The sequence below is a fragment of the Vicugna pacos genome, chromosome X (assembly GCF_048564905.1).
Source record: "Vicugna pacos chromosome X, VicPac4, whole genome shotgun sequence".
Classification (NCBI taxonomy): domain Eukaryota; kingdom Metazoa; phylum Chordata; class Mammalia; order Artiodactyla; family Camelidae; genus Vicugna; species Vicugna pacos.
The window spans coordinates 96,666,639-97,722,175 of NC_133023.1; the positions used below are offsets into that span (position 1 = coordinate 96,666,639).

The window sequence follows — 1,055,537 nt, forward strand, 5'->3', positions numbered from 1 at the left end:
GGTCAATCTGCTGCCTCTTAGATCAATCTGCTGGTCTTATCACTCACTGACTGTGCCTGTGGGAAGGATGAAACTGAGAGAAAGAAAGGCTTGGGTTATGCCAATGGTTATATTTATATGAGGCCACTGAAGAAAATGACCCAGCTTTTCTATTTAAGATTCTATTTTTATTGAAGGGAAATTAGATTCCTTGTCTTGAACTATATGCAGAAGGTTAATTCCTTCAATAAACATTTATTGAGTGCCTGCTGTGTGCCAAGCACTATGGTAGATAATGTGGTATATGTAAAGATGGATAAGCCGCTATCAACATCTTCAGGAAGCTTACTGTCTAATGGGAAAGGGGATATTAAATTACAGTATAAAAAAATAAATACCGTGTTGAGGAACATACAGGGTTTTATGAGATATCAGGAAAGATTTTCTGGAGGACAAGTTTTCAGAGAGGTAAGGAGAAAGTTGGAAGAGTTCTCCAAACAGAGGGAATAGAATATGCAAAGTTCAGCATTGAGATAAGGCATGACATATTTGAAGAAGAAATGTGGATAGCCCAGTGTGGCTAGAAGATAGAGTTAGGTGAGAAGCTGGAAAGATTAGCCAGAGGCCAGGCTGTGACAGGGAGCTGTATACATTTCATTAACACATTACTCTGGTTTTCCAATTATATGTCGTAGGAATTTGGGGACATTTTGAAGTTGAATGAGGTCAATAAAAAAATACCCCTCTACTACATCCGGAATCAGAACCAAGTGACGGAGAAAATACAAGTCAGACAAGCAGAGATAAAACTATCAATTTTATGTTTGAGAGCAAGGCTTTACATCTGCTAGTCAAGTAGACTTGTTAACACTGCACCCCTATTTTGAACTTACTCCCCCAACCCCACGCCATTGGTTTCTCCTATAGCAGCTCAGCCTCTATAAACTTTACAGCATTGAGGACCAGAGAATGCACGCTTCCTGAAGGCAAACTGTCTCCCAAACAAAGAGCCCAGGAGCTACAGGACACAAGTTGTTGGAAGTCCTGTGATAAACAGCCACAACCACGATAACCTGGAAGATCCTGGAACTTCTAAAAGGAAGAAAGCAAGGGGGATAAAGTTTCACTGCAAAGGAACAGTAATCAAACTGGCATCAGACTGTTGACCAGCAATCAGTGCCTCTGCATCTACTGCTCAACATTGAGCATCACAAACACTGGACGGTGAATGTATCATTAGTGAACATCCAGTTAACACGGTCCTGTTCTGATCACTGTTTCCCAGACTCTTTATATTCTTCCTTCTTAAGGCGCTAGCTCATTTTGCTGGATCCCACAACTAACAACTTTTTAAGGAAGGATGAGTGAGGGAATATTTGGGCCCTTGCGTATTTGAAAAGATCTTTATTCTGTCCTCAAACATGATTGGTAATTTATGAAAAGAATTCTACAACGAAAATTATTTTCCCTTAGAATTTTGAAGGTGTTGCATCATTGCATCTTCCAGCATCTAGCTTCCTTTCTCTGTAATTTTCCAGTGGTTTTTTGAAACTCCAAATAGTCAAATACTGTAACTCTTGGATTAATTTTCTACATCTCTTATTTCTCTCAGATGTTTGTTTTTTGGTCTACTTGTTCTAACTTGTGTGAAATTGCCACAGCTTTTTCTTCTATTGTTTTCTAAGAGTTTTTTTAAGGTCTTTGATTGTTCTTGCTTTTCCTGGGCCTTCTCTTTCATGCTGCTGACTGCCCTCAAATAGCTAGTTGTTGCTGGCCCTTCATATTTTAAGATTTAGTAATATAAAAGGTGACCAGAAGTTTTGCATATGCAAGAAGCTTGTTAACTCAGATTTTGCTTTAAGGAGAGAAGACTATTTCACAAAGTGACTCACCGAAGCCACATCATTTTGGAGGTGCTAATTGCTACACTAGCTGCCCTAGCCCCCTCAATATACATCATTTGACATCTTTAGGCAAGACCCTTATCACTTTGTTCACTTGTTTGTTTCTCGGAGTGATAAATTCCTGGTGATTGGTGGTGGAGATTTAATAAGCTTCAGTTTTTTGAAGTCACATTTCTCTTTACTGACTTATTAGTGCTAAAAGCATCTCTCAGTGATTCTACAACGTCCTCCACAGCTGTGGACTACAACTTTCTCTGTCTCACTCATCAGTCACTACTCTCCCATCCACTCTAGAACATCTAGAAATTGGTTGAAATCTCTTTTTGCTAATGGCTTCCTCTAGTTATCTTTATGATTCTGGACTAAATGGGACCTCAGGAGGAAGGGGTAGAAAATGTGTGTTCTTCATACAACTTAATAACAAAACAAACAAACAAACAAAAAAACCTTGAACAATCTGATTAAAAAGTAGGCAGAGGACTTGAATAGATTTTTTTTCCAAAGAAGACATACAGATGGCCAACATGTACAGGAAAAAGTACTCAACATCACTAACCATCAAGGAAAATGCAAATCAAAACCACAATGAGATGTCATCTCACACCTTAGAATAAAGGACAAATTAGAAATATGGTATTAACAGATACAAACTGCTATACCTAAAATATATAAGTGGGAAGAATTTACTGTATAGCACAGGGAATTATATTCAATATCTTTTAATAACCTATAATAGAATATAATCTGCAAAAAATAACTTAATCACTAAGCTGTACACTTGAAACTAATGCCGTATTGTAAATTGATTATACTTCAATTGAAAGGAACAACAGAGAGAGGCTGTGGAGAAAAGGGAACACTGGAGCACTCACTGCTGGTGAGATTGTAAATTGGTGCAACCCTTATGGAAAATAGTATGGAGATTCCTCACAAAATTAAAAATACAAATATATGATCCAGCAATCCCACTGAGTATATTTCCAAAGGAGATGAAATCACGATCTCAAAGAGATATCTGCACCCCTATGTTCATTACAGCACTATTTACAATAGCTAAGATGTGGAAACACCCTAAATGTTCATCGACAGACAAAACATATTGAGTGAAAAGGCAAGTTTCAGAAGAATATATATGCATATTTTCATTTCTATCAAGGTCACGAACAAGTTAAACTAGATCAAATTTTAAGAGATACATACTTAAGTGATAAACTGTAAGAAACACAAGAGAGTTTTTTCTTAATTCAGAAAGGCAGATCTTCTGTGGGGAGATGAACGTGGACACCGTGGAGGAGAACACTGGTGACACCTATTGTATTGATAACTTTCTCAGTAGTTTAAACTGCATCTGTCAGTGTTCAGACTCTTTGTGTAGATGACTGAGTTCATAATTTTAAAATGTAAAGGGATGAATTTATTACTTTATTTAGCAAATATTTAGTAAATACCTGCCCTATGCTAGGTGCTGGGAATACGGTAGTGAACAAAAGGACAAAAATCCCTGTTCTTCTGGTGCTCACATTCTAGTGGAGGAAGATAAACAATACGTAAGATTAATCAGTAAAATCACTTGTATTTTAGAGAGTGATAAATGCTAAGGATGGAGGATGGGTGGCAGGGAAACCCTCACCAAAGAGTGGGGGAGGGGTAGAAGCTGAGGTCTGAGAAGTGATGAAGGTCAGATCACGTAAGGCCTTAGAGTGTGGACTTTGTCCTTGACTCTAAGTGAGAGGGAAGCTCTCACTTTGGAGGATGTCAAGCAGACGAGTGGCTATGATCTGACGTATTTTAACAGGATTGTGATTAATTAATGCCACTTCATTTGCATAACATAAAGCGGTTACCGTAATTGTTCCCATGAGGATTAAAAAATAAAGTGTTAAATACAACAAAGCCAACTGGACCAGAAGTTACCTCAGTTGCTTTCTGAGATTTTCTCTGATGGCTTTCCAGTTGAGATAAGCCTAATACAGCTTTCACTTTTTTATTTTTCAGTAATAAAAATTTAACATTATAAAACTAACTTAACTAACTAAATAAATACAACAAGGCCAAAGCCCTAAAACCCAGTGACTATTATTACTTTTGAAAGTTTTTGAGCATAATGGTAATATAAGAGGAATAAGAAAATGTTTAAGAAAGACAGATTGGCATGGGGGCCAGAGTCAAGGGTACCAGTCTGGCAGCCATTGTAATAGTCCAGGTGTGAGACGGCGATCAGGGGTACAGCACGGCTTCAGGCATTTGCTGTTTGAGACTATATTCATGTTTGCATCAGATTTCGCAAGCCCCCTTTCCTGTAAAGCTCTCCTTTCACCTCAGAATAACTCCAAGAAGAAATGACTGTCGGGACTGCAGGTAGGAGCTACATACTGTCATGTACGGATCAAAGCTTCTAAAGTGACATGATCTGACACGCCACACAGCTATTCATTACTCAGAGCCTGAGAATTCTTTCTATCGCTGAAACACTGAAAAAGAACATACCTGAAATGTATGACCCAAACAAAGATGTCCTTGCAGAGAAGCTTGAAAAATAAGTGAAAAAAAGTTGTCTGCTCAGATGTTAGTCATCCAGCCTTATCGCTTTCATAGGCCCATGGACGGAGGGGATCCCCAAGCAGATACTGAGATTTACATGCTGAACTCCTTGTTTACTTCCACTTTAGAAGATACGAATATGTGTGATTTTTCATGTGAGAAATTTGGGGAAAATAAACATGAAAATGAAAAGATTAGAAATATGAGTTCACAGAACAGAATTCATATTAACAAGCTTATACTTTGCTATGCAAATTGCTATACCAATCGACCCTGTTTATTTTCCTTTAGAAAGTTTTATAACCGATATCATTAGACATAGACAACACAGTGATTTAGCATTTTCAAAGGCAAGTCTGATTCAGATAAATGATAAGATTCAAGGAAATGACATATGGGAAATATCAAATATGCAGAGGGAAATTTAAAGTCATTTTCATTGACTTGTTTTCTGCATATCGAAACTCAGGTACTGGGTTCAGAAAGCACGGGAGAAGATACTGATATTAATTTGACACTGAGATGTGAGGGCAAAGTAAATATAAATTAGACATCTATTCATGCCACAGGAAATTGCTACTGACATAAAGAGACTTTTGTCTCTGAGCCATTGGTTAAAATCAGACTGGTTCTGCTCAGTGCTGTCACAGGACCCTCTAGAACACTGGCCACATTCTTGTACAAGAATTTGAATGCACTTAATATTCTTTAGAACATGTGAGCCAGAATCTTGGCTTTATAGTCTTTGTTACACACAGGTTTGTATTGGGTGGGTGTCTGCGTGTATGTGTGTGTGAGATGCAGGGGGGTGAAAAAAAAAACCGAGTGTTCTACTTTTTATTTGGGGTATGGATTGACTGAGCTGAATGTGTTTCAATACAGACCGACATTTTTTCAAAAAAGAATAATTCACTTAGATGTGAGTCAGTCACAAACAGACAACACTTCAGTATATAGAAATAATAAAAGAGCTGGGGAAAATGGACTCATATTGAGTCTATGCAAGGACCAGTCCTCGTCCTTAAGGGAGACTTTCCCCAGAGACCAGAAGCCATGCTTCTCCCAGTGTTAGGAAAATGTCAGGGGAAATTCAGCAATAGGACAATCTTAGTAAATGAGTGAGCAATGAAGTAAAGGAAGCCTGACACTGAACGCTCCTGAGCCTTAAGAGTGCTTAAATTGACCAAGAATTGCCTGAGGGAGTAGGTCAAGGCCACCTACATCAAGTAGGTTAAAAAAAATTACCATTCCTTTTTCGTATTTATTTTGGTTCTTGAGTTGGCTACTTGATTATATTAAATACATAGCACCATGCTGAGCATTTTGTTTGTTCATGCTACAAATATTTATTGAGCAACTATTACGTGGCAGCTACTTTGCTTGGTGCAGGTGTGAAGTGATGAACAACATAGATATTGTCCCTGTACTCATCAATTTAACAGTCTAGGAGGACAGACAAATATTAAGCAAATTAATCTATAAATCTATGAATGAATGTATACATACACATTGAGATAAGTGCTCTATGGGAAAAAATTGCGTGCAATAATGAAAAATTATGGTTGATTGTGTTAGGGAAGGCTTCTCAGAGAAAGTGACTCATTTCATTTAAAACTCAAGTAACTATAAGTGAAAGGTGTTGTTATCTCTATTTTACAAACAAAAAGAAAATTTATAGTGAGTAAGGAAAGTGCCAGCAGGTGACACAGCTAGTCATTGGAAGAAACAGAATCACACCAGGTCTGCCTGATCCTATCCCGCAGTCTGAACTCCTAGCCCACCCTGAGCACCGGGCTGAGGAGCTGGTGTCTGAGTGTCTCTGAGCCGCTTGTTCAGGTTCTTGTGTGCTGTCAGCTGTCCATGCCACCTACCCAGCAGCACTGCCTTCCCTCTGACAATGAGTAAGGCACGTGGAACGGTCCCACGTAACAAAGACATAACAAGACCTAACCATCGGGCAGTACTCATGGATTCACGGTAGGATGCATTATAACAGCATTTGATTGGTGTGAAGTAGCCACTTTATATTTTGGGTTAAACTGCTTTTTTTCCCACATAAATCTGTTTTTAAATTGAAGTTCAGTTATCACTGTATACCTGCGGAACTCTTTTCCACCTTTTCCAGAAAATTGGTTAAAAATAGTGTCAGGCGAGGCAACTTAAAGAACTGTTCTTGTTAATAAGGCACCTAGCTGTGTATAGATCAAGTATTTGATCCAAATACTAAGAGAACCACCAAGTAAAATCAAATGACAGAGAAAAAATTAATAGAAGGACAAGAGCAAAAATGAATAAACTGACACCAAAATCATAGAGAATATTAACAAAAGCAAAAGCTGATTCTTTGGAGAGAAAAAAAGATAGACAAACAGCCAGCAAGAGCTAGTGTCAGGTTCAGGAAATATTTCTCTATATTCTTCTCTATACAATCCTAGGCTAATTTCATTTCTCCCACTACAAGCCAAAGATAGGAGCACTGTTATTTCACACAACACCGTGGCTTTTCCGTGTGTACTGTAGCACTACTCTTTTCTTTCCTCTGCAGTTTCCTAATACAGTTTGTTAGTGCTGGTTACCTCGTTACTCTGGACCCTGACCTCGGGGCTGAGAAGCCATCTCGGCCAGGTGGAATGGTGGGACCCTATGTGAGCTGAGACCCCATTGTCCCATCTGCATTCACTTACAAAACAGTTTCAAAGGTAAAATTATCAACAATTTCAAGATTGCAACCCAACAGGTTCCACTCACAAGTGTGGGGCCCTTCTGAGCACAGGGCCCTGTGTGACTGCCCTGATAATATCCTCATGTGATCTGGTGGATCAAATGATTGTTCATTACACCGAGCCTTTTGCCAGTTAAGCTCTTCCAGCTTTAATAAGCAGACATACAGAACATGATTCCAGCAGATGGTACATTCTTGAGGCTATACCAGTAGAATAACCCTTCCAACTAGAGTCTACTTGTTTCACTTTTTTAAATGGAGTCAAGGAGCAATCAAATCAATCAACAGATACTGGAGCTCCCACTGTGCTGTGGAGGAAATCAGCGAACTTAGAGAAGCTTCCTGTCCTCTAAGAGCTCACTATCTAGTTGGAGAGGCAGAAACAATGGATGATTAATAGATGTATATCTAACTTATTTTTCTTAATAGCTGTATAATTTCTCATAACATGCCACTATTTATTCAAGTATTCCCCTACTGATGGGCAATCATATTGTTGCCAGTTATAGGTTGGCTTTTTTTTTTCCTGACAGTTAGCTTTTGCTGTGTTACTAACCACTCTCCCAATTTAGTGGCTTAAACAGCAATCATTTACTAGTTCGTATGATTTTATGGATTGGCTGGGAAGTGTTTCTCATCTGGGTCAACTCAGCTGATCTCTGCCAGGCTCACTCCTATTTCTGTGATATACTGGCACATTAACAGAAGGTTGGATGTCCATGATGGCCTCAATCATATTGCTGACAGTTGGCAAGCTGTTGGCCATAGTGACATGACTGACAGGTGCACATGTCTCTTGTCACGAGCTTTCTGGCTAGGTTAATTCACATGGCAATCTTAATCTTCCAAGAAAGCAAACGATCTGGCTCTAATGCACAGGCACTTTTGAAGCCTCAAGTTGGACCATATTGGCTAATGTCCTATTGGCCAAACAAGTCACATGATCAACCCAGATTAAAGGAATAGAGAAATAGAATCTACCTCTAAATGGAAGAAAGATTTGATCACTTTGACAATATATCACATTAGGTTTTTTGATGCTTAATAATATACTACAATAAATATATCTATATAAGCATGGTGGTTTTAATTTCTGTCCGATAGATTTCCAAAAATGGAATCATTGGGCTAAAGGGTATGTGAATTTTTAGCTTTAATAGGTATTACAGAATTGTTTCCAGAAAGACTAGTAATTTATGTTTGAATGGCAATTTATCTGTGTTCTTTTTTCTACCTCCTCACCAGGAAAGGATGTTATCATTATTACATGCTTTTGACAATAAAATGAGTGAAAACCAGGATCTCACTGTTGTTTAATTTGTTTTATCTCGGTGTAGTAACTTAAGGTGTAGTAACCTTCAGAATAAGTTATATTTGGTGAGAGGTGATGTATTAAGACGACTGAGGACAAATAAGGAGAAATACTCAAGTGATTTAGACACAGTACCTGCTGCTAGTTTAGTTGTTAAGTTATGCATCTAAGTCCAACATTTGGACTTTTTGCGAAATGCCACAACAGAAGTACAGATAAGAGTACATGTAAAAGAAGCACTGAGGGAGTTTTGTCTGACCGAGGAGATCGGGAAAAAAGTTTCTGAATGAGGTGATATATGACGTGTCATTTCTGGAATCATGGGCATATTTTATCACATGTTTTGCATATCTGTCTTATCTTCATAGCTCCATTTTGCTTAGGTTATTAAAGTCAGGAACGAGAGAATATAATATATGCCAGGGGGTGGTTGAACAAAGTTAAACATAATAAAAACTGCACCAGAAAAAAAGTACACATAGATGACAAAGATGATTAGTTGTTTCAGTCATATGGAAACTAGTCTTTTGGGGATTGATCCTTGAAAAAATAACTCTGTCATTTCTTTTTTTTTTTTTTTTACACCAACAACTGAGTTCTTTCTGGTGTAGATGGTGGGGTAATCATTTGTTTATGAGTTTTCTCTCATCCTCAACTTTGTGGTTGAGTTGTTGATGCTAAGTTTTGTTATAGGCACAGAGCACCAAACTGTCCAAAGTCTAGCTTTGTTAAATTCATAATCCTGGATGGCTAGTGAAATAATGGAAAAGTTAAAAGCTGAATATCAAGAATACATTGAAGACCTCCATGTCTGAGCATAAGCTCATATGTTTTCAAAGTTGATAATGAGCCAGTGGACATTTGGAATTTCTTCCTGTATATCTTGGGGTTAAATTCTTTGTCTAGCCAAATTCTTTTATTATTTATTAATATTCAAAACCCCTAAAACACTTAATGCTTAGCTTATACATTTTCATGTTAAAAACTACATTAAGCCTCTTCATTGTCATATCAACTAAAAATCATTCAATCTCTGCAGAGATAATTGTCATAAGATAAAGGAATGAAAGGAATGAAAGGCAATAGCTTATCTCCATTCTTCTAGGAAAGGAAATTGAATATAACATTTTAACCTTAAAAAAAAAAGACACATAGAGCAAAAGCTTATAAAGAAGTCAATGATAGCTTTGGATAGTGGTGATCTGTTGACCAAACCAACCAATGGAACATTCACCAGCATTTTGTCTCCCTCCATTTTTACTAATTGATTAAACTATAAAAGCTTAAAATCACCAGAGTCCTCTGAGCTCTGAGAAACAAGACGATTGCTGTCTAAAGTCAGAAATGTTTGGCTAAAACTTGAGTAAAGAGAAAATCCAATCCACAAGTACATCCCAAGCACTTACATTACAATGAAGGGAGTACAAAAAACAGATACACAGCTGTTTTCTCTTGTTACTCCCAGTCTAGTTTGGGAGACAAGATATATATATATATATATATATATATATATATATATATATATATATATATATATATATACACACACACACACAGGGGATCATGATTAACAATAGCACATGGTAAATAAGTAGTGAATATGTGAAATGGACAATATATAGGGAAATGGAAAAAGCTAGAGCCCTAGGTTCCAATCCTGTAATTCCCCAAATAGCTAATTGACACTGAATAAGTCACTTCAGCTCTCTGGTCATCAGTGTACTTACCTGTAAAAGAAGGTATTGGTGCTCAAATCTGGTTACACATTAGAATCACCTGGAACATAAATTTTTTTAAATCCCAAAGCCTCTGTCCCAGAGATTCTGTTTAATTGTTCAGAGGTAGGTCCTGGATATTGGTATTTTGAAATGTCTCCCCAAGTTATTCTAATATGTGGCTGATGCTGAGAACCACTAGACCAGATGATCTTTGAGATCTAATCACCCATCAAAATTATACTAATTTAGCCTTTCTCATTACTCCTGGATGAAGATGACCTCTTTGTCTTCTGGACATTCATGGGAGTTCTGTGATTGGGCCATTTGATCAGACAAGATCTCACTCAGATTTGATTGGCCCAAATTTCAATTATTGTACTTTTCACGTTTAAAAATTCCATTTTTATTTTTTAACTTTATCTACTAAAATTCTTTCTCTCTTCACTCTTTAAGGCCATGCTTTACTTTAATTCTTTAAACATATCTTCATTTGGCTCTTTGAACATTTTTAAAGTGGCTGCTTTAAAATCTTTATCTGTTGCATGTGGAGTCTGGACCATCAGGGGGTCAGTTTCTATAGACATTTTTTTCCTTGACTATGAGTCACATTTTCCTATTACTTTGCATGTCTACTAATTTTTTAAAATTCTGTTCTGGATATTGTTGATGACACATTTAAACATTTTAGATTCCTTTATCTTCCTCTGGAGAATATTATCTTTTAAATTACTGACCCGTCATCTTAAACTTGTGTTAGCTTAAGTTTAGGCTTTGATAGTTAAGATGTATGGACACTCCACAGTGTTTTTCAAGCTCCTCTTACTTGGTGGATCTCAACTTCCAAACTTTGTATCCCCTGCAAATGTTGTCAGAGTTTGGTTTTAGTCTTTGTTAGAGTAGATCTAGAGTCAGTCATGGGGTAATTCTCAGTCTTAGGGCAAAGACTTTGTGGTGTCTCGCCTGAGGATGTTACTGAAAATTTAATGAGGACTTCTTTATACAGGCATGCCTCATTCTACTGCACGTCATAGATACTGCGTTTTTTACAAATTGAAGACTTGTGGCAACCCTGCATTGTCAGATGATGGTTAGCATTTTTTAGCAACAAAATATTTTAAATTGAGGTATGTACATTGTTTTTTAGACATAATGCTATTGCACATTTAATAGGCTATAGTGTAAATATAACTTTTATATGCATTGGGAAACAAAAACTTCGTGTGACTTGCTTTATTGTGATATTCCTTTCATTGTGCTGGTCTAGAACCAAACCTGTAGTGTCTTTGAGGAATGCTTCTACTCTGGCTAGGTCAGTGTTTCCCATTGCCAACTGCCCTCTAGTATCTCTGTTCCCTTCTCAACCTCATAGCAACTGCTCCCTAGTAAGCATCGTGCACACTCAATTAGCACTTGCACAAGTCAGTCAAGAACTCATAGGGTACTCATGGCTCAGACTCCTGGGCACTCTCCTTCTGTGCAGCTCTTTTCTCTTCAGTGCCCTGCCCCACAGATTGCAGCCATTTCAGCTTTCTTGAACTCTCATCTCCTCCTTCTCAGTTCAGTGGGACCACTATGCTTTGCTTGGATTCCAGTCCTCTGGACCGTGTTTGGGAAATTGTCCTTGGACAGACAGCCATCTGTTACTGAAACTCTGAAAACTATTGCAATATATATTTTATCCAGTATGGTTGCTTATGGTGGAGAGGCTAATCTGGTACCAGTTACTCCATCATGGTTGGAAACCATATTCATTTTTATTCAAGTTCTTTCCTACTGGTGGTTGCTTGTGATCACCATGCCTCTGGCCAGAGACATGGGGTATAATTCTGGATCTTTAAGTGGTCATATTTAATATACTTATTATCACTTTATATAATTACATTTACAAAGCCAGAATTAGTGAGTTGATCATAAGGAGACAGTGTTAGTTATACTAAATGTAGCATCATGAAAGCTCCATTATTTGTGCTGCTGTTTAATACTTCATCAATTAGCAATTATTTTTAAGATTGATTACCTGTTACTTTTATGCCTCTCATTTCCCTTCACATCAATGACCTTTATAGTTTTTCATACAAATAATATTTTTTGAACCTTTACTATGTAACACACACACACACACACATTATACTGTGTACAGTAGATATGAAGATTAAATGCAGTCCTTCAAGAAAATTACTCTCTAGTGAGGGAGGCAGACAAGTACATAGATTATTAACATAATGCTTAAGTTGTTGTAATATTTAGTTTAATATCTGGAAATTGACAAATAGGGAAGTGTTGATACCTTTCTCAATGATCTGTTATAAATGATCCATTAATTGATTATTTCTTGATCTCCCATTTTTCCATCAGCACATGCTCAAACTTGTGCATCATTGAAAAGTCTTCCTGGGTTTTTGTTTACCATCTACAAAGTTATTCCCCTTAATTCTTGTTACACTGAGTAACACCATATAAGTGTTTACAGATATAACATTTTAGACACAAATATAAATTAAGTTTTAAATAGGTGTTTTGATCAAACCTTATGAATATGAAATCACATTAGCAGGAAAAACAAAATAGAATTTTATTGCTTCTTTTTCTATGTTGCAAAAATAATAAAACCACTCTTCAATATACTGTACTTTTTCTGATTAATTCACAGTTGAGGATACTATAGTTGGCTTCTCCAAATGTATGGTGAGACAGAGGGATTAAGAGGAAGCACATAAAACACCTAGTCTCTCTTTATTGAAAGGCTAAGGGTTGGGAATAGTTCTATTTGATGGGTTAAGTACTGACCTATAAAAGTGGAGAAAATAGGCCAGGGAAGAAGGGGTAAGCCTGGTGGAAAGAAGTTGAAGTGTGGTTGCTATAGAGTTATAAAACTCCTAGCCCTGATCAAAGAGAGGAAAGCCAAAGGGGTTCTTTCATGTGCTAGAATAGGAAGTTTCAGAACATTCTTATGAAAAATAAGCAATGATCTTGCTTAACTGCTAACTGGGTTTCCTGGAGACTTTTTCTGTCCTTTTATTCCAACATCAGCAGTTTAATCAGGTTTATGAAGAGACAGAAGAGCTTGTTAAAACTCCTTCTTTGACTTTTCTTCCCCCCCCCCTTTCTTGCACACTGTTCAAAATCAACCAATAAATGAAAAACCTACATGGTAATGTCTCAGCTCTTTAATGTGAAGGGAAATGGGAGGCATACTGAATAACAAATAAGTAACCAATGTTAAAAATAACTGCTAATTGATGAAGTGCAAGTGATGGCCCTTTCATGGTGCTATATTTAGTAGGAGTGAGAGTCATCCATAAAAACTTCATTTAGAGAAGATGGGAAAAATGAGCTTTAGAAGAGCAAAAAGTTGGTTTTCAAAAATGAAGAGGAAATGAATGCAGAATATCCAGATGCTTAGGAAGATGGTAAGACTGTCATCTCAGCGATAATCTATTAGTTTCTCGTTTCCCTGAATTTTTATCTTAGAGCATCCAGGTTCTTAATACATTGAACATAAAAGTTGCAGTAGATCAGTAGCAAATATTTAGCATCAGCGAAAATAAAAATGACTGATTGTTTCTTGGTCTGTCTTTATGGCATGGAGTAAGAGAAGAAGGAAGAAAATGAATGTCTTCTCGATTCTGATTTCTAAATTTCAAAGCAAACAACAAGACTAGTACATATGTTTGTGGACAGAAATGCAAACATTTTTAGAACTACCATGAGTGACTCCTTAATCAAAAGGTCAAAATAGACTTTTTAGATGTACATTTCTGTATGTCCTTTTTTAAACATTTTTTATTGATTTATAATCATTTTGCAATGTTGTGTCAAATTCCAGTGTTCAGCACAATTTTTCAGTCATACATGGACATATACACACTCATTGTCACATTTTTTTCTCTGTGAGCTACCATAAGATTTTGTGTATATTTCCCTGTGCTATTCAATATCATCTTGTATGGCCTTTTAAGATTGATTCTGTGTGAAAATTTATGATCTGTGGAGTCAAACTACTTGAGTTCACATTGCATCTCTCCCATTTACTAATTTAATCTCTGTGCCTCAGTTTATTTTTTTTAATGGGCAGGGAATAATATCTTTCTTTCTGTGTTATAAGGACTTAATGAAATTATGTATGTAAAGTGCCTAAGAGAAGTTTTAGTGTAAAAGTAGGTGGTCAATAAGTGGAAGTTATGTTATTCACCAAAATTGAAACTCCATGAGGGTATAAACTATGCATTATTTGTAACTGTATCCCCAATACTTCTGTAAGTGCCAAGCACATAATAAACACACAATAAATGTTAAATGAACCCCAATCCCCCACTGCATAAAATCACACGGAAATTGGTCATATCAAGGGTGCTGTTGGCTGCTGTTAGTGAATTCTCATTGAAAGCAATCGATGTATTAACAACAGAGCTCCATGTAGGAAAAGGTTACTCTGGCTCAGCTCCTATATTAGTAATGCAGGTGCCTGAACTACAAAACTGGAGCCCTAGAGGGCAGAGAGACAGCAACTGGCCCTCTGACAGTATACTAGCTGGAATAAATGAAGGGCATATGGTTTGAGTTTCAACCTTCGGGTGTTTCTTCTTTAAATTATTTAATCTTGTTAGTAATAACTAAGAATGTCTCTAATAGGTGGTATGTCTCTGGAACTGTTATTCCTGGATAAAATGATTTAAACTATGTTGGTTTAAGACTACTGGATATAGCAGAAATATTCACTGAAAGCATTTAATTTATTCTTTTTCTTCAATTGAAGTGTTAGCATGTTCAATTGTTCCTCATTGATATGATTAATCATTGAATTGATTAATATGTTGAGATTACTCTAGCCCCTTGTACATTTTAATCCCTTTTTAGTTGAAATCATTCTTCTTGAAGAATATAAACATAAATGAAAATTTCATAATTTATCGGTGGTCAAAGAAACAACAGATGAAGGAAGAAAGGGCAAGTATAAGCTGATAGTAAATTCTAATTATATAAAACTGTAATGAAGACCTCATGTGAATGCGAGCATTGATAATCAGCAACCCTTAAACGTGTGCGTCATATCGGCAAGGACCTCTGGTCTATGTAATGAGAGTCAGCCAGCTTTGAGCCTTTAAAGATTACCATGGTGATAATACTTGGGTTTTATCTGCATTTATGGCATTCTCACCAGAGTTAGGAAAGGATTCCCTTTTTCAGTATGCTTTCAAACCCAGTGACAAAATTAATGTTTTAGTCTTTCCATTATATAGGCTTATCTGTAACTTATTAATAAAATGTGTAGTTAGCTTTCCAATTATAAAATTAACTTCACTTAATTGGGAGGCTGTGTATCAGAATGGACAGAAAGACAGGTGTTGGAGTCAGGAAGACCCAGAATCAGAATTCATACTTGTCATATATGACCTTCAACAAATTCCTTTGTCTTTTCTGTACCTCAGTTTCTTCATCGGTAAAATAAGAAGGAATAATACCCAGATAATACGAGTTTAAAGTGTTATGTTAAGTGTTAAATCCTCTTTTTCATCCATCCTAAACCTATTATGTAAAATTAAGAGACAGAGAGAACTGAAGGTTGCATATATTTTTGAGTTTATATATGCAAAATTTGAGATTTTTTTGTTGATTTCTAGTCAGTACAATTAATTACATTTCACTGCATACATGGGACTTTTCCAAAATAGTAGAGAAAATACTAAGCATTGTCACTGCACTTCAGGAGAAAAGTAACACACTTACTATAAAAAATATTTGCCAAAATGATGAAATGTTCTTTTTGATTGCAATATAAGTAATATACTCAAGTAGATTTCAGCGAGTAGAAAACCTAGCTGTGTCACTTGCTTTAAAGAACTGTAGCAATCTTATTTTAGATTAGAAGTTGGTTGCTAAGACTTTATCCTGCCTTTCAAAACTGCCATCTATGTGTAAGGGAAATGGGAATGCCTAAGCTCATTTAGATAGGCACACAGATGCCTGTCAATCAGTGACCCAAGTCTTCCCTCAAAACCAGGGCAATTGGAGAAACTGACCTCTTTCATTTTAGGCTATATTAAGAACCAAAAGCAAATATGGAACTATTAAATGTACAATTGAGTTTGGGCCAAACTGGGGGGGGGAAAAGGCAAAAACTGAAGGTTAAAAAAAAAAACAACCAGAAAAGTGCTATCCCCTTATAAAAGCAAGACTAATGCAAATAACCAATATATGTAAAGAATTCAGTGGGTTTTATTCATAGTGTTGTGCAGCCATCATCATTATCTAGTTTTAGAGCATTTTTATCACCCCAAGGAGAAATCCTGTACTCATTAAGTTGTCAATCCCCATTCTTCCTTTCCACTCTCAGTCCTTGAAAACCACTAACCTACTTTCTGTTTCTATAAATTTGCCTATTCTAAACATTTCATTAAAGTGGGACCATACAATATATGGCCTTTTGTATCTGGCTTATTTCATTTAGCATGATATTTTCTATGTTGATCTATGTTGAAACATACATCAGAATATATTTTATTTTATCGCCTAACAATATTTAATTGTATAGATATACCAAGTTTTATTTATCATTCATCATGTGATGGACATCTGGCTTATTTCCACTTTTAGGCTTTTATGAATAGTGTTGCTATGAGCATTCATATACAAGTTTTTGTGTGTACATATGTTTTCATTACACTTGGATATATACATAGGAGTAGAATTCCTGGGTCACATGATTCCCATGTTTCACCTTTTGAGAAACTTGTCACTGTTTTCCAAAGCAACTGCACCATTTTATATTCCCATGAGCGGTGCTTGAGGCTTTCAATTTCTCCACATCCCTGCCAACACTTGTTATTATTTGTCTTTTTGATTATAGATATCCTGATGGGTATGATGTGGTATCTCATTGTGGTTCTGATTTGCATTTCCCTGATGAATAATGAGATTAAACATCTTTTCATGTGCTTATTGGACATTTGTGTATCTTCTCTAAAGAAATGTTTATTAAGACCCTTTGACCAATTTTTGACCAGTTTTTAATATTTGTCATTATATAAGTTATAAGAATTCTTATATTCTGAAAATAAATCTCTTATCAGATGGATGATTTGCAAACGCTTACCCCATTCTGTGGATGATTTTTCACTCTCTTGATGATATCCCTTGACTCCCAATTTAAAAATTTTTGGTGAAGTCCAATTTATCTATTTTTTGTCTTGTTGCCTTGCTTATGTCATATCTAAGACATGCTTATGTCATGTCTAAGAAACTATTGCCTGATCCAAGAACATATGATTTATTCCTATGTTTTCTTCTAAGAGTTGTGTAGTTTTAGCTGTTACATTTACATTGTTGATCCATTTTCAGTTCATTTTTATATATAGTGTAAGGTAGATGTTCAACTACATTCCTTTGCATGTGGGTATCCAGTTGTCCCAGCAACATTTGTTGAGAAGACTATTATTTTCCCATTAAATGATCTTGGCACCATTGTCAAAATTCAGTTGTCCATAGATGTATTATGGGTTTATTTTTAGATGCTCAGTTCTGTTCCATTGACTTAGATGTCTACCTTGAGGCCAATAGTACACTATCTTGATGTATGTGGCTTTGTAGTAAGCTTTTCCAGATCGTTTTGCCAATTCTGGGTCCTTTACATTTCCATATAAATTTTAAGATCAACTTGTTAATCTCTGCAAAAGAAAAAAAGCAGCTGAGATTTTTATAGGGATTGCATTGAATCTGTAGATAAATTTGGGGATCACTGCCATCTTAACAATATTAAGTCCTTCAATTCTGAGATATTTTTCCATTTATTAGCTCTTCTTTATTTCAACATAACAATTTTTAATAACTTAATTTTGTAGAAAGATACTTTTAATAGGGTGATCTTTGGCAGTCATCCATCTCCTGTCAAGCTGTGATGCTTCTTTCTGGCATCCATATTGTCTTATGCTTTTGGTATTTTCTTAGAACATATAATAGACTTAATATTCAAATGGACTTGAGTTTAATGCCATCTCTATCACTTAAGAACTGTGTGATTATAGGAAAATCAAATCACCTTCTGTGCCCCAATATCCTCTTTTTTAAAATGGAGAAAACGCTTGCTTCAGGATTACTGTAAAGAGTCAGTAAGTATTGGAAAATGTCTGCATCCTTCTGGCACATGGCGCTCATTTGATAAATGCTACTCTCCTTTAGACCCCTTACTGACATACAGAATAAATCTTTCCTTAAGATGAGTACTAATGGATAATGGGAAAACCAATCACTGCTACTGTGCTACCCTTGTAGGCAGTAGATATAACTTTCTTAAAATAATAGTCTTCTCAAGAATCATTTGGGGCAGATTTTAGGACATGTGCCTTTCAAATCATACACTACGGACCACTCCCCCAGAACTGTATTAAGCATTTACTACACACATAATTTTGTTAGGAATTACAGACATGCATGAGGTATAAATGACTCTGCCTAAAGATACTGACATTTGAGGTAGGGAGACAGGAAATAAAAAGTAAATATAGCTGTCGTGAGGATCATACCTGTCAGTATCTTCTCAAGGGAATTATCCAAAGTAAGTGGTATGTGGCTTCAAAGGAAGAAATGATCAAATAGAGACTGGACACATCTACACGGCTTTGAGTAAATAAGGCAAACTTTGCCTTGGAGTTGGGTAGCCTTAGACAGGAAGAGTAACAGGGAGGAAAGAAAGGCATGAGTGAAAAAAAGTTTGTGTGATTTTTCAGGCCCCACCACAGGCAATTACAAAGCTTTAGCTGGCTTCGAGGGGTAAAGCTGCCTCCCTACACGAGGCTTGGTGCACAGTCACAGTGCTGCAGGGGAGCTATGCTCAAGGACTCAGATCACTCTGGCCAGTCGCCCTGTTCACATATTTGCATCCCTAGCTCCTGTGCCTTCCTTCCTAGGTCTCGTCGTCTGAGGCGTTGCACAGAAGTCCTCTTCAGGGGCCTTTGCCCAGGCCTCATCAGCAGAGGCTGGGAAAACCTTAAACACACTTCCCTACTCAAAGTACCCAGTACTTTTCCACTCTGAGCTCTTACCCCACCCCTCCCCCAACCACCTCAGGGTCTGTAAAAATTTCAGAGCCCTTTGTTTCCCTCAATAGTGAGGTGAACCTCACATCTTCACCGATCACCTGACCCTCTGGTGTGTGGTTCCATGGAGGAAAATGGAACAGGGAAGTCAGCACGTGCTTCAGTATTAGCCTCTTGCTTATTCTATCACAGAGAATGAGTAATGGCTTAACTCTTCATTTGGGCCCACAGTTTAATGGGCTCCTCCAACACCTGACAGCTCAGCATTCTCTCCAAGCTCAGTCGAGCTCTAATGGATAAGAGCAACTGTCCCCGACGAAATATACAAAAGAGAACATTTCTTGGAAGAATATGAGATAGCTTAGAAAAATCAAAAGAAAGTCCAAGGAACCAAACTTCAGAAAGGACAGAGGGCAGAGAATCCTAGGGTGTGAAATGTAATTAACAACATTTCAGGGATCACTTTCTGGAGGAATCAGGCCCAATTCTTGTGATTAGTACTCATATAACTTCATTCTGAGAGAAAATTCCAGACAGAGGGAGTTTGGCCCAATTAGAGCCACATTCCCACTTTGGGTACCTTGTTTGATGGTCTACCAAGCTTGTATCCAATAGGGGTTGGGCTGTTCCCAAGAGAAAATTTGATACGAGAAGAGGATGACTGGATATTGGTAGGGGAAAAAAAGACATGTATATTGTAGGGAGGTATTTGAAGGAACAGTAAGGATTCCAGGACCAGAATAGAATAGAAGGAGATAACTAGAAACCTCAGAGGCATATTGTGGACAATTTTAACAAGTCAGACTAAGGAGTTTACTCTTTATCCTGTAGCCTCAGGGTGCCGTTTAAAATATTTTATCAGTGAAGCAACATGATAAACGTAATCATCTAGAACATCACTCTGGTAACATGAGAATGAATTGAGAAGGAAAAGAGAGGTTACCATAAGAGCATAGGCATGAATCATTAGCTCCTGAAGGGGGATGAATGGAAAGAAATCCCTAGTCATTGCAAAGGTAGATTTTAGTAATTAACTGGTTGGATGAGAGTTGGGAGAGTGAAGATGAAGCCTGACCAAAAGATATCTTAGGGAGTGAGGAAGAACACCTTGTCTTAAGTGAGAAGAGAACCTCCATTTCTCCATCCATCCACGGCTCAGCTGTGTGAGTACCTGATAGACCCCTTCCTCGTTTTTCCACTATCCCAGGGAGCACTAGCTGTTAGTAGAGTTTGGATGTTTGTAATGCCTTTTATAATTCCTGCCTGTCACAGTAGAGTCAACTTCCCACTAACCCTTCTCCCCCAAGCCTGGAACTCTCTAGAAGTGCCAAGAGGCACTTATGATTCATTGATTTAGTGCTTCCTAAAGTACAAAGGAGAGGGAGGTCTAGCAATATTGGTTCAGCTACATTATCTTCTTTAAGGGGAAAATTTTTAAGACTCAAAACATTCCTCTGAGTGGGTCAGGCTGACCGGTACAAAGTTATCTTTTGAACCCTGAGGTATTTTGAAAGAACATTTTAAAAAAACATGCTAGTAAAATCTGAACATCAGTTTGGCCTTTATTTGGCTTTATTTATTGCAAGAAGAGGAAAACTCATGTCCAGAATCTCAAATCTGCCTCAGTATTCTTTAGCTGAGCCCCTGAGATCAGATAATCACAAACAGAACTTTCAGAACTAGCCTCTACTGTCCATCAATCCATCCATCTCACTGAGGCAGAGGCACAGCAGTTGTCCTTTTGAGCCACTGCTTTTATCTTCAAACCTCACAAATTCTGGCTAAAAAAAAGGCCAGCAAAACACACTCAGTTTCACGGAATACTAATTATACGTGTATTTACCATTAAGTTGTCTGTCTTTGAGGGGGCAGTTAAGTCACTAGATTTTTTTTTCAATTTTAATTATTTCTTCCCATAAATATTTTTTCTTAAACCTCTGGCACTTGCTACATTATGTCTGCTAGTGAATATTCACAGATAATGAAAATGAATTAGCAAATGGAAAACAGGTACTAACAGAAAAAAAAGCTAACAAAAATCTTACCCACCCTCTATCAAATGAGGGTAACTTTAAAGTATTTGGTAAATGTTTCAAGTTCATTTTTTCAGGCAAGTTTTTCCTCAGCATTTACATTTACGATAACTCTCAGTTTGGAACCCTTTTGAGAACTTTCATCTTAGTCAGTGTTTTATCTTCTGCTGAAACGCCACCCTGAAATAAAAGAGTATCTTGTCCCAAATATTAGCAGTTGGAATCTGATGAACTAATTTGAAGGGTAGAAATGACATTTCAGTTAAACTAAGTTTCTGCATCTCTTTTTTTAATTTATCTACCCCTATCCCCAGAACTTGAGTTCCAATTAACCAAGCCTATACAAAGTGCCCGGCACTTTGCTGGTTGATGGGGATAGAACCGCAGATAGAACATGGCCCTTATACTTAAGACCCCCATGGTCTACTGGGAAATTCAGAAATTGAAGCAAATGATTCTAATACAATGCAGAGTGATACCTGTGATAACAGAGATATGTCCCACACACTACAGATACCAAAGAGAGAAGGTACAAAGCTACTGAGGCAGAGAGTAAAGAGGGGCTTTCCCAAGGAGGGGATATTTACTTAGGGTGTTGAAATATGATTATGAGTTTTTCAGACAAAGCAAAATGAGTAAAGGCAAGGTGAAAAGAGTGAAAACTGATATGAAGGTAAGATGACTGGTACAGCCAAATATATGGGGCAAAATAAAAAATTCAAAAAAGCCCACTGATTTACAGCTTAATCATATGAGCACAATGAATATTTAGAGACTGTATGATATAAAAAGAACAATCAGAATAAGCTATTATGTCTTCCTGAATCTCATTTAAAACCTAATTAGATCTGGTGGGAAGCTGGCAGAGTCCCGTCTGGGTGGAAGGAGATAGATCTGTCACCATAGGGAAAAAAATTAACAAAAAGTCAGCTTATTTCTCTACAAGCCCAGCATTTATCTTTAAACTTCATTTTGCAATGCTAGAGGAGTAAACACGTGTTACAAGAGATATTTTGGTTTATAAAGTGATTTTTAAATGTGTTTTCATCTGCTCCATACAACCACCCAGTGAGATATGGACAAATAGAACTTGTATTATTATCCATCTTACCCATATAGAAACTAAGCTCAGAGAAGTAAAATACTTGTTCAAAGTCACAAAGCCATGTCAGTTTGCAGAGCCAGAACCCAAATCCAGATCTTCCGATACTAAATTATTTGTTCTCTACTATGCTGCATCCTTTATTGACCAAAATCTGCAACCCATATACAGAGCACATTATGCCATGAACTTATAATTGTACTTAAATTGTTCTCTAGTAATCTTCAATTATATCTATTAATTAAAATGAATTAATTCACTTCTCCACAGTAAACCTATTTATAATTCTAGCCACCCTGAGAGACATGTAGGCATGAGATAGCTTTTTTTCAGAAATCCTTACAGTGGAAAGCTCTGTATTCTTTTGCACCTTGCTTATTGTCCTGGGAGGCTGACTTATGTAGACTTACATCAATAAGCTCCCTTGCCTTTGATTTCTCGTTGGGTTTGGCCAGTGGGAGACAACGGCAGGTGAGAGGAAAAAGTGAAACTGAGATTTGGTATGTATTCCCTACCTTCCTTCCTGCTGGCAGACATTCCATGTTTTACAAATTGAAGGTCTGTGGCAACCCTGTGTCCAGCAGGTCTCTCAGAGCCATTTGCTCACTTTGTGTCTCTGGGTCACATTTTCATAATTCTCAGAATATTTCAAACTTTTTGTTATTATTGTATTTGTTATGATGATCTATGATGTTATTAATTTAATTGTTTTGGGGGCACCATGAACCACACCAATACAAATTCTGTGTGTGCTCTGACTACTCCATCTAACAGCCAGTCCCCCATCTGTCTCCCTCTCCTCTGGCCTCCCTATTCCCTCAGACAACAACAATATTGAAATTAGGACAATTAATCATCCTACAGTGGCCTCTAAGCATTCAAGGCAAAGGAAGAATTACATGTCTCTCACTTTAAAACAAAACCTAGAAATGATGAAGCTTAGTGAGGAGGGCATGTCAAAAGTCGAGATGGGCCAAAAGCTAGGCTTCTTGCATCAAACTGTTAGCCAAGTTGTGAATACAAAGGGAAAACTCTTGAAGGGAATTAAAAGTGCTACTCCAGTGAGCATATGAATGATAAGAGAGTGAAAAAGCATTATTGCTGATATGGAGAAAATTTGAGTCATCTGGATAGAAGATCAAACCAGCCACAACATTCTCTTAAGCCACAACCTAATCCGGAGCAAGACTTCAACTCTCTTCGATTCTATGAAGGCTGAGAGGTGAGGAAGCTGTAGAAGAAAAATTTGAAGCTACCAGAGGTTGGTTTATGAGGTTTAAGGAAAGAAGCCGTCTCCATTACATAAAAGTACCAGTGCTGATGCAGAAGCTGCAGCAAGTTCTCCAGAAGATCCAGCTCAGAGAATTAATGAAGGTGGCTACACTAAACAACAGATTTTCAATGTAGACAAAGCAGCCTTCTATTGGAAGAAGATGCCATCTAGGACTTTCACAGCTAGAGAGGAGAAGTCTGTGTCTGGCTTCAAAGTTTTAAAACACAGGCTGACTCTCTTGTTTGGAGCTAATGCAGCTAGTAACTTCCATTTGAAGCCAGTGCTCACTTACCATCCTGAAAATCCTAGGGCCTTTCAGAATTATGCTAAATGGACTCTGCTCTGTATATGGAACAACAAAACCTGGATGACAACACATCTGTTTACAACATGGTTTACTGAATATTTTAAGCCCACTGTTGAGACCTACTGCTCAGAAAAAAAAAAGTTTCCTTTCAAAATATTACTGCTGATTGACAATACACCTGGTCACCCAAGAGCTCTGATGGAGATGGACAATGAGATGAATGTTGTTTTCATGCCTGCTAACACAACATCCATTCTGCAGCTCATGGATCGAGGAGTAATTTCAATTTTCAAGTCATGATTCAGAAATACATTTCATAAGGCTTTAACTTAGTGATTCCTCTGGTGGATCTGGCAAAGTACAGAAAATCTACTTAACTTGAAAGGATTCACCACTCTAGATGCCATTAAGAACACTCGTGATTCACAAGAAAAAGTCAAAATATCAACATTCATGGGAATTTGGGAGAAGTTAATTCCAAACCTTATGGGTGACTTTGAGGAGTTTAAGACTTGCAGTGGAGGAAGTAACTGCAGATTGTGGTGGAAATAGCAAGAGAACTAGAATTATAAGTGGAGACTGAAGGTGTGACTGACTGAACTGCTGCAATCTCATGATAAAACGGGTGAGGAGTTTTATCTTACAGATGAGCAAAGACAGTGCCTTCTTGAGATAGAACCACTCCTAGTGAAGATGCTGTGAAGATTGTTGAAATGACAACAAAGGATTTAGAATATTACATCAACTTAGTTGATAAAGCAGCAGCAAGTTTTGAAAGGATTGACTGATTTTAAAAGAAGTTCTACTGTGGGTAAAATGTTGTCAAAACAGTGGTGCATAGTGCAGAGAAATAGTTTGTGAAAGGAAGAGTCAATGGATGCAGCAAACTTTGTTGTTGTCTTATTTTAAGAAATTTCCACAGCCACCCCAGCCTTCAGCAACCACCACCCTGATCAGTCAGCAGTCATCAACATCAAGGCATAAACCTTCCACCAGCAAAACGATTACAACTTGCTGAGGGCTCAGATGATGGTTAGCCTTTTTTTGCAATAAAGTGTTTTTTAATTAAGGTATGTACACTGGGTTTTTTTAAACATAATGCTATTGCTACAGCACAGTGTAAACGTAACTTTTATACGCCCTGGTAAACCAAAGGATTCATGAGTCACATTATTGCAATATTTGCTTTATTGCAGTGGTCTGGAATCAAACCCACAATATCTCTGAGGTATTTCTGTATCCTTTCTGGGTACCAATAATCATTCTCTCCTTTGCCCCTTCAAGCCTAGGGTTGCTAGCAGCTCTTGTTTTATCTCTGGAGTACCTCACAATTCCTTGTTGCTTTTCCTAAACCCTACTCACACTTTTGTAGATGATCCCTGTGTTAATTTCTTCTCAAATAATCCATGATGAATGTGCCATCTGTTTTCTGCTTGGGCCCTGGCTGATAAAATCCCTGACTTTTCTTTTCGTTTCCTTGTATCCATTCCTGATAATCTTCTCATACAAGCTCCTGGTTTTCTAATAACCAGGGATTCACTGAGGCATTCTCATTCTCACTGTCCCCACCCCACCCCCACCAAATCCCCATGTTCCAGTGCTAGATCTTAGTCATGGAATCATTCATATGAAGATCTCTGTCAGATGTGTTGATGTGTTTAGTGGTTACGAGCATAACCTTTTAGTACCTAAAGAGCTATGGAGTTGTTGGTGTTTAAAATGTAACTGCACTAGAGTCATGGCAAGACTCAGGATGTAGTTCACAAATATGGCATATATATATATATATATATATATATATAACTATATATATATATATATATAGTTCACCCATCTCAGCTGGGTATAGATGTGATAATTTTTTTTCAGCTTTAAGTGCTTGATAATGCATTATCAAGCTAGACTTGGTCCAAGCTAGACTCTTTAATTATGATGACCATGAATCCTAGAAACTGTTTTTATATATTTTGGAGATCAAACCTTTGTCGGTTTCACTTGCAAAAATTTTCTCCCATTCCATAGGTTTTCTTCTTGTTTTACTTCTGGTTTCCTTTGCCATGCAGAAGCTTGTAAGTTTCATTAGGTCCCATTTGTTTATTCTTGCTTTTATTTCTTCTAGGAGAAAAATTTTGAAATGTATGTCAGATAATGTTTTGCCTATGTTTTCCTCTAGGAGGTTTATTGTATCTTGTCTTATGTTTAAGTCTTTAATCCATTTTGAGTTGATTTTTGTATATGGTGTAAGGGTGTGTTCTAGCTTCATTGTTTCACATGCTGCTGTCCAGTTTTCCCAACACCATTTGCTGAAGAGACTGTCTTTATTCCATTGTATATTCTTGCCTCCTTTGTCGAAGATGAGTTGACCAAAAGTTTGTGGGTTCATTTCTGGGCTCTCTATTCTGTTCCATTGGTCTATATGTCTGTTTTGGTACCAATACCATGCTGTCTTGATGACTGTAGCTCTATAGTATTGTCTGAAGTCTGGGAGAGTTATTCCTCCAGCCTCTTTCTTTCTCTTCAGTAATGCTTTAGCAATTCTAGGTCTTTGATGGTTCCATATAAATTTTATTATGATTTGTTCTAGTTCTGTGAAATATCTCCAAAATATATAAGCAGCTCATATGACTCAATAAGAAAAAAATAAACAACCCAATCCAAAAATGGGCAGAAGACCTAAACAAGCAATTCTCCAAGGAAGACATACAAATGATCAAAAAGCACATGAAAAAATGTTCAATATCACTAATTATCAGAGAAATGCAAATCAAAACTACAATGAGGTATCACCTCACACCAGTCAGAATGGCCGTCATTCAAAAATCCACAAATGACAAATGCTGGAGAGGCTGTGGAGAAAGGGGAACCCTCCTACACTGCTGGTGGGAATGCAGTTTGGTGCAGCCACTATGGAAAACAGTGTGGAGATTCCTCAAAAGACTAGGAATAGACTTACCATATGACCCAGGAATCCCACTCCTGGGCTTGTACCCAGAAGGAAATCTACTTCAGGATGACACCTGCACCCCAATGTTCATAGCAGCACTATTTACAATAGCCAATACATGGAAACAACCTAAATGTCCATCAACAGGTGACTGGATAAAGAAGAGGTGGTATATTTATACAATGGAATACTACTCAGCCATAAAAACTGACAACATAACGCCATTTGCAGCAACATGGATGCTCCTAGAGAATGTCATTCTAAGTGAAGTAAGCCAGAAAGAGAAAGAAAAATACCATATGAGATCGCTCATATGTGGAATCTAAAGACTCATGGACAGAGAATACAGACTTGTGGTTACCAGGGGGGTAGAGGGTGGGAAGGGATAGACTGGGATTTCAAAATTGTAGAATAGATAAACAAGATTACACTGTATAGCACAGGGAAATATACACAAAATGTTATGATAAATCACAGAGGAAAAAAAAGTGACAATGAGTGTGTATATGTCCATGAATGACTGAAAAATTGTGCTGAACACTGGAATTTGACACAACACTGTAAAATGATTATGAATCAATAAAAAATGTAAAAAAAAAAAGAATCTGTTTTTGTCACTTGGACACAGTGCCCATCTCAACACCATTTCTTTTCTTGAAAGAAAGAAAAGTAAGAAAACCAACAATGGATTCTTATGCAAAGAATATTTACTAATGGGAAGAGAGCAACTATTTCAAGTACAAATGTTGCCATGGACTCTAACATAAATTGGCTATGACTACATTTTTTCCCCTACATTTAAAATGGGAACCCTTTGACTATGGATTACTGTGTTGCAGGTTAGCACTTGCAGCTCAGGTAAAGAGTCTACAAAGATCAGAGAGCTACTGGGAACAATTATCCATGTGTCAGAGCAAAGCCTGCAGATGTACATGCCCATGGAATAGCTCAAATGGGAATGAGCCTTTGAATAATGAGATTCTTCAGAGCTGTCTTAACACTGAGTAGTATATCTGAAGTCCTACTGCAAAATACTATAATATAGTGAAAGTTCGAGCAAATATGTCCACAATGCATGTTTAGTGTTAGGAAACTACTTCAGTTCTTTTTGATGGATTTACTGATCGGCTCCATGAAACAAACTCTCAGCTGATTCACATAACTCTTGAGTTTTGCTGTTATTGTCCACTAAATTGACACATTTGACCAAATTACTAGGTGCTGAGGTTTTATTAAGAGAGTAAGTTCTGACAAACTCTAGTGGATGGATGAAAGCAATGCCATTAGCTTTGTAATGAACATCCACAAATGATCACCAGAAACAGAGCATCTAATGTGGGCTGGCAAAGAGACTCCTAAACCATCATCCAACCTGATTTTTTAAAAATAGCACAACAATGCAAACAATTTGGTGATAACTTCTAAAATTGTACTTGAAGTAGCGCAACTTCCAAGAACAGAAATAGAGAATTTGTTGCCAGGATGTAAAAAATAAGTCCCAGTTTTACTCTTGGTCTGGAACATCTCATTATCATCATCAAAAGGAATTTTTGGTTCTGATATCTTACATATTTACTATCATTAAAATATAGCCAGAGGATCGCAGTTCCTGACGTTTACATTTATCTAATTTATTGTCCACAGGCTTTGAATTGCTTATTTAATTTAAATTAATGGGCCATGTTTAAATCAAAGAAAGCTAAACTAATTAAGGCAGAATAGTCTAATCTGGCACTTTAAACTCTAAGATTTATTGCAGACATTCAAGATTTGAATTTGATTGCATTTATTGAATCAAGCCAGGAAGCTATTTGACTCTAATGTTTGGGCTAGGTTAATCTGTAATGAAGTCCAACCTAAAATTAAAGGTGGGAGTTCAATTTAGTTCAACATCTGAGAACTGTATGCCATACAGGTGCTGGGTATTGGGGTGGAGTGGGGAGAGATGGCTAAGCCTCATACCCTATCTTCAAGGAGCCCACAGTTTATTGAGAGGACTCCAAGGAAAGAGGTAATATCACAAAGGATGAATTTTCCTATCTTTTCTCAGACTGAAGCCCACCCTTCTGAAGATGATATAACTTCCAGAGGTATGTTCAGCTCAAAAAAATTTTCCTTAGCAGTTACTACTATGTGTCAGAAACTGGTACCAGTGCTAGTGATGGGGAATACATAGATGAATTTTTTTTGGTAGTTGAGCTGCACATGGAGGAAACAGAAAAGAAACAAATGTTTACAATAGAGTAGGATGAGAAAGATTCATGAACTGTGTGGCGAAGCACAATTTGTTCTGGAAAAATTAGGGGTTATGAGATGTTGCCAACTAATACATTCAATAAACATTTAGTAAGTACCCACTATGGGCCAGGCCATGGGAATAAAAAGGTGAATAAGCCATGATTCCTTCCCTGGAGGAGCTCATGAGTCAGTGGAGCCGCATTGCAAAGTTCTAAAAATACCTGCATCGGATGAGTTATTTTAACAAAAACAACAACAAATTTAAATCCTTAACCTTCTGAAAGACATATAACTGGCTTAAGGTTAAAAAATATAGAAAACTCTGTGGACAAAATAGTGAACAATGTACATTTAAAGACTCAGAACTGTCCATTAGTTGAAGGCTAATAAACATTTTATTTTACTGAGTTGTATTGTGTTTAAAAATAATTTAAAAGCTAAAGTTTAAAAATGACTCACAATGCAATTATAATTTCCATAAATTAAATTACATTAAGTTGCTTCCAATATTTTCCTTGCATTAAATTCCAATTTATGACACTAGATTGTTTATATAATATTAAAATCACTGGTTGAAAAGTATAAGACTTGGTCAACTAGTTTCCATCTAGTTTATGATAAATGATTTAAATGTAACAACAAGAATTTTCTATAAATACAACAATGTTCAAACACTGATTCACAAAATTGTTGCCTTAGTGTGTTTCTGTACAGTCAGAATTTGTTGAATTGGTTCGGTACAGAACTTTTTTGCAGTTCACTTGAATTTGCACAGGACATATTCAAGTTCCAAAATTCACAAATATTAAGACTGTAAATAATTTTCCCCTTAAAACTTCTGTTTAATGGCTAAGAATAATGAATTTTGGAGAATTTTTCTGCATGTATCACCAACAGTTGATTTTCTTGGGGAGGCTATTTTTGCCCACATAAGTTGTCATCACTTAGAATGATGTGAGGTTGACTAGAGAACAATCATGCCACTTACAAAGGAAGTGCTTGCCAGGCCACTGGCCTCACCTGCCATCTAAGTGAACTCTGAAGGTTGCTAGCAGAGTGGAAGAGAGACAAATTATTATACCATCAACCTTAAGGGTCATTTGAAATTATTTTAAACTTTCAATATGAAATCTAAGAATGCTGTGCTATAGTATATTAAAAACCACATCCTTATATTTTTAGCATACATACCTGGCATTATCTCTAACTCTTTCCAAGCAATACAAAGATCTTAGAATAACTCCAATCACCTCTCCTACCTTGCATGTTTTTGTTTTCTAGTATTATAGTCCCACCTTCTTTTTTGATCACATCACTCCAAAATTAGTCATTAATATAATTATTTGTACCAAAGTTAGTCATTAACATGATTAGTCATGATTTGTAGTTAGCAGACTTGTTCTGTAAAGATGAGGTAGTAAACATTTTTAGTTTTGCAGGCCATACAGTCCCTGTCACAACTATTTAATTCTGCTGTTGTATGAGCGTGGCCACAGACAATAGGTAAATGAATGAGAGTAACTGTTTCAATAAAACTCTGTGTATGAAAATAGGCAGTGGGTTGTATTTGGCCCACAGACTAAATCCTGGTTTCTACAGTCAAGTCTTGGTTCAGCTTTACCTTCACAGCCCCGCTTCCCTTTTTACCTTTTGCATCCTCCTCTTTGTAGATTCAATTTCTTTCTTTCTGAGATGAATCCTTTTGTACATCTTTCAGAAAAGATCTCTAAAGTGTAACCACTCTTTGACAGTGAGGAATTCCTAAAGCCCTTCAGTCTGGAGCTCCTAATCATGAAGGATTTCCAGTGATTTTAGGCTTTATGTAGAAAAATTCCAAGTTCTGATTATTTTCTTCAAAAGGTCCTACTCTACTACAAAATTGTATCTGCCTTATATTTAGAGCTATTTAATCATGACATAAATACGCACAAGTACTGAAAAAGAATGTGAGAGAAAAAAATAGTTGATTTGAAAGAACGGTAGAGTTGGTAGGTTTTTCTATTTTATTTGTAGTTATGTTTTTTCAATAATTTTTTAGGTTTTTATCTCAACTGATTCAACTTTCTTTTTCCTAGAGAAAAAAAAGATATTTTTCGCTTTCAAGTAAATTGGTATAATGGCAATATCTAAACAGAATGACATTGATTCTCCGATAGTTGCCAATAGCAGCCGCCTAACCCAAGATCATACTCCCTCCCTGAGGGCAGCCCTCAACCAAGGACTGGTGCACACAGACGTCAAAGTGCTTGGCCCCTCTACCTTACCTTGAAGCAACTTTGAAGGGCCACCTTAGCTCCAGAGCTCCCCAAGGGATCAGCTGAAACCTCTGTTTCAATTGTGCTGCAGCCTAGCTTTCCCCTCTGACCAGTCCTTCGTTTATTCCTGGCTCTCGGATGTTGCCAGCAGCACTCCCCAGTAAACTTCCAGCCTGAAAGTCTCCATCCCAGAATCTGTTTTCTAAGGACCATGACCTAAGACACACCCCATGTGGCCTGTCATCCTCCAGCAGGACTTCTTGCGCTCACTCAACGAAGGTGGTTCCCAAGACCATAAAAGTAAACTGTAAACTCTTGCAAGGAATGGGCTCAGAACTTGCACAGTTTCTATTCTGTCATGTTATTTTGGTCAAACACATCAGTTATTAAAATAAGTTTGAATGGGTCAAATAACCTTAATAGCAGTGATAATGATGATGACAATGCCTTTTCAATGCTTAGTTTGTGCCAAGCACTATTTTAAGCACTATACGTATAATCATTTCTTTATACCATAACTTTATGAGATAGGTACTGTTGTTACCCTTTTTTCACAGCTGAATAAAGAGTAGAGTTTCATCAAATATTTCCCCAAACAAGCTAAATCTACCACATGGTATCTGTGAAATCCCTTGATCCTAAAATGGAGATGGATGACACAGTTCTGTGATGAACGGAACAGTCATTCCAATTAGCTGATTTCACTTTGGTGCTTTATTTTTCAAATTTATTTTGTATTAAAGTATAGTCCATTTACAATGTTGTGTTAATGTCTGGTGTACAGCATAGTGATTCAGTTAAACATATATATTGCTTTTCATATTCTTTTTTTTTTTAACTGGAGTATAGTCAGTTACAATGTGTCAATTTCTGGTGTACAGCACAATGCCCCAGTCATGCATATGCATACATATTCATTTTCATTTCTTTGTAAACGCCATTACAAGGTATCACTTGGGGGCCTTAAATCACTGAACAATGCTGATGCTAGTGAGAAGTTTCATTAATCTGAGAATTTTATCAAATAACTGAGACTTGGGCGAAGCAGAGCCATTCTGGACTTTTTGGGACTCTTCAAATATCATGGCTTTCAGTTCACTTGTGCTCATGGATCTTTACCATATTTTATTCACTCAAGGATTCCTATGCCAAAAGAATTTCAGTTGAAAGATTAGTCTGGTGCAGTCAACCCCACTGTTGTGCATCAGAGCAGACAGTTTAAGCATCAATCCAGCTCATATTTGAAGAGAGGTGGATTTAGTTACTGATTCCATGTATTTATGCTGTCTGCCTTTTATTTTAATGATTGCTTTTCTCCAACCTCCCTTGATAATCAGAAACTCTTTATTTTTGGCTACCCAAGTACTACGGAGGCAGCATGGATTTAGCACAGAACTTTATACAGCTAAGAACTAACTAACCATCCCCTCATTCCTCTAACAACCATTTTTAAGGGAATGTGAAAGCAATGCTATTGTACCATTTTCACCCCACTGATTGGCAGGATGGATGTCTGATCTGCCTGGCTGGGTGGGGTATTTACTTTCTCCCTCTCAACTTGGCACAGACTTGACAAAGAGGCAGCTTTGGTCATGGGAATGCAAGTTGCTACCCTCTCATAGTAAAATTTCCAAACAAGCTTCTAGAGAATAAAAAGAACAGCTTAAATATCTTACAACTACAGCATATGCATCTTCACCATTGTGACGTTATAAGTTCCCTAACGTTGTCTTTGTGGATTCTTGACCTGAAGCTCTAACACCTCCTTGTCACTTTTCCTGTAGCTAGAACACAACAGATGTGATTCATGATATTAACACATGTACCTTTTCCCTTAATAAAATAAAATCTCCAAAGTCATTTTCCAAAGTAGGACACTGTTTAGTTGTGTCTTTTCAGAATTGGTCCGCAATGCGTTATCAGAACATTTTGGCTGAGAAGGGAGGATGTGATCTACTTTCTCTAAAATGTAGTCATTGACTTAAAAAAATCATAACCATGCCCCTGGGACAGTTAGTTAAATCATTCATGAAAAGTGACTGAGCAGCAATCAAGTTTGAAAGGCTCCCCAATGAACAACAGCTAGCCAAATAAGAATATTAATTTTGATTTTATTGTATTTATCACTTGTTGAGTGTATTAAATTAATAGACCTCAGTGTTAGGCTTCTTGACCTCAGTATTATTGATATCACTCCTGGAGTAAGATTTTCACCCAGGGAAATTATTTTGATTAATTTCTCAGTAGACTAAGGAAAGATTCTATCTCATTTCCAACTCATAAAATTCCTATTTCATTCATTTCTGTTGGCAGTGGAAAAGAGAATTCTCAGAAATTGCCAGGCCACTCATGCCCTATTTTTATTTATATTTCAGTTTGTCTACTTCTTTGAGTAAATAGTACCATAACCTTGACCACAGAATCTCTGGAGTTCTGACTACTCTCCATAGGTCACTGGGGATTGTGTGCACCTGATTTAGGGAAAGTCCCACCTCACTAAGTATAACGGCCAAACCTCTCAAAATGAGAGAACACCAACATTTTCATTCATATAGTAATGTGTTAAAAATGCTTTCAACAAATAATTTGCTATAGCTGAGTTTTGAGTGTGTAGAACTCCCTGGTTTTTCAGCTGGGTCTCTATTGTTTTTGCCTTGTATGACTGAGATGTCAAATAAGAGGCAGAGAAATGATTTTTTTACTTGCACCAAATAAGAGCAAATAAAGGCCTTATTGCAGTTTGTTTTTTTTTTCTTAAGTCTTCCTAATTCCACAGAAGACATCCTGTTCCCAGAGAATTAAAATCAAATCATCAGTTAATTGTATCTATATACACAGATATTTTTTTCAATGTTCATATCCCTTTGAAATTGTCTTCCCTTTAGCTCTTAATTTCTTATTAAGCGTGGTTTTGGTACAAGCCTGAAATCATCATTAAATTGCCGCAGATGGTTCTGCCTTGATCACATTTTTCCTCAGTCAGTCTTCGGCTTGATGTAGCTAGGGGCTAGCTTTCTGCTTTGATTTTCCTGAGATTTTGAAAACTAGAAATGCAAATGTTATTTTACACTATAAACTGGACTAAATTTCTTTCCTCCTCATAATTCCTTGGAGAATCTTTGTTAATATTGGTTTAAGTTGTTTGGCTATTTCTAACCATGTAACATGTGGATTATTTCCATAAAATGTGTTTGATCTGATTTCATCTTCAGAATCAACTGAAAGCATTTATCAAAATCATTAAAATAAATTTGCTTTTTATTCATTCATCTGCCTAGATGTTGTAGACAGATGTGTTTTAGGATCAACATTTCAAGCCACTTCCCCTAGTTTTCCACTTTTCTATGCCACTGCAAACCCAAGTTCCAAGAGTCCCTAGTAAGTAATAGGCAAATGTCAAAAAGAAAAATGATTTGCAGGTGCTAATGATGATGTTTGTAACCAGTTTTCCCAAGTCCATGTGCAAAATTTTGTCTTGCATGCCAGATAGATAGTGGAATTTCCCTCCAAATGTCTGTAGACAAAGAGCCACCTCTTAATTCAAGCTGTGAGTTCTTTAATGATGGAGACCTCATTTACCTTGATTATGGACCTTCAAGAGCCAGCCTAGTACTGTGGGCTCTGAGAAGATTCTTGGTGAATTATAGTCTGATTACCTGAAAATCACAGGCTGTGAAGAGACTGTTAATTAGGAATTAAATTATAGAATTGATTAAATGTTTTATGCATTCTATGAAATTAAATTTAATCTAAGAGATATACTAGAGCCCCTTTAAAAAGGATCAACACTATAGAAACCATAATTGGAGGTAAACATGAATGCAAACAGTAAAGAAAAATAAAAGGCAGTATTAGATCATTGTTTGAACCCTCCACCTCCACCCCCGACATGCACATGCCTAACATGTGCCCCTCCTTCTTTCTCCTTTCTCATTATCTGAAGAAGAGTTAAATTAGAGAAAGGGAAATCATATGGGAGGTGATGCTGTGCTTATCTTTCTTGTTCACTTAATATGCTTGTTACTCTTGTTCACTTCTGGTTTACCTTGTTCCTTATAAGTATTTGTATTTGTATATATGAAAAGTAAAGAGTAGTAACAACATAGAAATCAATTATAGCTTAAAAGAACATAACTAACTCAATTCCTATTACTGTGACCCCAAACAATTGCAGAAAGTGTGAGTCTTGTTAATGTCCAAGTTGAATCTCCTTCTGAATATCCAAGTATTGATGATGTTAAAATAAAGGAGGTAGTTTACAGTAGTTAACTTTAATTTCCTCATCTCTTTAGCAATCCATGTGAAGCAAGAAGTGGTGTCAAATGACAATGCCATGTTTTGGTTCCCTCTCTTTCTACAGGTCACCTCCAAGTTAGGATTGGCAGAAACTACCTTTAGTGGCTTTCCACAGTCTGATGCCCCAAATGTATGTGTTCCTTTGTACCCCTCTGCTATAGCCCTAGTGAAATATTTTATTGATTTTGTAGGAGTATAGATTGTTAGCAATAGACCATTTTCATTTTAAAAGTGAGGAAACCAAGGCTCAGGGAGGTAAAGTGACATGCCTAATATAACCCAGCTAGTTGGTTACACCCAATGCAAATACAATTATGCCATAATCCAGGACTTGGAAGGGCTGTTATACATTACTTTTAAATGTGGTTATATTCTTCCAGAAGAACTAATGGGGAATTGATGAAATGAGAATTTTATTAAGATGAAGGATGGAGGTAAACCCATGAAGGATCAAGTTGATAATTTTCTTCATTTTGTGTGTGTGTCATAGGCCTGTGTGGAATGACACAGTATCATAAGATAAAGGATGTTTAGGTTATAATTTCAGCATTGAAATATAATAAAAATAATTATACCACCATAATGATAATTCCTCTCATTTATTTTGTCCTTTTCTGTTATTGTAAAATTTATATACAGTGAATGCACAAACTTTAAGTGTAGCACTGCATTAATTTTGACAGTTACAAATACCTGTGTAATATTACATAATCAAGAAAATAGAATACTCTGCCTATTCATCCCTCTTTCCCTCCTAACTGTCAGTAACTACTGATCTTTTTACTGTCTCCATAGTTTTGTCTTTTCCAGAATGTCATATAGTTGGAATCAAATAGTAGGTACCTTTCCAGATTGGCTTCTTTTACTTGGTAGTATGCATTTAAGGTTCCTCTATGTCTTTTTGTGACATAATAGTTTATTTCTTTTTAGCACTGAGTAGTATTCCATTGTATAGATATACCACAGTTTATCCATTCTTTCTTTTTTTAACCATTTCTTTAAGGAGCAGAATATTTAAATTTTAATGCAGGACATTATTATTTTTTCTTATATAGTTAGTGCTTTTTGTATCTGGTTTAATAAATCTTCACCTTCCCCTAAGGTTGCAAATATATGCTCCTATGTCTTGTTCTAGAAAGAGTATAAATTTACATTTTGATCTATGATCAATAATAAATTTTTTAAAGTGTACAGTAATCAAGTTTCAGTTTTCCTTTACGAGTTTAGTTATTCTAACACAATATATTAGAAATATGTTATTTTCCCATTGAGTTCCTCATTGTGTTTGTCAAAGACTTCGTGTATGTGTTTAAATTAATTTCTGTATTCTCTGTTGTTTTCCATTGATCTATACGTCTATCCTTACATCAATACCATACTGCCTTGATTACCATAGCTTTATAATAAGTATTGAAATCAGATGCTATGAGTTTTCCAACTTTCTTCCTTTTCAGAATTGTTTTGTCTGTTATAGATATTTTGTATTTCCATAATAATTATATAATCAGCTTGTAAATTCTACCAAAAAAGTTTCTTAAAATGGGATTTTGAATGGATTGTACTGAATCTATATATGAATTAGGGGAGAATTAATATCTTAACAATATTTGGTCATCCAGTTCATTTACTTAAGCCTTCTTTAATTTCTCTCAGCAATATTTTATAATTTCTAGTATCAAGGGCTTTTCTTTCTTTTGTTAAATTCTGTCCTAAGTATTTTGATGCTGCTGTGAATAATTTTATTTTTAAATTTTATTTTCTAAATGTTTTCTGCTGGTATATAGGAATACAATAGATTTTTATAGATTAAACCTTGGCTTCTTCAATATTACTGAATTTACTTCTAAGTTTCAATAGTTTTCTGTATATTCCTTAGGATTTTCATGTAAACAATCATGTAATCGGTGAACAAAGTAATTTTACTAATTATTTTTCTATCAATACCTTTTATTCCTTTTTCTTCCCTTACTGCATAGACTGGGTCCTCTAGATCACTGTCAGTAGAACCTGGTGAAAGTCAATATTCTTGCCTTGTTCTTGGTCTTGGGGGGAAGAATTCTATATTTCACTGTTTAGTGTGATATTATCTATTACTGTGTAACAAACTAACACAAAACTTAGTGGCTAAAATCCACAATGATTTAATATTTCTCACAAATATGTGGATTGGCTAGGGGCTTCCTTTTCTAGTCTTTCCTGGGTTAACTCATGTGGATGCTTTAAGCACGATGTGCAGTTGGGGGCTTGACTCAACTGGGGTTCTAGAGCAACTAGGTCTTTCTTCATGAAATCTCAGGGCCTTTGTCTCCACATGGTCTCTCATCTTTCAATAATTTGGTAAGACTGCCTTACATGGCTATAAGAGCATTTCAAGCAAGCAAAAATCGAAGCTGTAAGGCCGCTTATAGCCTAGGCCCAGAAGTCACACGAGGACACTTCTGCCACATCTATTAGTCAACAGAAGCCACAGTGCCAGCCTAGATTCAAGGAGAGAGAAAATACGCACCACCACTCTTGGGGGAAGAGTAATATGTATTTAAATGAATGCGAAGAATTGTCAGTCACCAACTTTGCAGAAAAATCTATCACATTGCTGTAGGTTTTTGGGTAGATGCCATTTATCTAATAAGGAATTTCCCGTGGATTCCTAGTTTGCTGAGAATTTTTTATCATGGGAGAGTGGTGAGTTTAATCAAATGATTCTGCTACATCTATTGAAATGATCATATACTTTCTCTCGTTTATTCTGTTAATGTCCTGAATTGTATTTATTTATTTTCAAATTCTAAAGCAATTTTAATAGCTGCTATTCATTAGGAACCTACTATGTGTCAGGAACAAAAGCACTATTAACTCTTTATTTTTCCTGAAAAGTAGGCATTATTTTCCCCATCATATAGATAAGAAAACTGAGCTTCAGTGTTGAAGTTACTTGCCCAGAGTCACTCAACTGATAAATGGCAAATCCAGTACCCTAATACAGGTCAGCTGACTCCAAAATCAACATCTTTCTTCTATATTCTGGTAGTGGAGGAATTAAAAAGGAAGTGGAAATTTTCTGGAGGCCAATTTTTCTAGTTTCATAGTTTTGATACATATTTATATGTAGGTCTAACCCTTGAACTTCTTGAAAATTCTTCAATATATATGGACCTGGTGTTGCCAGCTTTAGCATTTGACAGTCCACTTTTAAAAAATCAAACACTGAAAGTCAAAATATTAAGAAAATTAGAAATGACTGAAGCTCAGAGATTTTAGCTTTCCTCTCAGACACAAGTCATATTACGGTGGCTGGGTACATCCAGAAATGTGTAAATAAAAATTACATTACAGAACATTCGACCCCAAATTCTATTGCTACTGACTCCCAAATGTGATTAGATGGGATAAGAATACCCAAAATATTGTGTTATGGTTCCATCAAACACAGCAAATGATCTTAGCTATGACAAAAATGCCAAATTATGGTGAACCCGTGACTCAAAAATTGCAGCTCCTCCTACACTGCTCTACTTAAAAATATATTCATGAAAACCGTCCTTTGTGATACAGCACTAGGAGGAATAATATTGTCTTTCGTCATAAGGAGTGAATTTAGTCATATTGAGCCATCTTGAGAAGTTATGTGTAGTCAATCTGAATTTCCCCACTGCAAAAGATACATTTTTGTAAGTCACAATACAGCAATTCTTTCTGGTATAATAGTTACAAAGCTGTCTCCATCACTGTATTGGTGTCTGTAAATAACACTCATGAATATAAGCCTTTACCATGAATCATACTTAAAAACAATACTCAGGTACCTAAAACTGAGGTTCGTGTCAACGATCTTTCACTGTGCAATAGCTATCACTCAGTTAAAATATTTCTATATATAATATCTCTTGTAGTGTTCTGAATTTATGGTTCCAAAGAAAGAAACTGGGCTAATATTAAGAAGTGACCTTATATAACACAGACATCACCAGTGGTATAATGTGAGGAAGAATGTGTTCTTCTGCCCAAAATTATTTCTGTCACACACCCCTCACTGCTTATAATTCCCCCATTTGGATTGGCAATCTCTTTTAAAATATGAATAGACTAAGAGTTAACACATTAATCCAATGATAAACCCAGGTACAATTTCTAAGATAATGCATAGTGCTCTATATTTTGTAAAGAATAACTCTACTTTGGAAATTATAGTTGGGGAATTATTTCCACCTCTTTTAACTTATCTGATCTTCATCAGAACCGTATGCCTGAGGTGGTTATAGTAGTAGTCGTAGCAGCAGCAGTACTAGTAGTGATGATAATAATGTGATTTTAATGATAACATCCTTATATAGCACATATTATGTGCCAGACAGTATTTTAAGCACTTTACATATATTTGATCATTTGATCATCCCATCAGCCTTACATGGTAGCTTCTATTTATATTACCATTTTTAAAGATAATAAAGCCAAGTCACGGAAAAGTTAAGCAAACACCTTGCTCAGAGGCACAGGACTGGTGATCAGTGAGTCAGGATTCAAATCCTGGCAGCCTGTTTCTAAGGACCTGTGCTCTTTATCACTTGCCCAAGATCATTTATTTTTCCATTTACTCAGAAAGTATTTACTGAGCGCATACTGTATACCAGGTGCTCTTCACAGCCTTGGAGATACAGCAATTAATGATCTCTCCTCAAAGGAGCTTTCATACTAGAAGAGAGAGAGAGAGACATGGTAGATAGAAAGGGAAATTTCACTTCATAACAAATTATATATGAAAAATAAAGAAGGTTGTGTGAAAGACAGCAATGGAGTGAAGCTAAATTGACTGGGGTCCAGGAAAGTCATCCTGAGGAGAAGACATTGGAGCTGAGACATGAACAAGAGAAAAGAAGCAGTCATGTGTATGATTTTATAACAGAGTTCACCAGGAAGAAAGAATAGCAATAGATCTAAAGGGGAAATGACTTTGAAAAGAGAGGAAATGAGTGTGAGTTAGAGAGCTAGAACTAGAGAATGGGGAGCAGGTATCAGAACAGGAGATGGGAAATGTCAAAGGGGCTTGTTTACATAGATGGGTTTTGGCTTTTGCTGGGTGAAATGAGAAGTCATGGAAGGCTTTTAGCAGGAGAGTGTCAGGCTCTGACTTAAATTTTAAATGCCTGTATCTGCTGCTTGGTGGAGAAAGAATTTCATAGAATTAAAAATAGAGACAGAAAGATCAGTTAGGAGAATACTGCAGGAGTTCACATGAGAAACAATGAAGGCACACTCTAGAGTGGTGCAGGGGAGATGGTGAGAGGTAAATGGATTGGGGGCATGTTGTGAACTCACAGCTAGTAAGGAGGAAACCTATATGAAAATTTAAGTTGTTCTGACTCTATATTTATGCACTTATTTATTCTCTGCCTCTACAAAGCTGGTTTCAATTCTAGCAGCAGGAAGCAAATATTTTAATTGTGGGAAGGGGTTAGAGGAGGAAAACGTGAAGGATGAAAGAGAGGCGGGTTGCCGCAGCTAGGGGCTTTAGGCAGTAGAAAGTCTCTTGATTCAAAGGAGCAGGTATTTAGTACTACATACTAGTAGAAGATCAATTTAGCCTAGAAAGTCTGATCATCATAGAATAAAGCCAGACAGACTTTATTCTCCCAATGGACACACCCCTCCCCCTCAAATTGACAAGCTTTATGGAATTCAATCAACTGGATTTAATTTTTCATTTGCTTCTTTAATAGAGAGTGATTTAGCAGAGTTCTGCCATTTTCCTTTCAAACAGGGCTGTGTATAAGCAAAGCATACGTCTCCTGTGTATCCCAGCCAGTCTACTGTGCTGCGAAAGCCTGATAAATGTTCGATCACTCTAATGACCTAAGACTTCTTCCTGGATGTCCTTAGGCTTTTCTCTGGGGTGTAAAGACTACATTATTCTGGGAAGCAGCAGCAGTAATGGTTTGGTCAATTAGTATAAGCATTAGCTGTGACTAGGTCCAAATGATGAAATTGTAGTTTTAAGCATTTTGGATGTAAAGCACTGTATATCTAAAACCTCTTTCATAGATTAAATCAAGTTACAGCCAATATTTCATCAAACTCCACTTAACAAAGCTTGCCAAGACTTAGAGGATCACTTTCTTTCAACCTTGTTTCTCTTTTGCTTCCCTTCTCTTGTCAAAACTTGTTCTGATGAATTAAAGGTTTGAAAGTCATTTGCAGAAGAATAAATGTCTAATAAGGCTTCAGGTATTTGCTCCTCCAGGGACATTCTCATTTTAACATGAAAACAAAAAAAAATCCCGAGCTAAGGAATGAATCTGGCCATCAATGAAGTGAGCAGAGCAAATAAATTAAATGCCTACTGTATTCATCAGGGTTCTCTAGAGAAACAGACCCAATAAGATGTGTACGTGTATATACACACAGAAAGAGATTTATTTTAAGGGATTGCTTGCATGATTATGGAGGCTGGCAAGTCTAAATCTGCAGTGTGGGCTGGCAGTCTGGATACGTAGGAGAGCAGATGCTGCAATTCCAGTCTGAAGGCACTCTGCTGGAAAACCCCTCTTGCTCAAGAAGGCTGGCTTTTTTGTATTAGTCAGACCTTGAAATGACTGGATGAGGCCCACCCACGTTATAGAGGGCCATTGGCTCTACCCAAAATTCATCGATTTAAATTTAATCTCATCCAAAAACATCCTCCAAGTTGACACATAAAATTAACCTTCACATTGACCTTTCATAAGAACGGTTAAAAATAATGGTTCTCCAGACAGTCCCCAATTTACGATGGTTCAACTTTACGATGGTGCGGAAGTGATATGCATTCAGTAGAAATTGTACTATGAATTTTGAATTTTGATATTTTCCTGGACTAGTGATTTGCATTAGGACTCTCTCTTGTGATGCTGGGCAGTGACAGTAAGCCATAGCTCCCAGTCAGCCAGGTGATCATGACAGTGAACCACTGACACACTTACAGCCACTCTATACCCAGACAGTCATCCTGTCTTTCACTTTCAGTACAGTGTCCAATAAGTTACATGAGATATTCAACACTTCATTATAAAATAGGCTTTGTGTTAAATCATTTGGCCCAACTGTAGGCTAATGTAAGTGTTCTGAGCACGTTTAAAGTAGGCTAGGCTAGGCTAAGCTATAGCATTCAGTATGTTAGGTGTATTAAATGCATTTTTGACTTAGGATATTTTCAACTTACCATATGTTTATCAGGACATAATCTCATCGCAAGTGAAGGAAGATCTGCATTTGTTTACTTCTTATATGATTTGCAACCCTCATTATATTTGATCCTCTTTGGTTTGGAGTTCTGTTCAAACTAAAGATCGTCACATATATATCCTCAGATTTGAAATGCTATTTTTATCTCCTATTTGTATACAGATATGATATAAGAATGATTGACCATGTCCAATTGGGCATGTATTGTATATATTGAGCCTTATTATATAGTACAGATTGTAGGAGAAATCAAAAATAAGACATAGCTTTTATTGTCACATGTAAGGCAAAGTATTAATACTCTTATTAAAAAAAGGCTAAGCATAATGAAGGGGGATTCAGAGAAGGGAAATACCATATCCCAATGAGAGAATACATCCATTCTTTCAACAAATATTTATGAAGTTCTACTGTAGATCAACCACTGTTTCACATTCTGGAAATAGAATAAGAAAAAATAAATGAACTCCCTGCCCTCATGGAATTCGGTTTCTAGCGAAGGAGACAGACACCAAACATGAGGACAAGTAGGGTGGTTTCAGATTCTCACGGTATTTAGATAGTGATAAGTGAAATTGAAAAATTAAAATGGAATAATGGGAGAGGATGTGACCAGGGTATCTATTTAAGTTAGAGCAGTCAGGCTTTTCTTTCTACAGAGTGGCATTGAGCTGACACCTGAAGAAATAGGAATTACCCATGCCTATATCTAAGGGAAAAGCATTTCGGTCAGAGGGAACAGCAAATATAAAGCTCTTGAAGATGAAATGAGTTTGGGGTGTTCAGGAAAATCTTCATGAGAGATGGCATTTTTGAAGGAACCTGAAGGAGATGAGATTTTTACAAATAAAGATTGGGGAGAAAGGAAGAAGTGCTGATTTAGAAACACAAAACTTTCAAGGAAGAGCATTAGTTATTTATTAATGTGGCCTTATATTAGAGTCAGATAAGTCCCAGTTTATTGTAGTATTTTATGTCCTAAGTGCCTTTATTTCCTTTCCATTTTGCACAAGTAATGAGCAATTAAATACATGATGAAATATCTGTTTGAGTGTTAGGCTTATCTGTTTGAAACCATGAAGAAGCTGGATGAGGTGGTCAGGCGGGGACTATCCAGAGTACATACAAAGTGATGAAAAGTACCCTGTCCTCAAAGACCTTTGCTCTCTCATTTCACAATGGGATTAATATGAATTAAATGGCCCATTTTATATGCCTCAGTAGAGGGTTGTCTATGTGCCATTCACATCAAAGTGAGAAAAACTTTGACCAGGTAATTGAATATTTTCTATGTATACCAATACAATCTCAGGCAATCAGAAGGAGACTTAAAAGTTGTCTCACTTAAGCACCTCCTGATGCTTTTGTCCCCAGTGATTGCTCACCTTATAAGTGAGCACAACTAATGATCTTTCTGAAGCATCCTCATTCCATCATTTGTCAGCTTTGATGAAATCATTGTCATTAGCACTAGTCTGATACCTATACCTCTATCAGTCAGAGTTCTTACTCTTACAGATAATAGAATCCACTCTAGCTAGCTTAAGCAAAAAGGGATTTTTTTTTTACAGGTTGCTAGATAACTTACAGAATGTCTAGAAGTGCAAGGGACTCAACCTTGGATTTTGCACAGCCAAATGGAATGTCCAACCCCACCATGGGGCTGTTCTAGCAGTTCTACTAACACCACTGCCTACCACTCAGCACCTATGATTTTGGACAACAAAGAAGAGAAACCCTACCATAGTTCCCCTAGAAAATTCTACCTCTTTATTTATAGCCACCACCTCCCTCTCCAACTTAAGAGACAAATACATATGGTTGCTGAAGCCTACATCATGTACAGACACTTAGATGCAAGAGAATCTAGGAAATGCAGTTTTGTGATTATAACATGCTTAGTACAGGAAATTATGGTAAAGAGGATTAGAAGGAGTATTGAGTGAGCCAATTTACAATATTTTTCATATTTCCTCTCTGAGTTTTCTTGAGATTAAACATCTTTAGTTCCTTTAAATGCTGGAGGATGCTAAGATTTTGAGTCTGTTCACCATCCTGGTATTTCTCTTCTGTGCATATCCCCATGTAGATCCTTCAAAATATCAAAGCAAGAACAGGGTACATTTTTCAGGTATCTCTTAACCTGTGCAAAGTGGAGCAGGCATATTGCTTATTCTAGATACTGAACATCTATTAATATAACCTCATAACGATATTGACTCATGGAACCCACTGAGTAAGACAGCAAGTCTTTTTTCACATGTCCCTCACTTTGTTAAGGCAAGTCAGCTGAAAACTGCACTACTGTACTGATAGAACTTGTTTTATACACAAAAGCAGGACATTAAAATGTGTCACTATTAAATTTCATCTTGTTAAAATCGGAATCCCAAGCCAGCAAGCTAAAGAGACGGGCAAAATCTATTTTCCATAGTAAGTCATTATCCCTACTGGCTTCGTACCTACTAATGGTTGAGTAAGCATGTCAACTATGTTCTCACTGAATTCATTAATATAAACGATTAATGTGACAAGGCATAAGATAGAGACTCATTAGAGATGTGCTAATATTGCTCTGTTAATTAAGACAAAGATAATTTAACCCAATATGTATCAATAAAATTGTCTGGTCCCAATTTATCCCTCTTACCCAGAGGATACAAGGAAAGGCTTTGTAAAATGCCACATAGAAATCCAGTCACACATTTTCACCAAATACCCTCGATGTGGCAGTCTGACAAAATTCAACATAACCCATCTCATCCCCTTGGTCCAGGACAGAGCTGCTTCTTAATTTCCCTATTTCTGACAAAGAGGCCCTTTCTCCATTCAGGCCACCCCAGGATTGAAAGTTAAACCATTTCGTATACCGCCAACTCCCTCTCCCCATGATCAATTAATCACTAAGCCAATTGTTTGTTCTTCATGATGATGCTCTGGAGCTCGTCTGTCTGCATTTTCCACTTTCACCACCCTAATGCAGGCCCTTATCACTTCAGACGTGGACGGCTGCAAAGGCTTAGCTGAGTTTCCTCGTTCTTTTATGTAGTGACAGTGTGAAGAATGCCTCCCTTTTATTCCTGTCACTCCCGTCTAAAATGCACCCACCCATCTCTTCTGTACACATTTGTTAGACATTGGTGGGGAAGTGCTGTTCTTTTTGTAAGCAACTCGAAGGTAAAGTTTATAGTATCAACGCCCCCTTCATTGTTCACACAATGGTGTGAAGAGAATTACATGCAACCTTTTAGAACCAAGAAGACCACATTGAATTTAAATTCATCTGGGTGGTCTTGTGGTAAAGTATTAGCAATTTGTCATTTGAGAATCTTTGAAATGCAGAGGATGCTCCTCCAAGCAGAAATCTATTGGCAGACAAAACGCCCTGAGTTCGATGCTTCACTTGCAGCGTTAGGCTGAGTGGTATTTGGCAGCAAAATCCATTCAGAGACCTCCAGAGACTCATTAAAACCAGATAATGCTGAAGCATAGCAAAATGGTTTCCATTTGGACCATGGTGCCAACTTAATAGATGTATGAAAAATAAAATGATTAAGTAGTTCCTTGTAAGGACTTTCTTCTAACTAGGCAGTTCTTAAAAACTGTCAATGTAGTATACTTATTAGGTCAATGTAGTTGACCTAGTTTCTTTGAACCATATGACCTAAACACAAGTGACAGGAAAGATGGCTTGATACCATACCATGTATGGACTGGAAGAGTAAAAATAAATTATATAACTTTAAAATTGAAGTATTAGTACATAAATATGCCTCATTTGTATAACATTAAAAATGATAATAGTCACTCTATGGGAGAACCGCTTAACAGATGGACACATAACTCGGTGGTTCCGAAGCCTGTATATGATATACATTTACCTCCAATCTCAAAGCAAGTAAAAATGTTTTCTAATCACTAGAGTAATTCATTGTCATGGTAGAGCATTTAGAAAATATGTAAGCCAAAAAGGAAAATGAAATTCACTTGGAATCCTACTACTCAGTTATGACTCCTGTTACCATTTGGTAAAACTATAATTTTAATACATTTTCTCAGTAGGGATCTTATTGTACATTACAGTCAAAAGAAGTACTTTCTACCATCAAAAACATTACATTTCACTTTCTTATGTCATTGCTGCTGCCTAATTAACATCCATACATCTATTCTTATCCATTTTAATTTTTTTGTTGAGTTTTATTAGTGCTCTAACAGGGAAAGTCAAGAGCATATGCAATGTCAGGATAACAGTATGATGTTTGTTTGGGCAATTTTGCCAGCTATTTTGAAGCTCCTTTTTAAAAGACCTCACTGAAGGCATAGTAACCTCCAACGAAATATGAAGCACTTTGGTAGCTGTCTCAAGTGTCAGGCCCATTGCAGAGAAGACGGAGGGTGTTAACTTCTTGGAGCCTCTAGGGTAAGGAACATTGGACATTGGGAGGGCAACTTCTCTGGGAATCAGGAGATCTGAGCTCTAACTTTGACTCTGCCACTAAGTCACCACTAACCTCATTTTCTTATCTAGATATGGAACTAGGGCATATTAGGAGAGGGAGAATATTGAAATGATCTGAAAACTCATCAAAAGCCTATTCTGATCTAGACAGAAGGTGCAGGGGCTCAATGTATTACATATTAGATGCTGAATGACTGAACAGCATAACCAGCTCAAAAAGTTTATGATGCTAAGCCGTTATAGCTATAGTATTAAGTTAACTGGAAATGTGGGGAAAGGTAAAAGAAAAGGTAAAAGAAAAAAATGGTGTCAGCCCTTCTAAAAACACCTTTCCGTGCAAAACACAACATAAAGTTCTCCTTTGCAACTATAAATATTTGTAAATAGTCATTAGATAATTCTAGGTCACTGATTTGCTGAGGTTGGAGTCCCCCAGTTGACCCCTTCCTATCATAATATTCCTTTTCTTCCCGTATTTTTAATTTTTTCCAGTCTCAGCAATGAATCAACACAGGCCCATGGTAAGCACCAAGGGAAGTTTCAAGTCAAGTAGTTCATTATGTTAAGGTTTTGAATCATGTGCCCAATTCATATTCTTATTAAAGTAGTTATCATTAATCTTTCCTGAACTACATCTGCTATTAATTTCTTTTAAAATGGAATAAAAGAACAATTTTATGTGCATTCATAATGTTTACTAATGAGACAGCCTGTTTTTGTTTTGGGGGGCTCAATTTTATTGGCTCAAGATTGGAGAATAACATTAACTATTTGCCACTTCAAGACCTCACAGCTGACAGACTAGATTATGAATGATACAAGAGACAGAGCTCTGACAAGGTCTCACAGTGATAAAGCACTGGTGCCAGAGACAGGCAAAGAAAAAAAATAAGAATCTTAAATCCCTGTCATGGAAATCTCTAAATTTTCGACACTAATCACATCCATACTTCCAGAAGAAGAGAGAGATGCTCCGCGTCCCTAGCCACCTGCCTCTTTCCCCGGCACTACTCCTGTGTTCACCTTCCTCAGACCTGATTTCTCGTTCCTTCATTCAAACTCTTTCTTGGTTTGCTTTGATCACTAAGAACACAAAGTCAGCAAGACGTCCTTGAGGGCTGGGAGAGACGAGAACACTCTGGGGAAATCAGAGATTTTGGCTGTGATGTCTATTGCCCTGCTAGTCCCCATTACTAGCCGTAGGAAACCAGGAAAAGGGGATCAGCTGTCAGATGAAGGGAGGAGCTAAAGAGAGGGAGCATCAAGTATCTTTTTTCTCTCTCAGGCATCTCTGGGGGTCTCTCTCTGAAAGATATGGTGAAATATGAGGGGAAGTGACAACACATTGTCACATATAATTTGAAGTTTGGCAGCAGGAGAACAAATGGAATGACACATAAGCCATCCTCATTGATACTTGGCTCCACATGCCTGTAGTTCCAGACACACAACCATAAGCACCAACTGAGGATTTTTAGAAAAGAAGAGGACCAAGGACTTTACATGGAAGCGGTGGCCAGTTTACCATATCTCCAGGGAAAAAGGCAGTGTGATCAGGGAGAAAGGCATTTAGAGAATCAGCCAAAAGCTCCATTTTCTTTTATTAAGTGTTCTGCTCACACCCATGCAAGCTTCTCCAAGACAGCTCTTGGCGGAGCCTTGGGAGAAATGAAAATTGAAGTCTCTGCCCAATAATAGAAAGCAAAGAGAGAACTAGGTGACTGCGAAAGCACGTCTTCAGTCTTTCTTGGTCACACATCCCCATCAGTAAAATAACAACTCCCGACAAGGCTGATGTTCCGCGAGTACATTCCTGTACAGCCCTACCTATTGTTTGCATCTGTTCTAATTGGCCAGTGACCATTTAGGCTACTATTTCTAACGGGGATTTTTGAAACAGTTTCCTCTCATGATTCTGCCTGAAATACACTGCTCCTGGATAGGAACGCCTCTTCCAGAGAGTCACTGGAGAGAGGTCTGAGGACTCCACGTGAAGGAAACTTCCTTATTTCACATTTGACAGCCCAATGCTGCCAACTATTTAAGGGCTGGCAAACTAAATAGGCCAGGGAAGACCTGGGGAAGGGGTACCTACAAGTTGAAAGGACTAACAGATACCAGCAGGTTTAGGACTTGCAGGAGGAGCCTAGAAAGCCTGCCCTCATCACCTCTGTCTTCCTATATTGCTGGTTGCATGCTGCGCATCTAGGAAACTTCAAGTAGCAGCAGAGACACTCCAGGTGGATTGCCTGAACAGCACCTATAGTAGGCGGAGCAGCTGAAGCAACAGTTGTGCAAAGTGGTTAGCAGTGGCTTCACTAAGGTTTACCAACCCCAGAATGAGACCCACATCCTACCTGGTTCCTTGAAATTTGGCAGCATTTAGTGTCTCTTGTCACATGGCTTAACTAGTTTCCTGCTGCCTCTGCAGTCCAGCTTGTAGTTACTGGGTGAGGAGGAGAGCATCAAGGAACAATGCCACACCAGTCATTCACCATTCGGTCTGAGGGCTGAATGTGAGAAAAGTAGCATTAAAAGCAAATGTTCTGATTATAAAGTTGAAGACTAAATCCATTCCTACAGGCAAGTATAGGAGGATCTTGGAGGTTCATGATTCCCGCATGTTAGCTTATAATGTAGGTGTAACCCTAGCAAGAGGCAGAGAGATGGGCTGTAAGTAACCAGACATCTTTGTTAGTTTGATATACTGTTCTCCAGCCATGAAGACCTGGTTCAAAATGTAAACAAAACTCAGTGAGATGGGTGACTTACAAAGTGGGATGTATCGTGGTATAATGAAAATTGCACAGATTTTGGAGCCAGGTAAACCAGGCGTTCAGATACCAGATCTGCCATTGAATGTATGTTCTGTGACTTCAATCAACATGGTCTCAGTTTTCTCGTTTGTCAAATGGGACTAGTAATAGCGCCTACTTACTAAGGTTTAATGGGAACTAACTAGAATACGATGTATAAGGCCCCTAGCACAGGAGTCTGGCATATAATAGGTGCTCAATAAATGGTTATTCACTTCCCCTCCATTTGACCATCATTTTTTCCTGGCTTCTTGGAGTACAAGGACTTAAGTCACAGACACAAACATGGGCCTGGGAAGGCCATTAAGTGAAGGGCAACTAAACATGACACTTCTTTTCTCCAGACATTAGGTAAAGATAAACTGTCTCTGCCTTATGGGCTCTGAAAGACTCTTCTATAATAATCTGGGGCACACAGAAGGAAGGATAAAATAATTTATTAAGCCAGACCATTTAATATGCTAGTACAAGAGGCAGGAGGGAAAATGTAACAACTTCTCATTTCCTTGGTCTGCTCTGTGCATCTTTGCTCTGAAGACTTCAGCAAGATGGCCTTGATAGGGTATGGGCTTGTCAGGGCTGAGTATGCTGTGGGAAACTCAGCAGTCCCCCAGTTTTGCCCCAAGTGCCTGATAAAGATCCTGACTCATAAAGATTTCATAATGACTGATCTGAGAAGTTGACAGATAATTGACATGCTTAGCTAAAAATCTTTATGGGCAGACTTCTTTGAGAATACAAAAGAAGAAAACCAAGGAAGAAGGATGCAAGCAGAAGTGATGCCAAGTAGGCTGCCCTACTTATCTTGCTTAAGATCAGCCACCAATTTCTCTCTCAGACAGACCTAATGGAGTAGTAGCCTAAAGCCCAGACATTACAGGGAATCTAAGTCAGAGAACAGCTGAAAGTTACAAATGCTTATCAGAGTCAAGTTGTTTCCCTAGCTAGACTCTGCAGGTATTTTAAGAAATACTTGGAAAAGGCAAGCATATTACAAATGTACCATATTTTATAGGCAAAATTGGAATTTCCTATGTTGAATTTGCTTGAAGATAAATTAGAAACCATTTCTTTATAAAAAGTCTCACATCAAGATTTCTTTCAATAGCGCATTTTAGAAGGGCTTTTTTCCATACACAAATCCTCATAAATGTATCTAAGTGATGATTATGAAGAACCAAGGAAAGCAAGCATGAACTGAACACAATTCTTTCTGTTTGTTCAAGTGTCTTCTTGTTGGTTATTTTGTGCTAACAACTAATTACAAGGAGAAAAAGCTACCCAAGGTGCTGGAAGTGTAAGTGTGGCTCCTGAATTGTCTGTTTGGAATCAGACATTGCCACAAAGTTGTTATGTGCCCCCAAATCTCTGGTAATAAGTATTATGTTCGGTAGCTGTGTACTATTATTAAATCTATTAAATTCTGATTCTAGGGACCCATGCAGTCTATGTGTGGCAGCTATAGCTTTTTTGGAGTAGAGGAGACATTATAATTTAGAAAGACAAGAAAGGATAAAATTAGTTTCCATTAAAATTAAAGGAAAGCATTAGCTGACTTCATTAAGACAAATCAGAGCCATTAGGAAATCAAATTACATGTCTAAAATCATGAAGCCCACAGACAGAGCAATAAGTATGGAATCTATCTATTTCTCTTCTAAATTTATTCAATACTATATAAAAACCTTGCCAGAAACATAATTCATTTCCTCATGCCCCTTTCCTAGTTAGAGTTATAGAACTTTATATAAAATAAGGCTAAAATTATCCTATATTGTAAGACACTTACAAGATTGTTATTCTGTGTTTACTCCTGGTGTTGTATCCTGGCCCAAAAAACTACACAATAAAAAGTAATTTCAAAATAAGCCAAGCCTTTACTTGTATCTCTTAACATTGCTACATTAGTCAGAGTTCCAGCAGGACACAGATGGCATACTCAAAGGGTGTAAGTCAGGAAGGTTCAATATAGGGCCCATTTTACAAAGGGGTAGGCAGGGTAAAAGAAACCAACAAAGATGGTAAAGTGCCTGGGGACTAAGAACAGAGGGAAGCTGCTACTGCTTAGGATTGAAGGAGCCAGGGGAGGGAAGTGGTGTTACTAGAACTCGGAGAGAGCTGTAGCCATGGGAGAAGGGCCCCTCAACTGGAACTGTGGCTCTTAGCAAGGGACTACAGCCACTGTCCAAACATAGCCAGGGTGGTGTGCGTGGGGAATCAACACCCTGTACAACTTCTCTTTCACCTCATCCTTTGATCTTATGCCTCCCATTGACTGCATCTAACCCTAGCCCCAGTTACAGACCCACGAGATGCAGTATCTAGAACCTCCAGGGGTACAAAGCAAAGCAGAGAAAGGTAGAGAATGACTCTGCAAGAACAAATGGAGAATAACCAGCACAACTGTGAACAGGGATTCATAAACCACATCAACACTTCCTTAAAATGTCCCATTTCTCACTCATCCATTTCCTTCATAAATCACAGCTCTTTTCTCCAAAATCCCTAAAAAACCCCTCCATATCTCCACTCTATATGCCACTTATTAGTGGCTTATGCTCCCGCTCTCCCTCTTTACCCTTGATTCATTCTATGTCACCAGACTCCAGGAGTGACTCTGATAAGGCAGAACTGCCTTTCCGGGAGGCAGGAAGAGACTGACACATATCACACTAGAATTCTCTTTAGCAAGCAGGAGGGAAGCACTAGAGGACTTCACTTATTAATCATTTTTATCTTTTTAGAATAAGATTTTCTAAAATTCTAACCTCAACACCCCTTCCTTACCATCAGCATCACCGCAACTATTACCACCACTAAATTGTCACTCTGCTAGAGACATACCTGCCAACCTTCAAGGTTTTCAGTGTCACGTCTTGACTCCTCTGAGAGCCAGTAACACTATGGTTTCTGCAGCCTCTTGCTGCCTTCTTTCTCCAGGAGTTAGGGTATTCTAGAAAGATGTAAGGTGGAATTACTTTATTTTTTGAAAAATTAAAGCAATATAGTAGATGCCTGCAATGAGTGGAGGTATTCATCATCTGCATGTAGTTAGGGAAACAGAAAGTCAAAGAGAGCCCTACTAAAACCACTATCGCCTCAGTGTGACCGTGTGTATGCCCAGGCTGTACCCTCGAAGGAGCAACATCAGAGGCCTCACAGTGCAGGGGAAAATAGCCTTCATTGAAGTAATTCAGCCAATTAGTAAGCAAATAATAAGCAAACAACAATAACAAGACCGGGGGTGAGAGTGGGAGCCAGTACCCAGAGTTGCTACAATATATCATCTAAAACATCCAGTTTTCAAAATACTGTATTAGATATACAAAGAAACAGGAAAAGCTGACAGGCATAAGGAGGTGGGAAGGGGGGTGGGAATCAGACAACAGAAAGCAACCTATAAGATGGAATAGATGTCATATTTAACAGACAAAGATTTCAAAGTAGTCATTAAAAGTGTGTTCAAAGAAGTAAAGGCAACTATTCTTAATGAAGTAAAGGAAGTTATGATGATAATGTGTCATCAAATATAGAATACATATATATGAAGAGGTAGAACTTATAAAAAAGCACCAAATGGAAATTCTGGTGCTGAAAGGTACAATAACTGAAATGAAATTCTCACTAGAGCAGCTAAACACTAGATTTAAACTGGCAGGAGAAAGAATTAGTAAACCTGAAGATAGATCAGAGAGAGGAAAGAAGGAAAATGAAGAAGCCTCAGGGAAATGAGGGATTCCATTAAGAACAGCAACATATGCATAATGGCAGTGACAGAAGAAGAAAAGAGAAGAAAAAGTATTTGAAGAAATAATGGCTCAAAACTTCCCAAATTTCTTGAAAACCATTCATCTACACATCCAAGAATCTCAATGAACTCCAAAGATAAAAGCAGGAACCCCAAAACAGACACATCATAGTAAAAGTGCTGCAAAACAAAGAAAAGGAGAACATCTTGAAAGCAGTGAGAAATGACTTATCACTTGTAAGGGAGCCTCAATAAGATGAATAGCTATCATCACATCAGAAACATTGGAGGCCAGAAAGCAGTATCATAACATATTAAAAATGCTCAAAGAAAAACTGTCAACCAATAATCCTATATCCAGCAAAACTATATTTTAAAAATGAAAAGGAAATAAAGGCACTCCCACAAAAAGAAAAACAGAGAATTCACTGCTAGCAGACCTGCCTTATGAGAAATATTAAAGGAAGATTTTCAGGTTGAAAGTAAGCAATCCCAGACAGTAATTCGAGTAAACACACACACACACACACACACACACACACACACACACACCAGTTAAGGTAATTATGTAATTATTAAAGTATGGATGAGTGATATCAGCAAAATTGTAGCATAGGCAGCTCCAAGCTTCCTTCTACCCCTGCCCCCAAAGAAACAAAAAAAAAAAAAACCAAGCACAACCTGTTAGAACCAACTTTGTCAGAACTCTGGAAAATAATCTGAAGTTTACAGCAACTAAGCAAATACTGAATCAAGGAAAAGGCAACCTGAAAATGGTAAGAAAGTTTTGTGGTGTTTTTACCTGCTTGGCGCAATCTCCTCCCCTGTGTGGCGGTGGTCTTGGTCTCCAAGCAGTGGCAACCTACTTTCCCAATTTGGAAGTGTGGTCCCTGATTCTGGAGGGAGCAGAGCAGACCTTACTTGAAAACTATTGTGTATGTCTGCTCTAACCCCTCTGGGGCGACCTGAAAGACTAACACAAGGAATTCATCTCTGTTTTGCTTAATTTAGCATTCAGGCTACAAAAGTGGTAGACTTTGCTCAAAAACACTGCAAGCTGGACTAACCCCTCAGACACCAGGTAGTGGGGGCAAAAAGTTGGAGTTGAAACATACAATAGACCACCTAAGGCATGGGAAAAAACCTGGGGAGAATTTCTTTGTGAAACTAGGATATTCAAAAGCAACCATGCATCCATGGTAATTTGGAAAGTAATGTGCATGCTGAAGGCAAGACTTAGGCCAAGAAAAGACCTATGAATACCCTAACCTTTCACCTTGGGCTGGTTCCAAATTTCAGTGCAGGCCTAAGTGTTGAAGGATCATCCTGGTACATAGCTAATCTGCAGTGACCGAGAGGTGTAATTTGTTTGTTAGTTTGATAGTTTGTTTTTGCTCTTGGAAGTCAAAGAAATCTCTATCAAAACACTACCTGAATATAAGCTAAAGAACAGAGATTTCAATGACCACACATGGCAAGGAATGTGCTTTGCAAAAATAATTTGGGTAGTAACTGAATAGATTACTAATTCAGCAGTCAAAAAAAAAAACCTCAGCAAACCCTGGGAAAGGGGAAGAATTTCAGAGAATCTAATATTCAAGGTTCAATTATGGAATGTGGAGACTTACCTTCAACAATGGAATGGAGAGTAAGGAGAGGAAAGTTTTTACCGTGGAAGAAATCAGGGAGGCCACACTATGGAAAAGAATGATATCTTATCACAGACTTAGGACAAATTAGCCTCCAAGATGCAAGGCCTTAATTATCCTTTGGGGAAGAAGGGCAAGGAAAAAATTATACTACTCAATATTTTCCTGATGAAGTTGCAAGAAAATAAAAGTTACTTTCTCCAGTTGGAAGCTTATTATTTCCATTAGGTTGACAAAGGTTGAAACTAGTTCAGTAGCTTTTGTTCAAGTGCATTAATAGAAATGTTGGGAATTGAGAGGTAGTTACTACCCAGTGGTGGAAATAAGAATTTTGCTTAATACCTTAGTTTACAGATGGGGAAAACAAGGCCAAGAGATAGAATATGACTTTATTACCAGTATATTAAGGATCTAGAATTTGAGCTAGGTCTTTAGGGATGTTTTGCATTCCAGCTTTTCTTTCTTTCTTTCTTTTTCTTTATTTCTTTTATTTCTTTTCCTTTTTTTTATGTTGTTGTTATACCCTACTGTCTTTCCTGGCAACAAAGGAAACAAGTTATAGGATACTGAAAATACTTCATCAATGTCTCCTTTTATATACATGGAGGGAAAAAGATACAGATATCATTAGTTGAACTTTTTTGTACATGGATCTATTAATATCTATTAGTGCCCCCTTGAGATACAGTGTTTTCAATAGAAAACATAATGTTTAACTTTTGCATTATGTGAATTGATAATGTATTGTTATATGTTCAATTTAATCCACACAACAGCCTTATGCAGTAGGTCTTATTATCCTCAGTTTTACAAAGAGTGACACAAAACCAAATACCATTTAAATAAATCCCCAAGTGGCCCAAATCACACAACTAAAAAGTGATCAAAATTCAAACCTAATTTCCTGATCAAATCCCAGGTATTTTGCCTCCTAAGCAGTACTCAAATCTGTCCCCTCTTCTCCATATCTGCTACTACTGGCCCACCTAATCCAGGCTCTTGCTGTGCCTCCCCTGCACTGCTGAAATCAGTTTTTAACTTTTCATCTCCACTGTCATCTCCCTTAAATTTAGCCTTCTTGCAACAGCCAAGTTATTATCTAAATGCAAACCTGAACATGTATTTATGATATGCAAATAAAAATGGAACAAGTTAAAAATTGGCAATATTTTTGTTCAAATGCAGTAACACATTGTTATGAGGACTTTGACCATGTAGTGCCATGTTTCTCTCTCTCTCTCTGTATGTGCCTTCAGTGGTTTTACAATCTTACTGGGGAGACAGGATTAACATTCTGAACACCAATACCACCCAAAACAGGGAGTATACAATAAAGTGCTAAACTGCTTATAATTAACAGCCAGAATGTATGATAAAAGTATCACAGGGTTTATTCTCTTGGTTTGCAAAACTGCTTTGAAAAAAATTGTTTTTTTCAAATTAAGTAATTAGTATACCTTTAAAGTATCCCTATACTTTTTTTCTTTTCATCCTTAAAACACATGCATACACTCAAATATATACAATGCTGTACAATTCCATTAAGATCTCAAGCTCACTAATGAGAATGATACCTCTGATGGAAACCATGATTGCTTTCCATTAACACTTTCACACTGAGTGGTACCATCTCTTCCTCAGCCCAAATGGCTTTTGAAGTTGCTGAAGGGAGTTTTTCCTCATCATGGAAGTGAAATGCCAAGCTTATAATAACCACTGCCTGGAGACAGGAGCTAACAATCTATTACACCAAACCCTGAGAATCAATTAAACTACCTTATTGAATCAATGAGTCAAACTTTCATCAAGTATCCTCTCTAAGGCCCTAAAGCAGAGCCATCCTTTCTTTGGATATCCACTTATCTCAGTGTTTTTCCCCTCCCTTTGAATTCTCCTATATATCTGTTCATTTCGTATTTTAGCAAAAGATACATGATATATTTATTTATTTGGTAGACCAAGGAAGTGGCTGTTAGCATAAGACCACTAAGTAAAATTTTTAGTGAAGAAGAGAATCATATGGTAAAGTTGGGAAGAGGAAGAAATAAAATACCTAAGAACTTTATTATTATAAGAATAAATTATTAAGAAATTTTTAAATACACTAAAGCATGGAGTTGAGGTGAGTTGAGATGAAGCAACTAACAATATGTTAAGGAGGTTAAAATAATACTTTGCAGCATTGTAACCTCTTTGAAATTTGAGTTCAGGTAGTAGTTACAGATAGCATTAAAAGGCCTTAATTTTTCACTTTTCTTGCTGGTCAAGGTACATTTACTTAGACTGTTCATTTAGAGTAGAGTTTTAACATAGCATTACTGTGAAAAACATTCTGTTACATGTTCATGAGCAAATTACTGCACATTTAAAAATTGAATTTTACAATATAGTAGAAATATTTTAGGCCTGAAACTTATCTTCAAATCACTGGTATTTTAAATTTGGCAATGAATATTACTTTGGTAATTACTTTTTGACTTACAGAATGATTGTATTGTAACTTAAAATACTTGTTAATATTTTAGGAAGTTGGGGTCTCCATTCCTTTGAAGGCTTATATTTAAATCCTTATTACTTATTAGAAATAAAAGCAAGAATAAACAAACGGGACCTAATGAAACTTACAAGCTTCTACACAGCAAAGGAAACCATAAGTAAAACAAAAAGACAACCTACGGAATGGGAGAAAGTTTTTGCAAATGAAACCGACAAAGACTTGATCTCCAGAATATATAAGCAGCTCATATGACTTAATAAGAAAAAAAAAAACCAACCCAATCCAAAAAATGGACTAAATGCTCCGATAAGAATACATAGAGTGGCTGAATGGATACAAAAAATAAGCAGCTCATACGGCTTAATAAGAAACAACCAAACAACCCAATCTAAAAATGGGCAAAAGACCTAAACAAGCAATTCTCCAAGGAAGACATACAGATGATGAAAAGGCACATGAAAAAATGCTCATCATCACTAATTATCAGAGAAATGCAAATCAAAACTACAATGAGGTATCACCTCACACCAGTCAGAATGGCCGTCATTCAAAAATCCACAAATGACAAATGCTGGAGAGGCTGTGGAGAAAAGGGAACCCTCCTATACTGCTGGTGGGAATGCAGTTTGGTGCAGCCACTGTGGAAAACAGTATGGAGATTCCTCAAAAGACTAGGAATAGACTTATCATATGACCCAGGAATCCCGCTCCTGGGCATATATCCAGAAGGAACCCTACTTCAGGATGACACCTGCACCCCAATGTTCATAGCAGCATTATTTACAATAGCCAAAACATGGAAACAGCCTAAATGTCCATCAACAGGTGACTGGATAAAGAAGAAGTGGTATATTTATACAATGGAATACTACTCAGCCATAAAAACCGACAACATAACACCATTTGCAGCAACATGGATGCTCCTGGAGAATGTCATTCTAAGTGAAGTAAGCCAGAAAGAGAAAGAAAAATACCATATGAGATCGCTCATATATGGAATCTAAAAAACAAACAAACAAAGCATAAATACAAAACAGAAACAGACTCATAGACATAGAATACATACTTGTGGTTGCCAAGGGGGCAGAGGGTGGGAAGGGATAGACTGGGATTTCAAAATTGTGGAGTAGATAAACAAGATTATACTGTATAGCACAGGGAAATATATACAAGATCTTTATGGTAGCTCACAGCGAAAAAAAATGTGACAATGACTATATATATGTTCATGTATAACTGAAAAATTGTGCTCTACACTGGAATTTGACACAACATTGTAAAATGATTATAAATCAATAAAAAATGTTTAAAAAATATATATCAGCTGGGACACAGTAATTCTGCTTCTAGGAATTTGAAGGAAATTATCATGTTAATTTACAAAGATTTAGGTACTAGAATGCTCATTTTAATGTTACATATGATACCAAAAATTATTCCTTTTATCTTCTTTCTGATCTCCTTTTTCCCTACATTTCTATAATGAACAGTTACTTTTGTTATAGGAGAAAAGTAATTGTTGTTTATGAGCAGAGCTAAATAAACAAGAGAGTCATGACGATTTAATGGAGAGAACACTGAGATAGTCACCAGAGATTGTGGATCCCAAAACGAGATGTGCCTCAGAATCACTCGAGTAACTCTTTTTAAAAGATCATCTTTATTGAAGAATGTGTCAGCTCTGGCTTCTAGCCTCAATTAGTTGATTACCCGTCACTCTCACGGCTGTTAACAAGCCAAGCTCGGTGATCGCCACTTCTCCCATCATCCCTGGCCTGCAGGACAGAGCCACCACTTAACTTCTTAGTGATGCTACTGCCTCTCTCATTAGTACATTCCTGAGGCCCTTGGTGAATGATGGGTCCTTTGGGTTCCTTTATGGAACATAATCCTCTGGTGGGTTTTATGGCTTCAAATGATGTAGCCCTCTCAGTACGCCTGCCTTCCTGAGCCTTTTTATCCCTTCCCCTACCATCTGCCAGGGCAACTCTGGCACTGCCATTTCATACAACATGAGATATATCTTTCTCCAGGTTTCTAAGAGACACACTAAGTGAATTTTGCACAGGGGCCTTTGCCTAGTGTTAAATTCTGTGCCTTAAGAAAACGCCCTGAGTCAATTAATTGTTGGTAATCCAATTGGAAATCCCAGCTCCCCTCTAGTAGCTTCCTCCAAATCCAATTCCAGGGAGTACTATGGCTTCTACGGGACATGCTAACAAATTCTTGCAGCTCCTTCAGGGTGTAATGTCTTTCCTTCTTATCTGACCCGCCACATCCTGAGCAAGGCCATGCCGGAATTTAACCCTAGTTATTGCCTGGCAACGAAGAGAGGAGGTGAGGCATTTCTGAGGGCTGAGGGGGACCTGTTGCCTTGCATCAGAAAAAAACTCTGCTCCTTCTTCCCTCGTGGGAGAAGTGCTACCTCTTATTCCAGAATGGTGGTCGATCTCTTGCAAGCTCTGAGGGGTTTGGCAGGATCTACAATGCCAAAATTCTCAAGGGCATTTTCTCAGCTATCCCCATCTCATGTTTTAGGGACCCTCCCTACAACAGACTTGAATTTGGATGACAATTCAAACATCTCTGGAGCTCTAGGATCCTGTCAGATCCTGAATTTATTCCTTAGCTGTGCCTGTTCTCCCACTGGAGGAGATAACAGGCCCCTCTGTAAGATACCAAGGAGACTATCTGGCTCTCACACTTGCCCTTTAAATGTTTGTAAACCACCCTTAGTTTCTCATTATCTCTCTGCAGGGCATTAGTGCAACTTAGTAACAAACAACAGCTCCTACTGGACTACATCAAAATTTGAAACTTTAACTATTCAAAAGGCATTGATAAGAAAAGTACACGAGTGTCATTCACAAAGATAGAACATATTCTGGGCTACAAGACAAAGCTTAACAAATTTATACTAGTTCATACTATACAAATCCTATTCTCTGACTATAATACAATTAAAGTAGAAATCAGAAAAAAAGAAATAATCTGGAAAATCCCAATAAGTCAAAGTGGAAATCACAAGGGAAATGAGAAAATATTCTGAGTTGAAGTATGACAAAAACACAGCATACCATAATTTGTGAGACACAGCAAAAGCAGTGCTGAGAGGAAAATTTATAACATTTAGGGCTTATACTATAAGAGAAGAAAATTTTCATATCAATGATCTAAGATTTCACCAAAAGGAACTAGCTAAGGAAGAGCAAATTTAAGAAAAGGCCAGGAGAAGGAAAAAGATAAAGAGGAGTGAGAATGAGAAACAAAAAACAGTAGAGAGAATCAATGAAATGAAAAGTAGTTTCCTTGAAGAAGTCAATAAAATTGAGAAAGTAGCGGAACTGACCCAAAAAAGACGCCAATTACAAATATAAAAAATGGAAGAGAGGAAATCACTATAGACAACAGAGATATTAAGAGCATAATAAGGAAAACTACGAACAACAGTATGGTAATAAATAAATTTTACAGCTTAGATGAAATGGACGAATTCCTCAAAAGATATCAGTTTCCAAAGCTCACTAAAGGAAATATAGATAACTTGAATAATGCTGTTATTCAAAGAAACTGAATTTGTAGTTTAAAAACTTCGAACAAAGAAAAACCCTAGTCCAGATGGTTTCTCTGGCAAATCTTAACACAAGCTTGAGAAAAGAATAATAACAATTCCTCACAAATTACTCCAAAATATATAACAAGAGGAAACCGCTTCTAACCCAATTTATGAGACTGGAATTATACTGTTGAGGAAACCAGACAAAAACATTCCAACACAAGAATATTACACAAGAATATTCCTCATAAACATAAATGTAAAAATCCTCAACAAAACACAAAAGAGACACAAAATACAAAAATAGAATTCAACAATGTATAAAAAGGATAATGCTTTATGACCAAGTGGGTTTTATCTCAGGAATACAAGGCTAGTTCACTATTCAAATCCCAATCAGAGGAATTTACTGTATCAACTGATAAAAGAAGAAAGCCATACCATTGTCTCAGTAGATGAAGAAAAAGCCGTTAACAAATTTTTTCATCTATTTATGATAAAAATTAAAAACTCCCAGAAATTTAATAGTAGAAAGGAATTTCAGAATTTCCTCAATCTGATAAAGGCTATCTCCAAAAAAATTACATTTCTTCACTGATGACCTAATTTCACTATTTCTTCAGTCCCAGGAAAATTTTAATTTTCCGTTTATACTAAACAGTGACTTTTATTCACATCCTAAGAATTTACCATAAGCTTCTGAGATATTGGGTTAATGGGGAATATCCTAACTTCACCAATGATTAAACATCACACCTAGCAGTCTAGTATTTACAATTTCTCCAGAAAAAAAAAATGTCATGTCTCAATCCATTGGTATAGACGTGGGACTACATGAGCTGGTATAGGAAACTGAGGAAGTCTAACAGCATTTTATTTATTTATTTAGATTTTTAACCAGTCCTTATGTTTTCCTATCATCTCAACTTTACCCATGCTTTCTGTGGTACTTGGGGCCTCCAATCAAAGCCTTGCTTAAGTTTGATAAAGAAAGATTAGTTCACTTATTGTCATCATTCCCCTCTGTAGCTACTTAGGCTTCAATTCTTTGTTCTCATAAGTTATTTGCCAATCTTCTATCCACTGTAGATCTTTCAAATTTTTGTTTATTTCTTTCTTGTGCTATAGTCTTCTCTCCTGTTCTCTTTGTGGTTATGGTTTATATATGTGTCTTATTTCTTTGTTATTGTTTTAATGGGATTAGGGGTAGCAGCATAGATAAACACGTTTTTATCTGCCATTTTTTATACTTTATTGTGGTATAATTTATATAACATAAAGTTTACCCACTCTAAGCATAGATTTCAATAATTTTAGTAAATTTATAGAGTGGTTCAACTGTCCCTGCGGTCTGCTTTTAGAACACTTCCATCACTCTAAAAAGTTTCTTCATCTCCATGTGTAGTCAGTGCCCACCCTCAGACCCAACCTCAGGCAACCAGTGAACTGTTTTCTGTCTCTACAGATTTATCTTTTATGGAAATTATATATAAGTAGAATCATAAAATATATAATCTTTTGCATTTGGCTTTTTTCATTTAGCATTATGATTTTGAGATTCATTCATATTGTAGACTGTATCAGTTCTCTATTTCTTTTTATTGATGAATAGTTTTGCACTATATGAATAAACCACATTTTGTTTATCCATTCACCAATTAAAAGATATTTGGATTGATTCCAGCTTATAGATGTTACCAAAAAATGTTTCTTTAAACATTCCCTCACAAGTCTTTGTGGGAACACATTTTCATATCTCTTGGATAGCTATCTAGGCATGGAATTGCTGTGTTGTGTGGTATGTTTATGGTTAGCTATCTAAGAAACTGTCAAACTGTTTTTAAAAGTGGCTGCAACATTTTACATTCCCATCAGCAATGTATGACCATTCTAATCGTGGCATTTTAGTAGTATATCATTATGATTTTTTTAAATTCAAGTATAGTTAATTTGCAATGTTGTGTCAGTTTCAGGTGTATAGCAAAGTGATTCAGTTATATATATATATATATATATATATATATATATATATGTATATCTATACCTATATATAGAGATATATCTATATATATATTAGAGAGAGAGAGAGATAAATCTTTTTCAGATTCTTTTCCATTATAGGTCATTGCAATATATTGAATATAGTTCCCTGTGCTGTACAGTAGGTCCTTGTTTACCTAATTTATACATAATAATGTGTATATGTTAATCCCAAACTCCTTATTTATCCCTCTCCCCCACCCTACTTTCCCCTTTGGTAACCATAACTTTGTTTTCTATGTCTGTGAGTTTATTTCTGTTTTGTAAATAACTTCCTTTGCATCTTTTTTTTAGATTCCACATGTAAGTGATATCATAGGATATTTGTCTTTCTCTGTCTGACTTACTTCATTTAGTATGATAATCTCTAGGTCCATTCATGTTGCTGCAAATAGCATTATTTCATTCTTTTTCTGGCTGAGTAGTATTCCATTATATAGATATACCACATCTTCTTCATTCATCTGTCAATGGACATTTAGGTTGCTTCTGTGTCTTGGCTATTGCAAGCAGTGCTGCTCTGAACATTGGGGTGCATGTATCTTTTCAATATATGCCCAGGAGTGGGATTGCTGGATCATATGGCAACTCTGTTTTTAGTTTTTTAAGGAACCTCCATACTGTTCTCTGTAGTGGCTGCACCAAACTACATTCCCACCAACAGTGTAGGAGGGTTCTTTTTTCTCCACACCCTCTCCAGCATTTATTATTTGTGGACTTTTTAATGATGGCCATTCTGACTGACGTGAGGTGATAACTCATTGTAGTTTTGATTTGCATTTCTCTGATAATTAGCAATATTAAGCACTTTTCATGTGCCTGTTGTTCATCTGTCTTCTTTGGAGAAATGTCTATTTAGGTCTTCTGTCCATTTTTGATTGGGTTTTTTTATATTAAGCTGTATGAGCTGTTTGTATATTTTGGAAATTAATCCCTTCTTGGTAAAATCATCTGCAAACATTTTGTCCCAGTCCATAGGTTGCTTTTGGTTTTGTTTGTGATGTCTTTTGCTGTGCAAAAGCTTTTAAGTTTGATTAGGTCCCCTTTGTTTATTTTTATTTTAATTTTCATTATTCTAGGAGACAGATCCAAAAAAAAATGTTGCTGTGGTTTATGTCAAAGAGTGTTCTGCCTATGTTTTCCTCTAGGAGTTTTATAGGATATGATCTTACATTTAGGTCTTTAATCCATTTTGAGTTTATTTTTGTATATGGTGTTAGAGAATGTTTTAATTTTAGTCTTTTACACGTAGCTGTCCAGTTTTCCCAGCACCATTTATTCAAGAGACTGTCTTTTCTCCATTGTATATTCTTGCCTTCTTTATCACAGATTAATTGACCATAAGTGCATGGTCTTATTTCTGAACTTTCTACCCTGTCCATTGATCTGTGTGCCTGTTTTTGTGCCAGTACCATACTCTTGATTGCTGTAGCTTTGTAGTATAATCTGAAGTCGGGGGCAGGATTCCTCCAGTTTCATTCTTCTTTCTCATAATTGTTTTGGCTATACAGGGTTTTTTGTGTTTCCATACAAATTTTAAAAGTTTTTTTGTTCTAGTTCTGTGAAAAATGCCATTGATAAGTTGAAAGGGATTGCATTGACGCTGTAGATTGCCTTGGGTAGTGTCATTTTAACAGTATTCATTCTTTCAATCCAAGAACAGTCTATCTTTAATTTGCATTTTCATAATGAATACTGATGTTGAGTATTTATTCATGTATTTATTTACCATCCATATGTCCCTTTTGGTGAAATACCTGTTTGAATTTTTGCCCATTTCTTAACTGGGTTGTCTTCTGATTATTGAGTTGTAAGAGTTCTTTCATTGTTCTCAATACCAGTTCTTTACCAGATATATGAACTGTAAATGTTTTTCTACCAGTTTGTGGATTGTCTTTTAATTTTCTTAATGTTGTCTCTTGAAACATAAAAACTTTTTATTTATATAAGTGCAATTTATCAATATTTTGTTTTATGAATCATGAATTTGGTGTCCTATTTAAGAAATTGCCTAATCCAGGGTCACAAAGATTTTCTTCTAAGAATATTATAGTTTTACTTCCTGCATTTGGTATGATATATTTTGAATTACTTTTTGTGCTTTGTGTGAAGTAGTGGAATAAATTCTTGTTCCTTTTTTTTTGCGTGTGCTATCCAATTGTCCCAGGATCATTGAAAAGACTATCTTTTCTGTATCAAAATGACTTCTCAACCCTGTCAAATATTACTTGACCATAAATGAAAAGATACTTCAAGAATTTCAGTTCTGTGCCATTAATTGATATGCCTATCTGTACACCACTACCATACTGTTTTTACTAATGTAGTCTTATGGTAACTTTTGGATTAGGAAGTGTGAGCTCTCCAGCTTTTTAAAAATATTGTTTTGGTTATTCTGGGTCCCTTGCATTGCCATATGGATTTTAGGAATAGCTTGTCATTTTCTGCAAAAAAAAAAAAAGCCAGTTGAGAATTTTACTGCAATGAGTCTATAGATCATTTTGCCACCTGATATTAAAACACAGAATCCATGAACATGAAATGTCTTTCCATTTATTTAAATCTTTAATTTCTCTCAACAATGTTTTATAGTTTCCAGGTATATAAGGCTTACACTTCTTCTGTCAAATGTGTTACTACACATTTGTTTTCTTTTTGATGTTATTGTAAATGAAATTGTTTTCTTAATTTTATTTTCAGGTTATTCATTGCCTTATAAGAAATACTCTATGACAGTTGTTCCTAATTGCATGTTAGTATGTAAAAATATGCATAAATATGATTTCCAGGACAATTTGCAACAATTCCATGTATCCTCTCTCTGAGAAATCCAAAGCCCAATGCTTAAGAATTACTTTCATATAAACATAAACAACTGGGTACATAGCAGTGTGATTTTAAAAGAGTAAATATTGCTCTCTGAATTTAGATGCAGATTTTCTGGATTTAGATTACCTTAGTGGTTTAATTCCTGACAATCAACTTTTATTAGAGAATATAGTTAGGTTTAAAAGTTATAATAGACAGGCTGAGAGATGGAAATAAATCATTCCGATTGGATGCATCTGTGTGATAGTCTATAAATCTGTTTGATCTTCACTCATGAAAACAGAGTCCTTAAGACATAATGTTAAAAAACTTTTTACATGTCTGTACACAATTTATCAACTAACTATGGCCACAATAACACTGTGGCAAACAACCGCAAGATTTCAATGGCATAAACAGTAAGTGATTTTTTAGCTTACAACACTGGGTCAACTAATCTAAGTTAGACTGTGCTGGACAGATCTACTAATCTGAACTTTGCTTGTTCATACATCTAGGGGTTGTTTTATCTATGTTGGGCTCAGCTGGGCAGCTCTTTTTATCTCAGTTGTACTTGCTCCCACATCCAGTGGTTGTTTGATAGAGTCTGGGATAGACTAGACAGTTCTGCTAACCTCAGATATGCTTGCTTGCACACCTGGGAGTTGGCTGATCTAGGCCAGGCAATGCTGTGGTAGAAACTCTGCTCCACTTTTCTCTCATCCACCTTTGGGGTTCAGTGGGTTATCCTGAGCTCACCATGTTCTTCTTTCAGCAACAGCAGAGGTCCAAGAGCAAGTAGAAACCTAAGCCTCTTGAGGCCTAGGTTTGGAACTGGCTCACTGTTACTTTCAGCTTATTCTATAGTTCAAGGCAAATCACACAGTCCTACTCAAATTTGAGTTTGGAAGGACATTGCTGCAACATAGATATATGGGAGGATGAGGAATTTGAAGCAAATAGCACAATCTATGACAAACCTTTAGAAACCACTGAATATTAAAATTCTGAAATCAATATGAATCAGTCATGATTATTCAAACTCGTATTTGAGAGTCCCACCCTTAGACCTTCTCAAAATGACCTTCAAAAATGCCCACTCAGTGTCAGAGTCAGAGACTCTGAAAATGTCTTAGTATCTGTGCCTTTGTTCAGCTTTCTACAATTTAACTAAATACACACATTTCTAGTATAGGGCTATACTGGTGTGCTGATCTATACAGTGTGCCCTGAACTACAGACACTTATCTAAATAATGCTTTGGAATATCACAACTAATATATTTAATTTGATAAGAAAAACAAATGGCTTTGTGCTTTCGAAACTGTGCTCTAAGCATTTGTTAGCCATTTGTACATTGCTCCCTCTGATTGTTATCCGCCTCTAATGGATGTATGTTTCAACACTCCCTAAGCCTCTTGTGTTGAGGAACATCTGAGTGGGATGTTCAGCAGTTGGTATATGATTCCTAGGTGGTAAGGTTTCAAATAATCACTAAATGGTAGAAAAATATCTCAGTGTATCACAAAAAGAAAAAAATATTTGATATGTAATTAGACTGTCTTTACTTAGTAAATTATATTGGAAGCAGAGGAAAATTGCATTTTGAACAAATATATCAAAAAGCTAGTATTTTACTCTAATTTGTAGTTTGACTATGGGTTTCCATTCAACTGTGACTAGGAAATTATTTCACTCAGTGAACTCTAAATATAGGAAAAAATGAAAAACAAGAATCAATTTATGTAAATTTGAAATTTCTTACAAATCTTCTTCTGTTATTAAAAAACCCAACAGTATTTCATAATCTGAAGCTCCGTAAGAAGTCATATGACACTCAGATAATACAATGTGTACAGAATGCTGTGAAACCTAAGAAAATCATAAGTTTTAGTTATAGTCAGATACATGTTTGGATAAGAACAAACAATTGGTTCAGTACAAATCCTCGATTAGTCACAAATCTGTTGATCCACTAGGGACCTGGCCATAGCTCCTTTTGAATCAATTCATTTTAACAACTGCTTATTGGGTCCTCATTCTATATAACATCCATGATAAGTGCTGTGTGTGTCATCCAAACATGGCTTTAGAAGACCCAAGTCTAAAAAGGGAGAGCGACACCTAGAGAAATACTAATGAAAGAACTAGCATTTATTGAGTGCTTACTATGTGCCAAGCATTGCTTTAAGGGCTTTATGGTAATTAGGCCATTTAATCCTCACCACACCTCTATGACAAAGGTATTGTCATTATTACCATTTTACAGATGAGGGAACAGAGGCTTAACATGGTTAATTAACTGGTGCATGGTTTCACAGCTAGTAAAAAAGGTAGAGCTTCACAGTTCTTTTGGACTCAGTAGTAATCACCATTGTCCAATAGGTGATAAGTGTTCCTACTAGAAACAAAGTCCAATAGGCTCAAAGAGAAGTGATATATTAAATATTAAGGAAGGGAGCCAAAAAGGAAGGGAAGGGAATTCTGGGCACAGGGATACATGAGCAAAGCCAAAACTCTACAGGACATGTTCAGAGAATGCCAAGAAATTCTGGCACGGCTGGTGAGTTCAGAGCGTGAAGGGTAGGGAAAATGCAGGGAAAGGAGCCTGGAATAGAAATTTGGGATGAATTGGTCCCAGGTTTTGTATGCTTCTCATAGGAAACTGGGCTTCATTTTTTAAAGCATTGGGCTGCCATAGAAGGTATTTTAGAAGAGGGGTGATGAGTTTTAAATTATGAGATCTCTACCCTTACCTAAGTGGTGCTGCCATGTGCTATTATTTAGAAAGCTGCAAGTTTCCTTTATTACAGCATTTTGGGCCCAGGGTGGATGGGTAAGAAAGTCAGCTTGAAAAGCCCAAGCTTGGGCCAATTTCAGTGCTAAATATATAATGAAAGTATCACATCAGTGCTATATTAATCTCCATATGTAGATATTTGTAAAAGCTGGGCCATTTGAAATTTATTTCTCAGATGGATAGAATTGATAGTAAACATTCAGAAATCACAGGATTCTTCTGGGAAATGTATGAGTTATACAGTGAAAGACATATACTGCCTATGTAGAGGTGACTTCTGAAATGAACTGTTTAATGAGGTGCTGAGATACCACATTAGGACTAAAAATGAACTTTTCTATTCCATTGAAGTTCTTGTTTATTTTGTTACTTCCAGAATTCCCATCCTGAATGTCTCTTAGTCTTAGCTCAATGTTTTGCACATACTGATCCCTCTACCTAGAAAATCATTCCCCTGTCTCTTTGCTTGATTCAGTCTTAATGGTCATGGAAAATTTGGCTTTGTCATCAGCACCTTCTCCAGTAAGCTACCCTAGCATGTTTTCCCTATTCCATTCTCAATTAGGTGTACATGCTGCAGGCAACCAAAGCCTCTTGTTCTCACTTCCAGCTTCTCTCATAGTCCCTCTTATACTAAATTGCAGTATTCTGTTTACTTTTTTATGTCCCAATGACATGAATGAAAGGATAGGTCCCCAACCTTTGTATCATTTTTCCATGTAACTACATATGCAATAAAAAGTATGTTGAATGTGACTTTAAATTATATTACAAAGTGATCATAATCAAAACTGTATGGTACTGGCATAAAAACAGACATAGACCAATGGAACTGAATAGAGAACCCAAAAATAATTCCATGCATTTAAGGTCAGTTGATACTCACCATAGGACAGCAGAACTGAGTTCTTTATGAATATGAATTTTAAATATAGATATAAACTTTGTTATATATAATAACATGATGAATAAGTAAAGAAATGAAATTAAAAGCTCTTTCCTATCATCAAAACATGAAGAAACAAGAGATTACATTTTCTTATGATGTGCTGAGTTGATTTACCTTATGTAATATTCTAAAAGTTTCTTGCATTAGCTATCTCCTAAGAAAGACACTATCAGCACAGCTTTCTTTCGTATTATATTAGTGTTCTCTTGAAATCCAAGCATTTCTGTTTAAGACATCCTCAAGGATGAACATGGTTTAATTACAAAGAGAGAAGCCAACAGAAATACTTTTGGCACAGAAAGTTTGCACTCTGCCAGAGTATAATTTATTCCTGGATTCACATACTTAAGAGTATATATATATATATATTCTCCTCTCAGAGCACACTGTTTACTACTTCACCATAAAGATGAAGGGAAGAAAGGTTAAATAACACAGAGAGCCCATGATTTTCACATTCAGCAGAAGAAATAAGATGAGCATTCATCCATTCATCATTCACTAAACTAACTTTTTGACTACCTACTAAATGTTACTATTATGGGTTGGATTCCCTAGGAAGCCAGTTCTGATATGGACTTCATTGTGCAGGATGTTTCATATGGAGTACCTTTGAGATAAACATCCATGAAAGGGAGAGGAAAGGAAGCAGAAGTGGGCAATGGGAGAGGTGAAGTTATGATGTGGCCCAGTGATAACTTTGTCCAACCCCACAGGGACCTCTGAAGCTATAGTTGTCCTTCAGAGATGCCCTCCCTGGGGATGGTAGATTGTCTTGGAAACACACAAACAAAAATATTTTTATTTGTTTTGTGCTTATAGTATTTAAGACATTGTTACAAACATTTCACATACAGTATCTCTTTTAATCCCCACCAGGACCTAGTGTGGTGGTACTATTAGTATATCCCCATTTAACAGAAGAAAAAAATGAATCAATGGTAAAATGACTTGCCCAAGGTCCAACGGTTAGTAGCTGATGGAGCCAGGATTCAAACCTTTTCAGTTTGACTTCAGTGTGATAAGTGCTAATATAGTAGGTGCTGTGGAAACATACACAAATAACAAGATCAACTTTGTTTGCAGAGCTCTGTCTGTTTCAAAGAGCAGGTATGTTTCTAAAATGCAACCCAATGTCACTTCTTTGTTTTAAAGCCTTCAGCAACAAGTCATTTCCTTTCAGGACAAAGCCAAATTCATCTACATGGAGTTTTCCAAAGCACTTTATGAGCTAGCCATTCTAGCTCTTTATCCTTCTTTTATTAATTGCTCATGACCTCCCTCATCCCTCTTTCCCTCATTCATCCATACCATCAGATTGAAAAACATGAAGTTTCCATACCCAAATAAGATTATGTTCTCTTAAACTTGTGACCCTTGGCAAACACAGCTCCCTCTTCCAGAAATGATTTTTACCAGAATGATCCATGATCATCCAACCAACTCCTATATGTTCTTGAAGACTCGGCTCAAGATTTACCTCCCCTCTGACATCTTCCTCAAATTTCCCAGGTAAAGTAAATCACTTCCTCTTCTTCATGCCCCACTGTAGCTTGTACATAATTTACTATGATCTTATCAAGCTGTTTTATAACTATTTATATGTATTTCTATTTCTTTTACCTGAAAACAGGGATTGTGTTTTACTTACCTTAAGATTTCCAGGCTCTCACAGTTTCTGGCACAAAGTAGGAGATTAATATATTTTTGGAATGAATGGGTGAAGAAATCTTTCTGGACTCATACCTCCACTTCATCACTACCCCCAATCAGTCACCAAGTCCTGTGGCATCTGCTTCTTTAAAAATATTCTGAATCTCTGATGTCCTCTTCATTCCTGCAAACACTGACTAGCTCAATACCTCACCATTTCCTACCTAGACTATGTCAGCAGCTTCCTAAGTGGTTTTCTTGCCTTTAATCGTGTGCCCTCCTATCCCTGCTCAGGCTCTCTTCTGCATGACTAGCAGAGTGATTTGTCTGAAACCTAAATGGGATTATACCAATCTCTTAGCTAAATCCTTTCCGTGGATCCCAATGACACATCAGATAAATTTCATATTTTACGTTGCTTATATGGTCTGCTAGTTATTTGGCCCCTGCTGATCTCTGTAGCCTCATCTCTACTTCCCTATATTCAGAGCCAAAATGATAAAAAGTGGTACTCCTTGAATGGCTACTAGTTTGGCACCCAATTAAGTCAATATTCTTTAAATACATACATCTTCAGTCATTTTTAACAGTGAGGATGGGAATAAATAAATTTTATAATAATAAAATTTTATTCTTTATGTTTAAGGTAAAGGATATATGACATTAATTTATTCCATACAATTTTTAAATTCTGACAACCTCTTTGGAGGCATAGTGAACCATTTAAAATGTAGCTCCCAGATGAAATTTATTATTCCAAATAAATAGTCCTATACTTTGCTGCTGAATGTAGGTGACTGTCCTCTCATTGGTCTTGGGTTGAGTTGTGCCACCTGTAGTTGGAAGCTGCAATTTGCAAAAACCATTCAACTATGAATATTTTTATTTCTACTTGAGGTGCTAATATTTCAGTCAAAGTGGGTCTGATTTCTGTTCTGCCAGTTATATAATAAATTGCAGATAGAAGCATGAATTGACTGGTGTCATTTACTATTTAACACTTTGATGTTTTAGCGCCTATAATAGATTAACACCCTGTGTGGCTGCCTGTCTGCCCTCCTCCTGAATCTGATTCTGCCCCGACCCACCTTACTTAACCACACCATATATCTGCAAGTCTTCAACATGCCATAGTTTCCTGAATGCACATATTTTGAGTACACTGTTTTCTCTTCCCTCCACACCCTTTACTTTCTTTCTGTCCACTAAGGTTCTTCTCAGTGCCATTGCCTCTGTGAGGCTTTCCCTAATGCCCACCCTCAGGCCACCACAGGTGGAGCTAGGGCATTCCCTCTTCTTTACTTCTATTGGGCTTTTATGTGTCTCGCAGGCTTGTTATCAAATACTGGGATAAAAAGTGAACACTATCAGAATAGATTATGCAGATGTTTGGGAGAAAAAGAGTTCAGTTCTGAACACTTTTAATCGGAGGTTTCTTTTAGGACATCCAGGTAGAGATGTCCAGTGTTCAGCTGAATATGCAAGAGTCTACAGTTCAGGTGACAGATGTTGAGAGACAGTTCTCCAGGGTTCCTCACACTTCTGTGTGTCTTGAGAGCAAAGTAATCTATGTAGAAGTTCTAGACGTAGGAGAATTTATTTAGTGTGGAATGAAGATTCCTAACAGCACAGTGGAATAGGCCAAGAAAGAAGTCAGTAGTGGAAGGATGATTTGATGCTGAGAACTAAGAGTGAGAGCAACTATACCTTGGACTTAAAAAGTAATCTGCAGTTAAGGAGCCTTGGCTGCCTAGAAAACTCCTATTCACCTTTTTATTTTCAACCTAAGGGCCACCACCACTATGAAGCCTTCCCAAATTCCCCAGAAGACTTAAGTTTCCCTTGTCTATTATATATCTATACTGTTATCTATCACTTATCACACAGTACTCTAACTGCTGGTTGATATGTTTGTCTTTTCTGCTAGGGCAAAAAATATCTTAATAAAATACAAAAAAACACACTCATTTTTCTTAAGATATATTTATCTTGAGTGAGTTTGGTGCAAAAGAAGAGAAGAGATATCTGAACTTGGGCTGATATAAGACAACAGTCAGTATCCACATCCAGTGTAATCTTACACAGGGCGGAAGTATTATCAAGTTGTGGGGTAATTTAGAGAGGCTAAATTAATTTGATTATAAAATTCCTTTTATCACAGACCACCCATTGCCATCTCTCATAACACTAGCATCAGATTAATTTGGGAGGAGTTACACTCCACCATGATAGCAAATGTCACCCACGCAGAAATCTTATCGATGTTTACAGAGGAAATGTAATCAAAACACTGAGAAAATGTAATCAAAACAGAACTTGCATGACTTTATCCACTCGTTGTCACTCATAAGTTTTATAAATAAGTAGATCAGATGGCTCGGAGCTCCTATGAGCCAGCTCACATTGTTAATTGTCAACCTATCATTCCATTACAGAGGTACCAAAATGGACTTATTCCATACAAGGGGCACTGACGTTTCACTTCTACCTGGCTTTGGATAGGAAAATATTCCTCTCTACTTTAGAAATACTACCCAAGTATAATTATACATGAACAAAAAAATCTGTCAGGGATCTCACACCAGTTTTGGGAATACCAGTGTGAATCTTCTTAAACTAATCAGACATTGTATGTAAACTCTTCAGGGAAAAATATTACACTATTCACTGTTTCAGACAGCTAAGCCATCTACTCACAATTCCTTGATAATTGTTCTATTTTAAATGACCGCTTGGTATTTAATTGGTCACCTTATTAGAGAATCCAGCCCACATTGTCTGCATGTGATTATAAAGACAAAGGTAGATGGAGATATTAACTAGTTCATGGAGACCTCTTTTTATATTTCCACAGAGATATAATTTAAAATGGTTTGCATTTTTCTCACAACCTCAAAATAAATGTAATCTGTACTAATTGTTATTTTATTATAGGCAAGTGACATTACAGTTCCATTTGCTATTTAAACTAAATGTATTCGAATAAAATTTTAATTCAGTTTGGTGTAGTGGTTAAAAGATGAACTCTAGAACCACACCATGTGGACTCCATCCCTACTAGCTACATGACATGGAACAAGTAACATCTTCTCCCTGTGCCTTAGAGTCCTCAACAACAGAATAAAGGTAATTCTAGCCCCTGCCTCACAGAATTTTAGGTGGATTTAATGAGCTGACACCTATAAAGCACTTAGAACAGTAACCAAAATATACTGATGCTATATAACTGGTAGCAGATTTATTAACTGCAAGGCTTCACTATACTTTAAAGATGCTTATGTTCCTTATGAATCTATAGGAGTCTGGCTGTTAAGAAGTGAACTAGTACCTTATCTATTCAACAGTGTACTAGAGTTCCTAGCACTGCAAACCAGAAAAAGAAACAAAAGGGGTTCAGTTTGGAAAGGAAGAAAATAGGACTGATATTAATCAAGACAAGTTTACCTACATAGAAAACCAAGAAAACAGGAAAAAATTTGGAACTAACGAGAGGGTTCGGCTACATTGCTGAAAGTGATGTCAGTACACAAAAATCCACTTAATTTCTACACACTAGCAAGAGAGTTATAAATGCAATTAAAATGTTTAAATATCATTTATGTTAGCAACAAAAATACTAGGTATCTAGAAATAAATCCAATGAAAGATGTGCCACACCATTATATACAAAATTATAAAATTTTAATTGAAAAGTATCTTTAAAACCCAAATCAATGGAAAACTGTGATCATGGGAAGACTCAGTAGGGTAAGGATATCAATTCTTACCCAATTAATCTATAAATTCAATGTAATTCCAATTAGGAGAGTAAGCTGTGGATCATATTCCCAGGGTTCAAATTCCAATGTGGCTGCTTACTATATGACCTTGGGCAAGTTACATCACCAATCTGAACCTCAGTTTTGTTGTTGGATGAATAGAGATAATGTATTGTTTTCCCCTTTAGGTTTTTGTGAAGAATAAATAAAATAATGACTATAATGTGTTTAAAATATTCCTAGCACATAGTCAGGTGCTCTAAAAATGTTACTTATCATTGTTGATGTTATGTTAAGAGCTAAGGGTCCATAAAGAAAAGAAACAAACAACCTAATAGAAAATAGGTGAGCAAATGAAAAAGAGTTTACAGAATAAGAAATGAAACTGTCCAATGTGTATTTAAAGCATTTAAAACAATCTTTCCTAATAATTGTAAAAGGCAGATTAAAACCCTAAGATACCATTTTGCCAGTCATATTGGCAAAGATTAAAATGTGTTGGCGAGAATGTAAGAGAAACGAGTGTTTTTGAACACCGTAAGAGTATAAATTGGCACAATTTTATAGGATAATATGACAGTAACTAATAAATTATGAAGTGTGCATCCATTTTTGATTGAGCAATTCCATTTATGGTGATTTTTCCTACAAAAACTGTCACTTAAGTACACTAAGATGGATGGGTGTTTACTGTCATGTTGTTTGTAATAGAAGAAACAGGAAAAATCCTAAAGATCCATATTATACAGTCAATGAAAATAAAGAGATAGACAGTATACATTAACATGGGAAAATGCCCAACATCTAACATTAAGTAAAAGAGAGCAAGGTGCAGAACAGTGAGTCCAACAAGGTAACATAATTGTAAAATTTTAATAGAAATTTTAGTATGCACATAAAATTCCTCTGGAAGAATACAGAAATTATTCACAGTGGTAAACTTTGGGGATGTGAGAGGAAAGGGAATGCATATGATTTTTATTGTCTATTTTAAGCATGTTTCAATTGTTCAAAAATATTACAAGGTGAGTGCACAATTTTTATGGTAAAATAGATTTAATTCTGCTAAGTGTTATTTAATTAACATAGTTCCCACTGTTAAGCATGGTTTCCTAGCTTGATATAGTTATGCCAAACCATTTATTTTAAATTATTTGAAGAAATACTAAAGACTTCCCCAATTCAGTAGGATAGAATGTTTCATTTTTAAACTTACCAAAACTTTGGAATGATGATTAATGAATGTTTTAGTTCTACCTTTTCAGGTGCATGTTAAAACTGATTTTATATTTCACCAGAGCCGAATGACAAAGATTTCAGTTCTCTGAATGTTTGAAAAATTTTTGTCATTTCCCTATATATCCCTTCCCAAGACAATGAAGAACCATACCTTTAGGCTTTCTTTGGTCACCCAGGAATTTCCCCATCAATGGACACTCTAGGATGGCTTGGGCATTAAAAAGCACCATCCTTGATACCTCCAGGTAGGGGTATAAGGGAACCCTGGAAGACAAAATGCTCTAATTAGGGAGCATTTATTTTTAGCACTTCCTAAAGAGCCTTCCCAAAATGACTTTCCACTTTTCCTCATCTCCCCATGTTCAATTCTGACAGCCCACATGCCAGAGAAGGTGTTTCCTCCAAGACTTTTACCATAGCCATCCATTCAATGGTTCATTCTGTTCTTTCTCTTCCACCCTTCACCATGCATGACCTACTATTTTGGATATCTTAAAACCTAAAATCCCTCCAACATAGTGGGTAATGTGACTACATTTAATATGTAAGCCTCAGTGGATATGTGAATCATCTCACTTCCTTCCTACAAATTTCCCTTTTATGCCTTGAAGACCATTCACTTCTTGGCTACTACCAGATAACTTTTCCATTCTCCCTCATTTTCACAATATCCATGTAACTCTTCTCAGTTGTCTGTTTCTAGCCTAAAATCACTGCATTCATTCCATCAAAGCTTTAGTGAATTAAACTTGCCATATCGGGTACCCTACTCTTGTTTTAAATCTGCAGGATTATGTTCAACTCAGAAAGTGTACTACCCAGGTTTAGTTTTTTTTTTTCAGTGTAGATGGAGTAGAGGCACGTATTCATATGCTGAAAATTGTTCTAGATGTTTGCATTCGGGAAACTACCATTGAAAATTGATGAACTCACCAAGAGCAGGTAGGATTTATTCAACTTTATACTGAAGGTTTTATCCAGTGCAACACAAGGGGGATAAAAGCCTCCAGATTGGAAAGGGAGATATAAAAATGTCTTTATTCAGACTCCAAGATAGTGTATGTATAATACTCTATCAAGTTTTTAAAGTGCTTCAAAAACTAATAATTGAATGTAGCAATGTTACAGTATACAAGATCTATATACAAAAGTAAATTTAATTTTTACCTACTAGCATTGGAAAACTGGAAATTGGAAACTGAAATGAGAAACAGTGCATTTTAAGGTAGCATCAGAAAATATGAAATATATAAGGACAAATCTTACAAAAGATGTAGAAAAACCATACACTAAAAACTAAAAATCATTGTAGATATAAACCAGTGAAGACTTAAATAAATGGCAATATGAGGGGAAAACACCTTATTTATAGAGAGTTTTTAGTAGATTAAATTGTGGTCCCCCAAAAGATATGTGTAAGTCCTTTTTTTTTTTTTTTGAGTCCACATATGAGCAGTGTTTTTATACAATGGAATACTACTCAGCCATAAAAACCGACAACATAACACCACTTGCAGCAACATGGATGCTCCTGGAGAATGTCATTCTAAGTGAAGTAATCCAGAAAGAGAAAGAAAAATACCATATGAGATCGCTCATGTATGGAATCTAAAAAACAAACAAACAAAGCATAAATACAAAACAGAAACAGACTCATAGACATAGAATACAAACTTGTGGTTGCTAAGGGGGTGGAAGGTGGGAAGGGATAGACTGGGATTTCAAAATTGTGGAATAGATAAACAAGATTATACTATATAGAACAGGGAAATATATACAAGATCTTATGGTAGCTCATGGAGAAAAAAATGTGACAATGAATATATATATGTTCATGTATAACTGAAAAATTGTGCTCTACATTGTGCTCTAAATTGTAAAATGGTTATAAATCAATAAAAAATGTTAAAAAATAAATAAAGAAATAAACAAAAGTTCTCACCACCAAAAAAAAATGTGTAACCATATGAGGTGACAGATATGTGTGGTAATCATTTTGAAACATATATCAAATTATTACATTGTATAACTTAACCTTACACACTGTTATGTCAAATATATCTCATTAAAGCCAGGTGGGGAAGAAGTATATCTGATATACTAAGAGATGGCGCAATTAAAGGAGGAGATGAAATGGAATCACATTAAATATTCAAAATCAGAGGAGGCAGAAAAAGAGAAGAAAAAAAGAAATGTAGCATAAACGAAACAAATAGAAAACAGTTACAAATATGGTAAGTATTAATCCAACCATATCAACAATCACTTTAAATGTGAATGACACATATACACAAGTTAAAAGACACAGTCAAATTGGTAGAGAATAATATCCAAAAATGTTTTGTCTATGAGAAACTCATTTTAAATATAAAGATTGAGATAGGCTGAAGGTAAAGAGATTGGAAAAACTATACCACAATAACAATAATCGAAAGAAAGCTGTTGTAGCTACATTAATTTCATGGAAGCAGGTTTTAGAACAAGGGAAATCATCAGGGATCCAGAGAGGCATAACATAATGGAAAATAAGTCAATTTTCCAAGAAGTTATAGAAATATTACATGCATATTCAACAAAAAACAAAGTGTCAGAATATGTGAAGCAAAGTACGATAGAGATGAGAAATAGATAAATCCACTATTATATCTGGAGACTTCAATACCACTCTGTCAGTAATTGATAGATCAAACAGGCAGAACATCAGTGGGGAAACAGGTGACATGAACAGCACCATCAATCAACGTGATCTACTTGACATTTATAAAATACTCCATCCAACAACAACAGAATACATACTACTCTCAAGTGACATAAAACATTTATCAAGATAGAACAAATTCAGAACCATTATGCATACCTTAACAAATTTAAAAGAATAGAAATTTTACAAAATTTATTCACAAACCACAATGGAATTTAACTGAAAATCAGTAACAAGAAGATAGAGTATCTCCCAAATATTTAGAAATTAAATAATAACAAGGAAATATATTCAATATCTTGTAGCAGCTCACAGTGAAAAAGAATATGAAAATGAATATATGTATATTCATGTATGACTGAAGAATTGTGCTGTACACCAGAAATTGACACAACATTGTAAATTAACTATATCTCAATAAAAAAAGAAATTATATAGTATACTTCTAAATAATTCAGAGGTCAAAGAAAAAAGCCCAAGGGGAGATTTAAAATATTTTTTTTGACCTAAATGAAAATGAAAATACAACTTTACAAAATTGTAAAGAACGCAGAGAGAAAAATAAAGTGAAAATTAATGAAACCAAAAACAGGAAAACAATAGAGAAAATCAAGGAAACCCAATGTTGGTTCTTCAGAAAGATCAATAAAATTTAAAAATTTCTAGTCAAGATAACCAAGAAAAAAGAAGACAGAATTACCAATATCAGAAATGAAATAAGAATCATCACTTCTGATCCCATGGACAGTAAAAAGATAATAAGGAAATGCATGAACACGTCTACTACAACTGGCAAAGCTGTCTTCAGGAGCGAAAAGACTTTCTCAGACAAAAAACAACTGAGGGAGCTCATCACCACTAGACCTGCCTTACAAGAAACGCTAAAGGGAGGTTCAAGTTGAAATGACATGATCACATATATAGAAAAACCTTAAAACCTCAGCAACAACAACAAGTGTTAGAAATAATAAACAAATTCAGTAAAGCTGTGCCAAGATGACAAGCTGGGGCTGCGGCCTTCCACCTTTGGTTTGATGTGAACAGACTCAGGCCCACAGAGGGAGATGGCCAACTTAGTGCCGGAAGAGATTGGTCCCCAGACCCATCCGACCCCAGCTGTCAGCCCTGGGATTCCTTAAGGCCCGACGGCCCGGATGTGGCAGACCCTGACTTCTACCAGGACAGGGGATCTATTTTCAGAGAGGTGAAGGCTTTGATCGGGGAGGAGGGGAGCGGGGGCTAGAATCAGGTCAACCGAGGGAGGAATCCCAGGCCCTACCAGGAATCAAGGGGAGGGCCCTTATGGAGGACTGGATTGTTCACCCACCCCAGACAGACGGGCCCCACAGAAATCTGGCCCTCCTCTCAGCCTGGGGAGGCCCCAGGCAGAACTGTCAAGGAACAGGAGCTACCACCTGTACCCTCTTCATTTCTGGGTTGGGCATCTTGGAGAGAAAAGCCTTGTGAAGGCAGCAGGTGCAGGCCCTGTCAAAAGAAGATATGACTACGTCGTGGAAGACTGAGGGTAACCCCCAACTCAGAAGACACAAGGAGCCCCACGGAAACCCCCACCCCACCCCTGCTGTCAGCTCTGGTGGACTCCACGCAGGCCTATCAGGCTGAGGCCCCACCTCACTCCTATCGTGGAAAGGTGAGGCTCTTGTTCTGAAGGATGAAGCCATGGGTTGGCAAAGACAGGGTGCTCACGCAGGGCCAGGCATCAAGGTGAGGCCTGAGCGGCTTTCCCAGCCCAAGTAGAGAGGACCTCGGCCCTGCTCTCGCCTCTGGGGGGTCTCCTGAGTCCTGCCTCGGGGGTCTGAGGGGCAGGTTTCCTTTAAGGGGCTGGAGCCACGTCAGGAAAGTATCCAGAGGGAGGAGACTGAGCCCCTCAGTCCTCTGATAGGACCCCTGCCATCCTCCCCAGGAGGCCCCGGGCAGGGTTCCCGTATGTTGAGTCGTGACTTCCGCCCCGGGCTCTGAGGGCCAGAGGCGTCGTTGGTTGCGGCCTGTGGAGGACGACTCCGACGGGCGTTGAGGTGAGGACTCAGAGGAAGGCCTGAGGGGCGGTCTCCTCAGCCCCCACCCTCCCCTCGCTGTCAGCCCCCGGGCGCCCCCCATCCCCCCCGGCCTGGATGGGTTCTCCACCGACTCCGTTTCCGGGGTCTGAGGGGCCGAGGCCTAGTCAGCCAGGGCGGGACTCGGGTCAGAAGAAGGAGTGTCCCCGCTCCGCCGGGTGTTAAGGTGGGACCCTCATGGCAGGCTGAGGGGGCCTCACGGTCCAGCCAGCGGGGCCCACAGACGCCCAGCCCGGCTGCCAGCCGTAGGAGGCCCATGGTTCAGTCAGGCAGAGATGCCTCAGTCCTCGCGGTCCGGGGAGATGGGGGCTGGGCCTGAGGGACGCACCCTCGGGTCTGCGGAAGGGAGGGCGAGGCCCTGTGGGCCTCTATTCCGGGAGAGAGGGATCCCCAGAGTTCATCTAGCCCTTACTGTCACCTCAGGGAGACCCCTTCCTTCCACGTCCGTCTTGGTCTCTGGGATGTAAGCTCTTGTTCTGAGAGTCTCATCTCAGACTAGCAAAGGGGTGGGGACCAGGCCTGAACGATGAGGATGCTGGGTGGGAGTTGATGGGCCCATCCACCCAAGACCAGGCAGGGCATCACAAAATCTGGCCTTCCCCCTCTCATCAGCTCTGGGGCCTGAGAGGTTCTCCCAGCCCAAGTAGAGAGGACCTCGGCCCTGCTCTCGCCTCTGGGGGTCTCCTGAGTCCTGCCTCGGGGGTCTGAGGGGCAGGTTTCCTTTAAGAGGCTCGACCCGGGTTAGGAAAGTATCCAGAGGGAGGAGACTGAGCCCCTCAGTCCTCTGATAGGACCCCTGCCATCCTCCCCGGGCAGGGTTCCCGTATGTTGAGTCGTGACTTCCGTCCCGGGCTCTGAGGGCCAGAGGCGTCGTTGGTTGCGGCCTGTGGAGGACGACTCCGACGGGCGTTGAGGTGAGGACTCAGAGGAAGGCCTGAGGGGCGGTCTCCTCAGCCCCCACCCTCCCCTCGCTGTCAGCCCCCGGGCGCCCCCCATCCCCCCCATCCCCCCCGGCCTGGATGGGTTCTCCACCGACTCCGTTTCCGGGGTCTGAGGGGCCGAGGCCTAGTCAGCCAGGGCGGGACTCGGGTCAGAAGAAGGAGTGTCCCCGCTCCGCCGGGTGTTAAGGTGGGACCCTCATGGCAGGCTGAGGGGGCCTCACGGTCCAGCCAGCGGGGCCCACAGACGCCCAGCCCGGCTGCCAGCCGTAGGAGGCCCATGGTTCAGTCAGGCAGAGATGCCTCAGTCCTCGCGGTCCGGGGAGATGGGGGCTGGGCCTGAGGGACGCACCCTCGGGTCTGCGGAAGGGAGGGCGAGGCCCTGTGGGCCTGTATTCCGGGAGAGAGGGATCCCCACAGAGTTCATCCAGCCCCACGACTCCGTCTCCGGGGTCTGAGGGGCCGGATTGTGGTTTCAGTCTGCAGACTGAGGTGCCCCTCACCTCGTATAGGGACTTAGGTAACCCCAGGGGTGAGGGCCTTGGTCTGAGGCATGTGTCCTCAGGTCAGTAGAGCCGAGGAAGCCCAGGCAGTGCTAGGGGTCAAGGTGAGGCGCACACCCTGAATGTCTACCGAGGACCCCACCCAGCCCAGAACATTGAATTCGCAGCGCCCGAGCTTGCACATGCTATCGTCTTACCTGGAATCTGCAGGCTGTGCCTGAGGTTCCACCCTGAGGAGCTTTCTCAGGTCCTCCTACTGGTTCTCAGGGGACAGATAAACTAGGAAGCCAGGAGACCCCCAGAGCATGATCTAAGGGAAGACCTGCTAAGAGGGCCTTTGTCAGAGCTGACAAGGTTGAGGTTCTCACACTCTTTCTCTCTCCCTCAGATCAGTTGGCCCCCATCACCACCTCCTGCCCACACCCCTGCCTGCCATCCCCAACACGAGTCATCATGCCTCACGGTCAGAAGAGTCAGTGTGGCAAGCTTGAAGGAGGCCCTCTGGCTGAAGAAGAGGTTCAGGGCCTGGTGGGTGCACAGGTTCCTGTAGCTGAGGAGGAGGTGGCCACCTCCTCTTCGCTGTCTCCTTTGATCCAGGGCACCCCAGAGGCTGTGCCTGATGCGGGAACCCAGAGTGTTTCCCAGAGTTCTCAGAGCACCTGCTCCTTCAATTCCGTTGAAGCCATTCCATCAAGCGCATCAGATGAGGGCTCCAGCAACCAAGAAGAGAGTCCAAGCACCTCCCAGGCTCCCGAGTTCTTGCTTGGTGATGTGCTAAACAGGAAGGTAGTTGAATTGGTGCGGTTCTTGAGTGTCAAGTATGTAACAAAGGAGCCCATCACAGAGGCAGAAATGCTGACGAGTGTCATCAAAGAGCATAAGGATGACTTCCCTCTGATCTTCAGCAAAGTCTGTGAGTGCCTGGAGATCGTCTTTGGCATTGAAGTGAAAGAAGTGGATCCCACCAGCCACACCTATGTGCTCGTCAAAATACTAGACCTCACCTATGATGGGATGCTGAGTGATGCCCGCGGCATGCCCAAGACCGGCCTCCTGGTACTTATCCTGGGGATGATCTTCTTGGAGGGCAACCGTGCCTCCGAAGAGAAAGTCTGGGACATGCTGAGTGTCATCGGGGTGCATGCTGGGCAGGAGGATTTCATCTACGGGGAGCCCAGGAAGCTGATCACCGAAGATTTGGTGAGGGAAAAGTACCTGGAATACCGGCAGGTGCCCGACAGTGATCCTCCCTGCTACGAGTTCCTGTGGGGGCCAAGGGCCTATGCTGAAACCAGCAAGATGAAAGTCCTGCAGTTTTTTGCCAAGGTCAGTGGGGCCGACTGCGCTTCCTTCCCATCCTGGTATGAGGAAGCCAGGAGAGATGACGAAGAGAGAGCCCAGTTGGCTGTAGATGATGCTGCCATGGCCAGTGCAAGTCCCAGCGTCACGTCCAGCAGCCTCTCCGGCCCTGAGTGAAGTCGGCGGAAGCTTCTCCACTCTGAAGAGAGCAATCAAGGTTCTACGTGGTGGAGGGCTGAATTGCAGATTTTATCCTTTTTTTCCCTTTTTTGATATTTTTCAAATATTCTTCCTCCTAATAGGTTTATTAGCTTTAGTGTCTAGGTTCATGAATGACACTGCTCACACTTATTACTGTTTGTCAGGTTTTAGAGTAAGAATTTTGCTGTTCTGTAAAACATACTGGGAAACCTTCCATTTCTTACTTTGTGATCTAGAACAGGATAACATGGCATTGGAATAGGAATTTCCTTAAAAACTTGCAAGAGCCCAGCAATAAAATAGATGGGGTCAAGAAATAGAAGAAAAAAATGTATAAGATGGTTATCCTAAGAATCCTGTATCCCACTTAGTCTGTTATTTTGTAAAATTAAAGATATACACCTGGGTTAAAGAATCTTAATAAAATAAAAATAAAGACTGTTTATAAAATAAATTTTAAACATTAATAAATGAGAGTTCTGGCTTACTGGCTCATTTATGCTTATAGGTGGGAGAAAAGCCTGGAATGGAAAACTGCTCTTGGCAGTTCCTCTGGGATCGTGGAGAAACAAAGTAGTTTCCACCTGGGGCAGGTGCGGAAGGCATCCTACCCTCCTGTCCCCACGCTGCTGAGCAGAGTGCACAGGCTTCAGTGTTCTGTACACACTGTCTGCAAGGATTTCCTGAGAAAATGCTGCTGTTTCTTTGAAGTGGTGCCCAGAGGCTGGCACTTTTTCCCTGGCCTGGGAGAGTCAGAGCCCATGCCCTTGAGAGGATATTTTAATTAAGTTATCTTGAGTGTAATTTGGCCAACTCTAAGCAAGGGCTAGATTTCTGGTGGGGGTGAATGAATGAAAGTCGTCGTTTGGATGGAAGAGCAGCTGGGAGGGAGGGAAGGAGTTAGTCCTTGACTGAAATTCTGGGAGCGCTGAGTTGCATTCAGCTGGGTAAGGTCTCCCCATACCCAAATTAAATAATATATCCACAAACTTGGAAGATTTAATGAGTTTTATTTACAAAGCAGTACTTTCGGCTCACTTGTGTCCTAGAGTGTTGCGTCTTCTCCGAGATGCCATGGAACACAAACACACACAATCCCAGGAGGATCAAAATCATATTAAAAATTTATTTTATTTTTTATGCTATTTATTAAAGATCCACTAAATGCCAGGCACTGTGCCATGTGCTTGATTTACATTATATACATTCCAGCAGTCCCACAAGTCAGGGCTTATTAAACCCGCTTCACCAGCGAAGAACCTAAGGCTCGTAGCACTCGGCAGTTGGCTCAGTATCACATGTCTAGTAAGTGACAGAGCTGGGCCTGGATCCCTGATCTGAATTCATCCAGGTCTAGGCTGTTCCCACTCTTCCCAGCCTGAGGCAGCCTTTTGTCTCTTAGTTCATTTCTCTCCTCAGTACTCTCATGGCAAGAAAAAGAAAGGCCCCGTGGCCAAGGTACTCAAAGCAAGCCTAAGACGGAAGGTGACGAGAATCGGGCAGGATTTGGGGGATGTCTGCAGGCTGTATTTATCTCTGGTCCTTCTACCTGAGCCCCCGGCTTCCTTGAGAGTTGACACTGCCCGGGTCCTGGCACTTTGTCCCGTCCCAGGACTTCCCTGCATTACACTCCCTTCCACTGGTCGCCCTCCATGTGCCCTCCTGTCCAACTCTGGAACCTGGCCTGCTGACAAGCTTGCCACTTCCTCTTCTCTGAAGACTGTGCCCTCCTCCCAGTGGAACAGCCCCAAATCACCCGCCTTCCCCCTGACACAGAGCATTCCTAACCCCTGCAGAGGCACCCTGGCTGTCCCGTCGCTCTTTCTGGAGCCCCAGAAACAGGAACAGCCTCTGTGAAGTAAATGTTTAGACAACTGGGAAGCCCTCCTGGCATCTTCAACGTACTTAAGTTGTTTTTCAAACTGGTGAGTAGAATCTGATTTGTACATAATCTACTGGTTCTTGGGATATAACCCTGAAGTTAGAGAGGATATTTGAAACCACACTGATACTTGCAGCAGGATTCTAATAAGATGTATTATTTGAAACAGGCTGCTGATCACATCAACAGATGAATAAGCTTACCCTGATGGTAAAACACCAAAGCTTCCCTCATAAGAGGGCGATGAGGAAGCACCATAGAAACCTCACTGTGTAAGCAGACATCTACTGGGGATGAATTTCTAAAACCCTGGAGTCCTCCTAGGAGGTGAACAATAGTTCCTCAGTGGACGTGTTATGTTGGATCAAAAAAGAAAATAATAGTTAACCATCCTTCCACTGCCTCTTGTATATATGTCTGCCCCCTGGGAAAATCCTAGTTTGCGATGTGCCTAATGACACCTGTACAAGTGTTCGGCATGTTTGGTCATGGGAGGGGTAGCTGAGACTCACAAGTTAGATTTTGACTGTGCATCACAAGGAAAGAGGAAATTCTCAGGCTACTGAGATTATAGAGGTTACTGCAAAGGGCAGTACGGAACTCCCTGCTAACATTTACAGGAGCCTTTGGAAACCAGATGCGATCCTATGTTTGAAAGCACCTGTCATATAGTGGGCACTTGAAAAAGTTGGTTTTCTCAGAAACTCCAAGAAATAGAGTTGTTGTCATAACAGATTATAATAGTTGCTTTTTATTGAGCACTTCCTCAAGTGACATGATGGCTTATGGGAGAGACTAAAGTGCTCATCCACATCTTGTCTTCCTCACCTTCCTGGGTGGCCCACCTGTAGTTTGGCAGGAGCCATTATGCCATGTCCATGCTGCTTCTGCCATTCAGCAGCAAAAATGGAGACCCCGTGTTGGGACAGCGGGGCTACAAGATGGAAGCAGCCTAGATCCCTGTGTCACATGAAAGCAGAAAGTCCCTGCCAACCCACATCAGGATTTATGAGCACAAAAAATAAACTTTCATTGTGTTAAGACATCCAAATAATCATAAGCTAGCAGCTGCTTTCACTGATCATTGCCCAGCATTTATTTCTGTTGTTACGTTTATTCAAATATTTTTAATTACAAAGGTAATTTTGCATATACTTAGTCGCCAAACATTCTGAAAATACAGACCAATCACAATTCTCCCCTTTACAAAGTATCCCCAAAATTCAACCCCCTTGTAACTACGATTAACAGTCTGATGTGTATTACTTTAAAGCTGATTCTAGGCTCTTTCATAGACACACTGTAAAATATACTGTGTTTTTTTTTTTCATGTGCGTGGGTAATGATGTTCATATTCATCTGGCCCTTGCCTTTGCCGCATAATAAAATGGAAGCAGGATCTTTCCATGAAAAGCACATATTAGATCTACCTCACTTTAGTAATTACTCCCTAGAATTCTGAAGTGTGTGTGTGTGTCATAATCAATAAAACACTTCTCCTCTTGATAAATACTAAGTTATTTCCCATTTTTACATGATTAAAGGAACTTAAATTAACATCTTTGAACATGAATTCTTGGGCAAGTGTGTGTGTTTTCTCATAAGAAAGACATTTTAATATGGAAAATTGGATTAAAGTGGAAACGGTGTGAATATTTTAAATTTTTATAAAGATTTCTGCAACTTGGTTCCAAAATGCTGTAACAGTTTATTTTCTCATGAATTAATACCTTACATGCTCAGAATCATTTTATATTATCAATCTTTCAAATTTGGAGCAAATATTATGGGTGAAAAATATTGTCTCACTATTGCTTTAATTTGTATCTCCCATTTTCTCATTAGGTTAAGCAGAAAAATAACTTAATCTTTCACCCATATAAAGCTGGATTTATGCAGTGATGTCCTGAGTAAAGGGATTCCTCTGGGCTCGATTTAAAATTCTGAAATGTCAGCAGGCCATTTCCTCTTTGAGAAGCAAGGATTCAGCCAGAATGACCAGGAGCCAGGGAAGGAAACCAGACGAGACACTCTCAGTGAGGGTCATGGAGAGCATCTGGGAAGAGCAATTGCCAGAATCCACGTAAGAAACCATGTACAAAACCAGGTCCAGAGAGTCCCAGGTAGGCTGGCGGTCAGGAGGCGGGCTGGCGGGGAATCTGGGTGGGTGGATCTGGATGCCGCACATGGATGGGCTTGGGAAATCTCGGAATCCTCATGACCAGCTGGAAGTCTCAGTGTGGTCCGAGTGGGTAGGTCAGCTGGAGGAGTGGACCGCATGCCAGCCACCACCCTCCGCCTTAGAGTCACCCCACGTCCGGAAGAGCACAGCTGCTCCCTGTACGGCTTGGGTGAGCTACATTTCTTGACACCGCTAGTGGTCCAGGGCACCCTTGCCAGTGTCCCAGGGCTGGGAGCTGTCGTGATGCTTGCTGGAGATGCTGCCCCTGTGGACAGTGGACCCCTCCCTAGAAGCTGGGGCTATGTGAGTGAGTGGGGTTGGTGACTGATGTCTGATAGTTGAGACAGGCTAGGGGGCACTGATGAAGAGTGGAAGGGAGCGTGCGGCCACAAGGAGGGGCAATCAGAGGGGCTACGCCCTGGGACAATTCACCTCAAGGACTCTGTAGCTAAAGGGCCGGGTGTGGACACGCATTGAAAAATGATCCAGGTGTTGTCCCTGGCTCAGACTGCCTCCCACGAATTCTGAGCTGTTGCGACACTAGAGGGCAGGTGTCCTGTGGCTATGACTGCTGGTCTTTGTAGCCACCAGATACTGTCTGGGGTAGAGGATTGACCTGCATTATCTTCCCAGGAAGTAAACTGGGGTATTATAAGACATCGCATCTCCTTTCCATTTTTCAGAGATCACTGTCCTTCACGGCCTGTTGTCCAATAAATTAAAAAATTGTTTCATATATTTCATCTGGATTTTTAGGTAAATCAGGCGGGAGTTCAGTTCCTATTACTCCATTGTGGCCAGAAGCAGAAGTCTTATAATCCAAATTTAAAATCTAAATTATGTAAGCATGATAAATATTCCAAAGTTTCAATCTTATTCAAATTAAAATCAGGATTGAGAGGCTGTGGGACACATTTATGTTAATAACGATATACTTACATACAACTAGGAGAATATATAACAAAATATCAACAATGCATTTCTCTGCTAGTGGATATATGAGTGAGTTCTTTTATTTTCTTATTCATGGTTTTAAAATTTTGCAACATTTTTTAAACATACGTATTAATCTTTATAATTATAAATATTTTTAAATGTGATTTTGGCTGCCAAAAATACACATCCTCTAGATGGTTTGCAAAAAATTGATCACCCTCTTGCTGGATTCTACCCAGCCTCTGGTGTGCCTCCTGCATGTTTGACTAGAAAGGAAAAAAAATGCAATCCAATTAGTAAGCTCTGTGTAGTCATCCTTACACTTTCAAAGACAATGTCACACAGATAAGAATCTATCTTCTTTTTAAAGCCCTCTTTCCAGAAAAAGTATTCACTTATATTTTTAAAGGGAAAATTATATCTACATCTAAATCATATTCTCCAGGATATGATTGGATCCAATGTTTATATGAAAGACAGTATACAGGCCATTGTGGGAGAAAGAATTATAATTATCACACTCATTACTATGAGTGTTGTTTATATGTCTCTCGTCAGAGCTCATAATAAATAAATCATGTTATTCAAAAAATATTTTGGAACTGTGACGCATGAAATGCTGTTGTTCCAGAAGGAACCCTACTTCAAAAAGATACCTGCACCCCAATGTTCACAGCAGCACTATTTACAATAGCCAAGACATGGAAGCAGCCTAAATGTCCATCAACAGATGACTGGATACAGAAGTGGTGGTATATTTATACAATGGAATACTATTCAGCCATAAAAATGACAACATAACGCCATTTGCAGCAACATGGATGTTCCTGGAGAATGTTATTCTAAGTGAAGTAAGCCAGAAAGAGAAAGAAAAATACCGTATGAGATCGCTCATATGTGGAATCCAAAAAAAAAAAAAGAACATAAATACAAAACAGAAACAGATTCATAGACATAGAATACAAACTTGTGGTGCCAAGGGGGTGGGGGGTGGGAAGGGACAGACTGGGATTTTAAAATGCAGAATAGATAAACAAGATTATACTGTATAGCACAGGGAAATACATACAAGATCTTGTGGTAGCTCACAGTGAAAAAAAATGTGACAATGAATATATGTATGTTCATGTATAACTGAAAAATTGTGCTCTACACTGGAGTCTGACACATTGTAAAATGACTATAACTCAATAAAAAATGTTAAGAAAAATTCTGTTGTTGATAAGTCACTCGGTTTGTGGTATCTTGTTATGGAAGCCTAAGCTAAGACAGTGTCCAAAGCCATTGCTTTATAATAGCCTTTAAAAAAATCCTCGGGTATTTCAGCTTCTCTGATCTTCTCAAAGGAACAGTTTTTGTTTCATTGGTGTAATTTATCATTCTTCTAATTCCAATTTCATTGATTTCCACTCTTATCTATATTAGTACTATCGTTTTTCTTGCCTTGGGTTTACTTTTCTTTTATAACTTCTCAAGGTAGGAGCTGATACTATCAAATTGAGTCTTTCCTTCCTTTCTAATATAAGCATTTAATGACATGACTCGCCCACTTAGCACTGCTTTAGCCAAGCCCCATAAGTCTGCTAAATTGTGTTTAGATTTTCATTCAGTTCAAATTTTTTTCTAATTTCCTTCAATAATTTCTTTTGAAGCATGGGTTAGTGAAAATGTATTGTTTAATTTCCAAATATCTGGGGACCTTGTTGATATTAAAAAAAAAATAAATGTTGAGGCCTTAAGGGCTGGAGGGAGGAGTTTGTACCTAATGTGTTGGGCAATGGGGAGCCACTGATGATTTCTGAGACGGATACTGACATGATCAGAGTTATGTTGGAGAAAAGACTATCTTGAGGGATAGAATGGGCTGGAGGCAAGAAGTAGAGAGGTAGCTAAGAGTCAGCTACTCATTCTGGCCCACTGCGCCACTATGCATTTATAGCTATTGAATTCCTCTGTTTCTGAAAGATCATTTCTCTAAGTATTCAGGTCACTTTGAATTTAAATCCCAATTTAAATGTACTAGCAAATTCACTAGTTAGTGTCATCTGAAAACCTAATTAGCACACATTTTAACTATTTGCATGAATGACTGGTTTAACCATTATTATGGCCAAGCCAGTTAAATTGCTCAAATTGGGCTAAAATTGTTGTTAGTGGAATAGAAATTTCCATTTAATATATGCATTTCAAACTATAAGTAATTGCTACTTAGCTACTTAGAACCTGAAATGTAATTGTCATGAGATGTAATTAGTATGAAATCAGAATCTTATAAATCTCTGTCTAAATATTCTGAATCATAAACCAAGATGTCTGGCTGCTATATATATTTCTTACGAGATTTCATGCTCTTTTAAATCAAAGCATTTATTTCAACAAATCCCTTGGGACTTATCAATACTGTGGAAGTAGAACAATTGGCACCCAGCTTGTGTGACTTAAAAGGGAAGCAAGATTAAGTCAGGCTGGGCTTATAAAACAGCATTCCATTCAGCAAAGATTCTGCAATTTTAAAGATTTATATTATTTTTTCAATACAGTTAAATATCACATATTATAGAGGTAGAAAAGTTGGGCTGTTTTCTTGAAGCTATATAAAGCAATAGGAGCAGTTGCTTGCCATGAATGGGAGAAGGGCAGAGCATTTGAAACCACACCCTGCAATTAAGAGAATCTGGTAGGGCCTTCACTCTCCCTTACTTGGCTCTTCAAAGACAATCAGCAGAGGAGAGACTCTTGAATAATGAATTGGACAGGCAACACTCATCCTGAAGTCACATAGCAGCTGTCAAAGAAGAGTACAGAATCTTGTCAAAGACACCCTTTTTGCCATTCCCTTCAATGTTGCTCTCATTAAGACTATGGTTCTTAATGTTTTGGGGTGTGGATCTCTTTCACAATCTGATTAAAGTAGGGAAAACAGGCCCTTGTGCCAAGAAAACTCCCTCACAGGTGCATAAAACTCATAATTGTGTCTATAATTTCAGAGGGACGATAGCTCCCTCCCTGTTTGGGGTTGAATTGTGTCCCCCCAAAAGGTACATTGAAGTTCTGACCTCCCCAAAACTTGTGACCTTATTTGGAAATAGCATCTATCCAGATGTAATCAAGACATTAGGGTGGGTCCTAACCCAATATGATTCGCATCCTTACAAAAGAGGGAAAACAGTATGAAGATACAGACACACAGGGAGGACACCATATGAAGACAAAGACAGACTAGAGTGATGCATCTATAACCCATGGAACACCAAAGATCGCAAGCCATCACTAGAAGCTAACACAGAGGCATGAAACAGATTCTCCCTGAGAACACTCAGAAGGAGCCAACAATGCTGACACCTTGATTTCAGACTTCTGATCTCCAGGACTGTGAGATGACCCATTTCTGTTGTTTTTAGCCATCCAGTTTGTAGCACTTTGCTTTAGCAGCCCTAGGAAACTAATACAGATTTTGGTACCAGGAAATGGGTCGCTGCAATAACAAATATCTAAAATAAAGCAGCAGCTTTGGAAGTGGGTAATGGGAAGAAGTTGGAAGAATTCCAAAGTGTTGATTTTCAAAAAGCCTAGGTTGCCTTTAAGAGAGAATGGTAAAAATGTGCACATTAAGTGAGTCCTTAGAAGGAAAGGATGAGCACATTATTAAACACTGAAGGAAAAGCAATCCACTTTATAAAGCGGCAGAAAATGTGTTTGAGATGTGTTTTGCTGTTGGGTGAAATGTAGAACTTGTAAGCTATAAACTTGGATATTTAGCTGAGAAAATTTACAAACAAAGTGTGGAAGATACAGCCTGATTTCTTCTTACTGCTTATATTAAAATGCAAGAGTAAAGACATAAATTTAGGAATGAAATTATCAAGCAAAAACAACCAGCAGGTAATGATTTGGAAAATTCTCAGTCTATCTAATATCATGATCTGGAAACAGGACCAAGGATGTGGCTGAACAACTGTTGGCTAAATGGATTAGGTACGTGTCTTATGGAGCCAGTCAACCATCTCAGCAAAAGTCAGGAGTAAGAATGTGGTTATTTCAGAAGAATCTGGGAGAAACCCCATGTCAAATGGTGTGAATTCCCTCAACATTCAGAGAAGACAGAAAAGGTTTTTGAGAAGCATAACAACCTGGCATTGCTAGCCTAGATTGAAAGAGACGGAGATGGGACAAAATGAAGGAAGAGTGACTCCAAGGGCAGAGCCATGGATGCAAAGGCCAGAGGGAACGCCGGTGCAGGGGGCGGAGTTGCCACCTCCTTGTTTCCAGAGGGCAGGGCTAAGAGGGCAGAGCATCAAGTCACAGACAATTGTTCTTAGGCCTTGGAACCTAACGAAATTTGCCCTGCTGTGTTGTGAACTTGCTTTAGACCAATGACACCTTTTTTTTTAACTTCTAATTTCTCCCTTCTGGAATAAGATGTCTGTCTTAAGCTTGTCCTAGAATTGTATCTTTGAAGCAGATGATTTCTTTTCCATGTTCCACAGATTTACAGATGGAGAAGAATTCTGCCCCAAGATGGACCATACTCAGAGTCTCATCCTTAACTTAATTAAATGGTGTATCTGATAAGATTTGAGACTTCCGTTGATTATATTTAAATGATATTTTGGACTTAAAAGTTGATGCTGGAATGGATGAAGACTTTTGGGGATATTGGGATGGGATTAATGTATTTTGTACATGGGAAGTACATGAATTTAGTTAGAGGGGTACAAAGGGAGGGTTGTTATGGGCTGAAGTGTGTCCCCCCAAAAGATATGTTGAAATTCTAATTCCTGGTACCTATGAAATTGACTTTTTTTGGAAATAGGTTCTTTTCAAATGTAATCAACTTATTATTGTGGGCTCTAATCCAACATGACTGGTGTTCTTATGAAAAAAAAAAGGAAATGATGCGAAGATACAGACACAGGAAGAGCACCACGTAACGGTGGAGTCAGAGACTGAAATGACGCATCTGCAAGCCGAGGAATGCAAAGGACTGCGGGCGGTCAGCAGAAGCTAGGAGAGAGGCAGGCATCAGACACACTCTCCCTCAGAATCCCCCTAAGGCACCAGCCCTGCTGACGCTGTGATTTCAGACTCCTCGCCTCCAGAGCTGTGAGACAACCAATCTCCACTGTTTCAAAACATCCAGTTTACCCAGTCTGGTACTTTGTTTCGGCATCCCTAGCAAACTAACACACCCACCCTCAAGTCCAAAGCCATGAAACCCAGGCTCCTTCCATTTTCAGGTACTGGTTTTCAGCAGCCAGACCTAAGCAGCAAGATGCCTTGAGTACAGTATAAAGCAAATTTTGCTGCCATTTCTATGCCTGAAACTGGAGAATATTATACTGTTTAAGAATCACTGTATAATTTAATGAGCTACTAAAGAATAGGCTTTGAAACAAGGTAGACTGGGATCAGAAGTTTCATCCCAGTGCTCAGCTTTTCCACATGACTAACCTTTGCTTACTCATTGATGAATGTGTTTACCTGTCTTCTCCATGAGCATAGAGTTGAATAGCAAATTCGCAGCTGACTCACTCTTTAATGGGTATTCAAACACATTCTTTTTCAAGTGCTAAGTAAAAGCTTATCCTTACAAAAATAAAATATAGGCAATGGGCAAATCAACTTGTACCTACTAAACTGTTAGTGTGAGTTCCTTCTTAGGTTATTAACTGGGATTCTGTCACTTTCCAATGTGCCCATAGGTCTTTGAAATATGGGAAACATGTGAGTCTCAAGATGTGCAGGTGGAAGCATAAGTAAGAAATCACATAATATGAGCCACTACATCATATTGTTTTGAGGCCAAAGAAGCTGCTGAAAATTCATGAAATAGAATAGATATCACAATGTTAAAAAAAAAAACAAAGAAAAATTTGTTTCCATTAAATTTAATTTTTCAGTCTCTAGGGGAAAATATACTATCCTATCAACTTTGAGTTTGGAGCTCTATTTTAGGAAGGGTTTTCTTCTCATTTTCTTTTGTGCAGTGGTTAAAAAAAACATTCTTCCCATCAGGTATAAAGAGAAAATACAGACATTAGTATCAGGAGAATCATTTAGTCATCAAATATTTACTAAATGTCTACTATGTATCTGTCACCGTGCTGGACAATGGCAATACAGAGACAAATAAGATAGGGTCCCTGCCCTCAAGGAATCTCACTGATAAAGAAGGACACAAAAAATAACATTAGAGTATGTGATGATAAGAGAGTTATCCGATTCATTCAGGATTGGTGGGAGGGAGTGTGGAGGATGGGTGCACTACAAGAGGTAGTAATTGAGTTGAATCTTCAAATTGGCAAGTGCATCCCAGGGAGATGTGATAGCACTGATGAAAGCAAAGGTAGGAAACAGCATGTTACGTGGGACATACTCTTACTAAAAAAGCATTTGTTGCTTATTTGAAATTCAAATTGAACTAGGGATCCTATATTTGTATTTTCTAAGCCTGGCAACTCTTTATGTGAACTGAACACATTTCTGTGTTGCTAGAATGTCGAGTACAGGTCAGGGGTTGTGAGAGACGGGACTACAAAGGTAGGCAGATCTCAGATCATGAAAAACTTGGTTTGCCAAGTCAGGCAGCTTGTACTTAAGTTTTGAGAATTGTAGTGAGCCATTGAAAAGTTTTTAGCAGAAGAGTAATAAGTCAGACTTCTCTTTTAGATGCATTATTCTGACATATGGAGCATACTTTCAATAAATAAGGGTAGGGACAGGGAAATTATGAAATAGATGAATGTTAAATGAATCCAGGAGAGATGATGAGCTTACCTAGTGTGGTGGTGGGGAGAAATGGAGATAAGGTAGAAGAAACTTTTAGGAGTAAAATCCAAAAGTTTGGGTAGTTGACCAAATGATGTGAAGAGAGAGAGAGGGAGTCTAGGATGAATCCAAAGATACTACCCTAGCGACTTGATATATGACATGGAAACTATAGGAGAAAGCGAAAGACTTTTAAGGAAGATGACAAGTTATATTTTGGGTATGCTTATTTAGCTGGTAGCGCTAGTGGACCAGTCAAATGGAAATGACCGGCAGGTATCAGACAAGTATTCTATGTTGGCAACATCGATTTGAGGATCATCAGGATAGAGTTAAAACTATAAAAGCCAGCGAATCAGTTAAGAGCACTCGTTCTTGCAGTCAGTAGAATTAAAAATCTCCCTGAAGGAAAATTGCCACTCAGTGTAGTTCTAATTTTGGCTCACTGATAGACGATAAAAAGATCAATACAATGAATACACAATCATGGCAGGACACTTATTGCAGACCATGTAGTGGAGTTTCTGTTTAACTTATTTGTGGAATTATCTCATATTTAATACAACTGGAGATATCGTGAGAAATTGCAGCTGGAAATAGGCCAACTTGTTGAAAAGGCTAACAGTCATTATTTTGGTGGAATGCATGTATCATTCTCATCACAAGTATGATTGAATGTCAAGATGATTTATCTGAGCCAATGTGAGCATTTGTAAAAGGGAATGTCTGACCTTTCATCCAGGTTAAAACTTCTACTCTATAACATTGCTTGTAGCTTTAGGTAGCAAAGGAGCTTGTTCAATTAAATGGCAACATACAGAATAATGTGGATGAAAAAGTGACATTCAAATGAAGAGCAGTATAACTTGGAGAGAGTGAACATTTATATGTTAAATAAAACTGAGCCTTTCATTGCCTATTAAGGAGCTAACGTGTGTATATCAATAATAAGCATATAGGTGGATTATTGAGAGCCTGATGTACTAGGCATCGAACTAAACAATTTACATGTTATTTTATGTAATTCTCATAGAAATCCTATGAGCTAGGTATAAGATCATTCCCATTTTATCACTGAGGAAATTTAAACTCAGAGAGGTTGCTCAACATTTACAGAGAGACAGTCATTTCCAAAATCTATATTCAGGAATTACACACATATATATATATTTCATATACACACATATATCATACATATATATGCACACAAACATATCTGTTTGTATATACATTAACACACACATATATTTATGAAAATGTATAGCCTAGTTACTTTTTATCACTTCCAAAGTAACCTTTTCTAATTTCACTGCTTGGTTCACAGTTCACATCATAAAATCTTCTTCAAAAGGAATAGTATAACATGGGCTCCTCCCTGTCTGAACAGCTATGAAATTAAATAATCAACATGTTGCTTTGCCATATGTCAATTTACCTTCCTAGATTTGAACCATAGACTGTCAGAATTGGAAACCATTTTGAGGTTTGTCAAGTCCAACGTCCATTTCTGTGTAGGAATCTCTCTTTGACATCCTTGACATTTTTTTTAAGTTTCTGCTCAAATATTTGCAGTGGCTAGGAGAAAAAAAGGTCACCAGTTCCATTGTTGTGGAGCTGTGGTAGGTCCTAAACCTATCTTCTAAAGATGTGCATGTCCATCCATGTTGTCACAAATAAATGGCAAGATTTCATCCTTTTTAATGGCTGAATAATATTTCATTGTATATATACCACATTTTCTTTATTCATTCATCCAGCAGTGGGCACTTAGGTTGTTTTCATACCTTGGCTATTGTAGATAAGCTGCAATGAACATTGGAGGGGCATAAATCTTTTTAAATTAGTGTTTTCATTCTCTTTAGATTAATACCCAGAAGTGGAATTGCTTGATCACATGGTAGTTCTTTTATTTTTTTGAGGAAATGCCATACTATTTTCCAAAGTCACTGCACCAATTTACATTCTCACCAACAGTGCAGGAAGGTTCCCTTTTCTCCACATCCTCACCAACACTCTGTCTTTTTGATAATAGCCATTCTAACAGGTATGAGGTGATATGTCATTGTGATTTTGATTTGCATTCCCTGATAATTAGTGATATTGAGCATTTCATGTAATTATTGGCTAACTGTATGTCTTCTTTGGAAAAGTGTCTATTCAGATCATTTTTTAAATATCTTTTCTTCTGACTCCTCCATAGAACTTCTTAACATTTTTGACCCCATTTTTGTTTCACTTTTGTTTTAGAGAACTAGAAATATTTTAAACATTATTTTTAGGCCTTATGTTTTCAAAGAGTTCCATGTGAGTGAAAAACCACTGACCTTTATGATGTTTGTTTGTTTGTTTTTCACTAATGCATCAGGAGGAATGCTTTACTGTTAATAGTGGGGATGGAAGGGAAGGACACATTATGATGATCTGTGCTGGTTTCAATCCTAATATAATTTATCTTTTAAACTAATCTCAGAATGAGGCAAACATACTTTCACACTGGAAAATCATAAGAGGAAAAGTAGCCTCAGAAATCTATAGGCAAAAGTAAGTTAATCCATCTTTGTAGACAAAATCTCTTACATGGCACATCTAAAAGAATACACACCAAAAAAATCAATCTATTAAAATAAATTCAGCAAAATTGCAGGATATGAGATCAATGCACAAAATTCAGTTGTAATTCCATATACTAGCAATGAACAGTCTGAAAAGTAAATCAAGAAAATTCCATTTGAAATAACATCTAAGAAAAGAAAATACCTATGAATAAATGTAACCAGAGTGGTGAAAGACTTATACACTGAAAACTACAAAATATTGCTGAAAGAAATTCAAGAAGCTTAAATAAATAAAAATATATGCCATGTTCATGGATTGGAAGACATAATATTGTTAATATTCAAATACTACCAAAATCAATCTACAGATTCAATGTGATCCTATTAAAATTTCAATGTTCTTTTTTGCAGAAATGGAAAAGCTAGAATTTATGTAAAATTGCAAGGGGTCCCAAATAGCCAATACAATGTTGGAAAAAAACAAATGTGGAAAACTCACACTTTCCGATTTCAAACTTACTACAAAGCTACAATGATCAAAACAGTGTGGTACTGGCATAAGTATAGACACACAGACCAATGGAATAGAATTGAGAATCCAGAGGTAAATCCAGACAACTATGGCCAATTGATTTTCAACAAGGGTGCCAAGACCATTCAATGGAGGAAAGAAGAGTCTCTTCAACTAATGGTGTTTGGACAATTTATATGCATATGCAAAAGAATGAATTTGGAACCCTTACCTCATAGCACATACAAAAATCAACATGAAGTGAATCAATAATCTAAATGCAAGAGTATAAAACTCTTAGAAGAAAACATAGGTGTAAATCTTCATGACCTCGGATTTGGCAACAGATTCTTAGATATCACACCAAAAGCACAAGGTACAAAAGAAAACAACAGGAAAATTGGACTTCATAAAAATTTTTAAAACTTTTGTACATCAAAAGACATTACCATGACAGGGAAAAGACAAAAGAGAAACTATTTTAAAACTACATATCTAATAAGGATCTAGTGTCCAAAATATAGAAAAATTCTTACAACTAAACAACAATAACAACAGAATCCAAACAACCCAATTAAAGATGGATAAAGAGCTTGAATAGTCATTTATCAAAAAATATATATCCAAATGACAAATAAGCACATAAAAAGATGTTTAATATCATTAGTCATTGGGGAAATACAAATCAAAACCACAATGCAATATCACTTCACACCCACTAGGATATCTATAATTTAAAAATGATACAAAATAACAAGTATTGGCAAGGATATTGAGGAACTGTTGGTTGGAATGTTAACTGGTGCAGCTGCTATGGAAAAGAGTTTGGTGGTTACTCAAGTTAAGTGTAGAATTAATATATGACCCAGCAATTCCCCTCCTACATACATATGCAAAGATTTGAAAATTTTCAAACAAAAACTTATACACAAGTGTTCTCAGCAGTACTGTTCACAATAGCTGAAAAGCGGAAACAACTCAAATGTCCATCAGTGGATAAGTGAATAAACAAATGTGGTATGTCCATTCAATGGAGTGTAATTAAGCTATAAAAAGGAATGAAGTACTGATACATGCTACAATGTGTATGAGCCTTGAAAATATTATACTGAGTGAAAGAAACCAGACACAAAATGTCACATGTTGCATGGTTCCATTTATATGAAATATCCAGAATTGGGAAATCAATAGAGACAGAAAGCAGATTGGCTTTGCCAGGGGCTGGGGAAGGGTTCAATGGGGGATGACTGCTTAATGTGTACAAGGTTTCCTTTGGGGATAATGAAAATGATTTGCAACTTGATATAGATGGTGATTGCACAGCATTGTGGATGTCCTAAATGCCACTGAAATGCATGCTTTAAAATGGTTAATTTTATGTTATGTGAATTTCACCACAATAAAAAATGAAAGGTATATAAATGCAATCATACAGCATATAACCTTTTAAAATCAGCTGGTTTCATTCAGCATAAGTCCCTTGAGATCCATCCAAGCCCTCTGCCTTCTATGTCTCCAGAGAAACTGATGAAAGGGCCAAGCACAAAGCCAGCAAGCACGCAAAGGCTTTCTCTATCTACGTTAACATTGCTCCATTCATATTGGTGCACATTTCCACCAGGTGTGACACCACTTGCCTATCCTCTTATCTAGTCCATGTCGTCCCCTCTTGTTTCTAAAGCTACAGTGAAATTCTTTGCTTCATTTAGTGAGTATCTGTATTAGTTACTATTGCTGCTGTAACAAATTGCTACAAACATAGAGGCTTAAAAGAATAGGAATTTACCTTGAAATTCTGTGAAGCAGGTCTGAAGTGGGCTTGACTTGGCTAAAATCAATGGTTGTATTCATTTTAGAGACTCCAGGGGAAAATATATCTCCTTGCCTTTTCCAGGTTTCACGGAATACTGGCATTCCTTGCCTCCTTGTCCCTTCATCAATCTTCAAAGCATCATTCCAACCTCTGCTTCCACCATCATAGCCCCTCTCTCTCTGACTCTAATTCTACTACCTTCCTTTCATAAGATTGATCACATTGGGCCCACCTGGATATCTCACCTTAATCTCCCCCTCACAGTACCTTAATTTAACCACATCTGCAAAGTCCCTTTTGCTATGTAAATTAACGTATTCACAGATTCTAGGGTTTAGAATGTGAACATATTTGATTCCGCCTACCACAGCTTTTTTTTTTTCCCTGAATTCCAGATATATTGGTTCAACAGCATTCCCTTGATTTACCAGCCTAGTTAGCCTTTCAGGGCTCATCAACCGAATCCATTAATCTAACTGCAATGCATTGGATGAATTGAGTAGAAAGTACCACAATAAACTGGATATGCCAATTATCCAGCATGTGCCTGGACACATACAAAGTGACTTCTCTAGGGTTATAACTTTTATTAAAGTACAAGCCTTGCTTACTGCTTTCCACATCCTGCCTGTTTGGGAGCAATATTTGAGATATTTTGCAGACTCAATATGCATTGATTAATGGTTCTTTCCACAACTCTTCACCAAGATACTATTTTAATGGTATGTGGTATTGATTTTCATTTTTTTCTGTAGTAAAATCAGAGTAATAATTTACACTGGTAAATAAAACAAACAGATGCTTAAATATTCACCAGAGCTATATTATGACCAGTACTTTCAGAAGCACAAGATAGCAAATGTAAACAATCCCACAAAAGCTAAGTAATTCTTCTAAATATATGCAAAATACAAATGGTATGCATATATTTCCCATACTGAAAATGTGAAGGCATGTCCAAATGAGGCATTTTTTTCCTAATCTTTACCATATTGGGTGTTCAAAGGTAAGTTTCTCACTACCAAACTAACGTTGATTCTCAATATATAAAACTAAAGGAGTGCAGACTCAAAATTCCATTATTACCAATGACAATTACTAGTTGTAAATATAAAAATTACGCAAAATCCTACCATATAGTCTGGGCCAGCTGACAACTATGAGAGTGCTGAGATGGGTGGTCCCTCAGTCTCAGATTCCAAAGGAATGTTAAGCAGTCTTCTGGACTAAAATGTAGCTCCTAGATTTGTGGCATCTGCCCATTTAATAAACATGCCTCTGTGGTTCATTGAATATGTTGACTTAATAGGGCCAAAGACAGAGACTAAGTGGGAAGTTTCCTTCAGGACATTCATGGCAGATAGACCTTCAGGTTTTGTTTGGACACTTCCTAAGTGCTTTGGGGTTTTCTAAGTTACCTCTACCCTCCCCCTTCTCTCCCTGCACTCCCAGCCCACGCTAACAGCTTTGCTGATCACGTGATTTGCATATATTTACATATGCATCTGATTGGACTGTTTTGACAGAAGGGAGTTACCGAGGATCTCTCTTTAAGCTTCAGTTTCATTCTGTGTCACTAAGTCCAAAGGACAGAAATCCCTTTTTACAGACTGTGAGTTGTTAATGTTCCTGTGATATCTTTACTGCAGTCTGTAGCAACTGGAGATTTGCATCACCTTGCCTTTTCCCTTAATGTCAAGACATATGGGGAATAATTTATCAACTCTTTTAATGAAATGGTGTACATTGATGTTTCATTGTTTCTTTGTTTTTCTTTGTTTCCATTTGCCTCTCCAAGCTGTGAGCTGAGAGATTTGAGAGCCAGACTTTGAAATGAGTCAGCTGTTTAGAGCTCAGACACTGAAAGAGGTTTCCCTAGCAACAGGAGATGTGTGGGAAAGCCTTATGCACACTATAGCTTAGGAAGCAGGATTTACTGGCTGAAGCGCAAAGCTTCCCCTCCGTCCGGGAGTTATTTTCCTTGCACAGGGATACTTGGTTTGTGTTAGCTTTAGCTAACATCCAAACATGGTAAAATTTCTTCTCAGGGTGAACTTTGCATTTTGTAGAAATAAATACTGATATTAAACACATAATGCTTCAAAAATAATCATAAAACCAATAAAGCACTATTAACTAAAGTTGCTAAGCTTTAGTCAATGGTAAATAGGAAAGGTATCTTACTGATTTCATCACAAACACATTCACTGCTACAATGAATTCAGTCTGGCAAATGTCTTGCCTCTATCCCTATCTATAAAGTGGTCATTAAATATATAGAAAATATCTGACATCTAGCAGGTTTCCTAGAAGAGATGTCATATTTCAGACAACCAATCCTTATTTGACCCTTGGCCAGCTGACTAGATTGGTTAGAAATTGACTAAGCAGACCAAGGCTTCTGGTCTGATTTAATATTCCACTCAACCCTAGGTAGTTGCATTGTGATGCAGCCATTGGGCAGAAGTGAACGAATCAGTGTATTTCCACATCCACTATTGGAGAAACAACTCTAGGGGCATTCGCTGGGAAACTCATTCCCAGGAAACTCAGCTTTCTATAATATAGAGGTCACATACTGCCTGGAGTTTGGGGAAACAATTACAAAAGGGCTTGTGATCTAAGAGATATTGCAATCGGACCATGAAAGTGACTGCAAACAAATTCTGCAATATGGACAATTTTACAAAATACTATATCTCAACTGAGAACTAAACAGCTACACGTGGGAACTTTCTAGGCCAGGGTTCTCCTCCCATAATCTCTGGAGCTATTGTGAGAACCTGGTTTATTCGGAACCATTCTTTTCTCTTTATTTCTGTTGCCGCCCTCTACACTGTTACTACTGTTCTACTGAAAGTAAGTTTTATCTCCCCTACAGAATCATTTTGTTGATTTCTAAAATGACCTCATAATTCTTAGCTAAAAACTGCCTCAAATTTGTGGTCATGAGAATTCATATATCAAATGGTCTTTTAAAAGTGAGTGTCACTAAAAGCCTTATGGGAGTGCATACAAACTGGCAGCAAAGCTTTGTAGCTTCAAAATATTCCATGATTCTAGATTTGGCTCCATATTTATAGAAAGTCAGAGCAAGAATTGCTTTAATAATCAAGTAGCCCAACCTCCTCATTTTATGGATGGTAAAACAAAGGCTTTTATTGACAGAACAGCATTTCTCCTTCAATTAAATTAAGTGAGGTTTGGAGATGGTTTAATTTGAAATACATTTTGAATTCTCTGCTAATATATATGTAACATCAAATTACATTTGGTTTACATACCTGTACTTCTTCAAAAGATCTTACATATCTGTAATGTTTTTAACAGAACTGGAAATAAAACTTAACCTTCTGCATCTAGGGGCTGTAACTTTTCTTTGACAGCTAAAATGGCCTTCCCTTTTTGTTGATGATAAAGAGAAAAATGTTGAAAATGCCTAGTATCATCCAGAATGCTTTGCAATAGTCATTAACACTAAATATAAAAGTGCCACGCTAACTCTTATTTCTGCATGAATATAACAATATTAAAGAGTCAGCAAGCTACCTCATTCAAGACAAATAGTGTCTTACGGTTGAAATGAAAAGAATTTTGTATTGGTTGTCCTTTATTAGGTAGACTCTAAATAGAAAGAATACTTATAAAACAACTTTTCAAATACGTGTACTGATTTTACTATTGTGCCTGCTTTCCAGATCAGAAGAACTGAGATAATAAAATTAACCCAAATCTTAATTACCAGTCTGTTGAGAAATTAATATGTTTTAACAAATACATGACACATAGTTTGCTCTTAGTAAATGCTTGTTGAATAAATGCATGAACAAGTGGAGTGAGTGAACATCCCCGGTTGGTTTTCACCAGTCTCTCTCATAAATTTCCTTATCTATCTTCTAACCCATCCCCCCAAGGTGGAAATATTAATGAATGCATCACATAGCCTATATATTTCCAATTTGATCTTTTTACTTGAGTCTCAGGGCTAATAGTTCTGCCTACATACTCGACATTTCTTCTTGAATTGTGAGCTCTTTTCTCCCAAACCAATTATACCCATAAACGAACTTCCTTTTCCACAGTTACCTCTTCCAATCAAATTCAGTTCTATTCCAAATAACTTTGTCCCTGTTAATAATACTTTTATTTTCTTAAGCTATTCAGGCTTAAAACTTTCAATCATCTTTGGCAATTTCCACTCACATAGTTCCTCATTCCAATTAGTTACAGGCCCTATCCATTTCCTTTCAAAATCACTGTCATTTTCACCCATATTATGTACCTTCTCTATGCCCATTTCAAAATATTTATCCCCTCACACTTGGATTACTGCAACAGCCACCTAGCCAAGCGCCTAGGTTCCAAGCTCTCCTTCTCTGCTCTCTCCTGCAGCATTTATAGTTTGTGTCTCCCAGTTCAGCACTGAATCACAGAAGTTTGCACTGGTCTTCATTGCTGTGTGTAAAGCTCATTTCCCCAATGTATTATAAACCCCTTAAAGGCATGCATAATATCTTAAACTGCTCTGTATTTCTTACAGCCCTGAGCACAGAGTGGCCACTCAAAATAAGAAAAGCATATGAGTCAAAAATAAATGGAAGGCAGAATAATAAGCAGACAAGAAGAGGAGAAAATAATCAAAGATGAAATGAAAGGGGGTTCTTTTCTACACATAAATAACCTTTCGGAGCAATATTTCCCAATCCCGTCCCACCCTGCCTCTATTCGCCTAGTGGAACGGTCACCAGGCCTCTGTTCTCTTTATCTTAGTCATCATTCTCTTGGCTGGCCTGAATAAAGATCTGAAAGGCAGGAAGCAATGGCAGAGGTGAGCTCTTAGTCTTGGCTTCAAAGTAGGACCCATTGCAGAGCTGATACCTTGGCTGGAGTATTGAATTTTGAGATGGCTGGAAAGACAATGGGGAGTGAAGCAAAGCCATATGTTGAAACCCTAATCCCAGTGTGACGGTATTTGGAGGAGAGTTCTTTGAGAGGTAATTAGGTTTAGATGAAGTCATGAGGGTGGAGCTCTCACAAATGGGAATAGTACCCATATAAGAGGCCAGAGAGCTAGCTAGCTCTCTTTCCAGCATCTGAGGATACGATGAGAAGTCAGCAATCTACAGTCTAGAAGAGAGTCCTCAGCAGAACCTGACCGCACTGGCACCCTGATGTTGAACTTCCAGTCTCCAGAAATGTGAGAAATAAATTTCTGTTGTGTGTATAAGCTACCCAGTCTATGTATGGTACTTTGTTTAGAAGCCTGAATTGACTTAGACAGATAGAAGTGGAAAGAAAACGTAGTCTATAATCAGTTGAGATTTTTGGATACAAATAACAGAAACTAACTCTGGCTAACTTAAGGGGGAAAGTTTATTGAAAGGATATTGGATAGTTCACAGAATTAACAAGAAATCTGGCAAAGTAGGTTCAAAACAGTCAAGAACCAAAGGTAACTGGCATCAAGAAATACAGCCAAAGTCACTCCACAGGAACAGCTGGTGTTGCCACCACTGCCAGAGGCCACTTGACTCTACCATCTCAATGAATAATCTCTAACTTTCTCTGTTTCTTTGCATCACTCTTCAGAATTCAAAGTCCCAGGAGGGAGCATCAATTGGTGAAAGGTTATGCTTCCACGACCAAGTGCCAGAGAAAACGAGTTAAGGAACCAGGTGACTTCCAAATCCCGGATGCAGATGTAACCGTAATTCCCACCAAGACTCACACAATGGCAGATGCTCTCAGAATAGAAGGTTGTTTAGATATTAGGCAGCTAAAAAAATGAAAACTGCATATAAGTATAATCAAGTTTACAGTCCCTATCCCAAATCCTTGGAAACAGATGTATTTCAGAATTAATGCATTTTCAGACTTAGAACAGTAATAAGATCGATATACTGCATATTAAATAACACACTGAATGGCATTTGAGAGAGGAGTCCATTATCAAACACATTTATATTTCTGAACTGAAATGTATGCTTATTAACCCTAAACTGAGATAAACAGAGACTAGAAAGAGTCTCACGTCACTTCAGGTTAAATTTTACTACCAAATTCAGATCAGATCTGATTTTTTAATAAATTTTGAAAATTTTTCTATTTTCATAGCTTTGAGGATTTGAGAGTTGCAAGAAAGAGCTGGTCAGCCTATCTGTGTTAGCACCATAAAGATTCATCAGAATTTCTGGAGAAAGGAGAATGTGATCATTCTGAAGGAATCAAGGATAACTTACTGAAGAAGGTATCGTTTAAACCCAGTCTAACATAGAAGATGGATAAAGTCTGAATGGCCCTGAATGTGAGGGAAGATATAGAAGATATTAGAAGGCACAGCATGAGGGAAAATCCCTGGATGGAAAGACAAGGAAACGTGAAGAATAGCTTAGGTCAAGTTTCAGAGTGTATGAAGGAGAACAGGATATAACCTTGAAAAGTGGAACATATCATAGAGTGCCAGATTAAGGGATTAATTTTATCCTCTAGCCAATGGGGAGCCACTGAAGGTTTTTGAGTATGGAATTATAAAATCAAAGCCATGCTTTTGGAAGTTTAATCTGGCTATATTTAAATAATCTATATAGATAAGTTTTAGCTGATATCACAGGAGGTATTCAATTTATACAGTTGAAATTCATTTTCTCTTGCTCTTGTCTCAGTAAAGATAAACAGCTGCTCCACACCACCTGGTCAATATTCCTAATACTTGTAGACCATTCCTACTCAATTGCCTGCTAAGAAGTATTGAATTGTCAGAAGGCTTGTGAGGAACTAGGTTACTGGTGTAAAATAAACCACAAACACACAATGTAATACAGAATACTGGGATTAATGGTTAATATTTAGCAACTTCTTCAGTTGTTGTTCATTTCATTTAATGATCCGGTATCAGTAACCTAAATGCTGATCAGAATAATAAGTTAATTATAATTATTCCATGTGAGGGAAATAGTTAAAGAGAAGATCAACTCCCACAAACATTTATTGAACATTTAGAAAGAGCCAGACACTATCCTAGACAATTGCTGTACGTGATACTCATGTCAGGAATGATCTATTTCTTGGCCATGTCCCAGGAAACCAATCTCTTTCCCTTCCTTTCTCATCCCCAATTTACTCTCCTTTCTTGGACAGAAAACAAAACCTCTATCTTTAGCACTACTTTGTCTTTAGGAACAGGAACTGGTAATTTTCTTCATTGCAAAGTATCTCTAGTCACAGCTACCACAGAGATCAGAGTGGCTATATATCAAAGACCATTGGCTGTCCCAGCTGGTTAGCAGCCAGAAGCACAAAAGAAATGCATTCTCAGCAATTTGTATCATATTAGGCCATTACTGCCCACTAAGTGTGAGCTATAAAAGCATCTTCCCTGCCTCCACCCTCACTACTGCATTTGGCTCAGTAGTACAGCCCTCCCTGCAAGCTGTTACCTGCAGACTCTGCCATGACACATATGGGCCGGTTATAGCTGATACTAAACTGCAGACTACTTTTGCTCTATAGGCTAGAGTATTTCCAGGATTAAGAGATTTAGGACTAAGCTCGGGTTTTGGGATTATATTATATTATTTAATATAATTAATTCAAAATATTAACTGGTCAACACAGAATCAGTTTAAAATATTAATGAGATATTTTACAAGGAATAAGTTGTTTTAAAACATTTTATTTTTCATGTGTTTCATCAATAGCATTAAACTACTATATCATCCATCCCCTTAAATTCCATAACCCCTCCCACCAGCAACTCATCGTCCAAAGTTCCTCCTCTTTAACTTGGAAAAACATTTTTGTCTCAATATTCTTGAAACGCCCCAGCTGTGTTTAAAGACTTCATATTTATCTGGCTACTGTAAGATAGTATGAGTCAAAGCAGCAGTTCTCAACTTGATTGGCCCATGGTCCATGGAATGGAAAGCATGAATACGCTTATCCCATTCCTCCCAGAAAGTTCCAGTGCACTACTCATAACTGCATCCCTTTTCTTCTCATTCAGCAAAGCAAATCGGAATATAAGGGGCTGAAAATGACCACATGTCCTCCTGGTTTTCCTTCCATCCCACTCAGTGTCCTTTGTTGGCCCTTCCTCCATAACATAACTGCAAGATAATGGAGCACTTCGGGGCTCAGTCATGGGGACATTTCTTTTCATTCCCTACCCTTTTTAAGGACTTCTCTTGATATCTAAAGATCCATTTAATATCTATATGCTGATGACTCTAAAAATGCATATTTCCAAGGCAAATCTCTCTCTTCTGACCTTCAGAAACCCATCTGTTCATTTGTCTACTTGATATTTGATTTTTCAAAGGCATTTCAAACTCAATTTTTCCTTAGAATCTTCCCCACAAGCTAGCTCCTCTTCCAATATGCCATGCCTCTGTGAATAGTTACCATGCAGTTCAGTAAGTCAGAAACCTAGGTGTCAGACCTATAATACTTCCTTCTCTCTCAACCTCTGTATCTAATCTATTCCCAAGTCTTGTCAATATCACTGGCTAAAGATTTCTTAAAGTCATCCATATTTCTCCCTTTCTGCAGCTTTTCTCCTAGCCTAAGCCATCATCCTATTTCACCTGGACTACTGTAATTGACTTTCTATACAGTATACATAGAATATAATGTTAATGCTGCCCTAAGGAGTTGCTCAACTCAGCAGTTCTCAAGCCACTGGAGAAGAGTCAAATCAGGGCATCATGGCCAGAAGTCAGTTTCTGGAATTGTGTAAGAAGAGATGTTCATCTTTAAGCGAATTACTGTGAAAGACACAGATCTGACTGTGGAACAGTCTAAGATCACAGTTGAAAGGAAAAGATTGATAGAGTCTACAGGAGGTAGGGTTCAGGAGCTGAGAAGCTTAGATTCATTTTCTGGGGAGAAGTTAGTTTGCACCTACAACTCTTATGACAAACCTGGACCTGTCTTTGAGGATGCAACATGGCCACCTTAAAAGCTCAATACTCTGAACTGGCATTTATTTTCCATAGAGCTCTGCTCTACCTTCTGGATTTATTCAGCTAAGTCTGCTAAATTCAGTTCTGTAGAAGAGGGGAAAAAATGAATGGAGAAATGTGGATGAAGACACAATAAAAAGAACAAAGAAAAGAAAGTGACACACAAAATGATCTAAAAACAATGAGAAAATGTCTCACCCTATCATAGCCTCCTCTATCCTCTTGCAAAATCACACAATCAATCTCATCATACATTTCTAATTAGACAGGAGCTTATGGTCATGATAGTATTCCTCATCTCTTACTGCTCCCCCCTCCCTTATTTCCTTCCAGCCACATTGTTTCTTTCCTATTCCTGGAGTACACTAGGTTTGCCCCAGCCTTAGTGATTTATACTTGCTGTAGCTTCTGCCTCAACCTATCTTCTCCCAGGTATTCTCATCACCTTCTCCCTCACTTCCTTCATGTCTCTGCTCAGACAATATTTTATCAAAGAAGACTTCCTTAACCTCCCCTGTCTGTACTTCGTTAACCTCCCCTGTCTGTACTTTCTTTATTGACTATTTATCCCCAGTGAGGGCGTGAGCTTCAGAAGAGTAGGCTCTTCTCTCTCTCTTTTTTTTTCCTTTTTTTTCCCTGTATTATTTAGAGTATTTTTTCTAATTGATATAATTGACATACAACATTATATTAACTTCAAGTCTACAACATAATGATTCAATATTTATATACATTGCAAAATGATCACCACAGTAAATTTAGTTAACATCCGTCACTCATGCATAGTTACAAATGTTTTTTCTTGTGATGAGAAATTTTAAGATCTACTCTCTTAGCAACTTTCAAATATACAACAGAGTATTATTAACTATAGTCACTATGCTGTAGATTACATTCACATGACTTATTTATTTTATAACTGGAAGTTTGTACCTTTTGACACCCTCACCCATTTCTCCCACCTTCCCACATATAAGTGAGATCATATGGCGATTGTCTTTCTCACTACATAATTTTAGAACACTGCCAGACTTAGGGTATTTCATATAAATATTTCTTATAACTATTTGTTATATGAAAAAAAGAATAAATAATCAAATGCAACCTAGTGATGAGATACCCAAATGAAAATTCTTCCTATTAATTACTAACAAATGCTAACAAAGAAAGTCTTACATACTTAAGCAGCATCAACGTGGTTGGATAGAATCCAGGAACTATGACAGTCTTTGCCAACACCCACTCAGCACCCCCTTTGCCCCATCCATCTGCTAAATGTTTCTATTCATGTATTTGCCTTGTGGCTTTGTTTTCAGTCCCATCTAAACTTTTTCTCGTCCAAAGGAAGAAGTATAATCTCAGTGTCTGGTACATATTTAGCCTTTTCCTGTTCAAGACTTGGTGTTCTGTCTTTTCCCAGGCATTCTGAACCGCAGCCTCATCTCCTCAGTGGTTATTCTACAGCCACGCCACTTGGGCTGCTCACCACTCTGCTGATCTGAAACAGGTTCAGATCTTGTACAGACTGAGTTAAGTATCTATCTCATACTGGGAATGTAGGGACAAGCTGAGTTGTGTGTGGGCAGCACCGCCGTGGGAGCTCGTTTTCAAGCTGCTTTTAGGAACTGTTTGAGTAGTTATGCTTACGACAGTCAGAAGCAGAAGACCGTATTCATGCTCACGAAACTCCAGAAAAAATACTAAGAACTGAGTTTTTCAGAATTTAAAAATAGAAATGTATACATATTTATACAGAATCAAAATAAAACACTAATTATTCTACTAAAATTACACTGGGCCCTTTTTCCTGTGAAGGTTTTACATGGAGCATTTTATAAATGTGGCTGAATCAGTCTAGTAGAGAAGATAACAGGAAAAGCAACTCTTTCGCAATGGTTAAGTGTCTATGGGAAGTCCATGAAATTATACTACAGTCATACTCAGAATCCTCAACTCTTAATTTCTTCAGGGTGATTTTTCCAACAGATGATACTAATTTAGGACATAAGAAATAAAAACATTTCCTGGTTTATTTTATATTTTTGTGATAGTTAAAATGTTTTCATGCCCAATCTCAGATAGAGGATGGTAGACTTAAAAGAAAATGGAAATGAGAACCAGAGTTTAGTCACAGTTCTGTTAAAGACAAATTGGTGCTCAAATTTAGGCCGGTTTCCTATTTACTCTGAACCTCAGTTTCCCCATCTGAGCAATGAGGTCATTCAGTAACAATGGTTTTTAACTGAGGGTTGAATAATACCCCCAGTTGGGACACTGGAAATGTATGGTAGTTTTTTTGGCATTTAGCAGGCAAGTGCCAGTGTGCAGTGATATTAAAAGTTCCACACTGTGCATGCCGGTCCTGAACAAGCAAGATTTCTCTCCCTCAGAATGCCAATCGTGTTCCTCTGGGGAAACACGGGACTGGATTTTTAAGATCCCTTCCAGCTCTGACATTCTATGATCCTGTGATACTTCTCTTAGATTCACTATGTTAATATGTAATCTACTAACATTTGGAACCAATAAAATCACTTTTCAAGTGATTTTCAAATGATTTTTCTTTTGGATGTAATATGAAATTTCAACTTTTCTTGCAGTTGATAAATTGTCTTGGGTAGAAATACATACTATGACAAAAATAGCATAAAGGAAGAGAAAAGGAGAAAACGGACCTATACAGTTCAAGGTTTCTATATATTCTATGAAACAATAAAATATTAACTCTCAGTGGACTGTTAAAATCTAAAGAAGTATACTGTAATCTCTAGAATAAACACTAAAATAAAAATATTAAAGAGATAGAACTACAAAGCCAAAAGATAAAATAAAAGTGGATTTCTAGAAATAAATATTCAAGTAATTCAATAGGGCTTCAGAAGGGAAGGAGGATTAGTAGTATAAATGACAAAGGAGACATCAGAAAATAAATAGTCAAATGGTAGACCTAAATCTAATGCCATCAAACTTTACAGTAAATGTAGATGGTACGTACACACTCCAATTAAAATACAGATGTTGCCAGAATGGATAAAAACCAAGACCCAAGTGTGTGCCATCGACTAGAGATACACTTTAAATGTACAGACACAAATTGTTTGAAATAATATGGATGGAAAAAAAGATACATGAAATAGTACACATAGGAAAGCAGGGGTCACAGTATCACCATCAGATAAGATAGACTTCAATTAAAGACTATTACCAGAGGTAAAGAGGGGAATTTAATAATAAAAGAGGAGGGTCAATTTGTCAGGAAGGTATAACAATAATAAATGTTTATTCACTTTAGAGCTTTGAAATAATGAACAAATTTGACGAAGTAAAAGGAAAAATTTGACACCTCCACAATCATAGTTGGAGATTTTAACAGCCTTCTTTCACTGCTTTATCTACATCTCTCAATTTATACATGCTATCATTTTATTTTTGTTGTTGTTATTATTATTCAGTTCCAAATATTTCTAATTTCTCTTCCAATTTATTCTTTCTTCTCCTGGTCATTTAGTAGTGAGTTGTTTAATTCCCAAATATTTATATCTTTTTCTAGATATGTTATTGGTATTGATTTGTAATTTAACTCCCTTGTGATTAGAGAATATACTCTGTATGATTTCAGTCCTATTAAATGCATTGGGCTTTTTATTTTGGCTTAGACATTGGCCTATCTACACTTGAAAGGAATGGATACTCTACAATTGCAAAGTACAGTGTTCTATAAATATCAACTGATACAAAGCAGTTGGTAAAAGTTGGGCAAATCTTCTATATCTTTACTAAATTTTGTCTTCTTCTTCAGTTACTGATTTTTGTTTTAGAAACTTATTACCTAATTCTCTAAATATACATGGAACCAAAAGGATCTAGAACAATGAAAGCAGTTAAAAAAAAACAACAAATTTGGAGAAATACACTACCTTATTCCAAAGATTACTGTAAATTTACATTACCCAAGACAGTACAGTACTATCATAAACATTAATGAAACAGAGTCCAGAAAAAGACTCACACTTATAAAAGTTGTTTAATTTTTGAAAAAGTCACTAAAGTAATCTAATGTTGAAAGAAATATCTTTTCAACAAATGGCTATCCATATAGAAAAACAATGAAACTCAATCCCTGCCTCACAATGTAAACAAACGTTAATTTACAATAGCCAAAACATGGAAACAGCCTAAATGTCCATCAACAGATGACCGGATAAAGAAGAGGTGGTATATTTATACAATGGAATATCATTCAGTCACAAAAGCCGACAACATAACGCCATTTGCAGCAACATGGATGCTCCTGGAGAATGTCATTCTAAGTGAAGTAAGCCAGAAAGAGAAAAAAAAATACCATATGAGATTGCTCATATGTAGAATCTAAAAAACAAAAACAAAAACAAACAAACAAACAAAAACAAAGCATAAATACAGGACAGAAATAGACTCACAGACAGAGAATACAGACTTGTGGTTACCAGGGGGGTGGAGGGTGGGAAGGGATAGACTGGGATTTCAAAATTGTAGAATAGATAAACAAGATTACACTGTATAGCACAGGGAAATATACACAGAATGTTATGGTAACTCACAGAAAAAAAAATGTGACAATGAGTGTGTATATGTCCATGAATGACTGAAAAATTGTGCTGAACACTGGAATTTGACACAACATTGTAAAATGATTATAAATCAATAAAAAACGTTTAAAAAAAATAAAAAATAAAAGCAAAAAAAAGTTAATTTGAGATAGAACATTGATGTAAATGTAAAATAATGTATACTGCATATTATAAAATGGAACACAATCTAGCAATAAAAAGGAATGAATTACTAATATGAATAAATCGCAAAAATATTATGTTGAATGAAAAAAGCTTTACACGAGCGCTTACAGTACATACCATATGATTCCACTTACATGAAGTTCTAAAACAGACAAAACTAATCTACTGTGAAAAAAATCAGAACATTGCCTCTGGTGTGGGTGTGGGTGGGATGTGAGAGGAAATGAGGCCTTACGGAAATTTCTGGAGTGATGGTAATGTTTCTATGTTTTGACAGAATTTTGGATTACATGGTGTATTCTTTTATCAACACTCATTGACTTTGTGCATTTCATTTTATGTAAATTTCACCTTAAGAAAAGAACTATAAACAAACATTTAACTCTGGCTGATGATATGCATTCTGTAGTGCTTACTGATGAAGTGAACTGATGTCTGCCACTTATTTTGAAATGTATTAAAAAAATAAGATGAAATGATTGGTGGATAGATATGTGATAAAACTGGTATTGTAAACTGTCCTAAAATCTACATAATGTGTACATTTATACTCATTGTATCAGTCTTTCAACTTTTCGTGTTGTGCTTCAAAGATTCAACTGTAAAATGTTGGTAAAAATCAAACAGGAAGAAGTAGATATGTATGTTTAAAAAGGTAAGGAATTGTCAGGCACATGCAGAATAAATAAACAAGATTATACTGTATAGCACAGGGAAATATATGCAAGATCTTGTGGTAGCTCACAACAAAAACAATGTGACAATGAATATATGTATGTTCATGTATAACTGAAAAATTGTGCTCTACACTGGAATTTGACACAACATTGTAAAATGACTATAACTCAATAAAAAATGTTAAAAAAAATAAATAAAAGTAAAGGAGATCAAATGCTTAAAAAATGGGGATGTGTAATGTGAATGGGATTTTATGTTTAATAAATTCACTGAAAATTAAGAAAAGTTAAAGAAAGCAATCTTTAAACCCAAATTTTCACATCAGTGGGTTTTTTTGAGCCCTTAAAAATTATTAGGTACTTCAGAAATCTGGAATTTAACTATGAGAAGATAGCTAAAATATTTAAATGACACTGTTATATCTTTGTATCCTATGTTTTATAGTGAATGTTTAATTTTTTCAGTATGTTCTATAAGCAAATCACAATTAATGATGACTAGATGAATAATTAAAAATGGTTTTAAATTTAAAAAATATCAAACAGGAAGAAGTAGGTATGTGTGTTTAAAATGGTAAGGAATTGTCTCCAAGTTATAGCATTGAGTGAAAAAAATCTAGGTACAGATGCTTGCATTTGTGGAAGACATATATAATAGTGTATATAGTTTCTTGTATTCTATGCATAAAATATTTTGGAAAGATAGACAAGAAAGCATTAAGGTGGTTAATTTGTGGCTACCTCAGGGAGTAGGGACTGGGATCAGAGGAAGACTTACATTTCATTATATACCATTCTACACTGTATAAAATTTTATCATGAGAATGTATTACTATCTCAAAAAAGATCTATCTAAAAGCCTAAAAATAAGGAAAATAATAAAAATTAAAATTAATCCAAACCTCTTCTTATCATCTCTATTTAATGAGCTAGCAATGAGCAAAGACTAGGACTTGGACTTGAATCCAACAAGGTCATGTCTGTGCTACTCACCTGGGCAGGCAACAATCAATTTCAGTGAGCCAGGAAGTATGGATGAAGATCAAATGTGTATGATAAATATATTTTGTTCATCTGAATGACCAAATATGTATTTCTTATAAATCATAATATACACAAATACACTAATAATTATAGAGAAATTCCATTCAATTATTAATACTTTCCTGGCACTTAAGGGTTAATCTTCATCTGTCTAGGAAAAGAGTTTATTCAAACGACTACTTCTTCAAAGATTTCAGTTTTACAAGGCTTATTCAACTACTGGAAGGTTGTAGGCATGTGTCACAACCATTGTGGCATATTCAAAATGCATATACATATCTGGTTCATATTTAATTTTACATATTTCCACATTTGGCTTTTTACAACGACAAAGGAAGGTCATGAGTAGACAGGTGAAGGCAAATACCTTCTCTCTGTTCTCATTGACCTAATGTACCATGATGTTCTGGCATCTGAGTGTTTTCAACCCTAACTGATCAGTGTTTGATTAATTCAGCAAACATTTATCGAGAATCTGCCTCTTATGTGTCAGGCACTATCATAAGCACAGGAAGAATGTGCTATGAAAGAAAGATCAGTCTTGCTTTTGTGGAGTTTACATTCTCACTGGGGAAGATAGGCAATACATAAGTCAAGATGTAAACAGTAAGATAACTTTAGATTGTGTTAACCATGGTGAAGAAAATAAAACGAGATGATGAGAATGACTTGAAGGGGGCGGCAGGGTATCTTTCTCCAGAGGGGCCTAGGAAAGCCTGCATGAGGAGGTGACATATCAGTACTATGTGGATTTGGGGGAAGACACTTCCAAAAGAAACAAACAAGTAACAAGGACTGGTTCTTAAATATTCATGTACATGAAAATCTCCCAGAGGACTGATTTAAATGACAATCTCTGAGCTTCAGCTCCACTATTCTGGTTTGGTAGACCTGAGTTGAGCCCCCAGATCTGCATTTTAGCAAACTTCATGCCCACTCCAAGGCATTTCTGATTCTGGTGGCCTGTGAACCACATTTTGAGACACATAGAAGGGCTTCCTGGGGTGTGGGATGGCTTTTCATACTGAAGCCCAAGAGCTTTGGGCTAAGAGAAAGGATCCACAGAATCTTGTAACCCTAGAGGCACACACATGGAATTGGCAGTCCAGGTAGAACCTTGTAGGTTTGTTTTTCAAGGCTGGAGAGGGGATGGCAGTAGAGAGGTCAACTAAGGTAGGGTGCTGCTGGCCACATGTCTAGTCAGACAATGTTCCAATTAGCAGAAATCAGTAAATCAGTGAAAGCTACAAGAGTTGAAGGCTGTTCCTAAGGCAGGCTGCTCTCTGCCTTGCTTTGTATTTCCTGCTGTGTGGGGGTGGCTCTGAGCTCATAGGTGTTGATTGAATACAGGACAGAAGCCTGAAGTCCTGTCTCTAAGAGAGAAAAGGGTTGAGATGCCCCATTTTTTTTTTTACCTCTCACATTGCTTGATCTCACCAGTAGAATCTCTAAATGTTGACTGAGAGAAACTTGAGTAGGGAGGAGATGCAATCTACTTTTTATTTCCAACCCAGATGATGATAATGAGCTTCACCACGTTCTAATTACTGATTTCTGCCTGGAGGAACATCTTGGCTTTTCCAATTAACAATAATTTAATATGTTATTGCTTATCCTTTGTTCTTTTTCTTTGAGCTCATCCAATTACTGCATACTGCTTTTGTTTCCTCAGTCCTAAACACTAGTTTATTATTGTTCCTTATGAGATTTTTTTTAGATCTTGTCCTAATTATAAAGAATTTCCAGTTGTATTTAAAATCATGGTTAAATGCTTCATTTAGGGGGTACGCAATAAAAGAGTAGACCAAGTATCATCTCTTTGTTACTTGGGAAATAATGCAAGTTACGAAATACTGTTTTGAAATTTTTAAACAAACCATTTTTTATCTATTTAAACTGTTATTGGGGCAAGGTATATGCAATTTAAACTAAATTGCATTTTCTTTGCAAACAATGGCTTTGAAAGCAGCCCTCTTTGTTGATTGAATAATCATTTCCAGAGCCATTCTGCACTTCCCTGCCTTTCACATAGTGTGGGACTCAAACCATCCAAGGAACACAGTAGTTTCACCATATCCCTAAAGTATTTCAGAAAGAAACCAACCATGGGCACAAAATTTCCCCAGATGCTACTTCATCTGTTTTTATTGAGTAGCAACTATCTGCTAGGCATTGTTATTAGTGTCCTTCAAACAGTGCTCGCAGTCTATACCTCATAATTAACTGTGTTACAATGTCTCACAGTTCCCAAATGTAACTGTAAACTTCTTGAAGGCAGAAAACTTATATTATGCCTTTGGCCCATAATATCAAGCAAAAAGTTAGGGTCAGATTGAGTTTCCAAAGGTAAATGAATTGATAGGTTTCAGAGCAATTTCTCCTTCAATGCCCAGCTACATTTGTGCTATATGATTCTCGCAGTATAAAATCCAATAAAATTTTAATGTAATCAGTCATCTACAACTACACTGAGATCATGCTTTGTCCCTTCTGTGGGCTCTTAGATAGGCTTATTGATGCGCTGATGGGAGGAAAAAGGAAGGGTAAATTAGACACATTTCTAACAGTTTTTCTAGGCTCTATTTAAAAATTCTACAGCCTAGTGGCCAAAAGACAATTTTCATGACCACTCTATTAACAAAACTCATCAGCTTTATTTCATTGACTTCATTTATAGAATTCCTAGTCTAATAGAAGAAATGTAACCTGTGAACCATTTATTACTAGACGAATACAGTTTTAATCAGATTGTGTACTTTGAAAAACATTATACATATTGGAATATCTCAATTACTTACCCTTCCCAAGAGATTGAGCAGTTTGCCCCACTACAATAAATCATTGCCTTGTACAAATAAATTATTAGCAATGTGTCTGTGAGCATTCTCACCCATTCAAATTTGCTAAAAAGCTCTTCAGTTGATTTGTGCTTATGTAAGAGAATGTGTTCTAAATGTTGATCTAACTTCAGCTGTGAAAATGTGGAATAGGCAGAGGGGAGTAGAATAAATATTGAACTTGAAATTGGAATAAATGGTTCTAGGCCTGACCCCATCACTTATTAGTTAACCTCAGGGAGATCATTGTACCTCTCTCACTCAGGCTTTGATTAATCCTCTATAAAATGGGGAGAATGCTGCCCACCTCTCAGGGCTGTGAGGATTTACAAGGTTTGTAAACAACAGAGCACAAAACAAATTTAAGGGATTATAGCCATACCATATAACCAAACAAATTCCTTTACCTTGAGCTGTTCTGTATGGACTGAGTATACATTTTCCTGAGAGAAATTCTAGTTTCTAAATGAACACAACCTAAAGCCCTGCTGACTAAAATGCATTCCTTGCATTGAAATACTGTCCAGCTGTCTCTAGAAATGTGCCTGTACCCCCTTTCTCTGACTTAGCTAGCTTATTTCCAACTACTGTTCTCACCAAGCAAGCAATGCTTGCTTTAAAGTCTAGTTCCTTAATGTTGATCCCACCCTACACTGATTTCTCCAACACTGAGCTCCCAGAGATCTTATGGTGGTCTATGCCATATGATTAATGCTAGATCATCCAGCAATTTTTCCCTGACCACCTCCACCAGTCTAGGGTATGGGTCCCTCCTCTGTGATCCCAGAGGTCCCTGGGCATACCTCTTTTCTAGCATCGGTCACACTTCTTGTTTTAAAGAGCATTATGCAATATACCCAACATGAAATTGAGTAAAATGATATTTTGATCATTTATTTACTCACCATGGCATCATCAATATATTGAAGCCTCCTTGGGACCCCTCCCATATTACATCCCCCTCTCTAACTCTCAGAGGTGAATACTTTTTTGAATTGACATCCATTATTCCATACAGCTCTATATCATTTAACTATACCTAGATGTAGAGCTATACATCATATGGTATTATTTAGCATGTTCTTAAAACCTTATATGGAATTATACTGGAATTATCTTTCTGTGATGTGTGCTTCTACTCAACGTTGTTTGTGAGATTCCTCCACATTGTATTAAGTATACTACAGTGTAGTCATCAATTTTTCTAATTGGTAAATTATTTTTTTCAAAAAATATTTTAAGACAATTATACTATGAACTTTCCCAAACTTGCCTTTTGCTGCATGTGTATATATTTTTCCATAGAGCATATATGTAGAAGTGAAATTGCTGAGGCATGAGGTGAGCTAAACTTTAATAAATATTGACAAATTGCCCTTGTAGAAATTTACACTCCCATCAGAATTGTATGAGATTTGCCCTTGGTCTACATACTCTCTAACACTTAGTATGGTTAGACTTTAAAATTTTGATGGTTCTTGTGCCACCCAGATCCATGCTTCATCGTTTTCTATTCTGCTATGTGATCCAGGGGGTTGAACTCTATGCAGGACAACAAAGGGTTCCCTTGTCTTTGACTTTCATTTGGTTTCACACAGGGAGCATCAGAAGGAAATTGAATGGAGGGTAGAATTTTCATTCCTTCAGTCCCCTCTCTGGAGTCACCATATCATGAGCTAGAATCAGACTTTCAAAACATCCTTTATAATTTTATTTTTTATTGAAGTGTAGTTGATTCATAATTTCAGTTTCAGACGTACAGCAAAGCCATTCAGTTATACATATATACATATATTTTCAGATTCTTTTCCATTGAAGCTTATTACAAGAAATTGAATATAGTTTCCTGTGCTATACAGCAGGTCCATGTTGTTTATTTTATATATAGTAGTGTGTATCTGTTAATCCCAAACTCCGAATTTATTTCATAACTTCTACTGGAGCAATATTTTTCTTACTAATTTTTAAAATTTCTTTACATATTATGGATACTAATCCTGCTTTCAGTTATGTGCATTGCAAATATTTTCTCCCAATGTGGGCTGTGTTTTTCTTTTTTACTTAAAACTGTATTTTTCTGTTAAATTTGTTGTAAATTACAGTGGTTCTGTCTATCAAGTTGTTCCTTTTATAGTGTATGCTTTCCTTGTCTTCTTAAAAAACTATTCATCTACTCTAAAATCATTAAGATGGTTTCCTGAAATTTCTTCTAGAAGATTAATAAATGTTTGGCTTTTCACTTTAGACTTTTAAGCCACCTAGAAAGGATTTTTGTATATAGTGAGAGATAGAAATCCACATTTACTTAATTTTCATGTAGGGAGCTAATTTTTCTAGAACAAATCATTCCCTACTATGAAACATTTCATGTTTCTGTTTCATGCTATCTTTCTCTCTGTCACTCTAGGTTTGTATATGTGCTGCCAAAGTGAGCACTCACATTTCACTTTATTATCCGGTTATTGCTGAAACAGACTCCATACCCCCTTACCGAATTGAGACTCAAGGACACAGTTTTGGATGAAGTAGAAAAGGTAGCTTTATTTCTTTGCCAGGCAAAGGAGGGCACATTGGCCAAATGCCTCTAATACTGTGAGCCTGTCAGGGAGAGAAGGCAGGGGGTTTTTTGGTAAAAGTTCAAGAATTCAAGGAGCAGAGCTAGTTTCCATAGAAGGTAAATAAATTATTACTAAGTTGTTCTTGTTTTTGCAGATGTCCCCTTCCCTTTGCTGGGTATGAAGTTCACCTCTGGCTTTGGGATTCTTCTAATAGTCTTGTGTCTAGAATAAAGGGTGCATAGGTAGGGGGTCTGTGGAAAGTTGCTCCAGAAAAAAAACTTGTGCAATTTAAAGTCAGGTTGATAGATGCATCTAGCATTTTAGACAGGCTGAGGCTTGGGACCTCTTGCTGTAGGCTGAGACCTGCACCTCCAACAACAGAAAACAAAGAAATAATAAGGGGCTAAAAATAACTACAGACATGCACAGTTGGGGACAGTTATGAACAACAAGATGCACAAAACACCCAGCTGCCCTTTCTGAGGTGTTGGGGTCAGGAGGAAGACACTAGGGTCAAAAGCAGGGCACTAGGGGCAAAAGTGGGGCACTGAGCATAATTGCTGCGTGTAGCACCATGAGGGGGTTGGGTGGATCACCCAAGCCTCTCTTCTCTCCAGCCTAACCCTGATCAGCAAGAGCATGAGAAAAACCCTTTAAACCATTATACAGTTGAGCAGTTATAAATACCATTACAGATATCAGATGGTCACCAATGATGCCAATAGGGTCCTGCTTGGTTACATGGTTATGTGAGTACCTACCTGTAATAATTTTCTATTGCTGCTGTAACAAATTACCCCAAAATTGAAGGCTTAAAACAACACAGATGTATTCTATGAACTGTATGTTCTGGAGGCCAGAAGTCTAAAATCAATTTCACTAAGCTGAAATCAAGATGTCAGCAGGGCCAATTTCCCTCTGGAGGCTCTAGGGGACAATCCATTTCCTTTTCTTCTCCAGCTTCTAGAGGCCTTCTGAATTCCTTGAATTCATTGGCCTGTGACCCCTTCCTTCATGTTTCAAAGCCTAACAACCTCAAATATGTCTCTCTCTGCTGTGGTTGTCACGTCATCTTCTCTCTTCTTTAGTAGAATCTGCCTCCTCTTTTAAGGACATTTATAATTATATTAATGGTCCATCTGGATTATCCAGGATAATCTCCCCCACTCAAGATTCTTAACTTAATCCCATCTACAAAGCTCCTGTTACCATATAAGTTAACATTCACAGGCTCCAGGGATTAGGACCTGGATATCTTTGCCCCACCCCCAATTATTCAGTCAATCACATTCTCCATTAGTCCTATGAGCTTCTCGAAGGCCTGTGCTCTTATTAGCCTTTAAATTCCTACTGCATCAAAAGTAGCAAATGTTCAGCAAACATTTTTTGAATAAACACAATTTTGTTTCATCTCCATACTATGATCGCAAATTCCTTCAAAGAAGACTTTGAATCTTTAGCTTCTTATCATACCTTCCAATGAGTCTACAATAGTATAGATTCCTAGTAAATTCAATACTCCTGAGGCAATACGGTAGAGTAGGAAAAGATCTAGAATCCAGTTCTGGTTGTATCACTTATCAACAATGAATTTTAGGGCAGTTCATTTTTAGTTCTCTGGAATTCTCTTCATTGATAAAATGAGAGGAGGAAAGAGTAAGCCTAGCTGGTGAGATGCCAAGCCCCCTGACTTCTGACTCATTCAGAGTGTTTCTCTTTTATCTGCTTTATATAACTACTCTTTTATCTGTTTTATATGAGAACATTTTATACAAATTTTTGTTTAAAAAATAAAAGGTTCTCCTCCTGTAAAAGCTTTTGAAAATTACTCTCCTCATCAAAGTTTACCATGGGGATACTGTAACTCAGGGGTACTGCTTTGCCTCCTGAATTTACTTTCCAAAACCACTGCCTTGAAACCATTGTGTTAAAAAAGGCTACTAGGATCACTTGTGTCCTTTTCTTAGGGGTTGCTAACATTCTCTTTTATCTTAACACACAAAGGCCAACTGTGTAAACTGTAAGATATATGAATATGTGATCAAAGGCATATTTCTTACAGGCAAACCAAGATCCAAATCTGCAATATAAACCCATCAAATTGCAAACCACAGCAATCATTTGGGGAAAAGGGATAGAGGAACGCCAAGGCAATCAATAAGCCAGGAAATTTACTGTATTCAGTGTGGTGGGGTACACAAAATGCTCCTTGAAAGTAAGAATGGTGTCATTCATTTTCATATACACACATTTGTATTGAATAGATTACACTGTATCTGCCCCAAAGAGACTTATACCTTAGTATTACATTGTATGAACAGCTTTAATCTATCTCCATCAGTAAGACAGCCAAGCTGATTAGATTGACTGTAGGCCGATATTTGCAGTTACTCAGATATGACTTACATTGTTTCTCTCTAAACTTCATCTCAGAGTTCCTAGAGCTCACAGCTATATATTCTATATATCAATAACATTTCTGTTAAGGGAGATCTTACCATTTTTTCATGTTTTTCCATAGCTTTTCTGAAAAATAAAATAAAATCCTGGCCTCATTTTGTTATATGAGAAAGAGTCATGTTTATGTATTCTGATCACTTATTGTCTGTGTGATCTTAAGCAGTCCCTTTCTACCCCTGTGCATCATTTTTCCCATCTGTGAAATGAGAAGATTTGCAGTAAATGATCTCTGAATTACTTTTCAGATTCAAGGCTTTATGATGTATTATTATAGAAGTAAGTGTATCATTTTAACCCACTGAATTGGTTTTCTTAGCTGTCTGCACCATTCAATAACTATTTATTTAATACTTATTAGGTGCAATAATTTCACTCAGAAAGAAAAAAAAGCAGCAGAAAAGTGTTGAATCTGTTAATGATCGATAATATTATTCATTGGCACAAATTGTGATTTCTGGATATTTTTTTAAATTGACCAAGAGTAACCATGGCAACATAGGTTAAGTTCACTATTGCCCTATGGTAAAGTGTCAAAGTCTTAACAAATTCTTCCTCTGCAGCAGTAATAGGGAAGTAAGAAACATGCCACACATTTCTGAAGCTCAATTACTTAAAATTAATGCAGTAAGCTGGGTAATTCCAATGGACTTTTCAAAAACTTTGTGACAGATCATTTAAGGGTGGAAGAGCAATCTAACTACCACTAAAAAAATTAGATTACCATTTTTCAGTGCCCCATTCCATCCAAACAACTTGAAATCAATTGCCTGGGTTCTTGAGGAATGTGGTAATCAGGAAGAGATTAATATCATAAGTTTGTGTTATAAAAGTGAAGTCTGGTAATTTTTAAATGATTAAAATCAGAAAAGAATTTATTTTTTAATTGCATCATAAATAGTATAAGAAAAGATGGATGGAAAAATTACATGATGTGTGAAAAAATGAAAAATAAACGAAGCATCATTAAAAAGAATTTTTTAACAGAAAAATTTAGAAATATCACTCCAAAAAAATCACTTAAGATGTAAATTGAAATTAGTTAGATTTGAACAGATTATTTTTCTTAATTCTATCATTATCTTATAGTGACTTTTTTTCATTAGAAGATATATCTTGGCAGTGTTTGTTAATAAGTTGAATTGCTTCCCAGAGAAAGCTATTTGAATATTTCTCATCAGTTTCTTGGTATGACATGTGAGGAGTGGAGACTTCTGAACATTTCCTACACATGTCAAGCACTGAATCCTTCCTTAACTCCTTTTAATCTGAACTCAAATTTTACAGAGAAGACTCAAGAAAATCAAAGCCATCTTTGGTAAGTTCCCCAAAGGTCCTTCCCTTCCACTTCTGAAGTCCTCTCTTTGTTCATTTACTCCCTCATTTCTTTTTGTATTTTAAAGAAAGAAACATCTCCCCATGATTTTAAGTCAAACTTGTCCCTACCACCTCTTTGATTCCATTACTCTCCTGTGGTTCTTTCCTCCAAACATACTCACCATCTCTCCTTTTCTGTATTCACCTCCTGCACTTCCCTCTCCAGCACTCATCTTTCATCTAGGCTCCAGATCAAACCTTACCAAGTCCTGGGTGAATCTAAAGAACATTTTCAGGTAAATGTTCTTTAGATTCCTTAAACTCAATGTTTTTTAAATTAAACTCACTACTACCTCATAAACTCCTATCCAATATGCTACCTCTTCTGATCTCCTCATTTTGTTTAATGGTATTACACAGTTACTCTCTATCATCTTGAACCACGTCTTATATAGGTAGTCACCAAGTCCTTTTAATCGTAAAACCGCAATATTGATGGTTAGTTTTTGTCTTTTCTGGATATATGCCCAGGAGTGGGATTGCAGGACCATGTGGTAGCTCTATTTTTAGTTTTTTAAGGAACCTCCATACTGTTTTCCATAGCAGTTGCACCAATTTACATTCCCACCAACAGTGTAGAAGGGTTCTCTTTTTTCCACACCACCAGAGCGATTTCTTAATACAAGGCCCTAATCATGCCATGCACTTGCTCAAACACCTTTACTAGATCCACAGACTAAGACCTACAGAATAAAGCCTAAACTAGTTAGCATGTTATTCCATGTCCTCAACAGCATGGACTGATCTTCTTATGAACTTTGGAAGTAGGATAGACCTACTTAATAGCTCTCTGTTCTAGAGATGATCCCAGTACATTCCTGTCTTTGCAGACCTTCCCTCTTCTATCTGCAGTCTTGTTCTCATGTCTCTATATCCAAAGTCAAGACCAATTCAACTCCTCCATGAAGACTTTTTTTTATCCTTCTGTTAGAAACCATTCTTTCCTGCTTTGGGTTCCATCCTTCACTTGTTCTTATGAGATTTTCCTTAGAGTTGTTATGTTCCTACAAATCCCGGCACAGTATAGGTGCTTACTTGGAGTGAACTGAATTAATACATAATTGATACAATACAGTGAACTATGATTATAATATCATGATGTACCATGAGAAATCAGTTTCTCTTGGTAAAAAATGATTGATTATTGATTGGTTATTTCATATGGTCTAAATTAATACTTAGCTCTTTAACTGAATTTTCTACTTTTTTTTTCTGGAAATGAATTTTTACAGTATAGATGGGTCACGATTTAGTCTGAGTGCCATGGTTCTCATAGTTAAAATAGAAAATATCACTTAGATTTTCTTATTTGTATTCCTACCGTTTCAGCAGTCTCATTTTATTACCTAGATCATGTCACCTAAATCACAACACTAAGGTCATGTATGCTCAAGGCTGACAACTAAACACAGTGCATCACTGGAAAAAGGCTGGCACAGGCACTTAATGAGAAACAGTCATTCTGGCCAAAAACATCCTGAGTCATTGGAAAAGTTTAATTTTGGTTCAGCTAGTCTGAGAAAATACTACCGCATTCTTGCTGCACTTTACAAATGAACTGAATTCAAATTCCCTTCTTTAAATTCACGATGATCTCTTCATAGGAATTACTAAAAAGTTTTCACACATGCAAACTGAATACACTTGTAACCTCTCTATAATTCCTCTGCGGAGCCCACAGAGGTAATGATTTCCTGGAAATAGGTGGCTTATCAGGATGCCAGTCAGTACTTTTGAGCTACGCCTTGCATTTCCCTAACTATCAAATATGTTCTTTAGAAGTCATAAATCACTGGAAAGGATATGGTTTTATTGTCCTATTTAAAGTGTTCTTTTTTATTCTCCTGGTCAATTAATCTCTTTAATGGTTATAATCAATTTTTAAATTTGGGGCTTTTTTGTTTTTAATTTTTGTTTTGAGGGCTGAGGGTAATTAGGTTTAGTTATTTATCTTTAATGGAGGTACTGAGGACTGAACCCAGGACCTCGTGCATGCCAAGCATGCAGTCTACCACTGAGCTATACCCTCCCCCACTATAATCCAATTTTAACTGTGTCTCAGATATTATATTTTTCTTGTGATTTTGCATAATAGCAAATTATAGGAAGGATAGAATGATTTTTTTTGGTTTTTGGTTTTTTTTAATTTATCTTATTTTTGTTATTTGGGGGGGTAATTAGGTTTATTTATTTATCTATTTGTTTTTAGAGGAGGTACTGGGGATTGAACCCAGGACCTCGTGCATGCTAGGCATGTGCTCTAGCACTTGAGCTATATCCTCCCCCCACAAAATGATTCTTTAAACTTGACTGGCTAATGTACAATTAATTCTACATAAAGGTTCAATAAATAATAATTTAGAAATATGTTAAGTTTTTTTTTTCGGTTCCAAATTTTATTTTATTTTATTTTATTTTTAACATTTTTTATTGATTTATAATCATTTTACAATGTTGTGTCAAATTCCAGTGTTCAGCACAATTTTTCAGTCATTCATGGACATATACACACTCATTGTCACATTTTTTTCTCTGTGAGTTATCATAACATTTTGTGTATATTTCCCTGTGCTATACAGTGTAATAAGTTTTAAGTCATATGTCCTTAAATAAAATCAAGCATCTATTCATTTCCCCTTTGGATTCCATAAGGAAAGAAATAGGTGCCTTGCTATCTCACATTCTGAAATCATTTCAAGGTTCAACTTGTGTATCTGAGCCAGCATGACACCCTTAAAAACTTTTCGCCCACTCATTGCCAAAGCTACTTGTACACTGAAAAGAGGCTTAGTAAATTTCCCTAAGCTCCACCTTCAACTCTCCATCATCCATTTGCTCTGGTTCTCTATTGCAGGTCCCTGTTCCACTTCTTCATCCCTGGATTCTACTCACCTGCCTCACTCTCTTGTTTAGAACCTTTGGTTGGATTGTATGTTTATCTGGCTTCAATTTTGGTTTCCCCCCCGGGATATTGTCATTCAACACGCTGTAGACCAAAGGCCAGGATTACAGCCCAGGTACAACACTGTAGGCTTCATCTTGTGCAAGAACAAAGTTCAGACTCTCCCTGATCTCATATTGATCATTCTGCAACCACAAAATCAAACCCATGTACTAAATGCCTTTGAAAGTTTTCAAAACCCAGGAATCAGGGCAAATGCCTTTTTTATAAGCACATTTTTCTGTATGTGTATGAGGGTAATTAAATTTATTTATTCATTCATTCATTCATTCATTCATTCATAAATGGAGGTACTGGGGATTGAACCCAGGACCCCGTGCATGCTAAGCACTCAGTCTACCACTGAGCTATACCCTCCCCCCACAAAGCAAATGTATTTTGATAACTATATTAAAGATGTTAAAAAAAAGAGCAAGGGGGAGAGGAGCTGATCCACAAAGTGATTTGGAGTCAGTGGATGTAAGTTTGAGTCCCTGCTCATCCACATACTAGCTGATGACATTAGACAAGTATGTAATTTCTAGGGGCTTCTACTTCTCATCTATACAATAGGATAACATCTTTCCTGCTAATTTCTCAGGGCTGTTGTAAGGACTAAACAAGATAACAGAAGCAAGAACACTTTTCAAGCAAAGGAAATCTTCCGTATTGAAACAGTAAGGACAAATAAGTAACATTTTGAAAGGAATAAAGCCCTTGACACATTGCAAAGTGGCTAAGAAAATAATTATCTATAACATAAAGGTAGCTAAGCAAATTCTGGCTTCCTGTGGCTCCTGGGGTGTCCTAGGAAAGTTAATTATTCATGCTAATTGGCTGTTGCCATTTTTTACTTACAATTTCTCCTATTACACCATCACTCTGATTCCTTACATGCAGAAATGGCTGCCTTTATATTTCATGTCTTCTTTTCAATATCAGGACTAATACAGCACAGTGACATGAATAATAGCCAATCTGCCACAGCATACGCTACACCTCATAACATGATTCATCGATGCAGTTTTGGTGGTGCAATGTTCGTTGATTTGAAGTTCTGGAGGTCTATGATTTCCCTCTATATTAACTTGGAACATGTCCTGTCAGTATTCTAAAGCACAGTGGCTTTGGACTGAAGGGATGCTCTATTTTAAGGGACAAGGACGATGTTTGGTATAGAACTACAGTCTGTAGACTAATTCAATCCTTTTCTTAGTTTTCATGCCCTTGTTTACATCAGAAATAACTGTCACACCACAATTTGCATAAATATTGGCTTCACAAAATATTCCATTGCTTTTCCTTAATTTTCTTTTTGTAAAGAACAAAGCTGAGTTAGTAGAGCTACCATCAAGAGCCTTTTAATTGAATGAGCAGTCTATAAAGTAATCAACAGTCATGCTGAGGGCAATCCCATTTACGGTTTGTCTGCTTGCTGGTAGCTTTTTAAAAAATCCCCAGCATTTCCTGGGAGATTCTTTCTTCAAGTCTATGAGATATTCTCTTTGTTCTAGGACATCAACCATTTTCATATCCCTATACCTCTAAAGTCATATATCTATAGAAGAGTCAATTTTCTATTTTTAGCCGTGCTAATGGCCAATTTTCACACAATAGAGCTACCTGACCAAACAGTGACCTGAAACAGCATGTTAAGACAGATGACATGTAGACTTGCCGTTACAATCCAAAATACTGGCTGTTAAAAGCTATATGTGGTAACAGTTAAATCTGAGCTGTTTAAAGATGGCACCCACAGCACAACTTTGGGAGAATTATTTTCAGCTCAGTTTCAGATAGGCACTGAATTTGTGCTCTAGGACAATAGAGCAAGCCCTTTTATGGGCTGAGGTTGACATTTCAACTGATTGATACATATTTCTTGAGCCTTTGCCATGGCTGTCAAAGTGACTGAATTGTTTGATTGAGTTAGAGGGCAAAAGTCAGGTTTTAAAGCACAAATTAAATTTATGAAGTGAAAAACTAAAATGAAAATGCCTGGGTGAACAAGGCTGAGATACTTTAAAAATTCCCCCAGTGTGTCTGAAGAGCAGGCTGGGGGACAGCCAGCCACAGCAAAAGGCATGGTGTGTATGGCTTCAGAAAGGGATGGGGAGATACAAACTACTGTATATAGAAAAGATAAACAACAAGGACCTCCTGTATAGCGCAGGGAGCTATATTCAATACCTTGTAATAACCTATAATGAAAAAGAATATAAAAAGGAATATATATATATATATATATATGTATAACTGAATCATTTTGCCTTACAACAGAAATTAACACAACATTGTAAATCAACTATACTTCAGTTAACAAAAAAAGAAAGAAAGGGATGGGGAGATGAGGGCAGATCGCCAGGCATTCCATTCGTTTTTTCCCCTATCCACTAGTTCTCTTAGGAGGGAACACTGAAAACCTCTATTCTCTTTGGCATGCAGGCAAATTAGTCAACTGGTAAATATGAAATGCCTACCATGTATACTATTCTCTCAGTACTGTCAGAGGGGGATACAAAGAGAAATATAATATGGGCTTCAGACTCCAGTTACTCCAGACTCTTTTTGCTTAGTTAGGGAGTGAAGATATCCATGCATAACAATCCTACACTAAAAGTTTGTGCCATGTACTAAATTAGAGGTATAGCTTATGAAGTTTATGGAAGTTTGTAGTTCTGCATCTATCTGAGCCATTTCCAACCTTCCTTCCCTGACTTCACAAGCTAGGGCAAGTTCTTTCAGTATAGGCTCTCCTAGAACCTCCACTTTCCTTCCCAGTCTTTGTTTTTGGAGTAGCTCTGTGATTATTTTATTTCTAGCCAACTCCCTGGATAACCTATAACCAACATGCAAGACTAAGCCATCTTTCTGCTCAACACTGTATCTTCCACATCTAACACATTGCTTAGTTTCCCTCTCATGTACTCACTTGAGTATATTTTCTGATATTTATTTTTAGTTAATTTAATTAGATATGATTTACATACAATAAACTAACTCCATTCAAGGTACAAGTTTTGATAGATGCACACAGCCATGCGACCACCAGCACAACCAAGATACAGACCATTTCCATCATCCCAAGAAGCTCTTGAGCCCATCTGCCAAGTCACTCCTACCTCTGATCCTGGCCCCAGGCAACATTAATGTTTTTAATCTGCTTTTTTAGAATGTCTAGAGTTTCATATACATGGAATTATACAGTGGGGACCCTTGTTTCTAGCTTCTTTCATTCAGCAAAATGACTTTGAGAATCCTTCATGATATTGTGTTGCCACAATAAGTTTTATGCATCTTCCAACAGTAGTTTCTGACAAGAAATTCTTTCCTGTTTTATTATAATGTTTTCCTCATATATTATTTCAGTCATTTTTTTTTCATGGCAAATGAACAAATATGGTCTAAGCGGTGTGTGAAATTTTGTAGTTTATTAATAAGTGAGAATCTTCAGCAGAGGCTTCAAACTTTCATCATTGTTAAAGGAATTTGGGTAAAGTATTGGAATGAGTATCATGATTTCATGCATTGGAAACTCTGGAGTTGACTTTTCTTTTTCTTCTAGCTAACTCTTGGTCACATCTAATAGATGGTCATGGTTTTTACCTTGTAATGTAGCTAAGAGCTTGTATCAGAAAAAAGAAATGTGTCAGATCTGCCAATTATTTGTCATTAATTTGTGCTTATGGTATTTGTGTTAGCCTCAAAGCTGAGTTTCTCTGAAGGAATATTTTTAAGTTACTTATCAGTTACTTGAGAATCTACAAGCTGACTTTCTGGGCTCACAGAAAGTGTAAAGTCCTCTTCCTCTCCTCAACTTTCAGCCCCACTCCATAGCTACCTACCGTTAATAGTTTCTTGTGCATCCTTCTGGAAGGTGTCCATGTGTTTACAATATATACATGTATGCCTAGACTTGTCTATTGGCGTAGATGTGATTAACTATTCACACTGTTGTGAACATTGCTTTTTCATTTAACAACATGCCTTAGATACATGTAAATAAAGAACCACATGATTCCTTTTCAGTGTTATGGAGTATTCCATGACATGAATATGCCATGATTTTTAAACCAGTCCTTTTTTGTTTTCTATTTTGATCCTTATTAGAAACACTGTAGTGGCCATATGTGTACATATCTCTTGCATAGGGTTATTTTGAGAAGCAAAATTTGCTGCATAAAAGCACATATCAGTTTCTATTATTGCAAAACAGACTGCCCTATCAAACAACAGTCATTTATTTGCTCATGATTTCACGGGTTGGCAATTTGGGCAGGGCTCAGGTGGCCGGGCTCATCTCTGCTCCGCATGATGCCCATTGGACCCACTGAGGCATTTTCAGTCTGTTGGGGGCTCCAGCACTAAGGGCTGGGATGGCTAGGCCCCTCTTTCTCATCATATGATCTCTCTCCGTATGGTGTCTCAATCTCAAAATTAGCGCAGGCTGATTCACAAGGTTGCAGCAATACAAGCAAGTGAGAACAGAATCCGAAAACTTTCTTAAGACCTAGACTCAGAGGTCACAGAATATGAATTCTGCCACATTCTACTGGTCAAAGAAAACCCATAGCATCCAAGATGAAAGGAGTAAGAAAATCAGCCACCTCTTCATAGAAGTTGTGCAAAGTTACATTGCAAAGATATTGTGTGTACAGAGACGGAACAAAACATTTAACCATCATTGTCAACAATTTTTGCCAACAACCCTCCAGGAAGAATGTGCCCATTTTCATTTGGATAAATCTTTTCAATTTGGAGAAAGTTGTGATATTCAGATCACTGTGGAATAATATTACAAGAATGATGCCAGAACACTTTGCAAAGGCAGAGTCCAGAGAGCTAATGAACAGATTAGATATAAGGTGATAGGTAAAAATGGAAGATTATTTTAATGTTCAAAACTAAGTGCCTAATGTCATTGCCCAAGTTTAGAATATTAGGCCTGGGAGATACCATAGTACTAATTTGCTCCCACCCCATCTGATGTTGAGATTCCCACCTCAGACACATTCCTAATGTGCTTGAACACCATCACTGATAGGGACATCTCTGTCTCCCAGGGTAGCCCGTACCATTTTTGAAGAGTCCTACTACATGGATCCCTCTTGAATTGAACCACACTTTGCCTCCCTGAAGCTTCAGCTCCTTAGTCCTGCTTTTAATCCGTAGTGTCCAGAGAATGACTCCTTTCCTCCTTTGCCACAGGGCCTTCAACACCTGAAGCTCACTCTGCGTTCTCCCTTAGTCTTTTCTTCTCTTGAATAAACACCCTCCAGGTCTTCTTCCATTTCCCATAGCACACAACTTCCAGAATAGTCATCCTTTCTAAAGGTAGCAGTATTTGGATATGCTCCTGTTTGTCAATCTCTCAAAACAGTGTCCAGAACAGAACACAGTACACAAGCGTGCTCTGAGTAGCATACAGCAAAGCAGAGACATTACTTTTTTTACTTGGACCTTTCATTTTGGTTAATAAAACCAAGGCTACATGAGCTTTTTTGGAAGCTACATTTTTATACTTTACTCATTTCTATTTTCAGTAAGTGAAAAACTTATGAATTTTTTTCCCAAATATGCTCCTTTCAGTACTGTGCCAGGAGATGCTTGAACAATCCTGTCCTTCCAAGCCAGGAGCCTTTTGCTCTTTTCCATGAGAAAATCTTTTATTTTAAAAAAAACAGGTTAATAAACTCTCATTCATATTCCTACAGAGCGGTACTACCAGTACATGGCCATTCTATTCCCAAAAGATAATTTATGCATTGCACGCTTTACGAGACAAGGGAATAAAACATGAGGTGTTCCACAAAAAATGCTGTATCTTGCCTTCTGTCCTGAGACAATATGTGTGTCGGCTTTTTTTGTCATTTTTAAGTATAGAGGAAGAAGCCCACTTCTCGCTGTCCCAAATGAGAAAAGAAAACTTGTGATTAGACATTATGACTATCAATCATCTTGATTGTAGGAATCAGATGTATACTTCCCTAAGATGCAATAAACAGGTGATGCCAAAAGAACTAAGTTCTCCTGAGAAGGTGAAGAGGGGTGGGGTTTATACTTTCCAGACTTTTTTTTAAAGAAAGAAACATTACAAATAGGATTGAAATCCAATTACAGGTAAAAACTAATTGTTCTTTAATATCATCTTTTGTTGAAGAACTCACTGTTTTAGTTCAAAATCTTTCACTTGTTGCCTTATGAAAATAATCACTTAATCAGTTTAGAGCCTACAAAGGAGAAGTGTTCTCTGATCTTTGACTAAGAACTCCCTGAAAATAAGAACTGGCTTTTCTCAGCATAAATATAAAATGTTATATTTATTTGTATCAGTCAGATGAAAAGTCTGGCTTGGAGAGATCTTTAAGGCTCCTGATTAAGTCATAGCAAAACATTCATTGCCCCTGCCAAATTCTTATGACAAGCAGATTTTATACATATGTTATGAATGTCCTCCTCCAAGTCATTAAAAAATTGTTGAACAGGACAAGACCAAATTTCCAGCTCTGCTGTATGACACTAGAAAGTTCCCTCCAGGATTGCAGTGAGCCATAATCAGCACCTTTTGGCTGCCGTAAATCGACCAGGGCTGAATCCACCAAGCTCTACTGGGCATCCAGCCCAGGCCTCTCTAGTTCATCCAAAAGGACATCATGAAAAACACTAATATCTGCTTTCCCAATGTCCTCTTTTTTCCTTCCTTCTGGAATTTCTAGTTTTAAACTCAGCAAGTTTAAAGTTATTGCACAGATAGGTGTTTATTTAACCTTCATAAGGAAAGACATTACTAATGCAGAGATATTTTTAAATGTCTGTAAAGTTCTTTCATTTAAAACTGCCAAAGATCTATACACCAAATAAAGTGAAGTAGCCCAATGCGCACTATTCTTAGCTCAATCTGCCAGAGCACATTTGCATAATATCACAATGTGATGATTTCAGCTGTTGTTAATATCAGGCCCAGGCGGAGCAAGGCCAGGAAACTGTAGAAGTGGCTATAGAGGCTCCAATACCGCTTTCCATTAATGAGAAGCTTAAAGAATGGCCTCTAAAAAAATAACACTTGTCAGAGCCTTAAATGGGTACTGTCTAAGGAGCAGTGATTGATCTTGACTAGCCAGGAAATTAGAAAGAGGAGAGTCATAGTGGAACAATTCATCTTTGTCAATAAAAGGAATCTCTGTTTCTATTGGAAACCATCTCTCTCCTGGTTCACAGGATGCAGTCTTGAAGAACTGTATGTTCTGTAGCAATTTACATGCATTATCTGGGAAAGTCCTCCAATTGCAATAATTACGTGTGCTTATACTTGTCACCTTAAACCACTTTTAATCACATTCATCTACCAACGTGAAGTGCCATAAAAGTGAAATGTTGACCCAGTGCACCCAGGAATTGCTTAGTACTATAACACTGAAAATGGGGGAAAGTTGTCATTTATTTTTCATGTCATTTTTCATTCAATGAGAACTAAAAATTAAATTCTGTTATATTGTCTAGACGGTCATTTTTTCATTAGAATGTAAGTGCCACGGGAGGAGGGATGTTACTTTGCTCAATGACGTGTCCCCAGCACCTGGAAGGGTGCCTGGCACATAGCAGACATTCAGTCATATTCAGGGGGTGAATAAGTGGATTAATGGATAGACAAGGCACCAGATAACATGCTATTGGGAATAGTCATTCATTTATTCAACAAATATGGAGCGCCTACCGTGTCTCAGACACTGAACTAGGTTCAATCTGTATAACTACGGAGAAGAAGATGGCACATACTTCTTAAAGCTTATAGCCCAATGACAAGTGGCCAGAAGTAAAAGACAGATTCTCTGCTCTTGGTAGCAAGCTATTTTAAAATCTAGTTGAGGAGGCAAGACATAAACAAAAGAAAGTTAAAGAATGAGACTCTAATATATATACTACAAAGGCTATCTTCCCTTTTTTATGTATGGTTCTAAGGCTTACAGACTCCATCCACAATTAAGTTCATGTCCAGTTTTTTGGTTGTTTTATGAGGGCCTCACTCGATTTTATTTTCATTTATCATATTTTCTTTCCTGCATACTATAAACCCTCAACAAAACAGGAAACAAAATAAAGTGTGATACAGCGTGTTTACTTTAAAACATCCCAGCCTTTCTGCCTACACCACCAAAAGCAATCATACTTCAAAGTCTGTTGGCTGTATCATCTCAGCACTTTTAATTTAGATGTAGTTACATTTGCATAACAGTTTAGCTGTGAATTTGGCAGGAAATTTCTGAAGAGTTATTTTGGTTCTACAGAGAGCGTGCCCAATGTCTAATAAGCAGATCTCCTGTGCAGTATTGCATTTTTATCTTCACAAAAAAAGGACCCTGGAGGCTCATACCTTGGCAAAAGCTTTTTTGCTAACAAATAATACGATTAGCAGGCTTGCTTTTCCTGAGAGTGATAATGTGGTTAAAGCCTGTTGAATTTTTGAAACCATAGTAACAATACAGGAGAAACTCAATGAAAATGATATTGTAAAATTTTGTATGGTTTACTTTTCTGATCATAAAAAAATGCATATTCATAATTCTACATTTGGAAGATACAGAAAAATACAGAGAGGGTAAAAATCACTCAAGCCAAACACTTTAATATATTGGAGTAAGTTGTTCTAGTTCTCTGTATGTGTGTGTATGTGTGTGTGTAACAAACTCAGCAGTATATGCCACAACCAAAGACAGGAAATAGGTGTTGTCTCACATGCCCTTCTGACTGATTATTGGAGACGCCTGGTAGACTAAAGGGGATTCTAAGACAAGGATACTTTCTAAGAATATGCAATGGAGAAAATATAGCCTTTTCGGCAAGTGGTGTTGGGAGAGCTGGACAGTTGCATGTAAATTGGTGAAGTTAGAAAGCTCCCTCACACTATACACAAAAATAAGTTCAAAATGGCTTAAAGACTTCAACATAAGACGGGACACCATAAAACTCCTAGAAGACAACAAGGGCAAAACATTCTCTGATATAAATCGTAGCAATGTTTTCCTAGGGCAGTCCCCCAAGGCAATAGAGATAAAAGCAAAAATAAACAAATGCTATCTAATTTGACTTATAAGCTTTTGCACAGCAAAGGAAACTATAAACAAAATTAAAAGACAACCTACAGAATGGGAGAAAATATTTGCAAACAATGCAACTGACAAGGGTTTAATTTCCAGAATACACAAGCAGTACATCCAACTCAATAACAAACAAACAACCCAATCCAAAAATGGGCAGAAGATCTAAACAAACATTTCTCCAGTGAAGACATATAAATGGTCAATAGACAAGTGAAAAAATGCTCAATATCACTAATAATCAGAGAAATGCAAAGTAAAACTACAGTGAGGTGTCACTTCACACCAGTCAGAATGGCCATCATTAAAAAGTCCACAAACCATAAAAGCTGGAGAGGCTGTGGAGACAAGGGAACCCTCCTACACTGCTGGTGGGAATGCAGTTTGCTGCAGCCATTGTGACAAACAGTATGGAGATTCCTTAAAAAACTAAAAATAGAATTACTATATGATCCAGCAATCCCACTCTTGGGCATATATCTGGAGGAAACTCTATTTCAAAAAGACACATGCACACCTCAATGTTCATAGCAGCACTATTTACAGTAGCCAAGACATGGAGGCAACCTAAATATCCACTGACAAATGACTAGATAAAGAAGTTGTGGTATATATATATATACACTGCATATTTCACATATATAATGGAATACTACTCAGTCATAAAAAAGAATAAAATAATGCCATTTGCAGCAACATGGATGGACCTGGAGATCATCATTCTATGTGAAATAAGCCAGAAAGAGAAAGAAAAATACCATATGATATCACTTGTATGTGGAATCTTAAAAAAAGACACAAAAGAACTTATTTACAAAACAGAAATGGACCCACAGACATAGAAAACTAATTTATGGTTGCCAAATGGGAAAAGAGGGGAGGGATAAATTAGGAGTTTGGGATTAACAGATACACACTATTGTGTATAATATAGATAAACAACAAGGTCCTACTATATAGCACAGGGAACTATATTCAATATCTTATAATAGCCTATGATGAAAAAGAATATGAAAATGAACATATATGTATGTATAGCTGGACCACTATGCTATACACCAGAAACTAATACAGCATTGTAAATTGACTATACTTCAATTAAAAATGGCTGTCTTCTTTCTTTCATTCTTTCATCCTTTTTTTAAAGAAATTTTAATTACAGAAAATTTCAAACATAAAACTAAATAAGCAAAGTAATATCATGAAAACCCATGTACCCATCACCCAACTTTCACAAGTATCAACATTCTGCCATTCTTGTTTCATCTATGTCTCCCGCCCAATTCCCAAGCTACTTGATTGTTATATTTGTACATTTGTTTCATAGGTAAAAATGGCATATGTTAAAATGCACATATTTCAACTGCACAATTTTAAAAACTGGATACATCCGTGTAATCTGTACCTATATCCAGAGAGTTCCCTTCACAGTCATTCCTGCCCCTACTCTACCTTGAAGGCAACCAGAATTCTGACTTGCCTAGAATTTTGTATACATATACAAATACATGTACATGTACATATACAATATGCACTCTTTTGTGTCTGGCTTATTTACTCAGCATAGTATCTGTGACATCCATCCATGTGATTGTGTGTTTCCATAGTTCGTTTTGTTTATTGCTGAATGTATGAATATACCACAGTTTGTTTATCCATTTTTTTCTGTTGATGAACACCTGAGTTATTTCCAGTTTGGGTTATTATGAATAAAAGTGATGTAAACATTCTGGTGCACATTGTGTATGTGTGTGTGTGTATGTATAATTTTATTTTTCTGGAATAAATACTCAGATGAAAAGTGGCTGGGTCATAGAGTAGGTGTATGTTAGTTTTGTAAGAAATTGTTGGACTTTTTTCCAAAGTGGTTGTAACTTTCTTCCACTTCAACAATGTATGAGTATTCTAGTTGCTGTACATTCTCACCCACATGAAGTATTATCAGCCATTCTGGTGGGTATGTTGGTGTCATGTTCTAGTCCAGTCATTAAGATGACCTAACACACATTTGTAAGCTGAAGACTGATCAGGGCCCAGTGGGCACCAATGACATCCCAATGTCTATGGTGTCACAAAGTCTACTCCCTGACCAATGAGCGGCTGGAGTATAGGGACAGAGTTGGTGGGAATGAGCACCGGTGACGTGTCTTGAAAGGCTCAGGCCAGCTGAACAATCGAGCTAGGTCAATAGAGCAAAACATCATGTCTGGAAATAGAAGCTGTCAGAGCTCCTGTTGGCTAAGGAAGCAAACATTCTCCTGCTCCACAAAAAACAAGCCACTGTTCCCTAAGAGCCATGCGGACCACCTCCTGCAGGAAAACCACTTTGCCCAGCAGCTGAACTTGTCCACCCAGGTTTTCCTCTCTGCCATTCTCAAATATGTCACCTCCAACGTTCTAGAGGTGGTGGGCAACAAGAGCCACAGCAACTGCAGGATTCAGAAGGCAGCGGACAACGACCTGCAGCTCAGCCACCTCTTTGAAGAGGACACCAATTCTCAGGCTCGTGAAACATTCTAGTGCAGAAAGGACTGCTCGTGCCTGGGTCCCGGAGCCTGGAAGGAGTCCGCACCACCTCGTGCAGCACCCAAGCCTCTCAGAGCAGAAGAAGCCCTGTGCTGCCAACACCTGCACATGTTATTAAAGAATTTAAGTCTGTGGGCATGCTCTGGCTCCTCTCAGTCGTAATCCTATTGAGTTGAAGTTATCTGTGGGGCATCCAAGAGGATTCCACAGAGAGTTGCAGGGATAGAGAATGTGGTCAGTGGGGGTGCTTGAATCAGTGATTTCTGAGGCACGGTTTCTAGTGGTAACAGTGTGGAGAGTGGTCCCGGGGGGAGTACCTGGTTGGGGTCGGGGTGGGGAGAGGGGAAGAAGACATCCTTATTGGCTCTGAGGAAGTAAGGGCTTGAGACCAGAAAGTTGGCTGGGGGCCTCTTAGGCATGTTGAATTCCCAGAATGATGGTGGTAGTTGAGGTGGAGCTGGAAACAGTGACTGAGGTACAGAAAGCTTCATTCATAATAAAGGAGGTCTAAAGGTCAGAAAGTGATAGTCACGGGGGGGTGGAGCGGGCTGCATAGCAGTTGGCATGAACTTAATGGGGCAGAGGCTTTTACAGGAAGATTGAGGAGTGATGGAGGAGATATTAAACAAGTATACACAAGACATCATGGCCATGTTGATTTTAATTATTATTTATATCCTGCCTCACTCCAAAAAGGGATTTGAGGCAAGGATTATCAGCTGGATAGTGCTAATTCTTCCTGTAGAATATATCCTTCTGGCCTATCTTGTGAACACATAAATAGAAATATTACATAAAAGTCACTCTCTGGCCTTAAGGCATGCAATTCAAGCAGTTCTTAATTATTAAATATTAATGAATGGATTTATTGGTCAATGTATTTCATTGTAAATACAATTACCAATCTCATTCTCAGATGAAACACCAGTGAATCTAATGATCATATATCTGATAGAGCACCACAGACTTATAAGCAGTTGAATCAGTGTTTTAAAAGGTATAAGTATATTCTATTTCAAAAGTGTAAGTAAATTCTGTTCCAAGTGATGAACTCAAAAGAAAATGCAATTCTTATAAACACTTTCATGCACTGTATTAAGTGAAAAATAGGTGTCACATTGTATGTTGTAGAAATCTGGGATTAATTTTTATGAACAGTGACTATTCACCCTCCCCTCTGAGTGTCAACATGTGAGGTTTTCACTTGTTCATTGGATGCTCAAAGGCCACCCTCTGCTGCCTTTCAGCCTTTTCATAAGAGGCCGCTCAGATAGCTTGAGCAACCGAATTAGATAGACTGGATTCAAGATAGCAGTTCACCATTTACTGGCTGTGGGATCTTGGACACTCATTTATTCCCCCTGAACACCAGTTTCCTCATCTGTAAAATGGGAAAGTAAGAGTCTCTCCATCTTTGGACCTTCACAAGGATTAAGTCAATTTTTGCCTGTAAACTTCAGTTTAGCACAGTGCCTAGCACAGACTACTTGTACCGAGCAGTTGCGTACTACTTCTTCCATGTACACCAGATGTTTAAGCGTGCTTCCCTAAGGTGCAGCTGGGTCTGGCTCTCATATGAGGGCTGTATGCTTGGGCCACCGGCTGGAAGAACCAAACCCTGCTAAACCTCGTGGAGAGACAAAAGAGTGCAATGAAGAGAAGTCAGAGTTAGAACAGACAACTAGACACTCCACATGCAGGTTTCCTCTTGGCTCCCCACTGCCTAGTAAGCTGCTCTCTCTCTCCTTTCCACCATTTGTCAAAGCAGAAGGACCCAGCTCGGCCTTTGCCTGCTACACAGCAATACCCTGAGAATAAAAGTAACAGTATTGGAATTGGGTTTACAACGCTTTGGAATATGTGCTTGTTATAGATCCAAGAAATCTTCATGCCACATAATATTCATTAAACATCATACTTACAGATCACTCATTGTCCAAATGATCACCCTACACAATTGTAATCTGTTATGGAGAGCCATGAGGCCCTCCTAGCATTAACCAAGCTCAACTCTTAACTCTGCTCTTCATTACAATTGACAAGCAGGCCTGTCCCCAGTAACTGCCAGGGGAGGTTCACCCTCAGCATTGCTCACCACCCTATTCCCAAATGAAGTATCTGTTTGTCCAGGGCATTGGTTTCTCATATTACACTGCCCTTCAGCCTTCGGCCAATGCCTCTGTGGTGGACAAAGCCAGGGAATTAATCATTATACTACGATCATAGCATGTTGGCTAAATAGCCAGTTCTTAAAAGCTGTTCTTCATGACCTATCACTGTTGCTTGCAGCAAACATAATCTCCTGAACACTTCACTGAACAGCACAACAAAGGATTATTAATTGTATCAAGAAGCCGTAGCAGGTGGGGGAACCAAGGCACGTTGATGACCTGTGGCCAGGTCATCGGACCTTACAGTCCGAGAAGTGGCCAAAAAGTCAAAATGGTCAGTTATGACTCTTGGAAGGAGGCAGGCTTCTGAGGTCTTTCGGACACTCCTTTTGACTTCTGCAGTGAAGTTTGGAAGCTAAGCATTTAGGAGCCCGTGTTGGCAAGCCCTCTGGGAAGTCATACAGGTGTGGGAGAATCAGGCAGAGTAATACTACCATGTCTTTAAAGAATTACGCTTCAGCTATGTTTGTGGCTTTTACAGGAAACATGAGGACTATGATAAGCATAGCATCTGGCCTATAGCTTACCTATTCATTTCCCTTATTGGTATCTTGTGACATTTCTAATTTTTAAGGAATATAATTTTTCAATACTTAATCCTATTTGCTGTTAATATGGTGGATTACATGGAATATTTTTACCTTATATTGCTAGGATAAGTCTATTCACTCATAATGTATTTTCTATTTTATATATTGCTGGTTACAATGGCTAATATGTGATATAATATGTTTGGATTTGTGCTTCTCTTGTTGGAATGCCTTTGACAAATTTTGGTATCATGGTTATTCTATTTCCTGAAAGACCTTGCATAAAATTGTTATTCTTTCTTCTTGAAATGTTTGATAGAATTCCCCAGTGAAATAATCTGAGCCTGGAGTTTTGTTTGCATAGATGTTTTTAATAATAATTTCAATTACCTTAATGGATACAAGGCTACTCAGATTCTCTATTTCATATCGTATCACTTTTGACTGTTTTGTTTTCAGGTGTATTTTACCTTATTTGTCTAATGTTTTTGGCATAATATTTCCCTTTTGACATCTGTAGAATCTATAGGGATATCTGCTTCTTTGTTCTGAATACTGGTTATTTGGGGTTTTTTTTTCTCTCTCTCTCTTTTTTTTCTTAGTCAGTCCTGCTAGGGTTTCATCAATTTTATTAACCTTTTCAAAAATCAACATTTGACTTAGTACACTTTTTATGTTGTTTTTATATTTTTCATCTCATTGATGTCTGCTCTTTTTAATTTCCTTTTGTTCTACTAACTTTCGATTCAATTGGGTATTATTTTTCTAGAATCATAAGATAGAAACTTAATTATTTTTACCCATTCTTTTTCTGTAGAAAAGCATTTATGGTTATAAATTTCCTTCCAAGCATGCTTTAGCTGCCAATCACAAAGTTTACTATTTTGTGTTTTCATTTTTTTTCCATTTGAAATATTGTCTATCTTCCCTTCTGATTTCTTATTTGTTCCATGAGTCATTTAGAAATATGTTGTTTTAGTCCCAAATAATTAGGGATTTTCTAGATTTATAATTGTAATTGATATCTAATATAATTTCATCATAATCAGAACAATGCTCTGTAGGATTTCAAACTTTTGAAATTTATTGAAACTTGATTTATGCCCCTGGATATGGTCTGCCTTGGTGTATATTCCATAGGTATATAGAAAGGATGTATTTTCTGCAGTTGTTTGGTGTTGTATTTTGTAAATGCCAGTTAGGTTAAGGTGGCTGATAGTGTTCTACAAATCTTCTCTATGCTTACTTATTTTTGGTCCAGTTCTATCAGTTATTGAGATAGGGTGTTTATCTCTGATTATGTTTGTGGGTTTTATCTTTTTCTCTCTTTAATATAGTCAATTTTGTTTCATAGACTCTTTTTTTTCTTCTTATTGAGGTTTTTATTTTTCACTCATTCAGATGCTTTAGTTTGTCTACTTCTTTCTTTTTTTTTACTGAAGTACAGTCAGTTACAACGTGTCAAATTCTGGTGTACAACATTCATTGACTTTTTTGGCTGTGTTTTAGGCACATTCAAAGTTAGAATTCTTATGTTCTCCTATGTATTGTTTATTACCATTAAGAAATGCCTCTCCTAAAAAAAGAAATGCCTCTCCTTCTCTCTAGTAAAATTATTTGTCTTTAATTGTATTTTGTATAGTCACTCCAAATTTCTTATAATATTATTTATATTTATTTTCCATCTTTTAGCTTTCAACCTGTTTGTGAGTGTTCTTTTAAAGCTCATCTTTTGGACATACAAATGGCCAATAGGCATATGAAAAAAATGCTCAATATCACTAATTATCAGAGAAATGCAAAGCAAAACTACAATGAACCTCACACCAGTCAGAATGACCATCAGTAAAAAGTCCACAAACAATGAATGCTGGAGAGGCTGTGGAGAAAAGGGAACCCTCCTACACTGTTGGTGGGAATTTAGGTTGGTGCAGCCATTATGGAAAACAGTATGGAGATTTCTCAAAAGACTAAAAATAGCTTTACCCTATGATCTAGCAATCCTACTCCTGGGCATATATCCAGAGGAAACTCTAATTCAAAAAGATACATGCACCCCAATGTTCATAACAGCATTATTTATGATAGTGAAAACATGGAAACAACCTAAATGTCAATCAATAGATGACTGGCTAAAGTTTTGATATATGTATGTGTATACATATATATATACACACACACACATACATACATACATACACTACTCAGCCATAAGAAAGAGTAAAATAATGCCATTTACAGCAACATAGATGGATCCTGAGAGTGTCATACTAAGTGAAGTAAACCAGAAAAAGAAAGAAAAATACCATATGATATCATTTATGTGGAATCTCAAAAAAAAAGACACAAATAAACTTAATTACAAAACAGAAATAGACTCAGACATAGGAAACAAACTTATGGTTACCAGGGGGAAAAAGGGGTGGTAAAGGATAAATTTAGAGTTCAAGATTTGCAGATATACACTACTATATATAAAATAGATAAACAGCAAGTTTATACTGTATAACACATGGTCAATATCTTATAGTAACCTACAATGAAAAAGAGTATGAAAAGGAATATATGTATATGTATGACTGAAACATTATGCTGTACACCAGAAATTGCTACAGCATTGTAAACTGACTATACTTCAATAAAATAATTCATCTTTTGTAGACAGCATATAGATCTGTCTTGTTGTTTGTCTGTTTAAACTATATTTTTTTTTACATTTCCCCCAGCTTTATTGAGATATTATTGACATATAACATATGTAAGTTTAAGGTCTACAATAGGTCTAATAGTTTAAGTTCTACAAATACAACAATGATCTGATACACATACATATTACAAAATTATTACCACAATACGGTAACACCTTCATTCCCTCACATAATTACCACTTCTTTTCTGTGGTGAGAACATTGATGTGTTCTCTTAACAATTTTAAAGTATATAATACACTGTTGTTAATTATAGTCATCATGCTATACATCAGATTCCCATAAATTATATCTTATTTAGTTGGGAGTTTGTACCCTTCGGCCATCTCCCCATTTCCCCTACCCCCAACCCCTACAACCACCATTCTAATCTCTATGAATTCAGCTTTTTTAGATTCTACATATAAGTAAGAATATACAGCATTTGTCTTTCTCAGTCTTATCTTACTTAGTATAATGCCCTCAAGTTTCGTCCATGTTGTCACAAATAGCAAGATTTCCTTCTTTTTCGTTGCTGAATAATATTCCAATGTGTGTGTATATGTGTCCATGTATGTTATATATATGTGTATATATATATATATCACATCTTATCCATTTATCCATCAGTGAACATTTAGGTTGTTTCTACATCTTGGCTATTGTGAATAATGCTGCAATGAACACAGGTGTATGGATATCTCTTTGAGATAGTGTTTTCATTTCCTTCAGATATATACCCAGAAGTGGGATTGTTGGATTATATGGTAGTTCTAGTCAATATTTTGAGGAAACTCCATACTGTTTTCCATGGCGGCCACAGCAATTTGCATTCTCACCAAAGTGTAGGAGGGTTCCCTTTTCTCCACAGCCTCACCAGCATTTATCTCTTGTCTGTTTGACAAAGCCATTCTAACAATTGTGAGCTGAGACCTCATCATTGTTTTGATTTGCATTTCCCTGATGATTAGTGATGCTGAGCATCTTTTCATGTACCTGTTGGCCATCTGTATATCTTCTTTGAAAAAATGTCTATTCAAGTCCTTTGCCTATTTTTAAATCAGATTGGTTGCTTTTTTGTTTTATGGGGGTTTGGGGGGTTTTTTTTTGCTATTGAGTTGTATGAGTTCCTTGCATATTTTGAATATTAATCCCTTATCAGATTGATGGCTGCAAATATTTTCTCCCATTCCATAGGTTGCCGTTTTATTTTGCTGATTACTTCTTTTGTTGTACAGAAGATTTTTAGTTTGATGTCATCCCACTTGTTCATTTTTTGCTTGTGCTTTTGGTGTCATATCAAAAAACAATCATCTTTGCCAAGACAAGTGTTAAGGAGTCTTTAAGCCATAGAGTGTCCTTCACTCAAGATCTAATATATCTCCCCTACTATGGTGCTACCCTTTTGACAGCTCTACCCTATGCCCTTTGTGTTATGAAGTTTTTCACTCTGGCTGGTGAGAACACAAAATATTCCCAGCCCTATGGGACCTTTGGAAATTGTTCAGCCTGGTGCTTTACAGTGATTCTATTTCCTGTGTCTGGTAGTTTCCTCTAATGCATGCACAGGAGTAATAAGCCAAAGACTCAAGGGAACACCTCTGCAGCTCTCTGCAGTTTTCTCCTCTCCGGTACTCTGCCCCGCAATTATCAGGTGTATTGCCCTCCCTGAATCTTGTGCTTTGGCTTTCCAACTCAGCAGCAGCACCGTTCTGTGTCTGGCTCCCCCGGCCTCTGCACTGTAGCTTGGAAACGCCTCCCAACAGTAAGTTGGAGCAATCAGAGGGGTCACCTCGCTTATTCCCCTTCTCTTTGTGATAACAGTTCTGTGCTGCCTGTTGTTCAGCCTGAGAACAATCGACTCATTGATTTGATTCACTTTTGTGTTTGCTTAAACCAGGAGACTAAGTCTGATCCTTATTACTCGTCTGTAATGGACGACTGTAGAAGTCTGTGACAAATTTCATGGCTTCTTGTTTCATGCTGATCTTTTAAAGTGTTTCTTTTATTTCTTTAAGCACAGCAAACGTAGCTATTTCGTAGTTGATTACAGATTGTTCCAATTTCTCAGGTCTTTGTCGATTATGATTTTTCTATTGTTACATAACAAGTTCCTACAAATTTAGTCACTTAAATCAACAACCAATTACTAGCTCACAGTTCTGCCTGTCAGAAACTCAGGCAGAATTCTTTGCTTGGGGTTTCACAAAGCTAAAATCAAGGATTTGGGCGGGCTGCCTTCTCATCAGCAGCTGAGAGTCTTCTTCCAAAGTGACATTGTTGTGACAGAATTAAATTTCTTACAGTTGTAGGGCTGAGTTCGCTGTTTCCTTGTTGACTGTCAGCTGAGGGGCGCTCTCCGTTCCCAGATACTGTCTGCATTCCTTGCCACATGGTCTTCTCCATCTTCAAAGGCAGCAACAGAGAGTCTCCCTTGTTCCAAATCCCACTCATGCTTCAAATCTCTTCATCAGAAAGAGCCCAGTAAATTATCCTCTGTGGGCCTGATTAAATCAGGCCCACAGAGGATAATCTCCTTATCTTAAAGTCAACTGATTTGAGACCTTCATTATGTCTGCAAAATCCCTGTACAGCAGCACCTAGATTAATGTTTGATTGAATAACTGGGGCGGGGATCTTGGGGAAACATAAGGTGTTGTGTCTTAGAATGTTGCCTATCATAGTTGGTATGTTTCTATTGCCTATGGTTTCTGTCGATTCTTCCTGATGGTGTCCTGTTTCCTTATGTATCCAGTTGGAGTTGCCTGTTTTCTTCATATTTTATTAGCAACTTTATTAACAGGAATTATATGAGGCATGGAGGAGAGTTTCCTCCTCCAGAGGACTTTTCGTTTGTTTGCAGCAGGTGCCTGTGGGCATTTCTTTTCCCGGAACACCTTAATACAAATTTAACATCTGTGTTTGTCCAGACCACCCAAGACCATTCATGGCCTGGTTTACTTCTGGTTTACCTTTAACCCGAGGCTATAACCCTTCGGTGTGTTAGCTTACAGTAGGCGGTAATTTATTCAATCTTTCCATCCTAGGACGACCTTGGGATTTAATCATCGTCCTCCACATCCCAGGATGTTGCCCAAAATGCAAGTCATTTTTGCAGTTGTTTCTTTAAGAGTGGAAAACCCCCTCAGAACTAAAGTGGCTTTGAGTGTTGGGATTCCCTCTTCATTCTCATCTTCCCCTGGATTTTGGTTATTTCTCTAGTTCTTTTGTACTCTAATAATAGGAGTATTAGATTGCATCTAGCTTCTTTTAGATGTGCTCTACAGATTATTCTGATTGTCCGGCTGCTCATTTTAGAAGTAGACACCAACTCCATTGTCTTCTAGGTTTAACGTCAGTTTTAAGGAACCTGCTGCCATTTTGATTCCTGTTCCCCTGTATGTGACCAATTATTTTTTCCTTCATGGAACATTTTAGGAACCAGTCTTTAGCTCTGGTTATCTATAATTTCATGATGATGTGCCGAGTATGGGTAATTTTTGCCACTTATTGTGCTGAGCACTTAGTGTGTTATTTTGATCTGGAAACTCATATCCTTCAGTGTTAGGAAGTTGTCTCATATACTTTATAATTTCATTGTCTATGATTTTACCATTCTGCCTTTCTAAAACTTTAATTAGTTGGATGTTTGGCTTCTTGTAACGATCCTCTAATTTTCTTGTCTTTATTCCCTTGCAGTCCCTTTATTCCCTTTTTGCTTTTTTCTTCTATTTCACGGAGATTTGCTCAAATTTATCTTCCAGTATTTCATTAAATTTTCACATCAGCAATTACATATTTAAACTCTAAGAACTCTACCTTGTTTTCAGAATATTCCTTTTAAATAGCATCTTGTTCATGTTCTGTGATGATGGGATTTTTTTCTGATTATCAGGGGATATAAATTACGATGTCATTTAAAGTTTTCTTTTATTCCCTGCATTATCTCTATTTCCTCCAAGTTCCTCCAAGTTCTTTATTTTATTCATTTTGAACTCTATTATTAATATTAGAGTCTTTGCTGAAATGTGTAGTGATTATTTGCTTTCCATTCATATCTTATAATGAGTTACTGAAAATCTCATCGGAATTTTTGCATTTGGGGAACAAGAATTTCTGTATGTGAAATACACCATGAATCAGGAATCTGACTCTTTTGGTGGGAGACACATAAATGTGTGTGTGTGTGTGTGTGTGTAGCATTTTGTTTCGGGCCAGTTTTCATAGAGACGATTTCTCTGATCTCTAATCTTTTAGGTCCCTGGTTTGGGCACCAACAGAGAGAATGGGGCTGTGAACTTTTCAATGTTCTACATGAAAACTTGTGACTAATTCTCTTATTTTCAGTATAGAACCCTACTTCAAGTCTTAGTTCAACCTGAGATTCCCCACTCCAAAATCCCTCCTGACATTTCACTGTCTTTTGTCTTTTCTCTGTGTATCTGGTTCATTCTTGTAGTGACAAAGCGGCTTTCTCTGAAATCTCTTAGATTCCCCTCTTCCGCGTCACTGACTTGCGTGAAGCTTTGGCATATCATGGAGGCAACTCCAAGCCATCATTCTATTGTATTTTATTCTAAGTGCCTTCCCCAATCATTTAAGTGACCCAGTGTCTAAATGTTTCAAACTCAAGTTCTTAGGAAAAAGAACCAAATTAACCCAAGTTCCAAATTAACCCGGGGGTTCCATTTTGGTCATATCAGCTGCAGGGGAGGAAAGCAAGTCATCTACAGCTCATATAAACATTTTAAAGCTTCTGCCTAGCAGAAAAACGTCATAAATAAAATTAAAAGGCAAACTACAAACTGGGGGAAATTTTGCAATCCATATAACAAAGGGTTCATAGACACATAGACGGGAAGACAACACATACTAACAGGACTAAAACAAGTACCTGAGAGTAGAAAAGGGAGCAAGGGACTTGAAAATGCCATCTACACACTGACAAACAAATATACAGGGAAACATTCAACACCAATCAGTAATAAAAGCAATGAAATTTAAAAAGAAAATGTTTTACCTATGAGATAAAAAGGAATAATGACAATCAGGATTAGTGGGAGCCCCTATAAGCCGTCACTCTCAGACACTGCTGATAAATTTGTAAATTGCTATCATCTTTCTTGTGGCTGTTTGCTATTGTATCTCAGATGAATTAAAAATAAGCATTCCTGGGGAAATAGAGCATTTAGTGTGCTGGGCGGTTGGGGAGAGGATGGAGGATGACCACAGGGAGCTGGGGGTCTGTGTGAGATGCTGGTGCTATGCAGCTCTGAGGCCCAGTGTGGGGCCTTAGGGACCTGAAGTGAGGTCCCCAGCTGACCAAGGTAGGGCACCAGCCTCAAGGCTCTTGGTGGGCTTTGAACCATCTTTCGCTTTACCGACAGTGCTGCTAGGGAGTCTGAGGACCTCAAAGCCTAGGCTTTGCCCTCAGGATCTGCCAAGCCAAAGGTCCCATTGACTGCGTTGACCATCATGGAGGACACTTCACCTGGATTGTCACATTTAACCCTCACAAATCCGTGAAGTGAGTGCTACTAGTACCCTGGGCCTTGCAGAAGATGTCAGTATTGCTGGTGAAGATCAAATTTGCACAGACTGAGGAGAATAACAGAGCTAAAGGAAGAAATAGAAGTGACAAAGAAATAATTCCAAAATTTAGAAGATGCTTGGGATGACATCACGCTGGCAGACGACGGCTTAATGACACATTATCAAATTATTGATGCTTTCATTAGCCATTCTCAAGAAGAAACAATAAATGTTAGAAGTAGCAAAGAAAAGTTTGCAAGAAGAAAATGACATCTTAGAATTCATAGTGAAATCAATGCAGAAAGTGTGAGCAGATTTGAAAGCTTAATTATATGCAAAAATTAGAAGCAACATGAACTTTGAAGCTGATGAACGTTAAACATTCTATACTCTTAAATTTTTGTTTAATGAATCTGAGTGTTATGTAAAATGAAAAGCTATGCATTTCTTCTGACCCAACAATTCCACTTCTAAAAATTGTATTCTAAGAAAACAAACGTGGACAACATAATGCCATTTGCAGCAACATGGATGCTCCTGGAGAATGTCATTCTAAGTGAAGTAAGCCAGAAAGAGAAAGAAAAATACCATATGAGATCGCTCATATGTAGAATCTAAAAAACAAAAACAAAAACAAACAAACAAACAAAAACAAAGCATAAATACAGGACAGAAATAGACTCACAGACAGAGAATACAGACTTGTGGTTACCAGGGGGGTGGAGGGTGGGAAGGGATAGACTGGGATTACACTGTATAGCACAGGGAAACATACACAAAATGTTATGGTAGCTCACAGAGAAAAAAATGTGACAATGAGTGTGTATATGTCCATGAATGACTGAAAAATTGTCCTGAACACTGGAATTTGACACAATATTGTAAAATGATTATAAATCAATAAAAAATGTTAAAAAAAGAAAAAAAGAAAACAAACATGGATGTATATTAAAAGTTACACATATGTTCAGCAGAATGTTATCGACAATATAGTTAACAACCTTAATGTCCAACAATAGGAGACTGCGTTAAAATATGTATGACACATGTATGCAATGGAATAATAGAATATAATATACATGTTACTTACATAATAATGGAATATATTTATTCATTATGCATATACATATTTATTAACACTCATGTTCTGAACATTTAATGACATGAATTATGTCATTTTAAGCTTGAAGTCAAGTTACTAAATTTTATATATATAATATGCTTTTATGTTTGTAAAAATAGAATAATGCATAAAAACAAGAGGCTATGTATCCTCAAGTTAATAATACTTATCTCTGGGTAGTGAGATTGGGAGTAACTTTATTCTTCTCTTTGTAGTTTTCTAAATGTTCATAAAAATGCCACAGTGAACACATATCTCTTGTAAATATAAAAAGCAAGGAAATTTTTTTTATTAAATTAATAGATCTGGTATTGTGAAACACTATATTGTTGCCTCAAAGCACAGGGTTCTTACAGTAGACGGACGCTTGTCCAGTTTTCAGGACTGCACAGACCTGGAATTTCTGTGCAAAGGAGTAAATAGTAAAGAAGAGATAATACGCCTTCCTGTCTCCTTGCAGGCAGACCGGGCTGCTCTGCTGCACGAGGGCGGGGTACTGATGGGGAGCTGATAATTGTTTCAGTGCTCAGTCAGTCTTCTACTGGGTACGAATTCTTTCCGGAGCCTGTCAGTAGGTTGTCTCTCAGTCTTACTTCTCGCTGCTCTGAGTGTTCATCTTTTTATGTGCCGGCACTGGTGTTTTAGAGGGAATTGTATGCAGCTGCAGAGGAGATGACAGCCTGCAATCCTTTTTAACACTGAACGTACAGGAATAATTCTCTCTCTTGATCTGCAATTCTGTTGTCATATATGGGATGGAATCTTAAGTGGGCATTTTTTCTTTTGTAATATTACGTCACAGAGACCAATAACTCCTCCCACTTTATGGTCACGCTAGGAAGCTGGGCATGGATTCCTTACATATTGGGGGAAATTGTTTTGTTTTTTGTATTTCTCCCAGATCGCTGAAACAGAAGACAGGTAACCCACCCCAGATGCAGAAGGAAGGAATGTGACACGCAGGAACTGGGTTCTGGGAGCAATAGTCTTTGTCATTTCCAAAGATCACCTCTGGAGGCAGAGGCTGCTTTGACGCTGGTTTTCTGAATCGTGACTCTGAGATCTTTTCTGAAACGGGAACATTATTAGGAGCCCAAATAGAAGGCCCTAGAATCAGTCCTGCCCTCTTGGTCTGCAGGAACTTCAGATACCTTGTTAATGTACTTGGAGTAAAATCACCCGGAAAATTTGATTGCAACCTATATAGAAATTAAGGTGGTTGCAAGAAAAAATAACTGTGCATAGATCCCACTTCTGACATATTATGTGTTGATAAAACCACTCTAAATTTTTTTTGCTAAAGCGGTAGCAAAATGGATGGGCAGGATGTCTAGTGACATACAGCTTTTATAGAGATTGGGAAGTGAGGGTCCCTTAGAAGGTCACTGCAATTTTCTCCTAGTATAATTTGCTTTGACATCTCAAAATAAAACTTCTTTTGAATTGCATATTTGGTTTTAATCCCAATACCTTATGTGTGTTATCCTGCAAATACATCATTAAGTTCCACAGTTTTATGTTCAAAATGGAGCAAAATTTAAAATGTAAAAATTATCATTCAAAAAAAATGATGTAGCTCCAGAGAGGGGTTGTGATTCACTTTTGTGTGTGTCTTTGAATGATTCTCACCCAAATTAACGAATCTGAAAAGTCCTGAAAGCCAGTATCAGATTTTTTTTTAGTTCGGAGAAAGTTTGGGTATCAATTAAACCTAATCCCTTACTTTATAGAAGAGGAAACTAAGATTCATTAAGATTAAATATGTAACCTAGGATCATACAGCAGTCTTAAAATCATTCTTTCCAGTATTTGTATGAGATAATGAACTGTACAATACACAAGCTGCAGGGGACACCACTGCAAAACCCTGCAATAAAACATCCTGTATTCATCTGCTTAGCAACTATTTTCTTTCTGTGAAGAAAGAGGAATCAGAGCATCTACTGCTCCCGTTATCCCTTAGCTATAAATTTAGCTCAGAAATTTTTTTTCAAAAGCCTATTCGGTAATTGCCTAAAATCACAACCATTAGGGATGAGTCACTCTACACTCAAGCAAATTTTTATTGAGATTAATTTATGCTAATCAAGAATAATGGACTGACCATGAGCAATGATATCAGCTAATGTAAATACATGATCAAGTTATAAGAGTGGTGGTGCTTTTGCTAAAACGCTGATTTTTAATGAAACAGACTCCCTCAGCCCCTGCGCTACCCCCACAGACCTGTCAATCCTTCAAACTCCCTAAGGCCTGTTCTTCCTCAGCTTTGACGTTAGCTAGCAGAAACTAAAAACGATTTTGTAATTCTTTCACAAAAATCTTCCTGGCATTTAGTGTCTTGTTAGGCACCTAAGCAGCAGATAAATCTCAGCTTCATGAAATCTGACTGGCTCTGCTTCTAATGGAGATGAAACTAAAGGAAAAGACCATCGATTTCTGACACCATCATGATTTCCGGCAAAATTATGTGAATACATTATTGTCATTCTGATACAGACCCCTCTAGTGGTTTCCTTGTGGGCTTTTAGCGAATAGTTACTAATAGACTTCCCTGGGAATGCAATAGTTGCTTAATGATGACTCATTTTTCCATATAATCTCTTCTTTTCAGAGTGCATTAATTGCCCCCAATTCTACAAGCACTGCCACCCCCATCTCCTTCCTCATCTCTCAACCTAAAAAATGCAGCCGTGACTTCAAACCAATACACAGTTCTATGTGATATCATCTTGAGAGGGAGGGTACAGCTCAAGTGGTAGAGCGTGGGCTTAGCATACACGAGGCCCTGGGTTCAATCCCCAGTATCTCTATTTAAATACATACATAAATAAACCTAATTACCTCCAACCCCTCCAAAAAAAGACTAACCTAATTTTTAAAAAAACATGATTTCATCTTGAATATATGTATGCATACCTGAAATAGTTAAGAGGTCAGTATGGATTAATGAAAATTGGATATTTCTGAATGTTTTAGATGAACAGTAATAAAAAATGTGTCTGTAGAAAGCCTTTATGCTTCCAGAAGACTTTCAAACCCACTGTTTCACTGGATCCTCAGAACAGCACTGAGAAGTTCTTAGCACAGGTATTAGCATCCTCAGTTTACATGTGAGGACGCTGAGGCTCAGAGGGGCTGAAGGATTTTCCCCAGCTTCCTCACGGAGTCAGTCTATTAATACAGACTAGCTCCTACCCTCCCTCCTACATAAATGACTTTTCTTCTATGCACAGCTAAAATGTTTCTCTCTTTAGGCAACCTGTCAGCATTAATATTGGTGTTCGGCAATTTGCACCAAGAAATATAATGACATTATTTAAATGAACTTCACTGTAACATAACTCAATGAGTATTTCTAAAATGTTGAAAAGAGTTCATGAAAATCGTACTGAGATATTTGGGATTCTAAACAGACAAGGCAAGAAGTCAGAGGATTCTAAGTAGAAGGGGAGAAAACAGTCCATCATTTTCTGATCAAAAGATGGCCTTTTAAAAATGACAGCATGAGGTTAACCGGGTTCCTGTTCCCATTCAGCACACTGAGACTATTGTTTCTAAAGGTGAGTATGAAAGTTGAAAAATAAGGCATTTTCACCCTGTCATAAGACATCGTGTGTCCTCTTTCCTTCTCCCTCACTTAATTGTGAGTCTTGTACCTAGCAAGTTAGCGCTATGTGGAAGGTTTCCTTTTCTGATACTTTGAACTCCAGGGAAACACATCCTACCCACTCCTGCTGGTACTGAGCTTAGAACTTCCTTGTCATATCATTTGAGTAGTCATATCTCTTTAGGTTTATCGTGCTACCATTCAATATGGGGGCAGTAGAGTGTACTTGTTAAAAATATGGATTTAGGAGTCAGATCGCCTGAGGTTTGATCTTATCACTTACTGCCCTCACCACTTTCTAGTCACATGACCTTGGACTTCTTACTCAGGGTCATTGATTCCTCCTCTGTAAATTGGTGTTCACATATTATTCTGCAGGTGGCTGGATGAAGACCATATATAGCAGGTGTATGGCTGAGACAATGCAGGGATCAGCACTAAAAGTAGCTCAAATTGAACACTGAGCCAGACTGTTTAGACTCAGGAAGGCTGTGTCACTTAACTTGCTTGCTACAGCTACTGAATTATAGATAGGTAGGTAAGTAGATAGATTAAATAGATAGATAGATAGAAAATGGATGAATAGATGTTGATAGACAAAATCTACATGCCACCATGGCTAATTAATTAAGCTACCACCCAAGGATAGCAGTTTCTTCCGTATATACATGTTTGTCACATGGTTTCTGCAGCTCATTGAACTTGAATTTTTGGGGGACCCTAGTTAGGAAATGTTGGTTGCAAGTAAAGAATATCTGAGCAAAACATGACTTAAAACAATAGGTATTTATTATCTCACTTGATAACGACTCCATAGTTAGCCTTCTCTTGGGGTCTATAATGGCAGGCCTCCCACTTGATTTCTCTGCAATTATTTTGGCTTCTCCCTCATGGTTGCAAGATAGCGGCCACAACTCAACAGATCACATTGTCAGAGGGTTGGTCAAAAAGTGGGAAGAAGGCACATTCTCCTACTGCATCCTCTGCTATTCATCAGGGACGAAACCTTTCACGGAAGCACAGAATTCCCTCCTTGGAAGAATTTCACTTACATTTTTTAAAAGACAAACCTGGGTCACATGCTCAACCCTAAACCGATCACTGGGAAAAGAAGCAATGGAATTACCGGCCTGTTTTAGATTGGAGAGGTAGCCACCTTCCCTGGGCACACTGCTATCTATCCTGGACAAAATTAGGGTCCTGTTAGCAAGATGGCAGAGGAGTATGGCTGTTGGATAGGTCATAACCAGCAGTGCCTACCGTGGGGGTGCAGGGACTGGTATCTGGAAATAGATTTCTGTCTGATATAACCTTATACAGAGATCAGCCATCCCTTTGACCTAATAGTGAAAAGGAAAGCCCAAGAGATTTACTAAAAAGGGATTTTAATTATGAACCACTGCTTTGTGTTTTTCTTTCTTTTTTGATATAGAAATGAAATTTGATATACAAAACCACATAAACTGAAGGTGAATTTGGGAAGGAGGGTAATTTGGAATATTAACAATTGATAGAACTTTTCAAGGTTAGAAGGAACATTAGAAAATATCTATATTTACATCTCAGAATCCTCTGTCCAGTGTTTAAGTTTTCAATAGAGCATCCGTGTCCAATAATTTTCCCCTCTTCTTGAACACTTTCAATGATGGGTGTCTCACTACCTCATGATGAGGTCTAGTGCTCCTTTAAACAGTTCTATTAAAAATTTCAATTTGACGCTGACCCAAAAATCTATCTTCTTCAACCATTCATCCTGATACTTGAATCTAGGGCTGTACAGAACTGATCTAATCTCTCTTTCAAGTTCTAGACATACAGAAATTGCTGGGTCTTTCTTAAAGTTATTGTGTACTTTTAAGTCTCCTTTTCCTGAAGTTACTTGTCCCCAGATCTTGCATGGTTTCATATCCTGTCACCATCTTAGTCCCTTGCTTGTAGCCTTGCTCATCTTAAAGGTGGCACCCAGAGAAGGACGAAGTCCTTTGGAGCAGTCTGACAAGTGCAGAGGGGGAATTACCTCCCTCATTCAAGATGCTAAACATCTATTAAGGCAGTCCAAGTGGACACTACTTTTCTATTTAAACTGTGGACTTATACTAAAATAGGTTTTTAGTATACTTGTCTTTGTTTGTTTGTTTACATGCAAATATTCAGCCCATCACCTATCTCCTGTAAAGGAAGCATTTTTATTAGTTGTGGGATTTTTAAGGGAGGGGTGTGATGTGAGTAAAGGATGTTAAATTGATTCCCTTAAATTCATCCCGTTAGATTAAGATTTCTCTTTTGAAAAATCATATGTCTTTTTTAATGCATCTGAGTTGTGGTAACTGTTGAAATTCTGTAAGAAAAGGGACTTTCAGAATTTGTTTAGATTGATGATCTCAACGCCGGCTACAAAGTATCATCTGGAAAACTGAAAACAAGACAAATGTAAACAAATATCACAAACAATACCACTGATATTCAGTCCCAACTCTAGACCAACTTAATCGGAACCTCTGGAGATGGGCCTGGCATCACCATTTTTTTTTGAACTCCCCAGATAATTCTCATGAATAGCCAGGATTGAAAATGATTGCTTTATAGTGACACAAAGCTGGAAGTTCTGGATACCTTAGGAAATGGTCCTCTAATTTTAAAATTACAGCCTAATATCATGGAAACAAGATAGTCCTCGCAGGTTCGGGTGTCTTTCCAAAAGTTTTATATATTTTAGACAGCAGTTGTTAGAAACCCTTTACATTTCTTCATGTACAATAGCCCCCCTTTATCCATGGGGGATATGTTCCAGGACCGACCCCCACTGGATGCCTGAAACAGTGCATAGTACTAAATCTTAAATATACTGTTTTTTCCTATGCTAACGGGCAGGACAGCATATACAGCGTGGATAAGCCAGACAAAGGGATGAATCACTGGTTGGAAGAGAACAGGACTGCTTGAAATTTCATCATACTACTCGGAAGAAACTCAAGTGAAAACTCATGGATTGTTTATTTCTGGAATTTTCCATTTAATATTTTTGGACCATGGTTGACTGTAGATAACTGAAAGTGTGGAAAGGGAAACCGTAGATAAGGCTTGGGGGCGGTGTGGGGGGGAACTTCTTGAAAATATAATCCCTTTTCCCCTCTAAAACAAACTACTAACATTTTTGTATGTTTTCTTACAGTTTCCCATGACTCTTGTTTACAGTTTTAATCATTAGCAGTAAGCCAATATATTTTCAAGTGTTGTTCTCTATTCTTCATACTCATCATTTTAATAAATGTATAATATCCTGATGAAAGGATGTAACATACTTTCCTTACCCATCTCCCTGTTGTCAGGCATTTAGGATGGCTGTTTTAGGTAATGCTGTGTTGAGTACTTTCATCCATATAACGTTTACTATATTTTGAAAATTTCCTAAGCATAAGTCCCAGAAGTGGAATTAATTAGTCAAGAGGTATAAATATTTTATTGCACATTTTATAATTGCTCTCCAAGAGATCTCTAAAATTTGCAATAAAATTTTCTGCTTATGATAATACTGGTTCTGCCACACTGTAGCCAGCGTTAGGATTTACTTAATTTTTTACAACTGAATAGACAAAAAATGACTTTATATTGCTTTTTAAATTGCCTTTCCTTGATTATCAGCATGATTAAATGTGTGCCTACTTATAAATCTCTTCCCACTCTACTATTTTCCTTTTTATATTGGAGTAAAGGGGTAGGATTCAGGGAGAAATAATAATAATAATTTATCATTATATATTATATATTAAAGTGACCATGAATAGCCCAATAATAGTGTGATCTGATCTGAAGATTATTATCAATACAGTTCTGTGCCCTTAAAGATTTATATTTGTATACACGAAACAAAATAAATAAATGCTTATCTGGGCCAAGGTTAACCAGACTTTGCAGGACAAAAAGCCCTGGTTCCCCTGGGGTAGTGGTGAGGAGGGGGAGGGAAAGGAGAGCAAGGAATTACTTTTCATTCTCTTATTTGGAAAATATGGGCAAAATAAAAAGAAATATGACACGACAAATTTTGCAATCAGATTGTATATACTATCCCACACACAAAAAAGAATACCTGGAAATGATACACATTATAGGAACTCACTATTGTCTGTTTCATGTGGCTCTTTTCAATCTACCTTCTAGACCTTTATGTACATATTGTAAGTATCCACAGTAATATATAACTTGGGTGTTCTAGTTACACAAATAATATGGTGCTATACATTTTATTCTTTCTCATTTCTTCTCTTCTCATTTCATTTTCTTTTCACTTAACATTATGTTGCTGAGATCTACCCCAATTTCATTTGTTTTCACTACTGTATAACAGACTATACCTCACTTTATTTATGCATTCCTCTACTTGCAAACATTTAGGTTGCTTCCAGTGCTTGCTTTCTTATTACTAACACTGCTGCAATGAACACGCGGCTACGTATGTTTGTGCGCCTGCGCAGTGATTTCTCTGGGCTCTCTACTTAAGAGTGGAATTTCTGGGCCCTGGGAAATTCACATATCTCTTTTCACTAAGAACTTCTGAATGATTTTTCATAACAGCTGCTTTAGTTTTCACTTCTACCAAGCATACCTGAGGATTCCTGACTATGCATATCCTCTCTAGCACTTTTCTTTTGATATAACAATTAGGACGTTATAATAATTATTTGTATTGGTAGGTAACAATCTATTACCCATGTTGTAAAGTTTGGGCTATCTGTAAGAATAAAGTAACGTTATTCTGCTGCTTTATCGGGCGTACAGCTACTGACTAATGAAATTGATCATCTTTTCATCGATTTATTATTCATTCGTGTTACCCTCTTGTTAACTATCTTTTCCTAATCTTTACCCGTGTTTCTATTCTGCAGAGTCTTTTTATCTTGCAGATGTGCATGAGTTTCTTGTTCATCTGAATCAATTGTTTTCAGTGGAGATAGCACTCCTTCCAAGAGGACATTTTTGAAATTTGTGGGGACATGTTTAGTTGTTCCTATGGTTAGAGAGTATTATTGGGCCTCAGAGAGTGAAGGCCAGGAATGTTAGACAACACACACACACACACACACACACACACACAATATTCCCTTATTCCTCCTAACTTTCAAGTGTCTTATCATATATCCATGCAGATGACAAATCTGCTTGTATATAAAACACATCAGGTTCCGAGTTCAGATAAGTTTAAGCACAAAGTACTCCTGCATTTTGTTCAAGAGTGCAATTTCCTTTTATTCAGTATATTGCCTAGGTTTGTTGGAAAAGCAGATCACCAATAGCAACAAAGCTCAAGAATCTGTGACTCCAATAAAACATCCCTACATCAGTTTATGTTTGTAGCCATCCCATTCCTGGTGTTTCTATGGAGAGAAGCAATCATCTCTCTACTTCTGATGTGTCTGACCCTAACATTCACATTTTAAAACACATATTATTATAAACCATCTTCCTTTTATTTTTTTGACATAAGAATTAGGACATTATAACAATTATTTATAATTATTTGCATTGGTAGGTAATATAATCTATAAATTTTATTTCAGGGTAATATAAGTTGGTTAAAAAATTAAAAAGGGAGCATTAGGTATGTTGAGATTGAGATCCAGTGTTCCAGATATTAATCTCTGTTTTTGACATTGAAAAGGATCTTCCCCTAATATGTCCCTCATCGTTCTTTTGCTGTGGTACCTTCTAATGAATTGAGTCTTGATTTCTGATGTGGTCAAATACGACTTTTCCCATCATATTCTGTGACTATTGCATCTTTCTTCAGAAGTCTTCCTGAAACCCAGCAATAACTGGACCTTCTGTTATATTTTCTTCTAATGACAGCTTTGCCTTTCATTGGGGGCTAATTTTTGTACATGGTGTCAGGTATAGATTTCATTTCACTTTCTCAATATGGTAAGTCAGTTTTTCCGATATCATTTATTAAGTAATCTGTCCTTGATTTGTGATACAACTTTGTAACATGCTTTAAAATTTGGTAGGGCAAGACTGTTCTTTGGTCTTCTTTCTCAGAATTGTCTTAGCTATTTGTGGACGTTGACATTCTCATATAAATTTTAGAGTCTGTATGCCCAATTACTTCCAAAATACGGCTGGACTTTTGTTATGATTGCATTAAATCTATAGGTAGATTATTTTGGGTAGAAATGCATACAATAATATGTTATAGATTTCTATTTATTCTAAGTATTCTTTGAAGTCCTTTGTAAACATTTAAATTTTCTTCATTAAGTTTTGTGCTTTGTGATTAGATTAAGTTTTAGATCCCTTTATAGTGCTGCCTAGGTTGTAAATTACATCTTATTTTCTATTATATTTTCTAATTTGTTACTATTGATCTAGAGAAATGCTGTTGATTTTTTATGCTGACTTGTATTAAGCAGCCTTTTGAACTCTTCAGTTAGCTTGGGGATTCGCTTCTTTTTTACATGTAAATTGTCATACCATCTGCACATAACACAAGTCTTATCCCTTCTCTCATAGTATTGACACCTTTTATTTCTTTTATTTTTCTTCTAATTTTTTTATTGAACTATAGTAGGTTTACAATGCTGTATTCATTTCTGGTGTACAGCATAGTGATTCAGTTATATATATATATATATTCTTTTCATATTCTTTTTCATTATAGGCTATTACAGGTATTGACTAGAGTTCCCTGTGCTGTACAGTAGGACCTTGTTGTTTATCTATTTTATATATATAGTAGTTAGTATCTGCAAATCTCGAACTCCCAATTTATCCCTTCACCTCCCTTTCCCCTTCTTGTAACTATAAGTTTGTTTTCTATGTCTATGAGTCTGTTTCTGTTTTGTAAATAAGTTCATTTGTGTCATTTTTTTAGATTCCACATATAAGTGATACCATATGGTATTTTTCTTTCTCTGGCTTCCTTCACTTAGTATGACGATCTGCAAGTCCATCCATGTTGCTGCAAATGGCATTATTTTATTCTTTTTTATGACTGAGTAGTATTCCATTGTATATATACCACAATTTCTTTGTCCAGTCATTTGTTGGTGGACATTTAGGTTGCTTCCACGTCTTGGTTATTGTAAATAGTGCTGCTATGAACATTGGGGTGCATATGTCTTTTCAAATTATAGTTTTCTCCAGATATATGCCCAGGAGTGGGATTGCTGGATCATATGGTAAGTCTATTTTTTAGTTCTTTAAGGATCCTCCATACTGTTCTCCACAGTGGTTGCACCAATTTACATTCCCACCAGCAGTGTAGGAGGGTTCCCTTTTCTCCACAGCCTCTCCAGCATTTATGGTTTATGGACTTTTGAATGATGGCCATTCTAACTGGTGCGAGGTGGTACCTCATTGTAGCTTTGCTTTGCATTTCTCTGATAATTAGCGATATTGAGCAACCTTTACTTTTCCTACTGCATTGAGCAGGATCTCTAATAGTTTGTTCTGTTCTAACAGTATCTATATATTCCTTAAAAGTACTTTGCTATGCAAAATCATGCCATAAAACACACAGGGCTTATGAGAAAATGGGGTGAGGGACATGACATTCAAAACCTTCATTAGTGACACACATAACAAAAGGAACCTAATGAAAATGATATTACAATTTTACACACGTTAAATGGTTAACAAGTACATGAATATTTCAATAAATATGGCACTTTACCTTGAAAAAGATCTGAGGTTTGTTGATGGACATGCACAGTGGAAATGTTGCAACTTGTGAGTTCCTGTGAAGTGATGGGAAAGTTGTAATGCCAGAAGTGGACAAAGGTGGCTCGTAACACATGTGGTGACCTGAGGGAGCCCCTAGGTTGGGTATGTGTGTGCACACACATACATATTTTGGGGACTGCTGTGTTCATTTGGATGAGGTTTCCTGTGTTCAACTAGTGTCTCTTGTGGAAGAAATTGTGCATAAGGAAAAGTGAAATTCATGTTATGGTCAAATTGTTCTCAAATACCAATCATGTTGGAACAAAAATTTTCAAACTTAGCATTGTATTAGAATGGAGGTACTATATACATAGGGGTTATTTTATCTTTGATAGTTGGTATAACACAACTATAAAACCATTTGGGCCTGGTGCTCATTTGAAGGAAGCTTTTTGACTACTATTTCATTTCTATTTTTTAATTGAAGAAAAATTTTTAATGAAAGTTGGAGAAAAATCTATATATGTTCTTTTCCCATTCTACTTTAATATAGTAATTTCCATGATTTTTGTTCATAACGTCTATTATAAAATGATCATTCACCATTTAAAATATATACATGAAAAAATCAACTATGACTCCATTTTGTACCCTACGAAAAATACACATAAAATGAGACAATGAAGTTAATTAAAAGGACTTGATTTGACTTGATTTATTAATAGCATTATTAAAAAATACTATATGGAACTTGCGGTCGGGAAGAGAATGGCTTAGACCTGTTTGTCCCTGCCCTTCTGCACTAAGAGCAGCTATAAACCCTGGAAATAATACAAAAGGCAAGAATGCAAAGGAGAACTCTGAAGAGCGGGCCAGTTCATTTCTTTAATGTGATTAGTTTAATTAAGTTTTCTAATTTTTGTGCTGATTTTGTCTTTTTATATTTTTCCAGAAATTGATTCAACTTGTGTAAGTTTTACAATGTTATTTATTAGTGAATGTTTCTCCTAGTATGTATCCAATTGATAGATCCAATTTTCTTCATGCATTTTTTTCACTGGTGGTTTCAAGGTTTTACAGTTTCTTTCTATTGCTTTCAGATGTCTCTAGATTCACACTGACATAAGCCTAGACTGTTTGATAAGAAAGTGTTTAAGAGCTGGATTTCCCAAGGCTGAAGGGATCAAAGGTACATGGACTTAGTGAACGTTGAGACTATATAGCATTCTCGTATACAAAGTTACGAGTTGTCAGACTTTTTCACAGGGGTACCTGTGTGGATGCAAGGGGCTTATCTCTAAGCATCACAGCTTTCCAAGGGACAGCAGATATCCTGGTGGCAGAATTTATCTCAGAAGAAGTATATATAGGCTGTGAGCGGGAGAACTGACTGCATTTGAATGCATAATATAGCTTCATAGGTTTCACTTGATTTAAAAAAAAAAAAGAAAAGAAATGCTCCATTAGTTTCACTCAAGTGCCGTGGAGCAAATTCATATAATAGTATTGATGTGTGTATGTGTGTATATAGTTTATATATATGACAGACAGATAGATGATAGATCTCAATTTCTTCCTTCTACAGGCTCCCATTGCATTACTAGCCTATACCAGTTTATTCATTACTTATATTCTTATATTCCTCTCTTACCTGACCAGCTAGGTTGTAAGTACCTCAGTCACCAACATTTACTCCTTTTTCTGCCGCTGATTACAGCCTTAAGCCTTTCCTTCTCTGACCATGAGTCATCTGTATAATGGTCATTCTCACGATCATCTGTATAATGAAGGAGGAGAGTGGAAGCTCCCTATAGTATCTTCCAAATCTAATGTCCTAAAATTATGTAACTATACTTGATGAAGAGCAGGTGTTCAAAAAAGCATGTTGATTTCATTGTTGCTTAGTAGCAGGGTTAGCTGGATGTGAAAAATCATTAGCTCCCTCTTTGTGCAAATGTCATGTTTCTCACTGTAAGCTGGGAATCATAGAAACATATAAGCTTCCACACTGACAGCAACCCACGCCACTGAGCTGAGAGACTCAGAGAATGAAACTAACCCTCAGATCTGAAAGCTCTTCAGTCATAACATTCTCCACAAGGTACTGTGTTCTGTGCTATGGTTTGTACAACATATTAGTCAGAATAAGTTTATTATGCTGCAGAAACAACCCCCAAATATGGGAGGATTAAAATGACAAAAATATTTTTTTTCATTCATGCTGCATGTCCATCACATGCTGACTGGGGAAAACCTTCTATTCATCATCCTTACTCAGGGGCTAAGGGCAGCTCCACCTCTGTGCTTCCATAATTTCTGAGCCACAAAAAGAATGTGGTGGGTCTTAGTGACAAGTATACTTCCCACTCACACTTAATTGCCAACAGGTGATGAGATTGGTTTTAACTTCAAGGGGAGAGGGAAGTGTCACCTACCTCCTACCATTTCTGGAAAGAGAATCAGAAATATCTGGTGAGTAGTTATAATGACTACCATATTTGATGGTACCTTTGAGGAACTCTGAGTTTATGGCTCATATCCACAGATAACTGCAAAACAAGGCAGAATGTAATAAATGCCAAAAGATAAACAAAATGAAGCATCGTGGGGCTTTAGAGGAGGAAAAGATTTATTTGGCCATGGTGGTCTACAAACACACCATTCCCTTCTATGAAGGTACTCCATTTACTTCCAGTTTGTGAGACCAAATTCATCTTCATGGGAATCCTGTCCATTACCTAGATGTGCACAGATACTTCGTACTGCATGTAAGCACAAAGATTTCCAGGTGCACTACATAGGAATGGGAAAAATAAATGTGAGATGGAATCAGATCCATCAGTCATTGGGCTTGATCAATGATTTAGCTTAGGAGAGAGAATAAAATTTTGGTTCATGTGTGCAAGTCAGTTCAACTATTATTTTGGTTATCCATCTATTTCAAGCTTTCTTCCAAATATGCAGACTCATATCTGAACTGTTTCCCAGCAAAGTGAAAGTAAATCTCATAGTAAACTTTTCAGGGATGGTAGTTAGACCTTGGGCATCAAAACTGATTACACTTTGAAGCTTTCTATTTGCAATACAAGTTCACTGAATTACTGCTCACTTCCTTTTAATCATGCTCTGAGCACTTCTCAGTGGATTTGAATTGAGGCAGGTTTTATTTATTCATTTATCAATGATGGGGATATTAGAAAGCCAATTCTAAGCCTCATTGTATGTGTAGCTTCTTAGATGATTTTGCTTTTGTATCTGTGGATTTCTAATTCTTTCATTATTTTATAACCCTTGATAATTCTTAGCTGACCACCCAGCCAATTCCTGTTCTCCAGCTCTCACTGAGGCCAGATTACTTAGTTCAAATTACCTTGACCAGACATGAGCGGACCCAGATTTCAAAGGTTCCGGGATCCCAACCCCAGGCCCAGCATTTGCCTCAACAGTGCAAGCTCTAAATGCCGAAGTTCCTCTATGACACCCTCAAATGCATATTCTTCTCCATATAACTCTGTGTATGTGGTCCTCACAGAGAAACAGTGCAGAGAAAACTTCCCGGGAACTTCTGTGGCCATTCTATTTGGCTGTGGTAAAGCTTATATATATTAGATCTTTGTATAATTTAGGGAGAGGGATGGGAGAGCCAAAAGCTTCAAGGAGCATTTTGACAACAGCTGAGAGAAATCACAGTTACTTTGTACTGCCAACAGTTTTATTGTTCACAGATTCTATGCACTGTCTTTATACTGTAGGTTAATTGTTATAAAAAATTGCATATCACTAATTTAGTTTCATTGTCTCTCCCCATTCTTAGGTAGTGAACTCTTGTCTTTTACTGAGAAAAAAAAAAGCAATCAGGAGAGAGTTCGCCCATTTTCCCACTGCCAAATCCATTAGCCCCTCAACATTGTACAAAAACACAGTGCCTCATCCTTTTTTCCTAACAGCAACACTTCCACCTTAGTCCAGGATTCCGTATACAAGGGTTTTTTTTATTGAAGTATAATTGATTTACAATGTTGTGTTAGTCTCTGGTGTACAGCATAGTGATTCAGTTATACATATATATTCTCTCTCATTATAGGTTACCACAAGATACTGAATATAGTTCCTTGTGCTGTACAGTAGGACCTTGTTGTTTATCTATTCTGTATATAGTAGTGTGTATCTGCTAATCCCAAACTCCCAGTGTATCCCTCCCCCTCTTTCCCCTTTGGTAACCGTAAGTTTGTTGTCTATGTCTACACAAGGATTATAATTAGCACCCTTCTCCACTGCATCATGGTTTGCTGATGAGAATGAACTATGACAAACAGAACAAACAAACATGCTGTAAAATCTCCCCATTAAAAAGGAAAGCCTTCCTAGACTGTACAACCACCCTGCACCCTCCCCCACCCCCAAATTTGATATCTACATTGTAACAAGTTCCCCCAAACTTGACAACTGAAAACAACATGGATTATCTCACAGCTCATGCGGAGCGAACGAGTTGGTGGCTCTAGCTCAGGCAGGCTCATGAGGCTGTCATCAAGCTGTCGGCAAGGGCTGCAGCCCCATCGCTACTGGACTTAAAGGAGTCACTCCCATGCTCACTCACCAAGTTGTTGGTAGGCCTGGATTTCTCGTAGGCTATTGTGTTGAGGTCCTTAGCTCCTGGCCACACCATCTAGTCCTCTCCATAGACTTGGAAAGGCAGCTTGCTTCCCCCAGCGCCAGTGTTCAGAGAGACACAGAAAGAGAAAGACAGAGCCAAGAAAGAAGCTACAGTCTTTATGTAAATTAATCTCCCAGAAGTGACACCCTATAACTTCTGCCGCATTCTATTCTTAGGAGTGAGTCACTAAATCCAGCCAGAACTCCAGGGGAGAGGATCACACAGGGGTGTGAATACGAGGAGTCAGAGAGTCATGGGAGAGCAGTTCAGAGACCAACTACCATATTCCCCTGGATCCTGCGATAGTCCTCGGCTTCCCTTTCTAGCTCCTCAAACCTGTAGTCTGTACTTACTCTCTCCATTTTCTCACCTCCCACACCTATACGATTTTTATTCCCCCCCCCCACTTCATTGAAACAACTTTAACCTTGCCAAATCTAATGATCCATTTTCATTCCTTTAGTCTTTATACTGCTTGTGAAGAGCCTTAAGTTCGCACAGGGTGAGCGCTCTGGATGCTCTCTGGTCTTTCCTGAGCATTTGCACAGCCCTGGGAATGCACACAGCCTTACGCATGTGCTTAGCCGTCTAGATTTCCAAGAATATATCAGAGCTTTTCAAAGCCCACTATGGACATCTCATTCCCAAGCTTTCCTTTTAAGCTTTTTGGTTAGCCTCTTGTTTGCCCCAACTGTTATCCACTGCTTGGAACAGCTATGATTTTAAACAACTGTTGCACTTGTTTTCAACAAAGACCTTCAAAAAAAGATAGCATTAGGTGAGTTTTGAGTCAGGTCAAATGAAGACAAGCCTTAGGCATGGTGTCTACCAGGGAGCCACCAGATAAAATAATGATGAGAATGGGGCTACCAAAGAGCTCCAACACCATTCTGTCCCCTCTAGTGGCTGCCACACTTTTTAGGCTACTGTGGAGCAGGGAAGGGGATCTTTGGGATAGGGCAAATTAAAATGCCACAAAGCTCTCTGTCCTTTCCAGGATTCAACTATTTTTCTTGAATAAATGCCCCCAGATTGTTCTGAGCCTTTGGTTAATTTTCAGAGTTCTGAAAAAAGTTGATTCTGACAATGACAGCGTTTTCGTTGCTTTTATGGAGGAGAAGGTTGTCAAAGTTTCTTACTCCACCATTCCCACTCATGTCTTCTAATTGCTGTTATTTTGTCTAGAACATTCCTTCTCTGGATCTTTGCATTGTTGGCTACCTTACTTTAGTCAGGTCTTTGCTAACATTGTTAACGCCTCAGAGTGAGATTTCTCACCCACTCTTTCTAAAATACCCCCATCACCTTACCCAGATATATTGCCCTCATAGTATCTGGTATTGTGCTGTGAATTTAATCAGTTTCCTCTGTAGAATGTCATTCTATAAGAATGAGAACTTTGCAAATTTTGTTTACAGTTTTAACTCCCTCATATAGCACCATCTTTGGTACATAGTACCAACAACAACGGGGAGTAGAAAAAGGTCAGAAATGATCCACAAAATATAGAATTCATCTAGTTGACCAAACAACTATTTTGATTTTTTTAATTGAAATGTAGTCAGTTACAATGCATCAATTTCTGGTGTACAGAATAATGTCCCAGTCATGCATACATATACATATATTTGTTTTCATATTCTTTTTCATCAAAGGTTATTTCAAGATATTGAACATAGTTCCCTGTGAATAATTATTTGTTGAATGAATAAATAAATTGAACCCTTTAACTTATTCTTTCCCAAGATAAAATATTTGGCTTAATGAAATCTGTTTTTTAATAAAATAATATTCATTGTTTTGTATGAATATTAATGTAATATATACAAATTAAAATATGGAAAATATAGAAACAAAATAGATGCTCTTGTGAAATTTTAGTACATATAATATCAATGTGTTTTACAGACTCTTATCTTTTTTCACCTGAACACATTTCTATATGTGGATAAACCATAATTATAATTTATTTAATCACTTTCTTATTGTTGGATATTTAGGTTGTCTGTAATTTTTTTTGTTAAACGGTGATGAGTATCTTTGTAGTTTTTTTCATTTTTATGACTATTTCCTAAAGTTAAAATCCTACGATTAAATTTTCTGGTCATGGAATATACAAAATGTTCAGTTATTTTTATACATATTACTAAATTTCTCTCAAGAGATGGTTTTATTAACTTATAACTTCATCAACAGTGTTGGAGTTTTCCTATTCCTTCAAAGCTTTCCAACTTTGAATACTTTTATATTTACTTTACCATTTCTTAGGCCAATAAAAATTGATGTCTTAATGTTCATTTCTTTAAATACTAATGAGGCTGTGCAGTTTTATATGTTTATTGAAAATGTTTAGCTCAATTTTACAGTTACTCACACCTTGACTTTAAAATTTTTTTATTATTAAATTTTTCCTTATTGGTAAGCACACTATTAAGCAAATAATTCTTTATTGAACATATAAGCTCTTTGTTAGTTTCTCCTTTCTACTTTACGTAAATTTTAATGTTTTTATTTCTAACAGCCAAAAGTGACAATTTTATTTATAAAATTTATTTATAAACATTACTTGTTGTGTTTAATTATTGATATTCTCTATTTTATTGCTACTGCAAATGGGATTTTTGTCCTTTATATTTTTAAGTAATGGTATATTTAAAAGGTGTTGATATTTATTTAATTTCAATAAATCCTCTTTTTTATTCCAGATAGTGTTATTTTTGATGTCTGTTTAAGGAAAGCTAAGAAAATATAAAAGTACTTATTCATATGGAAAAGTAAACAGCAAACTTACCCCATTATTTATGGCCCTGTTTCTTAGGCAGATTCCCAAGTTGTAATACTCAGGGTCAAAATGAGCATGTGCTTAAAATACAATACAGAGAGTATTTACCTAACTGTTCATGTGCTTTTCTGAAGATTGCAAGTTCTTCTTTCTTCAAAATTTAAAAGAACCAACTGCAATAGCCCTGGATTGAAAATACACCTCCCTCAAAGTCTGTAGCTACGCCTTCCCTGGCCAAAAAACTAAAATTCACATTCTAATCTTGCAAAAATACAATCACTATACACTCTCACTAATGATTTCCCCGGTGCAGTTCCTTCCCTTTCTAAAGTTTTATCACTATCACTGTTCTTTCTTTTTCCTGCCTCATTCCTCTCCACTTTTCATTAACTTTCACTTATTTCAAGTTCTTCAGTTTTCCTCTGTCACTCTTAAAATAAATTCACTTTTATTTTTCTTAACTACTTATTAGTATTTGTCTCTTTTATTTCCATGGTAATGATAATGTCACATGAAAATAATAATTTACTCATTCCTTCTTTCAACACGTATTTATTCAGTACCTACTTTATGCCAGACATTGTTTCTCACACTGGGGGTATGTCCCCAGCTACAGAACAAGACAGATGATAACTCTACTCTCATAGCAGAAAAAAGATAATGATCAAACAAAACCTTCTACAATATATCAAGTGGTGATAAGTGTTATGAAGAAAAATCAAGCAGGGAAAGAGGATATTGAGTGATGATGGCAGAGAGAGATTGCAATTTTAAATAGGGTGCTTCAGGAAGGGCGCTCTGATACAATGACATTTGAGAAGAGACTTAAACGAAGTTAGGGAGTGAGCCATGCAAAGCTCTTCATCTGGGTAAACAATGTGCCAGATAGAGAACAGCCTGTGCAAAGTGCTGCTCTCAATCAGAAATGAGTCTGAAAAGTAAGGAGGCCAGTGGACCTGGCGTGAAGTGAGCAAGAGAGAGAAAGAATTAGGAGATGAGGTCAGAGGAGGAGTGAGGATGATAGCATGTGTCTATCCTTGTAGAATATTGGCTTTTACCCTGAGTGAGATGGGAAACCATTAAATAATTTTTAATGAAAATGACATGATCCAATTTAAATTTGATAATGATTACTCTGGCTACTGGATGAGGAATAGACTGATAGGGAGGGATGGAAGCCTGGAAACCGGTAGAGAAAAAGGCTATAGCCTAGAGAAGAGATGACGATGTTGGTTCTGACTATAATGGTGGTGGCAGAGGTGCTGGGAAGTGTTCGTTTTGTGGGTATATTTTGAAGGTAGAACTGGTAATATTTACTCATGAGCTGCATATAAATTGTGAGAGAAAGAGGATCCAGAATAAAGGGAAGTATAATTTCTGTTTTTGCCCTGAACAATCGGGTTAATGACTGACTAGTAAGCAGGTGGGGAAGTCTGGGGAAGGACTGGGTTTGGTGTGGGAAAGGAATCGAGAGTTCTGCCTTGTACACATTTTGAGTTTCCAAGTAAACATCCAAGTGGAGACATCATTTAGACATTTCAAAATATAATGATGAGTTCAGGGGCAAGTCTAGGCTACAGATGTAACTTTGAGACTCATCTATTTCATCTATTTGTATTTGTAAGTTAAAGCCGTTGGACTGGATGAGATCATCATACAATTTTGTTTATGAAAGCAAAACCTCAGAGTCTGAGCCCAACATGTATAGGTCACAAAAATGAGGAAGACTCAGCATGGAGACTGAAAGGAGTGGTCCATGAGGTAGAGAGACAACCAAGAGCAAACTCATGTTACAGGACCCAACACAAGAGAGAACTTCAAGAAGGAAGGTTTGACTCTTACTTTTTCAAATGTACAGCTCTTATTTATTAATTATTATATTGTCTAGAAATTCCAATAATGATAATATTAGTAGTTAAAATTCATTAAGTATTCACTATGTATTAGGCACCCATTAAGCACTGTATAAGCATTATACAATTTAGTTCTCATATTAATATAGGGAGTAAGCAAAAATTATCATCCCCATTTTTCAGTTGCAAATCTGAGGGCCAGATAAATTATGCCACTTGTTTAAGATTTCACAGCTTATAAGCCTTGGATCTGGATTTGAATCCAGAAGTCAAAACCTGTGTTCTTAAACATTATGCCATTTTGCCAAAGTAGTGTTACTTATTAGTAATGTTAGTAGCTGTCATTGTTGCCTCTGAAATACCTCTTACATTTACATGCTGAATGTGATACTGGCTGATGGCATATATATAGAAATAGATTGGATGATGATAGATATATATACAGAGAGAGATAGACAAGACACAATCATGCTATGGAAATGTAAGAATGACCTACTTCTAATTTAGTAAGAATTTTTATTATGAGTAAGGCTGAAATTTTTTGAGAAACCAATTTGGGGCTTTTTAGGGTAAATACTGACAAGATGATTCAAAAATTTATATAGAAATTTAAAAGATCTATGATAACTAAAACAATTTTCAATAAGAAGAAAGAGAACTTACTTCCTCTGATTCCAAGATATAATATAAAGCTACAGTAATCAAGACAGCGTGGTATCGGCATAAGACTATAGATACATAGATCAATAGAATAGAAGAGACAGTCCAGAAATAGACCCGTTCATATATGGCTGATTGATTTTTGACAAAGGTGCAAAGACAATTCAAAGGAGAAAGGATAGTCTTTTGGACAAATTGTACTGAAACAACTGGATGCAAAAACAGGTAACCAGATACTTTTCTCATACTACTTATAAAAAATAATGTAAGCTGCATCATAGACCTAAATCTAAGATGTAAAACTGTAAAACTTCCAGAGGAAAACATAGGAGAAAAATCAATATGACCTTGGGTTAGGTAAAGATTTCTTAAATAAGACACAAAGCACATGAGTCACAAAAGAAAATTTGGAAAATTGGACTTCATCAAAATTTTTTAAGTATTGTTCTTCAAAATACATGGTTAAGAAAATAAAGAGGCAAGCCTCAGATTTGGAGAAATAGTTGTAAAACATACTGATAAAATTCTTATATACATAATATATAAAGAATGCTTACAACTGCAATAAGTTAAATAACCAAATAAAAATGGGCAAAAGATTTGATCAGACACCTCACAATAGAAGGTATATGAATGGTCAGTAAGCACACGAAAAGATGCTTAGTATCATTACTCATCAAGAAAATACCAATTAAAACCACAAGGAGATACTACCACGTACATTAGAATGGTTAAAATTTACAAAAAGGTGGTAAATGACAACTGGAACAGTCACACATTGATGGTAGGAATATAAAATAGTATAACCACTTTGGGAAACAATTTACAAAATTCTTAAGTTAAACATACACTTACCATGACTCAGCAATCCCACACCTACATTTTTACCCACAATAAATAAAACCATACATCTGCACATAGACTTGTGCAGCTTTGTTGGTAGTAGCCAAGAACTATATAAACCATCCAAATATTCATCAACACAGCAATACATGGGAATACTAGTTAGTAATGAAAAGGAATGAACTACTGATACATGATATATCATGGATGAACCTCAACGATATTGGGCTAAGGAAAAAGATCCAGACACAACTAGTACTTACTGGATTATACCATTTATGTGAAACTATAGAAAGGACAACATAATCTACAGTGACAGAAAACATATCAGAAGTTGCCTGGAGCTGGTGCTAGTTATACTAGGGGGGAGGGGAGGGGAATTGACAGTGATGGGACCATGATGGGACTCTGATGGCACAAAGACACTTTAGGGTTATACACTGTTTTCAAACCTTTTTTTTCTCCCTTCTTTTAAAATTCTCCTTCTCTCTCTCTCTCTTTTTTAATTTTAAGTTTTATTCCTACATAGGCATTAGATAGATAAATAAATAAACTCCGTAAGGACCACAATAGATAACTGATACTCCATAAACCACAGTGCCAGAGAGGTATGAGTAAGATGAAGAAGCAGAGAAACCATTCCCAATTAAAAGAACAAAAGAAATCCCCTAAAAGAATGATCAATGAAATAGACATCGATAGCCTACTAGATCAAGATTTCCAAAAAGGAGTGATCAAAGTACTGAAGGAACTGAAAGAGATAGTGTTTAGAGATAAAAAATATGTCAAAAGTGAAATTGAAGCTATAAAGAAGAGCCAAGTAGAATTGGTAAACTCATTGGCTGAGATGAGAAATGATCTAAAGGCTGTGCAAAGCAGACTAGATAATGTAGAGGAACGAATTAGTGACCTAGAAGACAGGACAACAGAAAGCACCCAATCAGAACAGCTACAAGATAAACAAATAAAAACAAATGAAAATAGCATAAGGGACCTATGGGATAATATAAAGCATGCCAATCTTCACATAGTAGGGGTCCCAGAAGGGGAAGAAAGATCAAAGGGGATTGAAAAGGTATTGGAAGAAATCATGACTGAAAACTTCCCAAACTTAAAGAAGGAATCAAATATCCAAGTACAGGAAGCTCAGAGGGTCCCAAACAGGAAGAATCCAAATAGACCCACACCAAGACATATCATAATCAAGATGGCCAGAGTCAAGGATAAAGAAATGATTCTAAAGGCAGCAAGAGAAAAGCAAAGAGTGAGTTACAAGGGAACCCCCATAAGCCTCTCAGCTGATTTCTCTACACAAACACTACAGGCCAGAAGGGAGTGGCAAGATATATTCAAAGTCCTGAATGAAAAAAAAGATGTAGCCTAGGATACTTTATCCAGCAAGGCTATCCTTTAGGATAGAAGGAAACATAAAGAATTTCACAGACAAGAAAAAGCTACAAGAGTTTAGCAACACTAAACCGATGCTAAAAGAAATATTGAAAGGTCTACTCTAAGTAGAAAAGCAGCAGGATGCTACAGAAATGAGAAACTCACAACTGGAAAGGTGGTAACTCATGAATTACAAACAAACATGAAATTGTAAAAGAAGACATCTAAATCATTGGGAGAGGGAGGCAGGAAAATACAGATTTTTTTTCTCTTTTTTTAAAAAATTTTTTGTTCTTGGTAGGATGGGTTTAAGATCATGTTACTATCAGTTTAGTAAAAAGTTATAGTAATGGGCTAATAGACTTACAGAAAAGGGTAACCACAAGCCAAAAACTTACAAGGGAGTTATAAAAACTAAATAAAATCCATGATAATACAAAGGAAAATTACCAAACCACAAAAGAAAGAAGAAAGGATCAAAGAAGAAATACCAAATTGACTGCAAAGATAAGTTCAAAATGGCAATAAACACACATCTATCATTAATTACTGTAAATGTTAATGGACTAAATGCTCCAGTCAAAAGACATAGAGTGGCAGAGTGGATAATAAAGCAAGAACCTTCAATATGCTGCATACAAGAGACCCACTTTAGGGAGAAGGACACATATAGACTGAGAGTGAAAGGATGGAAAAGGATATTCCGTGCAAATGGAAAAGCCAAAACAGCAGGTGTTGCAGTACTGATTTCAGACAAAATAGACTTTAAAACAAAGGCCACAAAGAAAGATAAAGAAGGACATTTTATAATGATTAAAGGCGTGATACAAGATGAGGATATTACACTCATTAATATATATGCACCCAATATAGGAGCACCTAAGTACATAAAACAATTATTAACAGAGATAAAGGGGGATATTGATGGGAATACAATCATAGCTGGAGATTTTAACACCACATTAACATCACTAGACAGATCTTCCAGACAGAAAATAAATAAGGCAACAGAGAAATTAAATAATACAATAGAAAAATTAGATTTAGTGGACATTTTCAGAGCATTACACCCCCCCAAAATAGGATATACATTCTTTTCAAGTGCACATGGAACATTTTCTAGGATTGATCATGTACCTGGGCACAAAAGAAACCACAACAATTTTAAGAAGATAGAAATTATCTCAAGCTTCTTTACTGACCACAATGCCATGAAACTAGAAATCAGCAGCAGAAAAACAAAGGAGAAAAAAAGGAAAGCATGGGAGTTAAACAATGTGCTATTAAAAAACCAATGGGTCAATGAGGAAATCAAAGCTGAAATTAAAAAATACCTCGAGACAAATGAAAATGAAAGCACAACCACACAAAATTTATGGGACACAGCAAAGGCAGTGCTAAGAGGGAAGTTTATAGTGATACAGGCCTTTCTCAAAAAAGAAGAACAATCTCAAATAAACAATTTAACCCACCAGCTGAAAGAACTAGAAAAAGAAGAACAAAAGACCCCAAAAGGCAGAAGGAAGGAAATTATAAAGATTAGGGAGGAAATAAATAAAATACAGATTAAAAAAAAAACATAGAAAAAACTCAATCAAACCAAAAGCTGTTTTTTTGAAAAAGTAAATAAAATCGACAAACCTCTGGCCAAACTTACAAAAAAGAAAAAAGAGAGAGCACAAATTAGCAAAATAAGAAAGGAAAATGGGGAAATTACAACAAATAAAATAGAAATACAGAATATCATAAGAGAATATTATGAAAAACTATATGGAAACAAATTGGATAACCTAGAGGAGATGGACAAGTTTATGGAAACACACTGTCCACCAAGACTGAATCAAGAAGAAATTGACCACTTGAACAAACAGATCACTAGAAATGAAATCAAAATAGCAATAGAAAAACCTCCCTACAAATAAAAGTCCAGGACCAGATGGCTTCACTGGGGAATTCTACCAAACATACAAAGAAGAACTCATATCAGGCCTTCTCAAACTCTTCCAGAAGATTGAAAAGGAGGGAATACTCCCAAACTCATTCTATGAAGCCACCATCACCCTGATACCAAAACCAGGCAAAGACACTACCAAAAAAGAGAATTGTAGGCCAGTATCACTGATGAACATAGATGCAAAAATCCTCACCAAAATATTAGCAAATAGAATCCAACAACACATAAAAATAAGATTATACATCATGACCAAGTGGGGTTCATCCTAGGGACAGAAGGGTGGTTCAACATATGCAAATCAATCAGTGTAATACATCACATGAACAAGAGAAAGTACAAAAACCACATGATCACCTGAACAGATGCAGAAAAGGCATTTGATACAATTCAACACCCATTTATGATAAAAACTCTCACCAAAGTGGGTATAGAGGGAACATATCTCAACATAATAAAAGCTATATATGACAAACCTACAGCCAGCATAGTACTCAATGATGAAAAACTCAAAAGCTTCCCACTAAAATCTGGGACAAGACAAGGATGCCCACTATCACCACTCCTATTCAACATAGTCTTGGAAGTCCTAGCCACAGCAATCAGGCAAGAGAAAGAAATAAAAGGGATCCAAATTGGAAAAGAAGAGGTAAAAGTGTCACTATATGCCGACGACATGTTACTATATATAGAAAACCCTAAAAGGTCCACACAAAAACTACTAGAGCTGATCGAAGAATTCAGCAAGGTAGCAGGTTACAAGATTAACGTTCAAAAATCAGTTGTATTTCTTTACACTAACGATGAATCAACAGAAAAAGAAAGTAAAGAAACAATCCCCTTTAAAATAGCACCCAAAGTAATAAAATATCTGGGAATAAATCTAACCAAGGAGGTGAAAGAATTATACACAGAAAACTATAAACCATTGACGAAGGAAATTAAAGAAGACTTTAAAAAATGGAAAGATATCCCATGCTCTTGGATTGGAAGAATCAATACTGTTAAAATGGTCACACTGCCCAAGGCAATCTACAGATTTAATGCAATCCCTGTCCAATTACCCAGGACATATTTCACAGAACTAGAACAAATCATAAGAAAATTTACATGGAACCATCAAAGACCTAGAATTGCCAAAGCATTACTGAAGAGAAAGAAAGAGGCTGGAGGAATAACTCTCCCAGACTTCAGACAATACTATAGAGCTACAGTCATCAAGACAGCATGGTATTGGTACAAAAACAGACATATGGACCAATGGAACAGAATAGAGAGCCCAGAAATGAACCCACAAACCTTTGATCAACTAATCTTCGACAAAGGAGGCAAGAATATACAATGGAATAAAGACAGTCTCTTCAGCAAATGGTGTTGGGAAAACTGGACAGCAGCATGTAAAACAATGAAGCTAGAATACTCCCTTACAGCATACACAAAAATCAACTCAAAATGGATCAAAGACTTAAACATAAGACAAGATACAATAAACCTCCTAGAGGAAAACATAGGCAAAACATTATCTGACATACATTTCAAAAATTTTCTCCTAGAAGAAATAAAAGCAAGAATAAACAAATGGGACCTAATGAAACTTACAAGCTTCTGCATGGCAAAGGAAACCAGAAGTAAAACAAAAAGACAACCTACGGAATGGGAGAAAATGTTTGCAAATGAAACTGACAAAGGCTTGATCTCCAGAATATATAAGCAGATCATACAACTTAATGAGAAAAAAAAACCCCAATTCAAAAATGGGCAAAAGACCTAAACAAGCAATTCTCCAAGGAAGACATACAAATGATCAAAAAGCACATGAAAAAATGCTCAATATCACTAATTATCAGAGAAATGCAAATCAAAACTACAATGAGGTATTGCCTCACACCAGTCAGAATGGCCGTCATTCAAAAATCCACAAATGACAAATGCTGGAGAGGCTGTGGAGAAAGGGGAACCCTCCTACACTGCTGGTGGGAATGCAGTTTGGTGCAGCCACTGTGGAAAACAGTATGCAGATTCCTCAAAAGACTAGGAATAGACTTACCATATGACCCAGGAATCCCACTCCTGGGCATATATCCAGAAGGAACCCTACTTCAGGATGACACCTGCACCCCAATGTTCATAGCAGCACTATTTACAATAGCCAAGAGAGGGAGACAGCCTAAATGTCCATCAACAGATCTGGATAAAGAAGAAGTGGTATATTTATACAATGGAATACTACTCAGCCATAAAAACCGACAACATAACGCCATTTGCAGGAACATGGATACTCCTGGAGAATGTCATTCTAAGTGAAGTAAGCCAGAAAGAGAAAGAAAAATACCATATGAGGTCGCCCATACGTGGAATCCAAAAAACAAGACAAAACAAAACAAAACAAAACAAAACAGAAATGGACTCATAGACATAGAATACAAACTTGTGGTTGCCAAGGGGGTGGAGGGTGGGAAGGGATAGACTGGGATTTCAAAATTGTAGAATAGATAAACAAGATTATACTGTATAGCACAGGGAAATATATGCAAGATCTTATGATAGCCCACGGAGAAAAAAATGTGACAATGAATATATATATGTTCATGTATAACTGAAAAATTGTGCTCTACACTGGAATTTGATACAACATTGTAAAATGATTATAAATCAATAAAAAATGTAAAAAAAAAAAGGAACAGCTTAATATCAGGGACATGCATCTATTGGCTTATGTAACTGGAAAGTCCAATGATACTAGTTTTAGGCAATACTGTCATCAGAGATACAAAGGATGTCATCAATTTTCTGTTTCTCTCTGTTAGTTTTACTTTCCTTTTGATTGGCTTCACCTCAGGCTGATTTATTTGGTGCCCAAGATGGCCCCCAGAATATCTAGACTTACATAATCTTTATAGTTACTGATCCCAGAGAATAAGGCACTTATTTTCATAAAACTTCAGGAAAAGTCCCATGGAAGATTGTAATTGGCTCAGCTTGGTCATGTGCCTATTCTTTAATCAATCATACTGGGCCAGAAAATGGTGTACTGGGGCCAGGCCCAGGCCATGTACTCACTTGTGTAGTGATCCAAGGAAAGCTCAAACCTATTAGAAGCACATCGAATGGGTTCCCAAAAGGAACAAGCAGTTCTGTTATCAGAAAAAGAGAGTATGGGGAGTGTGTTAGGAACTGTATGAATGACACACTAGTACAAGTATGCTTGTACTTCTTACTTTCTCTCTCTTTTATTTCCTGGTCCTTTGTTCATAGTCCCATATTTAAAATCAAGTTGAGTTCTATTGAGTTAGATTTTTTTCTTGTATATCATTTCTAATAATTATTTCTGACTTTTAAATTATGTTCTGTAACTTTATATAACCTGTTTATTGAATGGTCTGGGCTCAGCAGTGACTGGTGGAAGCTGTGACCATTTCTCACCACGTCCTATGAAACTTGGTCTATCAGTTTACTCCTCCCATCTCCTTAGAGAAATTATTGGGCATGTTCTGTATCTCTTCTGGTCATTCTCAGGCAACACAAAAGTCCTCCAGTGACTTTCAGGTAATGAAGATTTCAGTTCAGTGTAATATCAACATCCCAAACTGCTTTCAACTTAAAATGTCTCCACTCCCTCAGTTTCAGGGAATCACAGCCTGGGAAATCTGTGGGGGGGGGGAGTTAGGCCTTTCTATAATTTCTTTTCTTCACTTCTATCCCAAATCACTAACTACTGTCATGTGCCCCTTCCATGGTCAATCACAAAGGTGTGAGAAGAGAGGTGAAGAAGGTAGAAAGGCTCTTACTTGACCAGTACACATCTGGCATAGGAATGCTCCAAATATGGCAGGTTCCAAGTGCCAATTTTTTTTTTCACTCATGGAATAATTTTGGTGAGTTCTGAGAAACCTATTATTGGAGATATCTTACCTGTAATTCCTTTTACCTGAGTGATGTCACTTCAAGTTGGTCACTTATGAATTCCCTTATAACTTCTGGTTTCAGTGGTTCACCCGTCTTTAGGTCACCTTGCCCCTCCAGATGGTCCTTTTGGGAGAGTCCTTCTCATGGCTACTCCATCCAGTTCCCTTCTAGAGACTGAATCTAGTCAATGGGCATCTCATTTCTCTTTTGTCCCCACTGAACTTTACAAGTGCAGCCACACCCTTCACACTTTCAACAGAGCAGCTGGTCATTCACAGTCTCTTATCTTTAGACTTTTCAAGAAGTAGTTAAACAAACAACAGTCCTTGTATTCCTTAAACCCCAGGGGACACATGTCAAATTCTCCAAACAGTTCTCTTGAAGTGGTCCTCATTTGGTTTCAGGTGGAGAGAAATAGTTTCCTCTTCATCCCCATGAATGGTTGAGAGAGACTATATACATCACACCAAAACTACATTTTTCACACTCTTCAATTACTCAAAGACTACTTTGCCTTTGCTTATATTATTTAAAGATGGATGATGGACACTTGTGGTAGATCTAGTCTGGGGACACACCCTCTGCAAATCCAAAAAGATGACGTAGTTCCTCACTTTAGAAGGAAAAGGATTCATGACACTTATTTATCTCAGCCTTTGGAGTTTTTGCAAACACCCTAATGATAACAGCAGGAAATATCTCATTAAATAATCAGCTACATGCAATTCAAGTTACTTCAAGTTAAATCTGTATTTAACTGGTTTCAGAAGACACACTTCCCATTTTGGGGGGTATTAATTTTGATGTATATTACTTTGGCTGATGAACAGAAAGGATATTTTGATCATTTTTTCAGTTATGCCAAGGCTCAGAAATTATACCTATAATAATAACTTACCTAAGTAGACAATATTTCACTCAAAACATTTCCCTCAACACTATGCCTGATATTTCCTGAAACACATTCTATGAATGTAGAACATCAATCATTATTATATGAATAAAGGGTTTCTATAGTCAAGTAAATTTGGGGAGCTATAGATTTAAAAGTTAAATTTGTGCAGTTTATTTGCCACACAAATTCTCAGCATTTTAAAATATATTGAATGTGCCTTACTGAACCCCCCAAGCAGACACATACCTGCAGAATTTCATAAGCTTCTTTGATCAAACAAACAAAAATCAAAAACTTTTCCCTGATAGAGAATTTCTTGGAACTTGCTGAAGCAAAAACCATTTTGGAAAGTTTTCTTGCAACCATGTTCTATTGTCTTCAAAAAGCCTCAGAAAGCTGCGGCCAATCTGGATTGTTTTTTCCTCTGCAAATTCACTTCATTTTCCTGCATGCTTGCTTTCTTGATTATAAAAATTAAAATTTTGTCCAATTTCAATTTTTCCTAGGGAATACAACAATCTTTCCATTTGCGGATTCAGATCTTCCCTCCTTCAGAAATATTTTCCCTCTTGGACCTTGCTTGTTTTGGCTTCTTGGTTTGCTCTGGTTCTTTGTACAAGATCCTGAATGGCCTGCATTTGCCTGATCCCTCGTTCCCATCCTTCCTTCCCTTTTTTATGATCATCTTTTTAACCACAACATCATTGTAGTGTTCTTCTGATCTTTGTCACTTCTAAAGATTCTAGTTCTTTTGGTGAATTATGATTTTCCTTCTATGTTTTCATTGTTTCACCCAGCTTCCTTTTTATTTTCTCCTTCTCTTAGCCGAAGACTCTCCGTAAGTCTCTTTTCTTATACTCACATATTTAATTTCTTATTTTATACTGTCCATTCTTATTACTCACTAAAAACATGTTACCTGAGATTTATTTTTCTTTTCTTCCATAAGTTATTTTTAAAAGGATGCCCTTATGCCTTGAAAGAGGAGAGATCGTCCATGGTTGCTATTTCCACATTTGCAGTGTGTGACAGACACAGCAGATCTGACATCTCAAAGACATTCATAATACCCTTTACATTGCCTTCCTTCATTGTAATGGCAGGATATCTAAAATATCTTTCCAGATTTCTCTGTGGCTGAGTGTGGCCATGTGACACAGTACCTAGCCAAAGAAATACAAGCAAATGTTGCAGGGGAGGAAGGTAGGGCTTCCTGAAAACTTTATATATGGAGCACACTAAGGTAGCAAGTCCCACTGACACTTCGTGTCTTCCTGCCTGAAATTCCGATGTGGGGCTTGCAGATAAAATAGCCGCCTTGCAGCCATGAGGGAGAAAGCCACACATTAAGGCAAAGCACACACTAAGAAGATAGAAAAAGCTTAGATCTTTCATGACATCCCCGAGTACATCACTGAAATAAATAGACTCATCTTTTTAGACACTGATCATGTTTTTCTCATACACACAGACAAACGCGAGTGGATTTTCCTGTTATACATTTACTTTTTACCAGTTTGCTATTTCAGAGAACGGGTTGACATATATTCAAAATTGCAGTCAGTAATGGAGCAGAGTATGGAGAGGGGGTTGGTGCTTTGGGAAGTCCCAAAAAGAACTTTTCATCTCTCTGTGACATCTTCCTTCTGTTTAGTAAAGCCATAGAGCGATGGGACAGCCTTATATATTCAGATATCTTTTGGCTTAGCCTCCATTCCAGCTCTGTGATGACTCTGTCTGGCGTCCTTCCCAGGGCTGCTATCAGAAGTGCAGCCGTCTGTACAGCTGGCTACCTGCTCCTGGTAGCACTGTGCACCCTGGAGCTTTCCAGGGTAGCTGCTTGTTGATATTATGGCTCTTCATTGGCAAAGGGGCCTCAAGAAGGCTTGTTTCACATCTGCCTTAAGTTTCTTCCTTGCCTACAGCCCTTGCCCATCCAGATGAGGTCATAACCGTTGCATTTTTCTGATGATGTCCGCCACATATAACCGTAATTCTGTGATGACTTTTCCAAAGAGAGATAAGACTGGGATTAGCACTTTCCTTCAATATGCTGACAAGTTCATAATATTGAGAAGAAATTTCTTGAAATGTCAAGTAGGTGAAAAGCACCTTTAACTGGTTTCCAGAGATAAAATAGGTCCCCTGCCATCCTTTTAACTCCTTTGCTTATTCCATAGGTAGACATTTGCAAGGAGGTAAACACTTTTATTCAAGTCCCAACTTACACAGAGTTCCTGAAGCTCACTTTAAACTTATGAACACACATAAACATTTCAGAAGGGAAATTAAGTTTCTCAGTTCTAAATACAAATGTCCTGCTAAATGACGCTTGCTACTGAATCTAATGCACCTCAGTCCAATCAGTGAGGTACAGTCTGAAGTGCACTGGTCTGGGACGGAGAGGGTCACTTATGAAGTTTGTGATCAAGGTCAAGGGATTTAAATTTCCAATCCTCACCAGTAAGTGTTATTGTCTTTAAAATTATAGCCATTTTACTGGGTGTGTTTATTGCAATTTCACTGTGGTTGTGATATAAATTATCCAAATGGCTTAACAATGTTGAGCATCATTTCATATACTTATTGGCCATTTTTATGTAGTCTTCAGAGAAATGACTATTCAAATCATGTAATCATTTAAAGTGGGGTATTGTCTTTTTATTGTCAAATTGAAAAACTTATTTATGTATTCTGGTTAATTTCCAGAGTTCTAAAAAAGTTGATGTAGAAATTTTGCCAGTGTTCTCATGGCTTTTATGGAGGAAAATATTTTCATAGGCCCTGACTCTACCATTCCCAAAGGTCTTCCCTAATTATATACTTTTAAGAATCAATCACTGGAATAATTTGGAAACTATATATCTGCCAAAGGATGCATACCTAGAATACATAACAAACTCATAAAACTCTATGGTAAATTTTTAAAAATCCAGTAGAAAATAGACAAAAGTTGTGAACAGAGATCTCAAAAATAGGATATAATAGTGGAAAATTAAAACATGAAAAAATGGTCAATAACATTAGCCACTAGGAAAATGCAATTAAAAGTCATATTGATATATGACATGCACCCATCAGAATGGCTAAAATAAAATAAAATATTGACAATACCAAATGCTGGTGAAGATGCAGAGAGATTGGATCGCTATATGTTGATGGTGATAATAACCTAGAATAATAAATACAGCCATGTGGAAAGCAGTTTGTCAGTTTCTTACAAAACTAAGCATGTAATTATCATATGACCCAGCAATCACACTCTTGTGCATTTATTCCAGAGAAATAAAAACTAAATGTCCACAAAAAAATCTTGTATGTGAATGATCATAGCACATGTATTTGTAATAGCCCCAAACTGCAAGCAACACAAATGTAGTTCAACAGGTTGATGATTAAACCAACTGTGGCACATCCATACCAAGGAATACTTTGCATCAATAAAGAGGAATGCACTATTGATCCATGAAACAGCTTGGATGGATCTCAAGGGAATCTGGCTGAGTGGGAAAAGCCAATCTCAAAGTGCTACATTATGTATGATGGCATTCATATAACATTTTTGAAATAATGCAATTATAGACACAGAGAACAAATTAGTGGTTGGCAGCTTTTACGGATGGGGGGGATGACCAAGGAACACTATGTGGGATCTTAGAGTGATGAAACAGTTCCATATCATGATTATTGTGGTGGTTACACGAATCTATACATATGACACAATTACATGGACCCTCCCACATGAGTGCATTGTAAAGTTGATGAAATCGGGATAAGGTCTGCAGATTGTCAATCTCCTTGTTTTGATACTGTACAGTAGTTATGTAAGTTGCTACCACTGGGGGAACTAGGTAAAGACACACAAACTTCTTTATTCTCTTTGCATCTTCCATGAATCTAGAATTATTTCAAGATAAAAATATAAAGAAATCAGTCAGAGAAGACGTGCTTATTTGTACAGCTGTAACGTTTCACTCAACTCCATCCTGATAGCTTTCCTCAAGTGGAGAGAAGGGGTAAGAAAGAGTCAGAGTTAGTAATCAGCAAACTGAAAGAAACCACAGTAAATCCATTTGAGGGAATATAATGGCCGAAAGAAAGGTTCAGAAACATAACCTTCTGGTGGTACCAGAGAGTAAAGAAGAAGGATAATGCAACAACGGAGGAGAACGTGAGAGTATAGGTTTGCTTATTTATGTGTGTTTGTTGTTAAAATTTTACCCTGTAAATGTCTTAATAGTGGATTTCAAAGTGATAGTCTCTCAATCTCACTAAGGGAAGTTTTAGATCCAGGGCATTTCCCCACTATGTTTCTATTTTATACTGCAGGGACAATTCTGGTTCTGAGAAAACATAGAATTTTTGATGTGTTCTCACACTAGCAATGCCGGGGAAGAAGGAGCAGATGAGTTTTCCTTAAAAAAAAAACCCTACAGCACAAGGGACTGAACCAACTCTAGTTCCCTAATTGGTGGCAGAAACCCTACTATTTGCTATGATGTTGCTGTTGTATTAGAATGTGGTCCTGGAACACTGTGTAAGTATTTTTGCACTCCAGTCAATATGGTAATTTATTTGTAGACATTCTACCTTCCTCATTAGACTATATTCTTTTCCAGAACAAGGATCATATTTATTTCATCCTCATATTCTGAGTGCCTACATAAGACCTGAACCTTAGTAAGAACCTAATAAAATTTTGATCCATGAATGAGTGTGGCACATGAAGTCATCGCTCTTGGAAAATGTTTACTTTGGGGTCCCTAGTCTTGATAATGAGGGTAGCATATTTCATCCTCTTTACCACTTCTGCAATAAGTTTTGCTTTCAGGGTTTGAGTTCTAAATATGGTCCAGTGATAGAAAAGCTCTAAATCCAGAGTCAACTTCATCTAGAAATAGACTGGAAATTGCCTAGGTACTATGTTTTGAGGGAAGGACCTCACTCAAATATCTCCCACCAGATACATAGAAGGCCTTAGTCCATTCTGGATGCTATAACACAGTGCCACAGACTGGGTGGCTTATAACAACAGAAATTTATTTCTCACAGTTCTGGAGGCTGAAAGTCCAAGATCAGGGTACCAGGACCGTCAGGTGAGGGCCTTCTTCTGGGGCCCAGACTTCTCATTGTATCCTCCTATGGAGGAAAGAGTGAGGGATCTCTGCGAAGTCACTTTTATAAAACATTAATCTCATTCAGTAGGAGTCCACTCTCATGACCTAAGTCCCTCCTAAAGGCCCCACCTCCTAATACCATTACATTGAGAATTCAGATTTCAGCATCTGAATTTTGGGAAAGACACAAACATTCAGAACATAGCAGCCCTCAGTATAGTCTCAGTCTGGGATAACTGGAATATCCTCAAACATTGATTCCCACATCCCTCATTTTCCAAATAACAAACCTGAGAGAGGAGAAGTGACTCATCCTATGTCATCGAGCAGGTGCATGAGGCGGCTAGAACCAAAGTGCGCATCTCCCAAATTCTCATTAAATTAAAATCACACGTAGCTTCTTTCTACAATGATATGCATTTCTTTAGGAAACAATGAATGGGAATGATCTGGAGCCTGGGCTTAAGGATGCAGTGGGGGATTAGTCATGTATAAAATACAAAAAGGAAACTTGTCAGTATTTCCCAGTGCCCATTTTGAAAATAACTTCCTTGCTGTAATTAGAGCAAGAGAAGAAAAGAACGCGTAGTTTGCTCCCTCCAGAGCGTCCAGGAATACAACCAAGAGGAAATTCTGGAGTAGCATCATTGGTCAGGTCATGGAGGACCTGAAGTTCTGATGAGTAGCAAGTGTTAGACTAACGAGTGGAACTCAGGTGGCTCCAGGAGCTTTCTCAATCACCTGACACAGGAATACTTTGAAAAGATGGAACTCATTGGCTAAACAATCTAAGCTTGAGCTGAAATGATTACTGAAAGGTGAGAAAGTTTAATGTAGTGTGGCTTTTAAATAATAGAAATTTTTTTTTTCCTTCTGACCTGACAAAACTTTTTATAGCTACACCTGGTAATATCTGGAAAGGCTGAATTTTATATGGTTAGAAAGACATTGTTGAAAGACTCAAATAGCTACCAGATAGCACATTTATTTAAAAAGACACATTTATTATAAAGAGGAAGCGACAGAGATGGAGTAAGACCACACATGGAAGAGCCTATAGGACCAAATCCAGAGGTTTAGAATTGATTGTACATCATCAGATAAGGAAATGCTGTGGCCTAAAGGATTTTTAGGACGATTATCTAGCCAGGATATGAAGGGGAGATAGTGGGAGACAGTAGCATTAATCCAGGTGGAATGCTCTGGAGAAGATGGCTGTGTGAATGGTTAAAAAAAAAAGAAAAGAAAAAGAAATAGCAAATAAATATTTGGTAATCCTCAATGATTGGGCATGGGAGATGAAGAGGCAATTCAAAGACCTTGTTTTTCTGAGCTTGAAGCCGGTAAGAATACTAACTTCTGATTTCGGCCAGCTTGGGGGAAAGCCTAATGAGGTCATCATTGATGTGGAGAAATATCCAAGCTTCAGGGGAATGACTATATGGGCTTTGGGCATGAATCAGACTTAGCTAGAGGTTAAGATTTGGAGATTCATTAGTTAGCGATGATTAGTGAAAACATGAGATCAGGGAGCACTTTGAGGGGATGGAACAGTGGAAGGGCAGAAGATTAAAGAGTCAGCCATGTGGGGCATCTCCAGCTACCAGCAAAGGACCTAGAATTTTCAAAAGCTATCTGAGAAAGAAGAACAAAGTGGAAGGAATTCTTACCAGACTTCAAGACCTACTACAGAGTTACAGTAATTTAGACCACGTAGTACTGGCATAAGAATCGATAAATATCCCAGTAGGACAGAAGAGAGAGTCTAGAAATAGACTCACACATATGTGATTATTTGATTTCTGTCAAAGACACCAAAGGAACCTAAAGTGGAAAGAAAAGTCTTTTCAACCAGTGGGACTGGATATTCACATTTAAAAAATTAACCTCAACTAGTACCTTACCCCATACACAAAAATTAATTTGAGCTGGATCATAGAGGTAAACACAAAAGTTAACAATAAGACACAAAAATCAATAATAATAAAAGAAATAAATGGATAAATTAGACTTCATCAAAATTAAAATTTCTGCTCACGAAAAGACACCATGAAGAAAATCAATACAAATGCCATGAACTGGAAGAGAATATTCACAAGGCATATATCTGACAAAGAACTGGTATCTGGGTTATATAAAGAATTCCTACAGATTAATGGTAAAAAGACAGTGTTTGTGCTCTACACTGGAAATTGACACAACATTGTAAACTGACTACAACTCAATAAAATGAAATTTAAAAAAAGACAATGTGATATAAATGGGCAAATCATGGGAGCAGAGAAGTCACCAAGGAAGATACACAAATGGCCAATAAGCACCTGAAAATGTGCTTGATATCATTAATCACCAGGGAAATGCAGATGAAAGCCCAGTGTGATACCACCACACACATACCAGAATGGCTACAGTTAAAAAGACTGGATCGACCAAATGTTGACGAGGATTTGAAGCAACTGGAACTTTTGTACGTTGTTGTGAAAAACAGTACTACTTTGAAAAAAGGTCTGACAGGCTCATAAAATGAACCATATACGAACTCTAGGACATAGAAAATCCCCTCTTCGGTATTTATCTAAGACAAATGAGAGTATATGTCCACAAAAACCTGCAAAAAACTGTTTTTAGCAGCTCTCTTCAAAACAGTCCTAATTTGGAAACAGCCCAGGTGTTGTCAACTGGAACATGGATAAGCAAACTGTGGATAATATTCGTTTTATGCAACACTACTCAGCAAGAAAAAGGGATGGAATACTGATAATACATGACAACATGGATGGATCTTAAAAATATTTACCTGAGCAAAAGAAGCCTTACATAAAAAGCACATAAGTATGATAATATTTGTAATAAGTTCTAAAACAGGAACAAGTCATCTAAGGTGAAAAAAACTGGACCACTGGGAATTTTGGAAACTTTATTCACAGGGAATTGCCTGTGGGTGGCGGGTGGGTATTGACTTGGAAGGAGCATAAGGAAACTTGCTGAGGTGATGGAAATACTCTGTATTATAGGGGTTTGGGTTCCATGGTGTGTGCATTTGTCAAAACAAATTAAGTGACACACTTAGAAGGTTTGTACATTATATTATATGAAAACTTTAGCCCTTTCTCCCAAAGAAGCATACAAATATTGTGTGTGTGTCTGCGTGTGTGCACAGCACGCGTGGGGAGTGGGTATGGAGAAGGAAGGAGAGATGTTATTTTAAATAATTTTGGAAACCTGAAAATTCCAAATAAACTTTATTCACAGGGAATAATCATTGAAGTGCACAGTTTAGATAGAAAGAATTTACTAGAAGAAAGTTTTCCTTTCATTATCTTGCTGCTTCTTTTCTTTTTCTATGTGATTGTATTGGTCAAACAACCCATAATGCTTGACAAATTCTTTTTAGAGCAGGCAAAGAACAATTTGTTCAATAGATGAGAAGGGGGAATTAGTAAGACTGATTGACTCCAGTCTAATAAGCAAGGCTGTGAATCATACTTTGCTCATAGACCATTATCTTTGATTTTGTCTACTGAAGAGAGTCATTTACTCATTGGCTTTCTACGAAACACATAGAGCAACTAGGTTTCAAAGACACTCCAGACCTAGGTGGCTCACAGTCTTTTTCCAGCAACGAGACATAATGGAATGAAACACTGTGGGGAGGTTATCCATCTCCCAAGTGTCACTTGCATCACAGGGTCTCTGTCTCCTAGTGTCCAGCTACACGAGGCTAATTAATGTTTTCTGGACACTGTTATCTAATGGCTCTGTGCTTCGTTTATAGTGTTTTTCTTTTTTGTCCTAGAGTCATCTTTATTACGTTTCTAGCTTCTGAATTCCTACTCATCTTTTAAGACTCAACTCAAAGATTAACTCCTCTTCGAAACGTCTTGAATTTCCTTAATCAATTTTCTTCCTCCGTTATGTTCTCTTGGCACCTTGACTGGGTTTTATATTAAAGGGAAAACCGTAGTACTGCCAGCCTTCGAGAATGAATTCATCCTGGTCTTGTGATTTTTAAAGGAGAAAAAAACACTTGGGTTGTAATCATCCAGTTTGTGCAAGGATATCAGTGATGGAGAGGTTTCCATAGACGAAGAATGCAAAACTGAGTCGTTATTGCCAATTGGAGTCCACTTTATTAACTCCAGTAAGGAAAGAAAATTTCTGTTGCTAAAACCCCTAATATCTCTTTTTCTGCAAGACTGACTCAGTCTCAATTCATTTGTCCTCAGCTGCGTGCCACGCTGCATCGACAGCTTATAAAGTAATAAATATCACCGAGCCAACAAGCTGAGCAATTGATTCAAAGGAGCCGAGCTTTTACTCAATCATCGCCCTTGTACATTTCTCTTACTCTAGTTGTTAACTTTACAAAATTGGAAACAAATCATTTCAAGAGTGCACACAATTATTTAGAGGACAGAGTGTGCAGACATGCTAACATGTTGTGGGACAAACCTGGGGCATCCACCTTAGTGTACATTAGTGTCATAGCTGGCAGGACAGCTTCGGAAGCCAGGGAGCCCTGGCTTTTTAATTTCTTTTTAATCTTACTTTATTCTTCCTAGTATTTTTTTTGATATGTTGTTGACATATGATATTATGTTAGTTTCAGGTGTACAACACAGTGATTTGAAATTTTTATACATAATAAAATGATGACCATGATAAGTCTAGTTACCATCTATCCCTATTCAGAACTATTAAAGTATTATTGGCTATATTCTTTATATATGCTATATAATACCCCCACTGTGTATTATATCTTTGTGACACTTAACTTTATAACTGGAATTGTACCACTTAATCCCCTACATCTATTTTGCCTAACGCCTCACACCTCTGGCAATCACCAGTTTGCTCTCTGTATCTATGAGTCTGCTTCTGTTTAATTTGTTTTTTAGCTTTCATATCTGCATGAATTCATGTGATATCTTTCTCTGTCTGACTTATTTCACTTGGCATAATACCCTGTAGATCTATCCTTTTGTCACAAATGGCAAGATTTCATTCTTTTTCATGGCTGAGTAATATTCTGTTTTTTATATATCTAGATCTCATATCTTCTTTATCCATTCATCTATTGATGGGCACTTGAGTTGCTTCCATATCTTGGCTATTTTAAATAATGCCATGATGAACATAGGGGTGCATACATCCTTTCAAATTAGTGTTTTCATATTGTTTAGATAAATACCTAGAAGTGGGATAGCTGGTAGTTCTAGTCTTAGTTTTTTTTTTTTTTTTTTGAGGAATCTCCATACTGTCTTCCATAATGGCTGCACCAATTTACATTTCCACCAACAGTGTATGAGGATTCACTATTTCCACATCCTCGCCAATACTTATTTCTAGTCTTTTTGATAATAGCTATTCTAACAGGTGTGAAGTGATATCTCACTGTGGTTTTGATTTGCATTTCCCTAATAATTAGTGATGTTGAGCATCTTTTATCTCACTGTGGTTTTGATTTGCATTTCCCTAATAATTAGTGATGTTGAGCATCTTTTCATGTACCTCTTGGCCATCTGTGTGTTTTGAACCTTGGCTCTTTAAACTTGGCTGTCCCAGTCTCCCTACTGAATAGGCATATGTCATCCTTCCAGAAGAACAGAGCGTCTCTGAGAATTTTAGGAGGCACATCTATGTGTGTGTGCATGTGTGAGGTGACTGCTGGGAGACCAACAGAAAGGCAGAGTGTGTGAAGCAAAAATCAACAGGAAAGGAGAGATTGGACTGATGCTTGATAAATTAACAATCCTGCTACTGAAAACCATCCATGCTGTGTGTTCTACAAAGACTTCCTGCATGATGACCAAATTGCAGCTGTTACAAATTTCTTCAAGAATGCTCACATAATACATTAAGACTTCTTAAACCTCTATCATTCATGTGGCCCCTTCCTGATTTTCTTTGTATCAAGTACTTGGGTTTTCTACTTAAAATTACTTAGAAAGGAAACTTTTTATCACTGGTAAATGAAAAACTGGTATCTTTTGTCAAAGAAATAAATACAACAAGCACATACACACACAGAAAAAGAGAATGCTCACATGGAAATGGAAACGTTCCCCAAATGATGGCGTGTACTTTTCTGTATTTTTTTTTACTGCAATGTGATAAAGAAAATACCAGACATGTGCACTCATGTGATATTAGCAAAGGGGCTGACTGATTTGGCATAGATTATTGTTCTCTGTGCAACAAATTCAAACTAACCTCTAAAAAAGCAGCACAATATTTAGAGATTAAAAAGGTCCAGGATGTGATGGTCCATGAAAGAATAGCACCCAAATAGCTATGTCTGTAAGTCTAGATTTTTCTTTCTTTCTCATTCAGAGCTAAAGAGCAGCCCGGAGTTTGAGGCAGGTCCTGTTGAGTGTACCATAGCTTGTAACTTGCTCACTCGTTAGGGGAAAGGGTGCGCCCAAGGTGAGAGAATGAGCTAGCATGGCGGCTGGTTTTCATTCCAGGATAGGCAAATGCATCAAGCCAAACCCTGGGACCACATCTTGGCATAGAGTGATGAAAAGTATGAAAAGTTGTCATGGGCAATATGGTTAATAATTGGGGGCCCTAGCTAGAGTTCTCCCCTTGGTTTTGGGATTGAAAGTTATCATCCATATGCCACTGCTGTATCCCTGTATGGATTTGGTACTGAAGTGGGGTATTGCTATAATTGTGACCTAAAGTGTGGCAATGGCTTTGACTAAAAGTTGGAAGAATCTTGGGAAGCATGATAAGAAAAGGCTAGATTTTCTTGAAATGACTGTGGGTAGAAATACAGATGTGCCAGTGAGGGCACACTTCATTTTAACCCATGAACGACATGCCTCAGCTAACTGAGGCTTCTAAGGCACATTTGAATGACATTCAAAATGGTTATGAGTCCTGATTCTGCTGCCCCTTCTCTGCAGATTGGTTATAGTCAGCTGGTGCAGATGAAGAATCGATCCTGTTAGATGTTTCTTTCCCCTATGTGTTTGCTTGGGCAGCAGGTGCTTGGAAAATTCGGAAACGTGTAGCTGGCTCCTTTGAAAAGCTGTTCAGTGAACTTGACTGGCTTAGGACTGGGATGATGTGCCGGGGAGGGAGGTGACAGATCCCTCCCCACCTCAGTCCTTTAAAGATTCCATGGGAACGAGCACATGTTCTCTCCAGGTACAAGTGCAACTCCTGGAGGAAAATGCTGGCATTTGTTCTTCTTTTAAAGAACTGCAAGTAGCTTGAGGAAAATGGGTGGTGGTGTTGTTGCTTTTCCATATGGTCCCCCAGGCTCAGTACAACACGAGGACGCACAGAGAATGTGACAACCTGAGACCGAGCAGTCGTTCCAAACTGTAGTGGGCACTCAATTCGGCAGGTTCTCAGGCCAAGCCTAAAATCCTGGGAATAGACCAAACTCCACAGGTGATGCTGGAGCCCACAAAAGGCCTAGGACCACCACTGTCCTGCAGGGTTAACATGGCTCTGTGAAACTATGACTTCGTGGCCAAGTAAGTTTGTTCATCCCACCACTTGTTAAAGTTAAGCCGGCTTCCTTAACACAAGACTTGCTAGAATTCAATGAGTTACTGTGTTTGGTTTTGGGGGGGGTAGGTAATTAAGCTTATTATTAATTAATTAATTAATTATTTAATGGAGGTACTGGGGATTGAACCTAGGACCTCGCGCATGCTAAGCACACGCTCTACCACTGAGCTATACCCTCCCCCGTCTAGAAGTCAATGTGTTAATGCACACTTTGAATCCCAAAGAAGGGAAGAGTGTATGCCAGTGGTTCTCAAAGTGTGGTTCCAACATAAAATAGATAAATAAGAAGGACCTACTGTATAGCACAGGGAACTATATCAATATCTTGTTATAAACTATAATGGAAAGAATCAAAAAAAGAATATATATACATTTATATATAGTAACTGAATCACTTTGCTGTACACCTGAAACTAACACAATATTGTAAATCAGCAATACTTTCAAAAACAGGAAAGTGTGTTTCCCCAGGACCAGTGGCCTCAGCATCCCCTGGGAATGTCAACATCCAAAGTCTTGAGCCCACCCAAGACCTACTCAGTCATCAACTCGGGAGGTGGGGTCCAGAATCTGAGTCTTACAAGCCCTCTAGGTGTTTCTATTGTGTACAAAGATCTGAGAGCCAAGTCTTTGCAGTGTTTTCCGAAACTATTATTTCATCAAACGTGGTAGCACTAATATTTTCTACCATGAGAAATGTTACTGAAGTGTGTGTGTGTTTGTGTGTGTGTGTGTGTGTGTGTGTGTAAAATGGAAACGTATGAAAGTATCACCGCTTGTAGGGAGGTTTCCTGGAGGACAATTTAATTATTGATTTATTTAAATACCACCTTCTGTTAAAAACCACTTGAGGCAGCTCAGAGAGAATACTGGGACTAAAGGATTATCCCTGGGTATTTCGGCCATGTATTATTTATGCCAGGCTTCCTTGAGACACCAATGTACTGATTTGTTTGTTACCAGCAGACCTAAGCTATTCCAGAACAATGAAAAAGCAAAAGCAGCAAGCAAACTAGTCAATAACTAAACCTTTAAGTCCTTGGAGCAAGCCTGAGACGATGCACTACTTTTCTCTATGGACTGAAAATCAGTAAGACTTAATAGGCGGCAGGGTTGACTGAGTCTACTTCTGGTACATGGTACCCAGGCTCCTGTCCAAGCTAGGCAGTCTCACTTCATGCAGTTGGACTTCAGAGCTCTGGCAGGATGAGGTCTTAAGATGGGATCACAAGGTGACTGAACTGGGCCGGGTTGGGCCGGGCTGGGCTGGTCTAGGAGCACCTACAACTGACCCTGGCCCAAACATCTTAGGAGCGGGCTGCCTCCCCTCTGTACCAAAGCATTCTGCTTGGGGGCCCACTAACTTTATTTGATGGATGCCCTGAAAAGTGCCAGCTATGTTTCACCTGTTCCTCCACTCTTACCTTCCTACATCGACTATTCCCGAAGCATCACCGCCAGGCAATGGCAGCTTTGGGGAGCCAGTGAAAAGTTATCAACATTAAAAATGTTTATGTTTTAGGAAACAAACTTATGGTTACCAAAGGGGAATGGGGATGGGGGAGGGATAAATAAGGAGTTTGGAATAAGCAGATACAAACTATTATATATAAAAGAGCTAAACAACAAGGTCCTAGTGTATAACACAGGGAACTATACTCAATATCCCATAATAACCCATAATAGAAAAGAATATGTATGTATAAACGTAACGGAATGACTTTGCTGTACACCAGAAACTAACACAATATTGTAAATCAACTATAATTCAATAAACATTTTTTTAAATGTTTATGTTTTCCTTCAGTTCTCAGAAGTGGAAAGGGCGTTAGATACTTAGTCCTGTGCCTTCCCCCTACCAAGAGAACTGAGCAACAGAGAGGGGGAACCGACAGTGTGAATGGCAGGGACAGTACCAGGACGTAGGTCTTATTTGTACAGTTCATCATTGAATGGGGATGAGAACTCTTCTGTTCCAATCTGAAGTCCAAATACAATAACTAGTACAATAACTACACTTTCAAGAGAGCCCATGTGAATATGAATCTCTAGACTATAGATTATCAGAGGACAGTGACCTGATGCATGTAATTCAATGTTTAACTCCAGTTTCTATGACAGTTCGTGGCACACAAGGGACACTCAATAAATACATGTTGAAGGATTCTTCTTTGAATGAATATAAAGAGTTTATTCGGTGCGTATCTGGGTATACAACAACAAATATTAAACAACTTTTTTTTTTTACTTTTTTGTGCACAGGACAGAAAACTGCCTGTACATGCTATGTCCACTTTTGGAACACAGATTTTAACAATTATTAATGCACAAAATCTTACATATCATGCAACTCTATGCCAAGATTCCAACTTTCTTCCATGCAACAGATATGAAGATCTAAATGGAAACCTAGCTAAGTCTTAAACACTTTTCCAGAAGCAGGTATAAGTATATGTTGTTTAGGGGTAACCAGTCTTAACATTTCCTTGTACACAATATTCACGTGCCAAGTACAATGACAGGAGAACTCTTACATATACAGGTAAGACGTCTCTTATTTTAACAACACGAAAGACAACACAGTTCCACAGTTCCTGTCGTTACACAAGAAGCCACAACAATAGTTTAACATGATAACACAAATGGAATTAAGAGAAATCTACACTTGAGGATGATTTTATTTTAAGGAATCTTTACCGACGGGGGTTGACAACACAACTCCATTTCTACGCACAAAGTACAGCACAAGAACTTGACCAGAATACTACAAATCTACAAGAAAAAAAAAATCGGTAAAATCACAAGAACACTGTTACCTTGAGCCTGAGATGCCAATTCAGCTTCAACCCTGAATTTGGTTGAGTTGGATTAAGAGACACAGAGTCAATAGAACCATTGAATTTCAGAAATCATAAAGTTGCGCTATACCAAAGTAAAGAATACGTTTGAGTCAAGCATAGATAGAAAACATTAAGCCAAGAAAACAACACAGTTCACATAATTTTGTTTGCCCCTACAAAACATTTAAGCAGTTAATTTTGTTCTGTTTAGTTTTTTTGTTTGTTTGCTTGTTTATTTTTGAAGAACAGAGTGGTCTTTTAAATTTTCTTGGTTGGAGAGCAAATTTTTATCAGCATTAGTGCTGTGAACTGTTTTTGGTTCGTCTTCCCCAAAGCATAGGTGAGAGCATGAGAAAATTGAGCAGTCCTTCCCCCAGACTTAGTTCACTTGATAATGCTTGGCATTTTTTTTTTTTTTTTGCACAAGCTCAATCTAAATTATGGGGCTTTATGAGAAGAAGGTTTAACGGCAGATAGAATAGTGAATCTGCCTGTTTGTTTGGTAAACGTCATCGACAAATTTGAACTTTGGGGTGAAGGACTGCTAGAAGGAGTCAACAGCACCTGGAGGTAAGGTTCTGTTACAGAGCCCTTGTTTTGCCCTCACTGGCTACGTTGATTCATTGTGGCTCATGGATTTGCCTCCGTTCAGCACGCCGGAGACGCTTCTGCTCTTGGTTGGGGTCCCGCTTCCAGATCGGGAGAGCTCCGTGAGATCGTGCAGCGACGGCTCCTTGTACATGGCCACTGCAAAGCACAGACAGATGGTGTGAAAGGCCTTTGAATGGGCACGGCACGCTGGTCCTCAACTTGTCCTCTGCTTACTGGGCTTCCGTGCTTGAGGCCAAACAGGACAAATGCTGCTTTCAAGGGCCCAGGAGAGAGCGGACTGGACCAGATTAAGCCAAATCCAGTCTTGATACAGTAGTGTGTAAAGAATTCTAAGGCCTAATTTCCATCACTTATGGTTATATATATGAGGGCACTGATGAAAAATGCATTTCATAAAGCTCTTAGATGTGTATAACCGAATCACTATGCTCTACATCGGAAAGTAACACAACATCGTAAACTGACTATACTTCAATAAAAATAATAAATGAATAAAATAAAATAAAGCTCTTAGAAACTTATATATGATGAACAGCATGCAGGGCGAGCCAAATATGAAAATTTAAGACATTTTTTAACACTGATTTCTCTCCTACTTTAAGATGAAACTCTCCAAGAGTCTAAGAATTAGCATAATTCTCAGTACTAATCAATGGTAAATATTGTGCTGTAAAAAACAGTCCTAGCTTACACTTATGGAGTACTTACCACACGCCAGATACAGTTGTAGGAACTTCACTTGCATTATCTCATTGGATCCCCGTAAGAATCCTATGACGTAGGTACTTTTATCCATATTTTACAGATAGGGGACTGGAGGCACCCACAGGTCAATGCTCTGCCCAAGACCATCCGGTGAGTAAAGAGGGAAGCTGGGATTCGAATCCAAGTGATCCGGCTCCAGCAAATGTGTAGTTAAGCAGTGCTATGTCGTTTTGCCTGGGCAATCTGCCCCTGCTCTAAACACCTATTCTAACCTCAGGCCGGTATCCTCTCAGCGGGCTTGCTCTGCTCCACCTGTATTTTCTAACCATCCTCCACCATATCTCACTACTTCCAACATCCCTATCTCTTGCAGCCCATCCCTACCTCTTGCAGCCCATCTCTACCCCTTCCCCTTTCTAATTTGCTTCTAACCCACTAATAATGACCAGAAAACCAAACCTATGAATGGAAATTGTTGGGACAATACCGTTGGATCCTTAGAGAGGGTCCAAGGAGCCTTCTGATAAGTGTTAAGTGTGCACACATTTTCGCACCTGTGTTTCTGCCTGGGGACCATTTTGGCATCATTTGGGGTTCTTGGCTGTCCTGACTTAGCAATTAAGCTACTTCCATACAAGGAAGGTGTTATCACATGTAGATGTACTATGGAAAAATTAAAATCAGGAGAGTAGATGCTACTGTCAATGCTTTAATGTCTTGTAAGTGTAAAATGTTACTGAATTTTTGTATAAATGCCTTAATATGGAAGAATTATGTTCCACTTTCAAAAGCATGATATAGGATTGATCTAACTACCAATACTCATTTGGTCCACAGCTGGTATAATATCAAGTTACCTTTCAGTGGTTTGGGCAGAAAGTGGGCTGCAGGCTTGTTCTTCTTCACATGGTTTCCTTTCATGATCTCTCCTTCTTTGTTCAGACCCAGATACCACCCTCGGCCTGACTGCTGCTGACGGTACATCATCGATGAATATGTCACGTAATAATTTTCAAACACCGATTCTTTGAATTTGCACTCAGGTGTGAAATGTTCCTACAAGAAAAGTAAATAAACAAAACTCAACATTTATAGCTGTGAATTTCACGGAGGACCATGTGGTATTGCCCTTCAGGAGTTGAGGACACACTTTGTTAAAGTTTGTTATGACCAGTGTTCTATTTTAATAGCATAAACCAAGACTATATGTAACATTTCACGTGACGCTTTAGAAAAAGCCCTAAGTGCATGTGCTACTGATCAATGGTTAGCTCTCTTTGTAATAAGGTAATGGAAAAATTAGAACCAGCCACATAAGTATAATGTATTGGACAAATACAGCAGCCAAAGATCAAAAAGACAAACATAAAGCTGTCACATGGAGTTCTGTTCTCTCGGGATTAAATGCGAAAAAATAAACATTCGATCCTTATATTAATTTTCATAGATTATCCAGTTTACTATAATTTTCAATTGTTCGAGGCTGAAATCTCTGTTACAGTGTGAAAATGCAGGCTGTCTATATTTCTAAAGAGATGCTACACATCAACAAGAGAAAGGACAAAAACCGCATGATCATCTCAATTGATGCAGAAAAAGCATTTGATAAAATTCAACACCCATTTATGATAAAAACTCTCGCCAAAGTGGGTATAGAGGGAACATATCTCAACATAATAAAAGCTATATATGACAAACCTACAGCCAGCATAGTACTCAATGGTGAAAAACTCAAAAGCTTCCCACTAAAATCTGGGATAAGACAAGGATGCCCACTATCACCACTCCTATTCAACATAGTCCTGGAAGTCCTAGCCACAGCAATCAGGCAAGAGAAAGAAATAAAAGGGATCCAAATTGGAAAAGAAGAGGTAAAAGTGTCATTAAATGCTGATGACATGTTACTATATATAGAAAACCCTAAAAGGTCCACAAAAAAGCTACTAGAGCTGATCGAAGAATTCAGCAAGGTAGCAGGTTACAAAATTAATGTTCAAAAATCAGTTGCCTTTCTTTACACTAACGATAAATCAACAGAAAAAGAAAGTAAAGAAACAATCCCCTTTAAAATAGCACCCAAAGTAATAAAATATCTGGGAATAAATCTAACCAAGGAGGTGAAAGAATTATACACAGAAAACTACAAACCATTGATGAAGGAAATTAAAGAAGACTTTAAAAAATGGAAAGATATCCCATGCTCTTGGATTGGAAGAATCAATATTGTTAAAATGGTCACACTGCCCAAGGCAATCCACAGATTTAATGCAATCCCTATCCAATTACCCAGGACATATTTCACAGAACTAGAACAAATCATAATAAAATTTATATGGAACCATCAAAGACCTAGAATTGCTAAAGCATTACTGAAGAGAAAGAAAGAGGCTGGAGGAATAACTCTCCCAGACTTCAGACAATACTATAGAGCTACAGTCATCAAGACAGCATGGTATTGGTACCAAAACAGACATATGGACCAATGGAACAGAATAGAGAGCCCAGAAATGAACCCACAAACCTTTGGTCAACTAATCTTCGACAAAGGAGGCAAGAATATACAATGGAATAAAGACAGTCTCTTCAGCAAATGGTGTTGGGAAAACTGGACAGCAGCATGTAAAGCAATGAAGCTAGAACACACCCTTACACCATATACAAAAATCAACTCAAAATGGATTAAAGACTTAAACATAAGACAAGATACAATAAACCTCCTAGAGGAAAACATAGGCAAAACATTATCTGACATACATTTCAAAAATTTTCTCCTAGAAGAAATAAAAGCAAGAATAAACAAATGGGACCTAATGAAACTTACAAGCTTCTGCAGAGCAAAGGAAACCAGAAATAAAACAAGAAGAAAACCTACGGAATGGGAGAAAATTTTTGCAAGTGAAACCGACAAAGGCTTGATCTCCAAAATATATAAGCAGCTCATATGACTCAATAAGAAAAAAATAAACAACCCAATCCAAAAATGGGCAGAAGACCTAAACAAGCAATTCTCCAAGGAAGACATACAAATGATCAAAAAGCACATGAAAAAATGCTCAATATCACTAATTATCAGAGAAATGCAAATCAAAACTACAATGAGGTATCACCTCACACCAGTCAGAAAGGCCATCATTGAAAAATCCACAAATGACAAATGCTGGAGAGGCTGTGGAGAAAGGGGAACCCTCCTACACTGCTGGTGGGAATGCAGTTTGGTGCAGCCACTATGGAAAACAGTGTGGAGATTCCTCAAAAGACTAGGAATAGACTTACCATATGACCCAGGAATCCCACTCCTGGGCTTGTATCCAGAAGGAAATCTACTTCAGGATGACACCTGCACTCCAATGTTCATAGCAGCACTATTTACAATAGCCAAAACATGGAAACAGCCTAAATGTCCATCAACAGGTGACTGGATAAAGAAGTGGTGGTATATTTATACAATGGAATACTACTCAGCCATAAAAACCGACAACATAACGCCATTTGCAGCAACATGGATGCTCCTAGAGAATGTCATTCTAAGTGAAGTAAGCCAGAAAGAGAAAGAAAAATACCATGAGATCGCTCATATGTGGAATCTAAAGACTCATGGACAGAGAATACAGACTTGTGGTTACCAGGTGGGTAGAGGGTGGGAAGGGATAGACTGGGATTTCAAAATTGTAGAATAGATAAACAAGATTACACTGTATAGCACAGGGAAATATACACAAAATGTTATGATAAATCACAGAGAAAAAAATGTGACAATGAGTGTGTATATGTCCATGAATGACTGAAAAATTGTGCTGAACACTGGAATTTGACACAACATTGTAAAATGATTATAAATCAATAAAAATTGTTAAAAAAAAGAGATGCTACAAAGAAAGACTTCCTTTTAGTTTTAGATAAACCAAATTGATTTTTTTTCAGATCATTGGACCTTGACTTTAAAAAAAAAATTCCCTCATCCTTCATCACCCCATCCTTGCCTTACAGTAACATTTACAAACAAATCAATATAGAAGCAAGAAATTTACAGTAATTTACAAGCAGACATGAGAGAGCAGCCCAGGGGACTTTGAACCTTGGGATGTGATTTCCTGCTGTGTACTTGGCCATGTTTTCTTTGGACTTGCCCATACAAATGAAGGCTTCCTGACCCAATAGACTGTTTCTGAAAACAAACAAAACCAGAAAACCTTCTTTCAAATTTTGCATATGTGTCCGTATGCAAGAAACAGCTATTTAAAATGACCATTTGTGAGCAAAATGAAATGAACAGCAGCTTTTAATCTCTAAGTAATCCACAGAGTAGCAGAGGGTCCACCTGGAGTACAAGATAATGGAGGAAAATGCTAACTGAGCTACATGTGACAGTGGCACTAAGAAAGCCATTAGATTTTTGCTATTTTGCTGAGATATTATCAGGAATAAGTTTTTTTTTTCAAAGCCTTTGTCCCTTTATTCACTGCATACTTGTCCACCACTCATAACGTTTCAAACTTTTTTTTTTTAGGAGCAAGTTTTGATAAAACTCAAAAATAAAACCACCTCACAATAAAAATATTACAAGCTTTCTGGACACCAGTCTTTTCTGAACCATGCCTCCATGGTCCTACCTGCCTCCATTTTCACGTTAGATAGCATTCCAAGCAATGCACACTTTCTGTGCAGTGAGACCTGAAACACTCACAGAGACTCACTACAGCAAAGAGACACAGAGTCCTCAAATGAGGCAGCCTTTTTTCTGAAAGTTAATTGAACACTTCTTTTTTTCTGGGAATCCACAAAACCTGTTTTACTGAGTAATCTCACTGATCCCCCCTCCCCCATCTGGCTTCTAGAATGCACAGATCAGGGTCATCTTCTAGGGTAATTTTCAGTCTAGGGCATACTTGGTAGATCCTCAGAAGATTCACACAAATCCAACCTACTCAAGGAGAAATGTACGTCTAAGGCAACTACCACATGGTAGGAACCAAAGCCTTCTATTTCTGGGCTGTGAAAACTCCTCTTTGTAGGACTCTCAACACAGGGAGTGCCAAGGTATGCCTACAAAGACATGTGACTGAAAGTCTCCACGCTTCCTCTAGTGATGAGGACACTTGTATAGAGTGTTGGTTTCGCCTTGCCTACAACCTGACGCGGCATTTAAAATTCCCCACAACTGGGCCACTCCCATGCCTTCAGGCGTGCCCTCTACCATAGAATCCTGTGAACCTTTGTCCCTTTACCAGCTCCACTCATGTCATCCTCGTATCTTTCTACCTGCCAGTTTTCCTCATTCCTCAAGGTCAAGCTCAAATATGACCGCCCCTGGAATCACAGATGATCTCTCCCAGTCAGCATTGACTGTACTTGTCTTTGTGCCCCCGTGAACTCTCTCCACGTCTCCAGCATGACCCCGTGACTTGGGATGTGCATGCTTGACTCCAGGTGGCAAAAGGAACTTGTCGTATTTCTGACTCCACCTTCCACCCTCAGAAATGACTGGTCATATTGCCTACCACACAGCAGACCACTCAATTAGTGTTGATAGGAGCTGAATTTCAGAGATTCAGATTTGAGTATCGGAAATTCTAGGATTCAGAAGTATCCACCAGTAAAAAGTCTGCAGGGAATTTCCTTAAGACCAGAGAATGAAATCAGCCGTATGTAGAAGGAGGCTGTCACTGCAGGGACAGATCCTGCATGTGTGACTTCGTATCTGTTAAGAATAACAGCTACTACACAGATACTGGCACCTACAACATTAGGAGGAAAAACTTGGCAATCGTTACAACTATTGGAAAATGGCAAGGAAGGACTCAATGAACTGAAGGCTCTGTCACATCCTGGCAATTTCTTAGTCATCACCACTAAATTTGGACTCAAGAACTCAGTAGAGAGGGAGGAAAATGAGGCCAAAAAAAGAATGTTGAAGCAACCAAAGGAGTGTTCTGTTCTCTGTGTGTGACACTGTCATTTTATCCAGTGCTGGAATGAGTAGGCAGAAGAGGCTTGATTTTTATCAAATGTGGAAAGATGCGAACATCCCACCCAACACAGGAAGGGCCACCAAAGGGAAGAGAGTGCTGCGGCATCTCTCCGTCTCCGCAGTGGTTTACGGAATAACATAAATTGGATTTGACCCTACCAGGAGAAGCCCTATCCGGAGAGCACCAGGTAGACATCTGGCCAGGACTCAGTCCCCCTGGACTGACCTGGATATAAGTATCAGTGCTCTTGAAAAAGGTACCCTAGTGGCCTTGACACACAGTAGGCCCTAAATAGAGGCAGCAGTCATTGTGCTTTGTGCTTACTATGCATTAGATACATACCTGCTATCATAATAAATGAATGAATTAATTAAAAAGACATCAAGCATTCCCTGCACTGCCACTAAGAAATTACTTGGCACGAGTACAAAAGAAAAGGTGCTTTATATCTTATAACCTTTTATGCATTGATTTATCTTGAAAGTCATTTGCCTCTCTTGCATACCTATATTTATTTCAGAGGAATAATGTTAATCACGTTCAGAGGAACAACATTCCTCTGGAAAAACAATTTAGATATTCAATCTGTCTCTAAAATTGCTCCTTGGTAATCATCATCTCTTTTCCCCTTAAAGTTCAAAGTTAGTTTTGTTCTCAGTGAATACTGAAACTTTTAATCCAAGGAATCCATACCAGTTCGCTATAATGATCATATCCGGGGTAAGGAATGAAGAGTCGACATTGGCAGAATGACTAATCCAAGAGCAAAATCGAACACTTCTTTTTACCAATTTACTCACTACTAAGGGCAAAATAGTTCTTGGGAGGTTGAAATATCATTGTCAAGAAGAAAACATTTGAAACTCTCGACATCAGGTCAATAGAACATGTTGGAGAATGCTTACAGCTACAAAGGATGACGATCAGCTGTCCTTATCAGGGCAGATCCGACCTCCACACAGACTCTGAGAAGCAAGTGAAGCAGCATTAATGCAATCGGTAATGTTGGGTTCATGCAAATATCCCCCCAGATCCAAGGGGGCCCTAGCAAGCATCTTTGTCCCAGAACAAAGGCTCTGGACCTGGGTAAATTGCTATTTTCTTTAGGCTCAGAAGAAACAGCAGTGCCTTGAGTTGCCCCTGGCACCAAGGGCAGAGTATGGAGAGGATGCAATACCCCTCCGGCCCCCTGGAGCAGGAGCCAGGTCAGAAGACGCGGGGCGATGACGGTGGCTTCCCTGAAGGGCGCCAAGTCAGGGCCACCTTGCTCAGCCGGTGATGTGGAGCTATATCCTCAGTAGCCATAACCAAAAAGGCAGGAGCTAAAAACATCTGGATATCACACAGGTCATCCCACTGCCCTAAACTCATCTACAATACCCAAATCCACGCACGGCGACTGAATGCCTTCCTGATTAAAAAAAAGTAATCGGGCAAACATATGCCTTAATAGCAGGCTGTCCATACGTTTGCCCCCTGTTTTTATATTTTCAGCTATGGTACCAACTGAGAGGATGGCAGTGTTTCACTTGAGTCTGTCTCAGTAGGCTTTTAGGATTGCCACGAATTTCGTAAATGTTTCCTTTTAATACATTTCTCCCAAAAGAAATACTTTTTAAGTGGGTTGTGCTGATTTCCTTGGATCTCAAGAGAGCAGCAGTCTCCTGAGGTCTTCCACACATAAAATGGCAACACTAAGGCCCTAGACTGTTGGACAAAGTCTGAACATTACATAAAAGCTTTCACATGTGTATATGCTATGTCAAGCGCGCAAATCCTGGTAAAGGCAAATGTTTCTCAATGTATTTTGTTCTATTCACATGTTAACATTTTCTCAGGCATCATAGAATGCAGAAACAAACAGCAGTTTAAAGATATATGAGTGGGCATTTAAAGAAACTGGAAAACATGGCCCTAGTAAAATATAATTTCCTCTTTTCAGCAGGTTCTATAAACACATAACTCATCTATCTCTCCCTTTAATCCTCTCATTTCCTTCTCTTTTCCTCCTCTCTTGTGGCCACGTTTTCAGTAACCTGACGATCCAATGAATTTAAAAATTCCTGGCAATAGCAAGGGTCACTCTTCTAACTCTCAGCCACTCTCTGATGACAATTAATTTTCTAGATTTAAAGTTAGCAGGTTATTCAAGCAGGTCTGACTCGTGTGCGTCAGTTATTCCCCAGCCTAATGAAAATAATATGCAGATTAAAATGAGATTTTCAACTCTGTGAAAAAAATAAAACAAAATAGAATCTTAAAATATAAATCATACCCATGGGGGGGACACTGTAACTACCTATATTCTCTCTATAAACTTCCTCTCTATTGGTGATTTCAAAATCCAGGATTAATTATTATATTCAGGACTTTGATGTTGTCTCCCAGGGTATATTTGATGTGAATGAACTTCATTATTACCAAGATCAAAGCACGGGAAGGGAGCGGTTGGGGAAGAAGGACTCAATACTTACCCAGTGCACTGTAGCTCAACAAAATGATTAATTCATGATAAACAGAGTTTGGTTTGTTCACTCAGATATCCTCTGGACTGTGGGATACTTGAGGGCAGCTCCTAGATGGGGCCTGGCTTACAGTCAATGATCAATACACAGTGATGAAATAAATAAAGGAAAGAATGGACGGTCTTAGGAAGAGGACTTGGCAGCTCTCTCAGACAGATCCCCAAAGGGTTAAGTGCGGCACTGTATGAATAGAGGGCTGTGTTACAGGAGAGACTGACAGTCAGAACTTGCCTGCCAGGGCAGAAAGAGTAGATGATAAAAGGAGGAAAGCAGTCGATAGACACATTTAATTTAAAAAACTGGAGAGAGAGGGAGGGATGGAAGAGAGAGGGAGGGATGGAGGGAACAATGGAGGGAGGGAGAGGGGAGAGGGAGGAAGAGAAGGGGGACTAATAAAGACAACATGATGCTTAAGTTGCAAGAATAGAGACCTCCTGGTAACCAAGATACAGGCATTAAACGTATACTCTTGACCTTTGGCTCCGCAAATAGCTAAACATTTCAACTAAATAAATTCTATTAGCTTGATTTTTGTAAAATGGCGGGCGGGGGGGGAGGGGGAGGGCAGGGAGCTATCAGCACTGCTGACCTTACAGGATTGTTGGACAAGGAGCCAATGAGATGATGTATGTGAAAGAAGCTCTGAAAATTGTAAAGCTCCATAAACATGAAATGTGGGATAACTTCTGCTAATACATGCCCAGAAAAGCAAGGCAAAATAAATAAATTCTCTCTTCCTTTCAAGGTTCTTTCTCACTATGGAATCAATTTCGAAAGAAAGGATCTGCCTCTGTGTGTTTTATTAACATGGAAGAAGATAAATTCGGCCGCAAATTAGGACTGCACATGAATTACACTCCATGGTTAGTGTTCTCCTCCAAGCTTGGTTCCCAGAAAACTGGTTGGCTCCCTTCCACTTGTCATTTTGCTCTGCAGTGGGCTGGAAAGGCTGCAGTGCTTCAAGCCACAGCACTAAAGAAATGAAGCGCTGAACAACGGGCCTCATGAAATAGAAAACAAACTTACGGTTTCCAAAGGGGAAGGGGAGAAAGGATAAATTAGGAGTTGGGATTAACAGATACACACCACTGTATATAAAACAGATAAACAAGGTCCTACTGTACAGCACAGGAAACTATATTCAACATCTTGTAATAACCTATAATGGAAAAGAATCTGAAACAGAATATATATATGTATAACTGAATCACTGTGCTGTACACCAGAAATGAACACAACATTGTAAATCAACTCTACTTCAATTTTAAAAAAGTACACATGTTAACTGGCAACCATGTATAAAGAAATGCAAATTATAATTAAGAATATGCACATGGGACTATTTTTCCTCATATGGTTAGAGTTAAATTTCTTGGTAACATTTTTGTATTCCAAGATATTTAACAGACATTTCAATTTATCTTTTGTTGAGCCCACAAAACAGGCCAGCCCAGTATTGCTTTTTCTCCTCAACTCTATACAAAAAACAAACAAAGCTAAGGAGTTTGCCAACCAATGGTCTGTTGAAAACAGAACTAGGATGCAGCTCTGGCCACCTCTGAGCCCTGGGGTTCATTGAGTCCTCGGTATTGGCTTGTTCTGGATTTTCATATATTTCTGTACAACAGTCTCATGCACTGGATTACTCAGGTTGTCAAATTTCACAAAGCAGTAAAATAAAACACTTATTTCAGTGTTTTATAAAATACACTGAAATAAGCTAGAATAAAGCAGGAGACAAACTCAATGTACCCCTTACAGAGCCTAAGAAGGGTGACTTTTGTTGTGATATAAAAATTACATGATCCAAAGGCCTCCCTTACTCCAAAACTGGTCAGCAGGTACACTCTGAAATGGAAGTAACTTGCTGAGATTTGTGACCCAGAAGAGGCCACATGTCTCCAAGGCTGTGTAACTGGCCCAAGACAGTGTTGGTCTGACCCCAAGCCTTGTAGAAGACTACAGATTGGCTAGGAATCCAATGAGGTAGCAGAAGATGGACTTCATCTGACATAAGACAAGTTACAGAGAGACCGTGTGGCCATCACATCAGTTTTGTAAGTCTTACTAGACGAAATCTTACTCTTGAACAAAAATCTGTGGGACAGTATTTTTTTTCCCCAAGGGAAGAACACTTCTCTAAAGTGAGTAACTCTCTAAAACTTTTTTTTATCTATTATGTGTATTAATCCAGGATATTGGCTCTTCTTATAAGTAGGATCAACCTACGTGTTTTGAAAGGGTAATCAAATATCAGATACGATTTCTAAAAATAAACTTTCCTGTCTTTTGGCTGGTTATTGGAATTCAACTGTGACCATTAGCTCACTATTCTCTGTCACTGTCATGCTTTCTAATTTGTGGCCGGATTCTTATGTGTAATAACTTCAGAGCGGGATCTAAACCCATCTGCAAGAGAATGACTTCGGAAGTATTTGTAGTCAGCAAGAGAATAAGCTTAGTAGGTTGTATCTTTTTAAATAGCTCTTCCAGGCTCCTGTCCAAAAATTCAAAGCCTGGGAACTCTGAAAACTTTCCCTAGAGATCCAACAAACTGTCATGCAAAGGAGAAAGGCTCTTTCTGTGTAGATCAATTGAAAAAACCTCTGGCGAGGTAGGTGGCCTATTAAAAATAAAATCAAACCAGGGTGGGTGCATAGGATGTCCTAGTACCGCAGGCAATTTTGAGGATGGCCATTCGGATTCGTGTTGGACAGTGGTTGTGTTAGATTTGATAGGGTCTGTCTCTGTAGAAGAGAGTCACTTACAATAATAACCAGGAGTCTACTTCTTCAAAGACTTTCAAAGAAGACTTCTTATCTTTTCTCTTGTGCAGGTGGGAAAGCGATGCGACTGCTCAGATGGAAGTCACTAATGTGTGCTTTCCACTGCAAACCATAGAACCTGGAATCACATGGCCAGGTGCAAAGGCCTCATCTATAAACCAAGGATGAGAAGGATGTCGTAGAGGGCTGTTGGACTGTCGCTTCACATTATACCTGCCAATGCCTTCTGAGGATGGGAAATTGTAAAGAGAGTCCTCTTTCTATGTGGAGAGTGCATTTTCACTCTCATCTGACCCTTGAAAGGAGTTAATGAAAGGATGCTCGTGACAGTCACTTACATGAGTCTGAGTGGGGTTGGTCAATTCATTAATTTAAGGCTCAAATCGGAGAATTCATTCTCAACTACTTACTACTTAGCCTACTGGGCACCAAGCACTGTGGGAGGCCCCTTTGTGTATATAATCGTCTGATTTAATCTCGACAGCAGGTCTCTTTACAAGCTTCAGAGTGCAACCACATCCCTCTGGCCTGAGAGAGGCGTTCTCCCACCTTGCCAGAGAGAAAATCACAGGGAAGAAGCCCTTAACAAGCCATTTCCTTATAAACTCAATTGCAAGTGCGTCTTTTCACCCAAATGGCCACCGTGTAGACAAGAGCTGTGATGCCGCTTCTCTTCTAAATGAACAGTTCCAACACTGGCTGAGGGTTCCACCCTGCCTCCTATTCGCGTGTCCCGGCTCTTTGAACAGCGAAGAGCTCTGTTCAAACCTGCCTCTTCCACTTTCCAGATCGCTGACTTTGGGCACTTCACCTGGGCTCTGATCCTGCATCTGGAAGGGGAGAGAGCATCCCATCAGGTGCCTCACAGGGAGGACCACAGAGGGCCTGCGGAGCAGCCAGTGCACGTGGAAGTGCTCACTGGCCAGGGTAGCCCTGCCTTCATTCCTGTTCGTGTGACATACGTGAGGATGCAGCAGCCTCTCTGCCCCACTTCCACCTTGAACCGGGTAGGCAAACCAGAGGTTGTCAATGCAAACAAACGGAGTAGAGAAAGTGCCTTCCACCTCAGAGAGAGGTTCATGTTATACATTAACTGTATGGGTGAGAACTGCTTTCAGCAGTGGCTCCTTTGCAAGGGTAACAATACACAAGCTTTTAATTTGGGGCTTAAAATAGCCTAGGATTCTAAAATTTGCATTACTGTAATGGGTATCAGTGAACCCACATGATATTAAAGAGATTTGTGAAATAATCCAGTACTAATGGGCCAAATGACATTTACATGTCTCATTTTAATTACTATGCCGCAAAAAGTACAACAGTATTCTGTCATTTCTTTTGTTCTAAACCACTGTTTTGCCAGTTCTACTTTCATGATGTAGGTTACTAATAACAACAATACTGAAAAATCTGATAGCACCTTAGGTTTAAGCTTTGAAAGTTGTCTACAATTGCTTAAACAGTTACGGGACTAGAGTGACAAGTTAAGGGACAATTTAATAATAACAAAAGTAATGATTACAATGGATTTTAGTAGCTCTAAAGAGCTTTTTTTTTTTAAGTTGAAGAAATGAAACCAAAGATACACTGGAATCTGGTGTTCACACTTTCTTGTAGAGAATGAACCCAGAGCAGGGAAGCAGCCCCTTCTAGAGGTAGCCGGAATCTGTTGAAGATAGCTGGCATGGGCATGTGAGAGGCCCTCATTTTAAGGCAGCCTGAGCTCTAAGACGTTTCAGGGCTGGAAAACACCAAGGACCCGGCAGCCCTAACCGGCCCTGGGTTGCAGAGGGAAGGAAGAGCTGTAACACAGAGCACAAGCTGAGCCCGCCAGCCTGTCTCCCAGCCCACTGCCTCCTCCACCACACCAGGCGGCTTCACACTGATCTTAAGTAAACATGTCGATTGAATGTTCTCCTAGCTCATGCCATGCAAAGTTCATTCTTCTACTGCAAAATAGTCATATACTGAATTTCAGCACATTTGTGGTTTTTTTTTTTCTTTTTGGGGATCTCTCTACACTAGAAATTTTTTAGGGGATGACCCCAGAGTTCTTTTACTGAAACGAGGCTTCTGCCCCTTTAGGTGCAGAGGTGGGTAACAGGTAGGGAGAAATAGAAATCAGCCGTATCAGACTCCTGAGTGTGTGGGTGTGCTCGCAACAGAGACAGACAGACAGACAGACAGATGGGGTGGGGTGGTGGGGTGGCAGACAGACAAAGACAACAAGAAGTGAAAACAGAGAAAGTAAATGTGATGATTTTATCTTTTGCCCAATTCTACAACCTTGGGGCCTTTGAGAAAGGCCTGCCATTCCCCCGCCCCGCCCCCATCCCGCCCCCATCCCACCCCCAACGTATAAAGCGGGAAAGAAAGTTGTTCCTTTTGTTGGGGGCAATCGCTCTGGTTCTTGTCCGAATTCCTGGTTGTGCTTGTGCTCAGACCTCGGGGTAGTTAGTGTCTATAGAGGAGCCTGATAAAGGAAGAAACCTATTTCTTCCTGGAGATTTCCCTATGTGTAATGTACATCCATCTCTGAAGAGAAAAGAAAAAGGAAATCCAGGTCTTTTGAGAAACTCGGGATTAGTGCAAAATTCATTAAGATAAGACACTTTGAGACATGAATGTTGCTATCATAAAGTGAAGTATATTTTCATAAGAGAAAGGTAACGCTGATTAGATGTGTAGCTATGTTGCAGTAAACAAGGCTACGGTTCCCTATTTACGACCAAACTGTCGTCGCCTGTGATGCTGTTTATTACAATCATCACCTGATATTATGATTATGGGGAAACCACTGCAGGGAAGCCTGAATTCTCAAAACGCAATGCTTTACAGTGGTGTTCAGACCCAGTATTCAGCTACAATTCATAAATGAGCTTTTCAGTAGCTTGGTTTAAATCAAATTTGGTCTGTTCTGTATTTCCTGAAATACTGCAACATTTTCAGATTAATTTTTTAAAAGGGTTTTGATGACATTAAATTCTGAAATAGGCAAATTACAGTTCTTCATCAAAATATGCAATTTACATTTTCAAATATTTTGTTACCTAAGTCTTACCATAGTTGAAAACACAATGCAAGACTACAACATAAACTATGAGAATATACAAAAATGATTACTACTTCATAAGCTTTGCACAACCATGACCTATTTGGAATAATTTTCAGCTTTCATTTTCAACAGTGTAGACTGTTAAAGCATTTGCATGAGAATGCAAAATACATAAATTATCCCTGCAGGGAACACTTAAAACTTAAGGTAATTATATAGCATAGAAGTGATTTCAAAGAAATCAAACAAAATAACAAATATTTCCATAGTCACCCTTTAAAATGATTATTTTTCTGTCTTCCCAGTGATCCAGATCACTAAAACCCCTCTCTTTACAGTTATAGTCACATTATCAATTCTTACTTTGTTCTTTTACCATCAAGCTCTTACAGCTGGCCCTGAAAATTTGCATGCTGTAAAAGCTGAACTAGACAGCTCATAGAGATGGATTCTCCAGTTATATTCATGCTGTGAAGAGAACCATAACACTCCCTTAATATATCTTATCATTGCACTTTTATACTAAACACGCATCCAAATCAAGTCCTATTTTTTACATGCCTCCTATGCAAAATCTTTTAATGGCTCCCTGCTGCCTACAGGATGGAATCCAAACTCCCTGGCCTGGTGTTCAAGGCCCTCCACAAGCTTGCACATGCGCTCCTACAACTCTAGCGTGAGATGCCTCAACTCCAGCCAGACTGGAGAAATAAGACCAGGACGGAAAGCAGCAGAGATTTTTCTTATGAATGGAAAAATATCCCCTGCAAACCGATCAGTGTGCTTCAGAGGCTGGGATGCTCACTGTGATGAGAGAGAATTATTGGGTCACGGGGAATACAGAACTAATCTCTCCGAAGTTTCTTTCTTAGGCTCTGCATTCTTTTTTCTTTTTTAATTCAAACAAATGACTTGCACTTCTTGAAGATCTGAGCTGCCTGGCGTCATGGTTCCGCACACTGTGATTTAGCAGGCGGTGTGCCTGTGCAGGGGCTGCCACCAGGTCTGCAATTCTCTGGGGACCACTTGCTAATAATCGGCACCTCTGCCTTTCCCAGCACGCAGAGGGAAAAAAAAATCCAACGTCAGCATGTCAGGAACCTCCAGGCTCAGCTGCGGCTGGAATGCGAAAGCACTTTACAATTGATTATGTCTGAAGACTTTTCACAGCATCAAGGAAGAGGGTAATGAAATTGTATCTGAGCAGAAGGAAGCTAAATTATTTATCTCATACTAATTTTTACCAGATGGCTGGTGATGAAAAATCTATACTGGCAAATATGCTGTATATATTACTTTAAAGATAATCATGGGGGCTAAAACTTTAAATGGTCACAATATATTTGTATTTTGTTTTATGGCTCATATTGATTCCATACGTAGGTTCTTCTAAGTGCACATGATTGGTACGTGATAAATCATATCACTAAGTCGTTATAAGCTGCATCATCTATTCATGAATCACATCAGCAGTTGGATGGCTTCTCTTTTTTTAACCTACAGATACAACACATTTGGGATGTTGCCACAGGATGGTGCCTACTGTATCCTTCAGCATCAGGAGAGTGCAAACAGCACGTCTTTCCCAAGAGAGAAAAGGATGTGGCACTTCAGGGAGCTCACAGTCCTCAGAATTAAACTCCCTCACTCAGCTTCAGGCAGAACTGGTTAAATGCTGGCTTCCAACTAAAATAACAGTTGATGGAAAGGTGTCAGGGAGAGAGGGTGTACCAGATGTACCTCCTTTTCCTTTTCTGCCCAAGTTACGTCTTTAGGGAGAGGGCTTTGTGGGTTCAACATCCAAGTCCACCCTGTCATGGATCCATTTTCTCCTTGCTCTGAAGCCCCCACTGGAGCGAGGCCACCATGGTTCTTCGCTTCACTCTCAAACCCAATTGTTGATGAAAAGACAGAAGATGTTCAATTCCATGTGCTGGTTCATATCAAACAAAACACTTTCGGATGAGCCTCGCTACTCTGTACTGTTCTCTCAGAAGAGCAGGTAGAACTGCTGGTCCCAGAAAGGCACTGACTTGTGTACGGAATCACCAGGTATGATTCGCCCAGTGAGTCAGAGCTTCTCTGAACAACATCTTTACATAATGTTAATTATTTTGCAAAATGTGCAGTGTCATCTCTGGCCGACTTACACAGACCAATTATTTTCCATACCATGTTATGGGGGTTATACTCACTGAAGTCAACAAAGATTTCTGAGTGTCTATCATGTGCACTGTTTTCCCTAAGCTAGCTACTGACACTCATGGTGCTTAGCACCGTGCAAATAGCAGGTGCCGTCCCCACACAGTTGTCCAAAGAGCACTTTCTGAGCTGCAGCCAGAACTCACGCCAGGCCCCAAAGTGTGTCTGTCCCGACAGTGAGAGACAATGGATGAGTTATGGTCTACAGTGGCCAGGCAAGATAGAGACCTACTGTGGGTGAATCTCTTCCTACTAGGACAACCTGATCGAGCATTTATTCTGTTCAAAAAGGATTCATTTGGTAACTTCATCTGTTATAGTTACGCGTTCTATTGTCAGCAGCAGCAGCTAAGAATTTACCAATCTCTGAAAAAGTGTGACTATCCTAGGTCAAGGCATAGATTCGAATGGAAATAGCTTATGTTGAGACCTAAAAACAACTCCGTCAGAATCACATCAGAATGATCGAAGTTGCCACTGCGAGATTACTGAAAGGCACGTGTAAGCCGTACATTCTATGACTAGCCAAACTCGAGGCAACCTAATCATAGTCACTAACTGAGCCTCATACAGTCACCATGTGCCAATACAAGACAGTAAGCCCTCACTGTGAGATCACCTTCCTGCGTGGTGAGGTTACTAGTACTCCAATCACCAGAAACAGTATGCTTTAAACACACTTTAGTGTCACTAAAGTTATACTTTCTGCAATTCTGATCTATTGAATCTTCTAGAGAAGCCAGATATTTGCTAAAAATCATAGCGCAAAGGCATCAATGGGGCGTGGCTATAAGCTAAGTGACCAGAATAAAGGACAGTCCAAATGCTTCCGAATACTACTTTTGAGTAATCAAAAATGGAGTTTCAAACCTCAGAGCTTTGGGGACCGGCCGCTCCATACGCCATGCCCAGTTGTCAAAGGCTTTGCTGATTTTCCAGCATTAGACAGAAACAGGAGGAGACAAATTAAACAGGTATGAAGCAGTTAGAACTTCGTTGTTTAACTTTCCAAAAGCCCATCAAATTATGTGCACAACTCCGATGAGAATGCAGACATGGGTGTGCGAACAACAACCGGTCACTGAAGGGCAGACATACACACAAAGTCGGGGTGAGAACTGCCGCAGATTACATTTTGTCTTCTTAGCAAAATTAACTCTCTGTTCTTCTAAATAGTCTCAATATTTATCCCACAGTTGCTTACTGTATTTTGAGTAAGCAATTACAGGTTCAATTTTCCCTGAGCCTGAGCCACAGCCTGGCAGTAAATTAGGTGCCTGGGAAGGTGTGTTATTTCCTCAAGGCCACTGAGCCATCATTTAAAGCATAATTTGCTTACTTTCCTTTAGGAAGACGCTACTGACTCACTTCAGTGGGAGTTGTTTTTCCTGCACTGCTGATGGCTGAGTTAAAGGAACGTACTGATTATTTTTCTCCTTGCAGCATGGATGCGATGGCCTGGGCTAATTACACATTCTTGACAATTGCATTGTGACCCACAAAGCAAACGCCCATGATGTTTGGTTAAAGTCTGAGGTTCATTCCATAACTGGGGAACAAAGCCAAGTCCATGAGGGATGGGGGAGATCGTGGACTCCCTGGTAGCATTCTCTAATTGACTGTGTCACCAGTGCCATAAAAGTCATACCTGTAGTAAAACCTTAATTTACAACATAAGGTAAATTGTGTCACTCCTCCATTCAGCACCCTCTGGTGGCTTTCCTTCTCACTTAGAGTCAAAACCACAGTCCTTGCCTTGGATGATAAGATTGTATGTCATTGGATCCCGGTAACTTCTCTGTTCTCATCACTTGCCCTTGCCTTTCTATTTTTTTCTTTTTCCCACTTTATGTCAGTCACACTGACTTCCCAGCTTGTCCCTTGAACATGCCAACCATATTCTCACCTAAGGGCCTTTGACTTTGCTGATGCCTCCATCTGGAATTTTTTGCCTCCAGATATCCACCTGAACCCTTCCTTCTTGTCCATCGAATGCTACCTTAACAGAGAGGCTTTCCCTGATCACCCTATATGAAAGTTGCCCCTATCACTCAGTACATCCTATCCCCTATCCCTGCTTGTTTATTCCCCAAAGCAAAGCATATATGAATTTGTTTATATCTACTGTTTGTCATCCCTTCTAGAACCTAAGCTCCATGAGGACAGGGACTATGATTTGTTCATTGTTGTACTCTAGCATTTACAAAAGCACCTCAAGCTCTGTATTCATACCATAAAAATTTGCTGAATGAAGAGATGGATGAATCCTGGTGGCCTGATAGATTGAAGGGACAAATTATTCTAGATTATTAAGGTCTTTGCATCAGTATTAAAGAATTCAATTTGTCATAAAATGATATTTCAGCTCCTGTTGAGGTATAGTTATCAGATGCTTTCATTTTCACCGTGGTTATGAACTGCATTATAATTATAAACCAGCATCTCTACCCGAAGAAATAAAATAAACCTTTACTAACACTCTTTCGAGCAATACATGAAAGGCTATTCATAAAAAAGGGTAGGTCAACATGAAAGGAAATAGCTAAAGAGAATAATACCTTTGAAAAGTACGCCAACAGGTAATTAATCATTGAAAGCAGCAAGTCCTGATGGCTAGTAAATTTCAAGGACTTATCTCAGTAATGTATGAAAGTGTAATCTTCTCCTCAGCATATTAGAAATGTCAGTTCATTGTACTGAGCAAAAGAATAAATGAAGAATATGTCTTTCCCAAGAATATGCTATTGTTTTTGATGGTTTCATTAAAACACATTAAATAAAGATTAAAACACTAAAATATCAAGAGGACTTTAGCCAGGGACCTAGTGCTTTACTCTGATGTGTTTTTCATGGGGGCTTCAAAGCTGATACGACTCGTCCTTACACTGCCCCATGTAGAGGACAGGCATCTCAGGCTGAACAGAAGCAGTGTGGAAAGCATTACTATATATAAAATAGATAAACAACAAGGACCTACAGTATAGCGCAGGGAACTATAGTCAATGTCTTGTAATAACATACAATGGAAAAGAATCTTAAAATAAAATAATGTATGTATGTATCGTATAACTGAATCACTTTGCTGTACACCTGAAACTCAAATTGTAAATCAACTACACTTCAATAATTTTTTTCTAAAGAGGAAAATGTGTGGGTACATTAAAGATTATTCTTAACCTTAAAAAAAAAAAGCAGTGTAGAGGGGTCATATCTCATTTCCTTGCCATGGACAACATTTTGCCTTCAATTTGCTGGAACAAAGATAAAGTTTTTTTTAAGAAACAGGGATGTTAAAGACAAATGCCACAACTGGCTAATTAAGTAAAAAGGGGTTGAAAAACCACTTCCGTGCCGAACTTTCTTTCTGTTTACAAATTTTTTTTTAATTTCATTTTTTATTTTCTTGGGGAGGTAGTTCGGATTACTTATTTATTTATTTTTTATTTTTCATTTGTTAGAGGAGGTACTGGGGATTGAACCCAGGACCTCGTGCATGCTAAGCACGTGCCCTACCACTGGGCTATATACCCTCCCCCACCCATGCCACACTTTCAATGCTGTTTAGAGAAAGGAATAATTTGAAAGGAAGCATAGTGAAGGAGAAAGAAAAAAAGAATGGTTTAAATTGCGAATACACTTTGCATAATCATTTAAATCTGTCGACAGCAATAAATGCAAACTGTACCGCTATTCCACTCACTGGACGATCATGACTCTGGGAGGCAAGTGGGCATATCAAGACTCCACTGCAACGTGTCTTGCTAATAAGTGGACTTAGAAGTAACTTTATCTGACCAAATGCCTGGGATGGTTTTGCCAGTAGCAGAGGTTCACGGCCCTGATCTAGGTGTGCTGAAGAGCTTTGGCTCTATTCCCTGCAAGATAGTCTCTTGGATGTGAACGAAAGGACTAGATACCGGATGCTTATAAAACAGAATAACGCAACAGGCATATTCTTTTCACGGAAACTGGTTTTAAGATATGCTCACTTCAATCAGACATCTTGGCCTATTGACTGGCACGTGGGGAACAGGAAAAGTGGATAAACAATCCTAACTAAAGGCTAAGGGCAAATCACTGACGGAAACTGTGGTACTTTCCACTCTCTTCTTCTTCATTTTATGTTTTATATTAGGACAACTTTGCACACTGATTGAGAGAAAAGGTTTTAGAGTCAGGCAGTGGCAGAGCAATAATCAGAGCCCAGGTCTGTCTAACTGAGTAACTCTGGGCAAGTCCTGTAACCTCTGGCTTTAGCTTCCTCATCTTTAAAACGGGGAAAATAACACTGCTTTCTTAAGAGGGGTGTTGGGAGGATTTAATAGGGTAAGATTTGTAAAGGGCTGCCTAGTTCTTAATAAGGAAGAGAATTTTCGCAAGCAAATGTCTTAAATTCAGGGATGAATGGCAGTACTGTAGGACACTGGCAGTCACATAAAGCACAATTACTCTGTGGTGAATAAAACACTGGTACAGTGATACTGCTAACAAAGTCGTATCACTCCCGGGTAGAAACCAGAGCAGGGCTGACAATCCATTCACGCCTGCAGTCACCATCAAATCTGCTTCAGGGTGGATGGCTTAGGCGTTTGGTTCTTAAAAATGGGGTGGTGGCAGGTACTGAAATTCTGTGAACTCATGTTGTGGGTCAAGTCTGTTTTTTTTTTTTTTTCTGTTCTTAATCAGTCGTCTCTAGAGCAGAGGCTAGGATCCTCTCCCTTCAAGGATTTAAACAGTAGTTTGTAAACATCTGGCTATGAAATCCCTGGGGGATTTCTCTGGAGATGCTCTCCCACTCCTCTGCTCTTTCTCAGTTTTGAAGGAGTGAAGCCGCTTCTCCTGTTGCCAGGCAATGAATTCCAAGAGCTTAATTTGGACACTGACTTCTAAAAATGCATCCCTTTCTAGTGCACCTCCTTGTCTACATCCTAGTTCCTAGGGCTTTCTTGTTGTTTTGTCAATGCCCACATCTAAAAATACCGTTCAGTGCTGCGGCGTAACAAAGATCTGTTCATGGCAGTCTTCATCTGGTAGTGGTCACGTATTAGTAAAAAGGGGACTGTGCGTGGGCACTTGGTTGTAAATAACAGTTCAAAGTCTTGTTTCTTCCATTTGACCCTAAGCTCAGAGAAGGCAGGGGCTGTTTGCCAAGTATCGGGCAATCAGTGGATTATTGCTGGGATGGATGGAAGGAAATATATACACTATAGGGCACTATTTTGAGAGAAGTAGGAGTAAAGATAAAAATGGAGCAAGACACATTTATTCAGGATCTAGTTAAACTAGTTAAAGGAAAACAAGAGAAGCTGAGATTACTGTATAATTTGGTGAGACAATCAAGAGCAGGTGGAAAAGTGTAAAGAGAGAGGATTAAGATGTGCTACCAGGGTTGATCTTTGAGTGTGATCGTTACTTGAGAGGGAGAGTGCCTTTTAGGGGCTGTGACCTTAAGCAGATTTTAGCCAATCAGTACCGGTATTATGCAATGATGGTGAAAGGGTAATTATTCAGTATCCAACCAAAGGATTTGTCATTAATATGTAAGTGTAATTACTATGTTGCCTCCAACCTGAGGTTAATATTTGGAGCACCACTGCTAATATTAATGCTTTGCATCTGTTCATAGCACACAGGTTGTTATGTGCTACATCCCCTGTGTTTTGGGGATGTAACTGGAGAAGGCACACCTTCTCTGGGGACCACCCTGGCATGTGGGAGTCATTCAGTAGCTGTGATACTAGGATACGTCATTTATACATTCAGCAAACATCTACCTGCATGAAAAGTTCAGGCACTAAGCTAAGCACTAGAGATAAGGCAGAGGACGAGACAGAGCTATTTTCTTCTCTTTTGGAATATACAGTCTGGCAAAAGAAACGAGAGAGATAAATGTGCAAGTACTATTTGGCAATATGAGGACTAAAGTAGGAGTAATCATAGTGTATTATGGGATCTCGGAGAACACAGTTAGCTACCTAGTCAGGGAAGGAGTTGCAATTTGGTAAAAGCATCCTAGACCTGCGTCTAACAGCTACTTATCCTGAGGGCCACTGGAGAGGCTCAGTCCTAATGGGATATTTGATCATAGAAATGGCCAACACTTACTGAACGCTCGCAGGGTGTCAGTAATGTGCACAGGGCTTGACAGAACTTATCCTACGGACTAGGAGGAAATCCCATATGGAAATCCCATCCATGTTGGGAGGGAAAATAGCAGAGTTGCCTTGGGATGTTCTCTAGGCTGCAGTGGCTTCTCACAGCTGATAGCAACTCTTTAAGAGAGCAAGAACCATCGTGGAGCACTATCTCTTGGTTACCCAGGAGTTCAGCTGAGCTTATTGGACGAGTAGAGCATAGCACCCTGGGGTTCTCATGACAGCCAGTGAATGACAACACTTGGAATAGCAATTCCACACTGTCAGTCACCAGAAGCATTTGGGTCTAACCCTAGCAAAGCTGGCAGATGCCAACAGGTCACTAGTTTAATGCTGGAGGGTCAAAATGGTTTAAAAAATGGTGGTGGCAGGGGGACCACAGGATTCTCTTCCACCCCCATGGAGGCACAACTAAAGTGTAAATCAAATGACAGGCAGAGAGAAAACAGAGATGGCGGGGAAATCCTCATTTGGGAACATGGTGAGGCATCTTAACCTGGAAATGCCACGGATAGAAAGGAATAAAGTGTCAGCTACAGGCACTGTTAAGGCTTAACTTCCTCAATCTGACCGATAGTGTTGTATTTACTGAAGCTTTCAGAAACAGTGGCCTTTCACAGATCACCCCTGTACACTCTGAGCTCAATTCCCAATTATTGGTAAAATAACTTCTTTATATTGTTCCCCTTGAAGGAAGCCTCATTCTTTAAGAATTACAGGAAATCCGTCTCAGCAAAAACAAAGCTAACTAATTGGCTAAGTAACTGATTGCCTATGGGCAGGGTACTGTACTAGATTCTTGGAAACGAAAGAAAAAATTTGGTTGAATCTTTGGTTTTAATTTTGATACCCTCGGGTCTCATTTATTATGCATAAACATAGCCAATTAAAGTCACTAACTTACAGATTAGATGTCTATGTGACGGCATCTACTATTAAAATAACATTAGTCACTCCATGTTCTTCAATGATCTTATTAGAACCAAACACAAATTTATCTCTAGCAATCACTGACTTCATACCAGAGTAAGCATTTAAAGATGAACATTTGCCTTTACTCCTACAAAGCTTTCACTCAAGTCACATGGGGATGAACAATCTATTTGCAAATACGAAAAAAATTTGACCCAGTGTTACACAATGACCTCGCATGTGATGCGGGAATGACATCGCCTGCTGTTTACTATCTCAGATTTTCACTTTATGGCTGTGGCTATGCGCTTAAACAAACCAAATCTTCTAATAATGACTGGGCTTTCTGAAGGCTTACTCTGGTAATCCACGACAGAACTTCAGTTTATTTTCCAGTACTTTACCTGCTGAAAGAAACAACCAACCCCCAATGTGATTCCTGCTCTGATGCCACAAACCACAACCTGGAATATTTGATTAATACAGGTTTTTTTGATGATTCCGTTTCTTCTTTAATTACTATATAAGACAACAGAAGGTTCTAATGAAGATCTTGTCACATTGATTTGCTTTGGATTTTTAAAGTGACTATGTCCAAGTAGAGAGTGAAATATTTCTTATGCCTAACTGGCTATTTTATTTTCTTGAGGATCAGCATGAAGGCGGAGACTGTGAAATAAATAATAACCTCACTGAGACAAAGCCGCATAGGGAAGCTGAGTAGTTAGATTTCACAGGGCTGCGATATCTGTGTTCAGAAGGGAGGGATGTTTTTTCTAAGAGAGAAGGAAAAATAAATTTTCTGCACTCAAGTAGTTTTCCCAAGTAATTTTCAGAATGAGCGAAAAACGTGAGCCTGTCAAAACAGACAAGTTCCCTTTAAAGAAAGGTGGGCGCAAATACAACGAGCAATTAACAGAAATTGCCATCACCACGACAGGTATCAGCTAGGGCTGCTCGGCACACGTGGGAAACTAATCCTTAAAACCACGTTTCCTTTTGTGCGGCTGCTTCAATGAAACCAACTAGCTAATCCAATTATTCTAATTGTCCTTCGTAAATAAAATTTTTGATTTATTTTGGCTAGGTAGATAATTCGAAAGTTACAGTTATGACAAATTTGAATTCAATTTACCAGTGTAGAAGAACCATTGTTCTTATAAAGTATTACAGAAAAGAACTTTCCCATTTGTCTGCAAAAATGTTTGAGCATTTGAGTTGTCTGGAGGCGCTTATGTAACTCCAATTACACTCTTTTAGATCAAGAAGTTCTAGTTGGGAGGGACCTTTGGCTCTGCCACTGATTTAACTAAGACTCTTACTAAAGTCTGGCAAATACCTTGAACCTTGGGTTTCATAATTTATATAATGGAAAGAATGATACTGACCTTTCTCATTTACAAGTTAAGCGATGCTGAATATTATTTCTACAAGGTCACATAATTACGGCTTGACTTTTTTTCTCATAATTGTCTTTAAAGAGGAAGTTATTTTTAAACTGTAAGCCCCCATCGCCTGTATATTCTGACAAATGCCTCAAATGGAAAGAAATTGGCCCACAGTTCAATGATATAAGTCAAAATATAGGATCTTAACTCAACTCGATGGTGAAATGGCAGCTTGCTTTTTTATCAATCTTACCTAATCCTGAAAGCTGGCCTTTTTATCTCTTTAATCCTTCTGAAACGTGAAGGACATGAGAAATGGCTTGAAAAAAAAAAGAATGACAGATCTTCAACATCACATTAATACCTTCTAAATCAATGAGCCAAAAATGTTCCATAGAGTGATTTTTTAAAAAATTAAATGTAAAACGAATATTATAAGCTTTACCCATTCTTGTTTTCATTAGCCATGTATTTTTGTTAATTTGATGCATGCTTGGAGTATTCATATCTAAACAAAGGTTTCACATAGGTTATTAACTCAACATTGGCCCGGGGAAATAAAATTTATCTGGATTTCCAATTTAATGTGTAAAAGGAAATCACCATTAGAACCCACTCCTTTAAAAGTTAAATGCTATAGTCTTCCCCGAAAATCTCGTGGGTTGCAAATACATGATGGCGGCCTCATAATCTTTTTTAATCCACTTCTATATTTTGTTTAAATAATTTACACCCTGTCTAGCAAGGCAAGGCAATGATTTGGAGTGTCCTTCCCAGGAGTACTCCATGGAATACATTTTGTTTGAATGCTGCTCTATCTCTGTAAGATATTTTTCACTTTTAGAATAACATGATTTTCAATTTATTATATCTAGGGTAGTTACATAGGGAATACACACTCCTCTCACTTTAGTATTCACCTAACAAAAGTATAACTGAGAAGAATTATTTCTGCACCAAACACCATCTTGTACAATCAAAGGTCCAACAGAAACACATCTGAGGGGTTCTGCTCCTTTAGGAATATATACACTGTGTTGTCTTTCCAGAAGTCTGTTACCACTACTACTCATTTGCTGGAGGAGTTAGAGCTGATAAATGGATAAGTGACCCAAACTACATAGTTGCTTGGCTAGTATATATCATTTTCCCTCCTTGCCCCAATGCCTATCAGCTGTCTTACTCAGCCTTCTCCTTTAGTCACACACTGAATAAACAAGAGCTTGGGAAAGTATATTAAATGCAGCCTAACCCTCAAATCTCACCCTTTCAGATGCATGGTGCTCCTCTACAATGAGCATTTGTGGATGCAGGCAGAATAATGATTTGTTTCGTACCTGTTACATAAATCTAAACTGTGATTCTCTTTCTTTACAGAGAGACCTGCAACCAAGGAAGACTCTAGTTTTCTAAGCCCTGATGCTGAGTCCATTTGGCACTTTGGAGCTCCAGTGGGGATGAATGGAAATATTTCACCGTGGACTCTGGTGATGTTACTGCTGCCGCATTACTTAAAATGTATTAGAAGCTTTCCCTACCGGGGCGTCCAGGAGGCAGCACGATTCTGCTGGGAGCTTTTCCTTGTTCCTCACATAGTCTTCTGTTTTCACCAATAATATTATTAGGTAGTAGTTTAATTTATCTGCCTTGATTAGTTTAGTTTAAAAAAAAAAGAGAGGGGGGGAAATAATTGCTAGATTAGGTGAGAAATAAAGATATAGGAATAATTGAAGATGGATATTTCTTTATCCCTTTTCACAGGCAGTTTGCCATTTTCCTGTGTTTCATTCTATAGGAATGGTTTCATTTGATTTGATTCCGTAATTGGGATATGAGAGATCGAATCAAACTGTGAAAATGTTCGTGATAAAATTTCACTCACTGAACACTGTTTCTTTAAATGTGATGCAAATTCCATCAGGCGGTTCTAACCTTCTTTGTTATCTTAGTCTTTGGGAAAAAGAAAGCACAATCCTCCATAAAAATTCTACCTTGCGTATTAACCAACTTGGGCCTCTCTTTGGAGGAGATAGGATAGAAATGCCAACAAACAAAGCTTCAGGATAAGAAATGAGGGAACTTGCATTTACCTAAAGCCTCATCCAAGTCTATGGGAGAAATACAAAAAAAGCCACATGAGTAAAGTTGAAATTCATGAAGTTCTAATGATGCTCCCTGATTTCTACAGGCCTGGCATCAAATGATTCACTTCCTGAGCACTGACAAAATCAGATCCATTGTTTCTTTAATTTTATTATTTTTTCCTATAAAACAGTTCCTTTTTACACAAGGTACAGCGATAGGTAATGACAAGCACAATAAAACTGAAAATGTTCCCGGTTAACAATGAATGATTAAACTGTCTCAGTAGCAGTCAATACGGTTCCATATTCTTGCTGAATTAAGAGGCCTTTGGAATACGCTTTAACAGTGATTTTAATATACACATTGTTCAGCATGAGAAAATTAGCTTTACCAAATAATGCTTTCTAAAAAGCATTCTCTGAAAATAAATTGCAGCAATCAGCAATACATGTACTGAATCCATGTCCAGGAAATTTCCATTCTGAGACAGGATAACACATGTATCCATGACAGAGAAATAAAATGTAATTCAGGTAAAATGGCACATCGGACTCTGAAAAGAACATTTCGATTCCGTTCGAAAGTTGCTTCTGAACACTAAAAGCGGCAAGGGCCTCTTCAGTTTTCCATTTGCTAACTGTTTCTAATCTACTCTGCATTCAAAAACCACGGCCTCCTAATGGATACTCATTAAGAAGGCGGGAATGGCTCTCAGCTAGCGCCCGTTCTCTCAGGGTCCAGAGAGTGCATCGGCCTAGCGCGGAGGCTCTGATGCTCGCTGAGTGGTCGCTGGGCGCTGTCACCAGCCCGCTGACAGATATGACAGTTGGAGAGTCCCTTTGCTTCGGCTTTCACATTTCCTCTTTTATCGTTTGCCCCAAAGCCTTATTCAGGGTTTCTAAACTATCTGTGCTTTCTAAGGAGCTCCAGCTTGGACAGGACTAGCTCCTCCCCCACTCCCAAAAGGGAGATTCTGAACTAATGGAAAGAAAAAAAAATCATCATAAGGCATCCAAGAGAACAGAGGACCTCAAACGTGTTCCAATTGGGAGTCTGTACTAGGCAACCTGGTGTTCAGGGCAGAGGTTTATCCTCCTAATTATATTTTGCTTTGGTGAATATTAAAATGATTGTCTATTTTCAGAGCCTCCTTAGATAGGGAGGAAGAATTGGGAAGTTTAAGGCTGAGATGGCCTGGAATTTAAGAGTTTCTACATGTACAATTCACAATTTTCCATGTCCTAAATGTTTCGAATCAATTCTGAGCCTAATGGTACAACAAAATCCATAAAGTAGTTAACATTACCTTGATTATTTATACACAGATAGTGGAAAGCTGACTAATGAGTCTTAAGGAACAAAATCTACATGGCAGCTGATGCCCTGTATGAACGAGCACACCTTAAATCCACACCAGAAAGCCGGAGAGCCCTCTTCAAGCTCAGGCCTTGCGTAGAGACATCCATTCAATCTTGCGAACGGCATTATTTTAGTTAGATCTGCATTCTGTGTCTAGTCTCAAATGAGTCATGCTCAACGACTCTCTCTCACTCTCCGATATGTAAGCATATAGTAAATGAATGGACATATGGTTGTGGGTAACCTTAGCCACAGACATGCAAATAAATCGGCACATGTTTCATTTATTAAAAAGCAAACTGGCAAACTATCTAAAATCCAAATTTATATCAGAAATAAGATAGGGCTGGCGTGTGTGTGTGTGTGTGTGTTGTGTGAGAGACAGAGGGACAGGAGGGGTGGGCGCACGCTCTGTTCTATATTTGCGATGCTTGATGTCACCAAATTGTTGCAGCTGAAACTTGAGTTATTTCAGAGGCACGGTGGGGAAGCCCTACAGAAGGTCCCAGAGCAACTCTTTTTGGTACTTTTTGTCATTTGATCATCTACCAGCTCCATTTAGATTTCTTTTCGCACCCCGCAAGTCTGCTTTTACAAAGAGGCAGCTCCGGCAGAAGCATCTTCTTAAATGGCTTCATAAATGGATAAGTAAAAACTATGGTTGTTCAGGGTCCTGTCTTGGCTCAGTGGTACAGAGTCCCAGCTGGCGAATTCCCCAGGAAGTAACCACTACAAGAACAATCTGTTTGATTGACACAGTGAAGTCTGAAAATTGTTATGACATGAAGCTCCCTCTCCAGATTGTGAGGAAACTTTGGCTAACACAATCTTTTGAGGACAATAATGGGAAAGGCCACCTTACTTAAAAAAAAAATTTTTTTTTCACCAGGGCCCTCAAGAAGCTCAAAGTTATTCCCAATTACTAGTTCATTCTGAAATACTGTATTTGATCAATATCTGGACAGGTTCTGAAAAGACAAAGCATTCCTCTGTACTAGTGAAATCACCTCATTTAAGATATTTTAGGAGAAAACATTCAGAAAAGCAAGCAATGAAGTTCAGCTGAAAAAAGGAAGCTATCCCCTGAGAGAATCGTTGCTCATTAATCCTCAAACACAAGTCTGAGGATGTGTGTGTGTGTGTGTGTGCGTGCACGCGCACGTGCTCTATTTGTGAAAGAGAGAGAAAAGGAAGCTAACTTAATAAGAAATTAAGAAAAAAAATTTTCCCACAGATGGCTGGTTATAGAACATTAGGCAGTTAGAAAATGCCAGAGGGTTTCCCGCATAGGGCCAAGAAAAATTATTTTACTTCTTTTTTTAAAAGAAGCAGTGGCAGAAGGACCAAGAAATAGGCAGAGAGAGAAAAGGATGAAAAACCAGAACCTCTATCTCTACAAATACCCAATAGTGATCTGGCTCCAAGAAGCCAGGCAACATAGAGTAGCCAGGTTGGCTCTGAGAAGTCCCAAGAAACAAAAGTGGAAGAAAGAAGTTCCCATCTCTCCCTTTTCTACCATCTTCACCGCCGTCCCAGTCACTTTGATTCCTCTGTTGTCTTTAAATTCAGCTGTTCACTGACCTCAACACTCAAGGATGCACTGGGTCCGTGAGCATCCCGGAAATGAGGGGACACCGCCGAGATCTCTGTTTGTATGAAAGGGGTTCTCAGTGCCCTAGAGTATGCTCCTTTAGTCCCTTCATAGCCTTCGAGGCCTGGAGAATACTCTGTAGGTCAGAGTTTCCAGAAATCACCCCAGGGCAAGAGCCAAGCCTGACTTAAGCCTAAAATTCCTTCATTCATAACTAATTTGAAGGGACAAAGCTGTCTGCTTCTCCTTGGTCCTGTGAGGCCAAAAAACCTGTGTTAATTGATTCTGGGGTTCAGTTCAAGCCAAGGCTCTTATGGTTTACAGTTATTCTCCATCTGACTCTGTAATTAAGATTGTTTCATCCCTGTGCGCTGAACAGCATCACACTTACTGCGATTGTTCTTGCTTGGTCGGAGGGGACAGTGAGAGAATGATACCTGTGCATTTGAAGAAGACACAGGGAAAGTAATTTTGGAAGATTTCATAAACTCTTAGAATTTATGTATCTTCAATGTGCCCTTCTGGCTGGGCCTTTGGAAATATATCTTAAGCACCTAGTATCCTGTAGTTAATCAGACATCAATTCTGAGCAAAGGGATGCTATTAAAAGTATTTCATTCCTGTTTATGAAGAGTATGCAGATTGTCTTGCGGTAGATTGTTTCAGTATTCTGTAAGCACTCATTAAATGCAGGCAGTTTAGCTGCGATGTAATGGTACTTAATTCTTGAAAAGCAAAGCCTTTACCTTCATATCAAACAGATGGCAAAAGTGTGTGCCTGACCACTTTTTTAATAGACACCAGGATAAAACAGAGCATCAAAAGGTGCTATTTTTAAAGAAAAAAAGCAATCTGCTGTGACGAAAAAAAAAGCAAGAAGCAATAATGCCATCAACTACATCAGGGCTTATGCAGGACTGGAGGCACATCATCATCCGTCTCCCAAGTAACCAAGTGAGGAGGGACCCCATTTCGGCCATAAGCACGTGGAGTCTCTCATTTTCTGTGTCTCTGACACGCACACACTGGCGCATTTCTCACTCCTACTCATAGCGGCCTGGGAATCTAACTGAGACGAGGACTAGAAGACTCACAACTTCAAGGCTGGCTACAGGGTGCGCTCTTCTCACTGGCACCCTTTAGCCAGTGTCTTTTTATTTTAACGGACATCCTACCTCTAAGAAGTTTTTTGTCCGACGCTTTAATTCCCTGGCGTTTGCACTGTATTTCTTAACCTGACCACCCACATTTTCAAATCAAGATGTTCAAACTCTGAATGAGTGCAGTCCAATCTCCCTAAATTGTTAGGGAAAAAGAATGGACTTTCCTCTTTCTGAGAAGAGCCTGACTTGCTAAATAAGGTACCTAGTCAACATCAACAATAAGAATCCAACATCTAAGAGTTGTTTTAGTATAGTACGCAGCATATTTGCATTTCTGAAAGGAGAAATATGTTTTTATTATTAGAATCTAGCCATATTCAGTTTTCTGCTAATCAGGAAACTGGTAAGAAAGCTACATTCTCCTAAGTTGTCACTGAAAAATGTGTAAGAAGAGAATATATCAATGAGAAATGTTAGTAAGAAGCACTTCAATAAAGTGGAGAAGTGGGGTCACGGCAAAATGTACGGGAAAGAGGACTGGTTCGGAATCAGAAGACTTGAGTTCAACTTCCAGTTCTGCCTCTTATTTATCAACCGTGTCCTCTGGCAAATCACTTCATCTCTCTGAACATCGGTGTCCTCATCTATGCAGACATCACAGTAACCCCTGCCCTGTCTATCTCACAAGGTAGTTGTAGGGATCAAAGAAGTAAACATCAAAACACTGTACATTTGAAAGCGTTAAGACATATGTCAATTACTACTATCATACGTGAGCAGGATACAGAACAATACACACCTTGTAAGTCAAAGGCCATTATCAACCATTCCGTTTCCTCACACTGTTTCAAGGATTCAAGCCAAGTGCCCTGATCTAGACATAGACTCTGCACACGTTTAGGCATTTAGGTGTTTCAGAAAAACAAAACTGAAGAAACAGAAAACAATCTGAATGGACTATTATTATTCAGCCAGTCAAATAATGATGTGGAAGAATATCTATACGAGGGAATATTTCTGATAATAAGAAGTTTTCAAACATGGTATGTATACAGAATTCTAAATATATACATATATATGAGAGAGAGAAAGAGAGAAAGAAAGAAAGAAAGAAAGACAGAAAGACAGCCATGGTAAGGATCTATAATAGAATGTTAACAATGGTTGTCTTTGGTTAGGAGGATTTTTTAAATGGATCCTTTTTTGTATTTTCCAATTTTTCTACAAACACACATTACATTGATAAACAGAAAATGAAAATACACAAAATCAGTATTCCTTTAAAGACAGGGAAAGGAGAGAGGGAGGCGAAAAGGAGAGAGGGATGGACAACGAGCGGGAGAGGGTGGAGCTCAACTAGAAACGGAAAATTCTTGTTCCACCTAAGACTGTAGGAGGTTACAAGGACATTTCAGTAGTTACTGAAGAGACTTATCAGGGCTGCGTGCCTTACAAGCAGACCAGCTGAACTTTCATGAAGCATTGGATTGGTGGGGTAGAGTCCGGTGAAATGGCTTTGAAATCGAGTTCCAATCAACCTTTGCCATGCGGTGGGTTGCCTGTGCCCTCTGTATGGGAAACCCTGCCCTGCGCTCCCTTCAGTAAGCATACAGATAGAGTGCAGACCAGGGTCTCCCAACAGCAGCTGAGTCAGCATTCCACTTCAGATTTTCTCGCTTCCGTTGTGACTTTAGGTGGCACATGGATGGCTCGTTGATTTACCTTTTCCCTTTGAATTGTCCCGGTGATGAGTACTGGCTGTTGAGGGTAGACTGTGACCTTGTGGATCACTTTGTCCCCTGTGAATAACTGTGCTTCTGGACTTTATATAAATCTTATCAATTCAGTCTTAGGAAAAAGGCAAAATATGACAATATAATACATAAAATCCTCAGAGTCTTCCAAGAATTACAGGCTGAAGTCAGCGTGTCACTATATGGACTGTAACAGCAAATAATCAGTTCGAACATGTATTAACTCTCCGTGTGAACACTGTAAAGGGCTGTGCACCTGTCATCTCATTTAATCCTCTTAAGGGCCCTGTGAGGTCTGTACTACTATTAACCCCATTTTATAAATGGGGAAACTAAAGGACAAGAAAGATTAACTCCTTTATCCAAAATCACAAACCTTATAAGCAGCTGAGCTGGGTTTCAAATCCATGCAGCCTGAGAGAGCCCTCCCTCTCAACCACTGTAAGCATCTTGAAGGCAAATGTTAAGTATCATTTTATTAATGATGCTGGAGCCTGCTTAAACCTAGGACATCAAAAAGCTGTTGCCTTCGGGTGAGAAGTAGGGTTATTCTGTTTTACTTTGGAGATAGAGATAATGACTCCAGTGCTGGCTACCTTGAGTCTGAAGAGCTATCAATCAGTGATAGACAAATGTAGAGATGCAGTAGCCAGTTGGATATACAGGTCTGGTTCTCAAGCGGGAGGCTCTTTGCATATGGATGGTGATTGGAGCCTGAGAATAGATTTAATAATCTGAGAATCTGTGCAGAAGAGAAGACAGCCACTGAGGCTGGAACCCGGGGGGAGGGAAGGCATCAACATTTAAGAAGTGGTGAGGGAAAAGGAGGAATCCAAAAGAAAATGATGGTGGTGTGCAAAAGAGAGAAAGCAGTGCTATGAGAGCCAAAGAGAAGAGTTCATTTCAACGAGGAGGAGGTGATCGATCTAGACTAATGCTGCAGGAAGGCCAAATAAGGTAAGGACTGAGGGAGCAATGCATTTTCCTTGGGGGTTGCTGGTAACCTTAGCAAACAGGAGTTTAAGGATAGTAATCAGCTAAAATAAAACAAGATAAAATAAAAAGGATTGAGGAATTAAGAAGTAGATGAGAAAATAGACCAAGCAAAGATAAAGATGGCACTTAGCTATCGAGGGAAAGAGACAAACAGTTTCAGAGGGAAGCAGAGTCCCAGGAGGGACTTTTTAGTGTGGGAGTCCTAAAATGATCTGTATGCTAATGGCAAAAAGCTAGTAGTCAAGGAGACAGTTAAAGTACGGGAAAAAAATAAGTGATGGATCTAGGTCTATGGCTTTGGGAAATGATACGATCGAGGGACAGGCAGAGAAGGCCTTCTTCTGGGAGAGGGAGGTTGAACCGAATGACCTGTAAGATCCTTCACATTACTGACACTCCTTGATGAAGGATGAAAAAAATCGTATTGCTACTGCAGTGAGTTCTGGATGACTAGGAAGGAAATGTACTCTTACAGCCTTGTGCTACATGGCACAGGACAAAGTAATGTTACAAGGACCCAGTCTACCTCAGACAACTACCAAAAGCCCCTTCACCTGATGCTAAACCTAGACTTTTTTCAACAAAGAGGGGTCTCTCTTTTCCTGTCTTACTGGGCTTCTTCTAAAAGCTGAGAACGAAATGATACCTTTGCATGTAAGTGACATGCAACATGCAATCTACATGTACGCTGACAAGCACACATTGGAAATCTGTCACTTTAATACTGTGGATTGGGGCTCCCTCCCCCACCCCTGGCCCCATGCTGTCCTTACTATCCCTAGATTCCCCCTCCTGCTTCTTCCTAAAATACCTTAAGGATTTCGCCTGTGTGCATAACAAATAACAGCATGATGTACATTTCAGCACTTCTTCAAAGAGGTTTCCAGGTGCTAGATACAAGCAGTAGAAGATCTTGTGTTTTTTCCTTTAGATCTAAATAGTCTGAATCTCAGTATTGCTCATGGGAACTATTTCAAAGGCTGAAGTGTCAGAATCAGAAAGGAAAGAAATGTGTGGGTGGCAAGTTGCTACATGCAAACCTGTCATATTCTTCTTTCATTTTCAGACCTGAATATGCATGGATGCAGAAATTATAGCTTATTCCAAAGTTTTTATTGTCAGCATCAAATATAACAAAAAATGTCAAGAGGATAAGATTGGTATATTTAAGTGAAAATGTTCAACAGATTTGATCTTTAACTCAAATAGCTCTGTCTGTTAATGAACCCTTTCATTCCTTTCACATATACTTTAAGAGAGGGTTCTGGGGCAAAGTACAGAGTAAAATCTCATTTACTGAAATTTCACTACTTTGAAATTTACGATAAATTAAAAACAGAATGGGGAGAATCTTATTTTTGTTGAGCAATCCATTTAGACAGGAGTACAAAATAATGACCCCGAAGAAGAAACTTTAAAAATATCTGTTAATCAAATTAAAAAGATGCATGCATAGGGATGTTCACCACAGCATTATTTTATAACAATAAAAAGAAAACACTCTAAACATTCATCAATAGAGGACTGGATAAGCAAATTATGGTACATACATTCAATAGAATATTATCCACCATTTAAAAATGATGGTGTGGATGTACATTTATTGACAAAAATATGTGCACAAGATGTAAGTGAAAAAAGCAACTACAAACAGCAAGTACAGAATTATCACATTTATGTACAGGGAAGTACATATATGTGTGTATATATATACATAAAGAGGCAGATGGGTGACAGACACTGAAATCTCTGGGTGGTGAGTTTGTAGTGATGTTTAACTCCTTTTCATTTTCATATAAAATAAAAAATAGGAAAAGTACCAGTGAACGAACATTTCTGGAGTCCTCAAATAACTTGAATTCACATGTAAACAACTCAGACATCAATTATACATTATTTCATTCAATCAGGTCATCTCAGGACCCTTAGCAAAAAAGGAATAAACATAGTTGGAGCTAATCTAGGGAACAGGTGCTACTGCATCTTTTTAAAAAATACTTTATAAGACTGACCCACTTTGTAATTCTTTTTTAGTAGTGAGTGGGTTTTGTGTGTGTGTGTGTGTGTGTGAACTGAACAGCAAGTCTCAAGGTTGTTCTTCAGCTGTGCGATACACACACACACATCACCACCATCACCATCATCATTTCCATTATTAATCTACATCATAAAGGACATTAAAAGATATTAAAACTGACTACATAACTCTTAGTGGAAACAAATATATACTTAAAATACTCATAGTGTTTCTTAGCAACAAAGCTAAACAAGTGAGAAGGGAATCGATGGTTAGACTATAGGATATGAATCTTAAAAACACAGTCAATGGGTTTGAATATTGTTTTAGCTTATTATTTTTGATATGTTTTGGTATCAAATTATAAAGGATTGAAAACTAATAATAACTTAGCCCTAGAAACCCATTCATTTGTAAGCAAACTGCTAAAACAAAGCAAAGGCGATTGTTAGTCTGAGCCAGTCTACTTCTTTGTAAGCCCTTTGCTGTCCGAGGGCATCCCGGATAAAGGTATATTCTGTTATCCGAGCATTGCTTATTCAAATGATGGCACTACCCAGAGATGGGGAAGGAGGAATGTGATTATTTTAGTTTCCAAAATTCCAAGTTTTAAAAAATTATAAATTCATCAATCAAAAACACAGTCAATGTTTTCCTCATACAGAACTTGGATATTTATCCATCACACTGATTTGAGTTTGAGCATGACTCTTGGAGGCTGTTTCAAGCCTGAACTAATTAATCAATGAATTAAAATTTTCAATATACATCTATTGAACACCCACTGTATGCCAGGCACTGTTCCAGGCACAGAGACTAGATCATGGAACAAAATAAAGACCCTGCCCTCAAGGAGCTGACATTCTAGTAGAGGGAGACAATAAATCAACATGTACATAGTCATTCATTCAACAAAAACAATGAAAAATAAAATTTCTGCCTGCAAATAATTTATATTCTAGTATATAGATACAAACAACATACAAATAAACATTTTATTCAACAGATACACATTGAACATTCTTATCATGATTTGACCTATTTACATGTGCTGTGTAAATTACGGACAATGGGAGGTGGAGAGCAAGAGGGACGAAGTGCTATTTTAAATTAGGGAAGTATCTCTGATAAGGTGATATTTGAACAGAGACCTGAAGGGAGTGAGAAAGTGAGCAGTGGGGCTGTTTGGGGAAGAGGAGCCCAGAAAGAAGGACCACTCGGTGCAAAGGCTCTAAAGCAGGGCAGGCTTGGCAGGATGTGAAGAAGGGAACACCAGGAAAGCCAATGTGACTAGATAAGACGCTAGTATGGGGAGGGTGCAGTCAGACAGAGAGCTGGGGGACCAAGTCACAGAGGGTCCACACTAAGGACTTGGAAATTTACTCTGAGGAAACCACTGCAGGAATCTGAACAGAGGATTACACGATCTGACTTACATTTAAAAAGGATGACTATGTGGCGAATAGAGTAGGGAGGCATGGGATGTGAGAAAGAATAATTAGGAGGCTGTTGCCATAATCCAGGTAGGAGGGGGTGGATCTATAAGGTAGAAATGGAGGAGATGAGAACTGGTTTGGTTCTCAAGTTGTCCATATATTTTGAAGGAAAAGCCAAGATTTGCTGATGCATTGGGTGAGTGATGTTAGAGAAAGAAAAAAAAAAAAAAAAGGCAAGGCAACTCCAAGGACATTGACCTAAGCAAGTGGAAGGATGGTGTTGTCACTGACTAAGATGGAGAACACTGTAGGTATAGCAAATTTGGGGAAGGGATAGGATTACTTCTGTTTAGAAAAGTTAACTGAAGGATGCTAATTAGGCATCAAAATGGAGATGTCAACAAAGCAATTGGAAATATGATTCTGGGTTTTAGGTAAGAGGTCCAGGCTGGAGAATTTGGAGTCACCCATATATAGATAGCATTTGAAAGTCATGAGAGTGGTACAGCAGGAGAGTAGAGCGGAGGAGACATTTAGAATGTCAGGAGAAAGAAGGATGAAACAATCAAGCAGGTTGGTATAAAAGTAATATAACGAGGGAAATTCTAATAAGCAGGAGCTGGAGGAAGAGGGTTTTATATGTGCTAACATATTAAATCCCTCCAACCCTACGACATAGTTTTCTACTACTAGCAAACAAAGTCAAGTCAACAGCTCATGTGTGGAGTAGGCTTATGGAGCAGCACTGATGGGCCACCAATGGCCATGAATTTCAACTGAAATCAGACAGCACGATATTGTGTTTTCTTCCAGCAGCACTTGTACAGATGTTGAATTGGCTAAGATGTGAATTTAACTAGGGTAGGGGTGTTTCCAGTTGATCAACAATGGGGGGAGAGATGAAAGACTGATCATCATGATGGATTGTGTCGCCTAAGCTGGGGAAGGAGGTAACTGAGGAAATGGAAGGGGATGTTGAGGAACCATGAGAAGGTTTTAGAGTCAAAAAACAGCCCTCCTAGTGAGATCAAGGAATTGTCAGAGTCTAGGGACTAGAACGAATCAACTGTATACGAAGAAGATGAGAATCAAAGAATGGGATGCTTGAAACTGAGATGGGGGTAAAGGTTTTTTTAAATGACAGTCTCAAGTTTTTCTTAAGCGTGGATGGTGGAGGGTGGGAAGGGATAGACGGGATTTCAAAATTGTAGAATAGATAAACAAGATTATACTGTGTAGCACAGGGAAATATACACAAGATCTTATGGTAGCTCACAGAGAAAAAAATGTGACAATGAATATATGTATGTTCGTGTATAACTGAAAAATTGTGCTCTACACTGGAATTTGACACAACATTGTAAAATGATTATAAATCAATAAAAAAATGTTAAAAAAAAAGAGTGGATGGTGGAGATAGGATGGACAAGATCACTGGAGAAGAAAAGTTCAAGGAACTGAGAGGTCAGAGCACCTGAGAATCATCTACAGGACCCTGAAATCATCAAGATTTATGGCAAGAGTAATACTGGAGGGAATGACAATGACCTAGGAGATAAAATTGTCATGGGGCCATGGATCGTAGTGTTGGAGAGAATGATCATCAAATGTAAGAAAGACTCCCGTGACGTCCTCTTCACAGAAGGTGCAATCAAGGGAGAACCAAAAAGTGGTTCACCCAGCCCAAGAAACAGCATTTACTCTCCAAGGCAAAGGATCAATGAAATCTAAATCTTTCTTAAATTTGAACTACTCACAATGTTGTTATGAAAATCTTGAGAAGTCATAATAGTCATCTACTGCATTTTAAACTACATTGTATATCACACACGACAGTAATTCTGTGAGAGGAAAACTCTTGTGATTTTTATATCTCTCTCATTATAATATATATTCTCACAATGAGGCAATTCTGATCATCTAATATGTATCATAGTGACAATGTCACATATTAAATCAACATAAAAAAGGGAGTAAAAAATTGAGGTAAGTTAGACACTGTCTAAGGGCACACTGTTTTGTTCTTTTATCTTTTATAAAGATAATATAATAAAATTAATTTTAAAGAAACTTTGACAAAGGCATAAAAACAATCACATCTGATTCTACCAGGCAGTAATAACCACTGTGAATCCTTTGTGGTATGTGCTGCTTTTATAGGAAATGAGAGCCAAGAGACGGGGCCTGTCCTCTAAGAGGTTTGGATTTTGTTGTTGTACTCTCTCAGTCTTCACATTTTGTAGTAATTCAGGCTCCTGTTAAATTATGGAGAAAACACACGCTAGTTGCTAAGGCATCATTACTATTAATTAAAGGTTTTGCTATAGATGAGAAATATTGGTTTTGAGTGAATAGAAACATCTTCACTCTGTTGCTAAATGGCTTACTATAAAGGTACTAGGGGGTGAGCGAAGATTAGAGACAGCAGGAAAAAACATAAAGAAGAAAAAGCTGAAAAACCTATATGTCAGTAAACCTGCAGCTACTTGGTCCTGACAAGCTCTGTTAGCCTAAGAAAACAGGGGGGGCCGGAAATGGCACAGGCGAGGTTAATGGGGCCATTCTAGGTTCAAAAGCACGTTCAAACATGGATGGGAAGAATTCACCTGGAGAAACCTGTCAATGTCTAGTAATGATTTATTTCCATGAATACATGTTTCCTTCCCCAGTATGCACCACCACTGAATTTAGAAGGCCTTAACTGGACCCTCAGCCTCCCTATCTATAAAAAAGGTAGGCTATAAAGGGAAAACGGCATATTATCTGAATTCAAGTAAATCACAATTTGTGGAGACTGTCGTGACTTCTTTACAAGGAACGCACAAAATCATGAACGCCTACCCATAAATCAACCAATCAGAAAATGAGAAGGTTGGGAATATGATTAACATTTCAAATAGCTCTTCCTTCAAATTTAGTTGATCCTTTCCCAGCAAGCTTTTCATATTTCACGACATTACGCACTGCCTGTTAGAGTCACGCACTGATGGAACATCTCTGCGAAATAGAACAGCAGAGCTGGTGGTGAACTATGGGATGACAGCGGAGGAAATAAAGCAGCGTTCCAAATAAATTGTCCCGTGAAATGGGTAAATAAGCTGTTAGATTCAGTCATGTCAATTTTTCTTTTTGTATCATTCATGCGTTCTTTGCTCCTTAGCTAAATGGTAAATACCACTCACGCTTATATTGGGTCAAAATCAAAGCTAACAAGAGGAAAGCTATGACTGTGAGACTATCACAACAACCTATTTGTGCACATTTATGACCAGACTATGTGTTTTTAATGATAGATAAGTGAGCCATGGAAATTCTTAGCTCTGAAATGATCCCAGACTTATATAACATGAACCTGCGTGAGTGTCGTGTTTTTTGTTTTTTCCACTGATATTCTTCAGTTCATTTAACTTAGAAGAGCTTTCAGCCTATAATGAACAAAGAAGTACACTCAACCAAGTAAAACAGGCTAACAAAGCACCGAGAGAGGTTTTTCTTTATAAAAATGTTTCAGAAAAAACTAAAAAACAGATTGCTTTTTCAGAAGCTGAAATTAAATTTTCGATGCTACAATTGCATGGGCCTCATGAAAAGTTTCCCAAACTGCTGTTACATAGAAGGATGCCTTAAGTCCAATGCTCATTCAACCACAGTGATGGGGGTGCAAACAGTTTATTGAGCACCTATAGGTATCAGACAATTCACACAAGTCATCTGAATGAACCCCAGAAATATGTCAGATGCCACTTTTTCGACGAGGAATCTGAAAGTCAGACATGTAACGTAACTTGCCCAAGACCACACAGCCAGCAAGTGCCACACAGGCTCACGATGTCCATATCGCATCTCAGGTGTGGGTTCTCCTATCCCCCTATTTTCTGTGACCCTATGAACATGGACAATAAGGGTGTTGGCGCTACTACTATAATTCCTTTCCCTACATCTCTATAAATATGAGACAGAAAACTTCAAGCATCGCCATGTCTAAGGAGTACATACAGTGCCCCTAAAGATGGGACCACTGAGGTGGGCTATCTCCTTAAGACAGAAAAAAAAATGGCCAAGAGTGAAAAGCTACGTCATGAACTGCTCAGCATAGTCCTACAAGTCAAATGTACTCAGAATCCTCCCAGTTCCTAACAGAATTATGTACATCTCCATCTTCAAATTTATTTTCAGAGAAGGAACCTGGGAACATTGATCTTACTGTGTTTCTCTAAAGTGAAATAACTTGTTCAGAAATGGAAATTTTATGACAGATTCTCTGTCCTCTACAAGTTATCTTTAATTTCACTGCCATGTAGAGATCAATGAAAGGAGACTATAAACTATGAAACAGCTTTTCCTGGCTCATTTATGAGGGACTAGGACAGAACTCCTTGGGTTTGATTTCCAGAAATCCCCCAAGCCAGCATTTTTGATTCTTGATGAAATTAACTATAAAGGAATAGATAAGGAAAACGAAGTCAAATCTGGTACATTAGCCCTTTCTCCCCTTTCAGACCAACAAAGCTTGCATGTCTTCTCTGCTAACAATTCCTCCAAAGAAAGCTCAAGTGTGCTCTCTTGCCAGAAAAAGTAATACCAATTCTAGGGAACCATGATTTGATTAAGTTCATAGAAGAGAGAAAAATTCCCATGAGTATATCAGAAGCTTGCAGATATTCCGGGGTAACACCAAGAAAACCTGCTAACATAGTATATTAGCTAGGGTAACTTTGGGGGTAAATTTCATTTAATTTGACCTCTGATGATATATTTGTTAAACCTTGCATGTTCAGTTATGCTCAGAGATCCCTTTTGACAAATATCAACTTCTCAAATACTGTTTTACTGGGTTTAGAATGAAACTATGGAATGGGTAATTACCATCTGAGAGAGTAAAGCCTCTAACTACCACAATTACCCACATTAATTCAAATTGCATGAAAAGAGAAATAACAAATGTTTGGAAGACTGCACTATGCGGGAAACTGAACACAAACCAGCACAAAGAAAAACTTGATATTAACAGAGGAAGGAAATCGTGTACTTTCTCCTGTTGCATGGGGTAATGAGATCTGAGCTGTAAGTCCATTTGATTTGTTTCCTAGGTCATCACTAGCGGGCCAGAATTCAGACTTGGCAAGTGAGCCCTTCATTAGATGATGTAATAACTAAGTGCCCCATAAAAGCCTACATCTAAGCCCAAATGAGAAGTTTTCTCAGTTTAGAAATATCGAGCTATGTACCTTACCATTTTCAAAGGCTGTCTACCTCCCTCTACATACAGCAAATCGCCCTATTTTGACACCATTCACACATTCATTTAGTATGAGTCACAGACCATGGAAATGTGACATTTTCCACAGTTCAGCAGGATGAAGAGCAGGACCATTAAGGGGAGGCAATTAGAAGACACAAACTGTCACCCATTATTGGCCAAGCCCAATTATGTCCCCAGTGGAATCCTAATGTTACTTTTATATAAATAAACCAGATAATCAAAGGCAGAGAAAAAAGAAAATCGTGTTATCATGAAAGATTCATTAGCAACCAATGACAATCGTTTAGATCCTGAGTAGAAAATCATTGTTCCTTTCCCCAGGTACAACTCTTCTGTTTCAGGGATGCCCCCCAGCCAGCCAGTACTGAGAAGCACTCACTAGCTCTGCACTCCACTCAACCCCATCGCTGTGGATTTTATTAAAACCTTCATGATGGATGCAAAGTTGGGAAGGTATTTATTGCTTGCAAAATAGATTCCAGGGGTCCCAGGGATCAAATTTAACACTCTCCTTTAACATAAAGGAGGGAGCTGCGTAAGTTCACACATTCATTTGAATAGGGCTTAAAAGCTGCATTCTCAGATTTCTAGTTCAATGTGCCCACCCTGTGACTCCCAGTGCACGTGTGACTTTACTACTTGTTCAACCAGTGTTTCTCATGTATAAAAAAAAAAAAAAAAGAACATGATTCATCAAGTGGCATTTTATTCCCCACTATTTTGGAATGTTGACAAAGACTTGGTACACACATAAGCCTCCATGAGGAAGGAGGGAGAGACAGGCGCCCATGAGCACCATGAAGACACACGTGGAGTCTGGCTCTCCAAATGGTTCCTTACTACACTGCACCGTTGCTGATTCAGCCGTCTAATTAAGTGAATGGAAGGAATCATTTCTTTTTTCTCAATCTTACATAGTGAGATATTCTGCTGTCATCTACTTACTATTAGTAAGAGTGTCTACCAGATATTTCACAATGAATTTGGTACGGTGGGAAATAGAAAAGAAGGAGACAGATAGCTTAAAATATGGTTTGGGGAGACCAGCTTTACACACAAAAAACATCTGGGGAATAAAATAAAAGCGGCACACGAAAACATCACACACATTCAGCTCAGGGAACACAAAGTGACACCTGTGATGCTTACACAGGCTTTCATAAGGTTGTAAGCTTACAAGGAAATAGTCTGATATTATCAGATACTTCTTTAATCTCTGTATTTACAATTGGCTTAATGAAGCCAAACAGATATGGCCTTAAGGACATGGAATCTAGCTTCTAGCAAGGGACTTGTGCTACATAAAAATGTGAAGGCTGTAAGTTCTTCTATGAGTAATTCAGGAGAGAAGGGAATGACTGTAGACAAAAGAAACCATAAAGCAAAACCAAATAAGATAGTCTATCTTATTTGAATTCAGAATGTCACATCTGAAGGGAAAATGGACTACTAGCTACTCTTATAAAAGAAAATTTCAATTAAAAGCAGGAATTAAAATTGAGTTGGTAAGGGAGCTTCTTTTAGCAATCACAAAGAGGTACAATAAAACCATCTAGAGGAACAATTTTCCCTTGAATGACCTGGGATGGCCACAGAAGTTACATATTTGCTTTGGACACTATTGTTGGTATCTTAACAGCAAGAACTTTGGAAAAGATCTCAATCTGCCACAGAGGTCATACCAGAGGTGGTGATTCGGGAATTCTGCAGAAGAGTGAGATGCATGAAACAACGAAAGAAAGGTTCGTGTATCCTCCAAGAAAGCCGCTTAATGTTTCTTGGCCAACACTGCCTCACATATAAACATCACCTACGTATCTACAACTCCTAGAATGATGAAGAATTCTCTCAGTGTGACTTAAGGCCATAATGATCACAAAAATTTTCATGGGCAAAATGACAAATTTCAAGTGACTAATTTTGTTGATTTATTGTCACAAAAATATACCTATCTTGACTTTCCATTTAATTCAGCAGTATGAAATAGTAATCTATATACGGTAGTTTTTCTTGACCATCTGTTAAGTACACATACTATGATGTAAGCAATAGGGCTAGGAAAGAATAAATCACCGTATTTGATATTATGTATTTTGATATTATTATTACACTGGGCTGTCTCTATAATTCTACCCTTAGAGTCCTAGCAACAGGAAAACCCTAGAAGAGAAACTCCTTTTATAGCAAAGTTTCTTTGGCATGACACATACTAAACTCTCTCAAATGGGATCCTCCTTTACACACAGAGTACATTTATATCAAGGGTCCCCCATGAGCTTTTGACTCATCATGGATTCTGGCAGCAGCAACTCTGCATGTGGCTTCCTGAAAGATGAATTTCCTCAATATATTGAATAAAACATTGGTTCATGACGAAACAGTAATGGGTTTGGTGGCAACAGTAACAACAAATAAAGGTTTAATAAAGTCTTATAAAAATGACCAATTTTCTCTATTACTGCTGTCCTTAGATAAACTCCCCATGAAAAATATTGTTTTGTAATGTCTTGCTGCTAATTTTGAAGAACAAAGTTTAACCTTAAATGCTAAGAGAAAATACGTTATTTATGCAAAAGCCATACTGGCTGGCTTCGATTTTCCCCTAATGTTCCGAGGAATGTCTGAAAAGGCAATGTAGCCATTCGATTGGGTGAAGCCATCTGCTAATTTATAACCTATGAAACAGTCATTGATTCATTAAGAAATTAAATGTTAGTAACATTCAGAAACAGAAAGTGTTGTTGTGCTTATAGAAGTGAAATGGGAACACGATGAACAAATTTGCGAAGTAATTAACTAATGTGCCAGAAATGAGCAACTTGCTGGTGATATTTTCCAGGTTTTTTCACACTGGGCCCTACTTTCAGTTCCTCTGACTTGAAAACACCATATGAAGTTTGAGATCCTTCAGGTGGAGAAGTGCTGAGCCACTGAAAAATCAGGACTGGACTACAAATACAAATAGATGCGATTTACTCAGTAAATCAGTGAGCTGATAGCTCACACTCTTACGACACATTTCCTGTAAGAGAGATCTCAATACAAATGACAGTGAGGTCTTGGTAGAATTTCTTGGATTACTGAATTTTGGATTTGATGAAATCTATATCATGCAAGCTAAGAAAATTATATCATATTAAAGGAATGGCTCAAATTGTGCAAATGACAGCTATACTGGAGGACTAGGTCACTATACATAGAAAAAGGCTAGAATGTATGTTTGTAAAGCCTCTCAAAGGTTGACTTCAGTCACCATTCAACGGTGCATAACAATACTCCGGGAAGTAACAATAATAATAAACACCCAATTAAGCACGGGTGGTTAAAGCAAAGTGAAAATCCAAACCAACTAATTATTGCCCATCTTCCTTCAGCATGCTTTCTTCTGTTTGCATCTCATCAGTACATTAACCTATCACAGCACCAATCAAATCTCATTATGGAGCCAATTTTCAAACTCAGGCAGTTCACAATTACTCTGACAAAAATGGCAAGTGCGTCCCTCTCCCAAATGGAAGACTGACCATATAAAAAGACTATTGTATCAATGCTTCTTTATTTACCATAAAAAAACACTTTGTCAAAAATTCTGACAAAATTCTAAGCAAAATAACAGGAAAACCTGGCCTTTTCATATGTGATCAAACCATTTAAAACCTGTTTGCAGAGCTACTTATATGAATTATCAGCACAAATGGGGGGAAAAAAAGCAATGATGGTAAACATACTTGAAAATATCTTCCACCATATAATCTCGTCTATTGACTCACTGAATGGCCGCCATTTTATGGAGCATCTTCACCACTAAGATGGGGACAGGGATTATGGCGCCTGGGCCAGGTGCTCCCACACTGTTGGCCCCTGAGGGTGGAGCTTCGCACTTACAGCCTAGTCAGAATTCCCAAGACTACTACTAATAACCTTGTGGAAGAAATGTTTCCTTTTTCATTTTGGTTTCCTGAAACCACCAAGATTGAGGTGTCCCAATTGCCAAAAAGAAAGGTGACTGCATGTGAACCCAACCTGATCAAGAGTTGTTTCAAAAACATCTGGAACTTTTCTAATTTTTTTTGTTATTATCACTCCTCACCTATTTGCTGGCATCTTTTGAATGTTTTGATGGTAACACAATTACAAAAACACCACCACCATCCAGCCAGCTGGCTGCAAAACAACGGCCTCTGTGTCCACCCAAAAGCGCAAGCTGGGAGAGGCCAAGCCCTTGCCTCTCTGAAAGCAAGAACCACAAGTGTGTTCATGTAAATAGATGAGCATCACCAGGATGCGTTACAGATGTTGAAAAACAAACAAACAAACCAAAACACTAGCAGCCCCCCTCGCCCACTTAATGCCGAAATCCACTAGTCTCACCAAGTGTTGAACCTCTCAAGTTCAAGACAGCTGCTGTTGAGGGGTGGCGAATAAAAGGGTGAATTACAGAGAGGAAAGGTACCTCATCTCAGGATCTGGAGAGAAGACATGCCAAAAGAGTTTCCAAACTACGAAAAATAAAATGCTGCTCTACATGCCCTCAGTGAGGACGGAAATCAGGCCAAGGTCCAGAGCAAAGAAAAGCACCGAGCAAAACCACCCATCACAGTTCTGTTGACCTCTATTCTCAAGGTTAATTATTGGTTTGAATAAAGTTTCACACCCAGATCAAAGACACTAGCAGTTAAACTGTTTTCTGAGCCCATTATCTTACGTAAAATCTAAGAACTGTTAGATTCAAATCCCCTTGTGACATACAAATGCTTTGATTTATTGACAGCCCTACTGGAAGCAGAACTATTTCATTTGAGCAAAAACTTCTATTTGGGAAGAGAGGAGCACAAAGAAACACAGTGAGCTAGCTAGGTGGCTTCCCTTGTTGGTAAGGATATTAGGAATGTAAAGATAATAGCTTTAATAAATGCGCATTTTACCCACTTGCTATCTATCTCCAGTGTTAACCACCTACCTAACCACCCATCTAATCAGAGAGAAGTGGTACATGAGTTAACAGGGATGTCACAGCAAGAGGAGACGGTAAGGTCAAACCTCGCTTCATTTCCTCATGAAAGTCACTGGTAGGAAATGCATTCCATTCTGGAGAAATGAGCACTTGGCACTCCCCAGAAGATCAGGTGTTACTATATCCTGCATATGGTAGCTCCAAGGAGATGTACCTCTGTCTACTGGTCCACATTGTTTCTCTTTGCTATGCCTACTACTGCAGCATGAAATTACAGAAAATGGAGGGCAGGGTTTCTCCGTGTCATTGTCCACACAGGTGACACCTTAAAGCTTTGGTTGGTTGAATCCACTGTAATCCAGCTGTGCTGCACAAGTGGGAGATCTTTTTTTTTTGAGTCACACATTCATAAAACATCTAGAGCACTTCAACTTACGTCTTTTCTTGATATAATTGAAAATCATTCATTTGTCCACTGTATTCAATTTTATCTTCTTATGACATATAAACATGGTCTTAATGTGATCTGCTGAGGATTGTGGTGCCAAACATCCAGTATATATTGTTTACTGTAACTAGTAAATTTCTATAATGATGCACCCTCACATACCCCCATCCCCAAGGGCATTCAAATTGTTTCCCTATATGGAATTTTCTTATAGTGAGTTCTAGACTAAAAATAGCATTGCCAGGCTGCCGAAGTTGGGGAGAAACCGTTTATGCCGATCTTTCCAGTAGTAGATCAACTATTAACAATTAGGGCTCTGGACTTAGGAGAAATTTCTTTACGGATACTGTAAACTCCAGCCACTGTCAGTAGAGATCAATGTGATCACTGGCTGGGCTGCCTAGTACCTTGCAGATGTTCCACAGATATCTGGTCCCTGATTGGTTGATAAACTCCTGGACCATTTCAGGCCCAGAGGCGTGTCTGGGCTTTCTGAGACTGGAGGAATGGAGGGAGTTTTCAGGAAATCTCGACTTTAAAGGTTATGATACAGTACAGAAGCACTCAGCTTCAGATCTTCCCTAGGCTCTACCTCTAACTTCTTCAGTGTAAATACCCTCGAAGAGGCTCTTCTGTTTCCACTTGTATTGCAGCACACCATTGTTTCGATATGGGCAGGAACCAGAGAATACTATATACAATATTTCTGAAAATTCTTTAATCAGACCAACAACCAAACTCTTTTGTCATCATAGCCTTGCTTGCTGATTTTGTGGTCAGGTTATAGCGATGGATTTCTTATGCACAGGCTCTTTTGTTATACTATTTACTATGTACAGTGGAGTTTTACCTGTTGGAACCTCATTTCTGAAAGCTATCACTGTCATTTTCCAGTGTCTCATTGTCAATTACCAGATGATTCATGCCCTCTGTCTCTTAAGCATTTTTCATCCTCTGTATTATCACCGTCTATGTTCTAACACCTCAGGGTAGTTATTTACACTTGGGTTTTCCAAATCTCTATAATACATTTTTCTCGGGTAAAAATGGATATCATCTCTAATTTTGGCTACTCCTGTTTTATGCTGAGCCAGAATTCCTATACACGTCTGAGGCTCTTATGGAAGAGGATGTTCTAGATCACGGCTACCGGCTATATGTAAAAATCTTTCCAAGAAATCAATTGAGGTTTTTCCAGTAGTTCCACTTCCAGGACTGTCAAAAGCAGTTAGCATCAGAGTATCTGATGAATAACTTAATCAGAATTTTAGCACAGACGTGTTATCTATTCACACACTCAGCCTGGGCAAAACATATTAAATGTATTAGTCAGGGGCTTGCCAGTTATTAACCTTGGTTACAGCTATTATAATGATCAGAGAAATGCTTTCATTTAAAGTTCCCCTGTTCAGAAGTCACAATTCCCTTTGAGCGATGGAACCACTGAAACCAGTGCCGCTGCCTGGCCTGCCATTTTTTTTTTCTTGCGTTTCAGTAATTCACTTCCTTATGTACTCTTGAAATGTTAACACTTGAGAGGCTGCATGAAAGGTTATAATTGGGCCTTTTAACTTATTTTAAATATTCAAAAGCCTTGACAGAATTAATGTGATTTGTCTTTATTTTTTATTATACATAACTTTGTTAATTTTTGCTGGGCATTGCTCTATGACTAAGAAGTGGGGAGAAAATAAAACCAGTTATTATTTAATGAGCATAGGATTTGGTAGGTAAAGTATTTTAAAACATAACTTTCATGGAAAAAGGGACAAGTAAAAAGGTCTTTGATGGGCTGTTTTTTCTTTTTTTTCTAGCACATTGTGGATTAAAATTCTACAACCAAGAAAGCAGGGACTGAAAATCAATGTCTGCACCAAAGCATGAGATTCACTGAACATTTACATAAAATACAGCTAAAAAGTCTTACTTGCTTTGTTTTATAAAGCTATTAAGCATTATCAAATATGTTGCTAGAGCAATCTCTAAAGGTATTACATGTTCAGTGCAGGGTATGTATTTAAAACAGAATTATTTTAGGAATTCCAAAATAGCTCATCCCGTAATAGCAACAGAGCAATGAGCATAAGACTGGTTTCTTCCATTTGTCTTTCGCGGATGTGTGTTGTATGCGTGTGCATATGTGTGTGTGTGTATTACCTCCTTACATCTGGTTTGACTTGCTAAAATTCTTCTCTGTTATTCTTGCCAATTATGTTACTCTTTAGCTCCAAGAGACTGGCTTTTTTCCCCACAAATATGAATTTAGCTTCTGAGTTAAAGTCATGACCTCTCATTTGGATTTTTTTTTTCAACTTGGCCTCAAAAACGGAATACAGAGCCAATCTTCTTCCTCTATTTAGCTACAACCACTATTGGCTCCTTGATTTCTGAGAAAGTACCATCCTCGGTCATTTCCTCCACCTAAGAAACTAAGACCTTCACTCTGAATAATTTCCCAGTTTGGTTTTTTTTTTTTTTTAACAGAGACCGTAAAGAGAACTCCATTGACTTTGAAGGCACCATCAACCAGAATTTCTAATTTCACATTCAAATAATGCCAAGTTAGATTTTCTTTCACATCTGAATGAAACTTCTATTACCTGTAAAGAGAACTAAACATGTGAAATAATCTGTGACTTGAGACATGTATTTGGGGTTTGAAAATGATGCTGATTCACTGGTATTGTGAAGGGCTATCTAAGATGAAAACACACTTTGGTCTATTTCTCAATACAATAATTTTAACGACCTCTAATTCAAAAGCACTGACACAATAACTCAAAGTCTCTTTAAAACATAAAATTGGGTTCCTTGAGCTATCACAGCCATTCAATAGCAAATAAAATGTGCTTGTTTTCTCTGCTTTTCTTCCTATAATTCCATTGTCTACATTTTCCATTTTTAGTGATACCACTTTGAAAAATGGGTGTATGTGTACAATCACCCTTACAATCCATTAGTCTGAACTGAAAATATCCATCAAAAATGTTTAATCCCATAGCCAATGAAAACAAAAAAGTTCATTAGATGTAGGCACCAAAATTGGGAACCAAAGTTTTCATAGTCAACACTTTTCTCACTGTATATTAAATAAATCAAATTCAACAATTTGTGAATTAAGTGAAGTACACAAATAAGCTAATGTTGTACTTAGAAGTTAAAATTTATTTGTGTCTACTCATTTTGTAGGGGGTGCTGTGCATGATGACTATTGGCTATATGCAAAATCCATCCAAGAAATCAATTTTGATTTGCTAATGATCATTTTCTTCTATACTGGATATGAGAGTGCTCATGTTTATTTTAAATCGATTTCCTTTTATAAGTGAGCCAATCCCACTTCCCTAAAGAGCTGTACCGTTTAAACCAGTGCCCTTCCATTTAATTCTATTAAGTGTATAAGCCTATGATAATAACTCCAGAAGTTAAATTACATGAACTTGCTGATATACAGATTTGACTTAACTCAGACATTTTACCTGCTACAAATGTTTGCTAGGAGTATATTCATCACTCTAAACTGATCGATGAGTTCATCTAAACTTTAACATCCTTTCTATATTAGAATATAGGCTAGAGCTATGAAGCCATATCACTGAGAATTAGATCTTAAATTGTCACACACTAAAATCAAAGGAACAAAACAAATCTGTAAAAGAGTAAGCTCGCAGTTGACAGCTACATGTACAGAACGTCTGAGGCTTTTTAATTCACCTTGACAACTGAAACTAACTTTCCATCTAAGTCACGGTACTTAAGCCCAGTGATGAGAGTGCTGAACCCAGGAAATCCTTGTTGCTGGCTCCTATTTTTTATGACACTGGTTCACTTTGGGAAAAAATGTGTTAAATTTTCTCTACCTCAATTTAGCTATCAGTAAACTTATATGGCATATCTAAGGGTCATTTCTCAATATATAGACTAATGATCTTATTTTTCTAAAGAGATTTGGGGTACCTGAAAATACAATGTCAAAAGCTCGACTCGTCACAGCAAGATATTTACTCAAAGTGTCTCCCAGCAGACTGTTTACTAGTTGCCATAAAATAAAATATATTTAAAAAGCAAGAACTATACAGCAGAAAATCAGTCAACATCTTGAATGGGCCATCAAAATTAACATCTGTGATGGGAGAAGAAACTTGCTAAATTTAAACTAAGTAAAGATTATCCAATAGAGAAGGAAAATATGTCCCCTTAGTTCAGATTCCAAGTCTGACTGGGCCCCTGGGATCAGTAACACACACTGCCTCATTCCCGTGGCACCAGCGGACTCTCAGAGAGACGTGCTTCCCCGTCTTGCATGTGCTTTGCTGTGGTGGTCCCAGGACTATCAAACACAGCAGTAAAATCACTCCTAAAAGTCCTCTCTGCAAGTACATGAATGGAAAAGGTTTCCTTGTCAAAGGATTTCTACTTGTCTACACATTTTAGCTACCTCAACCCCAACAACAACCCAAGCAACACCGTGTACCTTGATGAAAGGTTAAGTCGTTAGGCAGTTGAAAATGCTGCCACTAAGTTCTGGAACATTCCAGAACAAAATCAAAATCTGGAACAAAATCAAAAGAAAACGCTTAGGGCTCAGCTTTGAGTCTTTAGTATCTCACTTCTAATATCTGCTATTACTCCTCTATTTTACTAGATACTAGGACATTAATAATATTTTCACATTTAAGACTCTTGATTTCCTATAGTTAATGTTTATTTATTTCAAGCAGTCTGAAATATGCATTACAAATAGCTTTATACTATTAAGTTTTGAGGAACTCTCAAAAGCTTGTGAACAACTTATTATTCTTGGTAAAGAAAAACTTCAAAGGATGAACAAAGTTCTCTACACACAATGACTAATAATTTCCTTACAGTTCTAGAAAGACTTAGTTGTATCACGGATAAAAGTAAATATGTTATGAAATAATGGCTAATTATGAGTCTCTGTGCCACAGATGGTTTCTCACTGTCACTTGAGCCTACATCAAGTCTGTCCCCCATGGCAACAAGAAAAAAAAGGTGGGGGAGGGTACAAGAATCCTGAGATTAATCATGGAAAGCAAATTGTAGCAATAACAACGTGGAGGTATTGTTTCTTTATTTAATGGACGAAAGGAAGGAAGAAATGGTAAAAATGTAAAACTGAACTGACAAGAAATTGAGGGATGTAGAAACAGAAATGCAAAAGATTGAAGAAAGAAAAGGAAATAAAACAAGAAGGCTCTTCCAAGGATCAGCATTTTCCTTCATCTCAAGAAGCAGTCCTTCAGATATGTAAAGGCAATTTGTTTGCAAGAGCAGAAAAAGAAGATCAGCATCAGAAATTTCAGATACAGGACAAAGAGCGCATAAATACACAGTTTCTGATTTCATTGGGGGTTCTCGGTGCTACAGCAATCATTTTTCTTAGCTGTCTATCCGTGGTTTTCAACCCAGGCTACATGTTAGAATCAGCTGGAGACCTTTAGAGAATATTCGTGAACAGAACCACCCCCCCTCAGATGTTTTGATATTACTGGATTGGGTTTAGCACAGAGAATGGAATGTTTTTAAAGATCCCCAGGTGATTCGAATAGGTAACTAAGGTTGTGAACCACCGTCTGACTAGGGGTCAAAACACTGTTTTTGGTAAAAGACGAGACAGTGAGTAATTCAGGCTTTGTGGCCCACAGTGGCTCTTGTTCAACTATTCAACTCTGCTGTTATATGGCAAAGGCAGTCAGACTTTTAAACGGGTGTGACTGTGTTCCAGTAAAACTTTATTTACAGAAGTGGGTGCTAGGCTGGATTTGGCCCGGGGGCCAAAGTTTATCCACCGCTGGTCATCAGACTGCTTCCTCTCCCCTTTCCTAAAACAGCTGTTACAAACCTTCACCTTGGCCATCCCTATGCCTTCGATATTCTGCTTCAGTGGGAAAATACAAGTCATCTGGCTGGAAATTCTTCAACTTCCTCGTCCATCACCTGCAGACGCAGTACACTACATCTGCATCTGGCCTCATCTCTTTGTCTCATATTGTAGAAGCAGCACCCCTTCTTTTCAAGGGGGATCTGACCTTCTCCCTTACACTCAGCTCCATCACTCTCTGTGACTCCTTTGGAGCCCCCAAGTGTCTTAACCAAAGAACCCGCACAGCCTCCTTCAATCCTGTGTCCTCCTCCAAATACTCAGTGACGTCTCCCCTTCCTTAGAAATGCTACACCCACTGCCTCTACGTCCTCCCTTCCCATTCACTCCTCGAGCCACTACCACTGCCAAGCTTGTTGAAGCCCTTCAAATGGTGTATTCCTGGTTCTTGTTTTAACTTGTTTTCTCTGAAGCATCTGACATTGCTGACTCTTCAGAAAACTTTCTCCCCACTTAGTTTTTGCAACACTGCGACATCTGCCACAACTGCTTTCTCTGCCGACCGCTTCCATGCTAGCACTGCCGAGTATTACTTGGCAGACTCTCTTTTCTTCTGCTCTTCTTCTTCTTCTCAACTATTGCCGGGGCATCGACCACCACCTACACGCGATAGCCCCCACATTTCATCTCTAGCTCACGTCTCTTCCTCAAGCTCTAGGTTCACATTGTCAAATATCTACGGCAAGCTATACTTTTATCCCAAATCTGTTCTTTTTCCTTTATTCTCCATCTTGGTTAACAGCTTCACCATCAACCGAACTACCAAATGGAAAATTCTCACTCTCCTTCTCGGCCCTTAATAACCACTATTGTGCAAATTTTAAAATACGTCTACCCGAAGATACTTATTTCTATCTGTGCAGTGAATGGCAACTATACATGTTCAGTCATACGTGGTGGTCCTGCTTTCCGTCCAAATCCAATCAGCCAACAAATCCTCATGATTCTACTTCTAAAATACTTTGTGAATCTATCTCCTTTTAGCCACTGCTGCAGCAACTGTTTTAAGGCAGACCTGAGTCATCCTTTACTCAGATTTTCAATAACTTTCTAATAGATTTTTCACTTGCCCACATCAGTAGCTTCTACTTCCTTTTCTTATTTTTGCTTCCTCCTTCAGTGACTGTCCAATCTTACTTTCTCTTTGCTAACAAAACTGCATACAGGCTTCTAGCAGTAGAAGTGCCAAGATTTTACATAGGGGAGGAGGGAGCCTTTCTCTTTGGTTGATGAGGCAAGATACTTCATTTCGGTTTTTGGTCTTGCATTGCTGAAATCACAGACAATATTCTAAGAGAATCTGGGCAATAAATACACTTTAAATAAGATGGTAATAAAACGGAGCACCCATTGAGGATGGCGACCAATGTGGTGAAGGGACTCCAAACCACAATCTATAAGAAGTAACAGGAAGAAGTGGAAAACTGATCCTGCCGAAGATTCAGATTTTTCTCTGCAGCAGGCTAATCTGGGTATTTTTCTCCCTATATGAACTCCAGGATTATTAATCAGACACCTTTCATCCTTAACAAAAACGCAGTTTCTTTTCCTTCATAGGAAATACTTAAGGTTTCCTTTCCTTAAAAAGTGATCTACATTTTGCTCTATGTTGGCCTGCCCACTGAGGAGAGGAAGCCTATGAAACCACAATGCTGCCCTTCCCCTCGGAAGCCTTCCTTAGAAACGAGCTCACATCGATATTTACCATTTGCTAGAATGATGGTCAACCTGAATGGTAGGCTATGACTCTTTGACATCGGATCCCTAAGCGTAATGCTGAACGACCTAACTCTCGAGTGGGAGCACGTGACACATTGCCTGACTTACATGACAGTTTCTCATTCTAACTTAAATATTGTTTCCAAACTCTTTTTAAAAATTTTATTGTTGCAAGAGTTTTTTAAAAAAAAATCAGCCCTTTCTCATCAGTGCATCGCAATGGTTGACCACAACTCAGGGAAATTCTGGATGCTTTACCAGTAAGTATTTCCTACGCCACCTTCTCTAAAGTATGCCCAGTATATTGCATTTCCTTCCCATGCCTGCATAGCAGTTGCAGAAAGCAGTCATTTATTTTATGAAAAACCCACCTTTGCATCTGGTCCTGTTGAGGTAGTCTGCTGATCTAAATGAGGTTAATTAAAATCCTTCATTGTTAAATTATCTTACCTTAGTGCACAATCTGAAAGACAAATCTCCCTTCGTATCATTTATAATCATAGCAATGTATCAATAAGGTGACAGATCTCATGAAGTTCGCAATAAACTCAAATCATTCATTTGTAAAAAGAATAAAACCCCTGCATTTATTAAACAACAAGACAGTTGAGATGGCCTCATAGGAATGCTGATAGTGACCAGGGTTTGAAAACTATGCTGATCATCTTTTACTATGAAATATGAAATAGACTACCCGGTTTACCAAATGAACAGGCCTTCACCTTGGCCTCTGAAACACAGGGTTATGACATGGCTTCACCATGTCTACCAAGAGTCTTTCTGCACAACTGGCTTTGAAATCAGTTCAAGGAACAGGCAAGAGGAAGAGTGTTTAATGGTAACCACTTTTGCAATTTGAGGACTAGACTTCTCTGGCCACAGTAAGAGCCTACTTCAAGGCTACCTAGAAGGAAGTTTGACAAGCAATTTTCTCCATTTTTAACATCTAACCCTTTTCTTAGAATACATGAAATTCAAAGCAAAGATTAAAAAATACTACATATATTAAGGGGTCTCCTGTAGTCTGTAACTAGATCTACTGATAAGAATAAAGTCCTAACCTTGGTACTGTCCCATTTCTGCCTATATTTAAATGTTAAAAAAAAATTTTTTTAAGCTTAAGTGGCCCCATGCTCTGAACTGAACTGTTGTCTACATTGTTGATAAGTTTCTTGGGAAAAGTCCATTTTTTACCTCTGTTCATTACGAAATTTAAGAAAAAAGGCAAGCAGGAAATTATAAATAAGGAGAGGTTGAACTGTGCTTGATAGAAAAACAGTATTTAGAGACAGCAAACGTGACTTAATTGAACTGAAAATAACAAAGAGAAACACTTTTCAAACTCTTTATGTCCTAGAGTTGATCTGAAGAAGAGGGCTCATCAATTTCTTTAGGAGTAAACCGGGCTAAATACATGTTGAACTGAGTTTTACAAACGGCTCTGTTTTCCCCAGCTGCAAAGCAAGACAGCAAGAGAGACCATTGTACCACATGCTACGTAAAATAACAGCCCAAATGCCAATGTATGCAAACATGTTTAGCGAATCTTTGCTTTTTATACCAAAAAATGCTATAGCTTCAAATGATTAATTCGTAATAGATATAATTTCCACTGGAAATTAATTTGTCCTTTCGAATGAGATACTTCCATCCAGAACCCTCTTCCTCGAATCACAGAAATCTGCAGTGATGACACATATGCAAGCACATTTCACTTCATACCAGATGAAAACAGAATAATCAGAACACGAACACAGTGAGAGGCTTACCGAGGTGTACAGGTATCCCTCGCTGTTCATGGCCAAATACAGCTTGGTTTGAACTCCTTGAATAGCCACCACTCGAAGACCCACAGGGATGAGGTTAAACAGAGCTGAAACCCAAAGGAATGAGAAAACAACGTTATAATTCTGAATTCCACCGCTTTTCAATGTTTCCAGCAGGACTGTCTGGTCTTCCAAAAGTAATGTGTACCTGGTAAGGCTATTCATAAATATATTTTTATATTTATACACCTACAGTTAGGGCCTCTTCTACCTTTCGGTATTCTTGATTCACGGTTGCAGTTGCATAATGGGGGCTATAACTACATATTTTCAAACACCCTGGAGAAAATTGAAGATAATTTCACGGTTTGTATAGCGTTGGAGGTAGGGACTCTTTTTTGGGGGGGAAGGTAATCAGGTTTACTTACTTTTATTTATTTTTAACGGAGGTACTGGGGATTGAAGCCAGGACCTCGTGCATGCTAAGCACATGATCTACCACTGAGCTATCCCTCCGCAGGAGGTGGGGACTTCTGACACTTCTGGAGACATCCAGATCCAGGAATTGGTCTATATATTAAATAGCTTTATCTTCCACAAACCAAGGTTTTCAACTGCTCCCTGAGACAAGTGCTGAAATTCACAGACACAGTTTCATGATCTACCAGTTGGGGAGAGATTCCTAGAATCTTAGAAAAGACACTAGTCTAACTCCCTCACCTAAATGATCTGTATTATTTCCAATGCAACAACCAAAAAAGAAATTCAGGCCCTGAAAAGAAAAAAAGTCATTCTGTAGTCTTATGTTTCCAGAGTAGTTATTTCTTAAAGAACATTTTCTAAGTTGGGGTTGAGAGGGGTCTTAGCTTTGCATTTCCAGGAGCAAAGGTTATAGGAATAAAAACAATGAACTGGAGAGGTTTATTTATTTATTTTAATTGTTTTTCCTAAATAGTTGTAAGTGGGCAGCTGGCCGATGCCAAAGAAGCCTTCATTTCTCCATTTGAAGGTTTGACTGCGTGAAACTTACACCCAGGCTCTCCTCACAATCACACACCACTCACTGGAGAAAAACAGTGGGCGGCCTCCCCCTACCAGCTGTCTCCTCCCTCCTACACCCTGAATAAAAATAAAACAGAACATTTTTAAAACGTAGTGCTTGCCACACACATCTTTTGAAAATAGCCTGTGCACCTTTCTCTCCAGAGTCCTAGACCAATGTTGACGATTTTTGCCTCGGTGTGTAAGTGTATTGAGGATGATAAATCGGTCTGCTATCATTTCTATGAACAAGACTATAAAGGAGTCACCCCACGGGGAAGAATAGGTTTTCTCAGATCTCTTATCTTGGTGCACATATATTCTGCTACAGTAGGTGGAGTTATATAGGTGAGAAATATTAGTGAAGAACTTGGTATTCCTTGGTGAGCCTACAATGTATCTTTCCTTTAAAGTCAGGGTGTTACCAAAGAGGAGCTAGGACATACTGTACAGTTCAAAATGCAAGTGTTCCTACCACATGTCACCGATGGCACTTCATTCAATACTCATGATATTAAAAGCTGTGCCCTTCTGTTATGTGAGGTGAAGGAACGTAATTGCAGATTGCAAGCCAGGATCTCATGCTCTATTTGACAATGCAATGCACAGGAACGAAGTCTGATCTCTGTGAGCATGTCATGTACATGTTATATCTCTTTCGATTGATGCTACCTTGCTCATAGCAGGTGCTTGACACACATTTGTGGATTGATAGCAATCTGTATGGTGAAAACATGACAGTATTACATTTTGGGAATGTAATAGGTCATAATCCCGTTATATGAAAGCTCATAGCTTTAAAATTCTGCTATCTAAAAAAACAAATGAAACCAAACAAAAACCTCCATATGGGTTTGGCTTAAAAGCCATATCACTAGACAACTAGAATGCCAGCGTATGTCTGAAGCCTAGTTTAGTCATTCTAATAGATGATAATAGATGATAAATAATAAAGGAAATTCAGAGCTGTTTCTAGAACTTCTTTTTTTTTTTTTACAATATTCTGAACCTTCTTAGTTCTCTGAATGCAGCTTGTAACAAGAAAAAGAGAGATGTTTGATTTTCACCGTGTGCCCCAACCACTCTCTGATGTGAGTTTTAATGAGCAATAAAATGCTTAAATCCCAAACATCAGATAGCAGGAGGAGGAAGAGAAGCAAAGCACATCAGTAATCCATGCCTGGGATTAGCTACTCTGGAAGAATGGTATTCCCTATCTAGTAGAACATGAATTTTCACTATGTATCACAAATTTCTATGAAATCTGATTCAAAAACAAAAAATACCACTCTAAAATAAAAAATTAAAGAGAGCAGCAAAAAAAAAAAAGAGTGACTAGTCATAGTTCAATCTTTTTTCTTTAGACATTTAAGATAGATCAGAAACAGGATTTATTTAAAGTCTGTCTAAAGGGACGGATAAAAATGCAAAGAAATTATATCAAGGGTGAGCTTGCACAGAAACAGTTTCCAATATGCCTTTGTTTCTCCAAATCTGGAGTACTTTTTCATGGACTTAAGATATTATTTTGATTAGGATGAAAATATGCTAAATAGGAGAAGAAAACATTGGATTTTATTTGTGTGTCTAAAACACGTGCATTAAATACCTAATATCTTTTCTTTTATTTCTGTCAAACTTTTGAAGATTTTTATAAACAGGGCCTTTGTTTCTTGTTTGTTTTCTGTTGTGTCTACATAAAAACAAATCCATTCTACCTTGAAGGGATCAGCTTCTCAGAGGTGTGCTCATAGTTGGCACTCAATGTTTGCTGAATATGAAACTGAGGCCATCCTTCTTTATAAGCTGGATTAAGATCAATTTCTCAAAGGGGGTAATTCATAAAAGTATATACTAATCAGAAAGACCTGACCTGCTGAACTCTTAACACTACTGAAGGTTTAAAGGAAAATTTGCCTATTCTTTTAAAATAGCCCTCATGGAACCCAAGGCAGATACAATAAAACTACGGCCATGAAATGTCTATCCTCTTTTCCTTTTCAGGGAGAAATACATAACTTACTATGGCCGATTTGCTCATGATGAGACTTTATTGGACTGACATTTACCATTGTAATGAATCAACCTAAGGTCAGCCTAGATGCATAATATCAAACATATGTTTTTAGAAATTGAAGTATCTGGGTAAATGTGAACTGCTTTGTTTTATCATGATCTTGCTTACCTCATCAGAATCAAAATATCATAAAATCAGCCAAATTGGACTGAATGAGAAAAGCATGATGAAAAATCCTAACAATTAATAAAAATAAGAAAAAATATAAACATAATAACAGGAATCATATTAAGGAAATACTATATACATGAAAGGGTGAGAGTTGGAAAAAAAACAACAACCGGTATTCTTGTTCCACTCAGTTAAAATAATTAAATAATGAATGCCAAGAAAATTGCTTGGCTTTAGGGGGAACAAAAAAGAATACGTTTGCATGAGTAGACTTCCATTTTAATGATCATTTTAATGATCACTTTAACCATTAAACAGTCTTGTTTCATGATGACTTATGCCCTACAATATACTCAGTTGGGAAGAAAAGCTAGCTCTGGTCAGACTTGGCAGCAGGGGTAGAGTCAAGCCACACAGACTCGTTATTTCTTTTGAGATACTCTTCATTTGTCTGTTTCACGCAATGGTAATACTCACCACCGGCTGACTCACCTCTCATTATTTCGCTCTGCCTAAACACAGATTCTGGTTATCAGACACTTTAATGGTCTCACAGTATCATTAGCATACAGAAATGCCCTGTCTATCAGTCAGTTATAAGACAATCAAAGGCAGAAGCTATGCATATGTAGGAACTGAAAAGTAAAACCTACGTGACCCCATAGTTAAAAAACGGAGTCTTGATTTACACGCATATATGTGTGTGTATCTGTGTCTGGGTGTGTGTAATACCCTAAAATGACTACCTACAGGGTGATCTTGATGAGTGTGGCATATCGTTATTGATAAGGCACAGCAAATGAATCATCTGATATATATTTTTTTTCCTTTTCAGGAAACGCATGTGAACATTGGACCCAAAATAATCTTTTCACTGATTTCCATCTGGAGAAGATGTTAAAAGTAGAAGGAGGGAAACCTGGTTGGGTGGGGCTCATTAGCAGCTAATCATGAATGTCTTTTCATTAATTCCCAACGAATCCATTTCTCTAAGGCACTTTGAAAAACGGAGCAGCTTACATCCCCTAACTTCCTTCCCAAACACCAATTTGAACATACCATTTATGGGAATGTTTTATTACTGATCATCATGTACTAATGTCTGTTAGAGGTGTACAATAAAACCCTCTAGCTACACTTGACTAATCTTTTCAAATAGAAGAGTATCATGAAAGAACATCTAGAACTTAACAATTAGAACTTTAATATCACAACAGTCACATAACATTTTGCAAAACAGCGAAGAACCTTCAAACCATTTAAGTATGGAAGTTTTTCATCCTAGGTAGCACAGAGCTTTCTTCAAAGGTAATTAAAGGTGACTTCCCCTTGAGGTCTCGCCTTGGCCATGCACCAGCCCAGGAAGCCTTATTAAAAGGTGTGAAACTCTTTAACACTCAACATTGGAACCCTTGTCTATGGCTTCCGCGCCTCTAGCCAGCATCTCTGAAAATGCCGCAGAGGACTTGATAGCATTCAGATGGGCTTTCCTTGACAATGGAACTGCTTCTGGGGAACTATCAAAGTCTGAGGGAAGTGCAATATACATTAGAGAAAATAGGGAGTGAATTGTGAGAACTAGGTGTTTTAGCCTCATGAAACATTTAATAGATCTGTAGAAAGCTGCTAATTGCAAACAAAACAAAAACAAAACATCAGTTATCATTATTGAAGAGGGCTTCACTATTTGTGAGTTTTTGTTGCTCCAAATAAATAAAGCATGTATCACAAAAGTTTATATAATATCTTAGAATCACTGTACTTCAGTAATTAGAAATCATATTGACTTTATTTTTGATGTGTTTCTTTTTTAGATTCACCATTATGGTCTCCAATTTGGTCTTTACTTAAACCATGGTTAAAAATAAAGCACTAAAAAAAAAACTTCTTTACCCACCTGTGGAGGTATCTCAATGTTAAAATCCCAATTAGTCTCAGAGTTATCAGTGTGTGTGGAGAGGGGGGACGTGAAATCTTGTTATGATGAATTCTCATGACATGAAACCACTCCTCTCTCTTGGGATGAGACCGGTTCTTAAGAGTAGAGATAACATGCTATTTCAGGATCAGTGTGTGGGTGAGTAAATTTTCTGCGAGGGAAAAAAGTAATAAAATCCAAAGGACAGCTATAAATCTATCCAGATTACCATGGAGATGACATTTGGATTGTTCTTCAGATGGTGTCAACATTATTTGCTACAGTTCACTATTTTAGATTATTTTCATGTTCCACTTCCCTTAGGTTATTAACCTGCTTAAACACGATTGTCTGGTGTTGACTATATTTTGGATTCACTTCAGAATTTAAGCAAGGGGTGTTTATCTTAAAAAATTAAGAAAGAAAACACAGTGTCAACAACATGCTGGGATATGCTATTTATTCTGCGGTCACTTACTGTAAGTGCTGTCCTCATCTTTCGTGCCATCGATGGTTCCATCTGCCTGCAGCTGCAAGTGGTAGCCTTGTCTGCTGTATAGTTTAGTAACTATACCCTTCAGCTGAGGCTCTGCAAAGAGAACGATGGTTTGGATCAATTGATAAGTTGGGCATATACATTTGAAAAGAGTCAGAATTCAAACTTCTAATTTCATTTACAAATTTTAGTGGGAAGGCTCAAACTTCACTTTTAAAGAGTCCTCTGAAAGAAAGAAAATGAACAAACTCCAAGTTTCACAAGAAATCTCCAAACTGAAGAAACATTTGATTTCCACCCGGTAACACCGGTAAAGCCTAAAGCTTCTGACAGCAGAGACAGTCTCTGATAGGGTGTCCTTTGGCTTACAGTGGCACACTCATTGAACATTCAGAATGCGTTGGCAAATGGCACATTCTGCCTTTTAACAATGTGCCACTTGTCATGTGGAAGGAAAAGGAGAAATACAAAGATAATTTTGAGTGGTTTGCCAAGCAGGGACCAAAAACACACTAGCAAAGAATTCCCTCAGAATTACCGCAATTTGAATAAAAAATCTGCTCCATTCCAAGAAGGTTGAAAATGCATAAATAACCTGGACGCCCATCAAAGGACTTATATTTAGAAATGCGAGCTGTGATTTTTAAAAAAAGGGAGGGGGAGGAGAGACTAAAACAACCATTACCATCCCCTATCATATTAATTATCCTTAGAGGAAACAGGTGCAAAGAGCAGGGATTTTGTTGGTGGGGAGGAAAGAAAATTAGTCCATTCTTCTTTTCAATTTAGTGTCAGAAATATAATTATCCAAAATACGTGTTCCCATGCTCTCTTCAGCAGCACATACACAAAATACGTGTTCTCAAAATGATTTTCAACTATGAATCACCATAGATTAATCAAGTACCTCATTTACCAATAAGAGCCATGTTATCCAAAATCTGCTTTTATTGAATACAGACACCTGCACTGAAATAATATTTATGTGATGATTCTGGCCACATAATCGTACTTTGCCACCGCTTAAACCTTTTTAAAAACAAGCCTAATTTACAGCTAACACCTTAAAAACTTCGAGCACACAGAAAATGTATGGCTGCATTTCCATTCCAGGGTGTGTAGAACACATAAATAGAGAAATAACAGATTGGTGAATAGTCTGAAATTCTGTAATATGTATCTAGTTAAAAGTAAGGGAATAGAGTCAGGATTCATTTGGTTAAGAATGGCCAAACAAGCTGCCGGTTCGCCTGAAGGTCTACCTTGACGCAACCTGACACCTAGAGCCTTGTGAATTTCCCCTGGCACTGGAATATCGCGCTACTCTTCTCACTGAACGGGTTCAAAAGGACCCACAATCTGGCTCAGAGTTTAAATTCTCTCTTCACTCCTGCGTTTTGGTAGCAAGTAACCACAGTTTTACTAGTCTAACCAGATCACTAAGCTCTCGGCCACAAGGTTCTGGAAATCCACCCCCTCCTCTCCAGCAAATATTTCAAACCGGCACCACAAGTCCGTCCCGATAAGCTTCAAAGTGATCAAAGAAACAGAATGCCTGGATAGCGGAAACCCACGGCCCTCGAGGGTGTAAGCTGGAGGGGAAGGGTCGGAGTTGCAGGGATAAATGCAAAGGAGGGATTCCCGGGTTCTCCCGGGGTGGGGAGTGGGCGGGGGGGGGGTCTGCCCAGCTCCGCGCCTGCATTTTCCACGCCACACACACGCTAGCCATGTCTGGGTCACGCCGGCCCAGAGCCCACGGGCACGCACACATGTGGTCTGTCTGAAGCTGACGGCGCGCCCCCCCGGGCAGGGTATGCCCCCAGGCTCTGCGCCTGTCCCACGGCAGTTGCAATGCAGCAAGCCTGGTACTGCCACGAAGGAGGCGAAAAAGCGATCGCTTTCCACGCACGCACACCGGCTAGGTGGCCACATCCGCACTAGGTGGGCCACCGACAAACTCACCTCCGCTTCCATCCACGCCCTCAGCCCCCTCCACACTCGGAAAGTATGACAAAAAAAGGAAAAAGAGCCAGCCAAGAGCCCCTGCCAACCTGGTCTCCTTCTGCGCCTCTTCTTGGAGCCGAATAGTTTGACCCGGGAAAAGACGTTTAACTTGTTTTTGTCGCAGCTGGTCTTGCCTTTGCTGGGGCTGCTGACACACTTGCAGGCGTTCGATTTCTCGCGCTCGCGGGCTTGTCGCTTCTGCCGGATGAGCGAGCTGGCGATAGCCGCCGCCATGGCCACGACGCCCACCACCACCGCTTCTTTCGCGGCCCCTCGCCGGGTTCGCCCCCTCCTCGCGCTCCGCGGCCTCTCGCCCGCCGGGTCTCGCGCCTCCGCCGCCTCGGTCTCCGGAGCCGGCGCTCGGCCGCGCTTCTCCGCGCTCGGGCTTCAGCCGAGGAGGGGGCTCAGCATGCCGGCCGAGCTCCTCCGGCGGTGGTCCGGCTCCCGCGCGGGCTGCCGGCTGCCTGGGTCCGAGCCGACGCCACAGCCCCGGGCCGGGATCGCGGGCGAGACGGGCAGGCGGAGGCAGAGCTGCGCGAGTGCGTGCGCTCGGCCCCTGCGCCCAGAGGACACTGTGCAAGTCCAAGTGGCTCGGGTCGGAGTTTCGCGGCACCCCCCGCCCGGTGCCGCGCGGAGGGGGCCGGAGCAGGGAGGCGGGCGGAGGGAGGGAGCGCGGGCGGGAGAGAGGCCGGGAGCGCGGGCGGCGGCAGGGAGGGGGGATGGAGGAAGCGCGCGGGGGGGGGGGGCGCGCCCTCGTCCTGGCCCCTCCGAGCCTCCGACTAGTCCTTGCAACTTCTTGGCCTGCCGATCGGGAAAAGTTGGCCGGGGCCAGCTTTCCGACGGGGCTCAAACAGGTAATGGCCTCGCATCTTCGCTGCTGCGGCGGCCGCTGCTGCTGCTCTGGGCGCGGCACAGACTCGGTATAGGAATTCAGTCGCCGCAGGCACCCTCCGGAAGAGCGCGACGGCCTCCCCGAGGCCCCCTCCCCCGGCGGCCCCTCCCTCCCGGAGCCCAGCCCGCTGGCTCCGCGCCGCGGGCCGCCCCCACCCGCCCCACCCTCCAAGTCCCCGGCGGGCCGCTCGGGCTAACACCTGTAGGGGCTCAGACACTGCCCCATCTCCCCAACCTTTCTCCCCGTCCTCTTCCCTGAAGGAGCTTCGGGAGAAAACAGTGATGGAGGAGGCACTGGGAGGAGGCAGTTGTGTTGGAGGAGCGGGGGGTTGCTTGGAGATGGGGATGGTGGAGTGGGACGTTCCGTTGGTGTTTGACTCTCAGCTGGCCAGATTACGCCCAGGCTGGAACCCCCAGGAAGTTCGCCTGCCCCCGGCCCCAGGCTCGGACTTACAACACCCACCCCCCTCCACACGCACACACTCGCTGAGGTTTTTCGCATGGCGACACTTGTAGCCATTCAGGAGAGAGGCCGGGGCTCCCAGACTGGTTCAGCCCCCGCGGCAACGGCAGCAGCAGTAGCAGCAGGCACTGCAGAGCTGCGCCCGCACACCACGCTGCCACCCAGTGGTTTTTGCTGACTTTTCATTTCAGATCCGTTTGTGCGATCCAAACCCCGTTTTCCCTCTGCGCCCCCTCATCATTTTGTTCGGGTTTGGGATCCAGGCAAAGCGCTTGGGTCGTGTACCAATAAATTTGCGAAATGCAGAGCTGAGCCTCTTTATTTAAGCTCTGGACCGTCTCCAATCTCTTCTCTTTTTTTTCCTGCGCCTCAAGCTCAGGCAGCCTGCCTCCCTCCAATTCAGGGACTAAGTCTGCTTGTTTGCTGGCTTCACTCAATTAACAAGTTCTGTCCCTTCCTTGTTCTATATTTTAGTTTGGAGGAGAAGAAAGAAGGAGTTTTGAGGGCAAGAAGGTAACAAAGAGAATAGGCCATCCACATCCCTCCCTTGAAATAGACAGGATTGTTTTACTATTTTACTCGATTTCTGATGTCAGAAAAGAAGCCCCCCAATCGCAGGGCTACACTGTCTTGGAGTTACCACGACGCTCTCTTTACTGGACCTCCACCCCCTTTTGGATCTTTTCAGAATTGATGTAGATGCAAAACCAAATGCCAGACTCCAGTCCTCTTCTGAGCTCTTTTGCCTGAGCTCCCAACTAAGAAACTGAAATCTTCCAGGCTTCTAAGCCCTTCAGAGCTCAATCACCTGAACCTTCTGTCGATTTCATTGCTCTACCAGAGAAGCTGCCGCCAGTTCCCTTCCACTTTTCCCCAGTCTTGAAGTGTCTCTTGCCCTAGAAGTGCCCCAGAAGCACTATTATGTGTCTGCAAAGGTGGGCTGGGGTGAAGGCTGCAGGGACTGAGATGGCTAGATAGAGGAGAATGATGCTGAATGGTCTGAGGTTGCCTGCAGGTCAGCCTACTGCTTCTTTGTGCTCTGCGCTTTCCCAAAAGAAAAGGGAGGACAAGGTAGAAGTGTTCTAGCACCTTGAGTCCATTGAATTATCTTCAGACTTTAATTCACGGAGGGAAAACCCTGGTCTGCCCCTGCTGGACATTGAACGCCTTAAAAATTGGGACTGGATCTTGGTTACCACTATATTCCTGACACATAGTTTATGCTCAATAAAAGTTTGTTGAAAATAATTGACAAGTGACTGATTGATATTGATTCTGAAGGGTAGGAAGATGTTTCCTGGCTCAGAGAGTATGCAATTCAAATTCCAAGTACCATGAAGGGAGGTAATCTCACCAAAAGAGGGGTCAGGAGAAGCTCTGACCAGGACCAAATATGTGGGGTGTGGGATGGACAGTTAACAGATTCTTACTGTGAATGTTTTTACCTTGTGCTGCGTACCAGCTCCAAGGGCCTCCCCCCACCCCTTGCTTCTCTCTTGGGACCCTGAACCAAAGCAGGCATGACCAAGCTAAAGAAGGATGAGCTCTGATTCAGGCAAGGGACAGAACTTGGGAAGAGTGAGGGAATGGTACTGAGAAAATGAGGAGGGCTTTCCTATGCGCTTTCCTCCACTTCTCCACAGGGAGAGCACTCACTGCTCGTGCAAACACCATTCACAAGGCACATTCAGGATGCCTGGAGATTACCGGTGTGGCCACTCTGAAGAGGGTATTTGAGGGAAACAGACGCGGAGAAGACTTCCGGAATATATAATGAAGAGGAGGGGCACATCACTACAAAGTCGCAAACACAGACATGTAAATACATCAGCCCTGTTACTAATCCCTACCCACACCCCAGGGGTTTGGGGGTTTTGGGGTTTTTTTGTTTTGTTTTTTAATAAATTAGAGAATTAAACTATGCCATGAGCTCCTGGAACCACTCTGTCAAAGCTGATAATTGATGATTCTATGGGTGTTTATAGACATCTTTCTTGCTCTAACTGCCCTGTACCAATTACATTTTATAATCTTGAAAAATGAGAGGTATAGGGGGAACCAGACTCTCTCCCTGCCACATGTTCCTGCCAGCCCATAAAATGTGCTTCTGCCTATTTATACTCCACCTTTATTCGTTCATCTCCATGGACATGTGATGGGTGAGACCAGAGATAGGGGCCTGGAACTCTCTGTGATCTGTCTGCCTACAGACCACGTGCGTTCTCCTCTCTCCTCCAGTGAGAGAACTCACAGAAGCCTGTCACTGGAGGGAGATCATCAGGGCGGGATAGTGAAGAAAAGCCATTTTGACTTTGGGTCCAAATTGTATTGTGTGATCATTAATTAATTTTTAATTAAACAGATATTTTCATCCTTTCCTAACTCTCATGTGCATTTCTCAGGAGCTTCCAAACACAGAAAAGAGCATGAATATAACTGTGCCAAAACCCCGTTCATCTTAGGAGCGCATGAGAGAAAGACTTGCAGCCCACCATAGGGAAGCATGTTTCGCCTACCCAAGACCAGTAGCATAGCTGGCATTTTAGTGGGAGGATGAATAAAGAACTTTCCTTTGACACTCATTTCCAGCATGCCTTTTTCTCCTGTCCTGCTGTGCTCCTACCAGTTCACACCGCATCCTTGCTATGGAATTTCCTGGATCTCCTGCAGATTCATAGTTTCAATTCTTCCTGCTTAACTCCAGGGCTCCCAGCTGCTCTCTGCTGGGTGGGCTTAAGTCGCCTCGGCTCTTCCCAGACCTCCTCCCCTCACTGCACTGTCCAGCAAGCTCTCTCCTTCATCAGATTCGGGAAGAAAGCATCCTTAGCGCCTTTCTCCAGCTCGGCTCATCAAGAGTTCTAGCCTCGGTGACAGGAGGCATACGTTTTAATCCTGTCTCTACCACGAACTGGCTGTGTGACCTTGGTCATGTCATTTCTCCTGTTGGGAGTCTAGTTTCCCCATCTTTAAAGTCATCCTTGAGACACAATTAATGGCTTTCAAATCGTATTCTGCAGAGCCCGAAGAGTACACGGAGGTGATGGCAGTTTCACCTCGCCCATGTTTCAACCATAGCACTTCTGCTTTCCTCTCTTTTATACAGTGGGACTTACTGTGTGATTTCTTATGGAAAAATAAAAATAAAGAGATTCCACTGCTAAAAATGAAACATTGGAAAACCTCTGGATGAGATGCTCTTGAAAGTCTTTTCGGCTCTGGGAGCCAGTGATTTTTGTGTCTATGTCCCCGTTCCTCCTACCTCTTCACTCCGCCCTCCTCATACTGGCTCTCTCCCTAGCCTACCAGAGTGTAAACTCTCCACTAGATTGCAAAGAAAAATATAAAAGTCTCTTTGGCTCCATTCCTCATGGGTTCACTTGAGAACCAGGTTTTGGCATTCTTTTCAGGGAGAGTTATGTGAGTTATCAGAGCAGAGAATGCTGATTGTTCTCTGCCAATCTCTGCTGGCAGGACTCAGATGAGCTGCAAAGAAGCTGAGGGGACCTGCTCTCAAGAGGCATCTCCAGGAGAGAGAGAAACCCAAACAGATGTGACTGTGATGAGTAAAAATGAGAGGATTCAGACAGCCTAATCAGGAGCAGCCTCAGTACTTTCTGAGCAGGAAGGAACTGGCTGTCTTTCTGAAACTCTGAAAAGATTTCAAACACCCTTCCTCCATGAAGATAAACATAATCAGAGCCACCTGCCAGTTTGCTCGCCAACTTCACTGACAGTCCCTCAAAACACCTGAGTGACCAGTTACCAGGTCAATGACTGATGATGAGCTCAAAGGGAGGGAAAAGGGGCAGGTTCAAGTGCACCATGGTCAAGCAACACTGGGATCTCACCAGCAACTGAGTAGGGCAGCAGAGGGAGTACTGAAGGGACTGGGCAGCAAGTACCATCTTTTGTGGTCTATTTAATGATGTCCAGAAACCCAGAGAAGCGACTGGATAGAAATACAAATGAGGAGATTAGAGAAAAGCCATTAGCAAAGGCTCATGCCACCTAACTCCAAGCAGGAAGAAAAATGCAATTTAAGGAAATCTTGTCAGTGTCACACTGGAATTCCAGACACAGGAAGAGTGACTACTGTATTCTGTAACATAACCTGACACATTTATTACCTGGCAAAGAGTCTCTCCTCGTCAGCTCATTTGGGGGAATTATGCTTCAGAAACAAAGGTCTCCAGAACCAATTTTTTTAGCAATTGATTGGCTCTCCTGATTTGCATTCAGAATGAAAAGCCAGGGAACCCTAGGCTTGAGCTGCACTAGGACATGTCCTCTCCCTGAGATCATCCTCTAAATACTTAAGCTATAGAATTTACTGCAGCCAGCCCTGGTTTATATTTTTAAATCAATCAATCAATCAATCAAATAAATAAATAAATAAAATCCATTGGGAAGACATTAATTAATTCTGATCCTTAAGAAGAAAAATCCTATAACCCACATAAAAATGTCATTGTTCAGTCATAATTTATGAACATTAAGACCATAAAGCACCCTGATGGTATCCATCATACCTATGAATTCAGCTCTTTGCCATTTAATTAGCCATAGCAGCTGCAACACTGAGAGTTCAAGGCCTCTGATTGCCTGCTTGGTCATTTAATCAAGAAAACCTGGAGAAAAATATCATGTTGCTGGGATGAAGGTTTCTACCCTGACTAGAAGGAGGCAGGATCGTAAGAAAATGAACTTAAGCTTCAATAGGTGGGGATTTAAGTTTTGTACATGGAAAATATTATTTTCACCAAGGGTTGTCAAACACCAGTCAGTTGCTGATTTTCCTATAGAAGCTTTTGTGACTACAACAGAAACCTTGTCTACCTTGGTGGATATGTGGGCTCAAGGCTCTCATTCCGTTATTAAAACTACACTACTGCCTAAAGATGGGCAGTAGACCTAAATAGACATTTCTCCAAAGAAGACATCCAGATGACCAACAGGTACATGAAAAGATGCTCAACATCGCTAATTGTTAGAGAAATGCAAATCAAAACTACAATGAGGTATCACCTCACACCAGTCAGAATGGCCATCATTCAAAAGTCCAGAAACAGTAAATGCTGGAGAGCGTGTGGAGAAAAAGGAACCCTCTTACGCTGTTGGTGGGAATGTAAATTGGTGCAGCCACTATAGAGAACAGTATGGAGGTTCCTTAAAAAACTAAAAATTGAGTTACCATATGATCCAGCAATCCCACTCCTGGGCATATATCCAGATAAAACTATAACTTGAAAAGGTACATGCACCCCAGTGTTACTAGCAGCACTGTTTACAATAGCCAAGACATGGAAGTAACCTAAATGTCCATTGACAAATGAATGGATAAAGATGTGGTGTATGTATGTATATATATACACAATAGAATAATACTCAGTCATTAAAAAAGAACAAAATAATGACAGCAACATGGATGGATGTAGAGATTATCATATTAAGTGAAGTCAATCAGACAGAAGGACAAATATCATATGATATCACTTCTATGTGGAATCTAAAAAAAATGATAGAAATGAACTTATTTACAAACCAGAAATAGACTCAAAGACATAGAAAACCAATTATGATTACCAAAGGGGAAAGACGTAGGGAGGAGTGATAAATTAGGAGTTTGGGATTAACATATGCACACCACTATATATATAAAACAGACTAACAACAAGGACCTACTATATAGCACAGGGAACTATATCCACTATCTTGTAATAACCTATAATGGAAAAGAATCTGAAAAGTGTGTATGTATGCGTATGTATATGTGTGTGTGTGTGTATATATATATAAAAATAACTGAATCACTTTGCTGTACACCTGAAGCTAATACAACATTGTAAATCAACTCTACTTCAATAAAAAAAGCAAAAAATCCTATGTTACTATTTACATACCCATGACCTGCAACCAAGCAGTGGTCACGAGGAGAGGGGCAGCTACATCATTACTGAGAGAGTGTAAGATCCTGTCTGACGTGGCCTGGAGATCTCTAGTGCCTTGGCCTCTGGAGGATCATATTGGGTGAACCTGGTGCATATGGGGTCAAGGCAGTTACAGCAATTTTCTAAAGTTTATTTCATCCAATGTGTGGGTAATACTTTGTAGATAAATAAATTTATTCTTAACCAAATGGTTTGCCCCAATGGTAACAGAGCATCCAGAGCCAACAAAAGCACCAGCTTCTCTGAGTTCGATGTAGTTTCATTCAATAATGTTTGAAGATCTTGAAGAACAGTTGCTATTTTACGAATTGACTGGTGGCTAACAAACATAAATGAGGTGTTTCTATGATGAAACATTTATGGCTGACCCAAAATGGGCAAAACTCAGAGGCAAAATATCTGTAACACTGGGTTCATCTCTTGCCCAGCGAACTAAGTAATCTAAATGAAAAGCTAGGGGGAAAAATAATGGAGGATTTGAGGCAGAAGTAGACAATCAGTCATTTTTCTGGATCTAAGCTGTTGCAGGAAATAGGATTTCTGGAGGAAAGTGACCTAAAGTCAAGATTTGAGGAAGGGAATGCAATGTTTGCAAATGATTTACTGTTCACCATTACTTAGCATATGGGGGCGGGATTCACAGCCAGCATAGGGATCTCTGGATTGATTTCCTATTTGCCAATGGCTGTTTTCATCAATTTCCCTGTCACTGTTTCCATCAATTTCCTATCATGAGCTGCCATCTTTTAAAGGAGCAGAGAGGTAATAGCAAACTATGTCAGTGCTCTATCAGGATTAAGTTTCAACACATTTCTTTTCAGACAGTAACCAGGATTTGGGCAGGAGAACCTGCCGAATTTGGAGGAGATGGATCCTCAGATTCTAAGCAGGGGACAAAGGCCAGGCCCGTGATCCACCTGAGAACCTGGCAGATGCCCTACAGGATCTTTAAACTCTCCACTCTGCTTTAGCTGTTATTCGTTTGTTTTTTGGTTTTAGTTTTGTTTGCCGACACAGGGGTTTCAAATGGTGGTAACACTCAAGAAATACTGTGGTTATAACTGGGACAAGCAACTTGTGAAGTGCTGAACACTAGTATTTCCCTTAATCCTTACAACAACCTGGAAGGTAAAGGTTATCATTACTGCCATTTTACAGATGGGGAAAATGAAGTCTAGAGAGACTAAGCGAGGTATCTATGGTTTCCTGGCCAGTACACAGGCGGCAGTGCCCATATTTAAACTAAGAATCTTCAGCCAATACAGTGTTTGTGTACAAGGCCGGCCCTTTTTTCCTCCTTGGCACTGGGTTTGGAATTTGGGTCGCTGAACAGTGGTGCTTGGATATGCTTCTCTCTCGGCTTGGGTAACAGAAAAAGATGGACTACAGCACGATTTTCAATTCAGTTATGTTTTTTTCTTTTTTTTTAAACAAAAGTGAATTATGAAACAAACAAGAATAGATATGACCTTTTCATAGTTACTGACATAGTTCATACACTTTTAACAATTACTTCTTAGAGTGACATTTAAAGAGAACTTCACTACATTCCTCACTAAAATTCAATGATTGTAAATTCCTGCTTAATGTTACTCTGGTTGGACTCAGGTAATCTGGGGTTTTGGAATGCCAGGAGACCCAAAGGACACTTCCTGGACTTTCTCTTCACCCCTACTTAGCAGAGACAAGAAGATAAAGCAACTCCCAACTCGCTCAGTTCTTTCCATAAGGGAAAACTGCCTTTCCACACTGTAAGCTTTTTTGTGCCATCTGCTTTCAGCTACAGGAAGCTTGAGTTCAGCCAAAAGAGAGAAAAATATTACAGACACTGTATTCACTTCCATGCTTTGATGCCCATGACTATCCTTTTGCAATCGGATTTCTCCAGTATCTATCCTAACTAATTTGCTTTACCTTTTCCCATCTGAAAAAAAGCTAAAAGTATAATCAACAGATTGAAACTATTGACTAACTTTTCCTGCAACCACCAAAGACCTCAAAGCAATTTTAGAATCTGATCTCATAACAGGGGCCTTGATGCTCAATTAACAATCTCATTTTAGAGAAGAGGTCTGAAGCAAGAGAAGTGAAATGAGTTTGTCCTGGGCCAAACTGTTCATTCATTTAACATTTACTGAGAACTGTTTGCCACGTACTGAGCTACACCCTGACGGGATGCAAAGGTACTAATGGCTATAATTTATTTCCTGAGCACTAACTATATCCCAGGCACTATTCTAAGTACCTTAGCCTTATTTACTAATTTAATATTTACAACAACCTTATGGGCTTATCCCCATCCTACAGAGGAAGAAGCTGAGGCAAAGAAGTTAATGAGTTCATTCAGGTAGGAAGTGGTGGATTCAAATCCATGCATTCTGACTTATAGCTCATTTTTTCTCCAATTGAAGTATAGTTGATTTACAATGCTGTGTTAGTTTCTGGTGTACAGCAGAGTGATTCAGTTATACACATATGTTGTTTTTCATTATAGATTATTACAAGGTATTGAATGTAGCTCCCTATGCTGTACAGGAGGACCTTGTTGTTTATCTATTTTATATATAGTAGCATGTGTCTGCTAATCCCAAATTCCTAATTTATCCCTCCTCAGCCTTTTCCCTTTGGTAACCATAAGTTTGTTTTTCTGTCTGTGAGTCCGTTTCTGTTTAGTAAATAAGTTCATTTGTGTGTCTTTTTTTTAGATTCTACATATAAGGGATATCATATGATATTTGTCTTTCTCTGTCTGACCTATTTCACTCAGAATGAGAATCCCTAGGTCCATTCATGTTGCTGCAAATATATCCCATGTTTTAAAAACTGCTCTACTGCCTCTCCAGTGACTACGTCTGGCCTCAAGTGGAGGAGGAAGAGAAATAAATAAAATGACTAAAATCAAATGTGATGAAGCACTGTAAGAGGGGTACCAAATGTCCAAAGAGTTGGGGCCCCCAAAAGAAGGCACAGCTAACTCTGTGGGCAGGAGTGGTCAGCCTCAGAAAAACAAAAATACACATGAAACCATCTCAGTGAAGATGAATTTTGAAGGATGACAAAGAGCTAGGAAGAGGGGGAACAAAATTGGGTAAAGCCAGGCTTCAAACCTGGGTGAAACTGACTCCTGGTACTGAATTCTAATATTAGTACCCCTCAGGTGAGGGGACTTACAAAACCTTGGATTTTTACGCCCCTGTACTTTGAATCACTGGGCAACAAGTTCCTCTCCTATTGTAACCATTCTCCAGAAGTGTACATTTCTGTGAACAATTGATTACTGGTATGGCATTCTGGGGGTCAGGAGAAATAAAACGTGCTATGTGGATGTTCTGTGAGTTGTTTATTTGTTGCTTGTAAACCAGCTGTCTTCCCTTTCCCACTGATCATGTTCCAACACGTGTTGTCAACAGTGATGTTCAAGTGTACAGTAGTTTATCGATTTACAACTGCCATCAGCAGAGGGTTTAGTAGAAGTAATCCTTTTGGAAAGATGCCAATCAAAATGAAAATTAAATTGGCACGTATGCCACAGTGAGTCAGACATTCTCCTCCTGCAATAACTGGGGTGAGCTTAGCGACCAGAGATTTGCATGTGGGCAGTTATGAAATAATTTGATGATGATGAAATTTTAAGCTAACAAATGAATTAAAGATTATGGGGAAATGACTGTCCAAGCCAGATAATCCTAGTAATTCCTCTATGTAGATTTCAATATTCCTGTTGGAGAGGGACAACTCGGATTTGGTTAGTGTTTGAATATATTGAAAACATAGCAAAAAAAAATCTTCCCGCTTACTCACTCCTCTTCCTGCCGCTAAAATACCAGTGCCTACTTCCCTGTCAGAATCTTGGTATCCAGACGCCCACTGTCCTTAGGAGGCCCCCCCAGGAGACTGCTCTCCAGATAAGACGTTAGCATCCAGGCTGTCCTAATTCTTCTCCTTTATTAATATTGTCCTTTCCCATATCCCATCCCTGGGTCACTGCTTTCCAATAAGACATCTAGTTAATCAGATCCTCTCATCAGTGCTGGGTTAGGGACTACTAGTAATGCCCTCATGACAGCCCTCTCCCTCAAGTGGCTGATTCTAACAGGGATTTTTTTTTCGAAGCATGTATTTTTTTTTAATCGAAGTATAGTTGATTGACAATGCTGTGTTAGTTTCAAGTGTACAGCAAAGTTATTCAGTTATACATATATATCTTTTTCTATAGTCAGTGTTTATATATATATATATTTTTAATTGAAGTATAGTCAGTTTACAGTGTGTCCATTTCTGGTGTACAGCACAATGCTTTGGTCATATAGGAACACATATATACTCGTTTTCATGTTCTTTTTCACTGTAAGTTACAAGACATTGAATATAGTTCCCTGTGCTATATACAGTATGAACTTGTTCTAACAAGGATTTTGTGGAGGCAATGTTATACTACAAAAGAGCGCCTCTAGCGGTGACATTTTAAATGACAGAACAGGCTGCTGGTGTTACTTCAAGGAAACTAACAGCTTTGGAGAATTCCTCAATTTAAAAGTCCCCTGCCATTTTATACTACCGGCTGTAAGAATGTGTGTGCACTCGGTGTACACCGAAGGTTGCTCTGCTGTTTTTGCTATTCATGTAGCATAAATGTATATGTCAGACAAGTGCGTTCAGCTCCTGTGCAATCTTTCTTACCCTTCATAGCCAAGATTCCTGAAAAAAAGTTGTTTACCAATAATCCCCACTTCCTTACTTCACATTCACCATTGACTCTACTTTTATTTTATATCCTATTATGTGTGTGTCTGTGTGTATATATTCCTAGCAATTCCTCTATAGAGATTTCAATATCCATTTCGAGAGTGGCAACTAGTATTTGGTTGGTATTTGAATATTCTGAAAACATTAAAAAGATTCCTACTCATGGCATTCCTCTTCCATTATGCTCCTTCAATTGTTCAATTGTTTCTCTTCAAGTATGGAAATTTAGCCATCAGCCTTTCGTTGACTGCTTCCCCTTAAATCTCTATTCTTCTGAAACTTCTAGGAGGGATATGTGAGACCTCATTCTCTCTTCCATTCGCTCTTATTTCTCTTTCCGAGTCCCATCTCAACTTTGTAGAATCTGGCTGCTTCTGCGATCCCCTCTCTAGCTGGATTTAGTCTATTGCTTGGTCTTGTTTTTATTTCATTGATGTACCCACATATACTACATTATACATTACATCATAATATAAACTATATATAACACATATTAGAAATTATATAAATACATAACACGTCTATACATATATACACACATATATGTTAGGTCTGTTTCACCTTTTCTAATACGTCTGCTAGTTTTTCACAACATGCAGTTGATACCTTATGGATTCTATTCCTTCCTTTCTCCTATTGAACATTTTGAAGATCTTATGGTAAAGGCTCTTTCATATTGCCTTATTAGACAACTTTTCTGGAATCTGGATTACCCTGTTTATTGTCACTGCTGACTCTCCCTGCAGTGGTTATTTCCCCTCTGGCTCTGTACATTTGACGGTGGGCCTGCCTTCAGCAGGAGAGTTCTTTTCTGTAGAAGTCTCACGTGGACCCTAGGTAGGACAGTTCTCTCTCTGCAGTTTTGTCTTCTTTCTCTGCCAGCCCTCTTTGGGTTTCACTGGATCAAAGTCAGTTTTTTATTTTAATTTCCCAGCTTTTTAATATAAATTCAGACATGGGATTCCAATTTCTGACACTCTAGGCCCCACTTATATTCCGCCTCCCCAGGCTTTGAGTCCTGATTTACCGAGAACTGGACAGGACTTCCGGCTCCTAGCTTTATGCAGGGAGCTCCAGGCTCTGCATCAGGGCTGTGGCTTCACCTTAAGCCCCGAGGTACATGACGTATCCAGGTCTAATACTCCTGATGGCCATTTAGCTTCATCTGTTGCACTTTGCTTTGGCTTTGAATTGCTGCTTTGTTTCCATCACCTGGAAATTTTCCTCTTTCAATTTCGAATTTTCTTGCTTATTGTCAAAGACTTAGGGTTCTATTTCATCTGCTCTTTCTACGTTTTCATGGAGGGATAGAGACTTCTGGGATACCTTAGTTCAACATACTGACTAGAAGTCCCTATTCAAACTTTATTTCCACCGTAACACTAAAATTGCTTTTACTAAGATCATCAATCACCTTCCTATTGTTATATCTAATGACTGCTTCTCAGTCATTACTTCCCACAGCCTTTCAGCAGCATTTGATGCTACTGACCAGCCTCTTCTCGACCATCTTCCACAGGTTCTCCGACACTCTGTTCTCCTGACTTTCATCCTGCCTCTATTTGACTACTCCTTCTCAGTCACCTTCTCCTCTTACTGACCATTTGAGTTCCTTAGGATTCTGCCCTAGGCTCTAATTTTCTCCCTCATTCTCCTCTTTGTAGGTATTTACTCTTCACCCATCCAGTCAACAAATGTTCTCCGAGCATTTACTATGCGCCAGGCTGAGCCGTAGGTATTCAGCAGTGAACAAGGCAGGTGTGACTGCGCTCACATGGGAATTACAGTCTAGTGAAGAATCGGAGCGTGAACTTTTTTTTTAAATTTTACTTTAGAGATTTATTACCATTTTTTGGTAGACTGGCATAAGCTGCAGATTAAAACTGTTTTGGAAAGACTATCTCAAAATGTATACAGTCTAAGTATTCTGAATGTATTTTCCTAATAGAGCTTTCTCTTGCTTTGTTTTTATTTAAATTTTTTACTTTTATACAATTTTTAAAGGTCGCAGTCCATCTACATTTATTACAAAACATTGGCTCTATTTCCCGTGTTGTACCACACATCCTTGAGCCTGTCTTACCCCCAGTAGTTTATAGCTCCCACTCCCCCACCCCTACACTGCCCCTCTCCCCACTGGTAACCCCTAGCCTGTTCTATCTGTGAGTGGGCTTCTTTTATGTTTATTCACTAATTTGTTGTATTTTTTAGATTCCCCATATGAGTGATATCATCCAGTATTTATCTTTCCCTGTCCGACTCACTTCACTTAGCATAATGCCAAGTCCACAGATAGTAAACTCTTAAACATAAACATGGAGTTCTAAATTGTGATCACTGCTATAAAATCAAAGAACAGAGCGCTATTCAAGAGTAATACAGAAGAAGCTAATTGCGGTTGGAAGGTCAGGGCAGGCTTCTAAAAGAAGATGACCTCTAGCTGACTCCTGAAATAGGATATGGACCCAGCCTCACGGCTAATGTAGGAAATAGCCACCTTTTCTACTGTAACTACTCCAAAAATCTCCACTGCTTTTGATGGAGTTTAGGACACGTAACCCCCAAATCTGGCACTTCGGCACACTGAGTATGTTAAGCTGAAGGGGGGCTGGGAAAACAACAAAAGCAGGAACGTCATTCTGACCTTCCCTCCTCCCCTTTCCCCAGAAACAGGTCATAAAATCCTCATGTGAGAAACGCCCCTCTTGTACCCAGAGGGAAGGAGCATCGTTATCTCCAAGGGCCTTGCTAAGTTCCCGCTAGTTCACTACACTTGCCTGGTGCTCCTTGACCCATTATATTCCTTTTTTTTAATGGAGGTACTGGGGCTTGAACCCTCCATGCATGCTGAGCACACACTCTATCACTGAGCTATCACCCACCCCCCGACCTATTATATTTCTACATGACTGCTCATTCTTCATCAAAACTGGCATAGAAATACTCAGGTCTAATTTGTTTCTTCTGGTCTTCATTTCCCTATGAAGACTCTTAGGTCACATAACACTGATGTTAAGTAATTTTATACGTTTTTCTCAGTTTGTCTTTGTTTTTCTGACCCAGCCAGGGATGAGGCTGGGTCTGAAACCCAAGAAGGCTGAGGAAAATTTTTTCCTCCCCCACACTTTCATCAGCTCAGATAGCCCCTCTGAGCTCTAAACATGGATAGTTCTACCCAAATGCCACTCAGGACCTCCAACTAATGGCATCCAAAATTGAACTCATCTTCCCAAACGGGTTCCTCTTCTCTTATTCCATGTGGCTATTAAGTGTGTTTCTTGTATCCTACTCCTTTCTGGATTTATCCACCATCTCAATCAAGCCGGAAACTTGGGCATTGTCCCGAGTTCTTCCCTCTCCCGTCTCACATCCAAGAAGTAACCAAGTACTGTAGGTTCTGTGTTCTCACTGTCTCCTCTCAATTCCTCCTGTTAAGACTTCCACCTATTCCTATGGCATTTCTTGCCTGAATTTCACGGTAGCTTCCTCTCTAGACTGTGACCACAATACTCTGCTCACTGTACAATGTTAACAGACAAATCTGATCATGCACGCCCTGTTATCAAGTCTCAGTGGCTCTCCACTTACAAGCCTTCCATTATCTGGCCCCAGACGTCCTCATCACCCTTACCTCCTGCCTCAGACCCACTGTATTTCAGACGTACCAAAGTACTTCCCTTCCCCCAAACACTCCTGCCAGCCCTTTGGCCACACCAACTGTTGTACCTTTGAAAATCCTACTCCCTCTCACTAGCAAACTCTTCAAGATTTCTTTCAGGCACGGTCTCCTCTGGGAAACCTTCCTCAACAATCCCTCGAGAATGACAGTTTCTTCTCGGCTCCACAGCACCCAATACATATAGCTACCATGGCATTTACAGTGTTCACTTCTGTCTCCTAGTTGGTCGTGCCCACCAGTGAGCTCCCACGGCAGGAACTTGGGACTTCATCCCTGGATGGCCACATCTAGACAGAGTAGGGACTCAATAAATGCTAGTTTCCTGGTTAAATGAATTAGCTAACTCTCCCTTTCTCAGTTTAGAAAGCAGACGGTAGGCAACTGGAGCAATGAAATGGAAGACAGGTCTATTTTGACAAGAGTACATTCATGTACAAATGCATGTTAGAATGGAGCCTTGTTTTAACACAAACAGAAGAACTACAGTTCAGGCACTGAACAAAAGCCGGGGACTACTGGATCCTTGTGAAAGGGAAAGTTAAATCATGTTGGTAATTAGATTGGTCCATATTTGATATTAATTCTTCAGAAGGATACATGTTAAGGTTTGACAGAGCCCTTTTACAACCATTGTCTTATCTGAGATGCTTGAGAATCTGGGAGGGAGCCAGAGATTTCCACTGGAGACCAGAAAATGGTTTCTCTCCAAGAGGTCATGGTTTGCTGACCATCACACATCTGATTTATTTATTCATCAGTTTAGGTCCTGCCTCATCCCAAAGAGGAATTGTAATTGCTTACAAGAAGGTGTACCGGAAACAAAGGGCATCGGAGTGAAGGAAGAAGAGTCAGATGGTAGTGCAGGCCAGCGGGGTTTCAGACCTAAGGTTTCTCACACCTAGCCTTATTCCCTTCCAGCTCCATTAGGCTACCTCCAAAAGCTTTTGAACCACAGGGTGGAGATCTGCAGGAGTTTTGTTTGCATTTAAAAAAAAAAAAGCAGCAACAATTTTGACTTTGTGAAGCAAGGAGCCCAGTATCTATTAGAATAATCTCTCATCAAATGTAAGCACTGAAAATGAAATCCAAACTTGCATTACTGCAATTATCCTGCTTTGGACTAGAAACCTAATCAACCAACAGACAGCGGCAAGGTGAAATGAACTGAGACCACAAAGAAAATTGGCCCATGAGGGTACAGGGGCCTGGGTTTGTTTTTCCGAGCTACATATATATTAAAACATTAATTAGATCAAGAGGTGGCTTAGTTTTGGAGGCAAACCAATTCAATTTTGATCACATCCCATTTTACAGACATCCGCCTGCTCCTAGATTCTGATGAGACTTTAAACAATGATGTGGCTTTATTCGGATCCTGTGCTTCAACAAGAATCACAGTTACCATTTTCCTAAGTGTTTTATTGAAATTGAAAATGATAATACCTATAAAACCTCTCCAGGGCTGACATTTCCAAATCTCTTTTTCAGCACAAACAAAATTAGAAAATGGAAAATATAACCTTTCTCACCCTGTATTTTCTTCACAGGGTATAAAATTGAAAGGCAGTCTATATTCCAGAATCATGACTAACTAGCAAGAAGAATAATAATAGCAGCTAACATTTTTTGGAGCATTTACTCTGGACCAGGAACTGTTCTAAACACTTTCCATGTGCTATTAGCCCCAAGTTATAGATAAGGACAAGGAGGTGCGGTGAGGTTAAATTTCTGCCTAAGGTCACAAAGCTAATGACTGCTGGAACTCGGTTACTAACCCAGACAACCCTGCTACACACAGATACGCAAATCATCTTAATTTATAAACTAATATATGTATGTGCATGTATGATTGGGACATTATGCTGTATACCAGAAATTGACACATTGTAACTGACTGTACTTCAATAAAAAGAATCAAATTAGTTGTTTGGTCAACTAGATGGATTCTATATTTTGTGGATCATTTCTGACCTCTTTCTACCCTCCGTTGTTGTCGGTTTTTTCCTGTTTAAGTCACTGTCAATTAACATTCCAGTAGTAGAGACGCTGGGCAAGTGAAGATAATACCCAACTTACAGAGAGTTGTATGAATTTCTTCAAGAAGTGGGACTATTTTTCACAGGGTGTTTTTGTTTTCCCTTGATGCTCATTGCGGTGATTTCTATCATACTTTGCAGCTTTGAAATCACTTCTTGCCATGTACGTAGCTAACCCTGGTGTTGCCATGGAGATGGAGATCAATGTCACAAGCGGTGGGGGGTCTAATTTGCATATTCTGTTGATTAACAAGGGTATTTGCTAATCCCTGCCAAATTCTCCCATCCACTACCATGACTAATCTCACACGTTGGCAATATATGGGATTCATGAACGTTATGAACTGATCCTCTCAGGTTATTGAACACTTCAGTGCTGTTCAGTAACAGCTTAATTAAGCCTCGAGGAAAAAAAAAATCAACAGGAAAATAAAAGTGAATCTTTTAGGAAATTAGTTTATAAGAAGGCAAGTTAGAATTCACTGCAGTGAGGAAGGGCAGTGAATATAATCATACAACGTAAATGGTATATTTCATTTTGGATATTCAGGAGTTGATCATCCTGAGCAATCAAGCTTCGTGGATTAAGAATCTTCTCTGTGCCTGGCAGTGAGCTAGGGGCTTTCAAATGTGTTACTCCATTTCATTTTCACAATCATCCTATGATGCCCAGAGAGGGGCAATTGAGTTACACTCCCAAATTCAGACACCCACCAAGTGATACTCTCTGAACAAAGCTGGACCACCCAAGTGTGTCTGACTCCTTCCAGACCCCTGTAGTGGGACTGCAGACGGAGCTGACCTTCCATCTGATAACTTGATTCTCTAGAGGACAGAAATAGGGTCCATGAAGAGAAGCTGCGAGGAAACCGATTAGAGCTCATTTTGACCAAGCCACTTCTAACAATTGCGGCTGTTCAAAATGGATAGAATGGATTTTCTCGGCAGGTAATCAGTGCCCGGTCAGTGGAAGTGTTCATCTAGGGGCTGTGGGGTTGACACAGGCCTGACTAGCCCTGATCAGATGTTGTAGAAAGGGTTCGTGCATTTGGTCAGTGATTGAATCAAATCATCATGGATCCCTCTGTCAAAGCCCCAACACCGAGACCACCCAAGATGCCTGTTGGTCATAAAAAGCTGGGTGTGTGAAACCTGCTGACCAAGAGACAGTGCCCCCTTGACAGAGGCTCAGTAGTGGCTCCACATGGGAGAGTTAGTGAAGAGGACTTAAGAGGGTTTTAGAGGCTGGGATTGGTCATAAGGCGGTTTTAAAGGAGAATTTCTGTTCAGGAGAGTCCTTCCACATCCAGATCAGAATCTGTCAACTAGGTGAGTTGCTGGGATAGTCAGTGGTCTTATCATTGAGACTCAAACTAGCCATGTAGTGTTACTGTTACAACAGTCCCAGCTGAAAAACAATGACACAAAGAAACTGTCACAGACCAGAGGAGACAAAGATGTGACAATTCAACGAGCTGTGGATGGGACCCTGGACCCGAACAAGGGCATTCGTGGAAAAACTGAGGAAATCTGAATAAAATCTGCGGTTTATTTGATAGTAATGCACCAGTGTTGGTTTCTTAGTTTTGACAGATGTACCGCAGTAATTTAAGATGTTAATAGGAAGGTAAATGGGAACCCTCTGTATCATCTTTGCAACTTTTCTGTAAATCTAGAATTATTCGAAAAAAGTTTTTAAGTTTATTAAAAAATAGTTTGAGTTTTGTTGGTCTTGGACATTATGGCTTGCTTAATCTATTTCTGAGGGATAGTTGAGTATCTTTTACAAGTTGTGGCTCGTTTTATTTCTCACTTTGATTTGGAAAACATTTCAGAGGCCTTCTCGTCTGAATAGATTTTCTATTTAACCTGAATTATGGGGAAATAAGTAACAGGATTTGATGAGGATGGAAATGATTTGTCTAAAATAAGACCAATTTTTCACTCATACTTTTTTTTCCAATTTTATAATTTCGTGAGTTAAGGGGACCATCTTGAGTACACAAATGATGGTGTGCCAACAGGGTGGCTAAGTCTGTAGGAAAGACACGCACACCCCCTGTCACTGTTCATAGAAAAGCAACAAGTAAAGACTAGTGAATCCCAGGGGTTATTATGGTTATTTAAGGGGATAAAGCTCCCTGGATCTAACACCCAGAGCAGGAGAAGTTGATACATGTCTAGAACAGCTCCTTTCTGCCTCACTGAATCGGAAACTGCACCCTTGTTCTTCCCAAGCTGAACTGGGAGATTTCTCAGCTAGCAAGCACCACGCATTACAAATTTCAAGCCTTTCCCTCTTTCAGAGGAGCCGGCTGCAGATGGTGTTTGTAATTGCAGCAGAGGAAATGCCATTTAAGGCCAAGAGTATTGATAAGATAATAGCTCCTTTCCTAACTAAGGCTATTTGTCTTGGCCTGCATTTGCACTGATATTTCCTTTTACTGCCCGGGAAGCTTGAAGCTCCTTTTCTCCTCCCTGCAAAAATATTGACATTATTGGTAATGGACAAAGCATGACTTGGCATTTGCAAAAGTAAGGACTAGACATTGTAATAAGGCAGCTTTTGTTTGTTTGAGTTTGCCCATGATAATTAGAAACAGTATTTAGTTGTGTCCAATGTCAAGCATCATTTCCACTTTTCAAACTCCAGGCTCAATGGAATGATGGAAATAAGACTCCCGGGTTTGAGTCTCAGTCTCTTAGTAACTTGTCTTGAGACTTTTGGAAAACTGTCTACACCCTATTTCCTTATCTATAAAATAAGAGATCTACGGACACAAAACCTCTTCGAATTTAATTAATCCACCACTAATCAGAAAAACAATGGTCATGGGTCTAACAATGTATTAATTTCTCCAAAAAAGCACAATAAAAAACTCTGTTTAAAAAAAAAAAACAAAAAAACAATGGTCATGGGAGTTTATCACATAGCCATAGAATTATTTGTCCATCATATTTAATTGCTCCATCAAATTGAAAAAGTCATGAAGCACAGGAAGCCAGAAGCTCCAGGGCAGGCTCTCCACTTAATACAGAGGACAGTGGGCTGGACGGCAGAGTGGTTAAGAGCACGAGCTCTACAAGTAGAAAACTTAGGTGTGAATCTTGAGTCCGTGGCATGTTAGCTGTGTGGCCTCAGACTGCCAATTAACCTCTCTGTTCCTCAGTTTCCTCAACTGTAAGATGAAAATGACCATAGTACCTATCTCCTAGGGTAACTGTGAGAACTAAATGGATTAACATTGGAAAAGAGCTTAGCAGGTACCTGACATATAGTAGACACACAATAAACTGTAGATGCAGTTTCTGTTATTTTTCTTGTTGACACATGCTATTAAAGCCAAGTTTATCTGCACACATATCTTGATAAAAACAGACAGAACCTTCCATCGACTGTAGACCAACAGAAGTGACTGATCTGCAGTTGAGACCTCCAATGGGCTCCCATCTCTAGAGCCTACCCTGGTCTGGACTGTCTGGAATGGAAAAGAATAATAGCAAATACTTACACTGTACCTACTGTATGTGCCCGACACTGGTCCTTTGCATGTATTAATTAATTTTCTCCTACCGAAGACGTGGGTACTGTTATTTTCCCTAATTTGGGGGATGATCAAACTGAGGTATGAGGAGGTAAAGCAACTTGCCTAAGTGGCCGTTAGTATATATCAGAAGCAGGATGTGGACCCAAAGAGTCTGGTTCCAGAGCCCCTGCTTTTAACACCATGTTTTGCTGCCATAGTAATAGCTCATATTTGGTAAGTGCCTACTAAGTGCTACGCTCATTACAAACCTTCTCTAATTCTTACGGTAACTCTGCAAGGAAGGTATTATGCTTACCTCAGTGTTTACAGATGTGGGGAGCGATGCTCAGAAAGCCTACGTAACCTGCCCAGCATCCCAGACCTAGGGCGCGCTGGAGGCTGTCTCGGTAACCTGTGTGCTGCTCACTCTACGGTGTGGTCTCTTAGCAAGAGTGACATTATCACAGAGAAAAAAATGTGACAATGAGTGTGTATATGTCCATGAATGACTGAAAAATTGTGCTGAACACTGGAATTTGACACAACATTGTAAAATGATTATAAATCAATAAAAAAGTTAAAAAAAAAAGAGTGACATTCATGGTTTTTAGGTTAAATTTTTGTTTTTGTTTTTGTTTTTGTTTTTGTTTTAACTCAGAGGCTTTCTAGTAGGAGATGAAGGCAAATTTTGCTCAGTGTCAAATTTCTGGAAGGGTTGGATAACTGCAACGGACATTCTCTCTGGGAAATATGCAGAGCACTCCCATTAATGAGGCTCAGGATGCAGTAGCCTTCAGTGAAGGCCCCCTGCTGCTAGTCCAGGCCCCGCGGCCCTGAGGAGATCTGTGGATCTCTCCCACAAGAAGATTTTCTCTTATATAAAGGGAAAGAGTTACTGAAGCACATAAAGAAAGCTTTCATCTGAAATTCAAATTTGTTCAACCTTCCTGAGAATGAATCTTAAGTGAACAAAATAACATTCTGACTAAAGCCCATGATCACATCACGTTTTACATGATGAAACCCAATGAGACGCATGGAGGAAATCACTGCGCAACCAACTCACCCTATTTCATTCTGTGGGAGGGCAGTTCTCCTAGACGCAGCCTAGAAAAGCAGAGGGTATCGATGAAGCCTACACATTTTTTGTGCTCTACTAAGAAAATGTACCTAGTAAAATGTGAAACAAAGCTAATGATTGACATTTCCTTGTCTTTCGATGCTTGGAAGTATATAGCCCACAAAGAATGCTCCAAGAGGCATTACAGTGCACAACAAAGGGGTGGGAAAAGATCTGAGTTCTGCGATGTTTATGCCTTTCCCACTGGATATTACTTTCATATAACTCCTTATTTCAAATTTGTGTAAAAAACTGTCTCCCAAGTTCAATAAGGTCATAACACTCACTATGAAAAAGACAGACAGGAAAACTTATATTTTACATACAACTTTGACTTTCCCTCACCCAGTATTTTAATATTATATTATCCTTTTCAAAGCCACAGTAAGCAAAAACTGGAGAAAAATGCGATTTCATACTGTTGAGGAACCTTATGAGCGGTAAAATATGAACACATTTATATTAACTAAAAGCCTTTTATGAATCATAATCCATCATGCAGTGGCCTGTTTGCTTCTACTCTAGGTTGACACAATTTTTGTAGCTTTCCTATTTGAGCTCCGTAAGTTATAACTCCAGTTTTTTCAAAGTTTCAGAGGGAAGTCAGTCTCTTATCTAGCATTTAAACGTGAGTAGGCAAGAGAGAACATTTTCCCCTCCTCCCATTCCCAAATACTCCATCCCCTGAGCCATACCCCCTTGATTCCACAAAGACCTTTCGTTGAAAATTGAGCATGAACCAGCTCTGACCTCCAAATTGGAGAATGGGTCTAACCAGGCCATATGCTTAGTTAATCATGCACAGAATTTTGGAATATTATGTAGCTGTCAGATATTTTTCTAACATTATATTAGGTTCGATTACTTCTGCAATAATGGTACTCAAGCATAGATCTAAGATACCATGGTAAACAAAATTCAGAAAGTAGGAATTAGAATTCTTCCCATACTCTAGGCTTTACAATGAGTAGGAGATGGTGGTCATCTGCCACTGGGGGAGGGCCAGGAAAACCGAGGGAGACACCCCCCTCTCCTCCACTCTAGGTGCACAGTGCAGGGAGGGCAGGGATAATCACCGAGAGAAACCCCACAGGTGCTGCGCACCTTGAGTACACCGAGTACCAGTCAGCGGCCCTCTACTGCCGTGAAGGGCAAGAGATGAAAGCGAGAACGCCCACTCCTGTCAGCTTTCCAGTTTACAGAGCCTGCTGAAGTATGAGGCTGAAGCAGGAGCCCACAAACTACCCAGGCACTATCAGATTGAACCCTGCTAAAGGGAAAGCTATACTCCTCCCCTTAAATAAAGTGAAGCCCGTTGTAAACTGAACAGAACTACAGCAACAACAAAGCTCAGCTCCAGATCACTCCGACAGTAGCCTTATCCCAAACCAAATAGGAACGGCCTAAGGAAGAAAGGGTATTCTCATTCATGGACACTGACATAAGTTACCTCAGTTTCTGCTCTTTTACAGATAGTGACTGGTATTTAAATGGAAACAGAAGACTTACAAAAAAGGAAGAAAACAGAAAATATTCTCAAGAGATAGGGTCAATACAACCAATCCCAGAGGTGGCCTAGATGAAGAAATTATCAAAGACTTTAACGTAACTGTGATAAATATTTTAAAAGAGCTAATGGAAAAGGTGACTAACATGCACGAATGGGTATAGAATGTCAGTGTTGAGATGGAGACTATGGACAGAGAAAAATGGAAGGGCTACAAGTGAAATGTAGACTGTCAGAGATGATGAATTTGTTCTCAGGGATTATCAGTTGACTGGCTATATAGCAGAGAAGGAAATTTGTGACTTGGATACATGTGAATATAAAGAATCTAAAAAGAAACAGGAAGAAATAAAACAGCAAAAAGAAATGGAACAGAGCATCTGATATCTGTGGGACAATAGCAAACCATCTGACATATGAGTAATTAGAGTCCCTGGAGGAGAAGAAAGAGAGGGATGAGCAGAAGAAATATGTGAGGGGATAACAGCCAACAATTTTTCAAAATTTATGGAAAGACATTTTAACTGTAGAAGAAGCTCAGAAAATACCAACCAGGATTAATAAAACAAACAACAACCAGCTAAGCACATCAGAGACAAACTACTAAAGCTACTAAGATAAAGAGTCAATCTTGAAAGCATCCAGGAAAAACAGAAATACTACATACAGGGGAACAATGATAAGAATAATATATAAAACGTCTCAACAGAAACAATGAGACAGAAGACAGTGGAGTATCATTTCATCTGCTTGCTGAAAGAAAAATAAAACCTGTCAAACCTATCCAGCCAAAAATATGTTTCAAAGATGAAGGTGAAATAAAGAAATTTTCAGGAAAAAAAGCTGAAAAAATTTTACCCAGTAGAAACACACTACAAGAAATACTTCAAAAAAAAAAAGCTCTTTATACTGAAGTAAAATTATACCACCTAGAAATCTAATTTTGTAGGAAGAAATGAAACACACCAGAAGGAGTAAATATATTGCTAAGTAAAAAGGATCAATATTTTTCAAAAACAGTATGTGCATGTTGGGGGGTGTGTGTGTAGAAATCACATCAAAGACTATTGACTGTTCATAGTAAAAATAATCAATGAAGTAACAAGGGGGGTTGTAACACATATAGAATAAAACATATAAGAAAATGATCATAAAGGTTGTGAGTGGGATAATTGGAAGAATAATGTTGCCAATTTCTTACTTTCTATGGGAAGCAATAGAATATACATTGAAAGTGACACAAATAGAGATGCTTATTGTAATCTTGTGAAACTGCTAAAAATAATACAAAGAATGTAAAATGAAAAAAAAAATTGTGATTCACCCCCAAAAAGGCTGGAAAAGAGGAACAGGAAGATGCAAAGAGACTGGACAAATAGAAATCAAGAACCAAAATGGAATATTTAAATCCAAACATATCAATAATTATAATATAAAATGCTGGAGAGGGTGTGGAGAAAAAGGAATCCCCCTACACTGCTGGTGGGAATGTAGTTTGGTGCAGCCATTATGGAAAACAGTATGGAGATTCCTTAAAAAACTAAAAATAGACTTACTATATGATCCAGCAATCCCACTCCTGGGCATATATCTGGCGGGAACTCTAATTCGAAGACTCATGCACCCCAGCTTTCATAGCAGCACTATTTACAATAGCCAAGAAATGGAAGCAATCTAAATGTCCACTGACAGATGACTGAATAAAGAAGCTGTGGTATATTTATACAATTGAATACTACTCAGCCATAAAAAAGAATGAAATAATGCCATTTGCAGCAACATGGGTGGATCTAGAGATTATCACAGTAAGTGAAGTAAGTCAGAGAAAAACAAATATTGTATGATATCACTTACAGGTAGAATCTGAAAAGAAACACACAAATGAACTTACTTACAAAACAAAAACAGACTCACAGACATAGACAACAAACTTACAATTACTGGGGGGAAAGGGGGTGGGAAGGGATAAATTGAGAGTTCAAGATTTGCAGATACTAACTACTATAATTTAAATAGATAAACAACAAGGTCATACTGTATAGCACAGGGAACTATATTCAATATCTTGTAGTACCCTATAATGAAAAAGAATATGAAAAGGAATATATGTATGTATATGCATAACTGAAACATTATGCTTACACCAGAAATTGATGCAACATTGTAAACTGACTATACTTCAATTAAAAAATTGAAAAAAATTATGATATAAATATAAATGGTAAAAGGCAGAATTTGGGGACTAGAAGAAAAGGAAAGACTGAATTATATGCTGCTTACAAAACACACTTTAAACATAAAGACACAAAGAGAATGGACATCAAAGAATGGAAAATATATATATTGCAAACACTGAGCCTAACATAGATGCTGTGGCTGTACCAGTGTCAGATAAGGTAGACTTCATGGTGATGAATACCACCAGACATAAAGAAAGAAATTTCGTAATTATACAATGGTCAATTTATCAAGAATATTAATTCCTATGTGTTTATGCCTAACAAAGGTATTACATACATGAAGCAAAAATTGGTAACAATAAAACGAAATCCAGATAAATCCACAATTATGGTTGAAGGCTTCAATACTCATCTCTAAGGCATTGATAGAATATACAGACCAAAAAAAATTAGAGTATAGAATTGAACAACATTATCAATCAATTGGACCTGATATAAATTTACAGAACACTGCACTAACCAATAGTAGGAAACACATTCTTCTCAAGGGCACCAAGTAGACTACGAGCTCGGCCATCATACAAGTTTAAATAAATGTCTAAAGATTAAAATCGAACAGAATATGTTATCTGACTGCAACAATATCAAGTTTAAAATCAACATCAAGAATGTACATAGACCTGCCCCCCAAATTTGGAAATCAAATATCACACATTTCAATAAGCCATGGGTAAAAGAAAAATCTAAAAAGGAAATTAGGAAATACTTTGAACTGAATGATAATTAAATACAATAAATCGAAAAATGAAATGAATCTAAAGCAATCCTTATAGGGAAACGTATAGCTGCTTTAAATGCTTTTACTCAACAAAAAGAAGAAAGTTGTAAAATCAGTGATTTATATTTGCACCTTAAGAAGCCAGAAAAAGAAGAACTAACTAAATCCCAAATAAACAAGGAGAAAGGACATCATAAAAATGAGGGTATCAATGACAGCAATAGAGATAATCACCAAAGCTAAAGGTTGATTCTTTGAAAAGATTAATAAAATTTTAAACTATTAGCAATATAGAGCAAGAAAAAGAAAAAATACGAACTATGAATATAATCAATGGAAATGAGGACATCACTAGAGATGCTACAGACGTTAAAAGGATAGTGAGAGGCTGTTGTGGACAATTCAATAATAAGACCAAAAAACCCAGTGAAAAATAGGCAAAACACATGAACAGGTACTTCAATGAAGAAGATATACAAAGACCCACTAAACACATGAGGAAGTACTCAACATTCTTAGTCATCAGGCAGATGCAACTTAAAACCCAAATATAATACCACAATACACACACAAGAATAGGACGAATGAAAAGAACTCTCAACCCCAAATGTTGGCGATTATGTGGAACAATCACAATTCTCATTGGCGGGAGTGTAAAAGGAAAGGTATGTTTAGCAGTAGCTTTAAAGTTAAATTTCTATCAACCTTAGTACCCCACAATTTCACTGCTAGCTGTCTGTCCAAAAGAAATTACAGCAGATACCCACAAAAAGATTTGTAAAAATTGTTTATAGAAGCTTTACTCATTGTAACCAAAATCTGGCAACAGTCTAGATGTCCCTCAATGACAGAGCAGGTCAACAAACTGGCATAGTCATGCAATGGAATACTTCTCAGCAAAAAAGTGGAATGATTTACCCATACGCATAGACACTTGGGTGAACTTCAGAAACCTTATTCTGGGTGAAAGGAGTCAGACACACAAAAAAGCACCTATGTAATGTTTCCACTTACATGAAGTTCTAAAGTAGCAAAAGTAACCCATGATGAGAGAGGAAGTTCAATAGTTGCTTCTGGCAGTTGACTAGGAAGGGCCATAAGGGAACTTTCTGGGGTGATGGATATGTTCTCTATCTTGAATGCAGATTACGTGAGTGAATGCATTTTTCAAAACTGATCAAACTTTTACTGTATGTAAATTATATCTAAATAGCAAAAAAAAAAAACCTTTAAAAAGGAATATACACTCGACTTCTTATGTGTGAATGTGGGAGGCTGGTGAGGGAGGGACAACAGTGAAGGTTGGGAAGCGAGTAATGAGTGGAGAATAGTTCCAGGATTTCTCTAAGTGAGATATGTGTCATCTTCCGTTCCAGAATCAGATGGAGTACTTGTTAGAATGTCGATTCTTGGGTTCCAACCAAATCAGCCGGGAATCTCCAATTTTAGCCAGTTTCGCAAAGGATACTGATGGCACACACTGAAGTTTGGGAACAGCTGGGTTACAGAATTTTCAGCTCAGGATATAGAATTCTACCATAGAGAAACAGTGTAGTTAGACAACACTGAAGCTAATGCTTGAAATGTGATTTTGGATACTTCGCGAGTGATGAGTGTTTTGAGTCAGCTTTCATATGTCTATAAAATCAGACTATTTTATTTTATTGAGATGAGTTGACATTGTAATTTTGAGTTGGAAGCTTGAAACTGAGCATCTGACAGAAACTATAACATTAACTGAGATTCTAAATTTTCCTGTTATGGAGATGAACTGTCATGTATTCATGTAAAACATGTTTAAGGAAAGTGAGTTATATTGTATCAAAACAATAATTGTGCTTCTATTATGCATAAAGCAGTCACAGAATTGCCATTGAGACAAAAAGACATGAGCTTGGGAGTGATCGTAACCAAAGACTACCAACCTCTTACATTGGTGTTTTAAATATCTAAAGATCTTGCAATCAGAATAGTAACAATTGGCCAAACAACAAACCAGTATTTGTTCAAAATCCATTATATCTGGGATAGTATGGCATTACACGGACCTGTTTTAAAGACTAGCTCCAATGTTCATTAACTGGGGAACTCTCTCATTATTATCAACCACTGAGTATCAGTTCCCTCAGCAGTAAAATGAAGAAAATATTCACCTCCCTTGCAGGCTTGTTGTAAGAATTAGAATTATACATGTACAGTATTTAAGCTGGGGACTGGTTCATAGTTGATGCTTATCAAATGGTAGCTGTTTTTTCTTGGTCATACAATCTAACCATTATGGTGATTACTTAAACCTCTTTTCCTTTTTAAATTTTTTGGGGTAATTAGCTTATTTATTTAAATGGAGGTACTGGGGAGTGAAACCAGGATCTCATGCATTGCTAAGCACATGCTCTACCGCTGAGCTCTCCCCTCCCCTCCAAGCCTCTTTTTCTTCATGAGGAGGAAGAAGGAAACTGTTGACCAAGAACAAAGATCAAGTGGATCACATATTTAGAGAATGAAATAATATGGAGAGGAAAAAAATAAGAGCCTGACTGGTTCTTTTGGAGTGTTAAGATCTATAGAGCAGGGTTATGATGTGACTTAAGGGAAAGAGACCAAAAAGGCTGCTTGAGCTGCTTCAGGACTATGTATTCCATGGCTTATTCAGTACTGTACATCTAGAAGCTAGCAGAGCGCCTGTAACATAGTCGGTTCTCAGGGCACATTTGCTGAGTGAATGAAAGGCGGCAAAAGGAATCTTCGCAGCTTGTACGTGGTCCAGGCTGGCTCAGCCAGTGAACGTGAGCGGTCTTGTTCTGACTGTCTCGATATTTTACATCGTAGCAGTGGTTAACTAAGAAGTCAAGGAATTCTCAGGACCCAAACAAAAGCTTGGGGGGGGTTTCCCCACATAAATGGCATTTTAAGTTACTACTGTTGTTAGTTCTGTGCTATTGATTAGGGGGATAAAAAAGAAGGGCTAAATGAGCCTTGCCTCCTAGGAATTTATAATCCAATGCAGAAAATGAGCACAAAGTTCAATACAAATGAGGGAGTTCAGAATGCGTGTCATATGGTTGGTTTAGCCAGTAAGTCCTACGAGAGTTCTAGGGGTGAAGAAATGTTAGTTGTTTGGTAGAGGGGTGGTTTAGAAAGGGCACCTCAGAGGACATGAACCAAAGTCTCACACACATTTAAGTCCCTGGTTAAATTACACCTCGTCAATGAGGCCGTCCCAAACCCAGCCAGCAGAAGGCGCCTATCCTAGTCCTGATCCCCTGTGGCTTTCTGTATTTCCGTTACAGCACTCATCACAGTACGTCTGGTGTTAGCTAGCTGGGCGAGCAGTCTGTGCCTTCCTGGCAGGCAGGACCTATGGCTCCCCCATCTTGGCACCTCTCTCAGTGTTAGCACATCACAGAGAGGACACTGCATAGAGAACACATTCTTGAACTGGACAAATTCCTCTAGGTGCAATGAAGGCGACTGGATTGCCTGAAGCAATTCTTTTAGGGAAGGAGGGAGATGGGACTGGAAGGGTTATGTTGAGCCGGACTATGGTGGTCCTTGCTTACAGAATAAAGTCAACCACCCCCTGCCCCCAACCGGTTGGCATACAGAATGAAGCCAGTGAAGGTTTTTATATAGAGAAGGAACATGATGAGGGTGGCATTTAGAGACCTTATCATATTTCCTCATATGAGCTAGTATTAGAGCTGGAAAAACATCTCCTTATGCAACTACGCAGTCAGGCCCCAGCAGAACAACGACTATCACAAAGAATTCCCAAGTATTTGGTATTTACACAGAGATGCGTGCACAGAACCAACCAAAGAACGAGTCCTAGTAAACATCCCCAACTCCGACTCCTCTGGAGCCCAAGTATATGCCTAAATAACACCCATCTTGTCATGCAAGGAAAGGCTCCTGAACGATAATTCTTAGTCCTCTAAGAACAGAGTAAAGGATGGAATATGTTGAGAAAGGGTTAATATTCGGACATTGCTGCTACTTGTTGAACTAGACATAGCAAGTCAGCATGAGTGACAGATTAGAGTTTTGGGTCCAGGAGACACGCATATGCCCTCTTTAAATCTGTAAATGACTATACTTGTTATTTACAGGTATAGTGTAAATACCTCTGAGTAAGGTATTTAAACAATTGTATTTTAGAAGGCAGTGGTATCATGTCGTATCAGGCAATAGCTGCTAAATCATCAGAAGCACCAATAAATTATTCAGAAAATTTGCAAAACAGAGTAAACAGATTAAAATGTCACCATTTAAAACACTCTCACAAATAAGGCACTATTAAAACATACTTTAGCAAGCCCTGGTCAGAGACTTCTTTCTGAACAGAATGTAGATTATGTTTTCATTCTGGTATGCAAAATTCAGACTTTCAAATGGATAGATTAAAGAGTAATCCTTTAAATGCATGTTATAAAAGAAGTTTCCGCTTTACAAAAACATTCACAAAAAGGCTCCTTCCCTTACTACATACCCCATGTGGATTTCAAATGGTACTTGATTTACATATAATTTTCCGGAAACAATTTAGTTGTATAAAGCAAGACACACTTGTTCTGTAGACTGAGATATGCTTAAACTTATAGGCCATGCCCAGTGGCACTGCTGGAAAGGAAAGTTAAGGCACATTCATCTTTCTCCTACAGGAATGGTATTCCAAGGGGAATTTACAGAAACTTTTCTGCCCAAAAGGTACTTGATCCTGTGGCTACGCTCCTTCCTTCTCAAGAGCTTAGCTGCTGGGATAAATTGTCCCACCATCCATGACCTCTTCACTTCTAATAGTATTCACAACTCCAAAGCCTCTGGTTTCCAAAGAAATGGCAAAGACAAATACACTATACATTCTAAAGACCCAATGTGAAGACAGTCCTTCCAGTCAGTTTTATAAGATCAGCTTAGATTGTTTCATCATTTGTCCAGAGCAAATAGATTGCAAGGTTTTTGAGTTGTTCTATGCAGCCATTGTCGATATATTCATTTACTCAACAAACACCGAGTATCTGCTCAGCCCCAGGCCCGGGGCCAGGCAGTAAGAATTGCATATTATGAGAAGGCACTTGGATGCACTGCCCAGGTAACAGTGGCCTCAATGTTTGGAATGAGTGATTTGGGGAAACAGCTCAAAGTACACATCTGCATCCCCTAAAAAACAGACTAAGTGATTATTGACAAAAAACAGTAACTATATCATTTCCTAAGTGCCTATCGATAAGAAAATGATCCACAAATACATTGTTTCCTATAGTTGCCGAAGAAGGGGGAAATTTGTCTTCATGTGTCCTAAATTTTGGAAACTGAATCAACACGCTATGTGGACTTCTAGGCAGATGTAGGCATAGCCACTGAATAGAAGGCCCCTAACCAGCCAGAAAAAGAAAAGAACACGAAGGGACCTTGAAAAGCTGAAAAACTAGTCATGGGAACAAGCAGAAAGCAGCACAGCAAGGACATAAACACGTAGAGAAATAAATGGCTGAGCTAAAACAGGACTGGTTAGAAACACAACTTTTAGTAGGCGAAAGAGACTTGGACTCCTTAATTTCAATACGCATGATCGTGAGGGCTTCCAGGGTGAAGGGTGACACAGAAGGAGTACAGCTACTGTCCTTTAGCTTCACCGAGGACCAAATGAGAGGCACCAGACTTAATTAGAGGATGGGGGATTTAGGGAGAATGTTCTTGCCTTGAGAGCCATTGAAATGAATTCTTTAAAGAGCTTATGGGTACAGTGGCTGGGACAGTCTCAGTATATGAGAGGTGAAGTGTTTAACCATCTAAAGACAAAGAGATAAACTACCTGACCTTTCTTGGGACTCGTCATCCTCTGGTGGCATAATCCTTTGTCCTGGTCTCATTTGCACTATGTCACCATGGACTCAGAGCTTACCCTGTATCGCATCAAGTACTTTTAACTTTCCTTTCAAAGAGAAACTGCAGCATCCTCAGTCACTGCCAATCTGTCCCCTAGTTTGCACTCATTTCTGCAAAGGGCCTTGGTTTGCCATGAACATACATCTATTTAAAACAGACACATCTATTTACAACATTTCATTAATCAATCTAGAAGTCTTTTGTAAGCATAAAATTGGTTTGTGCTTGAATCTAACCAGCTTAGATGGCAATCTGATCACTTCCGATTAATACATGCACTTGTCAATGCAATAATTGTTAGGCGAGAATTACTTATGTCACAGAACTTACTCAGCAAAGAATTAATGTACTCGTTCCACTCAGATACTTTACAAGCAGGGAGATGGGTTTAAATGTTTCTGGCACACGTACTATAAGGTACGTAGAGTCCGCAGTCCCTTTAACGATGATTATAAGCCATTTCCCATCTGACAGGTGGAAACTTTGATGGGTTTATTAGAGGCATGAATTGTGAGAATAATCAGAAAATGAAATGCTGAAGCGACCTCACAAATTCTACAATGATTTCCATCACTAATACTGCCCTTGATGCCCTAACTGTTCAAATGAACTTTTTCTCCTTTTCATGCGATCAACTGAAGTAACCAAATAAGCAATGCCCGTGCAACACGACAGATCAGTCCTAACCTTCATTTGCGGATGCCCCAGGACCACTCCAAGGAGGTCGGGAGATCCTGCGAAGTACTCAGAAGGGGAAATCTATTAATCCCAGTTAATTCCATGAATAAACACATGCTAACTCAGCAGTTTCAGAACAGGGGGAAGGATTTTGAAGAAATAAGAACTGCAAAGAGTAATCGCTCATCTGGACAATATGTCCTAGCAAAATAACACATTTAGAGGGGTGAGCATGCTCTGGAATGTCTCGAGTTCAATGATAAACAAAGTGCAAAGGGTTGCAATGGAAGCGTTTGCTTGATGAGGTTACTTGGTTCAAATAATATGAAGACTGGCAAAAGTTTCAAAACAAAAGATGCCATTTTCCATTTAGTGAGATGTTCACATTTCTCATCAAAAAGTAGCCAGCGGAGAGATTTAAAGTGTCCCAAAGAATCCCTGTCTTGCTATTTTCTGAGGCTTGAAACTGACGGCTCCGGCAACCTTCTCTCATCTTGTTTTTCTCTGCGAGCCGGAGGCTCTTGGGCGTTGGTTCCATTAGCTATCTGCGGCATCTCCCCCGCCGCCATGGACGAACAGATCGTCTCCCAGTTTCGCTTAGATGTCATGGAGTGCCTATCTTCTGCGATTTCCCTGAAGATACACCTAATAAGATTCTCAGAATTAATGTGCGATTGTGTCCACTTTTTCGTTGCTCTGGGTTGCCTTCTCTTTCCTTCCCTTCTTAAGCTAAAGGCAAAATACATTTAAAGCCGATTATAATTATTCTCTTTTCTTCCTTCCTTCAGAAATTCAGATGAATGTTTTGTGCTGTCTGCATAAAGGCAAATCTGGAGGTAGGAAATCTCTCTCGGATCAGCTGGTGTCACAGTTTTCCAAATACAAATAGGGCTTTAAATAGACAGATAAACACACTCACGCTTCTGTAACAATTAATATCTAAAAATTCCTCTTAGGAAAAACAAACAAACAAAGCATTTTTCAAAGAGTCTATGTTCAAAAGCCACACATCATGGAGTACAGGGAAACTCAAGAGCCCCTGTCCCATCCGGAAAGCAAAGATCTCAACAGAAAGATCTCCGGCATAATTTTGTTAATTTCCACAAAGGCGTTAATGTCCAGGATAAGCTCCCAAATCTCTGTCCTTCAAAAACATTGCTTAAATAAATCTTACCTGAATACGACTTCCTTAACAAAGCCATGCTTCTTTATAAGCTGGTCCTACCCAGACAATTGCTGTCTACATTTGGAGCAGACACAGAGAGAGGAGATCAGAGAAAGTTTAAGGCATATCTAAAGTATTCTCCAAGGTACTGGCCAGAAACATCAAGCCCATACTCGCGGTATAGAGAGATCATTAATGGGCATTAGTGACAGACCATTATGACTCTCACAGATCATTAATGATTCATCATGTAGCAGTATTGTTCTGGCAATAATCAGACCATTGCTTGGACTCAGATATAAGCTTCACTCATACTATTTGCTTAAACTTATTATTTCCAAGCATAAAATTTTATTTTGCCTTCTAGAATTACGAAAAATGGTCTGTAACAGGATCCCTCAGCACATTAGAGGACTTTTTGGAGCTAGCTGCCTTCTTTGGTAGACGCTTCTCCTGCTGTCAGAAATCTTGTTGTCTGAAAGGCTCCCCAATAGCTTCTGGGATGTGGGAAATGTGTCTTTTTATTTTGAAGTTGAATTATTGATGAATAGAAAATGCTACAAGCAAAATAAACATTTAGAAGAATTACAGTTGCTCAATCCTCTGTAACAATCACTCATCAGATGTTGAAATTTTACTTGAATTTTGAGTTTCTTGTCAAAAAGAACATTTTCATATCGAAGTCCCTTGTTAAAAACTCAGAGCATCTACTAGCAGCCTGTGACGAGGCTTTTGGCTAATTATAACAAAAAAGCAAGAAACACAGTCTATTTTAGCATCATGCCACACACGTTACCGAAGCACTCAACAGTGTTAATATAGGAATCAAAATTTTAAGGAAAAGTGAAATCCCAAACCAAATTGTCATTCTTTTTATTTTTACCTTATGGAAGAGCCACTATTTTGGTTCAAAATTCAAATGGAAATGGAAATTTAGTTATTCCGGGAGCAAACGAGTCTTTCCTATTGAACAGATTGGATTCTCCTTCTATGTGGCTCTGGGAAAACTTCCCTTGAGTCAGAGAGAAGGGAAATCTGTCTCAAGGTCTGAATATCGTCACTATCAATGAATATTGAAGAAATTACTGACACCCACGAGGAGCTATATTTATGAAGCCCATCACCCATACTCGGTGCTATATGGAAAAGAAGATTATGTATACCCAAAAGCATTCCATCAACTTACATAATTTTTTCCCCTTAAGCGTCTCTGCATAATCAAAATTGCCTTGTGCTCTCTCCCTCCACTTTTCCATCCAACACTAAGAGTGTAACAGACAACAGCTGCAAACGTTAGCCCCTCCCAAAGGGATCCAGCCTCCAGCGAAATTGGTTTAGCTGCAAGGACGGCATTTCAGCAGAAGGCAGAGGATGGAGAAAATTTGTTCTGCCCTGAAATCAAGCATCCTCCCCCAGCGCTGTCAGCCGCCCACAGCCCAGGGGCCCGAGCACCAGGAGCCCTCAGAACCCAAGTGGGCTGAGGTGTCGCTCCTCAGCGGGGAAGTGTGTCCCGGTTTCATGCTTTGCGGTCACTGTTTTTAAATTCTTAACAATTTTTGAACAAAGAGCAGAAATTTTTAACATTCTCATTTTGCACTGGGCCCTGCAAATTATGTAGCCAGTCCTAACCCTTACAAACCATCAGTTAGCTAGCCAGTCATGCTTAGAGGGGCAGATGGTCGGCTTCAGAGTGTGGCCATGGGGTCTTCCCCGTTGCCCTTGGGCTGGGAAACTGAGCTACTGCTCAGGCCACCAGACACGCGGTTGCATATGCTCAGATCCCTGTTTGCAAACCAAAATGGCTAATGGAAGACTTTCGGCTTCCGTGAACTCCTTACGCAGGAGAGATGCCAACTTCCTTCAAGCAAAAATAGCAAACCCTAATATGGAGGCAGTCTCTCTTGGCCAATGGAAGAGCTCTTTAGAAAGAGGCATTTCTCAAGGGGCAAAATTAAGTCATCTCGCTCGGAGTGGTCTTACCGGGTCTAACCAAGAGACTCTGTCTTCTTTTAGTTGCGCCATAGCTTCTTATGACCATACAGGGGCTGCACTGGGCAGCGCACTGGGGCGTGAGATCCCCCGGGAGGAGAGCGACGCAATCTTTGGATGTCTAGACTGCACAGAAATAAACCAAGCGAGGGCTGACAGGGAGCCGGACTGCAAGGCAGGTGAAGTTTATTTCTGCTCTCCTGTCTCTCCTTTCCCCCAAACCAGTTCTCAGCCACTCAGGGCCTTTGTGCTGCTGTCCAGCTGCTGCAACTCCACCGCCGGAAGAGCTCCCTAGGAGGCGTGGCAGCCCCCTCGGCACCCCAGGCCCTACCTTCTCTTGCATCCCTTCTCCCGAGCCTCCTAGTCCTCCGTGTGGCTGGTCTTGGTCAGGCATTAGGGAGCAAAGTCATCTAATTGAACGCATGTACACAAATTTGTGAGTAAATGCCAGCTCTCGCAAAAGTGTTTTCATTTTCTAAGTGCCTTGTTCTTCGATTGGCATACTCTTGGGTAGTGGGACCAGTGGAAGGATTTCAAGCAACAGAAAGGCAGAGGGGAAGGCAGGGCTCACCTGTTCGATTTAGCCTTAGGTGGGGATATACTTCAACATCTGCATCACTTCTTTACTGATTACAGTTTCTAAACCTTAGGGCTAAGGTCTTCCCACCCTTTAAAACGTAGCAAGGAGGGGACAGATTTGGGCCCATCCAGCCCATTGGTTCACGGTACCGCTCCCAACCCCACAAGCCAAACAAATTGCATTCTTCTAATGCACCAGGCTCTTTCACACCCCCACAGGTCTCTTCAAGATCTTCCCCAGCACAGGGTGCCCTTCGTCCTCTGTCTGTACCCGACGCAAACATCTATCATCAGACTAGGAAACCTGATTGCGTTCAGCCGTTTACATTTACTGGCCTGTAAGTGGCTAGAGGGCAAGGGCCACGTGTGATCCGACAAGCGTCTGCGAATAGATGAAATCAACAGAAAATGGTGTCTCCTAAATGGTGAACGCACTAGCAGTCTGAGCCTGCATGGCTGTCATAATTGTGACACAAAGATTCACAGGCTGTAGGCTGCAGCTTCGCTTTAGCTGACTTAGGCAGGGTTGCACGGGTGCCTTCACCGCCTTTACGGTGACTTTAATCCACGTCGAATTGATACTCGGGTGAGAGCTCGGTGCTGTGTCACTCACCCTCTTCCAAGAGATGCCATCAGCAACTAACTCTCTCTTTCTGCCCTGGGAACAACAGTGCCCCTCCAAAGTCACAATCTATCGTCTGTCCCTGTTTAATCCAACTCAACAGAAGCTGACAAATCTAGTTAACGCTCTGGTGAGTAGCCCTTAATCCCAGCCCAAGTTACAGATCTCCAAGCTTGCACTGCACTGTGGTCGAGTAGCCCGAGTAAGCAGCCTGTCTTCCTGGAGGCCCCAATCAATAGTCTGCCCTCCTCTTAGAGCCCAGACACATCAAAAGCAATAATGCCTGATATTTAATCATTTCCCATTAAAATGCAAAGCTCTGTCTCCAGGCCCCCTTGACAGTTTAATTGTTTTTAAATGTCTGCAGAAGCCGATGTAAACAGATTTGTAGTACATTGTTTACTTGCTGGCCCATCACAGCCTCTTGGCTAATTAATAAGAGCATTTTTGCTGCACACTGGGCATCTTGGCTACACTGATCCCTCATTTTGGGAAGAAGTCATGGGAGAGAGGAATTTATGGGAGTAAGAACACATAACATTTTTCATTAAAAAGTACCAATGAGTTGAAATTTTATGCCTACACAAAAACCTGCACACGGATGTTTACAGCAGTTTAATTCATCATCGCCAAAACTTGGAAGCCATCAGGATGTCCTTCAGTAGGTGAATGGATAAGTAAACTGTGGTCCATCCAGACAATGAGGAGATATTATTCAACACTTGAAAGAAATGAGCTATCAAGCCACAAAGAGACATGGAGGAACCGTCAATGCATATGACTAGGTGAAAGCAGCCAATGAGGAAAGGCTACAAACGGTGTGATTCCAACTCTGTGACATTCTGGAAAAGGCAAAATATGGTGACGGTAAAGTGGCTGCCAGGGATTGAGGGGAGGGAGAGATGAATAAGCAGAGCACCGAGGATTTTTAGGGCAGTGAAAATGCTCTGTGTGATGCCGTGATGATGGATACCTGTCATGATACATTCGCCCAGACCCACTGAATATACAACTCCACAAGTGAACCCTAAGGTCAACTACGGACTTTGGGTGATGATGATCAAGTGTCACAAATGTATCCCTGTGGTAGGGGATGTTGATAATGGGGGAGACAGTGGGGGGGGCAGGGGTATATGGGACATCCCTGTACCTTCCCCTCAATTTTGCTGCGAATCTGAAACTGCTCTGAAAAATAAAAATGAAAAGCACTGGGCACCTAGTATGTTTTCTAGGAGTCCACGTTTTCTCGCTGAATTCTCATGACCTCCCCCGCCCCCGCCCCCGCCCCCGTAAGCTTTTCTTTGTTGTGCTTTTTGGTTTTGGAGATGAGGAAACTCAGGCTAAGAGACGTGAGATTCCTTGTCCAAGGTCACAAAGCAGGCATCTGGCTGGGATCCTGTCAACGGTTTCAAAAGCTTGCTTGGTGGTTAAACTGGAGGCCCTTTATGGCTTCTCCCAAGCCAGTTTTCATGATCGTGAGTCTCTCCTCCTGCATAAAAAACTCTCCAGTGAATCCAAGTGCTTGAAGTCCATCAGCGCTGCCCATGTCTCTCATTTCCCACGATACTCAAGGGTCCCAGGGAGGAAAGGAAATGCCATAAAAGAAGCCCCCATCACAGTGGGAAGATAGGAACCAGTTCACTGCAGTCAAGGTCAAGGGCTACACCTCCCTCTCAATTTCTCTGAGTGGAGCAGGTGCAGAGAGGCGCCAGGGAGATGCACGTCTCCCCCATCCCCATGAACACGGGAGTCAGATTCAATAAGAGCTCACTCTTTATTCTGCCCACAGCCCACAACTCAGTCAGCACCTCCACCACCCTTAGGTACAAAAGGCACAGACAGAGCCTTGGCCACTCCCAGCAATACCACCTAATTGAGTATTTTAATGTAACAGTCAGAGCTGTGCAAAAAGATAGGCAGTGGGACCGGGGTGATGATCATTTCTTCACTGGGCTAGTGTCAGGAATGGATGAGAAATTCATGTCAAGTGCTTAGGGCAAGGCCCAGCACACTGAGCAGTCAATGAAACCAGTCCTTTCTCTCCTGCTCAGTCCCTTCTGGCCCATTTATTTATATCCTCTGTAATCTCATCATTATCCTTCCTGACATTTTGGCAGCATTTTTATGGAAACTGATCAATAAGCAAGCAATCCACGAGCACTAACTGAATCCTGACAATGTATCTCGGTAGTGTACTTTTGCCGTGTGCAGGAGACACAAATGAAAAATACACGCAGACTCACCCAGCTCAGCGTCTAAAAGGATGACAAACATGAATATAACTGAAAACTATCACTCAGAATCCAAGGCCATAAGGGATATGCTGGAGGCAGAAACTGGAGCTATGATGTTGAAAGCAAGATTTCATTTGCCTCCGTCCCTGGTTATACAAACTGCAGCTTCCCAAATATTGATCGTGTTGTGTGTGCTCTTCCATTACAGTCTTGTAAGAATCAAAACTGAACTAGTGCACACCAGCTGGTACTGCTGCGTCTGTGTGCTCTCAGGAACAAGAGCTGACTGACGCCATCTCTGATACTTGGACGGGTCCCCTTCTCTAACAGTCTATTCGATGTCGGGGTTAAAAGCAACATAGAACATACTTCGTTCTGCTTTTGACATCATAGTAAAAAACACCTGAATTTGTCAATGAACACATTCCAGATATACCACAAATCATACATTTTTAAACTTGACGCCTGATCTTTTAAAGGTGCTGGGGTGGGGGTGTGTATGTGTGCGTGCGTGTGCGTGCGCATATGTGCACACACGAGCAGGCACACATGCGCATCTAACTAGCAGGAAGACTTGTTCCAGGCATATGCGATGTTCAAGCATGATGGGAGAGTTATTCATTTCTTGCAAAATTGTATGCAATGCAGGGAAAATAGAAAGGTTATTCGGTTTCTGTAGTTTCTCTTTGAGGGAGAACAAATTAATGAAGAATGGTTTCTCTTTGTGTGCATAGCATCCCCTGGTGGAGAGCTAGCATATTTCAGTTGCATGCTCAAAGATTTGTATTTTTCTCAAGATTTTACAGAGGGAGAAATTAAGTATTTCGACTTTTCTAGATTCATAGCTCATGACCACAGGAATGGATTATAGTCCTCTTTGTTCATTTAATGTGAAGGTTCTCTTGGCTGTATTTAAAATTAATGTCAAAGATTTGCTTATTTTAGGGAAATTTCCTTTTATTCAGCAAACATCTCCTGAGTGCCAATTATGTGCTAGGTCTGTTCTGGGTTGCTTGAGACACAGGAATACATAAGCCTGGGTCCTTGCTGGGAAGGAGCTTGCCCGGAGCTGAAAGAGACCTTGGAAGGACATCTTCAAAAGTACACGGCTGGGAGGCTGAACCAGGCCTAAAGATGGTGGGTGGGAACCAGAAAGGCTTCACAGACAAGGTGACAGTTGATCTGAACATTGAAAGTTGACTGGTTGTTCCCAAGACAGGTAGAGTTGGTGAGGGAGATAGGGTATTCTGGGTCAAAAAAGGAGAGAGAGCAACCTGAAACCACAGGGGACACACCTGAAGGCGGAAGTCGTTTAGCATGGCCATAGGCTAAGGGACAAGAGTGGGCAAAGAGCAGAGGATTTGGAGGCTTAAACTGAAGCAGCAGGCAGGGGATCATTTAGAAAGCCAGTTTAAGGAGTTTGGAATTTACCTCAAGGGCAGCGGCATTTTATGCTAGAAAGGATTAAAAGTGCTCTCTGAAAGGTAACAGGGGATGTAGCCTGGAGCATGTGGGGGAGGGGAGACTGGAGGCCTGGAGCTCTGTCAAGTGATACCGTGAGAGATGATGAGGATGGAAACTGGAGTTTAGGTTCCTTCTGAAGACCTCTCCCAAGCCTGGATTATTGTCTATATTAAAAAAAAAAATTTCTAGTTCTACTCACTAGAAAAGAATCGATTCTTGGGTTGGGGGAAGGGGGCAGCTAAGCGATGACTTCAAATAGTCATCTAAGCTGCTCTCTGATTTAGGTAACACCACGCCGATGCGCTCCGACCCATCTGTAGATTCAGAGGAAGTGAAACCCAGTCCTCCTAAAACCAAGTTCTTCTGCCACGTTGATGAATGACCTCTCCACCCAAAACGTTAGTCCCTTTCTTGTCCAACACTTCAAGATTGCAGAGTATCAAAGAAAAGGGGGGATTGAAACATAGGAGGATCCTGTGGGGCCCTCTTGGATACAAAAGCCTTCCCATGTCCCCCGTTTCTTGTTTGGAGGAACAAGACTTCAGCCTCCTAGACCTTCCCTGAGTTCCAAAGGGCAGATTCCAACAGTTATAAGTAGGAGAGTGAGGGAATGCAGGAAGAAACAAGAGTGCGGTGATGGGGCAGGGTCCTGGGGCCATCTCGGGGGATGGGCATAACCTGATACAGATCTGAGTTCTTCTACAGGAACTAAGGCCCCGCCCAGCTGGAGGAGGAGCACAAACACCTGGATCCCAGACTGGCTGGAACCGGAAGGCTGACTACAAGATTCCTAAAACAGCATCCTGTTACCTTCCCACCAACCAGAGGAGGGTCACACACCCTCCAGCCCTCCTCCCAAATTTTACCTTTAAAAACCCTTCCCTGAAGACCAGCAGGGAGTTCGGGGTATTTTGAGCAAGAGCTGCCTGTCCTCCTTGCTCAGCCCTGCAATCAACCCTTCTATGCTCCAAATTCCAACGTTTCAGTTTGTTTGGCCTCACAGAATGTCGCGTATACAAGCAACAGAGCAAATTGGTGAAAAGCGGGCGCTCCTGGACCACACAGGCAGAGACTCGAGTCCTGGCTCTGCTTCTCGCCCGAAGCTGTGCTTCCTTGGGCTTGTTTCCTCACCTCTCTGAGTTTCCGTTTCCTCCTCTGTAAAATGGATGTAAGTAGCCGCACCTGTCTCGCAGGGCGGTTAGAAGAACTTGACTAGGTAATGTCTGTAAAGCACTTACTACCATGCCTGGCACGTAATAAGCAATTGGGAAAAGTGAGTTTATTTCGCCTTCCCCTTCCTCGTTCAGTGTGCCGGGGGGCATGAGTCTTTTGTACGATGCCTGGTACGCAAGTCCCACGGTCCCTGACCAGGCTACTCAACCTTGGGCTGCCAGGAAAGCCTCTATCTGAAAGGCATCTGATGAGTTCAGCAGTTCGTCCCCCTCCTAACCAGGACAGTCTAAGCTCCACAGGCAGAGTTGAGAACAAGCCAGGTTCTCTTGATCCAGAAGGCCTGGTCTGCCTACCTGCCAACTCTTACTGGAAAGCATGGAGCCTGGGGACAAGGCTGGCAGCAGAACCCTATGAGATTTCTAAGTCAGCCAAGAAAGAGACAGGGGAACAGGAAAAGGCCCAGCCAAGACAGGAGGACACGTGGATTGGGAATTGCTGGGAGCTGATGGGTAGATGGTTGGGAGAGGAAGACAGCAGGGCTAGGCCCAGAGGAATTCCCCGAGTCCAGGCGCAGCTTACACAATGGGTCTTTACAGGACTGTCCCAGAATGAGCATTCCTGAGTGAGTCCTGGGGAACACTCAGCTGACCAAGAGTCTCTGACTGGAAAGAGCCTGTGATCAGTGAGTTTGGGAAAGACTGTTCACCGCGCCCTACGTTTGAAGGGCTGCACATTCTAATACAGCCTACAATAAAGAAACCCACTGTCTGTGAGAAACTCTGGGTTAAACGTACTAATTTGCCCCAGAATCCTTTATTTCCCACAATAACTACTAATGTTCCTTAATACTAGTATTTAGTGACTACACTGAGGAACGAGCCTGGCTAACGTCTCCTCGGGCACGGGCCTCTTTGCCCAGGGCTGACAGACGGAATCACCGGGGGGGCCCCTCTTAGCGGCCTCCCAAGGGTCCCGATCCCAGGTTGACATTGTATTCTCAACCTATGTATCAGATGGTCCCAGAGGGCTGGGGTTGGAAAGCTGCCCTGGACGGGGCTGACTCCATTGCTTCTTGTATTTCTGGTTTCCAGGCAACGGATTACCTTAAGTGGGTCTGGAAAACCTGGTACCCAGGAAGTGGTAAACCTGAAGTCCCTGAAGAAGGCGGTCCACTTGGCCTAGGAAGAATCGAGCTTCTGGGCCGGCCACAGTGATTCTAGGCTTCTGAGGTCATGAAGCACTAGAAAAGGAAAGAACTCAAGTAGCATTTCTGCAGCCCGAGGGCTCCCAGTGGCATCCACCTGCCCCTGTGGGGCTCCAGCAGCATAAGCTCCCTCCGTTTGTTACCGGAGAATAGGTTCTTGTCTTGCTGAGGAAAGAATTCAAGAGTGAGCCATAGTCAAGTGAAAGTAGATTTATTCAGGGAGATACTCCACGGACAGAATGTGGGCTGTCTCAGAAGGCAAGAGAGGTGGCCCTGAGCGGTGGGGGTGGCTTGTTTTTATGGGCTGGGTAATTTCACATGCTAACAAGTGAGAGGATTATTCCAACTGTTTTGGGGGAAGGGGCGGGGATTTCCAGGAATTTGGCCCCACCTACTTTTGACCTTTTATAGTCAGCCTACGAACTGTCATGGTGCCTGTGGGTGTGCCATTTAGCATGCTAATATATTACAATGAGCCTATAATGAGGCCCAGGATCTACTGGAAGTGGAATCTTCCACCATCTTGGGCTAAGCTGGTTCTAACCAGTTTATGTCCTATCCTCAATTGCTGTGTGACTGTTTTAATGGTCGTGCCGTGCCCCCTTCCCTCCTGTCTCACTTTGACACATGAGGTAACAGAAACTCAGGAAGTTTGATCACAGGCTGAGGTTACAACCGAGCCTGCTGCTTTTGTTACAACACAATTTAAATACAGTGTTTCACTGAACTGCACAAAATGTGGATAACCTTGGGATGTGTACTTGTTATGGACGGAATTGTGTCCCCCCTCAGAATTCATATGTTGAAGTCCTGCCCCCAGTTTGGATATAGGACCTTTAGGGAGATAATTAAGGTTAAATGAGATCACAAGGGTGGGGTCCTAATCTGACAGGTGTCCTTATGAGAAGAGGAAGAGACACTAGGGCACTCAGGCAATCTCTCTCTCTTTCCTGCCCCTCCCACACAAGACTATGTGAAGATACAGCGAGAAGGTAGCCATCTACAAGCCAGGAAAAGAGGCTTGACTAGAAACTAAGCCTTACAGCAACTTGATCTTGGACTCCTAGCCTCTAGGACTTTGAGAAAAATGTATTTCTGTGGTTTAACCCACCTAGTTTCTGGTATTTTGCTATGTCAGCCCTAGCAGAGTAATACAGTACCTCTTTTTTCTAAAATATCTATAAACTTCGCATTTCTTTCCCAAACAACCCCACCTAGAGGACAAAATAGTGGCAGTCCAAATTTGTCAAACTATATAATGCTTGGAAAATATGCAACCAGGAGCGGTTTTAAAACAGGAATGCAATTCTAATGAAATAGAAATGAAGCCAAATCGCAGTGTCCAAATGAGAAGTGAAATCAGCAAATGTTTAATGAATGACTGATCGGTACATGGCTCTGTGCTTGGCTATAGGAGGCTGGGGTGGGGAACAGGATGTTGAATAAAATCTAGTCCCTTCCTTCGAAAGACTCTGCATTTAGTGGAGGAGACAGACAAGTGAAAGGCATTTAAAAAGCAAAGGACAACTTCCGTGTTACAGAGGATGGACATCTAACACATGGGTCGGGGTTTGGGAGGTTCGAGTCAGGGAAGGTGTCCAGAAGAGGTGATATTAAGCTGAGGCTTGGGGCAAAAGCAGGATGCAATCAGGTGAAGATAGTAACTGCTTTAGAAATGGGCCGAACCCAGAGGAATCATACAAAGTCTCTAAGCTAAACGAGCTCTTAGCAACCAGGAGAGAGAGACCAACACATATATAATTACCTTACAAGGTGGTAAGTGTAAAGACAGAGATGTGACACAAGGCATTATGAAAGCACAAAGAGGGGCACCTACCAAACCCAGCCTTAGGGGTGTTCAGGGAAGCCCTTCTCACAGCAGATGGTGGGAGCTGAGTTTCACGAAGGCCGGTCATCAGTCAAGTGAGTTGGGAGGGGGTGCGAAAACTTGTGGGGCTAAGAATTCCAGGCAGAGGGAACAGGTACAGAGACACACAGGCTGGAGACGATCTGACACAGTTGAGAAGTATAGGCAGTTTGAAATGCGTGGAGCACAGATTTGCAGGAGTGGGATGAGACAGGAAGTTGTGAAAGTTGCTAGGGGCTAGATCATGTGGCACCTAATGGACCACAGAAAGGGATTTGATACAATCGTGTATGCCCTGGGGAAATATGCAAGCGTTTTAAGTAAGGGAGGGACCTGATCCAGTTGGCATTTTAGAAAGATCTCAGTGGCTGCAGTGTGAAGACGAGTGTAGTGGCTGCGAGTATGAGACTAGAGGCAGGAGACCTTCTGAGAGGGTGTCAAGTATCCAGGGAGCAATGTTGACAGCCTAAATTAAGGCAATGTCATTGTGAACAAAGAAAAAGACTTCAAGCCACTGTGGATGCAGAATTGATAGAACTTGGTTATAGACTGGCGATGGGAGGTAAGGAAGAAGCCGATGTCAAAGAGTTTCCGACTTGGGCAACTGGATGGTTGGGGTCTTGTCATTCATCAAGATATGGAAACTTGGGGTTCATTTTCCCAATTTGCTATCTTCACAGGTGAGGAAACCAAGCTTGCCCAACAGTTTTCAAAGAGTGGGTGACAGCCGGCACTCCAAGCCAATATTTTCTGATTCTTTGCCAACTGCTTCGTGTGTACATGCAGATATGCACACACATGCACAAACTGAGCTTTGGATGTGGGACAGTGGAGATGATGTAGAATTAGTAGATCTGGGATATAGAAGAGGGACCTGGGTTGGAGATAAAGATTCCGGAGCGAAGAGCAAAGAGGTGGTAATTGTAGTCCCGGGGAGTCGGGAGACGAGATGGGATGCCCTAGGAAGGATGCATAGAGGGAGATGAGAAGGAGGCTGAGGATGAAACCTTGAGAAACACTATGGAGGACTAGACAAAAAGTAGAAGACAAACTAGGAAACAGCATCTTTCTACCAGCATCTTTTCTTCAGTTTTAGTAGCCTGTATCGTTGAAAGGTAACACTTTTGTAGATGCGCTTAAAGAGACTATCCACCTCTTCCTTTTCTCTGTGTCCATTAGGAGGAAATTATGCCCACAAGCTGAAAGAGAATTTCTAGTAGGAACAAATCCTACATCAAACCCTATTACAGAATACCTCAATCAAGTGGAATATGTAAGGGGTATCCATGGTCAAAAGTAATGGTATCATGAGGGTGGAGCCTAATTAATTTCAACTAAGAAGTGGGGAATTAACCCCGTTTGCCATTGTTATCATCATCACCATCATCGTTGTCATCATCATCAATATAGCAGTTGTTATTAACATCTACGAGATAATTTAATTGACTCTTCACAACAATCTCAAAATGCAGCCATTGCTAATTTATCCTATTTTATGGATGACAAAACAAAGGCCCAGAATATGGACAGGAGAACCTGCTCAGGTTCACACAGTCAGTAGAAGAACTTGGACTTGAACATATTTAATAATTCAACAAATATTATAAATTGAGCAAGTGGGATACATGAGTCTCAGGAATGACCAAAGCAACTGGATGTGGGGAGAACATATTGGAGCTTCAATTACATTTCTTTTCCTCATCCTTTTTTAAATTTGTATGCTTGTGTATATTTCATAGTAGAATTAAAATATAAATATATTAGTAGACGTGTCCATATACATAATTTCTACATAAATCAGTATGTACACTCAGGTAGAGGTATGTGAGCAAAATGTTTATAGATGGCTGGTGTAGAGATGGTGATAAACAAAACCTCACTAGTCCTGACCTCCCGGAATTTACACATAGCACTGTCTGTCCCCTGAGCCCATGTTCCAGAGCCTCTCCGTTTATAAAATACTTTGAAGTACACAAATCCTTTGTATTGTTTGGACCAAAGCACAAACCATGGGTTTAACTTAAAATATACTTTTGTGAACAATTTATTTTCCAGACATTTATCCTCTAAGACTATTTCTCATTGTCAGAAAAATCAGAGGTAACTATGTTTGAATCAGCACCTTCCAAGACTTATTTTTGCTGATGATTTTTTTATAGTTGAAACATGAAAAGAATTTTAAAATTTGAAATATGTACTCAGATAACTGACCATACTACAGGTTAGCTTCAATTTTCACACATTCCCTAAGCACTGTTTTGTTTTTATATGTTTAATCCATCCATTCATTCGCTCATACATTCATCCACTATTTGAGAGCGTACTGGATTCCAAGCACTCAAGGAATTCAAGCACGCAACTTGTATGTCAGCAGATCTCAAATTTTTGTCTTTTCCAAAAGCTAAATGCTAGAGAGAGCGTTACGTATCTGGAGTGCTATTTTTTCCCTTGCTCTGAGTCACTCGGCCACCTACTCGGTTTTAACTGTCAGATAAGAATACAGCGAATGTATAGGAATTTATTTTATTAGAAGCAATGAAGTCACAGTTCCAGACGTGGTTTCCTTTTTGACGGCTATGAGCTACGCTTTGAATTTTTAGAGTGCAAAGATCAGGATGTGTCTGAATTATCAAGCATCTGCCCTGTTAGTATGTTCGAGTTTCAAGAGCGCCCTAATGCACTGAAGAATAAACAATGCCAAACTGTAAGATTCCTGGAAGCTTTGAGATGAGAATATGAATCCTATAACCATCCTGACCTTTCTAGTTGTGTGGCCAAATCTGGGCAATATTTGAGTCTAAGACTTAACTCTGAAAGTAAGTTTTTCTTTCTTGAAATATCTCGAGTTAAGCTGAGAGCCACTCTCAGTGGTACCATATGGCGGCAGGATTGAGATGGCCAGTTGACCGGACCAGACAGTTAACAAGAACCCCTCAGTCTGTTAAGTAGCAGTATTCTTGTTGACTTCATCAAAATTGATCAGAAGCTAGGATTCTAACCGTGTTCTTTTGTTTAACTAAAGCTGATGAATGTTTTCTGGACTGGCTGTGCCTCGCTGCTCTCTGAAAAGCTAACAGATTATTCTTCACTCTTACCACCATCATTACCACCACCACCAACAAAATCATGCTGCCCACACATAAATGGGTTCAGATGAGAACCACAGCTGAAATAGTGCCAAAGACTCTGATCTTAGCAACTGGCTCCCACTTAAAAATCTACTTTATCAGCATTTAATATGTACATGTAATAGGTTACTAACACATAGACCTAGCTGGAATTTTGGATAGAAGTTACCCTCTGTGTTTCCTCTAATCAAGGAGCATGCCATATATATTAAAATGTTCATGTTCTGCTTAGAACTAGAGAGATGATTTCCAGTAAAAAGGATGTAGTGTGATTCAGCATGTGTAGACAACATGCACTAAAATGTAGGCTCTGCGAGGTCAGGAACATTTGTTTGGTTCCCTGTTGTGTCCTCCGTGCCTCACATAATACCTGATACATGGTAGGCACTCAATAAATATATTTTGGAATGAATCAATGCATACAAGTTTCACAAAGACTATTCGCATGATTAACCTGACTCCCGCTCCTCTCCCCTCCAACGGAGTTTCCTTCAGGTTCATGAATCAGCCACGCCCCTTCTCCCACTGGGATTCAGCATCTTTAGCAACTGCTATCTGGAATACTCACTTCCAGAAAATTTACCCCTTGATTCCCCTCACATCACTTCACCAACTGAACTGCCCTGACACTCCTGTCCCTCCCTAGAAAGGCCCGCTTGCATAGTTGGCCTCTTGGCTGGTGTCTGGGAACTCGGCTGGCAAACAGTTCCCTACCTGAAATAAAACTTTCACTAAATGCTAGATGTGGCTCACTGCATTTAAACAGTTTTGTACAAACAAGGTGGTTTATGCTGAGCACCTATCTGTTTTGCTTCTGGGAGCTGGGAATTTGGACATGTTACCAGGCAGATGGTGCCTACGTGACCAGCCCTCAGTAGAAACCCTGGGTACTGGGTCTCTAATGAGATTCCCCACTAGAGCACATTTCACATGTGTCGTCACGCGTGTTGCTGGGGGAAATAAGCCTTTCTTTTGTGACTCCGCTGGGAAAGGACCCTTGGACGCTTGCACCTGGTTTCCTCCAGATTTCTCCCCATGCACCTTATCCCTCTGTATCCTTTTGCCGTAATAAATCTTAGCCAGGAGCACGACTCTATGCTGAATGCTGTAAGTCCCTCTACAGATCACTGAAACTGGGGGTGGTCTTGGCAACTCCCCACGTATCTTCTATAAACTCATCACATTTCATGAAATAAACAAAACAGCCTCTGATTCAGCCTAGACACTGTGAGCTCCATGTGGGCAATAGCCTTGCTGGTTTCGTTCACCACAGTATTCTCAGCATCTAGCACCGTGCCTGGCACACTGTGGGTATTTAAAATATTCATGGAATGCACCAATCAATGAAAGAAGAAAGAAAGGAACAAACAAACAAACTAGAGAACAAGATGGAGAATTAAAACCTTACGACTACACTACAAACTCAATGTTAAAGGGAAAAGAGTGGTTAAACTCAATATTGGTTCTGATTTTTACACCTCAGGGTCCAACAATTTCTTGTGGAATACATGTCTAAAATGATAACAAGAGCTAATTAGGAAACATGATCTAATAGATTCAGCTTTTTTCTCTTGCCTGTAGCATAGCACCTGGCATATATAAGGCACCAAAATATGGTTATTTAATAAACAAATTAATGAAGATATATATCAAGTTCAAACTCTATAATGAAATTGCTACATTAGTTTGATTTCAGAAGAAGAAATTGGTCTAAACTGTGAAAATCCATTTATGAGTGAGTCCTCACAAATTTGCATTTCTTTTCTGAAAAACTTACATATACTTCATAGAATCACTTATTTTTGGACCAGACTTCAAAGCTTCTAGCTTAAAACCATTTATCGTAATAATGAGGAAATAAAGGTCCAGAGAGGGAAAGAGCTTACCCGAAGTCTTCACTGTATGAGGAGCGCACGGGGATTGAATCCCTCCCCCACCCCCGACTCCTCAAGTTCGTATGTTGACGTTCCAATACCCAAATACTTGAGAATGTGACTCTATTTGGAGATAGGGCCTTAAAAGGGCTAATTACGTTAAAAGGAAGTCCGTAATCCAAAGAGGAAGGTGTCCATGTAAGAAGAGGAGATGAGGACCCATGAAGAGAATGAGGGATGTCCGCACCCAGAGGAAGGTCTGAGTGAGGACTCAGAGAAGGCGACCGTCTGCAAGCCAAAGAGAGAGACTTCTGAAGAAACCAGACCTGCTGACACCTTGATCTTGGACTTCTAGACTCCAGAACTGTGAGAAAATTCATTTCTGTGGTTTAAGTCACGCAGTCTGTGGTGTTTTGTTATGACGGCCCCAGCAAACACAATGGGTCTCTTAGCCTTCAGATGACAACCTTTGCTACACATCCCTGTCAGACCAGAGAAAAGAGGAGGCAGCTGGCAGTCAAAGATCCTGGGAGCCCTGGGCAGTCTACTCCTCCCTCCAGCTGTTCAGTTAAATTTTAGGCTGGAGCAGCCAAGCCAGCCAGTGGGGGCTGGGGAGGGGGTGGGGAAGGGCCGCCGGGCAGACACTCTGAAGCAGGCCTGCTGTGTGCTGGTCATTAGCAAGCAGGTTCCTGGAGGTGGCAGCATTAGCTAATGATTACTCCTTCAGGCAAGCCAGCTGCCTTTTTCCTTCTTCCCTCACAATTTACAGCAAGGGCAGGGGAAGGAATGGGTCCAAATAAAGCAAGGACCCTTGCCAGGGCCATATGTTTCTAACCAGGGTGGGAGCCCTAGCAAAGCTTATAGAATTTCTTTCTCTTGGCTAATTTCAACAGCCTACCCCCCTCACCCCCTCACCCCCAGCCCTTGAGCAGAGAGCACAGCCTCCATGAATGCCAGGCTGCCTGGGGGACAGTCACACCATGGCCTCACTCAGGACGGCTTGCAAATCCCCCATTGCAGTCGTCCTGGTGAATTTACAGCCCTGCCCGTTCCCCCGCTCTCCCCTCCTCGCCCCCCACCTCCCCGCTACCTCGGGGCAATGTACCATGCGTATTTCTGGCTCCAGGCTTGTGTTCCCACTGCACCCTCCATCTGGAACGCCTTCCTTCCCTTTGTGTAATTCCAATCCTTTATCTACTTCCAGGCTGAACTAAGCCCCTGTCATGTATGAAGCCTTCCTTGGGCACCTAATCACATGCTGCCCTAGGAACAAGTCTGACCTCATGGTGTGACTCCCCGGGTCACGTTACACTTTATGTTGATCACTGCTACTTCAGGGCTCCCCCCCCCCCCCCCCCCCGCCAACGTCCCCTCCTCGGCCCCTCCCCTGTCATTTGTGCTTCCCCTAGGGTGTGTTACTGGATGTTTTCCCAAGCTGCTGGAAACTCTCTTAGTAGGTATTGAATATACATGTAGAGGTGAGTTTAAATCCAGTGTGGCACCTCACTGAGTTTCTGAGAAAATCTAAAAATAACTGTCTTGTGATGGTTTTCAGTCATCATTAAAATGTCAGGCGAGCGCTTGAAGGAAGCCCTAGCTGCTCTCAGCAAACTAGTCTGTGTGTGTGAGCCAGTAGTGAGTTGGTAGTGTACCAGACGTGGCAAAGGGACAGATGCTGGAGGCCACCAAAAAGTGCCTAACACAGGATCCCTGACCTTGAAATACTCAGATTAATGGGGAAGACAGTGTACGTATAATGAGGCTCAGGGTCTACCCGATCAAATCTTTGGCCATCTTGCACTGAGTTCTGCAGTGAGGGGTGGGTGAGGAGACGCGGAAGCTGGAGAAGACAGAAAGGGAGTGGGGAGCAAAGAAAGTTTATTGAGAACCCAGTCTCCGCCTGGTTCTGCGAGGGCTGCTTTGAGACAGGAAGGAAAGGGGCAGGGTACAGCCATTGAAAGAACCACACAGCCATTGAGAAAAACAGGAGACACAAAAACTGGTTAGAACCAACTAGGCCCAAGATGGCGAAAGATTCCATCCAGTAGACCCTGAGCCTCACTATGCGTAATATATTAGCATGCTAAGTGACACACCCACAGGCACCATGACAATTTAAAGGTTGGCCATAAAAGGCCCAAAAGTGGGCAGTGGCCCAGTTCCTGGAAATCCCCACCCCCTCCTCCAAATAGTTGGAATAATCCTCCTACTTATTAGTATATAAAATTATCGAGCCCATAAAAGTGAAACACCCCCACACCCCCAGACCACTGTTACTTTCCCAGGTGGCACCATGCCCTGGGGCCACTCCCCTTTCTGAGAGCGACGGCATTCTGTCTGTGGAGTGTGTATCTCCTTAAATAAATCTACTCTCACTTGACTGTGGCTCGTTCTTGAAATCTTTCCTTCATGAAGCCAAGGACCCTCACTGGGAGGGGTGCATCCTAGGGACTCGCCAGAGACCTGGGGCAGAACTGTCCTCTCATGCCCCATTTTCCCGCAACAGCTCTACCTGGATTATCTCATTCAGTTCCTTTAGCAACACTGTGATGCTGATACTGTTACCCTGCCCCTTTCTGACGCGACAAAAAGCAAAGTTCACTGACTTGCCCAGTACTGTACATGCAAAAAATTGTAGGGGTGAGATGTGAACCCGGATCAGTTAGCCTCCAAAGGGCTGTACTGTTAACCCCTGTGCTGAACCGGCAGAGGCAGCAGTGAACATCACTGTCACCTAATGCTTTGGCTCTGATTTTGTGGGTCCTCGATGTTTTCTTGGTAGGAATGAGGAAGCTGTATCTGCTCCTCCAAGTCAAGGTGGAAGGGGAGGAGTAAATGCAGGAGAAGCCAAAGCAATCCCTAAAGGTCCCCGTCCCAGTACTCCCTCCTCCCATCAGGGCTTGGAGGGCCTTCGCCAGCTATTCCTTCCTGCTCCACGCAGACGCCGAGGGAATGCATCCTCCGGAGGGGAGAGAGGCCTGGCCTGGGTTCATAATGCCTTCTCCAAGCACGGGCCAGACCTTTCCATGCAGTCTTCCCCCGACGCCTTCAAGGGAACCAACAGTCTAGACCCCAGCCACTGGGCCACTGAACTGACCAGGAAACCTGAGCAAGCTCCTGGGTCCTAGTGCCCGTCATCCAAACGCTCAACTCCTCTGTTGTGGCTCTCAGACCCTTCCTTCTCCGCTATCACCATCTGCAGGTTGAGATGAACAGGCCTTACCCATCTCTCACACGGGAAATGCAAATCCTTTGGCATATCACGGGCTCCCTCCTTGAACTGCTGGGCTCCCCCAGCCTGCCCGGGAGTGTTCTGGTCCTGCAGCTCTTTTTGCTTCGTCGCCAGATTTGATTACAAAAACTCTCAGAAGTAAAATCATTTATCCTTGTTAAAGGACGCAGCCAAAATCAATATATGCATTCTATCTTATATAATAGTCATTTCATTTATGCTAATTAAATAATAGATCCACAATCAATTATTTGGCTATTTACTAATGGAAAATAATGAAAGCAGCTCATGTGGATAAATTCATGCTCCGCCCTCCCTTTTTAATCATCCTGGAATGGTCTGCACAGACTTCACTTTAATACAAATGTGCTCACTCTCCAGGGCTGTCTCCTGGCTACACATTAACCCTTTTAAGGCCAACTGAGAGCCAAGAGTGGATTGCAGCCCTTTTCTGATGCGTGGGAATCCAGAAGATAAACAGGTTTACTGCACACAGCCCGCATTCAGTTTCCATTGCAGGTTGGTCAAAGTCATTGTCGACTTTCGGTTCATAGGCAAAGAAGCAAATTTCTGGTTAACTGTAGATGCCCAGACCATGGATTTGGGCTGACATCATGAACCTCATGAAACCACTTTTACTTCAAGATCAAAAGACTTCTAAATGTCGGCAATAGATTGGGAACACTGCATGTTCACCATGTGAATACTGGTGCCCTGACATCTCCCTAGGGCTTATTTCAAACTGGTCACCTTCCCTGTAAAATGCCATTTATGGCAACCGGCTTAGCGGGAGCTATTTATAGTAAGCAAAGCAGGGCACTGCTCCTGCAGACACCTCCGGTGTGCTTTTCTCGTCACCTGTTTCTCTGGACTGGCAAAGAGGGGAAGCGTGTGGTTCTAACAGAGGTGGAGGAGAAAGAGACTGTGCGGAGCAGTTACAAAGGCCTAGCTCGCTGATGCCAAGCCCTGAGTCACAAGGGGAAAGGGATGACCTTGAACCCTGCTCCCTGCCTCAGTCTGTAGCCTGATCCTGGCCTTTTCATTGTCTCCATTGTCTTACTTCTTTTTTTTTTTAATTGAAGTATAGTCAGTTTATACAATCTTGTTTTAATTTCTGGTGTACAGACAACTGATTCAGTTATATATATATATAACTTTTCACTTTTTTTTCATTATAGGCCATTACAAGGTACTGAATAGAGTTCCTTGTGTTATCCTTTGTCCTACTTGAGTGCAGTGTGCAAAAGTGCCAAGGGTACAGCCTCCAGAGTCACAGAGACTGGGACTGCCTCCGCCATTTAGGGGCTGCGTGACTTGGAGCAATTATGTCCCCTCTCTGAACTTCAGTTCCTAATCTGTCAACTGGGGCTACGCAGGGTGGTTGGGAGGCTAAGAGATGATTCAAGTAAAGCAGCTGACACCTACTAGGCCTTCAATAAACTGTTCCTGCTGATACTGACGGTCAGGACGCTGGATTTCCTTTCTTCTCTCTTCCTCACAATGATCAGCACAGCTACTCCATGAATAAAAGTAGCTTTTGATGAGTCCTGGCTATTTGCCAGGAACTGTGCCAGATGCTGGGCATGCCTTGGTAAGGCATGTGAAGGTGGGTGGGGGTCACTGGGGAGATGATGGTTGTAAGGTGGAGAATAATCTGGCCCCTGAGCATCTACCAACCTCGGCAAGCATAATTAACCTTGGAGATGCTCATGTCATTGCTCATAACAATACGCAGTTAATCCTGGTCAAAGTTAACTACATTGTAGTTCCCCTAACACATCTGCACTCTTTCAACAGTTCCTTGCGTCCGTCCTAAGCTGAATAGGCAGAAAGGCGCTGCTGTGTGGTTTGCACATCTGTGTATGTGTGTACGCGTGTGCACACTCGTGCCGAAGAGAAAGGCAAGGACTGGAAAGCCCTTTGCAAGTGTTTGAAAAGTGGTTTCTCTACATTAACCAGCCTCCCTTCAAGTTGCAGTGTTGATTCTCACAGAGAGGGACCGGGCAGCCATCTCAAGCCTACCTTGGTGTTAGCCTCACTCTGCAAGGTTGGGGTCCCCTGAGAGAACTGAGATTCCAGAACCCCACAATGTGGGTGGGGGAGGGTGTTTGGGAGTGTGGCCAAAACAAAGGAAGAAATTAACAGACGACTCATTCCCGATTCAAAGACAGAGGGCTACAAGGCCTGCCTTTGTCCACACCACCCCAGCTCATCCTGGACTCAACTTCAACTCACTGCCAAGGCCTCAGTTTGCCTCCTGTAAACCAAAACACCAGAGGGCCTTTAGCAATAGGTCACTGAGTCCACAACAGAACTGGATTAGAAACCACATCTGTACTGCGTGAACCCAGGCCCTCTGACACTCTACCAGAAGTGGTGTCTCGAAAGCTACAAGGAAAAGTAAACCTGGGACAACTGAACAAGGACAGATCAAAATGAAAGCTCAACTTTCTTCCAGCTTCTAGGAACACGTGTCTGGACATACATTATCACAGGCATCGGGTCAAAGCCCGAACGCGCAGATTTATGTTCCTCTCAGGCTCTGATCTCAGCAGAATCATCATGTTAAGTGTGCCTAAAAGAACCCCAGGGGGTTCATTTAAGGCAACTAAAAGGGCTTGTGCCCCTGCTTTTTATGGCTCTTGAGATTTAATATCCTCTACGATGCTGCCTGGCCCTCCCTCACCTGCCATTCAGATCTTATTAACGATTACTTACGAATTTGACAAAGGTCACAGACACGATTTTTTACTCTCATTACCAAACTTGATCATAACTTTTGAACTAAATGGCACCGCTCTCCCAGAGCTCTGAGCACTTCATTACTCCTGGAAGGGCTTTAGAAACGTTCAAGGCCAAAGGCTTGGAAAGGGCCACTGAGGCAGCAGAGGCTGGTCAGAGGGCAGGCAGCCGTCTACGCGGTTAAAGCCAGTGGCTAGTCGGGGCCCCAAGAAGCAAACAAATAGTGCACTTCTGTGCGATGTCTGCCCCACTGGACTTGGAAGGACAGGCTGGGGGCCTCCACTGCCCAGCATGGTGTCTGCCCTACAGCAGCCCATCACCAGTGGCACCAAGTGTCCTCTAGTTATCAAACCCAGAGGAGGTGTTTCAACGCTTAACTTCAAAAGATCTGTTTGCCAGCACATGACCTTGAGAACCACACTCTGCTCTTTGATATTCCCCTACCTTTGGCTTTCCTGACCCCACACCATCCTGGTTACCTTCCCAGCTTCTCCATCTCTTCTTTTGTCTCCTTGACTGCCCCATTCTCTACTTCTGACTCCTAATCGTTAGTGATACCCAAGGTTCTGTCAACACCTCTCTTCTCTTCTTCCTTCCTTTCTCTCTAGACCAGTGTTGTCCAATGGAACTGTCTGCAATGATGGGAATGTTCTAAACCTTTGCTGTCCAATATGGTAGCCACAAGTTATCTGCGGCCACTGGGCAATTAAGTGTGGCTAGTGTGGTTGAAAAACTGAATTTTTAACTTCATTTAACCACAAATAGTTTAAGCTTAACAAGCCAGATGGGCCCGAGTGCCTATCTGATTGGCTAGCACAGCTCCATAGACACTTGTGCAAGTCTCATCCCTTTGCATAGCTCTAGGTGGCACCTCCATGTTTATGACTCCTCGGTGTCCTTTGGTTTGATAACCAGGTGTATATGGAAGACGGTCATAGATGCTACCTCCACTAACATCTCTACCACAGGCCCAGTGCGTACAATGAATGCTTGTTAAATGAGAGGATGAACACAGGACGGTGAATTCATTTTAATTTCATCTATTCTTGTGAGAACTGATTCTTGGAGTGAGAATGACATCGTTCAGATGAAGAACAAATGAATTAGCTGGCTGTTGAAAGACAGAACCCACACTCTTCTCCAAATGGATTCTATTCTTTCACCACCTCGAGGACAGGAAGAGCTTAGATTCTGTCTTCTGGGGAGGCAGCATGGGGTGGGGTTATCATCTTGGTATCTGCACTCAGACTGGGCATAAATCCTGGCTCTACAACTTACAAGATGGAAGTTACTGAACCTCTCACTGCCTCAGTTTCCTCGTTGTAAAGTGGGGATGATAATAACAGCACATACTTCATGGACTTATTGTGAGGATTAAGGGAAATAACGCATAGAACTATATCTCATGCAATGTCTGGCATAGAATAATGGTAATAATAATAATAACAGCTAATATTGACCTGAACCACAAGCTTCCTGAGTTCACTAAATCTGGCTTAGACACACCACCCATTAGGAAATCTAGGGACTCTGGATCTCAGGTCCAAAATGAGGACCCCTTAAGGAAGTCTCCCAAACCTAGACACCTTTAGTAGCAGAACCACCTAGTAGGCTTCATCCTGTACACCCCATTCTGGGGGGATCTCAGCCCCTGGGTTTTCAAGCCTCGGAGGGCTGCTCACAAGTTAATATAATGGTTTTCATAGCCGATTACAAAATTCTGGAAGATATGCTGGATTTATAAGGGGATAGTTTCCAAAACAGCTGAGTTTTTCATCGTATCTCATTGTAACTAGAGACACAGCAATCTTGGGAAAAATATGTATATGTACCTATAATATACAATATAAAAATATATACATACTACATTGCATGTATTTTATATCATATATACACGGGTACACAAACATATACATATGTTCCTATATAATATGCATATGGATATATATACACACATATACATAAACCTCTTTTCCCCCAAACTTGCTTTGAGCCAAGCAGAGGGCTCCACTGTCTCCAGTTATAATCTATCTAGGTATATAGCATAAATATACATTACACACATTATATAATATATGTAGTATATATTCTATCTCATACGTATGTACATAGCCTAAATAAAGGAGGGGTTTCCCCTATTTGAGTTGGTCCTTAATACTGAGAACTCTAGCTGGGCACCTGTGCATCCTGGCTGGTTTGGAGACAGATACATGGCTCACTCCACGAGTATTTGCAGTCCATCCACATCACGTCCACTCCTTTGCCTGTGCACAAAAGCGTGGCTATTGTATCTGTAAAGGCTCTGGGTCTCTTCTATAGAAGCAAGATAACTGGATGCTAAGACTTTAAAGTCAACATTTGTTTGGGGGCTGAATTGGGTAGCAGTTAATTAGCATCCTTATTCATACTATTATCTATCCTAAATCATGAACGTTAACGTGGGGGGATGCTATGGCGGCTAACAGAGAGTTGCCATCCATCCCTTGGTGCCCAACCCATCCCTGCCTGCAATTCACCAGCTGGAAGGTAAGGCCTTCCATTCTTGGCGCACATGGTTAGTTGCAGTTACGTGTTCCCTTCACCTCTAAGAATACATCCTCCGCCTTGGGACAGCACTGTCACTCTTGCATTTATTTACTGGGCAGAGGAAAAACAGAGCCGGAGAAGTGGCTGAATCAGGGCAGCATAAGTACAATAAGTGCTCACACTGTCAGCTGGTTGCTCTTTAGAAAGAAGTACGTGGTTACTAGCCAGATACCTTGCTTTCCACCCTGCGCCGGAGGCACAGTAGAAAGGAAGACGCTCAATTCGACAGATCCAGTTATCCCAGACCAGCCTCATCCCCCGCTGCATAGGTAGCATTTGTGGACTGTGTTTCTAGCTTACACTCTGAGCTGAAAAGCCCCTTCCTTTGCCCCGGGAACTCACAAGAATAGTCCAGCAACACAGGAATCAACTATGATTAGGCAGCATGTCAACTCTGAACCCGGGCCAATGGACTCTGGGCAGCTTTTCCAGGTGAAAGCGTGTGTAATGAACCCTCTGATATGCTAGCTGAATAAAATCAAGTTCTATTGTTCCACCTGAAATAAAATCCGGGTATAGGGCAAACCTCTAACCCCTGCTGATGCAAACACCCAACTTTTGACAAATAGCACAAGAGTTCTTAGGTGTGCGTCCTCCGTCTCTCAGTGCTGGGGTTGGCAACTATGGCCCAAAGGTCAAACGCAGCCCACTGCCATCTGTATTTGCACAGCCGCAAGTTAAGAATGTTTTATACATTTTTAAACGGTTGAAAAAAAACCAGAATAATAATATTGCATGACACATGAACATGATATGAAAGGAAAATTTCAGGGTCCTTAAGCACAATTTTGGAACACAGCCAGGCCTATTTGTTTCTGCATTGTCTGTTGGAGCAGAGACTTCAAAGCCTAAAATATCTACTGTCTAGCCCTTTACGGAGGAAACTTGCCACCCTCTTTCTTAGTGTTCCAATTGTCCCTTTTGTAAACTGCTGTTGTTAACTGGACTTTTCAGGCTTTGGAGGCATCAAATGAAATGATGTGTTTAAATGCACCTTCTTGGGGATCTGAAAGGCGACACAGAGGCAGGAAGGGGATCTGGGGTCCTATGGGAGATGGCTGTTACTCCTCTTTTCAGTGAGTTTCTTCATGATAATGGCAAGGATCTACTCAACACAATAAACATGGACTAAGCCTCTAAATGGCAAAAAAAAAAAAGTGGTTAAGAAGTCAAGAATTAGAGGGACCTTGCTGTGGTTATCAGTCCTGTCACTTGCTTTATATAAGTTGGAGAAGTCCTGTGACCTTCCTGAACCTCTTTCCTTATCTGCAAATGAGTTAACAATATATCATCTCATTTAGTGCTTACCGCAGCCCAGTGTGAGAATGACGTAATAGGGAAGAACAAATCTGACTCCATATTGGATCTGTTTCTTTTACTTTAACCTTTGTATTTTCTATTGCTTTTGCTGCCAGTTAATCACTAAAGGGATGTTGCCTATGGCTTAAAGTATACAAAACAGCCCATCTCCAGGAACCCTGCCTTCCATGCCTGAACGTTAAGCTAAAATACGTTTGCTTAGCTCACAGGGAACATCGTGACCCAGCTCACCTGTGAATAGAAGCAGGAAAGGAGAAATTAACACAGCCCCTCCGGAGTCTGGCCGGAACCAGGAAATATTTGCAACAACTTAGTGTCTTTTTTTACTAAGCCTCCTCACCTCCCCCTCTTTGTTCTATAAAAGAAACTGGCATCCAAACCCAGGAAAGATGGTTCTATGGGACACTAGTCCACCATCTTCTCGGTCTGCTGGCTTTCCGAATAAAGTCGCTATTCCTTGCCCCAACACCTCATCTCTTGAGTGATTGGCCTGTTGTGCCGCGAGCAGTAGGAGTTTGGACTTCATAACAATTAGCTGTGCCAAAGGGCTTTTTAAAGGCAAAAATAAAAATACCTTGCATGCCAGTGTGATTATTAGTACGTGTACTGCCTCTCCCTTATTCACTTGCCTATTCACCCCTTCGAAAATGCCAGCTCTATTAAGCATGGCTTCCCCTTACAGAAACTAATTACACGTGTTGCCTTTGTCCAGGTAGGATTCTGTGAGCCTGTCCTCTATTAGACACTCCACCAGCTTCTTTGATGTGGAAAGCCGGACTCCTTCATCTCACTGTACCATGCCAGGCATGTGTCCCCTGCCCATTGTCACACAGCAGAAAGAACCCAAGACATATTTCTAGACAAATCAAAGTATATAATATAAGTTAGAAATGGCCTGGAGGAGATTCCAGAAAAAGTGCAGTCACATGAAAATAGACAAGTGGTATGTTGCCATGGTTAAGAGAGCTGCTTCAGCAGTCAGATGGGCTTGGATTTGAATCCCCATTGTGCCCCTCACAGCTGTGAAGCCTGGAATAAGTCATACTCCATCTCTTGGAGCCTAACAACCCTTCAAAGTCTCTCCAGTGCCCCCAGAGATAGCATCACCATCCCCAACACGGCTGTCAAGATCCTGCAAGATCTGGCTCGTATGCAAGTCTTCTCTCTCTACTCTCAAACCTTCCTGGACTTGCTTCAGATCCCTGGATGGTCCATGCTCTTTCCCACCAAAGGGATTGACTCTGCACGTGCTATTTCCTCTGCTGGGAATGGAAGGCCCAACTCGATTCGACCTTTGCCCATTTTACCTGGTTAACACCCATTCATCTTTCAGACTTTAGTTTGAAGTCATTTCTTCCTAACCCTACCCTCAATGTCCACACCATTGGCTTGGTCCCTCCTCGCAGACCCCCCTACTGCATCCTGTGCCTCCATGGACTAGCATTTGACACCAAAACTTACATTTCCAAAAGTGTAAAGTGGATATTATTTGTTAAATGTCTGCCTCAGCTGTGAGCACAAGGGCTAGATCTGGCCACCATTTTTTCTAACATCTAGATTTGTGCCCATGACACAGGAGGTGATCGATAAATATTTACTGGATAAATGAATGAATGACTCTGTAACGTGCTCTTTCTTAGAGGATATCAAGTTTATCATCTCACAGAGCTAACGGTTCCAGAAGGAACTTCTAACATCTGCACAGTGGTCAGTTCACTGATGACAAAATGACTCAGAGCAGGAAGAACCCTTTCAGAGAGGTGGTTCCCACCTCCCTGCTGACATCATTTCAGTGCAAACCTATTTCTCTTTGCTGTTGTTGGTCAGAATGCTATTTGAAGCCACATACTGCTGCCCATGCTTTGGGAGTTTAAGTATCCTTTCGATTTGCACATGATTTATAATGTCTACAGAGGCAGAGCGGACTTGGCTGGTGTTTCCTTATATTGTATCAAATTAAGGTGTCTATTTTCCCCAGCAGGTGTGTGACTACCGTAAATCCAATTAAGGCTAATGACAGCACGAGTCTGCAAAGAGACCAAAGTCAATGAGGGAGGTTGCTCCTGTTAGAATGTTCTCGAAGCCTCCCATTGCCTCAGAGGGGGAGGAGGCAGCTTCCTTTTCTTCTTTTGGAAATGAGATCAATAATCTCACTCCTGTTTACCATGTCTTTCACCGATGACAGATATAAGCTGCACATTAAGCCACTTTGAGCAGAGCACACTGAACTTGGTTTTCTGACACCCAACTATGCTTCTCAAACTTCAGTGTGTGTACAGATCCCCTGGGTATCTTGTTAAGACACAAGTTCTCACACGAGAGGTCTGAGATCCTTCATTTCATGCTGTTGCTTCAAGGACCAGACTTGAGAAGCGAGGTCCTAATGGATACTTTAGTCTTTCTTTGGTATCATCAATAGTAACTGATGTGATCAATGATCATTCTGACCCTCTGAAAATTCCCTCTGAACCATCTCCCAAAGAGCAGAAATTCAAGACATCAACTTGTAATTCTGGGGGCCATGGTCAAGGACTCTCCAATAAAGCAGCTCCCTGGAAAGCTAAGGAGTGTTTCAAGTTTGGAGTAGGGTGGTTACAAGCAGAGGCTCTGGTCAAAAGAGACATGGATGTCCTGATCCAGCCATTTACTAGCTATGTGACCTTGGCCATGACATTTAACCTTGCTGAGTACCAATTTTCTCATCTGTGAAAAGGGATAATCATTGCAGAGGGAATTTGGAGGGTTAGTGACTACAGATAGAGTGCAGAGCCTGGAAGCGATAATATGCGCACCACTAAGGGTCATCTTGGCCCCGTAAAACCCGGTCACGTTTAAGATCCACACTAGCTGGGCAACTAAGCTTCCTCATTGGCGGTGTCGTCTGCGGGAGTATCTGCTCAGGGAAGGGGCCTCTGAAGGGACTGCAAAGCGACAGAGGCCTGGGGCTTGGCCCTTAGCCCTCGGAGCCCACCACTGCCATCAGCCCCGTCAGGGATCGCACCACGGGAACCCAGCATCCTCTAAGATGCCCCCCCTCCACCGCCATGGCCACACTTCAGGCCTGGTGACTTAGGTACCTATCATTTTATCTTCAGACACCATCAAATACTCTTTTTAAAACTAGAAATATTCTTCTTTCTATGGAATTTGGGAAGTTTTATAGTTTTTTAGGCGTGCTTTATCTGACGTATAAGCTTTGGAGTCAGATGGTCCCGATTTCATGTCTGGCATTTAGTTTCTTCTACCTTCTATGCTGTTCAGAGGCAGGATAGAGGTCACCCTGAGGAGTCAGTGACCAGAGTGGCTCCTCTTGGGGTGCTGGTAACGTTATGCTTCTTCATCTAGGTGGTCATTACTTAGATACGTTCGGTTTGTAAACGTTAATCATTAATTCTCCGCACGACCTTCTATATGTGTATCACATTTTACTAAATTTTATAACATGCCATTCATACTAACTCATTTACAGAGACTATGCAGTGAGGAGTTGCATTCGACTCCTTTCTGGTTTTACACTACAAAGGAGTTATAGTAACCCTGATAGCAGTGTGGTGGGGTGGTTAAGCATGTGAGCTTTGGTGTCAGAGATCCAGGTTCAAGTCCTTACTCTGCCACTTACTAGCTGTGTGACCTTCTACAAGTTACTGAACCTCTCTGTGCCCCAGTTTTGTTATAAATGGATCAGGTTGCTACGAGGAGTAAACGAGATAGTGTTTGTAACATGTGCTTAGCTCAGTGCCTGGCACAGATTTAAACACTGGGGAGCTGGGTATTTTCCTCATTAGCTGGACGTATAATGTGACTTGTAAATGAAGGACAGGAAAAAGTGAGTCTGAATTATTGTCCCTGAAAAGATCTTGCAAAGCCTTCTGGGGCTGGGACCAGCCCACCTTGTGCCTGGTCACCCATGCTGCCCACCTGCAATCAACCATCTGGTTTCAAGGAGGGTCTACAGAGAAAGCTGAAGGTCATTTTACCTAAACCTTACCCTGGACTTCTCTCAGTTTATATTCATTCATGTTATTCATTGGTAGGTCTCCTTTAGAACACGACTACCCCAAACGTGTCCCCCAAAACAACAGTCTTTGAAAAGGTATTATTCAGTGAAAAAAAAAGAAGTTGCATGGTCAAATAAGGGGGAAATTCTACACACTATACCCCTCTTTGGAGATCTGTAACATACATTGGCCAATTAAAGGTTCTGACAAGTCCTGACATTCATGTAAGCACTTGTTCATTCATTCATTTACTAAAATATGTTCTGCGTGCTTACTATTTGCCAGTCACTATTCTAGGCACTGAGAAGAATATAGCAAAGAACAAAACCACCCTGCAGGGCACTGTTTAATCCAGTAGTTCCCAAATGTATCCTTTCTGCAGAGAGCCTTCGTGATTTGGCACCCCCGCCCCCATCCCCTACTCTCACTGCAGCTGAAATAAGTATCTAGAATTGCCAAAGCAGGGCATTCACTCTAAACACCTCTGTGAACCTGCTTTACCCCTCTGGCTGGGATGCCTTTTCTCCCCTCTACATCCTCCCGCCTCCCTGACCCCACTCTTCCATCTGGATTCGGCTCAAGCTCCAACTTCTCCGAGAATGCCTCTCAGCTCACGCCACCGGGCTGAAATAGCTTCCCCCCTCCCCCCCCCCCCCCCCGTCTGCGCTTGCCTCGTGCCCCGGGCATACCCCATATCGTGGCACAGTTTGTAATGATCTTTTCACTTGCCCGTCCTCCACCAACTTTGCATTCCTAGAAGGAAGGGGCCCTGCTCCATCCAACTCTGATTTCCCGGGACTTAACTTGGGTTTGGCTCTCAGTAGGGACTTTGCAAACAAGTGTTAAATGTCTGTGCATAGCTCCGGGCAACAGTCTAGTGTTATGCAAATTATTTGCCAAAGGCACCCGCTCATACGAGGCTCAGCCTGGGACGGCATTATTTGGCAAAGGCAAGGCACATTATGCGTGTGGGGGTTGGGGGAGCCCTTTCCTCTAGGTGCAAGGCTGGGGCAGCGGAATTATGGTTTGGACTTCGGTCCCATCTGACCCCTCTGGCCTGGCATCTTTGTGCCAGCAACCTGGAATGGAAAAACAGGGTTCTGGGCTAGGGTAGGGGAGTTTGGAGGGAATATAACACTGACTGACCTCCACAGCCGTTTCAGACCTGAAACACTGTAAGTCTAAAATAAGCAAACTAAAGAGACTTTTCTACACAAGCCTGCATATAACTAGTAGGTTTCCCTTCTCTGGATTAAACGAAAATTAGCCTTACTGCTGTATTCCATTTCTATAACTTGGAAATTATAAATAACATTTAGGGTAAAATAAAGGCTGCCCAGTGAAATTTGAATTTCAGATAACAATGAAATTTTTTTTTCAGTATGAGTATGTCCCATGCAATATTTGGGACATACTTACACTAAAAAATTTGTTGCTGTTAATCTGAAATTCAAATGTCATGAGGCATCCGCTATATTTATTTGCTAAATCTGGCAACCCTACATATGATCCCTGTGTATAGGAACAGCTGTAAGATGGTCGAATTTTCCTGGTACTGCACCTCCAGGAAAAAAGTACAGGACATTTAGGGGCAGTAATTAGTGGATAAACATAGACCACTCTCTCATGCTTTCCTGCCATTCAGGATGGAACATACAAGAAGGTAGGAGACTGTCATGATTCTGGAAGAGAAAGAAGGTTTTGTCTCCGGAAGGAAGGGAGCAAACTCAGTTTGGAAGGCTGCAGAACATCAAGGTTGGGTTATGAAATTCTGTGGAGGCTGTGATAACACATGCATTTCAAAAGTAGAGAGAGCTTTCATTTTTGCTGTTGATTTGGTTAGATTTTGTTCTCTGTGCTTTCGGAGAAAATTGAAGTTGATGATTCCTTTCCAATGAACTTTTTAGAAGAATAAAAATACCTATATCTCAGGGCTTTAACAAGAACTAAACCTGATGACACGCTTTTAGCACCTAACCAGAGTAAACGTTCCAGAAATTGGAGCTGCTAATATTATTATTATCTCTATTCTTGGTATTATTTCTAAATCTGGAGCAATCTGCTATGAGCTTCCCTTCTTCCAGAATGTAAGAGAAGGGACTAGAGCACCGGAAAGGCGAGAACAGGGGGCTCCCATACACGACATCTCACTGTCAAGGCTGAATCTGTCCTCTCAAATGATAGCACCCACAACAACAGCAAAGGATTGACCCAGACGGAATTTTGATGCTGTTTATCTTCGATTATTATTTATTCTGTGTGTCAGTCCTTTAACTCCCTGCTGTTTTCAACCATGTGTAAACATTGGCATTGAGCAAACTCTGCTAGTTTGGTTAGTGAGTTGCAAAGATGGAAAGATGGTCAGAGGCTGTGCCTCACATTCCTATTCAAAAGCATGTTCGGATAACAGCCAGATCGTAAATCCCAATCTCAAGTTCGACCACAGATTGCTCCACTGTGGTTCTGGCCACTTTTCCTTTTACTTCTGTGGCCTATTTAACAGGCCATTAGCTTTGAAAACTTTTAAGGTCCATGAAGTACTCTAACTACAAAGAGATCTTGTGTTAAGCTGCTGTTACCACTCATACTATTAGTTCGTGATGGGAATCTAGACAAATTATCATTCTTTGAGTCTTGCTGGCAGAGCTAGTCTTGAACATACATGCAGTGGGCTCAAACCACAGCAGCACAGAAGCCCGTTTCTGCGCTGAGCTAACTGCTGTGTCATTGTAAGTTCAAGGTGATGGCTGGTCTATATTTAGTCCAAAATAACGGCCTCCCTGAAAAACGAAAGAGGTGATCCGTTGATACTCAGTAAAAGCAAATGATAGTAGCTACATAAAATTTAAAGAGGGATCAGGATTCCAGAAAGCAAGTTCATTCAAACAGAACCATGAAATTAGTTCGTCCACCCTTACGGCCCATGCTCCCCACAATCTGTACTGTGCCTGGGAATTGGTCTAGATGTACAATGTTGTCCATTCCAGTGAGGTCACATGGGGTCCTTCCAGAGAAATCCTGATCTCACTGGGCCCCTGGAGGACAGAGGAGCCAAGGGGGACTTACTAATGGGTGCAGCTGATGGGCTCCCCAAATTTCAGGGACCAAGTTGGCATGATAAGTGGGAGAGCAAGCATGTTATTGTTCCCACTTGTACATTTTATGAAATATTAAACACCAATAACAACTGCCCACTAGCCTAAGAACTTCGAAATACTGAACAATCAAACAATGACCATCACCCACTTTTGGCAAAGCCACGCTACAATATATTATTAGGTGGCTAAGGCATTCCAACCAAAGGAAAATTTGGACTGTTCACATTCCATAGCACTTAACTTTTGGAATCCTACTTCTTAGCTGTCAATACTTTTGCCTTGGCACAAAATGTAATTTAGGATTAAGCAATTTAATAGAAAATACATTTTGTGGAGGGGTGATTTCACAACTTGAGACATTCAGTGTCCATCAAGCGTCTACAGGGCACATTTAACATACTACATGCCAGCAATGCATAAAGACATACCCTGGCCTTTATTTTATTTAGCCACTTTCTAGCTCTCAGTTGATTTTGTTAAAGCCAACCCAGAATGGGATTTACCTTTACAAGTGTGTACGTGAATTGATTCAAATCATCTAGCCCTTGGCTTACTCTTAACACAAGCCCCATGCACCACACAGTCCAGAGCCACCAGCAGTACTGTCGCCTGACCTTTCATTGTCCCATTCTTTGCTCTGGCTCCTGCCTGCCTCAGGCCCAGACTAGGAGGAGATGACGATCTAGCAGAAAAGAGTAGATACTGGTGTTTCTACCCATGCCTCCCAGGAACTGGGAAAAGCAGGGCCTCTATCAGCAAATTATTTTTAAGTTTAAAAAGTGAAAGACCGAATAGGGATGTTCAGCTCATCCTACAAAACACACCTCAAGTGCTTCCTCTGCAGCCATAGAGACGACGACGATGACGACGATGACGACGATGACGACGATAGCTGAAACTTAAACAGCACTCACTGTTTGCTAGAAGCTAGTCTAAGTGCTTTGTACATATTATCTCATTGAATCCCGACTTCTTTCATATGTAGTAGGCGCTGTATTGTCCCAGTTTATAGATGAGGAAACTGAGGTAGGGAGTTGAGTACCTTGCCCAAAATCATCCAGTTGGTTGAGTAGCAAAATTAGGATTCCAACCCAGACAGTTTGGAGCTACAGTCCATGCTCTTATCCACCATACCAAATTGTTATGCCTTCCCAGAGCTTTCATACAGCACCTTCACAGATTTTTTGGCTTCACCTAATGCTGCTGGCACTTAACAGAAATGACTGGGATACGAGGCATGCTGTCCAAGTATCCACTTCCCCCACTGAATGGTGACATACTTGAAGGCAAGACCCATGTCTGATTTGTCTTATGCTCCAGGGCCTAACGTAGTATCCAGACCTGTCATATGTCCAGAATGAATCTGTTAAGTAAACTGATTTGAAGTATTAGGCTGATCCATATGAAATGGACACTGTCACAGGTCACAGTGGTTGACTGTCAATTTCATTTCGTTGAACGTACTAGAACACAGACAACACCTACCAGCTCTGAAGCTAACCAGATTCTTCATGCTCTTTAAATACTTAGTCTGTAGCACATTGATACTTATAGGAAGACAACAATACCATCAGATACTCTACTCGTCTACCACTGACAAGACCAGAACATGCAAAAGTTGGCAGTCATTGATTTATTCATGCAAATATTTTATTCCTCATTTTCCTCTAAGGCAGGTACATAATAATGCCTTGGACTAACCAATAACACCATTTTTAAAGGTCTCCAAACCAACAAAGGACAGTGCATCAGACATTTTATCAAGGCGACATGCAGTTTAACTTTCCAAAGCAAGTCTCCACTTCATCCCTAGCCCCTTCTTTCATTCATTCATTCAGGAAATAACTCAAGCAATTCTTCCAGGCTTCGCTTTGATATAAAGAAAACACACTCAGCTCCCACTGATGGCTTTTTGTAACTCTTAAGTGGTAATAATAGATCACTCCACAAGATGGCACTCCTAATTCTTCTTTGTATTTCTTTTCCATCATGGTGAAAGGGCCTAAATGGTTTTTCCACGGTTGCAGTTATAGAACCGTGAGGTGGTTTATCTTTTTTTTCCCCCCACGACTGATGTAGCTGACTGCTCATATGAACATATTTCAGACACCTGAAAATGATGGTTTTCTCAGGGACTTTCAAATGTTACTCTGGGAGAGGGTGTATGTTGTAACATGGAGATCAGGCTGTGATGTGAAGAGGTTGGAACCTTCTCTTGTTGCTGGCCCCTACCCTGAAGGAGGACTCAAGCTTAAGGAAAAGTTCAGAAAGTCGCATATAACATTGCAGGCAGAGCAGTGGGACAGAACATGCACTGAGGTAGAGGTGGGGATGGGGAGCTCAGGCGGACCCAGGTCTCACCTAAAGCTTCCCAGGGAAGCAGATGCTCCAGCTGCATCTTGATCAGTTGCCCCATCCCCACTATTCCTACCCAGACTGGTTCCAGATGCCTATGTCCATCCTCATCTGGACCCTCCCTACCAAAGGCACAGAACTGAGCTGAGTTTGGCAAATTCTGACCAGTGATTTTACTTCAGCCTAAGGCTGGAAAGAATGAGCATGAAAATGACAGTAATGTTTATTGAATGCTGAATACCAGGCAGTTTGATAAACAAAATCCTTAGCAAACTTACTTAATACAAGCATCCTATGAGAACATTTTATGTACAAAACAAATACTTATGTAACACCCGATTCTAAGCACTTCACAAACATTAATTCATTTCAATTAATCATCATAACATTCCGATGAGGGTATGTGCTATTGTTATTTCCCTTTTATGGGAAACTGAGGGACAGAGGGATTAAGTACTTGCCAAAGGTCTAACAGCTGGTAAGAAGCATGGCCGGGGTTCATAGCCAAGAATGTCAAACTCCAGGGTCTGGACTCTTATGCTGCCTCTCTGTTTCACAGAAAAATAATTAGGTCCATCAGATAAGAATGCCCTCAGATTTCTGCAGTGAAACTTAATAAACTTCCTGAATCTCTTTTTGTCTAACACATCAGCCAAAATGTCCAGGACACAATAAAAAAAAATCACCTGTCATACCAAGAACCAGGAAAATCACAACCTAAATTTTAGAAAAGTAATCAACTAATTCCAACACTGAGATGATTTTGATGTTGGAAATTATCTGACAAGGATTTTAAAGCAGCCATGATAAAAATGCTTAAACTGCAATTATAAATTCTCTGGAAACAAATGAAAAAATACGAATCTCAGAAATAGAAATTATAAAAAGAACCAAATGGAAATTATAAAAATGAAAAATTCAATAATATAAATTTTAAAATTACTGGATAAAATCAGTAGTAGAATGGAGGTGACAGAGGGCAGACTCAGTGAACTTGAGAATGGATCGATAGAATTCACATTAATATACGAACAACAGCAATTAAATAGATTGTAAAAAAAAAAATGAACGGAACCTCAAAGATCTGTGGAACAACAACAAAACATCCAATAGTCACATTATGGGATTCCAAGAAGGAAAGAAGAAAGAAAACACAATTGAAAAAAACATGTAAAGAAATAAAGGCGAAAAATGTCCCAAGTTTGAAAGATGCAGACCTATAGATTTAAGGTGAGCAAACTCCAAATAGTATAAACCCAAAGAAACGCACACCAACCCATTGCAATTAATCTTCTGATGAAAAAGACAAAACAGAAATCGTGAAAGCAGCCAAAGAGAAACAACACATTACCAATTCGAGTGACAGCAGATTTCTCATCTGAAACCAGGAAGATCAGAAGGAAGTAGCATAATCTTTTCCAAGTACTGAAAGAAAATTATTTCGTCCATAAAAGGCCATGTGAAGAGAATGAAAACACAACGTACAGTCTGGGAGAAAATATTTGCGAACTATATATCTAACCAAAATTATCTAGAGTATTTAGAATATACAGAGAACTCTCAAATCTCAACAGTAAAATTTTAAAAACCCAATTGAAAAAAATGGACACAAGCCATGAACAGATATTTCATGAGAGTGGATCTAGAGATGGCCAATAAGCACATAAAAAGACATTGGAAATCATTAGCTGTCAGGGAAATCGAAATTAAAAGCACAATAAGATACTACTGTATACTTATTAGAATGGCTAAAATAAAAAATAGTAACAGAAATTCTGATGACGATGCCAAAAACTGGATCTTTCATCAACTGATGATAGGAATGTAAAATGGTGCAGCCACTCTGGGAAATGGTTTGGCAGTCTGTTAAACAATTAAATATGCAACTTACTATTGTATGACCCAGCGATTGCACTCCTGGGTATTTAGTCCAGAGAAATGAAAACCTATCTTCACACAAAAAAGTGTACATGTATGTTTACAGCAGCTTTATTTGTTAAGACTAAAAAACTGGTAACAGCTCAGATGTCCTTTAATGGATGAATGGGTGAGCAAAGTGCGGCATGTCTGTATCATGGAATTCAGGAGTAAGAAGGAGTAAACTCATGACTTGCACAATACCTGGATGAATCTGCAGAGAACTATGCTGAGTGAGAAAAGTCAATTCCACAAGTTTACATACTGTGTGATTCCAGGTATACAGCATTAAAGAAATGGCAATACTATAGAAATGGAGAACAGATTAGTGCTTGCAAGCAGTTAGGGATGGGAGAGGGGTGGTGAGACGGATACAGGAGGGTGGTGGGCGTGGCTATAAAAGAGGGATCCCTGTGGTGTTGGAACCCTGCATAGTCGAAACAGTGGTGATGCACACAACACAACTTGCACCGGTGATAAAATTGTATAGAATTTAATGTCTTTACACACACGCAGGTGCAGGTGGTGCTGGGGAAATCTGGGTAGGATTGGCGTCTTATGTCAGTGTCATGTCCTGGATGGGATGTTATACTGTGTTAATGCAAGATGTTACCATTGGGGGAAGCTGGGCAGATCGTGCAAAAAAACTCTGTTTATTTCTTGCAACTGTATATGAATCTACAATTATCTCAATAATAATTTCCATTAAAAAACAGAATCATGTCGCTCAATCACTTAAGGCACCATACTCCTCTAGCAACCACCTAGTTTTCAGTTGCCCGTCACAGCCAACTTCTGACTTCCTTCTCTCAACTTCCTCATCCCCGATCAATTCTCAGTCCACCACAACGGATCCTATCTTTCCACTGAAATGGCTCTTGTCAAGGTCAGCAACGATCTTCGCATTCTATCTCTGTCATACTTGAGGTCTCGCCCTGTTCACTGCTCCTTCCTTCTGGAAACACTCTTTCCCTCTCCAACTTCACTGGCCACTCCTTAATCTCCCTTTTGGGCTCCTCTTTCTCTAGCTGCCTATTTCTCTTCCTTCCAGACCACCTGTCACAGTAATCTCATTCAGTAATTAACTTCATCAAGACCTGCAAGGTACTGACCGCACCACCTTCTCACAGTTCATCACCTGCCCCACGTCTTCACTTCACTCTATCCAGACCTTCCATTCAACAATCCATCATTATATTCACTCTCTCTTGCAAAGAAGCTTACCTCACTCATTTTTCTCTCCATCACATCTGCCTTTGCAAAATCCCATCTTTAGTCACCTTTACTCTCTGCCTGCTTCATCCCTGTATTTTAGCAGCTGAATATTGTCTGAGTAAACACACAGTTGTATTGGCAGGTTTCATTTTTAAATCAGGATCATCAATTTCAAAGGAGCCCTCTATGTTGCCTGAACATCCCAGCACGCTTGCTTTAATGTTCACATTCTCACTGTCCAAAACAACTACCGCACAGCTAGTTCTCCCTTCTCAAACCTACAAACACATCCAACATCTAACCTTTCACTCACAAATGATGTTTCTGCCTTGCTCAACTGACGAAGCAGGAGCACGATGGCGAAATGTCCCTGCTTTTCTGTGTGGCTAACTCCTTCACTGTGCTCAGTGGCCACCCTATGATCCTCCAAGCCCTCACAGGGTCCCCCTCCTCTCATCACTCTTTCTCTTTCTTGCATCTTAAAATTCTCCCTCTCTATCTGATCATCTTCATCAGCAAACAGGCATTATTGACTGATTGCCTATTTTTTCAAAAAATTCCTTTTACGCCACATCTCCATTCCGGCTGCCACCTCATTTCCATTCCCCTTCACGACAAAATCCCTTCTATAAGTAGTCGATAGTCACCATTGTCACTTTTCACCTCTCATGTTTTCCCTCAACTTGCTCTAATCCAGTTTCTGTCCCCACCACTCATTCTACAGACAGTGCTTTTGCCAAATTATCAGTGACCTTCATGTCATCAAAGTCAGTGGTCTCTTCTCTGCTCTTAATTTACTGGACTCCCAGCAGGATTTGACACAGCTGACTCTTCCATCCGTTTAACAACCTGTTCTTCCCTGGGCTGCCAGGACACTGAACTCTCCTGGTTCTATTTCTATCTCCCTGGCCTCTCCTCAATCTGTTTTGCAGCCTCTTTTTCTCCTCACCCTACGTGACCTCATTCAGTCCTATAGCTTTAAACACTCTCTATGTGCTGATGACTCCCAAGCTCACATTTCCACTCATACGTCCAACTGCCTACTGGACAGTGCGATTTGGATGTCCAATAGACACCTCAAAACTAACACGCTCAGATGCAAACTCAGGATTCTTCCTGCAAAATTCCCCTCTCGCAGCCATTCCCAGTTGCTCACATAAAAAATCTAGGATTAATTCCATTCTTTTTCTCCTCACATGTTCAGTTTTTCCACAAATCCTCCTGACTACCTCCAAAAACGTATCTCGATTCTGTCTACTTCTATCCATCACTAATATTACCATCCTGATCCAACCCACCATAACCATTTGGCCTAAAGCAATTGCTTCTATTGTGGTTTTTTTTTTCCTCTCAGCTTCTATAACTCCCTGCCATCCATTCTCCACTCAGCGCCAGAGTAATCTTTTTTTGAAAAACTAAATAAAATCATTCATTTCCTTTTTAAAAATCTTCCAGGGACTACCCAATAGACTTAGGATAAAATCTAAAATCCTTTTCCTACTTATTTTCCCAACCAGTCCCCTGGGAAAAGCCAGGGAGGGATTTCAGGCTCTACTTTCCAGGAAAAAACCTGGGGGAGAGGGCAAAGGGAACTAACCTGTGAACACCCACTCCACATCTGCACTGGAGGAGAAGACTGTTTTGTTTGCAGAACTTTAAAAGCCACTGGCAGTTCTTTATCAAGCCTGGGTCAATTAGTCTGGCCCGTCCAGGACCTCCCCAAAGGGCTTGATTTCCCTATTTCTCTAATCTGAAGGCCATGCTTCAAGTGGTCTGGTTTCTCCAAGGTGTTACAGTGAGCCAGAGAACTTCCTGCCTCCAAGAGTTTGCTAGAACTTCCCCGCCTATTAACCTAGGGGGATAAAGACCTCACCGCCTTCTGTCCTTCTCACCACTTAGGGAAAGGCAACCATCATTCGCTACCACAGCCAAAGGGCAGCACTGACCAAAGGAAAGGCAATGAAAACCTTGGCTTTCTGTCTTCTGGTCCAGCCGGATCTGCCACTACCTAGCTGTGTGACCCTGAACGAGCCACATAACCTCTCTGAGCCTTAATGTTATTGAAATGGTCCCTGTTAACACTAAGATTCCAGAAACAGTTGTTTCTGTTTCAAGTGGCAACACATCACCAATTCTACGAGCACCAGGTCAAAGAGAGGAAATGTAATAGTTAGTATTGAAACAAATAAACAGAAATCATCAGGACTGGCCCCTTTTCTCTTGGAAAACCATTACGGTGAACCAATGATTCAATCTTTCTTTTGTGAGACAGAGAAATCTTAAGCTCTTGAACCAAACTGCCGATATCTGCCCACTTACTAGCTTACAATTTGCAACAGTTTGAGACTCATTTTCTTTAAAGTGCTGGGTCCTGCTTGACTTTTCAAAGGAGAAGATTTTTCCTCATTATCTGCACTGGGAAAATGTTTTCAAAGACATTAAATGAGGAACGATTAATTGATATTTGAATTAGCCCTTAATCAGCCAGATGGGGCTGCCAGAGCTTCTGGGAAACACCGTCTCTGGTGGCCCAGATTTTGCTGCACAGAGAAAGTGCGTTGGGCAAACCCCAACTGCCCACCCAACGCCTTTCTGCCTCCACAGCCTCTTTCCTCCCCTCTATCCTATCCATCACCTGGTCCTGGTGAATCTACCCAGAAACACTTCCCAGATGGAATCAGAGCGAAAGAGCCAGCCCTGTCCCCCTTCCCCTTCATCTACCTGATGCTATCTGTTATCACATCTCTGTGCCTTTGTCCTTGGCTTTTAGTAAAACCTCTGCCTCTGATACCCAGGCTTAGTTCCCATCCATCCTCCCAGTGTAGCTGATGTGGCCCCTTCTCTGGGGAGCCTGCCCCACACTCCGCCCAGACCCTTCCTAAAACGAACAGGAGTGTCTCACAGTAACTTTTAGAGTTTCCCATTAAGGCTGAGTCTTTTTTTCTCTCTACACTGCCAGTACCTGGCACAAGGCTGGTGCATTTTCAAAGTACAGCTGACCCTTGAACAACACAAGTGGGAACTGCACGGATCCACTTACACACGAAGTGTTTTTCACTAAATAAATACAATACGGACTACAGGATCCACAGCTGGTTGAACCTGCAGATGCGAAACCGCGGATACAGACCGCCAACTGTAAAGCTATAGGCAGATTTTCGACTCTGTGGAGGGTCTGTACCCCAAACCCCTGCGATGTTCAAGGGTTAACTGTACTTAATCACTGTCTATTGAATAAATGAGCCCAAGAATGAATCCTCACATGAGGTATCATCTCACACTGGTCAGAATGGCCATCATTCAAAAGTCCACAAATGATAAATGCTAGAGAGGCTGTGGAGAAAAGGGAACCCTCCTACACTGTTGGTGGGAATGCAAATTGGTACAGCCACTATGGAGAACAGTATGGAGGTTCCTTAAAAAACTAAAAAATAGAACTACCATATGATCCAGCAATCCCCTTCATGGGTATACATTCAGAGAAAACTCTAACTGGAAAAGATACACACACCCTAATGTTCATAGCAGTGCTATTTACAATAGCCAAGGCATGGAAGCAACCTGAATGTCCATGGACAGATGAATGGATAAAGAAGTCATAAAAAAGAAGGACATAATGCCATTTGCAGCAACATGGATGGACCTAGAGATTATCATACTAAGTGAAGTCAGAGAAGGACAACTATTATATGATATCACTCATATGTAGAATCTAAAAAATAACACAAATGAATCTACATACAAAACAGAAACAGACTCACAAACATAGAAAACAAACTTATAGTTACCAAAGGAGAAAGAGAGGGGGAGGGATAAATTAGGAGCTTGAGATTAGCAGATACAAACTACTAAACATAAAATAGATAAACAACAATAGATACTGTATAGCACAGGAAACTATATTCAATATTGTATAAGAGCCTATAATGAAAAAGAATACGAAATAGAATATATATATATATATATATAACTGAAACACTACACTATATACCAGAAACTAACACAACATTGTAAATCAACAACACTTCAATTAAAAAAAAATGCATCTGCATAACCTAGATTTGCACATGCAGGAAACAAAAGTTGTACTTCCTTGACCCTATGCCAAGTATGATGACAACGTGTCACAGTTCCTTAGCTGCCTTATCTAGGGACATCCCTTTCCTCCGCCGTCCGTTGTGGTACTGCGGTGGGACTGATGTTGGAAGACTTCGCAGCTATTTTGTACTTAACTGCCATCAAAGGAGGCAGTCACAAGGCTAATGTGGACTTTCAGCTTGTTGTCCTGGAAGGCTCCCTCGGTGGTCTGAACTGTGAAATGTTGGTATCTGCAGCAACACTTTCATTTCTGCACAAAGCAAGATATTTATGAACAGCCAAGCTGGTTTTGTCACTATAATGACCTTAATTGGAATTCTCCAGTAAAACACGGAAAAAATCTCCATGAGCGTTCGGCTAGAAAAGTGAAGTGCAATTAAAAAGGGCTCATTTGTTAGTCGTCTACATTTCTCAGTGTATCCCCAGGACATATTTAAAATCTATGAATTCTGACAGAAAGACATTAGGTTTGATCTGTGGTCTTGATATCAAAATGTTCACCATAGTTAAAATGTTTGTTTGTTAAAACTTAATTCACCCCCAGCTCCTTTACTCCTTTCTAAACTCTTCAAATTTATGCAATTCACCCAAGAGTGATGATGAATTAACTGTACCCCAAGGAATTAATTTTCAGGGGCATCAGTTGAATGGTATTTCTAGTTTCTCACAATCATAGTGTCTTTCTCCTTCTAAAAATTCAACCTTCTCTGCAGGAGAACCAAGACGCATCTCTGCATCACTCCATAGTACACGGGAGAATGTCCACCCTCTCTAAGTGGCAATTAATAACAACAGCAACAACATAATAATAATGAATATAATACACATGCATTGACGCCAACTATATTTTCTATACATCTTATTATTAAATCCTAACATCTCTGTAAGTTGAGGGGTACTATCCTTATTCTGTGAATGAGGAAACTGAACTTCAGTGTGTTGCTCCAAACTGTGGTTAGTGGATGGCTGAGCCAGCAAACAAACCCATGTCTCTCTGTCCCCAAAGCCAACAGGAGCCTTTGACCAAAATGGATTTTTTCATATCACTTCTGTTTTGCAGGTGAGTAAACTGAGTCCTAGAGTGGGTCAGTTAACTTGTCCAAGGTCACATCACAAGGAAGTGATGCTCTCTCTCTTAAAGACTACCCTGTTTCCACGAATGAATGGATCTCAGTTGACCTGAGATTGATCCCCTGGGGTGTCAGGAGAGCTTGAGGACCGGAGGGCCCAATGGGTGAGTGGTCATATTTTAAAAGGTGGGAGTGGAGGTAGCCACAATCCTGTCTTCCTATTCCTAGTGACTTAGCTTTGGCCCTGGACAGCCTGATTCCCTGTGGTGCAGAGCACTGCTGGGGGAAGCTGAGTGCCCTATAGTGAGATGAATGGTGATCCCCTCAGATATGTCCACGTCCTAATCCCTCAACCTGTGACTGCTACCATATTTGAAAAGAAGGTCTTTGCAGGCGTAATTAAATTAAGGGTCTTGAGACGAGATCATCCTCAGTAATCCAAGTGGGCCCTAAATCCAGTACAAATGTCCTAATAGAAGAGTGATATTTGAGAAAGAGGAGGAAGAGACACAGAAGTCGAGGAGGTGATACAAAGCCAGAGGCAGAGACTGAAGTGATGGAGTTACAGACCATGGATCACCAAGGAACGCCCGGGGCCACCCAAAGTTAGAAGAGGCCAGGAACAGATGTTCCCCTAGAGTCCCTGGAGGGAGTGCAGCACTGCCAAAACCTGATTTTGGATGTCCAGCCTCCAGAAATGTGAGAGAATAAAATCCTGTTGTTCTAGGTCACCAAGTTTGTGATCATCTGTTATGGCTGCCACAGGAAACACACACACGCCCGAGTGTGGTTTGAGGTGCTTCCATCTGGAGACACGCAAGAGAAGCTCTGTCTGCCTCTAGGGCTGAGTAGTTTGATGTTGAGAACCTCCCAACTAGGGAATGCCAGATGCTTAGAATGCAGGGTACAGGCCAAACTTCTTAGACTGTAAGGCACACGGAGTAAGCGGACGGTGGGCAGGGCCCTGTGATTGCAAACACCTAGGCTAATACATGCCAGGAAAATCCTGATAGGCGTGAAAGTAAGGATTCTAACAAACTAGGAATCAATACGGCACAAGCTGTATTAAGCTATAAACATGAGAGTTTCAGCTAGGCTTCAGCTAGGACAATTTGCCCAGAGACATGACCCGAAGCTGCATGATGTGGAGAAGTGAGCCTGGACCACGCTGAGGACCTTGGGCTTGAATTCTGGCGCTGTCCAGGGTCACAGAATCATCGAGCCGACGATGACATTGAGAAAGTTTCTCAAGTTCCTTATCTGCAAAATTGAGACCATGACAGGAACTGTCTCGTTGAGATACTGTCGAGATTAAACTCAATATTACAAGTTTACGTGAAATATTGCTGACACACTCACAAAAGTGCTCAGGAAATGGTGGTTGGTGTCCTATCCAGTCATGAGACCTCAGGCCGCAGCTCTGTCACTGCCATCCTTTCCAAGAGCTGGTCCAGGAGTAAAAGGCAAGCTCTGTTCTCAGGCCCGATGCTGTCACCTAAGTGGAAGATGGCTCAGAGCCGTGGGCTCCTCTCCATCCTGAACCCCAGTCTCAAAAGGGTGAAATCCAATGTACTTCCGAACTCGGAAAAGAGGGGATGGTTTACCGCTTTATCTGCTGACGGTTTCTCAGATCTTACAGCAAAATTCTTTGGCTGAGCCATGTGACTATTCCCAGCCAGTATTTATTTGTAACAGGACAAAATTGTAGTCACATTTAGGAAATGAATGATTTATAGGGATTACATTTTTAAAAATGAAATCCACAACGCAATACAAGCTGTCATCACAGTTAACTGGCTAGAATCTGTCAGACTATTTTGTGGTGGCATCCACTTGAGTGGCTGGGAAGACTGGGTGACGCACGGGACGTGGCATTAGGAATGAGTACTTTCTATGAAGTCACCCTTCATTTACGTTGTGACATCAAATGACTGAATCCATTTTCGTCTGTTACACTCAGTTCACAGGCTTTACCTGTCGTCTCAGCTGTCAGATCCCTTTAGAGGTATTACCAGTAAAATCTGTCAGCATCACAAGTGGTCTGGTTTATTCCTACTGTTGAGTATTTCCGTGTTCTGGGATGCTGACAACTGAGAAAACTCCTGTAACTTCTTATTTAATCATGGGAAACCTCAGAGGTGAAGAAACTGACCTCTTGTCCCAAAGGCAATCATTTTGTTTTAAAATGTTCTCCAGGGAAAGGTGAGGTCAGGATGGAGTGAACATAATTCAGTGTATTTTTAATGGTCTCCATTACTGCTACCAAGTCACAAGTTAACACTACTTTTAGCATATCAGTCATTTAAAGGAGAAAAAAACCAGAATCGTAAGTAACCGCAGTCAGGAATAACACAATGCATGTATTGGTCCTTAACTGAAGAGATATTTTGGTATCTTGTGCTATGCCTGACATCTCAGAGTTTCTCCACAGAAGGACACAAGAAATCAAGCTCAGAGAATCCATTTGCGGTTTTTATTCATTCTGCTGGGAGTTCTCTTTACAATTACAAACACAGGGTATAAGAAGGGTCAAGTTATTCCCTCAAGAAGCTAAACTCTAGGTGGAATGGAGCCAAATTAATTAACTCCTACGTAAGTTTAAGTTATTTATAAACCCGAGAAATTAAGCACAGCCTGGATTTCCAACTGCCTGTAGCCAGCACACGTAACTCTTTATTAACCAGCTAAAATCCTCACTTCTACATGGGAGAAATTTGGGGTATGCCAAGTCAGTTGCGCCATCTCACTTACTCTTCACACTGTATGATTTGGCAAAAATGCCCGCAGTCCTAAAATAAACACAATGTATCTAGGCTAGTTTGTACCATGAGTTATTTCTGTGAGTAACTGACAGACCTGCTCTGAATCAAGATTGATCCAAATGGAATGGCTGTCATGGATTCTTGGCAGGTAACACAGAAGCAGCAGGTTTTGGGCAGGTGCACCTCAGGAACACACAGTAAATGTTGTAAGACACGTTACACGTGTTGTAAGACATATGTTTGGGAATACACAGCCTATCATGCAAAGGCAACAATGTCGGGGAGTGATTTCTTTCATAGACAACATGGCACACATAGTGGTCCCGTTCCAGTCAAGTCCAGGAAGCCTCTGCACAGGTAAAAAGAGTTATAGTACTGGACTAGACCAGACGAGTTAGGAGAAATGGACCAGAAGTAATAAAGATAATTGGTTGCTCAAACCCGGACATTTTTGAAGATGAAATAAGGAACTATTATTACTTGCATAAAGACCTAGCTCTAAGGCAGGGGGAGGTCACTGCTAATACAACTTTCAGAGGAAACAGGGAGAACATCTTGTACAATACCTGGCCTGTAGTAAAGTTCAATAAAGGTTTCTGGAATGAATAAATTAAGAAAGTAAAATTGGATCACTTCACTTCTCTTAAGTCTTTAGTCACAGATCACTGGGGTTCCGTTATTAAGGACTTGGTGGTGGCCATGGTCTTGATTCACTTTTGTTATATTAAAGGGAGAGAATGGAGCTCTAACCACCAAAACCAAATGGCTTGGTCTCAGCTTAAACCCTCTTTTGTCTTTTGAAGTATCTCGCAATATCGGTCACCGCTGTCTTACCTTGGTTTCCATGACACTGAGCTGTCCTGGGTCTCTTCTTCCTTTCCTGACCACGGCTCCCTGCCCTCTTTCACGTTTCTCTTTGCCTTTTTCTTCCTCTAACCCTCAAACCAGGTATTCCCAGAGGATCCATCCTCAACTCCTTGCCCTCTTTCTCCCTGTATTCCCTCATGGTCTCATCTACTCTGTGTACTACTCACACAATTCTTAAATTTTGGCCTCCCTCCAAAGCATCAGTTTTGCAATGTAATGCTGCATCTGCACCTCAGACCCATCATTTTGAAACAGAACTCAGCATCTTAAACCAACTCTTCCTTCTGCTGTTTTCCTGTGAAGGATACCTCCAAGTGTCAAGGGACCAAGGCTTGAAGCCCTGAGCCCATCATTTTTTCTTCCGTCTCTCTGAGCCACACACCCAGGACAACACAAAGTTCTGGACCTTTTTTTTTTTTTTAACCAAATTACTCCTACAGTTGCCCAACTCTCATTGCAACTGCCTTGGTTCTGGCCCAACATCTCTTTCTTGCGAGTGTATCTACATCCTCATTAGCCTTTCTGCCTTCATCTCTAGCTTCCCAATCCAGATCACTAGGATTTGAAGTTTCCTAGAGGAAAATCAGTTTGGATGTCAAGGCATGACCTATCTCAGCTGCATAATGGCCACTGCTGAAATCAAGAAGGGGTGATTCAGACGTGATCCAAGCACGAGACAAAGTGAGTAGAAATCTCTACAATCCCTTCAAAGAGTTAAAAGGCAGGTAGGAGCTAGGGAACTGGAAATTGAGTCAGGATGAGCACCCAGAGCGCTGGGGGTGGGGGTGCCGCATGTCTACTGGGGTCGACTTTGTGTCATCCATCTCTCCATGGGCTCGTCCAACTCTGCAGCCCAGGGAGCCAATGTCACTGCCATGGTGCTTCCTGGGCAGCAGAGTGAGTCTTTTGATTTGATGCCAGATGGGGTGGTAACACTGAGTCTAATTTGGGACTAAGAAGTAAATGAAGACAAAAATCTACCCTTTGAAAAATAGTGCCCGCTTTGGTGGAATCAGTGCCGTCATTTCTGTCTGAGTTCCAGAAAGGAGTTAGTTCTCTGAGTGACCCCTCCAAACAGAGGCCCACGCCACCACATTTAGACCTAATGTGTTTTATAAAACCTGACTCACTTTGCTCCCACAGAATTCAAAAATTTCATCTTCCTGCCCTGAAAATATCCTTAGCTCTCTAGCAAGGAAAAAGTATTGAAGCTACACGGCCAGCCCTCTGCTTGTAATCCAACCTCTCAAACCCCTTCCTTAGCTTTTCAGTACCACTCACTCCACTCTCATGGACAGACAGATTTTTCAAATGTGACATTACATTTTCTCATAAAATACTCTCTATCTCATGGTCACAGCTCCTCCTACTGTCATCATTACCTGTCATATGGTACCTGCACCTGACTGGTGCAATGCATTGTGGGCCTGAAAGCATCACTCGCAAACCCAGGTTCTTGTTTTCAATATGCACCACGATGCACCCAGGGTAGGCAGGCACCATCGGTAGTTGGAGCCGACAGTGCTTCACCAACGATGCTTTTTACCATCATTCTTCATCGTTAGTTAGTCCAATATTATATATGTGCCTGTGGGATGCGCACACACACATAGACACACACACCTGAAACCACATACATCGTTGAGATCTTCCTGGTTCCTAAAAGGAGAATCCGTAACATGATATATCACGCTCTCTGTGCGTGTCACTTGGCTTTTCTGCCGTGTCGATTTGACTTAGGCTCTTTTTGTATACACACATCCTATTTTTAAAACGCTTCTTTGCAATTCAGATTTACGTTGTAATAAGTTTATCAGAAGAAAGTCAATTCAGTCTTGTTTTGTGCTCTACAGGTGGTTAAGTGTGGAAGGAGACAAATATTCAATTTTTGAGACTCTTTCCCATTAAACTACGTTCAAATAATTTGAACTCTGAAAACAGATTATCTACAGTCTTATAAATCCACTTCAAACTATGGGATCCAAAAGGCCCCCATATTACTTTTGAAGAAATAATGAAATAGCAACTTGTTAGTAGGGCAAAGGTTAACAATCTTATTTCATACTACCTAATGTTATCGCAACTGATTCGAGATTAAAAAAAGACTCATAATGATTTGTTGATACCAATTAAATGGAAAAGCAGATGTTTCAAAGTAGGTGCAAAATTTAATGTCAGATGTCAAATTGACACGGGTTTCTGTGTGTATATTATATAAATAGAAATTAGTATATGTATAATCTCCTATACATTTGACTTTAAACAAACACACTTGGATATGGATAACAAAAACCATCTATGGTGACTTTGGGGAAATAAATATATAGATGGCAAGTTATTTTCAGACACTGGTGTCTAAGGAAAAGTCTTTGTTTCCTGTCCTTATATCTTTCAAAATTCTTTGCTATATTTTCAGATACTTTATACATTACACGTGAAATTAAGTGAACTGACATAATGAAAAAAATACGTGATGCACACAAGCACACACGTACAATGAGGAAGAGCTCTAAATATTACAATGTCTGATGCTCAGTAAGTTGACTGGCTGGATTGTACTTTTTAAATGTAACATTTGATTGCACTTGTGCTCCAGCAGTCTACAGTGGAGGTAGGGGTGGAGGAATCCATTAGGACCTGCAATGTAATTAGTCCTCTGCTAAGTGGCTGGAATAAAAAAACAAATTAAAATGTCACAATTCAAAAATGTGTAGGGCCAGTTGAATTTTCTAAGTGTTAGGATGTAAGCACTGATTATCTAGAGGGCTACGGGGAATACTGGAGCACTGTGAAAAATCTGGAGTAGCGGATTATCTGAATTAAAAAGTCTGTACACTCTGTCCATCTCTGTGGCTCCAGGATGGACGGAGCATGGTGCTTGGCACATAGTGGGGACTCAATAAATGGATGTTAATGAATGAAGAGATTCATGAAAAAAGGACCTTTAAATAAGAATGTTGTTTTCCAAAATACTCTCTTAAGTATTTAACTTAATGGGGAATATTGGATCTATACTTGTCTGTGTCCATCTTACTATAGTCATCTTTGTTACTGTTGAAGGCTTATTCTCCCCTTAACGCTTATATTTTTCTTGCTATATGACCTACCTAATCACTGAAATACACATGTTCTTATGCTGACCAGAAAGAAGAAACCAATTCTGAAAAAGATCTTCCAATTTAACAGAAGAATGCAGTCAAATTAGGAGTTTAGATCTATTATTTATCTTTTTAGAACAGTGAATTTCAAACTGTCTGTAAAAGAAACCACACGTAGAAGTCAAAATACAAAACAATTAAAAGCAGAGTTGGTATACGTGAGGAGGTGACCTTTAGTCCCACTCTGAATACATCTAACCCCAACTTCATCTTCACTCTTCTCGCATTCCACAGTTTGGAACTCCGAGGGTTCTGAAAGGCAGAGTTTGAAAACTAGTGCCCTAGGATATGCCTTCAGCAAGGAGAGAGAAGGGCGAGATGTGAGGACATGAATTTGGAGCCGGACAACATGGACTGACTTGAAAGAATGTATCACAAGGTAAAATGAGCAAGAGCTACAAGCAGATTATAGTGGCTTCCTAGAATAGCACGGCCTGGGCTCCTGTTGGTGGCAGCTGCCTTAGCAGAAACACAGCACCTGCTGCCTACATTCAGAGTGCATGGCTGCAGGCCTGTCAACACTTCCGAGTGTAGAAAGCGCTTTTCTCCCCACGTGCTTTTGCACCTGCGAATCTGTATTTCTTCCCATAGCTTTTCCACTCGGAGGAAACTACTCTGCATCCTGGCCCAAACAGAGGCTGTAATCCCAGGAGGAGGTGATTATCTCTGGCACACAGGGTACAAATCTTTGAGATTCTCTGCAAGTCAGGTGCCCGGCTGCACGCCACTGTCCACATCCCTTAACCATGAGCAAACACTTGGGCAAAATTGGGGCATTCCAACCCCAAAGCAAAATGGAGCCCAGCACCCAGAGCACTCTCAGGAAATGTCAAAGTCATCAGATCAAGCTACAGCAAAGCACATGCTCACAAAGAGCTATGGCCACGTTCTATTTTAGCAGAGCTTTGAATGCTCACACCTCATTTCCTCTCTCTCTGGGCCTAGCCCTTAGGGCCCAGAACAAATGCTACCTCCGGCAGGAAGCCTTCTCCTGCTTCAGTCTTCAATGATCTCTCTCTTCTCCGGCCTTCATTTGCACTTACCATTTCTGCCACATTTCTTTTTAATTGCTTACTTTTGCTTCCTAAACTGTTCTAAAATGGTTTCAGCCTCCCAAACCAGACTGGAAGCCCCTTTATGATAGACACTATATAATACCTAGTAACGAACCACTTAGCTGTAGGTCAAACTTCTAAAAATCAACCATCTAGGTGAGGGCTGTGAACAATCAACAGCTTCGGTATTGACTTGTCTCCTTATTTCCACATTCATAAAGCCATCTCCACGCCAAGTATCTTCAATGTTTAGCGGATCTCTCAAAACTGACATGATGATTTCCAGTCCCACCACTGCTCCAGCCTGATTTTCCCACAATCTTTCCTATCTCGGTAAATAGCATCACCATCCACCCAGCTGTTCAGCCCCTAAACCTAAAATTCACCCTTCATTCTTGTTCCTCCATCATCTCCTACATCCAATCCATCAGTAAATCTCATTAATTCTACCCATAAAATATATTGCAAGTCCAACCACTTTTCATCGTCTCCAAGGTCACTCTAGAATCTGGACCAAACCACCACCATCTGCTGCCCATACTGTGCCCACGTCCCCCTAACTGAGTTCCCTGCTTCTACTGTTGCTCCATCATAGTCCATACCTTCATTCTTGTTCTCTCTCTCTCTCCCTATCCCGTTTCTCCACCTCTTTCCTCTTCCCCACAAACTCTTTGGTCAACTGAAACTTTATTAGGAAATCCCAATGGAACCAATAGCTGCCCCCTTGTTTCATTTGCCTTTTGCTTCTTGTTCTGGTCTCCAGAGCAGTTGATGAGCTCCTGACACTCATTCATCAAAAGATATGTGTGAGCACCAAGCTTTCTCTTCTTTTTCTCCAATATCCCCAGCTCTTTCAACTATTCCTAACAGCAGCTGCTTTCTTGACATCTTGACATTTCTGGGTACTCTCCTCTGGGTTCTCTCGTTTGTCCACATTTCCCTTAATTCATGATTCTTCATAAATGAAGGGAGTGCACCCTACATATCGGTCCAACCAAGCAGTGCATTGCTTGCCTTGATCTGGTCACCACACTTGCTTTAATGAAGCTTGGATGATTATGTTATTTCAACAGCTGCTAAACAGAAAGTATTGGATCCAGTTAAGTTAGGGGTCAATCTAGATACCTCCTCTGAGCATCAAAAGCACTGCAGCTGAAGTAGTTTTTCCTGACTTTTACCTATGCATCTCTCCTTTCGAACCTCAGTGTAGAATTTCTCTACTTGTTGAGTTCGAGCTGATCATTCCAGACTGTCAAGATATTTCTGAATCTTCATTAATATCACAGTCATGATCATCATCCCTTACAACTCTTCTCTTTGGTTTTGATAAGTTGCTCTCTGGCTTCAGTGAAGTCACTGATGAGAGTGAATGAATGAGTAAATGATGAGCTAGGACATTTCCATCTTTGAGTACAAGTGGAATAGGATTGAAACAGATTTGTTCTTCCCTTCGCTACTTATTATAGATGTAAATGGCATGTTCATTAACTATACTTTTCACATTCTGAAAAACATCAGTCATCCAAAAAATTCTAATTTTCTTAATTTTTCCCCACTCATTAAAGACACAAAAATAGGCTTGAAGAAATGGAAAGACATTCCTTACTTTTTGATGGGACAACTCAACCGTATAAAGACATCACTTAATTTATAAGTTTAATTTTTAAAGTTAAACTACGAATTTAGCATGATCCCAATAAAAATCAGTTTGTTTTCTTTTATAGAGATAGATAAGCTATCACTGAACCTCACATGGAAAAATTAACAAGAGTCATGGAAACACAGAAATGAAAAACTACAAGCAGGTAGTAGCCCTACTAGAAAAGAAAACACACTCAAAAGCCTCTGTCATTGAATGAGTGTCATACTAGCACATATTTAGAGACCAGTGAAAAAGAATAGAAAGTTCAGAAATAGACCCAAGTAAATATGGAACTTTGGTGTATAAGAAAGAGCACATCTTGAAAAAACGGAGCGAAGATAAGCTTTTTTGATAGACGGCGCTGGGACAAAGGTGAACCATCTGGAAAAAGAAAATTAGATCCATACCTCACACCGTAAGTTCCAAATGGATCAGGGATCAAATGCAAAGTGAAACCATACAAGTTCTAGAAGAAAATAGGGGTGAATTCCTCCTTCATCTCGACGTAGTAAGAGGTCTTCAAACTAGAACTCCAAATCCAGATATGATAAAACAAATGAGTTTTAAATCTCATTATATGCCAATAATTTTTTTTAAAAAAGGCATATTTAAAAATACCATAAACAAAACGAAAAGGTACCTGACAAACCAGGAGAAATATCTGCAACATGGATGACAGATAAATGGCTAATATCTCTAATATATAAATAATTCTTAAAATTTGAAGGGAAAAAAAAATCCCAGATAGAAAAATGGCCAAAAATATCAGTAACACACACCAGAAAAAGATAGAAAAACGGCCTTTAAGCTTATGAAAAAAAATTTACCTTCACTTATAATAAATGATATGCAAATTAAAACTACATTAAGAGTACATTTCTCACCTATCAGATTAAAAATTTAAAAGTACAACATTCTCTGTAGGTGACTGTGGAGCCACAGACACCCGGAATGCCAACTGGTACAATCCTTCAGAATGGAATTTGGCGATATTTAACCAAATTATGTGTGTACTTACCTTCTGACTCAGCAATCCCACTTACCAAGATTACCCTGAACCCATGTCTCCAACAAAATAAAAATACTTAAGCAGACGCTTTTTTATTGCAGCACTGTAATTGCAAAAATATAGGAAAACAGTGGTATACTCTAGAGGGCTGTTCTCGTGATTTTCTGAAAGTCTGAAATCATGTCAAAAGAAAAGAAAAGAAAAAGGGATTTTTTTCCTCTCAGGAGACCTTTCCGATTTTATCAGACCAATTTTCAGCCTCTCCCATTGTCATAGTATCCATCTCACATTGCATTTTAAAAATAGAGAATCAAGGCTTTAAACATGTAAGTGAACAGAATATTTAACAAATCACTAATCACACTGCTGTAGTCCTCTCCAGACTGACAATAAATTCTATCAGAAGTCAGTCCATCAGTCAACACCAGTTATCTTGAGAATTCCTACTGTGGAGAGTGTGTGTGGAGAGTACTCTGGGGATCCTGTGTGATATTAGGGTAAAAGTGATGGACGTTATTCTTTCAGGTCTCCCTAAACTGGCTATGAAGGACCTCTGAGTGCATCCTGCCAGGTGGTTAAAGCATGACCACAGACACTGGGATCTCATCCTTCTTTATGGGAAGGAGGACAGGCCCCAAGCCCTCATTCCCTGGTTTCCTACAGATCAATAGCATCAGCACAGGCCAATAAGAGTCTGAGTTTGCTTCATTTGAAATTCAGTGACCTGAAGAGAGGTGGTTCTTAATCCCCTTGAGAATGCAAAGCTCCCCCCACCAACCCAAAGGATTTCTCTCACTTCTGCATACACTGACAGGCTAAATTTTATAAAATTTTGCCACTTTGCTCTGGGAGCATGTATGCTTTCCTTCTTAAAGAAACGTCAGTGTGTCAGGGACGCAGTAGAGGAAATACGCAGAGGAATGGCTGGAAAAACAGGACAGTTCTAACCGCTAAGGTCTCTTCCCACTCAAAGACGGCATGATTATATGGTTTAATTCCTCTGAAAATTTTCTGATTCTTCTTCAAGAAGATGTAATTATATGTGCTGCCTGTGTGCCTCCTCCAATTGTGTACTCAGGCCACTGGATTGAAGTTAAAGACGTACACATTTGTCTACAAGAAGAGTCGGCAAACTTTTGCTATAAAGAATGAAATAGGCTTTGTGAGTTATATGGTCTTTGTTGCCACTACTCAGTTCTGCTGCAGTAGTGTAGCCATAAATGACATGAAAATGAAGGGGTGTGGCTGTGTTCTGATAACCTTTTATTTACAAAAAGAGATGATGGATGGGACTTGGCCTGAGGGCCATAATATCTGCTGACCCCTTGTTTATGACATTTAAGACAGACGCCATGTCCTACATCTCTATGTCTCCAGTTTGAGTACGGCACCTGCAAACCTCAGCAGCACTCAGTCACCAGTTGTTGAAGGAGTACTCTGTGGACCACAGGGTCAGATCGCCTGGTTATGCCTGGAAATTTCAACAGACCTCATTTCTCATAGAGTGTGAAGTACAGAAATAACCTTAATCGTAACTGTCATCCAATTATTAATATCTGAATAACATCTTACAGCATTCCCACCAAGTCGCTGTCCATTGCTACTTGGAAATTCCTCATCCCTTTAGGAGTCCCCATTCACTGCAGGAAGGCCATGCTTGGTTGAAACAACTTCTTACATTGAACCAAAATCTGTCTCCTGTAGTTGGCCCTGGCACCTCCTAATCACACGCTTAAAATCATAAACGATGGGCCAGAGAGGACCTGACATTTCACCTAGAACAGGTTCCTCGATTTACAGATAAGAAATTAAGGCTTACGGAGCTCTAGGACGCCGCTCACAGGAGCCCAGACTGTCAGCAGCAATGTGGTGCGTGCTGGCTGGCGTCCCCACAGATCTGGTATGAATAAATCACCTTTGGTGTGCATCGGGAGCACTGTTTTTTCTTTTCTTTTTTCTTCTTCTTTCAGCAGAAATACTTTCCTAAAAATGAATGTTAAAATAAAAGCAAGTGGGTGTACACTTGTTTACATCCAGCCAGAAAGGTGAACTGGGAATGTGCATGGGCCTGAGAGCCAGGAGACTAGGTTACTGTCTTCACCACTAACTTAAATGAGGTCATGTGGGCAAGCTGTTCAACCTCTTCGGGTTAAGTTAGGTGATTTCTCAGGGCCCTTCTAGCTCTAGGACAATCCTTTAAAGGAAAAAGGTAGAATATTTCAAAGCATGGTACAGACACGTTTTTCCCCCCAAAAGCCTAATTTCTTTCATCTCAGAAAATATTACATTTTCTGTAGTGGTTAAGACCATGAGCTCCTGAGACCTGGGTTCAAATCCCAGCTCTGCCACTGACTTGTATGTGACCTGGGTGCAGGGCATTTAGTCTTTCTGAGGTTCAGTATCCCTATCTGTAAATTGAAGATAAAAGTACCTACCTCTCAGGGTTATTTGCTTTGGAAAAGAAATGAGTTATATAAACAAAATACATCAGTGGTACCTATAGTGTTCAATAAGTGAAATCTGTCATTAGCCTAAGAATTCTGTGAAAAAAGCAAACTAGAAACTTAAACTATACGACTGGGTGTGGGTGTGGATAATGCCTCTAGCCACCATCAAACGGGAAGTCCTAGCAATGGAGCTTCCCAATGACAGCCCCTCCAACTTTTGACCACATGTCATGAATCCTCCAGACCTTTCGACAAGCTCTCTAACCTCTCACCTTCAAGTTCCTCACTCATAAAAGTGTGACTCAAATGTGGAAGCCATCTCCAACATTTGCTTTCAGAATTCTAGTTTTAAAGTGCAAACACTAGAAGTGACAGACAAGTGGTCTCTTGGTGTTAGTACAGAATTATGACTAGTATTGATGGCCAACAATTTCTTCCCCTAAACAGGAAGCTTTTAATAATGGGGGCTGACTCTACATAATGTGTAAAGTTGGTACATATACAGCTTATTTCTTGATTCTCTGAGGAGGAAGAAGAGCTTCTTTTATTTTAGGAAAATCTAAGTTATGTTAATAATACTCATTACAAAGCTGCATAATGTAGTCACACACACTTCAAGTAATAACTTGAGGGTGGGATGTTGTAATTTGCACTACAGAATCAGAAAATGACACTAACAAGTTAGGTCAAGTGTCTTATTCAAAGTAGCCAATTAAGCCAAAGATCAAGCCAAGACTTGAATTCACAGCTTCTGCCAATTCTCTGTGTTGCAGGCACTCTACTTCTAAGGATTTAATCACTTTGTGTCCTTGGGAAACAAGTAAAATCAAACAGAAATTAAAGTACAAATGGTAGGTGGTACATCGTATTTTAGAAAAAGAATTAAAGTGATAAAACAAAAATTGCTTTATTCAAGCAAACACTTATAAAGTGGCAATATGGTAGATACCATAAAGAATTTTAAGGAGATGGCAAAAAGGATTTTCTGGCCTCAAAAATCTTCTCAAGTACAGACAAAATCATCAACTTCCATTCACTTCATTCACTTTATCAATCCAGTTTCGTTCCATTCATCTACTGTTCAATTCCACATACATTACTGAGAACTTGCCATGAGCCTGGTGCTGACCTAGGTACTGAAGATACATAAGACAGGCCTCATCCTCAGGACAGAGGTAGGTAAACTTTTCCTGGAAAAGTCCAGGTAATAAACATTTTAGCCTCTGTGGGTCCTTCAGTCTCTACTGCAACTCTTCAGCAGTACCCCTGGGGCACGAACACACCAACAGACAGCATGTCCACGAACGAGCATAGCTGTGTGCAGTAAGACTCTGTTTACCAGGACAACACCCAATTCGGCCCATGTGTGATAATTCGCTGACCCCTGCTCTGAGCTCCCAGGTTAGTTCATGAGCCAGATCAAATCAACTCACCTCTGGAAATAATACAATGGAAAAGAATTTATTTGAAATATGAACGGGGACATGAATATTGTCTGGCAGAAGGGCTACTGAAAGGCTTCTTACAGGAAATGGCATTTAATCTGGGCCCTTAATAAAGAGTAGGGTTTGGGAGGTGTTAGTACAAGTGAATTTGTGGAGAGTTGTTTGTACATAATGCTCTTAGAGAATGGAGACTCGTCCAGGGGGGACAGGGACCAGGTCAGGAGGGCCTAGCCGGCCACAGTAAGAAAACTGGGCTCTCCTCTGCAGTCAGCAGTGGGCACTGAAAAATTCTTAAGCAGTGAAATGATGTGATCAGATATGTGTTTGACCAAAAGAGTTCAGAAGTCAATGAGGATGATGAGCTTGGGTGAAGTGGGAAGAGATTAAAGACAAAGGGGTTGAAGGGAGGATGTGGTTACAGTCTAAATAACCAATGGGTAAGCCTTCATCTTAGGCTTTTTAGTGATGTGAGAAGGGGAGATGCATTCTGGAGATGGTTTAGACCTGCGTGGTACAATATGGTGCCTGCTAGTACTTGAAATGTGGTAATGTCACTAAGGAACTGAATAGGTAATTTGCTTAAAATTTTTATTAAGTTCAATTTAAATGTTAAAAAAAGTATTCAATTCAGTTATTACAAAATTCTCAATTATGTTTGGAACAATTTGGATAATCTGGATCTACTTTTCCAACAGTAAATTTGATGAGATCAAAAGACAGACTATGTATTTCCAATGAATACTTGGTGTCTGCATTGAGATGTGCCGGAACGGTACAATATACAGACTTTATGAACTTAGTAATTTAAGAGTACACTATTTCACCAAAAATGTTTATATGGATTAAATATTGAAATTTTGGACATACTGGATTAAGTAAAATATATTATTAAAACTTGAGACATTGTAACTGACTGTACTCTAATAAAAAATTAATTAATTAATTAAAATTAAGTTCACCTGTTTCCTTTTACTTATTTAATGTGGCTGCCAGAAAATATAAAATTGCACTTGTGGCTTACATTATGTTGCTATTGGACACTGCTGCTTTAGAGGAAGGATTACTACAATTTGATGACTATGTGGAACAGAGAGGGTGAATGGATGGTGATAATGAATGATATGAAGAAGAGTATAAAAGAAAGATGATTGCCATGCTTTCAAAAAGGCAAAAAAAATCAAATTATCTTCTCATATTCTAAGTGCCCAGCCCAGTTTCTTCACTGTGGGAAGGAGGACCAAGTTCATACAGCCTGCACCCCTGTACCCAGAACCTAGCACGGGTCCCCGTATATGAGAGGCACACAATATCTGTTGATAATGGATGATGAAGATGACATGATTGTGAATACACACTGAACCTCAAGGTCAGGTCAAGTCAAGAAACGTGACAGTTCCTCTGTCCACAGTTTCTATGCCTGGTGAGAATCACACTAAAACAAACAGAAAGCCTCCTTTATCTTTGTCTGCAGAAATGAGGCAGGTGTAACTACCACATTCTTCATATTAAAGGAGTCAAGACCATTTTGTACCTTCACTTTGTTACACACAGTAATGCTAAGGTTTGTCAACAACTTTCCTGGACCAGAGTTACAGACAGAGTGATGGGAAATTTACAAGACACCTCAGAAGCAGTCAATATCCTGATGGAAACAAGTGACCAAAAGCTACTTGGGATCACTGAAAGAGAAGGGTCATCTCATATGAGCAGATTTCTGGAAGGAAAGAGAAGACACATTCATGGAAGTCACTGAAAAGTGTCTAATAAAGGGATCAGTCATAGCAGCATGGACAGCATTCAGGGAACGCTTATATGATGGTGAAGCTCCCAGGGATGAGGAAGACCAGAAAGCTGTCATCCCACTTAAACCTGAAAAGGCAAGGGAAGAGTTGTTGTTGGGAGCCTGAGAGAGCTGCAGCCTTGGAAGGAGGGCCACCAGAGAAAAATGGTGGCCAAAAATAGAGGATTCCCAGCCTTTCTCTCCTCCTGTCCTCCAATCTCTTGCCAGTGCTCCCCACTGGCCTATTCTAACTGAGCCAAGTGAAAGCCAGAGGGCCAGGGATTCTAGATGATTCACTCAGCCCACAGCCCATGGCGAGAGGAGGGCCAAGAAAAGGGAAAGAACGGATCCTCAGGGGCCAGTGGGAAATTCTACCTTCCAAATTCATTCTTCAGCCCAGGTGTGTAATCTGTAAGCCTGCAGGAAAAATGAAAGCACAGGCATAACCTACGTCCAGATGATGAAGAATCAACTGAAAAGGGAAATCAATGAATAGGGATAAAAGTAAAAACATAATTCCTTACAGCAGACAAACACTACAAAAATAGCTGGCAATTGAGTGGGACTGACCCACATCATTCATTGAAGAAAACCGGTCTTCCCCATCATTTTCTTGTTTTTTTTTTTTTTTTCCCTTTCTAAAATAGAGAATTCTTCCCACGTTCTGGCACTGAGGCTTTAAAATGGAAAACTATTTTAAATCAGCAGTTCTCATCTGGGAGTGTTTTTGTCCCTACAGCAACCTCCCACATCTGGGGCACATTCAGCAATTCTAGAGACATTTTTCGTTGTCACAGCTTGGGGACAGGAGTGGTCCACTACTTTTATGTCAAGAGTAAGAGACCTGGGATGCTGTTAAGCATCCTACACAGCACAGGACAATCCCCCAAAACAAAGTTATCTGGCTCAAAATGTCAATAATGTTGAGAAACCTTGTTTTAAAAGCAAGCATTCTAGTTGAATTAAGAAAGCAAGAATGTGAAAAAAAAAAGAGGATAAAAAATTCAGAGATTTGGTACACCAAACCAAATAATTTTTAAAAAATTGACATTTTAGCCCTCTAACAGAAAATATGTCTTCTCTGAGGTAATTTTTCTTCTGCAATATGAACTCAAAGTAGGCTCTGAAATGAAAGTGACTTTCTTAAAATGTTCAGATGACTGCTTTGAAGCCAGGTTTTAGTCTGTCAGATTGCTCACTGATTGAGTAATTTTAGTCATACATGAGAATACATGTAAAAACAAAAACAAAAAACCAACCAACCAAACCAAAACCAAAATCATAACTAAAAAAAAGGTCAACAGCTAAGCTGGAGATCCTAACCACTTTGCTCAAGATACACGTATAGACAGTGTTGAAATGTTCAAGGAAAGAGAAAAGAGAACAGACATATTTGGATAAACTGCCCTTTGGGGTCACTTCTAAACCTGAGGTTGCCAACAGGTAAAGAACTAAGTAGAAAGGGTCTGATTTCCTTATAGGAAAAGCAAAGGTCTTTAGGATATCTGTAGGCAATGATTAAGATGTAAATAAACTATTAGCTGTCACAAGATTGCCAACCTCAAAAGTAAGCAACAAGCCAGTCCCACACCTGCTTACTCCCTTTTCAATCAATTTCTTGTCTACCAGCAACATACCCCTGAGCTGGCCAAGGGGACTGACACTGAGCCAATCGGATTCTCTTCTGCTCAGAATCTCCTGTTAAATGCTGAAGCTGTGTTTTGCATCTTAGAAGAAAGAGTAAGTTGATGATTATTGACTTTGCTAAGTGGCCTCATACACAACAGGGAAGATGGCAGCTTTGTCTTTAAAATTGATGACAAATCACTAAAATCATTCATGGCAATAAGGAGGTGACAGAAGAGTGGCTGAAAAGGTATTCTGCTTACTTGAGTCAATTATTTATAAGAGGCTATCTCTCCCTTATAATCAAGAGGCTAAAATGTTCTATTTCTTAGCATCAATGGAAACAGAAAGGATGGAACCAAACACTGTATTAGTTTCCCGTCTTTGGAATGTCAAAGAAAGGAGCGCTGCTACTTAACAGCTTTAGAAGTACCAAAAGAATCTCCAATAATGTGATAAAAATAATTTGGTTAAAGTGGCCACGCAGTTCCTCAACTGGTGGGCAGTGTCATGAAGCCGGAGAAGTTGTCCATTAGCACAAACATTAGACTTGTACTGAGCACCCAGGCATTAAAAGATACCAAGCTTAACTCACCCTCGTCCTCTAGGAGTTCTACGTGTAGCAGATGGAAAAGCAGGTCAACAATGAACATACCATGGGGGATAGTGTGTGTAAAAGCTATGGGATCACCAGCTCCGCCCAGCGTAGTTAGTGTGAGGATGAGAAAAATATCACTGATCAAGGTGCACCATTCTAGATCTTGTGAAAGGGAAAAGGCAGGTTAAGCAGAAGGAACAGCATGAACAGACTCACGAGGCAAGGAAGTCCACAGCATGACTGGGGAATGGCCAGTGGGCCAGTGCCCCTGGAACAAGGGTGGCTGTAAGCGGAAAGGAAACTGGGAGAGAGTTTGGATACAGTTGCAATGTATTAAACACTGACAAAGGATTGGACAGGAGATTACAGAATACAAACTTGTCCTTGGAGAAGCAAATGGCCCCTTGAAGTTATTTCAGTTCAGTTCCTCATATAATTATTCCCACTACTACCATAAGTACTCTAAATAATACCACGGCCACAAATGTCACCATTTTCGACCACTTACTACATTTTGGTTTCTCAGTTTCAGAGAAACCAAACATTGTTCAGAGATATTCATTGCATCATTTGGTCTTCAAAAGAACTCTATCATGTCCGTATCACTATATCCATTTAAGAGATCAGAAAATTCCACCGCTGAATTATTTTTATACAGGGGACAGTTGAAACAATGGAGTGAACCTGAAACTCATTTTCCGGTAGTCTCTCCCCATGGCAATCAGCACCCAAAGGCATCCAGTCCCGAAGGCTCCTTTACCTGAGCATAGTTATACCCTCAAAGACAGCGTCGGCAGTGGAAAGCTAGAAATGAAAGGGAAAGAGAAGGACTGATTGACATCAAGGTCATCGAAGAGGCAGAATGTGGTCCAAAACTTTGGGCAGGAAAAGAGAGATTTTCCATGAAGATGGAGAAACAGAGGGCAACTGCAAAAAAGCCCGTACCTTTGAAGGTGCAGAGGAGAGAAGCTGAGGGGGTTCACCTGGACTTTTTTCTGCCACATTGGGTGTCTTTCTGCTAAGTAGGTGAGATAGTGAATTTTACCTATCAACTTGACTGGGCTCAGGGATTCCCAGATTGTTGGTCAGTCATTTCTGAGTGTGTCTGTGAGGGTGTTTCTGGAAGCGATTAGTATTTGAATCACAGACTGAGTAAAGATGGCTTCCCCAGTGTTCATCGGCATTGTCCAATCCATCGAGGGCTGAATAGAGCAAACAGGCCAAGGAAGGGCCAATGCGCTCTCTGTGGGGGCTGGGACACCCGGCCTCTCCTGCCCTCCTCCATCAGTGCTCCTGGTTCTCAGGCCTTAGGGCTCTGTCAGGGACTTAGACCGCTGATCCTTCCCCAACACACACCAATATGGGGGCCTTTGGACTCAGACTGGGACTTCTCTTGTTGGTTCCCCTGGTTCTTAGGCTTCAAACTGGGACCAAATGACACCATCAGCTCCCCTGGGTCTCCAGCTTGCAGATGGCAGACTGTGGGTCTTCTTGGCTTCCATATCACATGAGCCAATTCTTATCATCTGTCTCTGTTTCTCTGGAGGGTACAGTGCACTTCAGATGGGGCAGAGGCTTGAGCCAAGTGGCCTAGGTTTAGGACATCGGCTGGGGAGATGAAAGGGGGAGACAATAGGATAAATTAAGGACCCAATGACTTTAGCGGCAAGGCTGTGTCCAGGAAAGTGAGTATCTACTTACTTTCCAGTGTAAAGAACCAATAGATGAAATTCTTCTCTTATTACGTCCCAGAGTATAAATAATCCAAAAATTATGACATGACCAATGATGATACTTTTTCTAAAAAGTGACCTTACAAAGGTCAAAAGTTCAGAGATAACTGAGGATGCATGATAAAAACAACTCCTCATGCTTAGTGATAAAAAGTACATCTTAAAAGTGGAGCTGTGGCATGAACAATAAGGTCCTAGTGTGAAGCATGGGGAACTATGTTCAATACCTACAATAGCCTATCACAAAAAAGAAGATGAAATGCAATATATATATATATAACTGATTCACTATGCTGTACACCAGAAACTAACACAACACTGGAAACTGACTATATGTCAATTAAAAAAAATAGTGGAGCTGTACAAAGATCGTGGCCATAAAGACAGACCAAGTTTCATGGAATTCTGCCTGTTTTCTGTTTTTTGAATATGTAAGCATATTCAAAAAGCCCATGATATAACATTTGGTTTAAAGAGAAAGATTTTCTATGTTAAAAAGCCTCTAACTCACATCCGTTCATTCACTTATCCTGTGGCTTCACAACCCCTCAGGAAAAGGAAGACTGTCATTCTGCTTCAGTAAGCAGACTGTATCACATCTTGCGGCAAGGGAATTATACACTCTGCTCGACTTGTGCTTATGAACGATATTCGTGCTCAAACATTTTATCTTTTTGTGCATTTCCTCCCCCACACAGGTAGTTCCCAAGGAGCTGGGCAAAGCCTTCTTTGAAAGAGGATGATTCCTGGCCCACTGAAAAAGACCATGCAAAGGTTGGCCTGTCATTTCACTCACCTTCCCTCCTCCTACCCATCACAGCAGCATCTCAGTTGTAAGTGAAAAATGTGGTGGTTAAAATGACCGCTTCAACGGTCTTAGAAGTTGCTCATTGGGGCAGTACATACATAGTACTTAAGGAACATAATCTCTGGAGTTAGAAGATCTGGGCTCAAATCCCAGCTCCACAATTTACTAGCAAGTTGAACTTGGGCACGTAAATTCCAATTCACGTTCCAAGTCTCCATTTTCTTATCTCAAAATTGGGAGCAAATCATAAGATCAAATTGACAATACCGTTGGGAGGATGACAAAAACAACGCACAAAAAGCTTCAGCATGACACAAGGCTGCATAATGTGGCGCTGAATAAAACCAATTCAGTGCTTCCTCTTGCTTTTGTTTCAAAGGGAAAAGTAAGTTGTCCTTTGTCTTTCCAAGCCCCATCATAAGCATGGAAACCCTTTCAAAATGGACTGCTATGGTTAAGAACTCGAGCTCTGGACTCTGCTCACGTTTGAGTCCCTGCTCTGCTACTTACCAGCTGTGTCCTCAGGCAAGTTACCTTTCTAAGCCTCAGCTTCCTCATCTGAAAAATGAGACTTACATGAAACCATGTATGCAAAGCACAGCGACTGGCGTACAGGATACACTACAAATACAGGCAATTGAGACTATTGTTGGGAAGGCTCACTCTTAGCTCATGAAGATAAGATGACATTTTTCAGAGGTAGTCCAACAAAAATGGAATCTGGCGTTTCCCACCAAAAGTGTCCAAAGCTCTGCAGTATACTTGGTTCCGTGGTGGCAGCCAAAGTCACATGAGGACGGTCAATTGCTTGGCCTCTTCAACAGGGAGTTTCTAACTCCTTGGGCAATGAAGGACAGTTTGGTTACACTGGGCCAACTGGGGAGGGCTTCTAGAAAATCTGACCCACAACGATGGTTCTCATCGTGTGGGCAAGGGCACTTACAGAAGTAGCATCTGACAAAAAGCTTTTCTTGGTTGAAAAGCAGTATATCCTTCCAGTCCCTGTCAGTTCAGTTTTCTGATTTATAAATACCCTTTCTAGACACCTGTCCTTTCTTAAATATTTGGCTGTGCCTTTTCCCATAGGACCTTCGTATTATAGCTCTTCAGCGTTTCAGGATGATTTGCCCAAAGTTTTAGGTACTCTTGGGAATGAGTCTGCTATTTCTGAAAACCTCTTCTCTCTTTTAGGCTAAATGAATACCATTAGACAACGTATGTCTACAATGCATTAATGGTACCCAGGTGGTCTCAAAGTTGGCGCATCCCTTAAATGCCTAATTCATTTCTTGACAAGTCATTTACAGTGTTCAAACAGAATCTATCCAAAACAAAACTAAAGAATGGTGCCTTTCCACAGAATACAAAACAGAAAAACACAGGTCTTAAGCACAAATTTGTCAAGCGGTAAAAGGAAAGATGTGAATGGTGATGTTTCACAAAGTATTCTAGTCATGAAAGCCTCATGATGATCTGCCGACTATGCAGAAACAAACAAACAAAATTAGATCCAAAGCATGCCGTGACGGGAAGGAATCAAACCACATAGCCCAAGGCAGCTATCACTTACTTTATCTAATAAAGTGGTTTGATCTTGGAAAGATGTGTATAAATCAATGCTTATTTAAACATACTTTCAAAGGCTCTTACAAAGCAGTCTTGCAGGGGATCCATTAGTAAAATGAATAATTACTCCCACTTACCTCTTTTATAAATTCAAATGCTTAAATAGTGATACTTAAAGTGGGTTTTACTTACGACCCAAGAGACCCTAGCTCCATAGCTATGTGCCTTAAGCAACTTTTATCCCAAGACAGGCATTATGGCCCTAAACTGGTGCACTGGTAATGTTAATACACAGTAAACTGAAAGACAAGCCATAAAGCTTTTGACACACGGATGGATTGTGGCATGGGGTGTACACAGGCACACAGCCTCCTCTACATGAGATTACACTCCCTGATGACTGGCTGCATTTTAAACTTCAACTGATATTAAAGGAAAAGCCTGCTGACTACCAGAGCATGTCGTGATTCTGTAAGATAGAAAATGGCATTGAACACCAATCACTTGGAAACTTCTAGGGAATAGACAGGCACGTTTTATGGTCCTGGTGGCCTGATGCCAGTAACTGCAACTTCATAGCCCCTGTCTTTCAAAGGACTCCCCTGAAGTGGAAAGAGAGTGGGAGAGCGGTAAGAGTCACTGATATAAGAATGAAGACAGCAAGAACAGAAGAGCGTTTATTGTGGGGAGGTTCTTTGTAACTGCAAAACAACAACAACAACAACAACAACAACAAACAAACAAACAAATGACAAAGACCCCACAACTTCATATGCATAAAAGAAGAACGCCATAGGGCTCTTCAGAGTCTGTAACATCCTACTGCGCGGTGCCAATCTCCAGGTCAGGGATGTGACAAGCAGCTGTTTACCGAACAGTTTTCACTCTCAGGACCTTTCCTAAGGGAGCATTTCATTCGGGTAACGGATTTGGCAATGCCGCCCTAAAGACCATTTTAACAACAATAAGAATAACTAGCATTGATTAAGTGCCGGGTGCAGAATATGTGAAACTCAGGTACCAGCCTGGAAGCCCCATGCCAGGTGGGTCCCAATACGTAGCTTGGGACAGTGGCCCACTGACAGCTGGCAATGGCTGGACTGGCTTTGGGGCGGCCTGATGAATTACAAGCAGCAGCCTGAGCTGCACCCTCATCACCACGAACAGCGATCAGAACCATTCACCTTCACTGGTCACTTGCTATGTTTCAGGCACTACGGCCCATCAGTCCTCAAGGCAGCCCTGGAAATCTGGATCCTATTATATCACCCAGCGAGTGTCAGAGGCGGGATTGAAATCTGGGTTTGTTGGACATGAGTTCTGTGTTCTTTCTATTCCACTAGCTGTCTCTCATGAACGCACTGCTGAAGATAAAATTCTGAAGGACCTGTACGGTATCATGTATAGCACTTTATGTTACAGCTAACTGCACCCAGCTTCTAGAAGGCACTAGGAGAAAATGATATATATGAATGGATTCTCCCAGCTCGGGATTAAAAATAGAGAAAAATACAATCAGCAGCGCCAATGTTTTTAACCAGAAGTAACCTACAAGCAAATTCAATGTGAGGCTAATTGCCCTGATAAAGGAATGAATCTATTGTTCACTCTGCATTTTAACATTTCCATTAAGGTAAAACAACACTCAAGAGACAGACGTTATTGAGCAACATGCTCTGTGACAGCCTCTTACTAGTAAGACAAACATGCCCCTAACAGCGATGTGCAACATACAGTATTTCCCAATTCTGAGAAGTGTTCTTTTGTGCGTTAAGAGGTAACCAGGGGCTCTGTTTCCTTGATGTGTCACCAAGCCTCGTTTCTAGAACAGCAGTGCTGCAGTCTTCAATTGACACGCTTGTGCTGGGCACCCACTGTGTGCAAGGAAGGAGACAGGGGTCCTGCCCTCCACGGGCAGACAAAAACCCTCTCATCTTAGGCAGGCAGTGAGTGACAAGACCTGAAACAGAGGGCCTTAGCAAAGTGGTCTGAGTGCTTTGAAATCGAAAGGAAGGGACAGATTCCAAAAATGTCTCAGGGTGGGAGTGGTGGGCATGAAGATCTAGGAAGGCAAGGGCTGAGGCTGGATTTGAGCAAGGCTTTGAAGAGTCTGGAACTTGACCAACTTCAAACTTACAGGGATGAGCTGTGTTGTCCACAATAAAAGAAAAGTGAACACCCCCAATTTGAAAACAAAAAATTGCAGGGGTGGGTGGGTATAGCTCAGTGGTAGAGTACCTGCTTGCCATGTACGAGGTCTGGGGTTCAATCTCCAGTCCCTCCATTAAATAAATAAAAAAAAAACCTAATTACTTGCCCCCCTCCAGAAATAAATAAAAAAGGAGAAGAAGTAGCAGCTAGGAAGTTTCCCAGAGGCTCTGAATCTACACTTCAAGGGCAAATAATATAAAACAAAACAAAATAAAATAAAATTTTTAAAAGTTCTGTAATGAAGATACTCAATAAACCAGGTTTTCCAGCTACCATTTTTATAGTGAACGAGAGATTTACCAAGGCAGTGTTTTATGTGTCTATTATAGCTATCACACTAGAAGTTATTTTGTAAACAGAGAATATAAATGGAAATTCAGTCACATCTTAAGCAACAGTTCAAGTCACCAACCTAGGTGACACCTCAGATGGAGGAGCCGATCCATCCAAAGACTGGTTCAGACCACTTGAGAGTGCAAAATTCACATCAAAGTGTGTTTTTAACACCTGCTAGACTCCCTAACCCGGCCTCAACTGAACTCTCTGAGCCTCAGTTAACCTTGTGTATGAAATTGGGATAAAAGACCTACATTACTGGATTTAAGTAGACATTAGAGAAACTTGACATGTTTTTGGCCTAAACTGGGCCTTCAAAGAAATGGTGACTGTGGTTGTTGGTTGTTCCCTGACGAATGCCAGACGCTATGGACAAGGGGCGAGGAGAGATGAGACGGAGACCCTGCTTGAGGCGATACTCCACAAGGTTCTCCCACTTTTGTTCACACTGGGCGTATCACTCTGCTTTCCTAACCATTCATTCAACTTCTCGGTCCCCTAAACCAAGAGCATTCGGAAGAGGCGGAGGAGTATTAGAGCCGCCGTGGTGCTGATTCTGTGAACAACAGGCTGCCACCTAAAAGAACACTGGGTACTTTGGGAAACTCTGCCCTTTTTCATTAGATGAATAAATATCCCACTATTGTATCTAACACTCACCCAGGGATAGTTTATATTCTGGGAGGATGTGGGTGGTTCCTTCAACTTCCCACAGACATAGGTAAACATGGGAGTAGATGGATGATAAAATTTGATGTGCACAGCAAGTCCCCTACCTCCATGTGCATCTCCACAGGGGGAACCGGAATGCAACAATGGGTCTCAAAATAAAAAAGGTAAAGGTAAGTGAAAGTATACCTGGCACCTTTCAGAATCGGGTCTCCCCTGTGCCTGATCCTCACCATGTGTCTGTGAGAGAAGGAAGGGGGCATGGAGGCCAGGACAGCCCCAAGATGAGAGCTAGTAAGCCGAGGGGTGATGTGAAGCTTGATACCTATGATTCTGAGTCAGGAAACAGAGGTGTAAAGTCTAGTGGCTGGGGTGCTGGTCTACCGACCGCCCGTTCGCTCTCACCCCTAGCTCTGTCTTTCTGCGGTAAGGGAATCCTTCTTGAGCCAAAGCACTTCTCCACCAAAGGGTACCAAATGGGAGGTCCTTCACATCAGGGTCATGACAGCATTGGGTCCCTGAAGTCAGGTTCAGAGGCACTAAAAGGAAGAGTTAAGGTCACCAAAGGTAAAGCATGCTTAACTCAAGGGGGTCCTGAGAGGCTCCCTTGCAGAGAAAGCAGAGTAGAGCTCAGCCAAGACAATTTGGGTTTGAACCTCAATTCTTCCATTTTCTCCTGGTGTGACATTGGGCATGTTACTTAGCTAATTCGATGGTACTAAAGAATTTTTGAAATAAAGACAGTCAAGTACTCAGAAAATGTTACTTTCCTTCTCCACACCTGCAGACCAGCCCATGCCTGGGCCTTTACCCACCTGAAAGCTGCCCAGAATCAAGATCGCCAGTTTCAGCAGGAATCTCGAAATGGAGAAGCCCACTGCCATCACCATTCAGCCACGAAGCCCTCCAGGTTTTGAACACTGCATTACCCAGCGAAAGCAGCAAACACTTGAAACTTTTATGAAGTCAGACTCCAACCACATCTATTAGTCCAATTTCCATCCATTCCAACTGTGTATAAAGCTGTTAGGAAACCTAGCAACAAATTGAGTCTTAGTTTGAGCCACTCTAGACAATACAACAAGAAGTCAATTCAGTACCCATTCAATCCATTTCAACCCATTTTTTCCCATTTAAGCAGAGAAGGATATGGAGACCCAAAGACGGAATGAACCTTGTTCCAACTTACATAACTCACTGAGAGCACTTTACTGTAAGGGAATAAAAGCAAAGCTAAAAACCAGGTACCAGATAAATTCCAACTGCTTTTGAAAAAAATTAATCACAATATGTTAAATTAGCTGAGAGGTAAATATAATTCTGTTCTTTAATTATCTGCTACAGTAGTGATTTTTCTGAATTTGGATGAGTTTAATTCCTGTTTGTCCCCTCAACTATTACACAAGGCTTCACAAAATTCCTTTTTCCTGATCTCATGTGCTGGGTGGTGGTATAAAGGAAGCAGGAGGATTTTGAGGGAAAGGAATAGTTCATTTTTAGGATTGTTTCAAGAACTAAATACTCTGAAGGAAGCAACTAGCCTGACACAATTATAGGGACCTAGTTAGTGTTAGTCGAGTCTTAGTGGTTAGATTTAATAGTCTTAACTTTTGAATTTTGAACTAGATATGAAAACATGCAAAAGAAACCTCTGAAGAACACCTACTGAAGAGAGGTGGGCCGGGCAGAGCTTTCTTAAAGGGCTGTGATGAAAAGAGCTGCGTGAACAAGATGCTGTTGGAGCCTGGACCCTCGACAAGACCTGACTTGCATCATTTTTCATGTATGAGAATTCTGACTCTAAGCTCCTAGAAGGCAGGAACTCCATCATACGTATTTCTCCAGATCTCCTGGAGCAGACACGATGGGAAAACAAGTAAGTCCTCATTCCATGACTGTGGAATGACTCATTTAACCAGAGGCCTCAGCTTTCTTACACCAAATCATTGTATTGAGCTCTACCAAAAAGTCTTATAAACAGTTAAGCTAAAAAGCTTTTGGAGGGATGAGGGAAGGATTGGGAGGCAGAATTTGGATGAAATTGAAATGATTATCTTAGTAATCCAAGGAAGGAGGACACTGGTTGTGGTTGAACAGAGGCATTTTGAATGTCTCTTAAGAAAAGAGTAATTTCCAGACCATATCTTTCTTATCTGCATAGTTCTTATACAGCCAAGGGGTGCTTAACAGGGTGACGTCTCTCCTCATGAGACATGTGGCAATGTCTGGAGATATTTTTTGTTGTCACAATTCAGGGGGCGGGGGGCCAGCTGAGGCTACTATTCACCATCTAGTGTGTAGAGTCCAGGTACCCTCACAACCTCCCCCCATGCTCAGGACAGCCCCTGACAACCAAGGGCCTAATCTGGCCCCGAAGGTCAACAGTACTGAGGTTACAAAACACTGTTCTAGCCCGACATGGAGCCTGGAGCTGACTGATTAAGGGAACAGATATGTCAACTGATTTTGACAGGAGGAAAGAAGCATTAACAAATACGCTCACTGGGGTTTAGTTCTCACTGGTGTTTCCCATGTTTATTTGGTATTGTCTTTGAACCCAGTGTGACTCATTATCAAGTATTCGAATGTGTCGGTTGACTTGGTTAACTCTTCCACGCAGAAAGCAATGAGGCCCTGTTGCATGAAGATCACACACACTACCCCCTGGGGCAGTTTAGGGACACAGGTCTGTTTCTGATTTTCCCAGTGTCCACTCCTCTACTCCCAGCAGGAATAGAACCAAACAGGAGAGAAGACAAAGTTCCGATTGTGTGTTAAAGCTGACCTTCGTCCCCCTGCCTGCAGAGATGTTATTCCTTCCTTTTCAAAGCCCTTTCGTGAGGCCAGCAGACAGGTGAGAAAAGGATGACAGGCTATCAAGGAGTTTCACAAGCTAGAGGAACAGACAGTCTCCTTGGTTAGCTTTCAGGTTCCGCTGTTGAGAACCCAGACTACACTTTAAGGTTCAGGATACTGTCTCAGCACAGATTTAACTGAGACACAGGAGAGTAGTATTGGGTAGGCTAAGGGGGAAAAATGTTGTTAGAAGTGGGTATATGAATGCATTATTATCTACTGTGACATTTCCCTGTCTTGGTAAAAAGGGTAATTAATAGGCCAAGAGTCTAGCAGCTGTAGCCTCTGGTCTTGGTTTAGAAATGGGCAGTAGCCTAATGTGGTTTTATTTCAGGGCTGATCCAAGCACCAAGCTTCCTTCGAAAAGAATTTTTCCCCAAACTCTCCAGACCACCTTATGCTATGAAAAGTTAACTAAACTTTTTAAATCTTCTCATCCCGAAAAAAAAATAAAACTTCTTTCCTTTTTTGAGGCCACTAACGAAGAGTTATTTGACCTTGGACAGGGGGACAGAAAACTTTCATTCAGTTTTGCATGGGAAGTTCACGTTTCCTTGTGATCTAAATTCGTAAATCCTAGATGAAAACTCAGCTCGATTATATGGACTCTACATCACATTGTCAACTCGACAGTTCTTCACAGCAAAACTGTGTGTTTGTTCTTTTTATACACTACCTAATTGATTCAGCCAGACCTTCACTCTTAGACAAGGAATCAATTTCCACAGTCTAGCAACATTGCCCATTTGTAAAGTTGGCAGAAAACTTGCTTTATTGGAAGCTCACGTAATGCCATCCCTGGTTGCAGCACTGTAATACAACTCCAAAGTATGTCAGTATTAAAATACTGAACTCAAGAGGCCACCTACTTTTAATTTGAATTCTCCCTGGCCCAATATTTTTAGGCTATTAAAAAAAAACATTGAGCAAGCATAACTATATTAAAAAGGATAAACAACAAAAGAAGAAATCAGGCTTGGCAAAGATGTAAACTTGAGATGCACTGCGGGGATGAAAAATCAAGGACATCTTTACGAAAGACCTGGTCTTCCTTCAGCAGTTAGACAGTGTGTGATTCCTCACCACCCCTTCTATCAAGGGTCGTTCTAACCAAACGCATTTGAGTGATTTACGCTAGTTAATTACAAGAAGTGTAATAAGATGTGAGTAGTGGCAAGACATTTATTCTATACCAAAGTGAACAGGGCTACAAAGCTTTGATGTTAAGAGGGATAAAGGAGAGGCTTGCATTATATTAGTACCTCCTTACTGCATTCTGCTCTACGGATGTCTGTTTCCTGGAGCTCAGTCTTCCCGGGGCTTCCTTAGTACCTCTTTCTCCTGCTTTTCCTCCTCCCACTCCTGTGGAGTCCTTTCTTTTCTAGAACACCTTCTCCACAGACTCTCCCTCCCTAGGAGATCTCTGCTATCATGCCTTTAATACCATCACAGGCTGAGAAGTTGTAAAAGTCTACCACTAGCCTAGACCTCAAGGCTGAGCAGTTTAAAGGCAGGTCCGCATAGTGTCTGACACAGAGAAAAGTTGTCCAGTAAGTGTTAAATGAATGAAATATAAAAATGGTTTCATGGGACTTCAGTGGCAGACACGTGGAGGAAAGCGGAGTTGCCCTAGACAGCCCCGTCCCAGAACCCGGCTCACCATCTGACCACAAATGTATGCGTGAGCCCCGGCAAGATCAGCAGAACCCACAGGCTACCTACAGCTGACCCAGCCAATCTATAGAGTACGGGAAGGAATAAAATTGTTCCCATTTTAAGGCGTGATGTTTTAAAGTAACTTAAAACAAGAGCTAACTGACCGTTCAAAGTCTGCCTTTCGTGCCCGCCTTCCCTCCTTGAGGGCAGAGACAGTACTTCTTGCCGATGCTGTGACTAAACCCAGCACCATCCCCGGTTTGCACAAGAGGATAAATCCCTATTGACAAATACATCAAATTCTGTTCATGGTGGCTGGAAGCACTGTCACTCATTTGCTGCCTAGAATGATGGCAAATGGCAGGTGGAACTCAGAAAGCCACAATTTGTTACTGGAATAAGTTAGTTGGAGTGATAAATATTGATGATTTGTTGTTGAGAGACACTGTGCTAGGCATGTAGTCTCTATTTAGTAGGGATGAAATAAAGGATGTATGTTAAATAGAGTCTTAATTGAGAAGGGAGACAGTTTACGGCTCCCCCAAAAAATGCTGCACTAGAATAAAAGGCTCCCAAACTATTCTGATTTGCTTTGGGGAATTTTTTTCCTCCCTCAGTAAATATACTGGGTATATTTAACCAATTATCCACTAAGTGAACAGCTAACCATGCATGCCAATTAGAAATTTTCTGAATCAGTTCATGAATCTTCTAATATGGATCTAAAATGCTACCTTCTCAGAGGAACATCAGGGGATTATGGATGGAAAATGGCTGAGGAAGAAACAAAAGAGAAAAGTTACTGGCTGGCAGCGTCCTTAACTCCCAGTTTTTGAAATGCCCTTGGTTCCTTCCCTGTTGCATGAAAGGAAGCAGATTTTGCTCGCAGCCTGAGGCAGCCTGCTGGACAACTGTGCTCCCTGTATGAATGGCCGGCTTGGGCCCACATTATCCCACGGAAGGCTGTGGTTAGGCTGGGCCTTGTCGGGCCAGCTGTCTTCCAGAAAGGGCTCCAGTAGAGGGACCACGTAAGCGCTACTACTTTTTGCTTGTGTTTTTCCTCAATAAAGTATTTCAACTAGCAATGTGTGATGTGTGTATGTATGTGTGTTCACACCTTCTATTCAAAGGAGGCCAACTAAGGACCACAAAGGGCACGTTTCACTTGTCTCAGTGCTTTGTGTTTTCCAGGGGGCGGAGTCCACTGAGCCACGCAGACAATGGTAGGTCTCTGGTAGAGATGACCTCAGACAGTTCCCGCCCCACTGAGGTCCTCAGTCAAGGATCTGCACATAACCCAGGGGAAAGCGCTCACGCCAAGAGAGAGGAAACGAAGGAGCGCATAATCCCAATATGAATGTGTGTGTCCCTATAAACTCCTTGCGTTTCAGACAGACGACCCTTTAAAAGGGTCCAGCCTTAGTGCGCGAGATCACTGCATTCCAAAGTGGGCACAAAAACCCAGAGCATGAACAGAACCTCTGACCTCTCCCTAGGAGTGTCCGAAGCCCGAGGACCTGAGAACAGGTGTTTTCTATCAGCATGGATCCCTCTTCAGAAACACGGCACTCCTGGAGCTCTTCATCACCACTCCCCTTTTCTTGGGGAGGCAGCTCATGAAACAACCAGTTCAGGCTGCTTCAAGGTCTAGTGGTTCCATGAGGGCAAGTCTGGGTTAGAAGCATTATTCCACTTAAGGAAGCACTGCAGGAAAACTGACCTGCACTTGGTAGATGTTTATTTAGGGAACAAAGGAGAAAAGCATGTGACAAATCTCAGGGGTCACCATTTGTCTAACCCCTTGCCTCCTGCTTACACCAACACTCAAACCAGGATGTGGGCAAACCCACAAGGGAAGCCTCCCAATGGATGCGCTGGGTAAGTGCACTCTGCTGAGAGGTTAGAGGTCATTCTACAGTCTTTTTCTAAACAGCAACCCTCACCTGAGCTCTTCAGCATGGACTGACCTAGAGAAGATCATGAAGTGAAGTCAGTCAGACAGAGAAAGACAAATACCCTATAATATCCCTTATATGTGGGACCTTAAAAATAATGCAAACGAATCTATATACAAAACAGAAATAGATTCAAAGACATAAAAAACAAACTTATGGTCACCAAAGAGGAAAAGTGGGGAGAGGGATTTAGAAGTTTGGGATTAACAGATGCACACTGCTATACATAAAACAGACAAACAACAAGGTCCTATTGTAGAGCATACAGAACTATATTCAGTATCTTGTAATAACCTATAATGGAAAAGAATCTGAAAAAAAGGTATGTATAACTGAATCACTTTGCTGTATCCCTGAAAATAAAACAATATTGTAAATCAACTTCACTTCAATAAAAAAAAAAACCCCAAACCAAAACAAAGCCAGAAAAAGATGGTGCTGAGCTCTTCTGTCATCTCTTGCACGTGAATGGGGGAGGCAGGGGTCAGGCTGCAGGACGAGCTGAGGCAGCACAGTGTGGCAGAGGAGAGCAGGCTTGGGAGCGGAAGAGACTTGGCTTCTATTCCCAATTAAGACACGTATTAGCCGTACGACTTTGAAGTTATTTCCCATCTCTACACACCAGTATCCCCACCATGCCCTTCAAGATTGATGCCACCTACCTCATGGGCTGGGAAGATTAGCAATAATAAATCTAAAGTGCCTGGCATAGAAAAGATGCTAAAAAATTGCTAACTAAGCACGTAACCAAAGCGCAGTACAGAATGTCTCGCACAGACCACACCACGCAAATTACTGAGACCTTCTTCCTGCTGCCGGAGGGAAGAGGACCATTTCGTGGCATCTCACTTCTTGTGAAAGTCGCATAGAATAATCTCTTGACAGCGACCCAACCTAGTTCCGTAAGACTTTGTCTTCACGCGCCTTTAAGTCAGTTCTCACTCCGTACTGAAGGTTTTGTCATTCAGGAATTGAGGTCAGCAGGAATTTTTTGAGCCAAGGTTTTGAGGTAGAAGGTCAATTGGCCTGAGGTGATTAAGAACTGGCCTGCAGCCCAGTGAAGAAATCCCAATTCTGATGCTGTAGATGGTACAGCATTTTGACCAAGTCAAACTTGATAAGAATTTGCCCTGGAAACATTCTGAAGCTCAATCTCACGGTTTCTCTTTTGTCTGAAGAAGAGGTCACCTTTTTAATGCACTGTTTTCCTGACAGCAGCCAAAGGTCCCTCCACCTCTGCGGACCTTCGTATCCCCGGCCACGTGTCTCACTGAGATGACACTGCAGTCACTGCAGAACAAGATGGGAGCTCTTTCTGGAGTGCTTGTGAGACCAAGGCCTTCAGAGTGAGCCAAGCTGGATTCCAGTATCGGCTCTACCATTTCCCGGTCAGATGACCTTGGACAAGCGGTTTCACCTCTCTGAGTCTCCATTTCCTCATCCATAAAATGGGGAGAAACAAAACCTCACCTACTTTTAAGGGTTTTTGTAAGAATTAAGACAATATTAGGTACAGTGCTTGGCATATAGTAAATTCTGGATAACTGTCAGTTATTGTTTCCATTATTGTCTCCCAAAGGAGAGAGAGTGGGGTTCCAACAAGTGATGAAAGAAAACTCATGGCTACTATCTAAACCTCTAGGTCACACCTAATCCTCCAGAACTGGGCAAAGTGCTCAGAGCAAATCTTCATAACACTCCTATTCATGGCACTGATTTCAGTGAGCGGAGAAATAATTAAGCAAGAGAATCAATTTTTTAATCATTAAAAGTGATCTCTCTTTATTTCTGCTATTCTAGGTGAAGGGCACCATCTGGCTTAAAGAAAGCAGATTAGGCAAGCGACCAGTTTATGTTCTTTATCTAGAGACCATTCTGTTGCGTTGAGATTCAATTTAGCTTTTCACTCATCATTCTCCTCTTTCTTCATGTGTCCTGGACAAGGTCGTCACCTGAGAAGGGAGTGTGGACAGTATTTTTTTCCTTTTCACCTAAGATGTTGTCCTGGCACTAAAATTCCTTTCACACAACAAACCCACATAGAGGGTGAGAGGGGGAAACCTGAGCACAGCAGAAGCCATGGATGGGAAAGGGCCTGGTCTTTGGAGGCCGGGAAAACCACGTTCAAATCCAGTCCTGTCATTCACTGGGAAAGTGCCTTCACCTGCCCATACTTTCTTTTGCTCACTGTGAAGCGCTGGGAGCAGCCCCTACCCGCCAGGGTCTTCGTGACCGTGCCTCTAAGGGGCTCTGCATGGTGCTCTCACTGCACGAAGACGTGACCTGGCGGAGCTGGGCTCTCTTTTCCTTCCTCCTTGGAGAGCTGGTCTTCCAGATAATGCACACTTGTTGCTTCCAAAGCTGGACATGCGTGAAGGTTGACCTGGAGCTGTTCTGAAAATACGTATCTTAAAATAGCTGGGGCTCAGAAGGAGAAACAGGCGAGCACATGGGTGGAAGTGAACATGTGATTTTGATGGGCTGGAGTGAGTGCGGATTTTGGCTGTGAAGCAAGACAAGGCTAAGTGACTGATAATATGCGGGATGTAATATCTCTTGTTCCACACTTTCCCCGGGGCATTATTCAAGCTGCATATTCTTAAGCACACTGAGAAATGCTGTAGCGTATAACAAATGAACACCTGAATCAATGTACTTTAGAACGCTAGGAATGATTTATAATCATGGAGAGCACTTAAAGTCTCCCAATCGTGTCAAAGTCAGTTTTCACGTCCACGCTTCTGTCATAACTTTCCGCTGCAGGAGCTGGGGATGTCTAGGTGGTAAGAGGGCAATGCTTCAGTGACGAGAGCCTCTGGCGTAACTTGGGGACAGATACCCAGATCACGAGCAGCTGGAGTCACCTTTTGCAATCTCACCCTAGAGCAGCGGCAGGCAGGTCAAGAAGCACACAGAAGTACTTCTTGGGCATGCTGATACGCTCTGCTCCTTCTCCATCATCTTTAAGTACAGTCACACATGATCCCGAGGAATGCTTCCTCCCACATTTGTAAGCTGAATGATAGTTTGAGAGCAGAGCAATTGTTTCCACAACTGCTTGCAAGAAAGGATGTCGGTCACAAGGTGGCAGATTACCCCACACTCCTAAGGAGAAGCCTGATCATATTTCTAAGAGTGCAAAGCAGCAAGGGAACTTGAAAAACGTAGCAGTGTGTGTGTGTGTGAGTGAGTGAGTGAGTGAGTGTGTGTGTGGGGGTGGGAAAGATGGATACCTTACATGGCCACAAGCTCTAGAGGTCACAGAAGTGCTGCCTGTCCAGCAGTGCCCTCTAATCACAGGGCACCTCCCGAAGAGGCCCCTGCAATCAGCATGATAAGAATTCTGAATTGACAGCTGACATCAGCTAACGGTCCTAAGGCCAAGGTGATTTTGTTCTAAGGCCGTGATTCCCATCCAGTTAGTACATTAGAATCACCTGAGGAAGCTTTTTAAACAATACCCACTTGGAGCTTCTTCCACAAGACATTTCGCAGGGTTTTCATTTGGACAAGTTATTAATTAGTTGGTTGGTTTGGGCCTGATGTTGGACTCAAGCATCAGTATTATTTAAAAGGTCTTCGGATGATTCTAATGCGGAATCAAGGTTGAGAATCATGGAAGTAATGTAAGCAATGTTGCTCAATGTAGGGGCCACAGGTTTAGTGCTGATCTGTGAACCTGTCACTAAGCATATTTTTAATTTGGCTCAGCTGAAGCTACTTTTCACAGCAAGCCAGCGATACTTCCCTGATGCAGGAAACAGTGCATGGATTTACATGCTGGCACAAGCTCCTCATCTCATCGCGGACTGGTAACAATTTCAGACACAGCCCCGAACCACAGACCAGGCTCTGAGTAGCACTTCCCGAAAGACAGTAGTAGGTCGGGGTCAGAGAGAAAGCGGGTTACTTGTCAAAGCCCAGTTCGCACCAGAATACACGGCTCAGTGGGGCCAGCACATGCCATTTCCCACAGCGAACTTGTGGGACGTTAATAGGTTTTAAGAACAAAAAGCATCCTGGAGCCGGAAGACGCTGTTTACGTCTGAACTGCCCAGAGTGAGAAAGATTCCTCATCTGTAAGACTCCTCAAAACCGTTAATACCTTCTTAAGCACCTTGACCCTCTGAGAGTGGTGTGGAACTTGGGAAACGGGTATTTGATCCCAGAATGTGTCCTTTCACAAAGACATACGATCAGGGTTTCATGAAACATAATTTGGGAAATACTGATCTGATGATTACTGCAGAACATATGAAAGAGGGTAGAGTGAATGCAGCATTCTCTTCGACCAGGCCCGTGAGTTCTCATTTAAAACAGAAGAGTGAACATCGGAGCAGCACATCTGGAGCCTCTCCCTCACAGGGGCAGCCTTCCAGGCTTCAGGGTTCGGCTGCACTTGGGGAAACAGCAAAAAGTCATCCCGGCTATGCCTTTCGGGATATCCACCACCGTGCACCTGGGTCATCCCGTGCTGGGTCAGAAAGGCAGATGTTCTTAAGTTTTCAAAATCACCACCCTCGTTCATCCAGTAGACCTTTCTGAGCATCTTCCCAGGGCAGTGTTCATTTCAACAGAAATGCTTGAAATGGTTCATTCCTGGTTGGCTTCACACAGGAGAAATATCTGGCTCCAGTGCATTAACCGAGGGAAACCGCAGTCAAGAGCCGTAAAGGAGAGGCCACCTCCCCGGAAGACATCACCATCACCTCGGCGGGAACATGCAGGCTCAAGGCAGAAGAGAGCCCTGTTGCTTTAAAGGATGAATCACTAAAGAAGAAATGGTTGTTATTTTCTACAGTAAAAGCCCGCCTGGAGACTGAGCTGCATATATCTAGTAAGAGAATCATAAATCCCCATCCTGACCTGAAATTGAATTACTGGCTGTTAAGTATACTTCCTTGATCAAATTAGGAGTTTTCCAGAGAGTGGAAAGTATCTCCAAAATATGACTTAATGCTGTGTTTGCTGCCATTAGGCGGGGAAATAGGAGAGAAGAGAGACTGGCTTTCAGCGCCATTCCCAGCTTCCTAATGTCAGCAGGGTGTGCCAAGTTGTCTTCTCAGGAGGAGCTGCCACGTAACCCAAAACACATCTGAACGTGTTACTCATTGCTAGTCACCCGGGCTTTCAGATTTCTGGCTGTTTAATTTGATTTCAATATGGACCAATATTTCACTCTTTCTTGTGACTCCGCAATGAAGCTGCCATTTGCTTCAGTGAGCAAAGTAAACTCTCAGGTCATAAATCAAAGGCAGGGTGACCTGAAGTCACAGTTCTTTTGAAATTAAAAGATTAAGGATAAAGCCTTTTATCTCCTCAGAGTCACTCAAAGATATGGCCCCAGGTTTTCCTACTAAAATAGGAATAGGTCCCCAGTTCTCGCCCTCAAGGGGACAGCTATGGAACCCAGGCCTGTCCTTCCTGTGAGTCAAGGCATTTTCAGGTGTCCAGCATCCGAGGTTGCTGAGTTTTACTGAGCTATTAATTCAAACAATACGAGAGCCATTTTTCTCAAAAGGCAAATTAGTATTAAAATGAGGAAGACACACAACAGGGGACAACAGAGTTGAAGAAAAAGCGAAGCTGGAAATAAAAATATTTCCCTCCACATGTTCCTTATGTTCCTCCATCTTCTTTCTCTCCTACCATGTAGGCAAGACTGACATTCACGGTGCCAGATCCTCTTTCTGGGATAAAGAAACCAAGGCATTATCAGAGTAACAGTCATTGTGTGAGTTACAAAGGTGCGCCCTTCACAGGGGGCACATACTGTGGCTTCCTTTTGGTTGGTGAAATCTGCCACACTTCATCACTGGTCTGGAGCACAGATTCTTTTCTCCTTCAACCAAAGTCATGGTTGGATGCCTCTCTGAATCAAAAGGTTATGGATGTCCTGAGGGAGATGAAACGTACATATATATTTTTTAAATCACAGGAAAACAGGACTGTAGGAAGGAGGCCAAATGCTTGAGTAAAAGATGGTGACAAATCCCTGAGCTCTGGAATATTTTCCTCTTTTGCATTAACTCCTTCAAATTCACTATTGTCATCAGGATTTTCAATCCAAAAAGCAAATGTTGAGAATCCATGATGTATTTTTCTCTGGAGATTTTGAACATTATCTCCTTAGAAGCACGTCTAGCTTGTTGTGATTCTTTTGAACAGTCTTCAAACATTGGTAAAAGCCCAGTGACTGGCATTTAGGAAGCAGCATCTATGCTGATAAAAGACTGGCTTCCAGAAGTGACTCTAAAATCAGTGATTTCATTTTGGCACACATGGCAATGAAAGAAAAAAAATGAACAAAAGAATAAAGCTATGAAGATTATACTTTCTCTTGCCAAAAGGCTCCTGGAACAGTAAGAAAAAGATTTTGGTAACACTCTCCACCCTCCATGTGGCTTTCTTGTAACAAAGAGTGTGGCTGGTACCAGGCCAGATTCGGCTCTCAGATATTTGTGTGTGCTTCTTCAGCCAAATTCCAGGACTCATATAAGATGACATCACCAGTGATTTTTATGGAAATAACCACATCACTGAAAATCACAAGTATCTGGAACAGACTAAAGAACTTTATTTTTGAATTGGCTGCTCAGAAATAGAAGCCTGTTTTTGGCGAAGTGTAATTTGGCCTTAGTATACCCTGAAAAGCCAGCGAACTATTCCAGGCCCTCTATGTACTGTTTTTACATGAACTCTGAGGGCCATGGACACAATACCAAAATGTCTTTAAAAGGATAGATGATTATTAATAACTGTAAATAAGTTATCTGTATCAAATCTCAGGTGGTCATAAATTATGGAAATAACCTGACCCTTATAAAAACATCACCAACCAAAAGAAACACCAAGACTCTGTCTATAATAATGCAGAAATAGTTGGCAGATTTTATCTAAGTGTTGACATCAGAACTCAGAGAAGAAAATTAATTCTAGCTTTATCATAATACACATAAACCTCTCTGACCTAATTTAATCATTTGTAAGACTTATCCAACTCAACCCTTTCTTTCCCCCTCAAATTTAAATGAAGGCTTCATTGTCCACCTGAGGGTTGTATAAGGCAATCTTATTAGAAGAGGTCACCCTGGCAGCTTGGCATTGCATGGATCCAACCATGGATGGCTTAACCACCCTGCCCATTGCCTTCACCTGCAGTGGAACTGGTGGACAGCCATAGCCAAGGTCAATGAATATCTCATACTCTGGCAGAGAGATCATGAGAGGAACTCTCTTTCCAAAATGTTTCACATGAGAAGCAAATGTTTCAAAGTATGGACATGGTTTAGAACTGAGAGTCCATCCATTCGTAATAAAGAGACCTTTTGTTTCTACGAATTATAATAAAATGTGACAGCAACTGTAAGAGAGAATGGAAGACTGTACCTTACAGCATTTAAAAACCAGTGTTGCAAAAATCTTCCAGGTCGCCAGAATGGCCACTGAACCCTTGCAAGCCCACAAGTACTTCCCCTCCTGCAATGACGGGCTTCCGGAGCCTCCATGAAGTTGGCATGTTAGTATCTTAGCAGTGTTTCCTTATTTATCCAAGGTCTCTTCCATAGCATGTTTGCCTCGCCCCCATCTAAAGTCTTTGGGATCCTGTTAATTTGTACAGAGATCAGATGTATTCATTTTAAGGTCCGGGTTCACCATTAGTTTCTGGGCCTTTGTTGGAAAGGGGTACAGTAAAATTGTAAACAGTATTCAAATGTCATCCCAGAAAACCTCCAATGTCTCTACTACTATTTACAAATAATTCATACGAATAAGGAAGGAAATATTAGCTTCACTATTTCAGAGGATTTGGCACGAAAGCAACACGAAGGGAAATCTTCAATCTGAAAGAAGACAACGGCCATCATCAAAGTATACAAGGATGGCAGCCACATTAGAAATACCCGACGCGTGGACGAAATGACAGATTAAAAAGGATCCAAACCTTATATAAGAGTTTCACTGCTAACTGTTCTCAAAAGAATTCTTCAGAAAACATTCACAACGGTATTCACAATACACTCCCGATGACATTTTGAAAATGAATAGATCCTGACAAAATTATATGTAATAAGAAAAGGGATGGGGTCTTAAATTTAGTTATGCAACGGTTTTTTTTGAAATCCGAGAGTTGTTAAAACAATTTGAAGTTAAGTCTCTAGCCTAATTGCTTGACTGAATTTAACCAACTGCTTCTCAAATGGCTTATTATAATATAATGGCTATAATAACATAATTATATATAAACAGTATATTTCTATAATACAGATATTGTTTTGTGCTTGCAAATATACATACCACACACGTGCAACTTTAGAGAAAAGGAAAAAATGCTGGAATGTATCATATATACTAAAGTAACTGTCACTAGCCGAACTTTTTTTGTTTCACTGAAGCATAAAATCAAGTTAGTATGTCCTCTACGAAACCATGAAAACTTGGACTTACTCACTGTAAAGGGTCACCATTTACATCTCCAGATGAGTAAGTGTTGACATCAGAACTCAGAGGCAAAGTGGATAGCTGGGATACCAAAGTTTGGGTAGAAAACAAACGCAAATGCTCTATTCTATTGCTGAAATAGAATTAAACATAAAAAAGGTACACTTCTCATTTTCTGCCAAAGAACATTTAAAGCTCTATGTGGAAGGAAGGAAAATGGGGAGACTTTAAGATGTAAAAATTTGCTTCTAAAACTATAGACTAGTCAATTTGGGGTAATTTTCTTAGACACCAAACTTTGAACAGAACTACGTGGCAGTCTTTCCCAGGTCAGAAAGACAGTTGTACTGAAGATCCCATGATGCTGTAAAAAGGGCAACTTGAAATAAGAACAAGGCCCTTCTAGAAATCATACCAGAACCACTTATGCCAAAGTGCACGCCGGCTGCCAAAGGACTGGTGAATTCTGTCACTTCCAGTGTCATTCACTGGGAAACTGCAGGGATAGTATCTGGTCTGGGGGGAACACGAGCTGTTGGATGATCAGTATTTAATTCGAAGACATAGTATATTTCTCAAATATCATTTTGGAAATCAAAATGGACACAGGTGGCAAAAAGCTGACCACATTTTGTGAGGTGAAAAATGTCCCTGTTTGATATATGCCAAAAAGGTGAGGGGGGTGGGGGTGAATGGATTCTCTTTCTGGAGACAACTTTAAAGATAGATTTGGAGCGTGGATCGCGATGAACACCTGAGTGACTTCAGTTTAAGTAACAGCAAGTAGAGCTTTCCAAACCTGTACTTGAGCTGAAAAGCAAAACAAGCTACTCATGGGTTCCTCGAGGCATGCATTTCACTATGGCCAAGCGCACGGGGCGTGCATGACATGGGGAGTCGGGGTCTGCTTCAGCCGACTGAGTAGATCATAAGCATTCTTCGAACACAATGCAGAAGGCTTTATGGAGTGGAGAGGAGTGAGACAATTTGGCACCATCTTCTCATTGTTTCATTTGGGAAGGGCCATTCCTCAGCCGACTGCTGCTTCAGGAAGGCAAGGTGATTGGAACAGACCCAGTGGCCCGATGTTGGCTACAGGAGCAAGCAACTTTAGCAGCCAAAACGGGGCAGCGTCATGAGCCCAGCTGAACGGCACGTGTCAGCTGCGAGAAGCAGGAAGAGCCTGAGGTGACTGTGTTAGACAGTGTCCCGCCCAAGGCTGCATAACACAGTCACTGGCGAGCCACGGGCCTCGGAACGATGTCAGGGGCCAAACAACACACAGAGGGCAATCAATGCACAGTCAGAAAGAGAGAGAGAGAGAGAGAGAGAGAAGGAGAGAAAACAAGCAAGACACGCGTCCGTCGTGCACAAACCTTCGGGCTCTGTGTTTTCTTTGTGATGTACTTGCTTCAGCGGGCAGCAGAAGATTTCGTGACACTTAGCACGAAAGGGGGACTCTTTTTTCTTTAGTTCCGCAGATTGGATGGAATCTTGCCGTAACATAATGTATTCCTGTGTGCCAGGGGGGGCGTCATCCAGAACTGTGGTCACCACATAACAAAATGAACTCAAGTTAGAGCTTCACGAAAGCAGCGAACGTCTTACATCAAATCTACTCCCGGGGAAGACTAAAGAAACAACATTCCCAAGGCGAGTTTCAAAGAAAAGCATTCAGTACTTTGGGGAGTTTATTTTAGGGCCTTGGTTTACAGTACAAAAGCCCTGGGAACAGCGGACTCAACTCTGCACATCACTGTTGCGAGCACAAGGAGAATGTAACAGTCTTTCAACTGGACCGGAAGTGCGCTCACTGAAACATACTCATACCAGTACCCATAATGGGTCTAAATAAATACCATGGAGAGTTCACATTTCAACTTGAGATAACATAGAAATATTTACAGGCGACAATGGCACATGTCCAGCAACGATTAGTGCATTCGTTTATGTTTCTTTCCTCGATCTGCTCTGGTGAGGGCCCGACTTCCATGCTTTTTACTCTTTGTTTTCCAAAGACAACTGGGGCTGTCACCAATACCCTCCCCATATTCAAAACCCCCTAACGAAGAGAAGAAATTCCACTTGAGAGCCCAATAATCAACACTGGATAGAAGACCTACCTTGCTGAGTTGTGGAAGACAGGGGCCCGGCGCACTGATTTGGGCCTTAGATATACACCAAGTCCCCTCTCAGCTCTCTAGGCCCTTTGGTCACTTTCCTAAGTAAGATTGTGAATTTCTAGTGTTTTCTCCCTGCAAAAATAAGGTGTCTTCTTTTTCAGGGTCCACTGTAACATCCTTTAGCCTGATAACTATCCACCGAAGTGGGTGCAAATTTGATCTGCATCTACAGAAACGGACTGACCCCAGAATGGATTTTTTTTCTCTTTCACGCTCTGCCCAATGAGGCCATCCCATTCTGCCAGGCCCCAGTCAGTGCCCCAAAAGTTATGATTAATGACATGCTGACTCACTCTACTCCCCCAAAATGCATACACTTAACATGCATTTAGAAGGACCGATATCATCAGCAAACTTCCTGTGGCAAGAAGAATGCTGTGGTGTTTATAAAACATAAACCACTTATGGCTGAAGCGAAATGGGATCTGTAGCTTCCGTGCTTGGCAAAACATTCCCAGCTCGTTGGCTGGGACCTTAACGGACTTTAAGAACTTTCTTTCACGTAGGAGTAAAAAAATGGGCTAAAAACCAACATAACTTTAAAATTAGTATTATGAGCTTAGAACAAGTTCTTGATAGATTGCCTGTATGTGGAATTGTTGTCTTCCTTTATAAGTCATTAAATTATGCAAGAAGGTAATGAATATTTTAGTCACTTCTCTATTTTCCTCCTGCATTCAGCAGCACTAATCGAAAATATTATAGAGACAAACCACCACAGTTTTTCTTGGCAGACAGTTCTCTTCATCTACTAGGAATGTGACTCTAATTTCATGGAATCTGGTCCTTGAACGCACATCTTTGCAACAGCTGCTATTCACAACATTTGCAACCATTTCCTGCCATGAGCAGAGAGTTTTGATAATACAGACACTTATCAAATTCCAGCATCACAGGTGAAGACCAATTCTGGTTTCACCATCCAAAATATTTAAGGAAAACCTCAACTTGGAACTCTTTAAAAAAAAATAAAACAGCCACGGTTATACAGAAGCCGAGAAATTCCGTTTTCATGCACTGCATGTGAGAAACAAATTGTAAGATTAAAGGACCACTGGAGGATTAAAAAGAAAAAAACAACTTTGGGATAATACATAGGGAAGTTGTTATTCAGAAAGGCGTGATAAACATCAGGAGACTGCCTTCGATTTTCATTTTTCAGTACCAACAATGACGTCACAAGTGGGCATTTCTGGAGATTAATGGCCGGCTGGAACTAATAGCCCTTGGCAGACTCTCCAGCCATCAGCTTTTCCCAGCTGGTCATTAATTCTCAGAAAAATGCCTGGCACTGCCATCATTATTGTTTAATTAGATACAACTGGTTATCTGTAACGTACAACAAAATTCTAGTGAAAGTACCCCACGGAGTGGTACAAGAACCAGCCCCCAAATTCATCATGGAGGGGAAAGCAGGAACGTCACCAAACTGCAAGATAACTGCTTTCCACAAAATTCTCTCTCCTGTCTTCAAATGGAATTTAGCAAGTGCAAAAGATGCCAAGATGAGCGCATTTAAGGAGCCATCTGAGTAATGACCTCAGGCACAGAACATTTCCTTGGAAACTGTCAACATCTAGGAGTTAATGGCTCAGTTTTGGTCTCAGGCTGTCTTTACTCAATGCCCCAAACGTCAGTCAATTCAAAAACAGAAGAAAAAAAAAAGAATATTCAATCTCTCAGTACCCTGGTGTCATGCTGACGTAAGAGCTAGAAATATTTTGCACTTTTTAACCAGAAGTGGCATTGTACAGGCCAACACTTCACTCAAGCCTATAAAATCTCTGAACGTGAGGATGCTTGGGATGAAAAATTAAAACTATTATATTAAATTCACTTATTCCCAGGGCTCCTTCCAGTAGGACAGTGGTTGTCTGTGCAAGTGAGAGCAGCAGAGATGACAGGTGACTTCCCACCGGACCCCAGCACTAAGGCAGGTGGGTACCTTAATCCTACTTGCTTAACAAAGAGACGAGGACACGACGCTTTCACGGGGCACTAGCTCTAGAAAAGGGAGAGGAGAGCTGTAAAGAAGTCAGCTCATCAAAAAAGGGAGAAAGAATGGGATTTATCTTTCCCTGGCTGAGTCAAACGATTTTTGCCATTTTCCCCCTTCTAGAACATTCCTTCTTGCACGTGACCTCTGGCCTCTGAAAACTACTCTTCCCTTTGCTCATCTGAACCCCTGGTCCACATTTATTCAACGACTCTTGCTGTCCTTCTCAACAATATTGATCCAATCTTGAAGGTGGATGAAAGACTCCAGTGATTAGGTGGCCAGTTGACTGACACAAAGCCTCTTCTGGCTTTAGAGGTTCAACCTAACTCTTCAAGACAGATAAGATGGTAAGAGTGGCTCAGGGTTGATTTCTGGATGGTGGGGCCCCATGCTTTGAGAAAGGCTGCCGAGACCCATGACAATAGCAGCCAAAGAGTAGGCCTCTCCTGGGAAATGGACCCACACAGCCAGTGCCCTTGGCCTTGATCACACAGCCTACCTACTCAGAATCCCTAAGTCCCACAAGACTGGTCGAGAGTTGGAAGGGACAGGTGCACACATGCACATTCACACATCCACAGACATGCAGACACTGAAAGGTGGCATACTCAGACATGGGGGGACAAAAATATGTGACTTTACTGGTGGGATAATAGGAGAACAATTTATGAAAGAACTACTCCCTGTTATAAAAGGTATTAACTGACTAACCATTAGATGGGCAAGGCTGCATCCAGAACTGGTTTCCCAGCATCAGCACTGGATTGGCAGTAAACCATCCCCACTCTCCTTGAAGCTTCTCAGCAGTCAGCAAGATCAAGGCCAGGGTCAGGGGCCACGGAAGGGCGCCATCATGGTAAGGGAAGAGAATTTATGTCTAAGCCTGATGACCTGGTCTAAGATGCTCATGTTCACAGAAATACAGTGTTTCCATTTCAAACTAGACATAAAGAAAGCATCAATCTGTAGCAAAACAGTCTTTGATAAAATTAAAAATAATTCCAATGTAATGTATACCTTAAATGTATTTTTTTTCATTTAAAAAGATAATAGTCGTTTATCTTTTCTATGTTTGGAAAATCCAGTTCCTGTTTTACTCTGTAACTTTTATCAATAAATATAACCTTGGCTACATAAAACTCCTACCCAAATATTTAGTAGTGGCACAAACACTACAAGGCAATCTTCTGTGTCATTCCAAACACAATTTCTTTAGGGATAATTTAATGCAACCACTTTGTCTTAAAATACAAGGAAAACAAAGCTCAGGAGGAGGAAGTGACTTAAGTCACACAGCTACTAGAAAAGTCCAGCCTAGAAGCCAGGATTCCAATGTGTTTACCAGAAAGTCTAAGGTGAGACTGCTTTGTGCAAACATTGATGTATTTCACAGGCATGCGGATTTTCAGTATCTCTTAACTTCAACGATTACCCCCGTCTCCAACAAAGTTTTCTCTACTCAGAGACCGAAGAGCAATCGGAAACAACCTAGGACACTACTTAGACAATGTTACAAGGCATCTGGCCGCTCACTCCCGAGGCCACTATAATTCACAAGGTTTGCTGGCTTCAAGCTGGAAGCACTTAACAAGACCTCAATTATGTGATGATGCTGTTTTTTTTGCTTTTAAATTAACTCTTCAGAAAGATGACCCAACATACTTAACTAATGATACATGATTTTAAATCAAACAAGTCTTTGACCACTCAGGCAGTGGAAATGAACACAGCTCCAGGACCACCAATCAAAGTTCTTCGACATGTATTAGTGACGTCAACAAGCAAATACTTGAAAACATCTATGAAACCGAAAATATGGCTCGCTCAAGGAGAAAGTTTTCAAAGCCTGAAGGAATGAAGAAGGATGTAATGGCAAAGGCTTCATAATCCACTGGTCCTGGTTCAAATCCCAGCTCCGAGACCAGAAGTTGTCTGGACGTTGTGACCTTGGGCAAGTTGTGTCTCCTCTTGAAACCCGTAAAATAGGACGATTTGCTCTTTTGAGGTGAGGACCCTGAAACAGCAGCATGGGTATCTCCTGGGAGCTTGTTAGACATGCAGCCCTCAACCCTGCCAAGTCTAGACCAACAGAATCAGAACCTGTATTTTCACAAGGGTCTGAGGTGACTGCTATGCACGTTAAAGACAGACGCACCTAGAACAGTGGCTGGCACACAGTCATGTAGTTGGTATCAGGATGGGTTCGCTCCCTTCTCTATGAGGCCAAACCACTATTTGGGCAGCAATTAAGTGTATATTCCTGGAAACCAGCCAGGGGGCAGAGGGAAGAGGACTGAACTTGGGAGACCCCTGTCACCTACTGCATAACCTTGGGTCCGCCATTTCTTACTTTTTATAGATGAAAATACTGAACCAGTGTTTAATTCCTAACAAGGCTGTTTTAAGAACTAAAAGACCTACATGGGTGGAAGCATCCAACACAATGCCTAACCTTTGATGAGTACGCCATAGGTATTAAGTAGTCCCTAAGCACTAAGGGAGGCTGAATCCAATTTAACAAGAAGGTATCTTTCCCAAGAAAAAAAGGTCAACCATTCTTGCTGGTCCTGACAAAGATGCACACGGCCTTCAGTGTTAGCTTTCTAACCAAAGGAGGGGGAATGACCTACACAAGAAAAAGCTGCCTGTACCCCTCACAGAGTAATAAACTGACTGACAGATGGTATCTCTTCCAGAATGCCATCTGGAATCTCTTGAAAATGTTTGATTGTGACTGGCTTCATTGAAATTTTTTTTTTGGTCTCACTTATTTTGTTTTTTAATACAGAATGCTTCTGGTCACAGTGTCCTAGGGACTGAAACATCTCAACAACCTCTAAAGATTACTTATAGATTGATTCAAGCTGTGACTTTCACACCAAATTTTGCATCTTCCTCCATGGATAATTGTGGAGGTCACTGACACCACTCAACAAGTGGCCTTTCTCTCAGACACAGTGAAGTAAGGGGAGGGTTCCCAGATAGCTCACTGCTGGCTGCCTGTTGCTCCAGCCAGCTCTGCCGTGTGTGTGTGTGTGTGTGTGTGTGTGTGTGTGTGTGTGTGTGTGTGTGTGTGTGTGTGTGTGTGTTTGTGTGTGTGTGGCTAGAGACATGCCTTTGGCTGGTAATAACTATTAGTACAGGAGCTCCAGATAGGCTCACAAAATGATGTCATAGCTACTTACAGAAATGTTCTCGGCAAAAATTTTCTCAGCCTTTGATCTTAAGACCCTCCTTGGGCCACATCACAGGCTAAACTGCTATAGAAAGCCTACTTTCTTCTATCAGTCTTTTCCATGGTTAGAGCATTGAATCTCAGAGGAATGAGGTTTCCTCACCTACATACTACAAAGTGAACTCTCAAGCGTTACACCCGTCTTTCTAGAAAATGTGCTCCCTGACACCACACTTCTTCCCAGGGCAAGCTAGAAGAGCCCAGCACAGCTCGTTTTCACTCCTGCTTTCATATTTTTATTTCATGTATTGAAAGCTAATCTCTGATCTACATCTCATGGTTGCCCCCAAGTTCCCTGGGACGACTCAAGAGCCCAGGAAACCCCACCTCATAGGCTCTGTTGACAGCCAGAAATTCCTCAGTCCTTGTGAGAGTGACTGGGAAATTATATTGTAATGTTGTTAAACATTGTATCATTGGGAGAGTGATCGATGCCAACAAATTCACCTCTGCCTCGCCGTATCTCCTCGCAAAAGGTACATAAGTCGCAAACTCATTTTACTCTGTGAGTTAGGAAACACCACCCTTACTTTCAAGCAAGCAGAGTTCTCCTCTTTCTTCCGTCACTTACTGATGCCTCCTTCCAGCCCCAGCGATACTGGAGAAAGGTCACTCAAATACCTCAGCAGCCCACCTTGACTGACCCTTTGGCAGGAACTGTAAAACAAATGCCCATTGATGGGCTGATCTATAAAAACCATCTCTCAACAACCATGAAGTATGTGTATGTCATTGTGGCTTTATGCTAGCTGGAATTCCAAGTACTATGGCCATGCCAGTGATTGAAGAAGTGGTAAAGGGAAAAAGAAGGCTCAGGAAAAGAGGTGGGAAAAGGCTCTTACAGTTGGTCAAGACGTGAGCCCTCCCATGTCTTGTTTCATCTAAAAAACGCACTGGTTAAATCCTTCCCTCCCTAGTGAGTCACAAGCTGCACTCCAGCCCATCAGAAGGCAGTTAGTTCAATTTGGTGGCGACATCAAATTCATCAATTTACAAGCTCAAATTGTCTTCAAAACCTCCAGGAAATGCACTTCTCACCTAGAGGCTGTGGAAGAATTCTTGCCCCTTAGTTAAAAGAGGTGCATTGTCTAGCCAATGGACAGCATTAGAACAAAATTCCCAATTACTGTAGCTGAAACCCAGAAAAAAATTCTAAAACAGAAACATTCCAATGAAATGAGTGCTTTCCTTTGCACTCACGCCTGCCACGGTTTCTAACTCCCCATTCAGTAAATAGAGCTGGTGTTTCTTCTCAGGAGGGCTGTCCCTGCAGGGATTACAGATGGAAGAAGACAACTACTGGATTAGAACCCCCTCTAAATTTGTTGAAGAATTTCAAAGCAAATGGTATTTGAGTTTGTTTACTCTTGGCAGCCTTTCTGTTTAAGCAAGAGGCATTATGATTATTTGAAAAGCCTCGAGCCATCAAATGTCCTTAAAATAGTATTCAATGATTTAGGTGTAAATGAATCATAAACACTTAAATTAAACTTCCCCCTCATTCCCTACAAACCCAGCTGGTTAAGGGAGTTTTTTTAGCTATGGAGCCCTCCTTAGTTCTATTAAAAGCAAGGTCTTCTGAGGTGGGCTCTGAGCTGGATTTGGTGCTAGCCTTCAGAGCAATGGGCACACTCACATTATATCTTAGAAAGGAGTATAGCGGCGTGCGCGCTGTGTACCACACATCGTGTCCAATATCCAGAACAGTTCTGTTAGGCAGGTGTCATTATTGTTCCCATTTGGCAGAGAGGAACTGGAATGTCAGAGAGGTTATGAAACACGTCCAGAGGAACCCAGCATCAAGATGAGAGCTGAGATTCAAACCAGGGTCTTCATGTCTCCAGCACTTACATTCTTACTCACAATGCCGTATCTTATATTCAATTTTATATCTGGGGTAGGCAGAATAACGGTCCCTCAGAGATGCCCACATCCTAATCCCTGGAACCTGTGAATCTGTTACCTTAAGGCTGTGGATGTAATTAAGGTTGTCACTAAATTGACCCTTTGATGGATTATCCAGGTGAATCAAATGTAATCCTAAGAGCTCTTACAATCAAAAGGAGGGGGCAGAAGACAAGGTCACAGAGATGAAAAGCAAGAAGAGACAGGCCAGATTAAAAGTGTGACAGGACTCAACATGCTGTTGCTGGCTTTGAGGGGGCCCAGGAGTCAAGGAATACACGTGGCGTCCTAGCAGGTGGGAACCGTGCTCAGTTGACAGCCAGCAAGGAGACAGGGATTTCCATGCTCCCAGGAACTGAAGACTGCTCACAACCAAAATGAGAAGGGAATGGACCCCACCCCCCCGCTCTTCCAGAAAGAAACACAGCCAGGCCAAGATCTTAGTTTTGTCTGATCTCTGATTTATGGATCTGTAGGATGACACCTTTGTGTTGCTTAAGCCACTTAGTTTGCAGTATTTTGTTACCGCAGCAGAAAGCTAACACAATATCCATAGTTTAATGCTGAAAACCTCACTAGGTTCTAAAGCCCATAAACCTCCCACGGTTATTTTAATAACAATAATCAAATATCATTATATGGAGTTGACATATCTTCATCATCTTCAGCCTGAGAAGAAAATACCCGCACAAAGATGCTTCCTTTGGCCGTTTTATTTTCCATTCCCTCTCATAACACTATCTTTCCAGAGTCTTTCAACAAATATTCCTTGGGAACCTACGATATGCGAGGCACTACTGAATGCATAGAGTATGCAGCGGATGGGGAAAAAATGTAGACAAAACCCCTCTCCCTCATGGAGTTTGTACATTTGGGGTGGGGGTGGGGGACGGATAGTTAACAAATCGGGCAGGTGAGACCTCCAAGGGTCTCTGAGTCACTCATGGGAAGGGAGCTGCTCGGAACTGCTGCTGGACCCTACGTCAGAAATAAACTACTACAGGTTAAGCTCCTGCCACGTCAGTTCGCGTTCAGTCACAGCAATCCAGAAAGCCTCGCTTGTGAAGGATATTGACAATGAAGCATTGACATTGGAGCATTGACACTGACATTGACACAGAGTCCTGAGTGAAGTCAGAAGAGAGGGCGCCACGGAGACTTCTAGAAGAGCGTATCCAATAGAGGGATGAAAGATGCACAGATCCTGAGGGAAGAGAATGACTTGCTGGTTTGTTTTGTTTTAAGGAAATGAAGAAGGCCAATGTGGCTGGCAGTGAGAGACTGACGGGGAGAGGGGGAGAAGGTGAGGGCAGAAGAAACAGGACGCCCGCTCCTGAAGGCCGGTGTAATAACTCAGGCTTTCATTCTCAGCGCCGGGAGCCACTGGATGGTTTCAGACCGAACTGTGATGTGATCTGGCTTCTGTGAGCAAAGGTTCACTATTGCGCGATGTAAGGAACAGACATCAGCGGGGAAGGACAGGAGCAGAGAGACTGGTGAGGATTCTGCTATCATCCAGGCAAGGGAGGAGAGTGCTCAGGACTCAGTGGGGTGGCGGGGAGGAAGAGGCTGTGTTCTGGGGACCTACTCTAGGAATATAGACTCTGTGAACAGAAGTTATGTCTAACAGCTAACAGTACGCAGCATTGAACAATGTTGCTTAATATAGACATCCTTCGAGAGCGGTAATTCTGCGGAATATACACTTCCCAGAGGGAAAATGTTTACTCTGGATTCGCTAACTCTACTCTTGAGGCATCGGAGGGATGGCACCTCCTCACACGTAGCTCTCTCCCGCACAATTTCATTGTACTAAATGCGTCTGTATAGAACATGATCGAGTCGGTACCCAGCAACCATTAACTCTATAGGAGAGTACTGATGGCAGTGATGGAGATGAGGATGGGCAGTTTGCAAAACAACATTCTCAAGAAATTGATTCTCTTGAGTCTTTACACCGTTCTTGTTTCTCTTCTATCCATCTATTCCCTCTGTCATTATGTCAAAGATTCCACCAGACACATCTAACACTTCAAGTGCTAGTGAGAGAGAAGAATGGTGAGAAAAGCACCTTAGAACCGAGGTGCCTGGACACCTAGCGCACGCTAGGAGCCTACCCCTCACGACATCAGTCATATCATCTGTTTGCCCAGATGTCCTCACATGGAACTGCCCAGATGATCTCTAGAGCCTTTTCTGTTGCTTAAACTGGTGTGTACTGGGGGGGGGGTCTTCCCTCTCCTTGATATCTTCTTCACTGTGAAGTTCACTAGCATAGCACTGCTGACTTCTCCCTGCCCCACCATTCACTCTTTCCTCGTGAGCTTTTAAAAGACAAACTGACATCAGTAGCCGAGCCCTTTCCTTTCCCCTTTCTCCTTGAGAGCCAGCTCATCACAAAAAGCAAGCATCCTGTCCTGCTCCTCTGTATCTTAAATTTTGCAGGTGGAGGCTGCCAGCCAGGTGAGGGATAGGAGAGTAAGCCAGGAGTCTCCTATGATCCAAAGGGGCCTGTGACTGAGCAGCTACGTCTAATTATGGGGTTTATCATCACAACGTCTACCTCTTCCCAGATAAAAGCCTCATCTCCCAATATGAGCTTTATTAAAAATAAAGGTGCTATTTTGTTGCTCATACACCTTTCTCTTTTGACTTGTTTCTTAATTTGCTCACAATTTGGACAGCTGGAGACAATGAGTATCTCCCCCCACCAAAAAAACAAACCTCCCACCAAAACTTGTGAATGCTCAGAATCATGGCTTTGGGCATATTGGTGAAGTCCTAAAACCTCCACAGAATGCCAAGCTCTGCTGGCCAAGCTGGCCCATGGCAGCCGCCATTGCTTTCATGGCCAGGATGAGTACCAGGAGACCGGTACCCCAGGCCAGTACAAATGGGAGGAAGGAACGGAGAAAAGAAGAGGCAGAAGGGAGGGGGGAAGTGAGCGAGTGCCAGCTCACTCCTTCACAGATGGAAGGAGCAGGCCGCCACGTTAATTTTACCAACCTTCTGCTGCCGTGGAAATGACTAGCTTCAGTGATGTTCCCATACTCCCACAGGAACCTCAGTCCAAAGCCCTATTTCACAGCGGCAAGAAGGGGATGGAGAGGGATCGCGCAGGTCATACATGAAGACAGGGACGTGAATCCAAGTGGGAAGCACAGCTGGGAATTCATTCCTCTGGGATTGCACTGGAGCAAAGGATCCACACCAGGAGGCAGGAGGCAGCACTAACTTTCCAAATCTTTTCTTCCTGCCTTTTCTGCCAGCCCCTGCCAGTGAGTCCCCTCTGACGGGCATCCAATATTTGCATTAATTAGACTCATACACAGAAGCCCGGTCATTTGAAGAGGGTCTGTTGGCACCATGGAGAAACTGAACCATGCCACCGGTCACAAGATTGAAAAATGTCAGCTGGGGAATGGAAACATTTCCCACTTTTCATACTAGAGATGGCCCTCTGCTTTGTCCTTTTCGGACAGTCAAGTGGTGTTCAAGATTGCACCAAAGAAAGCCAGGGCAAAACGTTCCACATAAATTCTCTCCCAGTCAATTAGGCACTTAATTGGTGAGTGGTGGAAGAGATGCTTGTAGAGTTCCTATGAAATGCAGAAGAATCACAATCGGTAAGCTTTTAGAGTTGTCTAGAAAGCACTTCTTCCCTCTTTTCTCTCCCAATGTCTTTGGTTGACAAGTATTTAACTGTCAACTTCTCAAAGGCGAGCTCAGTGCACCTGAGACATTCTCAGAGGCTCAAGACATCCCCTTTGGGCCAGTCCTTGGTTGCCAAAGAGATCCTCCTCAGGTCAAGCTATGGCAATCTAGAAAGTGTTTTGGGCTGAGGGCGAGGTGGGTCCCACTCAGATGGAGGAGGCAGCAATGATCATGTGCCGACCCACACGTTCCTTTGGATTGCCAGCCTGTTCCTGCAGGCTGTTTTGTTATACCCTCCTCTGTTCTACAGGAACTTTGGGAGACCCTTAACCAGACTGCTGATGAGCAGAAGAGGAACATGGTTATCTTTTTGATAGCCATATTTAGGGTGGTTGGAAATAACAGAGGAAGTGGCAAAAACAAGTATGAGAGGCAGTAGGCATGCCTCGCTGGGAATCTCCAGCAACAGAAGGCCTTCTAACTCTGCTCCTGGCTTCATCTGTGCCTCTTTGCCTCTGAGCACGTCCACTTTGCTTCTCTTTTCCCAGAAGCCCTCTGGAAGCATACTGCCTCAAACGCTGTAACCAGACTTGTAATATGCTCTGGCAATGGCTGTGGAAAACAGATTGAGAAAAGCCCCTCAGCTCAGGAGGTAAAGCAGGAACTGTTGCCATGGTAATTGGATTAGCTCCACTTGTCAGGGCAAAGGGCAAACAATTACTGAAGAATACTGTAATGGTTAGTTTTATGTGTCACCTTCACTAGGCCAGAGGGAGCCCAGATATTTGGTCAAACATTATTGTGAGTTTTTCTGTGATGATGTTTTTGAATGAGATGAATATTTGAATCAGTAGACTGAGTCAAGTAGATTGCCCTCCCTAATGGGAGTGGGCTTCACCCAATCAGTTGAAGGTCTGAATACAACAAAAAGGCTGACCTTCCAATAAGTAACCAAGAATTCCTTCGGCCTCAAGACCTTTGGGTCATCTGGATCATCAGCTTTCCTCCTGCCTTTGGACCGAAAACATCAGCTCTTCCTGCGTCTCAAGCCTGATGGCCTTTGGACTAGAACTATACCATCAGTTCTCCTGGTTCTCAGTCCTTAGAACACAGGCTAGAAATAAACTATTAATTCTTCTGAGCATCCAGCTTGCTCATGTACCCTGAAGGTCTTGGGACTTGCCAGCATCCATAATCATGTGAGCTAATTCCTTATAATAAATAAATCTGTCTGTCTGTCTGCCTATCCATCTATCTATATCATCTATCTATGTGTTTACCCTTGATGGACACCTGGGTTGTTCCCAAGTTTTGGCTATTGTGGATGCAATGAACACTGGCATACAAGTATCTCCTTGGGTCCTTGTTTTCAGTTCTTTGAAGTATATACCTAGGAGTATAATTGCTGGTCATATGGTAAGTCTATGTTTAGCATTTTGAGGAGCTGCTAAACTGCTGTCCGCAGTGACTGCACCATTTTATTTTATTCTTTTGGGCGGGGTGATTAGATTTATTTTTTAAATGGAAGTACTGGGAATTGAACCCAGGACCCTGATGCATGTTAAGCATGCACTCCACAACTGAGCTATACATCCCCCACCCATGACTTCACCAATTTACATTCCCACCAGAATTGGACAGGTTTCCAATTTCTCCACATTCTCACCAATACTTGTTATTTTCCTTTTAAAAAATTATAGCCATCTTAATGGGTATGAAATGGTATCTCATTGTGGTTTTGATTTGCATTAATCTAATGACTAATGATGTTGAACACCTTATGTGCTTATTGGACATTATGTATCTTCTGTGGAGAAATGTCTATTCTAGTTCCATGCCCATTTTCTCCATTGAATTTTAAGAGACAGAAATTAAACCCATATCAGATAGATGATTTGAAAATATTTTCTCCCATTGTGTAGGTTGTCTTCACTTTCTTGACGATAATTTTGTACAAAAGTTTTAATTCTAACAAAGTCAAGTTTATCTAATTTTTCTTTTTTTTTGGTCATGATTTTGTAATCTGTTGCTAAATCCAAGTACATAAAGAATTATCCATATACTTTCTTCTGAGAGTTCTGATTTTTAGCTCTTATATTTAGTTGGTTCATCAGAGTTAATTTTTGTATATAACGTGAAGTAGGGGTCCAACTTGATTATTTTGCATGTGGAAATTCAGTTGTCCCAGCACCACTTGTTAAAGTGTTAATTCTTTGTCTCTTGAATGAATGTGTCACCTTTCTCAAAAAAAAAAAATCAACTCGCCATAGATATATGGGTCTATTTCTGGGATCTCAATTCTACTCCATTGGTCTGTATATCTATCCTTAGGCCAGTACCACACTGTTTTGACTTCTGTAACTTTGTAGTAAGTTTTGAAATCAAGAAGTGTGAGTCTTTAAACTTTGTTCATTTTTGCAATAGCTTTGTCTGTCTAGGGACCCCTTGTAATTCTATATGAATACGAGGATTGGCTTTTCCATTTCTCCAAAAACAGCTGTTGGGTTTTCATACAAATTGCACTGAATCTGCAGATCACTTTGAGTAGTACTGCCATTTTCATAATATTAAGTCTTTCTATCCATGAACACAAGATGCCTTTCAATTTATTTAGGTCTTACTTAATTTTTCTTGGCAATATTTTTCAGTTTTCAGTGTACAAGTCTTTTAATTCCTTGGTTAAATTTATTCCTAGGCATCTTGTTCAAAATTTTAGATGCTATTGTAAATGGAATTTGTGTCTTAATTTCCTTTTCATATTGTTCATTGCTGGTGTTTAGAACCCACTGTGTATAGATCTTGAACCATGCAACTGTGTTCAATTAGTTTATTAGCTCTCATAGGTTTCTTGTAGATTCTTTGAGATTTCCTATTAACAGTATCTTGTCATCTATAAAAAGATAGTTTTACTTCTTCCTTTCTAATTTCAACATCTTTTATTTCTTGTCCTTGCCTGACTTCTCTGGCTAGAATTTCCAGTATAATGTTGAATAGCAGTGGTTAAGATGGGCATCCTTGCCTTGCTCCTGATCTTAGGGGGAAAGCTTTCCGTTTTTCACCATTATGTTAGCTTTGGGTTTTCCATAAACACCCTGTATCATGTTGAGGAAGTTCCCTTCTGTTCCTAGTTTTTGGAGAGCTTTTCTTATCATGAAAGGGCTTTGGATTTGTCAAATACCTTTTCTGTATCAAGTAGAATGATCATGTGGTTTTTTTTCCTTCATTCTGTTAATGAGATATATTACAATGATTGACTTCCTTATGTTGAGTCACCTTTGCATCACTTGGATAAATTCCACTTGGTCCGGGTGTTTAATTCTTTAAATATGCTGTTGAATATGGTTTCCAAATATATTATTGAAGATTTCTGCATCTGTATTCGTAAGGATATTGGTCTGTAATTTCTTTTCTTGTCATATCTTCATCTGTCTTTGGTAGTAGGGCGATGCTGCCTCATAGAATGAGTTAGGAAGTATTCTCTCCTCTTCTACATCATGGAAGAGTTTGTGAAGGATTGTTGTTAATTGTCCTTTAAATGTTTGGTATAATTCACCAGTGGGGCCATCTTGTCCTGAACTCATTTTTGTTGAGAAATTTTAAATTAGTGACTCAATCTCCTTATTAGTTGCAGGTCTATTCAGATTTTCTATTTCTTCATTATTTAGTCTTGGTAGGTTGTACGTTTCTAGGAATTGATCTATTTCATCTAGGTTATCCAATCTGTCCATGTACAATTATTCATAGTTGGTTTTTTTTTCTGTAAAGCCCTCTTATAGTCCTTTTTATCTCTGTAAAGTCAATAGTAATGTCCTCATTTTCATTTTCGATGGTTGCATCTTCTCTCTTCTTTTCTTTGTCCATCTAGATAAAGTTTTGCCAATTTTGTTGAACTTTTCAAACAACCAACTTCTAGTTTTAATGATTCTCCCTATTGCTTTCCTATTTTCTATGTTTTTAATCTCCACTCTAATCTTTATTACTTCCTTCCTTCTGCTAGCTTGGGGTTTAGTTTGTTTTTCTTTCTCTATTTCCTCAAGGTATAAAGTTAGGTTACTGATTGGCAATCTTTCTTCTTTTTGAATGTAGGGATTTACATTTGTACATTTCCCTTTAAGCATTGCCTTTGCTGCATCCCATGGGTTTTGGTATGTTGGGTTTTCATTTCTATTATTCTCTAAGTATTCTCTAAATTCCCTTCTGATTTCTTATTTGACCATTGGTTGTTTAAGAGGAGGTTGTTTAATTTCCACATATTTGTGAATTTCCCAGCTTTCCTTCTATAACTCATTTCTGGTTTCTTTCCATTGTGGTCAGAGAATATACTTTGGGTTATTCTAATCGTTCACAAATTGTTGAGATTTGTTTTATAACCTAACATATAGTCTACCTGGAGAATGGTCCATGTGTACTGGAGAAAATATGTATTCTGGTGTTGGTGGTGGAGTGGTTTATATATGTCTGTTGGTCTAGTTGGTGTACAGTGTTGATCTATACAACAATCTCCTCAAGAGAAGTTTGGAATCAAATGAGTTTCATGTGAAAATTAAATGGTTTTCAAAAAAACTAATTCTCCTTCTTTCTCACGTATCCTCAAAGGAGCTTCAAATTCTTCATAGACAACCAGCAAAGCCTTTAGCTCCCTACTACGTCAAGTCTCATATCAAGGAAAGCATGGTATGATTGTATAGCTCAGAAAATTCAAGCCATGCAAAGTCAACTGGTAGCTGACCTCAGCTCTCGTTTTGTAGGACACATGACTGGAGCTGGTTTCAGAACAAATGACATGTGATACCTAGGCATGAATCCTGTAACCAGACCAGTGTTTCTCAAACTTCTTTCAGTAGCAGAATACTTCTTTCAAACAAACCCTTGCATGGAAACAACATACTGACTGGTTTGAGAAGGAGGTACAGAGGGAGCCGCGCTGGCTTTCATCCTTTGCCTCTCCGTCTGCAAACTGCCCTCCTCATGCCAGGAGGTAAGAAAATCCCTGCCCCAGATCACAGACTTTGAAGCTGAGAGCAAGGATGGAGAATCCTGCTCCAGAAAACATTTCTATCGTCTAGGACAGTGGCAGCCACCACTTCTGACTGGACTTCCAAGTCAGGCTCAGAGCAGATGTGACGTGGAGAAGAAACCGAGACACATGGCCTTGTGAAGACCCAGCCCAGGCAAATGGCAGTGTTGTCACCTTTAGCGTCAGCTCTCCAAGGCTGGCACTTGGCTTCAACAAAGAGGTTTTCTATTGTAGTGTCAGAACTTACCTCCCTTCCCCTCTTCTGTGCACCAAGCAAATAAAAACCAGCTAGTCTATTTTCTCTCTAACACAAAGTTCCTAGAGACTGTAAGAGTCAGCCTTTCTGGTGTGGAGGTAAAGCCTAACTTCATCTCTATCTGCCAGAATTTGTATCTAGCCATATCTTCAGCCAGTGTATGGGAGTCAGGCATTAGGCAGTGGGGGACAGAGGACCAGAAGGCAGCACATGCGATCCCCAGCTCCTAAAAGAGAGCTTTCATTCAGGCCCATAAGGTAAACTCATCTCCAAACGGAGCTACCAAGTCTGTACGTAGGAGAGCACAACTAACAGAGGGCAGATCTATCAGAAGGGGAGAGAGGGGATAACACCAGGGACCTGGGGTCACACATCACTGTCACCAAATGGCTGATTACACAGCAGACAATGAGCTCAGGTACTTCAGCTGTAGAGAACAGAAAATCAGAAACCACCCACTCATTCCACAATTTTTATGGAGCAGCCTCTATGAGCCAGGCACTGTTCTAAAGTAGAAATGTCCAGAGCAGTCAGAGGAATAGGTGGTTAGAGGAAATGCAGGATTCAGAGAATGTCTGATGGTGAGATTCATAACCCACCAGGAGGCAAAATGCCCGTATCTCCGATGGTGAGGGGACAGCTAATGACAAGTGAGAAGTTGCATCAGGTAGGGCGCTCTGAGTCTGGTCCTGCCTCTGCCTCTCCTTGGCTGTGGGACCTAGAACAGGTTAGCTCCTTTCTGGGTCCCAGTTTCTGTCTCTGAGAAATGAGACAGCTGGGAGAGATAAAGGACTTCTCCGACCGTCGTTAGAAACGGAGCCTGAAAAGCAAACACTAAATTAGGTAAGTGTCCTGGAGTATAGACTAGACAAGCTTCAACGTCTCTCATGCTGTGATGATGATAATGAGAAATAACAATAATGACAACAATAGCAACTGCTGTTTGCTGAATGCTTACGAGGTCCCAGGCACTCTTCCTACGTGATCATTTCTGTTGATGCATCTTGCCAGAATGCTAGATTTGGAAAAGACCATGCATGTTTTAGCTAAAGGAAAACTAAGAGGCAGACCCATTCAGAGATCGCAGAATATGAACTTGCCATCTGCATCTCCTAGTCCTTCTCATTCCTCCCAAATGATAACCCACTATTTTATTTCCTCTTTTTCCATATTTGAAATTGCACTAGCCCAGCTATAAATCTAACAACTGTGGGTTCAGTGTTTTCCCCGTCGCTCTGCATGAGTCCCAAGTGCCCTGGGCAAGTACACTGGGTCTGCAGAGTTGGAATCTTTCCTTCAGCTCCTTCAGTGTTGTAACAGAGTGAATTTCTATTTGAGGGGAAAAGATTCTGGATTTCATTCCATATTTTATATGCCTGGGTCTATCCACACTGGAAAAGGTTAAAATCACCACTTCAAAGTAATTCTGTGCTCTCGTTGCCCTGAGGTGATTATCCTAAATGAAATTTGCCAATAATCAGCATCATCGCTCTAGCATGCTATCAAAATGTTTTAATGCAGGGAGTGAAAAAACACTGAATGTTGTTATCCTGATGATACAGAGGAGAGCCAAACATAATGCCATGTGCTACCACCAGAATAGCAACCACTTCCATGTGTTTAGTATTTCAGTTGAAAAAGTCCTTTCCCATACAGTCCTTCATTTGGATTTAATTCTGATCTTCGCAATAACTCTGTGAAATAAACAAGGCCACTTCTAGCCCAATTGTTACCGGGAGGGAAGCTGAGGCTCCAGGATTTGTTTAATGTCACCCAGAAAAGGCAGGCCAAAATTAGGAACACAACCAGGTCCCTGATCAAAATCCGGCACGTAACACAGATAAAATTTTTTAGGTTCAAAGCTCACTAGCATATCCATTTACTCAGCATCTACTAAGTATCGGATCTGTGCTGGGCTCTGTCTGAGAGGAGGAAGTGAATGTTGACATGAGGTTAATCAATGAATTGATCGATCCTGGCTTCTTTCGGTCTAGTCTTCCGCGGCTCTCCAGAGAGAAGAGGTGCACATCTGTGGGGTCTGTTGCTGTGAGAATGAAGGCTTTTCTTTCCTTGAGGCGCCACGCTAAAGCGCACGCACACACAATGTGTACAAACTGAAAACCACGTGAGCTAGGCCACTCGGGGCTTGTGGCAAACTTAGAAGACACCCTGGGAGGGAAGCACCCTTGGAGGGGGATTACTCAATTAAGGTTTGTCGGCATTGCCCCTTGAGAGCAAATTACTGCGCAACACTCTTTTTATTTTTCCTTTTTGAATCTAAATTCCACAACAATGACAAGAATAAGACTTGAATGGGGTCCCCCCCAAAACAGGCTGAAGAGCTGGTCTTCGAGCGGGAAGTGCCAAGCTTGAGTCAGCACCTCCACATACTGAGCTGCTGGCCGAGAGGGGAGTGCTTTCTTCATTGAGTTAAAAGGCAACAAACTCCTAATTTTTCCCATATTTGGGCAAGAAGATCATAAGAAGCCGTGCCCCCTGGGTTTGGCATGGGTCTAAGCACAGGCGGCTGTATGGAACCAGAGTATGAGTGCTGTCACTTAGCGGTGTCCTTGTCACTTAGTCTTGGGAGGGTGGGGAAGGTGGGAGGGGGCCTCCTCAGCCAGAAGCCCTGTTTACAAAGGCTGTTTTGCCCAGGTGTCCTTTCTCCCACTGGATGGGGCAGAGTGACAGCCCAGCAGGTGCCCTGGCATCTATCTGTGCAGAGGAGGGAGGAGTGTAAGCCTCCTCTCGCACACCCCGTGTCACCACAGGGTCCCGAGTGCCTCAGCCTGGTCGCTTCGTACACGACAGGGGTAAGCTTGAGGTGAGAGTTTTAGTCCTATGCCTTGTGCCCTGCCTGGCCGCGGATGTCACCACGCACACCTCTGGGCATGAGGAGAAGGAAGTGAGAGAGCCGAGGTGGCCCCAGGGGAGGCAGGCCCATGACTGGAAAGAGAGGCCATATCCCCGTGTCTGTGAAAGGCTAACAGTCCCCCTGCTGTGCCACTCCGAGGAGTCACCCTACACGAGGCACAGCCAGTCACAAAGGCAGCCCAGTCATGTCCTGCAGATTCCTAGAAGGTTCCTAGGACACACTTCCTAGGAGACCCAGAACAGGGCCTCAGTCAACATTTGTAATTGAATTGCTTGCCATTGGCCATCTTTAAAATAATGACAAGAGAGGTCCCTTCCCCTGGGACGCTTTGAATCACTGAAGTTCTACTTTCTTCTACAAAAGAAAAAATAAAAGGCATAGCCAACCAGCGTCTCCACGGGGCGTACGTTCACCCATGACTTAGCGCCCCCCTAGCTCACCACTCGCCCCCTCATGTCTGAAAACTTCCCTGTCTAGCTGAACTGGAAGCGAGCTGCTCCAAAACACCGAGGTGGGGTGGGAGGTTTGTCTGTCTATTCGCTTCCTTGCTGTCGGCAACTCCTAGGGGAGCACTTGGAGCTGCGTAAACAGGCGCAGGCAGCGCTGAGCCCAGTCCTCAGGAGGCTAGATCGGCCTCCTACACCGCAGAGCAGGGCACTCACTGTGACATGTCCCGATGATAAACAAGCAGGAACCAAGGCGATAAACTGGAGTGACAGATACGCTGCCAGATGATGGAGAGGGAACGGGTACGGGCAGCTGAGGAGCAGGGATGGAAAAGGAAGCCCAGGAGCAATCTGGCCACAATCCAGAAGCCCGAGGCTTACAGAACCACCCGTGGGAAGCACAGCCAGCCACCAGGAGGCTGTGAGGACAGCACAATACCTGGAGAAAACAAAGACTGGGCTTGACTGAAACAGAGGTGCGCTGGGGGCCCCACGTCAGGGGGAGGGAGAATGACTGCATTGAAAAGGCCAAAAATAAGCCACTGCCTTTCACAACACTTCACTCTTCTCTGGAAGGGCACAGAAGTTAGAAGACCTGAGGTCTGTCTCGGACTCTACCACTTACTGGCTCGTGATCTCGGGTGAGTCATTTAAGTCTGAATCTTCATTGCTTCCTTTGCAGAGTGGAAACAGGTAGTAGGAATTGAGGTGTGAGACAGAGCAGCTGACACCATCAGGACGACTCTGGGTGAATGTGCTGGGAGAGGAGAGCTGGGTGTGAGGGCCTGAGTGTGTGGGATCCGGTAAAAGCTCGTCTCCAGCGGAGACCACAGCCCTGCTCAGGTAGCCGCTCCACTGCCCTCTCCGGGTCCTCCCATTCTCCCCCAAAGAATCCACCTGCTGCTGGGGAATGGAACTTAAGACACCCAGCTTTCAACAACACCATTTGAGAAAACTGATAGACACTATTTTTCATCGACGTGCCATCTGGCTTACAGATTATCTCTACTGGCTCCTTAAGACAATGGAAGGTCATGGAAACTGGCGTGAAGGATCTGCCTCACCATACCGGGTGCCTGGTTCAATAAAATGTAACCCAGAGTCAACCTCTGAGGAGAAAAGTAAAGCATATTAACTTTCTAAAATTGTGTTGCTGAAAGGGAACCCTCCCACACTGTTGGTGGGAAGGTAAATTGGTGCAGCCACTATGGAAACCAGTATGGAGGTTCCTTAAAAAACTAAAAATAGACTTACCATATGATCCAGCAATCCCCCTCCTGGACATATATCTGGAGGAAACTCTAATTTGAAATGATACATGCACCCCAATGTTCATAGCAGCACTGTTTACAACAGCCAAGGCATGGAAACAACCTAAATGTCCATTGACAGATGAATGGATAAAGAAGTAGTGGTATATCTATACAATGGAATACTACTCAGCCATAAAAAATAAAATAATGCCATTTGCAGCAACATGGATGGACCTGGAGAATGTCATTCTAAGTGAAGGAAGCCAGAAAGAGAAAGAAAAAAAACATATGATATCACTCATATGTGGAGTCTAAAAAAAAAAAAGACAAATGAACTTATTTACAAAACAGAAATAGACTCACAGACATAGAAAACAAATGTATGGTCACCAAAGGGGAAAAGGGGAGGGGATAAATTAGGAATTTGGGATTAACACATATACACTATTATATATAAAATAGATAAACAACATGGTCCTACTTTATAGCACAGGGAACTAAGTTCAATATCTTATAATAACCTATAATGGTAAAGAGTCTGAAAAAGAATATATGTGTATGTGTAACTGAATCACTTTGCTGTACACCTCAAGCATTGTAAATCAACTATACTTCAGTAAAAAGATAAAGTGAATATACATAAAATAAGAAAAAAAACAATATAGCATTGACACATTTCTATGTCTATGAAAAATATATACCTTTTGATGGCTGCATTGTAATCTATTTTATGAATGCCTATAATTTATTTATCTTGTCATTTAGATTGTTTCTGCTTTGTGTCTTTACTTTAAAAAATGAAAATAAAATACTATCTTTGTAGGTAAAAACACAATTGTGTTGCTGAAAGTTCACTGTCTCAGTTGGGTTCCCTAGAAACAGATCCTAAGACAGAGATTCTTTGGGTGAGAACGTGAGTATGCAGGAGAGGGCAGGGGCGGGAGCCAACCGAGCAAGGCTGTGCTCTCGGCTGCAGACGAGCTTTCACTTGATCCCACACACAGGGTGCTCTGGAGCACAAATGGCACCATAAGGTTGGTCCTTATGGCCAAGGAGTTTAACCAGTCATTGGCTCTGGGCTACTACCCCCAGGGATGAGAAAGCAACACCCCTTAGGTAAGAAGTATCCTGCTACAGAGAAGGGGGCAATTATGACCTGGAGCAACCAGCACACTCGGCAACGAAGGGACAGGTATACACGAAAGGGAATGTCGGCAGGGCACCAACAGTGCCCACTACACTAGCTGAACATCAAACTTTTCCCACTGGCCAGCCAGCTTCCTGGCTACCTGTCTAACCTCACCGGCTACTACTCTGCCCCTTGCTTGCTCCAAGCCAGCCACAGTGCTCTGCTTGCTGGTCCTTGAACATGCTCTCATCTTAAAGTCTGCACTCGCTCTTATCTCTGCCTGGAGTTCTCTCTGTGCAAATATCATCTTCTCAATTTAGCCTGCTTGAGCCCCTCGCCACATGGCCTCACACACTCAAGCACCCCCATCGCTCTTTCTTATTTTTCTCCACAGCACTTACCGCCATCTGACATAAAATACGTTTTATTTATGTTTATTGTGTTTTCTTTCCCCCTTGAATGTCAGCCCCAACAAGGCAGGAATTTTTGTCTTTTTTTTTTTTTAATTCACTGCTGTATCCCCAGTGCTTAGAACAACGCCTGGGTCATCAAATATTTGTTGAAGAAGTAAATGAATATCTCCATAATTTTAATGCCCTTTCCCCAGAGCTTGAGCTAACTGGAATCTATTTCCAATGTTCACATTTTCCCCTCTATTTCATCTACACCATTTCCAGTGCATTAGGCTCGTCTAAAAAAAAAAAAAAGTTTATAGTAATGGTCTTGTTTATTCCCACTTCATATTTTCAAATGGCACCAAATCAACTACAGTCATCATATCCACACTGGTTGTAAGTCATGTTTGCTTTGAAAGTAAAAATGCTTAAAACACCCAGTGCTGCCAGTCACGAGGGACAAGACTCAGTAGACAAAATCCAAATGGGGTAAAGGTGTGGTGTGTATCCCAAAAGGTTCCCAAAGCCCCCACGCTCACCCCAATAAGCTGTTTGGAGTCCAGGCAGTGGCAGTACCCACTCCTTCCTCTTTCCTACCATCGCTCCCGTTCAGCGATGACTGTCTTGTTAAGTTGGCTCCCTCTGCCTAGTAGAACATCTCACCATTTCCTTCCTCCTTCTACTCCCTTCTAGTTGATACTCATTCATCCATCAATTCTCAGCTCAGAAGGCCCTTTCTCTGACTCTTCACAGTTCCTCCTGCTATTAGAGCTCTTCCCATATGTCCTCCAGGGACTTCAAATTATATTTGTATGATGATTTCATTCTTTCCGTAAGACTATATATACCACAGGGCAGGGCCCCATGTCTTTCTGGCTCCCCACTATATTTCCTGTACCGTGGCCAACTGTTAACTTACATGAACAGCTTACTAAATGAGTTGGTGGTGAATGGGTAAGTAAATGAATGAATGAGAAGCAGTTGAAATAATGGAAATGATCTTCCTTTCTGCCTCACCCTTTCACAGAACCTCCTGGTTGTTCATTTAAGACCACTGCCATTAGGTGGTATCATTCCGCATTCCAATGCTCTTAGGAAGATCACTTTGCAAGGGCTACTATTTAACAGAAAAAATATACTATACTCAATTTTTAAATACAAAAACTGAGAAAGCACACAACATTCATGGCACTCATCTAATCTCACTGTGATCACAAGGGAGTTTTCCTGTCCTTGGACCCGCACCAACGCTTTTGCCTCTAGCAGTTGAGCCCCTCAGCTTCCATTTCTCCAGCTTGCCTGGAATGAGGTTGAGTGCGCGACTATTCCGATCCTCTTAAAGACCCGTATTCAGCAGGTCTTCATCCAGGGCACTGCTGGCCAGACTCTTACCAGGTTGATGGCTGGTGTGTAGCCCTTTCTTTGGTTTAGCAAGGATGCTGGGGTAGGGAAAGAGATGGGGAGAGGGAAGAGGGGTCATGTTTGCTTGCTCCCTAGGCATGGCCATTTTCTTTTCTTCCCCATCCTTCTGCCTGCTCATAGTACTGGGGGTGAGGGGAAAAGCAAAATTCCTCCTGCGACTATGAAAGTCATGAGCTAGCTGCCTTTAGAGACTCTACTCACTGAATGTCTACAACCTTCCTGGGACTGCACTATTATTATTGTTCCTCTGTCCCAAATGAAGAAAGTCTATGACCAATCATCTCCCTGGCATCAGTCCCATGAACACCACCACTCTTCTGATATTTTTGTCCACAAGAAGTCCTCTGTGCGATATAAATGTGATGCACGGCACTGTAATTGTTTTTGCTGTCCACCATGGGCATTGAAATCATCCATCCAACTAATATTTTTTGAGCATCAAGCATCAGCTTAGTACTGTTCTCAGCACTGGGAATAGAGCAGTAGACAAGGCAGACACAGAACTGCAGGAATGAGAATGGGGGCAGGAAGACAGAGAGACGTTACAGTACAGTGAGTGCTGTAACAGGGGGAAATTTAAGGATGTGTAGGGGTACAGAAGAAGGCTGAATAATCCAGGCTGGGTGTACAGGAAGAGAGAAAAAAAATTCTTTGCTGCAGTACAGATGCGAACGGACAAATCCAAACAGTCCAACAGAAAGTATTTAGCCTTCCACTTGCAAAAATTTTCATTTAACCAGCAGACGTCTATCACATACCTACTCTACGCCAAGCATACGGCTGTGCACTGGGGATGCAAAGGGAAACGAGGCAAACGTGGTCCCTGCCCTGAGATGGGATTTTCGACCAGATGTTCTCAAAGGTGCCTCCCAGGAAGGATGTTTGATTGGTTTTCCTCCCAACAGTACAAAAGTCCTTTGATTTGCTGCCACCATGACAAACCCCAAGGGTAGCAACAGGCAGTCTGTTCAAGATTAGAAGGACATCGCCTTAGAATCCTACAAAAAGAAAACCCATCAAATCTCCCTGGGGTTTTAGAGAAGACAATACTCATAGCTTTCACCACACATCTCATAGCCCAGCCCTCTTGAACAGGCCCATTAAGGAAATAACAAATAACTCAAAGCAGCAGGCATGGAGAGCTCCAAGAGAAATCATTCTCATTTATATGCCAGAGAACAGAGTTAGTACTGTGGCATCTGCGCTTATAACTGCCTATCAAGGCTAGAACAGAGAAAAATCGGCCATGGTGTTAAGCCAAATATTAGGCTTCGGGAGCTCAGAATGGAGGAGGAGCCTGAAGGTTAGTGTATATTGCAAACCCAGGCCTTTTGAACATGAGGCAAAGAGGTTATCCAACCTCTACCTTTTGAACTTATTCTACATAGGGATTTCAGCACAGTGAGGGTTTGAGATGAATCCACCATTTGTTCAAACTACAAATATTTTCATAGTCCCTGTCATATGTCAAGCACTGGGGCATGCTGCACGTGAGACAGTGATAGGGTTTCTCTTTCACTAAGACACATGGACCACTGGTGTCATTATCAAAACCATCTTTCTCCAATTTGGATCAAGTAACACACACTAACAACGAACAACGATACCAACAGTAGAAGCCTATAGAACTTTCCCCTTGCTGCATACAGTCCTAATTCATTTGTTTTTCAAATAACCCAATGAAAGAGGCACTAATATTCTTCCCATTTAATAGATGAGTAAATTTTAAGGCACAGGGAGGTTAAGTAAATTGACCAAATTGTAGCTTTTTTTTTTTCTCAGTTACACAATTTGGTGTTGAAACACATTATCCCAGGAATGGTTTCAGTACATTTACCATGTTCGAAACTAAGATATGCCATGCTGGTTTTCATTTCAGTTTAGTGGCCTCTTAATTATTAAGCAATCAAGCAACGAACAACTATCGCGAGCCAGAGGTCCTCGGCTGTGTGCTAACGGGGCTGAACTAGCCTGCTCGGGATGCTGTGACAAAACACCACAGACTATGCCCCTGAAAAAACCGGGAAATTTACTTCTCAAAGTTGGAAGCTGGAAGTCCACGATAAGGGCAACTTTTTGAGGAAAAGTTGCTCCACGTTGTTTTCCATAACGGCTGTACCAATTTACATTCCCACCATAAGGGCTTCTTTTTCTCCACATCCTTGCAAACACTTGTTAACTTTTGACTTTTTGAAAATAATCACCCTTGTAGCTGTGATGTGACATCTCTTTGTGGTTTTAATTTGCATTTTCCTGATGATTAGTAATGTTGAACATCGTTTCTGTACCTGTTGGCCATTTGTATGTTGTCTTTGGAAAATGTCTACTCAGGTCCTTTGCCCACTTTTAAATCTGGTTCTCTGCGGGGGGGGGGGGAGGAAGTTGCTATTGAATTGCAAGAATTCCCTACATATTTTGTGTATTAACCCCTTATTGGATATATGACTTGCAAGTATTTTCATCCATTCCAGAGGTTGTCTTTTCATTTTATTGTTTCCTTTGCTGTGCAGAAACTATTCAGTTTGATGTAGTCCCACTTGTTTATTTTTGATTTTGTTGCCTGTGCTTTTGGCATCAAATCAAAAAATTCATTGTCACGGCCACTTCCCCCTTTTGAGATTTACGTAAAACATCTCAGAGTTATAACAGACTATCGTAAACTGACAACTTAACTGTAATCACATAGAAGAGCTCTACTTTTCTAACTCCCCTCTCACATTTTATGTTTTCGATGTCACAATTTACATCTTTTTATACTATATGCCCATTATCAGATTATTGTAGCAATAGTTATTTTTAACACTTTTTTCTTTTGCCTTTCTCTTCTTATAAGGGTGCTAGATCCATCATGGGGGCCTCATCATCGTGATGTCATCTAGATATAGTTATGTCTCAAAGGCCTTCCCTCCCAGTGCCATCACACTGTGACTTAGGGCTTCAACATGAATTTTGAGGGGAAACAAACATTCAGTCCATAAAAAGGAGATACATGATGTCAAACTCTTGTCTTTCCATTTAGAGTATGAGCTCGTTTAGGGCACAGATTAACAAAATAATGTAATAGTTAAGACTATAGCCTCTGAATTCATATGAGAACTGTGTTTAAACCCCAGTTGCACCATTGATGAACTATGTAGCCTTGGGTAAGTTACTTACCTCTCTGAATCTTATAAAATGGGCAAAATGACAATTCTGAGTGGTAGGGATTAAGTGATATTATTGGTATAAAATAGTAAGTACACTGCCCGTCCGAAAGCAAATAATGCATAACAGTGAAATATATATGTATATCACATGAAGCAGAGAATTGAGTAGGGATCAGTGGTCAAGAGATGCAGGAGGTCAGAAGAGGGGGGATCAATATAAACAGCAGGTGTAAGAGAAGGCTTCATGGAGGATGAAAAGCTGAAGGATGCTTAAGAATAATTAGAGAAGGGAGGGCACTTTGGACGGGGGAACAACCTAAGCTAACACAGGAAGCACACAAGAAGGGACAAGGGGAGGGTCAGGATGGCAGGAATAGCTTCTGTTTCATAATACTTGTTACGACCTTTCTCCTTCCAAAATAGTTCTATACTCTGAAAAGCACTGAGTCCCAAGGGGTTTGGAAAGAAGACTGAGGTCTTATACTATGGTCCCAGCTTACTTATATAATTATTCTAAAAAGAAAATTTAAATTAGTATGAATATTCCAGGAGTTCATAAGAAAAAAGACTATGTCAAAATCAAAGTGATTATCATATAATTAGAAATTGCAGCTATGGCCAAGCTTGTATTATAACAGTGACAATCTAGTGGTGGCAATGACTATCAAATCCTTGCGAAATAAGAGACTATCAGTTTAATCCACCAAGAAGGCTGATGAGCCACTGACTCTGTGACAATGATCTAGTCAGTTTAGCCTGAATTGTGTATTTCACTTCGCCACGCAAACGCTTCAGTGGCTGCTGTAGTCTCCACCAGAATCAGGGGATGGGTACGCATCTGAGGCTGGCTCCCTTGTAGTCCCCTTAGCCTCTAAATTCTATTCCTGTTGCACAGAGGCATCTTAGTATTTCTACATAATTGATTTGGAAGAGTCTTCTTCCACATCCCTCTGACTAATTCTCAGACTCAATATTTCACTAAAAAAATAGAAGAGCAAGAATAAAACCAGCATCTGAGCTGCTACCCCTTACTATGAGCCTCATGTTCACAGCACAAAGTCTAAAATCTTCGTCTGATTATGAAGACCATATTATTATTATTATTATTAAGGATGTAGTGATAGTTTCACAAATAATTAGAATCTAACTCCCTTTAGCAAAATAAATGAGTAAAGCACATGCTGTAAAACACTCTCTGCAGCCTGTTGGCTTTACTAACTCTCTAGTGTACCAGTTCCTGTTATTTGCAACAACTCATTCCAATTTTCCTGGTAAACTGTAAAGCCAGACTATATACGTGTGCAATCAATGTCTTTTAAATGTAATCTGTAATGATAGTTCACATTTTAAAGCTCAGTCCACAAATGGAAATAGGATGGTCTTGGTGGGTTTGAATTTAATGAATACTTTTAGTTGCATCTCTTTTATTGGAATACCAAGTTCTTCCTGCCAAAATGACCTCTTAAGTATATCATTGCATCTGTACTGTATTCACAAATGGCACTAGAGAGATTTAATTCAGCAATTCTGAGGGCTACAAATAGTAAATAACTCAAGGGAATGGAATGCAAATGGCATATTCAGGAAAAAAAATTAAACAAAAGAGTGACATTCATTTGCAAAGGTTCCTGATGCCTTAGTGCAAGTTTCTGGTCAAGCCAATTTATTTGATATTCATGAAATGTAAATTAAAATAAATAAAGACCAAATTACTACTACCACCCAAGTATATTTCATTCTAACCGCCTTTCCATTGGGAATAACATGTATTAGATCAATATGAGAGCAGTAATAGAATGCACCCAAGAAGGAAGAGCAAGCACTAACAAATCTCCTTTATAGATAAGGCTATATTGAGAGAAGCTAGTGGGCACAGCACTGACTGTATTATGTTCAATGAATCTATGATCCCCATCCCACCTGAAATTACTAAAGCGAAACTGGAAAGGACTTTTCATCTTTCCCTGCCTATACTGTCTACCACACATATATTTACCTTATTTCTGCTTATTAAAGTTTTACACGCCCACTGTGGAAAATCTAGAGATTAGGAAAAGCATTAAGAAGCTAACAACTACACACAAGCCCACCGATTAGAAATTGTTGGCATCTTGGCACACTGTTTTCTTCCAGTTTTTTTTTCTACATATTGTTAATTTTTCCCATTATGATCAGAGTCAAAATGTCTATATCTCAATCTTTTCATGTAACACTATACAATATAATAGGCATTACCCATGTTATTACAACTCATCATATGCTTAAATTTCAAATGGCCACATAATATGCTATCAAACTATCTTCTAATGTTGAACATTTCAGTTGTTTCCATTTTGTTATAATAAATAAGGCAGCTTTGAGCATCTAAATCAGATTTGTAGACAAAATGCAGACAAATAACAATAAAATGTCTTAGTTTTTGTTCTAGGTATAGAATTACACCACCAAGAATATATGCGTTTTAAGACTTTAGATACATCTGGTCAACATGATTTCCAAAAAGACTGAATGTACATTTCCAACAGCAGTGTACTTGAACATCAGTCTCGACTTAATGCTTTTCAACAAGGCATATTATCAGTAAAATACAGACAAATGAAATCACCTTTTGCCAGTGATAAATATAAAGGGGATGTTTTATTAATTTGAATTTCTTCAATTACTAAAGAAGAAAGTTCTCATAGATTATTGGCTCCTTATAGATTATATTTTGTAAATTGACTCTGTAAGCCCTTTGAGACTGGAGTCATGTTTAAAAATAATGAGTTCTAAATAGAAGAACTTCAAAGTAGAAGAAATAAGAATTCCTTCCATCTCTATCCTAAATACCTCTTTCTATTGTCCAAACCTACTTCCAACTGTACTTTCCTCAGTGGGGATAGCTGACTTTCTTGATGACTTTATATATCAATTAATTTAGCCCTCAGCCTCCCTTTGCTTAGAAATAAAGATCATTTAGTCCAATGGTTCTCAAGCTTTGGTGCACATAAAAATGATTTGGAGTGCTCATTATAACACAGATTCCTTGGTCCTTCTCCCAAAGATCCCGATGCAGCCTGAACTGGGTGGTATTCAGAAAGTGTCTTTAAAGAGCACTTTTGGCAACTCTGATACAGATGATCTAGAGACTATACTTTGAGAAGTACTCATCCTAAATCTTTGATAATCTTAGAAATCGCACAACTCTCTAGAGCCCCCTCACCAGTTTCCTCTCCATTGTCTCCCGTAGGGGCGGCACTGTGACACTGGTGCCTGGATACTTCTCTGTTGGTTAGGATGTCCCAGTCAACGCAGAGCATTTCACAACACTGGTGCCTGCCCACAAAATGCCAACAGTTCCCTTCAGTCAGTGGGACAACCCAAAAACACTTCCACCACTTTGCCAAATGCAATATGGCTTCTGGGCAAGAAACACTGCCAGAGCCACTTTGGCTCAAATGTTTAGGGTACATCTGACCACTGCTGAGATTCTTGAGAGACACTCACTGTGTGTGCGTCTGTGTGTGTGTTTAGTCCAATATCATGTTTGTTTCTTTTTAACAACCCTGGCTCTACTTGTTACTCCTTAGAGAAGATGAAGACAGTTGGCGCACACACAAGATGGCGGGAGTAGAGCAGAAATGGATGGAGGGAACAAAGAGCACAGGACTCCGTCTCTTGGACTCTACGGATTGGTATCCTATTTTATCACAATGGAAGAACAACAGGGGGTTGGAAAGCTAAACAAGGTTGGCTCCTATGCCTCTCAGATAATAAAGCACTTGCTATACTCTTTGCCAAAACTGTCATCCCATGTCCAGGCTGACTCTGACTTTTGGCAACCAGGTGGCTGTGAGCACTGGAAGCTAAGGTGTATGTAGAGTACGCTCCCTTGGAATGGCCACCACACAAGGAGATGGGCAGAGTGAGATGGTGGCCACACAATGGGCAGTTCTTGGCAGCCAGAGGGCCATTTGTGTGGAAATGCACTTATGTTTTGATCACTGCAAGTTTCAGTGACCCATGGGCCTTCTTTTTCTTCCTTCCTAGCAGTGAAGTCCCAATGAGAAGGGCTCACCATGACAATAGCTACATTAGCTGTTGTTAAGCTGTCAGTAAGTTGAAAGAATCTATTTCTCTCGCAATCTCTGGAATGTAATGGTCCAGCTAGCATGAACATCAGCTTCTTGGATCCCTTTTATTTTTCTGTCCTGAGTGGTTTGGAGGAAACAGACTAAAGAAGTGATACTTCGAGGGATACCTGCTAGGTAATAACATTGTGAAGATCCAAGCCCCCAAACCACTCAGAACACAAAGCAAGAAAACATGCAGCGGAGCCACGAGTGAGAATGCAGGGCCCCATTGTACAGACAGATGGGTAGGGGCAGGTACCAACGCTGCCCCTGCTGCTTCCGCAACCATTCTGGGGATGGGCATCCGTCAGATGTCCTCTGACGGATGGGTATCGCATCCAGGAAATGCCTGCAAGACCATTTTTGCAAGCTCCAAAGACCCCAGAGCAATCGTGACTCCAAAATTCTCTGGGCAGCAATGTTCATATGTGCCTAACGGTAGTGAGCACCGTTAATGAACCTCTCTCTCCGGACTTCTACCAGTACATTTACTGGCCAGAGGACCTCTCAGCAGCATAAAGCACTAATAACAGTTGTTCTCTCTTTCAACTCCCCCTCACTCAGCCCCCACGTCTGCACTTCATTTTGCCCCATAAATGACCTCCTTATGTCCACGCTTACATATTCTGCCTGGGAATACAGGACATCCCATTTGCTCTATGTATGTTCCATACTTTTCTTGCATCCTCCTTCCTCAAAAACCGATTGTGGAAGTGTGTAAGGGGCTCTGTCACAGAAATCTCCTTCAGAACAAATCTTCGCTATTCATATTCCTGCCTAGAACGCCTATGGGAAGAAGAGCCTGGGGTCCCTGCCTCCACCAGCCATTGGTCTGCCGGGCCTGCGCCCTACCCAGATGCCCAGCCCAGGGAGAGGACGGGCCTCTGCTCTCCAGGCTCTCCTCCCACTGCTTTGGGGATTCCGTCTACACTACTCTAGGTACCTGACCTTGGGCAAGACACATCCTTTGGCAGCTCCTCTTCCTGGTCTAGTCGGCTGAGTACAATTAACAACCCAGGTGGAGGTTTGGGCCTGGGGTCTTCACACTCTACGTTCTTTGTCTTGAAAAGACTCCCTGGGTGTCATCTGTTGCTCCCACGCTGACGGCTGCTAAATTTCTACGCCCAGCCTGACTGCTCACCTAAGCCTCATTTCTGTATCATCAACTAGGCATCCCATCTGTACTGGGCTGGCCTGCTGGGACCTCAAAAGAGGTCTAAAACCAAAATCTTCAAAATCACAGACCAGTAAGCCAAAAGGGAGAGAACATAATCTCTCTTTTCTTACTTCCCGGCTTCTATCTTCAACCCCAAGTTTTCCTAGTTCCTCAACAGAGTACTTATACGTACAGACTTTGGAAACAATCAGACCAGGGTTCAGTTCAAATGTTGGCTCAGCCTTCTGGCGATGTGGCCAGTCTATCCCTCCTTTTCCAGCTTCATTGACAGATAACATTGTGTGAGTTTAGGGTGCACCACATGATGATTCGAAACCCGTATACATCGTGAAATGACTACCACAATAAGGTTGGCTCACACCTCCATCACCTCACAGAGCTCCCTTTTTTGCACGGATGGGGAGAATATTTGAGATCTACTCTCTTACCGACATTCAAGTTCACAATGTGGGATTGTTAGTTGGAGTCAGCATGCTCCATTCTACTCCTTACAAGGAGTTTCCTAAGCCTTAAACTCGGGGTGATAAGAAGACCCACTTGCCATGGTGGCTCAGACGATGAGTCGAGAAAATGTAGTTAAAATACTCGCTTAGCTCAAAAGAGGTACTCCTGAGATGGTAGCTGTTATCCTTACTCTAATATTTTAAACGTTTATCCCCTTGGCCTAAGGAGAACCATTTCAAATCTTCTTTCACTGTCCTTCATTCACATTCATTCATCCAACCAAGAGATATTTATTGTGTATGTATTACATGCTTACATATTACGGTGTGGGCACTGCAGACCACGCAGTGAATAAGAGAGACACAGCCCCTACCCTCACCCAGCTTACAGGTTAGCGGGCAAAGACCACGTTTAAGAAATACAACTCTGATCAATATTATGACAGGGGAAGTAAGTATCAATAGCTCAGCAGGCTTAACGAGTCCTCAATCATCTATGGCTGGGCTTTTACAGTGTCCTCCAACTGGTCTATTTCTAGCCTCCCGCTTTGCTCATCCAGCCTACACACGGCCACCGAATTAACCTTCCTGAAACACTGCTTTCTTCATGCCAGTCTCCTCTGTAACCTTTCAATGGCTGCCCACTTCTTACAAGATACGGCCCAAGTCCTCAGCCTGGTCTTTAGGAGACAGCTTACATGCAAATGCACGGGCTTTGGGCACACATGGATTTCAATCTGGGCTCTGCTACTCACTAGATCTGTGAACTTCAGCAGGATGCACAGCTCCTCTAAGCCTCAGTGACCTTACTTATACAGCGGGGAGATAATTGCTCTAACACCTCTGGGACTTTTCCACGTTGCTCGCACTGCCTGGAATGCCTTGCCCAACCCTTTCTCTGCAAGCTCTGTCTGAATGACTCCTCTGCAGCCCTCAACCAGTACTTCAGGAGCAGTAGCAGATCAGACGGAAGAGCAAGGAGAGGATGGAGATGGTGGTAGATGGTGGTGAGCAACTAAATCCCCGATCCAATCAAAAGTTCTAAGGGAGGGGGGCCCTCAGAGAAGCCTTGTTTGGCTAAGTGCACAAGGATCCCAGACTGGAGTGGTTCAGCCTCCACTGATCACTGACATGAGTTATGGGAGCAGACCCTCAGGCCACGTGACATCAGGCACAGTTGTTAGAAATACAGAAGGGGAACTCGGCACCAAAGCGACAGAGCAACTGGACAAAGCACAGCAGATGCTGTACAAATGCCACACCTCTGTCTGCTAGGCCAGCGCCATTTCCACGGCGCTGTTTTCAGAAGACTTTGAGGAGGCCACGTGAGGCTGGGTGCCCTTGCTGATTAACCTGGGCCCAGCAGAGGCCTGGACGCGTGTGCAAAGAGCTCACCCCCACCAAACCACTATGGGGCTGACGGGTCTCCGCCCTCACACCACATCTGTGATCGCAGCTTGTCCTGGGAATGCATTTCAGGGCCAGAGCACTGGCCCCTATTCCGATCTGAACCAGGATCATGCCCTCTGTGATAAAGAAATCCAAGAGCCCTGGCTTTTATTTTTCATGATGAGGCCAACACTCACAGGCTGCTTTCAAACACCTGCTGGATCAAGGAACACCCTTTCAGTCTTCTGGGAGCACAGCTGAGAAAGTGTTCCACATGTACAAAGTTAAGCCACGACATCAGCTGCCTCTGAAGTGAAATCCCACTCGTTTGAAAAAATGCCATGGGATCTTGTTCCAGCTACAAGAGGCATGTTTGCGTCACTGTTTCAAACTGCTTCCTCCGACATTAACAATAACAACACAAATTAAGATTTCCTAGTGGAGCTGGAGACAAGTCGAAAGGGAGAGAGTAAGAGCAGTGGTTTATTCCATCGTATATCTTTTCACTACCTAAAATCTGTAAGTTGTTTGGGGGCAAGTACATCCTGTGCTACTCACCTTGCTGTCGTCAGCGACTAGCACAGGTCAAGACGAAGAGCACTTGGTCCATAAAGAGTTCTCGAACGTCCAGGAGGGGCCAGGACAGGCACTTTACTAGATTCTAAGTAGGTGCTCAGTATACACGTGGTGAATTGAACTGATAGGGTGTTTTTTTTTAACTGATGGTTTCAGACAATATGTCCAGACTGCTCCTTTTTCCCCGGTCCTCTTCTGTCCTCTTACTATTTTAAAGCATTCATAGATTTTTTTTTAACCAAAGTCCCGGGGATTTAATGAAAGTACCCAGGACCTCGTGCATGCTAAGCATGTGCTCTACCACTGAGCTATACCCTCACCCGATTCATAGATTTTTAAATAGAACGTTCAAAAGATTCTGAGAGATGATGATATGCCCCGAGTTTGCTGGGGAGAAGGAGATTCGTGACAGGGAGAGAATCAAAAAGAGAATCATTTCTTTGAACATCTTCATAAGATATCAGAGCAATCTGGTAGATGGCAAGGAAAGAATTTGCATTATCTGCTTTCTGTATTCAGTTGGCACTTTGAGAGAGAAATAATTGAGCGAAGCTATTTGGTGATTTATCATTGGCCCTATTCTTTTTACCCCTGTCCTGTCTCTCAGGCCCATTGCAAGGGCTCAGGAGGAGACACTGAAATTGTTGGAACGTTTCCTCCACCAAGGAAAGCTCTTTCTGGCATTGGCCTTCATGCAGGTGGGTTCAGCCTCCCTCCCTGCTCCACCACCATTCCAGCAGTCAGCCCCGCAGAGTCAGGACCCAGATTCAATGCTCTCTCTTGTTCTCTCTCAGATTCTCCAGCCTTTAGTCACTTCCTTATCCAGGACTAAGGAGGTTGTGGCTGTGGCTGACATACTGGAAAGGATTAGAGGAAGGGAAAAAAAGAAGCTTGGGGATGGTGGGAGTCATGGTGGGTATCAGAACTTGAAGAAACCGAACACTTCCTGGCTGTGGGTTGAGGTTGGTATCTGTGAGTAGGAGAAACATGGGGAAATGAAAGCCTAAATTTAACTACAATTTTGGGGGGAAAAGGGGGGTGAGGGATAAATTGGGAGTTCCGGAGTTGCAGATACAAACTACTGAATATAAAATAGACAAACAACAAGGTACTACTGTAGAGAACAGGGAACTATATTCAGTATCTTATAATAGCCTATAATGAAAAAGAATATGAGAAGGAATATATATGTGTGTGTGTGTGTATAACTGAATCACTATGCTGTACACCAGAAATTAACACAACATTGTAAACCGACTATACTTCAATTAAAAATAAAAATAAATACTGTTTTCACTATCATTACTTTTAAGTTGATTACAATCCCCCAACTGTGTCCAGAAGACACACTGACCAGGTCCACTGACCCATACACAGCACTCACATCCCACAAAGCAGCCTCCCAGGCTTGAGAATGCCGTCCTGCCAACTCGTGCCTTAGGGCAAAACTCCAGTCACACCGGCATAATTCTCTCCATTTCTGGAACAATGGTTGTCAACTGGGAAGCTTGGTGAGGCTTCACGAGAAACGGAATTTTGTGGCCCAAGCGACACTTGTCCAGAGAAGTCTTCTCTATCTCTGACCAGAAAGCAGTCAGGGTTAGAAAGAAGATTCTAGCTATATACATGGAGGGCCAAGACAAGAACAAGGTGGCTGTCCTTCACCGGGGATTTCTCCAAAGACAAATCTTACATCCAGTGTAGTCACTCTCCAAAGTCTATTATTTTTAGCCTTTCCTAAGGTAACTAATAGATGAGTAATTAACTGCCACATCCCCAGGAAATTGCCAGCGATTAGAAGCATGAAACAGAGAGCTAGGCCAGCTCCCTGACTGAGGTCACTCACTCTCCAGCCGAAAATTCGGAAGAACACAATTACGTGCATGTATGAATGTGTCAGTGTCCTCGTGTGTGAGCTTATGTGCATGCACCCTGGGTTTCTCATCATGGAAGGGGCTAAGTTGTAGAGAGAGAAAATGGGAGGAGAGGAAAAGAGTAAGAATGTCCGCTGACCACAGGTCCCATCAGGCCGGGGAAGACGGCAAGGTTCCTTTCGTTCGTATGAGTTAAAACCAATTTGACTACACATCTGTCAACACTTCCCAGCTCCCACAGGACGCCCAGCTTCATTCTAAATTTCACAAGCTGATCGTGTTACTGACTAGTGTCCCAACCTCCACCAATTCAGAGTCCCACAGAGGATCATGCCCTAACTCCTTCACAACATGTCCTTAGGCAATCGCTCTGTCCTGATCCTCTCTCCTTTGGCCATGTCAAACCTTGAACCCTGGATACTCACCCCCTCACCTCTCTTTCTCCTGCCAGTTTTCACCATCAGTAACTCAGTAAGAACCTGGGTTTCCCTCTCTCCCACTCCCTGAATTCCAATCCATCACCAGGTCCTATGGATTCTACCTCAAAAAGAGGTCCCCGAGGCAATTGTTCTCTCTCCATCCTTGCTCCACCACCCTAGTCCAGCTACCATCATGTACCTCTACTGGACTCCTACAGTAGGCTCCTCATTTGTCTCCAAATGTACCTTTTTCCACCTGAGAAATCTTTTACAAAGCAAAACCTGCCTGTGGTGCTTCTCGGCCCAGAGCATTCCAATTGCTTCTCCTGTTACTTAGAAGAAAATCCAGCCCCATGAGCATGCCTCGCAAGGCCCGAGGTGGCGTGGCTCCTGCCCACTTTCCTGTCTTCATCTCCTCTGACTCTCCACCTAATTCAAGGCTCTTTCCTGTCCTTGGACATAATCCACCAGTTCCTGCCCTGGAGGCTGTGCGCCTCCTCCGCCCTCCGCCTGGAACACTCTTTCTCAACCTCTTTGCTTGGCCAGCCATGTCTCATCATTTAGGTCTCTCTTAAGACCACCTCAGAACCCCGTGACTAAAGAAGGCTTTCCCCCGCGGACTCGCCCCGTTTACCCCGCCGTATCTTCTCCAGGGCTATTGGCACCATATTGGGTTACGTGCTGATTCCGGGTGTCCTCACGATGGCACCTGGTCTCTGCGGGGACAGGCGCACAGTTCGCTCATGTGCTGCTGTCTCCCCGGTGCAGCGTCTGGCACGTAATCGGTGAGACTGTGCGGAAAGGCACGCTAGATTCGCTTCTCATTCTTCTTGGGAAGTTGGTAATTCCTCTTTCCTCCCGAGTTTCAGTATTGAGCATCTGGACTGATCTCGATGGTTAAACTATGGCACAGAGGGTGGGACTGTTTGCTGGAATCTCACCCAGCTCTGGTAATTCTGCCACAGACCCAAAGCCCAGTGGCCGTGCTGCCCTCCTCTCTGTTGTACGTCACCAGGAAACCTGCACAGGAGAGCGGGGAGCTCGGCGTGCTGGGGGCAGAGCTGCCTGTGGAAGGGGCCAGGGCACAGGGTACAGGTTCCCACATTCTTTTTGGTGGTGGGGGGCAACTTTAACATACTCCCTTTACGCCCATGGCATTCCCTCTACAGGAGACATTAATATACCCATCTCTGGGAGGCCAGGGCTCTTGGGAATCTCTGAGCCTTCTAATACACAGTGTTTCCTCTTTCTCTTCCATGCCTCATCTCCATGGCAAACTCCTAATGATCCTGCAAAACCCAATATAAGCACTGCTGCCCCTGCAAATATTTCTCTGACTCCCATTCCTTCCTCTGGCTCCCACTATATCTTGAACAGGTAAATTAACAATTATGAAGCAATGTGATGGCTTCCCTTCTCAAGTGTAAGCTCCATGAGGTCAGGGACTCGGGTTTCTGCATTTATATGGGGGAATGGGTTCACTGATTCATTCATTCATTTCATCGATCTTTCACTAGACATTTATTGAGCACTTACCATTGGGGGCAGGGGGGAACCACAAGACACACTACAGCTACTACAGTGACCTCATGGCTGCACTCTTTTTTTTTTTTAACATTTTTTTTATTGAGTTGTAGTCACTTTACAATGTTGTGTCAAATTCCAGTGTAGAGCACAATTTCTCAGCCATACATGAACATACATACATTCATTGTCACATTCTCTTTCACTGATGGCTGCACTCTTTATTCCAGATGAACTTCCTGTTAGTTTGGAGGTGTCAGGAATCATGAATGACCCCTGCAGATCCATGCATATCTGAAGAATTCGTCTGCTGGAAGCTTTCTGAGAAAAGAAACCCGGACTGCAGCACAGAGAGAAGCAGATGGAAATGATGAAGGCAAGGTTAGCAGACAGGGAAGGCCAGCCGAAGTCTAACAGGATTTTCGGAAGGAGATCATTGTGAGAAGGGGGAGAGGGAAGTATTTCCAGATATAATAGCAGTTGTTTCCAACAATTGCAGAAAAAGACATGAATCCTCAGGCTTAAAAAGTACATGAGGTTCCAGGAAGGGTAAATCAAAACAAATCTATACCTAGACATGTAGGAGTGAAACTGCAGGGCCTTGAAGAAAAAATTTTAAATATATGTAAAGTGACTGAAGAATACCAAAAGATTGCCTACAAAAAAAAAAAGACAATCAGATTGACCACAGACTTCTCAACAAGAAATGGAGCAGTTTTTTTTTAAGTGCTATGTATGACAGGAGGGACAAAGATATCTCTACCCAGCTACATTAAAAAGTGAAATTTCAACATCTTCAAAGAAAAACTTAGTTTTTGCTTAGAGGACCTCAGTACAATGATATGCTATAGTTTGAAAAGAAGGCAAGTAAATCTAAATGAAAGGACTAGAATGTAAGAAAGAAATAACAAGCAAAGAAGTTGCTAATGAACCTCAATAGACACTAACTGGAAATAACAGAAGAAAAGAATGGCTGATGGAGGGAGAGTGAAAACAAGGTGGTTCTAAATACTAGCAGACAATAATTTGCTACATGGTAATCGGGACATCAAAGAGAAAACATTCCAGGTTCCTTACAATTCTTGGGAGGAAAGTAGAGAAACTGAATAGTTTGAGATTTGTAAAGCTAATCATACGTCTCCTAACATTTAATGAAAAACCAGTAAAATAACAGAAACAAACACTAAGGAAGGTCTGGTCTTGGTTGTGAGTGTTCATTCGACTGGTGACTGTGAAATCTACCCTCCCTGATGTCTTGATAGCATCCGAATATCCTAGCCTGCTGAGCTGCAGATTTAACGATGTCAGATAGCTCTGTCAGACCGCTAGAGCAGGGCACAAGATGCTCGTTATTTTGATGGTTATACCGAGGGGTTAATATGGCACCTGTTTTGTGTTATTCACACAAATGTTCTTAAGGTGGCTGATAAGCTGGAAAACCAATGGAGGGAATGTTTTTCCTTTATTATAGGAATCCAATCTCATTCTCGTCCGACCTGCTCCTTGTTCTCTATAGGAAAACATCCCTCCTTTACTAACAGGATCCCATCACCCTGCAATTCTTCCTTTCCATAGATACTCTCGCAATGCCATTTTAACTAATCATTTCAACCTTCTATCCGTCGACTTTTATCTGTTTTGGGGGAAGGAAACAAAATCTCAATGTGAGTTTTCCCCCATACTCCTGTCAGTGCAGTAACAAGCAGGAAGGATAGAAAATCATCGTGATTAACATCCTGCCTCAGAAACATCTTATTTAAATACCATAAATACATTTCTTCAGGCAACGGTTTTTTGAAAATGTATTCAGGAATTCCGAATGTATTTGATAATAGCCTCTGTATTTAAAGCAAAACACAAATTGGATACAGCATAACCCAAATGCTTCAAGAAAACCATAAAATCATTTATAGGTGTCTCTGAGGCACCCATCATCATATTTGACTAAAAATTCTTGGTTTAAAGAAACAAATTTAATTAAATAGCAAAAGAATCCACAGACCAAAAAAGAAAAAAAATGTTGAGTCTTATACGGAAAAGGGCAGTATCTGATGATGAGTACTGAAATCTAGAGAACAGGGTTAAAAATAGAGTCAACTTTTCATTATCTGTTATAGTAAGAAAAGGGCGCCCGTGGAGATCAATTTCATAGAAGCTGAGGTCCACTATTGTTTCTGGGAATGGTGAAAAGAAAAAGGAGAAAAAAAGATCTACATCTCAGTGAAAGAGTTTCCAGTCCCTACCAGTTTAAAAGCAGCTTAACAATTAAAAACAGGGAAAAAAAAAACTAGTTACCAAGCACTGATGATGGTCCCTTGCATACAAGCTACTAGGACATCAATAAAAGTGGCTCTCTGGATCCCACCACTGAATATGCCAACAGTCAAATTTTAAGGTTGATAAACTGCTGGAAAATGTTATTGTAGAACAGAAGACAAGAAAACTGCCAAGTCTATAAAAAACTAACATGGCAAAATGAGTAGGGGCCAATCAAAGTCTACTCAGCTGAAAAGCCATCCACCTAGCCTAGAGAAGCCTAGGGAAGCCACGTCTCCTGTGTGGCGGCCTCCACAGCTGTTGAGCGGGACAGAACCCAGCAGCTGCCAGCTAAGTTAGGGGAGCCATCTGGAGGCTCCCCCTGTTTCTCAGCCACATTGCAGGTCAGGCTGAGAAGTTTTCTCAAGTAGTTGAAGTATCTATTTTCACATAGTTCGTATCTCTGTTACATAAAACGGAAAGGCATGGTCCAAGAGGACCTCCTAAACAAGAAGTCCTCCAACCCCAAACTAGGAGATCAAAAGGACATCGACTTGTGTGAGGACCCTTAAAATACGGTTACAGAGAAGTAGCTTGAATAAGGTTTCAAAGGACTACTTTGCCATTTCCAGAAGGACATGATTTAGTATTTATATGTACGTGTGTGTGATGAGGCAGTGGTTTGAAAATGAAGCATGGTCAGAACTGCAATGACACAAGGTGACCCTAACAAATTGAATTCTTTGGAACCTCTATTATCTCCACAGACACGTGTTGAGCACCTGTGCCAGGCACTGGAAAAAGAGAGGCATTTAAATATCAGCCTTGCCCTTAAGCCACCTCCGTTCTAGAGCAGTGGTTCTCAACCAGCACTGGCTGCACAATAAAATGGGGGAGGGGTGGGGCTGAAAATTCTGTAATTCAGTGATTCTTGATCTTGGGTACATATTAAATCCCCTCGGCCTTACGCCCAGACAGTCTGATTCCTGTGTCCCGTGATAGAGAGAGCCTGGACGTTGGTGATTTTTAGAAGCCCCCCACCAAGTGATTTTCATATACAGCCAGGGTGAGAACTAACTCCTCAGCTAGCTGGGAGAAGAGACTTGTGCCCCTCAAGAGAACAAATCACATGGGCTACTTTTCTTCCTTGACAATTTACGACTTGAACTGATTAAATATGTTGAAAAGTGAAATGGGTAAAAAATAGATTGTTCTCTAATGTGACAGAAATCCAAGCGTCAGGAGTCTGTACTCCTATTAAGGATTTACTTATTCTTTACAAATCAATATGAAATATTGAAGACCACTTTGACATCTCAGTGAATTCATAACAGATCTAAGTACAATTGTGACTTCACCTAGAAGGAAAGGGAAAAAATGTCAGGGAATCTGTGAGTAGTTTGAACACTGAGAAGAAAACTAGGTCCAGATTGGGATGAGCGGCACAGAATGTCCTGAAAATCTGGGATTCTTGGGATGAGGAGTTGACTGAACACAGAATCCTCGGAGTCGATGGTGCCAGAGCTGGACTTGGAAACAAGGCAGTGACCCCTTGACTCTTCCATGGAGACACAGAGTCGTTCACTCACTCATAGACAGATGTCCTCTAAGAGGAATAATAAAACTCTGTAAATGGCTAATTATAATACAAACATGATAGACTTTAATTTTCATAAACAAGATAATGTGACTAGCCTGACATTGAACGGTGCCAGGTGCTACGATGTGGATAAGCCACGCTCAGGAGGAAAATGAGGCTCCACGCAGGCCCCCAGCCAGCACGCTGAGGGCTCCTGGAAGCCCCGAGCAGGAAGTGAGCCCGAGGCACGGGCCTTGGGGACTTCTGGACGCACTGCCCTGGGGAGCCCAGTGGGCTGCTTCTACTTGCTGTGGTGTTTTAATTTGATATATTTTTGTTGCATTTTATTTGGGGAGGGGAAATACAAACAAATTGCAATGCCATGAAAAAAAAATGATTAAAAAGTCACTAAGAGACGCTAATCTGCTCTGGCTTTGTAACACTTTGTCAGTAAGTATTGTCTAGGCCGTGTCTTCATCAAGGGAACATCAACATTCAAGCATGTCAGAATGGTCATTCATCTTTATTCCCAAATGTTCAAGGAAAGTATCTGGTATGACTTCACTACTGAGTCACCACTCTGACAAAGAATGGGGCTCTTTCTGCCACAGAGCAATGAGGCAATATTCTGCTTGCCTAGTCTGGATTCAGGATGACAAGTCCATGGGTGTCACAGGTTTAGTGGATCTGAGACAGGAGGGAAGGGGGCAGGGCACAAGCATTGCAGGAATGACACAGTAATTGAGGACAGGACAAACTGGTTAGAACCAAGATGGCAGAAGATCTGACTTCTCGTAGACCTTCAGCAACAGATCCAAGTGAAATTTATCCACTTCATGTGGTCATTTTCGTGAAAGAGTTTTATAGCGTTGGGTAAGAATCAGAGAAAGAAATTTCAAATAACTCAATTCAAAATATTATCAGGGGAATCCTCTGTCTGCTATGTCTGAAATGACTGCCCCCCCAGGCCAATGATCAAATCCTGGGCAACACTGTCTTGTTCATACTAGGTTCATTCATTCACACAATCCATTAATTTATTTTACATAAATTTCCTGAGCTTCTGCCATATTCCAGGCCCTGGGGACACAGCAGTGAATAAAACCAAGTCCATGTTTTCTTGGACCTTACATTCTAGTGGGTGAGGCAGATGATGGAAAAATTAATAAACAGATAAAAAGCATAATGTCAGGTAGTAATGTGTGCAGGGAAGAGCAGTAGTGCAGGATAAACGGAGAGTCAGTGGCAGGGGCTACTTGAAACAGAGTGCCAGGGAGACCTCACTCAGAGTGACACCGGAGCAGAGCCCCGAGGTTTCAATCCTCCCAGGGACTAGGCCATCTGGTTTTTGTTTGTTTGTTTTTTTCCCCTAATTCAATTGCTCGGGCACTTGGTCTAGCAGGCTCCCTCGGCCCGCAGTTCTTGTCTCTGTTTCCCAGCGTTCGAGTTTTGCTCGCCCAGGGATGTGCCGTGGCGCTGACAGCACTACACTGAGGCAGGCAAAAAAAGTCTCATCTGCAGCCCAGCTAAAAAAACTCGAATGTTCAAGTTTGGCAGGTCGTTACTCCACCTGCAGATCCCTAAAGAGGAAGCTGCTGTCTCTTTTTTCCCCCTCTTCTAAAAATAGACGGCTGCTTCAGGAAGGTGCTGTGTAACAAAGATGCTGCATGGCTCCCCATCCATTTATTTCCTATTATTCAACTCCACCAGTACAATAGAGTCAGCCCCTGTCTCCCCAAGGAATTGTCCAGACAGCCAGACACAGGATGTGGATGCCTCGGTTAGGAAAAGCCTTGGGGAACTTCTCAGCTCAGCTGAACTAAGGGGGGGCGGGGGAGGAGCAGTGGGGAAGCGGGGAAGAGGGAGGTGGGGATGGATTCTGGTACTCTCTCCCGGTGCACAGGACAGTACAGCATCACCTCCATTAAAGCAGAAGGACATTCTGACCCATCTCAGCCCACCTCAGTCACATCTCCACTAGCTCCTCGTCCCCCTCCTCTGACAGACCCGAAGCCTACTGATAACAAGCGTGTGGGTCGGGAAGAGAACAGGGAGTTAAAAGTGCCAGCTGCAGCGGGAGTTCTAGTAATGCAGCCTTGGGAGAGAGAACAGAAGCCCAGCCAAAATGCCCTGGGCCCGGGCATCGCATTCCTGCAGGAAGCATCCCATGTGGCCTCTCCATTTTCTGCTCTGATTCCAGCTGGGATGAACACAGGTTAGGGGTCTTCATCCCAGCTGGATAGAGGCCACATCACTGAGGGCACTCTTGGTGGGGAGTTGGGTAGTGGGATCTGGGGGAGCCCCCTGAAAGTCTGAGCCATCCCAGTGATTGGATTTGTTCCTGACCTCCTGATTACCCCTGTTTTCTTAATGAGCCACATACCTTTGGGGGTTCACGAGCAGCTTTACTTAGCTTTGAGAATGAAAAAACTAACTATCATTTATCAAATATCAAACAAGGATGCTGATTGGAAAGGCAGCCTGATACGCCAACGAAAGCATTGAGCATGAGGTCAGAAGCCCTGGGTTTTACCATGTCTCTAAGTAGGTGGGAGAAAACGGACTGAGAGAAGACGGCAAAGAAGGAAATACACCAAAATGGTCACGGGGATCCGTCTGTGGAGAGGGATTTCAGATGCTTTTCTCCTTTATCACGTTCCATATTTTTCAAATTTTATCTAATAAGCATGTCAAATCAGAACACTGACATCATATAAGATAAAATATCAGGGTTAGAATCTCATTTTTATCATTTATGACTTGTGTCACTTTGGAGCCAGCAACAATCCCCTCTTTGGCTCCTTAGTTTTGCCATCCGGGAGAAGAGGCAGAGGCTGGAGGAGGAGACAGTAATTCTAACATTCTGTGTCGCTAACACATTTTATTTTATACTAGTAGATTTCGGCAGTTTAAAGAGCTGGGACATTACCGCTCTTTCAAGTCACCCTGACCAGAGCTGCGGAGCTGTGCTGCGGAGCTAATCGTTTCTGCAGGGCTCTGGCACGCAGTCCGAGAGCTAGCAGGTGTTAGTATTTTTCTGCATCTGCTTGTGAGTCACAGTCATCGTGATCTTGGATCTCGAAGTGTGGGATTTAATAGCAAACTATTCATAACATCTGCCTTCAGCTGAAGAAATTTCTTTATCTCAAATCCCACTCTGGAGTATTCATCAGAAACACAGATAACAAAGCACATCAATTATCTCATGTAATCCTTACCACCACACTATTAAACAGGAACAGTATTCTGATCCCCTTCTTATGAATGATGACATAGGCTCAGAGAAGCACACAGAGAGGTACCACCATTTGAACCCATGTCGGCTCAACCATGCTAAATGCCACTCTAGAAATTTCATTGAGAAAAATATGTGGGCAAAGGTTTGAAGGAGGAGGGGGGCGGGAAGGGGTCACTGAGCTTCTAGTTATTTCTATCTGGGTTTCTTCTGTGACTCAGAACAATCAAATCCTCTAGCAAGAAGGATTCTGTTGTTGTTGTGCTGTTTTTCTGGTCTCTGGGCCACGAAGCTAACGATCAGTAGTGCCAAAGCCCCTACCATCGCTCCCGCTCAGCACTAGAGGCTCGGGAGCCTTGGGCGTGGGTGTGGAAGATACTGACAGAGTCCCCAAGTAGAGCAGGTGGTAATTATGCAGTGATCTGTGCTCCTCCTATCTGAGAATTCCTCCAAGCCTGGGGCGAGCTCCCGGGTGGAAGACTGAATGACGTACCCCTGAGAGGCCTCCCGACTTTGTTTTCTGGTCCCAGTTCAATTGAGTCCCAAAGTAGAGCCCATCCAATGTTTAAGATTCAAGATGTTAACATCGGCTTGTGATGGACACGGGCAGCCTATGGAAGGGTACCACTTCCGAGCTTTGTGCCAAGGTGACATTCCTATCACAAGAGCCAATGGCGGGGCTTATGCGTGTGGGGACAGGGCAGGAGGGCAGCAGGATTTCCCCCTGGTGTGAGCAACTTTACACCTTGCTCACTAGGTGACACTCAACAAGCCATGTAATCTCTTAGAATTCCATTTTTGCATCAATAAAATGGAGAAAATAAATCTATCTTACAGCAGGCTTGTGATGATTAAATTAGGATATTTCCCCAAAGTGTGGATCAATTGTTTTTTAGGTATGTTAATGGTGTTTGGTGGGTGTGTATGTGAATCAGGGTGCACATGAGCACGGAGAATACCACGATCTAATGATCTGGGGAAACACTGGGTTAAACAAAATTACTGTATTTGGAGCTCTTAAACCACCAACTTCCCAGCCTATTGTGGAGTCTTGAAGCGGCTCAGGATCCCGGTGGACAGCTCAAGGCAGGTCAAGAGTGTCAGGCTGAGGCCATTCTGGACCACCAGCTTATTCAGAATCCGTAGAGACAAGATCAAGCTAGGACCCACAGGTCCTCCTGCCTTTGCCTACGGGGCATCATCTGTCAGGAGTCGCCAGGGCTGAGGAGTCCAGCTCAAGCACTCAGGCTGGCCCCAAGCTAGTGCCCAAGGCCCCCAGTCACGACCAGGTTGGTAACCTTTGACCACCATCAGCAAACCCTAACATTGGCTGGTGACAGGTGCCACACGTAAAGACTGGGGTCCATTTTAGAAAACATTAAGGAAGCTCAGACCAAAGGTGACACTGGTACCTTGGTAGGGTTGGGGTCAGGTTCCCATGCAGACAGGACAAAGCCAGCAGGATTAGAAAGTTCAAGCAGGGGCCGGAGTGTTAAAGCAAAGCAAGATGGGAGCATCAGCGGAAAGACTCCCCACACGAGGAAGCCACTGCGAGCTCTGAAGGAACGCTTCTTCCTTCTGCCAAATCAGGAACGTTTAACTGGGCACCGTGATCATGACTAAAGCCGAGTAGAGACGAGATGTGCAGGAGACATAACATGTGATAAAACAGTGAGAGAAACAGACTGTAACTCTATGGAAGCCCAGCTGAGGACCTACCGTCCCTCTTTGAAACTTGGCCTCCGGACACACGACTCGGGCAGTTTATTTCTCGAACATTTACAATGTACCAGCTGGAGCAGCTGCACTCCACCAGTTACATTTACTGATTGCCTAGGATAACGCTGGTAAGTAAGTAGCGGGACCAGGATGGAAATTCAGGTTGATCTGATTCCAACGCCAAGGCTTTTTCATCACCGTGAGAGAGGCAGGTTGCTTAGCCTCTTTCAGTAACCTGCCCCAGTGCTGGCCCCTCACCAGCACCCCGCCACTGGGCCGGGCCTGCAGGGCTGCTAATATTTGCTGCTTCCCATGGCTCAGGAGCCCTGGCGACCCAGGCCTTTTTTATGCAAGAGAGGGGCTGGGCTCTCTGGATGCCTAACAAATCCTTGAATGACAAAATAGTAAAAAGAACCCCAACTTATGCCAAGAAAGGGGAAATCACCCCTTTTCCAGGACAACGTCAAAGTCTTTCAAAGGATTGTGAAGATAATTTCAAACACACCTTGTCTGTGCCTAACGTCAGGCATCGTTCTTAGCTGTTTTCTTTAGTGGGGATGTCTTTGTCTAGTTGAATCCTGCATGTTTTTCAAAGTCCACCTGAAATCACGACTCCCACTATGAAGGATATGCTCATTCTTCCAACATGCTGGGACCCCTCGCTGCTCTCAATCTCTGTGGCAAATATTTCATCCTGCATCACAAGCAGCAAATAATTTACCTCTACCCCAAACTTCCCAATCATTACCATAAACCGTTCAAAGCAGGAACTACATCCTTCTCACACCCGCAGGCCCTAAAACAGAGTAATAAACACTCAGAAAAAGACTCCTGTTCCCAGAAGGAACTCAGGAACAATTGCATAACTTGAATGGACATACAGATGCCCAACACAGATCCTGACAGAACAAATCCTTCCCCTTCCTGGGAAAAGAAATAAAAAGGAGGGACCCTCTCAGATCCCTAGTGGGCAGCTCTGATTCTCTCTTGGAGATGAGTCTTTGTGTATATCCGCAAAGTGATGTGGCAACAACAACAACAACAAATGTTTGCTTCGAACCAGCTCCTAGAGTAATGGAAATAAAAACAAAAATAAACAAATGGGATCTAATTAAACTTAAAAGCTTTTGCACAGCTAAGGACACCATCAACAAAATGAAAAGACAACCTACAGAATGGGAGAAAAATATCTGCAAAGGATGCAACCAACAAGGGACTGATTTCCAAAATGTACAAACAGTTCACAGAGCTTAATATCAAAAAACAAGTAATTCAATCAAAAATGGGCAGAAGACCTAAATAGACATTCCTCCAAAGAAGACATCCAGATGGCCAACAATCACATTAAAAGATGCTCAGCATCACTAATTGTTAGAGAAATGCAAACCAAAACTAAAATGAGATATCACCTCACACCAGTCAGCATGGCCATCATTAAAATGTCCATAAACGATAAATACTGGAGAGGGTGTGGAGAAAAGGGAACCCTCCTACACTGTTGGTGGGAAAGTAAATTGGTGCAGCCACTATGGAGAACAGTATGGCGATTCCTCAAAAAACTAAAAATAGACTTACCATATGATTCAGTAATCTCATTCCTGAGCATATATCTGGAGGAAAATATCACTCGAGAAGACACATGTACCCCAATGTTCACAGCAACCCTATTTACAATAGCCAAGACATGGAAACAACCTAAGTGTCCATCAACAGATGACTGGATAAAGAAGATGTGGGGTGGGTGTGGGTGTGTGTGGGTGTGTGTGTGTGTGTGTGTGTGTGTGTGTGTGTGTGTGTGTGAATATTACTCAGCCATAAAAAAGAATAAGATAATCCCATTTGCAGCAACATGGATGGAACTGGAGATCACCATTCTAAGTGAAGTAAGCCAGAAAGAGAAAGAAAAATACCATATGATATTGCTTATACGTGGAATCTAAAGAAAAGGACACAAATGAACTCATCTACAAAACAGAAACAGACTCACAGACATAGAGAACAAACTTACGGTTACCAGGGGGCAAACTGGACGGGAAGGGAGAAATTGGGAATTTGAAATATGCACCTCTTGGGGAATGATGGAAATGTTCACTATCTTGGTTGTGGTGGTGATTTCACGGGTGTAGACATCTATCAAAATTCATCAAATTGTACATCTGAAATATGTGTAGTTTACTGTATAGGAATTATACCACAATAAAGGTGTTAAAAAATGTTTGGAGTTGACATAAAAAATAGTAAGCCAGGCAAATTCGGTCCAGAGATCTGTAATCCCTTTGAAATCACTCTATTTAAAATGACAAGCAGAGATTGATTAATCCAGGGCTGACGAATGGATAGCTTCATCCCCCCATCTGTCTTCCCCTTCATCTGCTGAGTGTACATGCTGTATTGACGCTAGAATGTTTCCATGGCAGTTTACAGTCTGAACTTTTCACAGTCACTTTACTTTTGTGTTCAGCATGCTAAACAGGAGTGGTTAGGTCCACACAGAAGACGGAGGAGGACTCAACCACAATGAAGTTAAAGGTCATCCTTCAAATCAGAGGCAGATCTGAGAACAGAACATTGACTTCAGAGACTTGGGCTCTGAAGGCATATTAATCAAGAAGCCAGGTGTCCACAAAAAGAAAAGAAGAAAAACGTCACTAAGTTAGAGTTAGAAAACTCTTCTATCTACATACCATTATTGAACCAAGTTAGAGGAAGAGATTGACACAAATGGACCAAAATTAGGCAACTCAAGAGGCAGATTAAAAAACAGACTCCCAGACCCCACTCAACATCCACTGCGTCAAATCTTGGCACCACTGCCCAGCAATCTGCATTTTAACAGGCTTTCAGGTGCTTCTGTTGGGCAGCTGTGTTTATGTCCCATGGGTTTATGTCCCTGTGAAGGGGGCAGATTTGATGTCTCACACCCAGGCTCTGTTCAGCGTTGCCCTGACGTCCATATGCAAACTGGCAGTGGGGGTTGGGGGCGGTTGGGATAGTTCTCAGGCTGCATCCACGGAAGATGAACTTTTTAAATGGCCCTGTACAAGTCTCGGGAAGAGAGCGTCCAGACCTCCCTCTGGTTGCACCCCACTTTCGGCCCTGACATTTCCTCAGAATGTGCTTTTTTCCCTCCTGCATTATCTTGGTGTGAAGGGGAAACCGGCCCCTGGCAAAGGCAACTCACTCAAACCCAGGCTATGACTCCACTGCAAGAAACAGCAAACACTGTTCCACTACGCCTCGGAACCCATTTGTAGCCAAACAACATCATTCTCCTTTTCAGGACAGGTCCTTGTTATGATGTCCTCTTGCATCTGGGCAGAAAAAGTCTCTACTATTTAGAAATCCCAATTAGAGTTGCGTTACTGTGAGACTTGGGAAAATATGATGAATTAAATCCCCCCCATTACCACAATAAACAAGGGGGCAAGGGAAAAACCAACCAACCAAACCAAAAAAAACACCACGGCATTGAACAAGTAGCATTTTTAAATAAACCTTAAAAAAAAAAAAAGATAGTTCGACCGGTTTTGCCAATCCTTAATGATTGGAAGAATTCAATAGCTCATTTGGGGCTTGGTGCAAAGATAAAACAGAAAGAAGTAACTTAATGGAAACAACAGGCGCCCACCCCACGGTCAAGTCCAGACCAGCCCCGGGGAAAGGCTCTCCCGGCTCTCCCGTTAGCAGTACGCGTACTGGGCTCGAACCAGGCGAGCTAATGCCTCAGTACCGAGAGCAAGACTACCACTGAGATAATTCCTCCCCTTCCAGGCCTTAAGCATTTTAAAAATACAAAATACAAAAAGCCATGGAAAATTTACACGTGCCTTTGACGAAGTTCATTCACTAATTACCAATCAATCATCAGTCCTCTCTGAGACCTGACTCTCAGGGCTCCTCCGGGCAGAGCCGCCCACCCTCACCTCGCTCCCCTGGGCAGCAAGCAGCTAATGGCCAATAAAGTACTGAGATCCAGGCAAAGGGGCCCTGAGCCAGAGGGGTCGCCCCACTCCTGAACCCTGAGCAGCCACTGCCTTTCACACAAAAGCCCTTCCAGTCCTGTCGGCCCCACCCCATTTCATTGACTTCTCCTCCCACCATTATTTTGCAGCTCCACACACAGAAATCCAGGCCTTCCCCGGCCCCTGTCTGCTCCTTTTCCCATTCCCCACGACCACAGCCAAGCCCCTCAAGCTGCATTCCTCCTCAGCTCCCTAGACAGCGGGGCTCAGAATACAATTTCTCTCTGCCCTTTCTCTTTCAGGCCAGTCTGCCTGGCGTCGCGTTGACAGCTTCCAAACCGACTAATGGTTTCCAAAGCTTCTGTAAAGCCGAGATCTTGCTACTGTCTCTGTGCCTTTCTTGGACCTTACTTGCCTTACAAACAGAAAAAAGAAGAAGGGGAAAAATAATTTCTTATTTGGACCAAAAAACAAAACAAGAACAACAACAACAAAAACCCCCCAAAAACCAAACAAACCACCTCATGCTTAGGTTGGGAAAGTTCTGGTGCAAACCCCTTGGAGAGGAAAGGAAGTAGTGGGCAAACTGCTCCAAGCAAAGGCTCAGTTCATCTTCTGAGAATATCCTGGGGTCAGATCTTCTCAGGTGTCCCAGCAAACACTGTGCTGTCTACACCGCACCTGTACCCCCTTGGCACTCCCAGCTCCTGTACCCGCGGTCAGCCTTCCACTGTAAGTGTCTGCAATTTCTGCCTGCCGGGGGGCACCTTCTGGCTGCAGGAACTTGCTCAGCCTGGGCAGGGGGTAGGCTGGAGAGTCAGTAAGGCCCAGGGAGCTGCTGTTTCCAGGAGGAGCCCTTAACAGATAGGGGTTGATGACGAAATACTCCAGTTTTTTCAACTCTGAGGCATATTCTGCACAACAACCATGACCCCCAGGATGACTGAACCGTAGTTGCCCACAGTGGAAACTTCCCAAATAATGCACTGTGTGTTGGCGTACATTCCCTGCTGTCCTGTCTTACCTCCTTCTTCCAATAATGGTGCTTCCTGGAATCACCTCCCATATAAACCACTGGAACTCAAATCCTGTCTCAGGCTCTGTTTCAGGAAGAATCTGACTTAAAACCCCTATCATTACCATCCCCAGTCCCATGACGGTCTCTCCCCAGCCCCTGCTGCTGCTGCTACATGACAGTGCTGGAAAGTCAACCGGTCTGGCAACAGTGCCGTGGACAGCAGCCTCCCTGCCCTTAGGTGAATGCTAGCTCTCTTTCCAAGGACTATTCGTGTGTGCAGTTGACATCCACCAAAGGCGGAGTTAGGACACTTGTTAGGCCTGGCTCAGCCCTGGAGGAGGAGCCTAGGACATTTCTGAGGCATCTCTAGGGTTTTACTGTCTATGACGAGGAGAGAAACTCGGTGAGCTGGCTAGGAACTCATCGACTTGAACCCTTGAGCATCTGGGATTCCTCACCTGTAGATCCCTCCAGACGGTAGAAGATGACAAGACACAGGCTCCTCTGAATCTTAAAATTGCTACTCAGAATCACTCATTAGGAGTTATATGCTAAGACTTCTTGCTTAATCCACCCAACTGGTCACTCTGCAAGATTCTCAAACCAGGGACTATACTTCTTGGCTCCGTTCTGGATACCTAGGCTTTCCTGTGGCTGACCCAGGCCGTCCAACTGCGCATTCTATACCTACGGGGGGAATTTCTTCTGCCACCTTCATGACTCCATGTAGATGGACTGCAGGTACTATAACTCTCTTGGCCTCTCCACCAGCGCACCCAGCCCTCCCCACGAAGGAATAACCAGACTATTTTATGAGTCTGGAAGAAGGAACTGGGCGAATTTAGCTCAGCTCCCTCCTTTCCCTTGGAATATGCTTGCTTGAAGGAACACGGATTCTGGTCTGCTTGGCCACAGACCTCAGCCAAGATCTCCAAACAGCTTTCTCAGAAATCAAGGTGATTGTTCATCTCCCTCCACCAGTGAGGACTGCTGGGCCTCGTTTTGTTCAGGACTCAGATGGAGACTGAAGGAGTGCTGTTTATTAACCCACTAGTGATTGTTCATCTCCCTCCACCAGTGAGGACTGCTGGGCCTCGTTTTGTTCAGGACTCAGATGGAGACTGAAGGAGTGCTGTTTATTAACCCACTAAGGCCTCAAGAGGAGCCTGTGTCTTGTCATCTTCTACTGTCAGGAGGGACCTACAGGTGAGGAATCCCAGATGCTCAAGGGTTCAAGTCGTTGAGTTCCTAGCCTTCTCATGATCACTGTCATCAGCTTGTCATTCTTTTTTTTTTTTTGAGGGGGGGGGTTAGGTTTATTTGTTTGTTTTTAACGGAGTACTGGGGATTAAACCCAGAACCTTGTGCATGCTAAGCACACACTCTACCACTGAGCTATACCCCCACCCTGCTACTATCATCAATTTCCAAACACTCGTCAGAGAGGTAAAGATACTCATTACTTGTCATGTGAACTTTGGAAAACTACTTAAACCTCTATATACCTCCCTCGTAGGACTGTTTTGAGGATCAGACAGGAAGTAAAGTGCCTATTCAACTGCCTGGCATACAGTATGCATAGAACAAAGAGTAGAGAAGTTTATATAGTGATTGTCTTGATGTCTCCAATTTCTTTTTGTTTCTAGCACCATCACTGATCACACTTCTTACCTATTTCATGGCAAATACTTGCAATAGAAACACTTTTGTTCTAGATCAGAAGAGGCTGCAAAGTGTGAACTGCAAGTAGCTCTGTGATGTTTGGGTAATTTTTCCTCAATTGGTCCTGCTGGTGTTGCACACAGGGTGCCTCCAGGGCTTTGGGAACTCTATTGATTGCGGAGCAACATCTGCTCCACAATCCCCAGTGAGTCAATCGAAAGACAGCAGGAGATGACTTGAAAATCTCATGCCAGGTCTGGGAGTGCAAATTTCTAACATACTGGCTACTCTGACAATCCTAAGTCCATAGTGGCCAAACAGTCCTTACGATGCTTCTGAACAGACTCCTGACATCTTTCACCAATTGATTGAAGTTGGCAAGTGAAGTGAACTCATCTGAAATCGCTTATCTGGGTAAACGAGATGACAGAAGAAACAGGCTTCCTAATGTGGGGAAGCTCTCGGAGGGTGTTGAGATGACGATGTCCAGATTCTGATAGATCACCAGCAGAAGGGGGCAGCAGTGAGTCAGAAAAGGGCTGCTTTCAACTGATGGCATTGATTACAAATTCCCACTTCTGATGTGGACAAAGATATCATTAATAGAAATATTGATATGAAGCAAGCAGAACACATTAACTCCTATCTGACAAATTGATTGCTTAAAAAATACTGCTTCAGTCAGGAGAGTGATCGCCTGGCTGCTGGCTGTTCAGGCATCACAACATCCAACTGAATAACGAGTGATCATATTTCAATGAGACCAGTACGAGCAGAAGCAGAAAAAACTTTAAAGATCAAGTCTCTAAAGCCTCTTTTGGTACAGAGGGGATCACTGAATTCTACAAAGTAGAAGGAATTTGCCCAAGTTCACACATTAAGTTCAAGTGGCAGAGTCATGACCACAGCCAACATATCCTGGCTTCTGGTCCAAGGCCCTTTTTACTCAACCAGATTGTCCCTAAATTAAGAGAGGGAGAGAGAGAGAGAGGAAACTGAAATGTGGAACTGAAATGTAAAAGATTTTTTGAAACTGATCCTAAATATAGTTATGTAGTGGCCTCAAAGAGCGCTGTTAATTATGCAAGAATAAGAAATTTTCAAAGGCACCGCATTATCCGGAATAACTAAGCAGTCTAGGACTGAAGTCAATGCACCTTCAGCTGTGAGCACCCCTCACCTTTCACGTTACCTTCTGAACTGCAAGTCTTGCCTAAGGAAATCGCCTTTCCCCTAGTTTACCATGAATTCGAAGATAGCTCACTTCTGGACAACTGCTTCCAGTTCAGTAAAGATTATGAGACTGCTCACTATGTCTCATGATTTCTGGAAGTTTGCTCTTTATGCCCCTCTTTTTACTTTGAAGGTGCGGCACCGGGGCATATTTTGTTCCAGGCAGCATCCGGGACAGGATATTTCGGCTGCAACAGGTTGCTGTGACCTAAGACTATGCTTTCAGCTCTAATTAAAAAGGGCCTTGTGGCTTCAGCAGGCAGGCGCAGCCCAGGAGCAGCAGGGGCCACCAGGAAAGAGGCGCTATTTCCTCCTCAGTTGCCGGTGGAATGATTTTCAGGAGTCCGAAAGTATGTGCTGACTTCATCTGAAAAAAGGAGCAGCCAGGAATTTTTTAAGGCCTGATCCATCTCCGTAAGAAAGAACAGGGCTCTGTGTCTCTGAGTCCGTATCTGACGGGGGAGGGCAGTCACACCACCTGAGAGTTTAACCATCTTGGAGCAAAACCTTTCCAAAACAACTGACACACCATCTCCTTAAACAGAGGAGAAAAACCATGTAAGACGCCCTGTCTGCTTGTGCTTCACTGTTACTTTCACGTAGCTCTTGGTTCTTGACCTTGAGGCTTGCCGATCATTCGTCCTTGGGAATTGGATTTTGGCTTTCCTTCACTCTGTTTGGCTTCATTGACCCCCTCCACTGCCAAGGCCCCCCGCCACTGCCTTGAGCACGAAACCCCAGAAACTGTAGCCTGTGATCTCCAGATCGTATTCTCTACTCTAAGCATCTCAGTCCACAGAGCTCTGGCCAGCCTGCTTCTCCCCTGAGAAAGGGAGTCCTGGATGGCAAGAAACTTTGCTTCTGCACGAAGTCCACGGAGCCACTGTGCTTCGTGAGGTCTAATGTCTGCTTATTTTTAATGAATCTCCCTCATCTCCCGTTCAGTACAGGTCACTGGTCACTTGCCATGACGTCAGGCACTGCACTGATGGACACAACTGTTAAACAGACTGGCACCATCTCTTCCTTCTCTCACGGAGCCAAAGGCATGTGGGGGAACACAGGGAAGTGAACATGCAGTTACACCACAGTGTGAGAAGTGCTTCAGCAATGGGGGAACAGAGGGAAGGAACTCGGAAGAAGACTCGAAAAGTGTCAAGGAAATCCTCTCAGAGGGGTAGGTATTAAGTTACATCCTGGAGGATGAATAGAACTGAATGACTGGTGGGCAGACAGCACAACTAACTGAGATGGGCTGAAAACCATCATTATTTGCTGTTATCAGAGTAACTGTCTCTAGAATTTCCCTGACCCCTTCCAATGTACTGGTGTACGAGGTACTTCAAAATCAGATCAGCAGGAATGTTAGTACAGGGTATAAATTAAGAGCAAAGAGATTGAGACTCTAAGGGGCTTCACCTATGAATAAACTACAATAGGATTTTTTATTCAAGACCACAAAAACCACAAACCATAAAGGAAAGGAATGATGAATAGGACTACATGAAAATTTTCAATGTGTACATAAGAAAGACACCAGGAACAAATTAACTCAGCAGGTCAGAAGCTGGAAAACATGCATAATGTATTTAACCAACAAAAGGATTACCATCAACAATGAATAAATAACTGCAACAAGTCAGTAAGAAAAGGGCCAAAAAGCTCATGAGAAAACAATGGGGAAATGACATGAATAGGAATTTCAAGGAAAAGAAAGCCCTAATGGCCAAGGAACATAAAAAAAACGATGTCCCACCTCAAATACCATCTTGAAAATGTAAATTAACAAGAGGGAGAACGGACAGGCTCTCGGGAAGTTTGGCGTGCATTTCAAAAGGAAAAATGGACTAGACCGTGGGACCCAGCAATTGCACTTTCAGGCATTTAATCCAGAGAAATGAAGTTTCAAATATAGTTTCAAAAAAGATAAATTATCCAAAGGTCCTTCAATGGATAACTGGTTAAACTGTGCTCCATCCATAGCACAGCATGCTACCTTCAACAATCTGGGTGAACCTCAAGGAAATTATGCTGCGTGAAAAAAGTCCATATCAAAAGCTTACATACTGTAGAATGCCTTTCATGGAACGTTTGTGAAATAACATAATTATAGCTTTGGAGCACAGGTAGAGGCCAGAGATTACAGAGAGTGAGAGGGGACAAGTATGGCTATAAAGGAGTAAGACAGGTCAGTCTTGAGTACAGTGGGATATGTTAACTGTGATGGTGGTTGCACAAGGGTACACACAGATGAACTTATGTAGAAACCCCACGTCTCTCTCTCTGTCTGTCTCTCTCTCTGTCTGTCTCTCTCTCTGTCTGTCTCTCTCTCTCTCTCTCTCACACACACACACAGAGCGCACGTACAACTGGAGAAATCTGAATAAGCTCTAAGGACTGTCAGTGGCTTTGACATTGCACTAGAATCGGATAATATGTTAACTACAGAAGCAGCTGGGGAAGGGTGCTCAGGCCTTTCCTGTACATTTCTTTACAACTTCTTGTGAACCTAGAATTATTTCAAAATCAAATGTTTTAAAAAATTACAAGAGGGGATAGATTTGAGGCAAAATATGCACTTTTGTTTTACCTTTTGGGCAGGCATGTAAGAGTTGGTAATATTACTTTCTGCACCGATATTATATGCTTGAATTGTTTTGGGATCATAATAAATAATAACAGTAACAGAAAAAACCCAGGTTAAAGAGAGAGCGGGTTAGTCACCAGAGATTGGGGGAGGGGCAAGGGGATGGATGTGGCCATAAAGGAGTGACACGGGAGGTCTTGTGGACAGTGACTAAAGCGTAACTAGTTTCAGATCACAGAGCTACCACTTGCTAGCTGTGTGATCCTGAAAAAATGACTTAACCTCTCAGAGTATCAGTTTCCTGTTTTACCAAGTCAGCACAATAATCTCTGCCTTACAGAGATTTCTTTTTGTAAAATTAATTAAACTAATGGCTCTAACGTGCCTGGCATAGAGTATGAATGTGATTAATGGCTGGTATGAAATGATGATAATGCTGATGATAAGGTTGTTCCTTTTTCTATAGCCTCGGCTGAAATTAATTTGATGTGTCACCACAAAGTAAGCTAAAGAGGATTCGATTTAACTAAGGGAGGCTTTCTTCCACGAACAAGTTTACCTTTGGCAGTTGTCTTTACTTCGGCAACATCAAATTATGTTGTCCTTTAGATAATTTCACAAAATGTTATCATAGAAGGTATCATGTGCTAACAACTCTGCCAGAGTTGGATGACTACTGGCCGATGTTTTAACCACAGAGAAAGGTACAACTTGAGGAGGCGGTGAGAATAGCTGCTGGGAAATACGGTCCAAGTTCTGTGGGTCTTCCCTCCTCTGCATCTCATAGCCACAGACAGAGGATTCAACAGTTCTTGGCAAGACGCCATGAACTCAGCCCAACTCTACTCAACTATGTGCAAAAGAACTGGCACTGATTTTAATGATCAAAAGATAAAACCTATTTCATAGGGTTGTTTAAAGGATTAAATGAAATAATCTATATGAAACACTTAATATGGTCCCAGGTGTGTATTCAACAGTAATATGAATCTACCCAACCCCCATTAAGTATCACTTATATCAAAAACAAACTCCAGTGACCACGATGTTGTGTCTCAGAAGTTCCTGATGGAATTGAGAGGTCATAAAAAAGTGAATCAGGTTAGAACATTCATCCACTCATCATTCTTATCATGTGGAATTTGTGCACTGTGAAGTCCTGCATTCTCATTTTATGGTGAACCCTGGTAGTGATGCTATGGACATTTATCAAGTTCTCTGCAAATGGATTATTTCATTTTCTAGTCTTAATTCTAACTCCAAAGCAGCCCTGACCTTTTAGTGACAATGTTGATGGGATATGTACTGTAAGAAATGCTATTACTGAGTTCCTTAGGGTGAGTCTTACAGTGATTCTGTCTCTTCTCTGTTCCTGCTCATTCCCTTCATAGTTCTGACTTCCAGCTATAAAAAGCTCCTTAAGCTATAGTATCTCCACATGACTTTTTTGCCTCAGCCTAAGAAACACGTCTTGTGATTTATAAGAAGAAAATCATTATTTATGGGACAGCTTGATGGCCGGAGCGCACACAGGCAAGTGAACAGACTTGATGGTGTTTCAGGGATTTTTCTATCCAGCCTGATCATTCTACTTCTTGTGATGTAGTTTTTTTTCCACAAAAGATCTCTGAATGCATGTTACACTAGTCCTACACTGGGCTGTGTAGGAGATCCACAGATTATGAGGTAGAACCCATGCTTCAAAAGAACTAAAAATTCACTGGGGAGATAAAATTTACACACGTGAAACAATCAGAGAATTTGGCCAACCAGGTCTTTCTCGTAGAATGGAAAAAAGACAGAAAACCTCTGCATTATTGTCCCTCACCTTAGTCTACAGTTCAGGGCGTCAAGAGCTGATTTTGCTGCTGGCTATGCCCCCAAATAAACCTCTCCGAGAAATCACCTCCCATTTCTGAAAATGTTTAAATGTTAAATTAGGGATTCCTGACTGTATTCTGAGGGGATGCAATGTTTATTCTCAATGTTCGGGGTCTACCATCCAGCCATCAAACAGGCTTCCAGTGGCAGAATTCGAATGTTTCTATAAATTTCCCTCTTCCATAGTATAAGGCTTGACTCCCAAGTCAACATGGACCCAACGGTTCTAATCACCTAACGGGGGAAGGCAGGGCAGGTGACTGCAGGGACGCCTGCACAGGACTCTGTGGGCCTCAATCTGTGGGAATTCTCTTCTCTTGCTACATTTCCTTACTGGAGGAGCTCATCCATTTCCATGGCTTTAACATCATCTCCAAGGGGGTAATCTCCAAAACTGAATCTCTAGGACTCAACTTGACACTCAGCTCTAGATCTGCCTTCCACCTGTTCACCAGGCAGCATCTTCCCAAACCAGATTTCCTCAAGGATTTCCAGTTCTCCCTAAAGCACCATCATTGTGCCAGTCGGTTGGCCCCTATCTGTTGATTCCACAGACAGAACACGTGATCCGCATATCTCCCTACATCTCATCTGTCACTCAGTCCTGATAGCGCCCTCCCTGACTGTCTAGATCTGCCCACTTATCATCTCCACTGTCACTTTTGGAGCTCATGCTAATATTTTATCTTCCCCAGAGGGCTAGTAATGTTCTGAATAGGACCTCCGCTTTATCTCTCACCCTCTCATCCAACCATTCTCCACACTGGGAGCAGAGTCTTCTTTCTAGACTGCAAATCCGTATCAAGCACTTCATACATGTTTGTTGAACTGAGATGAATTAAATCACATTATCAAATCTTCTTAAAGGGCACTTTCTTTATTCAGAACACGGGCACACTAATGATATAAGGATGCTTTCAGTGCCGGAGAATATATATGATCTCAAGGTATTTTGCAAGCATAGTGTCCCAGGATGTAGAAAATAAAATACAGTTGTATTATATTTATATTCTAGTAAATCACCAGCATGTCTGAAGAATGATGAGCATTAAAATATCCAATTTATTCATCTTATGATTTCCTATTTTATGCTACTACCCTGTGGAAACCAAGCAGAATTCTGAGAGGAAGGTGTTCACACTCAGACAGGGTGGGTGGACCACTCGCCTATCTAGAACAATGAGGAAGTAGTCACTAAAATTCAGCCCTGGTGAATGTGAGAGATTAATTTATTTCTCAAACCCTAGACATTTATGCCCAGTTCTGCTAACTTACTGAAGGATCAAACAGAATACATTTAACTAGATGATCAAAACAGAATGATGATTCACCGACTTTTCTAGGTTGGTAGTACAGCCATTGACTTGCTCCTACAACCGTGCAGACGCCATCTTGTATGGCTACACTGAACGACACAGCGCCGGCCAGGCCAGTCCCCCTGTGATGTTACTGAATGAATGCAGGCCTTCTTTACTGCCTTTGTTGTTGCCAATTCCTCCTCCAGTCTCGTGTCAGACAGAGGCAGCTGCCCAGGTTGCTCACGGTTTCCCAAGCCATCTTCTGAAAGATGCAGGTAAGCCTTGGCTACCTCTCCACTCCCACTCATCTCCTGTCTCACAAAGCTCTAGCCGCATGGACCTTCTGTGGAGTTCTCAAACCAACAGCGAGCCCCTTCCCGTCTCTGGGCCTGTGTACCTGCTGTCTCCTCTACCTGGAAGGCTCTTCCTCTAGACAGGCACATACCTGGCTGCTTCTCATCATTCAGATGTCAACTCAAATGTCACTTCCTTTATCTAAAGTGACAACCCTCACCGCCACCTCAGGTGCTCTTTTGCCCATTACCAAGACATTCCGTCTCCAGTGGCATCATTATCTCTGCATTCCTGAATTGATCAAGGCAGAAAAAGAAACATTAATACCAGAATTTGTGACCTTTTGCTGATGAAAATTCCTTTTGATTTTTCCTGAAGCTTTATGAGGTAGAGGCGAGAGGGTATATTAGTCAGTTCTCTTTTGATTGCAAATGGCAGAAACCTCAGTCAAGTGAACTTCAGTAGCAATGGGAATTTACTGGCTCACAAATAGTATGTCCAAGGGCACGCGCTGGCTTCCGGCATGACAAGGTCGGAGGGTTTGAACAATGTCAGCAGTCCGCTGCCTCTCTTCTCCACCTCTCAGCTCTTCTTTTCTGTGTGTTAACTTCCTCTCAGGCAGGATGTTCTCACATTTGGAAATGCTGGTCACCAGAAGCACTAGGCTCTGTGCTGGGGACACAGCCATGAATATCAAGAAAGGCAAGGTCCCTGCTCTCTTGCAGGCATGACGCAGACATGATGAACCGTCTGGGCATCTCGCCCCTTTGGACATGATACCAGAGTAAAACGGGCAACAATGCAGCCAGCGAGGACATATATATGTACAAATAAAGACATCAGTAGAGTCATCCCAGATAGGGACAGTGATATCTAACTCACCCGCAGAACACCTTGTCACAGCTTCCCATTTATTTAACACCAGCCAGTCTTTAGTGAGCACCTATTCTGTGCCAGCCTGTGCCAAAAGGATGGGGAGGATATCTGAATGACCAAGTCCCTGTCCTTGAAGGACACACAGGACTATACTAGTGCCAAAGAAGTCAACCTCCCAGTCAGCAGAATAGGACGGAAACCCGAAGGGCTAAGCCCTAACCAAGGGCTATGGTCCACCCTAGTAGGCGATCTTCCAGGTGGTTGAGGTCAGGAGGAAATCAAGAAAAAGTACTGGTAACAGTCCCTGGGTGAAGTGATGAGGGGGAGAACTAGAGTACGGATAGCAAGGATGGAGAGAAAGACATTAGCTGTCAAGGGTTCTGAGTGAATGGTGCGCCCTAAAAGCCACAGGGAAGTCCAGGAGCCGCAGCTCTCAATGGGGACAGCAAGGGAGGGAGTGACGTGCTTGGTCTGGGATGGATGTATTTGAAGGATCTGTAGAAAGCAGTTACCATTTCCATTTCCATTTGTTGAGAGCCTATCTACACCAAAAGGTATCCTTCATGTACATTCTTCCCCTTAATTACACATCTAGTGCCCCTTGGCAAGGGAGGTGCTGTTAGTCCTTCTTTTCATATATGCAACCCACGGAAATCAGGGAAGTTACGAACTCACGCGAGGTGACACTGCAAGTTAGGGACACAGTTAGACTTTGACCCTCTATCCCATCTGACCCTTTCCGCCATATCCTCCTGTCTTATCACAACCTTGCTCTTCCAAAACTGGCAGCCACAAAGATCTTACTGGCTCCTCTTCCCATGAAAATCATTTCCAGTTGAAGAAAGAAGCAAGGGGAATGACTAAACCCCAGGTTGATTTATTTTGGAAGACTTTCCACCGGAGTCTTTAAGGAGCCCTCTGACAGTGCTAATTTTAACCAAGTCATTGTACAGCAACCTTGGCTTCCTCCATGCAAGGCAAAGTACAAATACAAGTGTATGACTCAGCACAAAGCAGCTGAGGTTCTCCCTGCAGCCCATTACCCACACCCTACAAGGGATGAGTAACAGCCCTGAGATTCAATAAAGAATTCCAACCTTGCTCAGAAATACCCCCACATTCCCCATCCCCTCGGTTGTGCACACTGAGGCTCTGGCGCTACTTCCCAGAGTCGACCCCTAGCCAATCTTCTTACGACCCTCTCTTGTCCTGGTGTTGAAGGCAGGGTTGAGCTGGGCTATGGGACATGTCCTGCAAATGATAAGTGGCGGTGAGCATCTGTTTGCTGAGACCACTGATCAGAGGGGGAGGTGATCAAGGAGGGGCTCAGACTGTAGGAACAGCAGTCTTAGCTGCCATGGAAATCTGGTCTGAATATTTGGATGAAGCCCTTCACTTAAAGAGCTCTAAGATGCTGGCCTGCACGGCTGTTACCATGACAAAGCTGCCTGGGACACACTAAACCCAAATTCTCCCCATGACCTTGTCCTAGCTCTCCTACTGGTCTGCCCGCCACCCCCAGGAAGGAAGGAGGCTGTTGCTTCAGACTTGGATTGGCAGTCCACAGTCCCGGGGATGGGGGGGGTTCTCCCTTGCTCTTCTGAACTGCCCCTTCAACGTCATCCCCGCCAATCACACAATCAGTTTTTCATTCTACAAATATATAATGATCTCCTACTGTGTGCAAGACACTGTTTAAGGCTCCAACGATACAGAATAGCCAAAACAGACAAGGATCCTTGCTTTTGGGAAAAAGGGTGTGTGTGTGAGTGTGGGGTGGGCGGTGGAGGGCAGACAATAAACAATCAGCATAATAAATCAGTAAATTATACAGTGGAATAAAAAGTATAGTATAATTTGATGAAAAGGGGAAAATGTGAGCAGAATAGGGGGAGCCGGAGAACCGGAGTTGGGGGTTTAAAATAGGTTGTGGCATTAAGTGGGATGGTCAATGCAGGCCTCACTGATGCTGTAAGAGATGAGCAAAGACTTGAGTGAGATGAAGGACTGGGTCCAGGGGGTATCTGAAAACGCCAAGATAACTCCTTTAGGCCCAGAGTGTAAACTGGGTACCACCTTCCTTACCTAATGCATTTGAATGAACTACCAGAATGTGAGCTCCAATGCTGTGTTCACAGCGGTCTCCCCACTATGGAAATAAGGCCAATTCCAAAAAATATTTTTTAATGGATGATGGAATAAAGGGAAGAAAGAAGGAAGAAATATTAAAATCTGACTTTTCTTGCTACAGCCTAACCTGTCTGTCGCCCATCTAGTTCATCCTGCTCACAGTTCTCACTGAGAATCCCGGGGGCTCCTCAGACCCATCCCGCAGGGTCCAGGGTTTAATCTACTGATTTTTACATAGAAACAATGCACAGTCTACTCTGCAGTTACCTGTGCTTTGCAGCATGGAGTAGACCACGCGGTATCTTTAACAAGTTCCTCTCTCAGACCCTATGGGTTTACGTGAAGTTCCGATGCCTTTAACAGCATCATTGCTCACTAGTCCTTCGCTTCCCAACCCCATCTCTCCACTACTTTCTCCGACACAAGCTTAAATTCGTCTCCTCCCGACATCTCAACAGACCTGGAACAAATCATATGCCATCCCAATGGATCTTACCACCTTCCCTGTTGGCAATGGCTCACTCAATAAATGTGCATATTGTGCCTGATTAAGTGCTGAACGCCATTAAAGAAGTTAATGTCATGGGCTCTACCCTGGAGAAGCCTACCAGCTGTCCAGCTGATAGTGATTACAAGCCATATTATTACTCCATACCAGAGAGGACGAGCTAGTCAACAGCTCTCATGTCCTGCTGGTGGAAGTATATATTGGTATCCTTTCTAGCAAGCCATTTGAAATTCTGTAACAAGACCCTAAAATTTCACATTCTTTCCCCTAGCAATTTCAACTCTTGAAAGGTGGAGTAAGGAAATAGAGAGGTAATCAAATGTTTATATACAAAGATATTTATCTGCATTGCTATCTGGGAAGGGGAGAAGCTGACAATTAAATTCTCCCAAATAAGTGAATATTTAAATATATTTCTGTACAACTATATAACCACCAGGAATATTTAGTGACATGGGGAAATGCTCATTACGTAATGTTAAGAAAAAGAAACGGATACAAAACTCTATGTACCACATTGTGTTAATGTTATTTTAAATAATCCACAACATGTATAAAATATTGGAAAAAAATACAACAAAACGCCAACTTGATCTTCTTTGGATCTTGAGCATGACAGGCACTTTGTGCACTGTCTTGAATCTCCCATTGTGAGCAAATATTCTAATTTCTATATTAAATCTGTATAAGTGTATAATTTATTACATTTAAAAAAATAAACAAATAATTTAAATATTCTAAGATGAGCAAGAGGCATTATTTTTAAAATTGACCCTATCTGGGGTTTAAGGATTCCTCTAAGAAAAGGGGCATGTGTATTACACATGTATATTGCATTACCTCTAGAGAGGGGGGCGTCAGAGGAGATCTGGGAATCTCTTTCATTTCTGACTTTGAAGGACACATTTGTCTTGTGGGAAGGTGGTTAGCACAGTGTTCTCAGGAAGCAGAAGGCCAGACTCAAGGGTCCCTCACCTCCCAGGAGTCTTCTGACCCCCAGAGGGCACCACACTCCCCAGGAGAGAGAAATCACCAAAACTCCTCTCACGGAGGAATCTGCAGGAGCTTCAAATCAAAAACCCACAGGCTGGGAACCAATCTCAGAAAATGCTAATTCCAGTGCCACAACTCCCTACCCAGAGTAGGAATTTTCTCTATCGTGTCTCCGTGAGTTGGGCAGTCAGAATGTACCTCTGTACCAATGACACCAAAAACTTTGTTCTTCCACACCTGTGACGATCTCCTCAAACACAAGCCTGCTTTACTTAACCTTCCCAGTCTACGTGCACACGACTTCCCACCATGGCCAGTCCCCGAGCGTTTCTCAAACACACTGGATTCAGGTCAAATATTAAGCCTCTGCTTGGGCTTCTGCCCTCTCTCCCGACGATGATTCTCTGTACCTGAAATGGCACTCATTTCTCCTGCTCTCCTCTCAAGACATCGCTGATTGGATCGATTGACAATTTGGCAATGGGACACAGGAATTCTGGTCAATCTCTGCTGGATCCTTGAACTAGGAGGCAGATTTAAAGTTGAGGCTGATGGGGCCCTAATTGTGTGAAAGTTTAAGGAGGCGTGTGGCCTCCTTTCTCTAAACTACTCCACAGCGACTGTGGTCCACACTATTCACCTCGGTTCTCAGTCATACACTGTCACGAACCATTATTTCCTGGCCTTAGCTGTGAGTGAGCGGTGTGTGTGTGTGTGTTGTGTTCAGTCTTTTCAACAGCTTGTAAGCTCTCTGAGGGCAGGAGTGACCCTCTCTTCCGTGACTCAGTGTACTTCTGGTTCCTACCACTGTTTTTGGTCAGAGCGGGTGCTAAAGAAATATTTGCCAAACAAATACAGCGTGTATTCTATATTTGCCTTTTTCTGTCCCTGAGCCAGTCTTTGGCAGGAAAGTAATAGTCTTCAAAGCCATGGACTCCAGCCAGCAGGGTACTGGGTGCCTAGCAGCAAGGGGCCTGAAAGAGTTAATGAGCTTCATCAAGTCTGAGAGAATATAGCTTGTTTACTTTGGGGCCAAAATATTTGTCAAGCTCCCAGTGAAACATGTGTTGTGCTAGGGTGTCTGATTTTTTTGTTTCCGCCGTGTTTATGCCATAACAGAATAATGTTTCTATCTGAAAGCTGCTTGAATTCAACTAATAATGACTGTGTTCATTTATTTCAAAAAAGCAAAATTGAGGTTCCAGGGTTTTGTTTAAGTTAATATTCACAGAAATATGGTAGATGGATGAGAACAGGCATATAGAATGGAAACCCTGATCTACCGCTTTCGGGATGGGGCAAATTTCCCCCTCAAAAGATTTCTCCCAATTCAGAAAAAGACAAGACTGAAGGTATATGAACAGAACATTCTGCTGCTCCTGAGGAGGACAGATCTGAAAGTCTTTTCATCTTTTTTTCTCTTTAAAGTCAAAAATAGTCATTTGCCAGGCGTCATTTTTCTTCATGAACCCAAGAGCCTGCACTAAAACTCGACGTCCTCTCACTTGCTCCCTCACCCTCCCCGCACGGTTATCTCAGCAGCTTAGCAGAGATGACAGCCGATCAGCCCGCGCTGCCTGGGCGCTGCAGCTGTTTACTGAAAGCCTGTCGCAGGGACCACGCGCAGCTTACACAGCGACTTGACCAAACGGATTTATAATTGAAGTTGAAAAGTCAAGGGCTGTGGAGAGACCCCAGACCTCCCTCAACTGCTCTGGGCCGGAGCACTTGATGTATCCCTAGCAACAGGGGGCACTGAGGTCCACACGTATCCTCCATTTAGTAAGTGGTTGTCTGCAAGCAGCGAAAAATGAGCAGAAAGGACAGTCGAAGTGAGGGGGGAGAAAAGCGCTCTGAGATCAATTCTCTTCTGAATTAGAAGTCGAAAAGGATAATCAGAATTCCAGTCATGTTTTTTCCCTCAAGGCCAATCTTTGGGGCTATTTGCTCCCTAACTACCCACAAGGCCTGGCACTAGTGAGTCCGTGCTGTGGAAGGCCCTAGAAGAAACAGCTGACCATTGGCTCTAGCACACTTGGTTCCTTACTGACAGAAAAGGACTCTCTCCATAACTGTCAGCTTCTCCCTAGCCAGCAGTGACGGCTGCAGGCCGAGCTACAGCTGGGGGGTGGGCACTGGCAGGGACTCGCCCAGCCACAGACGTTTATGGGAACCCTTGTAGTAAACACCGCGGGGAACAGCATGAATCCCCTTTGTCTTAGCGCGGCTGTTTTTATGAAACTCTAACCCACCAGGGAGCTGAGAGTCTAAACAGAAGCCTTTGTTGAGAATCAAAATGACGAACCCACACCTCTAAGCTGAAACAGGAAAATTCACTCATTAAAAATAGAACATGTCACATTATCTAGTTTGGGGGCTGAGTTTTCTTCCAAACCAGAAAACAATATCTGTGGCCAAATGGCTCCAGGCGTCCAACAGACCTACCGTAGCTACAGTGTGAAGAGAGTCATCACCTTCTGTAAATTGATACACAAAAGCCTGTGTATTTCCAGTTTTACCCCGGGAAATGGAGATGGGAGAATTTACTGTTTGCCAGCACTCACGTCCTCTACTCAGCTGGACCCTAAATGCATAGAAGTCTAGGAAGGAGAGCCTGACAGGGCAATCTGCAGCATTCAGACAGAGGTTTATGGGCTCAAATAAAAACAAACAAACATATGAATAGGAAAGAACCACCAAAGCTCGGTTTCTAAGAAATGTAGCTAGTGTTTTCCCACATCCTAAACGCTCCGGTAGCCACGCTGAATGAAAAGCCAGCAGCAAACCACAACCCTCCCCCATTATAAAGGCCACTCCACCGTGGAGTTTAGGGCAGCTCACCCCTCCTGAAGGCAGGCTTTAGCTATTTACTGTTCCTGAGATTGGTTCCAACGGTCCACTTGTCACTCCCCACAGTGGCCTTTTAAACCAAACCAAACTATCGCCGCAAAGATGAGAGGTACAAGATGTCAGGTCAGAAGACCTTTGTATCTTTTGCAGCAAAACAGCCCACTAATCTCATCCTTCCACACTGGATCACAGCTTACCGAGCCACTGAAATCAAACCCCATTCCTGAAATAAACTGAAAAATAACCCCAGCAGAAAACAGAAGGGTGGGGGGGAGTCCACCCGGAGTGTTGTGTCTTCCTTATTTGTTTATGGTTAAGCTTTGACTTTGTTTGCTTCTTGGTTGTTCTGAAATCACAACACTGTATCTGGTCTGTGAGAATCACCCAGAATCCTTCTGGTCTGGGCGTGGCTGCTGCTCCTCCAGCTCCACAGGCCTCGCTGGGAGAGGCTCAGCCATTCCCTCCAGCCTGGAAGCACCTTACATTTAGTGGCTGGGCTGTGGTGGAAGGAGTCAGAGTGAAATCTGAGGCCCACCTCTGCCACTTACTCCCCATCTGTGACCTTGGGCAAGTAGGATCTTCCCAGGTCTCTTAACTCATCTATCAAATGAGAGGTCCCCATGGCTTTTGTAGCTTGAAAAGGACTTTGGTTTCTATGCCTTTTGGACCAAGAGCAGCCTGATTTTTAAGAAAATCTAAATTTCTTGGAGGGTAACAGTAGAAGACTTGGGGAAGGTTCTCCAAGATATTTCTTAACACGGAGCCCCTGAGGCTGCCTTGTGGGTTAAAGGTGTGTTCCCAAGCACTCAGGGTCGGCAGCGTGGCCTGTGAGCTCAGCCAGTCACACGGAGAGAGAGAGAGAGAGCATTGCCTACCGCCCTCACAAGGAGGGGCTCCCTGACCCCTTGTTGCTCAGTAAACATAAAGAGGACAAGACACCCTGCCAAGTCTCACTCTTGGAAGTCCAAACAGCAAAATGTGTGGCCTCGTAGCGCTGGCTACCTAACCGGCCCCTCTGCTTTAGGCCCTTGTCTCTTCACACTGTTCTGCGTTCTGCTGTCAGAGCAACAGCCCTTAAATATTTTCATCTTGTCCATGACCTGCTCAAAACTTGTACTGGCTCTCTGTTGCCTGCAGGATGAGGTTCATGTGTCAAAGTCTTCCCCACTGGTCTGGGAGGTGATGGAGGACGCTGACCACGCCATAGTCATCTTTACGTGCACAGCATCAACCACAGGAATGGTCCACATTAACTGGTTAAGTAATGAACCTGCTGACCTAAGCGGGGAATTATAGCTGATGTCCATTTTCTTTGTTTCACTAACCAATATTTCAAACGTTTCTGTTATCAATAGATTCAGTTTTGCTTTTCTAAATGAAAAAAAAAAAAGTTGCTTTCTTAGAATTCAACATAACCTCCTTTTACATTTAACTTGCAACTCAAGAGCTCAATCCCAGATACCAGCAATGCACAAGGCACTCCACGTCCACAGTGCTCGCCCTGTAGGGGCTTCTAGACTAATCAGGGATGCGGTAAATTGAGGGACAATGAGGCCATAGGAAAAATGTGGCCACAGCTGTAAAATGTCATGGGAGTTCGGGGGGGGGGAGGGGCCCACAGCCACAGGAGAGGATGTCTTCTCCTCAAAAACCTGATAGTGATGAAGGAGTAAGCAGGCAGGCACAAATGACTTGCAGTTATGATAAAAACTGCTTTTGAATCCTGCCTAATTATTCCGCAGCACAGTAACAATTTGGCATCCTGTCTCACATGTCAGAATACCTTGATGGGAATTTGTATTTGATTTCAAAAGTGCTTTGCTCACAGAGCATGGCTCTGCTCACAGCTTTGAAAATAAACTGGATGAAATGTCCTCTCGGTTGCAAAAATGCATGTGCAGTTTGGTTGCTTATTAGGTTGGAAATCACAGCACACGCTCCCACGGGAAGACATGGCGGGTGTCCAAGCTTGTGCATCATAAATGCTATTCAGCTCGCCTTTCTCATCAGACAAACGTGCCCCGCACTTTGACATTTGACCCAAGCGCTCTTTCTGGGAGTTCGGCAAGGCAGATACTGCCATCCACATGTCCCAGATGAGGAAAGAATCAAAGAAGGTTAAGTGCCTCGCTAAAGTCCACCAACCAGTAAGAGGAGGAGCTTGGGAAAAATACTATGTATATTGGCGAAGCTAGTCTAGTTAGAAGATAATTTGTGACAAACCGTTCCCACTTTTCTCCTCCTGCCCTGGCAACAGCACACCCGAGACTTCAGGAAGGAGACAGGGAAAAGGACCGCTGCCCAGTCCGGCTGCTCCAAGTGCTCCTTCTGCCCTCCGGCACCTGAACGGAAGGTTCCAGAGTCATCAGTCTTTGCAGAAAGCCGGTGGGTGAACTCCAGGGAGTCGGAGCCTATGGTCAGCCTGCTCTGGGCCACAAGACCAAACAGGAACTGAAATCACATCAAACACGGCTAGAAAGCTGCAAAGGGGCTCACCTGCAGACTGTGGGCTGCAACTCGGGCCAAAATGCTCTTCCACCCAGCATCACACACTTCGATGTCCCCGGAGCGTGCCCGCCATCGGGCGCCACTCCACATTGCCCACGTGGCATTTTTCAAATAAGGGTATTTCGTAGCTTGATAACAGAGACAATACATGGGAGGATAAATTAGTGTCTCATGACCTGAAAGAATCAGGTGCCAAGTTCAAGCGATCTTCCTCTTATTAGCCTTCTTCCAACTCTGCCAAGTCATCAAAGGCTAGGATGCCCGTGTTTTTGTACAGGAACTAAGAGTTGAGAAACGAAAACTATGTCAGTGGCCTTGGTTCTTCCTTAAATTTTGCTTTTCAAAATTAACATACAGTAAAATTGACTTTTCTTGCGGTACAGTTCTAGGAGTTTTAACACATGCACAGATTCGGGAACGACCACCACAATCTATGAGTCTGGAACGCTCCCTCCTCACGCTGCCCCCTCTGCTCCTAACTCCTGACAACTGCTTAGTTCTACATCACACTAGTTTTGTCTTTTTCAGAATGTCATAGAGCTGAGACAAATGGAACCTGTGTGGTGTGTCCTTCATCCGGACTGCACCAGGCACACTTGCTGGCCCGGCTGCTTCCTAGTGGGTGAGGTTAAGCGTACAGCCTAGCTGGGCCAAAGGTTCCAGAATACTTGTAAAGATTTCATCTCTCCACTGCTTCTCCTGGGTCACTTACACATCTTTAAGAGCCACAGACAGTGACAAGGCACCCTGGGTGAATCCACGGTCCCACCGTTGCAGCTGAGCAAAGATGGTTCATCTCAAAATTCTCCCTAAAGCTGAAGCATCTATTGGACAGAAGGCCCGAAGTCTACACAGCACCGTGGACCACTGGGCCTGCTACATTCTACTACTTCTCACTAAGGCTCCATCCCTGGGCTGCCTCTCTTTACACAAAAAGAGCCCTCCCTCAGTGATCTCACTGATGCTCGCCAAAACTCCCTCGAGCTTCAGCCCAGACTCAAAGGCCGTATCAATAGCACTTAAGAGCCGAAGTTTTAGAATCTGTCTGCCTTATTTGAATCTTGGCTTAGTCACTTTAAAAAAAAATTAACCTCACTGTGATGCTTTCTTCACCTGAAGAGTAGGGACTAATCAAAGATCTCACATAGAGTTCTCGTAAAGATGAAAGGAAATAATCCCCATGAAGCATCACCTGGACAAAGTAAGAGCTCAATACACATTTGCTGCTATTATAATAATTATAACAACCAGTGGCATTTACTTGTTAACATTTCAATCTCTTGCAGTAGACTGTGAACTGAGCTCCTTGACGGCAAGAACCTAGGCTCATTCATCTCTCCATCCCTAGTGCCTAGCATCATGGCTGGCCAGCTCAGATTCTGGCTAACTCCTGCTTACTCCATAATACATTCATTCATTCATTCACCAAATTTTAACTGAGCACTTCTTAGTGGGTGGAGGTGTGAGTGAGGGTGATCTGGGCTTTCTTTTTCTCTGCCTGAGAGAACACCTCCCTGCAGAGCCAGGCCACCTCTCTCCATCGGTCCTCTTCCATGACTGGTGTGATAGGGTTAGGCAGCATAGCGCCTGGTACATTGTAGGGCGCAGTGAATATCTGCCGAGTGAATATTTGTATGTAGCTCTGTACATATTAATACCTTATGGATGAACACACACTTCTCTGCCTTGCCATCTAACCACGTATCCCAGTCTACTGCACCTGGCTGTCCCCCTACCCACTCTCTACAGCAGCTAGCACTGTGTCTGACACAGTGTAGACTATCTGTTGAAAGAGATACATCTAGAAATGGGAAATCAATGGCCAAGGAGAAGAAGAAAAGGCCATTAAACAATCCATGTGCATCACAGTCAGCCCCCAATTCATTATTCTACATTAAAGAGAATTCTCAACACAACACATCTGGGGGAAAGAATGAGGGCTGGGGAAAGAAATATGGCGTCAACTGCACAAAACATTAAAGCACCAAAAGTAGATGAGATCACCGGGGCAGGTTACGGATGGAGAGGAGAAGCCCAGAAGCAAGTTCTAAGGAACCGTTCTCCCCGTTTAGAGATGGTTAGAGGGTGACAGTCCTATAAAGGAGGCTGAGAAGGAGCAGCCGGTGAGGACGGAGAAGCAGGCGCCCACATAATCAAGTAAATCAAGAAAAGAGAGCAGTTAATGGGTGGATGCGATTAAGAGATCAAATGAGATGAAAAAAGAGACCATTTGATTGGGCGACAGAGGAGGTCCCTGGTGACCATGACAAGAATAGCCTCAATGGAGGCGTGGCTAGCATGGGATGGGGAGAGAACGGGAACGAGCACGTGTAGGCTGTCACAGAAGACACAAAAAGTCAGTCCTCCTTCCAACCTTCGGGGAAACTTAATCTGCTTGCCAAACGCCTTTTTAGTAGTTCACTTCCTGCCCACGACTTAAAAAGGCATTTCTCCTGGCCAAATCACAGCATTTCTAGGATGCAAATAACCGGCGTCCAGAAAAGGGAGGCAGGGGGGCAAGCTCTTAGCCTGAGAGTCCCTGGATTCGGCGGCCCTAGAGATCCAGGACCCATTTGTCTGTGCTGCCCCTGGCACAGTCTCCCCATTCCATCCATTACTGATGACATCACTGCAATCAAAAAAGAGTTAGGGAGAATTTGGAATGTATTGAGTAGGAGCTGCCACAAAACACTGTGTTATTCAATGATGAATTTTCAAATGAAACATCTAAATACAGATTTCTCCTCAAGAGATGTTCTGATTTGAGGCTGAGCTTGATGTACTTCCAAGAAACTGTCTCATTACAAACGAGGCCCGAAACCTAGACGCTTAGGTAAGTTTCTCACGCAGAACACAGTGCAGTCTTTTCTCCCCAGCTCGTCATGTGGGCTGGAGTTCAGAGCAAGGGACATGCCTGAGAAGCTTTGCTAAACAGCTCGGCCACTCGGCCCTGAGAGCCATTTGCTTAGGTTTCCCCGTTCTCGGGTGGTCAGGTTCAAGTGTGATTTTAATTTTATTTTGCTTTTAAAGGGCTTGCAGAAGACAGGCTGGTATTTCAAGCCGTTTCCTAAAACAACACAAAACGGTCTGATTTGTCTCAAGATTTCCAGGCTTGGCTGAGACAGTGCCAGGAAGTAATGAATCTGGACCTAGCCTGGCCTCTTGTTGACGCTGTCAAAGCGGCTGGTGAAAATGTATTTACGGAAACCAAGCCATAGGTCAACGGGCCCAGGACAGCACTTAAGTCAAGGGAATTCCCCCCAACCTTTATTCATCTCCTAAAAGCAAGAAACCACAGATGTGGTTTCAGATTGCACAAACTGCACACCCCCAGTGTGGTAAAGAGAGGAAGTCCTCAAACCTCACGTGATGGCATTCCAGCGAGAGGTCCCTGCACCGGAAATTTGCGACCAGGTTGGGTAGTACACACAGCCTCCCGTTCCTCTGAAACAGCGGCACTGTCGCTGATCTACTCATGTCTGAGGCCCTGCCCCGTTTTCACCCTGTGTCTCTACTCCATCCTCTTTCAACGGGAGTCCCTTGACTTCAATGCCTGAAGCTCCAGAGTGCCAGACAGAGCTGAAACCTGCATTCTGCGGACGTGTGTCAGAGCTCTTCCCTGAGGAGGCCTCACTGGCCCAGAAGATGAGGTCTTCCCTTTAGTGTCATGTTCAGGGAAACAGTCTACAAGCCAGGTGGTCCTTATCCTGCAAAATACCGTCAGTATCATCTACCTTTCACTTACATATGTGCCAGGCTCGGTGAGAAGGGTCTTTACATGGAGTAGCTCATCTCAGCCATAAGATAACCCTTGGAAGTTGGGATTAGTATTCTCCGCATTTCTTAGACAAGCAGGCTGAGGCTGGGAGGATGCCATGTGCCCCCGGCCATATATGTGGTAGGTGGCAGAGCTCAGTCCATAGAGCTGACGCGCACACTCTCCTCTGGACCGAAACGCCTGCTTGCCTGAGTCAGTAAGCAGAGTGCAATCACCATTGCGAAGCAGGCCCCCCGCAAACCCAAGGCAGGAGTAGGTTTTTAACACACACACACACACACACACACACACACCCCTACACAACAAATTGCAAAGAAAGGGACATTTTGGAGGTGACCTAGAAGTCCTGACCCTAGGGCAGCTGTGAATCAGCCACAGCTCTTGGTCCAAAATACCTGGACATTTGAGCAATGAGATCATGTCCTCTTTGCTGCTCTCTCCTCCCCTGCCTTCCCCAGAAGAGCCAGTTAGAAGAAATACACCCTTCTGTTTCTTGCTACAGAGCTAATTCTTCCTGTCCACAGAAAGAACCCTCTGAGAAGTTTACCTCACAAGACAAATCTCTGGACAGTTAATTAAGAATCCATTCTTAACTGGACTCAACGGTATTTTCCATCTCCTCAGTTCACAAGGGGGGGGAAAAAACCCCACAATATTGCAAGAAAAACAAAACCGGGGAAATTCTCATTACGCTGGCTCGTCATACATGTGGCTATTCAAGCATTTTGTTTGTTTGTTTTGCCTTTCAACATACAACTTTTCATCTTCGAGATTGCTCTAGGCCATTGACAAGATTGGAAATTTTGATTGGAGCCTGACAAACAGTTTCTGCAAACATCAGACCAGCCAAGAGTCTACTTTGCTCGTGAAATTTACATCACCTTTACCTAAAATTCCGAAGGTGGGGGAAGTTTTCACTTGTCCTCTCCTGTTGATTTTAAACCCTCCCCAATAATGGTTTTGTTTTTGTGGGTCTTCATTATGACTCCAGCTAGAAGGACTGAGAATGAGCCATCCTGGGATACTCTTATTCAAACTCTAATCCTTTTAGCATAGACCATCACTAAAAAGAGGATGAAGGCAAGAGAAGAGAGTGAATCTCACTGCTGAGAATAATTCCTTGCCTTTTGAGACCTCAGGGACAACGTGTACAGGATGGCAGGGATACTATTTAACGGTCTAAATGAACCTTCTCAAGAGCCATAGTACCTGAGATAGTCCGTTGGGAGATGCCTGAAATTGTTCATGGAAAGGAGGCTAGGTACAAAGTTCAAATTGAGAGTTGGTTATTAGTATTATCTAACAGTTTATTTAAGGAATCCACAGTGGGCTTTTATTTTTTCCATCTCCTATTACATTACAGGAACTCCATTTACATCATTCCGTGCAATCCACACGTAGCCCCAAGCATCATTATCCCTATTCTACTGATTCAGCAAACGAATACTCACAGAATGCCGACATGTGCCAGACAGGTAAGTTTCGGGTAATAAGGAGCTGACCTGAGGTCACACAGCCTCTATGCGGCAGAGCCAGACACTGAACCCTCGTATCGCTGACTCCTAAGCCCGTGCCCTTTCCATAAAACTATACTCTCATTCCAGCTCCCATGGGGCCTCCTGTTATCCAAAAGGTCTGTACCCGACATTGCCGCCAGCCTCAAAGTTCCCCAAATATAATTTGCCATTTTCTACTTCCCATCTCTTCCTAAAAAGCCCTTGTCATCAAAGAATACAAGACAATATTAATTAAGCTCTTAGACTCAAAGCACATGAAAACTAGGGATGTGGAGAAAGAGGATAGAGACTCAGGAGACGTGGATTCTGGTCCTCTTGCCATTAAGGTGTGTGTGACCTTGGGCCAATCACTTTGGCTGTTAAATCTTAAGTCTCCTCCTCTGTCCTTATAGGAGGAGGAGATGATTGGCTCTTTACAAGAATGACAAGCCATGCTGGGAGTCTCTGAGCTATTTTTAACACTTCAATAAGCCTAAGGGAGATGGACTGGAAAGATCCCTGAGATCTAGCAGACTCCAGGGTAAGTCAACTGAGTGTCTTTGTTTAGGGAAGGAATTCTAGAAGCTTATTGTGGTCACATTGATTATTTCATTCTGATGAGCTGCTCAAATGGGCAGCTATCAATGGCTCTGAGCAACAAGCAATGGGAAAAGAAATTATGATGTGATAAATGTAATTTATTTAGTAGGCCAGGTATTTCAAAACATAGAATGTGAGGGGAAATTAATTAAAGGTGCCCTTGGTGATGAAAATTTTTGGAACCACTAAACTGGATCATCACCAGGGGCCTTTCCAACTCAAAAATCCTCTAAAGCACTCCCGAGTAGCCGATAGATCACAGGTGGCATCTTAGAGCCAGGCAGGCTAATTTCAGGATGAAAGATTAAAAAGCAGCTTCTGTGTTGCTGCTTCTCAAATATGCTTAGATATTAAATTTCTTAGTGGCTGGAAAGCAGTGGTAATTTTCTCACTGGTATTAGTCTATTCAGGAAAGGGGTAATTCTAAAATTTCCCCACCATCCCACCACCACCACGGGATTAATAAAGCCATTTTAATTTTGAAAACCATCTGTTCTTCCTTCCTTCCTTCTGGTCCTAGGTATTAAAAGAGCCCTATGTACTATTTATCCCGTACACAGTTTTTGTTTTCCCAGTCTGACTTCCCACATAGGCTGTTGGTCACCACTGCTCTAAGGATTTCTGTTCTTGTTGGTGAGGGAGGGCCAAGATGCGGTATTAGGTGTATAGAAGCAACCTACACTGAGCAGTCAGAGTGCACCTGCAAGGAACAGCCCAGGAAAAGGGAGCCACTGTTTTCAGAAAGGTGGAGTCCCACGATGGAGCCGCAGTGTAATGGAAGGCTCAGACTTTCGTTCCCTACATCTTTACATCCAAAATGGCATTCTTCACTGCCACACAGGGAGAAGTCCATGGGACGTGCACTGCGCCTTTCTAGTCAGAGTTCTAAGTCATAAAAGCATGTGGAGCCATTAAAATGATTTGTGGAAGGACTGCTCCTCTGCTCCTCCAGCACAGATGCTGACCTCCGCCATCCCGTGTGATGCGGCCAAATCACAGGTAGCAACAGGAGAGATGGGTGTCTACGGATCATTCAGGCAGCGGAGTCTGAAGGAAGCCAGTTCAGTTCAGTGCTCCTGCCAGTGCCATGAACAGAGGGGACGACTGCTAGGAGAAAGGCTCTACCTGCCCGGGGTTCTTTATTATGATGCTTAGTAATAATGTGCCAGCAGAAGTGATCAACCCTTCCTCCTCAGGAAAGCATCCAGGAACTAAGACTTCTATTGGTGAGTGTGTTTTCAAGTAAGCGACTATGTAGGAACGAAAACAGATTCAGTGGGTTAGAGAGGTGAGAGGTCAGAAATCATCTTGTATCAAGAGTAAGCAAAGGAAGCATCCTCTGTGCACTCACAGTGGTAGTGGGTTACCCCCAGGGAAGCCTGGCTGGTATCACAAGCTTCCCATACAACTACAGAAGACTATTACCTAATTAGATAATGTAAGCAAGCTGACAATGTAACCTTCCAGGTACACATTCCATTGCATTTTTCTAAGATGACTTATTTTTGTCAATCTATTTCCTTAGGAATGGACTCCTCCAAGCGAGAGAGGTGTAGCGATGAAAAGCAAAGGTCAGGAGCCAGATTCAGTGATTTCCTCTTCTGGCTCTGCCGCTCACTCCCTGTGTGACCTTGGGAAAGTTACTTAATGTCCCCAAGCCTCAGTTTCCCCACGTGTAAAGTGGGTTTAATACCTCTCTTGCAGAGTTCTTGTGAAGGTTAGATACAAAGCAAGGCAGCACTTGACAAATGGCTGATATTCAATACACGGTGACTATGTGTCATGAATTATTAGCAGCAAGAGCAATGGGTAGAAGACTGAAATGTGGACTGAGTTTAGTAAATATTCTGCTTCACAGAGCCTAGGGAGAAAAGACCCCCTGGATCTTGATTGGCATCCACTGGGCAATGGAAGCCAGTAAGCAGTTGTTCACGGCCCCAGTTCTACTCATTCATTGTTCCAGGAGGACAAATTGTTCAACAGGTAGAAGCGAATGAATTCAGTGTGTTGGACTTATAAAGAGTCATTCAGCGAGAAAGTCAGGGGTGGTCAAAAGACCTAAGAGTTTGCTCAGCCTCCATTTCATCTCTTTGAACCTCAATTTCCACATCTGGAAAGCAGATGTAACAATCTCTGAACGATCACTTCAATATATCTTTGCAAAAATCAAATGAGATCTAGAAGGTCCATGTAAGTCATATCGAATTCAACAGCAGGAAGCATTGCTATGATCACTGTCATCATCATTTCTCACTGGCCCTCCAATCCTCTGAAATGTATGTTATCTGTCATTTGAACTGCCAACACCCCGTTCCTCTGCAAAGAATACATCCCGAGGAACTGAACCATTTGCTGGGTACAAATAGTATCACAAAATATCACAATCAGAGAAAACGTCCAGAGAACTGGGGTGCTCCTGACTGCTCCTGTAAAATCTCTGACCACTTTCAGAGTTTGGGAACAAACGTGCATAGGGAACAACGCACATAGACCATTTTGGGTACCGCAAGCCAGTGCGTTGTGAAGTGGAGCTTGATTGTAGAGGCCGCGGGACAAATCTGAATCACTTCATCACATCAGCATGGCTGAAAGGGCTCTCTGCACCAGCACCCTCCGCCATTCTTTTTTTCAATTTATAATTAACCACTTTGCTGTCACCATTTCCTAATTCTTCAGTTGTGCAATTTTCATGGCAAGCTTTAAAAACAGAAGCAGCAAGGGAGGCGATACTTAAAGAGACTGCACAGTCAAGTACGGGTGGATGACGAACAGAAGTAAGAATAAATGACTCTGGATATCTAGAAACTCTTTCAGAAAAGTTTTTCTTTTCCACTTCAGTGCCATAGCTTGAAATGGGAAAGAGAAACTTATCTTTCAGTTCAGGATAAGGGATGCATGTGGAAAGGGCATGGCTCTCCAGCCAGACGGGTGTACGGTTAAATCCCAACTTTCGTACTTGCTAGTTTTATGCCTTTGACCAAATCACTTTAGCCTCTCTGAATCTTAACTATCACATCGGAAAAATGAGGGTATAAATATCTATTCTGCTGAGTGATTTTAAGGAGTAAATTAAAAATCTCATTACAGTGCTGGGTATAAATATCTATTTTGTTAAGTGATTATAAAGGAGTAAATTAAACATCCCATTATAGCGTCTGGCACACGTTAGGTGTTCAGCAAGTGTTAACGCCTGTCAACTGTTTGCCTCTCCTGATGAGGAAGACTTGTAAATCGTGCTTGAGGAATATCTATGTATACGCCATGAACCTAAAGTCTCAGCCCTTGGACAACCGAGACTAAACAATAAATTCATCACAAAGTGATCTTACCTCCATTTTAATCAATTAATTAATTAATAAGGAGAGGCTACAGCTCAGGGGTGGAGCATGTGCTTAGCATGCATAAGGTCCTGGGTTCAATCCCCAGTCCCTCCCCTCAAAAAAATTGTCAAAGTGATCTCAGAGTGTCTTGATCCTGCTCATAAAACAATTACGAGTTTGTTTAGGGCTTCTGTCTGCCCCAAATTCCTATGTTGACATCCTAACCCCCAGTACCCCAGAATATGACTGTATTTGGAGATAAGGCCTTTAAAGAGGTAACTGAAGTTAAATGACGTCATTCAAGTGAGGATCTAATCTGGCATGACTGGCGTCCCCGTATGAGGAGGAAATTTGGACACAGATATGCACCACACAGGGGAACGACTCCGTGAGGATGCAGGGAGATGATGGCCGTCTACAAGTCAAAGAGAGAGGCCTCAGAAGGCACCTACCTTGCAGACGCCTCCGTCTTGGGACTTCAAGCCCCCAGAACTGTGAGGATATAAAGGTCTGCTGTTCAAGCCACGCAGTCTGTGGTATTTTTTACGGCAGCCTAGCGAACTCATACAAAGGCTTACCCAGACAGAGGAGGCAGGCGTTTTGTGTTTATTAACTCTGCCCCGCTAACCAGAGTACAAGCCAATGCTTATAAACGCTTCAGTGTGATTTCTCAAGAAGGCTCTCAAATGACATGCCTGGAAAAGGAGATGATGCACCAAAAGTAAGGGAACAATACTACTCTTGACCTTTTTTAAAAGGTTGGAGGGAGCGGGGACTGAGAGTCCGGAGAGTCAAAGAGAACCCAGGACAAGGAGCCCATGCTGAGCCCCTGACCTGGGCCTGGCAGCGAAGACTCTGGGAGTGAAAAACCAGAGAAATCTTCAAGGGCTGTGGCCTCTGGGACAGTGTCCCAGAGGAGGAGAGCAGCATTCCAGGCGGAGGACTCTGGGTTTCATCACAGGGTGCAGCTCACTGGCAGTAGAGGGCCCTTACTTTTCCCACATTCTTGCTCCACATTTAGCCACTGAGACAGAATCCACCCTGGATCTTACAATTCTGGCGCTCAGGGGCTAAAAGCAGACGTCCCCATTTGCCTTTTATAACTCAGTTAACAAACTTATGGCTGGAACGCCCCGTGTAGAAACCTGGGCTCCTGATACTCTCAACGTGGAAAGGCGGACTCCTGAAGCACTGCTTGTCCCCGCCCTTGGTGGGGGCTGCGTTCCGTCCTGTACCACGAAGAGCGGACTGCACGCCCTCCGTGCTCCTGCCAGCACCGGAGGTAGCAGTAACAGACCTACCGCTCTTCACACAAAAGTACTGCCGTATGAGGCAGCATGGGGGAATCGATCGAGAGAGGGAGGGGGAGTCATATCTCTTGACACAATAATCCTATTAGGGAGGCATTATTAATTCCGTTGCACACATGAAGAAATCCAGTCAGTAGCTGTGCCAGGATTAGAGCCAAGATGTTTCTGGCACCAAAGTTTGTGATCTTTCTCCTAGAGCATTGCAACGGAGGTCAAGAAGAACCAGAAATGACACCTAGTAGAGGAGACCTGGGAAGACATCGTGTTCGAGCCTGACCTCAAAAAATGGTGTCACAGGTGCCTAGGGCGAGCATGGCAAATTTCCACCAACTGGGTAACTTAAATCAACAGAAATGTATTCTCTCACTGTTCTAGAGGGTAGAAGTCCGAAATCAGGATGTTGGCAGGGCCATTCTCCTTCTGAAGGATCAAGGGAGGAAACTTTCTTTGCCTCTTCCCAGCCTCTGGTGGCTGCCAACAATCCTTAGTATGCCTTGGCTTGCAATTGTATCACAATCTCCATCTCCCTCTGACTTCACGTGGCCTTCTCCCCACGTGTATGTGACCCTGTTTCCTATGACTTCTTATAAGGACACCAGTCATTGATTAGGGCCCACCCTCATCCAGTACAACTTAATCTCAACTAATTACAACTGCAGAGAACCCATTTCCAAATTAGGTCACAACCTGAGGTTCCAGGCAGACATCAATTTTAGGGGAACACGATTCAACTCAGAACAGCTGATACACTTTTAGTGGACAGATACGAGAGGAAGAGCTACTCAAGTGTCGGGGAAGAAGAGCACAGGACAGAAACAGGAAAACACGAGAATTGCTTGGAGAGCAGTAAATGGTTTTCTCTGGCAAGACAAGAGGTTGGGCTCTAGAGGGAGGTTGAGACCAGAGCACGAAGGGCCTAGAGTGATCCCCGTGGGGAGGACATGAGCAGATGTTGCTCCAAAGGTTTGATTAAAGTCTCTGATGCCTTCAAAAGGCAGAAAGAGCGCTCAGCCAACAGCCTTCTGTGTTTCGGTGTGTGTATTCATTCTGAAAGCAGCAGCAGGAGCTGTAGCAGAAAGCAATTTACATGCACAATCCTCTCCTTCCTCTCCCCAGGACGACAGGAAGATGTTGAGAGGGAAGGTATCAAAGGGGGAAATGTATGGAGCAAACGCCACGTTCTTCTCCATTACCCAGAATCACTGCAACGTGCGCTTCCATCATTCCGACAGGACAAATAGCCAGGATCCTCCTCTATGATTCAGGAAGGCACTGAATTAGTGAGCATTCTGCAAACGGCCTCACAGATCAAACAGATATATTCTGTGAATGTAATTCACAAACACAGAGGAGAAATCCATACAAAAGATTGTTTTCGTCTTTTGGGACATAACTCATCTGCAATTCGGTATCTCACCTTTGTTTGCTAGTACCTATAAAAGTAATACTACAAGTCACTAAAAATAGGAGGCTGACCAATAAGTACCATTTTCGAGGGCCTACTATGGGCCAAACTGTGCACATATTCACTGGAACACTAATGAAATATTCACCGGTACTTAGTTAAACTCCGTTTCACAGCTGCTAGGAGTGAGGTTCACCACAATCAAGTAATAAGGCGAAGAATTCAAGTTCCATGTTAGTCTCATCTCAAGGTCCCTGCTCTTTTCACTGGACAACACTGGCTTAAAAACCTTCTAAACATCTGCATTTCACCACGTTTAACCAGCACATTGCATTTCTGGAAAAGCATCGCATCTGCCCTTTCATACAATTTCAGTTTTTGATAAAATCGTCCTTTCTGCCAGGGAGTTATATGATCCTATCTGTCGTATCTGCACTGGGAGATTCTGTTATTAGCATTAATCGAAAGTATAAAAATGTGATTTGAGACGTATATATAAATAACTATGTCCACAGCATAGCCGGTTTCCTCCTGGTGGGCCATCTCTCTGTTCAACAATTCTGTTTGAAGTCTGGTATGGGGAAAAAAGGCGACTCTCCCTTTATTTGCCTCTGGCATTAAGAGTTCTTGGTGCGACTGGTATAATGTGAATGGAAATTGTTCTATCTACAGCAGATAGCATTTGCTGAGGGCTTACTATATGCTATGCCCTGTGTTAAGAAACGATCATACAGTTACTCATTTGACACTCATAACTACCTTGCAGGATAAGCAGGGGGTATTATCCCTTCTGTACAAATGGAAACACTTAGACACAGAAAGATCAAGTAACTTGCCTAAGGTCACACTGCTGCTAAGTATTAGAGCCAGGATCTGAATTCACAGCTGCCAAACTTCAAAGTCGTCAGTCAGTATACTGCCCCCCAGCAGCTCATTCTGATAAAAATGATCTGATGAACTGATGCATCCACTATCAAAAATAAGGTCAGAGAAAAGAGTGCCTGTTATAGTGATTAAACTGGAGGCTTTAGAAGACTCCACAGGAGAATATCTTCATGGCCTTGGAGTTGGCATATACTTCTTAGGACACAGGAAAAATAAACTATAAAAGAAAAAAATTGACAAAATGGACTTCATGAAGTTAAAAGATCCTATGTATCAAAAGAATGGAAAAAGAATAAGCAAGCCACAATTTGGGGAAAACATTTACAAAACAGATATCTGATAAAGAACTGGTATCCAGAACATGGAAAGAACTCCTACAATGCAATCGTAGGAATACAAATAAGCTAATGAAAAGATAGGCAAGGAAGATACAGGAATGACCCAAAGACATGACACAGTGCTCACCAGAGACATGCCAGGGAAATGCACATTAGAACCATAATGATCCCTCAACACACGGCTAGAGTGGCTACAATGAAAAAGACGGCAAATACAGACGTGTTGGCGAGGATGTGGAGCAAAGGCAACCCTCACACTTTGCTGGTGGCTGTCTACTTGGAAGTATGTTCAGAGGTTTCTTGAAATGGAAAATACACTCTTCTCCTATCACCTAGGAAAACTGTATATGGATACTACAGAAGAGAAATGAAAACATATATCCACAAATGACCTGAACACAAATGTTGAGGACAACTTTACCTGAAACAGGCAAAAACTGAAAACAACCAAGTGTCCATCAGCAGGAGAATGATAAAGTGTGGTATATTCATACACTGGAATGTTACTTCATCACAAAGAGGAACTACTGACAGATTGAACAACATGGACAGATCTTAAAACCACTGAAAAAAAAAACCAGACACAAAAGTTTTCATAATGTATGATTCCATTTATATGAAATTCTAAGAAAAGCAAAACTAACCTATGATGAAAATAAAAACAGAACAGCCTTTGTCTCTGGAGTGGGTGGGGAAGTTGTCCCGGAAGGGACAAAAGAGAATCTTCTAGGGTGATGGAAACGTTCTATATCCTGATAGGGTTGCAAGTTTGAACAGTTGTAAGCATTTGTCAAAGCTTATAAAATTGTACACTCAATATTGGTACATTTCACGGTATGTAAATTTAACTGAAGTCAAAGACGTGTGTGTATAAGAATTACTGAAAAGTGAGCTTTGAAATCAGACAGACTGGGTTGAATCCAGGTCCCATCATGTAACTTATTCCACAAGTATTTATTTATTGAGCGTCTGTTATATGCCAGGCACTGTTCTTATTACTGGGAATTCAGCAGTGACCAAAAGGGACAAAAATCACCGGCCTCACAAAGTTGTCCAGGTACCGTGCTAAGGGTAAGGAATAAATCACCAACGGAGTTTAAGAGAGGGAGTACGGTGATGCACTTTCTCATCTTGGGGGAGGGTATATCTGAATGGTCGTGTGTGCTGAGCATGCACAATGTCCTGGGTTCAATCCCCAGTCCCTCTGTTAAACAAACAGACAGACAGACAAACCAACAAACCTAATTTCCCCCACAAAAAGAACAAAAATGAACCAATTTTTTTAAAAAAAATGATCATGCTCATCTCAGTTCAGTAAGTGAAGAACACTTACCAGTTGTGTGGCCTTAGATATGTCACTTTACCTCTCTGAGCTTTATCTTTGTTTTAAAATTGGGAAAAATATTAATGTCCATCTCAAGGGGTATCATAAGGATTATGGAAATGCAGGTAGCAACTGGCATTTAAAAGGTGCCTGCAGATATTATTATGATCAACCTTCAGACATTTCTACTCCAGTCCATGACTTGTTAAACTTCGTTACTCCAGCTGAAGTCATAAACTAGAGAAACTGTATTTTTTAAATGATCTGAGCGATCATCTGCAGAAGGCAAAAGGCAGCAGATCCCTCCAAGTTCACTCTGTTCCGGTATCACAGCCCCTGGAATCTGAGCTCAAGCCACTAAAAGCAGGAACAAAAGGAATTCTCCATGGAGAAAAAGAAAATCTCATCTTTGAGGTTCTCCAGAGAAAAGGTAAACACTCTCCAATTTTCTGTGAGAGCATCACCATATGTGAGTGGTGGCCTGATGAATGGTGAGAGAGTTCTGTGAGAGTCGTCACCTGGGGGACTTGACATATCCTACAGATCTGTGACCATATTCTAGAGCTTCTCACTCAGACTGTCTGGGAGTGACACCTGAGCATCTGTACTTTAAAAAACAAAAAGGAGAAACTTTTAAGATAATTTTGATATACTCCGAGTCCCAGATCAACAAAAAGAACCACTGTTCAAGGGCAAACCCCTCTTTCCCTACAGGGGAAACTGAGGCCAGAGAGAGGAGAGGGAACCAAATCACAGTTCACACAACAGTCAGTGGCCAACCCCATGTCCTGCCACATTTCCCGTGTTCCCTTCACACACTCAGATACAGACAACGGGGGAGAATACAACACTCAGAATACAAGGGGCAGCAAAACTCTGGTGCTCAGCTTCTCTTTTACTCCTCGAAACACTCCTCTAATGTAGACATTGTTTCCTCCATCTTGATAGATAAGCGAATGGAGGCCCAACAAAGTGAACTTGGCTGAGGCCACACATATAGTGAGTGGTGGTGAAATGACTCAGACTCATATCTGATTGGCTCCAAAATCTGTGTTCCTAACCACTACACCGTGCCACTATCCTGGTTGGGAACACTGGCCTGGCCATCTTTCACTCATCGTCAGTCCCCTGAACAGGCTGAAGCTATGTGTAAATGGATCCCCATTCTGACAGATGAATTATCTTTGCTTCTGATGTAGCACAGAGAAATTTCACCCAAAGAAATATTGATCTTCAACTCAGGAAGTTTAGAGACCAGCTCGCCCCTCACCCCAACAGTGGTGTCTGTGAACAGCCTTTGGCCTTCTTGCGTTTGTTTGCTTCTTTGGTTCTCTCTCCACATGGGTACCCAGAGCAGTTGTCCTCATCTTGGACCAACACACGGCAAAGGGAGACCAGGACAGACTTGGCTTGGCCCTAGTCAGGTCCACAGTGAGTCTACAGACTGCAGCTGGGGCTCAGTCGGGTTTCTTAACAGTGACAAAGTAGGCGGGAAGACTAGGGAGGTGACCAGCCCAGTCATAGCCTGGACTGTCCAGCTGGTGGCAGGGAGCCAAGCCGGCCACCGTGCCAGGGCCACGGCCGGCTGCCACTTTTCTACAAATGACGGCAGGGTGTTTGTGGAAAGCCAATGGGACAGCCCTTTGTAGCAGGCAGACAGATATTTTGACTGTGATGTGTATTCTAACACAGTACATGCTGTAAAAATGGATGCAGGTCACAGAGACAAGAAAGCAGGCAGAAATGAGACAGAACAGAGGAGGCCTCATTGGAACTTTAGCATACAAGTCAGCTGTATTTCCATCTCCTGCTACTCAAATAGCAATGATGAGATATAAGTACGGGTTGACACCGTGTGGTGTCCAGGTTCCCTGTGACGCTAATGTGGTCAGGGTGGTAAGACGTTTGCAATGAGAAGAGAAAGAAGGGAAGGTCAGAGGCCTGGCTTCTGGTCTCAGCTGTGCCACCGAGTGAACGTATGACTCTCTGTTACGTCACTCTGCTCTCTTTGAGTCAATATTCTCATGGGAAAGAATGAAGGGACTGGACTAGATCACTGGGATTGGAACCGTGTTCCTCGGCACCTCCCTAGGAAGCCCTGTTGGGGGAAGCCAGGGTGGGCTCCACTCAGCCTCCCCCATCCCTTTCCCCTTCCAGCCACAGGGCTCTGTGGTTAAAGTAACTGAAACCCAGTGAACTCAATGATCGCTACAGCTGACCCTGCAAAAGTCCATGGTCTCCGTGTGCTGTGAGGGAACAGCTATGGATGGACGGGACAGGCTAAGTCCATGAGACTCCAGTAACTGGCTGTTGAATTATACATATTTATGCAAAGCTATACTTTTCTGGGGAAAGGGTCAATAGCCTGCATCAGATTCTCAGTAGCATCCATGATCCCTGCTAAGAGGAAGGTGGGCTACTCAGGAGGCCCCATACTCCAGAAGTCCATTACCCTGTACATTCAGAGTGGGTACAGCTTAGGATATAAGGATATGTCTACAAAGAATGAAGCAACGAAAAGGAAAGGAAAGGCAGGCAAGAGAGAGATCAGCTCCCATCTCATCTACCACATGGAAATTGGAGAAATCGTTACAAGCCACACAGAGTCTCTTCAAAGAGGAGACTGGGCGCGTTGTCCAAGCTAATTAGAACATGTGACCATGAGGAGCAAAGATGCCTGCTTCCATAGGACAGTCCCATTGCAACAACAGGTCTCATGGCGTTCAGAAAGGCTTGGCCCAGCTGCTGGGAAGGATTTAGCGGAAAGGCGGATGAGGAATGAGCAGGCACAGAAAGAGACTGACTTTTCACCTCCACGTCATATTCGTGGTCAACTCAAGACAAAGAAAACAGATGGGAGTTCAAAGTTCAGCTGCCAGAAATCCAATCCCCATTTGACTTTCTTGGCACATAGTAGGCATTCCAGAAACACTTGCTGATGGGTGAAGAGACTCCCAAACCACTCACTGGTAGGAACATGAAACTCTTTCGGGCCCCCAGAGTCCTTGTTCATGAGGCACGAAATCCCTGCTCTAACTTTCTGGGCCTCTGCTACAACCCCGCTCCCGGCAATGCCCTCTGGCCACCCCCATCGCTGGGCGGCTCTCCGCGCTGCTGCAGTTACAGGCTGCTGTGTGGCAGTTTGGAGGACAAATTACCTGGGAAAGACTTCATGAGTGTCCTGGCGCATCCTCCTGAGAGGTTACTGTTCCCTTGGCAAGTGGCTAGCCATCCCACATGGAAGTACCTCCCTGGGATGATGTCGCCTAGGTGACTCCCATGCCTTGGCCCAGCGTATGCCTCAGACTTTGTCTGTGTCCCCACCTTGCCACAGCAGCCCACACCTACACAAGCCCTCCTGGTTCTGGCCCCATGCTACCTTGGATCGTTGGACTTACCTGCCATGCAGTTCTCTGACCTCCCTCGTCACACTGCATATCCCATAGGAACACAAAGAAACACCAAAAGAATCTACATAATTGGTGTTTTCTCTACAGAATGTCCTATTGAGCTTGTCTTATTTGTCTCATTTCATTTTTTATTTTGTTTTTTATTGAAGTGTAGTTGATTTACAATGCTAGTTTCAGGTGTACAGCAAAGTGATTCAGTTATACATACATATATATGTTATATATATATTCAGATTCTGTTCCATTATAAGTTACTACAAGAAATTGAATACAGTTTCCTGTGCCATACAGTAGTAGGTCCTTGTTGTTTGATCTATCTTATAAATAGTAATGTGTATTTGTTAATCTCAAATTCCTAATTTATCCCTCCCCTGCCCTTTCCCCTTTGGTAACCATAGTTTGTTTTTTATGTCTATGAATCTATTTTTGCTTTATAAATAAGACTTGTATCATTTTTTTAGATTCCATGTATGTGATATCATATGATATTTGTCTTTCTCTGTCTGACTTATAATCATCTCTAGGTCCATCCATATTGCTGCAAATGGCATTATTTCGTGATTTTTTATGGCTAAGTAATATTCCACAGTATATCTTATTTCTAAACATGTCCTTTAAATGTTTAGAAAAGCAATATGGATAACTAGAAAGTTATTTCTATTTATTTTTTTTTACCACATGACAGCTTTGACTTTGGTCAGGATCAATAAGCTATGTCTTCCTTTGGTCATCTGTAAAATGGGGATAGTAACAAACCACTCACTCATACATACATTTGGCAAATACTTATTGAGCAGCCCATCTCAGCCTGTACACTTGGCTCAAAGGGTAGACTCATAAAATGTTTGTGAAATTAATGAAGGAAAAAATGAATGAATGCCATGATACACGGTAACACCAATGGAAATCCTCAATATGTAGGTGTCCCTCTATAAATCCCCTTTCAGTGCGACTTTACTGAGCAGGTGGTTTTCTGCACTCCTTTGCCAAGCATCATACAGGTGGGTCCGATGAAAACCTTATCACTGGGAGCAGCAAGGTTCTGGAAAGATTCAAGAGACTCGGCTGGGTACATGATTTGGGAGGCCCCATACAAGATGAGAGAGGGGGTTGTACCTTGTTCAAAAATTAAGAATTTCAAGATGGTAACAGCAGAGCATTGAACTAAGAACAGATTACACACCCGTGAAGCCAGCCCTGAATAGAGTTTTTTTTTTTTTTAAAGTGACAGTTTATTTAGAGAGATACAAACTCCACAAAGAGAGTTCTGTTTCACTCAGAAGGGAAAATGGCTTAGGAGATATACACTCCATAGGCAGAATGTGAAGAGACTTTTAAAAATCAGAAATCTGCTTAATGTCTATAGCCAATAAAAGGGAGCATTAAAGAAGAGTTGTTTTTATTTTTGGTATTTTGATTAATGGAACTTTTTTTAATGTGCCAACTCTATCAATCATTTTCTTTGTGATTTCTTCTTTTCTACTTCTTGCAAGCTTCTGACAATTATTACAGAGCAAGAGGATATGAAGGCAAAGATTAACTTACCTGAGTGTGAGGGAGATTTCATTTAGTTTCTTAGTTTAGTAGCAAGTCGATGAGATAATGACTTAAAGAGCAAATCATGGGGGGAATATGCATTCCTTCCATTCTTTTTAGGAAATATCATCCGTTGTAAAATTCAGTGGCATCTTCTTGACTATGCAATCCTACTGGGTCATAATTTAAAACTGGTGAAAAATTTTCCAAGCTAAGAAGAAATGGAAATCAATTGGTTTCTTTCCTTCTTGTAATTCTTTCATGGACTTTTTCTGAGTCCTGATTAAGTGCTACCACAGTGCTGGGTACTATGAAGGCAAAGAGACAAAGATCCTGTCCCACTAAACAGAGAACATTACAAGAGCTGGATATGACATGCAAACAACGAGAAACAACAGAAAAACATATGCTGCACTTAAAGTATGAAAAAGTACAGACAAAAGAGGAAAGTAGGCTGAAGTCTACCTTAGACATACTGACTAACAGCTAATTCCTGGAAGGGGGTGGGCGATATGAAGACAGAGGGCAAGGAAGTTTCTTCAGGGGGAGCAAAGGGCATACGGAAAGAGAAAGAGGTTGTACAAATCATGTGTGTGTTTCTTTGTTTGTTTCCCCTACAAGAATGGAAATTCTATGAAGAAAGGACTTGGTTCTGTTTTGTTCACTGCAGAATACCCAGTGTCTAGACCGAAATACCCACTGAATGAATGAATGAATGAATGCTCAGTTCTGGAACTGTAAGTCTATTTGTATGACTGGGGATAAATGGGGATGATGAAAGTTGAAATTGGACAGAGAGAAGACAAACTGGGCAGAGTTTTGCAAATTACGCCAAGTTCAGGCTTTATTCTATGTAAGCGATACGGATCCACTGGAAGACGCTGAACAAGAAAGTGACCCGGTCCACTGTGAATGAGAAAATGAAATGGCTTCTGAAGGAAGAGGGGTTTGGGGGGAAGGGGGAGAGGACTGACTGCAAGTGAAGAGGCCTTTTGTGTTACTGGTGTCATTGATGACTGAGGTAAGGAGCACACGGACTCGGGTAGTGGCAGTGGGCTTCGAGAGGCGATCTCACAGGAAACAAGAGAACTCTGTGGGTGGAGGGTGGGTGACTGCAAAGGAAACATCTAGGCTGACTTCCAGCTTCCTGACTTATTCGCTGGAATCACTCACAAAGATGTGAACTACACAGGGCAGAGCAGTGTGTGGAGGAGGGTGATCCATTAGGACATACAATCGCAATATAACAATAGAACCGGCATAACGCCTGGAAGATAAAATGAGTTTGCAGGAGGAAACATGTCGTAAGATAGCACAGTGCACTTTTTCATTACTAGTGTCACTTTCTTATAAGAGCACAGGTTTCTGAGCAATGGGTTAGGGATACCTTTTCATCAGCACATCATTACCACAAATTGGAGAGCTGACGGCTCATCATTGCCTCCCATGTATAACCAAGCAGAGAAGCAGGAAACTAAATTTGAAATTCTAACACCAATGGAAATCCTGAAAGACACCTGACTCCGTGACTACATCCCTACAGCCGACCTGCTTTGTTGGCAGGAAGTCACTTGAACAAATCAGTCCAGTCCATTTTTGACTAGCTGATTCACCTGCTCTAAGAGCTGCACGGGCCAATGGCAACAATCTTGGACTAAAATAATCGAAGTCCACAGAGATCTGAGCGCATGTGTGTGCGAACAGGGGCACGTGTGCACACCTGGGTCGAGTACACCGAGGGCTGAAAGACCAAAATGGAAAGGAGGAAAGGATGGCCACACTTTGTGAGCACTAACTATGCACGTTTCGGCCACTTTTACGTCCACCACCCTCATTTAATCCTCACAGGAGGCTGAACTGCCAGGATGGTAAGCACGAGCTGTTAAACTGTAAGTTTCCTGAGGGCAGGGTGCGTGTCTTATCTGCCATACTCTCCATACTCCCCAGCATGGGTGAGAGGAAGCACAAGGCATCGCTGAGGGCCCTGAAGTCAAACAGATAGATTTAACTCCTGACTCTAGCGCTTAGTAGCTGTACGGCTTCTGGCAAGTTATGTATCCTCTCAGACCTGTTTTTCCCTCTGTAAAATGGGCATAACAGTATCTACCTCATAGGGATCTTGTTGGAATTAAATGCAATGTCCCATTGTCAAGCACTTAGCATGGTAAGTACTCAGTAAATGTTAGGTGTTAACAGAACCACATCAATCAGCTGGGTGGCTTGTTTTTTCTTCAAAAGGATCCTTCTTTCGAAGAGCTTATATTTTGGCTGTACAGATAAGACAAACATGAGATGTACAGGATGACACCACCTGAATGGTAGATGTCCAGTAAATGTTCATTTTGTGGGGAGTAACTGAATGAATGAAAGTTTCATGCAGGAAGTAGAAGAAACCACCGGAGTTAAGGCGTGGAGGTTATGACCACGGAGCTCGTTCAGAAAGCAATTCCTGGCCTCGGGCTAGCACAGTGGGCCAGAGGTACCCTGCCTCAGGCCCTGCTACAGCCCATCGAGCCTGAGCCCCGTCTGAAAAGGGAGAGGGTCACAACCAGATCACTGATTGCCTCTAGGATATAGAGCCCTAAATGGTCACCAGCCCCCGGGGGTGCTAATTTCCATACAGAAGTGGCCCTGGCCTCACTGAGGGCCAATGGGCTCATCACGAGGACCAACGCTGGAGCAACCTGAATTGGACTGAGCCAGAGGAAAAACTGAAGGCTGAGCCTATGATTTCCTCCTGAGTATCCAAGCCCCATCAACAGGTGAGCTCAGCTGGAAAGTGGAAGAGGGGTCAGAGGCCAGGAGTTGAGTGCATGCAGAATTGGAGAAGATGGAAAAAATATAAGAAGTTGACTATGGTGCTAACAGAACTGGGCCGCCCATCCCTCTTTACAATTAATTGCTGGGTACGTGATGAGTTGTATGAGTGGCACAGATAGTATCTTTCTGGCTGGTGCCATTTGGTTCATTTTATCATACAGCCTGCTTTGGGTCCCCTGACCCTACCACCCGGCAGAAGCCCCATCTCTCTGGTTCTGCCACGTCACCACCCTGAGACCTCATTCTGACCTCTCAACCTTCTTTTCCCTGAGTCATTATCTCCTCTCTCTACTTCTGAGTCTTCAGCTCTTGGATATTTAACGAAGGTTAAGAGGACCCCGCAACTCTGTAGGAAAAGTAAGGAAACAGAAAAGTCTAACAGTTTGGCAGATCAGAACAATGCGGGTTCAGTAAACTAACAGCAAGGATTTCAGTTCCATGTATCCCAGCAGAAGTTTTCCGCATTCATCACAGCTCACTAAAGGAGCCTGAGGCTGAGGGCACGCTATGGGCCCGCATCAGCGTGGTGTCAGGCACTGCAGAAGACTTGGAGCGGAATCAGATGCATCCCTGTCCTCGTGGAACTCACCCGTGCAAACACGTGCTGTAACTACAGCCACTCTGATTTTCAAACCCGAAACCAGAACGTGGTGTGTGACTAAAGGTTTCCACACCTCTTCTGGTACCAGAGGCCATCTGGAAAGTTGAATTTAGAGGCCAAAATACTCGTTTCTGGGACAGTTTGATGGTCATGCCCAGGGACTGGGTGACAAACAGCTTCCCTCTGCACCTCTCAGAATGATTGTTTCAAAGCAGCCTTGGCCAACTTTTCAGTTGAAGAACTACAGTAAGAGGACCAGGACTGTCCATGTTCATGGCATTTCATCATATGCTCAGAGCTTCGTGTCCATTTTCTTCCTCGAGGGTCACAGCCAGCCTGTGCCCTGTGCTGGGGAGGCGCTATTTTCTCCATGTTCCTGATGAAGGCACGGGCTCAGAAAGTGAGGTTCAATGTCGTGTCCCAGATCACACACTGAGCAATTGGCAGAGCTGGGATGCCCACCCAGGGTTTGACTCCAACCTCTTCTGCTACACCAGAGTTTCAAAGCGCTGGGGGACCACAGAGAAAAGGGCCTTCGGTATGTTTGGGGGCTCTGGGAAAGCTCCTTGGAGGAGGTAGGATTTGAACCGGGATTAGAAGAATGGATAATTCTTTGCCCGACAGATCCAGAAGAGAAAAAGGACCCCGGAGGAGGAACATTGTGAGAAAAGGGAGATGGCAAAAAGAAAAAAAAAAACAAAAACAAAAACCCACACATGAGAGAGCTGAAAGCAGTTCACTAGGGCTGCAGGAGTGCAGACCCGGGAGGAGAACGGCTGGGAATGAGATTAAGAACAAAATCATGAAGGCCTTTGACTCTGAGACAGGAAAATAATGCATCTGGTAGACACTGAAGTGGTACATTGAGAATAGCAGAGGGCAAGGTCACTCTGCTAATACTTTAGAAAGCTTCCACTTACAGCAGTGTGGAGAAGATACTGGAAAGGCAGCAGTTTGCCCTATATAGGAAAATGGGATTTGAGGGTGCTGTCTCTGGGACCTGCTGCAGTAGATTTTGCGTCACTGTTCTCAATAGGAAAAAAAAAAAAATGAAGCCTAGACTTGCGACACAGCATTACCTGTGCTAGACACAGAAATCCAAAAAGCTCCTGGGCCCTGGGGGCCACCCCAGCACGAGGTCCACTTTCCCATGACTTTCCGAGTGAATTACAGTCTTAATATGTACATTTCCTCTATGAGCATGTGGAAGAACTTACCACACTTACCTCTATTTTAGAGAAAATGGAAAGTATTTGTGAGAATTTCCTGGGGGAAAAAACCCCAAGGTTGTTGAAAATGGATTAAGGTGGGTTACTAGCAGACAGACGGAATGACATTTTGTAGAAAGAAAATGGGCACGAGGACACTTTGGGGATTTGATGAAATTACGGTCCTCTTCTCTATGGTCAAATGGAACAAAAGGTCAGAGCCACCATTTTCTCCACAGAAAGTTATCATTTTAATATGGATGGGCTCCACAAATAAAGAGTGCTCTGCAAAACAGCTTCTTTTACAATAGCAAATGTTCAAGCCATTTAAGATATTAACTGTGACTCAGTGCACATTTAAAATATTCGTGATACTAACAATGAACCGTTTTAACCTGGATATTAGAAATGCAGAAAGGAGTCGTTTTAGAAGGTCGATAACTTTGTTCCCATGGCGAACACTGAACCCAAACAGTGCCTGGATGACAATGTGTGTGATTCTCGGTTCCCATGGTCTGGATAGTACCTCCTCACCTTCCAAATATAATCAGCACGATTCGTTTTCTCAAATTATATTAAGTGTTTCTCTTTCCCTTACAGGACTAGTTAAGCTTTCAAAATATAATGTGGTCAAAGAGGAGGAAGGCATTCAAGTATCATTTGTCCCATCTAGCTCTGGGCAACAGAGGGGGCCCCCGCTGATCACCCACAAGATCTTCAATGATCTTGCCCATGATCTACTACTTAAAAGACGAATGCAATCTATATGAAGTTGACGGAGGGTAGCATTTCATATATACAGTGTGGGAAGAGGTCTCTTTTCTGCCACAGCTTGCCACCTTCTCCCAGTCGGCTTCCACTCCTAAGGAATCGACTCTTGCCCCACATCTGTCTGAAGAGACTTTTTTGTGGATATTTTATTGACCTTAATTGGCAGAGACTTACCTACATATGCATGGGGCTCAAAATACATTTGGCTAAGGTGCCTGACCATAGGAAACAGAGGAATGATGGAGGGGATACAGAAGAAAGGTGAGAAAGAAGAGCAGAGCTGAGAGAGAGGTAAAGGTAGTGACAGAACTGGAAGAGGAATGCCCGAGATCCCACTTGGAACCAACCCCTAATTCCAAGTCACTGCCACCAACCACTTGGCATGCACTTTCCCCAAATCAGTTGTACCCTAACTCTTCTCTTGCTCAATCAAAGCTGGCTCCCTACTCAAAGATTTAAGTCAACTGACAAAAACAAGGCTGAAGTCTGGAATCTGTACTGGCCAAAATGATGGTAGCCACTAGCTACACGTGGCTACTGAAATTTCACTGTAAGTTCATTAATAGTAAAGAAAATGAAAATTTCAATTTCTCACTAGGATTACCGATATTTCCAGTGTGCAAGAGCCATGTGTGACTAGTGGCTACCATATCAGATGGTGTAGATAGAGGACATTTCGGTCACCGTAGAAAGTTCCATTAGACATCACTGTCCTAAACTATTGTTTCATGTGTGACTTGATGAACCTTCCACTGCCCAGTCCCTTCCTTTCTGCAGACCCATGCTCTCTCCCTTGGAGCTGGGCTCTGGGTGAACTTACTGTAATTCCCAACCTGTTCGGTCTCCATGGGCTGGCTCCCCTGATTCTCTTAAGGTGCGATTACTTGATGGTTTCAATCAATAATAATAATAACAATAGCTAGCACTTACTGAAGAGTATTGTAAATCATACCAGGTGCACTTGCAAGCAGTTGACTTCAACACTCAATTCTGAAAACCTCTTTTACAGAAGGGGAGACTGAAGTAGTGAGAGGTTAACATTTTGCCCAAAGTCACACTGCTGGCAGGCGGCAGAGCCAATATTTCAATCGAGGCAGTTTGATTCCCAAGACATTTATGTTACTGAGTGTTTTAGAGGATGTTGAGATAAAGAAGTAAAAGACAGACTTTCTGTACCATGAGACCTTACAATTTAATCCAGGGGACTAACAAAATGAGGTAAATAGTAGACTATTGAAAAAAATGGACAACTACCAAGAGGTCTTGTCCCCCCCAAGTTAAGATCCTTTCCCACTCGTACGGAACAGGCTCGTTAAATTACAGGCTCTTGAACGGAGGCTTGTTAAGTGGTAACCCCACACACTTAACCTGCAAGGAATGTCAGAGCAGATACAAATAAAGAACTACCATCTTTGAGTTCTCTATGTAAACACACCTCCCAGTGAAGAAACGTCACACTCAGACCTCCTCTTCTATGAGAAAACTCCACTGTGACTGCCTAAAGAGACCACAGTCACTTCAGTGTCAGACAGATTCATGAGACATCATGAGGCAGAAAGCACACCAGCTGGGAAATCAAAATACCCATCTTCCAATACTGGCTCTGCCACTGCTTCACAAGCATCACCAACTGGGGTAAGTCCATGCTTCCTTCTAGGTCTTAGTCGGCCCATCAGGTAAAACGTGAGAGGAATAGACAAGGTCAGAGATTTCCAAGTTTGGCTGTCTGACTTTCCAGAGGGTGAGTATGCAGGGATATCTGCCCATCATTTGTAGATTCTCCTTTCCCACCTCCATTTCCACAATGTCCCTTTTTCCCACTTGACAAAGGAGAGACAGTCCTTTTGACCAGCCCAGCCTGAATTTTACTGCAGAGCCCGCTCTCAGGGAGCAAAATCCTCTGGAGTACGAAACAACAAAGGAAAGGTTCAAGATCATAGCGGTTCCTGCGGGTGGAGGGAGTAGAACTCAGTGATAGAGCTCGTGCTTATCATCCACGAGGTCCTGGGTTCCACCCCCAGCACCTCCATTAACAAAACAAAAAACACCACCAACAAAGAGGCTCCTGAAGAAGAGTCCCTGCAGAGCAAACCAGAGGGTTGGGGTAAGAAATACGGATGGTGCAGTGCCTTTATTTCATCCAGGCGACAAACCATGGCAAGACTCCTGCTGTATCAACCTAACTTCACGTTAGAATTTCAGTAGAGTGATACCTGTCAGGAGAATATAATCAAATCAGACTCTTTCAACAAGAAAGTCAATCTTAGTTGGCTTATTGGTGTGACAATGAGAACTGGTTTCATTACTGAGGTTATCTGGTGGGCATTTTCCATAAATTGAATGAGCTGAGCATTCCCAAGGTTGTGATGAAAATAATAACAAAAAGTGTATAATGAATATACAACATGCTGAAAGTGACATACTTTGAAATCATTTAAACTCATGGTTTAGATACATAAAAATGATGATATGTGAATGCTTATAGAGTTTTCCAAAATGCTTTTCATCATTTTAGGGTGAATACAAGCCAAAAAAATTGAGGACCGCTGAACTAGATGTCAAAAGCCTTTCCAGCTCCATTAGTCTGGGTTTCTCTAAAGTTCAAAAAGGACTTCTTACCCATTCCTTTTAATCCCCGAGCCAAACTTCATCTCATTTTAAGTCCAGCATTTGTATCACTGGGTTCTGCAAATTTCCTTGAAACATGTAACACCTTACCTTTCAAGTTCTTAAGTAGGAATCAGGAAGAATCTACGACTTCATCTCTCTCCTGGCTCATGAATGCTGATTAGTAATAATTTCGTGTTGTCTTTACCATGTGGACTTGATTAGGAAGAGAATGTTTTCTTTTAGAAAACAAATTTTGCATCGGTAGCCACTTTGTTCCTGCAATTAGCTACAAAATGCAAAACAATTGCTACAGCTCTCCCCATGAAACAGCTGGTTGATAAATGCTAATAATCTCTAGAGAATAGTAATGGTAGTCAGCACTATGGATGCTTCCAGAAGTATTTTTTTGCATCCTGAATGGAGGGAAAGCATGGAAGAAATTCATGTTTAGAGAGATACCGGTATCTTTTGTTTCCCAGATGATAAGAATGAATAGGGTTTGTCAATGCCCGTGAATTTTGGTGACTTCATGATCTATGTATTCTGTTTATAGACCAAAACAATAGAAGAGCTGAACAAAAGGGTCCAATGGAGCAGAAAAGATAAGTAGGAAGAAGCTTTCCATTCACAGATTCAGGAAACACACAATGAAAGCCTAACATGCACCAGGCCTTGCGGTGAGCACTAGGGACAGAAAGAGCTGAGGAAGACGCAGCCTCTGCCCTCCGCCAGCTCACAGTTCAATACAGGATGAGACCAGAAACAGAATTGTCAACTTTTGTTTATTTCACTTTTATGACAATGATGCCATATGAGTGGAATGCTCTGAGAACACAGAGAAGGGACACCTGGGGGAGCTCTGGGGTCAGCCAGAAAAACTTTTTGGACAACATAATGCTTGTGCTAAGGCTGGAAGTTGAACAAGAGTAGAGGAACAGGACATACTAGACAGAGAAATAGCAGGTAACCTGGCAAGAGACTGGCAAAGCGTATGGGCCAGTTAGAGAAGAGCACTTGGAATGGAGGTGTTCGTGCCCGGGCGTGTGTCCGTGTGTGCATGACCAACTGAGAGGGGGCTGACGGTGGTGAGAAATGAGGCGGGCAAGAATTAGGCATTTGAGAATTATCCTGAACACATGATTCTACACTGAGCATATACGATACACTCAGTATGGGCCAGGAAGGCAGGCGGGAAGGGGAAGACGGGAGGATGGGTGGGACACATTCCTTTGAAGAGCTCACACATCAGTTCTTCACCCACTAAGGGTTCCAGAGAATTTTCAACCAGCCCATCTCTTCAGGTTCAGAGGATACAGTCCAATAATCCACTTGCTCCTCAGCCCACAGGGTAATGGGAATTGGGAAACAGCCTCCATAATTTATTATATATTTACGTAAATTTAGGTAAATTTATTCACATAATTATTCAACTCATCCCCAATCTTCATTCAAAACCACAGGGTATTAATTTTCTGTTCAAGAGCCACACCGTGAATCCCCTCTCATCCTTTCCTCACCCCTTATTTCTCTCTCCCTTCCAAACAAACTCTTTTTTTTTCTTTTTTTCTTTTTTCTTTAGCTTTTTTTTATTGAGTTATAGTCATTCTACAGTGTTGTGTCAAATCAGTGTAGAGTACAATTTTTCAGTTATACATGAACATATATATATTCATTGTCACATTTTTTTCACTGTGAGCTACCACAAGATCTTGTATATATTTCCCTGTGCTATATATAGTACAATCTCGTTTATGTATTCTACATTTTGAAATCCCAGTCTGTCCCTTCCCACCCCCCGCCCAAATCCTTGATTCATTTCATTCCTTTGCTCCCACCCCGTCTTAGATCTGGCTTCCAGAATCAGTGGTGGAGGACTTGACTTACAGGGTAGAAAGGTCTCAGTTGAAGTGACTCTTTCAGGCTGAAAGATTTAATCAGAGTTGGGGGACGGTCCCAAAGGGTCAAGAATGCAGGTGTGACTTGACCAGAGACAGGGTATGGAGAGGTCAGGGAGAAGTCATCTGCATTGTTGGCTGTTGTCAGGATTCACGAATCTGATTTGAGCTAAGAGGGGTAGCTGTGATTGGAATACTCACACTTCCTTTTTTTTTTTTTTCTTATTTCAAGCTCATTTTCCCTGCTTTAACAATACCATTGACCTTTCCCCTATGTAATGTTACAATCCTTGTCCAGCCCATCCACGGAGTCAAGACACACATATACCAAGGGAAAATGAAAGAAGATAAAACCCAGATTCAGAACGTGTATTTTTCTATGAAAAACAAATTGTTGGTAGTTGGGGAAAACGGATTCTGTATCTCAGAAAAAAGATTTCTGCATGGAACTCAGGAAAGCACTGAAATGAGAACACTGAGGAACTTTTACAAGAAAAGGTTGAGGAAATCCTCATTTCAGCGAAAAAGAATCAAATACGTGCCTTCACAGACTGGTAGAGGAGAAATCTTAATGGATGTGACCCAGCGGCAGAGCAGCTCAAGCCAGAGTGGGAGGAGTATGGCCCAGGAAGCAGAAGGCTAAGGTCTTCATCCTGGCTCTGCCACCAGCTAGCTGAGAATCTTCGGGAAAATTCTATTTCTCTCAGACCCTCAGTTTTCCTGTCTATAAAATGAGGAGGTTTGACTGGTGGGTGGCAATGAAGACCAGAGTCAGAAGGGACAACAGCATTTCTTTGTGATTTTTTGTTTTGTTTTGTTTTGTTTCAGGAGCAGGCTAAAAATATAATGTACTAAGCTTCTGTGTCAGTTTGCTGTGGTTTTTTATTTTTTTAATTTTTATTATTATTTTTGCTTTCAGAGCAATGAAGGAACACTGTCATCAGTTCTCATTAAAATGAAAGCACGACTGGAGCTGCTCCCCAGCCACAACAATTACCTACAGGCACTAACAGGACAAAGGCAGTTTGGGGAAATATTAATGGCATTGCTCCTAATCATACTAATGCTTTTTCGTTAGATAGTCACTTCCTCCCAAAGAGCTCAAACGGTGCGCCCGACTTTAGCACTCTGGTCCTCAGGATACTCCCGGGGACGTCTGCATCCGTTAGGACCGAGTGCCAGACAAAATTCAGGCTGTGTCTAGACGACAGCAAATTTGTTGTGAAGGAACAACGTGTTTCACACATTCATAGACAAGAACTGATGTCCAGTTTCGGGGCGGGGGATTGTTCCTGGGGGGCTGTGTTTGTCTGTGCATGTGTGGGTACCCAGCCAAGCTAACCAAGTTCGTGGAATCACGGGCTTTGACAGAGATCCTGAGAGGGGAAGGGACAGTGAATACTGGCAGGGATGGGACAGAACTCGGGTCAGCTGTCTCTCTGCCCATGGCCCTTCCACCCCATATTTCTGGTAAACTGGATGGAGTTTCCCGCAACAACAGCTCCCCAGCTTTTCTGGTCTATTACAGAGATTAAAAATAAAAGTGACTCAATCAAAACCCCCTGCTCTCCTCTTTTCTGAGCATAATTTAGAAGATGGGAAATGTTGGTCGTCAGGCAGGCTCAAAGAACTTGAAAGTGCCTCCAGGCATTGCCCAAGGTTACTCTGGACAAGTAGGGACTCTGAGCAGGACTGGCTCAAGTGTGTTTGCCTCCAGCTGAGAGTCCCAGAGAAGAAAAACAAAACTGCCTGGGGCCAAAAACCATCAAAAGGACCTGGACTCTTCCCCAGCCCTAGGAAAATGATCACCTACAAATACGAGTGGTTACTTAAGTGGTTGCCAATTTACCAAACACTAGTCTTAAAGAAACAGAATGGTTGTTACCCAAACTATTGTTCTTCGAAAATAAATAAGTAGTAAATTTGAATATTACTTCCTCAATAAAATGATTAGCATTAGAAGAATCTTATTAGGTGAGACTATTATCTTTCTGATAAATAAAAGCCCTGTGGTCATAAAATTAGGGCACTGTTTTCTAGGAGGTGTCTTTAGAGAGTAAAAGACTGCTACATTACACCATATAGCTTGACAACCGTAAAAAACATTCAGCATCTCATTTATAATCAACTCTTGAATCTGCAAGCTTTACAGGCATTAACTTATTTTATCCTTAAAACAACCAGATAAGTAAGAACTTTATACTCATTTGACAGATGAGAAAACCGAGGCATAAAGAGGGTGAGGAACTCACCTGAGGTCACACAGCTTGGAAGAGACAGAGATGAGATTCAAACCCAAAAAGGCCAGCTCGAGCCCAGGCCCTTAACCACTAGGTGTTTCTGTCTCTGTGTAGCAAAACTCACCAGTGGTAGGCTTGTTTGTTTCTATTTTTTTGCTCTAGAAGAGCAAAGAGCCCGGTTTCATGACTGAGCATGGTAATTACAACCAAAGTGGCACTTTGAGCTCATCGAGCATAATTTCTCCCAGCTTATTCATAAGGAAACCAAGACCCAAGCCAAATCCAAGAGCAAACAGAAAGGGAATGGCAGAGCCAGAAACTGTAAAGTCCACGTCATGACCCCACATTGCCCCAGTCTGAATTTCTTCCACTCCACCGTGCACTTGGAGCTGAACTTGCCCTCTCCTGCGTTAGCTAACCCAGTTCATCACTGCATCATCAGCAGGGCACGCTGCCCACGTAGCAAGGGCGAAGGGCACACTTTCCCATATAATGGAAATATTTTTTAAAGAGAAGGCTGACATACCAAGTAATCAGGCTCTAGAATTAATTTCTGTAATGCAATCCCATTTTCCCATTGAATCCATTTTAAAAATAGAAATACGTAACATTTGATTTTCCTGTCACATGGTATTATGAAAAGTATATCAAAATAAAGAGTCACAGGAAGGAAGCATGGAAATGAACAGAAATAGAAAACCATTTTTTTAAAATCACCCATTATCTTCCATCTCTTCAAGTCAAATATTTAATACTGTTATAATGTTACTGTTACAATGCTTAAATATTTGTGCAACAACTATTTAAAATGAACACAACTTCAAAACCCTTCAAAAGACAGGAAAGCAAGCAGCACACCTTTTTAAATGTATGTGTCCCTCTGGATGCATGTACTGAATTAAATGGCCCAGCCACACTCCAGGGAAGATGACCCCTACATACCAAGGAACTAGAGACAACCGGCAAGAGGCTGCTGGGGTAGTTCCAGGTAAGATTCTCGGGGTAGAGCATGAATGTTGTGACACATCCACAAAGGCAGCAGCAGTTTCAGCAGGAGTGGGAGTTAAGCGCCCTCTGTTTTTCTAGAGTTCTCATTGTTTTAAATATTCAGAGCTCACAGGCATCACTGTATGGTCTGCCCCACCCTTCCTCTTCCCCTAGGGTGTTAGCTCCTAGACTCTGCTCCTAATCTCCTAATAACCCCCTGGGTTCTCCTGAATTCTCTGCCAATACTGTGGAACCAGCAACCGCAGCAACATGTAAGCTGCACATCCTGCAGCTCCGCAGACAGAACTCATGATTTAAACTCATTCAATCAAATTCTGAAATTCAATATTGGATCACTTTCAGCTAAAGCAAAGATTTGGCTGGTGTTCACTGAGTTGAATTATCTCAACAATGACTAAAATGGCTTCTGACTGGCTTGGAGAGTGGAGAGACTGCTGGTCCAAATGATGTATAAAAAATGTGTTCGCATGAGCAATTAGCCGATGGTAAGTGTGGTCAGATACATGGGGGGAGGGCAGTGAATTCTTGAACTCATATTGGAAATTTGTCAGGGAGAGTGTGTGAGGTTTTGTTTTCTTGACAGCTATTATTCAGATTTTGGCTCTAAAATACATGTACCACATTTTGGTGATGAACTAAGTATATATAAAACATTTGCTGTTCATTTGGGAGCTCACTTTCAGTGTTGATGAGGGGACAGCAACATAACCTATATGATTTTATTAGTAATCTGTAAGACCTTTGATGATAGAGAAAATCTTCTCATTATAATAATGACACTAGCCCAGTTATTGTTACAGATAAAGAAAACAGTTTGATTTACAAAGCTCCATCACTACTCTCTCCCTCTCTGGTTTGCACTTGTTCCCTAGCTAGGAACACGAGGCACCTAACTCACTGTGTGCCCCTGAAGTGGGCTCTGCTACTTACACATCCCAAACCTCTTCCATTAACCTCCTTCTCTTCTCCTTTCTCTCCCCTGCTGCAAATATCATCTGCTCTCTGGCTTCAACTAGCCCTATGATAATGACCCTCGAACAGCCTTATTTTCTGTAGCAGACTAACGTGTCAACTGAGTCACCAAATCAGATTTCTAATTCTCATTACAGGTGAATCGGCACATACCAGCTGCTCCATAAATTTTTGTTGAACGAACAAATGAATAATTGAATGGATCTATGCTCTATAATGATGAGCTATCATCATAGGCTCCTGAGCTAGGATCTCCAAATCATGTTACATAACTGTGCAGGGAAGCACACTGATGGAAATATACCAAAATTCATTACTACTTTGCTAAAAGTCTCCAGGTAAATACCATCATTCAAAAGAGCTCTGCTGCGTTATGAACATGCAGAAGGGATCTGCTGGGAGGAATATGCAAGCATTAATATATATGACTGCAACACGTACATCACACAGGAGGCTCAAACTTCTAGTTTGAGGCCAAGAACTTCATTTTCTGCAAGATGAGTAAGTCCTAGTGATCTGCTTACAACACAGTGCCTGCCATTAACAATACCGTACTATACATTTCAAAGTTTGTTAAGAAGGGAGATGTCAAGTGTTCTTGCCACAATTAAAAAAAAAAAAACCCACTTAGGTGAAAGGGGCAGCCAATGCATCTAGTTGCATCATTTCAAAATACAATTACAGAACATAGGAGCTAGAATGAGCATAAACGGAGCTTTGAGGCTCAAGTAGGGACGAAAGAGGAAGTTGTCCATGCACGCCTCACTCTGAGCATGCCTGCCGGCATCTTCCCTATGGTAGCTGGTCTCTGAGTGGATGTCTGTATTTCATTTTCTGGCCACTAGAAGAGTATATACAGATATCCTGGAGATTGCTGAAGAACAGAAATTAATAATGATTAAGGAATAGTTTTAGAAGCAAGGTGAGAACTAGGGCTTTTCCATTCTTCCCTTAAGTTGTGTCCTTGGCTGTTTGCTGCTACTTACAGATGAATCAGACCTATGCTGTCCTTCGACAGCAAGTTGGGAAATAAGTTTCTTCCTTTATGCTGATGATATGCTTTTAATACGTCCAACCAGGAATGATGCCAAGAGGAACTAAGAGAGAAAATGGTACTTGTATTTAACGATCAGGAAGGACTTATTATGAATTATATCAAAATGAAAACTACGCTCCCTGGAAGCCAGTACGTCAATATGATAGAAATCCATTTACCAAGTCAATTGATTTGGTGTCCTGGGAGTGTGTCCTGGGAGTTTATTTTACTGCCAAGCTGTCCAGTCTATGCTGATCACAGCTACACTTTTCACGAGGGCCTCACTGAGTCTTTCTCAAGCTGGGGTGAACAGCTGCCGATACCCACCTTGAACATTTCCTAACCCAAAGTATTTCCTTAGAAAGGACCTGGCATGTGGTAACTATTCTTATTGATTTTTCATACTTAGAACATTTCACATAAAGAAACATTCTGGTACTGTCATAGATAATAGACAGTAGAAAGATATCATCTGAAAATAACATTCAAAATTAGGGGAGAGCTACTAGGGAAATCATTACAGTTATGGGAAACAGCACAGACATCTCATCACAATAGGAGACTGATTAAATTGGATAGTTGAGTCACACAATGAATATTATGCAGACATAAATATAATGATGTAAAAAATATTTATCAATCATATTTATCAAGTATTTAATTATTTTTGCATCTGGAATCTGAGTAACTGTCAGAAAGCATTTCCCTATAATAAAGTTAAGAGGGTATTCACTCACATTTTTTTCTAGCATTTACATGATTTCATGTTTTTACATTTATTTGCCTGGTCCATTTGGAGTTGATTCTTTTATATAGTGTGAGATATAAGCTTAATTAAATTATTATAGTAATGAAGTACAACGCATACAATAAATATCCTTGAGTACATACCAATAAAGAGGAAGGGAGGAAGGAAGGAAGGAAGGAAGGAAGGAAGGAAGGAAGGAGGGAAGGAAGGAGAGAAGGAAGGAAGGAAGGAAAAGGGTAGATCTTCTTTACAGGAGAATTAATAAAAATGGAAGGAATGACATAAATAGAACATGACCATTGGGCAAACATCATAAAAATAATTGCTGCAGTCAAGAAACATTGACAGGTAAAATCAGTGAGTAAACACGTGGTGAAAAAACAGGTATTTACGTATGCTCAAGGTGTTTCCCCACAACATATTAATCAATACAAAGAGAAAACCATTATTTTCCAGTGGAATTACCTGGTGACTCTGCATCAACCAAGTGATCAAAGTTAGTATCACCAGGGAGGAGACAGTGAAATCATGTACCTCTTGATAGGATGCACTGAAAAGGACACAATATTGCTTCTGTGTTATTCCTACCAACAACTCAGACTCTGAATTCAATCAGGAGGAAACTAAAACAAACCCATACTCAGGAACATTCTGCCCAAAAACTAAACAGCACTCCTCTAAAGTCTCAAGGGCATTTAAGATAAAAAAGACTGAGGACTGTCACAGACTAGAAGAGAATAAGGAGACACGGCCACTAACTGCTATGTGACATCCTGGATGGGATCCTTAACCAGCAAAGGGACAACACTGGAATAAGTAGTGAAGTCTGGATAAAATCTATAGTTTAGTTAATAGTATTATATCACTGGACACTAATCTGGTCATGGGAGCTCCATCCTCATGACCTTGTCTAAACCTAACTAACCCCCTCCAAATACCATCACTTCAGGAATTAGGGCTTCGACATATGAATTCTAGGGGAATAGAAACATTCAGTCTGTAGCACAGTCGTTATCAGTGTTTTAAATTTCAAACACCATTTTCCTTGGTATATTTAATCTCAAATTTAGAAAATAAAAACATTTTAAAGACATAATTCTTTTAGTAGAAAAGCTGACACTATTTCAAGAAAATTTTTCTTCAGTTTTCCTATACAAACATAACGTTTATACATAGATATTATGAATTATATTGAAAATACAGTGTTTTTTTACTTAGCATTAGTATCAATATACTTACAGGTTTATTTTAGGAAACAGGAAATTTAGGAGATTTAACCATGCCTAATATTTCATCACAGCACATGATTACAGTACTAACCTCCCCTCTGTTGCTGGATGCTCTATGGTTTGCTCTGCCATTATTCTTATAAACAATGTTTCTAACGTGTTGAAAGATGCATAAATAAGGATCCCCACCTTCGAGACCATTTCCCTATATCAGTAAATCTTCCTTTACAGTATGCTTTTTAACAACTGCATTATATTTCATCATGTGTTCCATTTCCTTAACTAACCCCCTGTTCCTGGGTGAGAGGTTGTACCCAGCATTTTGCTATGAGGAATGAATGACCCTACAACAAACTTCCTTGAAAAAAGGGCTTTATGCACATCTTTGATCCTTTATTTCAAATGAATTCCTAGAAGTGGACTTGCTGGATCAAAGACTTCATGACTTTTTAAGGTTTTGATACATACTGCCAAGTTGTCCTCAGAAAGAGCATATTATTTCAACCCTCAGTAGAAGGCTACGAAAGCGCCCACTTCCCTGTACCCTTACCAACGTGTCATTATTTTTTTTTAAATCTCTGCTATTTTAATATGTAGAAAATATTTCACTTGATTAATTTTTTTTAGTTCAGCTAAACATTTTATTTTTTCAACTATTTTCTTCCAGTTTTATTGAGACATAGTTGACATACAGTACTGTACACATTTTGGGGGGTAGGGGGAGGCAATTAGGTTTTACTTATTTATGTATGTATTTATGTGATGGAGGTGTTGGGGACTGAACCCAGGACCTTGTGTTTGCTGGGCACACACTCTACCACTGAGCTATACTCTCCCTCCAAGAAATAATGGCTGGAAATCTGCCAAGTTTATTTGGAGGGATTGGGACGGGGTGGGAAGGACGTAATTAAGTTTGTTTGCTTGTTTTTAGAGACGGTACTGGGGATTGAACCCAGAACCTTGTGCATGCTTGGTTCCAGCGAGCTATATCCTCTCCCCAGTCTCATTTTAAATGTGAATTACTTGAACTCGTGAAGGGGTTTTAAAAAATGTCATCTAAGTGATGATAAGTTAAATCTGGTGCTTTACATTTTGATAGCAAGCAGTACGTGGAAAGAGCAAGAAGGGTATTATTCCCATCTCTATTTTTGTAAATAAGGGAGTGGATGTTCAGAAAGTCAAGGCGATTTCCCCAAGGTCAGTGAAAGATCAGGACTCCTAGCATTCTTCCTCGTCCCTGTCCACCCGGAAGTTGCTAAGCAAACACGGAGAAATCTAAGCTTCTCCAAATGCAAATAAAAATGTAACATCTATAATTCAGTGATGGAGTTGGCCCAGCCCTCTCCTCTCCTTTCCCCTTTCCCTCCTAAGCATTATCTTGGCAAAAGAAAGCAAAGGGAGGAGGACAGTGAGGCAGCCGGGCTGGGGAGGTCTCCCAAGCATAACTAGAACATATTTTATTCACTTCAGCATTTGGCTCCACAACAGTACTGGCGATGGCAGTCTGTGAGGTGCCCCGGGGCCAGTCACATGGCCTCCCCACCGGATGTCCTATCTAGGTTGCTCCAGCCTCCCTGGTCCCAGCATGTCTCCAGTTTGCCTTCTGCATGGAGATCCAAAAAGAAATGGGCCACTCAAGGGACAGTTGCTTTCTCCTACACCACACAGATATGCTCATTTCTTCATTTCAGTTTCTGTGTTTGGAATAAAGGTGCAAATGCACTGATCCCTTTCAGTCAAAGTCATATCTTATTTTACATCTTTCCAAAATACTCATTTCCTTCCCTCACATCAAAAATCCAAAACTGACCTCTGTGGTAAATAATTCAGCATTCTTTTAAGTGACTTAATCTTAAATACTCATTATACTCTAGCAGATATATGATAGATTATACAAGTAAAATATATATGTGTGTAAATGTTATGTAACATATAAAAATATGTATACACATACATATATATGCACTACACACACACACACACACACACACAATAAATGACCACGTGGATGTGTGAATGAAGGCACTAATACAGGTCCAGAGGTACAGAGGAGGAACGAGCCTTCATCCAGAGATGACTATGTGCTAGGTACTATAATCGTATTATCTCACTCAACCTTCAAAGCAACCCTTTCAATGGGACAAGATGATGCTGGGCTGGTCTCTCAGACCAACTGGACATTTTCACACCTCAGGTTTCCCCCCAATTATATGAAATGTCTTCAGGAAATCTGCATCAAGGGACTTCACTCCGGGCAGTGTTAATTCAAGGTAGTTCGAAGTAGAGATGAGTAGACAGAACTCCTTACAAAATCAAGGCCCAAGATTAAGATTATGTTCTGCTGTGGAGACCAGTGGATGAGATCTTTTACAAAATGGAGGCCCACGGTATGTCCTCAACTCTTAAATCTTTCAGATTGTATCAAATGTCTCCAGCAAAGCTGTGTCAAGGTAAATCCAGTTTGGAGTAGCTTTTTCAGTGGCGATGAGTAAATCTAACACATTAAAAGCTATGCCCACAACTCTATCAAATGTCTCAAGTAATTCAGCCCTGGAATTACCCGCACTGCCAGGCCAGGGAAGCTTGCAGTGAAGACAAGTAGATCAAATCCCTTAGAAAGTTGAGGCCTGAGGTGTAGCGTCACTTTTTAGCTGGGGACCTTGGGAGGTCATTTGTTCTCATCATGCCATGAAGCCCCAGGTGATAAACACTTTTCGTATTTCTTTATCTTAGGAGGCTGCCAAGAGTAACTCCCTAAATCAGTAAAGGGCTAGAAATTGCCCAGCTGCGGTTCCTAAAGGTAAGCAATCCTTCCACATTGGCCACCATGATGCAGCTGAGGAGACTTTGTCCAGGCCCAAGACCTGGACACCACGTACCCTGGGGGTTTTGTTGGACCAAAGACCCAGATGGCCAACCTTGAGTAGGCAGAAAGGTTGGCCTGGGCCTCCAAAGCCCAAGGGACTCCACTGTCCGTCATCTCAGGAACTTTCCCTCTCTTTATCTACTAATCATTTTAAAAATCTTAACAGCTTTGTTGAGCTATAACCCACATACCATGTAACTCATCCTTTAAAGTGAACAATTCAATGGTTCGTAGTATACTCACAGAATTGTCCAACCATCACTACAATCATTTTTCATCATCCCAAAAAGGAACTCCATATCCTTTAGCACTCAAATTCATGTCTCATTTCCTTACACATCCTCACATTCCTGGGCACCCCCAAATATATTCTCTGTCTCTATAGATTTTGCCTATTCTGGACACTTCATATAAATGGAATCACACAATATTTTTTTAACGTAACTCTGAAATGTAGCAATGTTAACTTCTTATAAAGAAGGGAATGGGGGCTCAGAGAAGTTAAATAATTTGCCCACGGTCACACAAGTAAGAAGTGGTAAAGTCAGGAAACAAACTAAGCTGTGCCTGGATCTAAAGCCAATGCTGTTTTTATCTTTCCATCCCATACCTCCCAGAAGGCCTGGCTCTAGCCCGGCCTTAGCCGTTATTTTGCTTTGTGAAATGGGATAATTTAACACATACTTTGGAATTTGATAGAAAAGACTGGCTGATGATTTGTCTGTAAGTATTCAGAGATAGAGGGCGCCTGGCTTGAGCATTTGGGTGGATGAGGTTTCCATTGACTGAACTGGGTTTGGTAAAAAGTGGAGGGAAAGGTAGGTAGGTCAAGAGAGACACATCAACAGCCAAACTAATATGACAGAAAATAAAACCAAATATTCACATTCTGAAGCTCTCCAGAGTGTAATCGTCATAGACTAAAACACGGTGAAGAAGAGAGAAAGGATAACAGATCTGAAGGGCAGAACGAACTTACATACTGCAGGCATTCCGAAGGAGAAACCAGAAGAACTAGGGACAGCAATGGCTACAAGCACAACTGAGGCTAACTGTCCTGAGTTGAAGAAAAAGCTGAGCATATTGGTAAGAGAGGTTCCTCAAATTTCAGGCAAAACCAGTGAAAAAAGATCCACACTTAGATAAATATCTAAGGGGGGGGTGTGTGTAAGTAAATGCCACGAGAATCCAGTCTAGAAAAAAGAGGTCAATTACAAAACAACGATCAGGTTGGCCTTCTCTGGGAATGTTTGGGTTTCTTCCTTCTGATAGTCAGTAATGTAGAATTTTTCTAGGAAAAACTAACACCTTAAGGGCCTGAAAGTTGTGGAATAAAAGGACTAGCAACCATTGTTACCACCATTGAATTCTGTGATGTTTAGCCTGGAGAAGCAATAGGGAGTAATGGCAAAACCACCAAACAAGGTGCCCTAAGATCTGGCTAGTGGTGTGGACTTATGAAAACACTTCCGTAAGCCTTGGTTCCTTCCTATTGGATATCAGGATAATTTTAATACGTTCTCATAGCTTTGTAAGGATAAAATGTGATGGTTTTCACTTACCTAGAACTACAAATTCACCAGTAGAATAAGACTAATGGTTTTCACTTTCCTTTCTTAAAGTGATTCTGCTCTGTCCTTCCATTCTCAGGAGAGATTTGTAGTTCTGACAGCATGACCCTTGGAGACATAAAAATTCCCTTCTTCTTCCTCTTCTCAATGTGGCAACAACAGTTACAAGCATCTCCCTTGCTCTCTTGGCAGTCTAGATGCTCCAGAATTTGGTCCCATCTTTAGTGAATCGCCTCACCCCTTCTCTCCAGAGTGAAGCTGATGGGTCTTCCTTCACATTACAGATTCCTGTCCTACCCGTCCATCACCTACTCTGTAGTATGGGGCCTGGTTCATGCCTGCCCCACTACCTTCACTAAATGGAGGTGACTGAGCATTGAGGAAGAGAGCAATGTTGAGCTTAAACTCCACCTTTGTCATGTTTTTTACCCCAAGGGCTGAAACCATCATTGAAATCCTATCATTCAAATTTGCTAAGCTATGGTATAGATAATGTGATTGATGTTCAAGTCATATTTAATTTCTGTAGTTCACAATTTGCTTGTTTCTGTTCTGTTTGCTATTTTAGGTATATCTGATTGTATCCCAAAGTCCACTTTAATTCCATTGGTGGTTAGGGATATAGAAATATGATGTCCAAAAGAGCTTATAATAACATGAGATAATGTTTATGGTAAAGTGAAGTTAAAACAAATCAAGATATAATATCGCATTTTATATATGGTTGCAACTAGAAAAACATGTACAGAGATGAATGGAAAACTGTATGTTGAAATACTGGCAGTGATTATGACTGGGTGATGCAATTGTGATTAAAATGTATGCGTGGATAAAAGAAATCAATGATAACTGTAATTTCCACAATGAGCAGGTAATGCTTTTTTATAAGTTAAAAAAATGAAGATATTTCAGGAGGTAAATACTAGGCCTCCATCTCCTAAATATTAGGATCTTTCTAAAAGATAAGTACTTGTTTAAGGTTTTATCCTATTATTAGAATTAAACAGGTTTATTACATAATTACATATCAAATATATCAATATAACTTTAAAAATAAGTGACACAAAAATGGCTCACTTATGAGGAAAAAAAATCAATAAATCCACAATTATGGCAGAAGAGTTTTAACAAACATCTCTCAGAAAGTGACAAATCAATCAGGCAAAAAATTAATACAGTCATAGAGGATTTGAACTACATAATTAACAAGCTTGATCCAAGTGAACCATACAGAACTCTGCACTCAATGATTAGAGAATACACACCCCTTTCAAGCACACTCAGGACATTAAGGAAATCTGATAACATATTAGCCATAAAGTGCCTCTCAAAAATTCCAAAGAAATGCCTTTAAAAAGAACACAAGCTCTTTCCAAAACCCCAAGATCCAATGACAAATGGTAACAAAGGAGGAGGAGGGAGGGAGACCTGCTACACTGTGTGCTTGGAAACTGAAATAGCTATCTAAATAATTCATAGGTCAAAGAAAATACTGTCATGGGATTTAAAATATATTGAACATAATAAGCATGGTATACATGTAAAAGGTAAATACTTAAAAAAATAGCCACCGTATTAACCTTGCACTCCATCGATCTGGATGATTCAGAACTGATCGTGTTCGGAGACACCAGTGACTGGTCTCCTTCATTCATGCTAGATTTCCTGCTTTGTATTCCTCCAAATACCAGAGAGGACCCTGTGATATTTTTTACTGTAGAAAATTTCACTTGGAATGTTTGTCGATTAAAGAGACATCATGGACAAAATGGATGAAGATGAGAGATTTACCCGACAGGGATGATTCAGGAGCAAGAGGAGGAAAGCGAAGCAAGACCAATGAATTAGTCTTGGTAGAAAAGAGAAGACTGTTTTCTTCTAATATAGGAGAGAAGGAAAAAATGATGGATATGGAAAGACATGCAGAAAGGCCCTAACAAGTTACATAAAAATGGTAGTAACCAAACTTTGGTTACTTGGCAATCCTGGGTTCTGAATCAATTTCTAGCAATGTACTTTGAAAGTCTGTATTTTCCATCTACTTTTTCCTGTGGCTTTTTTTGGGGGGGAGGGGGAGTGCACAATACACAGCCATTTAAAAAATGATTGTCCTAAATCCAGTTAAAGTTTAAACTCATTACATTTTATTATTTCCCCTGCTGTCTGCCTCTACTCTGTGAAGTTCCTTCCTCTTCTCTTTCTTTATATACACTTTATTCAAATCAGTCCTTATCATTTCTTTCACTATCCTCTTTTTCTATAAATTATTAATTGTATTAACATTTGTCATCCCTGTGCTGCTGATGGTGACTTTCTAGCAGAAGTGAAACATATTTAGTGATGTTAAACCACAGGAGCACCCAAGATATCTCAAGATCAGCAACCCAAAGATGCTACTTGATCAGGGAGAGCAATTCCCACCCCAGCCACATGAGGGAGCACCTACAATGGTCTTAGAAGGTAGGTATGTGTGGAACATATATGAAGTTCACCCAAACAAGCAAGCTTGGACTTCCTTCCTTTGAAATGAATGGCACACTCTTCCAATGGAACGCCTTGCAAGCTCTCCAGTCACAGTGCTTATCAGTTCTAAGTCAGGCATTATTCCAAGCACTTCCAATGTATTCTCTCTTCACAAAACCACAGGAGACTGTCATTATTATTGTCCTCATTCTACAGATGAAGAAACAGGGGCATGGACTTACAATATAGAGTAGAACATAAATGCAAATTACTCTGGAATCAAAATAAAGGATTGGTGTATTATCTATGATAATTTTCCAAACCCCTCTGGCCTAAATCAGGGATCATCAATCTTTTTCTAAAAAAAGCCAGATAGTAAATATTTTAGGCTTGTGGACCATACAGTCTTTGTTGCAATCACCCAACTCAGCTAGAGGAGCATGAAAAGAGCCACAGATAATATATAAACAAATAGGTGTGGCTGTATTCCAAATTTTATTAATGGACGATGAAGTGTAAATTTCATTATCATTTTCACATATTGCAGAATATCATTCTTCTTTATAAGTTTTTCAATCATTTAAAAATGTAAAAAGCATTCTTTGCTTACGGGAATTGTTCTCCCCAATCAAGTAGCATCTTTGGGCCATATAAAAACAGGAGGCAGGCTGGACTTAGCTCATCAGCTGGAATTTGTTAACCACTGGCCTAAGTCAACAACATATCTGATAACAAATTCACCACACCATAATCACAAGGATAAATTACATTTCAAGTGTAAACTGTAACAATAAAAGAGCAAAAGGCAGCAAGAAAGGCCATCAGGAAGATAGGAAGAAAAAGAAAGAATGAAGAAGATGAGGGCGTGGAAGGAAGGAGGGAAGAAGGGAAGACGCAGAGGACAAACCTCTTTGATCCAGCCATTATATTTCTAAGAATTTATTCAAGTAATCATGAATGTGTGCAAGCTTAAGTCTGTCTCATGGATATCCATACCAACATGATTTATTAATTACAAAAATACAAATAAAACCCAGATAAATAGCATGAGGAGACTGATTAAATAAATTCAGTAAATCAGTGGAATACTATATTGAATACTATTTTGTGAAAGAGTATTAATGACATCTGATCATGGCCATAAGACAGTAAGGGAAAAATTTTAAAGTATGTAACAAAGATCTCATTTTTGCTAAAAAGAATATACACACAAAATGATTGAATAGTATGTGTCAACAGGTTAATAATGGATATATCTAGCTGGTGAGATTAAAAGCTATTCTTCTTTTTTCTTTGTTTTTCTATATTCTTTACAATGAATATGGCTTCGTTACATAATGAAGAAAAAAGAAGTTAACCTTCTATCTGCCTCTGCCTCAATCAAGTAGTGCTCTAAAACTTCTGAAGAGTTTCTAAATGTTTATACTGATTTTAAACATTTGGGGCTTAGGACCATGAAATAAAAACATTTTGTTTTCCCTGGTGGGCTGGTTCTTTCGTCCACAGGGACATCACACAGAAGACGGTCAGGTATATCCAGCCATGTCATTAAGAAGTAGGAAAGCAGTACTCAAAGAAATCCACAGAGTGCCCAAAACATCATTTTGACCAGAAATTTCTCTGGAAGCCACTTTTAAAAGACTGTTGCCAAGGAAATAACTTGAATATTACATTCACGTTATAATCTTGGAGGGATATTTTCAGGTCACAGAATATCTAAAAACTGGGTGGGGAAAAAGACCAGATCAACCCCCTCAAAAACTTTTCCAAATTAATGAATGATACATTGCCAGCCATCTTCACTGATGCTTCCCACCAGGAAATTCACAATACTGAACACCTGCCTTAAATCCTCCCGGAAATAAGGCAGGGGCACAAATTAATGAAAAAAAGATATCAAAAGTGACCAGAAGATAGAATATTAAGGAATGAACAGTGTCCTTAAGATATCACTGGTCAAAGATGGAGCTGTATTGAAGCAAATTGTCAGTCTGATACAAAATACCAACAAAGTACCAAGCCCTGAAGTTTGGGGTCCTTATGTAGCCTCCAGCTTTGTACTCTGAGACCTCTCACCCATGACTCATTTCTCTAGAACTCTCATGGCTGCCATAAACTCCCATTGGCCGCCTACACCAACCTGAGGTCAGCAAATCTCAATGATTCCTCCCTCCCATACCTGTCATCCTTGGTCATGATTCAAAATATAAGACCCTTCCTCATCTACAGTCTCTGTGCTGCTTCTCTCTGCCTCAAGCTTCCACTGCTGCCCTTGTGAGAAAACCTCCTCATTGTGTGTTCTGGTTCCTTAAGACCATGGTAGACAAATTTGCCTATTTCCTGAACCGTGACAGAATATTCCTCTAACTCCTACCTTTACTGAAATCTATCTTCTGATGATAGACTTTCAAGTGAAGACTGGTTATTCATCCACCTACTCTTCATATCTCAAGAAACAGACACATTGGGGGTCTGGCCCTGGTGTTTACTAACCCAACACCATGATTATCAAATCCTGAATCCTTATGTAGAACTTCTGGTCTCTTGAAATACTTGCCTTTTAACTATCTACCTCTCTATGCCTCCTAATGACTCTTCACATTCATGACTTACTCAAGATGACTTTAGTTCATGGTTTACCACCTCCTTCTCTACCCCAAGTCCTGAGAGCATCCTTCAAGAGTTGTACAGTCCATTGATCCCTGCATTTCCCTTGAGTCTATCAGCCTTCTGTCTTCACTTCTGTCCCTACCCTGCCTGGATCTGATGGTTACATATCCAGGCCACTTGCCCTCCAGCTCCCTCAGATTCTTTCCACCACTGTCCTTCTATCACAATCTCGAACTCCAAGCCCTAATCCAATATTACAATCTATCCTTTCTGTTCTATCCATCAAAAGAAAGTCAAACAAAGCAGGCAGTTTAATACCATTACAGATTCATGATCTCCAACCTTTGCTACAGTCTCAGCAAAACCTGTGGTATAAGAGGTTCATAGTTCATCAGTCCATACTCTGTTCTCCTCGGTGACCATGTCAAGCCTTCACTATCTTGCTCAAAATCCCCTTACTCAACCTCTGCCCCTTCCAATTTCAATATCTAGCTTGCCCCTGCTTCACTAACACAATTGAGGCTTTAGGCTATAATCTTAACTTTCTACATCACCAACATCAACATTTACAAATCACGTCCTTCCTCATTTTCTTCCCTCAGGAAGAGGACTTGGAGGTCCCTCATCCAATTCAAGGGCAATCCTTCCCCGTGTGACCTGATGCACATTGCCTCCCATCATCTCTCAGACGCCGGCCCTCAAGTTACCTCCTGTATCTCAGACCATTCTCTCCATATAGGCCCTTTCCTTTCAAACTGTAGTTAGGCTAGAGTCTTTTCATTGCCTTAAAATTTTAAAAACTACCCCTCCCATAAGGATGTGTCCCCTAGAAACCACTCGCTTCTACCCTCCCTGCCCCACCAAAACCACTGGAAGTGCCGTGCTATTCACTAACAGTCTTCTTTTCCTTCACGTCTTACTGACACCTCGTTCTACAATATCTGCTTCTTACCCTTCCCACTTCATAGAAGGGGCTCTTAGCAAGGTCAGCATTGCTCTCCCAAATGCAAAATCCTGAGGGTCTACTCATGCTTTATCATCTTGGACCTCTCTTCTACATCACAAGATGCTGAAACAAGTACTCCATCTTGACATGTCCTCCTCCTCTGGCATCTATGACAATGCATTCCGGTTCTGCTTGCATCTGTCTGACTCACGGCCTCCCTGTGATGTCTGCCAGTCGGCCTTGACGTGTGTAGACTCAGTGTTACTCACTGTATTCCAATTCTCATTGTCCCAACTGCCCGGCCTTCACACCCCTTCACCAGTTATTGCTGTAATTTTCAATGCCTAATTAAGATTTTTAGCAATGATACATATCTTTTAAAAGATGATGGCTTTATCTTTATGTCACTTTATACGATACTAACTTTATTTATAAATATATTAATACATTTCCTCCTAAAGTGAGGAGAGCTACAGCATGGATTAGTAGAAAGGGTACCTTGATTTAATCATTTAAAATGAGAATAGTGGCATTACCTTCAAAATATTACCAGGATTAAATAAGATAAAGGTGCTGGAGAGACCAGAACCGTGCCCAGAACAAAGCAAATCGCATGATAACTGCAGAATCCAAACCTAAAGTCATCGAGTGTCCTTGGCTGTTAAACAAATGGTCAGTTGGAAAAACACAAAGTTTCAAGGCGAGTAATCTTGATCTGGAATACTCAGATCAAGACCAGGGAGCAGCATCCCCTGGCGTATGTACCACAGTATGCACGTGGCGCCATGGAAGTCCACTGTCCCTGGTGGGAGCCCCAGTGGTGGCCCCCATTCCTCTCTCCATCACTCCTGCCAGCAGCACGATGAGAACCAGTAGCAGCAAAGAGGCGGGAGAGCTGGAGCCTGAGCCCCCGCGGCAGGCATGGGAAACATTTACTGCTGCTCCAACCCGAGTGCCATCAACATTCTCCTTCCCCAGCTGTGACCCAGTGCACCTTGGCACATCCCTTGATAAAGTTGCCAAACACCAGCATAAAGAAAACCAGTGGCAGATGGACTGGAATTTGATTTTTGCAAGCAGTCATTATGGCATTATGCAGCCACTCTTTGAGTGCTTCGCCTCCCCGAGATTAATGAGGTCACCATGGGAGTTTGTGAATAGACACAGGAGGTGAAACTGCCACATTTCTTTAGCTCCTCTTTTTTGGCTGTCAAGTGAAATTACCCAGTGTGGCTTTAGCAGTGCCCAAGGCAATCACGAATTTAGCACACATTACACATATCCATTGCATCTCTTCTACCATGCCCCTTATTCAAAGTGGCATTTGATTGTATTGGGAAAATATTTGTTCTTATGTAAGCTTTCTTAGACCTTATAAAATGTACTGTCACTACAATCTAACTGATACAGAGATGTTTACATAACGTCACACTGATCTTTTTTAATTCGAAGGTGGCATTAACATATAACACTTTCCCATAAGGGGATGCAGCTTTTTTTCCCCCATTTTCCTAAAACTATAAATGTTTAAAAACTTACCTACATAGTCAATACACAATATGACATAAGACATTTTTAGTCCAAAGCAATACAGCATGTCACATATTCTCATTCATGAATCCTAAAGACTCATTTGTAAGTTTCTAAGTTTCTCAAGCCATTCATCTGCCTAAATATAATCTCATTCATACTTTGTGGTTACCACATGGATTCAGTTTACATCCAAAGGCACCCACTGATGATGACATTTATAACACAGGATGCCAATTAACATCTGTGCTGCTTTTGTTCAAAGTATAGATGAATTTATTGCAAGTCAAGCTTTCACTCAATACTGAGAGGTCATAAATAGAGATACATCTTTAAACATGCTAAATAAAAGGCCAAGGGCCTTTTGTACCCTTTCTTTAATGTCACTGTAAATAAAGAGGCGTAAAAATGCAGGCAGACAAGGAGTGAAAGGACACTGCAAGACTCGGAGAGGAAGACTCAGGAACCAACATGCCTCTATTCGCCCAGGCCAGTCATTTCTTCTCCAGTTTTTGATACATCAGATAGTGTCACAACACAGTATATGCAGATAACCTTTTTGGGGCAAACTGACTTGTTTCTAGATGCTTTCAAAGAGTGGACAAAAGTAGACAATAGCAATCATACAGATGCCCTCCGCTCAGAGATGACGGCTCCCTCCAATGTTATTTGACTAGGGGTGAATGAGTTAGTACACGTATCGCCACCCAAATGCATCCCACAAAGCTGAGATCACAGTATACAGGGCTGTTTTTATCTGCATTATACTATAGTTTCTGTCACTAAATATCTTTATAAACATAATTTTTAATGTGCATGTATAAAACTACATCATATGGATGTACCAAGCTAAAAATAGAATTTAAAAAATCGTATTCAACTTACTTTTGATTTGGATGGGGAGATTTGAAGCTTGGGAGTAGTTAAAGCAGTCATACGAACAAATATAGTAATCCTTGACGTTTTTTTCTTTTCTTTTTCCTTTTGCAATTGTACGTAATGCCTTGGGACTCACTGGCACTGAGGCAAAAGAGTAATCAAACATTTGTGCTATGAAAAAAACAAAGGGCGAATGGATGATGATGACCCAAATCTCATGTCATTCTATCTGTCCTTATAGGTCCTGAGAAGGTCCACTCTATGTTTAGATTAAGGCTGAAATGTGTGTGTGTGTGTGTATGTGTGTGTGTGTGTGTGTGTTGCAAGGAGGGGTGGTGATCATAGAGCACTTTGCTCAATGAAGTTCTTCTCTAATCTATTATATCTATAGGGCTCATGGGTAGCATTTTTCTGAGTAAAAGAAGGTTCTGTTGCCAAACACATAAATGCATACATACATACACTCATCCATCCATTCATATATACACATACAGAAAATGGAATGAAATGAAAGTTTGAAAAGCACTAGTATAAGATAAAGAACCCAGTACTGAAGCCTATGGACTGGGTTCACATCCCAGCCTGTTAGCAGTTACATGATCTTAATGAAATCATCTTTTTCTTTCCAAGTCTTAAATTTCCTTATCTGTAAAGGGGAGACAAAATACCCACCTCACAGGATTATTACAGGAAAACACAAACCCAAGCACTAGATACCTGGTGCATAGTAGCTACTTAATATACGTTAGCTGAGGAGGAATTTACCTGCTAGCAGTCCCCAGAAAAGATGAAATTAGAAGATGACTTCATCATGAAATCAAGTTCTCAGATTCAGTCTACATATAATACTGCACATAATCTAAAACACCACCAACCAGTTAGTGCAATGGTTTTGACAAGAGTTTGGCGAACTTTTTCTGTAAAGGTCAGATAGTAAATATTTCTGACTTGGCTCACCATACCACCTGTCACAACTATTCAGCTATGCCAATGTAGTGAAAAATCAGTGATACATTATATGTAAACAAATGGGTACGTTCCAATAAAATTTGAATTACAAAAATAGGAGGTGGTCTGCCTGCAAGCTCTACTTTGCCAACCCTGGTTTTGACAGGTGCATGAGGTCAGCCCGGTAAGTAATCTGGGGGAAACAATAGCACAAAATCCTCTATAGAACTTGTCTTAAGAATAAGAAAGAAGTTATGAACTTAGATACCAAGGAACCCAATGGCAGAGATATAAGTTGTATTCTTGTCCCAGTGATCTTAACCCAATAACAAGCAATTTTCTAGATCTGAGGGTAAAGGTTGATCAGCTTGAGTCAATGGCAAGCAACGTGGACCCTCTCACTAGGAAGCCACAGATCCTCCAACAGTCCTACCAGATGCTCTGCTGACAGGTGTCTGTGTCTGGCTGCCCACCACTGTGTGTGACTTAGGCATCCTGATCAGTTACCTATTGCTATTCTAAAACATCCAAACTTGTGTCTCCAGACAACAAAGGACTACATTATCTTGCAGTTCTGCGGATTATGTGGGCTAAGAGTTCTTACTTGGAGTCTCCCCCGCAGCTACAGTCAGATGGCAGCTGAAGTCCTCCCATGCAGTTTCCCCTGGGCTGGATGTCCAAGATGGCCTTTTCACTCCAATGTCCGGCACCCAGCTGGGATGGCTGCAGGAGCTGAGGGCTGCTCAGACATCTCTCTCATTCTCCTCGCGGACTCTTAAAATTTGAGCTTCCTCCAGCATGAGGAACTAGGCTAACTAGGAAGTAGGGTAGTTGGACTTCTTACCTGGTACCTAGTTTCTCCCAGAATGACCATTCCAAGAGACTCAGATTGACGGTGCTCCAAGGCTTCTTATGATCTAGTCTAGAAAAGTCGAGCAGTGTCACTTCCACCACATTCTATTGGTCAAAGGCCAGCCCAGGTTCAAAGGGAGGGCCTACATATAAGGAAGCATTGTTCATTTGGATGCCATCTTTGGAAACTAGCTGCCACAGGTCTGTCAAAAAGTATCCATTTTGAAGATCGAGCTTGGAACTGTTCTTGGCTGATTTATTTAAAAGTCTAAAGCTAAATCAGATCACAAACCCTAAGCTTACACTGTCTACTCATAACTGTGTGTTTCCCTAGACTATTTGGCTACAGAGTACCACATGTCAGAAATGTTGGTCGAAGCCTCCTGACCTCCCGAAGGGACATACAGAGTCACATGACAATAAAGATGTAACATCTCTTTAAAGATGCTGAAGAGAGTTTAAAGACATTTTTTAAAGCTGACCTTTGAGGTGAAAAGCAATCATGGTTAAACATTCTAGTCACAAAAGCTGTTTAAGGGTAAATCCAAAGCAAGAAAATAACAGCGCCTAGATTATTCAACAAAACATAGCAGAATGGATAAACATGAATCACAAGGGACCTGACAGAACACCTCATTCAATTTCCCACACAAAGCAGGTGCCCTTTCTGCAATAAGATTTAGGGAACTGACATTCTGACCAACTATCCTATACCATGAGAAATGATTTGCATGTATTATCTCATTAACTTCTCATAACAACCCCATGAGGTCATTATACAGTAGGCAGTAGCATTATTTCCATTTTACAGATAAGGAAACTTGAGGCTCAGATAAGTTAAGTGATTTGCCCAAGGAAACATGTAGGAATTGGCAGAAATAAGATATAAAGCCTATGCTGGCTGATGCCAAGTCCAGTGCTTTCTTCCACTGTGTTGCCCTGCCCCTCTGGCCAGCCAGCATCTGTACATGTGAAGTAATCAAGCAACCATTCACTCACGAAACAGCCCATTCCAATATTGGGCAGTTCTAATGATCAGGGGAAGTAAATGCTCCCTTACTGCACACTTACCCCAACAGTTTGTGTGGTCAATCAAGAAAAGCTTTTCCTGCAGGGATTTTTAGTCTCAGAGTGCATGGCTGGGTTTCAATGGCACCACAGTTCCTTAAAAGAATAGACAGATCATACTGTTTACAAGTGTTTTTCATGGCAGCGGGTCCACAACTTTGATCAGATTCTCAAAAAAAAAAAACACTCAAAATGTTTAGGAGCAACCAATCTACAAAGAAAGCAGAGCTGTGCCCAATGGGAACTAATGAACTGTCTATTCATAAAGACAGCAAATATGGACACTGGTCGTCACAAATTCACATCGTCTCGGAGTGATGGAAACCGCAGCCATGCCATCAGAGCAGGTACAAAAGGATGTAATTCCCAATCAGTAGGTCCCTACCTTGTATAAAGATGTAACAGGGCTGAGCAAATGCTTCCCCTACAAATTATTCTGGCCATGGAATCATTTCTTTAAATGAAGTCTCATGCTGATGTCAAACATGAGATGCAGATAAAAAGAGAACTTCTGTGGTCAAAGCAGCGATAGGTTACCCACAGCCTTGTCCAGTCGCAGTCTTTCTTTGGTGCCCATTTCCCACCAACTTCCTCCCTATGAAGTCCTTGATGCGCCTCCAGAGTATACCTGCAGGGGATTTGAAGAAGCAGAGCGGGAAACCAAGGGTAGCTACGTGGATGGTCTCTGAGAGCCCATGTACCTCTACCTCCTGTAGCTCCAGGTCTCCATGTTGCACCTAAGCACCCAGTGAGCATATAATATGTTCCTGGTTGGGTTACACAAGTTGTTAGGGACTGAGAGTGAATGAGTGAAAGACATTCCAAGAAGGAAAGAGAACCCTCAGGTCTGTAGACAAAGGAGGACTTGGCAGATACACAGGGAGGAAGGCAGGCATCAGCCAAGCTACTAAGGAGCCTCAGGTCCATCCAGGGCAGCAAGTGGGAGCTCAGGTCAGCGCTCTGCGGCGCACTGCTTCCTGCTCTGCTGGGGTCGGAATGACAACGGGGATGGATGCGATGGATGTTTCTTTCCTAGTCTCTCTCCCAGCTTCCTGCTTCTGCTCAGGAACCTCACAGTCTCAGGAGGCAGATCGCACACATTTCAAAAAGAGCAGAGGAGGACTTCAATGGCTTTTCTGTTCTTCTTTGAATTTTGTGGTGCCAAGAAGGAATCAGCCTTATTTATCAGCGCTTCTTTCCTGGCCTGGTGAAATAATTAGAAGACCCGAGTCGAAGGATCTGATTATACTCGAAAAGAAATGTGGTTGATATTCAGGGGCTAATTTGAGAGATTTGTGGGCTTTCTTTACCCCCTCGGCTCTGTAGGGAAACTTCCCGTTTGCATATGGATTACATCAAAGCAGAGCAACATCGGAGTTTCTGGCAACTGTGGCTTTATTAAACAAATCAATTTTGTTTGGAAAGGTAGGTTACATGACATTCTTTTTTTAATATCTTTTTTGAAGAAGGGCACTGTGTAAATAAGTAATGTTAATAATAATAAAAATGTTTTAATTCATGCACAAACCTTCAGAAAGCGAAACGTCACACTTATTTATCTCAACGGAAGTATGTCTTTCTTTGACATTTGAATCGAACAAATCTTTATCAAGCACCTACTCAGGGATGAGATAATTTTCACCAGATGGCCATGAGACTTACATTACTGTTCCATTTTACAGATGAAAAAATCAAAGCTGAGAGTGATCAACTTGCCCAAAGTAACACTGTTAGGAAATAGAAAGGTAAGAAATTTTGCTTCCAAGTTCAAACTGCTTTCCACTACACACAGCTGCTTTCTTACAGGGAAATAGGTGAAATCTTATTGACCAAAAAAAAAAGCCATGTAAATGGCATTTAATGACACCCACTCCTGTGTTTCTAAATGACTGCAGTACTGGCCAAAGCTCCAGACGCCCCTTCCAGTTGTTGACAGGCAGTCATTTTGGAAGCAGTCAAGCTCCCAACTGATCTGACCTTTTCTTGCATAGAGCAAGTGTTAACTAAAAGTGAAAATTAGCTTCGGAAGAGCTGATTGCTCTCCATTGCTGCATGTCTTTTTCTCCCTAACATGACGTCTAAAGAGCAGGCGAAGTAATGAACAGCTACAGAGTCCACGGGCTGCCTGGGCGTTCCGTCTTCTCTCACTGAATGACTGGGGCTGTCCTGCCCCTAAAATGACTCCTATCAGCATAACCAACATCTACCAAGTGCCTTTTAAACATGGAAATACACACTTTATACTCACAGTAGCAAATCCCACTTACTGAGTGCCAGTCACCGGTAAGTGCTAGATATTCAGTGACAAAGTCAATGTCCTGGAGCCTACTTTCTGGGAGGGGAGACCGACATTAATCGGGTAATCACCATTCAGTGGGAGAAGTGGCCCCATAGGAAAAGTAGCTCCAGTCGGGAAACACGTCTGGGAACTCTGGGAGAAGTTTCCAGTGGGAAGAAACATCTAAGCTGAAATGTGGAAAGAATGAAGGAGAGTTAGCTAGATGAACGGGAAAGGAAGCAGAGGACATGATCCCAAAAGAGGGAACAGTATGTGTGAAGGACTAGAGGCAAAGAACATTCTAGAAATTAAAAGAAGTACATTATGACTAAGGTTGGCAGGGGTGAATGGTTTGAGAGCTGAAGAGGTAAACAGGGGCCCATTCTTGGAGGGCTTTGCAGGCCATGGTCTCTGGAGTGCACTGAGAAGCCATGAAGGGCAATGGTTTACTGTTCGGTGTCCGGGATCCACAAGTGGCGAATGCGGAATTTCAAGTGCCTGGAGGACTGGCTTTATTTTTCATAAATGCTTGCTTTGTTGGTTTTTCTACTCCTATTTATTCTGCTTAAAGAAAAGCCCTCCGAGGACAGATTGGTTTTCTAGAAAAATAAATGCTTTTGTCATTTTGTGTGTGTATTGGGAGGGGGGGCAGAATTAGGAGTTATTCTTTAAATTGAATTGTCTCAATTTTTTAAAAGATTGCTAATATTCTTCTTTCCAATTAAAAAGTAAAAGACGGGGGCGGGGGTGGTAGAATGCGTGCTTAGCATACACGAGGTCCTAGGTTCAATTCCCAGTCCTGCCATTAAATCAATCAATCAATCAAAGCTGTATGGGTGTGTTTTTCTAATAACATCACCAAGGGCAATATATCCTAGTACCTCTGCATCAAGAATGGCCAGTACAGTGCCATTTGCAGTATCTGATGCATGCAAATATCCCACGGCAGTGAAGAGACCCACTGTAAACACTGGATGGCACTGGTCTGTCTTTCTATCATCTCTCCACCTACCAATTCGTCTTTTGCCTCCTTTTGAAGATCATCTGAAACAGCCCCAATAAATACATAATGGCAATGTGATTGTAAAAAACAGGCAAAGAAGTTAGGAGGAAGGATAAATCAGAATATGTCACTTAGATCAAGTCTAGATCGAAATTGCACTCAGAATTGCACACATGAAGTCCTCTATAGCTGTTAGAAAATGACCCAAAATGGACTTTGAGCTTTCCAGTGGCTAAAGCAAAGAGACCCAATCAGTGTTAACAATGACCCTCAACGCTGGCTGCTCATTAGAATCACTAGACAGAGGGGGAGGGCTTTTGAAAAAGTATCCTTGTCCAAGAAAAACTGAATTTCTGAGAGTGGGGTTATGCAAAGATATTTCTCATATGCAGCTATGGCTGTGTTATTCAGTGCATCTGACAACTGAATAACAAAATTTCAAATGCCCGTAAGTTAGAAAACACATTAGATACTGATAAGAAACACAGCTTTTCCTGGCAGTGAGGACTGAGAGAACGTCCTCCCTCCCACAGTTTCTTCAAAAGTGTATAGAAAGGGGTATGGTGGACAGTGCTCCCAGCACCACCCCGCCCATCAACACAATGACAGGCTTCTGATGAAGAGTTCCTGTCGAGTGCTCCATTGGCGGTCCAGTGCCTAGTGCTGAAATATGATTCAAAGCAGGCAAGCTTAGGAGAGTTGAGCTGTATTTCAGGGACACAGCTCTCTGATGTGCTTACTTCATTCAGAAAGAGCATTTATAGAGGAGCAGGCAGAAAAAAATAGAGTTTCTTCACCCACTACCCCCAAAAGAGAAGCCCTTTTGCAACTCAGGCACATTTCTCAGCAGCCAGGCAAAGCAACAGCTCAATGTGCAATAATTCCAGATGATACATTTAAGGTATTAGAGATATAAAATGTCCTTCGTTTGCCAAGGGACCAGTGAGTAAACCTTAAAAGTCATTTTTATGTCAAGCAAATACTTAAGGATCACAGAGAAATTCACTAGTGATCTGTGGAATAATATAGTGCACCTGACCTACGAAACAGGGGAGGATTTGAGAATTCTATTGATTTTGACCTTTACCAATGCAACAGAAACACCCTGGCTTCACAAATGTGTTTAAGCCTCCTGAGTGATAGAGCTCCAACTCTTATAATCCACTTTAAAAATCAAATAGCAGCCCAGATGCTGTCATACGTATGACATTCTGCTGCTTCTCACAGCCCCCCTCTGCTTGGAAGCTGGAAGGCCAGGCCTTGGGGGTGGGGGGCTCCAAAAAGTCTGCTCTTCCTCCTTTTCTCTGGGTTCCAGGGGGTTTGATTAGCCATCACTCCAGAGTCTCTGCTTCTTATCTTCTACAGTTGCAATTTACAGAATGTCCACCAGTATTTTCGAATATCTTTTTTAGCCCCAGGATCGTGTGTGTGTGTGTTTGTGTGTGTGTGTGTGTGTGAAATCTGACCCACAAGTCAAATATTAAAAAATAAATACATGTACAACTTCTCTGGTAGAAGGAACCCCATCATCTCATCATTTCCTGTTAAAAAATATCTTAGATCCCTGAGGGCTCAGCTTGAAACCACTGCCTTGCAGGAAGCCTGGGTTTAAATGAAGGTTGATGCCCTGATATTGAAGGCAGACTCATATGCCATGGCAGAATCTGTTAGCTCCAATAAAGCTTCTACCATCTTGGATTGGCTTGCCACACTTGACTCTTCACCATCTATTTGTCCCCTAACTCCTTGAGACACAGCTTCCTTCTGCTACTTCAGGTGTGGTGCTGAGTGAAAAGGACACTGGACTTGAGTTCCATCTCCAGCTGCCTCCTTTACTAGCTCTGCACAAGACTCTTCAAATCTCTGACCCTCACTTTCCCTCTCTATGGACTGAAGGAAAGAATTCCTTCCTCATGGGGTTGCTGTGAGTATTAAAGGAGGTAATGTTCGTGAACCTGCTTGTAGATCTGAAAAATACTGTAGAAGTAGAAGGTGATGCTATTCGTTTCCCATTACTGCTGTAAAAAATGACCATAAACTTAGTATCTGAAAAAACTCACATTTCCCAGAACTGCTTTCCCCTTCCTTGTTGCTTTCCTTTCACCATTAACCCCAAACCCCGACCACAGCTTTGTAAATAGTCCCTTCATTAAATTATCCTCTAATTACTCCTTTGGATGTACCACCTGATTCCTGCCGGACCCTAGCTGGTAAAAATACTAAAATTACTTTTAGACTGCTTATCATGACCTCCTTCTATAAACCTGCCTGCCTGCTCTCACTCCCTTGGCCTCTCCAGAACACTTGATGACATCAACAGCTCTTCCTTCCTTTTCTGAATAAAGGATAGGTATATTCTTTCAAAATAATCAGGACATCTGGTTTTTTTGAGCTCTTTGAACAGGCTAACCTCTTCCCACGTCAAGATCATTCTACATGCTGTTCCTTCCAGCTGTAATGCTTTTCCATGGCTAGTTCCTTCTCCTCATTTAAATCTCAGTTTAGATGTCATCTCATAAAAGAAGTCCTCTCTGATCCTTCGATTTGAAAGTAAGCAACTATTATTCTCTAAAAAAACACTGTTTATTTCTTGCATAACATTGTCACCATCTGTGCTTAATTAATTAATGAATTTGTTTGTCTCCAGGAGGGCAAGGGATGTCTGTCTTGTTCTCCACTGTACCCCCAGGGCTGAGCACAAGACCTGACAATATCTTTTAGTGAACAAAAGGCAAAAAAGCAGAAGTGTCTGCACAGTGTCACTAAAAATTTTATCTCATTTAATCCTTAGAACGATCATGTGGATAAGTAGAAATGAGATTCCATTTTACAGAAAAGGAAGCCAATCTTTGACGAAAATAAGTAATTTGCTGAATGTTCATCAGCTAGTAAGCCTGGAACAGAGATCTGAAACCAGTCATCCTTTACTCCGTGGCTCTTTCTAATAATAGACAGTGTTTACTGAGCACTTACTTTGTGCTGAACCTGTGCTAAGTGCTTTATAAATACTCTCTCATTTTAATGCCCACAACAACCCTATAAACAGGTAATCATTATCCTTAATTAATAACAAAGAGACTAAGGCTCAGAGAGGTGAAATGACTTGCCAGAGGTCCCACAGCTAGGAAGTAGTGGAGTTGAGGTTTGAGTCAAGTTAGGTCTAACTCCAAAGCCCTTTCCTCTGCACCAAGAAGTGCCAGAGCCCTTGGAACAGAGTCAGAAAAACTAATGCCTAGAACAAGGCGAGGTTCACCTAGAAGGGGCTTAGTCCATTATTTCCCAGACAGGATGAAAGAGGAAGTGCTAGGCTTATTCTTGCAAACCACAGCATGCTGTAACCAGCGGGGAGGGAAGGCAGAGATCTTCAACTCCTACTTTGCTTCTATGTTCTCCATCAAAGGTAATAAGCCGACCATTGGAAAAGGCAAAACTAAGGTAGTTTATAGGAGAATAATGGGAAGGGTGGGCAAAGCTAGGCAAGGAGCCTGGAAAAGAACCCCTGGCTATCCTAAGTGACTTCAACTTGACTGGGGTAGGAGCTCCATGAAGACAGGGATGCTGTTCTGTTCACCCTGGATCCCCAGAACAGCAGCTGTCACCTAGGCACTATATCTGTGTTTGATGAATAAATGAACCCAGTCTCCTGACCTATTTACATGACATCGCAGGCAAAGAGAGCACCTGCAGACTAGATTTCGGAGTAATCCTTTGTCATTTGAGGGAAGGAGGAGAATGTGAACCATATCAGAAGACTAGGGATGGGCAGACAACCTTTTCAAAAAGGTTGAATACTTACATTTTGAAACAAATGAAATGAGATCAATGGGATGCTTTCTCAGAGCAGCTGGTTTACCAGGAAGGCTTGGGAGAACTTTTCTCTGCGGAACCCCAGGGTTCACCATCACCTTCTGTAATATTAATTGAGCATTTACTATGTGCAGGGACTATACTGGGTATTTCAAGTGCTTTATCCCGTTTCATCCTCCTCATAGCCTGATAAGGTAAGTCCTCTCACTGTTCTCTTTTCACTGGTGAGGAAAGAGAAATTGAGTACCTTGTCCTGATCTGACTCCAAAGCCTGGCCACATCATAGCCCCATATCACCACTGTAGTAAATAAACCCGCCAAGGAAGTTGGAGACAGTCACCAGGTTAACTACAAGACTTGCAAAATAAGGAATTCAGTTCACCGAAGCATTACTTGTGTGAGGGGCAGGGAATTTAGAAATGGAGGTTCGAGAGAGACTTTCAGCTGCTAGGAAGAGAATTTAAAGAACCAAAATCCTGGGAGGGGAGATCACAACTTGACTAAGAAAGCAGAAGCTCAGACAACCTTCAGTAGACTGATACAATACGTATGCTGACACAACAAAGGTTTTATAAAAATCTCCTATTATGTGGAAGAGAATGGGCAGATCTATTTTCTATTATAACACATTTAAATGAATAGGATAGCACTCTTGAGAGGATTAGCTAGGATTATAACGTGTATACAAAAGCTCTGATGCTCATATATGGTGAGCTTGTTGGAACAAGAATTTCAATCTGAGTCTCTTCTCAGGATGAACTTCTTCCACTGACACCTAAAATTATATTCTGGACGATTTTCCTTTTTTAATTAATTATACATATTCATCCATTGAACTCGCATTTACTGAGCACTAAGTATTTTCAGCACTGTGATTGGCCATCTCTTGGCTTTGCTTTTCCAGCTAAACCCAAGTACTTTAATAGAACTCAGTTGCTTGGGTAACTTTGATTCTTTGATTTTTTTGAACTTTGTGTTTGAGTTGCAACCATGGTTCCTAACTTTTACAGGTAACCCTAATGCATACTTTTGAATTTTGTTAACCACATCAACTTGGATTTTAATTTAATGTGAAAGCAGTCATTTGAACAAAATGTTACTGAACCAAATTGGGGTTCACTCACCTGATGTGTAGCAAAGCAAATCTATGGACACCAGGCTGTGGTGAAGGAAAGTATAGCATTTATTTGTAGTGTACCAAGCAAGGAGAACGGGTAGCTCATGCTCAAAAGACCCGAACTCTTTGATGGCTTTCAGGGAAGGGTTTTTAGAGGCAATATTATGGGGGTGGGTTGCAGAGTAGCTGATCAGCTTATGGATGTTCTTCTGGTGGGTTGGTGGTGAGGTAACAGGGTGATGTTTTGAGAATCTTAATCATCAACCTTCCAATTCTAACCAGTCCATGGTCTACATGCTTGTAGTCAGCATGTAGCTGGTCCTCCACCTGGGTGTGGGTTTTAGTTTCTACAGAACAACTCGAAGACATGTATCAGATTGTCACCCATAACCCTTCAGGAGGAACTAGGAGTCCTGTGACTCTATTGCTCTAATCACTAACTGCTTGAATCTCAGGGAACTTGGAGGGGCTTGTACCTGAGAAGATCCCACAGGGTCCTACTCAGTTTCAGTCCTCCTTTTCTTTGATATTCCTCAATCCTGAGAGGAACAGGGGCAGGACAAGAAAGGGAATAAGATTTTGGATAGAGAGGCTAATCATAAACTCAGTCCAGGAACTCAGTTTCAAGGGACTCGATTTCAGAAAACATCACAACACTCAACGATTGTGGGTGGATGAACAACATGGAAAATGCACTAGTAGAACTTGTGAAAATCTTAGATAGCAAACTGCAAAAGCATTTATTCCCTAGAAAGAAAATGATGCCCAGTCTTCTGTTGAAAACACTCAAAAGTTATTTATGGTGTTTAGTAGCCTGTCATGGAGAGGAAATGGCCTGAACACTCAAGCACATGAATAAAACTGCTGACCTGTCAGAATATTCCATCATGGTATTTGACAGTACTGGGCATTTAGCCATAACTAGAAGAATAGGCATGGCTACATTACCTAAGAGTTTAAATGAAATGTACACAGAGCAATAAAGTAGGCATTGTTATCTGTGTCTATTTCCATTTCAAAAGCCTGAGCTATGCTCTATCTATAGAATAGTGCTGTTATTCTTAGGCAAGAGATGGATATTCTCTGTGACCCATACTAATGTGGTAGCCAATTATGCAGAACATAGGTCTGGGTATGTGGAGGCAGATCCATAAGAAATGAGTCATTTGGACCAGGAGTCATTCCAAGAATAGAGAACTGTGCTAGTATACTATCCGAGGCAGTGGTTCAATGGAGTAGGTGAAAATATAATCAGCTAATTGGTACTCCCTCACACCATACACAAAAATAAACTCAAAATGGCCTAAAGACTTAAACATAAGACAAGACACTATAAACCTCTTAGAAGAAAACATAGGAAAAACATTATTTGACATAAATCTCAGCAATGTTCTCCTAGGGCAGTCTACCCAGGCAACAGAAATAAAAGCAAAAATAAACAATGGGGGGGAGGGTATAGCTCAAGTGGTAGAACGCATGCTTAGAATGCAAAAGGCCCTGAGTTCAATCTCCAGTACCTCCTCTAAAAATACATAAACCTAATTACCTCCCCCAACCAGCAAAAATTAAAAAAAAATTAAATAATACAATAATGAATAAATAATTTTTAAAAAATAAATAAATAAACAAATGGGACCTAATTAAACTTTTGCACAGCAAAGGAAACCATAAGCAAAACAAAAGGACAACCTATGGAACAGGAGAAAATATTTGCAAAATGTGAAACTGACAAGGGCTTAACATCCAGAATATATAAACAGCGCATACAACTTAATAACAAAAGGACAAACGACCCAATTCAAAAATGGGTAGAAGACCTAAATAAGCAATTTTCCAAGGAAGACATACAAGTGGGCAATAGGCACATGAAAAAGTGTTCAATATTGCTAATTATCAGAGAAATGCAAATCAAAACTACAATGAGGTATCACCTCACACCAATCAGAATCGCCATAATTCAAAAGTCCACAAACAACAAATGCTGGAGAGGGTGTGGAGAAAAGGGAACCCTCCTACACTGTTGGTGGGAATGTAGTTTGGTGCATTCGCTATGGAAAACAGTATGGAGATTCCTCAAAAGAGTAAAAATAGACTCACCATATGATCCAGGAAACCCACACTTGGGCATATACCCAGAGGGAACTCTAATTTGAAAAAGATACACACACTCCAATGTTCAGAGCAGCACTATTTACAACAGCCAAGACATGGAAAGAGCCTAAATGTCCATTGACAGATGACTGAATAAAGAAGCTGTGGTATATTTATACGAAGGAATACTATTCAGCCATAAAAAGAATAAAATAATGCCATTTGCAGCAACATGGATGGACCTGGAGACTGTCATTCTAAGTGAAGTAAGCCAGAAAGAGAAAGAAAAATGCCATCTGGTATCACTCATATGTGGAATAAAAAAAAAAAAAAAGACAAACGAACTTATTTACAAAATAGAAACAGACTCACAGACATAAGAAACTAATTTATAGTTACCAGGTGGAGAAGAGGGTGGGAAGGGATAAATTGGGAGTTTGAGATTTGCAGATACTAACTAATATATATGAAACAGATAACAAGTTTATACTGTATACACAGGGAACTACATTCAACATCTTGTAGTAACTTATGGTGAAAAAGAATATGAAAACAAATATATGCATGTTCACGTATGACTGAAGCATTATGCTGTACACCAGAAATTGATGCAACATTGTAAACTGACTAAAAAAATCAGCTAATTGGTGGTACCTGAACTTAGGAGTTTAAGGACAGATTCACATATTATAGAATGATGGTAAATTCTCTAAACTATAAATTGAAATTGACAAATATAAAGTAATTACTATAGTGTATGTTGCCTACCTATTAACATCCATTTAAGTAAAAATATTTGATTTTAATAATAAAGTACAGTTAATGATTCTTTTTGATTTAACTTAAATATTATTTTTAAAAGACAGATGATCCACTGTAATTTATTCAATTCTGTGCAGGGCTCATCTCAACTGAATTATGTCTAATTTTTTAGATATGGCCCTTTAAATATTTTATGAGCTGACATAATGTGAGAGTGAGTTCACTTATCATTGAAAGACATCACCATTATAATGTTAAATTTGTATTTCAGAGAATTGGATTTTTAAATGTATCATGGATTCTGATTAGCACGTTATTATTTCATTTTAAAAAATCTACACAGAGCTTTTAGAGTCTGAGCCTATGGAGGACCAAAAATTTTCCTTGTTTCTGTATCCACAATGCTTGTGACTCTCCCTGGCACATTACTCCTTGGTCCTCATTCAACTCATGTTTAATACATAAATGTCCGGTATTCCTCCCAGCCCTGTGTCATCTTTGGAGATGTGTGCTCCATTTCTCAGTCCTATGTGTACACAAGAAGGGATTTCAGCTGCAGTAATAGCCCTGGCTTCTACCCTGTGGCTTACCCTACCACAAGGAGGAAGAGTAAGTTACCTAACTGGTAGTGTACATTCATTGGGCTACACTTCTCAATCAGGGAGACCTCATTAAACTTAAAAGTTTAAACTTAAACAGTTTGGTGGGTTCTCAACAACATAAAATTGCCATTTACCAGAGATCCCACTCCTAGATAGTTACCCCAAAGAATCAAAAGCAGGTATTCAAACAAATACTTAAACATGAAAGTTTATAGCAGCACTATACACAATGGCCAAAAGGTAGAAATAACCCAAACGTCCATCAATGGATGAATAGATAAACATAAGGTGGTATATCCATACAATGAAATATTACTCACTCATGGAAAGGAATGAAATACTGACACATGCTACCACACAAGTGAACCCTTGAAAACATTATGCTAAGTGAAAGAAGCCAGACACAGAAAGCCCTATATTGTATGATTCTGTTCATATGAAATTTCCAGAACAGGCAAATTCATCAAAAGAAAACAGATTATTGGATGCCAGGGATTTGAAGGAGGAGGGAATGAAGGGGTACTGCTTAATGGGTATGAGGTTTCCTCTTAGGGTGATAAAAATATTTTGGAACTAATAGAGGTGGTAGTTGCATGACACTGTAAATTTTACACTTTTAAATGGTAAATCTGACATCATGTATATTTCACAGTTTTTTCAAAAGTCCATAACTACTGGGGAATCAAATCTTTTCTGTCCCTTTCTGCCCAGAATCAGTAAGAGGTAGCCTCCTGGGTAACTGTAGGTACATCTGTGGGCCTAACCTTTCCCTCAGGTTTGCTGTCCCAATGTCTGGACTTTGAAGCCACTTAGGGGTGGGCTGGAGGTACAACTGTCAGCAAACACTTCCCACTGTAAACCTAAAGCCAAATTCTTCCATCAGCTTTACTGGTAATAATGGTGGTATTCTATCTTTATATGTCTGCCTTTTGAATTTTCTTTCTCAACTAACTTTTAACTTGGTAAGAATGGAATGTTATTTACTGGCATCCTCCACCTCCATCAACATAATTGAAAAACCTGACAGTTGTGGTTCCCATGGCTTCATCCAATTCAAGATTGAACAGCAGACGATTAAAGATGGAGACAGGCCTATAGGGGCCCTTGCACTACTGCTCATCCTCCCGGGTCTACAAAGGAAAGCTGAGTGTCTGTACTGAGAATATCAGCAATGAAGAAGACTTGTCTGCCCACAAGACACCAGGACAATGTAGACACAAAGCCCTCCTTCAGCGTTCTCCTCCTTCAGTCCATTCAAGCCGCTCATGTATCCACCTCATGAGATCTGAGAGGCATACCCACGGTTACCCTGCTGAGTTAGCAGTCAAGACCAAATCAAGAGATTGGATTCCCTGGCTACTCAAAGTTCTCTTTGAACTGTAATGCACATCATTGCTATGCCAACAATCTCTGGGTGTGTTTTCTCAATGATCTAAGAATCCATCTATGTCACCATCTAACACATCTTCTCAGGTTCTGGATAATGCAGGGTTTAACACTGATTTCAGAGCCCATCAGAACTGGGTTTCAAATGCCAGTTTGGCCACTGATAGGCTGCGTGGCTTCAGGCATTAAGTCAAAGGCATGAAGCCTCAATTTCCTCATCTGTAAAATGGAGCTATAACATTCCCTTCCTCTAAGATTAGTTGGCAATTTGAATGAGAAGATGTGTTCAAAGATCTCTGCACACTGTATGCTTTGTGCATATTAGTTTACACCCTCTGTAATGGGGTTGCTTTCCAATGCTCTTGAATGGGCATTATTTACATTTCGAGGGCTTTTAAACTTTAATGAAATAATGCTACTCTTCATCCTTTTGGCTCATTGTACCTTTTCTGACAATACAGAAGTAACTGAAGTGAACTTGACAGCATTCCGCTCCCTCATCCAATAACAGCCCCTGATTTGACCACCATCAACAGTTTTGTGTTTATCTTTCCATCTAAACAAAAATATATGTGCCCATATTTACACTGGCTTTTCTGCATAAGTTTGACTATACTGAAATTAAAAATTTCTGCATGACAAATGACATCATGAACAAAGTGGAAATACAAGCAAAAGAAGACATTTGCATTATGTGTTCCCTATGAAATACTGATATCCAGAATAGTCAAAGGACCCCTATAAATCAGTAAGAAAAAGATAAATAATCCAAGAGAAAAAAAATTAGTAAAACATATGAACAGGTAAGTCACACAGGAGTTAAAATACCATATTTATGAAAAGATGTTAAACTTTATTTATGTTCAAAGAGAAACACCTATTTAAATACACGAAATTCTATTTCATACTCTAAAGAGTAGGAACAATTATGAAGTCAAATACTAATGATTTGCTAGAATATGAGTACATGCAAATTCTCATATATTACCAGTCTATGCTATTTACATCCATACAACACTTTGAAAGTCAGCTTGCTTTTTAACCAAATGGGATCATACTATACATGCAATTGTAAAACTGGCTTATTTTATTCAATGGCATAGAGTGACAGTCTTTCAAGTTTATAGATAGCTAGATAGGTCTACAGCATTTTTTTTCCTTGGTGCCTATTACTCCAAAGTAGGGAATTGTCATAATTTATTCAGCAATTTCCCTACAGATGGCCATTCAGCTTCCTTCCAGTTTTTTTAATACTCCAAATAAATGCTTCAACAAATTTTCCTGTATATATATCTTTATGGAATGATCTTTCTTCTATCAGATAAGCTCTAGAAATGGGATTGCTGAGTCAAAGCATATATGCATTTAAATGCTAATAAATACTGTCATGTTCAGCTCCCAATAGGTTACAGTCATTTCCATCCCAACCAGTACTGCAGGAGAGCAGTCTGCCCTACACCCTCGACAGACGTTGATGTTATTGATCTGTTTTATCTGGACCAATGTCCAATAAAATGACATCTCAATTTACGGTGCATTACCTGATGATTAGTAGAATTGAGACTCTGTTTACTTTCCCTATGGATGTTCATTCAGGTTCCTTCCAGTTTTTAAACATTCCAAATAAATGCCTCAACAAATTTGTACTTTCTCCTTTAAACTGCCTGTTCAAATCCTTTGTTCATGTATCCATTGGGTGGTTCCTTTTTGTTATGAATGTAGGAGTATTTTGTGTATTAGCAACATAGATCTTTTTCTGACAGATGTAAGTAAAAATTTTCTCCCAGTTGATCCTTTTTTTCGTATTAAAATCTTTAGAATTTTTTTCTTGAAAGAGTCCAGATCTATGTCTTGCTTAAGAACCATCACCCTAAAGTCACATATATATCTATATATATATATATATAGATATACTCTTAACACTGCTTTTTAATACTGTAATAGTTTCCTCTTTACATTTCACCTTTAATACATCTAGAACTTATCTTCATATATGTTGTGAAGAAGAGGATCTATTTTTATTTTCTTCTAACACAGTATATTAAAAAAAATTATATGTAAATCAAATCATTATACTGTACATCTTAAACTCATACAGTGCTGTACGTCAATTATATTTCAATAAAGCTGGGGTAAATAAATACATTTTTTTAAAGAAAAGGCTACAAATAAGAAGGAAATAAAATATTCTGAGTATCATAAAAGAAAAGAAGTTAATGTCATTGAACATACATGATTATCAACATAACCACAAAAATTAGAAGGTTATATGCAAGACAGTTCCTCAAAAGGTCAGAGTTATCATATGATCTCACAATTTCTCTCCAAGTATCTGCCCAAGTGGAATAAGAACATATACCCACACAAAAACTTGTACATCAATGTACACAGCAGCATTATTCATAGTTGCCCCAAAGTAGAAACAACCTAAATGTCCATTGACTACTGAATGGATAATGTGACATATCTATAAAATGGAATATTATTAGCCAGAAAAAGGAATGAAGTACTGATACATGGTACAATGTGGATAAATCTTGAAAACATGCTAAATGAAAGTCAGTTACAAAAAAAGTACATAATTCCATTTATAAGAAATGTCCAGAATATGCAAAGCTATAAGAAATACTAAATAGAGTAGTGGTTATCTATTTAGTCTTGCAGGGGGAGTGGTGGGGAGAGAAATGAAGAGTAACTGCTAATGGGTACAGGGTTTCTTTATGGGATGATGAAAATGTTCTAAAACTGTGATGATGGTAGCACAACTTTCTAAACATACGTAAAACCACTGAACTGTATACTTTAAATGGGTAAACTGTGTGGTATGTCAATTTTATGTCACTAAATTACAAAATAATAAAAATTAAAGAGATTTTTTAAATCAATAAAATAGAAAAATTTTAAAAGCCTCTCTTTCCCTTTTAGCATTAGCAGATGCCCATATATACTTGCATCTACATTGTCCATTCTGTTCTGCTCATTTGTTTGTCCAATTTAGATCAATATCATACTCATTTGTTTATAATAAAGTTCATATCTAACAGGAGAGCTTCCCCTTACTCTTCTTTTTCTCTAAGATTTCCTTATCAATGCTAGCATATTTGTGCTTCCACATGGACTTCAGAATCATGAGCTCAAATTCAAAAAAAATCTAAGTATTTAAGATAATAATTCTTGCCATGCAGGGGCATATGTCTCTCACTTTGAACACGTCTTACTTTCTGCCATTATGTAAAATGTTACAGTTTTTCATATAGATTGTATCTTTCTAATTAATTCTATTCCTGGGTGATTTTTTTTTAGTTACATCTTATTGTGAATGGGATTTGGTCTTATTTCTTGCTAGTTAGTGCTATTATAAATAAAATAGATTTTTTATATTTATTTTGCATCAAGACATCTTATTAAATTGTTATTCACTCTGAAGATTTTATAGTTGAATCTTCTGGTTTTTAAAGATATATACTGATACTGTATTCAAACGATACTTTTGTCATTTTTCCTGTTTGTAAAACAAATTTCTTTTCCTTGACATGTAACATTATGATTACCTCTAAAACAATGTTGAACAACAGTGATAATGGGGGAATCCCTGTCTTGTTCCTAATTTTAATGGAAATGCCATTTGTATTTCTCCATTTATTATGGTGTTTACTATTGGTTTATAGTAAATATACTTCATCATGTTTAAGAAGTAGCTTTCTAGTCATATTTTACTTAAAACTGAGCATTCATTCCTAATTGTTAAAACTCTGAAAGCACTTTCCTTTTTCTGTACCTACTGATAACATGGCTTTACTGCTTCAAATCTATCACACTGACAGATTTCCAATTGTTGAACCAGCCTTGCATTCCTAGAATAAACCCAACCTAATAAATTGTTTCTGTCACTCATCCCCCTTCCCTCTCCCTCTTCTCTCCCTCCTCACCTGCCAACCTGAGTCCCTGGAAATGAATGAGTTAATGGAACCTATTTGTTCAGGAGTGTCAAAAAACTGGCTTGTGTGTTGCCCCTGCCCTTTCTAGTCTCCACCCTGGGTAGGGTGCCTCTGATCTGCGGTTCTTGGCTTTTTTAGGCTGGGAGCTTGCCATGAGTCACAATGGCAGCTGGGCCTCAGAGGAAAGCTTGTCTGAGTTTGTTGCCTGCCTATGCAGATGTTATTTCTATCTTGCTGACTAAATGACTTCTCACAATTCAGCCATACATGGCACAGATGGCAGTAAGTTTTGGAATCCCACGGTATCCCTTCCGATTTCTGGGATCAGTGCATTTGTGTAATGGGCAGTCAGGAGAGCAACCCACTGACCTTTGGGATAAGACTGGCATCAACACTGGGGAGGGATCAAAATCTTTACCTGTCACAGTTCAAAGCCCAATCAACGAAAATTTTCTTTGCCCTTGATATCAATGAAAACGTCAAACAATGCATAGCAGTATCTCTTCACCACATTTTACTTTTATAGAACAGTCCCTCCTAAGTTCTAGCTCAGACTCCTTTCTCTCATTCATTGAATAAGATGTGCATAGCCAATTCTAAAGCAGTGTGCTAGGCTCTGGGAATCCCACAGGAGTCAAAAATCTGCTCTCAAAGCAGTCATTCTAGTAAGGAAGAGATATATGTCAACAAATCAACATGATAGAGTGACATAAGATGTGCCAAAAGATGGGTGGACAGGACCCAGGTCCTTCAAGTCTTCCCCCCAACCTCCAACTTGGCTACAATCATTGATTTTCTTGCACTAGTCTTAACCAAGAGCCTCACCTAGAGTGATGATCCTTCAAAACATTACCTTACAAAATGCAATAGCATATTCGCAAAAGCAGCTCATCAGCTCCACATCCCAGCAGCGCCTACCACAGAACCTTGCTCTGTAGCAGCAGGTGGCCTGTCTGTGTTTTGCATTGCATGAACGCATGAGTGCAGTCAAATATCAAAAGCACTAGAGCCTACAGAGGAAGAGGGCAAAGCAGAAAATGAAGGAATGAATAGATAAATAGATAAACAGGCTGAAAATAAAGGGAGAAATGCACATTAAAGCATCACGAGTGCCACCAAGTTCTCTCCCCCCTGTAAAATGACAGTAATAGCACCACTGTCACTCAGAGGGAGGCCACTACGTTTTAAAATGGAATGTTCAATACGCCTCCAGTTGATTTTCTTGGGGATGCTGGGTGTATCCTGACAAAAATCTTGACTTCTGCTTTTTGTGCATGTGTTTTTCAGTCACTTGGAAATGCGATAGCTCAGAAGAACCATTTTCAGTCACAGTTCATTCAGATTGCCTGAAATAACTCCATGACTCAAATAAATCAGCCCTTACTATATGTCTATACGAAACTGACCAACACTCACACACACACCACTTCTCTGGCTCTTCCTCATGACATCTATATAAGTGTGAGTAGCACTGCCCCAAATTCAGATTGTTCACTGTCTGACTCAATCAACTTTCTGCTGCCTAGCAAAGCTGGGGAACGACATGTACGGATTAACCCAACACTCCAGTTATTGGAGACCCACCAAATATACTTAGAGGCCTCATAAATTACTAAACACAGATAGAGATGTGCAAGAGTAAGATGACATTAAGTCAGATCTGACCTTTCCATGATGATTTCGACTCTTCACAGAATCATGATTCCAAATCCTCACAGAATCCAATAATCCAGGTGAAAGATTTACCAGCAGAGTGGGCAAATTGATGACCACCGTCATTCCAGGCCAAGGACTGGCTAACATATCAGTAATATTAAAATGCCACAGATATCAACTTTGGTGTCACAGATATCACAGAACCTTAGAACCAAAGAACCCTGAGGACCACTTAACCTAGTGGTTTTCAGTTTTACTCAGGACTTGGGATGGAATCCTTTATTCAAATGAAATCCTGAGAAGAGCCCCTATGCATAAAGGAACTACTTGGCTTGGGGTTGGGGGTTGAGGTCTGAGAATGCCTCCTTCAGTGATCTCTGAGGCACCTCTGTGGAACCCTATGAATCTGCGGAATACAGTTGATAATTAAGAGTTTTGCGCAGATAGGTAGTTGTCAGATGAGAAAGCTGAAGCCCACAACATCAAAGTGACTTATTCAGGGTCCCACTACAAAGTGGTGACTGATCCGGAATTAGAAGCCAAGTCTCCTGACTGTCAGTCAAAGGGCATTTTCCAGCCCTCACAGTCTTCTGGCAGTTTCGTTTGCCCTGCATTTCCTCTAGAAAATAGTACCTAGTGCTGGTTGCTGAGTGTTCCGTGTTAAGCATATGAAAAGTCTTCCTGCCCCCCCTCAAAAAACCAAAAAAAACAAAACTGACACTTTCCACTTGTTTCAGGCCATTAATCCAACATCGGGGTCTCTCAGATCCAGGAGCTAGTACAAATTACAAGTCCCTGAAGCTTTATTTCTAACATTTACTTAGATAGGAAGAGTTACTTTAGCTCATCCATCTGTTCCTATCTTTGTATGACATGGTTTTCCCATGGAAATATTCTTTCCAACATTGTTAACCTTGTTTTAGTGTGCTAGACCTCAGCATTGGTACTAATGGTTATTTATAGACATCTATAAGCTAAAAATAGTATAGAATGTGACCTGCTTGAATGTGGAAACTGTTTTCATATGACACGCACCCCCACTACAGGATTAGGAAACAGTCAGACTATTCTCAATAAATGAATGAGTGAATGAACAAGTGCGGGATATTTGGGGGGTTGGGGAATCAATAAAGCCCTCTTTTCCTAGTCCACAGCCTTCTCCAGCAGAGACTCAATAGTAGCTACCACGTAAGGAAGATCTACTAAGCACCAAGTGCTTTACATACATTATTCCTCTGAAATAGGTATATGAGCATCACATTTCACGGTCTAGGAACTGAGGGTCAGATAATTATGAAGAACTAAGGTTCTTCCATTTGAAGTCAATTTGCGGTGAACCAAGGGGTCAAATCTTGAATCCTGGACAGCCAGTCAGAGTGTTAGCATCTCCATCTGAAGAGCAAGTGTTAACAACATCGGCCCAGGGCACTCACTGCATGATGAGGATTAGGAAGTTCATATTTACAGCATCTTCCCCTAATCTCCCTTGAAAAAATACAAACACCATGAAATTACACAGCATTGTTGTTATTACAAGGGATTCTGAAAACTGCTGAATGTACTTTCAACTCAAAAGATTGTGCTGGGAATCATTTTAATTCAGATTTTCATTTGGTATGAAAGCAATGAACAGCTTTTTTTTAAAGATTTCTTTCTTTGCTGTAAGTGGTTATGAGTAATAATGTGGGTGTAAATCTTCTTAATTCTTCCTGAGCTATTTGAAAATTCTTAATCATGATCAGAGTATAAAACAGAACAAGATATTATATGTGTATCATTAAAAGCTGTATTTGCTGAAAAGTCACTTTAAGTTTCCTTTCTCTGGTTTAAATGATGGGAGTTCTCAGTGCTGGATAATGCAAACTTTCTGAGACAGAAGAGCTGCTTCTCTGATTTTTAATTTAAGCCCTGGAAACGTACTGGGTTTTTTTTTTCTAGCCAAAGATTAATTCCAGTCTCTGCACATTAATAGCAGAGAGGAAGCAAAACTGAGTGGAGGAGCCTGTCCTGGAGGCAGCAAGAGCCCTGGAACGGGAGTCAGGAGATCCACCCGCTAGGCCCAGGTTGTCTAGCTACACCCCTTCCTCTTTCTGAGTTTCAGCTTTCTCACCAATAAAGGGACGGGGTTGGGAAGAAGACCTCTAAGGCTCTTCCAGAATTTGGGTGCAAAGATTCTTTGCAATAATGGGGTATAGAGTAAAAGTCTACTCGTAAAATATGGTCACTCAACAAAGGTGCATTTGGGCGCCTACTTTGTGTCATGACTGCACTGAAAGACGCACCAAGGAAATGAGCTTCTGGAGGGAAGCCACCACATGCAGACCAGGTGAGAAGAGTCAGGGAAGAAATACCTGAGCTAAATCTTGAAGGCTCTTTCCACATACTTTAGAAAAGACAGGGAAACAATCGTTCCAATTAACACCCTGGAGAGGAAATGACCTAAGATTAGTTACTCTACAGAAGTTAGCTTTGGTGTTATCTTCTGAGTATCACAACAAGACATAAAAACCTATAGACAAGAAAACATAGACTTCTCATCAGAATGGCTAAAATTAAAAACTCTGACCACAGCAAGTGTTGGAAAGGATATGGAGCAGTTGGAATTCTTATAAGCTACTGATAGGAATGTAAAATTGTGTAGCCCCTTTTGAAAAGTTTGGCAGTTGGTTAAAAAGTTACATCTACAGTTACCGTATGATCCAGTCATTCCAAAACTAGGGATCTACCCAAGAGAACTGAAAATATATGGCCACACAAAAACTTGCACATAAATGCTCACAGCAACACTATTCACAATAGCCAAGAAGTAGAATCTCTATCGGTGTATCCATGCAATGAAACATTACTTGGCAATAAGAATAAATGAGCACTGGCATAGACTACAACATGGATGAACCCTGAAAACATTATGCTAAGAAAGAAGCCAGACACAAACGCTACATATTATATAATCCCATGTATATTAAACATCTGGAATAGGAAAATCCAATCTATGGCATTTGACATTATAGTGATTATCCTTGTGATGAGGAGTAAGTTCTGGAAGAGGGCAGAAGAAGGGCTTCTAGGGTGCTGGTAATGTTACCTTTCTTGATTTGGGTGCTCATTACAACAATTTGTTCAATTTGTAAACATTTAATGAGCTGTACACTTAGGATCTGTGTGCATTTCTATATGAATGTCATTCTCCTAAAGTAGTTTACTAAAAAAGAAAATCTAAAGAGGCTATTTATAATTCAGCTGTTTCTGTCTTCTGGGAGAATATTAACTCTACACAATCAAATTCCGGCATCATCTTGAATGTTACGTTTGAACTTAAAACCAGAAAAGGAGCAGTGTAGCTCTGCTGTGATTTTCTTCCCTTACTCCCTGGAATGGGCTTCAAACATTTTTAAGATCATAAATAGCAGGTATCCTGTGGCTGGCACCCTGGGTATCCAAAGTAAGAGGGCAGACGTTTTAAATATAAAAGGCAATGTTCCAGCAAAGTGAACACCTTCATCATGGAAGCCGTTTTCAAAGCAGATTTCTCCCACCCTCTCTCCTTCCTCCCTTCCTGTCTTCCTTCTTTCCATCCATCCATTCATCTATCCATCCATCTGCCCATACACCCATTTATTTAACAAATACTGTCATCCTACCATGTACCTGGTGCTGTGAACAAGACAGACAAAGCCCACGCCCTCCTGGAGTTTACCGAACAACATCACCGAAGTGATTGAGAGGTCTAAAGTTGCATCTAAGAGCAAGAATCTTTTTGAGGCTTATAGAGACTTTTAAACCTCCACAGCCATGGATCTAGTCATAAAAATGATGAAAATGTCATTTCTTAGACAGTGTATTGGGTCCAATTTCCTATATTACTTGTTGATTTGACCATTCATCAAGGGATATTAAAAGAATGCCCATACTCATTGATTCTCAACATGTTGTGAAAACTGTACCCAAATGCAAATGAAAAAGAAGTCTATCTAATCAATAATGCTATCACAATCGTTTCTATAATTAGCACAAAGCTGCATATCAACAAATATATATAATAATTGCAGGCTCCCAAAATGAACAGAAAAATTTCCAAATGAATACATAATTCAGTCACATTCTTTCATATGTGTAGAGGATTTTAGATCAAACACCAGACCCATGAATCCTAATATATGGTAACAGGAGCCTGGGCAGCCACACGGGATGAGGTTCCGATTTGATCTACGCTGGTGTCCCCTTCTCTCTTTGAAAGTTACACTGAGTTCAATAGGATTAATCAACCAAAAAGTTACTCTTCAGAACTGCCTTCATCTTTTATGTCCTAAGATTGAAAAAAAGAGAGGCAGGAGGCAGGGAGAAAGAAAAAAACTAAGCATCTTAGCATCACTTTCGTTATTAATATTATGAATATTTGAGGAATGACTTTCTAATCTTGCACAAAAGCCAACCAAAAGTCAAGTGATTAAAAAAATAACCACTGGGCACTTTCCTTTCAAAAAGTTTTAAGTGACGCATATAGAGAAGGGGAAAAAAAAGCCACAATTTAAGTTCTCTGTTTCGGCTTGTAAACTCGGCCTTTTAATCTAAAATCCTGAGTCATCTGACCCCTCGACTCTCCGCAGCAGAGCCACCGCACCGTGCGCCTGAGTCACGGCCATAATAGATGGTGTTACAGCAGGCTTTTCTTCAAGGGGAAGAACATTTTCTCAGAGAATATGCTCAGTAAAAAATGTCCAGGAGGGTCTCCCTGCTTCACTGCCTGAAGTTTTTCAGTCTCCAGGAGACAGGATTAAACTTTTCCAACTGTCTACTCAGGGTAACCTCCTGGGCTAAGTGTGGCCCACTACACAAAGGTCCCAGGAGTCCCTCGCGGCCAGCTCCACTTTCCTGTCCTTCTGCAGAAGTGTACTTACATATATCCTTTTCCAAATTGCTTTCTACATGCGATGCTACTTTCCGGAGTCATCTTTATTGAGGCATGTGGACACAGTTCATTCACTGAAACTGCTATAGAGCCTTCCATTCTTGAAATACGTTGCTATTTATAATGTTAACCCATTTCCACATTGTTGGACATTAATTTTTTTAATATGGCAATAAACATTCTTGTTTATGTCTTCTTACACGTGCAAGGATTTCTCCTTGGTCAATGTCTAGAAGAGGGACTTTGGGACCGTAAGAAGGTATGCGCATCTTTGCCTTTGCTGGATACTGCCACAGTGCCCTCTGAAGCAGGTGCATAAATGTGTGCTCCCACCAGAACTCCTAGACCACTTGGCATGATCATGCTTTTTAACATTTGCCAATTTGACAGTTGTGAAGGACTGTCTTATTTGAATTTAATTTACATTTCCCTCATTACCAGTGAGGTTGAGAACATTTTCTCATATATTGATAGGTGAATCAGGTTTTCCCTTCTGTAAAATGTCTGGTCATATCCTTTGCACATTTTTCTAATGAATTGTTGGTCTTTTTCAATGATGACTTTGAGAGTATTTTATAGCTTCTGGATATTAATCCTTCTTTACTTATAAAAGCTAAAGATACCTCCTACCAGCCTGTGGATCATTACTTTAAATTTTCTTCGTGGTGTACTTCATCAATTAAGAGTTTTTATTTTTAATGAAGCCAAATTTATCCATCTTTTCTTTTATGGTTTCCATTTTGTGGTGTTAAGAAACCTTTCCCTGCATTGAGATCATTAAGAGATACTCAAATTTTTCAGAAGCAAATACCTTTTGCTTTTAATATTTAGGTCTTTAATTCCATCTGAAGTTTACATTTCTGTATGGTATGGGGTAGGAAATTTTACTCTTTTCCATCTAAATAGCCGATTGTCCCAGGACTATTCATTAAGTGATTTTTCGGGTTTTTTTGTTTGTTTGTTTTTGATTTGTAATGTCTCCTCTGTTACATACCAACTTCTGATATATATATATGAGTTTGCTTCTGGAACTTCAATTTTGTTCTATTGGTACATTTGTCTACCTCTGTACCAATATCACACTTTTTATTAATATGGCTAAATAACAATTCTTAACATCTCATAGAGCTAGACTCTTCATCTTATTTTTCTTCTCTGAGAGGATCTTGACTAATCTGTGTGCTCTCTCTTTCCATAAGAATTTTAGGATAATTTTGACAAGTCCATGGAAAAATTCTGCGGGGGAGTTTGATTAGAAATGCACTGAAATGCAAGTTAATTTGTGGAGAATAGACTTATTTATGATATTGAGTCTTCTAAATCATTAAATTGGTATATGTCTTCTGTTATTTATATTTAGGTCACTGTTTATGTTCTTTAATAAAATTTCATAATATTTCCTTAAAAGACACAGATTTTGTTAGGTATATCTCCAAATTTATTATGGGTTTTGCTGTTATGTAAGTGGGATTTTTTTTCCTTTCCAACTTAGCCATTTGTCTTGCAAACAAGCTCTAATTCTAGTATTTATTCATAAATTACATAAATAGCTAAGGAAATAGAGCTTACATGCTTGAAAGTGGCTGACATTCTGAGCTCACCAAATTAGAGTCAATTTTGCCCTTTCATTAAACAAAGTAGGATAATTCCTATTACGTTCAGACTGCTTTTGAGTTAGGGTGACACTGTTTCTATTTTTCAGAAATCATAATTTTTCCTATGAAAGCTTCTACTTTTCCTACATGGGACTCACTACACTGTGGGCATTCTAAATGCAAAGCTGTTTCTTCTCATTCTTTAGATTATGTGTCGATCCTTTATTTTCATTTAATGTATATATGGGTTTGAAGTCATGTTTTTTTCTTTTTAGAAGATTATTGGTTTAGAGGACCTATGTACCCAACACACACACACACACACACAAACTTTATCTGGTGTTTTAAAAATACATGAAGCATTTCTTCTTGATACCATTTTCCTTATTCTGTACTTATATTCCTTTCTAACTGCTCTTCATTTCTAGTCATCCTGTCTTATTTTTTAACCATGAGTGTTTTTCTTCTTTGATGATCTCTTCTTTATAGACAAAGCAGGTTCTTTGCCATTTTCTTTAGAGGTTTGTATTCTTCAGTAAATCAGTGCTTATTATCAAAGAACTACCAACTTGATATCACACACATCTGCGTATTAAAGGATAACATGTATCCTCTGTAATGGACTTTCCAATGGATGAAATGAATGGTCATACCTGTAATCATCCAGATCCTCTTTTGCTAAATCTTCACCAACATTCATAAGTTTCCAGGATTCCATGAGGTGATCTCCTTTGGTTTTTCAATATAGTTTAAAAATGCTTTTTCAATGATTTGCTCAAAGGTTAAAACTGTTTTCAGATGAATGGTTTCCTTCATTCCACGAATCTCATCACAGGAAACCAGGGCTTTTGTCTTTCAATAATTTCTTACTTATTTGTGAAAGTCTTGAAGTATTTATATTTCCTTTTGGTCTATCCTTTCTTTTTTATCATAAATTTTTCCTTGAACTTTTCCAAAATAGCTTTTAAAAGTCAATGGGGTTGGTTTCAAAGGAACGTAACTTGATAACCTTGTGGCTTGAATACACTCAAGTGAGGGAACACATTCTCTAATGGGGTGTGGACTCCTTTACTTAAGAGATAGGAGAACTGAATTTTAAATCAGCTGGTATCGGAAGAATCGGTGTTACACAATGGTTTTCAATTTCCATAGCAGAAGCTATATCAAAGTCACTATGGACTTGTAAGAGGCCCCATTGGGAAGGAATATTCTCTAAGTTCTTCCCCACGATCCTGTTTCCTTTTCATTTGTTCTTTGTTTTAAATTAATTTCTCTTTAGAGGGTCTAGAAGAAATGAAGAGCAAACCTCATCACACAAGCATAATGGGGGGAGACGGCTAATCTTACAAGATAATTTAGGACCTGAGAGAAAGTGACACCAATGCACAATTTTGGATGCCATGTTGGTTGTCAGAATTTGTCTTTTATAACATTTTCTCCTTGATTCTTTTTTTCTAACTTTTATTTTATTTTTTTAACATTTTTTATTGATTTATAATCATTTTACAATGTTGTGTCAAATTCCAGTGTAGAGCACAATTTTTCAATTATACATGAACATGTATATATTGTCACATTCTTTTTCACTGTGAGCTACCACAAGATCTTGTACATATTTCCCTGTGCTATACAGTATAATCTTGTTTATCTATTCTACAATTTTGAAATCCCATCTATACCTTCCCACCCTCTGCCTCCTTCTCCTTGATTCTTATTGTTGAAGAGGAGCACTAATGATTTTTATATACCAATCCTATACCCAGAAAACTTGTTGAACTCTGTACTAGTTCAATTCATTTGTCTACAGATTCTAGTACATTATATGTGTAGACTATCAAGCCATCTGTGAAAATAAAAATATTTTTTCAACCTTTGTATTTTTCTTTCCCCCATGAGCTGGCTAGGATCTCATTTATTAAGCTGAATACAAACGGTAATTAGAGGTTTCCTTGTCAGTTTTGTTCCTGACTTGAAAGAGACATGCGGACATCTAATATTTTACCATTAAGCATAATGTTTGCCATAGGGTTTTGGTAGATAGCCTTCACCAGGTGAAGAATCTATTTCTAGTTTGTTAGGTAGATTTTTTTTTGTTATTCCTATTGAAGTTTATTAAATGATTTCTTTACCTATTGAGATGATAGTAAGTTTTTTTCTCCTTTAATCTATTTTATAGTCATGGATATCACACAGTATTGCATTTTTGTCAAATAATTTGGTCTAAATGACACTGACTTCTTGGTATTAGAGACTTCCTTTAAGACTTAATACAAGGTCAATTTTTGTACATGTGCCCTATTTGCTAGAAAATCATTTTTATTCTCTAATCATTGGGTGCAGGGCTCTGCAAGGTCCTTTGCATCAGGTTGTACCATTTTGTTATTCAAATATTCTATATTCTAAACAACATTTGTTTGCTTGCTAGATCCCAATCACTGCCTTCCCCGAAGATGTCTAGCACAAAGGCATTGCTCGGAGAACCTGAGCCACAGCAAACATCAATCATATGGAACTGAAACATCTGAAAGGCTTAGGCATCTCGTTTCAGTGTTTACCTGCCCTCATCAGGAACGTTGTTTGGAAACCTAGAACGAAGACCTTAACTCACAGAGCCATCTGTTCCCTACTGAACATTGTGCAAAGTTATTACAAGCTAAGTGTGATGAGCTGGCAAGAAATATTTGCCAAGTTTCAAAGGTTTGGGGAGAAGATATCATAACCCTGAAAGGCATACTCTTTTTAATTTTGTTTGGAAGTGTTGGTAACTCTAAGAACAAAAGGTAGTCCTTGGACTGTCTCTTCTTGGAGAGATGACACTAAATTTCTTGACTGTTGTCAGTTTCCTAAATAAGTGTAGTTGTAGTTAATGAACTGCTGGATGCGGGGGAGATGGCGGCTGGTCCTTTTGTTGAATACTGTAGGTTGAGAGGACGAACAGGTGTGGTGTTGTGTCAATGTTCCTTTATTCATTTCAAAGCCACTCTTTATCACAAAAATGTACAAAGCATTTTTTCAATTCTCAAGGAACTGCAATAAATAAAATCCTAAAAACTTCCCAGCTAGCTCTGTCTCTCCCTCGGGTATCAAGTGTGGACAGAATGTTTTGTTGAATAGTTGACATTGAAAGGGAGGTTATAGATAGTAGATAATCTGAGCGGCACAGCCTGCTTGCTCTTAAATCACTAGATATGACAGACCAAACCTGAAAGGAAAGAAGCCTAATTAGGCTCAGAGAGGTGAAGTAACCTGCCCAAGGTCACACAGTCCATCCATTTTGCTCCTCCAGTACTTCCAACCCAGTCTAAGCCACCACCACGCCTCATCCAGTCCACTGCAACAGCCCCCTGAAGTCTCACTGCCTGCGGTGCGGCCCGTGCTTTAATCCACTCTCCACCTCCTCACAGCCAGAGTCAACTACTTAAAACACAATCGCACTGAAAACCTGCAAATGGTTTCCCCTTGTTCTTACAAAAATGTTTAAACATTTTCCCAAGGACAAGTAGGCCCAGAAGGCTCTGCCTCCCTCTTCTCACTTCACCTGAGCTCTTCCCGCTTCCTCCCTCGTGCGCTGGCCTCCATGGAACGCACTAGAACATAGTGTATTCTTTCTGAGGCCTGCTCCTCCCTCTTTTAGGAAGGTTGCCTCTACACACCCTTGCCTACACAGCTCTTCATTCTTCATATTCATTCCCCATACTTCACCTCCAGTTTCACTCCTTCGGGTTATGAAGTTCCATCAGTGAGGTTCGCTGATGCCCCAGACGAGGTCAGGTCTCTCATAACATGTACTTCTCCCTCCTAGCACCTACCATGTTGGTACACGGTAAGTCCAACACCCATTTGCTGCGGGCATGAGTCATTTGATGAAGGTCTTTCTTATTGACTAGATGTTCTAAGTTCCAAGAGGATCACTAGTGCCAGTTGTTAGATGGATGAATAAGTAGTAGATCCAGGATTTGAACCAGGGATTCAACGCCCCCCTGTTCCCCAGACTTTCCCACTTGGCCTCACTCCACTCCTCTGTCCCCCATCTGTCATACCAGTGGCCTCCTCACCACAGGCACTGCCTTGTCCCACTGGTGGCTCAGTGGGGGCTATTCCCAGTTTCACCTAGACACCCACTGGCAACTGCTCCTCGTCTAGGGACGGCCTCCATCACAGGCAGAAGCAGCAGTTACCTGCTAATACCTATCACGCCACCATCAGGATATTGCTCCTTCCCATTAAGGATGGCTGTCTCCATGTAGCCCTCTTTTAAAATGTCCACAAGCCCATTACGGGGAAGGTACCTCTGGCCTTATCCATCCCTCAGAGTCAACACATTTGCGTACATACTCTTCACCTGGCCCCAGATTGGCCGAGATGCTCACATAATTAAATGGAAGAAAAGAACTGAAATCAGAAGGAATGGAGGAGAAAGAAAAGGCTCTCAATTTCACCACAGGCTGAATCTGTCTTTCTAGACGTTAAATTTGTATATACCTGAATATTAAATTACCCATTCCAAACCAACGGCAAATGGCATGTGTGCGTGCGTGTATTTCTCCAATTACTTTCATTTATACACCTCGAATCTATAACAATCAGCCAACATTCCCCACAAGAAACAGAACTCTCCGATGATTACACTGGTGCCCTATTCTGAGCATTACAGCCTCCGTGTGTGGAGACAGCCTCCCCCACGTTTCAGCCTCCCCATTAGCAAGAACACCATACAAATGGCTTCTCTGGTCACCTAACACCAAAGCACCCTGCAGCCATTAGTGCCTTCTGTATTAGAAAACCCAAAAGGTGTAAAATGGGAATTTGTGATCTGAATGTGGCCTAATTATCACATGGTCAAATACAATCAGTGCCATCACTGGAGTGACTGCACTGGCGTGGAAGTATAATGTGCACTCATTTGGATACCTGACTATTCACCTGAAGCACAGTGTGTTTCTCACCTTCATCAGAACCTAAAATGAAACCGTAAAGGGAGGAGCCACGGCATCTGCATGTACAGAGATTAATTTGCTGTAAAGTAACCAACATGAGTGGGTTGCATCTTTGTATTTTAATGACCTGATGTGTTCTCCTCTGTCATCTCGTCGACCAGTGAAATAACAACATGAACTAGAAATAGGAATAAAATGCAACTCCAGGCCGTCATAATGTTTCTCCTGAGTTACGATCCTACACAGACCTCAGTACTGCATGGCGTGGAACAGACTCATTTACCTGAGGCTGGCATTGGGTTCTCACCTGGGAACTCAGGAGGACCAAGAGTCCCATTTTTTCTCAGTGCCCGCCCCTGATCTTTTGGCAACTTTATGTGAGAACTCAAGGCCTTGAGGGTGCCGAGGCCACTCGGCACATGTTACAAATTGTGCCTCTGAGGTCTTCCCAGAAGGACTGGAGGAGGGACTTCCGCCAACCTCCCACGGAGAAAGCCAAACCTGGCACAGGTGTGCTGATGTGAGGACACAGACAAGGAGAAGGAATGTTCTCTCTGAAGCGTTCAGGTTGGAAGAGGTGGGTTTTGTGGAACTGCAGGGCTCTTTCCCTGAGCTGCTTTGGGGATCGAGTCATCTTGCTGCTCCTCCCTACTCCCCTCCATCTCCTTGAGTTGCCCGAACAACACCTCGGGGACTTAAGCTTGTGTATTTCTTTTCTTTCTTTCTTTTTCTCTTAAGTTTCCACATAGTTCTGATTCATATGCCTAGTTAAGAGTCAGGCAATTAAGGAATGATTAAAAATACGCAGGAGACAGGCAAAGAAAGCAAACAGCCCAGACCATTTGCACAGTTCCCCACATCTGAATAAAAGTATGTGAAATAATCCATCCCTGGGAGTCAAGCAGAAGAAATTAGACCTTCATGTGGCCGCAAATCATCTTTACAAGCTTTCTAACACTTCCGCCGCTATTGCTTCGCCCTAAACAATCTGTCACCACATAGCGAGGCTGGCCTGATGGTTTCAAGAGAGGGCACGATTGCATGGTGCTCACCAGGCCTGGTAGATGAGATTGTAAGGAAAAAGACATAATCAGTGACGTATCCGAACTTACTACCAAAGAATAGATGTCATGAGCAGTTAATATTGCCTGTTCTTTTCCCAATGGAATTTGTAAAGACTCTGGGAAATAATCTAAACCTCAATGTTATTACAGAATCAAGAACCAACTATTGCCCTAGTTCCATAACGAATGCTGATCAAATACATTTGAATTGGAAAAGTGTATTTATTTTGCAGGTTTCTGTCGACATGGTCTGCTTCTATTTTCTTTGATAAGACTAATGAACAAAGTTCAGAGACCTTTTTTTAGTTCAAACGTTTTCCCATAAATCAATCTGCTCAGGCAAACAGAACAACAAAACGCTAACAATAAGGAGCGATCATTGGAAGTTGATCTGATTTACACATAAATATACCCACTAAGACCTAAATGAAACTTTATAGAGGAACACAATTGGCTAAAGGATTTGAGTCTTCTAAAGCAGCTACTACAATAACTGCAGAAGTATGCACAAATTGTGCCAAGTCAAATCAATCTTGTGTATTTCTTCCGCGCTGTTACAAAATACATTTCATAGAAGGGGAGAGCAAGCTCATAGCAGGCAAAATGTGGTAGCTGAAGTCAAGCATAGCTAATTTGCTGTTTAAGACAGATGAGATCTACAGAATTCACCAATCCATCCTGATCAGCTCTGATACAGAGGCCCAGTTCCCAGCATATGTGGCTTCTATGGGTTTATGATACAGGCTTCTTGGATCTAGACAGATATAGGAGATGCTAGCAGTATGTGAGCAGAATGTATATTCTATTTTACATGCCAGCATTAGGTATGATAGGAAGGCGATTTGCCATGCCAAGTCTGATAGGTGGGAGCCAGGGGCAGGTCTCAGACTCCCCCACAAGAGTTCAGAGCTCAGAGAAAGGGATGGGGGCAGGGGCAGGATACAGGCAAGGAGAAGAACAAGATAGAAACCTAATACCCACAGAACCAGCAAAACCAGAAGCTGTAAAGAGGTCTCAGAGATAAAGGAGGCAGAGGCTGTCTCTTAGCTTAACCATTAGAATATATACTATGAGCCCCAAACACAAGTCTCCAGAACAGCTTCCCAGGACAAAGATCATTTCCCCTCTAGCTTCTTTTAAAATCTCTAACTGATTTTGGGGATGAAGAATTTGGGGCTGAACACCCCCCCACACACACACCCTCTTCCCACCCATCAACTAACACAATTAGTTAGAATAGAGTGGGTTTTGGGAGAGTTCTATTGAATGGACAGAGAAATGGACGAGTACACTAACTTTAATAGGCAGTTGTGGCACCAAAGGACAGTGTACAAGTGGTTAAGAGTGTGGACAATGTAATCACAAAGTTCTGGGCTCAACACCTAGCTCTGAAGCTTGCTAGCTGTGTCCTAATTCGATAAATGACCTAACCTCGTCTAAAATTGGGGGTAGTAGTGCTTAACTCCTATGACTGCTGTGAGGATTAAATGACTTAGCACATCTAAAGCACTTAATGAAGTGCCTTCATCATGGTAAGTACTCAATAAACGTTAATCGTTGCTATTTTTATCACTATTAACAAATGACCAGAAAGCTTTTACATTGCCCAAAAAAATGAAGAGACTGCTACCTCGAAAGATCATAAAAAGCAGAATCAAGGGGAGTTTTTTTCCCCAACATACCTCTTCAAGTTTCTTAAAATTAAATATTCTACAACCTCAGAGCCAGTCTCTCTTGCCTGTATACATGTGCGACTCCTGGATAGCTGCCATTCTCTCACTCTCTGCCCCAGATCTGTTTGTAGCTAGGGAAGACAGGTTTCATACCTGCACGGAACGGTTACCTGCCAAGTTGTAAAATGAGAGACGACACAAAAAGGCAACGAGGAAACACTGAGGAGGCTGAGGGAGACAAAGCCATGAACAGGTTGGTACCCAGCCTCCATTCCCCATCCCCCTTTCTCCCCTGGGCTCCACTCTCCATCATGTGCCCTTGACCACATCCCCAGCTCACGTTAAACCCCTCTTTACTGACCGCATGCCTGGTCCCAAGCAGCTTAACATGACCGGACCAGCACACAACCATGCTGTCTGTTCTCCTTTAAACTGATGACCTCAAACCTCAAGTGTGCGCAGTCACTGCCGTCTGCCCCCCTACTCTGCTCCCCCACCCCATGCATCTGTCTACTCTCCTTGAGACTTTTTCATACGTGTCCTCTCGGCTCATACCTCTAACTCTTTCTTCCTCCTCGCTCTCAGCTGATGACTAGCTTCTAATTCCAAGGAGAAAAAAAAGAAGCAATTAGGAGAAATTCCATATCCTCCCACTCCCATATCTACCCACCACAGGCTCTGGCCACTCTGTTAACTGTGGATGAAGGGTCTCTGCTCCTAAGGAAAACCCTCCACCAACACTAAGAAGCTAATATGCCTACTTTATTTTTCTTCATAGTATTAACACATTATAGTAATTACCTGATCATATAATATAGGTCTATTTGTTTACTTGTTTACTGTCTGCCCCCCACCATTAGAATATAAGCGCCTCATGAAAAATGTTATATCCATAGCCAAAAGGGCTGCCAGGCACTTATTAGGCACTCAGTGAATAGGTATGTGTGGAATGAGTGAAAAAAAATGAATGAAGGAAAGACAAACATGAACTTCTCACTGTGTGTGAAATTCTCTTTTGAATGCTTATGGTTCTCTCCCTCTCTCTCCCCCGTGTCACTCCCCACTCCATCTTTGGGATAGAAATCTAATGTCCCAGGAGGCTAGGTTATTAAACAGTGATGCTCTTCAGGGAGGCATGGCCTGGGCATCCATGTGAGCGATGATACCTGCACCAATCCTGGTCTTGACTAGTGAGCGAGACCCTACCCCCAGAGCAGGGCCAGCCAGGGAATATGGGAAGTAGGCTTGCCAAGCACAGGTCTATTTAGGATCTCCATCCAATGACAGGAAAGCTTCTTGACTTCCTTCGTTCCTTGCCACTGAGCCTCAGGCTGTGCCAGGGAAAGTCCAGCCCTCAAATATCTACGGAAAGTACCCCAGGGAGGAAATCCATGGCTTCTATACACCATCTTCACAATGCTCAGGTAGCCAGCCGGCCTGAGTGAGGAGGGGCCCCTTGGCGTGTTCCGTCTGCACATAAGACAGTCAGTTTCTGAGCATTGCAGCCAACGTGGATAAAGGATCACATGAAATAATGGATGTTAAAGTGACTTGTTAAGTAGATACAGTGCATGATATATACCAAAGAGGTTGTGAAGACGATGGAGACGATGGAGATGAAAGAGGAAAAGGAAGAAGAGAAAGGGAAAATGGGGGAAGGGAGAAGGCGTGAGGAAGATAGAAGAGATGGAGAAGGGAGAAAAGTAGAAGGAAGAGAAACCATTTAGTTCTACATGCCAGTGGTGAAGATTGCAAATGTGACTACTGGACTCTGGCAGTCACCGATTTGAGCACTTTGGACAAGTCCCTTTTGTCTGGGCCTTGGTTTTCTCACCAGTCAACACAGGAAGTTGACATCTCCAATGACCCTTGCAGCTCTGACCTCCGTAAGCCCATAATCTGTACAGTCATCATTTTGGCCTTGTGATCTGGGTCAGTGGAGCCACCGAGCACCAAGGCCAACCAGGACAGAGTTTGGGGCTTTAGCAGATGTCCTTGAAAACAGGCAGAGACTCCCAGTGCCAAAAGTATCTTGGTCCCTGAATGGAGCCTTAGTTGCCTTCCCACAGCCCCCAGCTTTCTTCCCAGGAAGACGTTCTCCCAGGGGAGCCCCCTGATATGTACGTCTCATTTCACAGCTTCTCTTTCCTAAGAAATAAACAGCACAAACTATCATTTGTTCCTCAGCACAGAAGAAACCAGTCCAATGAAGTTCAGCCAATCTGACCTTTAATACCATTTATTGGCTCTTTAATGATGAATTCATTTGAGCACTTGGCCCTAGATCCTAATTCACAGTGACTCTTAATGTAAATGCGACCTCTCCCAGTCTCTGCTCCTGGCCCCTTCTGAACTTTCATAAATCACACCTGGCTGCCTCGGGAACAGGCCACTCTAATCTTACTTTGGGAAAAGATCCAGCATGGCAGGCAGCACACTTACAGTTCATCGGGACCACATGGTGAAATCAACCACAGGCAGGCATCCCCAGAGGCAGCCAGCCCGGCCTGGGAAGGGAGGGGATGCATTCAATGTACACCATGTTGTCACCCTATTCATAAATCTTTCCAAGTTAACTGGTGTGGAATCCAAATCGCTTACCCATATATAGCCTTCGAATATCTTGTAAGTCAAAGAGACCTTGCAGTGTACTGGAGAGAATGCCGGAGCTAGAATCCAAAAGACCAAAGGAAAATTTTGGCTCCACTGCATATCACACTTTGGGCAATTTACATAATTACTCAGCCTCCTGATTCTCCCCAACTCTAAAATGAAGATAATAATAGTACATAAGAAGTAAGATTGACTGGGGAGAGGGTATAGCTCAGTGGTAGAGCGTGTGCTTAGCATGCACGAGGTCCTGGGTTCAAATCCCAGTACCTCCATTAATAAATAAAAATAAACCTAATTGCCTCCCCCTGCAAAGAAATTTAAAAAAATAAATTAAAAAAAAGAAAAAAAGATTGACTAAGATATCATTTGTCTAAATGACACAACAGTGTCCAGTACATATACACACAGTAAGTATTAGCTATTAGCCACTGGTTCCATTAAATGAAATAATGGCTATGGACATGCTGTGAGAACTAAAAAGAGCCCCTCAAAGTGTGTTTGCAAAATAGCTGACCCCAAAGCGAGCAACTAAATTTCAGCCTCAGTATCTGTACACTGCAGCCTCGTCTCCATCGTGAGCAAACAGCCTGGAGTCACATTTGCCCAAAGGAACAAATCATAGATGTAGAGTGGGCACACACTTAGGCACAGGCTGCAGCATCATTATGCTAGCTGACAACTGGAAATGTCCAAACTGTCCAAAATGACAAACGTCAATGTCCCCAACAGCAGCCTAGTTGAGGAAACTGTTACACACACCTACAACAGACAACTAGGCAGCAGTTAAAATGGTGTTCCGAAAGGATATTTACTGACAGAAAAACATGTCCAAAACATGCTGTTGAATGGAAAAAAAATGAAAGTTAAGAAACACGTTCTTGTATGAATTTCAACAAATATATTTTACCATGGAAATAAAATAAAAAGTAGATCTTACTTTTGCAAATATGTAATACATATGTTAAAATGCACAGAAAAATTCTCAAAGAGTTTACATGAAGTGTAACCATTTTTAAGAAATGATTCTTTCTGCATAATAGCAATTTAGGTGATTTTCAGCTTTTCTTTGGACTCTGAACTTTCTGGGGATTTTTTAATGATTTTTTTAAACAATGAACATGTATTCATTCAACACCATGATAGATAGGGTCCCTAACCGTAAGTCTCTAAGTCTTTCAAACTAACCATAACTCGGTTTCAGAGGCTGATATGCTGGTTTCTGGGAGCCCCGGGCTGCCTGGGAAGCAAAGACAGGCACCTACCAGCTGCCCCTCTGCCCCCTGTACCTACTCTGTCAGAGAGATGAAAGCAGGTATATTTGTTGCTTTCCCTGGTGCAGCTATACCCAAACACTCAGTCCTCCTTCAAGAACGCTTTGAAGGTACATTAAAAGAAATCACAATCCTACTCTGGGAGGAGAGGGAAATGTTCAATTTCCTTTTGGCCTGATGAAAGTGTTTTGGAACTAAATAGAGTCAACGGTTGCACAACACTGTGACTGCACTAAACGTCACTGAACTGTACATTTAAAAATGACTGTGTATGCTGTGTCAATTTCACCTCAATAAAATTAAAATTAAGCCATGAACAGAGTGCCAGTAACTTCATCATGGATGTAAAAATTTTGCCTCTTTAAAGTTCTTGTGTGTCCAGCATGTATATACCCTGCACACCTAGATCAAAATTTTGACAGAAGTCTTTTTACTTTGTTTCCAGGAGCTACATATTATGAACCAATATGCAGTTTTTATCATGTCACTACTGTAGTCATGGAATGTTAGAACTGAAAGACAGTCCCGCCATGTCATTTTACAGAATAGGTAACTGAGGCTAGAAAAGAGAATTTGAACCCACAAGCAATTTACAGAATCAGATTTAGAATTCAAGTCTCCTTGCCCAATGTTCTGTCCAGAATAATCCACTATGAGTCAGTTCTTCGTTAAATTTCCTGGGCCTCTTTGTAATTATTTTTAAATAAATATTTACCATTTGAGCAAATTCTCTGCCTCATGCCGTTTTCCAGAATTTGTTTTTTGCACCCCAAATGCTTTGATATGCTGTATGTTGGCCACATACACTGATAGCTGTATTGAGCAAACGCATCCTTGTTTAAGACAGTTATTTCAGTGTGAGAAACACGTGACTGGTTGTGGATTAACTCGGTCATGCTCCACATCTCCCTGGCCCTGTCACTTGATACCGGGGAAAGTGGAAAATCTGGGTTTCATCTGGGTCTCAAAAACACTGTCGTTCACACAGTGGTTTCCCCATCCACATCTCTCAAACTACCCTGACTCCAAAACGCAGCTAGATTGTTGACTTGAAGGACAAAGAAATCTTTCCATCCACAGCCAAGAAAATTATACCTTACTTGCAGGTTGTACAGATTAATTTCTGAGAAGGCCTATGAACAACTGGTCCATAGCTGGACTGCACGGTTGCCAGTGATGTGCTATTTGGAATCAAAGAAGCCCTGGTGTGATGGAAGCAGCAAAGATCTTCTGGGTATTTTCTTAACATGACACCAATTTGCAGTTGTGTGACACCTGCATTCAGCGCTTTGCCATCTGGGCTAAAGTGTGCCCATTCCTGCAAAATGGTTTTTAAAAACATTCTGGGCACAATGACCTGAACTGAATCTGTGTCCCAGCCTCCAGCAGTGCACCCTCTGCACACCCCACCAGGGAAGCCCTAGATGTTGATTCAACGTCACTCCCTAGACTTCCAAACAAATGAGACAAAGGATCTCAGCTTGTTTCCCGCTTATCAGAGAGCCGATGCCGTGTTACAATGTCCACGTGTTAAAAAGTAACTTGAGCCGAAGGAAAGGGGAGGGAATCCCATTTGGTTAACATTCCCATCTGTCCACAGACTCCTTTTAGAACAAGAACCAATTTTATGGCGGTGTTTTTCAGGCAAGAGAACAACTTCGAGTTTTCCCGGGCGGATTCAACAAAACTAGCCACAGTGGGATTCGCTCAGCATTACTTGAAAGAAAAAGCCCCCAAACAAGTAACCCCCACATTAAATGTGACCTCTACACATAGGCAGATGTAGAGCAAACTTCAAAAGCAGTGTCAGCGATACTTCCATTCTCAGAGCCTCTAATCCCGGGATAAAACGAGAAGGTTGTGATTTTCTCAATCAGTTTTCCACAGTGACACACATATGAGGAGTATACTCCACTCCAGTGGGGGGCACCCAGATTATGACAGAACCCCAATAATTTCCATGTACGTGTGTGTGTGTGTGTCACAGAGGAAGCCAGGCAGTGGGGCAGCTGAGGGCAGGTGGCTGAAGCACTTAGGGGAGGCTCAGTGTGCAGAGCAGCGGGCAGCCCATGGACTCAGCTGGTGGACTCTAATTTATTTCAAAAGGTGAATCGAAGCTGAAAACTCCTGGAATAATAAGCACTAAGGTCCTTCCAGCTCTGTAAAATAAATGAATTGAGTCAAAAATAGTCTCATCATTATAAGATGGTTTTTAATGGCAGTAATAGGGATTGAACCCAGGACCTTGTGCACAGTAAGCATGCGTTCTACCACCAAGCTATATTCCCCCACCGCATCATTACAAGATTTTTAAATATCTGAAATTCCTTGTGGCCACATTTATGTGGTACCTAATTAGATTCTTATGGAAGGATGAAAGCAATGCTTTAGATACCCTGATCATGTCCATGTACACCTCCACGTAGTTATTTCCATTCAGTAGTTATGATATGATAGAATGGGTTTTGGAGACAAAACACCTGGACTCAGATCTGAGCCTTGCCACCACCTAGTTTCATATACCACAGTTTCTTCATCTGGACTCATCTGGGATGACATTCTGCAAATTCCCCAACTTCTCTATGATTTGCTCTTCTCATCTGTAAAATGAGGATAATAACAGTGTTTATCTCCTAGGCTTGTAGTTACAGATTTGATGACACGATACACGTAGAGCTCTTCAAGCTGCTCCCAGCACGGAAGGTGCTCGATAAACGTTTGTGACAGGTTAAAAGTAACATCATCTTTGTCACCATATCATTAAGGTGTTTTCATAGCTCTCTGAATATTGTAGGAACATGAAATTGGCTTTTGGATGAATATATTAAGCTTCTATACTATAATGCACACCATCATCGTCATCACAATAACTACATTTTGGAGCTCTGATATATTGAGCACCATGACTATGCTAGGATGCCAGGCAGTATACCCTGGAGTAACTTACTTAATACTGACAATGCATCTGTAGAAGTCCTGCATAGAGGTCCCTATAGGTCAAGAAAGCGACCTTGCTAGTCACATCACTATAAGTGACAAAATCAGGATTTGAACCCAAGTCTCTCTTATTGGAAAGTGACTATTAATAATGATAATGACGATAGCAAAGCTTCATTGCAGGCTTACTATGTACCAAGCATTGTACCCAGCGGTAAACCTGCATTACAACTGTGTGAAGCAGATTCTGCATGACTGTAACACTGCCTTGGTTTCGCAGTCACAAATCAGAAAGGAGCTAGAAATACTGGGAAAACCAGGGTCCCAGAATGCAAAAAAGCACAGGCTAACCCTTGGTCTCTGTCCCTATCCAATGACAGTAAAATGCAGCACAGGCCCATACTGCAGAGGGGACCATGTGGGCTCTAAGTGGAAAATGCAGTCACACAAACCCTTCTTGGAAGGTTGGGTTGTAGAATGCTACCATTGGCCAGGACCTTAAAAGCAAACCTCCCTGATTGGTAGACCAGAAATCTGAAGCTGTGAGACATGGAGCAATGCATTTTCATCCCCTCCCACAGAATCTCAGGGGTTTTACAAGCTTTTCAGAGTGGCAGGTAGGGCAACTCCAACATTTACCAAGGGCTCTGTTAGGGCCCCAAGGCAGAATGTGACAATGAATCCAACACAGGCCCTGGCCTTCAAGGCACTCCCCCCACCCACAGAGGGAGACACACAAGTCACAAGCAACATGAATTCAAGCCAAGAGGGAAGTTCAATTGCCGGGCTATGTGAGCTCAGAGGAAGAAAACTCCTTTCCAACTGGGGGCAGGGTGTCAAGGAAAGCTTAGTAAAGTAGATGACATTGACAAATGACAGGGAAAACTACAAGAAGGAGAAATACATTTAAGCAAACAGCTATAGCCCAGGCAGAAAAAGTCAGGGTGTGTTCAGGAAGCACTGAAGGATCCAGTGGGGCTGGGAATGAGTACAGGTGAGGGCGAACAGAGGGGCAGCCGGCAGTTCAGTTAGTCAGGAAGCCCAGACACAGGAAGCGGAGGAGGCTGGACAGCTCCTTAGCCGAGGGTGTCTGAGTGCGAGACGAAGGCGATTAGAAGTGGGCCTTAGAAGGATGTACCTGGCAAGGCTTGACAGTAGCCGTTGGAAGGGAAAGAGGCCAGAGAGGAGACATGGGATGTTGGAGAATGATTAGAAGGCTGTTTGTTGCAATAGCACAGACAAGAGGTAATGAGAGTCTGTCTGAAATGGCGCAATGGTCTGGGAAGTGCAGAGAGGTGGCCGTTTGACATACTTTCCCTTCTCTTCTGCTAGGTCGCTCTTAATTGCTGAGTGGCACTTAAGTGATCTGAAGCAGAAAGTAGTCCCCACACCTTACTCCTCAGAGGCTCTTGTTCCCTGAAGGGACACGACCAACAGCTTCTGAATACTCGGTCACTCTACCCTGGTCTGCGTTTGGCCAAACTCTGGCACAACTGAGCACCTTTCTACATCTTCCAATTGTACACCTGATGATCTCATTCAACACATTTCTCCTGATTGCCTGTTTTCAGGGAGGCGTCTGGGGGTGGGATGTATAGGCAGAACCCAGCCAGTTCCAGACAACAGCCGTTCACATCAACAACTTCCTCCCATTGTCCGTGACCACTGCTTTTCTGGGTCTTGGATCCAAGCTAAGGCTTTTCACTGTATCAGTCCTCAGACAACACAGATATCAGCCCCTCAAGATCAGAGCTAACCGAAAAAGCAACTTGGCAATTAGATACGTCCATTCAGAATTCAGTGTTTACCAAGTAAAACTCTGCAGAAGTAGCTGGGAGGCACAGAGTAGCTACACAGACATTGTAAGAAACCCAAAAGCTCCACCAGAGAAACTAGTCCTCAGCACTGCATGTTTATGTCAGATCTAAGTGCAATCTGCACAATCTTCCCACCGCTCAGAGAAGATCCCTGCTGAAAATTAACTAGGTGGATGCAGTTTTCTTCTCTAAGAGGAGTTACTGAGCCTAGGATAAGGGAATACAATACTCGATAAAGCCTTCTCTCTACCTAGAACACATCTCAAATCTTCCTATAACAAAATCTATTTCACAACCCTCACCAACACTAAAAATGGGACAATGGCAGGCAAGCAAGAGAGCTTGGAGTCATCAGCAGGGACAAATACGATAGAGTCTTCTGAGGATGAGCACTGGGGCAGGCTGCAGAAACACTGGCGGAATATTATTGTCCAGAACCGACTTTAAGCAAAGTCACCTCTATGTAATGAGATGTAAAATTAATGGGCCGGTCAGCCTCTGGCAACACACTAGGTAGAAAGTATGTCTCTAGTGGACGGGGGATAGCTGTTGTCACAGTCACACCGTAGCTTCCACATCCATGTGCTTTCTTGCCTTCAAAGTTGTCCCGTGCTAATTCCAACTTACTGCCCTGTGTGTGCTCACAACTTCCTCTTTGGCAGAGAAAGAAATAACTTGACCAAGATCATTCTGCAGAGGATGCTGGGGGTGGGGGTAGCACCTCAGCCTAATATAGGAATGTGAATGAAGAAAAAAGTAGCGACTCTGATACACCATCCAGAAATAAGGTTGTCTTCCATTCAGGCCCTCTATAGTGCCTGTTTGTTTGTGGTCAGATTAATATCCCAAGGGAAACTTCCTTTCTTAAAATGGCAGGAGACAGAAAACCAAGATTCTGATGGACATGGCAGATGCAATTACCTACCTTTCTTAATGGTGCTGCATGAATTACCGTATGTTTCTAAAGGTAAGTGAAAAAAATTCACTCTGCAAAATTTACATATGCAATGCAAGATCATTTGAACAAATCTGCATGAATTAGAAACAAAATTTGGAATAGACGTCAAGAAATTGGAGCGAATGGAGGGGCTGGATGTGGAAGTACTGAGGCTCAGCGTGTGCAGGGGCCACCTCTGGGCGGGAGGACCTGCCCGTGACTGAGGGCCGCACTTTGCCAAGGGCAATGCCATATGGAGAGACTAGGAGTCCTGTTGAAGAAGGGTCAGAAAAGGAGAAGGTGACCCAACTGAGCCACCAACCCCCCCCCCCACTGAGGGCCAACTATGAGGGGTGGGGTGTCCATACCTGATAAGGCTTCCGATGCTTCTCCAGACCAGATAGGATTTTTAGCAAGGAGAAAATGCATTAAGACAAATGACTCAAGTACAAATGATGGAGTTTCAGACTTTAGCCAGTTCATGAAAGTGCCAGGTTTTAATAACACTGTTTTGGTGATTATGTGGACTTTGAAATTAAGGGGAGTAGTACTGGAAGAAGAGGCACAAATAAACAATACTAAGAATTAAGAGGCATAACTGTAGATGCAGCAAAGAATAAAAAATGATGAGATAATGTTATGAGCAACTTTGCACTCATAAATTTGAGAATATCAATGAAATACCCAAATTATTAGCAAAATATAAACTTTTAAATTGACTACAGAATGGTCCTATAACCATGAAAAAATTCTTTAAAGCATCCCATTAAACAAATACCAGACCCAAGGGGAAGTTTAACAGGCTAGTTCTACTAAATATTCAAGAAACATGTAATTCCAATCTTACACAAACACTTCAGAGAGAAGCAAGGAGTGTTTCCCAACTCATTTTATGAGGCAACTCTCATCCTGGCACCAAAAATAGACAAGAATAATAGAGAAGGAAAAAAATTACATACCAATCTAACTTGTGAACATTAAAGTAAAAAAGCTGAATAAAATACTAGCACATGAATCTAGCAATGTATAAAAATGAAAATAAATCATTAACATTTACAAATCTCGAACTCCCAATTTATCCCTTCCCACCCCCTTTTCTCCCAGTAACCATAAGCTTGTTTACTATGTCTGTGAGTCTGTTCCTGTTTTGTAGATAAATTCATTAGTATCTTCTTTTTTCCTTTTTCTTTTTTCAGATTCCACATATGAGTGATATCATATGGTATTTTTCTTTCTCTTTCTGGTTTTCTTCACTTAGAACAACGATCTCCAGATCCATCCGTGTTGCTGCAAATGGCATTATTTTATTCTTCTTTATGGCTGAGTAGTATTCCGTTGTATAAATATACCAGAAATTGACACATTGTAACTAACTATACTTCAATTTAAAATAATAATAAAAATCAAAAAAAGAAAAGAAATCGTGACCAAGCTGGGTTAATTCCAAGAACTTAAGTTTGTTTTAGCATTAAAAATTCTATGAGTGTAAAGCACTGCAGTGCCTGAAAGGATTAAAGAGAAAGAAAAAAACTATGCTATATGATCATCTCAAAAGATAGAGTATATTTGATGAAAATCAATGTTCATTCACAATAAAATCTATTAGCTAACTAGAGGTGGTAATTTCTCCAACCTGATATAATCTATTTGTACAAAACATTTTGGAAGCATCATAACAATGGTGAAATATTATAAGTATTCCATTTAAAATCAGGAACAAAAGAAGAAAGTCCAGTGGCACCACTTTGATTCAACATTGCACTACAGGTCTTAATCAGTGCAGGAAGGCAAAACCATGGAAAAGGCAGCAGAAAGACTAGAAAAGAAGAAATAAACCCATCCTTATTTGCAGATCATGATTGACTACACAGAGTAAAGGAATCGTATAAACTATTAGAATTTTATTAAGAGAATTCAGCAAGGTTGTTGGATACAGGCTTCTAAAGTACAGGTGTTAGTCTGTTTCCCAGGCTGCATGATGGACACATGGGGTTCATTTTCTTTTTTCATTACAATCATTTTTATCTTCATGCAGACGTTATATGTACTCTCCAGGACGTGCATTTCACCATAAGCGTTAAAAACAAATGAAAAGTTTGGAGGCAGAAATCTCAGTGCTGTGCTCTCCTGAGAGTCCAGGTGAGAAAAGAGGGCTGAAAACAGGGCAGAGACAGTGATGACAGGCCAGCTGAGGGCTTAGAGGAAACCCACTACATAGCCTCAGAGCACAGTGAATGGGGCACAGAGGCCCCCCTCACCTCCCTGTCAATGAGGCCTTCCCTCTACAAGCAACCTTTGCCCCAGAGCCCCCTTCCTGACAGCCCCATTCTGCACCCCCTCACACCAGACAGTGGAGCTGCTGTCTTCGGGCCCCTGGGGCTACAACTGGGGGGCTCAGCTCAGCCTCCAAGCCTGTGGGCACAGCCCATCTCAGCCCTGGCCTCATAATGATGTAGCCAAATGGATGGAGTGAATACGCATTTACTGGGTCTGACTGACCCAGCCTCTCTTAGAATAAAAGTTGGAAACAACAGCCTCATAAAAGATAAGAACAAATCTTACTCACTTAAATAATTTCTGTCAAAGGCATGGTAACCCGTCAAACTGCTATCTGTGTCGAGTTCTGTTTGGGGCTTTGGGCTGCAGGGAACAGCAGTGGAGAGGATTTTTTTCTGTCTCAAGAGGAACAGTGGTTCCACATCCTAAGCCCTAAGACCAGCCAGGCAGCCGTCAGAGCGCTGATACAAATGCAGAATCAACGGGTGCCCGTCTGGCTCATTTAGGACCAAGGACTGGGCTCCTAGTTGCAGCATACTTCACCTCTCCGCCCTTGAGCCTCTCTGTACCCTGTCCTCTCCCCTGCCCCCATCTCTAGGTGTCACCTACGAACGGAAAGGGAAGGGGACCAGCCCAGAAGTATATCAAACTCTGCTCCAAAGAACCATAGCACCCTTCTGATAACTCCCTCGTGGGCCGGAGGCGGGGGAGGAGGAAGGAAGCACTGAGTTTCCTACCCACATGTCAGGCACAGCAGCTCCAATGTGACCTGCTGGAAATACTGGACTTTGCATCAGATTTCAGAGAGGATATTTTTAAATTTCTGATAAAAGAATATAAAGCGAAAAAAAAAAACAAAAAGTGTGAAAACTGCTATAAGAGAAGGCCTCTGGGTCATGAAAATAGCAACATCCTAGATCAGTAGGTTCAACACACCCAGAACCATAACCAAAAGTCCTGGTGGCAACTGAGAGCAGGTGTGAGCAGGACGAGGGCCCGTCCGGAACAACACACTAGCCAGGGGTCCTCCTGCCCCTGCAAACACACACACACACGCAGCAATCACCAGGGAGGCAGAACAACCTCTTTAGGGCTGGACCCCACCATAATGCGGCAACAAAGACTGGGTACAAGCAGGGTTTGCAGGACAGACGGCCTCAGCTTGGAACACAGCTTTACCACGTGCAATAGACCACGTACTAAGAACAAAGGAGCAGAAGATTAAGGAAGTGAGGAAAAGCCACCAAACAGGTACCTCAGTGAGGACACTCCAGAAGGGAGAGGAACGGAGAGACGGAAGAAGGGAGGAAGAGGGAGAGAGGGCAGAGGGCGGCTGAGGCAGGCAGGAACAAGAGTGGGAGGCCCTGAGCGGCACTGACAATAAGCAACACCCGGGATTTGATCAGAAGACTAAACCCCAAAGGCAGCCAACTCAAGGAGGGCAGAGAGTACCTAGAAACTTGGCACTCGGAAGCCCCAGCTGAGAATCCTTCGGGGGGAGCTGTGATACCAGAAAGAGGAAGGGAAGATTTTTTTCCCTTTGAAAAGTCTGAACACCTGTGAACAATATGATTCCTCCGCTGGCCAAGGAAGGAAAAAAGCTTCAGGATAATTCCCACTTCCTAAAAAAGGAGACTCTCAGAGGCCAAGCCTCGGGGCAGGGATGTGATCTCTCATACGCCAGAAGGGAAGCCATCTTCCGTGGTCCAAGTGGGAGACATGGATGTAAAACCATCCGTCCTCTCAGAGGCCAAGCCTCGGGGCAGGGATGTGATCTCTCATACACCAGAAGGGAAGCCATCTTCCGTGGTCCAAGTGGGAGACATGGATGTAACACCATCCATCCTCTGACCTTTTCCCACAATAAATACCACAAGCCAAGAAAGGTAGCTGCTATGGCTAAGTGTCTCAGGAAGACACAAACAAAAAGATGGAGCAAGAGGAGAAATCTTTTATATGGTTAAGATGCTCTGAGTTTGTCCAGTCCCCAAACGTGACTCATGCCCCCTCAAACTGAACACGACCATCAAGACTGGGGAAACTTCACTCCTAAACCATAAATGCACTGGACTCAGAGACCCAACTCTGACCTCTGCTGAGAAGCTGGCATTAGAACCGAAGACCATATTCCCCTCAAAGCCAATCTGACTTTGAAGCCAACAGTCCACTATGCCTCCAGAGATTATTAATATTGTGGTTTGGTTAGAAATCAATAAATGTACTTTTTAATCATCCTTGAAGCCAAAATCTATTGAATAGTCTGCTGCAAATACCTAAAAGCTAGTGCTATTTATTTTACTACTATTCCAACTACAGCACTTGTTTTGAACACCTTCTATTATTTGTGGGTTTTAATCAGACATGGTAACATATTTTTAAGTGAGAAACAGGTTTGCAATTCTGAAAAAAGAACAGTCAATGGATTGGGTATTATTTTGCCTTTCAAGAGAACTGAAAAAGCTACTACAGTTGAGGAATAAAAAACAGAATTTGAGAAGTATAAAATCTTCAGAATAAATACAAAATAATTTCTGCAGTGAAAAAGAAATACAGTAAGAACTCCATCTGTTCCCTTTACAACTGCTGTAAATGAAATTGGATGCAGATTTTTAAAATCAGTTTAATATCTAAGCAGACAACTAGAAACAACTCCTTGATACTGTAACCACAGAACGGTTTCAGAAGGCAAGGGGGAAACAGTGCTCTGGAAATACAAGTGAAGAATATAAGAAAGAGATTGATTCTCCAGATTTTCAAGTAGAGTTTATATCTGGAATGTTCTGAGGTCAGAGAAAAGCTGTTGAAAGAAATGCAAAACAGAGCCCGAAGCAATGGTAGGCTCCCAGCCCAGCTCAGGTTCTCCATCTCAAAGACCCAGGCATCTAACACTTTCCTAGTCCAGCCTTCCTTGTGGGCTCCGGGGGGACCTCCTGGGAGGATGCAGCCAAGGCATTCCATAGGATGATGCTTTCTTATCACAACGGGCTATTCTGAACTGGGTTCGATTCACTGGTTCAAGCCTGTACTGTCTGCTTCCGTATTTCAAAACACAGCATAAAAACAAAGAAAGGGGAGGAGCTCTGCTTAGAGCTGATGCCCTAGTGAGAAGGGCTGACCTGTGACAGCCACGAGCAAGCTGAACTCCGTCTGTGCGTGATTCATACTGTGATGCAGAGATAGATGCTTCCATGAGCCCTCCCACAAATTAGTTATGGAAAATGGGGTTTATCTATTTACCACCACAAATTTATTTAAAGGAGAACTTCCAGTAATTCTGATAGACATCATCCACATGTACGCCCTTGCCTGTCCCTTTGAGAAACACATAACAAAGCCACCTGCCCATTTCCATATTATGCCACTCTGTGTTTCTTTCTTACGGTTGTCCCAGTGGTGGTAAGACCAGTGCCCAGTCTGTTAGAGAATTTGGGTCAATGTGGAGAATGGCCCCACAGGAAGACTTTCATCTCTCCCAGTCTCTCCCTCTCTTTGCCAATCACCTCTCTGCCTCACTAAGCTCACCCCTCCTTCAAGGTCTAGTACCAGGATTCCCTCCTCTATGAAGTCATCATAACTTTTCTCCAATTTCTTTGGCATTTATAATCCTCACCACGATAAGAGTATCTTGGACCCCTCCAGCTGTTTATGTACGTGCATCTTTCTCCTCCCCACGGTTTCATAATATGATAATGATCACCGTCAAACAGCTCGCTGAGGCCCTAGCATACACTAATGCCATGGTACAGTTGAGGAAAATAAAAAGGTGCTTAGAGACAAAAGTTCTAATTTTAAAGTTTCATCATTTCCTAAGAATGTGATCCAGGAGAAGTCACCTTACTTGTCTGAGCCTTAATTTCCTCATCTGTAAAACGGAAGTGATGATTCATGATGACAAAGGAGGAAGAGGAGGAGGAGGAAGAGGAGGAGTAGGAAGAAAAAAAGAAGGCCTTGTCAGCAGGACATGGGGGGATTTTGAACTTGGGACCTGCGCTGTTTCATTTACCTACTGATTCACCAAATACAAGTTCCTTAGACTCTCGCAGTCTGTTCCCTCATCTATGAAACTGGAATAATAGTACCTACCCTGATGACTTGTCTTTTTAGTTAACAAAAGAAAGGACCAGGCAGAGGGCCTGGCACACACGATGCCTCAAACAAATGAGAGGTATGATTATTACGTTCATGATTATGAGTCATACTCGTTCCCTGACCTCAAGGGGGTCCCAGTCCACCAAAAACAGTGAGATACAGAGACTCACCTCCCTCCCAGTGCGCAGCAGCACATGCTGAGGGCAAAAGGGCCAGGACGGACGGGAGAGATTCGCTTCAGATGCTGGGAAGGAAGGGAAAGGTCGCAGAAGGCGCCATCAACGTGGCAAGGTGCCACGCTCAGGAAAGCACAGATCCTTCCCATTCCTTTCCCAGCATAAGTGCCCACTGCACACCAAGCACCTTCCCACAAGACAATCCAAACGCAGGAGTTTAAGCAATGTCCTTGAGGCAGTGGGAAATCTGCGGTGACTTTCAATCAGAGGAGTGACATGGTGGGAGATGCACTTTAGGAAAATTCATCTGAGAGGGCTGTGCAGAATAATGCGTGGAAGAGGCCAATCGGTTCATAATATCCAAAAGGTATGGATATTAATATATCCATAATATCCAACCCAAATGTCCATCTAATCAGCTGATGAAGGGATAAACAAATATGGTATATCCATATAGTGGAATATAATGTGTCCATAAAAAAGAATGAAATTCTGATATACGCAACAACATGGACGAACCTTGAAAACATTATAAACCTTAAAAACATTATGCTGAGCGAAGGAAGCCAGAGACAAAAGTCCACATACTATACAATTTCATTTCTATGAAAGTCCAGAATAGGGAAATCTACAGACAGGAAGCAGATTAGTGGATGCTGGAGGCTGGAGGCAGCGGGGGCAGGAGGACAGTGGCATATGATATCTAAAGGGTTTGGGGCTTCTTTTTGAAGCGAGGAAAATGTTCTAAAATTGACTGTAGGCAACTTGTATACTACTTGAATTAGATTTCAATGGAGCTGTTTTAAAAGGAAGCCGAGAGGAGTCACCACGGCAAGCAGAGTGCAGGCCTGAGACGAAGCCCCAAGGACAGGCAGGAGCCACATGGGAGAGGAAGGAGTGAGAAAACATTCTCAGACTTAGAGGAAGATGGAGAGTATGGCTTCATTTTATTGTACTTCATTTGACTGTGCCTGGAAGATAGTGTTTTTCACAAACGGAAGGTCTGTGGCGACCTTGTGTCAAGCAAGTCCATCGGTGCCATTTTTCCAACAGCATTTGCTCACTTCGTGTCTCCGTGTCACATTCTGGTCATTCTTGAAATATTTCAAACGTTTCCATTATTGTCATATTTGTTATGGTGACCTGTGATCAGTCATCTTTGACGTTATTAAGCAAAAAATTATGACTCACCAAAGGCTCAGATGATTCGTATTTTTAGCAAAAATATTTTTGAGGTAGGTATATTTTTTTAGATGTAATACGATTATACACTTTGTAGACTATAGTATAGCGTGAACAGAACTTTTCCCTGCACTGGGAAACCAAACAATTCGTGTGACTCACTTTACTGAGATATCTGCTTGACTGCGGTGGTCTGAAACCTAACCAGCGATGTCTCTGAGGTCTGCCTGTACTGTGAAAGGTAAGCTCCCTGTGCCCTCGAGAACCCAGGACAGAGATGGAAGTGTGGCAGACTGGTCCTCACCTGGCCAAGGCTTTAGATCTGCCTCAGCCACCTGCTTGCTGTTTGACCTTGATGAAGTCTTTGAACTTCTATAAGCCTTAATTGTCTCATCTACAAAATAGGGGAAACGACAGTATCTACCTCATCAAGTTAGTTGTGAGAATTCAATGATGAAAATGTATTATCGTCAGGGAAATTGCCTGACGCATGGAAGGTCCTCAGTCAATATCAACCACCATGATCATCGTTATCATTATTCAGAAATACTTTTGACTAAACGGGGAGAACAATGTGGGGGCAGGGAGGGTGGTTTACGTTCAGAGGAGCAGTTTGTAGGGCCTAGTAGTTGGTGAGGCCGAGCCCAGGGCTTCTCATCATTACCACTGAGACACACATTCGCTGATGAACGTCACTGCTCAAAATACCTCTTAAGCCGGGTTTCCAAAAAGAACAGTGAAACTTAACAGCCAATCAGTAAGGAACACCCTGCGAGAAACGCGGCCATTGGCACATCCAAGGGTAACCAGGCACACTGGGCAACATAGCACTGTTCTACCCTGACTTCGGCTTGGCCATTCCCTGCCTGCCTACCTAAAGGGGAATGAATATAGACGCCCAAGAACTCGTATAAGCACGCCAACTCACACTCCTCGCTGCAGGGTCAGGACTGTTGAAGTCAGAGGTCAGCAAACTACAGCTCATAAACCAAACAGGCTGCCACACGTTTTGTAAATAAAGTTTCACTGTAAACAAACATGGCACGTGTTTCTGTACAGTCTATGGCTTTCTTCGTACTACAGTAGAGTTGAGTAGTTGCAACAGAGACCACGCGGCCCACAGAGCTTCGAATATATATTATCTGACCCTTTACAGAAAAAGTTTGCCCAGCCCTGGTTTAACTTATATTGAGCCCACTCCTTTGTCCTATGATTTTCTATTCCTTTCAACTTTTTCTTTTTTTTTACCATTTTAAAGTCTTTATTCTTCTTTACTATATTTCACCAAGACCATTAATAATAGCAACATTGTCTTTCAATAGGATTCCCTATCTGGCCAACTCTCACGAAACTTAAATAGGTCTCAGGTATAAAAGGTGTTGGACTCAGGGCTGCTGGAAAAAAATAATGAAACCTGTTAATGATTCATTCATTACCTAACCTGCAACTGCTGTAATCCGGCATCCATAGGTCACAAGGTGCCGTGTGCAGCAGAGACAGGGCGGTGCAGGGAATAGATGCGGGGGGGGGGGGGGGAGGACTGGAAAGCCTGCGTTCTAATCCCAGCCTTTCCACTAACTTGCCGAGTGACTCCCGGGAAACTGCTTTCCTTTTCTAGACCACAGGGTCCTCCTCTTAACCTGAACCTCTGAACCTCCATGTTCTCTCCTGGCCCTGGGACTCAAACTCTGTACACTCCTATAGTCCACCTTCATGACATCTATCCAATAGTGAGGATACAATCAGATAAGAGTGTTTGCAGCAGCTAGCACAGAGTGGGGTACAGAGTAAGCACTAAACAGGAGCAATTACTATTGCTATTAGTAAGTATCTGCTTTTTATTTACTAAATATTTAAATTACATCGTCATCTTTTGAAGACTATGCTAGAGCACATTATATTACAGTACATTACAGGCTGACATGATTAAGAAAGAATTATATAAAGGAATGCAAACTTACAGAAGAGACAAATGAAAAGATGATTATTTCTATTACAAAAGGATTTTTCCCCTTTACCAAATAACTCATCACAGGTTTCCTGCAAAAAGTGAACTGCCCTCAAGTAGACACGAGTTGCTGGAGGACCATGGGATTTTCCTTCAATTCTTCAAGATCATTTCCATCGTGTGAAAAAGCACGGCATGCTTCGGAGCACTCTGTTGACGTCTGTTGGCAACAGCAGAGGAGCCACCTAAGACCAAGCTTCCCACGTGCGTGGCGGCGAAGTCTCTGTCCTCAAGGTGCTCAAGGTTGATCACCCTCATTTGTCAGATGACTCGACAGAGCCACAGAGAACTTGGGTGACTCACCCAGGGCCACCCGGTTGTCAGCCACAGAGGCAGTGTTCAAAGTCCAGCACTACCTCCCACAATACCTTCCACGTGAATTCGTTCAATTCTAATGCCAGAAACTTCTCAAGGACACGGGCTTCGCTTCTAGGAGCCCAGAGTTTTGTAATTTCTGCTAATGGTCTTACGGCCCTCGTAGTTGCAAACTTTTAGGGCTGGATGGAGAACCAGCCTTCACAGATGGGATGGGCGCACGCGAGATAATCGACTTGGGTCTCCAAGATGTTTATCCTCATTATTGTTTCCGGGAGCTGATTTAAATATTTTAATGAATCATTTTATTGGGCTCAGGCTCAAAGAAAATGTGAGCAAAGAGGGCAAACTTCTAAGATCAAGTTAGAGCTCCAAATTTACTACAGAAAATACGTGAAAGCTGCTACCTAGAGTTAAAATGGGGCTTTGACATTCTTTATAAGAATATTTTAAACTCTTCATTGCCAAGTGCAAAGGAGCCTGGATTTGCTGATGCAAGCACTGCCCTGAAGGACACAAGGAGACCAAGAAGACTGCGAAGAAGCTAGGGGGAGGGAGGCAACAGTCCCCGGGCAGCAACTCAGTCAAATCACTACCGTACCCGCTGAACAGATGAGGAACTCAGGCCTCCGGATATTTCCAGAACGCTCATAAATTATCCTTTGGACGGAGGCCATGTTATTATTTCACTGTTTTCCTACTTCTAATATGTATCAGACCCTGGGGATATAAAGGGGATTACGAGGCAGTCCTTCCCTTAAAGAGTACACACCAGAGTGAGGGGAGGGGTGTGGACAAGCGAACTGACAAGAATAACAAAGTACGATAAACAGAGGCACATGCGCATTAGGCACTATCACAAGGGGCACCTGGCCTCCCTGAATGATGCTTAGAGATGTTAGTTTCTAACATCTACAATTGTGGTTATAGGGGAAACGCATATTGCAACTTGCTCCTCTGAGATGACCTTCCTTGAAACAAAAGCAACTGGTTATTTGTTATGAATACATGATACACAAGAAACCTCTTAAAAAGCCAAGGCAACAAAATAAACTAGGCCCCGCAGATGGAAAGTAATCAGAAAGCCTTAGGTCATGAATAAAACACGCTGATCATGAAATATTTCTCCTTCACTGCTGAAAGAAGAAGGATCAGGCTATGAAAGCTGGCCTCTCAGGCCATCTGCTAGGGCTAAGGCTGAATCCCGGGAAGAAGAGTTTAAAATAAACACTTACAGAATTAATTAAAGAACAAGAGAAAGATGAAGGGAGAAAGGGAAGGAGGGAGGAGAGAGAGGGAAGGAGATGAAACAGGGATGCTTTCGTGCCTTTGATGTCACCTCTCCTCTTCTGGGGTCTCTAGCACATGGGAATCATTAGGGTTCATTCATGAACAGATATTCATCACCTCAAAATAGATTTTTTTTTATTGAACTATAGTCAGTTATAATGTGTCAATTTCTGGTGTACAGCATGATAGTTCAGTCATACATATACATACATACATTAATTTTCATATTATTTTTCATTATAGGTTACTATGAGATATTGAATATAGTTCCGTGTGCTATACAGTATGAACTTGGTGTTTATCTATTTTATATATGGAAGTTAGTATCTGCAAATCTTGAACTCCCAATTTATCCCTTCCCACCTCGTTTCCCCTCCGATAACCTTAAGTTTGTTTTCTATGTCTGTGAGGCTATTTCTGTTTTGTAAATAAACTTATTTGTCTTTCTACATATGAGTGATATCCTATGGTATTTTTCTTTCTCTTTCTAGCTTATTTCACTTAGAATGACAATCTCCAGGTCCATCCATGTTGCTGCAAATGGCGTTATTTTATACTTTTTATGGCTGAGTAGTATTCCATTGTATAAATATACCACAGCTTCTTTATCCAGTCATCTGTCATCATCTCAAAATATAAAATATAAACTGCTATAAGGATACTGAACAGAAGAGGAAGAAGGAGGAGGAGGAACAGAAGGAGAGGGAGAGAGGGAGGGCAGGGATGGGGGAAAGAAGGGTAAGGGGGAGGGGAGGAAGAGAAAGGGCTATCATTTTATTGAATACTTAGTATTATCTCAGTTAATTAAGTGGTGACTATTATCTCAGTTAATTGATTAAGTGGTGAATTGGCAACAGTCAAGGAGTGTGGATTCAAATCTTAGCTCTGCCACTTCCTAGTTGATCATTCTGGGCCTCAGTTTTCTCATCTTTAAAATTAAATACCCATTCCTGTCCTAACGATCTGGAAGACTATGAAGACCAAATGAGATAATGGAAGTGAACAGGTCACGTAAACTCTAAAGTCCTATACACGTTAGTTATTGCTAATAATTTTATTCCCCACCATGGAACACTCTTTAACTTTGACAAAATAATGTTCCTTCTCAAGTCCTTTGTGAGTTATAGATTTGGGTAAGGTATGGTTTCATTGTTGTTTTCACATCGAATAAGGGACATGACAGTATGTATGAAAATATATTCTGGAGGTCAGAAGTCATAAACCTAGAGAGTCCTGGTCACTGGAAGTCCTAATCTATGGGCAGTCTGGTAAATACTCTAGTCAGGCTTCTAAAGAGACCCTAATGCCACATGACTCCTGCTCTGCCTGGGCAGCTGACAGAGAACAGTGCTGTATCTGACTGAATGAAGGACGGATGGGCACAGAGGAAGGACGTGATGGATTCAGTGTTAAGAACATGCCAGTTCAGGCTTGGTCATCATTTTGCTTTATCATTCTTCTGTTCTTAAAAAAGTCACACAAACTCATGATAGAAAAAGTCAGACTATACAGGTAAGAAAATAGGAACAACTATACTACTCAGCCATAAAAACCGACAACATAATGCCATTTGCAGCAACATGGATGCTCCTGGAGAATGTCATTCTAAGTGAAGTAAGCCAGAAAGAGAAAGAAAAATACCATATGAGATCGCTCATATGTGGAATCTAAAAAACAAAAACAAACAAAAACAAAGCATAAATACAGGACAGAAATAGACTCATGGACAGAGAATACAGACTTGTGGTTACCGGGGCGGGGGGAGGAGTAGAGGGTGGGAAGGGATAGACTGGGATTTCAAAATTGTAGAATAGATAAACAAGATTACACTGTATAGCACAGGGAAATATACAAAATGTTATGATAAATCACAGAGAAAAAAATGTGACAATGAGTGTGTATATGTCCATGAATGACTGAAAAATTGTGCTGAACACTGGAATGTGACACAACACTGTAAAATGATTATGAATCAATAAAAAATGTAAAAAAAATTAAAAAATTTAAAAAAAAGAGACATTAGAGAAAAAAATAAAAAAATAAATCAGACTTTTCTGTACTACCTACATACAAACACGGCTAATGCATTTAGTGTCTATTTCCAAATCTCTTTCTACACATATGAACATGAGTTGTTAAGACTACAATTACACATGGTGATCTTTTTTAAGAAGGATATTTTATTACAAAAATAAGTAGGTTTAAGGAAAAGAAGAATATTAGGTAATAAATGCAAGGAGGAAACGGGACAACATGGGGTGGGGAACCACAATGTTTGCTAGTTTTCATTCTCTTGACAACTATTAGAACCAGGCCCTAGGGTATCTGTCCCTACTCTGGGGGACAGGACCAGCAACCAACCCAGCAACGAAAAAGACTCCCAGCTGCCACACGTGTCACATGGGTTCAATACCAAGTAAAACATTTGTTATCTCAATACCAAGAAAAAGGGTGCGAATCCTAAGATATAGACCAGAGATTCCAGTGTTTTTGGATGATGAAGATGAAAAAAAATACAATATACAGGAGTTGGGAGAAGGAGAAGACTAAACCATGCCTCAGATGTCATTCTCCTTGAGAAAACGGAGACTTTCTCAGCGGTTAAGGCACAGGCTTTGGAGTCAAGTAGACATGATTTGGCATTTGAGCTCAGCCACTCAGTGGTGTGATGATGGACCAGTCAAGTCCCCTTTCTGAGCACCCATTTCCTCATAGGTGACATAGGAGTGGATAACAACCAGGACTTCCTCGCGGACCTTCATGTAGTGCACAGAAAGCATTTGGAATCGAGTTTGGCGCACGGATGGAGAACTATCATAGCAGCTCGCCCGGCAGCCCTTGCAACTCCACCCAAGAGGCCCTCAGGTACAGAAGCTGGCAGGAACCCAGAGGTCACGGAGTCCGAGCCCTTCATTTCTCAAAGGGGAACACGAAGGCCCGAAGAGGGGAAGACAGTTTACCGATGGCACGCATCTATGCTCCATTAATTCAGTAAACATTCATTGAGCATCTGGGTAAAATGCTATTCTAGGAGTGGGGCAGGCGGTGATAAAATGGATCTCGTAAGTGAAGATGCTTACAATCCACCTAAGTTACTTCATCTCTGAAGTAACTTTATCTCTCAGCTCCCGCACCTAAAAGATGGGAGCGATAACGGCACCTACCTCACAAGGTGACCTGAGGGGCTACACGTAAAGAACTTAGAACACTGCCTGGAACATAATCAGCTATGTACATTTTTATATAAATATATGAAATATATTTATATTGTAACATACATATTTTATATTTATATTTGGAATATATGTGTACATGTATTTGTGTGTGTGTATATACATACACACAAATATGTATATACATACATATTCATTTATGTATTTATTTTTGTATACTCATACAGTTTGAAGCCTAGAATGAGGCAAAGGCCATCCCTCTCCATCTTCAGCTGTTTTGTTTTTTCTCCTGGCCAGCAAAGTCGTGGAGACATGGAGCCCTCCACAGTAATGTCCCAGTGTCCGGTCACTGAGACAGCTGCAGGGGCGGCGGCCGTCGCATCCTCCCCCTGGACTGCCGCGTCAGCCACGTCTGTACCCTGAAGGCCAGCGCTCCAGCAGTACCCTCCTGATCCACCACCTCCCTGGACATAAAGCAACAGTGGCTCCTTTGGGTGGGCCAGTTCAGTGGTGGTGCTCTGGGTCTCACTCCTGGAGACATGGCCTAGAAGCCCCACGACCAGCCATCCCAGCGATTTTGTCAGTACCTAACTGACAGCACTAAAATACCTGTCTGCTTACAACGGCAAGAGGCATTTCTGCCGCCTTCAGACGAACACTGACTGCTATAGACGAGTATGATCTCAAAAGGCAGGGATGAGGTGGAGAGAGAGTAAACACACCCCAGCCAGCGGGAAGAGCCTGAGCAAAGGTGCAGAGCAGGGATGTGCAGGATGCAGGCAGCTGAGCAGGAGGACCAGGCCTCCTGGCTGGGCAGACCACCACAGCTAGGCTGGCAAAGCTTTGCTCTGGGGACCGATGCCACAGAATGAACCCTGTGATCATGTCATCAGACATGAGAGACAGCTGGGAACAGCTGTGCACCACCCCGGGGAGGTGAGGCTGGTGGAGTCTCAGTGCCATTACAACCTGCAAGAGCCCCTTTTCTTTTTTTTTTTTTTTCAAATGCCTATTTCATAGAAACAGAGAATAGAATGCTGGTTGCTACAGGCTGGGAGGAGAGAAAAAGGTGGTGATGAAGGTAAAGAATAAAACTCTAGGTTTAAGAAGAATAAGTTCCAACGATCTAATGCACAGCATGGTGATTATAGTCATAATGCAGCATTGCATACTTCAAAGTTATTGAGCACAGACCTCACACATTCTCACCGCACACACAGACACACACACACACAAAGGAGTTATCTATGTTAACTATGTAGAGTGATAGATGCATTAATTGATCTTGGTAAGCATTCTATAATCTATATAAAATCATTATGTTGTACACTTTAAATATATACAAGAATATTTGTCAATTATTCTTCAATAAAGTTTATAAGAGTTCTTTTAGTACCAGGGAAAGAAAATTGGAAGCTATATATTTCTGGCGTCATCCTCCAAAGATAAAAGATGTTTTTAACAGGAAAACTAAGCACAGAACCAAGGCTGCCTAACAATGAATGACTTTCTTGCTTCTAAACAGAAATTTTTGATTAAAGTATATCAATATTAACTTTATTTTATAGGATTCCAGTATTTCTGCCAAGACCGATTCTGCCAATGCCACAGAAATTTCCCCAATGAAATTGTTTCAGTTTATGAATGCTATCTATTTCTAGAGAAAAAAAAAACACACACACTGCAATGTGTCATAAATGGGGAAAGTTTACATAAGAGAAACAAAACAGAACACCCAAAATGAACAGTACATTTAAAATAAAAGGCTTCAGGACTGCCAAAAATGAGCACAACGAATAGATGATACATTTTCCCATTCTAAATTCCACAGACATGAAGCATTTTTCAATCTCCAGTTTATACTTAACATATTAAAATTCAATCACTAAATTGCTGGATGAACAACATCCCCCTACTCCCCCACCTACTGCTACGTGGACAAATAAATAGACGTGAGTGGGGATGCGGCAGGAACGTTGCAAAGGTTTATTCTGTGGCCATATAGCGGTAGAAATGATTATAAATTCTAAGGCCAATAAAAACTGGGGCCATATCTCTTTGATACCAAAAAGAAAAGCAACCTCTATGTTGTATCAAGGAGACAGAAAAAGCACAAGCTTTAGAACCCGATACACATGGGCTGGAGTCCCAGCTCCGATGCTTCTTAAGTGCACGATCTCAGGCAAGTCTCTTGGAGTCTTTGAGCCTGGATTTCCTCATCTGCAAAATGGGGATTATGGTTCACCTACTTCACAGAGCTGTTATGACACTAAATAAAACAACAGCTGTAAAACTCTTAACAGTGCACAACATATAGTAAACTCTCAATTAGCATTAGTCACCAAGTTACCCTACCTTTTCATAATAATTGCTTTGAGATATAATATACATACCATACAATCCACCCATTTAAAGTGTGCAGTTCAATTATGTTTTGTATTAATTCAGAGTTGGGCAACTCTGACTACACTCTAATTTTAAAAGATTCTTGTCACCCCTAAAAGAAAGCTTTTAGCCATCAGCAGTCGCTATACTGCCTTCTTAATCCCCACAAAAGACTGCTAAGAACTTGGGCCCTGGAGCCAGTCGCAACTGAGTTCAAGTCCAAACTCTACCACTTGCTAGTTGTGTGATCCTCAGAAACTTAAACTTACTGGGCCTCAGTGTCTTCAGTGTAAGAGGGAGATGATAATACTGCCCACCAGCTGGTGAGACAGCGCATTTGTATGACTTGCCAATGGCTGGCCCTAGTGAGCACCAGATAAAAGGCAACCATCGTCATCATAACCCTTCTTTTCATTCAGTCTCCTCATTTTCCTCTTTCACTTTTTCTCTGATCTTTCATTATCCTTCCACTAAAATGCATCCCCAGGGCCTAGAACAGCACCTAGCACAGAATAAGCACAATACGTATTTCATGAACTAATAACTTAATTATGTAGTGCTTGTGAGCGTGTGTATAGACTTCTTTTCATTTAAACCAGATCCTAGTTCAGAAAAAAAAAAAGTAAAGTGGCTTCTTGAATAGTAGTAAAACATTATGAAAGCAAAAGGAAATGTTCCCATCTAATGCCAACTAGAAGCAAGTTTTTTGAAGGGCTGTGTCCAAATTATCATAATCATTGCCTAAATTCAGCCACAGAGGCCCAGTGAAATTCAGTCACGTTCTACAGCTCCAGATCGAGCCGTGAGCTCCCTCCCCCCCCAGCCCTTCTCACATCCAGGGGGCGTATGAAATGACGCCTGCCAGATTCGGCAACAGCTCCGGGACGGTTCATACAAAGGCTCACACAGCTAGTAGGTTGTGAAGCCATGATTCAAAGCCAGGCCACTTGACTGCAAAGTCTACATTTTCTTGGCTACATCACACTGCTGCCTTATTAGAATCATTCATGTTTTCTCAGGAATCAAAACAGAAAAGTACACTCGCCTCTCTGTGCATCCTGCAGTGGCAGGAAACATGGAAGGAGGAAAACGGTACCAAAAAAATAGAGCCACTCAACAGCAGCAGATGCTGCTTCAAGCCAGGTTGCAGGTTGACTATACTTGGCTTATTACTGGAAACATGTGGTTAAATTTTAACGCAGCATGTCTATACTTGAGTCCATTCACAATTCCTTACTCTTGGTGAGAAATGCTTTTTACGTGCTGTGTAAGTGGCAGCATGATGGAGTAGAAAGAGCACTGGAGTGGGAGTTCAGATGACGAGGCCGGTAACAGCCTGCCTTGGCCAAGTGGGTCTGCTCCTCTGAATCCCATTTCCTCTTCCTGGGAAATGAGGGGGATCCAACCAAGTATGACTCAGGGCCCTTCTGACTCTAATATTCCCAGGTTCTCTGATGTCTCCAGGCAAAGCAAAACTGACTTTGGATTCTCTTAACACTCACTTAATTTAAATAATTAATGTCTTTATAGCCTTGGATGGAAAGTTGACCCACCAACTGACTGAATCACAAACTCCTCAGAGAAGAGCAGAGAGCTCAGGTCTCCACCCAAGGCCTCAGGGCCCAGACGACTGGAAGCTGACTGACTACAGAGAATGAGAGGAAGTTCACAGGCACCAAAAGGATGCCCTCTGTGTACAATGGTTTCCCTTGGAGAGTCTGGATTGTTTTACCTTAAAGTAAACCGACTCCATTAAAGCAAAAAAGAGAACTGCGTTTGCTTTAGAATACACAATTATCAGGGGCTTCAAGATGGCGGAATGGAAGGATGCAGGGCTCACCCTCTCCCACAAACACATCAAAAATACACGTGCATGTGGAACAACTCTTACAGAATACCTACTGAACTCTGACAGAAGATCTTCTACACGTGGAACTACAAGGAAAATCTTCACGAAATCAGACAAAAAAAAAAGAAAAAGGAAATGGGGACAGGACTTGCCCCCTAGGGAAGGGGTGGCAAAGAGGAAATCGCCCTCACCCTGGGAAGATCCCTCCCCAGTGGGGGGGCTGGCTGGGACAGAAGGCGAGCTTCAGAGGCTCCGAGGGGAGCACAGGAGCCTCTCTGTGGCAGACAAAACGAAGGAACTGGCACAGAGGGCCCGTGTGGTCCCTAGCCCGAGACACGAGCAGGCGGACGCATGCCAGGCCGGGTGCTGGAGTATGGACAGGCTGAGGCTGGAAATGCGTGCAAAAGAGCTTGAGTCTGCCATGGAAAGCTCCACTGTTGGCGAGCGCAAAAGGAGGGCCCTAACGCCACCATAACAACTTCCTGCTCCACTACCCCCCAGGACATTGCTCAAATGAAAAGGCCTCCTCCTTAATACAGTCTCTTGAAGGGAGGGGTGTGACGCTTCCATAGCATCCTCCTTTTCCATGAGCCCAAAGGGTGTGGCCTGATCATAAAAACCCCATTGTTAACAAGCTCTGTGAGCCCACAGAACAGGGGACTGGCGACACTACAGAGAGCACTTCCCAGTGGATAGCTCCTGTGGAGGGACGCCCAGCGGCTCCTTCCCCAGCAGCACTCCAGTCCTGCGTACCACACACAGCAGCTCAGGAACAAATCTGGGGGCTTCTACTCCAACAACTGGGGAACAGACCCAGGCCCTGACCAGATTGTGACAACCACAGAGCAAAGAGGAGGCCCGGCTCAACATCCAGTGCAGGCTCTGGTGACCAAAACACCAATCACATCCCATATCAAAAGGATAACAGCCAGCACACACGGAAGAAAGACGTGGCAGCCATCCATACAAAAAACAACCCTCACACCAAAAATATTAGCTAAACACAGTCTACATAGGGGCTCACTGACATAAAAACAGCCCCTCAAGACAATAGTAGATAACTGTTACTCCTAAATTCATACAGCCGGAGAAACGTAAGTAAAAGGAGGCTGAGAAACCACTCTAATTAAAAGAACAAGAGAAATCTCCTGAAAGAACAAATAATGGAATAGGCCTTTACAACCTACAGATCTCCAGTTCAAAAAGACTTCAAAAGCAAAGGCAACAAAGAAGGACACTATATAATGATAAAAGGAGTAATACAAGAAGGGGATATTACGCTCATTAACATATATGCACCCAATATAGGAACACTTAAATACATAAAACAACTACTAATAGACATAAAGGGAGAAGTTGATGCGACTACAATAATAGTAGACTTTATCACCCCACTAACATCACTGGACAGATCTCCCAGACAGAAAATCAGTTAGGCAATGGGGACACTAAATGACACGATAGAACAGTTAAACTTAACTTTCAGGACATCACATTAAAAAAAAAAAGAAAGAAAAGAATATACATTCTTTTCAAGTGCACATGGAACATTCTCTAGGATAGACCACATACTAGGGCACAAAACAAGTCCCAACAAAATTAAGAGGATAGAAATTATTTCAAATATTTTCTCTGACTACAACAGCATGAAACTAGAAATCAAGCACAGAAAGAAAAAATGAGAAAGAAAAATGATTGCATGGAGACTAAACACCATGCTGCTTAAAACAAAACAAAAAAACAATGTGTCAATGATGAAATCAAAGAGGAAATTTAAAAATACCTTGAGACAAATGGCAATGAAAACACAATCACCAACAACACAGAAATACAAAAAAATCGTAAAAGAATACTATGAACACCTACATGACAACATATTGGCCAAGTTTAGAGGAAATGGACAAGTTTCTAGACACATAAAGTCCACCAAAGCTGAATCAAGAAGAAATAGATCATTTGAACAGACAGATACAAGAATAGAATAGAAATAGAATCAGTAATTTAAAAAACTTCCTGCAAACAAAGTCCAGGACCAGATGGCTTCACTGGGGAATTCTACCAAACATATAAAGAACTTACACCAATCCTTCTCAAACTCTTCCAAAGACTGAAGAGGAGAGAACACTTCCAAATTCATTCTATGAAACCATCATCACCTTGATGCTAAAACCAAAGACACTACCATAAAAGAAAATTACAGGCCAGTATCTTTGATGAACATAGATGCAAAATTTCTCAACAAAATATTAGCAAACTGAATCCAACAAACACGTATAAAAGATTATACACTATGATCAAGTTGGATTCATCCCAGGGACACAAAGATCATTGAACATATGCAAATCAATCAACATGATACACTACATCAACAAAAGAAAGGACCAAAATCACAGGATCATCTCAATAGATGCAGAAAAAGCATTTGATAAAATTCAACATCCATTCATGATTAAAAAAAAACTCTTACCAAAATAGGTATAGAGGCAACATAACTCAACATAATAAAAGCTATTATGACAAACCCACAGCCAACAAAATACTCAATGGTTAAAAATTGAAAGCCTTCATGCTAAAACCTGGAACAAGACAAGGATGCCCACTCTCACCACTTCTATTCAACATAGTATTGGAAGTCCTAGCCACAGCAGTCAGACAAGAAAAAGAAATAAAAAGATCCAAACTGGAAGAGAAGTGGTAAAACTGTCACTATATGCAGATGATGTGGTACTATATATAGAAAACCCTAAAGATGCCACACAAAAACTAGTAGAGCTGATAAACGAATTTGACAAGGTAGGAGGATACAAGATTAACATACAGAAATTTGTTGCGTTTCTTTACACTAACATTGAAATATTAGAAAAGGAAAGTAAAACAAACAAACAAACCTTTTAAAATTGCATCCAAAAAAATAAAACTGACCAAGGAGGTGAAAGACTTATATGCTGAGAACTATAAATCACTGATAAAAGAAATTAAAGGTGATTTAAAGAAATGAAAAGATACTCCATGCTCTTGGATTGGAAGAATTAATACTGTTAAAATGACCATACTACCCAAAGCAATCTACAGATTTAATGTGATCCCTATCAAATAGCCCAGGGCATTTTTTACAGAACTAGAACAAATAATCCTAAAATTGATATGGAATCACAAAAGACCCAGAATTGCCAAAGCAATACTGAAGAAAAAGAGTGAAGCTGGAGGAATAACCCTCCCAGACCTCAGACAACACTACAGAGCTACAGTAATCAAAACAGCATGGTATTGGCACAAAAAGAGACATGTGGATCAGTGAAACAGAATAGAGAGCTGAGCAATAAACTCACACACCTACAGTCAATTAATCTTCAACAAAGGAGGCAAGAATATACAATGGAGAAAAGACAGGCTCTTTGGCAAGTGGTGCTGGGAAAGCTGGACAGCCACATGTGAATCAGTAAAGTTAGAACACACCCTTATACCATACACAAAAATAAACTCAAAATGGCTTAAACATAAGACAAGACACCATAAACCTCCTAGAAGAAAACATTTGCAAAACATTCTCTGACCTATCTAATCAACTTATTTTTATGTTATCTCTTCTCTGTCTCACTAGAATGCTTTATATGAGGACAGGGTTCTTTGCTTTGTGCTTAATATATATCACCAGTACCTAGAGCAGTGTTTTTACTTATAGTAAGTGCTCATCAGATAGTTCTTGAAGGAAGGGCGGGAGGGAGGAAGGATCTTTAGAAAACTTTGCTATTTTTAGCAAATTCCATGAAATATAACCTAACTTAAAAGTGTGTGTATTATACAAATACATCTTTAAGTTAAGCCTCTAAGCTCCCCCTTCCAACCATAAGTCCTCTCTTTGATAAATTCACGTGGGTCACCAGAAGTAAAGTAGTTCATATCAGCCTAGAGCTCAGTGGTGTGTCCATCTGAAAACTCCCCTGGAAATCTCAGACTTAATGCGGCCCAAACCGAACTCTTGCTTTTCTCCCCAGTCTGTTCCTCCCAGCCTTCCTCATCTCAATAAGTGTCATCATGTTCTCCTCCTCTTCATGTGGCTACCTTCTTCTCATCCTTCCGGTCCGTTGCAAATTCTGCTAGCTGACTAGCTAATATCCATCCTCTCTGCTTTCTTACTAACAAAACCCTCATTTTATTCAGTGTGGCCATGCGTCCTGCTACAAGACAGCATGTTGTCTCAGCCTCCTTTGTAACTGGCATAATAGAGGAGAGTTGCTGGGTGGGGCTTCCAAGGACTGCTCTTCAAAGGGACTGACTCAGCTGGGAGGTAGACGCTCTGCCTCCTCTACCTCCTTCCTCCTCCTTCCTGACTGGAAAGCCAGCAGGCATCTTGGGCCAACAAGTGACCTGAAGAATGGGAGTCCCATTTCTAAATCCAGAGAAGCTGGAGGAGCAGAGAGCTAGAAGGTGTCTGCGTCCTGATGACATCATGGAACCATTACATCTACCCTGGAATGCTCCCTTCCAGAGTTCTTTCATGTGAGAGAAACATATTTAAGCTATTGTTCTGAGACGTTTCTGTTGTCTGGAGTTGAGTGGCTTTTCTGATAGAACTTCTCAGCTCAAATACTTGTTTTCTTCATAGCATTTCTTAATATTTTTATTATTTATTAGTATATAGTGTATATATTATATATTAATGATTTGTATATTACATATTTATTTAATATATATTATTAAACAGATATATTGATGATTTAGATGTTTTATTATTTCTTTGTGGCTTTGTTGTTGATGCTCATCTGTCATCCCAACTAGACTGTTAAGTCTACGACTACAGAGACTGTGTCTGGTTGGTTTACCATCTCCTGGCACGTGCCTGGCACGTAACAGGAGCTTGATAAATATTTTTCAAACATATGATTCAAGTAGCCTGAATATGGTACGCCATATAGCAGGTGCACCCAGTCAGTCCCATTCGAAAAACCATGAGGGGCCCTTTAATTCGGTAAGTAAATGCCGGCATTCCTGGGATCCCTTCTGCTAATGCAATTCAACAAAATGCAGGGAGCATCCTACCGGGTGCCAGGCCCTACTCAGGGGATTAAAGGGGGGTGTTCCCAAATGTTCATTTCATAGAACTTCATACCAAAACTCTCCTATCCATTTCAACAGCAAATTAACAAAAGCAGCCAGACTCTGATCGTGGGCCACTTTGAAATCTTAACAAGGAATATATGATGAGTGAACACTGCTAATTTTCATTAAAAATGTACAAGTTCCAAAACAGTGGGATGTTCATATTATGGCATGAAGAGTAAGAACCTTACTTTATTTTGCTCATTTCTAACTGACTTTTTTTATAATTGGTATTTTTCCTCCTGAATCAAGAAAATACAGAAACAAGTATTTCTCATTTATCCCAAAAGACCAACTTGTTTGGGGCAATTAATACAAGACAACTATAATAATTCCATTGTAGATGTGTCTACTCTCATAGTTGAATTCTTCCCATGAATATCATTTTGGCATTCTGTTGAATTTTAAAAAAGAATACGAACACTAATACAAAAATGGCAAACGCCCCTTCTCTCTGCAAACCTAAAAGCTGATTGCAATGGTCTGTCAGTGAAAGCAAACTAAAGTCACACTGGAAGTTGTTCTAGAGGTTGGATTGTGTTGCTTCTAATGGGTAAAGAAAGAAAAAAGGGCAGGGGAGAAAAAGTTGCATTTTACAGTGTCTAGTTAACCGAGAAGAGAAAAGAACACCAGGGGGAATGTGAGTGAGGACAGGAAAGGCCAAGCTGAAGAACATACAGCAGGAGGGAGAATGGGACAGAGTGACCATGTTCCCGTCTCCACCATGGCAACCACCTGATTACTGATGGCTAGACTTCCCTGGGGACCGCTAATGAGAAAGCAAAGCAGACCTTTTGCTAAGAGTTATGCCACTAAATTGGACATTAAAAATATCAGTCACAGTATTAGACAAGGAATAACCAAACTATAAGGACTACTAAAGGGAAGCAGACAACAACAATAACAGCTACCATTAACAGAGAATTTAAAAGATGTGCCTGACACTGTGCTAAGGACCTCGTAGGAGTAAGTACTGAGAATGTTTAAAAGCGGGGGGACAGGCACCAGAGACCATATAGCCCAGTGGTTCTCAACTGAGCATGGTTTTGGCCCCTAGGGGACATTTAACAATGTCTGAAGACATTTGGGGTTGTTACAACTGGGGGAGGCGGAGAGACGCTACTGGCCTCTAGTGAGTAGAGACCAGGGATACCACTGAACACCCTACAATGCACAGGACAGTCCCACACAGCAAAGGATTATCCAGTTCAAAACGTCGATGGTTGAGGAATCTAGATTAAAGTCCACCCCTCATGGTACAGAGATCAAGGCCCAGAAGGAGTGTGTCCTGTCTAAGGTCATTCTTATCTATTCATCATCTATATATCTACCTTTCTATCCATCCATCTATCGGCCACAGTTTAAAATTTCATTTGAATACAAGGCCCTGCTACTTTGAAAAGTGTGAAAAGCACTGCTTCAGTTCCCCAAGTATTTTCAGAGAAACAGAAGCAGGTGCTTATTCTGTTTTCTGAGAAGCCCATAACTACCCAGAAAGGTATACAACCCTCTGAATTAAACCCTCTTACTATCATTTATCAAATGAGAAGCACAGCCATAAATAAGCAGAGGGCTCCATCCATCCCTCACCACCAACACACATAACACATCTCACGGATGCCTGAGGTGATACCTCCCCGCTGCTCAGGACCCAGACAAAGTGCTCCCTGCCCTCCCTCAGTTACTGCCCACTCATTTGCTCAATGAAGCATCCCCTCCCTCTCCTGCTTCCTCGTACATCCAGTCCTCTTCACATCATCTCCTTGGTACCAGGCACTAAGCTGGGGCGGGGAGGAGGGGACCAAGGAATCTAGAGAAAAACAAGACACAGTCCAGGTTCCCTAGGGGCTTTCCAGGCTGGTAGAGTACGAGGAGCACAATGAATAGGTTCCACCAGGTAAGCTGGGATAAGACTCTGGAGGCTACACAGTGCTGTGGGAGGCCACAGCAGGAAAAGAATACATATGGCAGCTAGGAGAATCAGAGAAGGCTTCCTGGAGGAGGTAGCAGACATCCTGCATGGCCAGGGGCAAGCAGTTGTTGTCCCCTTAACAGAAGTGTATATACTGGGAGAATCCACCAAGGAGGAGACAGAAAAGGAGCCTCAGACTCACTCTAGTTTTAGGAGTTTCCACATTTAGGCAAAACAACAGAATCTTCCTGAACCCCGCCCCCCACATGCTCCCTACTTTTACAGCTTCTATTGCCAGCGAAATAAAAACCAAATTCCGTCCCCTGGCATCCAATGCCCTTCACACCCTGTCTTACACCACGCCTCCCACTCCAGGAAGCCGCCAAGGGATCCAAGCTGGTCTGCTCCTCACCACCAGCAGCCGGACTCTGGGAGCCTCTCACCACCTGGCCTTTGCCGTATCTAAACCTCTCCCTCTCAGAGCACACAAGTCCCCGCTTTCCTCTCGCACTGGCAGTTTGCACTGTCTCATGATAATGAGTTACTCCTTGCCTTCTCCACAAGTAGGAGGATGAGTAGTAATTCATAAACGTCTTCACTTACTGAGCACTAACCCCGTGCCAGGCACTTTACATGTATTACTGTACTTAATCCTCCCTGTTATCATCCCCATTTTGCAGTTGGAGAAGGTGAGGCAGAGAGGTGACGTAAATTGCCCAAGGTCACCCAGCTAACAACTGGCCGAACAGGGTTCCCAACCTAGTTCTGGCAGGTCCCCCGGCTGAGCTGCTCTCCCCTAGCCTGAGGTGTCCACCTGCTCCCTCCTGGAGTCCCCAGCTTTCTAAGCTCCCCTGTTCCTCTGAACCCGAGAGCACACAGGGTTTGCCCCCTTGTAGTCCACGTTGCCTTTAGCTACTGATAAATGATCGATGGTAATGAAAGCAGACGTTTAAACAGTCCTTCCATGTGGTGAGAGCCCTTTAAATACCTCGACATGGGCTAGCTCATTTACTCCTGCCAACAATCCTATTTTTGTTGTCATCCCCAATTTACAGATGAGGCAAGTGAAACACAAAGAGGTTGAGACATTCGCCAAAGGCTCCACAGCTAGCAAGTGGTCGGGCTAGGATGTGAATTTAGGCAGTCTGGCTCCCACTTCGTCGTCTTAATCGCGATATTACATACACAAGCTCTTGTGCACGAACTCTTTTAATCTGCACAGCAGCCCTATGAGGCAAGTACCATCATCATCCTCATTTCATAGATAAGGAAATTAGATAAGGAAATTGAGGCTCAGAAATGTTAAGTAACTTGACTGAGGTCACACAGCCAATAAAAAAGAGGATCGGGATTGGAATTCAAAGTCCCTGCTCTTAAGCACCACAGGTTACCCCTCTGAACACTGAGCCCAGCTGTGTCCTTTACTGAACAGCACCAACAGAAACACCAAAAACAGCAGGTTCTAGCCAAAGAAGAAGCATTTCTGGTTTTCAAACTACATTGCTACAGGCTCCCAGGAGGTCTACTTGGACCCTGACCTCAGTTACCTGGGCACAGACCCTAAGGGTGGCTTCAGAGTCTGGGTCTCCCAGCCCTCCAGGTCCTGTGGGCTGTGTGGCAGCCGGAGGACCTGCCTCCCTGGCCCCAGAGTGAAGTCAGGCCCGAACTGACAACCAAGTTCACTATTGAAATACAGATGACTAATGAAGGCAGAGGAGGCAGGAAAAAATGACAAGCGTATTACTCATTTTTAAATCACAAACGTACAATTATAACCTTACCCACTAATAATTTCAGGTGGCACTCTCCTGACAAGTAAAGATGACTCTGCACGCAGGGGCACCGTTTTATAGTAGTGAGCAGTGCGGGGAGAAGCATATAATCATTTATTATTGTTTGTATTTGCCCTGAGGGCTTCCAATGTTACAATTCTGACATCACTATAATTTACTACATTTTGTTCTATTCTTCATCCACAGAGGCTGTCACAGGATGAGTTACCAATTTTCAACCTCCATGAAAAGATGGGACAGGATTTTAAATGTTCAGGGTATTTTCTTAAGCCCAACATCTCTGCATCATTTGTAAACTAAGCAACTACAGGAGGTAAAAGAGAGAGCATGTGTCTATATTTGGGGAGTACTGGATTCCAGAAGCGGCTCCATCACTACCTGTGTGATCACGAGCGAGGCGGTCACCACTTTGTACCTTTTTAATGGAACCAAGGATTTGTTTCAATCAAGTGTAGTAAAGACATGCAGACATAAGTTCCAGGCTCCAATCAGAGCTCTGCAGCTTCAGCTCTGAGTCACCCTGGCCAGTTCCTCCTGACCTCTTGGAGCCTCGGTTTCTTCATCTGGAAAATGGGAATAACAGCAAGACCCTCTTACAAGGTTTTCACCAGGCAGAACTGAGAGCACAGAGCCCAGTCCAGAGTTGGTTCTCATGAAGGACTTGCTATTATTACCACAATCAAGCCAGAAAAGACAAGTGGTATCCAGGGTTGAACCAGCCTGGCAGTGGAGGGCGGGCTGAGGGCAGGCTGGCAATGAGCCCGGCCGGCCTGGCTTCCACATGGAACTGCTTACATGTATCCTCTGGGGGGTGGGGGGATTCTACCACCAAGTCCCACCCCCGCTGCATGGACAGTGGACACGTTCTCAGGCTCCAAAACAACAGTCTGATGACCAAAATCACATAATATATGCCTTATGCTTTTCTGTCCACGAGAAAGAAAAAAAACCTTGTAACCTTTTTTTTCCCAAAATGATAAGGCCAAAATGGTCATGACATGGAACAAGGACCCAACCAACTGAAATTCATTACAGAAGGGAGAGAAGTCACAGAAACAGAAATTGCTACACATCTGACTTCAGGGGTATTTTTAAAAGTCTCCTTAGAAACAGCCTCCCGATGGGAATATTCATAGTTAGGACTGATTATTTCATAAATGTCTTCAATCTGATCCAGAAAAAACTGTTGTCACTTGCACCAGTAAAAAAAAAATTTTGGCAAGACAAAGATGCTCAGTTCTTTTTTCAGCTTGCAAAATTGTGGATTTTGCAGTGTTCCACCTGCCATTCATTTAAAAAATAATTAGTTAAGAATGAAAACTATTTTTTCCTCTTCAAAGAAGCTCCGACATCATCTGGAAGGGTTCCTATGTTTATGATGTGATTCTTCAAAGTTTAATGTCTTAGTTATTCTGAGAACTAAGTTGTATCCACTAAAACAATGGAAATAGCAAAAGAATTGGATGCCAGTTAGATTATAAACAGCGCTTTAAACGACCCATAGCCCTTAATCAAATCACAGATAAATCAATTAAGCAAACGGGGGCTAGGCACCTGCTCACTATCAGGTCCTGTGTTAGGGGAGATGGTTTGAATGAAGACGTGTGGGGAATAGGCCCACAGCCACTGCAGAACCGAGGCTTTGCAAAGGTGAAGTCCAGTAGATGAAAAGGCCAGTAGGTCCAAGCACTAGGACCAGCCGCCTATGGCCCATCCCAGGCCCACCTCCTCCAGCCAGAGCATCTCTCACATGCCATATCCGGTGTGCACCTCTGGCTCCTGCTACTAGTGCCGGGATCCCCTGCTGCCTGTTTGCACTGTTTGGCCTTGAGCAAGTCACTTCACCTCTACGAGCCTCCATTTCCACATACATTAAATGGAGACAGTGAGTGTAACCAGACCTCATATAGCAGGACACACTTGGGCAGTCAGCTTTGGCTGGGACACAGCCAAGTTCACACCTATTTACATCCTGTGTCTGGTAGCATTTGCACTACAAGGCAGAGATGAGTAGTTGGGATATAGACTAAAATATTTCCTATCTGACCCTTTATAGGAAACCTCTGCAGACCCCTGCCTTAGAATGCCCTCCCCTTTCTCTCCTACTTGGATAAATCTTATTCATCTTTTAAAATTCAGCTCTAATCCTCTCATCCAGGAAAACTTCCCAGACCTTTTAACCCTGCCAGTGCTCCAAGGGAATGTGGACCTTCCTCTTATACACATACCACCCCAACTCTGCACTCCATGCATTGCCCCTGGGAAGCACTCATTACACTGGCATGGAATTATCTGCCTGAAACCCAAGACACTGACCTCCCTGGGGACAGGGACTGTGCCTCCTGAGGCCCCAGCACACAGGACATGACCCGGAAATGGTACTAAATAAATCCTGCTCGAGTGAACAGGCTTGGCTGTCCTGTATTTGTAACGTCACACAAAGCTCCCGCACCTATCATTCAAAATCCCCTTGCCACTTGAAGTCTCCGTCACCACCCTTTAGCGAGAATGAAGGCCTCTAGAGGGCGCTCTCCTCCTGCAGACCTGTGAGACCTCAGCGGGAGTGTACAGCCTCTGCTGGCAGGAAGGGTCCCCCACTGGGCAGAGCCTTAAAAGATAGCGCTGAGCACAGCTGACCTAGGGGTCCGTTGGCTGAGCCACATCCCAGGCCTTTGGGTCGTCTTGCCTCTCCCAAGGGCCGACCTCCTTCATTCCAGCTCCACACGCAGCTGTGGCCATCCTCCACCTGCGCCACCACACCCACCATCTCTGGAGTGCCACCTCACACAGGCGTCCCAGCATGCCCAGGGGACTTCGAGACTCTGCCATTGTCTTTTGTCTTCTGGTACCACTCCTGGTATCAGGGATGGAGCACAGTGCCACAGAAAAAAACCACTGGACTTGGAGTCAGAAGATCCAGCTGTTCCTACCGGCTCCCTTACTTTCTAACCATGAGAACCTGGAGCAGCTCAGGCCTTGGCTTCCTGATCGATAATTTGGACATGATGATGCAGCCAGATCAGAGGAAGTGAGGACATCTCATGGGTCAAAGTGCTCTTTTCACCGGAAAATAGTGATTCTTAAGTGATGGGTACGTGGCGTCCCGGCCCAGGAAGGCATTTCAGAGTCATTTGGGGGACTCTCTCAAACCTCACCCAGCTCTGGGAAGATGCGGAACACAGCCTTCCCCGCTTGAGAATCAGAGCTAGGGTCAGGCACCTTTATCCATTGGAGGGGGCCTGCCTGTCAAGGATCCAGGAAGGAAAGAGGTTGAAGAGCGCCACTCTGAGGCTGTACAGATGCAGGTGGGGCCTGACTGCACAGTAGGGGTAAAAAGGCCAACCATGACTGGGGCTCCAGTGATGTTCCCCAGCCTCTGTCACGTCATGACGCTGACACCGAGTGCCAGGTGTCCACGGCATGCTGGGCAACAGCTGAGGCTGCTAGCCGCTACTGGCAACCCAGGCCAGCAGCGCTGAGGGCTAAGACACGTCAAACACATCTTAACTCGTTTTTTCAGCATATTGTTAGGAAGTTGTGATTGAGCAGGAGTTGGTAGCTTCGAGATATAGGACCCACCTTTCAGGAGCAAGTAAGCCAGCTGGGTCCACCTCCCCTGGGCCCACCTGACTCTCCTGACCATACTCTAAAATACTCTAAATCTTCCCCAAGGCCTTGCTGCTATGTTCTCCCCAGCGCTTGTGCAACCCCGCCTGGGGTGTCTGCTGTCTGCCTCTGTGCCCCTCCTGGCCCGGCCCCTGCCCAGCCCATGTGGTGTAGCTGCCCGGGGCTTGGGCTTTGGAATGGCCAAGACATAAGGAAAAACTGCAGCTCTGCTGCTCACCGGCTCTATGACCTCAAATACAAAATGATGAAAAGAGTAGCCCTCTTAAAAAGTCATCATGAGAATTAATTTTTAAAAATAATGCATTCATTCATGAAATAGAATGCCTACTATGTGTGAGACGCTGAGCTAGTCAGTCACGGTGGGGGGCAGGGGGTGGACATAGTGGTTCCCCCTGGAGCTAACATTCTAGTGGAAATTAGCAAATGTTCTTTAACTGTTAGCTCAAATCATAAAAATGTTGGTTAGCGATCATCTCACTTGAAGTGTTTACTAGACCCTGATTTAATCCCTTTGTTTAATCAATGTGCGGGGAGGCCTCCTCTGTGGAGATACTCTGCCTGATGCTATGGAACCAGTCTTTCCAAACTACATAATCTGGAAAATTCATATATATATATAATGCATAATACAATGTAATATTTAATATAATGTAATATATAATACTAGGTGATATATACTATGATAACATATTTATCATTTATTATACCTCCAGATCTATTAACTCTGAATCACCGAAGTCACGGATATCCATCTCTTTGAAGGTTCCCTCAAGTGACTCCGATAACCGGCCCAGCCAGCTTGGGAACTGATGCCTTGGAGTGAAAAGAGATGGAAGCCTAAATCCTACCCTCAAGGCCTTTGGTCGGGGAGATATGCCTGTACAAGAGTTAGACCCTTCATGAAACAAGTAAACTGCCGTAGAAGTGTGGAGCGGGGAGACGAATTTTAGTTTAGGGGCATTGGAGAAATCTTTCACACCAGAGATGTGCCTCAAAAAATGAAGGCAGATTTCTTGCATCTGAAAAGTAGAGGGGCCAGACCCAAAGCAGTGGCAGAAAGTAATGAGATTGAAACTGGTCCTCCTGTTCAAACTTCTCTGGTTTCCTAGCGAAGATGGTGGCTGATGAGTGGGAGCTCCCAAGTGCTGTGGTGGTACTGCCTGAACATTCCACCATGCTGACAAAAAGTCTGGGCAGAGAGCTAGGAGGCACGTCCCTCTTCTGCTAGAAAAATGTCACCAGGTTGACTACAAGATCTTGGGATTCTGATTACGACCACTTCCACCTTGCTTGCTTGAAGATGAGGCCATATCCCCGGTGTTCCACCTCCTGAGCTCTCTGACACCTTGAGAAGGCCCGCAGTCAATCCCTAGCCTATTTTCAAAGCCCTGCAATAAGGATCCCTCCCTTTTTTCTTTTAACTAATATTAAGGGAGAACCTTTTGAGTCAGGCACAGTGCTCGAACTGGATAGATATGAAGAAAGAGACAATCTTAAGAGTGAACAAACACATGACAGAAAGTATAACCTCAAATGATTAATTTTAAGACTCTTTACTATTTTTGCCTGCTTATTTTTCTGGATGAATTTTGCTAGCAATTTGTCACATCTCATAAAGTATCCCACCAGGTCTTTAATTGGCAAGCACTGACACTCTATATTAACTCAGGGGATACTGTAATGTTTCCCATATGTTGTCTTTTCAACTGGAGCGAGGTATCTCTCCCTTCATTTATTTAATGCCTTTTATTCCTCCCTTTAGGATTGTATAATTTTATTTTAATAAATCTCAAGTCCCCAATTAAATTAATGCCCTAGTATTTAATGCATTTTGTCTCCGAGTAAATGATTCTCTCCCTCATTATATTCTTCAGTTGTTTGCAACTAGGAACATGACTATTCGCATTCATCTGCCTTGAATTTCAAGATGTTGTTAACCTCATTTATACCAACTAGTATATGATGACCTTGTATGTTCTAGATATGCACAGTCTTTCTAGGGTATATCCCCAGTAACGAGCATCACAATGCCTTGCATATAGTAAGTGCTAGGCCTATTGAAGAAACGTATAGCTTCCTTTGCTGATGGTACTCATCTAATTTCACTTTCCTTACCAATGACTATGGCTCGCATTTCTAGTACAATGTTAAAATATGGCAGAACTTTAGTCCTACTTTCATCATCTGTAATTTTTCCTATTTTTATGGGAACTCTCTTCTCTATGAAAGACAGTGTTATATCTTTTTTTTAAATATATAAAAATCATATGTTTTTCAGGTCACCAAATACATTGTCCAAGAACAGTTGATGTCTTTGGAACATCTATTGAGATATTAACAATGTTTTCATATTAATATGATGAATTATCCCAGTAATTTTCATTTTATCATCTTATCTTGTGCTCCTATAATATATTTCATTTGGTCAGAGATCAATTTTTAAGCAGAATTACTGTTGTTTATAATTATTCAATAAATAATGAATATCAGTAAGTAAAATTGGCTTATAATTCTTCCTCTGTACTTTTTCCAGTTTGAAGATTAAAATCGTATTTCCTCAAAAAAGTAAATTGGGAATGGAGCTAAAGCAGCATCAACTCAACATTGTAAAACAATTTAGGGGACACAGAAATTTTTTATATTTGTAGAAAGTATAAAATAGGAAAAAATTATAAATTTTGTAGTTAGATGGATCTGAGTTCAAATCCTAGGTCTACCACTTATTTGCTGTGTGACTCAGGCAAGTCATCTAACTTTTCAGAGCCGATTATACGATCTATAAACTAGTGTTACTAATAGCTCCCATGTATAATCATTGTATAGACTGGAACTTACCGATAGAGGTGTGTGTATGTATATGTGTGTCTCGGTGTGTAAATGATCTAGTCCATAGTAGGCATTCAAAAATATCATGGCTTTCAAAGTTTGGGTCTTTCTATTAATGTATTAGGTCCAAATACCTACAGCTTGTGTGTTTCATGGGAAGACTTTAATGACTTCTTGTTTCTTCCTCTGTAATAGGTTTAGTCATGTTTTCTATTTAATCACGCATGACTTTTTATATTTTGTAATTTTGTGATGAGTAATTCATTCCCACGCTGATTTATCTTATGTATTAGCATACAGTGGAGGGTACTGTTTCTCTGAAAATTTCTAAATCTTACACATTTGTTGTCAGACCTCCTGTCTCATTTCTAATTTAATGAATTTGTGTTTTCTCTTTCTTAGTTAGGCAAACCATTGTTCATTTTTTCAAAAATCAGCTTAGGGGATATAAGCTTTTTTCTCCAGTGTATTTATTTCTGCTTTTAAATTTATTACTTCCTTCTGCCCACTCTTTCTGGCTTCTGACATCTAGGTTCTGTTCGAAAACATCTAGGTGCAAGCTTAATTCATTATGTTTTGCCTTTCCTTTCTTAGCAACATAAACACCTAAAATAATGCATCTTCCTCTAAGCACCACTTTGGCAACATCTCACATTATTCTGATATGTTCATATTTATGTTTGTTTAGCTCATTATAAAGTCTGGGTTATTGGTTTCTGCACTTCTCTCAGACTCATGGTGTCATTTAAGAGAGTACGTTATTAATTTCCCTTGTTTGCTTTTCATTTCATTATAGCTTCAGAAAGTGTTGGGGTTTTTTTTTTTAGTACTTTCGTCTTTTTGTATTTACAAAGTATGTATCTAAGTCCAGGCATATTATTAATTTTTATGAATGATCCACATGCATTTGCAAAGAAATTTTACCACTACTTTAAGAGTAAATTATGTGATTAGTTTGAAATTTATGGTGTCATTTTCAATTAAAATAAGAGCAAGAGGACTCTGAAAACTGTGCATTTTCTTTTTAAGATTCTAATCTTAGTTATGGGCATTCTTCCAAAGGAAAATGAAATGCTATTAGTTAATTTCCTAATGTCGCCACTTAACATAAGAATGACAGTTAGTCTAAACAAAATATTATAAAGTGTTAGTTCTAACCAAATGTAGTAATTCATGATATTTAAACTTGGGAACACAATGAAATCTTGTTTTAGGAGAATCAAACTATACCAGTGTTGCAGTACACACCTTGTCCGGATAGACTGGTCAAGGCGGAAAAAAAAATCTACATACTTGTTTTCTGACAATTGATCAGGACTTTTCAATGTATATCCATTGCCTACTGATGGGGATTAAATGGGGAAAGGGCTTCACTGGTCAAATACACCGGGAAATGCTAGTTTACACAAAGGTTTCCTCTCTGCAAAATTTCTTACGGGTCTTTATAGACTAATGTAGATTACGAATCTCTAAAAAAGGGATACAGGTTCCCCAGTATTTGGCCATGGAACTCATCATTGCTAAGAATCTTGAAGCAAAGTATTTTCATTGGAATACACTTTGGGAAATACTATTGGTAAATAAAAATAGCAGCTTTCCATAGGCAGGGTGGCTGGCCTTTGGAAGCAGGTTCCCCAGGCAAGCACACAAATAGACCCCAGCAGGAGGCTCAGTGAAGTCAAGCTGGGGATAGTTCTTGCAGGAGCATGAGAAAAAATTTCTCCCCAGGAGGCTGGGGCCAAGCAAATGTTGGGGCAGGTAGGGAGAAGAATGCACTGTTGACTGCTCTACAAATTTCAAAGGGTGTCCATCCCTTAGGACCAAAGGAGAAACTGTCCCAAGTCAGACTGTGCTTTAGGTGGCAGAGGAAGAAGAGCAAGTTATTGTAAGAAATATGTCCCTTCTCCTCTGAGGTTCACAACCAAACAATGATCGTGCCCTCTTCCTCTCCTCGTCACTGTCACATCGGGCATCGTGAGCACTTTCTCACCTTCACTGGGGGCTTTGGCCTGGCTCCCAGCCTTCCTTTCCACCGCAAGTCCCACCTTCATCCTCTGTCACCTTCAACGTACAAGAGGATGACATATCCAACCACTCCCTCTCAGTTCCTTCTCACCTCATCTCCAAAGATCATCTCCATATACCCAAGTTGACCTCTAAAATTTGTAGTCACCTGGAACAGTCCAACTCTGATATCTTAAGTTCAAACAGCCTCTTTTCTGATCACCAGTTTTCTCCACCTGTTACTCTTCACTCTTTCAGGACGTACATAGAAAGCAGGGGTCAGAAGATAACAAAGGCTCTATGAAGTCTGTTAGGCCATTCTTGCCATCCAATGTACATGTGTTCCGTGACTTCAGTCACTCTTGTGCCAATAACCTGAACTTCTGTGCCTCCTTCTCCTCCAATCCTCCCACCTGACAAGATTCCAATCCCAGATCAACATGGCAGAACATATGTCATGGAACCATATAGACTGGTACAACTACACATTCATGCTGTCCAGTCTGACTTGGGTCTTCACCCTGCCCAACAACCATTCTACATGTTCTACTCCAATTTCTCTCCCATTCCTCACTTAATCTTTTCTCCTGTTTCCTCAAGCTTGACCTTAACACACCTGTCAAAATATAGCCCCTGCCGCCCTCCCGTTCATCGGGTACCCTAAAGATACACCGGACTCCTTGTCATTTTCAGAAGACATCACGGTCTCTCTTGCCACAAGATGTCGTTTCTTCTTCCTGGAGTGCTATTCTCCTGCTCCAGTTGAAACTCATCTGTCCTGCCACCTAGACACAGCCTCTCAGGGGACGCTTCACCTGACCCCCCGCCCTCAGGCCAGCTTAGGTGCCCTCAGTACCATGTGCATCACCTCCTACAAACCAAACCTCTCAACCCACAAACTGCCAGAGCCTCCTTGAAAGCAGGAACCATTCCTGTTCACTCTTGGGCCCCAATATACAGCACAGAGTGGGTTAGGACAGTCTGTCCTCAAACCACGTTTGATGAATGACTGAGTACAGAGCCATCAAACACTCTTAAAGAAAGGAGTGATTCGAATGTAAAATGACTTAGAAGAGCATGTTAGACTTTACAAGTGTCTAATGTCTTTCCCTCCCGGTTCACATTGTTAATTTCTAATTACCCTTCAAGATCAACTCAAAAAGCTCTCCCAGCCCCGCAGGGCTAGGGTCAGTGCCCCTCCTCAGGGCTGCCCCAGCCCCCGCACACCTCACTCACTGTATTGTAATTAAACACTTACACGTTGGGCTCTCTATTTGAAGTGTGAGCTTTCCGAGGGCGAAGAATGTATCTTACATTGATATCTGTACCTGTGCCATGGTACTCAAGGACACCCCCGGGTTGAATGATTTGCTGGGAGGACTCACAGGACTCCACAAATTACCACCCTCCAGCTATGACGTATCACGAGAGGATACAAAGCAAACCAGGAAAGGGAAAAAGCCCATAGAGCCAAGTCCAAGGGAACCAAGTTTCCGAGAGTCCTCTCCCAGCAAAGTCGCACAAAACATGCTTAATTCCCACAGCAATGAGTTTCGGCAACACGTGTGAAATGTTGTGTCCCAGGGATGTTCCTTGGGCTCAGTGCCCAGGGATCTTCTTGGGGCTGATCACATAGACACTGCCTGCCAGGCACACATCAAAATTTCAGACTCCCCAGGAGAAAGCAGGTGTTCAGCACAAACCAGATTTTGTCTAGTTTAGGCTCCGTGAGCCATTTTATCATTCAGAGAATGGAAGGTACCCTTCTGAAATCCAAATTCCCAGAAACCGGCCAAGGCTCAACCTGCTAAGCAGGTCTTTCAAAGGACAGCAGACAGGCCTGCTCTGGAAACTCTTTTATGCACAATCCACAACACCTAGTACTGAGCTTGGCACAGAGTAAATGCATGAAGAATGAATGAATGAATGCATGCATGCCAGACACTTAGATAAGCATTTAGATTACCTGTGTAATGTCATGACTCCTCACACTCACGCTATATGGCAAGTGTTATTTGTCTAATCATCCACAGAGAGACACTGGCTCCGTGAGGTTGAAGAACATGCCCAGAGTCACGGCCAGTAAGGTGGCGAGGCTGGGATTTGATCTTACGGCAGCCTGATCCAGACCCCTTGCCTTTTGCACTTTTCCCCAACTGTCTACTCAATGCAGGTTATGTACGTGGCGAACAAGTAGACAAGGGTAGCAGAAACCACGTGGCCAGACAAACGCACACACAAATAAGCTACTGAACTTGCAAGACGCACCCCAAACAAGTTTCCAAAAGTCCTCAAGAGGCAGTCACGCAGCACCTGATGCGGAGGTGGCTGAGTCCTCTTCCGGTTTCCATCCGCTCTCCGGAGGCAGCTGCGTAGCAGGGCGATGGCTAAGATACAGATGGCACCACCATTTAGACCTCAGGCCATGCTAGACTCACAGCTTCGCTCACTGGGGCTAAGCCGACAGAAGCCCACCAAAGGATGCCACGTTGGGACTGCGCCCAGTGATGGGGAGTTGGAAGTAGCCGAAGCACCAGAGTCCTCAGGCCCTACTTGCAGGACATTCTCCTTTGCCAATCCTTCCTCCCAAAGACATTCTGATTGTGCCGATCCTAGCAGTACCCAGCTCCCACCCACCCACTCATCAAATGAACTGGTGTTATGTGTGTGTTTAGGAAAAATCATTCAAATCACTGCAAAGCAACTTTTACGTAGCCAGTTCAAGTTCAAGTCCTTTGCCTTGTATTCAGTGCCTGCTCTGGCCATTGCGCTAGCTGGGGCCCTGGGAATACAGAGGTGACCGAGGTCCAGTCACCGTTCTTGAAGACTATGTCACACAGTAAGGGTTCACAAGCAGATGTTCCCTTGCTCCCCTCTCCCAAGATTGACTAGGGACTGTCCTCTGTCAATGCAAAGTAGAAAGGACCTACTGGAATCAAGGTGAACAATTATAACCATCACAGCGAACATGTATTACTTGCTAAGCACACTACATACGTCGTTTCAGGTACTCCTCATACCAGCCCTGTGAGGTACATGTTCTTACTAGCCCACATCACAGATGGGCAAACTGAGGCTTAGGGGGGTTAAATAACTTACTCAAGCCCAAACCCCCAGTAAGTGGTAAAGCTGGGATTCAAACTCACTTCTGCTTAACTTCCAACCCAAGTTCTTGACCACAACACTCACTGCCTTTGAGAAGCTGATGCGGACATAGAGAAGGCCAACTGAAGAAGCAAGGCAGTCTGTCCCTTCCTCCCAACCCAAGGGCTCTTTCTCCATAAAATACAAAATAGTCTGGTCACAGCAGGCCCACAATGAGCTCAAAGAGAAGCCCGTGACACACAGCCCATCAGTCATTTTCATAAGAACAGTTCCCTCCACAAAGAGTCAAGTGCACAGCAACCGAAACTCAACACCCTCACATCTTGGAGATCATACACCGCAAGGGAAAAAACAGCACAGACTGGGGAAGGACCATCTACCCAGGCCTCAGAACGCTCTGGCTGGGATTTCAACAACTAGCATCCCTTCCACGGGGCAAGGACTTCCAGCTTCCAAAGCACTTTCACATGCATGACCTCATTCAATCCTCACAGCAACCTTTTGAGAGGTGTGATTCTCTCGCTTCTGATCGAGGATGTCAAGTGACTTGCCGATACCACACAGTGTGGATGAGCGTGGACTATGAGCCAGGTCGTCTGATTCCCTGAGCTTGTCCACACCAAATCCCATTTGTTACTAATATCGACCCATTACCATACCACCAAGCTAGTTAGGCAAAGATTCATTAAGCATCTTACGGTCTACAAAAAAACGATACAGAACACCCAGGAGCCCACAAAAGTAGGCGTGAGTGATGTGTCCTCATTTGCATACAGAAACCCTTGAAAATGGTCAGATCACTCAAAATACAATACATTAGCATACTTTTCAAAAGAGCTTATTCAACAAAGTTTTAAATGCCTTACAGTTTTGAAAAGTACACTAAACAAAGGAGATTATCCAATTAAAGTACTAATGTTCAGGCTTCCACAATTGCACAATGGTGAGTGAAAGAAGGAAAAAATAGCTGTTTGTTCTGCTTGTCTTAAAATGACTTGTAGGTACCTTAAAGAAAAAGACAACCTAATGGAGTAAGATCTGTCATCACTGTGCATCCATTATAGATTCATGCATTCATTTACTCAACAAATAATTAAGCACAACTACGTGCCAGGCACTGTACTAGTTGCTAGGCATAAAAGGTAAAATAAGGCATAATGTAAGAGGAATCTACAGAGAAAGGTGAGATGGGAAATCTAGGTACTGCAAACACTGCGCACAGAGGCAATGAAGCAAAAGAACATGGCGATGGCTACTGACCACGCCTTCCTCTTTGAAACACTCTACCTGTGGCTCCTGTGAAGAACGTCATTCTGATTTTCCTTCCACTCCCACGAACATTCCATTTTCACTCTTGTCTTTCTGATTCTACTCTGCCCAGCCTTTATAAGCGGTGTTCCTCAGCCTGGGTCACGCCCTTTTCTCTTCACACTCTGCTCTTGAACCAGCTCATCCATTATCCGTGGTTTCACTTTGCATTCGTATCTTCCTCATGGTCAGCCTCCAAGTCTGCATCTCCAGCCTGGGTCACGCTTCTGAAATCCAGGCTTATCTATCCAATGATCTACTCTTTTGTTTTCACGTTTCCCAGGTATCTCCAACTCAACCCCAGTTCAAACTGGGATCATTCACCCTCCTCACTCATAGCTCTGCCCAAGGAGCCCACAGGCTGAGCGAGAGACCATCTCTTTCCTTCAGCAAGATCTAAACCGGTGCTGGAAACACCAGTTCCTTAAGTGCATCTGTCACCTGAATATGAAGACAGATCATTTCCAAAACTGAGTTACGATAAACGTGTTTCACCACATTTTTTTCCTAAACTGCAAGCAATGACTGAGATGTTTATTGTCAATATTTTTGTTGTCAAGTGAGAAAACAGCACACATAATCAGCTATAGGTTCTGTAGATAAAAATGACAGCCAACAGAAAGAGAAAGATAAAAATACCACCGCGCAAAAACATCATCAATGGCATCGCAGACAATAAAAACAGACAAGGTGTAAACTACCGGAGAATAACAAAGTACTCTTTCCAACAAAATTTTAATTAAGTACATGGTTCTTCAAAATCTGCCACTAAATACTTCATCCCTTGAATTCTTAACAGTTTAAGGGAAGAAGTGGGTTCTGGCTTTTAGGTAGAGGGCAGGGAAAAAAAAAAAGGGAGACAATCTCTTGAAAGACAGTTATAACTGAGGAGCCCAAAGAGCTATTATTTATATGGGCTATATCTGTTCATATCATGTTAGAAATTAAAGCTGAATTTTTAAGAAATATTCAGGTATTAATACATTTTAAATGAGCGATAATAAGCCTACTACATGTTAATATAAAGAGAATTACATGGCAACATCAATACCATATTTTTAAGAAAAATAACCATACTTTATAGAAAATAACCGTATTTTTCCAAACAGCCAAAAATGTGGGTGAAAGCAGCATTGTTTTGTATTTTTGCAAATCTCTTCAATGTCTGGCTTAACAGAGGACAGCTGGATTTGTCACGTCTCTTTCTGCATTCAGTTTGCTGTGATAGGTTGCCTTAGCTGAGGTGCATGAAAAAACTCCGGCCCTACAGACATGTAATTAAAAAAGGTAGGACTTCACCGACCCCCTCAAAGGGACTCGGGGACACCACGGGGTCCTCGGACCACACTTTAAGAAATACTCACAGTGGTGGAGGCAGGGAGGGATTATAAAAGGTCCAAGAAAACTTGGGGGAGTGATGGATATGCTCATTATCTTGACGGTGGTGATGCTCTTGCAGTGGATACAGATGTCAAAACTTATCAAATTGTACATTTGAAATATATGCTGTTTGCTGTCTGTCAATCATACTGCAACAAAGCTGTTAAAAATAGGAAAAAAGCGGGCTAGGGGGAGAAATCCTCTCATAATGGCCTCTACCTTCCCTTCCTCCTCCCCTCCCTCCAAGCCCTGCAGAGCCACACAACCTCCACTCCCGCGGGGTGCTACCAACTCTGGTGACGCCCCACCCCGCCCAGCACCTCTTCCTCACCCATGCCTCCTGCTCTCTGCCTCCCTCTTCTCCCACCAGAGAATATCCTCAAAATCCACATCCAAAGTCACCAGCCCAAGAAGCCTTCCAAGATCCCAACACCCTCCTGAGGGAAAATTAGGCCATTGTCTCCTTAGCTCCTGTGGGGCAGGGGAGAATCAGGCGAGAGCAGCTGGGGACACATCTCCATCTGGGTTCCCTCAGACTGGCTTACCTCTTGTCAGTCTTCTTTGAATCAAGGAGAGACACCCAAAAAAGGGATGGAGAAGGCTGGCAGCCCAGGACAAGCAGCCTCTGAGGAGAACTCATCTCCATTTCTAGGGGCCCCCATACAACACAGAGGCAGTGGCCACAAGTCCATGTACACACACAGGGAGTGGCCTGCGGGTGAGGGCCACACTCGGCCATCTAGCATCCTGCAAGTACCCGACCCGCAGGTGCTCACAAAATACCCGTGCTGCGAGAGAGGCAGGACTTCCTCAGTGAGACTCAGCTCCGCAGGCTACAAAAGGCAACTGAGATTAGTAGCCACCCACCTGGGTGGCCGGAAGTCCTTCTTCCAGTGTCTTAGTTCCCTAGGGCTCCCATATCAAGATACCATGAATCGCGTGGCTTAGAACAACAGAAATGTCTTCTCTCCCAGTTCTGGGGGCTGGAAGTTCCAAATCAAGGCATCAGTAGGGCCCATGCTCCCTCCGAAGGCTCTTCTAACTACTTCCAGCTTCTGGGGGTGGCCAGCGGTCCTTGACATTCCTTGGCTGGTAGCCATATCATTTCAATCTCTGTCTTCACGTGGCCCTGGATGTCTCTAAATCTCTTTCTCCTTATAAGGACACCAGTCATTGAATTTAGGGCCCACCCTAGTTCTTCTGTATAAGCTCATCTTAACTTGATCACATCTGCAAAGATTCTATTGCCCAGTGGGTCACATTCTGGGCTTCTGGGTAGACATGAATTGGGGTGGGGGGGGATACAAGTCAACCCAGTACACAGAGCGTGTGTGGAAGTGTCTGGTGTGTAGTAGGCGCCCAGCTCACAGGAACTTCCTCCCTTCCTTCTGCAAATGCAGAGGAGCAGAAAGCACCCTGCTCAGAGGGAGGCCCCGGGCCCCCGGACAGCTTCCTACTTACACGCTTCCTTACCAGATGTGAGAGACCAGCAGGGAAATGACAGACAGCCGTGGGTAATGACTGTTTTCCTTCTCAGCTCCTGCCTTCCTCCCACTACTGCTCTGCCTCCCTGTTTCCTTGTTCCCCGAACCCCCACCCACGTGGTCAGTCCTATACAGAACACACACCTGCCTGTTCAGAGGGAAACTTCAAATGCTATCCAGGAATCGCCTCCTTACACTTAGGGACTATAATTTAATGCTAAAATTTCTCAGTGAGGGGGACAGAATTTCCCAGGGAGAGACTATGTTTGCTGTGTACGGCCTACACAGTAAATCCGAAAGGCCAGCTTCTTTCAAAGGAATAAAAGGGAAAGAATGACTCTGAATCTAATTACCCTAAAAATGCCTCCCCAAATCAGCTCTGATCCAGAACGCGGCAACGGAACTGGGCTTTCTAACGTCAATGGCCACGGGTTAAAAGCAAGCATAAAGTACCACAGCAAAGCAGCACAAAGTGCTTTGTTGAAAAACAGAAACCAAAAAACACGGTATGTCCTGCTTCAACAGTGAGAGGCCAGGGATGTCCGACAAAACGCCAAGTCAGATGCCCTCGTCAGCGCGTAACAGGCCTCGCGGCCCCTGGACGCTTGAATGGCTGGGGAGCATTCTGACCTTCACCAGGACAGGTCCAGTAGGGTCCTGACCCCCTCTGCCCAGAACACAGGGATCTGTCTGACAAAGAGGTGGTGGGCCTCGAGTCCTGCTGCGATTCCCTTTTGTCCCCAATATCAAACCTTAAGTACAATTTTGAGTCACTCAAAACATCTTTCCTTCTCAAAGGCGACCTGGACATAGACTCCCACCAAGTTAAAATGGCTTTGACCTTTTCTGCTGTCAGTCTTGGTGATTTAGCGATGTATTTACAAAACCCTACAATTTCCCTTGAGGCTTCTTTTTCTCTCTCTACTTTTCTTCTATTCTTCACTCCTTCTCTATTCTTTCAGGATGTTTGCACTGGCTTCTTCAAATTGGGATACTTACATTATTACTCTGCAACATTTCAAAGATTTTCCATGGCTAGACCTACCTACAAAATGCAAACTGTTGTAACACGTAAGATTAAAGATTTGAAAATTAAATTAGAAACGGAATTGCCTTCACAAGGGGGCCCAGGACCACATGGCATGTTACACTGAGAATACTTTGTCAAATGGACACACAGGGTCAACATACAAAGACTGTTTACAAATGCTGAAAACTTCAAGTGGTCACACTTCTAAGAGCTACTAATATTATATCTAGTTAATAAGTCTGGTGAAAGAAAGGTGTGTTTAAGTTTAAAACGTTCTAGGAATAGCAGCTAAGTATCTGGGTCAAAATTCCCATCGAAGTAATTACATTTTCACAACCGAATGTTAATTAGCACTTCTTCAAAGCACCATTGGAGAGCACGACTTGATAAGATTACTTGAGTAGGTACAGGTTACCATGTACAAAAGAATCTGCATCTCCCATGGGTTGCTTTTTCTAAGAGCTGGAAATCTGTAGCCCCTGATGCAAGGGTGAGCCCCCACAAAAAGAATCTGGGACAACCCACTGAGACAAGGGAAAACTTCTTCAAATGTATACTTTCCATAAACTCTTACGAGAACACTTTACATCAACCCCTTGCTTATCCAGTACAAAAGTTATCTGCGCATTTTGCCTATCCAAAACTCAGGCGAAAACAGGAAGAGGAGTAAAGAGATCTCTTAGAGGTGCACAAGTACGTGCACGTGCGTGCGCACACACACACACACAGAAAGTTCTAGAAACTGTATTCACAGGACAGCTCCTCAACTCCACACTGAGAATTTCCTTTCTCCTACTTTACACAAAGTTTTTACAGGGTTGCTACTGATCTCCATCTGAACATCCAAGAACCATTAAAGGAGAGGGAGGCGATCAAGCACAACTCAAAGTGACAGTTACCGGCCTGCCAGGGAAGGGGAAGGAAGGAAGGAAGGAAGGAAGGAAGAAGAAAAGAATAGGAAAAGAAAAGAAAAGAAAAGAAAAAACTCAGAAACATCAGCCTAAGAACTCAAAGAGCAGTCTCAGATCATTTGGTGCAGGATAAAATGTTCCTCACACCTCAAGACTTGCTTCTTATTAGGAAGGTTTTGAGTCTCCAACAAAAGGTAGATTATATTCAGCAGTATTTGCTTCAAAAAAGCAAAGCAGTGACTAGGACATTTTAGAAAGATACTCATTCAAACTTTTCACATTACAACTATTTTGCTACCTCAATGAAATAAAATGCATAACCTAAAAGTTGTTTTATTCAGTGGATTTCCTGAGGACTCAAGCCCAGGATGCAGACTTTGAGATCACTCTAAGAGTATGTTCCAAAGTGGCAACGTAGAAGCCAGGATGCACAGGAGTTTTTGCAACAAAGAGCAGGTAGTCGGAACATCAAAAGATTGTTGTTAACTGAAGAAAACCAAATATCTCAAGTTAAGGAATTTAGTGCTTTTCTAAGTGTGGGAAGGTGCGAAGGCCTGGGTCCATTGAAATCATGCCTTTGATGTGCACCTAGCTGTCTAGGGCCAGTATCCTGTTCTTCCACAACCTGAGTTCCCTCAGAGGGGCATGGTTGTCAGGGCTACCTGCTGAGTTCCCTCTGCTCACTATGGAGGGGGTGGGGGATTGTGGCAGTAACGGCTGATGGCCACAGCATCCTCTTGCTTACTGATATGGCGGGCAATATTTTTCATTCACAGTGGCAAAAAGTCAGACTCTGCTATCCATGATGACTTCCTCCCTAGGGCTCAGGCAGATGAAGGGATGTTGAAGAAAAGGCTGATTTCAGAGGTGGCGTCCTGGGATTCTCATCAAACAGTGCACCTTCTTTCTCCCTGTTGGATCCAGCTCAGATCAAGCCCATGATATAGGCCGAGTCCATCTGCAGTGCCTTCCCTCTGTTCCAGAAACAAACATTTACTGAGCACTCTGTGCATGCCAGGCAATAGAACAAGATCAAATGGCCAAGGCCTGCACAGACTAGACAGCATATAACAAAACACCGATGACTCACAGGGTGGTAAGTGCCAGGATGCAGCGAGCCTAAGAGATGAAAGAGCTCCAAGGAGGTGCCCCTCACCCTGCTTTGGCCCCATTGCTGCAGTATCCTCACACTGGTGGCCCAGACCTCTTGTTTCAGTGTCCCACTTGGGCTGCTCTCACAGGGCAACAGTTCATGCCCTGAATCTTTTCTGATCCTCTGCCCTATATCCTTTGAATAGCCAGCTTTCCTGGGCCCTATATTTTAAGGAGTTAGACTCCTAAGAGGAGACTATCAGATAAACCATGTATTTCCATGCATCCTCTTGGAAGGGATATAGCCTTCAAGGGGGTGAAAATTGGTTCTTGGGGAAAGAGGTCAAAAAAAAATCTTACCTCTTACAATGGTGTGTGGGGCTCCGAAAGCTCAACCCCACCCAACAAAATCTTACTGCTTAGCATTCAGCTTCTCCTGTTGGGTCTTCTTGGATATCACACGAGTGACACTGACAATGATTTCATGGATGACATGTGTGTCATCATATGCAGGATCAATGCCACAAAACTATGGTCAACACATGTTTGTGATTGGAAGACTTACTCTGGTTTGATTGCTTATTCTAGAAGCTATATAGCAAGAGGTGGCCTGTGTGTTCCTATTAGCTGCCACTGGCTACCTTGTGAATGTTGTTTATATTTAACCTTCAGTTTATATTTTATTATTTAATTCTAAAAATGTCATTCGGGTGGAGGGTATAGCTCAAGTGGTAGAGCGCATGCTTAGCATACACAAGGTCCTGGGTTCAATCCCCAGTACCTCCGTTAAATAAACAAACAAACAACAAACAAACAAACCTAATTACCTCCTCCCAAAAAAACACAAAATCTCTAAAAAAAATTATAAAAATGTCATTCAATCCATCATTATGTCAAATGCCATGAAAAACTGTCAGCAAGATCTGAATGAGTATCTAGCAGATAGTTAAGTTAGAAATTACTTTCCCATATGAAGCAATAGTTAAAAGTTAAGTTCACTAAAAGTATTTGTAGGAAGTTAATTCGTTTCAATTCTTTTTTTTTTTAACTTTTGCTGGAAAACAATTTTAAATTATTTTTTTTTAAATTTGACCACATTGCTATTACATATTTCTATCAATTGGAAATTTGAATATGTAATTTGACACACTGCAGTTTTTAAGTAAATAAATCAAGTTACTCAGCAAATACAAATAAACGAATACATTTATTGTTAGTAACTGCTTAATTTTTAATTCAACTTTTACCTTTAAAAATGTTAACCATTCTTAATCCTGTTACAAAGAGCAAGTCGTGTACTTATTCTTTTTATGTATAAAGCACACATATACACACAACATATAAACAGACATCCAAGCAAACCCCTGGTATTAAAATTTCACAGGAAGGTAATAAGGGAAAACGTCTAGAAAAGACCTTCAATTGAGTAATAATGGGAAAAAAAAAAAAAAGGCTTGAGACACACTGAGATAAACTAATTTCTATTGCCTTAATAGGAACTAATCGCACCACCAAGAACAGAGTTGAGAAACAAGAAGGTGCTCTGTGTACCAGAAATTGACGAGTTCACTGAGGACAGAAAGCACATGGGATCGATCCATGAGAGAGGAAACCACAGCTAAATCCTGTGCAGGAAAGTAAAAGCAGCTCCGGAGAAACTCTAAGCTCAGAGTGAACTATTACAAAACAACGGAGGAGATCCGGGGGCAATTAAGTTAAAAAACAAGGTCAGTGTATACTTGGCTGAAGTGCTCCTGTGGGGACCTGCATGTGGGTGTACACACACGCACACACACACAGAACAGAAGACATATGCCTTTAACCACAGACTAAAACCTGTAAACTATACTCTAAGGGGAACTTTCTAGCTCTGGGACCTGAGACAGAGGCTGGAGCTAATTCTGAACCAATGTATATGGAAGGGATAAGACTGGAAAGGTGGCTCTACCCAGATTGGAGATATCCTGAAGCCCTCTTTATTCAAAATAAAGTTCCGCCTATAACCAAGCAGGACCCTATGGGACCTTCCCGGGACAGATCCCTCTCCCCCACATCCTCTGGTGTAGCTCCTCTCTGAAGTACCCAGATCATAGTATCTGACACACATGTCCTGAGTTGTTTTACAGATGCTGAAACCCCCACCAAATGGCAGAAATTAACTACTTAATGACCATGAGCACGGAGCCCCCAGACCTACTGGTACCTAAGGATTGACAATGTTAACCCCTGTGACACCACCGTGTTACCTCACCATCAACCAGTCAGAGAACTATGCAGCTGATCACAAATCCTGAGACCCCGGTTCCCTCACTTGGCCTTTAAAGATGCTTTCCTGAAACCGATCAGGGAGTTGGGATGTTTTGAACACTAGCTGCCTGGACTCCTTGTACGGCACCCTGCAATAAACACTGGGCTTTCCTTCCCCATGACCTGGTGTCAGTAGATCGCCTTTACTGCGCATGGGTGAAGGGAACCAAGTTTGGTTCAGTGGCATGCTCTTTCTCCTTTGGAGGTTGGAGTCCCAGACTGAACGCTTACTCCAAGCCCAGAGCCCCTGAAATGACTTCTCACTGTGTGAAAAAAAAAAAAATCCCTGAAAAAAGTTGACCAACCTATTCACCATGCCCCTTTCCAGACCCCCTGCTTCAGCCAGACCATCCTCCCCACATGTGCTGTCCCCATACTGCTGCTTTATCAGGTACATGCCTGCTGCCAACCCTTCTTCACACTTCCTTTTCTGAGTCGGTCCTACTCATCTTTTGGGTCTCAGACCCTCCACCTGCCACCACTGTTGGGCACCTCTCCTCTCACAGCCCTCAGGGACATGAGTAGACAGTGGCGTCTGGCAGCGTTTAAGCCCTCCTGTGACTGTGAGCTCTGTGAGGGCAGGGAAGGCACCTACCCTTCTAGTCAAGGAGTCCCCACAGCCTGGATCAAGTTAATAGCTCAATCAAAATATTGACTAGATTGATCTATGGTGGGAGGAAGAGAGATGGGAGCCTGTTGGGGCTTTTGGCGGTCAATTCACAACCTCCATCAGACAGCCAAGAACCCCAACTGTTGGCAGGACCAAACTTGTCTTCCGCTTTCCCAGCTACCTCTGGTTTTATAGGAATTTGTCTCAATTTGCCTCAATGTACTGTTGCCACATGAGGTTCTTCAGCCACAACTGCCAACATCTTTATCAAGAGGTAATGACAGAGCGGGGAGGGCATAGCTCAAGTGGCAGAGCGCATGCTGAGCATGCAGAAGGTCCTGGGTCCAATCCCCTGTACCTCCTTCTAATGTATATAAACCTGATGACCTCCCTCCTCCACCAAAATAAAATAATTTTTTTAAAAAAAAAGAGTTAATGACAACAACAATCCCTGACCTGGGACACAGGAAATCTGAGAAGTTTGATGACTGCATCTACTCCTTATAGCACTATCCTCCCATTAGGCCTCAGTTGGTAAAATAAGAGAAATGGGCCGTATCTTCTAGTTTCCTCCTCCTACTCCTTCAGTGTATGACTTTTAATCATGATTTATAAATCAACTTACTCCTGTATGACTGGGTTGGTTGGGTAGTTTTCCTTTTTTAAATATGAGAGAAATTAAGGGAAATAAATACCTACTGTTGTGGGGTGAATTGTGACCCCCAGGAGATATTTTCAAGTCCTAACCCCCATGCTATGGACTGAATGTTTGTGTCCCCCTAAATTCATAGATTGAAGCCTTAATCCCCAGCGTGATGGTATCTGGACGTGGGCCTTTGGGAAGTGATCAGGTTTGGATGAGATCACAGGAGTGGAGTCCCCACTGATGGTGTTGATGTCCCTATAAGGGAATGAACAGACCTGAGCTCACTCCCTGTCCACCATGTGAGGATACAGCACAAAGATGGCCGTCTATAAACCAGGAAGATGGTCTTTATCAAGAACTTGACCGTGAGGATACTCTGATCTCATACTTCCAGTCTCCAGAACTATGACAAATGTTTGTTTAAGCCGCCCGGTCTATGGTATTCTGTTATAGCAGCCTGAACTGATTAAGACATCTCAGTGCCAATGCACATGACCCTACTCAGAAATAGTCTTTGCAGGTGTAATCAAGATGAGGTCACAGTAGATTAAGGTGGGCCCTAATCCACTGACTGGTATCCTTAAAAGATGAGGGAAATTTGGACCAAGAGAAGGAGGAGACTCACACAGACGCACTGGGGAGGAAGCCTTGGGAGTCGGGAGCAAAGGCTGGATGCCAAGGATAACGGCAACACCAGAGGCTGGGAGGGGCAAGTAGGATCCTTCCTCAGAGGCTGCAGGGGGAGCTTGGCCCTGCCGGCACCTTGATTTTAGACTTTAAGCCTCCAGAACCATAACACAATGAATTTCTGTTGTTTCAGGCCACCAAATTGGTAGTAATTTGTTACAGCAGGCCTAGGAAACCAGCCCAGGTAACACCTTAAGAAAAGGTCAAACACAGAAAAGGTCTTCTCATTTTACCTAAGATCTGACATCCCTTAACTATCATTGGTTGGGATGTCCTTGGGTCCTGGTAGTAAGAGGACTTCCTGGGACAGCCGCCAGTGAAAGGGGCTTCTGGCTATACAGAGAGCAAGCACGTGTGCAGGAGTGGACAAGGGACCGAAAATAGCCTTGCCAAGAGTCGCCAAGAGACTTCTCCTATTTGGAACATTTTGTGCTGCTCACAAAGCATGCAATAACTCAACCATTCTAGGAGCATCAATAAAGTGATGTGTTTACCAACCCCAAATCAGCAACAGAGAGGTATCCAGGACAATATATCCACGGTCTCAGAAAAGGGTTGGATGAGTATATAACACGACCATGGGAGCAAGCAATCACGAATGAGGGCTCTTCTGGACACATTAACCGAGGGGAGGGTGCCCAGACCATCACTGCTTGTTAATTAGAGGGCACCTCGATATCAAACTGTGGCTACTAAATGGCAATAGGCCCGGAACAACAATAAGAACAGCAAAATTCCTAATTTATTCTCATTAAGCAAAGGCATTAAGAGACAAACAAACAGGATCTATATCAGCAAAAATGATGCGGCAACTGTAGTCAGGAGCCCTGGGCTCCATCCAGTCCCAGCTCTGTACTCACTTAAGGAGCAGGACAGCAGCTGTACTGTCAGGCCTTTTGATGGAGAAAACACTGAACCAGAAACAGCTAGAATGCATTCAGTGGTTCTTTTAATTTGTATGATATTAATAACAAAGATTAACACAGATGGCACTTACTTTGTACCAGGTACTGTTCTAAGACCTTTTGGGGAATATCTGACTTAACCCTGACAATAGCCTTCAGAGGAACATACTGTTACTATGGCCATTTTCCAGATAATAAAACTGAGGCTTAGCGAAATTAAGCACTATGTCCAGCATCACCCCACATCACATAGTTTGTGTGTTCTAGACGGAGAATCTCAAACCAAGCAGTCAGATTTCAGGGCCTATGCTCTTAACCCACCATCACGACAGTAGGCGTCTACGGTGAGAGCCAGGAGCACAGGTACAGAGCATGCTAACCACTCAGTCTACAGCTGACACTAGCCGTGCAGATTCAGTGCGTAAAGCACTCATGTCGCCCCCATGTCCTCGGGGCCCAGTGCTGCAGACACTAGTCCTAGTCCAGCTCTGTGTCTCTCGGGAGGATCCTGGCAGGTCAGTGATGGCCAAGGAGAACTTACTAGAAGGAAAGCCTGTCAACTCTCCACCTTAGGCGGAGAATCCCCCAGCATTCAGATGGCAACAAGTGTAGAGAGACAACATGTTTGACATGTTAGCATGCCCTGTGACACCTTTCTGGGCAAGAACTTGGAAGGTCCCAGATACAGAAAGAAAAGCAGAAACGTTCAACAGCCCTTACCGGCCACAACACAGGAGCCTGGGCCCAGCAGTCCTCAGAGGCACATGTGCCCCGCAGACGCAGGCGCCCCGTGGATAGCACATGGGTAGCGGCGGGCATGGCGAATGGCTGCCCGAGAGCTCTATTTCTCCTCCTTGCTTAGCACGAGCTCCCAAAGAATGCTGGCCCAGCTACAAAAGCAGTCTTCTAGAACTCGTCCTCCCCAGTCTTCAGAAAGTGCTTGAGATAATGATTCAGGGACTCCCCTTGCTAATGGCCACCTCCTGGTACCAGCTGCTCGGCCAAGGTTATGCAAGCCACGGCCAGGGGCGGGCTGTCAGGATGAGCTCTGGGCAGCAGAGACATCCCCAGTGAGAGCAAAGAAATCACCTGAAACCGGGCTCCAGGGACCTGCTGGGCCTCCTTCCCCACGAGCGCACTAGGCCACCCACGCTCTGCGCGCTGACTGGACTCTCTGCTGAGCTCCAGACCCGGGAGGCTCACTGCCGACCTGACGTCTCCCACCGGCAGGGGCAGAGCTGCGTTTTGTGAGGCCTGAAGCTTATACAATTTGGGAGACTCTTTTTAGAAACAGAATATGAAATTATGGATACAAAATTAGCCAGATGGCCTTGTAAGGGGCCATGCAAGTACAGGGCCCTGAAGCTAAAACTTCTTTAGGTTCATGACAAATTCGCCTCTGCCCACAAGTGCCTGAAAGGTCACATGTGGAAAACTGAACTCACCACCGCTCCATTCCTCTCACGTTCTGTGGGGGGCAGACGCTAAACTGGCCCCCATCAGCCCAGACTCCTGGGGTCAGGCCCTCATACGATCCCCACCCCTCGAGTGTAGGTGAAACCAGTGACATGCTTCTAACCAACAGGACACTGCAAGGCTGATGGGATGTGCGTGACCACGCTGCACTGGACTGGAACATCCATCTTGCTAAGAGACCCTCAGCCTTGCTGGCTTTGAGGGAGCAAGCAGCCACGCTGGGAAGGCCCAAGTGGCCAGGAACTGAGGGTGGCCTCTGGACAACAGCCAGCAGGACACTGGGGCCTCCACCCTACAGCCCACAGACCTAAGTCAGTGGTTCTCAAACCTGAGTGTGCACAGGAATAAACAGGGGAGCCTGGCAGAAATCAGGGCCTGCCCCCGTGGGTCTTATTCAGCAACACTAGCTGGGGTTGGGGGAAGAGGGGACTCTGCTAAACCTGCTCATCCATTCTGTATCCAAGATCTTAATTCCTGCTCATTTTCCTGCCTGGAGCCCTTCTCCCGTGTCCCCTCTTCTCCATTTCTCACTGCCACCTGCTTAGTGCATCTGTCATCTTGTCTTACCTGCACTAATGAAATATTCTCCTATCTACCTTTCTCCCTGCTTCAGATCTCTCACATCTCTTTAACCTATTTTTCATAGTACTCCCAGAATGATCCTCCAAAAACTGAAATGGGATCATGTCACTCCCCTTCCTCAAAAACCCTCAGTGACAACACAAAGATGAACAAGGTCATTCGTCATAACCCTCACACACCGAATTATAAACTTCTTAAACAGCAAACAATAGAAGAATGATTGGATAAAATATAATACACATGACTGAACAGTATGTAGTCATGACAAACGAGGTCTTAAGGATGTTTTAATCAAATCAAAAAATATTCACAAAAAAATGAAGACATGAATTGCTTCAGGGGGAGGGTATAGCTCAAGTGGCAGAGTACATGCTTAGTATGCACGAGGTCCTGGGTTCAATCTCCAGTACCTCCATCAAAAAAACTAAAATAAATAAATAAACAAACATAATTACCTCCCCCCTGCACACACAAAAAAATTTTTTAATGTTCACAACAGGATAAGTGAAAAAATGTAAGCAGTATAGCTGTAAACATGTATGATCCCCACTGAGTAGATTAAACAGTGAAAAGAAATTCATCAAAAAACTTGAGTGGTTTTCCGTTGGGTGGGCTACGCTGTCTTCTTTGCATGTTTCTGTATTTTCCAGGTTTCCTACAATGAGCATACGATGAAAACAAAACACAATAAAATAATCTGTACATAATGACTAGGACGCCTCAGTGTCAGGTACCTGCTGCGGTCATGACCATCCTGGACCCTTGCTACTGTATTCTGCCTCATCTCCAAGTACATCTACCCTCCAGCCACAATGAACAACGTGCTGTTCCTCATCTCCACGCCGTGTCTTTGCTCACATGGCTGATTCCACCTGGAATGAGGCCCCCTACCTTGCCATCTCCACCTTTAAATCTCTTACTCAATTTTCATGGTTCAGGTCAAAAGCCACCTCCTCCTGGAAGCACCTCTCTGATCCCATCCTGATGAATGACCCTCTCTCGTCCTTTCCTACAGCAACGATTTGCTAGCTAATTTGCTTCTCCATTTACCACTCATTCAATTACACTTTCAATCACACAGCAGTTTACATGCCTCTCTATCCCACAGAAAGCAAAGCACAGGCCACGTCAGAATCAACTCCCAACTCCTCACTTGGCCCAAGGGCTTAGAGAGCACAGACTCTCAAAAAAGGAGTGCTGAAATGAAATTAAACATACAGAGTATTTATTGCAGTAAATCACTGCATCTTTAGGAAAATGGCTGTGTATGGTTTGAATCCAAAGGGACATCCACTCCTAATTAAATTCAGCATTTCACAGGATAAATTGAGACATCAAACAATGTCCTGGCTGCAGATATTTCTGTGCATCTTCAGGAGAGACAGACTTAAAATCTCAGGCAAGACCAGGTACACCGCAGTCCACAAACTAACACCTTTGAGCTCCATGGGCCACAATAAATGAAGGTGAGGAGACAGTACCAGGTTCATAAGCTGCTGCTTGATGTCAAATTGAAGTGAGGAGTCAAAAGCTAGGTGAGCTAAGCAAACACCACAAAGCCATCTGAGGAAAGTAAGACCCAGACAGATGCTGTTGGGAAACTCTCAGACATCGTTTGAAGGGCAGGAGCGCAACTAGAAGAGACTAGGAAGGGAAGCTGCATTTTCTAAGCATCTTTCACACGCCGGGCATGTGATAAAGGTGGTACATGCCTGATATTACTGAGCCCCCACAACAGCCCTGCCAGGTAGAAGTTGTCATCCCCATTTCACTGATGAGCACCTGAAGCTTCAAGAAGTTACATCATTTGACCAACATCACACAGCTACTAAGTAACAGTGCAAGGACTCAAACCCAGATCTTCCTGATGTAGCCCCTAGCTCTTGGCATCAGACCAGATCATAATGGGGTCCCACCTTTCACCACTAACGCAGCTACAATTCCTCCAAGCTGCCACCAGAGCTCTTCCTAAAACCCAGTCTGAACATTCCACTTCCTCATACAGAACTCTACCACTCCTCCACTACCTAAGAGAAAACATCCAAGCTGCCTATATGGCACACGCGATCCTTTATTATCTGACCCATGCCTGTATTTCCAGCCTCCCTCTTACCCCCACCCACATGTTTCCTGAACTCATCATCCTCTTTCACGACTCTGCACCTTTTGAAGTGATATTCCTTCTGCATGTCAATTTGGAAAACGTCTATCCATCCACCAAGACTCATGTCTCAAACAGCACCGCCTCTGTGAAGGCTCCCCTCAGCAATTATCCTTTATAAATTAACATCTCCCATCTTCTGGTATTCCTCTAATAAATTGCCCATAACTCAATTAAAGTACCTGCCAGAGCATGTGGTCTATCTGCCTTACTAGACTGTCAGCTCTTCGAAGGTAAAATAATCTCATACACCCTGTACTTGGCATAGCAGCTGGCATGTAATAAAATGCTTATGGGAAAATGGCAGGTTTAATCTAAACATTAAGACAAAATATATTCTAATTACAGAGATGAAGATGAGCAAAAGTCTAGTCAGCAATTACATTCCCACACGCGCGCGTACACACGCATCAAACCAATATGTCAATATTGCATTAATTATAGCAGAACAGCAGCTCAGTCAATGTCAATCGTCTCAACTTGCTCTGGGCAACTTTCTATTTCCGATAACTGAGATACAAATGTTGACAACACCTGAAGAATGAGGACATCTCACTCAGCGATGCGATACTATCAGTGTCCCAGATAAGCTATATCCAACAAAGGGATTACACCAAATACATTGCCAGATGTCAAATCTCATTTGTCCCTGACCTCTCATGAGTGCTACGTAATGATAAACATTCTGACCACCAATGTCTCTGACATCTCAGCTGGCAATCTCAGAGCCCATAAGTTTGATCCAGAAGATAAATATGGCACCATTCATCAGCTCACAGAGTCAGACAAATTCCACTTAGCAAGAATGAAGGACAATGTTATAATGTACATGCCATGAATTCCCTAAAAAAAAAAAAAAAGCATAGGTATCCTCTCCAACAGGAAAGTGTAAATGCTGTGGAGTAATAATTTGCCAACAATAACAATGCAACTTTACCACAATATAAACTACAAACATCCATTCCTTTCAAAAACCATACAATTACACTTAAAGAGAGGACATCATACTTCACAAATATTAGACTCTGGAGTTCCAAATGAAAATTAGGATACTATGTCACGCTCAAATGAAATGCCGAGAGCACAGCTTACAGATGTTTTCATTTAAGACCACTCGTAAAGTGAACAGTAATTTTCACGGAAGTTTCATACTTAATAGTGAAAACGCCAGGTCTCTAAATCCAGATGAGTGTTCTGTAAGCAAAATTCTGGAAGTTTCGTCAATATAGCCATCCCATCAAAGTGCAGTAAGGTGCAAGCACTGGTACCCTGTACTTAGGTTTGGACTGTAGGTACATCACCCCAAATTACAAAAACTCAGTCACCTGCTGCCTAGAGCCTGCAGAAAGTCAACTGCAAATATCCTTACTATTTAAAACCATTAATTCTTTTTATTTTGCAATAAAAAGATAACTGTCTTCTCCGTAATAAATAACAACATTCTTACTTCCCTACCTCATGGACCAAGTATATATCAATATCTAGCTTAGATAAATGTTGAGGGGGAAAAAGTGAGCTGCAGAAGAATGAATATACTAAGAGGACAACTACGTAAAGTAAAAATAATGAAAAGGAAATGATATACTCTTTCTGGATACTTCCAAATGGAATTGCAATAGAAAACCATGCCTGGAAGGACTCATGCCAAACTCGGACTTCTGGTAACTTCCACGCAGGAGGGAGGGGAATATGATCAGTGAGGGATACATAGGGGCTGCGACTGGATCAGCAATATTTTGTTACATTGAGTGGTGGGTCCATTAGTGTTCACTAGATTATTCTTCATACCATTTTTATGGCTGAAATACTTCCTACTAATTTTTTAAAAACCAGTGCTGGTGCTAATTCCTTGTATTCCCCTTATAGGACATAAATGAAAATAAATCATGCTCGCATCGTTGAACTGAGAGGCGTTCTTTCTTAGTAAAGAGAAATCTATCAAGACATGAAGTCTGAAGCCACTGCTGTAATTGCGTAGACAGTCTCCTGATAACAAATAAGAACATTAATAGCCAAAATGCATCCATCACTTAATATGTGGCAGGCCCTGTGGTAAGCACTTCACACAAAATTCTCTTCCTCCACCTTCATAAAATCCCTCAGAAGGAGATACTAGCATTACTTTATGTTTGGTTGATGATGAAAAGGAAAGTTGTGGAAGGTCACACACCTGGTAACGGGGAGGGGGTAGGGACGACTTGACTCCAACTCCTAAATTCTCTCCTGCTTTTCACCCCCTCTTCATAATGTCTTCTCAAATATCCAGGGCGAGATTAGAGGCACCCTGGTGGGAACCAGAAAAAGGCCCCTGAATCTGGAAGACCACCGTCTGGATTTCAGCCCCACTCACCCCTGGGCCCAAGCGCCCCTGGGCAGAGGCCCTACCTCCTGCTCCCCTTGCCTCCCTCTGGCCTCAGCACAACCTTTACCCTCTGCTCTTTCTAGATCTCCGAAACCCGTTTGACAATTTCAGCCTGATTGGAGTGTGAATATTACTGAACAGCAGTTCAGGTGCCCGACACACAGTGAGGCCAAACACACCCAAACGGCGGAGTTCGGAGCAGAGAAAGGTTGATTACAGGGCTGAGCAAGGTGGAAGGGCGGCTCGTGCTCAAGATACCCCGAACTGCCCCGATGGGGACAAGTTTTTATAGGCAAAATTTGGGCTGGGGGCTGCAGGGTGTGTGGCTTTCTTCTGATTGGCTGGTGGGGAGGTAACAGGGCGGTGCTCCATGAATCCTGTGCTCAGCCTGAAGTTGCCATCCTCCACCTGGGTGGGAGCCTTAGTTCCTGCAGAAGAGCTCAGAGGTGTTGTCACATCACACATGTTCCTTGAGCAGGAACCAGGACCCTGCTTTTTTGCTGCACAGCCATTTCCTGACTCCTCCTCCTTTGTTACTTGCACGCCCTCACTTCCCTGAGTATAACTGTTTGAATCTGCTCTTTGGCATTCAGGAAGGTCTAGGACGCTGAAGGCTTTATCCTGCAAATTAAGAAATGTGGTGGGGGGGGGGGACAGAAAGGCTTTTGTGCCCAGGGGGGCCCCACAGGGTCCTGCTCAGTTTCAGTAATTGTTCAGAATACCTTGGGATCTAGGATGACCCTGGGTATCAAAGAACACCCCAGACACCTCGCCAGACAGCCACCGGGAGCAGTGACAGCCTCTGAAAGAGACCAGAGTGACGTCCCCAGACACGCCTGACTTCTAGTGTCCAACCATCCCAGCAGGAGGCCACCTTCCCTCACTGGGCAGCAGGGAGGAGTCTGTATAAGATTTCCTTTGAAACAAGAGTCCTATTGCTAAAACTACAGTACTAGCGAAAAGTATAAAAAGCATTCCCCTAAATCCTTTCAGTTCACTCATCACGTCCACCCTGGACTCTAAGCCCCAAACGCTGTTTACACGTTATGGTCTCCCTGCCACCCCCTCCCAAAAAGCTACGCCTTCCTCATCTGTGCCAGCACGCCCTACTGACCTCTGCGAGGGCGATGTCTCTAAAGCACGGGTCTGAGCAGGTCTCCTTTCTGCATGTGGCCCTTTCAAGCCCAGGCTGCTTAGCCAGGCCTACCGGGTCTCTCATGATCCAGTCTCGGTCCTTTCCTTTCAACCTATCTCCTGCTACCCGACTTCCCATACAGCTCCCCTCTCTGTACCGAAGTCGGCAGGCACGCAGGCACTCAGACCCCTGGGACTTGGAGGGCAGTACTCCTTCTGCCCGGAATGCCATTCCCCAGCTCCGTCCCTGAAGAATTCACACCTATCCTTCAAGACGCAGCAGCTCAGTGTCCTCACCCGTGGGCCGCCTTCCTGACTGTGCCCCCACTTCCACAGCTTGGCAGCTTACTGGCTCCCCGCTCTGTGCTTCCAACCATTTCACACCCCTTTCGATCCCATTTCTGCCATCACCTGCCGTAAGTGCCTGTCTGTGAGGCTGCCTGGCTAATCCTCTGGATATGTCTTAGTACTGCGTACAAATGAAGTCCAGAAGACTTTGGCCTGACATTCAAGGCGGTCCTTACCAACTTAGCTTCAACTTCCATTACTAACCCAACTTCCCATCGTTTCCCTTCCTGCCTTTCCCTATACTCCACGACAAAGCTACTTCTCACTGTTAGCCACCACGTCACATGCCTTCTCAACCCTCGGACTGCTCCCTCAGCCTGCCCCCAGCTCCCAATGCCCTCTTCCACGGGCCCCCCAGCAGGAATCACTTTCCTCCACCCCTGGATCCCCATGGGCCCTCGATGGTGTCTTTCTGTGTGTCTCATCCCATGGGGCCTCCTAGATCATGAGCTCCCATTCATCTTTGTGTCCCCAGAGCTGACAGTGCCCAATGCAAGCTCCTTGGAAGAAAAAGGATCCACTCTCAGGACTATTTTTAAAAGAAGCAGCCTTATTAGGAACGTGTGAAATGCAAATTCTAGATTGTGCTCCTTTCTCCTCCTTAGGAAAACTATTATTAGATGCCTAATTTCTCTTAGGTTGTACAACAGAGTCCTCAAAGAATACTGAAAAAGCTTGTGAAAGAAAGAAGTGCAAGGGAGTGGAGGGCAGAGACTGCCCAGGAAGGCCTTCTGATCTGGGGTTCTAACCCCGGCCTCTGCTAGGTGTTGTTAGACTACAGGTCTCCCTTCAGCAGAAACGGAGTGTCTACAGACCCCGTGCCCAATCCAGGCGCTCTGCCTTGCAGCCAACCTGCTATCTCCTTAACGTCTTTCATAAGGACTTTTATTTTGTAAAAAGAAAAAAATTCCATTTCATACCTAAATCTGCTGCTTTTTCTAAAATACATAAGGTGCTGAGAAGGACTCAGCATGCCTATTACTCAACAGCTTCCTGGGCAGGCCTGAGGCTGGGTCGTGGTCCTGAGACAGAGCATGCTAATTGTTTCCTTGTCAATGTGTGATTTCCAAATGAATGAATACGTTGGAATGCTAATGACTTTATACAAGAAAACAATGGATTATATTCTCTACATTGTGATTATGATATCGCTTTGACATGCAGCTGATTCACAAACTTTTCAAGAGTGAAGACTATGCATTGTTCCATTATTTTCCTTTATAAACATTCAAGTCACCTCAGCTTGACTGGTCTCTGTCCTTCCTGGGCAGAGGGGAGAGGGGGAGGGACTGAAAAGCCTACCTAGATGTGTTTTGCCCTCAGAGGGACCTCAATAAATACAGTTGTTTAAAACTAGCTTCATTGAGATACGATTCCAACATAAAAACTCAGATACGACTCTATTTTATTTGTATTAAATTCCCTACTGGTTCATAAAAATCCCATACACTTTCATAAACAGTGGAAATGGTTTTGAAATGGTTATTTTTTTTACTCTTTCATATAGGACCCAAATCCAATCTGAGTAGAAAGTTCTATTTGATGAATCTGATGGTTCTTGGGCAAGTTCTGCAGCAGCTAAAGGGCAGCCTTAGCAGAGAGACATGTTCACTCTTTCTGGCCAGCAGGTCAGGCGGGGGGATGACAATCAGCCAGGCCCACAGGAGCCTCGGGTCCGGATTCCCACAGGGGGCATGTACCAGACTCCTGCCCACACAGCTGACACTCACCCTTTCTCCACTTTCTGCCCTCGCTTAATCTGATTCTTGGCTCCTAGCACAAACCAGGTATTTGATTCATCCGTGGTTTGCAAGATTCTAGTTTTTGGAGCAGAACATTACTCAGTGAACTTCTATACACAGTCCTAAAGACAGAAATCTTTAAAGGAGAAACAAGATTAACTCATTCAGCATTGGCAGAGGCCGGAAAGCTGTGGGGATAATTTAGACATATTCTACCAGCCCAATGCCAGAACTCTGCAACCACAAATTAATCTGTATATTCATCTTCCAACAGTCAGAAACTGCTGGCAGACAGATTTTCTCAAATCAAGATACAAATTTTACATAACACCTGATTGGGCTCGGAGACTTGCAAATTTTACTACCCGTGATTTTTTTCCTCCTGCGCCAAGAATCAAAAGACACTTTAATTTGGATTTATATTAGACACATGCCAGCTCCTAGTTCAATTCCACTATCAGTCAATCAACAAATATTCATCAAGCATATATTATGTGCTTGCTAGTAAGGTGGATTCAAATAAGGTATAAAACCTGTCTCTCTTCAGTCCTCAGATTAGAATATACTTAGTTGTATGGTCTGAATATTTGTGTCCCCCCAAAATTCCTATGTTCACCATTTAATGCTGCAAACAAATTATTCCTGCCATTCCAGTTAACAAAGAATGTTGTCTGCCATCAAGCCATCAGCCACTGCAGCCCCGGCCCCCCCTCGCAAGGTGACCCCCCCCCATGGTGCGCCCTGAGGGGAATTCAGGATGGAGGAAAACAGGATACTAGCTCTAGAGAGTTAAGATGCATATCTAAGGAATCATTTCAAGGAGCCCAGACTCTGGCAACTTCCCATACATAAGAAAAGCACTAAAATCATTAACTTGAGATGTCTGTTTTTTGTGATTAGCAATAATCTTTTGATGTTTGACTACATGGCTTTTTTCCAGTTAGAACTCCTACATATCCTGGCTCCTCCCTCACCGCCCAGAGCAGTTCCTCAAGCTACCTGAGAGGCTGTCCCTCAGGATCCCCGGTAAGATCCCCAAATAAAACAGAACTCACAACTTTCAGGCTGTGCCTTTTTCTTCAGGCAACAATGCCCCCAAGGTGACGGTTTTAGATAGAACCTTTGTAAAGTGATCAGGTCCTAAAGGAGGAGCCTTCCTGAATGGGATCAGTGTCCTGATAAAAAAGACCCCGGAGAGCTCCCTCGCTCCTTCTGCCCAGAAAGTACACAGCGAAGCCTCTGCGACCCAGAAGAGGGCCCTCACCCAACCACGCTGGCGCCCTGATATGGGACTTCTCGCCCCCAGAACTCTGATTTATAAATATCTGTTGTATATAAGCCACCCAGTCTGCGGCATTGTCTTACATAGCAGCCTGAACGGACTAAGACAGTTAGAGAAACAAAATACATACCAATTTAAAAAGTTAATTACCAATCTAAGGCAACGTGCAAGAGCCAATGAGAGTAGCATCAAAAACCGAGGTAGGAAGTACTTGGCCAAACTCAGCACCACAGAAATACATGTTCTGAAAGAGAAGGATTCAGAGGCATCATGTCCTACTAGAAATCAGGAGATCTGGGCTTTAGTCCCAGCTATGCCACTGACCAGCTCTTGGACCCTGAACAAGAAATTTAACCTCCCTGGCTGTCCACTGTCTCATCTATACAATGGAACAAAACAACCTGTGCCACCGACCTCATAGACTGTTTTAAATTAAGAGCAAGTGATACGACTGATGGAAAGCAATTTCAGAAGCTGTATTTTGCTAGACCAAAACCCTGGGCGACTAGAGTCCTTTACCTTCTCCAGGCCTCAGTCCCTTCAATTGTAGAATGCTGGGTTGATCTCTGAGGTCACTGAGTTGAGGATGATGACAAGGACAACAGAAAGGATGTGAGGGACAGCACTCACACCACCCTACTGCCGGAGGAACCTTCCAACCAATCAACACTTCCATCCATTCGGACCTAACAGCCCCGGAGAGAACACTGCCAAGTACTCCACTGGCATTTTCATGCTGACACCCAAACAATCCCATCGCAAACGCAGAGCATAAGCCCGCAGTCCACACCATCATGTCACATAAGGCATTTGTGCACTAAGCAAAGTTTGACACTCTCCATGAATACCTCAGCGTGGGCAGGTACAGAGTGTCATTACCAGAGATACAGCTTCTCCACAGTCAGCTTTCCGTCTAAGGGCTTTAAAGAAAGTTCAAGCGAACCCTGCCTAGAAAAACATTATACCATGTGTCTCATGTGTGTCAATCGGCATAATTTGGGTGTCAGGTCTATATTCATAATTTTGGTATGAGGTCTGTAATCACAGTTAATTTCTTTCATTCTTGGCCACAAACCTGTTCCTGTGGCTCCCTACTTTGTTGTCTGATTGCAGGAAAGAATGAGGGATTAACTGCACACTGATGTTTTAGATCCTTTTTATATCTCTTTTCTTATCTTAAAATTACTGACTCAGCAGACAGAAGAAAGGAAGGAAGGAAGGAAAGAAGGAAGACAGGGGTGGGGAGGGAGGGAGGAAGAAAGGAGAGAGAGAAATCTACCACCCAAACTACCTTACAGAGTCTTTCTTTTTAAAATATATTTATACCTTGCAAGCCAGCAAGGTCAAGAACTGACACATGCAGGTGATAAAGATAACACAAGTGACATTTTAACAATAGTTTTACTTTATAGAAGATATAACTCTATGGTCAATATTTCATGATGTTAATTGCCTTGTCTGTCGGCAGCCTAGCACTGGTTATTTGGGAAAGAAACAGATCATAGCAATCTGAGAGCGGTGTAAAGGGGAAGAGCTCTGACTAGCAAGGCTCTTGTCTGCTAAGTTCTCATTTTTAATCAAAGTCCTCTCCAAATATTAAGACTGCCTTAGTCCCCAGGAGCCAGTCTGGAAGGATTCGACAGCTGCATCTGCGCGCATAGGCAAGAAAGAGCAGCAGGGAATGATGGCAAATCCAAGTGGGCTATCTCCCAGTGGACTAGCGAGGCCACATGCCCAGGCATGGTCCCGTCTTACTTCTACTACCCTCCCATCACATGTATTCAAACTTTTCATAACTTTCCCTGAGTTGACAGCAATCTTCCCATTCAGAGAAATCATTCTTTCATTTCTTTAAGAAAAGATGCACCTCTTTCCACAGGTGATCAGATTTCAAACTTTATTTCTGCTCATACAACTCTGAGTCGAGCAGTCTTGTGATTCTGGGATATGAAGAAAAATGTACAGAAGAACTGGGTTTGTGTCCCAGCTCAGCCGCTTCTTAGCAGTGGGAACAAAGGCAAATCGCTTAACTGCTCTGCGCCTTAGTTTTCTAATCCGTGAGACAGGGATGATGGAAACAACTTCACAGGATTGCTGTGAAGATTCAACCTGCCTTGTCCATGAAAAAGCACCTGGCAAATGGCTGATTATAGGTTTTAATACATGTCTACCTAGAATATGGAAATGTCTTGGACCAGTCGGATTTATTTCTGTATGTCCAGCATCCAACAGCGAGTGAGACCTAAATAAGACATTTATGAGATGCTCAATGAAAGTAGGAGTGAATGACAAGTAAAGGAATGCACTTCCTGGGTGTCCCCAGAGCACCAAGAGCAGGGACTACGTCCTGTGTATCTCTGTTCCCTAGTATCCAGGACGTGGCCCGACTCACAGCAGTCCATCAAATCAGTTTCACCTGATGAATGAACGATGCACCTGTCAGGCTGGGCCCATCGCCAACATCTCATAATCATTCTGACTTCCATTCCTGCCTCCCCCTTGCTCCAGCTGGACTGGACTGTCCACTCCCCTGACTGCTGTCACCCGGGCCCCCTCCTCTCTCAGAGCCTTCCCTGACTGCTCCTCCCTTAGCATGCTCCCTCCCACCACCTCCCGGAGCACAAAACAGACAGCTTAGCTTTATGGTTTCTAGCCTTCAGAGTTGCTCATGGTCCTTTCAGGTATAACCTCCTGAGATCAATGAGGACGCAACCTTTTTGGGGACAAAGACCAGGCCTTATCAATGTACGCAGGTCTTTACAATGACTGGCACCAATGCTGTGCACTCAGCTAAATGATGATCTTCTAGAAGTGATGCTCCCTAAGGGTACTCCACGCACAAACTGCTCTCAGCTTGGGTGGCCACCGCAAAAATTCCATGATCCAGAATTCTCAAAAATTGAGTTTTCTGAAATACTGGGGGTTAATCTGTTTTCTTAGTTCTGTTTCTCTCTGGATGAAAAATCTCATTCTCAGATACCACATACTTCCTTATCTTCTCAAGTAGACGATCTCAAACAGGATTTGGCCAGCGTATGCACATCAATCTTATAACGGTCTATATATACAACTAAGATGCAGTTGAAGATAGAACGCGGTGGGGCTGCCTGATTTAGCTGGTTGTGGCAGTGACCACGTGTGGTGACTGCCGCCACCACTTCTAAACTGCACAGGTTGGCACATTGTCTTCCTCCCCCAGGGACGACGGGGTTATAGGCTGCTGATCTGAATTCCCGCCCCCAGGTATTCCTGGAAAGTAGGAGCACCCCATCACCATGCTGCTTTCAAGTACCATTTGATTCAACAAGCATTCACCGAGCCTCTCCTATGTGCCGGGTGCCGAGTCAGAGAGGATGGTCCCCACCGTTTGCTGAAAGTGGAAACAAACAGGAGAGATGGCTGAGAAACAAGTAATAAGATATGCTTTTCACCAGTATTTGGGCAGACTGCTGAAGCAGCAGCAGAAAGATAAACCCTTATTCGTTTAGTCATCTAACAGTCATTTCCCCCAGGCTGCTCCGCAGAGCAGAAAGCCAGAGTCCCTGCCCTCTTGTGGCTCACAGTCTAGTGAGGAAAATACAGGCCCACACACAATCATTTATATAGTAGTAGTATTTATTCATTATGCAATTAAAATCACTTCTTTTAACAGAGATGTTCACACTGCAGTGAGCCCACGAGGAGCAGCTAGGCCGGCCCGCCCTGGGTGCGCTCAGTCTAGCCGGAGTGAGGTACGGAGAGCACGCCGGCCCCCACCCCACCCCCGCCCCAGGGGGTGGACTGTCACTCTAGAGAGACAGCCTGTTATTCCAGCCGCCTCTTCTCTTCCCTTCTGCCCCAGCAGCAGCCACGGCCCACTCTGGCTGGGACAACCACCTCCTTCGGCTGTCCAGCTGCCCGCTGCCCAGAGAGCGCAGGCCTCCGGCCAGGCAGCGCACCGAGGCCACCTGGGGCTGGCTCTCCTCTAATCTTGTCGGGAAGGCAGTGACCACCAGGGAGGACGGCCCTGAAAGAGAAATGTCCGGCGCAGCTAGTCAGCCACTCCACAAGCACAAACTGAGTAGCTACTGTGGACCAAGGCGTCATGCGTGAATGACACCAGTTCCTGCCGTCGAAGAGTCCCCGGTCTAGTGAGAGAGACAGACGTGTAGACGGCTAATCCAATGCAGTGTGATAAATGATATAATCCTGGAACTTATTAAAGTGCTGAGGTCGTGGCGGGAATCACCTGCTAGGTTGAGGCAGAAGTGTAGGGGAGGTAGGGAGGGCGGATGTTCGAACCGGACCTTGAAGGGACCTGAAGGGCTTTGCCAGGTGGATGAGGTCAGAGAGAATACTTGCGGCAGATATTGTTGGCTACCTACTGAAGGGAATTCTTCTAGTGCCCCTCTTTCCTCTCTCACAGTATCCAGACTTTATTCAGACTTTTGCTTTAGACAGAGACCCTCTAGGCCTTTAATCTCGGTAATGAGGGCTTAAGGAATAAGAACAGTAGCAAACGCTTGTATAGTGCTAACTATGTGTCTGTTTTATTCTAAGTATTACACACATTAAATGATTTAAATCCACACCACCCAATGAGGTCGGCACTACTGCTATTCCCATTTTACAGGTGAGAAAACTGAGGCATAAACTGTCAGCTTAACCACTGTACCATACTGTCGCTTTATTAGGAGATGCTGAAGGTCCACCTGGCAGAAGTGACCTTAGTGAGCAGTCTCGGGGGTACCTTCGCAGAAATATCAAAGGGTAAAGCCAGAAAGGGGACACTGGAAGCATATCCTACATATGCTAAATTGTCCTTACTGAAGAACTTCCAATCTTTGAACTTCAACAAGACCATCAGTCTTTTATGTTAAATAAATTGAAGTGCCATAAGGTTGCTTCTTCGAAATTGCGCATTGTTCTAGTACATATAGCATTAAACGTTCTGTAATATTTCCATCACTGCATGACAGCCAGGCAGCAGAAATCTGAGCTCTCCTGCTGATTTGGGCCTGTCACTTTCACAGTACATTATCTTTTATTTGTCGACAGTAAACTGTCCACATGTTCCCTTGGGGTGAAGTGGGGAAGGTACCAAAATGAAATTATCAGGGCGATGAAATCTTAGGAACCAAACGTGTAATTTCAAATGTGAATAATGCTAATTCGGAGGAATTTCCTGACAAAAGGCTGCATGTGGCTGGTATGGCTGAACAATCTTCCACTGATAAAGCCTTCTAGGGAAAAGCAAGTCTATCCATTTATAATAGTCCACTTACATCCACAGTGCTGTGCTAAGTGCCTTCGTGATTGTATCTTGTTTTATTCTCCAACAATAAATTCTCCAACATATCGGCAGGTGCATGATATGATTACTCTCATTGTACTGGTTCACGAAACTGAGACCCAGGGAGACCAAGAGGCTCATCCACAGGCACCCAGTTCCTGTCCTCTTTCCACATATACACTCAGTTCCCTCTGCCCCGACCCCATCCCATTCAAATCTTTCTATAACAAAAGAGCACTTAACTGAAGTGGGGAAGGTCCATCTATAGGCCCGCCTCCACTACAGCAGCTCCTTGCCCTGGCACACACTCGCTCCCACACTATTTGCACATGGTCGGCCAGCAGCTCACACCAAACAAGTATCACATGCCCAGATCTTGTCCAAGGGACGCCGGAGCAACCATTTTTCACTTTGGGTTTGCGATCTCCCCACTGTAGGATCAGGTCCCCCTTCCAGACTTACCGGGGCCTCCCCCTTTCTCTACCTCCAAGTGGCAAGGGTTAAGCACAGCACTGCTGAGAGAGAAAGAAGATGCATCTACTAATCCTAAGGTTAATTCGAAGTGAACACCGAACAAGAATCTCTCCTCTCTGTGACTCTGACTCACTCACTACTCCATGCAGGTGCTCCAATACCGTTCTCACCTGCACCTTTCAGGGCCTCAGGAGAGGCTGATCTACCTGGCCGAAGCTCCCTCCTAGTTTCAGAAGTCAAATGGTCCAAAAGAACTCAAACTGAACCTCCATACCAGGGAGATGCTCCTTCTTCCAAGATACCAGAATGGTTCAGGCTGTCTTTGGCAGAAATGAAAATGTGGCATGCTTGCATTTGCAAATCAGCAAGTAGTTTTCAACTACCAAAGCAGGTGTATACGCGGGTACAGACCGATTTAGTCCATGAAAATATTATGTGTCTGCAGAGACACAAATCTGAGAGACTAGAATTTAAAAAGCTGTTGGTGCACTTTTCAAATCCCAATAACAGTAGACCATATTTGAAATTCTGCATCGCAAAACTTATACAGGAATACAGAAAGGACTTCAATCCTGTTCAGGTAAAAAACTGCCTGACTTCAGGGTAATATATTTTTTTACCCCAAGCAACATGCAAAAGTGGGCAATCCTCTTCCCCCCAGATTTCTGCGTGACCATCTCCTGGGTTTTTACTCCGATGCCATCTTCGTGAGCCCATCCCTCAGCACCACACACAAAACCGCAGCCACTTACCATCAGCATCACCATACTTTCTCTCATTTATTTTTCTCCACGGCATGTGTCAGCAGATAACATCGTTTTAAGCTATATATTTTGTGAGTTGTATGCCCCTCAACATACACACAGACAGACACACATTCATATACACATACCCAGGCACGTGTAAGGCAGGAGGGCGGGGATCTCAGTCACAGTCACTGCTGTATCGTCTACACCTGGCATGCAGCAGAGATTCAATAAACACTGGTTGAACAAATGTTATATGAAAAATCCTTGCTTTCAAAGTTGAAATAACATTTTCCCACACCAACTTGAGGTCTTATTTCAGAATGAACAAACTTTTTTTATTTCTCTAGGTTTGCTAATGCACTTCTGACTGATCAGGACCATCTTCTTCAGAGAAAACGTTTAGATGCATATTCCAGAACACTTCATTGGGACAACGCTCACCATGACAGCCTCAGATGTAACCATTTAGTTCTGGTTCAGGCACAGATGAAACCCACCCTGGGCAGAACCTGTGTTAACTTTGTTTTGCATGGGAGCAAAAATCATGAAATCAAGACTCAACGATACAGAATTCATAAATCCCACAGGGGCCAGCCCTGGACTATCCATGGGGACAGGGCATGCTGAGCCCACTGTGATACTTACCCAACTGCTCCAGCCATAACTACTCTCTAAAAACAGTAAGAAGTTTAAAAGATTGCATTTATTCATTAAGGCAAAATCACAAAATCCACTGTTGAGAAGACACGAATCCCCTGATGCAATGATTCCACGGTAGTGACCTCACGGTGTACACTTCCCTTAAACTAGGATGGGCTTCTTACAAGTTGGAGCTTTGGTTTTACATGCGGCATTTCCGAAACAAGAGAAGACCATGAAGCACACAAGGCTACACAGAGCAGGGTCTCTCCCTGGAGTGAGCAGAAGGAGTCCCAGGACAGCCAGAGCCCACTGTGCATGTCCAGCCCACGCCGCCACTGCAGTGAGTGCAGACACCACAGTCAGGGCACAGATTCTCTAAAAAAGCTCTTCAGGGGCTTTGATCCTCTGCCTTAGCCCATCCCCAATGACAACCACCCTTAAGTTCTTAGGGGACTGGCCTACTATAAATACTAGATGCTTAAAAGCTATTATCTTGTTAATAATAGCACCCTGAAAACTTAAGTCAGGATCTGGCTTTATCATCCAGATTTTACAGATACAAATATTGATATGAAGCTCTGAAGTGATTTTTCTCTTGCGTTAAATAAAGGCAAGATAACAGGCAAAGTAGGAAATAAAACCTGAGTTCTCAGGTCCCAGTCCAACGTGGGGACCATTAAGACACACACAATCTAAGGTTTGATTTCCTTCTTTGAGTGGTTTAGCCCTCATCTGAAAGTACTACTCCCATCAGTAAGCTGCAGATAAGGGAAACCAAATATGGTAATATGCACCTAACCAGGAAATACACCTGTATAAAAAATGAAGGAGGCTGACTGATGGCACTTCACTTCGTTGCCTAATATTTACTGAAGGTCTGCTATATACCTTAGAAGTAAGCGGTATCAATCACCATTGAAAATGGTTCGCCAGTCACACCAGGGAGACTGCAGAGATGAAGTAAAGGAGATGCAGAGAGAAGTGAAGCTCCCCAGTCACACACTTTCTCAGGGCTAGAGATGGAAGTGGACTCCAGAAGCATGAGAGTCACCATTCTTGACTCCTCTTGCCCCCTTAATGAAATGAGATCTAAACAGCCAACACACGGCACTGTTAGTATTAAACCCAGTCTCCTCCACCCCCTTGAATAGCGCCCTCAAATCTTGAGACATCGTCCATCTTCATTCCTGCCCCACCAAGTCCAAGCTTGGACCCCTGCACTAGGGTTCCCACTGCCCTCCCAGCCAGCCGAGCTTTTCAAAACGTACATCAGATCCCAGGGCTCTCCACCACGCAGCCCCACAAAGGATTCTCAATGCATTTAAAAATGAAATTCAAACTTCTCATCCCGATAAAGCCCTCACTGCCCTTTGCACTGGCCCCTGCCTGCCTCTCAAGGTGCACCGTCCACCTCTCCAGTCCTAACGAATGTAACTCAATCCTTCACACTTATATCTGCAATCCCTCTCCTCCTTCCCTCTCTTCCTCCCTCCATTCCTCCATTTCTTTGTCCTCAGATGTGCAGTTCTCTCTGTTTGAAATCCCTTCCCCCTCCTCTTTGGCCGGCCAGCTCCTCACTCACTTTTCTGATCGCAGTCAAACACCTCTTTCTTCAGGAAGCCTTCCCTGGCCCTTCAAAGCCGAGTCAGCTGCCCTCCTCTGGGCTTGGCTGCCCCCTGGGCTCCTCCTGTCACAGCACTGCTCACACTGTGTTCATCCCAATCAACTGTTTCCTTGTCTGTCCTCCCAAAGAGACTGTGAGCCCCATGAGGGTAGGGACGGCCTATAGCTTGTTCACCTTTGTATCACCAGCACCTAGAAACCAGCCTGACACAGAACAGGCACCCAATACACATTCAATGAGTGAATAAGTGAAATAAACTGAACAGTCCTGAAATTTCTGTTGACGTCTGGATGATGTGGGGTTCCAGGACAAGTAAGAGGCCCCACAGAGAAAGGGGGCTCCAGTCACAAGATGTCTGCCTGTGCCTTCATCACTCACGTCATGAAAACATAGACCAGAAAACACAGAGAACATTTCACTCCCAACATGTAATTGTTTTTGCCCAACTGACAACCCTGAGTTATGATCTAATAAACCCCCTCCCAAAAATTCCTCAAGCATACCAGACCGACTACCTCCTAAAGATAAACATTTCCCAGGCGTAACAACCTTAAGCCCTTAGATAAGGGATCAACTAATATCTGGAAACCTTCCACATGACCCCCTTCCTTCAAAGCACATAGATGGTCAGGCCCTTCCGTATAAAAGATGCTAAGGATCTGTCCTCGGGGTGCGGACACCTCTGTCTGCCTGCTGTTGTCTGCAGCAGTGTACCTAATACTTTTATATAAAACTTTTCTTTCACTTTTCTTTGCTTCTGGCAAATTCTTTTACTGCCTGCAGTACCGGCCTGCCTCGCCCCACAATAGGTAATGTTTGTGAAAGCACATTTACCTTCCTGCCACTGCTGAAGTCAAAGCTGAGAGCCAACGCGAGTGAGAAATGAGTTGTGTCCTGCCTAACTTTACCCCAAGCACTCAAGAGTGATGTTATGTTAAATATCAATGGTCTTTTTGACTTAATAAAAATTCATGACCTACTAATACTAGCCATATTACTAAGTGTTCTTTTGGACAAATAAAGTTGATTAAGCTGCTCTCTGGACTGGTAGTATCTGAGTGCTAAACAATCCGTATGTTGAATAGTAACAGGGTATCTCTCATTCCTGCTATAAGTTTAAAAAAAAAAAAAACCCCACTGCAAAACACATACACGGATTTCTAATTACGGAGCCTGCAATTCACAAAACCCCCAGGCCTCTGATCTTAGCAGCACAAAATAAACAGCATTAAACCACAATGAGCTATCACCTCACACCTCTCAAAATGGCTATTATGAAAAAGACAAGAAATAACAAGTGTTGGTGAGGATGTGGAGAAGGGAACCCTTGTACATTAGCGAGAATGTAAATTAGTGCAGCCACTATGGAAGACAATACGGAGGTTCCTCAAAAAATTAAAAAGTAAAACTACCATATGATCCAGCAATCCCACTCCTGGGTATTTAGCCAAAGAAAATGAAAACACTAATCCGAAAAGATACATGCACCCCTGTGTTCACTGCAGCCTTACTGACAATGGTCACGACATGGAAACTGCCTAAATGCCCATTAACAGATGAATGGAAAAAAAAGACGCTGTGTATATACACAATGGAATACTACTCAGCTATAATAAAAAGAATGAAATTTTGCCATTTGTGACAAAATGTGTGGACCTTGAGGGTGTTAATGCTTAGTGAAGTAAGTCAGACAGGAAGACACCCTACCGTGTGATTTCATTCATATGTGCAATCTAAAAAAACTAATGAATGAATAAAAAATGAATGAATGAACAAACCAAACCAAACAAGAACACATGGATACAGAGAACAGAGTCCTGGTTACCAGAGAGGGAGGGGTGGGAGGGGGCGAAATGAGTAAAGCGATCAATGGTGATGGATGCAAACAATTTTGGTGGTGAGGATAAAAAAAAAATTTAACAACAACAATAACAACAAACAGGCATCTATTCAAAAATCTAAGGAGCTTTATTTATTTTAAACGATAGCATCCCGTGGGTTTGTTCACAGCCAGCATTTAAACATGCACTTTGTTATCATTGGGCCTGCTTGAATTCTAAGTGCTTTGTCTTTTTATATATTTCTTTCAATCAGGGAACATGCTTGTTAACGCAGACAAAAATGGCATCTCTTCTTAAAAACTGAAAAAATGAAATCTCTTCTTAAAAACTGGAATCAGTGCGAGTGTCCACTGCAACGTGAGTGGCACGGTTCGGCACAAGCGAGGCCTGTCATGTCACTAAGGTGACTGGCTCCTCTGGGAATGCTGAACTTCCTTCGGTTATCACTCGGCTGCCAGCCTTTGCAGGTAGTGCCCCCACTTTCTGGGACACTCTTCTTCCTTCTCAACTGACGAAGCCCTGCTCATCCTGCAGGTGTCAGGTTAATGTTCCCTCTACTAACTACCACCCAACTAGGTCAGCACCCTTCCTGGGAGCTCCCTCAGCTCTTAGCTTCCCCGTCATTGTCACGTCTGCCACTGTCAGCTCCAAGCGAGCAAGAACAGCGATTTTCTTTCTCACCAGTATTTCCCCAGTGCCTGGCACCAAGCCTGCCATATGGCTGGTGCTCTTTGAATGAATGGTGTCCAGATTCTCAGGCATGTGTTTCCAAGGTATTGTCTATCACCTGAAAATAAATGCATCTGCACGCTCTCTGCTCATCAATGGGAACCCGAATATATGAAACATCACTAGGGCCTTTATTAGAAACCGGAGTCCACTTGGGGAGATTTCTATTTCTGGAAACATATAAAGATGTTAGAGAGGGTTGGGAAGATGGCAGCGGGCATGAAAAACAAGGCTTGGGAGCCAAGACATGGAGCGGGAAATCTGTGCCCTGATATAAATACAGCACTCACGGCCCAACCCAAAGCCACACACGATACCTGTGCAGAGCATCTTCGGAGGGGCTGGGAGGAGAGAAGGTGCCTGGCGAGGATGCTCAGAGGGCAGCACAGATCAAAACTAAAGTCCAGGCCTGGACAGTTCCTCTATTTCATGCCGAGTATTCAGCCACTGTTCCTCCCACTCCCCACAAAGGACTGACAGGGTAAAAAAAAAAAACTTAATTGCTACGTCTTTAAACCTAATTTGTGCTCCTGAACATAAGCCATGTCTCACACATAAAAGAAGCAGAGAAAAACAAATAAAAATGTCAAATTGTTCCAAGACTAACTAGGAAGTTAAAATTTTCCAAATGACAGAATGAGTCAAATTCCTATTCAAAAAAGCATTTATTGTATTTGCTTGATGGGCCAGGCTCTGTCGTAGGTCCTGGGAATCCAGAGATGAGTGACAGTGGCCCTGAGCTCAGGAAGTTTACAGTAGAATGGGAGAGACAGATAAAGCCGAAGGGAAATGGAAATAGGAGGGCCAGTCCCTTCCAAACGCAGGGATGAAGCGCCATGGGGGCAACTGTGGAGCAAGGACATTATTTCTACCAAAACATCAGTATACAAAAAAAATACCATCAACAATAAACAGACATAACAGGAGCAAGAAAAGCCCTGTTCTCTCTTTCCATGGTTCTCAGACTTGTAAGCCATCTGGATTCACACCTCAGTCCTCTAGGCCCCTGATGGTTTGGGCTCTTCCTTCATCTTATTCACCATGTTATGCTGACGATGTAGGACCAACATTCGGAAACAAATTGAGGATATGAAAACAACTTCTCCCATCAATTAAACAAACGAACACACAACAATGTAGACTGACTATACTTCAATAAAAACATAAAAATAAAATAAAAAAGAACAAAGGATCAACACCCACGTTCATAGCAGCATTAGCCAAAAGGGAGAAGCAACCCAAATGTCCATCAGCAGACAAAATGGATAAAGAAAATGTGGCACATACATATGTGATGATTCATCTGATGTGTCAACTTGGCTGGGCTCTGAGATGCCCAGGTAGCTAGCAAGACATTACGGTGGGGTACACACTGTGAAGCTGTCTCTGGAAGAGATGAGCATTTGAGTCAGCAGACTGGGTACAGAAGTTCACCCTCACTAATGTGGGCAGGTGTCATCCAATCCCTTGAGGGCCCCAATAGAACACAAAGTTTGGGGGAAGACAAATTCTCTCTCTTCTTGAGCTGGGATGTCCTTCCCCTCCTGCCCTGGGAGCTCCTGGTTCTCAGGCCTTCAAAGTCCAGTACTTAAACTACGCGTCCCACCACCCCCACCCCACACCTTCCATCTTGGACTAGGAGTTACATTATCAGCACCCCTGATTCCCAAGCTTTCGTACTCAGACTGAACTACACCGTCGGCTTTTCTGGTTCTCCACCAGCTGGCAGGTGAGAGATTGTGGGGCTACTCGGCCTCCGTAATCACGTGTGCCAATTTCCATTATAAATGTCTTCTATCTCTATCTAGATCTAGATCTACATATCCCATTGGTTCTATTTCTCTGCAGAACCCTGATTAATACACTATACAATGGAATATTATTCAGCCTTTTAAGAGGACATTCTGACACGTGCTACAACGTGGATGAACCTTGAGGACATTATGTTAAGTGAGATAAGCCAGTCACGGAGCGATGGATACTACATGATTTCACTTCCATAAGTTATCTAAAATAGCCAAACTCACAGAAACAGAAATTAGAATGGTGGTCTCCAGGGGCTGGGGGAGGAAGTAATGGGGAGGTATTGTTTCATGGGGTACAGAGTTTGTTTTGCCAGATAAAAAGTTCTGGAAATCCGTTTCACAACAACATAAATATACTTAACACTACTGAACTGTACACTTAAAAATGGTGAAGATGGTAAATCTTCTGTGGTGTGCATTTTAGCACAGTTAGAAATAAAATAAATTTTTTAACAAAGATCATGCTACAATGCCACGTGGTACACTGCCATGAGCCTCTACTCCAAGAAAAAGTGGCTACGGTACACAAAGGCCCCAAACAGTTTAACTTGTGTAGAAATACTCCATCTAATGAAGGTTTCCTCATCTAACTTAATAAATAGGAAAAAAATGCAATCTTCAGTTCTGTTAGTCACGGGCAAGTACAATGGTACGAGAGATGAACACACTTTTAAAAACTGTTCTGCCTTTGTAGGGGGGAAACAATACAAGCAATCTTATTTAGGTCACAGCAGTTACTGTAAACATCCCAAGGAAAGCTTATTAATAACAGCCACCCACAAAGGACCTGGTTTCAAACATGGAATGTCATGGAGTCAGTGGAAAGAAGGCTAGGGGAGAATTTGCCTGGATTTTGGAAATTAGAATGTTAGGATTTTTTTTTTTTTTGTAGTTGAATTTGGATTGAGAAACAACAAATGGAGTCAATATTTTAAATCAGGAATTTGGACTAGATGGTTTCTGAATGGCCCTCTGGCTCTAAATCATAATGATTGATTGTTTAGTTGATTAAAAAAAATCAAGGAAACATCCTAAATATTTAAGCCAATTCTTGATTCTGCAACCAGTAGAGTAAAAGAGGCCACCTTTACTGTCAGTGTGGTCACAGAGAAATGCACTGGGCTAGGGCCCTGCCAATAACTTTCTTTAGGACCTCGGGCAGATCACTGCCTCTCTGTAGGCCTGATTCCCTCTTCTCTGTAATGAAGTTTGGACCAGTTACTATGGTATCTACCAGCCATTACAATGTCTGATTAAGAACCTGGGAAGCATGGTGGTGATGGTGGTAGAACACTGTGGGTGTACATCATGCCACAGAACTGTATACTCAAAAATCACTGTGTACTTTACCTCAATAAAAAAAATATACAAATAAAAAATTTTTAAAGGAACCTGGGAAGTGAAAACAGCCACTGTGAGCAATAGCTTATAATGAGAATCACAGGAAACCCAAAGGCTTCAACAAGAACCCTCTAGGCTTGGCTTTTATTTCTTTATTTTATTCAAGTAATCCTTGATCCCAAAAGTAACATGCTGATACACCAGAGATGATGCTATGAAAAGAAAACCTTTCCATAAAACAATAACCCCTTCAACATTGCAGCTACCTCCCCAATTCACCATCTGAGTCCAATCTGTCTACATAAGGCTTTCATAACCTGAGCCTCATCTCTATCAATGTGCTCAAGAAGAGATGTACCCTCAGTAGAGCAACTACTCTTACTTCTTCCAGCCATGGAAACTAAGCAACTCAACTTCTGGCTCAAAGGCAGGGAAACAAGTTTATTATCTTCTACCGGGTTTTTCAGATCCTAGGGAGATGCCTCTGCACTAAAAATCAATACAAGATTTTTCAAGGTGTTCAGTTTTGTCACTTATCTGGAGACAATGGCCTCAGAAAGAGGATGGATTGACTTCCCTTTTCTCCCTTTCTGTGCACATTGCCCTTTAAAGACATGCTCTTTGTTCCATAAATTCAAAGACTGCTTTTATGTCCAGTGGGGGGGAGGGGGAAAGCTGTGATTTCTAAATGATGAAATCTGTCAAAGTCTCAAAAGCTCTTGTGATACAAATCAGGTCATTCTATACAAACTGAACCCCTAATTCCAGAGGGGAAATAAAAACCATTTATAACTCAAAGTAACTAGCAATAATAGGTCAATGCACTTGATTGGTCGTGAACCAGTGACAGGGACCCAGCCTGGTGCCTGGAGGAGGCAAAGCAGGGGTGCACCTAGGCCTGGTCCAACCCTCACACTCCTCACTCCACCTCCCCCTTGCCAGATACAGGCAGGTAAGTGGTACCAAGAAGGGGAATTCCCTTGCCCGCCTGCTCGGGACTGGCAAAGGGATATCGGAGAAGTCCCACTCCCACGCCCTTAGCCTACCCACATTAAGATCCAATGAGGTCCAGCCCCCAGAAGGGTCAAAATATTTCAGCATTGACCTCCGCCATTCTCAAAGCTGTGCAGGGATTGCCGAATGGAGGTGAGCCTGTCAATAACAGAGAAAAGAGGAGCAAAAATGGAGAAAGGAAGCTTCCAAACAGAACATCTGCAGATGGAAGATGCGTAACACTGGGAAAACCGAGGACCCAATGCACATGGGTGGTTCATGGACGACAATGCTGGGCACAGACCTCAGTGCTCTTTTGGGTACTGAACCCTCTGAGAATTTGTTGAATATGGATGACATCACCAGAAAAATACCCATTTACACCTAATTTCTAGGGGTCCTCTGATGTCTCTAGGACAATGTTTCCCCAACTTGCCCAATTATTAGAATCACTTGGATGCTTGTTTACAATTCACATTACCAAACTCTCTTCCTAAAGTTGATTCAGCAAATGAGGGGGAGGAAGCAGCCTTTCTTTTTGTTTTGTTTTGTTTTTGTAAACAAATCCTACAGGTGATTGTTAACTTCCAACAAGCTTGAGAAACACCGCTCAGGAGCAGTAAGCCCCTTAATTGGCTGAGCATTAGAATCACTTAAGGAGATTTATAAACAATATGGATTCCTAAGCCCCATGTTCAGATCTACTGAATCAAATTCTCATGGTGGGGATGCACGTGGTGGGAGGCGATGCTGATGCTCAAGCAGGAATCTCAGCTCTAGGGTCCCTGGACCAATGATCAATAACCCGTGCCCAACTCCATCCAGGTTCCCTCCTCGGTAGTTTGGACTGGCTAGGGCCCGGATGGCTAAGATGGGCACCAGGTCACTCACTACTGGACATATCGCCAAAGTGGGATAGAGTGCTTTGTGCACTGAAAGTCTGATTCCTCTAAGTAAACTTGCAAAATATCAGCTCTATGAAGGCAGAAATGATTATCTGTTCTGTTCACGGTTGTCACATAGGAGGTTCAACAAATATTTGAGTAACGGATGAATTCATTAATACATGAATTAGTTCAATAGGCGCTCTGGATCCACAGATTCTGCATCTATGGATTCAACCAACATCAACCACGGATTGAACTTTTTTTAATTCCAGAAAGTTCCAAAAAGCAAAACTTGAATTTGCCACAGGCAGGCAACTATTTACATAGCATTTACACTGTATTTACAACTATTTACATGGCATTTACATTGCTCTAAGTTTAAAAGTAATCTAGAGATGATCTAAAGTACACTGGGAGCACATGCATAGGTTGAGTCAGCATCAGATTTTGGTATCTGGGGGGGTCCTGGAACTCATCCCCAGCGACTGTAATAACTAAAATCCATTACATTGGAGTATGACTATCAGACAGATGTGTGAATCTGTAGATTTGTTTCTACAGCCAACAAGCCGTTAAATAAGAACTCTCTAACTTGAATAACCAATATGAAAATCACTACTAATACTATTTTAGTAATATTATCAATACCACCACTAACCAAATTCTATGTATATTATCCATACATTATCTATCTTTAAAATACACATGGGAGATAAATAAAGCTATCTCCATCATGGAGAGGCTTAGAAAGTTCCTAAGCAGAGGAACTTATATGTGAATACAAGTCTCTCAAATCCATGCTTCTAAGCATGCAGCCTCTTTTACAGGGAAGATGACCGACTGTAGAAATTATACCCCAAACTAAATGAGCAATATTAAATTCAGATGGATTGCTGCTGTCATTCTAAGAGCTTATGATATGATTTGGAGTTTCAACTTAAAGAAACCTAGAAATGATGCTGAGCATCATGGCTAAGTAACACACTTCCCGAGTACCTCTTTTGTGAAAAGAGCCCTTGAGGTTAAAATCTAGTTGGGGAGATAAAATATAACCAGATGAAAAGTTAATCATGAGATTTATCCAGAGTAGCCTATGGCCATTGCCAGATGGGCAACAGAGAAGCCCAGTGCAGGGGATAAGCATTTCCTGTAGGGAGGGTGGAAGAGGGGCTTCCTAGAGGATGTGGGTTAAGCTTGGACATGAAGGATCGCAAAATGTAGAACCAATAGGTAGACCGTTCCAGATCAAGGAATGGTGGGAGCTGGAGCAGAGAAGTCAATTTGAAGACAATCCATAAGCAATATATTGTTTATGTTAATTTTATTATATCGTGAATATCATATACGTCCACTGTAGAGAAAATAGAAGCTATGAATAAATATACATACGCATATGCATCCTCTATACATCTTCTACAAGCCAGCCACCCAGATTCCGTTTAGTATTCTTTCAGGATTTATTCTAAGCATATTTGTGTATTTATTTAGACACACGCGTATTTGTCTACATGCACTTAATTTTATATTTACAGATCCATACATGCATATATGTATCTTAATATATGCACATATTCATATGTTTGTTTATAAAATAATGTTTGTGGAGCCCAATGAGAAGGCTCTCAAGGCGGTAGAGAAAAACTTGTCACAACCACAGGCACAAAATCACCATCTCTCCTTTGCCACTCCCAAATCCACATCCACTGCCCACGCTAAAATGACAGCGTAAAAGATTATTTAATGACATAGAAAAACATTCTTACATGTTGCGAAAAAAAGAGCAGGTGATAGTATCTACTGCATGATCCCACATATACGCTTAAAGATGTGTATGTCTGTATTATAAAATTCAGAGAAAAAAAAAGCCTGGAAGGAAAATGTCCAAAAGTTACCCTAGGAGGACAACCCTTGGGAGAAATTTTCTTCTCTATGCTTTTATGATTTTCCAAATCGTCCCCAGTAAACATGCATTATTTTGTAATGAGGGAAAAAAAAAAAAAACGACGCCACGAAACATAAGCAATATAAAAGCAGACAAATAAAAAACAAAACGGTCCTGAGCGGTCTGCTCAAGATGCAGCCTAGGTTTTTTGAACAGCTGAAACCGAATTAGCATTGACCAGAAGACAGAGAAAGCAGAAAGCCCTGGTGTTCGGCCAAGTCCTGACTTCAAGGCTTTGATGGGTATCTGCCTTTCAGCGGCCCCAGCGGGTGGGTCAGGTGTATCCTGAGCAAGGGCGCCTCGATGGCTGGCGTGGGGAGGCGGGGGACAGGACACTCTTCCTCCGGCCCCGCCCCCCGCCACCATCTTAACGCCGCCTCCCAGCCGCGGCAAAGCGCGAGTGGTCGAGACCGCAAGGCCCCGGGCAGCCCGCGGGCGCCCGGACCCTTCCCCCGCGCGCAGCCGCCCGCCCCGCCGGCGCCCCCCCCCCCGCCCCCGGCCGCGCTCTCCCCGCGGCGTCCCCGCATGAGCCGGCCGGGCCGCGGGCACCCGGGGGAGCGGGTGGGCAAAGCCCGCCGCCGCCCGCCGCCGGCCGCAGGCAGCTTTGTCATGCATGCCCGGCGCTGAGCCGTTCTTCGCCAACTTTCACCTTCGGTGACACAACTTTTCCGTGTTTCTTTTTTCGGCAGCCGCCGCATCACGAGGCTCATGAGCACACCGGTTTGTAATAAACCCGCCTGCCAGATCCGCGGCGACTGGCGGACACCGGTTAACCGGCCCGTTGGGCGCTCCCGTCCGGTTCCCATGGTCGGAAAACAAATGCTCCCGGGAACGAGAGCTGCGAGGAGTGCTGGACCCGCTTCCCCGAGAATGGCTCCGAAAACCACGCGCAAAACCAAGAGCTCTCGGAAGTCTTAATCAAAAAAGCCCCCGAGGGGAGAGGCCAGCAGCACACACACACAGAATCAAAGGCAAAAGAAGCAGGTCAGCTCACAATACTTTCAAAGTCCTGCTTGAAAGAAGATTCTGAAAATATCTATAGGCATATTCACGATCTGCGCCCAGCCTGCCTTCTTGAGGTTGTTTACTTCTACTTTTAACAGCAAGATAAATATTTTAAGAGCTCGATCTGTTTACTCACCCCCAGTGCAAAAGCAGTAGAAGTGCAACCTACCTAATTTGGAGGGATCTGAGAACTGGGTCTCACATTTGTTACTCAACTTACCTGTAACCATGCCATAGACCCGCCGCTGTTAATTGCATCTGTTAAACATAGGTTCCGCAGCACAGAGAAACACTACATGAGTCCTAACTTTGAGAACTATAATACGCTCGTTCAAGGCCTGTGTCTCTATTAAGAAGATATATTTTTGGAAGTATCTAACTGAAGGCAGCATAAACAGTATGAAAAATAAAGCTCGCACTTTATTTTTCCATTTAAAATGAGTTATATAATAAGTAGTGAAAGCTTCTTCCATGGAGTTACACTTTAAGGAGGGGAATTTCTTTCACTGAAGTTAATATAGCTATCAGGGGAGAAAATCCAGAACTGAGAATCCTCCAATGAGCCCAGCATACCCTAAGGAACCCCATTCAGTTAATGAAAACCACTGACATCTGTTGATGAGAAAAGGAGGGAGCAGAAAAGCAGAAAAGGAGGTAGAGAGAAAGGGAGGGAGGAGAGGGTAGGACTGAGAGGGAAAGAGAAGGGAAATGAGACAGATGATTCTGATCAGAGACAGACTGAAAGCATATGCCATGTAATGGGAGAAAAGTAAACAATTGGGAGTTTTACCCAGTCGTGAATTAAGAGGAAGTGTAATCTTTTGAATACAGGTGAGACAAGCTCCTAGACACAGTTCTGGGAGAAAATACCATTATTTTCAAACTGACAGATGCTTACATCTTGAAAGTCACAGTCATGGCCAAGTGAGGGGAGATGCACATTGGAAAGTATAAAGTCAAGCTGTCCAAGGCCAAAGAGGAAGGAAAGGGCACCCCTAAGGCAAGACTGGGATTCTTTCATTTCTGTATGCCCGGGGCCCGGCACAGTGCCTGGTATGGAAAAGCCACTTGAGAAATGTTCAGAGATCTGTTAGGCTGAATCATACAAAGATCACAGCCCTGGAGCAATTATGCCTGTATAGGCTAACTCTCCCTAAGCATGTCCACGCTGACAAACAGGAAGAAATTTTGTCCTCGTGCAAACCTGGATTAGAAAAGAACGGCCTGTGTTGCCTAGGGAGGCAGTATAATACGGCGGTTAAGAGGTAGATTTGAAGTCGGCCAAACCTGGCTCAGACCCTCGCTCCACCACTTTAGCTGAGTGGCCTCAGGCTGGTCTCAACCCCTGAGACTCAGTTTTTTGTCAAATGCAAATAATAGTAGTATGTCTATCCATCTTGGATAGATTGTTATGAATCCAGATATTTCACGTCAATCCCTGGCATATAGTAAGTGCTCAGAAAAACTATTTTTAGGACCCCAATCGAAGTGACTTCCCCAATTTATCTGTCAGAAAGTCAACTATTGACACTAATTCCTTGGAGTTAAAGCTCTGTCTCTGACAATCCTTAGTTCAATGCCAGGCACTGTGCTAGTAATTTGCAACCCACTAGCTGTGTGACCTCATACAAGCTACATAATCTCCCTAAACTTCAATTTTCTCATCCCTGAAGTCCATAAATACTAATCACTACTTCATTTGGCTGTCATGTGGATTAAATGAGATGTATGTAAAAATAACGCATGCCTAGTCAATAGTGCTTGGTAATTTAGAAGCTACTATAATAATGATAATGATAGTAACTATCATTATTGTTATTGTTATTAAATGATGAATAAAACATGCCACGGCTTAAAGGAATACCCTACCTGGCCTAGATCATTCAACAAATACTCCTTATGAGCCTGGCAAGTACAAGACCCTACTGAGTGCCCTAGCGTTGGGCAGGGTGGAGGCGGGGGTCTTCCCAGAAATCTGAGGACAAGACAAAGAGAAGGCGTGTCAACCAGGAAAGGAAACATGCTGACCTGAGAGAGGGCGAGGTCTCAGAGACAAAGAGTGCATTCTGCGTGATTCCATTTCTAGTCAATTCAATACAGGCAAAACTACAGTATGATGATAGAAACCAAAATAGTACTTGCCTTTGAAGGGGGAAAGATAAGGAACATAGGAAAACTTTCTGGGGTGATGAAAATATTCTAGATCATAATTTTGGTGCTGATTATGTGGGTGCAAACATTTGTCAAAAGTCATTGAGATGCACACTTAAGATGTGTGCACATTACTGTGTAAAATCTTCAATTACATAAGAGGAAATTGGACTCATACAAATGTTTTTTTATTAACTCTTTTATAATTTGGCCTCTGACCAGGCCTGCCTTTTGCCAGATTTTTTCATTCTTCCCCGGCCCTACTATCCAGAAAGAACAGGCATGTATACCTGAGAATTCCTTTGGGCCAAACAGTGATTGTCGGAATGAAATATGAAGTCTTTGCAGAAGGCTGAGAGCAGACAAGCCAAGCAAACAACTCAGCTCAGCCGGACCCCAATGCACCCCCCTAGAATGTCAACCTAAACCTTACACCCACAGAAGCTAAGGGTTAAAAATCAGCAAGGACACCTACTACCCTCTGCCCTTCCCCTGTGGGGAAGGTCATTAGCCAGTGACACTAAGACCATTTCCATTTGAAAATCAATGCTAAGAGTAATTTACAAGGGCAGAGGCAGGAGTAGGGCAAGAGAACAGCTTTACAGCCATCTCAACCTACAGTCATTGCAATGTAGGCTTCATGTTTATTGCAAACCCAGATCCCTAAAAAAACAGTCCTTCACATTTCCATTGTGCCCCAAGAATCAAGAACTTCTCTCTTTTCTAAAATAAAACCCCTATTTTCAGGATTAATACCCTGGAAAACATGGCTTTAGAGAAGGCCATCCAATTCAAGGAGAAATTAGACCTGTAGGCTAGAGCGGTGATCACAATGATCACTATGTACTATTTCACTTTCTTTAGGAAATTAGTGCCATTTGCCCAGAAATCCACACCCCTAAGAAATATTTCATCAAGATGTGGCATTCACCGAGGTGATAAAATGCCATCTTTAAAAATGTCAGAAATCTGATTCAAGTGAGTCTGTGGAACTGGTATATCACAAATCCATACGCTACATTTCAAGTTGGTGAGGACTGACTAGGATGAACCGCGCTATACAGGACAACGAGCCTCAAGCCCACTCCTCAGCCTGTGCTGAAAATTCCTGCTGCTAACATGTCTTCTGGATCTTCTGGATAGGGAAATATAAATTGGTGACTGTAGACAATGATTTGTCTTCTCTGCTAATTGCTAAAGCTGTATTATGTGCCTAATCTTCGCATTTCAAAGATCATGTTAAGCTTAGGAAGGTAAGACATGTAGGATCCCCTGCACCCGCCATACTTTAATTCATGGACTTTTTTTCCTCCTCCTTGAATTGTTTAATCTTAGCAATTACCGTCTATTCCTTTCAAATTTCTCAACTCCAAAAATATAAACCATAATGAAGCAGACACTAGAAAGCCCTTTTATTGGATATATTTGAAGAGCTGCAACACATTCTGGTTTGTCTGTGTTGATTGTAATTCCCCGAATGAGGAGTTGATTTGAACATAAAACAGCACAGCTGCAGAGACCTGGGATGTTAACAATTTCGTCTCCCTACTAACTGCCTCACAAATCAGCCCTCCAGCGTATACCACCCAAACCCTGATTCCTGTTCTCAAGGCCACCATACATTTCCCTGCCCTAGGCGTCGACCACAACCTCACAGCTCACTCTCTGCCCCTCACCCATCCTGCAACATCCATTCCTATTCCAACCTCACTCACCTCTCCAGCCCAAGGACGCATCCTAACCCCTTTTTAACGATTTGAACTGTACTGGACAGAGACTTAGAAGATGCGGAACTAAGAGAGAAGATATAGCACCCCTAACCCGTATCCCAAATTGCCCCCACTTGCTCCAGCCTGTCAGTAAAGAAGCTGCCCATCACTGGAAATAATGATGAAGAGGATTTGGAGCCATTGTGCACTGGTCTTCTGCGCCTATCCCTGAGAACAGACTTCACATTTCTGATTAGAGATCTAGAACAGACTAACATTTCTGATTGGAGATCTCTCTGGCCACACTGCCTCGCTCATCACCATCTTCAGCACAGAAGAAAATATGGGGCTTATGACATGCCATAAAACCACACTGGTCCACGATGATTTATGCACCAGGTGAAAAAACAAGTCCCTACGTGAGTAATAGGGAGATTATGACTGTTAGTTTTTAATAAGAGGTCACCAAAGTCATGATTTCTTGTGGGTGAGATATCTGTGAACACCTGCTTTGCCTGACCCAAGCCTGAGAAAGCCTTGACGGAAGCAACTGCAGTAATCCACCAAGACCAAGAAGAGCTGTTGGAATGGCATTCAGGGTTCAAGACTTGGTATGTCGGCTGCCTGACCACAGTGCCCTGTCTTTCTTCGGTATGGTTAAGAGATACTATTGGAAAAGGCCAGGAAGTGAGCTGAAAATGAGTTATGCCCATAATTGCACGTGGGCACCGTAATCCCTTACAGCAACAGCTGTGCAAGTGGCTGGCTTCTCGGACTACGCATGGAACTGTCCTCCATCACAAGGCAGCCAGGAGAAAGCCAGCCTGACGCCAGTGCTGACCATCTCAGAGAGAACCCACAGCCCACATGGCCTTGGAACTTGCCTGGATATGATGGCTCTCTGGCTAAGCACAAGGGAAGGGGTTGCCAGAAAAAAACACACACAACTCCAAACAGGTGGCTACGAACCCAGACAATTTTGAAATCGAGAATTGGCTAGCATTTTCACTCAATCCACAAACGATTGGGTTTTATCTGTAACAGGCTACACGTTTTCCGAATGCCACAGGAACACAGTTGCAGTAAACCAGAGACACAGCCTTAACTGAGTGCTTTTCCAACAGATAACTGCTGAAAAGATCTTAAGTGACAAGGTAGAGAAGAGTGAGTCAAAGCTAAGCGAGTATCTGCTTGAACAAACAAATGTTATGCTTTCTTCTTCCCTAAAATGGAAATAGGTCCTCCTGTTCGGGAGCTGAGTGCCCCAAACTATACATACATCTGCCAATTGAAAAGTTTATGCAACGCCTAATTAAATACACGAAAGATGATTTGCTGCACAAGAGGCCATTTTAATAGTTTCAAATAAATTCAAAATTCCCATCCCCACCTCCCAAAGAGGGCCATCTATCTTGTCTGGCTATGTTATTGAAAAGGTTATCAAAAAGATCACTGTCCGTCAGTGGTCTTAACTTCAATGAGTTGAAGAAAATGTCATTTATAAAGACAATGAGCAATTTACATGCTCTCATAGCTCTATTTCATTAAGCATCACAAAGCAGCTTACTGATTACCTACTTCCTGTGCTCTAAAAACTCAAGGAACCTGTACTCTGATAATCTTCCAAACAGTTATGATAGGCCGTGGGCTTAAACCCCAATTGATGGGGTGCGAGGCCAAATATAAACAAGCAGTAAGCTTTTGAAATGGATTATGAAATTCATTCAAACTGTTAATAAATTATTTGACTTGATTCAGTCATTTGTCACACCATTGTTCAAAATTGTGTATACTCCGAGTACCTATTAAAGGTTCAGTCCTGTATCCTATGTTGCCCAGAGTGTGTTCGAGTCACTTAGCTTAAAAAAATCCAAAAGTGACTTATACATAGGAAATTTGTAAATAACCAAACCTCTTCATGAATATGGTCAATAAACTTTAGTGCTTAAAAATATAAATAGAATTGGTATCGTTCATCTTTAACATAAAAAGTAGTGTTTAAGATTTAGTCACATAAGACTTAACATACTTGAAAAGGTAAAATATTAAGGGCTATCAGGCATTCCGTTTTGAAAATGCTCTAAATTCAACAACCAACAGAAAGGCAGAAATGGGGCTCTTAGCAGCCGTAAGATTCCCATCTCCTCAGGAAAGTAAACTCCCTTCTTAAAAGTTACCTTGTGAAATTACTTTAATTTATTCTAATTACAACCATAATTCCAAATGCTAATTACACAATTCCTACAGAGAGGTATTCGGTTTCAAATGTGACAAGTGAGTCAACTTAAGAAAATATTAGGACATACACCTAGTACAAATTTTCATTATTGAGTTACAGAAACTTGTCCTAATGTTTCCAGGCTTGTTATTCCCGTTCTGGACAATTACAAAGTATATTCCAAAAACAGCATCTCACTTTCTATAAATGAATTTAGTTTCAGGGTCCTTCCAAAGGTAGCCTGAAATTAAACCTTAGGTAACCACCTGATGGAAATCAGGGACCAAAGTTCCAGAAACAAACTTGAAACACTCTCAGATGCCTAGATCAATTTGGTGCTACCAAAGTTCCATTTACCTTTCCCGGCCCTCTATGGAAAACAAAACCTTCTATGACCCGGAAGTCACTTTCTCTTAAATGAATGCCTGTTTAAACTCGCAAGGAGGAGGAAAGCTCTGGAAATGTATAGCAAGAGTTCTACTTTCCGGGCAACTGTTTCAGTTAATCTGTGCACCAGCTGGTAGGAGTGGGTGCGAAGGGGCTGAACTCGAGTCTTGTGGCAGGTCAATGGCAACACTGACCCTTCGGACAACAGATCTAACCCCCCTCCCCCACAAACTCCTCGCGCCTCCCGTCGACGCTTCGCCTAGTTGGAAGAGAACCGGCTCCATTTAGAAACAAGGATAAAGGCCCTGAGCTGAAGACTTTGACAACTTTCCGCGGGGGAGGGCTGACGCTGCCCTAGAATCTCCGGGGAAAGCAAGCTCGGAGAGATGGGGAGAGGCGAGGAGGAGATGAGAAAAGGGAAGGGGGAAAGCAGTGGGAGGGAAAGGAGCCCCAGGGCTCAAGGAAGAACTGGGGCCCCGGGAACGAAAGCTGGGGCTCCCCCCACTGCAGCCCCACTTCTGCAGCAGCGTGGACTCGGCATGGGTCGCTGCGGTCAAGCGTGCGTGGGGCCCTCAGGGCCGGTCCAGCCCACTCCGGCGCCTGCTCTGCTCTGTGGCCATTCCGGACACTGGCACCTAAGGCACCTGCGGTTTCCCCACTGCTCTACCACACCCCCTCTCTGTGCCTCTCTCTGCACCAAGGTCTCCAAGGATGCTATCTCCAGTTTACATCCCGGAGCCAAGCCAGGTCCTCAGCAAGGCGATGGCTAGGACTGGTGCGGGTCAGGGGGCGCCCCTTCCTTCTGAGTTCTCCCCAGCCTGAGCCCTGCTCTGCTGCGCCTCTCCAACCCGCCGGAGGGAGGCCCCAGGCCGAGAAGCGCTCTCCAGGGGACCGGCGGCCGGGCGCCGCGAGCAAGGGGGCTAACCCCCCGAGAGCGGAGGGAAGGGGCTCTCTCCCTCCCGCGGAGGCCCGCTCCCTCTGGGCACTAGTGGCCAGGGGACAAGAGCCTTTGTTCTCCCGGGGCTTGGCTGCGCTGCCGAGGCGCAGCGCGGGCGGCGCCGGGGCACCGGGATTGCTCACTTTTGCACGCGGCGTGTCGAAGGTGGCAAGCTCCTGCCTTCTGGGGAGGAGACGGAGAGAGTTGGGGAGTAGGGGGCGTGAGGGGGAAAGGAGCGTGGGGGGAGGGGTTTTGCGTCTCGGCCAGGCTCTTTGTTTGCATTGGGGGCGGGGAGAGGGTGTTGAAAGTGGATTCGAGCTTGGGTTCTAATGGGGCAGATTCCTGAGTATGTCACCGTGTTGCACCCGCGCAGCACACATATGCACACTCACGCACACACAGACACTCGCTCGGAGGGGCGGCCGGCCGGTAGCAGGCAGCGCTGTTCCCGGCGCTCGGGGCTGCAGCAGCTTCGTCTGCCCGCAGCGCCACCCCGGTGCGTCCAGAGGGGGAGTGGAAGAGGCTGGAGGCACTCGCAGGGCGACAGTTTCACGAGGAAGGAGGGAAAGTGGTGCAAACCCAGACCCCCCGCCACCCCAGCGGCCCGCCTTCCCGCGCCCCCCCCCCTTCTCGCCCCGGGTCGCAGAGGTCACAGGCGGCTTAGGCTCCGGGAGGGAGGCCGGGAGCCGCCGGGAGCCGCCGGAGGGCGGCGCGCACGCGAGGGCGCGAGGGCAACCAAGGGAAGGGAAGCGGGCGGGCTTACCCTTAGAAGCATCTTTCTCCTCTTTGGGCTTGGTCACCTTTCCACTCATAGATCCCAGCTTGCTTGACAAGGTTCGGCCAGGAGACGGAAGTCCTCGCCGAGCGGGCGGGACTTGGGAGAGTGCTTAAGGCGGCAAGTCGCGACCGCGAGCTCCCCTCGGTGTTGCTCCGGGCGGAATCCGCTTTTCCCCAGCGCTGCCGCCGCCGCCGCCGCTGCCTACGAGAGAGTGGGGAGGAAAGGAGAGGGGTGAAGGAGGAGCCGCCGCCGCCGCCGCCGCCGCCGCCGCGAGCCCGTGCGGCCGGCCGCGGGAGGAGCCGCTCGCCTGGCTCCAGAAGTGCAGAGACAAAGCGGCGCGGCGCTCCCTCCGCGCCCGCGCCCGCCGCTCCTGCCCACCCGCCCGCCCGCGGAGAGCTGCGGTCGCCACCCCGGGGGCCGCCGAGAGGTGCGGCCGGGACTCCCCGGCTCGGCCGCCGGCCTCCCGGGGCTCCGCGCGGACCGCTCGCCGGGCCGGCGCGGGCCGCACGGGGAGTTGCCTGGGTGGGCTGCCCGCGCGCCGGCGGGTTGCTTCCCCCGCCTCTCCCCATCCGCTTCGGGCCGCCAACTCCATCGAAATAAAACCCCGAGGAAGGTTTAAAAAAAAATCAAAACAAAGACGAAAATATTCACTTAAAAATAACGAGCCTCCCCGAAAGGGAAATGTTTGAACATGTGATGAGCAACGTGTGAGCCTGTTACACCGCAGAGCCGCGCAGCTCCTCGCCGGCGGAGAAGCGAGAGGGGAGGGTCGCCTCTTGCTTTCTGCTGAACCAATTTTCAGGTTCCTATAATTTTGCCCAAGGGGGGTCCCGAATTGCTGGCGGGCGGAGTAGCGAGAACCGATGGCCCTTACCTGCTCTCTCTCTCTCTCTCACCCTCTACACCCACACCCCCTCGGAGCTCGCCCGCTCCCTCGCTCGCGCTCTCCTTCCAAAGAACTCGCGGGTCCCAGAGAGCCGCGAATCGGCGCGGCGGCGCATTCTATATAAGCGGCAAGGTGTGGGCTCGCGGGGGGCGGGGGCCGGCGGGGGCGGGGCCGGCACAAAGCCGCCTGCGGGCTGTAGTAAAAGGAGAGCTCGGCAGGGGCGCGCCGACGTCAGCCGCGGGCTGGCAGAACCCCCGCGAGCCCAGCGGAGTGCGGGCTGGCGTGTCGGCCGGGCGTTCCCCGGCCCCCTCTGGGGCAGGCAGGGCCCGCGGGCGCCGCCGGAGCGGACTCGCACCGTGGGCCGCCGAGATCGAAGCCTGGCGCCCCCAGCCACCCTCCAGCCCCCGTCACCTCCCTCCGATCCCGGCGCCCGCCTTCCCCGCCGCGCTGCTCGGGCCCGCGCTGGTCGCCACCTACACTTTGGGGACTCCGCTGTTGGCAAGTGCCTGCACCGAGCGGTGAAATATCAGTCCAGGAGTCAGCGACTCCTCGCCTCCAGCCAGCCGCCCAAGTTGAGATAGCCGGGTTCTCCGTGAGAAGGGCGCGCTGGGATCCGGGTGTCAGTAGGGCAGAGAGTGAAACTGACCGCGGCGGCTGCCACCTCCCACCCCCATCCCCACCCCACCCTCGCACGCAGGCCCCTCCTCCTAGGGGCTGGTCGCTCTGGTTGGCAAACTAGGCGTGGAGTGCCCACCACCCAGGATGGCCCACCCCAGGCAAACGGAGTGAGGTGGGACTAGGAGCTAGCGCTGAAGGATTAACGGATTCGACATGTCGCCTGGGGCACACTACTGACAAAACAGGGAAGGTCCCTGAAGATTTGAACTAGAGGGAAAACTGCTCAGAAATCGTACAAGAAGGAGGTGGATGGGGAAGGAGAAAGAGCCAGGGAAAGATAAGGGGGGACAGGGTAACCCTGGGACGTCCTGGGAATCCCTTTCCGCGACGGTCCTTCTCCTTGCGCGGATACCCTGAAGCCTGGAGCTCTGTTGAGGGACTGGGGTGGCCGCTGGCAGGACTGGTCCTCAGAGCTGTCCATTAATCAGACCACAGGCTCCAGCCGGGCGGTGGAGATGGGCAGCAACTCCCATGCAAAAAATCCGTTTCCCCTAGTCCCACTCAACTCCACCGCTCCTTAATTCGGTTTCCTTAATGGCATTAAGCCAGGCGAAGAAATTATGTAGATGGATTAGTCCTACTGAATCCCAGGCGGTAACTCAATTACAAGAGCCTGCTGTGGCTTTCAAGACCAGGAGAGTGGGCTGCCCCTGCCTCCAGCCCGGGTCTAAAGGTCGGCAACCCTGTAAATTCAATTTGCAGCCTCTTTCTTGGTCTGGAAGGAACTCCAGGCCTATTTTTCTTGTAAATAATATCTAATAATCTGGAGGTTGATGACACAATGTGATTATCTAACCCAAGTTTAGATCATTAATATCAGTACTCTGGAAAAGAAGAAATTTCTCTTCAAATGACCTGAATTCAAAAGGGGTAGAAAACTGAGGTGGGTTTAGAGGAAAGATGTAAGGGGAACAGGGGAAGGAGTCCTCAGTTTACACCCAATAATAGTTAGTTACCACGGATATAGCACCTACCCTGTGCCAAGCACCATTATCTTATTTCATCTTCACAACCGTCCTAGGAAGTGTTATTTGCATTTTTCAAATGAGGAGACTGAGGCTTAGAGGGGTAACTTGCCCAGAGGTCACTCAGGTCGCTACTAAATGAGGAGCCTGGATTAAAAAAACTAAGAGAGCCAGGATAGGAAATCAGATGGGTCTGTCTTCAGTGCTCTTCGCTTAGACCACATGGTATCTTGACACTCACTCCTATCAGCCTGTTAGAAAGGAAGGTGGAAGCACATTTTCACTGGCTCTATCTGCAAATCCTAAACCCGTAAGTCTGTTCAAACTCCCTTAACTCTGCACAAACGCACACACACACACGCGCGCATGCACGCACGTATGCACTCCTCTCTTGTGCACACATAACATTTGCTTTGTCTACATAACCCCAGTAAGCAATAAGACCCTCTTTTGGGAAAAGGGTCAGTCTGTGTCTTGGGGGTTATTAAGCATGGTGTCCATCCTGAGTGTCTCAGCTTCCCTGACATGTTAAAATTTCCAGGGAAGTTCTCTGCACAGATAAGACATCCCCACCTCCCGTGCCCTATCACCAGTGGTACCTCCAACAAGGGCAACTTCCAGCTGGAAGCCAGGTATCAACTTGTTCCTGGAAGGACAGTAATAGTTAACATATGACTAAACCTAGGTTAGTTAATATGATTGAGGCAAGTTGAAGAGATGTCTGTTTAGGGGCATTAGTGGAGTCTTTCTGTCCATGAACACAAACCAGTAAAATTAAGTGTTTTTCTTCACCATAAACCATTCTGCAAAAGAAATAATCAGAAGAGAAAGAAAATAGACACCTCATACAAGAACAATATAGTGATGTGCGTCCACACGGGGGCAAATCAATGACGTCATAAAGGCATTCATGCCAGATACCAAGGATTATGAATATTCAAGGGCCAGAACAAGCAATTTCATCCAAACAAAGCTTCTGAAGACCCTGCTTGGGGAGGTCACAGGCAGCTTCTTTTGTGTAAGGCATAGAGGCTTTCCCTTGCTCAAAGCCCTGTGAGATGTTTCATATGAACAGAATGTTGTTGGTACCTGCTCAGAAAAAGGCACGCTCCAGCGTCCAGCCCGCAAGCTCCTTGGTATTTTGGGATATTGGCAAGAAGATTGGACATCTGTGTGAGGGCATTCAGAGGGTGGTCGTTTCCCCACCGCCAGACAGACTCAGTCTTGAAGCATCTCAATAAAGCCTGAGCTGAGTCTGTGGTACTTCTTCTGCCCTGTCCCACAGAGGTAGAAGTTCCTTCACTTTCAGTCTAGCAGTTTGCACCCTCTGATCCCTTCTCTCCTGTCTGCTTTGTCACTATGGTCAAATGGTACCATCTGTCCGGTCTCTGCTCCTTCTATGAGAGAGAACTCCATACGTTGGCTACAAAATGGGATACAGGGGTGACCATGTGTAGTCAAGTAACTCAGTCCTGGAATTAAAGCAATATTTTAAAACAAAAGGCCACATGGCCATGCCTCTAAAGAGGGCCAGGTTGTTTTCTGAAGGGAAGAGCCAAGGCTTGAGTCTTCGGTAGAAAAGTGGAAAAGGTCCTGAGAGTCTCATCCTCTTGGCCCTACCATCTCCCTGGTGTCTATTTCATGCCAGTCCCCAGATGCCTCAAGACACCAGCCTCTGGATTCCACATTTGCTCATCCTCCAGCAGCTCTGAGCAATGCTCCTGGGCAAGATGCCATGTGGTTCCATTGTCTGTGCTGGAGGGTAAAGTGAGGGTGAGTGGGGCCACGGAGTACAGATACACTTAGGGCTTTTTCCTGGCAGATTTGGACTGGCTGAGTGCAGAGCCGCTGTCATCAGGAACCACCAAATTAGACGGTTCAGTGACAAGATGGCTTCTCACTGGACCAAATGTGTTTTTCCTTTGTGAAAACACTTCACAGCAGAAAGCTGGTTCAGAAGGAGGCAGCCTGGCAAAAGCTACACTTCCAGCCGGGGTACTCGAGATAAAGAAGGGCCCGTCGGGCCAAGTCTGGGAGTTGGAAGTAACTTCAATTTTTAAGTTCCTGTCTTAGCAATCTGAATTTTGAGATCCAAATGCTAGCGCCCTGAAAGGATCCATTTCTGATTCAAAGCCTACAGTGTTTATCAGCGTCATGATTTACGATGGCTTTCTATCAGAATCAGGTGTGAACTGAATCTGTGTGACATAAGCGCTGGGTAAAATCATCTACAAAGATGTGAGCATAACACGGCCATTGCATGGTGGGCATTAGGCCTAGTCCCCTTGATTCTGGGTGGCTGGCAGCCGCTTCAGTCTATAGGGTATGGCGGGAGCAACGCTCTATTCATTTCAGGCTAGGTTACAGAAGGCCATGCAGCTTCTGCCTGGCCCTCTTAGGATGCTTGCTCCGGGGAGAGCCAGCCACCCGGCATGAAGTCAGCGTGCCCTGAGACCACCATGGTGGAGAGATCACATCTAGGCTCTTCAGCTTCCAGTGCTACCTGAGCTCCCAGACGACAGCCAGCGTTGACCGCCAGCCAAGCAAGAGAGCCATCTTGGATGTCTAGCCCAGTCAAATCGCCAAATAACTGCAGCCCCAGGTGACAACTGACTGCCACCTTGTGAGACACCTCACAGTGGAGAACTTTTCAATGGCGCCCTTCTCAAACCCCTCATCCATACATAACACTATGAGCAAAATTAAATGGTTGCTTTTAGCTGCCACACTCACTTTAGGGTGATAAGCTATGCAGAAATAGTAACTGGAATAGTGACCGAGTTTCTCCTAATCCTTCATGCATATGTCACTCCACCCTCTAGAGGTCATGTCCTCCTGAATCCAGGCTGGCCTTATAACTTGTGGTTACCAAAAGGATATGGCCGAAGTGATGCTGTGTCAATTCCCAGCCAACCTTTAGGAGACTGGGCAGCTCTGCTCTCTTCTGCGGGAAGCCAGCCTCCACATAAGAAGGCAGATCCCTTGACACCCACGTTGTGAAGAAGCATAAGGAGGCTCTACGGAGAGACTGCATGAAGAACCGAGGAACCCAGCTGACAGCAGGAATGAAGCTCCGGACACGTGACCCCCATCAAGCCATCCCAGCCAGCTCCCAGCCATTCAGCTGCGAGGCTGCAGAACTCACCAAGCAGAAAAGAGCCATCTTTGTGGCACCGTGTCCAAATCCCCAACCCACAGAATTGTGAGCAAAATGGTCACTTTAAGCAACTCAGTTTGAGGGGGTGATTTGTTACACGCAGCAGTAGGTAACTGAAATGAGAATCCCAGAATCACTTTTGGACCAAATCAACTCCGTTCCTTGTTCTTCTATAGAGCAGAAAGGGTCTTTAGAGTAGGGGAAAGTTATAAGACAGAGAGATGTAATGATTTATCCGAAAACAGCTTAGCACTAAGACCTTTCCAATCTACACCAAACATATATATGATCTTCTGCCTTGAAATCGCACATTGAGACCATGGTAGTGCAATGTTGGGATGCCTGTCAGGAATTTAAATGTTCCGTCCCTTTCTTCTCCCATGAAGGAGGAAACAATGAGCTAGAGCTTGTTTCAGGATTCACTCTCACTCCCCAACAAGGAACGTCACTGGGCAGCACCGGCTCTCCCAGCAATAACACACAAAAGACTTCGGCCCAGGTCAGCTTCCAGAAGATTTTCAAATCCTGCTCTTGCCTCCATTCGAGTGGTTCTACTGCAACACTAACAGCAAATACTTCAGGCAGAAAAATGTTATTTCTTGCAAAATTCTTGGATAGAGTAGAAAGTTGTTAGCACACATCCATTTGCCTATATCTTGAACTCTCAACAAGACTGTAAACTCCTGGATGACAAGGACTGGGTTAAACCCTCCTGAGACACACGGCCCCCATGCCCACCGCACAGTTTACATCATGCCCGGCACATCAAAGGCACATCACTGTAATACTGTTTATTTAATTTACTAGATGTCCTGCTCTGCACAAAATATTTATCCAGACTATGCCATTTTATACTCAAAGCACCCTCTGAATGAGTAACTGTTATTATCTCCATTTTCCAAATGAGAAAACAAGCTCAGAGAGGTGAAACATCTTACCCAAGATTGCAGTTAAACGGTACACCCAGGACTGAGGCTCAAACAGGACCTTCTGTTTCCAAAGTCCCTGCTCTTCCTGCTCCAGGACACTGCATATTTTGTGGAAGTTACAGAATAATTAGTGTTTCTAAAATTTCTCTTTATTTAAAATAAAGCCAAGCATTAGAGCGAGAACAGAGATCTCAGGGCTTATGGGGCTTTCTTTCATCTTCTGTCAATTCCTGACCCCCTGCGTGGGAGACAGGGAGCCCACGGGGCACACAAATCCCCCTTTCGGAAAGGGCCTCCTATGGAGCTGCAGGGAGAGTGGCAGGGGAAGCCTCGAGATGTCAGCTCTTCCAGGGTCAATCCTCAGCTGCAGAACCCTGACCTCACCGGAGGCCCTGTCCTTCCTGGGGCAGCCCACACCCAAGTGAGAGCAGGGCCTGGCCACTGGAATTAATGCAGCCTGTCTGACAGAGGGCACTCACTCCGGAGCTCTCCATCTGGTTGGCCAAGTCGTTGACTGGGCCTGCATCACAGTTCAACTTCTCCCTCCGCCCAGTCCCCCCTCTCCCTCCCCCCTCTTCCTTTCCCAGTTGTTGATTCCTAAGGGACATCTTCCACCATGAACTCCATCTGCTCTCAGAGATCCCAGCCTGTGCCTTCTCTTTTTCTCTCCAAGCCTATCGGTCTGCCGGGGCTTTAGGTAAGGGGAGATTCCGAGACTCTTCCTCTTCCTCGGATGGTTTAAGTGATTATCACTGGGTCACTTGTGCCTTTTGCCTCCAACTTTCCTGTCTTTTGGGGAAGTTGCTTGGAGTCTTCTTTGGAGTGCCAGGGTTTGGGGCTTGGATTTAAACCTGCCCACAGAGCCCTGATACCCAGCTGGCGCTGTACATAATGGTGACATTTCAGGGAAAGAGGGATAATTTGCAGATGGTCAAGAAATACCAACTTGGGTTTCTAATGATGAGACACTTGTACCTTCACCCCCCTTTACTGGAGACCATTTGTAACCCAGTTGATGTGGTTTTACCCGGCACAGGATGGATTTGCACCTGGCACATAGCTGGAGTGACGATATCCATCACACTGTTGGCTAACTACGCTCTCCTCTAAGGGACTTCCTGTACTCAGTTTCCCACTTGTGGAGTTCTTCATTCTCCTCCCATCCACTCCTGCCAGTGCAGCCTCCAGTGTTACTTTCCTTTCACTGTTTCATCCCGTCTTCCACTACCAGGGTCTAGGATGACTCTTCCCTATTACTTTTTCTCCATTTTTATTCCACTCTGTTTCATAAAGCTTCCCTTCTCCCTCCATCACCCAGCCTGCAAGGTTAGGACCTACTGTTGTCTGCTTCTGGGGGAGAGCATGTCGGATCAGTGATAGGAGATCTGCCTCACTGCCACTCAGCCAACAAAAGAGGGGTCCCTCTGAGAGTCCCCACTTACTCTGAAAGGAAAGAAGTGACAGCATCATTTTTCTCCTCTGTAGGCATGCCCTGGAAGCCTTGTCAAGGCAGCAAGACTAATGGCCAAAACCAGGAGAGGCAATTAATATATGGTGCTTTATAGAAATTGTCATTTCATTCTCGCAACTGTCCTAAAAGTTTGATATGGTCTCCCTTCATTGATAAATAATGAAAAGGGCCAAGAAAGAGCAATTTACCTGCTCGGGTTCCCACAGCTAGCGGGCAGCACTATCAGGATTTGAACCAGGCCTATCTGTTGCAAAAGCCTACACACTTGGCACTGCCGGATGTTGACATAGTCAAGAAGGTTCACATACCAGTCTTGGCACAGGTTGGCATGGGCCACAGGATTCTGGAAGAATCCCATGACCAGTGAGTGAGTGATGCTCTGGGTTTGGTGTTAGTGGAGGGGACATCTGTGAGAGCCACATCAAAGCAGGCAGTCAGGAGAGCTGTGGCCCTGGGACCGAAGGCAGAGGAGTCTCTCCAGAGGCCTCTTTGTCACGGCCACAAGCCTCCACTGCTCCTCTTTGATCTTCCTGTCGGGGGACTGTGCTCGACTGTCTGTGGTCAGCTCAGCTTCCACTGTCACCCTTGACCAAGGCCAGGAATTAGGTTACCCAGAAGCCCCTTCCCCAGCTGGTTCCAGGTTAGCGTTTGCCACTGGGAGAAGCAGACACGGAAGGTGGAGATGAAGCGGAAGTCACCGCTCTCGGGAGACCGTGACAATCCGACAGAGCGACTTCACACATTTCTCTATGAGCCTCCACTTCCCGGTCACCTTTTGCAGCAAGACCTGGTGACTTCTCACACTCCCATTTGAGTTCTGGCTTCCTCGCCTCCTCCAAGGCTTCAAGGTGAGTCATTAGAGATATCCTCTGGTGACCTAAGCATGGGTTGTTTCCATTCCCAACTCCAGGCTGCTGCCGAGGTCTGTGGAGAAGAGGCAGACGGGAGGAAGTCCTAGACACTGTGGGAGTCTCGGCAGGAAGAAATGTGGCCCAGCTTTCTCCTGAGTGCTGAGCAAAACTGGATGCAGCCCAAGAAAGGCCCGGCCCAAGGAGACCAGGAGATCGGGAAACAATACCAGACCTGTCTCTATTCCCTGTCTCCCAGGCCTCCTAGGGGCCAAGAAGGGATGAAGTAAAGGTGCAGATGAGGTCCGTGTAAAGGGAGCTTCTGCCAGGAGACCTGCAAAGAGGGCAGCTTCCTTTAGGTACTTAATTTCCCACCACTTGAGGGCCTCCAAGCCCTTACGGAGCTCTCAGAGACCCCTTCCACCACGAGAGGACCGCAATGAGCTGGTGACAAACAAAATACTTGATAATCATCTCTGTGGATCCAGGAACCCCCACCCAGAGGAAGGCTGATGAAGCAATGCACACCTAAAGAAATCAACCAATGGGGGGACAGACCAATGTCAACTTGAACAACCATGACAGGTGTAACAACAAAATTAGAGCTTACGCAGAGATTCAAGTGCAGCCTAAAAAGAGACTTTCTGGAAGTACAAAATGTTATTCCCCAACTAAACAGTTCAGTAGATGAACTGAAGGAGAGGATGATCACTGCTGAGGCCCCAGATAGGGACCTGGAAGAGAAAGTGGAAGAATCACAGAGCACAAAGTCGGGAAAATACCAAGAGAGGGAACTCATGAAGGAAAATGTTAGAGACTTGTCGATCCTGAAGAATAATAAGTCTTCTAGAAGAAGAGGAAAGGCAGTAATATTTTTTAAAGATAATAGAAAAGAGATTTTCTGAGCATAACAGCTATAAAATTTAAATAAATAAAAGATGCAAAAAGTAACTGAAAATTAAGAAAAACACTCCTAGAACACCACTGGATCAAAAGTAAAATTACAAACTATCTAGAAAGCAATTTAAAAGAACACTTTATTCTAAGACCTACTTGACACAGCAAATGCCTTACTCAGAAAAAATACTATATTCTTAAATGTCTTTAGTATTAATGAACCAAGATGCAAAGATAAAGGAACTTAGATTTCATCTTGAGGTCTGTGGGAAAGAACCAGAAATTAAATTAAAAAGAACTAAGAAAAGGCTTTAAAACAAAATGATGGAATTAATGAAATAACCCAAAATTGTTCTTTGAAAACACACATAAAACAGATAACCCGCTTGAAAGTCTCATTAAGGAAAAAGACAAGACTGAAAATGGAAAAGTATACATAAAAATTTAAATAATTATAAAATGATGCTACGCTTAATTCTACAACAGCAAATTTGAAAATCTAGAGAAAAAGGATGATTTTTTAGAAACCAAAATTAACACAACATAAAGTGATGAGTAGGTCAGTTATCAGAAAAGAGGTTGAAAAAGTGAACAAGCACTTACCATTGAAAAAGTCATTATAACAGAGTGGGTCATCTGTTTTAATTTAACTTTTTTTTTGACAAGTAATTTTAATATCATTTAAACTACTCTAGGCCATAAAAAAAGGAAAGCCCTTTCATTCCTTTTTTGCAGCTTTACTGAGATATAATTGACACATAACATCGTGTAAGTTTAAGCTGTACAATGTTATGAATTCATACATGTATATATTCTGAATATTTACCAAAATAAGGCTGGTAAACCCAGCTTTCACTTTACATAATTACCATTTTACTGTTGCTGTTGTTATGGGAAGAACATTAATGCTCTAGTCTCATAGCAACTTTAAAATATACAATATAGTATTATTAACTACAATCACCATGCTGTATGTTAGATCCCTGGAACTTCATCTTATAACTGAAACTTTGTACTTTTTGACTGACATCTCCCCATTTCCATCAACCCTCAGCCCCTAGCAACCGCTATTCTCTGTTTCTATGAGTTCAACATTTTTATGTTCCACATACAAGTGAGGTCACACAGTATCTGTCCTTCTCTGCCTGACTTATTTCTTTTAGCATAATGCTGTTAAGATCCATCGATGTTGTCACAAATGACAAAATTTCCTTTTTATGGCTGAATAATATTCCCTTGTGTATACATACCAATCTTCTTTATCCATTCATCCATCAGTGGACACCTAGGTTGCTTCCATGTCTTGCCTATTGTGAATATAGCTACAGTGAACATGGGAATGCAGATATCATGTTAAGATAGTAATTTCACTTCTTCAGACATACACCCAGAGGTCAAATTGCTGGATCATATGGTAAGTCTATTTTTCATTATTTGAGGAGCTTCCAAACGGTTTTCTATAGTGATTGTACCAATTTACATTCCTGTTAACAGTGTACCAGGGTTCCCTTTTCTCTACATCCTCACCAGCATTTGTTATCTTTTGTCTTTTTGACAATACCCACTTGAATGGATGTGAGGTGATATCTCATTTTGGTTTTGATTTGTATTTTCCTGATAATTAGTGATACTGAGCACCTTTTCATGTACCCGTTGGCCATTTGTAGGTCTTCTTCAAAAAACTGTCCATTCAGATCCTTTGCCTGTTTTTTAATTGGCTCTTTTTTTTCCTGCTATTGAATTGTACAAGTTCTTTATAGATTTTGTATATTAATCTCTTAGCAGATATACGGTTTGGAAATATTTTCTCCCATTCTGTAGGTTGGTTGCCTTTTCATTTTTGTTGATTGTTTCTTTTGCTGTGCAGAAGCTTTTTAGTTTAATGTGGTTCCACTTGCTAATTTTTGCTTTTGTTGCCTATGCTTTTGGTGTCATATCCAAAAAATCATTGCCATAACCAATGTCTAGGAGCTTTTACAACTTCTACAATTTCAGGTCTTACGACTAAGACTTTAACCCATTGTGAGTTAATTCTTGTGAGTGATATAAGATAAAGATCCAATTTCATTCTTTTGCATATGGATATCCAGTTTTCCCAACACCATTTATTGAAGAGACTATCCATTCTCCATTGAGTAGTCTTGTCTCCCTAGTGGCCTCTCGATTCTGTTTCATTGATCTATGTGTTTGTTTTTATGTCAATGTCATACTGTTTTGATTACTATAGCTTTGTAATATAATTTGAAATCAGGACATGTAAGGCCTCCAGCTTTCTTCTTTCTCTAGTTTGCTTTGTCTAATCACGGTCTTTTGCAGTTCCATACAAATTTGAGGATTCTTTCTATTACTGTGAAAAATGCCACTGGCATTTGGATAGGGATAGCAATGAATCTATAGATGGCTTTGGGTACTAGGGACATTTCACTAACATTTACTCCTCTGATCCATGAACATAGGGTATCTTTCTATTTATTTGTGTCCTTTCCTGTTTCTTTCATCAATGTCTTATAGCTACTGGTGTATAGATTTTTCACTTCCTTGGTTAAACTTATTACTAAGTATTTTATTGTTTTTGATGCCATTTTAAATGATATCATTTTTATTTCTTTTTCAGATACTTCATTGTTAGTGTATAGAAATGCAACTGATTTTATATGTCGATTTTGCATTCTGAAAATTTACTAAATTCACTTATTAGTTCTAACAGTTTTTTACCGGCACCTTTAAGATTTTTCCATACCCAAGATCATGTCATTGGCAAATACAGACTATGTTACTTCTTCCTTTCCAATTTGGATGCTTTTATTTCTTTTTCTTGCCTAGTTGCTCTGGCCAAGACTTCCACTACTATGTGGAATAGAAGTAGTGAGAGTGGGCACACTTGTCGCATTCCTGATCTTAAAGAAAAAGCTTTCAACCTTTCACCTCTGAGTACGATGTTAGCTGTAGGTCTTTAATATCTGGACTTTACTATCTTGTCATATATTCCTTCCATAAACAATTTGTTGAGAGTTTTTTTTAATCATGAAAAGATGTTTAATTTTATCAAATGCTTTTTCTGCATCTATTGAGATGATCACATAATTTTTCTTTCATCCCATTAATGTGGTGTAGCACATTTTTTTGATTTGTGTATGTTGAGAAATCCTTTATCCCAGGAATAAATCCCACTTGATCATCATACATGATCCTTTCAAGGTGCTGTGGAATTCAATTTGCTTGTATTCTGTTGAGAACTTTTGCGTCTATATTCATCAGGGATATTGGCCTATAGTTTCATTTTTTTGAAGTATCCTTATCTGGCTTTGGTATCAGGGTAGTGCCAGCATTATAAAATGAGTTTGGGAGTGTTGAGAAGAATAGTCATTAATCCTTCTTCAAATATTTGATAGAATTCATCTGTGAAGCTATTGTGTCTAGAATTTGGGAGGTTTTTGTTTACTTATTCAATCTCCTTCCTTGTTACTGGTCTATTCCGATTTTCTATTTCTTCATGATTCAGACTTGATAGTTTGTATGTTTCTAGGAATTTATCCATTTGTTCTAGGTTGTTCAATTTGTTTGCATATAATTGTCTTGGTAGTCTCTTGTGATCCTTTGTATTTCTGTGGTATCAGTTGTAATGTCTCCTTTTTCATTTTTGAGTTTATTTATTGGAGTCCTCTCTCTTTTTTTCTTGGTGAATCTAGCTAAAGATCTGTCAGTTTTATTTTTTCAAAACACAATTCTTCGTTTCATTGACCTTTTTTTAAACTGTTTTTTCTGCTCTTTATTTCATTTATTTCTGCGTTAATCTTTGCTATCTGCTGCCTTCTGCTAACTTTGGACTTAGTTTGTTTTTATTTCTCTAGTTCCTTGAGGCATAGAGTGAGGCTGCTTATTTGAGGTCTTCGTTTATGCTTAGTGTAGGCACTTACCACTACTAACTTCCTTATTACAACTGCTTTTGCTGCATGTCGTAAGTTTTGGTATGCTGTGCTCCATTTTCATTTGTTTCAAATTATTTTTTGATTTCTCTTTTGAGTTCATCCTTGGCCCTAGAGGTTGTTCAGGAGTGTGTTGTTTAATTTCCACATATTTGTGAATTTTCTAGTTTTCATACCATTTTTCATACCATTGTGGTTGGAAAAGGTATTTGGTATGATTTCAATCTTTTTAAATTTGCTGAGGCTTGTTTTCTGATATAACATTGAATCTATCCTGGATAATGTTCCTTGTGCATTTCAGAAGAACATGTATTCTGCTGCTGTTGGATGGAATGTTCTGTATATATCTTGTAGGTCCATTTGCTCTAAAGTATATTTCAAGTCCAGTTTTTCCTTATTGATTTCCTGTCTGGATGATCTAGCCATTGTTCAAAATGAGTTATTAAAGTCCCCTATTATTACTGTATTGTCTATTACATCCTTCAGATCTGTTAAAATTTGCTTAATATATTTAGGTACTCTGATGTTGGCTGCATATAAATTTATAATGTCTTCTCAATGAATTGACCCTTTTATCATTATATAATGACCTTCTTTGTCTCCTGTTAACAGTTTTTTACTTAAAGTCTATTTTGTTTTATATAAGTATAGCTACCCCTGTTCTCTTTTTGAATAACCTTTTCTATCCCTTTTCTCTGAGCTTATGTGTGTCTTTGAAACCGAAGTGAGTCTCCTGCAGGCAGTATATACTTGGGTGTTGTTTTTATGTCCATCCAGCCACTCTGTGCCTTTTGATTGGAGAATTTAACCCATTTTCCTTTAAAGTAATTATTGATACTTACTTATGTACTTATGACTGCAATCTTGTTAACTGTTTTCTGGCTCTTGTTTTTCCTTTGTTCCCTTCTTCCTCTCTTGCTGTCTTCCTTTGTGAATTAATGATTTTCTATAGTGGTGAACTTTGATTCCTTCTCTTGTGTGTATCTATTATAGATTTTTGTTTTGTGGTTACCCTGAGGTTTACTTGAAATATCTTATCGCTATAATAGTATATTTTAAGCTGATAGCAACTTAACTTCAATCACATACAAAAATACCTTTTGTTTTGTGTCTTCTTATGTTCTCTATATCATTGTTTGGACTTCTTATTTTGTTTTTGTATTGCTTTCTTGATTTCATTAAGTTACCTGTGTTCTCTTGTAGTTCTCTGAGCATCTTCAGAAAAAATTATTTTGAGTTCTCTGTCAGGTAATTCCTAAAGCTCCACTGGTTTGGGTTCAGTTCCTGGAAATTTATTGTGTACCTTTGGTGGAGTCATATTGCCCTGATCCTTTGTGAGTCCTGCAGCCTTGCAGAGGTATCTGTGTATCTGAAGAAGGAGTCACCTCTTCCAGACTTTATGGACTAACTTCAATAAGGAAAGACCTTCACCTGCCAGTGGGGGCATGTTGGAGTGTGTTGTGACCCCAGGTCTAGTGATGCAAGGCACCAAGAAGGGGAGCCTGTAGTGGCTCCAAGTCTGTGGGAGCATGGTAATTCACTGGCACAGGCCACTGGGGTCCATAGCATCAACAACTGTGTCATCATTGGAGAGCACTGTGGGGGATCTGGCCTGCAGAGGCTACAAGGGCTATTGGAGTCCTCAGTGGCACCACCAGGTCCAGTGGCTAGGGAGCAAGGTAGGCAGTGGTGGTGGTGGCGAGAGCCAATGGTGTGCACACACTTGGCTGTGGGGGCCAGCTGCAGGTGCCTGCGTAGTAGCAGGGGCTGTTTGCAAATACACATGTATTGTTGAGGGCCAGGGCAAGCATTAGGGCCGTGGCCAACTGCAGATGCAGTGGACTAGGGGACCCCTGTCTATCAGTGTGTACTACCATGGCTCCTGGGTCTCACCATGGGCGCACGGCAGTGGAGACCAGTGTTGGGAGAAAGGCTGGGGGTATACAGGTGCACAGATGGTGGGTACAGCTGCAGGTGAGTCTAGTGGTGCAGGCCAGTAACAGGAGACAGGGCCAGATCCAGGCCCATAAGCAGCTGCAGGGGCCTTGCACTTCCATGGCTGTAGGGTACTGCCACAGGTGCACACATAGCAATGAAACCTAGTGATGGGTGTCAGGCCAGCCATGTGCAAGTGCACAGCTGAAGGGTCTGGCCCTGAGAGCACACACAATGGTGTGGGTCAGCTATGTGTGTGTGTTGGGGGAGGTGTGGGTTTGTGTCTTGCACGCATGGAGCCACAGAGGCCTGGGCTGGCTGCCTGCGTGAATTTGGGGCTCAGGCAGAAGCAGGACGAAGGGAGTAGAGAGGGACTCAGGTGGCTGATGTCAGTGAAGACAAATAGCTGTAGGGCAAAAATCCAGCAAAATCAGTAAGGCGTCTACTGGTTTCTCCAGTGGAGAAAGCTGCTGGGGTTATATACAGAACAGGTCAATGGGAACCCCCTTAATTCTTCTTTTATGAAGCCAATCTAAATTTAACACTCAAATCTACAAAGGAGGCTACAAAAAATCTATAAATACTCATTTTTAAAATGAAGATGCTGAAATTTTGAACACAACATTAGCAAAGACAACCAGTGATCTTTCAATAAAGTAAAATTATGGCCTCATGGGGTGTAGTGAATTACAGTATTGGCCCCCACTCTTTGCCCCTCTCTGTGTCCAAGAACTTTTTCATGTGGTTTTGGAGTTCTTGCCATTATGGTATACATTCCCCTGCCCCTTAACTTTGGGGTTAGCCAAATGCCTTTAGGAGAATTAGATGAGGTAGAAGGGTGCCATTTCCCAGCCCAAGCTAAGAGGCTTTAGGCAGTTCCACCTCCTGTGCATCTGCAGTCACTTCGAGCTGAGCCTGGCCTGCCTGCTTGCCTCAGCAGGAGGAGAAGAGTCACCTGGGGCAGAGCTGCTCCAACCACCGCAACCTGAAACAAAGCAGCCCCAAAAGACCAACAGACCTATAGCGACAAGCAGAGCCCAGACTAGACCAGCCAGACCCCCAACAAAGCTGAAGACACATGGGCAGGAAGAAATGATTGCTGTTTTTGAAGCCACTAAGATTCTGGCTGGTTTGTTTCACAGAAATTACTGACATATAGGATTACATTTGGAAATGCAAAGGAGGTTCAGTATCAGCAAATCTATCAACATAATTCATTACATCAGTAAATCAGAGAAGAAAACTATATGAATAATGTTATCAAGAAAGGCTTAAAAGCCACCTGATAAAATTCAGCTCCACTCCTAATACATTTCTAAGTTAAACAGGATTAGAAGGGTATTTCTTAAAATAATACAGACTGTTTACCGTAAATGGATGCCAAACATTATCCCAAATAGCAATACATTGACCTGTTCAAATAAAATTCAGAAGTAGACAAGAATGCCTCTCATCCCTATTTATTTCAACATTGCCTTAGAGATTCTAGCTTAAACAAAGGACAAAAAAAGAGAGAGAGAGAGAGAGAACTAACATAAATATCAGAAAATACATCTATTTCTGTGTCTGCTAATGGTATATCTGTACTGCCAGACAAACAAAACACTCTAGTAAAATCTGTGGGACTTATTTAGAGAATTTGGTATGGCAAAGGAATACAAGGTTACTATACAAAACAAATAGTGTTTCTCTATTCAAGCAATCAATACCAAGAAGTGAAAATGGGAAAAATTATATTCATCATAATGAAGAAAACATATATAGCAAGAAAAGCATCAGATCAGTAGGATGAAAATTAGAATAACTTACTGAAGGACATAAAACAAAATCAGAAAAAGGGAACGAATTAAAGAATCATAAGACTATATATCATAAAATTTCAATTCTCCCCAAATCAACATTATTTTTTTAAATTCCAATTTAAATTCCTAGCATAATTTTTCAAGGGAAAAAAGGGAACCTATTTTTACAGATGGTCCCCCATTTATGATGGTTCGACTTAATGAGTTTGCGATTTTACAATGATGCAACAGCAATATATATTCAGTAGAAACTGTACTTCCTATTTTGAATTTTGATCATTTTGCAGGCTAGCGCTATGCAGTTCAATATTCTCTCTTGCGATCTTGGATAGCAGCAGCCACTGCGGCTTCCAGTCAGCGAGGTGGTCACGAGGGTGAACCACCGATAAACCTACAGCCATTCTGCATCCAGACAACCACTGTCTTTCACTACAGTATTCAATAAATTACATGAGACATCCAACACTTTATTTTAAAATACGCTTTGTACTAAAGGATTTTGCCCAACTGTAGGCTAATGTAAGTGTTCTGAGCATGTTTAAAGTAGACTAAGCTAAGCTATGATGATCAACAGGTTAGGTGTATTGAATGCATTTTTGACTTAGGATATTTTCAACTTTCAGGTTCTGTCCTGATAAGTCCATCGTAAGTTGAAAGTATCCTTAAGTCGAAAATGCATTCAGTGATGGATTTATTAGGACATAACCCCATCATAAGTTGAGGAAGACCTATATACATAATCTTAATACTTATATGGAAGAATAAAAATCTTAGAATAGCCATGAAAAATAAGAATGAGAGGGATCTCTTAACCAGATATCAGATATACCCAAAGTCACCACAATCAAATCAAAACACGGTAGTGTCATGAGAATGATAGACAATTAGATCAGAGGAATAAAATAGAGAATGCAGAATTAAGTCCCATATATAAGCATTTAGTACATGGCAAAGGTAGCATTTCATTTCAGTGGGAAAAGGATTGTTAATGAACAATACAGATGCAACTGGATATTAATTTGGAAGAATAAAAAATTCGACCTCAATTTTATGCCAAAAATCAATAGTTGCCAGGTAAAGAAAATATTTACATAGAAAAGCAGTAAAAGTCCTGCAAGAAAATCCAGGAAAATATACACACAACCCAGGGGTGGGAAAGGCCTCTTAACCAATCCTTAAACCCAGAAGCAGTAAAAGAAATGTGACTTTATACAATTTTTCAAAAATTTGGCACAAGGTACAATAATTGAAATCAATAAAACAAGAAATTGGAAACAGCTGCACAGAGAGAATAGCTGAGGGGCTTATGGCAATAAAATACATGGCGCTCCTACAAATTGACAAGGAAAAACAATCTTTCAAAAAAAAAGGCAAAGAATGTGAAGAGCTATTAACAAGAAAATCCAAACGGCCAACAATTTTTTAAAAAGATGCTCCAACTCATGAGTCAGAGACACTCAAGTTAAAATAACAATGAGATGACCCTTTTCATAGGACTATTAAAATTTTAAAAGACCAGAAGGATCAACTGTTGGTGCGACTGCAGGAAAAGGTGTACACCCGTATATTACTGGTGGAACTGTGCATTTGTTATACCCTTTTTAGAAAGCAATATGGCAACATTTAATGAAATGTAAAACAATATAAATACATACTTCAACCTAGCTATTCCATTCCTGGGAATCTGGCCCAGAGGGAAAAAAGTGCAGCTAAGGGTATATATACAAGGGTGTTTTGTTTTTTTTTTGCAATGTTGCTTTTTAGTGACAAAAAAAAAATGGAAGCAAAGTGAACGTCCACTAAAAATTGAATGGATGACTAAATTGTTCTCCATCACAAAATTCTGTGCAACCATTAAAAAGAATGAAATGAAGCAACTGCAAATGACTTGTAGTTTTTTTTAAATAAGAATAATAGTAATAATGATAATAGCAAATACTCATATATAGCACTATTTTAAGTGCTTTATGTATTTTAACTCAATGAATCCTCACAAGAACCCTATGAGATAAGTACTATCATCATCCTCACTTTTCAGATGAGGAAACTGAAGCCCAGAGAACCTAAGGTCATGTAGTTAGTAAATGGCAAGAAGAATAAGATACAGAAATGTGTAAGTCACTCCTGGGCACTTATCTGGAGGAAGCTCTAATTTGAAAAGATACATGCACCCCAATGTTCACAGCAGCACTATTTACAGTAGCCAAGACATGGAAACAGCCTAACTGTCCATCGACAGATGACTGGATAAAGAAGTTGTGGTATATTTATACAGTGGAATACTACTCAGTCATAAAAATAATAAACTAATGGCATTTGCAGCAACATGGATGGGCCTGGAGGTTGTCATCGTAAGTGAAGTAAGTCAAACAGAGAAAGAAAAATACCAGATTATATCACTCATATGTGAAATCTAAAGAAAAAAAGACAAATGAACTTATTTACAAAACAGAAATAGACTCACAGATGTAGAAAACAAACTTATGGTTACCAGGGGGGAAAGGGGGTGAGAAGGGATAAATTGGGAGTCTGAGATTTGCAGATACTAACTATTTTATATAAAACAGATAAACAAAAGTTTATACTGTGTAGCACAGGGAACTATATTCTATACCTTATAATGGCTTCTAGTGAAAATGAATATGAAAACAAATATATGTATGCATATGTATGACTGAAACATGCTGCACACCAGAAATTGGCAAAACACTGTAAACTGACTATACTTCAATAAAAAAAGCGATGTGTAGGTAACACGACATAATTTTTAGAAAATAATCTGTAATAAAAAACATATATTCATGTATATATGTGCACATATGCATGTTTCATATAGTTATATGAGAATAGACAAATGGAAGGATATGTACTAGGCTAGTAATATGGGTTATTTTTTTTTACATAATTGTATATGTGTTTAAGTAAATTACACATAATTAAAGAGTCACAGCATTTCAATAACGAACAATTCTAGAGGAGCTGCAGTCACTACACCAGGTAAGGCAAAGCAGGGAAGTCTGTCCCAAGTGAAGCCCCTGTAGATCCCCATCACCATCTCCTGTCCCTCCTCTGCACCCCGGGGTGCTGTGCTCATCCCTCCCTTATGGCAGAACTACTGCATTTAGAAATGCCAGGTGCTTTCCCATCCTACAAGTCAAGAGATTTCCTGGAACCCAGTCATCATTGTGCTCTGCAATTTCCCAACTACCAAAGCCTTCTCAGATCCCGCTCTCGTGCACAAATCTCAGATTTGGGGCACAGACACAGAAAGGATCTGCCTCACATCCACATTTTTAGGAGAAATAAAGCTTTATCTTGGGACAGGTTCTATCCTCATCTATTGCAAAGTGATTTAAACTTTACGATGCCCACTGACACACTCCACACTCATGCCCAAGGTGTTTACACAGATAAATGGACAGAGATTCCTTCTCCCAAGGAGCTTGGGTTCCTGAGGAAAGATACATACTTTTTATATTGGCACTCAGGGAACGTTTGTTGAGTGAGGGACATGATGTACAGGAATAATTCAAACAAAAGGTAAAGAGTGAAGGATTAAATTACGATCTATAAACCAAATGCTATGGGAGCTAGAGTGGAGAAGCATGAATGCTTGGAGAAGTGGTTTTATAAAGAGATGACATTTGAGCCAGATGTAGTGTTTCCCAAAGCGTGGCAGCATCAGACCCTGGGAGGTGCCAAAGAACTCCAGACCTGCTGAATCGGAATCCCCAGAAGTGCACCTCAGGATCTGGTATTTTAACGAAGCCCTCAGAGCCCTTCTCATGCACGCTGAAGTACAGACCGCAAGAAATGGGGCAGATGTGCGTGTGCAGAAAAGTCAGGACAGAGACAGCATTCAAAGGCATTAGTAAAGTGCCCGGGCACGTAAGCAAAACAGAAAATCGCGGCTAATTCAATTTGACTGGGGGAGCTGGTGGTTCAAGAGGAATGATGAGCTGGGAAAGGTGGGCTAGGGCTGGAACGCGGAGGGCCTGAGGAATGCCAAATGAAGTATGAACTTTCTTCTGAACAGATTTGAGATAAACAAATAAATAAACAAAAACAGGAGAACTCTGACTTTCACAGTGCCTCCCAAATCTGGCCACGCATCAGAATGATTAGGATGGTTTGTTAAAAGTCCAGGTTGTGGGGCTCCACTCCCAGACCTTTGGAATCCGAATTCCCACAGATGTGGCCCCGAAATTACATTTTTAAACAATCTTTCCAGGTGATTCCTGGGCAGCCAGCCTGGCACTGACTCATAAAACGGAGTTTCGGAATCACTGCTTTACTGACAAATGCATTCCTGAAAAGTTGTTTGTTCATGGAGATTTTATTAGTGGAGTCATTTGTTCAAAGCACTAGACAAGTGTGCTATTTAAGGGCAACATCCAGCAAATCGCTTTCTCTAGAGCATTTCAATAAAATGAATACCCAGTTTGAATGCAAAACCCCTGACAACTTTCAGTCAAATGTCACAACATGTTTGGGCAGTAAGACCAGCGCCTGGTACTAATGATGCCATATGGTTGCACAAAGGCAACAGGGGGAAAAGAATTCAAAACCTTCTAGTTTCATCTAGCTTTGCAGCAACATGAATGAACCTTAAAGTACGATGGGAAAGGAGAAAGGGCTAGTAGGATGTGACGCCAATAGAGCCCTGGTTTCAAAATGGAAGTATCCACCATGTATCCATTTTGAAGTCACAGGGGAAACTGAAGCAACAATCGCTATGGGCCAGGTGGTCACTCAACCCAACTCATGCTCCAATATTGACTAGATGCAACTTGCAAGCTGCTTCCTCTAGGTTTAAGATTTTAGGTTTATGTTATTTAGACACTCATCTACTTCAAAGACGGGTGAAAGGGAAAAAAAATAAAGTAGGGATATCACGTTCAAGTACCAGTCAGTAATCCATTCTTCTACAAAATGCACGCAGATGATTCTGAGTCTAAAGATTTGTTTCCTCCAGCCACGTAATATTTTAAGATTGTAGTTTTCACTTAAAGTATGTATGTCTGTTACTAAAGTGTCTCTTCGTTTTCATGCAAACACCTTGGTTTGGCAAGCTGGAATGTTGGCATAGTACCTCATGATTTTCAAATGCTCAAAAGTGAACTTTAAGCAAGAAGTTGTTAGCGTTTAACCTTCCAACAGCCGAGGCAGCTTTTTTGCTCTCCGAGGGCTCCTAACCTGACCCCCAGAACTTCCCAGCTCCCCTTCAATTCCAACTCCTTCCTCAAGGCCCACTGCTGTAAACAGGCTAGAAATCAGAGATGAGTCCTGAGAGGAGTATCGCAGGGAGGAAATGGAATCCAAACGAGTCCTTTGTGCACTGGGGCTGGCTCCGCTGTAGGAATCCCTGCTCTAGACGGCTGCCTAGCACTCTCTGTCACTGTACAACAGAAGAGGCAAACACGCATCACCAGTGCCCTGAGCCAAGTTCAATTTCTCAGAGTTAGTAACAGGACAAGGAAGGACAAGTCACCTAAAAAAAAAAAAAAAAGCAACTCTAGGTAGAGAAGTTGAGAAAGGGTTAAAGTTTAACATCTGAGGTGCTTTTTTGCCGGCTAATACCTTGGCTCTGGGATAGGCGGGTGCAAGGGAAAAAACAGTTCCCCAACATTACTGCGGCTTGATCAGTGTGTTGGGAGCATGCATGCAGACTTTGAGTCATAAGCTATGTCCTACCCTGGCACTTGCCTCCCTGCCCCAGGCCGAGGAAACCTGGGCCGGGGTTACCCAAGAGGATCACAATTCCAGAAACATTTCCCCCGACCAGTCTGATTTCACCTACCTGAGAAAGGGAGATGCAACGGGCCTGGTGGTGATGAACAAGCAAGATCCCACCATGGACCAAACTCTTAAAGGGACCCGCTGTAATTACTGCCAATGGTCACGCGCTCCCGGGGGGAGGAAGCTTCTTGGTCATATCATCACGGTGCGTGTCTGAGATTTGCAAGAGTTTGCATCTGAGCCAAAGCACCTCCAGCTCCCTAAGCCCCTCCTGGTTTCAAGGGCTCCAGGCAAGACAAGCAAATAGTCCAAAGTGATCGCAGGGGTCAGTGGACCCTCTGTGGTTCATAGCAGACTGTTCTCAGGAGTGGTAAGTCACAGGGTCTATACTGCAGCTATTTTTAGTGAAACCAAATTCCTTCCCCAAGTTCTCTTGCTTCCAACTTGTTCTAAGTGTAGGAGACCAGCTGTGGTCAGATCATCTTACTGGACCAAGGCTCTGTCAAGGCGAAGGGAACAAACCAGGGAGGTGGAGCAAAGAGCTGGAGACTGGTGGCGCTTTGGCTCTTTCTCACAGTCTCAGGCATCTCCGGAGGAGGATCCTTTGGAAAGGAAAGTGTTACTCCCCAGGGGAGTGGGCATTCCCCTCCAACCTGGCAGAAACTTGATAGGTAGATGACATCAGAGGGAAAAACTGAAAAGTTGGCAGTCCTTTCCCTCTCTTCCCCAATTCCTACAACCCAACACCTCTCCCTCCCTCTCTCTCTCTCTCTCTCTCACCCACACACACACTTCTACTCCCAAGTGCATACCAGGTCCTGCAGGCGAAATCCAGATCTTGGCCTGGACTTGCTAGAAGGGTCTAGAAAAGAATGTCATCATCCAGGAGCCAGGCCTGGGGTGAAAGTAAGAGGGCTGGTGTTTCGTCCCTTCGCAGCTGTCATTCATTGTTCTAAGAGGTAGTTTTAATGGGAAAGATAATTCATGGGGAACATTTATTTTGGATCCAAAACTTGGCCAGAGGTGTTAATTCAGAAGACAGCTTTCTGGGCTCCTGAGAGTGCTAACTGCCTTTCCCAGATTCATCTAGGTGAGTGTTTTACAAACTGTGGGCCATGACCCATTCTACCGCAGTGAAAGCTACTTAGTGGGTTGTGATCAGCATAAAAGAAATAAAATAAACAGAGTAAAAAAGAATGGGATAGAATAGAGCGCATTGCACACAGTAAGGGGGAATATTGTTCTGTGAAATTCTTGTTTCTTCTATGGGTCTATGAACGCAATCACTCCATGAAATGTATTTCTTACTGCTGGTCACCATCGAATTTCACTTGTTTGAAAAACAATGAGCTACAGGATTTGGTAGAAAAGAACACAAAGGTAAGCCCTTGGGCCACCCCAATTTCATAAATACTACGACGGCTGCTACTATAACCACTGTTTTGGGGGTGTTCATCATGTGTCAGGGAATATTCTATTCCGTATTCATCATCCTACTGAAGCAGCAGCAAAGCTCAGTGTCAAGTTGAAGCGGCTGGTAAGGGGAAGAGCTGGGGTATGAACCTAGGTCTCTCTGTCTCCAAAGTTTGTGTTCTTAACCACTCTAGACCATGCCCCTCTTTAATTGGTCAATACATGGTTAAATTCATTAGTTAAACAGATATGAAAATCCTAGCTCTGCTGGTAGTTTTATATAAAATATGAATATTTAGAAAAAGAATTTCAGATTCCCATAAGCTTCTAGTAACCTCTTATTAGAAAAAAAAATTAGAATGAATTGCCTATTTGACTCAGAACCCCATGCCCACACTTAGCCTTAAGCCCCTCGAACGGGCATCTGAAAAATCAGCTGAAACAGCATGGTTTCCAGGCACGAGATTCTCATGGTCTTACCCCTCTGGCTGCTTCCACTCTGTTCCACACAGAAATCTTGTACCAGGGCACATTTGCTTTTTGCCTTTTTATAGTTCGAGCTAAATCAGTTCAACCCCTTCGGAGTTGATGAGGAAAAAAATCATACTTCTTCCTTCCAAAATAAGCTCCTCTTTTAGGCCCACAGAAAGCTCAGAAAAGGCTGAAACTGAAAACTTCCCACTTCACATATGGGGACTTGTAGGCCCTCATTACTTTTAAATTTACTTGAAAAATTCCTAGTGGTTTGCTCATTTTGCAGACTCCTATGTTCTGTTGTCACTGTAATTCCCAGAGCACACCCCCGATGTGCACACCCCATCTGTTATAGACCAGAGGTACTGGCTTCAACAAATGCCAATGAAAAGGGGGGGCTGGTAGGGAGGAAAGTACTCAACACAGCCTCACACAGAGCCCCCGCTGGAATTACGTACAAAATGCCCCAAAGGGCAAGGCCCCTCTTTTGTTTCCTGGCTGCTTGCCCGGGCCAGAGCAATACAGCAGGGTGGCTGGCTCCCGAATGGAATTCTCTCTGAACCAGGGGAGGATGAAACTTGACCTAACTGGCTCTGAACTTCCCTGGAGTAGTTCTTGGCCAGTCATCAGAGCTCCTCTGATCTCTTTGTTCGAAATGAAAACGAATTGACTCCTAAACACGTGCAGAATTTCCAGGCAAGAAGTTCTCCATTGTCACCAGTGACCTGATGGGACAGACCCTGGGGCCACAGGTGCTGTCAGGCATCCAGCCCAAATCTCAGCTCGGCACCGAGCGGGTCCAGCAACTTCCTGGCTGGGCTTCACTCCGAGGGGCCGCCATTTACCCCCACCTGTAGCTACATCCTTCCGACACTTTTCAAAACAGGAACAGTTGCCTCGGTCCTCGCATTCTCCTGCTATTCTATTTTTGCCGGGATGGAACAGGATATTGCAGGCCTGTCCCAGCCAGAGCAGGGCTGCCTTGTCTCCAGGGAGCCCTGGGGCTCCCCGCGCCCGGGCCTGCCCCAGCCCTGCCTGCTCCAGTGGCCACACTCGTGGAAGCAGTGGGAAAAGGACAGAGGGGAGGGGGGCTCTCCTTCTCAACCTTACCACTCTGCCTGCAGCTTCTATGAACAAAGGACATTTAATAATAGAATTCCTCCTCTGGTATTTATAGCACCAATTGCTCAAAGCTGTTTTAGGCTTTATTTTTAAAATCCCAGCCTTTGTCACAACCTCCCGAGGAACTGGAGCAGGAGGCAGGTATTAGCAGCTCCACATTGCCGACCAGAAGACTGAGGGACGGATGAGGTGGGGACTGTTCCCTGGATGGACCACAGCAAAGGCAGCTGAGAAGTGGAAAGCCCGTCCAAGCCCGGCACCAGGCTGACGCCGCCATGCTCCCGCACTCTGTCATTCATTCATTTGCCCGATGTTGCTTAAGTTTTGGTTCTTTTCTAGCTGTTACCCTAGACAATAGGGAAACACAGAGGAACACGCTCCTGGTCTCTCGTTTCTTCAATACATACATTTCAAATAAACAAGCAAGGAAGGGGGAACAATGACTGAGAGATTTGAGAGATATATCAACCAAATGCAATGTACTGACCTTGTGTGGAATCAAATATACCAACCGTAAGAAAGCATTTGGGAAACAATAGGGGGAATGTTAATATGGACTGGATATTTAATAGTTAAGAAATTGTTCATTTTTTAATGTGATAGAATTCTATTGATAAAATTAGAGACCATTTAGAGACAGACACAAGCACTTATAGATGAAATGATATTTGACATTGGCTTCAAACACTAAATGATTGATAGGAGGAAATGGGTGGTGATACAGATGAAACAAGAATGACCTTGAGCTGATGATTGTTGTAGCTAGGTCATGAGCACAGGGTAGTTCACTGTACTTTTCAGTTTTCTGTACGCTTGAAAATTTCTATAACAGATGAATAGAAATCATTTTAAAAAAGAAAAGAAGTCATAGGACCTGTGCTCAAGAAACTCCCAGAGTAGAATCATCTGGCCACCTCTACTGCCAGCTATTTATGATGCACCCCACCTCTCCTGAGCCCCAGCAGCCGAGATCAAGGAACAGAAGGCCCAGGCATGGGGCCACAGGTCCAGAACAAGTGGTGGTGGAAGGACAGGATTTGGGGGGGAAGTTTCTCAAGCAAAAGGAAGGCTCTGAAATGAGAAAGACCCTGAAAGAAGGCCCATGAGGTTGGAGCACATAGAGCTAGGGAGGATATGACCTGAGATGAAGTTAGAGAGGAGGAAACAGAGTCCACACAGGGCTTCATGGGCCATGGTAAAGAGTGTGGACCTTCTCCTGACAGCATTAGGAAGCAATGAAGTGCTCTACGCAAGGGGCTGACATGCTCTCATTTGCATTTTTAAAACATCCCACTGACAACATTGTGGGAAATGTATTGGTAGAGACAGGAGTAGAAGCGGGGGACCACCTGGCCGACTATTAAAGAGGACCAAGTGAGACACGATGGTGGCCTCTTCTGGAATAGGGAGATGGGAGAGAAGCAAACAGATTTTATAAGAATTTAGGAAACAGAATCAACAGAAAGATGTGCCTATTGGGAAGTGGGAGTGAGGGGGTGGGAGGAGTCAGGGATGACTCCTAAGTCCAGAGCAGCTAGATGGCAGAGGGGGATGGGGGGGTGAACATCTTGAGGAGAAACTGAAGATCATGAGATTCATTTTGGATCTGGCGCCCAATTCTTGCTGAGCAGCTCAGCAAGGCTGGAGTGGCTTCACTAGGCAGATGGCTAAGCTTGGCTAACATCCTCTCACTCAGGCAATCCGGAAGCTAACTGAGCAACTGGGGCTGTCATGGTGTCCCACTCATTACCATCCCTGGGAGCATTTCCAAGGTGACCATGCTGGATCTGTGCTCCCTGTGATCAGTGTTTTCTAGGAGCTTCTCTTCTGGGACCTTGCATGGATGGGTCCAAGTGCTCGGTAGGATGGCACAGGCAGAGTAATAGACAAGGAGATTCTGGATGCGCCTGGATGGGCTAAGACAGACCACAAGACCATCCCCGCCCCACCGCCCACCTGGAGAGACTCTCCAAGTGCTTCCCCAGCCACAAGCCCATCTGTTCTCCACAACAAAGGCCGGAAATGAAATCTCTGATGGATGTGGAATATGCAGACCAGCGCGATGTGTGTGCCTATGTGCTTTGATGATGGGGGCTGTGACGTCTTTGTCCATCTCTTTCTCTTTCTCCTGCTACCCCAGCACTGGCACATGGCCTGGCACAGAGAAAGGACCCAGCAAGCACAGTGGTAGAAGATATAAAATGCTATCATTTATCTTAATTAAACACAGGAAACAGCAGTGTCTTCCCAAAACTGTCTAGACACTATCCAAGGCTATCTGGACACCCTTTCAAGGACTACAAAACTTACCCTACAAAACAGGTAGTTTGCGGGAGGGAAACTGCTTTTTATTATCATAATTTGTTATGACATCAATGACAATAGGCATTTGTTTTATATATATATATATACTTACATATATATATAAAATATTTCAAAATGCCAAATATAGTCAATGCTGGGGCCTAGCCTTCCAGAAGCCATATAAAAAGAATTTAGTCAAGGAATTGCCTCAATAGGCACAGAGACTGTCATCTGAGAAAATGAAATTTGCAAGGAAAGCAGCAGGCCTTCATCCCAGGAGCCTGGGGTCATGAACATCCTATGAGGATGGCAATTGAATAGGCAGTGCTGGAGAGAGGGAGGCCAGGTCAGGAGATGGGGCATAAGCGGAAAACAACTCCCTCGTGGGGGGGATCCACAAAGGCAGAGACGGACGCAGAAGGCACAGGTCGGAGGAGTGGACCAGCTCTGGAGCTGTATAGGACCCTCAGGGTGGGGTCAGCATGTGGTCAGGGCGACCTTACCAAGAGGCCAGTGGACTTCTGGTTCAAAAGGTAAGGGGGAAAGGCAGAGGGGGTTACCCTGAATGTATGAGTTAGGACTCGACATTGACCGTGATAGAAACCCAACTTGAACAGGCTTCCCCATCAGGCTGGTCCCTCTCTGATAACCTCAGAGCTACAAGTCTAGTGGAAAGAGACTTCTTTTCCAATAATACCAACCAAAATTCCAGAACTGAGTCTCATTGAACTGGACTGGTGCTGTGGCCAAGAGCTTGGATTCCATCAGCAGGCCAGGCCCAGGTCACATACCTACCCCTGAGGTGTGGATGGCGGTCAATCCCACCCAAGCCAACTGGACTGAGAAGAGGTTCCTCAGTAACAACTAGTGTCATCAGAAGATGGGGAAATGAAAGCCGGGGAGGCAGAAACAACAGAAGTCCAGTGCACGAGAGGACAAGACTGCAGAAAGCAATACACTCAAAACGCCTGAGGGTGAAAGAGCCCACGCAGGAGATGAGGATGGTGGAGCGAGTCAGTGGAGAGAAGGGAGTGTCATAGTTCTCAGAAATTTCTGCCTTGTCCTTGGGGCAGCAACAGACTTCTTCACAGAACTGAAGAAAAATGCTCTTCTGCTGGGCTAGTCAAAAAAAGAAGGCCTCGGGGGGAGGGTACAGTTCAGTGGTAGAGCACATGCTTAGCATGCACAAAGTTCTGGGTTCTCTCCCCAGTGTCTCAATTAACAACAAAAAAAGGAGGGCCTCAACCTGGTCACGTGTTGGGGAGCAGCGAAACACATGTACTTTGGGCCAAGCAAGTGTTATCTGTTGTCTGTATCCTGAGTTTTCCTGTCACTTCACTCTGGTCCAACCTCCTTCACGAACCTCAGCCACTGTCAAGGTTAGCAAGGCTAACACTATACCACAGAGACTGTGGAACCTGTCACAGCAGGAAAGGGCTCCTGCTCCACCAGCCGTAGTCTCGCCCTTCTGATTACAAGGAGAGTAAGAGAGTAGGAAGGAGAAACTGAAAAGCTGTCTATCAGCCTGTTGGGGTCACTCCATCTCTTTGAGCTTTAGTTTTCTGACGTGTACAATGCAGAGAATAATAATGTATTTGGAAATGCCTCGCATCCTACCTGGTTCATGGTAGACTCTCAAAAATTACCGTTTTCTCTTCTGTCCTACCCGTCTATACTCCAGGCTGTCATGGAAAGCCGAAGTATTTCCTGAAAGCAGCTAACTCATCAGCTGAACCATAGTCTGAAATCCTGAAAACCGAGCTAAACCATCTTATCTGTCTGGTCCTCCTGATCCCTTGGTGTCACTAGGAATTGCCTGATGGTCTGTTCCCTTTCATTTTGTGAAGGAGTGGCTATAGTGCCCTACCTTGCCCAGGAACCGGGAGATGTTACTAGTCTGCTCACTCTGATCAGCCAACTCCACCAGGACTGACAGATTTATAGCATTTCCAAAACTCAACTGAGACCTAGAGGTCATCTGGTCTTATCCTCTCCCCCATTTTACTTATAAGGAGACTGAGGCCCAGAGGAGGGAAGAAGTTGGCTCAAGGTCACACAGTATCTTAGGAACAGAGTCAGGAGTAGACATTAGGGCTGAAAGATTGGTCCTCTTTTCTACTGCTCCATGCCTGCTTATAAGCCTTTTTCATTTTCACAAAATGTAATATACTTTATTAGCTAAATTAACTTCTTTTCAACATACTTCTACTAAAGGCTTTCAGCGATGAGGCAAAATGATTAAATGTAGACTTCTCCTCAAAGAAAAGTCATCCTACTATTCATGCAACCAGGGCTGATTATGTGGAGTGGGGATGTGAGGGAAGAAAGCCACATAGTCACAGTCTCAGAGTTAAACTTTTCACATCAAGAACAACAGCAAAGATACAGGATTTGCTACGTACCAGACTCTGCTCCAAGCCCTTTACAGATAATAACTCATTTAATCCAAATAAAGTTATACTACAGTGATATTTTAAAATGCATGTTAAAATATTAACATATTAATAATATCTTAAACATAGCGCAAGTGTTGTAACCCTATTTTCTGAATACATCACAAACTTCAAACAATGAAAGAGGCCTGGGTATGGCTTTGGAAAGGCCCTGCTACCATCCACTCATCCATCCATCCACCCACCCACCCATCCATCTGACATTTGCCTCGTTCCTGCCATACACCACGCCTTGTGTTTCATGCCAGTGACGCAGAGATGAAGAGAGTATACTACCCATGCTTTAGCTGCTCACAGTGTGGGGACAGGAGGGATAAGTATGAACTTATATAGAAACCACTGTGGAACCTTGGCATAAAGGCATGGAGGAGGGGCTCCTTGCCAAGTCTGTTTGCTTAATTATTTTTAGTGGGAAGTGTCAAGGAAGACTTGCTTAAGGAGGTGACACCTTAGAGGAGACCTCAGCAAGAGTTCCTCAACTTCTGGGATAATAATACCCTCGGAAAAATCTGATGAAAATTGTATCTCTCTAGATAAAGGCATATGCATTCTTACACATACATTTTACCTTTCACAGCTGAGTTAAAATCCAGCTCCATCACTCACTAGCTGTGAGACACAGAGCCTCCGCTATCTAATTGGTAAAACGAGAGTAACAAAAGCACTTGTCTTCCTCTCAGGGTGGTTTTGACGATCAAATGCAAAATCGTGTGCTAAGCACCTGCAGAGACTTGGCAATCAATAAGTCGGAGTTCTCTTTCCTTCTCCTAAGTGGAATTTAATTTTCAAAGGCAATGAGATGACAATGTAGCCAAGAGGGTAAATTGATCTTTTCTTGTTTCCTATGGAGTCTTTTTTTTTTTTTTGCCTCTTTTATCACACAGATTAGTCTGTCTAGCTTCATTTTCCCAAGTGGCTTTTTATGGCCAACTCCTTAGATGATTTGGAGCCCCTTTGGGTACCCATAGAGATGTGATCCCAGGGTAGCAGGCCATTTTTTCCCTTTGGGAATCGTCTTTTCTACCTGAAAGGAGTTTAATGTATCATCTTCTAGGGCTTCTAGAAGTCTCCAGCTACATACAGATCCCTAATTCTAACAGGGAGGTGCTGTGCCAGGTCTGCAGGAAAATACACCCCAACTAATCTTTTAGCTTAATTTCTAGGGTCTGTATTAGTTCCCTACGGCTGCTGTAATAAGTACCACAAACTGGGTAGCATTAAACAACTGACACTTATTTGCTCACAGTTCTGGAGGCCAGAAGTCTGAAATCAAAGTGTGGGTGGGGATGATTCCTTCTGGAGGCTCTAAGGAAGAATCCATTCACTGCCTCTCTCCTAGCTTCTGGGAGAGGTTGCCAGCAACGCTTGGCATTCACTGGCTCACACGTGTGTCAATCCAATCTCTGCTGCCATCTTCACATCGCCTTCTCCGTGTCAAATCTCTCTTCTTTCTTTTAGGACACTTATCATTGGATTTAGGGCCCATCCAGATAATCCAGGATGATCTCATCTGGAAGTCTTTAACTTAGTTATATCTGCAAAGACCCTTTTTTCAAATAAGAGCACATTCTTAGCTTCTGGGAATTAGGACCTGGACATTCCTTTAGGGGACCACCATTCAATCTACTACAGGCCTTATTTCTATGATCGAAGTCAAGGGAGAAATATATCAGTTACAAATTGGGGCCAGATACAGGGCTGGGAGTTGTATATGCATTCCCTCACCTAGCCTGCACAGCTCTGTAGAAGGCGGACCTACGATCATCTTGATTTTGCAGATGAGGCAGAGAGTACTTCAGTCAACAGCCCCAGGTCAAACAACTAGTACAAAATGAAGGTGCATTCCAAATCACCTCTGCTTGATTCTGAAACTTCACTTACTGAGGACTGAGTCTGGGCAAGGCACCTGCCTGTGTGCTTTACAAACAAAACACAGCTAACATTTAGAACGACCATACAAGTTACATAGATTATTAATAGCCCCTCCCCTCCCTATAGATGAGGAACCTGAGGCATAGAGAGATTCAGTAACTTGTCCAAAGGATTATGGCTAAAAGATCACCACCCTGGATACCCTTCATGTGTAAGATTAGGAATGAAAATTTAATGAACATGGACTATGTTAGTCACTTTGTGTTTTTTCACATGGAGTCTTCCCTGGAAATTTGCAAAACAGACGACGACGACGATGATGATGATGATGATGACGACGACCATCATGATTATGGTTTATAGAAGGGAAACCAAGGCTCAAGGCGGGGAAATGACTTGCCTGTGCATGATGGAAGTGGGGTACCAACCCAGGTCTCTACAATCGGCCAGGTGTTCTTTCCACTAGCCCTCGCTGCCTCCTGGAGTCATTGGGAGGATCTAGAGAGAGAATATATGTGACTGGGACTCACTGTGAAAAAAAAAGATGGGCTATATGGAAAACTAAGTAATTATCCGTATCCTTATAGTAGTCCTCCTCTTCATCATCATCGAAATCATCAAAGTACTACTGCAGTTGCCAGGGTCAGCAGCTCCCCGGGGGTGCTACTGGCCAGCACAGCTCTGATCTGATCCTGACATTTTTGAGGAAAAAAAAATTACATAACCTGAGGGAAGAAGGATGAGTTGGCACGAGGCACATAGTTCGGTCACACTGCCGTCACGCTTGGAGTGTCTAATTAAGCATCACGTGCGTGCCTCCTGGCAACGGCTGAGAAGAGGGTCAGGACAGAACCACTCATCCCTTCCATACACAAGGAACTGAGAAAGTAGAATATGGAGGTCCAACAGAGCCACATGCCACCAAGGGCTTCTCAAGGCAGGCCCAGCTGTTAACAGCACTGGGGCAGGGCCAGGCACTGAGGGGAAGCTGGAGCTGATACCTCCAGAGCTGCTGCAGGTCAAGGGCAGCAGGGATCCACCCACACAGGGCACAGTCACCAACACAGCAGGTCCAGCTCCTGCTTTCCTAGTGTTCCATTTGGAATGACTCAAACCTGAACCTTCAGCCTGTCTTGACTCTTTCTTTCCCCTCAACTCCCATGAAACCAGCACTGTGGTAGGTGCCCAGGTCCTAGAAGTCTCCTCAGATGCTATGCTGGTGGCCCCACTTCTCTTCTGAGAAACTGCTCCTCTGGCACTGTGACTTTGTGATCTAGGAAGCGCCCCACCTCCCACCCCCTCTGTGGTTGTGGAGGTAGGTCCAAATAGTGTTCATAAGATATAAGCCTGGCCAATCCACACCTGCTGGGAGTTGTCAAATCGAAGCTGGAGATGAAGCCCCTCTTAATTCTGGGGTCAATGGCCTGGAAGGATGTGAGCTTGAGGTAGCCTTGCGGTCAAGTTTCTCACCTCATGAAGAATGCTAGCCTCCAGCAGAAAAGAATGAAGCTGACACATAAAGAAAAGAGAGATGAAAGGAAGAACGAATGCCTAAAACATTCTTCCTGACTTCCGGCTATCCCCTAGGCTAGCTCCATTCTTGTCCTTCCCCTGGTTTGATGACAGGAGTCAGTACATTCTTCCCTGTTTTGGTTTAAGCTCAACTGAATTGTGTTTGTGTCACATTCAATAAAACAGTTCTTATACCCTTCACATGCCAATAAGAGTCATAATTATCTTCTATAGCCCATATCATCGGGTGCCTCATAACGTTTCTCTGAGGCAGCTAGCTCCATCTACAGATGAGAGACCTGAGCCACAGAGAACAGAAGTGAATTGTCCCAAGTTCTCCAGCCAGTGAGTGGGAAAGCCCAGAGTCTGTGTTCTTTCCCCACCTTTGCCACTAAAACTTTTTAACTTAATCCCTGCAGCATGAGTCATAACCCTCCTTACCTTTCTGTCAGTCCCGCCATCTGCCTAGGTTAGGGCCTCGTCACCCCATTCTTAGTAGAGTGCAGCAGCATCCTAACTAGTGCCTCTGCCTCTCCCCATCTCCAATCCATTACTTCCAGCCAGTATTCCTAAAGCATACCTACTGGCCATGTAATTTACTCAGTTAAAAAAAATCGTTGAGGGCTTCCCATTGCTCACACAATGAACTTCTGAGCCTGGCATTCCAGGCTGTTCATAGCCTGGGCCAAATCAACCCTTATATGTTTCCCTTCCTTTCTCTTGCTACCCGCTCTCAAGGCTCCCACTGAACCAGATGTGCCCCCGTGCACTCCTATGCCCACCCTTTGGCTCAAGTCCATCCTCCACCCGAACTGCCCCTGTGCCCACTGTGGAAATCCACCTGGTTCATTAAGGCCCAGCTCAGAGACTGGCACTTGCATAAAGCATTCCCAAGGCCACTAATTTTATGTCACGGTCCCCCTCTCAGAATCCTCCTGGACCCATCAGTCTTTCCTTTTAGGGCAATTTTCACATTCTTCTGGATATTATAGCTATCCTGAGATTTTTCTCAAAATCTTTACCAAGCCAAGAGTGCCAGGAAGACAAGATCTGTGCTGTCTTTCTTGATTTCACTCAACAGACATTATTCAGCACCTTCTGCATGACAGATAGTAAATTATATTAGATAACATGCCAGACATTGTTCTAAGAATTTTATGCACAACAGCTCATATCATTCTTACAAGAATTCTACAAAGTAGGTATTGTCATGCTCATTTTAGAGTTGAAGAAACAGAGGCCCAGAGAAGTTAAGTAACTTGCCTGAGGTCACACAGCTCGTAAATGGCAGAGCTGGGATACAAAGCCAGGCAGTCTGGCCCCAAAGGCGGTACTCTAAAGCACTCCAACAGGCTGCCTTTGTAAGCTCTCTTCTCTTTCAGCATTCTCTTCCTACGTGATCCTACCTGCATCTTCATGTTTTTTTTCTTTTATCCATTCATATCACACCGTTTTATTGATGCCTGCTGTGAGCCAGGCACTGATGGCGAAGCAGCACTGCAGCGGACTAAATGCCCCAAAGATGTGTCCACATCTTAATCCCTAGAACCTGTGAATGTCAGCTTATATCACAAAAGATACGATGAAATTAAGGCTCTTGAGAGAAGGGGCTTATGATGAATTATTCAGATGAGCCCACTGCAATCGCAGGGATCCTTATAAGAGGAAGGCAGAGGGATCAGAGTCAGAAAAGAGATGTGATGACAGAGGCAGAGACTGGAGTGATGCAGCCGAAAGCCAAGGAATTCTGGAAGCCACCAGAAGCTGCAGGAGGTAAAAACAGATTCTCTCCTCCAGCCTCTAGAGGGAGGTTGACACCTTGATTTTGGCCCAGTGATATTGATTTCAGACTTCTGGCCTCTAGAACTATGAGAGAATATATTTCTGTTGCTTTAGGCCACCCAATAAGTGATCATTTGTTATGCCAGCCTTAGGAATTAATACAAACTGTGAGTGCCATAAATATGATTTCTGCTCCCATGGAATGGGCAACACAGATACTGAATTTTAAAAAATGAGAAAGTGATTGAGTGTTACAGATGGGAAGTACAGGGTATAATGAGAGTTTCTCTATCAGCAGCCCACAGCCACAGCCTTCCTGCCCCATATCACAAGTGAAGAGGACAAAGGGATGAGACTGATGGCTGAAAAGAGACTTAGTCCACTGGACAAGCCCAGCAGGAGAGCATTTTGAACACTGCCACTGAAAATATGAACTCATCATGGTACTGCTTCATGAGACTAAAAATTAAATTATCGAATCCTCACCCTTGCTGCTTTTGGCATTTTCATAAAAGCTATCCAGAGGCTCTTGTAGCCCCTTGCCCAGAAAAATGTCCCTCTCCTTTGTTCAGATATGCACACAGGTCACTGTGGAGGCAGTCCCGTGGCCACTTATGCTGGGCTGACCAGTAGGTCACCTCCATTCAGTTGGTACTGACTGACTAGAATGCAGTTTGGAGAAAGACTCTGAGACCACGACCAGGTTCAGTCAAAACGAGGGTCATGACTGATGAGCAAAACCTGCCGTGAGCTACACGTAGTGGAAGGGGAAGACATACATCACATATTTCAGACCATTCTCCAGAGCACTGTTCTCAAACTTTAGCTCATATCAGAATCACCTGCGGGGGCTTGTTAAAACACACACTGCTGGGCCACACCTTGAGAATTTCTGATACTTTGGATGTGGGGTGAAGCCTGAGAATTTATATCAGTCACAAGTTCTCGGATGCTGCTGGCGCTGCCGGTCCAGGTACTGCACTCAGCAAACCACTACTCCAGAGTGCTTCTCAAACTTAACCATGAGCACCAATCACCAGGAGTCCTCGTAAGAAGGCTTATTTTCTCTTCTCCCTACCTTGCTTTGTATAATATGCCTATAAAATGAGACTGAGGCTGCCCTCCCCCAGGTTCTGGTTCTGGTTCTATAAAGAAGCCATTATCTATGTGGATGAGGATGGTTGGACAAACAAGGGGAAATCCCTCACCCTATAATCTGCTGACCTGGCGTCACCTATGGGAGTGTAAAGCCCACACACCCTCTCAAGGTGACTGACAAATCCCGATCATACTTGTATATTTCAGGAATCCCAGGCCTGGGTTTTTCCTATACAAGTTCATCAAAAAAGGAAATGGCAGAAATGAGGTCCCTCTTCTGTGGGAGTTTTATCTCCTTCTTGGGCTGCAGAGGAGAAGATAAAAAACTAAATTTGAACCAAACACTCCTGTTTAGAATCCTGATGCTTTAAAAACCCAAGGTAATATCATGGTCTGCAACTTGCCCCAAAACAGCAGAAAAACCTTTGGTCAGCAATTAGATGGACTCCAGTGTGTGTTGAGAGAAAAAAGAACTCTCAATTATGTGATCTAGATATGAATTTCAGAAACAACGATACGTGTATAAATATGAAACTATTTTCTAAAACTTGACTTACCTCTTAGGCCTCCTATTTCTACTAAAGACAAAAAACTTAACCTTCCCAATTCAAAGTAAACTCTATCATTTCTGGAGTTTGGGTCATTTTTAATGCCTCTTTCAAGTAAATACTTAAACAATTCAGGATACTTTCTCTTCCCTTTCTGATTTCCTTCCTCATGCCAGGTGGGCAGTGTGCAGTTTCATAGGGTCCAGATATCTGTGATCTACTTCTTGTCTTTGATCAGTTTCAGTCCAAAATTGGCATCTACTGTCCATGTAATTCATCAAGTCTGTTCTTTGCAGTCCTTTGGCAAAGGACATCCCATTTCATTCTGCTAAGCTGAATTACAAGGATAGTATGAAGGCTGAGGCAAGAAATTGTCAGTTCTATAAATAAAGGGCAAGAGGAAACACAGTAGGGTGACTAATCAACCTGGTTTGTCCAGACTGAGTGGATGTTGCTGCATCCACTGCAGAAATGCCCCAGTCCTCCACTAATCATTATTCCCACGGACCCTGAAGATTGCTCTGTATTATCCATCCTCTCTCTGACTGTGCAGCCTCCTCAGATGCACTAGCTTACATTAGAGCACCGTCCCAAAGTAACAGGAGCCAGGAGCATATGTCAGGCAGTGCCCTTCTAATCATTCCATACCACCTTGGTGTTGGCAAGGTGGCGTAGGGTGGAGGTATACTTCTCTACTGGACTCATAATATCCCCTGATTAGAGGATGCCTCTACCCTTAGATGGCAAAGAAAGAACCAGAGTGGCTCCAAGGGAAAAGAAGAAAAGGAGCAGGTTGCTTAGCCTGCATCTGGTCTGGGCAAAAAGAGTCTGGGTCATCCAGACCAGCCCATCAGGGAAGGACTGATCACATAGGGATCTGGGGCCAGAGACCCAGCTACTAATGTGTTTTTGGTGATGATTTCAACTTCAAGAATCTATAGCAGTAGGAGGAAATGGCTTGAAAGTTAGCAAATTTGGGGCTGTGGCCAAACTGTACCATTCAGGGACCAATTGAGCTTCCTTCTTCCCTCACTATCAATTAGTTCTATGTTATTTTCCCCTATCTTTCTAGTAATGATTTTGGCATTAGCTCATCTCAGTGATGTTGGCATTTTAAGAAAACACTTTCCCATAAGGCAGAAGTTGATGTAAGGTGATCTTTACACATTCTCTCAGGAAGTTTGATTATTGAAGCCCCTAAAGAATCTCATTATGAAATGTTTTAATGATGAAAATCCTAGCAGGTGGTCCTTCCCATTAGTTTAGAACTATAAAACTGTGTCTTTTTTAAAGACATCTTTTCTTAGTTCAACAGGCAAAAACTTTTAAATCAAATATACCCACACCTTAGTAAATGGACAGCTTTTCTTGTGATGTGGGAATTATAATGCTGAACTACTATAGCAATCGCTGAAGGAAGCACATGTTCAAAATTCTCCCAACAGCAATACAGCCATATGTACAAAGAAGTATTTAAAATGTGTTTATTCATATCCTTTGTTTCAATTGCACTTCTAGGAATTTATAGTAAGAGATAATTAAAGGAGGGGAGGGTATAGCTCAAGTGGTAGAGTGCATGCTTAGCATACACGAGGTCCTGGCTTCATTCCCCAGTACCTCCTCTAAAAGTAAATAAACCTAATTGCCTCCCCCACCCATTCTGCCAAAAAAAATCAAATAAAAATAATTTAAAATAATAATAATTAAATAATACAATAATAAATAAATATTTTTTAAAAGAAATACTTAAAAACATATGCTTAGAGACTGAACTTCCACTTCAGATGTAGAAAGGTGCATGAGAACGTCACTTCACTGTAACAATGAGAAAAAAACTGGGTCACTTACAAAAACATAACATTTCTTGAGCCCAGCAGAAATCTGAAGTCACAGGGAAAGAAAGTAAAAGGAGTTTCAGGGTCACCAAACCCTCTGAGAAGAGATGAGACACATGACCTGTTTCATCATTGGTAGAGCAGATGGGAAAAATGAGCCTGCCACACAAGTGGAATCAACTAATCTTTTAATGAATTCTTAAAGGCCAAGTATGGGTTAGCACATCAGTTTGGAAGAGCTCAGAACCACAAACAAACAGATCTCACACTCACTTCCACAGACCGCCAGTGGGTGTTCACCCAAAAGACTGAAGGGAAGGCAGGAGTTGGAAAGGACCCCCCTCAGTGAGACAGGCGTGGAAGAGGTGATTGCTGATGCTGGAGGACCAATACAAATTCCCAGCTGCTGCCTTTAACTTTTTTTTTTTTCATGAAGCAAAAGCTTTAAGTCACTGGGGGAATGGAAGCAAATCTTTTTGCTCCCAGGTTCCAAGCAGAAATCTATTGCGTCGGTGGGAGAGATAGAAGTAAAAACCTTCTATCCTTGAAGGAGAGGCAGGAATCCATCTTGGGTTCAGGACCCTTCAAGGATTCCAAGCAAAGATCCACACTGTCTAGCAGAGGGGAAGGGAACTCTCAGACTAGATCAACCATGAAAACAAGGCAGAATTTGGGGGCTTTAGGGAAGAAGGGCAAGGACACTGAGAAAGCCCTACCCTTGAGGCCCTTAAGAAAGGGGCTGGAGCAGGACAACAGAAAAGGCTTCCATCCCCTCCCATGAGCCTAGCACTCAGTAACAAGCAATAGCAGTTTAGCTAGGGTGGAAGAGTCAACCTCTATAGGGCAAGTGTATAAGAACTAGTAATGTCCCTAAGGGTAGGTAATAGGAACACTGAGAAAAACCCATCAGCACTCCAGTTCCATTCTAAGAACAAGGTAACAGCTGCCAATATCTGGAGAAATTTGAAGCCTGTAGCACACTTAAGGTAAAGACAGCAACAACAAAACAACTCGAACCCTGCTGAACTCCCGATTAGATTGACTCAAGTCCCAGTGGCCTAACAGAAGAAGAGGTATATTCATTTCCGGGTTAAATACCATTTCCCTTTGTTTCTAATGTTCTTCTAACCGTGATGCCCAGGATTCAATTTAAAAAATTATAAGAAACACAAAAAGGCAAGTTAAGAAAAAACATTGACAAGAGATGACATAATCAACAGAACCAGACTCAGGGATAAATAACCCATTCGTTGGAATTTTTAAACAGAGACTTTAAAATATATTGTTAATATGTTAAAGGTAGAAGGAGTATGATACTAGATGGAAATTTAAATATATGTCTATAAATTATGAGTGGGAAAATGGTAAAAAAATTAAGGGAAACATAAAATATACTATTTTCACATTTGAATTGTTTTAAAAGATAATTGATAAGTAACTTGGAGAAAGCACATTCTATTGCTCTTTCCCACTGAAAGCAGTTATAAAAATCTTGATAGAACGTATGAGCTTCTATTTGAAGATTCTAAAAGTAAACAGTAGCAGGTGGATTCAAGTAGATGATCATAATTCAAAACATCACCAAACCTGCAGTGAGCTTACCAGTTTCTACCCTTCTGATATCTTCCACTCTAGACTTAATGCAGCCTAAAACCTGAAAGTAGGAAGTGGCATGGACAGAGAGAGCCTCAGGAGGTACCCTCTAGTTATTGCACAATGAACAGGAAAGTAACTTCCTAATGGCTCAGAGAAAGTGGTGGAAATCCACGTTTATAAATTTTTCTCCATTCTATCACACTCCAGCCTTCAAGCAATCCTATTTCAGAGGAAGTAACAGTGACAAAAGCAGCAACAAGGGCTGGTAAGAGCCAAAAATTCTGAGGGGCAAGGGGTCAATATCCTCTCCAATCAGAGGACCTGAGATCCAAAATGGGTAGGCTGAATCTGCATTGCTTTTTCCCCATTTGCCCACAAATTATGCCAAATGCATGCATAGTCATAGGAAATACACAGCAGCCTGGGGTAAATACAGTCTCAGCTATTGAATCAGAAGACCAAAATGGGGAGGCCAAGGGAACCAAAAGTACCCATGAGATCACAGAGAGAGAGTAGATCAGGATATCAGACCTATAAAGTTGTTTATGAAATCAGGTGCATGTGTGGACTTGACCCTAAACAGCATAGACTTAGAGAACTGGGAGAAAAGAACTCACCACTCAGGTCCCAGACTAGCCACTGGGTGGTGCAGATACCAAGCGCACTGAAAAGTCTTTGAAAATGAAAGTAACATTGAAACCACAACCCATAGAAGGATAGATGGAACTTGTGCCCTGAAAATGACAGGATTAATTGCCTGCAAAAGGTAAAATATCAACATTCTCCACTGAATTTAAACAATTTAAATGGTATTTAAAACCCCAAGATATAGTTCCAAAATTACTAAACATATAAAGAATCAGGAAATGTAAATTTGCATGAAAAAAATAATCACAGATACCAACGCCATGATGACACAGATGCATCTGAAAAAGCAGCCATTTAAAAATTATATGTCTAAAGAAGCTATTATAAGAATACCACAACAAGTAATAGTAAATAAATAGAAAGATAAGACAGTCTCAACAAAAAATTAAACATATACACAAGAATCACATGTAAATTTTAGAACTGAGAAAAGTAATAAAAATAAAAAACAGACTGGTTGGCCTCAGTAGCAAAATGTGGAGGAACAGAGAATAAGTCAGTGAAACTGAAGATAAATCAAGAGAAAATATCCAATCTGGAAACAAAGAGAAAAAACTAAGTTCAAAAACAGAGCCCCAGGCACGCAGAGACAAAATGAAAGGTCTAACAGTTATGTCACTGAAATCTCAGAAGAAGGAGAAGAAAAGTGCAGAGCTGAAAAAAATTTGAAGAAATTATGACTAAAAACCTCCCAAATTTGGTGAAGGACACATATCTATAGATTAAAGAAGCTTGGTGAATCCCAAACAAAATTAACTCAAAGAAACCTATGGCCATCGTAATCAAATTGCTGAAAAGCAAAAAAGAAAGAAAAAAACCTTGAGAGCAGCCAGAAAGCCACAGCACATCACCTGTTAGGGAAAAATGATGTGAACAACTGTGGATTTCTCATACATAATCACGGAGATCAAAAGGAAGGGGTACAACATTTTAAAGGGCTGAAAGAAAATAACTGTCAACCCAGAATTCTATATCCAGCAAAAATATTCTTCAGAAATAAAGACATTCTTAAATGAAGGAAAACTAAGAGAATCTGTAGTCATCAGACCTGTTCTAAAAAAACTGCTAAAGAAAGATCTTCAAAGAGGGGAAATGATACTTGAAGGAAACATGGTGGTAATTCAGAGATTAAAAAAGAACAACAGATATGATAAATATCTGGGTAAATATAATTTTCCATTCTTCTCTTCTTGAGTTCTTTAAAAATATACTTAATGGTTGAAACAAAAAAATACAATATTTTCTATTTTGAGGAACTGTTTTAATTTCCAAATATTTGGGATGTCTCAAAAAAATTTTTAAACTATAATATTTTCTGATGGGTTTGTGTGTGTATGTGTGTAGCATAAACTACAACACAGAGTGGGAAGGGTAACAAGGCATACATGGGGGTAAGGTTTCTATATTCCACCTGAAGTAATAAAATACCTGATTAGACTGGAAAGTTAGCTATATATATTGTAATCCCTAGAATAACCCTAAAAATATTACACAGTAACATATATTCAGAAACATGGGACAAAACTTCAAATATCCCAAAGTAAGACGGAAGAGGAAAAATGTAAGAGCAATAAAATAAAACAAAACCAAATGGAACCAACAGAAAACAAATAATGAAATGGTATACACCAATCCAAACATATTAATGATGACATTAAATACACATGGTCTAAACACATCAATTAAAGACATAGTGTCCAGAATGTCTTTGATTTCTTTCATCAGCATTGTGTAGTTTTCAGCATACAAAACCTATACATGTTTTATTAAATTTACACCTAAGTATTTCGTTTTTTTGAGCAACTGTACAAGACATTGTGTTTGTAACTTCTATTTCTGCAGGTATATTGTTAGTATATAGAAGTGCAATTGATTTTTGTTGAGTTACTCTTGTATATACTGTGACCTTGCTGAACTCACTTATTAGCTTTAGGAGGGCTTTTGTTTTTGTTCTGCTTTCCTTTAGATTTGGGGGGATTTCCTATATACATAATCACGTCTTCTGCAAATAGGGTCAGTTTTCTTTCTTACTTTACGAACAGTATACTTTTTTCTTGCCTAATCACGGTGGCTAGAGTTTCTATTACTATTTTGAATAAAAGTGATAAGTGTAGATATCCTTGCTTCATTCCCAGTCTCAGGGGGAAAACATTCAATCTTTCACTATTAAATATAATGTCAGCTATAGGATTTTTGTAGATGCTGTTTATCAAGTTGAGGAAATTCCTTCTATTTCTATTTTTCTGAGAGTTTTTGCCACAAATGGGAGTTGAATTTTATCAAATACTTTTAACTTGATTATATTGAGTGATATAATCATGTGATATTTTTTTCTCTTTACACTGTTAATATAGTGGATTATACTGGTTGATTTTCAAATATTAAAGCAGTCTGTTCAATTGTGGTAGTTCATACTTTTTAAGGAATTGGTCCATTTTGTCTAAGTTGTCAAATTTATGTGTGTAGAGTTGTTCACAATTTCCCCTTATCATCCTTCTGCTATCTGCAGTGTCTGTAGTGATATACCCTGCTTCATTCTTGATGTTGGTAATTTCTGTCTTTTGGTTTCTATATTTTTTTTCACAGTCTTGCTAAAGATTTTTCAATATTATTGGTCTTTTCAAAGAACCTATCTTTATATTAGTGTTTATTCCTATTGATTTTGTTTTCAATTTTATTGATTTCTTATCTTTAATATTTTCCTTCTACTTGCTTTGGGTTTATTTTGTCCTTTTTCTAGGTTTGTGACGTGGGAACTTAGAGTATTAATTTGAGACTTTTCCTCATTCTTAATGTATACACTTAGTGCAATAATATTTCCTTTTGGCATTAGTTTAGTTGTGTCTCACAAATTTGGTATGTTGATGTATCTTTATTTTAACTCAATCAGTATATTTTTAAAAATTTACTTTAGATGTCCTTATTGACCTATTGGTTATTTAGAAGTGTGCTGTTAAGGTTTCAAATTTTGGGAGATTTTTCTGCTATCTTTCTGTTATTGATCTATAATTTGATTCTATTGTGATTGGAGAAACACGCTCTGTACAATTTCGAGTCTTTTAAATTTGTTGAGGTTTGTTTTATGGCCCAAGATATGGACTGCCTTGTTAAATGTTCTGTGGGCACTTGGAAATAATCTGTATTATACCGTTTTGACGTAGAGTGTTCTATAAATGTTGATTAAATCCTGTTGGTTGATGATATTGTTGATTTCTTCTATATTCTTGCTGATTTTCTGTCTCATTCCATCAACTGTTGAGAGAGGGATGCTGAAGTCCCCAAATATACCTGTGGACTTTGCTATTTTTCTGTTTTTGTTTTTTTGTTTTGTTTTGTTTTTGTTTTTTGCTTCACATATTTTGCAGCTCTGTTTTATCATATATACAAATTTTGGATTCCTATGTCTTCTTGGTTGATTGATCTTTTTGTTATTATATTATGTTTATGCCTTTGGTAATTTTCTTTGCTCTGAAATCTACTTTATCTGACACTAATATACCCCTGATTTCTCTCTGTCTTCCTTTTGCTTTCAACCTACCTCTATCATTATATTTAAAGTGAGTTTCTTAAAGACACTGTATAGTTAGGTCATGTTTTTTAAGCCACAAGGAAAATCTATGTTTTTAATTGGTGTCTTAAGACCATTTACATTTAATGTAATTACTGGTATGTTAGAGCCTAAGTTGACATTTTGTTTTCTGTTTGATCTCTATATTTTTCTTTTCTCTGTTTTCTTCTTCTTCTTGCATTCCTGTAGGAAAAACTTAAAGTTTTTTAGAATTCCATTTTGATTTATCTATAGTGTTTTTGACTGTATCTCTTTGTATAAGGTTTTTTCAGTAGTGTCTCTAAATGTATCATTATATATACCTTACTTATTACAGGCTACTGGTGTCATCACTAAATCAGTTTGAGTAAAGTGTAGAAAACTTATTTCCATTTATATCCACTTACTCTCCCTATTTATGATATAATTGTCTTAAAAAGTTCCTCTGCATACATTTAGAAACACATCAGACAGTGCTACAATCTTTGCTTCAACTGTCAAACATAATTTGGAAAGCTCAAGAAGAGAAAAAAAGCCTATTTTATTTACTCGCATTTTTACTGTGTTCTTTCTTCCTTCCTGATGTTCTAAAGTTTCTTTCTTACTTTAATCATTTCCTTTCAGTTTAAAGAACTTCCTTTAGCCTCTCCTTTAGCACACTGATCGCCATCACCCAAATCTGAGTGACAGCTGTGTTTCCTCAGGGGCACCTGATCCACAGTGGGCAATCAACGTGTTTAGATCTGCTGGTGAAAAAAAAAATCTTAGTTTTCCTTTATCTGAGAATGTTTTGATTTCCCTTTTAATCTTGAAGGACATTTTCACTGGGTAAAGGATTCTGAGTTGACAGTTCTTTTGTTCCAGCACTTGAGAAAAACTGTGCCAGTTCTTTCTAGCTCCACAGATTCTGATGAGAAATCCTCATTCCAATTGTTTTTTCCCTATAAACTAAGTGTCATTTTTCTCTTACTGTTTTGAAGATGTTTTCACTGCCTTTATTTTGCAGAAGTTTAATTGTAATATGTCTTGGCATAGATTTTCTTTGGGTTTATCCTTTTGTAGTTTGTTCAGCTTCCTGAATCCATGTTTGTCTTTGCCAAATTTCAGAAGTTTTCAGCCATGCTCTGAGTACTTTTTCAGCTCTGTTCTCTTTTTTTTTTAAATCTCCTCCAGGAAGTTTATTACATTAATGTTGGATACTTTGTTATAGTTCCACAGGTTTCTGAGGCTCTATTCATTTTTGTACCATATTTCCTTTTTTGTTGTACAGATTGAGTAATATGTATTATCCTATTTTCCAGTTCACGGATTCTTTCCTCTGTCCCCTCCTTTTGTTCTTGAACCCATCTGCTGAGCTTTCTATTTCAGTTATTGCATTTTTCAATTGTAAAATTTATGTTTTGTTCTTCTTTACACGTTCTACATCTTTGTTGAGACTTTCTATTTCTTTGCTGAGAGTTTTAATGCTTTCATTCTTTTCGAGTGTATTTGTAATTGCTCCTTGAAATATTTTTATTATGGCCACCTTTAAATCTTTGCCAAATAATTCTCACACCTATGTCATCTTGGTGTTGGCATCTCTTGATCATCTTTTTTATTCAGCTTGAGATCTTCCTTGGTTTTTGTATAAGTAATTTTCTATTGAAATTTGGGGAATTTCCTATTTTGTTTTTTAAAAGATTTTTATTGAAATATAGTTGATTTACAATGTTAGTTTCAAGCGCACAGCAAACTGATTCAATTATACATATATATTCTTTTCTTTTCAGATTTTTCCCATTATAGGTTATTACAAGAAGTTGAATATAGTTCCCTGTGCTCTACAGTACCTCCTTGTTGTTTGTCTATTTTATATAGAGTAACATGTGTCTGTTATTCCCCAACCACTAATTTATCCCTCCTTGCCCTTTCCCCTTTGGTAACCATAGTTTGTTTACAAACCAAAAACAGACTCACAGACATATTGTGTTTTAAAACTTTAGATCTAATTTACTTAAACCTTAGCTGGCTTTCTCTGACACTACCTTAGCAGAGGGAGGATGACACCTTCATTGCTGATAAAAGGGTTAGAAATCCAGGTTTCCCATTTGACCACTGTTAACAATCAAGAAGAGGCACCTGTTACTGTTGAGCAGTGAGGATTTATGGCTCCCCATTAGGCCTCCACTGATACCTCCCTGCCTTGCAGGAGGAGGAGTTCTTTGTTACTTTCCCCAAATAACCCCTACTAACACCATGAAGTGGAGGGCTCACTACTAGCTGTCAGGGATGAAAGTTGCTCACTACTTGGTCTTCTCTGACATCACCCTGGTGGAAGTATTGGGTCACCTTGTAACAATCTGCAAGGGTGGAAATCTATGTTCCCCATTTTGTCTTTACTGGTATGAGTGGAGGTGGGGTCATAGTTGTTTTCTGTGGTGTTTGGCTGAAGTAGAGCAGTACTGTCTAAAAGTTTCTGTCTTGCTAGACTGCATTTTTCCTAGTCCTTTGGCTAGAGAGAGCATGCTTTTATTGGGGCTTTTTTTCCTCTCGGTTTGTGCCCATTGCAACTCCAAGTCTGAGACACAGGAGGAAAAACAAAAGCCAGAGAACTCAGTACCATGTTGTACCTCGGGTCCCAAGGGCCACAGATAGTTCGCATTCTTCTCCACATTTCAGAGTCTTTTTATATTTCTTGTATATATAATTTCTAGGACTTTAAGTTGTACTTCAGAGGAAATAGGATAAAGTATGTCTACTCCATCTTCTCAGAAGTGGAAGTCCTCCAAAATATTTAAAGAATTGAAACTATACAAAGTATGTTTCCTAATTACAAAAGAATTAAAATAGAAATCAATAACAAAAAGGTAACTGGAATATGCCCAAATATTTGGAAATTAAGAAATACACTTCTAAATAACTTATGAAACAACAGAGAAGTCATAAAAATTAGAAAAAAATTGAGCTGAATAAAAATAAAACGTAACATAGTCAGAATGCATTGGGTATAGCAAAATCAGTGCTGAGAGGGAAATTTATAGCACAAAATGCATAAATTAGAAAAGAGGAAAAGTCTCAAATCAATCACCTAAGCTCCCACTTCAAAAAACTAGAAAGAGAAGAGGAAATTAAACACAAAACAAGCAAAATGAAGGAAATAACAAAGAGAAGAACAGAAATGAAATAGAAAATAGAAACAGTATAGAAAATCAATTAATCAAAATTGTTTCTTTGAACAGATTAATAAAACTGATAAATCTCTAGGAACATTGTTAAAGAAAGGAGATAAAACATAATATATTAATATCAGAAAATAGACTGATGTGATAACTAGAGTTTCTAAAGATATTTAAAAGATATTAAGGCTATATTTTGAACAACTCTGTGCCAATAAATTTAGCAACTTAGATGAAATTTAGTAATTTAGATATTCCTTGAAAATCACAAACCACCAAAGTTATTCAAGAAGAAATAGATCACCTGAATGTCCTTATGGCTATTAAAGAAATAAAAGTTGAGGCCAAAACATTCCCACAAACAAGACCCCAGTCCCAGGTTAGAAACCTCCCCAAAGAAAATTATTGATCCAAGAGGAAGGAATAATTAACTCCTTTTATAAGGCCAACTCTACCCTGATACCAAACCAAAGACATTCTAGGAAAAAGAAAACTACAAAACAATATCCCTCTTAAATATAGATGTAAAAATCCTTAACAAGATATTAGCATATTTAATTTACCAATATATAAAAAGAATAATATATCATACCTAAGTAGAGTTTAATTCAAGAACGTAACATTGGTTCAAAATTCAAAGACTAATAAGGCAATTTGCTATAACAACAGATAAATTTTTTAAAGTTTTTTTATTATCTCACTCCATGCAGCAAAAATATTTGATAAGATGCAACATTCATTCATGTTAAAAGCCCTCAGGAAACAAGAACAGAAGCTCTTAGAACTGATAAAGAGCATCTATTTAAAAAATACACACACACATATACATAGACAGTTGATCTCTCTCAAAAAAAAAAAAACAATTCCTCTAGCATACTCAAATGGTGAAAGAGTATATGTTTTCCCCTTATGGTCAGGAATAAGACAGGAATGTCCACTCTCACCTCTTATTCAGCATTGTACTACAGGTCCTAGCTACAAATACAATAGAAGTAAGAGAATGTTTACTCTCAAATCAAGAGAGATTTGAAAGGAAGAAATAAAACTATCTTCATTCATAGAAGACATGAATCTGTAAAAAATTTCAAATAATCTACTACAAAGCTTCTAGAAGTAATAAATGAGTTTATCAGTCATAGGATATAAGATCTACTTTACAAAAATCTGTTTCTGTATGTTGGCAATGAACAACTGGAATTGAAATTTTAAAAGAAGCATTATCTTTTATAATAAGACCAAAATACATGCAAGATCTGTATCCTGAAAATAAATCTTCCCTGTAGGATTGTTTTTAGTAGCTATGAACTGCAAACTGGATAAACGCCAGTAATAGAGGTCTGGATGAGTTATATATGGTTCTTTCAAGGAAGGAACACTATTCAATCATTAAAATGACATTGTACATTATTATTTATCAAATGTGTTTTAAATATCTTATGTTTTCAAAAAGTTTAAAATAATATATGCAATAAAATGTGGGTTGAAACTATAACACATGTGTGCATAACAATGAGCTGCAAGAAATAAACATCTAGATTTACATGACAATTTCCTCTGAGTGATAGGATTATGAGTGTTTTAAACTTTTTCATCTATTTGCTTATCTGCTTTTCCTCATTTTTATACATGAGTATGTATAGCTAATATCATAAAAATAAATAGTAAATATTTTTATACATTTAATTTGGTCTCTATCAGTTCTCTTGAATGGTTGAGAAGGAATGTTACAGAATGATATGTATATGTTACCTTTCTAAATCTCTCTTCATCTTTCCCATCTTCATCTGAACAGCTCTCTAAATAAATTTGGCCCCAACCGGATCATGTTTAAGTATAGTGAGGTTTGAGTGGTTCAATTTGACCTTCATATTTTTAACATTCTAGAATCTCAATTACAATTCCTATTTCCCTAAAATACTTTGAGATATACTGATATTTTAACACTCATATACAATTTTGCCTTTTTGAATTTCCTATATTTTACCCCTATTGCAGTTGGTAATATGAAACATCATTAATTCCAAGGTTAGTTTTAATCAAACAATAGTTTAAATGATCACATTTTTATTTGCATTTTAAAATATCATTTAAGTATTCACATCATGTATATATTTAATTCAGATACTGCTGAGAAACATAATTTCTGTTTTACTTGTACTGTCTGCATTGGAAAAAAGTCACTAATTTACATCTTGAAATTATGTTAAAATGTTCCTGAGCAGAAATCAGATCTTGAATTGCCAACAAGGTCTTTTGTCTGATATTACGTCTAAAAGTCAACTATTCTACCCTCTCTATTAAAGGATTAAGGAAATCAGTACACACTGGTCAGCCACTGGGTTTGGAAGAGAAAACTGACCCAGAGCTCTAGCATATGATTAGGGAATTGAATGAAAAACACTGGTAACTGAGTGAATTATGACACATCTGCAGCATATAGCATGGCATTTAGGAGAACAGGGTCTGGAGTAAGATTGCTTGGGTTCCAAATCCTGGCTTACTAGCCAAGGAACTTGGGAAAGTTAAGCTCTCTCAGACTCCATCTCTTTCTTTGTAAGATAGGGGTTATGCCAGTACCTTCTTCAGAGGGATGATATGAACATTAATTAAGTCACTCCATGTAAGGCGCTTAAAATAGTGCCTGGTATGTGGTAAAGACTCAACAAATACCATTTATTATTATTTGATAAACTGGTGGTTTGGGGTGAAGTCAGTTCAGGATATAGATGGAATAAACAATGGATTGGAAACAACACAACATTGAGAACATACTACACTTGAAAGAAGGAAGGAAGGAGTCATGAGAGACATCCTAGCAAGAATATTGAATTTGGTGAAACAGCCCAGGAAAACAATGAGACAAGGTAACTGTGATGTCTCTTTAATTCATTTTTTCCCAGTTTTAAAGAGAAATAATTGGCATACACCACCATATAAGTTTAAGGTGTACAGGATGATGGTTTAATTTACATATATTGTGAAATGATTACCACAATAGGTTTAGTTAACATCCATCATCTCATTATAAATACCCCCCCAAAAAACTCTTTGTAATAAGAATTCTTAGGATCTACTCTCTTAACAACTTCCTATACTTCATACTGCAATGTTAACTATAGTCATCATGTTGTACACTACATCCCTAGAACTTATTTATTTTATAACTGAAACTTTGTACCTTTTGACCACCTTCCTCTAATCCACTCTCCCTTTGTGTCTGGTAAGTACAAATCTGATCTCTTTTTCTATGAGTTTGGTGGTTTTGGTTTTCTTTTTTAAATTAGATTCCACAAATAAGTGAGATCGTACAGTATCTGTCTTACTCTGCCTGACTTATTTCATTTAGCATTAATACCTTCCTGGTCCATCCATGCTGTCACAAATGGTAGGATTTCCTTGTTTTCTTATGCCTGAATAATATTCCATTGTGTGTATATGTGTGTGTGCACATGTATCACAAATTCTTTATTCATTCATCCACTGATGGGTACTTTGGTTGTTTCCATGTCTTGGCTATTGTAAATAATGCTGCTGTGAACATGGAGGTGTAGACATCTTTTCAAGTTAGTGTTCTCATTTCCTTTGGATATATTCCCAGAAGTAGAATTGCTGGATCATTTGGTAGCTCTATTTTTAATTTTTTGAGGAACCTCCATACTGTTTTCCAGAGTGACTGTACTGACTTACAATGCCACCAACAGTGTACAAGGTTCCCGTCTCTCCACATTCATGCCAGCACTTGTTATCTCTGCTATTCTAACAGGTATGAGCTGATAGCTCATTGTGGTTTTAACTGCATTTCTCTATTGACTAGTGATGTTGAATATCTTTTCATGTACCTGCTGGCCATTCATACATCAAAGAAATCTTGAGAAAAAAAAAACAAAGCAGGAGGCATCACACTTCCTGATTTCAAGCTAAATCATAAAGTTATCATAATTAAAATAGTATGGCACAGGCAAAAAAAAAAAAACCAAATAGACCAATGGAATAGAATTGAGACCCCAGAAATAAACCTAAGCATATGCAGTCAACTGACGGACATGGGAGCCAGGAATACTCAATGGAAAAAGAAATTCCCTTCAATAAATGATGCTGGGACAAACTGGATATTTATATGTAAAAGAATGAAACTCGATCTCTATCTTATACTACTCACAAAAATTAACTAGGAAGAGATTAAAGACTTAACTGTGAGACCTGAAACTGTGAAACTCCTAGAAGAAAACAGAGAAAAGCTCTTTGGCATGGGACATAGTAATGACTTTTTGGAAATCACAACTAAAGCACAAGCAACAAAATAAAAAATAAACAAGCAGAACTATATCAAACTAAAAAGCTTCTGTACAGTGAAAGAAACCATCAATGAAGTGAAAAGACAATCTACAGAATGGAGAAAAATACTTGCAAATCATATATCTGATAAGGAGCTAATATCCAGAGAATATAAAGAATACATACAACTCAGTAGCAAAAAAAAAAAAAAAAAGCCAAATAAAATTACTTCATTTTAAACCTTGTACTATTTGTATTGCATTTGAATTGTCCTCTAAGGAAGCTATATGAAATGTTCAAAGCTGAATAAAAATGCAATGTAATATATTTTATATTACATGTATTTATATATTACATAAATATATGTAATATATTTATGTTTGGGGAAAGTTGTTTGAAGCAAATTATATATCAAGAGTATAGCTTCAAATAAGTAGTATTAAGTACTGTAAAACAAAAAGCATGTTAAGAGGACTTTTATCATCACAGCTTTGATCTGGGATCAACTGCACCATTAAACCCCCTTACCAACTTGTTGGTACCTATAAATATCACGCCAAAGGTATTTCTTGTCAAGATGGTATACTGAGGTAACAGTAAAAGCAAAATAAAAAACAACCTTCTGATCCAAACACAAAACAGAAGCTAGATAAAATAGGACAAAATCATTTTAAAATGCATGACCAAGATTAAAAATAGGAAGACATAATACCTTTGTGTCAAAAACCAAGAAGGAACTCAAAAGTTAGAATGGCATACACTGTTGACATAGAACAGCTCTTGGAGATATAACAAGGACAGATCTTGGAGTCTGTATTTTAACATCCATTCAGGGATAGCAAATAAGAACCCAGGCCCATGTAGAAAGCTAGAAATGAGCTCCCTGCATAAAGCTACATGCCCCCTTCCCCCTCAAAAGACCACTCTCCCCACCAAAAATGTCTTTTATGTGAAACAGAAAATCACAAAACTCTGCCTACCAGCCAAGGGAAGCAGCAAAGTAGCTTGTCATATTCTCATCACTATGGGTAAAAAAAAAGAGTCACCTTCAAGAATGGATCCTCAAATCTGCATTATCCATGGAAGTAAGACTCAAATTCATAATACCTGCATGGTTCAGGAAACTAAAGCCAAGGAATAAATACAAAAATAAATTTGAAGCAAGAAAATTCTATAGGGATCCGAAAGAAAGAGCCAAACTGACCTACAGGATTGTATCTGCAACCAAAGGGTCTGGAATATCCACTGAAAATAATTTCCTCTGAAGACTAGTTCACATTCAAGAATTACAAGAAAATAAAACACTATGAATGAGACTTTGGACCTCCTCAGAGCTAGAAATAACTCAGCATTTAAAATGTATTTAGTTTAAAATCTCTTTGAGCATGTTTTTTAAAAAAGAAAGAAAAGGAAACAGTATAGTAAGAATAGGTGGATTTAGAGAAGATCCAAATAAAAACTTCCAAATTTGAAAAATGTAACCATTGAAATTTTTAAAAACTGAATGTATTAAACAATATATTAGAGATCGCTGAAAAGGGTTAAGTGAACTGGAAGATAAATCTGAGGACATCACTGAAAATGCAACACAAAGAGATAAAAAGAAAATATGAAAGTGAGGTCAAGAGACAAGAAGGGTAGAATGAGAACAGCCAACACATGGCTATTGGGAGTTCGAGAAACTTACAATGTAGAAGGAATCTTCAAGACAATGCCTGCCAAAAATTTCAAAATTGAGAAAAGCTAGTGTTCCCAGATTTAAGCAGAGCAGTGTATTGAATCCCTAGCAGGATAAGTTACAACAAATCACAACTATACACACTGTAGTGAAATTGCAGAACAATTAGCAGCCAGAGACAAAAGACAGATTAATTGCAAAGGAAAAAAAGCCACAGTGTATGTCAAATATATCTCAATAAAACTGGAAGGAAAAAAAAGAATGCCACAGTGCCTGTAGATACTGCATCAACAACAAGAGATGTCAGAAAAAATAATATATTCACAGTGCTGAAGGAAAATAACAATCTAATAAGCTATACAGAGCTAAGCTTTCATCCTAGAGGAGCATAAAATACTTTTATAGACATATAAATCCTGAGTTTATTACTCATAGACCATCACTAACAGAACTACTAAATGACACATTATCACAAGAAGGAAATAAAACTAGAAGAAAAGTTTTAGATACAAAAAGCACTGTAAACATATAAAATGCTAAATAATTTGATACACCTAATATTATATCCACTACTACTATATAATACTTACATAACTTTAGCCATATACTATTTTAAGCACTTTACAACAATCTTTTGAGATAGCTACTGAAATAATCCTATTTTATAAATGGGAAAGTGAGACTCAGAGAAGTTAAGTGACTTGCTTACTGTCTCATAGCTAGTAAATGGCAGAGTCTGGCTACAGAATCTATGCCCACAATTACTTTGCTGTATTGCTTCTCTAACTAATATCAACTCTAATAAATTACTAATGAAAATGGTAAATGTAAGGTGAAACTAAAAATCTAAGCAATAGTAACATAGAAGATGGAAAGTGTGAGCTCAGAATTAAAACATCCTAAAGCTATTTTATTTTTTAGGAGGAGAGAAATATTGATTACACTTAATATGTATTAAGAGTAGAACTTTAAGGATAACCACAAAAGAATGGAAATAAAATGTATATGAAGCCAAGAGAGAGGAGAAAAGGAATAAAGAATCCTTAATTATGCCAATGAGTAAGTAATGGAAAAAAAAACAGAGGTAAAGAAAAAACATAGCAGAAAGAAAGCACAAACAAAAAGAAAAAATACATCAAAATACTCAAATAACAATGTAAGCAGGTTAAACTTACCTATCAAAAGACAGAGGTTCTCACAATGGATTAAAAAATAGCCACTGATATGCTGTTTGTAAGGGATATATTGAAAATATAATACAGAATGTATAAGGATTGAAAAAGATACATTAGTCAAATATTAACCAAAAGAAATTTGATTTCATGATATTAATATCAGACAAAATAGAATATAAGCTGAAAAGCATTACTAGAAATAGACATACTGATGAATGATAAAAAGAAAAATCCATCAAGAATAATCACAAGGATGTATTTTCTATACCTGTCTTTATATATAAAGCAAAACATCAGCTGAATGATAAAATGATAAATCCTCGACTATACTGGGGAATTTTTAAGATACCTCACTAAGAAATTGGTATCTCAAGCAAACAGAGATTAGCAAATCTACAGTAGATTTCATCAACACTTAACAAGTACTCTCTCATAGACTCACATAGAACTTTGAACTCAACTAGTAGAGAATGTACATTCTTTTAAAACATAAATGTAATTCACCACAAAGGACAATTCAATAAATTCCAAGAATTCAATGCCATATAGACTTCTTTAACCACATTTAATACAATTAGAAGTCAATAATTATAGCAAAAACATGGACTCTATAAAGAACTTACAAATGAAGTACAGATTAAAGATGAGATAATAATGGATATAGTATTTGCAATAAACGACATTGAAAGGAATATATATTGAAATTTGTGGGATCCAGTTTAAGGGGAATATTAAAGGTAAATTTTATAGTTTTAAGTACATATTTATAATACATGAAAAAATGAAATTAATGAGATAAAAGTTCAAATCAAGAGTCAAGAAAAATAAAAATGAGTAAACAATACCCAAGCAGAAAGAAGGGAAAGATAACACTAAAAGTCAATATTAACAAAAACAATAAAAATGATCAACAACAAGGGGATAAATTTGGGAGTCTGATATTTACAAATGTTAGCCACTATATATAAAAATAGATTTTTAAAACAGTTTCTTTTGTATACCACAAGGAACTATATTCAATATCTTATAATAACTTTTAATGGAAAAAATATGAAAATGAATATATGTATGCATAAGCAAGATTGGGACATTGTGTTGTATACCAGAAATTGACAAATTGTAATTGACTGTACTTCAATTAAAAAAAATCAGAAGTTAGTTCTCTGAACAGACAAATAAATACTGGAGAACAGTACTATAGATATTGTAGAAATTTAAAGATAATAAAAGAATACTATGAATAGTATATGCCAACAAATTTGAAAATATAGACAAAATGAATAATTACTTTTTAAAGTGTGCTTAAACTGATCAAGAAGGATACCACACTAAAAGTACCAGAGAAACTGAATAGTACCAAAAACAAAAAAACAAAACAATAAAAAAACAAAACCCAAAAGCCCCCAAAAAACCCAAAAAACCTAATCACTAAGCCAAGGAATTTTCCAGAGCAAAACTTGAAGGAAGAGATAAAATAATATTTATTTATTTATTAATTCATTCATTCATTCATTTATTATATTTTAAACAGCTTTATTGAATTAAAATTCAAAAAAATACATACATTTAATGTATACAGTTGGATGAATTTGGATATAAGCATATATTTGTGAAACTATCACCAAAATTGAGGTAATAAACATATATCACCTCCAAAAGTTTCCTCCTACCCTCTGTTTTGTTTTTTTCTTTGTTTGGTAAGAACACTTAACATGAGATCTATTCTCTTAACAAGTTTTCTAAGCACACAACACTATTAACTCTAGGCACTGTTTACAGCAGGTCTCTAGAAATCACTCATTGTGCATAACTAAGACTTTATAGTCACTGAACAGGAACTCTTCATTTCTGCCTCCTCCCAGCTCTTGGCAACCACAATTCTACCATCTGCTTTTATGAGTTTGACTATTTCAGATACCTTATATAAGTGGAATCATACAATATTTGTCCTTCTGTGACCGGCTTATTTCACTTAGCATAATATCCTGAAGGTTCATCCATGTTGTTGCATGAGAAAGATTTCCTTTTTTCCCTTTTAAAGGCTGAATAATATTCCACTGTGTGTGATATCACATTTCTTTATCCATGCCTGTGTCGATAGACATTGTTGTTTCCATATCTTGGCTACTGTAAATAATGCTGCAATGAACATGGGAATGCAGATATCTTTTTAAGATCCAGATTTCATTTCCTTTGGATATATACCCAGAAGTGGGATTACTAGATCATTCATTCCCACCAACACTTTTCTCTACATCCTCACCACCACCTAACTTTTGTTTTTTTAAACATTTGTTTTCCCTCCCCATCAAAACACTCACTGTAAGCTCCACAAAGTCTTTGGTCTTTTTGAAAATAGCCATTCTAACAAGTATGGAGTGATATCTCTTTATGGTTTTGATTTGCATTTCCCTGATGATTAGTGATACTGAGCATCATTTTATATACATGTTGGCCATTTGTATGTCTTCTTTGGAAAAATGTCCATTCAGGACCTTTGCTCACTTTTTAATCAGGTTATTTGATTTTTTTTGATGTCCTTTCACTTGTCAATTTTTGCTTTTGTTGCCTGTGCTATTAGTGTCATATCCAAGAAATCATTGCCAAACCAATGTCAAGAGTCTTTTCCCCAATGTTTTCTTCTAGGAGTTTCATGGGTTTGGGTCTCACATTTAAGTCTTTAATCTATTTTTGGCTGATTTTTGTGTATGGAGTGATAAAAGGGTCCAATTTCATTCTTTTGCATGAAATGCAGATATCCAACTTTCTCATTTGTTGTAGAGACTATCTTTTATCCACTGTGTATTCTTGGCACTCTTGTTGAAGATCATTTGACCATGTCCTTATGGAGTCAATTCAGGGCTCTCTATTCTCTTTCATTGGTCTATATGTCTGTCTTTATGCCAGTACCATACTGTTTTAGTCACTGTAGCTTTGCAATATATTTTGAAACCAGGAAGTATAATGCCTCTAGTTCTTTCTCAAGATTGCTTTGTTATTTGGGGTCTTTTGTGGTTCCATATGAATTTTCTGTATGCTTTTCTATTTCTGAAGAAATGCCATTAGGATGTTGATGGGGATAACATTTAATATGTAGATTGTTTTGAGTACTATGGCCATTTTAACAATATTAAGTCTTCCAATTCCTGAATATGGGATGTCTTTCCATTTATTTGTGTCTTCTTTAATTTCCTTCATCAATGTTTTATAGTTTTCAGTGTGCTAGTCTTTCACCTCCTTGGTGAAGGTTATTCCTAAATATTTTACTCTTTTTGATGCTATTATAAGTTACTTCCTTTTCAAATAATTCATTGTTAGTGTATAGAAAGGCAACTGATTTTTTTATGTTGAATCTATATTTTGCAAATTTACTGAACACATTTATTAGTTCTAACAGCTTCTTTGTGAGTCTTTACAATGTCCTACATATAAAATCACGCTACCTGCAAACAGAGACTATTTAACTTCTTCTTTTCTGACTGGGGTGTCTTTTATATCTTTTTCTTGCCTAACTGCTTTAGCTAGGACCCTAGTACTATGCTGAATTTAAATGGTGAGAGTAGGCATCCTTGTCTTGTTCCTGGTCTTAGAGGAAAAGCTTTCAGTTTTTTACCATTGAGTGAAAAGCTGTGGACTGTTTCTATACGGCCTTCATGTTGAGGTAAATTCCTCTTAGCTTCTATAAACTATTTGAGATAACAGGAAAAGAAACAATGTCCTCAACTCCTTTATAATCCTATTACAACCTAAAATCTCAAAATAAACATACCAACATAAAAGTCAAGGACAAAAAGACAAAGTATAATTATAGGCAAATTCAACATAAGAGTATACATGCAAAAGTCTTAAATAAAATATTTGCAAGCTGAATCCAGTGAAGCAGATTTTCTAAAAATTGCATCATGACCAAGTTGGATTTGTTGCAGGAATTAAAGAAAAAGTGAAGAAAAAATCCAAATCATCTCACTGAATGCAGAGTCATTATTCCATTTAACTCTCCACAAATTCATGATTTAAAAATTCTTAGCAAAAAGGACATAGAAGGAATTTCCTTAACCTGATAACAAATGTCTACAGAAAAACTATAGTAAGCTTCATACTACGTAGTAAAATGTTAGAAACACTGATAATGAATCAGGAACAAGGAAAAGAAGCTGATTATTTCAACTTATTCCCCACTGACTAGAGATCAGGGCTGATAAAGTAAAACAAGAAAAAATTAAAAGAATTATTTAAAAAAGGAAATATTCATTATTTACAGGTGATATGGTTGTTAGAAAATCCAAGAAAAGCTAAAGTTGAACTACTAAAAATAATATAAGCACTCAGCAAGATTCAAGAAGATAAATAAAGAAAAATAAGTAAGTGTATCTATAAACAAGGAAAAACAGACAAAATATAAGATATCAAGGAATAAATTACATCAAAAGAGGTGCATCACTTAATGTAATCTATTACAAACTTTTACAGAAGTACTTGAAAAAAGGTTTAGAGAGGTATGCATGGATGGGAAGACACAAAATGATTAAGATGTCAGCTTCCTCCAAAGTAATCTATTAATACATTGCAATCCCAATCAAAATTCCTATAGAAGTTTCAACGGAATTTGACCTACTGATCTTAAAATTCATATAGCATTTGTAATTTTTCAAATGATAGTGTTTTCTTATTATTGTCTTTGTTATCTAATTTTTCTACCTGTAGTTCACTTTGATCAGAGACTATTCAATGTGCCATTTCAGCTAGCTTCAATTGAACTTTACTATCCCATCTATCCCGGTATCTTTCACATCTGTATACACACCTGCATGTGTTACATTTGGCACCCCTTCTTCATACATGTTGGTTTTAGGTTATAGATTGTATATTGATTTCTTTTCCTACTGGCTAATTTTAGATTATTTCTGAAAGAAGGAGTAAAGTCTTTATTTCAGTGGTCTCCAAGTATTTCTTTGCATGTTTTAATGTTGACTCTTTTTTGTCATATGTGTAAGTAGGTACAAGGAATATAATTTTCCATATATTGTGAATAAAATAAAAACTGTTGAATCATTATTTACTACTCACCATTATCTACTTTAAATATACACAGTTCCTATTTGTCCTTGACATCATGCATCCATTTCATCCCAATACTTTTATCATAATATATTTTTACAGTTGAATATCTATAATTAAGTCACATCAAAATATATACATACATTAAAATTAATTTAAAAAATTTCTATGAACACAAGGTTCTATATATCTTTTTTTCTGGATTGCATTATAATCATAATTATCACTATTACACAATTGTTTAAAACAACATAAATATATTTAATATATTGACAAAATTATTAAACTGAAAAATAAAATTTTATTACAAATTCATATCATAATGTATTGGATGAGGATAGGTTCTCAATTAACTTATGCATCTCTGAATTAATATTACTTTTTGACAGAATGAGACAGGGTCCAGCATCAAGTCTATCCCTCTTTTACATCTGTGACATGTGTAAAGACTAAGTAACTCTGTCACATAAACAAGTATTAAAAGGAGTTTGGTACAGCAAAGTCACTCAATTCCCTGAACCCCTTCTGACTCATGCCCAAATCACTTAGTCATATTTCATCAAAAACTATGTTTAATGACCTATCAGTGGGCAAGTCTATTAAGTCCTCCTGACATCTTTTCTCAGGCAGATCAATTTCAAGAGCAAATACATAAGGAGAGGAGATGGAAGTGGATTCAGAGTACCTACACACTCCCAGGGGTATATTCACTCCAACTCGAAAATTTTATTCTACCATCTTAAGCCTGGAAGTTTCTGAAATATAAATTTTATTAAAAAATGAAAAACCTTTAAGCAAAATGTTAACATTCATTAATATTGGACGTGGGATATAGGTGTGTCTCTTCTTGTACTCTCTATACTTTTCTGTGAATTTAAAATATCTCATTTAACATAACTCATTTCAACTTGACAATGGTTAAAAGGACCTAACGAGAACATTTCGCTCAAGTCTGTGTACAAGCCCTACCCATTGTCTAGCACATCTGATTCCACTGGGGCATTTAGTTGCTTTGACTTCTCAGAATTCACTGTGAAGTTCAAGATGTACTTTTAAAAACACCCATTAAAACCCACTGAAGAGTGTGGAGAGAACGTGGAGGCTTGTTAACTTTGAAAGCCACAAATACAGCTAATGGGCTTATAATGTTTAATCAGCCTCCACTACCACCCCACTGCTGCTCACCTTACCCACATCCACACGCTCTGAAAATTCACTGTGTTGCAGGATCCTTGAGAACAGGATTAAAGTCAAAGTTTGACAACCGCACTATCTGGCCAAGGGAACTGACGGGGTTGGGATAGGGTAAGAATGACTCTGAGACTACGTAGCCTGAACAAGGCAGCATAAACAGTAAATACTAAGCTTGTCTACACAGCTTAGATGGCCAAAGCCAAGAAGTGTTCATTGAGTGGTACAACACCCAGGTTCTATGCAGATCATTGCAAAAGCAGCCTGTCATTGAGAAGTAGACTGACCTGGGTTCCCATCCTGGTTCTACCGCCTGCTAGCTTAGTGATCTTGAACATGTTCCTTAATATATGCAAGGGTTAGTTTCATTGCCTGTAAACTGGGGGCAATAATAACTATCCAAGAAGACTGTGGGGAGAATTAAATTAAATGAGATGATTTTATATAATAGGTCCTAGTCAAACCTAGCACAGCGTAAGCATTCACAACAACATGCTCGTTTCATTTTATCATTTTCTAAAAGACATTTTCACGCGATTTTCGGTATTGGAGATAGAAAAGAATAAACAGATAAACACGTGAATGATACCCAATTTTGCCATTGGGGAGTTTATGAGTTCTGGGTGGAGACTGATAAGCTAGTTTGGGACGGAGTACTGGTTAAAGAGCTCTGGTGTCCAACTATCCGGGAACAACTCCTGGCTTTGCAACGTTCTAGTTATATAAATACAGACAAATTACTTCCCCTCTCTGTGCTCGGTCCCTCAGATGCAATAGTGCTGCTGGAGACTGAATATTTGTATCCCCCTAAAATTCATATTTTGAAGCCGAATCCCCAGTGTGATGGTATTAGGAAGCGGGCCTTTGGGGGTGATTAGGTCATAAGGGTGGAGCCTTCTGAATGGGGACCAGTATCCTTATAAAAGAGACCCCAGAGAGCTCCCCAGCCCCTTCCACCATGTGAGAACACAGCAAGAAGCCGGCCACTTATGAGCCAGAAAGTACGCCCTCACCAGACACTGAATCTGTCAGCAACTTGATCTTGGACTTCCCAGACTCTAGAACTGTGAGAAATAAATTTCTATTGATTATAAGCCACCCAGTCTAAAAGACAAGTGCCTTCCTCATGGCATTGTTATAAGGACTGAAAAGAGATAATGTAAATAATCAGTGTTTGTTATTTTACACATATACACACCCAACTTTATTCAAGGCCCAATTCCCAACAAACCATGCCTATATGACTTTCTATTACAGTCGTTTCTTCAAAACAATTGCCGAATGAATGGTTTAGTTGAAGACCAAGGTGAACAATGATCCTCAAAGTATGCTCTGCAGAGTATGTTCAGCCACATCAGTGTTACTTGGGAGCTTGTTGAAAATGGAGACTCTCAAGCCCCATCCCAGACCTACTGCGTCAGAATCTGCATTTTAACAGAAGCCAAGGTGTTTCCAATGCACGTCACAGAGAAACGCTAAATTACACCTCCACCTAGTCTCTTGTCCCCACTGTAAAATGCCTTACAGTCTGGGAGTGGGCAGAACTCCCTCTAGAGCTTTCAAGAAGGCCTCCCCTGTGGCTTTGATCTCTTTTAGAAGTTCTCAGTGTCGTCTTTGTTCTCGCCAGCCCTTCTGGGACAGAAACAGACAAATCTACTTCTACTTCCCTTCCAGCATTGAGCACAGCACTTGATAGCTTGGTCTCTCCAACTAGACTGTAAACTCCTTGAAGGCAAGGACCACGCTTTAAGTTTCTTCTGTACCCTACCCTATCCCTTCGCTGCTCAGTGTAAAGTAAGTATAGTTGTCAGCCTCAGTGTCTTGATTATGATCGTTCTGGCAGACCTTCTCGGGGGAAAGATTCCCAATGGCCATGGCTCAGGATAGCAGTTCAAAGGGAGCATAAGAAAGAGCAGCCAAATCCTGTCCCAAACCCAGATTCGGTTCCAGAAAGCTGCTTTCCAAAGTGAGCGATGACCCTGGAAGGGCCAAGTGTATCCTGGGATGGCTTGTCTATTAGCCATATTGTCAGCCTGCCCATCAAGCCAATCGCCCTTAAGATTCAGAAACCCTCAGAATAACAACCCTGGAGGCAGCCAGGGCACCAGCCATGGAGTGAGAAGAAAGACTGGATAATTGGCAGGGAAATTTTTCTCTTCTTCTTATTCTTTTTGGGCACTGATAAAGCAAGTAAAAGAAGGGGAAATAAGTTTGAGCTTGGATGAGCACCATGCTAAGCACTTTATACAGATTCTTATTTGTTTTATCCAACCTAAGTTGTATCTTTTTATTTTTATGTGATTTCTAACTTACAAAATGTTTGCAATAGTACAGGGAACTTCTGTATACCCTGACCTGGATTCACCAACTGTTTACATCCGCCCCACTTGTTTATAATTTTATCATTTGACCATTCAGTCTCATTCTCTCTCTCCCCCCTCATAGGTATGACACGTATATCTTTATATATTCGTGTACACACAAACATGGACATAATTTCTTTTTCTGAACCATTCTGACTAAGATGGTGACACTGTGCCACTCAATCCTTAAATACTTCAATATGTATTTCTTAAGAACAATGCCATTCTCCTTTTCTATTGTGGTAAAATATACATAACAAAGTTTACCATTTTAACTATTTCAAAGCATACAATTTAGTAGAATTAAGTATGTTCATACTGTTGTGCAATCATCACCGCCATCCATCTCCAGAAGGTTTTCATTATCCCAAAATGGAACTCTGTACTCATTAAACAATAACCCCTCTTTTCCCACTCCCCGCAACCTGTGATAATCACAGTTTATTTTCTGTGTCTATGAACTGGCCTACTCTAGGTACCTTATAGAAGAGGAATCATACAGTAGTTTTTGGAACTGATTTATTTCACTTAGCATGTCTTCAAGGTTCATCCATGTTGTAACATGTATCAGAATTTCCTTCCTTTTTTATGACTGAATGACATTCCACTGTATGGATATACCACATTTGTTTATCCCTTCATCTGGTGATCAATACTTGGATTAAGTCCATCTTTTGGCTATTTTGAATAATACTTTTATGAACATGAATGTACAGATATCTGTTAGAGTCCCTGCTTTCAGGTTTTTTGGAGCATATACCCAAAAGTAGAATTGCTATATCATATGGTAATTGTTTTTTTAATTTTTTGAGAAACCACCATACTGTTCTCCATGGGGGCTGCACCATTTTACATTCCCACGAGGAGTGCACAAGGGTTACAATTTCTCCACATCCTCACCAACACTTGCTATTTTCTATTATTTTGACAACAGCTAACCTAACAGGTATGAAGTGGTAGCTCATTATGAGAAAATAAATTTGTGTTGTTTAAGCCGTCAACTCTGTGGTATTCTGTTATGGCAGTCCTAGGAGACTAATATATGCTGATTGTTTATTTTTAATGTTGAACCTCTTGCATTCCTTAGACAAATCTCAGCTGTTCATGGTTTACAGTCCGAATATATTGCTGGATTTGGCTTGTTAGTAATTTGTTCATGATTTTTACATTTATATTCATAATGGATATTGATCTATAGTTTTCTTTGCTTGCAATGTCTTTGTCTGGCTTTGATAGAGGAATGCTGGTCTCAAAAATTAAATTAGGAAAAAAAAGAAGAAATTAGGAAGTATTCCCTCCATTTATATATTTTGGAAGAGTTTGAATAGAATTGGTGTTAATTCTTTACACGTTTGGTAGAATTCATCAGTGAGGCGATCTGGGCTTTTCCTTGTTGGGAGGTTTTTGATACTGATCTAATCTCTTTTGTTGATTAAATCTCTTAGATTTTCTATTCCTTAAGTCAGGCTTGTTAGTTTGTTTCTAGGAATTTGTCTATTTCATCTAGGATATCTAATTTTTTGGCATGAAGTTGTTCACAGTATTGTCTTATAATACTTTTTATTTCTGTAGGTCTATTTTAATGTCCTCAACTTCATTTCTGATGTTAGTAATCTGAGTCTTCTCTCTGTGTTTCTTGGCCAGTCTAGCTAGAGGTTTGCCAATTTTGTTGATCTTTTTAAAGATTCAACTTTTGGTTTCGTTGATTCTGTTGTTTTTCTACTATTTAAAAAATTTTCCACTCTAAACTCAACCCTTCCTTCTGCTACTGTAGGGTTTTGTTTGCTCCTTTTTTCTATTTCTTTAAGATACAAAGATAGGTTATCGATTTGAGATCTTTCTTCTTTTTTAATGTAAGTGTTTATAGCCATAAATTTTCCCCTGAGCACTGCTTTCACTCCATCCATTAAGTTTTGGTATAATGTCTTTTCACCTTCACTCACCTCAAAGTGTTGTATAATTTCCCCTGTGATTTCTTTTTAATCCATTGGTTGTTTAAGACTATGTTGTTTAATTTACACATATTTCTGAATTTTTCAGATTTACTATTTTATTGATTTCTAGTTTCTTTTAGGTTAGAGAAATGACTTTATAGTATTTCAATATTTTTAAATTTGTTGAGACTTGTTTTGTGGCCTAGTTTATGGCTTAGATCTCCTAGATAATGTTCCATGTGCACTTCAGAAAAGTGTGTATTGTGTTGCTGTTCAGTATATTGTCTGTTAGGTCTAATTGGTATATAATGTTGTTAAAATCCACTATTTCTTTACTGATTTTCTCTCTACTTCGATTGATTTTTGAAATCAATCTGATGTGGCTGAACATACTCTGCAGAGCATACTTTGAGGATCATTGTTCACCTTGGTCTTCAACTAAACCATTCATTCGGCAATTGTTTTGAAGAAACGACTGTAATAGAAAGTCATATAGGCATGGTTTGTTGGGAATTGGGCCTTGAATAAAGTTGGGTGTGTATATGTGTAAAATAACAAACACTGATTATTTACATTATCTCTTTTCAGTCCTTATAACAATGCCATGAGGAAGGCACTTGTCTTTTAGACTGGGTGGCTTATAATCAATAGAAATTTATTTCTCACAGTTCTAGAGTCTGGGAAGTCCAAGATCAAGTTGCTGACAGATTCAGTGTCTGGTGAGGGCGTACTTTCTGGCTCATAAGTGGCCGGCTTCTTGCTGTGTTCTCACATGGTGGAAGGGGCTGGGGAGCTCTCTGGGGTCTCTTTTATAAGGATACTGGTCCCCATTCAGAAGGCTCCACCCTTATGACCTAATCACCCCCAAAGGCCCGCTTCCTAATACCATCACACTGGGGATTCGGCTTCAAAATATGAATTTTAGGGGGATACAAATATTCAGTCTCCAGCAGCACTATTGCATCTGAGGGACCGAGCACAGAGAGGGATTTTTAAATCTCCAAATATTATGTAGAACTATCTATACAGATCTTAATTTTTGGTTCATATGTTTTAGAGCTGTTACTAGCTATCTATATATTTATAATTATTGGATCTTTTTCCTAGACTACCTCTTTTATCAATAAATAGTGTCATTGTCTCTTGTAATGATTTTTTAATTAAAGTGAATCTCTTGTAGAGACAATATAGCTGGGTCATTTTTATTAAAACTTTTTAATAAAATTTTTAGCTTTTCAGAAAAATTGAGAGGAAGTACAGAGATTTCTCGTATATCCCCTGCCCCATACGTGCAGTTTCCCTCATTATCAACATTTCCCACCAGAGAGGTACATTTGATACAATTGAGAACCTCCATTCACACATCATAATCACCCAAAGTCCATAGTTTACATTAGGGTTCACTCTTGGTGTTGTACATTCTATGGGTTTGGACAATTGCATAATGACTTTTATCCATCATTATGGTATCATACAGAATATGTTCACTATCCTAAAAATCCTCTGTGCTCCACCTGTTCACCTATCCCCACACAACCCCTGGCAAACACTGATTTTGTACTGTCTCTATAGTTTTGCCTTTATCAGAATGTCATATAATTGGAATCATACAGTATGCGGCCTTTTCAAGTTGGCTTCTTTCACTCAGTAATATGCATTTAAGTTTTCTCTATGTCTTTTCATGGTTTGATAGCTCATTTCCTTTTAATACTGCATAATATTCCATTGAACAGATACAGCATAGTTTGTTTAACCATTCACCTACCAAAGGACATTTTGATTGCTTTCAAGTTTTGGCAATTATGAATAAAGCTGCTAGGAACATCAGTGGACAATTTTCTGTGTGGATATAAGTTTTCATTTCTTTTGGGTAAATACCAAGGAATGCAAATCCTGGATGGTATGTTAAGAAAATGTTAACTTTTGTAAGAAACTACCAAACTGTCTTCCAAAGTGGCTATAATACTTTTTACCTTCTTACCAGCAACAAATGAGAGTACCTGTGCTCCATATTCTGGGCAGCATTTGGTGTTGTCAGCATTCCAGATTTTGACCATTCTAATGGGTGTATAATAGTGTCTCATTGTTGTTTTAATGTGCATTTCCCTGATGACATACAATGTGAAGTCTCTTTTCATATGCTTATATGAAATACGAATATTTTCTTTGGTGAGGTGTCTGCTAAGATCTTCGGCCCATTTTTAAATCAGATTGTTTCTTTTCTAATTGTTGGGTTTTAAAATCTTTGTATATTTTGAATATCTTAATCTTGTCATTCCATTTGCATGAAATATCTTTTCTCCATCCCCTCACTTTCAATATATGTGTGTCCTTCACCCTAAAGTGAGTCTCTTGTAGGTAGCATATTGTAGGCTCTTGTTTATTATTCAATCTGCCACATTCTCTGTCTTTTGATTGGAGCATTTAGTCCATTGACATTTAAGGTAATTATTGATAGATAAATATTGCCATTTTAAACCTTGTTTTCTAGTTCATTAAGTATTTCTTCCTTGTTCCTTTCTTTTTGTTTTTCCTTTTGAGGTTTGATGATTTTCTTTTGTAGTATGCTTGAGTTCTCTTTTTTGGTTTTTGTGGATCTATTGTATGTTTTTCGTTTGTGGTTACCCTGTTTGTCAAGTATGTTAAGCCATTACTGTATCTACTGCCTTTAGATTGGTCATCATATAGGCTCAAACACATTCTAAAAAAATCTTACATTTTCTTACTTTCCTCCCTGACATTTTACGATTTTGATGTCCTCTTGTACATCTTCATGTTTATTCTTTTGCTGTTCATTGTAGTTACTGCATTTGCAATGGTAGTTTTCTCTTTTCTATAGATTCTTGCTTTTCAATTTAGAGAGGAACTTTCAATTTTTTTTTTTTAGGATAAGTAGTATTGCTGTCTTCTTTTAGTTTTTGCTTGTCTGAGAAATTCTTTCTCTCTCCTTCTATTCTAAATGATAATCTTGCTGGCTAGAGTATCCTAGGACGCAGGTTTTTTCCTTTCAAGAATTTGAATATATCTTGTCACTCCCTTCTGGCCCGCAATGTTTCTGTAGAGAAATCAGCTGATAGTCTTAAGGGGGTTCCCTTGCAACTAACTGTCTTTTTCTTGCTGCTTTTAGAATCCTTTCTTTAACTTTTTGCCATTTTAATTATAATATGTCTTGGTGTCTTTTTGTTTGGGTTCATCTTGTTTGGGACCCTGTGTGCTTCCTGTACATGGATATCTATTTCCTTCTTTAGGTTTGGGAAGTTTCCAACCATATTTTCTTCAAATACATTTTCAATCTCCCTTTCTTTTTCTTCTCCTTCTGGGACCCCTATTATGTGTAGATTGACACACTTTATATTATCCCATAGGTCTCTTACATTGCTTTCATTTTTTTATTTGTCTTTCTGTTTGCTGTTTGAATTAGCTGATTTCCATTATTCTATCTTCCAGATCATTTATTCATTCTTCTGCATTATTTAGTTTGCTATTTATTGCCTTTAGCTTGGCTTTTGTCTCGACAAATGAGTTTTCTACTTTTAATTGGCTCATATTTATAGTTTCTAGTTTGTGGTTACAGTGATCTGCATTTCTATCAATAGCTTTTCTTAATTCCTGCAGGATTTTTATTACCTCCTTTTTGAACTTAAGTTCTGGTAGACTGGAGAGGTCTGCTTCATTGCTTGTTATTTCAGGGGATTTCTCTTGTTCTTTTAATTGGGAGTGCTTCCTCTGCTTCTTCATCTTACTTATATTTCTCTTACTGTATGAATGTAGGTGTAACAGTTATCTACTGTGGTCTTGAAGGGCTATTTTTATGCAGGAGCGTCCCTGTGTAGCAAGTGTGCATCTAATATTTTTTTGTGTGAGGGCTGTTTTTATTATGGATGGCTGCCACATCTTTCTTCCCTGGGTCCTGGCTGTTATTCCCTAGTTGGTGGATGTGATTCGTGTTGTGGTCAAGAGCCTGCACTGGATGTTGAGTGGGGCCTCTTCATTGCTCTATGGTTGTCAGAGCCCTGTTGGGGCCTGGGGCTGCTCTCCAGTTGTTTGAGCAGAAGCCCCTGATCCATTTCTGAGCTGTGTTGTGAGGTAGGCAGGACTGGAGCGCTTCTGTTGGGAGAGGAGCCACTGAGTATCCCTCTGCAGGAGCTGTCCACTGGGAAGTGCACTGTGTGGTGATGCCTGTCACCTGTTGTGCAGGCTCACAAAATTCACTGTTGTTGGCACTGCCCTCAGCCCTGCCTCAGCCAGAGGGATGTAGGCATTCAGCCTGGATGTCACTCAGTCTCTGTGCTCACAAAGCCACCAGCACAGACCCGCTGAAGTAAGGCAGCAGGACGCACTGCAGTTGAGCGTAGTCTTGCACCTGTACCTGCCACGGGAGCTATGGAGTCAGGCCAGACCCCAGCCCTGCCCTGCCTCACGGTGCACATGCCCACAAAGCCCACAGCTGCTACCACTGGACTCGCCCCAGCCTAGCACCAGTAATCTGCTGGCATGTCCCGCAGGCACTGAGCTTACAAAGGTACCTGTGGTGTAAATCCGCCGAGGCCACCCAGTCTTGGCTCAGATTTCAGTCACACCTCCGCTTGGGGGCAATCTGCCAGTGCTTGTAGGATCCCAGAGGCAGAGCTGTGCAGGCTATGAGCATGCTGAGAGAGAGGCTGCTATGGCAGAGTCCCACCCCTCCCTTCATGTGCCCACATTAACAATGGGGCTTCTAAGGCAGAGCCATGCCCACTGTGAGCCTGCCCTGAGAAGGAGGCTGCTATAGTGGGGTCCTGCTTCTCCCTTCCCGTGCATTAACAATGGGGCTTTTGGACAGTCTCTTCAGCAAGTGGTGTTGGGAAAACTGGATAGCAGCATGTAAATCAAAGAATTTAGAACACTCCCTCACTCCATATACAAAAATAAACTCAAAATGGCTTACAGACTTAAATATAAGACAAGACACAATAAATCTCCTAGAAGAAAACATAGGCAAAACATTCTCTGACATAAATCTTAGCAATGTTCTCCTAGAGCAGTCTACCCAGGCAATGGAAATAAGAGCAAAAATAAATAAATGGGACCTAATTAAACTCATAAGCTTTCGCACAGCAAAGAAAACCATAACCAAAACAAAACGACAACCTACAAAATGGGAAAAATATTTGGAAATGATGCAACTGACAAAGACTTAATTTCCAGAATACATAAACAGCTCTACAACTTAATAACAAAAAAAACAAACAATCCAATCCAATCCAAAATTGGGCAGAAGACCTAAACAAGCTTTTCTTCAAAGAAGACATACAAATGGGCAATAGACATATGAAAAAATGCTCAATATCACTAATTACCAGAGAAATGCAAATCAAAACTACAAGAGGTATCACCTCACACCTGTCAGAATGGCCATCATTCAATAGTCCACAAATGACAAATGCTGGAGAGGGTGTGGAGAAAGGGGAACCCTCCTACACTGCTGGTGGGAATGTATTTGGTGCAACCATTATGGAAAACAGTATGGAGATTCCTCAAAAAACTAAAAATAGACTTACCATATGATCCAGCAATCCCACTTCTGGGTATATATCTGGAGGGAACTCTAATGCAAAAAAATACCTGCACCCCAATGTTCATAGCAGCACTATATAAAATAGCCAAGACATGGAAGCAACTTAAATGTCCATTGACAGATGACTGGATAAAGAAATTGTGGTACATTTTCATGATGGAATACTACTCAGCTATAAAAAAGAATAAAATAATGCCATTTGCAGCAACATGGATGGACCTAGACATCACCATTCTAAGTGAAGTAAGCCAGAAAGACAAGGAAAAATACCATATGATATCATTCATATGTGGAATCTAAAAAAAAAAAAAAGGACACTATGAACTCATCTACAATACAGAAACAGACTCTCAGACTTAGTAGACAATCTCATGGTTACCAGGGAAAGGGGGTGGGAGGGGATAAATTTGAGAGTTTGATATTTACAAATATTAGCCACTATATATAAAAATAGATTTTGTAAAAGTTTCTTTTGTATAGCACAGGGAACTATGCTCAATATCTTGTAATAACCTTTAATGGAAAAAGTATGAAAATGAATATATGTATGTATACGCAGGACTGGGACACTGTGCTGCACACCAGAAATTGACACATTGTAATTGACTGTACTTCAGTTTTAAAAAATGGGGCTTTTTATGGTGGACCCAGGTTCCATTGCACACAGTCCCAGTTATGGCCCATACCACACACCAGTCCCTTCAATCTGTCTCTGAGCAGCCAACCTCAGTCCTCTCACTGGGTCTGTCCTCTAAAGCCCTAGTTCATGCACCCAGCCCCCATGCACACCAGCAGACACACGTCTCATTCTGGGGAAAGTAGCGAGGTGGCCAGGACCCTCTGTGCTGGTCTTTCTGTTCTGAATGCTGCAAGCCAGATGCTGCACTCTCTTCTGAGCCTGTGAAGCTCCCTATCTGTCCCAGCTGATCTTCCAGTCACTGAAGGGGGTTCCCAGGGTGAGGGGACCTCTCCCTTTCCATAGTTTCCTCCCAGGGGTGCAGGTTCCATCCTGATTCTTTTTGTTTGTTTTTGTACTATCTGGATATGTGGTGCTCTTTCTTATAGTTTTGATTGTATGAGATCTTCTGCCAGAGCTCAGCAGGTATTCTGTGAGAACTATTCCACATGGAGATGTATTTTTATGTATTTACAGAAGGAGTTGAGCTCTGTGTCCTTCTATTTCACCATCTTGATCTCCTCAACCTGTTGATTTTTAAACCTAGGTCATTAAAACTGACAGGAAGCCTAGAAAGCAATGTCCGACTCCTCTGCAAAATGACTTCTGAAGGTGACACAGAGAGTTAGTGGCAGAGGAGAATTAGAACGTGGTCTATTGTTCTTCTCTACTAGACCAGGCTACCTGTCTTTTATCCCTTCCCTCTCAGTTTCACAATTATCTGCATATCATTTCTGAAATCATTCCAAAGGCATTCTCCCCACCTTAATGCGCAATTAGAATGGAGACAGCTATACATTTTAAAAATCGTTAAATCATGTTTGTAATTTAAGTAATGTGATTTCCATTTGGACATGAGTGAAAATACCAAGATAAGCCAGACCCCTGTTGCAGACCAGGTTCTCCCCCTCCCAGGAACCAGCCAGATCACTGCTGGTGAGGAAGAGTTGGCTGGCAGCAGCCTTTGTTAACCCTTAGTGGCAACCCAAATGTTTATAAGTCAGTTGGGTCAGGAAATGCAGGCTTTATCCTCAGCTCTGACAATAGCTAGCTGGCTGTGTGATATGAGGTCTTGGTTGGTAGGGCAACTCTTGGTCTGAGGTTTCTGCAGCCAAAATGGAACAATCTGGGAAGCAATAGTTTTAGGAGAAGCTGGATCAAAGGCTAATCAGATAGGGATTAAGAACCTTGAAAAAGTATATACCCCTTGATATGGAAATTGAGTTTCTAGGAATTTACTCTTTGGAAATAATAAGATAAGCATACAAATATGTATATATGGATGAATACAGAAACACTATTCATTACAGTGAAAAACTGGAAATAATTTAATATTCAATACGTGATTAAGTGCATGATAGTTCTTCTTTATAGTAAAATGTCACGCAGCCACTAAAAATAAAAATGAAGTATGTATTTGCAGTCATGGAAAAAATTCCACAATTGATCAAAAGACGGTTATAAAATAGTATGTGATATTTAATTCCATGAGTATAAAATTTAAAATTGTATTTCTTTATATGCATAGGAAAAAAGACTGAAAGTATGTTCACTAAATGTCAACAGTGGTTTCCCAAGGTTGATGGAGTTAATGCATTTTTTTCCTCCATTTGCCTGTCCATATTTTGTTTATCTTCTACAAAGAATATGTATTTTTTGAACAACTGAAAAGTTCAATGCTTAAGAGAAAGCAACAGAGCAGTTAAAGCAGAAGAGGCAAAGGAGCAGGAAGACTATGGGACCAATTTCATGGAGCTGAAAGGATGAGTCCTGGACAAAGCAGTCCTGACAGCGGGAAGGCAGAACCTCACTTTGTGGTCAGAGCTGCTCCAGCTTTCCGGAAGGCCCTTGTAGAATAATACAGGGGAGGGGAGTCGAGAGCTTAAGGGCCTGTGCCCCAGAGCAAAGCATGTCTTCGGCCCACATATCCACAGACTCCTCCAGCGACACCTAGCACAACTCCCCAGTAAGTGCTCTTTAAATGTTTAATGACTGATTAATGATAAACAGATTTGCAGCTATTAGTCACTCATTAAGAAATAATTTTTTACATAATACAGCAGAGGCAAAAACTGCATGATTTCAGGCAAATCTCCAAATTCATATTTTGGAAAAAAAACCCTTCATTTACAATATTCTGATATTTTCAAATAAATATATGCACAAAGAGATTATTCACTCAGTTGTATTTCCACAACTTGCCCTGAGTTTGGGGGAAGATATGCCTCAAAGCTTAGCGCACTGTAAAAGATTTATTACATTAAAATTACTTCTCATTTTTATGAAATGATTAAACCCAAATTTGCTTTGAAAGGATATGGTGCAGTCAGCCTTAATCTAGTTCTTACGAGTGGCACTGACCAGCCATGGAGTGTTGAACAGGTCAGTCCATCCCACCCCCTGAGGCTTCCATGTCTCCATCTGTACAGTCTATTAAAAACCTCCTCCAAATCTCCACAGTAGATAAAAGTTACAATAAGCCTCCGTGTCACCTGTAAAAATCTAGAAGCATCTTTGTATTCTTGCCCAAAGCCCTGTCTCCTTTAGGGTTGTTGGTATTGAATATGCATAACTCCCTTTCCCCAGTGACCTGATCTGCTTGCATTGACTCTCATGAGTCGCAGTCACTGCTGAAGGGACTGGGAGGACAAGCTGATCTCCAGAGAGACCCATGAGGACTGGTCGTGGAAAACGAAGACCCTCTCTGGTCAGCAGTGACCTCCACACCTTAGACTCCTCCTCAAAAAGATCTCTACCAACTGGAGAGATGTTGGAATTGACCAGTGGTTCTGCACATATATAGAAGTCATTCACCCATTGGTGTCTACTGCTTTTAATCAGCTCTATGTGGGGAGGAACTTTCTTGTTTAAAGTTGTGTTGATTCCTTTGCAGGATGGAGAAGAGAGAGATAAAAGGATATATGAAAATGAAGGAAGGAGGTAATCCATTCATCATACGTCAGATTCCTCCTCATCAGTGATACTGCTTTTCCTAGCTTGTAACACCTCCTTCCTTTCCATCCATACTCTGGACATTCAGAAATTAGTGTTTTCCTCTAAATTAGTTAAGGTAAGTAAAGCTAGCCTCTGTAACTCAAACTTTAGTGGCTTAACATTGAAAAAGGGTTGTTTCCCACTCACGCCGTAATCCAGTGCAAGCATTCCTGGCTGGGCAGCTCCCTCACTGTCGTCCTGGATCTAGGGTCCTCTAATTCGCACAGTTCTCTCCCTCAATCTGATCGATATATAGGAAAGAAGGTGAGGACCACATGTAGTTGTTCTGGGCTAAGTCTGGACACAGCTCACATCATTTACATTTGTATTTTATGAGGAATAGTCCGACGGCCACACTTTATTGCAGGGGAGCATGAGAACTAGCGTTGAGCTATGTGCCTAAGAAGAGTAGAACATAAATGGTGAGTGCTAGGGGCCTCAGTCACATTCTCCAAGGTCAAGTCCTCCATTCTTTGATTTTCCATCAGGAATCACTAAGTCATTCTAATAAATCTGGAGATGAGTAAAGACGGAAGGAAAACAAGTGGGGGTCCTGAAACAGACCACAGCATGACTAATACCTCCTCCAAATAAGCCAAAGGGAATGTTCAGCCCACAAATCAGAGGTTACTTGAATGAAGACAGAACCTCTACTGACAGAAAAGCACTTTCTCACAATAAAGCACTCAATGGCTGAGTCACATAATTAGAGGTGAACGACAGGTGATACAAGCCATGCACACTGCCTCTCAGCCCACAAATCACGCTGCTATTAGGGGAAGTCAAAACCAATGGGAGAAGTGCAGTGGGAGAGGCTGCAGAACTCCGCATATGTCTGCAGACATGCTTCTAGACCTTGGGAGGCAGTGGGTTGAAGGGCAGCCTCTGGAGGTAGACGGTCTGGTTTTAAGCTCTTGCCCTGCCAGTTTCTAAGTTTGTGGCCTTGGTAAAAGATCTCAGCCTCTGTAAGTCTTGGTTTTCTCATCACTGAGACGAATATAATAATGATGACACCTTTCTCACAGAGCTACTGGGAAGGGCAGGTAGTTTATGTAAAATTGATGGGCACGCAATTTGGCAGAGAGAAGACACCCAGTAGAGGGTCTCTTTTTCAAAACACTGGCACGCTAATTTCTCAATGTGGGGCCTGCTGCTCTGGCCTGTCCTCGTCTCTCAGATGTCCAACCAGGCAAAAGGGACAGAGGACGCAATGAGATCAGAGAGCTAAGAGGGCCTTGCAGGGGGGACTTGCAGTCTGTTGCAAAGGCTTTGGCTGTTATTCTCAGTGACGTGGACAAACCTTTGTGGGTAATATTCATACCTACTTCACAGGGTTGTTTTAAGGGTTAAATGAAATAATACATCCAGCTCAATGCCTGGCATATAAATGTCAGCATAAGTACTCATATTATTTATTCTTCTTCTGAACAAAAGGAGAGTGGTACTGGCTGGGTGAGGAGAAAGGGAAAAGAAATGGTGGCATTCCTTTGGCTGGCCTCAGTCTTCTCAGAAATGTGGAGGGTGGGATGGGGGTGCAGTGGGGGTCTTGGGGCGAGTCACAAAGGCCTGGCGATGCTGATACAATGAACACTGTCTTCCCCAGTCCAGCTTCAGAGGCAAATGGCTGAAGTCAGGATGAGATCATGCCTGGAAAGCTCTTTATTCTCCAGAGGAGAAAGATGTCCTGCACATTTAAGTCGCTATTCTCTTGAAAGCCAAATGCCAGGCTTTGAAATGTAGCCAGGCTCTCTTCAATATCTAGTTATGTTTCCACAGCACAGGAAGAAAAAAGCCAACTGTTTATATGCAGTAGTATTTCTGGTAACTGAACTTATTAGTTTAAAAGACAATATTTACAGAGCTCACAAAATAGCATGCTTTCTGTCCATGGAGACCCGTTTTAATTAAAGCTCTACCTTTAAAATTCATTAAAGTAATCAGTTCTGAGAGATTACGAGCCCGCATATTAGATTTCAACATGTGAACACTGCATATTCCCTTCCGCAGGTGCAGAAAGCAATGATTTAAACAATTGTGAAGATCTCTCCTTTCATTTGATTTCAGTTTTATTTAAAGGCACTGGCTGGCTAGCCTTAGGAATTTCACTTTTTCATTAGGCATGAGTGGCTGAGTTGCCTACTCTGTACATCACCTCATTATTATGGTCACCTGGGCAGAGCTGTGACTCAGAAGCTGGCTCTCCCAGGGCAGATGGGATGGGAAGGGGGGCGAGATGAAACGCTACCACGTTCCCCACCCACGAAGAGGCTTGGCTCTTATACCCTGGACCCCTGGCTGATCGGGTTAGAGGGATGGCAGGAAAAGCTCAGTGGGGGTGGCTTAGAGTGGTCATGATATAATAAGAACAACAGCAATGACACCCACAACTATGATGTTTGGAGCACTTACCACGTGTTTGGTTTACACACTGTGTTTTGAGCCTTTCGCCACCCTGAGAGATGAGGGCTGTTATCATCTGCTTTTCACCATGAGGCAACTGAGGCTCAGGGAGGCTAGGTCCCTTGTCAAAACCCACGCAGAGAGTTAGTGACAGGAAAGCCATGTAGGCAGAAAATGATTGGCCCTGGAATTCTGCTGTGGCCACTTTCTAAACGTGAGCTCTTCCACCTCACTTCCTGCGCCTTGGCTGGCTCATACGTAAAATGGGCATGACTACGTCCCCCTGACGGCCTTGTGGCCGGGATCACATGCAGTAACATGAGCGCAGCGCTTAGCAGAGAGCCTGGCACCGAGCGCACACCCACTGCAGGGCTGCAGTTCCTAGCACGAGCCTGAAGCGTGAAGCTGGGCCTCCGACTGTCAGAGAAGCAGCTCCCCTGGGCTTCAGCTCCCTCCCTGCAACCCCGATTGGGAGGCCAGAGACAGCGGCAGGAAAGGTGCCCGGCGCGGGGAAGACGGGATTTAAATCGGCTCGCGCTGGGATGTGGAAGAGCCCTGGGCGCCAGGGGCCAGCGGCAGCGGACGGCAGTCAGCCCCACGCCTCGCAGCGGAAGTGGAGCCACGTTTCCTGAGGCGGGGTCCGAGGTACAGGCCGTCAGCCCGGAACGAGGAGCCCGGCGAGGCGACAGCTGGGCTCTGAAAGGGGCCTCAGCCACTTCTCCCTGGAAAACACGCTGTCGCTGCCAGATGGAAACACGGAAAAGGGCCCCTGACGGCGATCTTGTCCCACCTCCTCAGTTTTCACGCGGGGAAACCAAGGCCCCGTGAGTATAAGTCTGTTTCCCTTTATGTCCGGAGAGCCGGTCTCTGCACTGGACATCAGGATGGCTCTGCCACCTTACTAGCTACACGACCCTGACAAAATCACCTCATCTCTTTCTGCCTCAATTTCCTCATCTATACAGGAGCACCTGCTTCAAAGACTTTTTCAAGGATTTAATAAGTGAATGCCTGGAAAACCCTTGGCACGGTGCTTGGGACTGCTAAGCATTCAATACAAATTCTCTGGAACTTGACCCCCGGTCACAGTCATCTTCTCTGGTGCCTTGAACCATCCGCTAAGCTGGCTTCGATGCCTACTGCTCACCCAGTACCTGTGACAGTTGGGCCCCCACTACTAATGCTCATATAGGTGGGGTGTCTATCCTGTGGGGCGCTGGAGAATGGAGGCCCTGTTTCCGTGCTCCAGCTCTGGAAGGCCCTTTGGGATACCTGAGCCCCAGAAGGATTAGATCTAGGAGCCCCTCTGGGTAGGTCTTCCGCACCAGCTGTGGCTTCTCCTGCTGAGAACACTGAGCTGTGCCCCTCACAGGCTTGGCTTTGTCAGAGACTCCTATGGCCACCCTTCTCAGCGTCCCTGACATGAGGCCGTGCCCAGCCCTGAGCCAGGCTCACTCCTTCACCAGGCACCGCATGGGGCACGGTGACTACAGTGGTGCGCAAGACGGATGCTGTGTCTGCCCTCAGTGATCACAAACAATACTCAGCTGGGCAAGAGGTAACAATAAAGGTGATTAGAGCTATTCACATATTTATTTAACCAATATGGATTGAGTACATATTTTGTGCTAAGTCCTATGCTCAGTGTTACAAATATACTGGTGAAACAATCCCACTCCTGGGCGCAGATCAAGAGAAAACTCTAATTCGAAAAAACAACTGCACCCCAATGTTCACAGCAGCAGTATTTACAATAGCCCAGACATGGAACCAACATAAATGTCCATCAACAGATGACTGGGTAAAGAAGTTGTGTTATATATATATATATATATATATATATATATACACATATACATACACACACACACATATATATATATATACACACATACACACACACACACACACACACACACACAGTGGAATATTACTCAACTATAAAAAAGAATAAAATCATGCCATTTGCCGCAACATGGATGGACCTGGAGATTATCATACTAAATGAAGTAAGTCAGACAGAGAAAGACAAATATCATATGATATCACTTATATGTGGAATGTAAAAAAAATGACACAAATTAACTTACTTATAAAACAGGAACTGACTCACAGATATAGAAAACAAACTTACGGTTACGAGGGGGCAAGGGGTGTAGGGATAAATTAGTTTAGGATTAATAGATACACACTACTATATATAAAATAGATAAACAACAAGGTCCTACTATATAGCATAGGGAACTGTATTCAATACCTTGAAGTGGCCTGTAGTGAAAAAGAACATGAAAAGGAATATATATACACACACACACATATATATGAATCACCATGCTGTATACCAGAAACTCACATAACATTGTGAATCAACTATACTTCAATTTAAAAAAGAGAAATACAGTGATGATTCAAAAGTAGGCACCATTTCTGATCATATGGTACTTATAATCTAGTCAAGGGGACTATATAATTGTAACTACACATTTCTTGTTTTAATTGCTTGCTTGATATCTAAATGATAGAAAGAAAATAAACAGGTTGCTAAGAGAGCAGATAATGGAGGCTTGACCCAGCTTGGAGGGTCACGGAGGAAGTCACATGTGGTCTGAGCTCTGAAGGATGCTGAGTTTTCTAGGCAGAGGCAGAGGGAGGCAGAGGAAACTTTAGGAACGGCCCCAAGAAAGGAAAGGTGGTGCCAAGCTGAAGGAGTTGAGAGACTGCTAGTGAGTCTGGGGGTAATCAGCAAAAGGAAGGATGGTAGAGGATGAGGTGATGAGGTCAGTGGGCCCACATCACTCAAGGCCTTTTGTCCAGAATAGGAGACTTGCTTTTAGGGACAATGGGGAGCTGCTGATGGGCTTTAAGCCAGAGAGTGACATGGCCTGACTTTTGTTTTCAAAAGGTTTGGCTGCTGTGTGGAGAATGGGTTGTGGGAAGGCAGACAGAGCAGGAGCGCAGAGACATATTTGGATGCTACTGCCCAGGGAAAGGTGACGGAGCTTGGAGAGGAAAGAAGTCACAGGAAATGAGCAAAGTGGGCTGATGTGAGAGAGATGTCAGAGATCTAACTGAAAAGCCCTGATGATAAGTTGGACGTGGAGTGTGAGAGAGCGGGAGGTGTTGTGGATGACTCCTTCACGGGCTTGCGCACTGCGTGGATGCTGGGAGCTGTTCGCGGGCATGGGAAAGCCCGGAGGAAGAGCAGGTTTGGAGGGGGCTGAAAGGATAGGGAGTTCATTTTGAGATGAGGTGAACTCAGGTGCCTGGGAGGCAGGGCAGTGGGCAGCTGCATGTATAGATCTGGAGCTCAGGGGAAAGGAGATAGAAATCAGAATTCTGTCAGCTCAGTAGAGAGGCGGTAATTGAAGCCGAGCAGTGAATCAGTTCATCTGAGGGGAGTGGAACGTGAGCACAAAGGAGGACTGAAGACAGAGCTCTGATAAACTCCAGCAGTGGAACGGCAGGGAGAGGACAGATTGAGGAGACTGGGAGGAACCAGGCTGAATGGCAGCTACGAAAGTGAGGGCTTCTGGGACAGATGTCAAGTAAGATGAGGGCGGAAAAATGTCCATTACCTTTAGCAACCTAGAGGTGATCTGGGACGATGAAGAATCAGCCCTGCTCCTCCCACTCTCCCTTTAGCTAAGAAGTTTTCTTTACGTGACTCTACTTAAGTTGCAGAATCCAACCTCAAATTTTGCATGGATCCCTTTGGCCCTTTCCCAGGCCCAGCCATGTGTTGAGAACTCCAGTGGCTGAGCAGGAGCTTGCTGAGTACAGTTCATCTGGTCCTTCAGGTCTCTGGGTAACTCCCAACTGATTGCTGTTCCAGGCATCATTTTTATAATGACCACTTATCACTAATTTGGTCCTCAAATGCTGGCTTCATGTTGCTTGCCTTTTATTAAAGGCTAATAGTTAGGCATTAGCTACAATTTATTCCTACAATTACTTTTGAAGGACTCAGCAATGATAGCAGTTTTCAATCCTATACTATAAAATGTGTTTTTGAGGCCATTATAATCACAGATTATATAAATAAATGAATGAGCAGCTTATCCAAAGCAAAATGCGATTAGACTGCAGGCAGCCAGTCTTATTCTTTAGTACTCCAGATCCCCTCCTTTTTAGATACCTCCCAACTACCTTCCTCATCCCTGTACACAAAAATTAAAACACAAAGCTGGATTACTATAGAGGCAGACAAAAATTTTCAGGTCCATCCTAGGTAGGCAATTTGATGATGCAGATGTCACTGAGAAATGAGCAGTTATTTAAAACCACAGAAATTCATAATTAAGTAAATCAAATGAAGGATCACAATTCAATTTGTTTCCAAGTTAGCTGTTATTTTCTCATGTAAGAAAGCAGAGCATAACTGAGGGTGGATTTACTTCCTATTGTACATATTTATCTATGAACATCTCCTTTGAGGCTTCTCATCAAGTTTAGTTTCAAAGATGTCATTAGTGACTACTTAACATTTGGACAAAATGGTTCCCTCTTACTCTTCAGTTGTGTTTCAATTTATTAGGAGTGTAATTGAGTATTATCCACCCAGTTAGGCATGTCAAAAGCACCAGACAGTTATGGGTAAGCAAGATAAGACCAAACGTGATATGTGCATATCTGGTGGTGTTCACCTAAGAGTCTGGAAGTTCACTGTTCTGCCCTATTATGAAACTAGGGGAATATACCCTCTTAGTCAGCAGGGCACTTCCTACCAACAACTCTTCGGCTCAGTTCACAAATAACTTTAAAGACCAATTACTATTTGACATCACATCCTCATAACAATCTACCTGGTCTCCATTCCCTTTCCTGGGGTCCAGTCTCTGAACTCTGATCAGGATCTACTTCTAGAAGGCATGCTTCTCACAGACTGGTCTCTCTGGTTCCCCTGAGGTTTGCCGGTTTGTGTCCTTGTTACTTCTATTATCTTCTGGAAAGCCTTCTCCTTTAAGAAAGAGGCCAACCGCATTGGGATCACCAGCCCACTTGTAATTCCTCGTCGGGAAAAAACACATCTCCCTCTTTTGTAAAGTCCCTCTGGCTCGACTATTACTGGGGATGAATGAGTTAGACGTCTCCTCAGTCAGAGTGACCAAACTTATTTTCCTTCCAGTCTCACTTCAAAATTCAAAATCTCTACACCCTCAGTCTCAGCAGGCTGCCCCAGCCTCTGGTTTCTGTCTCAACTGTCCCGAGGGAACCATAGGAGCACAACATGCAAATTAGCCAACTAAGAAGCAAAGAGGCCCCAACACCTATCAGAGGTTTGACATTTGAAAAAAAAAGATATTTCTCCAATGAAGACATACAGATGGCCAATAGGTACATGAAAAGACGTTCAATATCGCTAACTGTCAGAGAAATGTAAATCAAAACTACAATGAGGTATCTCATACCAGTCAGAGTGGCCATCGTTAAAAAAGTCCACAGGCAATAAATACAGAGAGGGTGTGAAGAAAAGGGAGCCCTCCTACACCACTGGTGGGAACATAATTTGGTGCAGCCACTATGGAAAACAGTATGGAGATTCCTTAAAAAATGAAAAATAGACTTGTACAATCTAGCAATATCACTCCTGGACATATATCCAGAGGAAAATCCAATTACAAAAAATACATGCACCTCAATGTTCATAGCACCACTATTTACAATAGCCAAGACATGGAAGCAACATAAATGTCCATTGACGGATGAATGGATAAAGAAGATATGGTGTATATATATATGCAATGGAATACTACTCAGCCATAAAAACTGAAATAATGCCATTTGCAGCAACATGACCTAGAGATTATCATACTGAATGAAGTAAGTCAAAGAAAGACAAATATATCACTTACATGTGGAATCTAAAAAAATGATATAGATGAATTTATTTACAAAACAGAAACAGACTTACAGACATAGAAAACAAACTTATGGTAACTAAACAGGAAAAGTCACGGAGGGATAAATTAGGAGTTTGGGGTTAACATATACTCACTACTGTACAGCATAGGGAACTATATTCAATAGCTTGTCATAACCTATAATGAAAAAGAGTATTTATAAATACATGTATAACTGAATCACTATGTTGTACACCAGAAACTAACATAACATTGTAAATCAACTATACTTCAACAAGAATTTAATGAAAAAAAAAAGGCAAAACTTTCTAGTTTCAAATGATTTCTGTAAAGATATCAGTGCCCTAACTCCAGCTTGAGAACTAGAAAGAGAAAAGTCTTTCTGCCACTATGTAGGATGCACAGGGCTACCTACTTCATTTTTCAAAGGAAAAATAAAAACAAAAGCAAAAAGAAAGACCTTAGTGTCATTATCCTGATACTTGACACCTGGCTTCTCTTTTATTTCATGATTCGCTTGATTTTTGTCCTTGTTAGTTTTGAAAATCTCCCACAAAGTTTCCAAAGCTTGATATGACAGGCGGAAGTGGCCCTAAAATAAAGTCAGTATTTTGCAAGACTCATTAACAATAAAGAGAAACAATGGGAAAGGAATTTCTAGGTGGGCTGTGTTCTAAAATGAGTAGCTTATAAATAAACAATAGATTTGTGATTTGGGGCATTATTAATATATCCTCTTTAAGAAAATCCTAAACACAAAACTCAGAAACAATGTAGCTAGATTAGAGGAACTTATTTGCATTACAAAAAGTCTCTTCAGTTTACAAAAGGATTCACCACAAGGCTTCTTTAATGAGAGAGCATTCGTACAAATTTCTGTTTACAAAAATAAAAATAACAGTTTGTCCCAGAGTTACAGGAAGTCTCCAATGGGCAATACGAGAGCCAGCCTCTATTAGATGGCTCATCTTGGGTCAGCTGGGATGGAAGGCCACACTCGGGAATGTGCTGGCTGACTCCGCCATGACCCTGGAATCCACTGAGGAATTCTAAGCTCATTTTCCCCAGGTGCCCCACTCTCCTATTCTGAGAGTACATACACGAAAGAGTGTCCTAAGAAGACAATCATTGGGGGCCATTTCAGCTCAGGTATTGAGCAATCATAACAATCCTACGCTCCCATTCCCCTGCCTTCTGGCCTCCAAAATTGGGATGGGCAAGGTGGGTGGTGGGGACCCCCAGAGCCGTCGGGCTTGACCCTCACGCCTACCTGTGGCTACCCCTGCTGTTTTGAGGCTTGGATGAAACTGCTTTAAGTCTCTGATTTAAAACTTTGATGATGATTAGATTAAAACATCTAGAAAGTTCTGTTGTGGCAGAAGCCTCAGTTTGTGCCTGGAAGCTCTGCCAAACAAGGCTGTTTTTTAGTTTTAGCAGTTACTGAAGGAAGCTTTAAAATGTAATTTAATGATGTTACATTTCTTCACACATGGTAGTTTCCAGGCAAAGAAGCAGATAACAAAAAGAGGACCGTTCTGTTCTTCCCCGAGGAGGAGGAAATCAGTGAGCAACTGCTACCATTAAGGGGCTCACCCTATTGTGATGGGGCAGTTTCTCTTTCTGTTTCAACTGGGGTAAGAAACAGAAAACATCACATAAAGCAGGACTGGCATCCCCTGATCTGGAGATGAGCTAGAGAGGCAGCTGGAAGCAGTTGAGCATATTATTATTAGAAAGAGCCTGTGGAGCTTGGAGGCTCAGCAGACCTGGGTGTGAATCCCAGGGCCGCCATCTAGTCTCTGTGGAACTTGGACAGGTGATCTCACCTCTTTAATGAGATGATTCTTCATCTGGGAAACTGGAAGAACACCATCAACCTTGCAGGGCTGTTGTAAATATTAAATGAGATAATGTATGCAAAGGGCTTAAAGGGCACAGAGCCTGACACAGAGTGGGCTCTCAATCAGTGCTGAATTAATGACCACCTAAGGCTGTCCCTTTAATTCTCTCTAAAGCTTAAGCACGGTCAAAAGAATACTGATGGTGGTGACAGGAAGAAAACTAGACAGGTCATTAGGTTGTTGATGCAAATCCTAGACCCAGGAAGGATTTGATTCTCAGGTTTCATTTAGGGTAAGTTAACAAGGGTGGTCTAATCAAAGTCTGTGAGCAAAAACAGAATCAGATTAAATGTGAGTGGTTGCCATTAATGGATGGTAAGATTGTCAACTATGCTTTGCCACAGTTAAGCCCAGCACTTTGGGTCACATACCAGGGCACATGGTGATAGTGTCACTTCCTTGCATACATACAACTTACCTGAGAGGCAAAATAATGCCACTGCAGAACCTGCCAGTCTTATTACCTCAAAAGTGTGGACCCATGATGACAAATCCTTTCCAATCACTTTCAATGACTGAACTCAGCAATTTAGAAACATGGAGATTCAAATGTTTTCCCTTTCTGGCCTGTGGCTCCCAATGATAGAGGTCTTCACGAAGAAGGGAGCCCCCTTCTGATAGTATTAGGCCCTTTGGCACTTTTTTTCTTGTCTTGGATCAGTTCAATAAGAAACATAGTTAGATAGAGAGGGACATTAACAGATGTCCTACAAAGCACATCAAAGCAAACCAAAGCAGGAAAATTGCTTTGGCTTAATGAATCTCTTCTTCATCCAGTTTTAGTATTGGAGAAAACACTGGCCGATCCCTCTTATTCACGTTGCATCAGTAACCCTTTGCCCTGAAACCCAGCTGAGTTCACCTTATCTCAGGGTGAAACATGTTTTCCTCTGACACCCTCTCCAGAAGCCAAGGCAGCCTTGCTCTCCCCTTATTTGCATGTGAGAGGATCTGAAGCCAGGTGCTAGGGAAACTTACTGTGGGCTCCAAAGTGCTCTTTACACAAAGACCCCATTCTGGCTGCCCCGGTGCTCTTCAGGCAAACAAGAAGATCAGTCTTCGGGCTGCTCTAATTGTCACAGGTGGTGTTTCTGATCTTTTGCAGCCCAACTTCACGTTCCACCATCCACAGGTACCATTCATGTATGCCTTCATAAAGTATTTATGGAGCACCACAAGTGAGGAACGCTTATTTGACTGGTAAATCTGGGTAGATTACTGAACGAACTCAGCTCAGCTCAATCCTCCTTTCTCTTGGGAGCGATTGGACTCAGGGGAGTAAATGTTCTCCTCGGCTCCTCCAGGTGGGCAGCCTGCCCTGGTTCTGTGATGCTTATGTTGAAGTGGGTAAGTCTGTCTAATTTTTACAACTCATTTAACAGACACATTTGATTTGCTCATTAAACTAGGTTTTCTAGCCTGGCCTCCATCAATAATGACGTGATATTTTGAAGTCTATATGTAGTGTTTTGTATATTTCTCAACTTGTTCAGGATCTGGATGCTGAAATGGAAATTGGGAGCCCCCATGAGCATCAGCCATGTGCCAGGCACATGGTCTAACTCTTGGTCACAGGGATATAACAGTGAGTGTCTTAGAGTTCTTGTCTTCATGGAGCTTATAAGTCTAAGTCTCCCAGGAGACATTCCTGGTGTGAACTGAATTTCTCTCACCATCATGTGTGCAGCCAGAGGACACCAGTGGCAGAACCAGGTCGATGTACTGCCCTGCTTTCTTGCTCACGCCTTTTCCGGAGATATCTTTCCTCGGAGTTGTGTTCCTAAAGGATAGGACTATTGCTGAAATCAAGAAGGAATCCTACCTATTATAATATCAAAACTTGGCACTTTTTTCTTTTTCAAATACTGTTCTCTCCTTGTTTATAGATCACATCAATGCCCTGTGGCAGAGTCAAAGCTTTTGAAGGTTCACTGTTTAGGATTCAGCATAACTTCAAAGCCCAGGAAACTTTCAACCTGACCAAGTATCAGATATAATTTTCCAAATAAAACCAGAGAGTTTCTAAAAATACTCTATGTGGTGCACCATGCTTAAAGTTTTGAGGTTGTTTCAGTGTTTTCAGGTGTGCAAGTCCAGAATCACAACTTGGAACCAATTATATTTCTACTGGGTAGACTGGCATTAGCACCAATAAGTCACTTCAATCCACATGCTTTGACTCGGTACCAGTGATGTGCCCAGAAGGGTGGTAACTGTCAACCCCTATTTGCCCCAGCTCTGCCCAGCTTTAGGTACAAAAAGCCTATCAAGTCTATTCAGAGTAGGATACCAGCAGCGCAGACTCCACCAGGGGTAGGGGTAGGCTCAGTCTTGTTACAAGGAACCTGCTCCCTGGTGTATCTAAGAGGAGACTTTGGGCACTCGATGCCAACTGAAATATAGCCTCCATTCCAAGTCTCATTTTTTTAACATTTTTTATTGATTTATAATCATTTTACAATGTTGTGTCAAATTCCAGGGTTCAGCACAATTTTTCAGTCATTCATGGACATATACACACTCATTGTCACATTTTTTTCTGAGTTATCATAACATTTTGTGTATATTTCCCTGTGCTATACAGTGTAATCCTGTTTATCTATTCTACAATTTTGAACTCCCAGTCTATCCCTTCCCACCCTCCACCCCCCTGTCAACCACAAGTCTGTATTCTCTGTCTATGAGTCTCATTGTATGTGCCCAGCGACAGTTTCTAATTATCATTCCAGTTCCCCACTGGCACTGGAGCTCTGCTCTGCCCCCACTATTAACATTTATCTCATGCTCAAGAGTTCACATGATAACTGGCTTTACAATCATCTTTTTCACATGCTATAAGGTGAGACTGCCAAAGTCACAGTCACATGTCAGCTAAAGCTACTCTCAGTAAGAGTCAGGCTTAAAGATTCCAAAGGGGCTGGTGGAGGGAGACTCAGGTGAGAAGTTAGGGACGACTGGTTTGGAGGAAAAGGAGATATGGTCCGCTTTATCATCTCTCCCTTCTCATGCACTGGCTGAAATATGGGTTAACTATGATGATGATGATTTTCTAAACCATCAGTCTTCAAGACACATGGTCTGTCAAATGTTTATACCACTTACAGAGTTAAAGACACTTAGAAATAGAATTTGTGACCCCAAACATTAACAGTTCTTGTCCATTTTGATTGTTTATGTCAGAGGTTAAAAACTCAAAGGTCTGCAAGGGTCAAATACATAACATGAATGAGTGAAATGGACTAAATATAAGACAACAGGCGTGCTGGGGACATTGGTGAGCTGGAGTGTGCCTACTCTACTTAAAGACACACCAACTCAATTAAAAAAGAAACTTTGGGGCAATTTAAGCAGGTCTGTGGGTTAGATCTGTCTTGGGATCCACCAGTTTGCCAAATTTAAATTTACAGAGATAAGAGATAATTGTATCATCCTTGAAACTTCAGGTTTTATCATCTCTGTAGCTAAACTTCTTCTAGATAAAACTGCTCATCTTTGCACAACTGTTGAAACAATGGAAGGAACACTGTATTCAGGCATAGAAGACCTGGGTTCTAGTTTAGATCCGGTAAAATGTGCTTATAAATAAAATTATATTGGGTAAGTCCCTCGTCTTCTTTAGGCCTTAGCTTCCTCATCTGTAAAGCTGCCTGCCCTAGACAGCCTTTAAGGCACCAAAGCACCTTCATCTCTAAGATTCATGCCCTCAGGGATGAGGTTCTAGGAAACAGGAAGAGGAAGATATTAGGCTACCACTGTTTACTTCCATGATGTGCAACTAAGATGTCCATGATCAAGATTTGAAACAATAAATACATCTAAGACCCCCGGCAAGCACTTAAATTCCATGTGTGTACATGTGTGTAAATGCTTTGGGACTGGATATACTGAAGAAGAGCACGGTGGCACAGTTCCCTTTTGATCTTTTGCCACTGATGTTGATGTATAGGTCTGACTCGTGGGCAATTGTGAGCAGGGAAACAGGAAACAGATGCTGCCTAAGCAATTTTCACTTCCCATTAACTCATTATTCACTCATTCATTTAACAAACATTGAGCACCTCAGATTCTGGGGATGTTGAGCTAAATGAGCAAGGTCTCCTGTCCCACAGAGCTCGCTGACAAGCATTAAGAGGCATCTGGTTTCACTGAAGAATATAATGAACAACGAGGATGTGATGGCTGAGCTGTTTCCAAATGGTGTCCTCCCTCCAGGTATAAATCAGTTGTATTCAGACTGGTCTGAGAACCACACGGTCCCACTTGGGTGCTTCTGGGACTGTCATGGTTCGAAAGCAGTAGAGACTAAATGGGTAAGACTTTGACTACAGTTGCTCTGCTTTGATGCAATTTATGTACTGGGGTTCCTCACATGATTTTGCTTGAAAAAGTAGTTTTATTAGTTGTGGTAAGCTAAATAATGCCCACCTCACACAAGGTCCAGATCTCAGTACCTGTACCTGGAACTTGTGAAGGTTACCGTGTATGGCCAAAGGGATTGGCTGACATGTTTTAAATTAAGGATCTTGACTCACTGTTTTAGATTCCACATATAAGGGATATCATATGGTATTTGTCTTTCTCTGTCTGACTTACTTCACTTAGTATGACAACTTCTAGGTCAATCCATGTTGCTGCAAATGGCATTATTTTATTTTTTTTTAATAGCTGAGCAGTATTCAATTGTGTATATGTAACACATCTTCTGTATCCAGTCATCTGTCAATGGACATTTAGGCTGTTTCCGTGTCTTGGCTATTGTAAGTAGTGCTGCTATGAACACTAGGGTGCAGGAGTCTTTTTGAAGTAGGGTCCCTTCTGGATACAAGCCCAGGAGCGGGATTCCTGGGTCATATGGGAAGCCTATTCCTAGTCTTTTGAGGAATCTCCATACTGTTTTCCATAACGGCTGCATTAAACTACATTCCCACCAGCAGTGTAGGAGGGTTCCCTTTTCTCTGCACCCTCTCCAACATTTATTGTTTGTGGACTTTTTAATGATGGCCATTCTGACTGATATGAGGTAATACCTCACTGTAGTTCTGATTTGCATTTCTCTGATAATTAGCAATATTGAGCATTTTTCCACGTGCCTATTGGCCATGAACTTATTTACAAAACAGAAACAGACTCACAGACATAGAAAACATATTTGTGGTTGCCAGGGAAGAAATGGGAGGGTGCGGGAGAATAAATTGGGAGTTTGGGATTTGCAAATCCTCACTACTATATATAGAATAGATAAACAAAAAGGTCCTACCGTATAGCACAGGGAATTTTTTTCAATATCTTGTAATAGCCTTTAATGAGAAAAAATATGAAAAGGAATATATATCTATATATATACTGAACCACTATGCTGTACATCAGAAATTAACAACATTGTAAACTGACTATACTTCAATAAAAATTTTTTTTAAATAAAAAATAAAAATAAATTAAGGATCTGAAGATGAGCAAATAATCCTGGATTATGCTGGGAGGACCAGTGTGATCACAGGGTCCTCAAAAGAGGGCAGTAGGAGGGTCAGAGTGAGAAAGAGAGACGGCAATGTGACAATGGAAGCAGAAGTTTCAGGGATGCCAGCATGGGACAAGGAATGCGGGTAGCCTCTAGAAGTTGGAATAGACACGAATGGATTCTCCCCTCAAGCCTCCAGAAGGAACACAGCCCTGCTGACACCTAGACGTTAGCCCAGGGAGACTCATTTTACTTTTGACATCTAGAATTATAAGATAATAAACTTGGGTTGTTTTAAACCACTAAGTTTGTGGTGATCTCTTATAGCAACTATAAGAAATGAATATACTAGTATAAAAAATTATGATGTTTGGAGGCTTTCTAATCGAAGCCAGGCCTCCTTTAACCTACATGTGGAGAGAGGTTTTCTCAGGGCAGTGCATCTCCACGATTCTTTCTAGGGTCCCTCCAATCTTGGCACTGCAGTTAGAATTTTAGGTGTGAACTACCCAAGTGCCCAATATTGAACTAGAAGCTGATCATCTCTTGCCTTAGGGAGAGCTCAGAAGCCTCCAGTTTCCCCTTCTGTAACAGCACTGACCCACTTCTGCAAGTCACTGCTCGTTAACAATCTGGAAAGGATATGTGAATGCTTACTGTTCTCCATCTTATTTTCTAACCTGGCTGGATTAACAGCTAATCAGAAATTAATGCTCTGAGTAGGCACTTCTTCTGACTCAACAGTGAGCGAGTCAGCAAAAACTTTAAGTGACCATTTTCTTGCCCGCCTCCACTCCAACAGGGTTAACGATTATGAGGCAGGGAACTCAGTCGACATCATTTCCCATTGGGATTTTGGCTGTTCTCTTAGTTCCTGGATTTAAAATGAAACAGGAAATAAACAGTGCGTGGTGAAAACTTGTTACATAGTGAGGTCAATGAAGGTTTTCTGCAGTGCCTCTCCCCATGTGGAGCAGCAGGGCAGGGAGTTGGGGGAAGGCTGAGGAGGCTGGATGGCAGGTGATGCAGTTCTAGTCCTGGTTCTGCTACCCACTTGCCATGAATTTAAGTCTCTCAGATGACTTCTCTGTAAAATTGGGATAGGGAACTTAATACCAAAGAATCTTTTCAGCTTTGGCAGTCCAAATCAATGATTCTCAGATTTTGGATTTCATAGACCAATAACATTTCCCATGAACATTTTGGGGAAATATGCAGGATTTACAAAGTTTGACTCCCAAATGAAGGCTTTTTAAAAACCTACCACAGTAACTTCAAAAAAGAAAAGACATTTTATCACCAAAAAATGGAAGGGCATCATTTCAAGATAGAGGACAGGTCATTCTGTTGAATCCTTTTGGCTTTATGAAAAACTCACTGCCTTGTCTATTTTTTTCATTTAGATACAGATATAGGAAACATTGTCAAAGATTAGCAAAGTTCCTCAGATCTACTTTTGGGATTCATTGTCCTATGGCACCAAAACTTTTTTATTTCTCCCGTTAAGTCACTAAAGGTAGGTGATATCTTCTGCCAGGCCTGCTTAGTGCTACTCTGGTCAGAGCCTCATCAAGGGGGATGCCTCTGGGCCTCCACTTCCCCAGAAGAAAAAGAACGTCTGTGCCTAAAAGCCTCAGCAGAGAACAAGACAGAGGATAAAGTGGAAAAGGAAGCTGGGTTTGATGAATTGGAAAAAAATCAAACAAACAAATCAAAAGGACATGCGTGGCACATCGTGCGTACGCATGAGCGTGCGCACACATTCTGAAAGAAGAATCTAGGAAATCTGAAGTTTGGCCTCAGGCATCTGAAGCTGGGTCTCACTTATGTGACTCCGGTTCACAGAGAAAAATGCCATACCCCAGATTTCTCTACCCCTTAGAGAGGGTAGGCCTCTCTAAGCATTTCAGCAAATGCCACAGAAATAATCCCTGCTCAGAAATGTTGGAGGTGGGGGTGGGAAGTGGTAGAGCGCATGCTTAGCATGGACAAGGTCCTGGGTTCAATCCCCAGTATCTCCACTGAAAAAAGAAATGTTGGGGCTGCTTACTGACTCAGAGAGTAGATCACTGGCCAGTGTGAAATTTCATGAAACTAAAATCTGCACAGCAAAGGAAACCATCAACAAAATGAAAAAGGCAACCTACTTAATGAGGAAAATACTTGCAAGGCATATATCTGATAAGGGGTTAATATCCAAAATATACAAAGAACTCATACAACTCAACATCAAAAAACAAACAAGCTGATTGAAAAATGAGCAGAGGACCTCAAGAAACATTTTTTTCAAAGAAGACATACAGATGGCCAACAAACACAAGCAAAGTTGCTCAACATCACTAACCATCAGGGAAATGCAAATCAAAATCACAATGAGATCTCATCTGACACCTATTTGGAAGGCTATTATCAAAAGGACAGGAAATAAGCAAGTGTTGTGAAGATAAGGGAACCCTGGTGCACTGTTTATGGGAATGTAAATTGGTGCAGCCACTATGGAAAACAGAATGGAGGTTTCTCAAAAAATTAAAAATAAAAATGTCCGATGATCCAGCAATCCCACTCCTGAGTATTTACCCAGAGAAAATAAAAACACTAAATAGGAAAAATACATGCATCTCTATGTCCACTGCAGCATTACATAGCCAAGGCAGGGAAACAACCTAAGTGTTCATCCATGGATGAATGGATAAAGAAAACATGGTATATATGTATAAAGGAGTATTACTCAGCCATAAAAAGAATGAAATAATGCCATTCGCAGCAACATGGATGGACCCGGAGACGATCATGCTAAGTGAAGTAAGTCAGACAGAGAAAGACAAATACCATATGCTCTCACTTATATGTGGAATCTTTAAAAAAAAAAAAAAAGAGCTCACAGATATAGAGAACAAGTTGTTAGTTGCCAGAGGCATGGGTGAAATGGCTGAAGGGGGTCAAAAGATACAAATTTCTAGTTATAAAATAAGTCATGGGGATGTAATGTACAGCATGATGACTATAGTTAATAACACTGTATTGCGTATTTGAAAGTCGCTAAGAGAGTACATCTTAATATTTCTCATCACAAGAAAAAAAATTTGTAACTATGCAAGGTGACATGTTAACTAGACTTACTGTGATGATCACTTCTGATACACATGAATATCAAATCATTACTTTGTACACCTGAAACTAATATAATGTTATATGTCAATTACACATCACTAAAGAATGGACTGCTAAAAATAAAAATTTAGCAGATTTGTTGAAAACGATCACAAAGGCCAGATTATGTCAAGTATTTATTATGTACCAGGCACCGTGCAAGACATTTTACATGCACTGTTTCATATAATTTTCATAACAATGCTTTAAGAACTATGATTATCCCCAATTTACAAATGGAGAAACTGAGGTTCTAAGAAATTAAATAATCTGGCAGAGGCCACAGCTAACAAGTGATAGAGCCTGGACTTCAACCATGATCTAGGCTGATACTTTCCCACTATAGCTTGGATACAGGGTATTGGTATTTCAAGCATACAGATATGAATATATGATATTAACAAATATCCATTAACCCACATTCCATGTTATCAAATCTTAATTTTAGCCCATATTTATTTCAGACTTCATTTTTAAGAAACAAAAACCATTTCAGATAGGGTTGAGAACCCCATTGTACTCTTCCCAATCCATTCCCCATTTTTCTCTTCTTGCTAGTTAGGAATACAGCATTAAAGTTTCCATGCATATTTTTAGTAATTTTACACCACACATATACATCCATAAACACTGTATACTATTAATGTGTGTATTTTTCAACATTTCGCAAATGAGATCGCACTGTATCATGAGGCAACTTGGTTTTTTCACTGAACGTTATGTTTTCAAGATACTAAATGATGTCTCTGTAGATTTTTTAAAAATTACAGAATCAAATTTATCAGTTATTCCCTTTATGATTTGTGCTTTTTTGTTATATTTTGTTTTGTCTAAGGAAACTTTCCCTGTCCGACAATCATAAAGATTTTCTCCTGTGTTTGGTTTTATATTATGTGTGAGGTTTAATTTTATTTTCCCCAAAATTATCCCTAATTCAATAGGAAGCATATACTGACTGATGCTTCCATTCCCTGATTTGATATGCCACACCTAACATATATCCAGGTTCCGTGGACATCTGAGTACATTTCCAGGCTCTCTATTCTCATCCACCAAGGTTTTTGCTCCTCCCTGCACCAAGCACAGTGTCTTAATTACTATAGTTTTATAGGAAGTTTTGATATCAGGTACAGCAAGATGCTCTGCTTAGTTCTTCCAAAATCTCGTAGATATTTCTCTTCTATTTTTCTATTCTCTGCAACAGTTTGTAAAAGAATTATCTGACCTGGAAGATTTAGTAAATTTTTGCCATAAAACTGCCTGAGCCTAGTGGTTTTTGAAGTAGAAAACTTTTGAATACCAACTCACTTCCATTGATGTTTATTGGTTTATGGAGGTATGTGTTTTCTTGAGTCACTTTTGATAACATTTTCTAGGAAAATACTCATTTAAGTTTTCAAGTTTATGGGCATAAAGTTGATTTTCGTTTTGTCTTACGATCACTTAAATCTCTACCTCACCTATACGATTGTAAATATTCTCTTTTTTGTTCCTAAAGTTATTTGTCTTTTCTTGACCACTGTTGTTATTTTCTCACTGTACTTGGTTTCTTTTTTCCCCAAAGAACCAATTTTTAAATTTTTGTTGATTTGTTTTCTACCAAACTCATTAATTTCTGCTCTTTACAATTTCCTTCTTTCTAATTTACCTTGTTTTTCTTTTTTCTGGTTTCTTGAGTTGAACACTTAATTCATTTATCTTCAATTTTCCTTAATTTTTAATTAAATGAAGTTAAGATGGTAAAATTACCTTTAAATATCACTTTCACAAGATAATGCAAGATCTTTTATTTTTAAATAATTTAAGGTTGGCCAAAAAGCTGCAAAAATAATAAAAGAATTCTTATATATCACGACCCAAATTCCACAAATGTTAACATCGCATATATATACACACACATAAACACATATAATTGTATATATTATGTATTTTTCTAAAGTGCTTTGTTTGAAAGAAAGTTGCTGGCGTTAATACCTCTTTATCTCTCATAACAAGGTCATTCTTTTACACAAATACAGTACAATAATCAAATACCAGGAAATTCACATTGATACAGTATTACAATCTACAAATCTGATTTATATTTAGTGCATTTAGTTGTCACATTTCTTTGGTGTCTATTAATCTGGAACAGACCACATTTCTTTGTCTTTTGTGATCTTGACAATGTTGAAGAGTACAGGTCATTTATTTTGGAAGATGTTCACCAATTTGGGTTTGTTTGATTTTTCCCCCAAGATAAAATTCAGGTTATTTACATAATTTTGGCAGAGATGTCAAAGAAATGACATGTCCTCCTCAGTATTTCTAAGCAGGAGATACATGGTATCTGCATCCTGTTATGGGTGATAAAAATTTTGATCACTTGGTTATGGTGATGTCTTCCAGGTTTCTCCACTATAAAGTCACTATTTTCCTCTTTGTTATTAATAAGTGTCTTATAAAGGAGATTCTTTTAAAATATGTAAATATGCCATTTCTCCTCAAAATGGAACCTGCTAGTTTTAGCATCTATTGATGATTATCACCAAATGGTGATTTTTCTATTATTCCGTCTACATTTATTAACATTTTCTGTTGAGAAAAGCTTTCACAAATTCTCCATTTATTCATGATTTATTTATATTGATATTTGTATGGACTGGTGGATCCAGAGCAGGACACAGTGAGGAAAGTCAGGTAGCTGGGTCACAATCTTTCCATTTCAGTATGAATAGCTCTCCCTCATTATTTTTAATGGTGGTGTGGTATTCAAATATATGGATATCCTATAATTTATGTAAACAGTCCCAAAGTTATTTGTGGTCTTTTGCTATTACACATAATTTTGAAGGCATTATCTTCATGCACACATCGTTCTGCACGTGCATGTAGAGTCATAAGATAAATGCCTGTTACTGGAATCACTGGATGAAAGTATATGTGTATTTACAATGTTGATAAACATTGCCAAACTGTCCTTCAGTGTTGCGCAAGGGCTTTCTTAAAAGCAGCCTGCCTAGGGCCTTGTTTATTTTTCTGTGTCTGCTTCTGGTCTCAGCCCTTCCCATCTAGCAGTTTTGGTGTTACTGTTGTCTCCACCCTGCCCTATGGGTCCCTATTCCAGAACCATGTCTCACACAGTCAGTTTGGAGTTTCTGCCCATGGGTAATACTGGGGACTTGGTAGATCCTTTCATTGAACAAATGGACCCCTTGGACCATTCCTCGGTCATGAGGCTGTCTCTGTGTCCTCGTTTCCTAAGGCCTGTCTCTTAGGCAGAGGATATGGTCTTAGGTAACATTTTGCAGCTTCCTGTCATGAGAGAAGTTGAAGTGTTCTGTCCCCCATTCCTGGTTCTTGCTGGGACTGAGTTAGCACTGAGTTAGTCCCGATCCCCTTTATATGTGGAGCATGTTAGCCGCTTTCACCAAGGACCTAACCACTTGACCATTGTCACCAATTTGCAGAGCAGGAGCCCAGAAACTCAGCCCTACTCTCACTTGTGCTTTACTTTTCTACATCCAATCCATGGAGAGACTTGTCTTCTCTCCAAGACCAGCTGTGTCTTTTTGTTTATCTTTTCTGTATATTATCCACCAATATTATTGTCTACAGCAGAGAAGTTATCAAAGTATGTGTCGTTTCTCTTATTTTTCATTCAGAGATATTAAACCTATGAATGCTTAGACATATTATAAGTGATCTATTACATTAATTATGTTTTTAAAGCCTCCTACTGAAACTTATATACTCTCTTTTCATTTTATCTAGGCATTCAAAATCTAGCTAATAATATATTCCGGTGTTAAACACAAGCTTTAGGTTTCAATAAGAGAAGCTGGAGAATTAAATGCAAACAAGATAGGATGGCTTTGTAAGAAAATTTGATTACCATTGTAAGATAAAGGAAATAATGAGGGAATGAGTCCTGCTAGATATTACAGGTTGGGCTTTTTGCTTCTGTGTCAAATACCTAAGAGAGAGGGAGGCGTTATTTGTGCCTTACGTATGCATGTGAACTTTGTTTCAGTAGCAATTATGATAATGGGTCTGCTTGCAGGGGAAGGAGTAATAATTGTCCGTTTTTCCAGGCTCTAGCCAACTTTACTATAAAATTAATTATGTGGCATATACCATATGTTTAATGATCAACTAATAAACTCATTTCAAGAAAGGGTTGGAGGTTGGCACTCTAGGATTTTTTTTTATTGTGGGCTGAATATTGCAATCAAAGACAAGTTCCATATTTTGAATTCCTAAGGTCATTCTCTCCAGGGTCTGGTTTATGTATCAAATAGCTAACATGGGTTTGTGGTGAAAACATTTCAGTGCCAGCTACCTAAGACAAATGACTAATTACCCTAGATAGCAATTACATGAACAGACAATCTCCCTTTAATTAAATATCAGACTTAATATCTATTAACATTCATGCCAGTTTAGGAAACATAATGGAAATGATGAAAATGCAAGTCCTCTGGAATCAGACTAAAAGGTTGTAAATATGAAAGTCAATCTTCCATTTTAGGACTCATTTTCATATATACTCAAATCCCTTGCTTTATCTCAAAAACTTTCATTTCAATAATTACAAAATGGAAAGGCTTTGGGAGATAGGAAATCAACATTCTGAATGTGCTTAGAGAATGATAGATCTAGATATTACGAAAGTGGTGTCCATGTCTCACAATCTAACAAAAGCCCTACAAATACTACACTGCACACGACAGATAATTTTCATTTTGAAACCTGGTTTGCATTTGACAACAGAATATTCTGGCTAAGGAAAGATTTTTTTTTTCTCAATAACCTAGGCAGGCAAGGAGGAGTCAAGCATCTTACACTTAACATCATTACTTCCCTCCTTCCTGTCCTCTCTGGACACCATCTCAGGCTGGGCCCGTGGCACATCAACAATCTCCATGCTGGTCTCACTCTTTTTAATGAAAAAAAAAATCGGGGCTCCCATTTAAGGCACGATTACTGTGGGTCAGGCACTGGGCAGAGCACTTCACACGTTTTGTCTTGTTTACTCCTTACAGCATCCCTCTGAGACCAGGGACATTCTGTTACCATCTTCATCTATAGCTGAGACAACTGTAGGTCAAGAGACACCGAATGCCTTGGCCTAAGATCACACAGCTAATTGATGACAGAGCTCAGCTTCAGACTCAGGCCCCTAGGGCCTGTGCCTTGTTGCCTTGTTGCCTTGTGCCTGGAGTAGAAAAATAGTGTCTTTTCTCACTCTAGTTCTTGCCATTCAATTCATCCTTGCATACCAATGCCTGAGAATCTTCCTAAAACACAGCTCTCATTATCTCCTTCCTGCCTCCTCAGGAAATCTGACTAGCTCTCCACTGTCAATTCCATAGAGTCCCAGAACTCCTGGAAGCTGGGCCCAGCGGACTCTTCCAATATTACTGTGCATTCTCTGGGTTTTTTAAAATAATTTTTTAAAATTATTGTTTTCATTTTGGGTGGAGGTAGTTAGGTTTGTTTGTTTGTTTGTTTGTTTGTTTATCTTTAATGGAGGTACTGGGGATTGAACCCAGGACCTTGCACATGCTAGGCACCTGTCCTAACCCTGAGCTACACCCTTCCCCTGAGCATTCTCTGTTAAAACAACATCTCTATTCATGGTCCTGGGCAAGACCTTTGTTCATGCCATTCACCTACATCTAGCTACATCATCTCTTGCTAGCCTCTGTTTCTTCATCTAGAAAGTGGAAATAATGGCATTGTTCTTGTGAGACCGAATCTTTAATGGATGAAAATTACCTAGTGCAATTTACCATAGCCAAGACATGGAAGCAGCCTTAATGTCCATAGACAGATGACTAGATAAAGAAGATGAAGTGTGTGTGTGTGCATATGTATATGTATACGTATATGTATATGTATACATACACACACAATGGAATACTACTCAGTCATAAAACAGAATGAAATAATGGCATTAACAGTGACATGGATGGACCCAGAGATGATCATACTAAGTAAGCCAGACAAAGACAAATAACATATGATATCACTTATATGTGGAGTCATAAGAAATGATACAATGAACTTGTTTACAAAACAGAAATAGACTCACAGACAGAAAAAAAAACCATGATTACCAAAGGGGAAAGTGAGGGAGGGATAAACTTGGAATTTGGGGTGAACAGACACACATTACTATATATAAAAGGACCTACTGTATAGCACGGGGAACTATATTCAATATCTTATAGTAACCTATCATGGAAAGGAATCTGAAAAAGAATATATATAACTGAATCACTTTGCTGTATACATGAAACATTGTAAATAAACTATCCTTCAATTACAAAAAAAAAACTTAGCTGTACCAGGAAAAAAAGAAAACAAAGACTTCAAGGTTGCTATCAAAAAAAGAAAAATACCTAGTGCTGGCATACATATAGCAGGCTCTAAATAAAAGGAGGTGCTGTCTTTTTAAGCCTTATCCATCCCTCAAGGATGCACTTAACACCCCCTCTCCCATGGAGCCATTTATGAACAGAAATGGTATCTGCCTCTTCACGGGATTACTTCTCCTTCTCCGCCTCTTCCTCCTTCCTCTTTCTTCTTTCCTCCTTCCTCCTCCTCCCCTTTCCCCTCTTACTCCTTCTTCTTTTTCATGACCCATATGGAACTTATTACTTTGGATTCTGTATCACAGTGCTTCATGTCCAGAGTCCATTCCCCACTTACTAGAACACACGTTCATGACGAGGAAGAGCCTTGTTCGATTCATCTTTACGGGCACTTTGTAGGCTAGGGATTTAAAATCAGAAAAACTGGAATTTGAGTCTCAGCTTTGTACTATACCAAACAAGAAGACAGCCCTGGGGAAGTTATCGTGTGCTCATTTCCGTATCTGTATGGTGGAGATAACAATAGTATTTAACTTTTAAGGCTACTGTGAGTTTTTTTAATGAAGTGTTCCACACGGAACTGGACATAGGTATTCTAATGAATACACTGTAAAATTCCTGTATTGATCTGGTGTTCACAATAAAGCACCTATTTTCAGTAACTGGGCCTAGTGGTTAAGAACACAGGCTCATGAATTAAATAAACTTCTCAGGTTCCATCTCAGCTTTCTTTCCTACTGTCTCTTCCTGGGAAATTATTTCTTTGAGCTTCAGTTTCCTTATCTTGAAAATGGGTATGATAATAATAGTAGCTAGCCTACATGATTGTTTTCAGGTTTGGCAATACTGTTAGTGAAGTACCCACTATAATAACTCCAGCACATTTTAGGTGCCTGATTCTTTCACATAATTGATGGTCAGCAGAAACCAGGTCTTCCATTAACTACTCTATTTCATATTTTCTTTTGGGAGTGGGACTGGGTCAATAGTATCTGCCATGCGGTCTGCCTGGTCTCCTGGTAATGGCTGGCCCTCAGCGTGTCAATACACCGCGCTCGGTGGTTTGGGGGGAGGCTATTGACACCCACTTTCTTCACGAGTCCTCTTTAAGGGGTATGGCTTGCTCTGCTTTCCCATGTCCCAGTGAGAAGACTACTGCACACGGCACTGATGTGTTCCCCAGCACAATTACAGCCAGAACGCCAGCAGAGAGCCACGTCTGGTTCTAGCCTTACTAGAACATATGGCTTTGATAATGGAGGACGACTAGGGAGTCTCACTGTTTGCATTCACCGTTCACAGGACAAATCCAGCTGGAATCCACGCACCATGTATTTTAGTGGTAAAGGGAATTCCACACGGGGAAACTAACAATTTCTCCCAGCCAAAATGACCCCTTCCTCCGAAACAGGGCCCTAGTAATTCTCCCAGGAAAATTATAGCTCTGTTACTAGAGTGCCTCTTCATCTGGAAGGAAAATTGCCCATTCATACAGCTGCAAGGATGAATAAAACATGCTGGTGGTGGAATACGCTAGGTATGAGGTCCTGTTTAATTCCATTCTACTGTGTCAGCACATCCTGCAGAGTAAGTTTCCCAGACTGCCACAGGATTTTGCTATTTAATACTTAAAATAGCAGGCCCAGGGTAGCGTGTGGATTCCTATCACGTGGAAGCAGACTTGTGTCCAAGTATAGTGCGTAAAAGTAGAAGTGCCCTGCTTATCAAAGATATGCGAGAGGGTGACGTATTGAAAACAATGCCTTTGCTTAGAAGGCCGTGTAGTTTCGGTACAAAGCCGAGGTTCTCTGGGCCAATCAGCAACTTCCCAAGGAGGCATTCTTCATACAAAGTGCAATCAGTATTTGCAAATCTCACAGGTAGTGTTTGGTCCAGTAAGACAGTGAATGACTACAATGGTCTTTAGCTGAGGACACGGGATTAACGAGGCTGAAGAACTCACTACCCTATCATAGTAACAGAATAATTATCATCAACAGTGTTGTTAATATTTACTATTATTTACCGAATGCTTACCTTGCAATAGGTGCCTTCCAACATGCATATAACACTCTCAACAATTCCAGGAGATGGGTATTATGATTTCTACTTACATTACCAACTGTGTGACCTGGGGCACAGTATTCTACCTCTCAGTTCCTCTACCTACTCGTGGGTAAAATGGTGCCTTTGGGAACTTTCAGGTCTTCACAGGGACAAACACACATAGGGGCATACACAGATGTCAGGGAACAAAATCAATGATTTGTCGCTACGTGTTAGTGATCAAACTTGGTCTGTGCTTGAAAGTCTCTTAGCGGGGTTGGACATTTCAAAAATGAGGGCTGATACTGCCGACTGCATCCCAATGGCTACAGTGGGGCCCTGGTGGAGGGAAAGGATCAGTGAACACTGAGACCTGGACACAGGTTCCAGTTCAACTGCTTAGTCTCTGGGAGACTTTATTTTTTTCCAGGACTTTATTTTTTATTTTTTTAGTAGTTTTTTCCCTTCAAAAATTTAACTGTACTTTAAAAAATGGAAAGATATTCCATGCTCTTGGATTGGAAGAATCAATATTGTTAAAATGGTCACACTGCCCAAGGCAATCTACAGATTTAATGCAATCCCTATCCAATTACCCAGGACATATTTCACAGAACTAGAACAAATCATAAGAAAATTTATATGGAACCATCAAAGACCTAGAATTGCTAAAGCATTACTGAAGAGAAAGAAAGAGGCTGGAGGAATAACTCTCCCAGACTTCAGACAATACTATAGAGCTACAGTCATCAAGACAGCATGGTATTGGTACCAAAACAGACATGTGGACCAATGGAACAGAATAGAGAGCCCAGAAATGAACCCACAAACCTTTGGTCAACTCATCTTCAACAAAGGAGGCAAGAATATACAATGGAATAAAGACAGTCTCTTCAGCAAATGGTGTTGGGAAAACTGGACAGCAGCATGTAAAACAATGAAGCTAGAACACTCCCTTACACCATATACAAAAATCAACTCAAAATGGATTAAAGACTTAAACAAAAGACAAGATACAATAAACCTCCTAGAGGAAAACATAGGCAAAACATTATCTGACATACATTTCAAAAATTTTCTCCTAGAAGAAATAAAAGCAAGAATAAACCAATGGGACCTAATGAAACTTACAAGCTTCTGCAGAGCAAAGGAAACCAGAAATAAAACAAGAAGAAAACCTACGGAATGGGAGAAAATTTTTGCAAGTGAAACCGACAAAGGCTTGATCTCCAAAATATATAAGCAGCTCATACGACTCAATAAGAAAAAAATAAACAACCCAATCCAAAAATGGGCAGAAGACCTAAACAAGCAATTCTCCAAGGAAGACATACAAATGATCAAAAAACACATGAAAAAATGTTCAATATCACTAATTATCAGAGAAATGCAAATCAAAACTACAATGAGGTATCACCTCACACCAGTCAGAATGGCCGTCATTCAAAAATCCAAAAATGACAAATGCTGGAGAGGCTGTGGAGAAAGGGGAACCCTCCTACACTGCTGGTGGGAATGCAGTTTGGTGCAGCCACTATGGAAAACAGTGTGGAGATTCCTCAAAAGACTAGGAATAGACTTACCATATGACCCAGGAATCCCACTCCTGGGCTTGTACCCAGAAGGAAATCTACTTCAGGACGACACCTGCACCCCAATGTTCATAGCAGCACTATTTACAATAGCCAAAACATGGAATCAACCTAAATGTCCATCAACAGGTGACTGGATAAAGAAGATGTGGTATATTTATACAATGGAATACTACTCAGCCATAAAAACCGACAACATAATGCCATTTGCAGCAACATGGATGCTCCTAGAGAATGTCATTCTAAGTGAAGTAAGCCAGAAAGAGAAAAAAAAATACCATATGAGATCGCTCATATGTGGAATCTAAAAAACAAAAACAAACAAACAAACAAAAACAAAGCATAAATACAGGACAGAAATAGACTCATGGACAGAGAATACAGACTTGTGGTTACCGGGGTGGGGGGCGGGGTAGAGGGTGGGAAGGGATAGATTGGGGTTTCAAAATTGTAGAATAGATAAACAAGATTACACTGTATAGCACAGGGAAATATACACAAAATGTTATGATAAATCACAGAGAAAAAAATGTGACAATGAGTGTGTATATGTCCATGAATGACTGAAAAATTGTGCTGAACACTGGAATTTGACACAACACTGTAAAATGATTATGAATCAATAAAAAATGTAAAAAAAAATTTAACTATAGTTGATTTACAATATTATGTTAGTTTCAGGTATACAGTTTCATATTTTTCCATTATAGGTTATTATAAGATATTGAATATAGTTCTCTGTGCTCTACAGTAAGTCCTTTTTTTTCATCTATTTTATATATAGGGGTGTGTACCTGTTAATCCCATATTCCTAATTTATCCCTTCCTTTCCCCTTTGGCAACCATAAGTTTCTTTTCTATGCCTGTGAGTCTGTTTCTGTTTTGTAAACAAGTTCATTTTTTATTTTTTAAGATTCCACATATAAGTGATACAGTGTGACATTTGTCTTCCTCTGAGTTACTTCATTTAACACAACAATCTCCAATGGCATTATTTCATTCCTTTTTATGGCTGAGTAGTATTCCACAGTATATATAACTTCTTTATCCATTCATCAGTTGATGGACATTTAGCTTGCTTCCATGACTTGGCTATTGTAAATAGTTGATTTAAAAAATGCATGTGTCTTTTCAAATTAAGAATTTTCCGCAGATATATGCCCAGGAGTGGGATTTCTGGATCATACGGTAACTCTATTTTTAGTTTTTTTAAGGAACTTCCATACTGTTCTCCATAGTGACTGCACCAATTTACATTCCCAACAACAACGTGGGATGGTTCCTTTTTCTTCACACCCTCTCCAGCATTTATTATTTGTAGACTTTTTGATGATGGCCATTCTGACCGGTGTGAGGCAATACTCTGGGAGACTTTCTACAAGACCCTTAACCTCTCTGAGATTTCTCTGGAGACAGACTGAGTACGTTTGAATCCCAGTTTTACCACTTGCTAAATTTGTGGCTTTAAATTATTATTTCAAATTGTTGCATCCCATCGTCCTAATACATGAAATACAGTACCCATTTCATAGGATTCTTTTGAGCATTAAGGAGAATAATACATGTGAAGTATTAGCACAATGCCTGTCCCATAGTATGTGCTTGATAAATTTCCACTGTTCCTGTTCTTATCTTCTGTAAGGTGAGGATGATAGTACTTAATCTGTGTGGCGTACAGGGCTGTTGCAAGGGCAATACATAGGGAAACTCATGACAGCTTCAAATGTCTAGTACTTTAAATTCAGTCTCTAAGCTGGAAGAGACTAAGTGCTCAAAGTTATTTTTACCCATCTTCCTTACTCAAGGATGCCAATCTCACAAATGGAATGTAGCTGCAAATGCTGTATCTATGCACAATCCTTACAGTAGGCAGAACTCCCTCAGCCTTTGTTCAGCAGGTCCTCTCTAGTAGTGGCCACGTACTGTGGGAGATATCATCCAACCCCACCTCCAGTCTCCTGAGGCCTTTCTAAGCTGGTAGGGTTGAAGCCCCATCCTCCCCTTATTCCCAAAATATACATCTTCAGATAAGGAAGAAGACATAGCAGTTTAAAATAATCCAAATCTATTTTGGCCATATAAAAAAGATGTCTCTAGATCTGGTTAGAATCAATTATGAAGTATATTAAAGTCAATTGTGGCTGAGTGATATAGATACGATCAAAAATCTGTTATATTTGACAATATGTGTCAAGGGCCTTAAACATAACCCTATATTTAAAACAGTAATTCTCCTAGGGCTTTATAACAAGGAAATAATCAGTCAAAATATAGACAAATTGATTCATGGTAGAATTATTTATAATTGGTTTTGTAATAGCAAAAACTGAAAGCAGAAGAATGTCCAATAATAAAAGACTGGTTAAATGAATTATAGTAGAGTTGAGCAGCAAGCAACCATGAAAATGCTTTCAACATAATTTAATGACTTGAAAATATGCTCACAATAAGAGGTTAAGTGTTAGAAGCAAGTACAAAACCACGAATAGAACCTGTTCATTAAAAAAAATGTATCTATCTCTCTATTAAGGGTAAAGACTTGGAGAAAATGTACCAAATATAACAGATGTCTCTAGGCTAAGGTATTATGGATAATTTTTATTCTTGCTGTTGTTTTCTTCATTATATTTTCTTGTCTTCAGATCTGCTGTAATAGTTAGGTTGAGAGGCACGATTTGCAGGCTCGGGGCTCGGAAGACCGAGGTTCTCATTCTAGTATCACCACTTCCCAGCTCTGTGATCCTGAATAAGATACTAGATTTCTCTGGACCTCAGTTTGCTTTTAAGTTAAATGGAAATCATATTATTTACCACAGAGAGTTGTGACGACTAGTCAATGCATACAAAATACTGAGACCAGTACTGAGCTCTTAGGAGGTACTCAAAAGTCTGAGTCATTGTCACACATTACTTTTATAATCAGAAAGAAAGTGGTATTTTCAAATAGCTCTAGACTTCAATACCCAAGGTTGGTCATAGGGCCCAGGCATTTTGTTTGCCCAGCAGCTTGTTGGATCACAAAACATTAGCAGAGCACAGACACTGCTTAAATAAAGGCCCATTTAAAACACAACACAGAAAACTTGTGGGTGGGAAAGGAAGGTGCTGTGAGAAAGAAACAACTACTTTCTTTCAGTGTGAGCACAGAGCTAGCAAAATCAGACCTCGGCTTCCTGGGAGATTTATTGAGGGTCTGTCCTTTATAACATACTGAATGTTTTCACCATATCATGCATTTTCATGTTCTGTGGGGAGGTGATGGTGTCAGCTGTCTATCAGTAATCCTTTCCAGATAAGCCACGTCCGGCTGTACTGCACCAGCTTCCTTACACAAACTCAGGGTACCAAAGAACACTGGGCAAGGGACTGCATGAACTGAACTAAATAGTTCATCAATCACTCTCCAGAAACCAGGGCAAGGAGAATTATTCCCTCCTTCTCCAGGAAGTAATCAGCCTTAGGTAAGATGATACAGAGTCCTTTCGAGATGCCAACCTCACAATCCAGTGTCAGGTCAGGAAGTGGGAGATGGATTGAGTTCAGACACGTAAGGAAATGTAAACAGTGCACCAAAGCATTGTACATAGAGAAAGCAGCACCCAACGTAGCTGAAGGTCAGATACTGAGTTAAATGACTGAAGATATCAAGCCAGAGCAGATGTAAAGTGGGGAATCAGAGTCTGAGGATTCAACTTCAGATTGGAGATGGCGCAAAGCACAAGAAGGCTGAACAGAGGTTACAAGATACCAAGAAATTTGCATAGGAATTCTGGGATGGGGAGGGAGACACACCTCTGCTTGTTCAGTTATTCAGGGACCATCAGGGTACTCTCAACAACTTCATGGAAGCTCACTGGGAAGAATGCTCCCAAATCCAAGTAATTGCCCTGGAATATGATGCAGAAGCAACTGCAAATCCATTTGCAATACAGTGCAACTGTAAATGCTCATTAGAGTCTGGGAGTGCACACCCGACTTCATGTTCTCTTCTTCCTGGGCACATAGCTAGGTTACACTGCCCAGTCACCCTTGCAGCTAGACGTGGTCATATGACTGAGTGCAAGCCAATGGAACATGAGAGAAAGTGACCCTAAAACTTGCTATAGGCAACAGCCCCCCATCCCTACACCAATTCCTGTGGACCTGCATTACACTGTAAGAAAGAAAGAAATTTTGATTGCTTCCAGCCACTGAATCTTTGGGGGTAGTTTATTACAGCAGTTCATCTACCCCGACTACACAGCTGATCACGGTATTCCCTTCCTCCCTATATGAGCATCACAAGTATATTCCAAAGTTATATCTCTTAAGTATACTGTCAACCCTCTTTTTAAAATATTTTTTCTTCTTGATATAATAGTAATACATGTTTACTGTAAGAAATGGGAAACACTGAACAACACAAATAAGACAACAAAGATCATTCAGAATTATCATCCATTCAGGGAGAATCAAGGTTGATATTTTGGCTCACGTCCTGCCAATATATCTTCTAGGAGTCTTTATATCTGTCTATATTTCAAAACTGGAACCAGGGCACTCATCACGTAGACAATACACATGCTTCCCTGTCACAATATTTATAGCTGCATAGGAAATTATTTAATAAAAATAACATTAACTTTCCTATATATAACAAATAACCAGTTAGAAAATATAATTAAAGAAAATAACCCATTTAAAGTAGCAACAGAAATGATTCTTACTAGAACAACTCTTTCAAGAATATTTATAAATGTCAATAATCTAAATAAAATACAAATAGGATTCTATTTTGAGACAGCCAAACTTATTCTTAAAGTTCAAGTGGAAACATGACTTGTAAGAAACCCAAGGAACATTCTGAGAAAAAAAAAAAAGAGTTGTGAGAGGGTGCTAGCAATAACATCTATTAAAACATCATAAAGCTGGTGTAATTAACACAGTTTGATGCCAGTAAATGAATGGACAAATCAATGGAACAGAACAGAGAGTCCAGAAATAGACCAAAATAGGTATTTTAAAAATCTGTTCTACTATTAAAGATGCATTTAAAATCAACAGGGGTAAATGAATTATTCAATAAATGGTATTGGGCCAACTGGCTAGGCATTTGAAAAAAGAATTAGGTTGGATACCTGCCCCATTTCTTACACTAAAATAAATGTCAGATGGATAAAAATGTCAAATGTTTCCTTAAAAAATGATACTATTAAAGTAACAAAAGAAAACAGGGAAAATTTATTATGTTCTCAGAAATGTTTCATAAGTATGACACATACACCAAAAACCATTAAACAAGACATTAAATTAAATAAATTAAATTAAAGACATTAAAATTTAAAATATCCATATATCAAAATAGCATGGATGCCAGGAATAAAATCAAAAGGTAAGTGGCAGACAAAATACATATATGGTAAAAAAATCTAAATCTTTAATATAGAGAGAGGTTTCACACATTGGTAAAATTAATTTAATAATCTATAAGAAAATGGGTAAGAAACATATATATAGAAAAGGAAATGTAAATGACTCTTAAATATATGAAAAGATGATCAATTCACTCATGGTAACAGAGATACAAAATTAAACTGAAACAAATGAACATCTTCCAACCAGAATTGAAAAGGATAAACTAAACTGTGTTCCAGGATGAGAAGAAACACCCTCGTTCATTGTTAGTGGTAATTAAACTGGGACACCCTCTTTGAAGGACAATTTGGCAATATTTATCAACATTGTAAATGTACATGTACTTTCATCCAGTGATTCCATTAACAGGCATTTATCTTATGACTCTACATGCACGTGCACAACGATGTGTGCATGAAGATAATGCCTTCAAAATTATGTGTAACAGCAAAAGACCACAAATAACTTTGGGACTGTTTACATAAATTATAGGATATCCATATATTTGAATACCACACTGCCATTAAAAATAATGAGGGAGAGCTATTCATACTGAAATGGAAAGATTGCCAAGACACATTGTTAAATAACAAAAACAAGGTTCAAACCGCACACAGAATATGCTATGATGCCTGTGAAGAAAAGCAGGGAGATAAAAATATAAAGATATGCCTGTACATGAGCAGATATCTCTCCTGAAAGGCACACAAAATAAGTGTAGTGGTCACTTCTAAGAAGGGTGACTAGGGAATTGAAGGGGGTGGGAAAGAACCACTTAGTCTTCAGTGTATAACCTTCAATAGCTTTTGCCTTTTCCCCCCCATGTGCATGTACTATTAGAAATATAAGGTAAGAAAAAAGGTCAAATTTTAGAAACCTCTGTTACGTACATTCTTTAGGAGGTTAGTATTTCTAGGTAAACATCCAGAGAACAGACTGCTTGGATTTCAGGGTGGGGAGGAATCAGATACAAAATTATTCTGGCTTAATTTTTCCAATTTATCCAAATTCTCATGTAGAAACACATATTCCCAATCTGAAAAGTAGTTGAGCTAAATTTTAGCCATGACTACTGCAAAGGTGAAACAGATACCGGTCCATTGCCTACAAAAAGGTAAGATCAATAATTATTGGAAAGGGAAGGGTAATGAACAGATAGACGCTGGGCTCAATAGTCTGCATGCACCTTCTCACTTACTCTTGCTCACAAGGTTGTGAGGCAGGAGTTATCTCCACTGTACAGATGAAGAAACAAACTCCTAGAGAGGAATGAAATTGCCTAGGGTGACATGGCTAGTGACTCTGAGAAAGCAAAGAGAGAACATTCTGTGTTATTTCCCAGAGGTTCACTGATTAGAAAAAATAGGAGATTTTGCGTCTCTTAGAACCAGCTCAGGAAGTGTCTAATGAAATCCAGCAGTGTACAGCCCTTGTGCTACCCAAAGGCATCCTTATGCTTACCATTCTTCCCCATCATGAAGGACGTGAAGTTTACAATTAAGTATCGGTGCCGAACTTCCACGAACTCCAGATCCCCTATCCATAAGATGAAAAGTATCTATTTAGCAGGGTTGTTATGAGGATTCAAACTAAATTATGAGCAGTGCCTGGTAGATCGTGGATGCTTGAAACATGGTGGTCCCTAGCATTGTTACCATGATGAACGGAAACTGTCAGCTTCATGGACAATAGCAGAATTCTGATTCCAGATTATGGAAATATCTGGAAGCAGGATAGTAAAGGTTTTAAGAATGTGAATTCTGTCTGACTTCCCTCAGTTAGCACAATGCCCTCAGGGTCCATCCCTGCTGTCCCAAATGGCAGGATTTTATTATTTCTCATGGCTGAGTAATAGCTGACGGTAAACTATGTATATGTATCTATATAGATATACAGCCCCCTACACACACACACACCACGTCTTCTTTATCCATTCATTCGTTCATGGACACAGGTTGTTTCCACATCTTGGTTATTGAGAATAACTCTGCAATGAACTCTGAAGTGCCGTAAGATAACACTTATATGCGGAATCTTAAAAAGCCAAAATAAAAGACAGAGGGTAGAATAGTGGTTACCAAGGGCTGTGGGGTAGGAAAATTGAAAAGTTGGTCAAAGGGCACAGACCTGCAGTGAGAAGATAACTAAGTTGTGGAGCTCTACTGCACAGCATTGTGATCACAGTCAACAATACTACATTATATACTTCAAAGTTGCTAAGAGACCAGATCATAATTGTTCTCACCACAAAAAAGAAATGGTAATAATGTGACATGATACAGGTGTTAGCTAATGCCATGGGGGCAGTCATACCTCAGTATACAAGTGTATCAAATCAACATGATGTACACCTTAAACTTACACACTGCTATATGTCAATTATATCTCAAATAAAAAGATAAGAACACGAGCCCTGGAGTCAGAAAGACCTCTCTCTGAATCTTGATTCCACAACTTCCTAGCTGTGTGACCCCGAACATGTCATTTGACCCCACTTAGACTTCATTTCCTCTCCTTAGAAAGGGGATGAGTGTTCACAGGCACCATCTCACAGGTTGGTAAGGATTCAATGACGTGTTGCACATGACTGACTTAGTACAATGTCTGGTACCTAATAAGGGATCGATCAATGTTCTGTCCTATTTTTCACTCATACACTTTTCTGTGCTTAGATGTAGATCCCTAGGTTTTGTAACAGGACTCACTGATCCTGGCTTTGAACATCCAAGCACAGAGATACTCATAAAAAAGGAAAAGGAAAAACATATCAAAAGTCATCACCTCTGCTGTCAGAAACTCTGTTTAGTCTTCCACAAATTCCTCTCCATGACCCCCTCTTCCCTCAACCAACCCAAGGGCGATCACATTGCTCCTTAGCCAGGAGTCACAGTACTCTGCCTATACTTCTGAGTCAGCAGATTTGAGGGCCCATGTGGCTCAGTTAGGCTGACTATATAATTTATTGTTCAAACCTAGACACTTCGAGAGTAAAAAGGGTGCTATTAATCATTTCACAGGGACAACAAGAATAAACCAAGGCTGTCCCAACAAAACCAAGACAAAAGTAACTCTGTGCTAAATGGAACGAGAAGGAGCTTTGGTTAGATGAAGTCCTTGTGCATAGTAGGTATTTAGCAAATGATAAGTATAATTTTTGTGTACTTCTATTCCCTAATAAATCATGAGCCTCTTGGAGCAGAGAGACTAGGTTTTAATTACTCTTCCACCTCCCTAGAACCTTACTTACATGAAGCCTGGAACACAAGAGGTGCTTGTTGAACTGTCAACCAAGTGACAACTGTTACCACCTCCAGGGAAGGAGTCCCACTGGATGGAGGACAGCAAAGAGCGTAACAGTGCATGCCACCATGGACAACAGTCCCAGGAGATCAATCACAGTTTGAGGTTGCTAAGAAAGAAATGACTCACACCACGCACGTAGGGAAGAGGGGGCAGGATCAGCTTCAATGGTGAGCATCCACCCCTCGTGGCCAGCAGGTCTTGGCCCACAGGGAGACAGTCTGCACCCACCACTCTCCTGCTGCAAGCAAAGAAATAGAATTTCTCAAATTTATTCAGGGTAAACACAGCTTTGCAAATTACCCACTTTGCCCCATCCAGATGGCTGTTAGAAATGCTGGCCAAATTTATCGGGGGCATTTATTTAGGTGCCAATTTGAGTTCAAATCCCTGCTCTCTTTATTTGTGTGCAAATAAATGGAAATAGACTTTGAGAATTTGAAAGCAAAATTTTAACACTGGCTGGTATATAAACAGTCAATAGCCAAACTGTTCTCAGTGTTCACTATCTTTGTTAGCATTTTCAGATGTAAAACAGGGTTGATAAGTCCTATGTGTAATGAGCACCAAGGTCAATGCTTCCTGTACCAAGATGATGTGCAGTTCATTTAAATGCCTTCATCTGGAGCTTGAAATACTTTGATATCCTCATCAATACGTGAAGGCAACTTTAAACCCATGATAAAGTGCTAGGTTTTGCCATACTCCAATCCAAAAGATTTACCATGAAATTTGGGACCATTCTGATTGAGTTGCTAGCTAAGCACAGTTGAATAACTCAAGGAACAATACAAACCTAAAAATTTGGTTGAGCTTCCTGATGACTAACAAACATCAAATTTTACTTTCTGAGGCAGAGGCATGGAATAAAGATATCTCAAGTTGTCAACAAATGGAACTACCAAAGCAGATCCAGCCTGAACTGTGAAAGGTGCACATTTAGAGCCTCCCACACACAGCCAAGTTGGCTCTTTCGATGATGCCCATCCTCACCCAGTGAATAAACATACAGTCCTAGCCCCTCCTAGATCAATGGATATATACTATTTATTTATTCAACAAATGTTTCTTGAGTACCTACTGTATACACCGAAATAGAAACTGGCAGAAGACTCTTCTCTTAGAGGGATTACATTTTTGTGTGAGAGACACCAAACAAATAAACAAATGGGTAATTAGATATTATGATAAATGGTACAACAGGAATACTGGGAAGATATAGTAGAGAATAATGGATTTGGTGGGGGAAACATAGTCCTTTCCACCTCTTCATTATGCTTAATATGTTTTATGAATATTTTCTCCAAGCATTTGGCTTGCCTATACATTTTCTTAATGGTATCTTTCGATAAAAAAAGTCTTACTCTAATTAAGTCTACTTGACCAAGATATTTGCTTATATATCTATTTCTTTCTGTGTCCTCTATAAAAAACATTGCCTACTCCCAGACTGCAAAGATATTCACTTATGTTTCCTTCTACAAGCTTTGTAATTTAAGCATTATACTTAAATTTATGAGCCATCTTGAATTATACTCTTTGTATGGTATGAGGTAGGAGTTAAGAGAGGTTTTTTTTTTCTATATGGTTATTCAGTTGTTTCAGGACCATTTGTTGAAAAGACTTCATTTTTCCAACTGGACTACTTTGACACACTGCTAAAAATCAATTGAATGTAGAAGTTTAGGTTTAATTCTAGAATCCTTACTCTGTTGCATTGATATATTTTTCTATCTATATGGTAGTACCACACTGTTTTAATTACGGAAACTTTATAGCAATACTTGAATTCATGCATATAAGTTTACTAACTTTGTCTTTTGTTTTCAAGACTTGGCTATTTTATACCTCAACACAATAAAAGACATTATGAAAAGCCCACAGCTAACATCATAGTCAATTGGGAAAATGTGAAACCTTTCCCTCTAAGATCTGGTACAAGGCAAAGGGGCCCACACTTGTCACTTCTATTCAAAATAGTACGTGGAGTCCTAGCCAGACCAATTAAACAAGAAAAAAGAAATAAAGGCATCCAAATAGGAAAAGGGAAGTAAAATTATCTCTGTTTGAAGATAACAGAGAAATAAAATTATCTCTATTTGAAGAAAACCCTAAACATTCAATAACAACAACAACAAAAAATCTATTAGAACTAAAAATGAATTCAATAAGGTTGTAGGATACAAGATCAACATACAAAAACAGTGGTATTTTTACATACAAACAATGAACTATGTGAAAAGAAATTTAAGAAAATAATCTCATTCACAATAGCAATGAAACAAATTAAATATTTAGGTGTAAACCTAAACAAAGAGGTGAAAGAGTTGTACACCAAAAATTATAAAACATCAATAAAGAAAATTAATGGAGACACAGATAAATGGAAAGACAACCAGTGTCTGTACTACTCAAAGAGATCTATAGATTCAGTGCAAACCCTATCAAAATTCCAATGGCATTTTTCAGATTAAAAAATCCTAAAATTCATATGGAACTGCAAAAGGCTCCAAATCGCCAAAGCAATCTTGAGCAAGAACAAAGCTGGAGGCATCACAATTCCTGATTTCAAAATATATTACAAAGCAACTGTAATCAAAACAGTATGATACTGGCATAAGAAACAGACACATAGCAATGGAAGAGAACAGAGAGCCCAGAAATAAATCCACACTTTTACAGTCAACTGATCTTCAACAAGGGTGCCAAGAACACACAGCAGGAAAAGAGTCTCTTCAATAAATGATTTGGGGGGGGGGGAGGTGCCAAGATGGCAGAGTAGAGAGACTCACAGCTCGCTGTCTCTGACAAATACGCCAAGAATTTTATGTACAAACCCACTGAATCGCACAGGACACCTACTGAACTCTGGCAGAGTGTCTCTTACTTTGAAATACAGGAGGATTCTCACAAAATCTGACAAACAACAAGTTCATACTATATAGCACAGAGAACTATATTCAATGTCTTGTAGTAACTTATGGTGAAAAAGAATATGAAAATGAATATATGTATATTCATGTATGACCAAAGCATTATGCTGTACACCAGAAACTGACACAACATTGTAAACTGACCATATATATATATATATACACACACACGTATATACAGATATATATATACACATATATATATATATATAATTGATTTGGTGAAAAATGGATATTCATCTGCAGAAGAATGAAACTGGACCTGTATCTCACATCATATACAAAAGTCAACTCATAAAGAATTAAAAACTTAAACATAAGACCTGAAACTGTAAAACTATAAGAAGAAAACATAAGGAAAAAGCTTCTTCACATTTGATCTAGGCAATGATTTTTTGGATATCATCTCAAAATACGGGCAACAAAAGCATAAATAGACAAGTGGGATTACATTAAACTAAAAAGTTTTACCACAGCAAAGGTAACATCCCACAGAGTGAAGAGACAACCTACATAATGTTTGAAAATCATGTATCAAGTAAAAAAGGGGTTAATATTCAAAATATTTAAGTAAGTCATAAAATTCAAGAGCAAGAAAACAAATAACCTCACTAAAAATGGGCAAGGACCTGAACAGACATTTTTCAAAAGAAGACACTCAAATGGCCAACAGGTATATGAAAAGTTGTTCAGCATCATTAACCATCAGGGAAATGCAAATCAAAACCACAATGAGAAATCACTTCACACTTGTTAGAATGGTTATTATCAAAAAACAAAAGACAGTTAAGTGTTGGTGAGGATGTGGAGAAAAGGGAACCATTGTGCACCGTTGGTGGAAATGTAAATTGGTTCAGCCACTACAGAAAACAGGATGGAGGTTCTTCAAAAAATTAAAAATAAAAGCACCACATGATCCAGCAATCCCACTTCTGGGTATATATCCAAAGGAATTAAAATCTGTATCTCAAAGAGATACCTGCATTTCTTGTTCATTGTAGCATGATTCACAATAACCAAGATATGGAAACTACCTAACTGTCCACTGCAAGATGAATGGAGAATGAAAATGTGGTATGTACGTACCATAGAATGTCATTTAGCCTTACAAAAGAAGGAAAACCTGCCATTTACAACAACATGGATGAACCTGGAGGATAATATGCCAAGTGAAACAAGCCAGATACACAAAAACAAATATTGTATGGACCCAGCTATATGTGGAATCTACAACAGTCAAATTGATAGAAACAGAGAATAAAATGATAGTTGCCAAGAGTAAGGGCTGGAAGTGGGGAATGGGGAGATGTTGGCCAAGTAAAAAGCTTCAGTTATGCAAGATGAATAAATTATGGAGATCTAACGTACGGCAATGTGAATATAGTCAACAGTACTGTATTGTATACTTGAAATTTGCTAAGAAGGAAGATCTTAAGTGTTCTTATTATTAAAGAAAAGAAAGAGAAGAAGGAAGGGAGGGAGGGAAGAAGAAAAAGAAAGAAAAGAATGAAGAGGTTAACTATGTGAGGTAATATGTTAATCAGCTTGATTTTGGCTATTATTTCACAATATATGATGTATACCAAGATATCAAGTCATACACTTTGAATATATATAATTTTTACTAGTCAATTATAACTCAGTAAAAATGGGGGAAATTTTTAGAAACAGGTTGTTAATTTTTACAAAAGAACCTTCTAGGATATTTATTTTATTATATGAAATATAGCAATTAATTTGGGAAGAATGAACATCTTAATAATATCTAGTCTTCATCCAGCAATTTTGTGCTTTTCAGTATGGAGATCACATATGTCTGTTATTTTTTTCCTAAATCATGTTGTCTTTGATGTTACTGTAAACAGAATTGTTAGCTTAAATTTTTTCCCAAAGGTTTTGTGCCCCTATAAATATATACTATTGGTTTTTGTAAACTGAGTCATGTCAACTTGGTAGATTCACTTATTAGTTTGAATAATTATTTTGTAGAGTCCTTAGCATTTTCTACATAAACAATCACGCAAATACAGATGCTTTAAAATTTTCCTTTCCCATAAGGATGCCTTTATTTTACCTTATTGCACTTGCTAGTATCTCCAGAACAATGTTTAGTGGAAGCGGTGAGACTAGGCATCTTTGCCTAATTTTAAATTTAGGAGAAAGTGTTTGTATTTCATCGATAAATATCATGAGAACTTTATCATGCAGAGGAAGTTTCCTTCTATTTCCAGTCTGCTGAGGTTTTGTTGTTGTTGTTGTTTATCATGAACAAGTGTTGGATTTTGTCAAAATCTTCTTACTCTATTGAAATGATCATACTTTTTTCCCTTTAATCTTTTAATATATTGCTGGTTTCAACTTAATATTTTGTTAAGGACTTTGGCATCTACATACACAAAGTATATTGATTTGTCATTCTCTTCAAAGCAATCATTTTATAAGGTTTCGGTATCAAGGTTTTCCTGCTTCACAGAAAAATGTATGAAGTGTACCTCTTCTGTTTTCTAAACAGTTTATGTATGATTAGTGGCATTTCTCCTTTAAATATTTTATTCAATTCACCAGTGAAAATTCACCAGCATCAACTCAAACTCAAAAGTTATCTGATATCCTTCACTGTCAGTGCAAATTGATGCCTTCCATCCCTTAAGGTCTCTGGAAGAGAGAGCCAAAGATCCAGAATATTCATTTTAAAAGCTGTTCCAGCTGTTTTAAACAGCTGCTTGTCAATTCCTGTCTAAGATTTAAAGCAGGATGTGAAAATAAAAATAAGGGGATAAACAGATTGGTTTTGTGATGAAAATGTTCCTGTGAAGTAGTGATTTATCAGAGATCTTTCATCTCTGTCAAAAAACAAACATTTTCAAAATCACATTGGCCCATGGTAACCTAAGTGTGACCCACCACCTTTGCCGTTTACACAGATTCCATTGTTTGTGCAGTCTTGCCTCTGTATGTGGCTGAGGCTTACAATTTGCTCAAAAGGTCTCAGAGAATTTATACATCAATTAATTGTACTGCAGACTTGTTCCTTACCCGTTCCTCATTTAGTCAGAATGGCTCAGCCTTTCCAGGAGTTCTGATGCACCCAGAATTAGGTCCTGCTGATGGATTAGAATATGCTCATCAGTTCCTCTCTTCCCTGCTGGTGGGCTGTAGGAAATACTAGACACCAACTACTGCCAACACTATTGATATTACAGCTGAGTATTAGGATATAAACTTTCAAATTATACATGCCAGTTTTCACGAATAGACTTAAAATGGGATCAGTGTGATCAGGATAAATGGCAAAACCCGAGCACAAAGAATTCCGTTTCTTTTATACGGTTTGGCATCAAAATGCAGTGCCTTCAGGAACCTTTTTTTTTTTTTAACTACCATGAAGTTAATATTACAACTCACCCCACTCTCTGTGATAGCTTCCTCTGCAATTGGCTCTGGCCTGGAGTCTGGAAGTTTAGGAGTATCAGAGCAATGGCAATCATTTTTTGATGAAAGCTTCCACCTTCAACAAAACTAGCAAATTTGTTTTCCCCCTGTGAGATTTTTTCCCCCACAGGTTCTTCATAATAATTATGACAGCAGTGACTATAAAAAAGTCATATTTTAAAACACTGAAGTTTATATCTTATGTAAGATACACTAATTTCTACGTTTTTTTTTAGTGTAATTAAAACAGGTAATATAGGCATGTGGTTAAAAGAAAAAAAAGTATCACAAAAGGGCATATTTTGAAAAGTGGGTCTCCTCCCATACTAGACTTTCCAGTGGCCACAATTTCCTATTGCAATAAGGAAGAACAAATCTGACTCCATATTAGATCTGTTCCTTTGGCTCTAACCCTGTGCTTAGTCATGCTGGTTCTGCACCTTTTATAAAAGAATGTCGCCTATAGCCTGAAATATACATGATAGCCCATTATCAAGGCTCTGCCCTTAAAGTGTATAACGCTTTTCTATTCATATAGAGATAAAAAGTTGCAGAACAGAGAATAACATTTGCCTTGTTGGAAGTTTATAGGAACATCATGACCTGACCTAGGTGGACAGCTGCAAGAACAAAGAATTCCGGCATCAAGAAATTTGCACCAATCAACCACACTCTTTTAGTATAAAAGGAGCCTGAATTCTGACTTGGGGAAGATGGTTCTCCAGGACATTAGTTCTCCATCTTTTCGGTCTGCTGGCTTTCTGAACAGAGTTGTTATTCCTTGCCCCAACACCTCATCTCCTGATTTATTGGTCTGTTGTGTGGCGAGCAGAATGAGTTTGGACTTGGTAACACTATGTCTCCTTCCAGTAATCTGGCATTGATATACAAATATGTACATATGCATCCTTTTAAATCATAAGTGAGAACATACTGTACAAACTATCCTGTACCTTGTTTCTTTTCACTGAGTAACACCCAGACAAGACTTACATTATCACCTAAGTCCAATTTCCTCATCTCTTCTCTAGACTTCTGCAGTAGCATGTTTAATTGAAATTGAGATAACTGAAGATTCCATGCAGTTGTAAGAAATATAGAGAGACTGCTTGTTTGCTTTGCCCAGTTTACCCAAATGGCAACATTTTACAAAACTATAGTAAAACAGCACAACAGCACAACAAGGAAACTGACATTACTATAATCCACCAATCTTACTCCAATTTCCCCAGTTTTACTGGTTCCCATTTGTGTGTGTTGTATTTAGTTGTATACTTTCTTCCCCCTCTATATAGGTTTTGCGTCCATCACAAAAGTCAAAATACTGAACAGTTCCAACAACACGAAGACCTCTCTTGTTGCCATTTTATAACCATGCCCACTTCCCTCCTGCTGCCCCTCGCCTATCCCTAACTCCTGGCAACCATTCAACTGTCCTCCATTTCTAAAATTTTGTCATTTCAAAAATGCTTTATAAATGGAATCATGCTTTTTAAAAACTTTTTTGGGATTGGCTTTTTTTTTGGTCTGCATAATTTCCTGGGGGTTCATCCAAGTTGTTTTGTGTTTCAATAGTCTATTCCTTTCTATTGCTGAGTAGTATTTCATGGTATGGATATGCCACAGTTTCTTAAACCATTCACTTGTTTCAGGACATCTTAGTTGTACCTTATTTTTCCCTATTAAGATGCTATGAACATTTGTGCACCGGTTTTTGTGTGAATACAAACTTCCATTTCTCTGGGATAAATGACCAAGTGTGCTCTCTGTAGGCTATATGATAACTGTGTGTTTAGTTCTGAAAGATTCTGAGAAACTAGTTTCCAAAGTGGCTGTACCATTTTGCATTCACAGAGCAATGTAGGAGTGATCCAGTTTCTCCACATCCTCACTATCATTTGGTGTTGTCACTGTTTTTTATTTTAGCTATTCTGATAGATACGTAGTGATGTTTTATTTTGGTTTTAATTTGTATTTCCCTGATGGCTAATGATGTTGAACATCTTTTCATGTGCTGATTTGACATCTGTGTATCCATTTTGGTGAAATGTCTCTTCATCATGCCTCTTCATCATTTTATAATTGGATTTTTAGGGGTTTTTTACTGTTGAGCCTTGATAGCTCTTTCTATATTCTTGATACTAGTCCTTTGTCAGAAATGTTATTTACAAATATTTCCTCCCACCCCATAATCTTTCATCCTCTTCACATGGACTTTCACAGAACAAGTTTTTAATTTTGATGAGGTTATTAAAGTTTTCTGTTTTCCCTTTTATGGATCACTTTTGGTGTCAAGTCTAAGAACTCTTTACCTAGCCCTAGTTCCTAAAGATTGTCTCCTACATTTTTTTCTAAAGTTTTTATAGTATTATGTTTTACATTTAAGCCTGTGATCCATTTTGTGTTCATTTTTGTATAAAGTATGAGATTTAAGTGAAAGTGTGTGTTGTGGTTGTTTTCTGCCTGTGGATGTTCGGTTGCTCCAGCATTACCTGTTGAGAAGGCCAACCCTCCACTGAATGACTCGTGTACATTTGTTAAAAACAATTGAGCACATTTGTGAGGATCCATCTCTGGATTCTTTATTCTATTCCATTGACCAATGTGTCTATCCCTCCACCAATATACACTGTCTTGATTACTGTAGCTATAGCCTTATTAGCGGGTAGAGTCTTTCCATTTTATTCTTCGTCAATATTATCTATCCGAGAGCCTTTCCCTTTCCATACACTTGAAAACATGCACATTCTGTTGACGTTGGGTGGAATCTTCCATATATGTTAATTCAATCCTATTGGTTGATAGCATGGCTCAAATCTTTTATATCTTTGTTGATTTTCTGTGTAGTAGTTCTGTCAGTTGCTGAAAGGGGAGGTTTTAAAATTCCCAATTATAATTGTGGATTTGCCTATTTCTATTTGCAACTCCATCAGTTTTGTTTCATATGTTTTGAGACTCTGATTTGGGGAATGCACACTTTTAGGACTGTAATATCTTCCTGACTGATTGTTCCCATTATATAATGGCCCTCTTTGCAGTGATTTTTTAAAAATCAGAAGTCTGTTTTGTCACAGATATTACTATAAGCACATCTGCTTTTTCCATCATTTTATTTTCAACTTATTTATGCCATTGAATTTACTTATGACACTGAAAAATAGTGCTTAGAAGGAATTTTAAGCCACTAAATGCTTACATTAGAAATAAGCACAGGTCTCAAATCAATAAGCTAAGTTCCTACCTCAAGAAACTAGAAAAAACATTGAAGTTTTGGTAAGGGGTATATATCTGGGTCATGTTTTTTATTTATGTGTCTAATCTTTGTCTTTCAATTGCTGTATTTACATCCTTTATATTTCATGTAATTATGGATATATTAGCACTTGAATTTCTTGTTTTATTCATTTAGTCCCTCTGGTTCCCATTCCTCTGTTCCTTTTCTTGCCTTCCTATGGGCTGCTTAGACATTTTTTTACTGTCCCATCTTGATTCATTTACAGTGTTTTAGAGTCTCTTTATGTTAGTGTTCATAGTAGTTGCTTGGTGTATTACAATGTAAATCTGTGCCTTTTAACAGTTTACTGGTATCAACTTTTTTACCATTTCAAGTGGGGAAACCTCACTTCCAGTTAGGTCTCTTTACACTCCCCACTTTTAAATACCATTGTTTTGAGTATTAGATGGTGTTAGATTTGATTTAATCACTAATAATGATTCATAACACTCATGAGGAAATGGGTAATTTATTATATGTACCAATATTTCTGCTCTTTCCATTGTTCCTTCTTCCTTCCTGATGCTACAAATTTCATTCTTTTACCATTACCTTCCTGTTTGAATAAATTCCTTTAGCCAATATTTAATGGTATGTCTGCTGGTGAAAAATTCTTTTAGTTTTCCTGTGCCTATAAATGCTTTTATTTTCTCTTCATTCCTGAAGGATAGTTTCATCTGATATAGAATTTGAACTTGCTGTTGACAATTCTTTCAGCATTTGAAAAATGCTGTGTCACTCCTGGCCTCTGTGTTTTCAAATGAGAAATACATTTCTGAATTGGTGTGCCCTTATAGGTAACATGTCACTTCTCTCAGCTTGCTTTGGAGATTTTTTTTCTTTGTCTTTTATTTTTCAAATGTTTAATTATGATGTGTCTTAGCATCTTTCTTTGGTTTTCTTATTTATGGTTCACTCAGTTTCTTGGGTCTGTAGCTTTGTGTCTTTTGCCAAGTTAGAACTTTATTATTCCTTCAAACACTCTTTCAGCCTATCTCTTATCCTTCTGAGGCACTGATTATGCAAATATCAGAATATTTTATTATGCCATAGGTCCCTTAAGCTCTGTTTCCTTTCAGTCTATTTTCTCTGTTGCTCAAAATGGGTGGCTTCTAGGATTCTGTCCTCAAGTTTATGTCCTCTGTCACCTCCAGTCTACTATTAAGCCTGTTCAGCAAGTTATTTATTTCAGTTGTTATAATTTTCAGTTCTATAATTTCCATTGGGTTCTTTTTTATGACTTCTATTTTTTGTGCTGAGATTTTCTTTTTTTTTTTCATTTGTTTCAAGAGAATCCGTAATTGATTGCAGAAGCATTTTTATGATAGCTGCTTTGAAATCCTTGTCAGATAATTCCAACATCTGATTCATCTCTGTGTTGGCATCAGTGGATTGTTTTTCCTCATTCAAGTTGTACTTTTTCTGGTTCTTGTTATGATGGGTGGTTTTCAAGTTATCTTGGACATTTTGTTCATTATTTTAGGATGCTAAGAACTATGTGATTCTTTTATTTCAGCAGGCATTCACCCTGTTTTAGTTTTGCATGCAGGTCTTGACCTAATTTTGTGGGTGGTGGTTCCAATGGCAGTTTGTTTTCAGAGACTTTGTAGTATTTTTTTGGTCTGCTTCATTTATTTGGTTCACTGGGGCTCCCTGTGTTTCCTGCTACTGATGACTGGTGGTGTGGGGAAAGAGGTATCATAAGGTGTTCTCCATGGGGGAGAGAAGGGTGTGTTGAGATCTCCTTATTGATGCCCCTGTCGATGAAAATAATCAACAAACAATCAATAGTAAGAATAGAAAGGAGTTTTATTTGAGCCAAATTGAGAATTAGCCCAGAAGCCTGCTTCCCAGCTTACTCTGAGAAACTGCTCTGGAGAAACAGAGTTTTCAGCACAGCTTCATATCTTGTCAGAACAAAGGACATTAAACAAGTCAGGATTACTTTCTTCAAGGTTTGAAAAAAAAAAATACAGACCAGCACGTGTATGTACAACATGTACAGTGTGGTCTTGGCACCTGGGAAGGGAGTCTTATCATCAAAGGAGGATCAGCACTGGCATCCCAGGAAGAGGGGCATTTAATCTTTATTTTTAACATGGATATTCTTTACTTCTGGTCCATGTGCCCTTTTCTTTATTAATTAAAGCAGATGTACAAGGTATGTTTGATAGGCCACAAAAAGGCTATTTTAATTAGCATAAAATTCAAGTTAACTCATGTAAAAGCCAGAATGACTTCCCTATATCTCAATATGTGAACATTTCTTTTATCACCCCCAACTGCTCTGGTGTCTCTGGGTAGGGAGAATACATTTTTAACTATGAAGATAAAGAGGTTTCCAAGATCTGGCCATCTGTTGTTGACTGGGTTCGTTTTCCACTTCCTCCCGCCTGCTCTGGTGTCTGTCAGCAGGAGAGGAGAGTCTCTGGGGCATTAGGATAAAGGTTCCCTGACTGGGCCTCTATCAGTACTTATAAAAGTGTTTATTTTAGTTTTAACACTTCAATTGATGTATAATTTACGTAATACAAAAATTATCTGTTATAAGCATTAAAAAAATGACATTTTGTAAAGTTATAGAGTTTTAGAACGTTTCCATCACCCCAAACAGTTTGCTCCTTTATGTCTACAATTAATCCACATTCCCACCTCCAGCCCTCGACAACCACTGATTTGCTTCAGGTCTCTGTAAATACGTCTTGGCATTTTAATAAAAGGAATCATACAAAATGTAGGGGGTTTTGTGCATGGCTTCTTCCGCTTATCACAATGTTTTTCAGGCTCAGCTATGTTGCTGCATATACCAACTGCTCATTCTTTTTAATTGCAAATAATAGTGCACTGAACAGACATGCCACGTTTTATGTACTATGTATGTGTTGATGGTCATTTGGATTATTTTCAGTTTCTGGGCATTATGAATAATGTTGGTATGAACATTTGAACACATATGTTTGTGTGGGCACATGTTTTCATGTGTCTCTGGCATATTTCTAGGCATGAATTGCAGAGTCACATGTTAAGAAATTGATGAGCTGATTCTAAAGGGATCACACCATTTTCACATCCTCACCACCAAGTATGAGGATTCCAGTTTCTCTGTTTGATGAGTTATTTCTATCATACCATATTTTAATCATTTAAACATCATTTAAGTTCTTTGAACATATTTATAACCGTGGCTTTGAAGTCTTTTGTGCTAAATCCTACATCTTAGCCAACTCAGAGTCAGCCTGTTTAACTGCTTTTTTCCTGAGTACAGGTCACACTTTGCCGTTTCTTTGAATGTCATAATTTTTTGTCAAAAACTGGAAATTTTCAACAAAATTGTAGGAACTCCAGGGATTGTTGTTGACTGTGTTTTGTTAGGTAGGTAGGTAGGTAGGTAGGTAATGGACTTTCTATATTCATTGTGTAAAGCCTGTTGTCTCTAAAGCATGTAGTCACTAATGTCTTTGCTCAGGTTAAAAAAAGTTGTTTTCAGTTTTGAGGCCTGTCTTCTTAGGGTCAGCATATCTTTGTAAGCAGCCAATGACTGGTTAGAGGTTGTGCTCAGAATCCATGAGTCTGAAAGTCTTCCATTTCTTGCTGATGCATCTCCATGCGGGTTGAAAGTTACCTCAAAGTTCAGACAGTTCACAAGTATGTCCCAGCTTCTACTGGCTACCAGGCCCTCTCATGCCTCCTCTGTCCCAGGCAAGGCCTCACATTTAATCAGGGACTTAAGGAGAGCGAGGACTCTCTCTGCTCTCTTGGCCTTCACGCAGCTCTGTGCATGTGCACAGCCTTCTAGACTGCCAGATACAAGGGAGCTTATCAAGGCTCACCATGGTTGTCCCATTTCCCAGACTGTCCAGTTAAGTTAAAGGCTAGTCTGTCAATCTGTTGCTTGCTGACCAGGATCGTATCAGGCAAGCTGTGATGCTGTCCTTCCCCCATTCATTTGTCACCAAGATCACCCCTGTTTCCTACAATTCCCAGGAACATGAGGTTTCTCTACTGTCCCCTGGGCCAATGTAGCCACCTCTGGCAGCGAAATTGTTGGTTTTACAGCTGATAGATGGAGGGGAGACAGAAGCAGCCCCAGACTATAAAAATGTCAAATTCCTATGGTTCTGACCTGAGGTTCAATAGTTTTTCTTAAATAAACAATTCTCAATGTATTATATGCCCTTTGTCGACTTCCACGGTCCAGAGATGGGTGTCTTGTCAGTTTGGGCCAGGTCTATAATTGCTTTTAGGTAAGAATATTTGCCGATCTCCTCCGACTATAACTCACTATAGCCTTTAATGCTTCTCCTTGCTGTCCTTTTTTTTTTTTTTAATTGAGGCCTAGTTGATTTATAGTGTGTTGGTTTCTGGTGTATGGCATAGTGATTCAGTTATATATATATATTTATATGTATATATATATATAAATACATATATCTTCTTTTTCATTATAGGTTATTACAAGGTACTGAATACAGTTCCCTGTGCTATACAGTAGGTCCATGTTGTTTATCTATTCTACGTATAGTAGTGTATATCTGCAAATCCCTTGCTGCCTTTCTTGCACTGCTACATTTCAATCCTCAGGAAGCAGCCAGATCATAACCCTTCCCTAGTTAAGACACATCACAGGTGTCCCAGCACACTAAAAATAAAACCCCAACTCCTTAATGTGGCCTACACAGTCCTATATCTGACCCCTGCTAGTCCCTCCAATCTCCTCCTCTCCTCTCACTGCCGCCACCCAGTCAGTCCACTGCACCTGAGCCTCAGTTCCCTTCTCTCCATCCAGTAACATACGTGCTCTCCCCTGCTCTGTGTGCTCGTACTTGCCGTTCCCCTGCCTGAAATGCAGAGCGACTGACTACTTCTCGTCCCTTAGACCTCACCTCCTTGGAGAGAGAGGCCCTCCCAGTCCACCCAAGCTGAAACACCCCCTCCAATCCTAGAGCTCCATTTCACTCTGCTCGCTGCACTCACTGTAGGCAGAACTGACAGCACTGGGGCCAGTTTATTGTCCATGACGAAACTTCCCGCTTCAGGCTCCATGAGGGCAGTGCATTCGTATTCCTTAGCACCTAGCACGGTGGCTGAAACACAATAGGTGACTGGTGGGGACTTTTAATATATAAATAAATTTAAAAATATGTTGTATATCTTTCCATATTTGTTACCATTTTTGTAATGGCTGCATATTTTCCCATTGTAAAATATACTATCATTCATTTCCTCAAACATCTTATCATTGTAAGAACTCAGTGTCAAATAAGAGTTCCAGGAATGGACCTTGGAATCACAGACTTGGGTTCAAACCCTGGATTAACTACTTACATCCTATGTAGTTTGATACCGGTCCTTAATCTCTCTGTGCCTAACCCAGTTTCCTATCTGAAATAATAGTGTCTGCCTCACAGAGTTGCAGTGAGTATTAAATAACAGAATGTAAGAGGCTCGGGATCAGGCCATGCTCCTAGGAAATGGAAGTGAAATTGCTTTATTCTGCTTTTACCTGAAGTGGCAAAGTTGCTGCCCAGTGCTTTCCCTTTCCGGGCAGTCCTTTACCATTAGGACAGAACGCAGCCCAAAGAGACTAACTGACCCTCTCTCTTCTTCCTCATTTGACCTCCCCTTTGCACAGACTCTGATGGAGTTTGGGGCCCCTGCACTCTATCTGTGAGCAATGGCAAATGCCGGGTGAAGAGGGTGAGGCTAAGGACGCACCCAAGCCCATCAGCTGAATACGCGGCAAAACGGAGACTGAAAAGTACCTTCAGCTCCTCCTGCCGGAACCAGAGGATTGGGGAACTCTTGGGACCCCAGAAAATCATGAAATAAAGTGAGAGGAAGTGGTCTGACTGTAAACTGTCCATGTTTAAAGTCAACCACACTCCAGCTACCACTGTCACTTGTGTCTCTGATAGTTATAACCTTGGTCTTAAATTGGGGAAAATGTGAAGCAACAGTGGACTCGCTCACTTACCAGGAAAAAAAGAAGCATGTTCTCTGGACTCTGAAAATGTCTATTCTTGGGTTCTGCCCATAATGAAAACTTTATTGAAAAACTGACACCAAATAGGAGATCACTGTTGTATATGTGACAAAATTAAACATAATTACATTATCTTGATAGAGTAACTAAAATTACCAAACTGATAAGGCTTTCTGCAATATAACCGAGATTCAAGAAGTCATGGTGATCATCAGTGTTGCTTTCTTCTAAATGAACACCCTTCTGTTGTTACTGAGTCCAAACTCATTCTGCTTGTCTCACAACAGGCCAATAAATCAGGAGATGAGGTGCTGGGGCAAGGAATAACAACTCTATTCAGAAAGCCAGCAGACTGAGAAGATGGGGGAGTGATGTCCTAGAGAACCATCTTCCCCAAGTGAGAATTCAGGTTCCTTTTATACTAAAAAGGGGAGGGGGTGTGGTTGGTTGTTGCAAACTTCTTGGTGTCAGAATCCTTTGTTCTCACAGTTGTGCACCTAGGTCAGGTCATGGTGTCCCTGTAAACCTCCAACAAGACATATGTTATTTTCTATTCTACAACTTTTTATCTCTATATGAATGGAAAAGTGTTATACCCTTAAAGGTCAGAGCCTTGAGAATGGGCAATCCTGTGTATTTCAGGCTCTAGGCAACATCCTTTTACAAAAGGTGCAGAACCAGCATGACTAAGCACAGGAAACTGAGCACAGGGTTAGAGCCAAATGAAGAGATCTAATATGGAGTCAGATGTGTTCTTCCCTACTACACTGTGAGCCTGGTCTTTCCTTCTGTGGGTTGGCACAACTCTGCTGAACAACTGACACAAAGAACTACTGTCTGAGCACAGCTGAAAATCATGGCAATCTTGTAGCAACCTGGACCTTTTACATCCATAAAATAAGAATCTGGACTCTGAACTAGCCATTTCTTTTTATGTTTTTCCCTTTCCTCTTCCAAGGATTAATATAGTAAAGCTCTAGCCACAGATATGTTGATTCTTTTGCAAGCCCAGCCCATCCATATCTCTCACTTACATTCTAAATATATGTTTCATATCCAGATGGGAGGAGGGATGAAAGGGATAGAGACAAAGAAATGTTTATTTGATTTACATCTTATCTTGCAGAAAATTGACACTGCTGGAAAATGAAATTCTATACCTCAGGTTTATCTTAACCAAAATCTTAGAAAAAACAGAAAACAGAGGTCTATTTTATATGTGGTAATATTGTTCATAGAAGGTTAACTCCAGATAACAAAATCTTAATAAATCTGGCTTGCTGTCATGTAACCCAGATGTGGTAGGGTCTCTCCTTTTTGACAGAAAAGGCATCCTTGCCAACCTAGGGCAGCACCAGGGGACTCAGTTTGATTGTGTATTGTACCTTTGTGATGTCTTCTCCTGCAGGTCATAGAGGCTCCCTCTAACAGTCCAATTGTCAGGGGGCTGCCTTTCCAGCTCCATCTTATTCTGGGCAATATCAACACAAACTGTACCATTTACAGACCTATGACATCCCTTCCCTCCAACCTCAGCACAGCACACTCCAAATTACAAGGGGAGAAAAAAAAATTCTTTACTGAAGAGGGAAAGAAAGCCAGAGTAAATGGAAGTCATGGTCTTTTTTAACCTAATCACAGAAGTGACCTCCAGTCACTTTTGTCATATTCTGTTTATTAGAAGTGAGTCACTAGCTCCAGCCCACACTTAAGTGGATACAATGACACGAGAAAGCGGATACTAACTAGAATGTGGGGATCACTGGGAGCCATTTAGAGACTGCCTACTACATCTGATATTCAATGAAAGGGTTCCTGAAACCCACTGAGAGAAGGATGATCTTTTCAATATATAGTACTTGGTCAATTGCATGTTCGTATGGAAAATTAACCATGACCTTAGAATTGTATACAAAAAGTATCTTGAGATAGATAGTAGACCTAAATATAAAAGGTAAAACAATAAAACTCCTATAATTAAGGGTCAGAAAATGCTTCCTTTGGGCATATATCCAGAAGGAACCCTACTTCAGGATGACACCTGCACCCCAATGTTCATAGCAGCACTATTTACAATAGCCAAGACATGGAGACAGCCTAAATGTCCATCAACAGATGACTGGATGAAGAAGATGTGGTATATTTATACAATGGAATACTACTCAGCCATAAAAACTGACAATATAATGCCATTTGCAGCAACATGGATGCTCCTGGAGAATGTCATTCTAAGTGAAATAAGTCAGAAAGAGAAAGAAAAATACCATATGGGATCACTCATATGTTGAATCTAAAAAAAAAAAACCAAAGCATAAATACAAAACAGAAATAGACTCACAGACATAGAATACAAACTTGTGGTTGCCAAGGGGGCAGGGCGTGGGAAGAGATAGACTGGGATTTCAAAATTGTAGTATAGATAAAGAAGATTATACTGTATAGCTTGGGGAAATATACACAAGATTTTTTGGTAGCTTACAGAGAAAAAAATGTGACAATGAGTGTGTATATGTCCATGAATGACTGAAAAATTGTGCTGAACACTGGAATTTGACACAACATTGTAAAATGATTATAAATCAATAAAAAATTTAAAAAAAAAGAAAATGCTTCCTTGACCCTGGGTTAGACAACAATTTCTTAAACAGAGCATAAAAAGTACTAACTACAGATGAAAAGATTGATAAAGTGGACTTCACTACAATTATGAACTTATTAATGAGTTTAATTAAAATATTAAAAATAATATATTAGCTTAATTAGCACTAGCTGCTAAAGCAAACAATGCAACAGCAATTTATTTCTCACTCACATTATGGTCGAATGTGAATTAATTCTCTTCTAAGCAGTGACTCAAGGACTCAGAGTGCTTCTATCTGGTGGCTTCAAGGTCACCTCAGTATTATCTAGACAGCAAACAGAGGAGAGTTTGGAAAAGGCAAACTGGATACTTACCCATCTAGGACCAGAAGTGATACATGTCACTTTCAGACAAATCCATAGACTAGAACCAGTCCACAGCCAATCCGACCATAAAGGGATGCTGGGAAGTGCAGAGTAGCTCAGGGCTATCCATGAGCACTATTACACTCTGCCAAGATGAGGAAATGGAAAGCAAAATATTGATCACTTTGGATACTGTTATTACTTTAAGATGAAAGAGTTTTGAAATGGACACAAAAATAAATGTAAAGAAAAAAGTGAACTAATATCTAAATAAAAACATTCAGACATTCAGGTCATCTCCTGCTCCTCCTGATTTATAAATATCCTTTTTCTGCCATCCTGACCACTGAGGCCACTCAAAGGACTTACACTGGACAGAGCAGAAAGGTACTAGCAAGAAAGAGATGAATAAATCCTGAAGATGAGAAGAAAGAGCGAGAAAGACCAGAGTCATCAGCACAGATTAGGTTTGGGGAAGGTTGTGTACAGATTGAAAAATGAGAGCAGTCTGGGGCATCTGCACTGTGGGTAAGCTGTTGAGGGAGAATGACATGGCGGAAGAAATTTTAGGAAGAACTTCATGAAGGTGTGACATACACTGAGATTGGAAAGGGGATCTTTGGTGATTTCTGAGACAACATCTACACTGCTAATTTTATTGTTTTTTACATGATTTTATTGATTTTCAGAATACATTTCTTTGAATGTGATCTTGTGCCTAGACTGGGTCTTAAGGCAGATAAACTTTAAGTGCTCACTTTCAAGAGGTGATAGCAAAGTGGATGTTCTGTGTGCAAACTGCCTCTCCTGAAATGAGTGCATCTGGTTCCTTGGGACTCTTAAGAGCATTTATGAACCCTGAGTGGGGCTCTTATGCCCAGGAACTTAGACTCCCACTGGATGTCATCTCATTGATACCAGCAACTGATGTTTCAAATGGTAACAATGTCAAAATTAATGGGGCCAGGGCACGTCTATTGGGAGGTTAATGAACAATGAGAAAGGCAGAGAGAAGCAGCTTGATGTATGAGAAAGAACAGAATCTTTGGAGTCCGGTAAACCTGAATTGCTGTCTGCACTTAATAGTTTAGCTAGATGACACTAGACCAATTATTCAAGATTTGTGACTACCAATTTCACCCTTGGTAAGATGGTAGAAGGGCTCTACCTCATAGTGTCATGATGGGGGTGTTAAAGACCATAAATATAAAGGACTCAACACCATGCTTGGTGAACAGCAAGTGTTTAATATACATTAGAGCCCTTTGCCTTCACCCCCACATTTTGGATGCCCAAGTTCAAAGACGAGATGAGTAAGGCTTTGCATAAGAGAAGGATGATAAAGCAGAATGTTCCTGGGGACCAGAACAATACAAGTAAAGAACTGAAGGTGGAAAATGATCCTGGCACTTGCTGAAAAGAGCAGAGATTTTGTGACAGAAAGTACAGAAGATAATGGTGAACAGACTGCCTGATCCTTTATGGACTGGCCCTACGGTCTCTCCATCTTCATCTCATACCATATCCTCATCTCTGAATTTCACCTACAGAAGTCCTCTCTCAGTTTCTTGAATATTCTATTTCTTCCCACACTTCCCTCCCAAGGGGCCTCTGCAGATGCTGTTGCCTCTGTCTGGAATGCTCCCATCTCTGCACCCTTTACTGTTCATTCCTGTTCATCCTTTATGTGTTAACTCAAATGTCAGGCAAGGCTTCCTTGAAATCCTCAACTAAGTCAGACCTGTTATATGCTCTGAAAATAATCTGTAGCTTTTCTTTCTATCACTAATCCTAGTTTGGAATTATCTATTCCTTTGCGTGATTATTTATTTGATGGCCCCCAACTGGCCACCATCATAGCCCTGATATCTAGAGCATAGAAGGCCATCAATAAATACCTTTTGAATGGCTGAATGAATGAGTACATGTCTTTTTTTTCTAATTCCATGGATGTATTGCTTTGATTTATTTTTTTTTAAATTGGAGTATAGCCAGTTACAATGTGGCATTTTCTGGTGTAGAGCATAATGTCCCAGTCGTACATATATATACTTATATTTGTTTTCATATTATTTTTCATTGAAGGCTATTATAAGGTATTGAATATAGTTCCCTGTGCTATACAGAAGAAATTTGTTTATTATCTATTTTTATATATAGCAGTTAATATTTGCAAATCTCAAACTCCCAAATTTATCCCTTTCCATCTCCTTTCCCCCAGTAACCATAATGCTGTTTACTATGTCTGCAAGTCTGTTTCTAATCTGCAGATGAGTTCATAGTGTCCCCTTTTTTCTTTTTTTAGATTCCACATGAGTGATATCATTTGGTATTTTTCTCTTTCTGGCTTACTTCACTTAGAACGATGATCTCCAGGTCCATCCATGTTGCTGCAAATAGCACTGTTTTATTTTTTATGGCTCAGTAGTATTCCATTGTATAAATATACCACATCTTCTTTATCTAGTCATCTGTCGACGGATATTTAGGTTGCTTCCATGTCTCGGCTATTGTTTATAGTGATGCTATGAACACTGGGGTGCATGTATCTTTTCGAATTAGAGTTCCCTCTGGATATATGTCCAGGAGTGGGATTGCTGGATCATATGGTAAGTCTATTTTTAATTTTATGTGGAACTGTTTTCCATAATGGCTGCACCAAACTACATTCCCACCAGCAGTGTAGGAAGGTTCCCTTTTCTCCACACCCTCTCCAGCATTTATTGTTTTGTAGACTTTTGAATTATGGCCATTCTGATGGGTATGAGGTAATACCTCATTGTAGTTTTTTTAACATTTTTTATTTAGTAACAGTCATTTTACAATGTTGTGTCAAATTTCAGTGTAGAGCACAATTTGTCAGTCATACATTAACATACATATATTCATTGTCACATTTTTTTTTGCTGTGAGCTACCATAAGATCTTGTATATGTTTCCCTGTGCTATACAGTATAATCTTCTTTATCTATTGTACATTTTAAAATCCCAGTCTGTCCCTTCCCACCCCCTGCCCCCTTAGCAACCACAAGTTTGTAGTCTATGTCTATGTGTCTGTTTCTGTTTTGTATTTATGTTTTTTTTTTTTTTTAGATTCCACATATGAGCGATCTCATATGGTATTTTTCTTTCTCTTTCTGGCTTACTTCACTTAGAATGACATTCTCCAGGAGCATCCATGTTGCTGCAAATGGCATTATGTTGTCGGGTATTGGGGCTGAATAGTATTCCACTGTATAAATATACCACCTCTTCTTTATCCAGTCATCTGTTGATGGACATTTAGGCTGTTTCCATGTCTTGGCTATTGTAAGTAGTGCTGCTATGAACATTGGGGTGCAGGTGTCATTTTGAAGTAGGGTTCCTTCTGGATACATGCCCAGGAGCGGGATTCCTGGGTCATATGGTAAGTCTATTCCTAGTCTTTTGAGGAATCTCCATACTGTTTTCCACAGTGGCTTTCCCTGCTTCCCTCTCCCACTCTTAATGATTTAGATGTCTTCTTTCACAATTTTGTGTTTATTCTATTTGGAATTCATGGTAGTTGTCACCTTTCCAGTTTTGAGCTTCTCATTTTTGTAGCATCCTGCTTCTTTTCTATTTAGAGTAGACCTGTCAATATTTCTTTTAGCATGGGTTTAGTGTTGCTAAACTCTTTTAGTTTTTGCTTGTCTGTGAAGTTCTTTATCCCTCCTTCTATTCTAAAGGATAGCCTTGCTGGATACCTCCATAAGGCTCTCAGCTGATTTCTCTACGCAAACACTACAGGCCAGAAGGGAGTGGCAAGATATATTCAAAGACCTCACTGTAGTTTTGATTTGCACTTCTCTGATAATTAGTGATACTGAGCATTTTTTTCATGTACCTACTGGCCATTTGTATACCTTCATTGGAGAATTGCTTGTTTAGTTCTTCAGCCCATTTTTGGATTGGGTTGTTTGGTTTTTTGTTATTAAGCTGTATGAGCTGTTTATACATTCTGGAAATTAAACCTTTGTCAGTCACATCATTTGCAAATATTTTCTCCCATTCGATAGGCTGTCTTTTTGTTTTGGTTATAGCTGCCTTCACTGTGCAAAAGCCTGTAAGTTTAATTAGGTCCCATTTTATTTTTGCTTTTATTTCTATAGTACATGTCTTTTGATGGGATTAAAAGTCAATCTTGTCATTCAAAGGTCTCCCCAATAGGCCCTCTGGAGAAGCCATGACAGATTGGTCTGGACTACCCATAAAGGTCCCATATCTCCAGCCTGGAGGCACTGCCCCATTGCAATGTTCTTTGCAGGCTGAGGGTTGATGGACAGCACTCTAACAGTCCCTTTTGTATCCACTGGCTGTGTGCTATATGTGAAACTGGCCTCAAGAACTGAAAGGGAATTTAGACTCCCTCCCTAAATGTTATACCAAGACCTTTATATAAATGAATTGAAAGCCCTGCTTAAATGCTTGCTTCTCTTAGCAAGGGCTCTCTCTGCTGACATAAGCCAATAAGAATGGCAAAGTGGGGGTAAAGATAGAAGCCTCAACTTCAACTCTTTTGCTGTTTTCCAACTTGTACAGGAGTGGTTTGGAGTCTTATTCTGTTGATCCCACAGGGAAGGCCTAGGACCAGTTTACAGAATGACAGAAGGTTGTAATTCACATAAAAAAGAATTTATCAGAACTGTTTCAAGACTGAATGGTTGGCACTGGAAGGCAATGAGTTCCCTGTCACTGGAGGTAATCAAGGGGAGACTGAATAACCCCTTTACAAAATTATTGCACATCAGATGGGGAGGAGAAAGGGAAGAGCCCTGAGATTCTTTCCACCACTGACACTGGGAGATTCTGAAATGGGTATTCTATGAGCAGTCTCTCTAGTCACGCAGGATGGGTTTACATGGAGTCATCTCTCTTCCCTGGATTCTGTTGACCTCAAGAGTCCTCTGGCCAGGATTGGGGCACAGTCTGTGGCCAGGAAACAGAATGGAGTTAATACGCTTACAGATACTCAACCCATGACCTTGTCCTCATTAGCTCTGTCCTATAACCCCCCCAACTTCACAGGCATATTTCTGATATGCAGCAGTGAAATTAACTCAAGTGAGAGAGAGAGAGAGAGAGTTTCACATCATGTAAAGTGATGTAATCCAACGACATCTCTTTCAGCATGATAACATTGTGCTCTGTTTAAGAATGAAATTTTCAGGGGTGATAAAAATTTAAATGATGGTTTTGAAGTATTCTGAGTGAGAAATTTTCTATCAAAGCAAGAGGAAATGTTATGCAAAAGGATTTGCAGCTTCAACCATGCAGAGACATAAATATCACATATTAATAGATTTGACCTAGTTGCAATCATAGTCAGCTTCATTCTCATCTTGTCTCTCCCCCATGTTTATTCTGTATTTGAGTAGTTTACTCCAAAAGTACACGGGAGATCCGTGACTATGCAAAAAGAATGAGAAGTAGGTGGTTAGCATGACAACAAAGAGCACTGAAAATCAAGTGGGCTTGAAGAAATCTTTCAGGGTTCCTAATGACTTAAAATTATCAGGGCTTGCAAATTATTAGTCTTTATTACTTTTGCTGTCTCAAGTTTAAAATCATACGTTAGATGATCTCATTACATAATCAGACCTTCAATTATGCTGGACTATGGCAAACATGATACAGCCTTCACTGGGCTACCTGTTGAATCTCCTGTCACCCTCCCCTCAGCTAAGGAAGAGCTGTAATGAATCCCACTTAGCAAATCTCTTTGAACTTCAGGGTCATACAGGAATTAAGAAATCATCCAACTCAGAAACTCTCAATTTTCTGGGGTTACATGAACATCTGCAAGTCTGATGAAAGCCAGAGACTCTTTCCTCAAAACACTGCAAATATGTATTTACACACACACACACACACACACACATACAATTTTGCATATAGTTGCCTGAAGCTCATTGACCCCCATGAAGCCCATCCATGGAGCCCAGGTTAAGAAGTGTTCTAATGCAGACTTTTCCTTTAAAATGCAAGGAAGCTAGGGGTAAAGACCTATCAAGATTGATCTTCCCAAAGATGTCCAAGAGCAGTCTGGCTGAAAAATAGAAAATTAAAAAAAAAAAGGCATAAGGTTTAAGAGAAGGTGTCACCTGATTTTTAAAAAACTGTGGGACTCATATGTGTTTTCTAAATGGGATATTATTTTTACATGATATGTCCAGAGAAGAACCATGGCCATTCCAGTTGCTAAACTTGCTACACATTCTTTTACTTCACACTGTCGCGTATATTTTAACAAAGAAGTCCACACTTGCCTTCCTGTTAGTTTCTTTGGAAATTGCACATATCAGTTTAATTACATTTTCTTCCCATTCTAAGGAAGGCTTGCAAGGTAATGTTTGTATGGTTACCTGTCTGTCTGTCCACTTGCTTGAGGAAATAAATTTAGTGATATACTCACTGATACATGAAAAGGTTTTCTTGAGCCTTGCAGTGAAGCTTCTTGAAGGGCAAAATGAAGATTTACACATCGTCCAAACCCTGGTTGCTCCCATATGCTCTGCACTGGAATTATTTCCCTGGGATACCTTTTCAGCAGGGTCAGCCTAGGAATGTTACCTGCAGTGGCCGCTATAGAACAATGCAGCTAGAGATCAAGTAAATTTATCATCTGTAATTCTATCAAATCCCAGTGACCCTCAGAGTCATGTGAAGGTTAGGACCAGACACTGATGCCAGGAATCAAAAGCAGCATCACCTACTTACTGGCCTCCACAAATCCTCTCTTTCCTGGAGTATAATGGAACCCATCGAGCTATGATAGGTCTGATAAACCTTAAAGCAAACATTGCCATCCTAAAGGCTAAGCACAGATCTGGGCGAGAATATTGGTGCTAACAGATTGGATGCCATGGAAACTGAGACAGACCTATTTTAAGCAGAAACCATTGCTATTTATTTATTTTGATCAGCCTTCTAAACCGAGAGTGAGTAAGAGTTTGGGGGCCTCTAAAAATAACATGTGTGTAATATTTAAAACCACTGGTGTATTTTTCTGAATGTAGGGCAACAAATATCAAATTCTACTTGCCGTTTGCTTCTCCTTTGTAGTGAAACATTGGGGTTTAGGACTATGAAATTCTTGAGGGTGGGCTTCAAAATTTTTCTGGCAATTGGTGGAAACTGCAAACATGCTTAGGATTCCCAATCTTTACCAACAGAATCATACTCTTTTACAGCTGAAATTGATCTTGCAACTGGTCCAATTCAGAGATTATTTGACTACATATACTACTGGTGAACAAGCCTGCTCGCTTTTCTCCAGGAAGAGGCTATAACGAGATGAGTGTTGGCTTTATCTCCACTCATTTGAACAAAGGGCTGATTTAGTCCACAAAAGAATTTGCGACAGTAGAACCAAATGACTAGGAAACAGGGCTCAATTTTCAGTTTTGCAGGAGAAAGGTGATAAATCCAGAGTTTTTATTTCCTGGATGTTGACTGTTCTCACTCTTGGTGGCCCTGACATAAGCTGCATAGGACAGGCAAGGCAGACAAGCAAACAATCATATACAGAGCATCAAGGTCAGCGCACTGCACTCCAGTCTTTGGCAGTGACCTGACAAGCGCCGAGGCCAAGTTAGAGTCAGAGCACAGGCAGCCTGCCCTCAAAAGACACACCGGCTCACAGCGAGGCCATGTCTTCTCTCCCTGAAGAAGGATGGTGTGATGATCACGGGCACACACTCCAGAGTCACATTGCCTGAGTTTACAGGGCTGGCTTCACCACTTACTAGCTGTGTGATCTTGAGCAAGTTACCTTACCTCTCTGGGCCTCAGTTTTACAATCTGTAAAATGGTGATGATAATAATAATAATGAAATCATTTAAAAAAAAGTGTACCAACCTCTTAAGGTCGTTGTGAGGATTCAGTGAATTAATGGATATATAAAGCACTTAAGACAGCATCTCACAGATACTAAGTGCTGTATGACTATTAACCATTATCACTGGATTTTGCCCAGTTCTCCAAGTACCAGGACACATGGCTTCATTCAAGAACATACTTGGCGAAGACACACTTATTTCTCATTTCTCTTCTTTGCTATGTGGTTAAAGGACGAAAGGGGGTAAGACCAGGCCAATCTTGACAGGAATCACAGCATCACACAGGGAGGAGAACCCCACTCTTCTCTCTGCACTTGCCCCCGTCCCCCTTCCCCAAGCATGCTATAGGTTTCACCACTGATGAGCCAGACCTCCCCCTCTGGAATAAAATGAAAAGGCAAATAAACTTCTTCTCTCTTGAAAAGCACTAATTCCTCAGAAACCAAATCTATAGATGCTGCAGTAACTCAGTGTGAAGGGCTTTATGATGCTGATCATCTGCAGAGCGACTTCAGCAGGCCACCTGCCAGCTGGTCACCTGGAGAAAGGATCAGTTATCAGGGTACACTGGGCTGTGAGAGCCAAATGCCCTCTGTTACTTCTTAGGGCCCATGGTAAGGCCCGGTCACCAGCCAAGACACGATTCTGAGATGCTACTACTGATTCTCCCAAAGACGATGGGCAAAGAGCTATCAGACTAGTGAAGGAGTACATCTCGGCACACTGTGGGCGCATCTGAGCATCTCAGGACGGCCAAGCAGTCCCCCGGGGGCTCAGTGTTTAACGTGTGGACTGGAAAGTCAGACAGCTGCGTGTGAATCCAGGGTCTGCGACTACTTGCTCTGTGACTTTTGGCAAGCTATTTAATATATCTGTGCCTCTGTTTACCAACAGTACCAGAAAGATAATAAAACCAACCTTGGGAGATTACGGTGAGACTGAAAATGAGCTAATAGAGCTGTGATACCTAACCCTCAGTTGCCTCATAAACGGGAGCACATCAGCACACAGCACAACAGCTGACCTAGAGGAGGAGGCTTGACGTTTGGCATCTATTATTATTTCTCCTTTTTAGCACTGAGTTGCAAGCTTTCCTTATCAGCTCAGAATGCTCGAAATCGTGTGGCCCTTTGAACAGTAGTCTGGACTTTGCCAAGCGTATCGCTTAGGAGGCCATCGCTATAGTATACCAATATCTTGTCCACGTACATGTGGCTCATCAGTATCACAGCCCTGACGTAGGGACACAGGTCAAACCTCAGCGACAGTTTTATTCACTTGCACTTCCAGTATACACCCTCTCCCAGACCCCCATCTCCTCACTTACAAAATGAAGAGGTTTGGAAGATCATCTCTAAGGGCCCTCCCAGTTCTGATACTCTAAGTTCTTATGGTTTTACACCTAGAAATACAAATGTGTAGAAGCATCATGTTCTTGAGATTTTTTAAAGAGGTGATAGAGACAAACACAGGGATGAGGGTCTAGAGGGAGTGATGAGTTCAACCCTTGGGAATTAAAAGTGATAGAGAAAAGAGTTACAAAACTCCCAAAGGGACGGTAAGGAGCGAGTAAGGAAAGGGGTGAAGGAGAATTAACAACCCAACCCCAATCAGTTTCAGTGAAGACAAGAGTTGACTGTTGCTGATGGGATATTTACTTCTCTCCTCTCCTCTCACCCAAAGACATGGCAAACCCCTGACAACTCAGAGCCATGGGCCACATCTGCCCCACTCAACACTCCCTGACTGTGATCATGGGCCAGGGAGATCTGGCCAAGGCCAAGGGTTTGTTACAGAAGAAACAACGCTCCATGCACCAAGGCCAATTTGAATGCAAGTTTACCCACTGTAGTTCTTGGCATGAAGCAAGAAACAGATTTGTTTGAACAGAGCAGTATTTCTATTTGCAAGCATACCACTGTGTGCTGTGATCCTATTAATTCTCACAAGCAAAGCAGCTCTGGGTGGCTGGCTGCCTCCCTCTGCATGCACACACACAACCTCCAAGGAACACTTAAAATGGTATCATGGAGGCAGTAGGTGGCAGTCATCTACTTTCTTTTTTCTTTTCTTTTTTAAATTTTTTTTCACTTTTTTGGTTGAAGTATAGTTGATTTACAATGTTGTGCTAGTTTCAGGTGTACAGCAAAGTGATTCAGATATACATATACCTATATATATATATTCTTTTTCAGATTCTTTTCCGTTCTTGGTTATTAGGAGATACTGAATATAGTCCCCTGTGCTATACAGTAGGACTTTGCTGTTTATCTATTTTATATATAGTAGCATGTATCTGTTAATCCCACACTCCTAAATCGTCCCTCCCCTCCTCCCTTTCCCCTTTGGTAACCATAAGTTGGTTTTCCACGTCTGTGAGTCTGTTGTGGGATTGTAAATAAGTTCATTTGTACCTTTTTTTTTAGATTCCACATATATTGATATCATATGACATCTTTCATTCTCTGACTTACTTCACTTAATGTTACTATGAGCAAGTATACACCAATAAAATGAACAACCTAGAAGAAATGGACAATTTCTTAGAAAGGTACAATCTCCCAAGACTGAACCAGGAAGAAATAGAAAATATAAACAAACCAATTACCAGTAATACAATTGAGTCAGTAATAATTTAAAAAAAAAAACAAAAAAACCTCTCAACAAAGTCCAGGAACAGATGCCTTCACAGGTGAATCCAACAAACATTTAGAGAAGAGTTAACATCCATCTTTCTGAAACTATTCCCAAAAATTGCAGAGAAAGGAACAGTTCCAAACTCATTCTATGAGGCCACAGTCACCCTGATACCAAAACCAGACGATGTCACAAAAAAAAGAAAATCATAAGCCTTCTACTTTCTAATTCAGGAAGAGTTCAGGGATTGAAGGCCAAAGCACAGCTTCTGCTCAAAGCAAAATCATGGTCCCAAATACTCACTGAAGAACCACTACCTATTTTAAGGTTGAGGGAAGGCTGGACAGCAGCATGTAAAACATTGAAGCTAGAACACTCACTTTACACCATACACAAAAATCAACTCAAACTGAATCAAAGACTTCAAAATAAGACAAGATACAATAAACCTCCTAGAGGAAAACATAGGCAAAACATTATCTGACATACATCTCAAAAATTTTCTCCTAGAAGAAATAAAAGCAAGAATAAACAAATGGGACCTAATGAAACTTACAAGCTTCTGCACAGCAAAGGAAACCAGAAGTAAAACAAAAAGACAACCTACGTAATGGAAGAAAATTTTTGCAAATGAAGCCAACAAAGGCTTGATCTCCAGAATATATAAGCAGCTCATACGACTTAATAAGAAAATAAACAACCCAATCTAAAAATGGGCAAAAGACCTAAACAAGCAATTCTCCAAAGAAGACGTACAAATGATCAATAAACATATGAAAAAATGCTCAATATCACTAATTATCAGAGAAATGCAAATCAAAACTACAATGAGGTATTGCCTCACACCAGTCAGAAGGGCCGTCATTCAAAAGTCCACAAATGACAAATGCTGGAGAGGCTGTGGAGAAAAGGGAACCCTCCTACACTGCTGGTGGGAATGCAGTTTGGTGCAGCCACTGTGGAAAACAGTATGGAGATTCCTCAAAAGACTAGGAATAGACTTACCATATGACCCAGGAATCCTGCTCCTGGGCTTATATCCAGAAGGAATCCTACTTCAGGATGACACCTGCACCCCAATGTTCATAGCAGCATTATTTAAAATAGCCAAGACATGGAGCCTAAATGTCCATCAACAGGTGACTGGATAAAGAAGAGGTGGTATATTTATACAATGGAATACTACTCAGCCATAAAAACTGACAACATAATGCCATTTGCAGCAACATGGATGCTCCTGGAGAATGTCATTCTAAGTGAAGTAAGCCAGAAAGAGAAAGAAAAATACCATATGAGATTGCTCATAATGTGGAATCTAAAAAAACAAAAAACAAAAAAACAAACAAAGCATAAATACAGAACAGAAATAGACACATAGACATAGAATACAGACTTGTGGTTGCCAAGGAGGTTGGGGGTGGGAAGAGATAGACTGGGATTTCAAAATTGTAGAAGAGATAAACAAGATTATACTGTACAGACATGGAAATATATACAAGTTCTTATGGTAGCTCACAGAGAAAGGAATGTGACAATGAATATATATATGTTCATGTATAACCGAAAAATTGTGCTCTACACTGGAATTTGACACAACATTGTAAAATGATTATAAATCAATAAAAAATGTTTAAAAAAAAAAGGTTGAGGGAAGGAAATCAGATCTGCAACCCACCAAGAGGAGGGCAGAAAAAAACACCTCATCCATTAATGGGAGGCAATCTGGTAGGGTGGATAAAAGCATGAGCTCTGGAGCCAGACTGCCTGGGTTTCCTCCCCAGACTGCTGCTTATGAGCATATGACATTGGGCAAATTACTTAACCTCTCTGTGCCTCAGTTTCTTCAAATGCAAATTGGAGGGAATAATTGAGACTAGCTCATAAAATTGTTGAGAAAATTGAATGAGTTAATATTTATAGAGCAGTTATAACAGTGCCTAGTACTTTTTAATTGTTTACCAAATAAAATAAATACCCTTTATATGCTTGCCACCAAGCATCTGAAGGTTGATAGTAATTTAACTGCTTTGCTCCTTTATTAAGAATTTTCCCCTACTTGCAGAGCAGAAGTATCAATGGCCAAAGTCAGTAGAGAGGGTTTTAGATAGCCTCACATTACTCTGAATCCATGACTGCCAGATAGAATGCTTTTGTCTTCAAAATTCATATGCTGAAATCCTAGCCCCCTCAAAGTGATGGAATTATGAGGTGATATCTTTGAGAGGTAATTAGGTCATGAGGATGGAGCCCCCCTGAATGCAATTAGTGCCCTTACAAAAGAAACCCCAGAGAGCTCGCTTTTTCCTTTTCTCACACATGAGGACACAGTAAGAAGAAGGTCATCTATGAACAAAGGAGCTGGCCCTCACCAGACATCAAATCTGCCAGCACCTTGATCCTTGACTTCCCAGCCTCCAGAACTGTGAGACATAAATTTTTGTTTTTCATAAGCCACCTAGTCTATGGTATTTTTGTTATAGCAGCCTGGATGGACTAAGAGAATGACCAAACTCAGGGAATGTTCTGATCTAAATGATAAATCAAGAAAGATGCATCTTACCTAAGGCACTTGTATTAGTTAGAATAGGGTAACTGCTGGAAAAAAACAGACTCAAGCATGTGATAGGCTAAAACACAATAGAACTCTACTTCTCACTCATTAAAAAGTCCAAAAAAGGTGTTGCTGTTAGACAGATGACTTTCTTCTAAGCAGTGACTCAGGGACCCATTCCACCTTGCAGCTCCTTTAACTTCAACACATGCTTCCTAGATCACTATACTCCTCTGTATCAGGCCAGTGAAGAGAAAATGGGGTGGAGAAAATGTACATGATTGCCTAGAAGTGATGCATGTCTCTTCACTCATATGCTTTTAGTGAGAACTAGTCACATGACCCCATCAAACTCTAATGAAGACTGGGAAGTGTAGCCCTGACTGCCAGCCACTTTCCAGTGACCACTGCATACAACAGAAAGGGATCATGAATTTGGTTGGACAGTTAGCCATCTCTACCATAGGCTCTGGGGTAAAAAGTCTGGAATTGGCAGACTAAGGACAGGGTAAGACTGAGCTCCTCGAGGTCAGGGGCTGCCTTTTCTTTTTCTCTGTATCCTCAGAACTTAACACGGGAATGATTTCTTTGAGGGGGACAAAGAAGTCAAGTTGGCAATGTGTCCGCAGAATGCCCAATTCTTCTTTCTTGTGAACTATCTCTACTGAGTGTCTCTACCTGGTACTCTTCATCCTCAATTTTCATATAGGGGCTGAACCCTAAAGTTTCCCCAACCTTTGCCATCACCACATAAGAGAGATCCAGGATTCTTGGCTTTTCAAATGCCTCTAATATCTCCCCCTCCCACCACCTGATGAAGACAGTAGGCTTCTCATTTGTACATTCTGTTTTTTTCGAGAGAAGTTGAAAGTACAGTTTATCTTCTCGAGTCACTCATTCAAAAACTCCTTAAGAAAAAACACAACCTCCTTTATGTTACAGAAATATTAAAGGTCTCTGCTCTAGTTTGGGGTTCCTCTGTTTGTCCTTTTTTACGATAGGTTCATTTATACAAGCTCCCTTCCTCCTTGAATTCTGGTTAGGGATCAACTGTTCCAAAATTAGCCCGTTGAAACAATTTCTAACAGCACTTGTCTGTCCCATGGAATCAGGTTTTGTGATATAACCCAAGTCCAAACATCAACCAGTAGTTAAGGATTTGAATATGAATGGTTAATGTCACCAGTCTTTTCTGAATAGGTTATACGGATATAAATGTTTTAAAAGCAGTATTAAAATCTGCCAGTAGTGATTATAAAACGCTTCTGGTGTGATCAAATGTTTTTCTCCATTGGCACCAAGTGTGCTGGGGTCTGAGGACTGATCTAGTCTGAACATGGATCAGAGGCAAAGACATACCTGACACCTAGAACCTGATCCTCATGCTAACAGAAGAGTGCTGGGGGTGTGTGTGTGTGTGTATAGTAAAGGTATATGTATATGTGGGTGTATGTGGTACACGTGTGTGTGAATATATATGTACACGTGTATATCTTCATGCGTGTAGGTTGTGTGTTTATGTGTATACATGTCTATTGCATGGGTATATATTAGTGCATGTCTGTGCATGTGTATGTTCATCTGTATTTTTGTATGTGAATGTGTATATATACGTTCATGTGTGTATATGTGTTGTGCATATGGATTTATGTTATTAGTATGTTTATATTGTATCAGTGCATTGCAAGTTTATATGTATATATGCATGAATATGTATCTGTATATAGGTATGTGTGCATGTCTGCACACGTATATGTGCATTTGTGCACCTGTGAATGTGTGCCAGTGTCTATGTGCGTATGTGTATGCACGTGAACATGTGCATTTTTATGAGTTTGTGTTTGTATAAGTACACATATATATTTACACATATAAGTGTGTACATATTTTCACATATATCCGTGTATATGTGCGTATCTGCATTTACGGTAAGTGCATATGTGTGATATACATGTAGACACATAAGCACCTAAAACAAGTTTCATGGAACATTTACAGCATTCAAGGTACTCATATTTTTCATCCAGTGCTATTTTATTAATGAAATACCCAAGTCATGACTACCTAAATGATTTTTCTCATTTATGAATGGGTTGAAACCATACAGCAGAAGGTAGTAACAATAGCAAATATTTGTTAGGCACTAGCTAAGTGCCAAACACTTTACATACATGATTTCATTTAACAGTCATGACAATCCAGTGAGGTAGGTACTATTAATAGTTCCATTTTATGGATGAGAACACAGAGTCACACAGGAGTCAATTAACATGCCACATGCTGGTGCCAGATTGAATAAGTTACTTTGGTTACTAAGCAGAGCCAGAATTTGAATCCAGGCAGTGTGGCTCAATGCCCCAGCTCATAACCAACTGTCTATACTACCCTGCCTCCAATCTGTAAAGAGGCCTCTCGAGTCTCCTTGCCCAAGGCTCTTGTTGCAAGTACACCCCTCTCCACCTCCTTACTCCGATTTCCCAGCTCCACTGCCTGCTGCCAGGGCTGTAGCTGGCAGCGTCCCTAACTCTGGCTACAATTACTCAAGTGACTCTGGCACCGCTGACTGAGTTGATGGGCACAGATGTAGTGGAATCAGATGCAGCTGGAAGAGGTAGTCATTATTCTCCACAAGTCTCACTATCAGGAGTTTTCCTGTATTAATATTCCCATATCTTTGCGCCCCAGTCAATCACAAGAATTGGAAGATGTGCCCCAGCAAATCGAAGTGTCTGAATCTTCCTGGCATGTCTGATTGCACTATGGGTATAAATCCATGCCCTTCATCATCTTTCTGCATCTTGTTTTGACATCTACTAAATGAAGATCATAATAACTGCAACCTTAGTAAGCCCTCCGTGCTGATTTCCTTTAGTTTTCATACTTGGCAGCTGGACTTTTCTGTGTCTTTTTGTTTTATTTTATTTTATTTTATTTTATTTTATTTTATTTTATTTTATTGAGTTATAGTCAGTTTATAATGTTTCTGTGTCTTTTTTTGTACATGTATTTTTTTTCTTTTCCTGATTGCTCTCTGCTTTCCATCTCCCTGTCTAGATCATAAGCTACTCAGGGTTCAAATCCATCCATCTCATTTCCTGGGTGTTTTCCCAGACAGAGAAGGAAGTGCTCCAGCACAGCTGTGACTCCCTCACTGGTGTACAGAACTCTTACCTTGCACCTGGCACAGCTCTAGGACCTGTGGATACAGAGACCCCCAAAGATACATTGAAGAGCTCAGTGCAACTGGTACTCTAGGACATATTAGCAGTCCAGTCTCATTGGGCTTGAACTTGAGTTCTTTGTTCTGCATGAGGAGGGAAGGAAAATGCCACCAACCTGGCTGGATGACTCCCCACTAATACAAATTTCCTCTCTCCCAGACTACCCTAACTTCAAAAGGCCCCATTCGTCTGCTGATCACGGTTGAATGGGGTGGGGGTGAGGATCTGAAGGGGTACTTCAGTCATGTCTTTTCAAGTATTGAAAAGCTATGTTTGCAAGAACTCAAAAAATACTGTTCCCATGCACCTTTCCCATGGAAGTTTCTACAACACAAGCTTCAGATGACCGACTTGAGAGGCATCAACATAAGGTCTGGTGGCAATCTTTAATGTATAGTCACTTGTGGAACTAAGACTAAAGGAGGGTTAAAAGGGAAACACGTATAATTTGGAAGGGCTATTATGCTCAGGCATTGGCGCTATCTACAGTACAACTATAACATAGGAAGAATGAGAAGAATACATGAAAAACATTTCACTTTTCTTGATAATTATATTGGTGGTATAGTGTCAGTATTGTCTTGAAACTGTTGTGTAACTTGGGGTAAAGTAAATGAGTAGTATATATATATTTTTCAAAGGTATGTTTGGTAGCGCCTTGGCTGATCCCTTGAGACTGTGAGGAGCGCTGAAACATGGCTGCGAAGGGCAAGGACTCCAGAATCAGACCACCTGGTTCCACTCTTAGCCGCAGCACTGCCTGTGTGTGTGTGAATTCAGGCAAGTTACCTATCATCTCTGCACTTCGATTTCCTTTTGTGTAAAACGAGGAGGATAATAGTACCTGCTTCATGGGGTTGTGTTTAAATGAGTCGGTCCATGTGAAAGCACTTAGAAACATGCCTGGCACATAGGAAGTGATGAAAAATTATAAGTTTCCATTATGATCAATATACTTAACACCCACTGCCCCCAGTTTTGGGCTTCCGCCAAATTTCCAGGACTCCAGGAAAAGTCCCATCATGTATCCTGTAGCATTCACCACATCACATTTTATCCAGTGCCGATGGAGCAGAGAGAGAAGGGAGAAGACAGATGATGAGGCTTACGAGGTCAGTAGAGCCCCGGCTGCGCAGGGCCTCAGGAGATGCGGCAGGAAGCATGGGTTTTATTCTGAATGTAACCAGAAGTGGTTAGAAGCTCCTGAGTAGGAGAGTGACATGATCTGATTTACATTAATAAAGGATTATTCAGGCTGCTATTAGAGAAAGAACGGATTATACAGGACAAGAGTGATCACTTAGCGTGACCAGAGACTAGTTAGGAGGCTATGGCTGCAGTCCAGGCTAGAGATCACGCAGACACACACATACACACACACACACGCTCCGAATAAATACCATCATGTTCTGAATATTCTTTTGAAGGTGACGGCAACTGGATTTGCTGGTGGATGTTTTATGTATCTTTCTTTTCTCTTTTTTGAGAGTCAAAATAGAAGAAAATAGGCATACACTAGACCAAAAGAACATAATATCCCTCAATTTGAGTGAGTGATGGCAGTAAACTGTCAGAGTGAAGACTTCTGAAGTCACTTAGGCTAGGGGTCCTGAAGAAAACGGGCTTAGGGGAGGCTATTCAGGCAGGGGCATAACCGTGCTCTGAGATGATGATGATGACGGTACTGCTGGTGATGGGTACAGCTTGTAGAGAGTGAGGTAATGATGTGACAGTGGCTGGCTGGACAAAGTTACCACTCACGTGAGAAAACGAAAAATGTGAAAATACAGTGAATACCCCCATGGCTGCCCAACCTTCAGTCACTAGCAGTGAGAGCACAGCTGTTCTCACTATTTATTAAGGATGGAGCCATAGAGCTGGTGAGTCTTCTTACGGCACAGGGAAGCTAAAATTAGCAGAAAATGCTTGTCTTTAAAGCTCCTTACACTTTGCTGGCATGTGCGCTATTGTAAGGCTGCCAGTTCAGGGATTTTAATACTTAACTATTGCCTTTAGATATGAAAGGTTCATTCATCCGTCAAGGTTTAATCTCAGCTGTGAGTCAACACCAAAATGAGTGTTATATAACATGATTTACACACTTGTGAAAGCACACGAGATCCTGGTCCCAAGACTAAAGATGGAGATCCAAGGCTCCAAAGCGCCCTGAGTGAGGGTAACTATGGGCAGAAAGAGTGCCATTTTGCTCGATTCAAAATTCTAAGGCCGGAGGAGAGGAAGGAAGACAAAGTGCTCCAAACTGGCTCTCTGTGTGTCTTGAAATCGGTGTTTCATCAGAAGGTGTTCAGTGGACTTGAGCTTAATGAATGGAGTGTGCTGGCAGGACTAGGGCAATGCCCTTCGGAGGGGCCTCGCTCCCTGGACTTCCCCCAGCACTCCCTTCACCAGGCTACCAGCAAGCATCAGTAGAAAGCTACGGAGGAATGGAAGAAAAACTTGGGGGAGAAAGATATGCTTTTTAAAGCATGCAAAGCATGTTATGTACTATGTACTCATGTTAGTGTTGGCTCACAGCTGAGATTAAACCTTGACTGATGAATGCACCTTCTTCCTTAGCCTTCTGCTGATTTCTTGCTCTCTCATCCAAAGACTATATTTCACGAGACTGCTCTTTGAAAAGACAGGAGGGTGAGTGGATGGATCCTTGAGGGTAAGGTATCTATTCTTAAGAGAACCTAAAGAACTATCAAATTGTCAGCAGCCTCAGCCTCTGAAAATGAGGGCGCCCTGCTCTGAAAAGGCTGACCAGCCCTTTTCGTCTGTCAGAAAATCCACTCCCTGGTAAATACTTCAGTGGATGATAGAGATGGTTGAAAACCGTAAGCTGCGTGTGGGAAAGAACACAGGTTTTTGAAGCACAAAGATCTGGGCTCCTATTCTAGCTCAACTTACCAGCAACATGACCTTACCCTTTCTGAGCTTCAGTTTCCTCATCTGTGAAATGGTGAGATACTCAGAGGACTGTTGCAAAAATTATATGAGTTAAAGAATGGAAAGTATTGAGTGTATAAAAATCATCAAAGTTGGCATTTATTGTGCACAAAACTGACTGATTCATGCACGTGTTCATTCACATTGCTGAGTGCTACCGCAGGGCCAGATACCGTTCTTGGGGCTGGTGATAGAGCAGTGAACCACCTTTCATAATTATCTTATTGGCTTTCATTCTCATAACAGCCCTGTGGTAGGTGCTGATTACTCCCATTTTCCAGAGAATGAAAGAGGCTTAGAGAACTTAAATCACCCTAAATCACTTCAAAAGTTCTCTCACCCAGTACAGGTTATTACAAGATACTGAATATAACTCCCTGTGCTATGCTTCTATTAAAAATTTTTTTAATTTAAAATTAAAAAGAATTTTTTCAAAACTCTTCTCACCCACGTTTATGGACAATCAAACATGTGCTGGTCACGTGGCCAGTAAGCAGCAGGGCAGGGATTTCCACTAATCTCGTCCTGACCCCACACCACATCCTTCCGGCCATACACCACTTTAGTAACTGCTATTTGAACTCCTCTTTTCTACAGAAGCTTTGTATATTTGGATAATGCGAGATGACTTTGAAAAAAAACTGAAAGAAAATGCCACCTCAGGGGCATGGACCAGCATATTGGATCTTGCTCAAATGAGGTCCTGGTCTCAGGGTCCTGTGCACTGGTCACAGAATCGCTGGGGGAATCAGACAGCCTTCTGCTCTGGATTTTTCACTCATGAGATCGTCCACAACCTGTAACCAGGACTGACCCAGGTGACCGGAATGGTGGAGGAGGTGGGAGACAGGGAGACTTGCTGCCCAGATCCTGCTTCAAGGAAGGCCTTGCCACCCACGCGCAGGGAGGACGGTCACACACAGCCACACAGCTGCCTCGCCGGAGGTCATGTCTGCAGATGGCAAGGTGACCCAAGGAGATGCCATTCCCGAGGCTGCCACCATATGGTGGCTGAGCAAAGCAGGTGAGGGGTGATGGGTCAGAAGGCCTGGCCATTTCCACCTGTCCCAGGGCAACTATGAAGGACTACACCTGCTCCAGAGTGCCTCGCTAGGTCGGCCAAGGGGCTATCAGGTCAGCCTTGCACTTGGACTCCTTCCTCTCCTCAGTCATGCTTCCTTTCACAGATGTTGGTCTCTAAAAAATACCCTGAACTCTACAGTCCATTGCAGTGTCTGCTTCCAGGAAACCCAACATGAGGAAGCTGTGATGAGGAGTGTTCCAAGAAAGCAGGTGCTAAGACAGGCCTTTGGCACTGGGTCACTCAGTGCTGGGCTGGCAGGGAGAACCCTCTCACTAGTAACAGAGCACACACAGCTCCTGGCCAAAGCGGTGGGCCCACTGTGAAAACAGTCACCAGAACTGCAAGTGCGGTCTCGTAGAAAGGACATCACCAGTGGGCAAGAATGAATCAGGCTTTTCCAGAGGACACAGGAGACACTTCTGAACCTTGTGAGCCTACAGAAGTGTTTTGCCTCAGGTTTGCGTCAGGTTGAGTGTTTAGTGCAAACAATCCTGCCTCTTGGACCACGTGGTCCAGCAGACTCTATGATGCTGGAGGGATCAATGGTGGGAAATAATATCACAAACAGGTTTTGGCAAGCCCCAGTAGAAGGGCCACAAAACAAGCTGCTGGGGTTCCAGAGCAAGACCATGGCAACAGCAGTGCGGACCTGAAAACCTTAAAACAAAAGCAAAAAATCCTCATGGTGTCCTACTGGTGGAGACAGAATGCCTGACCACCAGACACCGAGAGTCCACAAGTCCAGAACTTCCCGTATGGGCTGGGTTCTGTCAGATGCACTAAGTCACAAAATGAGGTGGGCCTATCAATAATTCATCATAAGATGGAAGTAGTACATCTTTTTTCTTTTTTCTTTAACTGAAGTGGAGTCAGTTTACAATGTTGTATTAATTTCTGATGCACAGCGTAGTGATTCAGTTATACACACATATATATTCCTCTTCATATTCTTTTTCATTATAGGCTATTACAAGGTATTGAATACTTCCCTGTGCTTTACGGTAAGACCTCGTGTATCTATCTTATATATAGCAATTAATATCTGCAAATCCCAAACTCTCAATTTATCCCTACACCCCTCCTTTTCCCCTCTGGTAACCATAAGTTTGTCTTCTATGTCTATTAGTCTGTTTCTGCTTTGTAGATAAGTTCATTTGTGTCATTTTTTTGATTCCACATATAAGTGATATCATATGGTATTTTTCTCTTTCTGGTTTACTTCACTTAATATGACAATCTCCAGGTCCATCCATATTGCTGAAAATGGTATTATTTATTCTTTACTATGGCAGAGCAGTGTTCCATTATATAAATATACATCGTCTTTATCCAATCATCTGTTGATGGACATTGAGGTTGCTTCCATGTCTTGGCTATTGTAAATAGTGCTGCTAAGAACATTGGGGTTCATGTGTCTTTTTGAATTAGAGCTTCCTCTGGATATATGCCCAGGAGTGGGATTGATGGATCACAGGGTAAGTCTATTTTCAGTTTTTAAAGGAATCTCCGTACTGTTTTCTGTAATGGCTGCACCAAACTACATTCCCACCAGCAGTGTAGGAAGGTTCCCTTCTCTCCACACCCTCTCCAGCATTTATTGTTTGTGGACTTTTTAACGATGGCCATTCTGACTGGTGTGAGGTGGTACCTCATTGTATTTTTGATTTGCATTTCTCTGATAGTTAGGGATATAGAGTATTTTTCCATGTGCCTATTGGCAGAAGTAGTACATCTTGAATCAAGCATAAATAGGGCCAGAAGACACAAGCAATATGCATGAGAAAGTAGCCCAGATTCTCACAGCATCCACCACTGTTGCCCCGGAGACCTCCTTTAGCTGACATTCATGGCCATATGGTGGATCCCATACCACCAGCTGACAGAGGAGTAAAAAGCCTGAGCTTGGCTTATGGATGCAGAGGCATCCTATGTGGGTGTATGTGGGTGCTAAACAAAAATGGACAGCACCTGCAGTACAGCCTCATTCAATTACAGCCTTGAAAGACAGTGGCAAGGAAAGATACTTGTATCGGGCAGAGTTTTGGACAATGTACCTGGTCAACCACTATCTTTGGAAAAAGAAGTCATGGATGGTCTGGCCAGCTGGTTAGGGGCCTGGAAGGAGAAAGACAGGAATAGAGAGAGCAAGGATCTCAGTGGTAGAGGCATGTGGACGGGCAACTGGGAGTGAGGACAAAGTGTGGAGACCTCTGTATCACATTTTAATATCCACCAGAAAGCATCTACCATGGAAGACGCATGGAATAACCAAGGCAGCCCTCATCATCAGGCATGATGGGTGCCTAAACAGAGTGGCTATCTATGGCGGCAGAGATGAAGGCTGCACATGGACCCAAAAGCATGAACTGCCACTTAAGACGGATCTAATTACTGCTGCCTCTCAGTATCCAACTTGTCAGCAACAGGGATTAATACTGAGAGCCGACCATGGCACTATTCCTTAAGGAGTCCTACTGGCCACTTGGTGGCATGCTGACCGTATTGAGGCCGTCCCCTCCATTCCAGAAAGACCAGTGGTTTATTCTCACAGCAGTAGTATGAGTTCACCTTTTCTGTCTACAGGGCCACAGCCAGCACTACTCTCTAAGGGCTTATGGATATTTGATTCCTCAGCATAGGAACCCACATAACACTGCATCAGACCATGGGACCTGCTTTAAAGCACAAAATGCGTGGGAGTGGGACCATGACCATGAGATCTATTGGTCTTTTAACACCCAGAACCTAATGATCTGACAGAGCATTGGGATGGCCTGCTGAAGTCACAGCTAAAAGCACTAGCTCACAGGCAACATTCGGAAGAATAGGGAACCATCCTTCAAGATGCCGTGTATGTATTGAATCTGACACTTCCATTTGGTAGTGTGACCCCAATATAAAAAAATATAAAGAGTGGAAGCAAAAATGACCACACTTGTCATGGGCTGAATTGTGTCCCCCTCTAAAAATGTGTATTTGATATCCTAACCCCCTACACTTCAGAATGTGACCATATTTGGAGATAGGGTCTTTAGAGAAGTAACTCAGTTAAAATGGAGTCATCAGGGTGGGCCCTAATCCAATATGACTGATGTCCTTATAAGAGGAAATTTGGACTCAGACATGTACAGAGGGAAGGTAATGTAAAACACAAGGAGAAGATGGCTTCCTACAAGCCAAGAAGAAAGTCCTGGAACAGATCCTTCCCTCATGGCCCTCAGAAGGAACCAACCCTGCCAACACCTTGGCCTTATACTTCTAGCCTCCAGAACTGTGAAAAAAATAAATTTCTACTAAGCCATCCAGTGTGTGGCACTTTCTTACAGCAGCCTCAGCCAAATAATACACCACGTACTTACCATCACTCACAAGACCTGTTGGGAGAATCTGTGCTTTCCATCCATCAAACTCTGGGTTCTGTTAGATTCAAGGCTGTCCCACAATAGGGATTGAGTGAGGTGGGGCATAACGCTTGGCCCTTTCAGCCTGCTGCTAGGCAACTCTGACAGGTACTTCTCTCTCCAGAGCTCCCTGCCTGGTTAGCTGAGGCTTTGTTAAGCCTGAATTATAGTTCAACTTCCTCCTCTCCCCAGTCTGACTTTTCCCCAGTACTTGCATAACCATTGACCCATAATAAACACCTAGCACCATTCAGTCTGTCTGTTGTCTATATAATCTGAGACCGTGTGGGGAAGCTATGTCCTCTGAGGATGAGCTGAAATAAATGGGGATTTTCTGAAAAGAGCTAATTTAATTTCAAAATGACATGAGGACTCTTTTTAAATATATCAAGGCTTGTCCTAAGGGATCAGGTACAGTAGAATCTATTAAGCTTACTCTGGGTGGCTCCATGAGGCAAACTAGGTAGGCCTAATGGGAGAGCATCACAGGCAGACAGATTTGAGCTCAAGAGAAAGATAACTTTCTAGCATTTCGAATTGTATGAAAAATGAAATGACCTGAACATAAAATCCTGCCTTAGAGCATGTGCAGTGGAGACTGAATGAGCCTTCAAAGGGCAATGGTAGCAGACTTTCTTGCACTTGTTAGGGCACAGGCTGGATGACCTCTGAGCCTACTCTCCGGGGTCATGACACGGGGGTCAGTTTCTTTTATCTTTTTTTGGCACTTGCAAAAATTACAAAGGTAAATTGTGCCATCTATAAATTTAAAACAATACAGAAGGGTATAAAGTAAAACATGAAAGTCTTCCATTTCCTCCACCCTCCCAACCCCACAGTCCCGAGGTGACCACTGAGGGTATCCAACATGTGACACCTCCCCACCGCAGACATTTACCTGATCCAGGCACTGGGCGATATCTTACATGTATTTGCTGATTTAACCCTCACCCTCAACAATCATCCTGTGAGGTAGCTACCAGCATCCTTGTTTTTCAGATGAGGAAGCTGAGGCTTAAAGAATGTCACAAGGTTAGGACATGTGATAGCAACTGAGCCAGAGGTCAAAATCAGCTCTGTCTCTAACCCTGGGCTCTGAACAATGACATTAAGTTGCCAGAGATGAAATCAGGAGACGAGGGCAGAGATGAGCAAATATAACCATGACAATTACTTCTTGGTGAAGGACTACTGTTTCTAAAACTTTTCAAGTTGTCAGTGGCCATACACAACACACTGTGAATCAAAGATCTATCACATTTTCCAGGGGCTCATCGGGTTCTAGGAAGTCACCTGGAATTTCTGCCACCCTGACCCTTGGGGATCCATTTCCAGCAACAGAAGCCCCTGGGGATCTTCGCTGGTCACAAGTGCTTAAATTTAGCTCTTGAGGATTCAGATTATTCTACAGCAGAGGATCTCAACCCTGGCTATGCATTACAGTCATCTGGGGAACTTTTACAAAATACCTAGGCTGGGCCCCACCCCAGAAATTCTGAATTAACTGATCTAGGAAAGGGCTTGGACATTGAGATTTCTAAAAAGCCTCCTCCAATTAGTCTAAGGTACAGTCAGGGATGAGAACCACCGTTCTAAATCAACATCGAGGCCCTCAAACATAGAAGCCACATTGAGGATAAACCAATGACGTTTGCATCTGGACAATCTTGGGAAAACAGGATTCATATAAAAAGTAGTACAGTGACTGCCTTCCTCTGCTAGGGTTCCAGAATAGTCTGTAGCACTTTTCTCCTAAGGCTGTATTAAGACTCCTTGCTGTCTCTCCCAACAGCTGAATGCCTTGTGACCCTGACCAGGAGGCTCAGAACCCAAGATTAAGCCTCACCTAAATAAGGCAGCATTTATAGGCCAAGGTCTGCCCCTTTGGTGACTCAGGGATAAATCAAATTTGCCTTATGAACTCACCCTGAGCTCTATCTTATCAATTCTTTGTCTACCACTATCTCCAGCACCAAAACTATGCCAAGGACACAGCTGGTGTTTATTAAATACTGAGTGAATGAACATATGAATGAATGAATGGTCTTCTGTAGCCAGCCTCCACTTCCCATTTTTTCAGGTCTGAGCTACTCCTGAACCAGTCTCCTTACAGCCCCAAGCTCACAGCCTAGAGCAAGGTTCTGAGGTTTTGATCCCAGGCCAGTGGTATCAGTGTCACTTGGGACCAGTTAGAAATGCAAATGTGTGAGCTCCAACCCGGCCTACAACGTCAGGGAACAGGGCCTACTAGTCTGTGTTTCACCAGGCCCTCCAGGCAGTCGGTGTGTGCCCTCAAGTCTGAGAACCACTCCTAGAGAAAAGGCTCCAACTGCTCCAGAGGTGACAGAAGGCCCTCCACCTTCTGATGCCAACTTCCCTTTCCAGGCTCAGCAACCTTGACCTCCCTCCAGGCATTCGGGGAAGCAGCCACACTAAACATCTCCCTCTCTCCAAAATACAGCATGTTTTTCCTATCAAACATTTACTCATTCTTTAAGAACCCACACATATCCCTTCCTTGGCATTTTCTTCCCTGTTTCTCAATTCTTCCATTCGTTCAATCATGAATTCAGTCAGCCAACAGACATGCATTAAGCCTATAGTTGCTGGGTGCTAGGGATCTAAAGATAAGCTTGCTATCTACTGGGTGTCGCAGAGTTGTGAGTTTAAGTTTCATCAGGGTCTTACTGAGGACTACAGCCTGGGAGACAGCCTCTGGGTAGGTCTGAGGGAACTGCTCCAAAGAGGCAGGGGAGAAGCCAGTTTATACGTGATTTTTGGCTAGGGAATACATGCAGTCAAGCACACACTCTTGGGAAAAGATTACTGCTATTCACAAAGAACAGACATCTCAAGCTAATGATTTTAGTGTTTTTCTATGTACGGGAAGATGCAAGAAACTGGGTTCATTAAAACCCTTCCCGAGAGAAACACATCTAACTATAGGGTCTGTTCATCCAAAGCGCAGAATATCTCATCCTGTTTTTGATCCTGAATTCCTCCTTCTCAGGGCACACTCTCAGTCAGTGACTGCGGAGTCCAGAGCTAATCCCTATAGAACTGGCTGATAAGCAACACTCTTTGTTCTCATGGGAGGGGTTGAAGTACAAATGAAAGGTTAAAACACAATATGGTTAAATGATATAATAATCACAGGGTCCTATGAAAGTTGAGTTGAAACATCCCAAACTCTGCCTGGACGTGAGGAGAGTGGTGGTCTGGAAGTTCCACAAATGAGTGACACCAATGGAGTCCTGAAGGACCATAATAAACAGTCCAGGAATGTATACTATGGTGACTATAGACAACGATAGTGTATTATATACTTGAAAGTTGCTAAAAGAGTAGATCTGAAAAGGTTTCACCCCCTTACTCCTGAAAAAATGGTAACTTATGTGAGCAATGACCCCACTGACCATTAACTGACCCCACTGTGGTAACCATTTTGCATTATATATGTATATCAAATCATCGTATCACATGATATTATATGTTAACCGTATCTCAATAAAACGGGAAAACAAAGAGTAAAGAAATATCCCAAAGGCACAGCAAGTTTTCCAAGACTTTCCTTATACAGCTTTGGTGGGTCCCTCACAGAAGCTCACCATTCCTTGACCTACCGCTCTCCAGATGCTGTACATGGTAGGCCACCTCCCACCTCAGGCCCTGGGTCTGCCTCTCCAAACTGCTCTGGGGTTCATCTCTAGCCTCCTGCTCCACTGTCTTTCTAAGGCCATTCTAATGCGGCCTGGAGTTCTGACTACTCATGTCCCTGTTTTCCTACTGGAAAAAGCTCTTACACACCCTCAGACAGGCTGGACACCAAGCTTCAGGCTTATTTGTTAGCACACTGCACTGCAACTTGGAAGGCAATGAGAGAGCTGCAATCTGGAGACACACAAAAAAATAACTTTCATCTTCTGTTAAAGCTAAATGGCCCATCTGGAATTAAATCTATGACCTTGGCCTCATCAGTGTTGGACTCCAGCCAAGTGAGAGCTGAGTGGCCCAGTGTGGGTTTGCTACAAATAACATCCTCAAGGCACTTTTATAGTAGAAATAAGACAGCCTTTGTAAAACGGATGGTCTCAAGAACTCATTGGTAGCCATGTTGTGTATAATAAACAAGGAATATGTGCGCTCTCTTCTCTCAAGTGACTTGAAATCTGCCAGAAGGAAATATTTTAGAAACTGCTCCATGGGCACTTGTTCAAGAGCAAGATGATCAAGCTGAGTAGAGGCACTGAACACCTCAGGACTCCAGAGGGTCTATTTCCTGCTCACTTAATCTGTGGCTGTTTAATAGAAAGAATGTCTTATAATCATCAATGCAATGATTTGTGACTTGAAAGCATCTTACTTTTCTAATTTCGAGGAACTACAGCTATTTCAGGAAGGAGTGATTTTTAAGTATTCCTAGACTTGAACCAACTAAAAATAATCAGTGAAAATAAACACAAAATTGAAAGTCGAAATGTGGTTTACCTTCTGTTGCTACACAACCAGGCCCAGAATACAGCAGCTCCCCTCCCCTTTGATTTACTGAAGTAGGCATTAGTCCCTGGAATGGGAAATATCTGCTTGTGTGTGTGACGGGCAGGAAGCTCTGGAAGGTCCCCATTTTCCCCCGCCTCTAAGTAATACCCATTTATCATACCATTTCCTCTTTCTAGCTTCATTCTTCTGAGTCCCACAAAGCTTTTCAGCCTTCTAGAGCCCCCTATGAAATAAACATGAGAAACCATGGAAGGCTTCAGAGCATAAACCCTTATGCTTATCATGTACCAGGGAGAGGGTAAGTGAGGTTCACAAGAGATTTTTCTGACTGTGTATTCTGGGCAGGAGCTCCTGCGGAGGGAGGCAGGATACTGTCAAAGGTGTGACCATCGGACTGGTCTGGGTGTGGCTGAGTCAGAAATAAGACTGTATAAAAGACTTCACTGATCCTACTGGTGACTGCCATTTCCAGAGGGGACTCCTTTCTTAAAGAAGCCTTGGAGTCCAAATTTGCAGGGTAGGTCATGACAATCCTACGTATTAACCTGGAAGTTCTGGCTCCATGCCTACCCTGCGGCAGCCCAGGTCAGCTGGTTTTTCTGAGACCTTCGGGGCCGTTCCTCTGTGCCCATCTCAGACAGCCCCCTCTTCTGGGCTTGGTTGTAAGGTCACAGCACCAAGTCGACATGGATGCTGCCAAATTCCACTCAGAATCCATGGGGGAAATGCATAGCCAGAAAGGGCTAAAAGAGAGCAGCCCAAGATTTTGCTCACAAAATCAGGACCTATTTCTTCATGCTTGAAATCCCAAGCTTTTCTCTCCTTATCCAGCAAAAATAGTAACTGGGTCAAATATAGAAAATTCCCCCACCTCCCCCTTTTATTGACTTCTCCATCTGCGTACGGGCATCATCAGTGATGACAGCGGGAAATGGCCTGGCTCTGGAGCTCTGGTCTGTTAGCTATTTGATGTGAGGAAGCAGCTGGGAGAACAGACACACATGCCATTCCTGGGCCCTGCTCCAGGGGGCCCGCCACTGGGCTGTCCCCACTTCACCAAGGAAGAGACTGCTCTCTCTGCGAGCTGGTTACAGGACCCTTAGAAGAGATGCCTTCCCTAATTTGCTTTTTTAAAAAATCATACATGAGAGGTATTTTAATAGTATGTTTTGCATATTCTTTCTAAATACAAAAGTAATGCCCACGCTACCTCACTTGGGAAACACAAAGTAAAAAGAAAAACTAAAAAGAAGTCCTCTATTACCCAGCTACTACAAATTAACTGAAATTTCCTTTAGCTCTTTCCAGTTTTTTTTCTATGCATACCTATGAAAATAAAGAAAATTACTAGTTATTTTCAATCTCCCCACCCTTTCCAATTTTCTTCTAAGCAAGGTAGACGCTGAGGAAAAGTCACTGACTCAGCCCTCACATCTCCTGTACTGGACAAAGCAAAGTTAAAAATCCAGAGGTGGACTAGCTTGCTCTGCCTAAGAAGGAACCAGAACTGTGATGCCTAATATGGTGGTCCCTAGCCACATACGGGCATTTTAATATAGACTCCTTACAATGAAATAAAATTAAAAATATATTTCCTCAGTTACACTAGCCATATTTTAGAAGCTTCAGAGCGACATGTTAATTTAAATCAATTACAATTGAATAAAATAAGAACATCTTTTCTCAATTGTACCAGTCACATTTCAAGTGCTCACTAGCCATGTGTGGCTACTGACTGCCATATTGAACAAAGAAGTTTATAGAACATTTCAATCACTGTAGAAAATTGTTGGATAATGCTTGACTAGGGAATCACAGAAGGCTGCACAGTGGTGGCGGTAGTGCTGGTGAAGGCAGAGGAGTGAGAAGAGGAGATGTTGGCAATAGAAAGGAGGAGAGTCACTGGGGGGCCTGAGAGAAAGGGAAGGGAGGAAAGTTGCCGCAGAAAGATATCAAACTGTGCCAAGAGAGAAATGTTTGAAGGGAAAGTGATTTAGAAGGTTTTGCTGTTTGATATATGAAATAACTCTACCCCTACCTCATCTTCTCGTGAAATCATCAATAAAACATCATTTGTCTATTTTTAGACTTGGATTTGTAGGTGTTTGTATTTTAACGTGATATATGTCACTGACTTCAAAGTGGACACCTGGTGGAAACAAGAACATCTGGGTTATGTGCAATATACGTAAGTATATAAAGTACACAAAAAGAGATTTTAATGGAACATACTGTCTTGCCCCTTGATTTTTCTTCTTTGCATTATTACATTTATTATTTTTCTCTGTTCAATTCAATCTTTTCCATTGAAGTATAATTGATTTACAATGCTGTGTTAGTCTCTGGTGTGCAGCATAGTGATTCAGTTAAAAAAATACATATATATATACCTTCTCATATTCTTTTTCATTATAGGTTATTACAAGGTATTAAATATAGTTACCTATGCTATGCAGTACGACCTTGTTGTTTATCTATTTTATATATAGTATTGTGTATCTGCAAATCTTAAACTCCCAATTTATCCCTCCCCACTTCCTTTCCCCCCTGGTAACCGTTAAGTTTGTTTTCTATGTCTGTGAGTCTGTCTCTGTGTTGCAAATAAATTCATTTGTCTTTTTTTTTTTTTAGATTCCACATATAAGTGATATCATATGGTATTTTTCTTTCTCTTTCTGGCTTACTTCACTTAATATGACGATCTCCAGATCCATCCATGTTGCTGCAAATGCAAACTATATTATTTTTTACAGCTGAGTACTATTCCTGTGTGTGTGTGTGTGTGTGTGTGTGTGTGTGTGTGTGTGTGTGTACAATTTCTTTATCCGGTCATCTGTCAATGGACATTTAGGTTGCTTCCATGTCCTCGCTATTGTAAATAGTGCTGCTATGAACACTGGGGTGCATGTATCTTTCCAATTTAGAGCTTCCTCTGGATGTCTGCCCAGGAATGGGATTGCTGGATCATAGGGTAAGTCTATTTTCAGTTTTTAAAGGAATCTCCATACTGTTTTCCACAATGGCTGCACCAAACTACATTCTCATCAGCAATAGGAGGGTTCCCTTTTCTCCACACCCTCATCAGCATTTGTGGACTTTTTAATGATGGCCATTCTGACTGGTGTGAGGTGATACCTCATTATAGTTTAGATTTGCATTTCTCTGCTAATTAGCGATATTCAGCATTTTTTAATGTGCCTATTGGCCATTTCTGTCTTCAATGGAGAAAAGTCTATTTAGGTCTTCTGCCCATTTTCAGATTGGATTGTTTGGGGTTTTTTTTTGTTATTGAGTTGCATGAGCTGTAACAAACATTTCTTGTGTTCATCCTTTACATAGATACAAAATACATACATAATTAAATGCACACAAACACACATACATTCCTTTGTCTGTATTTCTAGAAGTCAAATATACTGGATTCGATGATATGCACATTTCAAAGCTCCCAATACATACTGATACATTTTTCATAATTGCCAACAGTAAGGTAGGCCCATTCCTGTTTCGTCACGCTCTCCCCCAAGCCTATATGTTTTTATTTTTATTTTTGATGTTTTTTCAGAAAAAAACAGTAGTATTTTATTTAGAAGTACTTTGGAAGTTTCTCCAAACAAGTTCAGAAAGAATAATGCCAATGCTGATAGTTTAATGTAACCTTTACCTTCCCAAGCGTAGTTGAAACTCTCCCCTGTAACACTCAGAAGGGGCACCTCAAACCAATAGTTCAATTTGAACAAATCTCTTCTGACTCCAAATTACTTGATGCCTCTATGAGAACACTTAGCAATCAGCTTGCATTCGGCCTATTTACGTCCATCTCCTTTGACCCCCATTGGACCAGGATTGTATTTCACTCCCCTGTAAAATACCCCTGGGACTTAGCATAATGTTTCACATACAAAGAGAGCGAATAATGTATATACTGAATTGAATCAAGGAGCCTTTCCACTCTCTTGAAACCTTGAGCCTATATTTTCCCATTGTTGGGAAACACAGAAACATGGTGCGGATGGTATCAGAAGAACTGGGCTTGAGTCCTGGCTCTGCTGTTTACAACCTGTCTTTGAGTCTCAGCTTCCCAATTTATAAAAAGTGAGGAATTTGGCTGAGATGATATTTCTGGTCCATTCAAGATCTAACACAATTCTATTCCTGAGCAGCCCTGAGGGTTTGCAGGAATTGTGGTGGGATGAGAGAGCTGTGTGTCTTCATGTGAGCACATGCATTCAAGGGTGTGGGTAGCGAGAGGGAAGGTGTGATTAAATGGATGCTCTCTCATCTCTGCTGGGAGTCCTTAGAGATAAGGAAAAAGGAGAAGAGGCAGCAACAGGTTTGAACACCAATTAGATTAGGCTTCAAGATACACAAGCCCATTCTAATAAATTATTTTGGGATGCCTGCTCTGGGCCATTGGGGAAAAGGTTCCCATGATGCTTTGTGAAGCTGAAGGTCATATTAAAGTCCCATTGTTTGCACTGTTCTTTCCCTACCGAAGTAGCAACTAAAAAAAAAAAAAAAGTTTGGGTAGCTTAGTTCTTGATTAAAAGCAGCAAGAGAATTTCCAACATGAGTTGGTAGCCCCTGAGGCTGACACTGAATGGGTCTATTATTAAAAGCCTCTATTCTATTTACCTCTTCAAAAAAGCTTTGTGCCACCGACAGAACACTACATTGGTGGGATGACTTGATACCATAGTCTCAAGAATAAATGACTGCCTGACTTGTAGTTGGAGCTTTTGTGTGGTAGTAAAGGTTTGCAGAAGGGTATGTCTCTATCCTGATAAAGGGAGAGTCATTTAATATGGTACCATAAGCATCCAACATTCCAGTCACAGAGAAGGGCTTTTTAGGCACAAACATGAAGCCAGAATCACACTCTGTTACTGTCAGCGTGAGGGAGTGTGCTCCTCTGCCCTGTTTTGTCACATTTGAGCTCCTTTGAATCAGGGAGCCTTTCTGTAGATTTACTGTGAAGAACTACAAGCTGCAGAATTTGAGAACACAAAGAACTTTTGAAATCAAGTTAACATTGATGAGTTAACTGATCTACCAAGAGCAAAAAAGATTTTCCCCGGGTCACAGAAGTGGTAAAGTGGCAGAACCAGGACAAGAAGCCAAGTATCCTAAGTTCAGCAGTAAATACTGAGCTCCTGTCTCATTCATGCAACCAATATTAATTACCTACTGTGCCCCAGGCACAGTGCTAGGTACTGGGGATCTGTGAACAAGACAGATCTGTCTTCCTGGGAACTTTCTAGGATGGCTGCTTACTGACTGACTATAAACCACTGGCCAGAGGTCCAAACCCACATCTGAAGTCCATTTGCATTACGACCAAAAGTATCAGTGTTCTCTTACTGTCAAGTATCCAAAGGACCTCATTTCAGTCACTGAGCGACTTCCAGATTTCCCTTTGTGACATCCTCTCGACAATGTACAAAGGACTAGGAGCCATTTTATTCCTCTTTGTTGAGAAATTTTTGAAAAAATGCTCTCATCAATTGTATTATGCAAACACTGAAATAGAAGGAGCATTCTGTCAAGGGCATCAGTGCCAATCATGGATTTTAACAAATTCACAGTGCCTTTGAGGCCACATTTTCATTAGTTTAGAAATGTTTAATATCTGCTTCAGGAAGAAAGAGATAAATCAAAAACATATTCTATCAAGTCAGGCAACTGTAAGTGACTGAGCCAGGACCAGAAACCCAGGTCTGTCTGACTCCACAGAGACCAGACGAGAAATAATTTTCATTATTTCCAGAACTTTGGCAACAGCTGTGGGAAGAACATGAACAGAGATTTCCAAGAAAAAAATCATCAAGACTAATGGGTCTACGTTAACAGTCATGCACCTCACAGATATTAATTGAGCCCATGCCATGTACCAAGCTTGTGCAAGGGGGATAAACATGCAGTAATGAACCAGACAGACCCAGTCTGGACTCTCAGATTTTTTCCTCCATTACGGTTTATTACAAGATATTGAATATAGTTCCCTGTGTCACACAAGAGGACCTTATTGTTTATTTATAGAGTTTGTATCTGCTAATCCTCAAGTCCTAATTTATCCATCCCGCCTTTTCCCTTTGGTAACCATAAGTTTGTTTTCTATTGGACTCTCAGATTTTAAAGCCAGCAACAACCAATCTTAGGAACTCGGCAAGTCTGACACTGTATACCTCTGCTTTCCTGCTTTATATCATCTATCTAGTTGACTATTTGTTTTAAGTGGGATGATTGCAATTGGAGAAATCAGGGTCCAGGAGAAATAAATTACTATTTTGCTCTGTCCTCTGAACTGATTCTGAAAGTAGCCCATATGCCCTCAATTACTGATTTTCTTATTTCTGCCTACGCTATTGAATGTTCTCAGAAAGCTAAGGAGAAAAGGAAGACCACAACTTTCCGCCATCGTGAGAGTAAACCTCCACTCTGTGTATGACGCCCAAATCTTACTCCTAGCCCCACCCACCTTTCTGGGTTCTAGTTCTCAAATTCCAGCTTTCTGCTTGCCATCTTCACCTGTTTCTCATGTTTTGGTCCTTAGTTCTGTGACTGTCAAATTAACATCCTCCCAGCCATCCAGGCCCAAAGACTCAGCGTCTTTTGTTTCTTCTCTTCTCCTTGCTCCCACCTCTAATTGTCAAGCCTCCTCTATCATACTTTCAGAGTATCTCCCTCATCTGTTCCCTCCTCTCCAGCTCCAACACCTAAAGGGACCGCTTCGGCTAATTTTGAGTGTCAACCGACTGGGCGAAGGGATGCCCAGATAGCCGGCAGAACATTACTCCTGGGCATGTCTGTGAGGGTGTTTATGGAAGCGGTTAGCATTTGAATCAGACTGAGTAAAGAAGACTGCTCTCACTGATGTGGGTAGCATCATCCAAGCTGCTGAGGACCTATAGAGAACAAAAAGGCAGAGAAAGAATGAAGTTGCTCTTTCTATCTTCTGCCTTCAAATATCTGCGCTCTTGATTGTTGGACCTTTGGACTTGGACTTCAACTTACATCATCAGCTCTCCCGGTTCTCAGGCCTTCAGACCAGGACTGAATGACACCATGGGCTTTCGTAGTTCTCCAGCTTGCAGACAGCAGACTGTCCAACTTCTTGGCATCCAAAATCACATGAGCCAATTCTCATAAGGTATGTATGTATGTATATATGTATGTATGTATGTATGTATCTATCTAGTTTCTCTGGAGAATCCTGATTAGTACAGGGACTGAGATTCAGACAGGACAAGTGACCTGTCCAAGATCACACTGTTCAAGAACAGCAGAGTTGGTGTTATACACTGCCCGAGTATGTTTAACATCAAAGTACCTATTCATGCACTATGGCAGATAAGACCCTTACTAACTCTCACTTGTCCAACTTCAATGCCTTATTGAAGTTTCTCTTCAGCCTTTACTGCAAAATGTTTTCAGGTTAATTTTGCTAAAGCACAGATTTTACTAAAAGCTTCTTCACTGCTCTCTATATCTTATCAGTTTGTCACTGCTTGGCATATCCCAGGAATGAAAACAAGATCAAATCGCTTAACCATAGTAAGTGTAAGAATATGTTTTCATCATCTTGGTATCTTTCTTCTTGTGCCTGGAATAGCGTTCAACTCATAAAAGGCACTCCAATAATTTTACTGCCGTAGCACCCCTTAATTCATGATTTGTCTCTAGTTCCACAGATATGCCTTATCTCCTCAACTGGCATGTAAACTCTTTGAGGTCAGGTGGCATGGTTTATTATGCCTTTGTATCTACTTTCCACAGTGTCTGTGCAGAAAGAGAAATATTTCAATACTGAAGAGAGAGGGGTTAAGTAATGCACAAAAGAGCTGCTTGTTTTCCTTCCAGCTGTCCTGAAGGGTTCTTGAGTACAGAACCCACCAACGCTGCCCAAAACTTTCCAGTTGGAAAACTTGCAAGTGCTTATTTGCCCACGCCTAGAATTCTGTTTGGTCCCAGTTACCCCCAACATTCACCCCATCCTTACCTTTCTCACTGCCTTGTACATTACTTCTATGAAAATAAGTTCAATGCTATTTTTTTTGAAGTATTCACTCTCCCCCACAGTACCCAGTACACTACTTTTTGTACACACTAGGTGAACAATCAACATTTAAAAAATATAACAACTGTGAAAGGTTAATAGACAGACCACAGGCCATGGACCTTCAGTTTGTGCTGGTTTGCCATTCTTCCAAATGGATCATATCCCAAATGGAATTCTTCATTTCCCAAAACCAGCCCCTCTACCATCTTCCTTTGGCCTCAAAGAATCTTCCAGCTTCCCAGGCTGAATACTTTAGAAGTGTCTGTGATAAAAGTAAGATGTACATGGCAATACATCCAGGCTAAACTATTCAACAGACACTCGGAAACTAAGGCTGAGGCGGAAGGGCTACTTCTAGACAGAAGAGTCCTGCTCTTCCTTTGTGACTGCAGAGAATAAAAAATATGAATAGAGGCAGCAATGAGTCGAGGTGGGGATAAGAAGATATGCAAGTCTCAGTAAAGTAGGCGTGGTCATTTGTTAAGGCAGAGGGTGGGTGGAGGCTTGAGGAGAGCAGAGGAGATCTGGAATAACTGGTGTCAGGAACTCCTTTAGGTACTGACAAGATTGAACTTCTGCATAAAGGATCCTGAATCAGCATGACATCCTTAAATAAAAGTCCCATTGTTTGTAATTTTTGAAAAATGACTGTAGAGGCCAACTAAATTAAAAATTCATCCCTCACTGTTCATGGCTGTAAGATGGATGTTCTTTCAGTAGAGTGGCCCACTTATACAGAGCCCATTTATAGCATAGTTAGGACACATTTCCTCTTTAAAAAAAAAACTATCATTTTAAATACAGTGTGACATGATTCTCCTTTGCAGTCCTTCCATCGCAATATTCCATAGGATAGGATAGAAAGTCAATTTCTTATTATTAGTCTTATCATTATTATTAACTTTACTTGAAGAAATATGCCCATAATCCACATTTTTGTTCTTCTAATCTCCTTCAATTTATAGGTTTATGTAGGTCATTTTTTACCTTATTTTAAAATGAAGACACAGAAAACCACACAAATGTGGACTTTGGTGAATTATACAAATACCCTCGTAACCACCAACCAGGCTGAAAAACTAGCCATCCCAGAAGCTCCTCCAAAGGCTCAATCCCAAATACAGTTCCCTCTCTCCCTCCAAATACAACCACTATCTTAAACTTTATAGTAATCATTTCCTTGGACTCTTATGGCTTCATCACTCAAGGGTGAATCACTAGACACTACAGAATAATCTTGCCCATTTGAAAAAAAAAAGCCTGATATTTTTTAAACCTCTTGTGATCCACAGGTTCTCCCCTCCATCCATTTCCTTTCCCTACAATTTATATGCCAAAGAACTGATGCTGTTTTACCTGCAGAGTTCCTCATAATCTGCATGCTGCTATTATACATTCATGGTGCAGTTCAACATGTTCTTCTGTATATACGGGTGGATTCAGGTCTTGATCATTTTCGGGTTTTCACTATCTGGTTAGCAGCCACTGATGTTCAATTTCAAAATGATCATATTCTATAATTTTAATTTACTGGCTAGAATGATGTTTTTGAGATATAACTGACATATCATAAAATCAACCGTTTTAAAGTACATAATTCAGCGGTTTTTAGTATATTCAAGTTTGGCAATCATCACACAGTTTGTTGTTGTTATTGCTCTCTGTTTAGTGAATTTTCAGAAGTACTTCTGTAAAGTCTACAGTCTTTGTTGTGTGTGGTCACTGACATCTCTGCTTGGTTAGCTTAGTGATCAGTTAATGAGATTTCCTTAGATGTCTGAAACCAGTAGGTCTCCCAGTCTTTTCCTATGGGTTTTTTGTGTGTGTGTTAGGGCATTCAACAGTCAGCTAGGCAGTTTTCAACTATGCCTTAGCCTTCACGTCCTCCTTATGGAGAGAATGAATAGCAGTCTGCAGCAAGAGTTCAGAGTCTTCTCATGTCTTTGCTGAGCATATGCACAGTCCTACAAATTACGGTGTCCTTCTAGATTCCCAGGAATAAATATACTGTAGTTTTTCAAAGTCCCCATTGACATCTCATTCCCCAGATTTTCCTTTCTGGCATTTTGATTAGCCAATTGTTTGTCTTATTTGACTGAATCGGGCAGAGTAGAAATTAAATAATTGTCCCTAAGTATTTCCAACAAACATCCCTAGGGAAAAGGCTTTTGACACTAAGCGAGCACCACTTCAAATTTTTTTCACTCTCCAAGAATAATTTTATGCCCTCTTGGGGGCGATATTAGCCGCAGTGAGAATACATGACTTAGAGTATTCCACAATTACTCATTCGCATTTTCCATATAACACACATAGTAATATCTGTATAACAATACTATTACTGCCTCCACCAATATGATTATTAAATAGTTTAAACGTTTTGCATGTGCCAAACCCTTTCTTCTCCCATTTGTTTTATGGTTGTAGTACATTTACAATGCCTCATCATATAGCCATATCTTTTTCTTTCCCTTTCAACTCTCAGTTAGACTTAACTCTAGGAGTAACTATACATTTGATGCTCACCACTAACCCTTATGTTGATATTTCTCTAGAGAGATATAGAGATCTTTTTGTTATCTGAAGTTCATTCTCCATTATTTTCCTCAAGAAGGGCTTATATCAATATCCTTTCCATACTGTTAAACAATTTGTCTGTGTCCTCTATATTGGAAAGTCAGTATTCCTCGATGTAAAATTATTGGTTCATATTTTCTTTTCTTGAATATTTAAAAAATGCTACTCAATTTCCTTGTGGCATAGAGCTTTGTTAAAAAAAAATCTGATGATAATCTGATTTTATTTTTCCTGATTGTTCTCTTTATCCAAGATTCCAAAAGGATTTTTCTTTAAAGCCCAGTAATTTTTTTTTAATATGAACCAATAGCTTATTCCTTTGGGGTTTTTTTAAGTATAGTCTGCTACAATGTGTCAATTTTCTGTTATACAGCATAATGTCCCAGTCATACATGTATATATACATATATTCATTTTCATAAAAGGTTATTACAAGATATTGAATATAGTTCCCTGTGCTGTACAGAAGAAATTAGTTTTTATCTATTTTTATATATAGTAGTTAATATTTCCAAATCTCAAACTCTCAAATTTATCCCTTCCTACCCTCTTTCCCCCAGTAACCATAAGATTGTTTTCTATGTCCGAGTCTGTTTCTGTTTTATAAATAAGTTCATTTGTGTCATTTTTTAGAGTCTACATATAAATGATGTCATGTGGTATTTTTCTTTCTGGCTTTCTTCACTTAGAATGAGGATCTCCAGGTCCATCCATGTTGCTGCAAATGGCATTATTTTATTCTTTTTTATGGTTGAGTAGTATTCCACTGTATAAACATATCACAACTTCTTTATCCAGTCATCTGTTGATGGACATATTGGTTGTTTACATGTCTTGGCTATTGTATATAGTGCTGCTATGAACACCGGGGTGCATGCGTCTCTTCAAATTAGAGTAAATATATATATATATATATATATATATATAGTTAAAGCCCAGTAATTTTACTAGAATGTAGTCTTGGTGCTTATCATTCTGGGTCAATATTCTCAAATACATAGTGAGTGTGCATTTCTGATGTACAGTTTAATTATATATATTTGTGCGTGTGCATGTGTATTTTGCCTGTATTTCTTCTGTTTCCTTGCTTGGTTTCCTTCTTCGGGGCCTCCTATTATCTGTAGGTTGGATCTTTTTTGCTTGCCTTCCATATGTGTTATTTTCACTCAAGTTACTTCACCTCTTCTTTTATTTTTTTTATTTTAAAATTTTTCCTTAAAATGTTTGCTAATAAAGAAGGTAGGAGGCAACTTTAAGAGATAAAAATAAAAACATCATTTTCCTCCTTTCTATCTTTTTTCTCTTAAAGCGTTATTGTGCTTTTTCACTCTTCTATTTCTTCTAATTTAGTCTACATTTCTAAAATGAATTTTCTGGCTTTTTTTTTTTTTAGTTTGGTATCCTTATTTATGAGTTTTTCTAATTCTGATTTACATTTTTTTCATATCGTGTATGATTTTAATACATTTTAGTTTTATTAAGTAACGTGTGACCATTTTCATGTTTTAAAGCAAGGCTTTCTAATGCATTTTTATGTTTTGATGGGGCATTATTTTGCTCCTCATTCTCTCTCTTCTTATAGTAACTCTATATGAAATTTTATCCTGATACATTTCAGTTGTTCATTTTAACATGAATTTAGTTTTATTCTACTTTTAGAAAGAGGCATGATTAGACAGATTTTCTAACTTCACAGGGCCTCTTCTTCTGTTGTTTTGTATAGTATTAAATAATATGGCCTCTCGCTTTGAGATTTCTTGAATCTGTTTCCCTCCTCAACTTTAATTTGGACCTTTTCTTCACCTCATCTCTAAATTTTACTCAACTACCAGGAGTTTCTCCTCAATATGAGGCTCCATCATGGAAGGAAACTCCTAGTGGGTCAATTTTAACAAGGCATAGGGAATACACAGCTCCAGCCCCTTCAGATCTTCTTAACATGGACTCATAACTTCTTTAACTCTTAACATTTTAACATTTTATATATACTTTTTCATGTATCTCAATGATCTTCATATTTCATCATTTTCATTGGGTGCAAGCAATTCCATTAAGTTAAAATACCATAATTTAAAAACCATCTCTCTATTAGTGGCTGTTTGGGATGGATCCAGTTTTCCATCATAATAAATAACACATAATGCATTCCTTCTTCTGGATAATATCCTTAAAACAAATACCCTGGAATGAGATTATTTAGTAAAAAGGTGTGAACATTTTTATGACTCTTGATAAAAACTGCCAGATTGTTCATCAAATTGACTAAGATAATTTACAATGTAGCTAGAGACGTATAAATGTTTCAATTTCCCCAATAGTTCCATCACTAGTTTTACTAATGTTGCTTTATTGCTGCTAATTTTAGAGTTATAAAGTGACATTTCATCGTTGTTTTAATTTGCACCTCTTTTACTGTTGGCAAGACTGCAGTTTTCTATGTTAATTTACTAATGGTGTTTCATCTTATATAATGATTCTTCATATTCTTTGACCACTGTCCACAGTAAATTTAACATAAATTTATAAAAACTCAATATATTTTGGAAATGTCATAATGTATTAAATACAATTTTCTATTTTGTCACTTGACTTATCTTGGTTTTGTTGTGTTTTAGTTTTATTAATTTTTATTTTGTAATCACACCACTTATCTTTTCCTTTGCAATTTATTTTTTTCCTTTAATCAAACATTATCTTCCTCCACAGAATGAGTAAGTGCTCTATTTTCTCTTTTCCCCTGAAATTAAATTTTCCTAAATATTTGACACCTGAATTTTTATGTTGTTGACTGCGATATATTGCATGGGGTATAGGTTTAAGTTCAGTTTTTCCCCATGGTAATGTCAAGTTACTTCAACAGCATTTATGAAAATGAGCCCTTCCCTGCTGCTTTGTTAGATTTAGCTAGACATGTATTGAACTCTTATGCACGCTAAATCTATATTCTTGTTTGCCAGAGGGCACCTAACTATATTTAAATAGATTATACTAATGATACTGCTTTTTTAGAAACAAAGGCAATGTTGCAGTGCCATACGTTCAAACGTCATAGTTGCAGGTGCTCAAAAGTAGTTCTTTATCCTTTCCTTCACTCCCTTCCCTTCCTTCTTTCTTCAGTCAGTCTGTGTGTGTGTGTGTGTGTGTATAGCTTCTAGATACAGACATCTATAGATATATGGGCATATATCTCTTATTGGTTGTTTCTTGGTAGAACAGGTGACAATGCAGTAAAGTGGTGATGAGAGAGTTATCAGTCCCACTCCCCGACGAGTCTTGTCCTTTGTCCCCAGCCTGCTCTTCCTTTGCGTCTTAGCCTAAATGTTACCTCCTCAGAGAAGCATCACCGCCTTCTATGCCGTATGGATGTAAAATGTGCAGAGGATGGGGAGAACCAATATATATACCCAAGAGCCTTTTCCAGAAATCTTACCTCATGCCTTCCTTGTTCTCCAGCATCCAACTCTTCTCTGACAGAAATAAGGAAATGGCCTTGACTGAAAGACAATGCGTTGGTGAGCTCTGAGTGACAACCAAACTTCCACACATCCCTAACACTGGGCAGTAGGTCTGTTCCAGAGTATGAGTTGAGTCATTATAAATTTAGCTGTGTTTTCCCAATGAGTGGAGTTTATAATATATACCTTCCCTGTGGCATCGCTGACAAGTAATTTTGTAAACCAGAATTTTGGTAAAGCAAATACATTAGGCATATTTCAGAATCACCTCTGCTTTTTCAGAATTTTTAAGTTACTCATGCCTCTCCCTAAGGATCTATATGCCTTACTGCCAGAATGAAGAGATTGTAAAAGGAGAGAGGAGGAATGTAGGAATATGTGTAGTTCCACTAAGCCCCAGAGGATAATATACCTGCCCCCTACACACACACACTCACTGAAAGCCCCTGAAGCAAGGTACAATGATTATGTTCTTTAAGTTCAAGGGTTTTTTTCTTTATTATGTTTTCCTAAAATGGAGCCCTTCTGTGGAGTATATAGCCAGCCAGCCAGCCAGCCAGCCAGCCAGCCCCTCTGATATGCCAAGGAATGTAGAGAGATATAAAGAAGGCCATCAATAATTTTTTTTCAATAATTTTTAAATTAAATTGAGTCTTCAAAAAAATGTATCTCCAAAAGGAAGGTTTTGTGCATTTGGCAGTCTTTGCTATGTGGTTTAAGCTGGCACACTTTTGAGTTTAGGTGGCAATAAAATAAATGATGGAAAAACTGCTTCAGAGGCAACTTTTAAGCTTCAAATATTCAGGCTAGGACTCAGGAGAAATAATTTCCTAGTAGGCATTGAGCCTGCAATTAAGGCAAAGAGCAGCTGCGTGAACACAATATCATCTCTTAAGGACCAGTATCCAAAGATACCTCAGATGGGGAATCTATATTTACCAAGCTCCTACTATGAGTCAGATACCATTCTAGATGTTTTTAAACATTCTGGTTTTCACAGACACCATGGGAAGTAGGAAATATGCTGCTACATTAGGAAACTGAGGCATGGAGTTTAGAAACTGTCCAAGTTCACATAAACAGCAGGTGGTGAAGACCTGAGATCCAGGTCTGTCTGACTCAAGGCCCCTGCTTTGAACTACTCAATTCCAATGTAACAGAAGCAATTTAGCACCAGTGTCAGCTAGGGAGAGAGCAGAGGACTGGCAGCAAATGGAACCAGGGTTGGTTGTGGGGATGGTGATGACCAAGCTTCCTCTCAGTGGCAGTGGGATGGTGGTGGTTGTGGCCGGCCAAGGATGGAGGCAGTCAAGCAGAGAGCAATCACAACCCATGGTATGGCTGTTCTCCTGTCCACGGTGACCTCAAGGAACAAAGAGGCCACCATCAAGCAGTGTTGGACTTGCTGAAGGCCATTTGTCTTGAGGGAAATGGGAGGAGTAAAATAAAAATAAAGTAAATCAGCCTTCTCAGCACCATCTCTTATCTGCCATTTGCCTTAACAATTAAATCCATCTCTTGTATTCTCCCTTCCAGCACTGAGGAGAGCACTTTCGTCCTGTCTCCGTTTGACATTCAACTCAATCTGAGCGTTTACCTTCCTTTCTAGAGTGCTGGACCAAGGATTCCTACTTGACTTTTCATTGAAGTTTTATAGTCTATGGTAGGCTTTTTCCTTGCTTTTATAAACACTATGGTAGTCCCTGTCTTTCACAGTAACCACTACTTCTTCAAATTTCAGTACAACGTATCCAAGCTGAGGATCTTAGAATCTCTGAATTAGCCCCACTGTCTGTTGCTATTATAAAAAGACAGAACATTAGAGACAAATGCTCACCCTTATACATAGCTGGCACAATGGTCCCAAATGTGTGGGCGGGCTCTCTCATCTGATCATCAGGGCTAGGCTTTAAGAAATCCTTTTGCTCAGACATAGCAAAGGCCATGCAGCCTCTTCCTTGGGGCCTTTCCCTTGACCAACCCACCTCTCCTACCCATCAAATACTGGCCCTCTGACCTAACCTTCCAGGAGCGGTACAGAAAAGCCAACCCTGAGAACTAGAACACTTCTCTCTAGCCCCATCCCATGTTTGCTAGACCATTCTAAGGTGCCTGGTGTCAGGGGAAGAGTTTGAGCATACACAGGGAAAGATTTCCAATAAAGGAGTCCTTTAAGGAGGTGTGCAGCCTAAGCCCATATTACTGATGGGAAAGCACATGGAAAAAAAGAATCCAAGGTGGGCACACATCACAGAGAGAGGGCTCCACCCTCTGCAAAAAAAAAAAAAGTTACTGGAAATCATGAGGTAAATTTTAGAAATAAATTTCACCCAAAAAAAATTCCTATCACTATTTTGTCCAATATTTGCCTATTTTAGGGGCAAAGGTTCTGGGTCTCATGGCCATGTCTTTCTCTTCATAAAGTCCTCTATTTGGGAGTTGAAACTGCCTGCAAGTTGACTGAAGAAACTTCTGGATACTCTAAAAATGGAAGAACAACTCTAGCCATTTTAGATGTGCCATCATTGTTCTATCTTGCTTTTCTTATCTTTTATTGATATTATTAAAGCATCATCCAAAATAGCCATCTATCAGTTCAATAAGTCCCCAGCCAAAACATCACCACTCAGTCTCTTTTCATCATATTTCTCCTTAGGTCTATGGATTTAGACTGTGAGGAACAGCATCTTGCAACTTTTAACCCTTACCAGATGAGTTTTTTATATAAAGTGTATACATCTATTACAGCATCCTAATCATGAATTCAATTCTACATACTTAATGGAAACCCAGGAGATACTAACTCCACACATGAAATCTTTATGGTCATTTTGGTCATGACTCATTCTCCATACATTGGAAATTAATATTTGAAGTGATGATTAATTGCCTTCATTTTTACCTTATGAATTACTGGGAATCTTCTTCCATTTTTATTCTTCTACAGCACAGAAGCCCAAAAGACAAATGGATAAAAATCACATATGGTCTGGTTAAGTAGGTGCAGGTGATCTGAAGCCTCACCTATACCACTCCCCTCCCACTACTTCTCTACTACCTGTGTTGGTTCCAGAGGTATTTCCTCAAACTCAGAAAGCGTCACATGGCACAAACTGACTTTACCTTTTTTCCTCCACAGTACCTAATTCATGGCATTTTTCTCCCATGTCATCAATTTCAGTCCAAAACCTTCTCACTGTAATCAGTGGGACTGAATGTCTCTAGCATCTTGGTGACTTAAGTATTCATATGATTTCGCAGGTGTAAATATCTCTACGATGTAAAAGAGTAATTTATCAGTTCACAACAGCTGGTTGAATATGCACTTTAGGATTATCCAAATCCATTTGCCATGACTGTTTTAATCATGCATCCTTCTGCTCCTATGAAATTTCCTAAGTAAAATACAATCTCCCTTAAAACAATCTCCATTTAAATTACTTGAAAAATTAATCAACTACTTCATTCCATCTGTAAAATGTACTGTCCAATGGCCATGGTATTCTGAATCCTCAGGGATAATAAGCTATATTCTAGAACATCCACTCATCTGCTTCCACCATTAGGCTTTATGCATACTAAATATAAGTTTTATTTATTTCCAAACCTGTTTATTCAAATTTTACTTGTTATTATAATTAGCTTTAATTAAAATATTAATTAAATCAAATAGAAGTCTGAGTTGGTCCTTGTATAAAAGTTAGGCTGAACAGCTCTGTGAAAGAAAATGTCAAAACGAGAAGACAAGCCACAGATTGGGAGAAAATATTTCTAAAGCATACATCTGAAAAAGGACTGTTATCCAAAATATACAAAGAAATCTTAAAACTCAGTAATTAGCAAAGAAACAACCCAATTAAAACATGGGCCAAAGACCTTAACAGACACCTCATCAAAGAAGACATACAGTTGGCAAATAAGCATATGAAAAGATGCTCCATACCACATGTCATTAGGGAAATCCAAATTAAAACAATAATGAGATACCACTATACACCTATTAGAATGGCCAAAATCCAGCACACTGACAACACCAAATGCTGACCAGGATGTGGGGCAAAAGGAACTTTTTTTCATTGCTGGTGGGAATGCAAAATACTACAGCCACTTTGGGAGACTGTTAGGCAGTTTCTTACAAAACTAAACATACTCTTATATGACCCAGAAATCATGCTTTGTGGTATTTACCCAAAGAAGCTGAAAACTTGTGTCCACACAAAAACCAATGCATGGATGTTTATAGCATCTTTATTCATAATTGCCAGATTTTGGAAGCAACCAAAGATGTACCACAGTTATCTGTTCGCTGTGGTACATCTGGACAATGGAATATTGTTCAGCATTAAAAAGAAAGGAGCTCTCAAGGCATGAAAAGACATGGAGGAACTTTAAATGCATATTGCTAAGTGAAAGAAGCCCATCTGAAAAGTCTATATACTATATGATTCCAACTTTATGACATTTTGGAAAAGGTAAAACTATGGAGACTGTATAAATATCAGTGGTTGCCAGGGCTTGAGGGAGGGAGCGATAGATGAACAGGCAAAGCACAGAAGAATTTTAGGGCAGTGAAAATTCTCTGTAAGATACTATAATGATGGATATAGGTCATTATACATTTGTCTAAAATAACAAAGGAGATTAAATTCACATGACAACTAAGGGTAATGCATGACACTGAACTGTATCCTAGATCAAGCAAAAACATTAACTACCAAGGACATTATTAGGATAATTGGCTAAATTTGAAAATGGACTATGAATTAGACAACAGAATTGGGACTGTATCAATGTTACATTTTCTGATTTTGATAATCGTGCTGTATTTATCCTTGTTTTTAGGAAATACACACTGAAGTATCTGTGGGGCAGCATGTCTCTAACTTATTGCCAAATGATTCATGAAAAAATATGTGTGTCTTGTGTACAGATAGAGAGATAAAGAGATAAAAGTAAGTACAAATGGGACAAAATGTCAACAGTTGCTGGATCTGGGGAAAGGATCCATGGTACATGCTAGTTCCTCACACTATTCTTGCAATGTTTTTCTATTTTTTCAGTTTTGTCAAAAGAAAACTGCAAATAGAATGACTGACAAGTGCACACTCCCAACGCACTGGAGAAGGCTGGTCCTACTATGCCTTCCCCTCCTGGGGAGGCAAAGCGGTAATATGAACATGAGTCATCATTGGACACCTATATTTTCACTGTTAATTAACAGGTTGATTTTCTAATTCACCATCTGAGCTTTTGTGGCATAAGCCAGCTTTCCCAGAGCTAAATCCCAGAGCTATTTGAGGAGATTCTGGACCTCATTTCTTGCTCAAACATTTCCAGAGCACGTCCTCTGTGGATACTCTGTACTACTTGGGCTCTGAAGCCAAGTTATCCGCCAGGAGGCAGGGCCTACGTTGCTGGTATACGTAATACATCTTACTAGTCTCAACCATCTTTACTAGAGAGAATCCACCTCCTCACTGAATTTGTTTGGCAGAAGACAAAGTGATATCTTGTCATTTGGGTTTCTCACTTCAACTAGTTGCAAAAACAGGCTCTCCCAAGTGGCAATTCTATAGTATCAATTGCCAAAATGTGTTTTTACCACATGCTCTGTGTTGCAATACGCTGCTGCAACTTTGTTTACTCACTGAGTGATTTCTCCATTACCGCTCAGAAGCCCCAGAATTCTTTCTGGGATCTCAAAGCCCTCAGAGGAATACCACTCTATAAACTCTGAATTTTCCAGCTTGTGTACTTATTAGCCCTGAAACCAGTCCCTGTGTTTGGGAAGGCACGCAGCAAGTGTGTGTGTGTGTGTGTGTGTGTGTACGCACACACGTGCACATGTAATGACCTTTCCTCACCTGGCATGTGGGTGGCCATCTGGGAGAGATTGTGCTATCCCCCTTCTCTGATTTTCCATATGCTTTACTTGTTTCTCCTTTAATTTCTCACCTGGTATTATGTGGCCCCTTGATTCACACATACCATATCTAAATTAGTCCCATGGCTTATCATCCATTTTTCTCTATCTTTTCACCTGCTTTATTTTTCTTCTTACCATTACCTGATGATATCATAAAATACTGGTTTATTATCTTTCCCCTACCCTGTGGAATAAAACAGCTCCATTATGGAAAGTATAATGTTTTCACTGCTTTATCTCAGGACCTAGAAGAGTGTCCGATTTATAGTCAGTACTCAATAAATATTTGTTAAATGAATGAATGGTTAGATAGTAGTGGACCAATGCCTTATGCTATCAACACATGTTACAGGTCAAAAGCACATCTCTAATACCTTACTTGATCCGTATAGTAACCCTGTGAGGCAGACAAGAAAGGTGATGTTATCTTCATTTTAAGAATTAGGAAGCTGAATTAATATATCACGTAATACCATAGGGACTAAGTGGTAGCCCAAGTTCACAGAGCAAGTCACAGGCAGAGCTGAAATACATATACATGACTTTCCCAAGCTGTGAAGCCAAATACTTTCCACCCACCTACTGCGCCTTGCACAGACCTCTGCAGTCTCAGGGTAAACCTGGAGGATGTGCGAGGATGAAGGGAACCCAGAAGCCCTAGGATAATTCTTCCTTCAAGTAACGGATTTACAGTATCCTACTTCACCTAGGACCAAGTTTCCCCCTCAAGTCAAAGGGAAATGATGAACTGATGGATGAGAGGCCCTGGCTGTTGCCTCAAATCTAAGCCATGGTGGTTTACCTGATTAGAGCGGAGTGGGGTTCCTTGGGTGAGATCAGGAACTTAATTTTTTATTATCAAATCTGGCAGCACCTAGCATCTCCTAGCAAATTTAACATGCCATGTAAGTGATTCCTAGAATAGGTATGTATGCGATGATAAACTCCTCTTTTGTCATCAACATAAAAAATGAAAAATCTAGAATAGTTCCTGTTTATGGTAACATCTCAATTGTCCAAAACTATCTAGAAAAAGTGGTTAGGTTTCCACATAATTAAATATGAAACCCTTTAAACCCCAACTTAGCTATTTAACTACAGTTTGACAGAAAGCAGTCCAACCTCCACTGTATATTTTCAGGCACTCTTAAATTAACATAATTAATGGTTTATTAAAGAGCTACAGTCATGATGATGCACAATATATTTTGATGCTGCTGTAACAGATGCATGTACCACCACTACTACTAACCACCACCACCCGGGCGGCAACAACACTATTTGTTGAATGTTGTAAGACACGCCAGATGCTATTCTAAGCACTTTACATTTATTACTTTATTCAGTTTTCATGTCAACCATCTGTAGAGTAAGCCCCACTTTACAGATGATGAAACTGAAGCACAGAAATGTTAAGCAACTTGCCCAAGATTATAATGGGAGAGCTCCTGATTTAAATCCAGGTATAAGGACAAAAGGCAAATACAGGGCCATAAAGTATAACTTCAGAACAAAGCCCAGAAATCTCTATTCAAAAAGGATACCTTCATCAGAACGCCTGCCCGTGAGACACTGGGGACACGTTACCTACGTACCTCCCCAAGTGGCCCATGGGCTCACCTCAGTGCTTTGTGCACCTTCCCCACACGTCCTCCTCTGCCCCAAGGCTGACTCCTTGTGCAAGTCTCCAAAGGTGGCAAGAGTGAGCCTTTGCTGATGGCTAGTGAACACATCAGAAAGCCAGCCCAGTGGGGAGGGCAGAGCTCAGCGGTACGGCACATGCCTAGCATACACGAGGTCCTGGGTTCAACCCCTAGTACCTCCATTATAACTAAATAAACAGATAAACAAACCTAATTACCCCCCAAAATAGAAAGCCCGCCCACCCGCCCGCCCGCCCAACTGTGTGGGAAGGGGAGAAAGCACACAAACGCGAGCACAGAGCACCGCCCTAGGGGAAGCAAGGCTGTCAGCACCTGGCCTGGCTTTGCAGAGCTGAGAGAAGGCCTACAATCTTTAGAATTCCTCCAAGGGGGAACAAGAAATGTCGAGCAGCAGTGTTCACAGAAAGTCTGAGAAAGCCTCAGGATCCCTAACAGGGCTGACATAAGGTATACCGACAAACCTTTAGGTAGCCTAAGAAAAAAAGAGAGAAGATTCAAATAAACAATCTGAAATAAAAGTGAAGACATTACAATTGATATCACAGAAACGTAAGAATCATAAGAAACTATTATGAACAATTATATGCCAACAAATTGGATAACCTAGAACAGATGGATTCATTTCTGGAAACACACAACCTACCAAGACTGAATTATGAAGACACGGAAAATCTGAACAGACTAATAATGAGTAAGGAAATAGACTCAGCAGTCAAATAACACCCAACAGAGCAAAGCCCAAGATTACATGGTTTCATTGGTGAATTTTTCTTTAACTGTTTGCTAAAATTAACACCAAACCGTTTGAATGCTTCCCGAAAACTTGAAGAGAATAGTCTCAAACTCATTCTTTAAGGCCTGCTTTACCCTGATACCAAAGCTAGATAAGGACACTACATTAAAAAACAAAACTACAATCCAATAACCATTATGAGCATATATGCAAAAATTCTTAACCAAATACTGTCAAACTAAATTCAACAGAACATTATAGGATAATACAACATGATGAAGTGAGATTTATTACAGGGATGCAAGGATGTTTAGCATATGCAAATCAATAGGATAAAAGATAAAAATCAAATGATTGTCTAAACAGATACAGAAAAAGCATTTGATAAAACTCAATATTCTTTTACAATAAAAATGCTCAACAAACTGGATATGTAAGGAATGTACATGATAAAGGCCATGTATGACAAGCCCACAGCTAACATCATACTCAGCTGTGAAAGGCTGAAAGCTTTTCCTCCAAGACAAGGGACAAGACAAGGATTCCCACTCTTGCTACTTCTACTCAACATAACACTGTAAGTCTTAGCTAGAGTAATTAGGCAAGAAAAAGAAATTAAGCTCCCAAATCAGAAGGGAAGAAGTAATTACCTCTGTTTGAAAATGGTCTGTTTACAGATGATATGACCTTATATATAAAAAAATCATCAACACTCTACCAAAAATTATTATAATACATGAATTCAGTAAAGTTACAAGATACAAAATCAACATACAAAATCAATTGTGTTTGGCCCGTCACTGACACACGTTTCTTTTGGCATCATGCTACCTTCACAAGCCAGGTTCCCCACTCACATTGCTCACTGTTGATTCCACTCTGGTAAGAACATACACTGTTCTTTCCACATTACTGCTTTTCCCCTCCGCTGTCGCCACTAGGCCCTCTAACACCACAACACAGAGCTTGCTGTCTACTGTATTTTATTCTCCCTTTTTTTTTTCTATTCTCACTTTTTTTTTTCTTATCTCTTTTGTAGGCTGTGTTTTCTCCACATTTTTTAGGTTTTTCACCAAATAACTTTGGGTCAATACTTCTAACCAACAGGGCCACTCCTAGGTTGATTCAGCCAACCTAGGGCAACTTACTTGAGGCAAGAAAGGCACCTAGTTCAAAAATTGTAGACACCCTGCTTGCTTTATCCTAGGCCTGGACAGGCCACCCAATTAGAATGTTTCTTAGACTTTTTAGCAAGTTACTACTTGTATTAGTCAGTGTACTTCAGAGAAACAGAACTAATATATAAAACAGATTTATGTAAGTTATTAACTCACATGATCATGGAGGCTGAGAAGTCCCAGAAGCTGTAATTGGCAAGCTGGGGACGCAGGAAGTCAATGGTATAGCTCCACTCAGACTCTGAAGACCTGAGAAGCAGCAGACCCATCAGTGTAAGTTCCAGTTCAGTTCCAATTCCGAAGGCAGGAGACTCTGGAAGACAGTCAGGAAGAGAGAGTGAATTCTCCCTTACTCAGCCTCTTAGTTCTATTCAGACTTTCAAAGAATTGGCTGAGGCCCACCTACACTGGAGAGAGCCACCTGCCTTACTCAATCTATGAATTCAAATGTCAATCTCATCCAGAAACACCCTCACAGACATACCCAGAATAATGTTTAACCAAATATCCAGACAATGTGTGGTCTAGTCAGGTTGACACATAAAATTAACCATCACAAGGCCACACCTTCCACAACTTGGCACCATATTCATTTCCTTTAACCATACTTAATCTCCAAATAAAGATAATATTAAGGTCGTAATTCCACCTAACACAATACAACTATTTGCATACAACTGAAAATGGGGAAGGGTATAGCTCAGTGGTAGAACACGTGCTTAGCATGCACTAGGTCCTGGATTCAATCTCCAGTATCTCCATTAAAAATAAAAGAAAATACACTAATCCCTCCCCGAGAATAAGAGCTAAAGTCCTTGAGTGATGTTTACTCTTATCTTTGATATACCTGAAAATTAAATACTATGATGTAAAATTAACAAATACTATGATGTAAAGTCAATATATCTTATGTTACAAGACAAAAGAGTAAGAAAACAGATTTGCTTAGTGTATATATATGTGTGTATATATATATATACAAGTATATGTATACATATATAAAGTATATATGTATATACACACACATAGTATACACACACACATAGTCATAACAAAATAAAAAGGACATATCCATATATAGTCCTCATTTCCATAACCAGTCACATGGTCATAACCAGTAATTATAACTATCTTCTTCCACTACTCAATAACAGTATTCATTACTATCAGTGTACGTAGGTCTTCCTTCAAAGGGAACTAGCCTTCCCTTCACTGAAGATTTGTTTTTGTTTTTGTTTTTTTGTTTTTTTGGACTGCATATGTTTTGAGTTTGTAAACTGGCTCAAGTCTGGGAATTGACTGATGGGCCATGACTCTCTGTCTTTATGATTCAAGTTAAGTTTTTTTTTCATTTGACCTAGAACTTTTCTATTTATGCAGATCGAGCAGGTTTCCACAAAATCTCAATGGCATGTGAAAAAAAAAAAAAGCTTTCTCTCTTACTTATAAGAGAGTGTTTTCAGTCAGCCAAGGTGATTCTGTTTCAAGTTACAGGCAAAGAACCAGCCTGCTGCATATGTTTCATTTAAGGAGCCCAGGTTAGAGGGGCACCAGCTACCTGGGTCATGTTCTTCTCATGGCAGAAGCTAAAAACTATCAAAGGAGCAAGGAGAAACATGCCCTGCCTCTAAGGTCTAGGCTTGGAGATTCCATGCTGTCAATTTCACAGATTTCATGCTGTCATATTCCATTGGCCAAAGCATCCGGTACGGAGGATATTTGCAAACACTAATCTAACTACTTCACACTGCCTGGATTCCCACATTCATCCAAGCTGAAGTAACAAGGGTACGGTTTACCCTCCTACTTGAAAACACTAAAGAAATAGCCAAAATATATGAAAAAAAATATTTCTAAGACATTGGAAATGATGCAATAAAAGACAGTGACCCTTGAAATATGGAAAATAAGTGAGATGAGGCCTATGATCTCCCGTGCTTACTGCCTGGAGGGAGTTTCCAGGCTGTTGAGCAGAGAAAGGAAACCCAGGCGGAGCCCAGTGATGCCCCTGAGTGGAAGAGACAGAGAAAAAAGTCTAGGGGAGCCAAAAGGGCAAGAGTTCATAGGAGAGAGTAGCAGAGAGAAGAGCTGTACAGAGAGGACTCTGGAGATGTGAGGACTCTGCAGCTGAGTACTGAGCAGCACATATGTGTGAGGAAACTACTCAAGACCAGTCAAAGAACTAGTCAAAATGTTCAGAGACAACAAGCCTCGGTTCTCACACAGAGATGGGAATAGCTCCTGTTTCCATAAGCCAGTATGGAAAACTCATAATTCACATGGCATTGAGTAAAGTATTCAGAGGGGCTTTCCTCAGTTGTAAGGCAAGAATAAGCCTTAGATTAAATGTTGCTCTGATCCTATTTACCAAAGCTTAAAAGGAAGACCAAAAGGATCAAACTGTTTCTGATTAACATAACTGTGTTCCAGTTAAAGCTCAAAAATATTTATAGGAATATAAAAAAAAATCCAGCACTGAACAAAGCAAAATTCAAAATGTCTGTCATCCTAAATTACATCCTAAAATTACAAGGCATCCAAGAAAGCAGGAAACTAAGACCCAAAATTAAAAGAAAAATCAACTGAAAACAAATGACACAGATGACAGAGTTGGTACATCAAAACAGGTATTAGTTATAACTGTGTTTCATATGTTCAAGAAACTAGAGAAAATATTGAACACGATAGTAGAGACATAGAAGATACTCTAAAAGACCCAAATCAAACTTCAAGAAATTAAAACAATAATTAAAACAATTTCACAGAAGAAAAGATCAGAGAATTTGGAGAAATTGTGATAAAAAACATTAAAAATGAAACATGAAGAGCAAAAAGATTTTTAAAAAATTGAACAGAGAACCAGTGAGTTCTGGGACAACTTCAAGCAACCGAGTATTTCTGTAATTGTAGTCTTTGAAGCCAGTAAAAGAAATGGGGGCAGGGGAGCAGAAGAAATATTTGAAGAAATAATGACTGCAAATTTTCCAAACTGACAGAAACTATAAACCAAAAGATCCAAGGAGGTCAACAAATCCCAAACTCCAGAAACATGACCAAAACACCAATGCTCATCACAGCCAAGTTCTCTAAAAGCAAAAACAAAAAATAAAAAACAAAAATACTCTTAAAAGCAGCCAGAGAAAAAAATACACATTATTTATATAAGCAAAAATATAAAGATTACTGCAAATGTATCATTGGAAACAATGTATGATAAAGTATAGTGAAGTAACATTTTTAAAGTACTCAAAGTCAAAACTTTTACCCTAGATTTCTATACCCAGCAAAATTATCTTTCATAAATGAAGGTCATATATAGACTTTGCCAGATGTAGAAAAGATTAAGGGATTCATCACCAGCAGGCCCACACTATAACAAGTATTAAAGAAAGCCCTTCACACAGAAGGGAAATGATATCAGATGAAATCCGAATTTATGCAAATAAGTGAAGAGCACTGGTAATGGTAACTGTACAGACAAATAGAAAATTATTTTTCCTATAATGTAAATCTCTTTAAAAGATTAATTGACCATTTAGAGAAAAATAATAACATGTATTTTAGGGTTTCTAACACATGTAGAAGTAAAAATTATAGCAACATCCTGAAAACAAAGGCCAAGAAGTGAAAAATTAAAAATACTGTTGTCAGCCTTTTATACTATGTATGAAGTGATATACTATTACTTAAAGGTAAAACGTGACAAGTTAAAGATGTGCACTGCAAACTAATTCAACCATTTAAATAACAAAACAAAAAATCATAGCTAATAAATTGACAAAGGAAATAATATGGAATCATAAAAAATACTCAGTTAATCCAAAAGAGTGACGATAAAGGATGAACAAAGAACAGATGAGACAAAGAGAAATCAAATAGCAACACAGTAGATTGAACCCTTATCATACCTCTAATCACGTTAAATATAAATAGTCTAAACCTCTCCTGGCAATAAGGAAACAGAGCTTGTCCGATTAGATAATAAAGCAAGACCTAATCATACCCTGCCTAAAATAAGTCATGTTAAATATAATGACACACAACAATTAAAATTAAAATAATGCAAAATAATATATCATGCCAATAATCGTCAAATGAAATGCAGAATGGCTATATTATCTGACAAAGACTTCAGAGCCAAGAATATTACCAAAGATAAGAAGATCATTTCATAATGAAAAAGAGGATCATTCATCAAAGACATAACAATCCTATTTGCTTATGCACCTAATAACAGAGTTTCAAAATATATGAAGCAAAAATTGGTAGAACTGTCTGGAGAAATTGACAAATTCACAATTTTAGTCAGATTTCAGGACACTTCTCCCCAGAATTTATAGAACAAGTAGAGAGAAAAATATAAGGTTATGGGACATTTCAACAACACTATTAACCAACTTCACCCAGTCAGCATTTATAGAACTCCACATTCTCTTCAAGTGGGCATGGAACATTCATCACACGCTGCTTTAATCCAGACCTTCATCTCCTTACACTTGGGCTCTAATAATAGCCTCACCCTTTCTTCCTAATCCCAGGCTCTCATTTCCTTCCATTCCATTCCATTTTCCATATTACCAATAAAATTATGTTGCTAAAACACTCGCCTATTTCATGTTTTATATGAACTGAAATCTGTCATGGCTCCCTAGTGCTAAAGGATTCACTATAAACATTTTCAAAGAAATAATATAACATAGTGGAATGAGGAGAGGCTTTGGAATTAGACCTTGCTTTATCTCTCAGTTCGCCACTTAATGTGTAACCTGGGACAAAAAGTCTAATCTAATACCTCAATTTTTCGTTTGTAAAATGAGTATAACACCTGACTTACACAGCTGATGTAAGGCTTACTGACAACGTATTTAAAATACTTACAAAAGGGTGCAGCATATAGTTAGGAGCCCCATAAACAATAAGTTTTCTTATCATTGTCATTTTCGTTAAGAGTATTGATATTAACATAGCTTAAAAGGGTGTTCATAATCTTGTCCTGTGTGTCTACCATTTTCCCCACACACGTCTACACTCCAGCCACACCAAGTTATTAGCTATCTCCTAAATATATCGCAGCTGCATAGTTTTATGACTTTCTCCAAATATTTTGAGTCTTTTGAAGATTTTATTTGTTAATTCTTTTTAAGTGCTTTGACTCAGAAAATAATAATAGACCATCAGTATTAGGATTCATTATTTAGGTTTATGAGATTGGGTTTCCATTTGGCGTGCAGAGGGGAAAAAAGGCAACTCTGTGTGGAGTCAGGCCGTTTTTGGCATCACTGCCTACCCTTCCCGATGAGAACCCAGAAATCACTCTGCACATCACTCCAAATTATTTTTTTTATCCTTAACAGAGGCACTGGGAATTGAACCCAGGACCTTGTGCATGCCAAGAACATGCTCTACCCCTGAGCTATTCCTGCCACCCCACTTTCACTGAATTCTTAACATGTATGCCCATACTACAGCCCTGTCTTCTTGTGAGAGGATACCATCCTTCTGTGAAGGCTTCCCACAACACTCCTAAAAATGCTGTGACACCCCTCCCTGAGACTCCTATAGCACTTTTCACTTGGATATGATAAGGCTTCTTAACCTGGGGTGCGTAGATGGGCACATCTGTGTGCTTGACTGCATGTGAATGTTTGGAATGAGATCCATAGCTTTCCTTGGATTCTCAAAGGGACCTATCACCCTGTAAAGATAAGAACCAGTGATTACTAGATGGAGCACCTGGAACAGCAGATTGTAATTACTGGAACATCTGTGTGTGGACTCAGTGCTAAGAACCATTCCTTACCCATCCTTTATTTCTTCAATACTTAACATGGTGCTTGGCGCATTAGCAGAGCTTAATAGTCGTTGGCTAAAAATGAGTGAGAACATTCTTAACCAGGTATAAGAAGTAATTCAAAGTCTGAGGAATCTCTGACGACTTCCTTCCCATGTCCTTTCTTCCCATTCCCAAATCCAGTAAGTCACTTCTCCAAAATCTACCCTAATAACAGCAATTAGATCAATCAAGTCCTTTTTGTTCTGAGTATTGTAGTCTAGATTTTCAAAATATCACCTAAATTTTCTACTAGGTTCCTCTTAGTCACAGCTCTGAAAATATTGCTTTGCAACTATCATTCTCATGCTCAGCAGTTTCCTACAATAAAGTCAAAAAACTCAAGTTAGACATTCAAGATCTTTGACAATCTGGCCTCCACTTTCTCCCTTTGAGGAACTTTCCAAGTCAATCAAACAGATCTAGTTGTGGTTTCCTTAACATGCTTCATGCATTCCCTTGTCCAGGGTTTTGTTCACTACATTCCTTCCACCTGGAAGGAGGTGTACTCTCCCATCATCTCCCTTTAAATAACCTCTATCTCCTGTGGCTCACCTCAAGTCCCACCTGTTCCGTGAAGTCTTTGCTAACTCTACAACTCACTGCAAACCTCTGTCTCTCACCAACTCCTGGTTTATTTATTGAGAGTTTCATTCATTTGAATATTAACATGCCAAACTATAATGTATTAGGTACTTCATTCCTGTATGCTCCACCTTTCCAATTAGACTGTCAGCTCTTGAGAGCCAGGATATCATGCCTTACACTTCCTCATTCCCAAGACATTAGCTGCTGCCCTTTACACAGTAGACCCTAAATAAATGATTAATGATGATTGTGAACATAATGATATAGGTGACGTTTAGCATAATATCTTCCTTGTGCCTGCCAACCCTGAAAATAAAGCAGTTGGTTTTTTACATGTATGTAATTTAGGAAAACCAATCATATAATTCCTCCTGCAAAAGATCTAATGTTAAACAGAAAAGGGACATCAATACCAAAGAGATCAGCTATATTCTGTAGGATTAAGGGAGAGTGTGGATGAACATGCTATCTATAGGCTGAGAGGGACCTAGGAACATGGCTTTATTTCTTCTTGTTAAATCTTGTCCAGATAGGAGTTAGACAGGGGCCCCTGATATCTGTTGTACTGTAAAGAGCCCTCATAAGATTGGCAAAACCTTTCTGACCACTCCCCTTTAGCCAGCAACCCTGCAGTACAAGAGATACCAAGGGCTGACTAAATTGATTTTCCCGTGCTCATGAGTAAAGGTTGAATTTTTCATGATAGGAAATCCTGAACTTTGTATCTCCAAGTTTAATTATGTTGCCTTTGCTCCAATGCAGGGATTTCAAAGAGTGGATTGCATTGCACTGTCTCATTCACACAGATGCTGTCATCGTTGCTATGGTACCAATTTGATTAGGGAACTTAGGGACTAAAAGCAAGATACCCAATATCATAAGAGGACATTGCTATGGGAAACTAGGTCCTGTCTTTGAACATCAAATCCACTGAGGTATCTTTCATATTTGTACAATTTTTTGCTCGTTGTCCAAGCAAGGTGGGAGGCATCAAAACAAACAGTTGTCTTCTACTTCTGGAACGTATGCAGAGTTCCATAATTAGAGATTTATCAGGCAATACACCTTGTTGCTCATCGAATTATACCTCCTTGCAGGTAGCTTTAATGCATTTTAGAAGAGTTATGTCCCGTTTTTCAGTAACTGTATCCATTTCCTAGGACTGTCATAACAAAGTACCATAAATTGGGTGGCTTACATTTATTATAAATGTATTCTCCCCAGTTCTGAAGGCCAAAAGTCCAAAATCAAGATGTTGGCAGGGCCATGCTCCCTCTGAACTTTCTAAATGAAGGACCCTTCCTTGACCCTCCCAGCCCTGTGGAGCCCCAGGCATTCCTTGTTTATGGCAGCATAACTCCAATCTCTGCCTCTGTCTTCACGTGGCCATCTTCTCTCTACGTGCATCAGTGTCCCTTCTCTTCTTATAAGGAAACCAATCATATTGAACTTAAAGGGCCCACTATACTCCAACATGACCTCATCTTGACTCGACTAAATCTGAAAAGACCCTATTTCCAAATAAGGTCACATTCACAGGGTTAGGACTTGAACAAATCTTTCTTAGGGACACAATTTAACCCATAACAGTAACTAAGATCTATATGCCCAGGATACATTGCACTGATGTATAGTACATAACAACTCTTCAACATGAGTCAATTTGATATGACCATGGCATTTTCCTTGAAACCTCCAAGAGGAATACTTTTGAAACTTTGGAGTCTTTAAGAGTATTTTACAACTGTAATGAAGTGCCACATAACCATGTAGAAATAGGGACACAAGACCTTTCCAGCTTCCTAAGAAAATATTTCTGAGATAGAGGTTAAGACAGAGCAAGAGAGAAAACGAATTAACCGAGCAAATAACATTTTATCAGCACTACAGTTTTAAAAATCCTAGAGCTTACTGCCAAATAAACTCTCTAGTAAGTTCCTTCCTCAGAATAAAGGGATTTCCCCCTAGCTGAACACTTTTTACAGGTTAGTCAAATAAAATTTTAAAAAATAAAAAAGCAAAAAAAGTGATGATTACACCAATAAGTGTTTGTAGGATGAATTTTTTATATAAGTCCTAATGGCCACAGGTATATCTTTGATTCCTAAGTAGTACCAATAACTATTTGACATGAAGTTACTTTCTCTTAGACCTGAAGAATATGAGCAGTATCCTTAAAAATCCATTTTTATATGCCCAAGAGGTAAGAAATCCTAGCAAACTCTCCCTCCTCCTTTTTTTATCACTTGTCTCTCCACTTATACCCACAATATACACCTGGAAAAGATTCTAAAGAGTAGAGGCATGCTACAGTCATGCCAACTGCCGCTCCAAATCTTCCTTACCAATGAACACAATTTCTCTACCACGTTAATGCCAGTTTAGGGTAAAACTAAATAGCCATTGCACTTCATTATAATGTTAAAGGGTAACCAGCAGTCAGAAACATCACTAGTCTTTCAAAGTCAGATCTGGCATCAGAAAGCTATAGAGGATTTTTTTTTTTAACAGAGTAACCTTGTGAGCACAAACTTGGAAAAGTCAATGAAGAAAAAAAAACAGTTAAGAAGGAATTTAACTATTTGGAAGCAATGCTGTTAACTGTGTGTTTCCCCAGGAATTGACCACAAGTATTTGTTAAATGAAACATAGTGTAAACACACGTGTGCCAGACCAAAGGCAACGGCTTACCCAGCAGGATGAGGGAAACTGATCTGAACACTGTTTCTCCAAACTAAAGCAATGCTTTTTGTTGAGTAATGTTCTAAGTGGCTAATTATGCATTCCACAAAGAATGTTCAGAAAACTGACTGGGCCCTCTGAGCAGTCATTTGTTGCTCTGCTAACTGGAAAGCAAGAAGATATATATATTTCCCAGATGCCCAAGAATGCTCAAGTCAGCAAGAGAAAAGCCTTGGTGTCTGTGCAGAAGAGGCTGAGAGGGTCAGTTCTTACAAATGAGGAAAGGAGGAAAGGATCTGAATTTAAAAGAGCTAGTATTTTACAACCTCTCCTTGCTGAAGACACAAAAGAAGAGTCAAGGGAAAGAATGAAGACAAAATATACTGAAGATTATTTGGATCCATTGAGTGCTCTTACAACTTTTACATTCAGAAAAGCTATTGCTTAACAGAATCCAACAACACATAAAAAAGATCATACACTATGATAAAGTTAGATCCACCCCAGGGACACGAGGATAGTTCAACATACGCAAATCAATCAATATGATAACACTACATCAACAAAAAACAGGACAAAAATCACAATCATCTTAATAGATGCAGAAAAAGCATTTGATAAAATTCAACATCCATTCATGATAAAAACTCTTACCAAGGTGGGTTAGAGGGAACATATCTCAACATAATAAAGGCTATTTATGACAAATCCACAGCCAACATAACACTCAGCTGCAAAAAGTTGAAAGCCTTCCCGCTAAAATCTGGAACAAGACAAGGATGCCCACTCTCTCCACTTCTATTCAGTACAGTATAGGAAGTCCTAGCCATAGCAATCAGGCAAGAAAAAGAAATAAAAAGCATCGAAATTTGAAGAGAAGAGGTAAAACTGTCACTATATGTAGATGACATGATACTATATATAGAAAACCCTAAAGGCTCCACAAAAAAACTACTAGAGCTGATAAAAGAATTTGGCAAGGTATCAGGAAACAAGATTAACATACAGAAATCAGATGCATTTCTTTACACTAACAAGGAAATATCAGAACAGGAAAGTAAAGAAACAACCACTCTTAAAATAACATAAAAAAAATAAAATACTTAGGGATAAACCTGACCAAGGAGGTGAAAGACTTTTATGCAGAGAACAACAAAATATTGATTACAGAAATTAAAGATGATTTTAAAAGATGGAAAGATATCCCAGGCTCTTGGATTGGAAAAAATAATATTGTTAAAATGGTCATACTACCAAAAGCAATCTACGGAGTTAATGTGATCCCTATCAAATTACCCAGGACATTTTTCACAGAGTTACAACAAATAATCCTAAAATGTATATGGAATCACAAAAGATCCAGAATTGCCAAAGCAATACTGAAGAAAAAGAATGAAGCTGGAGGAATAACCCTCCCTTACTTCAGACAATACTACAGAGCTACAGTAATCAAAACAGCATGGTACTGTCCCAAAAACAGACACATGGATCAGTGGAACAAAACAGAGAGCCCAAAAATAAACCCCCAGACCTAAGGTCAATTAATCTTTGACAAAAGAGGCAAGAATATACAATGGAGAAAAGACAGTCTCTTCAGCAAGTGGTGTTGGGAAAACTGGACATCCACATGTGAATCAGTGAAGTCAGAACACTCCCTCACACCATACACAAAAATAAACTCAAAATGGCTTAGAGACTTAAATATAAGACAAGACACTATAAAACTCCTAGAAGAAAACATAGGCAAAACATTTTCTGATATAAATCTTAGCAAAGTTCTCCTAGGGCAGTCTATCCAGGCAATAGAAATAAAAGAAAAAATTAACAAATGGGACCTAATTAAACTTATAAGCTTTTGCACAGCAAAAGAAACCATAAACAAACCAAAGAGACAACCTACAGAATGGGAGAAAATATTTGCAAATGATGTGACTGACAAGGGCTTAATTTCAAGAATATATAAACAGCTCATACAATTTAATAACAAAAAAAAAACCTCAATCCAATACATGAGGGAGAGGATAAAATTGCTGGAGTTATGTCCTTGAAAATGTAAAAGGGGAGACAGAATCCAATGAAGAGTTGGAAGCGGTGGTTTTTGAAGCAGTGGAAGTTCATCTTTCGTAATAAGACAGAAGGCAGTGAATATGAGTACACATGAATGTATGTGGGTAGATGTTTTCGCAGGATTCTGCAGTTTTCTTCAGACAGCTTCAATTTTCTCAATAAAGTAGGAAACAAGAACGCTCTCTGAGAGAGAAGTTGAGGGAGGAGGTGTTGGGTGTTTGAGAGAGGAGCATGTGTGAAGCAGTCATCTGGAAGAGTGGGCACACAAGCGGACTACAGAAGAGCAGTGGGATTGTTAGGTGGCACTAAGGACCCACTTGAGGTTTGTGAAACCAGTCAGCAAGGCTGTGTGCTTTCCCAGCCATGTTCAGTTGCTCAGGTGAATGCACAGAGAAGGCAGAGTTGGAATGAGCCACGACTGTGGTCTTGCCAGGAGAGATGGAGGCAAGTGATTAGAGGATCAACAGATTGATGGTGTCATTTTAGCTGGGAAGGGAAGAAGGAAAAGACATGAGCTGAGTAAGGGGTAGTGAACCGTAGTAGAGCACACCATGGCTGGGCTCTTCACTCCAACCCCAGCTCTCAGAAGCAGAACTGAAGAAAGGGAAGATGACTCCAACAAATCATGGGAGTTTTATTAATACCCCTCAACTTGTAGAGAAATGGAATGAGGCAGTACATAGGTCCCTGTGGGATCTCGGCAGTGCCAGGAAGATCTAATAGGATTTATCACCTTTTCCAAAGCAACATGTTGAGATAAGGAAATGAGGCAAAGCTGACACAAGTGAAATACACCCCCAACTGGGTAGAGGAACCCTGACATGTTTAACAAGCTCTTAGAAGACAAAATCCTCAACATGGGTTTCTCCGCAAATACCCATGCTGCACCAGTCAAGCTCTCCACCAATAAGACTAAGTCGCCTAAGGGAAGTGTCCTCCAGCACTGAGACTACAAAACCCAATACCCAGATTTCATCCTGTACCTCAGCATGGGACTGGGGTTTAAAAGATGAACCTGGATAAAGATCAGCATCATTTACTACTGATGGTATGGACAAAGCTACCAACGATGAGCAGGAATGAGATTAAAACAAAATTACAAAGCAACTCTGCAAACATACTACTGCAGAAAAGGGGGAAGGGGGGTGGGAAAGGGGGAGTGGAGTGGAGGAAAGAATCAGCAAGTTCAGAGGAAAACAAAACAAGAAAACAAAGCAGTTTTTATATTTTTTCTGAAAGAACTTCATGCTAAAAAAGTAAAATAAAATAAAATAAAACGAGTTAAAATGTAAGATAAAATCAGAGGGCAGAGATGGAGAAGCTAAGAAAATAAAATGAAAACTAAAATGCCCCTCATATACATTATAATATACAAATTGGAAATAACAAGAAAATAGAATGGATTGAATGAAGGAAAAATTTGAGATAAGGAAGGTAGGTAAGTGTCCAGATCGCAATTCCACTTCATGGGGTGAGGGGTTTTCTCACCACCGCCAAGCAATCCTCCTAGACACCAACTGGGTGTCCTACAACTCAGCCACAATTCTGGAGACAGCTGGAGACAGCATCAGATTCCACAGGTTGAGCGCTCAGTCCTACAAGATTCCTCCGCCCCTTCTACTTCAGAGGCCAGTTGCAAGTTCAGGTTGTCACCTGTGTTTCTGACCAACTGGCTATAAATTATTCGAGATCCCAGTGACCCCATCTTGGGTTAGACTAATTTGCCACTGTAGTGGACCATGCAACTCAGAGAAACATTTGACTTACCAGATTATGGGTTTATTATAAAAGGATATAACTCAGAAACAGCCAGATAAGAGGTGCACAGGGCAAGGTATGGGGAAAGAGCTTAGAGCTTTCATGCCCTCCTGAAGTGCCATTCTCCTCAAATCTCTGTGTTCACTAACTCCAAAGTTCCCTGGACCTGGTGGTCCTTTTGGGGTTTTATGTAGGCTTCATTACACAGGCATGATTAGTTAAATCATTGACCACTGGCAACAGATTCAACCTCCAGCCCCTCTCTCTTTCCAGAAGGTGACCCCACCCTCTAATCACATGGTCAGTTCCTCTGGTGACCAGCCTTACCCTTATCCTTAGGTGACTGAAGGACAATCCACAAGTCACCATTAAAATAACAAAAGACATCTTAATCATTCTATTTTTCCCCTCAATTCCAAGGATTTTAAGAGCTCTGCCAGAAATAGGTAAGAAGATTAAATATATTATTTATTATTATAAATCACAACATCAGTGATGTTTGTCCAAGAAAAAGACACTAACTAGAGAAAAGATGACGGATATGAAGGACAGATAAAGATGACCCAACAACTGAGTTTCTGAAATAAGGAACATTTCCAAGAAGGAAAAACTGGATCTTCCAGTCAAAAGGTCACGCACTGTATACCAAGAAACACTGAAACAATGAAACCACCGTCAAAACATTTTCTGGTTAAGTTATTAAACCTAAAGTATGAGGATAACCTACTTAGGTATCCAGGCAGAAAAGCAATTTTTTTTTTCTTTCAGAAAAGCAATTCTTGCTACAGACTCTTCCCTGGAAACTTTTTGTGCTAGTAGATGAAAATACTAAAGGAAAGTACATGTGACTCCAAAATGCTTTATCCAGACAAGTTGTTCAAGTATAAAAATAATAGGCAGATAGTCTCAAACATGAATAAATTAAACACTCAGGAAATGTAGCCCTAATGAGCTCCTCTTAAAAGAAATACTACTTGATAATGAAATTCAGCCAACCAAGAGGGGAGTCTAATGAAGAACTCAGGACAAGATAAGGTAATGGGACAGTAAGCACTGAATCCAATTAAACTAGAACTTAACAGAGAATTGTGATTGCAGAATAACAATGTAAATATTGTAAACCCTGATGACATAAAACCCAAATAAGCAACAAAAACTGAGAGGTGGAAGGGAAGGAAGAGAAGTGGTAAGAAAACTAAGCAGCTGGTCTTTTGAGGGCATTTATACTGTTAAAAATTGAAATATGGAGCCCTACAAGTATTACTTCAGGCTTGTAATGCTCTTTAGAATCTGTTTTCTTAATCTTAAAGAAATCATTTAGGAACCAGTATCTCCTATGGCAAAGAAAATTTTACCAAACATTCAGTGATTTTTCTTCAGCTCTCTCTTGTTTTTCTTTTATTAAAATCAGGAAAAATAAAATCTAATCCTTTTATTATTAAAATAATAATATGCTTCTATATGATCCAGTTCTTTTAAATTTGTTTCTATCTGCACAGCTAACACATCCATTCACCCTTCCATCTTTATAGAGAGAGCTATCAATAATGGCCACAGTGTGACATTATCAGTCATTTCTGAGCATTGAGACTTGAGATTTTTAAAAACATATATTCTTTGTACTTTTTTGTATTGCTTGAATTTTTATAGCTACACTGTGTCACTTTTATAAAAAAAATTCATTCTTATTAAAGGGTCACTCTATGATAAAGAAGAGAACGAGTTGGCCAAATACTTATTTTTGACCCTAACATGAGGCTTTAAGTGTAAGTCTCCCATGTCAGAACTACTTTACAGGGTCATCACTTAGGGCAATTTCAAATTGATTTAAGCTATTGAACGTGTGCTACCTGTACTGTTCCAACATGTAATTCTTCCTCCTCCTGCTTCTGGTGAAACAAACCCTGGTCAAGAGAACACTGACAGAAGACATAAATTAGCCTGTGAGTTAAAAAGGGCACCCAAGGCTTTTATCGTTTGCAGCTGCGGTTTAGGAACTATGCAGAGACAAGGATCCTGGTAGCAACAGCTCTGCAATACTGCACTACGGGCTGCTGGAAACCATGGTAAGTGTCTAGGCCTTCCACCATTCAACGTACAAACCATATCACATGCCATACACAGTCCAAAGCAGAGCCTGAGACAACACCTATTTAGAAGCATGCAGAAACAGCATAATTCTGAGGTTCTAGGTCAAGTGATACAAGATCATTTTTATTTATAGACTTACAAATCTATAGATTAACTAGCCCACTGAACATATAACTAATAAAAGTATGTCCCATAGAAACATTTGTAAAAAGACTGAAAATCACCCCCCACCCTCTGCCAAAAACCAGGCAAGTCTTGCCCTCAGGGTTGGGACCAGATATCTTCAGGAAGCAATTTTCCCAGCAGAAAAGTTGCAAAAATGAGTTCGTGCCTGCCCTTTATCCAGCTTCCCCTAATGAACAGCTTACATAATAACCACAGTACACTCATCAACATCAGGAAATGAATATTAACGAAATACTATTAACTACGTGCCTTATTCAAGTTTCAGCAGTTTTTCCACTAATGTCCTTTTTCTGTTCCAGGATCTCACCTTGCATTCAATTGTTATTTCTCTTCAGTCCTCTCCAAACTGCAACAATTCCTCAGAATTCATTTCTTTCATAACCTGGACACTTGAAGATTACTGAGAGGTTAATTTGCTGAATGGGCCTCAATTTGGGTTTGGCTAGACAGGTTATGTAGTGTCGGCGTGAATGCTACAGAAGTTATATTGTGCCCCCTAATGCATATCAGGGGGTAGGTCATGCCATGTGTCTTACTACCCTTGACGTTAATCCTGATTAGATGGTTTAGGTGGTATTTAATTGGTCTCTCCACTGTAAAGTTAATATTGTTTTTCCCCTTGCAGTTGGTAAACATCTTTAAGATATTTTGAGACTATGCCAATATCCTGCTTCTCCTCAAACTCTCACACACTGATTTTCTTGTATTCATCGGTGAATCTTACTGTAAATAATTATCACTGTGGTGTTTGCCTAAAGGTGACTCTGCATTGCTCGCTCCTTCCACATATACTAATTGGAATTCTTCTGTAAGGAAGAGCTGCCCATTCTATTACATGCTGAATGTTTGTGTCCCTATCAAATTCGTATGTTGAAACCCTACCTGCCAATGTGATGATAGTAAAAGTGAGGCCTTCAGGAGGTAATTAGGACAAGATAAGGTCATGAAGTACAGTGTCCTTACAAGAGCTGAGAGACAGCTTGCTGCTCTCTTTCTGCCATGTGAGGACACAAGAAGTCAGCAGTCTACAACCAGGCAGAGAGTCCTCACCAGAAGCTGACCTTGCTGGCACCCGGCCTTGGACTTCCAGCCTCCGGAACAGGGAGAAATAAATGTCTGCTGTTTATAAGCCACCCAGCTTATAGCACTTGGTTACAGCAGTCCAAATGGACTAAGGTATCTTCCATTTATATATTCATTCTTTCATTTATATCAGTACAGACAAATGGATATTTATTTCATTCTATAGGTTCTAACACAATACTATCATCATTTATCTTGTTGCTCCACTTGTCCCAGATTGGCCAGTAGGCCCATCAGATTGGATCTTGTCTCCTTTTGACATGCTTTTTTTTGGTGAGAACATTTTTCTCATTTTCTGTTACCACAAGATGTTTCAGGTTCACCTTATATTTTCTATGCTCCAACTCTGGAACCAGTCACTTCTCTGAGGAGTCTTGGTTCTTTTTATTGGAAAACTACATTTAGAAATCAAGGTCTGGGCACTACATGTGCTTATTGCTAATGGGTTGTCCTGAGTCCTAGATCCTCTCAGAGAGTAAAGTTAGAAATACAGGTGTGTATATTAACCCATGTATAAGAAACGTCAATATCTATTTCTGTATCTATACTAAAAGCCATGTTTATATTGATACCCCCGAATCCAGTCCAACACCTCCATCATTCTAGCCTTCCCTCTTTCCTTATTTGTAACTTCTTTTTCCACCTATGAGAAAACTGGCTCTCATTATCTACAATTGATTTATTTTATTTGTTCAATCTTGATCACATAAAGTTGTTAAAGAATTGCTAAACAATACCCTGTGAATAAAAGTGTTACCAAAAGATTGCAGTATCTGTGTACAGTTTTTTTGTCCTTAACCTTACCGTAACCAGTCAGAATGCTGTTTTCCAAAGTTGCTCATTAGTTAACTATTGCTCCTCAACAAATTTCTCCCAAAATTTAGCAACTGAAAACCACAAACATTTTTCTATTTCTGTGGGTCAGGAATCTGGGCATAACTTAGGTAGATGCCTTAGGCTCATGGTCTCTCACAAGGCTGCCATCAAGGTGCCAACCAGGGATGCAGTTATCTTAAGCTCACTCATGGTTGCTGGGGGGGTCTTGGTCCTTCGATGGCTATCCAACTGGAAACATCAATTCCTTGCCACAGGGACCTCTCTGTAGGGTAGCTCACAACACAGCAGCAAGCTTCTGTCAGAATGAGAAAGGAAAAAGGGTATCCAAGACAGAAGACTCCATTTTTTGGACTAATTTCAGAACTGACATCCCATAATCTCTGTCACATTCCTTTCACTAGAAGCAATCATTGAATTGAGGACCACTCAAGAATGGATTACAGAAGAACATGTAAGCCAGGATACAGGGATCTCTGGGGGCCGTCTCAGAGGCTACCTACCAGTTACTCAGGTCAGTTCCTCTCTTACAACTCCCTTCAGTGTGGTGATGTGAGTCATCTGAAATACAGTTAGGAATATTATTTGTATTCCAATTGAGTTCTCCCCCACCCCTTCTTGGTTGATTTAAATTATTGATTTGTTTTTGGTGGGGTACAGGGAACATTACCATGGTTCTAAGAATCAGAGCTATACAAAAAAATAAACTCCAAGAGTCCCTACCTCCTCTTGCTTATTACCTCAAGGCCATTCTTCCCTTCATTCTGTCCCAGGTTTTGCAGATAATCAGTCTCCTCAGTTTCTGGCTTATCCTTCCTGTATATATTGTACAAATAAGCAGATATGTGTGTATTTTTTTAAACTCGTTTCTTCCTTACATGAAGGGTAGCATAGTATAGATAGTCTTTTGCACTTTATTTTCTTCGCTTACGGAGTATATCCTTGAAATTATTCCGAATCAGTCCATTAGAATCTCCCTCACTTTTTTTTAACCACCACATAGTACTCCATTGTGTAGATGTGTCAGTTTATTCAGAAACTCAGGGAGAGGAATTTTTGACTGTCCCTTTTCGATAAAGAAACATTCCCCAAATATTTAAGGATAACTTTACAGCAGTAACGAGGGAAGAAGACTGTGCTTCCTCTAGGCTACTCTGCAGATTAGAAAAGCAATGCTTCAATCCTCATTGCCTGGTAAGACTCAATGGAACCAGAATCTCTAGACTACGCTGGTGGCCTTGTGAACAGAAACATCATTTTGAAGGTAGATGTAAAAGCCACTTCCTTTGACTAATTCAAGTCAGAAGGATTTACTCTAAGAAAGTAATTTCACAGAGGGAGAAGTCTTGAAGCAGGAGGATGTTCACAGAAAGGAAATGTATAATCCTCAAACCAGAAAAATAATCTAAATACCCAATAAGGAGTGGCCTAAACAATTATGATTCAACAATACAATAGAACACTATATTGCAACTACAAATAATTATGCCAACTGTGCAGATAGGAATGGTTTTAATATATGTTAAGCGAAAAAGCAGGATACAAAATGATTACGATTACACTGCTGCCAAATGGAAAACAGTAGCTGTGCATAGCTGCACTGAGGTGGGCTGATGCTGGGAAGTGGCTGCTCTGTCAGCCCATTTCCTGGTTCCTCTTGCGTCCTTGCAAAGCCATGTGACTGAGATCTGGCTAAGAGAATTGTGTGGAATTTATGTGCACAACCTCCCTGTCTGGGCCATACACATCTCTCTTGCGGTTTCTTTCCTTGTCTGCCAGCTGGATGTCAATACAGAGAAATTATGTGTTGAAGAGAGCCGAGTCTCTTGTCAGTCTGAGTCCCCGAGTGTGGGAGAGAGCCCCACTCCTACTTGGGGCTTTAATAAGCCACTAAGATATCAAGGTTTATCAAATTCAAAATTTTCTTCAATGCTAAAATTTCACCATTAATAAAAAATACCACTCCAACCTGTAGAAAAAAAATTAAAAGTAAACAAGTGAGTTAATATTCCTTCCTGTGGTACTTCATCAGAAAGATGGCCAACAAAAGCTAAACATCCATCGCACAGCTGATTATTCTAAGCAGTCTCAGAACGCTCCAGGATAGGGGCTGGAAAGTGTATTTATGTTCCTTTGACTCTCAGCACGCTGTATTCACAGGGCTGCCACAGCCAGGAGGAATACAATCACCTAGGAAGCCAAGAGTGTCAGAGACTTGGGGCTATAAAAGGTGACTAGCAATATATCAAAACATCACCTTAATCCAATTGTTCAAGCAAAGATGTATCAGACAGAACAGCTGCCTTGGGCCTGCTGGAGATCGGCTGACCCAGCCCTCCAGACCCTAACAGGAGGCCACAGGGATGTACATCATCAGCCTTAATATTTGCGACCACATCCAAGTACAGCACTGCTTCTCTTGTTAGAACTCCTGCTACCAGGTGGCCTCCTGTGCCTTCGTGCTGAGAGTGCTCGTGGCTTACTATACAAAGTCAAGACGTGGACAAGCCAAATGAACAGCTAAAGAAGTCTATTAAAAATATTTAAAATTTTCTGTATATTATGATGCTTTGACATCCTAAAAAAAAGTATCTTCCTGGCTGGAAAAAGTCTGCCCCTCCAGGGGCTAGCCAATTCTTAGAGATAAAGTGTCCACGCAGAAACAGGCCTTTGATATGCATATCTCCTCTGTCTGGCTCCTACCCCCGAGGAGACAATATTCCTCTGCCCTAATCACCCAGGGCCAGGTGTCAGACAAGTAGGGACTACCCCTCTAGCCCAGGGAAATGATTCAAAGCAGCCCATCTGAAACTGGTCACCTTGCCTTGCTTTGCCTTTCCTGCAGGAACGCCAATAAAGGCCTGACCCTTTCCCTCTCTCCTGTCTTCTGCCTCCTGGCCAGTCTGGTGTCTTCCCCATGTGGCCCTTCGGGCGCGCTGGCCCTCCCGTCTCTAGCATGAGACAGTATAATAAACTCTGCTTCCCTGAGCCTATCCCCTGTCTCCTCCTGGGGCCGCATCTGAATGGCCATCTCACGGAAGAACACAAACAGGGCACTTACACCCTTTAAAAACCCCAATGATCATTTGTATGTCTTCCTTGGAGAATTGCTTGTTTAGGTCTTCTGCCCATTTTTGGATTGGGTTGTTTATTTTTTTCTTATTGAGTCGTATGAGCTGCTTATATATTTTGGAGATCAAGCCTTTGTCGGTTTCACTTGCAAAAATTTTCTCCCATTCCGTAGGTTTTCTTCTTGTTTTATTTCTGGTTTCCTTTGCTCTGCAGAAGCTTGTAAGTTTCATTAGGTCCCATTGGTTTATTCTTGCTTTTATTTCTTCTAGGAGAAAATTTTTGAAATGTATGTCAGATAATGTTTTGCCTATGTTTTCCTCTAGGAGGTTTATTGTCTCTTGTCTTTTGTTTAAGTCTTTAATCCATTTTGAGTTGATTTTTGTATATGGTGTAAGGGAGTGTTCTAGCTTCATTGTTTTACATGCTGCTGTCCAGTTTTCCCAACACCATTTGCTGAAGAGACTGTCTTTATTCCATTGTATATTCTTGCCTCCTTTGTCGAAGATGAGTTGACCAAAGGTTTGTGGGTTCATTTCTGGGCTCTCTATTCTGTTCCATTGGTCCATATGTCTGTTTTGGTACCAATACCATGCTGTCTTGATGACTGTAGCTCTATAGTATTGTCTGAAGTCTGGGAGAGTTATTCCTCCAGCCTCTTTCTTTCTCTTCAGTAATGCTTTAGCAATTCTAGGTCTTTGATGGTTCCATATAAATTTTATTATGATTTGTTCTAGTTCTGTGAAATATGTCCTGGGTAATTGGATAGGGATTGCATTAAATCTGTAGATTGCCTTGGGCAGTGTGACCATTTTAACAATATTGATCCTTCCAATCCAAGAGCATGGAATATCTTTCCATTTTTTAAAGTCTTCTTTAATTTCCTTCATCAATGGTTTATAGTTTTCTGTGTATAATTCTTTCACCTCCTTGGTTAGATTTATTCCCAGGTATTTTATTACTTTGGGTGTTATTTTAAAGGGGATTGTTTCTTTACTTTCTTTTTCTGTTGATTTATCGTTAGTGTAAAGAAATGCAACTGATTTTTGAACATTAATTTTGTAACCTGCTACCTTGCTGAATTCTTCAATCAGCTCTAGTAGCTTTTGTGTGGACCTTTTAGGGTTTTCTATATATAGTAACATGTCGTCAGCATACAGTGACACTTTTACCTCTTCTTTTCCAATTTGGATCCCTTTTATTTCTTTCTCTTGCCTGATTGCTGCGGCTAGGACTTCCAGGACTATGTTGAATAGGAGTGGTGATAGTGGGCATCCTTGTCTTGTCCCAGATTTTAGTGGGAAGCTTTTGAGTTTTTCACCGTTGAGAACTATGCTGGCTGTAGGTTTGTCAAATATCACTAATTATCAGAGAAATGCAAATCAAAACTACAATGAGGTATCACCTCACACCAGTCAGAATGGCCGTCATTCAAAAATCCAAAAATGACAAATGCTGGAGAGGCTGTGGAGAAAGGGGAACCCTCCTACACTGCTAGTGGGAATGCAGTTTGGTGCAGCCACTATGGAAAACAGTGTGGAGATTCCTCAAAAGACTAGGAATAGACTTACCATATGACCCAGGAATCCCACTCCTGGGCTTGTATCCAGAAGGAAATCTACTTCAGGATGACACCTGCACCCCAATGTTCATAGCAGCACTATTTACAATAGCCAAAACATGGAAACACCCTAAATGTCCATCAACAGGTGACTGGATAAAGCAGATGTGGTATATTTATACAATGGAATACTACTCAGCCATAAAAACCGACAACATAACGCCATTTGCAGCAACATGGATGCTCCTAGAGAATGTCATTCTAAGTGAAGTAAGCCAGAAAGAGAAAGAAAAACACCATATGAGATCGCTCATATGTGGAATCTAAAGACTCATGGACAGAGAATACAGACTTGTGGTTACCAGGGGGTAGAGGGTGGGAAGGGATGGACTGGGAGTTCAAAATTGTAGAATAGATAAACAAGATTACACTGTATAGCACAGGGAAATATACACAAAATGTTATGATGAATCAGAGAAAAAAATGTGACAATGAGTGTGTATGTGTCCATGAATGACTGAAAAATTGTGCTGAACACTGGAATTTGACACAACATTGTAAAATAATTATAAATCAATAAAAAATGTTAAAAAAAAAAAACCCCGATGAAAGACCATTCCCTCCAGATGCCACCCCCACTCCACACCTCTTTCCTTCAACTACACTGAGGAATAAAAAACAAACACAAAAACCCTGACTCTTATGAGCTCTTAGAATTTAATCCGTGTGTATTGTATGTATTACAATGACTTAAGTACGTAGCTCATCTCCCTTCCCACAAGTTCCTTGAGAGCTGAGAATTGTGTATTTTTTATACACCACCTACCCCTTCCACCTTCTCATTTCAGGGCCTAGAAAAGGGCTACCCAAGTCCTCCATACTCACTGAATTTGAAATAGATTTGCAAACACCCAAATAGTCAATACATTTCGACTTGAGAATGCTTTCACTAAAGTAAGACACCAATCTAAAGATGCTGATAATGTTTGTTGGTAAACCCAATAAATTATTCATTTGTTTTAATTTAGGGAAATTTTCCACACAAATGTCTCTCCTGATTAAACTGACTATATAGGCCTATTCAGCCTTTTTAATAAGTCAGATATTTTTATTATTTGCTGTCAAATAGCTGATTTGACTGGTTTCTCTCCCACTGAGGTAACCAATTGTGCAAATAATTAGTTGTTCGGCCTCATCTCCTGCCTTAGACGAATATAACAAGACCTTTCCTTAACTGAATCTGTTATAGCTTAGGTAACCTGTTAAAGTGTTGCTAAACTCTTCACTCATACAGTCTTCGGAAAACTCTGGCATACAGTTATGTCCATTTTACAGACAAACTCAGGTTCAGAGAAGTTAATTGATTCTTCCTATGTTGTGTGGTAAGTAAATGACAGTACCAGGTTGTGAACTCAATTCTATCTGATTCCAAAATCCACTAGGCCAAGACTTGTTCAAGGAGGTTGGCGGAGGGGAGCCAAACATGTGTCTGAGTAGTTTCTCTGTGTGGAGCAGGTCCTCTCCTTCAACGGCAGCAGCTGGAGTATCGGGGAACAGAGCCCAGCAAGCTGAAATCAACAGGGGCAGTAAGTCTGATGGACGAGTAGTTGAGCAGATGGGGAATGGGCCTGATCCGTCCCTAGGAGTGGCTAAAAATGGTGCATGTTGGGAGACTTTCAGTGGCAAACTAAAGCATACATGCTTATATCCGTGTCCTTCTCCAATACCATAAAGCAAGGGTAAAGGAATACAAATAGGATACACGTGCAAGAATACGATGCTATAAAGGAAAGGAACACTCAGAAAACAAGATACACTCTTGTGGATAAAGAATTTACAGCAAAATTTGTTTTAAAGACCACAGAAGGGATGGAAACTAAAGTTGAGACAATCGGATCTCCTTAATTGCAGACTGGCTGGCCAGGTAGGCTGAGGAGGCTTGAAACGGTTCACCTTTAAAAACAACAGAAGCACTTAAGTGATTGTCAAAATAAACAACTGATGTCATGGGCCTCTCCTGGCCATCAGCACTCTACAGAGCAGTGCTATACTAACTCCATGTCCGCGGTGCTTAACACTGTTCTGTGACACACACACACAGATGCTCAAAAAGACGATCTCTCTTCTCCCAGCTCCAATACCTGGTTTTACCTTGACCAGCTCAGTCTAACCACTGTCCAAATGCCCTGATCTTACTGAAGAACTTCTCAAGTCACAGACCAGCAATGTTTGGCATCACCAACTGTCTAGCCCAGGTAAAACACAAATCCGTTCACCTACAAGAAACATACCCCTCCAAAATGGACACCTAACACCCCAATGTAATGCCAGTCTTGAAGGAGAGTATTGCCATCAGTTTCAATATAGAGTTGTTACATCCAGGGTGCGTGCTTTGGCCAGCAATATAAGTGAACCTATGTTACAGAATGTTTGGGGGTCACGGAGTTTTTCTTAGTGTGCTCAGGCTGCTGCAACAGAATATCACAGACTGGGCGACTTAAACAACAGACATTATTTCTCAGCTCTGGAGGCTGGGAAGTCCAGGATCAAGGTCCCAGCAGATGTGGTTCTTGATGAAGGCCCCCTTCCTAGCTTGCAGACGGCCACCTTCTTGTTATGCCCTCATATGGCAGACAGAGGAAGTGCCAATGTCCCTTCCTCTTCTTATAAGGGCACTAATCCTATTATGGGGGCGCCACCTTACCACCTCATCTAATCCTAATTACCTCCCAAAGGGCTCACCTCCTAATACCATGACATCAGCAGTTAGGTCTTCAACATATGAATTTCAAGAAGACACAAACATTCAATCCATAAGAGAATTCTACTTTATTTAGTCTTTGTGGATACAAAGAAATCTCATCCTTTACTGTCCTTTCAGGGTTGAGAACAGAAGACAAATGTATATAATCAAGATATTTTAACTCTAAGGGCTTGGGTTAGGCTAAAATTATTTTTGGAGAATATTCCACACTACATCTCACACAGATGATCTAATTCAAGAAAGATTTACATCTCTCTCTTGTTGATGCAATTATAACCAAGCAACTCAAGCTCTCCAATTAAAATGCATAGGAATATGGATGGTTGTCCAAGAACTGAATGCTCAAGTTAGACTGTCGTCACTGATCTTGCTTTGCAATGTAATAATGGGGCCAGACTACATACAGAAGTAACCACGCAGGAAGTCCATGTTGAATCATGGTTCATCAGTCTCTGGCTTTTCTCCTAAAATCTCAACCACAGAATACACAGTTAAGAGGTTGTGGAAGTTATGTTTTGTTTGTTTGTTTTTAAAGTTTTGCTGCCGTTGTTGTTTTGGTGAGATGCATTTTACATCTCTTAGAAAATGAAATTGGAAAGGAAGAATTCCCCTGTTAGTGTCAATGATGCAATGATGTCCTCCTTCTCTGTAAAGATGCTTCCCAAGAACCACAGCAGCTGCGCTCACACTACTGCCCTGAACACAGAGCCATCTGAGGGAGGGACTCACAAAGTGAAAAGAGGAATAATAAAGATTTTATCATCGACTTACATTTCCTGGAAATCTTCTCCCACTTTTCAAGGCTTCAATGTTCAAACACAGTTGGCCAGAAATATAGGAAATACATGACTCCCCTTAGTATTTATTTGACTAGAACCAGGTGTAACATTCAAAATACTCAACAGTCAGTACCACAGGCACTGAACAATCAGAAAAGATGCAGACCTGAGGGCTCAGCTAGTTACTGGATATCCCCTGCTTCACTAGAACTTAACCCTTTAGCTGCTGGATTGCGGAGAGGGGTAGGTTAAGGCGGCTGGTCCTGCCCTTGCAGGACTGGAAGTTAGGCTACAGCAGTCAAACTTACCTGGCCAACTTCAGCACAGCCTGACGATACAGAGTTACCATTCCCATTGGTGGAGGGGAAGGTCATGGTCACAGCAATGGTAGTAGTAATAACCAGTAGCAGCAATTAAACTACTTAAGTTAGGATTAAGTAAGTGAACTAGGCTTACATTTATCACCTTTAATCATCAAAATAAATTGCCAGACTATACTATCTACAGTCTGTAGATGTGGACACAATATTTCAGAAACTTCAAGTAACAGCTGGAACATAATAGCCAAGATTGGAGCCTAGGACACCCAAGCCTACGCTTTGCTTCTTATGCAATATTGGCTCCTCCTATGAAAAAAGGAAATCAAAGGCTAGTACTATCCACCGAGGTTCACATTTCATGACTTAATTTTGACATGTGCTTATACAATTTACTATTCTATCACAAGCTTCTGCAATGAAAAAGAAAAAACTGCAGTTCATACAGAAAGGTTTATCTGCAAGGATTAGTACATTTTACCAGTAAAATTTTAGAAAGGGATAAGGTGATAAAACCATTGTTTTGAATGCTATGTTGCTCTACACTTTTTTCATTTAAAGATAGAGGATTCAACTACTTTAACATAGCCAAAGTTCCCTTTCTGCTAGCCTCTAGAAATTTTCACGACAATGGTTAATGCTGGGCTTGACTGACAAGTGTACTGACTAACGTTCTTCTCATAAGTAATTCATGCTCATTTTTAAACTTTGGAAAATAGAAATACAAAGACTATGAAAATCACCTATAATCCCACTGCCCAGGGACAACCACAGTTAAAATTTTGACATTTCTTCCAATCTTTTTGCTATATGTATATTTACACACAAATTGAGATCACTTATACATATATATATATTTAAAAACTAAGTATTATGAGCACTTCCAATGGTCATTTAAAATTTGAGAAACAAAATTTAAAGCTTTCTTAACGCTCCAACATATAGATGAAGCATAATTTATTTAACCATTCCACTATCTTTGGAGAACAGCAGGCCTTGGTCAGGAAATAAACAGTTATGTAAATAACAGGACCTGAATTAAGTGGGGGAGATTAAGAACTGCAGGTTACTCCTTGGTCTCTGCAAGTTAATAGAATCAAGGGAGGCAGGACAATCAAATACCATATTTTTAGCCTTTAGAAGAATCCATCCATATACATATATATTTAGCCTTTTCTGCTGATACGTTATGCTGAAAGGTGCCCTCAGAACAAAGCACTTAAGAGGGGCTCCTTACCAGAATGGTGAGAGTTGCTCTTGTATCTGTATGGGTCAGAAACCAGCACCAGAGAACTCAACTGGGTCAAACTCCAGCTTCTAAGAAAATTAAATCAAGGTTTTTATTCCCCAAATTTATGATATTTAACAAATATGAAAACTTGAGCTGAGATTATTATCAATTATTGCATTTAGGTTTTTTTTTAATTCTCTAAGCGATGGTCCAATTTTAATGAGGGGATTTCTGGCTCCAGAAAGCATAAATGGTAAGATGTAGCTCTGTACTAAAAGATGTGCCCACTCTGCTCCAGATAAAAACTGCATTTATAACTAGTGGCTTTGACTTGAGGATTCTGTGATTATACAGAGTTCAGCTGGAATAGGGAACAGAGCAAGGTACTTAGGAGTTAGAAAGGGCTGAGGCACTCTCATGGAACAATGTTTTCCAAGGATGGTGAGACAGAAACAGCCAGCAAAACACCAAAGTGTACTGCTGTCATTGGGAAGTGACTGCCCAGCATGGGGCTACATTTCCCAGTTCCTCTCGCATCTGTGTGGAGCCAAATGACTAGTTCTGGCCAACGGAATGAAACAAGGAAAGTATGTGCCACTTCCAGACCAAGTGTCAAGTATACCATCCTTGTACTTTCTTTCCCTTCTGCAGTGACCGTGGAGGCTCACACTGAAGATGACAGCATCACAAAATGGAAGGGGGCTACATGCCTGAGTCATCACTTAGAGGAGAGCTGCCTGGGACAACTGACTAACCACGAACATCAACATTGGATCCTGAGTGACCAAGAAATAAGTATTTATTGTGTTAAGCCCTTGACATTTGAGCGCTGATTATTAAGTCAATCAGCCTATCTCAACAGGGTCTCCTACAAAGGCCTCTCTGCTATCTGACAACCCAATTTAGCAGAGACAGAGGATGGGGGAAAAGATAAGTGTGAAGCACGTGTTCAAGATGGAGAACCTTATTTCTCAATAAAACTGAGGGGGAAAAGATGGAGAATAACACAAATGGCAGAAAGGCAGGGCAAGGAAAGGACAAAGCACCAAGCTTTATAGTCACAGAGAATCTAAAAGTTCTATGAAATCAAAGTGGTGGAGTGAAATCTAAAATCAAATTTCTTTTTGATATGACTTGGGCTTTTGATTTGTTCCACGGCCTACATGACCAATGAAACAATAGTTACAAACGTATACTTCTGTCAACAAGCAGTGTTTCTTTGGTATTCAAATCATTTCTGTTCCCCAAATAATCTCCCTTTTTGATTGATGACTCTTCACTCTTGATTTTAGGTCACATTCTAATTCATTGAGTTCTCTTGAGATTTCGGTTACTGGTTGAAGCAACAAGAAAGGCATGAAAAATAGTTCAAGATTTCATTACACAGATTAAAGATGTTAATGAAAGCTTTTTGATCCTAAGCAAGATCACTCAGGGTTTTCAATCAGCTATAGATTTTTCAGAGCTCTGAAAACATTCACAGAGAAATGAAGCTGCACCCATTATTTACTGGTATCTTGAGTGTTAAATGCTCCTTGTGTTATTCTCCAAGGACAGAGCACTGAATTGGTATAAAGTATTAGCCCTTTCTTCTGAGGACCTACTCTGCTGGAACTGCTGAGCTTCATTTCCATCCATCTCTTGATCTATGTGTATGCATGTATGTATTGATCTTAAGCTCTAATAAAGAGCTAGGCAGAGAATATACTAAATGCTAAAACCAATCCTGACTAGGGCAGAGTCTTATGAGAGCCCCAGCTACACCAAAAGATGGAATCTAGACCATGTCTTGCTGCTTTAGTATTAGCCACTGGCCTCTCAATGCCTTAGTCTATTGGTATTATACCCTCAACACCTGGCTCAGAATCCGGCACAGAGTAAATACTTGACAACTGTACACTGAATAGAAGTAAGTTCTGGAACGTTCAGTCATGATTTTCTTGGAATGCTTTCTGAATTGGTAAAGTCTGTCTGTGTGGGCTTCCGCCTCAGATTCTTACTAGGGCTGAATATCAGGCTTGCATTCCAGCCACACCCCACCCAGCACTGATTAGCTCCTCCCACAGGGGCTTGCTTGAGGACCTTCTCCAAAAGAACTAAAAGATACTCTTGAATTGATTTAAGATCATCACTCACTCCTGCCACATGCTCCCCTCCCACCCACATACACACATACAAACTGGAATTCTGAAGTCTCATACAAATCTCTGGTCAAGGAAGAGTTCACCCCACTTCACTGGATACTGCATTTTCCATTGCTGGATAGCTATGCACTTAGGAATATAGCCTATAAACCTGCCTTGTGTCTTAACTTGTCCCACTATTTCTACTGCTTTTCGCTCAACACTTGCTCACTGCAGAGGCTCTAGTAAGTCCCTCAAGAGAGTCTTCTTACTCCTCTAACCCCAAGGTATGACCTAAAGATAGTTAGAAGGACCTTTCAAATGATTTCTCCTACTTATCAGGCCTGGGATTTGCTATATGCAATTAACTACACACATAATTAGAAACTCACAAAATATGGTTGTCTTCTACCAATAACTCATTTAATTCAGGATTTACTGAAGGTGGAACGACTCAACCTACTTACAAAAGGAACTGAGGTATTATACACCTGTGAATAATTACAGATAAAATGACTGGGGGAGGGAGGTGGGCATGGTTCTAAAACAGTAACGTGAGGGATTCTTGTGGGGATATAACTGTTCTGTATGTTGACTATGTCAATGTCAATATCCTGGATGTGATATTGCATGATAATTTTTGTAAGATGTCACCTTTGGGGTAACTGGGTAGTCTGTATTATTTCTTTAAACTGCATGTGAACCTTCAATTATGTCAAAATAGAAAGCTGAATTAAAATAAATGAACGGGAGTAAAAGAAGCTAGGCAGTTTTGGAATTTGCTCTTAAAAGCCTTATGTACACAGGCAGAAAGGCAAATAAACTTTCAGCTAAAAAGGACTGATCTACGGATAATGAAAATTCAAATAAGACACAGGTTATTCAGGCATTTCTCAGTAAGAAAAATGAAGAGCAAAGAGAAGAAACACAGTATCAGAACCTTCCAGAACTCACCAGGATATGAACCACTCAACTTCTAAGAAAACAAAGAAAATGCCCCAAAGCAAAACATTTAATTATTTCAGTTCCCATACTGTGCATGCCATAGTAATAATCATAGGTGTAAAAAATCATCTTCTTTCTCTACCACATCCCATTTAGAAGTCCAGCACATGAAACAGCAAAATAAATCTCTCATTCTCAGTTGTAAGTCACATGAGATAAACTGTGATTAAAAAATGAGATGCCTGATGACCAAAGAAGTATTAGACTGTACCCCAAAAGTCAACTAAATAAATCCATAGCATTAACTTGGAACCCTTTTTTTTCTTTTATTTCTTAATTAACACACAATAAAATGGACTTTTTTTGTTCTAAGAGTTCTAACACATATGTAGATTCATGTAACTACCACCACAATCATGATTCAAAGTTTCATCACAAACATTCCCTTTCTACTGCATCTTTGTGGTCACACCCTCTCTTTGTCCCCAACTCTTGGCAACCAGTGAGCTGTTCTTCATCACTGTAGTTCTGCCTTTAACTTGGAACCCTTAACTACTGCCACATAAGCCAAATTATTAATGACATGATTCTGATATGCTGTACTCCTCTAGGTAGTAATGCTAAGTTACACTCCTCACCCGTACCTTCACTAGGAAGTAATTACTTTTACTACCCCCCTGAGCTATCATTACTGATAAATAATGGTGAGGATTGCATTCAATGTTATTGACTATATGAATAATACTATTAACAAATTAGACTGCAGGTCTCACCTAAAACAAATGCACTAAATGGAGAGAAGTAAAATCCTTTCAATGAGAGGCCCAGAGCTACTTCTAGGTAGCCAGTACTATCTCCTATCAATTCTGATGGTGCAAGATGAATAACCTAAGAGGTGAGAAGTTTCCACTTTGAAAGACACTGAGGCCCACGTTTCTGAGCAAGTATGAAGGATATCCTTGCACTTCTCACTTGCATAAATTAGCCAAAGCTTCCAGGTTCCTGGAGAGAGACCCAGAGAGCTGGCACTGGAGCACCCAATAAACTGGGAAAGATCCAGGTCTTCAAGTTGATGTTGCTAGGGTAGAGAGCTTGCCAGAAATGCCAAGTCACAGGGTAAGTCAGAATAGGAAGAGCCTGTGGTCATTCAACTGAAATCAGCCCTTGGAGCCAGGGAGGGGCCAAGTTGAGAACACATACTCCGGCTCATGGGGCCCAGCCAAGGACGGGCATATGCCCATTTTCATTTCTTCATCTCTACTCTCAAAGACTTCACTTATTTTTTCATCTTGTACTGTTTCATTGCAAGTCATCTCAAATCCTTTTTTGGATAAAGTACAAATGAAAGGACGCAAACAGTGGTCAATAATACACTGGCTTTGCTTGCTGGCCTTGCCTGCTGTTCTTAAAGGCCTACATCACCTTTCTTTCATGGTGGCACCTTGGCTATCCAAAAGCAGCTTAAGTCGTGAGGTTGTGAATTACCATTAATCAACTGTTGATTTGGACATGGGCATTTCTGGAGAACCGTCCTGATCAGAACTTAAGCCATCCGGTCCCAGCTAGCAGTGCTCTTGGGAGAGCTGTCTAGAGAACTCCTCCTGTGCCCCTGGTTCCCAGACAGTCTCAGACTAGAAGAGCTGATCTGGACAAAGCAGCACCCATCACTAAATGCCCAGTGGGTGCTTTTCTTCTATCTTTTCAAGTAATTTGAACTAGGAGAGCATGATGGTATCATGGAAGAAGAGAGCCAGGGAATAAGGAGGCCAAAAGAGATTTAAGTCTGCGTGGGAGAGAGGAAAGAGACGGGGGAACATCCAGCATATGCCCCCAGAAACAGGATTGCCAGATTTAGCAAGTAAAAATGTAGGCCCTCACCATTAAATTTGACTTTCAGATAAACAAGGAATAATTTTTAGCATTAAATGTATCTCAAATGGGACACACTTATACTAAAAAACAGTTGCTACTTATCTGAAAGTCAAATTTAACTGGGCAACCCCATCCATGAGTGGAGTCAGATAGAGAAAACTGGGTCTGCAAACAGCACAACTGGGAAAGTCGCTTAATTTTGTATTTACCTCAGTTTCCTAAACTGTAAAATGGGAATAATAATAGTGCCTACTGCATAGGCCTACTGTGAGGATTAAATAAGGTAATTCAGGTAAAGCACTGAGAATAATGCCTGACACACTGCTCAAAGAATGTTAGTTTATTATCTGGAAGCATATCAAGGGCCACAGTAACTGGATTGGAAAGGCGGCAGCAAACAAGTCACTTGGGGCCGCCCCTCTCTCTCTCCCTCTTCGGAGACAGCCCACATTCTGTCTATGGAGTGTGCACCTACTTTTAATCTGAGCACCCAACCCCCACACCTCGTGGCCTTTCTCTTGCCTTTCAATGTCTCTCTCTGAACAAATCTACCTTCACTCAAAAAAAAAACAAAAAACAAAAACAAAAACAACCCAAGTCACTTGGCTTACTTACCTTTATACAAATGAGCTCCCAACGCATTATCTCTAGCAAACTCCTCCCCTGGCTGCTACAAGACCAGTATCTCCCACTTTCTAAGGCATATAGTCTCTTCTCAGGAAGTTACAGCTCCTCAAGACAACCTGGTTTCTGTACAACACACCATCCTTCTCCCAGGCTCAAAATCCAGGAGTCATCTCTGCCACTTCCTCTCTCCCGACCCCACATCCGCGATCTTTGGGTAACTATTTGCAGGTTGTACGTTAATTTCTTTTCAATACTGTAAGACTATGAAATTCTGACTTGGCATTATAACCAGGTCTCCTTAGTACACACACACTGTTGATCTGATAAACACTCCCTTCAGAAGCAGGAAATATTTTTATTGATTTTGGTGTAAATCCCATAGTCAGTACTTCATATAGGAAAACGATAATGTGAACCTTGGCTGTTGGGAACGTCACAGATCTTGGATCTAAGCCAAAGGCCTGAGTTTTATTTGGTTGTTCCTCTTCTAGAAAAATCAATATATATATAACAGACTTACAGATTTCCACACTTTTAACCACATCATACATGTTTCTGTGTAGTCTAAATCAAACTTCGTTTGCAACTATACCCAATGTCAGCACATGTTCATAGACATACCCTTCATTTCCTACCTCCATGCTCTTTTGATTTTTGTTACTTCTCCAGATTCACATTTTTGAGCACTGCATCAAAAGATGAAACATACTATCTCATCCTCATCACAAATCTGTCAAGTGTTTGGTATCATCATCCCCATTTGACACATGAGGAAACTGAGACTTCAAGAAATTCAGTGACTCACTCAAGGACACATGCTAGTGAGCGACAGAACTTGAACTGGAATTGAAATTTTCTGGTTCAAAGTCCCATGTTCTTCCCATGACACCACACAGCTCCCCGTGGATACAAAGTGCCTTCAACTGCACCCCATTCCAAATGTGCACCCATGGAAATGCCTTTTCTAAAAGTCTGTTTCAAATATTACTCCCCCATAAAATCCCTGATCACCCAGTCCACAAACGAGCTCACCTTCCTCAGATTTCTTTAGCACGGTCTCCATCTCTGCAGTCATTCAATACACAACTGAGCACCTACTGTGTGTTAGCTTCTGCGGTAGGTGGTACAGAAACAGCAGTAGGTGACACAAGGAGGACACTGATCCCACAGAGCACATGGTTCTGCTGTACAGATCACAGAATCACAGAATGAGAGTTTCTCTAACGTCATGTCGTCATTTTACAGAAGAGTCAACTCAAACACATGAAGTTCAGAGTCAAGTCTTCAGAAGCAGAGATCAGACTGGGGGCCTCCATCCACTGTGCTCCTCAGAACTGTCTGTGCCCCTGGCTTCTTTTCCCTCATGGGCAGCCAGCAAGCTCAGGGTAGGGAGTGTGTCTTACTCCCCTCTGTACATCCCTCACCACTGGCACAGGCACTCCAAAAAAGGCTGGGACGTGTGACAATGGTGGCCAACAGGAAAGACACCTATACTATTAGATCCCAAACGGACAAAACAACTAGATATTTAACATTTATAAAGTATGTCACAATTCAAAGTATTTCCCCACACCATCCCGCAGCAAAGGAGCGTTCATAAATTATGGATGCACACTGCAGAGATAAGCTTGTGGAAAAGATCACATATTTTAAAAATAGAAAATGTTGTTTTCTATGATAATCTGTAATTTTTCATTGGTTTTCCCCACTTCATTCAATCCCCAGAATTATAGATACCATATTAATACCTTAACTCATCTGAAGGCCACTTACCAACTTCAACCACGAAGAAGTCACCTAAAATTAAAAAGGAAGCAGAAAATTCCTCCGAGCAGCCAAAATATATTTTATAAAGTATGCGCACTAAAGAAATAACTTGCACTGATTCTTCAATGTTTGCTCCACCCCCAGTTATGGAGTGCTCATGCTTCCTCTGTGCAAGCGACTCACTCTGGGGCTCTGAACTCTTATTTTGGGCACATCTCTAACAGGCACAGCTGTCTGATTTTCATAGCTCACAGCCAATGAAAAGGAGGAAACAGAAGGTGAAAAAGGTTGGCCAGAAGCAATCTATTCCAACCCATTCTCACAGTTCGCTGTAATTCCAACAGCCACAGGTGTACCTCAGAAAAGCCAAAGAATGAAGACAATGCAGTGTCAGTCTACAGATTCCGACACACATATAAATAGACTGTGAAAGTAAACTTGGGTAACGCGGCCAGGTTCTGCAATGCTTGGGTAAAGCAGCCAGGTAATGATCACACGGCAATGGCTCCTGGAAGAAATATTCATTTTTCTTTCTTAAATATTCGTTTATCGTTCTGTATTTAAAAGGCAAAATCATTCAGCAAGACTGAAATTTCCTCCCCTTAAATTTTTCAGCTCCTGAACAGAATATATGTGGATTATCTTTCACCAGCAGGGGGAGGTTAAAACAAGGAAGCTCTAGAAATGTCCCAGTCTTTACCAGAAAGGCTGAGCCTTTTTCCAGTGTGACTGATTGGCTCCTATAAGCAGCACGGTCTAATTTAGAAAGGTCAGGAAACAGTGTTTCACATTTACTGAGGCAACAAATTTAGGAGAAATGAAAGTGGCAAAAAGGAAAAACGCTCAGTGTGTCTGGCCCTTGTACAATGGCTTCAAGAAGAGCCGACGGGGAAACTTCGCAATGTCTTTACCACTGCTAGAAATCAATACGCTGACAAGAAATCTTTCTTGCCATGAAATCACACTTGGCATATTTTTACAGTGAGAAGACGTCTATTCATCAAGTCAGAGAGTACTGAGTGCTTACTCTTCACTGCAATGAAACTAAGAAAGGCATGAAGGTATTTGCTATTGTTTTTAAGTGGAAATCATCATGGCTAAATCTAACTCCTTGGCAGGACCAGGGGGATGAACAGAGGGCAGCCAACTCCCCGCTGCAGCTGCCACTGAGGTCCAGCAACGATAGGTGTGGGGTTCTGGGAAGAAACTTACCACTTGGGATTCTCCAGGGAGGCTGTGTAGGTAACTGTGAAGTTACCGTCACCTTAGCACAATATGGAACCACCAGACAAAACCATAACCAAGGGGAGAGTGGGGACTGTTTGAAAAATGCTTTCTGCCAAATTGTTCACATTTCCTGAGAGACAAGGACAGGATAGCAAATACAAAGCTCTAACATGAACTGGCTGTGTGAACAAGTCACAGCCTCTCTCGGCTTCACTTTCCCCATCTGCAAAGTGAGGAAGCAGTACAGACTAGAGAATCCCTGAAATAATCTCAGTCCTAATATCCTAGGCTCTAGGGTTCAATTGCCAGGCTGCAACTACGTGAGAGGGATTACCTTCCCCAACTAAGGCTATCACATCGACTTGTTCATTCACCGTAAGAAAGATGGGCCAATTATTAACATTATAATGGGTCAAGCCTCCCTCAGGAACCCTGCTCAGATTGGGGCTGAATAACTATATGAAGAACAGGAACACGTGCTAGCCGACTGGCCGCAGAATTCCGCTCTGAGAAAACAGTTATGATTTAGGACAAAGATCGTGTTTGGTTATGAAGATAAGCCCCCCTGGGCAGAGTCTGAATGAGCTGAGCTGAGACCAGCCTAACAGCTAAACTGCTCTCTAAAAGAAAGGGGAAACAATGGGGGTGGTCAGAAAGAACTGAGCTGGAGAGGGACAGAAGAGAAGTGGCAGGCAGGAGCCGGGGCCGTGCGGCACAGTGGAAGGCTGTCACAAACATAAGGGGGGCCTGGATAGTACCTTCCAGGGACTAGGGTCCCAGATCAAATTTAACTGGACACCTTGTATTTCAATTTCCAGTGAACAAGGAATAATTTTTAGCATAAGTATGTCCCAAATATTGCTTGGGACACAGTTAAACTAAAAAAAAAAAATTCAGTTTATCTGAAATTCAAATTTAACTTAGATGTCTGGTATTTCTATTTGCTAAACCTGGCAATCCTACCAGGGGCAGAAATGACAAATATTCTAGGAACTTTAATGTGAGGTTGTTTAGCTCCACCAGGGTGTAATCCCCCTCAGAGACACCACTAACCCATAACACAGATTTGAGTTCATTAGAAAACAGTCTCCCTTCCTCCCAGGACCCAGCCAGGGCACAAGGCTTGGTGAGGGAGTGGCTCATGGGCTGAATCTCAGCCACCACTCCCCTCAGTCCTGCCTCCCTTCCATGTCTACAAGCCTTTAGCAAAGTCTGCTGCACACAGCCCCAGGTCAAAGGTATGGGGGGCAGTGAAGCCCTCCCCCAACCCAGTGCAGGATTTGCATGGAGAAATGCAGGAAGAGGGAGCCAGGTCTATTGCAAGAGATGAGCCACAGAGCAAAGATCAAGGATTCAGTGGCCACAAAGAGGATACAGAGGTGACTGAGTAAAACAGTCCTCAGCTCTCACCAAGAATCCCCAGAGATGCTGGAGGGATTCTAGGCTGTCCACTTTGCATTAGGTGGATTAGAGTTGATTATAAAAGACAGGGTAAAATCTAAAGGTGGGAGAATTTGAGCATTTGAACATGGTCACAAAACTAAAGAGGGAAGCAGAAGAGTTCATGAAGACTTACAGATATTGGAGAAAGAGAAACTCCTACTCAGACTTCAAGACTTGAGGTCTACTGTTAGGCGCACCGTCAAGCTTTCCCTGATGACTTCAGGCAGAATTCATTCTTTCTTCCTGCCCTGGCACCTAATTCTATTAACCGCAGGGAAACAATCAAGATGTAATGTGCATCTCTCCCTCTCTCCCTTTCCCCCCAACCAGATTAAAGAGTTTGAAGAAATATGCCTCTTAGGCATAAGAATTATTTCAGGCTTACTATTTTTAATAAACAGCACACAAAGGAAAAGCTCTAAAAACCAAGTGGAAATTACCCTTTTGTAAAAGACATTTACATTTATAAGGAGAATCTCCATTTGTAAGGGTGTCTCCCTCTTGAACCAGGAAGAGGAAAATAATTAAATCTCTAGACATTCTTATCAATAGAGAAGGCAGACACTTAAATCTGCATAACAACCTTACCTTTGTTTACTGTCCTTTTCCTGGTCACCTCCCATACCTGTCTCCCCACCCCTGACATCTTCATCTGTCTTTAGCTGAAGATGGTATTTAAGATGATAGTTTGGACATTTGGGGGACTTACTCTCTTATCCTGGGTCTCTCCCATGTACACAGAAGGTAAACACATTATTAAGTTTCTTTGTTCTTCTCTTGTTACTCTTTTATTACCGAGGTGGGCGTAGGGGTCTCAGCCAAGAACCTAGAGGGCCAGAGAGAAAATTCTATTTCTTCCCCTACAAGTTCTTTGAAACCAAGGACTGATTTTTTAACTTGTTTTATAGCCACAGTGACTGGCACATATTAGCCACTTGATGCATTCGTGGGAAAGAGAAGAGATGTTTGAGTTTGTAATTAAGGCTGTGGCACAATCTAACAATGACTTCATGTATATAAGGGATTGTACTGTTGTTCTCTGTGGCCACAGAGGGCAAAACAAGAGGACAGACGTCTTAAATGCAAGAGGAGGGAACTAGGCTAGCCAAAAGCAAGAAGAGAAGTGACTGGGTAATCAGCCTCTGATGTGGGCTTTCAAAAATAGAAAAAAAAACATTTTTTATTTACTTTAGTCAGTTCAGCATGGTCCTACCTCTTAAGGCCCTTTGCAGATCGAGAATCCTGTTTCTTGTGCCTCTGAAGTACAGTGGAAGCTCTAGTGTTCCTGTTTCCCTGACCGGTAGTAATACACCATTCAAATTGTAATGCTAGGCTATGGAGAGCCAACACCCTGGGAACCTACACCAGAAAAGCCTCCAAAGCCCCCAGCTGCCGAGTCATAGGGGACTCTGAAGCATCTGCTTTGAGTCAACTCTGAACTTTACCTTTAAGATGGGAGAGATGCAATGGACTCTTGAATGCCCTGCTAATTCAGTCCTGTTGACTAATCGTCTTGGGTTAATTTTGGAAGTGCTTTAAATGTCTGAACTCTCATATGAGAGACTTGTAAACAGAAATCTGGAAAGGAGAAAGGAAGGACAGGTCAAGTCTCAGAACAATATTGCTAATCGTGATGATGAGAATTTCTGTGCCCTACCAAACTCTCACAGAGGTGTCATTCTCCATCTCTGTTCACACTGGACTCTGAGGAAGAAAGGCATCCCTCCTTTGCAAGGTGAAGGCCACCCGAATTGGTGTTTCTGTGCCCACCCTTCTTCTAGGGCTTTACCCTGTTGATTTCTGCTTTTTCTCAACCCCCCTCCTTTCCCCTGTCCACCTCCCCTTTCTCCGGCACCGTTCTCTTGGCCTACACAAATGCTCAGTTCTCTCCCACAAGAAAAACAGTTTGGCTTGTGTGCTCCCTTCCAAGCAAACCTGACTCGTCCTCATCCACATCCAGTTCTCCTCTTCTCTGAGGCACATAAAGTCCACATCGCCTATTCCCTGCAGTTAGGAAAGCTCACGTGACCAGTTCTGGCCAATGAATTGTGAATGGAGGTAACATGTCATTTTGGATCAGAAGCTTAGAAGAGCAGATGTAAAATGTCCATGCACTTTTTCCTGAAGCAGCAACTAAGGAGACTTCATGTTCTAGAAGGTATAGCAGCAAGATGATGGAAGGCTTTGTCAGCCTGAGTTAAACAGAGACCTCTCCCCTAGCTTGTGATGATCAGAGAGGATGAGTGAGAAATCAGCATTTCTCATTAAGACAATAGTTAAAAACATTGAGATTTAAGGGTTGTTCGTTTGGCATCTTCTAGACAATCCTGATCAATGTCTTCCTTCTCTCTTGCTTCTACTTTACTACCAATTTCCTTCACATAAAAGTCCAGCACATGGTTCTCAAATCTACCTGTGCATAAGAAACACTTAGCTTTTCAAGAAACCAGATTTCTACACCCCGCCCTAGACCTGATGAATCCGAATACAATTTGGGGGCTGAGGCCTAGAAACTCATCTTTTTTCTAATCTCCCCAGCTGACTCGAGGCAGCCAGCTTGTACCAATCCTCAGACATGCTTGAGGAGCCTTGGTGTCCATCGCCTCCCCTCCTGTTCACACATCAACACTCCCTCACTCGGCTTCTCCATCGCCCTCCCCTTACCACGGATGAAAGTGCCTTCTCCCAGACCATGCCCGGCTTCTAGGCCCTCCTCAATGTGAACCACTCAGTCCCTGTCCTACTCAAATTCCCTTTGGCACTCTTACCTGCCACTCTCTTTTTTTGAAATTTTCTCCTCCCTCACTTTCCATGACGTGGCACTACTGTTGCTCTCCTTCCACCTCTATAACCAATACATTTTTGCTTTCTCTTATTTCCTGTCATCTTTCATCCTCGATAGAAGTGACCCTATGCTTTCAACCTCAGTCCCCTGCTCTCTCTCCATTATATACCTTCTCCCTCTGCTAGTGTGCCAGAGCCGCCGTAACAAATAACCACAGACCAGGTGTCCTATCTCCAAATAAGGTCACATATTCCAAGGTCCTGGAAGTTAGGACTTCAACACATGAATTTGGGGAGGACACAATTCAACCCATAATACTCCCTCGGTGATTTCATCTACTCAGTGGTCTGAATGATCACTTTGGTGATTGGGACCCATCTGTCTTGGCCTTGACTTCTCTTCTAATCACTAGTTTATGGATTTAAAAACAACAGTATTGTGAACCTATGATTTCTTAGGTATACAATGAAAAAGTCCTTCTCCATACAGAGCTAACAGAAACTCATCACACAAAGAGCTGTGAGGGAAGGTGGTGCAGAGGTAGGGAGCATAAGCACACAGGGAATCTGTGGCAGGGCTTCTACCCTAGTCTTACTGCACGTTTCCAGCGGCATTCTGGGTATCTCTATTCAGATGTTCAACCAGCACCACAAACTCAACATGTTCAAAACCAAACAAATTTCCCCTTTCAAATCAATGACCCCAGCTGATTTCTCAAGTTCTAGGATGGACCCTATTCATCTAGTCACCCAGGCCTGAAAAATTGCTGTCATCTTTGCTTCCTCTCCACCCTCTGCCCAACAATCCATCAATCGCCAAGTCAAAGCCAGTTTAGCTCTCCACTATGCCTGTCAGTCCTGTGTCTATTCTCTTCCCATTGCCACCAGAGTAAGTCAGACCCACATCATCTCTACCTAGACCACTGCACCAGCCTAACTGCCTTCCGCACGTCTGAGATATTCTACACAGTCCTACCCAACTAGCATTCTAAGTAACAGCTGCTCTAGCCGGCACTGGTGTCCACCCCAACACATCTTTCCTGCCTCCTCCCCCACCTCACCTGGCACTGTATCTGGACTACGACCTGTTTTCCCATCTCTCTCCATCCCTTCAATATCTAAGATGAGACACTCTATAGTTACTGAGGACACCAAATGTAATACCAATCTCTATACCCTCCTTATACTGACTGTCTTGCACTCAATAAATACAGCTCAGTAAATATTTGTTGAATTGCAGTGTGTAGTGTTCCATGTTTCACAGAGGGTATCTCATCATTAATCCTCAAATTAACCTTTCAACATGGTATTGCCTTCGGCAGGAGTCTCCTAATCCCACTCCCACCCTAAAACATATAATTCTTCATGGTCGTCAGCCCTCGGCCAATCTAACTGGGCTAGGAAATGGGGAAAGACAGCCATTCTAGAGCTTTGAGAGCCTGCCCCTTGCTCAGCAAAGCATACCAGGCCAGGCAGAGGAAGGCTGTGTTCATGAAATTACTCTGGGCACCAGTTTCAACCCCCTGCATCTTGTCCTCCTCTCTGCCTGCCCCCTTATTCTTATCTGGCTTCCAGCTAGTACAGCCCCTCCCAGGATGGTGGCCTGTTTGGCCAATCTTGCGGCTCCTTGACTGTCCTGCTTTCCTTCCCAACTATAAACTGCTTTCTTCTTCCAGATTCGTAACTTTCTGAGACTCAGCCACAAGATACCATCTGGCTTAGCCCAAGGACCTTCCGATTAGGAAGAACATAGTTCTACCCCATTTCAGGAGGGGTCATACAACTATGGAGCTGCTCTCAAATCCTGTCCTAGAGTCTGACAGCAGTAACTGAAAACCAACTCCTTCTTTGTTAGCATGAGCAGTATTGCTTGCAATTGCCTGGGTGCATCACCTTCCATCAATTATTCCTGGAATCTTGGGACCTGGGGTGGAGGGATGTCAGGACTAAAGCTGGTTAGTGTCTTAGCAAAATTTCGTCTGTGACCACCGTGTTCACTGACCACAGAGGGACTGTGCATTGACTTCCCCTGTTGTGTGTGGTGTCCCTTATCACCTCCCAGCATAAAGCTCCTTGCTGGTACTTTTTCTAGACTGAAAAGAGAAAGCATTACCTGCTTTTCACCATTCTCACCTGCTGACAATCCTGTCATGCTCTGAGACTTCTCAGATGGGTGATAGGAAGGTCTTGTCTAAAGGGCTTCAGGACACTAATCCAGGCAAATGGCAGATCTGGTATCAGCGTGTTTGCTCTGCTTCTCTCCACAGCCTGAACACAAAGCACGAGACCACAAGAAAATATTCATTCATCCTACAAGTACGTCAGGAACACCAACTCAGTGCTAAGCGCAGGGACTCGAGCCTGCTTCCCTCAAGCAGCTCACAGTACAGTAGGGAAGAGCCAAACAGACCATGGCCCTTTTCTATTATGATCATTCAAAGCAAGCATCTTCTCACATTTGGGAGGCCCCTGTTCAACCTTTTCTCATCAGCTTCTGTCTTTTTTCTTGCAATGGAAAATGAGGGGTTTGCTTAGGAATTATTCATATGGATCCAGTGGGCAGAAGCTAAAAGATCTGCATGGCAATGGAGATAGCCTTTACTTTGCAAAGATTATTTAGCCACAGACAGTATTCCATTCACTGGAGAGACTGCTTCATTTTCTCTTTCTTTTGCCTTGTGGATACCATATTGTCAGGTAGCATAAACTTGAAAATGTTCCACCTGCACAAAGAGATCATTTCCACATATCGTGAACAGAGCAGAGGTAGAGGTGAGGCCATGCTGCTAGAGAGACACAGGAGGCCAGGCCTAGTACCTGGGAAGTGGGGCTCGGGCAAGACTTCTTAGAGGTGATGCTTGAGCCAAATCTAAAGGATTGGGGTAATGGGCAGGAAGCAAGTCAGGCGCAGAGGACCATGGTGGAGGAGAGCCTCACTCCAGACAGGGCAGAGTAGGAGGAATAGCATGAGGTAGGGAACACAGCACTACAGATTACTGGACCATCAGCAAGAGATCAGAGATGAAGCCAGCATGATGGACTGGGTCAAGTCACCAATGAGCTACCTTCACTTCTTTGGCAAATAGAAACAAAATATCTGCAAATTATCTGTAGAAGTGTCAAGTATTTGGGAAATCTCTTTGGCGACTTTGGGAATGATTTCTCCTTATGCTATGTTAAAGCATTTCCCTTTCTCCTCTAAATGGATAATGATATACCCAAAGTATCCTGGGTGTCCTGTCATTTGGGAGCCTCTTTAAGTCATTACAGATATTTGAAAGATTGGTGAAAGTCACTGGATTGCCTTTGAAAATACAGAGGCTATTAAAGCCCTTTTGTGAATGTGTAATAACAAATGGCCAATTGCCTGAGACAAGTAGCGGACAGGTGCTCTGCCTGGACCAAACAACAGGTGCAGTTTGTAGTGATTAAAAGGAACCTCTCACAAATGAGAGTGAAGAGAAGAGGAACAGGAGGGATGAGACAGGCCATTTGAATGGACAGTGAGCTGGTGACAGAGCTCAGCATGGCTCTTTGAAGATGGTGACCACAGTGATCCAGGGCTGAGGAGAGCCAGAGAGAAGCTCCCAGTCAGATGTCCGTGCAGAAGGAACTGTAGTATATATTCGTTTCCGGCAGCCACTGTAACAAATTACCACAGAATTAAAACAACAGCAAATTTATCACAATTCCAGAGGCCAAAAGTTCAAAATGAAGGTTTCGGTAGGTCTGTGCTCCCCCAGGAGGCTCTAGGGGTGAATTCTTCCCTGCCTCTTCTGGCTTCTAGCAGCTGGCAGTACCCCTTAGTTCATGGCCACATCATTCCAAACTCTGCCTCCATCTTCACGTGCCTTCTCCTATTCTGTCTTTCATAAAGATGCTTGTTTTCGGATTTAGGGTTCACCTGCACAGTCCAGAATAATCCCATCTCGAGATCCTTAACTTAATTATATCTGCAAAGACTTTTTCCAAATAAGGTCACATTCACAGGTTTCAGAGATTAGGACACAGATATTTGGGAAAGAGGGGGCACCATTCAAGTCACTACAATAGTGTTTACAAGAGGGAAAGGTATCCTCTCTTTTTCTGATTGTGAAGTTAATTACGAAGTTCATTATCACTATAGAGAACGTTTTAAAAACACAAAGAGAAGTAAAAGCCATCTTTAATTCCACAATCCAGAGATAGCCACTGTAAACAATTTCGGAAATTATATTCCAGACTTCTATGACTATGTGTCTGTATTTATTAGGTTCCTACTGGACTTACTACTGTATGATCTGCTTTTTCTCTAATTACTGATATATTGGACCATCATCCAATGCCATTAAATCCCTTTTCTACAACAAAATTTTTACTAGCTGTATAACATGCCATCACATGGCTGCGTCAGTTTGATTAACCAGCTCTGTACTGTTTGACACTTGAGCTGTTCCTAACTTTTCAGTGTTATAAGTAACACTGGGGTGAGAACATGCACATGCCAGGGTATTTATAAGAAGACTCAGGTTTTATGATACAAAAGCCTATTGACTGCATATACCCTCTGTTCTGAGCTTTACTATAAAGTGTGTGCTGGATTGCACTGAGTCAGGCCAAGGATTTGGCCCAGAGCTGAGAATCACTCTTCCACTCCTCTTTCTCAGAAAAATGCCTCATTATTCAGCTGCACCTCCTGCAACTCTCTGCCTTATGCTTTTCACTTTCAAGGGTGGGAGTAACATAACCGTTGTCTCTTTTTAAATCTTATATTAATGCTCACCATCTCATTTAGCCAAGCAAACCTTCTTATTCAATGAAGTATAAATACAGCTTTTTTATTTTAAGCTCTGTGAATAACAGTGGAAAAATCTACAATGATTTTTTTTCTTTCTCCACCTGCGCTGAGAAATCTTTATATCGAGTTGAATAAATGGAGGGTAGGAGAGGGGCCGTGGGTAAACTGAGTAAACACAGAGTAGTCTGAAAAACCTATTTAGACTCCTTAACAGCTAGAAAAGGTCACCCTCAGACTGATGTGAAGGGGAAGCTGATGTCTGAATTACAACAAAATCAGTGCAAGCCCATCTCAAAGTCTCATATAATAAGGAATACAAAGAGCCTGCAGACTGTTCATTAAAGAAACTTAATATTTGCTGAGGACACACATTCTTGTACATAGCCAGCTGCCATTATGAAATGACACAGGAGCCAGCAAATTCCGATCTACCTGTATTTGTGGTTTCTAGGATTACTGCCATAGAACTTTGGCCCATAAAGTGAATGTTCTTTCTGGTTTGGCATTCTGCGTTCTTAAAGTGACAAAGTGCTTTTTTAAAAAATATAGTTTTGATGTTATCTCTGTGTCTGAGTAGCACAAGTGGACAATTCTGATAATGAAGTCACAGAAATGACAGCAATACACCACCCTAGTATATACAGTTCTGAGAAATATGCTGAAAGTGTGTTTTCACTCACTCAGGTTGATCCAGTGATTTACCAAAAAAAAAATTTTTTTTATATAGTCCTGGCAGGTGGAGATTGTTGAGAACTTGAGAAAAACACATTTCAGCCCAAACAATCAACTCATTAACAGCAGCTTCTGTTACCTTGCAGACTCGTGTAGCTCACTGCTTTCCACACTGAGCTTTGATATGACGGCGTGAACACTGAGCCCTTGGATCAGCCAGGAACGTTATTTTATGTTTGTTCCATTCAATCATTTCATTATTTCATCAAATATTTACTATGTCCACTATCAATGACCTCAAAATTTAACGTGAAGGGCAATGAACCAATGAAAGTGTACAGCCTGGTAAGTACAGAACGAAGGTGAGAGTTCGGAGGAGGCGCAAACACCTCCCCTGCTAAACCATCCTCCAAGTCAAACTTCCAGGGTCCTTACCATTTGGCTTGGTATTACTCAATGTCTAGGTTCTTCCCAGCCTGACTACAGAGCTAACATTAATTTTCATTTATATTGTGCTTACCTGTATGACCCATATTTTACATGCATTATTTCATGTAATCCTCACAACTACCATAGGAGGTAGATACAAATGCTATTTCATGGGTGTACAGAAGATGAATAAAATTACGCAAGAATTTGAGCCCAGCTTGGCCTAAACTCCAGAGCTCTGGTTTATTTCATCTCACCATCCTGACTCTCAAATTTTCAAAAGGAAGGTGGCCAATAGGGTTAACAAGCGCAGAGGCGTTGACCAGAGTGAGCAAGAAGGGGTCTTGGTTCTGATCATTAGGCAACCATATCTGTGCCCACTGTACTAGTGTGCAGGGCTGCCATCACCAAGTGCCACAAACTGGGTGCCTTCAACAGAAATGTACTGTCTCACAGCCTAGAAGCCAGAAGCCAGAGTTTAAGGTGTTGACGGGGTTGGCTCTTTCTGAGAGCTGTGAAGGAGAATCTGTTCCATGCTCCTTTCCAAGCTTCTGGTAGCCTCAGTGTTTCTTGGCTTGTAGATGGCGTTCCCCCGTATCTTCACATGGTCTTCCCCCATACAGGCCTGCTCTGTGCCCAAATTTCCCCTGGCTATAAGGATATCAGTCATATCGAATTCGGACCCACCTTAATGATGTCATTTTAACTTGATTACCTCTAAACACTATTTCTCATTTTGAAAGTTATAGAAATATTAAATCACTATGTTGTGTAACAGGAACTAACATAGTGTTGGAGGTCAATTACGCTTTAAAAACACACACACACAAACTCAGATAAAAAGAGGTGAGATTTTTGGTTACCAGAGGCTGGGGCAAGGGGGAACTGAATAAATGTAGTCAAAAGGTACATACTTCACGTTATAAGATATAAGTACTAGAGATGTCATGTACAACACGATGAACATCATTAACACTGCCGTCCGTTATGTATGAAAGTCGTTAAATATTGAGGGTTCTCATCACAAGGAAAAATAGTTTTTCTATTTCTTTCATTTTGTATCTCTATGAGATGACTGATGTTCACTAAACTTACTGAGGTCATCACTTCATGAGGTATGTAAGTCAAATTGTTATGCTGTCCACCTTAAACGTATACAGTCCTGTGTATCAATTATACTTCAATAAAACTCTGGGGAAAAAGACTTTCTAAAAATAAGTTACATTTGGAGGTACTGGGGTTAAGATTAACTTCAACATGCCTATTTTTGCAAGGTCGGGGAACCACTTCAACCCATCGCACCCACTGAAGGAGCACGTCCAGCTTGGTATTAACTATAGAAGGCACACAGACAGGGAATAAGGGCCCGGACACGATAAGGTCATGGGAACTGGCTGAGAGCTCGAGGAGGCTTGAGAATGTCCTCCAGGTGAGAGAGAGGCCCCAGCGGGACAGGAGACCTTCAGGAACCACAGGGCAGAGTCGGGCAGGGAATTGGGGGGGCAGGTGAAACTCATCAGAAGAAGGCAGCCTGCCACTTTCAAAACAAAGGAGAAAGGGAGAGAAAGTTTAAACAACTGATACTGGTGTGCGTTTCTGGAGACATCTTTATCACCTCAGCCGAAATCTCATCTCAGATGCTCTAGAAGCCTGCCTCGTATTTCCTCAGTAACTTGCAATTACAGCTTTGTAACTAAGAACAGTTTTATCTGCAGCTCTAGATTCGCGGGTACTGCTTACCGCTTGACACGAAGTATCCAAGAGCTTTCCCACAGTTACTTCTAGAAAATGTTTGAATGATTGAGTAAATGAACGCATAAATATAAAGAGAAGGGGACCACATCACGTAGAATAATCAGGTCTTGACTCTACTGAGAACTGAACTCCACACACCACGCTGCACAGCTGAGGTTAAGCAGCGAGGCCAAGGCCTGCAGGCCGGGGTGCGGCCAAGGACCCCGGCTGTGCCAAGGTCCAGGACGGAGGGGGGCCCCCCCGGGCCCTCAGAGACAGTTTCAGGAGCCTGCTCTGCCGCCCACTAGGGCAAGCAGCAGTTCAGGATGGCCCTGAAAACCTCATCATGTAATGAGCAGCTTGAATAAAAAGGATGCCTTATTGCCTAGAACGTCAGTATTTCAAGCCAGTTGTCAAAATCTGAAGCCACAAGATAAGGGGCAAGCCCTACAAATTGGTGCATGGCAGGCATTTTTAAAAACAGTGATGACCAGCCAGCAGAGCTCCAGCAACCCCGGCAGTGCTGCTGCCCTGGGACTCCCCGTCACGTCCACGGCAGCAGGTGAGGAAGCCCGTCGGACAGCGCTCAACGGCTGCCCCAGGATCGCCGGGCAGATCCGCGCGAGGCGGTGGATGCCGACCTGAGAGGCCCCTGGGGCCCAGCCCGTCTCCCAGCCTCGAGCAACAGCGGCCTGAAGAGCAGAGTGCAGCCCAGAAGGCGAGTCCTTATCAGTCTTCCTCTCGCCCTTCACAACTTCTCCTGGACTCATCCACGGAGTGTGTATTTATGGCAAGAGTTTTTATATAGCTTACCTGCCTAAAAGCATGATTCATTCCATGTAAAATGTGACATCTTATAACTGAGCCCATACTCTACACTCTTTATTCTTTCACTAATTTGACAGTGCTCTTTTGAAATAAAAGCTCTCATAAATCAGTACTGTGTGTGTGTGTAATAGCCAAGAGAATATATTCGTAGATAAGCTACAGGGCCTTAATTTAGTAAAGCCTACCCCAAAAAGACAAGGAAAGTCTCAGAAAACATCACAGGTTAAAATACTAAGCCCTCTTCATTCAACCTATGAGTCACAGCAACAGATTTTTAAAATTCTACATCAAATTATAAAGCTGATTATGTAGCCCAACTGCTACAAGTACCTGTTTATAATTCAAATATTTTATTTTCAAAGTAGGGTTCACATGAAGAGACAGATCGCAAAAACAATGCCCAGAGACTAATTCAGTCAGGCCATTCACTGCTCTGCTATCTTTTTTCCCTTCCGTCTTCTCCTTCGGGAGCTGAGAGGCAATTAGAGCTGTCTCTATGCGCTCTGGTTAACCACAGAAAAGCTCAATTCAGAAAGTCCAACTGTTGCTCGCTCATGCCAATTAAAGGGCTCTGTGCTTAAATCTGCTCCAGGCCATCTTTTAGAAATGAGTCTTTCTGACCGAAATCCTTACATGGGAAAAGGCAGTGAAAATTAATTAGTACTATTCCTAGGCACCAGCAAGGATGCTGTGGTGCCACGGTGCCACTGGAACACTCACCTGGGACTGGCAGGTATGTGCAAAATGGGCACCTGCTAGCTGATTTTCTAAATTGATTCTTACAGATGACAGATGCTGGCCAGCAAGTTCAAGGAAGTGAAATTCAAAGAGCAAAGAACCAAAAGTTGACCTGAGCGTTCAATTTACAACACACACGGCCTTGACCTTCCACCTCAGAAAAGTTCTGTATATCAAGGATGGCTCTTCAAACAAACAGGAATATGGAATCAGCCTCCAAGCTGTCACTGGTGACATGACATTTAATGGTAGTGGAAGGGAAAAACAGCTCCTGGGTCCTCTTTTATGTGACCTGTTGTTGTTGAATGTCAAAATAAACGATGTCAAATGTTCAAATACTCAGTCTCTCCTGCCTCATGCTGACCTTTCCATCTCTGTCTTACCACACCCTACCCAGCTCCATGAATAAAAAAAAAAAGAAAGAAATTGGCAAAGCACTAAACTGACCTGTCATGATGATAGAGTGGAACAATGTCTTAATTATAACACTGCATTCTCTGGAACAAAAAGTGGTTCCATTACAATATTTGCTTTGACACATCTGTCAGTACCTAGTATCTTTGCCTCTTGTAACAAAAGTATGAGATTACCACCTACCAAACTTTAAAAATAAGTGAGGAGTCCCCTTACGTACAGGTGACTATGTGAAGTCCCTCCAACTAAGGGAGAGTACAAGGCCTAACAGAACAATGGGGCTCCAGGAAACAAATTTTTTTTCTGCATTTACTCTCTCTGTAAGGCCCACACTTGGGGTTTCGCAGATCACTGAGCTCTCATTCAGTCACCTTTACTAGCTCTTTCCCATGTCTTTGATCTGTAAATGTTAGAGGGCCCTGGGCCCAGTCTGTGGACATTTTTCTCTACACTTACTCCCTTGGTGATCTTATCTTGTCCCATGTCTTTAAATTCCACCTATACACAGACAACTCCCAAATGTACCTATATGTAGCTTCTCAAGCCCAGATATGTGTAACCATCTGTCTCCTCAGTAGCTCCACTGGAGTCTCTAACAGGCATCTCAAATTTAACATGTCCAAAACCAAAACCCAGACTTTCCCCTAAAACCTGCTCCTCCTCCGTTTTCCCCATCTAAGTTCATAACGGTCCCATCAGTCCCACCCTCCCTGCTGTTGAGGCCAACTCCTTCGAGTCATCCTGACTGCTCTCGTTCTCTAGAGCCCACACCCCATCTGGAAGAAAATCCTACTGGCAATGCTTTCAGACTACATCTAGAACCCCCTCACTTCGCCCCCTCCACTCTTCCCACCTGGCCCTCTCGCCATCGTCGCTGCCCTAGGTTGCTGCAACAGCCTCCTCACTGGTCTGCTTCTGTCCTCGCTTCTTCACATCTGTTTGCAACGCAGCAGGCAGAGTGACCCAGTTCACACATGTCACCTTGTACCCCTCTCCTCTGGGCAAGCTCTTCTACCAGCTCCCAACAGTCTCCACGGGCTCACTGACTGTCTTCCACCACCTGCCTCCCTCACTCGGGTCCGGTCACCTGGCATTTCACAGAGCTGGCTACACAAAGGTCCATCTCGGGGTCTTTGCACTTGATGTTCTCCCTCTGCCCAGAACGTTCTTTCCCCAGATATCTGGATGCATCATTCCGTCAACTCCTTCAAGCCTTCATTCAAACGGCACCTTGTCAGTGAGGCAGTCCCTTGCCACCTAATTCCAAAAGGCACCCCCTCCCACACAGCACAGGTGTACTTCCTGTCCACCACGTTCCCTTACTGTGCTCCACAGCACTTACCACCAACATACTATACGTTTTATTGTTTCATTCTGCCTCCCCTGACACTTGAGTGCATATTTTATGAGATCAGACTTATTCCTGTCTTGTCCTCTGCTTTTACCACAGGACACAGAATAGCACCTAGCATATAGTGGGTGCTCAATAAATACTCTTTGAATAAATGAATTAAAATTCAAGGCAACTAGTTAATTCAGAATAAAAGTAAGGTAAATGTATTAAAGTAGATATACACTGAATAATATGTTCACTCCAGCCAATTATTTGGGGACTGTACGTGCATATGTGTGTGTGTAGAGAGAGAAACAGAGACAGAGAACCTACACCAATTAGCAATGAAGCAACAGAGACAGGAATGGGGGTGGGATGGCCGAGCAGAGGTGCTCTCAGACCCTGAGGCACCACCAAGGCCAAGGTCAATTTTGCAGGCCCAATGCTTTATAAAAATAACTTGCAAAGCTTATGATGAAATACTACTGACAATTCAATTAGAAAACACACAAAAAAGGCAGATTCATCTAACCCCCGGCTGAAAATTCTTCATTTTGCTACATAAAATGGCTACACCCAGTTATAGATATAGACAGAATGACCAAGTCCGATTATTTTATCTGATAGTTCATTAATAGAAAAACAGACTAGATTCAACAGAAGGGAAATGACAGATGCTACAGAAGGAAAACGTGGTTTACTAATGAATTAATAATCATGTTTGTCCTCTCTACTGTAAAGTCTTGCCTTTCTCACCACTCACTGCTGTCATTTGAGCGGGAAAGCTATCTTTGCAAGAATTTTTTTTCTTTTTTTCTTTTTTTTAAGTCAGGCAGCTCATCTCAACCTGTTTTTTTTGTTGTTGTTGTTGTTGTTGGGTTTTTTTTTTTAAACCTTCTGTTATTTTTCTTCCCAGATGTACTTTACTGTGACAGGATTTCTCAGATGAAAGCAGAGTTCAAGGCAGGTTACTATACACAAATCTAATTAAATATTTGAGAAAAATAGGTCTTTTGATCCAGCAAGAATTCAAAAATTTATTTATTCATTTCCTTTCTAGTATACTAAAAACTGAACTGTGGGGGTTTCAAAAATGGCTAAACACGTAAGTAAGCTAGTGCGAACATAAGCTTAGCTTCTGGGATGGCAGAGCGGGATAAAGGCAGGAACACTGGCCAGGACTCAGAGTCTTGGTTCCCGTACCTATAAGACAGATATAACTCTTTTCCCTGCCTCATTCAAAGGATTACTATGAGACCCAAATATGAAAATAAAGAAGAGTGGACCCTGTCAATTTTAAAATGCTGTCCACGGATAAGCCAAATCACTGGGAGGACTAGGAGGAACTTGCTTTTCTACCTTATTCCCAAGATGAGGGAGCAAATGGAATTGTTAAAATGTAGAAACTTTTGTCTCCTAAAGAAAATGAAATGCTTTAAAAAGCAAAAGAACATTGTTGTGTTGAATCACTCAAAATTTCCTTTCATGTTTCATCTGCTATGATGTATTATCTTTGGAGGCAATATGATGCTCTTCTTCTAAAAATGTCACAGCTTTGAGGATAATAATTTAAGAATTTCTGACAAGCCAATGAATTTCTCTTAGAACACCCTTCTTGAAAAATGACCAAGTATAAATCTACCCTCAATTTGTGTCATAGCAATCGATAACCAGAGTAGCTGGCTGACTTATAATTGGCTATATCCTACCAATATGGCTCTTGATTCTAGAATGCAGGGAAGCAGCAACTACTGTTATAGGAACCTGAGACACATATTGAAAGCCAGATACTTGTATAACGCTCTTTTCTTATATGTCAAAAACTTTAGTATCTAACTTGGGTAGAATGGTGACCTCTGTGCTCCCTTTTACCCCTGTGGTCACATTATACTGTACAATTGCACCTCATTTTCCCCGGGCTCCTTTGCTTATCTGCAGATTCTTACACAGAGAGGATGCTAAGTAATTATCATTGCATCCTCCAGTTGAATGCATAAATAGATTAAATACAGCTTAACACATTTCTGTCACTGAAATATGAGAGTGGTAACTTCATAAATCATCCACTGGTGTAACCCAAGTCGCAAAATCATAAAATGAAAAAAGTCAAATCCTCATGCTGTCAGCTACAAGACTGAGCTCTAGTAAACCTGGAGAAGTAGGTCAGCCACTTGTATCTCAGCATCCCAGTTCTGCAGCCTTCCCTGATGCTTTTTCTTATTCCCTCTCTTAAAAGGCAGGCAAAAATGATTGATAACAGGTGCAAATTGTAGCCTCCACCCTAGTATGATAAACAATTGCAAGAACCAGAGTCAAGAAAGAAAAGTACCATTAATTTTATCAAGGACATACAATGTGACCAGCAATTTATAGACATTATCTCTTATTTAATTATTCATTCATTTATTCACAAATAACCTCTAAATGTCAGACAACCCAAAATAAGCAAAAGAGACAATGTTCCTACCTTCACGTAGCTTACAACTGAGTTTCAGAAAGAGACATTTAAAAATAATCACACAACTTCTGCTTCCAGGTAAAATGTAATAAATCACAGCAAATAGATACTCCTGCTGTGTTAACTAATTAAATATGGACAAGTTATAAAAATCACAGTTTAAATGCCTGAGAGAGCTTCAGTAACAATTAGGATACACTAGGAATAGAAAAGAGCTGTATCAATCTGAAAAAGGACATCTATGAAAAACCTAATTATCACACCAGTGAAAAAATTAATGTTTTCCCCCTAACATTAGAAACAAGGATGTATGCTCTCATTGCTTCTATTCAGCATTTTACTAGCATTTCTAGCCTTAGCAATTAACTAGGCAAGAAAATGAAATGAAAGGCATCAAGTTGCAAAGAGAGAAATAAAACTATTATCTATTCACAGATGACACAATCATATAGAGGAAATCCTAAGGGATCCCTCCCAAAAAAACTATTAGAACTAGTAAGACAGCTCAGCAAAGTTGCAGGTTAAAAATCAATATACAAAAATCAATTGTAATTCTATACTAATGCACATTCTGAAATTACAAGAACTCCACTTACAATAGTATGAAAAAGAATACAGTGCTTACAAATATGTTTATCAAAAGGAGTACAAAACTTGTACACTGAAAACTATAAAATATTTTGAAAGAAATTTTAAAAGACCTAAATAAATGGAAAGACATCCTATGTTCATGGATTGGGGCAATTAATATTGCTGAAATGGAAATACTCCTCAAATTTATCTACAGACTCAATGCAATTCTTGTCAAAAATCACAGCCAGCTTTTGTGCAAAAACTGCTAAGTTCATCACTAAATTCATATGGAAATGCAAAGGACCTAGAATAACCACAACACTCACCCAAAAAAAAAATATATGGATGATTCATTCTTCTTGATTTCAAATTTTACTACAAAGCTACAATAATTAAGACATTGTGATACTGACATAAGAATGGACATATAGATCAATGGAACAGAATTGGGAGCCCAACAGTTTGATAGTTCCTCAAAATATTAAACATAGAATTACCATATAACCCACTAATCCCACTCCTAAGTGTATACCAAAAGAATTGAACATGTATGTCCACACAAAACCTTTATGTGAATGTTCACAGCAGCATCATTCATGATAGCCAAAAAGTAGACACAATCCAAATGTCCAACTATCAATAAATGGATGAACAAAATGTAGTGTATATACAATGGGATATTTTTCAGCCATAAAAAGGAATGAAGGATTGATAAATGCTACAATATGGATGACCTTATAAACATGCCAAGTGAAGGAGGCCAAACACAAAAGACCACATTTTATATGATTCTATTTATATGAAGTGTTCTCATTAGGCAAACCCACAGAGACAGAAAGAGGATTATATTTTCTAGGGTCTTAGGGTAAAAAAAGAATTGGAAGGGATTAATGGATGCAAAATTTCTTTTTGGGGTAATGAAAATGTTCTAAGATTAGTGGTGATGGTTTCACAACTCTGGATATGCTAAAATCCACTGAGTTGTACACTTATAAGCAAGATTATTATAGCACGTAAATTATATCTCAGTAAAGCTGTTATAATTTTTTAAAGATAACTATAATAGACATAAAAACACTTTAAAAAAATATAAAGGCACAGAAAGGTCTAAATTAAAAGGATAGATAAAATACAACATTCAAACAATCAAAAGAAGGCTGGCATAACTGCAGTACTATCAAGCAAAGTAAATATTAAGGTAGTAAGCATTATTTCAGATGAAGAGCAACATTTTGTAGTGATAAAGAGGTCAATATCCAGGAATGGAACTGCTGGGTCATATGGTAGCTCTACTTTTAGTTTTTCAAGAAACCTCCATACTGTTTTCCACAGTGGCTGCACCAACTTACATTCCCACGAGGGTTCCCTTTTCTCCACATCCTTGCCAATATCTGTTACTTGTGTTCTTTTTGATAATAGCCATTCTGACACATGTGAGGTAATATATATCTGATTGTGGTTTTGATTTGTATTTGCTTGATCATTACCAGTGTTGAGCATTTTTTCATTTGCCTTTGGCCATCTACATTTCCTCTTCGGAAAAATGTCCATTCAGTTCTCCTGCCCACTTTTTAATCGAGTTGTTTGTTTCTTTGATGTTGAGTTGTATAAGCTGTTTGGATATTTTGGAAATTATTCCCTTGTCGGTCGTGTCATTTGCACGTTATTTTTGTCCCATTCAGTAGGTTGTCTTTTCATTTTGTCAACGGCTTCCTTTGCTGTGTAAAAGGTTTTTTTAAGTTTAATTAGGTCCCATTTGTTTACTCAGCAATTCTACTCTTGGCTATATATCCAAAAAAAATCAGAACACTAATTCAAAAAGATACATACACTCCAATGTTCATAGCTGCATTATTTACAATTGCCAAAGTATGGAAGCAATCTAACTGTCCATCAACAGATGAATGGATAAAGATGTGATATATATACACCTATATACATATACAATGCAATACTATTCAGCCATAAAAAAGAATGAAATTTTGCCATTTGCAGCAACATGAATGGACTTGGAGGGCATATCCTAAGTGAAATAAGTCAGACAGATAAAGACAAATACCGTATGATATCACTTATATGTGGACTCTAAAAACTACAACTAGTGAATAAAACAAAAAAGAAACAGACTGACAGATACTAGAACAAACTAGGAAGGGGCAGTGTTAAGGGCAGGGAAGTGGGAGGCACAACTACTGGGGGTAAGACAGGCTCAAGGTACAACCTGGAGAATACAGCCAGTATTTTGTAATAACTAAATGGAAAGTAACCTTTAAAGATTGTATAAAAATTTTTTCAATTTAAAAAATAAAAATAAAGAGGTACCTCTTCAATATCTTTATAGTGATGAAGAGCTCAAAAACATCAATCAGAAGATATCTGTATCCTAAAGCTGTATACACATAATATAGCTTCCAAGCATATTATATCAAGCAAAACTCCTGAGAAAACTAAAAGAGAAATAGACAAGTCCACAATCATAAAGGAATGCTTACCCATAAATCTCAATAGCTGATGGAACAGGCAGACAAAAATAGCAGTCTACATATAAAAGTCCTAAAGAGCACAACAAACTAAATATAATACTCAGTTATAGAGTGCTGCATCCAAAAAAGCCAGAATTCACATTTTTTCCAAGGGCACATGGAACAGTTATTAAAATCAATGCTGAGCCATGAACATTATAAAATCAACACATAAAATATTGAAACCATTCAGAATGTTTTCTAACCAAAATAGAATTAAAATAGAAATTAACAGAAAGATAAATAGAAATTAATAACAAAGAAAAAAAACCCAACTAAGTGGAAATTATATAATGCAAACAAAATAACCATGGCCCATGCATGATGGTAGTTTAACTATCAGTTCAAGTCTTTAAGCCTTTGCTCTGCTCCTTTGAGTCCACTTAACTAAATGGTTCAAGAGTCAGACTGAGACATTCCCTGTGTTCATATACAGGATTAGAAGATCCCTTTGTCCAGCTCTCTCCCCTCGGGAAGTATACCCCACTCTCTAGACACGGTTGCCTGGATTTCTTTCCCTGGTTCCCCTAGCCAAAAAGACAGCACCATTTCTATACAAATTGAAGCTGCTTTTGCTGCCCTCTCTCATTGAACAACTGATGCCTGCCCTTGGGGAAAACCCATGGAAACAAAAACAAATAGCACAAAATTCATGCCTGTGCATGTTGCTTCTGAATTTCAGCTCTTCTCCACAGTTTGCCTGCCTGTACTTTTATATCAGAATCCTCAGGTAGCTATTTCTGTATTTTGTCAAGTCAACAGTTAGCAGTGGGAGACTGATCGATTGACGGGTTTTGTCATCATTTCAGAAGCCACAGGTCCCACACTGTGATGTTAATTTGCATTTATCTGATGACAATGAAGTAGGATTACCACAGATTTCTAATCAGAAACTATGAAGAATATAAGATAATGGAAGAGCATATTGAAAGTGATGAAAGAAAAGAAAGTCACCCAGAATTCTATATCCAATGAAGATACCCCTTAGGAATAAACGTGAAATAAATACATCTTTAGAAAAAGGAAAACTAAGAAAACATACTGCACTGTTCTTTAGACTGAAGGCACATAGTACTGGAGGGAAACTTGGATCTTCAAGAACAATGAAAAGCATTAGAAATGGTTTACTTCTTAAATTCTTTGAAATATATATTAAATTTTTAAAGAAAAAGTATAACATTTTCTTGTCTTTCAATGTAGGTAGATGCAAAACATATGTAATTATAACAAAGAATGAGAATGGGGTTAAAGGGACCTATATGGTTAAAAAGCTTCTACAGTTTACATGAAATGATACAATATTAATTCTCAGTAGATTGGTAAAGCTTAGGAATGTATATTTTAATTGACAGCAGAACCACTAAACACTAATACAAACTATTATAGCTAAAAAGCCAATCAATAGAGTACTAAAATATATTCAAAAAATCAAAAATGAGGGCAGGAAACAGGATAGGAACAACCACCACCAAAAAACCCCTACAAGAGACAAACAGAAAACAAATAATAAAAGGGTAAACAAATCGAAGCATATCAATAGTTACACTAAACTGTAATGGTATAAGCATTTCAATTAAAAGGAACAGATTCTCAGAATGGATAAAAAACAAAATTGAACCATATGCTGCCAACAAGAGACAAACTAAGAATAAAAACACTGAAAGGTCAAAAGTAAATGACTGGGAAAAAATATATCATGAAAACAGTAAGCATAAGATGGCTAGAGGGGCAGAGGTATAGTGAGCCTGTTTACTTGGGACAATCCTAGTTTAGGCTTGATATCCCAGCTTAATAATTTGTATCACCGCCTTTCATTCTAAGGAGGGTCCTGATTGAGAGAAGATTATATGGCCACATAGGCAGAATAATGACACAAATTCTAAGATTCAAAATGTCCAGTGAATTCCAAGAAGGATAAAGGAAATGAAATCCATGCCTAGATACATCATAATGAAACTGCACAGAGATAGACTTGGGGTGGTGGGGGAACACAGGGGGAGAAGGAGGGAAGGAGGAAGGGAGAGAATGAATCTTAAAGTAGACATAAAAAAAGACAAATTAACTTCAGAGGAATAACCAATAGATAGCTGACCTCTCACTACCAACAACAGAAGCCAGAAGTGGACTATTTCCACGTGTCGAACAAAAGTAATTATAAACCTAGAATTCTATAACCTACAGAAATACCTTTCAAGAACTAATGCACAGTAAACAATCTTATGGTTACCAGGGGAATGGGAGTGGGAAGGGATAAATATGGGAGTTTGAGATTTGCAAAGGTTAACCACTATATATAAAAATAAATTAAAAAACAAATCACTTCTGTATAGCACAGGGAACTATATTCAGTATCTTATAATAACCTTTAATGAAAAAGAATATGAAAAAACCTTTAATGAAAAAGAATATGAAAATGAATATATGTATATATACACATGACTGGACATTATGCTGTACACCAGAAATTGACACACTATAACTAACTATATTTCAATTTAAAAAAAAGGAACCAATGCAAAACAGAAATAGCTATAGGCAATAATAATAACAGGCATTATTACCCTATATTTTTACTAGAAAGTATTTACTAAAAAGATTAATTTAAAGCCAAAAGAAAATATACCAGATGGAATATCTGAGGTGTGAAAAGGAATGAAGAATAAAGTAATAAAAATGAGGGCAAATACAAACAAACACTGACTATAAAAGCAATAATAATAAAATCTAGTGGTATTAAAAACAGAAATGAAACATGATAGATTTTAATACCAGGCAACAAAATATACAAGCTTGAGGTGGGGAGGAAAGGACAAAACATAAATGTGTTCCAAAATTCTTGCAGTACCTAGGAGTAGGATAAATGCTTTGACTCACTTTAGACTTTCCTAAGTTATACATGTTAAAATTCACAGGCTAACAGCTACATAAATAGAGTATATAACTTTAACTGGTAAAGGGAAAATAATAGAATAATTAAACATAATTAAAAGAAAGGCAAGGAACAAAACAAAGAACAGCACATAATAAAATGATAAATTTAATCCCAAATATATCTGTAAATACATTAAATGTAAGTGGGCTAAATGTTCCAGTTAACAAAGATGGTCAGATTGGATTTTTAAAAAAATCAATAGTTTGGGGGTAGTATTATTGTGATGAAATTGAGATTTAAAGAGACTAATTTGCCCAAGTTTACCTAGCCAGTAAGTGGCTAAACTGAGATTTTTTTTTTCAATTAAAGTATAGCTGATTTGCAAACTTGTGTTAGTCTCTGGTGTATAGCAGTGATTCAGTTATATGTAAATATATTCTTTTTCCTATTGTTTTCCATTATAGATTATTACAAGATATTGAATATAGTTCCCTATCCTATACCATACTATCTTGTTATTTATTTTATATGTAGTAGTTTGTATCTGCTAATCCCAAACTTCTAATTTATCCCTCCACCCCTCTTCACCCTGCTTGGTAACCAGAAGTTTGTTTTCTATGTCTGTGAGTCTGTTTCTGTTTTTTAAGTAAGTTCATTTGTATCATATTTTAGATTCCACATATAAGCGATATCATTTGATATTTGTCTTTCTCGTTCTAAGGCTAAGCTGAGATCTGAACCCAGGTTGTCTATCTAAAGCCCATGCTCTTTTCACTACTACACGCTGCCTCCTCATGTATCGATTTGGCTGGAATCAAATCTGTAATGTTTGATTTTCTATGTGCCAAGTCACAGAGCCATACCTTAAGCTAACAGGAAACTCCACTATTCTTCTTACAAGCATTGATCAGTTGGTCAGATTTTTTGGCCAGTAGATGTCCTGATACTCTGATGCATTTCTTCACATGTGAGCAACAGAACATAAAATTTCATAACTCACAGTTCTCCTCTATAGGATAAAGAGCAGTCCACGAAACATTTTCACATCCATTCTTTCATTTAATCTTCTCACCACTATCATGAGATATATACAATGATTATCATCCCCATTTTTATAGATAAGGAAACTAGAACCCAGTAGGGTGATGCATCTTACCCAAGGTCCCACAGTTAGTAAGAGATCTGCAACTTGAACCCATGTCTTCTGTCCCAACAGTCTGCCTTGAGTTCACTAATACATCCAAAGTTTTGAGACTGATTACTTGATGGCATGTGAAAGAGAAGCTGTTCCAACTCACATAAAAGGTGTGAAGAAAAGGACAGTTGCCAGCTGTGATTAGAAAAATCACTCTTTTCCTGTTCTCTCCATGATACCACAACACCTCCATCACATCACAGAGATGGTTACGGACCCATCTATACACCATGGTCTATAAGCAGTGCAAGTTCAGACAGAAGCCACACAGGACCTCTATAGTGAGCTAGTCGAGTGGAGAAGAAAGCTGTGAACAGTCAAAGGTCTGGTCTCTGAACAGTGTGGTAGACAGTCCACTACACTTAGGCCAAAGGCTCACGGGGAACCATGATTCTCAAGTGCAGCCAGCTTCCACAGGCCAAGGCAACCAGCTGGCAGCACACATCAGCACCTCAGAATCAGAAACTGTGAGCAGCTGAGATTATAAGAGCCAGGGCCAGGCTTCAGGGAAACACTGGGTAAAGGAGACTCTAGACTAGTAGAAGACAGTTTAGAGGAGAGAACTGGTGGGCTAGGTGAATGAAAACAAGGCAACATCCCAGTCATATGGCCTGGTTCAGTGGGTTCACCTCAGGCAGCATGGATACAAGCCTGGTAATAAACGTAGGTCCAGACCTTACCTCACGGTAGGGCTGGGACTTCTTGATATCCTTTCTGCCTCGTGACTGATTACAGCTGAGCCCGTAGGCTGGAGGCTCGAGAAGGCAGAGGCTGACAATCAGGAGCTATCTTTGGGCAGAGAGATCCTCAGCAGTTTATGAAATAGAGGAAAATAATATGGTTCCCCCGCAGAGCTTGATATACAGGGTTGGAACAATTCTGTGACCTACTGTTTTGCCCTGTGACATAAACTTATCTCTAAAAATCAGTGCAATGATTTCTAAGACATTCCTCCATCGCTTCTTGTGGCTGCTTCCCCTGAAGAAATGCAGGAAAGTGTTGTGGGGGATACCAATTGAGACAGAAGGTGCAGCCATTATGGAGATTCCTCAAAAAACTAAAAGTAGACTTATCATATGATCCAGCACTCCCACTCCTGGGAATACATCCAGAGGGAACTCTAATTCTAAAAGATACATGCACTGCAATGTTCATAGCAGCACTATTTACAATAGTCAAGACATGGAAACAACCTAAATGTCCATCAACAGATGACTGGATAAAGTAATTGTGGTATATTTATACAATGGAATACTACCCAGCCATAATAATAAAATAATGCCAAAAAAATGCCATTTGCAGCAACATGGATGGAACTGGGATCATCATTCTAAGTGAAGTAAGCCAGAAAGAGAAAGACAAATACCATGATATCACTTATATGTGGAATCTAAAATATGATACAAATGAACTTACTTAAAAAACAGAAACAGACTCACAGACATAGAAAACAAACTTATGGTTACCAGCAGAAAAGGGGTGGGAAGGGATAAATTGGGAGATACTAACTACTATATATAAAATAGATAAACAACAAGTTTATACTGTATAGCACAGGGAACTATATTCAATATCTTGTAGTAACATATAGTGAAACAATATGAAAACAAATATATGTATGTATATGTATGGCTGAAGCATTATGCTGTACACCAGAAATTGACACAACATTGTAAACTGACTATACTTCAATTAAAATAATTAATTTTAAAATGTTAAAGCTATACTAAAAGAAATGTTAAAGGGTCTTCTCTAAGTGCAAAAGAAATAAGAATCTATATAAAAGGGAAAATCCTACTAGGAAAGGCAAATATATAGTAAGGACTGAGGACCAACCACTTAAAGACAGTATGAAGATTAAAAGACAAAAAACTAACAGCAATTATAACTACAATAAACAGTTAAGGGATAAACAAGAAGATGTAATATATGACATCAAAAACACAAAATATGGGGGAGGGGAATAAAAAATGTAGATCTTTCAAAATGTGTTTGAACCTAAATGACTACCAGTTTAAAACAAGTATAGTTATAGGTCAACATATATGAACCCCATGGTAATCACAAATTAAAAACCTACAGTAGATATACAAAAACTAAAAAGAAAGAAACACAAGCATACTACTAAAGAAAATCATCAAAGCACAAGGGAAGAAACAGAAAGAATTAAATAGAGAAGAAATACAAAAACAACTGGAAAACAAGTAATAACAGTAAGTACGTATCTATCAATAATTACTTTAAATGTCTATGGACTAAAATGCTTTAATCAAAAGACAAAGGGTGGCTGACTGGATTAAAAAGCAACAGCCTCCTACATGTCACCTAGAAGAAACTCACTCCACAGCTAAAGGCACACACAGATATTTCATGCAAATGGAAGTAACAAAGCAAGAGTAGCAATACTCATATCAGACAAAACATTTTAAAACAAAGCCTTACAGAAAACAAACTTGTGGTTATCAGGAGGGAAAGGGGGTGGGAAGGGATAAATTGGGAGATTAGATTTGCAGATACTAACTACTATATTTTAACACAGATAAACAACAAGTGTATACTGTATAGCACAGGGAATCATATTCAATATCTTGCAGTAACTTATGCTGAAAAAGAATATGAAAACAAATATATGTACATACATGTATGACTGAAACATGCTGTACACCAGAAATTGACACATCATTGTAAACTGACTAGACTTCAATTAAAAAAATAAAAAGTCAGTAACAAAAGACAAAGAAGGGCATTATATGATAATAATGGGATCAATGCAAGAAAGGATATTACACTCATTAACATACATGCATTGAATACAGGATCACCTAAATACATAGAGCAAATACTAACAGACATAAAGGGAGAAATTGACAATAATAATACAACAATGGCAAGGTACTTTAACACCCCACTGACATCAACAGACAAATCATCCAGACAAAAAATCAGTAAGGCAACAGTGGTCTTAGATGATACAGACCAGTCGGATTTAACGGATAACTATGGGACATTCCATCCAAAAAAACAGCAGAATACACATTCTTTTCAAGTTCACATGGAGCCTTCTCCAGGATAGATCACATACTAGGCCACAATACAAGTCTCAAGTTCAAGAGGAGAGAAATTATGGCAAGCATTTTTTCCAGCCACAACAGTGTGAAACTAGAAATCAATCACAGAAAGAAAAATGGGAAAAGCACCAACATGTGGAGACGAAAACATGCTACTAAAAAACTAGTGGATGTCAATGAGGAAATCAAAGAGGAAATCAGGAAATAAATTAAGATAAATGAAAATGGAAACAACACTCCAAAATCTACAGGATGCAGCAAAAGCAGTTCTAAGAGGGAAGTTTACAGCTATATAGGCCTTAGTCAAGAAACAAAATAAAAATCTCAAATAAACAACTTAACCTACCACATAAAGGAATTAGAAAAAGAACAAAAAGCCCAAAGTCAGCATAAGGAAGGGAATAATAAAGATCAGAGGGGAAGTAAGTAAAATAGAGACCAAAAAAAATAGAAAAGATTAATAAAATCAAGAGCTGTTTTTTTTTGAAAAGATAAACAACATGATAAACCTTTGGCCAGGCTCACCAAACAAACAAAATAAGAAATGAAAGAGGAGAATTAACAACCAATACCAGAGATACAAAAAAATCATAAGAGAAACTATAATCAGATTGTTTTATGCCAACAAACTGGATAATCTAGAAGAAATGCATAAGTTTCTAGAAACATACAATCTGCCAAGACTGAATCAAGAAGAAATAGACAATCTGAACAGACCAATCACTAGTAGTGAAATTTAATTTATAATAAAAAATAAACTCCCAGCAAAAAAAAGTCCAGGATCGGACAACTTCACAGAGGAATTCTACCAAACATACACAGAGGAACTAATACTTATCCTTTTCAAACTCTTTCAAAACACTGAAGACCGTGGAACACTCCCAAATTCATTCTATGAAGCCACCATTACCCTGATACCAAAACCTGACAAAGACACTACAAAAAAATTAAATTACAGGTCAATATCTTTGATGAATATAGATGCAAAAATCCTCAACAAAAATATTAGCAAACTGAATCTAACAATATATAGAAAGGATTGTATATCATGATCAAGTTGGATTTATTCCAGGGTCACAAGGATGGTTCAACGTTTGCGAATCAATCAACGTGATACACCACAGTAACAAAAGGCAGGGTAAAAATCACAAGATCATCTCAATAGACACAGAAAATGCATTTGACAAAATTCAATATCCATTCATGATGAAAAAAACTTTCATCAAAGTTGGTGTGGAGGGAATGTATCTCAACATATTAAAGGCCATTTACAACAAACCCACAGCCAGCATCACATAGTACAGGGAATTATAGCCATTATCTTGTAATAAATTTTAATGGCATATAATCTGTAAAAATACTGAATCACTATGCTGCACACCTAAAACTGACATAATATTGTAAATCAACTATACTTTAATTTAAAAATATAAAATTTATACAGAAAGTTATGGGCCCTAGAATAATTAAAGCAATCTTGCCACAGAATATTAAAGTGAGAGGAAACACTCTATATTATATAAAGGTTTACTATATAGCTACAGTAATCAAGACAAAGTGGCATTGGCAGAGATGATATACACATACAGCAATGGAACAGAATAGAGAACTCAGAAATATACCCAAACCAATACACTCAACTGATTTGTGAAAAACTTGCACAAGCAATTCAACAGGATGGTCATTTTAACAAAGGGCGCTGGAGGAATCAGGTACCTACAGGTCAAAAAAATAAAGCTCAACCTAAACGTCATAGCCTACATAAAAATTAACTCAAAATGCAGCACAGACATGACTCCAGAACTTAAACATATAAAACATTTTTTAATGGGAAAAACCTTCATAATTAGTGTTAGTGGAAGAGGTCTAAATATGACATTAAAAGTGTGATCCATCAAAAAATGATAAATGGGGCTACATCAAAATTAAAAAATTTAGCTCAGTGAAAGACCCAGTTAAGAGGATGAAAAGACAAGCTAAGTCTTGAAGACAATATTCGCAAATCACATATCTGACAGAGGACTCATATCTACAACTTACAAAGAACACTAAAAAACCGACAATTAAAAATCCAACAGTCTAATTGGAAAACAGGCAAAGATACGAGCAGACATTTCACCGAAGAGGATAAAGAGAAATATGAATTAAAATACAATAAGTTATCACTACATACCTATCAGAATGCCTAAAATTTAAAAAGTGGTAATACCAAATGCTTGCAAGGATGCAGAGAAACTGGATCACTCACCCATTGCTGGTCAGAATGTAAAGTGGCACAGCCATCTCAGAAGAGAGTTTGGCAGTTTATTTAAAAACCAAACATTCAACTCCCGTATAACCCGAAACTGTCTTTCTGCACATTTATCCCAGAGAAATTAAAAAGTTATGTCCACATAGAAACCTATATGTGAATGCTGAAAGCACATTATTGCAATAGCAAAAAACCGGAAACAATCAAAATTTCCCTCAGTAGGTGAATAGTTAAACAGTGGCATATCCACAACATGAAATACTGCTCAGCAACAAAAAGCAGCTACTGAAACATGCAGCAACCTAGATGGATCTCATTCTGAGACAGGGTCCATACATTTCACCATACTGGTACAGGGCACAATCAAGTTTATCAGCTCCTCCTTATGAGGAGGAACATAAAGGACCAACCAGGTGACTTAAGGGATATAAGCAAGGGGGATATTTTAAGGTGGGTGACAAAATGACTTCATTCTTTCCATCCCCTTACCTTTAAACTGTATGACAGTGCTCCCTGATAAGAATAACATGGGTCCCATGATGAATGTTGCTGCCACAGCAACTGTAGCCATTATACCTCCCCCTAGTCTAATGACGTGTCACTTCCTGCTTCAGCCTCAAATCAGCCACAGTGGCAGCAGCCCATGGAATCAGAGGTGAAGTTTAATGATGGCCACCGCCTCTTCCCTTCATTTAACCCAAGAGGCCACTGGAAATAGCCCAAGGACCCACTGAGGGAGATGGACACTGTTTCCCAGAAGTAAATACAGCTCAGCTTGTACTTTGGAACAACCGGTCAACGTTGTTACTTGCACAATCTGCTAGCAAAGGTTATGCAGTGCCTGAACACGATCATGGCAGAATCACCGGGCCTCGTCACCATCTGCCTTTTAGGATATCTACTCAGTGCTGAATGTACAGGTTTGTTTCCTTTTTAAAGATACACTGATTGTGCTCATCTTTTAGATATAGAAATGTCTGGGGCTGTCTTCTTCACTAAATGATTATGGGATTTGACAGCAATGTTCAAGATTCTAGTAGTCAGCTTGTGGGTTGGTGAGTACCGGTTCTCTGGTAGCAATGTCTTCTTCATTTTTAAAACTAAATAGATTTACAATGTTTATAATACATTTTTAAATGGACACTTTTGGGCTTATGATTTGACAATGTAATTCCTTAGAAAATAGTCATCTCCTTGGTTAAAAAAATTAAAAGGGGGAAAATGTTTTAACAAGTAAACAGCAAAATATGGAGAAAATTAACTGTCATTTTGTGTTTCTTTACTATGAAATCAAAATGGTAACATTAAAGCATAAAAAAGGTTTTATTTACACAAAATTTTGATTTTTAAGACATATTATGTGATTCAAATTTATAAAACTAATAGGGCATGTCTCAAATTTGAAAAATGTATAAAATTATATACCTTCAATCAAAAGTTGTAGTTAAAACAGAGACAAGATTAATAAACTGTTATTTATCACTAAAGTTTTCTGAGTTAGGAAGAAACTAATTTGTCTCTGATTCTAAGCATCTCAGTGTTAATACAAGAGGAAATTCAGCAAAGCAAGTTCAGGAATTGGCAAAAAGAGTAGGAATTTCGTTAATGTGATTTATATCACTTGGTTTTTTCACAATTTCAGTGACTTTATGCAGTCCCCAAAGAAGGCCCACAGGGAAGAAATTATCCCACTTAGACAAAACAGCATGTTCTCACAGGAAGCATTTATCACACTTAATTGTCAACCTTCTATAACAGAATCTAGTAGCTGACAGTGCCAGGATCAGGGGTGCCAACCCTAAGCGTCCGCAGAAAGCAGACTGGCCCTGTGGTTCCCACTCCAGACATGATGTCACACAAAAATGCAGAAATAATGATAGTAGAATGCAAAGGTTAAATCAAACCAACAAAGTGGGTAGAGTCCAGGAATAAAGAAATTTAGCTGGAAAACTCACCAAGGAGGACATAAAGCTAAATCTTTACACATACCACATCAGTGTGAGATCTAGGACAAAGGATCCAAACCCTTCCTTCCAGATCAATGGCAGGATGATGGCGGTTTTAAGAAGGATGCTGCCCTCTTGAAGACCTCAGATGTTGGAAAAAGGATAGATTCGGAGAAAAAAAGAGGCACTATGATTTCAGAGCTTGGGAAATAATGACTAGAAGAGATAAGCCTGAAGGGAGGTTAAATATATGGCCCTCAGACAATCCTGAGGAGAAAGGCAGTGCGATTCCGGAGTCACTGTAACAGGTCCTTGAGCAGAGCGTGGGGGGCTGTCCCTAAGGAGGGACAGGGCTGCTGCAGCACTCTCTTCTGCTGCTGACCTGTCACTGGCTTCTAAACGCAGTCTCTACGAATGATGTACTGACAGGCTGCATTTTCACGGCTGCTGCCTTTGGGTATTATTGCATCAATTTGGAATTTTGAAATCAAAATTGTTCTGTGAAACCAATCCCATTTTGTACAGTGTATGGACCGAAGCTGTGACACATCTGTCACAGCTTTGGTCCACATGCTGTACACAACTTTACTGGGTAACTTCTATGGCCCCAGGTACTGCGGCAAGGTGCCGGGGCATGGGAATAAACCAGACTCCTTCTTTGATCTAAATCACCATGAAGTCAGGTGAGAGATTTCAATACAATGTGATAAAATGTGTACCAGATGCTAAAGTAGCACAGAGAAAGGAATATCTTAACTGGGGAAACACTGACAGAGACACTATTTTGAGCTGGGTCTTAAAAAATATGTAGACTCACTCTCCTTAAATGTTTGATCTAGGGCATCCTATGCCAAGAGGATCACTCACGAGTAGAGATCCAGATCCACAAAGAACGTGAGGTCTTTCAGGAACTCAGTTATGTTTTCAATATTGAATATGACAGGTGATGTGAGGTCAGGTCATCACATAATGAAGGCCCTAAACTAAGGAGCTTGGACAAGAGAATGCAGTGTGGAGTCATCGGAAGTGTCAATATGAACACCACCAATGGCTGACTTAGGATGCTCAGTCTGGCAACATTCTACCGAATTGTGTGAGGAAGGGGTGGCCAGACTAGGGGAGACCAGTCCTGAGGCCACGGCCAACATTCAGGGAAGGCACGAGGGCCTGAACCTGGACATTAGCTGGACAGAGAGAGAAAGGAATTCAAGTGACATTAAGGAACTAGAAATGATATGACTTAAGCATCTGGGTATGAAAGGGGAATGGGTTTAGAGGAAGTGCAGAGCATCTAACTTGGGCATTTAGGATACAGCACAACACCTCAAAGCATGGACTGTGCAGTCTGACTGCCAGTGTCTAAATTCTGACCCTGACACTGTATTATGTTTCCTGGGGCAAATCATTCAACCTCTCTGAACCTCCATTTTTCTGATTTACAAAAATGAGACAACAGCACCTAACTCATGGGATTGCTGTGAGGAGGGAATGAAATAATGGATGCTAAGCACTGAGCACACTGTCCAGTACATCCGAAGCATTAAACAAACATCAGCTCTTATCAGTCACATTATGATGTACAGATACGGAGCTGAAAAGATAACCTGGAATCGAGAAGATATATCTGACTAGAGATGGGTATTCAGAACTCACTGTTGTATTAACAGTAGTCACAACCATGTGTGTCTGATGATCCAGAGAGTGAGCATGGATCTGGTGGTACCTAGTACCATGCCTGACAGTAGTGAGTGCTCAGAAAATTGTGTTGAAAGAGTCAGAGCTGGACTAGGGCGAGGCAAGCAACGCACATAGGGCATCAATGTACTTGCACAGAAATAGTGCCTCCTTAGATTCTGTGCCCTCGGTGCCTTTTTTACCTCACCCAAGTCCCAGCCCTGGCAAAGATGTATAGAGTGAAAAGGGACAAGGCCAAAGCGGAGGCTGGAGGCTGGGAGAACTTGGAACATGTAAGGGGCAGGCGGAAGAAGGGGAATTAATTGATTCAAGTGGTGGATGAATAACAAGAGCTAGAGCAGAGAGGAGAACCAGAAGAGACTGATTTCACAGAAAGAGTGCCCTGCAAAGGAAGAGATTAATAATTAGAAATGTTTCGGAGCAGGCAGAAAATGCACAAGCTCAACATCATCCTTTAGGAGGTCATTGATGATCCTGACAATAGACATTTCATTACACGGATGGGAGGAAAGGAGAAAGAGCTACTGGAAAGTTCATTAAATAAAGGAAACAGACTCACAGACACAGAAAACAAACTTAGGTTACCGAGGTGTTGGGAGGATAAATTGGGAGTTCGGGATTGGCAGATACTAACTACTATGTACAGAATAGATATACAAGTTTCTACTGTATAGCACAGGGAACTATAGTCAATATCTCGTAGTAACCTATAATAAAAAATAATATGAAAATGAATATATGTATGTATATGTATGACTAAAACATTATGCTGTACATCAGAAATTGGCACTTTATAAAGTGACTATACTTTAATTAAAAAATAAGAATTTAATAAATAAAATCAGTTCTGAAGGATAAATAAATAAATAAATAAATATAAAGAGAATTGAGAAAATGAGGAAGGCAGGCCAGACAGAGGAGTGAAAATGAAGCGAGATAACTAACATACACCAGCCTCGCCATACTAACTCCCTGATCCCGTCAGCAACACTGGGAGGTATGCAGTCTGATTATACAACTGATTATACTGATCATACCCATTTACATTCGTCAGCGTTAAGCTTCAGAGATTGTGACTTGCTTAAGGTCTCATGGCCAACAGGTGGTAGACATGCGACTCAAACCCAGGTGTGTCTGATCTGACTCCAAACCTCTATTTTTCCACTAGACCACACTATAAATGGATACAGACATAGATGCTTTTGTAGGGCCAAGCAAATAAATTGCTGAGCAGAAAGGAGGGCCTGATGGAGGCTGGGAGGCATGGACATGTGCTGGTCACCTTGGGAGGGAAGGAAGAGGCAGCCGGCTGCACTGACCTAGGGGTGCAGGGTACCACAGAACCGAAGAAGGGGTGACAGAAGTGGAGAAAGTTGGCAAGGGAATAGTTGAAGAGAAAAAGTTTAAGCTAAATTCAGGAAAAATGTGAAGCCCAAGAATAGCAAAAGTGAGAGGTTGTCAAGAGACCAGAGGCTGCAATGGAAATAAGGGAATACAGCTTCTTTTCTTCTTTTTTTTTTTGAGCTAATGAGAAAATAATTCCAAATGCCCTGGAAAGTTCACCTTATAAATACCTGGTCCTTTTTAGATGGTATCAGTCTCTTGAAAAAAGTTAACGACTCCAGGCAACTTCCAGGGTTCTTATTATTAATTACAGATACAGATACTGTATTATTTCTATCCAGAGAGGCACATACAGAGACAGAGAGAGCAAAACAGAAAGACAGAAGCAACTAAGATTTGTGAGTCGGGGGAGAGGAAGGGAGGGAAAGAAAGAATTAGGTCAGAGACCTCAGTCCTCCAGAGTTCAAGAGTGTTCCTACACACTAAGCAGTCACAGCTAAAATAAACCACATCCTGATCCCAGAGAAAGACTTATGTCACTGGAATTCCTATAACACATGCCAACTGAAGGTGTTGTGAGTCTGAAGATTTAAAAAACATTAATGCAGTGGTTTTTCTTTAATTATCTAGTGAGAGATACTGGGGTCGCCTTTGCAGCTGGTCCACCATTAGGCCAGTTTTTCCAAGAGAAAATGTGTTGCAAAGTCATTTGGGCAACTGCATCCTGGCAACACAGCACGGCAAGGGTGATGGATCACCTTGCAAGGATCTGCAATTAGCTATTTTCAAATGATGACAAAGTGTGAAGTTAACTGCTTGTTTGAGAACTTTCTTTTTCATCCAAAGCAAATTTAAATATGATTGAAAATCTGACCTTTTATTACCAAAGCTCTCTTGACTAAAAGTAAAATTGAATTTTAATTCCTAAATCTCCATGTGTATACAGTACTATGAGAACATCATAGATTTTGGCTCTATGCCCCAAAGATAAATTGGCTACGGGATTACTTGGATTAAAAACAAAGCCTTCCTTAAGAGATGTATTTAATTTTCATGATGTTTTCTTTTTTTTACTAAAGCTAAAGAATAGTTCTTTTAAATTTCAGTTTTTCTTGATCGTGAAAATGCCACCAAAATTCTGAATCGGCCAAAGAGGTATAATTCAGGTAAATTGGAAGAGTTTGTTCAAGGGAATCTTAAGAGAGAATGTATAGAAGAAAAGTGTAGTTTTGAAGAAGCACGAGAAGTTTTTGAAAACACCGAGAAAACTGTGAGTATTTCCATATAACATCCTTCAGATGGGGAGCAAAGAATAGAAAACCTAAAAGGTGGGGGGGGACATACTTCATTTCGTAATTTTAAAATATCTATACATATATGTGTACTATAAATGTTGTAACAGAAAAGGAATCAAATCCAAAACATTTTAAATGCTACCATTAACTTGGCTTCTTTTTCCTTATAGACTGAATTTTGGAAGCAGTATGTTGGTAAGCAATTCATTTTATCTTCTAGCTGGTATATGAAACATCGAGAATTATGTATTTTTTCTCTGTGTAAATAGATAATATATTAAACTCTGTCAAAATGGCTCAGGGAAGTAAGTCCAACTCTTTTACCCCAAATGGAACGGTGATATACTCCAGGTCTATGCCAGCCTGGGAGATATCTGCTGGCAGGTAAGCTTACTCCTCCCTAGGGCTTCAAAAAGAACATCGTTCCACCCCAGGAATCTGGAAGGAAGAAACCAAAGAGAATTTCACCTGGGACTGAATGAGAGCTTGCAATCCTCAGTAAAGAATCAGAGAATGCTGACTGACTTAAATGCTCACTGTGTAAAAGCCCTTCTCCTCCTGGTGGCCTCCAAGGCCCTCCTAGGTGGCCCCGCCCTGCCCACTGCCCCTCAGACTGCCCCTCACACACTGGGCCCCAGGCATCCTGGCCTCGCAGCCGCTCCTTGTACCTCTAGGAATGCTTCTACTTTAGAGTCTTAGCTCTGACTGTTCCTTTAATGTTGAATGTTCTTCTGCCAGGTTCCTTTAGGCTCACTCCCTCACCCACTTCAGGTCTTCACTCAAATGTCACCATCTCGATGAAGCCTACCTTGATCATCTATTAATACTTCAACCTGCCCCCTTGTAACCCCATCACTTTAGATATCGTATCCTGTTCAATTATCTTTTCATAGCACTTTCCACCGTCTGAGGTATCATATAATGTTCTTACTTATACTATTAATTTTTCCCACTTCACTAGAATGCAAGCTTCATCCTGGCAGGGGTCTTCCATTGTTTTGTTTATTGATGTATTCTTAGTATCTCGAATAATATCTGGTACAGAAGCACTGAGTAAATATTTGCTGAATGACTTGCCCAAAAGGAGGAAAAGTCAAAACTTTAATGACAACTAAATTTTAAAGCTAATTTAAAATCCAGCAGCAGGATTTTGAGGCTGTGTAAGTTTCCCAGATTGACTTACCAAAGACCATCTGCATGAACAGAAACTAACCTGGATGGCAAATTCACTGAATTCCATCAATTCTATTTTCCAGATTCTATTCTGTAGACACTAATGAACTTGTTCATACTCTTGTAACTCATTTCTCCACTTGTGTTTTTAAATAACGAGGAAATAAGAGGTCCGCCCCATTACATTTGCTTCATCTGCTTTCCCTTGTTCTTAGTAATGAACGATACCATGCCAACTCTCTACTGAGGTATTCCTCTACAGTTAGTCCAAACAAGTCTTTTTATTCTCTATTTCCACTCTAAATAAAACTTTGAATCTTGCGATATATTTTTTTAAAGCAAATCAATTTCTACTTCCACCTCCCCAAAATATTCCTAGCTGTATTTAAACTCTCATGACCCCTTCATTGCCCATGGCCTCCCCTGACTTGGCTTCCCACCCCTGAGCAGGGGTTCATTAGCACCTCTTAAACACCATATTTTGAAGTTGGGTCCCTGCCATCTAGGTCACAGGCTGCACTGTTTACTGTAACTCGGGTATAGATACCTGGGAAACATCAAGGGCATGATTCTGTTGTTGAACTGAAACAGACTCCAGCAAAAATGGGTTTACTCAGGATCAGCAGAGAATCACAATCAGGGTCTGCAACCACGAGGAGTCACATGCAAGTCCCTGCATGGCAAGGGAAGGAGAACTCTTTTATAGAGGGGAAACGAGGGCTATAGGAAACCAAGAGTCCACGGCTCTTCATTGGCTGAGTCCTTGCTAGGAAAGGAGTCTTTTTCCTGTTGGACTCTGTTACTGTCATAGGGCATGAGAGCTCTCTCTTCTGGTCTCTTGACCCTATTTAACTCAGGTTTCTATTCACTAATTTTTTTTTTCACACTGTCATGACTGCTTTGTCTTCTAAAAATAAAACAAAAACAAGAACAAAAAAGAAAAAGAAAACAACTGCATGCTTCTTTTCACTTTGCAGCTGAGATTCCTAACCACCCCAAAACAGCCAATGCTATTTCTCTGTGTAGGGGCTTTCTCACACAGTAGGGACACAGGCTCCTCACTCCTGCCCTGTTCTCTACCATCAACTAACCATGTAAAGAGCCTGATTAAAGAAGAAACATCACCCAACCACAGTAACCAGCATCTGACCAGCACTTTACAGTTTACAGAGCACCTGTCACGTTTAATCGTCACACCAACCCTGTGAGCAAAGCATTATTAACCTCATTTTACAGAAGAAGAAACTGAGGTTTAGGGAGGTTAAGCGACTTGCCAAAGGTCACCCAGCTAGGGAGTCATGGAGCCCAGAAGAGAAGCCAAGTTCTCTAGTGCCCAACCCCTCGCTTTCCGTATTACCCAAGCCCTGGCCTTCAAATCCAAATGCTGTTATTCATTAAACAACCACCGAGTAGCCTTAAACAGGAACCTCTCACTTGGCGAGGTCTCGTCTCTTGTTGTCTTTGACCCCTACTGTCTGTGGCTTTGCCTCAGCCCAAAGTACACACGGACAAGCATCCAAAGGAGGACTAAAAGCAGGATAAAATGACACTCATTTTAAAGATATGTCTCAGCAAATGAGTTGCTGTGTAGCTGGCTGCAAGCCCAGACCCTTTCAGTGAAACATCCTAAATAATTCAGATCTGTTGGTCTATAATATAAAGTGCAAGTGTAGCTCGTTTTTTAGACTGGCTCTGAACATCAATAATAATAAACCAGAGATAACGTATTTTGTTTTCATAGAATTGGAACAAATAGAAGTATCTGTGAAAAAGCACACTGGATCAAGGGGCAGAGGGGACAAGGTCTAATTTTTACAACAAGCAAATTTTCCAGAGAGGGACTATTTCTGAGAAAGCAATATTAGCCCTTAGTCAACAGGACCTGTATACATGCTCCTGACCGTGAGGGTGACGGACACCCTACTGCTGTTCCTTGAGCAGGTGGGGGTCCACACACTAGATGTCAGGGAGCTTTGCTCTCAAATATGACCAATAATTAGAAAGTTCTCTGTAATTGCCCCCTTTCTCTCACTGTTTTATTCTTAGGTCATCTTTATCGCTTACTCTTCTGTTACTCATATATGAAGTCTTGCTGATCTAGCTCCCAGTTTTCTTCAGGGCTCTCTCTCTCAGCTGTGTGTGTGCCAGCCTCCCTTCTGGTTCTGTCCATCCCTTTCTTCTGAAGCTTCCTTACAAGTCCAGGTGGAGGCAGAGCTCTAAGAAACCAGACTGAAAGGTTCCCTTCTCATCCTGACCCTTCTCTTATCTATTCCTTCCTCTTGTTTTCTTACCACCAGCATCTTCAAAGACTCTCAAGAACTCTGTAAATGTAGAAACTTCAGGAAAGGCAGGAAGGAAACATAACCAACCTATAAATAAAGCACATTTTTCAGAATCTTTTCTAATTCTTCGCCTTGAAAGTTGTTTCTGACTTTGTCTAGACCATCTGGGACCTAACTCAGACAGCAGAATAACCTTAAGCAGTAAAGCATCTTTTTTCTATTGTTCTGAACCACTACTGCATACCATACTTATGAGTTTAACGATAATACAAGGAAGCAGGCGCATGTGCTCCACGCTGAGGCTGCCAGGTCCTTGAGTGGAGTTACTCTATGTGATCTAGCTCAGCTTGCTCTGCCTTAGATGACACACAGGTAATTGTTGAAGCAATGTTATTCAATTCAGAGTTAACTCCACTCTCATTCTATAAGGAAAGACGGAACATTCTTCTCGCCCTATGCTGACAGAGTATACTTCTACACTCAGACATCCTTCCCCCCGCCTCCTCTTTCCCTTCGGGTGTCTCAGCTATGTACATGCCTTCCTCGGGGCAATTTCCTAGGACAGTGTTAGCCTAAGAATCTGTATTTGAGTTGCTTTTAGAAGATAGGGGTGCCCCATGAGCAGCTGGTTTCCGGGTTAGCAGTTCTGCTCTGATCTTAAATCAGGCTCTCCCCTGAGTCTGTGTCAGAAGGACTAGGCATTCTCAGCAATTTATCAGCTAATTCAGTTTTTTAATCTATCTCAAAGATGGAGATCAGTGTGAGTCCAGTCCATGTTTAAATGGCGGCCTGTGCAAGGATGACATTAATTCCTATGAATGTTGGTGTCAAGCTGGATATGAAGGAAAGAACTGTGAATTAGGTAAGTAACTATCTTTGGATTATTCACGATTCAGAATTTCCCTTTGACACCAGATGAAACTGGAAAATGCAATATTTATCTATCATATTCTCTCTTAAAAACATACACATTTTTATTGCAGTAAAGAACACTTTACATGAGCTCAACACTCAACACATTTTGGAGCTTACGGTACACCATTGCTAACTCCAGGCACTACGGTGACAGTCTAGACAGTCAACGTCTAGAACTTACTCATCTCACACAACTGAAACTTCCTACCTGCTTTACAGCAACTCCCCATTTTCCCCTCACCCCAGCCCCTGGCAAGCACAGCTGTATTCTCTGCTTCTATGTGTCTATTTCAGACACCTCTTACAAGTAGAAGCGTGCAGTACTTGTCCTTCTGTGACTGGCTTATTTCATCTAGCATATCCTCCAGGCTCATCCATGTTGTTGCATACGACAGGATTTCCTTCTTCTTAAGGCTAAGTAATAGTCCATTGTATAAAACATACTTTCAAAGATTATAAACATTCATTTTATCTGTAGTCACAGTTTCCAGGATGAGTTCAAGAAACTACATTAAGAGCAATAATCATATTTGTTAGCTAGTATGAAGTGGTAATGATGTTCCCTAGAATATTAATCCTCAATAACCATATGCAGTCAGTTGTATTATGACCCCCATTCTATGCAGATGAGAAAAGTACAACTCAAACAGCTCAAAATCACAGAAGCAGTAAACGGTTGAGCCAGGATTTGAACTTCAGTCTGTCTGACCAAAACCCATGCTTCTAACCACTATCCACAAAAGGCAAAAAAACTGACCCATAAAATTGAACTTATGACTACATCACTATCAATAAAAGCAGCAGAAGTCAACTAAGTATAGAACTGGAGTACGGCGAGGACAGTTCTCCCACATGACAGGCACTTCACACACACAAACTACCTCATATGTTAAATTTGACAAAAACCAGAGCTCATTCCTGAATTTGATTACATTGAATTACATAGAAAATCTAGGATCATTGTGCATCTTTTCTTCTCATAGCCTAGAATATTTTTTCCTGAGAATTTAGCAGCTGGAGCAGTAAACCCCCAAGTCCTTTATCTATCTGCTTATTACCTCTGGATGCAGGATTACCAGTATTGTGATTGTGAAAAGCACAGTGCTAATGACGGATTCTCTTTCTACTCTAAAACTCTAAAAGAATAGAGATGCAATCCTCGGGAAAGAATTTAACACCACAGGCTACATGACTAGGGGCAAAGAGTAGAAAATTAACAGGACTCTATTAAGGCATATGGCAATCCACCTGACATGCAGACGAAAAGGGCAGAAAACAAAATGAAACGCAGCAGCTGTACTTGTCCTATTGAGAAAGAAAAAAGTCATCTCTAATGTTCAGAAATCCTTTCAGTGCTGAAGAGAAATCCATTGATCTTCTTCCTTTGAGATCTAAAAGATGAAAAGGAGTAAAAGAGAGGATAAAAGGAGGCAGGGCAAAAGAAAAACAGAAAAAGGAGATGCAGGTAGATGAACTGGTACCCCTGGCTTGGACTCCCATTCCCTCAGGTTCCCAGTGTGAGGACAAACTGATGCCTGGGTTACATTTCCTAGGGGTGTGTTAATTGGTTCAACATCTCTGAAGTTCTTCTTTCATCTGAAAGGTTATGATGTTACATTCAGATCTACCTAGATCAATACGATCCTGCTATAATGGAAATCTATGGAAATTTATGGAGTATCAGCTTATATAATATAGCTATTGGAGCTGAGGGGATGAATGACTCAGTTAGTCTTGGCTAAGAACGAAGGGCACGCTGTAGCAAAGTATGATCAAAAACAGTGTTTAGTAGTAAATATTCCTAAATGTCTTCAGTTTAAAAATAAAGACATTTTAAAAGAGGAGAAGAGCCTTGAGGAGTGTAGATAACAGCACAAAACTGCTCTAACAGGTTTTGCTACATCTGTGACCCTGTGAGGCTCCATCTACACCGCAAAAGTGCGGAAGTCTACAAGGGGCACCGTCTCGGACCTCCCAGGCTCCCCACATTTTGGTTTGGTCGGGGCTCTGTAGTTACACTGCAGCCTCCACCATACCCACCCTCAAGGGACTCTTGATCTCCCCAGCCCATCTGATCAAGGTTTAGAAAAATCCTTTCAGCGCAGTTAGTTCAGAAACAAAGTGGGGATTCTCTCAAAAGCTCCTGACCTCAGACACTAGTGGAAAGCAGCAACAGCGTACACAAACTCCCACTTAGGCTGCTGCTTCAAACTCAGCTAAAGACTCATCTCCAAAGCTGCTGGACAGCACAGGTTCTGGAGTATCTGCACCCCAAGTCCCTGCCTTGTGAAGGGAAGGGGACTGCCGTTAAGAGCCTGTGGTTTTCTTCTTCTCTTGTTCATCAGGCTCCTCTCCGGGGGAGAGAGGTGCAAACATTCAGGGCACACATTCTAATTAGAACAATTAACTGGCTATTGTGCCCCTTTGGCTGGAATAAAGACCACTAAGTCCCCAGCTACACATCACACCTGAGTCCTTTTCAGATAAATCAAATCTGTGAGAACTTGGTCACTCCTGTCCCTTTTGAAGAGTTCAAGAGGCATTTCCCCACAGTAACATGGGATAGAAAAAAAAAATCACATAAACACTGTTTTTCATTTTGCTAACACGTCACAGACACTACTGTCTAATTTACTGTGTATTTCTGTGGAGTAGAGAAAGTATCTTGAGTTTAGCTGAATAGCAGCATATTCTGTGATAACTTGTTAAATAGAATATCCTTTATCTAAGTTTTGGTTTCCACACCAGTGACTGTATCAAGGAAGATGAAGGCAGAGTAAAATAAAGCAGAACATGGTAAGTTTTGCAGGTAGGCATGAGAGGAATTAGAAAGAGGTGTGTGTGCTGTGCTAACACGGACAGAGAACAGATGCTTTGAGATGTTCTTCAACAGATATCCTAGGCACTGAGATCAGCCTCAGGACCAGGAAGGACCAGGAAGAACCCGTACCCAACATAGTTCCTGACGTGTGAGTGTGTGATAAATGATTGATGAATGAGGCCCACAGTGACTGTCCCTGAGGTCCTGGACTACAGACCTCGCTGCTGGAATTCCTTGTGCTATTATTCTATTTCCAGAATTCTGAGTTCTTTATCTGAGGTCAAAAGGCTGCAGATTGGACAGCAATATTGTCCACTGCGTGCACAAACCAAACCAGAGATCAACAGCAGCAGCAACGCACTGGGCCATAAAGAGCAGTGACAAATGAGGAAAATGACGGCAGGGTCTAGTTACTCAGCCAAGGACACAAATCAGAATTGGAAAAACGATCCTGAGTTTACCCATTCCTGTTGCGCATGCCCTGGACCAAACTAGTCAGCACCTACCACCCACCTCTGTTAACTTGCCACATATTGACTGAACACTTTCCACAGGTGGTATTTGATTTGGCTGAACACTCTAGTATTGCATTCTAGCAACGAAATGACTGCTAGTACCATGAGAAGAGCCAGGGATGTAATCACCATTAGTGAGGGGAAAGATCTTTAATAAATACCTTAATAAGAAAAATAAACATAAAAATAAAGTCTTAATAATTTAATATCTTAAATAAATAAACAGGACCAAGTGCCATCTTTTTGGCTCATGCACTTGGTGGGTTATTGATAGCAAAGGTTAAAGCTCAGGCTGGTTCCTTTGTCTACCAAGCCACAGCTGACTCGCCGCGCCTTATTTCCTAAAGTATCTGTAAGGAACATGAACTAATCATTACATGAGCCTATGCTACCTATGTAAAACACAATCAGAAAATTTAGATCCATCACTCAAAAATCCATAATATACTCCAAAACCATACAGTCACTCTGTTAGCCTGGAACCACCCCCCACCCCGAGACAAAAAGAATCTGTGCCACAAGCTGCTCTATTAGGGTGTGCAATTCTAGGGACCAAGAGTAAGGGACAGGGGAGTGAGGCCGCGAGGAAAGGAGAACCAGTGTAGGAGGAGTCATCTCTCCTCACCGGCACCTGATTGCTTGATCTCTGGGAACTAGTTTCCAAGAAGCCATATGCTGGCCTCAGGATAGTCAACCTGCGAGGGGAGAAGAGGTGAAAGAATTTGTCCTTCAGCGTCCATCTCCCAGTGGTCCAAAGTTCAGCCTGTGGGGCGTTAACGCCTTCATCAGGTTGTACCTGCTGGGCAGCTGGAGACTTTCGCGTGGCCTCCCCTGCCTCAGCATCAGCAGGGAAGCACCGGGCTGAGAGGGGAGAGGCACACAGGGCAGATGCAAGCCAAGGCCATTCAAGGCTGCACCCCATAAGAGGCCAGCAGAAGCCCGGGCAGAGCTCATCACCACAGTTCTGAGGTCAGACACAGATGAGGCTCAGGGGCACTAAGGCGGTGCATAAGAGGCATCTGACATCGTCACTCATTTTCAAACTCCCCGTGTTCTAACTGCTCTGACAAGTGAGCATTTCTATTGAAAGCTGTACTGCTGTCGAGCCTGTAGGTAAGGGGGAAGGGGTCTCCCATTGTGTTCCTGAGCTGCTCTAGAGACAAAAATAGGCCCAAGGGCAGAGCCTGTTTCTCTTAACTCAGCAGGTCTCAGCTAGAAAGTAGCATGATTCAGGGCTTGCTATTACTGAGATTGCATAGGAGAAACCAAGGGAAAGCACAGTAATTAGAAAATACAAAATAAGATGGCAGGAACAAGCCAAATATATCAGGAATCACAATTAATGTGAATTGGGGTTAATGACAATTTTCAGTCCAGAGTTAAAAATCTAATTGTATGCTACTGATAAAAGAGATACCTAAAATAAAACTATACCAGGAGGCTAAAATAAAGGGATGTAACAAGATTTTTCAGGTAAATGCAAACAAACAAACAAAAAAACTGGTGAAGCAATCTTAATATCCAATAAAATAGAATTCCAATAAAAAGCATCACAAGGGACAATGAAAGGCACTTTATGTTAATAAGGGAGATTGCATAGGAGAGTAAAGAAAATGTGAGTCACTAGTCTGCTTATGATTGTCAGCACACAAGGTCTTTGGCATTTAGGTCCCTTAAAGGGCCCTATTTCATTCTCTTGTGTTGATACATACCCACCTCAGCCAGCTTCAAGTTTGCTTAGAAAAACTGGATTATATTAAAAATAAGAACTTCTATTCAGTAGAATATACTATTTAGGGTGAAAAGGTAAATCACAGAGCAATACATATATCCAATAACTAGAACTCTCCTACACTGATAGTGGGAATTTAAATTTGTACAATTATCTTAGAAAATTGGCAGTATCTAGTAAACCTGAACACACGGTCCAATCATTGCACTCGGGAGTATATATCCAGTAATTATGTATGCATATGTTACCAAAAGATATTGACAAGGGTGTTCATGCCAGCATAATACGTAAGAGCCAGAAACGGAAACTCAACTCAAATATTTATCCACAGTAAAATGGATGAATAAAAGTAGTAATATTTATATCATGGAATATACTATACAGCATGTAGATGAACTACGGCTATATAAAACACACATGAAGCTCACAAACAAAATGTTAAATGAAAGACACAGAAGAGTGCATACTGAGAGCTCCTCCTTATATAAAGTTCATGAACAGGTAAAATTAATTCCTTGTTAAAAGTTGGGGTAATAGTAACTTTGGGAAGGAGGAAGGGTGCATTAGGAGAGCTTCTGAGGTGTTGATAACATCCTATGTATGTACTGATCTGATCAATGTTTAAACAAGTGCAGTCACCTTGTGAAAATTCATACTAAAGTTCCAGGTATTTTTTGGAATATGTTATACTTTAATAAACAGATTTTTTTCATTGCAGTCCATGATTCAGTGAAAGTAGCATTTCTACACCTTCAGTTTGAGGCCAAATCACCATTTTTATGCTTTATTAAGAATTTTATTTTACCTTTTTTTCTACTCTTAGCTCAAGGCTCCCAAACTCCTCTTCATAAATGCCCCCTTACATCTGACCTATACATGAGTAAGTAGTCTCACGCTCTTTTTAGAAATGCATGTTAAGTGATGCTGTTACTGTTGATTGTGCTTTCTTTCAGATGTAACATGCAACAGTAAGAACGGCAGATGCAAGCAGTTTTGTAGAAAGGGCACTGATAACAAGGTGGTTTGTTTCTGTACTGCTGGATACCGACTTGCAGAAGACCAACAGTCCTGCGAACCAGCAGGTCAAAATCTAAATAAGTTGTTGTTGTTTTAAAGCTCAGCAGATACGTTCTCCAAATCTGTATTTGAACTTTTAGCATTCTAACTAGTCTACATAATAATTTTAATCACCACTTGTTTCCACTTTCTTTTCAAATCATAGAAAAGATTAGTAGCTTGGACAAATTAATTTTTGAAACTGCATCATCATTTTGAATAGAAATTCTGTAATTGTCTTCCGCCTAAATTCTTTTCTATGTCCAGTGTTTTCCTCTGACCTTTATGTCATGAAGCGATTGATTTGTGTGATCTCTATATACATATTTGTAACTCATCCAGTCAAATTAATGTAGTAATCCTCTAACATAAAAGATACATAAATGACTGATAGGCTTCTAGTACAAGGATGGGCAACTTTAAGCATCATCTGTCTGGGTGTGGCCAGTTTACTCTGAGGAAGTTATTTCCCATCCTTCAGTCTCAGGCTGAGTTCACACGCTTGGCATCAGAATAGTTCCGACAACCAGCTGTTTTAAGTTGTGTCAGGCTGATCAGCACAGTCTACACAGAGGTGGACAAAGCAATGTTTCCCAGTCATGTCAACCATGCCACCATGTTGACAGCTGACTGGCGTGTTCAGAGCATCTCCACTCCACACTCATATTGCTCTTCTCTGAAAATGATAGTAGAAACTTGGATTGTTAAAAAAAAAAAAGTAGACTCCACAGGATCAATTATATTTGATAAATGAGGGCCCTTTTTGAAGCAAACTAGATATAATTTCTTTGGCATTTCCAAAGCCTGGTATCTTATTACACTGGTACATTAAATCATGCACCATTCCTCTGCAACTGGGTTCGATACCTATCTCAGCAATGTGCCCGGCAGAGGAAATTAAAGAAAGGACCAGAAGCCAAGAGTATCCATGCTGCACTAAAATGAAGTCTCTCATGCTCCAAGGGCCTGCCTGCCCCCTGTCCTTCTACCTGGTTCTTCACATGCACTGCTTCAAACTAGCCTACTATGGGAGCAGTGTGTGTATATCTGTTTTAACCTCCGAAACCTAACTTCCAGGGAGGCAGACAGCCGTGTAGCTAAACCCTTATAAGCCCTTCTCTGTTACAAGAGAGAAAAAAAAAAAGAATTACAAACCCCCCCCAACTATTAAGTGTTATATCTGAATATAGCCTTAGCTTTAGCAGAATAAATAGGCCCAACCTAAAATAAGCTTTTCTGGCTTTCAATAGTAATAGTCTTCTTCTCAAGCCATTGTTGATGATTTATATTTATACATAAGTATTTTGAACTAATTTCCTGTTTTCCCAACTACATGCTGTCTCCGTGATACTTTGCCACAGCTGGTTGCTATAGAGATGTCTGTTATAAGGGATATGGATGGAAGGAAAGTGAGAAATGAAAATGAAATGTGAGGTGACTTTGCTTGACTACAAATTTCCACTCTGGTTGTCCCCAGTGTATCAGTAGATGATTTCTTTTCTTTAAAAAATAAACCAACCCAAGGTCAAAGGTGGCCAGTTCCCAGGTAGATGTGGCTGTAATGATCACATTAACAATTTATTTGGTTAATACTTGACAGCCAGGTAATTAAATTGCAATAATCTCTCTCCAATGGATACCTAAAGTCTACCTTGGAATCTAGAAGGCATCCTAGTGCATAAAAGAAATCCTATTAGTGGGGACGGTAGAGCTCAAGTGGTAGAGTACATGCCTAGCATGCAGAAGGTCCTGGGTTCAATCCCCAGTACCTTCTCTAAAAATAAACCTAATTACTTCCCCCCGCAAAAAAAAAAAAAGAAAAAATTTAAAAAGAAATAAAAGAAATCTTGTTAACAATAAGCAGCAGATGTCCCATTTACCTGATTCTAAAATCAGAGTTACACGGCATCAACCACCAGACTTCTATTCAGGGACAGTGCTTGCGAATAAGCCTTTTTAGTAAAGAAATTAAACAGAAAGTCAGCAGACTTTATACAAGTCTTACAAAATTTGATTCTGGAACACCTATTCTATTTCCGTAAAGATGATGGATTCCTGAGCCAAACGTCCTTTTCATGAAGGGCTGGAAAACTTTCTATGAAAATAATGCAATTAACCTTTTAGTTTGAGACTATATTTATTGATCCGATTTTTTAAAATATTAAAATATTGTCTGCTGCTCAGAAGTGACAAGGATGGGCCTCATTCTCGACTGTTGTAACATATGTCCTGCTTGCCAATGAGAAATATCAGAACACTATTTTTTTTCCATTTTTCTAGTGCCATTCCCATGTGGAAGAGTTTCTGTGTCAGACACTCCTACGACGTTCACCCGTGCTGAGACTATTTTTTCCAGTATGAACTATGACAATTCTTCTGAAGCGGAAATAATTCTGAGTAACACCACTCAAAGCAACCAGTCTAGGGATCTGATTCGAATTGTTGGTGGAAAGGACGCCAAACCAGGTCAATTCCCTTGGCAGGTACTCTATACCCTATACTGTGTGAAAACTGGAGCCCAGTGGGCAAGGGACAGACCAGGTGGGAGGCTGAGGCCAGGACACTAGACAGACCTATTGGGGTGAGGAAGTGTTTAGGCAAGTTTAAGCTCTAAGCAACATAAGGAAGCCCCCCCAGGTGAGGAGCTGGTGAAAGAGGAGTCCAGGGACAGCTACCATACAAGGTCAAGGAGAGTTTGGCATCAAGGAAATAACAAAAAAATTTCAGACAAGCAATGTGGAGGTCTGGAAGCAAGGTCACAGGTACTGGCGCTCTGGGTACTACTTCCGCTTCAGCCCCTAGGAGAACTGGTGACAGTCAGGAAGTCTCTGGGTCCAGAGAACCTGGATTATTTCAAAGGGATTTTTGAAAGAGCTCAGGAAAGATTAAGGCGAGAACTGGGTTACTGGAACCAGGGCACATGAGATAGGGGCTTGGGCCAAGGCTGCAGCTCCCAAAGTGTGGCAGCATCACAATCACCTGAGAACTTGTTAGGAATGTAAATTTTCATGCTATTCCCCAGACCTGCTGAACCAGAATCTCTGGGGCTGGGGCCCAGAAATTCGTGCACTAACAAGCCCGTCAGGTGACTCTGACAGACTGTACAGTTTGAAACTCACTGGTCCAAACAAACTTGTTATAGAAGCTAGGTCCAAAACACCAACTAGCAGACTCATGGTACCTAGTCCCACATTTCTCCAGGTGTGATCTGCAGACAATCCACAGGAGAATCACCTGCACACTTTTGAACCAACAGCTAGATTTGTAGCAAAACCTGGTTGTAAGTCAGCCTACAGCTAAAGCCTAAGTGATTCCATTGGAGAGGAGTCAACCCCAGAGGCAAGGAGCCAGGCTGGTCCTTATATAAAACCAATAAGGTAACTACAAGCCCATGTGGCTATTTAAATTTAACTTAACTACCATTAAATAAAATTAAAGATTCGTTTCCCTTAGTAACACCTGCCACATTTCAAGTGCACAGGAGCCACATGTGGCTAGTGGCTACTGTATTGGACAGAACACTTCCATCACTGCAGAAAGTTCTGTCGGACAACATTTGTAACAGTTTAGTCAAACATAAAACTCCCTAATGGCCACAATCATATGATTCTGTAGGAATATCAAGGACGCTTCACTCCAAAATACTTTCTCTACCGAGGTTTAAACCTTTGCCGTCAGAGACCAATAGCTTTAAAGACTTTTCAATCATCAAACGGGTAACAATTTAAGCCAGAATCAGGTAAATGTCCCCAGGTTTAACACCACTGGAATTTTTTTAGACTAGTTATGTGTCAAGATTCTTCAGATTGCCTGCAATTTTCCCATATAATGCTGTAATATTGAACATACACCTGGGAGTAGGGATTGGCACAGACGTTGTGGAGAATGGTACTGAAGGGTGGCAGACCACCACAACCAAGACTTTATAGTTTCCTTTCTTACACATTTGCTTTTAATGGTATTTGTTGGACTTGATTTTAGAGCCAATAAAATACACTGTACATTCCTTTACACCCCCTCTGCCCCCTACTTTAGCATCCCACCAGCACTGTTTCCCTCACCCACCATGACCATCCTTCACTCCATCTTTACTCTCCTTCACACTCTTTGTAAGACTGACCTTCTCCACTGATCTTTCATTGAACAATCCATCTTGGGCCCAGCCACTCTAATTACACTTTTATTCTACCTAACATCCATGTATCTAATTCTAATTTTACTGTTTGTTTTCTTGTGCATTTTATTTTCACTATGTGCCAAACTTCCACGGATAAGGTGGTTAGAACAAAAGATCCTACTTTATAATTATCTTCCTTGGGCTTGTGGGACATAAAGCAGAACCCAGGGCTGTTTTATTAGCTAAGATGACTTCCCTTAAAAAAAAAAAAGACAAACCCAGGATGCATGTATTTTGGGCTTAGCATTGTCCTCTTGTCATCCCAGAAATGAAACGACAAATAGACTTAAATGAGAGCTAAATAAAGGCGGGGGTTATAAAATATCACAGAATCTCTGTTCTCTACCCAACCCCTTTAAGCCAGATGCTTGCCAATGTTTCAACAATGCAAGTCTTACCTAATAGAAATTTTAGTAACTCTATCAAGCTTTTTTTTTTAAGCAGAAGAAACTATTAGAGCTGGTTAGAACTGTACTACAAAGAAGATATAAATGCTACCCAACATTTCAAGTCTGTCCATGTCCTCCTCACTTACAGTGTACCTGTTGTCTCTTTCCTATGAAGTGTGGCTAAGATCATTTGGAATGTTCAAGATCACTCATCCACACGTGTGCACACAAGTTCACTCCCTTTTTCATCCATATAAAGTAAGGTTCCTGACTGTAGAGGTACCAAGCGCTAGGTTTTAGTCTTTTCCAAAGGTGAAGAGCTGCACTACTTTCTAGGATACCTGAGAAAGACCCTTTCCTATTTCCACACTGATTCTTTCTCACCAGAGAACTGTCTCTCCACACCCACCTGCACTCAGTTTCTCTCAAAAGGTTACTGGTTTTCAAAAATAGGAGATAAACTATTTTTAGGCGAAAGTACAAAAGACACTTTTAGACAAAGAGGAAACAAGAAATGAAACCAAGAAGAATCTCTACCCGTTCGTGGATAAGCCAGCGCTGCCCTATCACGCCCAGGTGGAAATACTTGATCTGATTGCAGACAAGACTGCAATACACCTGCTGCAGCCAAGGCATCAAGAGAAAGCAAGCAACAGCTGGGGTTTCAATGGCCAAACTAGATTTGTGGCTCTGTCATATGAAATACTGGTTAGCAACGTCACCTAGAAAAGAGTAATTCAAAATGCTGAAGCTTCAGTAAAAGGGGAAGGGGTAAGAAATCCCATAAAAAAGAACGTAGGGAATTTACTTTCACCTGGAGTAACGAACAGTTTGAACGAAATGGAAATCTTCCCTCTAGTTAAAGAAAAGGTTTAGGTGAGCTAAAGGACTACAAGAGAAAGCGGACAATGACTTTTTCTTTGTGGACTTAGCAGTGAAAGTTCCAGGCAGGTGGGTCGATTTAGGCCCTGGTTAAGAAAGTTCCAGGCAGGTAGGTCGACTCCGGCCCCGGTTAAGAAACCCTTTCCCACCACTAGGGTTGGCTACTTGGACTGGTTGAACAAATGTTCGTGGAATTGTTGACGTAAAGAGCTGCCCTGTCCCTGGGACAGCAGCGGCGGGATAACCCCATCCCGGCGAGTGTCAAGGGCTCGGGTTCACCTGCTGGGAGATGGGCCAGGGCAGGAGAGGGGACCTAGGCCACCCTGTCCAGCTTTGATACCCTAAGAAGCGAGGTTCACCTCCCACACAGCTCATCTGCAGCCGCACTGATTTCTTACCTTGCTCCGAAGCTTTCAGCTCAGCTTCCGGGCGGGAGGCAAAACCCGCGGCAGCTGCGCCGCTTTTAACCCCAGGAGCTTCCCAGAACCCCCCGCGCTTCCGGCCGCCCTGGCCCCGCCCTATCCGAAGCCAAAGGCGCAGGCGGGTTTGCCTGACCTCTGACCTCTAGCCCGGCTTCACGGCGACCGGAGAGAGGGGCGGAGGGAGGCGTGAGGCTGGTTTCCTTCATTTTCCCTCCAGATACCCAGCGGTGGGCTCAGAGCCCTTCTAGAACTCAGGGAGAGGAAGCAGGGACTCTGCAGGGACACTTAGGCCCTCCTTCCCAAGAGAGGAGGCGACAGGGTTAACTGCACTATATAGGAACAGAAAGGATATTTCCTAGAGTCAGTATGTCCTTAGCGGAGTGGGAAACTATAAAAGAATGCGAATTTCATACAGCTACAAAGGGAAGCAATGAAAAATTTGAACATTAGAGAAAAAAGGGAAATCGCCACGCCTATACTATGAGACCACCTTCATCAGCAGCTTAAAAGTGAGAGATCTGAGGAAGCAGCACCGCCTTTGGCTTCCTAAAGCTTTCATTTGGTTTTGGTCCGTTGCGCTTGACCCTGCGGGCCTGCAATTCTGAGCAAGCGCAGCTGCCCCCCCCAGAGCTCCGCCCACCTCTTCTGCGTTGGGTTAGGATCTGTCTGGCCCTGTGTGTGAAGAAGTGCATGGTCTTTCTCTTTTGTTCTATTGTAGGCCTGAAGTTCTGTATTAGCCATATTTATTCTACATTTAGTAACTTGAAGATCATTCTACGAGATTGAAAAAACAGAATACAATGGAAACCAAGTGGTTAAGTTTTCCTTACTCCCTTATATTATGTTGTATCGTATACAATTGCCAATATTTAACCATTTTCACTGACAAAATATGTCTTGAGAAGCAGTCTGTCTATTCCTTACTCTATTCTTGGCCTAAATAGTCTTTAAAATGTCTTAGCATTTTCCCCAGTCTTGGCTTTCCTCAGCTTTGGCCTGAAGCTATCCTTAAAGGTACCCGAGCTCTTGACCTATACACCTACCTATACAGACCCAATCCCTTCCATTTGGTTAGGACACACCCCTGTGGCAGAAAGCATGGAGTTACCATGTGTATGAACCATAACTTTATCTTATTTGGTGAGGGGGATTGGGAGGAAGATGTTACATGAAGGTCCTAAAACTAGAGAAATATCTTCACCTGGAAAAGGTAACCCTCTATTTTTCCTAGTTCAGATGATAAAGTTACAATTACCAGAAATAAAAACATGACATATGTAATCTCACCTGGGCCCACAAAACTATTTTGGATAGGACATTTAGACAATTATTCTCTAGGATGGTTTGATGAAATCTGTTTCAATGACTAGTTTAGTTAACTATTAAAAACCAAAAGTGAGCATCCCCTCTGGGCCCAGAGAAATGAAGTAGGGCCAATGGCGGGGCGAAACACACCTGTGAGCATAACAAGCTGTATATTGTGCAGAAATGGTTTTGCTCTTTATGTGAGAGAATGAGTATGCAAAGAAAAAATGTTATCGTACAGCTGGAGGTGGCTAGGAAGGGAGAAAATGGGTTTACTGAAATCACAGGGAAAGGCCAGATTCGAGTTAAAAGGTTAGGAAGGGAACAACAGGGTAGCAGCTATTACTCTGGGCTTTCATTATCAACGAAGAACATCAGAACAGATATGTGAATGTGTATTTTGCATATGCGCGTGTGTATGTCTGAAAGAGAAAACAGGCTCCTCTTAGGATATGACAAACATGAAAATGTTTGACAGATCAGAACTCGGATGCCTTGCTCATAACATATGCTTTCCCATTTTTCCCACCATTCTCCAAAGTGATGCCTTACAAGAACTTGTCCTTGGCCAAGCAGACAGCTCATCCCCAAATAGCTAATATTTAGATAGCTGTGATCCTGAGGTAGCCAAGCAAACATTCCAAAACCAAGTCACTTGTAATATCTTTAAATGCAAATATATTTAGGGCTTTTCCTTGGCAAAGATGTTTGCTAAAATTTCTAATACCACTCAGGGATTGGCAAAACAAACAAACAAACAAACACGCTCTTCAGGCTTAAGAGAACATCACTGTATTTCTCAGCCATCCACCATAAAGGCATAGAAGCTCCAGGCAGCAAGTCTTTGGCAGAAGTCAGACTAGCTACATCATTGTCTCTGTGCCCCGGGGCTGTGGCTGTCATTCAGTCTGGCCCAACTAGCCCATTAAGCTGGGAGGCGTCCAATTCACCTCTAATACAGAGAAGCACCATTATATCATTGTTTGTGAATTCTTAACTCCAGTTACTTGAGCAGACGTATTCAGTTGTAATCATTAGGCCCAATATAGAAGTGGGCCCAAATTTGCTCGGTGATGAAAATTAGCTGAGGTCTGGGCCAGCTTCATGAGCTGGTGACCAGTGCACTCACACAGGGCCCTGCATTCAGAAAGAAGCCACATTTGGAGTCCAGCGCTGTTTGGGGTTTTTTTGGGGGGTAGGTGATAGGTTTATTTAGTAATTCATTTATTTTAATGGAGGTACTGGGGCTTGAACCCAGGACCTCGTGCATGCTAAGCATGCACTCTACCACTGAGCTATACCCTCCCCTCTGGAGTCCAGTGCTTTGCATTTGTGTCTTATAACTCAAGTTCAGTGAGACAGTGGAGCACGTGTGTCCTGGGGACCTGGAACCTCAGATCATCACACCTCTCGGGGATGGATTCTTAACCTCCCTCTCCCCTATCCCCTGGTGCCTTGGCTAGGTCTGCCTCCCCCTCTCCACAGCTGCCAGATGACCACTGCCATCCCCAACCCTTGGCACACTGACATAGACCCCCTCTCCATCCCAACAGCTACTGTTGTCACCCTCCTCTGGCACAGGTGCAGGGAGGATTGAAGTGGGGTGCACAGACTGCCTGCCATTTAGGGAGGGGGCTTGACCACATGGTATCTGGGGACTAGAAATGTGTCACAGTACATTTGGAGGGTGAATGGCAAGGGCGAGCCTCTTGCCTACCTTCATTCCAGGTACTGAGCACATCCTGGCGTGGAAGCTGCAATTCCTTGGGCGTCACGCCTTCGCTGTTGATTGCTGCAGTGGGCCAGCGGGAAGGGAAGACTGACTTATCCTTCCCCCTGCTGGGGCACAGGATGTCAGTCCAGTGGCTGGTGGCAGAGGGGACCTGGCAGCTGAGGGGTGCGTTTGTGCTCGCATGCTAAATTGCAGGCTGCAGGCCCTGGGCATCTGTGAGGATCTGCACTCCCCCAACGAATATCCCCCACACCTGAGGGAGCACAACAGTAAACAGTCAATTTAAAGCCCCATGATAGCTAGGTTGTGCGTGACCACAGACAAAATGACAAAGTTTTGTATTTTAGTATCTTCAATGACATTTTTCCTGGCTTTTGAACCAGGAGCCCCCATCTTTTCATTATGCAACAAGCCCCACAAATTATGTGACCAGCTCTGCCTGGAGGGAGTGCTTTTAATGCATAAAGACCACCAAGCTTGGAAATTCTGAAACAGAATTTCTCAAATTTGATTATGCATAAGGATATTCTAGAGATCTTCATTTTCTCCTGTCCTGCCCACCAAATATTCTGAGTAAGTCTTGGTGGGCTCCCAAAGCTGCATTTCACAAGCATCCCAGATGATGCTACTGCAATTGGTCCACCGGGCAGACTAGGATTTGTATCCCAGCCTCACCACTCACTAACCTTAACTAACCTCAGTTTGCTCATCTGTAAGTGAATGTTACTATCACTGCACAAAGTGTTGTATTATTAAATGTACATAAAACACTTAGCACAATGATTAGTCCATAGCAAGCCATCAATAACTGTTCAAAAAAAATTAAGAAGATTGTGAAGCCTGGGTGGTGGGTACACTGGGGATTATTATACTATTACATGAGTTTTCCTATATTTCATAAATACAAAGTAACAGCTAGAGTGAGAGGGAAGACCCGGGTCCAGAAAAGAGGGTCAGAGGCTTTCAGGGAGTTAACCCCACAAGTCTCCAGGTAGGAGGCTAGTGCTTTAGTGTCTAGGGCTTAGCAAGTGTTCAGTAAATCGAATTCAGGACAGAAAGAATCTTCACTAGCATATACCCCCAAGGACCTTCTCAGACTCACTCTTGAAAGGATTGAGCCCTCCCTTTCCCTAGTTTCCTAGTTTATGATGAATGGGTTTACGCCTGGGGCTACGTGTGCTTTAGTAAAAGGGCATCAGTTCACCTGGGCTAGTCTGTGCCCACAAAGGGTTTACCAAATGTTGAGTGTGCCCTCTAGTGTTCACATTTCTCAGCTTTCTTCCCGAAGAGGTGGCTCAAGGCCCTGGCATACATAGGAAGTGAAATTCTCCAAGTTGATCTAGACATTGAGGTGGTAAAAATAGTCATTGTCCACTCTGGTTATACAACGAAGGTACAGATGAAAGAATGGATTGGCCTCTTATCTAATAATGCCCAGGCTCAAAGCAGCACCCAGACACCTTTGTCCACTCTGCCCAAAAATCAAGTGTAGCTTAGTAGAGATTTTAGGACAGAGGCAGCTTGCAGATCCAGTCAGGAGAGTCAAATGTGGTTGGGGGAGACCGGAAGGAGCGCAGAAGTCCTGCCGTTGCCTAGTGCCTGATGGCCATGAGCACAGCCCTTATGGAGGCCACAGGTCTCATTTCATATTATTCTAGTTTAGAAAGGGCTTTAAAAGACCTCTTGGAAAAATCAGTCATTTTTCTCTTTTAAATGACCTGTAGCAAGATTTCCTCACACGGGGACAGGAGACTCAGTCATAACTATTGATCTTAAGGAGTCAAGTCAGTGCGTTTCTGAATGTACCTGCCGTATCCCCATGAATCAGTCCATGCTATCAGAGAACCTGACTCACCTGGAGAAGGAATCCAAGGGCCCTACATCAGCAAAAGAAGCCATTTCCTCAAGGTTGCCTCATTTCGAGCTCCTCCTGGTTCCACAGCATGTCGTCTTCAAAACAGTTACAGAAATGGCCTTTTTAATTGTGCTCCAGAAACGCGAATTCATCTTCAGAGCTGACACTTTCCAGAAACACTGCACTTCTGCCAGGACCCGGAAGCCAATTTTTGCCCACTCCTATCAATGGCACACATATTTATTTTGTTCTGGATCAAATATATTAGGTAGTAAGATTCATGATTTTGTTTCGACAGGTCCTTTTGAAGAGGAAAACTACTGCATTCTGTGGCGGTTCCATCATTAATGAAAAATGGGTGGTAACTGCAGCCCACTGTATCGAACCTGGTGTTAAAATTACTGTTGTCGCAGGTAAATAAAGAGTGATAGTAATCTGCAGAATCTCTAGATCTTCTCTGTAATGGGTATTTCATATTTTACTAAGGTCTAATAAGATCATGGCTAAATAAGGTGAACAGGTGGTCGAGGGGCCATCTTTTCAAAATCCAACTTGTTCCATCCTCCAAGGCCCTGATTATTGTTTTGGTGTAACTTTATCAGTGCTCACCTCGGTGCTATACAAGTCTCTACTGATGTTTCCAGTCCACACCAGACTGAGCCTTCCGCCAAAGCCATGTCATGTCACTAATCCCAGTATCTCTGGCACCCAGCACAAGCTGTAGCCTGCCCTCAGTTAACATCTGAATGAAGGACCAAATGAATGTACGATCTGTGCTCAAAAAAATGGATCAAAATGCTTGAAATTGGGAAAGTCTAGGATAATTCATAACAAATAGTTTCACTATCACTTGTGAACAATGTAAGGCTGGTGACAGCCTGGGTGAACAGAACAACCTAACTGATGGTCCTGAATGGCTTTTTGGTCTGCAAAGTATGCATTCGCCCTCATTACATTTTACCAAAATTCTAATAATGTAAGAATAAGATCTTTGAGTGACACACAACTGAGTATTCATAACCTAGGCATAAGTTGTCAATCAATGTGTCATTGAGTTAATTTTTAAAATTTTGCTACAGTGAATATGACTATTGTTAGGCTGGAGAAAGACGAATCATACAAATGCTTTTATAAGTAATGCACAACATGAAATTATTGTATTATTGGTAGATTTTCATTATTCCTCTTTAATTTAGTGTTGTGATAAAATAATTTTATCATGTGTGTTATCAAAAATTTGGTAATCAGAAGTATAACAGAAGCACACAAAAGTTGAAAACCATTATCCTAAAGGTGCAAGTGAGAAGACTTTTTCATGTGTATTTATTGACTTCTCTTTGAAATAATAATAATTGTGCATTTATTAGTGTAAAAAAAAGAATAAGATCTTTGACACTTGGCTGCCAGTTAATGTAGTGATGCGGAGTGGACACTTGGAGAATCTGTTTCATTATGTGGAAGACGTTTTGCGACTAAAGAGAAATGTCTTTTTGATGGGTGAACATAAGCCACTGGCTAAGTAACTGATGCTAGGTGGATGTTGGGAAAATGTGTTTCTTTATGGGAAAGACTGTGACTGAAAAAGAAATTTCTTTTCCATAGGAGAGCATAACACCGAGGAGACAGAACCCACAGAGCAAACACGAAATGTGGTCCGTGCCATCCCTCACCACAGCTACAACGCCAGTGTTAATAAGTACAACCATGACATTGCCCTTCTGGAACTGGATGAACCCTTAACGCTAAACAGCTACGTCACCCCAATTTGCATTGCAGACAAGGAATACACGAACACCTTCCTCAAATTTGGATCAGGCTATGTGAGTGGCTGGGGAAAAGTCTTCAGCAGAGGGCGAACGGCTTCAGTTCTTCAGTACCTGAGCGTTCCACTTGTTGACCGAGCCACATGCCTTCGGTCCACAAAGTTCACCATCTACAGCAACATGTTCTGTGCCGGCTACCATGAGGGAGGGCGTGATTCATGCCAAGGAGATAGTGGGGGACCTCATATTACTGAAGTGGAAGGTACCAGTTTCTTAACTGGAATTATTAGCTGGGGCGAAGAGTGTGCAGTGAAAGGCAAATATGGAATATATACTAAGGTCTCCAAGTATGTCAACTGGATTAAGGAAAAAACAAGGCTTACTGATAGAAGAAAACAAGGATGACATATTTGGGACTGAAAATGAATAAGGTCCTTCACTAACTAATCACTTTCTCATCTCTTTAGATTTGAATCAATACCTTCTATGAATACTTTTTCTCTTTTCAGGGAGAAATCTAGCTAGAATTCACATTTTGCTAGAATAAGTAGACTAGAAAATGGAATCTTAGAGAAGTATACTGTGGTAGGAAATTATGACCATTCCTCCAGGTCCAACCCTTGACAAAATCATGATGTTCGGTTTTTCATCCTGCCCATCAAGCATTCTGTTCCTCCACTGGAGCAACTCCCTGCTTTTCTCTCCTTAGCAGCATTCCATGTTCCAGTCCTTTCTTACCTCTCCCACCAAAACATCAGAACTTATTAGATCTGTATCCAGGATATTTAGTCCAGTCCATCACAGGGCCAGGACCACACTCATAAAGGAAGAACACAGGAGCAGCTGACAGGTTAAAACTCATCAGAAACACTGCTTCTTTTTTGGTACCCTTATTCCTGCATCCTTTATCTTTTCCAACTCCTAATCCCCAAATCCATTTTTCTCTCTATCAAACCCAGACTTGCTTTCCGTTTGGTCTTGGACTTGCTTTTCATAGCATAGAGATGAAGTAAGATGCCTGAACGTGGAGGAAGAGTTCCTCTCAGAGAGTCACATTATTAAAATACATACATCCTGGAAGGAATGACCTATCAGAATAGTTGCCTAAGAGCTTGTAGTTACAATGACATGCGAACTGGCATGTCATTGTAACTAAGAGAACTGACATCAACTCAGGTTTATTGTCCCCCGTCTGGAAAAATGTTAACAGAAAGAGGAGAGCAGTCAGTTTGCAAGTACAACTAGTAGACTCTTCAAGGAAGAATCCATCAGTGCATCTCCAGTGCTGTCCAGGGCTAAGGAAGAAGTTGCCCAGATCAGAGAACATGAGCATCATGCCTCGTTAACTGGTGTCTCCCCACAGTGGAGAGGGGTGCACCTGGCTTACAGACATGAGCCATTCCAGTGAGCCAACGAATGCCCCTTTTCTGGTTCCATGCTCACTAAGCAACTTTTTTATTATAATTAGGCCTTCTATATTGTATTTTCTACAGGGTTGCTGACCAACCAGCACATCAATCAATCACATCAAGACTTCAATCTGTTAGAATATTTCCCTTTTCGAATTAAATTGGTGTTCTGATTCATACCTTGGCTTTTTGCGAGTTTGCGAGTGCTTACTGCACTACTACACAGCAATTGCTCAATAAATGTTAGCTGAATCTGAATCCGTGTTTATCCCACAGTAGGAATCATGAGAAGAGGGCATGCTCAAATAAAAATAACGCCTAGGATTGAAGTTTCATGAACAAATGAAAGAAATCAGTTTGGCTAAAAGAGAGAAAGAGGAGACACTGTAATTGTCCACCTTAGGCTTAAAGGATACTGATTCATACATGGAAATACGTTACTTCAAATTTGAATGGGGAACGGTCTGTAGCCCCAGCGCTCTGCACTTGGTAAAAGTGAGCCTCCCTGGCCTTGTTGCCATGGCGACCACCCCTTACAAAGGCAGCAATGGAGGCATGGCCTTATACCTCCTCTGATTGGTCCTCCCTGTGGCAGAGGGAGGAGCTCCTGGGTCCATCAGTCTCCAAGCCACAGTTAACCTTTATCCCATGCACTCAAAAATGACTGTTTTCATCAGGAGCCATGTGTCGCATGTTGCCACCAAGATACACATAGGGCCTTTAAGCCCACCTAAGAACCAGGGCTTCAGATCCAGGCCCTCGCTAGCTTCTACCTAGAGCATGTGCAGTCGCCATATAAGAATCATTAGTGCTTTCAACATCGCTGTAGCTACTTAACCTAAATGGGCTGAAACATGCTGCTGCAATATTGGAAGTGACAGATTAAAACAGAACTCTTGCTGAGTGAGGAAAAGTGTGTTAATGTAGTGTGGTCATTTCAACTTGCTGTTTAAATCTGATTGTTCTTGATTCTTTTGAATATCAGTTGCTAAATGATGACAAGAACAAAGTACTGTCCAATTTTCTATTTCAAGGGAGAAAGATTTTCTCCCCTACTCTCTTGAACCATGACAGACAAGTTCACAAAATTGCTTAATTATAATTTCTAAACAACTTCTGGAGGCTTATAGTCCAATCTAAGAATGTCAGAGCTGCAAGTGTCCTTACACACCATCCAAACCACTCTGCCCATTTAACAGATGAGGAAATTGAGGTGAAGATAAGGCCAGGCCCAAAGTAACACAAGGGCCGAGCCAGGATGAGAACTCAGTTCTCCCACTCCACACCGTGAAAATACAGTGCTTTCAACAGGAGCTCTGTCTGTATTTTTAGGGCAGCTAGGTCATTCTGCATTGGTGACAATCTTTTCAGCAAACCTGGGACTGAAAACTGCCTGTAATTCTTACTAGTGCTGCTCTAATTGACAAACAGGTGACCAAATCAAGAAGACCAAAGGGTAGCCTGGAAGGCAGAGTGACAGTCAAATAAACTGGAATGGAACCATGGTCCCAGACTCATAGCAGCACATGTGGAATGAACTTGTGGTGCTGGTGTCTGGCTTTTAGCCCAGCTGTGAGCATTGTGCCTTCCAGATGTGACATTTGACATCTAGAGCGTCATCTGGCACACAATCATTCCGGCAACATTTCAACTCGATTCATGGCCGCTGTGCAGGGTAAGACATACGGCAGCACACCGAGACAGCAGGCTACTCCAGAAGCTGTTGTTTGAGAGCTGAAGCAAGGCTTCAAAGGCCCACCGAAGCTGCGATTCTAACAATGCAGCGCAGCTGTGGGTGACGGGAAAACAGACTTCAGCTACTAACAGCCCTGTCTGAGCAAAGCACTCAGGAATCAGGGCTCTTTTTGAGTCTGAAGCTGATGCCATTTAGAAACCTCCTGGTTAAAAAAAAGAATGCTAGGATCGGTGGTGTAATACAAAAATAAAACCCAATAAAAATGGGAAACAAATCGCGTGTTTAAAGCCACAAAAATCAACACGCTCTGCAAACTATGGAGAGTGCTGAAGGGGTCACAGCAGGCAAAAGACTGTGGGCCCCCCGCCTTTCCCATCCAATCCAGGTCCAGAGAGTACTCATTTTCTCCAATAGTACTCTCAAGGAAGACCTCTTCTGCCCTTGGAGTTGGGGGGTAGAGTTCAGTGGCAGAGCACGTGCTTAGCATGCGTGAGGTCCCAGGTTCAATCCCCAGTGCCTGCGTTAAGGGGAAAAAAGAAATAAAAACACTTAAACAAAGACAGCGAGACCTCTTCCATTCTGTCCATGGGGCTATGGCTTACCTTGAGATTTCCAGAATTAATCTCAACCTCTAGCCTGGATAAAGCTATCAGAAAGGAGGAACAGCAGGCAGACCTTAAATATATGAAGAGGCAACGGCTTGTGGAACAGAGCCACCACTCCCTCACAGAATGAGAGTAGTATTTCGGACTCCTGGACAGATCATTTCACTCTGGTAGGGAAGTTACCTCTTTTTTTCCCCCACCCTCACCTCACCCTACCACTGATTGGAGAAGACTGAACCTTTTGCTTGGAGAAGGATGGAGATAGGAACAGGGTACTCCTGATGCTACAGACTTCTTTTCAAAAGGTTGCTTCTTTGCAATGTGAAATATGAGGTCCTAACCTATAAAAACTTGCTGACATAGTAAATTTCCCGGATGCTGTCACTCTTACACTTTTAGAAATGCTGCAGTGTTTAGCTTCTTCAGATCAATAACCATGAAGTGGTTTAGATGCTGACCTCATCAAGTTCAAGGGGTCCCATGATTTACACATGACATGCATTAGTGAAGATCTATGTATAAAAATCTATTTTCCTCTTGGAACATGTTATAAAAATTAGCATGCATTTTCATGATATTAAAACTCAGCTCTAAAAGTAAAAGTCGCCAAATTAAGAATGCAACAGGTCTCTGAGAAACTTGGTGCATGCTTGTTAAATGAATAAACCAGTGGATGAATGACATGGAAGAAAAAAAAGCTCTAACTGACCACATCAGTGCAAAACTCAGAGGCATCTAGATACTCATGAATATTCATGAATGAGATATTCATCCTGAGCACATAAGGAATATGCCATAGACAGAGAGACAGACCAATACAGAGAGAACTCCTACATTCATTTCCCTCCAAAGATAATAAGAGAAGTCATCACTAATTTCTAGGAAATGTAAAAAAAGATTAGCCTAGAAGTCTATGGGTACAGCCCTGGCCTTCTCCTCGTTAACTTTATTGCTTTATGTTTGTATAACTTTATTGCTTTTGTGTTTGTGTTCTCCAGAAGTTGTATTTACTTCTCTTGTTTGTGCTTTGTATCCTTATTTAGGTAGGTTTCTTGTTGTACCTTGGTTTTACAGTTAGCTCTTGGCTTTCATTTGGATTTCGAAGTTTTATATCTGAATCAAACAGTTGTTCTTGGCCACAGGAATTTAATTTCTCCCATTACGCCTCCCTTGTTTTTCATTATCCCTACTCTCTTCCATATGTTCAGTTTCTGATTTTAGATGATCATGCTTGAGATCACAATCTCTGCTTCCTTGGTTTTGAAAATGCAAATCTGGGTAACAGATATGCTAAAAGCATAGCTACACATAACCTAATGGTGGGTTATAACTCAGAAATCTTAGCGCACTTTAATAAGGAATTTTACTGAACACTTACTGTGGGCCTAACACTGTATGTTTCATAAGAGGAAATCAGCAATGTGCTAGAATTGACATATACCAACTCACAAATGCCAATTTTGCATACCTCTTTCCAACACCCAGTTGAGTGACTTCATGTCAGTAGCCTGAAATTCACCATGGTAGGGTTGTTTACACTACAGATATTGACAAATGCTACAAAGACATTTTTTAAGAGACCCAGTTGTTTTATCAGCATACCAATTGACACTATATGACTAAAATTTCATCATTTTTACAGGCCTGCCACTCAATTATAGCTCTGAGTGAGCACTAAACACACTGAAAATTAAAATATAAAAAGTATTTAAGGAAGCAGAATATTCATGAACTAGAAATATGTAAAAATCAAACCTTTAAAGATGTTCTCAGGTGGCATCAGGTAGTTATTTTATGTTGTAAAATAAAACATAGCATTTCTTAAGTGTAAATATTTCTCCTATACAACACATTTATAATCATACATTGTTAAGTCAATGAAGGTTTATTCGATATTAGTTTTCTGCTGGTATGTTAGTTCATAGTAATTTGTAAGATATTTATAAAGACTGCAAAAAAGACTTCTTGACTTATTTTCAGCCAGCATGTAATATTAAAAAAACCCAAAATTCCCACAGGATGTATGGAAGGTAAGTTTAGTGCAGATTTTCACTGTATTTCAATCATCAGGGGACAAGACATTGTATTCCACTTTTCCAGTACTGAATTAAAGTAAGCAGAATTTTTTACAGTTTGAAATATTTCAGACATATAAAAATGTGTAGAGAATAATGTCATGAACTCCCTCTGTCTGTCTCTCCCCGCCCCACCACCCCATCTCCAGAGGTAGCTACCACCCTTAATTTGGAGTTCATCATTATCCAGCATATCCATATTTTACTTTAAATTATCCATTAAAAGTATCTATTTTGTTTTGCACATTTAAAAACATGATATAAATGCTATCATCTTGCATCTATGCCTGCAAGATTAATTGATGTTGACAGGTGAAGCTCTAGGGCATTCACTTTAACTTCTAAGTAGTATTTTACTGTATGATAGTCCATAATCTAGTTATCTATTCTTCTGTTCATGGTCACTCACGTTGTCTCCAATCTTTTTTTTCACTCTTCCAAACAATGCTATTATAAACATTCTGGCACATTTGTCTCCTTGAGCACATATGTGTTTTTTCTCTGAGGTAGACACTTAGGAGCGGAATTGCTAAGCCATACAGTATTCACTTCAATTTTACTTAGTATTAGCAAATTGTTCACCAAAGGGTTGTATCAATTTATGCTCCCGGTAGCATTGTGTAAGAGTTCTTGCTTCACATCCTTTCCAACAGTTTGTATCTTTAGAAATATGGGCAGATTTTAAATACTCATATACTCTTAATAATACCCATATGTAAAATGGCTGTTTTGCATTGAATTCAGGTATTTTGAAACTGTTTCTAAGTGTATAGGTATAGCCCTGTGTCCTCCCTGGGGTCAGTAAAGAGACCACTTTAGCTTCTAATATTAGATTCCAAAACGTCGACTAAGATTTTTCAAGTCATTTTTGTTATGGTTGAAAAGTAACAGGTCACTTAGTTACTAACATTTGTTCTTGCAGCTTGCCATGTAAAAGAGCGCATTCACTATCAAACTGAGATAAAAACTATTGACTAAGAAAATCCTCAGCACATTGAGTTCTTTTTATGCTTCAGATCTTTCTCCTCTGCCTTCTTCTTCTGCTCCATTATTTTAATTTATTCCCCAGCCTGGTTTTATTGGTTTGATTATTTTGGTAGTAGTTGCCATTAGTGAGTGTATTTTACAAATACTTAGATGAAATGTATCTTTGAAACAGTTTACGTATTATTTGGGTTTGGGCTTAAGGAAAGTTTCATTTAGCTTCAGGAGTACATCGTCACAAAGTCCAGCTTCATTGGCTATTCTCCATACACATTATTGGTCCTATTTGGTGTACGTTTGCTGGAACTATCTCCTCAGAATTTAATGTGCTAATTCATCTATGTGAAAATGAGGTGATCAACAAATGTTAGGGTAGTGCCTCACCAAGAGCCAGGGAAAACTTTAGACCTGAATATGTCATGAGCTTTAACAGAGAAAATACATTCTGAACTAGAAAGGAATTATGTTTCTTAAAAAACCTGTTGTCACTTCTCTCAGTTTCCTTTTGAACAAGATAAAAGGTTTAGATTTGGTCTGTAACACTGGTTTGTTTGTTCATTTGCTGTCCTTGGGCAGGACCCATAAGACTGATTGTAAACCGATCATTCCAAATCAACGTAGGGAAGTGTACTGAAATGTAGTCAAAATGGCTTGTCCTGACAATTAATTGCTTGAGACTTGATTCACTGAGCACTCTGGAGTCTACTGCTCCTATGGGAAGCACATTCCTGTGTTCTAATACCTAGTAATAATAAGCGTTTTCCTTCGAGAAAGTCTGTTGAGTGAAACTGGATTGATTTCTAACTAAACCCAAAACAAAATCACTGATCTAATTTCTCTTCCAATGGAGCATTTCTTATACTTTCAAAAATATACTCTGAAATTTTCTCCCTTAAGAGAATACTGTAGCCTAGATATTGGGGAGGCTTGTATAATAGCCACATACTCTATAGTGAGAGACTCATACATAATTTTGGAAATGCCAACAATAATACCTACTCCTCAGCCAACACAGCAATAAAAACTTGAAGACATTTAATTTTCAAGGAGTTCTTGGAGATGGATTAAATTTTTGATTAAGTAGTTCACCGGCTGGTGCTGCCTCCAAAAAGCTCAAAATAAATTTACAGGCCAAAGAAATAGTTGATCCCGTGATGGGATATTCATTAAGACATCTGAAACGATCTGAGTTTTTCAAAAAATGAAAGATTCAACCAAACCACCTTCATAGGTTTTGATTCCCCCTCTGTATTAAGGCACAAGTTCTAGCTCCCTAAGGGGCTGTGGAAGAGACTACGTCTGGCAAAGCCAACTAAGGGCCGTTTGCAAAAAGCAAGCAATGGCTCAGAAAACAACTGCAGGTATCTTGATGCTTTCCTGGTTTCCCTGGGCTCCACCTTATGGGAGCAGATTTTTTTCAGTGTGTGGAAATAGCCACTCACAAACATGGCTATGTAACCCCTGAAACATCAGTTATTGCTATCCTACAGATTTGGGTAAAGAAACGGTTTAAGCAAAATATTTTACCCACATTCGGGACAGATCATTCTGTCTCTCTGTGTCTCTCTGTCTCTGTCTCTCCCAGAGGACCATGAAGCAAGGCTGAAAGTAAACATTTATTTTTTTTACAATTTTCCTAGCATCATTTATTAAATAGTCCCTCATTTCCCCACATGCAATGCTACATCTGTTTCTGGGTTCTCTTCTCTGTTCTATTGTATTTTGTCAATCACTGAGCTGGTTCTCTTTTATTTAGTACAACTTTATGACAAATCTGAAGCTAAACATTTAACTGAAAATACTTATGCTGTCTTTAGGGCATTACTAATAAATGAGTGGAAAGGAGTTTTTAGTGTGTAGTTAGTTGATACTATACTACACTGAAAAAAATATATGAATGAGTTTAAGGTTGGATATTTTTAATGTGGAATTAACGCAAGTACATTTACATTTTAAGTACATTTATAATGTAATTAAAATTTGACGACAACGGGAAATTGCTGCTGTTTCATAGTAACATATACTTATGAGCCCAATAAAATTAACACAGTGCAGTTACATATACAAATACATGTACAAATACAGCATTCATTGCACAGTGATTAAAACATTAAAAGACTATACTGTATGTTTGACTCTACAGAACTCAGTATTGTCTCAAATGATTAAAATTCCTAGTTTAATACCATGAAATTAAAATCTTTTGTGCAGAGGGGCATCATTATTCAAAAATTTTATCCCTTAGTTCTGTCTTCTAATTACAGGATCAGCACACAAAAGAAACGTGTTTTAATATCATTTTGTAGTTGTATTGTTGCAGAAGCATTAATTAAGTGAAATATCAAACATGTGGATATGTTCATGAAGTGAGTTATAAATCAACCATCATAAATCCCAGCAATTGGACATTAGAAGAGTTATAATTTACAGGTACCTTTGAATAAAATACAATTGGTTTGTCATAAAAATTGTTCCATCAAATGACACCACTGAAATAAACTATGATCTTGACATGATCCACACAACTACTTAAAAGATAAATAAGTTATGTGTTATATAGTTATTGTTCACTGTAAAACCAATCATCAAAAAACATGCACCTAATAGGACAACTTGATGGTAAACCTCACAATCCATGATTCAAAAGGCAGCAATTACAAACCATTGTCTTCACTGGCCCATAATATAAAATGCTCCAAGTCTAAGTTCAACACTGCATGCAACGACTGGGCCTGTGCTTTAAGACAAGTGATCACACTGTTTACGTATTTAAAAGCAAGACACCTATCCATGTATTATCAAAGAAAAACCGTAGGAAGAAACACAATATAACTTAAGAAAACCTGCACTAGAATAGATTTTTCTAGAATGTTCAACAGCAAGTAAAGACACTGGAAAGCAGAGCTTTGTTACAGGAAAATTTCTTGTGCAAATATGGATATTTAACTTAAAGCTGTGACGTATCTAAATTTCAATGCATAAAATGTAAACTTCAACACATCCTAACGGCAGGATTTTGAGCTTTGGGTCTTTTTAGAGCTGGTAAGACAGCTCTGACAACCCTAAATACCAGTCAAAGTGCAAAAGAGGTCCTTCAGAACATATCCCTTTGGCACATTATAGTCACATAGCTAACAGAATTAAATAATAAACTACTGATTACTAAGGGTGATTACAATCTCTGATTCTCTCTTCTCTCTTTGGATTTTTTGCTTTGTTTTGTTTTGTTCTATTTTGTTACTGAAAAGTTACCCCCTAAATTACAGGTAAAGCTTTCTACCTGTAAATGTTCAGAATAATTGATTTCCAGTGTTTAGATGGAATTTGAATGCATGCCAAGAAAAACCCTACTTGGAAACAAAATAACACTGCACTTTTCACCTGGGGGGATGGAAGGTGTGAAGATGGCTTCTTGCAAGAGTGAGACAAACTGTGAATGACGAAGTCCACCTCAGTCCTGAGGCAATGCAGGGACTGTCACGGGCAGCATAGGAGCTCCCTGACTCTTGTGCTGTTTACCTGTAATGCTTACAAGAACGATAATCTAGTTCACACCTCCAAAGGAAATCTTAATTTTTAAATCTATTCATTTTCCTTTAATTCAAGGGGAACTTAGTTTCCTTGTGTTACTCAGAGCGGCATCTACAAAATAATGAAGAATAATGTTAATACTCAAGTGACTTTTAAGGCCAAAAATGTTCTGTGCTATGACTTCTGACACTGAATGTGAGACTTCAAAAGGTCCATCGTAAGTTCAAAGGTGATGTCTTTGGGTTATTTATTTTAATATGAAAGTCATTATTCTGTGACACGGTTACTCACTAAAGGCATCTATTTTATGAACGGCATAACTTCACTAGAAGCAAAATAAACAATTCACATCTCCTACAACCAGACTGCATGAATATTGTCTGAATTACGCTGTGTGCATATAGATAACATGAAACATGTTGAGCACATAATTATCAGAGACACCTTTCTATTCTATCTGCCAGATTTCAAATAACACACTCTAATATATATTTCTAAACCTAAATGCTGTTGACAATTGCATATGTGGTCAATTTTCATTTCCTAATCCATTAACTGACACACAGTGAAATTAATTTTTGTAGGCCACAATATACTGTTTTGCTCTATGCATTGTAATATAAGGATAGATCTCAATCAAGACAGCTTGACATTATAGCATTCAGCCAAAATCTGCCAAGAAGTAACTAATTTGTCAATTTGACATGTCACAGATGCATGTTATTTGAAAAGTAATGTATACATTTAAAACATCTGAAGTCAGAACTTTCTAGAGAACAGGGACCTGAGGGACCTTGTCCCCTTATCTCGTAGCATGCCACACTAAGAGAGTGATAAATGCTTTAAATGCTGATGATATATCAGTACTTTACACTTCAGCTCTCCCAGTGACACTACCAAAAAGAAAAGGACATTGAAAAAGTGTACTGTTAGAAAATAAAAATGAAAAGAATGTGATTTTTTTCCCAAATAAAGTGTATGCATGTTCACAAATGTATAGTAAGCCCTTTACTGCCTGAAGAACAAGCACAGAGCCCACAACGCAGTTGTTAAGTTGTTCTGCCACGCACTTGTCAAACGGCGGTAACATGCCCTAAATCTGCCGTATTAGTTACAGTAATGGAATCATTTCAAACTAAAATCAAATGTGTAATTTTACATGTCCCGCATTACAGTTAGCTACAACTGAATGTAATTAACTTTGTCCTGAATTAAGTATGAGGACATCTGGCCCTATATTTCAAATGATGATGATAAAAGTTATGGAAAATCTACTGAGTGTTCCTAATGCTGAATACAAATGCTAACATTATATGGAAGTTAATTAGAGGAATGCACTTGGTGTTTCCAAGTTTGAATTCTGGAGACCTGAGCACAAGAAAGGCCATTATTTTTCTGGTATATACACTGCACTGTTATTTCATGGCTTTATCGGTTTTTTAAAAATGCTTCATTAAAAAATGATTTATATGTGTAAATTTAAATAGCTCTTCGAACATGTATTTTAAGTGCCTCATGTATTTCTTTTCTATCTCTCATTAACCATCCAAATAAGCATAAAGCAGTTGGCAGAAAGCTGACCATATTTATTTCCGAACTTAACTCTTAAATGCGTAAGATGGAATCAGTTAATTTGGGGGGAAATGTGATTCATCACAACTTGGCTTTTGAAAGTGTTCAAAATGTTACGATCTTAGATTTTACCTCATTCTAACACATATAAATTTTTTAAGTTGTAAAGTGTTCGATTCAGTATGTTCAATGTTTCTCTGTGCTTGTCTGTCAGACTTCTTTCATGGTTAGTACTTTTTCTGCCCTGTATAATACAAATGGTTAACTGCTCAAAGTCGTGAAGATATTATCCTGTGCTTTTAGAAGCTTTATGAGTCTAGCTTTTATGTTTAGGTCCATGATGCAACTCAATTAATTTTTGTGTATAGAGTTGGGTGTAGGGGGTGGAGGTTCATTTGGTTTTTTTGTGTGGATACCCAGTTGCTCCTGCACCATTTGTTAAAACAACCTTCTTTCCCCATTCAGTTGACTTGACATCCTGATTAAACATTAATCAATTATGTATATGTGGGTCTATTTCTGAAATCTCTATTTTTCTATATTTAAACTAATGCCACACTGTATTCATTATTGTAGCCTTTTAGTAGTTCTTGAAATCAGGTAATTCCTCAAGATTTTTGAGATTCTTCTGTTCTAGATATTTCTACCTTTCCATATACATTTTAGAATAAACTTGTCTTTAATTTTTTTTCCCCAAAAGGGCCTAGTGAGATTTTGATTGCATTAACTCTATAGGTCAATTTGGGGATAATGGATTTCTTATGAGATTTCCAGTCCCTGAACATGGTCTATCTCTAGTTCTAGCAGGTCATCGTAAATATATCTCAGCAATTATTTGTGGTTGTCAGTATAGAAGCCTTAGACATCTGTTGTTAGATTTATTCCTATCAGTTTTATGTTTTATATTACTAATGCAAATGGTGTTTTTTATTTTTTTTCAATTCTTTTTTGCTAGAATATAGAATTACAATTTATTTTTGTACAATGACTTTGTATGCCATGGCCTTATAAAATTCACTTACTACTTCTAGTAGGGTCTTTTTGTGTATAGATTCCTCAGGGTTTGCACATACACGTGATCTGCTAAGCATGACAGTGTTGTCTCTTTTCTAATCTTTTTGTTTCTTATCTCTCTTTCTTGAATTATGGCACTGGTTGGGACTTCCAGTATAATGTTAAATAGAAATGGTGAGAGTCAATATCCTTGGCTTAGTCCCAGTCTTAGGGGGAAAGCTTCCAATATTTCACCATTAAGTAGGAGGTTAACTGTGATTTTTCACAAGCATACATTGTCAGATTGAGGAAATTCCCTTTATTCCTAGTTTGGTGAGAGTTGTTCTCATGAATGAGTGTGGAGTTTGTCAAGTGCTTTTCTGTATCTATTGGAATGATTACATAATTTTCCCCTTCATTATGTTAATATGGCAAATTACGCTGATTTTTATGTGTGTAATACAAGTATTTAATTTAAAGCTATACATTTCCCTACATTTCCCTCCCTCCTGAGCTGTATCCCCACATTTTGATATGTTACATTTCATTTTTATCCAATTTGAAATAATTATAATTCCCCTTGTGCTTTCTTCTTTGCCCTATGTGTTATTTAGACGTTGTATCATTTAATACCCAAATATTTAGAGATTATCAATTTCTAATATATCTTTTGAGACTTTGTATGATTCCTATCTTCTGAAATTTATTGAGATTTATTGTGTGACCACCCAGCATACGACCTACCTTGCTGAATGTTCCATGTACACTTAAAAATACTGGTGTACTGTGCCGTTGTCGGGTCTAGATTTTGAATAAATGTCAGCTACTTCAGGTTGCTGGTCTATCAGTATCTTCTCATTACTATCTAAATAATTCAGTAATTCAATAATTATCCAAAAAACCTTTGAAAGATGACCCAGATTTAGAGAACCCCAAAAATAAACAAGAAGTGACCCTATTTGGGGGATTCCTAGTGACTCAATATTTGTATCAAGCCCTATCACCCTTAGATTTTGTTTCCTGTCATAAATGAAATTTGGAACCAAATAGGGTATTCCTGGTCTATTAGATTCATTTAAACATAGGGTAACATAACCTAGAATTCAAATACAAGTCCGAAACTAGGAATTCAAAGGAAATATGTACATATAATAATAATCATCTTGTTTACAAACAAATCTGGTGTTGTGTGTGTGTGTGTGCTGCCTTTTTATAGAGAGCTCAGTATCACTTAGGGGAAAAATTTATGAGAATACTGTTTCTATACAGAAATTTCATGTACTAATGGTTGGGTTAATAGAAAGGAATATTCTCATTGCTTTACAGTGTCTTCAACACATTAAGTCTTGGGCACAGGCACTGAATGTGTGTGTGTGTGTTTGTGTGTGTGCGCGTGTGTATGTGTAGCAGAAACCTACCATAGGTAAGTAACATGCTCTTAGAACTGAGTAAAAACACACTAGTAAAGCATTCTTGGACAGTAAGGCTGATTCCTTAAAAACATATCATCAGTATTTAGTTCTGAAGGATCTCTTACAAGACACCACTGTATATGAAACTTTCTTTCAAACCTACAAACCTTGTAGGGAAAAGTTTAACATCTTTAAAACATCTTTATTCACTAATTTGAAACTATTAAAGAAAAAATTAAATCCTAGCCAACATAATATGCTTGCAGCTTTATTTCTAAGTGCAGAGAGGTTCTTATCCTATGCAGAGAGGTTCTTATCCAAATTACATATTTGGTGGAGCTTTAAAAATTTTAGCCTTTAAACAAGTAGCATACAGTCAGTTCATATTATACCTGTAACTTTGGCATTCCGAAACCTATAGTCACCGATTAAAATCTGCAAACTGTTCCCTGGAATCAGACCTTCTTTTCTTCTGTTTAGATTTTTCACCAACCTAAATAATAAATGAGTTAGTAGCCAATAATGGTAAGGTAACAAAAAAAAACAAATACATTGCACTGAAGCTCAAACTTTCACAAAACTATTGCACATATTCAAAGACCTTCATGACACCGTGCTTGAGTCCTTTGAGGAACCTACAAAGGACTTAGCTCACTAGCAAAATTGGTTATTACTTTAGTGATCCATCATTAATTTCACCCTCCTCTGCAGACTCCTCCACCTTTAGGGTCAGAGTACACAGTCAACATAGCACTTCAGTTAAAGTTATTGACACACTGAAGGCAGAATTATTTCATATAAAATTTCCAAAAGATTTATGGAAGTTTCATTCACTCCTCTTCCAAACAATATTTCCTTCCCACTTTGGGTTATCCATAATCAAACAGTATATCTGGCAGGAGTATCTTAGCAACTGGTGCTGTATGAAGTCAGATGCATAATGATAGAATGGTAAGACTAAGAAGTCAGTATTTGAACTGATAAAGAGAAGTGTGGCTACATTGTAAAGTAGCAAACATGGTCCCTGGAACATGGTGGGCATTCATTAAGCATGTGATGAATTAATGAATGACTTAAATGACTTAATGTAATGTGCCTGTAGCCATTACAAAGCCAGATGTCTCACTGAAACATCTGAGCCAAAGGTAAACCACCAAAGAGCATGCAGACTCATAGCATTTCATTCTTTCGAAGCATTTTTCACTCACCAAAGGTTAACATTCCTTTCAGTGAGCTATAGAGGCATGGCTGAAGCAATGAAAATGAAACACTGATAAGAAATGTGATATTTCTGCTTCTTGAGACTGTACAACAAAGACACAAGTAAAGCAGAACATTTGATTAGATATCCACGTGCCCCAGGCGGAGGTCAACACAGTCCCAGAGAACGCACCTACCATTGGCCCTCAGCATCCTCATGGAGAAGCTGAATGACATCTCCATTTCTAAACAGGAGGTCTTCTGAGCCTCTCTTCCTGCAATCTGCTAGGGCTTTATATTTGCCTGGAGACTGTAAGGTTGTTTTGAAACATGACATTACAAATTTGAATGCAAAACGACTTGCACAACTGCGTGCTCTGTGATATAAAGAATGCACTCTCCACTTCAAGGGTAAATGTGGTTAGCTGTGGCAGCCTTGCAGGAACAAATAAACATAGAGCAGTTTGTGATGGAAAAAAAAAAAGCAGAACATGTGTTTATTTAACCTGAAGAATTCATTTTTATTTGCAAAAAGAATTACACCATGAACTACACAGAAAATAACAGCATAACTAATTTAAGTTACATGAGTAATAAGCATAAATCCAGGAAAAAAAGCATGAAAATAATTTTTACATACTATTATTTGTAAACTACTCTCGTAAAAAAATTTTCTTGGCACATAGAAAGGCAGTGGCCCTGAACAGAGATTTACTAGTGCCCCCACAGGATTTCTGCACTTTGTATCACTTTGCACAGGTAAAAATAATGGGTACATAAGCTCTTAGTCCAATAAAAGCATATTAAATCATAATGTTGTGCTTTACTTGGCCTTAATTTTTTTCAGCTATAATTTTAACTTGATTCATTAATAAGCTAAGTAATCCAAGGCACACTGATTACATTTGGTTACAAGGTAGACAAGAGAAGAAATAATAATCTTCAAGTCCAAATGTATTCTGAGATGAGAATTTTTCCAGCACAGATTCTTACACATTGAATATACGATTCTGAGACGTAAGAGAACCATAATTAATACTTTTTTTAAATAAAAGGAAAGAATTGTGTAGTGTTGATTCTTTGCACGTCCAAAGGAATTAATCTGAAAACATTATCCACGTCACTTGGGCTGAACGTCTTTTGAGCAGTATTTTTATCAAATGGGCCGAGGAGCAGGCAGGAAAGAGCTACTTGCCATTTAACATAGTAGCTTCATTAAAATAGGACAGCCATCTCCGACACGGGCCTCTACAAGGGAAGCAGCACCCGTTACTTCTTGTTCTTGGCTCGATAAAGCGAGGCTAAGAGAGCAGCTCATTCCAACCTATTTTGCTTTTTGGTTTCGGGGTTATTTTATTGCATCGGGGTGGGGTTGTGGAATGCATCGTATTGTCTTTTGTATGCTTCCCTTCCTAGCACAATGTAGGGAATTCTTGGGAGAAGAGAGAAGAGCTAATAGCTTTTTGTACATACCCATCCCCTATGATTAAAGTATTCATCACTTTTGCATATATGCTTTATTTTCCGACACCATAGCTGGAAAAATGCCTACTGAAGACTTTCTCAGTTCTTGACAATCCCCTCAGAGAGCATCGTTTACAGCAAACATTTAACCCAAACTGCCTTCCCCTGACTTACTGCTCACATCTGAACAACCACACCTCCCATCCTCAGATAATATTAATTAAGGAAATGGAAATTCTTTTTATTCTTAGTCTAAATCAGTGATTCTCAAAGTCTGGGAGGCTGACCATTGGGGGTTCCAAGGGTCTGCAAGGGTCAGACCTATATCATTTGCCTTTCTCACTCTCATCCTCTCACAAGTCTACAGAGGAGTTTTCAAGAGGCCACCTAATGTGTGATCGCACAACAGACTGAATGTAAAAGCAGATAGAATCCAGCTGTCCTTTCTGAAGCCAGCTGTTAAAGAGATTTGCAAATTTCAAATGCTATTCTTCTCACTAAATTTTTTGTTTTGAAAAAGGTGAACTCATTAAAAAGTTTGAGCACTGCCAGTCTAGACAACTAACTCTGGACAAATCTCTTACCAGCTCTGAGTCTTGGTCAGTTAGAGTTAATAAAGCCTGCCCTTCCTCTTATGAAGACTGCGACTATTAAATGTGAAATCATTTTGTGAACTGTAAACTACTATACAATTCTGAATTATGGTCATTGTGTTATTAGTAGAAAAAATATTCTGTTACTTTTTTAAAGAAAGCTTCCCAGCACCTATGCTATGCAGCTTTGGGATTATCCACACCATTAGTCCCTTCCCTCAACATTAGAACTGCCAAACTGAATCTGTTCCTCTGGAGGGTGCCAAGGAGCAGCCCACTACAAAGCATAATTCCCACCCTGCACACTGGTGACTTCAGAAATTTGGAGATTTACCCTAAACAGTTCTAACTCCCCTGTAATAATCCACCAGGATCTTAACTACACTGTACACTAGTTCTTCTACAGAGCTTTCCACCAGGGCCCCTCTCCCTCCACGACCAGGCCTGACTCTGTTAACAGCGACTTGAAGTCTTTTGAGGCAGAAATCCTCCAGAGGGACCTAAGGGCCTTCTCCCTTCTTTCCACCAAAGTAGAGGGTAGGCAACTGGTTGTCATGGAAACAGGCTCTTCCATATCCCTTTCCCTTCCACCCCACATGGCTGGGCAGTGTGAAGGCTGGCAAGACAGTCTCCATCCCCACCCCCTTGTACTTGATTACCCAGCTATCTTTCACAGCCCCCCGCCCTTAGGGGAAGAGGGAGGGGCTTCTCTCCACAATGAGTTTTCTTTTTCTTTTTTTTAAGAAGAAAAAAAATAATAAACTTTGGTTCTGTATTAAAAACACACATACTTTTACCCTAAAGCAACCTTTACTTTTATGGGGTGCCCTCTTGCTCTAATATGCTGCGATTTGCAGCATTAGCATGTTTTTTGACAGCCTACTAAAATATATTCCCCAGAGGTCATTAAACAATTTTTCATGAGTAATGTTTATTTCCTATATTTTCTAATCTGGACTCTAAACTGATTTCTAAGTATAACTGGGCCTTCTTTGTGCTTTGAATTTATCTCACGTGCCGAGACTGAAAACAGAGTGGTGAAGCTCAATTAAAGATAAAACTGACTGAATCTCTATGCCATATACCAGAAATTAACACAATACTGTAAACAGACTATACTTCAAAAAAACTTTTTAAAAAAATAAAAAGAGCTTATTACTTCAGATTCTTTAGTTATTTGTCCCTTAACTCTATTAGGAAGGTACATATATTAAAGTTTACAATCCTATAATAAAAAACAAAACTCTTTTTTCTCTTAAAACAAAAGATAAAACTGGTCACTATATAGAGACTTGGAATGATTGACTGTGTCATCAACTTCAGTAGGAGCTCTACATATAGCTCAAAACACTTCCACTTACACAGAGAAGTGCTTACTGAATGTTCATAGTAAAACTTGCTTCATATCTTTTGGCCATGGAGCACACCTAATGACCTCAAGGATGCTGACAAAAGATTGCTCCTACATGCCTTGCTTATTTCATCAACAAAACTGCTCAAAGAGTTTTTATTTGTTTATCTTAATATGTCACTACTAACCATGAGAGGCCTTTCTTCTTCTTCATTGTCATCATAAGAGTAGAAATAGTTACTTGGCCATTCGTCAGGCTCATCAGAGATTTCTGTAGGTGATGACATCTCTGTCCAAACTGTAACAGAAACATGGAGGGTGGCAGTTACTTAATGTTACTGGCCCACCACAAGGAGGGAAGCAAAACGAACTGCAATCATCAAGGCTCTAACCTTCAATGGTCCAAGAAAAGTATCTTTTATAATAACACCTCCAAGGAGGCTGTACTATTTTAGAATTTCTGATATTTCAGAAAGGGCCTAGAAATATCATACACTTCTTTTACTTTTTAGGATGGTTTCATGTTGGGGTTGGTGGCAGTTATTACAAATAATAGTAAGCTAAATAACATTCCAGAGAATATTTACTCCTTCTTAGAGAAAATCCATTCTTTCAAAAATTCTTCCTATAGCATTTTTATTGGTCTCAAATAGCACTTAGAACATTCTACCTGGTAATATTATTTTAGACTTGTCTTATCTCTTTTATTAGGCAGAGACCACGGGTTATACATTGTATGTCTCATAAGAGCCTGTAAGAGATGTTTAATTAATAAAATACATTGAACTGGTATGGTTTAAGCAATCTAATGTAGGCAGAGAAGTAACAGAATTCTATCTTGGTCACACTAAACTATTCATGTCACCTTGGAAAAGTCATCCCAACTTCTCTGACTCAGCTTCCTCATCTGTCAAATGAAGGCAGTGGTAGTAGGCTTTATCCTGACCGCTCAGGGAGCCACAGTAGAGATGGTGTGAGAGGATTGACCTCGAAATGGGTAATGGAAGTTGAGCAAGGTCATTGTCACTTGTTTCTCCTCAGCGAGTAGAGAAGTCTTCCAGATTAAGCTCTAGCATCTTTAAGTGCTGAGTACCAGGCACTCCGTTAGGCATTTCTTCAGGGAAGTCGACGCCGTTGATTCCACAGTTATTTTGGTGACCCTCCCGGGTGCTTCTAAAGCCCCCTGTACTTCCCACATGACCACACTATCAAACTTAATGTTTGCTTGTTGAATTATCTTTCTACCCTCCTCACTTCACGGGGATGGCAGCTGAGTGAATCTCAATTAGACCGTGTGCCCAGAGGGCTACACAATGCCTGGCCCACTGGCTGCTATGTTTGCCGCATTAAACAAATTGTCTGAAATCACTTTAAATGACACGGTTTGCAAAAGGAAAAGGAATATTCCAGTTGTACATGACCCCCCTCTATTCATGAAACTGATGGTGAGAAAAGCGTGCCTCCCTTGAAGCCCTGTCTGTGCTGTATTCACCTCTGTATCCTGTGTGGGAGGGGCAGGCCTCAGAGAGAAGCACATGGAGAAGCTGTTACAACACAGACGGCTGGTCTCACTCCCAGAGGTCTGATTCAGAAGGTCTGGGATGGAGCCAGGAAATCTGACTTCCTGACAAGTTCCCAGGTGATGCTGATGCTACTGGTCCACCGTCCACACTTTGACAACCTCTGCTCTGCAGTGCCCACCAGAGTATCTCGCACACACACAGGACAGAAGAGCCTTCTAAAAATGGGTTACCTTCTTACCTTTGTTTTCTTCATATAAAGATAACAGACGGGTGGATGTCCCAAATTAACGATGGGAGAAAACAACTTGCACAGCCATGAATCGTACCTTCAAATGACCACTACACATACCTGTATTTGCTTCTGCCCGAACTGATGCGATGGCCTCACCGACCTCTACCATAGCGCTGGTGTGTTCCAGGTCAGTTTCCTCAGTGCCTACAAAAGCTCCCCGTTGCCTTCTGAAATAGTAAATATGTAAAAATCAGTGAGTTTTCGTACAGTCTGAGAGTAATAAGAAATTAAAAATGGTATTTCTTGGGGGAGAGTATATAGCTCAAAGTGGTAGAGTACATGCTTAGCAAGCACAAGGTCCTGGGTTCAATCCCCAGCACCTCCTCTAAAAAATAAAAAATAAAGAAATAAACCTAATTAGTTCCCTCCCCAGCCCAAAACAAACAAAAAACTAAAAGCAAAAAAAAAAAAAGGTTTTTCTTCCACTGATACCACGTGTTAAGAACATAGTCTAAGAATCCATTCAAAGTGAGCAGATTTTCCCCCTTATTTAAGTCTGTGTGATAACTGTTCATAATATATAGAAGCTTAAGTCCTAGGATCCAAGCCAGCATGGAAAAACAACTCCCTTCTGCACCCAAAGCAAGTATATTGTTTAAAATCCCTGTTGCATATTACATTATATACTTGAAATTTGCTACATGGTAAATTCTAAATGTTCTCACCACAGACACAAAAAAGAATAAATATGTGAGGTGATGGATATATTATTTAGCTTGATTGTGGGGATTATTTCACAGTGTATATGCATATCAAATCATCAAACTGTACTCTTTAAATGTATATAATTTTAATTTTCAACTATAACTCAGTAAGTTAGAAAAAGTATAAACCACCAAAAAAAATCCCTGTTATTCTATGAAATTTTAACCTTAATGAATAAGGTAAGGTATAGATGAATGATGATGGAACCTTAATCTGATTCGTACTGTTGAGTTGTATCAGTTACTGTTAAGTCAATTCTTGCATGAAATCAAAAGACTTTACTTCCAGAATATGTGACAAAAGATTGAGCATTGTGAACCCTAGAAAATAAAGACTTACAATGATTTTAAAATGGTTCCCCTAAAGCCTCAGATGAATCAACATACTTTGCACCTGATCTTAGCTACCTCTGAAGGATGATGTGCAACAAAGAGAAAAATATATTTTTAATGAGTCTCTCAATGATCCCTGCATCACGCAGATGCTGCACAGTGAAATTCTCTGCCAAGGGTTTGGAATCTGTGTGGAGATTTGCATATATGCAAATATTCTATGGAAACTCTACCTTTTAGGACTCCGAGAGGTAGAATACAAAGGCCACATCTCTAAACAAGCAGAAGTGCTATCACTTAGGACAGCTACCTTCCTCAAAGACTTTGTGGTTGTGTCCAAGCAGTCTCCACCCTACCCCACCCCCGCTGAGGTCCATACCTCCTCTCCAACTACACTATACTGAGAACAAAGCATTTATAATCAATCATGTTTAAAAATTTGACCAAACTATTGTACTATTTTTAACATCAAGGGGAACAATGGGATAACTCTTAAGGACCATCAGGCTCCAAATATAGAACTGAAAAAATGATGGGTTTATAGAATTTGATGAGCTTCTGCTAAAAGAGGGTAATTTTTGTCTGATAGTTTAATTACATTGTTTCATGTTACATACGGAAAACAGAAGCCTGCAGGAGTGATATTTTTTAAAGAATAATCACTTACTCATCATTCCGCTGCGAAGAAAGATGGTTCTGTTCTGTTAACTGATTATGCTGTTCTCGTTTTTTAACTGTGAAATAAAGGTTATATAAGCATCATTTGGAAGCCACGCTCTTACTTCCTTGAGGACCAATGGCTTTCATATGCACACACACACCACATCCCCCCATTCCAATTCGAGTGCACCTTCACAGATTTGAAATAGTCAGACGGAATGCCAGTCTGAACTTAGAATATGGAAAAGGACTGAACCAGGTAATATTTTATTCAAGGAATTCAACTTTATAACTAGAACTGCCCACATGCCAACATTACTAGCACTGATTACTGAGGCCCTAAGCAGAGGTGCCCCGTGGGAAGGACTCAGAATGAACACATTCAGCTTGTTTGTTACCTCACAGCTGCTTCTCAGGCACTAAAGCACACCTTCCACGCTAAAGTTCATTTTCCGAAAGAGTTTAAACAGCTCCCTGAATCATGATCTCCTACTAATTAGGAGAACAAACTCTTCCATTATAGATAGTAGAAAGTAAATATCAGCCCCATTCCCTGGGAGAATTATCACAAAATCTGAGTCACTGAGCTGTCACTGTACTTGTCGTTCTGAAGAATGCATGTTTGAATTTACCTGTCATGAGTTCCTGTTGCTTCAACAAAATACTTCTGATTTCTTTTAACCATGTCATCTTCACATCAACATTTGCAGCCTAAAGATTCAAAAGTGGGGGAGGAGAGGACATGTTTCCTTTTATAAAGGATGCTTTATGATAAAAAAAATGTAACTAATTAAGTACATCAAACACGATCTACATCCTGAACCACTGCCATATCCAAACTCTAACATTTTGAGTCTTAAAACTTCTAAGAAGCAAATGAGTAGCCATCAGATCAGATGAAATAATAGCCAAAACCATTTTGAAGTTGCCGTTAAATAATAACTCTGAGAGAAATGTAACATGTGAATCTTACTGATCTTTTCTTTGTAAGGGGGTCTTTTAAAGACATAAATGGTTTAATGTTTAATTTTGGTAAAATAAAAAAAGTTCTACTGTTTCTGAAAAGACAATCTACTGCAGTTATTTTGATAACTGATGACAGCATGAAAGCTTCCTTAAATATCCTCCCGTTACTTACAAGATAAGTCTGTTAACAGACAGCAAGAAGTCATACATCTACGTCAAGCCAAGAAGACATATTTTTATGAATTGTAATCACTGCATACAGAATTAAAACAAAGAAGAAACACCTTGCACTTTCAACAGATAACAGCACACTCCTCAGTCATGAGTTATGATACAAATATTTTTTGAAATGACAACCTCCTCTTCAAATGTTCTAATCCTCTCCTCTTCCCTGAAACAGGTTGAATCTTACAGCACATCTGGCCAGGGCTTTAACCACATTCTTTAGAAACAATGATCAGATCTGATCTTGGCTATCACCTCTTGTTGATTAAGTCCCCTGGTGTAGCAGTGAAAACTTAAAGCCATAGAAAGCACCATAGACATCTCAAGTGAAAGAAAGCTTGCTAGTGAAAAACTGTTCAACTGAATTACAAAGAATAATAACCAAACAATATTTAGGTGACCTATAAGAAAGGAATGAGAACTTTGTAATGTAACCAAAATTATTTTTGTTTGCAAATTCAGGCTTTTGTATCTTAATGCAGATAATGGTTTCTAGAATAATTTTTAAATGACCAACCTGGACAATATAAACTTCTTCCTTCCCAGCATACCAGATTTCAAATTTGCGGTTATCTCCTTTTACGTACTCGGTGATTCCAACTTCATCCATCTACAATACATAAGTCAACATTTTCATGAGCATTTTATTCTGAAAATAAAATTACATTAAATCTATCCCTTTCATATTCTATGTGGAGCAGAATTTCTCACTTGGGCAAAGTATACATTTATAATCAAAGAATATGAAATTGTAAATATAATTACAGACCTGAATATTCCTATGTTCTCATTGAACTATGCACTTACAGTACAGACTACATGCTCCATTCCAATGATTGAAACACGTGTTATAAGTCTGAACATCCAAGTAATCGACTTAAGACTGAATTCTGTTATAAATTAACCGTACACTATTAAAACAAATTATTGTCTCAAACACAGAAGACTAAACATCAGTGAATAAGGTCATTCAAAATTAATTTAAATGGTTCTTTTTAATAATCATATGCCAGATAAGTTAATCTCATAAATTATTACTTATGTCTATAGAAGCCCTACAAGGTATAGACATCCAATTTATGGGTCAGGGAGAGTGAATCCCCTCTATTTCCACAAAAATCCCCTCTGTTTCTACCACTCTCTTGGCTTCTCTAGAAAACAAATAATCTGTAACGGGAGAGTGATGTCTTCTTGTAGCTAGTGAAACTTTTAGATGCAATATCGCTTTCTTACCATAGTTTTTTTTCTCCTCCATATGCTTGTGCAAAGCACAAAGTCTTCCATTTTCTTTCATCTTGTGCTGCTAATAGCTTGGCTAATTCCATTTTGAGCAATTTCACTCCCTTATACATACATTCTCTTTTCGGCTCTTTCTGCCTTTTCTTTTCTTTGAGTCTTTACTTAATTATCTAAAGGAATATCTCACTCTCTGTTCCATTTACATGCTTCCCAAATGACCCTAATTAGAGCTGATAAGCATTAAAAGTAGTGCTAGTGAGATCCTCATCTCAAGGAAAAGGGATTATGCTTAGAAATGAAATGTGACATATTAATGAAGAGCCTGTGACACCTACCCTGAATGTACTCAGAAGTTACTTTCAGAATGTCCAAAAATATCTTTATATCCCTACTCAGCCACTCTCCCTAACCTACTTTTGCTCAAACAGCAAGATTTAAGATAAATTATAATCTCATACTCAATCTCTAAATTGATTTTGTCTTAATAACATGATAAGCTGGAAGGTACCTGGGCTTGGAGTCCAAGAGGCCCGGGTTGGATTCTATCTCTACTACTTGCTAGTTATGTGTCTCGGTGCAAGGTGCTTAACCTTTCTGAACTTCAGTTCCCTCAACTATAAAATGGGAAGAGTACCTATTTCATGGAGTTGACATATTGTATTTCTATAGGATTAAATAGCATGCATTAAATGCTCAGATAATATAATGAATTTTTAAGTATGAGTTTGCTTTCTCAGCTTCCCCTCATTTGAATTGCATTAGTTTTGCTATTTTCACTGCACACATATAGAACATCATCATAGATTAAATGAGCTTTTTTGAGTTACCCTGGAAATCTAACTATTACATCTATCAGACAATATTGTTCTTAGTTCCAAACAATTCACTACAAATGATCCACTGTAATACAATGCATTTGTAATTCGTGGATTGTATATATTTTCTCAAGTAACAAAATATAAAAGTCTTTATTGAAAGGTTTTTATTTTACTTATGAAATGCTTGCTATACCATAAAAATTTACTCCGCTTTAGACTCTAGAGGCAGAGTTAAAGGTCTAACTCTATGAGTATAGTTATATGATATACTATATAATATATAATATATAGGTAATAAAATAGCAAGGCTGATTCTACAGTTACATCCTAACTGTGGTCTCTGCCTTATCTTTCATATTTTCATCGATGATTTCTGGTAGCTATGAATATATTTTCTTTACTATAAAGCATTTTATCTGAAGACATCTTGCTGTATCAAGTGCTCAGGGCCCCAACTTTTGACCTAATTTTCTGTCATCAGGGTGAAGCAGTCAACTACCTTGTTAAAAGACACCCAGTGGCTTAAGAACTCTGGGATTATAACCAACAACTACTTATCTTCAGACTTTTATTATTTATGTATCTGGGATAGAATTTAGTTACTTCTTGGGTTAGTATTATTTAAAAAATGATCTTGATTCACATTAACAAAGAAACGTAACAAGGCTGAAGTGCTATGAAGCAGTTAGAAGCAATATATTGAATATAAAATAATAACATGGCTGTATCTTGAAAATAGTTTCTGGGATCAAAAAAGAAAAAAAGAAAATGAGAATTATAACAGAATACAACTTATATAAATTAAAACTAGATGTGCACAGAACATCAGTATATATTTAAAAAGAACACACAAACTGAAGGATGTACATGAAATAAATTAGAATGGTTGCTACAGGGTTAGAGAGGAAGTTGAGTGTGGAGAACGGAGATGAAAAGGAATGAATGAAGGAATGAAAGAATAAACAAGCAAGAACAAAGGCCTTTTGGCATGGCGCAGTGATTATGACTGTGAACCCTGGAGCCATCTGCCTGGGTTTGGATGTGTGCTGCACCACTTACTAGTTGTGCTCCTGGATAAATCACTCACCTCTCTGGAACTTGGCTTTCCCATCCTCAAAATGGAGTTATTACAGTTCGTACTTCGTAGAAAGTTGCTATGTAGATTAAACGAGTTAACACTGATGTTTGTAAACGCTGAGAACAGCACCTAGCCAATGATGAGCACTATGTGCATGTTTGTTAAATGTAGAAACATAGATGATAATAATAAATGCACAAACTGAGGAATCTGAAGAACTCAAACGTCTCCATTTAGCAAACTATGACTTTAGGGCCTTTCCTTTGCACAGAAGCAGCCGACTTAAAATTTAGCTCACAATCATCATAAAATTGAAATTCCAGCTTGATATGATGAAGTGAAGGCAACAGACCCCCGAAAGTGCGAGAGAGGTAGAGGCCAGCATCCGCATCGATCCTCTCTACCAAGGGGAAGACTTTGAAACCAGTAACCCTAATGGTTATGTAACACACTGACTAGTCCGACTAGCCATTATTTAGTCCTGGAATCTCCTAACAGGTAAGCAAGAGGAAGTAAGCATAGTGAGGCTTATTTGAAATAGCTTAATTTCCATCTTTCTCTATCAATGACATCACTGTTTTCCTAGTGATCCTACACTAAACCCTCACAGGAATCACTGACTAATCTCTTTTTGTTAAGGATTCTAGGCATGATCGGGGAATAAAGAGAAATTAGGCTGATTTTTTTTCCTTCAAACGTCAGGTATTATTTATTTTCTGTATCTGTATTTATTTTCTGACACCCAGCCCGTCCCCTTCGTTACTTGACTTACTAGTCAAGAAGCCTGCTTGTTTACTTTGCATGGAAATGTTTCTTGCATCTAGCCCACCCTCTGTTTCCATGGTAACCACTGTAGTTTGAATTCTCATCAACCGGTTACCTTTTACCAATCTCTCCTTACTCTGATGTACTTTAGAAATATTCTGTTGCTGTGCCCATCATTGTGACACATTAAAAGTAAGAAAAAAAATCAATACAAACTAGGAATAGTATATTACGTAGTAACTAGGTCACACTCCACAAATAAAAAGTGAACCAAATGGATGTGGGACCAACACATCTGTGAAGATACAGTACCCTCCCCAGGAATACATAGATTGCAAGAGATCTGAACCCTGTCTGAGGTCAATTACACATTCTTACTTCTTAACCGATGTTTGTTAGAGACATAAAAGACCCTTGGAGATTTGGGAAGCTTGGAGGTGGGCTGCTGATATCCAAGGAGCAACTAGGCACTTCTGTTATGAAAATAGTGAGAGTTTGAAACAACCACTGCTGTGGGTTCAGAAGTGAAGCAGGGACAGTAGACAGCAGGAAGAAGTTGGCGGCCTAACCCTGGGCAGGAACCCTGTTAGGAACAGCATGGATGGTTGACCTCTGGGAAGAATCAAAAGCAAACCCCACACCCCCGGCCTATCTCAGGACACCTAGCCCAGCCCCTTCATTACTTGCTAACAACTGTGAAAGAACAGGCTTGTGACAGATTGACTAGAATGATAGTGGTAGAGGAATAGAAAGTAATTTTGTCTCCATTTTCCAGATTTTCTTTAACAAATGCTATATTGCTTTTGCAATGTAGAACCTGAAGGATAAAATGAATAAGGTGTAAAATTAAAATCAAATTTGCCAATTACAGACTCCTGTGAACTGGAAGTTCCTCTCATCAAATGTCAAAAGCAGCTGGGAGTATCACTGGTTTGCCACTGACTTCCTCAAACAATACTGCTCTCATTTTCAGACCAAACTAACATTAGGACAGAACGGCGGTTTGGGTTACGGAAGAGAAGAAAGCAATTTCTAAGAAAAGGCTAGAACAGGACAGGTGTGGGCAGGATTGCGCTGTAGGTGACTTTGGACACCGGGAAGGGAGGTGCTAGGGAGCAGAGGAGGGGTACACAAACGTTATCCATTTTTAAATGACACTGAGGAAACGGAAGAAAGTCTTTCCGCCTTGTCTCTCCTGTATGATAAAAGCCTCTTGCTACTAAGACCAAGAACTCTACCTAGCACCACCGGTAAGAGAGTGCTAACGAGGGAAACTGGGTCACTTCCCACAATTTCAAACTGTGCTGTGTGGGACCCTAGGGTGCCCCCTTGCGGAAGGCCTGGGATTAAAGTTCTCATTTCACGCTTAGCCCTCCCTTGCTCTCGTTTCAGGCAGACAAGTTCTGCTTTACCTGACTTCTATCTAAGACTTTTACTTAAGATTTCATGGGTAGGAGTGTGCAAAATGGGTGGTAAAGGGCGTCAAAGGGTACAAATTTCTGGTTATAAAATAAATAAGGCCTAGGGAACGTAATATCCAGCAATGGTGACTATAGTTAATAATGCTGCACTGCACATTTGAAACTTGCTAAGAGAGTAGATCTTAAACGTTCTCATCACAGGAAAAAGAAATTGGAATTATGTGCGGTGATGGATGTTACTTGTGGTGATCACTTCACAGTATATACAAATATTGAATCATTACACTGTACACCAGGAATTAATGGAATGTTCTATATCAACTGTCCTTCAATTAAAAAAAAAAGATTTTGTAAAAAAAAAAAGGTATGCAACTAAAGTGTAAAACCCAGTCATTTGAACTGAAAAAGTATGCAAACTTGAATACAGTATAGGCATATATGAAAGAATATTACATTACACAATTCAAATTGTCTTACTTTCAAACAGTGCTTAAAACTGTATGACGGGTATTTGTCAGAGCCTTCTCCGCTTTCAACACGCCTTTTACAAAAAACAATGGCTTTTTCATACAAGAAAAGGTGCCGCTGCATTGGTTTGAATCTAGCAAAATCCTTCATTTTCGTAGCACCTTTCTTGTGTCCAGTCCAGACGCTGAATGCCCCCTGCGTTATCATCTTGCCCAGCTCATTTAAGTTTCCCTGGAACGAAAAACCAAAACTCATTAACTGCAAGGCAGAGATACAGTCAGATCTCTGACATCAACGGTACAGTATTTAGTTGGAGCTACTAAAACCCTGAAGAATAATTTATAGTTTTTACAGTTTTAGTCATCACAACTGTTCACATTGAAACATACCACGTATCCACAGTTACAAAATTACTGTGAGGGTGGGAGACAGAAGAAACCTCCTTTTTCTTGGCTTCATGTCTCCATGGGGAGGTACTGCATGCAGCTAGGCCAACTCTCCCCATCGCTTCCTTGATTTGCAGATACTAACTACTATATATAAAACACATAAACAGCAAGTTTATGCTGCATATGCACAGCGAGCTATATTCAATATCTTGTAGTAACCTATAATGGAAAAGAATATGAAAAGGAGTGTGTGTGCATGTATATATATATAAACTGAATCACTATGCTGGACATCAGAAATTAACACAGCATTGTAAACAAACTTTACTTCAATTAAAAAAATAATAAATTTTTTAAAAAGTAGTAAAAAAAAAATCCTGGGGGGAGGGTATAGCTCAGTGGTAGAGCACATGCCTAGCATATACAAGGTCCCAGGTTCAATTCCCAGTACGTCAGTTAAAATGAAAATAACAGTAATAAATAAATAAATAATTAAATAAATCTAATTACCACCCCCCGCGAAAAACAAACAACATATTAAAAAAAAAAATCCTTAGTGGCAAATAACGTCACCCAGTCCAAGTTTCCCCACTGGGTGGAGCTAAGTCTAAAGATTTGATCTTTTTCTTCCCTATCTACCCTGGACTGGGGCAAAGAGCAATAATGGGACCATATGTCTCCTTAGAAGAGACCTAAACATTCCGTCAAGCAGGATTTCCCAGGGTCTGAGCTTGGGGGTTAGGCACAAGGGGAATGTCATAAAGCCATTTGGCTGCTGATCTGAAGCCAGTTTTCCACTCAGCATAAGCAACAATGCTGACATTCAGATCCTTCATTTGTCTGCCTCTAACTTCTTATTTCTCATTTGGTTCCAGGAGAGGAAGAAAGGAATGTTAAGATGCTTACCCTGTAAAACTGCAACAATCATTGAAATCTACTTACAATATAGCCATTGATTGCGATCTGATGCATAGAGTCATTGACTGACTTCAGTAAATCCAGCATCGTGTCAAGTGCCTCCTTTAACTGTACAGATCCTTCGCAGTCTTTGCTATATTTTAATAGCTCCTGTAATTAGATTTCAAGAACTAAACTTAATATTAGGCTGATATCAATAGCTGGATAAAATGAATATATTTTCGGCTAATATGCTTTCAAGGAGGAATCCAAAGATAATGTCACTTTTTCGAGTAATTTCTTTCACATGTTATTTGTCACATCAAAACTGTATTTAATAACAACGTCAAAAACGAGAGGAGAAAGAGAACAGTGAATCATATAAAGCAAAGGGCATGCGATGCTTCTGGAGCTGAAGAACAATCATTAGGACACATGAGAGATTTGTTCTTAAAGCAATTACACATTTTTTTTTGGTCCTCCACATAGAGCACTTCATTTTATTCATTATGCATATACCACAGAACATTGTGAAAATCTGTCTTAAAACAAGCTATGTTGTGTTTATACTTAATGTCGCATTTTAGTAATCCTTTCACATTACTGAGGGGTATGCCATCTTCATTTTTCGTTGAGGAGACCCATGGGAAATACAGTCTCAAAACGGTAAGAAACATTTGTTCAGTTCTTAGCAACAGGAAAAGTTCTGCAGTCAACGTTACACATACATCAATGTAACTTGTATGGATCATTAAATAGCTAAAAAGACTGCATGTTCTCAGCTTTACGCCTCTACCTCCGGCTCCTGCACTGCCCCAGGGAACCAAAGGAGCACACTGCAGTGACTCTACTGCTAAATCCAGGCCTCCCAGTCATTGAGCCTACCTATTTCTAGTGCTTCCAAGTCACTTGCTTCCTTCTTAAGGGTTTTGCCACAGCTGACTCAAAAAAGTAAGGAAGGAACGAAACAAACGCTTCATGTAATTACCTTCAACAGTAACTGATATTTAGTGATGCGTTGCACTGGTTTCAATAAATAGGAGTCCAGACCAAGTCTGTGTTTTAACTTTCTTTGACATTCCTGGCATTAAAATAGAATTATCAGTAAATTTAAATTAAAACATATCCCTATGAAAACACCAAATGTTCATTGATTAGACCCGATGCATGCATGCTTCTTACATCTCAAGGAAAATTTACCAGAAAAATCGCTGTTATATATGGTATGGAAATTTTAAGAGGCAGTATATTCGAAAAACTATAGTAAATATTCTTTCCAGGACTTGAGAGGCAGAAAATCGCAAAATTTCAATGACTAAAAAGTTTCTACATATAAACTCACAATGATGTGGAATGCTTAAAAGGTAAGAAAGCAATGAATGACTGGTTAACATAACTAAAAAGTTCTTCAGTGTATCCAAGAAAATTAACAAAAGGCTCAGCTCCACAGGCCAAGACCCAGAAAAGAAATAGGTTGTACTGAATATAAATCAGACTGGGTATGAGAAGTTCTTTTAATGTCACAAGAAAAAATACAGCCCTTATCAACTGGTGCTATATTTCATCTGATTATTGGCTCACTGCCACTATAAATATAAGAGTCATGACTTTGGGTCCTGGGAACATTGTCGGCTCCATAATTAGGGCAAGACGGAGCTGCTTAGGATGAAATGTGCATATGGACGTGCAGAACACAAAGGGAAGGGGAGAGGATATACGTATGTGAGATCCAGGACCCTCTGTGTATGGATAAAATCCAATACATAATCAAATTCAATTATCAACTTATCATTAAAAATGGTAGCCTGATACATGTATTTAGCTCTCCCCACTCAAGAAACCCAACTAAAATGATGGAAAAGTTATTTTTACAAGGCAAAACCTAAAGTCACAAAGATGAGAGAGGAAAAAACATTGACAAAATTTGGAAACCAGAAGAGGGAAAAATCAAGGAACAACTCAATTTATCTTATAGAACACTTTTCCTTGCCCTCCATGAAGACTCCAGGATTACCGGCATCAAGTACCTCTGAAAGTTGGAGATGAAGGTTGGCTTTGAAAAAAGATGATTCTTGAACGATTGTGTAAGAAGTAATTAGATGCTGTACACCAGAAATTGACACATTATAACTGACTATACTTCAATAAAATAAATAAATAAATAAAATCACCTCAGAAAGAAAGAGAAGCAATTAGATACTAATAAGTGTTGGTAGGGGTGTGGCATCATCAGGCTCCTTGCACACTGCTGGTGGGAATGTCAAACGGTGCAGCAACTTTGGAAAATAATCCAACAGTTGTTCAAAACATTAAAGAGAATGGTTGTATGACCTAGCAAGTTCATACCCAGCTATATGGCCAAGAGGAATGAAAATGATGTCCATGCAACAACTTGTACACAAAAGGTACAGGCAACCCAAATGTTCATCAACTGATGAATGGGTTAATAAAATGTGAAATATTCCCACAGTGGAATATTACTAGGCCATAAAATGGAAAGAAGTTCTGACACAGCTACAACATGGATGAACTGTGGAAACATAATGCTGGGTGAAAGGGGCCAGACACAGAAGATCACATATTTTAGGATTCCACTCATATCAAATGTTCAGAACAGGCAAATCCGTAGTGACAAAAAGTAGCTCAGTGATTGCAGAGGGCTACAAGGCTTAGGGGAAAATGGGGGGTGGGTGATGAAAATGTTCTTAAATTGATAGTGGTGATGGTTGCACAAGGTTGTGACTATAGTAAAACTACTGAATTGTACATTTTTAAAGGGTGAATTTTGTGTTATTTTAACCATATCTCGATAAAGCTGTTACCAAAAAAAAAAAATTAAGTGAGCATTAAAATCTGAAAAAAGAAACAGCAGCAGTGACCACAAGCATCTTAGACAGCCATGATGCTATGCACAGCTGGGTGGCTGCCTCCCCACTCCCATAGCTGAAGAATGGATGCTTATCTGAAAAGAGTAAAACAGAGGGCCATTGGACTAGGGAATACCAGGTACAGTTGAGGGCAGAGTACCATACTGAAAGCGAAGAGATTGCTTGAGTATTTATGTATCAACTTAGAGACTCTGAGCCTTTTCCCCCAACTTGGCTACCAGAACACTGGTAGTCAGATCCTCACTCTCCAGGTAGCAGGGTGGAGAATCTGACCAGCCTGAGTAAAAAGACCTAAAGATACAGGTATTGGGGCTCCCCCAAGCACAAATCAGCCAACAGTGAAGACCATGGTCAAAAAGCCCACATACACACAGGAAACCTCCAATGAACTTTTTAGTGCTTATTCTCAATGTAAGTGGACAACCAAATATCACTAGACTTTTGAGGACAGTGACAGAAACAAAATGAAAAAAAAGAAAAAAAGAAAAGCAATATGAAGAAAACACAGAAACTCTGCAGGGAGGAGAAAACTGTTTTTAGTGGGAAAAATCTATTATTATTATCCTCATACGGATAAGTCAAGATACTGAACTTATTAAACAAAAACATGTTTCTACTGAAGGGAACAGAGAACAAAAAAGAGTAGAGGCTCTTCAAAATTAAAAACATGATGGCAGAAACAAAACCCTCAACAGATGGACTGGAAGATAAATCCCAGAAAATAGATCAAGAAGACAAAGAGCCAGGAAATAAAAAGAAAAGATAATTAGAGGACTGATCCAGAATATCCAACATCCATACAATAGAGATTCCAGAAAGAAAGACTAGAGAAAATTGTCTGGAGAAAAATCAAAGGAAAAAAATTCAAGTAAATTTGGACAAGAAGTTCCAAATTTAAAGGGATCACCACAAGACTAGGATAATGGCACAGCACTGTGAAGTTTCTGAACCCTGAGGATAGAAGAAGTTCCCATAAAGCTTTCAGAGAGAGGATAAAAACTAGGTCACATGCAAGGGAACAAAAATCAAAATGGCATCAGATTTCTCAACAGCAACACTGAAAGCTAGAAGACAATGGAGCAAATACCTTCAAAAATTCTGAGGGAAATTATTTCTCACATAGATTTCTATACCCAGCCAAGCTAGCAATCAAATGTTAGGGTAGAATAAAGACATTTGTGGACATGCAAGCTCTCAAAAACGTTTACCTATCATGCACAGTTTCTCAGTAAAACTACTGGAGGATGTATTCCACCAAACAAGAGAATAAAATAAGGAAGAGAAAGATACGGCCCCTAGGAAACAGGAGAGTCTATGCAAGAGACAGGTGAACAGACTGCCCAAAATGATTTTCACCAACATCCCAAGATGGCAGCTGCACAACAGGCCTAGTGAGTCTAGATGAGCAGGGCAGAAGATTCCAGGAGAGATTTATTCAAGATGACATGCAGAGAAAACATAATGCTTAGATGTACTAAGAAGAGGTTGATGTAACTCTCACAACTGGGAGAGTCTGGGATAGAGATAAGTACCCAGAAAATTAAGTGAGTGAAAAAGACAATTGTAAGAAAAACAAAAGGGAGGGAAGGGGGAGGGGATAGCGCAAGTGGTAGAGCCCATGCTTAACATGCCGAGGTCCGGGGTTCAATCCTCAGTACCGCCTCCAAAAAATAAATAAGTAAACCAAAAAATAAATAAGTAAACCTAATTACCTTCCCCCTTCAAAAAAAAAAAAGGGGAGGGAAAAGCAATCACCTTATTACACATGATTCGTCTGAGCACAGAAATCACATACTCAATAATTTAACACTGTTATACAATATAACTATATTGACTATTTGGAGGAAAATAAGTACGTGTGTGGATGTGGTGGGGGAAAGGAAGAAAGCTAAAGCCTCATCTCCCATGGTGGAAGCAGCAACATAGGCATATTTGGCGACATGGAGGTAAATACCAAAAGAAGTCGCTCAAAGAGCAGAGCGTAGTTGTCTCTGAGGAACAGCATGTATGTTTGTGTGTGTTTGGGGTAGGGTCGGATTGTTTAATCTACACATATATATAACTTACTTAAAGCAGAAAATACATTTATGAATAAGAAATATCCCAGTATCTTCCAGAAAGAGTATGTCCAATACCTGAATAATTACTATACCTGGAAAAAGGCGCATTCTGAATACTTCTTCCAAATTGTCTCTGATCTGGGCTTATTCTGACAATATTTTGCATACATTTGAAAATCATCTTTCTGTGATAAAAAGAAAATTTAAATGTATTACCAATTTGTGAACATGTACTTTTCTTCTCAAGAAAGAAAGGTTGGGCAGGAGTGAGTGTAGCCAAGCATTATTGGGAGTGTGCCTAAAGGGCCTGTCACAGTAGCAGCTGGTCAGAAGCCCTCTTTATAGTCCAAAGATAGCATCCCCATCAGACCAGGTAGAGGGACACCCAATTATCCGAGTAATTTCAGAACTTCCACTTATCAAGTCTGAGTTAGAGGGAGAGAAGCCTTCTCTGAACAAGACTACTTTTTTCATTACTATGAGCTAAATACTAAGAAATATGCTCTTAGTCTCTGGATTACCTAGTGAATGAACTTATAGCTAACTTCCCAGGTCCTTTGTTCACCACTGGAGCATCATCACTGTACCATAACTCTGCTAGGCATCTGCCCATTCTATTCTCTCTCCCTGGAATCATCTTTATTTGACCTTCATCTAATAGGCTACCTCCTACTCACTCATTCACGTCATCTCATGAGTCATCTCTTCTATAAAACCATCATTCATATGTCCAGTCTATGTAAGATGCACCTCTTCCTGGCTCCTATAGGACCCTCTGTACATCTCTAATATAGCACAACTCACACTGTACACAACATATTCCCTGTTTTTCTGTATGAGTAGTCTCGGTATCCCACATTGCCTAGCACAGTGCTTGGCACATAGTAGGGGTTCAGTAGATGGCAGTCGAATGAATGAACATATCACCAGGTATTTATTAAACCACACCGGTTGCCAAGAACTCTGCTGACTTTATTAGAAATACAAAGATATATAGGACATGGACCCTGCCTCAATGAGTTTTCTATCTAGTTGGAGAAAGGATTCATGAATAAACATAAAGATGCTTAGTAAATATGAAATTCCCAGTGAGTAGCACAGACATTCAGTACTGCAGGAGTTCAAAGGAAAGAGGGACTGCTGTGGCTTAGGGAAGTCAGGGAAGAATCTGGCTACAGTTTAAGTGCGTTTTAAGTCAGGATACGTTGAGAAAGGTTCTTCCTTATCCTTATTATCCTCTCACTCCATAAACACTTTAGGAGATAAGCTATCTCCTTGGAAGCTTTCAGTGATCACCTCTATCAAATTGACTCTCAAATCAAGACAGAACTGATTTTTCAGAAAGAAGAGGAACTAGGTAAGCAGAGAACATTCTGAGAGAAAACTAACGGAGGAGAGTATAACGACAGAGCCTGGGAAGTAAACTGACTAAGTGCACTCTTGGGACATGGAGAAACGAGCCTCCCTGAATGACGTCGTAGAATAAAAAGAACAGACAGCTCCCAGTTTTGCAAAGAGGAATACCAAGGCATGTCTTAGGCTGAAAATTAACCAAGCCAAAAATTGGCTGTGCTAAGATGATCCCAACTCTCACATCCTCACAGCCAGGATGGTCCTTGGGCTCCTGGGATCACCCAGGGGTCATTGGTCACAAGCTGAGCCACTGAAGCGTTTGATACCACAGAATACAATGGCCATTTGCATGCTCGAATACTCCATTTCTGTAACAAAACTTGGTTTAGCATTAAATACTTGTTGGAGTGATGTGTTTCCTCCAAAAACATAAAGACATAAAAAAATAATGCCCACCTTATCTCTAAATCTGTTCCTATAACATTAACTGCTATTTTGGTGGCCCGTATTTATATATTTTTAAATAATCATTGAACTAACCCTCTCCAGGAAACAAGGTCCCACACGTTCTGGAGCATCAATGCAATTTTCCAGACTGCTCATGAAAATGCTGTAAAAATTTCAAAGGAAAAAAATGATATAATTTTATGTGAAATATACTAAATTGGTCAATAACCCTTTAAATTATAATCGTGAAAAAGAAAATTCAATTCAGCAATTACATACTTGTTATGGAATTCATATATTTCTGCCATATTTCCAAAGAGAACATCCTTTTTATTTCTCAGGAGAGGTGGCATAAGATCAAACATCTCTGGATTATCCATCTCCGCTCTGTAGCCCTACCCAAAATAAACACATTTATTCATTTAAAAAATATTCATATTAACATTTGGTTGGGCCACCAAAGGTATAGGTTCAGCAGAATGTATAGGGGATTAATGGGTGAAGTTTCTGTAATTATAACATTCAAATCTTCTAGCTCCCAAAGTTATCCATTATTATTATTATTATTATTATTATTATTATTATTATTATTTTTAGACAGCAGGACAAAGAACTCAAGGTGCTCCACTCAGAACATTCATGGAAGACAGTATGATTACAGAGCCTGGGAAGTCAATTTAGAATGAAGTGACAGCTCTTTGGCCTTCAGGGTAGCTTATGGTGTAGGAAATAGAAACCATGTATGAAAATTTATATTATAGGTCATTAACTTCTCCTTAAACAGGCAATAAGTGTTTGGGTTTTCTTTTTCAGAACAAATGAGTATTATGACATTTGTATCAAATGAATGCTTTTCTCCCATTTTTAGTGCTTTACATCACAGTCTCTAAATAGCACCCTGGGAATAATTATAACAATCTGCTGTATTCCTAAGAGAATGGCTTATCTCTTTCATAATAAATTCTGAACCCACAATTCTCACTGCTGAGGGAGAACCCGAACATGCACATTTATCAAACAATCAAGGAAGGAGACCAAAAGAGAAGTCTGCCCTCAGCACTTCCTAATGGATGCAGGAAAAGACGGAAAATACAATCACAGTCACTTACCAACAAAACCGTAAACAGTTCCCGAACATACACCCTCTCTGTCTGTATCAGCTCATTTAGGACGTGGCTAAAATGCAAGGACCATATTTGTTGGTTATTTCATGGCTTTAGAATCGTATTGCAACGTTTCAGTTATCATCATTATAAACAGTCTAAGATGAAAGTTGTTAATGCAGGGGAACTACCAACGGTTCTGGTTTTATCATCAAAATATAAAATCAATTCCACGGTTTCTAGAATAAGTACTACCCACAAGAATTTTAAAAATATATTTCAAATAAAGGGGATTGGGGTTCAGGAGTTATTTTTAAATTAAAAAAAAAATTTCAGTTTTAACTCACTAAGCTTAAGAATCAATTTGCTAAAAACTCACAAAAATCTATTCCTGAAAATCTGGGGAATATTTTTTAGACAGCAAAGTCTCTATGCTATAGTTCCTTCTCACTTTTACTCTCAGAAAAAAAAAATAGCATTTTAGGCAAAATGTTTCCTTTTTCCCAGTAATGTTCTGAAATTTTCTGAGACATCATGTGGATTTCTTACACTGGTTTTCCCAATATACTTAAGTTTCTGTAGTAATATTGTTTACTGTCTCTTTAAAATAAAATATATTTTCCTTCCAATGTGATTTCCAATTGACATCATATTTAAAATTTGCTTCCTCTCTCCTCAGTAGAAGTAACCCATTTCATTTAACTTCTACCTTGGGCCTCTTTTTTAATGTTTACACTTTTAAGCATTAACATTTAACAATCTTTGAATATATATATGTAACTTGCTCCAAAATACTGGTACTAACTCAAAACTCTGTGATATAAAATTTAAAAGGCCAATGTTCTTATGTGTGGAATACTAACATAATATAAAAACGAACAAGATAACAGCATCTATCAAATAACATTATATATCGACATAATCTTTTGTAGTTTTTGAAAGTGTCTCACTCATTCTTGCCTCAGAGAAGACTAAGAGTCTGAAAAGGTCTAGTTAATTTCAAGTCACATAAACAGAGAACAGGTGGGCCAGGCCTAAATCCAGGACACCTCATCTAGTACCCTTTCCATCACACCCAGGAGAACCCCATTCTGTGACCTCAAAATTCCAAGCACGTTTGCCTTGAAGACTGACTCAAAGCTGGTAGATGTATGTATGGGTGTATGTTAATAAGTAAAAGATACTTCTTTAAAACATCCAAGCTATTGTCATTGTCCAAACTGGAGGACTGAGCAGAACTTCTCTTCTCCCGACAATCATGCACCACTTCAATCTGAAATGAAAATAAAAGTGAAATTAGCATCCATGTGAGTATAGTTCTTCTCTATGGATACCTAGCTCAAATCAAGATTTCTCTATGTTCTAACTGTATAGGAGAAACTGAAAAATAACACTACAATTATGATTTTTTCAGAAATAACTTTGATATGTACTAGTTAAAAAATCATTTTTGTTGCCTAAGAGGACAGATTTAAGCTACTCATTAGAATTTACTTTATATGTTAAGTAATGTTGCATTTCTTTAGCACTCCAGGGAAATGAGGTTAGTTCATAAAAAGTTGGTTGTCCAGATAACTAAAGTTTATTCACTGAAGAACCAAAATGGCTTTTTAACCTTACTGATAGTTGATGTAAACCTGGCTAGAAAATATGACTTGACTCCTCGAATTCTTTAACCAAGGACACACAATATCACTGACCCTTTTCCCAGTGACTCAGCAACAGCATCATAAACATGGATGGTATCAAAAAATCCAATGATACACTCCCGGGCTAACAAGACACGCAGAACTATCTGTTGTGTCTTGAAATGGCTGTAACGTGTTCATCTCACTCTGCTCTCTGCCCCACGTCAGTTGTTGCTGCAAGTGACCTCTCTGATCCTAAACTGCTGCCTTAGTTTGCAGACTCGAAAGGACTTGGACAGCCCTACTGAGTCAGCTGCATGAGATTTGTGATGGTTATTTGCTCTTCAGAAGCATATACTAGGGATCTTGGTTGTCCTGGACAGCTGAGCTTGCAAAAAGCTTAACCTCCAGGTAATGTAGTGTTACTTCATGACAACTAGAACTGAAACTCAAGTACAGGATCTAGCGGCTAAAACCATCTCCACAAAATATGACCTCTTTGTTACTGATACATGGGGAATAGAACATTCACTGACTGCTTTCTGTATACTGTGCAGTCGCTGTCCTAGGTGCTTAACACACATCATTATATCTCATCTTCTCAGCAATTTAGCAAGCGATGGCATGCTTATCCCCATCCTCATTTTACAGACGGGAAAACTGACGATCAAGATAGTCAGCCACCATTATCATGCTCCCTCTTTATAAGTGTGCTTTGATTTCTGTCTGCTCAATGTACCAAGTGTTATCATCATTTTAAATAAGTATAATTAAGACTGAAAATCTTGTATCCTCCACTTATCAGATAGGTATGTGCCATGTACTCCTAACAGGGTTCTGAAACACAAGTTTGGAAAGTTGTGAAACATAATATTTTTAAATGCCTAAGGATTGTGCCAATTGACTTGAATTGGAAGAATATGTGCATTTTGGAACTTGGTTTACCAGCTAGAGATCTCACAAAGACAATGTACAGGCCACAGTCTCCTATATTCTTTCCCCCAGGGATATGCAAATGAATAAAAACACACAGCAGAATATTAAGGTAGTCATGACTGGAAACCTGAACCAAAAGACATGTCAGACCATGGAATTTGGCAGTCAGCCTGTTGCCTGCTTGAAACCAGCAGTCGTGGCTGTACAACGTGATGACCAGACGTGGCATGTCAGTGTAGGGCATTCACTAGCCTGCTAATAACTGGACAAAACACTTAGAACATCACTGTGTACCACATAACTTTTAAAGTACTTCACAAATACTACATTCTTTTATCTTTATACTAACTCCATACTGAGGGTGTTTTATTATTACCCCCATTTTATAGATAAGAAAACTGAGTTCCAGAGAACTTACCCAAGGTCATACAGCCAGTAAGTGATGGAGCCCGGATAAAAGCCAGGCAGTCTAGCTCTACAATCTGTATCACATGCTACACTGCCCCTTGGAGATGTGTTCTTGTCCTTCTTCACCATCAAAAACACACAAAGAAAATGTAGGGTGCAACAGTTATGAGGAGGCTACTCTCTGCAGATACCAGAATATCATGGATAACTGAGGACTTGTGAATCAATCAATGAATGAATAGATGTCTTTTTTGAGCCCAGAGTATGATCCATTAGACCCTGTCCTTTGTCCATGCTTCATCCTCATATCCTAAGGACTAGAATCACTTATGAAAGAAATCTCCTTTTGTAGAAAGGTGCAACGCTATTTACGCTAATTGAAGTGGGGGCAGGAAAGAGAAGCTGGAACTCATATGAAATGTTCTACAGAAATTATTCAGAACTTGAGCCAAGACTTGACAAACTGCTCATATATCTGGGGACATGCCAGTACTGCAATTAGCCACAGTGCAGCCGCAGCTTTTTCTTTTAGATTAAATAGGCCTTCAAATGTACAATATTGGTTTAGTGAATTAAAAATATGGTTTTAGCCTCTATCCCAATTCTGCAACTACAGCAATAAAGTCAATTTTGAATTAATTAATGATATTTACTTTTAAGTTGCTCTGATTTTGTCTCCAAGTCTTCTTCCCTGGTAGAGAAATATGAAAGAATTTCAAACTAGAATTAAAATCAACACTTTAAATAAAAATACGTGCATTCTCTCTTAAATACTTAAAAAGATGTTAATATTCCAACGTCTTTATATTAGTATTTTTAACTCACACTATACATAACAGATGATTGGTTAGACTTATCTATATGATTCCAACTTCTTATACAGCGTGATTTTGCTAGGTATTCACCCATTCTCTCACCCATCAAACATTTGCAGGATTACTGAGCTAGCATGAAGCTAGGTGTTAGTATCTATGATTATTTGCAGATGTAGTGTTCATTCTCATACACAAGCGTTTAATCAGATTGTAGCTCACTGATTATTTTGATTCTGAATCCAAAAGAGTTTTGAAAAAAATCTCAACTAATAATTACAGCATCTAACATTTATTTGGCACTCACTACATGCCGGGCACTATTCTAAGCCCTACACGTGCGTTTTCTTTTTTAACCTTCAAATCAACCCCAAGAGAAGTACTCCTTCTATCCCCATTTTATCGGTAAGTAACCAACGTCACTATCTTGTCCAGGAAGTGGAAGTGGTATCCAAATCCGTAGAGTCTACCGTCCCAATACGTGTTTCTAACTACGACATAAAACAAAATGTCGGCAGCATATTAAAATGCTAAAACAAAACCAAATAAAACAAAAGAACTTCATCAAAATTCCAAGCTTTCACCTTTTGCTTCTTCCTGTGTAATCTTTCTTTTTCTTTCTGTTCTGTTTACAAAGGGTGAGCCCCTGGATTATTAAGCAAGACCTCCAAAGCCCAGGGCATGGTCCAGGCAAAGACTAGGTCATTTAAGTCCCTAATGGAAAGGGTGCCACCCACTCAGCCTACATGGATCTCTTCTCCCCACGGAAGGAACAGACTTTTTGTGCTTTCTTCCTCAGTGGGAAACACTGCAAGGCCCACCCAGGGACAGGCTCTGCTGTTAAGTTCTCTAAATCTTATCCTTCCCTTTCATTTATTTAAAAGCATACTCTATATAGGAATGGTAACTTTATATAATATATATGTAAATGTATAAATACAAATTAGACTCAGTGGCAATTACCATATAAAATCAACTTCTCAATAAATACCGGTGTCTATCACTTTAAAGAAACTTGATATACAGAGATCCAAAGCTATTTATAAAAGTAACTTAGGGGGCTTTATTAATTAGCTTGACTAATTAAGTCTTTGTAAGTACATTAAGAGATGAAAAAGGAATATCACAACCTAGGAGGAATGCATCTTTTTCTGCAAAGCAAGGCAGATGTATTCATTCTTTTCACAACGAGAATATATAGAAAATTATCAAGCACCTATACTGTCCGCTAAGCTCCATGTGTGGGGCTGGGGATACAAACATGATCTGCACAACATCCCTGCTCTTACAGAGCTTAGTCTAGCAAGAGAGACGGAAAACAGGCAATTGCGCTAAAGCTGAGAAGAAATGAAGGGGGGCTGGGTATCACATAGCATGAATACCTGACCAAACTGGGGTGCAGGGGAGGAGGAGAGGCAGGAAGGAAAAGCTCACGTGAAGGAAGTGGCCCAGAAAGAGGAAACCTAACTGCAGAGTGGGAGCTAAGCTCAGGGAGAAGGGAGAGCGAAAGGCACAGTGCTCCAGAGAGAGCGCAGGATGTGGAAAGTCCAAAAGGCAAGACAACTAGGAGCATGTGAGAAGGGGAAGCGGGAAGCAGGGAGACTGTTGCAGTTGTCAAGGCAACAGATGGTGTTAGCTTGGATTCGGGACGCGGCACTGAGGGCTAGCAGTGGGCTTGGAAAGAAATAGATTTTTTGACTGATTAAGAGGTGGGACGTGACCGAGAAAGGGGAGCCAAAGGCCCAGGCTTGGGCAACTGGAGGAATCACGGTGCTATTCACTGAGATGAGAAGGTTTGCAGAAGAAATGCATCAGTTTCGGGTACCCTGAGACTGAGCTGCTCACGGGAAATTCAGGGAGGCAAACGGTAAATGCAGACTCTGAAGTATGGGAGAAAGATCTAGACTGGAGCTATGGATTTAGGGGCTTGAATCACATTTTAACCCTCACAAACAATGTCCTACCATAACTTCCCTCGGTATTAAATGTTAATTCCACAAGTATTTATTACATCCTGCTAGGTTTCAGGCACTGTGCTAGACGTAAGATTCTACTTGATGCAAATTAATAAAAATAAACAAACAAAAACAACAACTGAAAAAATCAGTTTGACTTATTTTATAAAAAATTAACACCAATGTTTTGGTTTGAGCAAATCTTATATATTTGGCTTAGCAATTAAAAATCTTGAAGAATTATTTGGAACTGATCGTTATAATCCCTATTACTCACAGACCAATGAGGTGAAATGAACAATATCTGTAGCATAAATAATGCTCTGATTTAATTTAGAAAGCATGATGGATAGCAGATAAAATGATTTCTCCATCCTTGTCATTGATTCAGTAAGCAGTCTTCTTCCTCATAAATATATTAGGCAGTTCTAAACTGAGGCAAATGCAAGCTACTCCCAACAAATAGTTTTACTGTGGGTGACACAGAGCCTCTGAAATGAAGAAAGTTTGATTTATTTTAACATTGCCAATTGGTTTTTTTTGCATTCTTTTTATGAGATGTCATTTGATGAAAGAGAATAATCTACTTTTTCTATAGTTATCTTCCAAGGTAAGTTTAATACTGAGAGAATAATGGACAGTTATTATGGGAAAAAAGGAGAAAGTTAATCGTAGGCAGAATGCAAGAGTAAACTGCTGCTGGTTTTTGATGCCAAACTGATTTTTCCCACGTACACAAACTCAGAAAATGTACTGACAAAAAGTAATAAAGATGGGTACCTTTTGAAAAAAGTTTACATGCTTGAAAGAAAGAGTATCCAACTCCCACTGCAGAAAGAAAAAAAAAATGAAACAACACAAAACAAAATGTACTTTTAGTGTCTAAGGCCTTGAGTGAGTTTTCGGCAGTCTCCTCAGAACCCTGTACCTCAAGCTGAGGTGCCCCAGTTTGGAACTCCTTCAGAGGAGTCGAGCTTTTAGAGGACCATAAAGCAAGAAGCTTCAGTCAGAGGGAAGTAGTCTAGTTAACTGAGTACTTTTTTATATTCTGTAAATTTTTTTCACTTTGTCGTCACAACAACACTTTGCAGTCAGTGGGTAAAATTGTTCCTGTTTTACAGATAAGGAAACCAAGGCAAAACCAACAAAAAGAGGTTAAGTTACTGCCCAAGGTCACACACCCTGGTAACAGCCAGAAATCTAACTGAGCTCTGCCTTCTGCTTAGATATATCAACCTATTCTATTTTTATTCTAATAGCTGCTGGGGTTTTTTTTTTACCCCCTATTGGTTTTTTGTTCTTTTTATTCTTTTTTTCAGTATCTTCTTAGTATTATTCATTTATTGCTCACAGTTTAACTTGTGAGTGTATTTTTATATTTAATAACTATTAACTATGTAACTTGTATCATCCTAGCCTAGTTCCCTGCTTTCATCACCTCATTTTCATCTGATCTGTGCTGGGGCTGAGCTGGATTTTGATATTCATTATGCTTGGCTCGGGCTTTTTCTGATTTTCAAAGCAGTTCTCATACATTAATGAAGTCTCTGATTCTCTCAGATCAAAGAGTATGAATTTAGTCCCATGCTCACCCAACTCAACTAACTTAGAGCCCCAAAGGCCAAATTACTTTGCCCAAAAAGGCCCCAGAGGAAGCTCAAGGAAAACCCTGGGGCAACAGTCATCTTATTTCCAGAGCAGCTCAACACCACAGTGAGGATAATTGTTTTATCCCATCAAATGTCAAAAATAGAGATGGATATATTACATGTTTAAAACTGGTCTACGGGAGGAGGGTAAAGCTCAGTAGTAGAGCGCATGCTTAGCATGTACAAGGTCCTGGGTTCAATCCCCAGTACCTCCACTAAATAAATAAATAAATAAACAAACAAACAAACAAACAAACAAACCAATTATTTCCCCCGAAAAGTAAGCAAGTAAGTAAATAAATAAATAAATAAAATAAAATTAGTGTACAAAGATTAAAACGAGTAAATAAACTCTGTAACAGTTAACTACGAGCGAAATTATTCAGTTTACCTGTACCTATCTAGAAAAGGCAATCCATTCAATTATCTAAGCCATTCACTTACTAGAAGCTTCTAAGAGCCAAATAACAGTTTATCTCAATAAGTGGTAAATGCACACGTGTATATACCAGTTTCACACGCTTTCCTCCACCTGCTGAAGAAAAGGGTGAGTTTGATGCTACTATAATGTTCCTATTCATTGCGAGACTTGAACAGTTCAGTCCAGATTTTCATCATCCTATACTGTACTATATTACTACTATGTTTAACTATTGTATGATAATCTCTATCATGACTCCTGCCTTCTGCAATATAGTATAAATGTGACCAAAGATGCTTAAATAAAATTTGTTTCTCGGGATTGAAGAATGAGTTCAGTATTTACACCAAGAGTAACAAAGTAAAAAAAGAGAGAGATAGAAAAGGGGAATGTAAGGTACTTTACCTTGTTTAGATGAAAAATATGGTGGTCTAGATCCGATCAAATTGTCAGAAGCAGGTACTACAAATGGGATTGGCCTCACATGCTTATCTGTCAGGCTTCTGAAGCCGGCTTGTTGGTTCTCAAATATACTTCGAATGTTTTCAAGCTTGAGTTGTACAGTCTGCATCTGAACCTGCAGGTTGTATAAGAATTCTGTGAAATAGTTTCTGAAATGGGGTCATTACAAATTCTTTTACATTTCTCAGACTCAAACAGTCAAAAAATTAATTTAGTTCAAAATATAACTAGAAAATATTTAGGAAAGTAATGGCAACAGATTAGTGGCTTATTTCACATGGTTATAAATCCAGAAGGTCTCAACCAAAACAACTTGAAGAAGAAATTAATCAAGCAGTCATGAAATAGGTCACTACATAAAATGATTCACCTTTCATTGGCTGGAATGGTTAATGGCTGGAAAAGAAGGCATGTTCAGTGTTGCCACAGCTATGTTTCTGACTTTTCTGGGGCATTCCCCTAAGATCTGCAGCTAAGCATGGGTTTAGATACTGCTCCAAACTTACAAGTCATTAGACATTTTAGCAGCAAATAGCAACACAAATGCTCTTATCTACAAGAGTGGAGAGAGTGTTTCATGGCAGCTGCAACGGGGTGGAGCTGAACTAACCTCAATCTTCCTCACTAACACCAGCTTCTGCGGCTCCCCCTTCCCCAAGAAGATCCAGATCCTTCATCCCTTCATCCTCAAACTGGGTAGGAAGCCAGCTCTGTGTCCACAGAGCAGCTGCTGGTGGTCAGTGTAGCACAAAGGAAAGGGTAGAGTGCTCCTGATATGGGCCCAATATTCAAGGACAGCTTTGGGTCTTTCTCCAAGGAATGTGCAAGAAAATGTATGTGAGAGGTCCTAGTATGTGAAAAGGGTTCAAAAATAATGCAGTCAGAGCTCCAAAAGGAAATTACTCTTCATTATAAAGCAAATGTAAGTCTTTGGATTCTTTGATGCTTAACTGTGGCTTTAATATAACCCCTAATCCTTAAGAGAACTGCAATATAATTGCAATGTGGTGTAAAGTTACCTGTGAAAGAGTAAAGCTCTTTTTAACACTACCACAATTATAGTTTTTAAAAATGTATTTACTCGCCCCCAAAAATGCCTCTTACCTTGAGTTCAGGAGATAAAATTACGTCAAATTCATATTGTAGGGTTTCAGGATCATAATTTATAAAGGGTACAGCCATCTCAAGAAAATTTTCAATGTCCTGGAGGGCTTTCTGAGCATCTTCTTTAGACTGAAACTTTTCTATTTCTTGATTAGCGAGAAGGCACTCTCCTTCATCACAGCACTGGCGAGCCTAGTGAGCAAATCGCACAAACACACACACACACACACACACACACAATGAATGAAGAAAGAAATATGTTTGTCCCTTGGGAGAGTGTTTATCAAGCCTCACTTCTGTGAATCAGAGTTGTATTTAGAGCTGTTAAATAATAAAGATATCTGGGTTCAACCCCCAGAAATGCTGATTCAGTAGCTCTGGGTGTAAGCCAGGCATTTTTATTTCTACAGCACTCTACAGGTATGTCTGATGCACGGCCAAGGCTGGGAAGTGGTGCACTTATTTCATAACAAGGAATTCACTCTGCAGCATGAGTCTGACCATTCTCTCCACACTAGCACTTGAGCTGCATCCTAGTTGCCCCAAATCAATAACTGAAATAGAAACTCCTAGCAAAATGTCAAGTGTAATATAAATGCGTAATGATTGCCGAGGACAGATAAAAGTTTCCTTGCCAGAGAAGGCGATGTAAAGATGAAAATGTTCATGTTCAGATCCAGTGCCTATAAGTGATACCCCTATTTTATATTCCACTGCCACAATCAGAGCCTCTCTCCACTGCCCAATCATCAAGGGGTCAGACCCACCAGCCACGGAGGAATAGTTTCCAATCACTGTTTAATTTTTTTATTGCTGTAACTATGAAATGTGGAATGAGTGTCTAGACTTTAGCAAAACGCCCCCAGGGCTTCTAAAAGTGTTCTGATTGCAAACTATCACCAGAGCGGAGGCTTCAGAAGCGTACCCAAAATAGGGAGGAAGCCATCACAAACACCATCTCAACAGTCAAACAGAGGCTGAAATTCTTAGAATCCTGGACCTGCTGTGGATACTCCCAAGTAGAAGGAGTTAATAAATATAGTCAAACTCAGGCCTTCAGATGTCTTACAAACTTGATTCCAAAGCTATGTACCAGACCCTCATCCTATAACTCGGGGAAAAAATGGATCTTTTTCAGAAATGTGCCATATCCCATGACACTACCTGCTGTAGGAGTTTATGCATTTTGAAGGTCCTGCTGAGCTGTATCCGTTTGGCTTTGATCTCATTCACCAAAATATCGGAAAGGTAACGTAGCTCATTGCACCTCTGGCAGATCAAATCCAGGGCATAGTGGTGACTTGCTGCAAGTCTGTGTCCGTGTAATATCACGAACCGGGTCTTTGCCAACAGATCCTGATGTGAAGAAAGAAGGGAAACAATAACCACATGATCTCTGTCCAAATGGAGGGGGAAGAGCAAGTAACTGGGCAGCAACTTGGTTGAGATATTATCAAAAACATGGTTTGGTGGCATACTTCTGCAGGCTGCAAAAAAGCCCACAGTTATAGCAATCAGCTATCGCGGTGACGTCATCAGAAGCTCAGGTGCTTCTGGTAACAGAAATAGAAAACGAACCAGCCCGCCCAGAATGTGGATGAGATTTGCTTCTCCTGGTATGTGGAGATTTAGAACAGAACTGCATAGAGGTAGACGCCAGCCAAGGGAAAGCTAAGGGATTTCACATCATCTCCACCTTGGAAACCTCGTTAGATCCAGTTGGCATCTACCTGACTGCTTTACACACCTGAAGTGACCATCACTGCGTTCCCTTGTCAAAAGGGATGTCAGCAGCCTGGTTTCCACCCTATCAACTACTGACTGCCCCCCTCCTTGTGAGTACTTACTATATATCCATATACTCAAGTACCGTGCTAGGTGTTTTATCTACAGCATCTAAATAAATCCTACAATCACTCTGCAAAGTAGGTCATTACATCCTTAATTTATAGATGAGGACACTGAAGCTTAGAAAACTTAATTTACCAAGATCACACAGCTAGTAAGACTAAGTAGATCTACCTGTATGAATCTATGCATATATCAAATGATGGTTATTTAAGGAATTATGTTCTTGTATGTTTCCATCATTTCCAAATATCAAATAACATTCTTGATAGACATGTTTCTAGCTTCTTCAAAATGATTTCTGCTCTTGGTGGACCTGAAACAGTTACAACTATGTGACATATTTGCTGGGTCACCTCAGGCCCACGCTGAACAGAAACAGAATATATCCTTGAGGAAATTGGACCCCAAAGATGACAGGTGAGGAGTTTTTCAAGTGTGTCCATGTTCTACTGGAGATCAAACAAGTCCAACTGAAAGAATTATGGGCTGACTGACATGACAACAGTTGACTGAGCAAAAATTCTTTTTGAAAGGGCTATCCTAAAGATTACAACTCAAACATTGGAGGAACTAAGGTGATGGGCAGTAGAAGGAATCAGAACATGTGAAATCCGTAAAAAATTTATTGACTTGAATATACACAATTTAAAAAAAAACTTTACATTTTTTGTAAAAGAAAAAACAAAAACAGAATATAGACAGACCAATATTATTGAACGAATTATACAGATTGTTGCTATGAGAGATTAATCATAAGAAGAGTTTATACTACTAAAAACCATCAAAATGTAACTATTATACTCCACAGAGAGAACATATAAAATGCAATCTTACCTGAGAATTTTCATCTAAGCTTTCCAACTTTTTAATTTTTTGTTTCACTTGAGCTATATTCCCTGTTACGTCTGCCAACTCTGCTTGTTGATTTAAGAGAAGTTCAACTTCACTCACGAGCTAAAAATAGGGGGAAAAAGTCTTAAAAGCATACAAATTATTAGGTATTTCCCCTTAATAATCAAGTTTTGTAGTAAATGCTATTAATTAAGAACATCAATATGGAAAAACTGCACATGTGGAAAATGTTTTCAGTTATTTTATTCATAGAAATCAATATAATCTGTTAAAATTTAACCCAGTAGACATCAGTATGTACTGATGATCTATGGATACGTATGGAAGTATATATATGTGCATATACATGCCTATATATTCCCTAGCTCTATGGTGAATGGTTCTAGAAACAAAGACTCTTTAGCAGCTAGGAACACACCTAGCACCCAGATCTTGGTCTTTTAACATCAATTTCCAGAAAAAGAAACTGGGGCTTCTCAGGAAAATGGCTGGTTCCAGGGCTAAGACAGAGCAGGAATAAGATGAGCTTGGAACAGCTCTTTACACAAGAAAGTAAAGAAGTGATTAAAACGTTTGGACATGTCACAAGGACACAGTAGCCAATTTGAAATGCCAAAACAGTTAAGAACGGTAATGAATTAAAAACTAGGAAGCCATGAACCCAATAAATAGATAAATACCAAATAGCATTCTCGATAGACATTTTTCTATCTTCTTCAAAATGATTTATGCTCTCGTTCCTATTGGTGGGCCTGAAACAGTTACAACTACAAGACATCTTTGCATGGAAAAATCAGCATTTCACAACCATCATAGTGAAGATTGCTTGACATAGGAATCATCAAGTGATGCTAAACTTATGGAGAATTTTTGATGGGAAGCAAGATATTTGCATGGCTTTAAATTTTCTCTCCACAGATTCCATACCAGTTGCACGAGGAGGGAAAGAAAAGTTAACTATACAGTGGAGAAATTCAACAGCACGCTGACAGGGTGATCAAAACCCCTACCAACAATGAGCGGCAGGTGGACCTCATCTACCTGCAGATGTGATACCCTCAGAAGGACACATCACTTACCTAGTATTCCTGCTGGTCATGCAAGATTAATCTAATCATGAGACAACATCAGACAAACTCAAAATAATGAGCAGTTTGTTTCAAAAAATGACTGTTTTTTTCCAAAAGACCAGTGTCATAAAAGACAAAGGCTATGGAAATGTTAGAGATTAAAGGAGACTAAAGAGACATGACAACTTAATACAATAGCCGACCCTCTAGACTGGATCCTGTACTGGAGGGGAAAATGATATAATGGACATGATTAAGGCAATTGACAAAATTGGAACGCTGATGGCAGATAATATAAAAGTATTGCATGACTGTTAAATGTATAAAATTTGATCACTGTACTGTGATTATACAAGAAAATATTCCTATTCTGTATGTTTAAGAATATCTTAAGCTTGAGAATATTCAAATTTTTTTGTGAGTCTGAATTTCCAAATTAGCTTTTTTTAGTTGCCATTTCTAAATATGCAGAACCTATCTGCATGTCCCTATGAGATACGGATCGTGTCAGTGAGATTACCATTCAAGACAAACGACAACAATACTGGTCAGAGGCAACAATGACTTCAAGAAACAGAGTATAACCACAGGACAAGAATGTCACATGGAGGCAAAGTAACGTATAAGTAGAGGCACCATGGATTTGTTCAAGAAAAGTGTTGTTTTTGCATGTGTTTGGTTGGGGAGGAGGGAGAGACACAAGTATCTGGAAGGACCAAGAGCAATCTGACCTATTCTTCTGCTAAGAAAGGTCTCATGGAGAGAATGGCACTTCAAAATCTGTCTGAATCCCTGGAGGGAAAAGGCTGGTAGTAAGCGTCCGAATGCTGTGCCCCTCCCTGGACTAACTCCGCGAGAACAAATGCAACGCCAAGCAAGTAAGCCATGCGCGGGCAGAAGCCAGCTGACCACATGCACAAGGGTGAGGAGGTGAGTTTTCCTTGGATCCCTGGGAAAATTCTACAACAGACACTGTGAGGAGCTTGGACGCTGACTACAAAAGAAAAGAAGAAAATAAATCCATGTCTCTTGACCATACAGGATGGATATTCCAGAAGGATGGAACTAGAATAAACTTGTAGCCTTTTAAATAATGTGTAATTAAACATGGTTTAGTTTCATCCATAAGGCTTTCCATAGAAATAAATTGCTAGATCAGAAAAAAAATGTTTGGTTACAGTATATTAAATATGGTTAGCATAGGGATATGGTGTTTAAAATATCTTGGAGGAAGTTGGTGTTATTTCCTTGGAAAGTTATCCCGTAGTCCAAAAGTATTTTATATCTAAAATAAAATTGAATAAGAAACATCAGTGTAGATAGCAACTTTGTCGCTGTCATATATGTTGGCACTCAAGTGTTCTCTCATAGGAAATGAATAAAGCCAGAGAAGTCTCAGCACCTTAGTAGCTGTTTTCTTCATTCTCAGTCAAGGCTTACTCACACTTGCCTCCTTTTCGCCTCTCTGGGTATAAATGGGCATCTTGTGAGACTGTGTTTCTGATGATCAAGGAGTAAGAACCTCCAGCATAATGAAAAAAAAAAACTGTATCAAGGAATGTTTGAACTGACCTCTTGAAAATCTTGCTCAAACTTCCAGAGTTGCAGATATTGCTCCATTTTTAGTTGGTGTTTTTCCCAAAATCCATCAAAAGCTATTTCCATGTCATGTACTTGAGTCAGCAATCTTAACAAAGAAAAGTCATAGAATTCCTTTGAAAAAACAATCTGTGTTGCAAGTATATAGATAAACTGGTTTGGACATTAAGAATTACGAGCAAGTCACAGCCCATGACATGTGGTCCAGGCAGCAACCATTAGTGTCCACTGACCTTCCTCTACAAGCAAACTAATCTCTGTGAGACAACTCAGGAAGGAGTTCTCAGATTCCCAGAGGTCCAGGAATACTTTCACACTTAACAGATTACAGCAAAAATGGATTGTTCTCTTTCAAAAGTATAAAATAAGTAACTCCTAATCAAAAAGAGTACTACTCACTTATTAATCGTTTGCCAGTCACCGCTAATTTGCTGATGATGTTCAAGTCTTGAACTGACAGCATCTCCGGTGTCAGGCACTTCCAGATTTGTTAGCAGAATTTTTCCTTCTTTGGTTACAGCTGTAATATCATTCTGTACAAAGGCACAATAGGAGGTGTCAGCCTGTTGGTGACTTATTCTGAATGACCTGGGGAGAAGCAAGCATGCACCAACAGCATGCAGAATAGAAACAGCAGTTCTAGAATGGCCTTTGCTTTCATAACTGAAAAAATCAAGGAATACCTCAGTACCACAGAATCCAAAAGCTGTGAGGATCTCCAAGAAGCCTCTGCCTATTGAGATGGACATTGCGATCACTATTTTTATAAGATCTTTACAAGTAAAAGTACCCCATGCTCCGTTTGTAGCATCCTTCTCTCAGTTCTAATTTAATATGGAAGCAACCTAAGTGTCCATCGACAGATGAATGGATAGAGAAGATGTAGTATACATACACAATGGAATACTACTCAGCCATTAAAAAGAATGAAGTGCCATTTGCAGAAATATGGATGGACTTGGAGGGCACTATGCTAAGTGAAATAAGTTAGACAGAGGAAGACAAATAGTGCATGATATCACTTATATGTGGACTCTAAAAACTAAAACAAACTTCTGAATATAAAAGAGAAACAGACTCACAGATAGAGAACAAACTTGTGGTTACCAGTGGGGAGAGAGAAGAGGGCAGGGGCAAGGGAGAGCTAGGGGATTCAGAGGTACAAACTACTAGGTATAAAATAAGCTACAAGGATATATTATCCAGCACAGGGAATATAGCCAATATTTTATAATAACTATAAATGGAGCATAACCTTTAAAAATAGTGAACCACTACATTGTATGCCTGAAACTCACCTAATATTGTAAGTCAACTATATCTCAATTTAAAAAGAACGTTCTAATTCATTCTGTTCTATTCTCCCAATGTTTTTAATGTGTTCTAGTAAAGCAGTAGTACCATAATAATATAAAGAACTACACTACAGCATACAGTTATAGGTAATATTTAATGTACATTCAGATATAGTTAGATGTCCTTCCTACTAATCCTTAATTGTCACCAATTACTGCCTGCCAAAAGAATTATGTTACTTCACACTTGAATTGACTAATTCTCCATGAAGCATGTGCTTCTATTCAGAAGGTCTTAACCTTAGAGGGTTGATCTTTAGGCATCTAAGAGTGATCTACGACTTCCTTCAGGAGATCTAAGGGCCCTCTGAAACTTTAAGCAAAAATTTGGATGGACATGGATTTTTCTGGGTTCCATGATACCACCACCAATATGAAAGAAGAACGTAAACATAAAGAGCTAGTATTTATGAAGTGCCGAGTATGTGCCACACATGGTTTTACATACATCACGTACGTGCTTCATGCCATCCTCACGACAACCCTACAAGGTACGCATCACCACCACCACCATCATCATCATCATCATCGCCACCATCATCGGCATCATCCTCATCATCAACCCCATTGAGCATCTAAGGAAAGAGACTCTGAGAGGGTAAGCAAATTACCCAATCAGACAGTTTGTGAGGGACAGAGTTTTTTTCCCTTGAATAGAGTTTTGCTTTTAGATTATGATTCAAAATTTCAGTTTCTCTTCTCAATTCCAAAATGTCACCTCCACGTAGAGCTTGTACCTGTCGTCAGTGCCCCCAGCGTGCCTGTTATCACATGAAGGACGTGAGTTATACAGGGACGCCTGGTGCTTGTTCAGATCATTCTTAAACTTTAGAGGGAAAGTGCATCTAAAAGTACTTGGTGATTGTCTGAAATGTGACTCAGAAGCCTTCAAAACACAACACTCCAGACAACAGGGGAGGAGAGCAAACTCAACTCGCCAACAAGAACTAGTGCTCTGCAGAAAAGCAAGCTTGTGATGGATTTAGCAATGTTTGGCTTGGTCACAATGCTAGTCCACGGCAGCTCTGGGACAAGACTCCTCATGAAGTCCTCCTTCTCCAGTTCACACTGTCCCTGCGCTGGATGTTAAAACAGAACACCTGTCTGCCTCTTGCTTCTCACTCCAGCTTTCCAAATGAGAGGGCCTTTCCCTAAGATAAAGAATGCACGGTAACAAAAATGACGGTGGATTTCTTATTCGGAGCATTTACAAACTATTCTATTTACAAATGAACAACTTCTCCAGAGAATGCACCATTTCTCTGCAAATGCAAAAAAGGGACACTTCGATTCCGCATATCCAGGACATTGTCCTTTTGTAAAGCATTCTTGTTTTTTTAATAGTGGGCTTTAGAATATAGAAATATGCACAGGTTGGGGTGTAGCTCAGTGGTAGAGTGTATGCTTAGCATGCACAAGGTCCTGGGTTCGATCCCCAGTATCTTCATTAAAATAAATAAATAAATATCATATATAAATAGAGCTTTTGTCTCCCTCCCCAGCAATCTGTGAAACGGACACAGTGAGCATGTCTATAGAAAAAGCCCATGGACAATTTGGTTTGTCCCCTCTATCAGACATACCTTTAACAGGTGGTACCTTTCAGAACGAATTGCCAGAATTTCTTCTATTGAAGGAATATCATCTGGTAGTTCTGTCTCAGCCAGTTCAGTTCCAAAGGACTGTAACATCTGAGCCATGTCTTTCACTGTGAGGGCAAAATTTTCTATAGCCTGCAAAGAGCCCATGATTCTTTTAATTCTATGGAAACTCTGCCAGCACTTCAAACCCTAGATCAGTAATTGGAAACATTATGCTGTACACCAGCAATTGACACAACATTGTAAACTGACTAGACTTCAGTAAAAAAAATAAATAAATTTAAAAACCTAGATCCATAGTGGTATTTATTTAGGTATGACAGCAAACATGTACTATGAACTGTCCTCTGCTGAGGAAAGTTGGCACTGCCCTTGACAATCAATTCTAACTTTGCATTCAAGCCTCTCAGAAACTAAAGTGAGGTGAGGAGTCTTCTTGAATGTCTTTTATCTAAACTTCTGCACTTATTTCTTGAATACCAATGAAAACAATTTCTTAAAGATGCCAAGGGACAACTCGTGTTATAACACTAAGCAAAAAAAGTTATATAATTGTACATCCAGTATTTTCTCAACAAAGTACAAGACAAAACGCAATTATAAATGACACTAGGGAAACAATGTGAAACTTATCAGCGGTTGCTTTAAATGGTGGGATAGTGACTTGCTTTATTTGTATGTTTTACAGACTTTCCTGCAGTAGGAAAAAAATACAGCAGATTAAAAACTAAAAAATTAGGAACCAAAAAAAAGATGCCATGTACTGAATAATTTGTTTGATGCTCTTGAAAATCAGTGTTTTCCTTATTCTAGTAAACTCTAAATTGTTAAATTGCTTTATAGTAACTTTACTTCTGAAGAGACATGAGAACAACAAAGCTACTTTATATTATCATTCTTCAGCAAGTATTAGCATTCCAAACAAGGCGATGGACTACAGTGACGGAGGAACAATGAGTCACAACATTTCATTTCAGCTACTGCAGAAAATTTGAAAGTGTGGCTCCAAAGGCTCTGTTGCCCTAAAATGTCACGTAAGGTTGCGTGGTTTATTTTGTTTTCAAAACCGAGGACTCAGAGAAAGAAGGACAACATGTAGAGACCACATAAACCCTTTGTTTACCACGCAACTCAAGGTATCCACTCTTTTATTTATAGCTTTACAGGTTATTAAAGGCTCGATACTGATTATTTTGACAATACACTTTCATACAAATGAACAGGACTGCTGAATGAAGGACGAGGAAAACAGAATTCTGATTTAATTAAATATCATTATTTCCTTCAGAAGGGGTTCCCATATCTCTGGGATTTGGAGCAAAGATGCTTCTAAGACAAATTCACAGTGATGAGTCACAGGGACCTGGCTTGTTCGTATGCTTCTAGAACAGAAGGAATCTTTGCTACAAATCCAACTGCCTCGGGAGAATCACTGGGATGATGAGATTAAGAAGATTATTTGCATTTTCTGAGGGCGAGCCATACACCAGGCACAGTGCCAAACACTTCACGTTTGTAATCTCATTTGATCTTCCTAAAATCCTTATGAGGTAAAGTATTATTATCCTCGTTTTATAATAGGAAAACCTGCGGCTGGGAGAGGGTTTGTAAGTTGCGGAAAGTTACACAGCTACAAATCAGCAGTGCTGGGCTTGGAACCCAAACCCTTTGCTTCTTCCAGTTACTACATGGCCACGGGAGGAGGTGGGCAGACAATGATCTCCTTATTCCCTAGGCCTCTCATTCAAGTGCCATCCTCAGTGACTCTTCATCACTTCTAGACATTTCCTATGGGAGAAAATCGGGACGTTGAATTATATATGTTTTTGAAGACTCGGAACCCCAGAAATCTGGTTTTCCCAAAGAGGAAAGAAATTCTCCAACTAGGTTTAAGAGCTACCATGAACTACAGGCTCTCCGGTAAGGGCAGACGAAACGTACATTTCTGAAGATGATCCATTCACTGTGGCAGTACTGCAAGGTGCCGCCTAACTCGGGGGTTAACTGCTTGTCATCAATGTATGTCAGCAAATCACTAACTGAGCTCAGCATAACCACCTATGTAAATAAGCAAGAAAGATACTGTTAACTGTCCTTCGTGGCATCCCTCCATCCACCTGCACAATGAACTTCAGCATTCATTACCACAAAGTCATCTTTTATAAAGGATTCTAAGAATTGTCTCCCACACATACCCACCCCCACACCCACAGGTATACGCTACCTTCCTTCAGGGAGTAACAATTTCCAGTTACAAAACATTTGTCTGCAAAGCAAAAGCAATCTCCATGGAAACCCAAACACCTCATTCTCCCTGATCTCAAAGTTTGCACTGTTCATGGTCAACCTTCTGAAAGAACGTTAAGCCCATAACAGTAGAAGGGCTTTCTGCAGCAAGTTAGAATTTATCAGGAGGGACTGATCTTTTGCAAAAGTACTGAAATTTATGAGCACTCTCTTCCTAACTCTAAAAATGTATAAAAATATCTTTTAAAAAAACACATGGTACTCTGAACTAGCCCAGGATGTAAGTTCGTGGGAGTTCAAATACATAAAACACACACTCCTTTTTTGCCTAAAAATAAAATGTTCTGATTTTATACACACACACACACATACACACATACACATATATAACATATGTGATGACATACATCTTTTTCAAAAGGAACTGCTTTGTTAGAAATTGATTGATCTACTCCTTTATTTTAACAGTAGCAGCAGAAGACTTTTCGGCATTTCAAGTTTACATTTTTGGAAGACAAATTCAACTTTTTTTCTTTTAAATGCTTTGTGACCACATGTAAAACATCAGCAGCGTGGTACCCAGCCTTCACGAGGAAGGGACAAAACATCTAAATAATAGACTCTTACCGGTAGTTTGAGCATGAAATCTTCCTGACTAAATCGAAATCCAATATCTGTGAAAGTTCGTTGCAGAAAACTGGTAGGACGAAGAACCAACACCAAGTGCAAGTTCCCAGGGAAGGAAGCCTGTACAAGGAAAGAAAGAAAAAATTGTCAAAACATGCACTCAACTGAGCACACAGCAGAAAATACATAATTAAACAAAGTTTGAAGTCATAAAAGCCACTAAAGGGATACAACTTTAAAAACGGAGATTGATAAAATCTAAAACCATGAAAATAGAAATAAAACTAATGTAAGGTCATCAGGTCAGATCCTTGTCATGCTCGTGGCGTGGAATTTTCTCACACTAAAGTAAATGCCAAATTACAAAGAATTCGACTCTGAAGCTTCTTTTTAAACTGAGTTATTTGTACTCAAATTGCATTTCATCCCTGTAAAAGAGACCTACGAGGCAGGTTTCTAGAAAAGCCCTAAAAGCCAGAGGGAGTTGAGATACTGTATACTTGGAGGAAACAAGGAAAGAAAACTCCTTTATACACTCATATTTTTATTTCATCCAAGCAACATTCACTGAATATCTTCTGTGTGTCTATTCCATGTATTTAAGTGAACGATTATCAGACACTGTTACTGTTCAGTGTCCACAAATTAATAAAATATAGTCCCTCCCCAGCTTGCAAGAAAATGATAGCCTAATAGTAGAGCTCATTAGTATCATATACTCTATAGCATGATAAGGTGATAAACGAAACAAAGGAATTAGAATAATACACAGCAGGAAGTGACAGCACAGAGCATCCTAGACCTAGGAGTGTCAAAAAAACGTCTCGAAGCATAAGGAGGAATTAAATCGGCTCAGAATGTTGTTCTGGTGCGCCAGTGTTTCCCGGCTTCTTAGAATACTGGCACATGCAGATGGTCAAGAAATAATTGCTAAATCAAAGAACGCAAAAGGCAAGAAGGGCACTGTGCAAAATTAGTGCAGGGTGGGACAGTAAGCCTGATATTAATAACAGACCACCATGTAGGAAACGCTTACTATAAAGGAAGTATTTTGCCAACATTACCACAGTTCCTCTTTCATGATAATCCTGTGAAGCAGTTAGGCTATCCTCTTTTACAGATAAAGAAAGTGAGGCTCAGAGAGTTTAAGTGTAACTTGACCCAGCTGGTGAAGTCTGAATTTGCACCTGAGTCTGCCCCACATTGAGGCCTCAGTTGGGAAAGCTAGAGGCAAATGCTGCTGGGGTGGGGCAGGGGGCGGGGAGGGGTAGCAATAGGAGATGGTACTAGAAAGATGGGTAGAAGCCAGATCAGGAAAGACTTTGGGTTTTTTCCCTGGAGGCAAGGGGAGCCTCTTAAGAGTATTTAAGCAGCAGAGCAACACAATCATTGAGATAGATCACTTTGGCTTTGGCAAATGACTGGATGGGACAAGAGTGGAAGCAAAGAGATGAGCTAGAAGGCTGGAACAGTAATCCCAGCCAGGGATGATGAGTTTCTGAGCTGGAGCAACAACAGCAGGGATGAGGATAGAATTTAGGATTTACAATCCGCAAGGCATGGTGATTGGATGTGCCTGATGAGAAACGACAGACTAGGACAATCAATTTCCAGATTTCTGGCTTGAGTAACTGGATGAATGGTACAATCCTCACTGACATGGGAACACAAGAGAAGCAGGTTTTTCAGGAGGGGAATAAGATACTGATTCCCATTCCTGGACCTGCTGGGTTGGCAGGGTCACCAGAACAACAAGATGATGTCCATCAGACAAATGTACATACAAGTAAGGAGGGAAAGAAGTCTAAACTGGGAATGTAGAATTGGGAGTCATCAGCCTCAAAACAGTGGATTAAAGCATAATAAAGCAAAATATGTCAGCTCAGTGGTAGAGTGCATGCCTAGCATGCACAAGGTCCTGGGTTCAATCCCCAGTACTGCCATTAATAAATAAATAAATTTTAAAGACCTACTTACCTCCCTCTAACAAAAAAAAACCCATGAAAGTGCAAAATATGTCCAAAATGCTTAAAATACAGTCATCTTTCAGGCATGCTGAAATATTAATGATTGAATAAAACTATAAAACAAAAATTAGTAAGATATCATGGGGGCAGGGGTATATGGGAACTCTGGACTTAGTGCTTGCTTTGAACCTAAACCTGCTCTAAAAAATAAAGTCTATTAAAAAAAAAAGAGTAAGTTTCATAGAGGGATAAGACCTAGACTCTCAAAAGACACTCAAAACTGGAGGTCTTTAAAATTCAACTTGAGATGGTGATAAAACACAAAGTAGCAATGAGAACTAGAGTGAGGGAACGAGAACTGAGTGTGAGACAAATAGGTCAAAGAAAGGAGCACAAAATTAAATCAATAAATTAAACAATGATTGTAACTGGGATGCCTCAGAAGTTCCCCAGGTGGCCATACCTGTGCTACCCTGTCCCTTCCTGAAAAACTACTTCCCGTCTGCTACACACTGGATGTTTATGCCCCCCCCCCAATTCATATGTTGAAACATAAAATACAATGTGAGGGTATTTAGAGGTGGGGCCTTTGGGATGTGATTAGTTCACGAGGGTGGAGCCCTCATGAATGGGATTAGTGCCCTTACAAAAGAGGCCCCAGAGAGCTCCCTCACCTCTTCCAACATATGAGGACACAGAGAAAAGACGGCCATCTATGAACCAGGAAGTGGGCTCTCACCAGACACCGAATCTGCCGGCACCTTGATCATGTACTTCAGACTCTAGAACTGTGAGAAATAAATTGCTGTTGTTGATAAGCCACCCAGGCTGTGTGTTCTGTTACAGCAGCCCCTTGGACTAAGACAACCTCTTATTATTCTTACCATTGGCTCTTAATGAGAACTGTTATCTTTCTACATGACCTTGACCTTCTAACACACAATGATTGGTAGTGAGATGGAAATTTGATGGAAGCAGAAACAAAGTCTCACTCTAGGATTTTTCAAAGGAAACTTTGAGGGTGCAGTTCCAGAGCTCCTGGTAGCCATGATTCCTGCTGCTAGAGAAAGCTTATTCCAAAGAACAAAGCCAACACGTACAGAGAACTGGGAATAGAGACAGAAGTGATATCCAATGATATCCAAATGATAATGGATTATATACATAATATATATTTTATTTTATGCTAAGAACTTTCCATAGTTATTGTAAGAATTAAAAGAAATAATGAACATAAAGACACTCTGTCAAATCCAAAAAAAATCAATGAGATAGTTTTTAAAATTTACTTTGGGTTCTTGGAACTATGGACAAGCAGATTTAGATAGAAAACTTTCTTAAGATACGGATAAAGACTTGCTTAAGGGGAAACTCTGATAGGGACTTGTGAGAACTATGGACCTATTTTTAGATTGAGAGCACTCATTCCATTTCTATCCCATTCATTTTAGGAGTTAAGCCTTTCTTTCTCCATGTGGGCAAATAACCAGCTTTATTATTACACTTACCTGCCTTGACCCAGCTTATTTTGTGACTTTCAAATGAAACCGAAAGCATTCTACTTTTGCCAACACTTAAAGCAAAATTACTTTTATTCTTTCGTGGATTCTAGGTTGATCTGGTCTCATCGTCTTTTTCTCTCTGACTCTCCTTAATGTCATTTTCTCTGGTATTGTGTTGGAAATCTCTAGATGCAAGACCCTAGGGATGGTCAAGTTAAAGCCGAAAATACCCACCTCCAAAAATGGGGGTGGGGGTGGGGAGGGACACTATGGGAGCAGAGAAGGCCAGGTGGCAACTCTCTGCCTGAGGTTCTCCTAAAAGTACAAGGCTGTCCCAGCAGCCAGGCCGAGGGACAGCTGATCACACAGCAGAGAAAAAAGCAGAAAGCAGAGAGAAGTGGAGTTGCTGTCCACAGAGCCCACAGGGAAGCGAGTTCAGGCGGGGTCTGGGGGGTACCCAGCTGCTCCTGTGTTGGCTGTCTCATGAACCCAGTCATTGCCTCTATCTGATAAAGCGGTCTGTCCCAAACATTGACAGCTGAACAAAATGCTTCTAAAGATAATTCTACGTTCTCGTCAGATCATTAAGTAAAACCTTCTGATTATTTTCTCATACCTTCTCCTTCTTTAATTCTTTCAAAATGTTTAGTGACTTGCTTATCACAAAGCCTACCGAAATGTGCATTGTTGAATAAAATGCACTATCAAGGATGGAAAGGTCACTGATTGCCTGTATAATGGTACTGGCCATGTTTTCAATTATAGGATAATTTTTGGATCTTCATTGAGCGAACATGCAAATCTTCCTAGAATACATGGATTCTGTTAAGCCAATAGCTACTCTCAAATCTAACAGCCGTCTGAAGGAAGAAAAAACTTGTAGGCAATACCTATTGTTTAGTAGACAGAACCACTAAACAACTGGGTGGCACTCAAACAATTCATTTGGTGTGTCAGAGTTATTTTTTTAGGAAACTAAATCATGCAGTTCGGACCAGGTACATTGTTTCCATCTCTTATGTCCCTTAAGTCCCATGTGTGAATCAGATATACTTGATTTTTAAATCCCAGTCCCAGTCACTTATCCCAAATTTAAACAGGTGCTTAGACTAATTATAGCAAATCCACAACCTCACATGACTTTTCATAGCTTCTCTCCAACAACTATATATATATATATATATGTGTGTGTGTATATATATATATATATATATATACACACACACACATACACACACATTCAGGATCTCTCCAAGCCTTAAGGTAGGGACAGGAGATTGGCTAGCTGGCCATGGGTGGGAGGCTTGCTTTTTACTGAATGCCAATTATGAGAATTATGCTCACCATGAGCATTATTATGACATTGTGCTAAGTATTTTACATGCATTAGGTTCTGTTTTTATCTTCACTTCCCAGTGGGAGGAACTGAGTATGGCAGGCAGAAGAATGATTCCCCAAAGATGTCCACATCCTAATCTCTGGAAGCTGTGAATATGTTTCATTACAAGGCAAAAAGGACTTTGTAAATGTGATTAAGTTAATGATCTTGAGATGGGGAGATGATCTTAGATTATCAGGGTGTGAATGATGTCATCACCAGAGTTATTAGACAGAGGGAGGCAGGAGAGGCAGAGATGTGACCACAGAAGCTGAGGTCAGAGGGATGTGGGGTCATGAGCCAAGGAATGTGGGCAGCCTCTAGAACCTAGAAAGTAAAGAAAATCGATTCTCCTCTAGAGCCTCAGAAAGAACACAGTCCGGCTGACATCTTGGTTTTAGCCCAGTGAGATGAGACTCATTTTGGACTGCTGACCTGCAGAAGTGTAACAACACATTTGTGTCATTTTAAGCTATTAAGTTTCTGGTAATTTGTTACAGCAGCAATACAGACCTAATACACTGAGGCTTTGTGAGGTTAAGCAATTTTTCAGAAACTTCTAGCTTGTAAGTGGCAGAATTAAAACCCAGATTCACCTTCCTCTGCAGAAACTCCTAATGGATAGAAAAAGGATCAACAGGAGGAATTTGGAGAAGCATAGCAAAGATGGTACAAGGATCACGTTCAAGGTCAATAGTCTCCACCTGAAACCTAAAGCAAAGTCAACAAACTTGAATGCCTACCATGTGTGTTTTTGTTTTGTTTTGTTTTAATGAGGTAGGCAGGGTTTAATTAAAACCCAGGCTGAACAAGGTGGAAAGTGGCAATTCACACTCTTCCTATACAGTGATGAGTATTAGGAAATGGTGGGGACTGGGGCAAACTGGAAAGCATGGGGGGCTCACTGGTCAGTTCAGTTAAATGCTGTCATGTGGGAAGGTGGGCCCAGCACTGCCAAATCTATGATTCCTCAAAAGAAGCCAGAAACCTGGATTTCTGTGGGATTTTTAAAGATGGGAAACAAATAGAAAGTTTCTTAAAACACCGGATGGTCTAAACAAAACACAGCTCCGGACCACCAGTTTGCAACCTCTGGACTAAAGCTTCACATATCTGAACCTGGCCCAATATCGATTGTCTGTCCAATTCTCTGTCTCTGACCCCTGGCAGGAGAATCTGGAGGGAACGGAGCACTCTTGAGAAATTTTAACCTGAAAGGCCATTTGGATTTAAGGTCAGTTTGGATGTATCTGCACGGAGCATACATATAGGTGTAGAGAGAGAGTTCTTTTTCTCTCTATATAGGTATTTGTATAAGCAAAAGATTCAAGATAATCTAGTTTAAAGCTAGTATTAACTGAACAATCAAACAGCATATTACATATCATAAACAGTATCAGAGGCACATAATCTTATAGCAAATACAGCTGAACACCATACAGCTTTCTTCCCATTTGATTTCGGGGAAACTACATTTCTACATTCTCGGGTATGTTGCTTTAAGGATCTCTAATCTGTCTGGTTATATAAACATGGAAAAGCACAATTTCTATTTTCTCCAAAATCAAACCCTAGATTTTAAAACTATAAATCGTTTTTGAGAACTTGTCAAAAAAAAGCAAAAGGATGTGGGCAAAGGTCAGCCTTGTTTTCTTTTATGGCTTTCTTTCTTTACAAAAAAAAAAAGACGCATGCAGCAGGAGAAAGAAAGCAGCATTGGTTTTAGGCATTGGTTGCAGATTTTTTTTTTGGAGTTCCAACATGTGACGGCTTAAAGGCACCTCGGTGAAATGACCACGCTGCGTCTCCTAGGGCTCAGAGCCCGGTCTCCCGTCCCTGAGCGCGGCCCCACCCCCGCCCTCGGCAGCGGCTGCCTCAAGTAGACAGGCACTGAATTAGCTTTCTCTCCCCTTCCCCTCCTAGAGAAGATTGTACTCCCTTCCCCTCATGCCTGCCTTCAAATCACCCAGTGTTATGGCGTCACAGCAGCTGGGACAGCAATGACAAAGACAAAAGGCATATCCTTGATGCATCATTTCACCACTAAAGTCTGGAAATTAGCCTTGTTTAATATTCTTTTGTACAGCATCTAAGACAGGAAGAAAGACAATTCATATACCCTCTGCACACTTTTCCGTTATTCTAGTTATTTCTTTAAAAATATTAAAAGTGGCTTATCCAACACAAAAGTTTAATTATTTTACTATACAATTTCTATTCCTATGGGTTGTTTTGTTTTGTTCCGTTTTGTTTGTTTTTTAATCTTTAAGGACCAAGAACTGCAGTCACAACAAGAGGGAACTCTTCACTGAAAGCCTAGTACACAACGTGCCAGGCTTGTTAAAGGTACATTCTCCTCTGTAGCCTTTGTAACATCGCAGTGAAGGAGGTATTCTGTCCTTTTTACAGATGAGCAAACTGAAGCCCAGTCTGGTGCAATTCCTTGCACAAGGCTCCAGCTAGGGAGCAGTGGCACCCAGGCCGATCTGAATCCCAAGGGCTAGCTCTTTCCAGGACACTTAACCCTTCCCAGGGCCTGCATTTAACAATGCATAGTCTGAATGAAAGCTCAGACTTGCTGCCGAGCATTTAGGAATAACTTGACCTTGACATCTACAAAATGAGACAACTATTAACAGTCAAAACAAATGGTTTGAAACAATTTAGCATCATGGAGCTTACTGAACTAAATTATTATAATTTAATATCACTATAGAACATAATACTGAGTTGTTGGCATCCAAACTATCACATTAGAATACACTGGGGAGAAGCTCATGACCTCAAGCTACAGAAAAGTGTTTCCAGTGCTGTGAGCTACTTCCACACTCTTCCCACGTACCCCACCCTTAAAGAGTCCGGAAAGTAAGAGTTACTCCAGGGATCGTCAAATAACTTGCCACATGACCTCAGGAGCAGGACTGTCCTGGGCAGGACTCTTTCCTTGTGGCTCGTCCTTCTTGTCTCAAATCTATTCTCAACCTTCTCTCTCACTCTTTCACAGTCATTGCAATCTCCAAGTAACCAGTTTGATCCTCTCTTTGGACTTTAAGTCCGCTGTCATCATCCTTTCAGGTGCTACCTTATCACAGCCTCCAGAATCAGCCCGACTCCAGAGAGCCTTCAAAGGTAAACCACGGTGTCATCAGCTGAGTTTCGGATTTTCTACTCTGGTCAAGCCCTATTCATGTTGGTGGAAGAAATTTGTCTTCCACTATAGTTCTGGGCTTCTGACTTAAATCTAACCAGTTTCATTTCAATTTCATATCTGTTCCTAGGGACCACTTAAAGTAATTCATCTGTGAGAAGAGTAGAGGAAAGAAACAAAGAAAGGTAACAGACATATAACGCTCTTGCTTAAGGTCCAAACAAATGTCATCTCCTTTATGAGGCCTTCCCCCGTAGCCAGAAGTTCTTTCATAATAGTTATTTATGAACATGTCCTACCTTCTGTATTAGACTGAGAACTCCCTCAGCTCAGTAGCCATTCCATACCTTTGTAAGGCACGGCGTGTGTAGCACAGTACTAGACATGTCTATTCAATGAGTACTGTGTGTTCTTTTTGCGTGTATATTTGTCTATGTGTATATATGCAAAACAAAGTTCAAAACTGGGAAAATACGTATGCACATAAAGGACTTGGGAATTTTCTGAAAGCTTAAGCCAATTACTTTTGATAACAAAAGTACTAACATCAGTTGCACCCAATATTGCAAAGCAGATACACAGGCATTACTTGTGCACCATAAATTGTCTGTTAAAAATCTGAAGCTATTATTCCCATAATACAAAATCATGTGTAAAGCTGAAGATACAATTTTGTCAAAATAAAAAGACTCACATCCTAAACTGTAATTTTTAAAATAGCATTTGGTGCTAAGAGCTTTAGGAAATAAATCATCTACTCACCCATTGATGCTCACTGTCATTCATACTGATTTATTTCCCTTATCTTACTTTTGATACCAAGTGTCATTTTTTCTATGACTGACTTTGAGTTTCTTATTTTTTGTGTGTTGTCTTGATTATTTAAATAAGCAAGTATTATATTTTAAATCATAACATCAATAATGTCTTAAGTTTTGAAAGAAAAAGAGTAGCACTGAAAACCTTGTTGATGATCAGCTAGTTAATAAATTAGCTAGTGTTATTTCACATTTCTCCAGAATACACCTATTTTGTAGGGATATTTTACCTTTAGAAATTTGCTGGAAATTTAGGATACAAGTGAACCAACAACGGGCAAATCTGAGGTAGAAAAGTGTTTGAAATGTATCTGAAAGGAGAAATATCTAAATTCCAGACTATAATGAAAAATGAGTCACTTTTTTGCCCCTTTAAAAAAAAGTTGTCAACAGGCTAGAATTCTGCATCTTTCAAGTTTGAATTTGGGGAAGAATTGAAATCAGAAAGGTTTCAAATCATTAGACTTTACAATTTTTTTCACTTGTACAGTAACACCCAGGAAGGGCTGTCTTTTTAAATGCTGATGAAGTCGGCTCCAGATCTGTCCACATCATACTCTACTTGACCATGGTGAAAGGAAGGGAGAATCCTTTTGTCAGATATTATTTTAACTAGTGATTTCAAGCTATTCTGCCAAACAATTCAAAATTGTACAGTCTAAAATAACATGACTAACGGTGCTTCCTCATAACCTTGAGCACATTTAGATTTTGAAATGACATTCTACCTCCTTAACTCCTTTATATTTCCCTATGTCCATATCACAGTCATCACATCAATGCAAATCCATGCAAAGACAAGTCTCCATTCTCGCCATCTGTCCTTAAAAGCCCCATTCAGCAGTTTGTGCTATAGCACCATGCTGCAGCATCCCTGCACTTGAACTTGGGAATAGGCTTTCCAGGACTGCAGGCAGAGCCCTTACCGCATTCCTTCTGAACCTCATCTTGCCTCTCGGGGGAGTTGCTTCTGCCATCTCGCCTATACACAATAACACTCTTCTTTTCGAATTGTCAATGCAACATTGATGAAATATGAGCTGCTTCTTAGGTGGTATTTAAAAGCGGCAGCCAAAAATCTCTATCAAACAAAGCTACTGTGGCTGCTTCCATTACCACCGTGGCAGCGTTGCAAAAAAAAAAAAAAAAAAAAAAAAAAAAAAAAAAAAAAAAACCACTATCCCTGATTAGTCAGCTGACAGATCCTTCCCTGCTGTTCATTGTAATTCAGAGTCGACACAGTCCCCCAATTACTTAGCCTGATTGAGCCTCATGGATTAGCTGGTGCTGGACTGCTCAAGACGATCAGGCACATCCTAAGTGTAGAGGAAGGAAAAAAAAAGACTCTCTTCCTAGGAGCTTGATGGGACTGGCTTTTTCCTCTGCGCAGTTCGATTTTTAAGGTGGAATGCTAAGAATCTTTGTGAAGGTAGTATTCACTGATATCTTTATTCTTGTCCTACCCTGATCTGTAACTCAAAATTCAGTTCTGTTTTTTTTTTTTAGGTTAAATTCTATCCTGGGTTTAAGCCTTATGAAAGGTTAACAGTTTGTGTAATTTTGCCCTGACGATAATCTAGAAAGAATAGAACATGCAAACTTTCTAAGATGGATAGGATTCTCTCCAAAATAAACATTTCCCCAAAATGTATAACTTAAAAAAAAAAATCTCCTATCATTATGAAATTGAACCTAACTGCATAGTTTCTTTTTGAATCTAGAAATTCAAGTCTCCAAACTAAATTGCATAATTACTTCATAGATAAGAGTTTAAAATAACATACCAAAGACAGTTCCACCTATCTGTACATGGCAAAGACCTCTGTTCCAAGCAACCTATTTGATTAATGAAAATAAAACTTTATCAAAAAATTGGTGCTGTGTGCCAATCAGTCACTCAATGAAAATTAATTTCATCAAGCAGGTAGTTTGGGCTAAAAGAAAAAAAAAGCTGGTCTGGGTGATTAAAAAAAGTTTTATTGTAACAAGTGCTATATTTAATATAAAAGAATTGATTATTGTCATAAACTAAAGTCTGTTCAACAAGCCCGAGGACCAATCCTAAAGGCCAAAGCAGGGCTTTTACGTTATTCAGCTCCATTGACAGGGCTCAAAAGTACATGGAGGGCAGCTGTACTCTCTCCAAAGGAATTTTACCTTTTTGTAAAAAAAAAAAAAATTCATCTGTCTCATCAAAAGTCATTCAGAAAATGGGAGAAATCAGCAGGTGGAAAGGTCATCAACTGGAATTCATGGAAATGCTATTCTTGCTCAGGCTCTTTTCATTACTTAGCTGTTTGACTTTGGATTCATCACATAACCTTTCCAAAGTGCGTGTATCAATGTACTTCCCTCATCAGGACAATTATACTGATACCTGCCGGCAGGGCTTCATCAGGAAACAAAGACAATCAGCATTACTCAATAAATGTACCACTTTTGAAAAAGCAAAAATACATTATGTAAAGTCCAGGTTTTACTATTTTATTTTGGTAACGTGTGTGAATCTGGTATTAACTCTTCTCTCCATTGCTTATGATTAAGTACCTCTGTTATAAGAAATACACAAAAAACCCCACTGCTGGCATGCCCGAGACGAGGAATCATTCGTATTGAGTACAAGATGAATAACCATCTCATTCATTTTACCACGCGAGTGCCAGTGTTTTTCTCATACTCATCAGCAAAAAGAACACTGGCTCAGAAGTCCACCAACTTAGATTTGTGTCTTGCCTTCACAACTAAATTGACTGCCTCTGATGGGTGTGGTCTCCTCAGTCAGTCAGGAGACAAGGAAGAACTGCATATGGTTGATGATACTGGGCTCTCAAAGAAAACCATATATTGATTCTCAGCTACTCTGGTCGGATAGCAGAAGTTGACCACAATGGTACTTCCGCTGACAGGCCCACTCTTACCAGCTCAGGAGAAGTCTACGGGTTCCTCACCTCCCTCTTCTTCTATGAAAGAGAAGTGTCAGACAATATCCAGATGAGCCTAATGATGTAAAAGATTATCTTGGCTGTGGACAGGATTGCATCTCTTATACTGTCTCCTTTAGGGAAGCTCTTTTCTCTGTCTGGGTCTTGGGGAGCTAGGGACTAGATTCCAAGAGGTAAGATATGTCATTTTGCAGGTGACTGGCTTCCCACTCTATCCCAGGGGAAAAAAGTCTAGGAAGATACACACCAAAATGTTAAAAAGTGCTTATTTCTGGATGGTTGGATTACTGGCTGTTGTGTTGAGCCTTCTTTACACTTTTCCATATACAATGGGTATACAACACAGCTATTTCCATTTTTCAAAAAGTTCCCATAAAAACTTGCCTTGCTTTGAAAGGCATAGGGAATCACGAGTCTCTTCTCACTCAACTTGAACCATTAACTACTCGCTCTTTCCTATTAGGTTCTATTTTGGGTGGAGTTGTTTAGCTCAAACTCCTCTACCGACTCTTCTCTCTACTTTCCCACCTCCCCACCCCACCTATTTTTATTGTCTCTAACAGTATCAAAATAATCTGTAGCCCCATCATCAGAAAGTATAATGCAAAAAAATTAAGAAGTTACTGTAGAATGAATTGGTACTTACGGAAATTTTTTGGAGAGAGATTTTGAGAGAAGACCAGGTGTCCAACCTTCGATCAAGAATAATGGTAAACCGGGAGTCAGATCCATTTTGCCTACAAAATAAGAGGAGATAATATGTTTTTCTTAACAATAATCTAAATTTCCTAGATATGTCCTTACTTCTGATTATTTCATTTACACGTGATGTCTTGACTGAGGATAGATTTGGATTTGGAAAGCTATCACAAAGTGCTACATTGGAAAACCAATTAAATTCCATATTCTGCTACTCACTGTTAAAAATTTCTTTTCAGTTACTGATGTCAATCTTTTAAATAGACAAGTAATGTGTAATGTAGGCAGACTACTAAAATAAATCTGGAATACTGTGATTTGGGGCATGGGAAAACCTTACAGACAGCTGGCCTTTGTGACATCAGATTTAACTTTTCATGGCAAACCATCATGAGCCAATGATCCATTCACTCACCCATTCAAATCCTGTTATATACATGTTCATATCTCTTGTCTGTTCCTTGAAGGAAGGCAGTTTAATGGATAACAGAAGTTTTATTTGCCCTAAAAAGACCACTTTCAAGCTTTAAGGGGTACACTGTAAATTTAGTTTTCTGGGATTTGATTTTTGTTCGTGAGACTCTTCACAATATTACCATCCTAGATTTGTGCCATTTTGGTCTTCATGCTTAATAACTGGAAACTATTTCCTTTAAAAAAAATTGTTTTCAACTTAAATAAAATCTTTAAGGAAGCTTTTGAAACTTTCCCCTTAAAGTATTCTCATCTCAAATGATGGCTAACATCAAGAAGGTACTCCTATCTATTCCAGTATCACTTCTGAGTCTATTTAATGTTCATCCTTGGAAGAAATAAAGAATAGCTGTCCTCACACTTGGATAGTGAGATTTCCTTTTAGGCAAATTGAAGGCTTTATGTGTGATCATTTTCAATACTATGATCTTCTTCAATGGAGACAAATACTTCTAGGCCCTCAATTTTGTTTTCATAGACCCTCAGTATAATTTTTATGGCAATTTAGGTAGCTGTCAGCTTCCCCTTCTAAGTTTTCTTTCTTATCTACTTTGAAGGTGAGTCTTATGATCGTTTACAATACTAATAATAGCCACACTAAAATCCATTTTCATGTTACTACATTCAAATGGGTATCCAATATAAAACAAATTGAAGAAAAATGCAATGAAATGCTATACCTTGCAATAGACGTCAAGTAAGTCAGCACTTTTGCAATCACTTCTTCTGGTATGCATCTGAAATTACAATTTTCTGGAAATGTAATGATCCAAGCATTGTCCTTTCCACGGCCACCTAAAATAGTATAAAAAACCAAATTAACATTTACATAACAGCAATACAAGGAAGAGGATTTTAGATTTGAGAGGGGTGATAAGAAGACGGTTTGGGGCCAATGCAACTTTTACAAGAATGATTGATGATTTCCACAGAAACCAAAGTTGCACCAGGCTCCTGCTTAAGTTTAAAATGTGGCAGAGTGGTTTTGAAATGAAAGAAAGAAAGAAAGAAGAGGAAGAGAGAGGAGAGAAGACAAAATGAGTGAATATAGTCAGAAAAAAGTTTCACAGAATGTGTGTAATAAATGTAGTTGAAAATATAGCTGACTCCTCATATTGGACAACCATGACTATTGGGAAATAACTGTTTCTATACCAATGCTATGAGCCTACATTCAAAATGAGTAATTGACCACTTAGAGTCATGGTGAACATGAAAGAATGCGGGATACAAACTACAGGAAATAAGTGATGTTCTAACAGATTGGTGGAAGAAACAGCATACACAATGACAGCAACCATGGTATCAGAATCTAACTAATGCAAAGAAAGAAAGACTACGAATTCTCTGAGGGTTAAAATTCAGCGTGCACCCCACTCCATAGCCCTCTACACAGCCTGGAGGATGAGGAAAATTGAGAATGAAAGCCACCTAATTGCAAGGATGTGCCTTACATGTGTCTAAGGTCCCACTCTGTAGCCAGCCTAACACCTAGGCACAGAGTAGATGCTTAATAAATATTTAGTGCTAAGTGGAAGTTGAATGATTATTTTACAAGGAAAGTTATAGGGTGGTCTTTGAATTTTGCTTGCTAAAAGTTTTTTTTTTTCCAGAGGCGTAGCTGTAATTCTTATTTGGCTGAATTTATGTGAATAAAGATACAGGATATAAAAACTCAATATGCAATAAAAACATGTCAAAGGCAAAGAAGATATAATAGAATGATAAAACTAATTCCAAAAGAAAGCAGAAATGAAGGTGGGAAAAGAGCTAATGGACAAATCAAAAACAAATATTAAGATGGTAGATTTAAACCCAGCCATGTGAAAAAAATCATATTAAATGTAAATGATTTTGAGACCCCAATTAAAAGTTGGAGATTATAATTGGATAAAAAAAATCAAAACCCAACTATATACACTGCCTACAAGAAACACAATTTAAATACAAAGACACAATGCATTAAAAGCAAAAAGATGGCAAAAGATATATCATGCTAATTAGTCAAAAGGAAGCTATCTAATTTTAGCAAAGTAGATTTCAGAGTCAAGTACATTACTAGATATTAAGATCATTTGACAATCAAATAGCACTAAATTTAACAAGAGGATATAATAATCCTAAGTGCTTATGTATCTTATAAAAGCGCTTGGAAATGCATGAAAGAAAAACTGACAAAGCTGCAAGGATTAACAGACAAATACACAATTTTAGAAATTTCACCACCCCTTTCAATAGTTGGTAGAACAAGTAGACAGGAAATTCCCAAGGAAACAGTGCAACTGAACAGCAGTCTCGCCAACATGACTTAATTGACGCTTGTAGACCACTCCACCCAACAAAAGTAGAACACACATTCTCCTCTCGTGCACTTGGGAAAAGATCAGATTTATTCCTTGCCTTAATCTTTATCAATAGAAACTTAAGGGAGGGTCCCCATTCCCAAAGTAGTTTTTGAATCAAACTAGTCCAAAGTATTAAAGCAAATAATGATAAACCTTCATAATATTCTAGACTTCAAGAGCAAGATGAAGAAAGAGAATTATGGAAAATGATGGCCTCCACCCAAGTTTTAAAGAAACTCAAAAGAAAAGACACTGTACGACTCTGAACCAAGAGATTCAGCCAACTGTTAGACAGAGGGCCTCTACAGGTAGGGTGTGGTGTAGAACTAGTAATATAAATAACATGTAACACATAATGCAACCTATGTATTATATCTAACATGACTTAGACTTGCCAAGCGGCACTTCAGCAAACTCCGCCTATCTAATGAAAGAATGCAACATTCTTATAAGGGCAACCTGTCATCCACTAAACTAGAAGCTGCTATTATTACTGAGTACCTACAAGTGCTATACCAGGTGGTAAACTTGTGTGAGAAAAGAACAAAGGAGATATTTATATCCTAAATTGGGAGGTTTGAATTATTTTTCCCATTGGGAACTCTTTCATCAAAAGAAACCATAGATAGAAGCATTCTGAAAGCAACTACAAAAAGGAGATACGGAAGGAAATTGTGGAGAGGGGTCTGGCGGGTGGGAGCAGGCCCCGGGGGCGGTTCTCTTTGGGACACAGTTTGAAAAACACTGATGAGCTTCAGTAAAATCGCTGAATCTCGGCAGTGAAAGCATATCACACATTTATACCACTTACAAAATAAAACATAAAACCACATCAATTAAGTCACCGCTAATTCACAATTACTGCTAATTATAATCATTAAAGCAGAGGTCGGACTGAAGTGTCCAATTAGGATCATCTATAAAGTAAATGCTTGTTTAGTAAACCGAGCATGTAGCTATCATTTTAGGAGAAATAATTAAACTAATTAAAAGGAATAAGATGGTCTCTTGTACTCGCAACACCTAGGAAGTATTTTCATGCAAACAGTGCATATACTCGTAAACTTTTCTTATCTATTTAATAGAATAAATATAATGTTTAATGGCATAGGTCAAGTTACTCTAACACCTGAAAGTAATTTGCTTGTCTTTAAGCAAAACTTTCCCTATACATCTGACCGAGTTAAAAAGAGGGGGGTGGTTTACCATACCTATAGCTCTAAAAATATGTAATGCTATTAAGCAATATTATTCACAATTGCCAAAAGGTGGAAGCAACCCAAGTGTCCATCAATGGATGAGTGGACAAACAAATGTAGTCTGTCACACGAGGTATCTAGGAAAGTCAAATGCCTAGAGACAGGAAGTAGAATGGTAGCCGCCGGGGCTTGAGGGAAGATGGAATGAGGGGATATTTTTTAATGGTACAGCATTTCGGTTTTACAAGCCAAAAAGAGTTCTGGAGATGGATGGCGGTGACGGTTGCACAACGATGTGAATGCATTTAATGCCACTGAACTGTACACTTAAAAATAGTTAAGATGGTAAATTTTATGTGATGTGTATTTTCTCAGAATTTCTAGGAGTTATATACAAATGCATATGCACATACAAATATATATACATATTTTAGAGAAGTAAACTTTTTCAATCATGTGTAAATAAAATCCTTAAAAATCATCTTAGTACATTCTTCTTCATCAAGGTGACTTGACAGCATCTGTAATAAACCCATCATGGGTGGCCAAAGCCTTGCCTGAACGTCCAATGCGCAAGGCTGGTGTGAGTGGTCTTAATCACATATCTAAACATATTTAAAACCTCTAGTTATTCTCTCAATGTCCATTTGTTTAGCAACTACATGCACAATGTAGAAATGCTTATTAAAATATACAAATTATATAGCCACTTATAAAAGAAGGACCCAACTAACTTTGCTAACAGATTCATACGCTCATTTGATCGAAATATATGAAAGACTCTGCTTACCAGACAGGAAGGCGATGTCTTGCATTAAGAAATGGCTGATGTCCTTTACGCGGAAAAGCACCTCGGTTTCTAAGACAAGAGGGAGAGAAATGATGTGCATGTTAGAGGACAGCTGGAAGTGCACACCGGCGTTTCTCATCACGCTGCAAAGAACTCTGCGGGTCCCGCAGCTCTGTGTCCCCAGACGCACTGCTGGCCTCCTCTTTATTCCTCTCAGCCACTTAACAGAGAAATCATACTGGCAAATATCACTGGGTAAGTAGGACCAGTGTCCCAGTTCTCAAAATCTATGCCCAGGACATAAATGACTCTCACTTACCAGAAAGCCAGGGGCAAAGGTCCAACCTCCAGGGACATCTGGATTTATCTAAAGGGTAGACAGGCACACAGAGCCACTGTAGCATATTGCCTTCTACTTCTGATAACGCCTTTCATCCTGCAAAGCTTTATTAGCCATTACAAAGCACTTTTCTGATCTTTTATCGTATTGGCTCCTTAAAATAACCTAGAGAGAGGTATTATTATCCCATCTTATAGGTGAGGAGAAGAGCCCAAGAGCGAGTTAGGCCTATGGCTTTTGAGTCAAAGAGACCTGGATTCAGATCCCAGCTTGTTGCATTTACTGGCTGAACAAATACGTGCAAGTTCCTTAGCCTCTCAGAGCCTCAAGTTTCCTCACCTGTAAACTGGGCGTAATAATATCTACCCCACAGGGTGCTGTGCCAACCAAATGCAAAATAACTGGCCTAAGAGTCAGTGTTCAATACACGGCAGCATGTTAACTCCTCTTCGATCATTAGAGATGGAACACATCCGTGCAACGTTCAATATGTTTTAGTTGTCCCAGATCTTAAGCACCAATGTGTCATGTTCAATGCTAATGAACTCTACAGGGGCCCAAAATCAAAGTCCACAACCTGCCTCTGGTCCATGAGCAAGGATAACTTTTTAAAAGAAAATGAGTTATGAAACTCAGCTATTTTGGATTGTTGCTTTTAATGCCTGTGGTTCCACAGCTCTCAGAGAAGCCACATTTTCCACACACTCTCGGATCCAAAGGGCCTTCAAAAACCTGGTCTCTGGTGGTGTCAGGCGGGTGACCCGCTGCCCTTCTCAGTGCTTTTCCAATCATTCCATGTACATGTGGCTGACCGGGGCCAATCCTGCTCAAGAGCACTGCACAAACAAGTTGTCAACTACCCACCCTAGACAGTGGAATAGGGGCTCTGTCTGTCACAGCGCCACCCACACCTCACACACACACCTCCGAGTTGAAACATATAGAAATTGACAAATTGATGTTCATAAGATAACATGCTGTTAAAAATCCATAATTTGTCAGGACATAAAACTCAATTCCTAAACATGTCTCATTATTCTAAAAAATTAGGCTCCTGGGATGTCCCAGTCTTCACATCCAGACTGCCGAACACAGTCAGTTTCACAATGCTACATGTTCCCTCAGATAAAACAATATGTTTGTGCCCGTCACAAATGTGTGCCACGCACACTGACATTTTCAGGCATGGATGCCTGAAGGAAGGATGAGATGGCGATAATGCAAAGAGTACTAGAACTTTCTCTGCTCAGAGGCCTGCACAAGTGGCAACGCCCCTAACGTGTTTTGCCGTTTAGATGAGAGAGCATTAGGCATGAAAACAGTCCTACATAATAAGACTCAAATTTCTCCCCTGCTTTGATCAGTAGGAAATCTAGCAAGATAAATTGATGAGTTTTATGGCAGAGGGCAGATATGGAAGTACTAATATCTGTGACCTGATTCCTCACACACCATCCAGGCGGTTGCATAGCTACGGAAACTAGGTCCACTTACTCTACAACTTTGCTAATCCATTCATGTGATAAGAGAGGTGTCAGGGCATAAAACAAAAGGCCGAAGGCTGGGAGTGGGAGGACCTGGGCTGAGTGCTGGCCTGGCCACTGAGCAGCTCCGTGACCTGGAGCAAGTCACTCCCCACCCCTTACCTCATTACTCCCCACCCCATTTTAGAAGTGAAGGCAACACAACAAATGCTTTCTGAGTCCCTTACATTCTCTGCGATCCAACAGCAAGTAAAATCCACAGATATAAGGAAAACATACTGATGTTTCCAGCGTAAAATGTCTCCTGCAATTGTGGCAACAAAATCACATTTCCCTACTAATGAGAAAGGATGAAATAATGGTTCAGAGAAGCAGACTCACAGGGATAGGCAACAAACCAGCGGTTACAGGGTGGGGGTGGGGGGGTAAGATCGGAGGAGGAAATCAAGAGGTACAGACTACTAGGTATAACATAAATAAGCCACCAGAATATGTTGTACAGCACAGGGAAATATAGCCAATATTTTATAATAAGTATAAATGGACTATAGTCTTTAAAACGTGTGAATTACTATGTTGTACACCTGAAACTTATATAATACTGTACATCAACTGCACCTCAATTAAAAAACAGAAAGAAGGGTTAAAAGACAAGATGTTATTACTTTAAGAAATGATCAAGCTCGGTTGGAACAGACCGAAGGGAGAGGAGATTACAGGAAAGGGAAGCAGAAGACACGGGGTTATCACTGAGTGGACACAAAAGACAAGGTGGGCTTGTTGCTGAGAACAAAGAAATAGAGAGGGTACAGACTTGGGAGAAAGCCGACGCGGAGTTACACTCAGCTTTGTATCTAACGCTCTCAAATCTCCACACAGATCACCTCGCAAAATGCAAAAGTGAGAACAAATATGACTTATAACGTTCTTCTTGCTGACTCTTTAAACTCTTTCACTCCAGAGCATGAGAAATAACAAGCCCAGGTCACCAAAGCTGAGTCAAGTCCACATTAAAGCGTGTTCCTAGTTGACCGGACTCACATTTGATAGGCACCTTGCCCAACTCTCCCATGTGGGAAGTTCAACCACTCAACAATGAAAGGTATGCATTCTCCTTACTTTGGACTAGTTGTGGAACCCCAATAGGGCTAGTTGGGAAGCCAAAAAAAAGGGCACTAACTCAACAAGTAATCTGACAAACACCCTCAAAAACAGCCTGCTGGAGCAGCTTTTCATTTAAAAGCTCTGCTGAAGAACCATGTGCTTGTCCACTCAAACATGGTCAGGCAAGAACTGAAAAGAAAAGGCAAGGAAAATGCTTGTCAACTCATTCATTCCATACATTTGATCAGGAAGCAAGAGAGACAAGCTTCTATTGCCATGGCCATAAATTGCAAACTCATCACTAATATTTCTTTTATAATATAAAAGGTAGTTGTGCATATAAACAAACAAACCTAATTACCTCCTCCCCCCAAAAAATATTAAAAAAAAAAAGGTAGTTGTACAAATGAGGATACAAGCTCAGAATTCAAATATAAAAGTCCTAAAAGGTATGGAACTAAATAATATACATAGGATGGTTCACAGAGGAAGGTACACTCATCTAATTAATTGATCCATTTTGGTTGTGTCACTTGCAGAGATAAAAAACAATTGTCACCTTGATACAGGGTGCCCTTTATCGTTTTTAAAGATTGGTTTTACATCCATTCACTTTTTAGAAACAAACATATTATCAAGCACCTACTATATGCCAAATAGTTTCTAAATTGTGGATAGATGTTCTAGGTAAAAGTAAAGGCTCACAATCAAATAAGTTTGTGAAATATCAGGGGTTAAGCATACTGCAGGGTTCCCCCGGCAAACACACACACACACACACTGCAACTCCTTCCAAATGGGCTATGTATGCAGGATCTCCCAAACCTATTTGACCAGGTACATTTTTGGGTTGGTTGGTTGGTTGTTTCTGCCCTTCAGAGAGAGAGAAGACAAACAGGAAGCAACAGAGAGAGCTACACAGACTCCGTGGAAAGAAGCACTTGTTGAAACGTCAGAAATGACTGCCATGGTCTGCAGAAAAGCCCTTCCCCATCACTAACAGCGCTTGAATGCAGGCCAAGCAGCTCTGGAGTGAGGGAGGCTGGAGAGGACAATGGAGCGTGTAGTGGGATTGGAATAAATGATCGTTCGTGTCCTGCTCTGTGAGAGTCTATGCCGCCATGATTTGAGCATGTATTACCATTCCAAGGAATTTAAATTCTACTGACTTTATTACTGACTCCCATAGGGAAAACAATAGTTAATAAAGTTAGGTAAATTGGCATCTATGAGCATTGTTATTTTATAGAAAGCATTTTACTTCAGATTCTGGTGTTTAACAGCAATAATTCCACCCCTGGGCCTTATTTCACAGAGACAGCCTCTCATGAACATCTCTCCCTTCTCTGGGGTTTCTGTCCAGATCCCACAGAAGAACACGAGTTCTGAACCGTGCTGTGCACATTCGGCCCTTGCACTACAGAGCCAGGGCAAATGGACCACTTCCTAAAACTAAGAGGCAAAAATGGAGCACAAATTAAAATGGAAAAGGAAATAAAGGAAATGTCAACCAGAAAGACACAGTCTCTGTGAAGGCAATCAACCTGCCACCACCTCTGATACGAAAACAATGGGGGGACATTGTAGTAAATGATTAAAAGTAGATATTTGCTGAGCACCTAGTACTTGCCAGGTACCACATAAAGTACGGAGTATGCATTTTCTCTCATCTTAACAACAGTCCTCCAAGGTGGATGTTAAAACCTTCATCTTACAGATGAGGAAACAGGCTCAGAGAGGCTACCAGACACGACTTTATTCATTTAAAAAATTCACACTGAATAACTGCTAGGCACGGGCATCGTTCAGACCCAAGGTAGAATCTAGTAGAAGATTTAGGAGAAGCTTTAACGGTTTCATCCCTTTGGTTCCCTAATCTTCAGACAGGCAATCTGAAATCTGCACGCCAGTCAGTTAATCTTCAAGCTGAAAATACACAATGGAGAAAAGACAGTTTCTTCAATACGTGCTGTTGGGAAAGCTGGACAGTTGAATGTAAATCAGTGAAGTCAGAACACTCCCTCACGTATACACAAAAATAAACTTAAAATGGCTTAAAGACTTAAACATGAGACAGGACACCATAAATCTTAGAAGAAAACATAGGCAAAACATTCTCTGATATAAATCATAGCAGTGTTTTCCTAGGTCAGGCAAGGCAATAGAAATAAAAGCAAAAATAAACAAATGGAACTAATCAAACTTAAAATCTTTTGCACAGCAAAGGAAACCATAAACAAAACAAAAAGACAACCTACAGACTGGGAGAAAATATTTACAAATGGTGAGACTGACAAGGGCTTAATTTCCAGAATGTACAAACAGCTCATATACCTCAATAACAAAAAAACCCAAACAACCCAATCAAAAAATGGGCAGAAGACCTTCATAGACATTTATCCGAAGAAGACATACAGATGGCCAATAGGCACATGAAAAGATGCTCAGTAACACTAATTATCAGAGAAATGCAAATCAAAACTACAATGAGGTATCACCTCACACCGGGCAGAATGACCATCATTAAAAAGTCCACAAACAATAAATGCTGTAGAGGGTGTGAGTAAAAGGGAACCCTCCTACACTGTTGGTGGGAATGTAGTTTGCTGCAGTCACTATGGAGAACAGTATGGAGGTTCCTCAAAAAACTAAAAATAGAGTTACCCTTTGATCCAGCAACCCCACTCATGTGCATATATCCAGAGAAAACCCTAATTTGAAAAGATACATGCATCCCAATGTTCATAGCAGCACTATTTACATTAGCCAAGACATGGAAACAGCCTAAATGTCCATTGACAGATGACTGGATAAAGAAGATGTGTTATACATACATGACGGAATACTACTAGGCCATAAAAAAGAATGAAATAATGCCACGTTCAGCAACATGGATGGATCTAGAGATTATCATAATAAGTAAGTCAGACAGAGAAAGACAAATATCATATAATATCACTTATACATGGCATCTAAAAAATGGGACAAATGAACTTATTTACAAAACAGAAATAGACTCACAGACATAGAAAACAAACTTATGGTTACCAGAGGGAAAAGGAGGGGGAGGGATAAATTAGGAGTTTGGGATTAGCATATACACACTACTACATATAAAACAGATAAACATCAAGGATCTACTGTATAGCACAGGGAACTATATTCAGTAGCTTGTTAATAACCTAAAATGAAAAAGAACATGTATATGTATGACTGAATCACTATGCTAGACACCAGAAACTAACACATTATAAATCAACTAAACTTCAATAGTAAATAAAATAAAATAAATAAAATCTGCATGCAGAAGAATACACTCAATTAGCTCTAATACAAATTACTAGCTAGCTTTAGTTCCTTAACCTTCCATTTTCTTCCTGGAGGAATTTCATCCCAAATCATATCAAGAATGTTTATAAACAATCTTTTGCCAGAAACTCCATTATTTTTACAGCCTGAAATTCTTAACAATAGTGCTTACTTACTTTTAGCAATCATCTCTTTGAAAGTTTACTATTGCTGATGACTCAAATAAAATTAGGTTTTGTTTTGAGCCCTAAATCCTGTTGCGAGGCAGATGGGATTCTATGAGCGTAATTTTTCCCTTTCAATATGAACGTCAGATACATTGTACTGTCTGTAAACAGTAATGACTTAGCACATGCAACAAACTGAAGTGCTATCTTGACAAGTGTTATGCTTTAAATAGTGAAACAAATAAAAGGGTAATTCTGAAACCATCACAAGATGAATTTCCATTAGACTACAGTACAACAAACTATGCAGTACTCTGTTCTGCAATAAAAGTACAGTATAAAAGACTTGCATAATTCTGTACTAACACAAGAAAACCGAGATTCTTGTTAAACCCTTCTGCTAACAACCTCCTTCTAATCTATTGTAATTCAAGACACCCAGCATCTACTGGGTTTCTATTTGCCCCTCTCTGCTAGGTTCTGTGGCCCACTGGAATATGAAAGACCTTCTCACCTTAAGCTTAAAAATTAACAGAAGACATGGCATGTAAATAACCGGCCATAATCTACAGTACAGCATGTGCTGTCATAGAAATGCACAATATAGGGTGCAGGGAGGGGAGAGGTTGTTGCTTCTAAATTGAGAGATTAAGAAAATGGAAGATTTCATAGATGATGTGACACCTGAGCTGGGCCTTGAAAACTAACTAGGATTCAAATACTTCGACAGGGGAATAAAGAAGGACATTCCAGGTAGAAGGAGCAAGGCTCCGACAGAGGAGTGGGTGAAGGCATCAGGGACTGTACATGGCCTGAAGTGGTTTGAGTTTAGAGCGTGGGATAGTCTAGCTAAAGCTAGAAAGCAAGACTGGAAGCAAAAAGTGCAGAACCTTGCACACCTTCTGAGGAGGAGAGCAGGCTTCTGGAACGCCTCTGAGCCAGGATCACTGCCTTACTACAACGGTATTTTCCAAGCAGGGAACTGCTACAGCACAATGGCAGGGATGGAGAAACTGGTGGAGTCTAGAGTCAACCGGCTACCAATTTCTGGTATAACCTCGGGCAGTTCACTGAAGATGCCCTATGACTCAGGTTGCTTATAAAAGCACCTGTACAACAAAATGTGTGGGAAGGAGAAAGGAAAGGGAAGTGAAAGTCCCTCTTCCATGTGCTATAAACTCCAAATAAAACTTGGCTTGAGTACTAAGATGCCCGTTGTTTTTTCAAATGTTAACATTTCTGAAATCTGGTATCTTAGATTCACCATCACATTGGATTCTGTCTTTCATTTTTCCATCGAAAATCCTATATGAAGTATCTCAGAACAAATCAATTACAATCATAAGAAGGAAAAATAGGAAATCAAAAAAATTAATTCCCAACTTCTTTGCAGTTGATATATATATATACACATATCATTAGATTTCACAACTGTCATTTTAGATGTTATATGGTACAAGATAACGTAGCATGAAGAGAGTAGAATACAAAGCTGTACATTCACATAGAAAACAGTCTCACCGTTACCAAAGGGGAAAAGTGGGGGAGGGATAAACTGGGAATTTGGGATTAACAGATACACAGTACTATATATAAAATAGATACATAACAAAGGCAACAGGGAACCATATTCAATATCTTGTATAATGGAAAAGAATCTAAAAATTATATATATATATATATATATATATATATAGCTGAACCACTTTGCTGCATACCTAAAACACTGTAAATCAACTATACTTCAATTTAAACATTTTTATATTAAAAAACTGTCTATTCAGTATGATGTCAACTATGTAATACATCTCTTTAACCAAAAAAAAAACTGTTAAAAAATATACAGGGTTTTTCTCCTGGGCCACAAAATTCATTTTTTGGTATATTCATTTTTTAAGGTGATTTTTAAGAGCAGTTTTAGGTTTATAGCAAAACTGAGGGGGAAGTACAGAGATTTCCCATATGCCCCTTGCAGAGCCTCCATTATCAACATCACTCACCAGAGTGCTACATTTGTTACAACTGATGACACGTCGTCATCATCCAAAGGTCACAGCTGACATTACTCATGGTGTGGTGCATTCTATGGGTTTGGACAAATGTGTAATGGCACGTATCCATCATTATAGTGCCATGCAGAGGAGTTTCATTGCCCTCAAGATCCCTCCGTGCTCCGCCAATTCATCTCTCCCAGACACAACGCACGGTAACCACTGATTTTTTATTGTCTACATAGTTTTGCCTTTTCCAGAATGTCATATTGTTGGAATCATACAATATGTAGTCTTTTCAAATTGGCTTCCTTCATTTAGTAATATGCATTTAAGGTTCCTCCATGACGTGGTAGTTCAGTTCTTTTTAGTGCTGAACAACATTCCCTTCTCTGGATGAACCACTGTTTAACCATTCTTTCTTTCTTTTTTGATATTGTGTTTTCATTTTCATTTAATTCAAAATATCTTTAAAATTTCTTTTGAGATTTTTTCTTTGACCCATCTGTAATTTAGAAGTATGCTGTTTAATTTCCATGTATTTTAGGATTTTCCAGTTATCTTTCTGATATTGATTTCTAGTTGAATTTCATTGTGGTCTGAGAACAGACATTATGTGACTTATATTCTGTTCAATTTGTTAAGGTTGTCCATCTTGGTGAATGCTCCATGTGAGCCTGAGAAGAAACACTTTTTTATTATACATTTATTTCTATTTACTGAGATGTAATTCACAAACCAAAAATTCACACTTTTAAAGTGTACAGTTCAGTAATTTTAGTATATTCAAAAAGTTGTGCAACCACCATCAGCATGTAACTCCAGAACATTTTCAGCACTTCAAAATTAAATCCTGTAAAATGCAAATCAAACCACAATGTGATAGCATCTGTCAGAATGGCTATCATCACAAGAATACAAATAACAGATGTGTTGTTGGCGAGGATGTGGAGAGAAGGGAACGCCTCTACACTGTTGGTGAGAAGGTAAATTGGTGCAGCCACTGTGGAAAACAGAATGGAAGCTTCTCAAAAAGTAAAACCAGAACTACTATATGACTCAGTAATTCCACTCCTAGGTATATATCTGAAAAAAATTAAAACACTAATTCAAAAGACACACACACCCCAATGTTCATAGCAGCATTATTTATAATTGCCAAGACACGGAAGCAACCTAAGTGTCCATCAACAGATTAATGGATAAAGAAGATGTGGTGTATATATAACGGAATACTACTCAGCCATAAAAAAGAATGAAATAATGTCATCTGCAGCAACATGGGTGGACTTGGAGGCCATTATGCTAAGTGAAATAAGTCAGACAGAGAAAGACAAATACTGTGTGATATCACTTATATGTGGAATCTAAAAAATACAGCAAACTACTGAATATAACAAAAAAGAAGCAGACCCACAGACAGAGAGAACAAAGTAGTGGTTACCAGTGGGGAAGGGGAAGTGGGGAGGGCAACATGGGAGTGGGAGGTACAAACTACTGGGTGTAAGACAGGTTCAAGGATGTGTTGTACAACACAGGAAATAGAGCCAATGTTTTATAATAACTGTAAATGGAAAGTAACCTTACATAAAAATTTTTTAATTAATTAAGAAAAAACTTTCTGGGGAAAAAAATGAAATCTTGTAGTATTAGAAGTCAGTACAGAAAGAGTTAACATAGCAGGCCTGGACTGCTTATCCTTAGAAAGGCCTGATTGCAAAATAGGCCTTAGGCTGGCATCTAGGAACTTGGATTCAGGAAGTAAACAATGAGGATTATGCTAAACACCTGCTTCCCTTCCAGGAGCAAGGAAATTTTGGTACCTGCGAGGGGTAGGATGCCTATGTGACTACCCACCAATATCAAACCTGCACCGAGCCTGGAAAGAAGTCCCTGACTAGCAACATTTCACATGTGTCCCATCTTGTTGCTGCGGGAATTAATTAAGTGCTGTCTTTGTGACTCCTCTGGAACAGAGCCCTTGAAAGCTTGTGCCAGGTTTTCCAGATCTCATCTCATGTGCCTTTTCTCTTTGCTGATTTGGCTTTGTACCTGTTTGTTGTAATAAATACAAGTTATGAGTGCGACTAAATGCCGAGTCTTGTGAGTCCTCCTAGGAAGTCATCAAACCTGGGGTGGTCTTGAGCACCCTCAACACACAGTGGCTTCCCCAAAGGAAGAAGTAAAATTAACTCTATTTGCGAATGACATGATCTTGTAGGTAGAAAGAATAAGGAATTCACATACAGAGACACAAACACAATAAAACCTTTTAGTCCTAATCAGCAAGTTCAGGAACACTGTAGTTTATTAGATCAACATACAAAAATCAATTGTATTTCATTGTGCAAAGTATAAGTGCAAACTTTATACTCTGAAAACTACAGAACATTGAAGGAAATTAAAGATGATCTAAATACACGGAAAACCATCCCATATTCCTGAATTGGAAGACTTTCTATTATTATGGTGGCAATACTCCCCTAATTGATATACAGATTCAAAACAACCCCTATTAAATTCCTAGCTGGCTTTTTTTTTTTGTCAGAAATTGACAGGTTGATCTTAAAATTCATGTGGAAGTACATGGGAGGTAGGTCAAACAAAACAATCTTGAAAAAAACGAACAAAGTTGCAGGACTCACAAGTCCCAGTTTCAAAACTTACTACACAAAGCTACAATAAAAACAAGGCGGTGTGGTATTGGGATAAGGACAGACATAAAGATCAGTGGACTAGAATTGAGAGTCCAAAAATTAGCCCATATATCTAGGGCCAGCTGATTTTTGACAAGGACAAGACAATTTAATAAGGAAAGAATAAACCTTTTCAACAAATGGTGAGGGGACAACAGCATAACCACATTCAAAAGAATGAAGTTGGACCCCTACCTTAACACCATATACAAAAATTAACTCAAGATGGACCAAACATTGTAATATAAGAGCTAAAACATTACAACTCCTAATATAAAATACAAGAATAAATCTTTGTGACCTGCATTAAGCAAAGCCTTCATATATATGATATCAAAAGTACAAGAAACAAACAAACAAAAGTACAAGAAACAAAAGAAAAAAATTAAATTCCTATGCTTCAAAGGACACTAACAACAAAGTGAAAAAACAATCCACAGAAAGGGAGAATATTTGCGAATCATTATCTGTTAAGGAATATCTATCTAGAATACATAAAGAACACTTCCTAAGTAATAATTTAAAAAAGCAAATAGTACAATTAAAATGGGCAAAGGATTTGAATAGACACATCTCCAAAGAGGATATAGAACTGGCCAATCAGCACATGCAAAGATGCTGAACATCATTTAGTCATTATGGAAATGTATATCAAAACCACAATTAGATACCACTTCACACACATAGGAATGGCTATAATGAAAAAGGTGGACAATAAGAAGTGTTAGCAAGTATGTGGACAAATTAGAACCCTCATACATTGTTCATGGGAATGTAAAATGGTTCAGGACCTGTGCAACATAGTTGTGCAACTCCTCAAAAAGTTAAACAGAGAGTTACCGTATGATCCAGCAATTCTACTTCTAGGTCCATACCCCAAAGAAATGAAAACAAATATCTACACAAAAACATGTACAGGAATGTTAATAGCATTATTCATAATAAGCAAAAGGTGGAAACAACACAAATGTCCATCAACTGAAGAATGGACAAACAAGAAGTGGTGTATCCATATGATGGAGTATTATTTGGCAATAAAAAGTAATGAAGCACTGATAAATGCTACAACATGAATGGATCTTGAAAACATTTTGCTAAATGGAAGAAACCACAAAATTATGTGACTCCATTTGTATAAAATATCCAGAATAGGCATGGAGAAAGAGACAGAAAGTAGATTAGTGGTAGCTCAGGGCTAGGGGAATGGGAAAATTGGGAAGATGATGGCTGAAGGGTATAGGGTGTCTTTTAGGAATGATAAAATGCCCCAAAATTGATTGCAGTGATGGTTACACAACTCTTGAGTGAACTCTTGAGTGTGCTAAAAACACTGAATTTTACACTTCAAATGGCTAAATTGTATAGTATGTGAAGCATATCACAATAAAGCTATTACAAAATAGCAAATCAAGGAAAGAATTGGTGTTTGTAAGAAAAAAGGTCATTTGAGCAAAGGATGCACTTTTTCTACTTCTCCTTCCAAAGGACTTTAAACATGAAAAACCAGTAGAAGTGTGCTTACCTTTTGGAAATGTATGTTAAGGAAAAATTATAAAGGTTTTGCATAAAGATAAACCACAATGACATCACAGAATCAGTAAGTTAACGTAGTGGTTATATTTCGGTGTTTTCTTGGGTGATGTATTTGCATAAAATTCTGATTTTTTTTCACACAAATAAATACTTCTTATAGAGGTAACAGAGCCCAGTACTTTCGAGTGCATGCTTCAGAGATGATGCCTATATGCCAATTCCAACACTACCATTTACAAGTTGTATGACCTTGGACAAGCTGCTTAAACTCTGTGTCTCAATTTCCTTTATTGATAAAATGGAGAAAATGATAGTACCTATTTCATAGTGTTACTGTAGAAGAGTGAAGTTGTTAATACAAGCCAAGTATTGGAACGGTGCCTAGATTGTGATAAGTGCTCGATAAACGTTGACCACTGTTAAAGAAGAAAGAGAAAACAATATTACAATTTAAAAGGTTTAGCGTACAAGCGAGCATTCAGGCAGTGGCAGACAGTGATTGGTCAGCATCGTGGTTCTGCAAAGGTTTTCATTCCCACCTTCCCCAAACAGCCACGACTGCTTCTAGGCCACAATACCACTCCCATCTTTCAGTTCATCTGCAAATAGCGGACTAGGTCACAGTTCCTTATCTATATCTGTAGGTCCTGTATAGAAGGAAAATGCTGAGATGATATAAATCTTTGAATGTAAAAACTGAACTTTCAAGTTTGAAAAACAGGGAGGAATGTCCCCTTATTGGTCCCATGGGGGATTAAAAATCCAGAAAACTCCCTGCTATAAAACACAAAAACATGGTGGGAAAAAGAAAATTAAATTCTTCCTATGCATGGCTGAGCTGGCAGAAAAGACAAGGAAATCTTCAGAGGCCAAAACCATTACCAGGGCAAATATCCTGCGAGAAGCCAGCTGAGAAGAGCAGTTGCCCCAAGGCAGCTGCCAAATCCCAGGAGACTTAGAACCTGGTTTTGGGGGGGGGGGGGTTTAATTAAAATATAGCCAGTTTACAATGTTGTGTTAATTTCTGGTGTATAGTATAGTGTTTCAGTCATTCATATACATACATGTATTCATTTTCATATTCCTTTTCATTACAGGTTACTATAAATATTGAATATAGTTCCCTGTGCTATACAGTATGAACTTGGTGTTGATCTATTTTATATATAGTAGTTAGCATCTGCAAATCTCAAACTCCCAAATTATTCCTTCCCACTCCCTTCCCTCCCTAGTAACCATAAGTTTGTTTTCTATGTCTTTGAGTCTGTTCCTGTTTTATAGATAAGTTTGTTTGTCTTTTTTTTTTTTTCAGATTGCACAGTGATATCATATGGTATTTTTCTTTCTCTTTCTGGCTTACTTCACTTAGAATGACAGTCTCCAGGTCTATCCATGTTGCTGCAAATGGCATTATTTTATTCTTTTTATGACTCAGTAGTATTCCATTGTATAAATATACCACCACTTCTTTATCCAGTCATCTGTTGATGGACATTTAGGTTGCTTCCATGTCTTGGCTATTGTATACAGTGCTGTTATGAACAATGGGGTGCATGCATCTTTTCAAATTAGAGTTTCCTCCAGATATATGCCCAGGAGTGGGATTGCTGGATCATATGGTAACTCAATTTTTAGTTTTTCAAGGAACTTCCATAGTGTTCTCCATATTGGCTGCACCAATTCACATTCCCACCAACAGTGTAGGAGGGTTCCTTTTTCTCCACACCGCTCCAGCATTTATTACTTATAGACTTTTTGATGATGGCATTCTGACCAGTGTGAGGTGATACCTCATTGTAGTTTTGATTTGCATTTCTCTGACAATTAGTGATATTGAGCATTTTTTCATATGCCTATTGGCCATTTGTATGTTTTCGTTAGAGAATTACTTGTTTAGTTCTTCTGCCCATTTTTTGATTGGGTTGTTTGGCTTTTTATTTTTATTAAGCTGTATGAGCTGTTTAGATATTCTGGAAATTAAGCCCTTGTCAGTTGTGTCATTTGCAGATATTTTCTCCCATTCCGTAGGTTGTCTTTTTCTTTTGCTTATGGTTTCCTTTGTTGTGCCAAAGCTTGTAAGTTTCATTAGGTCCCATTTGTTAACTTTTGCTTTTATTTCTATTGCCTGAGTAGCCTGCCCTAAGAGAACATTGCTAAGATTTATGTCAGAGAACGTTTTACCTATGTTTTCTTCTAGGAGGTTTATAGTGTCTTGTCTTATGTTTAAGTCTTTAAGCGATTTTGAGTTTATTTTTGTCTATGGGGTGAGGGAGTGTTCTAACTTCATTGATTTATATATGTGGCTGTCCAGTTTTCCCAACAACACTTGCTGAAGAGACTGTCTTTTCTCCATTGTATGTTCTTGCCTCCTTTGTTGAAGATTGACCATAAGTGTGAAAGACTTATGTGTGGAGAACTACAAAACATTGATTAAGGAAATTAAAGATGACTTAAAGAAATGGAAGGATATCCTAGGCTCTTGGATTGGAAGAATTAATATCGTTAAAATGGCCATTCTACCCAAAGTAATCTAAGGATTTAATGTGATCCTTATCAAATTATCCAGGACATTTTTCACAGAACTAGAACAAATAATCCTAAAATTTATATGGAATCACAAAATACCCAGAATTGCCAAAGCAATACTGAAGAACGAAGCTGGAGGAATAACCCTCCCAGACCTCAGACAATACTACAGAGCTACAGTAATCAGAACAGTGTGGTATTGGCACAAAAACAGACATATGGATCAATGGAACAGAATAGAGAGCCCAGAACTTGGTTTTAATGGTCATGCATTGGTGGAGATTCAAAGCTGACAGCACTGGGAATCACACAAGAGAAAATACAGAAGACTATCTGTATAACCTGTGAGTAGGAGAGAGGATTTTTTAAACAGGATACAAGAAGCACAAAGCTTAAAGGAAAAGACTGATGATCTAGGTGCATTAAAGTGAAAATTTTCTTTCAACAAAAGACATCATGAAGAAAATGATGACAAGCTACAAAGTAGATGCAGATATTGCAATGCATATAAGTGACAAACAAATTGTTATCAAGGATGTATAAGAGATTTTAAGTCAATCAGAAAAAGACAAACCAAGTGATAGAAAAATGGGAAAAAATAAAACAAGCAAGTATTTCACAGAAAAGGAAATAGCAATGATCACTAAGCATTTGAAAAGATCCTCGCCTGCATTTGTAATGTGGAAAACAGATTTCAAGGGCAGTAAGATAATCTTCTGTACCTACCACTCAAACAGTAATTTAAAAAGTTGACATTAGCAAGCACTATATGTGCAATAACACAATCATTATAGATACGTTTTGATTTTGGCTATGGCTCTTACCACAGATTTCTTTTCTCATGAAGCATCCATTTGGAAAGACCACATTAAAAATTGTTTTAGTGATACCCGAAAGAAAACATATCATGGAGAGTTTTACCCTGATAGAGCTGAAGAGTAAATATGGTGGCTTGACACAGGCTAAAATGGAAAAAACAAAAATCAGTTAGATGTGACAATAAAGATCAAAGGAACTCTGCGGTTGCATTCAACACATGGATAATGTTAACACAAATATTCGGAAGTGGGGCCTGAGTGAGTACCTACTATGCATTCAGCGTTGTTTTAGGACTTGCTTACACAGCACATAAGAATGACTAGGTTCCAATTCGGGGAAGAACGTCCACAGAGCTGGATGTCCTCAGATGCTCAACCTTTTAATTGTGCTTTGAAGGAAGGAACCGTGGGCTGACTTACCCCTAAGTAGCACGGAGTGGAATTCTAAGGGAAGATGGGAATCTAAGGGAAGATGGGAATCGGAAGGAAGGAATGAGAGGCTGGAAGGAGAGAGCAGGAACAAATCAGGAATCCACATTTCAAAACAACTTTGTTTTTTTCATTTACCTATCAGCCACTCTAATCATTCATGTATTTCTTCTTTCAACAAACCTTTGTTAGACTCCCTTCTGTTGCCCAGCATTGCCAGGGGCAGAGAAACCAGTGAAAACACTGGCCCAGCCTCGCGGGCTCTTCATCCAGGAGTGGGAGGCAGTTACAGCCCTGCACACGGAGTGTTACAATAGTGTTGAGTCCAGGATACCATGAGCACACAGAGAAAGGACATCTAGCACTAAACTGATAAAACAGAGGACATACAAAAGCTGGGGAAAAGTGCTTTCATGGCCTAACCTGTGCTGAATACCTCCTGGGACTCAACTTCAGCATATGAATTAGAGGTCATGCATGGCTCAATGTTATACTAAGATCGATGGACTCCGACCTGCTTCCAAGGAGAGGGGTAACTGGCAGCAAGCTCCCTCATCTTTTCATGGATGCAACAAATGAAGGGGAACTATTCACTCCTGTAACTTTTGCCAACTACCACTGCTTATGTGTTTCTGTACGTGCACACAGTGTGTAGATGGGGAAAAAATAAGTATGCAGTTAAAATGGGTGGTTTTGAAAGTTCGTTCCACCATCTTTAGATGGTACATCTACCAAGTTTCATTCTATCATTGACTTGTAAAGTCAATATGCAATCTGAGGAAGCTCATGCTGATAAGAAAAGGTTAAAACTGCTGTGTGGAGCCTTTATTTACTCTTCTCCAGTACGAAAGCTCTTTTGTGACTAGATCATGTATCTTTTAAAATTTACAGTCTATGAAAATTGACAAAATCTTTGCTCAATGCCAGAACTCTGGTAAAAGGGCTCTTTAAAATGTAATATGTATATGTATATATAATACACATATTTCATGTATGTTTCATACAATTACATGTCATCTTTAAAACTATACATTACCTGTTATGAAAATAAATGTCTTTGAGAATTAGCTTCTTTGGGTACTCATGAAAGCAGTTTTTAAAAAACTTCTTCCTCACACAATTTTGAATGTTCCAGATTATTTCTTCACAATAGAAATTTGGGGGGAAGCACATAAATCAAAGGGATATCACTTAATTTATCCAAATCATACTTATTCAAGTACCCCCAGTGCAAATGAGCAGGGACATGTTAGAACATGAGCTTAAAAACAAAATGATAGTCCCCAACCACCATAGCCACGGCCACCACAAGATAAGTCTAAACATACTAGCTTAGCAACAGGTAAATATTAACATTTTTACTATAGCATCAGGCTTTTTGAGAGCAGCTATTTAAAGCACAAGCTATAAAAGAAGACAAGATGACCCACTAATGTCAGAACTCACAATATCCATGTAGACATATGACTAAATGCCAGATCTCCTATTCCGTGGCTATTCATCTCTTCTTGGGTTCAGAAAATCTATTTTGAAATACACAGCATCTGCAATGGTAAATCTGATTAAAATGACTTACTTTAGCTTATAAGGCATGCAAAAGAACGCATAGCATCTGTTAACGGTCCTAGGAATGTATTAAGAAAGGAAGCAAAACTGACCCTCTTTTGTAAACTAAGTGCAAAATGACAAAGACAGGGCCGCCGCTTTTCGCTCTGTGACTAATCACGTGATCCGGCTGGCAAGTGGAAACTCAAAGATGTCTGTCAACTCCACATATTACTTTGAAGTGTCATCAAAGACTCTAGGAATACCTAATCACACCATTTCAGTTTAAATTGAGGAATTATTATTTAAAATAACTCCCAATGGTTTTTCTTGTCATCAGACTGTATATTGAACAGCTAATTCTCCAACTTAACTACCAGTGGCACAGGACTTCGAATGAAGCTTTGATGAACAGAGAGCTCAGGGTCCCTGAATGTTCAGTAGCCTCTTTGCGCTCTATGGAAGGAGAAATTTTTAATATATAACAAGATGATTTTATCTTATATATTTTATGTTCCCTGCACTCTTGTGTGTCTCACAAATTTCATAATGAAATCACTTTATTAAATAAACACATTCAAATGCAAGTCATGGTTCAACGTAAGGGAGACGATCCCAGTTTGCTAAAATACTTAGATATACATGGGTTCTTTATTGTTGTTCTCACCAGTTAGAAATAAGCTCCTTGTAGGCAGGGGGTTTTGTGTGTTTTGTTCACTGAAATACCCCAACAGTGTTTAGCATGCAGGGGGTGATCAATTCATGTTGAACTGAATTGATGTATCTATATCTGTAGAAAAAAATTTCCCTGGCCACAAACCAAGACTGTTAGCAGTGTTTTCCTCTGGAGAGTAGGACTCCATTGGGCACAGGGGTGACTTTCACTTATTAGTTTATGAACATGTGTATTACTTAGATGTTTTACAAAGACTGCATATAAATAATTTAATTTAAAAATATAAGAAAATATCTTTCTTGGGGTGATTTATTTCACCTGGCATAATAACCTCCAAGTCCTTGTTGCCACAAATGGCAAAAATCTCATTTTTATGGCTGAGTAGTATTCCAATACACATATATGTCACATATTCTTTATCCACTCATCTGTTGATGGACACTTAGGTTGCTTCCATGTGTTGGCTATTGTAAATAATACTGCAGTGAATACTGGGGTGCACATATCTTTTTGAATTAGTGTTTTTGTTTGCCAAGAGTGGAATTGCTGGGTCATGTAGTAGTTCTATTTTTAGTTTTTTGAGAACTCTCCATACTATTTTCCAGAGTGGCTGCACCAATTTACCTTCCCACCAACAACGTACAAGGGTTCCCTTTTCTCCATATCCTTGCCAACATTTGTTATTTGTGTTCTTTTTGATGACAACCATTCTGACAGGTGTGTGGTCTTGATTTGCATTTCCCAGATGATTAGTGATGTTGAGCATCTTTTCATGTGCCCGTTGGCCACCTGCATGTCCTCTTTGGAAAAATGTCTACTCAGGTCTTCTGCCCTTTTAATCAGGTTGTTTGTTTTTTGATGTTGAGTTGTGTGAGCTGTTTATATATTTTGGATATCATTTGCAAAGATTTACTCCCATTCTATAGGTTGTCTTTTCACTTTGTCAATGATTTCCTTTGCTGTGCAAAAGCTTTTAAGTTTAATTAGGTCCCATTTGTTTATTTTTGCTTTTATTTCCTTTACTTTAGGAGATGAATCCCCCCAAAAAAGTATTGCTACCATTTATGACAAAGAACTTTCTGCATAGGTTTTCCTCTAGGAGTTTTAAGGTTTCTGGTCTTACATTCAGGTCTTTAATCCATTTTGAGTTTATTTTTGTATATAGTTTTAGAGAATGCTCTAGTTTCATTCTTTTACATGTAGCTGTCCAGTTTTCCCAGCACCACTTATTGAAGAGACTGTCTTTTCTCCATTGTATACCCTTGCCTTCTTCGTCATAGATGAATTGACCATAAGTGCATGGGTTTATTTCTGGGCTCTCTATTCTGTTCCATTGCTCTATGTGACTGTTTTTGTGCCAGTACCATACTGTATGATAACACTCATATGTGGCATCTAAAAAATACAACAAACTAATGAATATAACAAAAAAAGAAATAGACTAACAGATATAGAGAACAAACTGGTGGTTACCAGTGGGGTGAGGGAAGGGGGAGGGGCAATATAGGGGTAGGGGAGTAAGAGATACAAACTATTATGTATAAAATAAGCTATAAGGATATATCGTACAACACAGGGAACATAGGCAATATTCTATAATAACTATAAATGGAGGCTAACCTTTAAAAATTGTGAATCACTATACTATACACCTGCAACCTACATAATACTGTACATCAACTACGCCTCAATTAAAAATAATAATAATATAAATCAAATTAATCTGCTAAACCAAATTGAAGCCAAATATTAAAATCCTTTTGACTCAACCTTGACCTGGTATGTATTGGAAAAGTCATTATTAATCAGGTAAGACTGGAAATAAACATTTGTGGTTATCTAGTATTACAAAGCAAGAATGACTATATGCTAAATCAGCGTTTCCCCAACTTGGCCCCTGGGGAAAAATCATCAGAGAGGTTTGAAAAGAATGCAGATTCCTGGGCCTCATCCTAAATTAGAATCAGAAGGGAGACAATGGAACCTGTATTCTACCCTGAAGGCCAGGCGACTCTTATAACCAGACAGGTGGATGACAGCGTGCACTAGAGCAGCAGCTGACCAATTACAGCTTGGGGACCAAAACCAGCCTGCTCCTTGTTTTTTGTAAATAAAGCTTTACTGGAACAGAGAAAAAAAATAAAACATAAGAAAGTGGAAAAATAAAAGATAATCCTTTACAAAAAACAAAACACACACACACACACAGAAAAAAGACACACGTAAAGCACTAGGCAAGGAAGAGAGACATTTTTAAAAGGAGAAATTAAAAAGAGGAGGAACCAAGAGGAGAGAGGGACGAAAGGGAGCGGGCTAAAAAGCACAGGAGAAAAAACGAAGCACAGAGGGTGGGCGGTGTCAGGGGGAGACCCTCCCCCTCACAAGCATGGTGTCCAGGTGGCTGGGCCTCGCCTGTGTCTCCTGTAGGTGCTGAAGAGTGCAGCTGTGGAAAGCTTTTTCTTCCTTCCCACTTAAGATTAAAAACTACCCAGCAGAGACAGCATCTTTTCCTTGTACAGCTGCCATTGTCTTGGCAACCCGCCTAACAATCACTGCCTAGTGAATTCATGACTCGGGAACCCAATACATATAAGTAACTTTTGAGAAGGACTGAATCATTCCGTAAAGAGAACGACATACGTGGTGATCCACTGCATGTAAAAATGGGGACAATTAATCAGGCTAAGTAACGTTTTTCCTGCTTAAAGAATCAGCCAGTCCACAGCAGAGCTGGCCCCAGCTGAACCGGCTAGCCGCTGCAATCAACTTTCCTGCCACAGGGAGGGGGATTACACCTTTGACTGAAAAATGGTCTCGTCTAGCCTGGAAAGATGTTTGCCAATTCCTGGTCAACGTGCCTCTCACTTTCCCTGTGTTAAGCCACCCTAGTCCCACACAGACTCGCAGGCCAAATGCTGACTCACAAACACTAAGGCAACCGTTTGTGATTATATTTTGTTGTTGTTGTTGTCTTCATTTGTGATTTTGCTTGCCCTTTGGAGAACTCACATGGATGTTTTTGGCCTCTTAAGCTTTTAGCAGGGGTCTCTAGAATAATTCCCATAATAAGAATAAATTAATATATCGTAATCCTTCTAAATTCATGAAAATCTATAGCTGAATAATCATACAATGTGAGCACTGATGGGCCAGAGAAGCATTAGAGTAAATAATTCCCAAATATCTGAAGTATGAATGTCCTACTTGGGGACACCTCAATTTGTACACCTATAAAAAATGAGGTTCAGACATTCGCTAAATTGATCTACAGATTCAGTGCCATCCCCAGCAGAATCCTGGCTCATTTTTATGCAGAAAATAAATTGTTAAATAAATAAATAATCCTAAAATTAATATGGAAATGCAAAGGTCCCAGAATAGGCAAAACCATCTTAAAAAAGAAAAAGGTTGGAAAATTCATACTTTCCAATTTCAAAATTTAGTGCACAGCTACAGTAATCAAGACAGTGAAGACAATGTGATACAGGTATGATGACAGACTTATGGATAGACCAATGGAATGGAACTGAGAATCCAGACATAAACCCTTATATCTATGGTCAACTGGTTTTAAACCAGGCTAGCAAGACATTTTCGTAGGGAAAGAATATTCTTTTCAACAAGTGGTGCTGGGAACACCTGGATATGTGCACATGGTTAAAAGAACGAAGCTGTATCCCTAGCTCACATTACACACAAAAATAACTCAGATGGATCAAAGACCTAAATGTAGGAGCTAAGACTATAAAGCTCAGATGAAAACATAGGTGGGATTCTTTGTGACCTTGGATTAGGCAATATTATCTTATATATAACACCAAAAGCATAGAAGACAATAGAAAAAAGAGGTCAACTGGTATAAGAAAAGATGCTCAGCATCACTAATCATCAGGGAAACGGGAATCAAAACCACAATGGGATATCAGCTCACACCTGTCAGAACAGTTATTACCGAAAAGACAAGCAATAACAAGCATCGGTGAGGATGTGGAGAGAGGGAACCCTTGTGCACTGCTGGTGGGAATGTAAACTGGTACAGCCACTGTGGAAAATATAGTGAAGATTCCTCAAAAAATTAAACATACAACTACCATATCATCCAGCTATTCCACTTCTGGGTATATATCTGAAGTAAATGAAATCACTATTTTGAAGAGGTATCTGCACCCACATATTCATAGCAGTGTTATTCACAATAGTTAAGATATGGAAACAACCTAAGTGCCCATCAATGGATGAATGGATAAAGAAGATGTTGTATATACACCGTGGAATATTATTCAACCATTAAAAAGGAAAATCTTGTCCTTTGAGACAACATAGATGGTTCTTGAGGGCATTATGCTAAATGAAATGTCAGATAGAGAAATACAAATATCATATGATCTCACTTATATGTGGAATCTAAAAACAAAACAAAACAAAACTCAGAGAACAGATTGGTAGTTGCCAGAGGCAGGAGATAGGGGGTGGGAGAAATGGGTAAAGGGAGTCAAAAGGTACAAACTTCCAGTTGCAAAAAAAATAAATCGTGGGGATGTAACGTACAGCACAGTGACTATAGCTAATAATATCATACTACATACTTGAAAGTTGCTAATAAAGTAAATCTTAAAAGTTCTCATCACAAGAAAAAAAGTTTGTAATTATGTATGGTGATGGATGTTAATTTAATTACTTATTGCAGTAACCACAGTAACCATTTCCAATATATACAAATATCGAAACATTACTTTGTACACCTAAAACTAATATCAGTTATACCTCAATAAAAAAAGAATTGAAAGCAGGGACTCAAACAAAACAAAAAAAAGAGAAAATAGGCAAATTTGACTTCAAAGTTAAAAAAGGTATGTGCTTCAAATGAAACCATCAAGGAAAATGAAAGATAACTCACAGAATGTGAGAAAATATTTGAAAATAAAATATCTGATAAGGATTCTTGAATCCAGACTATACAAAGATCTTACAACTAACTAAACAGTAAAAAGAATAAGAATAGCCCAATTTAAAAATGGGCAAAGAATCTGCATAGACATTTATCCAAAGAAGATACACAAACGGCCAATAAGCACCTGAAAAGGTGCTCAATATCACTAGTCATTCGAGAAACGCAAATCAAAATCACAATGTGAAACCACTTCACACCCACCAGGATGGCTGGAATCAAAAAGACAGAGATTAACAAGTCCGGAGAAGGATGTGGAGAAAATGGAACCCTCATACAATGATGGTGGGAGTGTAAAATGGTACAGCCACTTTGGGCTTTGGAAGTCTGGGAGTTCCTCAAAAGATTAAACATACAGTTACTTTATGATCTAGCAATCACACTCCTAGATACTCAAGAGAAGTGAAAACATGTCCACACACAAACTTGTATAAGAACGTTCATAGCAACATTATTCATGATAGCCGAAAGGTGGAAATAATTCAAATGTCCATCAGCTGAGGTATGGATAATTAAAATGTGGTCTATAGCTACACAATGCAGTCATATTCAGCCAGATAAAAGAATGAAATACTGATACATGCTACAACATGAATGAAACTTTAAAACATTATGCTAAGTGAAAGAAGCCAGTCACAAGAGATGGTATATGATGATTCTATTTGTCAGAAATGTCTGGAACAGGCACATCTATAAACATAGAAAGTATGTGAGTGGCTGCAGGAGCTGGTGGGAAGGGCGGTTGGGAGGAAACGGGGTGGGGGGGTGATGGCTAATGGGCATGGGGCTCTCTTTTGGGGGTGATGGGGATGTTCTCAACTTGTGGTGATGAATGCACAACTCTAATTATACTAAACTCACTGAAATGTGTATTTTAAATGGCTTCATTTTAAGGGCTGTGAATTATATCTCAATAAAACCGTTGGGAAAAAAAAAAACTAGAATGGGATCTTGTTTCTCCCACTTGTCCTCTTGTTAACAAAACTCTCTTCTGTTTCTCCTCGCTGGAATGGCTCCCCTTCCCTTTTCAAATTAGTACAAAAAAATTATCTGAAAACAGAATAGACATATCTCCATCAAACTGCTGACTCATAATTTTCCAGAGACAAATACACATATTTAAATTATAAGTGCTCCTAAAAAGTCTGCTTTCCTAGCATCTGCAGGGCTAACCAGCTGACTTAACCTCTTCATGGCAGAGATGATGATATCATTGATAAATATTGGGAAGAAAATCAGAAAGGAGATAATCTTCCTTTAGGAGTAAATTTCAATATATTAAAATGTCCCTATATTTGCTAATTCAGCTATTTTCTAAAGCCCCGAATTTTATTGTTGACTATACACTGGTCCTTCCAATTTGTCATCAGGCTTTGATTTTTCCATTAAAATATGATTTTTTAATGAAAATTACATTATGTATTGAAAATGACAGGAGGTAACTGAACAAAGGGCTTCTCAAATGGAAAGCAATAGTGGCTGCTTAGCATTGCTGCTGGAGAAAGAATAAGATGGGAAGGAATTCGTCTGCAGCATGAATTTAAGTTGTCAGTGACTAAACTACAGTTTTCTTACACCCACAAAGAAGAAGCATTTAACACTGATGTTGCAGTTTCTCTCTTTGGAGAGCTTTAATCATAGACCTCTTTCCCCCCAGGCACAGATTACGTTGGTTCCAGACTGTGAGCAAAGGAACATGAGTCAAAGTGACCTGGGAGCAAATCTGACGGTGCAAACATTTAAACAACAAACCACAGAAATGATCTTTTTGGAGCACATCTTTCTCTTGTGCTTTCGTAAATGTGGCTCTGGGAGGAAGTCACCCCCAAGTCTTCACTGTTGCGAAGCAAACAACTGTCTCTTCTGACTGATCTCTTCTCTAGCTAGGCTCACTCAGCCAGGCTTTAAATACCACCTCTGAGGTGGCTGACTCCCAAATGTACATCCTCCCCCCAGGCCCCTTCCTTGAAGGCCAGATTCCTGTATCCATTTTCCTACCCAGCATCTCGCATGGATGTTGAATAGGTGCCTCCAAGTCGGCAAGCCCCAAACCAAACTTCTGACCCTCCTGATTTCCCTGACAAGCTGCTCCCCCTGTAGGCACCTCCATCTCCACTGATGACAATTCCTGCCATCCACTTGCTCAGGCCGAAGTTCTTACAGTCAGTCTTCCTTGAGTGCTCTCTTCCTCTCAGAGCCCACATCCAAACTGTTAGCAAATCGTTGGGGGTCTACCTTCAAACTGTACTCAGACTCTCAGCCCTGCTCACCACCCTCATTATTACCTCTCTGGTTCAGGCCACCACCATCAACCCTAAGAGCTTCCTAATTGGCTGCCCCGTTTTCCCCTTCATCTCCCCTTTGCCTTATTCTCCACACAGCATCCAGAGCAGCGTAAGTCACTCAAGGTTTGCTCAGACCTTCCTACGGCTCCTCATCTGACCCAGGGTAAAAGTCAAAGTCCTTAGCAAGCCCTATGTGATCCAGACCCATTACATCTCTGACTTCATCACACACACACTGCTTCAGCCACACTGGTCCTCTTCCCGTTCCTTGAACTTGTCAATACTTTCTAATCTCCAGGCCTTTACTTCTGATTGTCTCCTCTGCCCGGAACCCTCCTTCGGACCCCCCCTGACCACGTTCTCACCTCCCTTACATCTTTGCTCAGTGACAAGAAGTCGGGTGCATCCTTCCATTTGTCATGCATATACAATGAGGGGAGGGTTTGGGTGAAGAATAAATGAGAGGAAGGGCTGTGATGCTGGCCTCTTGCCAGGAGTGAACCACCACCAGGACAAGACCTTGGCAGCAATCAGACAGGAGGCATCTCCCTGGGGGGGCGGACCCCCATTTCTGCCCTGGGGCAGGTGAGGAGCAGGTTTCTTACTGAGTTTTCAGAGGGTACTTGCTGGAGAAGATGCTGTATTGGGACAGTTGCCTTCAAGCCTCTGGGGCAACACCTAAGACTGAAGTGCCTCCTAGTGCCAAGCACTTGCAGGCGTGCCCGAGAAATACAATGGATAAAATGCATCTCGATTTTCTGGTAGACTGTGAGCACACTTCTTTGTTTTACAAGAAAGCAAAATATGACAATTGCACATATTGTGATACCTCAATTTACAAGAGAACACAAGTTTACTGTAGCTTATGTAACAGCATCAACCCTCCAGGACACAATGAGAACTAGAAAAGATAAAAAGCTTTTAGGAATAGAAACAGACTCACAGAGGACAGACGAGTGGTTACCAGCAGGGAGAGGGAAGGGGAATAAGAGGTACAAGCTACTAAGTATAGAATAAGATACAAGGATGTAACATACAGCACAGGGAACAGTCAATATTTTGTAATAACTTTATATGGAGTATAATTTCTAAAAATATTGAATCACTATGTTGTCCACAAATAAATGAATATAAGATTGTAAGTCAACTATACTTCAATTTTTTTAAAAAAAGCTTTTATGCGACCAGAAGAGACATCAGAGTCCATGTACCAAAGTTCATATACGTTAGCAGAAGATGCCTCCCCACAGCCCTACTCATTGTCTATTTACTCATATTCTGCAGACAAGTCTGACAAGTTTGGTTATCCCGCTTTCTAGCCCATCACAACACATCAGAAGGGGCAATGAAGGAGGGAGCATGGAGGATTAGGCAGTAACTGCTGGTTGGTACAAGGAGTTAAAATAAGAGCAGCAAAAAATGGCAGCTGACAGGGGATATATGGGAAGATTAGAAAACCAGACGTTGCAAATTAAGAGGCAGAACAACCTGTGCCCGAGTTAATGCAGGAACAAACAGACCTGCCACAGTTTAGGAGCCCTTGAGGCATCACTGTATACAGCAAATTAAAACAACTAATGCTTTTATAAGGATAATCTTGAGTTATCAAGAAAGGATGCAATTATTTCCAGGTTCAGGAGTCAGGAAGGTAAACACTGCTTTTGAAAAGCTTTCCACCCAAAATGGTTAAGATTTGGGCGAGGGAAAAAATGAAGCACTTGAAGTGCTGAACCACAGTTACCCAGAAAGTCAGTGAAGTGGAGCAACTCAGCAGTGAGTGCTGCCCAGCAAATGACTCACCATCACTGAAAGACATTTTTATACCATGTTGCAATGTATACTGAATAATCAACTTTTGTTGTGATTTACACATCTTCTTGAGCTAAACTCTGACAAAATCAAATCTGCAGTGAACAGGGCTTCACAGCTCCTTACCTGAGTTATCTGACCAGTATACCTTACATCAGTATAGTCTGCGTTCTTCTGTCCTGCAAGGAATGCAAGCCATTTCTTTCCTTTTTTCCCTTTTCCCCCCATCATCAGGTAAGGCAAGTGTGATGAGGAGGGGAACCTCTATTTAAGGGCAAGTTCAAAAGGTAGTTTTATAATAAATGTGGGCTACATCTAGGCTAGGCTTTCTGAATTATCAAGATAACCCACGGAAGTAACTGAAGGAAAGAACTTCAGTGCCAGGAGTTGTTTGATGGACGCCACAGATGATTGTAAGAAATAACATTTGCTTTTTCCCAGCTCCAGACCACATATCCAGAAACCACATACCCAAAACTGAACCCCCAATTTCCTCTTCCTCCTCCATTCCCTGTCTTAATGACATCTCTTCTCACCCCATCACCCTAACCAGAAACCTGGAATTAACCTGGTCTCCTTCCCTGTCCCTCAAACCTTGCAGCTAGTCGCCAAGTCAAATCAATTCTACCTTCTCTATTCCTCAGGCTTCTTCCCATTCCCAGAACCGACTTAGTCCATGCGTTCATCCATCCTTGCCCAGCTTTCTACGACTGCTTTCTTACTGGCCGCCCTACTTACAGTCTTCCTCCTCCCTGCTGTGGACTCCACACGCTGTCCTCCACACACTGCCAGCGTGGTATTTGTAAAAGCAAGAAACCCCACCATGCGTTGCCACTGTTGACCCCTGCGCACACTGTGCACTGTACAACCCTAGCAAGGGCATCATTCGCAGTTTGCAGTGCACAGCCTGTACAACCATACGCAGCAGCCTTGCTCCATTCCCCTGTCTACAACACTCCAATGACTCCCCATTGCCCTACAAATAAAGTCAAGCCCTTTAATATACCTTACAAGGCTCTGCCTGATGCAGCCTCTGCTTGATGCAGCCTCTGCTTGATGCAGCCTCTGCTTATCTCTCCAAATTTCTCTGTCCTGTACTTCCCACACTTTACACATTAATCATCAAAAAAAAAAAAATCCCCAAACCTACCATGCTGACCGCTTTCTGCTTGTTTTTGCACATCTTATTTCCTTTTCCTGGATTATTTCTCCCTGCCTTTCCCCACCACACACCATCCCCAACCCCAGTCCACCCGGAAATTTGTACGCAATCTTGAAGATTCAATTCATCCATCATCCTCTCCCTGAAGTCTTCCCTTAACTCCCTAAGCAGAGTCAATCATCCCCTCTTTTGGCCGCCCCACACAGATCCTGCACAAGCATGTGTAATTAGCTTATTATACCGTAGCGTGTCCTGGTGCGAGCTGTCTCTAAATGGCCATTATGGAAATGATCTCTCAGAAAGTTTTGTACCACAATGAAAAGCTTTGTAAGCATATTTTTAAATAGACGAATATTTTCCAAATACATGAAATCTTTTTCACACGTAAAACTAGGGTGTGTGTTCTAACGGCATAGGTACAAACCACTGCAAAACACTCCGTTGGTCCACACAGAGATGAACATTACTGCTAAAAAGGCTGAAAGGCAGAAAAGTACCGCATGCCCGTGTGAAAGCACAGCAACTGGTGTCATTTAGGTGCTGTGACGCGTCACGGTGCCCAGGCAACAGGAGCCTGCCTGCGTGCCGGAGGCTTCAGCGGTACAGGAAGATGAAACATCACACAACTATGGAAATAACAGAAATCACTGGAGGTAGAAATGTCAGCTTAAGAGTTCATAATATAGCTAGCTTAATTTTTGTGATAGAGCATACATTTCTTCTATGGAGATTTTTTAAACTCTCAGGAAGATTCAGGAGGGAAAGAACAAGACACAAAGCACTTTCCACATTCTGCTGAGCTGCATGGGTTCCAGTGAGATGCTGCTGTAGCATTCCAAACTGCTTGAGACCTGAAGGCAGGTGTGCCCCATCCCTGCACCCCTCTTAGTGATTTACTACACAAGAGAAACAATACTGCCCACCTTGAAAAACCCCAGGCAAGATCTGAAAATGCACCGGCTGCAGCCTTGACTTACTGTGGTCTAACTACAGCGCTTTGTGTGGCTTCCTCTGGATTCATGGGTAGCCCTGAATAAGGAGGGATAGTATTTGGAAGGTGTGGGGAGGGGGGCTACCTGATTTGCGGGAAATTGTCACCAAGTCTATTCTTTGGGTGCCAAACTCCCACTGTAAGGCTTGGCAATTGCTAAGGTAAAACTCTTGACAGGTTCAGAGGAAGACACGTCCATCAACTGCAGTACCTCAAAAACTTGTCTAGAAATCCCTGGCTGAATTTAAGGTACCGGAACTACACCCTACTTCCAGTCTGCATGGCCCCCTAGGAACCTCTCTCAGCCCAGAGCCCGCTGCATCTTCCCTGAGGCACCAACCCCAAAGCCTGGCATCTCGGGCAAGGTAAACGTGTGTGCTGCCAGGCTGGCAAGTGACCACGTCCACGGTACCCCGCTCACACCTCACCCAAAGCGCGGCAGTGGCAGTAAAGGATGTGCGGTTTGCTGGCTCTTTTTGTTTATCCTGCCAGGCAAACAAAAACTTCTGCCTTTGTAGTGAGGACCCCAGGAGACAGGAAACTCGGGGACCCGGCTGGAAAGATGCATTAACCTGGGTGAAAGTCGGCGGCGGCACTGTTTCTCTACAACTCCTCCTCCAACGGCGGTGCCCAGGGGCTCCGAATCCCAGCGCCTTTTTGGACTAGGTTTCCCCAGACGTGTTATTCACTCCCCCATCCCCGTTTTTGTAGCATTCAGGCAATACTACAAGGGACCTGTATCCCCGGGAGGCCGGCTTCTGGTCGGCGGGATGCGGAGTTGGCAGGTACCGTCTAGCCCCACCTCTCCGGCGACACCCGGGAGCGGGTGAGAAGCGGAGAGGGGACCTAACAGGCCACGGCGGAGACGTCCTCACACCGCCTCCCGGACTTTCTCACGGTCGGCCGGCCGCGCGGCCCGGGGCGGCGGGGAACAACGGCCGGCCGGCCAAGGGCGCTCGCGGCTGGGAGGGAAGACAAAGTGTGCCCACCGGCCGGCCGGCCGGGACGGAGCGCGAGAGGAGAGCGGCATGCGAGCGGGGCGGGAGGCGGAGGCCGCCCGGCGGCGCGCGCAGGCGGGGACGTACCTGCGACGAAGACCGCCTGCAGCAGGCAGAGGTAGCTCTTGCCGTACTTATCGGAAATCCGCACGCGCTGCAGGGCCATGGCCATGTCCACCTGCAGAGGGATGGCCTGGGCGGCCGACATCAACGCGCGGCCGGCCCGGTCCCGAGGCCGGCCCGGCGTCCTGCTGCCCGGCGCGGGGGTCCGCGGCGCCGGGGCCCGGGGCGCGTGCCAGGCGGGCGAGCGCAGGTGGGGCTGGGAGCCTGCGGCCGCCATCCTCGCGCGGGGCTCCGGGCCGGGACCGCCAGCCCGGCCCGCCGCCCAACTCCACCCCGCGTCCAGCCCCGCGCGCCCGGGCCCCGCCGGGGGCTTCTGCGGCCCGCCTGTTCGGCCCCGCCGCGCGGCCACCGCGGCCCGCCCTCCCGCGCCCGCTCGCGGGGCCCGAAGCGCCGAGACCGGGGACTTGCTCGGAGTTTGCGGCTCCGGCGGAGCGCCTCTGGCCGCGGCCGCCGCGAGGGCAACTCCTCCCGGGTGCGCACTCACGCCCCCGCTTAGCTTCCCGGAGGAGGGGAGGCGGGGGAGGGGGAGGAGGCGCTCGGGAAGCCTAAAGGGAGAGCCCCTGCGGAGACGCCCATTGTCAGGGGAGGGAAGGCCGGCCTAAGCGGGCACACGTGGTGGGAGGAGACGGCCGGCCTCGCACTCCCATGGCAACTCTTGCAAGTCTCCGCGGTTCCTTAGCATCCGGCCAGCGCTGACCGAGGCAAAGGTTCGGCGCGCGCGGGACTTGCTCTGCGAGGGCACTTGCGGTAGCCCTACCAGGACTGCTGTCCTTACCGGTGCCGAGAGGAGACTCTCTCTGGAGAGGTCTGTGCTAAAACCAGAATATGCCCTCCCCTCCCCCAGCGCAAACACACACACACTCATTTCGACCTTTTGGGGATGCTAAGTCCCCTGCCCTCCAGATCCCTGATCTCAAACGCTGAGGTCACAGGAAGCCTCCCGTATAGGCACCTGGGCTGCCATCCCTCAGAGGCTTTGGAAACTTGACGTATCCTAGAGAGGGCTCAAGAATACTGAGAGCACAAGAAAACCGAAAGGCAAGAGGAAGTGACCCCTTAAAAAAGTCAGGTGGGACAGGGAAGGAGCCGGAGCTCTTGCCTTGCCCCAGATCCCCCAGGGCCGAGGAAAGATGGAGGAAGGAAGGAAGAGAGTGTGCAGGGCCTGCGGGAGCCCGCCCCGGGGAGCTGCCCAGAGAGCTGCCCAGTGAGGTCAGGATGAGGAGATGTCAGAAGAGGCCAGGGGATGTCAACTTTAAAAGTGTAAGTCTGAAACCGAATCAATGCCATCGGGATTTTGCTCCAATGCTAGAAGTCTTTATGGGAATTGCAAGTGTCACTTCTTTCTTTAATCCTTATCCTTCTCAAAATTTTCTGGCAGAGGAGAGTGGTCTGATGTTACACAGACCAACCATTTGAACACTCTATGAGGAATCACTGATTTATACCTCCAGAGAATGGGTGCAGACAAGTACAAAAGGCATGAGTAAGGTGGAGAGGAAAACGTACGTGCGGGCGCACACACACACACACACACACCCCTCTTCCTCTAGCCAGTTTGAGCTCTGAATGTGTCAACAGGCAGCATGTTCTCCAGCCCCTCTCTTGAATATGCGCAGACGGGACAGGAGCTTATTACTGTCCCCTCTGTTGTAGACAAGATGACATTAAGAATTCTACTGATGCTACAGTTGTTGTTCTTTTACAACTTTATTTTAATCTAATAACTTTCTTTTAAGTTAAAAATAAATTAAAAAAATATTCTATAAAGGTACTAGATGACTACATAGGAGGATATGTTTATAACCATGGGGTGGAGAAGGCTTTAGGTAGCATAACAAAAAAGTATGTGATTGGCCACATATAGGAAGATGCCCTGCTATACTGTCAAGTGAAAAAAGTAAGATGCAAAAGAATATTTATTAGTTTGATCCCACTTTTTAAACACTATACATGTGTATCTGCATAGAAAATGGCTGGGAGAGATACAAGTTGCTAATAGTGATGATCTCTGGAGAGTGAGACTGGGAATCACTTGCTTATGGGGGCGTTCTCACTCTTTGCTTTATAAGTAATGAAGTTAAATTTTTCACAATAAGTGATTGGTTTTTCTGTAACTCATTTTCTAAATAAAGAAGGAAACAAATAGAAAAATAAATTTAGGTTCAGAAATTTAGGTTCAGAAAGGTATGAGAAATTAATAATGAAAAATAGTTTTTCTGAATATAAAAGCAAGACTCCTTGGTTTCAAATGATACTACAAAGCTATAGTAATCAAAACAGTATGGTACTGACAGAAAAACAGACAGCCCAATGGAACAGAATAGAGTCCAGAAATGAACCCACACTCACATGGGCAATTAATCTATGACAAAGGAGGCAAGAATACACAATGGGGGAAAGACAGTCTCTGTAGTAAATGGTGCTGGGAAAACTGGACAGCTACATGCAAAAGAATCAAACTGGACAACTTTCTCATGCCATATACAAAAATAAACTCAAAATGGATTAAAGACTTCAATGTAAGACCCAATCTCCTAGAAGAAAACATAAGCAGTATGCTCTTTGATATTGTTCTCAGCAATTTTTTTTTTTTGGTTACATCTCCTCAGGCAATGGAAATAAAAACAAAAATAAACAAATGGGACCTAATCAAACTAAAAAGCTTTTACACAGCAAAGGAAACTATTCAACAAAACAAAAAGGTTGCCTACAGAATGGGAGAAGATATTTGCATAAGATATATGTGATACAGGGTTTATATCTAAAATATATAAAGAACTCATATAATTCAACATCAAAAATCAGCCTGAGTAAAAATAGGCAGAGGAACTGAATAGACATTTTTCCAAAGAAGACATGCAGATGGCCAACAGACACATAAAAGATGCTCAACATCACTAATCATCCAGGAAATGCAAATCAAAACCACAATATGATATCACTTCACACCTGTCAGAATGGCTGTTATTAAAAAGGCAGGAGATAAGTGCTGGTGAGGATGTGGAGAAAAAGGAAATGTTGTGCATTATTGGGGAGAATGTAAGCTGGTATGGCAAACAGTATGGAGTTTCCTCAAAAAATTAAAAACAGAAGTGCCAGATGATCCAGCAATTCCACTTTCGGGTATTTTTCCAAAGAAATCAACGACACTGATTCGAAAAGATCTATTCACCCCAATGTTCATTGAAGCATTTTTTCCAATAGCCAAGATATGGAAGCAACCAAGGTGTCCATCGATAGATGAATGAATAAAGAAGATGATGTATATAACATACAATGGAATATTACTCAGCCATAAAGCAAAAATGAAATCTTCCCATTTGTGACAACCTGGATGGACCCTGAGAATATTATGCTAAGTGAAACAAGTCAGATAAAGAAAGACAAATATGATTTCACTTATATGTGTAATCTAAAAAACAAAACAAATAAATATAACGAAATAGAAACAGAGTCACAGATACAGAGAACAAACAGGCGGTTGCCAGAGGGAAGGATGGGGGTGGGATGAGTGAAACAGGGGAGGGAGATTAAGAGGCACAAAGTTCCAGTTACAAAATAAATGAGTCACAGGGATGAAATGTACACTGTGGGGAATGTAAAATAATAATGTAATATCATGGTGATCATTTTGAAATGTATAGAAATATTGAATTGCTATGTTGTATAACAGGAACTAACATAGTGTTGTAGGTCAATTATACTTTAAAAACAAACAAATAAACTCACAGGAAAAGAGATCAGATATGTGCTTATCAGTGGCGGGGTGTGAGGGGGTAGGGGAATTGGAGAAAGGTGGTCAAAAGGTACAAACTTCCAATTGTAAGATAAATAAGTACTAGGGACGTAATGCACAACATAATAAAGGTAACACTGCTGTATATTATATATGAAAGTTAAGAGAGTAAATCCTAAGAGTTCTCATTATAAGGAACAATATATTTTCTATTTCTTTTATTTTGTATCTATATGAGAGGATGGATGTTCATTAAACCTATTGTGATAATCATTTCATGATGTATGTAAGTCAAATCATTACGCTGTACACCTTAAAGAGTGCTGTATTTCAATTATATCTCAATAAAACTGGAAGGAAAAAGGAATTGATAATTATCATAAAAAATAAAAATAAGAGCAACAGAAAAATAAAAAATGATCAACAAATAATCTCCCTTTCACTTTGCCGTTTGGACTTATGTCTTTATTGGTCATTCAAGTGGGGCAAAAGAAATATCCTTTTAAAACTCAAGCAAACTAGGTGTTTGTCTTGTAACCTGTCAGAGGAAACAAATTGTAATTTTTAAAAAATCAATAAACTGACATAAAATTTAAAACTTCTGTATAACTAAACCTCATAAAGTCAAACAGCAAATTGGAAGTCATTTGCAAAGAAATATAGTGATCAAGAGAATAATATCCTTCAAGGGACCTGGAATAGCCAAAAACAAAGTTGGAGGATCACACTTCCTAATTTCAAAACTGGCTACAAAGCTGCAGTAATCAAAACAGTGTGATACCAACATAAGAACAGACTTATAACAAACAAACAAACAAAAACAAAGCATAAATACAGGACAGAAATAGACTCATGGACAGAGAATACAGACTTGTGGTTACCAGGAGGGTAGAGGGTGGGAAGGGATAGACTGGGATTTCAAAATTGTAGAATAGATAAACAAGATTACACTGTATAGCACAGGGAAATATACACAAAATGTTATGATAAATCACAGAGAAAAAAATGTGACAATGAGTGTGTATATGTCCATGAATGACTGAAAAATTGTGCTGAACACTGGAATATGACACAACATTGTAAAATGATTATAAATCAATAAAAAATGTTAAAAAAAACAGACCTATAGATCAATGGACTATAAATGAGAATCAAGAAACAAACCCTTACATCTAGAGTCAATTGTTTTTTGACCATGATGCCAAGACAAGTCAGTGGACGAAGAATAATTTTTTTCAACATGGTACTGGGACAACTGGATATCCATGTGCAAAAGGATGAATTTGGACCCCCTACCTTACATCATATACAAAAAGTATTCACAGTACAACAATGACCTAAATATAAGAGTTGAAACTACAAAACTGTTAGAAAAGGAGAGGGGCATAATTATGGCCTTGAATTAGGCAATACCACGCCAAAAGCACAACAACAAAAGAATAACTAAATAAACTGGATATCATAAAAAAATTTTAATTGTCCTTCAAAGGACACTATCAGAAAAATGAAAAGAATACCTTCCAGGTCCATCTATATTATTGCAAATGACAAAAAATCTCCTTCTCTTCATGGCTGAGTAGTATTCCACTATATATGTATGTATACCACATCTTCTTTATCCATTCACCTGTTGATAGATGCTTAGGTTGCTTCCATATCTTGTAAAAGCCTTTCAATTGTATAATTTAAATGGGCAAAATATATGGTATATTAATTTTATCTCAATAAAGTAGTTTAAAAATAATATCCTTAATATGTAAAGAGTATAAATAAATAAGAATGCAATGGAAATGGTCAAAAGATAGGAAGAGAGCTCTCAGGAGAAAAAGTTTTTTAAACCTAATATATACACATACATATGTATACGTAAAAATGTTTTCCTTCAATACTTATACAAATCAACCAAAAGAATCTCAAAATATCATTTTTCTCATAAAACTGGCAAAGACTTTTTAAATAAATACTCAACATCACTTAGTGTGGTCAGCCAAGCACTTTCATGTGCTGCAGGAGTGTAAGTTGGTACAATCTTTCTGCAAAGCAATTTGACAATCAGTATTGAGAACCTAAAAACATACATATCATTTGATTTAGCAAATCTCCTTCTAGGAGTTTCCCCTACAGAAATAATCAGAGATTTCGGCAAAGATTTATATACAAGGATGTTCTCTAAGCATTATTTATTTCAAACAATAGCAAGATTAATAAATCATCATACATTCAAAAATAGATTATTAAACAGCTAATAAAAATGACATTCCCTTGTGATGGAACTGCTCTGTATCTTATTGCATCAATGTCAATATACTTGTTGTGATATGTGTAATAGTTTCACCAGATGTTCTCGTGGGGGAATCTCGGTAAAGCGAATGTGAAATCTCTCTGTATTATTTCTTACAACTGCTTATAACTTTATAATCATCTTAAAATAAAAATCTATTTTTAAAATTTTTTTTGGAGGGGGAGGTAATTAAGTTTATTGATTGATTGGAGGTTGGAGGCACTACCACTGAGCTACACCCTTCCCCCAAAATCTAATTTTTCAAACTAACATTCTTGAGGAATTTTTAAGAACATGAAAAACGTTCATGATCTTTTGTTGATTGGTTATCTGCATGCAAGATGAATATGCAATATAATCTCAACTATATGCCATCTATAAGCATTGAAAAGTATTTGAAGAAACATTGAGTGGCTAGGCAGATAGATAGGTAGATAATAGGTAGGTGGTAGACAGACAGACAGACAGACAGGCAAACATAAGAGAGAGAGAAGACTGGGCTTACATGAGCTCCATTTGTGTCATCCGTAGGATGGTTAATTATGCAGTCGTTAGAAATGATTACCTCCTCTGTGAAGCTCTGCCACAGTCCCTGAGCCAGACATCTTCTCTCATGTCCCTTTGTCCTGTCGCCCTTATACTGATTCTCATCATGTACTGAAATTGCTTGCAGCTATGTCATCTAGATAGGTTCTCAAGTCCTTGAGGACAGGAGAAATGTCTTCTTAAGCACCGTCTTCCAGGGCCTGACATATAGTGGGCACTCGAAATATGAGTGAATTGAATGGGTGAATAATAATAAGTGAACAACAGTCTTTTAATTTTACTGTGGACCCTTATTTGAAGGAAAACTAACCTCAGGGTTTCTCAGGGATGAAGAAGAAAATGCAACAAACCACTATATATAAAATAGATAAGCAACAAGGATATTACAGCCATCTCTTGTAATAACCTAGGGTGGAGTATAATCTGTAAAAATGCTGAATCAGTATGCTATACACCTGAAACTAACACAATATTATAAAACAACTATAAATCAAAAAAAATGGAAGGAAATGCATAGGTGTGACTCAGTCTTCCCCAATTTGCATAGCACATTCTGATCCACCTACACAGAATTGCTCTATAGTGCAGTCTTTGGGGCCCTTGCCAGAAGCCTTACAATATAATGCATCTTTGGAAATAAGGTCCTCTGGTATTTCATTAATGTCCTTGCATGAAGTCTGAGGATGAAGTTGCCTTATAACAAATTCCTCACTTTAGTAACAGTGATGTGATAAGGTTTCATCTCATTTGCCTGAATCCATACATCTCATCTATCCTCGATAGAACAGCGGGAATTTGAGTAGCAGAACTATTATTTTATTATAGTAAATTAGGCATAGGTTTTGAGAAACCAGAATCTCTGAAATGTGGAAAGCGGAAGAGGACAATAAAATTAAAAGGTATCCTTTGCACCTTATTACCTTTGATTTTGAGAGGTTGTGCAGAATTCAGGAAGTCTGTTGACATGTGAGAGGATTACCAAATGAAAACACATTTGGAGACTAGGAATAATAGCCCCCTCACAGTGTGTGCAGGTTAAACTCTATTATGTTATATTACAGACTGTATCAAGTCTCACACTGTGCTCGGGTCCTTGCCATGTACATAAGGGGATTCTGCTATTTTTTCCTGCTTAGCACCTGTGCACTTCAGTATTCCTCTGCAGAATCATCCCTGTCCCACTCTAAATCCACATGGTGCAGGCAAGACTGCCAGTAACCGCCACACACCCCCAACCCCAAACCATGTTCCAGGGTGGGAAGGTGACCCAGGCCTAGTGAAGCAGTGTGTTCTGTCCCCTTGGCCGTGTGATAGGTTTAAACCAATGAGACTATCCCAGGGCTTTCTGGAACCAGTGAAAAGGAGAGCAACTCTTTGCTGGGATTGTTGGTTAAAGCTGCAAAGAGAGACTAAAGTTACACAGATCAAAACATTTCCTTTTGACACAACATTGTAAATTGACTATATTTCAATTAAAATATATATATATAAACATTTCCTTTTGTCCTTAAACCTGTTTGCAGTTGGGTTTCCATCATTTGCAACCAAAGAACCCCAACTAACACATTATGATTAATGTAACATACAATCTCATTTAATTCTGGGTTGGCATCATAGAACTTTCTATGTGTATGTATAAACCCAGAGAAGCATGCTGAGTACAGAGGAGTCCCTTTGACAACTTGAGCTCAAAGGTATTAATTAACTAATTGATCTGAGCCCGGGCCCTGACAGGTATCGATTTAAATTTATCCCTTCTTAGGAAATTCCACAGAAATCTTTTCATCTGTTATCATTCAAAAACATTTTCATTTGTTGCCATCTTAAATATCAGTTTTGCTTTCTAAGGAAAACATTGTTTCAGAGGCAAATGTTTTAATTTCTATTGGTTGTTAAAGGAAGTGACTGCTTCGAACTTTGCTCTGTTCAGATGGCCAAATACTTCTTTTTTTTCAGCTTTGAGATATAATTGATAAATAAACACAATGCTTTTTAAATGCTTTAAGAATATTTCCAATGTAATTACACTTGTAGTGGAGCAAACAGTTGCCTATATAAATGTTGGCAGTCCTTTTATGAAGTGCTTTGGGTGCTTCCTCAGAGTATGAGGATGTATTGGAAATGGAAATGTTAACTACTCAGGAGAAAATCCGAGTCAGAAGTAGAAATTTGGACTCACTACTTCCCAACTCTTTAGTTTTTGACTAGGACTGCCTCTTTCCACATTAGCAGTGATGAACTCAGGCCTAAACAGTAAAATGGAAATTGATTGTACTGCTGAATTTCTATACTACCCACTTAGCAAGGTGAATTGGAACTCAAGACTAGCATCTGAAAAGATTGTCAAGTTAAAGAGCTTAATTTAAGAAAATCACTTTTACCAGAGTGCTTATGGAGGTCATATGAGGATAAAAGAAGTACATGTGACAAATCTAAAAAAACGAAACAAAACAGAAGCAGACTGATAGATAATAATGAACAAATTGGTGATTGCCGGGGTGAGAGGCTGGGGGGGATGGATAAAATAGGTGATGGGGATTAAGAGGTACAAACTTCCAGCTATAAAATAAAAAAGTCACAGGGATGAAGTGTACACACAGGGAATATTGTCAGTAAAATTGTAACGACTCTGTATGGTGACAGATGGTAACTATACTTATCGTGGTGATCATTTAAAATGTGTATCAATTACCAAATCGCTATGATGTACATCTGAAATTAATATGCTATTGTACATCAATATACTTCAATAAAAAGGAAGTACAGGTAATAAACTCATGCTAAAAAATAAAATAAAATAAAATAAAATAAAATAAAATAAAATAAATCCATTCTAGGTCCATAGTTATACATATTACCTGGTTATTTCTCAAATATATATATATTCTTTGGTAACAATGACCAGTGAAAAATGTAAGCTGTGCTATTTACTTCATATAAGGCCAAACTTAAAGATCCAAGTCTTTTAAGATTAGCAGGTCACATAGGAAACAAACTGTGGTTACCAGGGGGGAAAGGAGGGGGGAGGGATAGAATAGGAGTTTGGGATTAACAGATACACACTACTATATATAAAGTAGATAAACAAGGACCTACTGTAGAGCACAGGGAGCCATATTCCATATCTTGTAATAACCTATAATGGAAAAGAGTCTGAAAAAATATATATGTATGTATACGTATAACTGAATCACTTTGCTGTACACCTGAAACTAACATTGCAAATTGACTATACTTCAATAAAAAATAAGATTTGAAAAACAAAAAAGATTAGCTGGTCACAATATAGAGAACAAACTGGTGATTACCAGTAGGGAGAGGACAGGGGGTAGGGGCAATATAGGGCCAGGGAATTGAGGACAAACTACTGTGTGTAAAATAAGCTACAAGGATGTACAACACAGGGAATACAGCCAATAGTTTATAATAACTATATATGGAATTGACACAACATTGTAAACTGACTATAAGTCAAAAAATATATATACAAAAAACAATACATGGAGTATAAACTTAAAAAATTGTGAATCACTGTGTCACACACCTGTGACATATAATATTGTATAGCAACTATACTTCAATAAAAACATTTTTAAAACAAGATTAGCAGGTCACCATCTTAATTCGATATAAGCCAGAGTTACTGTTACTACTACTACTAATAAAATTAATAAATGTGCCATCATCATTGTCACACTTGAAGTACTTTTTCATCTGTTATCTCATTTGATCTTCCTAACAAACCTGTAAGGAAGACCCAGTTTATTTATCCCCACTTTCCAGGTGAGGAAACTGAGTTTTTCAGAGACTAGGAGAGTTGCTCAAGTTCATGCTACTAGTTTGTAGCATAACTAGGACCATGTGGCCTTCTATGTCTGACTTGCACTTAGCATAACATTTTCAAGGTTCTTCCATGTTATAGCAGGTGTCAGTATTTTGTTTTTACAGCTTAATAATATTTCATGGTATGGAAAGACCACATTTTGTTCCTCCATCCATCAGTTGATGGGGGATACCATGCTTTTTAAATATATGAATATTGAAACCTTGATTTTTTGAGCTAATAAAATATTTTTTCTCCTTAGAACACTCATTTTAAAAAAAACTAATCTTGAGCTGTGCACACAGAAGTGTATCCTGTGTTAAAATTTTAAACCAGAGAGACACATTTTCAAGGTGCTCTTAGGACCTCTCTCCTCTGTGTGAAACCCTTCCAAGGTCGCTTACTGGGTTCCTTGTGGGGTCAAGCATCCTATTTACTTATCGGTTCTCTCGGAATCTGTGTGTACCTCTCCGCTGCTCCAGATGTCTCTGATGGAGTAAACTTAGAACAAGGTGTGAGTGTTAAAAAACAAAGTGGTGGGGGAGAGGAAAGCTATGATGGGGTGACAAGAGGGAAAGAATGGGGCCTGGGAAGTTCTTGGGCCCAATTCATAACGTTTCCCCTTGAACCTGACCACCTCCTTCTCCCTGATTTATGTTCCCTGTTTCCCTTCCCCTTTTTGATCCAGGCCAGATTTCTTTTCTTAGGATCCTCTCCCTTCGCCTCTATTATAACTTATTCTACCCAAGACCTTCTTTGTCAGGCATGCTATCAGGAGACTCTCTAGCCAGGACAGGACAGCCTCATCGGAGCCTCCCCCGGGAGGAACAGTATGTTACAGGGAAGAAGATAACCGTATCTCCAGTTTTAATAAAATGCTGATATTCTGGTGTGACTTGCAGTCAGAAGAGAATTCCGCCACCACTAGCACGCCAGGGAGCCAGAGGCCCGGGCTATCAACTCAGACCCGGCTCGTCTGTAGCGCTGGGTTGGCTCTCTGCCGCCAGCACTGCCGCTGTCTCTAGCCGCTTCTATGGCAGATCCCTCCTGGACCACTGTGGTTCTTAGGATGCAAAGGACACGCCTTTCCGCACCTTCTTCCCACTGTTCAACCAAGGCCATTCCTTGGAAAAATTAACCTGAAGTATTTGAAATTGCAGATGAAATGCACTATATTTAAATTTTCTGTTCTAAAATACCTCACTATTTTCGTTCTTTACAAATTCACAAAGATGAAGAGCCTGGGGAAGGCCTCTGAGAGAGGAGATTTCAGCACAGTTTGGGAAGTCAACAGTGGATAAAGGCAGATTAGACAGGAGAGGGCTGTAGCTAGGGTGGGGTGGGGGTGGGGGCGGTAAGGGTGGGACTCAGAGAAATGCATCTGGGTCAAAGGGAGCCCATTTGCCCGGCAGAACATGGAGAGTTAAGGGGTTTGGAGATATCACGAACTGTGAAAGGTGAGAGTGGGATTTGGGCCTGAAAACAGGGAGATTCATTAGAAGACTGTGTGTAGGAAAAGCCCCTACTTTCTCCCCAGCTGCACGCTGACACCTCGCAGCCCATCCACACGCAGCACTGTCGCACTTGCCAAAAAGCAGGGACTTCCCTGGGGAAATGGAAGAGCCTTCTGAAAAATTCAAATTCTGCTACTTAGGGGTCTCCCATCATCTGAGTCTACTCCTCACCTTTCTCTCCCTAACGCAAAGGCTTCTGGTCGGCCAGCCCCTCCTGTAACCCCCTCAATCAGTTTTTCTGGGCCTCATTTTTAAATACAAACAGGCTGGCAAGGATCACTGTGTCAGAAGTAAATGACCCCTATGGTCACTTTTCAATGTCGGTTTAGCCAGGCTATAGTCAGTCATCAAACACTAATCTGGGTGTTGCTGTGGGGTGTTTTGTAGACGTGGTTAACATCTACAATCAGTGGACTTTAAGCAAAGGAAGTTGTCCTTGAAAACCTGGACAGCTTTATCTGATCCTTGAAAGGCTTTAACAGCAAAATGAGGTTTCCCCAAGGAAGAGGAAAATCAGCCTCAGTTCTGTAGCAGTTACTGCCTGCCTGAGGTTCCAGCCTGTGGCCTAGCCTGTCGATTGCAAATCTGCCCGCTGGGGGAGGGTATAGCTCAGTGGTACAGTGCTGGCTTAGCATGCACGAGGTCCTAGGTTCGAACCCTAGCACCTCCATTAAGAATATAAAACCTAATCAGAATACACCTAATTATTCCGTTAGAATAAATAAATCTAATCATACCCCCTCAAAAAAAAGAACTACAAAAAACTGCCTGGAAGCCCCCCTCACCATTGTGTCAGCCAATTCCTTGAAATAGATCTCTCGGTCTTTTTCTGTCTTTATCTATAGGATAGATACATGTATGCCTATGTGTACACACACACACACACACACACACACACACACACACACACACACATTCTACTGGTTGCATTATCCTGCTTGATACAAGTCACCAAATGCAAAGAGACCAAGGTAAACAGCAAAAATGACCTGGCCCTGGCCCACCTCTGCACCCTCGTCTACCACCTGCTCCAGCCATTTTAGCCTTCTTGCTGTTCCGGCAATACACGAAGCCTGTTCTCAGAGCCCATGACACCTAGGGCTGCCTCCTACTGTGGTGCTTTACCTGGCCCGCTCCCTCACTGTATTCAGGACTCTGCTCAAGTGTTATCTCTGCAGAGACCCCCGCCACTTTATTTAAAACGACACCCCCCACCCCGCTCCCCACCCGACTCCTACATGGACCATCTAAGGCAGTATGTTTATTTCATTCACAGCAAAAATGATTTCCTTAAATTATATTATACATTTGCACATGTATTAATCCATTTTCCAACTGCCTTCCGTAGCGTGGAGGCTCCAGGGCAGGGACCTGTGTGGTTTGTTTGTTGTATCAGCATCACCTACAACAGTGCCTGGTCCTTTATTTGAAGCATTGATACATGGATAGATGGGGAAGTGAAAAAAATCCATGGAAGTAACAGACATAATTCAGGGAACAGAGAGCTTTAAAAACAATGCTAATTGTTTAGACCCTGGGAGATTCAAGTCACTATTACAATCTGTAAACAACATGTACAACAGTACATGATGAAAAAGGAATGATCAGAGAACAAGAAAAAGAGCTCTTGGTATGAAAAATGATTGGCACAATTTCAAGCTACCAACTCGATGTTCCTGAACGCTAAGTTGGAAGGAGAGGCCCAGAGTTGGCTTCTGGAGGCTGGTCCAAGCCGGTTCTTGTGCACCAGACGTGTGCAGGGGGGCTGATGCATTAGAAGCTGGGATGCGCCATTTGGATCCCCCTTAAGGAGTAAAGGATTTATTTCCCCATCTATTGAAAATGCTGCCAGATAAATATCTTCAGCTGTCAGCCCCTCACAGGGATTGCCTCAGCTGAAAAGACCTACCTAAGCCAAGGTCACAGCCCCCACCAAGCGCCACCCACATCCAGTGATTGAACAGCATGGGGTATCAAGAACCAGCTCCCTTACTCCAAACAGGAACCACTCTGACCAATGAGCTCATCTTTAGAACTTCCTGCAGGGTTGGATGAGGCTTCTGTCTGGGATACTTTACGGTGTGACTTCTGCTCAATCCATCTTCTTTCTCTTTCTTCCTTATTCTTCCTCAAGAGTTAATCTCAGTATAACATGTTAATAAGCCTCCTGTATCTATTTTCTTCCTGAAATCACGAATTGAAGTCATCAGATGATAGTAAGGAGGAGGGGAGGGGAGGAACTCCTCCTCCTCCTTCTCACTATTTTTAGTGGAAAACTGGGTTTCTAGGAATTTATAGTGTGGGATTGCCTGGCAGCGTTGAGTGAGAGAAAAGAGACCTCGGGAATCAATTCAGGAGGCCCAGTTTCCCAAAAGGGCCCCAAGAAAGAAAGAAGAGAGAAAATGCAGAGGGACATTTCAAAGAAATCATAGAAGAAATAGTAGGAAATTTTTCTAGAACTAAAAAACATGAATATCTGTATTAAAAGGGCCTGTCAAATGCAAAATGAGATGATTTTTTAAAAAGAAGTACACCAAAACATACCCTTATGAATTTTTAAGGACACCAGGGGTATGAAAAAGAGCCTAAATATTTCCAGAGGGGGAAAAAAGAAATCTCTTACAAAGGAATAAGAATCAAAATGGCATTGAACGTCTTGGTAGCAATACTAGATTCTAGAAACTACTGGGAAAATACATTCAAAATTATGAGGGAAAATATTTGTAAAATATACTTAAAATTCTTCAAAAAATACTTATAGTTCTTTCCTGAGCCAAAATCTCAAACAAACATGAAGGTAGATTAAACTTTTTTCAGATTGGCAAATGATAATATTTTAAAAGCTTGTCAACCATAAGTCTTTCTGAGGAAGTTACTAGAGAATGTATTCCCCCAAAATGAAGAAGTAAATCAATGAAGAGGAAGATAAGGACTCTAGGAGATAGTGATCCAATGGAGGAGCACAGAGAAAATTCTAGAAAGAGAGATGTGCAGTAAGCCTGGAGAACAAGCAGCTCAGATGGGATAAGAACAGAGGGCTCTGAGAGGGAAATGCTCTCATCTCTTTCTACTTCTGTCTCTCTCTAAGCAAGCTCAGTGAACCTTCACTGAGGCCTTTTCACTCCCCTTCCTGCAAGAGGCTTGAAGAACTGTGCAAATCAGAGAGACAAGAATTGGAGCCTCCAATGCTTCATTCTTAGAAGACGCCCGGGCTCCTTACACGAATGTGTCAGAGTACTCTTTCTCCAGAAACATTTTCCTCCACAAATCAACGCTAGAGAGCAAGAATAAAATGGAAAGTTTTGCCTCAATAGACACTGCTCCAAAAAAATGCGAGAAATGTCATCATATTCTTTTAGAACATTGTTCTTAAGACCTTCCATTTTTCTTTGCTCTCCAAGTCTCTGCTTCTCCGCCACCTTCTGTGGACCAAAGTGGTTTCCGGGCATTTTGGTCCCTGAAAAATGCTGTGCTTAAAATAAACTGGATACAAATAGTGGAAAGGTCTTTTCCCCACTGAAAATGAATACTGAGTGTCCAAATTTGCAAGCCTATCTTGCATAAGCTTAGGTAGCTTGAGGCATTTTCTCACGTCCCAATCACTGTAGGGCTGAGTCTGAGACCCCTGGATTCCATAGGGGCCCCACCAATGTCCAGCTACCCCATGCAGCCCGGCAGCAGAGAGCCAGCCGACCAGATCCGGGGCGTTAGTCATCCCAGTTTACTACAGATGAAGTACTGATCCAGAATGGGCACATTCCTGCCTGCCTTTCCTTGAGGCCCCTGATGAGTTTAGGAGACACCTGGAGAGCAGACACAGGGCTGGCAGAGCAGCGGGAAGCAGGTTGTCTCGGTGTGCGCGTGCCAACACCGGAGCTGCACTGTGTCCTGGAAATCGCTGGGCCTAGCGCTGCGGGACTCAGGGGAACAGGACTGGCTTCGCGGATGCTCTTTTACTAGGAATGTTCCAGGACTGACCCACTCTTGCCTAATTCCATTTCTTATATTCATCTAAGGCAAAGAAACCCTTACCGCAAATGTCTGTCCTTCAGGCGGTCACTGCTCACTCGGTTTCCTCAGCCCAAAGGAACCACAGGACATCGTGGCCTGTCTTTCCATCTGCTCTGAGAGCAAACATTCTTGCTCTTCACTTCAAATTAAATGTGAATAATTGCAATAATGTTTCAGAACCAACTTGCTGTCAGCAACTACAAACACAGAGAAGCCTTGTATAAAGAACTCAGAAAACAGTTTTGTAAACCATACACTGTATCACAGTAAAGGGAGGGGACCTGCAAGTCTTTTATTTACAAGGACACCGCTGGGGAAATGGAACTTCCACGGGAAAGAAATAGCCTGCCAGGTTCAAAGCAACATATTTGTGTTTAAAATGTCCAAGGGGCTGGAGCAGCAGAGCTTTAAGGTACTTCCCAACCTTAAGAACATATGTATCTATCCCTAAAGGCTTATTAAAATACCATCACCCTTTCTTGATTCTTTCTACTTTTCTATATTATCTATGTATTTGAAAGTGGACATAAATTTAGTTTCTAACAAGAACATATAAAACATATTTTTAAATCGACAACAAAATTAGACTTAAGTGATCCTTTTAAAGGATTTTAAGTCAGATCATGTCACTCTGGTCATAATTTTCCAAACTTCCATCGCAATCAGAATGAAATCCAATATCCTGACTGTGACCTCCAAGGTTCAACGTCTCCCCTCCCTCCCTCCGTCTCTGATCTCAGCTCCGACCACTCTCCCTCCATTTCAGTCACATTGGTCTCCTGGCAGTGCCTCCGATGTGCCACGTAATCTCCCAGCTCAGGGTCTGTGAATTTGCTGTTCCCACTGCCAGGATAACCCTCTTATATTCGTGCGTATATCCCTCTCTGGCTTATTTCAATTCTCTGCTCCAACATCACCTTGTCAGAGAGAACGTCTGTCACTACAGATCTAAACTACCACATGCTGTCACTCTCTGAACACCTGCATTGGTTGATGCTCATTACAATTTCCTTTCTAATGTAAAAAGTGCCAGACAGAATGATCATCTGACACAGAGAAAAAATACTTGCAAAATATGGGACAAAATGTACATTGTCCTAATAAATAAAGAGCTCTTACAAGTAAGGCAGGAAAAAGGATGAGCAACCTATCAAGACAACAGGCAAAGGAAATGTAATTGAGAAAAAAAGAAATACAAACACCACGGGTTTAAACTATTTAAACTCACAAGGAAGCAAAGAAAAGCAGATACTATCAAGAATAAGACACTACTTTTTCTCTAACCTAATGGTTGACAAAATTTTTCTGTAAAGATCTAGACAGCAGAAGTTTCCATTTTGTGGGCCCCAGACAGTCTCTGTGACACACATAGTCTTCATTGTCATCATCTTCTTTTTTTTTTAGCAGCCTTTTAAAAGCAAAGATGCTGACTGGATTTGTCCCACGAATCATAGTTTGCCAACCCCTGGTCTATTGGGGATGATAAAAGATGAATAATATTGGGGGATGGAGATTGATAGAGCTTTTCAGAGAGAGAGTTTGTCAATACACATCAGAATTTTAAATGTGCACACCCTTTGCCCCAGGAATTCCCCATCTTTGATTTCATACCAGAAGTTAATCCGGTAAGTGTGCAAGTATTTTTGTACAGGGTGCATTGCCACGTCATTCACAGGAGCGTGCAGGCAGGAGAAGGGGAAAGCTAAATAGCTACCAAGCAGATAATGGTTAAATAATCCATGTACATGAAATCAATAAACTATGAGACAGCGCCTTCAAAGGATGCTATATGCCCAAATTAATTCAGGGGAGGGGATAGCTCACATAGTAGAGTGCATGCTTCCCATGCAGGAGGTCCTGGGTTCAATCCCCAGTACCTCCTCCAAAAAATAAAATAAATAAAACTATATCTGAATTAATTAATGTGGGAAGGGCTTCATGGCTTTTTTCAGTTAAAAAATATATATATATACACACACCTAAACAGTGGGTATATCATGGTTCAATTTATGTAAAATTACACATATGTATATGTGTGTATGTGTGTATTCATGTTATGTGTATATGTATGCCAAGAGAGAAGTTCTAAAGAATTATGGTTAGTGGCAGTGGGGTGGATTGTTAAATGACTTTCATATATTATTAGGTATTACTTGATTTTGAGAAGGTATGATCATTGTAATCAGAAAAAAAGAAAACTCTTATTAAATTAGGAAAACATCAGGTCAACCAAAATGGATTTTTGCCTGAAATGCAATAATTTTCTAAAATTAAATTATCCTTCCAAAATTATTCTTACAACACTATCATGGTAGATATTTTTCGCCTTGTGAAGGGTTTTGTTGGCTTCTTGGTTTGTTTCTTATACTCAAAGTACAAAGTTACTCGTTAACTTGTCATCTTATGAATATTCTTTTAGGAAATCTAGGCTCATGCATTTTAATTTTGGCCAACTCTTTTTCTCAAACTCTCTGTGAACATTCAGTGGCCTTGTAGTATCATCAGATTCTCAACCCGGGGCACAGAGAATGAAACTAGAACATCACCATACTGATGCCGCTGCCAACCAGAAGCTGGGGGGTGGAAGAGAAGGTGGACGGTGAGAGGCCCTTAAAGCGCCCTGGGAGCTGGCGTCAGCGCATCACTCTCATCACTCTGTAATCTGCAGCCAAGCTGTCCTCGTCCTCAGTTACTCTATCATGCAAGCTTGCCACGTCTGAAAATGAAAGTGTAAATGAACAGAAACACTATAGCCCTGGCGTTCGGCATCCCACTTCACTTGCACCATGTTTTGCACAAATGAGCAGCTTTTTATGGATCAACAATGCATATTTCAGTATCCAAACAAAAAGGGTTACTGACAAAGTTAAAACAGGACTTCAGATTAAAGCTCTTACCTAAGGAATGGGAGTACTAAACTGGTCAAACTTATCACACTTTCATTCTTGGAGAATGTTTGCTTTATTTGTTATTTTTTATGTTTGCATTTTTTTGGATTATGAGAGAAATACATGTTCATTGTGGAGGATTTGTAAACTATGGAAAAAGCACACACACACACACAAAACTCAGAAAAGCGAAACCCAGCCTTAATTGCATCATCCAGTGGCCATCATGGTTAATATTACGGCATTTCCCACCCCGTCATTTTTGAGATCATACTGTTTATAATTTTGAATATATATATATTTTTACTAAGCATAAAGTGTACTCACTTCCCAGTGGCAATAGTTTTTCAGTAAGTGCGAAAAAAAATGCTGTCTTGGCTTTCAACATCAAACTAGTGATGAAATAAGGTTAACAGATTACATTTGCACAATGTGTTCTTTCATACCTCTATCATTAAAAATTCCAAAAAGACAAAATTGCATTTTAAATACCACAAGGATAATCAAAGTAAAAAAAAAAACCCACTGAAATCTAAACATTGGATTAGACAGTATTTTCAATCAAATGGTCAGAACATTTCTTATAATCAAAAGGAGGGTCAGTGTTACTCACATCTTTTGATGGCATTTGTGATCAGAAAGTTAAAATTGTTATTTAAATTTTATATACAGGCCAACTTTAAGGATGGAAAGAGAACAAGATAAAAATCTGTCATCCCTTTTTATTTCCAAAATTATTCAATAGAACAGATAATTTAAATGTCAGGAAAAGGCTTTTCAAAAGCCCTCAGAAATATTGACAAATTGCATAAAGAACTTTTGCCTGACTAATGTTTTTGTCATTTAAGATGTATTCTTACTTAATTAAAAAAACACTCTCTGAAGTCTTCACATCAATTTTACCTGTTAAACAGTAGTACTATTCAATTAAAATTCAAAGCAAATTTATATTTAGATTTCAATGCTACATGTTCAGCCTTAAAGGTTATAATTTGTTTTAAATAGCACAACCATCTGTCCTTGATGGCTCACATGAGTTTAATTATTGGAGAAGTCTCAGCGGAATTTCTCCCGCAAATACGCATCTTGCTGAACGGTACTGAACACATGAGATTTCACTCTGCCATTTTTATCTTACAAGGAAATTAAATTCTTTTCTTCCTCTCTTTCTTTCGTGCTTTTATTTGCCAGTGCAACTTAACTATAGTGGCCTGCAAACTTTTTTGACCTAAAAAATACATTTTACATCACAGTCTAAGAAACACACATGTAATATGTATACATATGTACATATATAAAACTAAAACCAAAGGTTTGCCAAAAATGTCTACCCTAACATTGAGTATTCTTGTTTTTAATTTTAAGACTTTTTAGGGGAGCAATTTTAGGTTTACAACAAAATTGGCAGGAAGGTACAGAAATTTTCCATACACCCCCTCTCCACACACATGCGTAGTCGTTATTTTTATTTATCAGAGTGGTATTTTTTTTTAAATTAAGGATGAACCTACACTGACACATCATAATCACCAAAGTCCACAGTTCACCTTAGTTCGGACAAAAGTCTAAGGACATAGCTATCCATTGTTTTGGGAAATTACACTCCTGAGTTCACTATTTTTCAGTGGTATAGATCACTAATGTCTGTCACCTTGTACCTTGAATTCAGCTCCCATCTACCATATATTCGTAAAGCAGTTGTTACTTCTAGAATTTTCTCATTCATGATTGTTGATTTGTTATTGTAATGAGTTTTATATTTAAGTTTGACACGTACACAATTTTTAATATGTAGTTATTTATTTTGAATCAATAACTTGAATCAAATCTTAAAAGGCATGCCCATCAAATTTGTAGACACCACAGAGCTTGAGGTAGCATTAATACCAGAGATTACAGAATCGAGATTGAAAAGATCTCAGCAAATTGGGATATCAGGTTAAAAACCAGTAGAGTGAGGACGCCGGCTCAGACCTAAAACTGTGTTTTCTCAGGACTCGTCAGCATGGGAGCTGGTCTAGAAGATCTGTAAGATGACTCTGTGGTAGGACTAGAGCTCGAGAAAGGCAAGGAGGAGCCTCAGAGGCTGGACGTCACTTAAGGGATGTCTCGAGCACAGGGACAGTGATTAAGCTACTTATCAGGAGGAGAGAGAGAGACTTTGAGTACAGCAGGTTCGTTAGCTCATTTGTCCATTCATTGAACAAATATGGAGCCCATGCAACTTTCCAGACACTGTGCTAGGACAGAGAGCAAAAGCAGACAAAGGGCCTGCCCTCGGGGAGCTTACAAGTACAGTTGGGGCACTAAGTAAGCCAATAAAGTGTGATGCTAGTATTTGATGGAACATAGATAGGACCTACTTTGTGCCAGGAACTTTTCTAAGCAGTTCACAGGCAGTTCACCCACACAACCACCGTGTGATGTAGGCACCGTTATCATCGCTCTGCAGGTGAGGTGCCTGCGGCCCACAGATATTAAGTGACTTGCTTAAGGTCACCCCACCAGTGAGTGGCAGACCACATGCCATGCTGCCTCAGGACTAACGGCGCAGGTACAGGGTGACTGACGATGACTCTCACAACTTTTTCCCAGGTCGCCTAGTGCCACCAGTCATTTAGCATTTCTTCGCTCAATAAGCATTTACCAGGGGTCCTGCTGCGTGCCCGGCGCTGCTTGGGGCAGTGAGGACACACTGATGAGGGAGACTGATTTAGTCACTGCCCTCCCTCAGTGGAGCCTGCAGATTGGCAGGGAAGGAAGATATTGAACAAGTGACATGAAAAGGGGAGTGCAGAGAGTAATGGGAGCAGATAGGCTGGGCCTCTAGCCCAGGTCAGGGAGCAGATGTCTCCATCCCTCAGATTGCTCTTTGGCTCAGGCCCTGCCTCCTAGGGAGAGACGGCACCGTAAGACACCTGTGTGAGACACAGGGAGCACGAGGGAGATTGTTTGGGGACCACAGGAGAGGTGGAGGGAGGGCTTCCCTCCATGACACCTACAATCTCGGGGGAAATACATCGATCACATGCTGGAATCCATGGTGGGAGATGGCATTAGTGTGATACCTTTACAGAAGCTCTGGGGACATGGACACCTCACTTGTAGGGAGGCCGAGTAGGAGCAGAAGAGACCTTCCAATGTCACCTGGAGAGAGCTCTTATGAGAGCCTGTGGGAGAGATGCCTTTGATGGGTGGTCAGAGGTCCCACAGTGGCGGGTAAATGCAAAACCAGCAAAACACGACACTCTTAATACCGCGTTGCAATCTTTAAATGAGCTGGTGAGCCCTAGGAAGACGAACACTAAATAAAACGTGGGTAAATAAAAAAGTCCTGCATTCATGCTCCAAAAAAACAACTGCACAATCAGAGGCTGGTAAGCTGTAGTGAGTTGAATGGTGGCCCCCAAAATATATATCCCAATACCTGGAACTTGTGAATGTGATTTTATTTGGTAAAAGCGTCTTAACAGATGCAATTAAGGATCTCAAGATGAGATCATTCTGTATTATCTCTGTGGGCTCTGAATCAAACGACAAGCGCTCTCAGAAGTGAGACATCAAGAAGATACAGGAAGAAAAGACAGTGTGAAGGTGGAGACAGGGGCAGGCCGAGGAAGACAAGGAGCTGCCCGAAGCTGGAAGAGGCCAGGAAGAATTCTTTTCTTCCTCCCTTCCTCCTTTCCTTTCTTTTAACTTATTTATTCTTATTATTTTCTTTCCTTCTTTTTTTTCAGGTTTGCTTAGGTTGTCATCCTCACCTTTTTTTTTTTTCAGTTTTACTTACTTTTATTGTGGTAACATTGCTTTATAACATTACAAATTTCATGTGCACAGCATTATATCTCTACTTCTGTATGCACCACAGCGTGTGCACCACCAACTACTGAGTTTCCACTGTCACCATATAGTTCACCCCCTTCCCCTCTGGTAACCACTGCTCTGTTCTGTGTATCTACGTGTTCGTTTTTGCTTGGTTTGGGATGCTCATTTATTTTGTTGCTTTTTGTTGTTTGTTTTTTATGTTCCACATATGAGTGAAATCATACGGTATTTGTCTTTCTCCATCTGGTTTATCTCACATGCTGATTTCTCTCAGCATAATACCCTCTCGGCCTGTCCATGTCATTACAAATGGCAAGCTTTCATCTTTTTTATGGCTGAGTAATATTACAATGTGTATATATACGATGTATATATATATATATATATATATATACACAATAGAATATTACACACACACACCCCACATCTTCTTTATCCATCCATCTTTTGGTGGACACTTAGGTTGTTTCCATATCTTGACTATGGTAAATAATGCTGCAGTGAACATGGGGGTGCATGTATCTTTGAATTAGTGCCTTCATATTCTTTGTATCTATGCCCAGCAGTGAGATAGCTGGATCATCTGGCAGTTCTATTCTTATTTTGTTGAGGAATCTCCATATTGTTTGCCATAGTAGCTGCACCAATTTATATTCCCACCAACAGTGTATGAGGGTTTCCTTTTCTCCACACCCTCTTCAACACTTGTTATTTCTTGTCTTTTCAGTAATAGTTATTCTAACAAGCATGAAGCAATATTTCATTGTGGTTTTGGTTAAAATTTCCCTGGTGATTAGTGATGTTGAACATCTTTTCATGTTTCATGTGCCTGTTGGCCATCTGTATGTCTAAGGAAGAACTGTTACAGAGGCCTTTGGAGTGAGTATGGGCCTGTCAACACCTTACTTCAGACTCTCAGCCTCCAGATCTGTGAGAGAATACATTTCTGTTGTTGTAAGCTGTGAAGTCTGCAGTAATTCGTTCTGCCAGCCCTAGGAAAGTAACTCAAGGATGCCTGGCTTGGCAACAGTATATGTGAAAATATCTGGGCCAACAGCATGATGTGGCTGACCAAGAAAGCAAATGCAGTCTTCGGCCATAGCCATGGAAACAGAGTGAACAGATCCAAGAAAGTCACTGTTGTACCATATAGCCACGACATCGCACTCGGTTTTTAGTGCCACCATTTAGGAGGGACATTGATGAATGGGAGCCTAGTCAGAGACAAGTGACCAGGATGGTGATGGTTCTGGAAAGCTTGGCACACAAAGGATGGGTTGACGGTGTTGGAGATGGGTATCCTGGAAAAGGGGTAGACGAACATAGGAGCGATCCTGAAAGGCTGTCTTGTCAAAGAGGGAGTCATCTTGTTTTCTGATGCGGCACGAGGCAAAATTGGGTCCAATAGGTGGAACGTGAAAACGGAAGAAAAACTGTCTGATGACTGTCGATTATAGAAACTCAAAACATGTGTTTGAAAACAGGTAATGTATTGGCTTCCTAATTCCAGAGATAATGGTATCTGGTTCTGCCTCTGCAGTTGACTGGTTGTGTGACTCTGGACATGCTGTTTCTTCTTTGAACTTCAGTTTTCTTCTATGTAAAATTAAGGGGTTGCATTGACTCCTCCCAAAATTTCTTTGCTTTTGGTTACTTCCTAGTCTACGGTTTAATAAAAATGTTAAGATTTAGAATTTCTTAGTACCTAGAGTATGTGCTGAGACTAGTATCCGTGCCAGGTGTTTCAACATGCATCTCATATAACCCTCTTCACACTGCAGGGTAGGTATGTTACTCCCATTTTAGATTAGATCACTGAGAGATTTTGACTTGCACAAGGTCGTACAACCTGTATGTGGCTGAGCTAAAACTCTTTCATCACATCATGCTGTATCTTCTGTACTGAACCAACCCTTTGCCATACCTGAGTTTAGCAAATCATAAAATCAGTGTCAAACTGCTCCTTGGAAATCATTCACCAGGCAGTATTAACAATCTCAAACACACCGAAGATCAGAACGCTCCTGAGCCATCCAAATGGTTAAGCCAAAGTCTATTCTAAAGTCCAGAAACATTATTCAGAAAAATCCTCAGGGCCTCCTCACTCAGAGCCTTTCCCTCGTCATTTCATACGCAGCGTCCGGTCTTCCTCTCTGCAGAGAAGGGCAAGCTAGAGGGCTGGCCAGCAGCACCAGGGGAGCCTGGGACAGCCTGGGTTGTCAGGCTGGAGGTCATGGAGGTGAAAGGAAAAAAGAGTAGGTGTCCCGTGGAGTTTCCACAAACGAAGGCAAGTTCTAGCTGCTTAGAATTCCATGTGTGAGGGGCTCAATGCAGGAAACAGGCAGGAGAGGCCTGGAGGAATGTCTTGCACCAAGGACACTCAGCCAGCTGCAGGGGGTTTCACACGGTTCCTCAGACGCTGCGGTGGGAAGGAGTGGGCCCCAGCCCCGAGAGCTCAGTACCGCTTGAGATGCGCACACATCCAGTTCTGACCCACTTATTCTTCTGGGTTTGTAGTCAGTTACATGTTACGATTTAAGAAGAAATCGGTGGGGAGGGTAAGAGGAAGAGTTGATGTGGACCTATACACAGAGCACACATAATAGCTGACAGTGAGAGCAAGGGAGGTGCCAGGACTATCGAAAGAAATCTGATATCCTCTTCAAGCCATGCAATGGAGGGGTGCAAAGATGGGGGACCCACCGTACTTCTTGCCTGGCACTGTACTGGAAACCCACCACGATGACCAGGAGTCATCAGAAGGTGACATGGGACTCTGTGCCTTCTGCATATGGAGGCAGAGAAGAGCTATAAAAACACTTCCACTAGAGAAAAAGTTTTGATACCTAAAGGAGTAAATTACAGTTATCTAGAAAATCCAATTACGTAGAAATTGAGTGCGGGATGAAAGAAATAACACTTTAAAATAATACGGAAGGCAGCTGTTAAGGAAATGTAGCAAATGCAGAGGGAGGCGCTCAACAAATATGTTAAAAAAATTTACTTCAATGTGCCGGAGACAGACAAGGGCACCTATCTGGTCCTCCGTCATCACATGCACGCCCGAGGCCCACCATCCCAATCTACATGCTGCCTCCGACTGCCAGAAGCCGTCCTGGCTCTGCGGAGGCTTGGAAGTCTCTGCCCACGCTGGCTGGCTAGGATTCTGCGGTCCTCTCTGTTCCTGCTGTTTCCCTGAAGGTGCTGCTCAGCAGGAGAGCAAAGGTCCTGCCTGCTCTTCGCACTCAACAGGCCCTTTCTCCTTTCTGCTCCCCGCAGCAGCCCAGAGAAAGGCGCCTGCAATCGTGTAATTAATTCCCAGACACTCTAAGCCCACGACTCTCCTTTGCCCTCTCCCCTGCCAGCCTTCTACATTCTGCTAAATGGCCCTTAGAACACAAACGCCAAAGGGCTGTGCGAGCAATTTTATGTTTTTCTGGTGCTATATACTTGTGAAGGGAATGAGCTGGGCCTGGGGCTGGCTGGCTGCTGGAAGACGGAGGTGAAAAGCGGAAAATGCAAAAACACCCCTCCTACATGAAGTCATCACTCTCTCCCCTCCAAGTTCAAGCCAGTTGAGAAATAGGCTCGGGCATCAATCAGAGATAAAATGTCCTCATTCATTTAATATGCATTTGTTAAATATCATCTAAGGTCTTAGAATTGCTCTAGCCATTAAGAATACAGAAGTATCTAAAACAGACAAAACAGCCATCTATTATTTGCAAAGTTGCATTTTAAAACTCGGCCCAGCCTGCGGCCAAAAGGAGGTTCCCTGAATTGAATTTACTCATGTAGTCAAAAGCTTTCTGAAGTGCCTGGAAAACTAAAAGCCCCTCCCTCCTCCATCCTCCCAACATGGTTCCCTGTCCGCAGTGAGCTTCCTGCATGGAAGATCCGGGAATGGAGGAAAGAACACCAGCAGACCTCAAGCTGGCAGCTCTAAAAGAGAAAGGGCCAGGGGGCTGACACACACACGCACCTGCACACACCCCACCCTGTTCCAGGCTCACCGGTTAGCTGCTTGAGTGGGTGGAGAGAGGAGCAGAAACCCCGTCCCTCGTGGGTGGAGGCAGGAACGTGAAGAGGGGAAATATTGCAGCTTTTAATCCAGAGCCTTGTGAATTGTTCCTGAATTTTGAATATGATGCAGCTGAATTTATCTAGATATGCTTACTCCTTTGTTTAGCTCTAATATTTTTTATGTTAAAAGTGTCTTTATTACTAGTCGAGGAGGCTATATTATACAAGGGCCTTCTATTTCCATTAATCCATGCGTCCATAAAAATCATCTGTGTCACACTAAATATATTACAGAAGTTGAGTGCAGATTAGACGCACTCCCCTGCTCTGTTCTGTGAAGATGGGGAGTGATCCCTTCAAGCTGCTCTCCGGGCTCCCTTGTTAGCTGGCTTCCAGCTGGGTCCAGCCAACGGAAGGCCTTGGCTGCAGGCTTGGGGGCAGGTGGGAAAAGCCAGGGTGTTTGTACCTCTGGGTGCATCTCCCAAGCTGGCTGACTGTTGCGGTCCCAGCTGCTCCACGTAGGTCCATCGTGATTCCCATTTCTGCCAAGTGTACAGGCCATAGGATCCAGTGCCTCCACCTCCCCTCAGCTTGAGTGGTTCTGGCCTCCTCCTCTTTCTCCTCTATTTACTGGGCTGCTCTGCAGAGCCCCCGGTTGGCTGTCCCTCTCCGCCATCACATATGTAATTCATTCAGTTTTAAGTTCCTTCCGGCTTACATACATGGAATGGACTGTCTTCTACTTTGAAGCTTAAATGAAGCTTCTGGCTTGAAGACTATCTTTTGCATCTTTCTCAGATAATGAAAATGAACTCCATCAACTGAATGGAGAAGAGGGTTCCATGGAAAACTGGAGTCCGATGATTTGTTGATAGCTGGTCTATGTAAAAAAAGGTTCTTTGGTCCAGTGTTTGGAACACAGTGGGTTAAAAGAAGTCAAATAGGTTTAATATTAGATCACTCATGGAGTTTTAACGTTCTAGTATGCACTGTAACTTAGGGCAATCATACACAGAACTTCCCAAAGTTATTTAACCAAGGAGCTCCCCTTTTTCAAGGAATATCTACTAACATCTCCCAGGACTCTAATGCTTTATACAACCGAATTTGATAAATACTAAATAACAATAATCTCAGCCAGACTTTTGATGGGAGTGGGGGAGCATCACCTGAGAGGGAGTGCCGGCAATATCCCCATGTCCTCACATTAAATGATGGACAGACTTCAGACACCAGGCGAAGGTGGCTAGCCTAATGCCTCATTATTAAATTGAAGGAGTTTGCTTGTGTTCTTACTCAGATGGGGGGCAGCTGGGTGAGGAGGATAAAACCTGCCTCAGAAAACACCTGAATAAGCAGTGCTTGAGGGAAATCCAGTTCAACACCATCAAATTAGAGGAAAGGGACGAAAGGGGAAAGCAGTGAGACCACCCACCTCAACCCTAATGGCACTGGCATGATGCCTGTTTATGGTTTGATACGGGGTCGACTAATGCATTCAGATGCACCTAGAAGAAAATTGACTGCAGTTAGACTTCCTTTTTGATTATTGTAGATTCCAGCAGGATCAGCTTTAAGAGTTCTAGACAATCACAGGGTAGTGTAGTGGGAAACACGTGCGTCAGACTTAGATTTAGTCCGAGGGATCAGGGGAAAGATAATTAACTTATCTGAGCCTCAGTTTCTTTATCTGTAAGAATCTGGAATTTAATGATCTCTGCAATGAAGCTGTGGTGAAGACTAAATGAGGCATGTAAAAGCATTCTGTAAAGTGCTATGCAGATATTAAGTAGTAAATTATATTCTCGTCTTATAGTCAGCTCAGTTTAATGCCCTCTCCCATTAATATCTGTATGCTTCATTGTATTTTAGCTTTGTTCTTCAAATTATAATTCTGAAATAATTTCAGACTTAAGTTGCAAAAATAGCACAAAGTACTCTCAACTCATCGCTTCTTGGCCTTTTGGCTAAGACCAAGTGTACTCTCAACTCAGATCCCTCCAAATATATGTGTAATCACAGCATGATTTCAAAAATCAGGAAATGAACACTGATAACAACATGTATATCATAGTCAAACTTCGCCAATTACCCCACTAACGTCCAATTCCCGGTCCGGAATCCAACTGAAGATCGCATGCTGCACTCGTGACGTCATCTTCATTTCCTTTACCTGGACATCCCTGAGTCGTGGTCTTGAATAATTTTTTTTAAATTAAATTTAATTTTTAAAAACAT

General features: G+C 40.6%; 6 protein-coding genes, 1 non-coding gene and 1 pseudogene across 17 annotated transcripts; 4 read left to right on the forward strand and 4 right to left on the reverse strand.

The window, feature by feature from the left end:
• The first annotated feature begins 81,520 nt into the window (after positions 1-81,520).
• LOC102539979 (putative MAGE domain-containing protein MAGEA13P) lies at positions 81,521-85,039 on the forward strand. Of its 2 annotated transcripts, XM_072956491.1 has the most exons (3): positions 81,521-81,583; positions 82,439-82,536; positions 83,452-85,039. In XM_072956491.1, the coding sequence occupies exon 3, from the start codon at positions 83,517-83,519 to the stop codon at positions 84,537-84,539; it is 1,023 nt and encodes a 340-aa protein (XP_072812592.1). In that variant the 5' UTR covers positions 81,521-81,583; positions 82,439-82,536; positions 83,452-83,516; the 3' UTR covers positions 84,540-85,039. The 2 variants fall into 2 exon arrangements, with proteins under 2 accessions (XP_072812592.1, XP_072812593.1); XM_072956492.1 differs by lacking the exon at positions 82,439-82,536 and having other exon boundaries at positions 81,525-81,583.
• A 38,909-nt stretch (positions 85,040-123,948) lies between these two features.
• On the reverse strand, positions 123,949-124,061 carry LOC116277470 (U6atac minor spliceosomal RNA; annotated as a pseudogene).
• A 16,072-nt stretch (positions 124,062-140,133) lies between these two features.
• On the forward strand, positions 140,134-140,451 carry LOC107035107 (histone H2A-like 3). Its single transcript, XM_015252163.1, has one exon. The coding sequence runs from the start codon at positions 140,134-140,136 to the stop codon at positions 140,449-140,451; it is 318 nt and encodes a 105-aa protein (XP_015107649.1).
• Positions 140,452-197,513: 57,062 nt separating this feature from the next.
• FGF13 (fibroblast growth factor 13) lies at positions 197,514-824,777 on the reverse strand. Of its 7 annotated transcripts, none has more exons than XM_072956097.1 (7): positions 824,731-824,777; positions 641,240-641,455; positions 384,905-385,072; positions 262,514-262,624; positions 256,892-256,995; positions 200,361-200,559; positions 197,514-198,933 (listed from the first exon to the last, which is right to left on the reverse strand). In XM_072956097.1, exons 2-7 carry the CDS (start codon positions 641,286-641,288, stop codon positions 198,797-198,799), a joined length of 768 nt encoding a protein of 255 aa, XP_072812198.1. In that variant the 5' UTR covers positions 641,289-641,455; positions 824,731-824,777; the 3' UTR covers positions 197,514-198,796. The 7 variants fall into 7 exon arrangements, with proteins under 7 accessions (XP_072812198.1, XP_072812196.1, XP_072812197.1 ...); XM_072956095.1 differs by lacking the exon at positions 824,731-824,777 and adding an exon at positions 642,618-642,755; XM_072956096.1 differs by lacking the exon at positions 824,731-824,777 and adding an exon at positions 642,129-642,264.
• Positions 770,042-770,724, reverse strand: LOC140692017 (small ribosomal subunit protein eS27-like). The gene is made up of 3 exons (XM_072956698.1): positions 770,599-770,724; position 770,427; positions 770,042-770,073 (listed from the first exon to the last, which is right to left on the reverse strand). The coding sequence occupies exons 1-3, from the start codon at positions 770,722-770,724 to the stop codon at positions 770,042-770,044; spliced, it is 159 nt and encodes a 52-aa protein (XP_072812799.1).
• A 66,102-nt stretch (positions 824,778-890,879) lies between the features above and the next one.
• F9 (coagulation factor IX) lies at positions 890,880-920,311 on the forward strand. Its single transcript, XM_006217369.4, has 8 exons — positions 890,880-890,986; positions 896,158-896,321; positions 896,517-896,541; positions 900,550-900,663; positions 906,738-906,866; positions 909,121-909,323; positions 917,901-918,015; positions 919,205-920,311. The coding sequence occupies exons 1-8, from the start codon at positions 890,899-890,901 to the stop codon at positions 919,768-919,770; spliced, it is 1,404 nt and encodes a 467-aa protein (XP_006217431.1). The 5' UTR covers positions 890,880-890,898; the 3' UTR covers positions 919,771-920,311.
• A 7,725-nt stretch (positions 920,312-928,036) lies between these two features.
• On the reverse strand, positions 928,037-1,042,620 carry MCF2 (MCF.2 cell line derived transforming sequence). 4 transcript variants are annotated; one of them, XM_072956422.1, is made up of 30 exons: positions 1,042,585-1,042,620; positions 995,719-995,787; positions 992,065-992,179; positions 990,858-990,948; positions 978,457-978,576; positions 977,524-977,640; positions 975,565-975,714; positions 973,026-973,159; positions 972,600-972,714; positions 969,940-970,059; positions 968,419-968,610; positions 967,255-967,446; positions 966,094-966,265; positions 964,399-964,446; positions 961,505-961,542; positions 959,064-959,152; positions 957,886-957,952; positions 957,056-957,171; positions 956,870-956,939; positions 955,069-955,161; positions 951,017-951,109; positions 950,074-950,199; positions 948,752-948,973; positions 943,471-943,563; positions 942,395-942,473; positions 941,770-941,836; positions 940,123-940,232; positions 938,439-938,548; positions 934,035-934,135; positions 928,037-929,776 (listed from the first exon to the last, which is right to left on the reverse strand). In XM_072956422.1, the coding sequence occupies exons 2-29, from the start codon at positions 995,741-995,743 to the stop codon at positions 934,064-934,066; spliced, it is 3,036 nt and encodes a 1,011-aa protein (XP_072812523.1). In that variant the 5' UTR covers positions 995,744-995,787; positions 1,042,585-1,042,620; the 3' UTR covers positions 928,037-929,776; positions 934,035-934,063. The 4 variants fall into 4 exon arrangements, with proteins under 4 accessions (XP_072812523.1, XP_072812526.1, XP_072812525.1 ...); XM_072956425.1 differs by lacking the exon at positions 1,042,585-1,042,620 and adding an exon at positions 1,026,617-1,026,693; XM_072956424.1 differs by lacking the exons at positions 928,037-929,776; positions 934,035-934,135 and adding an exon at positions 935,435-935,852.
• Positions 1,030,818-1,030,944, forward strand: LOC116277468 (small nucleolar RNA SNORA27). Its single transcript, XR_004186923.1, has one exon. It is a non-coding gene; the product is annotated as a small nucleolar RNA SNORA27 (small nucleolar RNA).
• Positions 1,042,621-1,055,537: the final 12,917 nt, after the last annotated feature.

Bases quoted from the DNA above. Each gene is read 5' to 3' on its own strand.
- LOC102539979 (XM_072956491.1), top strand. From the start codon at position 83,517: ATGCCTCACGGTCAGAAGAGTCAGTGTGGCAAGCTTGAAGGAGGCCCT.
- LOC107035107 (XM_015252163.1), top strand. From the start codon at position 140,134: ATGTCTGGAAATAGAAGCTGTCAGAGCTCCTGTTGGCTAAGGAAGCAA.
- FGF13 (XM_072956097.1), bottom strand. From the start codon at position 641,288: ATGAGTGGAAAGGTGACCAAGCCCAAAGAGGAGAAAGATGCTTCTAAG. The intron at 256,996-262,513 runs GTAAGTGACCGC...TTTGGGTTTCAG, and splicing joins AGATGAGGACAGCACTTACA to CTCTGTTTAACCTCATCCCT. The intron at 198,934-200,360 runs GTAACTTGATAT...TGTGCTTTGCAG, and splicing joins TCTGCCCAAACCACTGAAAG to TGGCCATGTACAAGGAGCCG.
- LOC140692017 (XM_072956698.1), bottom strand. From the start codon at position 770,724: ATGGATGTAAAAGGTCCAGGTTGCTACAAGATTGCCATGATTTTCAGC.
- F9 (XM_006217369.4), top strand. From the start codon at position 890,899: ATGCAGTGCCTGAACACGATCATGGCAGAATCACCGGGCCTCGTCACC. The intron at 906,867-909,120 runs GTCAAAATCTAA...CCATTTTTCTAG, and splicing joins ACAGTCCTGCGAACCAGCAG to TGCCATTCCCATGTGGAAGA. The intron at 918,016-919,204 runs GTAAATAAAGAG...TCTTTTCCATAG, and splicing joins TAAAATTACTGTTGTCGCAG to GAGAGCATAACACCGAGGAG.
- MCF2 (XM_072956422.1), bottom strand. From the start codon at position 995,743: ATGCAAGACATCGCCTTCCTGTCTG. The intron at 977,641-978,456 runs GTAAGAGTCTAT...TTATTTACATAG, and splicing joins ATTTCATGCTCAAACTACCG to GTGGTTATGCTGAGCTCAGT. The intron at 957,172-957,885 runs GTAAGTGACTGT...TATTTTGGGTAG, and splicing joins AACTGTTTACGGTTTTGTTG to GGCTACAGAGCGGAGATGGA.